Source organism: Rhea pennata, chromosome 1 (assembly GCF_028389875.1).
Source record: "Rhea pennata isolate bPtePen1 chromosome 1, bPtePen1.pri, whole genome shotgun sequence".
Taxonomy (NCBI): Eukaryota; Metazoa; Chordata; class Aves; order Rheiformes; family Rheidae; genus Rhea; species Rhea pennata.
Window position 1 is genome coordinate 128,647,680 of NC_084663.1, and position 1,153,433 is coordinate 129,801,112.

Genomic DNA, 1,153,433 nt, shown 5'->3' on the forward strand with positions numbered 1-1,153,433 from the left:
GGGTGGATATTTTGACCGTTCTTCTCCATTGGTGTTCATCTCATTTTTATGTTTACTTTAGTGCTGTGATTTTTTCCCTTCTTTGGATTTTAATTAAACTCTCCTTAGGCTTGCTATCTTGACTTTCTTTTCTTTTCTTTTCTTTTACTTTCTTTTCTTTTCATAAAGAATAAAGAAAGCCTGTTTACCAGGAAAGTTTTTCCCAAATCTTATTGCTCTATCTATAATTTAAATGTGTCATTAATGCACAATATTCAAGAAAAACTTTGTGAATTTTAATCAGATGGGTACAATAGGCTTTCCAATTACGTTGAAGCTAGCTTTGCTCATTATGTACATATCACAAGCTGTGTGGTAATAGAAAAATATAAATAAGGCTAACAGTATTTAGCTTGAAACCAGATCATATTGGAAGAAATGATACTGAAGCATTTGACATTGGCCACCAAGTGAGGTCTGAGTCCCTACAGCAGACATTTTTCAGTAGACGTTTTCCTACTTCTTTCATTGTGGTCAAGATTTCAGCCTGCCACAGGCTGCAGCTGTGAGTTCCTGTTCTCTTTGCTTCTCCCATTTTCTTCTCTTGCACAGATCAATCTTACACTTGTTCAGCTTTGTTAGATTTACTCTCAATTTATGCTGTTGCAACTGAGAACAGAATCAGACCCAGCAATGCAATCTGCCGTCAGACTAATTAGCTGCGTACTGTATGGTTTTCCATGTCCGTCCAGCTGTACGTGCTGGCTAGAGGACCTGTATACTGAATTTTATATCAAGGATTACCCTGAAAAGAGAGAGCTTTAGAAGTTAAAGCACCACGCTTGGATAACTCATGTGCATAGAATCCACATACAGACCCGAGTTATTGACCAGGCAGAGTAAGTTTTTCCAATCATTACACTGTACAGTCTTAAAAATAAAGTGCTACTGGCTTATGGCTAAACCTTACATGTGGCTATTGCATGCACACTTCAGGCTGCATTGTCAAACACTAAGACACCTTCGCCAGAAAAGGATGGAGCCTAAGCACTGGGGCAATGACAGTTTTTGTTTGTTTTTTTTTTTTTTTTCATTTTATTTTGCGTTCCAACAGAACTTTTGTCAAACATAGAGCACGTGAACACACAACAGTTTCCTTCACTGTTTCCCACACAGAGCTGTTCATAGAGGAGGAATACTAAGGAGGAATGTTTCTAAAGTCATAGACAGCTTCTCCATTTATTTCAGGTTTTGTTTTTTTTTTTTTGTGTGTGTGTGTGTTTTTTATGTTTTTCTTTTGTTTAATATTATGACAAAACATTATAAGAAAAGCTTTTTTTAAGTAATGTGAATATCAAATAGTACCCATCAATCCCTGAATCATGCTATTCAAAGTGCTTAAATCTACACTAAAAATAGAGCAACAGAAAAGTACTCCTCGTGTGGCTCAAGAACCACCTGCCGATGGTTTAAGTGTGACTGCGGTCAGATTGTTACAGTCTACATTTATTCCACATCCCAGTCTTTACCCTAGGGCATGTAAGGGGGAGGGAAAAGGGAAAGAACTGGGGTACTTGGGTATTTGGCATCCAGTTGAATGAAGGAAAATGCCATCAGTGCCTGACAGGTGTCTGTAATAACAAATAAATAATAGCTTTCTTACACTATGAAAATAACCAAATGTGCAAAGATGTTTTAAAATTTTATCTGGTCTGGCAGCTTCATTTCCATTTTGTGGACATTTGGCACATGTCCAGAGGGAGACACTGTAATAAAGAACAGATTGTGGAAAAGAACTCGAGCGAATTGTCAGAGAAATAAACATTTCTAAGCAAATAAAAATCAGTGCACATCCCAAAGCTCCATTAACTTGTTATGCAGATACTGAGATTTCTTGACTTTCACAACAGGATCATAGTCATTTCCTCCCACACTGTCAGTTCTGGATTACGCCCACAAACATCCCCCAAACTGCAGTTTGCCCACTCTCTACCCATCACTTCTCATTAACAAGACCAAAATGTTATAAGCTGTACCTTTGTTGTTGTTGACAATTAGGATGAACAAACCCGCCACATCCATTATATTGGCCAATACCAGTCAGCCACCATAAAAACACCTAAAGCCAATTAATCACTCAAATAAACTGCAAGATCTGCTTTTCCAGTATTCCCAGTCACATTTCCGCTGGATTTGACAGTGCGCTGCAACCAGGAACTGCCCCAGATCCCATAGACTAGCAGAGAATTTGGCCTGAATACAGTTTACGTTTATAAAATATGCAGTTACTTTTCCTTGCTCTTTCTAAAACCAGAAAGGATTTTTCCATTATTTAAAAGATAAGTGTGGGTAAGATTCCTATTTCATTTGTCTGAAATATATCCAACGGTAAATGCAGTGCTTTTTTTCCTTCCCTGGCAGCTGTGGTACACGCGTAATTTGCAACTCCTCAAAGATGGAATCATACATTAAAAATAAAACTAATTTATTTATTTATTAAAGTGAATAAACTGTTCTTAATACTTCCAGGTCTGATTTAAATATTAATTTTGTATAAATAATGTTTATTCTAAAAACAATGATATTTGTTGGTATTCATGTTGGTGTTTTTTTCTGCCTGAGTTCTTACTGAAATCATGTTGAAATTAATAAAGGTTTACTTATCATTACAAGCTAAAACCAAATGAAAGAGATTTCTTAATCCTGAATATATCATTTTAAAGCAAATACAGTTTGTGAAACATTAAAATACAGGGGGACTCTGTAATGCAACAGCAAAATAATGTTTTGCTCTTAGTTTTTTAGAAAATAACACTTTCTATAATACAAAGTGACAAGCCATCTCTGACAGCGTCCTTTCATTCCCCTTTGGTTTGGAAGTCATCACTGTAAATATCAGCAGGACTCACTGCACTTCAGTGCCTAATGCCTTATTTGCCTGACAATTGCAAATGGTCTTATTTGCGGGAATTTGGAGGGGGAAAGAGGAAACGTCAAAAGCCTCAGAATAAAATCCGCAACCACATTAACGCTTTTCGAAGGAAGTGTTAAAATTCAGGTTTGCTTTTATATTTATAAAAGGGATACAGGCGACTCACTCTTAAAAGAAAGCAACCTCCCTCCCCCCTTCCCCAGGAAAGGAAAAACCAAACCATCTCTAGTTTCTACACACTCTGTAGTGACTACTGTGAAGCAACTGATACAGACTGGGCATATTCTGGTGTTTGATGAGCATCTACCGAGTTAAATGTTAGACGATCAGACTGCAGTGCTACCCCGAAGGGGGCCGTTGCAAGGGCAAGGAAGGAGTGGAGCACGTGTGGGAGGAGAAATGAAACTGGAGCTCTCAGTGAGGGATGGGGTCCTTCTAAGAACAAATATTCTTCCAGACGGGTGAACTGCAGCAGGCATGGCCTTTGTGTGTCAGGCTAGGCAGGCCAACAAAATGGATGGTGCTTCTGGTATCAACATAGCTTTGTCCAAGCATTCCCAAGAGAGGTTAAAAACAAAACAAAACAAAAGTCTAAAACTATACTAACGAAGCAAAAAAGTTTCCTATCTATACAGCAGTCTCTTCATTTAAAAAAATGTAAATATACAAATTCCAATGACATATAAAACAAAGTTGAAAATGTGAATGGGAAGAGACATGGGTAAAACAGGAAGACTGATGCTACAAAGAAATTGCAAAAAACATATGTACAAGACCCTGTTTTTCCTCGTATGTTATCGATTGTAATGCATGTTTAACAGCAGCAGTCGAGGATGTAGTTCCAGGCACCGGACTGCAGACTCCGCTCCTACTCAAGGGGGTTGACGTCCCCTTGCATTTCTGTCACCAGATGACACTGGATATACTGGTCTCCCGCGGCAAGAGGGGCAGTATCGCACTGTTTGTGTGAGCCTCATCCGGGTTCTGCTCCCTGTTAGTTTTTGTCTGCGGCCGCTGCCCATTTATAAGTGTCATAGGGATGTTGCAGTAGGTATGCTGGTTACCTATTGAGGTAAGAGGCAGGGTGCCGGTAGGAGGTACATCATATTCATAGCTTCGATAATAGTGTTTCTGGCGCATCTGCGAATGATATGTGTTATGAAAGGTGGAGCGCAGATCTGGATGGGCAGTGGCAAGAGCGGTGGAGGTGGCAGCAGCCATGGAAATTGCGGAGACTGTCTGCAGTTCCCCAAAGGGCCCCTGCTCACTGACATCTAAAACCTGCTCGTGTGTGATGGGTTCTATCCTCTTAAAAGGCATTTCGTACTGTAAACGTTTCCAGAATTTGGAATTCAACTTGTTGCATTTTGGCCCATGCCATTTAATGACAGTGAGAAGCTTGATGGTGTGTTTCAGGGCCTCGACCTCCTGGTAGTTCATGATTCCCCGGAGTTCGCTGCATTCGATCAGTATCACTTTAATTTCGCCCGTGACTAACATGTTCCGAAGTCTCGTTTCCAGTTCAAAGATGCTCCAGCCTCTTCTTACCACGTAATTTGGAGTCATGACGATGATCAGTCGCTTGCTTTGGTCTACACATCTTGCCACGTCTTCAATATAGGCTACAAAATAAGACAACGGCTCAAAAATCAATCCAAGAAAATATCGCGCTCCCACAGGACGGGGAGAAACAAAAGAGGCAAATTCCCTGGTGCCAGAAGAGTTCAGTGCACACTGCAAAATCCTCAGTGGCAAATATTTATTCCAAAGCCTCTCAGATGTTACAGTTCATGAGTGTTTGTGCATGAGCTGTAGTTTGGTACCAATACCTGTATCTTCATTGGAACAAGTATGTCCATAAACTTTTTCCCTTTAAAAAGGCCAAGGCACCCAGCTAGATAACGGAGCAGCAACTACCCCTAACTCAAACACTACCCTGATGTGTGCTGTAGGGTTAGAGGCATCTTGGCGTTTTATCGCCCCTGCCACACACATTCACAAAAACAGGGTATGCCTTCTCCAAATGAATGTTTAGGCTGCTGTAGCTTTAAAAATATCCACACTAATATGTTTAGCGTTGTGCTTTGCCTAAACTAAACATCCTCTCTTATCTTTAGTAAAATATATAGAACTTAGGAGCTGGCTAAATGGTTACACTGAAGTTACAAAGACTACTATAACAATTTACAAAAAAATAACTAAAGGTATGTTGGACTACATGAAAGAAACATGGAAAAGAAGATACACTTTTACCAGCTGGAATCAATTCTCATTTCCAAGCTCTGCGAATGATCCAGTACCTCCACTGCACATTTATCTACTCTAGACACTAACAGAATTCACTGCTTTGCTCTGCTGCAGGTATTATTACTTAACTCTTGCTTTAGTCCAAACACAACTTCTTCCTTCCTGCCTGAATGTCTGGAAAAAAAAAATATATAGTAACAGTTTGCGTCTTTTTTTCAGACTTAGAATCACTGCTATGTCTCCAGGCACACACTCCGGAACAGAAAACAAGGACCTCTGTACTGATTGCTAGATGTGCAAGCTCTACAACCAGTGTGTGAAAAAATACTGATTTCATTCATTTCCTGTACTTACATAGGCCCTTTCTGCTCTGTCTCACCTTCAGTGAAAGTAATACGATGGTTAAAAACATAATTATCTCATCTGGGAAATACACCTTAAGTATGTTTAGTGGCTTGCCCTCACTCTTCCCTAAGACAATAGAGGAAACCCATGGATGACAGTCTGAAGGAGCAGGCATAGAAAGGACTCTCAATCCATATATGCAATCCACATATGCTTTTACCACTTAAGAAACACACAGGCATAAGGACGGGACTTACTTCCTGTGGGAATCAAATCTCTATCTGGTATGAACAACTTATATCCATAATGCTTTTCAAGCATATCCGGCAGGATCTCAAGAGCAAATCTTTCTTCTTCTCCAGTTTCTTGATTCCATTGGTCAGGATCCACTTTGGTATAGGATAGATATGCATCATAATCTTTGTTGTCTAAAGAAAGATAAGAAGAAAGTAAGGTAGACTATTCACCATTCTCGCACATTTCCTAAATAATTCCCAGGAATAGTAAATTGTTTAGATAAAACAGTGAGCTTTCACCCAATCACTAGATATGAATCCATATATTTTCACCTTTTCTGCTTTACTTCTTAGAGTTAATCCTTATTTACACAGATATGAGGGAGACGGGATGCATATCCTTAGACTGAAGTTTGTGCACAAATATTTGTGTAAGGCTCTATACCAAGGAAATCCACTCAGCTGTGTAGTGACAGCTTGTGAGCACTGAAGAAAAATGTCACTGAGAATTCAAATTGCTTTCTATCTTCGAAAAAGAAAAGAAAAGCATGGAAATAACTAAGTTAATGCACAATTGTCTTTGCTGCATGGTAAAGCATTTCATTCTTGCCAAATTTGTGCTACAAAGATAAATTTAGGGCCTAGGACTGAAATGTTTTAAGTGTAGGTGGAACTTTACTTATAAAACTCATTGGCTTTCTAAGTCTGGAATTGTCACCAAATTTAAAGCAGCATCAGCTCTTGACGATGCAGTTTAAATCTCTTGAATTCTGTGTGCTTAAATTTACAAATTCAATGTTGCATTAATGTACATTTTGGTATTTAATAATGTGTCATTTCATTTCAATCTGAGAAATAAATGTGCCTGTTTCTTCAATGTATTTGGTGTGCCTACTTGAGAGACTGAATCAAAGGAGCCATCATTAATTTTCATTAGGAGGTCAACAGTGGCAAGTACTCTGGAACTAACTCAGTGGAAGAGAGGTCACGTTTTGATTTTTGTTGTGAAGAAAGCAGAGAAAAATCAATGGCAAGAGTAATGAAATGTTAACATCCTTCTAACTCTCTTGACAACATTATGCACAGGCTATTGAGAATATCAATTGCTTGTAAAAGAGATCTGATTGAATACTCTACTGTGTGTCATAAGTAATGTTATATTTGTTCCATGCTGAATTCGGTTATTTACTGAGCCAGTCCTTTCCTCATTTACTCCTTTTTGTAGCCTGGCAGTATCTATTTGGAAAAGCCTGCCAAATGCAGAATGGATGCAAAGTGTATAAATGAAATCATTAAAAAGGTGCTAATCTTGAAAGATCCACTCTTCCTTCCTAGGAACCATGCCCTATTTTGCTCATTAAGATTTGCAAACGACAGAAGTGAAATGGTAAAATTTCAAAGTTTCAAATCCTGTGAAGTGATCATATCCTTCATTCTCTCCCACAAACACTTTTTATCTGCAATTACCTTTTGGACTGTTATATTCATGAAAAAAAAAAAAAAAGGAAAAAAAGAAAGAAAAGTAAAGAAAAAGAAGCACTGTCTTCTGTGGTCCACTCTTCCCAAGATTCCTTTCTGGAGTATTTGTGATATCACAATCCTTCACAACTAAAAAGCACCAAATGCCTCAGTCAATGGCTTGAAATAACACTGAATGGATCAAGTAAGAGGTACAGGGAGATTACAGGGAAGACTCTGATTCTACAGCAGGCCAGCATTCACCCGGCAGCAGCATTAACATGCAAAAAGGTCAAGAGATACACGGGAAAATTACCACAGCTGAGAAAATGTGGCAATGTCATTTTCTATTATCACCTTAGTAATGGTCATAATCATATTACATGCTTGAGAGCAGTGTTGAAAGTCTTTGATTAAAGATGAGAATGCATCATATTTCAAAGGGATAAATTATAAGAAATAATACAGTGTTCAAACTGTTTTAAAGGCTTCAAGATACTGTCTATTAAGATGGCTTGCACACTTCCAATTAGAAAGAAAATTATTCACACCATGCCACTATTTTCTTGCATATGTAAATATCACACTAATGCACCTATTTGAAGTACACCATTCCCATATACTTGGGGCAGGTGGGGTCCAATAATTCCACCAACTGCAACTGTATCATCTTGGGCTACAAGAAAGATTTCTTTCTACACTACTTGCCCGTACAATTTTTAATGGCCAGCATCTAGGGTGTGTCCACACAGATGGGTGCAGGCAGTCAGGAATTTATTCAAACTCCAATTCAGCTAGATATGTAATCTGTTTTGGAAAACTTTTAGATGCTTTAGCATAGTGGTTTCCCTGAGCTAATATACACCCAACTGTCAGATATTTTAACTTTATCAGCCAAAGGAAAAAAAAAAAAAAAAAAAAAAAGATCAATTTAAAACAGAATTACTTTATCTGGTAATTTTGGAAATTTTGTTTTCAGATTGGCCAACATATTGCAATGAGCAGAAAATTCTCAAAATGTGAAATGCATGGGGTACACAGGGAGTGATTAGAAACTCCATTTGGTTTGCTTTTAGGATGTCTACATATTAGCATGCTTTTAAAGAATTAAAATTATTTGGGTTTCATTGACAAATCCGCAAAACCTTTTAAAAAATACAGTGGGCAGATAGCTATACAATCACCAGAATCTTTTCTGTAATGTAGTCAAAGAGCAATGGTATTTATTATTTTCTGTAATTGGTCAAAAAACTTAGAATTTCGGTTGTGAAAATTGAGAGAACTTGTAAAACTACTGCAATGTGCATCTGCAGAGAAGTATTATACACATGGTAGATAACTTCTCTGTGTATGGTGGATAAATAGCTCCTCTGATTCCTGCTTGCAACCAGCTGAAGTGATCCCTGTATTCTAAAGGACCTAATCAATATTTTTAACATGCTTTCCCAATGGCCTGAAAGAGAGGTGCAAGTCTGCGAACATCTGGCTCTTGTAGCTGAGTTAGTGAGTTCGGGACCTGGGGCTCACGTCTTGCCAGCCTTTTGGCCACATCAGATGGTGGCAGGGAGCTCTGCAACCCCTTTGCTCTGAGGCTATTTCCCATGTAGAACATCTACTGAGCAACACATCCTGGAGTGCCAGGGCTTCCGACAGACACACAGGGAGTCCAGCATAGTTTTGTGTTTTCTTGGCCATTTACTGGAACAGATATTTTTTCCCATGAAGAAGTTTGGTCTCAACACACCTGCCTTTTCTAAGGAAAACCACTTCATTAGAAAATTCCTGCTCTGATCAAGTCATGAAAGACTTGATATTACTAATTATACTGTTAGGTAGTACAGTAATGACTAATTGTTCCTATACGTAGGTACAAAATCAATTTGGGTACTAGTCTGTTTAAATATTTAGTGTCAGAAAACAAAGCCAAATCCAAATGGAGAAGAAAGCAAGCTACTGGCAACTTGAACTTCTCTTTTATGTGAGAATGTCCTTGTTTCCTCCCATCAGCAAGCAGTTCAGTCTGCTATCCGTGCATCCTCAGAATGAAAATGTGATTGACTGCTACTTGCACTTTGGCTTAGGCAAACATTATGCCATTTCAAAGATTTGTTTTCATCAGATTCCTGTGCATTAGCAATAAACTAGAACATACTTACTCACTACCTGCTTCCACCCACATTTACAAAGAAAAACACCGGCTAATTACCAAAGACAAGGATGTTGATCATTTCATCTGAATCTTTTTTCTTTTTTTCCCACAGAGATTAAAAGCAAATAACTAAATATACTTTTGTACGTGAGAGCACTGCTCTTCCCTTAACCATTTCAGGATTCCTTTTTATAGAAACCAATCAGATAAAATTCACCTTGCATTGTCTGTAGGTAGTTTGCCAGCCTGTGTAATCTAATGAATGTCCCTTAAGGTAATGAACAGAGCTGAGTATGACATACAATATCATAGAAAAGCAACAGTTCGAAGCATTAGGTGCAGATGGGAGAGTACTAAAGTTTTTCCCTTCCAATTCCATGTGAATGGACAAGTAATCCCCTCCAGTTATGTGGTCTAGCTACAGACTGCTGGCTGTGGAGCAGGATACACTGAGCGTAGAGCTCTTTAACCCAGCAGCCTCCTTTGCTGTGAAATTTTGTTGCACCCATTATGGGAAAAGACTGAAACAAAATCTGAAGCAGAGCTCACCTGGCCAAATTCGGCCAGATTCAATGCAAAAAATTCTGTTGGTGTAGTACAACAAGCACACAGGGGCTTTGGATTAGTTTAGCGCAATGGGGTCAAGTACAACCTGTGCTCAAAGTATGATGTGTTCAGTCCACAAATGTTTCAGTTAGCCCAGACCCATTGCAGTTCAAGTCTCTGGTCAGGACAGACCATGAAGACACACTTTGGCATATTATTTTAACTGCTACATGGAGGCAAAAGTTGAAATAATGAGTAATAGTTATGGAGCTATTTGTACTCAGCCACATGTCTGAGAAAGTTGTTTGGATCAGTCTTAAGGACAGACATTTGGGTTGAAATCTCATCTCCATTAAGAAAGTATGGAAACATCATTTCCATGAGCAAATCCAGGATTTTTGGCAAAATGCCTGTTGCTATCCATTCCTTTTGGTAATCATCTAAATGTAAATACAATCTCGTTCCTTGTAGCTTTCTATAGTGTTAATCCAGTAAAAGTTGCATAAACTTTAAGGAGCTGAAGTTGCGAATGTTGCTTCTTTTTCCGAGGAGTAAAAATGTGCTCTGCAGCAGTCACTTAAAGGCTCAGTATCAGCATAAAATGAAAGCCAGACTCTATATGCATCTAATTTGTCACATGCAAATGGAATCTCTGGGTAAGTAAATTGCTATCAGACATCTAAGTACTCATCTGTATGCATGCTTTTTTAACAGTTTTACACGCAGAAATGCTAAGCCTGTGCCTACAAAAAGATAGATAAAACTTGGCCTTCTACAGGGACCAGCTATATTTTTCCTGACTTTCTATAATTAGAACTAAAATTTGTCGTTGATATATACACAAGATAGACTATTACTTAATTAATGAAACTGAATAATCTATTATTAATGGTAATTTTTCTGCTTATGCTTAGTCTAATTTTGTATTCCTGACTAAATTAAAAGTGCATCTACAATATCTCTCAGTCACTCTCATTAACATGGAAGTTTAAATTAAATACTACTACTGAAGACATTCTACTTTTAATATTAAAATTTGATGCAGCACTAATCTCTGAAGTTGGTCTTGATAGATATGAAAAGTCAGAAGTTCTTATAAGAGTTTTAGAATGTTAAAAATTAGGAAAATTAGAAGATGGTGGTAGAAGGTATTCTCCCAATATCTCTGAATTATTTGCAGGTCCAACACAAAACTGAGAAAAAAACATTACTAGTAGACATGGAAAGACTGAATGGTCACCACCTAGCAGGTAGTCATTTCAGAGCAAGTAGTTATCAGTGGAAGACTGGAAGAAAGTGGCTACTATTTAACAAAGAAGGAAGTAGAAAGAGGCAATAACAAAGGCTATCCCGTAAGCTCTGAAAATAAAGGAATCAGTCTTTTGACACCAGGCAAACTTCTTAAATTAACAAAGTGGCATGTAGTGACTGCTCTTATTATGGCCTTAATTGAGCTAAGAACCTAACTACCTAATTAAAATCCATGCTTAACTTCATGTATATGCCTAAGTTCTGCTGATCTCAGTAACAGCACTTATAATTAATGCCTAGGTTAATTATTTTGAAACTGGAGTAGACGCAGCTTTGATTTAGACAATATTAACAAAAAGTCTAGGAAATCATTGTAGATACAAATGAAACTGAGGAGAAAAATGGCTTGGAAATAAGCTTTCAACCTAAAATTCTTGCAGTCAGATGCCAATAGGGTGCATTCAGCTCACCTACCCTGGAAATCTTCAGTGCTGTTCTGCTTTTGATTTAAAAAAAAGAAAAAAAAAAAAAAACTTCAAAGTTTAGAATCACTTGACAGAGCTGCTGGATAAGGAACAGAAGATATATCAGTCTTCATGAGTAGCAGTATTTGTTTATGTATGATGGAATGTATTTTATTTCTTCTGTACTTCTGGACTTTCTAATCTATAGCAATCTTTGAATTTTAAAGCAGTTCTTGATAGTTTTCTTCATTTTCTATTTTTAATTATGTATATCCTTTAGATGCCATAAAGTGTGAATTAGGAGACAGAAAAAGAGTGGGATTTTTTCTTTGAATCAGTAACTTTTGAGGACAGTCTAGAAAAATCCATATTCAGTGATGGCATAGATTGAGATTTTATTGACTGAACACTTCAGATGTAAATAAATTGTATAAACAAAAAGTTAACAGTTAACAGAAGAAGGACTCCAACAATATAATTTTAATTAAATAAGAGGAAAATCCCTGTTTTGTAACTAGTAACACTGAGAAAGATAAAAGCTGCACTTTTCCAAAGATGATTTTAATAGAATCTGAAATTGATATTCATAGAGTAGCATTTCTTATTGTCACAGTTTGCCAATAGCCAATTAGCATGCTATTGCAAACTTACTCTATGGGTCCCAAGGGGAGAATCCGTAATTGCAAAGTCACTAACTTCAACAGCAATTTCAGTATAGCTGTACCTGCATAGCATAATCATTAACACAAGGACTTTGGCAGGTGCCTAAATCATCGGTGGAAGTTACAGTTGAAAGTTAGCAGCTATATCTCACAGTGAAACTCACAGTGTTGCCTCTCCTTGCTGGGTAAAAGATTACTGGACTGAAACCCTGGAAACTATTACGAAGTATATCTTGGTTTTGTGCTGTGTTCTTAATAAGTTTTTTTCTGGGGAATCCCATAGGTCTGTTTGTGAACCCTGCTAGCCTTCTGCAGCTAGATAATGGTAAGGAGGAAAATCACGATCACCTAAGGAGTCCCCGTTGCAACCAGAGTCTTCAAGGCACAAATTGTCTCATCAGTCTCTTAATCTGACCATTGAGTTGGTTCCTCTCTCACTAAGTGTTAGAAATGTGTCTCTTAAGGAAACAACTAGCAAAGTCCGAAGAAGATTTCCTGAATTCAGAGAGCACAGCACTAGCGCGTTTTGGGAGTACTTTGTCATATTCCAGCAATGTGCAAAAAAAGAAGCCAAGACCCTCTTCTCCCCTAACACGTAGGTTCCCTTTGTAAGGAAAACTGAGAATTAGACTCAGGATTGCAAGGGACACCAGCCTGTCCAGCGTTGGGGAAACAGCTGAGGGTCATTCTGAGGGTTATCTTATCTACTCCCAAGCAAAGCTGTCTCTCTGGAGTTATCAGCTGACTAAACATTTTTGTTGTTCTTAAGCCTAAAATTTACTTCCAGTCAACCTGGCTGGGAGAAGGGGCATTTATGTGTTTTACTAGAAAACTGTACTCACAGTATGTTTGTTCAGACTTCTGTAATTTCTTATTCTTTGTGTTCTTATTAATTTTAAGCCCCTTAGTGTAAACTTTCTCCTTTTTTATGGTAGTGTTCAGCCCTTGCATATTAATTCCTTTAGGCAAAGACACTGCTTGTGTCAATTTAAATGGTTACCAATGCACTCAAGGGATGGTGTCTGCAAGACTGATAGCTGTATCATACACTCTTATCTGTGAAACTGAAATCTGGAATATAAACACACATCTAAATTCATGATTTTTTTCAGTTTTTCTGGCTATTTGACCAAGTCCTGTAGCTTTCAGCCTGTGGTCTGTAGAATTCTGGATTTATCCTTAATCCTTAACCCACCTTAAATTCGGTTTACAGATATTTGCACATCCCCTAGAAGTGGTTGAATTTCTGTATGGTGGCAATATCTCTTTTGATACAAATAGCCTTTTAAGGTCAAAGAATGCAAGGTAGTGCATTCTTTGGAATGGAAGGAAGAAGTCGTGGCATGTGTTGATCCCAGGTACTTGCAAACGCTTTCTTGCATTTTTGTTCTTTTCTGTTAGTTAAAATATGTTATTTAGTTTGTTCATTAAACCATTTAAAAACAGGGGAAGGCAGCAGTGAAGATCCTTGGAAAATAAAAATACTAAAGTCCTTGCATAAGTAGTAACTGGTAAAACACTTCAGAGAGGATGAATGCAGTATAAAATCTCTCATGTTGGAGCTTAATTTACAGAACAGAAGAAATCATAGCTTCTAAAAGTGGCTTTCTCTAATAGTGTGTTAGTACTTAAAGTGTACTTTATGGACAAGGCTCTTCAAAAATGGCTTTTAAATTTAGAGCTGCAAACCTAAAAAAAGTACCCTGATATTTAACAATGATCAGCTCTCAGAAGTTCCTGGTGAAGCCTCTATTTCTGAAAAGTCTTCAAAACAGTGTTGGACATTATTTGCACACCGCTCCATGATATTACCTAGACCTTGCATGTGGACAGATCTTGATGTTCTCCACTTAGACAGATTTGGGAGTTTCTGACCACTTAGCTGGTGGGGGGTGAGTTATATCTCCGAGACACAAGGTCATGGCACACATCTGCAGGTGAGAAGGGGAAAGTGCCAGAGGACAGAGCATTTCACTTGCTTCTGTGCTCCAGCTCCCAGGGAGAAGTGTCAGATGTTCACTGTGCTAAACACTGGCATGTTGTGTTGTTCAATGCAAAAGAAGACCACAATGCCTGTCAAGCAATTTCCCAGATGTGGAGTCATTTCCTGAGCGGCTGGAAAGAACATATGAACTGAAAAAGGGGGGAAAAAAGTGGTAAAATGAGAGCTGGATTTGATGACATTCTAATTTTGGAGGAAAGGCATAGAATTAACCATGAAGAAAAAAAATGGGTTTCAATGCACATTCCCAGCAGACAATAAAAGCGTGACTGAGCAGAAGGGTTTGCTGGAGAGAAAAAAATCAGAAGGAGAAGTTAGTCTCTGGTTTGAGAAAGAAGATGGGAAATTTCAGGCTGCAAGGCAGGCAAATGAGGAAGCAGAAGCTCTGAACACTTGCTTATCTGCAGTACCCCCAACAAAAGTAATATATTAAGTTATACTAACTCTAAGGGTCAGATACTTTGTTTTTAAATATTTCTCACAATTTACCCATGCTGCCCACGGAAATGTGTATGTTAGTCTGAGAAAAACTAACGCTTCTAAGGCTTGGAAAGGAGAGTGGAGTTGGGATGAGATTTAACATCCTGAAGGGCTTATTCTCTGATCAGGAAAGAAATGAAGTATCGCATTTTAAAGGAGATTTTCAACTAAAAGGTTTAGCTGGACATCACTTTTAAAGTATTTGGAAGCCTCTCTGGGTACACTATAATAATATGTGGAAAAAAAAGCCTGTGAGTATTTTGATGTTTGCTTATCCACATGCTATTCTGAAGTATGACCAAACATGATGTAAATTATGAATAGCGTGTGGGTGCTCTGGTATTGCACTGCAGGAGGTTGGGTTAGAAGAAGAATGTAAAGTTCAGCATTTTGTGCCTGTCAGCTAAGTGAAAGGAAAGGACTTGAATCTATCTCTGCAATTTATTTCCACACAAATTGTGGCTTAGACTTCTGCGAGGCATTTGCTCTGTGTATCCTTGCTTTTGCAAGAATCTATGTGAAAGAGACACTCAGAAGAAAAAGTCTCAGAAAAAGTAAGCTCATTGGCAAAATAGATTTTATCTTTGTCGTTAGCATATTGAACACAATAGAAGCTACAGTATTCCATTAGCAATCTGCAAGTAGTATTCTTCTTGGTATGGTATGGAAAGTAAGCACACAAACAATGAATGTTTGCATTGATCATCTATGGAGAATCCATGCTTTACCATCTGCAATAATGCAATTTACCGAGAAGGATACACTGAATGGAAACAATTCTTCCTCCTTTTATATCTCAGCACAGCATACTTGCAGATTACTTTTCTCTTGTTCCTATTGTTTTCAAATGGGAGATTAAAGTATTTTTTTTCCCCAAGGTCACTGATGCTTGGGCTGGGAGGAGAGAGATGCAAGTATGTAACATTTGCTAGGGTAAGTCTGCAAATGAATTGGAATGATTTGATATAACAATAAATTACAGCCGTAAAAGCAAGAATTATTGAAATTCAGAGGAAAACATTAAATTGTATCTATTTAAAAATTATTAAATAAACCATCTATGTCTGCATATGAGTGTTACTAAATTCACACATGCAAGTATACAAGCCTATTTAGATTGAGGGCTGCTTAGTGGAGGAGAAAGGATTGCAGCTCCTGAAAAAAAAATGGCATCTGCCAAAATCCTTCCTGAGTCACAGTCCCTCTGGGCTTCGGTTTCCTCTTCTGTAAAATAAGTAGAATAACCTGATTTTTTACCTCGCTTAGGTGTTATACTAACATACAGCAATTTTGTAAGTCTAATAGAGGGATACAAAATGTTCCAGTGTTCTTGGGTTCGTTTTTGTCCTGAGCATTTTCTATTTTGAATCCTTGTGCATTTTTAGATTGCAGGCAGAAGTGGATCATTCCCTAGTGATTTTAGTATGGAAACCTTTCCCTTACATAAGGACGTCTAATTTTGCTGCCACTATTCTCTCTTATCAGAGATAGATTTGGTTGGCACTTGTTTATCAGTACATATTTATTATAATGTGTCACACAGTGGCTTCTGCCTATTACCTTGAACTGTAAAATAACTTTCAACAGTATTTCAGGAAAAAAGAAGATCCTGTCACAAAAGAAATAGTGATAACATGAAACATCAGGAGCTCTGACCCAAGAAGCCAAACCTAATTAATCAGAGCTCGCAACTCAACCAGTTTGCTGCTCAACGGCAGTTTTGATTACTAGGATTAGAGGCAGAGAAGACCTCTGTCTTCAATGTTTAAAAAGAGAAGGAAAAAGCTGGTATACATTTGACATGACCTCAGGCAAATGTCACATTGCTTTTGTTTCACCTGGGTGTCCTTCAATCTCACTACAACTTTAATGGCTGTTTGCCACTCTCTCAATCATTAAATAAATGAACTCAGGAAAAGAGAGTGCTGGGCACATTCCCTCTCGCTCAATCCAGTTTATTGAAACCGATCAGGTTAAACAAGCACTAAGTTGAGATTCACTCCAACCTCCACCTATTTGGAGAACACAATTGGAGAAGACATTCACTTGCTTATGAAGAAGTGAAGCTGGCTTTCAGCACCCACCAGAAGTGAACATCTTTAATGCATCAGTGTTGGTAATTTACAATCAGTGTTGGGAGTAAAAATCTAAGAGACATGCGTTTCTCCTGGAGATCAAGAGCAGCACGTACATCAGCCAGGCAAGCTCTGCTGCTAGCGTATTGCATGAGGAAAGTCTATTAAAGGCTGTGCCTAATGCAAGTGAGAAACAAAAATTGCCGTTGTTAACACGTCTTAAACTGGAATGAAATCTGGGCCTTGATAGAGAGAAATGAAAGACAGGCATACTTATAAAGTAGAAAACATACTGAGAAGCTGCCTTACCTCCGTCTAGTTCTTCAGCTCCAAAATGATTCCTGTAGAAGAGCATAATCTCTATCTTGTAACACTTGTAGATAGTCACTAAACAAACAAGCAGCAGCAGAATAGCACCAAGCCCACCAGCAAGCTCAACTGTATACATCAGCTCTGCAAAGAATTACAAAATGCGGTAACAACCACATTCAAACCAGAGAAAGATTAGCTGCAGACCTAGCACTTACATCAGACATTAGGATAAAATGCTTGATTCTGGGTTATTTATTTGTAGGACACTTGCAGAAATAGCTAATTAAGAGAAGTCTTTTTTTTTCTCTGTTACACTATCAGAATTGCTTTTTTTTAAAAAAAAACAACAATTGTTGAGTCTCTCTGTGTGTGTGTGTGCAGGTACGTGCATGATAATGTGCATATGTATGAGAGATATTTGATAGCTGTCTTCCTTCTCTCTCTTGGTAGATATATCACAGTTTGTTTTACATAGATAAATGTTGACATTCCACTTACAATGAAAGCAGAGATGAACGTTTCTCTTTTGCAAACTGTACGGCAGACACAGCCCCTCCCCTATTCCACACACAGATAAGAAACACCTCTGTTTTTTTGATGAGTTTCTGTCTACTATATAAGATTAGAATTTCCATTTTTCTTCTTTCAACATGAAAATAATAATAATAATAATAAAAAAACTTGAGGGACATGGAGATAAATTATCCCAGGAGCCCCAAAGCCTCACACCTCAGTTACATGTTAATATCTTTGACACAGTTTCCCACTGATCTGCAATTCATCTTTATTCTCCCCTCTTTCCCTAAGCAGGGTTGGCTTGTATTTATACACAGCAAATCATGCCAATTTGTCAGTTCTGACATTCATCTTCAGAGCATGGACTCCCTGCCTTTGAGCACTCTACCGCTGGAGATTCGTGTGATGGATGGAGGTCATTGTCCTGTAGCTCCGTTTCTGAGGACAGGGACACCAGTCAAATGTAACCACGTCTGTCTGACAACAATAACCTCCTCAGAGGGTTCACTTATCAGTTAATAAGTAATCATTGACTTTCATCCTTCCATTTCTAGCAGTTGCATGCTCAGGAAAACTCTCATAACTACGTGACATCTCATCCATGACACACTCAACTAAGAACTGGCAATGTTAAAAGAAAGGGTGGGGGGAGGAAGCAAGGTATAACTAACAATATTGTAGTATGAAATGAGCAGTAAATGCCACATCTTAAGACCACCCATACACTTCTAATATCCGTCAGTTTCCAAGAATACTAAGAAAGCAGATTTTGGAAATTCAAGACAGACATTCTGCTTCATAAAGTTCTGTGCTGGAGAGAGCTTGGTTCCACGCTATTTCCACAATGTCCTCCTCCAGTGGGCAGCTTCTGTTTCAGTGAAATGATGTAGCCCTGAAACACCCTTTTTTCTGTGCTTATGCAGATATGACACTCCAGCACAATACAATTCAATTAGAGAAATAAAAGGTTAGAGGAAAAAGTGACAATTCCATTTATTTTGACTATGTCCACTGAGAACCACACACTTTTTTATTATGAGGCAACTGTAAAAAGATTCATTGCTCTCTAGAAGACACTAAAAGCGTAATAAAAGAAAAGAAAAAAGGCATTTATATTCTGTGCCGTTCTTTCTGAAACTGTGCTGGAAACTCCTTTGTGTTAGACATTTTTAAGACCAGCAAGGTTACTTCAGCCTTTTTTGGTCCAGAGAGAAGAATGTTATTAAAAACACTCAATAAAAAATAGTTTGCTTAGATAAATAATACAGTATTTTTGAATATAAATGGAAATGGAAATTACTCTGCATTGGCTTACTATAGTCTGTTTATCATTTTTTTACTATAGGTGATGCAGCTCTTCAATGGTGACTAGAGAAAGGGATTTAATATGTTGGGCTGCTAGGCACAAAATACTCTATTTATGTGCCTGCTGTTATGATGCATTAAAGGCAAGGAAAAAAAAAACTTTACAACTGGAAAACAAAAGTTTCTTCCAAAGTTAATGATTATGAGATTAAATGGAAAAAAATAACTGCAGGTAGTCATCTGCTTTCTATCACTGCGCGTGAAATCAGACTATTGCACCTCATAAGCAGCAGCACTTTTGCTGGCAAAGAGTCTCATAGCTACCGTTTCCCCCATTAGAATAATTCAAGGCTATGTGAGTGTGTTTATTTTAACACAGTGCATCTGGAAATACATAGCACTGCCCTAAACCTATCAGACAAGCAAAGCAAACAACAAAATTCTCTAAGTTACCCTGAAAGGTACTAGAAATTGCCGTTTTATGTGCTCTTGCCAAGCCCATCATGATCACTTGGGGAGCTCAAGGATAAGATGGTTCTTTCTTAAACAGCTTTGCTTGCAAAAAAAGCTTCATGTGTGATCCATCTACTGCAGCAGGCTTGTGTTTTCCTCTGCACTGGACCCCATTTATCAGCATGTTCCCTCTGTCCCTGTCTTGGGTGCTATTTTGCATGATACAGAGACCGAGATATGCAGCACTGAGCTCCTCAGACAGAGCACCCTTACACCCACCCATGGAAATGCCTAATCCAGCCCCTGAAGAAGTGATACCGGTGCAGCCCCATCTGTGCCGTGCCGCGCCGCGAGAGGCAGGACAGATCACTCTGTGCCGGGCTAAACTGATTGCTGTCCGGCCTTGAGCTTGCATGTCTGCAGGATACTAAGCAGTGCCGGTGGGGGCACTGGCTCACCCTGGGCTGCCTCAGGAGTCCTTCAAGCAGCGTAGCACCATGCTCTGCGTGGGACCGAGAGAGGTCCGCACCGTGCTCCGCGAGAGGCCACAGAGGGGAGGCCGGTCCTGTCTCTCGCATCAGCCTGGCGGGTCCCCAAAGTCATTTCCTACTTCTGTGCCTCGGTTTCCCCACAGTGAACTTGGGAGCATGTTTCCGACTCCTCTGCAGGAAGAGCCTGGCCTCTGCTTTTCGATTACTTCTGAAAGGTGCTTTGTGAAAGCTGAGGGTGCTGGCGACATGTATAACAACGACAGCGTGACCCTCCAAACTAAGCTAAAGTGCAACAGCAAGGTTAGAGTGCGAGGCTATCTTTGCACTGGCAACTCTTTATTCTGCCTTTTGCATTGCAATTCGAGCACGCGTTACATTCTCTTTGAAGTGTGAGCTGTTTTTCCTGCAAAAACCCAAGCTTCCCGTAGCAGTAATGCACTAAAAAGATTCTGTTTCAGCACAATCCCACATCAGAAGAGAGACAAAAAGTGCCAGCCTTTTAAAAACGGCTCAGCCTCTGCGTTAGGTTGTGCAAATCCCAGACTTTGCCCTCTTTAAGGAGCTGCTGAGACTGAACACGGGAAACAGGGGTGGGAATTACTGGGCTAGCTCTTATGGGGAACAGGCATTCTGCTAAACCCAGCAAGTGAGCGAGTGCCAAAGAGCCACGTTCAGAAGCGCGGCGATCATTTAGTTACAGGCAATTAGCAATAGTCCCCTGGTAGCCTGGGAGCAGCTCTGCTCCAAGGGAAAACACATCGATTACTGCTGCAGGAGTAGATTGGTTTCCGAATAAATCGCTTCAATTTAAAACAAAGTTTGTTACAAACGTTTTGACCAATAGCTACATTTTTTTTTCCCTTATCAAGAGGCTTTGGCCAAGCAACACAATGAAAGAAATAGTTAATTAAAACAAAGTATGTGCCCCCTCTGAATATCCTGAATGATATGGCTAGGAATGAATGCACTCATTTTATATGGATTGTAACTTAATTATTAGGTGTATTTGTGGGCTACATCTTTGATCTTCACCTGGCTTTGATTTTTGATAAAATTCCTTTCCCTGTGTCACACAAGCAATTCAGTTATCTTAGCGGGAGCTGTAACAAGAAAGTAAATAAAAGGATGCCTTCAGCGATTCGTATCTTTTGATTTATATGACGTGCTTCAGAGACTTTACATTTGATGATCTGTGATGATTTAAAATTAATCTTATTCTATTCATTAGCCCATATACAGCTGAGCTGCTAAGAAAAATAATTATACTTCATTCTTTTTTGTGATTTATAGCTCTTGGTGGATGTGTGATTTATAACTGTGTATTCAATTTCTAAGCCTTTTTCAAAATCCAATTATAGTCTATCTAAGGTTTCAATTTTGCAATCACTTACGCAGATTGCTTAACTTCGCAGCCTATAAGTAATCTCTCTGAAGTCAACAGGACTATTCACAGAGCTTCCAGCTAGCACATATATAAATCTTTGCAACTTTGTTGCCTAAACTCATTTCCATTCTCTAGGTGTCTTGGACATTTGGGTCACAAAGCTACAAAGTTTGGTTATATACAGCTTTCACATTTTGTCCAGATATACATACACAGACTTCAATTACGAATTGAAGCATAAAGGTAGTGAATGTAATTTAGAAGGGGAGCAGTTAAAGACAAGGCTGACTAAAACTCCCAGCTATATTTTCTAGGATGATGTCTGAGAGAATGAGGGAAAAAAGCAGATACTGATAACCAATGCAAGAGTGATGTATCACAGCATGTAGTTTTGTTTATAAAGAAATGTGTTTCCTGAAAAGGGAGGAGGAGACTGGCTAACACAGCAATACTTAGCTTGTCTGAGTCCCATATCAGACATTACCAGTAAATGGTAGGCATGATTTAAAGGTTAGGAAGAAAAAAATCCACTCTGAGAATTTGAAAATGAAAACGGTAAAGTATGTTTCTGAGCTTTTTTTGTTTTTTTCTCAATATAGTATTCATTATCACATGGCTGTAAAAATCTATCTTTCCAAAGTATGGCATATGGAATCACAGCTTCACACAGCATATGCATATCTATATCTATAGATAGATGTGTATATGTGTGTGCATTCATGTGTGTCTGTCTATTATCTAGTTTTCGTGATTTCTTTCCCCCCATGGAGGGCACTATAGATACTGTTGTGAAAAATCACTGATGGATCTTGTAGGATAATAATGCTTCCGACGCTAGAGGTTGCAGATTTGGGGTGTTCATTAGCTTGCTTATGAAATCATCTCTTGGCACAAAGAATACACTTTCTCCCAGTGCAGGCCACACATGCCTGTAGGTGTCTGCAGATTTGACTTAAGGTGGCTAAATTTAGTTACAGTTTTTAATACTTTTTCCACTGCAGAAATTTCTTTTTATTTATTAGAACTATTCAGGGCCAGTTACCTCACTTTATTCATTAGATCTATACGCAATATATATTCTTTATTTACCTGTGAGAAAGAACTAATCAGATTCAGAAATATATATGTATAGTATGTATGTGTATATATGAGTGCAAATACAAGACAAAGATCTCGTTAACTTGTTCATCAGTTCAGAAGGCAGTGTGTTTGAGTCTCGGTTCTGTTGGATTTCTCAGCATTATTAGAAGACAGGCAGTAAATAATAATAATAAAATGTATATCCTTAGCAATGACATTTTTATTTCTTCTGAGAAGTATGGGATACCTGTTCCCAGCAGGAGAATAATTACACTGACTACCTCCAACAGTATGTTAGTTCAAGAGAGTACAAGATGGAAGAAAACGTAGATGCTGTAACACCACTGAAATTTACTACATTAAATACAGAACACTGCATCTTTAAGGCAGTTTACACTTCAAATTGAAGGGAAAAACGTCATCGTGATACAGAATTGCATTAATCTCTGTTTAGCTTCCCCTAATAAATTAATTTTATATGACTTACTCCTTACTGATTAGGAGAGCTTCTAGCTGCTCACTGCACTACAGAAATCAGCCCACACAATTACTTCTTTTAGATCCGCTGAAAGAAATGAATGTAAGAAGCACTGAGAGGTTCTAAAATGTGGGGGAAAAGTTGAATACTAATTTCCAAGGATGTAAGACCATAAAACACACTGTTTACTTTTTTTTTTTTCTCCTAAGGATGGCATTAAAGAATAACTTAGCTCTGCATAGGTTATAAGAACAATTTGTGACATCTTATTTTAAAATATTTTCTTCCTTGTCAATCAAGGTTAGAAGGAACTTACACAGACATCATGCAAAAAGAAGAACTATCATAAAAGTGGTACAAAAGCTGTTTTAAAAAGGAGTCTGTTAACCAATTTGTTTGGCACACCCTCAGAGGAAATCTAGATTTAGGCACATGCTAAGTAATCTGACAATTTTTTTCACTAGAGAAGTCTTACTCCAGTTTTCTGAGGATGAGAAAAGCCTTAGTGATGAAGAGAACAGCCTTATGAAGAGTTTCTGTCAGGCACTAGTCTCTATCAACCCACTAATTTGCTGACTTTAGATGAGATTGAGCGTAAAAAGGACAGTCATTTTTTATTAGGCTTGGGGTAAGAAGAGATTTTACGCTTTGGGCCCTATGTCATGAACTTCTTGTGTGGCTGACTTTATGAACTGTCCAGCATACTTAAGAACCTCTGGACTCCTTCGATGGCCATAGGGGGAAAGAAAAAAAAAAAAACAATTCTCATCGAACCAAATCACTTGCAATTCTGATTATAAAGCCTAGAGAGGAACTTGGAAAAGTTTTTTCTTGGGTTCAGCATGAATGATAAACAGGTAAGCTGGAAGATATACGAATGGAAGACATTCGTTTAATGTCTTAACGAACCGAGTGGGTCAGAATTTTGCAACAGTTCTGCTTCCATTGAGCCCTAGAGTTTTATTGAACTTTTCAAGTAATTAGGGACAGTTAACAGAATGTGTAGTATAAAAGTCATTGCTCTCTCAGCTTGCGTGGCGAGCTGCCATTCAGGAAATCCGGAAGCTTCGCGAAGCGTTATGGCAAAAGAACTGTGGCACCTTGCAGTTTCTCTGCAGAGCTTAGAAGAGAACTGCTGTTGCCTTTCTGCTTCAAGTCCCAGTTGTCACTCCTCACCACCACTGTGTGAAGTCACATTCCACTGACTGAAAATGCTCGTGAGATCAAAAACTTAGCTTATTCAAGTCTTTAAGTCATGAAACCAGTTTTTACTTATCATGCCAGATAAACTGTTATTTAAGGTTCTTGTCAACAATTCTGTTATCTTTAATAAACATATGAATTGAAGAAAATTCAGCATTTTTTGTTGTTCATAATTTTCTATTAAACTGTAAAAGAAATATTAATAAAATGTCTATGTATTCACTGATGGAGAGTTTAGAATATGCCTACCAGTTCATAGGTTTCCTCAAGATTTAAATTCTTTTCTTTTCAAACATTTTCACAGAATTAATTTTCACAGAAAATTAAACTAGAATAAGTCTCTTCTCCTAGACAGTTTATTTCAGTGAAATTTCTTTTTCCAGCAGAAAAAAAGCTTTTCAGCCAGTTCTCAGCTACATAGTTTGGATTCAACAAGCCAGATAGTCACTCATGGAGACTATGTGTGGCAGAGGAGAGCAAAACCAAGATATAAGAGAGGCACGGAAAGAAAATTAGACACCAGGAGAAAAATGGGAAGAAGAAGTGAGAGGTATTTTGAAAAAACTGCACAGAGAGTATTACTTAGTCTTAGCTCCGGTGGATGTCCCATGAAAAATATAGGTACACTAGTTAGCTTTTAAAATAATATAAATGAGACAAAAAACCCCTCATGACAGGATAAAATTAGAGATTATTTTTGCTTTAGAGTTTTAGCTGTTAAAACATACTGACAAGAATTTCCACAAAAATAACCATATAATTATACTGTAATCTGTAATTCCAACTTAATATATGATTAAATGAGACCACAAGGGATTTGATCTAGCGTGAAAGTCATACTTTTCAAGAGAGAACACTGTAGAGAAACGTTCTGCTTATACATTATCTTTTGGTTATGTATTATGTTGATAAACTATGGGCTTATATTTTTGAATTAAAAGCCTGTGGAAAAAAAATTGTAGTGTACAATCCACTCATATAATCTGCAATATGTTGTCTGCCATTAATAAATTTGTACGTAGCTATTGTCAGTACCACTCTCAAAATTAATTTCTGGATGGTTCTTCTATCTAATTGAAGCTTAACATGTAACTGCTGCAGATGATCTCTGTCTGGTAACAAATAGCTACCTAACTGCTGCAGATAGCTATCATCACTAACTAACAAAACCAGCTTCAGACTATAACAAGCAGTTTTTCCCCTCCCACAAAAGAGAAAGTAACATGATCATAGTAACCGTGAGAGAAAGAGATCTGCTGGTCAGCAGCCGGAAGAAGGGAAGGAAAGTTAAACCTCCTGGGTTCTGATCCCTCTCGTCCTGGGAGTATTTTGGGGCAAAATTTGTAAGAATGGAGCAGTCAAGAAACAGCATTGGCACTGTCATGCTTAAAATGCTCTACTGCCTTTAGTGCCTACACACAGTGCATGAGAGAAATTAGGTGTCTACAAATGGTTAACCTATCAGGCAGCACAAAAATGTGTATTATAAGTTTTTTTATGCACTGGCAATCAGAAAGTAAAAGAAGTCAAGGAGAAAAGAGAGGCTAAACTCCCAGTGATATAGACTGCTTGTATCTGGGCTAAAAGGAGCTGCCACAGACCTGGACCTTCTTCCCATGTCGGATGCTGAAACTAGGTCAGCTTTTGCTTGCTCTTGGAGTAAGAGGAAGTTGCACCCCACTGTTGCCCTGAACTTTCTCTTAGAAGGTGGGAGGCTCCAGGTTTCAAGTTGCGTGCCAAATCAGGGAAAAACAGAAGCTACTTCTGCCCGGCGCTTAGCACTGGTTTATGTAGGGGACCACAATCACGTATTGCTCATATTTTCTGTGAAGTAAATTTGTCCCTGCTGGATTGACGTGTCACGAAAAATAAGGGAGAGGCACATAGACCTTTGCTGGTGCTTTAGACTCTGAACATCTTGTCCTTATCAGAGTTGGTGTATCCAACAAGGTGATAGTGGGCATATCCAGTGAACACCTAAATTTACAGACAATATATTGACTGGGGCAAAGCAGCAATTACAAGGGTGTTTGAAGGGCTTACATTTTGTACGTGAACCCCCAACTGTAGCATTTAGCCCTAAATACTTTTGTTTTCCAGGGATACTCTTTGTTCAGTAATAGAGCTTTCTATTTTCTTGTCCTCTTTGATCATAACGGTAATGCACTACATGTAGAGTTTAAGAAGGATTATAAATTCATTTTTAGGTACTCAGTGAACATTCTAGATTCAGCATTTCTATTTGCTTATGCAGCTGGAAAAAAAGATCAGCAACTAGAAAACCAATCAAAACTAATATCTCTGCAGATGCCTCGATGTTCAGGAAGCAAACATACCTAATTGTTAGGTTTTGATTGTTCTAAGTGAGCAAATAATCAGAAATTAATAAACAACTAACTCATTTCTAGCCAAGACTAAATGTGGATCTAAACGAGGAAGCCTAAAATGAAATGTTGTCATGGTGATATACAGGAGACTAAGCAAGCAGTGCAAAGCTTTTTTTCCTAGGAGACCTGAGAGACTAGCTAGAATTTTTATCTGTCATGGTTAATTTATCATTTCACTGAAACAGTTGTCAACATGCAAAGTATGCAGAAGGCTTATAACAGGTACCTTTTGCTTTTTGAGGGCACAACAGATTTTGTTTCCAAATCACAATTTCAGATTCAGCCTTATTTAATGAGGAAAAAATGTATTTGGGGAACCGTTTGCTATTTTTTACTTTCAACTATTTATAATGACAATAAAATATTGAGACCACTTCCTCTTAAGCATGTCATCATGAGGCTACATTCTGTGGCCTATTTGACATACTGATTTTTCTGAGAACAGAAGCAAGGAAAGTAGATCCTTGCAAAATTTATGCATGCGCGTTGCTAGATTAAAAAGCTGATGGTCACAGAACAGAAGAGAGTTCTGTGCTGTGTCAGTCGCTGTGCTGTTGCTGGCATGGAAGGGAAAATAAGGACTCATCATCAGCATATGAATGAATCAAAGTGAATTAATTATTGGTTTTAAAGTAATTTAAGCCTTAACATTCTTTATCTTGAGTGCTCCATGTACTAATTTCATTATTAAAGACAACCTATTGGATATGAGTGTTGTATTAAATTCTTGCTCTGGGTTCAAATGTCTTTGAATTAGGGATAAATAGCTACCAGCTGCTAAATTGCTACAGTTCAATTACTTAATGAGTTAATTTCCTATCTCAGTACATTCAAGAATATATGGCAAAAGCTAGGCTAAGGAGAACATCTGGTTATTTATATCTGTATCCCTTAAGAAGAAAAATGATTAAGAAGCAATTCTATTCAATTAATTGGAGGTACATGAAAAACACATCTAAATGAGTAATACACACGAGCTTGATTTATGGCTCCCCTTTAAACTTAGGTTTTGCATACGACAAGGCTAAAACTAGAGAAGACATTGCTGCTCTGATATAAATTGGGATGCCACACGTAGTGCAAACCACAGCACGAGTCTGGTTTGCTCACCTTTACAAACGGTCTAAAAAGCCCCACAATAACAGCAGCAAAATATGCGCCCTGGTCCTGAATATTCATTGCTCCCTGAAGCCGGAGGGCTGCTACACGACTGTGGGGAGCACCAAGCTGGTAAATGTGGAACACCCTCCAGGAGGCAAAGCATCCGGACACCTCGCTTGGCGAGAGGCTCTCTGCCGCTCTGTATCTATCTCCGTGGGAGACTACTGTGGCCATTAGAGAGGCTAAAATCACAGGATGTGAGTGGAAACAGGAAGGTCCTTAAAAGTTTATGTCATGATACTTCACTTCAGAAACGCTGGCATTAAAGAAATATGTTAGAAAGAAAATCTTCACGGTGAGACTACGCAGGAATTCCCCCGACAGGAGGTTTTTATGTGGCGCTGCTGATAGAAGCGGAATACATTTGTGTTTGCTCTTCTAATAATTGATTTTTTTTCTTACAGAAAATGATTATGATCTTATTACCTGTAGCTTCCTACTCTTCTTCCTCTATTGAGCCTTTATTAGTTTTAGCACTCATGAATTATTAAATGCATCTTCTATATAAACATAATGAAAATGTGTTACTGTATTTTTCCTAGTGACAGTTATAGTTAACAACAACCTTTCTGTTTTGTTTTGAAATTTGTACAAATGCCTGGGGAAAAACAATCATTGCTTATTAATACCTCAGGAAGACAAAACGGAAAACTTTCATCAGAAGGAAACTGCAAACTGACCACCCCAATAACAGATCACGGCACGCTGAAAAGCTGCATATTTACCCCTTTTATGTAGAAGTATACTAGCGTGCCGGCGTCCATTCCCATTTTCAACATAGCACGAGTAATTCCCCAGATCTCCTTCTTCCACAGAGTCCAGAATTAATGAGATGGAAACCTCCTGTTCCCCGAGATGCTCCTTGAGAACCCTAAGGAGGAAAAAAAGGAGTGCGTAAGCTATTCTGCTTGTATCATGGCAGAGCATTAGCTAATCATGACATAATAACGCTACTTACAGTTCACAACTCTCAGGCTTCAAATGCAGCTATGCTTTGATGAAATCTTAATTAAATTATATCATGCCCTTTTCTTCCTCACTTTTAATGAGGAGGTTTGGTTTTGTAAATGTTAATGAGAGCTTCAGCTAATTGTCTTCTTTAAGCAGGATGATGCACACACTGATAATACATCGCACTCACTGACGGAGGCCGTGATCAGCGGTATGTGAAGTCTCAAAATGTTTAGAGCAGAGAAGAACATTAACAGCTATTTTTATATTTAGGGTGACATTACGAGTCTGGGCCAAAACCACTATTTGTCTGCTTTCTGGAACTGTTCAAGATATCGCTCAGAAAAAAATGTGTCAATGTCAGGGCCTGAAAAATTATTTCTTGAATGTATTATAATATTTCACTGTGAATTATAAATCAGTGGAAAGAACTGGGATGCCCAGCACGACTCCATGTTAAACCTCCATGTTTTAAAATATTTCGTTTGAGTTGTTTTTCCTGAGGTACTTATTTTTCTTTATTTCCTCTTAGTATCTTCTTAGTAACTGTTATTAGTGGTTATTATTATTGTTTGCTACAGTTTGAAAAAGTCACCACACAAATTTTGAGTGGTCATAGTATGGTGCTAATAGAGCAATTGTTCTGCTTCTACATTCTGTAATACCAGTCCTTGCTGATGCATACATTTTCCCATTCTCTACTGGTAGAGTTATAAAGGTAAAGAGTGGATTTGCAAAAAAAAAAAAAAAAAAAAAAAGAGCTATGATGCTCTTGAGCTTGTTTGTGATACAAGTACTATATTAACTATCAAAATTATCAAAAAAAGACACTGACTTAGAGAACAAAAAGCTTTTTTGTTTTTTTTACCTGATGTCGCTTTCCCAGACTCGACTATCATCCAAATCTTCAATAAACTTCTCTCCTTTCATCCAGTAAATCAAAGGACTGACATCTCCACTATATCCAAAGAAAGCTCGGCAGGTTAGATTAGCAGAACCGCCTGTTAGAAAGAATGTGAGAAATAAAATATGTTATTTCAAATTTGCAAAAAAAATCATTTTTGAATCAGCTGCTTTTCTTGATTTACAGAAGTGATGTCTGTAGAAACACTCAGTTTTGAGCTGTTGGAAGTGTCCAAAAATACCTGCTTGCCTTCTAGCCAGTGTTCAATGTATTTTCTGAAAATAAATACAATAGAAATAAAATGAAATGTTGCATAACAACAGGACTTAACGTTATATTCTTTCACCAAGATTTCTAAATATGTTAGGGAAGGAAAGGGCCGCAGTTTTTGAAAGAGAGCTAAATGACTTAACCAAGAACTTCTGTGTTTTCTCTGAAAATAGGTAAAGGTTAGGTAAAAGAGACGTCGTCACTTCCGTTTCAGGTCAGCTTTACAGTGGTTTCTGTAAAGAGACTGGTAGACTCCCGTAGAGTGCTTTCTACCATTTCCGAGGCAGCCACACAGCTGAAGATCTCCCACTCGCTGCTGTAAAGATCTTTGTCTTAATGGGCACCAACCCTTCCAAACTGCCAGGTGCATTTTCTATAGCGGGAAATTACATAGTAAATTAAGGAAGTGTGATTTAAGGAGTGGTTCTTTCCCCCCTGAGGACAGTGTTTTCATGGAGTTGATTTAACTGCTGAGACCAAATACATTTTTTTATTTACACCTTCCATTTTTGATCTTAGGATTTGAAAGCTGACTGACTACTGCTCCTATAAAGAAGGCAGGGACAGATTCTGCACAGAGATGTCACGGGAAGCCCTTCTGTGATCAATGAATTTCCTTGAAATATAGTGCTTTGGGTCAGGATCTGGTCCTTACTGATCAAAGCATTTTAATATTTGAACACCTTGAACACCTTTTTTCACTTTTTAGCATAGAAACAAATGCAGGGGTCTATACAATGGAAAGATGAGTTATTATTAAAAAATGAAAAATCTTATTCATCTGAAGTGATTTACTGTTTTCTCTAAAAAGCATCCGGCTTCTATATCTGGCTCAAACGCTCATATCTGGGCCCTAAAAGGTGTAAAACAGGTATGTCTGCGACCAGAACTTGCAACACCAAGGTAAGCACAAACCACCTTGCTTCTGACAGCTGTTTGGCAACTGAGTCGCTGTTAAGCATTTCGCAGAAGCTCCCCTTCGGTCAGTGACACATCATCGCTTGCCAGGAACACCTGCTAAGAAGACAGGAGCATCCCAGTGCTCCAAACCAGGAGCCAGAGGAAGGTCTCGTTCATCATCAAAAGGCACAAAATTGAATCTCTTGACTCATGAGACATTTGGATAGTCTTTCTGTCATTCAGAGCCATGTTACCAAATGTAAACTGAAGATCTCTAGTGGGACGGTAAAAGTTTGCTTTCTAATGCCAGCTCCTGTTTCAGACCCGCAGGGAGCAGCGGTCAGCAACCTCCCTCGTAAGCCGCCTCCTCACTCTCCATGCTGGGGGCTCAAGAAATGCCATTCTGAAGCACCAGGGAGGAAGATTTTGGCAATCTCAAAGTCATTTGCAGGGAATGAGATGGCCATTAGGAGACCACTTGATGTGGGTTAAATGCAAGAAAGTCGATAATGGTACGTGATAAACTTTCAAATTGTTTCCAGGACATTTTAACAGATGCAAATTCACTCTCATACAGCCATTACATAGCAGGATATACACAAACTTTTTTGTTTGTTTCTGCTTCATAATTATAATACGTGAACATGTGAAAATGAAAATATCAAACTTTAACAGAATGTATCACCTACAGTAATCTAATCCTGCACACGTTCAGGGCTATGAAATACCTAGTAATTGTGGATATTGGCTACTCTCAGAATGAGAGAAGGTACCTGCATAATTGAAGCAAAAGCAGGCTCCTTTGGTGAAAGAATAACCCCTATGGCATTACCTACTGGTCTGAGAGAGAAGAGAGCCACCGAATGCATCACTGCCACTTCTTGGGCTTTTTCTGGAGCTTTTCACCAAGTGAAGGCCCAGCTGAAACTTTTTAGATTTTAAGAGTTGGTAAGGTCGCAGCAGGAAGCTTTATGGCTTCTGGCCATGAATCACAGAGATTAGGCACCGCAGGCACTGAACCATCAAAGCTCTCTGAGCTCCTGCAGCTAACAGGCACCCACTGAGAGCTGATTTCTGTACAGTGCAGGCCTCCAAGTCTTTACCAGGTGGATATTAACATGCATAGGTTTGTTTTTTTTAAATAAACATATTTTGTTAAGGGGAAAAGTGCGCGAAGAAATAAATTGTAACACTAAGGCCTTTTCCTCATTAAATCTGTGAAGAACTTCCTCCCTCCCGCCCCCCATGAAATATTTAGGTATATTTTTAAACACAGAACTGAAAGTTTCCATTCTACATGAAATATTTACACCTGGGAAATAAATTAGGAAGGATGTATATAGTAATAGTGTGCCATTAGAGTTGCTGAGCAAAGGCTATTAGCATGTGAGGTGGTGAGCTATAAATTACCTATACTTTCTACCCTGACCACAATAAGTCAGTGGGAAGTTCATTAGCAGGTCATGAAGAAAGATTCAGTGACCAGCTAATGACCAACTGTGACCATTAAAGACCAGGTCTGGCACTTCTGCACTAAGCTGAGACCCTCTGCTCTTTCTGGACCAGAGATGCTCACAGCTGCAGACCCACCTAAGTAACAGGCAAAGACTGACTCAAGGGCAATATTATGAGTGGGCAGAATATTTGGGGAAACTCATCTTGACCTCTCTTCCAGGGCTACCCTTGTGTCCTCATGTGTGTGTTGTGCATTTGGCTTCATTTTTCTCTCTAAGTACAACTTTTTGAAGCGAGTGGTCAAAGAATGACTATTTTGGCACACAGGGCAGCTATAACAGCCTTGTGGCCTGCATACGCAATCTGTTTTTAAGAAATCTGCAAATTATTAGAAATTATGCAAAATTTAAGTAAATAATTACAAGAGTTACTTTGCTTTATATTTTAGCTGGCCAGCTAAAACAGCTGGCCGGCTGATAAATAGAAATCATTCACAGTTAACCTTAAACAACTACTTCCCTCAGTATGTTTTTCTATGCTAAGAAAAACTGTAGAAATGAACTGAAAACTGTCCATGTTTGATGAATTGATGTGTTATGCTTTCTAAGCCAACAACTTAAATTTTCCCGTAAATGCTGGATTATTATGGTTTTACAGTCTATTTTTGAAAGAATTTAAATACATATTTTAAATTAACTACTAGGGGGAATCCATGCTTCGCTCACTCTCTTTGTCTCTCCACTTTGCAGTAAGAAGCTATAAATTCTTGAGCATGTTCTCTCTCAATTTAGGTCCTTGGCAAGCTGTTTGTTTATGGACCCTAAATATGTCCAGAAGGATGAGATTATAACTGCTAAGGAAAAAAAAAGGGTACTAAAAAAAAATCCAAAACGTCAAGAAGAGATAAAGGTAAAAATGACAATTTTGAGCTTCTAATTCTAACTCTTTAGCTTGAAATAACACAATAAAGACATGTAGGAAACTATCTAAAAAAAGCAAACTTCAACAGCATGTGTCTCCTTCATCTTTGCTTATGAATATGAGTTTGCTTTATTGAGCTGATTTTTGAAAAAAAAACACAAAATCCACAATAAGCAACACTAAATGTTGCTACTGCTTCCTGTGATAAAGATGCACTGTCAACTCTAGCCAACTAGGTTCAAACTATATTAATCAAAACCTCCTTGACCTGGAAAAATTGGGAAAGAAATTTGTTTCCCAGTATGGTTTCTAGTAGCCTGGATTACAGAAGGACAGTAGAAAAAAAAATGTGCTTCCTTGAAACCAGCAAATCCCTTCAGTAACATATTGTTTTTGTGTCCAGTTTCTCCGCCTGGCAGTATTTGGGGCATTTTGCAAACTCTTGTTATGGGAGCCTCTGTCCAGGAGAGGGCACTGTCTGTCTTCTGAACTACATATCTCGCTATATGTTTTTTTAATCAAAAGAAACTCCTAGTGTATAAGCTATAATTAAAAACATCAGCATGCTAAGAACCTGCTAGTTGTAATTAGCAAATAGTGAATGTTTTGTAGTTAGTGAAATGACATCTTGTACGGGCAGTTTAAATTACACTTGCACCATTACTCATAGATGTTAGCATACACTGCGATGGCATCCGTTCTCCCCTTCGATTTGGTAGACTCCTCACTGAAGGACAACCATTTCTGTGGGAAGCACTGACAATTAGCAGGTATCTCCTACAACCTCTTTTAAAAGAATCCTCAAGGATGTATTACAGAAGTGAAGTGTTTGAGAGCCATGCCCAGCATCTGCTAACGCTGAGGGCCAAGAGAGTGGAAATGTTAAGTATATTGAAATACAAGTCTTCTTTTACTGTACAATGTACAGCTATAATACTTACGTAGAGACAATAGCTATATACTTACAAGCATGGCAGTATTTGTAACGTTAACACTTGAAAATGAAATTATAAAAGGTCAAGGCAGATAAAGTCAATCTCACACACATTAAATAACATTTTTTTTTCATTCATGATAAAGAAAGAATACCGACAAAAAATGATCAGTCTTCCAAGTGGAAAGATGTAAAAAAGATTACATTCTTAGGTGTGAAGGATAGGTGCCAATTCTTACCAAAATCAATGACACACCTAGGGCCCACTTGTTTTGCCAATATCTTCTAAAAGACCAAAAGGCAGGAAGAAACTACACATGTTCTCAGAGAAACTTTTTAATCATAACCAAGATAGCTTGAAAGCCATATTGCAAACATGATTAAAAAATTTTAAAAAGCTAACAAATATTTTCAACTGTGAGAAAATTCATCTGTATGACATCCCTCGGAGCAGGATGCTCTGCAGTGGTTCCTCGCGATGCTCTCCTTGCCTGCATAGAGCATCACCCACTGCTATGCTGCCACCAGCTCACACACATGTTTTCATACCTTGATACTTTGTATTCTGTTATCAATTCCTAACTGTTTCATAGAGCAGCTAAGGCCAAGCTAAATCAATGATTATAAGTTGGGAACTGCTGATTTCCAGCCTTGTCATTGAGTAACATGGTGTGGAATCTTTGGCAAATCGCCATGTCTGTATAGTTACAAAGATAAACTTCAAATTCCCTGTACTCAGAGATCTGTGGATGCACGTTTGGAAGGATTGAGTGTTGGTGGTACCATGAAAGCACGATACAAACTGGCTGAACATTGTTATGTAGCTATATCTCTTCGTTGATCAACCTGTCCACATTTGGGTGTGCTACTAAAAAGAAAAAAAGTGGAATGTTGATTGCAAAGGGCTCTGGATTCCATATTAAGTTCCTTCGGCCATAAATGTGCAAATTCAGAGTACGCAGAAGCATTCATCCACAGGAAACATTAGCTGAAGGTTTGCATAAAGTCCAGAGACATGCTGTGGCTTTTGAACTTTCCTTGAGTTTGTAGATATCTCTATTTACTGGGGATTTAGAAATTCCTTGAATTTCTGATTTGTTTTTTCTTATTAAAAAAGCCCTACTTTTTGTTCATTAGATGTTTTCTTTCAGTTAAAAAATAGCCCCCACCCAGCAAAGCAGTATAGTCATTTGCCCACACATAGGCACAGACTGCCCCGTGAAAAGCCCTTTATTACTGCATGAAGCTTCCAGCTGCTGAGTCAAACCGCAAAGTTCAGTTCAACAGTAAGACACTTAATGTAGGTACCTGTAACTAGCTGCTTACATGTTACTTGCCCTCAGCCCAGAGATAAAAGTTAGTTTCTCTTCATATTGCAAGATGTGATATGATTGACTACACCTACATGTTGGTTCCTATTTCCTCCTCTCCCCATAAAGTGTTGAAGGTTTTTCTGTGCATTCTGTTTTTTTTTCCCACTGCTTTTTTCCCCCTCCAGAAAAGCTTACAACAAAGAAATGCTATCTCCATGCAGATGGTGGAACAACTATAAAGACCTTTCTCTCACACAGTTGTGGATCTACTTTTGCCTCCTCTGTTCCCCTTGAGAAAGTTCTAAAGTGATTACTTTTCTTTCTGTGATAGGAAATTCCTAGAAGTGAATGAAAGTTTATCCTGGAGTTTTAGATATTTAAGAGTCAAGATGCAAGCTCTGGAAGATAAGGATTAATAGCTTGATCTTTATTTGCCTGTCTATTTACAGGTACAATCCACTTGGTGAACTTCAATCTCATTTTTTCCCCTTATTTCAACTTTTGAAACAATTGGTAAGTAATAAATACCTAGCTTTTAAAATATTGATATCTGTACTGTAAAATAAACAACTTATTGTGATTTTTCCGCCATATAGAAAATCTATTCACTACTCTGAACTCAAAAGCACTGAAGAACTCCAGATTTGTTGGAGAGTTTGGCCAGTTGTTTCATATTTGAAATATTTTTTCCTAATGTATAAAGATGCACATTTTACAACAAAGATAGTCACAGTACTATTGAGCTTTGGATATTCTATTTAGGTCAGGTAACTAAATATATTTAAATATATGATATATGTAAAATAGAGTAAAAATAGCTTACACAATTTTTTATTAAATGAGAGTAGAGAAAAAGGCCTGTATTAATTACAAAGGTGTGGTTAAAATTTACATTTATGTAATCTGATAGAATATAGACAATTTATAGAAACAGAGTGACTGTTTGTGGACTGAATTTCCACACACTGCTTGACAAGAGTAAAAATCAAGGGTATGTTCATTGATCATCTGATCTATCAATATGAGAAAAAAGTAAATTCTGTGGTTTTTACCACGGGGCCAAATCTCCAGAAATGCAGGGTTTCTAGTGCTAGAAATGCCTGATAGAGTTCCAGACTGGAAATACCACTAAATATCTCCTTATGGCAAATCATCTTCTGATAGTTTGTGGAAAAGGGGAAGAAATTCTTAGTATTGGTAGGGCTGACTGTATTCCCAAATGAGGAAGAGTGATCCTAGAACAAGAAAAGCTTGAAAGCGTCCTGGGAAAAAGGTCAGAATATGAACTCACTCCTGAAGATAGTACTAAGTGAGATTCCTAATATACAAAATATGACACAATCTTGGTTCATAAACCTTATTTATCTATTTCAAATCCATTGTAGATATAAAACGGGATGTAATCACAGGAGGTAGTACTGGTAAATATGCATGCTTAATCTGTTGGCATTTATTATGCTATACTGCATCATCTAATTATTCTTAATCTTTCTCCTTATTAGGCAACTCTCAAAAAATATTTTTTTGAAATCGGCAGCAAGTCAATTTATTCACAGCAGAACTCTATTACTCACCACACTCAGTGGATCTCATTAAAAAGACAGCATTTGCCACAGCATCTCACTGTGTGAGTGAGCCTGTATATGTTATATAGGAAAACTGTAGTTCATTAATGCTATTGTGAGCTACATGCTGATGAGTAATGACTTTTGGTTGTGCTTATGCTGCTTTGAGAGAGGTTAGTTTATGATAACAAATATCGATAGAGTGCATTTAGTAGTGTAATGAAACTTCTCATTAAACTGTTATAAAGGCCAATAGTACCCTGGGCTGTGACAGGAGGAATGTCGAGGGAGGGGGTCCTTCCCCTCTATGCGGTATTGGTGAAACACACCTAGACTGCTGGGTCCAGATCTGGGCTTCCCGCTTCCAGAGAGGCATGGACATACTGGGGCAAGCCTAGTGAAAGGCCGTAAAGATGATGGAGATACTGGAGCATCCCCCATATGAAGAAAGTTTGAGAGCTGGGACTGCTCCATCTGGTGAAGTGAAGGCTGAGGGAGCTGTTATAAATGTGTTTTATCAGAATATCTCATGGGGAGAGTAAAAAAAGATGGAGCCAGACTCTTCTCAGTGGTGCCCAGGGACAGGATGAAAGGCAACGGGCACAAACCGAAACATGGGAAAATCCTCCACTTAAACAAAAGAATGAAATTCTTTCTACTGTGAGGGTGCTCAAGCAGTGGAACAGGTGTCCAGAGAAGTGGTGGAGTTTTCATCCATAAAGATATTCAAGATCCAAATGGACACGCCCCTGAGCAACCTGCTCTAGGTGACCCTGCTTGACCTGAGGAGGGCTGGACCAGATATCTCCAGAGGTTCCTTCCTTTGATTTCGTACCTATCAGCTTGAGCTTCCTCTTTAACATGCATCCTCCTCTTCCACTGAGAAATAAACCATGGAACATATTTCACTAGGTCTATCATATTTCTAAAAATATTTATATAATTTTTCTAAATAATTTCTAAGCAGATTTAGATGATGGGGTTATTTCAGGAAAACTATGTCAAAGTTTTCTTAACTTGAATGTTGAATTTAAAAGATTTTATTCCATGGCCCTACAATTTAAAACACCGTGTTGCACAATGCTCTTTTTAGCGGATACTATATACATATTTCAATTTGTCCACTTTGTCCTTTGTGCTTAAGTGGTATTTACCAAATCAAATATAACTGACACATTACCTCCAAAAAAAGCTTGCTTTGCTCCTTGTTTTAAAACTGTCTTTTCAATGGAATGCATCCTAAAAGTAACTTGCTATAAGTAAATTATGCTGTGAAGAAAATCCTTTCCTCTTAATAAGGTGCCGTACTGAAATGTACATGGCAAGATCTTAGGTTATCTTAAGATTATTTCAATTTTCTAGTGGACTGCTTCATAGCTTATGAAGGAAAAGAAACCCAAATTCTCTCTGGCCTGAATAGCAGCGCCGTCAGAGAAAAAGTCAATGAAGATGGCAACAGCCACAGCAGACTGTAGAAAAAAGGTGATCTACAACATTTTTGGCTGCAAATGCCCTAAGCATCTCTTAGGCATGTATATTGTCCTACTAACCTTCATTTCACTAGAGGTAGCAAAAATCACGAACCAGTAATCTTGATTCTCCTAACTGCAGCTCTCTCATTTTCATAGATGGTAGTTAGTTTTTTTCAGCCAATACTTTTCATTTCTTCCTCCTCAGAAGTAAAGGCTGGAATGGGAGACAACTATAACAGGCATAAAGCAAAAGCTGCTAAAGGAAGGAAAAGTCACTACAGTTGTTTTACAAGCTTGAGTTAACTTTTACTCCAGAAGTTTGTATTTTCATGTTTTTTTGTAGACAAATGTGTCTCTCAAATACTTTTTCGTAATGTGCCTTCTCTGTCAGACCAAAAGATAATTTCTGTTTTTAAAAGGTTACCTGTTTTCAGTTGTAAGTCGTAAGGAAATATCCTAGGTAACCAAATATCTCCAGCGAAAAAATAGAGGTGGCTCTAAATGTCAGTCTTTGCATGGTTTTTAAGTCCATGCAGGCTTATGACTTGGGAGCTTTAAATCCATCTACACCATGCATAACATCATTTTTCTGCTTTTCTGCTTCTTGATTCTTTTTAGACCATACTTCCCTTGATCACATTTCTATGACTTTTCCATTTTAATGATGCTATATGTTTTAACTAAGTTTAACTTTGCATAAGGGAGTTCCATAAGCATCCCAGTGCAGTAGATGTATGCTGGCCTCTGTACCTCCAAAATGAGGTGGGTAGGTCATGCACCAAGCTACGAAATTGCACTTAGCAATCTCTGACATCCAGCGCACCCTCTTGGGGCTTTAGTTTTGAACAGTACTGCTCTGGGTCAATGTTTGGGAAAGTCCTGAAAAAGTGTGCAGGCGGACAATTCCCCTTTATCTTTGTACATTTTAGGGAGGTTCCGTTAGGAAAAAAAATAAGTATTTCACTGTGTGTCTTTCTGATAAAGTATGTTTATTGATAAAAAATACATTAAAAGCTGTAACTTCTTGGTGTCCTGTAGACGACTTGCAGCCCGAAGCAACTACAAAGCTGGTATGATTTTGCTACCAGTTAGGGAAGACAGTTTCAAGCCATTCCAGCTTTCACAGCATTTGCCTTATTCCCATGAAAAACCCAGAAGCAAAGCAGCAGACTGAAGGTGGGACTTGGATGGCTATTAAAGGCATTGCTAAATAAGTTGTGCTAAGGAGCTGCTTGAATGTAGTGGATAAACCTCAGTAAAAATGGCTTTTAACCTGAAGAGAATTGGTCCAACATATGAAAACATTCAAATCTCTTACCACAGAGGTTTTGTTATAAATCTTATTTTCTTTTTCTTGCTGAACTGAATGTAGTGGCCTTGCTTTGGTCTCTTGTGGGTACTAGTCCACATCAACAAATGCTGAACATAAATCCTGGCAACCAGCTGCAGTGCCAGTGTGTTCTCACAACCTCCTTTTCAGATGCACCTTGCAACCTTTTCGGATGCACCTTTCTGTACAAGGGTAAATGCAAACTCTGCCTTGGATTCTAGATAATAAATAACACCCTTTTTTCCCAAATGATCTTAATTCTGAGGAGCTGGCAAACAACTTACTGTGTCAGAAAACACTTGAAGAATATCAATATCTTAAGGAACAGATTTGACATACATGCTTACATACAAATGATCATATTTTCAATTTCTTGCAGTCATCTCAGCTCCTAGCTATTCAATCAGATGTTTTTTTCAGATGTAGCACTTAAAAACATTAGAAACTGTTTTTATGATACTGTCTCATAATGCCTGCACCTTACAGAAAGAGGGATCTGTAGTGTTTGTGTGAGTAAATATTGGTTGTATAGCAAATGATCAGCTTTTGAGTTATACAAAATACAGATTTTTTTTTTTTTTTATGTGGGGCTTTTGGAAACTTGTAGGCACAGTGTTACCTTCAACTGCTGCGGTGGTGTTGAAGGAAGTATCTAGCCTGTAAATAACAAATGACAGATAAATAACACTGTACTTCCTCTGGTGATCTGAACTCTTCAGCCCATACTGGAAACATTAGCAGTCATAAGATTTTCATGAACTAACTAGTTCTGTCAGATCAGACCATATGATGGAAAATGTCATTTGGCAAAGAACCAAGTAGTCTGGCAGGAATATAGAGGGGAAAACTACAATTCCCATGAAGAAATCTAGCACAACAGGCTAAACACAGCTGAAATAAAATATGTCTGTTCAGTGAGCCACAATATTTCAATTCAGTTCAGAATGATGTGAAACTACATTTTTGTTTAAATTTTCCCCCGGAAAGCCATTACGTGCCATACCATACACTGGAAATGTGAGCACTGATGAACTGAACCCATTGATAACTCACAAAGCAGATAAGTAAAATCAACACCAATTTTCCCTTTTACAGCAGCGATGCCTCTGAGGCTGTGAAAGTATTTCATGCTTATTCTTACTGGGTTTGCCTACTTAAGCAAAAAGATGAAAAGGATAGCAGAGATTTATGTACGATTTAGGCTAGCTTCTCCTTGAAATTGTGATGTCTGCACCTCACATCATTCAGATACTTGCTCTGTCTGTTGTACCACTAATTCTTAGTACATCTTCAGAAATAACTGATCCATCTAACTAAATAAAATGAGTGACAAATATTTGGGTTTTATAAAAAGAGAAATCATACAAATCTTTGCTAATATTTTTGTATGATTAAATACATTAAATACATCAAATAATTATACTGCAGAAAAATCTGAATGCATAATGCTTCAAAGAGCCCTGGGTTTTCTGTGTGTTTACCACAGTGATTATACTATTTTGTTTTCCTATTTCTCTTTCCCACATCAGTTAAAATGCTACTTGCTTTCCAAAGAAACCACTGAAATAAAGCCCTGTGAAAACAAAATGTCTCGTTCACAAAAATGCAAATGGAGAAACTTAATTTCATGTCCTCACCAAATGTACCTGTACTATATTCTTAACTGAGAGCAAGTCCAAACTGGAATCTCCTTCTAATGCTTTTATTTTCCAGGTGAAAGGCATACAGTCTTTTTCAGGATAAGCTGAACATCTATGTGTAATTGCATATTGCTAGACAACACTTGGTGCTTGGCAACTGCACAAATGCCACAAACAGAACGAGAAGAATCCAGCTAGCCTTCTATATGTATTATTTAACTTTAAGGGAAAAAGTAGAGAAATGGGGATAAGCTTGAATTCTTTTCACTATATTCTGCTTTCTGAGCTTTAGGTATACGAAGGGAGTAGAGAACCTGTGCTACAACCAGAAATCCTGCAGGAAAAAAAAAATGGAGTTGGCTGACGGCAGGATTTTGGCTTTGTGCTCCTAACTAAACACCCTTAGTTATTCCTAACTAAATAACACCTGCTCGAGGGCTGGCTCCAAGCTGGCTGTGACTTCTCAGCAGGAAAATGGCACGGCAGGGCTGGAGGTCCAGTAAGAAGAAGCTGAGTCTGACATGGTCCTCTGTGCTTGAGGTGGGTGCGCTACTGGACATCATAAAACACGGCTCTTCCAAAGCAATTTCCAAGAACAATAAATCACTAAATTATCATAGTTTCTGGCACATTTTTGTCAAGAAAACATACCCCTGAGTCCTGGAAAACCTGGAAAATGGCAAGGCTAAATGACATATGATTTATCTTCTTGCAGCAGCCATGTCAGCCTCATTTCTCTGTTCCACCTCGTCCTGCTTTACTTCATTTCCATAGCTGCAGCACCTATGGTCCTGCCAGCAAAACCCCTGAGGGGTTTAGGGCTACTATATTTAAGCCAAAAACCTGAGGTTAGGTAGCAGGATATCAGGTCTTGTTACTGGCATAACTCTGAATTTCCTGATCAGTTTAGATAGCTTTTCCTCCTCCCACTGCACTCCTATCAATACAGTGAATTTTTGTTTCAGTTTTCTTAGCACTGTGAGAGGCCTGGGCTTTGGGACATTCCTTTAAAACAGAAGACAGTAAAGGAAAATTCTGTCCTGCTCCGTGTAAGCCCCAGGAATGCAGAACATATTGTCTCGAATATCTGTTTTGCTTTTTGACTGTTTTTGTCCACCTCAAAGTGATGACTAAAACCAGAATGTGAGTGACACAGATGTGTAAAATACACCAGCTGCTGGTTACTGGGACAGAGACCGGTATTTACACAGATTGCACAGGGAGGGAGGGAGGAGGCTGCCGTCTCTGACCGTGAAACCAAGACCCAGCGCAAGCTCTCTGCAGAAATCCGGGCCGCCCCCGAAGCGGCAGCCCCGGCTCTCCTGCTCCTCAGCCTGCCGGTCTCGCCAAGATGCCTGGAGGCTTTACAATACAGACCCACGTGTTATAAGGCCCATGAGGGTCTAAGGTAGGACTGCCAAGCTCATCTTCCCTTGTGGCCTGGAGCTAGGGGTTTAATCCATGTCTACGGGGTAAGAAGGGACTGTGTTAACCCCTTCGCTGCTTAACTCATCATCAGATCTAAAGAATAACCTTGCAGCTATAGGCTTTGCCTTTTATGGATGCAATAATTTGTAAGCGCTGTTACAAACTGCTGGCTAATGGAGCAATGATGTAATTTTGGAAAGTGCTTAGTATGGTGTTTACTTTTCAGTCCTTTGGCATCTAAATGGCATCTCCTTAAAAACGTGCTATAATTACAGACATTTTAAAATGAATATTATTTATACACAGTCCGAAATGAATGACCTTAGGCACTAACTATTGCATAATTACATATTCAGACAGCTTCCTAAATGTATAATGTACACTCTCAATGGAGTTTTAAATCCATACTTTGTCTTTAATGAAGTCCTATGGAGTATCTGAAGTGTGATTAGTGGGAAAAAATCGCTTAAATACCCCTTATTCTTCCACAAACAAATAATTTTCAAATGTTAATTTGAGATCGTTAATCTTTGAGTACTAAAAGCAGGAAAGAGTAGAACAACCACCACTGAGTCAAAGCAAAGATCCATTTCTCCCTGTATCCCACATCCGACAGTGTTCAGTAGCAGAGATTTAGGGAAAGAATATAAGAAACTGGCCACATGTGAGGTGATCCTTTCTCCAGTAGAAGCTCTCTCTACACCTGTAGATAACGCATAGTCAAAAACTCAAAAGACATTCTACCATATCTCAGAAATTTCCTCGTACGCTTTTTTGAATCCCAGCTCTTCCTCACCAGTCCCTCTTACCTACGCTTTCCCTTTTCTTCCTTTTTTTTTTTTTTTTTTTTTTTTGAGTCAGTCCGTTGTGTACACTCACTTTCCCCAGGCAGGAGCACAGAGGAGATGCTGTGCAGAGGCTGTGGTCTAGGTGAGACAGTGAGCAGTAGCTCTACTGTGTTTGGAGGTTTACAGAGAGTATAACAGAGCTCCTGCGCAAATTTTTATGAATGTTTTCTCCAGCCAGCTGAGTGTACGTGATGAATTTCACTTAAACGCAAAAGGTTTGAGGTGTTATATTTTTCCAGATATCTTGGGTCAGAAAGAATTTAGGGTATGAACCTGGGTTTCAGTGTGGGCTCTGCATATACTTCCTTTTATAAAGTCTAAATGGCATCCAGATTTTGGTTGAACACTCACCATGATCTTGTCCTCAGGATAGAAAACCAAGAAAACTTGAATATTATTACAGGAAGGCATAGGGAAAAAAAAAAAAAGAAATGAAAGAAACACAAAGACTCCCTCCCCCCCCAAAAAAGTTGATTAAAATCTAAGAAGCCCACAAAACCAAGATGAAAATGTAATGTACTTAAAAACTTTCATTATTCCTGTAATTAAAAAATGTTTTTTGTGGATTTTTTTTTGTGAGGAAAATGCATTGTCTTTTGAGCTAGAATCAACCAACAGTCAACTTTTAGATGATAGTTGAGTAACAGTCACTGAAAACAGCACTTTTATCAAGAAAATACTTATAGACGCCACTTCAGCTATGCTAATAATAAAAAACAAGATTGCATATCTGTCCTAAGTAGCCAGTCGGTCTGCCTGTTCTGACAGATTGTACATATAAAATAGTGCCAATAATCAGCTTTGTTAGCACTAGAAAACAAGAAAAAAAGCCTTATAACAGAAGTCCAACGATGTGGTTTTTTAACAAAAGCAAGTGTGTTTAACTGAGAAATTAAACAATGAAAATTAATAGTTATGATAAAGAATAGCTAGGTAAGCTTATCCAATTGAACACCTTGCTCAGCTTGCTATCCTTTATTTTCTCCAGATTTCAGTATAATCAGAGACAGTTATGAATAATATTTGATAAGAGTTTTTTTTTAACTGCATTAGATTTTGCATAACAAGTATATTAGATTTTATTTTACATAAATTCATCTCCTAAAACACTTTGTAGTGTGAGATGATGAAGTTCAAGTGTTAAATAATGAGTGAAATTAAGAGGCAAGAAAAACAGGGGAAAGAATTAAAAGGTAGATGCAGAGTGGTAAAGTTGTTTTCTACTGTGGCTGTGACTTGAAGATGAAGTGAGGATTTTTTTCTGTGATAACTGGCAGTGTTTCCCAGGAGTCTGAGGCAAGCTATAGGAAGACATGGGATGACTAGTGTTGTAACTTTACAGTTTTTCTGTTTTCTCTGTGTCACTTTCTAAAACTAATACCTGTCCTAAGGAATGTGAGAGAACAGCTAAGTTAACAGGAACTGTAGCAATTTTTTAAAATGTTTTGCTTAATTGCAACCCCTACAACTACAATATCCTTTTTGATAAAGCTATTTCCATTCTTAATGCTTAGGTAACTATCATGTGGAGGGAACAGGTAGAAAGTGGAGGAGCAGTGTGGTTGGAATAGGGACGTCACTTTTTTATTAGTGTGTATATGGGAAGCTGGATTGTGGTAATGAGGATATAGCGTCCTCGAGACCTGTTGCTTGTCCTCCGTCCTCAGAACAAATGCGCACAGCAACCCCCATGTTGCCCCACATTCCCACAGTCATCCCCTCTCATCATATGCCTGAAAACTTCCCTCAATGCTTACATGCTGTCTGCCTGAGGAGGACTACCTCTAGCTAGGGACAGCCTGAGCTGTGCTAATGAAGAGATACTTCTTATATCTCTGTCTTCATAAAGTGAGGAAGACTGGAATCTGCCAGGTCCCTAACACAGATATCATCAGATTTATGAAATGACGAAATGACCTTGTCCAACAAGTGATCAGGAAAGAAGAAAAAAAAAAAAAAAAAAAAAAAAAAAAAAAAAAAAACAAGAAAACCCAAAACAAAAAACTGTAAAAGATATATGAAAACTGGCTGATGGCAGCTACTTTTCTTCATCCATGAGAAAGATTTTTATATTGTAGGTTTATCACTGGCATTATGAATAAGAACTAGCTAAGAGAAGCCATCCTGAATAAAATGGATCATTCCTAATATGATTAGCACATGTTACATATTAGAATAAAACTGAAATGTAAGTTTGAAAAGAGCATTTGTTTAAAAGGCAGAAGAAAAAGGTTGACATGACATTTTCCGCATAAATGAAGACTTTGAAGGCAAAAAAAATCTTTTTTATGTTCATTCTAGAGATATTTCTATTAAAAAGCTATTAGTTACTCAAATGTCACTTTATGAATAAAAACGTATCTTAGTGACATGGGAGATACTGCAGAGGAGCTGCTGTTTATGTAAAGAGCTGCAAACCTCCATATTTTCTCTGAGAAAGACAAAAAAATGCTGAGCTCCTAGCTTGCCTTTTGACTAGATGAGAACATGAAAAGCTCCAGCAGATCATTTAAAATCACCAAGGCAAATTGTTGCTTATTGGTTAGAGAGGAATAAAATCCTCTTTTTATGCACCTCCCATAGAATTTTTGCAGTTTTATTTATGAACTCACCATAAAGAAATGACTCATAGACTAGACATACTAAGCCCCATAGAGACAAGTTAAGTTTCTGTAGTTAAGATGTGGAACGGAAAAGCAGAGATGTCCAAGAGACAGAATTTCTGATAAAAAAGGAAAAAAGTCATTCTTTTTTTTTTTTTTTTTTTTTTTTTTTTTTGGCATTTTGTCCATTAGTTTCTTTGATTTGAATAGACTGGTACCATAGAGCTGTTAGTCCAGGACAGTTCCAATAGCAGAGCTGACCTATTAAGCCAAGATCCTGGGATCTCTGCCCAGACTTGAAGTCTCTGAATTCAAGTGCTGCAGGAGGAAATTCAAAAATCCTGAGGGACCTGAGTCAAACTGTCTTTCTCAGGGCTTTAAAACTCTCTTAAGGAGAGGAACTTGGTTGAAGCTGGGGATCTCAAGGCTTTACTGCTATTCAATTTCATATCCTTGATCTTGGAAACTCTTGCATGGCTGGCTGCCTAGGTACACGCACCTCGAAGCCCAACACAAGCTTCTCAATACTGGGGGCCTCCATCGTTGACTGCCAGTGATTGTTGACAAGACCAGGGATGCAGCAAGATCACTGGCATGCTGCTTGGGTAAAGCTGCCTTCGAGATGAGGACCATAGCCCATACAGGAAACGCAGACTTCCAGCTTTACTGCATCAAGTGTGAAAGTCCTCATTTGGCAGTCCATATCTGAGAGCAGGGAGTTGTACACCTAGAGGTCTCCACTGGCTTGCAATAAATCTAAGATTTCTCTTCGATCCCCAAATGCTGTGAAGTCCATTTCTTCTGAGAGAAACTATCTTTTACCAAAATCTTCTGACCTTGACATCTAAATACAGTTCCTGCTCTGTTATATATGCTCCATATGACTTTGGGAAAGATATTGACACTTTCCATTTTAATTTACCTGCCATCACAGCTCTCAGTAATTTTGTCCTCCCCTCGTTCATTTTGTTTAATTAGACTGCAAGAGCAGTAAATCAATGAGATTCCATATTAGAGACTCCCCAGCACCGGCTGAACGAATGAGTAGACTTGCGTACATTACACTGTGAAACAATATGCAGACATAATAACTCAAGTCCTGAAAGCAATATAGCTGTAAAAAATTTATGTTAGATTGGCTGTACTGCTTCAGTACCAGAGCTTACTCATTCTGAACCACATCAGTGATATAACTATATTGTTGCATATCGTTACTGTTTTCTTCAGTATAAACCAGATGAAGATTGCAATGGATCCTCCTTCTTGTGGAGGCCAGTAAATGCAGCTGTAATAATAAGTATTACTAATTACATTTGTGGTTGTTTATTTCTTCATTCACTATTTCTTCATCTGTTCCTGAAAAAGGTTACTCATTTTGGCAGGCTACATAAAGAACTGTGAGGAAAGGGGAAGATTTATTAATGCTTTTATATAAAAGATGTCAAGTGTAATCCAGTATAATCTGTAGAGCCATGTTGCATGCACCTTATTAGGAAAATAATAAATAAAGCTTGAATGGCTCAACACTGGAAAAGGTTCTAAACAAATTGCTAGTGAAATCTTAGCAGAAAGCATCCTTGCTTGCTACCACTCTGGTCTAGGGCTACACTTTTGCAATGATGAAAATACTTAACACTCTGTAAGCTATGGGATGACTCATACGCTTCAAATTAAGCATTTACATAACTGTTTATAGGCTGGAGGCGTTGGATCATAAGCTTCTTGGGGAAAGCGAGTAATTTCTCTCATGCACTTCACACACCTGAAAAATTCATTCCTGTTCCAGGAATCTTCATCCTTCTGGTAGGGATATCTTTGCAATGTCTATATAGTTATAATATTCCAAGTATCTTTTTACTTTCTTTCTTTTTACTGCTAACCTGTAAGCGTAGTGCTTTTGGTGGGATGAATTTGGAGCCTAACAATATAATCCTATGTGTTTTACTGGTAAGAGAAGACAATTGCTAGAAGATGGAGGTGTGAAGAAGTTGAAATATTCATCATAAAGTTAGAATAAACACTTGACTTCTAATTAAAATCTTTCTCATTTACATGCTGTATAATCAGTGTGTGTCCCATGTACTGATTCCCTTTTTTCCTATTTCTGTAATTTAGTGTGAAAAGTTGGGGCTCCAAGTCACATAAACTTCGTCCTATTTCCTTTCACAAAATGATCCACTTCACCTCTACTTTTATGGATAATATTTTGTATTTTTATGCTGCTTTCCTATTGAGCATCTTAGTTTATTCAACAGTGTAGTTAAATAGTACAACTTCTCTGATCCAAATGGTTGACTTTATTATTCCACCCAGTAAAACATGGCCAATACATTTTTGTGATTGCTAGCATGATAAGAAACCAATTGCTGAAGTGCAGGCCAGGTTGAAAGCAAAATTCCCAGCCTAGTCTGGGATTTCACCCACTGTCTTTACAATGCCGCAGCATTTTTCACAGTAATATGCCATCTGTTGATGACTGGCAAAATAACCCTCGTCATTACTGCTGCCCAGCTCAACAGCTGTAGCAGCGTAATGAAACATAAAACCATTTAAGGGTCCTACTGCTGTGAGATAAATGCATGAGGATAGTCTGTATTACCTTATCGTTCAAAGGTGTATCACCTTGCAGTCTTTTATTATGGGAGAATAGTAAGCAACTGGAATTTGGATGTTTATGTGGATTAATCAATCTTTCATCCTCAGGTCATGGAACAATTTTCCATGCTCACAATTATGGATGTGATTCTTGTGTTTCTGGCTCACATTATCAAGGGGATCCCCAGTGAATGCTGCCTATCTTCCACCCCCAAAAGTGTTTACAATGACCACACAAAAAAACGTGGTGAGCTAGAAGGAGAAATCTGAGAGTAGCTCCTTTGAGAGCCAAGATGAAAGGGTAAATCTTAGTCATGAAGATTTATGAGAGAAGCAAAACAAAATCAAACCATACCTTGCAAGAAAGGATTTCATGATGTCTGGATTTGGGGCACGAATACCAAATTCTTACTGTTAATATCAAAGGTAACCGTGGAAACACAGCAGCTGCAGCAGAGACCTTTCAGACCACTGAGTCCACTGAGTCCTTCTTAGTGCAGGATATAGTTGTCATGCTCCTAGCCTACTTTGTGTATATTAAACTGATGTTTTACTGGAGCTTAGCCAAAAGAGCAGGAAGAAAGTTGCATAATTATATGAGAGATCTGGACAGGAGCCAAGAAAAATGCTTTTGGATTAAATACGCTATAATTAGTTTTTATTCAGTATAGTGCTATAAACTACTCTGGTATGTATCCTCTTTATTGGTAGATTGAAATATATTCCCTTTGGGAGAACATTTGAGAGAATATTTGCCCTCCAGAGGTAAATACTCATTCCCGTTCTATTCACAGCTGTCTGACAAAACAGTTGTAACGGTTCCTTTGCCTGCTTTGCCAATAAGCTCCACAGTTTGCTTGGATTCGAGGCATATCTTCTTGGGGGATATTGGCATTAATTCAATTTAAATACTAATTCTTTCTTACTTCATTTCTGAATTCACTGAGAATATAAGGTTTCTATGAGTTAAAGATGCTGTAAGAAAAACTTTTTTTTTTTTTTTTTTTTTTTTTTTTTTTTTATGTATAAAAAGTAGGACTATCCAGAGACTATAACATCATGGGAAATGACTCATTTACTAATACTTTCTGAATAATTCTTATCCTCCTAAGAAAGGCATATGAAGTGAATAAAAAGCTTCATGTATACAGATTGCCTGAAACTGTTCAAGGATGATGAATTTTGTAATTCTGTTGATAGAGAGAGGAAATTCTTTGCAATTCTTTGGCTGTAGCTAGTAGAAGGAGGAAATACCTACTAGTCATGTAAGGTAACACTAGAGAGTCTTCTGCAAACAGAGACAGGCAAGGTCTATTCAGATGTTATGCAGAGTCTATTAGTTCTCATTCAGCATTGTGGCTGCACATCTATATCGCTCCCAGTTACTCTGGAAACTGGGGAGAGGAAAATTCCTTGTAAAAGAAAATATAGACCATGACTAGGCCTCCTTCTGACATAAAAGGTGCTTTTATATACTTATCTTTGCCTTCACCAGGGCAATGTTTTTCAGTGAATAAAAAATGTTGAAAAAAAAAGGCAGAAAAGGAGCAAGGTATTTGTGAATTCAGATGGGTTTTAATTGGCAGATTAGAGAAAGATAAAATATCGGTACAATTCTTTTGAAAGTTTCAAATAAACTTTTTCAGTGTTCACTATTCTTATTTATTTTAGTTTGAAAACTGACCTAGCCTGAAAAAGAAGTTTTTCAAAGAGTATTAATGAACCTGGAAAGAAAAAGGAACTTACTGCTTTGTGCTGAATGAAAAGATTTGGCTGCTCCAAAATGAAATACTGCATGGCTTGATTGTTGCATTAGATATTCCTAAAATGATTATTTAATTTCAATCCTTAACATTTTATCCTGATCTCTTAAGTTTACCAAATATTCACCTTTGGTAGACTCAAACCATGAGAACTGAGCTGTGCATGTTATTAATACGTGGAAAAGACTACCTTTAAGGTGTTAAGCGTTCATATCTAAATATAATTGTCTTTTCACTGTCTCCTCACCTTTCAGCTTCAGGAGATCTAGGAAGGCAAATGGCACGTGGAGAAAGAGGGAAGGGAGAGAAAATATGGGTTTTTTCCAGGGGTGAGTGATATATACTTGTAGTCTTACATAACTCTGTCTCCATACAAGACATACCTTAAAGGTCTATAGATACTTGCAGAAAATATGCAAAACTTCACTAAGAAAGTACATTTTTCTGACAGTCTTTGTATTTCCAGATCTCACAGAGCAGAAGTGATATATTACTTAATTCCCCTCAGAATACACTTAGTGGAAAGATACCAGTATGACAGCTGTTGAGAAATCTGTAGTGCAAGCCTTGTCTTGGTTTAACTATCCTCTATGAGTTCAAATTTTCCTTAAACCATGCCATGCTAATGACTCAGAACGCAGATTACAAGTTTGTGTGGTCACTGCCATCCTGCTAAGATGAAGAGCAGCATGTGGTTATCAAGTTACACCCACTCTAAGAAATTGGAAGTATGTTATTTAACTGCTCAGTAGTCCGAGCAGACTGAACCAAAGGACTTTGGGAAAACAATCTGGAAAGAGATTTCCAATAGCTCCTGATTTTGTCTGGGCAACGTGTCTCCAGAGCAGCAGAACTTTTTACAGTACTTTAGCCACGGGAAGTTTATCTGGGTCACAGGGAAGCTGGTTGTTATACAAAGATATTTAGGGGCTAACACTTCATGTAACACAAAAACAAGGAGAAAAGAGCTTTTTGGCAGTGTACCAAAACTGTGAAGGACTGTGAATCCTCAGGCCAGGAACAAAGCATACCCTCAGAGAACATTTTCTATACAGGCCACAGTGCTTTCAGCACCTCAGGTTGAGGCCAGTTTGACCTTCTTTTTAGCACTTCTATTCTAACATAAAAAGAGAAGAATGACTTGTAATTTTCCCAAGAATAGCCAATGGTGGTAACATTTCCCGAACCAGGGGGGCATCCTGTGTTTGGAGTTTGGCTTGCATTTCAAACACAGATTTTTCTCTGCTCTCTTTCTCAGACCTCCATCATTCAGGTTTAATCATTCCCAAACAGGACATTAAGCTGCATGAATGATGATGCTTGTCACCTGGATCATTCTCTCTCCTCTGCCCTACATAGCCACACTGTATACATTAGATTGAGCAGTTTGTTGTAATAAGGTTTTGCTTTGGGATTTTTTTTTTTTTTAATGTGCAGACTACTTTTGACTCATAGTAGGGGAGCTGGTTTGAAGAACTGCACCTTGCACTTAGAGAGGACTGCTAAGATTTCTGCCTGATGATTCATCAGAAAAGTCCCCAATGCAAAATAAGGTTACAAAGAATTTATCAGAGTAAGTGTAGCACTAACCAGAGGCATATTAAAGTTCTCACCCCATGATAAAAACAAACAAAGTAATAATTCAGAAAAACAAGCATGTACTTGAATTTTCCTAGTTCTGAGGTGCTATAAGGATAATGTAATGCTGAAATTGCTGCACAGCGTAATATTAATCATAGACGCAGGACGCAACCTTTCACATTGATCAAGCCCAAGGACTCTGGAGACAAACTCTTGTTTTTGATCTAATCAAAGTTCTGACTCAGCAGCATGTTAAGGAACATGCTTTACTTTAAACATCTTCCTCCCATCTCTGCTGCACTTACACAGATGAAATCAATTAGGCAAAATTCATAGTTTAAAGGTCAGTGCATAATTAAAGCTAAACTGAATTGGTATCAAACTATCTTTATCTAAGGAGAAAAAATAATCTCCATCCACATGTCTCAGTACTGGTGTAATAAAATTTGTAGCAACATCAGAGAATTATTAAAAATATATTTCACACTTCCATCCTTGCATGTAACAGTGCCGATTACAGCTCTTAACTTCTTTCACCCAAAGGTTAGAGCCAAATTATACAAATAGATTAAAAAGAAAATCTGCCCGCATTACACAGATGTCTGTGTTTGCTTAAATTTAAATACCTGGCTACCCTTAATGAATTATTCAGGTTCTTTAGGTTGAGCAAACATATGTTTTGTAGGGTAGTTATCTTACAGTATTATATTTGCCAAGTATAGAGTGTCCATAATTAAAACTATAACAGGCTTTCCAACCTCAGTTGCAGCTGCTCGTTACCTTTTATTCTTTTCTAAAACTTTACAAAAGTGGTTTTGTTCTTACACATGGACATGATAAAGACAAAAAAAAAAAAAAAAAGACTTTATCTAATTAAGAAAAAAGAATAAATGAACTTAATAGTTCATTTTCTTGAAAGACAAGAAAAGTTAGTTCAATAGAAAATTAGACTAGGCAAAAATAATTTTAGGCTATATCTAGCACTATGAGAAAAAAACTCAAAAACTATTTTTAAATCATACTGATAAGTTTTTATTCATGAATATGTCAATGTTTTTCTGTGAAGTTTGAATTCAGATAGAGAGACACGGAAAACAAACATTAAGCTTAATTTACTCTGTCATAAATATAATCTATTTATGAATATAGCAAATTAGCACTATCTTTCAAAAATGGTGTGGCAAAAGTTACTGTTTTAGTGACACTCAAATTAAAGGATTTTCAGATAATCAAAATATAAGAGATTAAATAAATAATCTAGGGTAGGTTCCACTGCTCTTTCATTAAGGATGCTTTAATAGTGTATGCCACGAAAATACAAAGAAATACAGAGATTAATGCTCTAACCATAGGATGATGTAATACAGATTTTTGTAATAACAGGAGCTGCCCTTACTAATCACAAAGTCCCTTTCAAATTTATATTCTAATGACATCCTTTTCTCTTGAGCAGAGAGTAATTATCAACAAAAGCATATATTATGTAACACAGTAAGACTGCAATTTTAAGGATGTGTAAGACAGGAACTTGAAAATATTGGATTTAGCTATCTCCACTTGCATTTCCTTATTTGAAAATGAAATTACAGAAGAAAATAGACAGACACAGACTGTTTATATGCAACTTATTCTGAAATTTTTAATTTTTGTATCTCTGGCTTTCAGTGAGTAAAGGCTAAATTTTCGAGGTATATGTCTGTATTTAATGTGTCCTTTATTAAAATGTGAGTCACTTCACATGACTGACACAAAACAGTACAGAAAACCATTTAAAATGCCTCTGTCTTTCTATAACATTCTGAAAAGTATGAGTTTATTCAAATGCTATTTACACATGCCACAGGTACTGACCGTAGACAGCATTAGACTTGAAGGCCACTGTCATTAATAAAATTCAGAAAGTGACATGTATCCTAGAAAAAAGAGTATTTCAGGTAAACAGATCTGGAATTTTGCCATTGCTCTGAAGTTATCATCTTTGCTGTTGAAAAAAGCCCTTGATTTTTGTCATGGCCACAGCTTGCGGATGACATTGGTCTTATGTCACTATTAAAACAGAAGGCAGCAGATCAACAAACCATGGCAGACTCCTGGGACTGTAGCTTGCATGGATGGTTCGGTTGCTACCAATCCCAGAATTTCATGGGCGCAGTGAAAGTAAGCACATGCTGATCTGTCTGTGCCATATAGGCACTGCACCTTTTGACTCCCGTCTGCTGTCTCCGTAAAACACTTTCTCAGGAAAGGAAGAAAGTAGGCAAGAGCCTAGAGAAACAGCCAAAAGAGATGTGACCACATGCCTTTCAGCACTCTGTAGTTTATGAAAAGGCAGTAGCTACTCTGGTCAGACACCTTATAGCCCATGAAAACAATTAAAAAAAGATGTTAGAATTCCCTGGAAAGGAATTTCGTTCAAGGTAAATTCTTCATGGTCAAGTTTTCAACAGTTTGCTGAGTTTCAAGGTTTCATTGAAAATCATGGTACTGTGGACCTAGAGCATAATAACCCTTTTCCATAGATGTCTATGCGGTCATGGTCAACTATGTAGACACTCAATAGTAATTTGAAATCAATTTAGATTACAAGTGCCATTGACATCATTGCATTTACTAAATGAGCAGATCTAATATTCTCTCTTAGCAGGTGTTCTGCTCCAGTTCTTGAACACAAACTGAAAATCCTTTGCCTGTCTGAGCCTTTCTTTGAGAGTGAATTAGGATGAACAGTGATCACCAGTTCCCTGGGATTGGATCTCTTTGAATTAAATGCTGTAAACACATGGCTCACAAAAATGAAAAAAGAAGACTCTGCTGATGGTGTAAGATGGAGAGAGTAAAAGTGGAAATTACATTAAAGAAATCAAATAGAAATAGCTAACACCTCCACAGATCCAGACCTTTAGACATTTCTACAATTGACAGGATGTCAAATGTAGAAGAACTGACTGAAAATACGGCTTGCTTTCTGTACCCACCCAGTGGAAAAGAAGGTATAACATGTCCTTTGACCATTTGAAGTCATACTTGCATACAATGGAAGTCAGACAATGGTGGACAGATCCAGCTCTAACTATTACTCTTTTGTATCCCATGAATGTAGACTGTGTCTAAATCTTGCTATTTTCTTCCATGACATTTGTGATATCTGCCCTTTCCCAACATCTCTAACCCCTAAAGGTCTACAATATCTGGTCTAATTTCTTCAATAGCTTTCTCTCTAGCAGTCCCATAAAATGTTCTCACCTGCTGCCATAAAAATCATAACTACTAAGGTCAGCTTTTCTCGAAGTAGCTTTGACTATCAAAATCCTTCATGTCGTCAGTTTTAATGAAAACACTTTCATTCTCTCCTTATGCAGTCATCTTAGTTTTCTATTATCTAGACAATTTACAGCACCTAAATTACTCTATGTAACCAAATCCCTCGTATCTTTTAATAAGGTAAACTTTTTGCAAGAAAAATAAATGGTTGTTCTGTTTTAAAATGAAAAGAAAACAAAATAAAGATAAAAGCTACCTTAAAAAGTTCTGGCAGCTCTGATTTATCTTTAGTTTTTAGCTCATAAAAGCTTTTGTGATTTTGAATTTTTATTCTAATTGCATAATTAAAAAAATTGCAGGACACAAAAACTGTTTTGTAGCCAGTTATGGCTCTTTGTATAGACAGACATTAAGGACTTGATTTTAAGTGGGTATGTACACTGCCAATAGGTAGAAAGTCTTTTTACAACCCTCTTTTCATCTTAATCCTTCTATTAACTGAGTTAGGAAGAGTTACACTGGCAGAAGAGAAATGATTGATGTATTACCATGGTTTCAGTAAGTATAGGATAGAAGCATAAATATCTGGCTTCTGGTTCAAATATCTGGTTCATAGTTTTAACTCTCTCCCTCCTGTCTTGCGTTGTTGATCTGAGGTTTGGTAGTATCAAGTAACTTGTATTTCTGGTTACACACTTTCTCAGAGAAAGTTTAGGTGTGCTAAATAAAATGAATTCTTTTACAAGTTTTCAGAAAGGGGAAGAATTCACCAGAGATTTTAACAAGAAACACCATTTCTTCACTGCCTACCACTGGGCTTTAACTTTAATTAAAAAATAGATTTAAAAAATTTGCATCTATTCATATCCTAAAATTCCTCTCTTGATCAGATATATTTTTATTACTTTCAGAATTCAGCATGTTTATAACAACTACTTTATAACTAAAAAAAAAAAAAAGAATACAAAAACCTGTAGGATGGCACAGTGAGTTGTCCAGTTGTGAGAACTGATACTGAGGAGACTTGGGAGCAGAGGGAATGGAGATATATTTTGCACAGCAGAGATGCATAAGAGGTAGAAATTTTAGGGCAGCTAACAGAAAGTTATCAGAAATTAATTGTTCAGTTCCAGCTCCATCAGTAACCCCTTGCTCAGCTGTTGATGCCACATGAGAAAGCAAGATACCCCATCTCTGCTACCTAGGAGTGAATTTGCAGCCATTAGTTCGTCAACTGATCTACCATCAGCACTATTTTCAGATGGTGATTCATGAATAACAAGACCATGCTGGAAGTAACCTATGTGAAAATAGCAAAACCTGACTAGCTGTGAAGACTAGAAATGTCATTTTTCTCAGACCATGATGTCATAAGTTTGCACGTTCATGGTCCTTCTAGTCTCCAGGTCACACAGGACAGCTTAAAAACAGAGAGAAGTTTCTTATCTAACTTCTCAGTTCCCTGGGACCCTTGGTAGATGCTCACTTTTCAAAGCGGACAATGCTTTAAAGGCTGCTCGATGAACTGAAAATTTGACATATGAGAAAAACTTCAGGATAAGCCCCCAGCTGGGTAGCGTTTCTCTCTTTCACACTACATTTGATTTCTAAGCATCCCTTTAGTCCACTCTCTTCCGCAAAATTATAAAACACCTCATATTTGAGCCACTTAAAGGTATTGGGCCTTGGGCAGTAAAGGATGACTTCTTCATTTTCTACTTCTATCTATTGACTTGCTACAAAAGAGTTTCTCATACAGGAGTTTATCATGTACAAGATAAAATCAGATTCATTTATACCTGTACTTTAAAAACCTTACTGTTTTAATTATCCTGAAACTAATTTTTCCTTCATAGCAATACTCATTTGAAATATATTAATATTCCCATTTTTAAAACAACTACTTGCAATTTGAATGAGATGCACATAGCTGCATTACGAGAAAAGAAGAAAACTAAGCTGCCTTTATATTTTACAGCACAAAGTTGAAATTAAACGTGCCATTTTTCACCAAAATATTGTTTCCCATTACTGAAGAGAAGTGATGGGCCTGAGGGCCTCATGCATTACAAATCTCATGTGCTTTAAATTGCTAGTAAATCACTTGCGTTGTTGCCTTTAGTAGTTTCTGCCGAGCTCAGCGTTTATTGCTTACAGCTGAACACAGCCACCTAAATCATCCATCACATTTTTATAACCTACTGTAGCTTTCCATTTCATACACTGAGGAACTGGCACATTTACAGAATGGGAATGTGTGAACACATTCTGAACACACTGAACAGTACTGTCTGTGCAGCTCGAGATTTTTTTTTTAATAGCATGAGGGGAAAACATCGTTACAGGGGTTTCGACGTCAGGAGCTGTGGGCATCTGAACTTACCCATCGTCACAGAGATGTGCGATGTCCAGCTTTTTAGCCCAGAGCCTTCTCCACTGCTTAATTTTCTGCCTGCGTCTTTAGTGCCTTCTGGCATCGTGTTGTTTACTTGTACATAAACATTACTTTCCCTTAGTGGTCTCACACAAGATACAAGATAAAACTTCACCTGATCATGACAGAGACTCCAACGACCATGAAACACTGAGCAAATGCATCTGTATCTACTGTGCTTTTTGGGCCATGATTTTGCCTCGTTTAATCTTTAGAGTCTCTTTCCAGTATTCAAGTACCACCCAAAGTCCTCTCACCAGTTGTAATGCTTCTTGTAGCTGGAGCTAGCAAAATATCTATAGTATCGTTTTAATCCATATGTAAATAATACTTATGATAGCAGTGGCAGCATATAGAGAGGACCTGTACCTTTTCACCCACCCATGAATGTTATCCAAATGTGGCCTAAATGGGAGTTGAGAGGTTTGAAGGCTCTGGCTGGCTGAAGCCTGATGGTGTGGTAAATGGTAAAAATTCAATACTTTCAGTGGAACCAGTATTTTACCAGGGCCAAATCTGATATCGCTTTGTAGTGCTAGTTGATCTAATCTAGCTTCATCAGTCGCTGTTGAAGGCTCTCTTGCCATCTATTTTCTTGGTATGCAGCCATATTAACTGCAAAACATCTAGATTAAAAGTTACTCCAAAATGATATGATATAAATTCCTAAATTTGTTTTTTTTTCCTATCCCCAAATTGCACATTATCCTTGCATAACAGCAGTTGAGATCCAAACTCTGAGGTTGTGCCTTATTGCCCAAGCTCTGAATTTTTAGATGAACAAATCTGTCTGCAATTTTTTTCAGAAAATTTTCCTACAAAATCCCTTTTAATGACTCATCTATCACACTCTTTATGACCTGTCTTTTCATACTGTGTTGAACTGCTTTTCCCCCCCCCTAAGATGTATAACTGTATGTATAACTTCACAGACCTTCCCAAACTTTCATGTTAAAGCAGTGTTTTAGGTTTTTTCAGGTACATTACTTTCTTGTATATACCACTTTCCTGAACAGCTCAATCATGTCCTGTTTGCTTAGAACTGTTAAAAGATTCCAACAAGAATTACAGAGGCTTTAGAACCAAATGCTTAGAGCATCATTTTTGATTATGGTGTGGAGAAATTCAGGTCAAGTCCTACTAATTCAATAATTGTAAGTCTCTAGTTTACTTTTAGTAGGATTACATGTGTTCAGGAGAGCAGAATTTGATTTCTCATTATTGTTAGAGTAGAATTTCAATCCTTGCAATCCAAAATCATATTTCTTCAAAATTTCTCTAATTCTATACCCTTTAGAAGCTTAGAAATATATATGGAAAAAAACTCAGCTGGGAGACCCTTAAGTCAGGTGTTCTAGTATGTGCAAGAACTTAATACAGTTCTCAGCCCATGACTTACACAGACTTTCATCACTCTGGGGCAGTATGTCTGGTGCATCGCAAACTCTTGTGTTACGTATCCAAGTAGACTACCCTCTCCAGGGAATGCTGTTTCCCTGTGCATGGCAGTAGATGGAAAAGTGTGAAAAATCCTATACCGTTCCTAACTCACTCAAAGCATTTGTCAAGAGAGAGTTGGAAATCTGATGCTCTGAGTGGTGAGTGGCACCTCTGTTGGTTTATACGGCTGTCCCTAAAACTATGCAAAAGTAGGACTTATAGCAGGAAGAAGGGACCATTTGACTTTAGTTTGCTAATAATGCATCTCTTTCAGCATACTCTTTGTGTTCCCTCAATGAGTTTCCCCCAAAACCCCAAATATCTAAATATCAGAGACATTCTAACGTAAGGAATTTGGACACTTTGCCTCATAGACCAAGACTATAGTCTTCGCCACTCAGTGCTAGCCAGCTTAGCATTTCTGTTACTTTGGATATCAACTTAGATCGCAGTGCAGCCAAACCATAGGCTCCATCATTAAACATAACATGTGTGAAGATAATTAGATGCAGACTGAAAGAGAGCCAGGTGCCTAACTCCCTGTAACGTAATTGATCTGTCCTTTGGATGCTACGGGGATAGACATCTAACAGAAATGGATAAATAGTTGTACTGGAGACACATAAGTGGAACTTATAATTATTACAATATGTATGGAAACTATGGAATAATAGACAACAGTCATTAGCTACTAATCATTATTAACTGATCTTTTTAACAATTAATCTTATTTAACTACACATTAATTAGTCATTAATTGATCATTATTAAGCAATTCTTTAAAATAAATAATTTTTAGTTACCTGGAAACATTGAACTCTTCCTTCACAAAGAGACATTTGTCAAATTATTCAAAATATTTTTCATATTTATTTTGCCATACTTTCAAGGGAGGAATCTCTGGTCTTGATAATATATCCTCTAACTTTCTGGTTGCATAGCCTGTGTTTAGGACAGTACAGGTCTGTCACAGAAAACTGGGCCTCCTTGATCCCTCCTGGTGATCCAACTCAGTCCAATAGAAATTGATGCATTGAAAAAAGGAAGATCTGTCACTAAGTCAGTACCTCACTGTTTGAATATAGCCTTTGACACACTTCAAATACTTGAGGGTCACTTCAGTAAGTTCCAAGATATCTTTAATCAAAGCCTTTCATTTTTTTCTTTTCTTTTCTTTTTTATTTTATTTTATTTTTTTTTTTTTAATCTTGCGGTATACAGTGTACACCTTTAGCCTTATCATTTCTACTATGAGAAAAATATCTACAGTAGTGATAATGGTGATCACTATTCTGCCCAGGATTTAGGAGCCCTTCTCCATGCTAAGTGTTAAGTGTTATCCAGATAGAGGCTCCAACGCTCAACACTCCTTTCAGATTATTCTGGCAGAGAAGTGAAAAGGGAGGCATCTGTTTCTTCATGATATATCTACAACTGTGTGTGTATGTCCCAGTGTGCAGATAATCTATCAGAAAATACCATCTAATTTGTTCTGGGCACAACAGAAATGTTTCAAATGTGTGGGAGTCATGTTGAGCATTCCAGCAATACAGTGTCTAAGAAAATCTAGGAATCCTCATCAAGAAGACTAAGTAAAAATAATACTGAGATTTTGTTACAAAAAAACCCATGCATTTTCATTATTTAGTTCAAGTTGCTTCTACTTGCTAAATTCGTGTAAGACAAGATACAATGAAAAATATCCAAACAAAAAGAAAATGAATTTAATAAAACGGGGAACTATCTAATTTCAGAAGCCAACATCTGTTATCCAGGATTAGGGTATGTACATAAATGTGTATGATTCATATTTTAACGTGATTAGTGAGATTTCTTCCTACTAAAAACCTTTAAGTTTCAGAAACAAACACAGAAATGCAGGCTGGAATATGATGATTCATTGATTTAGGAAAAAAAGATCTAAATTTGATCAAAAGAAATTCTCATTCCTAATTGTTCTGTAGTTAAAATAAAACTTTAAATGACAAGTATAACTGAATATAACTGTTTCTACAGTTGGAGATTATGACATGCGTTAGGAGAGATATCACTGAAGCTGCAGTTAACTTTCAATTGTAGTTTGGATATTATCCTTTTCTTCAAGTAATGGAAATGCTACAGCCATTCTGGATCTGCTTCACCCTATGCTTACTCACTTGCTCTTCAGATTATTGTAGCTTCTCTGGTTACACCTTCATTCAAATATTGGGGGGGGGAGGAAGGAGAACATATAAGTATTTCTGATCCACAGCTGCTATAAATCAGTGTAGCTCCTCTGTTGTCAATGGAATGACACCAATTTATAGCAGCTGAGGATCTGGCTCTTGAAGTCAAATTGTGAGCCAGAGGAGCACAACAGAATGCAAAAAGAAGACATTGTGTGGCTATAAAAATTATTCAAAGGCTCTTCAAATTTCAATGTCGATCTCTTTGTAGAATTCAATTAGCACTGCTGTTTCTACTCATAAAATACACGCTCTTTCCGAATCATCTTCTCTTATTCTTTTGCACTACCCAGAGGCCAAATCTTACAGCTGCTACTGAGGATAAATTCTATCGATTTCACAGGATGGCTTCAGTATGTAGGCTGGACTATCTAAATATCTATGCTGAACAATATGAACGTTGAGAGCAGTCTGAAAAGCTTCTTTGGAGTACAGACTCTAATGCTTGCCTCAGCCCCTCCCAAGTTAAATCCACAGGGCCACTTTATTGCCGTCTTTTCTTTCTGACTTTTTGTAACTTATCAATTAAATTTCATGTTGTGTTAGATTTTATGTGCTGTTTTCCTCTTGCCATATTGAAAAAAGTATATTTGTATGTGTGAAGAGTACAGCAAATCAATAAATACCTTCAGATCATCAGATATTTTAGTTTCTGTGTGCTAATATTGTCAAAAATGGAGAGGAAAATAACACGAATAGCTTGTTCTAGCCTTGTGTGTTGTATAGTAGGTGAAGATGTCATTTAAAACAATCAATTTTTGTTAGTATGCCATTTGTAAACACCACTGTTGTGAAAGGTTTATCTGAATTTTCAGTAGATATGATGTTCAAGACTAAGAAAATCAGAGATAAAAAAAATGACTATAAGTCATGACTGTTTTGATGCATTTTCCTGTATATTTAACCTTAATGGTTAGCTGGAGCCTTTTGACTAAATAAGCAGCCTAGGAGGAGCATTAATTGTGACTAAATTACCGTTCCTTCCCCATCCTTCTTGGGGCAGAACGTCATGGCAACTGCAAAGGCCAGTCTGTTTTCTTCCTACCATACTGCCATTAGCTGCATTATATAGATGCTAAAACAAGACTCCCATCCCTATCTACCACATAGTAGTATCTGCACCATAAAAGTGCTTGTCTTGCACTCGCCTTGTCTATTAATCATCCAGAAAATTTTGCAAAGCCATACCGTAGGAGGGAGAGAAAACCACTGATCCTTGTGCCGCCCAGATAATCCAATTAGGTTACATTATATCACTCCTAAGTTATTTTAATGTTGTTCCTTTCACACCTGGCCTTTTTCCAAGTACATCTTAGTTTTCTTCTCCTCACTTTGCCTGTCCAGCTTTCTATTTCAGGCCTTTTTGCACGCGGTTCCTAAAGCAACGTGTGCTCGGTTTCTCCCCTCTCCTTTCAGACTTCTTCTCAACAGCCAGTCAGAGATCATGCACAAATTCTTAGCCTGAAGTTTAATGTTGTTAGTAAGGAACTAAGATGAGTGATAAAAATGCTAGTTTAGCACAGTCCTCTGGATATGAGCCTTGCTAACAGTATTAGAAACATAGATTTATCAGCATTTTTATGCCTCACATGTACATTGTCTATCTACTTCATCTATAAATTCTTAGGGCAAGAGATATATATGCTTTCATGTTTTATAGAATGTGGAGCAGGTTGTGAGTACGCCTCAAAGAGAAGGATGATCATGATAAATGACAAACTGTGCTCAGACTTTTAATAAGTCCTCTGACTGGGAATACATAAAATACAAAAACATTCCAAAAGACTAAACTGAGAATAAATTAGAGGATATAACATTTAAAAAGAAGATATCATTTTAAAATCAAAAGTTACAGTATTTTGCAAAATATTTGCCCAACAGGCAAACCTTCAGAAAAAATAACTTTATAACATAAACTAAAATGGAAAAAATCATTATGCAAAAAATAAAAAAGCTTAAAACATGACAGTTACTGACCTTCTAAAAGTAAAAATTAATTGCAAATTTGATAGTACCATGATTCTTTATCAAGATCATGGTGAGTTTTAAGATGAAATCAACAAAATATTTTCTGTTCCATTTTATGTGAGCAACAAAAACTTCTTAGAAAGACTTTAACCAATGAATATAGACTTCCCCTTCGAACAGCCTCTTGACTTGAAGGAATAGCTTTTTTGTTCATTAATTTTTCATTATGTCCAGTTTAGATTTTTCATAACCAGTCTCAAACTTCTTCACACAGCAAAAACCTGCAAATTTTGAATATTAGTTCTTCTCTGTCAACAGCAGTTACATACATGAGCAAAGAGTTATTTTACCAAAATTGGTCATATATATATGGTCTTACTCTGGACTTAATTCTTCATTGTCTGTGGACGTTTAAGTCTGTACAAAACAGGCATTGCAAAACCATTTCATTTTGGCAGTATTTCATTCTCTCTATCCAAATATAGAATTCTTTACTTCAGATTTCTGTAGTTAAAGCTTTAATCTTGTGCCAGATTCTAACTGAATCTATTTTAATGGCACTGCCTACAAGCAGCGTATTTACTCTAAAAAGAAATCGCAGGAGGAGAACCTAAGAATTTTCTCTTCATTAAGGAAAAAAAAAGGAAAAAAAATTTCTTTCTCTCACTTCTCCACTCAGGCTCCCTTAACTGCACAACGTTTTTCAGAAAAATATCCTCCAGTCCCATTTTGCTTATTTAATCTAATATTACTAACTGTTAACTAAATTGACTAAATAGTTTGCTGACATTATTTTTCTGGAAAATAAATTATTCATCAAAATAATTATTCATCAAAATAATCATTCATCAAAAACATTCATACCTCAAAATCATGTGATAATTTGTCTTTTTATTTCACTATTCACGTTTGTAAATAACACACAGTTAAAAAAATAAATTAACCAGGAAAAATAATTGAGATTCACAAATAACGTGTCAAAATATAATCAACTTATCATCACAGTTTTCCAGGAGCCTAGATTTTGATCAGATGCCTATTTTAAATCACAGTAATTTCTCTGACTTTATAAAGTTATTTCCCATTTACAAAGCTATAAACAAAATGCAATCCAGATTCTGAGTGAAGTTGCTGCAAGTTTTGCCATGGACTTCATAAGCATTATACTTTATGTTTCTTTGCTGTTTCTCCCACTCCTGCATACTTAACGTTATTGAAGTTATAGTTTTATGCTATTCAGAAAAAGAAAGAAGTGCCCGTTATGGTGTACAAATCATTTATATCTTTGTTTAAGAGCAAGTATTGATACATTTTCTGACTGCCTTTCACTAGACTGATGAAGGCTATATCCTGGGGCCCCATAACTGACTATAAAAATTAAAATAAAGTGGTGAAGTTTGAAGGAATTGGTCACAGCTAAGTGGAAATAAAAGTCTTTTTATTCTTTTCTTAGAAAAGCCGTTAGACTCTCTTTTCTGATTAAATCAGATTATGAAGCCTTCCTCATCCCTTTTATAGCTTAAATATACATATATAACAAAAGTACTGAAAAAATCATAATCTATCATTGTTACACAAAATTTGTGGATTATGCCTTCTGTGACATATGAACAATAGATTAAGATTAAAAAAAAAAAAAAAAGCCAATCATGGACTACTATGCAATTATAACCATCTCCCATATATTAGAAATAAATAAACGAAAAGTAAAAGTTGAAAGCTTTTGAGAAACAGTTTCCATTTAATCATTTTTATCTGCCCATGATCGTCTCAGTATCTCAGCCTCTGACCTGAAAGCAATGCTTTACATCCGTTCTTCTGGTCTCCCCAAACAGTCAGCATTTGGAAACAAATATAGCTTCTGAAACCACTTTCTGAAGCTCACCCGAGTCCTCCAATTGCTCCACAGGACTCAAAACGGGAGAACTTCCCCCACGGGATGTTAGATGCCTCTCTGGGCATCTCTGGAGCTGGGGAATCAAGATGAACCTCCTGGACCCAAGAAAATCCCCCCCCTGAGAGGTCTGTGAAGAAGCAGCTCTCCCCTTCCCTGGCCCCAACAGCCAGATTTCAACTTCCGTATAAGTAGGAATGTCTTTAACACAACTGTGGTCAAGCAGCAAAACTGAGGTGATGGACACGAATAGCCCGTCTCTGACCTGGAAGCTGTTTAGACACATTAATCCAGGACTGGTAAATCCTGTCTTTTGTTTAGACCTATTAATTTAGTCAAATCCTGAGGCAATAGGACTTCAACACTAACAAATAGTGAGTTTATAGCTTCATAGCTGGGTACAGCTTTGGTCGTGTATGACATGCAGCTGCCTGAGAACCCACAGCATGTTCCCAGGGCCACTTGCTGTGTGTGCGTGAGAACCTGGCACACGTTAACTGAAGCAAAGTTCTCAAGCTGATTGGGAATATTTGCAATATCAGTTGATTAAACCAATGGAAATAGACAAAAGTGTAGGAAAGATCCTGAGAACAACTGAATTTGTCACCGAATAAGTTGTTTATCTCACGTAGACAGTGTGTACTTGACAGATCTGTGCATGCAAGTAGCTCTGCATTAGATCAGACAGTTTATGTGCTCAAAATTGCTTGTTTCCAAGTGGTTTTCCAGGACGACCTTAGTGTTATCAGTATTATTTTATTTTCTATTGATTTACTGATAATATTACAAAACATTTCAAAATAATTATTTGCCTAATACAAATAATTTCTTTACACCAAACTGTAAAGATTCTTTTTTCAACTGAAAGGCACTTGTTCCTGAGAGATAAATCATTTTTCATTGTGTGAAAGAGGAAAGGAGAATGCTGTAGGTAGGTAACATGTAAATGCTTCAATACATGCTATTAAAAACATATACTGAAGTGCTTTGCTGAATGATATCTGAAATTACTATGAACATAGTAACACAGTGTAAGCATACATAAAATAACTAAATACTGGCAGAAATACTTTGCTTTTAAACAATTTCTAATTTTTGAAAAGAAAGGAGTTAGGTGCTGAATTTGCACACTGACATTTGAGAACCTTACAACATTTTAAGAATGTAATAATAATTTAATTTAAATATAGATATTAATTAGAAAATACTTGATTAAACTAGAAATTCTATGAGTTTACTAGGTTAGTAATTGCTTTAGGGGATTTTTAGTTATGTTCTACTTTTTTAATTTTAAATTCCTTTTTTTTTTTTTTTTTTTTTGCCTTTTTTTATCAGTTCCACAAAGTTATGTCAGTACTGATGCCAGTGAAATCACCCACATACTTACAGTTAGGAAGATGTATATTTTAAAGCTTTGCTTCATCAAAAGATTTATATATGGTTACAGTCACAAATCCCTGTACCATATATGCTTCTTTTGTGCCTTTTTCTCTGTTTTTGCTTACAGATCTGTGAAGCATCCTGCAGTTACAGAGAGGCCAGCACAGTGCCTAAGTTGCCTCTATCTACTTGTCATTTTATAATGTAAGCTTTTCTGGGGAAGACTAATATTTCTGTAACATACTTGCATGTTGCATAGTGCAATTGCCTCAGGACATGAATGCAATACAAAAAGAAATACATAAATAAATAAACAACTAAGAAAATATTGTAAGCATTTCCTATTTACTTGATATGCTTTCTTTTTTTGAACTCTTGTAGATAATCGAGATTAATAATCTATTACTAGAGTTTTGCTTTAGGAACTCACAGAAATATTCTCATGTGTTGAATTATTCATCTATATAATTTGTTATTCTTTATTTTTGATTCGTTGCTTATGCCATCCTTTCTTTGTTGTTCAGACAGTTCACCAGGCTGAGAATACTACCTCTCAAGCTCAATATGTCACTCTGTGGCAGTCGCTGACTGCCACGTAAACTGTCTTTGGATTCACCAAATCTTAAGGACCCTTGTGCTCAAAATCTCTCTCAGAACAGCTGGTTTCCATACATAGGCCACAGATTTCAAACAGGTTTCAAATATACTCTGTTCTTTTTCATCTTTGTCATTCTATGACACTTATCTGCATGAAATGCTAAGGACTTTTCTTTGCTAGTTATTTCAGAACCGCCTTGCTTGCTTTGAGTATGAATAATGTCCTAGGACTTTTTTTTTTTTTACTATAAAAATGGCTTAATTTATAGATAGATGAAGCTTTTTTTTTTCTCTGATTGAAGTTTTTTGGAGTTTAAGGTAAAAGAGTATAGCTCAGATGCTTAGGAACTGCCTTGAAATCACTTTGGTTTCAGGTCTGTGAATGTCTGAAACCATGCTATTCTACATATGGGAGTGCTGGGTAAGCTAGTATCTGTAATAAGCAGAGATGTTTTTAAGAAGATATAGACAGGGGGTGCTATCCTACATAAGCTACATATCCTACATAAGGCTGTTGATAGATTCTCAACTGATGAAAATGGTCAGATCTTTGCAGAAGAGACCACAGGGTGAAGATATGACAAGATTTAGCAACTAGAGATTGGGCCTTCTGATATATTCTCAATTATTCTGTCTCTAATGGCAAGAGCCAAAAAATCTGAGGTTAAGAAGGTAGAAAATGCCAATGTTAAGTGAATAATTTCTGAGTGTCTACTTTCTATCGCTGTTTCTATGTCACATTAGTTCAGACATTACCTCTCACCCCCAATCCTGTTTAGCATTCATACATATTGTAGCACGTGGCCACATATGTGTGGCCCTGAAGGAATCTGCACACTAGGAATGCTTGATTTGTAAAATATCAGAATGCTCCCCTGGGGTTGAGTGGTGAGCTCATGAAGAAGGATACTGTTCTGCTTCTCTTTCCCAAGCAACAAACATCTGCCCAGATTTTTGTGGGCAGCTGGGGAGCAGTGGTACTCCACCTGCTCTAGGCAGGCAGAGCTGTCTTCTGCCATGATTGAGAAACATAGGCCCCAGAACAAATTCATTCAAATTATTATAGAGCTTTTTCCATGCTAAAAATTTATAATTCTCAGTGTAGCCCCTCCTACGGCTTGTCCTGGGACCAAGTATGGTGACATTCTCTTCCACATCAGCTATGAAATGCCTGTTGACTGCTTTTCAGCTGCCCCGTAACGAACAGCTTCACCCTGAGTTCGTCTTTTAAGGTTAGTATAATAATGAGTGAGTAACCTGAGAAGCATGTAATAGTCACTAAAGAAACAGCTATTATCTATTTGCCATAGGTGGGAGAAAAGAACAGCCAGGTGTTTTACTAAGACGATTTCAAAACTGCTAGTTCTCTTTTGGAAGATATCTTTATCTTGCTCCACAAAAAACCTATGTTTTTGGTAATAGAGATTTTAAATTCATCTCTGGCTGTGGATGATTGATAAGTAGAATGTGTTTACAGAAGAGAAGGATTATGGAGAAAAATACCAAAACATGTAAAAGGTCTGAAGGGATTGACGTATAAGAATAGATTAAAATTTTAATATGTGTAAAGTAGCTGAACAAAAACTAAGACGGAATTGATAGTCGTGCAGGGAGTAAACACAATAACTCAAGGCAATGGAAGGAAATTAATCACAAGAAAAAATTGGTCAGAAAAAAAATATGAAGGGTAGAATTGATTAATTTCCCAGAACAAAAGGGGAAATCCCAACACTTCCAAGTCTTAAATCCAGTACTGAAAAAAGCATAATAGGATGTTGTCTTAGGAGAATTCCTGCACTGCAAAGAGATGTTACTTTCTGACCTACCAGGCCTGTTTTAGCCCTCATTTGTCTGCATATGTAATTAACTTTTGGAAGAGTGCCAGGGAAAAATGCTGCAGCAAATCCTGTGGAATCCTGTCGCCTCATTTTAGTATGTGCGGAGGTGGTAGATACTGACTTTGATATGCTGTGAGAATCAAGCACTCATTCCATGATTTTTAAGAAGATGATAGTAGATGGTAGGCCAGGATGGAAACATCATCAATATTCAACCGATTTAACTTTTTTTCCTATCCCCCCTACATTGCCACCTGTACATTGTAATGTCTGTAATGTTCAAGAGGTTACCCAGAAACAAGCTTTGGGAATACATTGTCCCTGGAGAAATGTAATTAATTATCATTGTTTCCCCCAAAGGATTTCACTTTCAGACCATTTATTTTCTGGAGTCACTGATGAGCTGACTGGGAAAATGAAACACTTGAGTTTAATTACCAGTTAAAATTATAGCTTTCTAAGCAGGTACTTCATCTCATGCTCTCTTTATAATTGTCTCTTCGTATGATATAATATGTAGTTATATCTGCTGCCTTTCCCGATGTTAACAATGTCTTACTACCACTTTCACAGCAAAATGAATAAAGGATGATTGCAAGATGACTTAAGTGTGGCTTTACAGTGTACTAAGCGTAGCACAGCTTAATCTCTCACAGATGCTTTCACATTTTCCCAAGACTGCTGCAGAAATGAAGAAGAAAAATGAAAAAGTAGATTACTTGGAATTACGTACTAGCATTACAAACTTTAAAGGCCTTTTCAAATTTTGGTTTATAAAATCTAATGCAAATGAGACAATGGATATGAACAGTGCTACAAATTTTAGTGACATGTTTTAGTGACCATTGAATGCAGCACTTAGAAGCAGGTTCCCAGTGGAGAGATCCTACCTTAGGAACTGAGCTTTGTTCAGCATTATGCACATCTTCAAGGCGGGGATGTGTAAAACAAAACACACACCAAAACCATTTGCTCCAAAAAGACTACAAATGTCAAGAGACAATAATTTTATTCACCACTGATTTAATGAGATCTGATTTTGTTCCTAAAAAGAATAGCTTTTTTTCATTAGTAGCTTGCTCAGGTATTCACAGATGTGTTAGTCTGTACATTGCTTATGTTGGATGATTAAACAGAGTTACAGCTGATTAATTAGTGAAACTTTAATAGGTCTGCAGTTTTCTACCTTTATCTTCTTTTACCTGATATTCTATAGTATAGAGGAATTCAGTGCAGAGGAAACTTTGAAAATCAAACTTAGTAATGGACCCTATCAGAAACTCAGCTCAAAATGCAACATTTTCTCTACTCTAAGTGGGAAAATGTTTGCTTTTATGACCTAAACCACATGAACCATTGTTAATCTTAGTATGCGTCTAAATATATTTTAGGAACCTTAACCAGCAAGTTAATTTTATTTTAATTCTGTAGTTATGAATTAGAATTACTGGAGCTAAGCTAGCTGCTAATGGGAAGGTGTTATCATAAAACTAATGACTGCCTATCTTTAAAGAACATAAGCTTCTTCTTCAAGCAAGGATAAAATTTATTCCTATTAATTTCAGATATGATTTACTGAGACAAGTATTATGATTGGAAATCATGGCATGTTCTTGTTTGTGTTATTCTGCCTAGGGAGAGTTACTTCTAAGAGAAAGATATAAGACTATACAAGTATAAAAATAATTCTCAGAATGCTGACAAGCCATTTAATAACATGCAGTTTACTGAGCTTTAACACATGCACACAGAAATTAGGACTTAGATCCCCAATACTGTTATACCTATTAGGTAACACAGAAGTGATCTAACTGGCTTTGAATGACACTTATTTGCAATTACTGTAATCATTCCACAAGTAAGAAAAAATTATGACACTTGTTTGGTTGGTTATTTATCACTGAGTACGTATCACTTTTCTTTTGTTTCCACCAGTACTTTGCAGGAAAAAAAATGTTTTTATTCCTACAAAATTCTCTATCTCTTCCTCTCGGAACACAAAAGTCTATCCAATATAATACTGCTTTTAAATTGCAGCACATTTGCTATTATAATCTTTTGGTTGGTACATATAGTCATAGACCTGTCTCAGTAACTGCTTGAGTTTCATTTTTATTGTTTTGGGGCTAAAGTAGTGACCAAAAAAAAAAAGAAAAAATCTCTGGAATCGGCTGCAGAGGTGACATGGAGAAACACAGTAGGCTTCCCCACCCCTTCCAGGGAGGTTTACTCTTTGTATTTTGATGCCATGAAGTTTCAGGTACTTTTTGTCTCACACAAAATATATTTCTTCAAGTTTTTTTCATAGAAACTTTTGGCTTAATATAGTTATTGTATTTGCTAGATGTGAGACAGGTTGGAGGCATTTGCAATAAGCAAATATTCAGAAAAGAGAATTTCTGATGGTGATGAAAGCAAGTGTAACTCTGATGTTCTGGGTAGTTTTGATTGTCCTCTTTTTGCTTTTTATTATATTATGGTTTCAAATTTTGAAAGTTTGATTTCAAGGTCTGAAGTTTTTATATAACCTGATTGCTAATACTTTTGAAGGCAAAAGTAACTTTTTCATTAGTATCTGTATTGCTTTACTTTCAGAAGACAGGGTAGATGACATCTTAGCCATCAGACTGCAGAATAAAATGTTAAAAATGCAAGGATCCAAATGAAGATGACAAGAACAAGCACATTATACATGAAAGTATTCAATTAGACAAAATACTATGGAACATAAATTTGCAGTATATGATCTATCTTGCATAATTATTGTATATAAAGAATAAGTTACATGTCTATTACATAGGTTCTGTATAAAACCCTTTTTGCCTGCTAAATCAGGGAGGACTCAACTAGGAGCGTAAACGCCCGAAAGAAAATATATCTTAAGACTTCAAGCAGGAGTAATTTGTGAGCAAAAGAATGCAAGAAAGGCTTTAGGTTACCAAATTTGATTCTCTCATCTTACCGACAAGTAAAGTTATTAGCCATAATGCAACACTGCTTCCTTAGCACCTCCGACGGGATTCAAGAACTAAACCAGAGATGAGAGCAATCTGGCTGCTTTAGTGCGGCACTCCACAGTCCTACAGCCTCTACCTTGCAAATGCAGCCTGTTTCTCGGCAGGCCGCTTGGCTCTGAAGAATACAGTGCCAACGGGCTCGACTCACGCTGGTACCCAAGTTGGTCTGAGCAGACTGTGCTATGGCTGCATGGTCTAGATGGTACTGCACTGCCTTGTATGTATTTACTCTTATGCTTACCTGGTTGAGAGCAAACAGATGCATAGTTAATTTTGCCTGTGCTGACCCAGCACTGATTTGGACTTTGTGCAAACATGCTGCTGACCCTAACCTAATATTGCATCTGCTGTGCACCTGCACGCTTCCTCGACTCACGCCACCACTGTGCACCCACGGGCTGGCCTGAGCATGTAGACCTTGTGGCTTTGAAACTGTGAATCCAAGTCGGGTTTGTGATTTAAGAGATTAAGTCCTGTAAAAATGTGTGATTCTGAAAGGCAAATTAGATTGAAACACAAGCAATCAAGAACAACCATCACTCACTAACCTAATTTCTGCATTTTAAGCAGCTGAAAAACACTGTATTGGAGCCAACCAACAATAGCCTAATTCAGAACGTGCTATTGTCTTAATTAAATGTCTCATGATCAAGGTAACGGGACCCATGCCCTTCCATTTCTTAATGTACTAACCCTTCTTACTTACCCTCACTAACAGCTCCCGTGACCACCTTGATAATAACGCACTACTGTAACTAGCACCTTATTAGTTTAACACTTTCATTTTCCCCAACTTATGCTATTATTGATGATTACTGAAGATGAGATTGGTGTGAGGAAGGGGAAATTTGTGGACATTTCTTGACTTTGACAGTAGTTCCTGAGTTATACAATATATGAAAAAAGGAAGGTCAGCAGCTCTTCCCGAGAAAGTATGTGGTATTAAGAAAGACACTATGAATAATCACTGAGCTGTGTATTGCCTTGGAGTTAGTCTTTATTATATATTAAGTGCAACCAGAGGGAATGAACAGTGTATTAATAATCTCACATATAATATACTTTGGAGAGTATCAGCAGAAAGAAATAATGTCCCTTTAGGTTTAAATCAAAAGCTCCTCCAAACGACAGAGCCTCAAGAGTTCACAGTAACTTTTAACTAAGAGATAGAAATTCTTCTCCCCTTCTCCCACTTCTATTATACTTACAGTGCATTAGTATTAATCTTAAGAAGTTTATTTTTTTTATTTTTTTTAACTCTAGTCATTGCAGACACAGCAGATTGGGAAAACTGATCTTTCATTTTTATATAAAGATGCAACAATACCACCTGCTAATTAGAGCTGAAATTAGATTGTTCATGCTAACCAGATGAGGAACACCTCCTAACTGTGAAGGTTTTAGTCTATCTGAACCATTTTTCAGAGTTTTCTCAAAACTCTAAATCTGTTTGTTTCTTAGTCAGAAAATGTGCCAGACAGGAATCAAGCCATTTATATCAATAATGTTATGGTTTTTTTTTCTTCCATAATAAGGAAAAACAGAGTGACATCAATGATAACATTATTATTTTTGCTGTGATATCTATGCAGGATGACTGCCACTTTTCTGTTGGCAGTGCACAAACACAGAGAGAGACATATTCCCTACCCTACAATGCCTGCAGTCTAAATTCATAAGCCATTAAGCAGTAATCAAATCCAGCAGCTTCACCTATTCTTTGAAATCACGGGAACTCCAAATCTTAGGTAAGGGATTGGTTGGCAAAGCTTGGGCCTAACGAAGCTTTCTTTTGCCTCCTGTTTTCTGGAACACAAATTGTCACCAGCTGCAATGCTTCTGACCTAACTCGTTTCCTGCATGGATCACAGAAGGCTGTGTTTTCGTTATCCCAGCCTACCTCATTTGAATGTGCTCTTGGCATGATACTATGCCATCATCATTAATAATTAATTTAGGTGGAGTGAGTCAGTGTTTTTTCCTATTATTTTTTCAGCTCAGATCTTGCTCTGCAGAGGCAGCTAGTGAGCCATCAAAGGCAGGAAGATGTTATGAGAGGTGTAATGCCCCATAATTTTGATATGCAGCTCCCTCCACCACCTCACTCAGACGATAAATATTTTAGAAGGGAAGCAGGCAGATAAGTGAATAAGTGAATTACTTCACAGATCCTTATTTATGAAATGTTTGCTCCCAGATTCTGTTAAAAAAAAATGACTTATTAGAGAAATGGAAATTTGCTCTCCTGAAATTACCACCAGCCTCTCCCCAATGCAGAACTGTTGCTCTGAATGGTGCACAAGCGAGAGCGCAATCTCCTTTTAATGCTTGTCCTGCATCAGAGATTGATAGCTCTGATAAAATCGTTCCAGTCTCACTAGACTATTTGTGTGAGCAGATATGTCCATCATTTAAGAATAAAAAAAAAAAAAAAAAAATCTTTTAATTACAGCTCATTCTCCTTGGTCTTTAACTAATTTACAGAGGATCAGAAATACTGTTTATGCTTCAAAAAAAGCTGTTTTACCTCTTTGAGACAGTCAATCTTGTACAGCTGGTGCCCTGATAAACACATAGTTGTGCCCTCATATGAAATACTCCCTTTTTTCTTCTCTGTCTCTTAGTTTTCACTCACATGGAAGATAAACATTTTGCAGAAAAACTATTTATCACTTCATTGCCTTTTATGATCTGTCATGGAAGCTGAAAGTCTTTCTATTTCTTCAAATATTTTCCAGTGAGACCTAATAAAAGCTTCTCACTGGAAGCCACATTTAACATATTTGAGACTATTTAATTACATGAGCAGAGTAGGATAGACTGTCTGAGAGTGCATCATCTCCCAGCCCCCAAAACTGGTATGCCTGCACGTGCCAGTGTCCAGCTAGTGCCAAAGCAGAGGACTCAACCGTGTGACGTGGCAGTGTGGGGTGGTAGCTTTTGCCCAAGGTGCGCTGCAGGCACCCTAGCAGTTTGCATGTGAAGTCCCTCACCCTGAATGCCGTTTCTAGTGCTACTACCAGCTCCCTGTCAGGTTCAGCTGTGTTCATGCAGACGCTGCAACACGTGCTGCAGATTTGCTCGGAGAAATGCCTTTCTCTCCAGCCAAGGCTATTTGCCCAGGTAGTAGGAGACATATCTGAAACTTTTTGACTTTTTTTTTTAACATGCTCTTATGGCTTTGGATTTTTTTTTTTTTTAATTCCTTCTAACAGATATTTCCTGCTACTGCCTCCCATTTCCAAATCTATCATCTCACTGATTTAATTTTACTTGGGGCCCCGTAACATCTGTTACTTGCTGTCTCACGATCCCTCTATTCCACTAACATTTTCCCCCTCTTTCTGTTTGCTAATGAATTTACTACTTCCCCTGACTCACACCATCTTCCCACAATCTGCTGTAAATGGCCTGTGCACTAAGCAGTCCTGGGAGTAAGGGCTAAAGACCTGGATTTCCTTCTCTGAGGTCAGTTGCCTCCTTGCGGGCCAGAGAATGACGTTCCCTCTTGTTCACACTGTCTGGTCCAGTCAATACCGCGTTACATCTTGGAAGTGGCACGCGGCTCCCAGCAGCCTGCAGCTAACGTCCAGCAGTCTTTGGGAGGTCAGACGCAGCCCTGCGTCCTCTCAGCCTGCGGACGCCGAGATCAGCCTTACTCCTTGCCGTGCGCAAGGACAGAAGAAAGGGCAGAAACGGTAACACCCCCATGTTTCCAAAGGATGGACTGATCCTCCTCTCTGCTCTTTTAAGAGAACAACCTCAGTCTCAAACTCCGTGACAGAGTTTAGACCCATGAATCCCAATCTGACATAAATGCTTCTCTGCAGCCCTGAGTTAAGTACCAAAGCCCCTGAGAAGAGTGACATTTAAGTCAAATCCTGCTCTTCAGTATTCATATGAGGTACTTGAGCTGGCTCTCTGCTGCTCTGAAGCCTGTTCTAAGTGCCTTGCTTTCCTCAGATAGAGATTTACAGGAATACGTTTTCCACTCTGGGTACCAGTAACTGAAAAACAAGACTCAGTAATGTTTAGCTCTGCAGTGCCTGAGACACTTTGTGGGCTGTTTTTGAATGTTCTTTACGGACTTTAATCTTCATATATTAATATATTCATTATATATGAATAATATTTACATTAATATATTTCATATATTAATGTATTCACTGAGTGTTGTCACAGTGGACTGAAAATCTCTTCATTCAGTCACATTGTATCTCATTTTTAAGACAAAATGTATATTCCCATAATCAGACTGAAATAATTATCCAAATATATATTTATGGATCTAATTGATCTACTAATGAGGACTGTATATTTTAAAGAGAAGAATGAAAGATGGAGGGCAAAGAGGCAGACAGTAAACTTAGCTGAACTGCAGTTTATATGTCCTTTTTTTTTGTCTCAAAGCTGAAGATACCAGATAAAGTTTTCACTGACTTACTATGTTTTGTAGTCATTGTGCTGAAGTAGATACACAAGCATTAGTTCTTTGAGAAGAGCATAAAATCAAACAAGCATATAATTTAAAGTATGCATTGTTTTATTCATGATTGTGTGCACTTTACATGGCTGTGAATGACTATGGGATAGCTGGCCCCCAATTTACCGGATGTAGAATATTTCCCTATAAGCATTGTACTCTGATAAATCTTCTATCCCTATAATTCTGTCATATGTCTTTTGTAGCAAAGCTAAAAAATAGGGACAGTGGTGAACAAAAATCATGGAACTGAGAAAAGCCAACATCTCTGACAATCCGAATCTGAGTTTAGGCCTGCTCAAAGTATGATTCCCATTCTCCATGTGAATATTTCAATGTTTTTTTGCTTTTGGTGAAGGAAGAGCTAACCTTTGTTCTTTCTTTCAGTTCTTTCCTTTTTAGTACAACAGTAACACTGAGAAATGCTGGTTCATCATATTCCTCACCACTTGATGAGCCAACTACTGTTCATATTTCACACTACAACTTTTTCTTTAGAATCCCTCCAGTTTGCAGCATGTGCATCAACCACATATCTTTTTCTGTGAATTCTCCATTAGAGACCTTTTTTGCTTACTCATCCATATGTCCAGGAACTGCTAGAACAATAGAGTGAAAGTTTCTGATACTCCCTTCATCATGTTAGCATCTTTCTGTAACACCCCATGGGTTATTAACTGACATTACAATGTAAAAATAAAATAGTTGCTGAGATTAAAATCTGGAAGCAGAAAGAAGTAGACAGAATTGCATGTAAAGTTCAGATAGGGCATATTGTTTCATCAATACGAAAATACCTCAGTTGGACTGTTTTTTTTTTTTTTTTTTTTTTTTTTTCTATAGAGAATATACAAGAGAATTTTTAGCCAGCTAAGATTTTTTGATTTGAAAAGCAGGACGATGTACTCATATCTGCTCTTTCCTATGATGAAAAGACATTGATATCCACTTTTATTTTTAATTAAGTGCATGTCAGACAAATCAGAGGGATGTAACCTTGCACTGATCGCATCTAGGAAGAACTGGTGTCTGTTTTGCCATGTTGTAAGGGAGTTGAGCTATAGCCCATCTACCTCTCTTCTTCCTCCAGCTTTATAAATCTCTGCTTGAAACAGTAATGATATTATTACATATTTTGCATAAATTTTAAAGGAAAGGTTCTAGATTCCAAATGCTTAGTTACCCCCCAAAAAACCCCTGCAAGTCAGCTTAATTTTTAATGCAAAATCTCCATAAATCTACAATAAATCTTTAGAAAGAGCCCTGCTTCCTTTTTCCTTTAATACTACAAAACAAAATGAGCAAGGCACAGTACAATGCCAAAAAGGAAAATGTCACCTAAAAGCACAATGAATACATTGTTGTGAATTCATTGCGATATTTCATTTGAAGCAATCTCCCATTCTGAGTAGAGTGCTAGAAATGACCCAGTGTTGAAAAGCTTTTTGATTTGTGACAGTGGTGGTGTGAGAGTTCAATGCAAGAATCTGTAAACAGACTTCAAATCTATTTCAGTAATTGTCGAAACAGACATGAAAGACCATTTTATAAGGTTTAGTTTTTAATTTTTTTTTCTGTTTCTTAAATTCACATTTAATCAGGCCACAGAAATTCTTGCTTTTCATCCTCGTATGGAATGCCTCTCAAAGGACATCACTTTTCAGGAGAGCATTAAACTAGCAAGTTGCAACTAAAGCTCCCCCAAAGTAGACACATTGCAGTTTACTCAGAGATATAAGCCTGTCTCACCTTGTCAGCTTTCAGAGTGTTGAGCTGAGAAAAATAGGTGCAACTTTCTATTAAAGATCTCCTTTAAAGCCTGGTATTTAAGAACATAAAAATGGTACCTTAAATAAGGCTCCTAAATCCTAACTAGAAACTGCTTAGTGCATTTATTTTTCTAAAGTGCTGAGCACTCTGCAGTTCTCGTTAAAGTCAAAGGGGATTCATAGCTTGTTCAAGGCAAGATAAATGCCTAGTGATTTCTAGGTGTTCAGTTTTAGATGCCCAAATATATAGATGCTTTTGATATTTAGACATTTTGAATAGACCTTAATAAGGACTTTCATCCCTTCTTTTTATTAAGATTATTCTGCAGAGATCCATGGGGTTCAAATTGGCTCGCTCTGCTTTTCAAGGTGTCACCTAGTGAGCTCAGTTGAGAACCGCTGTTAACAGTTTTCTGACGTGAATGCAAGAAGTGTGATCAAGGTGAAAATATGAAACGGAAGCATAATAGAGAGTGACTATGATTTCTCTCCCTTGTTCAGCTGAAGAACTGTGAATCTCCTGATGCTCACAGAGGGCCTAGCTGTTTACACGTTCTTTCTCCAAGTAAGCCATAGTAGCTGTAAAGCGTGCTTGATGTTTACAGAACATTTTACAAATGTATTGCAATGTATTTTCTCAAAGAGCTTTCAGTGACAGTCAAAAAAACCTTAGGCAATACTGGATAGGAAGATGATCATTCATGCTAACAAGGAATGGCTGGCAGAAGGAAGCTTGGAAGAGGTCTCTGAATGCTAGGAAAGAACAGCTGGAACAAGAGGATGGACTCAACCAGGGGATGAGAGCAGGACAGAAAGCTAAGCCAAGACAAGAATAGAAAACTAAGGAGGGAGAAGGATTACAGAACATTTGATGGACTATGCAGAATTAAATAAACTAGAAATAGAAATATCAGGAAGATGAATGGTCTTGCCATCAGGAATGAATATCTTTACTATGATACAAAGGAGAAAAACAGTCAATAAAGAGCTTCAGAAAGGTGACTGACCTGATCAGAGCAAGAGCTAGGAAAGGAAGTTGGCTTTGGCAATGCATTTTGGCAATGCCACTGAAGACATTAAAATGGAGAAGACTGACAAGCAGTGAGGATGGGTAACTTCAGTGAATCAAAGCCAGCCATGCTTGGCTTATAACCATATACAGACTTCAACATGCAATATTGTATCCCTGAGACATTAGAGTGGAAGAAATCACATATTCTGAGTGTTGTTTATGGTTCATGTTTTAATAATACCTCAAAAACATACCACCAATGTGTCTGTACTTTACTGGGAGGTGCACTTGCATTACAGTATGAAATTTCTTCCAAGAACTCTGAACCAAAGACATACTGCAGTCTGTCATCTTGAACTCTAACCCTCTTTACCTTAATGGGTTTAAGTTAGACTCTTAATCACATCTAACACTGTCCATTGCTGTAAGGATTTTCCTCAGTCACAGAAAGAAGATGTCAAGCGCAGTCAGCCACAGCAGCTTGTTTCAGCTAACGCTGAGTTTCTTTGCAGTGGGGCCGGATGGGCTCAGCCCATGCCATCTCACCCACTCTACTCGCATGTCCTGCCATTCAGCAAAGAAGGTGATGAGGAAGCTGCATGCATTTTTTTTGGTCTGGTACGTCATTCCTCTCTTTGCTAAATCTTTAAGGCTGGATTAGGGAACGTGTGGGAGAGTGGTAGTACTTTTCTGTAGGAGTTAATGCTGCTGCTTACTGCTCCTCTTTGCCAAACGACTGAGTTTGAGATATCTGCCATGATTCTTAACACCCCAGATGCCTGAAGCCTTGCACTGCTTGTATGGAAGAACTTACCACAAAGGGAAAAGGTGTCAAGGAAATTAACTCAGTGGGGAAGATAAGATTATCACAAATCATAAATTCTGCCCCTGATATGGGGACAGGGACATGGTGAGGCAAGTTGCCATAATGAAACTCGATGTAATCAGTGAAGTAAGATGGATTTTGGTGCAGTGACAATATCGTGTGGGAAAATTAACCTACTTTCCTTGATAAATAATAATATATGATTTTAACTATCAAAAGTTTTAGTTCAATGTAAATCTTCAAAGATATAGCTAGGAAGAGACACCTTTCCCTTTTTATGAGTCTTTTAAAATCTTCTTTGTGCTCTGAAAAAAAGCCAAATAAAATAATGGATCACTCAACATCATCCCAAAATGAAATATTTTGTATTTAGCAAGAGAATCTGACTTTGCATTCCTAGAAGAAGTGATGTTGCTGTGGAGGAGGAATAATAAAGTTGAATGGTGATTCTCAGCCAAATGTATCGACTGTTTCTTGGGGAAAAAAAAAAAAAAAGAAAAAGAAACAAACCCCAAAGCTGACACTTTAGATTTACCAGTCGTAATGAATGTTGTGCCTGGTAATTGGCTCTAGTTTCACACACATCAGGTGGCGCCAGTTTATATCAGGGACAGTACCTCACGTGGTGCAATGGAAAGGGATGCACAGTCACACAAGAGGTGAATCAGGTCCCACATGCCAAATGAGGTTATTCTGTGCCAGTGCAGGTACCTCATATAAGGGAGGATGCTCCACCTGCAACTCACACCTTTCTTAACAGCAGATTGAGGACATGGTCTATAGGTGAAAGAAGATTGAAGTTCTTTCACACAGTCAGAGGCCACCTGGTAAAAAGCTTGGCTGTTATTATTGTATAGACATTTCTGTTGCACCCTCAATAGAGAGCAAAATAGGAGATGTAGATGGGTTATATTTCAGCCAATAATCTGTATTTGGAGAACCTTAGCTATGCATTATGGGCATACTGAAAGCCATTTTGCTCGGGTGAGCTGTCTCTTTGCTCACCTAAAGACCATAGGAGATGTATCTGTCAGCATAGTATGCTGCACTCTGTAACACTGCAATGTGGTTTAAATGCAGATCTTTTCCACTTCTCAAATATCTCAACAGTTAATGTTATTAATGACGATTCCAATATTCAGAAAAAGTCAGTAAATTATGTAACTATGCTATTATTTACTTCATTAAAACAGACTGTTTTTGCGAGAGAAATTATCAAAGCAAAACAGCAAGGTAATACAGGTACCAAATTCTATCCCCTTTCAAACTGAAACAAATAAGTTCCATTTTAGCAGAAGAGTAAATAAAATAAAAAGTATCTGAAACATCTGAGGTAACTGCCTGGAAGTCGGATCAGCTACAGCAGTGGCAAAAAAACCCCAAAATTCTGAGGAGAATCTGGCCTTTAGGGTATTGTCTCAGTTAATGCAAGAAATCACAGAAGTTACGTGAGAAAGCATTGGTATGAAATGACAGCTTCTGTTGTATCTGAAGCCTTGTCAGGTTTCAAGGTTAAAGCCATATTTGTGTTTTCAGAGTTCTTCATCATAATTGGTAAGGTTATATCTATGAATATTGTAACATCTAATCTGAAAATTTTCAAATAGGTTAAAAGGCAATCTATCATCATCTTTAAAATGTGATGTTAACAGCTTTATAGTTAAATTAGGCCATGAAAAATGGCTAAAGGTTGTCTATGAAAAAGGTCTTTTTTATGACAAAGATAATTGAACCCACAGAGAGGAAAGTATAAACTCAAAATCATTTAGAAAATTCATCATGCAAGTGTGTCATTATATTAATTTAGAGAGAAAATCACTTTTTTATTTACCCATCTCTTTCTCAGTCCAGACAGGCTACGAGAACATCAAAATGTTAATGATGAACATGTCAAAAGTTAGACTTTAACCTTGTCACATTCTGTGTAAGGCTCTGAGCAGTTAAAAACGGTGTTTCTGACGTGCTTGTAATGTAACATGAGCAGATTCTTTGTAAACCCCCCTCCCCCCCCCTTTTTTTTGAAGGATGAGAAAAAGATGTTTGGAAAAAGTTGAATTCAGTACATTTGTCAGCATTACTCTTTTCTTCTTTTCTTTTTCATATCAATGCATTATGCAATCAAGTGCAGTGCTCTAAGAGCACTGAAAATTTCACTTCAGCCTGCATGTGAAATGACTTAAATTGTTCTCCAAAAGTGGTTCCTTATCATGACAAGATGATGAAGGTGACAGAACAGAAATGCGAAGAAGGATATTTCTAGTCCTGTTACTGTTTTTTAGCTCTGAATACTAGTTACAGCACTTAAACTTTTTCTTTAAAAGTTCTTCTTTTTCTTAGTTTTTAAAGACAAAAAAGTCTCTCTGAGAGTCTCTACCTCTTACTAAGACTTCGTAGAATTCCATGAACTATCTTAAGAAACTTGCATTTGCTTTTCATGATGCATGACGGTTTTTAAACAATGAGTAGGAGCAGTATCTCATTGGTAAGAAATGAACAATATTCTAAAAAAGTTTATTGAAAGTACTGCTTGTTATAGTGGTCTCCAGGACTCAATGGATAAAAATGTTGCCATTATTTCTATTCTAGTCAAGTACTGATTCAGCCAGGAAAATAAAATGCTCCTCTTGAAAATGTACTTGAAGGATCTTTTCCTTGGACTGCTTTTGTAAATACAAGTAAAGGAAGAGATGCATACATCTGGGGATATAAAGTTGTATTTGTATATATCAAGAGCTCCATAAGCTTTGCAACATTTTAAGTCAAACTGTTGACACTTGAAAGCAGAAAACTGGGGCCATTCTGCCTTCATTTACACTGGCTTCTCATGAGTATAAGCTATTTACTTCTTTTAAATTCATTTTAATTTAAACTAGTATATGTGAATGTTAAAAGGGACCATTTGGATTATTTTTTCCCATTATGTGCACATTCCTATACATTTTGCTATGACCAAATCACACTGCAGCCACGGAAGAGCTGTTATAATGATCTTGGTCAAAGTTCAGGGCTGTTACCCCTCCGCCCCCTGCCTGGCCCAACCCCACATGTCAATTTGCTAAAAATAACAGACCAAAAAAATCAATCCAAAAAAGGACAGGAAAATAAAACATGCAGCTGTGCCTATGCTCCTGTGATTGTAGCTAAAGGCAGTGCACAGGAATTTCTGCAATGAAATCAATAGTCGTATCAAGCAAGCTATCAGGGTAGCAGAGAACAACTTCCCAGGATCTTGCCACTGGAAGACAAACTGGATGGCACACATGGCCCCATCTATGCACTGCTTCACTTTGAGGGTTCGTGAGGTTGTGTCTGAAGTGAAACAAAAACAAACGTATGTGTCTTCCATGCGCAGTAGATTTATATTGGATGTTTCTCTCATCCAAAAAGAATGTAGAACAGCATACAAAAATCTGTAGATGTCTGTTATATGAGAATAAAGGAAGTAAGCACTTGCTTACTTACAAAAAGAAATATTTCAATAAAAGATTTTAAATTATTATCATTATTCATAGAGAAAAAAACATATTACCATAAATGGAGAGCCAGATAAGCAAAAGATACTATCACAAGTATATTGTGGGAAAACCTTTATTTTATTTCCATAATAAAGAACCATTTGTATTAAAAGATATGTTGTTCATTGTACTTTTGGATGACAGTAGCTATGAAGGAGAGCTAGCTGCATATGCTGAATCAATATCCTGCTGCTTTAGGAAGCTAAATGGTAATTTAATGTGCACACTCCAATATATATTTCTCATATATGTATGTAGACACAAAAAGACACAGATTTCAGAATGAAAGCTTGCACATTCATCATTATCAGATAGAAAAAAAATCACAGCCACTGAAAACAAATTACGGTGACCGAAAAGGGGGCCTATCTGCCTAAATTTAAATCCACCAAGAATGATATAATCAAGAGAAATGGGAGTCTAGTGGTCTCCAGTTATTCTCTTGAATATTGAATATATTTTTCCTGAGATTCAAAATGTTAAATCCATTTTTAATTGTTTTTCTTTTTAATTAAGAAGTTAATAACCTTATTAAAAGAATGTTCCTCAACTGTTTGAACTAGTTTTCTCAAAGAAAAAACAATTACCAAAGGCTCTGCATGAGTTACAGACACTAGTCCACCAATCAAGAAAGAAAGGGAAGGTCAGCTTTTATGTTTCATATTTGGCATACTTTGTCAGTGCTGTTCAATTACTTTTCTGTGGATTAAATCCTTGTTAACTGGTTGATTTTTGCATTTCATTAACTTACATCATTATTAATGTCATGATAAGCACTAATGAAATACAGCTTCTTTCACTAATAGGCTGTCATAGTGATGCTCACATAGATCTTTTCCCTGGTAATCTTTCTTGGAAGTGAGCCTGAGATGAGGAATAGCCAGTTCATCAAGACATGATGAACATGCTAAAATAGCTGGACTACGTCCCTTATGTCTATGCTTTCTTTCTTAAAGACCAATACCTAGAAAAGCAAGAAAGTTATGACTTCATCTGTTCTTGAGAAAGAGAAGATAGAGCACATCCTCTCCTCACTGCTTTCAGTTTTGCTGCTAACAGGGAATGACATGATGCATTTACGTCTAAGTTTTCAAGTTTTTTTCCAAAGATGTCTTCTGGTAGATGAATTGGATATGCTGGAGTACAAAGAAACATTAGAGAGAGAGTGCTTATATACCTGAAATAGTCAGTACCATAAGCATTCATATGTATTTGGGGTATATGGGTCTCTCTGAAAGGCAACATTAATATATATATGTGCTTCTAATGAGTTCCAGTGCAGAATAAATATCCTCCATTGATGTATCTACCTTGCATAGTCAAAAGAACTAATGTAAAATTGTTTTTCCGAATAAGGAAAAAGCTAAATGATACAACTAATTACTATTAGTGTCTAATATCAGAATGAGGTGAATAACTCTATGGACTCCACTGCACTGTATTGACTAAAATAGGAAAGTGGGAGCCTGGCTCATATGCAGCTACCCACAGCCAGATGTCTTAATCTGTAAATTCACCTCATTCTTAGTAATAATAGAATTTAGTATCCAAAGAACTATTATGAGGGATTCTACAGTTTATGAGGGATGCTGAGCTATAATTATCAATTGGTTTAAGCGCTCAGAAAATGAGGTAGTAAGCATAGCATAAGAGCTTGAGTAGAACAAAACAGCACATTCATTTTTGAACCTATTATAGCTCAGATTTGTAGTGACAAAAAACAGGGAAACATAATACCGTTGCAGCCTACTGGTCTCCAGGCTTAAAAGAAATAAACTGAATATAGAATAAATCATTTACATTTCCCAGGAAGACACATAGAATTTGTGTTAAGGATAGTTGCAAGCAATTTGTAGACGAAATCATAGTTTGTAGCATTTCAAAACAACTTGTTTAGAAGCACTGTGTGTTTCTCACAACTTCATTAGTGACAGACGAAAGAATTAGCTAATTAATGCTCATGTTCCTAAGTGCACATATCCTATGCCTTTGTAAAACTAACCCCAAACCTGCTTTTAGAGGAAGTATTTGGACATTTTGCTTATGAAGGTACTTAGAAACACTAAGTTTCCTAAAACAGGTAAAGTTTCAGCATGTGTTTTTAAAAGCAAGGTTGCATTTATATTTTAACCACTGCTAAGTATGCTCAGTGTTTCTTTCTTGTCACTTCCTTTCTTTTCTTTTTCCAGTTCTTTCATTACATGGATAAAACCCAGGGAAGCCGAGTATTACGTTAACTGCAATTACCAAATCTTCTTAAAGTGCTTGTTATTTGAACTCTTTCACTGCCATCTGAAATTGCAGTAATCACAGTTCTCCTAACTGCCTTGCTTTTTCTCTTGATCTTACCCAGATCTAGTTGTGGCAGTCCACATAGATGAGGTATTTTGTAGCATTTATTCCAGCTTTTTCTTTTACTCTTATGTCCTACTTCTCCAAGAGTGGCTTTGCTACTGTTCCCCAGCAACATGAGTGAGACTGCTTCTTCTGGTTATATTTCAGTCATTCTGCTTGCTTCTGATCCCATTTCCCCAAACTTAGTAAGTCTTCAGATGATTCATTTTACTGTCTATATATCAGAGTGAAGACCCTTAGGTCACCTCTTGCTCCAATCAAAGACTAGTCACAAAGGTATTTATGCGAACACATTCTAGAATGCAAATCCTTTCTTTAATTGGGATAAATTAAGAGGAACTAGAGTGAAGTACTTCCGTGGATCCAGGCCAAAGGCAACAAAGGCTTTTGTTTCCCACTTGAGATTTTAAGAGCTCAACTCTCCACTTCTGTTCTGTATGGCTATGTCACCAAAGACCAAGATGAAGCAGCCCTTAGATAAAATCTGTTCTGCAGAGCAGGGAACTGGGCTCAAAATTTTCAGTAAGTCAGTATTTCCTACATTCTGCTCACAATCATGTGGACATTTGGGTAGTTTAACTCTTCCTGCAGATCACTCTATATTTAGCCATGCAAAACAGTAAAGGCACATTCTTGTCCTTCCTTCCTCTTTTATTTTCATATACTCATCCTCCAACTGTTTAAGCGGCACCATCCTTATGAAACTTATCTTACAAAAGAAGGCCTTTTTGACAAACCTGCATGCTCCGGTTAAACTTATTTAAATAGGGTATGCTTTACTGAATAGCGTTATGCTACCACAGAACAACCCTAGCCAAAAGATGATGTATTTAAATGAATACAAATATAGCTCACTTGACAAATATTTTTCACTTATTTGGAGCATTCAGATTACATTAGGTTTATATGCTAAATATTTAACATAAAAATATTGAGGCTAAAATACATCCTGACATAAGTGTTTACTGAGATAGTCTTTTTATAGTTATGTTCATATGGTTCACACTTAAAAAGCGTGAGAGCCCTAAGCATAACCATGTGCATACTGAAATGGAGTGATCCTTCTTGATTCACTAGCTAAATTGCTTTTGTAACTTAAGCGAAAATTCGCTATTTTTCACATCCTTGTTTCACTCATATATCTACTTCACAATCAGCACTTGACCATAGCACCTTTGCTGTCTGAGTGCATAGCAGTGTTAAATTGAATAGAGAAGGAGACAGGCATCACATTTTGCTGAAAAATAGCTGTGCGCAACAATTAGTACTTTTCTTCTCTCTGATCATTCTGTCATGGCAGGAGATAGTGACTATAGGCTCAGTTCAGATGTTAATGTATACGCATCCAGTGCCATCTGAGTTGAGCTTGTTGAAGACATTTTGTGCGACTGGTGGATATGACACAGGAGGTAGGGGAAACTCATGTTCTTGCAGTTGAAGGGCAGCTGGGATACTCTAGGCCATCTTAAATTACATAAAAACAACAGAATCCTCCTCCACCTTTCTTAAAGGTCCATTAGCCATGTACAATTTCTCCATAGTGAAGAGTTAGGATTTTAAGCTGATTTTTCTATTTATGCTACAATAATACCTTGCCATTTTTAAAAATAGCACTAGTGTTTAAATCTTATTATAGTGAAGACTTTAAAATTCACCGTGGCGTATTTCTTCAAGGCACAGGTCTGCACTATAAGCCAGAGTGTATTTTTATCCTTTTTTATTTTTTGAAATATATGAACTAAAATATACTAGAGAAGACATTAAGTCACTTCTGGAACTTTAGTCATAAAGTAAGCACTATGGAATCAACACCACCGTCTTCATTGTAAAGCTCTAAACAGCTAGTACAGAGTTCAGGATAGAAATTATATACAGCTCATAATCTGGAAATTCTGACACTTCTGATGAAGTTGCAGATTTACAAAATAGCAGGACTAGGCTTTCAGTGATAATTGGTACTTGATACATACAGTCATTTGTAAAAACGATGTAGAGGTTGCCAAAATTGAGTAGGGCTGAGAGTGCTCACACTAGCTCAGTGCAAGGCTCCCTCTAGCCCAGTGTCTGGTCTTCCTCGACTCTGCTATCTAAGTTTGTGAATGTCGCCTCTTCCCTTAGCATTTAAATATCAGAAATTTTTTTTTAGCTCTTCCCATTCTCTACTATTTTCTACAGAGTGGAATGGTACAAGGAGGACCATTTTAATAAACCACACAACTATGACTCATTAAAGAATTCTTCCTAAGGATTTAATCAAGCTGTTCAGAGTTATAGTGCAGTTCTGAAGGTAATCAAACCCATGCTCTCTCATTTTTAACATGCACTGATGAAGTTCTCAGGGGGGTCTTGGTGTGAACTAAATTCCTTTTGAAGAAAACTCCAGGTATGCATCAAATCTGCTCCTTTTGGACTGCTTTGAGCTGCAAAGGGAGGGATATGAAATTGCATGTACCAGAGTAAATCTATTCTGAAGTAAAACCTGAGAACTATAAACAGTGCAAAAGTTCAAGCCTTAACACAAACTGTCTCAATCTAACCAGCTGATGATATTGCACCAAATTATTTGATATGGAGACGTATCCACTGTCTCTAAACATTTGATTTCACTTTATAAGAAGTTCCAGTAGCAAAGTCAATTTTGTCAAGCCTCTCAAACCTCACTGAAGGGAAAACATTAGTATTGCATAAGTTATATCTATCTTTCAGCTGTCAGTATTATTAAAGCGTTCTGGGGCAATAATATAGCTTAATATTTGAAACAAACAAACAAAAAACACCCAAAGCAGAAAAATGGGACTTCCGACAGCAAGTCATATGCTAATAAGAAACCAAAAGATGATTTATGAGTTGAAGTCTTTCACAATGACCTTCCAGATTATTGAATTCACTCTCCATTTTTCAGCTTTGATCCAAGCACAAAACACCATTATAATTACATGGAGGCTAGCAAAGTTATACTGGAACAAAACATTAGCTATAGATATGATATCAGTAATGGAAAATGGATAATGGTAAAATTGATACATAAGAGACACAAGGGCACTGAAAAGAAGCAAGAAAGTCTACATGTTTAAAGGTCTACATGTAAATCAATCTATGAAGTTCTGGAAGAAAAAAGAAATCAGTAGCCTTTCTTCTAGAATATGGAGTATTTTTCTATGGGACAAGGATGGAAATGTAGTCATTTAAAATTATACCAGATGTCAGATCACTGGAAAGGATGATTTTCCTCTTTAGGGAAAGGGATTGGCAAGAATAGTGGATTACAGGATCTAACAATTCTTTTTTTATTATTATTCTCTAATTCCTATTATTCGATTATGACTAGGAAGTTTTACGGAAACGGCAGTTACAAGCTTGCTGAATGGCATGATACATTTCAGTAATAACTTTAGTGCACTTTCCTTCATAGAATTAAGTTTTCTTAAACCTAAAATAATTTATTTCAGGAAAAGGCATATGGTATCTGTGAAAGAAATCCACATAGATGTTGAAAGAACTGCAGTTGTGGACAATTATATGTAGTCTAAAATAGAATATCAATGTCCTGTGGATATTCTCTGGTATCCTAAGGAGTCTTGCATTCCCATCATTTTGGCTGGTGCCACTTCACAGGGCAATAGAGCAAGAGACATTGCAGGGGAATCACCATATGCTAGGAGGAAAAAAATCAATATAAAAGTGACAGAGCAAAAGGTCACCCAGTAGTGGCAGTCACACAATGGCTCTTGAATCTTAAATAGCAACTTTGAAGAAGGGAAAAACAGGCTGCTGTGGTCCTCTGTCTTAGAGTCCATCAGCAACCGAGAAACAGGGAAGGTAAGCAAAACTGAAAAATGAGCAGAGGTGTTCTTGGCACCACTCAGGTTGAGTTGAACTATGACATGTAAAGCTGCTTGCTTGTTTATTTTGTCTATACTTTGAAGAAAATATTCAAAAGCAAGTCATCCTCATGTTAAAAATCTGCAGCTTAAGATTCGCTGTGTAATGTGGCCAGTAATAATTTAGTTTAACTGTAACCTGAAGAAGTTTAAAGCATGGAAATATTTTTCAATTTTTTTTTCTTCTCAGAGAACTCTTTATTTCTCTGCCTTTCCTTTTAGGCTCTTTTTTAGACCAGCTCTATTTTCTGTATGTGGAGAAAAGAGACTTTATAAAATTCCTTACAGACAGAAGTTGGAGTCTGTTACTATAAATATGACCATCACTTCAGAGAGGCTGATCTGCAGTCACATCCAGTCCTAGTTAAGAGCCAGTAATGAATCACAGAATCACAGAATGGTTGATGTTGGAAGGGACCTCTGGAGATCATCTAGTCCAACCCCCGCCCCGGTCAAGCACGGTCACCTACAGCATGGTAGACAGGATCACACCCAGGTGGGTTTTGAATATCTCCAGAGAAGGAGACTCCACAACCTCTCTGGGCAACCTGCTCCAGTGCTCCGTCACTCTCACAGAGAAGAAATTCCCCCTCACGATCAGGTAGAACTTCCTGTGCTTCAGTTTCTGCCCATTGCCTCATGTCCTGTCACATGGGACAACTGAAAAGAGTTTGTCTCCTTCCCTTTGACACCCTCCCTTCTGGTACTTACAGACACTGATAAAATCTCCCCTCATTCTTCTCTTCCCCAGGCTGAAGAGGCCCAGCTCTCGCAGCCGTTCCTCATAGGGCAGGTGCTCCAGCCCTCGGATCATCTTTGTAGCCCTACGCTGGACTCTCCCCACCAGCTCCATGTCTCTCTTGTAGAGGGGATCCCAGAACTGGATGCAGTACTCGAGATGAGGCTTCCCCAGGGCTGAGTAGAGGGGCACGATCACCTCCCTCTACCTGCTGGCAACACTCTTCCTAATGCACCCCAGGAGACCGTTGGCCTTCTTGGCCACAAGGGCACATTGCTGGCTCATGGTTAACTTGTTGTCCGCCAGCACTCCCAGGTCCTTCTCTGCAGAGCTGCTCTCCACAAGGACCCCCAGCGTGTACTGGTACCTAGGGTCATTCCTTCCTAGGTGCAAGACTCTGCACTTGCCCTTGTTGAACCTCAGGAGGTTCCTCTCCACCTAACTCTCCAGCCTGTCCACATCTCTCTGAATGGCAGCACAGCCCTCTGGTGTGTCAGCCACTCCTCCCAGCTTGGTATCATCTGCAAACTTGCTGAGGAGGCACTCTGTCCCTTTGTCTAGGTCATTGATGAAGAAGTTGAACAGAACTGGCCCCAGTACTGAACTACTGAAATGAAGTATTCATTTCATTAACTGCCTTTATACGCATAAATGAAGTTTGTAAAAATCATGGTTGTTGATTTTTGTCTTTATATAAAATATAAAGTTCAACAAGTGGAAATCATTTCATATTGAAACATCTATACTGCTGTACTAGGTAAGCAAGACCATTGTACTCATCGATTAATTACTTGCCAATGGTTTAAGGAAGACAGAGAAGAGGTCTGCACCTATCCTGTCAAAAGGACATTAACAATTCAAGAGAAATAAGAGACGCTAGTACTCCCGGAAGGAAACTGCTTCCTGGTAAACTGACTGTAAATATTTTTAAGGGCAAGAAGCTGCTCTGAATTTAAATAAAAATACAAGCAATGGTACGGGCATGTAAGTTAGCATTCTCTTCTCTATCCAGAAGATCTTTCCAGTGGTTGTAATCAGGATGCACATGGGATGCAGGAGGAGCAGGTTCCTGACCCGGTGGGGTAAGCAGACGTCTACAATTTAATACTAGTCTTTAGGAGAACTGAATCTAGATGTGGAGAGACTTAATCCCAAAATAAATAAAATACTTTTTTTTTGGCACTTGTGTCTTTATAACCGTTTGTTCTTTTTTGATTTTGTAAATTAATTTATTTTCCCAGCGGCATGGTTTTCACTTAGAATGATTTCAAATTATATGAGTAACATTACCATGGGCTATTGTATACCTCCAGGATATTTTTCTAGTAACCATCTCACCTATCTTCTCCAGAGAATCCACAGCATACTCCTGCACAGCTGAGTCTGAGAGTCAGCAACACAAGTGGCCTAATGGACCAGATGTACAGCAGCAACTCAGCCAAGAAATGTCTTTGTTTTGAAGCAGGTTAGTGCAGAGCACACAATTCTTGATAGGCTTAATAGTGTTTATAACACAAGCATGCAAAATGAAAACTAAGATGAAGGACTCTCATAAAGATTAAATGCTTTAAAATATGTTGGATATTCTCCAGCTAAGTTAGAGGACAAAGAAGCAATTTCATACTTCTGAAATTATATTACATCTTTTATGTCTCCATTTACTGAGAGAGAGGAATGACCACTGGTTTGCAGCCACATAACCTACAGAATCTTCAATACTAGTACTAGTGTTTTCTTCTGCAAAGGTGTTACATTTTTTTTCTTTTGGACTTTAGTGTTGTTAAAGAAGACCGAGTATAACCTATGGTTCATCCTATAACAATATTTAGAGACAAATGTTTCATTTCTACCAAGATATGCCATGTGCATCCTGAATCCTGGATATATCAGAGAAATTAATAGCATAGAAAAAACTCTCTGAAATTTGGTCTTATATTTTAATAGAAACTAATAATTATAAACAATTTTTTGGAGGGAAGGTTTGTAGCTAATATATAATGTATCAATGTGAGTGCAGATAGATTAATTAATTTAATTCATTAAGAGTGCATTCTGATTTTACCTTTGCATTTTGTTCTTTGTAAAACTAAAAGGCAGAGAATCATGCGTAAATTTAACTTACTTTAATTTTTTATGGCTTATGGCTGTTGTTGCTGCTACTGTCGTTGCTGTTATTGTTATTATTATTATTCTATTTCTTGTCTCTAGGAAACAAAGCAATGGAATAGCCCAGGTATGCAAATGATATGTACATTAGGCTATAAAAACATACAGTAGGCATATTAGAGAAAGGGAAAAAAAGGTTGGTAATATTATTGTCTGTTCTGGACATAAAGTTAGAGAGAATGGTTTGGAGACACAGCTAAACTGTCTCCATAACCAGGCTGTCAATGTGGAGCCAGCTGGGCTGCCTCTGTGCACGCAGCACAGCTAATGCACAACACAAATCATGCTCCTGTGGGTGACTGAGAGTTAACTGCACTGTGCTGCCACTACAGTTATCTCGCTTTCTTTTATAATTAGTATGATCTAAATCTGGGCAAAGAACATTTTGGTGTTCAGAAGATTTAAATTAAGCTGTATTACTGATTTGTCTCTGACTGTCTAATGCATGGGATGAGAGTGGGTTTATAACAATGACTCGCAGAAGATGACTAAGGATTAAGTCACTTTCAGTCAGGAAATCCTGTGCATTGAAATATTTTTAGGCTTCTGCTGTGTGATATGACACCAAGTGCTGAATGTATATGGGATGATGCAGATCTATAATGATAAAAATAAATGTTTAAAAGCACTAGATAATTTTAATTTATTAATTATTTTATTATATTTTTATTTTATATTATTATTTATTATTAATTAATTTAATGCCTACATGTTTATCTAACTTGTTATTAGTTTTTTCTAAAGGATACCTTGTCAGGACATTCTGAAAAGCAACCCTACCTTTCCCTTAAGTTACCTTAAGAGGAGCACTTCAGTGCAAAAGAGCAGCACATAAGTAATTATTTTTGATCATGAAGGCCATTATCTATACAGACTCTGAAACATAAGGGTGAGTAGTAATGATGCTTCTATACTTATTAAATTAATCTTGTGAAACCAAATTTACTTGTCTTTCCTTTTATTTTTGCCATGAACTCCTAACCTCCTAAGAGGGGGAGATCATGGAAAAATAAAAGGTCATTTTTAACTCTAGGAAACAGGGAAGAAGAGAAAAAAAAACATATTCAAAGTTTCAGATTATAAAGGGAAAAAAGATATGATAGATATGATTTAATTAACAGTGATATCTTATTATTTCAGATTTTTCTGTCTCAGTAAAACTATCACTGGGAGGAGATAATGCGAAAGAAGAAAATACGAGAACAGAAAAAAGATTGGTGCAAGTCCCAGAGGAAAAAAAAAAAACACTTTATGTAAGAATCAACAGCTCAGACAACAGGAAATATTATTATTATTAGCAGTAGGTTTCCCAGCAACATCAGGCTCTAAAGCAGATGAATTTGGAAAAGTGACAGTAGTAAATGGCCTGCAAAAATGCTAGTGACAGGAGGTCTTCCAGGCTCATGTCCAAATGATGGATGATACCACATCAAAATAAACCTTATACCTCAAGAATTTTTATTCTAGAGGTCTCTAACTTTTAAATTCTAACATAAACCTCCTGTATATGCATGAATCTAACCCAATCTCATGCACCTGGAATGAGCTCACAATATCTTGAATCTCTACCTTTTCTTACCTTTATATAGCTGTGTAGAATAGTGATAGGGCCTGATCTCCACTTTACACCCCTATGGCTGAGTCCTGGGCCAAGTCCTGCTGTGGAATCCAGTCATCACCATTTGATTCAGTGACTCTGAGGCTCTTTAAAAAACTGTCTAAAAGTGTGATAACAAAATATGAGAACTACTGGACCGGATCAAATCCAATGCTGAGTAAGAATGAGTAATGTGCAGCATATCATCCCCTTACTATAATCCTTCAGTTTTTAGGTCCCAATAGTCTAGAAACTTCTTGAAGTAGATCTTGCATCTGGGTCATCATATTTAAGAGCTTCTCCATGAATTTGCTCCTCCTCTTTTGTAAGCAGTTGTACTTTGCTCTCAGTCACATCCCAACACCTTAATCTTGCTGCTCTTGAAAGCTAGTCAATAGGAAATACTGGGGACAGCAGTATATTGAACCACCAGGCAGCATTCAGACATTAGCTTTGTGCTGTAATTTGTTCCCTCATGGTACCCTAAAATCAGATAAGTTCCCTTTGTAAACAAACAAACAACAGGTTTATCTTGCCTTCCAAACAAAGACACTGTAAAATATTTAGAGGTGAAATGAGAACACGGCTTAGTCCACTCATTTCCAAACCACTTCTTCCATCTCTCTTATCTTCTTAATACATTCTTACTGGCTAGGTTGGCACACTGGTTTACTGCCTTGAAAAGAACTACAGGTGCTTTAAGTCAAAGAAAAGATACAGGAAAATATATGTTCCTCAGATGTTTGCTTGAAAGCTTGCATGTCAAGAAGAGAAAAGAGGGAGTTTTTAAATCAATCATGCGTAGGACTCCTTCCTGAAAAATACTCTCAGGAGTCAGGGAATGTGGATTTCAGTTCGTTTTGTAGCAAAAGAACAACTAAGATGGGGATCTTAATTTCAAACATTTGCAAAGTCCACATTTATCTACGCTGAAGCTTGTTCAATGGATTTGAATACGTACTTGTAAGATGTAATTCATATGACCTACCTCAGATACCACTTGTGTTAATAAAAAAGGATGTTTACATCAATAGGTAGGAAGTAACCATCTACATCATAGATTTTTACATTTACTCAGATGATGTTCACCCCTTCTCTTGAAGTTGAATAACTTAACCTCACTGTACAACAAGGGTAATTCTGGCATGCACGGAGACACAGATGTCACTGATGACCAAAACAATGACAGCTCCGTCCACAAAACTTGGGCATTCGTGGTTGAGATAGCCATGATTGGCATTCTGAAGAGTCCAACTTTCTGCACAGGAGGCCTGAAGATCTTCAGGTGCCTAAATTCCTGCATACGATTCTTTTTTGTAGGATGCAGAACTATATTTTAGGAAGCTTCTTTTGTTTGTTACAGCTTGTTTTCTTAGATGTAGAGAGTGGGAGAAAAGGGCATGAATGGAGAGAATCGCGTTTGGTAATGTGTCAATATGCCATAGTTGCCAATACTGAGAGGTTAATGATTTGACTCTTTTTTTCCATCAGGAATTATCTTGTGAGACTCTTTTGTAAGTATGTTGTTACTTCAGCTATTTCCGAAAACTATGTTACTCAGCTTTTAAAGCCAAGCTGAAGAAGAGATATAAAAATCTTTTAGCAACCTGTGTACTTCCTGGCATTGGGCAAAAAACATTTTTTTTATTATTTTAATTTTAATATATAATCAAGATTAGGAAATCATATTCCCACAGAGACACGTATAATCTAAAATTGGCACAGCTAGGGTTTGCTGTAGACTCTAAAGAAGACAGAGTTGCCTCATTTGCTTTTAAAATGGATACATTGAATATAGTACATGTAGGGAAGAATTAACTAACTGTGGCAAAATGTTTTTCTCAACCGCTTCTCTCTGCTGGAAATCCCACTATCATACTTAAAAAAAAGATAATGAGAAAGCCTGTAAGCTGAGAAAGTACTATCTCTAATCATTTCAATCCCAATTTAATATGCAATCTTAGAAAATAATAGAACAACATTCTTTAAGTTCAAATTTTAAGGTATTTTGTTGCAAATTCTTACAATGCACTGCTACCCACAATGGCATCTGAATTATAGCAAATATGTTATTGGAACACTTGAGAGTTAGAAGTAAATGCAAGTTTACAACAGCCCAATAGAAAAAAAAGTTGGTGGTGAGTGATGTGGATATATGGATATGTGGATATATAACAACAAGCAGTACAGATTGCCTTCAAGACATGGAATAGTAGTAACGGACAATGAAAAGATCTTATGGATACACATTAGCATGATGTAATATGAAATGTCTGTGACAAGTGAGACATACTCTAATAACAGTTCTGCCTAATTGAGAGCACCCATACTTGAGGAGAGCAGAGGTGGTGACCTTTCTCTTCCACTTTCTGCACCTTTGGATATTAGGGATAAAGAGCCTAGGGTGCCTCTGCTATCATAAGCAGTCATCTCTTATCTGCACCTTGAGGAAGAATCACTCTAGGTTAATATCTAAAATGGGATAATCCAGCAGTGGAGCATGCACCTGTCTTGCCCTTAAAAACATATAACATTTGAATTGATATTCAAATGCTTAACTTCTGGATAGTCAAAGCTAAGTATCTGAAATTTGTCTAATTTAGGGAGGGGGACCAAGGAAGAGGAAGAAAGAATGGAAAAGAGAAGGAAGTTTCTTGTCAGCTTTTATATTGTTTTTTCTCTAATTCCCAGTGCTCAACTAGTTAAGGTCAATATTCATCCTAACGGATGGCACATAAGGCACATGAAATAAATAGTATCTTATTTGAGGAAAAAATTCCAAACATTAATATTTCAAAGTGATGAAGAAATGATCAATTCCTGCATGCCCAAACCTGGCTTTCTGCCAGGTACAAGATTTTATCTTAACTGCTTTCAGAGTAGATAGAATAGGAACAGAAGAACAGACACATCTGTCTTTATTGAGAGGCTTGAAGGATATAGCTTTTATTGTCCGATAACATACACATTTCTTTTCTTTTTTCTTCTTTTCTTTTCTTTCTTTTTTCTTTTTCTTTTCTTTTCTTTCTTTTCTTTTCTTTTCTTTTCTTTTCTTTCTTTTCTTTTCTTTTCTTTTCTTTTGTTTTCTTTTCTGTCTAAAAGGGGCAGTATTTGTAAAATTTTGATTTGGCACTGTACTTGCAAAATGTACTTAATACTTATTTTTATCTTAATCATTGAAATGCTAGTCAAAATTGTGTTTCCTCATAGCCTATATGCTGTCTCATTATTACTTTTGCTGTTTTACATCCAAAGAGACTCTATTATAGAGTGTAATTTCTTTTGCAATTGTAGCCAAGCTTTTGATGGATATATTCTTTTAAAAAGTCACTTGATTTGGGGATACTTAAATATTAGTTCATCCGATTTTATAAAATTATGTAACAATATCTCAGTTGGGAGGCTATTATTGAACAGCATTGTTTGTAAAAGTAATGTTTAATAGGATCAGATCTTTTATCTAGTATTTGAACTTTTAAAGAATTTATCTCCTTCTCTGGAGATATTCAAGGCCCACCCCAATGCAACCCTGTCTAACAGGCTCTAGGTGACCCTGCTGAGCAGGGAGGTTGGACTAGATGATCTCCAGAGGTCCCTTCCAACCTTACTGATTCTATGATTCTATGAAAAAATATTTTGTCTGTACCTATGAATACATTGTATACATGCAATTTAGATATGTGCTGGTTTTAATATTACATGCTTTAGATTGTAATGCAAACATAAAATACACAGAGGCAAGTTAATAACCTTTGTGCAGTATATTCCTTTAGAAAAAAGTATATGAGCTATTTCAAAAGCACGTTGGCAGTTTGCTAGTTATTGCTTCTGGAAATAGTCCCATAAAATGAGTGCAAGCTGCCCTCTAAATTATAATGGAATTTTCTTATTTTAGTGGAAGGTAAGCATTTGGAACACTATCTTGTTTATCACAAATAGGGAGCACTGCTCTTGCTCAATGGAAAATATTAATTGATTAAGTGAAGTTTGTGGATACAATTTAACCTATGGTAGGAGTCTATTTTAAATATTATACAATCAAACATGTGAAACTTGATGAGCACAGTAAGATCACCTCTCCTGAACATGAGCATAGCTTCAAATCTCCCCAGATGTGTGAGACCTACAGAGCTCTCATTCACTTCATAGATGTTCTGCACATAAGAGCTGGGTCTGGTACCTATCAGCATATCAAGCTCACTATATATGCGCTGCACTACATATACATGCTCAAGGCAGAAATATGGCAATCCTATCAGGAGAAAGTGAATTACTATACTGGGCTGTCAAGTTTGGACCTAATATAAATGGATCACAAATGGTGCTCTACCTAGCTCTCATCGCAGTAAAATCCAGATCAAAGGAGAGGTTTGCCTTTAAAAGGGCTGTTTCATTGGCCTCGTTCCAATACTCAGGCTAAAAAAATCGTGAAGGGCTTTCTTCTTAGAGGGCAGTGGTGGAATATTCCCATGCACATGGGTGTGCCAGACTACTGGGCATGGGCAATTTATGAGCTAAGACTAAGAACAGTGCAGTAATTTCAATCATATTCATAACATATGTAAGAACTACTTGTGTTACAAATGAGTGTTATTTTTCTCAATAGTAAACAGAATGAAGTTTTAAAGCAGATTCCTGAGAGCCAGAATTTTTTACTCCTATTGGATGTGTAGTGCCACTGACTTCGGAGGAAACTGGTTACAAAGAAAGGTGATGTTGAAGATGAAGAAGGACAAAGAATACAGACTTCAGTTTCATAGGTTTTCTGGCTAGAGGGAACCATTATGATCATCTAAACTGACTTTCAGAAAAACAGCTCTGAAACCTTCAACTGTTAATTTTTTCTGTGAATGCCAAACTCTGGTGCAATTTGAGTGTATCTTTCAGAAAAACTGCTAATCTTAATTTAAAGGCTTCATGTGACGGAAAATCCAGCAAATTGTTATATAGTTTAATTATGTTTCACTGCTAAAGAAGTCTACCTTACTTTGAATTTATTGAGCTTCTAATTCCAGCCACTGAATCTCATGCTGCCTTTATCTGTAAGATCAAAGCACCCTCAACTACCAGAAAGGTTTCCTCACATGGGCAGTTGCAGATTACAAACAACCCACCCTTTAACCTCCTTTTTGTTTAGTTAAATAGATTAACTTTCTTTAGTCTTTTACAATTGATACAAGTTTTTCAACCTTACATTATTCTTTCAGCTCTCTTCTAAATCATTTCCAAACTGCTGACATCTCTTTTATACTCTGAAAATCAGAACCATGCAGAGAATATCAATAAATCCCTGTTAATGTTGTGGATGGCACCAACCACCTTACTCCTACTTGTTACTCTAATATTTATAAAATCAGAGACTGCATTTGGCTTCAGAGCTGCAAAGCCCTTTTATGACCTCAGGTTACGCTTGCAAAGCCCTGCCACCTCCAACTGCTCTATGGAATAAGTAAAGGTCTTTCTGAAATTCTTTCATTTTGGATCATGATCTTATTAAGTTATAATTTTAAATAGTTTTTAGATAGTATCATATTCAGATATGCTTAAAGATATATCAAGTTTTAACACATGGAGAAAGCCTTTTGCTCTGATGCGTGTATTATCCCAGGGATAAATCCATTCATTGGCTGAATAGGCAACAATCCCATGCTTGACAGAATTAATATTTTTAATAATTATCCAAATTTGCTTAATTAGAAAAATTATCAACTGCTGATAATTTATTACTTACTAGAAACAATATTTTCTTGAGTAATATAAAGGCTAAAATCAGGGGCTTCAGCTGAAGCCTTTAATCATTAAAGACACAAAGCTTACTACGCTTACTGAGCAAGGCACTGAATAGTTTTGATGGACAGAAGTTTTAAACAGCACAGAATCAGTCTATGGCTTTAACTGTCTTTTACATATCTAGAAATTTTCCATTTACACTCAAATTGAAAGGAAAGCATTACTCATCCTCAAAATAAGGAAAGGAAAGCAGATTTTCTCCTATAACATTTTTACTACCCATGCTCTGGTTCTCTAAGCAGTAGAGATTCTAGTTGCAGTGGTTACTCAGAGCAGGGTGATTACAAACCGAGTTTCTATCTTCACAGAATTTTGAAGATTTACACTGCAAGGCAACTTCTTAAATAAGATTTTGAATCACAGGCTGATTTTTATTTTTTGTTCCAAAGTTATACATAGAAAAAAAGCAAGCAATTGGGAGCATGATTTTACAGTTACTAGTTCCACGGATAATGAAACCTTGCTCTTGACTTCCATTGCAATTACTGTCCATTGCCCTAAGGGCTACATTGACCCTTTCCTCAGTGTCCTTTTGGGGTTCCCTTTTAGTGAATGCAAAACTACGGAACAAAATATCCCTGTGTGTTATACTTTTGCATAATTCTTTCTACTGCATGCGTGTTTTTGAGAGCTGGGAAAAGAGCAGTAGTTAGTTCCTGGTACTGATTTGTAGCCTATAAATTCTCCCCTGTGGGACCTTAACTGAGTTTGTCATGAATAGGGAAATGAAGCTGCCTCCATCATCTTTCTTCACATTTTTATATCCCTTCCCCTATTACGTAACCCACCAAGAATGACAACTATTACTTTCTATTCCTACTTTCTCTAGTAATGTTGAGGTAAAATGTTAATAGAGAAAGTAGGAATACGAAAGTAATAGAGAGCAACAGACAGAGTAACAGAGAAGGACCTGGGAGTGCTGGTGGACAACAAGTTGACCATGAGCCAGCAATGTGCCCTTGTGGCCAGGAAGGCCAATGGTCTCCTGGGGTGCATTAGGAAGACTGTTGCCAGCAGGTCGAGGGAGGTGATCCTGCCCCTCTACTCAGCCCTGGGAAGGCTTCATCTCGAGTACTGCATCCAGTTCTGGGCTCCCCTCTACAAGAGAGATGTGGAGCTACTGGAGAGAGTCCAACGTAGGGCTACAAAGATGATCAGAGGGCTGGAGCACCTGCCCCATGAGGAACGGCTGCAAGAGCTGGGCCTCTTCAGCCTGGGGAAGAGAAGACTGAGGGGGGATCTTATCAATGTGTACAAGTACCTGAAAGGAGGGTGTCAAAGGGGATGGGGACAAACTCTTTTCAGTTGTCCCGTGTGACAGGACAGGAGGCAATGGGCAGAAACTGAAGCACAGGAAGTTCCGCCTGACCGTGAGGGGGAATTTCTTCCCTGTGAGAGTGACAGAGCACTGGAACAGGTTGCCCAGAGAGGCTGTGAAGTCTCCTTCTCTGGAGATACTGAAGACCCACCTGGATGCAGCCCTGTCTACCATGCTGTAGGTGACCCTACTTGAGCAGGGAGGTTGGACTGGATGATCACCAGAGGTCCCTTCCAACCTTATTGATTCTATCGTTCTATAAGAAGGCCCCACAGGGTGAAGGACCCTACAGGATTGCTCCACCGTATCCTCGTCCAGTCTAGTCCTCAGAAAATTTTGTTCATTTGTTCAGCATCACATATTTTTTCAGTATGTTTGCTGACATTCTGTTTTTCTGAGACAGATTCTTGTTTTCTTACAGGTGGGAGAACCTACTTCTGATCCCCTACTCTAGGGATCAGTGATATTTGGTAGTTGAGCTGTGTTTTTATTCTGCTTCTAAAGAAATAAAATTGGGGACAATTTCCTTTCTTTTCATATTACTTTTGGCAAATATTTGTCAGTGTTATTAGATGCTCTCTCAACAGTTTGCAGAGCTGAGAGAAATGAAATTCTTCACTCATTGGAAATAGTACATGCAGTTTTTGTTTGTTTAATTTTTTTATGTTTGTATCTTTTGAGATTTTTCTGTGACAGATTGCAACAAATACTAAACATCATTAAACAGGACTGACAAATTCCAGTTGCTTTTTCACCAAAATTATGTAACATCATAAATTCCTCACAAACAGCATCTGAAGTGATAGTTCACAGGTTGTGCAGAGCAGAAACAAACCTGCAAGGAGCTCTTCAGTTCTAGGTAGTCCTGAGATGAAAGTTCTGCATAGTGCTAATAAGTTTCCCTTTTCATAGCTAAATATGAGACTTGCAACCCTGTAGAGTTTCAATGGTACTCCCTGTGGGATATCTTGCAAGTATTAATTGCAGTCAGTGAAGTAAATCATAATTATAAGCAATTCAGTAACTAAAAATCTTCCTTTATCTTCCTTCTGGTCTTATTTTTTAGTGATAAAAAACAAAGCATTTCTGCAAAGAAACATTCAGGACTACTCAATGAATTCCAAGTAAAAATAGTTATTGCTGTTTCTAAAGATTGCTTGTCAAAACATCACAGGATTCTCATCTCTCTTCTGGTCCCAGAGCAGTATCTCACGATACCAAAGGCCAGTGCTGCACTGCTCTGCACTGGGGGGAGGTAATGTCTGTCAGGGTCAGGATAAAGTTTTGTCAGCCCTCCATGCATCTGTGCTGCATGGTAGATTATCTCACTTGCTGATTATCTCATCATTAAGGCCTCTGGAATAAATTTTAAGAAGTTACCTGATTTTGCTTCACCTCTTTAAATCGTAATGGGTTTTTATTACTTTTTTGGAATTATATTTGTTTTCACATTTTTTCTCAAGTTGGTATTTTTAGACCAGATTTCTAATCGTCGTATAAATACTAAATCTCAATATAAATTTTATTGCTTCTTTGTAGTAATGCTACCACGGGTAATCATTCCCTCTCCAGCATTACATATCATCTGTAAATATCATTCATGTGAAAATCATTCCAAATTCCACATCAAAAAGAAGATATTAATTATGATGGATAATAAAATCTATTCCTGTGGAAAGCCACTAGACACCTCTTGTCAATAAACTGCTATTTATCCTAACGATTAGTTTAGCTGTCTTTTGAACAAAGTAAAAGAATTTGTTGCCATTTCCCACACAAAACAAAATCTCATCGTTTGTAAAACCACTAGCATCTGTTGGCAAGAATGAAAAAGGAAATAACACTTATGAGAGTAGCACAATTAGCTATTTATAGTTACTATGGAAACAAAGCAGAATCAAATAAGCATCGGAGCTTTGTGTGATTACACTTTTGTTCATTTGACACATAGGCCTGTTTTTAATAACATTTTCTTTCAAACAGTAATATAATTTATTGTGCTGAATTTCACATTCAGAAACACTTATTCAGTGATCAGAAGCTGAGAGATAGGGAGGCCTAAATTTTGCTGAACTATGAATACTAACAACATACTAAGTAGGGAATATCAAATGTCTTAAAGATCAGATAAAGTTGTGGCACAGAAACTTCTGACGCTCTTTGCCAGCTGATCTTTACAACAAAAGTCTTGCATTTTCAATTTGTGAAGATGTCACAAAAAAATGGTAAAATTGAAAAATATTTGTGTAGAGCTTATGGGCCTGCATGGATTAACTATGTCACAGGTAAGAAGTTGGAAGGTTGTAGTTATGCTGAGTCTGGAAGAGTATTTTTATGAATGGAAGAACTTAATCAAAATGTATTATCTTTTTTTAGCTTCTCTTTGCTAATAATATGAACATCATAAACTATGATTTATGGGGGAAGGATGCCAGATGATCCTTTTATTGCAGAATACATTTTTCCTTGGTAAAGAATACTAATCTGATTATCGTTAAGTCCTGTTATAGGTACTTATGAAATTAGATTCTTAACTCTGTAACAAGACGATCATACAAACCTACATCACCATTTTTAAAGGGAAAAAGGTAGTTTTCAGTTTTTCATAGAGTTTTTCAGAAAAAAAAACATACATAAAATATATACAGATAAAAAAAAATGCATAATAAAATAAAATTTGCATTCTTGAACAGTTTGCAAATGATATTTGCTCTCTGAGATTGTATTCTTCACTTATACCATATTTTTTATATTCTATTCTGTCAGATTTTACTCTTCACATAGCTAACCTGAGAGTTGTCTGTTAAAAAAGATCTAAAATGCAATAAAAATATGTGCAAGTTACATGCGTGCGCAGATAATACAAAACAAAGTTTATCCAACAGCTCCAACACTGTAGCTAATATCCCAGTCTAATCTCTCTTGTCTCTGTTGATTATTTGACAGGGTGAATTATTTAATGACATATTTTTGAAGAATAGTATGACTGAAACTATGAAGGGTATTTGGAGGTTTGTACACAAGAATCTTTACTGAAGACTTCTGAAATAGTAACCTAGCAAGGAAATTAAGAATTCAGGTTTTGTAATTAGTAAGTTTACTTTCAGAATTTTAGAACTATAATTGCGTATTTTACAAAATCTTTATTCATTAAGAAGTTATACTGGCTTATTCCAGGTTTCCTTCTTAAAAGATTTTGAGTTGTGGGTACTCACTTTTCTGCAGTGAGCCGACACCGCATGCATAAATCTGTGTGTTCAAATTAAATATTTTATGCTAAAAGGTCTTTAACAATTCCTTAGAAAGGAATTTTATCCTCTAATAACTTCACAAACAACAATTTTTTTAATATTCAGTTAACATTGGTGATCTTATTTTCATTTATGTAAAATGTAATCACGAATATGATAACAGCTAAGTATTTTATAACTTTTTTCCTCAACTGTCTCAACAATGTATAAATACACTATTAAATGTAACAAAAGATTGTGGGGTCATTTTCACAATAGTCAAAGGCTTGGGTTTTTTTATTCGAAATCCTTATATAGCTCTTTGAAAAGGTAACCTCATAAAGAGCTATGTGGCTTGGAACTTTTCCAAAAAAATTAACTTCAATCATAATGATGAAAGTATGATTTTACAAAGAGGATTGATGCATCCAGTTCTACCAAAACAACAAAGATGGGCTAAGTAGTGTATCACTGAAGGCAATAGGTACTTAGTGACATCTGTGAATTACAGCAGAAATGTTGAGAATACAGTTTAAATGTACAAAAGATATTGTGGTATTCTACATATTTCTTAGAAGCAACAAATTTTAAATGAATTAATGTTTTGAAAAGCATTTTCATTTAAAGGCATTTAAACATAGGAAGACATTAAAGATAACTTACTACCACTTTTGTGTCTGCAGCTCAGCACATAATCAGATTCATGTATTGCATGTATTTATTGTTCTCACTATTTTTGCAGGCATTGCCACTGCTGTAATCCCTGGGAATCCATGACATGAAGCAAGACTCTACATTTCACTGTCCAGCAAATATGCAATATATCAGCCTACTTTTCTGAGACTTTTTCCAGCACCTCAAGTAGCTTCTGATAGGGGTCTTTTAGTTTTACTTATTCTCTTGGAGGAGGATGGAGTTCCTCTCCACACCAAAAATATAGAAACACCACATTCTTAAGAAAAGACCAAGTTATGGATGAAAAACAAGGCCAACATACACAAAAGCCAGGAAGAAGCTGTTCTGCAGTAATAATGAGAGCTTTATAGCAAGAAGAAACAGAAGCTCTTGGTTGCTACAGTCCTACTTGTTTTCACATCAAGAAAGATTCTGACTATAACCTAATATATATGACTTACACAGTATATGACTTACACAGTATACAATTTATTGTGGTGTAGTATGGTATGGTATAAAGTTGTTTCTGGTATGACTTTGGAGTTCTTCGTGTCTTGTTTCCATTAAGGAAGGGCCTGTCATGGTGATAAAAGCCATCAGAGCTAAAATTTCTTTTTCTCACCAAAACTCCTGATTCTAACTCCTCAGCTAAGCTTCTGATAAGTATTGTTCTTAAATCAGTTTTTCCATTAAGATGGAAATTACTTTATGGATGGCATCCTGGTTCAATTTACATCAATAGCAATACTCCTCTCCCTTCATTGGAGCCAGAATTTCATAACATAAGCTCAAATTAATTTAAAAATGATTACTGTAAAAAATGCAGCTTCCAGAGGCAGATTTTTGTTGTTGTTTCCAAACGCTTTTGTTATAACAATGTTGCACAGTTTGTCACACTTTCATTTAATTACAATGAATCTTGGTCCAAAGAAAGAAAGGAGAATGAAATAGAAGAAAATCTCGATTTCCTATGGCGATAGTAAAAGGACAGGGAAAATAATAATGTAAAGAAGAAATTCAGTGTAATTGTGTGCCTTAAGCAGTATAATACGCTAACCAAGCTGATGCCATTATTGCATAACGCTATTTCAGGACAAGATTACAATTTTATGTATGATATGTTTCTGTATGTCCTGCTTTTCCATATTTTGATACATTAACTTCCTTTTCAGTATGATTTGAATGCCTGCATTTTCTTACTTTATAACAACTACAAAATGCTTGTGATATACTTAAATAAGCTGCCAATATGAATGAGAACATCTTAATTCTCATTTCAATGCTTTCTTTTTTTTTGTCTAGAAACAAAATTAATTGTGTCATTGTGCTACTACTAGTTGATGTCATTCAAGTCCCTGCTTAAACAGATTTTTGCTTTGGAAATGTTGGCAATACCCTAAATAAAACATTTAGTATCAGAATATTTTAGCTGTTTTTCAAATTGTAGCTGACATGCACACAAAGGTCTTTTGAAGGGCTGAAATTCAATAGAAAAAACCACATTTCTTAGCCTCTCAGTCATGTCTTTTTCACGTTTGGTTCTCCTTTTCTGCTGTCTTTTGCCTCTAATCTCTGACAACATCAAGCTTGATGAAATTAACTGCATGAATCAGTAAGAAAGAATGTATTACAGACTTCTGATCTGGCTGATCTATAATATTAGAACATCTTGACAATTATGCAAGGAAATGAAATGTGTTTGTTAGCTGGATACTTCATTTAGAGTGTTTCTGTTTTTGTTGATAAAAAATGATTATTTTCCAAAATACTGTATCACCAGGGAAAAGAAAGACAAACGTTCCTCATCTTATTACAATTATGAAAGGGAGAGTTTCTGCTGCCAGCAAAGTACGTGTGTTTCCTTCTAAAGGCATAATCCTTATGAAAGAATTATAATAAATACATTTTGGTTGGTTTAAACAGCAGATGGTTGCAATCTTTTACACTTTATTTTTCTAGTGATATTTTACCACTGTCTGAAAAGCTTGAATTGTAAAACTTGCTTTTTTTTCTTATTTTTTTATTTTGTGCTGGGAACTTTCTGAGAAGGAATAATGACTTGTCTATGAAGGCTGAATGTTTTGCAGCAGCTTTCTGCACATCAAGTCTGAGACAATGAAAAAGAATTATAATCTGAAGGATTTAGCTTTGATTATGGAACTCGGTGAAAGATCGGAGATAAGACGAACTACTTTGGCAAGAAATTTCTAGAAATGATAGTGTACCCCCTTCATCCTTATTGAAAATTTAAGAAAGTGTCATAAACATCCAGTTCTTATCGCTACATGAAGTCCCCTGACTTTGGAAACAATTGACATAGGAAAAGATCCTTCATTCCCCTGCAATTAAGAAAACAAGATGTGATGGAAAATGGAATAGCAATGGAAAAACTAAAAGGTGTACCGATGAAACAGAGATGTTTGATCTTAACTCAGAAACTTTTTAGGTCTGGATTCCCCAGTGACAGCATGTAGGACAGTCAAGATAATGATCTACGATGGTTCTTTCTATACAAATGTTAGTGTGAGGGAGAAAGACATGCTACACATGACTTGTCGCATACTTTGGGTCAAATTGTGTTCTTCCAAATGTAGTTCTTCCACAAGCAGAAGTCACATGTGTCCCCAGGAAGTACTGGCAAGTCAGGCTGCCTGCCCAGGTAGGAAAAGGCATGTCGCCAGCATCACGTCTTCCACCTTTTGCCATTGCCTTCCTTGCTGGCTATTAAATGGATTCTAGATTATACGGATAGGATGGATTCTATGCTTCTATAGAGCAAATAGCAGTCAAAAGTAGAGTAGGTGCCATTAACGTTGAATTAGTCAAACATTTTTGGCAAATGAAATTTCATCAAAATACTATTTTTCACAAAGCAGAAAAGCTGCCTGGAGATTTGTCAAATTGGAAAAAGCTGAACTTTTTTCTTTTTCTTTTTTTTTCTTTTTTTTTTTTTTTTTTACCAAGAAACGTGAAAAGAAACAGAGAGAAACAATTAAAAGCATACATGCACCCACACTCTCTTCTAAAATGCTCTGCCAGCATAATTCTTTTCCTTGAAAATATTTACAGGTTTTGTTTGTCTAAAAAAATGTTGAAAATGAAAAAAAAAACTTAAAAGTTGATATAAAATAGGATTTGAACAGTTCATCTTTTGGACAACTCTATCTGAAAGAAAGACGTCTAACAAAATAAGAAAGTTTTGTGGCAGCTCTCTAAAGATCCTCTAGTAGTTTACTTGCAGAAGTTCTAAAATTAAACTTTTGGGGTTTAACTATCATAGCCCTTAGAACTGCAATTTGAAAGAAGCTTAATTATGTTATTTTCTTACAATAAGCAATGCAGGCAAAAGCATCCAAGAACTACCTCCCTGTAACTAAAATTAGCTGAAGATTGTGCTAACCTGAAAAATCACGCAAAGGGATAGTATGAAATAATATTTCACTTGAACACAGTGACATGTATCTGCTTTCTTGTTCTTGTTTTCTTTCTTCCTAGAGCACTGTTCCTTATTAAAGCTGTATCATGTCATCTGAGCTGAAGAACAAGTTGTAAGAGCGCTACATATAAACTGTATTCTGTTTAAATCATCATCCTTGGGGAAAGGAAAACAAGAAGATCAAGGCATTGCAAAGTGCTTCAGTATCCAAAATATCCATGTTGAATCAATGTAAAGGTGTGCTAGGAAGTCTGGTAAGTTATCTAAATTTGCTACTCAGTCAGCAAAAGGGGAAACGTCTTGGTTCTGATCATTTCCACTGCTCATTTTTCCACTCCTCTGAGACAATATAGTGACATTTTATAATGAAAAATAGTTGGTATTAAGGGCAATGGATAAAGGAGTGCACACAGGAGAGGCAACATACCACGCTAATCGCCGAGATGTGCAACACTTCTCAGAAGTGAGAAAATAGAGGAACTCACAAAAGCACACGCAGAAAAAGTGTGAAAGCCTCTTCACTTTCTGTTCGGTTTGCAGGATTCCCATGTGGTCTAACCATCGCAATGGCTAGAAACTGGGAAGAAAGCAAGACAGAATTTCCTACTGTCAGCCACGGCCAGCAGCGTCAAGGAGAAGAAGGAACAGCGGTTTTATTCTCCTACCTGCTTCCTTCCCCCAGCTTTGGGGAAAAGCAACCAGATGGCAAAAGCAGCAGCATAGCTGGCAAAGAAAGGTACATCCCAATGGGATGAAAAGATAAAAATGTTTTACATAACTAACAGAGGACCAGTAATGCAGATGTACTATTTTTTTTTAACAGGAATTCAAAATAGCTCCTAATGTTTAGCTACAGCAGAGACAGAGATTAGGACTCTTAAGAATTCTTAAGAAGAGTTTCACAGGTGCCCAGTGGAGGGGAAGGATGATGTCCCTGGACCTGCTGGCTGCACCCCAATGCAGCCCAGGATGCCATGGCACTTGCTGTCCCTTCATCCCCCAGGTCCTTTCTGCAGAGCTGTTTCCAGCTCCCATGCTGTCACTCCACCCCAGGTGCATTCCCTGAGTTGAACTTCCTGAAGTTTTCACCTGCTTGTTTCTCCAGCCTGTCGAGAGCCCACCAAGAAGCAGCCCTGCTCCTGCCCGAGTTGAGTTCAATAGCCCTCCATGTGGCGCAGAGATATTTTCCCCGACCAAGGAGTTTGAAGGCTATGTGCTAACTAAGCACTGCATGCAAGAGCTGTCTCCTTATGAGCTGTCTGACTTTAAACTAAAATTGCCTCTCTAAAGCAAACCCCAAAAGGATTCGCCCTTTGCCCACACAGAGCATCTTTCAAGGTAATATCTTCAGCTTTCCCTTCTCACCTTGAGAAGAGTCTGTAGGTCATCTGAAAGGAGGACATGAGAAAAAGGAGGAGGTAGGGAGACAGCCCCATTCTGAAGAACGTATTTATTTAAAATTTTCTATGCCAGTAAGTCAAAGACATCAATATGTTCTGCATAGAGCCTCATTAATACGCAGAGCACCTAGCAGATTCTGCAAACGGTTAGCTAAAAGACCACTGCCAATACTTCTCTCTCAACACCTTTCCATATAGTTCTGGGGAAATGCATTGTGGCTTTCAGGATGTAGCCTTACAGGTGAGGAGGCACTGATGGGTACTTGCCTCCATAACCATGGGCCCAAATCTTTCCTTCCAGTGTTGGGAGCAGGAGGCATTGCTTTGAACTCATTATGCTGCTGCTTGTGCATGAACCTGTGCATATGCGAGAATGTGGCATATATAAAGTGTTTTAACTTCTTCACGTTTAAGCTCAGAACTGTCCCCTTTTTATGAATAGAAAAGACACTGGCCAGAAAGTCATTAATCAAATGATCTTCACAGCTGGAATAAGTAAGTCACAAAGAGATAACTGTTCTTGAGCCATTTTTTCATACTATAAAGTTAAGCTACCATTCTAATAAATGTTTACTTTATGCTATGGGAAGTAAGGGTGTTTTTTTTTTTTTTTATTATCATTATTACTAAATGGCAGGGATTATTCAACAAAATTATACAAATAAAAAAGAAAAGGAGGAACAATATGAAATCTGATGGATAGAATACAAAGAAATGTTTCAATTTAGGATCTTAAAAATGAGCTAAATTTAGAATACAGAAGTTATTAAAATGATTAATAATGACATGCAACTGATATCGTAATTGCCTTACTAATCATAGGGGCATTATGCAAAATTCTTTAAAATGAACAGCATCATTTGCATGTGTGCATTTGCTAATTAGTTTGATGCTTTGTGCTAGCAGAATGATCATACACCAGCGGCGTATATTTAGAGTACTTGTAACAAGAGATTTATTAAAAAGTCTGGTCTTCTAAGTTTGGTGATGATGGATGACTTGGTACCATCAATGAACCCTGAATGTTGTTGCTGCCCTTTCTGACTATGATAAAGGAGGGCAATGCATTTTCTATAGTGCCTAATGCAAAGTGGTGACAAGAGCCATTTATGTAGTTAGGAGAAAATAACCCAGAGTACTTTGTGAAAATGGCATTAAAACAAACAAATATTAGAAACAATGACAGCTACAGGCTGCTGGAATTCATATCAATAATGCCCTTCCTTTCCCCTAGCAACTAAGGGAAAAAGAGGAAACACAGTAAGTTGGATTACACAGAAAACCCTTTTACACCTCTGATTCTAGTAAAGAGCATCACCACCAGGAGGGTGAAGCCTTGTAGGTACTCAGAAGAAATTCCTCCAGATATAGGCTAAATCCAGAGAACCACTTAAAAACCTTAAGATGATGCATTAAATAGTTTTCAATCTACTTTCAGTTTGGCAGAAAGTAAATTAACATTAAATTAAATATGCAAGCTTATTATTACTTTGAATAAGGAATTTATTGTTCCTGCACTGAATATTTTAATAACTTTCATCCAGTAAATAGTGCAAAGAACATTATAGCAAGCTCATTCATTTTAATTAGTCATGCCATAAATTATGTGAGTGACACTGCCTCAGTTGCCTGGCAGTAAGTAAAATACCATTTCTGTATTCACATGTAAATAACTACGGGTGACAATTAAGAAAATGTTGATAAAGGAGCATATAATTACTGCTATTAACATTACACCTTAAAAACAGCTAAGGACTGAGTTATACCTGTTAAAATAGAAAGCTCTTTTGGAGACAAAGAACAAAAGCTTCTTTTCGCATGACTGTTTTACTCCAGCTGATTATTATACGTTTAATGAGTGCACGATACAAATCGGTACGGAAGACGAAGCAATAGGAAACAAAGAATATTTTCACTGTCCTGACAATTACATAGAATGAGGTCTAGGCTACTGTAATAAGGTTTTTAATTAGCCTGCATTTGATACAAGATGAGCATGACAGGGAACTGCCTTTTATTTAAGTCTTGCTTTTCTATTTACATTTTCAATTCAGTAATTGTAGAAGCTTGTGAGTAGATACAGGCAAAACTTCTATAACTAAAAACTATTTTGTTAATTCATTGTACACTGAAAAATTGCTCAGATGAAAAAAATGCATTTTATAAAGTCAAACCAAAATATTTAAAAATATGTTGAGATGCTTTAAGTCGTTTCATTTTTTTGTAGCTTTCTCAAATTTTATTTTAAGAAATATAAACAGTATTTATTAAAATGATTGAATTTCAATACAGTTAGCCTCTTTCATGTTACATTTGCTCCAAAGAATATGTAATTTTTAATTGCCAGTAACTAAAAGATTAGTAAACCTAATCATACATTAAAAATCCTAAGCCTTTATTAATGCTTAGGTAAAGACAAGGGTTTACCTGCATTATTGTTGCATCACTGAAATTCATTAAAAAGCATAATCACATGCGTTTATGTGAAATTGGAGAAATGTAATGAAATATTAAACAATTATTTTCCTTGCCCATTTCCTGGGAGAAATAGTGTCAAACACTTTGGTTCTTTTTGAATTCTAACATAAATTGTTTAATTTCCATTGATTATGTAATTCACACAGGAATTAATTCCAGGTCACTTAATGAATCAACTCCACGTGCTCAAAAGAGTCAAAAAGTTGGTAACTTGCCCCATCTGCACTAGTCCTTTGTAGCTCTTTCAGCTCTATGTCCCCATAAGAGGCATATGTGTTATTTAATAGTCCTCTCTGACTAGATCAAAATAGGACGAAGCCACAAGTCCAGAGTACTCTAAGTCACCTGCATCTGGGATGTGCTAATTGCATCTTCACCATGCCAGTGATGCCATCCTGATTAATTTGTTATTTACGCTCCAAACATTTAGCCCCTGGCCCCTCCCAAATTTTCTACATTCCCTCAAGTCAGAAAAAGACACTGAGGTATCTCTTGATGGCTAGCAAGATTTTATACAACTGTGGTGTATGTGGAGCACTGTGCACCACTATGCATTTCAGTCACCTTTTAGCATACACTATGCTGCATTAGTCTTGTTAGTATGGGTCCACTGCCCATTAGGTACCAAAGCTAGGCCCAGTCACTACCTTAAACCATCTCCATCTCCTCATCTCCAGCTATTCCTGTGATCTTAAAGTGTTCTTTCCGGAATATATTTTAGAAACAGAGAAATTCAGGCATTTTCAAGTTGCTCTACACCTATTTAATTGTCCATAAAATCTGACAACAAATTGCCGTTACTGATATAGAAGTGCAGAGGAAGAAAATCTGTGCCTAACAGCTCCAAAAGGAAACACTTCAAGTAGAAAGACATGAGAGCTGCTGGGAGCACTCGCAGTAGCGACTGATCTGGTTATAGATTGATTTCCTTTGTGCAAGCCAAGCCTGCTGTCAGCGATGGCTTGTCTCTCCTTTGGCTGATTTCAAAAGCATCACACAGAAAATTAGGTGTTGGGTGAATCGAAAGGTGAGGTTGCTCTTTTCTAAATCCCACACCATGCGTGATACAAAATGTCATGTCACCTGGCAAATGAATACAGGTCAGAATATAGCAATGAACTTATAGGTAGAATTAAGATGACACAGTGATTCTAGCTGGGGATGGCGGCAGCATTTAGAGTGTCTGTAGAGACAAACCATGACTGGCAACAGCACCTGAAAATAAGTGGAGGAATCGTTCAGAAAGAGCTACAGTAGTCCCTGCAGAAGTGAATGATGACGAACTGAAAAAGATACACAAGGACAGAGCAGTGAAGTCTGGTACAGAATGAAAGGAAATTTTCTTTACTATTACGTCATGTTCTGTCATTTGGTAAAATTTTGATAAAATTCGAAAGCTTTGGGCATGGATATGAATATCAAAGTAAATAAGTAATTTTGTTATTAATATTCATTGATGATTTCTCTAGTTGCTAACAAATGGAATAAACAGTGCCACCAGGATATATCTTGCAGCAACGTGCTATCAAACTTCATTGTGTTTTCAAATGAAATGGCAAAGAAACCGGAATAAATTCTACTAGTAAACTTTCTATAAAAAAAAATGAGATGCCATCCTAAAAAGTATTATTTTCATGTTCTTTCTCATACTACAGAGATGGAAAGGAATCATTAGGATTATAGATAATCCTGCAAGTAAGGGACTCCTAGACATCTCTGCAAATAGTGCATAATAAATCTGTGAGCAAAACCCATGAAGACTCCACAGCTCAAAATATCTTCAAAATCCCTATCCCTGCTACAACAGATGTATCTGAGTGGTCTAGCTTAAAAAAAAAATGCAGAAAAAAGAAAGAAAATAAGAAGAAAAAGGTTCCTCCTAGCAGCAGAATTCTCTCATTATTTCAGAACTCAGGTTTGAGGCTCAGAACAGCAGCAGTAGGGTTATTATCCTCTCTAAGACTCAGTCTCCTGTGACAATTTTTTGACAAACTCTAACAGGATAACAAGGTATGCAGGACTGACACAGGAGGGGGATAATGCACTCGAGACTGCCTTTTGAGTAATTACGTGATACCAATTAAATTATTCTAGTTTAGAATGTCTTAAAAGGCAGGTCAAAAATTGGCATTCATTGTCCATAAGCCCTGCTCAGTATACTGCATAATTACCATGAAAGTAATGATTAGCTCCTCATTGCCAACCTTCATTACTGAGCTTCCCTCACACCATTTACAGCTTGGGTTGCTCCCCAGTTTTTCTTGTAGTCAAATACATGAGATTCCAGGTAATAAATGTCATTTAGGATATATTTTAAGATATTATCAGCCCAGAGATAACTTCTGCCCTAATTAATCTTTTTCAGTATTTCTAGAAGAAGGTTTTATGCTTGTTCTTTTAATAACTAACTTATGAATCTGGACCCTATACAGTCAAATACACTTTCTGATCAAAATCAGAATATGGGTGCACTTTGGGAAAAGATAGCCTTTGGTTAAAAAGGAATTGCTTTGCCAATTTGTCTGAGAAGAGTTTTTGCACTAGTATTCTAAACGTAATCTTTCAAAGAAGCACATTTCATCATGCAGGCATTTTTGATTACTTTTCTGCACAAAGTACATAGATTATTTGTCCTAAAGGACTGCCACAGACAGTAAAGAGACTGTTTCATTTACTTTAAAGAGAAGGATTAGCATTCAAAGTATCATGGGATCTTGGATGAGTTCTCTTTTTAGTGAGACAGCAAATGACTTGCATTTGAATATATGCATAGCTGCTATGTAATTATTTTGATCAGTGAAAAATAAATAATTCAGATCTACAAGAAATGTAGGCCAGAAATGGTCAGTTAATTTGTTTCTGTAATTAACTTTACCTCCTATGGTTCTATCTTCTTGCTCCTATAGACTGAAAATAGCCTTTTATTTAGCAACAGTTATATATTTCATTGTTCAAGTAGAAGAAAAATGTCCTCCTAGCAGCAATGCATTTTCAGCTCAGACGTCAGAGACTGAGACGGCACCCAGCTATTCACTAGCAGCCTGCACTCAGCTCCCACCAGCTCCCACCAGCTATGCGGTGTCAGATTGGTCAAGGCTCACAGTTATTACTTCACTTAAACAATGTCTTGCTGTAATTTGAAATATAAATATCAAGAACTCCAACAGCCTGCCTGTGCACATGTAAATGAGCAGTGTTTATCTGTTAAAACAAAACTCAAACCACCCTCTATGTAGAGGGGAGAAATGTGAGAAGGTTACTATAAAACCCTGTAAGGTGCAAGTAAAAGATATTTATCCAAATCCTCATGAAATAACAACTTCATAAGCCTTGGTATCTATAGTTCCTCCAATAAAAAGCTTACATAAGTATCTGTGCTTTATACAAACCTACTGGGGAAAACACTTTCTTTCATGGCTGAGGTTGTTAATGTCTTCTGGAAGGAAGAGGTACGGAGCCATTGTGTGAATAAAATTATATGCATTAAACTGACTACTTAGAAATATCAGCTTTTCATGCAACAAACATCAGCAACTTCTTTTGCGTATGTATGTGTATATATAAGTTTATGAGGTACAAAACTAATTTGGCAATGCATTATTTAATAACTATCTACAAAGAGTCACTCTTCTTAAAAAGCTTGCATAATCCTAAATACTCCATTAGATACAATGAAAAAATAACTACAGTGTTCATTCAAAAGCTTCTCTGAATGTACATATCTGGCTGCATGACTGCAAGCTTATTTCAAACTCAGAGACAGTAAAGGGAAAGGGCTCGAAGGGCTCAGGGTATGGTTCACTACTTGAGAATTAATCGCCACTGTTAATTTTATAACTCACTTGTGAGTTGAAATCCAGAGGTGAAGCCAAGGGCATCTTCTGACTTCAAAGCTGCTAACAGTTGGAAAGGCAAGTTTGGTAAGCTATTGTTGCTTCCTGAAATAATTTTCACTTCTATCAAAAATTATAAATAAAATCCATCCTTTTAGGAGCACGTCCAGTCTGTGCAGCTGGAATTTTGTGATGGAAAGAGTACGGTGCAACATTTTAGTTGATACAAGATTGGCCTTTCCCCAAGAGAAAATTACAGATTTTTCTACCAATTGCAATGTAACACACAGTTTGCCAGGCTTCAAGTGCTTAGCAATATTCTTGGCAAAGGCTGATATATAATCATCTGTCAATTACACTACCACTGTGCGGGGGAAAAGGAATTTGACTACATTAAAATCTGAGCTACTTAATCCAGGCCTTGATATCTTTGTTCTAGAAGAATATTTTTTTCTCTGTAACATAAGATACAGACTTCAAACTATTCAAATAATTCCCACTGCACTTTACCTGGAGTAAAAAAAAAATAATAAAGGGAATACTTTGTCATTCAAGTTACAATAAAGTGAACTGTAAGGAACATGTTTTGTATTTCCTTTCAACAAAAGAATACATCAAATTCAAGGGTTTTTATCCTGGCCTGGTCTGGAAAAAGATCATCTAAAATCATCCAACATTTTAGGGAAAGAGAGGTTGATCTCAATATCACTTCAGAAGCAACAGAAAGTTGTCTACCACAACAATAAAGCATATTTGTGCATGAAACAGAGAATGAGTCCTCTTACAATTAAATAATATTTCCTTAATGTACATTATATCCCTTGATAGCTGTAGGAAGTCTTTTCTCTGATTCTGCATGTTTGAACATTCCTATATATAGGAATCTCTAATAACTTAAACTTCTTTCTATTTTTTGCTTGAGCTTCATACCATTGAAGAGCTTGCAATTCAGCTATGATGATGGCTTTCTAACCTTCTGATTCAACTTTTTGCATCGGAAAATATTAATATGTCCTTAATATAATGCCATTAAGGAGTTGCAAATTCTCCCGAGCAATCCTTTTCTTTTTTTTTAATTTATATTTCTCTCATGAGCTTACAAACTCATTCTTTGAGTTTTAAATAGGATTTCTTGAAGCTTGTTTTCTCCATTATGATGTCCTCTCTCTTTTTCTCCTTAAGAGCCATGAACTCTCATGAGTGCGTGGTCACAGTCAACTAATCTATTTTAGTTATTATAATCAAACCGGAAAGGGCTTCCTCCCTCCTTCTTCTCTCTTACTTCTGCATTGGAAAAGCAATAATTTCAAGCACTTGTCAGTCCCTAGGTTTTGCTACATTCTTTATCTTCTGGCTGTCGGAGTACATCAAGTCCCCTGTCACTACCAAATCATCATCACCTATAAGCCTCCTCCCTCTCTATGATTCCCCATCTTAAACACAAGCCCACATCTTTCTTCTGCTATACTACTGAAATGAGTTCTGTGTTACTTCTCACTTTTGGTACAAAAATCAAAAGGTAATTTGGATATAGGAATATTTTAAGTAAAATTAAAAGGAACGCCCAAATCTTTATCTAGAGATGGAAAGACAAAAGTATAAGTTGCAGAGAAAAATTCTTGCTCTCAAAATAATGAAAAAAATGTTTAATAGTCTATTTCATTTTAATCTTACAGTTTATAAATTGTGTTCTTAGAAATCCTACTTTTAATCCCAGAATTTTATTTGCTACTTGATTACTATTCCATACAATACTGGGTTCAACAAGTTAATTACACGTTGTATAAAGTAGATCTTCTCATTTTAAATACGTCATATTTTTATTCCAAGTAACCTCTTGTCCTTGTGTTACTGAAAAGTGTTAATAGGCTTTAATAGGCATCATTCATGACTTTACCTATGCAAACATGTAAAGTTTTGCTCTTCTTCCCACAATAAGTAAGATTAGTCTACATAATTGCTCATAAAATAAAAGTTTCTGCTTCCCTCAGACACATTTTTGCAGTACCTTCCTGAATTTTTCAATTCTGTTTGTTTGTCAGATAAACGAGAATGAAGCTTATTTTCCAAATGTTATTCTCTAGTTTAAGATTTGTTTTGTTCAAAAATTGTGTCACAATTTTACACTAGAATTTCACAACAAAAAGTCATTTTTGTGACATTCATCTTACTGACTTACATACCTGAATGCCATTGCAAATCACTGAAACTAGGTGTTAATGAAACTGCTGCCTCAGATATTCTTCTCCTTAGAAGCTGAATTTAATCTGGCATCTTTTATCATGAACTAGTGAACTTATTTTTACCACTGGCATGTTATTTTCATCTGCCTTATTACTATTAGTTCAACTTCTGTGATACAAGGGACAATTTAGGACTTCTAGAAGAACAGCATATTGGATATCGGACTTGAGATCAGGAGCTGAGACCAAAGATGTTACTTGAAACACGAAAATTTGGTTTAAACTTCATTTCTTATGGTGCCTTCTCTAAACCACTTTAAAAGGTCTCTGCTAGCCATTCACATCTGGTCTTTCCAAGATAGGGTATGCTTTGCCCCTCCATCAAGACCTTTTCCATAGGGTTTCTTCTCTGACCTTCTCATAAGAGCTGGTCCCTCTTGCCTGGCAGCTGCAGACATCTCACTGCACCGTGCTACGCCAGATTCCCTACCAGTAAAGCGCCGGAGGAGCTATAGCTGTGTCTGGCGGGTGCTGCAGTCCCACTGGCCAGGTGGTACTTCTGCACAAAGGGTGCACCAGTGAGGCTGGGGCTAACCCGCCTCACAGCTTGTTCTACACTAAGGAAGGGCAAACAAGCCCTTGGAGACCTTGTCTAACTCTAGAAAACTGTCTGATTCTGATTCTTCACAATGCTAATTGATATTAGTCAGGTGTAGCTGCACCAGCCTTTCCTCCGCTCCCTTCCCCGGCTTAAGCTCCAAAATGAAAACCATGAGCTACCAGTTCCTGAAGTTTAGGGGACTATACTGGGGAATTATTACCATATATTTGCGTCTGTCTTTCTTGTCCTCTTCCCAAGGTATTTGTTACAGTCTGCCTTTGGAAAGAGGATAGTGGGCTACGAACGTCTTTGGTTTGGTCTAGTCCACTGCTCTCATTCTTTTGTGTTTGTAGCTCAGTCTCTTCCTGAAATATTCATGTTAGCTAAATCCCCAAAGTTAACTACATAATAAAAGAGAACAAATAGGCTACATTGAAATACTAATAAAAGGAATACATATAATGTAGCAGGCAATCCCTCCCTTCACACACACAAACACAAACATGCACAACCCGCAGTTAAAATCTTGGCTTCTCCTACATGTAACACCCCCATCAACTCTCCAGTAGTTTCCTAGATACATATCTGTACATTTTCCTATGTGCATTTTGTTAGAGTATAATAAAGCAACCGTTTATTTGGATTTAAGTAGCTCACAAAAGCTGTTTATTGCTTATTATGCTGTTGCCACTCATTTTATCTTTTAATTACTTTTCTGACACGCAGATAGTTATATGAGAAAAAATATTTTTATGAAGTCATCTTTCTATAATTCATTTCATTTTCCTAGCTAAAGCAGACCATCTGCACGAACAGGCTGAGAAAATGAAAGGAAAACTTGCCACATTTAATTTTATAAATCAGAATTATTCATGTGATTTAGCTTTGCTGAGTTTAAATAACAAGCTGATTTGACATGCCCCTAATCAATTTGCGTAACTGTTGTCTCAGGAACATAGCTGAGATATAGGCTGCCCGGCTGTACGAGGAGTTACGGAGGTGAGGATCTGCAGGAGGGGTGGAGGGAGGGACGGAGGGAGGGAGAGGGTCCTCCACTTCCTTTCAGTAAAATCACAGGATTTTATTTTCCCAAGGTGGGCGGTTGCCAGGGAACAGCAACCACAGCAGAAGAAATGAGTCCATACGACTCCAGTCCCGTGAGCAGCGCCCAGGGAGCAAGAACGCCGTGCAGCCACTAAGCCAGAGATCAGCATGTAGAAATCCACGTTGGTTCGGGTGATTGCAGCACAAGCTACGCACAGGCATTCCTTCTCGCCTCCTGTCCTACCCTCCGCATCCTACCCCCTCTCCTGTCGGGCTCGTCGTCCCCCTGCCAACGCGCAAGAGAAGCGTCAACGCGGGCTTCGACGGCGGCACCAAGAAGCACCTGGGACGCTGCTGCCCGCCGGTGACCGCACCGGGGAGAGGAGGGGCTCGGTAGTGCCTGCGTCCCACGCTGCAGTAACTCTACAAGCTACTTGTTTGCCCTGCCTGTATTTTATCTAGCCTGGAAATCGCTGGATGCAAAGCCCATATCCTGCCTCATATTTGGGTTTCATCTGGTTCAGTCGGACTCTAGTTTTTGTTGTTTCCATGCATCTCCACTATAATAAACATAAATAATAACAGCATGTGTAAATTACCCATGATTAACTTTCTGGGGTTACATTATCAGCTCTTTGGGATACACACCTCCCATTAGAAGTCTGTAATCTTATAGAAACACAAAATCACTCAGAATTGTTAAAGCAAGAAGTCTTCAGCAAGGCAAGCTGATTCTGTTCTTGAAATCTGCAGCTATTCTGCCCTTCTTACGTAAATTAAAAAAATATTTCAACAGCTGCAGATTATTTAGTACGCTTAGTTAGTAAGTTTGGTCTAAGTAGGGATGATATACTTTATCCCCTCAAGACATACCTACAATTTATACAAGTATGAGGACAGCAGGATCTTGTGGACTGTGGGGTATTCAATCCCAGAAATATCAGGCCTAAGTGTTAACAGAAGAGAAGATTTTTCTCCAGCTAAAAAGAAAAGCTGTATCACTCCTGCTCCAAGAGAGCAATTTTTCCAGAGAAATTGGAAATTCAAAAGTGCAAATATATTTTTCTCTGTATAAACAACATCTGCATCAGTTTGAATATTAATGCATGCCCTCCTTTATTACACACTTTTTAAAGAGTTTAAGACTGGGAAAGCACGATCAAAGCATGAAGTCTAGCCAGTACATACACCACTCGGGCCCGGGAGGGAAGGGAAAAAAATGTCAAACTTTGCATAAAGTCTCAATAAGTACTGGCTGGAAGTCTTTGGCGGCTTATGGAGCTGAAAAAGACAGTGTCTCCTGGAAAAGTTACCTGTTCTGCTGCAAAGGCTGTTTTGTATTTGCAGCTTGTTAGAGGACTACAGAGGACTCTCAGCTCTGCTATGGATGTATGGACATCTGCCATGTACTTTACCCCTAAGTGACTTTCCACATGTCAAGCTGTCTATGTACAGGAACACAACAACGAGAAATCCAAATTTCCCAAATCAAAACCCCACATTCCTTCTCTCAAAACACATTGCCAGGATTAAATACAAAAACCTGTAAGTTTTTGCAATCTTTACAGTAAGCTTTGCCATAGGGAACTACCATGAGGGCAGGTCATACTTCAAACCTAACAACTTTGACAATATCCTTTCAATACGTTTCTTTTTTCAAAAGATCAGCGTGAGAGACTGACACTTCTCATCATGTAAGAACACTTGCTGATCTTACTACAACTTTCTTCTTGGTTGCATTATCTACCGAAAATGTGGTGACAGGTAGAACTGCCAGCAAACTGTGCTCTCCACAAGTAGCTGATTTTAGCAAAGTGCCGAAGTACTATATAGATACATGTATATACACATATGTATAGGTTTCTATGCATCCCAGTGGACAAAATTGTTCTTTATGCAACATAAAGAAACATGGAAAAAATTTAAAATAGCATAATGTATCCATAATTGCAGGATATAAATTATTACAGTGTTCTGATACATTATTATTATTTTGTCATTATTCATTTTAAGCATTTATTTGAATCAAATAAGATCATCCACTAAACTGCATCTTAAATGTAGGCACAGGCATGAACATACCCCTCTCCCTCAAACCGAGAGGGAGAACCTAAAACCATGAGAACCTAAAAATGCTTGCCCTGTTTTCTTACCTTCCGCACACGCCATCCTTTTGTGACTACCATCTATGTTTTGGTTAACTTTTAATCTATAGATGTCAGAGCACTTAAAAAAAAAAAAAAAAAAAAAGGAGGTCAGGGTTACTTTTGTCATTTTATTGATAGGAAAAATGAGGTAAAGGAAGAGACAGTGATCTATGCATGGTCACACAATCTCAAGCAATCTATCATCTCAGAATTTCACCTCTCTGACTACTACAGAGCAGAAGCTGTCTGCTCTCATCTCCAGCTCCATCCTCGAGGAGCTCTGCCTCCTTTCTGGACTGCCCAGCAGCGTCACCTCTTAAAAAAATTTAGGACAAAAAACTGGGAGGGAATCCTGGTCTAATCAAACTCCATGGGAGTTTTAGTGCTGACTCTACTGTCTTTTTTGTTTTGTTTTGTTTGGTTTTTTACCTGTTTGTACAACAGGTGCCTTCCAAAAAGAATATGCAATAACTGCCTAGAACAGGGAAGGTGCCTCCTTCCCGGGAAGGCAGTTCACCCAGGTTTCTATGTGACTCCTTGTTTAATCAGGAGGCCTTATTATATTAGGCCTTAAATTATATGAAGCCTTAAATAGGTAGAGATATTCTCAGTCCCTGCTTCCTGATGTTTCCCTTTTCCCAGCACGTGCCGCAAGAACAAGGCTGCGCGTTCTTTCACTCATTTTCCTGCCCCCGTGGTAAAGGAAACGCAGTGCCACAGCCGTACAGAGCAATTTCTTCAGCTTGCCTCTAGGGGAAAAGCCTGGATAGATTTGACTTTAATAACCTGGTGATGCAGCTATGCCGAAGTGAAGCAGACGTGGGACGAGAAAAGCACGTGGAGGGGAGTGAAGGGAGCGCAGCAGGGGGGATAGGGGCTCCCATTTGCGTCGGTACCTTCTCCCAGCTGCTAGTCCCGCGGTGACAGATGTCAAAAGCACTCCTAGTCTGTTCAAGATGGAAATCTATCACCTGCTCCCCTGCCAGATCCACTTAGATTCAGGGCAGTCTGTTCCTATAGTTATTCCCATTTGTAATTAAAGCCAGAGCTGTACCTAATGTGCTGTAGAATACTTGCTGGTGATGTTTCCATTTACCATTGGTAAAACCTAAGGCTTACTGTGTAAAATCAATTAAAAAATTGAATAGTAACTTTAGTATTCCCAGTTCTGTGTTATTCAAAGATACGCACTATTTCAAAATATACTTTCAGAAAAAAAGTAATTCTGCTTCAGAGGCAACCAAACAGAACCTCAATGTAGCTTAACAAAAGAATCCGATTTTTTTAACTCCCTGTTCCAAATTTCAGTATGTGTTATAGTTAGGAAAATGCATGTCAAATCCAGAGGGTCTCTAGGGCTGACAAGCCTGTTGCAGTTCAGCGTGCTTACTTAGCTAAAATAGAAAAGACAAAATATACTGGTAAAAGTAGCCTTGTGTCAGTACTGGTATTATGGCAGAGTAAGTACTACAAGTATGGCAGCAGAAATGTATTCTGCCAGTTTCAGTAACTTTGCCAGATGAATGATGAATACCAATCAAATAGTGACAGAGTGAATGCAACAGAGAATAAGGAAGATCAGTCTGTGTGTGCTTCATCTTCAAGCAAGCTTTTTAAGTAATTAAAATATGTCACTTTTCAGCATTCCCTTTGCTTCAGAGATTTTATAGAAAAGCTAGATAATCTCATCCTCTGCTGAAATTTAGCACAAAAATCAATGTTTCTGACAGCAGATGTACAATGTTGATTCTGCATGTGTTGCTTCGCTATTACTTTTTGTAATATAGTATATAATCATTGGGTGCAGAGTGATCCCTAAACAATTTAAACTATTGCCTGATTTCAAATAACTAGGAAAAAAATCTCTCAGTCAGTAAGATCAGCAAATCTCTCAATAATTTTTGTCTGAAACAATCAATTCTTATTTCAATTATAAGGAATGGAAACTTTAAGTAAGACAATTTATATATAATATTAATGGAAAAATTATAAAGAAAACTTTGCTTCCTTTACATGAACACTTGACACAAAATTACATAAGAAACAATAGGTCTCTGGACTAACTATAATTATCTAGATAAATACAAATATATTTATATATATTTTAACATACATGTAAAAAGAACAGGAAATGTGTAATCTTATCTTTCCTGAATTACGCTTACTTAAATTTCTAATCAGAACTTCAGGGAAACAAGAAACATAATCACCTCTTCTTTCTGCTTTTTAAATGATGAATATGATCTAAAAGACAATCATTTTCTCACTGTAACTATTGTCATCCATTATATACCATTATGTACATATCACTAGATCTATCATTAGATACCATTGTACAAAAGGTTACCACTATAAACACCATTATATATAAAGTCGGGACAGTATCAAGAAGTCAGGAAATTCCAAAATCATAGCAATATACATTCTGCATATAGCTTGCACATGAAGACATACATATTGGCATAAACAGAAATGCAGCTAGTAAGAAAAACAGGGTCCCTTTACTATTGGCCTTGTTGGTCTTAAAGTGCTTATCATGCTGCTGTGTAGTGTGCAATGAAAGCTGGGAAAACATACAACATCAGCACTAGAAAAAAAAATGTAAGTTTTCTTCTGAACTCTACTAAGAGTTGATTTTGGAAGGGAAATTGCAAGTTGCCCTTTGCAATGCCATGTACCATGCTACCAACCCGAAGCGATACAGGTCCAGTCCTTGGTCTTACTGGCATGAATGGTTTCATCTCAGCCATTGAAACTATGCTGTTGGAAAAAACTCAGAGAAAATTATGCTGATTAAAATCAAGGAAGTGATACTGGTACAGGTCTTGTCTACATCAGGTGAACTAAGGAACAGTAAAAATTATTTCTTTTTTGTATCAGTTGAGTTTACGCGATCAGCTTGCTAGAGATGATGCTTAAGCACCTCTATTGCAAAGTCAGCAAAAAGATTAGTAACTAGCAAAAGGGGGCTGTACGTATGTCTGTCTACACAGCCCTGGCTGTGAGCAAACTCTGCTGCCCTGCCTGACCTGCGGAGGTGGCTGTTCAGCCGAAGGGAGTGCTGAGCAATGTGGCAATTGCTTGGATGATTATAGCCTGAGTTGATCAGCTCTCACTCATACTCTGTTGAGTCAACATCTGACGTGGTAGAGAGGTTGGATTCTGGTCTTTCTTGAATTTGAGAGAGTTACGCCAATGCTTTTAAATGGGGATTGCAGTGCTAACGTCATCTGACTTTAAATGTCATCTTAAAGTTGTGCCTATTGAGGATCGCTCTGTCGTCACTGAGGGGCATAATGCATTTCCTGAGGGCAACTGATCCAACCACTTCACAGAGCCATCTCAGGACGGGATGAATCACTGACTTCAGGGACTTAACACTCTCCAGGTAGTGATATACTTGTGCAAGTGCCAAAATGCAGTATCAGAAAGAGAAACAGTGAGTATCCCTCACTGAAAAATTATCTTCAAGCAAGCGTACAGCCCCAGAAAATAGCATTTAGCAAATCTGCTGTGTAGTCACAGTTCGTAACTGATTTGGATTTATTTGCTGCTACTGACTCTCATGATTGTTCCCAAACAAACCAAAAAAAAGTACACATCACCAAAAATACATTAATGCAAAAACAGCAGGCAGGGGACTTTTCTAATTGTAAAATAATTTTTGGACACTATTTTTGTCCTCTGTAAGTGATATTACACCACCAGCAAAATACAGACCAGGACTTTTTATAACACATATTTACTTCAAAAAGATGAACTGAGGAATTGTATAAATTGTCATTTAAATTCAAGTGAAAATGGATTGTATTTCAGCTTATTACCTTTAACATAATATTTATAAATATTTTCTCTTGAAAAGTGGAAGAGTTAACTCATTTTGCTTAGGTTGTATAAAAAAACAAATGACAAAATTACTAGTTAGCATGATTCAATACTGCCAGAATAGTAACTGTAAAAAATACAAGAAAGTCTCCTAAGCAGAATCACTAGCTATGATAATCGCATATATTATAATCTTTAAAGGTAAGCTGTAAATGAAATTATGAGAATGCCATCCACTTAACTAATGCATGCTCACATGGGCCTGGTGAAGAGGGGCATTCATACACATAACTGAAAGACAGACAGATTTTTTCTTTCAGGCTTACAAGAATAAATCCTAGTCCTATTTGGTATTGCGTTGAAGATCACAGTAGCACCACATGGCTGCGTAAAGGATCCGTCTTGCTCTAAATGATCTGGGATATGCCTGGCCCATACTGGGAGCGAAGGAGGAGATGGAGAATAAGTACTGAAAATAGATGAATAGTACCTTGATGACACAGTGGCCAACTTTAATCTGCCTGCAGTCTCTTTTCCTTAATTTGGGATAGTATGGGAATGGTCATAGGATCGTGCACCGAGGGGGTTCCAGCCCCTGCACTGAAGCTGAACCCGAAAATAATGTATGTTTGTAGTCAGCCTTTATAACAGAGGAGACCATCACTCTGTAAACTGGAAGGCAGGGTCTTACAGACTTCCTTCCAGTTCTCCCACCACCTTTTTTTTTTTTTTTTTTTTTTTTTTTTTTTTCCCAAGTTTATCTTCTGCTAACCTGAATGGGCTTAGAGTGGCCAGGAGAAATGATAGATACAGGCGAGACTTCTTCCATCTGTTCTGTTTTTCATATCAACAGGATTAAAATCTATTTTGATAATTAGTCCAGGTATTTTTCTCGTAATTTCATGTTTCTGAAGAAAATGAATATTTCTCGTCCAGAATTTTAGCTAAAAAAAATATTGTAAAGAGAGGGGATATCAAATTTTTAGAAATGAGAGCTGAAAAATTTTCAGATGATAGTGCAAATGCAGAGATACTTTATTACTTGGCAATCTTACAAATAAATTGCAGTACACAATTAAGAGTATTTTTTTACTCTATCTTAATTGTAGCACTTCTCACATTAAAGTAAAATGCAATGTAGAACAGGTTGCTGGAAATTTTTTTAAAAAATAAATTATTCACAGAATGGTGTTTTCGATAACAACCTCATAAGTGGATTCTCCCCCCTCCCCACATGCACACCTTATTTTTGGAGCAAAAATATTCAGTAAAATGTGCAATGAAGAAGTGAGTAGGTTATGGCTTCATTAATATGTACTACTGTAAATATGTAAGTCTCAGGAAAAATAGTCCATTGTCAACAAAGTAAGCAAGAGTGACAAAATTAGACAAAATATAATCCATACCGTTTCTATAATATTTTCCACAGTTGTTCCAGAAGTGTTACATGGTCTGCAAGGACTTGCAAAAGTTGCAGACAAAGTGTAAATGGTCTAGTAAATCCCAAACCTTTCATTTCACAGACTATCAACTGTCAAATGTGTGGGCTGAAATATAAGCTTTACACGGCAATAATTCCATCGCAGAGTTGCTTTGGAAATGTGACATTATCACCTGTCTGTTTTTCCTTTGGGTAGCCTGTGTAAAATTTCAAAGCTTTTTCGATGATGCAGCCTTATGAAAACAATTTTCCATAAAGTGGTTAGCATTATATCTAAAATTAATGGTTCTCTTCTATGCAAATAGGCAAGTGATGTTTTCATAATGAGAGTAGAAGATAATAAAGCATTTAACAATGCTATGGCTGAGAATCTACACAAGGCTCATCATAACTCCCTGAAAAGCCATTCAGCAACCAGTAAAATGAAAATCGAGCCTCTCCGTCTTGAAATTTATGGCTCACTGCTTCTGCCGTCTTTGAAGATACCATCCTCAAGGGTCAACAGACTGCCACGCAGCGTCGGCGCTTGTCTGAGAACAGGCTATACTACAACTCATAAAACAGGTGTCCACCCTGCGTGAGAGGTAATCTTTCCGGTGTTCTTCATTTTTCACTACCCAGAAAACCTGATTAGAACTTAGGATTTTAATGGCTGTTTGATAATTATGATTAGAACTTAGGATTTTAGTGGCTGTTTGATAATTATGTATGACAAAATAGCTAACATTTGCCTATTAAATTCATTGCATTTTCAAAAGCAGACTTTTGAAAGATGTTATGGATGTTCTTCCTTTTCATCAAGTTTATAGATAAAAAAAAGCCTGTGGCTAAACTAGGATTCTCTTTAAACTGCTGGGCTTCCTCTTGATGAGATTTACAGACAAGATCAGATTTACAATCATAAAAAATAGCAATTAATATTTCAGTGATTTTGTTTTCTCTTTCAATGAACGATACAACTCAGCCATGGTCAGTTTAGACAAAACATCAAGTGAGTGGCAACTGAGCAAGCAAATTTATTCCTAGTCAGTGAGGATGAAATCAATTATATTATATGGGAATTTAACAAATCATTACCAGTTTACTCAGAAATGGTATCTTTTAAACAGAGCTTCTGAGCCATCCTATAGAATATATATATATATGTATATATATCTAGAAAAGGGATGAAATTTTTAATACAGACTCCCCCAGCAGGGATTGAGCTGGGAATCCTGCATCTGCAAAGCATTTGTGGCTTGGGGCCTGTCTAGACCTCTAGTTAAGCTGGGCAGCCCTGACACCTGGAGAGTAAAGGAAGGGCCTGGGGACCAGAGAAGTGACTCCATGAGAGAGAAATGTTTCCAAGTCAAGGGGATCCAGACAGTTACTAGACTTGACCCTCCAAAGCCTTCGCTGTTGTCCATACACAAATTCAGAACAAAACTTTGGCTCTAAGGAAAATAGAGAATTTTTGTTCAGGAAAGAAGCAAAAGCTAGAATTAATGTTATCTAACTAGCTTGTCACACAGCAAACATTAACGCCTGAGCTAATAACCTTATTCTCTCCCTATAGTACATAGACTGATAGCATTGAAAATACAATTCATCGACTTCAGAAAGTCATCTCTATCAGGATGAAACACACAGTTACCTCTGTTGACCAGAAAGGGTGCAGGAAAGTCAGAACTCTACATTGCACCTGGTCCATATTCAGGCACATGAAACATCTTCCTTAATTCTTATGTCACCTTCCATTCGGTGTTGTTACTTGCAGCAACTAGATAGAGGCAAAGCTCAGAGCTCTCCATAAGCAAAATGCTTTGCTTACAGAAGATGATCAAGGAGGAACATTTGTGGAGAGAGTCTGGCATGTCTCAATAAGAATGTAGGAAGGTAGGGAACACAGTAATTCTTTCATATTTCAATTTTCAACCAACATACTGAACATGTTAACATTCTTTTTCAGATTCAGACTATTAATTCACAAACTTTGTGATTCCTAGAATCAGTTTGTGAAGTTCAGATGTTGTCACTAATACTTATATACTTTTATGTATGTTTACTTTTTATATATACTTCCCTTTATAAATTTATCTGTATGTGCATTTATAAAAATAGGTCTTATCCTGTGATTTTCTGGCTTCACATATATCTTGTGGCTATTTCCTCCCTTTCAAATACACAGGTTGATATAAAATCTCATCTTTCACCAATAAGTAACAACATTCACTTAATTCATTGTTAAAGAATATTATACTTCTCAGAGACATGGAGTAAAAGTCATAGATTAGGATACAAGAATGTATTAAATAGATAACTCAGATAAATGAAGCCATGGAATATTTTAATTAGCCGAAGGACTTTTGTGAAAGGCCATTTCAACATTAAAAATCAGACTCGACTCCACTTTAAAACCTGCAATGATCAGTAAGATGTTAACTTCTCAGCCCTACAATTTACTTAACTGTGAAATATATGTACTAAAGGCTTCTACGAGCCTTCTCTCTTTAGAAAGCATTAGGATTCTTGGATGAACAGTGAGACAGCAGTGCAAAGCATTTTTCTTAAGCAGAATACTGTGACAAGCATGCTACTCCGGAGTATTTTAACAGTTTTGGTGAACTACAACAGGAGGTGAAGAGATACCCCACTGTCCAACCCATACATCTCAATGATACACATCAGTTAGATTTATTATGAGAGCTTGAACTGAGCCTCCAGCAAACGAACAGCAGTTTCTGATCGCCGGGGAGGGCTGGGCTAGGGTGACTAACAACTTCACCAAAGTCAATCACTCTTACACAAAGCATCTGTCAGGACTCTGTTCGGAGACATTTACAAATTGTGGATCATGACAAGCGCAGCATGTTCTATCCTTCTGTCTTTGCCTCAGTGAAGTTAGCAACAAGATGATTCGTATTCAGCACTCCTGTTTTTCATCATTTTAGGCCCTATTTTGCTTTGAGTACAGTTCAAAATTTCTCGCTGCTATAGCCAAATTTATTTTTGTCTTGCCTTGATTTTGCTTTACATGAAAGGTGCTATACAAGAGACCGGTGGAAATACCTACGTTGCATTTGTTTCAGAGTCAATGTGCAAAACATTTTTTTCTTGTCATCCTGCTTTGTAATCTTATTTAGGCCAATCTCCTGAAGCCAAACTCTGCCACAGAGTTGACTTTATCGGTCATGGTTGCAGAAGAAACATCCTCTATGGTACAAGCTACTTAGCTTCATGTCACAATCTTATCAGTATTTTCGCAGCCACATTTGCCAAATCCTATGTGCTCCTCCGTGCTTTTATCTAGTTTGCTTTTTCTTTTAGCATCTTCAGGATGTGATAAAACATAATTATGCATAATAAGATACAAAATATAGCACCATTATCTCATGATGGTTTTCAAAATTGCATTTAGAAAACTGTATAGGCTGCCTATATGATTGCACTTCTATTTCCGCCTTGTTGAAACTGGCACTAAATTTTGTTAGTGATGTTTTAATGGAAAATCATAAGATTAGATATCAGACTATAGGAAGTTGTATGACCTCCAAGTATTTTTTTAAATGAAAGATGGTGAGCAGGCCAGAGGTTTTTATGCCTAAAGTTAAGAAAACATGTCATAATTAATCCATTTAAACTGTGCTATACATACTGTAATTCACCCACAGGTTTTTATGTTAATTTGAATGAAGAACAGTCAGATGAGGATTGCTATGGCACATACATTATCATTGAAAATGTCATACACATTTTATAAAGAAATGAGTCACATATGTAGTATACTAAATGAGAGATATCTGCCTATAAAAATGCTATATGAAGCACGGTGTATGAAGAATGAAATACGCTGTTTATATTCTTCATCCTAAAAATGAGACTATTAAAAAATATTAAAACAACAAAAACAGATTCAATTTTGTAAAAGCATATATTTACCCCAGAATGATTACAAAAGGGATATTTAATTTCTAACATTCCTATACAACAAAAATATGGTACGTAAAGGATATACACTATCAACAGACTCCTAAATAGATGTAAAAATGTACTCAAATCTGAACCTCGCTGAATTACAGAATACAGACCACATCTCCTCCAGTGCAGATTGTAGCACCTTTACTCATTCGGACTCTTTAAAGCAAGGGAAAAGGCGACGAATTGTCGGTAGTTGCGCAACACTTTGATAAACATGAAATGTGCTCCCTGCCAGGAAGTGTCTTTTCAGTTTAACTTCAAAATGTCAAAATCTCTCTGTTTCCCAAGTTTCCTGATCACCCCTTTTCCCAGTGAAGCTTGTTCACAGTAGAAGAAAGGAAGGAAGAGGTTTAATCTGCAGCAGAATGTGTCTAAGAATAAATATTCTAACATTGATTTCAAAAGCTTAGTGCCCTTGCGCTGGTTTTCCAGTCCCATGTTACGTTCAGCAGTGACCTTTAGGCCATTAAGCTGAAGAACACAGAAACTTAAAAATACATAGTTGCCAAAAGGTAAGCTTAGGCAGGAAAACACAGGTTTTGCTCAAGAGCTGAATAGAGAAGAGCTGAAGGTTTTGGTGGGTTTTGTGCTCTACCTGGCAAAAGCGCAAAGCACATGCTTCAGTGTCAAGAACTGCATCCTGATGTCAACTTAGACATCACCGTAGTGGAAGCCAGTTACCTAATCTGCCTCTTTTTCCACCGTAGCCAACAAACGAAGTATTCATCCCAAAGTTAGACTCCGGGGAACGTGAAGCTGACAGTCACAACGCTGTTCAAGGCAGGGTTGTCTCTGTCCTCGGGAGCGAAACCAGTTCTCCTTCTGCTCACACAGGCTACACTGCAGCTGATCGTCTGCACTCGCAGACTGAAAGAGCAAAAACTCTGCGGGCGATGTTCTCCGGAGTGGCCCCCAAGGTCATTCTGCAGGCGATCTTACTCAGAAATGAATAGAAAAATGGAAATTTCAACTGCTGAATCAGGTTTTCTTAGCAATTTTACTTTACCTACATGTAACAAAGACACAGTACAGTATGCCTTAATGAAAAAGAAACATGTATAATTTACCTTTACTTTTCTCTCACATACAAATCTTAGAATGAACATATCAGAAAGAGAGGTAATTTTAGAAAGGAGGTTTGACTTTTTCAAATACAAGCCTAGATCCAGTAGAGACAGTAAAATCTAACTGGAAAATGTTTCATACAGATAATTGGTTTTGTATGATGGAGCCAAACATTTTTCCTCTACACTAGAAAATAGGCAGCAGCTGAAAAACACCAAAATCACTGCAGTTATACAGATTTATACTAGCTGAAAATGTCTGCCTGCTTTTATTAGATTGCCAGTATTAGAGCTTTCAGTGTGTCCCTTTCAGGCTTGAATATGGGCTTTCTTACAAAGAAACACCTTTCCTTAATCTCTTTCCAAATTGATTTTTTCTGATAGTATTTTTTTTTAAAGATTTTTAAATGGGGGAAATCTCATGTATGCCTTTCCTGATGGGATATTTATAGAATGCACTAGATGGTCTGACAGACCATCTATAGCATCATTATCCTTAATATATTATAGGTGATACTAATTGTACTACCAGCAATACGTATTTATAAATATGAATATTTATGTACACACACATGCACGTGCATATATATATATATGTGTGTGTGTGTATATATATATATATACATGCACACAAGTGTGTGATTGCTTTTATGCATGTGTGTGTATATATATATGTATGTATATACATAAATAAAAGCAATCACATACTTACATATAAACAGACAGAGCCCAAGAGAAGCATCAAAGACCTTAATCTGAGATGTAGAAAAGCAGACAAATGATTCCTGTGGTAGCCTAAATTACAATCACTATGCCTGATAAGAGAGTCAATATTATAAGCATCTGTAACATGACAGATCACAGCTTCCTGGGACTCCGGGAAAAACAAAAAACAAACAAACAAACAAAAAATCCTTTCTTATTTTGTGTTTTCACTATATTTTTGTGTAAGTTTATATGATTTCTCAAAAAAGTGCCACTATTTGAAATTAATAGAACCTGCCCTTTGAAGAAGAAAGTTATTTCTAAAAGTAAAATATTTCAAATATTAAATATAGATATAAAAATATATTTTATATATAAATATAAATATAAAAAGTAAAATATTTCATTTTCTTCCATTTTCATTTCTAAATGAAATATACCATAAAAGAGTAGTAATTTCCAGCATAATCATAATACTGACTTGCACTGTACAACTTGGTAGAAAAATAGGTATTATATATAAAATTCTCCATTCAAAAGACTTTAAATCTTACATGAATGAGTAATTTTACTTAACGTGATTTATAATCAAAAATTAATATATAACTGGAAATACATTAAAATTAAACACATCTCTCAGTAAATGTTCTGCCTCTGTAGTATATATATTTATGTGATTATCTGAGAATTTCAATTAAAAAATTACTTTCCTCACTCTTAATTAAAATGCTGTATTTAAGAACAAGAGAAAAAGCCATAAAATGAAAAAAGAAAAAAAAAGTCTTAATGAATAAAATGTCTGAAAGTACTATATCATTCTTTATTTAAATTGTTCCTTAAAGAATAAGTATATACTAGGTACATCATACTATTTCCTTTTAAGTTGGCTTCTAAGTCTGAAAAGATATGTACTGAAATGGAGGAGGAAAAAAGCGATATATCTACAAAAATCATTTCCTTAAATTTAATTCCAAAAGGCATCTCTTTTTCTACAACTTCATAAACTTGAGTAAGAACATATAACTGTCAGTTACCTCTGAGAGAGCATAACTTAGTTACTCTCATGACTTGTTCACACTGCATTAGGACTTCTGTGGCTCAAGCTAGACCATCAGTGGCTCTTTTTCCATAGATGACAATGAGTCTAGATCAAATCCTTAATATTTAAACTTTACAGGATAAGGATAACTCTGTAATCAGCAGGGGGTACAGAAGAAGCTGGTCTGCTTACTCCATACTTTTTTTTTTGTGAAGGATTCTTGCCTTTTCCTCAGAGATGTGAGGCAGACAGACCTCTGATTTGCTCCAGCCTGACAGTTCCCATGTTCCTCAAAGTGCAGCACACTTAAAGTCTCCCTGGCCGAGAAACTCTTTAAATTAAGCACATAGGAATACGAGTTTTGGCTAGAGCACCGCCCAAATGACAGCCTGAGAGACGGTCCTGTGATGCACCCTGGCTGAATGAGTAAGACTGCACTCGCATAAGTGAGCACAAATCTAATGTGTGACTTCATCCGTGGTTGTGCTTCACTAGGTACTTCCTCCAGCCCCTCATCCTATTACACGGGTTGCAAGACAGTGGCGTACGCACTGCTGCAAACAGTTTCAGTGGCAACAGGGGGAGTCGAGGAGCTCTGAGTGCCTCGTCGTTTCTCTTATTGCCTTTTTCTCCCTCAGCTGTTCACTCCTGGACCTCATGGATGCCAACTGCCATTTGCAGTTTTTCCTCACTACCCGTAGGCGTTCATGGGGCTTGAACACCCTGAGCCACCACACTACATGCAGTGAGTCCTAAAGCTCAGGGAGCTTGTGGTGTTGATTTACTCTGTCCGCAAGAAGTTTGACACATGGGCCTTGATCTGAACAGACCTTGCAACCGAGATTTATCTCCATGAGGCCATTCTCCAAAGTCCTTAAACTGCCTTTTACTCCAAGGAGGACTCTTCATTTTATTGGAACGTCCTCCTGGTTGTGTCTGCTATTAAAAGTAATGTTCCTCATGTTAAAAATAGCTCTCCCCCACCTGCTGAAGGGCTTCAACTTTCATCATCTAATGCAAGCAACATTTTCTGCTTTTCCTTTTTCTTTCCATCAGTAGTAGTTGTAGTAGTAGTAGGGAGTTCTTCTGAATGCTTAGCTGGATCTGAAGGACACATCCATATAGGTAAGTACCTTAGAAGTTAACATCACCTCAAGGCTATTAAGTACGCCTCAACGCTACAAGTAGTATCTCAGTCTGCTGGTACTGGCATATCTAAAGGCCTTAATAAATATATGCAAATCCAAAATATTCAATTCCTTTTAAGCTGAAGATACAAATACTATAATTAAAGATTACCCATCTAAACCACAGCACTTCTTCTGCCTCTGCCTGCAGGCTAGATTTGTTTCTCACCCTCAGTCAGAAATAGAGACTTAGAAGCAAGGGAAAGTGTCTACCCTGAGGCTGCATTAATTTTCCATTGGTTTCTCTTCCTCCTAACAAGTTGAAGGTCTTTCTTGGGCAATTGCTGCTAAAGGAGGTCCCTTTGCTGTCTTGAAAAACAGGAGACCTGAGTAAAGAGCTAATCCTGGCTTACCAGTCCATCTCAGGGATAGTCTGCAGCCAAGGATCAGTCCTCTCCGTACTGAGCAAGACGGTAAAGACAACAGAGCGCTGCATACTCTCGTGCTGAAAAGAGAGTCCTTGACCTCCCAAGCAAAGTACAATATTACACTGTCTAGAGCTACAATTTGTAATATCACATCCGGGATTGCAGCATCGGGGGAAATGGAAGGAGAATGCGTCACTGCAAAGAACGTCATGACAGAAGTGCTTTTGGCTCTGGCAAATCATTTGAATCACATTATTGATAGGTTATTTTCACTCCATTTTGACAAACCTTAAGTGATGGCCATTACATTTAAAGGAACAATTTTGTTCAATGCAGAAGCATGACGTTTGTAAACAGAGGGGGAAATATTGTAACAAGTGATTCTTTTGTTCGGAGTTGCTTATTTTCCTTTGACAATTCAGAGTAATGATCTGATATAAATAAATAAAATTCTTCTTCACATACAATAATATAGCAAATTCTGGAGAGATCAAGTAACTGAAGTTAAAACTGCATACAAATATTCCTCACTGTACTCCAGGAAGAATCTTAAATCCATATAATAGAGCTGAACATTTAGCCTGGGGAGGTTAAGGAGGAAAAGTCAGTGAAGGTTTTATAGGCTTCAGACTTAGCCTTCTTAAGGTTACGGCTTTGGCGTTGGGAAAAAGCATGAAGAGTAAAAAAAATACTCCCTTGAATGATGGGGAAGAGGGATGAAGAGTGCATAGTGGCTGAATTAGGACTCCTTGCATTATCTAGAATATCTCAGAGGATACTTCATGACAAAGGTGAAAAAAACCCTTTCTCATTCCTCTGGAAGGGAAGAAAGTGGGCAAATTAGAGGAATTTAAGACTCAAGGGAGCTTCAACTTCTTATCTTGCTAAATCTTAAGACTATGATCATTTTTCCTCAGCACAAGCTATAGTGCTAAAATCTACTCCTAGTATTTTTTCCTGATGAAACAGTAATGCTAGGATGTCTGTCATGTTAGATGATGGCTATAACAGGAATGCAAAATGGATACTATAGTTTATTAAGAGACTGACCATTGCAGAAAGAAAAAAAAAGGTTGGAGGAGTTTTGGTTTATTATAATCAGGAGATGGTAGTGAAATACTATAAATTAAACAGATTTTTACAAACATTTTAACATGGATTTTCACATCTTTACATAAATGTTTGGGTATTGATTCTGCAGTAATTATTTGAAAAAAAATAAAGTGCACAAAGATATGTTTGCAGATAACAAATAAGAAAAATATAAGCATAAAAAGGTTTTAACTGAACATGTGTATGTGCCTTTTTTAATATTTACTGAACTCTGCTGGCAAGCTTTAAAAACCCTGAGGAAACATAAACACAGACAAAATCAGTCCTTAAGAATGCAGTGGGGAGTGTAATTCCTGAGGAGTGTAATTTACTCCTCTCAAGATTTTATAAACATTGCTTAGATTTCTGTACAGTGTGTAGAAGCATGTTGCTGGAAGGTTTTCTGCAGTTCTTTTTAAACTGACAACCTTTCAAAACATGCTGAAAAATTTCCTGACCTCTGGGTTACAAAATATGTTGACTTTGGAGTACATTACATGTGCTAACATCTTATTTCTATACTTAGGAAAGCCATAACAAAATAATAAAGGAAACTAAATTTTGCAGATATTAAAATTATTTAATATTAAATATATGTACTTTAATAAGTTTGAATGCATATGACTTGGATGTTTCCCATCTAAGGCTCTTTAAAAGCTTTCCAAACATTAATGCATTCTCATCACATCACAGAGGACATAGTAAATTATCTTCCTCATTTATCACAGAGCAAATATATTACAAAAGCAAATACTTTTCCTCATATGGCAGAACTATTAGGTAAGTTTGTGATGAAAGATTTCTTCAGCTGAAAAAAAAAAACTTTTTATTCAAAGTGTTAATTTCCCCCTTTTTTATTTTTCTTTCCTTTTTTTGTCTCCTGGGAATTTTGCCCAAATAAAGACTCTACCTCAGGACACTGTATTTCTGCATGTAGAGGTATCACCGTGATATCACATTTGCCTTCATTTTGCTGCTTTATTCATTCTCCTTCTTTCTGTCTCTTTTAAAGATGTTTTACTATGTGAATAAAAATACCTTGGGTTTTATGCAGAAACTAGTATCTAGCCCCCATATCTCACACAAGTGTTTTTAAGAATGAAGTAACTGCACATTCTATGATTAGGAATGGCCTTTCCTCTTCCTTCTCTTCTCCGCAATGTTATAAACCACTTTCCCCAACTGATGAAATTTTAAAACATTTTATGAAATAGAATTCTTAATTTATGTTTTCCAGCTTATAGATATAAACGCAGGAAAAACGTCCTTGTCTCTAGGTTCTGACAAATGACGATAACTTACATTACCATAATGTCTAAGAATTCCAGCCATATAGAAGAGTATTATCATGAGACACTCTACAGCACTCATAGACAGGCTTAGGCTTGATGGTCTTAAATCTACATGTAAGAGGAGAGGCAACAGATTGCTATGGACAGATGGAAAAACGCAAGAAAAAATAAGATGATGGCATTAAACCCAGAAATTTTAGCAGTCTACTCAGCAGTCTAACTAGTCTATTTCCAAATTTATTTATAGCATCAGAGTAAAGAAGAGTTTTAAGAAAGCATTTGAATGAAAATTATAACACAGCTCTGTGCAGACTCTGTTAGTGTCATGGACAGGACGAGAGACCTGTAGAAGTAGAAGATACTTTCTTGACAATTTGCCCTGGTTAAGTGAGGGATTCAGGTGCAGGAACAGGAGAGACTGGAAGTCAGGGCAGATGTAGACTAGTCCACACATCTAGATGGGGATAGCTAGATGCAGATGAGGATGGAGAACAAGCTTAGCAAAATAAATCAAAAGGAAAGAAGAGATAAGGAAGAAACAAAGGGATGGGACAAAATGAATCAACTTGTGACTGAGTAGACAAAGAATCCTGTGCAGATCATATCCCACCTTATTCCAGAGTCTAAAGGTTATATCCTCATTCCCTTAGTCTCCACATTTCCAGCTTGTTATGGTGAGTAACACAAAAATATGTATTTCTTCTTCCTTTGCTCTGCCAGGCCATATGCAGGATAATAACTGTAACTGTCAGCCAAATGATACAAACTTCTGCAATGATCCTTACAGATCCCTTCTGAGCATGACTTGCTTTCTTATGTGAAGGAATATGCTCTCACTTTTTTGGAGGGGCAGTGTGAAAGTTGCAGTTTATTTACATGTGTGGGTATATGTACATAGAAAGAGATGTTCATGGATAAATGTCCTCAACCACTTTAGAAAACAAGACAGAAAATATACTTTAATAATATTATCATAGTGAAAAGTTAAGCACTTAAAATGATGAAATTCCATGCAAAATATAGCCTCTGTGACATCAGAGGAGTGGCCACATTAAGAAAAATTTAGTCACAATTACATAAATCTGTTGTGCAAACTTGTAGCTTTTCCTCGCGTGAGATTTACTATGCTTATTTGTACAGAGTATTTTTCATGCAGATGCAGATTTGCTGCGCCCATCCTCTTTACCAGCCAGATGAAAACCTCCTCCACATTGAAAGGCAAGATAAGTTAGCTTACTGACACTAACTGTGCTAAGTGGAGCTGCATTTCTAGCTAAGTTGAAATTCAAGTAGCTATTGTTGGTATCTGCTTGGAGGACGTAGGATGTTATGTTGCTTGTGAAAATATCATATAGATATACCATAGGAGTCCTGAATTTGCCTACAGTTTGCCTCAAAATAAAACAGTTGTGTCTCACACAAACAGAAGTATCATTTTTTCCCAGTGGCATGGACTAACGATGCGACTTTGAACATAAGCAGAAAGTTGAAGGGTTTGACTTGACCTAGAGAAGGATCACTGGCCTAGGGACGGGTCACTGCAGGTGAATCACCATCTTTGCTTCTCCTCAGTAGGTAGGAAGGTGCTGTCTTGGCTTTCTACAGACTTGACAGTTTGATCTGAATACAGGAGAGGAACAATCTCCTACCAGACAGCTTCTTTTCCACAGAAAATGCTGTATGTCCTATATGATATTAGGATAGACAGAATTATAAAGGAAACAATCACATTAACCTGTGAAGATAACCCCAAATAATTAGGCTGCTTAGAAGACTTAATCAGTTCTGTTCTTCTAAAAAAATACCTCTGTAGAGGGACACATCCTTGAGACTTAAACATATATGTGCACACAGAAATGCAGAACCGAAGACAACATATGAGGGTTCACAGTTCTCACAATATTTGTCTCTAGACAGTTTGATTTGTCAGTATTTGAGAGAAGAAAGATTCTGTGTCAGCAGCACAAAGTTTATGTATATATTTTTTTCAGGTACTGAGTGTGTAATTAATTGTTATTACACAGTAAGTATTTGGTAGAATAGTGAGAGAATTGATTTAAAGGGATGTATCATTTATCATTTTCATGACCACTGAGATACTACTTTACATTGCCACTTATATTTGTCATCTAGACTTAACTCGAAAAAAGGGCAAGAAAAAGATATAAATGATTAATACTCTGCATCCATGATACTGAGAATATTAAAAAAGGCCCCTACCCAAATGTTTGCCTAACTTCCAATTTTGCTTGTCTATCATGGAAACTGTACTAGATTTTAAAGAATAACATAAGCATGACCTGTTAACTCATAGTATGGTACTCTGACTAATTCAGAGAACTTAAAAAATGTCAGTGCTTTTTGCAGTTAGTTCCACTTGTGTATCTTAGACAGATGGATTTACTATACTTCAGTGGGTCCTGAATGTTTAGAAATGCTTTCTTGGTTTTTCTTGACTTTACTTACTGATTGGTAAAAAACTTTTGCAAAACTGAAGATTTAACTGTTTTAATTATGAAAAGTTAGGTTCTCAATGAACCACTCTTTAGGTACCATTTTTGTTTTTTTGAATCATGTTACAGTTCATCTTTAAGCTTCAGAGTACCTCGATGCTTTGTAGAGATGGAGTAAACCTGGCATCCCTAGCTTCTGTTTTATAATGGTAAATTTGACATGTTAGAGACCAAAGGAGGCTGTTATTGCCTTGCTGTGCGTGTTCAGTAAACATGAGCTAATATCGGGCACGTAGCAAGGGCAGCTTTTTCTTTCCTTTGGAGTTGTTAAGCAAATGTAAAGACATTATTTTGCATCAATGTTAACAAGAAAAATGTATAAAGCAAGAAATTGAAATTTGTGCGTAAAGCACAAGGATATTATATAAAAGTTCAAAGGTATGATTTATGTAAACAGCTTGTTCCTGATATTAAAGTTAAGACTTGTCATCCACTACCACAAGCTCCCACTAAGAAAGGTCACTGGCTTTAACCTTATCTGCTGTCTTCATTATTCTGTATTTCCTACACACTGGACTTCTTCCACCACCTTTCCTAGCATTTCAAAGCTAATATCAGCCTTTCTTGATAACAGCTGCATTCTTACATATGCCTCATTTTCCACTGCGTGGTCCTTATCTCCCTTTCACAGTACAGAGAGACTGGTGTGAGCTCTTCAAAACGAAGTGAATTTTGTCCTGAGCTAGTCCTTCCCAATATAAAGGGATATTAACCTTGCATTAAGGCTTACCTGTGGGCAGCTACTCCACTGTGAGAATCTGTGTTAACCTTTTTACACTGATTGCAATGCTGTTTTGTTCATACATCTGCTTTGAGACTGTGCCATGCAAGGCCAAATTTCAGTCCATGGTTTCCTAGCACAAGATTTACTTTCCTTTTGTCACCTTGCTTAGTTTCTACTTTACAGGGCCAGAGCTCATTTTGCTCATCTTTCTTCATGAGAGATCACTATGTAGTTTGTAAAGAGTGGATAGGTAACATGGGAAGGAGGAGGTCTTCAGATTACTTACATGAGATAGAAAGAGAGGTGTATAATTTCAGACCCCAGGTACCTACAGAGTTGGTGGAGAGAAAATTATTTCCGGAGAGTGATTTAGACTAAGAAGCTACTTGAAACACTCTGAGCTGCCTTTTGAAAGTGCTTGGCTCTCAAGGGAGACAAGGCACCTAAATAGCTGCACAGAGGGAAGAACAGAAGTCCAAAATCCCTCTGGGCTGTGAAGGAACAGCCTATAGCACATCCAAGCAGCATGGTCTTATATATAAAAAGGTCTTATACAATGTACTAGGCAAAAGAACTTTGGACGTCCATTATAATAACTCATTTCCTTATCAATTAAGAATAAACTGTACTCTGTTATCTTGTCTAAAGATCAGTTACTAATATGTGAAATAAACCTATACATTATAAAAAGGAGGTAGACATGCAATTAGAGCAGTTGAGTGGTATCCTCTTTGTGCAGTTCCTTTTTTTTTTTTTTTTTTTTTTTTTCTGGACTGTGAAAGAAGAGATAATCTCTCATGCAGTGTCAGCATGTCCCATAAAATTCATTGCAGAAAGCTTATGTTCTTGGACATTAAGCATGAGAAATCATTTAAATGCTGAACAACAACAGAGTTTGACCTCAAAGTTAAAAAAAAAAAAAAAAAAGAAATTTTAAAAGACAGCATTTACCAGATTTCAAAATACTGCATATTCTCAGTAGTGTTATTCTTTAACCAATGCAGGCTAAAAATATATATTTTAGTGATCACTGAAATTTTAAAAGTAAAATCCCATGAAAGGAAATTTCAGGCCCTAATTAAAACATAAATGAAATCTGAAACCTATCGTGGTTATGTTATCATGCTGGCAAGCAGGGTTTTTTCTTTTGACATTCTCCGTTATGATGCAGGGCAAGGCTTCATCTAGCCTAGAGCTGGGGAGAGGACAGCAACAAAGGGGGAAGCTGTGTTTTACTGTAAACTCTAGTTGTCTCTACGTCTCTGCTAATTCCACTGCTGGCTTCTAGCATACAAGGCCTTCTTATTCTTTCTTCCTGAGAGCTAACAATGCTGTTCATTGATAGTACATCAAATATTCTCCCCCCAAATCTATTTTAGTCTTGCTGGCCTTGTTGCCAAACTTGAAGGCTGCACGTTTGTCAACTCTTTCCAAACCCTCTGCAGGGGACAAATAAAGGGTGATTGAAACATTTCTACTGCCTTTTTTGTTCTGTCAAGGGAAAAAAAAATCTTTAGCATTCCCAATGTTAAGGTATCTATTCACTGATCTCGTGTTCTCTGAAATGCAGCAGCAGCAGCACAGTACAAAGATTCAAACAGACATTGATCTTATTTCACAGCTATTCAGCTCTGATAACTGTGGGTCAAAGTAAATTCCAGAGTGGTTTAAACATGCACTTTTGGTTTGCATCTTTCAATTCTGCACCATCTGTAATACCATATTCACAGAAGGCCAAAATGTGATCCATTGAAACCAACAGTATTATTTGAATTCGCCTGCTTTAAGTTTTGTTAAGCAGATCATCATCTGCTGAGTGACTCCTACATCCTGCAGTGATAATACTGAGGTGCACACACAAAGGCTTCTAGGGACATTTGTGGATAGGTGCATCCTAAAATCAAAGGCATGTTTTTGTTATTATAGTTGGATGTTTAAACTCTAATCCATAATGAGTATCACTACAATGTGACTACATATACAAAATATTTGTGATTCAAAGAATACTTTTCTATAAACATAATCTTACTGACTGCTCTGAATGACTGAAATGGTCACATAATTGGTTCAGATTTTTGCATTTCTGTTTACACTAGAATAACTCAGAGTCTATAAGATCTATATATAAATATATAGTCTTAATACTGAAATGATGGAATAACAGTTTTATTGTTTACAGAATTTTACTATGTCATTATAAGTCCATAAAAATAAATGAAATAAACAAATAAATAATGACTATATACAAGTAGCCCTTGCATGCAGGTGGAGACAACAGTATATGACAGTAAGATATGAGGTTCGTTTTTATCAAAAACATTGATATGAACCAGAAACCACAATAACAAGCTGTGACTATTTGAGATGCCTTGATTACTACTTTGCCTGGCCACATAATAATATCTGAGGTAGGCAATCAGGCACCAAAAGTTTAAGTACTGTTACACTGTGAGTCCTTTTCTGAATACATGCTGTGGAACAATTTTTAGGCAGTTTACCAAAACTGCTAGTGCTTAAGTTGATATTTTTGCACATCAACTCATATAAGCAAGAAAGCTCATGTTTCCACTGGCTTCAGCCCTCCTCTAAGTTAGCTGTTGCTTTTGTTTGCTGTTTAGATGTCTTAACCTGTTTGTTAAACTCCTCTGCAAGTATCAATGGGAAGCAACAGATTCTTATTGCAGTTTTCATCCCCTCCTGCCCCCAAAATGCCGTTTGCGTCACTAGACGAAATGAGCACCATGTACTCTCCCTCTAGCGTCGCAGTTTTCTCCCCTCTCCTCAGCGACGAGCCCCGCGACCCCTGAAGCTGTGCTGCCTTTCCCCAGCGCGGCACCCGAGCCCGCTGCTGAAGGCGCCTGGGGCAGCTCTTCCCGGCGCGCTGCTGCGGGGGACACAGAGAGCACCTTATCCTGCTGTCTTTGTGCAGCGCGGGAATACGCCTGGGCTTCGAAAATCCTGCTCGCGTTTGCCAGTGACTAGTAGGCTGATCTCAAAGACATGGCAAAACAGACTGTTTATGAAGGCAATTGGGCACAAAAAGGCGGCTGTTCTCTCAAGTCTTGAAAATTTTTCCATATTTTGCTTAGGTCTAAACCTAGGACATCTAAAACTTCCCCTTACCGTATTGATGATAATTAGGTAATGTAACTAAGCCTATCTTAAGATAGCATGTCTAGGTAAATAACAATAAATCAGAGAACTACAATCTCTCAAAGAATGCAAGGAAATCACTTTAAATTACTCTGCAAAGTGCATTAGATATTGGTGACTGAGCTTTCAAATCTACTGTTTCAAAGAGGGAAAGAATCATTAATATTGCATTCTAACCTCATAGATATTAATTTTTCATTTCTCTTCATACATTGAGTGCACGGGAAAAGCTTACAAAAAAGAAGATACCTCAAGAAAATAACTCTTACACACTTAAGAGAATGTATCTGAGAGCTATATTTAATTTTTTCAGTTCATGCTTGTGAAATGTGTTATTATAACTGCTAACACAGCAATTAAAATCTAATCAATATATCATTGCATTTATACAGCAGATTTAGAAAGTTTAACATATCTGAGCTAATGGTGGATTTCTCTCAAAAGGTCTTTAGGTGCGATTATGTTTTTAATGGATTTGCTCTTATTTATTTAACTTTTTTATTCTTCCCCCTGAAAAATTACTTCACCAAACTGGGGATAACTAATTCCCCCTTCCTTCTTTTTTTCCCTCTGACTCTGAGTTACATTGATATTGCTAGCAACTCTGTATCAACTGTATATGGGTAGGAATCTTCTCTGATCTTGTAAAAGACTTTTAGGCAGACAGAAAGTAAGAAAAAAATAATGCTATCCATAAGAATGTGCCTTTTCTGTTCTGAAGGAACTGTGACTGTTCTCCTAGGGACTGAAATGTCAAGCAAATGCAAGTGCACTTGCTAACAGGTTGCTTTTGTTTCTTTAATTATCCCAAATAGACAAAGCTCATTACAGCCATCTCAGGTGGGTATACGGAGATGTTCCACCTGTGCTCTTGGTGCTGGGTCTCAGCCAAAGTGGCCTTTTCATGGCATCACAGTGGTATAATTTGGTAATTTTTATTCTCTGCTTGCCCAATGATTGCACTGGCCAGCAATTGCAGTTTCTTTACGGCAAAGACATAGCCCTCAGAAGCACCTTTGTGTATCTTATGCTACAAGATAAGGCTGAGCGTTGCACTTCTCCATTGGATTCAGCTAAAACAAGCTGGGACTTGCTTTTGCCTCCTGTCTCTGAGAAATGCACAGCTTTTAGATGGGTTTCCCAAAAGGGACGCCTTAAAAGCAGCTTATCCTGAGCTGAAAATTATAAGTCTGCAATACCAATCAAAACCAATGTATGCACTAGAAATGTGGGATCTGCTTTCTGGGAGTTCATGAGTCAGCTGTGAATTACAAAGCTCCAGCTTTAAGCCTTGGAGCCAGAGTTGTACAGTGCCTTGTACAAGTGACTCCAAACACGTGCCTCTCAGTCTGCGAAGTACCAGCTGGAGCTTGGTGTGTGCAATGAGCACAAAAGCCCCAGCAGGCACCTGATGATTTTTAAGTCCTTTTCAGCTTATTTATTTACAGCTTGAGGGTACACACAGATACTCACTAGGATGTAAGTACATATCTGTTGTTTAGGTGTGCTCAGGGTAGTAACAGGATGTTACCGCTAAGGTGTTTTATGACTTTCATACCTTTCCAAACAACAACAACAACAAAATAGAATAGAATATTATTGAGATTATTTAATATTGAACTTCTTGCACAAGGGATTAATGTGGGTCAGGGAGGAAGGGTGCTGTGGCCAAGGACATATCTGTTGCCCCCCCCCCATCATTACTGGTCTAAGATGTCCCTGGGGTTTGTCCTGTAGCATAACGTGGCAATGGGGCTCCTTCCTTTCTTTCCTTCCCTGCCCTTTGAGCAGGTTATCTTGCTCCATCCAAACTGTTCTCAGACCCCAGAGTCTCGCCCTTGATGTAGCACCTCCACAGCAGCACCGCTGGTGACGAGAGGCAGGGGAAAGAGCCAAGTTAGCCTCTCCATGGCCTGCTCTTGGCGTGCGATGGGTGTGCAGGTGCTCTTGCCCCAGATCTAGCGGAGGAGGGAGTACACAGAGTGAGACTACCTGCAGTGGGGTGAAAGGCATGGTGCTGAGCAGGACACAGGACGAGCCTTAGCAGTGAGCAGGTCTGGTATCACTCAGGATAATGCAAATTTAAAACCACAGCACTACCACCTTGTTGAGAGACTGCTCATCTCTAGGTTATCATCTCTCTGAGACAAATCGTACAACAAAGAATGGCTTCAGCAGCAGCCGCTGAGCAAGGAGGGTAGCAGGACCAGAGGCAGGAGAAGAAAAGAAAGCACTTCAAAATGATGCAACACAACCAACATAGTGGAAGCATCGACCTGCTCACCGAGCGGCTTGTGTAAATAGCACGTGGCTACAGGGTAGTGTTCACGGAAGTCAGCACAGAGCAGGTGGACAGGACGGAGCAGATGGAAGCTATTTGCTAGTATAAGCAGAATCACTGATGGTGAGCTCAACGAGAGTAGCAGCAGCAATGTTTGTGTGTGTATAGCCGGAGTAGTTTAACACAACATCTCCTTTACTCCAACATGCACAAATTCATGCCACATGGTTCTGGTCTGTCTCAGCGTAAATCATCTGGTGGCTGAAATGACAGTGACTCTGCACTGGAGGGGATTTGCTGGGCTTATACAACTCGGTTAGCTGTGTGGATGGTAACTTCAGCTAAACAACAGTAACAATCAGACCACAGTAGAGCTACAAGGGAGTTAATTTCAACACCTTACAGGTAGTTTCTTTCATTCCTTGGTCTAGAATTTGGCATAGATTTCAAGAAAATATTCTCATTATTGCGTCTAAAAAAAACTATGAATTTTAAGAAAATCCATATGTACTGAACACACACAGCTGGTACTCCAAATCAGACTGCTTTATTTAGGTTCTATACAGCAACTTTAGCTTTTGGAAAATGAAAAAGTTATTTATATCTCCTTTAATTCATGACATGTGAATTAAAGAAACCCTAAACTTTTGTGCTATAGAGGAAGGAATTTTGTCACTGCATATGAGGAAGCATTGTTTTAAATGCCAAGAAGAGACGTGAATAGCCATTTATTTTTCCATAAGGATACAGAATTCTCCAGGCTTCTCTAAAGTCTTTCTATGCTGCATGCCCAATACAGCATTATGTCCCAAGTTTTCCCAGCACCAGTATGATGAGTAAGCTTTCTACCTCCTTTTAACTCAGATGCTCACTCTATAGAAAGAAGAATATAATATTTTTCATGTATCGCATTGTTTAGGTGTGAATTAATAGAAAGAATGCCACAGCTTTTCTTTTTTTTTCAGTTGGAGAGTTTTAAATATTCATCCCTCATCCTCTAAAAATTAGGAAAGATCATAGAAAACATAGAATATGGACAAATTACCTGATGGTAACTCTACCCATGCACATGCACACACATTAAAAAAAAAAAAAAAAAAAAAAAAAAAGCCACATTTTAAAAATGCAAAGATGTTATAAATATTTAATTAAACTTTATTTTCTAATTGCATTGTTAAAAGAACTTTTTTCTGTGTGAGGACTCCTACAATAAGTAGCTATACTGAAATAACTGAGGCTTCCATTGTGCTTCTGTATTGTACTTCTCTGATGTTAGTCATTTATCTCTATAAAGGAATTTTCCCGGTAATACAGAGATTAGTGGAAAAGAGGTGTATAGTTAAATATTTAGCTTTCATGTCTGACATTGTCCTGACAGAGGTCATAATAACCTCTGTGCTCCAAAACAAAAGGCATTCTAGCCTGCATGGATTTGATGTTTACTAGCAAACATAGAGGAAAATATGAGGAATGTAGATAATCCAATATAGACTATCACAGATTGATATAATGCCAAACACAATTTCATGTGCTCGCTGTAGTCCAGAGAGATACACAGTCAGTAGAAGGCAAGCAAACACTGGCTATAGGCAGTATAGAGTTCCCACAGACAGGGTCTATATCATCCTCCTTGGTTGATTTTAGTCATGAACAGTCATTCTTACAAATCCTACATGACAATAATAAGCTTAAAACTGAAAATGAACAGTTAAGATAAAGGGATATAGAAATGTCAAAGCTGCAAAGGTCAAATGAAGAGTGGCCTATCAATCATTCTCAAAAGTCAGAGCATTTGCTGACCATCTTTTCCAGCTTTTTCCCAGCCAGGAGTTAGGAGAGTTTTTCAGTGCACCATACTTACTTATCCTTACTGAAATCAGCTTTTATGGATAAGTATACCACACAACACACAACTGGATAATTAAAACCCAGCATGATCTAGTATAATTAGAAAATCGATATATTTCCTGCTATAGAAGTTGTTTACATTTATTTCAGCTTTCATTTAACAAACAGAAGGAACCCACTCGAAGGAACCTTGCGGACTAATATTAACATAATTAGAAGATTATTAAGGGTTCACTCACTTGTTTTCTATTGTAACTCTGGCAGTACCAACCAAGACAGATTCTTTCCACTACGCCCTCACACCCTTCCATCATGCCCTTACGACACTCAATCCTTCCCCTCCGCGTTCAGGCGCTCCTTGCGGCACGCTAGCTGTCCTCCCCCAGCTGTGGCTATGTAGACTGCCTTTTCCTCTGGGGGGTCCTAATGATATTCTCCGTAATGAGCCGTGGCTGTGTTGTACCCCACGATTCCCTCCTCCCACTCTGCTGTTTCCCAGTCTTTGCTCATTTTCTCCCCAACCCCTGCTAGGACATTTTCCTGTGCTGGCAGAAGCTTTGTGTGCTTCCTATGTACTCTCTGATGCATGAGCCTGTGGTTTTGAATATCCTTGATTTCTCATTCTGCTGGAGGCTCTCTGTTTATGTCCATTATACCTCCCAATACTCCCAATCTTCTTGTTTCTTACTCTAAGTACCATATACATCCTCTCTGCTTTTTCAGAGCCAGCTGTTCAGGTAGAGGTCTTTGAAGGATATCTCAAATATCTTTCAAGTTATCTCTAAAGTTTAAGCTGTTTATTGAAATTTTAACAGAACACTAGACACAACATATTGGAAGGTTTCAATTCTAAATATCATACTTGCTATTAAAATCAACATTTGATAACAGATCTAAGGAATACAAGAAGCACTCAGGGGAAAAATCTGCCATGAATAAGGAACGGAGCAAAAGATGCTGGGAGCATGCAAAAAGCTCTTTCCTGTTTCATTAAGCTTTTCTACACAATGGTTCTTTCCATAACTATGTAAACTGCTAATGAGTAAAGTAGTGCATGATGACCCATAAGCTCATGCATCCGTAGCTCATTAAGCCACAGAAACTATACTCTCAGTACAAAATGGTCTAAAAAAGGGAAAGCAGGTGCATTGAATTTGGAAACACACAGCTTAGCATTTCAAATCACTTTAGAACACTCTGTAAGTAAGGAAGTGATAGAGATGGGAAAATGTTCTCTGTATTGCTGAAAAATAAATAGACTTTTGCCTGCAAGCAATAACCATTTGGGATCAGTGAGACGACAGGTTCTAACAGACACCCCTTTGAGTCTTCTAATCACTACGCATACTTCTTACTGCATGCATGCATGTAGAAGATTTTCTTTACATTTTATTTCTCATTAAAAATGGCAGTGCAGATAGGTAGTGGATGTGTCCAAATATATAATCTGATTCCTTGCATTGCCGCTAAAATAGCAAATGTGCTAAGCAGGATATTCTTGGATCTTAGTGCAAGGAGTCCTTCTGAAATTACACCCTGACCTAACATAGTTTTCAGTAGCTAGAGGCACCAAATAAACACTGTAAAATCACTAATAGCTCCAATCTTTGCAGAGTCCTGTAGGGTGCCTGGAAGCTGCAAAATGTCTTCTAATGAGAAGTGTGCTATATAGACTGTACAGAATTTTTTATTTAGCTAGTAGATATTATTCAGAGATGTTTGTACTGTATGGAATACATTTTGCATTTTTTCTTCTTTACCTTTCTGTCTATTCTTGAGTGGGAAGATACTACTGAAGGAAGAAGATGGTGTCCTTAATAGGGTTCATTCCTTTAAAGGGCTCATGGATAGGTCAGTATAATGGAGAAGAAGGAACTGAGGAGTCATAACTGTAATCTGATTTTCCATCCAAGGAATGAGCCAAATTATTATTACTATTGCAGTAGCAGCCACTGTGACTAGGTATTGCTAGTCAGGCACTGCTTTAGACAGTCCATAAATATGATAGTTGAAGTCCTCCAAAGCTTGCAGTTTTTGCTTCTGACAAAGCAAACAGGTGGAAAACATGTGGAGAAAATAAAGTTTTAATAATTTCAGTCACAGTTCACTTTGGCCATCACTAGTAAATCTACTTCGGTAATAAATAGTCTGAAAGAGAATGATACCTGCCTTGAGTTTTTCTGCGGCATATACCTATAGATATTTGTGTGTGTGTTGGGGGAGCTCTGATGCTCCTCTGATGAGTCCAGGCAAAGATGTGGGAAAATGAGAGGGCTTCTGAGATAATGACTGCCTCTTTCTATGACTTTTTTGTCACTTTTGTAGAGGACTCTGCAGAACAAGAACATCTCTTCTACTCTTAATGTGGTTGTGCAGAAACATCAGCAGGAGAAAAGCCCTTTTCATTACAGGAACTGTCACCTGAGAAGGCTTTATTGTTCCAAAAGGCAATTCTTCAGGCTAATTTCTTTCGATATACTGCTACCCTGTTTCTGTTTCTGTCCCTTCTCTGTTAGCTGTATGCCCAAAGACTAATTGGAAAATGAACACTTGTCTTTTAAAAGTCTCTCACTTATACCAATAAATAACTGTCCACCATTAGCAGATATTCTAGCTCTGCCAACAGCAGTGTTTGAATCTCGGATAATTTTTTGCAGGCACAGTTACTGGGCAGTAGCAGATATAGCTACTAGGAAGTAAAAATAACAAGGAGAAGGAAGAGCCCAGATCAGAGACTTACCTTCATTATTCATTGTGAGAGAAAACTATTTATGATAAGGGGTGGTAGGCGCTGTCTAGATAGAAAAGCCAACTATTCTCAAAGGGAAATGCAAGAAGTGGAACTAGAACTGGGGGAAATCTTGGTGGATTTTGTCTTTTATGTGAAGGATGCACATGACAGCAGTATTGCTTGCTAAAGGATCTATCTCCAGCACACAGGGAAGATTACTAAAGAGGCAAGTGTACAACCATCGAGAGGATGAAGCCTGACAATGAAAGAATGGGAATTTTACATATAGATAGAATAAAAGATTTGGGGTGTTTTTTAAGGGATTTTTTTTTAAGAAAGAATGTTATTGTTCTTCCAAAACAGAATTGATTCAATTATCTTTAGGTCTCTGAACCATTTACTCCCCCAGAGAGAGCCATAGTCCTGAATCCCTATTTATCTTATGTAAGTGGAAAGGTTTTAAATTGCAAAGACATCTGAAGTTGATGTGCTAAAGAGAATCAAAGAAACTGATTTGGGACTGGAGACACTCTTAGAATTAATTTCAATGCAATATTTCTGAAATTATTTCTACTATTATTTACATATATAGATAAACTTTCACCACACTAGTTTATTTTTCTTGCTTACTACTCTAACTGGTATATTTTCAAAACTGAAGTTTTACAAAATGCATATATAATTAAAAACAAATACTATTTTTATCAATATTTTTTACAAAGATTCAGTCAGAGTCTCTTTCTCCTAGGATTATAGAGCAAATAGAACAAAGAAAATAACATTAATGCAACAACAATTCTTTCCTTTTTTTACATGTTAGAGATGCAACAAGACCCCTCAATCTTCCTGAAGCCAGTTACTCCTAGTTTAAGCCTGTTTTCATCTTATACTTTTAAAGAGAGATACAGACTTTTACAAGTCTTGACTTTTACTAATAGTGAAATGGTTCCTTTTCTTTTCATTGTTTTTTCCTTCTCCAATCTTTGTTTAGAATAAAAGGAATGTTCTTTGGAATAATGTTCTTAGTAGGCAGAAATCAGTAGTGTAGATGCATACAAAAGAATGAAACTTGTTATGAAAATTTCTATTGCTTTTACTGTCTTTCTTAATTTCAGTTCCCATCTGAAAATCTAAATTTAGCAAAAATCTATTCACTCATTTTTTCCTTATTTATTAGAAAACAATCAATAAATATAATCCAATTTCTCGTTGTCTCTCAAAATATTAGCTTTTCCCACTTTTCCCATTATTGTAAAGACAAGGATGTAGAACGCAATTTTTCATCTGTGTGAAAGATAACACTTTTGTGGATTTAGAGCAATGTGTTTTCCACACAGTTTGCCCAGAAGATCTAAAATTACTGCAGTTGTGCCTATAAGCTATAAATGCCAGAATACAATATTTTACCTTAAAAATCTACATTTAAAGCTAGACTGATGGCTTAAAAAATATAAATATCCTCTTAAAACTATTTTTTTTATCTATACATTTTTTTAGATAATAGACCTGATGATACTAAAATATTAAATTGATTTTTTGTTATTTAGGCTGTATAGTTTTTACATTTCCTTTAGCTTGATCTATAAAACTATAACAAAAAATTCTGTTTTATTTTTTTCAGATTTTGTTACTTTTTTCCTCTAACTTAGTTGAATTCAATGTTGTAAAATATTAGCTGCAAATAGTGCATTATTCATTTTTAGAAGGTTAAGCTTAATTGGCTGTTTTCTGATTACTTTGGAACCAAACTCAGAAGTTTAGTTCTATTACAGACTCATGTTATATCATAGCCAAAATGTTTTTATGTACACATATTTAGCTCTGTTTTATATATAATACATTTGGGGCTAGGTAAGTTATAATTGTTTCATACACAGGAGTAAATCCATAAAAATATGACATATATGTTATCATTCTGGATGCAAAGGACGGAAAATACTCACAAAAAAGCCTCCTTTATTGAAGGTGCTCATAAGACACAAGAGCTTAATAATATGTACCTGCTTTAAGAAAACCTAAGGAAAAATAGTAGGGCTTAGTTTAAATAGTAAGGGTAGTGATACGTTATGGCAGTACAAGGGATGTATGATAAGCTGCTGTACTGCCAGGATAGGCCCTGAGTATATATGCAAAAGATTTTTATGTTACACAGTGAAATAACTTTTGATGAACACAGACACGTACATGCCTAGTATAGTTACACATACTCATTCTGAAACTTTTACATTTCTGCTAACAAGTCTGCTTTAAAATTCAGTGCTTTCCAATAGAAGTGAAAAATGGTCCAGATAGTCATTTCTCCTAATTTGTCATTAAGATTTGTGAAGCTCCTAGCTCCTATTCAGAGCTGTATTACATTTCATTCTGAACAGACAAATAGAGATATTACAAATATGACTTAGTGAGGATTAAACATTGTTCTCTAACTCAAAAATAAATTATCATTGTTTAAGCAGTTGTGCAGCACCTGCCATGCCACAGTAACTGATTATGTGTACTGTAACTCTTTCAAAAGCAAAGACAATCATGCTATCTTACACTTTAGCAACAGTTTACCTTGCATTTACAATACACTAATTATATATAACAGTAATTGCTGCTGGGGATCATTTACTGAGGGTCAACCAATATACAATAACTCACTCTTTTGAGATCCCAATTAGGTGACTTCGAAATAGCCAACAATTCTACATACACCACAATTTCCATCTTCAGTCATTTTTAGCTTGTGAAGTCTTGCTTTTCATCTGTGAATTGCTTGTAAACTGCTACTGGCAGTCCAACACCTTTCTCCGTGTATGTGGGTTGAAGAGCTGTAGAAGTAACAATGTACCAGGCACTGGTACAGAAATGGAATCAGTTCCATTCCCAAATTTCTTGATTATTTCCTAAGTTTATCCAGGATCAAGATTATCAAAGAGTTTTATACTAGATAACCACCACTGGCAGAATTTTGGTAGCTGAAGCTTTTCCTGTTAGCTGTTAAATTGGTTTGTAGTATCAGCTTTGTCTCTTCTCTCTCTCTACATCTGCCTGCAACCTCTATTGTCCTGAGGATTTAGACAATCCCTTAAAAAGCTCAAACACCTTGAATCCAGAACTAGAAAGAGGCTATTTTAAATTCTCTTCTTTCCAGGAAAAGTTAGATCCATTTCAACCTTAAAGCATAGGCATCCATCTGGAGGGTAATCAAGCCCCGATGCTCGTGATACCATGGAGCCTCCTTCTCTATTTATGGCAGTTCAAAGCTACCTCCACACACAGCCTCAGCAGTGAAATATCACAAGAACTGCCCAGCTGGGTGAGTGCCAGATGCCCACATGGATCTTGTCATCCATTAAGATAATTCTGAAAGAAGCATAGTGAATATAGGACACAAAAACTCATGAATTATCCTCCCTCCCTTGGGATGTTCTGACAGCTCAGAGGAGTCAGTCCCCACCCACGCTTGTTAGCAGATTGCCACAAAGCAAAACAAGAGGTAGGAGCAGGGAGACTGCAGAGCAGTGGGTGATAGATCCATCAGTGACACCGTTCAGCAATAATAAGGATAAAATTCTAAATCATGAGCAAAGGAGAGGGCACATTCAGCTTCTGAGAGACACTGATTACCCAGTCTTCCTTTTCGATCTACTTCAAGCTCTGCTTCTAGTTATGTAACAAACTCAGGCAAAATGGAGTTGAGAAGAAGGACGTGTTTGCAGAATGTGGTGAGAATGGGGATTTGGTAGTTTGGCAGGTACAGATGGTGGACTGCAGCAATTCACAACACTAACAGAAAACACTGGTCTTTTCCAGTGTGAAGAAAAATAATGTTAAAATAAAACTGTTTTGCTTCTAAAATGATTAATTTAGATGATTTAGATAACAAGGAGTCAGACCACAGTGAAAACGAGATATTCCATAATTTTAAGATTAGACAGACGTGGTACCTTTTCAATGTATTGTCTACATAATACAGATCCAACAACCTTACTTGTCCAGATTGTATCATACTTTTTTTCTATAAAAAAGTCATATTTCAAAGGTAGGAACAGTCCTGAGATGGTTTTCCTCATGCCACTAAGAGGAGCAACTGAAAAAGAAATCTAAAAAATAAATCTTCTGACATTACAATATCAAAAGAATAACATTTACTGCTGGAAAGCTCAACTGCTAAAATTATAATTGTCTCTGAAGTTTGATGAGCACTATGACTAAAATCAACCCTTCAAAAATATTTATTATGTTGTTCTCAGTATCAGCAATTTTTCAGGTATACTTATGCTGAAAAACAAGAAACATTAACTGGTATGCTCTTTACTCACACAAATGCGTACAAAGAAGTTGAAGTAAGAGCAACTGATAAAAGAAAATTAGCTGAAAATATAATTGAAGAGTTGATATGACTAATTTACTTGTTTTCTTTTGTCATAGTAAAATATATTCTTTGCTCTTGAATTTCCAAAACTAGATACTAGATAGCCAAGTAATCAACAGCCTGATTCACGTACAATTTTAAATAACATAAAAACAATGATTAACTGATGGAATTATCTTTTGTATTTGGTCATGATAAATCATCAGCACATCTCAGGTTACAGAGTTACATTTTCATGAACTTAATCAAAAATACAAACATATTAAAAAATCTGAGATATAAAATTCTATGACATAAAATTCAGTGACATTTCCAATTAGAAAATTGCATGATGTAAAATATTTAGAAGTAAAATGCTTCTGAAAGCTCTATTTTAAATGTCTCTGACTCATCATTCATAGTGTGAATTTACTGCTCATTCACATACTGTGTATTGATAACAAAAAGGAAGATATTCACAAGCTCTAACCAGGCATGCCACCTAAATGAAGGGTTTAAGCTTCTATACAGTGAATGGTGTAAGTCTTCAGCATGCGAAAGTCAAGATGAAAGCCACCTTGATGGGGAGACACAAGTAATTTCCATAGAGCAGTTTTATCTGACATGAGATGGTTGATGCTGTAAAGGCATGAATCCCTATAGTGACTATATGGGGAACTGACTGTGATCAAATATTGGCTTACAATGATATTTCCTAATTGGTTTGAGCTGAAAAGCCTTTACGTTGCCTCCTCCTCACTTTTCTCTATGGCCAGCCACTCCTACCCTTTCTACCTACAGGTACTAGCGTTGATCCACCCTGGTGCCACCAGCACAGTGATCCAGTGAACCTGAACTGGTTTTCTTTCTTTTTGAATTAGCTTTCAGCTGTTTCATGAACCCGTCATCATGAACACTGATGCTCGTTGAAAGCAGAGGAGAAGGACATGGGGCCAGGTGACAGGGAAAAACAGATTTATATTGCATTAAAATAATCTTCAAATATCACAACATTAATGGCTAATCCAGCTACCAGATCAGATTAATTTGCTCTGTATGCCCTCTAGAGGCCCCAGTGACTACTTCATGAGCCTATTCAAGTTAGAGGTCTCAAGCTGGACAAAGTGAATGCTCTCTATAATATACTAATAGTAAGAACCTAAAGGTCTTGACATCACCAGAAGCTATTCATCTCGGTATCTTTGTGTGTCTGACTCTAAACAGCTTTTATATTTTGGGTAAGTCCCTCTTCAGTGTTAACTGTGTCAGAAGCATTTAAAACAGAAGATAAAAAACCAATCAAACAAAAAAGTTGGCATGTTCAGAAATTCCAGGAAACAGTTAATAGAAAAATTTGCTTCCTCTTAGGGCTCTTCCATGAAAGCAGAAGCTTGCAAAGTCTCTTCTCTATTAAACTGCCGGTGTGCTGGCAGCTCAGATAGCACTAGACACCAGACCCCATTTCCTACCTATCCTGTTCTCCTTTCCTGAAGGAGAGACTATAGCAACTGCCAAAATAAAACAGGAGTCTGAAAAAGAAGGCAGTTTTCATAAAACTCAAATGATAGTGCACTGTAGCAGGTAGCAATGCTCACAGAGAAATCTTTCAGGTATACGGAGTTATTCTTTGTATGTGTCTATCCACTAACTACTACAATAGCACCTTAATCCTCATTTTAATTTTTGATTTAAATTAGGTTGTAGTTACTGTTGATAATGCATGAGCATAAGTATCCACTAGAATTAGGTAAATTATTCCAACAACATCCTGGACAAACTATTCATAATAACTCCAAAGATCTTTCATTCCCCAAAGGTAATTCCAAACAATTTCAGTCCTGGACTCTGCCCTTGTAAATGTAAGCTTTGTTCTTTTTTTTTAACATAAGAATAATTTCATTAATGTAATGATTCATACGATTGGAGGTATCAATATAAATAAGCTTTTAAAATATGTGACCTTTCCAAAGCACTGAGAAACTAAAAACTGCATCTCAGATACTGAATCCATGATCAAAGATCTGTGTTTTGACATCTATTATTTATCACACACACAAAGATTGTACAATTTTGGCTACTCTATTTGTAAGTCATCTCTCTTTTTATTAGAATTGCAATCCATATTAAAAGAAAAAGACATCTTTCTTCAGGTAATAAATCCTCTAATTCTGCATTATGTAAATTGAACACATTGAGTAAAAAAAAATAGGAAAGGGAGAATAAGAAAACACACAACAAATACAAAATCTCTCTATTAATACAATTTGAATTACAACAGATTTGTAGGTACTTTTTGTATAAATCCTTAAAAGAATTATAAAAGCAATGATAAGAAAATAGTTCTCATATCACTTTTAATGAGCACAAAAGTACCATGCATGCCTTAGAAATTCCCCAAAAAATCAGACCCTGAGTGAATTATTCAAAAACACAACTGTTTATTACTCAAACAAATTTCTAGAATGAGTTGTAAAAGGAACAAACATATAACCCTACAGCCCCACATCTCAAATCTAACCATCGCATTAATGTAAGCTACCTAAATTTGTAATCCTTTCTGATTTTTTTTTCTAAATAACCATAATGAAGGTTAATTGAATTGTGTGCTTCATTAATTTCTCTAGTAAATGAATTTCTTATGTATTAAATAGTCACTTGATATATTCTATTTCTTGGTAAGTATGGCATTTTTCTAATATTTCCTTGCATACTAATATTTTCAGTTATCATTTTCAGTTATTGGAAGAAGTCTAACATATTGGAATGTAGCACTTTCCTATTTCAAAGATACTTTAAACAAGTAAAATGACTGATGCAAGAGAAGGTGACATTTACTGCAGGGTTCAAGGCAGATAACCTACACATCACATGAATACTTTAATCTAGAGAGGTACATTTAAATTCTTTTTTGCTAATCCAAATGCTCTCTCTCTCTCTTTGCTTTCTGTCTCCATGGTTCTCAAGGGCTGCTCTGAGTTCAGTGGAAACCCCAGTTTCTTTGTATATAGGCCTTTGTGTGTGTTCTTTCTGATGAGCATGAAAATTAAGCATTGAATAAATCTCATGTTTCAGATCATATTTTGTTTTCTTGCATGAGAACAAAAAAAGCCCTGATTAGTCTATTATCATTATTCCACCTTAAATAAAAGTATAAGAGATAAAAAAAGAAGACAGATTATGAGAAATACTTTTATGTTATCTTTTGCTTTTAGTTGGCTAGAGTATTCTGGGAGGAATATATGACAAAATTTTTGATTGGGATGTAAATTTTCAACACATCACTAGTAACTTACTCTCAAATTTATTCTTAAATATTTGGACTAAAAATCTATTTGTATCCTATTATTCACAAGCCTGACCCACAGCAGAGGGGTTCATCGACCTGTAGTTTTTAATCAGACCAACATCCATTTACCACTACTGAAGTGCTATACAAAGGTGTGCAGTACATGCTACAAATAAACAATTGTTAGAATTTTTCTTTGCATCAGTTATGTTATGTAAAGTCAAACTTAATTTCCATGAGCCCTTTCGATGTACTAGTTCATAAAATATTAAATATCATAAACAATTCTAAAATTAGATAACTCATGAATTGCACATTTATAATAAATATGTGATACATGTATCTAGGCATGTTGTGCTCTGTGTATTCATCACATGCCTTGTAAACAAACAGGAACATCTCCTAAAAAAAGCCCATTCCAAACTTTAAGTATTTCACAACCATTAACAAATATAAAAAACATAGTTCAACTAAGGTCATGTTAAAGTAGTCATACCACCATGATGTTCCAAACTGTAAGAGCTTATCACAAACATTTAAGAAAAATCTGCAGCTAGTCGCCCAGAAATATCTCAGTGTTCCTCAAAAAAAAAAAAAAAAAAAAAAACTTTCCATTTTAAACAAACTGTAAAATCTCCAATAATTACTGCTGCTAAGAATGTATGCAGACTTAGATGGATTTTTCAAAATGAAGGTTGTGTACAGTGCTGAGTCTCATGACAAAGAATCCAAGACAAAGCAAAGTTCAACACCGCATCTCGTAAAAGCACTCCTAATTTCAGCTGCATCAGCACATGCTGCCTTCACCAATAATGCTGGAAAGGGTATATCATAGATCCGGAGAGCAGCCTAATTCCTGGGAGAAAAACTGTGCTAGTGTTTGTAGTTCCACGGATAGCCCAAAGACATCTTTATTGAGATCAGCTTTACATGTGAAGATCATTGCTGCTCACAAGAGACCTGTATTTAGAGCAGAATTTTCTGGAGGAATTATTTAATTTAAAGCAGTTATCAATCATAAGTATGTAGGATGTAGTATTTAATTTTAATTTTGATATTTCTAATTAACATTTTTAGGCACAGTCTTGTAAAGTGATGTTGTATTTTTTTGTATGAGCGGAAATGCCTCTGTGTGTTTCAATATTAGATACAATAAAGTGCCAACACATAATTTAGAAAAATTCAATATAGTTTCAAGCCAGAAATACAGGGAAAATTATCATAGAACAATGTGACTCCTGATGTTTGAATTTTACATAATTAGTCTTTTTATAACTGTAATTTCAAAGGGTGCCAATCATGTACAGTATATGCTTATTTCCAAACTGTATTTCTTAGTATATAGTATTCTGTTTATTATGATTTTGCCTTTGATAATTTGTTATATTCTGCTGTCTCTCACAGAGTGTTATAAAAATTTTGCTGTATCTGATCATATTTTACTGGGCTAGTAAGAGCCATATGAATTTTGATGATTCAGGTAAGTTTTAGATAGGAAACAAAACTTTTGGAAGATTATCCAGCTGAAACTGAAAACATGTAGAGGTTCCACAGTTTTCTCCCATACTAAAAAGAAGTAAATTGGTTGTTTACTTTCTAATAGGAAGAATGAAAAAATTCCTACATCATTAAACTGTGCATAAAGAATGAAATGCAAATAACTGCAGAGAGATTGCACAGACCCCTTTTTATTGTATTAAATTCTACTTGAATGCTTAAAAGAAAGATTGATTCAGAGAAGTAGGGTATACAGGACCCTGTAGAGCAGACATTTTTCAGTGGATTATACCCTAACATGATAAAGAAGTTTGAGCATTCCCTCATTGCTTCTGATAAAGATTTCTCAGACAAAGCATTAATAAAGTGAGATAAAATTTGAATATATTGGCAAATTTTATGTATATATACATAGAGAGAGGAAGATTATATATGCATATATATATATTTACACACAGATACACACACATGGAGAAAGAGAGAAAACTAATTATCTAAAATACATAAGTAAGCTATTTCTAATTATCTTAATTATGACCTTTTAGGTTCTGATTAAATTAGGAAAAATAGCAGAAGAAGAATTAGCTGGCATGTTCTTACTCAGCTGCAATTGCAGACGTTTCTTTAGTACTGTTGAACGGTACTAACCTACATATTGCCTCTTAGTAAACTATATTTGACCACTTGTGGAGAACCTCAGCTACAGAACAACCAGATTATGCAGTCTAAAGGTTGAGGGTCTATAGTGAGGACTATAGGGTACCTAAAAACTTTGATAAAAAAAAAGAAACAGTTCTTAGTGACTGAAATCTCCTTTATTATGGTGTGATTACCTTCTTCACTGTTCCCCCCCCCCCCCCCCCCCAAGTCAAGCTCTTTGGAAGTCCTCAGTCCATTATTTACTTTGGGAACATACTTCTATATGGGAAGCTACTTCTGCAGCTTCTAGGCTACACTTCTGCATTTGGAAAATGGAAGCCTGAGCTGCAAATGCCATGAAAGAATTTGAAAAGTAGATTTTTCTTTTTGGTAGAATGTATTAGACAGAACATCAGTGCTTGTAGCTAAAGAATTTAAAAAACTGTGCAGATGGCAGATCAGGAATTCCAATATTCTGATTTTCCTCATAGTACAGCTTTAGAGAAAAAAGCTTTTTGTTCATCTTCCATTCTCATAGCTTCACACTCTGTCCACTGAATGATGTTCTTTGAGCACCCTCATAAGAAAAAGGATATTACAATTTACTAAATAAGTTAAAAAAACCCCACTGTTGTTATTGTTGCTCCTCCTGATACTTCATCTGCCCTCTAGTCTTCTGTGTGTCTCTCCCACAGTGATTCTCTCTGATTATACATTTGGACAGAGCCTAGAGCAACAGCACTTGAACCAGTTGAGATCTCTAGCTGTTATCATTGAAAAAATGACTGCAACATTAGTAGCACTTTTTCCTGTGTAGTTCAGATATAGGTAAACATTGTCCCGTACATGATTTTCTTAAACAAATGCTTTACATTTTGAAGTTTATCTCTGCAGGAAAAAATTATGAGAGACATTTGGGTTTTTTTGCCAGATACTGAAAACACACAGTTTCAATTCTTCATCCACTTATACCACATTTTAAGTGTTGAGTATTCTTGAATCAGTCTGCAGTTAAACCATTAACCGCACAAGTGAATCTTGTAGATTGAATGCACTACTGTTTGACAAGATGAGCTGAACTTTATCTCACAAAGTTGTGACATGGTATTAAAACATCTCAGAACAGTAAGACTAAAAATTATTCAATAAAAACTTTTATTTTAAAATATTAATTTGTTGAAAACTAACTTTTTGCAATAAGAAGAAAAGATGAAAATTTTTTGAAGTTGTTAAGAAAACCCTAGTGATGTTCTGAAAGAAAAAGAAAAAAACCCACAGTTCTTAGGTAAAAATTACATAGTATGTGTGAAGCAAATTTTGAATTTATAATTCTGAATATTCACGCCTGAATCTTTGTTGCCCATATTATATTATCAATCATTACCATATGGTTACCAATCATAGAATATATCAAAGAATCAAAGTGCCCAATTAATTCAGATGGTTGAAAACATTGGTTATTACTAGGGTCAGTGCTATTACACTCTAGCTATACACTACAAATTATCTATAGATATAATCTGGAAATATTTTCAGAAAGTATACGCAAAAAAGTACACTTTTTCAAAATTCAATTGGAACAGATAAAATTCTGTAAAGCAGCAAGTCAGTTCTCCCTTCTGTGCTTACCCGTCAGATCATCACTGACGACAAGAGAGAGTCTTTCAGTTCATTAGTTATAGGGAGTCTAGAGTTGTCCAACTGCTATGTGACTACAGCAGTTGAGATTTCTAGGATTTTTTCATGTTTCTCTTGAATAGTACTAAGCAACACAAATCTTGCCTATTTTCCAAGAGCAATCATATTCAGACTAGCACAGCCAACGCAATAGTAAAATATATTCTCTGTAACTTTTTATATACTATTTCAGTGCTAAAGTCTGCTTTAAATCTGTAGCTAATTGGTTAGGGAAGTCTTTCCTGTTCTGATTCAGGAAAAAACATCTGAAAACATACAATAGATTTTTTAAACCTATGCTGTTCTTGGAGTCCTAATTTTAGGGTTTAAGTAAAAGTAACCGTATGGAATTGGAGGAACAAGTATGACCTGTATGACCTGTCTTCACTTTTTCACTTCGTATGGACAATTGCTCCAATTACACAGGCATGTCTTTCTCACGGATGACAAGAAATTGAAAGAAAAAAAAATCCCTTGCTGTTTGGATCCAGCAGATTTCATTACAGAATAAAAGAATAATTCCTCTGTATTCCTATCTCAGTTATTCAGGATATATGTTTGTTCAGCATTTGCGATTGAGAACTTGGAGCAGAACAGGGGAAGGTGTCGTCTGAGAAAAGGCTCCTAAACCTGGGGATGACCTATCTTTCCCACCCTTTGACAGGGTCAGATTAACAGTGAAGGGGGCAGCTCTCCACCAAACGGTAGCGATATTTATCAGAAGTCTGACCTGCTGCCAATAAATTATCGCTAGACATTTCCTACCAACATTATCTAACAGAGCGGGTGGTGCAGCTAAACTCTGTTCCTAAGCTCTTACCATTCTGTATTTCGGCAGAGCTTGCACAGATACGCACTTTAAAGAGGAATCGGATGAAGGCGATGATAGCCAGGCGCTAGTGATGCCGTAAGGGTCCCCCAGCACCAGCCTGCTGAGACCAAGCTCTCAGCCCAAAGTCTGAATGTCTGGGCTGAGAAGAAAATCACACACCGGCTCCACGCTGTGAGTGGTACCAGTGGTTGGAGGCAGTGCCTCACCTTTGACTTTGCGCAGGCCAGTGCCTGTCCCAGGCCTTCATTTAACAGGTACCTCCTAGTTAGCAGCCTGTGTTGCCACATCGAAACAGTGTGGAAAGAGTTGGGGTTTTCTTCAGCAGAAAATATCATCTTAGTTTAAAGAACAATGATGTAATTTAAAAAGATAAGCTTAAAAATAGATATATGATTGTGAAAAAGATTCTGTTCCTGTTATGGAGTCAATACGGCATTCAGATCAATTGTACACAGCTAAGAAATAATTTTAGATGCTCTTTCAGTTTAATTTTCAGACAGAATAGAGACACAGATTGCTAGTTAATTCATATCACTTTAGCTAATTTATTTACACAGCTACAGATTAGGCTAGTCAAAGAGTGCTTTCATCATTAACAACGTCAATTTGTGCAGACGATTTTTATAAAAACATGGTGTTATAAATGGACTAGTAGTCTCCTCTCCCTGAAGACTTACCTCTGGGAATTCTTTCTATCTTTCCTTTAGAGATAATACATAAAAGGAATTTTATGACCTTTTTCATTGATACATGTGTGTGGAGAGGGAGAAATAAGAATCAAGACCCAATTCATCAGGTAGTGTTATTGAATATACTATTGTATCAGTATATTATTGAAAAAATGTCCTAAAGATAAATAAGAAAAAAATTACCCTGCATATTTGGTTCAAGAGTAATTTTAGTACTTTTAGTTTTGGATGAAACTCATGAGCTTCAGATGGCAGAAAAAATGTTTGGGTGCCTGTGCAAACTTCTTTCGTAGATCCACTCATACAGTGTTCAGATTCTTTTCTTCCTTTTTTCCCTTTCTCTGACATCAAGACTACCTAAAAATAATGCAGCAATTGCTTTGTTTTTTTTTAAGATAATTTTGGCATTTCAAATTACAGCCTTGTGCAGAATCAGGAAATGGAAAATATTGTATTGAAAAGTAGGGAGGACATAGGCTAACTAACTTGTGAGATGTTTAAAATCATTATTTAGTGATGTTTTATTCAAACTCCATTCTGTCTGGTGTAAAGCTGCCTCTGTCTTCTTTCGGAACATAAAGATAAACCGGCTGGATAATAAAACTAGATTTTCTAGAATCAGACTGAAAGTATGCTTTCTCTTTCCCTGAGAAAGTAAATATAATTTACAGTGCCAGTGGGAAATCTGTTGTTGCCTGATAGACAGGTGAAACTGATAAGACTTAACATTTGCCAATGTAAAACAGAATTTATACATATACGTATGTAACATCTACATGAGCCTAGAATTAAAAAGAAAAAGACCAGTTATCTGAAATTTAGAATTTTTCATATATAAAAAACAATGTCAGAGAATTCATTTCTGAATGATGCCTGAACTGAGTTTATTTATGAGGCCTGAACTCAAAGGTTCTTACTTTTATTATTTTTAGAAGGGAATTTTATCTCAGCAGAGATTCGTTGATTTGATTCTGGTAGTGTGCTGGGGGTAAGAGGAAGACTATCATGACAGGCAGTTCCGCATTTTTTATGTTGTTCTCCATTAGTTGTTCCTTCCCAGTCAATAGTAAACACCTAGTTATGGAGACTTTTCTCCCTGCCCTAATTTGTTGCTGCCAGCCCACAGCACGGCTCAGGGCCGAGTGGAATACATGCCTCATCCTCTGACAGTACCAAGCTTGGTGCCGGCTGCATACTCTTGAAGAGTATATTTGATGTATTTTATTTGGAGTTGTTGTTTTCAGAGAAGCACCTTATACTGAACTTGCCAGAGCTACTTAAGAACTCTTAGTAGAATAGCTTTTTTTTTTAAAAAAAAAAAAAAAAAAAAAAAAAAAAACAGGATTTTTACTCTTGCAACAGAATTAACAAAATTGGAAGTGAAGTTACAATTGAAAAAGATTAAATGCAGACCAGAATATGTTGGGCATCGAGCTTTACTTCTTCATGTAGGATTTCTCTGCCTCCTACTTTGGCTGTAGGAGCTCATGCCTAAGAGAATTCTTCCAGAAATGAATTCCTTCTTCAGTTTGTCTTCTGTGCTTCCACTTGGGAACTTTCTGGTTAATATTTAATGTGATAAAAAGAAATTTTCAATAAGGTCTCAAAAATTCCCATGATACTCTGAGGCTAACTGCACTTTAGCCATATTTAACACTCTCCCAAATATCAAGTGAAGAGTGGGACGACTCTCACCACAAAGATGCGTTAGCTTTAGCTTCACGGGAGTCTTTAGGTTCATAGGATGGAGGAGTGTGGATCTTCCAGCTCTGGTTTGTTTCCTTGTCTCTTACAAGGTCAAACCGCAGTTGTTAGCGCATAACATAACATTTCATTAGCTACCCACTAGAGAGACGCCTCCCCATACGTGCAGTCACTTCTTGGCCTGTTGGTGTTTTACTGGAGCCATGCAACAGAGTAATACAACAGAATTGTGGTTCCATGACATTAATTTTAAATGCTGCTGTACAGAAGAGAGCAAAATGTCTCAGCCACAAATGTCAGGTGTTTCAGTCTCTTTTTTTAATCACTGGCAGTCATCAGGCAGACCTGGAGTCATCCCACCTTGATTTAGACACTGTGGAGCTACTTTAGTTTAAGAACTGAACTCAAGAGTCTTCTTCAGCAGCAAATGCACTGGGATTACTGAGCTCTTTTTCTTAAGAGTGCCCACCACCGCTCTTAAACAGCCTGCCAGCTCAGGACCATTTTGGAGTAAACCACCCCTGTTAACGTTCCAGCACGCGCACTCCTGTACATTACGTACGTATACACCCTCCGTGCATGCCCAAACGTTCACACCCTGCTTTCGTGTGCAATTCAGGTGAAGGACTGCAGCCAGCTGAGAAGCACAGAAGAGTTGAGGACGTGATAACTCCCCAAGGACTGCTGAGCTGCTGAGTTAAAACCCAAGCTACCTCAAGCTCCTTGCTCTTCCTTTTGTGTGCCACTCACATCTCCAGCCTTATTTGTTTCTCAAATAAAAGACAAACACACCACTCCAAACACATTCTGGAGGACAAATACCCATTTTCCAGTAGTGTCTAGGCCAGTCTGGGACATCTGATCACTCCAAGCGTCAGGCGGGTAGGTGGCTGCTAGCTTATGTAATTGCCTAAGGTTTCGCTAAGTGAATCTGAACTTTATTCCAGTGCCAAAACATTTCATCTCTTTTTAGGATATGAAGTGGCCCTTTGAAGGCAATGATACCATTCCACAAAGAAAGCAAAATACACGCCTTTCAAACAGTGTCTAGCAAGATCAAAATATTAAATCTAAACAGAGAGGTCAAAAATAATTTTCATGTTAGGAACTTATGAATTTTTTACACTCGCTCTGGTTTCTCACAGGCTTTTTCACAGACTTTTAAGCAATAAATTAATATATTCTTGTAGCTTCCTGATAGAAAGTAAAGTATTATAGTTTCACATTCTTTTATGGTCAGTCCTTCCACTATACATCTGAAACTGGCATTTTCAAGTGAATACGTTCACATTCATTAGAAGCTATTTAGCCTTCTTGAAAAGTGTTTCTTCCATAACCATTCACTTCTCAAATCATTCATTCCATTTCTTAGAACTATATGAAGTCAAAGATATGATTAATCCTAAAAATCACACAAAAAAACCCTCTAGATGGTTGCTAAGAATTATGCTCTTTTTGAATTAGTCTCATCAATACAGTACATTTAGGCAAGACAATGGCCCCAAAAGGCTCTACATTTTTTTCCAAAAAATTATTTCGGTTAAGCAATATTAGTTAGGAAAAAAATGTGCAGAGTCATTTCTCTTTATGTTCCTTAGGTTTATATGTGGATGAAAAGTAAAATCATCTAGAAATGTCATATAGGAAAGTTTTTTGAGCTGCTGTATAGAAACAACACCTTCAAAACAAAAGAATCTAGTTCTGTAAGGAAATATATTTACATCTACTCTTTTTTATTTAACTTTCATAAAATATGTGTATCAACAGCTGAGAATATTATGTAAGTATCTACAATTATTTTTGTAATAAAACATAAGAAACAAAGACAAATTACTTGATGGTTATTATTCAATATAGGTTGGCAAGAACCATAAAATACTCTACCAGAGACCGTCATACCTCATTTGCAAGACTTTTGCTTTTGGTGTTGTGCAGCAGAATCTCCTCGGTTTTGCCCTCCCCCCCCCCCCTATATTGCAAAGGTTTGGTTGAGATTTAAACTGAACCATCAAATCCATTTGTTTCGGTGGCTAACGTGCTAGAAGATCTATCGATCAGTTACTGTATGAACACCAAAGCGTAATTCCAGTGTAATCTGCCCAGGACTGTTTCTTACAAGTTGTCCTCTGTGCCAAGCCACAAAGTAGATGGACTGTTACATCCTGCAAGCTGTAGTAACTCATTCACATAGCTCTGGAGCCTTAATTCCCTATACAGTAGTAGGAGACCATGGTGAGAAAACATACCTACCATCCACTAGGCTGAAAAATCTGAAAAGGTTTCCTCGTGACTGAATTTCTCTCCATTCATTGTCACAAAGACTACACCCCTGTACATTTATTATGTATCTTCTCATTGTCTCCCTATAGGTTTTAGAGTAGCACAGTTTTATAATTACAGAATATTTTTGCAATTCAATAGATATTCGCCAAAGCAAAGAAGTCTTGCAGGCAAAACTTAAACTGTAAAATCACACAAGTCTTAAATAAACAGAGAATTTTAAGTACAGATTTTTTTTTTAATTAAAAAAAACTCAGGTACACATATAACTATAAAACCAGGAAATCTGCATAACTATCAGTAATATTCAAAAGCTTTTAGTATTAGCATTTAGTATTTTTTACTACAAATTAATCATGAGCAACACTTCTAGATGACATGTTACATAGCTGCGTATGGAAACAAGGGGTGTTTTAATGTCTTTTCAATAAAAATATTAATATTGCCATATAATCATATTAGCATTACACATTAGCACACAAAATATCTTCATATAATTCTAGTAGAAATTATGTGTTTGCTACTTACCTAACTGGGTCTCCTGAACTGTTAGCTTACTCTCCAGAGGGTGTAAAAGCTTTGGTGGCTTATCTGTTAATGGTGCTAGAAAAGAAATTCAAACATATAGTTTTATGATTACTATTGTGTAGAATATTGCTTGATTTTACATATATTGTCTCACAAAGTCTTTGATTTTTCTTTTGTTTACATAATGTGCTTTCAGTAGCTGTGTAGTTTTTTAATTAGAGAGTAAATACAGCTTCAAAAATTAGAATATTTCATACACTGAGATACTGGTGCATTGTGTTGAAAGTAATTTCTTTAAACCCTCATAAAAAGCTTGTAATAATGTCTTATGGTTGTGTGTTTTCATAAACATTAGCCAGCATTGTAACACATGCTATAATATTAACTCAATAATTCAGCTTACCATTTTATGGGATACATTCATCAACAGAGAAATAATTTAAATAAACTAAGTTACTGAAAAATTATTCTGAACATTTGATGAATGCAGTGATCTTATTTAAAAGATCACTGAAGTCATCATCACTGAAAGTTTTGAAGCCAGGGTAACATAAGAAGGGCTAGTTTTCAAAATCCAAGGGATGGATGTAGTGAAACAGTGTCAAAACTCCCAATAAAATGATTTCATCTGTTCTTTTAATCCACCCTAAAAACAATTTTGATAGAATTATGTGATCTACAGAATAAGAATGGCACTTATAATGGTCCAAGAACTTTGTTGAGGTTCTCATAGGAAGCACACTCAAACCACACAGCTAAATAGCGTAGTCATTCTACTAAATTCATCAACTATGTATTTAATTCATAAAACTGACATTGATTATTACTACTTTTGTTGCTATTAGTAAGTCTACTCTTTACTGATCTCTGACAGATAAGTGCATGAGGCATGAAAAGAAGAACATTCACTTTTTTTCTTCAAAATGATTAGTAAGCGCTCATGGGAAAGAGCCAACTTTTGTAGTCATCTAGAACATTTGGATATTTTGCTTTTCAATATTAAATCATATTTAAGTCTTTCACATTGATTATGGGCTGTCAGAGGTTTAAAGTACATTTGACATTTTTATATAACTCTACAATATTTGCTCCATCCAACTTGTCAAAATCACTGTTCCCTTCCTTACTGACACACACACATCCACATGTGTATGGGATTTATCTACTAAAGGTACTCATTTATTGTCAGCTGAATTGCAGGAGAGATTTAGCTGCTTTCTCTTCAGTTTATTTTCTTCGCTCTTGGATTGAATTATCAATGCCCTTTGAAATCTACAGTATTAATTTAACTGCAGCAAGTACAGAAGGGATCCATTATTAACTCCCATGCTTCTGCTTTACAGAGGTTTTCATTTATCTGATGCAAGCATAAATCCACCCGAGTGGGGTCTGGGATATTGACCCATGAGTGCTAGGGCTGAATCAAAATATCTCTTCAGAGATGGCAAAGAACTGGAATTATTCCAGAGCTTCTCTTTCAGTTCACTTTCCAGCAACAGATTCCACCTTCCACAGAAAAGCATTCTGCACCATAGACTGCAGAGAGAGCCCACAGCTGTGAAAGACTTTTAGGCAACATCACTAGATTTTGTATTACTTTTCTTTACACTGATTTGAATACTTTTTAGCTCTCTGTTAATCGTGCTCTCTCTCCTTTTTTTTTTTTTTTTTTTTTTTTTTTTTTTAATTCTTGGAGGCTAAAGTGGGTGGGAGGAAAAAGCATTTAAATTGCTTGGATATGTTTTTTCTTAAACTGCAAAATTAGTCATTCCCGTTTCTTAACTTCTCTATAAAGGCTCATAATTTATCAGCACATTGCTATTTTTTAAAAATCATCCACTATGAATTTGAATTTAGTTTTGCAGTTCTGTCATTCTCAACTCAATTACCATTCATCAGATATTTTTTTCTGAGTCACTGTTGTTCTAAATCTGTTTTAAAACTCTTCAAAGCAAACAAAGTTCTTTCATTGTAAGTAAAGATGTAGTAACTAGTAGAGTTAATCTGAACACAATAAAAGAGCACATTAAAAAACAGTACATATTTTTTTCTTTATGCAAAGATCTACATTATTTTTGTGGTCCTATACCTCAGGTCCCTAAGAGGCTTCCTACTTTTAAATGACTAGGCAATAAGTTGTTAGTATTAATACCACAGAGGTAAATCATACATAAATAGCAATATGAAGTTAATATATAATTTTTGCTGAATATAATTTTCCTGTAACTTGTGAGGTTCAGCTCTTCAATAGATTATTCAACAGAGTAAGTGTGACTGAAAGTAATAAATTAGACCTGTAGCTGATATATTAGGATCACAGGATCAAGTAGGATGGAAGGCATCTCTGGAGGCCATTTGGTCCACACTCCTGCTCACACCAGGCCCGGTTAGAGCAGGTCGTCCACTCAAGTTTTTAATGCCTCCATAGATGGAGATTTCACAAGTTCTACAGGAAAACTCTTCCAGTGTTTGACCACCCTCATGGTGAAAGACCTTGTCCTAAAATCTAAACGAAATTTCCCATTTTTCAGCTTGTGTCTGCTGTCTTTCATCTTTTCACAGAGCATCTCTGAGAAGAGCCTGGATCCATCTTCTCTACAGACTTCCCATTAGGTAGTTGTAAACAGCAATAAAGTCTCCCTGAGCCTTCTCTTCCCCAGGTCTCTCAGCTTCTTCTCATACATCAAGTGCTCCAGCCCTCACCCACCTTGGTGGCCCTGCACTGGACTCAGTCTCGTTCACCAGAGAGCCCAAAATTGGACACAACACTTCAGATGCCAAATATCATTCTCACAAGTGCCAAAGAGAGGTGAAGGATTACCCTCCTGGACCTGCTGGCTATGTTCTCACTAAGATAGTCCAGTTGTGCAGTTGGCCCTTGCTGACTCATGCTCAACTTACTGTCCACCAGGCCCCTTTCTGCAGTTTTTTCCTACCCAATCAGCCCCAGCCTGTACTACTGCACACAGTTATTCCACCCCGGTGCAGGACTTAGCATTTGCCTTTGTTGGACCCCATGACCAGCAGTCCAATTCTCCAGCCTGTCAAGGTCCCACAGATAGCCACTCTGCCCTCCAGCATACCACACGTTCCCCTCATTTAGCTGAGTGTGAACTCCATCCCATGGTCTGGAGGACAGAGCATAAAAACACCTATAAACCACGCTAAAACAAATATACACCAGAGGTTAGGGTTAACAATATTTTACTCACTTTTGGGTGATAATTGCCAACGTTTGTGATACGGAAGAATTCCAATGAATTAATATTTTAAAGAGTAATCATAAGACAATGCAGCTCTAAGGTCTCTATGTTGGGGCAAATATCACCATTTCAGTATTGCATTCCTTATAGATGTCTACCAACCTAATACCACTGTAAGCATCTCTATACCACAGGCAATCATGTCACTTAGGTTCTGCATCATACTGCTGGAAAAATGAAAGTATCTCTAGGTATTCTCCATTGCAGAATTTTAGGCAGTAGGAAAATACTGTGATTGGGAGTACTTTAGGCAAGAAAAAAAAATCATTTTAACACTAATTAAAATATCTATCTGCATACCTCTAACAAACATTTAAAGATGAATTGCTCAATCAACAACACTTTAAGTACCTATTATTTTATTTACTAGCCTGCAAATGTATGTATGCTTTCCTGGCAGTTGATCTACATGGGCTGAGGCAGAGCTGAGAAGTTCTCTAGTTGCCTCTCTCCCTTTCAAATTTAACACTTTCTACAGACAATAACATTCATGGGCAGCAATCCTAATTTAGTTTGGAAGCCTTTGATACTTTTTGCAGCCCTAGTTTTCTTTAGAAGCTCTAAAGTAGACGTATGTGTCTCTTATAAGCTGTTTCTTATCCTTCAAATCATGGAATATAGACTCTTAACTTGGTCAAGCCACCATGCAGCAGGATAGTAAAAATTTTAACACAATTTGCAGGCAAATATACTGATATCTAGTAATTTGAACAGTAAAACTAGAATTCAATTATTTCTTCTCACCCTTTTACTAAATAGCAAGAACTTACTAAAAACTACAAAATTCAAAACTAGAGCTAGTCTCTTAACAGGTTAAATATTTTATATTGTTTCTTATGAAGAGATGTGAGAAGGTAATAATTTTAATGTCTTACAAAAACATCCATGATCCCAAAGCACTTCCTGTTCTGTAATGTATGGAAAGACTTAAAATTCTGTTGAAAGCTTTTAAAAAATAAAGAGAGGGTCCTCTGCCCACCAGGTAATTATTGACATGGTTGTCACGCAGGAGGAACAGATGGTGTTCAAATTCCTACTCTTAGCAATGGAGTTCTCAAGTTTCTTGGCAAGAAACTTAACTCCTGGATATTGTATACTGACAGATGGGTGTACATTATTTTTTCTTTTTCTCTTCCTTTGTATCTCTTGCTCTCTCTCTCTTTCTTTCTTTTTAAATTAAGACTTAAGAATCTTATTCTTGCAAAGTTAACCAGAACCGGCATGTTGCCCTCAAAAAATTGGGTTTTGGCAAGTCAGTTTCTTGTAAAGAAAAGCTGTGGAGTCTCCAGATCAAGTTTACTGGTTATCCTATGTTTGATTTCTGAATCATCTCTGCTGAGCTCTTCCTGGTATCTAATCAATGGCCTTACTCCTATGTCATAACAAAACAGAGTCCTGCCTACCAACTCTGCAAATAAATCTGTATCTTACTTGCTTTTCATTTTAAAAAATAACTAAATTAGTAAAAAAGACAAAAAATTATCATTGAAGTAAATGATTCTTAAACTGTTTTAAAATTAATATTTAACTTTAGAGGTATCCTCCAACGACACGCACTGAGATCCTGCCCACAAAGAAAGCGCCTAAATTCACTTTTCATGTCTGTCATATTGAATGCATTTTTAAACCATATTGAACAATTTGTCTTGCAGTGATAAAACTGAGAGACACCACAATCAGTCACCCAAGTGGAAACTAGCCAGAAGATAATATTTTTACATCAGCCACCTACTTCCATACTCCTCTTTCTAAGAGGAGGCAGCTTTAACTTCAGATGCTTAAGGTCACACGATACATACATTTGCTCTATGAGAGCTGCCTCTGTTCCAAAGAGGCTCAAAAAAGAAAAAGAATAAATGATGCTATTTGAAGAGACCAGCCACCTGTTAGAAATTAATATAGCTAATGAAGAAAATATTACATCAAACTGTGCATCAAAATACTGTGAATCTGGTCCTCAAAAAATAAAATAGCCTCAAAAAAAAGCTTTTTAATAGAAAAAAATAATGGTTCAAAAGATCTATATTTAATTCTGTTTTACAAAGTGATGAGTGTACTCAGGCTCTTTGCTTGAAATTGTAATGACTACATACAGACTTTTTAAAAGTCACTGAGGAAATCTTTATATAAAACATATGATCAAATGCTAAAGCTCTAAGCTGAGTACTAAACTTTGCAAAAGCTATGACAATTTAAGTTTTGTCTGCACCGAATGATAGCTGCCATTAGAAGCAGTAAAATAAAGCAAACCTCTGAGCTATACTTAGGATGTGTTTGCACAGCTCTCCTCTGCAGTGTTTGCAGTGATTCCTGCACAGCTACAAAACAAAAGTCAAAGAGAAGTTTATAACAGCTGCCTTTCCTAGTCATCTGGAGTTTTCTGCATTTTAAAAAATTTCTTGTTCTGCTTTTTTGTTGAAGTAAAAGTAAGTAATAAGTATTACTTATTAATTACTTATTTAAGTATTGAACTTATTTTTTGAGGATGAATTCTGCTTTTTTATTGAAATAAAACTTATTTTTTGAGGATGAAGATCCTTTCGATCTTTCCGAGGTGTGGGGTAAGACAACAAGATCAAACCTTCTCATGTTCATGAACTCAGTCTGTTTTTAGAAAAAAATACTGTCCTGTCCCTATAAGGTATTAGAACTGCAATACAGGGTTAAATATGAGACAATAATTCAGCACTATGCTGAGGTAAAACATTCCTACTCTTTGAAATCAAAGGATATCAGAAAGTCTTAGTTCTTTTCCACACTGTTTCTCTGAATTCACCTCTCTGTTTCAAAAGATCCCCATCTCTTTTCTTGCCTTTAGAAACAAAGAGAATTCCTCTTTGCTCTTTGCTTTCCTGCTGGTTTTCTGAGCCTCGGTTTCTTTCTGTCTTCTCTTCATCCTGTTATTGTTGGCATGGACAAGTGGCCTCAGGGACCAGGTACTGCCCGCCAAAAAAGGCAGTTTTTACACAGCTAAAACTTTGAACGCTCTTTGGCAAAGTGCCTGCAGCTGAGAGCACGCCTGCTCCTGCTGCCCAAAGGCACGGCCGGCGCGTGGCCACGAAGCGGGTTGAGGTAGGTCTGCCTTCCGACCACACTTGCGAACGCTCAGCCAAGCCTTGTCGAGCGTGAGAGCCTCACACCAAGAGCCCCGGAGAAGATTTCAAAGGAGATTAAAATAATGCATTTGGTTTTTAGACCACCACGTTAAAATGTCCACTTTGTGAAAGTGCTCTTAAGATGAAGCACTGTCAATGATACATCTGTTTCCCTCAATGAAAAGCCATCATTAATGAAAAGCTACCATAGATGGCAATATTTAGAAATTATAGATAATTATAGAATAGGAGGAAAAATTATAACATATCAGATGACAACTTCAGTACCTTGGAAAATACTGATTTATTTTTTGATTTTTATTTTTTGTTTTTTTCTCAAGAGTGATGTCTGTAAAAGAAAGAATATAGTAGCAGTAGTCTGTAGCAGGTTGCAGTAATACTAATTGCATACAGTCTAAGCCTGCACTCTTCAAATGTTAATATATAGGTGCTGTCCAGGTGAATGTTACTATTGAGATCTCTGAGACTTCTCAGAGTAAGTATGTGAAGGATAAATGTAAATGATGCAATATAAGGCTTATTTTTCCTGAGATATGGTAAGCCTATAGCCTTACCAGTTCAGATACATCACAAGAGAAATTATTGTCTTTTTTAAAAATACATATATGACGAAGTCTTTCATAAAAAGAAGTCTTTCTACCTGCTTGAGACTTCTCATAAGATTAAATTTTATTTCTCAATTACAATCAGGTTAGTTTTCATTCACAAGGCCATCATTCACAATCGTTACAGCATGAAAGGCACAGCAACCCTACAAAAGCGGTATGTCTCGAGCCTGCTTATATCTTGACTCAAGCAGTTCAAACTAAGGGCAGATAAATGTAAGGATACTAAAGATATGTGCATGAAGCCATAGACAGATGATCGTAAATGAGCTGCCTATCATGACTTAATTATCTCTGTGACTGACTGAAGATCAGTTTTTATCCCCAGAAATGTTCCCATAAATCTTGCATTCAAAGACAAAAATTCTGCTTCTAGTGTCAGTTTATGTCTTTCTTATTGTCTTCTCCTTACTATATATTAAGAAAAAAAATTATTGATATGGGCATACAGATGATAACACTCTTTATTTCTCTTAATCTCGTCTATCAATTTTTTTTCTGAAATTGAGGTTGCAATCCTCAACTTTTTTATATGAAAAAAGTTTTCCTAAAATAACTATTGTAATGCTGTAAATAGAATATTAGCACTTCCTGTGAGAAACAGCAGAAGCAGATAAAATATGAGCTAATAAAGATGTCATTATTATGCAAAAGTTTCAATGATGCATTCTGGGACAGGAAAAGACATTGCAGAAGCGAATCTTGGGAAAATACAGAAAGAATATTTCCAATAAGTTTTCGATAATGTTTTAAGCCTCAGCGTTTACCCATGGATTGAATACTGGAGAAAAGCAAATATGTGCCAGATGTTTCATTGTATCCTTATCTCTTCTAATAGAAACTGATGTGACATTTGTGCTTCTCCTATGACTTCAGAGAAGGTGTATATATTGCTTTTCTTTCTGGTTGTTTTCTTGAACACACAGGTCATTTCCCAGTGGTCTCCAAGAAAAAGATTCAAATAATCAAAATGTTTTCATCACAGATGCTAAAGTACTCTTGAAGTACAAAAGAGAATAAAAGTCTATGTAGTTTAAACAGTTGAGTGAAATATCAGCCTAACATCTCTTCTTGTTACAGATTTGGAATTTATATTTTTATCTTACAAAGGGAGAAGGCAAGAAGTCAGGAAGGGAAGGAAAAATAGACGGAAGGATGGAAGGAAGGCAGGAAGGCAGGAAGGCTTTTATCCTAAAATAGAGGAGGCATTCCCACCCTCCCCCCCCAAAAAAAAAAAAAAAAAAAAAAAAAAAAAAAAAAAAAAAAAGCTGATATATACTATAGCATGGTTTATCTACAACTCTAATCCCTAAAGCAAGACGATGGAGCTGAGATTTTTCAGGCAGGTCTATGAAAATGATCTCTTGTAAAAGCCTGGCCTCCCTCTACTTGGTCTGCTCAATTTGCTCTCTACCTCCACCTAAGTGAAACCAGATCTCGTGTAAAAACTGAGAAAAGGTTAAAATGATGGCTTCTGCTTTTCCATAACTAATTTGTGATATATACCTGTGTGTTTAATTAAAATAAGTGTTTTTCTGAGAAGGAGATGGGCCCACATTTCCACTAGCGTGCCCACCAGTAGATTCTCTGATATCTAAAAGCTGAAAGGTGAAGCTTACTACAATTTCTCCTAACAAGAATTTTGTCTGTTTTGTTCTGGCCTCTGAAGCCCAAACAGTCATGTCTCTTCCTGCTAGAGTGCCATAAACAGCTGCTTTTGGATAGTTATTTTTATCTATCTAAGGAGAACCCTCACACTGAGGTATAGCTGAAACATATTTCAGGGCATCCTTATAAACTATGTCAATGGGATCTCACTTTTTTTGTAGTTTCTGACTATTCCTCCTGGACTTTTAATGATGACATCAAGCAGCAATAAGCTGTGAACAAAGTAGATCCCTACAATTGGTATCTTCTGGCATTCAAATATCGTATTCTTGGTTTGCTTTCCAGTTTATTCTACAGCCTTAGCCATACAGTGTTTTCCATAAAACACCTTGTTTCTCTCTGGGGTATTGCCTAACTTCGTCGTCACCAGTTTGTGAGAACTACAGGATTAAATAAATCTTGTTCCCCTCAGTCTGATTGCACATGCTATTGTTTCTATTACTGTTTCTCTTCCAAGACAAATGAAAGGTTTGAGGGATATGTTTTCTAGCATAGAAACTTACTTTCTAGTAAGTCTGCCAGCCTATATTAATGATTTTTAGAGAGCTCTATATAGACTATGACACTTTAACAATTTCTGGGCCTATGTATTTGTCCAAACAAGTTAGAAACCATGAGGGTATATTTATGCATCTATATCTATGTGTTATGTCATGTCTCTATTGAGAAGAGTCTTCAGTGGTGTGTTATGTAAATCATGTATAAAGCTTGTGAAACAAATAGAAACATAGGCAGTATTCTTAAGAACTGTGGTACCTGAATAGATTATGTATTTATGAAGCAAAACAGAGATTTATATAAATCATGAGGTTTAGATAAACAAGTAAGAAAAAATAGATTTACATATCTCACAAGCAAGCATCCTTCAACACACACTATTGTAATTTCTCTGCACATAGTCACTGATCCTCTTCTCACACCATTTTCTTTAGTTTATTTTGTTTTGTCTGTATGTTAAAATATAGAAAAAAGTATCACAGAATTATGCTCTCTGTCTAGACCAAACAATTTTTTTATATCCTTAAAATTTACTCTACTATTCTTCCTGTATAACTCCAAAAAACCTCGGTCTAATGATCATTATATTGTCCAGTTAATCTGAGATGAATTTATTTTCTTATTCTGCCTCACATTTGCCCTTGCAAGTTCAATTTTAGCACCCATTATTACATCCTTTCTTCATTTTTTTCACAATAACTATCATTTTCCCTATAAATTTATCACTGGCTTCCACTTTTGGAATACCTTGTCTCAGATTTATATCATCTTGTATACCTTGTCTCAGATTTAAATTCCAAACCAAACTGACTAGATTGTACTTTCCCTCATTTAAATCCATTTATTGTGCGACATCAATTTTAGGAACCGAACAGTGATATAAGCGGGAATATCTACCTGCCTTCCTTCTATTACTCTCCTTTTTCTTCAAAGTTAGGGCAGATGGGTTTTGGAAATACTGTAGCTCATGACCTTTTCATGCAAATTCTAGATGCTCAGTTTTTCAAAATTAAATCCTTCTGCTGATAATGTTGACATTTCAGATTCAGCTTTCTGAGACTGTGAGCAGGCACTGTAAAGGGAATAGAGTCCTATGGACCCTGACCACTCCCACCCTTTCCTCTCGGAGCTCATTCAAAGGCTCTACAGTTAAAGTTTTTACATATTGCATAGAATTTCCTCCTTCAGGATTTGCAGTCAATCTTTTAATTATGTTGCTCTACTTTAATATTATCTCATTTAAAAATCAAACTATTTTCATTCTCTATGTTATGGATCTGCACATCTCTTTTCACTTGTTCTCTAAGTCAGTTGTAGTGATTTAGCTCTTCAAAATTTTCTTTGCTCTGCCAGAAATTTGGATGTAAGACCATTTCTCGAGGCATAAAAACTAAGCAAGAAAATCCTTGATTTCTACTTTTGTGAATTTGAGGGTCTTTTTTATACTTCTTATACTTTGCATGGAGTGCAGATCAACTTTTCTGTCCCCTCAGGCAGCTATTTTATATCTGCTCCAATCATATGAGTTCTTTGCCTTATTAGTTGGGAGAGTTTGGACTGGAAGAAAGTAAATGTTACCCCTATCTTCAAGAAGGAGGATCCAGGGAACTCCAAGCCAGTAAGCCTTACCTTAGTCCCTGGGAAGTGATGGAGCAAATAATTCTGGAAACCAACTTCACACACATGTAGGACAAGAAGGAGATTGGGAGTAGTCAGCATGAGTTCACAAAGGGGAAGTTGTGCTTAACCAACCTGACAGCCTTCTGCGATGAGATGAGTGGCTTGGTAGATGAGAGGAGAGCAATACGCGCTGTTTGCCTTGACTTCAGCAAGGCTTTTGACACTGTCTCCCACAGCATCCTCATAGACAAGCTGATGACATATGGGCTAGATAAGCGGTCGGGGGCGCAGTGTCGGGGGGAACCATGCCTTGCAAATTGCCCTGCACAACTCTACACTTAATCAAACAGATGTTCTGCCTGGTTCTATACTGTGCGTACAGATCCTTGCACTGCAACAGTAGACACAAAGTCAGAGGGGACTTTAGACTTGCACAATCTTTACACAAACCTTGTCTGAAGTCTAAGCCCTCAAGTATTAATTTCCACAGCTTTTCTGTTTTACAAGATGGTTGTAGGAAAGCAAGGTTACATTAAAAGAAAAAGAGTTACTACAGTCTCTGTAAGGGGGTGGAGGGAGGGGAGAGAAAAAAACTTGCCTAAGACCAGTAACACCGGTCATTTATAGCCCATTTGAAGTGTCAAGCCTTAAATAAAGCTTGCTATACAAATGCACTATGGCAAATATTATATCAGCCCATATCCTACTTGGCAACAAAGAGATTAAATATCATAAGCATTTGATCTGCAGAAATGTTACCAGAGCTATTGGTTACACAAACATAATTTAATGCTCTATACATAAAAAAGTACTTGTAATAAATATATAAACCATGCACATCTATATACTAAGTTCTCCGAAAAGCAAGCTCCAAAAACTGAAAGTGTTATTGGAAATAATTCTGATACATAAAATAATTCAAAAATAACCCAACCTGGCCTCTTTTAAATACAAACAAGTTGCTAAAAAGCAATCTTGCTGGCAAACAGGGAAGATTACACTAGATTGTTTCTTTTTTTCAGATTCTGTAACTAGGAAGCAATGCCACACTTCTATCTCTTTAGTTACCATTTTTTTTAAAGAAATCAGCTCTTAGTTTTCTTCAGAAACAGAAAACAGTGGTTGGACAAAGTTCATTCTATGAAATAAGGAAATCAATGCCTGTTAGATCATCTGTATATTAATTTATATCATGTTTTCTTTGGCAAGAAATCTATATCACCCTATTTCTTTGTAGAATCTACATCATGACACATTTACAAGTCTCTTGATTGCTGCTAGGCAACTTGCTGTGTAAGCAAATGGGAAATTTAGAAAGACTATCTCTTGGGCTAGAGGAAGTAGAAGTGGAACTGGAAGTCTTCTTTGCCTTAGTTTTATACAAACCCATTATTTCTTCAGAATATTAGCAGGAATTTCTCCTAGAATGTACAGATCAGTCACACAGAAAAGTAAGGGTTCATCAAGAATTTTCTGTTAATTAATATTTTCAGTGGGAAATAATATTTCAAAAAAACCCTGCCATTTCCACAAGAAATTTCTATTTTTTCTTGACAGAAATATCCTAGAAAAAAATATTACTTGGGGTTTATTCAGTTAAAATAGAAGTTTTCAACATGAATACAACATTTTGATGAAGGTCTCCTTGATATTGCTCCTTCTCTGCCTAGATTTCTACATCCTGGTTCTTGTGGTGCAAACACTTCTTGTCCTTCTACATGGACTGGGCTTTCTCACTAAACTTATCTCAAAACAGATGGAATTGCAGTTTCTTTTAATAATAATGATAACATATATGTTATTGGTCATATGGCATTGAAGAAACTGTCACCAGTGCCACCATTTCCATCTTTTGTATGCAAAATAAGGGGTTTGCCTGTCTATCTCTTTGACTGAATTAATATAGGAAATGAAATAGTGAGGCAGGGAGCTATAAGAACTCACCTCACACATGGGAAATATTAAAACAAATTAAACTAAAATATTTAGGTTTAGGTTATGTTTTTGAAATTGTTTTAGGAGAAGTTTGAGTCAGGGCCAAATTTATTTATATATTACAAAATCAGATTTCAATTTTCAACAAGAAATAAAGTGCCCTGGTACCTAGGTTAGAATTTTCTAATACCTCTCTGAGTTTGTCTAGAAGGCATTAGTCAGTGGCATGGAGAAGCACCTTGAGACAGCTCAATTAAAAAGACCATATTAGCAGACTATTGTATCTAGGCTGAAAGACTCTATTTGAAAAGCTCAATAATCCATGCTAATGAGCGTGGGAAGAGTGCCCTGCTAATAAAGCTGTGCCGCTTCTAGTGTATGAGCTAACTAAGTGCAACCGTACAATCCTACACCACGACATATCGTTAGTAATTTAGGAGCCTTAATCCTATTTTCAAAAGTGACATAGGAACGCAGGAGCCTAAGTGTCATGCCAATTCTCGAAAACCTTTGACTTGCTATGGATCTCGTTTGTTTAACCCTTATGCTTTTGTAAAAGCCACTAGTTGCCAGAATCCTTTTGCAAATCTAGGAGCAGGAATCTAAATCCTTGGAAAGAAAGAGACTTGCCTGAAAAGCTTTCTTTGGCAGAAAACCTAATTTTCCAACAAATTAGACTCTTTCCCTATGGATAAGAAACCAGTCATGTAGAGTCTGTGTAGAAAGTATCAGCATAACTCACTTTGCTTACAGATATTCTTTACTTCTGGTGTACACAGCTGACTTTCTCTGCATGTTCAAAGTACATAACTTACTGTACTGGAGAAATTAAAGAAAGAGTTGCCACTTCATCCAGGACATAATAAAACAAACCTATTTGGAATTTAAAATGCAGAGCTGTCGCAACCCGATAAAAATTGAAATAATTTTTTACTGGGGAAGAGAGAAGAAGAAGATTGAATCAGAAACATTGTAGCTTTTATAGATGCCAGATAAAATTACAGAGAGAATAGAAAAAGTCATGTTATCAAGAGAATCTCTTGTTCTTATACTGTTATGAAGATCGTTGCCTGGAAATGTTTTGACCTTGAAGCTTCTGTGTTCAGTTTTGATAGGAAAAGTAAATTTTCTGCCCACAAACAGCTGTAGGAAGCAGCTATTGCATTATGAAGCCCTTTTAGGCCGAGAAAGAATGTGAATAAAAGCTGTTAACCGGCAGTAGTAACCACCTCCCCTGGTGAGACCTCATCTCAAGTACTGTGTCCAGATCTGGGCTCCCCAGGACAAGAGAGACAGGGAGCTACTGCAGAGAGTGCAGCGTAGGGCTACAAAGATGATCAGAGGGCTGGAGCATCTGCCCTGTGAGGAATGGCTGTGAGAGCTGGGCCTCTTCAGCCTGGGGAAGAGAAGACTGAGGGGGGATCTTATCAATGTGTACAAGTACCTGAAGGGATGGTGTCAAGGGGACAGGGCCAAGCTCTTTTCAGTTGACCCGTGTGACAGGACAAGAGGCAATGGTCAGAAACTGAGGCACAGGAAGTTCTGCCTGACCGTGAGGGGGAATTTCTTCCCTGTGAGAGTGATGGAGCGCTGGCACAGGTTGCCCAGAGAGGTTGTGGAGTTTCCTTCTCTGGAGATCTTCAAGGCCCACCTGGATGCAACCCTGTCTAACATGCTCTAGGTGACCCTGCTGAGCGGGGAGGTTGGACTAGATGATCTCCAGAGGTGCCTTCCAACCTTACTGATTCTGTGATTCTGTGATCTTTGCTACATAGCACACCGGCTAGCAGCAGTCAGCCCCACTAGAGAGGCATCTCTGTGTGATAATCTTAAATACTCAGCAATGAAATGGCCCTCTCCATTACTATTAAGGTTTAGGCAGTAAAACAGAACTAGTTGCAGAACATGAACCCTCCTCAGGCAGGACAGCAAGCTGCTCCTGCACTAAGGTGCAGAGAAGACTTTCTGAGTCAAACAACTGCCTGTTCCTTCTTCTGTATTGCATTCCAGTGAAGGAATTGAAACCAGAATGAAACAACACAGCTAACTAAAACAAAAAGACAAGGCTCTCCACTTTTCCTTACAATACATTTTAAGTAAAAATAGTAAAAAGTAAAGTAAAAATCATGATTTTATGAACATTTTTTATCTGTTTTCATGGTAATTATATCAATAACTTTCATGGGTTTTGCCAAACAAGGCTAGGGGATGCTAGACGAATATTTTAAAAGTGTGTATTTGAACTATTAATATAGGCAGACAGACACCTAGATGAATTTTCAAAGTCTGAGTCTCACATTCCAACTGAAATCTACTGTAATTCTGAAAACTAGGAAAAACTGGAAAACTAGGCATTCTGCGGTATGTACAAAATGTCAGAATACTTGTCAGAGTAGAGTTAAACTTCATAGGTTTCATAGGCCCTTCCCGTAACTGATTCATAATACGTAACCAAGAGAAGATGGCTGAATGCGCCAGATCAGTGTCGAAAGTAAGTAACATCACTATTTTTCAAATCAAGCTTAAAAAGTAATTGTTATAACTTTTTAAAACTGCTTGAGAAACACTTTACACCCTTCCACTCCATTCAGCTTTTCTATTTGTCTAATACAAACACAGTCAAAGCGCTGTTGTAGCTGCCTGGAGCCGATCACTAGGGGATGTACAGTAATAAGCAGTGTAACGAAGAACTGGGCCTCCGCTAGACTGGGGACAAAGCCTAATCATGCGCTAACTTTAATTAATCACTGGATGCACGAGCCACAGATTGCAAATGTAGAGGCCACCACAGCGGAGACTCGAAAGTTAAAAAAGAGCACTCCACAAATATCAAACTTCTGTGTTAGGAATATATACCATTTTCAAACATACTGTGCAACAGAGAGGAAGAGTCAAAAGTGGGTCGCGCCCAAGCTCACCTTGCATAAGTAACGGGGGAAGAAAGTATGGCACCACCACACATTTCTGCTGAGATCAGCTGTGTCTCATGTATAAATGACAAGTTTCAAATCCTTGCAGCTCTTTTGAAGCTTTCTCCTTTATCATTCCTTTCATATTTATTTTCATAGAACAGAACTTATCAAATGCTTGTGGCAGCCAAAAGCAATTCCATGCGTACATTTTTATCCTTCGTGTGTATTTCAAAACTATTCATCAACATGCCACAATTTAAGCATTGTTCAACCTGACTCACCTGTGATGTATATGAAATTAATGTATTTAATTTATGAGACCAACAGAAAAAAGCAAAGAAACAGATAATAAGAATGGTAGGAAGCCAGCTATACTAGTCTATGTTGCAGTTTTGGAGTACAACAATACAAGGTGAATTCAAGCTATCAGAAATCAATAAGAAAGAAAATGGAAAAATTTGTGGTATGGAAGAACCCTGGAGCCATGCCATAGTCGTTTTCTTGGAGAATAGATCACTTTAGGAAGCAATATGGTAGGCAAAAGCAGTCACAGTGAAATGCGTGTCCCTTGATGTGTGTTGTCCTTTTCTGCCTCCCTCCCTTTTTTTTTCCTTTCTTTTTTTTTTTTTTTTTTTGTTTTTTTTTTTTTTGTTTTTTTAAGAGGAAGGTGAAAAGGGAGAAGAATTAGCTTAGCAGATGAATCCAAACCACACCAAACCACATGCATCAGAGAATAACAACGTAGTGCAAGGAGAAGTAAATAAATTTATGAATGTATGCTAGCTAGGTTTGCTAACTATGCCAGAAAGTTACCATGTAAGATGCTGGACAGATTTCAAAAACACATTTCACAAGCAAATATTGTAAAGATATAAAAAATGGGGTGCAATAAGTCTTTCGGAACAGAAAATACCACTGAAAGATTTGTAGTTCTGGCATGTATGTGATGCCTTTTTCATATATTAATCATTGCATCAGGAATGTATGGACATTTTTGAGAGGGTTTCTAAGAATGTATTCATTATGCTAAATATCAGAATCACAGAATCACAGATTAGTTGAGGTTGGAAGTGACTTCTTGAAGTCATCTGGTCCCAAATTCCTGCTCAAAGCAGGGTAAAATAACCAACTCATGTTCATGAGAGCTTAATGAAATTTTTCTAGTTGTACTTATAAAATGTTATCTTGCTAACAATCTTGCTGTATTCTCTTTAATAAAAACATTTTAGATGAAGAAGGCAGTTCATGTATTTCCCATCCACTTCTCCCTAGTCCATGCAAGAACTCTCTCATTTTGGCATTCTGACACAAGAAACCACACCAGAATAAGATTCTTTAAAATTTTTCTAGAATTGTCTTCTGACTGCTAAACTTTTTATAAATGGCCAATTTCTCCAACTAGTATTGCCATTTTTTTAAAAAAAACACTGACACACTCAAAGCCATTTCTAAGTGATAGCCAAATTAATAGCTGCTAAATGTTGGCAGTGTATTTAACATATCTAAAATATGTTTTTAGTTTCAAGAATGATTTTTTTACAATAGATCATCTTTGTTTTGTGAATTACCATGAGAAAAAGCTACTTTGAAGTGCAGAAGAATCAGATAGTCTACCATTTGCATGCATCTTAGCATTTTCGTTACTGCAAGTGCACCTTAAGCTGTATCATTACAAGGCATGTCCACTTTTGAACTGCTTTGTATAAGTTGTCTTCACTGGTCTGCTGATGTGTTTAGCTTCTCCCTCCCCCTTCCTCTGAATAAACTTAGGTATCTTTAATGTGAATTTTTCTGACATTTTTTTGTGGAGACACACAAATGGAAAAAGACAGGAGTTAAAACATACATATACATTGTACTAATAAACAGGTTGTACTAATTGGAAGACAAATAATAAACTGTTAAAATAAATAAAAGATCACAAATACAATGCTACATTTCTGTGATGCTGTTGGCTAAAAAGGTGGAAGAATGAGTAGGCATAACCTACTGACTGTTCAACCTGGTGTTCCTCTTAAATAAGCTACTTGTTTCACTAGGAGTGGAAGTCCAAGGTCCCCAAATAAAACAAAAAGAGAACTCAAATCTTAGGAGATAGAGGCATACTCAAAGCTTACTCTTCCAGTCTCACTGCAGGGGTGACAACTGGGGGGAGGCAAGAGGGAGGAGAAAAGTTTTAAAATCACATCAGTGGTTTCAGAGTGATTGTCTGAACTTAGCCTACTTTCCCCCCCCCCCCCCAATTAGGCATCACTGATTTACTCTTTTTGCAAACAAAATACAAATGAATATCCAAGCTTTTAAATTGAAATTTAGAATGGAGAAGAATTATCAAGAGATGAAAATTCCAAAAACTGAGAAAAGAATCTGGGTATAAAGCTTTGCCAAAGAGTCACCATACCATATAATTTTAGTTTAGATTTGCAGGGAGAATATGGGAAATACTTTAGGGCTCTTACTTATAAATTTCTGGATCTTTTTATTCAGACAATTAATGTGATTAAGTATATTTTTCCCATGTGATTTAATGAACTGTAATCTATTGTAAATTGGGCAACCAAGATGTATGACATGTCTTTCCAAATAGATGTACAATTATTGGGAAAATGAGCATAATGCTAGCATTCACTAGCCCAAGGCAATTGCAGTTATGAGAAGTGCTTGTTTAGTAAAAGGTCACAATTTGATGTCTTGCATTTGCCTGAAATAGTCCTGTCACTGCCAAGCTCTAGCAACATATTTTTAAACAATTATGATTTAGTAATATAACCTTAGAACTAATTCCATGTACTTCTGAATATTTTAACAGTAAGAATCTAGAATATATTATCTTGAAACAAATGACAGATTAAACATGTAAATTGGATTTTATTTTTATTTTGTACTCAAGCAGTTTACACCTTCTCCTATAGGCATATTTCTGAAAAAGTACGTCAATTCTATGAAATACTAATGATATGATAAAGAAGATTTCTTAATGCCATGTGAATTTTTTAAATCATCCATTCAAAATTACAGTAATATCCAAGTTTCTCTCTACTGTCTTCTGATTAATTCACTTGCATTTTGCTGGAGGCGACTCGCACGGAGCCTTTGCCTTCAGCCGGGAGGCTGAGGAAGCTGCCTTCAGTGCAGTTCACATCACATCGATCAAGTGCCCGTGCTCTGCCTCCACTCAGCCACCGCGTATTAGTGACCCGGTTCTTCAAGCCAGAATTCTTTGCCAGAAACCAGTTTTCTAGTCTGCACTGTAACACATTACAGCTGTAGAGGATGTAACCTAATTAGTCATTTTAACATTTGCTGCCAGCAAGTTGTCAAACAGCATTTGGGGAGAGAGGAAGGGGGATAGTAGAGAAATAGAGAGCAGGCTTAAAATAGATGATTACGAAGATCATTTTTTAGGCATCATGTGCTTCAAGAAGGAAATGGAATGAAAATGGAAACTAAGCTGGCTCCCCTTTGTGAAACATGTAGAAAGTGATGATGCATATTGTCTACGTTTCGCAAAATGAAATGACCACAATATACTGACCAAACCCCGCTTGATGTGAACAGTACATTTGTACAAAAGAATAAGATGAGCAATGATATTAAATTGCTGAAAAATCCCTACTAGAGTAAACAGTGGTTATTTCTAACAGGGTTTGCAAACTCTATAGGAAATAATATACTTGGAAGTTGGTTTTATTGCTTGGCTTTTCCCCCTTTTGATTTGTTAATAAAATGCCAGATAATACGCATAACTGAGGTTGTCATTACAAACTTCTAGTGGAAGTTCTGAAATATAGTTGTATACTGGAAAAACAGGTTTCTTTCACTGCACATGCAGTGAAAAATAATATAAAGTGCTGTGCTTATACACAACACAGTATACCAAAGCACGATATGGATCTTCAGAGTGACACTGCATCTTTATTGTGCAAATAAACAGAAGGGAAGGAAGAGAATACAGTTAGGGAATGTACAGAGGGAGAGAGAGAAAGAAAAAAGGGCAACTAAAATTACTGAATTATTTCAGAGTGCGTCAGCTGACTATCCTGTCACACGTGGTGACCTATGACATTGTTTCAAGGAGAATTGTTTCATCTGTTTCACCTCCTCCTTCATCTTTTTTTCCAGGTCAGAAACAAGTATATTGAGGATTATCTGCTCTCCTACGAAATCTTTTATCCTCTTAAACTTCTGTTTCAATGAAAACTCATATCTTTCATATTTCCTTTGGGAAAATAATTCATCACTACCTGAAACATCTCTTTGGTCTTAACTTCTAAACATATCAAACATTTAATATGTAAAATGTTTTACCTCATGCTCCAGAACAAACAGTAAAATATATTTTAAAACATTGTCCTAGCATTTGTCCACATATGGCTCTTTCAGTTTTTAAGAGGAATTTTCACAGAAAGGAAGAGGCTTTTCCTAGCAACCAGACTAATGTGGATTTTGTTTGGATCCATGTTTTCTGAAATAAAACCAAAATGCAGCTTATTTCCCATTAAACTAATGTAAGTATCTACCTAATTTTCTCAATGATGCAAATATTTTTTGATTCACAGACAGATACATTATAATGAATATTCTGCTTCCCTCTCAACTTAACAGTAAGTAAAAATAAAATGAGGAAAAGTAATCAAGCTTTTTATAGTAATAATTGATAATGGCATCCAAATGCTTTATTATCTCCAAAAAACAAATTATTTTTCCACAAGATCCTCTGCACAAGAATCTATGAACTCTGATTTGTATAAAAAATTGACTCAGTTCATGCATGACTTATCAAGCCGCTTTTGTATTCTGAGATTGTTTGTCTTGCTTAGGCACCCAGGACAAACAGCAATTATTGTCAATGCACTTCTTATTTATAAATATCTATGACAGGTATTATAGGACTACATAAATGCGAGGAAGTTTGTGAGCAATTTAGGAACATTAGAACAAATCTACATCAGCTAAGTTATTCAGTTCAACTTTTTTGTGTGATATCCATACAGCTAGGCTCAGATGGAATTACTGGAATTGGAAATTACAAAACATTATTCATTTGAATTAGGAAATAGCTGCAGTTTTTCACCCTTGCAACCTTTCCATAGTCGCATTTACTTTATTGAGTTCAATATTCACGATGTACCTTAATATTATGCGTCTGAATAGTCAGAGAGCAAATTTCAAACTTCATGATTAATTCATGTTAAGGTATAGCCAAAGTTGTGATTCTCTAATCTTCATCATGTGATTAATTTGAGGAAAAATTAATCATTTTCAAGCAAATTTTGAATAAAAAATATTATCAGATTAGCTTCTTTTTCTGGGTAGCCAAGTTGTTAAGATATTAAATGTGAGGTGCCTTTCTCCTATTGCTTGAAGAAAGACAGAGCTGCCACTCAAGAGTTTTTGTTTTCCTTCTAGGAAAAAAAAAAAAAGACTAAGTAGGCTGCTTCTGAAGCTGAAATGTCAAAGCTCATCATGTTGCTGCTTATCAGTATCAAAACTTTGAACTTACTTTAATAGGCATAACAGATAGATTTTTGTTACTTCACTTCTTTTACTGCCAGATGACCTAAAACCAGACAATATCTTACAACCAATTTTTGTTATTTACATATTGAGTGCTCTATTGCATAAACATATATCCTTTTTTTTCTTTAAAGATGCACAGATTTAGAAGAGAACATAATGAAGACTCTTTTTTTAAAAAAAGGAACATTTTTAGTATGAAGGCTAGGTGCACCCTTTCCCTGCAAGGATGGAGAAGCAAAGACAAGAAGTTCTGGCAAGGAACTATGTGGGCAGACATGAACAGCTCCAAAAGTGGACATTTTGAAGGAGAGATGCCACTATCATTCAGCCACAGATTTTGAAATATAATTACACAGAATCAGAATGATTGAGGTTGGAAGGGACCACTGGAGATCATCTAATCCAACCCCCTGCTCAAACAGATCATGTTAAAGCACATTGGACATGATTGAATGCAGGAGATCTCCAGAGAAGGAGACTCCACAACTTCTCTGGGCAACCTGGTCCAGTGCTCTGTCACTCTCACAGAAAAAGTTCTTCCTTGTGTTCAGATGGACCTTTCTGCGTTTCTGGTTGTGTCCATTGCCTCTTGTCCTGTCGCTGGCCACTGCTGTAAAGAGCCTAGCCCCTTCCTCTTGACACCCTCCCTTCAGGTACTTTTATACATTGATAAGATCCCCCATCAGGCTTCTCTTCCCCAGGCTGAAGAGGCCCAGATCTTGCAGCCGTTCCTCATAGGGCAGGTGCTCCAGCCCTCTGATCATCTTTGTAGCCCTACGCTGGACTCTTTCCACTAGCTCCATGTCTCTTGTCCTGGGGAGCCCAGAAGTGGATGCTGTACTCAAGATGAGGCCTCCCCAGGGCTGAGTAGAGGGGCAGGATCACCTCCCTCAACCTGCTGGCAACATTCTTCCCAATGCACCCCAGGAGACCATTGGCCTTCTTGGCCACAAGGGCACATTGCTGGCTTATGGTCAACTTGTCATCCACCAGCACTCCCAGGTCCTTCTCTGCAGAGCTGCTCTCCAGCAGGTCAGCCCCCAGCTTGTGCTGGTGCCTAAGGTTATTTTTTCCCTAGGCGCAGGTTCATGAGGTTCCTGTCTGCTCAACTCTCTAGCTTGTCCAGATCTCTTTAAATGGAAGCACAGCCTTCTGGGGTATCAGCCACTCCTCCCAGCTTGGTATCATCAGCAAACTAGCTGAGGAGGCACTCTGTCCCCTCATCTAGGTCATTGATGAAGAAGTTGAACAAGACTGGACCCAGTACTGACCCCTGGGGGACACTGCTAACTACAGGCCTCCAACTATATTCTTCCTATATTCTTCCTCTGAGCTCTGCCTTTCAGCAAGATCTCAATCCACTTCACCATCCATTCTACCCTCCACCTCACCATCTCACCCCCACTTCCTGGGCTTGCCTAGGAAGATGTTACAGGAGTCAGTGTCAAAAACCTTGCTGAAGTCAAGGGACACAACGTCCACTGCTCTGCCCTCATCTATCCAGCCAGTCCTTCCATCATAGAAGGCTATCAGATTGGTTAAGCAGGATTTCCCCTTGGTGAATCCATGCTGACTCCTCCTGATCACTTTCTTTTCTTCCACATGCTAAGAGATGTCATCCAGAATGAACTGTTCCATCACCTTTCCAGGGATGGAGCTGAGGCTGACCAGCCTACAGTGGCCTGGGTCCTCCTTCTTGCCCTTTTTGAGGACTGGAGTGACATTGGCTTTCTTCCAGTCCTCAGGCACCTCTCCAGTTCTCCAGGACCTTTCTAAGATGATGGAGAGCAGCCTAGCAGTAACGTCTGCCAGCTTCCTCAGTACCCGTGGGTGCATCCCTTCAGGGCCCATAGATCTGTGGGTATCAAGTTTGCTTAAATGATCTCTAACCTGATCCCCCTCAATGAAAGGAAAGTCTTCCTGTCTCCAGACTTTCTCTCTTGTCTCCAGGCTCTGGGATTCCTGGGGGCTGCCCTTAGCAGTGAAGACTGAAGCAAAGAAGGTGTTCAGTAACTTTGCCTTCTCTGTATGCTTTGTCACCAGGACCCCTTCCCCATTCAGCAGTGGGTCCACATTTTCCCTAGTCTTCCTTTTGCTACTGATGTATTTGAATAATCCCTTCTTGTCCTTGATATCCCTTCCCAGATTTAATTTCAAATGGGCCTTGGCCTTCCTTGATGCATCTCTGCATACTCTGACATCATTCTCATATTCCTCCCAAGTAGCCTGTCCCCTTTTCCACATTCTGCATACTTTCTTTTTCTGTTTGAGCTTTGCCAGGAGTTCCTTGCTCGTCCATGCAGGTCTCCTGCCCCCTTTGCTGGACTTCTTACTCATAGGGATGCAACGCTCTTGAACTTAAAGGAAGTGATGTTTGACTATAACCACTTTCTTGGACCCTGCCTTCCTTCCAGGGCCCTACCTAACCCATGCGATTTCTCCAAGTAGGTCTCTGAAGAGGCCAAAGTTTGCTGTCCTGAAGTCCAGGGTTGTGATCCTACTTATTGCCCTGCTCCCTCCACACTGGATCCTGAACTCCACCATCTCATGATCACTGTAGCCAAGGCTGCCCCTAACCTTCACATCTCCAACTAGTCCCTTTGTTTATTAGAACAAGATCCAGTAGGATACCTCTCCTCAATGGTTTCTCCACCAGCTGTGTCAAAGAGTTATCACTAATACACTGCAGGAGCCTCCTGGACTGTTTATGCCTAGCTGGGTTGTCTTTCCAGCAGATATCACAGTGGCTGAAGTCCTCCATAAGAACCACAAATATTAATAGGATCTTCTGTCATAGAAATCTATGAAGATTTTTTTTTCATTGTACAGCATACATAATCTTCAAAAACACATTTTCAAAACAAGTTGAAAAGCAAAATTGAAAAGCAAATCAGATACTTCATTTTATGAACAACTGAGGAGCAGAGAGACTGGAACTATATTCTGGATTAAGTGCAAAACAAGGGATACTCCAAATCTTGCCTTTGTGAAAGACAGATTTTTTTTATATATGTGACTCTTCTTTCAAAAGAAGAGTAAAGAATCAAAGTTGGGATACCTGTCAGGAGCCTCCTTCAATGTGCATTTCTTTACAAATTTTCCTTAATGTAGCACCATCCCTTGAAATCAACTGGTTCCTAAGATTTTATTTAGAAGAGAAGAGAAGAGAAAGAGCATTCTCTTGCTTGCAATTCTGAAATATCATATGAATCAGATGTAAACAGAGCAACAAAATCAGTCAAGCCTGTAGCAACCTGAAATCATAAATCCTAAAGGAGTTATGTGTTCTGATTCATCACAGTGAATTTCATAAGAAATCTAAAAAAGGTCATTTGAATATTAAACACACCATTATTTCACTGAAAATAGCTTCAACTAGAAGCACACTTCCAGTACTATAACTCTATTCTATAATCCTAAAATGGCTTCTCTGGTGCTCCCGATGTCCCCAGTTACAACTTAACTGATGCAGCCTAGTGTCTCTTTCTACTGCCTAAACTACAGCTAAATGTTACGAAACCATCAGTGCTTGATAAACTGACAGAAACAACTTATGCTTTTAAACCTAGGAATTATTTGTAACTGAGACCTGGCAAAGTCATATACTGAGGAGTTCCTTTCTCCTCAGGGCCACAAGGGTAAGTCTCCAGAACAGCCATCTCCAGAATTGTTAACTCTCCACAACTAGACCACAAGTCACTCTGTTAAGCATGAATTATATATACCCTGGGCTAAGGAAGTTTGTTGCACTTTTCCTAGGATTACAATATACAAAATAGCACATGCTACCTTAGCTGGAAGGTGACGGGAGCAGAGCCGGTGGCTTGCAGAGCAAGCACCACAGCCCCTTGGCCTTGGCAGTCGTAGACCCCCCTGTGAACATATGGGAGACCTTCTCACCTGGACCAGGTCTGTTGGGAGCTGCTCGGAGAACCACCTCATCTTCAGGCCCCAATGTGCCCTCTGGACCAGTTTATATTGTCAGCTCTTGCCTTAGACAGAAGACTGATTTCTAATCACAGTCACAGCATATTAAACTTTAAAAAGGTTAAGCAGATGAGCTTGAGTAGTTTTAACCAGAGGAGACATTCTGCAGATCATTATGTCCTCCTCAAAAAGCCAGGGAGCATTATACTGTCATTCATTCATCAACAGGTTGAGCTGGAGACAATAGCAAATGTCTTGAATACAATTTCCTTGATTGCTTTCAAATTTGCTGCTATATACTACACACAGATCACATTCATTTAATAGGATAATTAGGTGCCAGCAACCTTTGATCTTCGCTACAAATTATAAATTATTAACAGTATCTTTGCTAGTGAAATCTTTGTCTTTAATGCAGCTCTTTTCTGAATCAAGTGATTCAGAAAGCTAAAAGATGACCATGACGTTTTTATCAGGTTTACCACAGAGGCTGAATTGCTATAGCTGTAACACTACTGTGTCCTATATTAAAGCCCAACTGATAACCATTGCCATGGTAACAAAAAAGCTGAGAACTTCATATTAACAATTTTACACCTTTCTTATTTTGGAAGGTAAATTGGCTTTGAACAAACAGTAGTTTTCTGTATATATATATATATATATATATATATATATATATATATATATACTTATAAATATCTTTAGGTACTCAAGTATCTTGCAAAATTCATTAAGTAAATGTATTTATTGCTAAAGTAGATAGCTAGGTAAATTCTTATTTGCAATAAATCTAGATTCTGTAATAAAGGCAGGAAATTAATGCTCTCATTTAGTCCAGTAGGAAAGTACTTATAGCTAGTTTAAAGCTATCTTCTAGCATTCTTCATAGGCAGTTAATAATACATACATTATATAACGATGTTGACTTAAATGGTTGTATTGCTTGTCAGCAATTAAATCTGCAGCCTTTTTTTTTTTTTTTTTAGTTTATCATAAAATTACTTAGGCATGCAGTACCCAACTAAATAGGATGAAGATGTATGTCTTTACTGCAAACAATCTGATACCCATCACTTTGTTCGCTGCTTAATATGGTTCCAGTTGTGAAGAAGAAAACTTTAGTAAGTTAATGGAAAGGAGACAAGATGGCTAGCTTTATAAATCATAAAAATCATTATTTAACATTTCCTACTGGAGCAATTTCAGATTCACAGCTACTATAAATTCAGGCATAAGCAGGTTACAGTCTTAGTTTGACTTCAGAAAATGTGCAAGTCATAGGGATCTTTTCAAATATTCTTGCCTCCTCAATGAGCAGTCTAAACTTATTTTCTAAACTTTACAAAGTTAATCTAAGGAAAAACATCAGCCAAATAATTTATATATTATGTATAAAGTAGATCACTTTATCTAAAAACACCTTGCACTTGTTAGCTGTCATGTGTAATAGCACATCTCCTGTATAGCATGTGGAAACTAGTGTACACTTTGCATTTATACCCTATACAAATACTCTGTAAGCAGAATAATACATTCATAAATATATTCAGTTCCAGAATTTTAAACATTAAGTCATAGTAATTTTTAATACTCCTGAAATGAATAAAAATAAAAGTTTCAATGTCATATAGTGGTTATAGAATATAGTTATCTTATCAAATACTCTTAAAGTGTGTTGGTATTATACATAGATAAATGAACTAAATTAAATAAAATAAATTCCTCCTCAATGACCAACTAATGTACAAAATGCCAGAATACCTTTTAAAGAAAAGCATTTCTGTCTTACTTTCAGTTTTGCCTTGTTTCACATCCCCTTGCTCTAGTTTAATTGGAAGGAGGGAAAATGTGTTCTTCAAGGATTTTCAGGGCCATGATGGAAAAGGACTGGTTTAGAATAACATCCAATAAACATTCAATAGTTTAGATGTGTATCAAATCAGAAAGATATCTCTGTGAGAAGCACCCTGGTAATAATTTCTAGATATTCAATAACTTATACTAGTATATGTAAAAAATAAAGTTTACCTCCTTTTTTCCAAAGTCAGCCCTGGCAGGAAACTGCTACAAGATTTGACATAGGGAAAATCATTTAACTGTACTTGTACTTCAGATTTCTCAGACGAGTTAAAAATAAGAGCTATTCCAATAAGGTGGTTTGGATGACTAGATAAAAAATTGCATGCTCTAAGAGTATGTGGTAAAAAAACAGAATGGAAAGTTGAAGTATTAGATAATTAGGACTTGTTTAAAGAGTAATAAGCTGAAATCACATCTTTATGCACGGTAACCATATCTAGGCTTTTTCAGTATAATTTGCTTATGGAGAACTATCATTGTTTAACGTTAGGAATCTAATATAAATGGACTCCTTGGGTTAGCTATCACATATGCAAATGGAAATGAGAAGCATTTAGGAATGTGACTATCATTTCCCGTCAGAAACCCACAGAAGTTTCCCTACAAAATAAACAGGGAAGAATTAGCTGGTTCTTACCTCATGATCCCTTTCCTCTTACCCTGCAAAGCACAGATCTCCCAGCTGCACCATGGTGATCGTCCAAGAAACCTTGCTCCGTGGCCAAATACAATGTTCCACCAGACAAGACTTTCAGAGCAAGTTTTTCTAAACTTGCCCCTTCCACTCATCTTCACTGACTATGCAATAAGCCTCAGCTCTTAATACTCAGCTCAATCACTATGTGAGCATTTAGGGACTATTTTTAGGTGCAGGAACAGCTGAATTACCTGCTCAAGTCAGTTACAGTCTGATACAGCTGTCAGTATCAGTGTTCTGGGCAAAGTCCAGAATCAGTAAGGCACCTTCCTCTCAAATTCTCTGCTAAAAAGAAATGAAACGTAACCCTAAAGATTAGTTCTTTCTTTAAGGCAATCAAACAAAAGGTCTACAAGCCTTATACTTACGAACAGACTAACTCAACAAGGCAGACAATTGAAAGAGGAGAGAGAAGAAAAGGTACAGAGACCTTTTTCTTTTTTAAGTTACAGAGACACTATCAAACAAAAAAAAAGAGAAATTTTTAAATCATTTTTTAAAGAAATCACTGAATTCCAACAGAACATTAAAAGCCATACACAAAGACATACCAGGGTATATACTTTTACATAAATATATGTTTTTCTTGTGCTGAAAAGCAAAAATCACTGAATGGTTCAATGCACTTCCATTGTGTTTACATAGTGCCACTTTTTGTAAGTACTCTGCTAATTAGCTAGAGAGTGTGAAGTTTATTTAAGCACTCCAAAAAAGTCAGCCACCATAGTTACATTATTATTTTACGAATCACTTAAAATTTTACAAGTATACAGGTTTGTCTTTGTTTAAAATTATGCAGCGGTTTATTTTTAATGTCCTGATTTGCAACGCGGGAATGAGAGAAGGCTAAAGTGCCTCTAAAAACCAAAGAATACAGTTCTGCTCTTACAACAGATCTAATGATGCCTTACACTGTGTATATTTAACCAATCTATTGTAATAGATACATATTTGAGAGGGAATGATATCCTTATCTACTATGTCCTATACAAAGTTGAAATTGCTTCCCTCTGTTAAATTTTAAATGATAATAATAAAGCTCACGCTAAAAGCAAGGATACGTAGTGAGACCCATTTCAAAAGTAATATATTTAATAACTCATGCCATATCTAGCAAGGGATTATAGACAACAGTAAAATAGAGGGTATTCAGGTTCTAAATGATGTCCTTCTGGAAGCATATTTCCAATTTATACCTCCAACCACTATGAACACATGAATAATGAATAATTCTTCATAGCACCACTAAATAGTGGAATTCTCCCACATTCTTATTCTTAGCAAAATATCACTGCTGTTAAACTCCTGAAAGTTTAAAACCATCTTTGACTACATGATTTAGTGTATCTGAAATAAGTTAGTTACACATGTGCTTCAGCATCTTTGAAAAATTAGGTGCTTTACAATTACTGGGATGCTAGAGCTAGAATTGTCAGACCTAGACCAGGGTATGTGCATATCCACAGCAGCCAAAGAGATATCAGCAAACAGGCTGGTATTCAAGCCGAAGAAAACTGTCTTTTTTACGACTTCCATCACTCACAGCCAACATCTGTAGTTGGTAGAGCTCCTGCCACATTAAGACTAACTCTCTATCTACAAACAAGAATATATAAGATCCCAAATTTACCCTAAACATGTAAATTACACCAGAAGACATTGTCGTTGTGAAATCAGACAGTATACTACATTTTAAAATGTTTAGTATTTTATACAGTAGTCATATTTGTGACAATCTGTATTTTTTATTTTACAACTAATTACATAAGAAACTCTTCACAGAGTGACACAGTAACTGGTGATCACACGGCATTACTAGTGTGCCACGCACTTCGTTCTGGATACCCTGCAGTACACTTGCTTGCCTACCATCTGCTGAGGCGATCAAGCTGGGGTTTTTCCTTCTGTCTGCTGGCTTCTCGGGCAGACATATAAAACAAACTGACTTAAGCAGTAGAAAAGCATAGACTTTTCCTAGTGTTTGAGCCAGCCTGATTTTAATTCCTTAAACTCTTCATCAGATCTACAGAGAAAGACCTAAAAAGCCAGTTATTTCATGCTGGAAGATGACTGGTACATTAAAGAGCCCCTTGATTCTCAGAACGAGCATTTGCAGCAGCACTACTTCCGTCCCCTTCCTTGTCCTCTCTTAATTCCTGCTCCTCCGGGCCTGATGGCCAAGAAATGGCCATTTACTCTAAAAGAACCAGGAATGTATTCAGATCCAAACCATTATTGCTCAGCAATCCCCTCCGAGTTTGGAAAGCTGGACGTAAAAGCTTTCCTAAAGAAATTCACTCACAATATGAAGACTGTATTATTCTCCTTTCAGTGCAATGTAAAACTGTAAATAACAAGTCAACAGCATCTCAACATTTTTTACAGTTTGTAGGCACATTTAAGCCCCAGATATAAGCAAGAAATACAGTTATATAACACTGTGAGAGGAAACATTGGAAATGTTTTTCAAAATCTAAATGAAATGCTTATTACATTTTAATAAAGCTTTAATATAGGATCATATTTTTAGTAAATAAGGTCATTAACCTATAATACCTATTAGCCACGGGTATTATAGCTGAAGACGCTTTATGAAGGATTAAGTTTGTCATTTCCTGTTTCCTACTTAATTATTCCCACCAACTTTTGAATAAAGATCTTTTTTTAAACTTTAGAAGAATTGCTAAAATGATACTTTTTTCCATGCTTATCATTCCTTAACTAAATAAAAGTGATTGTTTTAAAGTATCATATGGGTTTACTGAAATAAACCAAATTCTCTATTTTTTTTTCTGAAGTATCCAGTGGCCAGTAAAAATTACATCATGCAATTAGAATCATTTTACAGCCATGGTTCACACTGAAGAAAAGTGCATTACAAATATGCTTCACTAAACATTTTTGCTTACTAAAATGATTTTATGTCATAGTAACTGAATGGCACGGGCTTGGCTGCTCAAAAACTAGATGGCAGTTGGTCTAGAAATCTTTGGAAATGATTTGGCACAACAAGATATGAGCTGCAACTAGCAATTTCATGGTCAAAGGTAAAGATTTTTATCCAGCAGCATGGCTGAATTTTCTTTGTGCAAGAACAACACTGAACTAGGATATATCTCCAGCCTCTCACAATATGTTTTGTTTATTACAGCTTACAGTGACAGGAGTTTGTGTCATTAACCACATATTTTATTTGCTGAAAGCCTATATAACCTGTCAATTAATGTCTCCTAGATGCAACTGTCTACCATGTCAAATACTCAGTAATTCACACACAAAGCATTTTCAGATTGCAGTTTTCATCCTCTGTAAGTTTTGTAGAAAATAAATAGTAATTTCTGAATTGCATTTCTAGCTTTTTGACACAAAGGAGCTCTAAGCAGGTTTTGTACAGCTTTTCCTATTAACTTGGATTGGAACTACTGATACCAACTGTGAATTAATAGAGCCAGGAGACACAAGATAGCTGCCTGCAAAGTTCATTGCTGATGCAGGTAGCTCAATTGTGCAGGCATCCTGTTGGCTCTTCATCAGCGGTGGCTATTCTTAAGTAAATGTAACGCTGCAAGACCAGTATGAAAGTGGCAGAAGAAATTCTGCACAGCATTTTTTTGATAAAAGAAATAATGTCTGCCTATGTGACATTTGTAATGGCAATATTACTTTTATCTACCGTTTATATCTGAATTCATGAATTTTTTATTCAAGAACTTGCTGAACAGTGCCTATTGTTTTGATTACATACCTTAAGCAAATTTACTGAATTCTAGCCTTCGAGTAATACAAGACAAATATAAAAATTTAACTTAACAATGGACAAATAATTTACGAACGAAGACCCTACTGAGAAACAGTGAAAAAGAAGGGAAACAATAAAGCAGAACTACATGAGACTGTCTCAAACAACACAAAGCCTAATACTGCATAAGCTGCACTATTTACCTACAATGAGTGGTAGAAAGATTAATGATGAACAACAAGCAAACACAGTGAGATGGTGGAAGAATGTGTGCAGCAGCTAATTGCTTAAAAAGGCTACCTGGAAGCCAAAGAACACAATCTGAGTGCTACCCGCAGTTTCCACCTGCTTTCCTGGGTGGGCTTCTAAAGGCCTCAAACTTTTCTTTCTGACTGATATGTTTCACAGGGTAGTATGTAGTATGAATAAACCAAGACTGAGAGCTGATTCTTTCATGGAAGAGTAATTAAAACATTATGGTGTTTTCAAGGAATGAACTATCATAATAAAATAAGTAACTGAAATTATAGACCTAGCATGTCTTTATGCTATTCTCAGCTCTCTTCAAGAAAGTTGATTTTCACGGGATAGTCAACACAGAGGTGACACACCTAAGCAGCTTTCTGAGAGCTAAATTGTACTTTTTTGCCTGCACAGTCATTTAAGTACATTTGCCAAGCATAAAAACCCAATTTGCAAATGCATTCTGTGAATCAGGACCTGAAAGTCTCAAGCAGTGTGCACAGTTTTTTGAAGGACCTGCAAACATAAACTGGTATGCTTGCTTGAGATCCTTCTTTAAAGAATATAGGTAGGACTTTTTTATTTTTTCAAAGGTCCCTTGCAACTGAATGTTCTCAGTCAGATTCATGAAAAGGCGGCTTATTCATGCCGTAATTGTAAAGATTCAAATACATCTCACAAATGTAGGCTGGGTTTTGGCATCCAATTTTAATTTATATGTGGTCCTATCATCCTCCAAATCTTTTGAGATCTTTAGCATATCTAGCATATAGGAGATGAATCAGGGTAGGTTCAGGTCCCAGTTTTTAATTAGTGACTCATATTTTTCAGAACTTTGTCCATTTTTCTCCACCAAGGAAAACGATCTGATAACATAAATAGAAGACTTTTCATAACCCTGTCATGCAGAATATACTTCCTGGAATAGTTACAGAGACCAAGATGCTTCAAACTGCATGAAAATTTTTATTCTTCTCCCTCAACAATATGCTCCACTCTCCTTTAAATATCCATAGAAGATGCCTTTCTGAATGATCTTAAATTCTCTTTACCAGTGAATCCCTTCTTTTTTAAGAGACCCTTGAGGTGATGTTAATTATTTTATTGCATGAGATTAGAATTGCTTGTTAAAGATTGCAGAACAGCAGTATTGTATTGAGAGAGATTCTTTATCGAGTGCAAGAGGTTCAAACTGGCCATCTTGCAATGTCAAAAAAAATATATTTCAAGTTGAAAATTAAGAAGTCTCATATAATATAGAAACAAATTATCTTTTCTCGAGAATTCTTTATATTTCCATGCTATCCACTGTCTATATGAAAGAGTTCTATACAGAAAATTTAATGGAAACATGATTTGAAAAAAAAGTAATAATCATTTTTCTTAACATTTTTATGTATAAAATGCTCTTCAAATTTCTATCCTTGCTATTTTTCTTTCTTACAGCTGGCCTGAGAAATGTAAAGGCTCTTCTGGAAGAATATAATGAAATTTCGCCATAATTTCAGAAGTATCAGAGTATCTTTTACTGGAAAATTCAACAGTTTGCAGTGTTACAATACTGTCTTATAATACTTATAAATATTTGTCTCCATTTTTGAAATTCCAGCTATTCCCTAGAGACTAAACTTCTCAAGTATTTATACTGTTTAATCTCTCAGACATGCTCATGTGCACTGTGACAGTACCATTCTGTACACCCAAAACCAGAAGTTGCCACCACCACATTCAAAGCACAAACATAAAAAACGCAAGTATGCACTTTCCAGATCTTTGAAGTACATAATACCTATGTGCATATGTAGCTTTAATCTTTTCCAGGTTGATTGTCCTTCATGACCACAGGGTCCTGGCCAGATGTCTGCCAGCACCATACTGCTCTAGAGTCTTGTTTGGGAAAGATTACATTTATAGGCAGCATTGCAACTATAGATTATCTTGCTTAAATTATCACTGGGAAATGGTTAAGGCCATGGAGAAACCTGTGGCTCAAGAAAACACATACTATTTTTCTTTTTCTTTTTTTTTTTCCTTTATGATGGTGTATCTTCTTCTGTAGAGGACAGAATGCTGTTTCCAAATTGCCAGTCAAAGTGCTCAGAAACAGAGTTTCTAATCTTGGTTTCGCAGCTGGCTATCCAAATGATACCTGGTCCTTTCAGATAGAGCTCTATGATGTTTTAGACCAAATTTAATTGTTACAGAGGTACTTCTACTTTAGAAAAATTCTTTACAATTCTTTACAGCTAGAGAGCTCTGGATTTTCAACAATTTTACAATGCTCTTGACTTGCATTGTCTTCATAAATTCTTCATCTTAAAGACTTAGACCCTATGATACCTGGATTTCTAGTACTGTGTTGTTAATGAGGTCTGTAGTGTTCAGTTAGACACCTGAATGATGTAGACAGCTATCAGCTATCACAGCTAGATAGCTGATTGAATGTTTCCTTGGTATAAAGTCTTAACAAATGATTCATTTAATCAGGAGCCACAGTTCTAACTACAAGTCATATCAAATACAACTAATACTTCACAGCATTAAAACAGAGTCAGAATGCATATGATTATCAGAACTACTTTTTTTGACTCAGTCCAAAAGTAGATGCAATAAACCAAACAAATCCCATTCTGCATAGACTTATCTAATCTCACAAATGAGTATAAAACTTGTATTTCGTAATCACTGCACACTGCATATAATAATGATTATTTTACCAAAATTATTTCATTACTTCTACAATGTGTTCCACTTTTGACAGCCTTAGGTTTTATGGAAATTCTCAGAACATAGCCTAAAAATTTCACAGTCTGTGCTAAAGACTCCTCCAGTATGTGACCAGTTTCCACAGGGGCAACAGAGGAGTTCATGGATAATAATTCCATATTTCATACTAGCAGTTCGCCAGGCATTTTACAGACAATCAATTGGTAAATCCCAGTAGCAGGACTGACAGAATCCAGCCTGTACACAGGAAATACTGCTGTAGCAGGAAAGGTATAAACTCTTATTAGAGTTAAAAACAAGAAAGCTTTCTGGAGGGAACACACCAGAAAAGTTTCCTTTGATGGATTTCCATTAAATAAAAAAGACATTTTAACTAGTGTTACTTTGCTCATTAAAAATATGCTTGCTGTTGCTTGCTTTTCCTTTCTTTTTCTTCCTGTCTTGGTTTAATTCTTTTCAGTCAGCTCTAGTCACAATTCACACTGACACCGAAGTTTGCTCTCACCAGCTAAAATTGAATGTCACATATCTAGTATATCTAGCTGCCATAGTTATTCTTACTGCTCTATAAAAAGTATCTATGTTACACTAATGTATTCTAAAAGCTAGGAAATAGCTGAGTTCTGGTTTACAGAAATAACTCTTCCAAAGCCAGTCTGTTGCAGCTGTCTAAAAAAAGTTGATAGCAACCCAACAGAGAATAGTACTGCGGGGAAAGACTGGTCTGGCATAATAAGAACAAAACAGGTTTCCAAAGACACTTTACCCCCATCAGTCATTTAGACAGTCTCTAAACAAGAAAGAGGTATGTCCATACAGAAGAAGAAATGCTATTTGCTTACTGTTGTGTTTTGTTTGGGAGCAGTGGAGATTTTTGGGGACAGGGAATAACAAGGAAAGGTCCCAGGTATGTCTTTTCTGGAGGTCTAGGCACAAGGTCTGGTGATTGGTTAGGTTATGGGTAACATCTAAAAAATCACAGAAAGTGACTTTCCAAAATTTTGTAAATCTAGTATATTTAGATAACTTAGATAAACTTGTCAAGTGCCTAAAGTTTCTGGAGCCCAAATCATTATTTTTAAAAGTCTCTAATGCTAGAATGGAGAATGTGTATTTACAGGCTATCTATTTATTTATCACTTAATTATGATTTCTAAAGAGGAGGCAAAGACAGTCAAATCTTTTTTTTTTTTACCAGTTTTAGCAAAGAAACAAAGTAGACACTTAAAAACAAGCTCTTTAAAATAATGATTTCTGAAGATGTGTTTATACGGTAAAAACAAAGGAAAAAAAATACAATTTGGAACAGATTTCAGAACTTATACCTTTAGTCAAATCTATAAAAGTGAAGAGACAAAACTAGTTGACCCTTTCCCTTTGTACAGTTTAAGGAATAAACAGAAATCTAGCCTTTTAAGGCATTTATAAAGCATATCTTTAATGGAAACAGTACATCTAGGTGACAAAAACACATAAGCTATATTCAGAAAATTTGTCTATGAAACTAGCTGGAAAGTTGTTTAAATCTAAATATAATTTGAATCTGTTTGGACTTTTTATTGTTTATTTTGTTTTTCTAATGGCAGGAAAAAGTAGGTCAGTACTTACATGGCAAAACATGGAGACAGCTAAGAGAAGCAGTAATCATCTTTTAAATAACTATTTATCTGTACCATGTAATTTTTAAGGAAATAAGACATCAGGAGAAAACAGTACTCAAGAAACATCAATGCTGTCTGAAAACATATCATGCTTTTAGACAAAATGGTGATTAACATAATTTTTAATTCCATTTTCAATCTGTCATTGACACAACTATAAAACATCATCTCTTTACAGTTAGAAATATCGTGTTGATCCTGTAGACTTTTGTACAGTTTTGCATTTTTTTCTCATCTCTATGCCAACCACAAAAGGAATGAGCCTGCCTATACATATTGTTGTAATAGCAGCAGAAAGATTCCACAAGTATCATAGTACTCTGGAATTCAGCAGCGAATAATCACTTTATGCATGTCTGTATATATTTATGCATACATTACTTTGCCCCGTGGACTAAAGATTTATTTTGCTTATGAAGACAAAACAAAATTCTACTTCCATTTTCATTTGTGAAAATCACTTTAGTACAACTCACTATTACAGAAACCATGTAATAGAATTTTATAAATACTACCTGTTCTCTCTAGACCTTTTTCCTTCATAGCTAGTTCCTATGAGCCTTGATAAATGACGTCCCACGAGGGAATTGTGAGGAACAGAGTGGCTAATTCCACAAATACAAGCGATAAATAAAGAACGTCACAATCATAGCTTTCCACTCCTGCTACAACTGAACAATAAAATTTTATGCCAGCAATTGATGATGCTAGTATGAAAAAAGTTACCCATTACCACATAATAAGCCGATTTTGATAGTAATTTTTTCTGATTGTAGTTTATCTAGATTAAATTATGCTTAAACTTCCCCAGCTCCTGCATCATAAAATAATGTTTAGCAAGTGTTGCTGCACAGAATATCTGAATAATCTTTTCTGAAGTACGTGTATAAAATATATCCTTTTCAAGCTGTATCATCATGTCACTAGTAATGCCCTGCAGCCATGTTGTACTGTAATCAACATTACTATAATGTGCTGCTTTAAATAAAGTTATTATGCCTGCTTTGTTTGCTCCATCCCTAGAGTCAATGACACCATCACAATACTTGCGGGAAGCTCACCCTTCATCACAGTTTTCCATTCAAATTAACATAGTGCAGGATTTGAATGTGATCAGAATGGAAATCTTTTGAAATTTTTCATTTTAATAGGGCTTCTCTGTTACAGTTAATGAAGTCAAGAAGTGTTGTATTACACACATAACCAGTTTGGGTTTTTTTTTTTTTTTTTTTTTTTTTTTTTTTTTTGATATTAATGTCTAGGATGTATCAACATCATTTTACTCAGAATTTTCAAGGCCTACTTCAATACAGAAAGGAGTAGGAGAGGAACTGTGCAGAGAGAAAATGGAAAGCTGAGAGGGCTCTTGCTGAGACTCTGGAAGCTGCTAAACCTTATTAAAGTACAGCTGGAGACCCAAAGGGAAATTTGTCAGCTCAGAAGAGATAGAGAAGCTGCCCAAAGTAGTAGAGAGAACCTACTTCATTTCTATTCAGTTTAATAGGTATTTAGACAGTATGAACTCTTCTAGAGGAAAAGTGCATAAGAAGTTGTGGGATTTTACGTAATGCAACATTTTTTTTTAACAAAATTATTGTACAAGGTAAAATCCACCTCATCCCGTGGATCTGCACCTGATCACAGTTTGTTAAACTTTGGAGAAAGGAGAAATAGGATCTAGGGGAAATATTGTGCAGCAACAGATGGGCTGAAATCATGAGAACTGACGTTCTCTATTTCCATGGGTGCTAGCAGTTGAAGAAAATCTCAATCTGTGCATTTCCAAAAGAGCAAACACTAAGCCAAGTACCCATAAAGCTACCTAACAGTACGTAGCCATAAGGTATGGGGTTGTCTGCAGGCACCAGCACCAGTTACATGGCTCTGCACCAGATATTATGTCTGAAAGGCAGATAAAATAAAAAAGCAATTTACCCCAAATTATGACATGATATCTATGACCAAAGTGGCACTCTGATTACATTCAGCACTGAAGTCTGAAAATAGAAAAATCGGCATGTGCTGGCCCAAACCGGCAGTCTGATGTGCCCTGTAATGGTGCTCTGTTAGGGTAGTGATGGAAAAGCAATGAGAAAGGGAACAGGCAACGTCTGTAGCAGAGTCAGAGACTGTTGACGTGGTATCTTATGTGCTATTCATTACTGCAGGAAGATGAGTCTGTAACAGCACTTTTTTTTTTTTTTGGTAACAGCAAAAAGCAATTAATTCAATTTCAGATCAAAAATAAATTGCAGTGGTACAAGGTACCTGAGCAAATCAAAATAATCATGCTTAACAGCAATATTTATACAATCTTCAGTGAAGTGAAAAAAGGACCAGATAAAACACTATGATATTTTTTCCTCACAGAGGAAGCAGAAAACACAGATTGTAGGTTTATATGATTCTTTTGTAAAAATATTTTTAAAAGAAATTGAGATGTCTGATGTTTAAAGCTCCTGAGAAAATAAACAAATTCGCACAAGTACGTTGTGATAATATAAGAATGTATGGGCAAAAGTAATGACTCTTTGTTTCCACTTACACAACAACTCACACACTATGTATATATGAAACGCTCTGGTGTTGTATATCAGCATGTAAGTCATACAAGTATACAGTATATCAGAAGATATATGAAATTGGCAGTTGCATTGCCTCCTCTTTCTAATGGTAATGTGAAATAAATATACAATTATGATTAGTAAACAGACAAACATCCCAGATTCATTGAATTGATTTTTAATGATCTGTTTGATTATTTTATTTTTCCCTCCTGATAGTATCACTAAAGGGAAGGGCTAAGTTTAAATACGTTTCCATTCCTTCATGTGCTTCAGATTTTTTTTCACTGAACCTAAGCTATGGATTTTCTCAATTTACAATTAGAGTTCTACTAATAGCTGCTTTCTGGGTTTTTATTTAATATGTGAGTGGTTCCACCCATAAAATGAAGGAAGTGGAGTTCTGCTGTACACCGCACAACCTAAATTTACAGTATTCAGAACAAATGTGGGAAGAAGAGGATTCCTAGCACCATGATGGAACAGCTGGCATGGGGTAAGGAATATCAGATTCCCAGACACCCTCACGATAGTAATAATTAGGACATTAATTTTAGCAGGGATTTTGCAACCAAGAGAAAGAGAAAGAGAGAGAGAGAGAGAGCGCACCCTAGTCAAGAATACCTTACAGTCCTGTGGCTAAGGAACCCTCTTGGATCATAAGAGACCATAAATTAAATCCAGATGTTAAACAAGAAAATAAGAGAGGAAGAAGATTTGACCCTGAGCCTTTCAGTCATCAAAAGAGTGAGACTAATTTCAAAGCAAATTAAAGTAGATTTTTCCCTCAGTGCTGTTGAATCTCTATTGTGTAATTGTATTAAGGTGTTTTGCAATCCTAAGCCAGTAATTAGAAAATTTTCCAACTTTGGGACTGCCTAAATAAAATTTAATATTTCTAGAAACAGGAGGGCTCTCAATGTTTTCTAGATTTGAATAATGTAAGTACATACTATTCAAGAGCCTGTACTTATACCTAAGTAATTATGCAAAGACACTGTTGGGTAATATTTTTGCAGATTTTTTTTTTTTGTTCACATATACATGATGCTTGCATTTGCTTGATTTAAGTAGAATTGAAACTTCTGATATATGTTTTCAAATCAAACTTTGTCTTAATGGCATTTTTCTTTTAAACATAATGCAAAACCATTGAATATATTTGTAAGCCATATAAAATGCAACCAAATGCAAATTCTTCCCTCAGAAGACATTACCGACTTAAGTCAATAAATATTTTTTATGAGCTGTTATGACATTAGTCAATTATTTTAAAATTACTTAAATATATGTTCAGAATTTCCTAATCACTTTATTTCAAAGATCTATTTCTAGCTGTCAGTACTGATTAATTTATATTTTCTGTCTAAATGTAGAATGTCATTTTATTACTTACTAATACAATGAATTTCCTTCTGAATGGGAAATAAAATGCCATGTGCAAGAATAATAGAGTACTGCCATACACAAGTGATGAGAGACGCCAGTTATTTTATTCTTCTTGCCATCAGCTTCAAGGCTTAAGATTTTCCATACTAGCACTTCACCATTCTCACTTGTTTTCTGTAATCAGTTGAAAATGATATCATTGAAACAGACACACCGGGAGATTCATCTCACAATGAACCAAAGTGTGAAAATTGAAATAAAGGCTTCACAATGGTATTTTAAAAAACATTAAATCCTTTAAGGAAATTGAATCTATATTAAGAATGATATGGCATTTATAATATAAAGACCTTGACTAAGGGTAATGAAGTGATGGCTAAAGCAGGATAAAAAGGAAATGTCTCCTGCAGTTGGAGCTGTGGATACAGAATACAGCCAGGTACAGCACATAAGAACATTGACTTACATTTCCTTGGGTGAACTAATGGGAATTCTGACCCAGGCACTGATATTGCTGCTTTCTATTTGATAAGACAACTTTACATATTTCCAGAATGCCCTGGAAAGGACACCTAAAAACGACTGCATGCTTAGAGCCAGGGATAAACAGTAAAATCTTCATAGCTATATAATTAAATGAGGAAGTTCCCTTTTGTCAGATATCGGCTGAGCCCCTCCACTGTTTGTCATCATCTTCCAGAGGCTGAGATTACTGTGCACTGGAGACTAGGTGTCCAGTTTTTACAATAAACTTATAAATGCCCTTGTTCCGAGAGAACTAATAGCAAGCCAATACCAACAGCAACTGGGAAGATCATATGCCTCTCAGTTTCTCTGTGACAGGGAAATAATTTTTCAAAGTCTTAAAGAAAAAAACAACAAACAAACAGTAGCATTTAAGGATGATCACAGCTAAAAGACCTAAGAAGAGATAATTCATACTTTGTTAGCTTAAAACATATTATAACATCAGCTTTATTTCACAAAACTACTGAACTCCGTTTAAATATCCAGACCAAACTTAGAAGAATTGAATGCAATGATTGGCAAGCTGATCTAGCCAGAAATCTGATGAATGAAGCTGGCACATTACATGTCTTCAGTTATTAGATTTTTTCAACTTTTTAATTTGTGTGTGAACAAATTTCTTGATGCAGATCAGAAGGAACTAAATTGGATGGAACAGGAATCATTTAATTTTTTACGAAAATTCTGTCCAAATTAATTAAACTGAATCAAGATTGTCTCCTTTAATTATGGAGTCCTTTATCTGGATCTGGTCAAAATAAAGATAATAGAACAGACAAAAGGAGAAAGCCACACAAAGTCAAGAGAAAAGAAGAAGCCAAATCAATATACAAGATAGTTGGTTTTTGCATTCAGTCAAACAAGACTTTAATCTTAATACAGTCTTTCCTGCCAAAAACTTATATTGCGTTACACATTCCTACTGCAATTGTTTATTTGTTTCATTACTACTCATGACAGTGTGCTTAGAAGCAATTGCACACAATTTTCTAAAAATGAAAAGCCACAGTCAGATAAGATAGCTTACACAGTACCCTTAGAAAAGATAATCCTATTTTGCACACACACGCACACACACATTTGTGCACGCACATACACACTCACTGCACCTATGACATTGTTGCAAGGCTGTCATACAGTGGGTAAAAGGATGCAGATCTGACCTGCATGCATGTATTTCAGTTTTTATCTGTACAATCAGATATTCTTCTGTTGTGTGGTCTTACACTACAACATACTAAAATAGTCTGAAAATAGCTGGCAACAAGAAAGTATCACCACTTGGATGTTTCCATTTTAAAGTATTCAGAGCTTTTCACTGAGTGTTTATCAGACTTGAATATTTACCAGACTATATTGTCCCTTCTCCTATCTCATATACAACACATGGATTTTTTTATGAGACAACTTCATTAACTGGAAAAACAGATCTTGCACAAAAAACGTTTATGCTGAAGTACAGGAGCTTGGTCTCAGCCTACATTCATTACTACCGGTACTCAGTATTACAAAGCACTCCCAGATCTTAACGGTACACTCTCTGCTTATAAGACGTCTAGTATGAAAAATCTCTACAGTAGAAGGTACATATATAGAGAAGGTATGTATTGTATTTACACACTGATACATTGACAGTCTACAAGAAAATGAAAAAGTGTGGCAATACACATTCCTGCACGAAGAAAAAAACAATAAGACAATCTAAAGAGGTAAAGAATCATTGAGAAACCCAATCACGGGGAACTAATAAGACTAAAACCCTGAAAGCAGCCTTTCTCTGTGTCTTTCAAGTTGAAGGATAATTACAAGAACACTAGCTAAGATGGAACAAAATGATTTTGTCTGGAGTTCAAACTATGCATTTTCTACAAAAATAACTGGAAGATCAAGAGCAAGAGCATTTCATTCACAATTAGAGACAGGTTGAAGGGGACAGTAATTTGATATCCTCAAATAACATTTATATACCATTTGGTAGCATTTTGGTAGCATTTGGTACCATTTGGTACCATTTGGTAGGGGATATATCATCATTTCTAAAAGACATAAGCAATATGAGAATTCCTCAAAATAAATAATTAGACTGTTACAAAAATAAAAAGAATAGATTTTTCACATCACCTTTGGGTGAAGTCTTTTTGTTTCATTTTCATAACAAAAATGGTAGACTAGGCTTACTGATGTTGAATTAATTTCTTACTAAAAAAGACCATGTAGCAATAAGGATAAGAATATAATGTATTTTTAAAAAGTATCTCCTTAAAAATGTTTTTTTTTGTATGCATGCATCTTGAGGCTTAAGATTAGAATGATAATGATACCATCAGATGCAACCAGTTATAAAATCTGTACATGATACCAGATCGTTCCATGGCACCCTCATGAATATAACTATGACAAACAAAAATCTCACATAAAAAAACAAAATCTAACACTGGACAATTGTTCTGAAATGCAAAGACAAAAGGAATATTAATTATGAGAGAGGAGGAAGGATTCTCAGGATGACACCTGGGAAAAGAGAGCTATGAAGACAAGGACCAGTGGAGGTTTCTCTAGGAAACGTTCATATTAACAGTGTGAAAGTAACAAAAAGGTGTGTGTGGGGGGGAGTAGGAATGAACCAAGGGCTATGAAGAAGATTCAACTCTACTCAACTTGACTGCTCAAAAAGCAGTAGGGTCAAAGGTGGTGATAGTTGTACCAGAACAAAATAAGAGGAATATTAAGAGCTAGATAAAAGATTCAAAGCCTAAACAGAAAGGAAAATTGGATAAATATAAGCATAAGAGAGAACAATGCAAGCAATAATACTTACATCTAGAACCACTAAGTATATTTTTCACTTCAAAATATTCCTGACTGGCTTTCAATAATACTCCCAAGCCAGCAGGTCACATATCAGGAATGAACCTGATAAACAGACTCTAATACCTATCTAAACCATAGGCTTTTTAACTGACCCCTGGGCTTTAACTCAGATTTGCTTGAGCTGTTCAGATTGCTTGAACAGTTGTGACTACCTGCCGAAGCCAAACCTGAGCAAGAAAGCTTCAAACCTCCCAGCCAAGGCAGCGGCCAGAGCATCGTCGGCAGCACCCCACGATTTCAAGCACCAGCCCCGAGCATAGGCATGTGCCCTCCAGAGTGCATGCCACCTCCGAGCGTGTCCCACGGGACACGATTTCCACCTTGGCAAGGCAGCGAGGTCACGATGTAGGACTGTAGGACTGAGCCGCTCCATCCCTCCTGCTAGTTCAGGTAGAAGAAGGAATGTTGCAGAGTGGTTTAAACCTTTATAATTATGCATTTGGGGAAGTTGTATTACAAAATAATCTGGCAACAAAATATTATTTAAAAATATAAATTGAAAACAAAGAACAAAAATGCAGTAAGAGTGGAATAATCACTCTCAGTCAAAATAACTTCCTTTTAAGGCAGGTTTTATTTGCTTGGGGTATTTTTTCTCCTTTTAGTTTGATAAATATCTGCAATTAAACAATCTCATACTTTACTTACATTTAGATTGAGTTTTCCAGTTCAGTATCTGGATTTTGGAGTCATCTCTTGGCATTAAATTTATATATCTATATAAATATATATGCACTTTCCCCCCACCAAATCTGTATCATTTTTGCAGCTGAAGTAATGCAGTTCAAATAAAACATGGCCTCGATGTAAGAATCCTCTTGAGGATTCTCTGGGTCTCGCTTCTCATGGATAGGAGTTTAAGTCACTAAATTTATGCATGCTTCAACAGTGTATATTTGTACCTTCTCTCAGGAGATACGTAAGACTGAAGTTGCACGAAAACAAGATTGCTTCTCAATAGCATGTGGAACATGTCTTTTTCTCTTCATGGGGACTGTGATCTCAGGACATGTGATTTAAATGTGCTAGCCTCTTAACTAGTCCAGACGTATTAAACAGAATATATTTGCCAATTACCTGCTTTAATCTTTGAAAATAAAACTGTGTGAACATAATACAAAAGTTGTGGAAAAAAGAAATGGAAATATTGTGTGTATCTATGTCAAAATTATAAAGGGAAGACAAAATGCAAGACATGATTTAAAACAAGAAAAACAGTAAGTAGTAACTTAGATTTCTTTGAATTTTATATCAATCAAACATCTGTTGTCCATAAATTTAAAAAGATTCTTTTTCAACACACTTAGAGGATGACTCTTTCTTAAAGAATCATTTGTCTAGAGACATACAAAAGCAAAGTAGGATTTAAGAAAAGTACATAAAATGTTCCAAACTAAGATATATTGATAATTAAAGAGAATAGAAATGTCAGTGAAGGATTTTTGCACTATGAATAAGTAGATTTTTTGCAAGACATAAATATCACGGGTTTTGACATGAACTGTAATTTTTCAAGTTCCAATCTAATTTGTCTTGCACTAATTATACATTTATGTGGTAAATAACAACCATTAAATTATTCTACAAGATAACAACTTTGCTGTTTCCTCAATGCAAACCCACAATGCCTTTAAACACTTCTTACTGAAAAGTTAGTTAAATACCCATATATAACCATGGTAACAATGAACAAGTTTATCAAGTTAACAGGTTCAAAATTAGAAAACTGTCTTTAGAAGACAAACTTTTACCCTCAACCCACTAGCTTGATGCTTTGTAGGAATAAGTTAATTAGGAAAATGTTAATATTCAAATTAGAACACTATTTGCATATGTGTTCCATAGATAAAAATATCAAAAAGCAATTGTATAAGCTGTTAAAAGATAATTGCAAACTATCTGCTTTTGCTCTTGTATAAAGTAGCAATAAAACACAAAACAGAAAAAAATGTGCAATGTTGTGTTTACAACTTGGAGCTTTCAGAAATTAACTTTAAAAGATTTTCAATGCTTCTCTCCCTCTGTCCCCAAGGTTCTTTATAGTCCCATCTATGAGTACAGCTCAGCTATCCTTCACATCTCTATTGCTCCATCAGTGTTAAACTTCAATGGTCCTGACCCAGTGGCAGTTAAAGACACTCTGAATTATTTAGCAGGACACAGTCAACATGTTCTGTAGTAGAAGGCTACTAACAGCCTTCTCACGCAGGTTTGCTCAAGTCATTTCACCACTACAGTATTTACAGTAAACCATAAAAATACTATACAAGACTTTCATAACTGCTACAGTAACTTGATTAATTTACCAAAAACTTTCCCAAGCCAGTTGTCTGTACAGTGTAATTTCAATATATCTTTTGTTTTGCTTTGATAAAAATTTACTCTTTTTTCAAAAAGCAAATCTCATATCATACAAGACTTTTGATATACATGTATAATTTTCACTATGTACAGTAACCATAGAGATTTCTAAGGTTAGACACACACTAATAATTTCAGCTATATAAATTTCACTGAAGTTCATTTAAAAACATAGGCATCCTAATTAAATCTATGTGTAAACAGCAAAGTACTTTATAGAGCAAATCACAGCTCTGATTTTAATGATTCTAACTGGAAAAATGAGAAGTAAATATTTGAAATTCAAAATCTCTTGTTTTCATAGGAAAACATATAATCCATTTGTGCCACAATAATTATCTTTTTATGGTCAAAATAACCAAAATTCAAGATAATTAAAAATAGTGCTATATTCAGATCTATAAATCTCTACAACCAAAAATACCACAGAGGTTACCCTTCTAAAATATATGAATGAACTAAGTTCATTCTAAAATGAATGAACTATAGTACTACTACCAAACTGGTCTCACTAGTCTATAATCCTCACAAAAGGAACAAAATGTTAGACATGCATAATGAGAAGAAGTAAAACTCATCTCCATATATTGTTATTCTCAGGGCACACAAAAAGGTCGATTTGGTTAAAGGGTTTCACTTCAGGCTTCCAGCGATCTGGATGGATGATGCACTCTTCCACTTCTTTCCCAAACTTGCATACCTTGCTTGCATTTGATTACTACTTTTCCAAGAGCAAAACTCCTTTTAGATCCTCCCCAAATTTGCTTTGATCAGCAATGCCCTTAGCATCCTACGATATGCATGAGATAAAGGCAAAGAAGGAAAGGATTATTACTTATTACACATTACCATTACATTATTACTCATCTTTGGGGATCTGAAATGCTAATCAGCTAGATTATTATGATTTCTCACTGCCACTGGCAAAAGAAATCACTAGGACATAATCTCAACCCTACAGATATTTGAAAGGAAATGGAAAAGGAATGAGAAAAAGACAGTAATTTCATGCAGATATGCTGCAGGCTGTTGAAAGGGAGCAGTGTAGAGACAAAGGTGCAGGGCGGTCTTATTGTCTCCTGTAATGATCTCCTCTCTCCTCCGTGATCCATTTAGAAAAGAAAAGAGGATATCAAAGTCTTCTTAAGGATACACAGCAGTCACTATTTGGACAAAAATGAAACACACCTCCAATGATACCTTTTTTCATGAAAATTACTCATCAGTCTTTCTTTCCTTAAAAATTAAATAAATAATCAGAAAAGGTTTTAGGCTCAAAGTTTAGTTTTTGTTGGCAATATTTCAGTTTTGAGCACATAGAAGTGAGGTGTGCATACAAAGCATAACTCCACCCAAGAGGCTACACAGCGTCCCATTCAGATTTTTTGTTCAAGTGACTAAAGACCAAAAAGAATAAATAAAAGCAAACAATCCAGAAGTATCCTATGGAGGGAAAGAACTACAGAGGGATCAGCGCTCTCCTAGATGCGGAATATCTTCAACACTTATTCAGTCAAAATTAAATCTCAAAATGATATGCACGTTTACACCGTAGATTGAAAGCATTTGACCACTCATCTGAAGTATAATGATGCTTTTGTTTGTTTGTTTAGCAGAGATTTATATATTTAATTTCAAATGCTCTTTCCTAGATAAGTAATAACATGATAATAACGGCAAGTTAATAGGGAGGAAAGGAAAATCCCCTGCCAGTCCCTAGTCATATAAAGTGTAAGAAGATCATTCATGGTGATGTTTCTGTGGGAGAGACTTTGCTGGTCCAAACTCCAAGCACAGATCATGGGGAATATTATTTTTGGTAATGTCCCCTGATATTAAAAAGGCTCAAGAGCAGAGGCAGACCTGCACAAGGCATCTGTGAAAGCATAAGGGGCTGGAGCGTGCTGGAGAGCTCAGCTGCCCCGAACAGGGATATCGTGAAAGCAGGTCCCCTTGGAGGGGATTGGGCAGCAAGGAGGTTGTAGTTGATGGGGGAGAAGGGACGATCAAAAGAGGTGGGTGTCTTTTAAAAATGACAGTTGTGGTACACGGACAACCTTCGTGCTGTTACCCAGCATGACACACTGGAGAGCATCAGTGCTCTTCTCCATACTGGATTTCAGTGCAGCTTTAGCACTGCAACGCTTTTAGCCCAGCAGAGTCATAAAAATAGTGATTAATCTATATTTAAAGCAGAATCAGGTACTAATATTTTCATAGGATCAGGGACCTTCATAGTGTAATGTGTTTATTCCCATATCTCACTTGTAAGCTATAAAATTCTCACTTTGTAGGTAGAAGACTAGGGCTTATAGATTTTAATTAATGTATTGAAGGTGCTACAAGAAGCTTTCACTAATGCTGGAAACCTAGATGTTCCACACTCCTAGGTTGATGTCCTATTAAGCAAGTATTTACTATAAAAAATATGCAAATTCATTTAAACCCTCAATAATCTGTGTTTTTATCCTCCATGCTGTGGGGTGTTATGGTCTACCCTCTTCATTTAGGCCATAATGTAAAATAAAGCATGAATCTTAAACAGAAATTTAGTAAGCACGTTATGAGGGAAGAATGGAAAAAAAAGAGAAAAATAAGCACGTGCTGTCATGCAACTGCTTGTACTTCAGCTGATCTTACTGGTCATACATCAGAAAAAAATTCTGACAATTTTCTGAGCATTTTAGAATGAAGCACTCAGTGGAAAACACTTCTTCTGTCAAATGCCTGGGAATGAGTTTCGAGCCAGAAAGACATACAAATCTGTCATTGAGCAAAGATACCAGAGATGTTGTTCGAATAAGAATGCAAAGAAATGGCTAGCGGACTCTACCAGAAAAGGAATATAAAATAACAAAATAATTGCAGAATTCACTGCTGACGGTCTCCGAAATTCATTCTGCTGTCATAGAAACAGGTAAAAAAGTCTGGTACCATAAAAGGCGATTTACCTTCCTTCAGCTACAGGGTCATATGGGTACAGTGCTAAATACCTATGCAGTTCCTGAAGCTGCTGCAAAGGGAAGGTGGACGAGGGATATAAAGTGACATCAGCAGACAGAATAAAATGACAGAAGGAAAAAGATCTTACTGTCACATTGAATCAGGATTAAAGTGTGGCATATGGTGACTGCATGTGAAATGTTATACTTTCTTGGCACAGACGTTGGATACAGAAGTGGAAAGGGAGAGCCTGTGCTTAGTTATTGGGCTAGGCTTTCTATCAAGAAAAGGGGACTGATTTGGAAAATAATATCTCCCAGAAATAGTAATGCAGTGTACTTTTAAAAACATTCATTTCTTAGAGAAAAGCTAAGGAATTGCCCAAATATCCTTTTCTGTATTTCTTTCTGGCTTCAACTCGAGAAGACTTTAACTATTGCATATTCCCAACCAAGCTAGAGAAGATGAATAAGTGAGATGAGATATTGACTTAGCCAAGGTTTTACAGGAAATCCTCATTTCTCCACCTGCTTTTTGGGTAGCTATAGCCATACTTTTATATTCACTTCATTATTTATGTATGTAAATACACATTCCTTTAAAAAGGAAAATGAAAGAAGCCAAATACAAATCCAAAGTCAGGCAAAAGTTTCTTCAAATGCTTTTGTAGTAGTTTCTGATAAGCTCATTTTACTCAAGTGGCTTATGCGTTAGCCTGTCTTGGCATAGTGTTAATGTAGAATACTCAAGATTTACACTAACAAAGTCATTTATCTGAAAAACTAAAAAATCATAAAACTGAAAAATGTGCAAAAACCCATGGATATGTACAATGTGTAAAGATAAAAGCAATAAAAATTTATGCAATGGTTATGTAATTAGTACTACACCTATGCAGTGAGATGTCTGTGTTTCATCACTATTATTCTTATAGATTTATCTGCTGAGGAATATGGAGGACAATGGGGTACTTTTTTCTCTAAATGCAGTCACAAGGTATGGAAATTAAAGAAATTACTACAAAGCCTGAAATCTGAAATTATAAATAACCATGAAAAACCAACGGGACCCTGGAATGACTAATAACACATCTCCTTCTTCCGAGAGGAAAAAAACAGTTCCCAGAAGTGCATTAAGTGTTTTGCTGCTGGTACATAACACACTCTCCAGCTCTCATTCTCACACTGAGTATAGAACAAGCCCAAGTAGGTTAATGCAGAAGGATTTGCGTTTTTACGTGGCAAAGCTATCTAGTTAGCATCTTCTGCCCCACCGTTTTTTTTCTGTAAGGATTTTGTTATTTGATGTAAGCCTTCCAGCTTTACAGGAAGACATGCTGAAGTACGTGGACCCCAAAGGCAGTACTGAACATACTGCAAACATGAGGAGAGGGTGGTATTGAACAATTTGTCCTTAACACTCTGCGGTGGGATAGCTGATTCACGAAACATTTCAAGACTGGGCTAAGAGCAGAGAAGAAGCATCTGAAGCTTAGTGGCAGGGAGAATGGAAAAGATTTAATATGACCTTTGTCTGGAGACCTTGAAAAGAACCATCTTTCTGACATACAATGTAATTTTTCTATTTCTTATCTAGGAATTCCAATGGATGGTCCAGAACTGTTATATACCAGTTGTTTTAAAGCAGCTTTTCACTCTTGAAGTGAATTATCGGCTATAAAAAAGTTTGCAATGACATTTTTTGGAAGCTGCTTTAAGAAAAAAGACAAGCGTTACTGTATTCATGCCATATAAAAGGTAATTTTCATTGGACTTCCAGAATAACTTTGTCTGTGTATTAATAATCTTTTTTTCTATGAACAACAGAAGAAATTCCACATCTTCTCAGAAAGATTCTTAAACAGCCCATTTTAAAAAAAATACTACTTTAGAAAATGGACTGTAGGTTAACAAGAGTGTAGTTTGAAAAAAAAAAGGAAAAAGCTTTAAAAGCATACTTAGCTGGAAAGAATAGCAAATTCCTCCTCTCAGAAAAATAAAAGATTTCTAAAGCAATCACATAAATACCTTTCCATTTCTATTTCTTTTCATTATCAAAAATATATAATCAAAAAGTTTTCTTTAATCAGCACTAAAATTGAAGGGTTTTGTTTCCCAGGTGTTTTCCTGGGAAAACCTCCGCTTGAAGGGTTTGAGAGGGTAGAAACAGTTACCTCAGTGAATGAGGCAACTTTTTTACTCTTTAACTTTCTAATGTCTAGGAAATGCTTATAGATTCAGATTATCATGCCTAGTCATCCAACAGTATTTCTTCCTACCCCCCCCTTTTTTTTTTTTTTTTTTTCAAATGTGGTCTCAATTTGACATATTTTTCACAAGTCCCAGGTCACTCTAACCAGATTAAGCCACGATCCGGAAAACCTATCAATAGTAATTGAAAATACAGTTTAAAAATTAAAATTAAATTAAAAAAATAATTCTCCAAGAGCATCTGAAAAATAAGCTGTTGTGCTCTGGAATGTTTATCTTTTCCTTTGAATTTAGATAGCAGCAGGGGGTGTTCCCACGTTATCCTCATGAGTCTTAGACTTTTTGTCGAAGGACCGATTGTAAATCTGGAAATGTAGCCCTCAGAAAAGACAATGACTGGAATAGTATACAACATGAACTAAAAATTATATCTGGGAGTAGCACCCAATACAGTTATTTTCCCACAGGGAACTCTATGGAAACTCTTCATCTCATTCTACGCAGAGCTAACAAATCCCTGCAAAAGTTTCTTGAACTAATTGGTATGTGAGCATTTTGACTGAGAATACTGTTATTATCAAACCTGTATTTTAAACCTGTAGATTTTAAAATAGGACACCTAATACAGCTTAAAAAAAAATCATATCAGCATTGAAGTGAGGCATAAAAAGCAGGTGAAATAATGAGATAATCCAGAAAATCCTTGCAAAAATTACAAGACAAATACAGGAAAACCTCTGAAATACCGCTAATGAATGACAATGTCTCTAAAGGAGAAGTTAAGAGCAATGTGGAATTTCAACTAAGAGTTGCAAAATAAAAAAAAAAGTGACAGAAAATATTTATATATTATTATTTTAAATCATGATACGTAACTATGGGCTCAATTCTGACATTCAGACTTAGTTTCAGCTCTATTTTTTCTGATTTTACTCTCACTTCGCATAAGTCATGTTATATGAGTGGAATCAGACATCTTAAGCATAGACTTCATGTTAAATTAATCAAGTAAATTCCTTTTTATGTGAACACTCCTTTAGTTCATATATGTATGTTTATGATTTTTCAAAAACTATGGAAATAATCTGGTTTGGGTTAAAAAAATAAAAAATGACAAAGAGTTGCTGTAACTAGACTTTTTTATGTGGAAACTTTACAAGCTATTGTTGAAATGGAACAGTCTTTATTATTTTTAAAAATTTGATATTTGATATTTATTGACATTATTGATATTTATTTTTTCTGCTACCTTCCGTACTCAGATTTTGGAGTGTTTGGACACTAATCACTTGTTTCAGAAATTTAGCCACCCAGGTAAAATTTAGGTTCCATCTGCTAACTCTTATTGAGTAAAGGAAAATTCTGGGTATTCTGAAAATAAGTATTTAATCTAAAAAGATTTTAATATGGCCATTGAAAATAGAGAAAGTGGGGGCTGATAAGCATTTTCAATAGTTGCCAGTGGTAGACAGATTTTACACTTAATTTCTGGTTTGGCAAGGAATGAAAAAAAAAAAGATGATGTTTTTGAATAAATTATAGATGACAAAAGATTAAAATACACTAAATAATTTGAGGTTTTATCTTTGTTTGGCATGCTATGCCTTTCCCTCCTCTACCTTCATATCATTATTTTGCAAATGAAATAATATCAAGTTCAGGAAGATTATTTTTGTTCAACAAGAATCTTAATCATGAAATTTCACTGAATTGGAACTACATTGGTTAGAAAGATATGTGGCATTGAGAAACAGAAGGAAGGCAGAATGAAAATCATTCTTTCCACTAGTGGCCATGTGCAACACTATAGCAAATAGAAAATATAATGTCTTGCTGCAATAACAATTGCTATTGCTGGCCTGATAAACCTTTAGAAAAGTCAGAATATTTTCACACACTGTCACAGTTATGCCCTATTGAAACAACAACTGAAAATATGATTTGGACATGTTGTTTTCTCGGGAGTTAACATTTACAAGCAACAACATTTAGAGCAAGGTATCTTGTCTGAGGCATCCCAAGACATGTTCACTGAACCTACTTTCAAAGTTGAGCAAAAAGGGGGCCAGAAAGTACACACAAAAGTGTGTATGTGAACAGTAGATATTTAATTATTTTTAAAGTTTGAGCATCAACAATAGAGACACAGTAGACGAACAAAGGCACCAAGTGGACTGAGTTAAAAGGAAAAACCTTATTATCCGGAGGAGCTATGTGTTCAGTATCGTACAGAGCAGTCCCACGACGTTACCCCGCAGAGCACAGCGCACTGAAAGCGGATTGATAAAGCCCCTAGCACAAGCTCTCCAGCAGTCTGAACCTAAGCTCCCAGACAAAGTCGGGAACACAGGCTGCCTGGGGCGCTCGTCTGCACAAAACGGACCGATCACAGCTGCAGAACAAATTACCGTCTGACTGACAGACTAGACATAAACGTGTTTTGTCAGGCCTACGTGGTTCTGCAACAGGCTCTCTGTTGCATGCCCTGGAACATGCAGCAGCGTTAACTTTTAAAAGAAGTTTTAAAATTATTTAAAATATCACCATGAATAATCTAATTCAGCTGTTAACCCTATGTGATCTATTCTTATCTTCCAGTTAGTTGATTTTGTCCTGCTTATGGTTTTGATTTTGTTTCATTTTTATTTTGTTGACAGATTTTAGCATCATCTGTGGGTCTTGCAACACTGCAGAAGGGACTGAAGTATGCAACACCAACTGCTGAATCGAGCTTAAAGCAGGTGGTTTGGGTACTAGAGCAGCCTAAAAATAGCTACGTGGAACTCACTATACGCAGCAAATTTGCCTTCTCAAGTTATTAGGGAGATTTAAGGAGGAGGTTTGACTGTGCCAGCAACAATTTGCCTTTGCCTGAGCCTCTGAAGGGAAATCCCTGTAGTTGTGTGGCTTCATCTTTAGATGCCTAAATTAGAAAATCAGTTATAGAAAACTACTCCAGAAAGCCTACGGCAGACCATGGAGTAGTTCCCAAACCCCAGATACAACTCAAGCCCCCAGTACAGACTGTAATTCCTACTGAAGTTATGGGCGTTGTACATTTTATCAAAACCATTACATCAGGTAAGATTTAATGATCTGGACATGTGTGTCTTCACAGATACGTAAATATACAGTTATGACCAGACATAGACTTTCATATCAGACTCTTGACTGACTACATGACTCAGTGCTAAAGATAATCACTTCCTGATGCTCTGCCACGGACAGACCAAACGTGACAGAGAGCAGCCATCACGATGTGTTAAACATGTCCTAAAGTTCCTACCAAAACGTATGATTCAGCTGCTTTGATATGCGCTTTTTGCTGAAACAGCACAATTAGCTATCTTCAGAAAGGCGTACAACTGAAAGAGCCAAGTCTGCTTTTGATCACCACTTTGAAAGCTTCATTAGCTCAATTTTATTCAGAGCTGCAGCTGCTTCTCTTTGGTGGTGGAAACTAATCAATCAAACTGCAAACTTATACTTCTGAAGGACTACAAAGCAGCATCCAAGTATCAGTATATTTTTGTTGTGGCTTTAAAGCATACTAATAAGGAGCAGAGTGTGTAATTCTCTTTAAACTAGATACACTGTTCACAGGAATGACAGTTAATTAGCAAGTAAAACAAAAAAGTAAATATTTGGCATGATTACAGCTTTTAAGAAAAAGAGCGTAAACGAACTACTAGGTCAAGTAACAGAAGTTTCTGTATTGTGCACCTGACAGGAGGGTTTTTTTTAAATGAGGTCAGTGACAAATTCTTTAAATTCAGGTTTTTGTTTTTATTTGGGTCAGAAATTATTACTAACTTGTCCCCTGTGATGATTGGAAGCATCTCTATAGTTGTTCATTTTTATTTCTTTACCACCTTAAGGTGTAAGTGTAATTAAGAATGCCAAAAAACAAATCGAGTCTAAAAGTAGAATTAACTGGAAGGAAGTCGTTAGGAAATTTGTCTGGTTTTCCATCAACCAGCGTGTATGTACAACAGTGTGACCAAGAAATTCCCTTGTGATCTTTCACTGGACAAAGCTGCCTTCCATTACATATAAGAAAGATCGTAACTTTTTTAAAGTTTGGTGATGGTTTAGGAATGTATAACAAGCAACAGCAATTTTGGAGACTCTCTTGCATGAAAATGTGAAATAACTTTAGTCAATTTAAAGGAACTACGCAGTACCAATTCTAACTATATATTGATTATTGACATAGGTATGCAACTAGTATATATATCTCAATATTGCCATACAATGTAGAGTGGAAACACACTTCTTGCTAGGTAGAGTAGAGCTGGAAGTAGAGAGACATTTTAGAAGACACAATATACTCAGAGAATGGAATTCTAAATATCCAAGAGGAAAATTATTCTAATTTTGAAAAAATATCAGAAGTAGAATGAACTCACTCAAGCAGGACTCACCTACTCCATGCTAGCATTTGATAAGGCTCTTTTACCAGTGGAAAGGCAAACACGGACATGAAGGTAATCTGGTAATTTGGTTCAGTACCAAACAAAACAAGTTTGGGTGGCCCTGCAAGGTATCCCACAGACCAGTGCACACAGTGAATCTGGGCCTGTGCAGACTGCCCTGCAGAGCCTGCAGTGAAGAAGGCCTGCAAGGTCCAAGCTGATTTCAGGAAGACTTGCTTGGGATGGCACTGCACTATGCATACCCATGTCAGATGGGTGTCTCACCCCAGTACTTTACATAGCTGAACTTGAAGCAGTGAGAAGCATCAATCAAAAGGAATCCAAACTTTTGTAATATTAAAAAAGTATTAAATGCGGTAGATAATTAGTAGAAAGCTACTATCACACAGGAATTTAAGATATTGTAGATGCCTACTTGTTTTTTAGCACATGCATTCAAATTAGGGTCAGTAAGACTTAAGACAGCAGCACCTGCACACATTTCATATTCCTTGTTCTAAAATGCCTTGAAAAATGCAAAAGGAGTAGTTATATTAATTAACTGTATCTAGGTTGGTGGCTGAAAAGTTGCAGTGATTTTAGCAAAATCTTAACTGCCTGTAGTCCTTGAGATACTTGATAATGTCAATACACTGTGAAATAGTGTAAAAGGATAAAAACTTTAGTATATTGGCAACTCAAAATTCTTTCTTAATCTTAACTCCTACTCTTAACCTCTACTCATTCAAATGTTTACCTAAGAGATCAGTTTTGTGACAGTCTGTTTTTGATGCCAAAACCATAAACTGGTAGTGATTTGTTCTATACTTCTCTTAATTCCTGCAAAGAAGCCTAAACTATTTTTGTATAAAGTTTAAAAAAATACATAAAAAATCACTAGAATATAAAAACTGTAGCCTGCAAATATTAGGAAGTTTTAAGCTGCTGAAACGAGCCTTTCAAAATGGAAATGGGCAACATGAAACAGAAAAATACTTTTTTGGAAGACATTACATAAGCAGATAATTCTGAAATGCAGTTCAGTTAGCCCCTGGAATAAGTTAGTATTATGTAAATGAAGAAAAATTCATAGCTTCTCAAATAGTGATTTTTATTAACAGATATATGAATAATGAGGTAGTCCATTCTATTTTTCTCTCCAAGTTTGTTTTCAAACAGTTATTTGGTTCTGTCATAAACAATCTGATAAAAGAAGATATATTTTTCTTCAGATATTATTAAAATAGTCTGCATAATTTTTAAAGGCAATTTGCAAATGACATTTTATTGTTCCAGAAGCCTCACAGATGCCAGAAACTATAAAATAACAGTCATGTTGCTCACAAACACAGGCTGAAGACAAAACATTTTCCCAGAAATCCTCATCTCATTCTGTCATTTGAAAAGAACTTTCACTTTTCTAACATGTAAAAATCTGCCCATTTTGCACAACATGTACACTCAGGATCAGCAGATGTGTTAATTTAAATGAACAGCAAGAGGTCCAATAGACTTTGACCCTTTTCACTGCTATTCCTTTGACAATAATATAAGTAATGAATGGGGGGCAATTTAATTAAAAAAAGAACTCTTCATTGTTATGCATGATTAAGTTCACAGACCAATAAAGATTAACATTTAACATTTGCTTGTTTTAACAATGCTCCCAGGGCTTGTAGAACTGCTTAAGGACAACCTTATTCTTGTAAGTAAGAGTTAACACTGTTACAATGGTGAATCTCCACAGACTCTGAAAATGATTAGTTTGCAGGGGTATTTTTAGGTAAAAGTATTATCAAGGGCCTTAAAACTCATTACAGGGCTTTGAAAATTTTCTTTTTAGATTTAAAATCAAAAAAAGACTTATCAGTCTGGCTTTTGATGTCCTACTTCCTATAATATGTCTCACCAACAAAGTTACAGTCTACGTAATTATGTCAACAGGGCAGTGGTTTTTTTAATCTTCTCTATTTATGTGCAATTTCTTACATATTCTAGCAAGTCTGCATTAACAAATTCCAGTTTTCTCATATATATACAGTGTACGCATAATCCATGCAAAGAAAAAATGAGATCGTTCACATTGCTGGAAATCAGGCTCACTGCTAATAGTTAATCCATGAGAAACATCAATAGAAATAAACAAAAACAGTTTTTTAAACATAAAACAGTTTTTAAAACATATCTAAGGCTAGATAATGGTTTACTCAATACATGGAAATGAGAAATAAGATTTAATTTCAAATGCAATTAAATACTGCTTTTAACTTCTGAAATGCTATGCTGATGAAGAATCCTAAAGCTGTGGCAAAAAGGCCGAAAGTTCAGGTAGCATTTGTGTCCTTTAGCATCAGAGGTATGAAAGATAAGCAATTAATATCATCTAATCAGCAGAGCTCCTCTGCAGATTCTAACATCCTAACATAGCTGTAACAGCCAGATGCGATGAAACACGGGGAAGATGCCTGTCTGCTTTTTGTGACTACTAAACGACTTAGCCAGCATTTTCTGTGCGCTCAACTCCTGCCACGCAAATATAGTCTCTAGGTCTCCTCAATCAGACTATTAGACTATACCAAACATTTTACTATGAATTATACTGTACTGTATAAGTATATATAGTTACAGATTCCAGAGAAAGCCTGTGTTATTATCCCCAGACTAAAGGTCAAGCAACTTTTCCTAACACAAAACCATAGCTCAAGAACTATTAAACCTCCTAAATCATAGTGTCAGTAAATAGTTTCAGAAAGTTTGTTACATCGTAAGGAAATCTGAAGAGATTAAGGAACTGAAAACTCAGCTGCTTCGAAAGGAAATTTCCAAAGGTTATGTACAGCAGTAATTATGAATACACTGCAATCTCTGACTATCTCTGAAAGATTTTAATGCCTCAGGTGACAGAGGAGTTCAGGGATAAAATTTTCATAAAATTTGTATAACTCCAGACCAGCTGTATCTTTCATAGTAAATAGGCTTTTTTGCGGGTAAGTGGATCCACTGGGTTCATCTTCAGAGCGTATTTTGCTTTGAGATGAACTGAAGATGGACCTACACATAGCCTGCAGGTAAATTAAAGGCTTAGTGAATTAAAGAATCACTTTCCATAACTGAACTTTTAAATCTTACCATCCACTTCAAAACCTTTAAATGAAGAACAAAATGTAAGCCCAGTACTAGGAGGAGATCAGTTGTAGATGGATTTTTGTCAGGATTACAAAGTTCCTTGTTGCTGTTGTGTTGCCACCCCTTACTGTGCTAAAGAGCTCTTCACATGCAGCATGAATGACAGAAATATTTGTGTAGGAAGGGGTTTCTCACTGAGAAGCTGCTTTCAGACTTTACTTCCAACATCTGCCACAGTGATAATTCTACCAGTGCAACCTCCCCTAGCAACATGATCTACCGAATAAGTGTTCTCAAAGTTAGGAAGTCATTCTTCATATTAAATCTAACACCTGAGCTGCAGCTCCACTCTAGTATTTCTTCAGTGCACTTAGTGGAAAATTAGAATGATTGATTCCCTCCTCCATCCATTAGTAATCTTTTTGGCATATCTTCTCTGAAGAGGGGTGATTCCTTTAAACATTACTAATGAGTGTTTATTTCTTTTAACATGTCTTTAAACGATGTTGCTGCTCAACTCCCATTTTTCTGCACACTTAAAATGTGGTAATCAGAACAGAATATAAATATATAATGATTTTTTGATATATAAAATAGATACGTATACAGTATATAAGGTTATTTAAATGTTGTTTTATAAGTAAGCCAGATTTATCAAGTATGTTGTTCCAGAGAAAGAATTAATTAATCTAAAAATTCAGTGTGATGGGCTGAAAAATCTATGTGAAAGTGATAATAAAATTAGATTAAAATTTACAATTTCTCAAATAATCTCATATAACTTGCTTTTTAACAAATGAAACAGGTCAATATGACAAAACATTTAATAAAGATTTAATTTAGCAACTTTTTCCTACCTCTTCCTTGCACTATGGCAATATAGCAGCTACTTCGTATTAACAGATCAAATCCTTTGCCCACATAACCTCAGTGGACTAATGCCAGGTTTACTGAGCTACACCAATTTACACATACTGAGTATCTTGCACCACGCATGCTGCCTTTCATATTGAGAATATCAGTTTCATCAGGCATGAATTTTAAACTATGAGGCATCTAATAAAAAAGAGCCTGTAACTACTTCTAGTCAACAATCACAGCATGCACGGAGCTGTCGTTAATGGTCTGCTTGCCCAGCTATCTGCGGAAATGAGGTGTGATCCTCAGTTACACATCAGAAATCCAGAACATCTCAGAGTCACTATGATCATTTTTGTAGTTCATTGTAGCTCTTAGACCAGGAAAGCAGTCAACCTCTTGCCTAACTGGATTATAGCCAGACACATTATTAATTGTTTGATGCTGAAAGCATTTGCAGTGGTAATTTTCACATCCCCATGTACTGGAAGAAGCAGTTCAAGCATGAACCATCCACGTGGTGCTGTCAGCATAGACAGTCCTCTATCTCCCTTCCTCACTGATGCTATATTAATTCAAAGTATATCTGGTTATGGTAGGAAAGAACGGAATCCCAGGGACAACAGGAAACAAGCTGATCCTCCCCTTTATTTCAGATTTGTTTCCTTTTAATATGCTGATCCGCTTTCAGATTGTGTTTTTGTTTCTCTCTGCCATCTAGAGCTTGTACCTCAGAAAATTTGCTTCAAGATAACATTGTTTGCAAAAAGCCAGCTGTGGTTAAAAACAAACAGACCAAAACAAGAATTGGAAATGTTAGCATGAAGAAAAAAAAATCAATTGCTCTTAAACTTTAACGTGCCATTTCAGAATTAATAAACAGTGTAGTTTTATAAGGCATCCAAGACTCACACTGTTGAGGAAGTGGAATTTATTAGCCATATAAATCTCAGTTTTGGAAGCCAGAATTTTATATCATATTATAACTACCCTACCTCATCCATCAGCCTTGTGCAAATTTATGAGTGATCCAGCCTTTTGATTTTATTTTTAAAATTCCACTAATTCTTTCCAATCTGTATATCATCTATTTTTACAAATACTAATAATTATTTTCTCATTGTCATTGTACTAAAAGCAGAAAATAAAAAAAATGCAGTTATCCATTTTCAAAACTTTCACTTTACAACTGGTTACTTAAGATTTTCAGTGGCAAAATGTTAGGTCCTCAGTCGGTTGTATTATGCTGGCATATAAATACTCTGAGAATGACCAAGAAAGCAAGACAGCAGCTTGTTGCCCCCCATAAACTTGTAAGACTGCCTGCTGGAGATGTAGCATGCTTTCTATGGGCTGCTAGTATCCAAGAACAGAATATATTTTTCAAATATATATTTATATGTATATATTTTATATATATGTGTGTGTGTATATGCGTGTATATATATATATACACACACACATATATATATAATAGTAATGAAAGAAATGGGTGCATTTAGTTTAAAAGTTCTCTACAGTAATGGTGTGATAAGGTTAAAAAAAAATCTCATAGTTTAATCCTTGGGGAGATGTTTCCTGGATCTTTGCAGGGAACGGGAGTTATGGGTTTGGCTTAGCACAGCACCATGCATGTCAACTGGTTACAAATTTTTCGGCTGGAACTAGACAATTGCCTGCCATGCTCCCAAGCTTAACACACAGAAAGTGTCATGGCTAAGATGCAGACTTTATGTGTTGAAAAATAAAAAGTAAGCTCAAAAATTGTGTGAGATGTCTGCAAGCAGATCAATTTTGCAACATGAGGTTGTCTGGGTTCCACACTAGTATAAAAACATATCAAGAATTTGAGAGGAGCTAGTAAATTTGATAAGCCAGCAAGTGCAATCAGAGTAAGGTTCCACAGGTCTGCAAATTACTACCGAAAATAAAAGCTGCAGCAACAAAGCACTAGTGGAAATCACAGAGGAAGGTAACTTGCTCCACTGTCAGTGACAACAGAACTGCAGAATGAAAACGGGCTCCCCATAACTCAGTACTCGAGTAACGCAAGCAAGAGCTCAAGCCTCACCTGCTGAACACTTGGTAACTGGTACAGCAGTTGAGTGCAGCCACTGGGAGAAGGGCATAAGTAGCCAGGCTAGAAAGGGTTTTCAGAGAGGGCAGGAAATCAAGTGCATCAACCTAGATGCTGATGAGCTAATGAAAGAAATTGAGTATTTTATGCAAGCTTAAGGAAGACTGGAATAAGTTAGATTAGTTTAAAGGAATCGTTAACAGGAATTAACACCTTAATTTTTACAGCTGCTGCTATTAAAGCTGCATATGCTGAAGCACCACATATGTATTAATTATGTATTTTATATGGATATATATCTATTTATATACACAGACATAGAGACAGATTGTTGCCTGCTGAAAATACACATATTCTCTTTCATGCACACACACATATGCATGCATGCATGGAGGAAGCAGGGCAAAAAAACGCCAGCTATATGAACTAAACTAAGTTTTGATCCAGGCGTTAGAGCTATATTTAAAGATTTTAGCAGACTGCCTATTTCTTCATGAGAAGTAACTCCATAGCAACAGCACCCTAAAGTTTTGCTGACTTGGCAGGAAATTCAGGAAAATATTTTTGTTGAAATACAGCTAATAATTGCAACAGGCAGGTTGACAAATCCAGTTATGCTAACAGCCTCCTCTTGTCTTGTGTGGTGAGAGAATACGGGAAGCTATTATGCCTTCCAAATAAACTGGTAAATATCAAAGTTACAACATCAAAACAATTTGGCCTCTCCAACTTAGACTTATTTATAAAGAGAAAGATACATAAATGGGTACAAAGCTGCTTATAAAGATTTAAATATGTACAAGAGCATTAAAATACAGTGATGAGGCTATCTTCTTTTAACTATTTTGATTTTACAGCTCCTTTGCCTCTGGTTCAGGATGTATAACAGCTGCTATAACTTCAATTTAGCCTCAATTTATCATTCATGATCTCAAAATGTGATTTGGAAACCCTTTTAATCTTTTTTGCTACAGTGCTTTTACAAATAAAGCTAAAACATTGTGGATTTAAAATGACCGAAGTAAAGAAGGTTAAATAATAGATACTAATCATTCATCATTACTGTTTGATTTTTTGGGGGATTATCTTTTGGGATCAGACTGTCACAAAAAACAGGTTGTTCTATGGAATATGTCAGAGTTCTGTTTTAGTCTAAATAAATTCTGAAAGCATAAAGTCTTCATTAAACATCTGAAATCAGGAGAAAAAAATCTCCATAAAATAACTAATGTATTTGAGAGATGCATGTCTCCAGAAGATGTCTTTTGGTGGATTATTGATCCACAAATAATTTTAGAACTATTCCTGTAATGAGGAAAGGTGTTCTGTTAATATACTTACAGAATTTACATACTTAACACAATAATTTTTGCTTCTGGCTTTCTCTGCTTCTAGGAATAGTGAAAAAAAATCCTATGGGGGAAAAAATTTTATTTTAGGAAAATGAAAGAAGCTTCATCGTGCAATATTTAACAACTGCAGAGGGCAGCACACTAAAATCTGCTACCCACAAACCTTCTTTACAGATAATTTTGATCTTGAATTCCTCTAAATAAGTCTCTACTGACCAAAAAAAAAGAATCAGCTAGCTCAAGCCAATATTGAGAAAGGTGGTTAGACAAATAAGCCAGCATTTTTGAGTATGCAGATCCCATATAGCTTTGTATCTGCTTTGTATTGTATTCAAAATACATATCTTCAACTTCGTCCTACGCTAGGAAATTAGCAACTAGAAGAACACTTGATAAAACTTAAGCAAGTTTTGGTTACAGTGATGCTTGTGAAAAGATTAGGAAATACCTTCTAAGACTGTATGTCCCTTATGACAACCCAGGTGAGATGCTTATGGCTACATCTGCCCTAAGATGCCTTCAGAGTAAGTTAAGCCTTTTGCTTGTTGATTCTGCACTACTATCATCACTACTCAGGTACCAATGAGATTAAAAAGCCAATTCAGTCCTGGCCAAAAGTTCACACTTTCTGATGTCAAAGTCCTGAGGGGACCACATACTTTGTACTGCTAGGCTTGATTATTGCAGCCCAGTCACCCAGGTATGAGAGCACCTATATAGAAGAAAAGCCATAATTAGCTCAAAATGCAAAAGGCCATCTGCTTAGCAACCGTGAGAACACATTATCCATCTTTCTGCATATTTTCTCCAGACAAATTCAGAGATCAGCTCAGTCGATCTGTTCTGATACCTAAAGCCATCTGTAGGAGTTGCCTTAATCCAGAGCAGCTATCATCTCTCCCTTTAGTAACCTTCTACCAACCCACAGGCCGTCCCAGGATCGCAAGAGGCAACCTGCGTATTTAAGATGGAGCAGGGTATGACGTTTCTATTGCTCAGCTGCAAGAATGACATCGAATATCACAACTTTCAGAACGAAATATGAAAAATTTCCAAAAGGTCGTTTTAAAATCTTTACGTGCAGTAAAATACAGCCTCATCCTCACAGACATAAAAAAAGTAACTAATGAATTAATAACGTTAATAAGCCTAGAGGTTTTTCTATTATAAATCTAGACAGAATGTTTTGGATAACACAACCTGACATCTTGCATAATACAGTCCATAAGACTTAACAGTATTTCTTTCCATTTGAAATAAAGTTTATTTTCTGCATATAAATAAAAAATACCCAAATACTTATTTAAATATAAAATAAATAAATACAAATTATTCTAATAGCTTTTTTTTTTTCCAGAGAAGAATTCATACGAATTGTAAGACTTGGATTCACTTTACTGTCCATGCCACTTCTCTCAGTTAAGATATTCTCTGCAAATTAAGAAAAATATTCAAAAATAGTTACTTGGGAAAAACCAATTTTGTGTATGCTAGATTTCTAATTTACTTCTGTAAATTTTTCTTTTAATAAAAACTGGAAGATTTAGCTTCTCAAATCAAAATGAAAAGTCATTTGGGAAGGTAGGACTGAAGTCACTCAAGGTCTTGTGCAACTCTCCTTGCCCAGTACTCTCGCAGATGGGTCCTCTCTAGAGGTTTGGCTTTCATCCTTCTATGCCTTATTGCATGGCAGAAAGCTCCTTATTTCTCCTGTCTTTGTCCTAGGAAATTCCTCCTGACACCTCGTAGGTGGATTTTCTGCCCCCAGCTCCCCTTGGCCATTTCTGCTGCTACCTGAGTTGCAAGTTTCCAGCTCTCTTCGCCCACCCATGCCCCACCATACTGTCCATCTCCTGCAAAGCCGTCGGCAGTTCCTAGGCTTTTTAGGAGGGATAGTAGGCAGTTGTGAACAGTAGGGTAAAACACACACCCACGCAATGTCATTCGCATGAGAAATAAAAAGTCTAGGCTCATATTGCATACTGATCTTTTAGCCTTTCTTTTACAAAGTACTAAGGAATCGAGAATTTAAGCCAAACTTTCACCTTCTCTGCAATTTTTTTGTGGAATATGTAAGTATGGTATAAGGTATAGCTCTCTCTAAGTATATTAGAATAAATACACAAACGGAGGGCAAATTAAACCTGTTTCTTGAATTTCACTTTGAGGATTAAAAATCTATGGAAAAATTTATTCAAGAAAAGATCACTTACAGCTTTAGTATCTTCATCTACACTGCTGCCATCTTCTAGTCCTACACACACACTAACCATAAACACAAATGGGCCATGTTAATAATGATTTACTGAAGTTGTTTTTTATTGTATTACCCAGGTTTTCATTTTCACGAGTTTCATGAGTCATTAAATCAGCCAACAGCATGCACACAACAGAATATCAAATAAGAACAAACTATTTAAAAGAGACATAGATTTGCTAATAACAGCAGCAACAACAGTAAAGTTACTATAAATGTTAACTTTTACTACTTGTTAAAAAATAGATCTTATTGTTATGCTGACAATTAAATCTTGCTCTGTGCACTGGATAATCTGTTCTCTGTGCCAAGATAAGTTGCTGTACCTTTGGTCGTTGGCTCATTTACAGTTCTCTCTGTACCAAATTGGATTCAAATTTTACCTAATGAAGAAACAACATTATTTCTGTGTTATCATTAACACAAATATAGAAATATCATGAGAAAAAAATCAGACTATTTTTAGTTAATTCTTTAGACAATCAGTTCTCACAATATGCTTCAGTCTAACTACCAGCAAATTGATGGAAAAAAGAATATAAATGTAAACTGCTTAGATTAATGTAAAGTCTGGATGTTGGCAGTGCAATTATATTTTGAAATCAACTTCTATTCTTGTTTTATCTGAGAGAAGCAATAAAACTGCTAGTAATTTCAACTTCCTTAAAGAAGTTTGGAAGAAGAAAGGGAAGAGCAGAGATATATAATAAAACACACAAATTTCTATAGCATTTATTGCAGTAATTTCTTCTTTTCCCACCAATTTTAGCAATTTTTACTTGAAAGTATTGAGACTACCATAGAAATATAAGAACCCAAAACTTTGTTTCCCTAATTGCATATAAATTTTAAATACAGAGGGGAAAAAAATTAGCTGGTAGGTATTGCTGTTACTCTAACACGTGTATTTCTCAATGTGCACATACATTTCTAAAACAGCGTTAGTGCAAAATATCTAACTCTCAAATGAATATTGCATATAACTATTTAAGAGCTATTTCAACTCTTCCTGAAGGAGACATGAAAAACTCAATGTGATTTTATAATTCATTCTTTTCTACAGAGACAAAAATTTGGCAAGAATATCATGATATAGAAATATAAGACAGATCAATACCAGTAGAATTTTATGCAGAGGGATAATACAGGATTAGGGAAAACTTAAAAGAGTAGCAGATCAGACCACAGAGACACTCAGTGAAGATTAAAAACACTGCTATATGTAAAGATGCATTTATTCTCATTAATGAAAGCTTGAAAATGTGGGCGTTAAATAGAAGCCCACTCTTACAAATTAGCTCAGGAAAAACATTCTATATGCAAGGGACGACACAAAAGAAAGTGTTTTGTATTACCAGCCTGATGCTGTGCCTGGAATCAGAAAGTGGGATAAATGATAATATGAGACATAATCTAAGTGCATTTTCAAGTGTTTCCAATGAAAACATCTCAATAAAAAGGATAAAATGAAGTGCTACATATAACTATTTTGTGCGGCAGATAATTGGTGTTACAGTGGATCAGTTTATTATAGATTATTTCTGTTTAAACAGTAAACTGAGGTGCTTGTGTAGGTCTCAGCCAATGTAAATCTGCTATCTTTTCTAATAGAAAAAAATAAAGCTGTAGGTGAATTCTTTATCAGCAGCTAAATGTCAGAGATAACAGTTAATATTTCATAACTACTTTCAGTATGAGATTTGGTCTAAATTTTAGAGGATTGATATCAATCAAAATCTTAGAAACTACAGATAGAACTTTCCTTATAATATGTTGAGTAAAAATGGTTGTGTAGTTTCTTTTGAACTAAACCAACAAAATGCCTGGTTACTTCTGTACTAGAGCAAGTAGGAGCAGAGAGGAGCAGAGCAGTCAAGTAAAACAACCGATGCTGAAGACCTGACATACACATAGACACATTTCAGGATGTTTGGATGTTTGAGGATGACAGCTTTTTTTATAAAACCAAAACCAAAAACCCCTTCAGATTAGTGCTACTCTAATCTGATAGACCAAATGATCATTTACAGCTGTACATTATTATGTGTAATGTATTCAGTGTGAGGAATTGCAAGTTTTATGTCTCTTGGTTGAATGACTTTACATAAACTCAGAGCTCCTCAGATATTTCTTTTAATTTGTGATCTTCCTCATCAATGTCACATTTAAGCTAACTAGATCACATCATAATTCTTTTCTAGCTCATTTGGACTAAGATGTTTCAGGCAGAAGCTGACATTTTTTGTTATATTTCTATATAATTCTCCAGACAGTAATGCAACAGTCCTTGATGAGTCACTGTTAACATCTGTAAAAAGTGGTAACAGCAATACCTTGTGAAAGGGGGCTGATCACAATGTCTCTACTTCTTTAGACTTGCACAGAGTGTAAAGAGTTATGAAAGCATTTATAGCATTGTAGTCTAAACTGTGGAAATCCATTAAGGCTTTTGCATTTACATGACACTTTTAGTTGAGTGCATACTCAGAGAATTATCAACGTGTGCATTTCTATTTCCTATTTAAAAAACAAGTAAACCACTTTACTATGATATAGTTTTGGCTAGCTTAGAAAATGGCTGTTAAACCAATGAAATACAGCAATGGTTTTAAAAGAAAGTGCCCTAGACGTTATACAGCTTAGTATCTAAAACACACGAGGATATAATAAGATACAGCTTTACATTTCACCAGAATCAAATAAATAATTCTGAGTTTACTGTATTAATTGTATAATAATATTACAGTGATATATGGTCTTGTTTTCAATTAAATTACCAAAAGTAAGAGGTAATCATAAAAATGTAGAGAATAATGTAAGCAAATTCATATAGAACAGTATAGAATAAGTAGAACAAGAACCAGTTGTTTGTAAATAACAGTTACAGAAACGTGAGCTGCAGACTGATGGTTAAAGGTGCTTAACAAATACAACTCAGTAGCATGTCAAACAAACCTGTAGAGAAAATTTCCCCATAAAAAACCTTTAACTGTAATATATATGAGCTACTGTGCATATTAATTAGCTTCAATAACTTATTTTAAAACTAACTTTTTAATATATAAAAACAAGTATACCTGTAAAAACACACTAGAAAGTGATTCTAAGTTAAAAGTTATATAAAACTGGTCACTAACGCTTTCTACGGCAAAACTTTACTGAAGCAGTAAGAAAAAACAGTAATAATGGTAATAATAAAAGGAATGCATTAAGAAAATAAACAGTGCAGTCTACATGATCAAACCTCTGTATTCAAATAGACTAGTGAATACTGATCTATAGAACTGACTTTATTTAACATTATTTTGAAAATTTTTCATTTTATTTGTATTGATTATAGCTTTTTTTCTGCATAACTTGAGACACACAGCAAAACAATAAGCAATACTCATCTAAAAGCCAGTACATATAATACTTTAAACCATTTTCCTCCCTTTTTTCCAAAGAGAATATTTTGATGTAGTGTCTACTTTTCCCTCCATCTCACTTAAATCCCTTAGGCTAATCCAGTGGACACAGTTATTTTGAGGTTGATAGCATATTCCACCCTGTGTTTACAGGCCTCTAATAGTCCATTTTGTTGAAAGGGAAGAAGAAGAGTGATTTATTAAATGTGATATTCTGAAATGGCACTGATTGCTTGCCCAGCAAGCTCTGCACTAAAGGCAAGAATGTTACAACTCATACATAACATCAGCTCCCTCAAACAAATATTTTTCTGAATAGATAAATAAAGCTATGGCCTGATGAAGACAAGTTTAAGGCAGATCATGTCTGCAGAAAAAGGCAATCAGCTCAAACTTAGGATAAAAAACTGCTGAAAGATCACAGCACCCAACACTACTTACTAATGGAATTTCTTCCCTTTCCCTCCCACCCACTGCCCCCAAAAGCACAGGTTTTCTTGGAAAACATGGAGAGTAGCTGCAACTCTGCCGAGTCACTGGGAAACCTCGAGAAGAAAAGACTGGACCGTCATTTTAGCATTTGACATTATTTTGCTCTAAATCCATTGCAATACTCGTGTTGAACTGTGAACGGATGGGGTCTGTACATTCTGGAATTTAATTCAAAATCCCCAAAGGAATAAACTCATTAAATGGAATAAACGTAGAGTATTTGAAAGCAGTATTTCAAAATGGTGAAACTGTACCAAAATCTAGTTAAATAAGGTATTTAAGACATAGTTTCCTCTAAAAATATTTTCGTAAACTTGAAGTTTTAAAAATAAGTGATTTGCATTGGCTCAATAGCTATCACTATTTTAGATAATTAAAATTAATTAAATCACATTATTGTGTTATTTTGGGAATAGTAAACATTGAGTTTTATTTTTTTAATTATGATTTCCCATAGTGAATAACTTATGCCAAAAGCGAATATATTTGAATATTTTTATCTCCTTGCAACTTGTATTGTTGCTGAAGTGACTGCTTATAACTTGCTCAGAGTTGGATCTATTCAGCAAGTGATCAGATGTGATAGCTCAAGGATCACAATATGCAAACAACATATTCCAAAACAACTCTTGCTACAATTTCCAGTAATTATTTCAGTCAGCTGTAACTTTTACTCTGAACTTTTTCACAAGTACTACACACCAATACTTAGGAAAATCACAGAAGCAATCATATCTGTATTTTGTGAAACAAATATCATTTGGAAATGATGAAATGTTTATATTTTGTGTTAAACTTCAACTATTTAACTATAAATGTGCTCCTCCTATCAGTTATGAAAAATTATATCCTTACACTTCTGCAAAAATGGAGTGAAAAGCCAGGTGTGCGTTTTAAGACTTCAAACTTTATGAACCTGAATGAAATTTGTACAATTTCCTTATCAGATTAAATGAACATTTGAGAACATATATGTAATACTGCAATGGTGGTGATGAGGGAAGTGAGCTGAGAAGTAACGTTACTTAGTATGTTTTCTTGTTTCCAAATTAAATAAATAAAGGCTTTCCTTGGCTGCAGCACTTGTGACTCTTTCAGAATTTCCAAGTTCAATTATTTGACAAGCGATTTAATAAATTATTCAGACAACAGGCTGTACAATGTAAAAAAAAAAAGAAAAAATAGTCTATAAGATATTCAAATATCTAAGTAAAACCATTATAGTTTCAATATGATGCCATGAAAGTGTAGTTTGTATGTTTACATTTAAGAAGCTGAATTTGGAGAAATATAATATTTGTCATTAAAAAAATCACAGTGGTTGCACACACATTGCAGACTTAATTCTTGAGGCAATAGTTCACTAAAGCACTGTATGGAAATTATTCTAGAAAAAAATACCAAAGACATTACCATCCTTGCCTTAAGCATGAACATTTGGAAATTTAACTTTAAAGGTAACAGTTTCTCTTCGTAGTGATAATACTTCATCCACCAGCAGGAATCTGTTGACAGGACGCTTTTGCGCCAAAGATTACTGCTAGAGAGAGTGTGAGAGCATCCAATGCCTTCAAAGACTGCAAGCCAAATACAATTTGTGTGGGTTCATGCTCTCTTTCAGAGATGTGTTTTACACCAAACTTTGAAACAACTGGGCAGCAAACACCCACTGTGGACCAGCACTGGAAGAATGAACTATTCAACAACATGATATTCCAGAATACTGCGAGTTACATAGCCCACACGCAGCTTGAGGTGTTGTGGCTTTCTCGTGCTGCCCTTTGCAGATGTGTGTGCGTAAGGCAAGCGGGGGATCCATCTGGAAACCCTGTGCAGTAACGTGCCAACTTTTATTGAGGTTTTTCAGGAAGGATCTTTTTTTTTTTCCTTTTTTTTTTCTTTTTCCAAGTTTCATGTTGCTTTTGAAAGCCAGAAAGAATTACTTATAATCCTGATTTTTTTTTCTTTTTCCACGAAAATACCCAGATAGGACAGGGAAGACTCGTCTTTAAATCACCCCTCTGCCTGGCACTTCACTCAGAACTGTTTGTATCAGAAAGTTCCCTGGGTAAGAAAAAGATAAAACCCGACATTTTGCTGGCTAAGATAGCTAGCTAAAGAAGATACAATTTTAAGTCGTTTATCTAATTTTTATTTATACTTTTTTTCCCATTTGAGAAGAATAAATGAGATACATCTAGCCCAGAAGAGGGAATATCTAGTGCTTATTGTAAGGAAATTAAATCCAAGTCCCTGATTTGAATTTCTAACACATATCTTTTAGTCAAATATTTTTTTCAGAAAATCTTGGCCTGTCCATACTAATCCTTCAGAGAGTCCTAAATAACAAATATTTTCAGCCTTCTCCAGGTTCGATTTTCTAATTCTTTCTTGATGTGTCTAGGTTTCTAACTTGTTCTGAAGGATAGATCCAGTCCCGAGACTTTGTCCATTCTTTTTTCCTCCCTGTCTAGTTTTAAAAGCAAGCAAAGGCAGCAGAAAGTAATACTTTCACTATCTGCCCATACTCTTGTGCTCACATGAAAGCTACGCTGGTTCCCATTAACCTTTCCTTTTCCAGTGTGGGAATTAAACACTCAATCCCTTTCACTGTAACATGTATTGCTTCTCCCGTGATAAAACAGAATGTTGTAATCTTATTTTTTTTAACACTTACTAACAGCAAAATCCATAAAGATATGACCAGGAAAGGGGTTCTAAAATAGCTGAGGTTTAACAAGTTTGTCTATACCATCTTTATCTTTTGGAGGTGTAAAGCCTACAATAAAATAGAGTGGCAAGGTTCATAAAATGTTGAGATTACAGAGTGATTATAATGATAACTTTTTATATGAAACACATTTTTGCCATCACTCCTGTAAACAGCTATCGATGCTGACTCATCAGTCTTTTCACCTAACTTTCAGGTCAGAAAAAGTGTTTCAGTTATTTATCATATATTTGTTCTTTGAAGAATAAATGCACTACATCAAAATAAGAACATGCTAGAAGATCACTGGACGTCTCTGATGAAACAGAAAATAGAAAAGTGCCTGGAAAATACCTTAAGAAAAGCACACACTTTAATCTCATCATATCAATAACATGAAGATATTTACACGTTTCACACACTTAGATGTACCTCCTACAAACTATTAAAAAAAATGTTCTTTCCAAATAAACTTTTCAAAAATACATCTATTTAAAAATTTAGTATTATAGACTAGATTGCACTGCCTACTGCCACATAAAGTGAACCAGAACTTCTGGGCCCATCAACTGTATCAGATTGTATCTCAGAAAGACAACATTCACAGGTAAATTACTATTGCTCATCCTCTTAATTTTGATTAAGCTTTAGATAAAGGTATTTCTTACAAAAATCATAACTAATTTTCTGTTTAAAATGAAGAAGGAAGGCATTTGAAAATAGCCAATAGCTTGGTGCTTACAATGGTCCTCATCATCGATCTACGAGACCAAGGAAGACCTGGTTCAAGGAGCAGCTAAACTGTTATAATGCAGCTGTGTGCACATGGCTATATACTGTATATATTTTTTACATCAGTTGTCACTGTAATTGCCAGTTATGACAATCAAAATCTCTCATTTTCTAACTACATTTCTACTACTTATCATCTATCAAACCCTTTTCTTCTTTTTTCCCTTTTTCTTACAACTTCTAATTTATATAGCTGCGTTTCTTTCTCCTCAAAACATGGTTCAGTTATTGTATCTGCCACAAGAATATTAATGAAGCTTGATCTTCCATCTTCATATACCTTCTAGGATCTCAGCTTCTATTATCTCTGTTTTGATAAGATCTTATTTACGGTCACAACCTTTCCTTGGCAAGAAAAAAAAGCCCAAGTCTCAGCTTTACCCCACCTTTCTCTGTTGCTGCTCTCCTACCATGAACATTCTCTTTAACTCCATTATTATTCTACCTGTTAGTGTAGAAAGTCTGGAGGAAAAGTGTGCAGTGGTATAACCAACACAGAAAAAAAAGTGTCTACATGAAGTATAAACATACTGAACTTTAACAGTTTATATAGATTGCAACATGCAAGTATGGCATGCTCAAGCACGGCAATAGCAAATATATCAGCTTTTTTCTTTAAATTTGGTAGTCAGTGACCACCAAACCATGACTCATTATGATAACTTGCAGTAGACAATTGTAATAAACCTTGCAGTATACAATTACAGTAAATATTAGCAGTACAGCATTATGGTTATGGCAAGTGCTCTTAGATCCCTTACAACTAGCCTTCCTAGAGCTCTCCCCCTACCTGTGACAGTCTTCAAGACCCCTCCGTCAGCCTTGTGAGTCCACGTTCAGGGCATGGGGCCTTCAGGGCATCCCGTCTGGTGTGCTGAGGTGACCAGGAGAAGGTGGTCACCTCCACAGGGGCTGATACTCAGATGCTGGAGTCTGCACCACTCCTCCTTCCCTGCTGCCCCCTCTCTCCCACAGCCTTGGAGTCATCTTTTTATCCCCCCGCCCCGTGCAGGGACCTACTTGTGCTTCCCCAGTTTCTCCAGACAGGCTGTTCCCTGCCTCTGTTGAGTCAGTCCTGAATCCGACTCAAAGGAAACTGCTCTCTCTCCCAGCACTGCAGCTCCAAGAGCGACCCAAAGATAACTGATTGCTTTGCCCTTGTTCTGCACCTATTTTTACATTATCCACCTTATGCTCCAGTAAATCACTAGGTATGTTCATGCTGAAATTCAGTTCAGCAATGGTTAGCCTCCAATCTGCCACAAACAATGCTAAGTATATTCATGCTGGATTGACAATTTGACTGCCAGCTATCCTCAGCTCAGTGTTTCACCTTTCCCATAACCATGGGTCAGAGGCCCTTTTTGCCATTATAACCAGATTTTAAGTTCCTATTACAGCTTCTCATGCCAAATCTCATTTGCTTTCTACATTCCTCCTTAAATTTTTGCTCTCAAGTCACACATTAACCTTGAGGAGTATAAGAAATGCACAACTGCTTCAGAACAATATTGCATTGAGCTTAGTATTCTGTTTCCAGTAGTGGCAATAGGAGATGTTATCGAGAGCCTGGCCATTTTTCTGAAAATCATTCTCCTTCAAAGTCTCTCCCCCTTTGACCCTTTTCCTATCACGATACAAAAATACTTAAGTCCATTCCATTTTCTAAAGAAAAAGGCATGCAATTTTCATACAATCATAGAATCAGTAAGGTTGGAAGGGACCTCTGGAGATCATCCAGTCCAACACCCCTGCTCCAGCTGGGTCACCTAGGGCACGTTAGACAGGACTGCATCCAGGTGGGCCTTGAAGATCTGCAGAGAAGGAGACTCCACAACCTCTCTGGGCAACCTGTGCCAGTGCTCCGTCACTCTCACAGTGAAGAAATTCCCCCTCACGGTCAGGTGGAACTTCCTGTGCTTCAATTTCTGCCCATTGCCTCTTGTCTTGTCACACGGGACAACTGAAAAGAGTTTGTCCCCGTCCCCTTGACACCCTCCCTTCAGGTACTTCTACACATTGATAAGATCCCCCCTCAGGTTTCTCTTCCCCAGGCTGAAGAGCCCCAGCTCTCACAGCCATTCCTCATAGGGCAGGTGCTCCAGCCCTCTGATCAACTTTGTAGCCCTACACTGGACTCTCTCCAGCAGCTCCATGTCTCTCTTGTACTGTGGAGCCCAGAAGTGGCTGCTGTACTCGAGACGAGGCCTCACCAGGGCTGAGCAGAGGGGCAGGATCACCTCCCTCGACCTGCTCGCAACAGTCTTCCTAATGCACCTCAGGAGACCATTGGCCTTCCTGGCCGCAAGGGCACATTGCTGGCTCATGGACAACTTGTCATCCACCAGCACTCCCAGGTCCTTCTCTGCAAAGCTGCTCTCCAGCAGATCATCCCCCTAGCTTGCACTGGTGCATGGGGTTATTTTTCCCTAGGTGCAGGACTCTGCACTTGCCCTTGTTGAACCTCAGGAGGTTCCTCTCCGTCCAGCTCTCCAGCCTGTCCAGCTCTCTGAATGACAGCACAGCCCTCTGGTATATCAGCCACTCCTCCCAGCTTGGTATCATCAGCAAACTTGCTGAGGAGGCACTCTGTCCCCTCATCCAGGTCACTGATGAACAGGATGGGACCCAGTATTGAGCCCTGGGGAACACCACTAGCCACAGGCCTCCAACTAGACTCCACGCCACTAATGACAACCCCCTGAGCTCTGCCCTTCAGCCAGATCTCAATCCACCTCACTGTCCACTCATCTAACCCACACTTCTTGAGCATATCTATGAGGATGTCATGGAAGACAGTGTCAAAAGCCTTGCTGAAGGTACACAATGTCCACTGCTCTGCCCTCATCTATCCAGCCAGTCATTCTATCAGAGAAGGCTATCAGATTGGTTAAGCAGGATTCCCCCTTGGTGAATCCATGCTGTCTACTCCTGATCACCTTCTTCTCCTCCATATGCTTGGAGGTGACATCCAGAATGAGCTGTTCCATCACCTTACCAGGGATGGAGCTGAGGCTGACTGGCCTGTAGATGCCTGGGTCCTCCTTCTTGCCCTTCTTGAAGACTGGAGTGACATTGGCTTTCTTCCAGGCCTCAGGTACCTCTCCAGTTCTCCATGACTTTTCAAAGATGATGGAGAGCAGCCTGGCAACAACATCCACCAGCTCCCTCAGTACCTGTGGGTGCATCCCATCTGGGCCCATGGATTTGTGGATGTCTAGCCTGCCCAGAAGGTCTCTAATCCTATCCTCTCCAGCAACCCTCTTTTCTCCGTTTGGTTCCATTTATAAGTGCACAAAACATCACAATGTCTAACCTGACAAGGCTTTCATATATTTTAGAGAAACTATTAAAATCAAGTCCCTAGTGGACCAGTAGTCTGCATTCTTTCTTTCATTTACTAGCTTCTTCAAGTCAGTTTCACTTTTCATGTCTTTACTTTTCTTCTGTTATTCCATTCATTTTTACTTTACTTTTACCTTACTTGAATCATTATGTCAGCCTATCTTAAATATGGTAAGTATGATATCAAATTCTGTGCCAATTTTCCCCAGGGTTTCCAGAGTCCTCTACTCTCGGTCATGAACATCTCATGTTCAAATTATTTCTATGAAGAAACCTCTCCATAGAAAACAATACCTATCGTAGTTGTACAGTGACATATTCCAGAACTGTATTTTTGGGCAAAATATACTGTACCGAATTTTAGATATCTTCAGCACTAGTAACTACATCTCTCATTAAAGTCATTGTAGAAAAATAAAATTTTTAGGCACTGATCTGTTTCAGATGACTTTTTTTCAGAATGAATAGTTTCCTAGGTGCATCTTATTTCTCTTAACTGATCATAAAAAAGTTTAGGGATTAGCTCAGACACTGATGTCAGCTAACCCCACTCAGTTTGTCTAAGCTAAAATATCTGTCTTTTTGAAACTTTTTATTATGGATGTCCAGCTGTCAGCTTAAGCTGAGATGGCTGAAACAATCCCGCAGTTCTTCCTTGCTATCCTATTTTCATCTCCAAAACTACCCATCCATTTGCTGAGATCTAGACTGTTAACTTGGATATCACCTTTAATTCGTATTTCTTACTTCACATCTAGCCCATGTCTGTATTTTGACAAGTATTTTTACATATAAAATAATTATTCTTAATTTTTTTCTTAGCATAAAAACCTTTTTTTCCTCTCTCAAGTGCACACATATTTAAGAAACTTGTGCCAAATTCATTAACTAATCTTATCACTTTGATGATATCAACTACCTCTTTTTACTCGTCTGCTGAATTCCCATTCTCTATCGTATAATAAATGAAAGTGAAGACAACAGGCTATGAACTTTTAGAAGGCTTCTGAAACTTATCTTCTTGCAGTTTATCAGAGTTAAATTCAACCAAAGTTAAAAAATAAGTGCAAAACAAGTGTACACTGTGAAGAAAGCCCCTAATGACAATAAAATTACCCAGGTAAATAGTTGCTACTTATCTAAAAAATATATATATATACATATAATTTCCAGGATTTTTCCTTATATTGTCCATCATTTTATTAACTTGCGGTCTATTTCAGATATAAGATTTTCTCCAGGCAGTTCATTTAAAACTGTTACAGTACATCACAGTTAAAAGAAAAAAGACAGTTTTTGTCACATTTCTTAAGAATTGCTTGAGCTTCTAATTCAACTACTTTCAAACACTTTTGCAGCAGTATTTGATCAAGTGCTCAAATATTACGTGCTAAAGGATTTGATGAGGAGCTGCAGTACTGTAATACTAATTCTTTTTCATTGTTAAAAATTTTCTAATATTCGACCATTGTTCATTACTGTACTGCGGTTTGATGTAATACACACAAAACGCAAACAGGCAAGATTTCTGCATACTCCAATGACTCACTGATTTCACCCCTATGAAAACTGCCAGTAAAGAGCTGTCATATGCAGCTCAAGTACTGAAGTCCTGAAAGGAAGGGTATTTCTGGTAGATAGCCTTAAATTCATGACTCAACTTAAGAGGCCCTTAGCACGGACGATGAGGAGACACATGCAAGTCTACCAGCCACCTCCTCAGCATCAGTTCTTCCCTTAGCATTCAGGGTCCTCCTTCCCTCGTGCTCTGATGGATTCTTGTAAGCAGTACTAGCCAAAAGGGCTGCATGCTCAGGATCAGTCCCATAGCCTAGGTTTTGTACTGCTGAAATAGAAGCAGCAAAAATCTTTTCCATAGCTGGCATCCAACAGAATATAATAATATAGTAATTTTCCGCCTTCCAATCTAAGGCTATTTTGATAGGATTTTATTCAGTATATTAGAAAGTTTAGAGGGGTCTTCTGCCTGTTCATCCCTAATGCCTCATCAGAGCTTTCAGGGTTTTTTCCACTGATGAAAGACTGTGGAGTCCTAGTTTTGTGAAAGCTCAGGGAATTATAAAATACGGTATCTATCCTTAGCACTGTGCAGTGTACCTATCTCTCAGGTGCCCATCCTGGAAGGCATCTCACTTCAGACATTAGGGTGAGAGGCATGTGTATCCAGCTTTACTGGGAATGAAGCAGCCTCAGCACCACAGAAACGCTGGCTGGAAGGGATCTCGGGATGTCACTTTGCCCAACCACCTACCTGAGCGAGACCGTCACCAATATAAGATCAGCTCAGCCATAGCTGTTGTCATTCAGTTGCAAGAACCAACAACATGCATGTGAGGCACAGACATGATTCATAGAGACGAGGCAGAAAAACAAATTTTCACTAAGGCTTCAGATACTGGTCTTGAAAAGCATCATTTCTGAATGCTGGGTTAAAAATTTATCTGGTAAGAGCTGAGGAAGAAGACAAATCTGATCAGTCTGTACATTTGCATTATGTAGGGAACATCAGTAATGAATCAATTGGTATTTTTCCTCCCACTGTTTCTTGTGTTTCTGATATAACTTATAAAAGCTGGCTCTGGGGACAGAAGATAGAGGCAGGAGGTATACTGGATTTAATGTACAAGACTGTTTTGAGAAAAAAATGAAAATAAAATCAATGGTTGATTGCAGATTGCAGATTTTTCTCATAACTTGCTGGTTGAGGCACCTTAGTAAAACTGCAAAGCTATTTCTTAATCCTTACAACTGTTTTAAACATAGGGTAATAGATGAAAAAATGATTACTTTCTTTAGAATGGTTTTCATTGTATATATATTTTTTTTATCCCTATTAGCATCTATCTTGACAGCTCATATTTTGACTTCTAGGTCCCAGTTTGGATCCTAAACAGAATATATACTTCAGGTTTTTACTAACAGTCAATTCTCTCTCTTAATCTCTATCACATTCCGGCTTTTGAAAACTAGATTTGGAAAGTATGTGAAAGAGTGTTTAAAATGCTCATTAAAAGCCCTCTAGGCAAATTATTCATTACTAGGAAACCAATAAGAAAAACCTAGACAGTAATACTTCATTACATGAGTTTGTGGATTCACACAAAAAAATAATTTTGCAGTCTTTGCTAATTCAGTTTTCAGAAACATTCATCAGCTGTAGTAGTATATACCTAAGACAATGTATAACTTAAAAAGTTTTCTTTGTAAGTACTGTATTTACATGAACAGCATCTTTCTCTGTCTCTAGACAGATTAATGTGGCTGGACTGGTAAGAGCTCATGAAATATTCTCAATAATACTTATAAGTGAATTTCATAAAACAAAAGCATGCATACAGTAGAGATTCACAGCTTTTATCCTAGAGCCCAACTGTTAAATTTTTATAAACAGTTAAACTTTAACACTACCCATTCTATAAAATCTGTTATGCTACTGCAAAGAAATTCACTTTCAAAGTTCATATTTCAAAATAAAAAATAAAATTAATTATAAAAATTCCTCCTAGTGGCCTTAAATACTCAACAAATTTTGTTTCTATTTATATTCAATATACCAATAAAAATACACAGAGAAGATATTACATTATTAACTTTCTGAATTACTATAATGACTTATATCTTTGATATGACACATGCCCTTCAGTGCTGCTGTTAGTTCTTTGATTCAATTTGTTAGTTCTATCAGTGATTACCAAACTAGAACAATAATACATATACATTATGTTACTGTACTCTATATGAAGTATAGTATACTATGTAACTTGTTAACTTCTTTCCGCTGATGAAGACAGTTCCACAAAAACTATTTTCCTTAGTTAATGACTTTTTTTCCTTTCAGCAGCTCAGAAAAAGATTCATTTTTTTTATAATGCAGTATTTCCTAATTTACCTTTGTTTAAAAATCAAACCAGGAACTGGAAGAACTGTCAGTTCTTTCAGATTCAAAATCTACTTCAAAAATGATACCATGTAGAGACAAAAATTATTTAGATGTTAAGCATATTCTTTTAAAGTTATTTTCCACTGCCATTTTTTTTTGATAGTACAGCTATCGAATAAGCATATGCCTACAGCAATTCTGCTCTGCTCTTCCAAAGGAAATACAGGTTCTGAAACTCATTAATCGTGAAGATACTGTGCTCTACATTGTGACATTGGACATGCTGGCCCTTAATCTGCTGAAAGCACTGCAGAGGCATTTAACTCAGTCTGAGGTCTAGAAAGGAAAATCATACATTATTCAGAGATGGCTGGAACTCAGGGGTCAAGAAGATAGATTGCATGAAGTAGTGCAAAATTAAAAGATTCTTAGGTTCTGACATGGATGCAATAACTTCAGAGAAGATGAAAAGTGTGGAATAACAGTAACGGAAACTGAAGACCTCCATTTATTGAACGAAAATACTGTAGCACTAGTTTCCTTGTACTACGTTATCAGTGAGCTATCAGATAATAATGATCTTCAGATACAACTGACCTGAGTCGATTTAAACTCGACCTGAAGTTGACAGACCATATATCCCACTATGAGGTCTTTAGGACAGCAATTTGGCCTTATGAATCACCTTTTCTAAATAGATAAAAGCATAATGATCTTCTTTGCACAACGCAACAGGGATCATACGACAAATGCCAGCAGCTTTGGAAAACAATGTTGTTTTTCAAGATCTATTTTTGATAACGAGAAAGGATTAACAAATTCACGAATGTCCATCATTTAATGGAATTATCAGATATTTATTAATTGTGGTGATGAGGAGAACACAGGTTGAGAGGCATTTACAAAGACCCCAGCTGGATTCCAACCGTTTCTGTTACGTGTTGTGTCAGGTAGGAACGAGAAATACTTAAAAATTCAAAGCAAAGATTTTTTTTTTTAAAAAAAAAAAAAAAAAGAAACCAACAATGCAAGCAATCCGAATTGGAAGCAATTTATTAACTACCATTTCAACTTGGCTATAATATACTCTTCTACAAACCCTAAGAAAGGACTCACTGAAGAGGGCTGGCTTCTTTTTTTCCTTCTTTTTACTTCCTCTTTTTATTGGCATTATCTACTGACTTTTCCTAGCTACAAGTCTGTACAGGCCCCTACCTCACTCAGATTACAGCTATACTGCTATAGTACACTCTACTTAAAATAACTGTACAGATTATAAGAAAGCAACCAAAATGGAATCTCTCTTCCAACTGAATTATAGGAGTGGCATTTGCAGTATCATAAAGTTAATTTATTGCACAAATAAAGAAGCTTCTCCCAAGTGTCTTTAACTTAATGATAGAAAAAATGACAAAAAACCTTTCCACATACTAAGCCACTCTTCCAAACTAGAAAAGGATAGAAATAGCAAATCAAAAATATTTCCGCATACCAAATATTTTTATCTACTGTTATATTTACTAGCAGATAATAATAATAAACTATGTGTTATGCATTTATTTTAATAAATATAAATAACTACATTAATAGAGTGATGGCAGAAGCAGCTCCAAACTTAAGGGCATCTTGAAGAGAAAACTTTTCTGGCTCTTTATTTCTTTAATATAAAAGCATTTCCAGCTCAAGTCCTTTTTAGACTTTAAAGAGGGATAACGAATGATCTTTTGCAGGTGGGCATCTATCTGGTTTCCAGAGGAATTTGTTGAATTTGTGGCTTAACTCTGTGCTTTAATGGGGCAGTAATGAGTGCTTTATTGGGAAAGCCATGACAGTCTCTTATGACAAGGTCTACAGACCTGGGTCCCCTCTCCATGAGGCATAGCAGTACCTTGACCAGTACTGCAGAAATCCACTGCCTACACGTAGTTATGAGCATGTTTTTTATGCAACTGACTGGTGCTCACTGCCCTCCACAGCATGAATGGGAGGTTCCACAAAAACAAGGCATCAGGTAGAGAGGTAGATGCTGTGCAAGGCATGTGGCTGGCTGCCAGCCAGGACCTGTCTCCAAGAAGCCCTGGGGACCTCAGCTGCTGGGTGGGTGCTCCTGGTCCCTGATGGACCTCATAGGGCAAGTGACTGCTATGGTGGTAAGAGGCGATACAGGTCATGCCAGTGTATTGCCCCACTTCAAATTCCAGGTTCTTTTAAAGTATAGCTCCACGATGGCATCAAATAACTTGGTTAACTTAAAAGCACAAACAAGGCTGATGCACTCCAAAATCATTTTGAGCCTTCCACAGTGTTATCAAGTACAGAAAAAGTCACCCATTTTATGTAATTTTGCCTAATGAAGAATATTCTACAGATGCGTGTTAAAAACCACTAATACATAATTGGTAAGCGTGTATATACGTTTGGGACACAAAAATTTAGGTCCTCGCTTGTTACTATCACTCTCCATTTTATTTACAGTTACTGTGCTCTTCATATGCCTACACCTCCAAAGCCTCACTAAGTTACACATCCACATATGCTGCACTGCAGTACTTTTACAGAAATAATGCTCTCTTCTACACTTCTAGACTCTTTTTTTGATTGTACAGCATATAAATTTCTACCAGTGATAACAATCGTGCTACAACCTCCTTTCCAAGATTAAAGATGGCCATTTTTTATCCTTGTGGAATCTTCTCTCTTTATCAAATTTCAGTGCTTGACTCTCATACTGTGGCTAACAAGCTTCTCAGAAATTTTTGGATGTTTTATTGAAGAGTTAGCTGAGCTGATCAGTACCTTGATCTGATTACATACAGGGTAAACAATCATCCTGCAATCTCAGTTATTATACTCACACATCCTATTTCTTTAATAGATACTTTTAACGAATTAACTGTCATGGAAAATGACCCTATCAGCTTCTGAAGAACATTCAGCACTCAAATAGCCAGGTTTGCTTTCTCACTGATGGTGCCAGCTGACCAGTGATTACTGGTCAGGTAGCACATATTTAAAAAAAGAATAAAAAAGAACACAACCAAATTCACTTCAAGAAGTTTTGTACATGGAGTAAGACAAATCTGAAGTGAAAATATATACACAAAGAAGGTACTATACACAGTAAACAAATAAGACATAACACAATGTAACAAAACATATCTATCAATCTGTCTTGAGATAAATTTTGTCAATTCCTTCAGATATACTGGAAAATCACTACTAGATTTCCCAGCTAATCTGCTCTTTCTTATTTATTATGTGTGCTATTACTATTCATTAGCAATTACACCCTTTCCTACATCCTTTTCTGACAAATTTCAGATTCAAAAGCAAAACATCAGAAGCATGCTTATTGAATGTTTTCTTCTACCCCTCCTATGTGCAAGTTGGCAAATTAAACATTCTTATTGGAAGCTTCAGCTGGAAAGGCCCAGAATATATTTTTTTTTCATTTAGTTTCATTTCTAAATGCTTTATTTCCTATTTCACAGGCAATGAATAACTTTGTTGCCTGTTAAAAACTCCAACCAAACCCTATTCAAGATGGTTGGACCCATCTCCTCCTGTGATGTAGACTTATGCATAACAAGACAAACCATGATGTCTTCTAGCGTTTTCTTATTCCACACCCTTTTCATTTTCTCTCACAAATGGTCTTGGTAATGTACTATCTTTTTTTCAACTTACAAAACAGTACAAGAGGAATTGTTTTCCTCTTGGTGACAACAGGGATAATCCCAACCTGAGATGATCCAAAAGTTTCATCGTAAAGGTTTGATAGAGCTTCAGTGAAAACCAGACAATTGTGTATGCCTTTGCTTTCAGCAAGTATTCCTTTTGAGAAATCAGTAAATTCTCTCCTACGAAATCATTGTTTCTTGTAAATGCTTAAATAAAAATCAGTGAGTTTTTCAGTCAGCTTTCGAAACACATTATCACACAATATATATTGTGGCTTCACTAAAACTCTGAAAGTCACTCAACATCCCTTTATGTGTCATCGGCTGTGCTTTATAAGCACCAAGCACTCCTTCAGTGCACAGCAAAAAAAAAAAAAAAAAAAAAAAATGTAATACATATATACACACACATATATATATATTAACTTTCCACATTGTTGAGAGTTCTTTTTTCTAGGTCTGCATTTCATCACTTGCCCCAGTTTTAGGAATGTTTTATGGAAGTTTAGCATTCTCTCAATTAAAACAGATCCACTAGAATAGCACAATAATTGCTTTCTAGAAGTCTTTGCAACTTTGAATTTGAATTTCTATTTGTCAAAGTTATTTACATCATCAGAATATATAAATGAAAACTTTGAGAAAATGTCTTTTTAAAATAAACAATCTTTAAATGATAAAGTGAAGATTATCAGAATTCATTCAAAGCTCAACAGATTGTTAAATAAAATGTGCTAAAAACAGTAGCTTCCTAACCCTGAAGCTGCAGAAGAGTTTTCATGAAGCAAAGTCTTATATACATATATATTGGAATATATCCCTGAATTCATTCCAAAGTTAACATTTTTTGAAACTACTTACACATTAGCAACGATTTACAAAAGACTTAGTGTCAACTGAATGTGTCTTACAAAGCACCAATAAAGAGGCCACAGTAGCATATAGAGAAGGAAAACATGTTCTTTTGGTTATTACTAACAGACAGTCAGATGAAATGTATATTGGATTTTATGTCTGTGTGGAACTAAAGAGTAAGGGATATGTTTCTCCACTTAGTATATTGAGTTTCCTGTAACACGTTTAAAAAGACGTATTCTTTCTTTGTTTAAAAAACAAGTGTTTCTTAAAAAAGGACATATGATAGTTTATGTTTTAAAGAGTTTTAGTTCAGAGAATATCAACGGTACTAAATTCATCAGTGCCTCCCTATCATCTTTAAGCAGAAGGATTACAGCAGAAGAAGTAATTTTTTTCTATGCCTTATCTGCAGGCTCACAGGGAGAGAACTATGGCAGACTTAATTATACTCACAATGAACTCAGAGAAAAGTGGTTCAGAGGTGAAATTTTCACTAAAACAATGTATCTTCATGTGCTAATTCATATACAGATGCTAAATGGCAGAATGGGGAGTTTCTAAAATATGTATCAACTGTATTTGAGTATTAATGAGTTATTCTGAATATTTGTCATGAGAAGTCATGTACTAGGAAATGTGATAAATCCCAGTGACAGTAGGAAGAGACACATACAGATAGTCAACCTCCAAACATTCAAACATTCAAAGGATGACATTTTCCTCCATGGTCTATCCAAATTTCCCATTAAGCAAGGTAAGTGGAAACAATCTGACACCAAATGCCATCAGCAACATACACAACAGTCATTAGTTTGTTAATACTTTACTCAGCACTTGTCAAGCATAGGATGATATTACTTATACTATGTGCCTCAGAGTTTTTTATTTGTATTAAATGTTATACAAAAACATAATTTGAGGAAACTTATAAAAGTAGAAAAAAGAAAGACAATAATTCTTTCTCATGTTGGCAAGTTAAAACTTAAGACAATTTTTGACATAAAAACCCTACAACTTGAAATTTAAAATGTATTAGCATTTTCTTCATGTTTGTCTTGAACAGTATTTAGTGGTATCTAATATTGCATGGTAGCATATGTATTTTTATCATATTCAAAGTTCAAGTATGATATTTATTTATCATTGGCATGACTAGGCCATTACAAACTTCAGCATCTCTTCTTCAGACCAAATAATCTCTTCAGCCTGGCTGATGCTGTAAAATCCAGGCATTTCCTTTTTTAAATCATAAATGAGAGGGTGTCCACTCTATCTCCATCTTTATGCCTTAAATGAACATGAAAAGAATTTTTAACTATCGTAAAATAAAGTGATGCCAAAAAACATGCATTCTAGATTTCTGTACAACTGTTAAAGATGTGCCCTTTAAATATCAGTTGCATCAGCTCCAACTTTAAAAGACTTTCAAGTGGCCAGGGAAATAAAGAAATGATATGGTACATTATTTGGATTTTTTCCCCAAAACACTGCTATAACTGTGACACAGCTAAGGTATACCTGTGAGATCAACGTGATTCAGTGTTCTCCATGTTCTCCATTGCTGAAGAGGGGAAACATTAACTATTCTACCTGCCACTCCCCAGTTCTCCATGAAATACTTGGGGTATCAACAAATATGAAAATGGTTAAACTACGTTTTATAAATAATTGATAAGCCATGCTGTACTTCTTATTTGGGAATGGCTGCTAATAAAAGTAGCCAGTTGCTTTAATAAGTACGCATGTGCGTACACTCAGAGAGGGAGGGAGGGAAGAATCATTTTCTTTTCTACTAAAATACTGCATTCTCTGGAATAAAATGAAGTAATTAGTAAAAGTTCACAACATTGCACAACAGTTTAAGACTGGAAGTGAATACCACAGCCAATTAAAAGTGCAGGGGGTAATTAAATTAGGCAGATTGTAATTACCCATACTGGCCTCTGTCCAGAATCCAGGGGGCAACACAAGGGCTCAGTCCGTCTGAAAGCTGACTTCAGAGAGTGAGTGCCCAGGCTGGGCACTCTGAATATGGGCTTTCATGTGAGCAGCTACGTACCCCTGAGGTCAGAGATGGTACCATAAAAGCCTTCCCACTGAAGTCTGTCACAAGAACTTCACAGCAAAAAGGGATCATCAGTTTGCACAAGGCAATGATAAAAACATGTCTCTCTTCCTTACTTTTTCAGGCATGTATTTCCTTCCTGTGTATTGACTGACTAAATGATAACTGTTGTAATTATAAAGTACTTCAGTTCATAAACATTCCAGCTGATTGATAATTTCAATCAAGTTACAAAAGGCTGTCACAGACATAATTTTCTCCTTTTGCCAGTGGTATCACCAAAATTCAGGAAGCCATTATGTTGACGCAAGTTTATTCTGATGTTCCTCAAATACAACCACCAAAGGCATTTATTTTTGTTAAGACATTTACATCTTATTCACCTTGTGCACAGCTAATGTCTGTCAAGAATTCACCAAGAAAAAAGGAAAATGGAAGTTCAGGCATAACCTGGATTCAGAACTCTCATGTTTCCTTACTTACATTGTTCTAAATCTCATTTCTTTGTGCAACCAATGAATAATCTAAGCTTTTAGATGCCATGGACATTTTACAGTAATGAACACTTTATTTTTGTTTGTTATACTGCAACAAGCAGGGAAACCTTCCTTTATAAAAACAAAAACATCTAATTGAGGGCATCCTCTTTTATGGATGGTCTTCATATCGTAAAATCCCTTCTACTTCCAGGGAAGGAGGTAATAGACAGTACAGCTTTATGCGCTGCTGTTCTGCAGCTTGCACAAGCAATATGACTTCCTTAGTAATGAAATCACTGGAAAAAAGTAGACAATGGAGATTCACATCTGTAAGTTAGTAAGGAGAGTTATATTCATCCTTAGAAAGTGTTCATTGTGTTACACTGGAACGAACAAGTCTTGAGCCAACACATACAAATTTTGATGCCCGCTACATGGCTCATTTTATTGTTGCCTCTTTTCATAAACTTTGTTGATAGCTGCATAAAGTCCTGCCTCAAGTAGATTCACTGTCACTCTTTCTAAACACCTGCCATGAGTGACCACCCTGTCTCCAGTTATGGAACTGTTCTGAATTTACTCTCTGCTCTCTAAAAACACGGCGTTTGCTTGCACCTGACGTCAGGCAGCCTCTCATGAAATGAAATTCTATGAAAAGGATGAGGCAAGTAGCATGACACATGCAATGCTCAGCGAAGGCAGTTCTCTTATTGCCCTCCATTCATTCATTTTGCCATTCCTATTACTACTTTTTCTCAGAATCAGAGGGCAGGGGAGACTAGCAAGAACCTCCAGAAATTGTCTAGTTCAAACTCCTTGCTGAAGCAGGCCAATGTCTGCTTGGGTCTTGAATATTTTCAGGGATGGACAACATCTCTGGCAGCCTGTTTGAGTGTCTGACCACCCTCATAGCAACAAAATTTGGGGTGCTTTTTAGGTTTAAATGGAACTGCCTGTATTTCAGTTTTTGCCATTGCCTCACATCCTGTCACTGGGCACCGAGAAGCATCTGGCCCCATCCTCTCGATATCCTCTGTCATGGACGTGATATATGAGGTATGCCTTAAATAAATTGTTTTTGCAAATCTGCAGAACTGGGAAGTGGTGAGAGATGGCAAGTCTTGCCTAGGCAGGGTAGTGCTGCCTCCTGCATTAACTCCCCCATTCTGACTAAAGATTAAGGGTGCGTGTGCACAGAAAGATCACTGTGGTCACGGCAACAGAGGGGACAAGCCAACCACCAGGACCCCCTACACCCCTCAGATCCATTTTGAGAACCTTCTGACAAAACGCCACCTGACAGGAGGCTCTCAGAAAATGAGAAACTATAAAAGGCACAAGATAAGGCAGGTAACTGCTGGCCCATCATCCAGAAACCCCGAGTCAGGGACAACGCAGGACAAGACATCGCCAGAACCTAGGGCGGTGATCTCTCTCTTTCCTATCATCTCTATTTCTCTGTTTTTCTCTTCTTTAACCTTCTCTAACGGATAACGTACAGTAGAGAAAGCTCCGTTTTGTCTATGTAGTATAACACATCGCATAAAATAGTTAGGATTGCACCTCTGACCGCTGAGTCATTCCTCTTGTGTAGTCATTAAGAAGGTTTAATTGAATTTATCAGTTGCTCGGTATTGATTTCACCTTTATTTGTCCCATTTGTATCACAAAACCTAGCGCAATCTGTTTTGAAACTCAGGGTCAGAGATTCGGATTGTCACACTCTCCCATCAACTATTTATACATTTAGATTAGATCCCCCCCCCCTTAGCCTTCTCTTCTCCAGGCTGAACAGTGAGTCTTTTCTTGCATGAGAGATGCTCCAGACTCTTAATCATCTTCGGGGCCTTCTGCTGGACTTGCTGCAGTATGTCCCCATCTCTCTTGTACTAGGGAGTCCAGAACTGGCTTTATTTTATAAGAATAGGAAATAAGCCTGCTCTGGTACAGCCTTCTGAGAATTAGCTATAGCTTGATGTCATTGTTCTGAAAAATAATTACAAGAAACACCTACAATCATGAAGCTGGAACTGTCTGTCAGTTCAAAACTACCACAGTATTTTATTAAGAAGTATTCTAAATAAATGTATAAACATATTTTTTTACATAATTAAGTACTTGTAGCTAGGTTTCGAGTATTGTAATTCATGATATTTCATTTTACTGTGAATCTATCTTAATTTTGTAATGTTCATTTTGTTTGCTCTTTAATAGAAAAAGTACTCTTCGTAGAATATTGCTAACTTTGTATATGCTATCATATATGTAATAAAGTTATATAAACGTATCCCTTCCATTTTTTCATGTAAAAAATGTCTGTAAAATAATGGGATTAAATGGTATTCCGAGCCAAGGAATATTAAACTCTGACAGTTTATGAATTTTTTTGTAGCATGCTGCTGAAGTAAAAAAAAAAAAAAAAAATCTAAAGAATAACTAATATTTTTTCATTGTAAAGTACATTGATTATATGATATCTTAGGGCTTATTAACATATTTAGAGCTTTCATTAACTAGTTAATATATAAAATCATAAAAGTATCTACATAATTTTCAAGTCTAAGTCCCAGTGTTTTAATCTCAAAAGTTTCAGTGTTGTCAGAAAAAGAAATGGATTTAAAAGGAATGAAGAGGGTTAAGGGGTGGACATGCTTGCTATAATGTAACAATATTGAAGTATTAAGAACAAAATAAATATAGTCTATTTGCATCAAATTTATTCAGAAAACATTGGGTAAATTAATGACCATATGAGTCAGTAATGCTTATATAATGAGTCAAAGTGTCTATAAGAAATTGGGTGGTTAATTAAATGAAATACATGAAGATTTTATTTCAATTTGCAGATGGATGGAGCACAGAGCAAAAACCAGCTGGTAGCAGATGCTGTCCTAGTAAACCGCTTTGACCTACATATGGGAGTATATATATCAGAAGATGCAGTGCTGCAGAACTGGAGCAAGAGTATATATTTCACGCCTTTCTCAATGCCATCAGGGGTATGACAAAGCATAAGGAAGGACAGGTCCACAGAAGGATTTCAGACACCAGCCTAAGGGAGAGATGCTGCACACTAGATGTCCTCAGTGTCAGAGAGTAAAGTGGGAATGATGAACTAAAAAACATGCAAGTGAAAAATAAATAAATAAAGACTTTGACAACTACTAGTATGACGTTTCCTGCAAAACGTATTACTAGTCGTTACCAAGTTATCCTACCTAGAGCCAGCACGCCCTCTGTAAGAATGGGAACATAGTTACAATGCTCTGCATAAACAAGAATACCTACTTTGCCAACAGTTCTAGAGAAGTGTCAAAGTAAGATCACAATATCCATACAAGAAAGCCACTGTAATTCACATTCTTCAGCATTTAATAAAATGGATGCATATAATTTGTTGTTACTGCATAAGCTACAAGCTCACTACTGTTTTCTCTGAAAATCACATACAGTTCCATTTGGCATTGCTAATTCGATCACATCTTTAATTACCTAGCATTCCACCTTCGCCATAAGGGTTAGCAAGCATGTAAACTGTAATCATACTGATAAATAAATTGTCCCTGAGGAAAAATTTTAAAAATATTTTTAATATAGCATTAGTATAATGAAAATGCTGTTTAACTCCTTGCACTTCTACTTAAAATAGCTCCAGAATTTCATCTGTGTAATTAATCAAAGTAGAGAAATTGCAGCATATGAGCTTAACGATATGAAATATATAGTACATTGAACAGAATAATATCCCTCAAATCCCTTTTTTTAACTGTCAAAGCCGAGAACACCTTTCAACTCCCAAACTCCTTCTACTGATGAGGACCATCTTGACAGTATTCAAATTTTTCATATTGAGACAACCCCAAATTTTTGTATATCACCAGTAATTATAAAAGAGAATAGATGGCAAATAATATTTGAATAAATGCTAGCATACAGTAGTAAACTCAGTATCTCTATCTAAACAACTGTAAGAATGACAAAGGTAAAAGACAGCGTTTGCAACAAATATACTCAGAAATCATAATATATACTTGTTTTCCTGCTTCTAACAAACCTTGAATCACATCTTCATGTACTCCTTTACAGATGAGAAATTCCACCCATTGCAACTAACCACAGCAAAGGAAAATGATGAGGAGAGAGAGGAACTTGAATATAGTTGTTAGTATTACCTTTTATTTTGAAAGCTACTGAGATATTATACTTTTGATGAGACTGCAAATTTAGTTTTACCCTTTCAATACAGATTACAACATTCTAGGTAGAAAACACTCAGAGATTTACTGTTACAGTCTGAAAGGACAAGCGGTCGGAGTTGATCTAGAAAATACTCATTCTCCCATATCAACTGCAATTTTTGTTCTTCATGACATATTAATAGCAAAATTAATATAAAAAAATTAGAAGTTTCAAAAATTAAAATATGAAACAGTTTTAATCCTTGATACACTTATTAGCATGCTTTTATTCAAATCAGATTTAAGGTTTTCATTACAGAAATTCCACAGTATTAGTTGTGCCAAGTAGCATCTGATGTAGGCATCAGTGTTTAATTCTCAGACATAAGCCTAAGCTCCATTTACTGAGTGTTTAATGAGTTTAAGATACAGGTTACTAGATGCAAATATTTCTTGTTAGCATTCTCCTCGTAATAACCGCATTTTAGAATATGAACACTGTAAATTGTTGAGTAGTTTCAATTCCCGGGATAATATATTCATTCTGCATAGTTATCTTCTATGACAAGATTTTGATAAATCTTTAACACCTACATCCCGTGTCACTACCACACAGGAAATGCATGGCCTATATCTCTACAGAATGCTACTATGATTATTTTACACTGCTATAGATATAAGAATGAAAGAGTAGAATAAAACAAGAGAAAACTGGTAACATGAAAAATCTAGTTTCAGTTTTAGCACATGCTGCCTCTCTTATCTTTGCTTAGTGAGAACTATACATTGGTCATTTTTGTTGAAAAAAAAATGTCATTTTCTTTCGCGAAATGCTGATTAGACTGAAATCCTTTTCTGAGAGCAGCACTGAAAACTTCATTGTTTTTGAGGATTTATACACTTTACAGTCTAGCAAAACCTTAGATGTTCAGATCTCTGAATAATCCATTGCAAGCAATTTCCTATTTAGCTTGCTATTCTGCCCACCTTTAGGTTGGGGGCAGGAACGAAAGAAGGAAGGAGTCAGGGTTAGATGAGCTACTGATGACTTCTGAGAAAGGCCATATTCCATTCACAGTATGTGAAAGGCAACACTGTCACTTAGTATTTATGTAGTATCTATGAACTGGCGAAAGAACCCTCTCTGAGTACCGACGAATGTAAACCGTAACATAAAAAATGTTCCAAACTTTCTGCTGTGCTTAAAATGGAAGCATTCTAAGGATTTTTTTGTATCACTGGCTATCTTTAAGTTACCTGACCAGTATCATATTTTGTGTATTGGGGTTTTCTTGAAAACTATCAGGTTTTCACTTCTGCAACCTTAAATGGACTTCCTTTCTTCTTCAAGTAGATTAACGTTTTATAACAAGGTTAAATGATGGCACTATGCAGCTATCTAAATGAGTGCTGTTCTTTGAAGGACAATTAACATTCTTTCTTCCACAACTGTGTTCTAAAAGCCCTTACACTTTCTCTGTGATCTCTACTTAACATTCTAGTACGTCTCAAGGTGTTACACAGCTTTCAGCTGAATTCAAGAACTAAAAACCAGTGACAAGTCAAAGTGATGCTATTTATTAGCAGGAAACATTGTGATAACAGGAACTTCTGCTTAACTGGGTCAGAGATATTTTTTTTTTTCCCAGAGAAGACCAAGCTATGGTAAATGTAGCCAATAAATGTAAACATTATCAGTCAACTCCTGTGTCAATTAACATATAAATATCTCCTATTAGTTAACTAATTAAACCTTTAAAGATTGACCTTTCCTCAGCACAAATATCATTGCTATCAAATGAAAGTATAACAGGATATGGAGTTTTTGATGGGTACAAATTTATCTTGAAATAAGCAAGTAATTGTAGTGCAGTCAACACTACAAATTGCATTTTCTGAGATTTTTTTTTCCTTTTTTATAACTTAAACCTTTCCTAAAATCCCAGTTAGCGCCCAGCTAGAGATCATATGCTTTGAATAATAATTCTGATGATCATATAAGGTAGCAATTTCAGCACTTACAGGGAGCCAGATACCAATTAGTAGTGACAGTGAGGTTCTTTTGTGTAAAAGCATAGGTCTACTATCTAAAATTGCTTTTTGATTTTATAAAATATGCTACTAATATACGATCATCTGAAATCTAGGATCTTTCAATTCATTTCAGAAAGGAAATGCACCACTGACTTCTATCTCTTACAATGACGAGAGAGCTATCACTTCTCAAATACTATCAAAGGAAATTGCTACTGAAGGGATCTTTCCTGCCTTGTTACTTTTTGTGTGTGCGCATTTTCTATGCTTCTTTGACAATACAGGTAAGATTATACACATAAGATCCCTTTTCCCCCCTTTATTAGCCACCATCAGTACTACTTCAACATCTATACTTCAAAGAAAGCAATCAGAAAACAGACTGCTTGAAAAATCTGCTACATAGAGTTCTGATTTTATACTTGTACAGTTATTCAGAATTTGTTTAAAGCTACAACTTACACTGGTCATACAGTAACTAACAGAAATATTGGTTTAAATGCATAATGACTTATAAAAAAAATTCCTGCCACTTTAGTGGTAACGATTATTTTTGAAAGAATAATTTCAGCAATAGTTTATTTCCTGTATTATCTGCAGCTCATCACATCAGAAAGTCTTTTCTCTGCCAATCTAAGACCTACTTTAAATATCAAATACTGAGAAAGTATACCTTCTACCTTGAATCAGTCTCTTCTGGTTCGTATTTCCACAGCTAAGCAGAATTTTTGTGTTAGGGACCAGAAAGGAAAATTTTCTGTCTTAAAAGAACAGAAAAATACTGTGACTAAAATATACTTAGCCTAACACTATACCCTTGTTTCCTCTTTTTTCCTGTTTTGGCAAGGAATTGGAGACTGTAACAGCTAGTAAAAGATGCACTGTGTTGAGAGAATATATTTGTCATTCTAAGGATAGTCTGTTACATAACCTCTTTCCAAATCAATTACTTTTTCTATTTTTTTATCATTTCCAGTTCTCTGTATTTACAAAGCTTATTTATTTATTTGTTGTAAAGCAAATTTATAAAGATGACTCCCTTTTTAATGCAATGGATAGTGTTATTCCACTTCTATTATGCTTTGCTGTCAGCCAGGTGAACACAATACTAAACCAACTGCTGTATGTATTAAAACTGATTTCAAAGTTAGATCACAAGAGAATAGTGTGATCCAAGTTGTTCCTAGTATGACTAGGAAAAACTGTTTGTTTAGAGATGATAAACTGAATAATCACTGTTTATAATCACTGACAATGAAAAATATTGCTAAATACTTAAAATATCATGGTTAGTACCACAGATGTGCAGGGAAGACTTAGTCTCTTTGCTTATAATTGGAGAAATTATTTTGAAATTATTTTGCAACATGAGACCTCATAGAGCTTGACAAAGAATACCAAATGAGCTCTAGGATCCTGATTACTGCAATGACGAGTCTCAAAAACAAGTAACAAAGACTGATCAGCCCTTCAGGTCAATGTCAAGTGTACAAATGAATGCGTATTGGCAGCTTCAGCGCTATGTAGCTGCAAACCACCACTGGGTGGAGGGAAATACCTTATAGCAACATAAGGGAATCTCGCAACTATTTTCTTCCTCTCTGTGAAAACAAGACTTTGAACCTACGCAGCATTTTAATAAACATCTTAATTTGACATTTAAAAGTTATTCTTTCTGTAACAGCCTCAGGAAAGCTAATGAAAAAAGTTTAGAAACAGGACACAGCCCATTTAATTTTAAATGATATCATTCATCTTAAGTTGTGAACAATCACTATCCTGTGAAGCAAAGCTCTGTATTTATCTACAAAATGGAGCAACAGAAAGAGCTTCTCCATCCCTACTTGGCTAATGTACTTTGGGGACTACTTCTGATAGTGAGACTCCCACCTCACCTTCGAAAACTCTTAAATGCTCATTTGCTCTGCTGAGCTTACCAGTGAGGGTGCCAATTACCTCTAACACTAATGGCATGTTTTTGTGATGTAGACATTTGTCAGATAGGAATTAAAATGAGACAAGTCAGACAATTTGTTAACCGAAATCGGTATCTTTTCATCACTGTCCTGAATCTGCTACAGACTCTACCGAGAGATGAAGGATACACTCCCCTGTTAATGGCAGGCTTCATCCTCTTTGTTGATTTTCAGTCCTTGAATTTATTGACAGTGACACTAAAGAAAAATTTGAAAAACCCCATACCTGAAACTATCTAGACGCAGGCTCAAAATTATCCCACCTACTACTGCAATTTCAATGCAATGTTACAACAGTTGTTTAGAACACGTCACAGAACATACTTGGGTATTTTTTAGTAACAGTGGGACAAAAATGTGCTTGCAAAGTATAATTGCCAAAGGTGAGTGACACCTCACTGACTCAAGCAGTGGCACAAGCAGCCCCCACACAGGCAAGTAAGTTTATTATGTCATTCAGAAAAAATACTTTGCTCAGTAGTATTAACTGACTGAACAGTGTGAATTTTCAGGTAGCACTCTAATGATTACTAAGATTTTTCTTTCCCCTTCTCCACTCCCCTCCTCCCCCCCTAAAAAAAAAAAAAAAAAAAAAAAAAAAAAAAAAAAAAGTCCTTGTCGTCGTTTAAATCACAGATTTTGGAGGAGGAAAAAGAGGAAACGTTTCCATTGGGGATTTTTTCTGTTGACTGGTAATCAGCAAGCTCCCTTCAGAGTGAGTGAAAGCAGGTATTTATGTTTAAATATAAACACTTAAATGTATTTAGGTGTTTAGTAGAATCTCAGAAAAAAAGCTTCACTAAAATACTGATTTAAAGATTTTATGATTAGGCGGCTATATACAAATTTGAATTAAAATACTCCTACAACAGGTCAAACAAACCCTATTCAGTCATGTACCCTCACTAAATAGCTTGCTTATTGTCATAAAACCTGACACATGACAAGGACTGACAAGTTGTCTGAACTGATACAGCATGTTTTATTCACTTTTTTCTCACCTGAATGCTATGCTTTTTATTAAGAGTATAACAGGCAAAATTAAAACAGTCATGTGACTATGTTTTTATACTTGAATAAGTAAAAGATAACCAAATGTCTTTTAGCTGTAGGTGAATGCATTTTCCAACCTCTTTCAGATCTTTTAACATCAGAGCCTTCCAGTAGAGCGCCCATCAGATTTATTTCAAAACATATACAAACTACAATAAAAGGGAAAACACAAACAGCTCTGATCCAAACTCACTTCATTATTTTGGTTCTGTGATAGACCTTTTCCAGCACTGGTCTAACTGCTGTTTAAACAGCTAAAACTGCAGAAAACTACTATGTTCTGTTCTTGCACGCCAATAATGTTGAAAGGTCTCTAACAGGGCAAGTTCCCTATTGCTACAGATGCTGGACAAACAACCCATACCCTGAAAATTCAACAGTCCTTCAGTTAATTTAATTAGATGTTATCAACTGTCATAACAAATATGAATTAAAAACTGCTCTGATTCAGCTATTAAGCCAGAATTGCCTTTCTCACTCTACTCATTCCAGTTTCTCATCTGTAATGTACGTGAGTAGGAACTGTAAGGACCTTCTACACATGTAGCTATACATATGGTAACAATTTACATATTAAAAAATCTCCTTTCTGCTCAGATAATCCTTTTAAAATTCCAAGACTTGATTCATCATTTTTGCATTGACTCTATAGCATGTTTAATCAAGTTAATGCAAGTTTTCTGTTCTTTGATACAATGAAGCACTCAGCTTAATAAGGGAACTAGGTCAGCTGACATGTTTTTGTTAGAAGAATTACTTAACGATATACTCAAAAGATGAAAGAAAATTTTCAAGTCATGAAAGTCTTTTAATTTGGCTTGTAAGGGCAAAAGGGGTAATTTATGGGGTTTTGCTTTGTTGTATCCTTGATCAACTAAGTAACAGTTTCCCCAATTCCATTTTTTTTAAAAAAAAGGTCAAAAGAAACCCAAGTAGTAAAACCAAACTGACACTTAAAATAAGTTACCATGTTTCTTATGAAATTGTTAAGTAATAACAGGAACCTGAGTTTGTATTTCAATATGAAATTTTCTTCCAATCTACATAAACTGTAGCATAAAGTAAGAAATTTTCAGTGGGTTTCTGTCCACCTCATAGTAGGCATACATATCTGTATAGTTTTCCCAGCAGACCTGATAAATCATCATTCCTTCAGCTCTATATGAATATCGACTGTACTATAACAGATCAGCAGGGTGCTCATGAACCACACAGACAAGAAGGCACCAAGAGCAGAACACTAGAGAATTTAGCTATTGAAAATATAAGCCATAATCTGTCAAATAGCATATATAATGTGTTATTGTATTACAGAGCACATGTATGAGTATTTTCAAATGTCCCTAACTTTTCAGGAGCCAGTGAAACTTTTCCAAATACTTTTCTCCTTCAGTCCTCTGATCTTGTCTTCATCAGAACAGTAGCTGTATGGGACTGATTCTTATTATAGTAAGTGTACAGCTATTTATTCGTGCAGAAGAGTAGGGGAGAAGGAAGAAAAAAACCCTAAACAAATAAAATTGCTTTCCTTGTTACTGTCACATGATTTCCAGTAAAACTGACATTATTGACATTTCTCAAGTGTTTTGTTAATCTCAGTTTCTGCCCTCATCTTAATCTCAAGAACCTGCCATTCTTTAAATGTGACCAAAAAAGCAAAAGCTAGATATTGTTAGACATACACGACAAAGCAGTTCACCTAGCTTTATTTCTCTTTTTTCCTGAAGGTGTCGGGGTAGTTCCTCAGAAAACTGAGTTTGCTCATAAAAATCTAGATTAAAAAAGAAAAAAATAGACAACCCACACAAAGGAATGAGCCTATTTCTATTTAAATTAGCTTATCACAATGCATTTTTTGCCCTTTGCCAAGTTATTCATGAGTGACTTTCTGAATTCTCAGTGCCAGCTCAAAAATTCTGAAAAACGAATGGAATTGTTTTGAAGGAACAAAAAGCACCTGAAAAATCAAACTCGTTTTTCTGAAATGTTGTGCTGTTAGGAGAGGTGTGACTGGGGTAGAGTGGAGGCAGTGGATGATCTGTGGGGAAGATCGGGGTGGTAGGGGCTCCTTTTGATCCTGCAGAAGCAGTGGTCTATGGTGGCCTCTATCTGGAGTGTGTTACTTCTGCACTGCATTCCCGCACAGGCGGTCTGGCCCTTGGCACTGAGCCTTGGCTCCTCTGCTGCTGACGTAGGAGTTCAGTGGAGACTAAGATGCAGATGGGACATTTGTACAAGGGAAGGAACAACTGCAGCACTGTCTGTCGAGGAGGCAGGGCAGCCATTTACAAGCTCCTGGCTTTAGCCCCCAACCAAACATGTCCTGGAAGCGATGCCAAGAGTTGAAGCGCGTTGCCAGGCTGTAATTTAAAAGGCAGACTTGGCAAAGGGAGAGTGGCCAGTTTGGGGGTATTTAAATGACTGATTGTCTGACAAAAAATTTTGTCTCTCTTTACATTTATTACCCACCTGGGCATTAATGCCAATTGATATCTACAGTAGAAATGCCCTGCCAGAAAATAAGGATAAGCAGTGAACAGAACTATTACTTTAAAATAAATTTACCATCTCTACACTGAGAAATTATAACCCACCTACTTAAATAGCCTATCTGTTCTCTTTACTATAACTCCTGTATCAATACCTTTGTTTACAGGAAGGACTCAGCTTTCTTGAGCTGTAACTTAAGTTGTATACAGAGTTATTAAATATAAAAAGAAAACTTTTTTCTTCTTACCAAAACCATCCCTTTCAAGTAAAGCACAAAATGCAGGAGGCTACACGTTACATATGTGTTACACATGAAGCAAAGATTATTCTAGCTGCCAAAATGAATCATAACAGTAATATTTTAATAAAAAACCTGTACTTGTTTTGCACAATGCAGCTAGCTTAAATAAATGCATGTTGTATACTTCCAGTGGAATTACTATTCCATCCTAGCAAGAACCTAAACACCATGAAAAACAATAATAGTAATGATGTTGTAGACATGACGATCTAGACAAACCAAGGTAGAAGCAATGCATTTTATTAGACCAGTTGATATATTAAGCACTGGATATCTGAAGCCAGGCTTGTGTACAGAAAAGCTTGCTTATTCTGTCAACTATGTATCTCAGTCTAAAACCAGGTATAACTTCTACTACAGAAGATTTGTTCTTGTCTGTTTCAAAAAGCTGTCATTAATTTTTGGACTTGTTTTATAGAAAGAAATATTTTTTTAGAGCTAGTTTATTATTTCCAAAGATCATGAACATAAAACTGTGAAACATTAGAGTATTATTCATCAGTTCATATGTCTATAATATGAATCTACATTTGAGTTTGTCACCTAAAGCTCCTTTGATAGTCAAAAGTTAGAAATAGGGATTTGTATAATGCAGTTCATCTAATCTATTTTATACATCAACTTTAGGATATGTCATGCTTTAGAAGTGCTATAAAGAGCAACTAGCTCGTATGTAGATGGTTGTAAATATTAAAGTTAGGTGAGATGAATCTTACCCCTAGAGAAAAATACACAACAGATCATACACTCAACCAAAAATAAACCTCCCAAAACTGGAATAAAATTATGCTGTGGGACTCTTGACTCTGTAAAGTGTACATTAAGGTCTGAAAGTGTTTCTTGTCATCTGCTGTGTCTGGAGATATATTCTTGTTTAACATGGGAAGGATGCATTAAGCAGAGACAGAATGCTTTAGACAGAGAAAATTCACAGGCATCCTTGTATTCTAACTCTCTCCTTTCCACATTGTATAAAGAATATGGAGGAAATCCACTGATTTCTATCACTCAGTCTTGTTTCTATAAAGTTATATCTCATATTTTTAAATTAATGCAGTTCTGAATGTGAATATAATACTCCAAAGTGAAAAGAAAAACTGTATTAAAGAGATGAAAAATGTCATTGCTGCTTCCAATTTCTTTCTCATATTCAAACAATTACCAAGTGTTATCAACTTCCCCACAGGAAAAAAAAAAAAGTTGGTAAAATTGTTTTCCTATATTAAGTTCTCACATTGATAAGTGAAACACCAGAAGTTAAATTATGATATAATTTTTGATTTATTCATTCCTATTCCTTTTCACATAGCTTTCATTTTTAAACTGTTCAGATAAAGTCCTCTGGAATAGCAAATTTATTCTCTTGACTCTTCTTTAAGTGTATTTTAGCCCTGCACTTTTATCAGTAAGCCAACAGTTTTATCCACACTGACTCCAGTAAGCATAGGATGAAACTGTTCACCAATTGAGTAAATCAGGAACAACTTTAGTTTTGGTCTGATCTGAAATTATAATCTGTCTTTTAGAGTCATGCAGAAATAGATAGGTATGTTTTCTCCATTTATTATGGTTAAAAAAAAGACCATCTGCTATCCATGCTGATGTGGATGATCATGACATAGCTATCTTTCCTGTTACTAATACATGACACAGATATTTTTAAATGTCTTTCTAAAAAGCGACTGATTAATTGAAATAAATTGCATGAGGGAATCCCCATAAAAGGCAAAGGTTACAATAAAATTTCTGTTCCTCACGGATTAGCAAGGTTTTTTGATTTGCATTTTTTTTAAAATATGATTTTACTCTTAAATGAACATGAGTTTTGATTTTTCATAACAAAAATGTCGGAAGATGAAATGTTGGCTCTGTCAAGTCAGTGGGCAAACCATTACTGATCTCAATGAAACCAAGATTTCAATAAAAGTGAAAAAGAATGCAAAGAAAATCTTGTTTATTAAATTTACTATGTGCCATTTTTCTATTGTTTATATACAATGATATTTTAGATGTTTAATTGATACTATGGAGCAGCAACATGAAAAGAAGCTTAATAACTTCTTTTCTTAGATGCAGGGGTTATAATCCTGAGGTTGTCTCAAAATACAAATATTTTATAAAATAAGTGTACTTTTGGTAGTACTGAATAATCCTCAAGAGAGTTTCTACAGAATTTTGGGGAGGGCTTTTCTCTTAAGACTGTACCCAACCAGGTAATGCTACAGTAAAAATGAGATGTCTTCTTCTTTCCTTAATCTTCTGCTGTAATACAAGCATTATAAGGAATTTCTTAGTGAACACGTACTATGAATATTGCTCACTTACTAGCTAAGAATTTGACTACAGCCTATAGAAAACAATGAAAAAAATGCTTAAAAGGTGCTTGTTTTTTTGAATTTCTTTTCATATAAAATACTCCTTCAGCAAAAAATCATCATCTGTTTATTCAGAGTAATATTTGGGAAATATACAAAGATCTTCGTTCTTTACTTATATTCCCATCTTTTTCTTTTGGACAGCATCTTTAAACCCATGCCTTAGAGCTTGAATATATGTTTTCTTCCCTTTGCTGAATATTTCATCATGCTTCCTGTAGGGATAGTTTCATTCCATCTTTTAGTTCCAGTCACTGGAACAAATATATGAGATGGAAAGATGATTCAAAATATCTTTTGTAATTGATCAAGAAATTTTAAACAAACATGTAAGTTCGATTCTAGTTTTGCTTAAGGGAAAAGGTTCTGATTTTACCCTCAATGATCTCAACCTCAATGTTGATAAGAGGAGTTTTTCAGGCAATGATATGACCTCAAAGGAGTGAACTTAGAGAAGAAGTTTTAAGTGACCAGAAATTTTAAATGTAAAAAACAAGGAATTTGTATGGTAAAATAAAAGATCTATTTTTTTTCACCATTAGCTTTTATAATTGGTCTTGGCACAATTTGTTGTATTATAACAGATGTATTAGAAAACAAAGTTGTTCTTATCCTGCAACAAAACATATTAAAGCTCTGATAACATTTAAAGAATAATAAAGCTGAACAAAATAATATATTTCACCAAAAGTGCTAATGAAGGCCTTATTTAGTCTATTTGTATTTTAGCATGCTATACGATAAAGTTTGCCCTTCATTTTAAAATGATATATTGATTTAGCATAATTGTATACAGAATGACTTTAAGGATGGAAGCAACGCTTGGTCCGTGTGCTATTGTACTTGGATATTTCATACTCTAGTTTATTAAAATATCATCCTAGAAAATCCACTCTATGCATAAATAAACTAAAACTTTCCCCCAAAAAAGCTTGGGAAGTTGTAAATGCTAGGTTAGGACAATATTGCTGGAATTCACATACTCAAGGGAAATATAGAAGTAAAATGAAATCTTCTGATTCCATAGTAATAATGTGAAACATTGACACTGAATATCATTTCACTACATTTAAAAGGTTGTTTAATAAGCATCCTGGGTGTCTTAAGAACAGATTTATTTAATTTATTTAATATCTTATTAAACTAAAGGTTTATAAGTCTTTTATATCTTTAATAGTCACCAATACTTACTGCTTTGTGAAAAACATTTTTGTCTGCAGTTTCTTTTTCATTATAGAATGAAGCTCATCTGAACAACTTCATCATGCTCAACTAAAACAACAGTAAGCAGCGCCATGGTAACAACATATACTTAGCATATTTATATTTTAATATTCTAATATGATTTATGAACAAAGGAAACTCACACAAACTTCTTCACACCCAGAAACAGCATTTCCCTACATTATTCTCAACTGATGTAAAAACGATTTTGGAGGCATATTTTTTATATTTTAAGTTCTTAATTTTACACACAGTGCCATAATTAAAATAAAATAAAAACCTTCAGCTAAGTAGTATCATACAAGTTTAAAAAATCATCAGCTTCCTAGCAACTATGGTATGGACATAAGCAAGCAAAAATGTCAAAATCTTCACAAGAGTACTTAGAGCCACACACTGCCCTTGCTATATAATAATTTCAAATAGAATTCTTCATTTTCATCAGGATGTAAGCTGAATGCTTCTACAGATATTTTATTTCTACACTGTAATCACATGCTACAAAATCCTTTCACTGCCACCATATTGTCAATGAGAGTGCAGGACATTATGCAAACAGAAGTCATGACTGCACCATCGCTTCATAATGTTTAACCAAGTAACTATTACAAATCTTACATATTTGTCTTATATGTTGTCTGAGGGCCATTCCTTAACATCGTATGAGATAAGCAGAGGTCTCAAAGGTCATGACACAATGAGAACAAGAATGATTTATATAAGCTTGTGAACACTAAAACTTACTTGAGTGTAATAAACATAAAGTTTTCTAATATATTTCAGGTTTTCATAGCTAATGTTCTATATTTATATTATCCATACAAATAGCCACAAGAGACTAATCATTCCTCCTCTTCAGAAAATACCCTATCGGATAGAGAGGAAAACCTGACCTATTGGAAGGGAAGCAGAAAATAAAGTGCATTTGTATAGGAAGCATTAGCATCATGAAAAGTCTGCAACAACAGCCATATGCTGGAGGAAGCATGATAAATAATGAAAAAATGGCAACTAAGAAAGAGAGCGTATTACAGAAGGTAGATTAGGCATGAATTAAGAATCTGTCTAAAATAACAAGTATATGAAAGTATTACCCAAAAGGAGCGGGCCATTCATCACATCTAACGTTACACAGAGGAAGCTCTGCACCTTCCACAGCCAGTGGAGAATGTCTTTAAAATTTGGGCCACCCAACTCTGCTACTTCTCTGAGTCACTGTCTAGCGGTGCTTCCCTCTCTCCAGTGGCCCCGAAAGGGAGACTAATCTCTGGTTATTTAAAGCTGGCCTTTGTGAACACCCCAATTAGGTGTATCACAAAGGTAGAAATGTCCAAAGGTCACAAGGAACAGGGTTTCAGAGAGAGCTGAGAATCTGTCTGCGTTTAAATTACACGTCTATTCTTTTGCTAACTTGTTGGTTTTCTAATTTGTAATTTCAACCTATAACACACAGTACACAATATAATTTGCACTTACTTTGAAATAAAATACATAAGCTTTGCTCATTGCTGCCGTCATATGTCTGGTTTTGAATAACTCACTGAATCCATTTAGAATGAATATGTTAAATGAACACTTACAGAGAATGTTTTAATCAAATCTCTACATAATATTCTGATTATTATTACTCAAATGCACACAGGAGATTAATTTAGATCCTTGTTTGCTGCTGCACAAAAATGATTGCACTATAAAAGAAGATCACTCTTTTCTAATTAAAAAACTACCCAGCCCACTATTCGGCCATGAATTTGCTAAACCTACAGGATTTTATGTATTTTAAAAATACTAGGTTCATATTTTGAATATGCTGTTTTCCTAATGAGTGTATTTTTTGGTTTATGCTTTATTAGTCTTTTCACAGAATAATAATGGTAAATATAATCTTTCTGTGTATATAATCAAGAGCTGAATTAAATTCGTGATGAACAAAAGTAATAAGTATCAACTCTGATAATTACAGGGATAAACTAAAATAAGGAAAAGGAGGTGCTGGGTGTATCCAAAATGGTTCATCCTTATCATTAGTTGCTGAGACTACACAGAGTCTGTTCTCAAGCTCTGAGTGCTTGGAAAACAGCTGCCCTTGTTCTTTAATACTTTTCTCATTTAACACTACCTACAAATAAAGAAGCACACTTAACTGCAGCATCTTTCTATGTTCTGAAGGAGACAAAACAGCAGAAGTGGAAAGAATCAGTCCCAACATTTTTGTGAAAAAAGAGGGCACATTTTGTCTTATACAGTTAAAATACAGATCACTTTAGGCAGGATAAAACTTTCCATGTCCCTTTCAACAAAAGAAATATCATAACTGGCTATGTATATATTCTATAGAGATATGTAAGAGCCCAATTAAGTGAGTTGTGATACTAGAAATAGAATTTCATTATAATTATTTTTTTTTCATTGTGTTTATTTACATGGTGGATTTTTCATCCCTAAAAATACATACTGACATATAGCTATTTAAGATTTTTTTACTGTGCTGATGAAGACTAAATCTTTCAGGAAGCAAAAGAAAAAAAGCTTGTTCAACAAACCCCAACTTTTTAGCAACACTAACAAAGTTAGCTCCAGTATAAGAGTGATGCATAAAAATGATAGTCTGGCAGTCTTTTTGCCTATAAACTAATGAGGAAGGAAGTCACAGACAGCAGAGAGAAAGAATATACTGTTATTTTCCACATTGTTACAGAAGTATCTTCAACCAAGCAGGCTAAATGCAAATAATGAAAAGACTCTTATCAATTTACATTACGTTTAATATTACTGTAGCTTGACAGTGAGCATGCAACACTAAATCTAAAATCATTCTCATTCCAGTAGGACTTGTTTTTAAGGGGACTTTAAGGGAACTAATCAATCCCTAAAGACAATGAAGTGTGTCTCTGAGAAAAAGAGTTCAGGAATAAGAACCTAATGATTAGCTCTGATTCCATCTGCAAGGTATGAGAACTTCTTTTGGAATGGAAAAAATATTTTAATATTTAAACCAAAAAGAAGTCATGGAAGAATTGAATAAGTAATGCTCCAGCTGCAAGGCTGACAGGATCTGTTTGCTTTATTATATGCATCAAGAACAAGTATTTGTTACTGTAGTGGGGTACATATACACTATCTCTTAGGCTCAAGCTGGACTTCCTTTGACCTGAAAGAGTTTGTACTTGCAAATACCTTAGTCATACTGGGAACAGAAAGAATAATAATCACCTTAACATTTAACTAAAATAAATTACTACTGGAAACCCTTTTTGACCCGTGTTATGCAGTCAGACTAAATTAATACTGTGCTATTAAAATATGAAGCTTTCCTCTATCTGAACATGTCCTTAATTAAGATTGTCACAGGGAGCTGATAAACTTTTTATTAAAATTCCACATATTAAAGAAAAAAAATGCTAATCTGAAGTGTAGTCTGCTACACTAGTCTGAAGGTGTAGATGTCTACAAATGTTTTAGTACATTGAAGCAGTTTTTTAATGCATAATTACATAACAACAAGCCAAGAACCACCAATTATGTTGTTTATGTGAACATTTTCATTAATGACAAGCTGTAAAAATCAGTGTGTGCAGTTTGTATGTTGCAAAGTAGATAATTTCCAAGTCAAATGCTAGTAGAAAATGGGAATTGATTCAGATCATTTAGATGATAATATATTTCCAATGTGAGATATAGATCTTCCAAGCAACATTAAAGTTAAAAAGAGGATATCCTAATAGGAAACTGCTAGATACATATCTATTCTAAGACAGAATCATATTCTGAAGTGGAAATAAAGTATATACTTATTCTTAGAAAGGAAAATATACCTAACATGACTGCCATTCACAAGATTTTTTTCATAAGACCAAAAATGTGACCATTAAAAGTGGTTGTTATTTTGTGATTGTTTCTTTAAAGGTGTACCTAAGATGGGATTCAGTGCTTATAATTTAAGCCACAAAGGGCAGTGTGTTTTCTCATTCTAGAACAGGTAGGAAAAAAATACTCTCTCCAGGGATTAGAGATTTCTAATAGCTGTAGTTAGATGAGATGGGTGCCACCTCTAAAGTTTGACCTTTTTCAAAAAATGTTCATGATTTTTCTTAACTTCTTAGCTTTCTAAGTCAGACTATTAGGCATACAGATATGTAACATGTGAAGCGCTGAAATTAATATAACAAGTATACAAAACACCAATATTCGAGGTCAAGCTCCTGTTTAATTATATGACTTCCCTAAAAGAACAGCGAGACGGTATGAAGACCTACAGTACTACCAAAGCAGTTTACTACTTTGGAGGTTGTGCTGACATCTGCCAGGGTTTCCAGACTTAGAAATTAAACATTTCCCTCCATAAGCATTCATTCATTTTTAGCATATCAAAATCAGACAAGTCTTTTCCTGTCTCTATCTAGTTAAACATTAAACACTGAACTCCTATCTATATCACAAGTGATTAATTAATTTTGTAAAATCATTACTACAAACAGTAAGATGCATCTGGTTATGATGCTTTTTTCTTTCTCCTGTCAGTCTGAGTCTCCTTTAAATAATGCTGTGCAGTGCAGCCCTATCCACAGTGACTGAAGGGATCACCTGAGGACTGATGGAATATATGCCATGTGAGTCCATACATCATATATTAAAAAAGGTTACTGACAACCCCCTTCTGGAATAAATCAAATTCTTGAGGACTCTATTTCTGCTTTTTTCATAGAAGAGTCAATCAAACAAAGTGTATGGATGTTTACTGTGAGGTTAATCACTAGACAGTAATTGCCTGTCTGTACTGACCAAATAAATCAATTCCGTATACAAGAAAATTATGAAGAGATCCTGGATATTGAGCTTAAATAAATATGATTGATTACCTGAATTCTCTCAAAACAACATAAACAATATGATTGCCAGACTAATCTACTAGAAGAAAATTACAAACCATAATTCACTATAATTTCTGCTAATGTAGAGGACAAATGGGATACCTCAGAATAGAAAGCAAACTTTTCACCATCACAGGAAACCTTACAACCTAATGCAAAACATAAATGCGGTCACTAATTCTCAGCATGCAATGTATTTCTATATTGGCTACGCAAGTGTAACAAGAAAAACGCACAGAACTCCCTCTACAAGATTGTTTTGCTTATTTGATACTTCAAAGGGTGCAGGAGCAAGCACCTTTGTGAAAGAATATGAATCTAGATAACCTTCAGTTTCCCCCCAAAATCCTGGTTTTGCCTTCTTTTAGGGAATATGATATGGAACTACACTGCATTATATAGATCATGACTACTGTCTTCCAGTGTCATCTTATAACTGCAGAGGTTAATTACACCTTAGGTGTAAATTCAGCTATAGTCTTTATGTTTTTATGAAACAGAAGTTAGACATGTGGTGAGGAATGGAGAAGTTAATAAATTTTTTTTCATAATATTCTGCAGATCAGGACATTCCTATTACAGTATATATTTTTGCTTTCAGCTATATTGGATTTTATATATTGATATGGTAGCTTTAAATGCAAGTTATATTAAATGCACCTTCTATTGCTGTTTGCAAGATTATACAGTTTATTTATGTTACATAATTACACTATGAAACTTGATGCTTCAAAATGTTGTTGAAGCCAAGGATAAATGGATTAAAAATATAATCAAACTAATGGAAAATAGGTTAATTGGTAACCATTATACATGATGACTTAGATCAGGAAGTTCTTCAAGTACTAGCTACAGAAAGCTGGGAGAGAATATCAGAGGAAGTATGATACCGTACTTCGTTCTCACATGGTCCAGATAATACTCCTTAAATGTCCATTACATTGTTACAGTGACCTTGTTGGACTAAAAAGATTTTAACTTGATCTAACCCAGCGCAAGTATTCTTATGTCCCAAGGCATTCAACCACAAGAAAAAGTATGATCGACTTCATGATCCTATTTTCCATTAGACGTAGTGTTGCGGAAGTTACCTGTTCCTTATCCTCATTTTCCAGTCGGAAATATGAACTCACCATGAACTTTTGCAACAGACTAAAACTCAAGACTTGTTCAAAATATTACACATATTAGTGTAAAGTCTTTGGGACAGCTTGATATATCAATTGTTCATGCTTTGGCATCCAGCAAAGTTTTATGCAAAAGAGGTTTAAGTAGATACAATGACTCAAATACATTCCCAGTCACAAACTTCAATGTTTTTCCTATATATAACAGATAACAAGAGCCCATAATTACCTGTAACTGTTAATTCCGTAGTTCTTCTGACAACAAAGATTCCATATTTTAACTCACAAGTATAATTTCCAATGTCATCCTCTCTAACTTCCCGAATGACAAGTGTGTCCTTTTTAAATACAATACTTGGTCTCCACGTCTTTGACTTGCATTCCTGTTTAAAGATAATATAACATTTCAGTGACTATGTTCTTATACTTAAACTGGACCACTACTGTCTATGTTGTTCAAAATCAAGAAGGCTAGAAATGAGCTCAACATATTCATGAATTTTACGTACACTAAAGATCTTAAATATTTCATTCCATTTAGTTTAGTATTAGTTAAAAAAAAAAAGACCAAATGACAGAGCATTTGCCCTTCTGACAACAAATAGAAGAGGATTTGATTCCTTTGGTTGTTTTCCTCTGACATTAGCTTTTTGAGGAGCTCCTATTTCATTTAGCTTTTACAGTTATGTTTGTGATCTGTATATTACCATTAGTTACAGTTTGCAGGGGAGAAAGTTTTGTTTGTGGGTTTGTTTTTTTAATAAAATGATAGTTAAAAATTGAAACAAAAAGATGAAAATGAAGAGAAACAAAGATGAGTTATATATCTCTTTCTGAAAACATCTTAGAATCAAAGTTCTTTGAATTCTTAACAATAGGTAAGTTCTGTATCAACAAAAAATAATGACTCTAAATTTTAATTTTTACTACCAAAACATTATATTTTGTGAAATAATAGAGAATATACATTCTGATTTGAATGTTTGTTGGCTGCCTAAATTGATTTCATTTAAATAACCTAGGTGCTTTTTTAAAAGTTTCTCAGAATGTTTTTATTCTAAGTTTTTTAAACATATTTGCATTGCTAACCAATATATTTATAAGGTATTAGGAATGAGGACTGATGTTTTTCATGAGACATAATGTCTTCTGACGGGCTGTCATAAAATACTTTACTTGATTAGCTTAGCATAATCATTGTTTATGCATTCAGGGCTTGTTTTTCAATGTTAAAGTATTAGAACTTGTTTGAGCATATTCACACAAGTGCTGTAAATGACGCCTAAAAAGACTTGCTTTTGAGCTATTGTTTGAGAAGCCAGTCATAGTTTAGTTTTAAATCTGATAAATCTTCAGTTATGTATTGTATTGCACATACAAAATCCAAGACAAATACAAGCAAACAATTTGTTACCTCTCAACTCAGCTCTAAATCAGCTAATACAATCAGAATCCTTCTAGTCTTTATTGCTATTAAATAACATAGTCTTGTGTTCCATACGAAGAAACATTTGTAATGTTATCAGACACGTTATCAGGCAATTTTTAAAATAATTAGAATGCATAGACCACATAGTTAAACTAGCATATTCCTCAATACACAGTCTAATTTCAGATTTTTGGAACTTTAGAGGCATTTTAAATTGTGTGTATTACAACACTGGCGTACTGAGTATTTCCTGCAAACAGCAGGAAACCCAGAACACAAGGTACCATTCATGAATGTTATTAGTGAGCTGCCCACAGGCAGTCCTGTTTTCTGGAACTTGGCCCTTAAGATCTAGAAATTAGTATACAATATCAAAATAAAGTTGTTAATGAGAACTATGGAATTATTGATAACTGCAAATAAAAGCTAATATGCCAATACCAACTTATAGGAAGTTATTCCTGAAATCTGTGTAGTAAAAATCAAGTAATTTGTTTGGGTAATAGCATGCACAGCTTTTCTACTTACAAACAGATTTTAAGTCTGAGGTTATACCCTTCAGGGTAAAACATATCCTCTAGGCTGGTATAGGACAAGCAGTTGCTGTACATACAGGTTTCATGACTATTTTAGCATATCAGACCAGCACAGACTGACAAAACTGGCTTTTTTAGTCCTCTCATTCAGCATAAAGCTGCCAATTATTTGTGACAACCATAAATGAATATTAACAAAACGCTAAATCTGAAGTTTACCAAAGAAAGAATTTGAATCTGTTTCTCGTGGTTCATTGTTCCGATCCTTTTGGTGTCTACTCTGGTGTCTATTTCTTAACAAAATTTAAAACCATCCAAGTTGCATATCATATTTAGATCACAAAAATCACCAGAACATAGCATAATATCTTGTTGAAGATAAAAATGTCTTGTATTCCTTACCTTATACCACAGAATTTCAGGCTCCCTAAATGGAAATAAAAAATCCTCTATTTCAGGGCATGAGATTTCCTTGCTTTTGCTAAGCTCAGCTTTTTCAAAATATTTCATCTTTGAATTGTAGCAGAGTCCAGTGTCATTTTCACCCACCGTCAGCGAAATGGACACTTTCATACAGTAAGTGGAGTTTCTGTAATGCAATAAAAATAGAAATAAAAGTCTAACATGAAAAAAATAAATGTCAGTGTACATGACATTGTTTTTAAGTCATTATTTTATTCCTAAGTAAGAGAGAGAAAATAAAACATTGTATTTTGTGTGTATTCTGTAGCTTTTCATGATAATTTTGCTGCTTTTTCAGCCACTATGTACAATATTTAGAGGCTGTTGGCCTTACTCTATGATTGAAGGCTTATTCCTTCCTTTCCTCGGGATCATTCTAACAGTACTGTCCTTATATTGTTTATTTGAGGACAGTTTTCTCCAAAGCAAATATGCAATAAAAGCTTCATGTTTTTACCAGTGAAACATGACAACCGTCTTGCTGACAAACACTATTACAACCATTCTCCGGGTGAAGAGATCATTTCGTATTACCACAGGCTAATGCCAAAGGCCGGCTTTGGCATCACACTGTGAACTGGGATATTAAGCTACCTGTTCATCAGATCTGAGCATGCTTTGAAGTGGGAGCAATAACCTTTATGCAGCCTTTGATTAAAATGAGTTTTGTGACCCTTCCAGTTATAGAAAAAAGGATGTTTTAAACTAAAGGACTGCTAAATTATTTACCATAGCCTCCAACCCCATACACCCACACCAACATGTTACTTCTGCATTAACTGCAATCTTTATTAGTTTGGGCTCTGTCCTGAAATTTAATACTTTTTTCGCTCCTGTTCGCTCCTGTATCAGACAGCCAGAGACTAGGGAACATTGTTTTGCTTCCCATATTTCACTATGCACTTTAATTAGTCTCAGAGATAAAATTACTTAAAAGGATTTTTTTTGTTCATTTTCATTTCCAGGTGGGCAGCAAGAGAGTGTCTAAAGCTGAGCACTCCCCAGGAACACACTGTGACAATGCAAGATTTCTCTCCCACTGATCTGTAAATGCATTTGACCTCTAATCTGCTGAAAGAGGATCCTGCAGAGAGCAGTAAGAAAACATTCCTTTACTTATTTTAATTCTCAGACTCTATGAGTGGATTGCTGATTTACAACAGACAAGTAGCCGACAGGGCAGGCTCTGAAAGATAGCTATATTTTCACATTCTCTTTAGACTTCTTAGAAAGCTTCCTTCTTTTGTTCAAGAAGAGGTGATAGAAATGCCTAAGAATGAAAAATACGAAAGAGAGACTTCAGTCAAAGCACTCAGCGGTCCCATTTCCTAAAGAAAATATAAACCTGAAAAGGAAGATATAAGTGACTAATTTATAAGATATTATTGTTAGAAATATAGATTCTGGAACTGAATGATCCTAAGATATCCAAATAATTTCAGAACGTGTAAGGGCAACAAACAAAATTGCATCCCTGTAAGTTAGGGCTAACTATTACTTATTACTCCATTCAGGAATCTGGCTGTATAAATAAAACAGAGTTGTCTAAACTTTACCCAAAGGATAGAAGTTATCTATTAAATATTGATCATTCTTTCAGCTTTTAGGCTGTTGAAGAGCCAGTTCTTGTATGTATATAAAATTCAGTATCATTCAGCATTTTAATGAACACATTTGCATTAGTGTACTTTACATTACACTATTGCTCCATTTAGATGCTATTTGAAATATTTATTTTTAGCTTGAAGACATGATAAAATGTCATCGAAGTCAATTTTTCAAAATAAGTAATAATCTGTTTCTGCATTCTTGAAAGACAACCCTGTTGCTTTGGAAACAGGGGGAAGGTCTCAGTAATCCACCATGCTCTCAGGGTTAAAAGCAAATACACAAACTAGATGACAAGGCTACTCTTTCGGATAACAGGGAAGATATGTAGGGAATAGGGAAGTATTGGATATTTAACTCATACGTTTAGATGTTCTCTTTTATTCTTTCCATGTGTTTGAGTCTTATGTTTGGTTCAATCATTGAATCTCATGATTTAAAAATTCCTAGAAGCCTGGAAAAAGGCACTTAACTGCAATCCCATTTCTCTGAAGATAACAGCTAAGGAAATTTTTTATTTTTGGTTTTAATATTCCTTCAATATTCAGAGAAAATTAGACAAACATTTAATTTATGTTTTTTTCTACTAAGGCTTCTTTTTTTGCAATAACAGCAATGCCAGTGGCTAGAGCTCGTCTGAGGCATGTTCACGTTTCCATTGCAGTAGGAGATCCTTTACTAGATGCAGCTTAGGCTTCCTACTATGTAGGAAGAGAAATATTTTTGAAATATCTCAGAGCTTTTAAACACATCGCTTGAAGAGGAGTTTAGTGTTGAGTGATTCAAAGATGTGAGTGTTTATGAACTTTTTGCAGGCAAAAGCACAAATTGACTGGGCTTTAAAATAATAATGTTCTAAGCTATTGGATACAAGGTACTGAAACCTTTTGGCTGGATCAATAAAATTTGGCTAGTCAACTAAGTTCCCTAACAGAATTTTCTCTCAAGGGCCTAAAGTATCATCACAGGAATCTACAACTCCAGGTACCTCCAGGTGACACAGACTTTCTTACTGAGACTCCACATACTAACTGCACTGTCAGTCCAGCCCCATCTGGTATTCTGCGTCAGAAGCCAAGTCTGCAACCGGGAAGACAGAAGACTGTTGGGAAGAAACCAAACTCAAAAGGACTAGTATAAAAGGCAGAGCACAATAAAACAATATGGTCAATGGAAACCAAGCTAGCGGGCTCCCAGAATCAGAAAAGCAGAATGAAAATTCAAACAGTCCCCTAGTGGGAGTGAGGAAGAAGAGGGAGGAGGAGAGCTGCTTGCTGTTTACAGCTGGAGCGTAATTGATTGAGTAGATGTGGAGCCCCTCAGCTAGCAAAACATGCAGCTGGCAGCAGAGCCCTGGAGCAAGCATGCATATGCCTCAGAGGATCAAAAATGTTTAGAGTGTTAGAGCTAAGGAAATTTTCCTTATGTATCTTACTGGAGGCACCAGACGAAAAGAAAGCAAAAATACCCTACACCACTGTATACTGTGTATTTATTTTATTTTATTCGCTGTTTGCTTTATAACCCAACGAAAACTTGCTACATTATTTATTAAGAGGTCTAAAACTTGTCATTTGTGGGACAGCTACTTAGAAACACTTTCAGGCAGTGTAAATCACACAGGTTACAAAAACATTTTAAAGAACTTACTAAAACTATATATACTTCCCTTTCTTTGCCCACAAGATCAACTTTCTTACTAGGAGTAGAAAAAAAATCCAGTTAGTTGTCATCTCTCATACAAAAAAAATTATTTCACGTGATATGACAGCAGCTATTCCTGTGTTTCACATGGTCTCAGAAGGCAGGCTTCACCCTAACTTGTGTTATTTGTATGTTTCTGGCCTATAAACAGTAAAGTAAACCAACAGCAATACTATCTGCTAAATATGTTGATTCCATTGTACATATTTTGTATGTCCATATGTTTTTAGGGACTAGTAGCAAAGGATATGTACCTGAAAGCCTGTGATAAAGATAAGACGAAAGAATGTAAAAGACTTAACTTCTCCATGTCTTCCTCTGTATCCCAGGAGTAGTTGTGCTAATGCTCTGAATCAATTCTTCACCATTTTTTAACAGATATTGTTTATTCTCTTGTTTGTACAGCAGCCATGTGAAAGCATACAGAGTACTGAATAACAAAGACCAGTCTAAACAAGAACAGAAGACTTCTGCATTTCACCCATCCCATCTCTCCACTTGAATTGATATCTGCTTCATCAGTGGATGCCTACCTGATTCTCCTTAAAATTAGTTGATCTGAAACTGTCATAGAAATACATTCATATTGGATATCTTATGTCACCTTGAAATTCAGATCCTGTGACACAAAGGAAGAGGACAGAGGGAAGAGTAGAAAAGCTCTATGTGGAGTACTAAAAGAATAAGGTTAAATTTGTAGAAGAGAAGAATGTGAAGTTTGGAATGACTATGTAAAGAAAAGAAGAGTTTAGCAAAGTTCTGGATGAAAAGAAGAAAAAGTAGAAAACAGATGCACTAAACAATTGCAAATTCAGCCATATTGCAAAGTTTCTTCCTTCTCCAGTGGCCTTGCACTCATACCAGCTCCCCAATGGCTCTGCTTAACTCTTGACACCACATTGTGTGTTCTAAAATAATATCGAGATATATAGCTCTGAAATTGTCAACTACTTTATCTTTCTTGAATTAAATGGAATTATGGCGGTTTGTAATAGATGAGTCTATGGCATACTTAACAACTGATTTCATTAGTCAGACTGCTTTCTGAAAAAACTTGAGATTGCAAGTAACTCTTTCTATAAAACAAATTTAACACTCAGAATAATTCTTAGCACCTGAAACTGTTTTATGACCATCATTCATTCATCAGCTCAAGGAGGTGCAGTATTTGTTGCTATTTAAAAACATCTTTCTTAATGTTATGCAATTAGATACAGAAGTGAGCCAGTGGAATAAAACCTGTCATTTACCTACATTATCCATGTTATAGAATCAGTGTGATTATCAACAATAATATTATTAATGCTTTTCTTCAACTGAATCAAAGAGAAATGTTTTGATTTGAGCCTGTCCTCTCTAGACTATATTCTACTCCTTTCATCTTTCCTATGAAAACTAAAAAACTTTGTATACAGAAAGATAACAAAGTCTAATAATACCTTAATGCATTTTATTAATTTTGAACCCTGAAACTAAAGCATTGTAGAGGTCTGGAGCATTTGTTAGCACCAGATGGGGAATGACTACAGTGTTTAACTAAAGACTTGCTGTTTAACATCTTGCCTGAACAGAGTATTTGATGATTAGACTTTTGAGCTGAACAAACCTTCTGACATTTTGAAGCAAAATATAATGATGGTGGTTTTTTTCAGATGTATGCTGGGAAATATTCATATGCATTTCATTAGTATTTCTTAATTGAAGAGAAGATGGTCAAGCTGCAATAAGCAAAGAGACATCTTGTATCTGAGGTATCTAGACTAGACACCTAAACCTCTGTATTCATAGGGATCTCTATGGTACCCCCATGGTAGAGGAATCAGAGGGCATAAAGAAAAGACTCTACAGAAAAGTCTGAGCTTGTCCTACCAAAGTACATGCCTGCATTGTTGTTCATATGTAGGAAAACAAAGACTCTTGTGAAGTTTATCATAAAAAAAAAAAAAAAGGAAAACCACAGTGCCCAAAGACCTACAGATTATTAGGCTAAGTTCTCTAAATATTCTCAAAGTATTTGATTTTGAATAAATGTTTGCAGTTGCGAGAAGCAAAGACATAAGTATTCCATATGCAGATATTTTTATTTGGACCAAGTATTGCGATTGTGAGAATATTTCAGAGGAATACACTTTTGATCACAACCAGTCAATCATGTAGTAAAGAGTAGAAACAGTGAACTGTTGGCAAGAATATTGCATGGTGAAAGGACTTGAAAATACAGAACTTCTACCAATTAATTTAAGGCTGAGATCTTGTCTATTCAAGTAGTTGTGAAGTAGTTGCTTATTGTGTACAAATAATGCAAGTGTACATCTGAAAATCTTGTTTCCAATTGATTTTTTTTCTTTTCTTTTTCCACAGAGAAAAGGCAGAAGTCAGCATGGGCTTCCAAAGTCTCTATGGATAAATATAAATCATCTTACCAAATTTCAACAAAAAGCTTTTGCAAATACCAACTTCACAGGTTTAAAAGAGGGAGAACTTTAGGAGAAGAAAGCTTGAGGATGAGCTTTTTTATTAAGATTAGTTACTCTTAGTTACTTAGTTATTTAGAATAGTTGGTTGTTATAATTTGGGATTTTCTGAAAGTTTTGAATTTACAAAGACAGGACACAAACATCCTTCAACTTCATAAAACCAGATTTTTAATCTTCTTTTTAATATTAAGCTACTAACGTATTGATCCAGTGTTAGACACTCAGATTGAAAACAATTTTAAGAATAAGTAAGATTAGGCATTTGAAAACTCTTCATAGCAGCATATGAAGAAGTTTCACATAGTTAAATTACAGTTATCTGTGGCAGAATATTAGGAATATAGATTAACCATCTTTCTCTAGAAATGTAGCAAAATTTTCTTCCTATTTACAGCATAAATGTATATCTCATTTCTCTTTTCAAAGAGGTTTCAAAGGTAAGTATACAAAATATAAAAAGCTTGTGTAGCCTAATTTATACATATCTGTTTTTTTTTTCTTTTTGTAGTTTTTGGGGAGTATGGTGTGAGCTTTTTCTGCATTTTTCATTCCATCTATATTTCACCTGTCAAACAGTAGCTGACTACATGGAAAATATCTCCTTCAAATTTGGTAGAATACCAAATAAAAGAGAAATAAAATGAGATGGAGTTATCACTTTGTGGAGAAAAAATGTATTTGGCTTTGTATTGCATTTCTGTGTTGCATATGGGCCTACTGAACAGATGTGATCATGGAACATCCTGTGTATCAGCTTTGTACTTTACCTGAAATTTTGTCAAAGTGCTGAACTTTTCATGCCACTGAACTTACAGAATCCCATGGGTGGGGGGATGCAAGTATGTAATTTTTGCCCTTTTAAGAAACCATGTGGGGGCAGCAACTTTAGCGTCATCACAAGAAAAATCATGGAATGAAATCATTCAGAGATTTCTAAATTCTACAATGTCATATAGCTCCACGACTAGATTGACCTTTATATAAGATAAATCTAATTATATTTATGTACACTTCCATATATTTAATTAAGATCTAAAATAACCCTTGAAAATAAACATTGGTCAGCACTGACTTTTGCAACAATGTCAAATCCATTTTGAAATTAATTCCTTCATAGGCCTGCAGCCCTGTAAAAGACTATTTCTGCTTTCTTACATTGTGATAAACTAAATATTTTTTAAAAATACACAGGCAGAGGTGAGAAAACCTTAGATAGTAGTGTCAAAAATTTTGGCTGCTTTGATAAAATATACTAATTCCCAGCCATCTTCTTTTTAACATTATTGTACGTAGTCCAATGTGATATCAGTTAATCCTGTACAGAAGTGTCATTACATCTGACAATATGAAAACACAGTGAATGATTCCTTCAGGAAAGAAAAAAAAAGATACATGTATTTTAATCCTTACTTCTATATTCAGTTTTGTGTAGCATTGTTATTACATGTGTCATTTAATAAATTAAAAGCCATGTATGCTTTTGATAAAAAAAACACTAAAAATAGGAGGCCACAAAAGTGCTGTAGGTCCCACAGTCGGTATAATTTTCAATGTTTTAGCACTGTTAATATACTAGAGACTCAACCAAGCTGTTAACTTCTGGTGTCTTGAAAAAAAGGGGAGAGCAATTAATCTGAATGAACCCTTTTTCGTTATTGATACAGATGGATAATGAAGACAATCATCACAAAATACCAGCAGTTGCTAATAATACATGACTAACAGACTTTGTTCCAACAATTCCCACTAACTAGGCTTAGCTGTATGATGTTATCAAATAAACTTATATTTAAAGCGCTAACAACTCTATTTCATTTAGAATCACTTAAGTTCAAGTACCACAATACTGATTAATTTCCATGCATACACCAGTGTATCTTAACTTCAATCCTGTTTGATTTGATACATCTGTGTAGAACCATTACATTTAAAGTGCAATACATTTAAAACATTAATACATACCAATACATTTAAAAAAGCAATACAACTCTGTCTTACTATAGCAGTCAAGAGCATGACTGATAGGGAGAATCAGAAAATAAGAATCTTCATATTAAAAAGAGCATTTTTTCAGCATGTCTAATCTCAAGTGTTTACTCGTTCTCAGTTTATCTACTGTGATGAGATAACTTGGGAAAAAAGGCATTGGGAAACTTGTAGCTGCTCAGCTCATTAAGTTTTAACTCACTGGTCACCTGATAGTTTCATTTTTGTTTTGTCTTTTTCTGAACAGGGTAAGTAGAAGAGCTAATAGACTGGTCACATGTTGCCACATATCAGTTTGTTCCTCATCCAATCACAGATATTCAGAAGTGTAAAATTTACCAGAATCTGTTCGTGCAACACAAGTGAAGCTTTTCATTTACCTGTTTTGTTAAATAGATTTTCAACTACTGAAAACTTCAGATCTAAAACATACAATAACAAGCAAGCAGCAGTTTTGGTATTTTTCTTTAAGACAACAAATCCATTTAAATCCAATTTATATGAAAACATATAAACTATCAAGTAACTTTTCAGACAGAATAGAACAGGAAGAAGAGAAGGCAGAATGGAAAAAACAGATTAAAGAATATACACACGAGCAAGTTTTCTCTAAACTTTAGCGCCTACAATATAGACATCTATATTAATTACCTAGAGAACTAGGTACTTGTAAGACAGTTTCTTCATAAAATAGACCTCTAAACAGCTCAGGTGAGTCGCAGTCGTGAAATTGGGGGCCATGGCAGAACCTGAGAGCAGCTCGATCACGTCCTTGTCCATCTGGTCCCTGTGTACCCTGTTAGGCAATGGTGTGACCAAGCAGGACAGTTTAGAGGAGTATTGCTTATACCGGGGATATACTACCCTTGAGATGGGAAGGCAGCACCCTTAGGGAAATCCTCCCTTCCCCTCATGGCCACACCGGAGAGAGAACTTTCACCAGCCCCTAGTTTTGTTTTCTTTGGAGTGCAGCCACATTTTTCTTTCTGGTCAAAGAAAAAGTTCATTTCATCCAAGGCACTTAGGATGAGACTATCCTCACCTAGTCTGCAAAGGCAGAGTTCATTAACAGGACAAGTAGACCCTTTCAGATACTGGCACTGATCATCAGGAAAGAAAATAAAATATCTTTCTGAACTTCCAAATGAAGTATCATGGAATCATAATGCAATAACAATAACCGCAGAGTGCAGCAACACCCAATATCAATGTTTTATTGTTTAAGACATCAATCTTAAACCTTTGTGTTCCTATGCACGCCCTTTATTTCTCTTTCATTTTCAAGAGGTGTAATTCTTGTAGTACACGGCCTGTTATGACACTAGATTTTTTTCAGGGCTTATTAAATACAGTGACTAATCAGGAAGTTAACTGGTAGCATACATGTTCTGTCAGTGTACACCATGACAGCAAATTCATTTTCTACCCTTTCAGTAACATTGCTGTTGAAAAAAATGCAAGTTTGAGATTAGTAGAGATCAGTTATTTTTACTGAGCTATGTTAGGATGCAATTTTACTAGGCTAAACAAACAAAACAAAGAAACAGAAAGCAAAAAAAATCTCTTTTTTACCCCCTCACCACACAAGCTGAGCTTATTTCCAAATCCTCCTAAACTTGGTGTTAAAAAAGAAAGTCTGTGAAATGTCTTTTCTTCATACTATTTTGAATCTTAATACCTAAACTTGGCCACTGTTGCCAATACCCACTTTCTATATCTTTTTCATGCCTTTTCGGGGAAAACTTTTCAAAGCATCATTAATTAGTTTTTACAAGTTTTCCTAGAAACAATTCAGTCCATTTTTAGTCCAAGTAACTTCTGCTAGAATTCTTCTGATGCCTGAAAGCTGGGGAGAAAAGTATTCCTTAAAGAGAAAAAAACATCGTTTTGATAAGCTAGTTCTTGTGCTCTTGGCCGGCAGCTCCAAAGGCTCTTTGTGAGCTTTGAAACTTTCCCACAAACAAGTTTTGAGCATTTAGCTGGAAGCGGGGGTTGTCTGAGGACGCGTCTGAGACACTGGGCAGCACAGCAAGGGAGCAGGGCCGGTGTGTGGTGCTGCAGCCAGCCGGGTCAGCCGTGGGGAGGTCCCTTGGACTGCGGGCTCTGATGCTCTCAGCCGAACGTACCTTCTGAACCGTTTGTTCAGGACAGCAGCTTCCGAACTTTCTACACGAGCGTCCCTCTGTTTTTTCTTTTCGGTCCCCAGCTCTGGGACTGCTGGTTCCCAGCCTTCCTGGCTCTGTTAGGGCGAATCACCCATTGCGTTTTTCGCAAAGCTCCCCAAATTGTGAGAGCTGGGGCAGCGCCGCAGGAGCAGAGAAAGAGAGATGAAGAGCGGAGAGCGGCGGCCTGACGTTGGGTGGAATTTTCCTCTGATTCATTACTTTGCCTTAGAAATCATCTCCTGCTCCCACACCCCTGGGGGCCAACCCAGTTTGAAAACTGCTTTTGACCTCAATTGAATTACATAAGCACTATTTTCTTCCCTCAAGGGTCATCTAATTATATGCATGATACTACAAAATAACCCACTGCACACGAGCCTCCAGGACTGTTTGAATAACAGTGCTCTGCAAGATACTTGTTTTAATATGTTCAAATTAGTCACACCAGGAAATATTGATGCATTCTAATGCTTGCTTCCCTCATCAGAAGCCGAAAATTTCACCTTTTATCCTCTTCTAATGCTCTTGGTACACACTGCGGTCCCAAGTTTCACCTTCTCCTCTCCAACCTTGTCAAAAAAAGAATGCCCAAGTATGAACTCTAACTGTGTTGAAAGTAAAAATGAAATACAAATTAACCTTAAGAAAAAGGAATTAAATTATCTTATCTTTATACCTTAAAGTTTCTTTTGTAAGGCAAGAAAAAAATGTGTGTGTGTGTGTGTGTGTGTGTGTGTGTAGGTATACACTCATGTTATTGACATTTCTTTCTCTTCTCTCTCTTAAATGTGAGTGAAACTATTCCTTTGAGAGAGCTGGAATCTATCTGACATTGATTTCCACATTTTAATAAAACTCAATTTCTTAATAAAATGCTTGAATAAAATTATAACAATAATCTGCATCAAGAACTTGTAGTGGCAAGTACATGGAAGCACAATTGCATAAAATTAACTAATTTCCCCATAAAACATTTTCTTTAAAGTTAAATCTTTCCTTCAGATACATTTAAAAGAAATTTCCCATACTCTTACACTATAGGAATACATATATATGTATATATAAAAATCATAAAATTACCTTAGGGATTCCACTAATTGTAAAACTAAATCAGAGAGAATATGAGACTTAAAAAGTTATCATTTTTATTTCTTAAGTATATTATTACAAAACCTATGTGTTATACATTGAGAAAGACAACCCTCTTTTTTTTAAAAAAAAAAAAACAAAAAAACAAAAAAAAAAAAACAAAACTTTCTCTTTGGAGTACCAAACTCTTTGGAGGAATTGTGCTTACTTAGATTGCATGCAAAAATCTTAAAGAGTTGCCTTTAAGGCCTATGGTCAATCAAAGAGCTGTTATCGCTACACATGGTGAGTCCAATATGGACTACCACTGGTCTGTATTTAATAGCATATTTAATATTTAGTGCTACTTACAAAGTTAGAGTTGTTATCTACTCATTTTTATAAGGATTCCAGGGATTATCACGGAAGACATTTTGGACCAGTGAATCATGCAAGGGCTAAAACGGAGAAATAGCAGAACTATACTAAATGTTTTCTTGGAGACAGAAGGATGAAGAGCTGTGTGAATATACCCTTATAGATGTAAATCCCTTTAGCTTTCTACCAGTTGCAGGAGGGAGATAATACTTTGCCGTGAAACCCCTAGAGGTGGGCTATCTCCTCGTAATTCAGGAGATGTCAGCATTTGCCTTTTGTTGGGAACCAGTGATCAGGAGGGAGAGTCAATCTAAAACCGTATTTGGCCCTGTATGATGGAATAGCAGCAACACAATGCTATGCTCCTTTGGAAAATGACAAAATCATAGATAGTTCTTATTCTTCCCGTTTATTCCTTTTATAGCTTGTTTTTCCATGAGGTAGCTGTCTGCTTTCCAGTCTTCCTACCAGCTGGGGTGAGTGTGTGTGTGTGGGGGGGGGATTGAGCAGGGGCTGTTAAATGAAAATACTTTTTTCCAAGAATTTATATAAAAGGGAAACAGTTAGTAAGAGAGTGAATGAGACAGAAAGAAATGCTTACTCACTGAAGCCAGGGGCCCTGAAAAGGATTTCTGCTTTTGGTGCAATGGTGCATACCAGAGCAGCTGTGCCTAGATGAGCTCCTGATGGCAGGAGCAGCACTGGCACTGGTGTCACCACAGCCTGGTGACTCAGAACGGCATCAGATATGGGAACATCAGTACCACCTAATCATTCCTTTTGCAAATTCAGTCCACCTTTATATATACATATATATATATCTATCTAAGACTGAAAGAGTTATTGGAAACAAAGAGGGTGCTGAACGGCTTCTCCTTCTGTTCTCTCATCACTTGATGACTTAGCGCAAGAGCAACCTGCAGTTCTCAGCTACAGCTAGAGGATGAGAGAGCCTACAGTTTGGTCTCGAATGCTAAGTTAGCTTCTTCTTTTCAGCTGTTAAGCAGCTGCATAAAGAATATCCCCCTGTTTCTGGATGATTATAGCTATTTATTTATATATATATATTTTTTTTTCCTATCTCTTGATAGTATATTCATTTCTAAATTGGGGATCTCTCATGTTCCGCTATCAGAGTTACTCATTAAAGATAAATATGGACAGAGTTATCTACCAATTATAGTATTTATGATGAATATTAGAGTAACGACATTTGCACACAATTAAGATTCCTTTGAAATCCTCTCCCTAACCCTTTTTGATACCTACCCAGTAAAAATGGGAATAAGTATGACATGCTTCAGAGCAGACATTAAACAAGAGGAAAAAAGTCACATTTATTATTAGGTGACTGCTTCAACACTAAATAATTCCTAACATAATGATGCCTTATTTCCCAACTCCTGGAAATTCTCAAATATAATTCATTTACAACTCTCAGTTTAAAAGGTAAATAATTCTGATACTTATGATTATCACACTGTTTGCCCTGCTTTTAGTTATGGTTGTTTTACATTTACTTTTCTATGACGAGATGGCATTTCAGAAACCAGGCTTTCGCCTCTACTAGAATCAGGATTAGAGAGAAGCAATGCTTTCAAATAGTGTGACATGCTACAGATGAAATTAAAAGCTCTGCTGTGTGCAGCTTTAACCAAAAATACAAATGGAAGTACCAGTGTTCTGCTAAAAAGCCAGTCTTTGACAATGCTTAACATGCTAGCAAATCAGGACTTTAGGAAGGAGGAAAAATTTAATGAAATGTCTCCAATCAAATATACTAGAGTAAATCCTATATTCCCAAATAAGAATTTTTCATGCAGAAAAGAGAACAGGATTTCAAGAATCAATCAAGATGAATAAAAAAAACTAGTAATATAATTTGGATGTGTGTGTCCTTCATCTGAGGACATTAAAATACACAGGCAATTTATCCATTAACTATTTTTGAATCTCTTCATATGAACAGCTTTACCACCAAATAAATTCCCCAAATTGCCTCAGTGTGACCTGTATTCACACCATAAACATTTTTAGTTCACTCCAGTTTTGAGCTCTAAGACTTGGTTCTGATCATTTTCAAGTCTATCACTCAAGATCAGAGTCCTGGATGTTCAGTAAAAAGAAATCAGAACCCAAACTGTAGTCATAATATATTCGTATCAAGAGCATCCCTAAAGCTAAATGTATGCAAGCAAGCAGCTCTATCAACTCCAGCCACATCATTCATCCAGTCTTGTGTCAGTTCTTAGCCGGGCTACCAGAGCTTCTTTCAGGTCTGTTTGTCGGCTCTTAAATGTACTGAAAACAATCTTTTTCTTCACATGTTCAAAACAAAACCTAGAAATGCTACCTTCACCCAGCATCAAAGCACTTCGCAATAGTCAAACCCATAACATTGCTAGCACAAAAGAGCCAATATGTCACTATTTTTCATGACACTGACAAGCACCTCCTCCGAAAGGAACTGCTACCCTCAGACTTTCTGGAGTGCTTCCTGAAAACGTGATGCACATTTCTGCATGCTGTCAGTGGTCTCCAGCGGTGTAAGAATAAAAATAATCAACTTCACAGAAAAGAAGAAGGAGCATGGGGAGGCATTTTAGGGAAATTTTATTCAATAGTTCCTCAGAACTAATTTTTGAAGTGCTTAGGACAGCCAAGGGAGCATATATTTTATTGCAAGACTCTCAAAGCACAACTGAGTTGAGACTCTGTGTAAAAGAATGAGTGAGTCTACTTTTCTGCAGCATCTCAAAATAAATTCACTCTTGTTTTCCTGGTCTTGACATAATGTAAAGAAAAACAACAGCTGTGCACCTTTAATGCTCTCAAAAGCCAGGTTTCTGTCTTCAGTGGCCGCCCCTAGACAATGTGTGACACATCTGAGCAGTCAGTATAGCCTTGAGGTTCAAATTTATGAAACTATATTATTCTTTGTCTCATACTATTATCAGCCACCATGGTAAATAAGTCTGAGGTGAAAAATAAAAAGACTGCAGAATCTTCTGCTACAACAATGGATGGTGTGGTGTGAGTATAAGGCATAGCCAAGTGCAAGACACCATAACTATTTTCACTCTGATTTGAGTTTTCAAACTTTTTGCTGGCTCTTATCCTCTAAGTATGAATCATCCAGAATATCCAGATATGAAAATTTAAAGCCATGCAGACAATGCACAAGGGCAATATGAATGTATGAATGCATTTCTACATAGACAAGTTTGAATAATTTTACCTGAATCAAGCTGTATGCAGCAGACCTGCATAAGTTATTTTAGTTGGAAAAAAGTGAGCTTTTTTTTGCACATTTTAATTCATATCCTAGATTTGAAAGTTCAGCTAACCAAGTCTAGCTAACTTTCAAATAATGGAAACTCATTGGCTCATCTTTTTAATTAGACCCAATTCCAACCTTTACTAAGTGTCAGTGTCTTTGCACAGTACTGTTCAGAACAAATCTCTCCAGACACATGAGGGATAACTACTGGTCTGGTCCCACATCTCATTTATTGGTTGTCTTGCATGAAAGTCAACTTCATTTGTGGGCAATGGAGAATCTCTAATTTGGCTTGTAGGGCTCCCTTCCTTCTATAGCAGGACACGATTAGGCTGATGCTGCCAGCTTAACCATGTGCTGAACCTTATAAACCAACTTCATGCCAAATTCCCTATTATGTAAATATAGGAATAGTTGTATGTCACGGTTTAGTTGCTTTATTAATTCACTATGGAACTGCCGTCAGTTTGTATAGCTGGTAAAAAATTGAATGGATATATAGACTCCCCCCTCAAAAAAAATTAAACTATCTTGTCATGTATGTGCAGTGTTTTCTGATTTATATTTCTGTTTCTGCTATCTACTTCAGTAAAAAAATGTTTTCTGCAATTCAGGGAAAAGCAAAGAGGACCTGTTAATTCCTGTATGATAAAATATTTTGTCACATAGTTCATAGATTAATTCATATTTATTCATAAGCATTTCAATATTCATTCAACAATTTGGGACAGATAGCTCTTCTGTTTGTTCAGAAATGACTTATTCTTGCACTCCTCATGGCTTTGCAGAGGTAGCTCAGTATGGTAGGCCACTAGATGAGAGGCTGCTGCCGATTTGTGCCCCGGGTACAGCCAGCAGCAAGGCTGAGCACGAATACCTGATAGGTGTTTACCTGCACACACACACACACACGTGGCTGGCAGCATGCAGAAAACAGTGCCTCTTCAGCACCTGCGTAGCCACACAGCACCCGCACAAACATGTACAGTATGGGCAACCCAATAGTGTTTGTCTTAGCCAGCTGATCAAGGCTGAAGTCTGCTGGTTCAGTATATACATATGTATACGTACAGCATGGATCCTTACAGGAGCTGGCCATAGACACCCAGTGTGCCCAGTGCCTGGCCCTGATGCCCTGCTCTCCTCAGCTGCTGGTGCTTGGATGAACAAGCCCCCAAGCTTCACAGCCCCTCTTCACATGCTGGCACTTGGACATTTTATCCTCCTCACCAGGTAGGGCAGTGCAAAGTGTACACACGTGCACCTACACCTACTCAGTGTGCAGAAGAGAAGATAGGTAGAAATAGGACTTAATGCAGGGCTCAGACAGGTGTACTGGGGGGTACTGTTTACACTGAACTGCCTTTTATCTCCTTTGCTCTCTCTCTCATTTCTCTTTAGGCTCTTTTTCCCATAGTTCTCCCCAATGCATCTTGATTCTTTCCCCACAAGGGAAAATTACCCCAAGTTTGGTTCTTCTCCTAAACACCCCAAAACAAGCCCCACACATTCCTGCAATCCCTTTGAAACACCCCTTAAAAGTAATTTTTGCACAATCCTAAATACTTTCTCCCCCCGTATCCCACAGTGAGTCCCATACCCCTTCAGCCTGCGAGGTCTTCCCCTACCGACTCCTCTCGGGGGTTTCCCACCAGAGTTGGTGGGCCGGCCGCTCTCCCGCGACAGCCCCGGGAACAGCCAGGTCGGGGTCCTCCCTTCACACAGAGACCCCTCCGCCTGTCACCGGTCCTCCAGCCCTCGTCAAAGGGAGGTTTTTTTTTTTCTTCTTCTTTTTTTTTTTTTTTTTTTTTTCCTATCAAGGGTTGGCTCTCTTTTCACTTTTCAGCCTGAAGATTTTCAAATCTAGTTTGAAATGTGAAAAATCCTGGGATCTCGTGGTAAAAGTAATCATAGTTTGTGAGTGCAATGATAAACACTTTTGAATGCATCACATACTGCTATCAAGTTTCTGAAATTTTCCAAAATTCAAAGCAAATGTAAAAAAAAATGCAAAATCATTTTTTTTGAATATTCCTAAACATCACAAAATACACTCTCTATTTTAGGGTATAAAACAATGTTCAATTTCATAGTTTTGAATTTTTATACCTAAACTTTTTATTTCTTCTCTCATCTATTGAAAAATATATTTGTTTACATTAGGGAGCTCATTATAAATACATATCATGCATCCATATAATTTCCTGATGTCCTAAAGAATATTCCAAACATTTATTTTTATAGTGGTCAGGAAAAGAGTAGAAATACTGCTCTTCTAAGCTAAGCAGTTTTGGAGCTACTACAAATAAAACAAATATAAAATATAGTGCAAATGACAGATAGCATTTCAGGATAGTATAATTTTAAAAGTTTTTATTTTTGGCAAACATGGCAGAAATTTTCTCTATGAGGAGAGAGAGAACACAATACAAAATTTAGAAAAATCTCTTTCATTTTGAGCAACTTAAGGGTTATTTGTTTTTTAACTGGGCTTGTTATGGGAAATCTTCTATTGTAATTATGGATCAGCAACTGCTACTTCATACTATTAGAACTTTCTGTATAATTTCTCTCTCTCCTTTTTCTGGAGAGAGCAAAATAATTCATAAATATTTCAACTTCCAATTACTGAAAGATAAAGGGCAAACTGAAATACTGAGAAAAAGACTACTAGCACAGCTTGTAGTACACTAAAGAAAATATGCAAGGAGAGGGTTTTGCTGAATTGCATAAACCGCTGGTGCAACACAAAGGTTTTTGGGGGCATAACTTTGAAGGTCTCATACTATATTCTGCTTGCTTCTTCTGCTGGTCAAAATTTATGAGAAAATCTTGCAGCTACTGAGATCAATAGCAGAAATCCTGCAGGCTTCAATCTACAGAGACAGATTTATCCATTATACAAATAGTCAGTGGTGTTAGTGGCAAGAGACTCAGGGTGTTACTGTAAGACACACTGGCAAAAGAATATTGTTTGGTCCTTAAGAAATCGTTTACTCCTTCTGTAAGGATTTACATAAAATTACAGACTTTTTCTGGTGATATTAAATTATTTTCACTGTAGCTAATTTTTGTATCTCAATTATGACAAATTATCAATGGAAACAGTACAGCTGTTACCCAAATAAATATAAGTATGTATATTGAAATGTAAATAGCCTCAAAAATGGAGAACATGATACCAGAAACAGAACACTATGTGCACCTTCTATACATTGCATATATATATGAGTCCAGAAATGAATAAATTTCTTCTCACAATGCAGTCAAAACCTCTGTAACCTGGCAACTTTAGGAATAAAGACCAAGACTCAAAAATAAGTTTATATATATTGTAATGTATAAAGGAAACATCAATTTTAACATGTGACAGCTTAGATAAGCAGCGGTATTACACCAAGAATGATTTAGCATGACAGCAAACTAGTCTATTATTACAAAAAAAAAAGTTTAAAAAAGTTTTTTCATTCATTAAAGTATGCTTATAGGAAAACAGACTATGAAAATCTCTGTCCTTTTAATCTGTTCTTTTAGTCTATCTCTATTTTGGAAAGAGTGTTAATGATACTACTCTTTCACAGTAAGTGGGCAACTGCAAAAACACGTAAACAAACAAAACTGAAATGCCCCTATCAGGGCAATTAGTATATGGATGTTATTCATTGCAGCAAGATGGAGGTTCAGTAGAAATAAAGTATTTAATACATCCTTATTCCTGCAGCTTCTCATTGCAAACTACCTAGCTAAGCTAAATTACTAGAGTAACTTATCTCCACAAGTTGTTGTTTATAGAAGGCTGTCCTGCAAAGCATCACCATACACTATTATTCAAACAAAACATACATTTGGAGTTAGGGCCATTTCCCAATGCCAAACTTCAATTTAAAAACAGTTGAGACTGTATCTCAGCTGTAGGTATTTATAACCTAGCCCCAGAAAGATGCTGAATTTCAGGGGATAGGCCCTCCTTTCTAAATTCACTGCAAGCTATCAATTCCAGAGAAGCACGACAGACTACAGAAAAGGAAGTCTTGTTCTGAGTACATTTTACTTATTTGAGCAGCTTTTCTCAATTTTGTAGCAAGCTAATACAACTTCATATCAGGAACCATGAATCTCCCTGTAGAGAACAGAATTGAAAAATTTTTGTAGGAAAAGCCATGTATCAGGGTTCTGTTTCCCATATCAGTTCACTGACAGCTCAAAATTACTTTGTGACCGAAGGCTGCATCGGACACCCAGAAGAACTGGGCTTATTATGTTAACACAGCAGCTACCACCACTGCGATCTGCAGCTGCAGAAGCTCACCAGGAAAGGGAGAAGCCGCCTTTATCAGCACACAGGTTCCTCTAAGATAGATTTCAGCTGTAGCTTCCCCTGTACAGCTAGTCTTGTGGCTTAAATAAAAATGATCACCTGTTTTGGCTTCAGAGTGCAAGATGACATGAGAAAGGAGTCACCACAGTAGCATGCTGCATACGTATATCCATTTATACAGCATTTCAATGTTTTAAAACTAGGAGAATTTTTTAGGAATTATTTTTAGAAGCAGTTAATTGGTTGTGATGTCACTCATGCAAAAATTTGGAAGGCACTGACTTAAATGATACTTATATTCCTTTAGCTCTACCACTTGTGCACATATAGCATGAAGCAGTTACTACCTACATATTGTACGTTACCTTCTGCTGTGAACCTAGCTCATTTACATGCACCACATGTTTCTGACTTTCACATGCTTAACATTTCAACCTATGTAACACTCCTTTTAAGACTTCCTTTAAGAGCTACTATATAATTCTCAATTAACAAACCTCACTGGATGTGTTGGAATTCAAAGATCTGTCTATAGGGCATCCCTCTGTGAGGCAGAGTAACCTCTCTGTGTTGCTACCTCAGGGCAAAGAAAAATCACATTCTTCTCCAAAAGGTCCACTGGGTTACTGAGGCCACCTGCCCCACAAGTTAAACACAGGCTTTGAAACCTTGTCTATCCAGTGTAGAATTGAAAGAAAAAAGTAGACTAGTTATATAAACCCTAGCTCCTCTCTCCTTCCCCCAGAAAAAGCAAGAATAAGATTGGTTTTATGGGGGGAGTGACAGATCTGTCTGCAGCACCACTAAAATATCATTCTTTTATCACTTGCCCTCATTCTAGTTTTAATAAGCTCTCTTGGCTCTCTTATCTTTTTATGTTCACTCCACAGCAATTAAACAGAAATGCAAATGTCATCCCCATTTTTATAATGGTGTCTCTTATAAAACTGCAATAAAGTCAGTAAATGAAATATCTGTTAAATGATCTATCGTCTTTTTGTCAATAAAATCTAGCCAATACCAGGATAATGTCTGTGTATGTACCATTTGTGTGTGTTTGCATGTTGTATAAACATGGGAAGATTATTAGTTACAGTTCCATCACAACTTCCACATTAGACTTTGAAAGCTCAAATCAGTTAAATAAGGCAGGAAGAGAGTTTATGAATATTCAGTCTGGATTTCAAAACAGCTGTTCTATTTGACCATTTAAAAAATTACCCCTTTTTTTATTCACTATATGCAAACATCCAGGAAAGTGAAATTGCATTCACACAAATATCTGATATCTGCTTTAATTCAGATGAATTTTCACATATTTATACAACCCTCCTTCTCCTTTAAAGGAAAGCCTCAAGATAGGGCAAATAAGAAAATTCAGATTCATTTTTCTCTATTTACTCTGAAACCATTTCAGGAAGCCAATCAAGAAACACAGAATAGAGCACACAAAATAATTGACTAATTGTCTATCTTGGATAATGAATGGCATACACTCAAAGTGAACAGCCCATCACTACGACCAGTAGAAAAGGCCTTACCCAAAGCATATGGTGTGCCCTTTGCTACTAGACATACCCTGGCACAAAATGCCATCCTGCTCCAGGCAGAAACTTGCCTGTGACCTCCTAAACCAAAAGCAGCCAAGTGCTTCTTGGTCTGTAATACACTTGCCTCCTCCTCCATGAGGTGTAGAAGTGTTATATTGTGGAGAAGGAACGGACGGGGAACGGCAACATCCCTGCTCCTTCCACATAATAATGTGACTAAATAGTGCTAAAATAATTTAAATTGAAGTCTGAACATTTGCTCTCTGTAATCAGCTCCATTTCTGAATTAGTAAATTACAGAATGAAGGAGGCGGAAAGAACATATGAAGGCAAAAACTATACTCCTATTTTATTTTTAGCTTATCAGTTCAATCAGTTCTTACGACTGTGCCATTTCTCCACATTTATTCATCCTTACAAAAGTTATTCATAGCAGTGTGGTGATAGAGGGGTGACAGAGGGGTGACAACATCAGGAAAATGGCAGGAGGTAACGAGGTAACCTAAAAAGCAGTGACTGAACTTGTGTTGAACAGCAACACATCAGGGTAGATTAAAAAAAAAAAAAAAACAGACAAAAAAAGGGCAAGTCATTAAGTCACTGCTGGCACTCAAAGTCAGTCTGAATATCAAAGGTATGGGAAAAAAAAGATATTTAATTCTTACTGCTGCTCATTCTCCAAGAGCATTTTATTAAACTTATTACCGTCCTCAGCAATATCCTCATACATTTAAAATGATTTTGTTTTGGATAGACTATTATATATTGTAATCTTCAGAAAGTACATTCATTAGACGTGTTGCATGATTTTCTGCAGAGTTAAAGAAGAGACAACCAACATGTAGGTAACACGGTAGACTACAGCACTGCTGTTTAAGCATCATTTCCAGGGCCTCGACAAGAACATCATTTGCATGTACTACATCAGGTATTGCACTATAATTTTGAATATTAAAGGACAGAAAAGACCATAAGGTATGGTAAGATCGGAAAGTTGGCTTTGAAAAAGAACAGCAAAATACTGCATTGAAAAAAACAGTTTGAATTAAGTGCGAGACCCACCATGCACTGAGAAAGTACTATAAAATACATCATTACCTACAGCTGGCCCAAGCTAGAATTTGTCTTTTTTAATGTTTCAAGTAATTTATTCTGTCTATTAATTTTTAAAGGTCTGCTTGCCACTTTCTCTTGATCTCACTATTCTCACTTCGTCTTCCTTAACAGCTACAGTCATCTCTACTTGGCTTAGCTTTTGCTCTCACTTTTTTCCTTTTCTTTTTCCTTTTCTTTTCCTTTTCTTTTTCTTTCTCTTTTTGTTCCTTTTTCTCTTTCTTTCTTCCTTTCTTCTTTCCTTCTCTTTTAAATCTACATTGAGTCAACAGCAAAAACACCTTCAATGTAATTCTAGTCCATAACATGCTGAACAGAAAAATAAAGGTAGAATGACAGAGGTTTCAAATGATACCTTTGATCTTCGTGGGATCCCAAACTGCTTTCCAAAGCACAAAACACTGTGGGTAGGGAAGTAGCAGTATAAAGCCACGTCTCTAGTAAGCAACAAACAACAGCTCTCACACAGCCTTAGATAAAGGATGGGATCTACCAATAGACAGAATATGAGGTGCTTCAAGTTCAACCTGGGCAATTAGTAAATATAATAAAAAAAATTAAAAGGCACAACAAAAATTCTAATCAACATCTTACCCAAAATAAATGACTTCCAACCGTGGAGCAATCCTCCTTAGGACTATAACTACACAATGCCACTATTTAAACATATTTTACCTATCTGTGAAGCATCTATTTCATTGCATCTTCTATTGTAAGTAATATGCAGGAGTAACTGAAGATGAGGAGAAGCAGTATCACTGTACAGTTGTACAGCAGAACTAGCACAGAATTGCGACTGCCAAGAGGTAGCTGTGTCACGCTGAATGCAAACAACCTGGCCTGCTCCCTAGAGAAGACTGAACAGAACATATCATTCAGGATAAAAAGAAATAGCAAGATTTCTAAAAGGTTTAGCTAAGGTTTTGGATGCGTTCAGTCTCTGGCCAGTAGAAGCCACTTGAATGAGCATGCTAGCCTTTACGATCTATTTAATAGGGGCACAGTAGGAGCGTATAAATGTTTAGAACTGAACATACAGTTTACAAATCTATCTTCACATCAATTTTAAACTGAAATCACATATGTTTTTCTTTATAGTTCAAATCTTAGAATCGCAACACCTTATTTGTATTCCAGTAGTGCCAAAATGCTTCAGGCAAAATGCATGCCTCCCTGCTTCAGATGTTGTGTGTAAACAAATAAGGGGAAAGCCCATGACTGAAAATCTTACATTAGAAAAAAATCATCCTTCCAAAAGGAGGGGCGAGAACATTTAAAATACAAAGCTGCCTGTTCTTCAGACTTGCTAATTTCACTTCCTTTTTCTAAAACTACAAAATAAGTAAAAATGAATGTGCTTTTATCACACGTGGGGAAAGGTGGATTGCAGAGAAAGAGCAAGAATTTTTAAAGTATTATTTTAAATTGTTTATATCCTGAGGAGCAGTAGAAGGTAGGCAGGCCGACAGGAAGGCAACGCTGGGGGAAGCTGGGCAGTGAGATGAGTCAACACCTGAGCGTCACAGGAAAGGATTAAGGTCACTTGACGTGAAGTTGGTTGCCCTGAACAAGAACTTTTCCACATAGTTCAGCAGACTTGGATAGGGGCTGGGTTTTCATAAGTTTCCTTCTTGTCTGAGGAGGAAGAAAAGGTGGACTAAATTTTTCCAAAGGTCAGTCAGCTCAGAAGACATATATATAACATGTGCCTTCAAAAGGGTTTAATACACCGCAAGCGCTCTCAGTTCAGCCTACAAGAGCTAACGTCAGAAATACGAGTATAAAGAAATGCAGTGCTTGGGCCCTGGAGTCACCCTGGTGCAAGGAAACATAGGATGTGACATAATGTAGCTGCGCTAATGCTGCTTGAAGACCAAATTCGCATCATCCCACGCTGCGCAGGCGAACAGGCGAGACTCTGCAATGTGCCAGCGTTGTGTCATATAAACATGCCTTAAGACTGCTGTTCAAAGCAATTTCTCAAATTGTTTCTCTAATGCTTTCAATATCCTGAAGTGAAATAAATCTTGTTACAACTGGCACAGTGGTAGGGAATCTAGTTCTTAAGAAAACTATTTCTCTAACTCAAATATTTATGAGAAGCCGATGTATAATATCCCCATTTCCAACAGCATTTTTGTCTGAAAAGCTGAAGACAGAAAAAAAGTGAAAACCCTTTAAATAATGTTAAGCTGGTTTGTAAAATACATCCATGAAAAGATGTCATAGAGAACATATTTTATGCAAGTAGGAACATAATTAACTGCAACATGTAGCAGACAATGTGTTCCAGAAATAATGAGGAAAATATATGTTTGCCTGGTTGGTTAAGTTATAATTAAGTTGGCATCTCATGAGACACAGGTTAAAAGAAAGATTTACTCTTTCAAATAGCATATTTATGAAATGGGACAGAAAATATGGGGAAGACATGGCAAAGACATCCTAAGATAGCCCACTTAGTTGAAATACATTTTTAAATACCTTTTAGAGTCACATTAGTAAAAACGCTGTGACTATTCAATTTCTTGTTTTCGGAGAAATGAAACAAAACAGCTTTGAAAGCACAGTGAAAAAACTCACTTTGAGAATTACTGCCTGTGTCAGCAGCTGTTACTCAAATTTCTTACATACGGTGCCAGGAAAAAAATATGCTGCTTCAGGCGTATTATAGTACATTGCGTCGTTATGTAATTTTGACAGTCTGAGAGATATTTATTTCTTCAATTCTGGTTAAAATTGGTGGTATACCAAAACTGAGGAGAAATTTAAAGTTATTTAAACTAGGCAAAGCTAACAGAGTAAAGACCCATATGTCCATATACAACTCCCTCAAAATAGTAGTTGTGTATATAGACACAAAATCATATAGGATAAAAACAAGCTTTGAGTGACTGCAAGTTGAAATTTACAAGGAAAATTGAGAAGTGAGTAAAAGGTGAGAACTCCTGAGGAAAAAAATAATAATCTGAGGAAAACTAAACAACATCTCCAATAGTAACAAAAGACCAAACTGCTTTGCCATTCATCAACTAATATATGTTTTACAGTCACCCATGTGAAGAACATTCCTACCATTCGCTGCGAAGCTACCCTGGATGGGGAAGGTGGATACTCTCCTTAACCTCCACTAGAGCACTGGTCACAACCAGCAGCTAGCTCAGCCACAAAACTACTCAGCAATGCAGGCCATGGAACAGAAATTCAGAGTGCAAACAGGTGGACAAGCCCTACTGGAAGCAGTATGGCTTAAGGCAATAGGGTAGTGGACTCATGAGAGCTATTCTATTTTCTTTCTTTTCCAGGGCTTCTGTTGGTCTGTCCCTTGGCAAATCACGTTTCACTTTTCCCATCGATAGAAAGGTAATATTAATACTTATGTATTTTAAGATAATAATAAGATCCAGACAATATTTGTCTGGCAATTACTTGATCATCCAGGAATACAATGAAAATAATAAAAAATAGCAAAACATTTTTCTGTAGTGGCAAGAATAAATTGTTTGCAAAACTGAATTAAATATTCCTATTTTGAAAATGAAATAGGCTTTGCTGATTCTTAAATACAGTAGTCAAGAATGGTAAATAACACAAAGGAAAATGATAGTAAATGTTAGTAAAAGTATATTTATATTTGACACAGTTAGATTGTTAAAAAAGTACACTAATATGAATGCAGTATTAATGTAGAAATGATTTTACCAGGATTCAAATATACATGTATACATACACATATATATGCACATATATGCATATATATATATATATGTATATGCATATATAAATATGTGCGTGTATATATATATATATAGTGAATCCCTGTGCCTAATGTTTCCTAAAGACAGCCAATAGGTGTCTTTCAAAGATACCAAATTATTGGAAATATGGCCTCACATACCTTTTTGAGAATTCTAGCATTTGAATATAGTTCTATAGTATCTTAGTCAGAAACATGAAAAATTGACTACCTGTGTTCAGTTCCAGTAGATGGAATTGACATACATGGTTGCAGTTTATTGCTAAATTTAATTAAATACTTTAAGTATCTTTTAAATTTTTCATGCTGGCAGACTTCATGATTTACTATTAGACTCTACTGATACAAAATAATAATTCTAAGAAACATTTTATTTGCCTTTGAAAAAAAATACCATGAAGGAAATGGTTTTTTTTTTATCTGCCATGTATGAAAGAGAATAATTAATATTGATGTGCCATTGCATCTTTTCTTTTCATAACCAGACTGCATAATCTCCAAAATTTTCCATGGAGCAGAAGCTTAGTCATCTTCAAACTACATTCTTACAAGTAGAAACAAGCTGGGGAAAGACAGCTGTAGCTCCTTTGCTAATATCCACATTTCCTCATTTTGTATCATTACATTTTCTCATTATCTCAATCACCCATCACTCTAGGGTGAGAAGATCTCAAATACAGTTACTGGCACTAATCTGAGGGTCCTAGGAGTCGTGTAAATGATAGATGTATCATTTACTAACAATCAACTTATTGCATTTTTTGCAGTTTACTAGAAGAGGAGACGTTTTAATGACAGCTTTCAGTGTAATCATTATATTGCTAGTGCTCAGAGTGACTAGAGCTCAAGCACACTAACTTTTTCAAGAAATATGCAACAGCATAGTGGAATAGCATCACGAGATATGTATAATATAGGACTAACATGATGTAATAAACTATAAAGGATGAGGAAATGCAACATACACTTTAAGAAGAAGTGTGAATATATAATTTGCATCATACATGGCATCATTATAGTTTATGGCATAAATAATAATTAATTGTGTTTATATGCCTTTCTACAAAAATGTAATAGGTGTTCTGAAATAGAACAAAAGCCTTTCTAAAGAAAAACCATGCACCTCAGAGTGGCCAGTCCTAGAATGAGCAGAAGGCCTCCATTTGTATAAACAACTACCTGAACAAGAAAGGAGATAAAGCCATCTAGTGATTAAATAATGCCCAAATGCATGGCTACACATAGCCCTGTAATTACTTTAAATTCCACCTAAGTGTAAGTTGCATAGGACATATGTATTAGCATATAAATATGCCCCCCTCCCCAAACTGAAGAAACAAATATATTTTCTAATGAGAATTTGAATCCTGAAGAACATTTCAGAAATAACAGTTGCAGCTGATAAATGAGTATTTCAGAGTATTTCAGTACTTAAGGATCATCATACCCTTTGGAAGGTAGCACCTGAAGATTATTTCACTTATCCTGAAATCATGTTCACTGCAGTAAGCCAGGTTAAGCTAAAAACAAATATTTCTTTATAAGAAATAAAATAGAAATATATTTACAAAAGATTATTAAGAGACAGGTATATGGGTCTGAAAAGATACATAGCTCTAATTTGTCCTTGTGTTCCAAAGAATCTTTTCACCTCGTACCTGCTCAGCTGACAACTGCGTACAGGCTTTGCAGTGCCTTGGCTGAGGATGCTGCTCTTCTGCAACCCACGGTCTTCATGTTACTCTCATTAATAATGTCTACCTTGTAGACAAAAACAGTTTTTCAAAGACTAGTTCCATCTTTGAGGACATTCAGATATAAGATCCTTACATGTCTAGACCAATGTCTTGCTCTTTAATTACTGCAGGATTGCTCAAAATTACTACCTAAAAATAGAATGTTATCTGCTCACTCCAGCGTTACAAGTGAGCATCCCTTTATATGACAAGTTGCAATTATTAACTGGTTAGTAAACAGTAAGGATCAATTCCACTGCTTAGGGAGTGTTAAAAAATATCATTAAAATGTCATAAGGTAAAACTCAAATTATCAGGGGAATATTGAAAACTCAGAGTGAAATCTTTATGAATTGAATTTGATTTTTTACATAAAGAAGGAAACTGACATTTTATAAGCATAAAAATGAAATAAATGTCTATAGCTAATCGTATTTTTTGTTAAATCAGTAAAATGATGATTGAGCATTTGAGATGACAGACGGGGGATGAGCAGACCCAAGTCAAGTCAATAATTTGACTTTTATGACCTTAGCGGAATATTTTTATATGTACATGTTTTTGAATGTTAAAGCTACGACTATTATCAGTGAAATACCCTATTGACACATGAACCCTTTATTCTCCTGTCCTAAAAAGAATCCAAAACAGAAAGAGTGATTATCAGGCAAAATATTCAGTCTTTTGAAGTCCATATTATGTAAATGTATTCCTTTTAGCAGTTCTCTGATTGTTATTACTGGAAGGATAATTTTCAGATGCAGCTTCTTATCTCAGACTTTTCTGTTTGGGTCCAAAAATGCATTTTCTGAAGAAATTTTTAAGAAGTATTACTCCATTTTCCTCTAGAAAAAAATGTTAGAATATTTGATAGTTTCTATGAAACAAATCCCAACTTCGCAATTCGTTAAGTACGCTGGCTTTGAGTGTTAGTATTGTTTAATTCAAATGACTGAGTTACAGCTATAAAATCTTATGGCCAAAGAGTTAAACCAAATCTAGCTGAACAAGGTAACAATTTTTCAGAAGGAGAGGTGTACTGGGAACCTTCAAGTCTAATTGAAACGTATGCTTTTCTGGGCTGTGAATATTCCTTATTGAATACCTTCCACAGAAAATTAACTATACTGTTACACAGTAGTTGACAAGCAGATACTAAATTTTATGTTTTCTTTATTTGGAGCTCCTTCTCATCCACAGCTGAGGATTCAACATATCTGATCCATAGCTAATTTGGGCAGCTTCGGGCTTTTGTCTTCGTTTTACTGAGAAGATTTTTTTAAGATATGAGAATGCATGGAAACTAAATTCATATAAGACTGAAAAAAATAAAAATGATGGATAAAGTGCAGCTGTTGAGAGGATAATAGTAGCTCAAAAATGGAAAAAAGAAATACACTACCATGAAAAAGTATAATAATACTCCAGGAAAAAAAAATAAAAAGCAGAGAATCTGGAAGGGAGCAGCTCAGGATGTGTGAAGATCAGCCCACCTCAAGGACAAACAGAGGCCGACTCTTCCCCGACTCACGGCTGCTTTGCCATCAGCATCTCACTCCTGTCCAGAGTCTTATCAGTGGTTATGTTGAAGGTATGCTGAAGCTTAGCCCAGTAGCATGTTACTCCCAGTTGTCTACTGCAAGCATTAATAATGGCTGTGTACTCACTTGTGCGTATACTGTTTGCAGAGTCTCTTCCCACAGTAGAAAATGTCTAAACAAAGATGACCCATTGACAGAAGGTTATTTTTTTACGCTTCTCTGAAAAACTGAGCAGTTTTTGCAAAACGTAATTGATCAGACTATTATATTTGTAAAGTCTTTTCAACATCTGGACATTAGTAGGAAAACTGGTATCTGCATATATTTTTATAACCTTGTTTTAAAAGTCAAGAAGCAGGAAAGTCACACAATTGATCAAACTGCTGGTGCTGGGACTCAGCAGAGGTGGTTTCAATTTTGTCTGCCACCACACATTCCCTGTACGATTCTGAATTAGTTCATCTAAATCTTCAGGCACTTAAGGTTCATACAAAGCAATGGATTCTAGACACTTAACTATCTAAAGGCACCTGCTTTCCCTCTGGTTCACATTCTCTTTTGCCCCCTCTGCTTTAGAGAGCTTTGCAAACACACGAAAAAACATAAAAGTGTTCAGATAATATACAATAACATCTAGTACATTGAAGGTACTTAAAATCAAGAGTCTTGCGTCAAGATCTATTTCAAATGGATTTTTAGAAGTTGAGACTTGAATTGTTTGTTCTTTAGAGAGTGTGCTTCCTCTCTTTAGAGAACATTAAGAGTTTATTTGAGCTCCTAAAAGGAATAGAATTGAAATTGTTATCGGTTATACATAAGATTTGAATGTAATTGACTTAATGATTTCATAGTACTTACATTTTTACAAGGTACAAACATTGCAATGACATTGGCTAATTGATTAATAAAGAGGATTGATCTGCAGGATTTAAACCTTTAAAGAAGATTAAGCTTTTATGCAGAAGGATTTTTTTTGTTCATTAAGCTTTAACATAAAAAACATAAATGGACTAAAAAGATAGGAGCTGGTTTATTTCCCATTGTAGGGCTGGAGAGTTCAGCAGGCTAAGCATCAGAATCAATGAACTTTCATAAAACTACACTAAATCATAAATGCAGAACTCAAGTGAGAGTACAGCAAATGATAGTATTATTTGTTTGCAGTTAAAGGGATGTGGGAATGTTGTCATGATCAGAGCAGAGAACGTGAACATTTGTAAAAGGAGATGCTTACATCCCACTGCTTTCTGTTTTGTTGAAAATTTTTACTCGAAATTTTCATCTTCTACAAACATAAATACATAATCTTCAATATTATTGGATTAATTCCAAAAGCAAATAGAATTCTAAAACCTCTATTTATAAAAATTATAAAGTTCATAGAAAAAATACTTCATGAAATAGGTTGTTTGGCTATTTTTTTAACTATTATCAAGAATGGGAAAAAGTTCAGTAGAAGATTATAATTGTTAACAAATTTCTGTTACTTCTCCAGCTCAAAGCAAGTCAGGAAACTTTGTGCATTGTACTTTGGTTTTTAAAAGCGGAGAGGTAGCATTTAATGACACTTATAAATAAAAGAAAAATTTGCTGTAGTATATTCAGAAGGCACTAGCAATTCAAGTGTTCAACACTTCAAGTGTTAAACACAAAAAATAGGCAGTGCTGAGCACTCTGGTCATGCTGATGTTTTGAACAAAAAGCCTTTAAAGATAGTTTAAATAGAGTGAAGATATTCCCTATTATTAGTCATTTCTGGAAATTAAAACTTTGGGAGTACATTATAACACACTGCCTAGAAAGCCAAGTACCAAAATCATTAGTATCTGAAGAGTTTTTTGTCCACTACATGCTTTTATCTGTTTTTTTTTTTTTTTTGTCTTAAGTAATAATAATAAAAAAAAATACCAACAACAAAACTTTGAGAGCTACATGCTAGCCATTTTCATTTAGACAGGGGAAGGCTACTGTCTGAAACAACTAAAATCCTAAAAGATATCCTGTAAAGCAGCAGAATGTCATCAAAACTAGGAAAAAAAAGCTTCACTTACTGGGCTACTGTCTACTTTTGCAGAAGCTTATGCTCACTGAATACATCAAACTGTACTCCATGAAAACAGCTTCTTCTGCTTTTACTGTTCCCTAAGCATACACTTGTGCCTGCAGCTCTTATTGATTTTCCCAGTTAGGAATGGGAATCCACAGGTACAGAGAAACACTAAATTACCCTCCCTCCCTCCTCAAATAGGGAAAGGGAATGTGGCTTGCAGAAACCAAATCACTTGGGGAGGTAAATATATGAAAAAAAAAGGAAGAAAAGCAAGGGTTAAAAATGTAAAAGCAGAGATGCCAAAAGATGGGACATGAGAAGGGAACAGAAATGGCCCTTGAGACTGTGGGCTGCTTGCCACCTGCCCTCTACCATCACTGTCTGCCCCGTGGGGCTATGGAAGGCAGCTTTCTAGGGCCAGGAGGAGATGGAAAAAATTTTAGGCTTTCAAAGGAGAAATAAATAAAAATGAGAGGAGAAAAATCAGAGCCAGAAACTCAATGAGAGGTTATAGAGAGTCAGAGATGTGCAGTGGGGTCTTGCTGCAGCAGGGACCCAAGCTGGGGGATCTCAGGAGCGAGGCCCCGACTTCATACCTACTGCTCCAAGAGCAGTCTCTGCTTTACACTCCTGAGTAAATTGGACCATTCCCAGAGCCACAGGATCAGCAAGCAGCAGAAGTTTGCCCATCAAACTGGTTGGCTGGGGGATCTTCTTTGGATGTAGATGAGTGAGGAAAGAGAGTCCAGGACCCAGTGGTGCATTGAGATGTTTCCAAAGGGCAAGTTGGAAGCAGCTGGCTTATGCAAGCTTGGGGCCTCAAGTTCACGGGTGGAATTGGTCTCCCTCAAGACACCCTGGGAGGACTCCGAATTCAAGTGGGCTCACCTCCCCGGGGCAAACAACAGAGAACGTGGCACAGGTTTCTGTTCCCACTGCCTCAGCCTGGGGTGAGAAGACCTGAAAAAAATTGCTCTGCGGCTTCTTCTGACCAGCTTTGCTTGCAAAAAGGGTGAGAGAAGTGCAGTGCCCAACTCATAAGGGAAATGACACAACATTTTGCACTTTTCTCCTCATTCGTGCTCAGTTGTCTGATTGCAATGGTTATGGATGGACAGGAAGAGAAAGGAAATGTCAAACATACATCACTACCTACTGAGGTTCCTTAAGACACTATTATCTTAACTGCAAATCACCAAGCCAATCCTGAAATTGTCAGGAAATGGACAGTTTCTTATTCCATCTTTGATATAACCATCAGCTAAACCATTCGTATTCATCCTCTCCCTTCTGCACGCTTCTCAGAGCAGGACAATTGGGTTCTGGGCCATTCTGTAGCTCCTTACAATAATTTCCATCATACAAGAAGAGAGAACAGTCAAAAGTGAAAGGTTACAAGAAGCATACAGAGCAAGGATTCAAAGCTGAACGGGTTTTCTGTATCATGTGTCCTCTTGGAAGTGTTCGATCTAGATGAGTGGCTTTATATAATACATAAATTCAGGCCAAATTAAGCCCCTTTTTGGATTCTCTTTGTAACCAAAGATTTCTTTTTCATCAGATTACCCAACACAATATATCTGTATCACCAGACACAGAACAGAATATTACTGAGCAGAGGCCATATTGCTCTTCTATCCTATTTACAATATGTAGTAACTGATTCTAAATTTAGCAGTCATTATGTTTTTTTACTTTACTAAAGAAAAGATATTTCTTAAGATCTTTGTACTGAAATTTTAGAAACTACCTTTTTATCTATTTATCCTTAATGCCCAGGATACTGATACTGATTTTTTTTTAAAGCACAGTAGGTTTTTTGCATCAGAAGAGGCCAAATGCCAAATATTTCACTTTCACTAGAGTTAACTTAAGAGTGCTTAGGAAGTCCTGTCAGGGATATGTTTTTATTTCTGTTACTATTATGCTGTTGCTACTCCCATAACAATCGGTAAATATAGCAGAATGGTTAGTAACAGAATAATTGCAGTTGCGTACAGCTAGGGGTAAGCTGGCCCCTTAATTTCCACAATTAGACATTCTGTTCAAGTCGCAGAACGTAAGAAGGTATCCGATCTCTCCACGGCTCTGTAGTTAGGCAGATCATTGGTAGCAAACAGCGATAAGATCGTCTTTCACGCACAGGCCCTTCCGCTCTGAAAAGCTGCTCCTGTGCTGAAACAAACATGACATTTCCCCCACGCAACTGCTTTTACAAAATGCACAGTAACTGAGTGACAACCTCAGAAGCCCTGGGCACAGTGGTGGAAAGACTAAAAGTACATTTTTGATGATGGGAAACAATATTCTCTGTAGTTGATCAAGTAACCGACAAAAGCGCCTTTCGCAAGGGGCCTGAACGTAATTCAAAGGCAAAATGGAGACTAGGAAATAGCCAGGGATAATATTAAAGCTATATTGCCTGAACTGAACACCTGCTGCCGCACTGATTGGCACTTGAGTGCCTGCATTGCGTATGAATAAAAATAATGAGTGCACTCGTTATAACAAGGGATTCACAACAAAAGATAATCAGGAGGTAAAAACCACAGTGCAATGCGTAAAGAACTGTATACACGTAACAAAAAATAAGATCCTTGGCTTGGACTCAATGTATTGGATATTTTGACTTCACTGTGTAATACTTACTTGGTCATGATATAATAGTATTAATATGTTTGTTATTAGCCATAGTTTCCCAATAAGCTATCCAGTATGACAAGTCCAATTTTAAACTTATATTTAAAGGTAACTGAATAAGCCAAGGCTCTTTTTTAGAGAGTGCAGAATGATATATCATTCTGGATCAGTATTAATAGGGATTATTTTCCAAATGGCTGATCCTGGAAGATTCCATAGTAATATAGGGATCCTTGGGTTTCTCAGGGAAGTAGCAGATCATATCCTAAATTACAGTCCTATAGGCGGTCTATATCTGCATCAGAAACATAAGCCTGCACATGTATTAACAAAAAGAAATAAATATTTCAGATTTAAAATTTTAATATTATGAAAAAATTTTCATGGAGATGTTAACTCAGGTCCTATCAAAACATTATCACTGTTTGCACCAGGAGGGGCAAGGCCCATGCCACCCATGAAAATTAAATATCATCATACTTGAGCTACTGCCACTTATTATAGGTCTGTTTGGCACAGCCAAGTGAGGAACATATCAAAAGTACTTTAAGGAACAGATATTGCAAGCTGAAAAAGAAAGGCATATTCAAATCAAGGGAAAAAGCAATGGCTGTCATGGAATACTTCCCAAGACCAAACCTTTCATTTTTAAAAACCCATAAAACTTCTTATCTTCATATTTTCCATGCTGCCCTCAAGATCAATCAAATTTTTAAAGTTATTTGATTAACTGAAGAGGGAATTGATGCTATCTGATAAAAAATAATAAAAACACATTGCCCTTGCAAGTCAATATATATCTAAATGATTTGTCAAAAATTTTAAAAAATGTAGGAAGAACTTATCATCGTCACTTCATAGATTTGTCCTAAATATCTCCACTAACTATACAGGCAGTGTCATTGCAAAACTATGAAGACATCGTTACTTGCTTGCTTTTTAGAGCTGTTTTCATGCAGCATTATGACGCAAAACAATTAAAATTCAGGACTTCAGAAACCCAGTGGCAATGCTGTCACAATGCAATTTAGGACAATTCAATTTAGATGCAGCAGCTGCTTTTCAATGAGATTTTGATGTTTACCCAATTTTGCTGCTGGATTAATTGAGTCATATTGAGGTCAAGTGGCTTGTCTGCAGTCACCCAGATGTAGGCTCAGCGAGAATTAGAACCCAGGACTATTACAGCCATAAGCCTTTGTTTCCTCCAATAGGGCAAAAATACAAACAGAAATAAAGTCATCACTGTAACACTGTCAATAAAAATCTCTGTCAGCTGCCACAGCAACAGATTACTTGGATTACTTGTATTAATAAAGAACAACCACTATGTAAAATGGAAGAAAATGCATTAACATGAAAATGAGGATAAAAAAGAGCTAAGTACTGTAGAATTTATCTCATCTTAACAAACTGACTTATTTGAAAAACATGCCAACAAGTTAAACTTGAGTAATAACTAACCAAAGCAGAGGAGCTTAAATAAAATCTCTTCATTTTGCCACAGGAAAAAACAATTTCTTACCCAAACCATTACACAAACTGACTGCCTGTCTGTCTAAAGGAGTATCCAGCATAGCAGACAATGTTAAACAACTCACATCCAGAAGAACAATTTGAGCTTCTTGAGCCCACTGCTGAATGCAGTTCAGCTGAAACTGTTCTGGGGAAGGTGCCACAGAAAAGGGCCCTATGTGTTGCTGCAGTTCCAGCTATAACAATAAATAATTAAAAATGCTAAGTTTAACAATGGTAGATATATATATAAAAAAATAAACTGTGAAAATGTATTTTTGTATCTTTTTTTGCCAATATCTAATAGCTAGGCTGATAAATCTGTCATTTGCTAGGAGTCTGTGCATATGCAGAATAGAAAGGTGACAGCAAAGATCCGTTAAATCTTCCCAATTATCTGAAGTGTTTACTGGGAAAGAAAACCGAGTCAAATGACAGAGGTAGCTTAGATGGTAAAACCTCCTTTGAAAAAAATTCAAAGATTCTAAAGAATCTAAAAGATTTCTGAAGAATTGAAAGACTTAAAAATATTCAAAACCAAATTTTTTGAAAATTCAGTTACAAAGTAAAGAAATAACAAGTTGATACTGCAGAAATGTGAAGGGCAGACATCCAAACCCACAGAAAGATGTGCTGCTGTGAAGATAGTTTTTCCTTTATGATCTTAATGAGAGGTTTAAGGATTCATTTACTGAGTAAGGATACATTTACTGAGAGGAAAGTTATGGAGTCACAAACTCAACTCAATACTGGTTGAGTATTGGTCAATACTTTGAGAGGAATTAGGGATATAATGGTGCCAACAAGTAAAGAACAGACCCTTCAAGGACTATCACATTTGGGAAATCAGAGAAAAGCAAGGTAAAATATTTTGCAGCTTGAGATGAACATCATCTTTTTTCTTTTTTTTAATAAAAATGGACACTTATTCACTCTCACTGTCAATGGAATCATAGAATCATAACTTAGTTCAGAAAGGACCTACAGAGGTCATCTAGCTCAAACTTCTCCTGCTCAAAGGGAAATTTAATAACCGACAACTTAGCAATGATATGATCATATCATCTATTTCTGAGTACTGTAAAAGCCTTCCTGGCTACGGTAGCCAACCCAACAATCTGATTTTTCCTGAGTAACAAGCAGTTTACATTACCTATATTATCAGTCTGTCATACACCTAAATCTATGTTCCTCAGCATGTCTTGTTTAATAATTGTAACCTTCTGAACTATTAAAACTCTAAGTTGCTTCTATCACAGAAACAGATACGGTAATGTTATCCAAATTAGGAAATATTACTTAGATTGATTGCATCATGACCGTACTGAGGAGAAAAGTTTTGAAAACTCTCTGCTCTCCACTTGCATCCTCTTTGAGTTGATTTTTTTTAGTCTGCTCAGCTATTGTCTAAACTAATCATGAAATTTCTTCTTTCTCTGAACAAAATATTTCTCTTCTTCAGGTTATCTACTTCTGGAACATCCTCCAAAAAGCTTCATTGTAAGGTAGAGACTGCTTATTGGGAAACACAGATCTGAGGCCGGAGAGGCAAGAAGATCAAAGATGTTGCAGGTTTGAGATCAGACAGTGATGATGCACAAGCAGAATTACTAGTGTTTGATTATTATTTGGCTAAAATTTTGTGATTGCAAAGCAAATGATCAAGCTTTTGGAAAGGCTATAGTCCTGTTTCGTTTTTTAAGATAGATCAGCTTTATTTCTTTAGTAGATTGTAGTTAGAGAAGAGACTGAAATTTTGTTGTTAAACAAAAGCAGGTGGGAACACATAAAACTACTTGCATGTGAAAGCCTAGATAGACATTGCTGACTGATGATGCTGCGTACTTCATTCTTTAACATGGAGATAGGCTTTCATGAGAGAGGAAAAGGAGAATAGAAAGAATGGGACATCTTTAACTACAGGTGAAGCAGACTCTTTGAAGAAAGCACTGGGATACTGCAGACTAAATTAACAGGCAGGTGTTAGGAAAAAGAGAGTGAGCTTTTAGCTATTCTGTTTAACAAATAGGCAATCTGCAGCAATAGCTTTATTCCATTAAAAAGTCTGATTGAAACAAAATAAAAGAAATTTTTACTGTAGACAAATGTGCTGCCCTAAGTGGAGATTCAACAAACTAACTTACACAATTACCTCTGAGCTTTGTGTGTAACGTTTCTATTACTTTTAAGGCAGGTATCCCACCCCTAGCTATGATGTTGCTCTGCAAAGTGACAGGAAAAATGACCACCTTTCTCTTTAAATCTATAGTTTCCATTTTAACTCTTAATATGATAGAAGAGGGAAAACCTCAGCATGATTTTATCTAGAAAATACTTACTCAAGCTAATTTCCAAGCAGTTTCTTTAGAAGAAGAAGAAGAAGAAAAAAAACATAATCAGCCCAGCATTATCTAATCTAATCAGATGCCTAATCAAATGTAGGGGAAAAAACACTGTAACATGAAAGCCTACACTGCCAGAATTGCCCTTAGAACTCTTCAAAACATTTGTTCTATGTTAATTGAACAAGAACTTCACTCTCTGTCTTCCTTTCTGGTGTGATTACAGCATCTCATATAGGAAATGATGGATGAGGGTTCAGGAAATGCAGGTTCTGTCAACTCTCACCCGCTCTGTGATCCTGTGAAAGTCAATTTGCGTTTGCTCTTGATGTTAACCTTTATGTGTTTCAGTTTTTAGGTCCTATGCTCTTGAGATCCAGGCTGTCATCATGAGCCAGAACTCCATCTGGTATAACAGAGGGTTTAGTTACAGTGAATTAGGATCTTCTGCTTGTACACAGCACTGTGTCAGCAGTAAATAACTATAACTTCAAGAGAAAAAATCTGGCATTAACTACTCCTTCTTAGCATATCACATATATTAATTTCCATGATATATGCTTTAGATTTGTTTGGAGAATTTTGGTTTGGTTGAAGAAGTCCAGTTAGTGTGGATGAGAGAGGATAAGCTGCTATTTATTTTTTTCCCTTCTAACTCATGTCACTGATGGCTAAAGACTTGGATGGGTGCCCCTTCTTTTGTCATCCAAATTAATTCATTAATTTCTGTCAAAAGAACTATTTTCAACCAGAAGCTGCAACTGAGCACAAATTTTAAAAATGTAAATGGAAATGAAATGGAAAGCTTATCATTCTGAACTTGCAAGTGAATCATGAAAATTATATTATTCAAAAGTAGCTGTAGGTCCAACATTACATAGCGCACACTGATATTTTTTTAGGTTGTATTATATTAAAAACACTGATATTTAACTTTCCACCAGCAAGATCAGAACTTTTCTAATGACAGATATGGTAAGAGTAGTAGAGAACTACTAATAATGAGAGTAGTTTTCTTTTTAAGGTACAATCCAATCTTGACTTTATGTCACAGATCTAAACCGCATGAATCAACTACAGCACTTGAGCTTTTTAGCTCGTTGAATCTAGAAACCTTGGCATTTGTTTTGTCTATACTAGTATGATTAAAGGATAATATTCATGTTGCTAGGGTATGCTAAGCAATAAATTGTTCTAGCAGTTGATTAAATATCTGACCAAAGCCAAGACACTTAATCAATGTATAAAGCCCTTTGCTGCCTGCACATTCCATTGCCATTAATGTTACTGCTACTCTAACAAAAATAAAATGCTTTTGGACAACACGATCTTATAAGCTCTCTCTTTTTTAAAAGCTTTAAGTGTGATGTGACAGTGTAATGATTTATAAACCGTAACATTCTCTAGGAGCATGTTTCAGAATATGAATTTACCTAAATATCTGTGATTTATTGATTTTACATTCTTTTTGTCTCCCACACACCATTTTTTGACTTGTCTTACTCTCACAGATAGACGAAAAAAAGAACATATATATTCAGATAAAATCACAATGAATCAACGTCATTCATTCTATACATATTACGCACTTCATTTCAGAAATCCAGAGGCCACCTTGGCAGCCTGTCATTAATTTCATTGAAACATCTTGTTAAAAAAACATCTAGGCGGTTTTGTCTTTCCACAGGTAATATGAATTATGTGCATGTCACAAATAAAGGACAACGTGAGACAAATGTATGTAAGTTCTGGATATGGCAAATATTTTCAGGGATCTGCATTTAAGTCTTATCATAGTTACATCATGTGATCCTTCACTACACTATAAAAAAAAAAAAAACAGACACACAATGAAGAATGAACACAAAAGAATGAATAATACTATTGTTCAAACATAAACATTAATTTTTCAAGAGAATACAGATGAAAACTGTTCCAGGGTATTAAGCTCTTCAGTTTCTACAGCATTGTCAAAGCATCTGTCCAGCTCCTCATTGAGTTTCCTGGAAATGATTATTTTAGGTTCCTTCTCATAGAAGGATCTGTCTTCTAGCAAGGCACGTTCTTGGGAATGAATGCCGTTGTTGCATTGTCCAAAGATATTATACTTTCAAATGTCAGAAGGGATCATATAGCTATCTGTGGAACCATGTAGGCTAATCTCCTGCATGTTATACACTATGAAACTTCACTTCATAACTTCAGTACTGCAGTATAATTCTGTCTGAGGTGTGGTATGTATTTCGTAAATATAATTTTACTTGATTTCAGTGTCCCAGCAAACAAACAGTCCACCAAATCCCTAGAAAAAATCCTCCAAAGTTAACTGTGAAAACTGAACATTTTGTGTATGAGCCTGAATGTGGATAGCTTCAGCTTCCTGCCACAGAACCCTGACATGGCCTTTGCTGAGCCACGCTGCTTGGTGCAGCCCACCACCACCATGTGTTAAGGGTAACAGCTACAGAAACAAAAAGGGAGCTCCTGATTCATCATTATCTACAACAACCCCATAGAACTTTTCAGTTACTGCAATCACAAAGTTCCTTATCTCGTATATTCGGACACAGTCTTTGCTCTAGAAGTTGTAACTGGCATTTGATGGCATCAAATACTCACATTATTCAATGAGATGCCTTGTTATAAGATGTCTACAATGATCTCCTTTATCATATGCCAAACATCCCACTTGTGTAAAGATAGCAGGAATAACTATGTTTTCTCTAGAAAATGGAAATTGGTAATGACCAGGGAATGGGTTGAAAGGTTTAAATGACCAGCTGCACATGCTTGGAGCTTAACAGAGTAGGGCTATCTTTGACAGCTGTCTATCTATGAAGATAATACACCTCTAGCACCATACTTTCTTGAGGCAATTTAGTTTATTAATTGCTTCTGTTGAAGATTACATAAATGGTACGCTTCAGTAGACACTGCTTTTAAATGAACTCTTAAATATTCTCCTCATTAAAATATAAATTACTTTTTATCATTATCAAGTAACTAGGTATGTATACTCTTGAGCATATACTTACATATTTTGCAAAACATGAGTTCAGTTAATTGCAAGATCTTTGACTGACAGTTTCTGAAGTTTCTAACTTACAGTAGAAGCTGTAGTGGGGTCTGCACCTGGAAAGAGGGCAGAAAACGGGCAGCAAACTGAGGTTTTGTAAAATGGTGGGTATCATATATTATCAGTTTGTATTGCACTACTCTGAACTAAATATATTGCTTTCTTGATTTCATTTTGACTCAGGATAGTGTATAAATGATCAAACTTTGTTTTCACTAACTTATTACTAGATATCTGTCCAGATATTTTTGTTTTGCTTTCTTTATTGAAAATAAAAAGATTCAGAATTATATTATGTTTTTGGTTACCATATAGCTAATTCAAAATCATTAAGGTTAAAATCTACGCAGAAGTAAAGCAATGATCAGTAAACTATTCAAATTACCCTATTACCTTTCTTCTACAAGAGTAATACATGCTAAAAGAGCTAACTGGCTACAAAGTAGATGAGAATACCTGCAATGGTTCCTATTTTAATGAGGATACAGAATTCCTTCTAGAATACAAATATTCTTAACATACATATCCTCCTCCCCCCTTTCCTTATACATATCCTTAGAACTGGAAAGATTTTATGTTACTATTTGCAGAGGTCACTCAATTCTCCACTTGAAACCATTTATTACTAGGAGGAACCTAACTTGTCAAATTTACAGAACAATCAGGCTTGTGTGTACTTTCTGTTCTCTGAGTCAAAACAGATTAAGTGGGGCAGGCATCATTTTTGTTGTCCCTGAGGACATGTTTACCTTCAAGGCTATAGAAAGCAAGCTTCCTCAGAATTACAGTGCTAAACACACACATTCTCGGTAAATACAGATAACATGTATTATGCTACCCTTACTTCTTGCGGTCTTTGGAATTTTGGCTCATTGCAAGCAATGCATGGATTATCTTTTCCATCATTTCTACTTCCATCTCTTTGCTAAGTGTATCATTTTGAGTGAAGTTCATGACCTAGCTATGTCATTTTATAAAGATCACATTTATGGTAAATATGGAAAGATCTTCTTGCTATGTTTTTAATGTCAAACCTCCCAAATTTCTCTTAACTGAAATGGCAATTTGCTAATAGAAATTACTGAAAAAGTAGAGTCTTTAAAAACTCAAATTGAGACTAGAAGAACAATTCTGCAATTTAGACAGAGTAGTGCAGGATGAGTAAATCATCTAAATTTAATTGTCATCACTAACTATATTGCAACATCAAAATAACACATCAAAATTACTGGTTTACAAATTTCCATCAACTGTTGCACATTAGTTATCTAGTAGAAGATGATGGCCCCTCAGGACTAAAAATACTACAAAATCAAAGTTCTTCTTCTATTCACAGTGATTGCTTATGGTTTTAAAAGGAATGGCACCCAAGATGCAGATCAGATTTACTCTAATACGAAGTGGTACACAAATTTCTGTATCACAGTTTACCAGACTGGACGTACATGCAGCACTATGGCCTCTTGCCTTGCCTGGCATGTCCCATCTAGCATAGCTAACTTACCCTGCTGAGCGGATGTTAGCTGAGCAGTTGCATCTGCTCTGCATTTGTGGGAGAGGGGAATAAGAGAGGTCTTAGGAAGTGGGGCTGCATAAACAAATTGTGACCTTAAAGCAAAGTAATGTATACGCATGGAATTCTGATTTAAAATGCTTGAAGTACACCCAAGAAAAATCAAGATCATAATATATTTTTCACATATTATTTTGTCTATACAATTGTATATGGAAGCTAACTGTTTGAACTGACAGAATGAAACTATAAAGCAATTTTGTAGGTCACATTTTCCAACTATATCAAATCCACAGAAATGGCATTTACTGATCATTATGGTTAGCCTTATTTTGAATATAAGCATGTTAGAAAAAAGGAGAAAAAAATAGATATTGAACTCTTCTGTTTAAGTTGATTTCATTTTATTTGGCCTCTTCTAATTTTTCTCATGCCTTAAACATCCACAAGATTTAAAGATATGTGGGAGGATTTTTCCAGTAAAGAGTAGGGAAACACAGCTTAAAAGTGCCGCTCTAAACAAATTGTATGTTATTATTACCTAGACTCTGTTTTTATTGATCCAATTAACAACCAGGTATTTTCTTTCTGGTGAACAATATGACAGGTTATCAGAGTCTCTGTTTTCACTCACACCCTGCTAAAGACTCCCTATGACCAAGCTGGGACCTCCATGGTCCTAAGCTGGTACCTCTATGGTTTTAGAATGATTGCCCAAGATTAAAGAGACTTTACCACCAAGATAAATAAACAGAAGAACTACTCTGCTAAGGAAATCTAATCCTAGTGGAAAAAGTGAACAGTTTTTCAAGAGCAAGGGGCAATGTCTCAGGCCAGACAACCGGTCGGATATAATGCCCCTTGAGCAGTGTGCTTGTAACAGACTTGGGCTTCCCAGGTGCTGAGCGGGCCCAGAAAGGCATCTATGCTGTATGTTGGCTTCAGCCCACAAGAGACAGACAGAAGAATAATCTTTAGCAATTTAAATGAGCATGAATGGAGTATTTACTGTCAGTATGTTGTAACTCTGCAGTAGATCTCACACTTATCTAGGGCAATTCTTTTCCTCATTTCGAGTGACAAATGAATCAATGCAGCATTACTGTCAGGCAGAAAAGGGATCATCTCTTCTCACACCTGAAAGCAATGCTCCTGTGAAGGAAATCCTTCAGCAGAGGGTCTTTCAGCATGCAGCAGCCTGTAGGGAGATCAAATGCATCCTCCCAAATCCCCGTTGGCCTTGACCAGACCTGCTGGAGGATGGTCGCTCCAGTGATTCCTATGCGATCTCTTAGGGGAGCGATCGAATGCAGAGAACTGGAAAGCTTCTTGCACAGCTGTTAAATCTCATCACCATCTTACAGAAGTTTTTTCAGAAAGACAGGGATTCAATATAATTTCATATAGCACTAAATCTGTACAATTTGTTAATACCTTCTCTACCTTATGTGTGTGCTATAGAGCCGGGAGTAAAATATAAAATTCATACGACAGAAGACAGTTGAAGATCACATACTAATTTTAACAAAGTCTACACGCCCCATTAAAACCATACAGTTCTACATTTACAGATTTAAAATACTTGAAAAAAGTATTAAATAAAGAACCAAGAGGTAAAGGAATACTATAATTAAAGTTTCATTAACTCTGCTGCATTGTGTGTTCGTATTACAATGTTATCTTTAAATAGCATGAGAACATTTTTTTTTTTTCTCCAGTGTTTCCTCTACTCAGCCACTTCCTCTTCTTATTTGGTATTTTGGATGAGAAACCCTCAGTAAATGTGCTGTGATCTCATCTAGCTTCCTATCTTTACCATTCAGTATGCGGGTCCAGAATTACTTGTGTGTCCTGAGCTGAATACAAAGGATTTCATTTTTTATAAGCTCTTATACAGTTTTATCACTGAACTATTCAAGTTTTTCATTAACCTTTCACCTTTCAAACTAAAATATTTGACCATGGTCTCTGAGGGAAACTATTTTTCCTTCTTCTGCCTCTCTCTTGCAAACTTCAGCCAAACAACTTATCAAGAGCTAATTGTTTTCACTGAAGAGTTAACTGGAATTGTCTACTCTCAGATTAACTCTTCCCAAATTAACTTTGACTGAGTAAAAATGGCCATTAAATGACACGTGCTTGGGATGATTGAATTAGCAGCTGAAAATCTTAGTCTATGTGTAACTTATATAACCTCAATTCTTGAATTCCAGCTACTGCAGTTCCCCTGCATTGAAGTTAAGACTTTGTATAGTTAACAAGGAAATTATCAGCAACACTTGAATTATACTTGAAATGAAAACATTAGTAGATAGGAGGAAAGAGCATGGTCATATTTTTGAACAGTCTGCACCTAATAATACTAGCTGAAGTGATCAATTGAATTGAGTTCCTGTTGAAGTTATCAGGCAATTTCCAGTGACTTAGAAGTCAGAATTTCAGCCCAAACTCAAATTTTGAAAGGGAATGGTTCTCTGTTAAGAAGTACTCTTGTATTTTCTGCCTGTTGGCAACAGCATAGTCTTTCGTTTATTAGGGAAAGAACTGTTCTTAAACTAAATAGGGTTCAGGTGCCTTGAAGTGTAAATGAAACAGAAAAGTAGCTAAAGTTAAGGCTTTTTTTTTTCTTCACTGCAATATTTGTTTAATATACTCAAGATACTCTAATCAAGTTCAGCTGAGAGTAGTAACACTGCAAAACTAGTGTCAAGCATGATTTGAGCAAAGGAGTGTGATTTAGAAACCTTGAACTTTGATTTTTACCCTTTAATATTAGTGTTATACAGCAAAGTATTGCAGGACACTGTCTCGCATGTTCCTTGTCTGCCTCCTAGTAGAAAACCCAGCGTTTGCTGGGAATGATAATCTGCTGTGCATGGGTGTTGAACACAGAGAAAACTGCTACAAAGCCAGGGGTATAGGCACCTTATTCTTTTCTTCTCCAGCACTGAACAAAAAGGGTACCTGCCAGTCCATTTCCATAATATGACAAGTGCTTTCATGTATAAAGATATATATGTGTATATTTATTTATTTATTTGCCTTTACTGTAAAAAATATGCTGAAATAAATCTATGGTTATAAGCACCTGTGTTTCGTCAAGGATCCATAAGGAGCAAAGCAATACAAGACAACTATAGCCAAAAGTAAGGATGTCATTAGCAAAGCTCCTTTTAAAAGCATGCAACACAAATAGTGAACTCCACTTTGAAGGCACTTGATTTAATCTAAGTTTGGCAGTAGAAAATCCTGTGAACAATCCTTACCCTTTAAATAATACTGAAGACATGATGAACCACCGCTATTTTAACAGCTCTAATGGCATACATAAAAAAAAATGCCCATGACTGTCATTAACTTACTGTTCCTGTATGTGTGACTAAGGATATATCTGACTACAACTCCTCCTTCAATTACATCTCACAGCTGGACGTTACTGACTGCAGCTCATAGCACAGAAAAGTAATGTTCACGTCATCTAGATGAGAGTAGCTGTGAACCTAGTCCTTTGAAGTCTTTGATCTTATCGTTATATGTATATATACATGCATGCAGATGTATATATCAATCCAGATAATATATTTACGTATGTAAATACATGCATACAGGAGAAGAGTTCTGGTTAGTTATTCAGGCAGCAAAAGATACAGAAGCACCTAGAAATTCTAGAAATCGTGGAAAAGAATCATAGTTCTGCTGGATCAAGAAAAGTAACAGTAACTGAAGCCCGTTTTCTGAATGCAGGGATAGAGGGCAGAAGGATAAACATGGAAAGTATTAATAGGTGCTGTAAGAACTGAAAAAGGGGTAAATGGTGACTCCTGTTCCCAGATGAATACCTGCAGTTTCTTTGCCCTTCAACATTTCTCCTAAACTGGCAATGAAATCTTCACACTTTATCCTCATCTTTCCAGCTTTACACTGCGATACCGACTGCACTATTTTAAAGAATTTCCCTCGCTAAATCATTCCTCTGTCTTCTCCCCAGAGTCCTGGCTGAGGTCCAACTGGAAAAAGCCTTTCCTAATATACCTTTTCTGATATTGTTTGACTGGTAATGACTCTCCTGAGGGTAAAAGCTTTACAAGCTTTCACCAAGAATCTGCCCATCAGCTGCCCAGGACACTTTTGGGGCACCGCAAAACAAGGCAAGACCAAGGGAATTGATCCTCTGCCCAGAAACACAGTGTCAGTGTCTTGTCCTGGTGTGACGGCCAGGGTTTTCTTTTTCTTTCTTTTTTCTTTTTTCTTTTTTTTTTTTTCTTTTATGGAGTTGTTATAATCCAGCTTATTTGGGCCTTGAATGTAAAATCCTGTATCCTATTGATATCATACCAAAAAACTGACCTTGGCCTGAGCCTAGCTGCCACACAATGGAAAGAAGAATTCCCTTCAGTTGCCATATAACTGCATAAAAACACAGGAAAGTTAAGTGAATATTGAGACAGAGCTATACCTGGACTCAAACACTGAACTGAACAGTTTACATTGAGTAGAGATAATTCTAATGTCTAGATAAGGCAGATGGACATTTCAAAAAAATCCACATCAGAAATGCCATAAAAATTTTGAAGAGACATTAGAACTTGTGCTGATTCAAGCAACGTCGCTGTCAATTTAACAGCCCATAGCTAAAGGTGATGAAATTTAATCTGTATTCTCTACCCTTAGAAGCTAGCCAGCTTGATCTTAAAAGCCCAACAACGTCACACAACTGAAGCTGTTTCTTTAGGTGATTCTAAACCCCTTCAGCTGACCTTGTGCTTGAGAGGAGAAAGTTGTTTAAAAAGAAAAAATTTATAACTATTATTTGTTCCTTCCACTGCATATAGGAAATATTTGAAAAGAGAGCATATGAAAGGCCTATTCTGTCAGTCAAGGCTATCATAAAGCGACTTAACTTATCAGGCAAAAAGAATGTGTTTTAAATTTTTTGACACTACTTTTTAACAAGCTTATTCATTTATTTTTACATACACCATGCTTTTAGAATTCCATTATATAAGTCCATTAAATAAATTCCTTTTGGATCTTTTTAATTCTCAGACAATAAATATATGTTTTAAATTTGACCTGGTTCAAACAACTTCATGAAAAAAGTTACCTTATTTTTCTTGCCACTTATTTTAAATTGTTTATGTCAAGATCAAGAATGCAGGGGTGAAAAAATAAATGCCAAAATCATGGAAACTTCTTATGATAAAGATTTCCTACTGATTGACAAATTTAATTTGCACACCCCCAAAAGAGTGAGGCCAGACTGATTCCATTGCCTTAGCTAGAATCACATAGGAGCTTATGACAGACAAAAATTAAGTCCAATTTTCAGGGCTGTATCTATCAGTAGTAATCATGAGACTATCCCTTCTTGCCTTCAATTCTCTTCCTCATTCACTGTGAGTGCATACACGTATGTACACATTGGTGTGTGTGTGAACAGTTAAATATGTGTGTGTCTGTGTGTATATTCATGCACATACATGCACACACTGACTCTTGCAACAAGTGAAGCAGGGAGCTTGAAAACTACTCAATATTAATTAATTTTCTAAGTGAAATCCAAGTTTAGCACTCAAAGGCTGCATCATAATGCTTACTGCATTAAAAGGCTGAATGGAGATCATACAAACAACTTTGACCTTAGATCATCATCTTCTCAGCCTCCGTAGTTAAGGATCTCAAGATTCATTGGGTCAGTCCCATCACCTTTGCAATTAGCAGTGCTAGGCTAGGCAAATTCACAGATGGCAGCATTAAGCAAGAACTGAATATGAAAATAGCATTAGTAATCCTCTACAGTGGGAATATTTACACAATATTATTCTCAGTGTCACAAATAATTTTATTTGCCAAGTCTGCTTTTAAGTTTTATGCCTGTATAAAAATCTGTAAATTCACAGATTTCAGACTACCATCGAGTCTGGACATATTTACTCTATACTTTAAAGTTAGTCATTCTAAAGACATCATTGGAAGTGATCAAAGAAATCATTGTGAAATATAGTAATTGCAAACATGGATAAATACTTATCTTACATTTATGTGTGAACTCTGACTTTATCATAGCAGAGTAAGAAAGAGAGATATTCTTTGAAACCACATGATTTATAAGTTGTTATAGAATACTCACTCTATTATTTCTAACACATCAAACAAAGTCACTGAGGTCTAGCATGACTCCTCCAAGTCCTTCTGCAAGTACTCTACCCTCTTCACACTACATTAGTGTTGATTCCTCTGCATCATAACTCGTACGAAGAACTTGCTACTTGACATTGCCAGACTTGAGAATTAACTTGCTTCTAGTCATGCTTCATGCTTCCAAGGCAATATTTCATTAACATATATGTTGTGTAAACAGGTATATGTTCTGTCCTCTCATTCTCTCCCTGGTCTCCAACTATCATCTATCTGATAAGATTATAAATTGTTGGGGTCATGCATCATATTCATATCTATTTTGAATATTTGAAAACAGATGTTACTAAGACAAATTATTATTGACCAAAGTGTTTTTTAAAAGTACTTCATTCAAATTCCACTCTTGATCAGTCACAGGAAATATGCACAGTCACATCCATTAATGTTTTTCAAGATATTTACTATCTTGAGGGTCCAGGTCATCATTTTTCTTCTTCAGCAATACAGTTAACAATTAACTCTACCATCTCAATGAGATAAGTAACGTCTAATTACATAATTATATAAATGTTAAAAATTGTTATTAATAGAATAGTGATTCATAGTCTTTCCAGTAGTAGTATTAGCAGATACCTGAGATGTGCCTTGGGAACTATTCTCATGTTTCTGTTTTTGTTAATCGAATTTCTGATTAGTGCATTTTGTTCAAAACATCTGTGACTACTGGGTGACACCTCTAAAAACATACTATGATAAAATAACACTTGCATCTTTATAACAGACAACACTCTTTAAGACATTCCCATGTTAGAAAACCTTGCCTGCATTGAAAATAAATAAAATTCACAGGCTTCATCAATATAATCCCCTCAAAAATTGTTTAGAGACATGATTAGAGAGAACCTGAGGGATTTCTTTATTACTTTATGGAAGATTTTGGAAAGTGAAAGAAGGAAAGAGAAACTGGAACAAATCAGAGCCAAGCTTTCCAGCAAAAGAATATCAATATTCTTTTTATCAATAAAAGTCAATCAAAATATCAATAATAAATGCAATAAATTGCATTTAACATTCTGCAGACTAATATATTTATTCTTCAATTTCGTTTTCACTTACTTTCCTCTACCCCTGACTTAGCCTCTGCTATCTTTTTGATGGGAAATACTTTTAATTTTTTTTTAAAAAAGGACAGGCACAAATTTGTTATGTTCAAAACCATTGATGTCAGCCTCAGAATAATCAAGACAGTCTTTTATCTTACAATTATTCTTTTTTTTCTTTTTTTGTATTTCTTTAGTCTTCTTACAATTAAAATTTTGCATTTTGGTCATAAGTATAGTTGAAATAACTCATTTTCATGTATGTATTGCTAATGAGAACAGGGTACTTATCCCTGACGGAAGTTCAGAAAAACCTTGAGCCAGGTGTATGTGCTAAGTGATGTCTTTTAAGCTTTCTTCAATTTCAATTTTTATGATTCACAGCTTTCTGGTTTTCCTCTGGAATAATGATACTACCATTAAAAGTTCTTTAAAAAACTGAAAGCCAAAAATCTCTTGTAGGACCTATTTACTAGGAGCTGGAACTTCAGAAAAAATATTTACCACACTACCAAAAAAGAATCTATTAGACATACTGGAAAATTTAAACAAAACAATATGCTTTTACTTGACTACATTTTACATATTTTTCATAGAAACTTTTGTCACTTTTTTTTTGATTTTTTATCACCATGCTCTCCACTTACATTTACTTAGTTTTCTCTTTCTTCACATCAACCTATCTTTAGGACTTGTAACACACACTACTTTATGACTTGGAGTTTACACCATCTCCTTGACATAATAAAACCCCAGCCTGAGGATTTGCCTGGAAGATTTCTTTCTGCTTACTCCCTACAGCAGATAAACAGGAAATCATAGGAAATCTGGAAGTTTTGCGATTTGATCAGGATAGAGAAGGCACTTGAAGGAGAGAATAAGAGAAAGAGGGATAGAGATTTTGTTTTGTCTCCAATTCTTTACAGATTGGGAAAAGTCTGGGTTCCACCTTTTCCATCCTGCTTGCTGGGGGCCACCCAACCTCTTATTCATTTTTGGTTGTATTGGATACCCTTCTCTGATTTATTGAAAGAGAGAGAAGACAAAAACAAGGATCAGAAGAAGTAACATGAATGTATCTCGAGATACTGGTGGAACTGATTTAAGGCCAACTTTGATTTAGGGGGAATAGTCTAATTAATTGCTGTGGGAAACAAGGGGTGGCTTGAACTGTTCCAGAAACATCCTGAAAACATACCACATTCTTCCCAACTTCTTCCTACCATTGTGGCACCAGAAAATAGTAGGTAAACAGGTTCCCTTCTGTCTCTTCTCTGTATTTGTGATCTTCCTGGGTTATAGCGCACATACCCTTTTCATATTTACCCTTTCTGAAAAAGTCTTGTATGACTTCACCACAAGTAATTTAATATTTGATGCATCCTAAGTCTGACTAAAGAATCTCAGCTGCTGCTTTTCTTCCCCTTTTCTAAAGAAGCATTTCTAACATTTATTTGTGTAGAAACCATGGAAATGTTAATCTAATTGTAAAAAAAAAATCTTGTTTGTTGAACTCATGGCTTTTAAGTCATCTTGATGAATTTTGGGAGCCTCAGTCACTACTTTAGATTTGCATTTCACAAGAATTTAGATCATAAATTAATTCAATCACTTTACATTTTTAAATGATAACCTCTTCAAATAAATTTAATATTTTAAAATATCAATCTTATGGCATAGCACAAAACATAGGGAACATTCCTTAACTTTCAGCTCAGCCAGTGCATTTTGGTGTATGTAATATGAGTACACAAATGAAGTTAATTTAGGTTATGATTTAGTTTAAGACAATTCAGTTCAATGATTCCCTGCAACTCACATATCTGTGCTCTATGTCTAAACTCCTACTGTAACTACCAATGTCATTGATGGAGCCCTAACAAATGATTCAGGGGAAAAACCACAAAAGACTCGATTCATTTATCTAAGCAGGGATGTGTAGTGGTATCTGGGATGCTAAAGGGTATCCTGTCCAGCCTCCTGCAGTTCCTGTGTCAGATATGGTAGATGCAAATGCTCTGGACATACTCCTCATGCATCAAAAACAGCATTAGATACCTATCTCTGTGTACCTCAATCAGGCCTTCGATATCTATTTTAAGTTGAGCTATATTGCTCTCTCATCTGCAAAGAATAATGGCAGTGAAAGAAGAAAGCAGTTCACATGTGGATATTTAAACTGAACTCCATATCTACTGGCTGTTTATATACATGGAAGCAAACAATTGCTTGACAGGATCAAAATACAGTTTGAAATAAGATGATAAGAGTGAACATAAATGGTTATGTAAAAAGTAGGAGGCCCATATTAGACAACTTGGTTGCTTGGCATTCTGTTAGAGGAAATAGGAAAAAGTTCTATAAACACTCTCTAAAGACAAAGAAAAAAACTGAAGGTATTGCTTTGAAAAAATTCAAAAAATGATTTTACTTCTTTGCTTTTGTCTTGCATTTTCTCTAGTGTCTAGAGGAAAATGATCTACTACTGACTTAAATACCAAATATCTGGAGTTAACTTTATCTGTATTTTCTCCTTCACCCCCATCTCTTAAAAGGGTAGTTGTTAGGCCACTTCTGTAATTTCATATATTTTTTGGTCCTTTTCTAAGATGGATGAATTTAGTTAGCAGGAGAGTCTAAAATTGGCAAGATATTGCCTTTGGTTTAATAAAAGAGAAGCTCTATTTCTTATTACAAGCAATGAATCATTAATGCAACCTCACTACAGGTTAGCGTTTTTTCCTCTGAAGTTCCAACTGCAAAAACAGATCTCACAGACAAATTTTATTATTATAGTGAAATGAGACTGAAATGTTGCCATTTTGGTCAGAAATGCTAACTTAGTTGTAACAAGAAGAAATATCATAATCAAAATAAAAGCAAGTGAAGTTGGTTTGCTAAAGGTACTCTTAGAAACTAATAGGCTAGTAAAATGGTGTAAATAATAAAATAAGTTGTTACATTAATATATTTCTGAAAATAGCAAGAGAAGAATTAACAGTAAAAAGAAATTGGTATCATATCAAAAGCTTTTCTTCAAACAATTCTCTCCTCAAACCCTCTCTATGGGGCATTAATAATAACTTCTGTCCACTCAAAGATACCAATTTTTTGTTTCCCAATATTAAAATCATTCCCTCATTCTGTACAAATATAGCCATTATCTATTTTCCTCCTCTATAAACTAATGCAGTCTTTAAGGAACTCTCTCCGAAAACTACTCTCTTCTTTGACTCTTAGTTCTCAGCCTTGCTTACATCTAGTCCAGCAAAACTATTCATTTTAATCAAAACTGTGTCTGCTCTATAGATCATATTGCTCCTTTATCTAATTGCTACTATGACTTTTTTTTTTTAATATAAGTTCTCACTGAGAGAAGCAAATAGCAGATGCACTTGATGGAGTTGAAGCAGCATGCATAATTTCTACAAATCTAACAATGAGAAGAGGTTCTCTGTGCTCCTCTGTTTCTCTCTTCCACCCCAGGTGTTTGTTTTGCCCTAATGGAGCCAAAAGGTATTTCCCATACACCACCATGCTGCTAATGGCAGATGCTGATCCCCTGCAGGGTCACAGGGTGTGAGGAAGGAAGAAAGAGGCATCTCTGATCCACCTTGCTTCCCAAAAGCATCAGCTTCACCAAGAAAATCCCAAATCTCTTTTATTTCTGGCAACTAGCAGCTACTTTTTCCACCTGTACAAGGCTTCAGGTAAGTTGCAGTAATCCATGCTACATAAGTTCCTAATGTCAACCCAAAAATTATATTCCTACTCACCAAATCATCTTCTGTAGAGTTGCAATGAAAAATTTTTAAAGCGCTGGATCTCTTGCTAATCTAGCCAAGCATACACTGGAAAAGGAGGTGAGTCAAACCTTAATCACCACAAGAGACCTTGCTGTGGTTAACATACATCTTCACAGAAGCAGAAGACCTTGGGAAAAGTTCAGATGAGCTCAAAAATTGACCAGAAGAAGAACAGGGTCAACTGCTTGGCCCAGTCCTGGGTAAGGCAAAGCAAGGGCACCTAAGAAGGCAACTTGTCCACCACCTGTCAGACTTGCTGACTTCTCTTCAAAGAGCTGCAATTGCAGTTCAAACACTGTGCAACCCAAATGGGGCAGCCATCACTCTTACTTCTTTCTCTTCTTCCTTTTCCATCCCCTCAGGTTTCTTCCCATATGGCGATGAATGTGTATTTGTTAAAGCTTTGAAAACTAAACTCTTTGTGTGGATCACTGCTCTAAAGGGCTTCACTCAAAACCAGAAACATCACAAAAAACTTAAATCATGCAAATTTGCATTCCAAATTACTTTGGAGTCATTTTTAATCTGTATCCAGTGCTCTTTTTTTCAGTTAATTACCGTTATAATGATATTTACTTAAAGGAATTAATAGAATAGCTCTTCCGAGAGTTATTTCTCTGTGCTGCTAACGTATTTGGTCTTCATTTAAGCAAGTTTAGTTCTCTCATCTATTGTCAGGTTTCTTTGTTACTGACACAACTGAATGTAACCAGCAACTCCACGCAGCATATTTGATTTGGGGAACACCATATTTTTGAATTTGTAAGATGAACTTTTGTGTTCAATTCCACTGATTTTTCTTTTTTTTGTTTTGGATTTTCATTCAGTTTTCATGTCTAGTGGTTATCTGAACACTTAAACCTTTTCTGAAACAAATCTATTATATATTTCATGACTTGCCTACCTTAACCTAGTCATTGGTAAAATTTTATAAAGAAATAAAAATATTTATAAGTATTTATGACCAGGGGAAAAGCCCTCTTACAATCAAACAGATTTTAGAAAAGGCTGGTATCATGAAATGGTAATTCCTATTTTTAAACAGCTTTTACATTATTCAGAATGATTTAGAAACAGCACTTGCACAAAGTTTATGAAAAATTTATCATATTTTTTCAGGCTCACCATATCCTTTACCAAAGCAAAGATTTCCTTCACATTCAGTATTCAATACTTCTGATAATGGATTGAACAATTGTGTAGATACATAATATGACTGTGTACAATGTCAGTAACCAATAGAATTGTATATGTAAATAGATACTTATTTTTAAATCTTCATGAAAGGAATAGAAAAAGACTTCATTGTATCTGAATGAATCCTAGTAACTGAACAAGTAACTCCAGGAGGGAAAGGATACACACCACTTAAATTTTTTTTCCTCCAAACAAAGAGGATTTTCTCTAGAAATATACTGCTTATACTTTTATTTTAAAATTCGTATTTATTATCTCCTGTTTATTTCACAAAATTACTAGGTGCTAATAATAATAATGCATCTCCATATAACTGTAATTATTTTAACTAGTCACCTATAACTAAACAGTTAATGGGTTACATTGGTTAATTGTCAGAATCTGTCAACACTAGGTCTGCTAAAATGCAGAAAACCTAGGTTTATCATCTTCAGATACAAAAATATTGGGACATATCCTACCTGACAGAACAACTTTAAGCTATGTAACATGGAAATGATTTTTTTTCCACGATGAAAAGACTATTTTTTTCATAAATTCATGTCAATCACAGTTTGTTTTTCAAATCATGCCACAGACTAGAACAGAAGAACATTGCAAATAAAGTCTTGTGTGATCGCTCAGCCTGTGATATTTTTTAACAATTTTTTACTAGCTTTAGTAGAAAATTATATTGAGAAAGTTACTATTTAAAATGCATCTAAAGGTGTTCTATTTCTGTCCCAAACAGAAATAATATATTAACTGAACTATACAGCAGGGAAGTTATGTAATTCTGCAACAGAATGTATGTGTTTGCAAACATATATGTATGTGTGAATATAAAAAATAAAAGATGCAACTGCTGTTAAGTTGAGCAGAGATATTTAAAAGTATAGCTTAACAGCAAAGATTAAAGCTTACCTTAAAAATAACTTAGAAGCAATGTTATGTTTGAGATCTCTATCTTGTACAAGGCCATAGCAAGGGTAATGAAGCTAAATACAGATCTGGCCAATGATCTGACTTTGTTTCAGCACTCCGGGGTTGTTTTCATTTTCCTCTTTCAGAACTAAAACCAGAAAACTCTATAGGCTTTTCTGAATAATTCAGTCTTTACCTTTTCCTCTAAAATGCTAGATTTGTGCATGACTAAGAAATAGTTAAAGATTGTCAAGCAGATGCTCGTTTGTGTTTCTGACTGCCATGGAAAATAGATATGAACCTTTTCCATCATAGTTGCTATTCCCAGCTTGAACCTGGCAGTCCAACCTGAATTTGATCTTCAAAGCTGAATATTACCAAATGAACAATAGGCAATATTTTTAAGCCTGATGAATGACTAATGAATTTATTTTAAATGTGTTAAAAGTTGGAAAAGGCATTTCATGAAAATTAACAGACATCTGTAATGTAATTTATAATGCATTATGTTAACCTCTGTGGTTACCTATTTCTTTCTGAATTGAATGCATGCTTTATAGCCACTCTGATGCATCTGAAAAAGACTAGTAATGCTTGTACACATTCTTCTCTATGAATTATCTCAGCTTACGAAAGCAATTAATGTTCATAAATAGCCAAACACACCAGTCTACAGAGAAGCAACTGAGGTGATAGAACCACCATTATTAAGAAAAAATGGAGGAAAATGGTTTAAGCTGGCACTGATTTCTACAAGGTAAAACACTTTAAATCCAGGTCTAAGCAGTGAGATTTTCCAGTACAGACATAAAAGCAACATTGCTTTAAAATATGAGTTTAAAAGCAATGGAATAATTAGACGGTAAGAGTATATTCAGATTCAAAAAGACATCTGAATTCCTAGATATGCTGTATGAGGTGATAAAGATGATTTCTAAACACCATTTAACTGACATAGCAATGTAAAACTTGGGATGAATGAATCATAAAAACCTATTTCATCCTTTGCAATATAACCCATCGTAGCACCTTAACATAAACAGCAATCTAGCTGTCTCTTCAGTGTCCACTGAGCGGATTGGACCACTATTAGAGATACTGTAATAAAAATTTCCAGGCAGGGAAGGAAAAGATGAAAACATGAAGGGATGTCAGTTTGACAAGAACAGCAGTATTTCAACTTTTTTGCAATATTAAAGGAGGCAAAGTCTGACCGAAACTGGGCTCTACCAACGTAATACAATTTCTGAGAGCTTTTGTTGAATATGTACATTAATTCTTTGTGTGGCCTATCTACCTATAGCTGCTGCCTATATTGGATAAATAAGAGATAATTTTGTGATGTCACATCCACTGAAAGGCTTAGTATTCTGCCACTTCTGCTTCCTTAAGTTTGCAATGAGCATACTAACACATTGTTGCACCTAAAATAAACTATTTTATTTCATTTTTTAAAAGCACTGTGTAAGCATTTGTTAGCTTCACAGACTTTTTATTGACCATAGTAAGCTGAAAAGCGACTTATAACTCTGTCCATATTCTCTCCCTTAGCTATGCGTGTGCAGCAGGTCCTTGATAATAAGGCTCAGTCTTAATGTTCTGCATTTTCTTATGGCAATCAGCTTCCCATAGGAAGAAAGGTGAGGATAAGAAATTAAAGATGACAGTATTGCAAGCAGTAGTGAATAAGGATGAAGGTTATTTCTTCATTTCTGAAGTAAAAAAGAGTCAGCCTTCACTATTATCCATAGACTAGTTCCACTAAAAATGTGCATTTTTCTATTCAATGAAAACTCAATGTTTCTACTGTACTGGGAATGCAGTTTGGTCCACAAACCTTTCCAAAACCTTTTAATATTCTTCATTTATTGCCATACCATCTGTTTGTTCCAGCATTTTTTTTTCTCCAGCAGTTACACTCCCTGTGTAATAGATATACTTTTTTTCCTTGTTGTTGGGAGAACTAGCAAAGATAGAGAATTGTGAAGAAGAAATGAATTTGTGAGCAAAGAAAATAAGTACTGGACTATTCCACCCCTTGCAGTAAGTCTGGAACATAAAAACTAGGCAGAACTATTTATTCAAAGCACATTCTGCCTTTTGCCCATTTGCACTGCCTGCCCTAACTGTCATTACATGCACCTCTCTTCACCCTACTCTCCTGTACAAGTTGTTGCAAGCACCACGTTGATCATTGGTTTCCGACTGGGTCATTTTCTGTCTCCTCACTGAGCTTCTTAGCCTTCAAAACTGAAATAGCCTCTATCACTATTCTGAAGGTATTTAAAACTCTCTTCATTAAAATAAAGGAAAACTTCAAATCTGCAAGAATTTTTTCCTAAATCCCATCCCTGCAATCACTATTTTGTTTCTTGCAAGAAATTATCATTCTTGTTCACTAACCCTCCTCTCAATTCTTTTTCGTACTCTACTAGGATTAATGTAAGATTTAGTGATAGCAGGGCTGAGTATTCTGATTTCAGAAGAGAGCTATCGGAAGTGAGAGCTTTTTCTAGCTCTGTTTACAGCAATAACTGCAAGTATAGATAGACTACATAATTTTGCCAGACTGCATCAATTCAACCTCTCATATTTTTCATCAGATGATCAGTTTCAAGTGTAAGAATCTAGAGGAACAACAGAAAAAAAAATGAACTACTATATTCCTGAGTAATTCACTTTATTTTTTCTGATTAAAAATATCAAATACATGTTTCACTCAGGAACTTAAAGTATTCTGTTTTAAACTTGATTCTACATGGACATTCAATGCTATTTGAAAGTATCCTTTAACAGTATAAAACATAGATAAAATAATGTGTTTCTCTGATTATGAAATGAAAATTGCCTCTCTTCTATCAATAATTGTCTTCATCATACAACTGAAAGTTTCTTTCAAAAGTGTCTAAAACTAAAATTTTGATGTAATACGCACAGACCTTATTGTACCAACTCTTTAACTGATACTTGCTTGCTCCAGTGGGTCTACTCAGATTGAAAGGTTTTGTAACTCTTTATAAGAGTATTCAGGATAATGGAGAAATTAGTGTTTTTTTTTTTTTTTAATCTATCTTCCAGCTCCATATACAATCATGGCAAGCTGGACAATCAAGCATGTGTTAAAAAAGCAGTATGCTGTCTAAAGCAAATTAGAACAAGCCCTTATCTACCTCCAGATTAAAAAGAAATCCATTTATAAAGGGAATAAATACAGATTGACATGATAAGCAAATTTCACAGAAAGGTTGATTACCTAAATGCAGCATTTATTCATAATTGCTGCAAAGTGTAATACGAGTTATTTAAGGTTTTCTATTTCTAAACAGGAGATTAATTACAATATTTCAAATAGCACTATTGAATAATTAAAGATAAATGTTGCCATTTTCATGGCTACTGCTGTATACTTATCTGAAAACATATTTCTCTAAACATAAATAAATATTCTCCTTAAGAGGCATAAATTGCTTGCCTTTTTTTAAGAAATCATCATCAGAAGAATCTTGCAGAAAATGCTGTTGAACAAATGACATGATTCAGAATGCCTTGTGGGTAAAGAGCTCAAAGAACAAAAAAATACGTGTAGTAAAAAAAATCCTATACCACACATGATACAGCATTCCTTCCACCCCCTACTCCCACCAAAGAAAAGTGTACTCTAAACATCACTAGACTCTCCAGGTGTTGTTTTTCTTTCTTTTCTTTTTCTTTTCTTTTTTTTTTTTTTTTTTTGTTTTGTTTTGTTTTGCAATGTCAGAATAGCTTCATCAAGATTTCCTAGTCTAGTCACTCAGCTGCTTAGCTTTTTTTTTTTTTTTTTTTTTTTTTTTTAACAGTTTCTATAGTTCTATAGTCTATGAGTAGAAAACTGTTTTTATAGATATGGAAACAGAGAGGTTTATAGATATGGAAACACTGCTTCATCTGTTCTCCTAAGTACAATAACTAATTGTTTCAACCCACTGAGTAATTAGTACCGAATCTTCCATGTATCTTTTATGCACAATTTGCATAGTTTCACATCTAGTACAAATATAACGTGAGACAATATGAAAGTGCCTGATGGTCTTTTTAATGGAAAAAAGTCAGAAACAATGTCTCAGTATAAATCACTTTAGAGATGTAAAAAGAAGCTTAGCATCTGTCTCACAAAGCAGGAATGAGAATCTATTCAAAGTTAAGGGCTTGATCCATCAGAAGGTTAAATAATTTTGGAAGATATCTGGCACCCAGCCCCCATTACTAGGTCAAATCAGCTATGATGGGGGAGGATATATGTCTGTAAAAATGTCTAAACTTTGTTATGATCATATAACATTTTCCTCAATGCAACCATTTTACATCAAGTAGTAGAAACTTGGCACAAAATAACTGGCACAAAATTTTATGTGAAAAGGTGAATTAAAAAGAGATTGAGGAAAACTCATGGAAAATTGAATTTGAATTTGCATAATGAACTTTTTGCACTAGAAGACGAATTGTAAGTGTTAAATCAAAGCAGAGGCAGGAACACATGAATTCCATGATGGGTGGGATTGGATGTATAAATTTTAAATTTTGTTATAAATAACCAAAATTTATACAACAAATTATTGAAAATGCTCAGCATATTCATTCAACAATAATTTCTACTCAAGCGTGAAAGGGGAAGGGACAGCAAGGGGAGAAGAAATAGGAACACACTCAGAAAACACTGTTCTTTGCCACAGAAGTCTCACTATCAGTATCCCCCCGTTTTGTATCTGTGTCGCTGAAATGTAGTATATTAAAATATAGTACCTTATAACGCATGCATAAAGCCCGCTGTCTTGTACCACTGTTGGCCGAAACCAAATGGAGTCTTCTTCTTTGCTCATTCTAGTTCCATCAAAAGCTATAGGTTCCTCGAAGTCTCCAGGTCCAGAGCTTTTGTACCACATCAAACTGAGTCCAGCACTTTGGGCTAGGGAGTAATTAGCTCTAATATATCCATAAAAGAGTGCACATTTTATACGAACAGGTTCTCCCACTAAAACTTGATATTTCTTGTAATCCACAGACCAGTCAGTACATCCATCAGCTGAAAGAGAAGAGGGAGGGGGAAAAAAAGAAAGGGATTACTATGGTTTCAGAGAGCACACATGAGCAATAGTTACACAGCAAGCTTTACTGCAGAATAGTCCGTCGAGTGACTAGTAGTCCTCTTTTGATCACTGGAAAATTAACTGCATTTCCACACTGTTAATATCATTTACTTTCCTATGCGGAACAGTTATTGAGAGAATTAGTGGTAAATCTTGATAATTTCTGAGATAAGTGAGCAATTACTCTTTTTCGTCTCTTGTGGAACTCCAGCATGAATTGTTATAAAATATTGGAATCAAATTAGTGCAGTACTGAGGCCATGCTGTACACAGGGCGTCATAATCAGTGAAACGCATTAATCAAAAACCTTCAGGGCAACAATATAAATGAAAGAAGGGAATTACTTAGTCTCAGAAGACATTAGGACAAGAAGCTGTGGCCTGAAGTTGAGAACGTAAAAGTTTGGGTTAGATCTAAAGGAGGAGAAGAAACTGTCTGAACAGTAAGAGCAGTTAAGGGCACATACACAAAAAGAGAGAGCCAGGAAAATGGCTGAAGATATGTTCAGTGGATTATTCACGAGCAAGTTAAGATCTCATTTAGAATTCCCGACTTTCCCAAAGTACATTACAAATTAATTAAAATGATTCATGTATTTATTCGTTCCTGGCCCAGCTAGCAATAATTCTAGAATAATTATCACATTCTTCACCTGTTTAATATAGAGCAGGTTGTCAGTCTGGATCAATCCAACGTCTAATAACTGCTCCTCAGGAGAGAATAATAGATTTTTTTCCCTTTCTTTTTAAAAAAAGATAACTATTTTTAATTATAAAAGCACACAAGGAAAACAGATGCTTTCTATAGTGTTTTCCTATCTAAAGCTTAAGTTTTGTTGCAAAGGAGTTTCATTCAGGAGGGGATTCATTAGCACTGGCTGCTGTTCAACTGAGTTAGTTATTCAGGCTCCTGCATATTGAAACCATATGTGGTTGAAAACAATCAGTACATCCAAAGGACAACATATTTCATGTTAAAATGGAAATCCATGATTGGAAAGAGTGTTTGGTCTTTGAAGTGGTCATTTCCCTTCACTGACTTTATAAGAGCCTAGCTAACTAGATATCAGATATCTAGATTCACACGACATGCTTTTCACCCTAGAGTTGGTTGAATATTGATTTTAATGGAGAGTTCAAGCTATTCTTCAAGATTAAATAGTATTATCACTTTAAAAATAGAAAATGTTTTCATCTCTTATTTGGGAGAAAAGCATGTTACTTTAAAGAAACTTTGGAGATTTTCCTGTGGATAGTACCACAACACTCATCATACACAGTAAAATATGAGATAGACACAAGCATGTTTACACTAGATACCATTGCATAACAAATAACCTAAGACAATACAACACTGAAAGACAGAGGGGGGAAAAAGGAAAACTTTAGAGTCATTTTTCATAGTGAATAGAATTCATATAGTGAAATATTTCATATATCCTTGGAGTGTTTCCTCCCATGTTTACTTTTAAGGTTGGAAAAGGGCAATTAATGTGGCCCTGTTACAATTTTCCTACCGCACAGTCCCTAAAATCAGTATTCTTTACCAGTCTCTAATAAGAAATAGATGTACTCTTGCAGAAATTAAAGTGAACAGAGACAAGGCTATACTGTTAGTTTCCCAATAGGACTTAAGAAATTTTCATTTTTTTCAGAATACACTTACATTTCATTTTTTACCTTTTTGAAGGAGCACTCTGTCTCTGATTGGGTTCTCTTTCACTCTATTTCTGAATACCCAAGGCCAAGAATGAATTAAAATGCACCTCTAAGCAGAGTTAATTCCATTATACAAGTTAGCAGGTAATAGCTTCATCATACTTTATTATCAAATTGTAATCTTGCCTTTCGCTATCTAAATCACTATAGTTCAGTTTATATTAGTTGCCTAGACATGTTCTCTCTCAGGATATTCAGTCCTAGTGGTCCAAGCTCCTTGAGCTTGTTGAATCCTTGAGAACATACTAGAAAATAATACCAACTGTATTTCACACCATTGTATCAAATAAAGGAGTAACTATGCAGAACATATATCCTTGACTTTATTTCAACAAGGTATTCCTCATGAAAAAGTAGCAAGAACCACCCATTTGGTATCACTGATTTGAACCACCCATTGATACCATCTCCAATGTAATTTAGTAAGCCTAGACAAACAAGCTAGCAAGCATTCTACTCTCAAATGCAAAAAAAAGAACACTTCCAAAATTTTGCAGAAATTAACTTTTTAAAAGTTTGAGACTTGAGTTTTAGAGAGAACGTTAACAATATATATATAGCCATTGTATTTACATTAATGCTCTAAAAAGTAGTGACTTCAAAAGCTAAGTTGGATGATATTTTTATGGAAAGAAAATACACGTAAAAAAACTCTTAAATGCCCAGAACTGCATTAAAATTTTGTATCACAAAGTATAAACAAAATTACACTTTAATGTAACTATTTTCTACTTGGTAGTTTGTTGGCACCAACCGCATCAGTATGTATTACCAGACGGCTTAAGAGAACAGCAGCTCAAGGAAATACGAACACTGGCATGCCTATAATGTCATGGGAATCTATTGTATGTTTTGTCTTAAATCCAAGCTTTAGAAACAGGTCCTCATTTACTTTCTGTGAAATTTAATTATCGATGACCTCTCTTTAAGATGCATAAAACCAGATAAGAACTAGGTAATGAGTCAAGTCATGATCTGTCAGCTAAAAAAGAGAATCTCATGCTTTAAAGCATTAGACAAATTTCTCAATATTTTAACTATCCATGCCCAATGAAACAATCCACATTCTTTTATAATTAATGACCTTGGCTTATTTTTGATATACTAGAATACATATTATGAAGTCACATTCAGTGATAATCTTAAGAAAACATTTGTCCTCTTCTCAGCATGGTCTTCCAGAGAAGTGAACATGACTGTTTCTCTTCTCACTTACAGAAACATTATACCAGTTTAACTCTGTCAACACTGATATTCAAGTCACATAGAACTGCATTAACCTTATCTCAGCTGGAAGCTTTAATACCTTAAATATCTTGCAGGGAATACCTCACACTACAGCTCAGCCAACATTTCTTCATCCATGAGAAGGTGATAATACAATTTTGACAGATGCAATAGAAATTCATCATTCCTGTCATAAGACACAGATGTCTTTCACATTCAGGATTTTTCTTTTTTTAGTGTTCGCAGTGATTTTTAGGAGATAATTGTCCATCTGTGCTTGAAATCCTCCTTTTCCATTGTAATAGGGGAGTATAAACAGAGACTAAAAGACATATAAAATGGGAAAACCAGACTTTCATGTCTTTAAAAATGAGATTACTGTGAATACTCAGAGGATAGCATGCCTGTACTGTAACTGACATATTCTACTTATACTCTGTATAAGGTGCATAAAGTACATGTTCATTTTTAGTCTAGAAAAACTTGGTTATATGGGAAACCTCATCCTGATTTCCAAACTTCCAAAGGTAAGGGTATATTTTCAGACACAAAGACTAACTATATTTATGATATATTTTACATTTAGGAAAATCTTTGGATTTTTCTGTTGACATTGATACCTTAAATAAACTTTATATTTTTTAGTTAGATCTTAAAAATATACTCTATTGCTTCATAAATAAGAATAGGCAAGAAAAAGTCTTAATAGTCTTAATGTTAATCCATCCGTGTTAATATCAAATTGACTGAGGGCTTTGTATACAAATTTGCAGTTTAACTGTGATCCATTTCAATCTTCATTACATTTTCTTACTTTTCTTTATCTCTAAGAAGGTTATTGCCTAAAGAAAAAAACTGTGTTTTCCGTCTTTGTAATATCTGCCGCCACCACACAATCAAAACATACATTTGTGCTGGCACAAAACAATGGTGGGAAAATTATGCTCAAGACTTATCAAAGTTAGGCTTTCCTGTCCTATTTCTATTGTCACATCATCAAACAGGCAATCACTTTATTATTATTATTATTACTATTATTTCATAAATTGGAAAATACTTAAATAATTCAACAGCTATGACATTCGAGAAATGCATGCAAATCCATGCTTGTAGTCCCTGACCTCTATTTTAACATGCTGCCATTTATTGTGACATCTAATAGCACAATATAGTGACCAGGATGAATATCATTCACTCAGTTATTTCCTTGAGTGATTTCCGGGTATGAAGTAAACCACAGCACATCACCATCCTAATAATGAGACCGTTCTGCCAGATAAACAAGCTCCCTGCAGGCTGCATCTGGTGATAGGACTCAAACAAAATATTTAACATTTCTGACAGGGTCTTCCCTTTCATTTTTCAAGATCATATACACCATTTTCGAGGGAAAAATCAGTGCTGAAAGGGAGAAAATTGAACTAGTGACTCCTGGGTCCACTGCTACAACCCAGCTTAGTTCATAAACTTCAATTCCATTTCTGGGTCTGAGAGTTAATGGAAGTCTCCAAGTTTCCAATGCATTTGTGGAAATCTGACTTCCTGATCTAGCTAAACAATTTAGGTCTGGTATTAGTTGAAAACAGTTCCCCTAAAATATCCAGAACAGTAATTCAGTAACAGGAAACCCTTCCAAATTTATTGTATTTATTTTCATATAAAACAAAAATTATTAGATTCATTTTTTCTCATTTATGAGTGCTTGCTGTTCCATTCAACCTAATTTCCTACAGAAAGGAGGTTTATGCAATATCACTGTATGCCTTCCATTTATTTGTCAGCCACTTTAGGATTTTTTGAACATATTAACCATTTGCAACCAAATTTAACAGGAAGATGAGATTTTTTTTTGGTTTATGTATCTTTTTAGTTTAAATTAAAAAAAAAGAACTTAACAGGCATGAAGAAGCAGCTTAAAATGCAACAAGCACTGTTAGCTGAGGAAAAAAATGTGATCAGCTCTATTTTTAGATCACTTAGATTCTGTACTTTCAAGAGAGTTCCAATATAAAATTAGAAACATAAAAAAATGGATTTATCATTAGTACTAATGTTTTCAAATGACCGCATCAAGTATATTTCATACATGATTAAATTTTCTTTGCATTAACCTTGCTATTACAGCTTTGCACATTAGTATGCTGAAGTTCGCTTTGAGACAGCACTTTTATCTTGAACTCCTATTTTTCATTCTCTTGAAAACTCTTGCGAAAATTACCTTGTAGGCTAAAAACTTGAATATTTTGATCTCTATCTAGAAGTGTGTGGTGGCTGGCATGACAGGAGGCTAGTAAGAGAAAATGAAGGTGCTGAAGGAGATGTGAGGCAGGCAGAAAAAATATTTTTAGAACCATCATCTATTTAAGACCTCAGCTCCTAATAATTACAATTTCCCCAGTCTCACTTGAGAAAAGCTTTAAAAGTGGCAGACTTGACAGTTGAGTGACCATGGCAAATGCACTAGCCTGCAGGAAGAGGAGTACTGGAGAAAGAAATCTATGGCTTGCAGTAAATTAATTTAAAATACTCTTTTTCTTAACTTCAGAAATTTTTTTTTCTTGACTTCAGAACACTGTGCTAAGGTGAAACAGAGGATACATGACTAGGTATTGGAGTACTTACATATTTTGTAAAGTCAGAGGGAGAGCAAAAATACTTTTGTGGCAGGATGTTTTTATGTAATTCTCTCTCTCATAAGCCCCATTAAATAGTATTTTCTGTCTGAATTAACATTTATCCTTGTAACTACCACCATTAACTTGCAGAAAAGTTTAAAACATGAAACACATTTTAGGAAAGAGGGGAAAAAATATCCTATGCAAGTTAGAACAAGTAAAGAAAGAACGAGTGCATGTTGAACTGCATGAGGTCTTACTCTGAAACAACCAAGAATTCTTTCCTGATGCCCGTTCGGTCCCATCTCTCCGCTAGCCCTCATCTGTGGTTCAACATGATGTGTAAAGTAAGTCTCAGTAATCACATATTTAAAGGCAGCCTGGCCTGTGCTTCTCCCTGGCCTCTCCAATTCCTGATTTTCTGTTTGCATGAGCTACCTTCTTTCTAGTACTCACCTTCATTGCAGAGGCCATCTGTGTATCTACAGGTGTTAGCATACAGCATAAAGGTGGCAACATACTGCAGTCAGCAGCCACAAATCACAGTTCTTCTTGCTTGCAAAGCCTGATATTAGTCTGCACTACTGATCTGTGCCTATGGAAATGAAATGCTTTTTGTTTATTGCACTTATTATGCTTCCTTATCTGAGGGCAATTCTGCAGCCTCTGTTTTTTTCAGCAGTGAAGTCAGAGGTTTTTCTGCATCCAAAGAACGCAAGTCTTTCCCTACCTGCTCCCCAAACTTACCACAATGTGTTTTGAAAGAGAACTTTCAGTCATGCGCTGTTCAGTGTGTATGAACATGCAATTTCAACCATTTGCTGTACTGTTCAGGAGCAGAATAGCTACATTATTAGGTGAGGAACTGAAGTTTAGGGCGCATTGGTCTTAGAGGTCCCTGCAGCATTTTAAATGGCTAAAATAAAATAGTCACCCAACCTCAAGAGAAACACCACGAGGAGTGGTTAAGCTGTTTTCTGAAAATTAAACAAAGAAAAGCGAAGATACTTTTTCAGAAGGAAGATTTCCAAGCAAGGAGAATCCCTGGAGCATACTGGTGTATCACGTTGTACAGCAGGTGGCAAATTATTTAATCTCTCCCACAATCTCTTCATATTATTGAAACCGCTTCTGAAAACTCATTCTGTTCTCCAGTAGCCTCATTTTGGAGATTATGACAGAGATTGAGGATTTCCTCGTACCTTATACCTTTACACATTTTCCTCCTACAAAGAGCCCAACTACGTAGGCAAGTTTCTGAATATCAGCTGAACCGTAGTAACTAAACATTTGAAGGATCTCCACTTGCAGTAAATATGAGGTAATTAAACAGATTAGCCCATAATATACAAGGATTAAAATTAATCAAATTATCACAAACACCGTGGTGCAAACACCTTGGTGCTGTGACTTAGCAGTAGAATGGCAGTCCCTAAAGCTGCAGCAACATAACTATGTGACTGGGACCATGTGGAAATGAAAAGGATAAGTAAATGTTTCAGAAGAGCTGAGACCCAAAGAAGTGCTGTTTATTTCAACCAGGTTTTGAATCAAAGGATATTTGACTTAAAAATGTTCAAAAATTAAAAGAATATAAATAAGAATACAATTAAGTGTCAGTAGCCATGAGGTTGTCTGCAATAACACATACTAAAAAAAAAAAAACATATTTCTGTTTATTAATCTGTATACTACTTCCACTGTTAAAATACTAGGATAGAATTAATATACTGAAACTGTGATCTTGGATTGATAGTATCAATATTTTTACTACCGTATGTTAACTGCATCAAACTCCTGCTGATTTTAGGGACTATTTAGAGCCTACAAATAGTCTTACTAGACTCAAATGGTAGACATTTATTTATTTAAAGCCCTGTATATGTCAGATAGGCATTTCTATCTACAATTAAATAGAAGCTAAAATACAGCATAACATAAGTCATACAAACCAATTCTAGGGAGGTTTCTTTTCTTTACTCAGTATGACAAAGTTGTTTGAATTCTCCCGAAGCTGACAAGAATTTTTAAATAATCTTCATTGTATGTGCATGTCGATGTTTCATTTGATTAACTGTGTGCGCATTCGCACACACAGTAACTCAGAAAGAAATTACAGTGTTCCTGGTTAGGAACGCAATGTCAGTATTTATATCAATATTTTCATCTGACATGTTCAACGTGCCTTCAGAAATCCCTTAAATAAGGCTTTGGTGATTAGTGTTTTTTAAAATGCTCTATGATCTTTTAAAAGACCTGAGGAAAGAATATCTCATTGTGTCTGCAGACACCGCAGAGCGAAGGTGCAGTCTAGGACCGAGCACAGGGCAGGCAAAACCACAGACAGATGTGCTGCTCACAGCTGCACTGGGATAGCACAGGTTTTCCCACACAGTAGGTCTGACCAGGATCCGCCTGGCACACAAATAATGATTTAAAATAATATTAATAATGATTTTTAAAAAATAAAATAAAACACCCCCAGTGTAGCTATATCTTCAACAAGAGGCAGATTTACTTTAAAACATAGCTGTCCTTCTCATAGAAAAAAAATTACATTGCATGATTATGTATCTTAACAAGCAGCAAAACATACCCACAAATACGAAGATTTAGCCTACTGAAATGGCTACATTTTGGGTTTAATACTTTCTGTATACACACACAAATGTCCAAGGCACAGAAAGGGACACATTTTCCTTTTCTTTAACCTTTCCTTTCAGTTCTGGGAGCCCTTTAAAAGTTTCCATGTGAAGCCATCAATAACAAAAGCAATTCTTGATATTACTTGGCAGCTTACTAGCAGCACACAGTGCAGCACTTGGGACTATAACAATTAGAAAACACATGCTAGCCAAAATAAGAAACATATTGATGTTGTCACTTGAAAATTTGTTAATTAAAGGAGGTCCCCTTTTATGTAAAAAGTACTATTATTTAAAGACTACCAAAAGTGGAATAGAAAAGATTTTGGTAAAAAAAAAAAAAAAAAAAAAAAGAAAAAAAGAAAAATCATGCAATGTTTTTCAAAATTACAGGAAAATCTTCCAGATACGTGAAACACAGGGGTAATTTGACATCAAACTGCTAAACAAAGAATACATTTGCTTATGAAATACAAATTCATTTTAATTGAGGAAGTTTTAAGGATATATGTTCTTTTCCTGCAGATACTATCAAGTACAAAACATGGTAGTTTAAAGCCAATAGGAACCTCAGAAAGACTTAGCAAGGAACAACAATATTAGTTGAACTTTAAAGAGAAAATATTAACTACAGTAAATCTACACTCTAGGGATTACAAAAAGTCATTATAAATCTGTTTGTACTTTCTGTTCATTTTAGAAGAACTTATATTATTATAGCATCTGGCATTTTCCTTCCTTTTTTTGTCCATATTAAGTCTGGAAGCTAAAGCCTGCAAAAGATATTAAATTTCGTAAATCTTTGCTCCCCAGTTTGACATTTCCTCTGTTCCCACATGCCACATATTTGCCACACTTGAGATAGCTTACCAAGGAGAAAGAGGCCACCAGAGTAATATAGTAGTTCAGCACTTTAATCTCAATAGGTAAAAGAAATGAAAATCATTACTATTTGAGTTTGAAAAGAAAATTTTGCTCCTTTCACCAAAGCTTACTTTAAAGATTATCATGAATGTTTTGGTTGAAGTGAATCTAAAGAAATCAGAATGGATTTAATTGAGTTAAGAAACAAAATCCTATGGGATTCAATGAAAAGCTTCCTCATGTACCTTTATGGATCAGGTGCCCATGCTGGTGTGCCTCACTGCATTAGATTTCTAAGGCACAAATCAAACATCAGCGCATTTCCCTTTCCCTCTTTATTCTATACCCTAGAGTATATCGCCCAAAATTAGTTGGTGTTAGATGAAGAGAGAGCATTTTTCCTGTAAATATATGAATCTTTATATATTTCACATCCTGATTCAGTGAATACAAGAGAAATGCTTTTGGAAAGAAATGCCAAGAACATTTTCAAACAGAAAAATTTGTCATCTTCAAATCAAAGAAAAATTTTTGATATTTGGAAAAAAAAAAATTCATTCTGGTTGAACAGACACAAGCATGAGACTGCTTTTCCCTAACGTGCCACTGGGCCTCAGCAACTGCTGGTCAGGTCAGATGGCTCAGATTTTCCATAAACATGATAATTCTTAGTGGTCATCTCACACAAAATCCTTGCAGCTGTAAAATGTTGGAAAACATTTTAAAAATAAATAAACATAGAGATCAGCATGGAAGTTGAATGAGAAAGGATCTGGGCTTTGGACATCCAAATCACAGTTTCCAAAGTAAAAAAAGGAAATGTAATTCTATGCTGATTTACTTCAAATATTGTTTTAACTGACTTTAAGATGAAATGCCACAAATTGGGTGAAACTTAATTCAAAAGTTATGTTTCTACTTCTCGTCTAAGTGTAGTAATGTCTAAGTACATTACATACTATTCTATGTAATGTAGCACTGAAAACTCAATTCTTGTGGGTAGCATAGACATCAAAAAATATATTCAATTTTGTTTCAAAAAGAGAGTGTACACTAGCTGTGTAGTTATAAATTTGCAAGTAAGAGAGGCCAAGTGCATACTGATCCTTATTGACACTTCCCAAGGCAGCAAGCAGAGAATTAAGCACAGCGGTGGGCTCCCGCCTCGTTCTTTTTCCTGTGTGTTCGGTCTGTATATTCTCCATTTGTACTGTGTTAACAGAGGACTCATTCCATTCCTGGCTTGGTTGCTAATCACCCAGAGGGAGGTTTCTTCTTCGCCGGTGTAATAATTTGGCTGGGAGATGGGAGATCATTTGCTAGGAAAGCACCGATAGCCTTAGACAAACAATGCTGGGTAATGGGTGCAGCTGTCTCTAAAGACAGAGAAATTCCCCTGTCAAAATTAGGATTAAATTTATAGCTAAAATTCGCATCCAGAAAGAATTTTCAGATTAAGGCTGAGTGGTCTTTTTGTTATCGCTGCCACCCTTCCTTATCCTTTGCTACGTACCACAGTTAATGTCATCAGCAGGCAACAACAACAACAGTCTCTGGGTTTGAATTGTTTTTATTTGTCCTAAATCTTTAATTTTCCAGCCAAATGTTTTCCAGAGAAAAAATTACAATTCCAATTTTCAAAATTCTACCTCTAGCCTCGAAGAACTGAGCAGCTTACTTTATTCTCTTCCACAGGCCAGATTCCTTAGCTAACCTAGTCTTAGCTTAATCTTCTAAGACACAGTACGGCCTTCTCTCGTATTTGTCATTAGAGTGATTCTTTACGGGATATATCATCTGCAGAAGCCTGGCACACATTTAAAAACCAAGGGACTAGGAATTATATTATCAAAAAGGATCACAATGATATCCTCTCCTTACCCCCATCCCAATTTTCTTGTCTGAATGTTTTTTCTTTAAAGGAAGAATTATTTTTCCTAGGAAATACAGAACACCCTAAAATAAACAAAACTAAATATGATAAACAGCTTTCCGTGAAGTCTGGTACTCGTGTGCCTGAAGATGAAATTGTTGCTCTGAACTAGGCACTAGGTATGATAGATAGCACTGGATAAATACTATAAGATATCTCTACTCTCTATGCTTTCATTGTATAGGATCATATTTCAGCTATGTGGAAAACAATTATTTTATAAGTAAGCAATTGCTTTGAATGTTTTGGAACATTCACTTATGCAAAAAATAGATGTGTCTTTGTTATTTACTATTTATTTATTATTTATTTATAACTAAAAAAACTAGCCTACAAACTCATACTAAGCCATTACAGTCACTGAAAGAATGAACATTTTTATAAAGGAATTCAATGAAATTAGAAATGGTTGTAAGAGCACCTTATAACCCAAATATTCCACCGAGAGCAACTTTTATTGAGTGATGCTTCACTCTGTTTGATCTCTGTGCAGCCTTTAAACTACCTCGAATGCACTAAGGTAAAGAAAACGCTAGTATATTTTTCAAGATAAGGTCACAGAGCTGAAATAGTTTTTGATCTGCGATTATTTAAAGTTTCTTCAGGGACTGTTCAATTTAGTAACTAATCCACATCCCATCCTTCCTCCCTCTCCTGCTCAACACATATATGCACACATAAATGCACACTTTAATTATTCATGATGAGTTTCGCTGCACTCAGTCAGGAATACTGATGAGACTGAAATTTCAGCACAACCTGGAGATGAGCAAGCCAAGGGTCGCCGGTGTCGTAGCCCGCTGCTAATAACGCGTGGGAAGCACAAACACAGACTCAGATTTATGCCAGAAGAAAGGAGAGATGACTAAAGTAGACAAAAAGGCATTGATCCCATCATCCACATAGCCAATAACTGAATTTGCAATTATACATCCTAAAGGAGAGGGGAAAAGACTAGGTATATTTCCTGTCAGAAAAGGGGAACCCTCTCTCTCTCTTCCCCCCCCCCTTTTTTTTTCACCCCAGACTAGAGGGCATACAACCAAGGATAATAAAGTGAAACATGTACTAGAAAAAAATGGTATATAAAGGCACTAGAGGGAAACAAGACTGGATAATTCTGAAAGATAGAGAAGGAAAAGATAATAAAACGAACACCATAGCTGGCAATAATCAAGCACATTTATTTCATCAGTGGCAGAGTTTATATTGTTCTCTATGTTTTTTATACTGTTCCTCTTTCTTACAGCATCCAAGTCTTTTTCATACAAAATCAATATCAATAAAAAAATGAAACTCCTAGAAGAGTTCATACCATCTCCCCCAAATTTTCCTTTTCTAAGGCACATGATACCTTTGAATTTAGAAATTTTTCAAGCATTAGGTTTATGCATTTGATTCATTTACTGATTGGTTTGTATAAGGTCTCTCTTTTTATTTTCTTCCTTGGGAGGACTGACATCTCTGGTAGAAAGATGTAGGAAGATACAGGAAATCCTACAATTGAAACATTCACTTCTGAATTTCTAACAGTTCAGGTACAGGAAAGAGATTTCACTTGAGGAGAAAGATTTCACTTGAGTTCTTTGTCATAATCAAGATACTAACTTTGTCTGGACTTCTTGCAGCTTCTATGAATTCTGATGAAAATAACTCAAACATCCTAGTTTTGTTAATATATGATTATATACATATATTTTCCCCCAAATCTATTCTGAGTGGAAAAAACACAGGTGTATATGCATTTATAAGGCAGGGTAAGGTGAACTCATTTTACCCTGACCTGTGCTGACTGGACATACATCAGCCCCATATTAGCCCAGTCCACAAGCTGTTAACTTTTATGCTTCAGGTTGGGGGTAACTCCTTGCTAGTGAGAGTATGCAGCTTCCAGGTTGGAGAGCTTCAAAGCTCACAACCATCAGTGTAGGCATCTCAGGGCAAAGTGTAATTTCTACTTGCCTTTTGAAAGGCAGGTAGGTCTCTGAAAGCACTCAAAGAACTTGCATCAACTCCTCCTTCATCTTTTCACACCATGCACCTCCCCTTGCCCCTGGGTTTTCTGCCGAGTGACATTTGTTGCTCCATTTTACAGTAATAAATTAGTGCTGCTCCAATAGCTCAGAATGGCTGTTCACATGGTATTTTTGCAGCACATTAGCCAAGCAGTAGGAGAAGTCATATGTGTCTCCCATTTGACACTTGAGCCTTGTTTTACACTTGGGTTTGTAAACAGAGTAAGAAATAATATTTATCAAGCTTCTCCTCAAGACACTCTTCTTAATATCGAGGGAAACTTGTTTTTGGTAATAAAATTGTCTCCAGCTGAGCAATGATTTCTACACTGCTGTGTTGCTGTCTGTAAGTAAACTTAGCTCTTATAAGGGTCTTCAACAGTTTAATTACCACCTTTCTCTAAGGGTTGATCTTTAGTGGCAGTAAGCATATCCGAAGAAAAAGTTTTATTATGGTTATTGCTTAACTATAGGAAATAAATTCTTCCATCACCATCGAAAGAGATTATAGGTCTATTGAAAAGATCCGTTTAATAAGAACGATCTTGAAGTGGGAGATTCCGCTAGAAATCCCTCTTCTTTCAGGTCCCCTTTGAATTTAAGGCCAAAAATTTTCCATAGGATTATTTTTGTTTACAAAAAGTCATAACATGATGCCCAGGCTACAAACAGCAAGCCAGAATAAGGAAAACGTAACATAAGGTACCTCCAGAAATAGTAACTGCTAACTAGTTCTTTAATGTTGCATTAACCAAAAACGGTAGCTAAGGAAATAAAACAAAACCAAAAAAAATGTGTGAAACTTTGATGGAATTATACCTCTCTATATAGCATATGGTATATTATTTCACACACACATTAGAGCAAATGAACTGGATGAGGCACGTAAGTAATAATCCCAAGATTCGCACAACACTCATCCTCAAGAGTCTTGTTTTCTGTTTCCTCAGAGTTGATTTTGTAAATGGTGGCAGAAAAAAGAAAGAAAGGCTATTTTTAATTGCAGGGAATGAATGCTGAAAACTAAAATGCAGGTCTTATAATTAATTTGGAACATTTTACATGATTATATATGTACTGCAGATGATATGGCTTTTTATTATTATAGAAACATTATTAGTAACTCTATAGTTAAGGCTGCATTGAGATTTGCACTTAAAGCAGGATTAAAATCCTTCTATTTCACACTTCATTGATTGAATCTATTTTCCAAGGTTAACACAACCCATCTTCAGAGCAGGTTTTTTTTTTTTTTTTTTTTTTTTTTCTGGAAAAAAATCATCTTTCACATAGAAAAAAAAAAAAAAAGCTGATCCCTTCTGAATTTCTCTTTCAACCTTCAAAATACCTGCTATTTTTCTTCTTAAAATTCACAGTAATCCCACAGTGCAAACTCACATTGTATACACAGGTATATAGTCACATTTTAGATAGGTGACGTTCCAAAGCACTTTATTCCATTAACTCATTGTAATTGCTATGTAAAAATGGAATTAGAGACCTGAGAACTTTCTTTTTCTACTGTTCAGCATCTCACCCTGTTTCTACGACTAACGTGTCTTCAGCTTTTTAAAGATAGAGTTGCAAAAGCTTTAGTAGTTATCTGCTCAAGTCATTGAAATTCACTGTTTGTGCAACTGGGCCAATCTTAATCAAAACTCGTTTTTTGAAAGAAAGTTAGAAAGGAAAACAAGTAACAGTATTAAACATGGAACTCTTAAAAATATTTGTATTTTTCCATTTAAATTATTTTATTCTGTATTCATATCACATGATAAAAGATAATTTAACGTAAACTATCAGTGTCAAAATGAAACATTTCCTTGACATGAATAATTTCTTTTTTTCTTTGTGACAAAATGGTCAAAAGTTTAAAGTGTACTCTTCTTCACAAAATTGTATTATTATGGACTTGCATTATCCAGTAAAAATTCCTACTTTCTTTGGAAAGCTTCTTCTCCATAAAGGCCTTCTTGGTCTTCCATGGCTTGACTTCTCACTCAGGAGTCTCAAGACTCATGAAGCTCTTTTTCCTTTCCTCCCAGCACACTGTTAAGTGCCTATAGCTGAACCTGTCTCGATAAGACTATTATTTTTATTAGCATATGGTTTCTAACTTGTAGGTAAGAGGACATTCAGATTGGCATCCAGTCTGTTGCAGAGATGCCAGGTACATGTCTCTGCACTTTGTCCTGGGATTGCTAGAGGGAGTCAGCATAACAGATGAGTTGCACTGGTGCATTAACAGATGCATTTGTCTAAAAAACAGAGAAGCTCACTGCAATGAAGTAAAGTAAAACTACCAGAAAAAGACAAATTAATGAGCATCAGACATGCCCCTGAGAGTCAGTGGTTTTCCCTTTGGCAAAGGGGTAATACAACATTTTTCTATTGTTCTTTGGTAGATAGTTTCTGGGTATATTTGAATTTTTCAATTTGACAAGGAAATCCCAGAATTAATCTATATATAAGGCTTAATCTTTGACTTAATCTTGACTTCTCCACTTTTTGTTTTAGGAGATTCTTAGTCTGTTGTTTTTCCCTCCAGATAGCCAATGTAACACTATAAAGTTATAAAATATTGTGTACAATTAAAAATTTTCATTAGTATATCAAATAATTCCTATTACCATGCAACTAAATATATTAATAATAAATTAGAAAGAAATTTTTAGAAAGAAGTAATGACGTTATACACCTTTTCGTTTGCCTGCAGCTTGAAATAACCCAAAGATCTATTGTGGAATGCATATTTACAGGACCTATTTGTATATTTGGACTCTCAACAAGACAAACCTTTAAAATTATTGATTCCTTTGTGAACTAAAGTCTGTTAAAGACATGACGATGTACATAGTGTAATATTAAAAAATTAGCCAGTGCAGATAAAAGATGTGAAATTAAATTCTAAAATTAAATTCTAAAATATAAGTTATGTAGCAAACATGGTAAGAACAGTTGTCAAGAAAAGTACATAAGAAGCTGAAGATTTCATAAATTAATATTTCTTATTTTTCTTGAGTTGTCAACAATTTATTAGTTTTTTTTATTTAATCTGCATATAAAACATTGTTCTGTTTTCTGGTAGATACTTCCTGATATCATATGATATATTTCTCTAAAATGAAGGAGGTTACGGAAACCAATTTTTCACATAAAAATATGCAATGTAACACTAAAATAAATGCAACATTAAAAGAAAATGAAATATGCAGAAATAATTGATTTCCACTCATTTATACCACACACTCATTTATTTCTAGATACTACGCAAAGGGTGTCTACTAAACATGGCCTTTAAAATCAGGTAAAAAAAATCCCCACTTTTTGACCTTCAAATGTGTTCCACCAAAATAATTCATTCTTCTTAATGGCAGGACTGGACTGGGGCTTCTAGGCTGCCAGTTTAGTCATCTATCACCTCAAGCGATGAAAGTAATATAGAGATTCTTAAATTAATACTTATCTCAAGGTCACTTAAATAGTTTGTTCTGAAATTCCTGCTCAACACTGTGCTTCAAAATCTCCTCCCTTTAATGTTTAAAAATTATCCTATAATTCATATTCCAAGTTGAATATATACCTTAAGTGTATCTGTGGTCAGTTTATATTTACACCTACTTCTGCATGCAAGTGTATCTCATTTATTTTCTCTTATCAACTAGCAAGAAGTTGGTCTTTGGAAGAGCTGTTACACTATCTCATACTCATCTCTTGTGTTTATCTGAAACGTAGGAGAGAAAAAACCCAACTTATCAAGATGCAGCTTGATCAATGCAATACAAGGAACATTCCCATATGAATAGGTGAGAAATTACTATCAGTACCAAGAAGCAGATTTGTAGCATAACAATATATTAACAATATGGTGTTTGGAATATACTCTAAGAATTTTAGAAAAAGGTGTATTTTAAGAAGAAATTAGAAAACAGCAGCACTGAAAATAATTGCTTCAAGTAATGATGATACAAGTAGATCTCTATCAGGTGAGTCTAGCATTGTCAAAAAAATTAAAGAGGATTTTACTAATTTTAATAAATCCTTAAAGAAATCTTTTTATTGTCCCTAAATATGGTCATATCAGATCATTCTTTTATTTCTTTGAAAGTTTTCTCTGGTTTCATTAAAACAACACTCTTGGGGTGTGCTGCATACCCACAGGTAATAACCACTATAATTTCTAAGGCATCAGCGTCTACTCTTGTAAATCAGAGCAGACACCTATGTTTTTCTTTTTCTTGATGGTAAAACCCATAGCTTTCATTTTCCCCTAGATGATAACTGGCTTTTCCATGGTGATTTTATTTAAACCTAAAAGCAGGAACATTTAAATGTACAAGTCAGGTATTTTGTAAATGTCATTTATATGCAAGATGTTGATAAATCCAGCTTGCTAAATGGAAGGAAAAGTACCCTGCATTTCAAGGTGTTTTTTTTTACAGGTATCTTGAGGGACAGTTCAAAAGCAAACTGACTTTTCCTTGTTGATAGAGTAACCAATTCACAATTTTCCAGGAAAAGAAAATCAGATGTCAGCTTTTGAGTAGTGTGGTCCATGTCTATCTGCTAACAACATAATTGTCTTCATCCCTTTCCCCACACCCTTGCCCAGAAGAGAGGTGAAGGGAGAGGACAATTGACAAGGCAGCACTGCTTCTCAGAACCATCGATCAAACATGTTTTTCCTTCTTTCACAGAAAGGAAAGGAAAGGAAAGGAAAGGAAAGGAAAGGAAAGGAAAGGAAAGGAAAGGAACAAATCCCCCTGTGACTACCAGTTTCCAAAAATCAGCTTTTGGCAGCTGTCCCACAAGAGTCAAGCTAGCCAGCCTGTGTGATTTGGAAAAAATCAGGCAACAAAGTCAACCTAGGGGCTTGAGTCCACCCTCAATGCTACATGGTTATTCTGCCTAAAAACATTTCAAAATCCGCAGACAAATATATTGTGGCAGATCTGTTTCACCCAGTGAGAAACAAATTAACATCTGTCTAGAAAATGATGCTGTGTTGTACACTTTGTCCTTCTCTTCAACCCCCAATCCAGTTTTCATTCAATTTTAATTCCTGCTCAATTCTGTTTTTCTGAAGAGTGAACAACTCAGGGATTGCAGCTCTGAACTGCATGTTTTCTAGCTCGTGAAAAATGCATGTGTTCTTGTTGGTGTTCTTGCCAAGACAAATACAATGTAAGAACACAGTGATTTTCATTATTAAGCCTGTTTTGTCAGATATGGGATTTTCAGAGTCCCTGAATTCAGTAATAACATTATCTGTTATAAGAGATTAGGCAAACAAGTGCTAATTAAACCCTGGACAACAGCCAAGCTATCACTGCTAAACAAGAGTAACCTGAACCTCAAACAAAGGCAAGAGGTGCTACTTTAAATACATGTCTGTTTTTTCACTCCACCAAACCTTTTGGAGAATTATATAGTCATGAAGCTTGCAACATAATGGATTTTATTTTTATTTTGGGGAACAGTTCGTGAAGGAGTTGAACTGAAAAATAAATAAAAACATCACAAGCCAACAAAAACTAATACTCTCAATAGCATAAAACACGCAGCACAAGGAATATATGCTTTCTAGAAGTTCTATAAATTTCTGTGGGACAAACCCAGTACATTGCCCCTTATAGCTGTAGGAAAAGTTTCTTTCACTGTCTGCAAATTAATGTAATGTAACAGTTAGCGACTTGAGTTGTTCCCTGCTAATTCTATCACCCATAAACTATAAATACTATCATAATATAATAAATTACAAACTGTACAAACTGTAGTTTCAGGACGGCAAAAAGCATACATTCATGGACATACAAGCTACCCAGTGTACCTCACTGACCATCTTACAATGCTTAGCAGCTCATGTAAATCCAGAATCCATAAAATTCTGTTTCTCTGGAGGTTACTCTGTATAATGTGTAAGTTAGATGAGCCTTTGACACAAAGATATCTATGAATAAACAGTATAGAAAGTTTCCTGTTTCCTCTTGTGAATATCCAAAATGGGATTTGAACACTGGGACAATTTTCGGTCCTTTCAATGTCTTAACAGTTTTGAACTGGATCTTCACTTGGAAAGCTAAATCAGTTCAGCACTGGTTACAACTTTATTGTAAATGTAATGCAGTCCCTGTATGGATGAAAAGGAGTATTTCCAAAAGAAAGTTGCTCTCTTCTTGAAGAAAAAGATGCTACATGCAATTTTTAAGATGGAGGCTTCATTTACCATTCCTTCAGTCTCCTCTATACGCAAAGTGTAACATAGAGTTTAATGAAAATAAATGAGAGATATTAATTAGCTGCCTTTATTCAACAGCTCCAGACATGTAAATCCAAACAAGTAAAACAAAATTGTAAAGCAAAAGTGCAAGTAAAAACAGTGCCAGAAGTTTTCTTCTATTTTTCTTCTGAACTGCACTGCCTGTTAGTTTCCTCAACTACTGGAATACAGCCCCTTGCACAAAATGAAAGGTCCAGACTGGACAGAGTGGAGGAAAAAACTATGACAGAGAAGACATTTTTCAGTGTCCTGAGTGGCAGCTCTCAATGCAAAAGCAGTATGGGGTTGGCAACAGCAGCAAAAAAATTCAAAATCTTTTATACTAACCAACTATACTTTAAAATGTTAAATGAGTGCTATATTGGCCATGCAAATTTTTATGCTTTTTTTTTTTTAAAAAATTTACAGTTTTTTTTTTAGCAGTTGGAAAGAAAGTCAAAAGATAATTAAAAAAATAAAGTGTGTTGTACCAGCTTCAGCTATTAGTAAAGTATTCCCTAAACCTCCACCTGTGATTTTTGACTTTCATCAGAATAATACAATAGCAGCAGAGTAAGAACTAATACATGGTTTTCTATACCTTGCTGTCTTAAAACATCTTTGCGACAACTTAAAGGTGCCAGGAAATTAGTGTTTTGATCATCATAATTCTCCCCCGAATCTAAATCTACTTCATGACACTCGTAACTATCAGGAATTCATGATATAACAAACCCTGTATAAGAGAATTTAGATGGAGAAACAGGATCACGCAGGGAGCCGGAGGCAGCGACCGACGAATGCAATCGTGTTCTTACACTGCTGGGCAGCAAGCGGGCTGCAGAGTAACATTTCTCGGGATCCCAGAAGAGAGAGTCTTGACTTTCCCGAGACACAAAAGCTTCACGAGGAAGCAGCTTCCCCCAACCCAAACCCTGCAAGGCAGGAGCGTAGCTGTGCCAGGCCTCAGGGTTTGCCAGCTTTCGGCTGGGCGTCTCTCGACCTGCCTGGAGCTTTCTTTGAGCTTGTTTCACCCAAGTAGCAGCTTTCCTAATGACAAGGTGGCTAGTGCCTGACACACTTTACTTTTGCTCAGTCCCTTCAGTTCCAATATCTTATTACTTAAAGATAAGTGACAATCTACAGTTTGGGCCATTTATATAGTTTTTAAACAACAAAAAAAATTAACAATGCATAGAATAAGCAAGCTTTTATCTGTATTCAGTTCCCCTTTCGCACAGGAATGATTAGCTCGATTTTCATAATTTCAGATGACAAGCTGTCAAAAACATGCTTTCCTCCTTCCTGATTTATCTTGAGAAAGCACTACCTCTTTCCTGTTAAATTATTCAGAATTACTAACCAGAATACCAGAATATTTAGCAAGTTTAAAAAAAATACAAACTAAATAAGGGGGGAGGGGGGGGGACAGTGCTGCATGCCAAAGATGTGTATAATATATATGAGTTTGCACAAAAGTGGCATTTTTCTTCTCACAGGCAGATATCTGATCAGATATCTGGTTTTATCCTGCATATTGTACATACACACATACACACACACACGTCAGAATCCTCAGAGCATGTTAAGAGACAATCAGATAACAGAATAAAGTAATTTTTGCAAACAATAAAGCCTTGATTTATAAATTCAGTAAAGCAAAGCAGTGAAACATCTACTTTTTAAAGAAATTTTGATCATCATCTCCATTCCCCTCACGCTATAAAAGCTCCATTTTGGGTATTAGAAGAGGCACTTGGCAGTGTCGATATTCATACAGGAGAAAAAGACAAATTCTACTTTAATTTCAGCTATATTATGATGGTAGTTGAAAAGCTCAAGAGGCAGACAAGAGGGACAGTTTTCATTTCCAGTTTCCTCTCCAAATTTCATTTAGTTGACAAAAAGGGTACTTCTCCCTATTGAGTTATGTTCTGAATTACATATGATTTTATTGACATGTATCTGGCTTTGCCACTTCTTTAGGGTGTTTTTTAGTCCTTTCCTAGGGAGATTGAACCCACCTAGGAAGAAAAGGAAGAGGAAGACAAGGAAGAGAAAGACACATAGCTGTCAGCCAGTGACCTGGTTGCTAACTGCTATAGTCTTGGCAATCCTCCTCTAGATACTAAACTTTGATCCTAAAATACTTACAGAAAAGCTTATATTAAAGAATTTGAATGGCTAAAGTTAATAAGATCTCTCACATGCTTAGAGTTATTCAGATGTCGAACACCTGCAAAAGTAAGACCTAATAACCTTTCTTCAACTTTTTTTTTCTTTTTCATTTTTTTTCATCCTCCTTTCTACCATTACAAGCAGGTGAGAAGCTGGTAATTGGATTTGAGGCCATAGACCATAGAAACATGGACAGCAGGTGTGTAAAAGGCATCTGCAATTAAAATTTGATAGCAGAAGATGGTCTTCCTCTGCAGTATCCCGTACTCGCTGAAATACTTACTGAAAATCAGTATGCCTTCCCTCAGCTTGGTGAAGAGACCCACTTGCTGCAGCTCTCACCAGAGTAGGCACGACTGAGCCAGCAATGCACAACATACAGGCACTTGGAAATCTTTCCACGCCTTAAACATCAGTAATTATTTAGTCAGGAAACACACACTGGAATTAATCAAATTTGCTCAGAATCAATTTGTTTTTGTGGCAGTAAAGCCTGCTAGATCAGCACAAGTTGTCCATACTTTCATAACAGTGCTCTTTTTCCCCCTCATATATACTTTTGTATAATTACATACTCAGAAAATGTCAATGCAGCAATTTACCTATCATATGTCTTATAGTTTCCAGTAAGAAGAAAAGGCAATGTGTGAGAGAAATAATTCATTTTATGATTTAAAATGCTTTAAATTTGCATGTGGATGTTATAATTATGTACTGATTTTTTCTGGTGCGTATATATATGTGTATATACATGCACACACACCTGTGTATGCATATATTTATATATCAGACATAGCTTAAAGAGTGTTAAGGATGCTTTTAGTCTGTTAACAACAAACACTAAAGCTAGCAAGGTATTTCCATTTTCTATTCTTTCTAATTTCACAGATGACCCCTTCTTCCCTTGCTCACCAAGGAACAAGGAAAACCCCCCCCCCCCAAAAAAAAGAAGCAGGTTTGAGATTCAGAAGATCAAAAAACAAGATCGTGAAATGGAAGATGTAAACTCTCACTGTAGTATCTACTCATATATAGACATTTGCCTTTTTGGGCTGTTTTTCAGACCTAGATTAGGTTTCTGATTATGATTAGGTAGGTTCCAGCATGGCACTTGGCTATGTCCCTGCATCCCTACATCTATTTTTTGCTCCTATTAAATTTAAACCATGTCTCATTTTCTACTATTAGTTTTAATTACAGTAATGAAAAAGCCACAGGATTCTCTAAATGTCTAAGCAAATAACATGGTCAAAAAAATAGCTTGTTGAAATTCTTATGCTTGATTTATCCAACTTTTCCAGCAGCTCTTGTCAGATATATTACAGAGGTATCAGTAGCAACACTATAGTCAAGACTGTATTGAGATTTGTACTTAAAGCAGGATTAAAATTCTTCCATTTCATCCTTCAGTAATTAAAATTAGTCTCCAAATGATGTAGCAACTCTTCAAAAGATAACTACATATTAAATAATTTACAGAGGAACATTTGAAAATAATTCCCTATTAAACATTTTTCCCAAGAGCCTTGATGTGCTTGGATCACCTTAATACCATAAATGTAATGCTTTTTCCATTAACATATTACATTCTTAGAACATCTCAAATCCAAGATGTTTTTTAAACAAGCGTTTAAACATTGCTATTGCCCTTCTTTCATTTTTCTCATAAAACTCAAAATAAGTCCCTGTGCTGAATCTTTCGGCTGTGTCTTGGCCACGTAAATACCTTCAGGCTTTATCTGCACTATGCCTTGTTGCTTCCACAGCCTTGACTACAAGTTTTACAGTTTTATATTAATTAAAAGAAGAAGAAACACATGTCAGCAATATACTGGAAAGTCCTCTATTTGCTTCTTGGATGTCACCAAACCTTTTCTATTGAGACCCAGAGAACTCATGCAATTCTTTAATCTGAGGAACAGAAAATAACAATAGAAAGTTTAATTAAAATTAATAATAGTCATATTTTTTATTTTACCTTCTTCAAATACCCCTTCCTCTCTCAAATCAAGACTGTTCTGAGGGAGCTACGTGTGCATCCAGAAGGGCTGCAATAGCACAGAGGGATCTGCAGGCAACTCTAACAAAAATCAGAACTATTACAGTCCAGCTCAACCCCTAGGTCGTACACTTCTCATGAACCACTTATCACAATGTCTTCAAAATCAGTTCTGACATTCTCAAAACAGACATATTGAATTATTCATAATAATATTCAAAAGTTTTTACATTGACTATATTTAAATGTATTAGACGATCTGAAAAGGGCACTGTAAATAACTTAAGTTTGCTGTGTTGATAAAATAAATTCAAATAGATCAAGGTGTTTGTAAGAAGTGTCTGCCAATGTGATTTAAAATGCATATGAAACTAATATCTTCCCACAAAATTGATGAGATCTTATCTAGTAGGCTTACTAGTGTCTTATTAATGAGAAATTCTGCATGGGTTTTTCATTTGCTTGGCTTCCTGTAACAACCCACTATGCCTGTATTACTTCTTCAGACTCAGAGTACCACTTCTCCGTGGACACTGTGCAGGAATACATAATGGAGTCTTTATAGTAGCACCTTAGTGTTCAACAGTTGGAATATTATCACAGAGTGCAATATATTTCTTCCAATTTGCACTTTGCATGCAAATGGTTAAACCAACAAAAACCCTGTGTTTCTATATTATTTTGTTGTAAAACAAACTTTATTCAGCTTAGGCGTTCTTACAATGTAAATGTCAGGATGAAAATTACCAATAGCATGCAAAACAGCCTACCCTAAATTTTTGTAAGACCCTATGGTATGCAACATTTGGAGGGAAAGATACTGGTCCCTACTCAATAGTTGGAAAGAGCAATTGCAGGTTCTGGATATATGTATTGTGTAAGAATGTTGGTTATTTAATGGTCGATATTTGATTTCTATATTTGCTGTTAGGCAAAACCATAAAAAAAACTTCAGAAGATAACTGGTAAGCACTTGAGTTTTGTCAAATATGGCTTTGAGTTTTATGTGCTAAGAGACACAAATAAAACTTTCAGTTTCTGTGCTTTTGTACTTGGCTTCCCCTAGACATATGGTTCATGTTCAATGACTTCTGAAGGAAAATTTAATAAACTGAAAAATATTTCTCTTTACTCTACTTGTTTTAATTTGTAATTTGCAAAGGCTTTTTGACTTGTAGAGGTGGTTGGGCCATCTCTTTCTCTGAAAGTTAGTTCCCTGAGTATAAGTGATTTGGAAATTCTACTGTGCCCATTCCTTTCTAAGGAGATTTTAGAGCTCACTCTCTGCTCTAGGTCTGTCCAAGCTTTGTGTTCTCCTAAGGAAACACAAAGCCTAGTTTTAAGCAGCCTGAGGTGAAAGACACAAGAGGACATATTTCACTCGACAGGTGCCCCCAGAATATCTTCTCACAGTTATTCCCCAACAGCGATACCACTCCGTGCTTTGAAAAGTGTCCCAGGAAACTTCCCAGAATCGCTGGCTGCCACCCAACCTGTTCCAGTGCCATCGATTTTGCAGGTGGTGGAAATATGAATTGTTCTTACACGAACACTACCATACTTAGTAATTACACAAACACAAAAAAAGTTTTTTGGGTTATTTTGCTGCACTTAGGCATTTATACTGCCAAAAACAAATGGCTCTGCTGGAAATTGTATTATGTTCCATAGAGATGTCATTTTTTCCCCCTATTTTATTTTATTTTAAGAGAAGTAATTGCAGATGCTGTTTTGCTCTCCAAAAATAGTTATCTGCAAAACAAATGATTTTTACATTTACATTTTGTAGCCTGTTCACTGAAATATTTTCCTTCAAAATATGTGAGTTCAAGAAAAGTAATATGCAATTAGTCACTTTTTTTAACACACCATACCTGCAGTGCATATTATCTAAAAATCTCTGCTTCATTTCATAGCATAAGTTTCTTCTTTTGAAATGTTTGACATTAAGTAAATGACAGAATTGTCATCTTATTTTGGAGTTTCTGATATAAACAAGGTCATGGTATAATTCAGAGCATAAAAACCTGTTTTCTGATGAGGAAAAAATTGAGTCTTAGTGCCACGGTATAAAGTTAATTGGACCACTGGGAAAAGATATTTCAGGTAAGTAGCTACAGTAGATATTTCTTTACTGCCACGTATGGATATCTTTCTCTGAATCCATCAGTTTGGTTATTTTTTCTTTAAGAGATTCATTTAAATTACACATAAAGCTTCTCTCTAACCTATTTTATACCAATCAATGCAATATGCAAATCTTCAGCAAGATGCTCTGGTGAGAAATGAGTATCTTGCGGAGCCGTAAAAGGCTAAGCTGACCAAGCGCTGCGAAGGTCTGCTTGTCCTCCGCTGGATTTGTTCTCCTCAGCCCTAATCAGCCCAGTCTCCGTTTGCTTTTAACGCGCCGGACAGGATAAGAGCTGCGGCAGGCTGACGCGAGGCGAATTGCTCTGATTCCAAAGAGAAACACACGGGCTACGACAGGCCAGTGGAGCCAGGGAAGTTTGCAGGCTCATGCCACTGCTTTTCACCCATGACTTCCAGTAACAAGATTTTTTCACTCGTAAGCCAAACTATTGATTATTGGTCACGTCTTTTGGTAAAGTTGGAAATAAAGAATTAGCTCAGATTAAGAAGTAAGATCATTGAACTCTTACCATTTATGGTTTATCCATGCATGACTGAGGGACAAGGATTAAAATTTACAATAATCTGACGAATAGCATTCTTAAATGATTCTTGCAATGCACACTTGAAAAGAGAAATGCCAGCTTAGTTTGGGGCATGCGAGGAAAGCTTTGTAGCTCCCTTAGTTCCCTTAGTTCCACCTGGCCTTAGCCTTCACTGACTTGCTTAAATTGTCTGCTCCTAGGCAAAAATAACTTCCTGAAGAATGAAGAAAAACACAAGCTTTATGTTTTCAACAGAAAGAAGAAGAAAATATAGAAAGTAGGAGAAGAAATCTTAGACATCCTTTAAGAGAATAAAAAGGACAGATTACTCAAAAGTAATTTTTCTTTTCACTGGCATAGCTCTTCGAAAGCTTTCAACAAAGTATTGCACTGAGTTTGGTCAAAAAACATTTACTATTGTTTGAAAAAGTATGCAACAGTCTGCACAAATACAAGTCCAAGTTCCACATCCAGCAATTCTGATGCTAATTTTTTCAACTATATTTTTCAATTATAAAATTTTTATAATATTATGAGGCACAATCTGGAAAAAGGGGAAAAGTAAATTGCAGTAAGAAGTACTTCCAGCTGGCAATGCTTTATCTTAAATGACTCTTTGAAAATGCTATGTAAATTAAAGGCCAGACTGTGTAACAGAATTTATTACTAGTTCATGGTTATTTACTTAAGCGAAATTTTCCTGACTATGAAAGCTCTTACGCAAACATTTATTTTTAGAAAATATAAACATGTATCTTCACAGCCATACAAATTAATGAAGAAAATAAAATATTATACTAATGGATAAAGCTTTAATTTGCACTCAGTTTAGTACACACATATGGAGAAGTCACAATCCATTTATTCAGGACAGTCCTTTTATGTGTGCATACATATAAGTAACAGTCTCTTATTGTATTTTTAGTTTTTTTTTCTTTTCACTCAGATGACACCTTTCAATGTTAAGACTGAACTATCAAGCAGCAAAGGCCTAGCTGTGTTGCTAGAATTGCCAAACATAAAACCCACAGATGGGCTGCATATGTCTGCTGGATAAATAATATTTACCATATACCTTTGAACTTCTCACTTGCATTCTAATCAGTAATCTATCACCCAAAGAAGTTATTTTAACAATAGCAACCTCTCTGCATCTGTTAAAAAGCAACCTATTACCAAAATATTTTGTTTTTTCCCTTGCAAATGTTGACTTTTTTTCCCTTCCAACTTCATTTTGAGACCCAGGACAGGCATTCCTCAGTCCCACACCTGAAACAAGTAGAGGATCTCTTCATCCAGCTGAGTCAGAAACAATTTCTTTATGTCATGGGAAGAGAGTGACTGACAGCTTTGTAACAGGGTTTGCTATAGGAGGTTAACACGCAGCACAGGCGTTGCTTCATGCTAGGTACACTAGTTTGCTGATTTTTATACTATAACATTACTTGCATATAAAGAAAGAAACTTTAAGGTGAAACAAGTCCTTTCAAGATTATCAGAGAAAACATTTATGCAATGAATTCTCTGATTACAGAAGCTACTTTCACCTAAGAAAAATTCACCATTAGTCCCTTGCTGTGGCACTGCATAAAATTTAATCACGAAGCACGAAGCACCTCAGGGGTTGGGGAATGGACAAAAATTTTCACGTTGTATACTTAATTGTAAATTAAATGAATATAAAAGGAATTTGTGATCCTATTACCTTGAGAAAGATGTCACTGATGGCCTTCAATCAAGTTCCTCTAATACCAGCTTACATTGCATCATCCTTTAGCTATCATTTCTTTGTATTGAAATCCCTTCTCTCATGGCTTTGTGGTTTTGGTTCAGGTTATGTGCGAGGTATTAAGGGCTAAGAGAGTGTCTTCATGGCCATTTGTACAGTGCTGACCACTGCCAGATACTGGGCTATACCAGACACTGCAGTAGTACTACGATTGTGACTTACTATGCGTCTTTCAGCTATGCACAGTGCTACAAAATGACTTAAAATTCTCGTTGCTTTTGATATCTTATTTTTTACTATGACAAAGAATACAGGACAATACCTGTAACTTGGAAACAGGCTTTTCAGATTAGGAAAAAAAAAAAAAAAAAAGAGAGAGAGAGAGAGAAAAGAAATACATAATAAAATGTTGTCTTACAGTAAGAACACAAGTAGAGAATTACAAGGAAAAAAAATGCTCTTTTTGTTCCCCTTCACCACTCTGTAGGGTTTTTTTTCTTCATTTTGTGGCAAGAAATAACAACTGTTATTCTAATAATGATGAAGTATCTATAAATTGGTCTTTCTGTGAAAAGAAAGCCAAGGTAAAAACAATGGTACTGAAAGAAAAGTTGTGTAACATGAATTCTTTTTTAGGTCAAAATTGATTTTATTGTCTCACTCCTTAATTTCCTGTAATATACAACTACAACAGTCATAGACTTCAGCAAACTCAGCAGGGTCAGTATATTTGACCTACAACTGATTTACAACTGCAAAATAATATTGAATAAAAGCCTTCTTATTACTATCATCTTCCCCACAGAGACAATCTGTTTCTGAAGGTCAAGCCTTACATAATTTGTGCTGTATCAGAAAACACACATTATTCACCCACCCATGTAAACAAACAAAAGTAGAAATAAGAAAAATAAGGCAAGACCCTTTAGTAACACTTCAGCTTCTCCTATTATCATTATTACTCAACTCATAGAAAGGGAAAAAACCTACATCTGCTCTTGGTTATTACTATGATTATTTAATGTAATGCAAATGCAAAAGAGAATGATTCAACAGACACAAGAATTGATATTTGCAGTAAGCTCAGTAGATGCAACTGCTTAAAAAATGTGTTTATTTTTAAAACTACCCTTCAGCCACTTTTGGGGAGAAAAACAGCCTACAGATGAACTGATCTCAACCTTCGTAATTTTGATCACAAAGGCCTCTCCTAAGAGGACTTATTTGGTTTTCTTAAATTAAAATAAAAATGGAGTACTCATTATAGAATCTCCATTTGCTAAGCTCCGTCTTATGTCCTGATCCTGCTCTGACTGTACTCATTACCGCTTTCTGCATTTTTGATACTTTAGTTCTGATAAAGCAGTTTTCTTTCCACTCGCCCCAGATGCTGACCGGCTTTGCTGTTCTGTGCTGTATTCCAGAGGTGAAGGAAGTGATCCATAGAGAGAGCTGACCTATAGCGGAGATTTTAACCACTGTTTTAACTAGTGTTTGCTGAACGCTCAGATGAAAGATATTGTGAACAAAAAAGTATTAGCATTGTATTACAGCATCGCCATGCAACATATGAATATTGCTCTAGACCATTTAAATTTTTGAGGTTCTCACAAGAAAGGAGACAGTAACGCAGGTTCACCTTACTTCACAAGAAGATTTTACTGTGATATATCAGTTAGTAAGAGCATCAGTGCTGAAAATAATTCTGCTTCTCGTAGTAGATATTTCTATAATCTCTGACCTCTTGAAACCCTGAGCCCTGAATAGTCCCATTTCCCCAGCAGCAATTTGTGCTTTCTTTCACCAGGCTCTGCGGTGATAGAGCTTCCTGTCAGCTTCTGGCAGGCTGCTCTGCTGCACTTTCCATTTGAACTGTAGATCTCTTTTTAAGAAAGTACAAATGCTGGGCAAGTACCTAACAAATATTTCATTTATTTTTTGTTTTCAAAAAGAGAAGGTTTGCAATAGATATTCTGGAATACGTAAAAACTCACCTTTTTTATTTAAGATCTGAAGCCTACAAATCTTCTTGACAATTATAAGACTATTATTGTGTCTTCGTTGTAATCGGTCAGGACAATCAAACTTGTCTAACTGCTTCTTGACTCTCCTCCTATATTTTTGTATCCATGCACTGCTCTCAGATATTAGATTTGTAGCCCAGTGGCCCCAACCATCTTTGTGTACGTGTTTATGCCACAGTTACTCAAAACTCTGGACTCAATGACTAAAGCAATATAAATATCAAAGAATAGTAGTAATATTTGAACACCCCTTGTTCCTTCCTTTCTTACTTCTGACCCTACTCTACAGTCAGTAATGCAGCTGGTTTATGAAGCTTTTAGATCATCATCTTTACCTGGTCAAATTCAGGTTTACTCCAAAAGCACTGATAAAATAATCATATTTTAGCAAAACCAACCTTCTAGGAAACTAATTTCATTTTTCTGAAAAAATTTACCCTCCTTCGCTCTGGTTGCATTTCTTCAAGAACCTCTGTCAGCTTCAAAGTAACATCAGAAAAGTCACTACATTTTACTTCTATACTTTGAAAGACATATTGACTTGAACTGAAATTTGATTGGTAAATTTTCAAGAAGATTTGAAGGTGCCTCATCACTGCATTCGTTACTGGGTTGCTGATGCAAATCTCAGTACTCAAATCTGATTTGAAAGTCAAAGTAGATTTCTGCCCAAAATTTATTTTATCAGCACAAATATTAATGCCAAAAGGAAGTTGCCTTCTCTCCATAAGTCTTAGACTGCAAAAATACCACAATGTTTACAGTGCAGGCTCCACTTCAGCTGCCTATAAAGCCTTCCATTATATATCTCGTATTTTTACCAGAATGCTAACCCTGCAAACCCTGAAGTCACACACCTCAGTAAATAGCTGTAATACAATACAATGATATACTGCAATTCCCCAGATTCCCAATTCTTCTTGTTACCCAAGGCTAAGAGGTAATGTTACAATAAATTTTGTATGTAACTTCTAAAGGGCCCACTGGGCTCAAAGATCATTTCTCTTTTTATATAAGAATAATATGTACTTGGAAAAAAATTGGCAGGTTTTATTTAGGATGTGACCTAGGTATAGCATGTTGCTTTCTTGAAAAGGATAGTTTCCAAATAAATAAGCTTGTTGGAATTTTTCAGTTCATTTACCTTGCTTTCTTTTCCTGATCATTTCTACTTTCTTAGGTAGTTTAGTTTATTTTTTATCTAGTACAGCTATTTTTACCTGTATACAACTCTTCCCCGTCCTAGACCGTCATGTAAAGGCATCAACATTTTTCTAATACTACGTACCACGCTACATCTTTACTCAGCATCCTGACTATGACTTCCAAAATTAACATCCAGAAGAAAATACAACTGGCAATTCAAAATATACAGTTGAATAATGTACCTACATAGTCTATTCTGCATCTGTCTATTGTTCCATTAAAATCTCATTAAAAATAAATAAAAAAATCATACAAACTAACCACCTCATCATACATGTAAATCATACAAACTGGCCACCCTCTTACATATATCTTCTTCCTCTGCTAGTCACTTTAAAGTTAGAAAATACAGCAAAAATAGGCTAAGTCTAAATCACCGAATTTTCTATACTCTATTCATAAACTAAGTACTTGATTTGTTTTTAAATGAACAGGGATAAATTAAACCTTTCATGAAAAGAACAGTCCTTTGTACTTTAAAGTATTGTGGATTCATATGATACATGCCTAGAAATTGTCCAGATTAACCTGTGCAAGGGACTACTTAACAGTAGTGGAAGTGTGTTATACAGAAGAAAAAAACGTCATATTCTTCAATAAACTTCTTCTAGGAAGACTTTCAAATAAAGTTCTTTACTCTCAAACTTAGACTGCAACAGAAAGGGCAAATGGTTATCTTAAAAACCAAATGATCTATATATATATCTATACAAAACAGCTGCCAAACAGTTGTTGAGGCATCATTTACAGCAGCCAAGAAACTTCTTCTCTGTAAATAACAGAAGATTGAATATTATGATATGGAAATAAAGACTAGGGCAGTGAAAAACCTTCACCACAGAACAGAGGAAATATCTACTGCACATATAGGGGGCTTAATCTTGCCACTTAATTTTTTTCCCTCTGGTGGGGGAAAAATAAAAGTCTAGAAAAAGACGTCTTATTCCGTGTGCACGGAGGTATCCAACGGGATGCTCATAAAGCAACTGTTGGAGAACAACTTGTCCTACAGAGTTAAATAAAAGAGCATAAATAGGCTCTCATGATGAATCACAGCCATCTGTGCAGACCAACATATGTAGAATTAACAGGTGGCTCTGGAACTATTATAATATCCTTCTTCATTCTATGGAAAAGGAAGTGACCTACTTCAGTCACTTCCAAGATGGATTAGATAGTCTTGTCCTTGAAACAGAGAAAAAGCACAAAGAAAGCTATTAAAAAACGTTCATTAGACAACTGTTATTCTGATTGTTAAGATCACAGGCAGAAGAGTATACCTGTCCCCCCAAAATACAGCCTGGTTACTTGTAAATTTGGCTGTTCTCTTTCATATGCAGGCAGAAAACCTTTCAATCTGCACTCAGCTTCGTATCCTTAACCCAGGAGTTTGGTCAGTGGAAAGCACCACGTCTTCAAATAATATAGGATTTCTTAATTAGGCATTCAAATTATATCTATACTAGGGTCTTCTTTTCTGGTTTTTTTGGTAGTTTTTTTTTTTATCTTGTTGTTTGTCTCTTTTTTCTTTCAAAAACATGTCAGGAAGGAAACATTTGGTTTCATCCATTATTTTTCTTCCAGCTCTGTTAGACAGACTTGCATTCTTTCCCATTTGATAAATAACCCTCAGACTTCCTTTCAAAAAGTAAAATTAAAACTTGATGGATACTGTGACTGCCATGAGCACCTATGTAAGGAAAACAAGCAGATCAGAAGTGTGAAACCGCAAACCTGAGTTACAATTTCTTAAAGCATCTGTTTCTAGCTCAAGCACTAGCTTTGGGGACAACTTCCCTTTTCTTCTTCTAATCAAGGAAAAAAAAAACTTCAATGCTCAAAAGTCTCCACATGATGGCACCATAAATATCTGAAACCCCTCTTTTCTTGACTCTGGAATAAGGCAAAAAGCCTTATATTTGCATTATTAAAAAGTGCACGGCAGTGCTGAGACCATTATCTTAGACTATACCTAGGTTCCACATCAGTATACCCAGCTCTGGGTTAGCCCTGACTATCCTTAAACAGTTCTGGGTTTTTCTCTCAAGTGAAGAAAAAGAGTAGTGCTTGTTCGTATGTTTTTGTTTTATGACCAAAATATTTTGAGAAAGAATTTTTTTTCCTCTTCAAAGACTAAAAATCTGAGTAGTTAATTTGCAGATTTTTTTCAATAACTGTTACTAACTTCAAGATGTATGATAAAGTGTACCAGGCAGAATAGTTTACAGCTAAATTTGTAATTTAAATTCCGCGAAGGGACCTGGCCATATATCCAGCAAAGCCTATCTACTTTTCTTGGAGCATCAGTTTTCCTAAAGTAAATGGGATTGTTTCATTGTTTTTTTTCTAACTTTTTTTCTTTCGAATCTTCCTCATTATTTATTCATATGCAGTTTTCAACAGAATAACAAATCTTTTGAACTGTAAAAGAATACTGAATTCTGATCTGAAGAAAAAGCTTCCATTTACAATTTTTGGAACATTAAACAAACTGTTGTTGAATTAGAAAAGCAATATAGAAAAAAAATGTATTCAATGGCTAAAAGAATATATAACATACTACTGTAACAATGACTGGCTATAACAGAAATATAAAGCTGGTAATTTATTTTAATGACATTATAGAGTGGTTTGACAAAACTCCAACAAGATGTTCCAACCCAATGACAGAGCACAGGGCCGTCTGAAGCCCTTCTCTCTTAAGATCCAGAACGAACATTTGCTCTACTATTGCTCTTCTGCCTCTTTTACGGTACCTTCCTTGGGTTGTATGAAATGTCCTGTCAGGAAGATTAGTTTTATTTAGCATCAATGGATGTTTCAAGAATGGAGTGAATTATCAAGAAGCTGATTAAATTGTTGATGTTAGAGTCCCTCAAGTTTACCTGCTGCAGTGTGATCTCCTAAAACCAAACTGCTTCCTCTGCTTCCTCCCACCTCAGTTCAGCATATAACTTCCCTACTGACCTTTAAATCTCAAATCCTTTTAGCTCTGTTTTTTTTATTATTTATGCACTGTAAAAGCAGCTAATATAAAGTACATTTTTATAATATTTGTCATTACTGAGGCCTATATCAGCAGGGGGAAAAAAAAAAGCAAAAAACCTTTTCTATATGTCTAGCTTGTTTCTAGAAACAAACCTGCAGTTTCTACCAGAGGACTTACACTGTTTGAGAATGCACCTCTGGTTAGATATAGCCCTTATTTTTCCTCTCATTTATGTCATAACTCAGGACCTTATCAGCATATCCTACCAACATGAGTCACTAGAATTTCCACTCCGAAAATATTTGTGCAGCTGTGCAATACCCAGACACAATTAAACTAAGATCTGACATTTACAGTTTCACATAACTGCAGTGGGCTCCCAGGTCCCCACTGCAATGAGCTCTAGCTCTGTCTCTTTGCTAACGAGCTGCACATCTTCTCCTACCAAGAGCCATGTGTGAAAGCAGAAAAGACTTTCACACTGTTCCAAGAAGTTATTCAGTTGCCTTTATCCCCTCTGGTGTGTGTCTGTAAGGTAGCAAGTAATATGCTTAAATGCCTACAGTGATCGGGAGTAGATGATGAAAAATCAAAATGGAAATAGAATATTCATTAACTTGTTGAATATATTTACAGTAACATCTACTTGAGGGCATTTAAAGTATAGTGCTCTAACACAGTGTATCAGAAACTATCATAATATATCAGTACAGAAAGCAGTGACAAAAAGTTAATGTCAGAAAAATCCAGTATAGCTTATTTTAAACTTACAGGCAATTTGGAATGAGTTTAAAATAGACTCTTTCAAATACAGTAGCTCTTGAGTGATTTATTTTATTTTTGCTAATGGAACAAGGTTAGAATGACATGATGATAAGAAGTCTCTACTTTTTAATTATATATCTCCTCTCATTTTAAGCCTCCCTTCTAACATCATTTCTCTCCACTGACATATATATACTCTCTGTTTAGAACGATGAAAGCAGACTCCATCTGCGGGTGTTCATCAGTTGTACATTTTGTATGCCCTGGCAGAGGGAGGTTAGTGGCACAGGCCGATGAGGCTTAGATTTGGAAACACAGCTGTGCTCTCATCCTCCCAGATGTTCTTGAGGAACAGTTCAACCACCTCATCATCATTACTAGACCCGCAACACGCAACTTTAGTGTACTCACTTAGGTAGAAACCTTGCTCAGTCTTCCTTGCTAGAAAAAATGCATGAGATCATTGGCCATTAAAAAATAAGAGAAGAGGTTAAAACAGTAGCGCTTTCATGTAAAACACAAGCACTTAGTCATTATAGAGCCAGGACAATCCTGTCTGATACTAAAGTAAACAAGTATATTTCTTAACTATTTTTATTAAAGAAATATTAAAAGATTGCTCCGAGTTATGCATAGGCTTCCTCATTTATTATCAGTTCATTCTGAAACGCATCTCTTTCCAAGTAATAAAAAGTATATTTAAGTTAAAGAAAAAAAAGCTTTTTAACAGACATTTTTATCCTTCCCTTCTTTCTCTCCTTCAACTTCTTGAGAACAAGGGTGTCTTTACAACCCACGTTTCCCCTCAGATCTGGGGTCGCTTGATCTCTCTGCAGTGACAAGATAGTTTCTTAGGTCATCCTTAGGGAAGCAGCTAAGTGTGGGAATGCAGATCCTAGTAGGAGGCAGTGGGAATCACGTGCTGTGTTTCGCAGAGGCTTGGGTTACCCAAGGGTAGCTAATTTTAACACAGACACTACATGAAGCAGAGCTCTGAACAGCCAAGTGAAGTCAATTTTACTCATACTAAATACAATGAGGATTACAACCATAAGGATTCTGGTCTAGAAAGGAAGGAGGGGAAAAGAGATGCAGCAAGGCTGAGTCACAAACAGCATATTGCAAGAGAAAGTCAGTCTAGCCCCAAAAGAGATGAAGTTAATTGGGCTAAAAGGAACTGTCAAAAGCAGGCAATAAGAATTATATTTGAGATAAGACTAAATATTCAATGCTTTCTATTTTAACTTCTTCATTCCATAGGTTACATATCTTTGGGTAACGGAAAAATGGAACAGACAACACTTTATCTTGGAAAATCTGGAATTTTCTTTTTTGGGGGGGGAAATTGTCTCATGACACATTTATTTTTTGAAGGTCAATGGGCCAAAGCTGATTTGGCCTGTTAGACTAATGGGTTTTAAAAATAGCTAGATTTCAGCCCAATGATGCATTTTAAAGTGGCTAGATGGCATGGCTTCTACTCAGAATAAGGAGAAGAAAACAAAATCTGTCATTAGAAAGGTGCACTCAGGAGCAATTAAAGCGAATTTGAAGCATAGCCCTCTCTGGTACTATAGCATCTGTTTTGTATTACCATGTATTCAGAGTAACATTTGGTCTTTGCTCTTTATGACACTCATAATAGAGTGAACTTTAAGAACTAATTCATAAACATCATTGGTTTATATTCCTAAGCAGGCACAAAAAGCCTTCTTGCATGCAGAAAAGATTACCATTTTCACATTGTATATATCTGTTTATGGAGAAAATGTAAATATGGAGGTTACAACCACTTTTTGCCAAGAAAGATTTAGAAAAAAAAAAAATCGTATATAATCTGTAATGTGTGATGTAGCTGCAATGTAAGGCAGTAGTGCTACCTATAACACTGTTGTGAGCACATGGAAAAAATCTTTTTCCGAAGACCCGAGTTTCAAAGCTGACATGATAGTTTGGTCTGTATCATAGCTACTAATGATGGCACAGGAGTTCTTAAGATGAAAACATTTTGATTACATTTTTTTTCTTTTTTGTCATCTGGGGGAAAAAAAAGAATACTATGCCTTGTTGCATCAGAATTAGCTTACCACAGATTTGGTGTTCAGCATAGTAAGAACAATGTTACTTAATACTCACACAGAGAAATCATGATTGATCAATCATTAGTATTACTGAAGTTGAAGAAAAAAGGCTTTGGGGAACATGACAACAATGAAAACAGATTAGTAGTGGTTTAAAAATGTCTTCTTTGAAACAAGAATCCTAGAATGCTGTTTTGACTTCTCAGTGCTTCAACTGTAGCTTTTTTAACATTCTCAGATTTTCAGCTTTCTGTTAGAGAAGTCATCTGGAGACTGAATTTGACATTTGAATACAAAAAATAAATTTCTCCACAGATTTTTAACCAAACGTGATTTGATCCTCAAAAAGGGGAGAATACTTATGTTGCAGGTTTTATAATTATCTTTATTTCCTTTAGAACATAGAACAAATTCCATATCACTCTAGATTTAATAGGAATTATGAAACATTATGTAAGGCAAAGTGACCAATGCTAAAGCCCTCTAATTAAATGAAAAAGAGTAAAATTGAAGTTGGCAATAAAGGCGTTGGGCTTTCACTGTTTTACTTATAGACATAGACAAATAAAATTTGTTACACTGCACATGTGGATGCGGATAACTTCTCAGATTGCTGAACATACAGGAGGTCCTATCACAATAATTTTGGAAAGGAAAGTGAGGGCAGTATTTTAATGATATCCAAGAGGACCTTATAGTACATGCCTAACTTGTATTTTAAGCTGTAGGATGCATTAGCAGCTCACGTAGCATTACAAAAATGATGACCAAAAGATATAAACTCTTGAATATGGTGGATGCATGTGTTCTAATGCACGAGGACGGTATTACTCTTTACAGTGAAAAACATCTGAATGTAGTACCGTGATGATAGCTACTATTTTGAGAAAATCACAAACACTGCTCTTCAAATGAAACTGCTCCTTATTTCTAAAGGTATGAAAACAGACTATCAACACTTTATAGACTAAAACCATTATGGATCAAAAAACCACCAGAGAAAGAATACCAATGTTTTGTATTTAAAAACTCTACAAGTTTTGTTCACAAGATCTTACAGAAAATTGCTATTAAAAGAAAAGCTGTGGCTAAATTTTAGTAAATGTGGATGTGTTTTTATTCTGCAAAATCAACAGCATCAGAGAGGAAAAGTTGAAGCTCCTTCTATGTTTTCTCCAGGATCATCACAGATACAGTGCACACTTAATCAAACTCTAAGAAACTAATAAAGATTTTTTCTTTTTTTTGTGGGGCAGGAAAATCCACGAACATATTTTCATCAGCTTTCTCCAGGTTTTACTGGAAAGATGTGGTAAAAAAGGGAGAAATTAACATTTATTTTTATTTTATTTTAATCTATTTTTCTGTGATAAGCAGGTTAAAACATTACTGGGCCTTCTGTTTCGGAAGCACATTAGAAAAGTGAGCAGCTCAAAAAATAGATCTGCTGCCTGTTCCTGAGCTAAGTAGCCTAGAGAACTAAGAGAGTTTGAAGGACATGCAAAATCATGGAGCCACCTTTGATGCCAGCCAGCGGATGACACAGCCAGCAGGGATCTGCTATCTGACACAGCAGGCTCCGGCATTGCTCTGAAACTTGGGAAAACTGCAGATGCACATGGCCGGGGACCCCAGGATACCCTCAGCCTTAGCATGCTGGAGCTGGAGCCTGCTTGCGTGCTGGGCAGGCTGCCACGTTTCTTGTGGAAATGAGCTGCTGGAGGCATTTAACTTGGGGGTGCCTTTCCCAGTCCAAGAGCGAGCAGGCCAGCGCCGTATCAGATTTCATGGTTCCTACTGAAATCAATGCTGTACAACAGGATTTTCCAAATATATTGGCTTTTTCCTGTGGTATCATCTTTCTCCTGGATATTCTGATAACTTCTTTGTAGAGTAAATCCAGATATCATATGTGATTAACCATTTGATTTCACCTCCAGGCCCTGACACTGATGCCACTAGCTCCGTGTTAACACTCTTAGATCTTCTCTATGTATGACCACATAGTCCTAATTAAGCAATGTCTGTGTATTTTCTGAAGTACTTGATAATATAGTCTCCCTCGCTCTTTCTACCTTCTCAGCTTGTATACAAAAGTAATTTATAGATGACTCTTTTCCCTGCCATTTTGAGTGAAAATGACAATTGCAAATCTTAGAAAGCCAATATGGAAAGTGGAATTTCACAAGACATGCTTAAAAAGATAGACAATTTATATAAATATAGGCACAGTAATTCTGATCACAGAGTCATAAGACTAAGCCCTGTAGCAAGAGCTCTATCATATATACACCTCCACTTATCAGATCAGAGAAGGTAACTTTTTCCAGACAGCTGAGAAAACCTTGCAATCTGAATGCCAGAGGGACACCTTGAACTAGATTCTTTGAGATAAGAAAATAGATAAAGAACAAAACCTTCAGACTATATGGTCTACTGGGCACACTGTTCTGAAAACTCAGCAGAAAAAGTTTTACTTTATTATTAAAGAACAAAAATTGCAATAAGTAAGACTAGAGCGCTGGATTATTTTACTGTATTTTTAATATGGATAAAGGAGCTCAATCTCTCTATCAGAAACAAATAGCAATAGCTAGAAATGGGAGAGGGAAAAAAGATACTTCCCCCACGCTTCTAAAAAAATGTCTCCTTTAACATACCTTTTTTTTTTAATAAAGCAGATGAAATTCATTCATTTCCTTTATAAATATACGTTGCTTTGTAATGACAAAAATTAAGCTTCACTTGGGTTCACTTCTGAATCCTGGAGCAGCAAGAAAAAATCAAAATACAAAATGAAAGAACACATTATATATCATCTCTAGCTGCTATTTCCAATATTTGAAAATACATGATGATATTTCTACAGCTAATTTTAAGGTAAAATCACATCTTGAATATACTCCCTGCTAGAAATGACAGAATTGTGCTTTAGAATATACTATAAGAAGACTGAGGTGGGATTTTATCAATGTGTATAAGTACCTGAAGGGAGGGTGTCAAGGGGATGGGGCCAAACTCTTTTCAGTTGTCCCGCGTGACAGGACAAGAGGCAATGGGCAGAAATTGAAGCACAGGAAGTTCTGCCTGACCATGAGGGGGAATTTCTTCCCTGTGAGAGTGACAGAGCACTGGAATGGGTTGCCCAGAGAGGTAGTGAAGTCTCCTTCTCTGGAGATCTTCAAGGCCCGCCTGGATGCAACCCTGTCTAAGATGCTCTAGGTGACCCTGCTGAGCGGGGAGGTTGGACTAGATGATCTCCAGAGGTCCCTTCCAACCTTACTGATTCTATGATTCTATAAAGAAATAAAAGTACCAAATTTGTTACTGTTAAATTAAGAAGAGAAATTTTATTCTTTTTTAAAAAAGTTATCATTGAAGTTAGGCTTAATAAGAAAGGGAATTCCTCTATCTCTTCTAATAAATAAGAGGCAGAGAGTAATGCAATTGTTTATTACTAATTAAACTTCCTAATTTCTGAGTCTACCTGTCAAATGTGCTAGTAGGTCTCAAATAAGCACCAAGAGCTATAACCACTGTAACATTTGCTTCCGTAACAAAGCTAGAGTTTTCCTTTAATAACCTAATCACACTACTTCCCAAATGGTATTACAGGCCAACAACATGAAAAAAAAAGGCTAGAAGCCAATTGTCCATTTCTAAACATGACCAGACGGTCTAAAAGCAAGCTGTTTGGTTAGCAGCAACTCATTAGCTGCTTTATGATTTTGGAAGGGCTCAGAGCATTTCTCCCCGGGATCCCAATCAAGCTCATGAGAAACATTATACACAAACCAACAAAATGGTTTGACATGACAGAAAAAGATCACTTGACAGAAAGACAGGAGATTCAAACAAGTTGTTCACCAGCAGTGTAACAAAAACATGAGACCTTCATTGTTTTTGAATTTTTGCCTATTATCCTCTAAATGGGTCAAACAGTTCACCAATAGAAAACAAACGTGTGGAGGAAAGCAAAGAAGATACTGGTGGACTTTATTGCCCCAAAGAAACTTGAAATCTGGAGAGGGCAACGTGACAGGCATAACTCCTGCCTGTGCCCATGCACAAAGGGAAGGAGTGGGAGGATGGGAAGTTCAAAAGCCAATTAGGCTGGCTTTCTCGGTACTTGAGATTCAAAGCCCCGGTTTATTACGATATCATTACTGTTTATTGAATTATATTCATCATATAGGTTAGCAAATATTTTTCTTTAAAAATTCTTTCAGAAATGTCAGTTTTCAAACAACATTTAACATGGGGATTCAGTCCAGAGTTTAGATATGTAAATACGAAGAGACAGCTATCTAAGAGTTAAGTGGTCCCAAAGCCAAGAACGAAAATGCAACCCAAAGTCTAACTTATTATGCTTAATAACAGAAACTTTATGGAAACATAATCTATAATAGAATCTAGCTATATCCCATGTCAGCAGATTAAAATATTTTAATATAAATTGAACTGACAATAAATCTGTCTGATAAAGAATTAAAATTAAAATCTCGGAAATAGTTGCATGTAATTTGCATATACATTATTCATTTCTCAAGCACATGTTCGATTAAGTGACTAATGGTAGATCTTATTCTAAATGTAAATACGTGTATGTGTGTGGTATGTGTGTGTATCTCTATGCATATGTAAGAAACTCAATGATCTTAACAAAAATATTTGTAAAAAGACTATATGAAAATTGGTAATCAAAATAACTTAGTATTACAAATATAATTACGCAATAAATCCATAAAAGTATCTTTACAAGTATGATTTGGAAGCTCTAACTCTAAAAGATAAAGGTTAGGTATATTTGTGAGGTTACAGATAAATATATTCTGGTAATATTGTATTATTCTCACAGGGAAGAAAAAAGTTATAAGTGTATTTTTTTTAGAACAAAAATGGAATGAAGTTATTAAATTGACTATGTTATATTCTTCTTTCTGCACCAGATCTTGCTTCTTGTAATATTCTAGCTAATGCTCCAAGACATAGACCTATATGCAATTATAAACAGTGTCAGCTGGCAGTTGTCAGCGAGAAGCAGATATTCCTAGCTCACTTCTACAACAGCCTAAAATCTATTTTATCTTTTTTCTTTTTTCAATCAGATGCTCTGTGTCATCTAAAGAAAACAATTTGATCACATAGGAATGAAAATCACTGTGCAACATAAGGCATAGCAAATGAAACAGACAACTTCCTCATTTATGAATATTTTAAAACAAGATGACTATCCAAGGAATGTCTTTCATAATTTCCACAACTTTTATTGCTTTCCACTTTTCTTTTCCTTCCTTTTCCTTCTCTTTTCCATCATGTCTTTATTACTTAAAAAAAAAATCAAAATATGACCAAACTGTATTTTCGAGTGGAGTTGCTGTTTAATGTCATCTCATATTCTTTTTAGTACACTAGGAGCTTGTTGGCAAGTTATTTTCATGAGGTAACATTTACATATGCCAAATACAGATAAGATAACTCCCACAGTTAATCATTCTGCGAAATACAGCCTAGTAAACCAATTCTCAATTATTTAGACATAGCCCAAAAGCAGACATTTTATGGGAGATAACCAAACCAACAGCTCACAGGAGGTCATCATACCAGTTGCTTTTGTCTTCTTAATATTAGCATATGCACTTTATAGAACAGGTTGAAGATGCCAAGAAGAGAAGTACATTCTATTTCTTCAATAAAGTTATTTTAGCACATTCCTTTTATTATTTGGCAACAAGTTTTCTCTGTTAGCATAAAAGACTTTTGAAGCCACTTTCTAGAAAATTGGAAGATATTTTATCAAATAAGTGATGCAATACTGCAAGTATATTGCAAATCACAACACAACGGCATGTATTGTTAGTCATGAAACAAAAAAAATTGCAGATATCTAGTCTAACACACTTAACTTTAAACTTTCTAGAGTTAACTTTGAGACATAGTATCTACATTTAGAAAAGCACCCAGTTTTGACTTCAATTTTCCCAATAATGAAGAACAACAGAAATGATTTAAATATTTGTTTGTTCCATATGTATATGTTACATTCCATTAGGAGCATTTGAATGTGCTTAAGGATCAATTACATCTTCAGGTGGCTACCTACCATAATACCCTTTTTATTTTTCATCCTTTCTTAGGATTATTTTTTTTACATATGGTACGTGAAGCTTAATTAAAAATGAAGTTTAATTCATCTAATTAATTCATCGTGTATATTCTAGCATTATTTATTTGATTTTATTAAATAATCTAAATTGTTCAGTATTAATAGCTTGTCCTGTTAGTATCTTACTCACTTATCAATGAAAAAAAAAATCCAATTATTGATAAAGAATGTTAAAGAAGGATGGCTTGTCAAATGCCACCAAGAGAAGAAATATAACCATATGATGACAACTACCCAGTTAGAATTTTCTTTTGACAAGTCAGATAGTGCATAATGACTTTATAAATACCTAAAGTTACCTCAAAATCAGATCAACTCCCCTGTTTTCTGAAAACAACTACAGTGTAGTTTTGATTCAATTATTATAAGTTTTAATAACCAGTGTGGCTTATAGCACATAATTAGCCGTGCTTTTCCTTTAGGTAAATTATGTTCCAAAAAAACAAGAAAAAACACAAGAACAATCACTATGTAATTATACTGAAAAATTGAAAAGCAGATGCTATTAAATTACATTAACCTTATATCAACTGATCTCTCAAGTGTATACCATACAGCTATATCAAGTAAGGAAGCAACCAGTAACAGCAACATGCAGTTCGCTATAATCTAATTTATCATATTTCTCAACGCGAATTTTTCAGATGAATGAAGAAGCCTGGTAAGTTGGTCTACACAGAACCCAGTGTCTTCATGGTAGTCCTTACTTTGATGTAAGTCAATACGTATGTGATGGGTCAGAGAATACATACGAAAAGTTTAGTGTCTATAGACAAATTTTAGAAACCAGAGAAATATTTTGTGCCATGGTGCCTTCAATATTAATAAAGCTGTGATTTAGTAAAATATATCTAGAATCTGGACATAACATATCAATTAGTTTTCTTAACCCTCTAGCAGACAGTTACAGTATTCTGCATCATGTAAGGCATGTGCTCATTTCTTTCAAGAAAGACTTAAGGAAGTCTACTGCCATCAAGCCCTTCACAACAGAGGATTCGGATTTTCCCCAGCCCTGCCCCAATCCTAAATAGCTACATTAGAGATCCATGCAGTCTAACATGGTAGTTCACTTGGATTAGTAAAAACACAGTTTTTTTACCTTGATTAAACCAAAACTGAACTCAAGAAAGCACTAGAGAAAGTGAGAAAAGAGAAAATTTACTTTCAGTGACATGTAGCAGATTAGAAATAAGCAATAAATAGCAGATTTTTTTTTAAAAAAACCTGTGTGTTCTCAGAAATGTCTATCACAATCTTTTGTAATTTAATTAAGCCATGAAATTAAACCCCAAAGTTACAGAAGTATTTCTGAACAACGATAAAGAATTTTATTGCCAGAGATCTAAACAGTTTTCAGAAGACTGTTTTAGAATTTATCTTAAATTTGATACAGCTGATAAAGGCTGAACTAGACAGCAAATATACTTCTGTATCAGTTCCATGGTCTGAGGCTTTCATATTGCTATGTTGTCTAGCCTATTTCAAATTACTTCTGAACATACTTCTAACGAAAGCACACCCTATGCGGGACGTCTGTGCCGAGGTGTCTCATTGAATCACAGAAAAGTTGGGGTTGGCAGGCACCTCTGTAGATCATCTGGTCTGACCCTCCCTGCTCAAGCAGGGTCACTTACAGCAGGTTACTCAGGGCTGTATACAGTTGAGTTCTGAATACCTTCAAGGACAGAGCCTCCACAACCTCTCTGGGTAACCAGGTCCAGTTCTCAGTCATCCTTGCAGTAAAAGTGCTTTCCTCTCCCTCTCCTCTCCCTCTCCTCTCCTGTTTAAGAAGAACTTCCCATGTTTTGGTTTGTACCCATTGCTTCTCATCCTGTCACTGTGCACCACTGAGAGGAATCTGGTCCCATCCTTTTTACACCATCAGGTATTTATACACATTGATAAGATCCCCTGGAGCCTTTCCTCCAAGGTGAGCAGTCCCAGCTCTCTCAGTCTCTCCTTATGAGATGGATGCTTCAGTCCCTTCACCATCTTCATGGCCCTTTGCTGGACTCACTCCAATATATTCAGGTCTCTCTCGTACTGAGGAGCCCAGGCCTGGACCCAGTAATTCAGATGTGGCCTCACCAGCACTGAATCACCTCCCTCAACCTACTGGCAACATATTTCTTAATGCAGCACAGGATACCATGGACCTTTCTTTACCACAAAGGCACATTACTGGCTTGTGTCCAATTTGGTGTCCCCAAGGACATTCCTACTCAGATGCAAGACTTTGCACTTCCTTTTGTAGAACTTCAGGAGCTCCTCTCTACCCATCTCTCCAGCCTGTTGAAGTCCCTCTGAATGGCAGCACAGCCCTCTGGTGTTTCAGCCACTCATCTCAGTTTTGTATCATCAGCAAATCTACTTAAGGTGCACTCTGTCCCTTCACCCAGGCCATTAGCGTTAAACAGGATTGGCCCCAGTATCAATACCTGGAGAACATTACCCTGACACCATAGTGACTAGTCTCCAGCTGGATTTCATGGTGTTGAACACAACTCTCTGAGCCTAGCAGTTCAGACAGTTTTCAGTCCCTCTCACCATCCACTTATCTAGCCCAGCCTTCACCCAGCCCAGTTTGTCTATGAGGATATTTATGGCAAACAGTGTCAAAAGCCTGACTGAAGCCACAGTAAACAACATGCACTGCCCTCCCCTCATCTACCAAGCCAGACATCTCCTTACAAAAGGAGGGTGATTAAGCACAATTTCCACTTCATAAATTCATGGTGACTACTCCCAATCACCTAGATGTCATGTATCTAGAAATGCTGTCCAAGCTTAATTGCTCAGCCATCTGCCCAAGGATTGAGATAAAGCTGACTGGCCCATAGTTCCTCGAATTCTCCTTCTTGAAGACAGCAGTGACATTTGCTTTCTTCCAGTCCTCAGGAACCTTCCCAGATCACCACAGCCTTTCAAAGATCATTAAGAGTGGTTTTCTATGACATTGGCCAGCTCCCTCAGCACATCATCATCTGAGGGGTGCATCCCACCAAGGCCCATGGACTTGTGTATATCTAGTTTAAGTGTTCCCTAATCTGGTCCTCCTACATCAAAGAAAACTCTTCCTTGCCCCAGACTTCCTTTCATGCCCCAGGGGCCTGGACTGCTGGAGGAAAGTTCTATCAGTAAACACTGAAGCAAAGAAGGCAATGAGTACCTCAGCCTTTTCTGTGTCTCTTGTCATGAGTGCCCATGCCCCATTCAGCAGCATGTCCACATTTTCGCCAACCTTCCTTTTGCTGCTGCTGTACCTGCAGAAGCCCTTCTTGTCCCTTGCCAAGTTAAACCTCAAGTGGGCTTTGGCTTTCCTAACCCCCATCCCTGCACACCCCTGTATTCCTCCTGAGTCACCTGCCCTTGCCTCCACCTCCTGCACACCTTTTTATGTTTGAGTTTTGCCACAAGCTTCTTGTTCATCCATGCAGGCCTCCTGCAACCTTTGCAGGATTTCTGGCTTGTTGGGATGGACCATTCTTGAGCTTGGAGGAGGTGATCTTTAAATAACAACCAGCTCTCACTTTTCTTCTCTCCAGGACCATCTAGCATGGGATTCTTCCTGGCAGATCCCTGAGCAGGCCAAACCCTGAAGTCCAGGGTTGGGATACTGCTTTTGGTCTTTCTTCCTCCTCTCACAAACCTGAACTCCACCATCTCATGGTCGCTGCAGCCAAGGCTACCCCCAACCTTCACAACTTCGACTAGTCCTTCCTTTCTTGCTTGCAGGCAGAAGGTCCAGAAGAGCACCTCTTCTTGTTGGCTTCTCAGTCATGTGAGTTAGGAAGCTGTCATCAGTGCACTTCAGAAACCTCCTGGCTTGCTAGTGTCCTGCTGTTGTGTCCCTCCAGCAGATATCAGGGAGGTACAAGTCCCCATGAAGATCATAGCCTGTGAACATGAGGCTTTTTTGTGGTGTCTGAGGAAGACCTTACCTACTTCTTCTACCTGACCAGGTGGTCTGCAGCAGACACTCACAAAGACATTGTCCATGTTGGCCTGCCCTCTAACCCTGACCCATAAGCTCTCAGCTGGCTCTTCACACACTCAGCAGAGCTCCATGCATTCCCACTGTGCTGTCACAGATAGGACATCTCCCCCTCCTCTCTTTCCTGGCCTGTCCTTCCTAAAGAGCCTGTACCCCTTCATTGCAGCACTCAGGGCATAGGTCAAATATGCTCCTCTCACTCCCCTGTTATTTCCTTTCCCAATCCTAACCATGGTCTACAATAACGCTTTGAGAGCCCAGCTTATGAAAGAGATTTCCAAGAAAAGAGGTGGGTTTTTTCCTGTTTTTTTTTTTTCTTCTTCTTCTTCTTTTTTTTTTTAATGGCTGCTTTTTCATAGGCATAACTGCCTTTGTAGGAGAGAGAGAATGCTACTTCTGTTATTTATTCTGATACAAGAAGAATAAAACAAACAGGTCTTGTGAAATCATAATCCTTTACTGAGTGAAGTAGAATCAGTATGACTCAGTTATATTTATATAATAGCTAACAACCTATAACTGTCCCACTGAACAAACAAAAAATGCCTCCATTACCTGTCAGTGAGAGGAATTTAACCAGCTTCTTTCAAAAAGTGCCAGTATTTGGTACAGAATTGTGGTAAACTTAATCAAAGCTATTAAAAAATAATGAGACATATTTGTAACAATGCAATGACTGAAAAAGATGAGATCTTATTGACAGGATTATTCCATGAAAAGATAATCTTGTCTAGTGCAGTTTGGTTTTGGAGTTATGAAATGCCAGACACTTCTCTTTCCTTTTGTAACTAGATATTTTAAAGAAGGTGATTTAAATGTTAAAGAAAAGAAAAAGGGGAGCATGAAAAAAAGGAAATGAAAAATGAAATGGGGCTAAAAACGAACTTGTCAAATTTATTTATATGGTCACAATAGCAAAAGGTATTAGAGACTGAATGAAAACATTCAAAATGTTACCAAATTGGTGAAAGAAATCAAGATTTGTTTAATTTTAAAGCCTAAACATATTTAAATTTTTATTTTGTGTTAAAAATTAATGTAATTTAGCTCTGTTTATCACATGAAATAAAATTATTGAGGGGTGTCTCAAGGCAAAAATTATTTTAAAAATTCATATATGCTCTATCTTTTACAGCTAGAAATAAACTTAAGTCTAACCTTGTCAAAACTTTATAGTCTTAGGAAACTTCCTCATTTCTGCTGTTATAAACACCTGTAAGTACAAAGCTGTAGTTGGCACTGATTTCCTAGGATGTCATAGATCTTATCACTTTTCCAGAGCACTAGACCTTCAAGCAACACAGCATCTAAATTTATAAAGAACCTAGAACAGAACACAAATTACATCTCAGTATCACCCAAAAGCCATTACTTAGAGAGATGTTCCTAAAGCCACCTCCTGAAAAAGAATGTACAGAAAGTGTCTCAAATCTGGATTTGTCATTCTCAATACAGTTTTCTTATAATGTTACATTCAAACACTCTTTGGACTCAAAATTTCTAGTCTTAAAACTCTCCTATCACAGATGCCATTAATCTAGTACACATACTTTTGTCAAGAATATAGATCATTCACCAAGTATTGGAACAAGATGCCCAAGAAATCTATATGAATCCATTCTAAACACTTAACATGTTACATCTTTAGGAATGTTTAAAACTGGGCCTAGTGACATACTGTCTCAAGATACAAGTTTAAATTTATGCCTTTGAAACAGTTGTGAAAACCACATTTTTCTGTCTTGTAAATAAGCTTCTAATGTAAATGAATGGTCAGACACTGTCATCATCCCCACAAGGGTACTCGTGTCAAAAAATATTACATTATTCTAAAAGTTTTTTCACAAACATATTTTACATGAGAATCTAGAACAGGTTAGCATGTGGCTAACAATTATAACTTAGCATACTTTTTTTGAAGGATTTCTGATTTTCTTGGGTCTTTTTTTTAATGCTTAAGGAAATATTTTGAAATAATACTAGTCATGACTTTGTGGATATGCATAACTACTTTGCCTTTTCTGTGTTAATAACTGTTTTAGAATCATACTTTAGGATTAAAAAAAAATCCCCCCAAAAAGTCATACAAAACCCCAAATACTTGGCTTATGTTAGAATATTAGGCATTGAAAATTAGTTTTATCTTACATGTTTACAGTTCTGCCTTTCACAGAATACAGATTGAACTATGGCCACCTGAGGTGTGTGATAAATATCTAATGAGAATAAATACACCAAACCATGCTGAGAGACCACCTCATTTATCTCTGGTTCTGTAATCCAAAGGTGGATGCAGTTCACATATTTTATGCCACAAAAACGCTATGAAAAATACAGTGACCAAAGTTCTTATTGTATAATTAACTGAAAAATATTTTGGCCGAGAAAAGTTAAGCAGTCTTCATATGCTGTTAGGGATCATTATGCATTTTGAATAATTTTTCAGATGTTTCTCAAAAGAACTACTTTTTACTTTTGAGGTAAAGCAGTAAACATCCTTTTGAGATGTTCTATGTGAAAAGAAAGTAAACTATTTGCTCTGTTTCAGGTGAGATGATTTGCCATCATCATTAGGTACTAACATATTGTATTTACCACCCAGATGTCATGGAAGTAAATTGAATGATTGGAAAGTTAACCTCCCCTGATCTTAACAGAAGGGATTTACTACTGCAATTTGAAACCTTATTTACTACTCTTGCTTAATTAGAGCTTTATGATGTAGAACACTTTTCCCCTGTAGAAAGAAAGCACTATTTCAGCTTAGCACCTCAGGGCAGCCCCCATAATTTAGCAGTGCTACACACTCAGACCTTTATTAACAAAACTAGACAAGCACAAAATGACCCACATAAATGAAGAGCTGAGATAATCTCTCGCTTTGGGCTTGGCTTCTGAGCAAGTGAGGGCAAACTGTGGCACCAACTCGATGAGCAGGTTGCTATGAAACTCCTCATGACCAGCAGTTGCACCTGGGTGCTTTCAAAACTTTAATCAATTCAGATATGAAAACAATCCAAAAATACTTTTCCACCCAAGTATCACCCAAACATCATGTACTTTAAAAATCTCCAAGATAAGAAATGCTTCTCTAATTTTATAGAGAGCATCAAAACATAAAATTCTGAACCCCCTACTGAGTGGAGTCAGGTCCTTCTTGACCAACGTGATTAGGAGTTGTCTAAATAATCCATAAAGTTACCACTATCCATTATTAGCCATAGCTTCCAAAGTACTGTAGCTCCTGCTGAACTCTTAAAAGATGTGAAAAATTCTCACTACAAACTCTTAGAAAGAAAGCAGTGCTATATCACATTAGCTGTCTAAAAAAAACCCTCTTAACTCTAGCCTGCACACAAACCCTGAGGACAACTCTTCTCTCATGGATTACTCAATTATATCCTCCAAAACACCGTAAAAACAAAAAATTGTCAAAACAGTCCCCTCCAGAAACAGCAAAAGAAATCATTAAAATACCCATTGAAATGAAAGAATTCCCTTTACATGGAGTAGAAAGCCTACAGGGAGAGATGAAGAGCAAGTGCAAAGGGGAGGTAAGCTGGACAAGAGCAGCAGGAGCCTGTGTATCTTCACATACATGTGATCACTGCACATGTAAATTTGGCATAAGATATTTCGTACTACAACTTTCAGGTCCAGCTGTTCAAGAACCCCAAAGATCCTCTTGACAGGCTCAGTTTTCACTGCTCAGGGTAAAAGCCATGCCACTATTTCTTGTTTATTCATTGATTTTATTATCTAAGCTAATTAGGTTAAACACAATAGGAGGTGTTCCTGTGCACTGACACCTCCAACCACACCAGATTTGGGGTTTGGATGATGAGGAAGAGTTAGGAAAAGGAAATGAGGAAGCCCATGGGAAATTTCTATAGATGCAAAGACTAGAGTCTAAGTGATAAAGGCGGTACCTTATTTTTGAAGTAGTGAACATAGTTATGTCTATTGATACAGATGAAAAATTGTGTACAAAATGATGCACAAAAATTTGTTATTGCCTATTCTTTTGTTGATCTCCTGCATTCTGACCAGTTGAGATTCATCCAATTAATTGGGACATCAGAGATGAGTATGACCTATCACATATTTCAGCTACACACAACAGTTAGATTGTGGAAAGTAGATATGAAAGTCATGTTACAGATATAAAGTAGAGAGGTATAAAAAGATGACTCTACAGATGGGACTGTCCATAAAAAGTTAATAAACAGAAATTGTTAAAGATCCAGTTCATATCCAAGTAAATTCTGTGGAAGTTTTCTTACCCATTTCAGTGTGGAGTAGGTTTAAAGATTGCTCGTGTTATGTGTCTCCAGTTCAGGGTATATGAACAGTAAAGGAATTATTCATTTTTTCCCTCAGTTTTGTAAGGGCTTCTATTGAAAACTGGCAGCTGCCAGCATTCCAGAAAATCAGATCATTCATTTATGTACCAAAATAGAAGCTTTTACTTGTTGAGGGATTTGATAAATCTATCTCTAAATGACTATTTGCTACATCAAGTACATATTTATAATTGCATAAGATTATATTTTTTTCTAGCATGAAACTAGGAATGCGAAGGATGTTTTTGCATAGAAACTAATTCACTGAATTTATTTCAATTCCTTCCTCACTGCTACACTGCTTCCCATCAAAATAGTTGGCTATTTTGGAGGATATATTTTATTATAGTAGGCCTAATATAGTGTTACTCAAAATATTCTTGGAGAGCTATTATTTAAAGAAGTAGTATTAACAGAGTTATTTCTATGTCCTTAATGATACCCAATATTAAGGATCAAGAATATGTCAAAAGACATGAAAATATATTCAGTATTAGTGACTATAAAATGTATCTGGAGGTTTCAAGGCTAAGATTTTATTAAAACAAATAAAGCACTTCACTTCCTTCAGAAATATAAACAGTGACAGAAGACATGTAGCACAGTGGATTAAGGTCCTTAAGCTTTAAACATTTTTTTCTTATTACCTCTTATAGTGATTAGTTGCTTCTGTATAAATTGGAAGTTAAAAGGATAAACACACAAAACCAAATTTAATTTCCAGCCAGCTAATAATTATGTAACCAATTACAGTGGTAATTGTAAATGTTAGAGTTCTAATGAAATTAGCAGTTAGCTTTTAAAAATTAAATATATTTCTGTTGTTGACCAATACTGCTCAAATATTTTCTATTTTACTGCTGCAGAAGAAATCATATTCTGCTGGATTTCTCTAGTGATATTTTTAAGCAACATCTGGTTTAAATACTAGTTTTTAAATGGAGCCTTAGGATGACTTTTCCAGTAAGTTGTACTTAAAGTTTTTGGCTATTCTGATAAGGAATGAGTTTCATTTGCAGTGAAGCTAGAACACTGTTTTCATTTTCTTACTTTTATGTTGCTGTCTGAAACACGAAAAAAGTGTGCTTATGATAACGCCAAAGTTGTTATGGAATTCTTTCAAAGAAGTCAGCAGTAATACCTTTACAGTCATTTTCCATGGAAGCAATTTAAATTAACACTTGTCACAAAAACCAACTACAGCAATAGCTTCCATTAGCATCTGCATCTGAAAATATGGAATGTATGTGTGCACTTGTGTAGTAGAATGGTTTTAATATAAATAAGGTAGTAAATTCAGCAGTGAAAAGAAAGGTAAATGTTCAGAACTCCAATTACTTGGCGAAGGTTAAAAATAAAGGGTCTCTGGTTATATCGTTCCTTACAAGAGTTATTCATCTATCCCAGAGCGGGAGGCAGGGGGGAAATCCTGCAAGCTGTTCCCTCTCTCTCTTTCCATATGAATCTCTCACTGGCCATGAGTGCAGCATTGTGTTCAGGATTGTAAGACCACAGCTCGTATTATACAGCGCAGAACCAGCAGTTCATAATTCCACTATCAAACATGCAACGCACACGCATGCACTCTATACAACTATATAGAGCGATATAGATGCACCTACACACAAGCAGAAGAAATTCACAGCTGAGAGAGACTGCAGAGAACTCCGTCTTGCGTGCGCACAAACATGTTTCGCCCTTCCATAGTCAAATTATGGAGCCTTTCTTCTGAAATGCGGATGAAATAAGCCAGCTTTATAGTAATGTGTTGAACACTTACGTTAAGACAAGATGTTACGAAAAATGTACAGACAACAATGAACTTCTCAGGTCGTTCCAGTATTTCAGTGAATTTGTGGGTATGGCATAGGGAAGAACAGTACAGCAAGTTTTATTTCCAGTTGGATTCTTAATTTTCAGCTCATTAAAATTTACTTGTATTATCAGAAGTCATACTGGGTATTTGGTTTTCAGGACACTAAATTCCTTGCAATGCCAAGAACTGGTAACAGCAACTGTCAAAGTGAGTGCATGGCACGAAGCAATTGTTTTCAGCTCTTTCAGGGACATAGCCTAAAAGCTTTTGCTATTTATGAGAAAATTTCAGAATGATTTTTAAAATGTTGAAATTTAAGGTCATTACAATGCTTCTCAGACAAACTTACCATATTCTTCTATAATGTTAAACAAGTTTCTGATTGATAAAGTCATCTTTATATGACTTACCCTTTTCTATGCAGCATTTTACAAATTCTTTGATGTATTGTTCATTGTTCTACATGTTCTACTTACAGACAGATTCCAGTCTTGTTTTTCCTTCTCCTTTTTCATTATCCTTACAAACTTCACAGGAATTTACATGTTCTGATTAGGCATTCTCAGCAGTGCCAAGCTTTTTGTTAAAGAAATTGTTATCTTTCTAGTCTCCACAACCACAGAAAGACACCAAAAGCTATCTTATCAATGGTCTTGATTGCATGATTGTCCAATTTTGACAATATAGTCCAGTCTCCTCAAAAGTCTTACCTAGCCAAGAGTTTCTATTCCTTATTCCCATTTGCCACATTTCCTACACTTCCCCTTGCCTTCCAAGGTCTTTTTAAACTGGCCTTTCATTCTGCCAAACTGATTCTTCAGAAGATACAATTTTCCATTTGACATCCAATGAAATTCGCTCAACTTTTTAATTTCTGGCTGAACTCCATAAACTTGCCAGCCCCCGAATGATTGTAGTGCAGCAGTTCTCTTAATTAAACTGACCTAATTATGACATAAATTAAAAAGAAAATAGTTCTTTTTCTGAAGTATCTTTGAGGTACTTTAGTACTCAGCTGGTATTAACTAAAGCATTACTGAGGAATTCAAATATTTAAGCCCATCCAAATAGTTCACGATGTCTTAGAAGCTTAACACCTAGGCACAAGCTAGTTAATTCTTATGGATTTAATCCTTTTATGAAAGCCCTTTAGCTAACATTGTTTCAATTTAAAGTTTTAAGGAGTTGTTTTGGTTTAAATTAAATGAAGTTTTGAGTATTTATCTGTTATTTTTCAGCTTCTAGGAATTCTAAATTTGAATCTCTTTTTTTATCAATCTTAAAGTCAAACAAAAAGAAAAGAAATACCTCTCTGACACCCCAATTCCAATTAAACCTGAAATACAGTTTGAGAATGCCAGTCAAACTGCATTTTGTTTCGTGCACTGCTGGCAATAAAATAAAAATCAAGCAAGCCAGATGGTATCTTCACCTACATATGCAAAACTTATTGACCTTAGATGATGTCCTCTGCACCTGTGCAACCACAGAAATACCTTCAACAGCACTGCACAGGGACAACCTGCAAATAGAGAACTTTGGTAACAATATATTTGATTATTCATAAGCTAAAATAAAACTCTTTGTACTATACCCAAACTGAGTTAGATCTACAGAGCTAAAAAAGTGGGAGCTAGCAGTAACATTTTATATTTTCTCAAAGAGAGGAGATGGGGTAGATAATAGACAATGAGCAGATCTGCCCTGATACTGCTTATGCAGGACTTTCTTAATGAGGCTCGGGACTGCATATCAACTTAATTTATCACTATACAACCCAATTAAGCTGTTTTAACTCAGTCAAGCCCTTGAACCAGTTTAAGTTCTCAAAATTTACTTTAAAAATATAATGGGTTGCAAGGGAGTGATTCAGCTCCTAAAAAGTGACTATTGACATTAGGTATTTTTCTTTTAAATAGGTCTTATAAATATAGAACCATCATTTATCTCCTCACTTAACTGACTAAGCTACTTCTACTTTTTTTCCCCTATTTATTTCTGATGGCCCTGAACAATGAATTAGCTGATGGGAAAGCCAGCTGGAACCTCTTATACTTTATGAATAAGTCAAAACTCTGACCTCAGTGCAGGATCACCAATATCAACCGAAAAAGTAGGAGCATAATTTGAAGACAAGAGCATTCAGCAGTTGAAACAGCATAGATAATTTGGCTTGGTTAGCTATTTCTGTCAAAGCATCTTGCATTCCATACAAGAGGAGCAATCCCATGATTTATTTTGAATTATGCCAAAGAGCAAGAAGAAAAGTGAAGTTCCTGTGGGAGAACATAAACTAGTGACAACATAAAATGTTTTTTTTTTTTTTTTTTTTTTTTTTGTATCTGTAGTTTGCCATCAAACATAGTACTGATAGTTTTAGGTTTGTACAATGAAATGCATGGCAAAAAAAAAGAGTCAGAGAATGCAGTAGGCTTTTTTTATTGGTAGATCTATACGGAAAATAGTTCAAAAACTTGATTTTTTGAAGTGAAAATTCAAAGAGCTTTGAACTGAAAGTCAATAACATGCAACCAATATGCATCCCGAAAATGCCATTTTAGGAAACACTTCTCAGACAAAGAGCCACTCATGAGAGGAAATGATGTCTTAATAACTAAGCAAAACAAAAAAAAAATACAAGAAATGCAGCACACATTCAAAAATCATTAACTTCTTCGGAGACCCTAGTAAAAGTTGGAACCACAGGACTGAAAGATACAATTTAAAACAACCATGCATGAAAATATTTCACTTTTCCACCCATTTCAAAACTCTGAAAGTAGATCTTGTGAAGCAGGATCATTTTTTTTCCCTGCTCTAAGTTTTTCTACTTATAAACCTTGTATTTTATATTTATTATATAAAATATAATTATATATTATATATTATATATTATTATAGTATCTTGTATTTTGCAGATATGTCATTGCCTGGAGAAGACTATTGAGCTGATACTTATTAAAGAATAATTTGTGCTGTCTTTTTCCCCTCTCTTCTCCCGCTCTCCCATTATTCAGATGGAAACTTTCCATGCACCCATGGAAAGACAAGACTGGGGAGCTGAAAGAGAAGATGCCCCCAATTCCTCCAGCCCTGTTCAGAAACTGCAATGAAAGCCACAGTTTGCATCAACTCCATCCAGAGATGGAAAACAGTACTAGTCAAGACAACTTTAACAGTACTATTTTCTTAAAATAGCAGCACTGAGAAGGACCAGTCACCTCTACAGTCTGCCAGATTTGTCAGTCTCATGAAGACAGCCATAAGACAAACACCAACTCAGCACGGCTTGCTGCAAAAGAGTCCAAAGGTTTCTTAGCCCTCCCCTGCTGTTGTATTTTAGGCCAGGGTTATGAGATTTGAATAATTTTCAGAGCTGAGGCTAAAGTAAATCAGAGATGTGCTGAGGGTTCCCAGTATGACCAAAAAAGATACCGTTACATTTTAGTACAGAATTAGAGTTGTGAGGATTTCATCAATTTTAAGTCACAGTCACAAGTTCTTTGAGATTTATGTTTTCACATGACTGAGTTAGAACAGATAAAAACTGAATGTAGTCAACATCTTAGAAAACTTTACTACCTAAAGTAGCTTGCAAGTTTTTAAAGTTTCCAATTGTGAACAAATTCTTACTGAATAAGGTATTATAGCTGAATACCACGTTCTCAGAAACAAGGTTTTCGTAATTTTAGAGAAGGACTGTTTGTCCACAGGCAGCAACAAAGAGAAAGAGTATAGGAGGTTGCCTTGGAAGAGGCCAAAAAATGAAAACTGGATTATTATTCTGATAATCCCTTTATTTTGTGGCATGATCATGAGAATTAAGAAATATCCTCAGGACTTTACTCATATCTACAGCACCTGTTCAATTTACCTTTGTAGTTACCAGCCCTGTTGATAAATCCCTATTATGTAGAAGAAAACGTCTCACTTTCCCAATAGGAACTTGGAGGTGTACTTTTATCACAGAAAAAATTGTGATACTTGAAAAATGTGAATCAGAAAAATTAAATTCCAGTATGATAAAGTCCACAAGAAACAGGCAGCACTTTTGGGAATTGCATTGACTTATCACCTTTATGCAGCATTTTAGCTACCTGCCTTGCATGATAAAAGATGTCAAACAGAAAGAGATCATTATTTAGATGCTCTACGCATTTAACAAACAAGAACTGCATTCACACTAAATGTTAGCTCTTCACTCTTTTACAGTGGTACACGAATCCTGCTTAGCGTTTTCTTTCTTTCTTTTTTAATAATGAAAAGAAATAATTCTCCAATAAAGGATCTCTACTTCAATTGTTAGCCCATATTCTGTGATGCTTAAAACATCTCCTGGGAGATTAAAGGCTTAGAAAGAGGTTTAAGAGCCATTTTTACAAAGGAGAACCTTTACACAACACAACCTTTATTTTAGTTGTTGTGAGAATAAACCGCTGGGAGTTTGAGGTACATGGATACTTCACCAACAGAAACCTTACAAACTCTTAGTCGAAATACTGATCTACTGTAGATATCATCCATTGGAAGAGAGAGAAGACTACGTCCTGTGATCATGCATTTCTCATGACAGTTTAAAGGGGGAAAAACAAGGAGGTTAAAGAAATTAACCTTTTTTTTTTTTTTTTTTTTGACAATCTCTTGTGTCCAGGCTCATGTGAAAAACTCCAAAAGCCTCTTGCTTGTTACCAGTTTCTACATGCAGTATCAATTCTGCTACTATCAATTCTTCTACTAAAATTCAGTTTCAAATTCTACTTTGTTTTCTTACAAAATCCATAAGGTCTATAATGTGGCTTAATAAAAATGCCTTTCATATCTTCTCTATTGCTTTTTGTTTCTTTTACAGACTATGTCCTAAATGCTTTCCAGTTATTGTGTTCCAGTAATAACTGTTACTGCTCTACCCATAACAAGTTTATTAGGGTGTAAAAGAAAACATATGAAGACAGAAAGTATGCTTTGCTTTTAGGTGGTGGTTGAAGCGCAGACAGTTAGAGATAAAAGTACCGTAGATGGTACTCCAAGTTTTTCTGTAAATTTGGAAGAACAGGAAGAGATTCAATGAGACAAAATATGACCTTGAAAGCTGCCAACTCAACCACAGCAAGCACATATTTACCACTGCTTTTCACCTACATGCCTTTTGCCACATGCATGCCTTCCCCTACCCCCCATCCATCTCTTCTCTTCTTTGTTCTATGAAATATTGCATTTATCTTCAATTTTCATTTAAACATAACTCAGGAACACCTTGACAGACATTTTTGGTCTGGCTTTCAGATTATATAAGCAGGAATAAGGAAAAAGCATCCTGGCATATTAGAAGGAATGCCAGATGCGTCCTGTAAATACAATCACAGTCTTAATTCGGAAACCTTTCTTTTCATGGAGATGTAGATTCCCTTTCCAGGCAATCACTCGTGCAGAGGAACGGTTTGAGGGAACAAAGCCTGAGGGAGCATGGATCAAAGCTTAATCCAGACTAAGAAAACACAGAGCAGAGAAACTAAGAAGAAATTAGGTGTATTCATTAGCAGTTAAGAATAATAAAATATTCATTTCCTAAAACTCAGGTCTTGCCTACCTATGATTATTCACCTCATTTGTGAATTCCCCACCTCCCCTCAGAAGTTTTCCCTGGAGTCATAAACTGTGCTTCTGCTGAGTTAAAATGTAGATGAGACAGAAGAGAAAGTACAAATGTTGGATTTGGGGCAGACTCTTTTTTTTTTTTTTTTTTTTTTTTTTTTGAGGTTTGTAAAACACTTGCCGCAATTAATTACTCTTAAAGGGGTTGACAGTTTGTTTTACAGATAAACCAGTGCTATACAAGGATAAGCTATAAGCTAGTGCAATACGAGGATTTACAACATTCCTTGAACAAATGGGTATAGACTACGGGGCTGGAAGGGGCTGGAGGGGACAAGGAGACCGCTGTACTGGGGGACCTCCGCCACGTGGTTTAGGAAGAGCGAACCACGGCCACCTCCTCCTGCTGCTCCAGCTGGCCACCTACCCCAGCAGGGAGGCAAAAGACTGCTTGTCCTGCCAGCCGCTTTGCCTGCTAATAACATCCCACCCTCCCACGCAGTCAGCCCAGAACCTCCTCCTCCTCTTCTTGCTCACGGTTCCCTTAGCCGAGCTTCTGCCGCAGCTCACCAGCACGTCACGCACTAATCTCATGGCTTTACTTGCTTTCTGGTTGGACAGGGCTGTGTTTTTGTGTTTCTTTCCCCCTTCCTCTGTTCGAAAATTGTTGTTATGGCCAACACACAGGATATTCTCATGGATTCTCTACCCTCGTCCTGAACTGCTTTTCCACTTTTCAAATACCAAAGGAAAAAAACTCAGCATTTTAAAATAAAAAGTAATCTTACTGTGAGTGATATCTAGTCTCATAAATTACTGGGGACTGTGGAAAGAGAATGGAGCTGAGCTGCAATCTTAAAATTACAAAAACCCTGCATTTTCCATTTTCCAGCATTTTCCATTTTTTCTTATTTATGTTACAGTAAGGCATACAAACTAAAATCTGGCAGGAGTGGACCAGTGCTGGCCTACTAAGGAAGAAAAAGTAAGTGTATTATCTAAAAGTCAGGTATAGATAAGCTTTAATAATATGGGATTATAACTAAATTGTAGAAAGGAGAATTACAAAAGGGCAACTATGCTTTATTCATTATTTCTATTTCTAGACAAAGCAGCTGCTAAACATATTTAGCTAGACTGCTTTCAAATATTTTTTACCTAGTTCAGGCCTGAGGATTTAAGCTATATTTACTCAGACCAAGTCCTAAAGCAAAATAGTCATCTTCTACATACAGGAGATGTGTCAGAGGAGAAAAAACAAAACAAAAAGCTAGTTAAGTATTACCTGATACCAGCAATGGTATTTTCTAGTTCTAGCTTAACAATGCCTTCAGAAAACTAGCTAATAATGAAACACACACTTTCCCCCCCTCGTCAGTCCATTAAATCATTTACTTATAGTTTTATGAGTGGTAAAGTTTTATTTTAGACACTTGTCAGGAAGATATTTATTTATACTATATCCCTTGAATAGTAAATTCTAAAATGATGGTACATACTGCCTATAATTTAGATGAGCCTGTTTATGCTCACTGCAGGGACAAAAGAGGGAAGCTTTCATTTTAAGCCAGGAAACCTATGCCCTTTATAAACCATGGTTCCAACACAGTTCCCAATTAATATCAAATTAAAAGTTCCCAATTTGAACGTTAAAGCATTTCCTACATTTTTGAGTATTACTTCCAGTCCTGCCTGTGCACTGTACAGTTTGGAAGGGAAAGAAGAAAGTTTGTTTTCCCTTCTGTCCCCATCAACACTATGAGGCACAAGGAAACAACGCCTTCACTTTTAAGGTCCTTTATTAGGGCACCACAATACATGTTTCTGAGAGTTTTGTATATACATTAAAAAAAAAAATTATCACTACTGCAGACAGGAAGACTAACCAGTTGACTGCATCAAACTCCTTTCAGTGCCACGTTCTTGATTTGCATGCTCCTCCAGAAAGCTTCAACCAGCTCACACTGTTCCAGTCCCACCTTAGTAACACCTCATGAACACAAGGAAAATTGAAACGCCTAAGGGAATTGCTTCTCTTTTTTTCTTTTCTTCTTTTTTCTCATTTTTGGCACAGGCAGTACATGCATTCAATTCAACAGTGGCAGTTTGCACTTGACATGTTTAAATAAAGAAAAGAAATCCAACTCCTGAGGAGATGAGAAGATTAAATCCCTTCTTTCGGTTATGTGATTAAAAAGCTTGTCTCCACACACACAAAGCAGCATAGAGAGATAACGCCAGGTGAGGAAACCCAAACAGTACTCTTGCCTAACCCCTGTCCCAGGAGGGTGATCAGTCCCTGGGCCAGGGGAGCATCCATCACATTGGGTCTCCAGAAGGGCTCTAGGAGCACCTTACAGAGCAAGAGGGCACCACCTACAGGGAGACGGGGCACATTAGGGGAGTACAGGGAGGAGCAATTTTACTAGACTTGCAATGGGATGCTTTGGGGGAGAAACCACAGGTGGGGAAGGGGAGGGATCAAGGTGGCTCAGGGAGGAAAAAGTATGGGGAAAACAGAAAGAAAAGGGGATAAAAGGAGCTAGTCACTCACAAACAGGGGCTGGTTAGTACATTGCTTGGCCAGTCCTGTCTTCTCATTAAACTCTATTTCTAACAATTTTCCTGGGTGAGGGACTCTCTGTTCTGTGTCTGTGTTGAGGTCCTAGTGCCGGCAGCTGGAGCAGGACCTCTGGGCATAAGGCCAGTGTGTCTGTGTTGCAACAGCTGGCCTAAGTGAGGGTCCCCATGCCCACGTGTGTTTGCTAATGAATAACTAGCTGGATCAGCAGGACGAAGATTTGGGAGAGCAAGTAGAGACCAGAGGGTCTGCAAGTGAGTTGGCTACTGGAGGGATCAGAGAGTCCACATCAGCTACAGGAGAGACCGCAGGGTCTGTGGTTGTCGAGAGGGGCCTCTGTATGAGGAGGTCTGCATCTGCAGCCAAAGTGGGGCGGCAGCCTCGGGGGCTCAACACTCAGCTGCCAGCAACTGGGGAGAAGGAAGGTCCAGAGCCAGCCACCGAATAACCAAACGTCTAAGCCCAGGTACCAGAAGGACCCACAGATTATATATACATATATATTTCACACTAGCAGACCTTCATCCTGATTCAACCAGAGAGGAGAAGAGGATGGGACTGTCAGTGCTCTGGCACTGTGCCTCTGTGAGTGCTGAGTGTTTTGGCTTGAGTTATACACACACAGCGTACTCATATGTATACCTGCACATACAGTACGCGCGCACATGTACTCTATACTTTCATTTGCTATCAGGAACACATGCCTACTGGTTGGAGCTGCAGCAAGCTGACCTCCATTGAGCTGCCAGGTCCAGCAGCCCCAACATCTTTGACTGCACAAGACCTAAGCACATTTTTGCATTTAACATGTTTGTTCTACTTGGCACAGAAATAATTGAAATCATTCATTAACCTCTTGACCTCAAGACCTCAATCAACACAAAATTATTCATACTTCCTCTCCAACATAGCCTTTTTAATCTTCAGACTTTTCACTAGATCACGTGCTCCAAAAGGGGACAAGGATGAATAAGCTCAGTAAGTCATGACACGAACATATCTCAAAGCAAAGGACAGAACACAGGACAGGCAATTTTCTCTCACAGTTTTATTTGTGAGAAAGCTCAAGGCTCATCAGGAAGTACAAAGGATTCCCTTTTCAAAGCATACAGGTACAATTAAAAAAATATTTTCCTTCAAAAAATCACACTTGCTCAGGAAAGAAGAAATGCTACAACACAACATACCTTAGAAGGCAAGTTTCTGTTACCATTGTTCCACTGCTTCTACAGCCAAACTTTCTTACCTATAGCACAGCCATCCAAAACAAACCTGCTAGCATCATCTATTGCTTTAAGAAGGAATCGCATAACAAAACTCTGGCTACTCTTTTGTAGCTCCTGAATTGTGCTTTACTTAACAAATGATGCAAAATGGAGGAGGGAAGTCATCCAAGGTCAGAGCCTTTTAGGAGAAAGGGCCATGCTAATTAACCACTGCTGGGCCCAGTGCACGCTGAAATGGTCCCAACTGCAAGCCTGCTGGAGCAGCTTTAAGAACACAAGGATCTGCAGACTGCTTCAAGTAGTTGTAGAAGAATAAGCATGGATAGACAAATTTTACTTATGCAAATATATATTTTATGCATATATGCATACATACATACATATACACAAAAAGTCAGGTTGCAGGTAATCTAAGGGGAAAATCGCTATTACATGAATTAAGGACTAAACATACATTTTGAGTTTTCTTAAACACTAATGTTTACATTCCAACCTCTGGTTTGTAAATGGGCAGCATATATTCTCTCTTAATAATTGTTCCTTTTTACATTTTTTTTTCCTGTTTGTTCACTTTAAGTTATTAGGTCCATCTAATGACAAGCCAACGCACTGTATCTCACATCACAGGCCAACATAAAAATTGTCCCAGCAGGAAGAAACATTTGAACTGTCCTATAGAAGAGTCACTCAGATGCATAGCATAGCCTAAAGATTTGTGTGCTACAGAGAGGGAGGACAACAATTTACAGACGGAGAGAACTTTGAAAAGATCTCAAAAGCAATTTCAATTAATAAGAAGCTAGTACTCCCATCAGCTCCCATCTCTCTATAGCTGGTAAATGGAAAGTGCAACCTGAAAGTGCAATAGGAGAATATTTCCAAATGTCTGAAGCTCTTACTAGACCAATTCAGATGGGAAAGGGGGTCTCTTTCCCCTCTGAACAGCTGTCTTGTTCATTATTAGTAACTGGACAGCCTTACTTGTCTCCTTATGCATCCCCTCTACGGACTTGCACAAGCTGGTCAGAGGTTTTCCAGTATTTATACTAAGAGACGAGCAGAACTTGGTTCTGACAAAACATGAGCACCTCCATATGCAGCAAGAAGATTTTAACAGTGAAGCTATTTTTATTGTGAGTTAATTCAAAAGGGCAATGCAGACAATAAAACCAGCTGAATATTGAGTACATGCCAGACATCTCCTATAAGCAAAACAATTACATATACTATGTAATATAAATGGCAGCATTCAAGTCACAAATTCTTTTTAAACAAAATTGTATACTACCACAGCAATTTAAAGCAGCCAGTTATTTTGCATATCTCTTGAGATATCTAATGTAATTGCATTCGTCTCCAGTAGATACTGTGCACTACCTGTTTTGAACTTTTTCTATGCTACAACAAGACTACTCTAGTAGTCTGGGTTTTTTTTTGTTGTTGTTTGATTGTTTGTTTTTTCCCCTCTAGGAATACGGCCTTCAGACCTTATGTAAGATTAATAAAAATTCACATCTTGATAAAAAAAATCTGAAAAATAATCTTATTTAAAAAGATGTGTGGAGCATCTTTGCAGAGCTTTCAATACATATAAGTTCTTAGTGCTTGCAATGGGATTATTAGTAACTACCAAGAAAGAGACTGTTTTAACTTGGCTTAATAAGGACTTGTTTAATGAAAGCCAATAAGAGATTCAGAACTGCTGTAGAGAAAAAAAATACAGAAAGGCACTGAAGAGAGAATGTGTGGGTCTTTCTTGTTTAAACACACCAGAGCCAAATCTCAGTGTGAAGCCTCCAATGGCAATGGTTGTTGAACAACTGCCTAGCTGTAGTGCTTCAGACAAAGTTAACTCTAGCAAAGCTGAAACAATTATCAGTCTGCCATGAGAGTTTCTGTAAGATTTCTTTTTTGGAGTCTGGAAAGAAAACACAGAACAAGTAGCAGTAAAAAAAATCAAAAAGATTTATAAATTCTGAGAGGCAGCACTTGCAGACAATGTTTCTCCCTTAAGTTTTTTAGAGATCCCCTTAAATGCTACTTATTTTCATTTCTACTATTCTTTTCTAACAATACTTATAAACATTCAGGTGTATGTGTATTTTCAGCCAGGGCACAACTCTCTACACAATCTATGCAATATAGACACATGATGTGTGTGTACACATATTTTATTGTATCCCCTTAACACGGTCTCACATGTGGACCACCACTACATATGGTGACACCTTCAAGACCTGCCATAGTTTGGAAGGGTCTACTAAAGCCTTTCTGACAGGAGACTGAGTACAGCTGTGCCAGAGAAGGACAGGAAATTCTCATATCCCTCAGGTGGCTCCTACCTCCCAAATGGATGAGTAGCAGAAAACATTTTCCTAAGAAGAGTAAGACTTTTGTTGCTATTCCTAACCTTCTTTATCATATCTAAATGCTACTCTGTGAGGGAACAGAATGAATCATCTTGCACTGGCCCCTTATCTGCAGAGATATTGTCCATGGACACAGTCTTTATGATCAAAAATCAGTGACAATACACTGCAAGAGTAAAAAGAAGTTGAATCAGTGCTAATGAACTGTAAGATTAGAAAGAAGATGAATTTGTAACTGGACAGGCACTGCAGATGATGTGTATGTGTGGTTTATAACAGAGATTGCTTTAAAAACTCAGTCTGCTTTAGAATACAGATGGGTTTTACTACCATTCCAGATGATCTGTTAGCATTTCCTATGTTCATTTTTTATATGCAAAAGGGAAAACCTTTTTATGATAAATTTTCAGAAGCAGCCTACAAATGAAGTCTTGTGGGCGCCAAATAATTTGCTCTCGCAAGTACGATGTTTATTTGCAGTTGATGCTTGTTAAAATCATATAAATATTTAGTGACTTCATTTGTATGCACCAATAGCCTTCCTGAGAGCACCTGATTACAAATCTGGAAGGCTGCTATGAAGTTGCTTTTACTGAATATAACTCCTTTTTTTTTTTCAATCTTCAAATTTTTCTTCTTGTTGACAGAAAAGAATGCATAAAATATACTGCTTTTATTCTCCACTAGTTCTATTAATCTATCTCTTTGCAAATCACTTTCTTTCAGACTTTGTATAAATATGGAAAATTTTGTTCTGTCCTCTCAGTTATCTACGTTCTTCCCTTTAGTGAAACTTTTAATTAAACAAACAAACAAACAAATCCCAGATGTATTCTGATCACTTAATTATCTTCGCATGCTTCTATTTCAGAGCTAATTAGAAGCATTTTCTTACTAATATAATATATAATAAATTAATATAGTATATAAAATCTGTATAGTCAGTCACTACATCTGCAACAGCAATTCGCTGATCATATCTCCATCTCTCTGTGTGCATTGAAAAGCAGAAATAATAATCCAAAAATTCCGGCAAATTAAAATGTGCAAATAGCATTGTAGGAGCAAAACTGCATATGACTCTAACATGTCAGCCTTCTTAGACATCCACACAGCCGCTGGAGTGTAAAAGGTGCCTGGTCACACTGTTGACAAATTACATCTGCCAGCAGCTACACAGAGAAGAAAACAGAGGGGATTTGACTGCACAAGAAGACAACACACTTTCTCCTCTGAACTGGATTTATGCAGAAACCTAATGTGTGATTTAAAACAAATACAGGTAAATACAGAAAGCAGTTCTCAGATGGAAACCTTTACTAATAAGAGCCTACCGAACGGATAGGTGAATCCGCTTGAGTACGCCAAGCCTACTATCACTTTCTTTTCCTCCTGATCCGGTGAAGCAGAATAATACCTAGCTGCTTGTACAGTCTTTCCACTCTCGCCTAGGAAAAACATACACTACCTGACAGAGCACCAGAATCCCTGGTGCCAACCTTCAACTTAATTATACGGACAGAAAGGATTCTGCAAGGACTGGCCTGTCAGGAGCTATCAAGATCATTAAACCCAATCCCCGCGACCAGAACGTTGAGTCATTTTCAGGAGGTTGAAATGCAATGGCTCTCGGCCTTCATCAAACTCATTTTGAATCAGTGCCCAGTCGAACTCTGCTCGTCAAGCACAGAAACTGCTCCCATAAAAATCAGAGCCGAGGGACAGTGCTTGGGCCCCTGGCGGAGACCAGGAGGTCGAGCCTCCCGACCTGCAGCCGGCCTCCTGCGTCCGTTTGCATCCCACGCTCAGAGCTCATTTGGAAGCAGAGCTCCCAGGTGTACACTGATTTCTGGACTCGGTGACTAACCCACATGAGCCTTCTGAAATAAATTACGAGCCTGATTCTCTTTCCCGACTTTCACATTTCCTAAAGTAATGTAAATTCATTGTCGATGAAATAAAGGACATTATGAAGTTTTACTCCTGACTGTAGTCGCACATTTATTATTACTCAGAACATGACCATTAACTCCACTGGAGCCACTCCTGATTCATACAGATAAATATAAGATTTCTGAAACTATTTTAAGAGCTGATGTAAATAGAAAGCCAGAGAAAACTATTTCCATGAATAAAATTTAATTGAAGGCATCCAAGAACCTATTGACACTTTGTCATTGATCCTATTATATGTGTCCACAAGTCTGAGAGTATACAGTCTTTTTTTATTTAAGTGAAAAACTGAGTACCTTAGAGTACCAGAGGAATCAGTAGACTATGTCTTTATTTCAAAGCTTTATAATATTTTTACTATATACAGCAATAGAGAAAGACTACATGGAAGAACACGTGCATATTTTCTGAAATACAAGAAGGAAGAGAAGGCAGGAATAATCAGTTAAATTCATGTTTTCTTACAGCTTTTCATACAGTTTTGTTGCAGTTTCCTTTCACAAGTTTTAAGGAGAATGACCCTGAATGTCTTTGAATGCATGGCTTCCTGTCACAGTTGTCCTAGCCAGGATCTCACAGTTCTCAGACTGAACTCTGCATACTTGAATGAAGTGTGTGCCTAACTTGAAATGAAAATCTTTCCAAAATGCCTACCAAAGAATCAAAGAGAAGAGCCAGTGAGAGAGCAATATATACACATTTTATCTGAGGCCACAAACAGTCTGTCTTATTCATATCTCTCCTATAACATGTGATGACAACAAAAAAAGGAAAGAATATTGTGAAATCCTGTCCTTTTCTTTGCAATATCACTCTCCAGTACACAATTTATGTGAACTAAAATGAAAACGAGCTAGTGTTCTTTCCTATTGGATCCTTATCCTTAGCATGGGCAACTGAGATCATTTTTCTAATAGAACAGGACAACTTTGTTAATATTAAACTATCCATAAAAATAATTAAAACTGACAATTACAAGGGAAACAAAAATTATTGAATGCTTCTGGCCTCCATTATTTTTCTAATATGTTTGTGTTCACAGCTCAATTTTTCTTTGCAGTTGACATATGAGATGATATTCCTCTTTTACGAAGATTACCAGGGGCATAGAGATGACGCCTGAGCTGCAGAATTTGGGAGAGTTTCCAGCTGCACTCTGGGTGCACACGAGAGTGAGCAGAAGCACCAGCTCCTCTACCTCTCAGCTGCACCATGCTTTCTATGGAAAGGAAATACAAGCCTGTGCCTCAGACAGCAGTCACTGAGGGCACTCATGGATGCAGCTAAGGAGGCTAAAAAACTTGCTTGCCTTAAGTCTTTGGAGAGCTGAAAAAGGAAGTTGATCATGTGTAACTCCAAGTTCTATCTATATATATTCTTTAGTATGAATAAAGAGTATCTCAAAGCAAGTATATGGAATTTCTCCAGAATTAAATATGTCTGAGAACACAACAAGACTTTGTTTGTTCTCTCTAGTGAGTTACCAAAATAAATACTGTAAATATAGCTTTCATTTTAAATGCAGCCAGTTGAGATTATGAAGTGTGCCAATCTTTTTGCCCATATGAAACAGCATCATACATTAATGTAAATTAGGACAAAAAAGGACTTTCAATAGCTAGTCAAATCTCTTGTTGAAATACGATGTCCTATAATATACAACGTATTTATCTTTTACATTTAATAACTTGTATGTATTATTTTTCTGGTAGTTAAATACTTTCAGTATTAAAAGTGCAGGCTTTATTTCATGTTCGAATTTGGTTGGTGCCATCTTCTAGGCACTGATTCCTTTTATACTGTTCTCCCTTACATTTTCTCTATACTTTATTTTCTATTTTATTTTCTCTCTGTGAAAGACTATTTATACAGTGAACTAAAGATACTACTTTATTCTTTTATTTGAAAAAAATAAAAAGCTGAACAGACAGTATTCTTATTCTAAGGCATTTTCACTCTTTTTTTTTTTTTTTTTTTTTTTTGTCCTTTTATGTGGGCTTGCTTATTCTCTCCTTGTTTTTCTACAACTTTCAAGCAACCCGACGGCCGTAAATGTGGAAACTTTGGCTGCAGCAGTGCTCTGCAGGGGGGCAGAACTGAGAACTGACTGAAAAGTTTTATATCTATTTTCAGGCTAAGGTTGAAAATTTTATGTTAAAACCTTGTTCAGTGAAGTATTTAGATATATTTTAGCGTTGTTTCTGTATTATTCTAGTTGTATGAATAATCATGTATAGTGCATGTATATCATGTCAGATTATGTCATATAACAAAATACAACAAAAGTTATATTGAGATCTAGCATCTGCCGGCCTGCCTTTCTTGGCAGATTTTCTCTGTTGACGGGCGCCATTCTGAAACCGAGATGTTTTGCTCCGGCCCTAACACCATGCTCAAGACAGCGGTCCAGAATCGAAGCCACCGCTCGTGTGCTGGGAGGCACGCGCGGGCGCCTGCCGGCTTCGGACTAGGCACCAGCCGAATGGCTAAGACCAACCAAAGTAAGACTCAAAGTAGGGGTTACATGTCTGACTACGCTGTAGAAGAAATGCTGATATAGGGATTGCTGCCCCTCGTCAAAAAGCTGACTGCCGAGCAATTTCAGTCACTCCTTTTTTCCGCCTATACTCTTTACATGACATCGCTGAGCACTTACGTGCAGTAAGCACAAAATGTGCTACGGGCGGCTGTGAAAGAGATCCATTAGAAGCAGACGGCTATATGAATCAGAAAATAAATCCTTATTCGTCAGGATTTTTGTCTTCTTTAATATTCTGTTATTAGTTTAGTTGATGATGCTGTTATGTTATAAAACCAAAACACAAGTAATAACTAAAAAGGGGGGGGGGGGGGAGGAATGGTGACTTTGTTGTTGCATGGATTTATTTCAGTATGCCTGGACTGATATAAAAGTAACAGGTAAATTATCTTCTGCTATATGGCCTCGAGTATTGGTTTCTCAAAGGGACCTACCTCACATCCAGCTTTTAAGACTTCATAACATGCCTAAATCTTCTTTAAAATTATCTTTTAAATGTCTATTTAGTGAACTTGTGTGTCATTAGATTGGAATTCAAGGATCAAAGTTTCAAAAAATTGTCTTGTCAAAAATCTCTGTTTGAGAATAATAAAACTGGGAAGTTTCTAAAATAAAACAGACAAAAATGAGGCAATCTCCATGGTTTTAGAGTTGGGGAATGATTCTATTATACAGAAATAGAGAATACAGCAATCTCTTGAAAAAGAAACAAAATGACAAGATTGGGAAGAAATGACAAATGGAAGAATTTGTGATATTAATTGTGTAATCTATGTATTAGTGATCCAATTTCCAAAAGAAAAATCTAACCGAACATAATGAAAAATACCAGTGTGGGCTAAGCAATCCTGATAATAAAGCAGATTCTCCACTTCATTTCTAGATATGCTCTCTTTTTCCACATTCACTTTGATGCACATTGCTTACAGACCTTTGAGCAGTCCTGGGTAACCTGATTATAATACTACAGCTGTGCTATACAGGATAAAATATGTAAGGGCGTTGTGGGGCTGACTTTCTCTTCTTATCCACTGAATCTTTCAGTTTAAGTATGGCTCTAGCTGAACTTCCACATACCTCTCTTTCGCAAACAGCAATAAGATAAAATTATGACTGTTCTTATGTCTTTTATGTTTGAGGGAAATGTATCTATTTCTTGCTTTATTTTTTTTTCTTGGGGGAAGAAGGCAACAGGCTGTAGAAATCTGTAATTTAACTCTCTGTTTCTTGTGATGGATTGGAGCAAGTAGCTGCAGGTAGCAGCAGCAGTATTTTATTTTGTTTCTCCCTGAGAATATATCTAATTTTCTGTTATCTGTGGCTACAATAAGGACCATTTTCATACTGAGCTGTTTCAGAAACATACTAAACAAAGCTGAAGGTATTTAAAAGCCGTATTGATATAATCTAATTTGCACTGATACCACACATAGATAAGTAAGTAGATAACAGAGCAAAAAAAGAAAAAAAAAATGGAAGACTATTACTGAGGCTGCATCACGTAACTGTGAAACCAGTGTATCCCTTGGCAATGACATCTTTGCTTTCCGTGTTGTTTTAGGACGTACTAACCTTTTCTTGTAAGCATTTCATGAGAGATACACAGCTGCTGCAGTAAACGTATTTTAACATCGCTCTTTGATGAACAGAACAGCACTTATTATGGGCTGTTCAAAAAAAGCAGGCGGTTATACAAATATGATTCCACTACAGTAGCACCATCTAAATGGGATATGTTAAAAAGATCCTGGAAGCATTTTCATTTTAAGATGTTTTGACTGTGTTGCACATCTCCAGCTGAAGTTCTCAAATGAACTACATTACAGATAAATGCAGTGAGGCAGGAAGTGTTCTATTTTTATATTTTCAAATAAATTAATTTCTTGCTCTATTTACTTTTACTCTTTTTTGTAAATGAAAACATATGTTTTCCTAGACTCATTTTAATCTTCTCTTGAAGCCTTTACTACACATAATATTAATACTCCTTACTGTTCAGGCACTTTCAGATGAAATTTAAAACAGGAGGACAAACAGATTTTTAAAGGAATAGTCATTTTCGTTCTGACTTCAGGAATGAAATAGTAAGGGTATGTGTAAAGCAAGAGCAACCAGTAGAGTCTGAAGGTTATATATATGCAGATTACATTATACATTCCTCTCCCCACTTCTCAAAAAGTAATATTTTAGTGAAGCAAGTTCTTTATAATTTTTAAGTTGTAAGTTATCCCTTCATTGTAGTATAATGAAAGGGATTCCAGAATCCTAGGGACTAATTTTATTTTATTTTATTTTATTTTATTTTTTCAGAAGATAACTTTATTGCAGTATATTGCTCCCAAAGCCAGAGATTTCAGATAATTTAGTCTCCTATCTGAGCTTCTCATGAGATCTGCTACATTTTACCCAGATGGCAAATTACTCTGTGGTTTTAGAGATTATGACAAATTCATACACCTAACAAAATTACAGTCTACCTATAAAACATCTGCTTACAACAGAAGAACTCCTTTGTATAACTTCAGTGAATGAGGAATGATCATTTTCTTCTACTCTGTGAAAGATATCATCTGTATTAACAAGAAGCTCCTTCATGACTTCATTTACTTTGACCATGAGAATAGGGTCAAGAAATTGAAGGGATGGGTCAGGAATTTCTCTGTGTTGTTACAGCACGCTGCATATCTCAAAACCACCCTCAGCTCTACTTCTTGTTGTTCTTAATCTTTCACCCACTTGTTTAATGAGCTTTGCCTAAGATACTTAGCTCAGTCAGCTCATGTCTCCAAGAGCTGGTAGTGGAATAAAAAAATACCATATATCTTTCTGAGAAATGGCTGGGTGTCATTTTTTGCTCACATTCTGTTTCCTTCTTGACAGCTCTTTTTCCATCAAAGCTTTTCTTTCTTTTTGTTTCCCTGTAAGGGACATTATTTTTTTTAACCATCTTCTCTTAGGAGTCCCTTATCAGACAGAAGGGGTCAAATTCCAACAACAAATGGATAAATAGTCAACTCTATTTTTGGAAACTGGAGTTATGTTCAGTGTCATTACTTTTTCTGATATAAATGCTTTGCTTTCCTTCTTTCATTCCTCTCTGCCTGCCCCTTAATGTCAAAAGGAGGATATTCTCTTATCTCTCTCATTAATCATCTCTGACATTCAGTTAGGAGCCTTATCCACAGCAATCTTTCTGCAGCATGCCCTAAGATGGTTTCACCTCACCACAGAGGAGGACGTGGAGCTTGTAACGCTGTGATGCATGGACATAGTATGGATGGACTCTTTTGCTCTTTCAGCCTTTTTTTTTATGCAAGGTCATCATCATACAATGCCTTGTCAACCTACGCTGCCCAAGCATGACGAGGTTAAACAGTCTCGTGGAGGTTCTGTACTAGAACCTTATGAAGAACCTTCAGCCTTTCGTATGATGGACAGGAGAAGCTTTCACACTGTTGCAGGATGACAATGCCTGATATACTGGCTATAATGAAAATTATCAAGCTTTCCTCAAAGTAATTTCAAAAAATTATCATTGCATCTTAAAGTGCCCTTGAATAAAACATTTTCTTTTTCCTGCAGACAGGTAAATAAGGGGTACTAGCTGAAATAAGAACACCAGTATATACCATGTGCACAGCTACTTCAGATGGCAATACAGAAGTCCTCAGCTGATATCGCATAATCAGCATCAGAAAATTGTATAAATTTATGCAGCTACTTTTATAAATTAATATTTTAGTATCAAATATATAACATATTTTTTATATATATATATAGTATATGCATATGTCTATGTATATGTCTCACCCACAAAGCTTCTAATATTGCAAACAGTTTCATATACTTAAAATGCTTTTTAATTGTACGTGGATGAAGTCTTACTTATTCTGCCCATGAAAGTGTTACAAGTAACATAAGTTTGTTATAAAATCTGGTCTGGAGTGTAAAAGGAACATAGACATTCCTAAGTCATACCAATAGAAAAAAAAAAAAGTGACTAAATTACGAAACTCAAGCTAACTTGTAGCAAAGGATAATATACATTGTCTTAATGCTGCTTATTGCATTAGAGATGTTGCAGGAGAATACTACTGAATTGGTTAGTTAGCCAGTATGCTTGCAACTGCAGAAGTATAATGTCTCTGAGTGACATAGAATATTCATTAGAAAGATTTGTGAAACGTTTATTATTTATCAATGTATTCACAGTTACTTTTTTATAGTTAAAAATGCATCATATCATCACAAGTGCTTAAAAGCACATCATACAATCTCTTATATCAAAATGGAATTCTGACGTTTGACTAATATCACAGTTCAACCACTAAATTAGTCTCAGTAAAAAATAAAAAATAAAAATAAAAATAAAAGGCATTAGTAAAAGAATACATTTTCAAACAATGTTGAAAAAGCAAAATTTTCAAAATAATGTGTACAGAAGGATGTACAAGGGGACTTAGTAATCAGTAATACTGAGAACTTCTCATGGTATGTTTCCATATATTTGAAAATACATTTCATATATTTTCTTAACATTCAATGTTAAGAAATGATAGTATGAAAACACTCTGAACTTGTGCATGTTCCTTTTATCAGGGCTGTTGCTCCATTGTATCTTTTATTCTTGCAAGAGCTGAGTCATAGCTCATATGTGACATTGCAAAACTTAAATCTTGTAAAACAAAATCTTCTGAGAAGCATCTGAGCTCTAGAGGGGAGTTTTGCTGTAAATCAGTGACATTTAAGATCTTGGTGAACAAATGTAATCTGCACCAAGCATGTAAAGACCCATGCTAGCTCAGTGTGAGCTAATCCCAAAAGCTGAAAATGAGATGGAGATCCTTTAAGCTAGCTCTCCTTGGACGGACTTGAATCTGGAAGCAGGGCAGGTGTGTCCATATAGCACTCAGCTAAAAACCCCCAAACTCTACTGCTTCCAGCAAGATCCTGCCACATCTACATGAAGCTATGCTGTGCTGTGTAGATTTGCCAGCTTGGATTGCTACTAGCTAAAGATCAGCAGCTATTTAAGCTAACCTGTCGTATATGCACTAAATGAATTATCAATGCTTACCCAGTTCATTAGTTATCGGTCAACTGTGGGACTGGGAACAAACTACAAAGAAACATAACTTTTATACACACAGCAACAGGCACTTCATGTTCAGCAGACAACTATGAATTTGTAGTTAGCCTCGACAGAGGAATTAGCATCACCTGATTTTGGCAATCTTGAATATATACATCTCCTGGACACCAAGACAACTCATATTTTTCACGTCTGCATGACAGATTTCTAATGGAAAAACATCCATTGCTGCATGAACCAATCTAATACTATATTCTGAAATATGAAACATGCTATATTTGTACTAACTGAAACCAAATGCAATGGCAAAGTATAGACAATATATCTAAAAGTAAAAAACTGCAATGTTTTGAGAATTTTTCATAAGTATAACTCTCACGAAATATCTTTAAATTAATTACTAACTGGTTTTTTATTGTTTCCCATGTTAATCTTTCAAGATATGCAAGGCAGGTGAAAACTAATATCTGTTGGCTATTAATGGTGACATTTACACTGACTGAAGGATGGAATATCTTTTTGGTGCCTTCATGTGAAGACATTTTTCTTTTATGTAGAAAAAGGTTCTTACACTACACCTTTTATGCCTATGTGCTCCCCACCCCCATAAAGGGTTCATGCAGGGTCCTGAAAAATACAGCTCCTCCCCCAAAAAAGGCAGAGGAGCACCATATATGAGTCATTTCATGACAATATAAGTCATAATCTTTCAGAAAGCACTAGTCCAAAACTGACTTAAAAATTGGTCACTCTCAGGCCCAGAAGTATCAAGCTAATATGACTAAGAGACCATTCCAAAAAAAAAAAAAAAAAAAAAAAGGAAACAAAAAGGAAATAAAAGAAAACAATAAAAAAAACCCACTTATGATACTGATATTCTGTATTGGAAATGGAAGGAAAGGGACTGTAACTCACACCAATAATATGACTGTTGATTTCTAAAATATATCACGTTAGATCAGCCAGAAGACTATATTTATCTCCTTGACGGAAAAACAAAGACATAGAGCATAATAAAATTCTGACTCATTATGGACCTATCAAAACGTCATTAACCACAGCAATGTAAATAAAAATATGGCCCGTAAGTGTTGCAGAAGAGCTCCTCATGGCACACATTTAGTGTGAAAATGTTGAACAGTGTTCAATTAAGAACAGTGAGTACTGAATTCAATACAGAACACTGAATTTGAAAATCCATCTTACAACCAAGGACACAACAAAATAAATATATACTAGCTAAACCCCATAACTCATGAGCTGGTCCATTTCTGAAGTCCTTCTGTTTTCCCAAATTGGCTGAAGCGCTGTCAGTTACTAAAATGTATTTCAGAAGTAGACATCATTCAGGAAATATGCAGTCATTTCAAAATGTAGTGACCTATGGCATATTGAATCATGAAAATGTTGACCTTTGATATATGAAATAATACATCTTTTGTGTAATGTTTTTGGACAGTGTCTGCAAAAACTAGGTATACAAGGGCAAAAGTTTAAGACTAAAAAACAGAACAGTTAAAAAGCAGGCTGTTGTTATGGGGTTTACTGAATAATTAAGATGAAGTCTACTGAAATATTAAGAAAAGGAAGGGGAAAATTTTCAAGTAACATGGAAAAAATCCTGAAGGTTTTATTGCCCATAATATAGCCATATTCTAATATATGATAACGTGTTTATCAAACCAAGGAGTATATAGATGAATATGACTTATCCCTTTCAAGAAAAATAAGTGACAAGCATACAGGGTTCAGCCTTCAGTTCTGAACTACTGCTGTATGTGCCTAAGCTTCAAAACCAGAGTCCAAGGGTCTTCAGTTTTAGTAGGTCAGACAAAACCTTTTGTCCATTTCATTTTTTTTGATAAAGCAGCTTTTCTCTGAATAAAGCTTTCTAAGAATAAAATCCCATATAATTCTAGCGGCATGTATTTAACAGGCTTAAATTAATTCAAACTTTACAGTCTTTCCCCAAAGTTACCCCTAACAGTCAGCTGACACAAATGGGTCTAGCAGGATCTGATAGCAAGCTCCAGCCACAAGGAAATGTCCTCAGAAATTTTTTTCCTCCATTGGTTTGTTTCAGCTATGAGTCTGGTATACGGTCCCTGCTACAAGGCCACTGCCAAATGCTGAAGTCTCTCAGAAAATGCTCTAGGAGTCTGAAAAAATCTGCAAATATTTAAGTCATCGGAACTAGAAGACTTGGCTTTTCACCAGAAACGTCGTTTCTATCAGACATGTGGCATGCACCGAGCCACGCTCCTCCTGGCTGCTGCTCCCGAAAATTCTCCTAAAAGGAGGTCTCGCACAGCTACACACAGTCAGACCCCAGGCTTTATCCATTTTAGGTTCCCTTCGTTTCTCATGTGAAGTGACTCTGTAGAAAAATCAGTATGAAGTCCCGAGTTGAGACACAGTGTGATCGAGGAGATTTTACTTGCTTTATTGGAATAACAGCATAAGCAATATTTTCTCCATATCCTTGTGCAAATGGAAGCAGAGTTTGGCCTAACACAGAGGAGTCTGGCCTAACAGAGTAAGATGTCAACGCAATCTTTTTTTTTTTTTTTTTTTTTTTTTCTTTTTTAACAAGAGACTTCCATTTCCCAGGAAACAGAGACAGGAGAAAAATTCAGTGAAGTTAGATGTAATACATGAGTCATCTAAGTAAATGCACTGTTTGTACTGTATATAAAACATTACTCCCTTAAAGCCATAAATATATAATTAAAAATATAACAAAAAGAGTCTACAAATAGAAATGCAAATACATACTTAAAGTTTTCTCAGACAGCTCCGACACCTTACGTTAAACATTTCAACAAGCCACTTCTGCTATGCTGCAGTCTGCTTTGCATGACTTATATAATTATCGTGTGGGAATCTATTCCGACCATTTCATTAGTTAACCATTAATGCAAGTCTATTCATTTGGGAGGAACCAAGCAAACCCTTGAAAACTCCCATATTTCACTATGAAAATGTAACTCTGTAAAAATAAAAGTGGGCTTGCGTCGTGTGGGGAAGCCAAGGAAAGGTGCCAGAACATTTCATGGCTTTGTCAAAACTGGACCGTCTGTGCAGTGACACAGGGATCAGGGGCTCCCTGCCACTCGTGAGCTTTTGAAATTAAAATCTTCTAGGAAAATATGGCATTATAGCACATTGTGGTTCTGTAGCCAAAAGGTATTAAACGCAGATTGCAAAAGGTAATGTGGGAGACGTCTCCATACCGCTCGTTCCCTGTTTCCAAGCACAGACCTGGGAGGGAGGAAAAGGAAAAGCCAGCAGCTGGCACGGGGCTCCCTTCTCGCTGCTGGCTGGCAGAGGGGCCCGGCACGGCGGCAGGGCCCGCTGCAGCCCGCGGGAAGGTGGGCGATGCTCCTGCGTACCCTGAGCGGCTCAGGCAGACGCTGTGCAGGGCGGGGACCCCTCGAGGTCCCACAAGGCAAGCGGTGACCTGCACCAGCCCAACTCAGTGCAGCCCCTAATAGGCCCAATCTGACTTGTAACGACCCAGGGACTTTCAGAATTTGACCTAAATACTTTATCTCACTAAAAGTAATAGGTTTATCTAATTCATAAAGAGAAAATGAGGTGAAAAATACACACAGGAGAATATTTCACTCCATAAGGCACTACCCTGTGCTGTCTGTAAACCAACTCACACCAGGGAAATGATGTTTGAGTTTTGTTAAAGCAACTTTATTTGAACAGTTTGATTGCTATTATGAACCTTGCACTGGGGTTTTAGCTTTCAGCATTATCACATATGTGAAAGTAAGCCTGGTGTGCTATTCTTTACGAATATAAATTTCTTTCCCCATGAACACATCAAACGTTACACAACCCATAGATATTGCTGGGAAGCCCAGCACCTTCTTTCACAGCTTAGAGCTTTTGAGTTATTCTCCTTGTTGGCTAAGTTTTAAAACAAAAAAAGCTATCAATACCTGCTATTTAAGTTAACATATGTATATAACATCACAAAAGACAAGAAAACATAAGGCAAAGCTCTATCCTATCTATTGTCAAGTAGAAGGGAAACAATTGATTAGGGGAATAAATATCCCAAACTGTAGGATATAACTTATTTACGTAGTCTCAATGTGTAAAAGCGTTTGTACAGAAAGACCTTTATGCTTGAGAAAGCATAAAAGAGATAGTACTGTATGCATGCACATTGCTCATGCTGCAACATAAATGCTTGAACAGAAAGTATTGTAGCGGATGGCAAAGCAAGTTGCACTTTCTATTTATCATACAGATTTGCTTCTTTGCTCTCAACTGCTGTTTTAAAAAGGTATATAGTTCTTCAAAATTATTAAGCAATGCAGAACACTACAGAGAACTCAAGAAAAATCAAAGAAACTGTTTTTAAGGACTTAATGGCTCTGCCAATCTATACATTTCAGAAGTATGAAAAGATTGCCGTAAATGTCAGAAGTTCCTGTTCCACATCACTAGGATGCCCTCTGACTAGGACAAGGAAAATGAGCTCCATTGGCACTCTGGTAATATAAAAAGATGGCTCATGATTCAAGGGCTTGAGGATGAGAAGGCACATTCATGGTTCTGCATAATTTTAAGAGAAGTTAGGTACATTAAGATTTTTGAATGGATTTTCAAATAGCCCACACCTATTCACATCTTTGGATGGCTAAATACATTGTGAAATCTGTTCCTCAGGGGGGAAGAAAAAGGCTTTTATATATTTCACTCCTACTCTAAAATTGCATCCCTACTCCAAAATTGCTCTACAGAGATGGAAGCCGTCATACTGCCAGACATGGATGGGCTTTCTGAGCTTTGTCAGCTGCCTACAAAGCCTTTTTCAAAAAGGCTGCTTAAAAAGGTTTTAAGAGACTCAAATAATCTGAAAACAAGATGCCTTTATTCTTTGAGTTGTCGGATCAAGGATTCACTATTACATATTGTATCTCCTGCACCATCTTTCTTTTCCTCATGATTTTTACTTAATACACATCCTTCACTTCCTTGTCTTCTGCCTTTCGCTTTTCATAGAATTAAAGTGCTGAAAGAGGCCTAAACAGGTCACCTAGTCCATCCCATCGGGTCAACATCAACTAGCTTGCCCCTGTTGGTCAGTCACTCAAAGACAAATGTGGCTTGCACCTTATTAAACTAATCAAAACAAAACCCCTCTGAAATTATTTATCAATATACCTAATGCATTGTGCACAAACTCTTCCTGGGAACAAAGAAATATTCATTAAAATGTGCATCTCCGTTTTCTAAGCAAATATCCTACAAGCAACACACACAAAAAAAAATAAAGATTTTGAATGTGCTAATACTGTGTTGCCCCAACATTCTGAAACAATAAAATATCCAACGATTTATGGGCTCAAAGAGTCTGAAGAACTTCTACAGAATACAGAAAAGAATAAACAATGGCAAAAAAGGGTGACTATGATGCATCAGTCAGGATATTTTTTTTTCTCAGTAGACAAGGTACAACCATTTTTCTTATAAATAGGAATTTCATCATATCTCTGGTCAGCCTGGTGATATCACCCTAGCCTTGATAAAAGGTCTATAAACATCCCTGAGGAATAACCATCAAACACTAAATCAAGGTCTCTTTGTGGGTGCATCATACACTGTAAGTCAATGAAATACCGAGAGAGCAGTATCTCCCAATTTATTTTTCTATTTCTAGTCATTTGAAACAAAATAATTTAGATTTGATTACAAACAAATTCTAACTTTATAATTCCAGCAAGTTTTCAACAACTAAAAACTAGACTAAAATAAAAATTTCTCTATCTTTAGTATGAGTTCCAGGGGAAAAATACAGGAAAATTCTAAAAAAAAACCTTTAAACTTTACTTAGACAATTTTCTGATACAAAAAGCACTGAAATGAATTCACTTTTGCAGGCTTAAAGGCTTGATGCAAGCGTAAGCATTATGATGGATTAAAGTTGTGATTAATTAATGCTGCAGGTTTAGATAATCATCTCCAAATTTCTTATACTTCAAAAATCCCTTGAACTTTAATAATAATATTGGAAAGAGAAGCTAAAGTGTCATACTTTTGTATATTTCCCAGTCAGCCAGAACCAAAACCTTCTTTCATCAGTGCTTTTCAGGCAGCAAAAACTGGTGAAACGAGGCAATTTTGGAAAAATACCACAAAAGCAAGACAGAGTCAGCTTTGGTTAGGGAAGTCCACAGAGGTGACGCTATAGATACAGAGAGGCAAATAAGCTGGGATGTCTCTGTCCTTTGAGGTTTTTATAGCAATGCTTTATTCTTCTGTATTGACTGATGTCCCCAAACTGTCAATCCAGTTTGGTGTGCCAAAAGTGGTCAGCCTTAGCCTAAATGTTCAGTTTGACATGGTGAATGTACCTTGGAACAGAAGAGAAAAATAATATCACTATAAATTATATCCAGTTGCTGCATACAATAATTCTAAAAGCAATGCAAAGTTTATGCATTTTTCACCCAGCATGCATATCTGTTTTATGCCAGGGTAGATAGAAAACTATGTATTAAAATGACAACCCACATTTTATAGATCAAACCTACATTTTACAGATATTGCAATTTTGGAAAATGATAAAATGAAGTTTCTTTTCAAAGATGGGCCAAATAACAAAGTTATTCAAATGCAATTTTGCATTACTTAAAAATGTATATATGATGAGAATGTATGTTTTGTGTGTACTGTATGCCATTTATACAGGAGAAATAATTAGATAAGCTCCCCATCTAACACGGAAAAATAAATGAGAGTAGATTCAGTGATAATCTACTATAATAATATTAGGATAACAAGCTAAAATAGAATATTTTTCAATCAAAAAGGTAGTTCCAAGTTTAAAGCAGTTTCACAGTAAAACAATTTAAACTTGACTTTTAGTTAGTTTTGATTAGCCCAGTGGCTCAAAACCAAAGCATTTTTTTTTCTGTTGTACAGAAAATAGCAACAGAGAATGCACTAGCACTAAAGGAAAAATGGCCCAGTCGATTTCTATTCAGTTCTTTATTTCCTGAGTCCAAATATGACTATAATTTAGATGTCAAGTAAAATTATGTTAGACAGATTTTCCTTGCCCTTGTTTGTTCACATCACAAAATTGGCATGTTTTTCCAGTTCAGCTGGAAAGCAACAAGAGACTTGAACTAAGGAACTCATATATGAAATGATGACAGTAAGCGGAGAGGTCTGCACAGTATTTTCCTGCACCATACTTAAGTCCAAGTACCTCACTAAAGTATCTATTTTCAGGACAAAGGGCTAGCTCAAAGTGGCTAATAGCTACATATGAATCTTTGCATAAGAGAAAGCAAGATCTAAATGAGATCTAAAACTTTAACCCTTTATGAGAAAAAGCCCTGCAAAGTCAGGATTTCATTTCATTTCATTTCATTGCCAGATCATAGCAGATCCATGCTGTGTTTGACAATGGTTCAGTGCAGCATATTGTTTCTCATTCTACCCGTAGCTTGGCAGAATCTGACACATTATTGTTTTGAGGTGTTTCTTACAGAAGAGTGAAACTTTAATAAAACTTAATCTAATGAGTAAGCAATCTTTTTCCATTTTCCTTTATTTTTTCTTCACCTAGCAAATTTGTATTTATTTGTGTCTTTAGAACAGCCAAAAAAGAGATCATCTGAGTTTCCAGGGCTTGTCACCTCTCAAAGTAGCCAAGTAGTAGCAATTTAACATCGTTCACCTGGCACATGTTTCAGACTACTTAGTTATCTGGATATAGCTAGAGATAAATCCAGGCAGGGTGGTAGAAAGGAAATGTAGGAGGACAAAATGACATGAATTCCTACTTCTCATCTTATTTCTCTCATCCGACCTTCCTGTCTCTTTTCTCTCTGCAAACACGTATGCAATGACACTGAGGTAACAGTTATCTTAGAAACAGACTTTCTATACATGTATATCTTTATAAGTACTAATATCTGATTGTTCTGCCCTCGGGAATAAACCTCTGACTAAAGCACACAAAACCAAACACCTGTACTCAGTATCTCCTTTCAAGCATAAGTGAATGAAAGGTTTCATTTTTTCCACTTCATTTCAGCTATATCTAATAGGACCAAAATATATTAAAACTATCCTGGTATTTTTTTATTTATTTGGCTTCTGAAGTTGAAAACATCTCAACACATTTTTTTTTTCCCCCCATAAGATCAGTCTCAACAGATGTAATATAAGAAATGGCTTTTTGCTTTCCCTTTGGGGTAGGACAAAGAACAAGGTGACCTACAAGATATACATATTCCAAAGCAGTTCAACTGCACGTGTAATCAATAGTTTAACCTATAACACTTGTTACCATAGAACATTTTGAAGTTATTGATGGTAAACCAGAATACTGATAATGAAATAATTATATGTAAACATATGTCTAAAAATAGAGTCAGGTTCCGCACAACTCAAGGGATATTTTGCTAGACTGTAGCACAAAACATGAAAATTAAGCCTGGATCTGAAAATGAAGTCTTCTACTGCACACAAAATAAATAAAAAGTACTTTAAAATCAATATGCCTCATAAAACTGATTTTGGTGTTGAATTTGAGAAATTTTAGTATCTATAAACACAGATACACATATACGCATATGTATTACTTACATATCAAGCACAACAATACACAAAGCCATCAAAGTATGCTTACATTTGCTCACATTTGTGAAGTATAAATAACAATGATAACAATAGGAATCCATATTTTCAGCTCTAAATGTCTTCAAAATTGAGCACTTATATCAAACATATATCAATGGGTAATCCTTTCATGTACTCAGCTATATGTTTAATTAGAAGTTTGTCTTCTGAATGTTTGCTGGATGTTTGGATAGCCAAGAGGGGATTTATTTCTCCATGTTCCTCCTCCCAAAGTTAAATTCTAGGCTTAGAGGAGCCCAGCTCTTGCTGTTGGCTATATTAGCTGTAGAGACACCCTAGTTAATTAGTTTAGATTAAGTATCTTGCTTCAAAAGGCTAAAGTGAAATATTTTTCTGAGATGAGTAGTTCTAAAAGGAGTTTAAAGGAATCAGTTCTTAAAGTCTTTTTTTTTATTTTTTTTCAGCCATTCGATTATGATGTTGAAAGGACATTAAAGTCTGCAGCATTTTTATAGCCTGCCATTTGCCAAAGTGCTCTTTGGCCAAGAGCTCTACTCCATATCTCTCCACATGCTTCCATGCAGTTGGAGAACATTAGAGAACAGCAGTTTCTCACCTATAGCTCTTCTACTGAAAAAGGAAAAAGTGATCCTACAGCATTGCCTGAGGTCACGCAGCAACACAACACTCACAGGATACTGATTTTTTAACCTTGACAATAATTGTTATATGACATTGCAAAAGTTATGTGAACACAATGAACAACAAAGATGCAAAGTCACAATACAAAAATGACAACATAATATGATTCTCCAATTATTTTACAATTTTCTGTAACTTCACTCACTAGTGACATGACTTTCCAGCCCTTAAAGACAGAATGCTATCGCATGTGTTTAAAGGATATAATTTTACCATCCTGAAGATCAAAACTCTTATCTGCTTCTGCCCAGAAATCAACACTGGATAAAAGTAAATCTATGCAAATCTTTTTTGATCTACAATACTCTACCTGACCTATGGAGGAGAAGGCTTATTAATTATAAATATGCTTTTTAACAAAGTAATTCCTTCATTTGGTCAATGAATTTTGTTATCATTGCTTAAGATGGACTCAGCTTCTCATCTACAATGTTATCTGTAAAGGATATTGAAGAACATTTCAGTAATGTGTACACTGCATTTATAGACAAAGTTAATTCACAATCACATTAAGTCAGTAAGTCACATAATAATATTTTCTTAATCTTACATCAGTGGGACGAGTGATTTTTTCAGTCTAATACTGAGCCTCATTAAATACTCTCACATACAACATGAGAGAGTATGTCTCCTTTATGAGTTTGAATTTCTTACATAGAAATGTCATTCCTTAATATTTTCAATAGAACAATCAAAGTAGATCAGGAACAACTGAATCAGGTCTCATCTCAGTAAATATCCCACCTCTGAAAGCAGCCAATGCCATTCATTTCAGAAAAAGGTTCTCTGTGTTAGGCAATCATAAATCAGCTCTGAAGAAACTTTCCTCCTAAATCTGCAAAACGAGAGAAAGTCTAGCTTATAGCTTATACAACATATAGCTTCAGTTTTACATGTTATTACATTAACAATATTATTTTTAAACACTAGATGATCTTGCATTTCCTAACAAAGATTAATTCCTTTTTAAATGCCTGTTAAAACACAGCAGCCATGAATTGCACATTTTGTGTAAAAACATACCTTTAAACAAATTCTGTTTCTTCTTTTCAATCATTGTCCTTTTCTGTTATTATTACAAGAAAAAATTTAAAGAATATCTCTTTTTACAGTTTTACTCTTGCTCTTTATAAGGTAAAATGATGTCACCTTCCCAGTCTTCATTTCGTGTCTTTCTTTCTAATCATTTCAGTCTCCTATCCCTATTTCCTCTATATCTTTTTAAAGTGTACGATCAAATAATTACACAATTCTCCACATGTAGACTATGGAGTCTACTGACTTTTTTCCTCACAGTGTCCTCTGCATCACTCATGTAATGTTTCCTGTGCATGACTGTAGTGTTAATTAAATCTCTTTCAGCATGATGAAGGTTCTTTTCCTAGCATCCAGCCAACACCTTCTAGATGATAGGGAAAGATTTTATTTGTTTGATTCACAGCTACTTCGTTTTCTGAAGTTACCATGTGAGCTGGAAGAGAAACTTTTGAAGTGGTTAGTTATAAAAAGCAAACTGAAATGATATTGCAGGAAGTAACAAACAGATTTGCACTGAAATGCAGTAACTGAAAGACGCCATGATGATTTGGGGTAAGACGGTGATGTCTATGATACTGAGATAAGCAGTGGAGATGAAAAGAAATGGTTTTGTTGAAATGTTTGATTGTTGTTGTTTTCTAAACATCAATCATCATCTTAAAATTCTAATATGAAAATTTATAAATACTACGTTCTGTTAGATTCACTAATTTAATTTATCAAGTCTGAAGTGTTTCAGTATCGCCAACGATTCCATGACTCAAAGTCCTTTTGACATGGATATCTGTACGATCTGGGTACCTTATGAATGACAGGGGTATGGTCTGAGGAGCAGGTAGGAAGGGACCTGTGCAGCTTCAGGAGCAGTTCTGAAGCTCCTGTCTCTCCTAGGGACATCTGCAGGTCACGACTTTTCCATTTTGTCTGACATTACACTGCAGTGTGCAAGCTCAGTCGCAGCTGCGCCAAGCAACTCTGAAAAGGGTTCTCCAGCTCTTTTCAGACATACGCTTTGCCTTCACCCCAGAAGTTTGCAAGGGCCCGTGCCTCAGACATATAGACCTAGTTACAATCTGTCTCTCTGAATGTATCAGAAAGTACTGAATGAAAGCAGAAGCCAAAATTTCTGTTCTAATTCTGGCCTCTTTCAACGGCTTACTACATGGGCTTTTGCACATATCTTAACTTTCTCTAATTTATTTTCCCCATCTGTGAAATAACGATAGCAACCTATGTATCACAGGCTGAATACAAATCAACTTCTTCTGAAGAACTTTGGGAGTCTGAGGGAGAAGGCATTTTGTAAGTGCTAAATATTGTTATAATTACAGCATAATTATATGTAGTAACATCACTTTTTGTCACTACGAAATTACCTTATTACAGAGGAATTTTCTTAATTGGCATACCCCCTGGTGGAATAAGGAATGTGCCATGTGAACAATTGTCCTAATTATTGGAGATCCTGAGAAATGTATCATGCTGGGAGATTTTTTTAATTGCTGTAGAAATGGGCTCAGGTGGTAGAACAAATACCCTTCTTCTCCATGTACCTGCTTGGTAACACCATAAAGAATGACACCAGAAAAATGAAGTCAGAAAAAGCAATGCACTTTAACAGGATCAAAGTATGTTTTATTCAATAATCTTCTTAACAGAGCAAGGAAAAGCTGAAGCAAAACAAAAGACTGACAAAGTCGGGTAGCTGTGACTGCATGTATGAAGTCATTCCTTTTAACTGCAGTGAACAGACCTTTGTACTAAACCAACCGTTCTTCCACTTAATCAGACCAACTGTCTCCTTTATCCGCTACTCTTAGATAATATACCTGTTGCAGAGTTACTTCATTTTCTCTCCTCACTTTCACCTCTTTCTTCTGTGTATTGTGCCAGGACTGAGAGCTTTCTGATTTAGGTGCCTTGCAGTAGCAAAACCCTGGTATATTATGGCATGCATAAGCAGTTGCAAAGCAAACAGAAGCAGTACTAGAGTATCTTCATCTTTTCAAAATAGTTCTTTTTATTAGGGTATTACATCAATACATCATTACATTATTTATTTTCTACCAAAGCACAGACATGTTAGACTAAATGGAAGTAATACTATTTTGTTTTATTACCATATTGCTTGTAATATACAAATAGCATTTATTTCCTCCCTCTTTCTTTCTTTCTCTCTCTCTCTTTCTCTCTCTTTTCTTCCCTTCCTTTCCTCATGGGTTTCTCAGGAATTATGAGACCACCTCAAGACAATAAATACCACAAGACAAATGAAGTCAAAGAATAGGTCAAAAATTCATTCTGATGCTGAGATTTTGAAATGGGAGCCTTGTACAGTAAGTCTAAAACCTCAGAGGCATAGTCCAATTATGAAGAATAAAATATAATTTGGTTTTCTACTGTGTCTTACAGACATAAAGCATCCCAAAGCACTCATCAAAGCAGGAAATTAGCTACTGAACTGCCTGTGATGGGTAAGCACATAGAGCAACAGTTTTCTTTCGCACACAGGCGGACTTCAGAATTGTTTTTAAGATTAATGTTAGATAAAATGCAGGGCTTTGCTTGACCCTTTAGTAACTAGTTGGATGAATGACACTCTGCTAGTTATGGACGGGGGGAAAAAGAGAAGTTAAGGCCTGGAAAATATTTTATACCAATAAATTAAGAAAAATAAATAATTTAAAATTAAATTTTACTAAGAATGAGTAAACAACTGTATTCATGGAAAAATGTTAAAACTCATTCAGTCCCACACAAGCTACAGACCTCTTTTCCCCTCCCCTCCCTTTCCCTTTCCATCCCCTTCTCCCTCTCCCCTCCCTCTTCCCTCTCCTCTTCCTCTCCCTCTTCCCTCTTTCCTCTCCTTTCCCTCTTCTTCCTTCCCTTCTATTTTTTGTAAATCTGAGTTTCAACCCTATTCCTCTCTGTTTGCCTGAAGCATATATTAAGGACTGAGTAGGCCCTCCAAAAAGTTACATAAAACAATTACTTTTGATTATGAAGTATCAAGCAAACTGCCTATATTTTTTCCATTCTAAACATTAGCTAAAATATGCAACTAGTTGGTTATTTCTAGTCTACTAGTTCATATAGTTAATGAATTATTCATAGGTTCATGCAGCTGTTGAAGTACTGCAAAAGTTTAAATTTAGCACTCAGATGGTACACTTGGCAACTTGGCAATTATATTATTTTTTGGAATATGGCTTTAATTTAAATTCATATGTGACTGATGTGATATGACATGCTGAGAGTACAACAGATAGTTTAATCAACAAATGGGCCTTATGAATAATGTTGATGCTAAAAGTTCTATTCAATTTCATGTCACTTTCCTCATCCTAAAAATGAATTTCAGTTCTTGTTCAGCTCTTGACGTTCAATACGTTGTTTACATTCATTACAAAACATCTTAAAACACCGAGGGAGGATGAACGGAAATGCAAATAGAGAATAGATAATGATAATATTTAGTGTTCTCTATGATTTCATTTTCATTTCTACTTATTTATGTCCACTGGCTTGGACTTGGTACAACATTTTCCATTGACTACAGTAAGGTTTCAGATTAAACCCTATGCACTCATCAGTATGCAGAAAGATATGGAAGAGAATTGCCTTAATTGGCACATATATTTTTCTATATCAGAAGAGGTTCCAGTAATTGTTAGTAAAGTTCCTTAATTCATGATGGTCTAAATACCATGAAGAGACAGGGCAGGATACTTATTTCCTTGGTACCAGAATAGGGTGTGCTCGCAAGATACTCTGGCAGCAAGAATCAATTTCTTCATAATCTAGGTAGATTGTATGGCTATGGGAAACATAGAAGAGGTAAATTTTCTTTCACAATAAATTGCATACATCCTTATTCTGTAAAAGCTTAACATTCAAGTATCTATTTTTTAGAAAAATAGGGCAGAAGATAAAGGTAGGGTCACGCTTCTTAGCTTATGATCCAGGAAAGGTAAAAAAGCGTGTATGATCTTAGTTGCTGGCTGGAAAAGGGAGCTGCAAAATATTGCCTTCAGTATAAATGCTTTTTTGTCAAATGTAACCAAATAAATAATGGGCAAACCCCCAAATATGGCTGTAAAAGTGAAGATGGCTGTGGACACCAGAAAAAAATCACATAAAGTGATTGGCATGCATCTTCACTATGCTTTTGCTTGCTATTACTGTGTAAATACACTGGGCAATAAACATAAGTCAGATTATTTGGTTCTTTGGATGCCCCCCATGCCTTTTCTGTCTGAAATCCCTTCCCCCGAGTGGCTCGTGCTTACATCCTCTTCCAGCCACTGCTGCAGGTAGGAGCTTGCAGCCATTCTTGTGGCAGTGGCTAGAGGCACTTCCAAGCATTTTTCTCCTGTTCATCCTTCTCTAAGAACAATAACAAGGATCCAAATATGTGTTCAGTTATGCTATTTTACATAACATGTAAGTGTTGTATTAAAAGTTACTATTTGATGTTTTGGGTATGACTGGTGAATAAAATGTCATCTTTCTGAGTTATGAGAGATATGATGATCTAATTGGATTTTAGGATGCATTTTAGTGACAAAAAAATATCATCGTGGAGGGTACATAAAGACTTATAGTCTTTTGGGAATTATTTCTCTTAGCAAAAGGCTAGGAAAGTTTCTAACTAGTCATATAATTGTTCTGTTCTATCTGTAAAATTTAACACTTGTGGAGAGATTACATTTAAATCAGGAAAATGAATCCTTTCCTATATTGACTGGGAAAAAAAAACAAAACAAAAAAAAAAAAAAACATGATCTTCTGAATACCTACATTTTAAGTAAATAATTATAATTTGATCTTTCATAAGACTATCTCATTTTCTTGTCATATGTGATTAAGGCATTTTCACAACTTATATTGAGTATTAAACAGCAAAGACTATGTTTAGTAATATCTAATCCTCCAAAACATAAAGAAAAATAGCGAATCAAATACAGCTAGGAGTCAGTTTCTTACGTTAATTTGACTTCCTTGTAAGTAACCAGACAAAGAAGCTAGTCTTATCAAGAAAGTATTTTTCTGCAGCTGTAGTGGTGCTGGAACTTTTTGGTTAGCCTAGAGAAGATAGGGAAAAGAAGGGTATTCTAAGAATAAAAAGTGGAGCTGAAGATCTGAATAAACCTTGGTCTGCTCAGAACAGTAGTCAGGGATAAGAAAGATTTTAAGATCATAGTAGCCACTATCTGGTATCATTATCTCATAGCAACACACACACACACACACACACATACACACACACACACACACACAAAAAAAAAAAAAAAGTAGAGAAAATCACTGAACTCTGTAGCTCTCTGACATTTACTCTTTGGAAACAGGCAGATGGAGCATGGATGTGCTCTTTGTTCCTTAGAAGAATGCACCTCCATGAGACTCTGAAAAAATGTAGTGCCATAATCTGCTGATTAAATTGACTTGTTAAGAATTCACACTTGAACAGGTTGAAGAATTGTTCTGCACAGGGAACCTCTCTGAGACACGGAGACTCCTCAGGCTCGTGAGCAGATGGCATGCATTCTTTACAGAAGTAACATGATATACTTTTTATGCTCAAAATCTTATCAGCCAAAGGAAACACACCTTTCCAGCAAAGTCAAGAATTTACTGGTAGTGTAATTGAAATGTTACAATCTATTCAGGTGATTATTACTAGTCTGGATATAATTATTACAGAAGAAAAGGAAAAAATATAAATATGATAGCAGAAAAGAAAATGCTACAGAAACTTCTTAGCATCTACCCCTTTTTATGGATTATTCACACCCTCCTGCTGTCTCTCTGGGTTCTTCAGTCCAGGGGTAGCTATAGTAGCATGTCATCAGCACCCCACGTGGTGGGATGCTCATGGGGAGGAGCACCATGATGACACTGGCAGTTTCTTGCTTTACACTCCAGGGTGTAATTGAGGCAAGTATTAGATTTTTCCAACATCGTTACAACTTGCAAGACTTTTTTGGTCTCCCAGTGCACACTGCGTGTGGATTTACTATATGTAGAACATCTTATGTATGTTGGATACTTACCTGTTTGTTCTTCTTGTTACTTTTAACTGTTTTTGCCCAGCTCTGAAGGCTCCATTTCTTTAATCGTCAGTAATTGACTACTGGTGAGTTGCTTATAGCCCAGGCATCTCCAGTATCATCTAGTGCCACCTTTACTATCATGCCTGTACTCTGTTATATTATGTGCCATTTCCCTGCTTTCAAGGCCTCTGCTTTACTCTCATGCTTTTATTCCACTACACTATGTCATTATGCTAGGGTCGTAAATAGTTCATTCTATACAGAATAATTACTTGCTGGTATTATCTATATAAAAATTATGGTTCTACTACACAATTATACAAAGCTAAGCAAAAGTAAAACAAATTAGGAAATAGCCATCTGGTCATTAGAATATTGCTGTTACAGCTAAATAAGCTGAAACAAAGCTCCGAGCAGGCCAAGAGAAGTCCTGACAAAGCCTGAAAAGTCCTGAGGCTTTGGAGTGTCAGTATGAAGCCTGCGGCTTGTTATTAGCAAGGCCAGTCCTGTATTTACTGGGCTACAGGGCTTCAGATTTGACAGTTGTATACATTCAGAATAACAAGACTTGCCTAGAACATATGACTGATTTTGTACACTAATATAAATACATATTAATTGACTTGGCAATGCAGTGGAATAATGCACAACAAATAATCAGTGGACATTTACAATTTGTGATGTGCTACTGAAGAAAGAAGGATAACTGAATGGCTAATCTACAGTATAAACTGAATAATCACAACTGGCAATTTTTGCACCAGAAAATCATTTTGATTAAAGGCCAAACTTTGCCCTTAGTTGCATATGCACAGCTGCTACTGATGTCAAATGTGGTTATGGGTGTGTGTATCCGAGAGAAGGATCTGTTTCTGAATAGTGATGAGAATTGTTGTATTATTTGCTTTCAAAAAATAATAGCATTTTGGAACCTTACATATTTCATATATAACATAGGAATTGCTTGGTAAAACTAAAAATCAATTGGACCAACTTCTATTACCTTTGTGGAGTAGTACCTATCTGGTGAATAGCCTTTCTGATTCAGCAGAATTATTTCCTATATAAGAAGTATTCAATGTGAATGACGGATTTTTTTTTTCATCTTAGTAACTAAACCTTTCCCAAAGTTTAATATATATTATTATACAAAAAGGCATATATTTTAAAAAGCTCCTTTCTTAAACTCTTTCTATAAATGATTTAAATGCAGATTCATTCATTTTAGATTCAGGTAAAATTTTCATGATTTTAAAGTATATCACACTTGAAACAAAGACATTTTGCCATTCACATTACATAAAATTACAAGTACAGACCACACTGGTGCTTAAAAAAATTAGGCAGTAGAAACTCAGACAATGATAAAGACAACAGCACAAATAACTCGAACTTTCACTTAAAAAACACATGATCATTTTCTTATTCGCATTTTCATTACAGAATTAGTGCATCGAAATTTTTGTTTTCTACAAACAGATCTTTTCCTTCAAACAGGAACAAGATCTTCACGCATCACCACCAAAATCAGTTGAACTCTATCATTTTGGAAAACAGAGGTGTTATTTTGCTGAATGTAATATCACCTTTATGCAGAACAGCCATTGATTTCAGCCACTGAGCAGTCCCCTGTCCACGGAGGAGCTTTGGAATCCCAAGTTTCTCAGTTATAGTCTGTACTTTTTCACCTTTCTAAAATATACCTTCCCTTCTTTAACACTTACTGTTGCAACAGAAGTGGGGGGCCCTGAAGGAACTGAAAGTTTTCCTACAGAGCTGAGAGGCTATATGTGGAGAGGTAGAAAATAAGGTCCAGCGATACTTCACCGGTTTGCATAGTTCCATATACTCTCCTTCTGCTTCTCCTATGTATACTGTAACAAATAAATATGTGTAGCAACTTGTTGCATTCGTAGTCAAAAAACAGACATATATTTTTAGTTTTTCTTTTTAGAGCAATCATGAGCATGAGGAAGATCTTTCAGTATTTTCAGGTGTTAAATACAATCCTAGCACTGTCACAGGAGAAGAGACGGCATCCTGCCTTCCCCCTCCAATTTCCCAGTGGTGAAAATGGAGCTAGAGTACAATACTTTCTTGGTTTTTGCTTGGCTCTTCATTGCAATCTCAAGTCATTTTTAACTCCTTCTCGTTGTCTTTATGCATGTAAATTTCTTTAATGATCGTGTCAGTCTGGTAGAAAGATAGCAGCACTTTCAGGAGGCTACTTGGGAAGCCAGAAGGAGGAATGAGACTTCACTTTTGGTGACAGCGAACCGTTATACCAGTTCAGTTGTTTGTGGAGCTATATGCCAGCAATATGTCAGCATATATGTCATATATGCATATGTCATATATGTCAATATGTCAGCAATATGCTATGGTTGACATGAATGTTGGTGGAAGAAACAAAGCCAAAGAGTACTTGTCGAGCTGTACTGACAAAGCCCATGCCCTGGCTAGCGTTCAGTGCCACGGCTTTTCTGCCCCATTGGGCCTCCAGTTTTTAAAGCACTGAAATTGTTAAGCATCATGGGAGCGCAGAGTCAATCATTTTAGCAACCACCTTTGTCTACATCTTAACTCTTGAATTAGTTAGCAATGGGGAAAAAATGTGACTTATATGCAGTGTCTGTTCTGTAGTTACACAGAAACACCATCCTTTGATGGCCAGTGTGTGCCAGGCATGGTGTGTCATCTAGCATTAGAAGTGCAGCTAGGGATCCAGCTTGACAATTACTTTAAAAAAAAAAAAAAAAAAAAGTGTCTGAAAGTATGTCACTGAGGAAGAGGAGGGTGAAGAAGCAAAAAAAGAACATGCAAAACAAATTTGCTATGTTATTATGGAAATGCCGTTTCTATGGTAATACGTTGCTGAATTGATCCACAGCACTAGCCTTCAGAAGCCTTGCACAGCCAAGAACAGGGCAATTCAATATATGCACAGGACTGGTTTGGTTTATCTGACCCCACTTGAGCAGTGGAGTTGGACTCGATGAACTCCAGAGGTGCTTTCCAACCTCAACCATTCTGTCACTCTGTGATGCTGTTTCCTCTGTGCTTTCAGACATTATTTCACACACACGGCCTAAATAGTTTTCAAATTGTCAATCCACAACCCAAAAGATAAAAACCCATATTTTATAGAGTCCCTCAACTAAAGTTTATATCATTCATGACTGGTAGAGTCAGGACATTGCATTCAGATAACAGGGAATTTGGTTGCTATATTTCTATTTCCTCTAGATGCATGCCACACTTATTTAAGTATTGTATATCTTATTTACAGAGGAATAAAAAAGGTGAATTTGTGAGCAGCTGTAGTCAGCTGCCCAGAGAGAAAGAGCAGACTTTGAGTGTGCACTAGGTTTCTAGCTTAGCTAGCTACCTGTGTCAATGTTTAGAGCATGTGAATGCCTATCTAAGCTCTGAACTTGAAAACCATCCAGTTATCAACTAGCATGTCACCCAGCAAACCATTTCCTGTGTGCTTCAGTATGCCACGCCAAAAGTGGGTATTACTCCTCCCTGGCCTACTTCATTGGCTGGGAATGCTTGCTGCTATACAACGGTGGAGAAAACTCATTATTTTAACCAAGCACTGAAAGAGGATTTCCAAAAATGCAAAGGAAAGTTTGCCACCAGAAAAAAGTCAGTGGACTTCTTTTGAAAATCTCTCTAATACTAACCTGTCCTGTTACTCAACTGTAGATTGAAGAATCAGGAAGAAACAAGAAAAACAAAGCTCTGTATTCTTTTTTGACCTCATTTTCTCCCCTCACCTTTTCAAGCAAATAATTTAAAAACCAGAAAATGTGGTCCTTTATCTTATTCTGGTACTTTGAAGCACTGACCCTAATAAGTTCATGATAGAATAAATACAGCTCTTATACAATAAACTATTATTGCTGTAAACCCAGAAAGGATTTTCATATGTTTCCCTAAGACAATCAATATAAAGCTTCCAAATTACTATATTAAATTCTCTTGTGTATAAAACCAGAGATATATAAGTTCAGTAAGTTATGGCAAAAGTTACTTCTATAATTGATGCTGGAAGGATGAGACTTTGCCCAAAGAAGGAAAAATATGTATCAAAAATATTCATAATCGCTAGTAAAAGTTTTTTTCTATACTACTTAGAGGTAAGGATGCAAACAGCAAGTCTTTTAGGAAAACTCATGCAGAGAGGAGAGCTGATGTCACTCCTAAACAATAGAGGAAAATCAGGCTAACATCCTACTTGGTAGTAAGTCACTTAGAGATGTCAGCAAACACATTTATCTTGTTAGGGAAATTGTCTTGAACAACTGCAATCTTGAGATATAGAGAACAATCTCTCTGGACAAAGCTGCTTTTAGAGATCTAACAGTCATCTACAGACAAGCACATTTAAGTGAATACTGAGTAAAGACATATTGGACAAGCGTTTTAAGCATTTTATAGTATCGCTTTAAAGGACAGATACTGAAGGATGAAGATAAACAACAGCTGCTGGTCTTGGAGACGGATGCTAAGATGCTCCAAGTAGAAGAAATAGAAATACATTGTACCACTCTATCTGTGCATTCAGGTTGGGACAAAGCACTGCAGATCTAGGGAAAGTTCCTGATTTTGGATAAGCATCATAAAGATACCCACATTTCAGCCCATGGGTCAATGGGGACAATTGACCCATTGAGTCAAATAGCTCAATGACTGCAACCATAAATACAATTGGTAAAGTATACTGAGAGTGTTTCCTAGGGGATTTTAATCTTAATTTAAACTTAATAAAATTAAGATAGTTTTTTAAATGGACACATTCCTGCAGTGAAAAATAAGGAAACTGCATCTGTTGGAAAACAATGATAAAATAAATGTGGTAAAAAATGACAGAGAAAGAGAGAGAGAAGAAGAGAGAGGGAAACAGAAGTGAGAAAGGATAAAAAATAGTGCTGTTCAGGTTTGCTTTGACAGAGCAGTAACAGCCTGAAGTTTATCTCCCTTCAACCAATGTGTTCAGTCCATATGTTTTTGCCACAGCCAGCTGATAAATTGCATTTTGTTTTGCTTTGCTCTGTTCCAGTAGTCTGGCCTATTTAGGCATCGCAGTAAGGAAACAAGAATCCTCCAGAGAATGACAGGAGCCATTCAAATGAATCTAAATAGTTATTTACGTTCTGTCTGCGAACTTGTAGAATGACCAAAAAAAAAAAAAAAGGAAAGAACCTTAAAAAAAAAAAAAAAAAGACTATCACCACCATCTTATGCAAGCTAGAATAATTCAGAATAAACTATTTCAGCTACTCCAGTGGAATATCTTTTCAGGTTGCATTATGTTAGGGATTGCATTTACAAGATTTGCAGGCTTTCTTGGACAATTAATGGAATAATTTTTTTTTTTTTTAATTCTGCATTTTTTATTTTATAAAATTATTTTATGATTATTTTAAAATATTCTGCAAATCAAATAAATGAATAACTCTGGAAATAACTATTCTGTTACAAGAGAAATCAGTTCTAAGTGCACTGCTTTATATTCTTGCTATAATTCAAGTTTCCAAGAGAAACTGAAAATCAGCAATTGCTATTGAAAGCGATCATTATCTCACTCCAAACTTGAACAAATAACTTAAAGAGTTTTACTATTTCTAAGTGCAAGAAACTTCAAAAATATTACTTCTATTATGTAAAAGTAATTCTCTTCTAGATAGTTAACACAAGTTCTTTACACTTTTACATCCTTTAGCTAGTTAACATGGAATAAAATTTCAAATAAGTCAAATCTATTTTTAAGATACAAAATACTGCCTATGCAGTGTTCAATGTTTATTATTGTTTTGTAATCTTAAGTCTCACCAAGCAAATCCCACACTTGCTTTCTGCACCTGGAAAATGGCTTATGTGTCTTTTTTTCTTGATGATTTGTATCAACAGTCAGATAGGCAGCTGCACAGCTGAAGGACCTTATTTTACATGTACTATTTCTGTTTATACAAAGGTTATATGGCTCAAACTCTATCAAAATTAAAGAATTCAAATAATGACACTGAAAAATTATGACTATGTTGAGTTGGGATTTTTTCTGTCCTTAAAAGTATCTTTTAGAAAGCAAAGAGATAAATTCCTTTACCCAAATGGCTATGCGTTGATTTTTGTTCCTTATTCCAAAAGTCAGAAAAGTAGACCTCTGTGGAAATATTTAGGCAAAAAAGCACAGATTTCCAGAGCTGATAAATAGAAACAGAGTCCAAAGAAAAATGAGAGATAAAGTTTCGTAACCAATGTATGCTATGAGAATACAAATAATTGGGCATAAAATGAAAAAGAAAGCTTTCTTTACAGAGGTTTGTGCATCAATAATGAGGAAAACACAGTTTTGCGAACTGTTATAAACATCCCATATTTTATGACTGATGAACTTACTTGGATATACCAAAGAGTGAGCATCAGAAAATTGTATTGAGTTGCTCAAAAGTTTTAAGACTCTAACCAGCTAAGCATTACAACAGTGCCAATATTAATACACAGTCAAGCTGACTTTCTCCTTTGGAAAGAATACACTGAGTACTAAGATGGATGTAAACCACCTCAACAATGCATAAAGCTAATCCAGGTCTTTACAGCATTTAGGCACAATGGTCTCGAAGGACTTGCAGCATGAAAAAAAAAAGCTTATCAATGTTTAACAGACCTCAGTACAATGTTGAATATAGGATTAGAGAAAAACAGAAACACATATCAGAAGATCCTAGGGGTTTTTGGCCACCAACAGCTAAATTTGTCTGTCACTGGTTATAAGGAACAAAATAGATACATAAAGCATATTTATTCTCTTCCTTTTTCTCTTATCTTTTCTTTAACCAAAAATAAAATTTTATCTATGAATTATTTTATTTTTTGTCTATTATTTTTCACTCATTTCAGCAATATGGTAGTCAGGCAAGGCTGGACAAAGGCAAAACAGTTGATCACTTCTTTGCTTAAGGAAAAAAATAGTATTAAGATTTGTCATTATTCAGGCTTCAATTCAAAGAAGCTTTAATAAAGATTCTTTTTAACCAAGGTATTTTCAATGTAGCTGGGTAGCACAATGCAAAAGATGAAGCCTTTGACAGCTAAGAATATATATGGAAAAAATATAGGACTTTATGGAAAATACTAATAAAGTTAAATGAAGATGCTTGCTTACAAACAAATAAAAAAGCTTGTGAAGTATTTTCATGTTTATTTTCAGCATTTTCTAAATGCAAGGCACTACGGTATCCTGTCCCTAATTTTGACAAAATTAGCTTTTATTTTCGCATTTGAAATTAAAAAGCAAAGTTATAAGTTTCTCTCATTAAATATACTTAGTCTATACAGATTCCTCTAAATGAAGATATGCATGTTTGGTATTTGAAAGCAGAAAGAGTTAAAGGAGTGGAAGGGTTCAATTATAACAAAACTATTTCAAATTCTGGAGGGAAATTTGATAAGAAATTTGTGAAGCCACAGGGGCAAGGACTAGAAGCTCCGGTAAATTTGCTTAATTCTCAATATCTTAATATTTTCTTTTCTCCTTAGGCTTTATATATTTTGGAGTTTTGTCAAGAGACAAAATTACTGTATAACTATGAAAGATATTTCTATACTGTTTCAAACTTGACCCTAAGTAGCAAACACTACAGATCACATGAATTAAACCTCCTAACTTTTCTAGGCCTATTTTGAAAACTTCTTACTTGGGAAGTTTGCCTATGATAAGTTGAGTATCCAAGCTTTGGATTAATAGCCATGCCTTTGAGGTTTGTTAAATAATTGTCTTAAAGTATAAAAACGCTAAAAAAAATAAAAAAAATAACCAAAGTAACATAAGCAAGTCACTGTATAGTAAGTCTTGTTATCTTGACAGCTTTGCATGAGCTATATTTTGGCTGAATTGTTCTAAAAGAGATCTCAGAAATGTGAGAATATTTTCCTTCCCACTACTTTTACGTGCTTCAGTAAGAGATGATACTTGTCATGATCTCTGCGTTAGCTTCCATTTCTGACTGCAAGATTTTCACATACATTGTTTTGCCTATTTTAAATATGGAACTTCTTTAGTAAAGGCAAAACTAAATGTTTACTAATTTAATTAAATATTTAATAGAAAAACATGATTTACAGTCTTCATCAGCAGCATTTATACTTTTATCTATGCAGAATTATGATGAAGGATTATAATTATCAAACTGAAAACCTAGTTAAAAAAAGATTTTGCAAAATGAGAATTCATGGTTTATTTAACATTTCCCCTTTTCAGTTGTTTTGTGCTTGATGCCTTTCTATTGGCTGCCTATTTAAAAATATGAACTGTTGAATATAATTTAATCTGAATTTGATAAAAGTCCTTCAAAAAGGGACGATATCTATTTTAGCTAAGATGAAGAAGATGAAGAATTTGGGGGGGGGGATTGTTTGTTTTTTGTTTTTTGGTTTTTTTTTATATAACTAAAGGAACAGACAAGAATGTTCACTGTTGATATCCACTTAGAATTTCCCTTGTTTTGTTTTCATGATATCCATTTGGAATTTCCCTTGCTGCAACTTGCACCCCTTGCTTGCCTTTTGACCTCTCATTGTGCATCTGGGAGAAGAGTCTGGCTCCTTCTTCTCTGCATCCTCCCACTATGCAGTTAAAGACAGCAATAAGATGTCCCCTGAGACTTCTTCTCCTGACTGTGTTTGCTCAGCCTCTCCTAGTATGTCATATGCTCCAGCCCCTTTGTCAGCCTGCTGGATTCACTCCAGATTTTCAATGTCTACCTTGAACCGGGAGCTCACAGCACTCCAGATGTGGTCTCACCAGTAGGGAGGGGGAGGATAGTTTTCCCTGACATGCTGGCTTTAACCCAGGATATTGTTAGTCGTCTTTGCCTCAGGGGCACACTGCTGGCTCATGTTCAATATATTCATCCCCAAACTCCATCAGGCCCTTCTCTGCAAAGTTGCTTCCAAGCTATCGGCCCCCTGGAATTCCTGAGAGCCCCTTTCTCCAACCTGCTGAGTTCTCCCAGAACTCAGGTACTTTTTGGCCTTCTTTGCCATGAGGGTGCCTTGTGTATCATTGGTATGCTACAGTTTTTATCTTAACTCTGTACAGAAGAAACTGAAAAACTGCAGAAATAACAGACGATGAAAGTCTAGACATAAGAAAATAAAGAAAACAGTAAATTTGATTAAACTTAGGCATTGCTGAAAGTTGTCATGTTGAGCTGAAGACCTGAAGAATTAACTGCTAAATGATTTAATTGAAATAAATACTGCTTTGTTATGGCTTAACATCATAGGTCATAAATCTCATAAAAGTAAAATGAGAGAAAAAGAAAAGATCTTAATGATCAAAAGTCCCAGATGCATAAAATCTAAGTTTTAACTTAAGAAAATTAAAAGTCTACCAGTATTTCTTTAAAAGCATGTAAAAAATTACAAGACTGAACCAAACCCTAATGAAAACACACATATGAGAATTTGCATCTTCTACAAAGATACTATCCTATTTCAGTTGTGTGTGACAAAATGCTAAACAGAAGATCCAAGCTATAAAGCCAGAGATCAACAAAAAGTTTCTGTTTCAGACAAAATAACAAAATAACTTTACAAAAATCATGGTAAAATGGAAAATTGAATGTAAGACTTGAAGATGCTTTCCCTCTCTTCCACTTGTGTTCCTCATGTCAACATTAAAAAATAAAATGAAAAATACTGCAGCAAAAGGGCTACACATTTTAGATTTTAATAGAGCAACATTTTACTTTAAATTGTGCATAAAAACCACAATTTTACAATTGTCAAGAGACATATAGATAAACCCAGAACCTCTGATTAAAAATGATCAGCTGTGATGCAAAAGCTTTAACTTTGAGAGGATTTCTATTTTCTAATGAAGAAAGTTTGATGACTTAATTTCGGCCCTCTCAAATTACAACAGTGTTGTCCCAGGATGATGTTGATGGGGTTGATAAGATTTCATCTTTATCCCTGAACTGTGCTACTGAAAACTAAACAAAGAATATCTTCCGATACATTTTGTTCCTGAACTTCATGAACATTATTGCATTTGTGCAAATTTACTCATGTAATGTATTAGGGATGTTTTTATACCTTTGTTGCATAAATAGAGAACCAGGATGAAGCATTTTGCCCAAAGGTGTCATCTTTTCCTCCATTTGAACAGGTTAGTACTTATGAGTCTCTCAACAAAAGAGTAGGAAGAAAACTTACAAACAAAGGAAGGGGAAGTGAATGTGTTGCTGTATTAAGGATGGACAACCAAAATTGTTCTCATATGCTATGCCTAGTGGACAAGGTGAATGAAAGTGCTTCTGTTTCGTCAGTGTTTTGAGCCTAGCCAATGATCACTAATATTTCAAACATTTCAAATTATGTAGTGTGTTCCTAGAACTGTGTTTAATAAAGTCTTCATCATATTCCTCAATCGCTGAAGTGTACTCCTGTCTTTCCATTCAGGAGTTACCTCATTGATACAATGGTATGAGCTTCACAGATGAAGGAAGCTCATACCTTCTGAAGAAAGCTCTCCTTCTGAAGCCCAGATTCAGGGGATCCTGTCTTAATCTAAACCATATGGAGGAATAAAGAAAACTTGCTCTATAAAATATTTAGGAAATATGGGAATCTAATTCCCTTGAGCAGAGAATATGTGCTCTGGCTTATCATTAACCATTTTCTTGCAAATTTACTGCATCTACATAAACAATTTCATATGTTCTTGTTAGTACTGATTGAGGCTTATACTACTTTTTTCAGGTAGAGAATGATCAAGTCAAAACTTCTATTTTCTAGAAAAAATTATTCTATGATGCCAATATAATGTTAATGGTAGGCGTATATGTGTATACTCTTAGGAGTATGGTTCAGATATGGTCAGAGAACATGGTTTTGTTTTTTTTTCTGAAATGGTTTATTGATGGCTTTGTTAAGAAAGACTGTTGTCCTCATGAGACATATTTAAAAAGACTTGGACAGTTTTATTTCACTTTTTATATCTATGTCACTTTTCATGGTATTATGTTGTAAAACTGTTTAATGCAAGACAAATATTGCCATGATGTAAAGTACTGTGTCGGGTAAAAAAAAAAAAAAAAAAAAAAAAAAAAAAAAAACAATAACTTTATTTCAAATGAATTTACTGTTCATGAAACATGTTAGTCTGACAGATTCTGAAAGTAAGTTTTAAGATTTATCCACAGAAGAAGTTTCATAATGGTAATAGATGTATAGTCTTATTTATTTACTCTATAAGCCATGTATTAGAGATTCAAATCTGGCTCCAAATACACTCATAGCTGATGGTTCATCTGAATGGCTTATGGTCCACTACACAGAAGAGTGATAAACAGAAACATCAGTATGGTATGGATCAGAAACAGACTGTATTTCAAATAATTATAGGTCCTCAGTCAAAATAATTATATGTCCCCAGTCAGATGGTAAGTACTATCAATTACTATCAATTTACACAAATCTGAATAAAATCTAAAATGTGAAGTGTCCTATCCTTTCTTAACTCTTTATTTCTTCATAGAATCATAGAATCATAGAATCAGTAAGTTTGGAAGGGACCTCTGGAGATCATCTAGTCCAACTGCCCTGCTCAGCAGGGTCACCTAGAGCATGTTAGACAGGGTTGCATCCAGGCGGGCCTTGAAGAGCTCCAGAGAAGGAGACTCCACAACCTCTCTGGGCAACCTGTGCCAGTGCTCTGTCACTCTCACGGTGAAGAAATTCCCCCTCACGGTCAGGCGGAACTTCCTGTGCTTCAATTTCTGCCCATTGCCTCTTCTCCTGTCACACGGGACAACTGAAAAGAGTTTGTCCTCGTCCCCCTGACACCCTCCCTTCAGGTACTTGTACACAGTGATAAGATCCCCCCTCAGTCTTCTCTTCCCCAGGCTGAAGAGCCCCAGCTCTCGCAGCCGTTCCTCATGGGGCAGGTGCTCCAGCCCTCTGATCATCTTTGTAGCCCTGCGCTGGACTCTCTCCAGTAGCTCCATGTCTCTCTTGTAGAGGGGAGCCCAGAACTGGACACAGTACTCGAGATGAGGCCTCCCCAGGGCTGAGTAGAGGAGCAGGATCACCTCCCTCGACCTGCTGGCAACACTCTTCCTAATGCACCCCAGGAGACCATTGGCCTTCCTGGCCACAAGGGCACCTTGCTGGCTCATGGTCAACCTGTCATCCACCAGCACTTCCAGGCCCTTCTCTGCAGAGCTGCTCTCCAGCAGGTCAGCCCCCAGCTTTTATTTATTTAATCCACTTTAGAGATTTACTTAAAAGAAATCCCTCAGTATAATTCTGCACATAACTGTCATCAACACTGTAATGTAGAGATGATGGATAAATATTAATACATAAAAAAAAAATCTTATATTGAAAATTAGAAGAAAATAACAATTATATGGGCTTTAACACTATGATTTTGCACAAATTTTCTTCATATAATTTTAATATTTAGAGTCAAATCATAAAAACTGTAGAGTAAAAAAAAAGTCAAGATGAATGATTTTTAATCATTTAGGTTAGAGGGTAAAGAGAAGAAGAAAGCTATAATGCTATTTAATGTTTTGTGGGCTTGATGGAGTCTCAAAAGTAGATACAGTTCTGACATTTTTCTTTCTCTCAAATTATGGTTCAAGTACAAAAATAACAATTTTGTTTTATTAAAATCAGAGAGAAGCACTTCAGATGGGCTCCTACCTTAAAGCCAGAAAAAAATAGCTTTGCAGATGAAATTTATCAATTATTTGTGACCTAAAAAAGAGGAGAGAGACAGGAAAAATCACTGGTCATAATGGATACCAATGTGCTTCCAACCTGGCCTACAATTATGCCATTTGGAAAAGCAGGATTCTACATTCATGTGTGATTCTAATTTTCAAAAAATAAATTAAAAAAAAAAGTAAAAACGGGAATCAGCATAGTGCTTGGAAAGGTATTCTCTCATATCTACTGCCATACAAGACAACCCATGCCTAGCCAAAAGAAATGAAAAACATCTAGTTTGATTTTCACCTTTTTCAAATTCTAGGAGTACCTTATTTAAACATGTAAGTATGTATATATATATACAGACACACACACACATATGCATGCACGTTTATTTACTATATCATGAAATAATGCCACAATTTTTCAGCTGCACTGAATATATTTTCAGTGTTTCTGTATTTTTTCATATATCTAGGCTTACTATCTTCATAAATGTGCATTGCAAAAACACTGTCATTTTGTTGCCTTCCTTCTGAAAGCTTATGGGCCATGAGAGGTCTAGAAATCACAACATTGCTTTACACAGCTTAATGCAAGCAGCTCAGATTCTTTTTCTCACATTAAGCCAGTACACTGTACTATTTATATACATACTTCATAATAGATCTTTCAGTTGTCATTGCTGAATGGTATTCCTGAGATTTAATCCAAAATGCAGTCTTACCAGGCTACTTGGAAGCATAATTATTATGCAAGCTGCATAGGCCTTTCTTGTTACACAGAACTGTGACAAAGACTAGACTTCCATTATAATTTGTAGAGGGAAGGAAAGGAAAGGAAGCTGAACTGGAGTTCAGATGCAAGGAGGGATAAAACTGGAATTTATAAGGAAACATTGGCTTGCATTTCCTGAGCTGAGTCTCTCTTCCTCTTCCCTCTTTTGGCTCAGTTGTTCCACTTCTTCTTGGATTGGCCCCACATTAACCAATAGGTCTTTTAAGGGGCTTGACATAAAAATTGGTATCAGCAATGATCCGATGGTGCCTGCACTTCTCATCTGTATATGTTACCCGTGTGCGTACACATTGCACACAGTACACTGGCACAGTACACAGTACAGAGGGGGGCTAGTCGAGTGATTAAAAAATGGACAAGCTTGCTAAATGAAAAAAGACCAGAAGGGTGTGACCAGCTTCAGCTCCCAACACCACGGGAAAGAAGGCTTTCAACTCCTCCATGCTAGAGAGGAGTGTGAGGGAGACAAGGTAAGGAAGGGAGGGCAAAGAACAGGGAGCAAAAACAGCTAAAGAACCACACTGGTACCAAAACAAACAAACAAGCAAAAAAGATGCAAATGGCCAGGAAGATGCGAGTGTGATCATAGTGCTGTCTTCTGATAAGGCAGGTAGACGACAAAACCACCTAGTTTTAAGGTGGAGCTTCACCAGGTTGTGAAAGGATGATATCCCAGAGAGAAACAGAATTAGACTTGCTCACCCCGAACACCCTCTTGTCCTGAAGAAGGAGGATTTTTGACCTATCTCTTCTTTAGGCTGCTGTCAGAAAGCCTGACTATTGATTGTCTAAATAGAGATTTAGGATGCCTGCAGATCTATAATTATCAAGTGTCTGTGAATTATTATAGTAGTAGTTTCCTAATAAGATTTGCTACCATAAGCAGTTGGATTCTCACTGGCCAAAGTGATAAATATAGGAAAGCAGCAATACATTCTGTACATGGATGTTACACGCAGCTGAAACAAAAATTTCTGCAGAGAGCTCAAGTGGACATCACAAGGTGCACTGCTTACTTGAAGCTCTGTGATAAAACTGTTTCTGATACAGCATTAAAAGTGCTTACAGATATACATAACACTTTTATTTCTGTCTTCCCTCTCCTCACTACCACCTTATCGCCTACCTCATTGTCCTCTTTCGCAGAGGGAGAGATCTCTGCTAATGTTTGGTCTGCAAGAGCTCTGCATAGTATGAACAAGACCAAGAAAAGCCATTTGACAAACTACCAGCAGAATTTTAGTCTAGTTCTAGCAGATAGCATACCAAAGTGTCACTTAAAACATGGCTGAACTTCTGCTTCTGGGTGTGTATATTTGCTTCCTGCATGACAGCATAGCTGATGATAAAATACAAAAGAGAAGAGTGAGAAAAAGTGTCTTAGTGCAAAGAAGCCTCACAAATATATAATCACACAGAACAGCAATACAGGAAAGACCAAACTGTCTCACCCTGCTTGGAAGGATACAGAAGAATAGTACTAATGCAGTTCTATAAATGGTGAAAAAAATCCATAATAGATAGCTGATCCAGTAAAGTGCTAAATGCTCCCTCCTCCTGGGTCCTTAGGGGACCCATCACTTCATGAGAATGCTTAGAGCACTTTGCAGAACCGAGCTCAAATGTAAAAGCCTTCTGAACTAAAAATAAGGTGATAACTGAGCTCTGAAGAGGCAAGCTAACATAAACTACAATAAACTACCTTTATCATTTGACAGTAGTGTCCCTTTTAGATGACCATCTAGTGAAAACTCATAGGCTTTTGAATGCTATTGATGTAAAGAGAATTAAAGTCAAATCTTTAAGGTCAAATCTTTAAGGAAGAAAGAAAGAAGAAACAAATTCCTAAAATCAATCAGTACAGTCCAGGACTGGAGGGGGGGAAGAAAAAGAAAAAAAAAAAAAAGAAAGAGAAAGAGAAAGAGAAAAAGAGAAAAAGAAAAAAGAAAAAGAAAAAGAAAAAGAAAAAGAAAAAGAAAAAGAAAAAGAAAAAGAAAAAGAAAAAGAAAAAAAAAGAAAAAGAAAAAGAAAAAGAAAAAGAAAAAGAAAAAAAAAAGAAAAAGAAAAAGAAAAAGAAAAAGAAAAAAAGAAAAAAAAGAAAAAGAAAAAGAAAAAGAAAAAGAAAAAGAAAAAGAAAAAGAAAAAGAAAAAGAAAAAGAAAAAGAAAAAGAAAAAGAAAAAGAAGAAGAAAAAAGAAAAAAAGAAAAAAAGAAAAAAAAAAGAAAAAGAATCCTACATATAACCATTGTGAACCAAATTAATTGTCTTTAGGTGTTTCATTTGATTCATGGCAATCATGCATATTCTATAGAACCTCATATTATTTGCCATTTTTCTAAAAAAAAACCAGAAGCTATGAGAATCTGAGATTTTAGTTTTAAAGCTAAATTTGCAATTTTTGCAGCTTCAGGTAGAAATCTGAAATACATGAAACATGAATTCTGGAAGGTCAAAACAACAAGATCAAATACAAAGTTCTCATAATTGCAGATATCATGACAATTGTTAAAAGTACTAGATTGTGATTTACTAATTCTCCAAGTTGCCATTAGGTTTTTCCCAGCCACAGGGAAGATGAACTTTCTCAAAAATGGCAGAAATGGATAAGAATATTCAAAAACTCAATGAAGTATTTAGACCTGATAAAGCAAGATGGTAGATAGACTTTCTGTAATAAAATGATCTGAAAATTCTTTTCATGAGCAATGACTGCATAGCTGTCAGTTTTACGACATCATACAAATCTTGTCTCAGGAAAATATACTGGGGTTAATACTGTTTAACACCATTAATGGCCTGGGTGATGGAGCAGAATGCACCCTCAGCAAATTTGCAGCTAACACAAAGCCAGTAGTGGCTGATACGTTATAGGGCTATGCTGCCATTTAGAGGGACCTTGACAGGCTGGAGAAATGGGCAGAGAGGAGCCTCATGAAGCTCAGCAAAGGGAAGAGCTAAGTCTTGCACCTGGGGGAAGTAATAACACCAGCTATCAGTACAGGCTGCGGGCTGGCTGGCTGTAGAACAGCTCTGCAGAAAAGGACCTCTGGGTCCTTGTGGACAACAAGCTGATCATGAACCAGCAATGTGCCCTCAAGACAAAGAAGATCAGTGGCATCCTGGGTTGCATTAGGCACAGCGATGCCAGCAGGCCAAGGGAAGTGATCCTTCCCCTCTACTCAGCACTGGTGAGGCTACATCTGGAGTGCTGGGCCAGGTCTGGGCTCCCCGGTATAAAAACACCTGGACATCCTGGAGAAAGTCCAGTGAAGGGTCATGGAAATAATGAAGGGACTGGAGCATCTTTTTGTATGAGGCAAGGCTGGGAAAGTTGAGACTGTTCAGCCTAGAAAAGAGAAGGCTCACGGGGAACCTGATTATTGTATATAAATATCTAATGAGAGGCAGTAAAGAAGACAGAGTCAGACTCTTCTCAATGGTGCCCAGTGACAGGAGGAGGCAATAGGCACAATCTGAAACACAGGAAATTCCAACAAAAAACACTTCTTCACCGTGAAGGTGACTAAGCACTGGACCAGGTTACCCAAAGAGGCTGTGGAAATATTCAAAACCTGACTAGACGTGGCCCTGAGCAACTTGCTCTAGGTGACCCTGCTTTGACCAGCGGAGCTGGACTGGACAATCTCCAGAGGTGCCTTCCTGCCTCAGCAGTTCTGCGATTCTGTAACTTCATGTTTTACTGAATGTGTTGTACAACTCTTATTTGTTTTCTGGAGGGCTAATTGTGTCTCTAGATTGCAGTCTTTTCTTCCATCCTTCCCTCTCATCTCCCTTTCCCAGTGCAGCTACAGCATTAAACCTGTCAGTATGACTGATGACTGTAGAGTGATAATAACAATTTTGTATCTAGCTAATGTACACACTACTACATAAGTCCAGATAACTGATACTGCTAAACAGAAATTCTCCACAGCATGTTCTTCCTGCTTTCCAGCAGAAAAATTAGTTCTGATTAACTTGTGGCACATGAAGTGAATCTTTTTACCCTGCTTATCCTTATTCCTTGTGTTTCATTATTTTGATACTATACCCTCAGTGGTCACTGGTGAAGTATATGCATGCTCCAGCAGGCACTAAGGGACATTTATATGGGCAGCATTATCCCTTAGTCTTCCTCAACAGATTGAGTTGCCAGTATAGTAAGAGTGGATGATGAGTTACTGTCCCTCTCATGGGTCATAAGATGAACAAAGGCTATGGTAGAAGACAGTCCTTATATTTTCAGAATTTTTTTGAACGCTTGAACAGTGGAAACTATTTTTCAGTGGATAAGACATATATGTATATAAATATATATGTGGAAAATACATCAGTTATGGAAAACTGAGGAGTGAAATTGGGAATTTGAGCACTGTAGAAAGTGAGAGGAAACGCTAAAGATTTGATGATTTATTTTTTCAAATAACATCACATTCTAGGGCTTTTTCATCTGAATATAGCATTATATTCATCTGAAAAATACAGGCAGCCAGGATTGTAGTCTTGAGAGCAGGGCTGTTATTCCCAGAAGATGGGAGTTAAAACTTCACCTGACTAGACACTCTGAGTTGGCTTTCTGGAGGACAAGAGCAAGTTAAGTTGTCTACATGGACATGATCAAAGTCTCAAATCAATGCAAATTATCTTGTGCATTTACCTGCTGCAATAAATTCAACTTGTCTAATGTCTGGAAGCAGCTGTGGCAAGTGAGCAAGTCAGATTTGGATGTCTTCTGCAACAGGCACTCAAAGCCAAGAAACGAGAATCTATCTATCCTGTATGAGGCAAACATATGGACAAGTTGTGAGAAACCCAGGTTAGTCAGGGCTTGATGATTCCAACTACTATGAAGCTGGTCGTAAGTTTGCCTGATTGAAGAACTGCTCACAGCTTGTCATAACTTCAGAGCTCTGGAGCAGAGGTGAAATTAATATGTAGCAGCTTTCCTTATACACGAGCAAAAACTAAATGACATCGCCACCCACTGAGAGAACATCAGCACAAACGTAACGAGCTTCAGTTTGCAGAAGACAAAAAATACTTTGTCACAGTGATGAACAGATACTACTACACATTCGACTTCTGAAAGTGTCATGAAGAGCTGGAGTCCTTGAAAAGATAACAGAAAGAAAATTGTGCTGCGTTTGGTAGTTTTATAGAGCTAGCCACTGCAGAAGCCAGGGACTATGTGCCTCTTCGTATGCCTAAAAATGCTTTTGTGCAAATACCATATTGCACAAATACCATATTGTGCAAATATCCATACATAAGCATACATATAAATATGTGTGTATACACGCATGTATTTGTATGTACACGCAAAAATTACATAGTCATAGTATATGTTCTTCTGAGAGGGCATACTGGAAAGCACAATGAATGGTCAAGAAGAATAATTTCAAGAATTTATAGTTCCTAGAAAATGCTTGAAAAAGATCTAAAATATATCCGAAACAGTAATACTTTTCAAAATAGATGAATCCAATTATGTGAAGCTCTGCACAGTCTCTAAGTGCATAAGAAGTTCCAGTAATAAACGTAAAAAGAGAAAAATAACACTGATGCTTGAGAAACTTCAGATGTACTCTGATAAAGGAAGGAAGAATCTGCAAGAAAATTATATTCTCTACAGTTCTTCAAAACTGCCAAGCAAATGCAAAACTAACAAACCCATACATCGTTCTGTTGAGAAAAATAACTCCAGAGTACAAAAGGTCTCTAAACTCTTAAAAAGTCAGTCATTCCCTCAACCACTGGCAATTAGAAGACAGAAAGAGTTTCAGTATGTGTCTACAGAAGGCTACTGGCTGAATTCTTTAGAACTATAGACAATATTGGTAAATAAATCTGTGTCACGAGTACCGCCTTTAAACCAAATGAGAATTTGACCCCCTAGTCCTGAAAATGTCTCACTAGAGATGAAATTGGAGAATTCCACTTCTTAAAATGTCAAAGATTTTTGAAAACAATAGATTATGGGTCTGTGTCCTTAATAGCATGTTGTCATATACAAAGCATCCCAGCAATTCTGATAGCAGAATATAATGCAAGAGCTGTTAAGAGTCAGCAGCATTCTTGTAAACTCTTCTAAAAAAGATTAGCACTGAAGCAGCGTGCCAAAAATTTATTTTAATAGTCACCACATGTACCAGTATTTTTCTTGCTTCATCTGACATGTGTTCTTTACTTGAGCTGTGCTGCTTAATCCGCTCAATGCACTAAGGCAGCATCACAGCAGAGACACCAGTTTTACATAAATTTCACACAGACATCCATATTCTGTCACTGCACACTAGTGAGTGAGAGCAGAATTTAGATGTATTTCTCCACAGAAAAGGGAATTTAAACCATTTTTGGTATTCTGTGCACAGCATATCAGTTAGTAAGAGTTTGAGTCAGTCTTTGAAAGTGAGGTTATCTTTTGGTGCAAAATGGTGAACATTTATTCAATTTCTCTCTGCAGTTTATATAGAAAACTTAGTCCAGTTATCAGCGTCTTTGGTGGAATCATAGGAAGGTTTGAAAACTAGAAAACATACACATAAGGCCAGTGAAAGTATGCCATATAAGCATGGCATTCCTAAAGTAAGTAATTAACACAGTGTGTAATCAAAAGTGAAGGCAGTCACCCTGAGCATAAGGTATCTAATGGAAAGCAGTGGCAGTTTAAAATTATCAGAGCACAGATGTTGTGACACTATACAGATGATCAAGGAAGACAAAAATTATTTATGGGAGTCTAGTATTGTCCTCCGTGAGGATACATCTATATGGCAAGGATACCTAGAGAGAACGTTTACACAAATGCCCTTATTACCCAATATTCCTTAAAAATATAACCCTAAGTTTCTCATAAAGTTTTGAATGTAGACCTGCTACCATTTAAGGCTGTTATTCCCTCCTATTCAGTGGCCAAACTGGAGTTTTGAAAGTAATGGTACATCCGCATCACCCCCTTTGCCTCCTCAGGATACCCAGTGTACCTATTTGAAGTGTTATGGCATCCTAGTACGAAGAACAGCACAGTTCAGTAACGCTGGTACAAATTCTGGTACTGTATTTGTGTATTTGCTTATATTGTGCATTTAAAAAACAAGCAAAGAAAAACTCCACTTGATCCCTGCCCGAAGTTCCATACCATGGAAAATGTTGTTTCCTGGTGGCTTAAATTCAAGACTAGAGTTTTTCTGGAAAATGTTTCTTAGCCAAACCACAAGTTATGCCATTGTCAGGCAAAATTTATAGGGTTTGCTGAATGAATAGCTCAATGGATGGTGTATAAGAAGTCAGACTAAACGATCTAATGGCCTCTTTTGGACTTAACTCTGTAAGGCTATGGATACAATAAAACAAAAAAGTCATTAGAGGAGTCAAGGTTGATTCAGATACCTTGAATCTGATCCATACAGCTTCAAAAACATACAAGCAATCAATATGTTTGACTTTTATGACTGGTCAATGCCTTTCTTATGCAGCAGCATAAATAAGAGACAACTAAGGATTTTCACTGAGAAAACCATGCTGGATTAAGACAATTGTTGTTCATGGGATCAGGGCACTCTGCCTCCTCAACACCATGCAGAACTCTTCCAAATAACGGAGTTAGTCTCAGTACTATAAAGCAATGGAATGGAGACGTAAGGAAAGCTGGAGAATTCACTCAGAAAGGAAACTGAGATATTAGACACATTTAATGTCACCAATAACCACAGCAGAAATATTACTTGCTGTGTATATAGATGATCTCAAATCTTTCATCAGATGATCCCAAATCACTTAATGGGTTTTACTGTATTTATCACACCATGTATGTGAGTCGGAAAAATACTACTATCCCCATTTTTCAGCTAACAAGTGGATGCTAAATGATTTACTGAACATAGAACAGTGATTTACTCAAGATGGAGCAGGAAATTGAACCATACCAATTTTACTGGTTTATAGAAAGTATTTTGTAGACAAAGAACAATTACTACTTTGTTTTAAGACTTTTTAAAATTTTTAAAATTAAAGAAAAGTGATAGCTAAATCACTACAAATATATAAGAAGAAGTTATGGTAGAGCAGACTACAGGTAATTTTCTTCCCAATTTCAGATACAGACAAGGAAAACTATTTATACTAATAATTTTAAAGCTTTTTCTCTTAACCAAATCATCCGTGAGAATAAGTGAAACTGAGAATCTGACTTTCAGGAAAAAAGTATTAACAAATACTTGCAAAGCTTTCATCAAGGGTATGAAATCCAATATTGTATAAGCATAGAAGATATAAAATTCAACCAACAAGCAGCAAGTGCAATCAACTGGCTTTAACACATATTTTCAGCTGGAATCAAGTTCTCATAGCCTACGGACTGGACATGTTGTACATATACTGGATTATCTGCACTCTTACATGAATTGTTATACTGGAGCAGACCTGTGATTAGTTCAGCACTCTGACACTGGCCAGGGCCAAATACTTCAGGGGGATATACAACACATCCCTAGTGGAAAATGATGGAGTAATCTGCCTTCTTAAAGCATATCTTTGTACTCTTGTCAGTTAAAGATTGCCTTGTGCCCTGAAGAGCGATGGTTATGACTTGAAGGATGAAAGATTGAAGCTTCTTGTTTCAAGCTGTAAAGCGTGACAAGTATAAAAAGAAATATGCTCTGGGTTGTTGCGAATATGCCCACCACACTATTCTCTGAAACATATTATCACTGACAGTATCAAAGAGAAAATACTAGACTAGATGGACTACTAGTCTGGTCTTCTCTGTTTTCTATTTCCTTTGAAATATGGAGAATTATGTACTATTCTTCAGTTACTATACTATACAATTTTATACTTGTACAAGGTAGCCAATTGTGGTGATGGTTCCTTTTTTGTAAACTCTCAGCTGCTAGGAGCTGGGGTAGGATATGCCACACCATTCTACTGACCATGTTCAGAATTTGCTGTTTGCTTCACTGGCAACAAAAACATCCACTCAACTGCCAACTCAGAATTAAAATATTGAAAGAAAACCCCTCATTTTACCTTTTTTTAATGAAATCCTTAAGCATATATTCAATTTTACTGATAAGTTACTGGTAGGTAATAGCTAATCTTGTTATTTAGCAAAAAGATCCTGCAATTACAATGAAAAATTATTTGAAAATATTAGCTAAAGAGTATAGCAAAGAGTAAAAAGAGTAAAAAAAAAATGTTTAAGAATGTTAAGGAAAGGAAAAGAGAAGGAAACTGTTTTGACCCTCCTATCTCAGAAAGAACAAGAAAACTAGAAAAGAAGCAAAAAAGGGTAAGGATTCTCAAAGACATAGAAACACTTCCACGTGAGGACTGACTTTTAAGCCTCGGGCATGTAACACAGGTCTGTAGCATCTCGAGTGCAACGAAGAAAGTGAATAAGGAATAAATATTTGTTGTTTGTCATAACATAAAAATTGAATTAAAGGACTCCTCAAATCACCACACAGGAAGTTCAGTACAGGAGGTGCACTATCACTGCTCATAGTTAAACTCTGTGCACACTAGTAAACAATTGTCTCAGTTTACATATCCTCAAAACATTTCTTATAATTCATGGCAGAAAAAAAACATTAAGAACAATTCAAAACAAAAACATACCAGCTAGCTAAGGAAGACCCTGCGACTATACCTGGAAAGCAGAGTTGTATGTTTGCCCCTGTTTTTGTCTCTCACAGAACACATTTATTCTCACAGACTGCTGTCAAAATACTGAGCTAGATGTATTTTTTCTCTGACCATGTATGGCCATTCTCATACAATATTACAGTAAGTTTAAACTATCTCAACATCTTTTCCTAATCTCTTTTTTCTGGGATTGCTGATCTCTATTAATGTATCATCAGTCTTGCTTTATTTCCTCTTCATTTTACTCAGCCTTTAAGGCTCTCTCATTTTCAAGCATACTACATACTTACTAATAACATATATTTTGTATACATATACTTAAATGTGTATATATAGAAACATATATGTATATCTCTATATAGAGCGAAATACAGCAAGAATACACTACATTGTGACACACTTTAGTATATATATACATATATTTATATCATTATTCTCAGCAATTTTATGTTTGGTTCAAGGAACATTTGCCTATCATTTTTGCAAGAAAGACTAGAGGAAATAGAGGTAAACGTGTAGAGAGGAAAAACTGAAAACAAAATACTACATTTAAACCAGGAGTTGGTTAATAACGGCTGTTATTCAGGACCTTATGTACAATGTTCTTTTCCTACTACTGAAAGACTGCCTACGATTATATTCCTGTGCATATGCCCTAGAGTATCCTAATAATTCAGCTGAACACGGTAGGGCAAATGACCATTGACTCAAGAACAAAACCCATCCTACATTTCTTTTAAAATATCCAGGAGTCTTGAAAGACAGCTGTATCAGCCAATCACTATGATCTCTTGGAATTGTTTTCAATCAATATTGTATCTATTTGTTCAATTCAGAAAAAAATGTGTAACAATAAAATTATCTTTATAAATTCAATAGTAGGGACGACTGCATTAAGTCAACAGCCACTGTACATATTTCACTTCTGCATTTGAACTTATTTCTTAATTGATGTTAGGCACTTTAATGATATAAAATAGTAAGGTTATAGAAAATAATTTAGAATGTAATGAGGATTTTGTATTCTTGTTACAGCAACTACTGAAATTCCAATTTTCAGAAAAATAAACTTTAAGGAAAACAAACTCTTCAATCACCATGATAGTTTTAGCATTCGATCGCAAAACTTGACACTGACTTGAAGCAAAATATTATTGCTTCTAAATAACACCCATGAATGTCAAGGAGATTCTTTCAGCTTGTTTTAAGTAGAATTGGTCTTAAATTCCCCAAAGACATATACCTGAGGTGGTTTATGACTTCCTTGTTTTATGCTATGGTCATGCCAGCTGTTGAAACTGTAGGTTAGTATTTCAAAAGGTACACATGCATTTTCTGGAATAAAAATCCTTTTTATAATCTGTAGGGAGAATGAAAGAAAAGGTACTTATTCCATTGACTCTAGACTTCAAAGCAGACAAAAAAGTTGCTTGTAAAATTTTCATTTTTCAGCTTGGAGTTACTGGCTCAGGCTATTGTTCTCTTGTGGAAAAAGCTCCTTTTTTAATTAGTAACAATGTACAGCTTTAATAATACAATACAAACATTCCATTTTCTGTGTTGTTTCTCTTTTTTATGTTTTAATATGAAGGTGATACTTATAAAAGTTGCTTGATTCATTGCTCTGGAGATTGTATGTGAACGGATGACTTAAATGTGTTCTTTATCACATTTGCCATAATCCAACTTCCTTACTGTGTTAACATTTTGAAGAAGCTAGCCTACACATTTATTTTAAATGCCACCCGTATAATCTTTTTACTGTAGGTAGTGAAACTGTGATCTCTAGAGAACCTTCTGTTTTCTGAAAGTCTTCCCTGTTCAGAGGTTTATTATACATATGTAGTATAATACCACTTGTTTCATTTATATAAACAGACAAATCTGTCTTAGTCACTGATAAAATGTAATGATACCTGACATTCTGAATTCACCTCAAGTTTTACAGAAACAAACCATTCGGTATTCTCAGGAAGATGTCACTGTAAAATACACAAAAGTGCGAGCTAGATTAGGCAGGCAAAACACATATACTGTCATAAGTGAGGAAGTTATATATAAAAGAGTATTTTCTGCTGAGACTTTATATATGACCCAACCTCAAATGTGGAAAACTGTGATGAACAAAAGAATAAAAGGAAAGAGTGCCTTACTTGAATTCTATTTTGTTCGTAGTGAAACTTAATGGAGGTAACTTGGGTAAGTTTTGCACAGTGTATACTAGAAATTTAACCTTAGAATTTCTGCTTGGACAGACTACATCTCAGAGTATGCTAATTAATCCCCATCAACACCTTTTTAGAAATTCCTAAATTTAATTTAGCAGTATAAAGCCAATGTTTTTTGCCCAGTTTGAAACTATTAAAAATGTAGTGGGATTCCTAATTTCCCTTCACCTCTTTTCCTCATGACTGCCCATTACTTTATTCTAAATAAATATTTTTAACAATTAGAGATCCCTGCACATTTAATGTAAGCATTTGTTATACTCATGCAGAGTTTTGACTAAGAATGCTCATTACTGGGTCATGCAAGAGAGTAGAGCTATACTTCCAGCACAACTGGCTGGGAATATAAAACGGTGATATAGCAGCTGGCTTCATACTCTTCTCCTTGTTGCCTTGTTGACCTCTCCCAAAAGCAGATGTTGGGTGCGGCTGTGCTTGGCCGCGCTCAGAGGGACTCCCGGAGAGGCGATAGATGGTGCTCTTGTACTGAGCAGCTGTGCTCAGGGCTACCGCCTGGAGCAGGGATGAACCTAAGGAGGTCTCCCTGCATCCTGATGTTGTCTGCAGGTTTATGTAGCTGGACATGCTTGAAAGAAGGTTTCCTGACAAAGTTTTCAGCATTTTTTCCCACAACTCACTCACTCGCTTTTGTCTTTAAAGGCAGATTGTGCACTGCTTCCTCGTAACTGCTTTACAATAGCATGGCATAAGTGCTTCCTCTCTCTCTCTCTCTCTCTTTTTTAATCTTAAGCAAATTTAAATCATAAAATTGGATGAGATTATAAAAAGTAACCTCCTCTGCTCTCATTAGGAATCTGCAAGAACATATGAGCAATCTAGAGCAAGAGTGTTTTCCCTGTAGATATATATATGAAGCAAAACCAAAAACAAACAACAAGCAAAAATATCAAACAGTAAAGAACAAAAAATACTCCGGAACCCTCCTAAAGAAGTTTGCTTTTAAGAATGTTTGTCTTTATCAAATGTCTTCTATACTGCTGTTTTGTGTTGTTCTTTTGTTTACTTTTAAGAATGAATGTCCTTCTAAAATACAGTTTTGTAATACTTGTCATCAGAGTTTATGATCATCTAGCTAGCTACCTGTACAGTCTCTCCCCAGGCCTGTTCCAGCTAAATATCACCTTTCAAGGAAATTCATATGTTTCATTTCATTCTCAATGAGGACTAACTTAAGACAGCATTTTTGTTCTTTCCTCAACCATGATATCCCAAGATGATATCCAAGTACCTGCTGCCACTACTGCTAATTTGCCAGGTGGCAGGCAGTAATGCTTATTGTCTTCCAAACCTTTTTACCACCTCCAATTTAGCACTGAGCTGTGCTCATGCTGCTCATCATAAATGGATCTGTAAAAACACCTTTCACTTCTCTCAAGCTCCTTTTCTTTAAGAAATGTCAGTCACAGACAGATTGGTGGATACAGACTCACAAAAGCCATCCTAAAGCAGCTCTTAGGGCCAGCTACATCAATTTTGGAGCTAGTTTGACTGGATGAAACTGTTTAAAGCAGCATAGCAGAGCAATGAGCCAGGGGCAATGCACTTTTTTCTCATTCTAACACTTTATTTTAAAACCGTTTGTTGTTTTGCCAATTCAGTGGGTTTACATTTCAGTGCAATATAAAACAAAGGTGAGCATGCCACTGGTGGTCCGTTTGATAATGCTAATACCCAACTTCTCTAATAGCATTTTGCAACTTCTTCTCCAGTTCAAAGCCTGAAAGCAAAACATTTAGATTTTAATGGAATTCATTTGATGCAGTTAATAAAGGCATTGTTTTATTTTGAAGAAACTTCTTATACTAGCAGGAGTGTTGCCAAAACCATAGTATTGCTATCTCACAAAAATAGCCCCCAAAACAACTGAAAATATACTAGCATAGTGAATAATTTTTTTTTTTAAGTTCAAAGTCATGGATAGAATTCCATTCTAATAGATTTACTGAAAGTAAAGGGAGAAGATAAAGGGTTAAGAGACTCTAGTCCCTTCCATGCAGAGTGTGGTATACATACTTCCATATTAGCTGTTAATTCTCCACCCTTCATGACTTACATTTTAATAAATGTTCTATTAAATGTCACTATTCACCAAATTTTATCTTTTATTGGGCTTTAATTAGCTGGATCTTTGGCTGGGCAGTTGAGGATGCCAACTTTCCCAAGCTTTCCTTCTAAAAGCCTTGGACAACACAAAATCAGCTTACGCTGCCTGTTGACTGCTGCTTGGTACACCAAATTCTTTGTGTGGATGGTTTGCATGGCATGGAAGCAGAGAGGCATAAGCTTTCATGATTGCAAGTCCTGTTTCTGGGACTTTCAGGGAAACCACGTACGCCTTTCATCATCACAAAGCTAATAGTGAGAAAAAGGACTTTTAAGCAGATACATGGATTGATGAAAAAAGAATTTGAAGCTCAGGTCTGAACTTTTTCAGTTCTGTCAGCACAGCAGTTTTGAGCACTGGTGCTTAATGCTTATGAGGTCTAGTAAATCTGCTGTTAGCTGTCCAATATATCTGATTTGATATATCATGAAGGAAAGGATTGCACACCATTTCTATGACTCCTCACTTACAACATCAACAATTAGATTACAATTTTCACTTCTAAAGTTCAAGCTATGGCTCAGAGTGAGAGTCATGGTAAATGTATTTGTATTTACTGCCTATTTGAAAGTAATTGCTAGCCTGCCATGTTGCAATGCAGCATTTCAAACCTCACTACATGCTAAACTATCCTTTTATTATTATTATTGTTATTATTATTATTATTATTGGTAGCTGAAGGAATATGTGCAGAGATGTAGGTAGCTTGGCAGTAATAAGGAAGAAACTGCAGGTGATGACACATTTTTGAAACAGCTGCGAAGCCTACTTATTCAAAAACTCAAAAACATAAGAAGTAAGTGATAATCACTTAACTATGCACTTTTGCTAAATGACTTCTGGGAAACGAGTATCACCAACTCACATCAAAGATTCATAATCCTTATTTTCACACTTCAATCTGCAGGTTTTTGCTGTTTGAAACAAATATACCCAAAGAGCAGGATGTGACTTCTGTGTTGGAAGATGGCCATCATTCCTTGCATTCTGCTCTTTCGGTTATCCTTTACTTTAAAACCCCGACATCGACTAACAGTGATACACACATGGAAAAACACAAACTCCTACAGCTATGCCTCCTCCACAAGAATAACGGGGATCTGGCAGCTGCGATTTGTCCTTCAGTTCATGTACCTCCGCCTTTGGGCACACGAGCTGGTGGGGAACCGGCCACGGAGCTGGCTCCGCTCCTCGTTGGCGCAGGGAAACCCCAGCAGCCGCAGGACGGATCACACAGATGACAGTAACAGCTGATAACAAGCTAAGAGTAATCGGACGGTAACTAACTAGAAAAGTGGATTACTTGACCTTCTGGAAGGAGCTACAGGATTTGAAATAATGTAATTAAAAGGGTCCTATGGAAGCAGAAGCAAGTTCTGGGCTGATAAACTGACAGACTTGTCAAAAAGAATGCATTATTTCTATACATTAAAAAATCATTAGAATTCTATGGAATAGCTTAAGTGGAAGATAACCAACTTTAAAATTGGCCATCACCAACTCACTGAAGCCTAAAATATCAGAAGTAATTTCAGCTAGGAATGAGATCACGTCTAGGGAAGTATGCTCATGTGCCCTAGAGCATGTACTCAATTGTTTTACACATTATAGCCACACTTGCCTACTCTTATGCGCAATAGATATCTTGCATATATCGAGAAAATATATTGTTTGGAAACTGGAATTAAGTGACAAGTTTAACTACTACAATATTCCATACTTTTTCACATATTATTTAAACAAAGACACCCGTGCCTTTCAGCATTTTGGTAAGTCTGATCCCAACACATATAAATATGACCTTAAGTCACTAACTCATGAGATTTAAAAAAAGCTATTCCTTACGACAAATGTGCAGATGCAGGCAAGGTGCTTTAAATGAAAGATATAAATCTGGTACTTTAGAAAATTATACCTAGGCTACTCTTTAGTAACATCAATATTTTTAGTTTTCACTTTGACAAGTGGAATCCTCAGAAAAAGATTATCCAATCTGAAAAGTTAAAAAAGTAATTTTTGAAAAAAAGGTAACATGCTAGAAATGTAGGTATTATAAAAGTCAAAAAAAAATGTGCTATATACATTGTAAATCCATTACAACATTTTAGAGACAAATTTTATGATGATACTTAGTTTTAAAACTAAGTATAATGATAAGTATCATTATACTTAGTTTTAAAAGGTTAATACAAACAGTTTTACAAATAATCAGGAAATTTTGTTATCTTATCCTAAAATAACGCATTATATCTGAAAATACCTTTCTTCCAAGTATGGCTTCATTTTAGCTGAGATAGAAAAGTATTGCCTTATCTACTTATGTTGATTAACTTAAAATATATTAAAGTGAACACAAGTAGTGCCACTTTTGAGAGGGAAAATATAAAAATAATTATTATGCTTCTTCTTGTGTTAATGCAGAAATATTCTTCTTCACTAACTCAGGAATATGGAAGCATGAAAAACTGTCACTCATGGAGATACCATTTTCTTTCAGCATCCAATATTTAAAGGACATATCACTAGACCCAAATATACTTCAGAGTTACTTATTTATTTAAAAAAAAAACCCTGCAATTCTTTCACAGTTTTAAAGATTGCTGTTTGGGGAATATTATTTCTGTTTCATTAACAAAAGCATCACTTAGCTTCAATGTCTTGTGATAGTCAAGCAATTATAGAAAATTTTGACATATTTTAGGCCATTAGATTTTGATGTAAAATGGCCAGACATTTTTTCCCAAATTTAGTATTGCAAAAGAAAGTTGAACAACTCTTTTTGTTAAGTTCTTCCTGTGTGCCATTTTTCACTAGTCCTGAAAGTTGAAACAGACTTTTTCACTTCATTAGCTTCTTATTTTTTATCACTCTAACAAATAGAGGAAATGAATTGATCTTAAATTATCCTAAAACTTCTTTCCACAGCTCTTGAAAAACTGAACATTGCTTTTTCACTTAATATATAATTCAGACATGCTCAGGACTTCTTTCTTCAGTGTACCAAATAAAAGCAACAAAGAAGCTATGTTTGGAAGAAAGTACTTCAATTTCTAATGCATTTTTTTCAGTCCATGCACAAATAGAAATTCTGCCTAATACCAAAATAAAGACAGATATCTCATTTGGAGAAAAAAGTACCACAATCAGAAACGCACAAAAGTTACTGCAGCCTGAGTAGTAAGTCTGCAATGGTGCTGGAGAGGCCAGTTGATTTCTTCATCAAACCGATACCAAATAAAGTAACCACCGCAAGTGCCAGCTACCAGATTGCCCATTTCGGACAAGAGCTTTCAGGGCTGTGGACAGCATCAGGAGTTTTTCTTTCCTCACTTCTCCCCCTTAGTGCCAATATGATCTGCAGAGGCAGAATTGACGCAGATCCCTGGGGGGCTTGAACCTACAGCTAGGACTGTAATCGAACACAGCAAGAAAGGAGAAATGTTCCCTCCCTACTTCCTTGTTTTTCAGTGTTCTGGACCAAGAATCAGGTCCTTCGTTGCCCAGTTCCCCTGGGGGGAGTCACGATTCCAGAGGCACTGCGTGTCTGCCCGATACTGTTCTGCAGAAGCCGAACACAAGAGTCGTATTGTGGCTATGACAGGCATGTTTGCTCTTCATAGTTCTGGCATCACGTCACATCACATACATCTAAAAACACGTTATGTTTTCTCTAAGAATCTCAGCTTCACCAATATCCCTGCAGAACTCACTGTCTTTCAGCCAGCAACGCTGCTGAGGAGTTACAAAAACATCATTTTTTGGAAGGGCTATAGCTATTTCATTTTTATTGATGTGAAAGCTCAGCAATTTGTAAGTCAGAGAAGGAAAAAAAGTAAACAGGAAACTAAAACAAAAAGTTGGTATTTCTTTCATCTGTCATCCTTGCTTGCTTTCAAAATTTATTCACAAACTCTTTCCCTCTGTCCTTGTATTCTCTATACTTTTTGCATTTTCCCTTTCTCGATTTGTTTTATTCCCACTTATTTTTTATTCCCTGTATTTGTCTCTCTCTCTTCTTTCTCTGTGTTTATTCTTCCTTGGCTTGCAGTTAATCTGTGAAGCCATCTTTAAGACCAGCTCCTTCCTGCTTGTCAGCCCCTCCTGTCAATGCAGAATTATCAGGCAACAGAGAGAGAAGGAGCAAAGACTGTCACCCCCAACTGTCCACAGTCTAGCGCTGGGGAAACAGGATGAGACATTTTGTTATCAAATGCACAAAACCAAGCAATTTCAAACAACTGAAGAGACACAGAGAAATGTTTTCCCTTCATTACCAAAAAAAAAAAAAAAAAAAAAAAAAAAGAGAGAAAAAGAGTACCAAAACAAGGTGTTGTAGGGTTTTTTTCACCCAGAAATATGATTTCCATGTGATGGTGCTCTTTTCAACTTAATGTCACCCCACCACATGCTCTGGGCACATTGGTTTATTTATGCTCAGTGTTTCCAAACCCGATTATTATTATTATCTAAAGGTTAAATTTACGTTCGTCGTTTATCTCCTTACTGTTCCAGCTGACTCAAAAATATTGCTCTATATTACATATGACTTCTTTCTTTTACGTCTACATTCAGAAAGAGCTAGTTTGTTCTAAATACATGGGTGCTGAAACCTTTGCCCTTGCTTTCTGACCCCAGATTACAAGCATCAGACAAAGAAGCTCCCCATGTGAGCTACTCACCTTTCCACTCCCTCAAGTGTTAACCTTGTTTTTACAACCTGGTCTATGCTAGCGCATGAAGATGGTTGACTGGTTGGGAAAATAATTTTATTGGTTTTTGAATCAAATTATACTGTCAGTGCAAGGCAATCAGGAGTTTCCGGACCCATTCCCTGTAAAACATTCTCTATTCTCTTTTTGCTCTAGTATGGTGACATAATTATTTAGGGTGTAACTTTTCAGTGTTAACCTTCTTAAACATATAAGTATATATATATATATCTATATTTATGTATATACACACATACCTCTGTTCTCACAAGAAGCTGGAAAAGCAGAGACTGTAATGAAATGTGTAGTCATGCCCCAATTTTACAGCTCCCATGCTGAAGTCAGCACATAATAGCTCATGCAGTGGAGAATGCTGAGATGCCACCTTGTCAAAGACTAAATCAGAGATTATCTCAGTGATGCTTCTACTTCTTTGAACAAGACAATCTTGGCGCTTTGCCAAGTAGTTGTTTGGTTACATATTTCCATGTCTATCTGTCGATCCCTGTTAGAACATAATGCGTTACTGGGTTTTGTGGGATTTTCAGGATTGTGATCCTTCTGTCTCCCTACATGTTAACTTTCATAATTATACCTTTACATGATGCATGCAGCCTATGCTCTTTCTTCTTATTTTTGTAGCTGTCATAAATATTACAGAGTAAAATGTGAACTCATTATTCCTTTCTACTTTGCACATCAGGAACTGTAATTTTGCAGTGCTTAACAACTCTGCTGCAGAGTTTCATCCACACTGCACTTGACATCAATAAATACTGTAAGGAGCAAATCTAATAATATAGGAGTAGAATCTCCTCGAGCATGTGAAGGAATAGGTCTGCATATGAAATGGCAGTATTCTCCATTCACTTTACAAACACAGTCTTACCAAGTTGTAGCATCATTTAGGCCCTACCTTCCTCTGATATCCCAAACTGTTCTGTTACATACAATTTCAAGACTAATTTCCATCTGCATAGTATGCTTGTTTTTGCAGAAGAAAGAAATTCATTTCTTTCATAGAAATACAATGACTTTCCTGAGTAAGTTAGGATCAGTGTTATTTTCTTTAGTTATGCACTATAGAGATTTTTCAAATACCTACAGATCCAGCTGACAGTCCTCTATCAAAACTGTAATTGTGTGTTACAGTATTCTTTGCCTGAGTTATAATGCCTTCGCCAGTAAGTCCTATGCTTTAGTAGACAAAATGTCATCTAAGTACATTGGAGAATAAATCATGCCAGCTTACCCTTCTGGACAGTAGATGGAAAGTCAGTGGATTTAACAATACATTGATTAAAATGTCTTTCTGATGGAAAAGGCCTAATATAATATACCACAAGAACATACCAATTTTTCACATACCCTGACATCTCAGGGAGAGCTCTGTTTCCGCCACAGTTTTGTTTGTTTTCTTTAGTGGGGGAGGGATGCTGGGAAGATCCAGTGCTATAAATGAACAATAGACTACATTCATTTCTGTTAACTCTCATTTTACTTTCATTCTAAGGTGGGAGAACATATTCATTGTATTTAAGGGATAATGTAGAGAGAGCGAAAAAAAAGGGGGGGGAATCTTGATTTTTCAAATATTATTTACATTTTAAAAACAGCCACGGAAATGAAGAAAAAATTTATTTATTTATTTATTTTGTGCTTAGGGGTCGTAAACTGAAATAGAGGAGGTTCCAACTAGATATATGGTAAAAATGGTCTTTGCAAGGATAATTAAGCACTGGGTCTAGTTGCCCTTACAGGCTGTAGAATACCCATCTTTTGAAGTATTACGTATTTACATATAACATTACATATTATATACAATGTATAATAAAAAATATTATATACAATTCCAAGACCTGATATGACAAAGCCCTGAGCAACCTGATCTGAATTCAATGTTGGCACTGCTTTGAACAGGAGGTTGGGCTAGAGACTTCCCCAGGTCTTTTCTATCCTGAGCAGTCCTATGATTTGTCAACGTAGCAAGGTGCTCGGATCATTATTCATATCATTATACAGCAGGCAGTCAGCAGTTCAGCATAGTATCAGAGACGAGGTACTGTAACTTAAAGATGGATTGCAAAGAAGAATGCTTTTATCAGTAACAGCATTTTTGCATTTCTTTCATTCTGCGTTTCTAAATTCTTGTTACATTTTGCTAGTGCTTTGATTACAGTTTTTCCTCCACCAGTAAATTCAGTATGACTTTTGGGACTTACACTCTCTGGACGAGATGATTATTTGTCTACATGCACATGACTTCTTAACTCACAGAATTTATACCTATGTTTTTAAAGCACTTTGAAAAAAAACTTCAAAATGAGAAGAAAGTAACAGAAATATATCAAGTACTTACCTATTATTATGATTTTTGTAATGATTTAAAATGAGTTGGGAAGATTCCTGAGATCTGAAGGTCATATTTTTGCAGAGATTTAGATGACTGACTGCAACACAGCCAGATACTGGGATGTTTTCCAAGTGCCTAATTATTAAGATTTACATTGGAATTATTTGCTCACTCTATTTCAGTTCTTTTGAAAAATACTACTATCTACTTATCTTCATTTTTATGAACCTACATACATTTGAAATTAGCCTGTAAGTAATTCGTGTTTGATTTAAGAGCTAGAATTTTTCATTACTTAGTCTAAAATTCTTTTTTAAAGGATCTAATTTTCAAAAATATACTGCTGGAAAATCATGCCATTTCTTCTGCCTTCCATCCACTATGGAAAATGGGAGTGAACAAAAACTATTATTTATTGTTGAGAAGAAGTTTGGCCTTACAATTCTAAGTCTCCCTGAAATGCAAGTGATTAAAGGCCATTATTTACCAAGGTTTTATTAAGTCTCACGCTGGACAACCAGTACATTTTTTCAAAGCACTTATGTGGGGTGCTGAAATCTCACTGTAAGAGTTAAACACTTCCAAAAATTAAATTCGCATTAGATTCACTTGACGTTAGTTACCCAAGTATCTTGTATATATTGTTATCTTATCACAAGGCCTGAGGATGACTCATAGCGGTGGGGTTCAGCTGCTTCAACACAGATAAGGCATCAGCCTGCAGCTATTTCTATTCCCAAGGGTAACTGGCACTAGCTTGCAGCTGGCAAATACAGCAGTCTCGTAGGGGAACGTCACCTTCTGGACAGGCAGCTGGAGACCAGAAATGGCACTTTAGAGTGTCTAAAACACTGCTAAATGCCTATGTCGAGACCAAAAAATTGCTGTCTAATAGCCCTTGCTCAAGAAAACTCCCTTCGAGTATACTGGAAAATTAGTATACTGGAATCTCAAAGGACAGACTTTGTCTGTGATCTCAAAAATATTTTACTTAAATTACAGAAAAAAGATCTGATCTCTGATACCATCTGTGTTCTGTATGAAACAAATGATATGATATTTTAATAAAATATTTCTCCCTGTTTTGTTATATCTTACGGAAAAATGAACGTATTAAACAGAAGATAACGTAGTTTTATAATGAAGTTCCATCAAAAATTAGATATTCCACTGGCTGGTCTCTCTTATAGGAGACCTTTTATAATTCAGGATGGTTTTACAAGTGATTTATTTGAGATGGTCCATTAAAAACTACATTTATTTCAAAATTCCTGTTAGTATGTGGCATTACATAACAGTCTACAATTGCTCCAAGGAGTTGTTATATTTAATTTTGTCAATTTTATCAGAGATTTCTATTTTTTTTTGTTGTTTTTTTAATAACACCTTACATAAACAAATTAATCAGTAAATTTAACCTGTGTGGGTACATCCAGTAGGTAGTGTATCAGGTTTCGCTGTTTCCCTGCTGAAAGATACAGCAGAGTGCCCTTTCATTAATAATTTCTTCCGTGCATCATGGGCTTGTAGCATATGAACAGCAATGGAGGATTTGTTCTGTAGTAGCATGTGGAGACAAATCCTACATTTTTTCAACTATCTGGCATTCCCATTACAAACTATCTACATCCCATATGTGTGTGGATCCACTACAGAGGACAAAATATCACATACAAAATCAAATGTAACATCCTACTCCCAAAGCACACAGAAGCATTGAGTGAGATTCCTCTCACCTAAAAATTAGCTATCCAGATTTGAACTTTCTTTCATAATTAGAGAAGAAAGTGGGAAAAACGAGTCAGCGAGTCTGTTGACCTCTTGTAGGTGTGTAGGTGTCTATTTCTGGGTGACAAGAACTGTCTTCTGGAGGTGTCTGCTTCTCTACCAACTAAATAGTGAATATCAGGTAACTACATCATACCTTTAGATAACTACATTTGGCCAAATGTATCCTCCTTATGCCCTCCATACCACAAAGCCAATATCATAAAAACGGCTACGGAGCAAACTCTATGCTCAGTCATATCAGTATCAAGCCATTGACTTTATTGCCTTGAATAATGATTAGATTCTTGAAAGCTTACATGCATGTCTTATGTTAAATATTATATTGAGGCAGAAATAAAATATCTAACACAGTAAAGCTGACTGCAAATAGAAGGAGGCTTGAATAAGAGATGTCTTTTTTGCTTCTGTTCTTGGCTCCACCAGAATATACTGCTGATGAATTTTTTTTTTTGTTGTTGTTCTTTAAACTAACCAGAAGCATCAATGGTGAGAAAAAACATAGAAGAAATTCCAAATAATCCCCACAGGGTGCACACTGTTCACACTCACTCACACTGGGATATGTGTGTGTACCTATGAGTTTCCCTGGCTCTCAGCTGTGGAAACTACAATGCCTTAATCATTTCAGAAAATGAAGTCAACGATGCCCAGCAAAATTATTATCAAAGTATCTTTCATCTAGAGAGTTATTTTCCCAGATCCATTAATTTGGAGGCTCTTGTTTCTAACAGATTTGTCATATCTTAATTTATTATTCCACGTGCTAATCTACAAAACCCACAAAAACATTCCATGACACTAATGCAAATTTCTAAAGTCTCTTTCGAGTTTATTGTTCCCTGAACCATCAACAAATAATAAGTAAAGTTGTCTCACAAAAAGTTGATTTCTTCTGCTGTCTGTAAGGATGATACAGTTGAATGAAATTAAACTGGTTTCATAAATAAAATTAGAACTAATGTCCTTCCAAATAGAACATAGATAACCCCTACAAAAAGACATTAAGATTGCTTAAGCATTTCTAGCCAGACTTAGAAATGTTTAAAATATTTCTTAAGGAAATATAATTTATTTTAATTACGTGGGCTACCTCTTTTTTTTTTTTTCTTTTCTACAAGAGTAATATGCCTCTTCTTCAAAATGATGTTTGTTACATTAAATATTGAAAATGGGATGAAAATTGTTTTTTCAGTGGTGCCCTTTTGTATCTTACTTTGATTTCACTCTGCTTTAAATAAACAAATAATATTCATTTTAAGTTCAATCTTTTGTACAAATCCATCTTACATCATTTATTTATATGTTAGAGGCTCTTTTTATATTAACATTGAGATCTCACCTTTAATTTTTTGTGCTGGAAAAGTTATATTTCTATGTTCTGAGAGGAAACTTGTCTCCGCAACAACAAATTGGCCTTCCTAAATATTAATATTCACTGCTCAGAGAAATTGAGCTTAAATTCTTTTGGCCACTAGCTTATCTGAAAAAAAAGTACTAATCATGACTTGCTTAAATGTCAGCTTGTGCCTTGGAATTCAAATATTTAAACTTTAAAGAAAATCTCAAATAAAACATGAGGAAAAATGTGTTAATAAACAGTCCTAGACAGAAAATAAAACATGAGGAAAAATGTGTTAATAAACAGTCCTAGCCAGAAAATAATTACATCAGTATAGGACATTATTTTCATGACTCTGTCTAACAGAGTAGATATGACATTGTTAATGGATAAGATAAATACTATACCTTTAAATACAAATGAAATCTATGTAGGTAAAAACCTATGGTTTTAGAAAGGAACTATAAATGAATCTATCGCTTGTTAAAAATAAATAATTCATAAATGGACAATTTTCCCTAATTTTCATAATTTAATTTTCATTTCTCTGCCTGCTCCTATAAGTTCCACAGACACCCTATATGCTCTACCACATTGTCCAGAAACACAAGGCACATGGGTCTGCAGAGATTCATTTTCTCATGGGGGACTTCAACCACCCTGACATCTGCTGGAGGGACTACACAGCAAGGCACAAACAGTCCAGGAGGCTCCTGCAGTGCACTGATGATACCTTCTTGTCACAATGGTGGAGGAGTCTACAAGGAAGGGTGTCCTGCTGGACCTTGTCCTTACCAACAGAGAGGGACTGGTTAGAGATGTGAAGGTTGGGGGCAGCTTTGGCTGCAGTGACCACGAGATGGATTGAGTTCAGGATCCTGCAGGAAAGAAGTAAGGCAACAAGGAGGATTGCAACCCTGGACTTCAGGATAGTGGACTTTGGCCTCTTCAGAGACCTAATTGGAAGAATCTCATGGGTTAAGGCCCTAGAAGGAAGGGGGGGGTCCAGGAGAGCTGGCTAGTATTCAAGCATCACTTCCTCCAAGCTCAAGAGAGGTGCATCCTTATGAGTAAGAAGTGCAGCAAAGGGGGCAGGAGACCTGCATGGGTGAACAAGGAGCTCTTGGCCAAACTCAGACAGAAGAAGAAAGTACACAGAATGTGGAAGAGGGGACAGGCTACTTGGGAGAATTACAGGAATGCAGCCAGAGTATGTGGAGATGCTGCGAGAAAGACTAAGGCCCAGTTGGAATTGAGTCTGTCAAGAGATGTCAAGGACAACAGGAAGGGCTTCTTCAAATACATCAGCAGCAAGAGGAGGACTCAGGAAAATGTGGGCCCGCTAATGAATGGGGCGGGGGCCCTGGTGACAAGGGCTACAGAGAAGGCAGAATTACTGAATGCCTTCTTTGCTTCAGTCTTCACTGCTAAGGGCAGCCCCCATGAATCCCAGAGCCTGGACACAAGAGAGAAAGTCTGGAGACAGGAAGACTTTCCTTTCGTTGAGGGGGAAAGGATGAGAGACCTTCAGGGCAGGCTAGACATTCACAAACCATAGGCCCAGATGAGAGGCACCCATGGGTACTGAGGGAGCTGGCAGACGTTGTTGCCAGGCTGCTCTCCAACACCTTTGAAAGATCCTGGAGAACTGGAGAGGGGCCTGAGGACTGGAAGAAAGGCAGTGTCAGTCCAGTCTTCAAGAAGGGCAAGAAGGAGGACCCAGGCAACTATAGGCCAGTCAGCCTCACCTCCATCCCTGAAAAGGTGATGGAACAGCTCATTCTGGATGTCATCTCCAGACATATGGAGGAAAAGAAGGTGATCAGGAGTAGCCAGCATGGGTTCACCAAGGGGAAATCCTGCTTAGCCAATCTGATAGCCTTCTGTGATGTAGTGACTGGCTGGGTAGACGAGGGCAAAGCAGTGGACGTTGTATACCTTGATTTCAGCAAGGCTTTTGACACTGTCTCCCATAATATCCTCCTAGGCATGCCTGGGAAGTGTGGGTTAGATGAGTGGAGAGCGAGATGGATTGAGAACTGGCTGAAAGGCAGAGCTCAGAGGGTTGTCATCATTGGCATGGAGTCCAGCTGGAGGCCTGTGGCTAGTGGCATCCCCCAGGGCTCAGTACTGGGTCCTATCTTGTTCAACTTTTTTCATCAATGACCTGGATGAGGGGACAGAGTGTCTCCTCAGCAAGTTTGCTGATGATACCAAGCTGGGAGGTGTGGCTGACGCACCTGAAGTCTGTGCTGTCATTCAGAGAGACCTGGACAGGTTGGAGAGTTGGGTGGAGAGGAACCTCATGAGGTTCAACAAGGGCAAATGTAAAATCCTGCACCTAGAGAAAAATAACCCTAGGCACCAGTACAAGCTGGGGGCTGACCTTCTAGAGAGCAGCTCTGCAGAGAAGGACCTGGGAGTGCTGGAGGACAACAAGTTGACCATGAGCCAGCAATGTGCCCTTATGGCCAGGAAGGCCAATGGTGTCCTGGGGTGCATTAGGAAGAGTGTTGTGAGCAGGTCTAGGGAGGTGATCCTGCCCCTCTACTCAGCCCTGGGGAGGTCTCATCTCGAGTCCTGTGTCCAGTTCTGGGCTCCCCAATATGAGAGAGACATGGAGGTACTGGAGAGAGTCCAGCGTAGGGCTACGATGATGATCAGAGGGCTGAAGCACCTGCCCTGTGAGGAACGGCTGTGAGAGCTGGGGCTCTTCAGCCTGGGGAAGAGAAGACTGAGGGGGGATGTTATCAATGTGTACAAGTACCTGAAGGGAGGACGAGGACAAACTGTTTCCAGTTGTCCCATGTGACAGGACAAGAGGCAAAGGGCAGAAGTCGAAGCACAGGAAGTTCTGCCTGAACATGAGGGGGAATTTCTTCCCTGTGAGAGTGACAGAGCACTGGACCAGGTTGCCCAGAGAGGTTGTGGAGTCTCCTTCTCTGGAGATCTTCAAGGCCCGCCTGGATGCAACCCTGTCTAACATGCTCTAGATGACCCAGCTGAGCAGGGCAGTTGGACTAGATGATCTCCGGAGGTCCCTTCCAACCTTACTGATTCTGTGATTCTGTGATTTTCCAGAGCATGCTGGGTGCATCATTAGCTGCATTAGCAAGCATTAGCTGTTCTAACAGTGACTAAATGCATTAGTGTGCAGACCTGAATAAACCCATCAAGCTCAAGTGCTGCGTCTGGTTGATACTGGAAGCACTTTACAGATATGATGATACAGGGATATCCTGCTACCGTAGAGTGAACAACAGCAAATCCTCTTTTCTACAGAAAAAAAAAATCAGAAAATATTTTTCTGTTGTTATTGACTTGATTGGTCAAATAGAGCTTAACAGAACTAACAAGAAAATGATTTTCCATATGAAGAGATATAACATTTGGAATTTGTATTTTCATACAAGAAGAAAGTAAGATTTTGGAATTCATCACAAAGTAAAATGAAGAAATATTTCAAGCATCTTCAACTATTTTGATAAATTCAGCCTTTTTTAAAAGGAATATTTATTTGGATTGACTTAACATTTCTTATGCCGCATATAAGGGTGACTGTAAATGTTTATGCTACATAGTTAGAGTCAATGGAGTATTCTAGATATATTTATATATCCCAATAACTGAAAAAACACAATTTCTTTTGAAAACTTATACTTTTGTATTGATTTGCTTGGTTGTAGGATGCAATAGGACTCAAAGCAGGGCTATAACCACACAATTTTACTGCTTATTGTTAATTTCTGCAAGTATCCAGCCCCTATTCCATCACTGAGTAAGGAGTAGTAAGAATGTTATTAAAAGATAAATTTTTATTTCTAGAATACTATCCACAAACCACTCATACACCAAAGAGTTTGCAAGGCAAATCAGTGGTAATAGCAAGTGCAAGAGCCCAGAGGAACCATTTTATGAGTAAAAACTGGCTACTGAAAATGTGTCAGTGGAGCCTGAGCTGTATTTTTGCACTTAAATTCAAAGGCTGCCCACTGCAGAAATATGAGCAGAACCTGTAAGTAGTAATGCAATCTATCTTAACTGTTTCTTCTGGAAAATGTGCCTTGCTAAAGCTAACTGAAAAGGAGTTCTAGGCCTTTCATATAAGATAACAAATTAGGCATGCTCTACACATATGATCACTCTGCATGTTGATACTTTTCCAGCTGGGTAGTTGTTACAGCAAAGTACCAATTAATCAATTAATTTTAATTAACTCAGAAAAAAAAAAAGGAAAGACAAAAGAATAATGATAGTTCCTGCAAAATTGAAGAGAATGTGCGACATCAGGCGTTAAAAGAAATTTTGGTTCTTTGTGAGTGCCTGTTTACAGTATGTAAGGGGTCTGGAGAGTGAGGAAGACTACGGGAATAAATTGGTAGATCACAGCTTACAGCACAGCAGCCTGGCATTAATAAGACTTCCTGAGATATATGCGAAATTTGGAATGGAGGAATTCCATACATATCATACATAATCAGTGGTGGAAAAGTCGGGAGACTAAATGAAGACAAATAAAGGGGAGGCAATTCAAGAGATGTAGGCCAGTGGGAGTAAGCTAGATATGGGTGGTGGTTGTTGGGAAGAAATCTTTATCAAAAGAGCACTTGGGAGCTCCTGTCACAGCTGCTCCTATTGCTTCTTGCTGTTCCACCACCTGGAATGGCCTGACCCTCTAGAAATTCAACTTTTTAATGGGCTAAGACATGCAAAAGACATGTCCTGCTCCTTTCTTTGTGTGGATATAAAAAACAATACAGAAATCACTGGGAACGAACCCTGTACACCTGTAGATGTTATAGCTCACTCATAGTTATTAAAAAAAAAAAAGTAAAGAAAAATTCAGAGGTGTTGGACATTTTCAATGAGTTACAGACAAGATGTCAAAACAATCACTTAAAAGGTAACAAAACAAGTAAATATAACCATGAAGAAAAAGTTAAATCATAGGAGGGAAAATAACCCCAATAACCACAGCAAAGAAAAGTAATGAGATCCTCTTAAGTTTTAGAAAACGAGGGAATGAATAAGTCTTCTGAAGTAAGAAGTTCACATCGTTGTTCATGTCCACAAGGCCCAGAGCTTACACATTAGCCAGCAACTCTTGGAAATGAAGTATGAATGGTCCTATGGAAGTTTACAATTCAATGCTAACACACATTAGATGATGCAAGATTTTATTAACCTTGTCAGTCTTCTGGCTGGGCTAACATTTTATAAAGGATGAAAAGATCTTGGTTAATTGTTGTGAAGATATGAAGTCAAATTTTCTCAGTTTTAACAACAACGGACAAGAGGAGTAGACATTTAACAGAATGAAATACAGCTCACTAGAGGTAAATCTCCCACTTTTAAACAGAAGCGAGGAAAGTTATTTCCATTGCTTGCATTAATAATAATACTATTAAATTAAAAATGTGTCCATGTCAGTACACATCTCCACTTTTACCTATGTCTCATTCTCTTCAGGTAGGATACTTAATATTATGCTATACCAGATTTGCTCTGAGGCAGTATCTTTCATTCTCTTAAGAACCTCCTGTGCTATAACAGAAAACTACTACGTAATGACCTTTTGCACATGGAGTTCAAAATCTCCATCTCCTCATCTGCTAAAGCTGTCAGAACTGTTTGCACCAGCTTTTCAGCCCAGGTGAAGGTACTAGCAGCAGGGAGCATAAAGGTGAGAGATTCTCATTAACTAAGGAGACTTGGAAGCAATCCAAACTGTTCCCAAACAAGAGAAATGATATCTATCAGAAGACAAAAACCATCAACTGCAGAAAGTTTTAAAGAGTCTTCTTAAATACATAAGTACATTGACAATAAAAGAAAGACCCTTCCTATTTCCTTCAAAACAGCTGGAATGATAGTGATGCAAGTTTCATTTGTCTAGACACTTCCACTCTTAGAAAAAAATTTCTTTTTTTAAGGAACTCCTTAGCTGACAACAGACTTTATCCTGCAAGATTTGGCTCTCACATCTAAGAAACATTATTCTTTGATTTCATGTAATAGACTTGATAAACCTATTATGTTACAGTATGTTTTATTTTCATGGATGGAAAAAGCACATGATCATGTAATTAAAGATAACCTTAAAATGCAGATATTAAAGAAATAAAGATTTTCAAGAAACGTTTTGTGTTTCTCTTTGCCACAAAATTCTTTTTCATTCTAAACCAACTCTCTATTCCTATACTAACTCTTCCTTCCTGTATCCACAGATCCTTTTCTGATATTGACAGTTGAAAATAGCCTGTCTCTCCTTAACTAGGATAAAAGACTGTTCTGTGGTACTACTCAGCAAAACAGAATAGGAAAGGGAAAGCCTGCAAATGTCTTACAGAAGAAAGTCAAAGTCTTATTAGCAAAGGAGCAAAGACTGTGACCTAAAAAGACAGAGGGTTGTTTGACAAACAGTTCACTAGGAAAAGAGAACACAATGCTGAGACCGTAAGTAGCAATCTAAATTCTCCTCTTTAGAAGCATGGCATCCACCTGATTTCCTTTCTTGCCTCCAGCTTTGCAGAGGAAGTTAAATAGTAGGCCTTGTAAAAGTGATTATTTCCAACTGGTAATTCCAGTTTGAAATCCCTGAGATATCAGATCCTCGGTCTCTTTTCCACTTAGCTCACTTATGCTTGTAGTATTGGTGGTATTTCCTGTATAAAATTATAGAGGTCTGTGTAGCAGCCGGGAAACCATCTTTTCAGATTTGCTAATAACAGTGTTGAAGAAGTGCCAGTTTGCCTGATTGTAGTCAGAAAGTTGAAGGAGAATTTTGCAAACTGTAGTTATAAAAATCAATGCCATTCAAAAAGACCTCACTCTAATCTGTCTGGTGGCATGCAGTCTACACCAAACTAATCTTTGTCCATTGCTCATAAGCAAGAAAAAGAGAGCCAGAAAGTCTAAAGAAATGTAACGAGGATCTGAAATATAAGTTTTCTGCTCTAAGTTGTTAAATAGACAGGAACTGAGGGAAGAGGGATTTGATAAATGGCATAAATTTTCTATCTCTAAACACTCTTAGATGAAAATGACTCCACAGCCTTGTTGCCTAAATTGGCAGATGAAGAACCAAGTTCTGTGGCAGCTCATGTATGCTAATGATAGTCAAACATAATTTAACTCTGGAGAAATGTCAGTGCCTATATTTGGCACATAGTCTAAAAAAACATGATGAGCAATTATTTTAACATTTAACATGAACTGGCAATGATCTGCTCCCTTCAAATATTTTAGTTTTCACACTGAATATGTTCCTAAACCATCAACACTGGATAAAGATTTTCAAAGAGTTAATATAAAAATAGTAGTGAATGATGCATATCAACAGTGGCCTAACGTAATTTTAGCTTCTTTTAAAATGCAGTGTATAGTGATATAATAATAACAGTATAATAATAACAGTAACATAACATTTTATTACAGTCAAACTCAATTGTGAAAAAACTATCATGCTGTGTAGTCTCTCTACTGATTCCTTATATACAACTTATTTCTGAAACGAAGAGTTATAGATAGTCAAACTGAAATTCCTTAAGTTAATTTACCTAAAATCTCTTCAGTAGCAATCTATGAAAAAGGCCTCAACATTCCTAAATCTGAAAACCAATCTAACATACACAGCACAGAAAACCCAGCACTGCACACATGAGCTTTTGAGGTCCTAATATTTTTAAAGTCGCAAAATTCATGCTTATTGACTGCATCTGGCCTACACATATTCTGCATAAAACACTCAAATGCTAACATTCTTTCACTACTTCCTGTGAGTTGTGTTTGTCTGTTTGTTTGTTTTGGGGGGATAATATTTTCTATTTACCTCCCAATAAATCCTGCATATTGCCAAACTTCGTGGTAAGATCCTTGTATTTATAGTAGCCAGTACTGAAATATGTCACGCTTACTTCCTTAATACATATTTCCACCAACTTCAGCAAAAGCTCTTTTATTCTGCCTCTCCTGAGTCCATCATTCAGCACAGTTTCACCTCAAAGTAACATATCTATAATGCATGTTACAATCAAATTGAAGAAGATTACATTTTTTTTTGTATTTCCTTGTATATTTTTTCCAATTGCTTCTTAAGTTTTTATAACTGGAAAGCATGACTAGCTCACGCTATCCCTTAGCAGAGGTTGTTGAATTATTTCTGCTCATATGTGTTACACTTAACACTTCCTTACAGAATTGAGGTGCAAAGAGAAGTTACTGAAGAAGTAAGCAGGGAGGTTGTATGGCCATGAAGGCCGTAATGTGTAAGAAAGAACACCAGCAACTGCACAATACTAAGAATGGGGAGAGATTGCAGTTTACATCTAGAGTCTGACAGAATAAATCTGTGCTTGCTTTAACATTTCCTTTTCTGGTTTTTAGATGTTTAAATTTAGTGATTTCTTGTCCTGCAAGGGTGCGAGGCATGATTGAGCACTTTTAACTCTGTCAACAGCATTTTAAAATAACGATCAAAATGACAGGCTTTTATTAGCATTTTAATCCACAATGTACTAGTCATCAATGCATTGCTATAGAGCGATTAAAAAGGAACACTATGAAGTTAGTATTGTACTTTCTTCAGATGGTGGGAGATACCTACTTTTAAAGGTTGCTGCAGAGCAATTACTTGATCAACATTAAATGGTGTTAATACTCTCCCATTTAACCAAGTAAACTATGAAACAAAGTCCCTATATGGATCTGAGAAAATTCTGCAACCATGATTAATGGAATGAGGATATTTATTGGTGGGAAAACAAATAGTAGCTCAAATACCCATCACTCAGGAAAAGGACAGACAAGGCTACTAGCATCCTTTTTCTCCCTGCGGTAAAGAGAGATCTTGTACATACACGTGGGGAAGGAAATGCTTCTAGACACTTGCAGAACTGGGAAAGCTGCGTAATGGACCAGTGTCCCTACAGAATAGTGGCTAAAATAGGAGCAGAGAAGGGAATTTTAATTTATCATGTATAAAAATTATGCACTTCCAGTTCTTGGAAGTTCTTGAACATTCTTTTTCTATTTTATTTTTCTATATAGTTTTGAACAGTTCTTCTCAAGCTTTCCTGAAAGTGTGACTCATTTTTATTTTACCATCTTTTTGTAACCTCCTAATGGCCCAAACTGACAAAGTGTCACCATCAAACATTTAAGAGAGAAAAAAGAAAGGCACGTTTTGAACTGGCTTACTTGAGACGTTTATGTATTATATACTATACTTCTTTAGTTATACATTCATCTTGCTTGGGAAAAAAAATTAAGTTTTTCCTAATCCCTGCAAATACTTCAGAAGCCTTTTAACACTTTGTCCAAGAGTCACCGAGGTGCAGTCATCTCTTGGGGACCACATCCTTGCATTCTAGCAGAAAGGTCAACAGTTATTTCAAACCGGGTAAGCAAAGCAAAGATAGAGCATGCCAGGCGCAAAGGTACAAGGTAGTGAATGTACTTTATGCAAAACTGAGCTGACTTTATGTGTCGTCTGTTTCTTTCCAGTGAAACTAAGGTGCACTGAAATGTATTCTGGCGGCTCAGTTTTCCTAGCTTTCAAGAATATATTGTTGTGAGAACTGAACAAGAAGGCAAAGGCTGGCTCATGAGGTAAAGCTATGCTTTTTTTTTTTTTTTTTTTTTTTTTTTTTGCCTCCCAGCGTACAAACCTCTCAGGAACAGCATTCTCAGAACACACAAACCCTAGTTTGACACGATTCATAGCGACAAACTTGTTTAAGCACAACATAATTTTTTCATACTAACATCAAATAAAATCTCAAGATGCAGAGATTAATCCAAACTTTTCTGACAAATGCAATTCTTTCAAATATTTGCTTGTAAATTCTCAGCAAGTTTCATAGACTTCTTACAACAAAAAACGATTAGCATCATCCAGTGATGATGCTATTTTCTAATGTTCTGACCACAGAAGTTTCTCATAGATTTGTTTTAATCTAAATCCAACCTATTGGCTACTCCTTTTTATTGTCTTAGGTTTTCTTCTATCCCTCAGACCTTTATAATACCTGCAATGAGAAGCTAGGAATGTTTCTTACCCTGCAAGAGCTTGAGATCTCTTATCCCAAACAGGGACATTCTACAAATAAAATTTATCTGGTAAATGATTTGTTCTGTTAACTTTGAAATGTTTTACTCTGATATTTTTCTTTTTATTTGCTTATTTAAGTGCATAGCGAGTAGAATACCAAATTAAACATTATCTAGAATAACATAAAGCTTTTCTTTTGAAGAAGAAAAGTTCTCCTTTTGATTACTTTAAGAATATAAATCTTGATTGGAGTTACAAGTTAAATAAAAAATGGCTTTTTAAAAGAATGGTATGTCTTTTCTGATGAAAAAATATACTTGAAAATTACCAATTGTCTCTTTCACCAAATTTTCTTTTCCATGGTTGATTAATTTGTAACAGTGTTTTCCTTCCTAGAATCAAATTCTATCATGTGGTAACCATTTCCAAACTAATGAGAAAAACAACTAGCAAGACAATACTCAGAATATTGAAAGAAGAATGGATGATTCCAAGAGTCACAACAGAAATATGCAACTTTCTATAGCTAATTCCTAGACCTGAATCTAGCTCTGGTATTATGAAACGATACTTCCAGATTCTATATCTACGTTCCACTAAAATATCAAATTTGAATTTCAAATGAATGGAAAGCAGAATATAAAGTATACAAGGACAGAAGCTGCTAATCTGAGCAGGAAGGAAACGAGAAAAGGGTCAATGGATGTGTACAAGAACAAACGTGTACAAGTGAGTAGTGGATTATGAAACTCACTGAGACTAACAACAGAGCATCTGTTGTTTATGGGAGTATAGCAAGTGCGGGGAAGAGTCTGTTGTCAGGAGGAGAAACCACTGCTCTGCAATGTTCGGTTAGCAGGCAGGTAGAGACAGCAAGCCTAGTGGTGAGATGATAGGAATGACACAACGTTGGCACCAGCATGTATCCCATAGAAAAAACAGAAATGTCTCGAATTACAGTGCTAACCATAAAGGAAAGGCCAATTTTTTAAAAAACAAGTAGCTATCATCAGTTTTTTAAAACTGCCCGCTGAAGACAAGAAGGAGAACTTCTCTAAAAGAGGTTATCTCCCGAGGGCTGAGGCCAAAGGTGAGAATGGGGAGACGTGATTCTTACTCGGATGAGGCTGAGAGCGGATGGCAAGGACACTGGGCTAGAAATGCCAGTAGTCAGTGGCAATGTCTTTATTTGTAGCTGCGGCTGAGGATAGAAAGAAGAAGAATTACTTTTAATTACGCCAAGAGAGAGCTCCCTTCAGGCCAAATGTGCAAAGTATCATCAGACAACTCCCTCTCCTTTACTGTCATGGATGTACCTGTTTTGCAAATAGGCAGGAGATACCAATCACCTAGACTGCCACCTGCTTGGAAAGTTCGCTAAGCATTATATTAATTTGCATCAAAACTTTTAAGAAGGGAAAAGAGTTTAGGAGAAAACAAAGGCTCACATCACTGGAGAATTTCTTTTTCTTTCTTTTTTTTTTCCTAATCTTCTTTACAGGTTTCTTTTACATACGACCTAAACAAGACCAGTCATGGTGAGAAGTATTTTTTGAAAGCTATTTTGAAAGTACTATAGGTCTTATGAAAGAAAAAGATATTTGTCACTGAAAATGTATGGGTTTTTTTATTTAAAAGGACCAAAATAAATTATCCACTTCACTGTTTATGAGAACTCTGCTCTAAACACAGGTCCTAGCTCCTAGCTTATTTTCAGCACATGAACTCCTACTAATGCAATAGAATTTTCATAGAGTTCAGACTGAAAACTTCAAATTTTCAGTGTTATTCTTCCAAAATCCCTATTGTGCAGCCGAGTAATTTTCTGAACTTCAGCTAAAGCCTTAGAAACACCTATCTTTTTTTTTTTTTTTTTTTTTTTTTTTCCTTCTTAGTACAGGTTTGCACTAGTTTTTTTTACTCTTAACTGTTCTTTAGGTAACCTTCTGTTAGACAAGGTTTTGGCATAAAATACAGCTCAGGAAAAAATACTGTACATTACAAATAACAAGGATTTTGCAGACATGAAAGGCGTCACTGGTATTTACTTTGAAAGTCTTCATTCCAAGCTGTAGATGCACGTACGAAATACAGAATAACAAAATCACAAACACAAACTTATCAACCATGTTTAATTGCACTTCCTTCCAAAAAGTGTCATATAAAGCTATTTCTTACAAAATGGTACTTCCAGATTCTGTATCTACGTTACCAGATTTTTCTTTTATATTTTCCTTAGTACCTCTTTCCAACCCACCACTGAAAAAATGAACAATGTTGTATTACTATCTTAAAGGCATCAGATCTGAGTTCTGTGACAGCAGAGCAGTGAATTTCTAAGTCTAGAGCGCCTGAAAGAAGAAAACAAGCCAGTCACTGAAAAGCAAATTAAGACCTTTACCTGTATTTTGAGGCTAATAATGACAAATTTATGCAATGACAAATACAGTTTGCATTTTAAAAAAATGCAGTGTGTGAGAATTTTAATTTTGTAATTTCTCTCCCATTCGACATTTTGTCTTCTTTCCCTGAGTTAAGTTTACCAGGATGATTTTTTTGCTATACTTTAACTTTTTCTTGGTGGGTTGGATGCATTATGGTTTCTGCTCTGGTGGACAACAGTTATTGGTTACATGAATATTAACTGTCATAAGAGATGTGGCATGGTTAAGATGCAAGTCCTAGAATTATGTGAAAGCCTGGACCTAATACTGAAGAAATATAGCAGTTAAACATTCCTTAATGAATGTTTCTCTTCTGAAATTTTCTCAAAACCAAAACAATTTGGGGGGAAAGACTGTTATTGACAGTTACTCTTTACAAAAGTAACTTGGAAAAAATCACTTAAAATCTCCTCAGACATTTTAAAGGGAGGGGGAAGGTCCTATTTTTTAGGTCAGAAGGAATATGAATTGCAAGCTAGTGAATTTAAAAACCCACAGTATAAGAAAAATCCTGGGCTAAAATTAATATCTAATCAAGATACAATGAAACATTTTGTCTTACCCAAAATGTATTTTAAATTTAGCACTTTACAAAGCATAAGGTTAAAAATTCCTGCTATTTCATAGCTCTGATATACTTAAGATACTAAATCAAACAGCCTGTGTTTTTATTGTGTTTTTCTACCGTAAAAACAGGTACAAGATTTTGGAAGGACATTTCTATTACGAAGGCTTGTGGTTCTGGAGGTCGTGGTAGAGTGAAGTAGTCCCAGCACTCTCTTTCTCTTTCTTTCCCAGTAGGAAAAAAAGAGATGGAAGTGCACAGCTGAACAGAACGGCTAAAGCAATCTCCCAGGTAGGCACGGCTGACAGCTGCCTCTGGAGCGAGGCACCGCAGAAAAGGCTCCGCTGACGTATCCGAACATAGCTTTGAGCAGTCAGTGTTCCCGGAAGGCAGTACGACGGCGTAAAACAGATTCTCTAAACTCAGATCTAGCCCTTTTTTCACTTTTCAATCACTTCGATTAAAATCAGCACTTGATCTTTCCTGGCCCGTGGCTATCGGAACGCGCATCGTACCACGGCGTGAACAGCACAACGCCACCGCTGCACTCCAACGCCACTGACAACATCAGAGCAACAACTCTGTCACCGGCGGGTATCTTTGACCACCTCTTGACTCTTCCTGAAGAGTGCTCTGCTCTCACTCAGAGCGCTGGTCCCCCCAGTGATTGAACGTTGCCATTCCATAACCAGGGATTGAATTATCCTGCTATCTACCCTAATTAGCAAAGACTGATCAGCGTTAAATGTGGAAGTTACATTATTATTAATATAAATCATTTGGTTCCTTAGAATTTGATCAAATTATACAGAGAACCAGATTCACCAGTAATTAAATTAAGCAAAAATCAAAATGTACTTCACACTTTATAATTAGCTTCTTTGCATTCAGGAGAAAAATAAGCTGTAATTGCACAGCTTCTTTGTTTTCATTAGTTCTTATTAGAATTAAAAGATTAGATTGTGATTAGATTTCAAAAAAGATAAAAAGATATCAGTGATGGTAAAATGTAAGTATATATATATGTGTGTGTACCTTGAAGAAAGCCCTTAAGCCTGAACTTAAATTTCTGCTTGTTTGGTGAAGTACTTAAAAGTGCATTTAACTGTTTAAGGAATACAGAAGAGCTATTTCCTTAGCTGCTGGCCCATCGGAGGTTACAGAAATAGCAATTAAATGGTTGCTCAGTCTCCCAGTTCCCACTCATTTACTACCAGCTAAAGTATGTCCAAGATGCATGAAATGAGAGTGATCAGCAAGGATTTTCATGGGAAGGGTGAGTGTGCCGGGAAGCTTTTAATTTGGCCTGAGTCTAGTCAATGTCGCACTTAACAAAATCACTAAAATCCCAGACAAAAAAACAAGGTGACACATCCTACTTGCATTTCCAGAGCTTCCTACATACTAAGTTCCCCACGATTCCTTGTTTGATTCTATCAGCCTCTGCCAGGTTACCTCTGCTATGGAGACAACAGCATTACCAAGTTTTAGCTCTGAAAAGAACTCACTGTTTCTAATTTGGACAATGCAGTTTACCCAGTTTTCGTTGCCTAGGACCTGGAGTGCCAAAGGTTTGTCGCTAGATTATTGTGTTTATGCCACTTTGCCCTATTTTAACCCAGTCACATAGCCATGCTGACATACAACTGCTGGCTGTGCATCCCATACTCCCTCTGAATACGTCTTAGCCTTTCATGCTCTGCAATTTTGCCCAGAAGCTTAGGAAATGTTGCATTTGACCTTTTCAAAAGGGCAAGGCTATAGCTTTGTTTATGCCACAGATATCGCAGAGAGGAGAAAGCATGTCCAACTCTGCTTTGACAGAGCTAGAAATAAAATAACTCGCAAACTTTATCAACAGTGATCTTGCAGCTAGCAATCAAACTCTTAAGGTGTAACAACTAAGTCAGATTTTTTTTTCTCCTCAGACAGAACTTGCTTTCATTTGCACAAAGGAGTGCTATAGTGAGGCCTCTTTCTTCCAGAACACAACAATCGAATCAACTTTGTTACTACACAGAAGCCCTTCCTTCCACTTCTGCCATTTTTCCCCCTATAAGAATTTGTATGCATTGTATTTGCATGAACTCCGTATTTTTGGTTTGTATTCACATGAGTTTTACAGCTTATGATTATATATCAAAATATGAATTTTAAAAACAGTAATACCTAGTACACCAGCTGGGCCCCTGCCTTCAATCTTCCTTCTACCCAAAATATTTACTAAATCCAAGAATTCTGTGTTAGGTGGGTTCCACTGTATTTTTTCTGTGCTTCATGTGATGAAGCACAATGCATGATTTGAAAGCTGTTCTCATTAAACTGAAGGTCAGTTGTATTTGTGTGTGTGTGTGTCTGGGTGAGTGTGTGTGCATGCACACCTGCACATGTATAGATACAAGTGTCAACAGAGAAAATAAAATCCTATGTTTATCTTCACAGAAGCTGCAGCTAATCAGATATTAACAAAGCTGGGGGAGGTATCAGATCAGAAACACATGACCTGTAGACTTAGGCCAAATATGTAATATTAAGATAGAATAAAAGTCCCATCTAATCTTGCTGATTAAAAATACAATGGGTGAAGATCATCTCTCTTTTTCACTTGTTCTCACACTAAACCTTGTCAAAAATGCAAAAAGTAACTCCCCCGCAAAAAGTCATTCCGGCTGATACTCAAGGAAATTAATTCTCACGCTTGGGCTTGGTTATCTAATGCATTATATATTTCTTGTTCACAGTATAAAATATGGTATGATACTTAGGGCAAAAAAAAACTCTTCAACAACTTTTACAAGATCTATTAAGTCTCTTCTGGAATGGTGAATGACACTAAAATGCACTAAACAGCCATATCAGATCTTTTACTGCAAATCTTACCTGACAGAAGGAAATGATTTTCAAATATCTAGTACTGAATGTGTCCGTACTTCCTTATGTACTAACAGTTTAGTTATATGTTAAACAATATCCACCCATGCAGAATATAGAAAAATAGATATCCTTATGAATAATACAAAGATAAATAAATAAAAGCCAGCTGCTAATGAACACACATTGTGATGGAATTACTCTGAAGTTCAACTCGGCAAATCAGGTTTCCTGGAAGTGATAGTCTTTCCATTTTAAAACTTATCAGATCACCTTTCAGTCAAACAGCACAGAACTTTGTAAGTCACACTGAGCACTTCCTATTAACTAAGGAAATGGGGCAATCAATATGGTTGATTTAGATTAAGTAAAAGACAACCAAAATAGAATTGAAAAGCAATGAATGAGGTTAATGTTGGCTGTGGGCTGCAAGATACGTCTGCAAGATACAGTTACAAGTGCTCAAGCTATTGAGCAGCTACTAATTGAAATGAGAAAATTCTAAAGAAAAAGGTTATTACCTCCTACAGTATCCCAAAATAGTAATTTTTAAACATTTAAGCATATAATGCTACTTTTATATTTAGACATAGCATAGCTTTCAGCAAAGTTTAGGAAATAATGATTTATAACACAAATTAACAAAAAAAAAAGCATTTCTGTGCTCATACACATTTGATACAATGCTATAATTTTTAATCAACAAGGAACTTTCTCATCTATCAAAAAATCTGACATCTGGGAAAAAAAAAGGTCAGCTGAGTTCGATATAGAATAAGATGTTCTATTTGTTAGAACAAGAAAAGGGTAACAAATGGGTTACAGTCCAATTATCATGCTGATCTAATTACCACAGCACAATCTCTGAGTACATCTGCAGACGTTTTGGTCAGGACTGAGAGTGAATATAGGGAGAAACTTCTGTATTGCTGAGATCCCTAGGGCTGCTGTAGACTAATTTGTCTTGTAAGACAGAGCAACCACAAAACCGCTTCAAATCATTTTGCCTAGTAATTGTCTCACAGACTCTGTTACATCCTTACCAAAACACAGAGAACATTTGCTGTAACGCCTCGTTCTAGCTTAGAACTCTATGACCTCTAAGGAATTCTTAACTTTCCTATTTGGGAAATGTTGGATAAGATCCATCTGCAATTTCAAGCGCAGAGATCGAAACTCAGTTCTAAAGTGATAGCATTAAAACTTGGCCTAGCGAGTTGCATGTTCCTTTGTACCTCTTCTCTGTGGCATACGAAATTTTGCATTCTTTGTCTAAAGAACTCACCCATTAGGAATGAATGAGCCCTCCCACCTCAGAGCAGAGAAGTGGAAGGTGTGAGCTTCAACGTATTGGACTGTGCAGGGCATAGTTCAGGCCCCTCGCACTCTGGTTTAACATAATGTACAAGGAAGCTGTCAGATGATAGCAGAGAGACGAAGGACTGAGGTAAAGCAACACTAAATCTTGAATTATTTCAATATGATTTTTCAGAATTTGAATCCAAACTATGAATCCCAGAAACATAGGGATATTTCTATAGTTGCAAATTCTACACCGAAGACACTCAAAAGAGCAAAAATAATTGGGCTATATCTCTGTATTTGGCATTTTTATTGACTACGCTGTCATTTAGCATACTAGGTTTTACGACTTCCTTTCTTAAATAACACTCTCCAGACCTCTTGCAAGAAGGAACCTAATTAGCCTAACTCGTTCATAGATGTGGTTGCCAGTCTCTGAGTGCTTTGGAAACGGCCAGGCTCAACACTCCCAGGAGTCATCTTCTGAAGCCCGGAAGAGTTTATTGAACCTGTACAGCAATGCAGGTGCGTTGTCCCACAAGTGTCAGCCCTCCCATGAGCCATGGACTGCTTCAGGCCCCAAAACCTCTGCTTCCTTCCCAAAGAAACCAGGACAAAGAGAAAAGGAAAAACTGCATGCAACTGAGTCTTTCCTGCTTAGGGACGTGATGTAACTGGCACTGTTTTAACACGCAGAAACTGGTAACTGTTCCGGAGTTGATAGTCCAGTGTTAAAACATAATCTTACAGAATCAGGTTAAAAAAATGACTACACAAATACGGGTTTATTAATAAGATGCTAAAATTTCTGCTACCGAGAATTACCAGGTAAAACTTCAGACTTTCAGTTTGGCTGAACATTTTTCTTACTTAGTTTACATAGTAAAATTTTAAATTAAATTTACTGCACAGTTTTAAAGCAAATTTACTGCACAAGTTAAAAGCCAGAAGTTGATTTGTATGCTATCTACTACTGTTAAAAAAAAGAATATGTTGATAAATTCCTCCTTTATAGCTTACTGACATTTTAGACCCAAACTGTGAGGTTACAGCTTTTATTTAAGAAATCCAAGGATGATCTGATGCACAAGAAGCAACTTAAAAAAAAATAATTGAGACCAGTCATACTATCAATATGAAAACAGACTTTAATAGTGCCATCTCTACAAATCCTTCTAGGCAATGACAAGCTCACTAATTAGAAATTTGACCTTTCTCTTTGTCCACACTAGTGAGTGTTAAACTTCCCACATATTACTCTTTTTTTTACTGATTAGGTCATCCAGTTGTAAAGCAAATTACCATTCTGTCCAGGAATGAAAATGTTATTCTCTCACCCACTCTTTTTTTTTGGTATTTTTTTGGCAGTTTTTTCAATTTGCATTTGAAAATGTTCCCTTTTAATGTTAATTTGCCTTATTTTTGGCACAAATATATAATTAATAAGAATTAATTTATTGTATTCATCATTTTATTCCTGTAGATTGTGACATTAGAGAAGAATAATGAATTTGAGATTAGTAGAAGCCATTACAAAAGAATAAATTTGTTTCATTTCCCTGTAAATTCTCCATGTTTTGATTAGTTTTGCTATGTAGCATATGAAATTTGCTTCCTCAAACAATTTATTATCAGCTGAAAAAGTGCTTTGTACAAATCAGTAACAATATTATTCAGAAAGTAGGAACTGCAATAGCAAATTTTGTACAAGTCACAAGTCACTACGTAAGGATGAAGGACTATTTATAGCTAGTAAATGCAAGTTTAGTACAGTTATTTCCAATTTGCTGAAAACATGACTTACAACCTGCACAATGAAAGAACTCTTCCAGCAGTAGAAGCTGGAAAGAGAATATACATTGCAAAAGGAATAGGAGTTTAAAAATAAATAGGAGGCTATATGCATCCTTGCAATCTGTTTTGTCCTTTTACCACCACCTTTTATCCCCTCTGACTTTCCCCAGCTCATTTTCTCCAACAGAAGACTTAGCTGCAGCACTGAAGACAGATTATCCTTTATTTAATAAACAGTATATATATGACATATTGTTCAAGTTTTATTTTATTTATGTATTTATTTTATTTATTGTGTACAGTGCTACCTTGTTTGAAGTTTTCTGCATCGGCCATTATTCATTTTGACTCTGTCGAATAATATGCCTATTAAAGAAAGCAGGAAGATTAATGAGATTGATCCACACACATAAGGGATCAATGTTTTCTGATACACAGTTTGACCTGAAAAGTTCTTTGTTCTTAAAGATCACAATATGTCTGGGAACTTGGAACTGTTTTATCATCTGGACCGTTTCTGTGATTTTTAACATTTAATTACTATATTCTGTGAAATTGAAAATGCTTATGAACAAAGTTCTATTTTAAAAAGTTTATTGCATTACTTTGAGATTCTGTGTGCACTCAGCCACACATACACCTTTGCATGTCTTGTTTTCATGGACATCCATCAAGATCAACCAAAATTAGCTTTTCAAATGGATTAATTAAACTATATTAAACTCCTGCCTGGACACTCTCATTCAGAATTAAAAAGGCTTTCATTTGGTTTGATTTAATTTATTCAGGATGTGAATCTGCTAATTTACTTTAATTATGGTGCTTTGAATTCACAACTTTTTAGTTAATTTGGGTTAACTTTCCTGATTGTCCTCATGTTCTAATGCAATTTCAAACCCAAAGCAGGATTACCTTGTAACCCATTTACATGTTCTCACTGTTACATCCAAAGTCAAGATAAATTTCATGAGTTCATTGATAGATTTCATGACTCTGTTTAGTTAGAAAGCCCAAGAGGCAATCTAAATTCAGAAGGCACATTCTTCCTCTTGAGTGCCCTCAGAACCAGTACAGATACATTATATTGAGGTAAATGCTTCTATCTGGAAGATAGGTGTGATGGACATTTAAACTATCTGGGTCACTAAGTGTTCCCATAAGTCTGTGCACGGGATTAAAAGTGTTATTCCCCAGATATCCTAAGTAATTACTTTCTGTTTTCCAATTTCCCCTTGCAATCTCAACTGGATGCAGTATTCTCTGCTCAGCAGTGTAAAAAAAAGAAATATTGCTATGTGCTCCTAAACAGCTGCCACTTTGCATTTCAGTGGCGGATTCCATGGTCTTTATGGCCAATCAAACAATATTAAGCATCCTAGGAATCCTTATGGATAAAAGATTAAATGAATATGAAAATATATAAATATTTAGAAACATTTTTATTGTGTATATTTCCTAAACTGAAGAGCATTCCATATTGATACTGCAGTAACTTAGGTAAATTCAACAGACATTCTGTAGTTTACAGTATATCACTTACTTAGACATGAAAAGAAGCTTAAGTAGACATTAAGGAAGTCAGCGCCACAATGAGATTAATTAATTCAAATTTTAATTAAAATGGTCATTATATAAGTACCAGTGCTTAAGTTTGTTAGAAGTGAACTTTAAGAATCTTAAAAAAATCTAGAAAAAAATTTAAAAATTCCTTCAGCCTGAAAAGAACTGATTCTTCTCTAACTACTGACAATAAACATTTTTTCTTTCATGTCTGTCATTGTAACACCAGATTTTGACATCTTCCTAGGCCAAAGCCATAGCTAAAACTATACCTATTGCATCTAAGAAGCAAGTGAACTGCTTGCAAAGTAAAAGATTTTTTTCTACACTGTTTATCTCTTTGGTAATAGCATTGGTAATAGCAATAGTTAACTGAATTAACAAAAATACTAAGAATTAACTATATTTGCAGGTAAAGTCCTATTTATTTTTATATTACTGATATAATAATAATTATTATTATAATTAATTATTGCAATTATTGTAACTGTTATATTGTTATAATTATTGTTTATGTCATGAGAGTGTAGGCATTTAAAATGATTAGTATGATAATTATAACACTAAATATAGGAAATCATCTCTTTCCCACTTATTAAAACAACAAAGTATCCTTTCGCAAATTGTAAATAGACACATCTCTCTGTTGGAAAATTTGATGTATAATTTTAGGAAAACTATCTTTATGCTTCCTTTCTCAAGAACGTAAATCAGTGTACTCATATCTGTGACATGTCAGTAAAAGTTCTTTAGCTTACATATGTTCTTTTCCAATTTGGCATTGTTTTGTAAAAAATTTCAAAACGCTAGACTCTATGCTTTATCCTCTTAAATAAAGTGCAACTGTTGCAGTAGACTGCAATACAGCATGGTGTATGCATGTAGTCTGCAAAGTCTATAACAATCTCCAAGCTAAATAGGTAGAAATGCTGTATCATGCCACAAAGTTCAGGTATAGTTCTCTGATTGTTTTAATCAAGAAGCAGTCAAAATGTCTTTTTTTAAAAGACTTAAGAAAGGAGTAATGGAGTTTATGCTTTCATAAACTCTTGCATGTTGCCTATAAAATTAGGTTACTGCTTTTTCACGTGGGAAGCAGCTAAAACTGACAAGGACACTGATGGCAAAGTCTTGGGAAAAAAAATCAGCTGCTGATGTTTTCTTTCTTCCTAAGTATTTAACTTGCTGCAACTAGAATAGCTTTTCCTATTCTCATCAAAGAAATAGTCAGATATTTTTTGAATTGCAGCTAACATTATCAACTTTGAATAGTACAGCATTTTTTTTAAGATCCAGTATCTGGCAATACAGACACCACAATATGCTAACATTTCAAAAATTGGTTAGGTAGTAGGCAAATGGAAATCCTGATCTCCTAAATGACCAATAATGGCACTACTTACCTTTGAAATTACTACCATGAATGTCTTTTCATTACATATGTAATGATGATGAATGTAATGTCCCTACTTGAATAGCACTTCTTAGTCTAGAGATCTGAATATACTATGCAACAGTAGATAAGTAATCTGTATTCTCATTTTAAATAGAATAAGTGATGCATACAGAGATTAAACATTTCATCCACAGCCACGCTAACTGGCTTATTCTCCACCACAGAATGGCTCAGTGGAGGTAGCAGAATACGACACACTATTTCTTACATTAAGAAAGTTCATTTTCTTACGTAAGTTGATCAGTTACCTTTCAAATTATGCTATTCCCATATTGATACTGCAGTAGCATAGGTAAATTTAAATTAGGTTTTCCCATGCCACTGGGAAAACAACTTGAGTTTTAGAAGTTTAGAATGCAAACAGCTTTGAGTTAAAGACTTGTCTGGCAGAAACAACTCAAAAGGCTACAAAAGCTCCGGAAGGTCATTAATGCTAGCACTTGAACAGCTCAGTTTTGAGCTGTTTTTGTTATAAACAGGTGCACTGAATCCAGTGCTTATGGGCTGAAAATAACAAGTAACTATATTCAGCATTTTGATCTAGGCATTATAAGTTTTTTTATAGGGTTTTTCTGTTGTTGGCATGGCTGAGATAAAGGCCCCTATGTCATCACTGAAGCAGCGCTAACCAAATTAACTTAGGATGCTCACCTACAATAACGCTGAAAGCAAAGATGGTAAGCACAACAGCTTTAAGAGACAAGGAGTATAATGGCATATGCATCAAATCGAAATATTGTGAAAAAGATTTCCTCATTCACAGTAGCTGCAGGCAAGACATTTACCTACATTTGTCTCACAGAATTTAATAAATAGTGAATGTAACGAAGTTATAGATAGCAGGGATGACTTTTCCAATCAGTGATTGTACAAATCTATGTTTGTTAAGGACTGGCTGCAAAACTTATGCAGTGGTAGGTACATAATGGTCTTTGTCAGGCAGTTTACTGCTCTATACAAGAAAATTCTTAAGATGGACACATCATTTTGCAAGTGCAAAATATTATTCTTTATTAAATTTTTAAATTTCAAAAAAAAAAAAACTTTTTGGTCAATTCTTTGCAAAATGGCTTTGCCTGGTCCACATCATTATTCAGTTATGCATTTGCCTATTTCCTGCTGTCATAGACAACTAAATATAATGCTGTTGCTTAAACTCACATAGGTTTTACAGCAAACTTCTAAATATTTAGCAGGTTGCTGAAGCTGGGTCTCAAGATATCAGACTCCACAGCTTTCCTGCTTAAATTCAGAGCTTACGTCCAGGTGTAATTTTGAGATTAATTCCACAAAGAAGTTCCAGGCACTCCCTCTTCACATGCCTCGTCATGCATGTTTTTTTTTTTTTCTTCCATAACCATGAGTAGCTCATGGTTAAACAGCTTAAAACAGCTGTTGTCGACTGTTTTTAAAAAGAAAGAAAAAAAAACCTACCATTGATCTAATGCCCTATGACACACTGATAAGCCTCAGAAAATTATTGGAGCCTGAACCAAGTATTCTTTTCCACCTTTCCAGTTTGTCCAAACAAATATAATGGTCAGCAGCCAGGTCTTTAAACAAAAGGGCTTCCAGTTGATACAGAAGACTGAGATTTAGAGAATGCTATAGCAGTACAGCAATTTCTCCTGTCATCTCCTATGAGTTTTATCTTTGCTTGAAAGCACTATATTTAAGTGAAGGCACTTAGCATCATATTTGGAAAGTGGTGGGTATAGTATGTGTGACATACATATAGAGTTCCCAGTATAAAATAGTATTTCAAAGTGGAATGTAGACTGATTTTTAAAATCATTATGCTAAATCAATATTATTCTTTATTATAGTAATGAATATATGCATACAGAACAACTTGTTATTTGAAAACAGTAATAAAAATATTAGTAAGTATTACTTGCCTGTTTCGCTTTTGCTCCTCAATGTACAGGTAGAATGTACTATATTTATTTCCCTAGAAATTTGCACCAATTTCTTCTGCACAGAATAACATAAATGAAGTTGAAGCCTATGAATGCCTTATTTACTACTTCTTTATTTTCAAATTAAATGGAAGAATGTAATTTTCAACCATCTCTGCACCTTTACCAGTTACGTTCCTCTTTTTGAGCTTCAGTGACCAGAAATATGCACAAGTCCATAAATTAGTCCTTATCAACAGCTAAAATCATGACAAACTTATCCAGAGAAGTATTATATTTGGAGTTTGGTCATTCAGAAGAGACCAGTTCAACCAGAACTGAACTTTCCTGCCTTCAATTTTTATTAGTTTTTCTTATTATTCCCTGTGCACTGCTCCGGTTCTCCTCAGTATTACCAAATATCCCTAATGGCACATTTCTAGTTCTTTCTGCAATTCATTAATCAACACGCAAATGAGGATGAATCTGAAAAATTTCATTAGCAATTCCTTTCTAGAGAATTGTGCTTTTAATACAACCCATGTATAGGCCCCGGCTTAGCCAGTTCTTTATCTGCTTTCCAGCTCTTCTCTTTATTGCCATCAATCACACTTTACGACATAAATACCTTGAGGGCACTTAAATAAATTATCTATCTAAATTTAGATAACTTTGAAACCCATTATGATATTTAAGAGGTTATTTATGTTATTAAACAAATAACTCATTGAACCAAATCAAAGATATATATTTGCAAATATTTTGTTTGCATTATTTTCCCATGTTGAACAATTTCTATTTACTGTTCCGTAACAAACTGACTGGCAGAAACTGGGAAACTATTTAATATATTTTTTGTTATCTTCACTTTTGTGATGTTCTATTATGTTTCTATACTGTTCTTTGCAAGTGTCTTCTAAACAGGAGTCATCAGTAGTTGTTAAAAATTTTTTTCCCATGACACTAATCCAAGATAAAGAAGCAGCAGAAAAGAATTAGTAGGTTTCTAATGATATTATTTGGAAATTTTTGGAAATATTTTAATAGTAATATTAGACATTGTGAAAAGAAAGAATAATATATCTAATTGAAATTATTTATTTAATTGCCATCTCCAGAAATGGACAGCTTTAAAAATAAATATTATTTGAAAGTAGGCTCGTTTCAATAAGATTCTTTGTGAGAAATGACCAATATGGAGTCTCCATCATATTTTATAAACTATGTAAAATTAGATTTGTAATGAAAATTTTGAAAGCATTTTCAATTTGAGGGGAGGGAGTACTAAACAGGCCCATTTGTAGTTTTTTAACCAGCTCAGAACACAACCAATTGCCCATCGAGATAGGTACAGAAATCCAACCAATATGACTAACTGAAATCAATTGAGATATGAATTGAAAACTAGTTCTCAATTCTTCATCTGTAATTATTGCAGCAGTAATATGTCATTTGCAAGTTATAGTCTTCAAAAGGTACAGAGGCTGAGCTGAAGGGTGTAGAGTGGCTTACAGGAGCAGCAAATTATTTTTTTATATATTGTTGCTTTTGTGTAAGACCCACTGATCAAAGTAAATTGAATGTTAAGTAATAAACCATAATTACATATCCAGAGAGCTAATAATAAAGAGTAAAGTAAAACAAACTGTAATCCAATCACAAAGGCAAAGCATGCAAATGAAACAATCTGGTTAAAGATGCTGAACTGGCAATGTTAATAAAGATTTATAGAGAAAGAGCCTCCGTTTAGCATAACAAGAAAAATCTATTTGCAAATATAATCTCCCTGATGTACTTCCTTTTTGGTACCTGTTAAGTCTTCTGTTAACAAACTTCCAATGATTTTTCACTGAATATTCAAAGGAAGTGAATCAATATTAGGGAATCATATTATTCCCTGCCAGATAGGAAATAATTCATTATAGCTATTAACAATTTATTTAATGTCTGAAATGAAAAGTTATCAAATTGTCACTGTAAACAAGTGATACAGAATCCAAATACTTGAAATCTACAGAGTTCTCATGGTAACACCTATTCCTGAGTTTAAACCTTATTCTACTTATGCTAGAAGCAGTCTGCTTTATTGGTTAATTTAGATTTCTGTTTGTGTCTTTCAAATATTATGCTACAGAGTACAGACAAGCTGTTAGTGCACAGTAAATTCAAGAAATTAACATGTTATAAATTAGATCCAAAGAAAGAACTGTCTTAGCTCCCCTTTGTGATTTGGGGGAATACCACATTCCACTTCTGTTCCGGAAAACATTACAGTCCCTGAGCTACTGGAAAACTACATCTCTCTCTCTTAAAATAAGTACAATTAAAGTATTTTGTTGGAAAAAAGTCAGAGAATCATGTCAAGGATTTCTTGATGGCATAGGTAAGATGAACTATTATATTTACTTTTGTATTTAAGCAATGAGAAATATATATCTGTAGACTATCCATTTTTAGGACATCCGGCAGAAAATGTTTTTTCTTTTCTACATAGCTGTATGACTAGATTTTGACTCACTGCAATTAAAACATACCTAAATAACAGCATCTAGGATAGAATACAGATTCTTAGATCTGTATGGCAAGAATGACCATACCCTATTTAGAGTCTACAGTGATGTCCAGATTTTATACACACTGCAGTACGTTTCTCACGGGTGATGATTTCTTGCCAAAATAAGCATTTATTGCATTCTAAAAATGGTTATTGTACAGCTACTGGGACACTTCACTGACAGGTCAGTAAACAGTGTCTACTGTTTCAAAAATCGTATTCAGTATGAGTTAGTTAAAGAGGCTACTCTACAAGGTGTTAGCATCTGAGGTCCAAACTGATACCAGGACTGGCTTATAAAATAGGATTTCCTAATATCATATAAGTCATAGTTCTGGAGGTAATATGATTTTAGCTACAATTCAAATGCTTGAATCTGGAAGGCAAACTGACTTACAGTTGGTACATTTCTCTAAGCATTTGATCTTCCTGAGGGACCAGAAATTATATTAGCTTTTCGCATTATGTTCAACACTGTAAGCCTGTAGACTCAGCACAGGACGGGAGCTGTTTGAAACCTGGGGGATCCACAGTGTCCCAGTGCTTCGCCACTGTTTCCATGGGGTTTCGCCCACTCCATGTTGAGTTCCCACACATTCGGTCCTGCCATGTGCTATTCTATAGCAAGGCAAATAGAGCACTTACTTCACCACATCATGATTTGGAAAGGGGCAGATGAGAAGGTGCTCACTGGAAAAACTGATAACTTTTATAGTTCTAATAAAACTGGATACATCCATCTACTAATGAAGTTATTCAAATACTTTCCCTCTGTAACCTTATTCAGAGAAGCACTTAAGCATTCAAGATGTCTCTCACAAATCTGTGGTGTTACAAGTTTTAAAGCTAAGTGCTTTCTTTGACAAGGGTTTTACTATATATAATAAATTTAGTTCTCTTATTCCTGCCCAGTAGCTCAGAAACTTTTCTTAAAGAATAGTGATTTTTGTTGAGAAAGTATTTTTACTACAACCACAAAAAATATTATTTTGACTTAGAGCATAGCTAGAAAATTTCTGCCCTGACTGAAAAGATTACGATTTTCATCAGAAAATTGAAAACTGAAACCTAAATGCAGTGGTCTTCAGCTTTGAGGTGCCTATTTTCCATAAAATAAAACAAAGAAAATGTGTTTTAAGATTTTTTTACATTCATATAAAATTTACATTTCATAGGAAAGGAGATAACACAACTACTTGGCAATAATCTAATTTAATCAATCAGAAATTGTGGATGGTGTTTTTTTTTACTTTGAGAAATAAAACTGTTCTAAAAGCTTTTTGCAGAATTTTTCATTGGGTTAGTTTTATTATATCAATAATTTTAGCTCTTGGAAGAGTCATTGTTACCATGGTGCATGTGTATGAGTATCTGCACGGGTTTTGTGTTTTCTTTTCTTTGTTGGTGGAAGAGATGATGTTTCTATGCAATGATAGCTAAATTATTTAAAGTCATCCTGAAATCATACACAGAAAAATAGTGTTCTTAGAAGTGTCAAGAACAGTTCGCTTCTCTTGGAACTGCTGAATTTCTAATATCAGTGTAGTGATGTGGAAACAAACAGGTACACGATCAGCAAACAATAAAATGGTCTGACATGGAAGTCATTTTTCCCACCCCTGCTACAGTGAATATATAACATTTATTCATATGTGGCAGACCTTATTTATCAAACTCTGTTTGTGGGCTCACAGAACTTTTAAAAATACTCATCAGTCAAACATGTAGCAAATTGCAGTTTTTACACGTTGAATTAAAAGCATATTTTAGAGATGCAAAATCTCTAAAAAGGGCAAAATGGGCCCTTGACCTTCAAAATGTAATGGTCTATTATATATTTATCTCAGTAGCCAACTGACCAAATATACAACAAATATACAAGAAATGATACAACAATGCCTGGCTAGTGGACAAACTCATGTATTTTTAGGACTAATAAAGTTCTCACATTATTGACTACTGTTAAATTTAGCCGATGATCAGAAATCAAAAAATTCAGTTCTCCTTACTGGTGTGGAGTTTCATTCACATGTATGCATATTTCAGTAATTTCAGCTCTCTGCATTTCTGAGATGTATGAATTTCTTTAACACAGCCATAATGAACTGATGATCTTTGAGGTGTCCTTCACAGAAATATTTAGCTTTTCTGAAAATAGAGCGGAATCTCCTAGAGGGTGTATTTTTGCACTGTGTTCAGTGTACTGTATAGCAGTTCTGCATCCTGCCTTACTGCAAAATAACAAAATATTAATCAACAAAATAGAAATATTTTCCCAAGACAGAAACCGTAAAATCATAAATAAAGCTGAGTATATTTCATGTTTGTAGCCATTAATAAATTAGCCTGCAACTGACATTAGGTCTTTCATCATTGGGTTCACGATTAAAATCTCCCTGGAGGAACCTTTTCAGTAGTAAAACTCCTTTTACCCGATATGCTAATGGCTCTATTGGAACAAATCTTAATGGTGTGCACTTTCCAGAGTCATAGTTATCCAAAGATAATGTAGATGCAATTTCATGTATGTTTTTGGAGGCAACTGTAGGTCATATTTCGAGTAACTTGATTTCAAGGCAAATCAAAGCAAAAAGGAATAATCTCTTGCCGTTTTGACAGAGGAACAAACTATGAACAGAGCACAGTCATATTCTGCCTAGAAAGTGTAACAGCTGCAGCAAACATATGGAGCTGCCACAGAAGAAAAGCTGTAGGGTTTGTGGAGTGAGACCCTAATCAAAGTGATTGATGCTGGATATGATGCAGAAATCCAGCAGATATCCCTTTTGAAGGAAGATGCTCTAGAGAGAAATACAAAATGCTCTGATAAATGGGATCGGCTAAAATACCTGTAATACCCCTAGGATAAATGTTAAACTCATTTAGAGTTAAATTAGCAGTTAATCATTTTCACTAACACAAAATATAAAATACATAATGTAAAAATGAATCACTTGTACTATATCAAGTATATACAGCTGTGAATTTGATATTAAAAGTCACATTCTGGTAAACTTGCTTGTGCTGAACAATACTACCAAAGCATAATTATACTGAAGCCGTTGGACTTTTGCCATTTATTTTGAAAGGAACCTTTTCTTTTTTAGTAGTTAGATCAGGAGTCTGAACAGAAAAGGCAAGTTCTCCTAATCAACCTACTGTACATGTGTACATACAGTAAGTGTACGCTTCTTCTTCCTTAAATAAACAGTAGGATGAGTGATACATTTGTAGTTTTGGGGGTTTACAAGAGACTAAGAGAAAAGCTGAGAAAGGTATTGGTAGCAGATTATTATCATGAAAAATCAGTAAACTCAGAGTCTCTGCCTTCCCCACACAGGTAAACTCAAAATATTATAGAAGAGGAATTATGCATGAGTAAATGGTACTTATTGTTCTTCTAAAAGACAGCATATGTATGTCTTCTAAAAGATTTCTGACTGTATTTCACAATATTCTTGCTTTTTTCTTACATATTTTTATCATTATCATCTATTAAAAAAAATTCTTAGAAGATTGTAATTCAAGTGGATAACATGCTATTAAAAAAAGAAAGAAAGAAAGAAAGACCTACTTCAGGTAGCACAATTCTTAGTTTCAGGTATTACACCAAATAGTTACAAACTGTTACCACTTAACTAGCTATAATCTAACTATATAGAAAATGGTACTGGTTTAAATAAATGATTAATTAGACCCTCAAGTGCACTAGAAATATGCTACTTTGCCTAAAACTCTGATAACATGGAAGCAAACAGCAGACCTGGCTCCAAGAAGATAGTGTTTTATGCATTGTCAGACCCTTGAAGAGTGCCAGCTTGCCTATATATTTCTTCTTCCTAATTATAGTATATAGATGAAGAAAAGATATTTATAAACTTCCATAAAACTGGCTTAGCATTGCAAAGAATGTGTCTATATGAATATGATGCCATAAAATCTGAAAATGAAAAGTATCATATCTAATTAAAGTGGAAAATATCTTTTACATTCCAGGCAGGAAAAAAATAGCATGACTACCAGTAAAAGTTAATCAAGCATTATTAGAATTTTATGACAAGCATCCTTATTAGGAAAGACCAAAAATGATGTGTTTCTCTGTTGCCTTTATATAACTTCCAATCTTTGTTTTGTTGTAATATACTATGTAAATAAGCCTCTCAAAAATTTAAAAAAGATCTCCCAAACTTTATTCATATGCATTAGATCATAAATATGCACTGAACTATAAAATAAAACAAGCATATAAATACAAATCCGTACTACTAATTGGGGAACTTTTAAAGAATGACTTCTTAATAAAAATGCACGCTATTAATGGATGTTTCAGAGTAAATAATTAAGCAACTGTAAGTCCCAATAGTAAGTACAATCTATAACAGATAAAAGCATATGTCCAGACTTCAGTAAATTTACCATAAATCTCCCAGCCAAATGAGTTTCACTTCTTTTCTTATCATTATGGCATTGTACTTCAAGTTTCAAATTAAATAGGGAATTATTTCAGCTACCACAGATAAGAACAGATTTACAGTAAGCACTAAAGCTTCCTTTAATGCTTCTAATTTGTTTCAGTTTGATAAATTTTCTTAAATTACATTTTCATTTGGATTATCAGTGAAGGAAAATATCCTTTTTAAAAATCTATCTGATTTTAGTTTGTATCACTGTGGTAGAAGCTAACCAAAAAACGAGTATGTGTAGGCTGCAAAGATATAGTTGCACTGATGCACTCAAAATTAATCACTTTTCAGGCTACTAAATTAGTTGAGTTAACTTTATGAATATTTAAGTAATTTATTATTTGTTAAAGGTCATTTGTTAACAGTCTAACCTGTTTGTCCAAGCATTCCAGCTGTTTAAAGAGGAGCAAAAGACAAGGCAGATAAAGAGCTGAAGTATCTAAATTAGTAAAATTAATTTATCTTTTGACAGTTCTAGTCTCTCTCATTGACAATAAAAGATTTCTATTCAAGTAGCTTAGCACAGACAAACTAACCTCTAACTCACCCCGTTTAGGTGAGGTATTTCCTAGTCATTATATCAAAGTTTTCAACAGTCTTTCAGCAGTTTCCCATATCAATGAACATCTTCCTTTTAAAATATTCCAGATGATAAAGTGATCAGTAATAAAGACTAGCACCTTCAAATACACTAGATCTCTTCTTCATATTTATGGTGCCTGGCAACTGTGCTGCTCTTAAAATCCTGAGTGCATTTACTTCCCACTGAAGCAACTGAAAGCTGACATTTCTCAGGATCAGTATAGTCAGCATCAGTTATCACAGGACTCTTTAAAATTATTTCAGTTGACTCCTTTCTTTTATAAGGAGGCTTTACCATATATGAAATAAATATTCTCTCATAAATACTTTAATCATATAGTAATCTTACCAATATCAAGACATCTTTGCACCCAAAAGCAGCAAAGGCTTTTTTTCAGGAGCAGCAAAGGCATTAATTTTTCCCTGCTACACTTTTACCGTATGCTTCAATAAACTATATACAATTCAGCACACATTACCTTCTGAAAAGAAAATCAATTGCTTGCCTATCTTCTGAACCTTTCTAATCTGATGAAAAATATCCATGACAGCGCCAATAATCTCGTATTTGGCCAAGCCTTTACTTAAGGCTACAAAAAGGTTTCTATTCACACAGATCATTTTCCTCCACCACATTCCTCTAACCGGAATGAATTATTTAGCTAAGGAGATGCAATCGTGAATGGTGCCCACACGGCACACCTGGGCTTCTCTGGGGCTCTAGCTGCTCCCCGCTGGGGCAGAGGAGGGAGAGGAAAGCTCCTTCTTCCCTTCACCCCCTAACAGAAACGTGAGCCCAAATTTGTAACTACTGTAACTGACTGATATCACCTTCATAATATTTTTTCACGAACAGAAAAGACTAGTAATAAACTGAATCTATTTTTCTGAAGTATTATCTCTGTTTAAAAAAAGTCCTGTGGTACTCAAGGGAGGCTCACCACAGATTTCTTCTCTCCAACATACAGCTTCTCATTTTTGAAAACTCTGCAGAGAGACTTACTGATGAATACTACGCTAAAAGTCTATATTCCATACAATTATTCTAGATACACACTATACTTTAGATATGCTCTTGGCTCTTGCAGTACTGGCTGCAAGATAGAACCATGCCATGGGAAGTGAGTTGCTTCTTGAATGAGTGGAAGCCAGTCATTTATTAATAAGAAGAAAACCCATCATTCATAAAACACTTTCTTTGAGTGAGTTTGAGAGAAAAAATAACTTGGTGTTTTTCAGCCGCAGAACCTTTGAGGACAAAGAACTCAGAAGAAATCAGAATAACCACAAGAACAAAGCATTGGATCCTAAAGAATATAATACCTCCTGGGAGCAATAAAAATGTAGCAAAATGTCCACTGCAGATTATTAGAATCTTTTATAAACACAGTTATGAAGACAACAGCTTTAGAATAGCATAAAAGACGCGACACAGGTCACAGCCTGGGAGGAATTAGAACATTTGGTTCCACTTCACTTGTCAGTGACCACTTCCTCCACCAAGGGCTGCTTCATAATTGCTTTCCGTAGTGTTTTACAAAGAAAGTGTTCTCCAAAACCTCTATCTCCATGCCCCAGTTCTGAACAAACCTAACATAAAAAAATGAAGGACAGGCAACCAGTGCTAATTAAGTAGAGCATAATCAGCCTGATCTATCTTGCTCATATCAAGAACACTAATTAACTTTGTACTAAAAACATAACCATACAGAGACATATCTTTTGTAACAAAACATGTACTTTCCAAAGACAAGTAAGTTGCAAGATAGTTCACTGTATACTGATGAAGATACTGATAGATATGAGTAGCAACATGTGAATTTATAAACTGATGAGTAAACAAGTGCTGGACATGACTTTGAAATGAAAGATTTATCCCTACTTGTCAAAGAGAGAGTGTTACTTAATGTTACTTTATGAAAAGCATCTTTTTATACAGTTCAGATTTCAAAGAGCACACATGCAAGAAATAAGTATTGATAGGAGTAATGGTATTAGCAGCAAGAACAGCAGATGACTTGTGTTCTTTCCACAAAAGGTAAGTATTGCTGCAACTTATAAGATAATGAAGTCTTGTTTACTTTTTCTTTCCAAAGACAGTTAGTTTCTAGCTTCTTTATACAGGTTACAGTTCTTACTCATCTCCATTCATCAGTGCTATCTTCTTTTCACTATCTGAATCTTAATATTTAACTCTATCGCCCACTCAGCATGCACCCATTGCTGTCTAGCAATGCAGAATATTTAACAGACAATGGTTTGCTTGGGATTTTTTTTTAGTGTTGGCTAATATATTTTGTTTCATTCCAGGAAATAAAAAAAAAAAATGCACTATTTCATATTTAATCAAAGGTGTGTATGAATCAGCCAAGCAAATTCCACAGCAAAAGGAAGGAAAGACAGCCTGCCTCACTCTCACATATCTAATTTCATATTAAAAAGTCTTTATTACTTTATTACTTTTTGAATAATAGATCTGTAATTAGTTGTCAGACATCAATGAGTTTTTAGGGAGCTGAACCTAATCCACTGAGTGATGGAGATCACATATATTTAAACCCTAGTCAGTTCCTCCTCTTCCTCTAATCTTCCAGCTTCCCATATGAACTCCTGGAGCTTGCATTAGATTGAGTTCCTCAAGGTTTCACAGACTTCCAATACAGCTTTTTTTCTCGACTTCCTGGAGGTTTGCTGTCTTGGTCTCTCCTCATTACTCTTTAAAATTTATTCGTGAACATCCTTAGCAAGGTTCCTATTTTTCATGAGACTTCTAGTTCCTTCAGACTTGTGTCTACTTCTGCTTCTCAGCTATTATTTACTCTCCTAAATCAACATGGTCAAAAAGTAAGATCTTTTCTTCCCTCCCAGGTCATCTCTTTCTCACTGCTTTTATTCTTTGTATCAATCTCCCCCAAAGGTTTATGAAGATTGAAGACAGAAAAACCTGGACTTACAGAAGTTAGAATGCTGCTTTCAACTAAAAAGTATTATTTTTAAAGTAATTTTACTGAAATATGATACACATAATTCTCAGATATGTGTTAATATCACAAAGCTCGAGAATATCTTGGTGCTAAAAGTCTCAGTGGATGTATTTAAAATTTGGTAGCATACTGATCATTTGAAGGGCAGTTGACAGTTGGCTGACATGCCTAAATCTTTGATCGTCCTATGTTGTTTGCCTATGAGAGATGTAAATTATCAAGAAACTCTAAACTTGGAATTAGAGTCTTCTTCTACTCTCTGTATCTTTATGTATTCTAGTTCAACAACTTTATATTCAATTTCTCCTAAATCTTTATATTTGTCTGTTTTGTCAAGTATTTTATTTGTGAATGGTTAAATGTCAGATATATGACTGCACCTTGGAGTTAACATATGGTTGCTCCCACGACTCACTCAGGCTCCAGAAAATTAAAAAGCTGATGATTTGCACAAAATACAGAACACCATGATTTTTGGCTATGGCAAAAATGTATTCTTACCGTACATAATTTTATGTATATGCTTTATGTATAGTTATTTTGTGCAAATGCTTACAAAGATCCTTGAGTTCACTGTTTAAGAAAACTATTGCAATTACATTTTGCCCATACTCCAGTAGAAAACAGAAGTTATTTTCAGTAGAGTAATCATTAACAGCAGAAAGGAATGTGAAATGCACACCTATCATATTAAATGAGGAAGTTGATATTAACTGTAGTAGGAGTAGAGTTGGATCTAAGTTTTATGAACTAGTAAATACCAGATATGACTGTAGAGAGGGTTCTCCAAGAACACTGAAGTTGAATGTCTCCCTTACATATGAAAATAGCCACACCAAGATTTGGAACTAGACTTCTGCATACAAAAGTGAGAGGATAAACACTTATTTGAAAATTACAGCTGTATTTATTTGTCCGTAAAGATTTTGTACAAATGAGACTTTACATTTATAACAGTTTTTGACAATGTGCTATCTGTACTGTAACACTACACAGATCATTAGTATTCATTTTTAGCCACAAATACAAGTCACACTGCTGAATATATCAAAACCTATAAAGCTTACTAATTAGTAACACTGGCACTTGTGTGATATCTTATTGTCATTCATCAAACAGCTTTATTTTGGTTTAAAAAGATGAAACTAAAGGGTTTTTTCCTCCGTCATTCTTCACTTACAACCTCGTACAGAGACAAACCCACACACACACAAACCCACATATAATATGGCCCTATTAACTGAACGTGACTGCATCTGAAACAATCAATCTCTGCTCATAAAATAATATTTTAGCAATTTCTTATAACACAATAGACAAATTGCTAATCCAGCATTGCAAGATGATGTACATCATAGAAACTAGTGACTTCAGTTGATGACATTGTAAATCCTACATTTCTTTTAAAGTAACATTTTCAGGAGTGCTCAATATCTGCACATAAACCTTGGTAATACATTCTGACAGAATGCTTACAGTAATAAAATCAGACATTTCTTTCTGTATACATTAGAAAAGTTTCCATCTGTTTTATTTACTTGATATCATGAGTAATTCATCACCTTACTTTTTGAAAGAGAAAATAAAATCAAAGTACAAAATCCTCTAAAGCCAGTCTAGTGACTCGGCAGTTGTACTATCAAATTAGGAAACCAAGATAGGTTGTAATTTCAGTACCCTCAGCTTTAGCATGAAGTCAGGGATATAAAACCATGTAATCATAGGGACATTATGTTTCCAGCATTTCCAGATGCTGGAAATGTCCTCATAAGAACTCATAACTCTTTCTCTAAAGCTACAAGTCCCTTTCACTTAAAGAGGAATAATATTCTTTAACCAGAATGTTAGTAGCTCTTGCTTCGGTCCAATACTTTATAGATATCCTTCTACTGCAGAACTGTCATATACTTTTACATAAATACTAGTAGATGCCAGTGTTAACCAGTGGATTAAGCATTGCTGTGGTAGTCAGGAAACTCTAAATAGTAATCTGATTATCCATTTTTGAGAGTGTGATTCAGCTGCTTAAGTATATGCCACAGGAGAAGTGTCCCTCCTTGACTTCAGCAGTTGCTCCAGAGAGGAATAAGTCTCCACTGGTTCTGTCACACTCACCTGCAGCATGAGGATATCTCAGGTACCCTGAGATACCTCAGATGGCAACAGATGCCTGCATGAGAAAACCACCCCTAGGCAATACAGGCAAAGAAACTTACACAGACATTCACTTAACTACCCAACAGGATCATTTCAGAAGGAGCTGCATTGCCCTCTAAGCTACACTGATTTTATTGACCAGATCTCAACTGACTACAATGAAATTTTAAATGTGTAGAACAGCTGCAGTTACATATATGTACACATCTGAAGTCAGGTATCTTTTTCTCAAATGGTACCCAGCTTCACACAGCTAAAGTCTCAGTCAATGAATGAATCTTAAATGCAGTAAAGATTAATAGTTAAATGTTTATAAAGAGGTTTGTAAAAGAAACTACATCAATCAGAGTGACTCTTGATATGAACATGAGAAAAAAAGCAAAGGAGCAGAAAACAAAATGATCCAAAATACTGAATTATTTTTAGTGCATGGAAGAAAAAAGCTTCTGAAAATTGCAACTATACTACTCTAACTGCAAAGGCGCTGGGAAAGGGTAATCTTTTCAGAGGTACAGAAAGAACTGCAGAAGTATTCTATTCCTCTCTTTAACTTTCAACACTCTTACAAAAATTAAGCATCGTTTAAGAGTTTGAAATGTCAAAAGCAGGTTTCCCAATATCTTTCTTCCTCATGAAGGAGATGATAGAGGTTGTATCTAGCATTTTAAGTCTAAATAACCTCTTAATTTTGAGATATCGGGATTTTTTAGAGAAACAAATTTCAGAAACATATGCTCGTGCCAATACATCTCTAAAATTCCTTGAAACAATTTTCTTCAAAATAAGGCAAAATTGTGTCTTCTAATGAGTAGAGGCACATAAACTATCTATCAAGTTTATAAAACACAAATTCAAATGTTGGATTATTAAACTTGTTGAGCTTTTTCACACATTAAACTTACAAATCTTTGGTGAGAAAGTATGAGCACCTAAAACAGACATGTCCATGTTCAGTCAGAACTTGTAAGAACTCCTCCTCTGTGGTGCTAAGAAAAAGGTCATGAAATGTTTCCTGCCAAAAATTAAAGATTTGAGCTTACCCAGTGGTTGAAATACTCCAGCATAAAGAATCTTCTATTGTTCAAAAAAACATCCTTTCCTACAGCAAAAAAAAATCTGCCCCAAGTTACTTGTCCACGATGATTTGTATAATAGGTCAGTAACTAACAGATTAATATCTGATGTTTTATCTCATGAAATCTCTGATTACTCTCAGGTGGCTATTCTATTTTATAGAATATAATAAATTAACTAATTAATGTCTCATAACCACAGTGTGCATAGTTGCTGATTTCCTTATAACCTTTAAAGTGTCTCTTGGAGCATAAAACCTGAAAATACACTCGTTACAACAAGTATTGCCTGCAGAATGTGGAGTATTTTCAGCGTAAGTTTTTTCAGTGTGCGTAATTTTTAATATTTGACTGGGAAGCATCATAGAGTAAGACTGAATGAGCAATCCTGCACGGTGACATTATACTGGCTTATATTCAAAGATGAATATCTTCAATTCTATTTAAAATGAGATGATGTTCTATGGCAATATATATCAGCTAGTCTACTGGACAGGTGGAGGAAAACAAAGGCATCCATCACAAAGAGATATGACTGCTTAAAGAGATAAAGGAAAAGCACTGATACATGGATTTATGTCCACTGGTGCAGAAGCAGCAGCTCTTTTGCCCAAGCCATAGACTTTGAATTTGACTTTTTCCCAAAATGAAATAATGGTTCTATTTAGGTGTCTAATCATGACCCACCTATCTGTAAACCTTAAGTATCTCACTGACACAAAATATCTGCTTTTTCACTAGAATTGTTCTAGCATATTTGTCTTTTTTTTATTTTTGACAGACAGCAGTGCAAGGCAGAGCAGAGCAGAAGAGACAAAATTTTATTATTACAAAAGTTAGCTTTTGTTCTTTCAATTTTAACCCATTTAAGCCTGTTGGAATTATAAAGAAGTAAAAAAGGGCAAACTGAATCTTCTGCTGCAACTCTACAAAGGAAACACCTATAGAAGAAGGGGCGCCGAGGCACTAAGATGATACACCATAACTTGAATTTAGGATTGATGTTCTTTGCTTGCTGGACAAGAGCAGTTTATACAAAGCTCAGTTCATGTCCCATAGCTACCTACAGGACTGGAAGAGGAAATGTTTACAGTTTCTTTCTTAAACCTTCTTGTAGTCGCTACTGCAGCCACTGCCAACTTGGCTTTGTTAGGATCCTATTGGACTTTGTGTGACATTTGTAAAACCCAACAAATTGACAAAAAAATGTCTAATGGCAAGTACAGGATTTGGTCTTAGGAGATAAGTATTATGAAAGGTATGTTGCTTAAACGGTTAAAACTCTCTAGCACTTAGATGTGCCCAAATAGCTACAGACTTACAGTGACTAGAATCTATAAATAAAATTTTCTCTTTGTGCTGGAAATTCAATTTTATATCTTTAAATATGTTGCATATGTAAATATGCAATGAAAATATAAATCTAGAAGATGCAGAGGTTTGCAGCAACTGCCAAACACTGAAGAAAAAAACAAGTACCATCTCAAGATGATAAAATATTTATTGCTTTAATTAAATTTAAAATTAATATCGTTACACAGTATATAGATGTTTAACTCTTCCTCTTTTCAGCAGTGCTAATTAAACAGGCTATTCCAATGTACACCATATACTCTAGATCATTTAGATGGTTCAAAAATGCACCTACAGTTGAAATACAATTTACAAATACTGCCACTGTGCTGCACACACTTTTGAGCCCAAGAAAGGATAAGTATTGTATATCTTGAAGTTCACGAAGAAGTAGAAACCGTAGAGAAATTACCGATATTTTTGCTGTAGAACTTTATGAGTCTTATTATAAATAATGTTGGTATTTCAGGATTCTCTGTAGTCTCACGAAAGATGCTGATAGTTGTCATATACTGTGCTTAGCATTTACATCTTCTGAGGTATACAAGAACACACAAATGATTGTGTTGAGTCAAATCCAAAGTCTGTCAAGCCTGTTTTCTTTCCCACAATAGTCAAGAGCAGATGTCTAAGTAAGAATAAAGGAACCATATCATGGCATGTGCTAGCACTTTTCCAGTCTCCAGCATGGCACTTCTGCAAAGATACCTTTGGTTCAGGTTACATGAGAAATGATCTCCAGTGTGAGTGTATGAACTTAACTAGTTGCAATTTGCAACAGTGCAATTTTTGGCTTCCCTTAACAAACATCAAGCTGGAATTAAATACCAACAGATGAAAAGAATAGTGCTATTTATTAAAAAGGGGAGGAAAAGAGGCAAGATGAAAGTTTAACTTTGTATGTTAGAGCAGTGTTATATCCGTAGGTTTTCCTTTATCTGTAAAAACTCAGGGGGAAGAGCCAGAAAATTAAAGGGAGAAGAATACTAGAGCTGGTAGAACTGGAACTGTGAAGATCTTGGTGGCTTTCTGGGCCACAATTCTGAATCTATGAGTATTAAGCACTCTTGCTAATAAGGGACTTAAATCAAATCACTGAAAACTGTAGCATATGGTTAGGCTGCTAATTACCTTGTGTTTCAGTGAGTACTAGGACACAAAATCCAAGCGTATGCTGTATTTTCAGCTACAAAACTATTAACTATTACCTTAAAGTAATCCTCGATTTGTCATTCAGACAGTAAAACCATTTTCTGGAACGCTCACCATCCACCCAAATGATTTCAGTTACACTGTATTCAAAGTTTTGTCAGATCATAAAATCCTGTGCTCTCCGTTCTCCTCATAGTTCTTCATTTTTCCTCATTTTTAGCAATGTTATGAAAAGGAGATAAAACCTTTAGGGACATTGGGACCTGTATTTTGCATAGATCAGCTGCTGCTTTTACATGTCCTTGTCACTTTATGTGTTCAGATGAAAACTGTTAATGGCAAGAATTTATCTTGATATGCACCTCTATTGAACCACACTCAGCAACATGGTTATATAAAAAATTTATACATTATACAGTGATAATCTGTGAACAGTAAGAATAAGTGAAATTCCTTGATAATGAAAATATTCCCTTCATACGCTCTCTTACCATTATTGGCTCTCTACAAATCTTCTGTAAGCTTGATACTCATCCTTCCAGGTGCTAGGTGCATGATTTACGCTTGCAGCATGTGGAGGGGAGGAAAAACATAGATGGGCTTATCATCATCCTAAACTGAGTATCATCCACTGTAAATGATTCTTTTTTTCCATTATCTGCAGAAAGACTGAGGGGACTTTATACTCACAACATAGTTATCAAATTGAGCACTGTGAATATAATACACCAAAACCTGTTTAAACAACCAGGATGATACTGAGCAGACCTTGTAAAGTTCCATGCATCTGAGATGCCATTCAGGTTTCTAGGCAGGTAATGATTCTGTTCAGTTCTTCATAACACATATTTATAGAAGATTATAGTCATAAAAATAGGAAGGACATCTTTAGCTTCTACAGTATTCTAAAATGGAAGGCATGACTCTATTTCTGTAGTGCAGCTGAACTATATTTTTATTTTATATGTAAGAGTCATATGTCTATATATGAAGAAGTGACTATAGAAGTATGAAAATTGATGTGATGTTAAAATTCAGGTATACTTGAAAAAAAAATCCAATAAAACAGCTACTTCAATGTTTCAGTCCAAGCTTTCATGTGAAATCCACTCTCCATAGACTTATATTATGGTATGTTTGTGCCATCATTTTGTCTAATAACTAAAGCTAATTTAAGCATTCATAAGTTCCTAAGACCTTGTAGACTGTCAATAATACATCAGGGATTTTCCTTAATAATGTCTACCTACTGCAGTAATTTCATTTACTCCTTTACTGTTTGTGTGAACAGGAACTGATTTATAGTAAAACCACAAATGAGACAGCTCTTAGCTAACTGCTAGTTTCATTCATTACAAAATTAAAAATTTAGACCAAACAACCTTTAAATCACACAATACTGGATTCTTAACGCTACAGCAAATACACAGTATTTAGTATATATCTACATGTGCAGCCAAAACTGATGCAGATATTAAAACAGTTGGCACTGAGCAATTGACATCTATACTACACGCTTTTTTTGTGGGTTTTACTTCAGACTGGTTGTATTCCGGTCCCACAGACTGAAAATATAAATATGAATAGAGAGTACTCAGTCAGATTTTGGGTTAGTTTCATCCAGCAGGAATCCAGACTGTTCACTCCAAGATAGCCCAAAGATGAGAACCAGTGCATAGAGAGTGGGGAAAATAAGGATGTTCACTTGAAATAGGGCCTTCCTCACTTGTACTGAAACATTAAGGTAGATGCAGCCTAATTAACGTAACTCCTATACTCAGTGCTGTTTCAGTACTACTGTAAAATGAAATGGCCTCAGTTAATTCATTTAATTTTGGTATGCATTTAACAAATGGGGAACTATTCTAACCAATTACAGTTTACAGCTTTTGCTTAAACAAGTGTTGGCTATTTATGCCTCTTTGAATTTGATACTTACATTAGCAGAGCAAAGGCTCAAAGCCACAATACCTGAGTAAACATCATCTACTTCGAGAATAAATAAGATCCATGCTGTATAGATCTGTCTAAAAGTCTGTAAACTTGGGCAAGGAAAATTGCAACTATTTTAAAAGCAAGAAAAAAATTAATTTTACTTACAATTCAGATTTCTGCCTGTAGGCATCAATCATCTAAACCCAAGAATAAATGAAGACAATGAATGAAAAGATTAATTTTTCATTCATAGTTTAAGACAAGGATTCTTTTACATTTTTTTAGAGAAATCTCTGGAAACAAACTAAGCAACTGATTACTTATTTTCAAAATTTTCAATAAAAAATCGAAATATTTATTTTCTCCTGACAACATCATCGAATTTTCTGTAACAGAGTCTGTTCTAGTCCAGCACATGGCCCAAGACCTGGAGCACATTCCAAGGTGCCACCACACCATCGATTAACTTGTCTGTGTGTCCAAAGGCAATCATGCGCTTGGAAAGAATAGTCTGACATTCTTGCTCTTATGCCACTTCCAACAAAACAAACTCATGCGCTTGCAACAGGCAAAAGACTTACTTGGGGTGAATAAAATCACCAAAAGATGTCCAGTTCAATAGGAAAGAAAAGAAAGGAAATTAATGTCCTAACATTCACAGTAGTGAGCCACCATTCTCTTTTCTGCAACCCAACTTGTATCAAAGACTAAAGAAAATGTTTAAGCCTCCATTTTTGGTCTGTTTTCAACAGACGTTAGGAAATGATTATTTAAGCCATCTTAGCACAACCTTATATAATCATCTGCATGAGTATGTTCGGGCAAACAGAAAATAATTTTTTTTTATATAACATCAACATTACAATGAGCAGAAAGTTAACGCTTTGCAGCACAGAGTGAGATGAGGCTTTCCACTGGTAGTGGTGTAAGCTCCACAGGGTTTCTGCTCCATGTCTGAGAAACTTTTAGTTGCATATAGTGAGATGATAGTTGAGATAAATGGAGACGTGAGATCAGTTATCTTTATTTGACTATGAAATATTTCAATTATTTACAAGATCGAATATAATTTGGCATAACTTTTGTAGAGAAAAACTATAATATTGGTAACAGTCATTTTTTCAATGACATGAAATTATGTAACTTAGAGGGATAGGAGACTTTCCAGTGACAATAAATCTCATTAAACCCAGAGCCTCTACTCAGGATTTTTAGGTTTCCTGAAATGGAGTCAGCTGCTCAGCCAAGCCTCTAGAAAGTTAATATTCCAAAATTTTATGTTAAATTCCAAATTTTACGTCAACATATCCCAAAGCACACCACATTTGACTCCCAAGCTTCATGTTATGATCTGGAAAGATATTTTTCCTTAGAGAGTCTAAGACACCACAGTTAAGATACTAAAAGCCTTGAGCATATTTCTGGCCTCTGCAGTTCTTGGGAAATCCTGCCATGCATTTTCTCTTGGCACTTCAGACTTACAGTACAGCTGAATCCTCTGCTCTATCCTTTTTCTCTTCCCTTCAGCTGGACAAAAAGATATAATCAACTATTTTCATAACCAATTTCCCCTTCCAACATAAGGCTACTTGTTTAGAATATTTAAGTGAAAGAAGAAAATGTAACATGAAACTAATTCTCAGCAATTAATTAAAGACTGTAGTTCTTCTTTCTTATGAAATAGTCTAGATTGCGTAAATCTTACTGTCCGCACTTCTGGAGTATAATGCGTTTAAGATCATTATATAACGCATCTCGTTTGTCCTTTTCTCTTTTCCTAGTGGAAATATTAAGAGTTTTATGCAACATAAATAAAGTGTAATAAATAAGCATCATAGTACGCAGGTAGTGCACGCACAGAAGAATATTCACAAGAAACTAGTAGCTACATTTTCATTGAAAGTTAGATATTCCAGTTTCTAATTATATGTATATATATGTCCACAACAATCATTTCTGCTAGAATATAAATATACCATTTACACACACACACATCTCTTTTAATAATAGTTTTTCATTTATTCAACCAATCTTGCTGGTAGGAGACTTATCATATGTAACCTATCTTTAATAGGCAAAAAAATAACAAATTTTACTCTATTTAATACTCATATTATAACTAGGGAAAAATTTTAGTGCAAATTAATGTTGCAATAAAATGTAACAAACTCTCAACTTGAAATTTCCTTTTTATACAGTACTGAATCACCATTTTTATGACCATTTATTATATTTTATGCAATAAGATATTCTACCAGTATATTAGACTATGATTTAAAGTGATAGAGATATATGAAATTTTACCAGGAGAAGTCATGCACAAATTTGAAAGATTTTATTAAGATAGCATTATGACAACTTTTTCTGATTTCCAGCTGCAAATTTCCATTTAAAAGTGAACATAATATTCAGAAAATTTCTGGGATATAAATAAAAAATATCTAGTTCCATCTCCAGTTTAGCTGCTCCAGTATTTAAATGCTATTACTGAAAAAAATAAATGCACTTTTACTTCTGCCTTGACGATGCCTTACTTCCACTTCTGTACTCCAGACAATTAGATATCCTTTGATTGTTTGGTAAAGTGTCATTACTCTCAGACATCTCTTATTCATGTGAGTGCTTATAAGCCCCCCTGTAAGGTATCTATTTTACTTAGGTATTGGATGCATTATATAGGCTCTTTATTCTTTTTCATTTTGGCTCAAACTCATTATGGATTAACAGGATATTTTTTGTGGAACAACCAGAGTGTGACTTTTACTACATTTTCTTTTACATGGAACTATATGATTACAAAGGGTTCTTTAAGTTTGTATGATCTGACTTGAAAGCTCAAATCCCATGGTTAATAATACTTTTTGACTACGAATGCAGAATTAAGTCTGCAATAAGTATTAACAGCCACACACTGCATTTTGTATTAACTTTACTAAATGTCCCCAAAAAACAACTTCAAAGCAAGAGTGTGTGGGAAGGAAGTTAGTTTTTTTATGAGATGGTCTTCAAAGCATCTGCCTATTTGGAATAGTCGTTTTGAAATAGGTAATTGCTATAAAGCCCATCCCTGCCTTTAAACTCAGTTACCCTATGCGCTGACAGCAATTGATATGAAATCTAGAGACCTTGTTCCATTCTAATCAGTAGAATTATTATTAGTGACTCTAATTGGAAGTGGATGAGTCCCACATAACATGCTGTAGAAATGGATTTTACATGCACTAATAAAACTTTTATAATGTTCTACCCCCACAGGGTCACTAATATAGAAACTTACAGAACATTACAATCCAGCCAGTTATGCTACTGTATTTTTTTAATGATACAGTTAAAAAAATAAACAGATAATTTTTATTGAAGGTGCATTATACAAAAATCTTGCATGATCTCCCCTCTCCTTGTAGAACGTACTCTGTTCTAGTACCTACTAACAAACTGGTTTAAAGATATTAAATGAAGACATTCAATACTTAAGTTTTTATTTGTGTAGAAAAAATTTAAGAGTTTGACGCTCTATTTCTTTCCATTTGCAAATGCATAAAGCAGTCACTTTAGAAAATGAACCCTGTTAAATTTATAGCTGGTAGGTTCTCATTTAGTCTAATCTCTGCTGGCTCAGCATATTACATGCTGCATTTATATAGAGTCTACTAGTGAATGCAGCCCAGCAAATCGTGTAATGACTAAGGAAGAAAAGGAAAATCCTCTATTTAAAATACAATTCCATTTTATACAAAGATGATGCTGTAATATTTGCATAATAAAAATACCATAAGAAATACAATAAATACAGTTATAAAGCTTCTTTTCAATTAGCAGTTGAGCACCTGGACACAGCGTTGTTTATTTCACAGAAGATTGATGACAATGTTTACCATTTTGTACTGACAAGAATGTAATGCATTTTGACAAAATCATTAAAGAGGCAGATAGTATATTGTCAATTATCTCTTGTTCTCATATAAAGTAAATGGAAAGCTTACATCAGCTGTAATCCTTAGAAACCCCTTTCATAGTTCTATATTACAACTCTGGGAAATTATCTTAGTGAATTGATTACACTAGCTATATGCTGGCTGCCATGGGTTACTCTGCAAAACAAAATTTTCCTTTCAGCCTCAGACTATGAAGAATGATTACAGTCTAAATGGTAATAATCAGTAGACATTGAACACCTCTGAAAAACTTCTGTATTTTAGGTAACTTTTGCATATTGCTATGCTCACCTTGCCAGAATGCCTATGCTAATAGACTCATCAGGCAGTAATGACATTTCAAAATAATGTCAGGGTTTGGATCAGAATCAGATGCTAATACAAACGTCGTTAGTTCCCTGTTGCACAGAGATAAAAAGCTCAGCAAATGTTAAGTATGGAATTGGCTTGAACTTCAAAGTATGCTGACTCCTCTCCTTGCGTTTCAGCCTGTGCAGCTAACAGTTCATATTCCTGCAAATCCCCCTTTCATATAATAAGTTGCCACGAGGGTCCTGGACAGTAGCCCTAGTTAAAATTACATATCCTTCTTTAAGCTCCAAGCACCCTAAGCAATGTTGGACATTTCCTCATTCATAAATTAAACCTCTAAGGTCTGACAGGGACAATACTACAGGTATAGATCTCTTATCACAACTAAAATGTAGAGCAGAGGAAAATATGGCGCTCAGCATGAGAGTAGTCTCTGTTTATTCATCTGAACATTAATAGTATGTTTACAGTTCTGATGATTCAGTTATATGAATAGAAAAAAACACTTTAAATTCTTCTTTTACTTTGTAATAGTATAGTCCAAAAATTATATTCCTATCCACACAAGTGGGATGAGGAGAAAATTAATCTATTTATCTGTATAAATCATAGCAATAAAAATGATCCCAAATGAAAAGAGAGAAAAAAGAAAAAACTACCAAACCTAGAGAACACTGAATCTTTCTTAGAGAATATGGAATCATAGAATATATCACACTCTTTTATTATAGATAGATACATAGATACATAGACCTATATATAATTTATATCATAGAATATATCAATCATATACATCATCCAATTGATCCTCATATTTGGTGTGATTGCTGGTCTCTGAAATGCGACCATGGAATTCTAGATATATGATAAGTTAAGCAAGTGCTCTTCCTCATCAAGAGATTCACCCCAGAGTACTTCTGTTTCACTCTGTTTAGAAAAAAAAGCTACAAGAGGAAAAAAGAAACAAACTCACCTTTATGCACTACAGAATTCCAACCTTAGAAAGCAGATATTGTCAAATACGCTTTCCCATCTCCTTCCATATTTTTGTACCTAAATTAGACCTACTAAAACATGATCAATTCTTGTAAGCCTATGGAAGGGGAATATTTTAATATCAGAATACGTTAATAGTAGAAATGTGGAAAAGCAGGAATCTTTCCATACTTGTGTTTCAAATTTGCTAATTAACTTGACAATGAGACAAACTAAAATAAGTACAACAAAGTTTTAAGATCAGACACTTCCTCAGTGACAGAAGTTGCTATTGAAGAGTCATGGACATAATTCCTAAGGATAAAGCTTTCGTTTTCTTTTATTTTCTTTTCTGATTTGTGTAGCATTTCATTGGCCTGAGCAAGTAAGAGGATAAAATCAACTCTGCACATTTATTTCAGGAAAAAAAAAAGCAAAAATCGCTCCCTCAAAATGCCTTCCAACAACAAAACTTTTATCTAGAGGCCCTTCCAATATCAGCTGTGAAAAAAAAGCCAAAAATAACTCAAAATTTTGAAATTCTAGATGTTTGCATCACTTTTCCACTCCTTTCAATAAACCTTGTTTCTTTAATAACTAAGTTATTAAACTAAGTCAGCTCAGTTAGCTGTAATATTAAAGTTATTCCCTTTAATTTCTGTGATTAACCAAAACCATCTCAGGATATTACCTTCAATCCATTTTTTGCTCTGTATAGCTCCATATTGTTAAAATCTGTATGCATCAGACAATGCTTGATTAAAAATACAGAATGTAATAGATGTATTATCACTAGATCTTTGCTCTTACATAATTACAATTATTTAAGCCTTGGCAAAATGCATGTTGGAAAAAGCTCTGGCAGAAAATAATCCAATATTTTCAATGGTGTTTGATAAATTTAGGGGGAAAAAAAATACAGCTGTAGCAAACTGAACATAATGACTGCTCTGTAAGGGGACATATATCAACCTCAGACTTTCTGTCCCCATATCCCTCTCCTTCACAGTTAGTCATTAAAACAAACAAAAAAAAAAAAAAAAAAAAAAATTTTTGTAATATCAGGAGACATATTAAGCATGTCATAAAATGCACAGCCTTAACATGTTATCAGTTCTGTAAGCAGGACCTAATTAAATTCTGCCTCACTTGATTTTTTATCATGTGTTGCTTTCTAGACTGTGCAACCGACAGAATTCAAGTGCAGGGAAAGAAGAGGCAGTAGCTTAAGTTTAACAGGAGAAAAGAGCAAGTCTCTTCACAAACACACACACACACCAGAAAAACCATGAAGGAGGATGTATGTTGTATCATGTGTGCTATTTCTTTCCTGAACTTGCTTGCCTGTTACTGGGAACCTGAAGGACACAAGCTTCCCTATGCCTCCAGTACACAAAACTGATGTGTCCGAATTCTGTTGCACTTTATTTAAACTTAAGGCTAAAGATTCAACTTTCGACAGTCTCCCAGCATTTTTGTTGTTGTTGTTGTTAACAAGAAACTATTTTGGAGTGTGTTGCTGGACTTTAGGGTGAAGTTAGTTTCTACTGCTGCTGAATAGATATGTTTTGAATATAAGTGATGTAGGGGGACCAGTTCACTGCACTTAGGAAGGATACATTTTTTACCCTAAAAATATATTCTATGTTACTTTTAGCAATGCTTTCAGATTATATAATGAGTAACTTCTAAAATGAAAACATCTCAAAGAACAAGTTCAGGAAATCCTTTTAACATGAGTAAATGATACTATGATGGGACAGTATGAGGACAGAATCAAATAATACTATAGATTACTTTTAGAATAGACAAAAAAGTCTTTGTACAATGCTGTTACATCACATCCTGACATCCAGACTTGAAAAATAAGATCAACTGAAACAATAACAAAGTACTATCTAATAATTTTAAAAGTATTATACAGAAGTATATAGTAATTTTAAAAGTATTGTATAATTTTAAAAGTATTGTATAATCCTATGTTGAATAAATTCTTATAATCTGCCAAAAATAGCGCAAAGTTTTGAAATGATAGATATAAGAAATTGTTTGAAAATATTTATCAGCTTCAGAGAATGTTTCTCTTCCATATATATGGTAGGATATCCTGCTACAGGTGTAGTTTCAACTTTTAAACTTAGAGCAAATATTTGAATGTATCTAAACTTCCTGATACACATTTTGTTAGCTTCTTCTTATCTTTCATTAGATGAAAAAAGGGAATAAGGAACGACAGAAAGAAGCAAAAAAGCAAGGCTTAAGAGAGAGAAAATATTCCTTATACCAATAATCTGTCTCCGAATACAATTTAACCTCTATTTGATGTTTCTGCTATGGTCTGCCTGCCTACATCAATACATTATGTTTTGCTTTTTCTCTTCTCCTGGATACTAATATAACCATTTTATGGCTTATTGGGGATTGTTTCCATTCTTTCTTTTCATATCAAATTATTTAAATCCAGAGTTAAAATACAAAATTATAAAAATGTTAGATTTATCTGTGATAGTAGACAAAGAATGAAAAACTATCGAGTTTTTCAGGAGAGTTGTTATTTTCACCTTATTTAGCCCTTTAAATCTGAGAAACTGGGTTGCAGAACTCAGTTTTCATACTGATTATAATCTCAGCTCAAGTAAGGAGACTGGCAACATTATAAATAAGGCTGTTTAATGGTAAAGAAAAGACAATCTTACTGTTTTTTAGTCAGTACAATTTGGAATGTAATAAATCCAGGAATATTTCTGCCAACATCAGCAGCTAACCCATCCTAATCTGGGATTCTGTCAGAAAAACAGTTCCCCTGTGAAATAAATTTCTTGATTCATAAATCTAACTAAAACAACTGCATTTTATTTTACAAAAAGATTGACCTTCTGCTCAGTTTATATTAAATCCATAGACAGTTTAGGGAGGAAGCTTTCTATTCCATAATCACTTGCTTTTCCAGCTATTTGGGTACAGCTGATGATGACCAACAATCTACAAACCACCAAATCATATTCATGGTAAATAGACAATAATCAAAACTTTCTGAAATATTGTTTTAGGACATGCATGATTCATATAATCTCCTAGTAGTTCAGTAATCACATAACAATTAACAAAATCATGTGTTTAAATTTAAATACATGGGTCAGCATATGCCACTTTGGGCCTTCATACTTTTGTGAAACACAGCAGAAGTTTTGGCCTACTATCTTGATATGTAAGTATCCGTGTCACGTTATTTGGACTGGTAAATATAAGTAGTGACTGAATAAGCCTTTAAACTTACATAAAAAATAACTCTGTAACTTTATAAACTAGTCTGCATTTATAAGTTATCAATGGTTATCAAACACAGTATGGTCCTATAGAAGCTAATTCTGGAAAAAAATTGTATGTTAATAAAATATTTGCTATTGTATTAGCAAGTTAATTAAAATTTTGCATATTTGAAAGATTTTTTTTTAAGCATAGTAATATGTTCACCAAAGACAGTGCGTAGCTCTTCAAAAATATTAATCAAAGCCTCTTGCCTTTGAAGGTACAAATAACATGTATAGCCTCATTTATGACCTTCTAAACTATTTTTCTTCCTTTGTTTTTCTGTTATATGATAAATCCTTGCACGATAAAAAGGTCTTGACCACAGACAGTTTAAGCAGTGACATAAGGATGCATCTTTTTAGTCTCCAGACTGAATACTGAAATCTGATGTTATAACTTAGGCTTTTCTGACTTTTTTTCTAGATACATCATCCATTTCATGTTGCCTTAAGTATTCTATCAGGACTATGAACGTTCAGTAGAAGAACTGTCACTAATTCATAGAAGCAAAATTTCTCTAATTAACTTGGAAATGCCTGGAATTATTAACTGCATTTGACTAGAACATATATATACATATAGATATATATATTACTATGGTTTAACAGTCAATCTCTTGATATGCTTTGTCACTGCTGTAAGAAACTAGACAGTTTCTAGTTCTCAGTTAGCTAAACTGCAGAATGACATTATTGCTAACCCAATTATAAAACAAATATACAATATGGCTGTTTTAATTACCAGCAGTGACCAGAAAATCAGGGTTATTTACTATAAGAAGGTTCTATTAAAGTTCCTTCTTGTAAGCTTTCTATATTTCAGAATTTTTTATGGAACAAGAAAGACAGGAATTCCTTTTTGTCTCTTTCTTTTCTTACTTATACATAATACACACACATCACATTGTAAATGTTGTACATTTAAAAGCAATTTAAACAGAAAAAAAATTAAAGAACCCAACCATATTTGGGTTAAAAAGCAGAAAATTTGAAAGCAAGTAATATATATTAAAAATTATCAATAAAAACAATTTTGATGAGCTCCATAATGAAAACTCATTTGGTCAAAAGCATTTCATCCAAATCAGCTGTTACAGTATGGAATGGGTCATTCTGGCAAGTCTTTTATTTATGCTAAATTATTCAAGGATAAGCAGAGATAGCGTGTCACTGGTGGTAGCAACATAGAAACTGAGTTGAAGCTAGATATTAATAATCAAGACTACTGGCTATTGTTGTTAGTTTTGACTTTCTGTACAGCCTTTGGCAAGTCACTTCACCTATCTGCATTATGTTTACAATATCTGAAACAATAAAAACCTGTCAGATTAAGAGCACATAGGATACTAAGAGTTGAATAGTTCAGGTTGCATTCCCAAACTATCAAATTCAGTTTCCTTAAATTCAGTGGGGATAGAAATCAACTGCATTCAGAACTCAGTTGTTAAAGTGTACTCTGAAAAAGACAAGCTGTTGCCTAACGTGAGATATCAATCTATGGGAATTCTATGGTGTTGATGGTTTCTGTGGCCAGGGACATCCCACTTCATGGGATTAGTTCTGCACAGGGTGATGTCTAGTACCATTTTCAGTGCCCTAGGACTTGCAAGACATCCGTACAGGGCTGGCAGATATGAAACCATGTGAGACCTGCACAGCTCTGGAAAGGATGCTGGAATCCACCTGGGATAACCTATGGCATCTAAAATGACTCCAGACACAGTCTGAGTGCAAGGGCTCACCATGCTTCTTTTATAGTACTTACTATATTACCATTGAAATTTTCATTTAACATAGCTCATACTCACTTGATTTGGCAAACATGCAGGATAATCTCTCCTAGAAAACTGTCATTTACTGCAAATTTTCCCTCTTCTTCTTTGACCATTTCCATGTCAATCAGTACCTATGGTGCAGGTTATGACAATGCACAATGTATACTTTAGAGTGTAAAATAGTAAGTAATTAACATCATGAATCAGAATTCATCTTCTCAAGCCCAACTGAGAAAAAATAAAAAGAGAGAGAGAGAGCTCATTAAAGTAGAAATCCCCTATTTGAGTGCTGCATATAGCTGTAATCAGTAATAACCACTGGTGTAGTCCACTTACAGCAGCAGCGAGGGTTAGTGGATACAACTTCTTTTGCAGGATGTGTGTTAGAGTCAGGCAGAAGCTTCACAGAAAGATTTTTAAAAAAATGAACATTACCTATGACTTTGATGTTAATACATTCATTATTTATTCCATGTTTATGGTGTGAATTTTTGCCACTGATATTATTGGACTGAAAGAGTTTTTCTGGAAGGTACAGAAGAATTCTAAATACAATGGCAGCTTAAAAAGTGTCTCGAGAAAAAAAAAGTTCAAAATATATATTTCTGTCTTCAAATGTAAATAGAGCCAAAGTCTGAGGTAAAGCTAGGAAACAACTTGAATGATGAGATGATTCTTTCAATCTGACTGCAAAACTTATTCTCAGGATTCAGACTATTGAGGACTGAGTTGTTCTGGGTTGCCCAAGTTGGTCTCATTATTAATATTTTCCTCCAGCTCTACCAGTTTATGATAGCATTAATTTGGAAGAAATTACTCAACATTCCAAAGCTAGCTGTACTGGCTAAATCTGTTGCTATTGTAATGTAAGTTTTCATTAATTAAAGTCTCTTCTTCGTGAATTTCTATTAGAAGTCACTCTTTAAACTGATACCTCTGAAAATACAAAACATATCATTGTGTTTAGAATTTTACTTCTGAAATATTATATAAAAATCAGGTCTTTTCATTATACCTGCAATACACATGTGTGTGTTTTTTCATTTTTTACAATATTCTTTCAATTGCAAGTTTGCACATAGACTTATGAAGTAGAGCAGTTACAGGGAACAGCGAGAATTGGGCTGAATCTAGGACATTTTCAGCTAAACCTTCTGTAGCGCTGCTCTGTGACAGCTTCCTTTTTGGGGGCTGGAGTAAAGAATGTTAGAAACAGAACTGGATGATTTATGAATGCAGGATGTTATGGCTATTAATGGCTATAACAGGAATTTTTGCAGCACTGGTATTGCTGCAGGGGTCACAAATGATTTACGTGTATCATCACTCATCTTGGAAGGACACGTTCTCAGTTTTGCTGCAGGAACTTGAGAAATGTATAGTTATTCGACTCCTTTGAATATGTTGGATGATCACAGTTTCCATGAATAAATGTTTGTAATGCTGTGCTTTTTGGGGATCCTGGCAACAGTTTAAGTTGTAAAGAAATTAGAGCTATCAAAATGAGAGAGAATCTCAACAAATAGAGAATGAATTTAGCATAAAAAAAGCAAATGAAGAAGTTAGTTTCTAGAAAATACTTTGTTCTCAAATCTTATGCAAGTATCATAGCAATATAATCCCTGAAAAATAAGAATATGTATGATAGGGAAAGAGGTACAAGGAGGGACATCTGTATCACCAGGAGGAACAAAGAGGGAAAAGGGAATTTTAAATACTTTGCTTACTTCTCAGCAGAAGATCAGGGCAGAGTTGCTTTCTGTAGCAACCACCCACCCCCCCCAAAAAAAAAAAAAAAGGTATGGACAGTAAAGCCCCCCACCCAAATGGACAATGGGATATAAACATAAAGTACAAGCAGCTGGAACTAGATGAAAGAAGAGACTATGTATGGAATCTGGTTAAGGCATTATAGATCTTAACATCCATCATCAATCTATAAATGAAGAGATCATGGTAACCTCCCTATTTGAATTTCCAGAAACATACATTTTTTTGAGAACTTTAAAAACTGAGTATGAATTGGTTGATAGGAACCTCGCTGATCTTCTTAAATATTTGTTAACAGCTGATTTCCATTTGATTGATAAAAGAAATCAAATAATATTGTTTTCTTATATCAAGAGGATAAAATCACATGAGTTCTGGAGTGGAAAAAGCTTTTTCGAAAGGATTTCACAAATACTTCATATGATACTAAAATCTCTGTTGGAAAGAAAAATTATAGTATCATAATTATTATTAGTTTTGATTAACATCATATTAATTGCATAGCACAAAGTTAGACCTTTTTTAAAAAACTCTAGTCTGCAAAGGTGAAGGTGAGACATGATGAGTGTAAGTGACTCCAAAAATTGCAGGGAAGATAGTAAAAGGACCTCAAGCTTGTACCTAGGGCCAACTGGCAGCAGCTTCCCGCAGTGACCTCTCATTTATGGATCTGTTTATATACAGTGCTAAAATAAGTAAAATGTGTGGCTACTTGACCAAAGAGACCCTGTATTATAAATATATGTATATTTTGAAAGCACTATTAGCTCTAGGAGCTCATTTTCAAAAAGTTGTTTAATGTAAAATGGCAGGTATTACAAGAACCAGCCCAAACATCTCCTTCTTAGGGCTGTATTAAGTCTGACAGAATACAGATGATTACAGATGGGACACTGAGAATGAGAACACTTCCTAATGGAGAAAAGGAAGTTCTTGCCTGAAAAGTTTGCAATATCTTTGAAAGATGGTATCAAACAAAGAATTACCTAAAACATAAAAAGGAGAAGGAAGCAGGCAATTAATGATACTTTTGCCAAGAACTGAGTAAGTTTCGTTATATTTCTGAGAAGAAAGTCACACCAGTTTTCATCATTTTGTGGAAAGATGATTTTAATGCATAGAAATATAATACAGTTCTCTATGACTGATTTAGTCCTAAACACAGAAAAACAGGGAATATATAGAACGTTTGCCAGAAAAAAATATGTATTTCCTCCCTGAAACAATAATCCATCACAAAAATACTCAGTTAAAGTACTTAGAAGCTACATATATTGTTTGTATTTTTAAAAGTACAACACGTAGAAGGAATGAATCTTGGTAACCTAAGTAAAATGGTCAGGATATTTCAAGCTTAAAATAAAGTAAAAAATCTTTCAGAAGGGAAAATGAATCATAGTAGGAGGATTTAATCAGGAAATGCCTAACTTTGTATCTAAGCACTTTTAGCATAAACTATAGATGGATAAATAAAATATTGTAGGATGACAAAATGACATGAATTTAGCATTTTTTCTCTAGGCTGTGAAACAGAAATTATATTGCAACACAATTTTAATGTACGAACTTTCATAAGTAGTAAGTTGCAATAGCAAGCTAATAGCATCATTCTTTTTACTACTTCCCAGGACAAACTTTTAAATTTTGAAACATTAAAGTCTATCAAATTATATACTGAGATATTATGATGATTCCAGTCCTCTCCTCTGCACATGATACTCAAAAATTGTATCACTAATGTTTCTGAAAATTAATGGACAGATTCTCCACTGTAGATAACGAAAGGAGGCCCATTTAAGGCAGCTAAAGATCTGGCACAAAGAAGATTGTGCTCTGTTAACCATATCATCAGAATAATCTAGCACGTGTTTTTTTTTTTGTTGTTGTTTGTTTTGTTTTGTTTTGTTTTTCCTTTTTTTTTTTTGCCATAGTCATAACACAACAGCAGCATCTATATTACACAAGTTTTCATCAGATATATTAAGAGAGAACAGTAGACCTTACCCTTTGAGAACCTTACAGGAAAAATCAGAAGAGCTCTTTAGATTAAAATGGTTCTGAGTCTCAGAAGAGCGGAATACCAAAGGAACACATTTTAAAATAAAAGGTATCATTCTGAAAACTTCTGCTCGTCCTTCTATCTAACTCAAAACTACTGTACTTAATTACTGGTATCATTACTATTATCTCAGAAGTTTCACGAGAGCTTCTCAGTTCTGATGCTCCTTCTAATTTTGAACATATCCAGAAATGCCTTGGTCCCAGACCAGGACTAAACTAGAATATGAGTTAGGAAAATAAAATGTTTCTCTATCTAAACTTTTAATCTAAAGTGGATGTGATACAGCTTTCTTCTAAAGTAAAACTATAAGAAATGTATGTAAGTACTATTTGGAATTGCCTTATGAAGGAAATCTTTACGGCTCCTCTGCCTGATGAAATGTACTTTCTGCTCAGCAGCCTGTTCAGACCACTTGGTCTGGAGTGGGTAGTCTTTATCCTCACTCTTCAAAGTGGGTCCCCATGTTGAAAGCAGAAGAAGTTTCAGGGCTACAAATAGTAGAGATGCAGAAATTCAGCTTTGTTGTCACAGGTAAATTATTTTTATTCTCTCAAATATTTCTCCTGGGTTCTGATTCCTAGCCTGTTGAAATAGTTTCAAATCAAATGACTGTAAATTTGAATAAATATATCTATATCCTTGGAAGTAAGAATTGATAATTCTCCTGATCATCTGAATGACCTAACCATTCTCCCAGAATGACTGTCTTTCATATCCTCTTCCTAACCTACTGAATTTTGTCTTTTTTTCCAACACAAGATCACAACACAGAGGAAGGGCAGAGTGCTCCTCTCCATGTAAGTGTGAGCTGAAATCCTCCACGGTGAGTCAGACACGTAATCTGAGCCTCCTGAGTGAGAGTCTCAGCTACATAGAGGATTGTCTAGATTCTGGGAAAAAAAAAAAAAGGGGGGGGGGGAGAGAGAATTACAGAACACCTGCTGATCCACTTATTTGGATCTTATTAGATAATTCTAATAAACATACTGATTCTGGGCAACTCTTGATCAGCCTTTTGGTGATTTATGATCCTACTCTAACATGCTTAACGTGATGTAAATGCTATCATGTAAATGCTAACATGCAAAATATGACATAGGTATCTAAATCAGAGCTATGAATTCTGTTTTGGTGATCAGACACTAAATGCATTATCACTAGCTTTCAGGAATGTAAAATCCTAAATCGATCTAACGCTAATTATTCCTGTACAGAACACTCTGTTCAACCAAAATTATGGTTGTCTTACAGTGCTCCAATTAACAGCCATTGGGATACATCAGCTTGGTGGGATAAGATGTCACCCATTCCATATCTTTGCTCAGGAGGACAGAAAGGATGTGAAATCCAACAGCCAAGTATCTTCTGCTTTGTCTGTCACTGCATTTATAGTGCCCTAAGCAGAGATCTGGCTCTTGTTGCTGAACGATCTGGACTTCCTAGTAGCATGCTAAAGATGATGATGACCCTTCAGATTATACAGGTTGATTCTCAAAAAAACCCCAAAACAATAAAACAAAAACAACACAAAATTGTTACATGACGGTGTTCCTCATTCCCAACACATTACAGAAGGAACTACAACAAATACTGCAAACATCCAGGTTACTTCAATTATTTACTTATCTAGGACAACCAGAAAACGCATAACGTCTTTCCATGCATATAAGGCTATAAGCATGTATTCTGGAGAAGACTGCAACTTTCAATTCCAATCCTGATGTTGTTTTAAAACATTTTGGTGTCTGAAGTTAATTCCCAAGTTTACAGTCTGCTGTTAAAGGAATGCTTGGAATAGCACACGCTTTTTCTTCTACACTGTAAATCTTAACAGTGCAGAACACTCCATGTTTCACACACAACGTAGAAGATACATCATAGTCATTAACCTTCCCCTCAGTTGCTGATAAAGTAAAATAGGCCCATTCTTTACATTAACAGTAATGTATCTGCTCAGATAAATATTCCTCTTGCTGCAATAAAGTGCAGTATTTTACAGCTGCATACCATCTTTGCAAACTATAAAGTGGCAATTAAAATTGAGTATGATTGGAATACTAAGTGAAGCTTTCAAGGCAAGTAGGATCAAAGAGCTTTTTCTAAAACTTTCCTCAGCAGAAACTGAAGTTCAACATATAAATCCACTGTGTTTGCTTATGTGATTTTTGAATCCAGGGCAAATATATAATATTAAATAAACCCCTGTTATTCACTTTCTGAAGGCTGTTAATCTGATGTGGTTAAATATCCTGTATTTATAGGTATATATTTTTATTGTGTGCAAGCCAGTTACATCAGGAAGCTATAGTTGAAGGTTTAGTGTAACTACAATTATAAGTAACTATTTTACAATTATAGTTACATGTTTATATGTAATGATATTATATATTATATATAATATAATTTTCAGTCTACAGCTCAAGCTGTACAATTGATTTGTAAATTGCTTGTAAGTACTGTTAGACTGATTCAGAGATGTGAATGCAGCATAGGCTTGGATCTATATGAAAATGAATGGAGAGGCATTTTGCTTTAGTTCAGGATTTTTTGCAATTATACAGAGTACTGTACATGCAGCAGAATTTTAGGACTCATTGTAGAGTTTAAGAAAGTCCATGAAAAGACTTTCAAGCACTGGTGTGGGCATTATTAAGCTGTGGGTCTTTCTTACTAACACTGCTTCTCATTACACAGCTCTCTGTTTCAGGTTTTACATTTGTAACAGAAATTGGTTTTGATCCAGCAACTTTCCTTTATCATGTGCAAATGCCCTGGGAGCAACTTAGTCACTTTTGTCCAGTTATAAGTCCTTCTCCTTCTTTTCTTTTCTTTTTTTTTCTTTTTTTTTTTTTTTTTTTTTTTGGGGGGGGGGGAGGGTCATTTCAAACAATAACAGAAAATATAGAATATTGCAGTTGTGAAACAACTAGGAATAACCTTCAGCCACCGTTCATCAGCTGTCTCCTTTTCTTTAAACCTAAAACTGCTATTAACTATTATTAAACTATTGCACTAATAGCTGTCGATTAATCGTCCCCCAGCAAGGTCATGGAGATTGGAACATGCAGCTATTGGCTTTCGCGAGGTTCCCTGGAAGTTCAAAGCGCCAAGAATTACTAGAACTGTCATTCAAAATCTCCTGTTTGGGCTATGTTATATAGGTGACTTATACTAATTCTGGCTGTGAGTGACATTTCACTTGTAGCCAGTTGACTGTGAGAACCCTTTTTATAAGCTGATCTGCACTTACACTGTTGACAGAAAGGTAAAACCTGACTTCTTCCCTTACGCCAGCAACAGCACTTGTGAACCTGAGTCAGATCAGAGACTTGACACGGCAGAAAACCAGCCAGCATGGCTTTAGACTGGCTACGCTGATCACTAAAACCATTCCCTAACCCTGACCTCAAAGTTGGTTAGTTACGTTCAAAATGTGAGCGTACCCCATCTCTTCAGAGGGCCAGCACTCGAGAAATAACTTATCTCTTGGTCTCCTGCAGTCGAGCAGATCTGAACCGCATCATGTGAACTGCCAACTCTTCATAACTTCAGCTTTAATACGTTTCAATGCAAGACAATTGTCTTCTCCTCAACTGTATTTCAAAATATTCACAAACTTCAACATTTTTGTGATGGTAGTTTCTGCATTTCTTCTTTAATTTCCCATTTCATTTATCTAATATGGTCTCTTTGGACAAATTAACATAAAATGATATTTAAGAATAAAACAAAACCCAGGCATAAGGCCTGTGTTGGTTTTCTCTCATGACTTGCAGAAAGTTATATGTGTTAGTCTAGGATACTGAGACAAAAATGTACCTGAAAGAGCTATAGAGTATCACTAATTATGATATTTTTCTAATGTTTTCATTAAAGCAGCAAAATAAAATATAGAAGCTTTTCAAACCAGTAAAATGCTTTTGCATGTTTTGTTTTCTGTAATTAATGTGGACGCTCTGGATATCTGATTAGTAAAAAGCAACTTTTTATAAAGATGACAGCTGCTACAATCAGAGAAGGAAAAAGAACAAACTAATAGTGAGCACTGAAACTGGAAACAAAAGAGTCAGTTTTGTGGTTAGCATAACATTTTTGAATAAATGCTACTAGCATAACAGAAACCTTTTTTTTTATTTTCTTTTTTGAAGAAAAGCAATTTACTTAAAGCTCAAGTTACAGAAAATGTGTGTATAATATAGCCATTTCATAGTTCTGCTGTTAATTGATTTTAATTCTTTTATTCTTCCACATGTGATATTGTAAGTAGGCCTAAATTACAACAGATTCTTCAGACTCTAATTACTAACCACTGATTCAGTACCTATTGCACTGTAGTTATTTGCAACACTAGTTTACAAAATATCAAGATAAAATGCCAATGAAAAAAGGAAGCAGCAGAACAATTCATGAGCAAGACCCTGCAGTATGCAGCTCCATATCAGCTACACTTAGTGGAAGCACAACAAAGTAAAGTGCAATTTCTGACATAAGATTTTGCTTCTTGCAACATTTTTCATTTGTGTCACTTCAGAAGTTCACTCTACCACTCCAACATGCCAGTTCTACAATTAGCTTTAAGTACTGTAGGTCCAAATATTCTTCCCTGTGTGAATCACAGTTATACTTGACTTTAGTATCTCAGAAGTATACACATCAGTCTATAGCAGTAGTATCAGTAGGATGGGATGGTGGAAACACAATAAAGACCACAATTCTTAAAAAAAAAAAAGCAAATTAATTTACATTTTGATAAACAGCAGCAAGAATCAAAAAAAAATCTTTTTCAGTAGAGATATGTAAAGAATGGAAAAGCAATAATGAAGGAAATGGTTTCTGGTTTTCTCTGGGATTTCCCGCAAGTCTCTCCCTCAAATACCAGCAGATGAGCAACTGATTAAGTTACAACAGCAGACATGTTTAGTCAGGTATGGCCAAGGTAATCTTTTGTCCTTTAAAATTCAGTACAAGGTAATCTTCTGTTCTTTAAAACTAAGTACCAATATACAAAAACTGCATTTAATTTAAAATCTACTGTAGCTCACCTAGAAGAGACAAGCTTGATATGGAAAGATCTTGGTGAATCTCAGTCAGTGGCACTGCTCTGTGTATGCTGGAATACTGTCATGGAAATCCGATGAAATGGAAACATCTCTCTTTTTAAATGTCATATATGCATACTTGAACGTTTTGTTTCATCTGTGGCAAAGGGAATGGGATCTAATCCCATTTCTCAGTTCCACTTACTTTTCACTGTTGGCTTGTAAAAGTAAGGGTCCTGATGCTGTAATTACTTAAGAAAAACCCTATTTCAATATAGTCTCAAGAATTTAATGCCTAGGAAGATACAGTCACTTGTATGAATGAGGAATTTTTAGTCCATAATTCCATATCCTTGAACTAAACTCCATACTCTTGAGATATGCTAAAGTCAGATCTCCACTAAATTATTTGAATTACCTTTATAACTTATCTGAATGGCATTATTTTAATATTTTACCTTTAATGTATTTAATGTAGATCTATACAAATGCATTTTTGCTATTGAACAAACTGGGACATTCAATCTATTATTATTTCAACGCTTAGGGAAGGAGGAAATTTTAGATTATTTTAGGCATATGTTAATTCCATAGTGAATTTTTTCGAAATAAGTAAGTGTGGTAAAAATAGTTTTAAGCAACTATAAAATATTTTAATTTACTGCAGCCAATTTTTCAAACATAATGTTATATCTTATTTCATGTTTTTCTCAAAGCATAAAGAAAACTGAGGTAAGCTAGCTAGGTGTTTAAAAATATAATTCTTCCTGAGTACTACAAATATGAAGAAAAGTTATGCAACAAAGAGATGTTCTCACTGATGGTGATTAATTCTACATGCTATCAAAGGGTTATTAGGAAAAATGGTTAGAAAGAACCATAGTTTATAAAGCTAAAAATTTACAGGTAGTCTAAAACTTTGAATCTTCAATCAAGTCTTATAGAAACATTAATGAACGATAAAGGATAGCCTTTAATCCATATCAAATACTTAGCCACAATTATTCAGTGAGTAATTTCAAAACATTTGTAGGCAGTACTCAGGCAATGTTTTAGCAGCTGGCATGCTCAGCCATTTCTCTTATCTAATGAGAGATCCTTTCCTACACTTCAAAAAACAAAGCAAAGCAAAACAAAGCCCTGTAATCCCCTTTTGTTCCTCTTACCAGGAGCTAGAAATCGCTAATTGTCCACTGCCAACTGTTTTCTGTGGCATTGGGAAAGGCTTGGTTGCTCCCAGTAGTAAGGCTGTACTGGGAGGGAGAAAATGGGCAGTGACTGATTATCGAACAGTTACCTGACGAACAATCTGCACCGAGAATCTGCTCAAGAAAGGCTGTAGTTTAGCAAAATCCATTATTTGATTTGCAGAGTACAGAAATGAAAATACTGTAGGTGGGTCATCTGTGGTAACGCAAGGCAGCTGCCTATAATGCTGTTCTACCCTGTCAAGACTTAGAAAGTTCAGGTAAAGAAGGATTCCACTCTATTCTCATTTAGGACCACTTTAAGTTATTTGACTGAACAATCTTTTCAATCTCATTCCGTCAAAGAATTTAAAGCTAGAGGAGAAATTTTAATCTTCTCATGAAACATTATCTTTATAATGCTCTTATTAGTAGGTGTGGTTTGTTATACATTATAGATTTCTGTGAATTTTAATTTATCTTGCAGAACATTCATAATTCTCACTGTACAAACCACTATAGAGATGATAAAGTTTAGCGAACATCAAACATCGAGGAGAACAGTACATCATAAGCTAGGAATATGCTTTTCCTAAATGTGATTTTGCAATTTCTCTGTATTTGTAAAAAACTATTTTTCCTTATAAATCATTCTGAGGTCTATTTCTGATGACAAAAATCTGATTCTAGAAATACTGATCAATAGCAACATCAATTAGCTTCATTTTTTGCTGTTTTCTCCTCTTTTATTTCTGCTGGTTGAAAAAATTGATTTGTTTGCCAAAGTCTGCTCTCTCAATGGGACTATAAAAATCTGTCGCTGTAGTTGTCAACTTATTTTGTTGCATAAGACAAGGGATGGCTTAACTGTTCCAAGAGTTCCCTTTTTGAAAGCAAAAAAATCTTTATCCCAGATTGACTGTCAGCGTAGAGTCTGCTAAGAAAGCAAACAAATTACCACAATACCAGTAGGACATACCACAACACAAAGCTAAAGAGACAAGGATAATGGGATATCATGAAGTATGAGGCATGGGAGTATACTGTAAATGGTTTCTGTTACAGAGCCCTGTACATTGAAAGTGACCGTAACAAATCATTCTTCAAAGAGAAATTCTAATTCTGAAGAAATAATAGAGTCTAAATAACACTTTTTTTTTTCTTTTTTTTTTTTTTGTGTGAAGGACGACAACTACAAATAAGCATTCCAAAGATATTTAGGATATGGAGAATAGTAAAGATTTTGTAAAAAAAACAAAATATAAAAACAAAAAAAGAAAAGAAAGAAAGAAAAGAAATCTTCCCAAAGACAGGCAATTCTAGTTTATAAATCAAAACTGAGGTACCTGCAGGGAAGGCTCCATTTCATGTTTAATGTTGGAGAACTACAATTTACATAGTGCTATGAGAAGCCTATAATTGGGGTCATACAATCAAGAACAGTAGACAAAGAGGATACCTTAAGGATCTCATGTTCCTAATTCAAAAGAGTAACTCGTCAAGCTGATGCATTTACCCATTAAGGGATAAAAATGGGATGAAAGTCACATTTTGCAATCTGTAGTCCACAAGTAAAATAAATTTGCTCAGTACTGGGAATAATGTACATATAGTATTGCTCTGAATTCTTAGAATGATTTAATTTCAATTTCATTAGAAGCATAACATGGTATGTTGATTAGAATAACACATGCAAAGATTGAAAATGAAAAGTTCAGAAATTTGAATTTTATCACCACAGAAAGCAGAAAATACTTCAAGGAACAACTTCCTACTTAATTTGTGAGTAATAGGAACATTTGCATTAAATTTATTGTTATTGTATGCCTTTATCCCTTTCATTGTTGTGCTGCAGTATAGCCCTTTGAAGGTCTGCCAAACCACTGCAGCTTGCTCAAATGCAGGGCTGAATTTTAATTAAGCTTAGCAAAATATTCATTGAATTTGCTGAGCTTGATTAGGCTAGTCATCCTGATACACGTAGAGAGGGCATCTTGCTTACTTGTTTTCATAGCTGACAGAGGCAATTAATAGACTTTTATAACACAGTTAAACATGAAAAATACAGGCTGTCATCACCTCTTTCCACCCAGAACCTTAGCTTTTTTGTATTTAACATGGCTACAAAAGGTTTATTTGGAAGACCATTACTAAGTACTCGAGCAATTTAGTATTCAGATTTGTGAACAGTGACTCTAAAGGATACGCATTGTGTTTCACAACAGTGTTACTCATCATAATGAAATCATAGTCCAGTGAAGTGGGGTTTGCATGGTCTCTGTAGAATAGCATTAAATATACATGCAAGTGAATAGTTTCTTCTTACTGGCTTCTTTTTACTTTTATCACAGAAGTGATACTTGGCCTCATTTTAGCCCTACACAGTTAGGGCATGCCCTATATATATAAATCCATACCTTCAGTCTCTCCTGCGAGGCATGATTACAAATTGCATCCTTGCGATGCCCTACTGTCTCTCTTCTCTGCGACAATGACAACCTCACCTCTTTGGAAGCTCCAGAGCCAGATGGGCTTTGACACAGTAGCAACAGTTAATCCTTAGGAATGTTGTTCTGTTGTTTTTCTCCCACTTACACTTAATAGTTAGTTAAAAGACATGTTAATGATGCATTGAAAACATAGGTATAGTACCTGTCCAGCCAACAAACCAGTTATCCCTAAAACAGTGTAGGAAAAGCACAATAATACATAATAATATGTATTATTATACATATTATACAAAAAAGGCAAAGAACACATAGAAGCGTAATATGTGACAGGACATGCAGCAAGATGCTCCGGGTCATAACTCAAGTGAATCGTTAGTAGATTACTAAGTACCCTATCTGCTTTTATGCCTTTTTTACCCTTTAACTTAAATATTCTTGTCACGAAAGGATAAGAAAAGTCCAGTAAAATTAATAGAAGCAACTTGCCTTAAGTTCAAGGAGTTTGGGATCAGCTGATAAATAAATAATATTTTGACTAGAAAACTAAACTTTCCTTATTCACTGATTGAACTTTAGTGACCAAGGGAAAAAAAAAAAAAAAAAAAAAAAAAGACCCCGACAAAGACTACAGCACTGACTTGCAGCAGAAACAACAGCAAGTAAATAAATTACCACAAAATACCTAGGAGATTTTTCCTAACTGAAAAGGCAAGAAATGAGGAAGATATACCTTGCGAAGATATTACAACCAGGATAGTAAATTATGCCATTAGTGTCCTTTGGTACCGCTAAAGAGGTGTCAATCATAAGTGGAACAGATGGTTTTAGTGAGTGATTTCAGTGGTTGGTAGCAATTTTGATAATTTTTGATGTGGTAAATTCTAGGCAGAGGGTACCAAAAATACAGAAGTACTTGGAAAAAAGACCTAAAATCCATTAAGGGTTTTCATCTGTTACTACAAAGAAAAGCTTGGAAAACAGAGAAACATGGTTTTAAAAATACTATTTTTCACATAGATTTCCTCAGACTCTTCTAATTCATTTTCTCTATTATTAACAGGTTAATAAGACACAAACACATGCTGTTAACCTTAGAGAAATCAATCACCAACGACTCCTTAGTATTATTTTACTAAGTAAAATATTTGCATCTCTAAGCAAAGGATTTGCTTTGAATAACCATTCCAGAATTGGCCAAAACAAATTAAAAAAAAAAAAAAAACTTTAATTATTTACTTAATCTACTGATAGAGAAAGATGATGTGACAAAGGCTTGTGTGAATTCTACAGAAAACTTCCACAATTAATAGCTGACGGAAAATTTTGCTCTGTGTAGAAGTATTTAAACTTATTTCCTGCAATTTCATTACCACATTAAAGTGGAAAAGAACACTTACCAGTACTGTCATTGTCATGCCCACTGCTGCTATCTTTAGCATCTTCGCTTTTTCACACTTACAAGGGTCAGCCATACCCCCAGGGTGCTGTTTTAATTGGGGTGAAGTGTTTATTGTTCAAAGGACTGATGAAGTGTAGAAAATAATTAGCATTTTCCAAACTCCAATTTTACTGTGCTGTTTACAGGAATTTCCCTTTGAGAGCTATATCAATGAAATGCAAATTCATTTCTGTCTCACTGCCTAGCTTCACTGATATCAATCCAGATTTATAAAGCAAAATCTATCACTATTGTTTTTTATCAAGATATATATGCTTCATTGAGCTTAATGCAGCTCATTACTTCAGTTTTTCATCTTATATCTCCTTGGCGCAGCAACATTTTGTAATTTTTATTTAAAAAATCTACATAGTTTACATAAATATTACATTATATTGTTCAATAGATAGATCAAGGTCATACAATGATCAAGGAAAGTAGAAATTACATTTACCTTTTAAAGGGGTTTCATATAGATAATAATTGTTTAAGCTAACAGTGTTTTCAGGAATGGTCTGAAAACTGCCAGCATTTTTGGTCTATGTTAAGAAGAGTGATGGAATTATCCAACACATTTAGGAATCATTTATGTAGAATTCATTTGATATAGATGCCTCCAACAGCAATGTTGTAGATAATGCTTTTGTTGTTCCACAAATAAATGTTTTTTTGAAGAGACATTGCCAAAAATATTAAATAAGATCTAATTTAACATCAAAACACTGAATTCTCTTTTTTTTTCCTAAAGCAGTACAGTCTATTACAAATTTTGTGAAATCAAAGTAGTTTTGTTACCCTGAGGAAAGACAGGTTTTACATCTGACTGACACCCTTTCGCATTTGTAATGCGAATTTCACATTTCACACCCTTTCACAATTGTCAGCATTGCTGGGCATACAAACAATTAAACTGTCTCTGCTAGGCAGCTCTGAGGCTACTGGTTTGCAATAGGTCCCTTCCCATCGTTTGCTATAATTTTAGGCAAGCTTCTAAGACAGATACCCTCTATCTGTTATTGCTTCAGAGAAACGGTACCTTGAGGCCCAACTGACCTAAGGCCTCTCAAACTCTCCAGCAATTTAATAAAAATTTCCCCCAGTCAGTTAATTGGACAAGAAATGTTTTATGCAAACAAATCAGTTTTGATACTGTATGGACCATCCATGCACAATTCCCCAAGCCTAGGTTTTTCAGTACTTCCCAGTCAAGCTAAGCACTTCCCTTGTGGCACCGGTACCAGAAAGCCTCAACACAAGAAGGTGCTCAAGTTTTCCCAGAACCCTAAAAAATTAATTCAAACGTTGGAAAGCCTGGGGCAGTCACGATCAGGGCTGTAGTCTGTGATGAGAGAAGCTGGAAGTACTGAGGACAGACTTGGCTAGAGTCTTAGGGCTTTGAGGATGCCTTATTTATAGCTAGAACACTGGAGATCACCTTTGCAAGAGATAGATGTTGCGATTTCTCAAGGCCACATATTCAATGGGACTACTTGAAAACCACAAATTTCGGTGAACTGACATAAACATTTTTGTTACCAGAAGCATGAATAATTCATGAGTGTGATGGGATTGTGTGCTTCCCAGCGTTTAGCTGAGCATCATCAAAATTCATTTTCCTTCAAAAACACAAATTGCAATGGACACATAACAGATTTAAGACAACACTGTAGAAAATAGGCTTCTATTGTCCCAATAAGATCAACATATATGGCTTCTGCATGCATGATAGACTTTCTTTGGTCATCATTTATTTTGCATTTATAAGAACCAGAGTATCTGTTGCTGAATGTGTATTGCCCAATTCTTCTCATTTTCAGAAGAATCATCATATCACAGGTTCAACTAAGAAAATCTAGAAGCTAATACTTTAACTTATGTTAAAATTATGATTTATTGGCAATACCTAACTGTTTGGATGTCTCAGCATAATTTATCAAAGACAGTGTCCTGAGTTGTCTGTTTACTTAATAAGCTTTAAAACTTCCAGCTACCCTGGATCAAAATACTAGGAAACGAAAGAAAACAGTAGGAAGGAAGGTTGGTTGTTTCATTCTTGCCATTTCTCTGCTCAGGTTTGGCAAACATATTAGGTAGGGAAGTGAGTATAAAAGGAAGGAAGGGGAAAGAAAACATGAAAAAGAGAAAATGAACAAAATGTTTTACCCTATCATTTGGAAAATATTCCCATCATTAGAGAAAAGTTCCAAAATTCAATGTGTATAGTTTAGCATATCTACTTTGGGTCCAAGAGTATCTCATGTAACCTAGTTCCAATTATATTAATGAGAAGCAGGCACTGATACCCTGATATAGCTCAACATAATCAGACTTCTTGGCAAGCTAACAAAGCATATTTGCATTTTTTCAGGGCAGCAAGAAACCTCAGAGAGAGACACATTCAGACACACACCCATACACACACAAATTATCTGTAATCAGAAGCCACATTAACAGAATCTTTGTTTTACAAGTATTTTAAAGTACAGCTTCCCACCTGGGTACACTCTATCGGCATTTATTCTGAAAGTAGAAGTCATTAAGCTATAAAACAAGCTTTTTGTTAAAGCCACTCTTTTTCTGCAACCATATCAAAAATTAAAATAATTCTAAGTTGAATTTCTCAGGAGAAGACTAACAGGACTTTTAGCAACTTCATGAGCACTTAACTCAAACTGACGAGACTGCCATAAACTCTTGGTTTCTCCCTATCTTGCTCAGACTTAGAAAATACATTATGTTTACACAATCACTATACAGCAGGCTGAAATTAATTTCAGTTAAACTGTTCCCTTCCCATAGCTATTTATTTCAAATCATTAAATAAAATACATGTGTCTGTGTGGGTGTATCTATGTGCCTGTGCTGATGCATGTATAAAGAGAAATATGCAGCAGCAGAAGCTTGTTCTGACAAGAGATGTGGTAAATCATCATTTAAATTGCAACAGCCAAGTAAGAACTACAACACAATCTACAAAAGATGTCCTCAAGTCTGCCACAAACAGAAAGCAGCGTCTACTTCTCTGAGAATGATTACTCTTTTTTGGAAACACTAAGGAAAAACATTCTTATTTTAAAAGTTAAAATGACAGAGCAATAAAAGCCATAGCTTTATTTTTAAATATATGAAGGAGTTTTATTCAAAAGAGTTTCCTTCTTGCAACTGATATCAAAGTCCTTTTAGTTCTGCTCTTATAGCCAAATGCCTTGTAGGTCTGTCAAACACAGCAGTACTATCAGGAAGCAGCTGAGGAAGGCAATTTTCAGATTTTAGAAAGCCAAGTACACTGAATTCTACTGTACATTCCTGAGATGAAATGCTGTCCTCACTGAAGATGACTGCAAAATGTTATATGACTACAACATGTACCCAGACTTCAGAACAGGACCCTCTTCCAAGAATGAACATAAGGAAGGTAACGCTCAAAGGAATAAGGCAACTATTTACAAAACATACATCCCTCCATTTGCTATGTAGAATAGTTATAGCATACCTTGCTTTCTCAGGGAAGTGCCATAAAGAAGACAAATTCATTGCCTGGAGAACTTAAATCAATTCAGAGGACAGAAAACATTTCTATACTGGATGACAGAAACCTATGTCAGTGTTTGGATAAGGCTGAATGAGACACAGCAAAGCGCATTTCATGTTATCTTCACAGAGCTAAACATACCTACAAAAGGGTATGCAGTAATTCTGTCATATTGGAAAGCCTGTAGTGAATACCCTGATACTTGTTATTAACTTGAAAAACAAACAAAAACTCTCCTCTGTATTATTAAAGTGCCAGTATAGAAACACTTTTTTTTTCCTCTGAGCTACCACAATTTCTGCCCATTTATATAGACAGTGACACAGCTATGTATGTGAGGCCTTTCAAAACGAGGGCTCTGTTATTTTTCCACCGCAATCAGAGGACTGTATTTCACCCGACAGCAATAAGAACAGCACCAGTTCCTAAGAGAAAAAGCATCTTGGGGCGCGATCAGGCAAGGAATATACACCCCAGGTTTTCACGGCCCTGATACTGAACCCTGGGCTCTGCAGGGCAGTCCTGCTTGCTGGCTGCGGCCCCCTTTCATTTTGCCTTGCCGACGGCTGCCCAGGGGAGGTGTATGGGGGGCACAATACCACCTCCCAGGCAATTCCTTGGGTGAATTCCATGCTGGAAGGGAGGATAGGAGACTCTGCACCTTAGAAAAACTTAGAGGCCTAGGAAAAAAAGTAGCACACAAGGAAATACGCCTGACACTTTTATAGGCAGGAACTCCTAAGGGCAAAATCAATGGGAAAGCAACTCCTGAATTGTGGGACCTGTATAAGCAGCTAAGAGGGAAAAACAAAATGTTGAAGGCAGTACAGATTGTGTGTATGTGTGTGTATGCATGTGCATGCAAGAGCTTCCATTCCAACTACGCCTCCAGAGTTGGACTCAAACAATTCAGCTCTCGAAAAATCAACTTACCTGACCTGACCTTACCTGACTGGAAAGAGCATCAGGCAGGACTAACTGGTGGGTCAATAAAGATACGAGCTGTATGGGACGGTTAGCTGGAGAGATGGCTTACCATATGTGCCTTAATAATTCATTGAGTGGGAAAAACAACAGTGAGCAAGACACTTTCATACTGGAGCAGATCCTCAGGACTCCACCTGATATCTCCAGATCAATACCATGAATACTAATACTTTTGAGGGGTCTGAAAAGTTGGCTTGTGAAGCTTGTCTAAATTTTTACAATTAGTATCCTATCCCCCATTCACTGCCAAGGTGTGAGTCACCAAAGTACCCAAATGTATTACAGGACATGATCTTTTAGTTGACAAAGCTTTTCATATACCTGCAGGAAATATTTCTTTGGTGTGTAAGCTACTGTAGTAGGGCAAGTAGTAGCTACTGTGGTAGAACTGAAACCCCCACCAAAGCCTATTTTATCCAGACAGTATTGGCTGCCAAGAAGACATGTTGAAATTACCCAAACTGTAAAGCAATTGCTTGTAACAGGGTAATATGGCATATCCATTCACTACTCAGTAATCCAATCCTGGCTGTAAAGAAAATAGATGGCTCCTGGCACGTGAGGGTGGATTACCAACTTCTGAATGAAGCTACCCCACCAATGGCCGCTGTGGTGCCAGGCACAGTCACCTTTACAGAGCAAATTGAGAATGAGGTTGGTGTCTGGCATGCCGTGGTGGACCTTGCTAATGTGTTTTTCAGCATAAGTATTGCCGAGAATTTGCACAAACACTTTGCATTCTCATGGGAAGGCCAGCAACATATCTTTACTGTCCCGCCTCAAGGGTATTTTTTAGAGCCCCACAGCTTGTCATGGACCCGTGGCTTAGCATTTAGAAAACTGTAACATCTCCTCACATTGTAAGTTGTTTCCCCATGTGGATGACATTACGATAACTGGTCCTACAGAACAAGGTGCTGAGTAATATCACCAAACCTATGTGAGATCATGGTTGTGAATAAATCGCAAGAAAATTCAAGGATCTGCCACAGAGGAGGAATCCAAGAGAATTCTTAGGAATTATATGGCATGGTCCCTGTTGTATGATGCAGAAGCTGCTAAACAGACCACTTTGCATATGTCTGAGCCTCAGACTAAAACTGAAGTACAGCTCTTTTTAGGACTGTTGGGATACTGGTGACAGTTCTTTCCACTCTTGGCTCAAATACTATGACCACTGTATAGTATCTCTAGAAAGAAAAAAAACAGTTGGAATGAGGGGAGGAGAACTGCCTTCAAACAAACAAAACAGACTGTCTCTCATGCTGTTGCCTTAGGACCCAAACAGTTACACAAGCCGTTTGAGCTAGAAGTACAAGTATCAGACAAAACAGTTGCTCACTGGAGTCTCTGGCAAAAGGCGAAGGCAGGGAAGATGGATTCTGCTCAGATTCTGGTCTTGCCGCCTCCTCCAGACAGCACAGAGTTACTCTCTTTTGGAAAAACATCCACTTTCTCTATACTGGGCTCTGGTTGAACCCAAACAGATTACACAGGGGGAGAAATTTACCCTCCCAGTGGGGCCACTCATCCTTCAATGGGTAATGTCCTATGAATGGCACCAATTACAACATCAGTAAGGCACAGCAATCCAACATTGTCAAACAGAAATGGCATATTTCCATACAAGCTCATTATTGGAAAAGATAGCACTGACTGGGTTAATAGATGCCATCATTCTGGAGCTAATCCTTCTACCTCCAGCTTGGGCACATGAGGTCCATCCTTCTGCAGACCTTATACGCAGAAACAGAATGAACGGTTTAGAGAGAAGGGTCTGCAAAATACTTGGAGCAATGCTGGACGGCTGCAGTCTTTAACCCTGCTAAACAAATATTTGTAGCTTGACAGGGAAAGCAGCCAATATGCTGAACTAATTGCTGTGGTGATGGTGATGGGAGAAGCTACTACTCTAACTAATTCTTGGGCAGCCTATAAAGAACTAACAGGGCAGGTTAGGTAGTGGTAGAGTGATGAATGGATGATACACTGAAAAACAGTGTGGGGTCAGGAATTGTGGAAAAATCTGACCAATAAGTAACACACAATAAAGATGTGGGTTCGATGGTGGATGCCTACATGCTACAGGGAACTGGAGAACAAAAACATAATGAGTAGTGGATCAATTAGTTCAGATACATACTATCACTCTATCTTCAGATAAAGAGGCCTAAGGTGGCCCACAAAAGATTTTGCCACTTAGGGGTGGAAGGGGCTCCTCAATGGGCATGGAGGTATGGATTCCCCATATTTGAGAGGCCATCCAGAGCATATTTCAAGAATGTGGTATTTGTAAAGCCTTGAAAGTGCAGAAATTACCACAGTAATTGTATGGACAAATTCAAAGGGACTCTATACCAGGACATACCTGGCAAATAGATTACACAGGACCTTTACCTAAAACACAAGGACTATAGTATATATCAGTGATGGTAGACACTTACACTAATTATATAGTTGTTGTTCCTACAGCCCATGCAGATGAGGAAGGAACATGGAAGGGTATCCAATTACCCAGCCAGCGGTTAGGCCCTCCGACATGTACACCATCAGTGGACTTAATTTTACCAGACATGTGATTTGGCAATGGGCTGCTGAAAATGATGTGCACTGGATATATTACATATCCTATACCCTCAAAGGGCTGGGTTAGTGGAGCAGACTAACGCCATCATAAAAGAACAAACACAAACTCTATTTCCTTCTCATGTTTTATGCAATTGGCTGATGGTGTTTTTACAAGCAGTAATGAATTTAAACAATAAAGTCTGTGTGCAAGGGTGTACTCCATGTCAACTCATGTTAGGATACCAGCATGCCAGCATATCATCCTCTATATTATAAGAACTAGATGTTGCTGAAGTGATAGAAGTATCGAAGAAATGTCTGTACAAGACTCCACAAGGAAAATTAGTACCTGCAGAGATAGTAGCCTGAGGACTGGGAGTTACATATGTCATTTTGGAAAATCAAGTAGAAATCTCATACTATGCTCCACAATATGTATCATATAGCTAAACAGAAATCTCATAATATGTTCTATAATATGTAGTGTACAGTTGAAATTGGTTATTACTCAGTTTTGTTTTTGTTTTGTTAGTCACAAAACTATATTCTTCTTGTCATCTTTTTAAGAGTATGACAGCTGTGATATTCCTTTGAAGCGCCTCACTGATATCAAAGAACTCCCTTGTCTGCAATACCAGCTGGACCTTGTGGTGCAGCCTACACAGTCAATGCCAAACTGGAATGCAGGGGTGTGTGCAGTAGCTTATAGGGGCACAAGAGAATAATAAGCATTGTGCTAGAGATGGAGCAAGCAGAAATCGAATTTCGTAAAGAGTACCTCATAGTAAGTATATCACTAATCTATGTGACCAATCAGGCCACCTCATGCTAAAGCAGTAGTGATCATCCTAAATTTAACTTGTGAGGGGGGCAGGAAGCTCCTACGTAACCAGTCAGGACAGCAATATCTGACAGACAATATTCAGTATAAGTATGTTTTCCTTGAACTCCATAAAGCTTGGATACAATTAGGGATGAAGTGGATTTCACATAGTCCCAGTATGATAGTATTAGTGTATCTTCTGTGATGTTTGATCACCACTCTGTTCACAAGAGGAAATCCCAAACAAGAACAGGAGTATCATATTTCATGGCACCGGGATACAAGTACCCATAATACCTCATTTATTCCATTTTTCAAGAATTACAATCAGCGATTTATCCTGAATAAAATAGCTGCCACCTTCAGTAAGATGTATCTGGAATGCTAGTATTAGGGAGAGCAGCTTTAAATACTGTGGACATCCAAACTCATAGGCTATCTCACAAATAGCAGCTCAAAAAACAGCATAACAGACCTGTGAATTAGCATCAGTTCCTGTTGAACTACAAAAAGCTACTACTTGCAGCAGAGTAGTCATTCACAAAACTTGGAATGCTGTGATAATGTGGGCACAAACTCTATCCTCAGGAATAAAGGACAGTATGTCATCCTCCACTTGTCCACATGCTGCAGGTAGGTCCCTGCTCTGCTAATAATACCTCCCCAGTGGATAGCCGAGGGTGTCAAAAATAGGCTTCCACCAAATGGGTAAGTACCAGTAAACTACCCTAAATGGAAGGCTCATATATATTAGGAACTGATGAGAGAGTATGAATCCTTATAGCCTTGTTAGATGAAGTAGTAGTAATTATGGACGGGAAAGAGTCATGAAGTGTTGTTTCTCTTAAACTCCCTATTGAATGGGAAAATGGACTCTGTAGTCTACCATTCATCAATGAATATCATAATGATGTTAATTTAGGGATAATAGGAAAATATACCTATTATACTCCGCAATCCAATTCAACCACTATAAAGATCGTATTTAAATCACTAACTTGGGCACTCCCTGGGTTTGGGACTCGGAATATTTTTGAACAATGTTTTTCAATCCACAACAGAGTTAGAATATCAAATAAAATCACTGATAAGTGCAAGTGTACCATGAGATAGGGCAGAACATATCAAAACCAGCAGATTATTCAAATTGCTAGAATAGTGTCTATTGAAGCAATGGCATGTTGGTGGGACATATTTGGAAGACTAAGCCCTGTGGCTATCATGATTATCATCTTATAACTCACCTGAGCATAATCGTATTACTGGCAATCTATTAGCAGTTGTAACTGTATGTTTGTATATAAAAAAGTATGTATTCTTAAAAGATTTGCAACAATGAACAGCAAATTAGTGTACCAATAGGTAAATATCTATGGATCAAAGGGTGGAGTAAAATACCCAGAAGGCCTGTTCACCAAGGAGGTAGTGATCCCTGTGGCAGCTGACTGCCATACATAACTGCTAAATCACTATTGATGATCAGCGATATTATTTGTGCTATGATACCACATAAAATCACCTAACGAGCCCTGGGCCTAGCAAACCTCACCACAGAAGGGATTGGCCCAGCATGCTATGCCTCGACCGAGAAATTCTTCCAACACTGTGCCAACTCTGGGTTCCCAAAACCAGAAGGGATGTAAGACTTAATTGCTAAACTTTCATTCCACTCCTATCTTTTAATAATCTGATGAAACATCATATTGTACTCAAGGTTTTGAGTGGTCATTCTTACTGAGATCTGGAAAGAATCAACACCTACACATTGATTGACACTAATTTTTGAAACAAGCTCAACAACATATCACTAAACTGAATTCTAACTGTATTTGTATTTCATTTGATCTTTCCTTTGTAATTACCACTTCTTAACTTCCTATAATCTCCAACAATCCCGTAGTTATCAGCTATGGTAGACCTTTTCTAATAATTTCAGTGCTACAATATCTGAAATATTGCTGCTATTTTTCATTCTACATATTGAGAAATACTGCATTATTGCAAGTACCATGCTGTGGTAATTGATAGCAAAGGTTGACATTTTAATAGCAGCTACCAAATCAGGTGAGATTAAGATCAGAATGGATGAGCTACTACCCCTGTGCCCTAGCTATAAATGAAATTCCTATGATATATGAGTATATTTAATGTCTTTCTTCTTTCCTGTCTTTTCAACAAATAAGGAGAAAAAACAGTGAAAATATAAAAAAAAAAAATCAAAATTCACTCAGCCCAATGCCTCCAAAAAGTCTAAAGCTAGAATATTCTTACATTCTTTTACAGAAGAATATAAAGTAAGATTAAACAAATTAATTTTTGTTCCAGTGTAAAATAATGACTGCCTGACAAGTTGTTCATGACATTTAAAGGGGGAAAATTTCCCTAATTTTCTTTCCTAGAAATAAGACTTAATTAATGTATACCATTAACTGTTCAATAGCTGGTCTGAAGTACTCCTGATTGTTCAGTTAAAACAAAGCAAATCAAGACATCCTTAAGATACCTCTTACAAATGAAGAAGTTATATCTAGTGTCAGACGAGCCTTTGATACAATGTACTGAGTTGCTGTTCCAGGGTTTGTATGAATGCACACCCAATGTATGGCTGTGAATGTACAGAGCAAGGATTGCTTTTTCCTTTTCCCTCCATTTTTTTTCCCTGCCTTGGGCAGTAATAAAAGTAATGATAGGATAGCTTATCCCCCTTTTCTACAAAACTGTACTTATATGGAACATCTATTTACTCAATGGCAAATAAAAACTAAATTCACTATCTTCTCCAGGTAGAGAACAATTTAGTGAAGAACTGACTGGTAATGATGTAACATGGGGTTTCCCACTACGATCATTTGGTCAGGTCTTCTGTGACTATTTCAAAATTTCTGACCATTTTTTCTAACCAATAATAAAATACAGTATAAGACACAAATAGTAATGAAGACTACAAGAAAAAATAGCAAACAAAAAGTTGACAGTTACCCACCTTATAGATATTTAGGATGGGAAAACTGTATGAAAAGGAAAGCAGTAGGAAGGAAAAGAGAAAGGAAAATTTTAAAAGGGAAAAGAATGCGCCTTAGTTCTGATCAATCTTTTACAGAGTTGTAATTTTAATCTTAAAAAATATAACCTTTATCAGAATTCCATTTATATAAACGGAAGGGTTTTATTGATTTCATTGGCATGTAGCTCAGTCCAGTGGTTTCTAGGTGAAAGGAAATTAATGGATCATATAAGGACAGGTGAAAAGACAGGAAAAAGGAAGAGAGTCAGTTCAATTAAATATTTCACAAATAAAATTTTATAATGTTTGACTATGACTAATACTTTGAATTCAAGGGGGAGAAGAGCATTTTTTTTTCCTTTTCTAAAAGGTCTTTGATAATTAACCAGTACACTGAAATCTTGAGTAATTATGTTTCCAAAAATCAGCACTGCTTTTGAGTTCCTTAACTCAACTTTGTTAAGAATAATTGAAGAAAAATGTCTGGCTGTGCATTAATATGTCATTAAAGCTCACATTTTTTCCATTCCATTCCATGTTTTCTCTGAATTCAATAAATTTAAGGCATTTCAGTCCACAAATTAGCATTATTTGCATTTTAAACAAAAGGTTAGTTAAAAGTTTTTGAAAAAGAGAGCCGTTCTAAGCTAAAGAAAAATATGTACGTTATATATTTCAAGAAATGTTTCTCAATCAGCTAATTTTAACTCGATAGACTCCGTAACTGCTGTTTTGCCAGGCATTATCAGCTCTCCAAAGGAAATAGCTGAATTTCCTGTAGCAACAAGTCAAACACTGTTTGACTACTCTGTATAATCAAACAGCCTGCACTGAAAGAGAGACCATGTCAGAGTGCAGTGAGAACTCTCTTGGACAGCAGAGAGCTAGATCCAGATTTAACAAAGTAACAAAGAATGCATCCAGTTACTTAAGTTCACAACTTCTCTGTGGAAGGAATTACAGTATGTGTTTAAGCACTTTGCTGAACAAGATTGCAACTTTTTTTTTTTTTTTTTTTTTTTTTTTTTTTTTTTTTTTTTTGTATGTGTGCTTGACTGGTTATTTTTAGTTCCTGCACTCTTATCAGTTACAAAATCAAAGCATCTGTAGTTCTGATCTGACACTATGATCACCATCATTATATCTGAATGCTAGCTACGTTGAAGCATGAACCCTTACAAACTCCTCTAGTTTTCATCTACTAAATAAAGATTAAAGTAAATGAACCAATCATTATGTTTTATTAAATACTAATCAACTTTTAAGCAGAAAAATTTAGATGGATTTCTCTTTCTTGGCTGTCTTAACAACTTTAAGATCTTCATATCACTTTGTGCTCAGGATCACAAGTCTTCCTACAACTGGAAGAAGTCTTTAACCTATGGGGACATGCTGGGGTTAGATTTCATTAGGTGTTGGATTCTCTTGGGAGAGGGAGTTTCACTGATTTGGATTTAGTAAAAATAAGACTCCAAATGTGAAAAACAGAGAATTATGTAAATGAATTGAGGAAGTTGCTGGAATATTTTACTCTGCAAAAAGAGGCAATGAGAATCTCATCAAAAGAAAAAATAGTGTCCTTTAAGGTAGGAAAACCATTTTTAATAGCAAAACCTGTAAGCTTTTATTCATTTACTGTCAATGTATTAGAAATACTAAAATACTAAATTTTAATTTGGCTTAGGAAGTTCAAACGTAACTTTATTGGGTGCTCCTTCCTCCTATTACTGTATATTATCCTATGGATTTTTTCTTTACTAGCTTTACAGTTGATATATATTTTAAATAATCTTAATACATATATTTAAAATATTAACTAAATCTTAGATAAAGCCCGTCTATGTTAAGAATATGGCAACACGCTGGAGGAGTGATTAGGCAATGGGAAAAACATAAAGAAAATAATTGTACAGAGGCCATGAAAGGATAAAATTAAGAAAAACAGCAAGGTTGACTGTGCTAAAGACACAAGAATAATAGGAATGAAGTTATGCTTCTCATGGTTTTCTGTCTAAGAAGAGGTGATTAAAGATGGGTGGGGGCAGTTTTAAAGGAGTGCAAGGAGCAGAGGATAGATATAAAAATACACACACAAGGTCTAATTGTTGAACATTCACTGAACATTCAGGTTTTAAATACATTGGTATACTTCCCCTCAGTGATTTTAACTTCCTGTATGTTTTACAATATTGGTTACCCAGGAATAAAAATAAATAAATAAATAAATAAAATAAAATAAATAAAAACTCTGCACATCAACAGTCTGAAAATATAGCGATATAGATAAAGACAGACATACTTTCCTGAATTAGAAATTATTAACCATAGAAATACTAACTCCATCAGAAAGATAGCGTTTTTATCTGAATAGCACGCTTGTTCACTTAAAATATAAATGTGTATAACTGTGTAATACCTGTCTCAGCGTTTTTACATTCTAAAAGCAGTAAGAAAAAAAAATCACGTGGAGAGAAATCCCAGTAATAATCAAGCAATAAAAGTTTTGTGCTGATGTCAGTGGGATCACAACTTATAAGTAAGGTATTAGTAGTTCCCTCTGTTATAAATGTATATGGACATGCTTTGTAAAAGAGAAATCCATTTTTCCTCTTCTGAACACAAACCAGGAATAAAATTATATTTATTAGATATAAAATAACTAATTTAAAAGAACTCGTAGCATGTTGCAAAGCTAACTCAGCCCAGAGTATTCAACCTCCTGTGCATACACGTTTTATCGACATGGTAGCATACTATTTTTCCATTGAACTCCTGTTGCATTCAGCCATATCATGGGTGGTGCTTGTTTAATGAGAAATTACTCAACATCCTCTTTCCGCTTCATTTTTAGACCCTTCAAACCATTTTCTGAACACAAATTATAGTGTTCAGGTTCTTTTACTCCTCATAGCTATCAATAAATTAATTTCCACACCACTACGAGGCAAAAGTGTATTATTATTCCATTTTACAGAAAAGGAATATAAGCACAGAAAAAAATCATAAGTATCCTCCAATTTCAAGTATTAAATTATGTACATATTTACATATGTACATTTACATGAAGCACTTGATATTTTCAGTGATGTGTTCCCACTAGTCGCCAATTAGACTTCAAGATTTCAAGTTCAAAACTTCCAAATAAGGAACCATTCATTACTACATAGCAAATAAGCTGTTCTAAGAGAGTATTCACATAGGTACTGTGTGGCAGAGATGGATAAAATCTAGAACTGTAGGGCAATGTTTGATTCCTTTAATCACTCTACTGTTTTTTCACTTGTACTACTTGTACTGCTTTTTGGGTAATAATCACCAGTACAAACCCATAGACCAGAAATTCTCTCTACATTTTTTTAGATTAAGGTGGACTCTTTATTTTAAGCACTGCTTACTGAAATGCTCCTACTTCAACAGGCATCAAAGTCGTACGCATACAAACTGCCTCCTCCATGTATCTTTCTTCTTGCTTCTGCATTCAGATTCAACCCAGGTTGGTCCATACAGCCCATACAATTCTGCACAGTCTTTGTGTTTTTAGGACTGATTCATAATGAACACAGGAAAGAGCAGAACGGAAGCTGTGAACTTCCTGTATTACTACAATAAAAATAATTTTAACAACTAGCTCTACTGTTTTACTACACAGTATGCATTTAATTTCTATGTTTTTAAAAACAAATTAGAAAAAACTCTCAAATTCATCATGATTAAAAATACAGATTATTCATGGATCTCTCAAGCAGAGTAACTGATAACAGGTGCAAGTTACTACTTGCAAGTAGGGGTAGTTATCATCTACAGACCAGAATAAGAAACAGTGGGATACTGCCCTTGAAAAAGAAATGTGTATTTGCTAACATCAGAGGAATGGTGAAATTTGAGGTCTGGAAGTAAGTGTTTGCAAATAAATATAGACTCTTCTACTCCATCTTCTCTGGCCATGTCTTTAAGCTACAACCATTTCACTCAAACCTGAGCTCCTTGCTCCCAGCTCAGGCATTTTCCCTTACATGCTTCATCTACCACCTCCCTATATCATACTCTCTAGGTTCCCTAGTTTCCCCTTCTCTTCTTACATAGTCATCCCCCTATTTCTGTCCAAAATTCCTTTATCCAATTTCACTTGCCCAGATGTCCCATTCCTTGGTCTGTTCTCTCAAAACTGGCTCCTGCTGTGGCACTCCTGATCACATCTCCCCTTCCAGGCACCACCTGTGCCCATCCACTAGCATCAATCTCATCTCTTCTGTCCCCACGGCCCCTTCCTTTTCCTTCTCTCTCCTCCCCTCCCCTCCCCTTCCCTTCACTCTCCTTCATTTCCTCCCCTCCTTTCTCCTCTCCTCCTCTTATTCAAGTTTCCTGCTTTATCTCCCAGAGTTCCTCCTCATCCCAGCAGATCTCCTGCTTGCTTCCTAAGCTCCTCTCCTAGTTTGTAAATCTGGCTGTCAAATGAGGTATCCTTCTCTCCTGCTAGTGTCTAGAGCCAGTGGGATTTGAAGGACTACTCTCTTCTCTCCCTGCTCCGCTTCTCCCCCTGCTAAGAGGGCTGAGACTGCTTCCTGAGGTTTTCAGTCCCTTTAAGAGATGCCGCTTTCCCCACACAGCTCGAGGGTGCCCCAACATGAGCTGTTCCCCTCAGCCTTTCCAATGGAATTCACAGACCCCCACTTCTGGCCACACTTCAGTGGGAAGGATCACTGGCAGAGGAAGGAGGGAACCTCTCACAGCCCTTCCCAGCTGTAGAAGAGAAGGTGTTCAGGTAGCTTCACAGTAATCCTAAGGAGATGGAGTGGGTAGATGCAGAAAACAGGGAGGCTTTACAACAAAAATAGGGAATTTGAAATCAGGACAAACCAGATAGAGAAAGAGGTGTGCAAGAATACAGTCAACGCTATTGCATTATTGCATTATTAATAGCGTCAATATCTTATACCTCAGACGTCATTAGCATTATGTATAGTGAGAAGGAGGACAGGAATCGATTATCTGTATAATGCTGCCCATTCCTCAGGGTAGAAAGCCCTTACTGTCACACAGGGGAGCCTGTCTCCTCTTTTCACTTGCTTTTGGCTCAGGTGCCTAAATCTAGACTCACCACGACCTATAGCAACCTGAGCCTGCAGTTTCAAGGAGCCTCATTTGGCCTCAGGCCGAGCCACGTTCAGGGCAGTCAGAGATCCCCACTGAGCCCAGGCAAACTACGACTTGTGCAAAGCTCAGTTTAGTCTGACTAGGTGTAAAGTCCTGTGAAAGGCCAAGAGTGTAATCCTTCTGCAAAATCCCTGGTAAAGTCTAAGCTTGTAATACACTCTAATAGAGTTCAAATTAATGGTTGCCAGAGCTTTTACTGTTAAATGGGTAAATCTGTGTATTTGTCCATGGTTTTAGTCTTCAGATATGCTCACCAGTTGGGACTGAAATCAGTCAAAAGTGCACTGAAGCAGATTAGCAGTTTGAGCACTAATTCTTTTGCCAGATATTTTGGAAATTGAGTGACAAGACAAGGAGAATTCTTCTTCTGTTTTACTGCAGAGCCAGTTTCACTTTCTTTGCCTATTTACTCTGCAGACAACACTTGCACACCTACATTAACTGTTTATTGGATTCAGTAATGGGTAACCTAAGAGTTTCAAGGGGTTTGATTCACATTTTTACATAAAGATACAATGTTAAGTTTTGCTTCATTGTTTTCACTTAGGTCCCCCAGTTCAAGGTTCAGATGATACATGCCTGAAATTAAGTTTTTTTATTCTTTATAGGGATGCTTGGATTATTCAATAGAAAAAGAGAAATGACATGGATTTTACTTTCTGTGCTGAAATTAAAAAAAAAAAAAAAAAAAAAGATATAAAAGCACCTTCTGCTCTAGTCTAGCAAATTTCTTTTGGCCTTCTTAGCTAGTGAGTTATGTAGGAATATGTGGGAGACAGCAACAACATTTTTAGTTCTCCCCATATTCATATTTTCACTGTCTTTCAGCTACTGAGTGCATGCTACTTACTGAACTGTATACTATTTTTCTATTAATTGAACTGATTTATCTAAAGAGTTTTGGTATATGTTCCTCAACCACAAGACCTCACCCCACCTCATATAATCACCCTGACACAGGTATTTTGTGTTGCCTAAATTCTCATGAAAAAAATAGAAATTAGGAATTTCCAGAGATTTCCACGACCCTCAGTAAATTATATATTGCCCTAGAAAAAGTACCAGCTTTCTCTCTATCCCCACTATTATCTTAAAATGAGTCAATATTTTTAATTCAGTATTTGCTAGTTGAATAATCTAAAGCAGATGTGTCCTATGACTCTCTAATTATTAACAAGTCAGAAAGCAGAAGTTAAAATTTTGTAAATTCCACCAAAAATTCCATTTATGTATCACTGTATTCTCATTTTCCTCAGATAATAATGTGGATGGGAAACCTGTAGTTTTGATTCTCACTTCATTTTGAGCTCAACAGGAATAAAAAAATAGCGAGTATATATTTATATGATTGGTATTCCCCCACATTTAACTGGAATGTAAATGATCAAAATTCTCATTTCAGACTTTCTAAAGCTCTACTCATCCTATCCATCATTAAGAATAACAAAGACACTTAAAGATCTCCAGGGAAGCTGGCATTAGATTTCAAGTCTTACTGGATTTATTAGTCTTACTAGTTCTCTGCTAATTGTAGATTCTATGTTTTGTTTTATTTCATATTTCCCAATTTGTGTCACTGTTGGATGCTCTATGTTTGTTTTCCGCTCAACAGGAACAAACCATAGAGCAGTCCTTATGCTTTGACATAAGGAAAGTATTTTGTAGAAATGCCTAACTGTTGATTATGTTAGGATATTAAGAATACTATTATCTGACTTTTTTTTTTAAGCTTAAACACAAACGTTATTTTAGGAACATTCATACAAAAGGACTTTTATGTGCATGACTATTTTAAGACTAACTCTGACTATACTGAAATACTTGTGCATGCACAAAAATGTCTTCCAGAATTTAGCTTTATTAAATTCAATAAATCTCCATTTACATTTTCAGTAGCATAAACACCACCACTTGTTAAAAGGGTCATGTTTTTATCTTAAATATTTGATATTAATTAGCTGGAATGAAGACTAAAGGAGAGGGAATGGTAAAAAAATCATATCTCAGAGTATCTGGTCAGTATGTAAAGCAATTAGCACTGTCACAAGACTGCAGATGAATACAAATAAAATGTAAAAATAACAGAAATGTACAGTTAAAAATTAAAAAAGCTTAAAGAAGCTTGGGAGCTTTATTGCTGTATTATTAAAAAGCTGAAATATTTTTGAATGAACATACTTTGCACATAACACATGCACCTTTCTATACATGGAACAGAACAAATCCATTTTACTGTCATTAAATATTGGTAAGATATCATTATAAGTAACCGATTATCTGTAGAAACAAATGGAAGCATGAAATACCTCTGTCATATTTGTCATTTGTCAAAATTTAACTTAGTTGGAGGACTGTATAACCATGCACAATATAGGTAGAACCATGAGGAATCTCTCTCATCAATCTAGTTTCTCATTTCATGAATCTTTAATATAATTTCTGCTATCAATTCTGATATGTATGATCTAATTTTGTGGAGACTGATGAAAAAGAAATGGATATATGAAACTTCAGGTGGAAGCTCAGAATTCAAACAATGCAAGCATATAATAAAATATTGATATTTTGACAACCAAAGAAGAGTTTAAAGAAAACATATTTCCAGTATGTGATGTCAGTGAATCAAATATCAAATTTACAGTATGAATCCACAAATCTTTTCTGAAAAAATGTCCTTATACATTACTAGTTACATTCCCATATAGACACAGAAAAAAACACAAAAAAATCCATTTTGTCTGGTTTTTTTAAGCTTTTTGGCTGAAGTTCTGCTGATTTTGTGAACTCATTCCTCTATACTATGCTGATTTTCTTACTCTGCTGTTTGCTTGGCTCAGGTATTTGTCATTTTGTTAAGCAAAATAAAGCACAAAAAGGTTCATTTCAGTATTTGTACTGGAAAATTGGTGTAATATAGAATCTGAGAAGATAAATGCAAAAATGCCAAATCTGAGAAGTGTTTCATATTAATTTATCAATTACATTCATGATCAAATTATTTACAATCAAAATGTGCCTTTTTTTTTTTTTTTTTTTTTTTTTTTTTTTTTACCTTTTCAGCTATAAATACTAGGAAAGAGAAGATAATAAGGAAGATATGGTAGAAGTTTATAAATTTTATAGAGTCAGATTTTAATTTACATCAGCACTAAGAATGATTCAGGGAGTGCAGTATAGTATTCCCAACTGACATCAGTCAGTGCTCTGCCTGTGAAAAATAACACTCTTGTAGCTTCTATTGTATCTAAAACAAACCTGGCATTAATTCCTAATTATTATGATGTTCTATAATCATTTTACTAATTACTACTAGGTCCACATACATTGTTTTTGGCAATACATTTTGGCAATACACAGTATTGCCAAAAGTTCATGAGGAACTCAAATGTTCTGTGTAATTTCTTAGTACTTTGTTCATATTCATTGACATATTGTGCTCGTTCTCAGTGTTTTCTCTGTTTTCATGAAGTTCTTTTATTCCCATTTAACCTTAAGACAGAACAAAAAGATAACTGAAAACAAAAGTATGCAGTCAACAAATCAACAAAGAGAATTTGCATTACCTGTAATTTGTCCTGAATATTCATTAACTGTTCCTAACCTCCTATTATAATAAACACCTGTCAGAAGTGATGACTTTTTATGTGCAGGCACGTGTTCTGAAATGCTGAGGAAATAAACAATCACCTTAGATGTATTCTATTTTTCATAAAAATGATTGCAAATTTTTCAAAAAATGGTGAAAGAAAATAAAATTATTTGACTGTATTAGGAAGATGACATCAAAATGGTACACTCTCTTGGTAGATTAACCCAGATGTTAAAAATAAGATCTGCTAAAATCATAATATATATAGTGAAAAAGAGTTGAGCTGTCATGTTTTAACTATGTAAGTGATCTTCACAGAAATGGAATTTTTGATATTTGAGGTGGATTATGGCATGATAGCAACAGTGTTTTCTATCTGCATTTCATAGCATTCTTCCACCACTAATTTAAATAACTGACTGCATTATTTTCCTATATGAGAATAAATAGCCAGATCTGAATAATCCCACTGAGCATCTGAACTGTATCATTATTTGGTTGTAAACAGACATAGTCTCATTGAAATACTAATCTAGATATATTGATATAAGGGAGATGTTTAGCTGATGTATATTTGCATACTTTGAAAATATTGCTGAATATTTTTTGCTTTTTTACTGGCACATGATTTAACATCTCTATACTCAAACTAGAAAAAATTCTAAAAAATTCCAAAGTGTTCCCCCTATCTTATCACAATAGTTTACATGCAGATCCAGTGGCGACGAGCATGACTCTTCCCCAGGAAGGTACCTGCCAGGTATCACCTAGTAGCGTAGACCTCTGTGTTTGCTCTTCTTGTAAAGGTTCTCATTAAAATGCTGCTGTCTCAGAGAAGCATAAGCACTTGAAAAAGCATTGCAGTTTGCTTCCAAAGTTTTGGGCTGCATTTTGATTAAGTTTACTTAAAAGCTAGAGGTTGAAAATGTCATGGTTATGCATCAATTTTTACTGATGACTGGTATTCCTAGTAATGTTGAGTCTCTGTAAGCTCCAGATGTAAAGGCCTGAGGTTTGGGGCTGCTTCTTCTGAATTTTCTGAAGTCTATGTCTTACTTTGTGATGCCTGGTTGCACATTTTTAAAAAGAATATAGAAGAGTTAGATAAAATCCAAAAAATAGCAACCTAAAAGGATAAAAAGGATGAAGAGGATAAAAAGTGTGAGGAAAAACTGAGAGTGATAAAAGACTAGAGCGTAATCTAGAAAAAGTAAAGACTCCAGGGGATGAATCATATCTTTAAGGTAAAAATATAAATGAAGGAAATAAATTATCCCATTTCTGAAACAGTGAAATAAAGACCAATGGCCTATAGAAGGAAAAATATGGATCCAGAAAAAGTAAAAAAATTAAAAAGAATCATAAATGAAAGTGGCTGAGAAGCACCACTCAAAAATATTTACACAGAGCACGGATGTAATCATTTAAATGAAAATGTTAGTTTTCTTCAAGTGGCCATGACCAAAGATGAGAGACCTTGTCCCATGTTCTAGAGTCAACAGACTCAATCCTACATGGATATGACGTACGACTTCAAACCACTACAGCTCTACCTAGGAACAATGGCATCTCTGGGGAATGATGCTCTACAGCTGAATCAGCAGTATTTGTTTCTTTCATTAATTAACTCAGAGGAAAGTAAACAAAAATCAAAACAAACAAAATACGCATTATCAAATTGTAATAATACTCTATGACCCTTTTCAGACTCATACTAAAGTATTTGGCTGTAATTAATTAAACTGTGGCATCTTTTGGAGACTAAAGCAAAATTGATATAACAACACAATAACAGTGTTATCTTCATTTCATACTCCAAAAGATTTTGGAAGAAAAATACATTTCCCCAAATCTCTTTAAATACTTAAATATATCCCTGAATCCATCTCTCCTCCTCTCATCATTGTATATTTCTAATACTTACATTTCAACAAAGCAGACACACAAAATATGCTGTTATGGACTGTATGCTCATATATCATGATGTCCATATTTATATATTGAAGCCTATATAGGAATGAAATGGAAAAAAAAAAATCCCATGCCTGTCTTCTGGGGAGCTAAACTTTCCTGAAATGATACCTCTAAAGGCAGGTCAGTCCTGAAAAAAATGACTCTATAAAACTCTTGACAGTGCAGATTTATCTTTTTATAGTTTCTCTTCAACTCCATACTGAATTTTCTTATTTGCCTATGGAAAACATACTGGGCTTTTCACACCTTTGAATAATACAGCTAACAGCAAGGAAGCGATGAGTACGTCTCTTTACAAGCAGTAAAGTTTTAACTTTACAAATCATACCCTTATGATACTTGTGCAATCCTACCATCGGAGCAATTCACTTGGATAATCTTTCTGAACATCCTAAAAAACAGACCAGCTTTTAAATCCCATGTTGCTAGTAGGACTGGAAACTAGGGAGCAAGACGTACACTAAAACAAGCAAAGTCTGGTTTTGGAGTCACTGAAAAAAAAAAAAACCCTAGATACTCTTAATTTCTTGTCTACAGGATCATTTGTTAAGTCACAGCTCATTTTGATTTAAAATATAATTCTGAAAAGTAGAGAAAGATCTGGAAAGCCTCGCTGACAAACTCTTTGATTCGATTTGATTAGAGTAATACTTCCCAGGGAAGTATTAAAGGAGATTCTGGTGAATATTCACAAATTGTCTTCAAGTCAGTTTACAGCTAATTGATAGTTATCTGTCAGGAAGTACTAAAAAAAAATACAGCCTCATTACAGTCTGCCTTACTAAATGGCAGCACGTAGTTAAAACTCTGCAGGCAGCATGTTAGAGAATGAACCGTGGAGGAGACGGAGAGCTCTGCCTTCCTGTGCATCCACATCAGCATCACTATCTCTGCTGATAAATATATTTATTATGCAAAGCCTAACCACCCAGCTGCTGTTCACTCTGTTGAATACCAAAGAACAGCCATCTAAAGTCACTTTAATTCTGAATGAGATAGTTCACATATGTTTAAATATGCTTAAATTTATGTACATTCACTTCACATTTTGAATGTTCAAGATCATTTTAATCAAGCACATTGACTTTACCTATGAAGACGATTCCTATTTCTCTGAATCTCAGTCAAGCAGGACCAAGTAGTAAGGTGTGTTTATATTTATGCTGTTCACAAGAGAAGAAGTGCTAATATGGGTAATCCCATAATTACCGTAATAGGTGATGAATAAGATCTAGCAGTCTTTGAAGGCTGGATCTTACGAACCATCATGACACAAAGTTTAAAACAGTATCAACAGAAATACATTTATGGAAAGAACAAAACACAATTTGAAAAACAATCAAACATGCATACACTTTATCTGCAGGGAAAATTTTATGCCTCAAAAATCTTGTTAATCGGGAAAGATATTTCCTTCCAAGTTTTTTGGAATAAATTATTTATTGTGCATTGTTCAAACAGCAGTTACTACGTGTGTCAGATACATTGAGGAAAGCAGAAAATCAATTGGCCTATTGATTAAGCTAACATCATTTTATATTATTTCGGTCATATATCATTCTGAAAATAACACTAATTAAGAATTACTCACTTTGCTGATTTTTTTTGATAAAATTTGATAGACTAGCAACAGAAGAAGTATCAGTTCTGCTTGGGCTCCAGAGTTCCTCTGACAGTATGAACAAAGTTCAGCCAGCTATTTCAGGAGATAAGAGTAAAGAGAATTCAGTGTAGGTGTTCTCAATGTACTTTCTTTTGAAAGTATGAGGATTATCCCTAAAGTCAGAAGCATCTTGAATAAAACTTAATTTTTTTATTTACCACAAATTAGTGAAAGGCTAGTAGAAAAAAATTAATGTCAGGGAGACTATGAGGTTTCCAAATATGTTGGCATTGCAACAACAGTAAGAAGAAAAGTAAGGACCAGTGATCCATCTCCTGTGTACCTCTTGCTATCCACTGCACTAAAGGATCACTGCACTCTGGGACTCTCAGTTTAGTTCCTATTCTATGTCATTCTTTACTATTAAAATACAAAATTCCATCTTGGACCTAAGAAATATTCCTAGCATCCAAACAAATGCATTTATATAAAATATTCTAAGTTTGACAAAATGGAAGTTTGGAGAATTCCTTGCTAAATTCCTTGCTTAATTCTTAACTTTGCAATTCTGTTTCCAACTCAAATAAACAGATCAGTGTTCCATTTACTAAGGTTTAAATAAAGACAAAACAAAAGATGGTTCCTCTCTCAAGCAGTTTACAGTCTAATGATTTATATAAACTGTAGAATTTGTGTGTGTTTTGTTTTCATAACAGCTAAGAGAGTTGCATGAGTGTCTGCCAACTCTACAGAAAGAACAGGATGCGAGAGCCAAATATTAAGAGTTGCTGAAAAAAAAAGGAAGAACTAGTCAGTGATTCTATCCTTTTGTTTCATTCAAGAAAATGCATGTGAATTTAAAGACCACTCTCAAGTAAGTATATAGATCGTCATAATTTTCATTACCAGTTCTTCAAAGTCTCTAAAGGATATATCTGAATGAAAGAAAGCAGAGAGGGTACTCGGTGGCTTGTTAATTGCACTGGTATTATGTATCATTCCTCTCTGAATTTTATTTTGAGGTAGGGATAATGAAGAACTTTAATGCTAGCTCCATTTTCAGTTGTTGGAATGTCTAAAATTTGAATATTGATCTCTGTGTGATCCACTGGAATAAGATTTTTTAAAAAGATTTGCAAGGAAGAGTCAACTCAGTGATAAGAACAACATTCTATATGGACAACATTTGTATGAAACAGTATGTTAGCAACAATTATGGCATAAAAAGTATGCCAATTGACCTTTTGTTCAATATCAGTATTAGCATAAAATATGTTATGCATATTATTTACTGACATTTTGGTAAGTTTATTAAATATCAATATCTTAAATTTTGAGGTTTTTAATATAAAGGGATGTAAATATTACATCAGGTATAGATATACTAATTCTGTAACATTTACATAAACTGCAGTTCATTTAGCTGTATAAATTATTTCATTTCATATACTACTTCTTTATAATCTGCAGAGTAGCTAGCCATCAGCACCAGGAAGAAAGAATCTCAATTCTGAGAGAACTGTGAATACCCATATATTCATATATCAGAATAATTCATTTCACAGTTACACATCAGGTAAAAAAAATCTTGCGAGAGATTTGCTCCCAGGTTTTGTATTCCTTGTAAATCTTGTTCTTGATCTTACTCTTAAGAGTAATTTCACAATTACAGGAATTAGTCTACTCCATGCACCAGTTTTTTTTTTTTTTTTTAATTTCAATTATTTGAGCTTTCTGAATTTAGTTCCTACAGTGGAACTGCTTTGTGTAGTTTCTTCTGAAATGCTTATCACTATAACATTTTAACACTAATTTAATTAAATTGATTCATTACGCAAAGTGATGAGTAACTAATAAAACAAGTTTTAAACAAGTACACATTCCATTGTAATCTGATTATAAAAACTCACCTTCTAAGGAGCAAGAGTACATGCTTTTCCATTTACATTTTTAAAATTGTGCTCTGACTTATTCTGGTTAGATTCTCAGGCATATGTTAAAAGTTCTTTGAAACTGTTTATTGCTGTCCACAGTTTAAAAAATGCATTACTCCATATCCTCAAGGAGCCAAAGTCTAAAAGAATGAGCATTTGGGGAACTCTTAATAGCTACTCTCAGTTGTTCCACTGATGTACTCTCTGGCCCTGGGCAAGTAAAACATGTATGCCTTGGAATTCCCAATACATAAACTGCATTACAAGCAATCATAGCAGTGTAGTTTTGATGTTCACAATTTTCTATGATTTTAATCATGAGAGGCTCACTTCTATATCTCATTCCTTTAGCGCTCTCTCTCTCTTTTTTTTTTTTTTTTTTTTTTTTTTTTCTTTTTGCAGTGCACATGCTGGACTAGCACATAAGCAGCTCTAATTAGAATTCTAGTCTCTAATTAGAAAGACATAGTGCTATGTCTTTCTAGATCTTTTAAAAATATTACAATTAATTGTTGCAACTTTTTTTAACTAAGCCAGAGATGCCATAAACTTAAACCCTATGGTATGCAACTTAAGCACTAAAAGGAGATTCACAACAAAGTTGTATTTACTAGTACTTTCATTTTCCAAGCCAGATCAATGCAGAAACAAATGTCACTCATAAGTACTGAAGAAACATGTCTTAGGTCCCTACAGAATAAAGCAGCTAGAGCCAGCAACACTGCAATCACCATCACAAAGTCAATAGTAAGCAACAACAGAAATAGGGCAGAATCAGTTCAAGTGGGCGATTCCATATCTAGCCTTTTGGAATTTGGCTTTTTTTCAAACTCTTATCAGTGGAAAAAGTCAGTTTGACCGTATGAAAAAAAACATTACCATGATTTTTAATGCATATTCACTTGTAAGTTATAGATTAAAATAGCTGCAATTACTGTATGATCTGCCTTTGGTTTTCACAGTAAGAGATTTTATTATATTTACATTTCTGACTATTACTTACTTATACCAACTAATAATAATTCTTAAATATATTTTCAAGATATAAATTAGATGACTACCCGCAAGCTATACAAATTCACTCATAAAATACTGTCCAGCAGTACATGAACAGTAGCTGCCATCACCAGGTCCTACCAGTGAACTTGACAGAGAGGTCCTAAATGTTGCTGTTGTTTTGTTTCAGCAGAGCGGGTGGGATCTATAAAAAGGTAGTTTATAAAGTATTGGTGACTCTCTAAAGGAAACAGGAATATGCATGCTTGACAGTTTCAAAGAAAATGGCTAACCTTATATAAGACATAGTCCAATCTGCATTTTGTTTTAAAATGTACTGTGATTCAAGCACTGGGGATGTAAACTGAATCACAAATTACATAGTAACTCAGGTATTATCAGTTTCTACCCTGATTCTTAGCTCAGTGTGTAAAATACTGCCAAAGTGATTTCTTTTTCTTTTTCTTTTTCTTTTTTTTCTTTTTCTTTTTCTTTTTCTTTTTCTTTTTCTTTTTCTTTTTCTTTTTCTTTTTCTTTTTCTTTTTCTTTTTCTTTTTCTTTTTTTTTTTTTTTTTTTCCTGTTTCTGCTCCTTATTTTCGTATTTAGGACATCTGGCTTTTTTCCATGAGGCATAGTCAGGCTTCCTCCTTAAAATGAAGGTACTTCTAGAAGTTCATACTTCATGACAAACATGATGGCATTGGAAAAAAAAAACCCATCTACCTAGATTAAACATCATTTGTTATTTAAACCCATTATGTACTGTCTAGAGGTAAGAAAACTGAGTGCATTTTAATGTCATTTTAACATTTACTGCATGTATAATGGACACAGAACATACTCATAAAGGAAGAGAAATAATGAAGTTTTCTTAAAGGCTTTGAAACTGCAACAAAAGCTTGAAGGGTACACTTGTTTGCTAAAAGCTTTTTCTTCACACTTCTTTCTACCTAGTGACAAGCAAACATACTAACAACTTACGAAAAGCACAAAAATATACTTTAATATGTTGTCCCCCTTGGTTTTATTTAATTTCAACCTTCATGGCTCAAGGTTGACTGTTTTTAATTATTTTTATTGCTATAAAATATATGGGAGTACCCACGCGTGCTCGTATTTGTTTCTGCAGGAAGGTTCCGAAGTGCCTCCAGGCTGTAAGCTTACTTTCAGTTTGACCTCATGCCTAACTTGTTAATTTGGTTTCCTTCAGGGGCTTTCATCTGCCTATACTTCTAGTCTATCCTAAAGTAACTGAAATGTAAATTACATCATGGATATGAAATCTGGAAAAAAATACCAGCTTAATAATACATTCATATGCAAAGGCCAATCCGAGCACAGCAAAAACTGTGGGAAAAGTATTTTTCCCAAGTGCCCAGTCTTGTAAAAAACTTCACTTGAAAGAGATATTAGAAAGACCAATCCAGAAAGGTCAGAAATATAAATACAAATTATATAAAATATAATTCTATCTACAACTAACTAACTGCAGAACACAGGATACTGAGATTATATTGCACAATTTAACAACTTCTGTACATAAAAACAATGCAGGAAATTCTGAAACACAGAATACTCAGAAAGCAGGAACACAATACCTTACAACAGACACAAGTTACAAGAAACAATATTCCATTTTAAATTCTGTTCTTGAAGAAGAGTCAGTGTGATAGATGAATTTAGAAAAAAAATATTTCAGAAACAATGGATGACCTGGAATAATCATGTATAGCTTTATATATGAACTTTTTCAAGCAAAATAACTTACAACTTCCAGAGCAAAGTTCATGTAGTGTGTCCTATGCTCTGATATTTTTATTGAATTATAGAACTCAAAGCTCAGCAATATGTGAGGCTTTTGGTTTGGTTTGGGAACAGCAGAGCAGAGCAGAGCAGAGCAGAGAAGAGAAGAGAAAAGGGGAAGGGAGGGGAGGGGAGGGGAGGAGAGAGGAGAAAGGAAAGGAAAGGAAAGGAAAGGAAAGGAAAGGAAAGGAAAGGAAAGGAAAGGAAAGGAAAGGAAAGGAAAGGAAAGGAAAGGAAAGGAAAGGAAAGGAAAGGAAAGGAAAGGAAAGGAAAGGAAAGGAAAGGAAAGGAAAGGAAAGGAAAGGAAAAAATGGGAAGGGAGTGGAGGGGAGCGGAGGGGAGAGGAGAGGAGAGGCGAAAAGAGAAAGCAGCTCATGGAGCTGCCTGTGATGTAGCAAGCAACTTAAATGCTCCATGCAAAGGCTACATGGGATTAAATTGCTTTGCAAGGGTTTGTGGGCTTCAGCAAATTCTGTGCAGCACTGGTAAAGAGGATGACAGCAGCATTTCCAGGTTAAAGACCTTTCCGCAGAAAGAATGGACAGTGCTTCAGCAAAGGCAAGGAGACTGTAAAGCTAAAGCAGTCCACCAGGGAATAGGTTATAGATGCAGTATAGTGCCAGTGATATTAGCACTGGAGAATAAAAAAGACAGAGTCAGGGAAATGTAACTGAATAAAGCATGTATAGAGGTTTCAATTAGGGCAAATAAATTGGGATATTGCAAATTGCAAGCATAACAAGAACACACACTTATTAGTGAGAGAAAATCATGTCTAGTCCTTTGTTTCACTAAAAAGGATGCTTTCTCTTAGGACTGTGTTTATAAAATGCATGAGATTTGAGGAGGAATTTAAGATATCAAATGGTAAGTCAGGAAACTTCAGCACAGTATTGTGCAGAATTGGAAAGGTCCACCTCTCCTAAAGTCAGAGACAGAAAGTTTGTTTTCAACCAAACAACATCAAAACTGTTTATTTCTCTTACATAATTGTTACGTTTAAGTGACTATGAACTACGAACTATGACTATAGCACTATTACCAGAAAAGGTGCCTAGCAAGCCTGCTTTAAGACCAGAGATAAGTCTTTATATACATACATACATACATATATATATATATATATATATAAATGCATAGTTTCAATCTACAGGTGAACTTTGGAGAGATATGGCAGGTATACACAATCTCACTGAACAGTGTTTGTCAAAAGTGCAGCAGCGCAAATTTCAGAGCTAGATTCTGGACGCTCCCAACACAAAGGGAAAAATAAAATCTCTTTGATTTCATTGTTATTGCCTGTAGTACCAGTCAGGATAAAATTCCAAAGAAAGTAATTAGAGATAGCAGTAAAGAACATCCAGGACATTGCCTTCTCAACACTTTCATTAATTTAATGCAGAGAGCAAAATATAAGATAGAATTTTCTTTAGAGGCACCATGTTATTGATTCTTAAAGTGCTACCAAAAAATATGTTCAAATTTTATGAAAGTCACTTGGAGTCTGAGAAATACAGGAGATAATGTTTCATATTGACCTTGGAAAGAATGTTGTTATTTAAGAAAGAAGCTGACGCTTGTTGTGTGGTGCCAGGATTCAGCCCAGGATTAAGCAAAGGAATCCATGCTACTGGCACACAGTAGCTGAGGCTGTAAAGCTCCCTAAATGACATAGGGAAAGTGCTGAAAATTAGTGTCTTTTCCTCTGGACATAATCTTTTATTAAAAGGCTGTCTCCCCATAAACAGACAACTTAGAGAATATACTGTACTATATGATTCTGAAGGATTAGCAGAGTTTTTAATTATATCAGTTTCCTATTTCTAAATTATTGTTAAATATGAGGTGAGACTTTAAAAAAGACAAACAGTAGTTACGCTGAAGGCTTCAGTGGCAGTCAGACATCTACGATTTATGATTCAGAAACATCCCCCAGATTCCATTTTGAATGGATCTGATTACTTAAAATGCATGCTATAGAAGTACTTGATTTCCCACATCAGAAACTGTTCCCATTAGAGCAGCTAGTATAAAAATGTTGCAGTGACAATCTGTATCCCACACAGCTTCTAATCTGTGAATGAACTCTGCAGGACTAAAAACTGGTAATTTACAATAAACAAATATAGTTACGGGCTGGAACAGAAAGCGAAGAAAGTAGAAGAGGTCTGAGATAACAAGTCGGAAATGTGTAATGATTTACTACCTGCACAGGAACATGCTGTGAAAAATAAATGGGTTACAGGACTTAATCAAATGGACAACAAAATGCCCAGTCCGAATAGTTCTTACCAAGAACAACGTAAGACCTTTTGATTAGGATGCCATGTAACCCTATGACTTATAGAGAGCTCTGATTAGCCCTAAACTTAACCACAACCATCCAGTGGAGACACCTGACTACACAGGAACTGGTGGGGCTGTGATGTTCAGATGCACTGTGAAGGAAATTCAAACAAGATTCACATATTTTGAATATTAAACAGTCCCCTCCTCCTTAGATGCACTGCCTCTTGGAAAGGCTATTTTGGCTAGACAATAAGATTATTTACTTATGATTATGCCTATCTACTTTTTATTCTTATGACTAATCTCTGTTGAAACTTCCAGAATCCTTATGAGTGAAAGGAACAGATATATTTTGTTTGGACAGTCTAGACTTAAGCAAAATTCAAGATTATTTTGTTGAAATGACGAAAAGAAAAAGAAAAGAAAAGAAAAGAAAAGAAAAGAAAGGAAAGGAAAGGAAAGGAAAGGAAAGGAAAGGAAAAGAAAAGAAAAGAAAAGAAAAGAAAAGAAAAGAAAAGAAAAGAAAAGAAAAGAAAAGAAAAGAAAAGAAAAGAAAAGAAAAGAAAAAAAGAAAAGAAAAGAAAAAAGAAAAGAAAAGAAAAGAAAAGAAAAGAAAAGAAAAGAAAAGAAAAGAAAAGAAAAGAAAGCAACTTTGCAATACCAACAAGGCATGGTCCCATGCACAGATTAGTGCAAAGCACACTTTTTTGGCCCTAGCAATGGGTAGCAGTGGCTCTCTTCCTTATACCTCTGGTCTTGCTCTCTGGTCACCACCAAATACATCCATCAAATTCATCCAAAGAAACAGCAAATCTCTAGCATAAATCTCCACAAGCTCCATTTTTTTTTGCTTGTTCTGGAGTAGCATGTGTGCAGATGGGATGTGGTTGGCAGTTTCTGAGGCAACAAAGCCCGGAGAGTCGCAGCACCTGAGAAGCTGGTGGCTGAGCGCCGCGCTCCCCTCTCCGCAGGGCAGACCACAAAACACAGGGCGCAGGCAGCAGCGCAGGCCCGCGCAGCAGCACGAGAACAGCCATATATCGGGATGCCCCCAGTTATCCCTCACCGTTAACAGGGCGGCCTTGCAGGTACTAATCCTCTTGCACCCAGACAACGTCCTGTGACCAAACGCGCCCCCGCGTAGCGGCGCGCTGCGTGAGCAGGGAGCCCCCCTTCCCTCTTTGCGCTCGCTACTGCTGCGCCCCGGGTGCTGCCTTGCAAGTGACAGGGAGCAATCGCTCTGTATTCAGCTTCACCACGGCATTCAAGGTTTTATATATCATATCTGCCTCACTTTTGGGGCAGTGGGGCCCAACTAATATTAGTATTAATATTAATAACTAGCATTAGAATTAATATTTAGTAGCCTAATTATTATTTTCTGCCTAAACATAACTTCTCACAGTACCAGTCAGTACTTAAAAGCAATCCTACATATTCTATAAATTAAAAACAAATCAGAATTATTTCAGACAAATATGCTAACAATTTTCAGCAGATATCTATATTAACAGCAAATCATGGGACTTCTTAAAGACTAACTTGATAATTTTGCTTACTAATATTTTCTAAACAAGTACTAGCAGGAGTGATGAGCTATAACAATACCCATTTTAACAACTGTCTACCATGTTTGGATCAATGAACAAATTTTACCTCTTTAAATCTTTATTAAGTATATAATGCCACATATAACTTTAAAAGATAGTAAAGTATGTGAAAGGAAAGATTCAATTTCAATTTCTGTTTCTACCGACAGATAAATCAATGTAGGTAAGACGGTAGAGGTAAGGTAAAAAATGAAATACCAGTGCAAAATCTGCTTTGAATTTCAATATGCTTACTGCATGATTCTTCTATACTTTGATGAAATTGCTTTGAAGACAGGTGCCTCTGATTAAAAGCAAACAAGAGCCTGTGTTTTAATCTGTTGCTCTGTAGCATCTCATCTGACGTAAAGGATGGACACACTGGTACAATGGTGTGAAATAATTCTGATAATGCAACACTGGCACTAATAGATATATTAATAATGAGTTTGTATCAGAGCATTATGCCTGTATGTTTCTTTGTGTCATCTAATGAATTATTGTTTTTGTACAGTGAATTATTAAGGACCCTGGAAAAAGATTGCTAGCAAATAGATTACGCTAACAAAACATTGTATTTTCAGTCCTAAAAAATATATGTCCTAAGGAAATCCCAGCCTCACAGCTGTTAAAGAAAAAACAGGTAATTGTAACAGGGACCCCAAAACTAGAGAACAGTATGCAAGCAGAGGCCTTGAACCTGCAAGCACAGGACAATACCGAGGTGCCATGGCTATAAACACAAATAAAAAATGGTCAATTCTTGGCCCGCAAAGGACCTTGGGAGTTGGGTAAAGTCAGTTTTAGCAGTAACTCTTGAAAAAAGACCAAGCAAGCCAACTACATTATCAAATATACATGACTCCAAGCAAAGCCTCCACAAGGAGGAAAGGGCACCTAGTACCCACTGCCACTGAAAGGCTAAGAAGCACAGACTGCTTGCTGAAACCCTGTTCTCCTTCAAGCCCCGCTTCCACCTGAACAAGGCTGCAGCCATCAAATTCAGGAGTCAAAGAAGCAGAAGAAGGGTAAGCATAACATCAGAGAAAGGGGAAGAGATGAAAAAGTTTGCATGTATCAGTTTTGGAACGAACAATAGTAGTCAGGTAATTTGAACTGTATTCCTTTCATTGCAACTTGTTGCTGTAGAAACAGTTTGACTTTTGCTTGGTCTTCTGCTAAGGCCTGTAGCCTGGATACATTTACATACAGCAGAATTGCACACAGCAAGGGTATTTCTCACATGCAACAATTCAAATGTGTTTTCCAGCTTGGTGTTACTCACTAGTAGAAGAACATGAGAAAACACAGTATGCATAGAGAAGCAATGGGAAGACAGTCATCACTTATGAATGAAGCAATTGAACAAATAAAGGAGAATAATCCACTTAGAGTCTGCATGGCAACGAAACCTTATCTATACAACAGCTCCCAGAGTGTCAGGATGTGTACTGAGACTCTGCTTGCTCACACAGCTCAGCAGGACCTACAGACTTTGGAGTGCAGGTGCAAAAATATCTGAGCATCAGAAAAATCACAAACTGTGGATGTTAACATCTCCTTTGTTCCTGAAGTGTATCCTCTTCCACTAAGAATCTGCTCCGCTCAAATTAGTCTTACTTGAAACAAATTGGACTAATAATAACTCTTTGACTAGAATAGCATTGAATTCTTGACTTTGCATCTTCTCCTCTGAGTTATTAATTCCACATAGCACATTATGACCTGGATGAAGGGACAGAGTGCCTCCTCAGCAAGTTTGCTGATGATACCAAGCTGGGAGGAGTGGCTGATACACCAGAGGGCTGTGCTGCCATTCAGAGAGACCTGGACAGGCTGGAGAGCTGGGCGGAGAGGAACCTCATGAGGTTCCACAAGGACAAATGTAAAATCCTGCATCTAGAGAAAAATAACCCTAGACACCAGTACAAGCTGAGGGCTGACCTTCTGGAGAGCAGCTCTGCAGAAAAGGACCTGGGAGTGCTGGTGGATGACAGGTTGACCATGAGCCACCAATGTGCCCTTGTGGCCAAGAAGGCCAATTGTCTCCTGGGCTGCATTGGGAAGAGTGTTGCCAGCAGGTCGAGGGAGGTGATCCTGCCCCTCTGCTCAGCCCTGGAGAGGCCTCATCTCAAGTACTGCGTCCAGTTCTGGGCTCCCCAGGACAAGAGAGACGTGGAGCTACTGGAGAGAGTCCAGTGTAGGGCTACAAAGATGATCAGAGGGCTGGAGCACCTGCTCTCTGAGGAACGGCTGCGAGAGCTGGGCCTCTTCAGCCTGGGGAAGAGAAGACTGAGGGGGGATCTTATCAATGTGTACAAGTACCTGAAGGGAGGGTGTCAAGGGGATTGGGACAAACTGTTTCCAGTTGTCCCATGTGACAGGACAAGAGGCAATGGGCAGAAATTGAAGCACAGGAAGTTTTGCCTGACCGTGAGGGGGAATTTCTTCCCTGTGAGAGTGACAGAGCACTGGCACAGGTTGCCCAGAGAGGTTGTGGAGTCTCCTTCTCTGGAGATCTTCAAGGCCTGCCTGGATGCAACCCTGTCTAACATGCTCTAGGTGACCCTGCCTGAGCAGGGAGGTTGGACTAGATGATTTCCGGAGGTCCCTTCCAACCTTACTGATTCTGTGATTCTGTGATTCATTATTTTAAAATATTAAGATGCAAGTTTACCACTACTTATCAACAAAGTGGCATAGTTGAAGAAGTGTGGTGGGTTGTTTCTTTGGTTTTGGTTTGGTTTGTTCACTTTTTTAACAACAGGAAAGACAGAGGCTAAGTATAACAGGACTCCAAATGACTTGCAGAGTAGTTTTAGTTCATACCTGACATCCATACTGAAACCTTAAAGTATCATTCTTGCAAAGCGAACAGATTATATAGAGCCTGCTTTTCTCTCTGGTTTTGACCAGAAATTCTACCTAGGAAATCTGAGAAGCTTGAAATTTTATCACAGAAATTTTTCATTATAATAAAACGAATTAACTGAGGAAAATTCTTAACATCACAGAACAAGAAAACTAAAACCAACATTTCCAGCAAATTCAACTCAATAGTTGCCTGCCAACAACAAAAATGACACAAATGGGAGGAGACTCAAACTTGTCCTTATATTTTAAGCCCAAACTATGACATGAAAGCATATGTAACTGTGGAGAGGACCTCGAACAGGCCATTTCAAAGGGCAAATTTGGTCTAATACATTTTAATTGACCAATAATTATTTTTGCTCACAGAGAATGAAATATGGTACATATTATATTTTAATTACTTCTCAGGCTTAGATTAGCTATCTTATTATGTGAAGTGTTATACAGTTAAGTTGTGTTTGATATACATTTATAGATCATTAGTTAATTATATCTAATGTAAAACATGGTAATTAAATTCTTATTAATGACAGTTAATTTGATGTTATTTTAAAAAGTGATAATTTTATTCCACTTAATTTTAATGCAGGGAAGAAGTGCACTATAGCTTAATTACGGCTATGTAAATAATTAAAATAAACTGAGAAGTTAGAAGAAGTGCTCTAATAATAGCATCATCTCTCCTTTTAAAGACACATTTATTCACTTCAGCTTTTCTTAGTCTGAAATTGAATTAACATGCATTGTAGTTACTTAATTAACAAATAAATCAAGAAATCACAAAGCAAAGAGCAGTGAAAACATTGGAGCTAAATTATATATTCCTATATACTAGGGGACACAGCTGCTCTCCTACTCTTCACCTAGTAGATGAACAAATAAATAATAAATGTGGTAAATGTAACACAGGATACTGAGCGCTTAAGACTTTCTGTGTCATCAACTGTGTCATCAATTGCAGCTATCTGCAGTTAATATATTTAATATATGAATAAACTTTCACCTATATGAAACAAGAGATTTGGACATATTATTTCCTCACACCTACTATATAATTGTGGGCTATTTCTAAGGCCATGGCATTACAGAACAGCAGAGACATCAGTACAAAATCTCATGGAATCAATGAGTCTGCCTGTGTAAAATCTGTTTTGCAAATATCACACCAGATAAGCAAAATAAGAAGAATGGTATCTCTACTTTTGATTATTATACCTATATGCACACATAACATTTATTGTTAAATCTAATTACTAGGAATGCATCCATGAGGAATCTATACAAAAAATTCTTACAAAAAATGACATTTCATATTTATATTCAGTGTGCACGGCTACTGAGATCTATCAAGGTGACCTTTGCAATACTAACAGTTGCATGATGAAAGAGGCACGTGAATAATGAAATCTGGCTATGTCTCATCAGTTAAGTAAAATATGCATGCTTAATAAAACTATGCATATAAACAAAAATAAGACATATGATTTGCATTCTAGAGTCATCTAATCTTGCTCTTGAAGTAGGACTCAACAGTGTTATTAACTATTGTTTAGTAATCATGGATGAATGTTCAATAATCGGATTAAAACAAACACTTTTTGCCATGATGCATAATCAAGCAGCCATGGATGACTTCTCATCTCTTTAAAATGCAACTCACTGATTTTTCTTCTTTATAACTTCAATTCACCTATCCAAAGAGTTTTACTGTTTTCAGAAACACTCTTGATCTACAACGATACAGTTGTGTGACTATGTTTTAGATGAAATTAGGAAAAAATAGAATTTAACAGATTTATGACAGACTGAAAACTGCACTAAAACAGAAGTGCTTCTTAAGAAGTGCACTTAAATTTTAATCCAAGACTTTGGTGAGGGACTTCAGTATTCCTAATGGAAATGGCTAACAAGAAAACAGCTTTTTTTTTTTTTTTTTTCCCTCAATTCAGATGGGCACAAAGGATCCCTGCAAGAAGGCAAATATAGGATTTAATTCAAATATTCTTATCTAAGTTTTCAACAATAAAGGAAAATACAAAATTGTATTTTTCTTCCTAGGAAAAAAAGAATTTAAGCATCAATGTCTAACAATGAATATTTTATAAAAATATTCTTGTACTTTTCTAAATGAGAGAAAGCATCTATCTTTACATATTACATATAACTAAGAATATAGTCTTTCCATTCTTAGAAAATATTTTTTTACAAGCAGTTTAACAATTACAAACATTTCAGTATTTAATATTAAATATTTGATTTTGTAACACTAATTTTTTCCTGTTTCTTAAGTTACTGTTGAACATTTTGAGATAATACAATTCAATAGAAAAGACTAAATAAGCATTCTGGAGTGCAGTTCTCATCTCAAACCAAAATGGTGATGTTGGCAGCTGAGAGTACTTTTCTCTCTGAATTTGTGAGAGAATTTCTTTTTATATTTTCATTGTTCAGGACCAAGGGGCTGCAGTTTTTCTTTTCTAATGTAACTGTAAAATTTAAGTATTTTCAGCTTGACAGCTGGAAGCCATGAAGTGTACTTAAGTCAGCTGAAGCATGGTGAACAGCAGTCCTGAAAACTTACAACAAATCCAGTGTGAAGAGGTCCTCTGGGTCATCATGACAACTGAAACTGCAGGCTAAACTTTATACTATTGCAGCTATATTATGTTGAAATATTTCATAAATCAGAACCAAATCCAGTATCTTGAAACTAAAAGGACAAAGCAGTTGTGCTTAGTTGATTTTGCAATGGTATTAACTGAAGGCTCCCATCTACTGTGACAGCAATCACATTTTCAAATACAAGACACTGGTCAAGCAGAAATGTGTATGTTGGCATACCTACGTAGCAGAAGCATGTAGCAGCTCCTAATGACCTCACAGCTTCAAGGTTTCTTTGGGATCGAGAAGGCTTTTGTTCAGAATATTGTTAGATCATTTGAGATTACAGCATGCAATACAAAATTAATCCTACAGTAACTAGTGAAGCAATACAGCAGTTATTATTTGTCTTTCAGTAAATCCATTTCACTAATCAGATTTATGGGCACTTTTCCAGCTAATTCTTAGCAATAATTCTTATTTCTTTTCCAATACACTGAATCAAAGATAACTTGGCCAGTTTCTCATGCCCTTCAAAAGAGCATAAAATCTATTGAATTCAACTGAGCTACGCTAAGGAAAGATCTTCCTTTCCTACTACAGTGAGAAGATACAAAAGGTACTTTGTCTTTCAAATTTTAATCCAGAAGATGGAGAGAAGTCACTGTGCAATAGTAGGAAGTTATGAACTGTAGCATTGCAAAGAAACAGTGGAAATGGCAGGGTTCGTAACACATAGGGCTTGACAGGGCTGAAGTCAGTCTCCTTGTATAAAAGGAGCTATAAGATCTGACTTCAAATATATATAAATAAATACTGCTGTGTTCTTATTCCTTTTTTCTATGCAAGAATGAAGAAGTCATTATGAATTTTTTGTGTAATCTTGAACACACAGTTTTGGACTATATGCTTAGAGCATGTCCAAGTCCAGAAATATAAGAATATAAAGTACACCACAGAAATGCCTTGACTATTTTTTAAAAATTTTACTTTTATAGATTGTCTCACTTTTGTGTCAAAATATTTTAAATATATAAATATAAATATGTAGTATAATTATTTATATATCTATATCTATCTATCTATCTATCTATCTATATAATTCATATGCATGATATAAATATTATAAATACATAAAATATTTTAAAACTAATTTTAAAATGTACTGGTTTTATTATGTTGTTGTAATTTTTTATCTAGTGCTCATATTGCAATGAGTTAAAAGAGAAACTCATTAAATTATCATAGTATGAACACTAGGTTTGTCACAGTTAGTTTAATACTCATGAAAGGTATGCTGAAAGACAAGCTCATGAGTGTTTAAGTGACTTCTGCATTTTCAGCTTACATGTTGTAACATTTTTGTCCTTAAACTGTCATTCTTCTAAAAGAATCATGTACCTCTGCAAAAAATGGTTGTGGATTTATTTTATCTCCGTATGTACTAACATATACTTTCTTCTTGAGTCATTTCACTGCAACTATTCCTTTCCTTGTTCCTACATCCTGGAGGCACAAGGGCAAGATTGTAAATGATATTTAGGCACTTAATGATGCAGTTCAGCACTTGCTAGGATTTTGAAAATATAAAAGTTAGATTCTTACATGTACACACCTGTAGAGAACTGTTCCTAACAGGCAATGGTATTTTACCATTTTTTTTTATGTTATTCTTTATGCATCTAAATACTCCTGAAAATCTATGATATATCAACTGATAGTAATGCAGAATTTTGATTTTGTTTTCCTAATTGTTTCTACAGCACACCAGTTAGCATCACTGTACCAGAAGAAATACATAGTGTTAAGTATGGACGCTTACATCCGGTGCTCATCTCTCTTCTCCCGTTTTCATTCAAAGTAAGGAGAAGTCTAATGTCTTGTAGTGGCAGCATAAAACTGAACCATAACAAAGTATTACTTGAGTATGAAGTTCTAAACCAAACATAAAACTTCTACAGGAAAGTTGAAATAGTCAAGGGAAGTTGCAGTAGTTGAAATAAATGAAAAGAAACAGTCCATAACTACTTGTAACTAGAAAACATAGCTCTGAGATATAAATGAATACTTTGCATTAAAATTAATCATCTTGACAATGGATTGTTGTAACTAGTAGAGCAAACGACATACCACGTTTGGTGAAAAACTTCTCAGGTAGCAAGATTTTGTGAATTTGTGCTGAATGCACTAGACTGTAATAGTACTCATGAACTCATAGAGTTTCACAAATGGCAATCTGGATTTTGTCAAATCAACACTTGCCATTACATATTTATTTTCTACTCTCTGTAGCCTTAAAACTAAGCATAAAGGTAATGTAATTTGCAAATCCTCAAGCAGTTGAGTTTTATACTGATGTTCTTTAAATGCTTTCTTAACCATAGATTCATAAGTAAAAATTCACTAATAATAATAAGCTTAAAAAGTGAGTGTAGGATGGAAATGGGGAAAAAAGAAAGAGAAGGAGATTGGTAAGAAATACATTCTGGTAAACATTAGCTTACTTATTTTTGTCTCTGCATGTGTACATATGATCAAGACACATTCTTAAACAAATCCAGGTACCTCTACTGAAGCCAGGTACACTTACAGAAATCACAAGGTAATCAAAATATACCCCACAAAACTCACGAACCCCATAGAAATTTCCTGTTGGCTCTTTTACAGGTAGAAATGGAGAGAAATAAAGATTGCTAATCTTTTCAACACCATTATCTATGAGGAGAGGCTATATGAACCAGTCAGTGTTTATTATACCAAATTGTCCTGCTGGAGATACGTGCCCCTATGAGCTGTGAAAACTCATATATAATGAAATATGTGAAACACAGCTTTTATCAAACTGACCACTAATTATAAATCAACTTGTTAACAGAGCTTTTAAGAGATCAGCACAAAGGCTTTTTAATCCTATCTAAACAGGCTTGATATAATAGAAAGAAATGCTAAAGGAAGGAGTTGAACATTTTTCAGCCAGAAATGCGTCTCAAAGAAGTTTTGCAGAAATTCTGCTCAATATGTTGTTTGCTGATTCAGAAGAAAATTATGGTACCATTGGGGAAAAAATGAAGAGAGAGCAAATAAAATGAAATAAAAGAGTAATTCTTAACGGTATGTTGCATGTAACACACACATTGGACATTACAATTAAATTAGTATGTTATTGATTTTCATATTAAAAATAACATGCACAATACAATTTACCTCAGGATGGCCAACAAACTTCATAACATTGTAAAATAGCTCCAAAATAAGAAGAAATTGGAAAATTGGACAGCTAGTGAGATTATGCTTTGGTTCACAAATTATTCTGAGTATATAGGGGGTGAACTATTGACCACTACTTTCAGTTTACTACAACTTATATAAAAGGCGTACTTTGTAACAGTCCTAATAACAGTGGTCAGCGGTGTGATTGGGGTCCTCTAATCACCTTTTACAGTTCTGGCCTGGCTTTCTGTTTCAATGTTCATTTTGTTTCTGAAGACATGGTCTGGATTACATATATGCAAGGAATATAAAATATATATTACATATATATGTATATGTATGTATATATGTGCATACATATGTATACAGTAAGAAAGAGATGGATAAATTTCTATACCTGTCTAGACTTCAAGCACTGGTCATGTTTGAAACACAGACTAATACATATATATGTATGTGTATGTATATATATTTATATATATATATATGTATATATATATGTATGTATGTATGTATAAAAAAGATACAAATGAAGACCAACAATGAAGTTAGAAGGACCATACTTATTTGGGGAATAGAATTATTTCAGGATTTCTTTTCCATGTTCTCTACAGTTTAATCTGCTTTTTTGTTTGTTATCATTAGAGAATGACATTTCAGAAAATACATGTAGTGCTTTCTATGCATGAATCATAGCAAATCCCATGATAATTAAAAAGCTCTACAAAACTTTAGCTATATTCAACAAATCTATTTTCTTTTCTTCTTCTTTTTATATTTTTTAAGTCTCATTACTACTTGTATTGGTAAAAGGCCTGTAGGGAAGGAATGAATACAAGAGAAAACATAGTCAATTTACCAAAGATTTTGCAGTCTAATGATGTTCTAAGTTCTAGCACTCGGTAGTCTAAAAAAGCATTACAGAAAAGAAAATTTATTTTCATGAAAATGTGTGCATTATGCATTTCATAGCTTCCTCAGCATTATCAATTCTGTATACACTGCAATGTGAACACCACTTTAATTGTAAAGAAAAAGGTTTTATTCTTCATTTATTTCTCTGTCTAAAATACATGAAGAGTATACAGTCAAGTAGGTACTGTTGCAGTTCGCACCACTCCATCTGATGGAAATTTATGGATTTATGGATTTATTGTCTGGGTAGCAATTATTACTGAGAGACAAAATGAATTGCATCATGTAGTGCTAGAACCTCTGAGATGATTCATGGGAGTTTTGGTGGTTATCATATTGCAAGATTATTCTTCTGTGCAAGGTGCCTCAGTCTCCCCTTAGGCCCTGGATTTTTTTCCTTAGGATTTATTGTGTCTTTTGGAAATTCTGAATAGGAAAATTAAGACTTTTTATGCTGAACATCTTCAAGCTGCCCATCGAACACAAATCGCTTCTCACTCACTGAGCAGAGATTCACATGTTTTCATTCCTGTGTCAATAATCTACACTCTATATATTTTCACCTACGTTATTTCATTCTGATCAGGTGAAATTTTGGCTATATGGACTGCATAATGTAGTCATGATCATCTGTCGGCTAACTTCTTTCTGACTGGTGCAGCTATCAGGAATAAATTACATTCTTCTTGAATTTGGTCATCTTTTGCAGGTGAGTGCTGGTCTGCATTAGAGATGGGACTTTGGCATCTCTCCAATATGCTCGCTGGAAATAGGAAGATGTTTTCAAGACCTTAAAAATGGAAAGAATATAGAGAAACTCCACAAAAGTTATTGTTCTTTGAGATACTAATAAATGACACATCAGCAAGGCTGCATCCACTGACAGTAGAACTTAATTAATCCATCTAATTTATTGATCAATTTAGATGTAAAAATCCCTCAAAGCTAAAATTAGCCTTTCAGTTATACTGAATTATGAAGTACAACTTATTACATAACTTCCATAAGAGGAAAATTAAAAAAGAAAAAAAAAATGTTAGTCTTCTGAAAGGTCCTACCTTGCTGGTATATTTGTTTCTAAAAGCTATACTGGACTCTTAAATTTACAGTAGTTTCTATTTTACATTGATTTTTAATGTATTAGTAAAAAATCTGCTAAATTAATTTACTTTCTATTTCTTCTAAATGGGTATGCATAATAGAGAGGTAACAGCAGCATTATCCATGTTTTCCAATTAGGAAGTTAAACAACAGCTCACAGATTACAAAAAAATCCACAAACTATCCAAAGTTTATTATTGAATGCGCACACACATGCACTTATATACTAGACTGACAGAAAGACAGACAGGTAGGTAGCTCATTTTTAATACATAAAATTTTCGGTGCTTTGATTTAATTTATAGAATTATTTCATCCCACACAAGTGTCTTAGTCCCCAGTCCTCCTCATATATTCACAGCAACATCTAAATCCAATGTCTCTGCAAGTCCATTAGATGAGATTCAAGTCTAAATTGCACTTTGCCTTAGGTTTTTAAGGCCTTTCTGTGTAGAAATAATTAAAGAGGAGTCACACCACTTACTTCTCTCCCAGGTATTCTCTAAAAGATACTTAAATAAGGATGAATTTATCCTTTGTAAGGACTTGAGTCAAGCACCTGTATTAACTCAAGCTTTTAAAATAACGTTTATACTTTTTCCATATGCAAAAAAGAACAGGATTTGAAGCACTGCGACATTTCTGTAAAGTTAGTCTTTTAAAAATGCAGGATTTTAGGTACACTGTTCTCTTTTTGATGCGAGACATCATTTAGATTTCTTTTATATCAGCAAACTATCCAATCTGAAGTGGCAGAACTATAATAAAGTAGAAAAAAAACAACCGTCTTTATATGTTTCTTTAATTACTTCGTTCTTCTGTTTAAAGATCTATAAACAAAAAAAGACAATGATATTTTCCATATTTGAAAGTTTGATGACAAATAATGTTGTCAATGCAAATTAAAGACTATCTGGTAGCATGGCACCTTGTAATGCTAAAGAACATCTAATTCAGCAAAATGTCTGAATAGGCAAGAAATAGAGGATGAAAGTATGAAAGTATACAAGTATAACTTTGCTTTCTGGAGCTTGAAAGAACCCATCAGAACTGCCTACAGCATTCAAGCTTTACAAGAAATGATGCAGAGTTGTGGTGGGATTAACTGAAATAACATACTAGAGAACTTTATTTGGACTTTTTTTACAATGGTTAAATTTAAAGCAGCCTAGTTAGATATTGCTCAGCACAATCCCACCTTACATCCCTATAAACCACTCAGATTGCAAAAACTGATAATCAAGAAAGGCTATCAATTATACCATCCACACATGAATAGGGTAATCTCTCTGATTTCAATCATTATCCTACAGCCTTTTTCTATTCCTTTGGATGCCATTTTTTGCTTCCTTAAAGAGACTGGAGAAAGCGAGGTGCTGTTCACTAGATGAAATAACAGTAATTGGAGACAATTTTGTATACAAACTAAGCTTGAGCTTGATTTATGTTTTATATACAACAGATTTACTTTATAGCCTTGATTAGATTGGACTGAATTCTGCCTTATTTGAAATGTTTTTGTTCCCTGAATTGTTCCCCTAGAAGCTAGGAAGAAGCTGCAATACATCTCCTTTTGACAGAGGTCCTACAAGAGAAGGAAGGCAATCATTCTAATAGAAAAGAAGGAAGGAGCTGTATCTTCTACAAACATCTACTCCGTGCACCCAGAGGAACACCTGCACAGCTCTGTGCAGCCAGGTATCAGCTTACTCCTGACATGCTCCAAGGTTGGCTGGATCCACAGTAGCCTCCAATCTAGCACTGGTAGACTGTTATTACCATAGCACTATGTTTTTCAGTGGTATAATCTGCTATCTACTGATAGCTTAAAACTCTTAGTCAGCAAAAACTATCGAGATTGTGGAGGAGAATGAAACCCAGTGCAGAAAGTCAGAAATGGGCTCTGTCTGTTTAAAGCATAGTAAACATAGATTTACATCTGAAACTTTGCCATCCCAGCTCAAGGCCCTAATTTCTTACCTTCTTAACTGTGTCTTTTTTTTTCCCTCCTTCATACTGTGCTTTTCCCTTTCTAACCTCTAGCCTCCAAATTTTGCCAAGTATTTGGTCAAAACATATGCATTTCTATATGAAATGTCAGGAAAAGCAGGACTTGTCCACAGAAGTGAGTCAATAAAAAGACGTTCTAGATCAGTTAAAGAAACTACTCAGCTATACTTGCATAACTCCGTTAAATATCATTTAGCTGTTCAAGTTGTTTTGAGCCCTTTTTTTATAATGGTAAGAGATTACCTTAGCCCTGTAAGAGTTGATTCTGGACTCCGCAGTAAAAGATGGGGAGGAGGAGGCACAATTCTCAATCTCATCATACTTTTTATATATAAGCACTGAATATTTTAAATGCCCCAAAGGCTAAATAAGATAAACTTTAGAATTAAAATACGTTGTCATAATAAATGTCCTAACAGTACATTTAGGAAGCTTTACAAAGTATGTAAACTTTTTAAGTAGAATATCTTATTCTTTGAGAACAACAGAATGCTATTTTGCAGGCAACTAAATGGCAGAGTAAAGTAAGTGCTCTTAGAATAAGGACTCTGGCTATGTGTTTTCCAGGATGCAATGATTCTGGTCTGCTACCATTTATGACCTTTCCCTTGGAATAACAATAATGGGAGGAGGAGGAGAAGAGGTAGAGGAGAGCGCAAAAGGTAGGGAGAAGGCAAGATTCCTATTTACTTTTTATTTGATGTGGAGATGGAAGTCTTTTAAGATCTAAAAGAAAAACTGATGGGAAAAAATGGAAACAAAAAAATCACTTACAGAATAAACTCAGGACCATTAAAACCATTTTTTTAAGTGAAGAATAGAAAAGAAAAGAAAAAAGAAAAGAGAAAAGAAAAGAGAAAAGAAAAGAAAAGAAAAGAAAAAAAGAAAAGAGAAGAGAAAAGAAGAGAAGAGAAGAGAAGAGAAGAGAAGAGAAGAGAAGAGAAGAGAAGAGAAGAGAAGAGAAGAGAAAAGAAGAGAAGAGAAAAGAAGAGAAGAGAAAAGAAGAGAAGAGAAAAGAAGAGAAGAGAAAAGAAGAGAAGAGAAAAGAAGAGAAGAGAAAAGAAAAGAGAAAAAGAAAAGAGAAAAAGAAAAGAAAAGAAAAGAAAAGAAAAAAGATTTTAAAATTCCATGTTATTCAACATGAAATATTGTCACTAGTTCATTAATATTTAGTAGACTGTAAAAAGATACTATTAGTGTTAACAATTGGATTCAAATTACCATTTAATCTGAAAACTTCTGTTCTATAGGAAAAACTCCAAAATACTTGTTTTTTTCGATCCAGCCTTCTTCCAGTGAATTCTGTTGTTGACACTCTCATTTTCGACAGTGAATTTATAAGCTAGTGGAATACTTATTCCTCATAGAACATCAAATTTTCAATTTATGAACAGTATATTTATTTAACTACTGCATTAGGTCTTGCTTAACAAATTCATTTCCTGTTTAATTTTGTGTTTGTGTTTCTGCGCCACAGAACGATGTAGAACGATTTCACGGATCTTCTCAGAATTCACTACCTCATGCTACCAGTTTTCAAATGGTGAGCTTTGGTGACACAGTCCTGGCTGGTAACAGTGTTCTGCACCTTTTGCTTGTGCCACTAAGTATCTCTTTATATAAACAGAATAATGCAAAATAATATTAACAGTTGCTGTAAATGGTACTAATAAAGACACTTTTGTGAATATAATGAGAGGAGAACAGGATAACCTAAGATGCTGTTCATAAGGAGTTCTAGAAAAGTTTTCCCAATTTTAAATGACTAAAAAAATGGGGAAAAAATCTAGAAGAAAGGCAATACAGCTTAATAGGTAATCCAGTACTTAACTTTATCACAATATCATTTTAATTCTGTCACAAATATCTAGACATAGGAAAAGATTAGCAAATAAAAAGAAGTTACAATATTGTATCTCTGTTTTGGAACAGTAGTTTTAAAGAGAATTCTTGTGGACTACTCTGGCAAGGGACTTCTGAAGATAAACAAATTAAAATACACAAGATTAAAACAGTTAATGACCTTGGAGCAGCTGAGCTGACAGTTATTAATAACCATGTAAAAAGTTGTAAGCCTTCTATGCATACACAAAAACCTAAGTGGAAAAAAGAATGATGCTGTGAAAAAAGCCTTTATTTTTTAGTTCTCCTTTCATGTGTTTCAATTACCATGATGGGATCCTCTTTCATAAGGGGATATTGTCACGTACATATAAAAAAATGCATGTATACATATATGCATATATGCATATGTGCATATATACATAGATAATACACATGTTATATCTGCATTTATGTGTCATGCATTATCCATATAATACACGCATACATACATATGTGTATATATATAGATATAGATATACACACACACACAGAGGTATGTGTTATATATATAGGACATACATATACAGTATTATTTTTATATATATATATTTATTTATTTATACACACACACACACACACACACACACACACACACACACACAATTTTTATCTGTACTGATTTACTTCCCTCATATTAGATTCTAAATTCTAAGGTCTCTTTATGATTAAGTGCAAGTTTTCATGATAGAAAAAATGAAAATGTGATACTGTTTTGAAGTAAGAAAATGAAAAGTTCATCACTAATCTGTGTACATTAAAGAAAAAAAATCAAGATAACATGTATAATTGCTTCTTACTTATATAAGACAAAATCATAATATTCACTTTGATGTTTTTGTGTTAAAAGAAAGAAATAAAACATGAAGAGTAAGAAAAAAAATTAATGGACACATAAAAAGCCTTTAAAAGCTCAAGACAATAACCATAAAAGAAGCAAGGCATCTCTACATAAAGTCATTCTTCAGAAAAATTATGTTTTCTTTTGTCTTGTGAAATGTGTTTCTGAAGAGAAAAGCTATGTTATTACTGTTAGACAAATGTTGCTTGAAAGATCTGGTCCCACCATTACAAACAGAAAGACTTTATTGAAATGTTTAGACTTGCAATAACCTCCATTTGCAATTTTCAGGCCTTAGTTCATACAGTCTTAACATAAAGCGTCAGTTTTCATGACCAGCAAGTGCCTTCTAATTATTAAAATATTTTATTTATCCATTTTAAATTTATTTTAAACTATTTCAAGTTTGGATAAATATGTACTAGAAGTAGATATTTCTTCAGTAATGCTTAACTGGGATTTGAACTATTTTCCATTAAAATTTATTTGGTGTGCATGTACATAAACGTGCATGCATACACACACACACACACATATATATACAAACACACACTAGATTGATATTGTAAAGGTTTTGTTACTGTGACACAAAATCCCCTTTTAGTAGGTAAAGCTACACATAAATTCTTTAAGTTAATCTAATTCTCTTGGGAACAAATACAAAAGCTCAGTAAGTAATTACTTGCATTGGATGCCGGAAATTTATTATATTCAAAACAAAGGATAATGAATAATCAGAATTTCTAAAGCAGGATGCACATAACAGAATTTTTTGAAGAAAGAGATTAAATGAATATATGGAATAACAGAAACAAAAAAATGTTGACAGTCTGGTTTTAACACATTAAGAAAGCATACGTGTCTGTGCTATAGGAGAATGAAATGGAAGAGGTAGGGACAAAAGTGTGAAGATGCATATTCACTTTTTTACAATGAAGTAAATCTTCCAAACTTCCAATAACTGATTTTGTTATTTTACCTTTGAAATATTAAGGAAAAGCATATTATAGCATGAATTTGACATACCAAAGCATATGAAGTGCTCAATCAACATATATAAAATTGTGGTGTTATCAAAGGTCTGAAAGTCAATCATAGCTCCAGAAACATTCAGGTGGGCATCTTTTATTGCCCTAAAGTATTTGGAAGAAAATGACATTCTAATCAAAAGGAACAAAGTTATTATGATGCACCTTCTGCATAGGTATCTCATCAAGCATGTTTCTAAAGCACTGCTGTCATTGCAAGAGTTTGCCATAGATCATCAGTGCTAACATTTCTGGAAAGGCTTCTGTGGATAATGAATAAAGCAAAATGAATACCAGAACTACAACTGCTAATGTAAGTTTACTCTCCACTGAAAAGAGATACATTCTGTTTGCATATTTTACCAGTTAGTAGCAAACACACCACTTAAAAGGAGAGAAAATGATACATAAATAATTTGAAGAAATACAGAAATTACTCTCAAGACAGTCTCAAGCTACTTATTTCTTCCTAATGTTATTAATCACTAAACAAACCAAGATGTCAAGCCTATCAGCTAACCTACTGTAAAACTGAGGTTATAATGAAACATATCACTATGAACTACTACACTGTAAGAAATAATTAGTGTTTGATAGGCATACTCCCTAGAGTGTAGCTTACATCAGATACACCTTTGACAGTGTATCTGAGCCCGTAACTGCCTGCATATAAATCAGTATCTCTAGGTGATAAATCAACAGCACTGATTGAACCCTAGAGTTCTGATTCTTATATCGAAAGTCAAATAATCACTTGTCCTTAGCTAACTTTATAGAAGTGAACACTACATTCAGGCACCATAGCGTATTCCCATTCTCTTAATAATCTATCCCTCTACATGTATTTTCTTCCCTGCAGATAACTTCCCTTTGCAGAGCTGCATCTACAAAGCAATAGGTAACATTTTTGCTCTTTAAATAATAGAGAGCCTAGCACAATGAAGTTGTTACATTTCAGCGCTATGAAAAGCAATAGGTAGTGTCTTTTCAAAAACTCGTAGATATGCCTCACCCTCTCAGCTGAATCTTCCTCACTGATGTCTTCAGCCAAATCATAAGTAGAAATCATAAGCAGAGTCAATTCATTTACAGGAAAAGGTTAGATATTTAAATATAGGAATTGAAAGCAACTGAAGAAAACTGAATCATAAAAATGGAACTGAAAGAATATTCAGGGCAAATCATCATAAAAAACACTGTCCTGCCACAGGGGAAATCCTATACTAACAATTATGACCTTCCTATTCATACTGGGATACTTTGTAAAACTGCAGAATACCGCTCTGTGCTACTCTCAGTCTGGAAGTTTCATCCCTTGCCTTCAAGATTGAGCCCAGGAAAGCCTCTCCTGGTGGAGATGCTTCAGGGCTGGAATTCTGCTTTCAATTAATTTGTCTACAGAGACCAACTCTGCCTTTCTTTTTTTCTCTCTCCCCCCTCTCCCCCTACAAAATGAATAGGAGTTTAATTTCAGGAAAGAATTCTAGGTATGACTTTCATTGGAGAAGAAATAAAACATTGGTCCATTGGTGAGGAAGACAGGAAAGGCAGAAGAAGACAAACAAAAGAGGATGTACCAGGCTGCTCCAGAAAACAAACATACAGAAGAGAGGCTTCTAAATTTTCACTTTTTGTATTACTGCAGTGACTACAGGCACTGGTTGAAATGGGGTACAAGAGGATAAAGGAAAGATATTCTCTACTCCAAAGTATTTACAGAATGTACAGCATTAAACATTTCAAGTAATAGAAAAGCCTAAACACTCATCAAATTTAGAGCTATTGAGAGAACTAACAATAGTTGTGCAAAAGGGCTTTCAAATACAAACAAAAAAGAGTTTGTATAAAACACAAAATGTCCTGACACTGAAAGAGTATGAGGAGGAACAGAGCTTTTTTGTTTGTTAGCTTGTTTTTTGTTTAGGACATCTGTGTCTAGTAAAATAAGCTGTATTGAAGGGTCTCTCCTTATTATAACAGAAATTTTATAGATATTAATGAAATCCCAGGCCTGTGTTTTATGTATATACTTGTACAAAGTACTAATCTCCTACCAGCCCACACACACACATCACACAGAAGCTTGTCACCGAGATGATGATTAAAAGAGAGCTCCTATTAGCATTGGACGGCTAACTTTATCTGACTCAAGTTGGCAGGTGTGCTTCCATCACTGGAGGCAACTGCGATAAAGACAGAGAGATCTAGAAGGAACCACTGAAACAGCTAGGTTTGGGAATGAAATCAGAGATTTGCAATCTGTTATTATCATTTCAGATGCAATGGAAAATAAATCCAAGGATGTGAGCTTGAACTTTTGCACCATTCATAGGTTTTATCTTAATCACAGTGCCACCTGCTCAGAGTTTAGTATTTAACATGTGTTTTCATACACAGGCATTGTGAAGTTTTGTTATTGCTTGTGATAGCGCACCGAATGTAGGACTCCATGTGGCTCTGCCCCAGAGGCAGCTCTCAAAATCCCCACTGCCTCAGCTCTGAGTCATTCGGACTGCCTCTGGCACTCAGAAAGGCTCGGCAGCGCTAGTGATGCCATGACTCTTTGCCACCCTGATGAGATCAATTGTTCAGACACATGCAAAAAGGAAAGAATAAAATCTGTTTTCTTTAGCATCCTCCTTATGTCTCACTTTACTCACTAAGCACCTAAGTAGTCATGGCCAGAAACAGTTCTGCATGAGTAAATGACAAAAAAGAAAAACAGAAAAAAGTAACTTTTAACATAAAGAATGAAATCATCATAAGCAACACATCATCTACTTACAAGCCACTACCTATAAGTCCTTCATACTATTTTACTCTTATGAACACCTAGAAAAGAGACTTCTGATGCACACCAAGAGACATTACCTGTTTGAACTTTTAAATGGTGAGTTCATATAGGGTGGCCCTAAATGGACACAGGAAGCCATACCTGGCTCAGAGAGACCAACCAAGTGAGCAACAGCTGGAACTTAGATGGGGTGCTAATCCTACAAACAGGAACAGATCCCATTTTGTTGGTTTTCCTGTGAGAGGCAACAGACTGTTGGCACAGCAGACAATGACGGTCACGCTTCTCTCACACGTTCAAGCTGTGCTTCACAAGCCATATTGCCATTTCCCAATGAAAAATAAACTGACATATAGACTGCTGTGCAACCAAAGACATTATTTATTGTTGCTCTTTAATGCTCTGAATTTTAAATTTTATACTGGAATACCCAATGATTCAAGCTCCTATTTGCTTACATATCTGGGGTAGTGCCATTGTAGCTTGAGAAATGTTAGCACTTTAAATGTACAAATCCAATTAGTAAATAAACTCCAAATGTCAGAGCACTAGAGGAGAACTGTGAAAACCTTGTATGTATAAACACTGAACAGTTTGAGTTCATACACACAAAAAAGATCAATCAAGTGCAGAAAGGTGACAGAGTTAAAAAGGCTCCCAATTAACATACATTACTGCTATACTATGACAGCCTCATAATAAAAGAACCTTTTTTACTGTTCAGAATGACTTCAGGATTTAACGTGCAAACTATGTTCAATAGCAGCTGTTTTTAAATCCCTCCAAAAATGCTGCAAGCAAGTCATATCACTATTTGAATTCCTCACTTCTATGAAGGATTTTTCAATAAAAAAATAGTTATTATTATTTAAAATGTCTATTAATTATAACCTTGGCAAAATGTTTAAATATTTTTTTAAATTGTTTTCTTTTTTGTCATATATAGAAAGGTGGCAGTGCAGACTTCTCCTTCTTTCTTTTTTGCCCTTGTCCAAAGACAAAGAAATAATCAGGAGCACTGGATGGATAGACTTCCATTTAAACCATCAAATAAAAACTTCTAACAGTTGCTTGCAGGCATGAAAGACCCCTTTGGGATTAGCACTTTGTAAAATTCCTTTGGCTTAACAGACAAATTGCTGTTTATATACAATATATATAAGTTCAATTTCCTCAGACATTTAAATCCTCTTACCCAGAGAAAAGGTACATGTTTTGTGATTACATCTCCATTGCCACATTTACAGCAAATAGCCACAAACATAAATAAGGTAGGCCTGATTTCAGGCCTGCAGATGCTCCCCAAATTTGGGGTTAGATTTCAACCTGTTACTCATATCTTTGACCTAGAATATCTATTTGTTTTAAACAAATTGATTGTATGCCCTATATCTGACACTGAAACTTCATTTCATTGTTCTTTGCCACTCTAAATAAGAAAGCAAAAAAGGAAAATAACACAAACTTTAATCATAAGAGTTATTATGTGCACACATTGGTAATAAAAAAAATTAGCTAGTGAATATTGAAAAAAATAGAATGCAGCAATTTGTCCAAAAATCTATTATATCAGGATTAATAGCCAGATTAAAAATGTCCAACTATTCTTCAATTTACAAGCACTAACATTCATTCTCAAAATTCCTCCAAACACAACATGTTCAATATTTTCCTCTACAGCTGTCTCATAAAACACAGAACTGACAATTTTTTAGAAGACATAATAATCGAAGCTACCGAACTGGTTACAGTGTTACCAATGAACCACAGGCCAAAAAGAGTACGCAACTTCGTGTTATGCCTAGAGGAACAGATAGCCAGTTCATTAAAAAATGGCCTGAAAAGGAAGGCTTGGGATTTTGGCTTCTTGCTTCAAAAATCATATATTGTTTAAGCACATAGCATAGTTCTTAGGACATGATTCATCTCCTGGTAAATACTAAAATATTGATACCAAGAAAACTCATAACAGCAACAACTATTAGAGGTCAGCTGAAAATTAACAGGAGTTTCATGTGAGCAATTTGGATCACAAATAGAAATGAAACAACTTATTCTGGACTTTTACGCTATTTGAGTTTAGACTATGTTGCAAAGAAAACAAAATTCAAGATACACAATAAATAAGAAAATTTAAGTGCGGTTAAACAATTTCTATATAGGACCTAAATCAGTAATAAGATGTCATGGCTGAACCTTTACTGCGGCTTCCACAGCATCAGTTTCTATTGATGGATTAACACTACTTGATTCACAGTTTGAGTTTTACAGTCAAACCAGAAGGCGAGACTCCTATCACATACTCACTTTTACTTGTGTAACTCAGTAAATTTTGAGTTCTGTAGCAGTGAAATGAGCTGAGTCTCAGACCTTGAGTTGCTAAAGTTAAATGGACAGAGAAAAAAAGAACAAAAAAAGACACAAGTCTAATTTGGTTGAGGTGGAGAGAGTGGAGGGGATTGTGGGGAGGAAGATGAGCCTCTACTCCAAGTCTAACTATGCCTTTAGTCACTTGCAATTGGAAATATAGGGTAATGTAGGAAAAAAGAAGGAAAAAAGAGAGTAAGAGAAAATGAAATTGGCCAACAATTCAATAGCAAAAATAAGCAGATTTATTTTAAGCTTGATATTTTTAACCAAAACTTTAACTTTCAGTGGTCCATAAAATAATCACAAAGCTTTACAAGAACACAGAAGGTCTGTCAATGTAATATTTATTAGGCATTTTAAGTATATGTACACTTTTCCAAAAGATTAACAGACTGAACCAGGAAGGAAAAATATTTATTTGACAGATAAAAACAGTTCCACTGAAAATACTAAAATACAAAAACTATTTCATCAGATCTATGGAAACTCTTTTATGCATGTTGGTTCAAGTAGACAACAGCAATGCTATAGTCATTCTTATTAACATATTAAAATTAAAAACATATTAAATTAACATATTAAAAAGAACGTGGATTAGGAATCAAATTATACTAGAAGAAATGTATATGCATGCTTCTGTATTACTACTGAGCACCACGTTCTTCTTTGTGAACACTGTAAAACTGTTCAAGTATGTTATCATGTTCAGCTTATTAACAATTCATAAAACCTGAAATAAGAAAGGACCATTAATATGGCAACATAGCCATAAGTGCAGCTACAGGACGTTTTTGAAATTATTCCATTTCAAAATGGTAAATATTTTTATAAGGAAAAAATCTCTACTCTGTTAAAAAAGATATTCCATCACAATCATTTTTCTAGTGGTTAAAATATTCATGCTATTAAAATGTCTGCCTCAGATATAATCTAGTTTCCTAGCTTCACCTTCAACAGCCATGTTGAAACGTTCAGTATTCATGATTTTTACAGCTACATCATGGGTATTTTTATTAATAAATGTCAGGGTATATTAGAAAGAATGATGGTTTTAAGCATTCATTTTCATAAATTCATTTAGTATTCACTGCAATAACAGTAGTCGGAAGACATTTATATTGTAGTAATGTAGATGTCATATCTATTTTCAAAAAAACTTTGTTCTAATCTGGCATTATTATACTATTAAAATTAGGTGCCACAGGACACTTCAATAAAGATTTATGATGTAGATGTTCAATGCAAGCAAATTATTGCCTGATTATTAGCTGAAAATGAAACCATAGAGGCTGGGTGGACCATCTCAAAAAGTTTACTTTCAGGAAGGTTTAACTGATTAAATTCTGGAAGAATTTCCAGTAAAAAATAAACATCAGAGACAATCTGCAATACTGAAAATGCCATTCTTGACTGTTTATCTTCTGCCCAACAGATCTGTGCACCCATGAAACACACATGTAGAATTACTAGACTGTCAGCTTGGAAATACTAAGAACGCAACAGAACATCTGCACTTTCTTCTGAGGCTACAATGAACTCCAAAGGTCCCTTCTCTCGATGACTGCATATGTGATGGCACATGGACCTCTTTTTTTTTAGCACACAAAAATGAGCAAATGAGCAAAAATGCAATCTATTTAAGACCAAAAGTTAATGAAAATGAAGGAATAAGGATCATTGTATCTCCTATTTTAAATACCCTAGACAAGTGATGACAGATCGTGAAATTTGTCCAAGTATTTCAATGGCTTTTTTTTTTTTTTTTGAATTCTATCACTTTTTTTCTCAAAAAAATTAAAAATGATAAAATGCTTGCAGAATAAAATTTTTGTTTGTGTTTTAATTGCCAGCACTTGAGAATGATTTAAATGTCAATGTCATGCTTGTTTTAGCTAAATCTTCCACCACCACTGTCAGTGAAGTAGAAATCAGGGTTGTAAAATAAATGAGGAAAAAACTGCCCTCCACCAGCTGTTTCAGTGATTCACTGATTAAAGGTTTCAAAAAAAAGAACAAACCAGCATTTCATGCCAGATTGCTCAGGTTAACTAGTTTCTCTCAAGAGTCACAGTGAAGCCTGAGTGAAGTTTATCTCTTTACCACAATGATCATTGGGCCACAAAAACATACAAACCTTGTGCATGATGAAGACTGGAAGGAAGAGGTAGTCTTACATGAAAAGATCAACTGAGTCTGCATGTCCCTGGAGCTAACACTACAACACAACAAATCATAATGTATTTAATAACTTGAAGGAGTAGATATACATCAGAGTAGATGTTTGGGAGGAAAGAAGGTATAGAACAACAACAAAACCTTTCTAATGTTCACAGTAGTATAACTTATTTTTCACACAGTGAGGTTATGTTTCAGGGGAGGTTTTCAAAGAGAATGACATCTCCATTGAGTAGGAAAGCTACTAAAATAGTCTGGAAACACAGTATTACCCAAGAGCCTCTAGGATCCCTTCTTTTACTATGTCCTGTTGAGGAAAGTTTTGGCTGACTAGACACCTACAGATAGGACTTTGGGAGAATATTTTGTTTTGTTGAATTGCATCTATTCACAAAATTAATTACAATTCTATTTGTATAATTACCTGCTTTAATGCTGTAGGCTGAATTTTCACTGGTGGAAATATTTAGGGTTAAAGGAAACTTCTAAAGAAGCAACTTGACAGTGTCTCAGGAGGAAGTATTTGGTTCTTCTAGTACTTAGGATCATCATGTGTAAGTAAATAATTTTTTATAAATTCATTTTGATTACATTTAATACATTTTGTGTTTTTAACAAGCAATGGACTTCATATATCTAAAATCTGAGTGACATACCTTTAGCATTAGATATTCACTATTTTAGTATCTTAGCTATTGTGCACATTAGATATTTTAATTCAGAAGAAGAAGACAAAGATTCTCAGCTGTTTCATGAATAGTCTCATTAGCTGATGAAAGGATCAAGTAGGATCTGAATAGTCAGACCACAAAATTTTGGATTGTCTTCGATTTAGGGTTTTTGTTGCTGGCAAAAACATGAGGCTTACCACATCTGGCATTCTATTGCCTGCCAAATGAATATCATGACATATGATAAATAAAATGTTTTGAATACTGTGTTCCAGATCATGTTAACATACTGTTGACCCAACAGGAATGTTTGTTTAAAGATTATTATATGCTTATTGCAAAAGCAATAAGGGGATTTTGAGTCACAGCTGACTGTCCTTCTTTAGAGGTGAATCAGAATAAAACCAGGGGCTCTGGGTTAGTTTTTTAGTTTGTTTTCTTCTTTTTTTTTTAATAAGGACATAGCAGTATATGCTACATGGATCTACATGGATCATGCTACATGGATCTAAAGTCAAGCTGCGAAAAGCTGGTAACATAAAGAATCTGGACAGGAGAGATCTCAAAGAAATTAAGAAAAAAAAACACTTGCCACTTGAGATCTTCTTCAGAAAGATGGTTAGTACACTAAAAAGTGGTGAAGTTTAACAAAAAATTTTTTTGGAAGAAATACCAACACAAGTGCAAATAAAAATCAAAACTTTTAAACTGAGGTTTTCATGCTTTTAATATAAAAAAATTAAATATTCAAATTTAAAATATTGTGGTTAAAATTGTTTTTTAACATTCCATCATTCGCTCTTAACTGTGTGTACAAGTATTGAAAACTCAATAATGTATATACACAGGCACTTATACATGGACAAATTCTATATAATGAAAAATATTAGCAATTACAATACTTCTGACTTAATTCAAAATATTGAGACCAGACCACTTCAAGCTTACTAATACGCAAGATATTAAACAAAGAAAACTTGTAATCAAATTGAGCGTACTCGTACGTTAGGTCTATCAGAACCCTGTATGTTGTTTGAAATGTGATAAAAACAGAACATAAATTATATTACATCTAATGCAGTGCTGTCTTGCTGCAATATATTTTTATGTGAAGGGGATCTATCTGATGTGTACACATATTTCAGATTTCCAGTGAATCTCTAAATAGCATATCTGTTGAATCTAGTCAATCATGACTGGCAAGGAACTAAGAAGCCAGAATATAAAATATCAGCTGCTCATTTGGATCATAGTCTCCTGTCATTTCTGCAAAGAATGATCCAACAAACCCCATATATAATTCTCTGCCAAACAAAATTAATTAACCCCCAAAACATAGTCACAATTCACTTTCTTCATTTGAAGTTAAATCTGATGTTCAAGTACTACAATAAAAAAGAGCTATCACAATAAAAATATGTTCACCTAACTCTCTTTAGAAAGACAGCTCTGTTTGAGGAAAGCGACAGACCTGAGAGAGCATGAGAAGGGAGACCTGACCACAGCTAGACTTATTTGACCACAAAAAATAATTATCTGAATTCAGGATCGTTAAGAAGAAATCTATACATACCTAATTTTTCCTTCTCCTTTTACTATGTTTCCCATCTGTTTAAAAATAATTTGCATGACACATTCCATTCATACTAGCTACAGGATCTTTCATGTATTTCATTACAGGTGACATAAACCTCACTTAAATTCACAACCACATTGTTGCAATCTGAAAGCCTTCTCTTTAAAAATCACTAATCAATACTGATGCTTTCCATTTATCTTAATGAGTGAAGACATTTCAGCAAAAGCAAACGAAACCTAACTAGATCATGTGTCAAGCCTTGTTGCATTTGTGAGAAAGACAGAACATCATTTGACTCAATAGTTCACAGGCTTTTTAATAATCTTTAGTAATCTTTAGGAAAAATGAGAGAAAGGATCAAAAATTGGATTTTGAGTACACGTATCCTCTGCATTCCTCTTAGCCTCCACAGAAAATTAATTGCTAAACAAGAACTTTCTCTTTCTAGAGAAATCATAAATCTCAGAACTGCTGTCTGAGTAGTTCTTGACTGAAGGAATTTTTTCCAAGGTGAGATCCGTGGAAAATATTTCTTCACTGCATTATTATTATTATTACTGTATTTTTAACACTACTACTCCATCTCTGATCAGGTTTTGTAAAATGTCTTTTCATCATCTCAGGGATAAAAAAAAAGAGGTGTTGGTGGGTGGGTGGTGAAGGGGGAGAGGAGGTGTTGTCCATATAGGATTTCCTCTTAAACTTTGGAGAAGAAATCCGGAAAAAGACAGAGGCATGACCTGAGGCAATGGGCTCATTGGCAGATGCAGAGAACCTGGGCAGCTGTGAGATTTTGATTCTTACATGCAGATGAACAAGGATAAACAAGAGAAATTTGGAGTATGGGAGTAGCTCCTAGGGGAGTGTGGAGGGCTTGCTATACTGAGGCAACCAAAGCAATTCTTGCTATTAACTGGTGGCAAAGGAGTCAGTGAATATACCCTGAGGAGATTTCAGTTCCCTCCTAACAAGGATTTAGAAGTCAATATTGTGTTCTCAAGCTGATAATTCTGGTCTAATAAAGACAGTTCTCTCTTCCTAGGCCCTTAGTCTTACAACGAGGAGAAGGGAGTGTGTGAATGAATATGTAGGCACTCATTCCCTTATATTTTCTTTTTAGGTTCAATTATTTTATCTATTATTTCTGAGAGCATCCAGATACCTGCTCTATCATATGAAATTGGAAAGTAAACACTGCATAGGTAGAAAAAAGTGATAATGTATCTCCTGGAGTACATGAATTATTCTCAAACAGTTCCCCAGTGACATAAATTGATAATGTTCTGTCCTAATTAAACTACTGTCTTTGCGTATTATCTTCCTGATTTTCTAGATCAAAAAACAATTCCTGTCCCAAAGAATTTACAGTTAATCAATGCTATAAAATCATTGATTTTATAGCATTGCTTTACATTTGACTCTAATGTCAATAGTTGTGAGCTGATAATATTCTGTTCAAAGTTCAAGGTTTCAGTAGGACTTATGCTTTCAGATATACAGCTACCTCTAGATTTGCCATCTTCATTGCAGCAATTCTATTTACGGGTAACACTATTAATATTCATAAGACAAACTCACTGACACAAACCCAGTACTTTAAACAGACACACATTATCTTGCAAAACATAATGAAATGCTTGGCAAGACAGTAGATGCTAGGAAAAAAAAGGCTAAAGATGCAGATTTCTATTTGACTGGAGTTCTACAAAAATTAGAACTAGGAAACAAGGGTTATTTCACTGTTTAGCAAAAGCAATTTTTTGGACCATTGGCTGCATATATATATATATTTTTAAAAGTTTACAACTAAAGAGCATAATTTTTTCCTCCTTCTCAGGCTGCCTTAATTTAAGGGGCTTTTTTTTAGGGCTTTCTTTTAGTTTTTATGTTTAAGTAATATGGTTTGGTAATTATTAGTAATGGAAGAATTAATCATATCTTCACAATTACTTCAGTGATCAAACTGTAATTGTTGAGCCTGCTATGACAACTCTTCGGACATTAAGTTTCTTAAGTATAAATTATACCATGTACTCTTAAACATAGGCTTGTAGTTCTTATTGAACAAGTGATGAGAAATTATGACTGGATTTATGGTCTATTTCCTGAAGAAAAGATCCTGTCCAGATCTAATACTAACATAAATTGTCAACATTCACTGCAGTCAATAAGATCAAGGATTTGTACCAACTAAAGATGCATTCTACCTTCCTGATACATAAAGGAATTAAGAAAATCTGATTGTATATTTTGTTTTAATGCTTTCAAAATATACAAGATTCCTCTGTGAGAAAAGACCAATGAAAATCAGTTTTAAAAACAAAACAGAAGTGGTGATGGATATTTACACAATTTTTCATCTGGATGATAATGTAACAAAAGATGGGTACTATTTTAGGAATTAAACTTTTCAGTAAAAAGTTTTCTTTCAAATACTCAGGTTCAAAAGAACATATTTTTCACTCATTTCTTTTGTTTCCTACATTCTCCTTACTTCAAAGAGACTTTCTAAATTAACTAGTAACTTAGGTGTGCTCTTTAAACCAATTCTTTTAACGTTCTTCAAAGTAAAGAAAAAGAATGAACTAGAATGTATTCTTCTCATAAAGACAACCTCTGTTACCACTAAGGAGAAATGATAACTTCTTTACTAGGTTTCTGTAAAGCATATGCTCTGATAAATCTCTTTGCAAAGGAGAAACTTTATAAACATGGATAGCATAAAACCTTTTTTTTTTTTTTTTTTTTTGCTGAATTTGAGGGAGAATTTTTCCCCCAATTTTGGATTTTTTTTTTTTTTGCTGTATTAAGAATGTAAAACTAGTCATTTCTACAATGAATTACCTATTCTGCTATTCCAATTTATGCTGAACTGTGCCTTGCTTAATAAATGTTATCACCAAGATGAATTCAAAAATATTTGCAAAAACTATTAGTAAGAAGGTAAATTTCCTTAGCAGAATTCATAATCGTATGTAAAAACTATTAGAAGAAGATAAAATTTCCTTAGCAGTAGAAAAGACTTGGCTCACACTCTTCTCTTTGTCCATAATCAAATGAAATGGAAAGTACTTGCTTTTTCTCCACATCTCTTTTTCTAATATTGTTGTTCTGTATTTTTTCTAGCTTAAATACAATTCTTTGGATTCCTTGTTGAAATTCTTTGTTGATTTGGTAGCTTTTCCAAAAAACAAAGAAAGGGAGTGTTTTCTGTGTTCTTTAGCCTGCAGGATGCACAATCATGGGACAGAGAAGAGCATGGATTACTTGAGTTGGTAGGCAAATTTGCTGGTTTTCTTTACTTGTCTTAAGTTTGTATTACTGAATATATAACAAAATTATCTTGATGTTTTCTAGAACTTTTTTCACTCTGTTCTTTACAACATTATATAAAAATATTGCCCTGGGAACTAAATATACATTTTAGAGGACAAATCAAGAAGAAACTGATATATTAAAAAAAAAAAAAAAAAAAAAAAAAAAAATCTGTGATGGTGATGGCCTTTTTTTTTACCCAAACATAACATATTTATAACTGACTATAATTCACTAGAGAGGCCTGTCATTCTTTTTTCCTTCTTACTGTTAATATTGAGAACAAAATTGAAGTCCTTAAAAAAAAAGAGAGAAAAAAAAAACAATTATAGGTATTACTGGTAGATTAAGAAAAAACATAAAATTCATATGAAAGTTGATAATTCCAAGCTCTGAATATGAAGTTATTCAAAAGCCAAAGGCCTCGTTTTGTCTGATTTGACTATGCAATATATCTGACAAGCCATTTCCACATACTGATTAGAGAGGAAAAGCATGACACTCAAGCAAAATGCTCCTTCTTTCTGAGAGAGTATTTAAACTGAAATAATAGGACTCACTTTTTATCTTCAGAACTGCCGTGACTGAGAAATCTTCACGGCATTTTTACATGCAACAGTGAGAATAAAAAATGTGCAAAGTCATCTTGCCTCTTTGATCATCAGGGGAGGAAAGGAATGACAAACATAGAAGCAACAATAAGATGTCATCAGTTGATCAAATTAAATAAAGTCAAATCAACTGCTAAGTTTGAGTTTATTATCTTTGAAAAAAGTCAACACTGTTACACAGATCAAACCCTAGAACACAAAATGCAAAAAAAACTTGCTCTTACAGATGAACTGCACACCCAATTAGTACTGATGAAACACTTGTGCAGAGGTTTATTTCACTAGTATCTCCCTGAGTTGAAACGTGTATCTGCTTTATCTCTTTATCCACAGTTTACTGTCTAAGTGCTGATTGTATTTTTCTTTTTTAAGGGTGAGGCTGGGTACCAGAAAGGGAACCTGCTTTATTCTGGCTGCTGCATTGTGGCTCGAGTGGGACATTTTTGAGGGAAAAGGTCAGGTTTTCACCTTGAGAGCAACCAAGTGTGCTCAGAGGAAGGAATTTCTGAGCACAGATGCACAGCAGAGAGTGAGAAAGACAGCAGATAAGGGATCAGTAGTACCACAGCAGATGCAAAGTATCCTGCGAGGAGCAGTGAAGGCCTGAAAGATTTCAAATGTACCTCTCAAAGGTAAGGAAGATTATATGATTTTCCTAGCGACCCAAAGGAAAGTTTGTGTAACCTAACAAGCACTTGGAAACTACCAGAATAAAAAGGACACATTCTGCAAGGGCACAGTGGGCTGGGGAGGTTATTTTCAAACTTCCTGTATTAAATCGCCTGATCTGAAGAGCTAAGATTTGTCTGTTAACATTATCCTTTTGTAGTTGCTTGCTTTTCTAATAAACATATACCTATGGTGATTAGTCTCTTTCATAGAGTTTTTGACCTGCATGTTTAAAAAGAAGGGTGGAGATCTTCACCTCAAAATTTTAGTGATTCATGATGTCATCATGCAACATATTAGTTGGAGAAAATCTTTCTTAACTGGCAGATTTGGTAACTGTTAGCAGGTGCCTGCTCTGGTATAGAAAGCCTTTCCAAAAAAGGGCTGCGAGAAAAGAAATTGAAGTTCTCCTGAAAACAAAGAAACAGAAACTCCCTATTCTCCCTTGTTTTGATTTTCTTCATGAACAACACCATCTTAATTTTTCCAAGAAAAAAAAAGGGTTTTTTTTTGTTTTTTTTTTTGTTTTTTTTTTTTTTTTTTTTTTTTTTTTGTTACTCCAACAACGGATCACTGCTTCATAATGAAGGAGTTGCAATGAGGCTTGCTGCCAAGCTCAAGATCAACATGGAAAAGATGACAAAATTAGAGGATGTTGAGTTAAAGGATAATCAACATGAAAGCTGAGAATTCACAGGAGGAAAGTAGAAAATGGGCTGAACAGAAAGACCGGAAAAGCAACTACTTCTGTGAATACTGTAGTTGGAAAAGAGTCTGCTTTACAGTCTGTTTCATTCTTAAATGACTTAATACTTACATCGCCTTTTATATTGAACATCACTGTATTTTTTTTTCTATCTCAGCATGGAACTAAACAACATGAAACTGCTGAATAAAAGACTTTCCTCATATATGTGTGGAATGTTAGATTCGCTTGCTAGAGAAATAGTAATAAAAACACTAGGAAAAACTTAAGAAATAATAGCAATTCATGATTAACATCTCAAAGCCAAAAGTAAATCTCCTACATTATCTAATATGTATGGGGAAGACCTTGGAGAGAAATCAAAATCAGGAGATAGAATATTTTTATTGTATCTGGATCCCCGTAATTGTATTCATTCATAAGGTGTTTGTTCATAGCCAGCATGACATTACCTGTCATCCAGCAATGAGTAATATCAAATCATTACGATCCTCTTTCTACTGGAAAATCTAGAGCATGGATGCTGTGTGCAAATATGGCAGCAGATTGAGCTGTAAAAAAGACTTCTTCAAATGAGTTTCAAATCTATCATAAATTATAATGCAGTTGCATAGATTTTTAGCACAGGTGATTTACATAATGAAAATTTCATGCCTGTCATGCAGCAATGTGCTGCATCAGAAACCAAGAATGGATAAACTCTTATCCCGAGCTTGCACAACTGTTACAAACCTAATGCCCTATTGGATATCTAGGTTTTAGTTGATACATAATGTAGTAGTAAAGACACTGGTCTGGACTGAAGTATCATCAGCGTTTTCCTTGAAAAGAAGTAGGAGCAGAAAAAGAGTTTGTAGGCACCATAATCACCACCAGTTTTCCCCCTCCAGCTGCCAACCAAGAAAAGAGTGATTACCCTCAGGAGGAACCTTCGCTGTCTGTTGTGTGGGCATACTAATATGTATGCAAGTCTGACAAGGAATGACCTCATACCGGGAAGTGTTAACAGGATCTCTCTATTTTTGCTAGCATTTCTTTTTATCCTAGCTAAGGCTGTCTTTTCTTTTCTACCTATTTGTCTGCATCAAATTTATTCTGCAGGCAGCATAACGTTGTAGCACCTGTGAAAAACAGAAACACTAGAGGTAGAGACACTTCACCCCAAGATAAGAAGGCAAATCTCCTCTCTCCAGAATTTAAACAGGAAGTTGGAATGACTTGCTTAAACCAAAATTAGTGGAATAAATACCACTGCTAAAAACCAGCTGCCTTTATGGGCTGATAGACCCAGTCCTGAGTCATCCTGTGTTTTAAGAATAGATTCAAATAAATGTACACAATTACAAATATACATTTACAGAGATGATTCTACTGTCATATTAATACATTGTTTAAACATTTTGGGTTTCATTTTCATCCTTTCCAGGATGTCTGCAAAACAACCCAATATGACCAAATTCTCAATTCACGAATTCTCTACAGAAAATGAAAACCAACCCTCCCCCGCCAAAAAACAAGCAAACAAACAAACAAACAAACAAACAAAAAAAAAAAAAAAAAAAAAAACTTGCTATTCTGCCTTGCTGAATTGCCTTAAGGTTCGTTCATAACAGCCATGTCTAGGAGAAGTGTGTGATTTAGTGCATGTGATACTGGATTTCTGGCTCCTTTTAGAAGCTGTTTTCTAGATGTCTGTTTTGCTGAGAACTGAGCTCCACTTATCTTATACAGTAAATAGGTGTCAGTTCTGAGGCAACACTGACCTAGGATATAGGTCAGGTTTAACTTTTCCCTGAAATATGTGATCTATGATTATGATATTTAAATTAATCAGTAAATACTTTTAAATACTATTTTTGGACATTATGAAAGGAAAAAAAATCTTTTGAGCATTATACTGTCCATTTCACTAATGCAGTGAAACTTATTAGGAAGTAAATATTCATGGCTAACTCCCACATTCTCTTTATGTCAAGAGAGTAAGAAAAAGTGTATGTACAATACTGCCACTTTTGAGCAGTGAGTCATGGATGAGTGAAGAAGAAAATTTAAGATACACAAAAACTGCTGCATGTAATGAAGGCTAAGATAAGACCGCAAGCACAGAATCACAGCACTATTATCCCATTATCTTTCCAACAGACATACCATGTGCTTGCATCTTTCCTAGTACAAAATGAGTACAAATTCCCTTAAAGTCTTAGGGTCACATACAGAAGTAACTTAAATAGTGGTGTGTGTTAATGAAAAACTGAATAGCTAACTGTATTTTCATTTTTATGTCATGTCCATTTTTAATCTTCTCAGCATATATGCATTCGTCCCAGGCCCAGCGTATGCAAAATCAGTACAACATATATACCATTTAAACCCGTCCTCTCAGCTATTCAGCTATTTAGCTGTGATAAACAAGAGCTCAAGGCACACTTAAAGCTGCTCTTGATACTAAATAAACAGTCAGAAATAAAATGCGACAAACTGCATATTAAGTTAGGGCAAGAGAGACTAATGCAATAAGATATTTATTCACTAATGTTGGCACGACAAGTCCTTTTAATAAAAGGGAGTATTGTTATCTTTCTCTCTCCTACTTCCTCACTTACCTCATTGCTCTTCTTTTGATCAATCTACCAGAGAAAGCAAAACAATGCAAAGCACAAGGTACGCTCCCTTTTAAATATCACTTTGGCACAAGCAAACATACTTGTCAAATTCAGCCTGCAAATTTAGCCTAAATTACATCTCAGTAAAGGGGTAGGAATATGTTGTATTTAGTCATCAGCACAACAAAATAAGGAGCTCAGCATACCAGGAATTTCTTTAAGTATGTAAAAGGGCTACCACCTGGTGGTGAAATTCCAGGCAATATCAGCTTCCTTTGTTGAATAACGTATTTTCATCAATGTTGGTAAAGACACTAGTAAACTTTTTGACAGTCATCTCTAAATAATCTCCTGGAAGTATTAGGAAATCTCTTAGGGTCTTTCAACACCAGAAATCTTCCAACAGGTCTATATTATCTTTAGATCCATGCTCCTAAAGGTTTTTTGGTGCAGTGACTCCCAACTGTCAATACCCAGCTGATGAAAGCAAAGAAAAAAAAAAGCCAGCTTAATTTAAATACTTGTTTTTTCAAGAAAAACAAAGCAAATCTGCAGGAGAATAAATCTCTTTTTTTAATGAATATATTCTGCAGGATTTCATTTAGCAGATATTTCTGAACCTTGAATTATCATTAAGTGGTCATGTTAAATATATTAATCTTGTACATTAGTCATGTACATTAATCTTGTCAACATTAGTGTGAATTCACTGTGTGTTATCATCACAGCAAGAAACAAAATATAAGTATAAAGGAAAAAAGGAGACACAAAGGGTACCTATCTATTTTAGCTACTGGCACACCTGTCAGTCCCTGTTATGTTTTCTCTTTTTCCATATTGATCTTTAATATCTCTTTCAAGCATGGGTCACATGGTGGTATTTTCAATGACTGAAATCAATAAAAAAAGGCTATTTCTTCCATGAATACCTATAAAGAAGAGAAAGGACAGAGAACAATTTATTTTATTTGATATGTTTTCATTGAGAAAATTGCTTCCTATATTTACCTTAAAACGCTACATTTGACTTTGAATGACCTGACCAAGTATCTGCTGAAGGGTACCAGACTGACTTGTGACAGACTTTAGCTTAGCCTCTAGAAAATTGTCATCTTTTACTCACAAAATGATACTGCACCTTTACCTTTCAACTAGAAAAAAAAATAAAATAAAACTGTCAAACTATTTCTTTCCTCACCATCTTTCCTTTCACAACTCAGAAGCTTTTCAACTCACACTATAATCATTCACTCTCTTCACATAAGTACATGCTCTGTATCAGAAAATATCACATTCAGAATAAATTTGGCAAACTGAATTGTGCATTCGGGGTTAGCAGAAATTTCCCTCAAAAACTTAAAAGCAATAAGCAACAAGATAAGACTTTTCAGGAACAGGTGAAGTATCCCAGTTTGTTTGCACCATATTTGGAGACAGAATTTCCAACATATTACTCTGTAGAAATAAATACTTAAAGACTGCTATAAATAATTAATTCAACAACAAAATGCAGATAAAAATGACAGCTATTACACTTCAGCAGCAACTTTCAAACAGCTGTGAATATCTAAAAAGCCAATTTACCTTCTTTTGTCTCAGAACAGAAAACTTAAGGTCTGGAGAATACTGTATTTCTCTTTTGAAAAGAAAGGCTCTGTGCTTCACAACTCCACATATATAGTAACTCTACTGTATTAATCAAATGGGATAAGCAGACAAATGCCCTGATGTCTTGTGCCACTGTTGAACAAGCAGCAGGTGTTAACTGCATAATCTTGTGGAATAGTATGCACTCTGTCAAGCAAATGATGTAGAAGAGAGGTGGCTTTCAGCTTAGGTCTTTTACTTAGGAGACAAACTATATGAACAGCACTTGTGTAAACAAAGTATTGGTTTATGGATATAAATGTAAAACTATGTAAAACTACTCTGTGTTATTTGCCTTTTTTTTCCCCCTCTTCTTTTCCTTCTCTAAGAAGTAAGCATCTGAAAGTTAGACATTAAACCCCTTTTTAGCAACCTTGGAAAATAATGTGATTTCCAGAAACGTGCAAGGAGCACTTCTAAGATGAAACAAACCTTAAAGTTGAACATTTATTTTAGTATTAAATTAAATTTAGTATTAAATCTACTAGCCTAACTTTGAACTCTTATAATTTAGAACTTTGACTACACTTTCCAAAATTAAGATTTTCATCATTACCACTTAAAAATTACAACCTGTATAGTGATCAGTCACATCTTAATTTTGTGAGAAAGAACACAACTGAATCAGAATGATTTCCTTGCATGGGACTAGTTGTCTAACAGTAATGGGGTAACTAGTACCCCATTACTAGCTTAATACAGAGAATATAAAAAGTGGACAAAAACTGAAATCATTAAAAAATTATTTGAAACAAAAATATAAAGAAACTGAAGCCAACAAATTCAGTCTCTAATATCACCATCACACTGGTGACAGCAGCAAAATAAAATATTATTTAAAGGCTCTTCAAACATTTTGAATTGACTCTATAAGCTACCCTAGATAAAAAAGTTTCATTTACAGTATTGGCATTAAAAGGTATAGTAGGTACCAGGGACTGTAAGATGATGAAACATCTGATATAAACTATACTGGACTAAACAGCTTTACATGGCTGTAAAGGATAAAGTATTTTCAAATAAAATGTAAAGGATAGTATTTTCAAAAAAAGGGGGGCACACAATCACATCCTTGTTTTTTACTTCAGTTTGGAGTTTCACTATGGCTAGGACTGATTCTTTCTTTGTTATTACCCTTAAAAATAATATTTGAGGCATTAAGCTTATATTTTTCACTATTTATCTGAGGGAAACTCTTTAATTATTCTTCCGTATACCTAAGCCACACATATTTCCATGAGATGGGCCAAGGAAAAGAACATGTTAACTACACTATTTGGAATACAGAGTAACAATGTTAAAATTTCAAGGACACAATATCTTAAGAGGAAAGAAAAACAGTGATGTGAGAGAAGCAGCAGTGGCAGCAAAGGACTGTGTTTCAAACGTTGTTGTGAAGGCGTATGTGAAAAGAAAGAGAAAAAAACCTGCTCAATTAAAGTAATGAGGTCACTCTCCTCAGTGCCTTCAGGCATGTTGTAAATCTCAATGATACTTGTTCTGTTACTGTTCCTTCTATTGCAGTATCCAATATTTTATTTTAGAGGCAAGAGTATTTTATGTTCTCACTATACATCCCTATGCAGTACATATAATTTTACTCAATAATTGCACAGTTGGCTTCCATTCTTTTTTTCATGTCATGTGGAAACATCCCTACTACTTCTGCCATTGCAACGATTCCAAAATCTGAACTGCAGACCCATAGATACAATCCCTAGGTTATATCGAACTTCCTGGTCCATTTGATATACAATCCTCCTACCTATTTAAGAATTTCAGGGTACCACTCTGACTTTACCTTGTTCATCTGCCATTCTCTGTGTAAGTTTCTAGTGAAAATCAAAAACTCTGCACAGTATGACACATTAGAAGGGGGATTGCTCTTTTTTTTTTTTTTTTTTTTTTTTTTTTTTTTTTTTTTCCTGAAACTTCTGCCCATAATGTCAAAGGCAAGACTATCCCTGTTATAGCTGGGGAAGGGGTGGGATATGTTTCCTCAGGAAAACTGAATGAATAAAGAAAGCTATATATACATGACAATATAGAAAGTGGAAAGACGTGTGATACTTTTATGGATTAGAATTTTACTAGGGAGTTTTAAAAGGAAATATGTTGTTTAGCCCCAAAACATGCAGATGATCTCTATCCATTTGTAAGCAGAGAAAAGCTTGTATCCCAGTAGTTAGCGCAAGAACTGATTCTAACTAAAAAATCTTCAGGCAGCTTCAAGCAAATTACCCAAGGACTAAGCAGGAATAGAAACTAAACAGTTCATCAATCATTCTAGAGCACTGTTCAAGCACTTTGATAGGTACATATGTTAGAGTCATATATTTGGGAAACAGACTGACTATAGGTTTTGCTTTTTTATTTTCTTATTTTTCAAAGAATATGCTTCATATCTTCTTTATTCTACTCTTGTGAAACTGTGGCATTATTTCTTCAAAACATAAATGAGATACTGTTAGGTTGGCTCTCACAAGTAACAGAAAAAAACACATGGCAAGCATTTGATACATGTTTTGCTTCAGGAATTAAAGTACATATAGGCATATTTTCTAAGGAGTAATACAACTGGAGAAGTATAATTATTAGGCTTGTACAGCAAAACTATAAAAATACTCTATTACAAAACATAACAAGGCTATTCATCTGATATTTAACAGTTTGTGATATGCACGTAATACGCTCTTAGATGTGAATGTTTTCCTATGCAGTGCTAATAATGATCACTGTATTGTGACTGACTCACAAAAACACTTGAAGACATAGTATGTAAGTCTCCTCATGGACAAGAAAAATCCAGTCTTACTAGTCTGATGTACTTTCTGTCATAGATCCTAAGTAGTAATAGTTCTTAAGTATAACTTACTCTTAAAAAAGTGCATTGCTTTAGTTGCTTCCAGTAAGTAGCATCCTAAAAAAAGTCAAGTATTCAGTCACTTGTAAGGACATAGCCACAGTAAAAAACACTACCAGAAATCAGGTATTTGTTTCAACAAGTAAGTCTTATCATACTTGTCTGTTTTGTTTGTTTGTTTGTTTGTTTGTTTTTCCTTTTTCATTTACACATACTGCTACTGTAAACTATAATAAGGTAAAGTATGAAATCCATCATAACGAAAATGTCAGCAGTCATCAAACGTTACCATGCAGGTGTGTCTACATTACTTCATTGACTTATTTCTTCATATTTAGACACAAAAATTCCATATCAAACTTGAAGTTTCTGAACTTCTGTGTATTATTTATGAGCTGATCACAGGGTTGGGTATTTTTATTCTCTTGTTCATAGAATAAAGAGAAGAGAACTAGAAAGGCAGTAGTGCATCAAATGTAATCCTTTCATTCAAGGTAGCAATGCTGTTCAACTTATTAGCTATATCAAAAGATAGAACATATAGGGAAATTTGATTGATCATTCTATAAAAATCAGATATTAAAAATATTCTAATCAATCCATTATGATCATTCCTAAATAAGGATAGAAAACACATGCACCTCAGAGATGAAAGCAAAACACCAAGAGAAACACTTCCACTAGCTGTGAGGAAAAGCCTTATACTGTAACAGGAATTAATTTAACACAGACAACTATTTACAGCTGTGAAAAATATTATTGCTCTGTTAAATATAATTCTCAGCTAACTAATATGGACCAACATGAAGGTTCCTAAAAGTCTACCGGTGCCAATTAAACAGGGATTACCAGATTACATGACTCACTCATCCACCCAAATATGTCACAATCTTAGAGATAATTTTCTTTAGCTTTAATAGAACCTTTATTGAAGTAATTTATCCTCAGTGCATGCAGTCTGAAAAGCTCAACCCTGCCTACAAAGAGATTGTCAAGAAAAACAGAATGCAACAGTCTATTGGCAGTGAATGATTTTGTAACTACTTTGATTGGGAGTTTAAGACTATGTTACTGTAGAGATTTCCCTTTTTCCCTCATTCCCACAGTTCTTCTTCGGTTACATGAACAAATCTGTCTGAGAAACAAATCTGTAATGGTTGAGTTACTGAGCATGCACTCTACATCTAACAATGTTAGTTAGTTACATTTAACAATTCTACATCTAACAATGATTTGTTTGAGGGAATATAACATTCATAGCAGAACTGTACCTTACTGCATGATCTTCAGCCACTTCTTGATGATGTGTGATGTTCATTTCATTAGTGGCAAGAATATAGAATAAAATTATAACATACGAGCTTTTTTATTGACTGCAGAAGTAATTACTCAAACTTGTCATTGCTCTTTCCATTAAGGATCACATTAGACCTTGTTCAATGAGGTTACACATAATATAGGTACCTGAAAATATTTGCTCAGATGAAGAATTGAAAACATTCAAAAGGCAAGCAGGCTGGCAGGCAGGTAGGCAGATAGAGAATATTTTCTAGTGCATCCAGTAATTTCAGTAATTTGAACACCATAATAGAGCATTTTACCATTATTGAAAGTCTTTTGTAGTTATTTATTTTAAGGAACAGTTCTGTGCACATGTGGTAGGTATTCTTTGGTATTTAAGAATTTGAATAAGCATGGATATATTAAAAGGGAGAAGTTTTGGAAGGAAAGAAAACATTCTTACTGAGGAACCTAACTAGGATGAAGGGAATACTCAAAAGAGAAATACTCCGAGAGATATTAGGAAGTGCTGGAGGAGGATCCAGAATACAGTGGGTTATTTCAATCAGTTCTCAAAGAACTCATAATGGTTAGAAGAAGAAGAAGAAGAAGAAAAGACAAAGAAGCATGTCCCTTTTTTGATTTGCTCAACATATTGCTTGAGCAATTTAAAATAAAAATCTGCTTTAAAAACATAGTCTTAAGATAACCTCTATTAAATCTATATTGTATTAAAACTGTTCTCAATATCTTGTCTCTCTGAAAGGATCAAATGTACATAGGACAGTTAGGCAAGTTAGAATGTTTCTGAGGCTATAACAAATGTTTTAAGTGAGGATTATGAAACTAAAATTGATTTGTATTCTCTGGCATTACATTTTTCGTAGTTCATGTCTGTTAGAAAGGATTGATCTGGTTCAATTTTAGTTTGAAACCAAACTGGGCATTTGAAGCGAATAGTCTAACTGTTTTCACCACATTTTGCTTCACATTATGGAACAGTCTCAGAGCTTGTGAACTGGATTTTCTTTAGCTGAAATTTATAAACTTGAAGATTGGCTCGAGTCTACTGAAGTGTCTGCTACAGTTTAGGACATTCAGTCCAAAGGACGTGACTGAAGTTAAGCCAAAACAAAAATAAAATGAAATTCATGCAGTGCACATGTGAAGTGCTCCCCACCAAGTGAGTAATTCTACAGATACTTTGTTATTATACTACATTCCTAGTTTGAGTAGTATGAAAATAGTATGAAAATACTCTGCCAGTATTTTCAGTGTTTTCTATGTAGACTTTCTGGTTGGGAACACATATTTAAATGTACACTACTATTTTCCTTAGAGGAGAATCTGAGTCCGTGAACAAAACATTCATTGCTCAAGTGACCACAGCTATCATCCTATAATAAAGACAGCTGCATTCAGACAAAAAAAAAAAAAAATTACTATAAAGCTATAGTGCACTCCTTTTTTCTTCTTCTCTCTCCTCCTCCTCCCAAAACATAATTTCCCCAAGTGCTCTACGTAGAAATACTTGTTTCATTAAGACTGTATACCTCAGAAACTGGCTGCAATACTTTGCCTGTTGCAAGATAGCATGATGTTGCTTAAAGCCCAACATAACAGTTAGCAATGACTTAGAAAAATAATAGGAGGGATGTATTGCTGTCTATACATACTGCAAAGGCTGCTCAGTGGCAGCCCAGTGACAGGACTGATGCAAAGTGGCTAACGGGGAAAGTACAGGCAGCTGAATCAGTGGTATGCAATGGCGCATGTGCAGTTTAATTTACGATTTCACTTTGAAGATTGCTGCACTGTCACGAACAGGATTTCCGAATGGGGGTCTCATCTAAAAGAGTACTTGCACAATGATGTGTTCTGATTAAAAAAGTGAACTATTCACGAAGAATCGATAGTATAGTGGTCAGCACATTGATCTGGTTTTTAAAACCACGTTCAGGTGACTTCTTTGCTTTCTCCAGAGAAGACTTCCAAGTTCCCCTCCATTTTCTTAGGTCAATGCTATTAATACAAGGTGAAAGAGACAGCGCACTTTTCAGCTTTGACTTTTCAGCTGTGTGCACAGTGTTGTGTGCACTGTGGCAAAGGATAAACAGTTCCAGTTCCCTTATAAAAAGGGAAAACTTGAAACTTGATATATATACATATGTAACTATCCAAATAGAAATTTCTCTATTCTAGATAGGTCTCTTCTGCCTGTTAAGAACAAAAAAACAAACAAAACCCTCAACATTTCTTAAATTTTCATTAATAGAAGAAAAAATGAACAATTACTAAACTCTGGAAACATTTTCTGTTTAAACAGAAATGGGAACTACACCTGCAACAGCAGTCAATAGACAACGAAGACTAACAGACCATCAAAGCTAACAGATTTCCAGAAGGACCTTTTCTGAAAAGAATTTAAATAAAACAACAGTATAGGTCAATGAAATGTGTTACAATCTGCATTTGAACATATTTTGTTACTTTCAGCTTATAGGTATAAGAAAGACTGAGGAATACGTGAAACATTTTTGCTTTACTGAATGCGCTGAACAGTATCATGCATAGCACGTTGCCTTAAACTTTATCTTGGTATTTGACTAGAGGTTACTGTTAAGATAGCTAGAGTTTTTGTTTTCTTAAATAGAATTAGCAGCTCAAACTGGAATTAACAAGTTTCCACACTGGTGGAATAGACTGCATAAATTTTCATACCTCCCTAAACATCAAAGTTGGCTAAACACCTCATCAAGTATACTGTTTGAACTCCCCAGTGACTTTGGCAGAAAACATTTGCTTTTGGAATAGTTTACCTCCAGCCTCAAACTGATTCTGATTTACTTTCTCTGTGAGTAATCAGTGATGTCAACCCCACCAGCTTTTTCAGTAGTGGGAGGATTAACTCTGACCTCCTGGCTCTACTCCAACTAATTATGCTATCATCTTCCTTATCTTTCTTCTTTTTCTGGAGAAGTTACTCCTTGTTACAAAGTCCTTCAGGGAAATTACCCCAAGCAATTACAGAATGCTATGTTGATTCTGTCATTAAAGTGAAAAGCATTCCACTGATAATTTATACAAAGCCCTGTTATCACTGCATTTTTTTAATATATATAAAAGTGCTCTTCATTGGAACTAAGGACTTTTTTTCTCAGTTAATGACATGAAAAATACTAAAATACTGTTTTGAATTGTTTAAATGTTAGCAAACCACCATTTCAATGTTTTTTAGGCAATGACTGGAGTTAAAATTCTTAATTTCTATCCTGAGAAGGATTCTACACCTGTATGCTTTTGGCACCTTTGGTGCTTCTTGTATTCCTATAGACCAACACAACTCACTAAATACAAATGACTAAATTCTCAAATACCTTGCTTTTCTTGACCAAAATTAGGAAACCCACAGAGCAGTAATCATATGAAAATGTCTGTACTTTGAAAATGGTTTTTATCAGTCCATGAAAGTGAATTTCCTTCAGAGAAATATTAAATATACTAGAATAGATGTTTTAATCTACCATTAGAATTAGAAATACACTTATTTCTAGATTTAGAAAATGCTGCTTAATCTTAATTTGCAGCCTAGATCCTCAAACACTTAAGAATTTTCATACATTTGGAGGGAAATAAAATTTAGAATGAGTTCAAACAGTTTATCCTTTTAGCTTACAACATCTGTTCTCATTTCCTCTTTATGACTCTGAACGAATCTTATCTGTCCTATTCTTGAAAAAAAAAAAAAAAAAGAAATGTACGAAAAATGTGAATCATTATTTGAATCTCATTAATTGCTTCAAAAGAAAACTTAATTTTAATGCTTCCTTTCACTCCTGCTTTCCCATAACTCCAAAGAACTGGTAATAGGAATAACAGAAACTGTTGGGGCTACAATCCTACAAATATATCACTTTTCATTCTACTTAGAAATACATGCAAATAAAAACAGTGTGGAACATGAGAATTTGCAGGATCAAAGTCCATAACAGCTGTTGGCCATTATCTATGTCAGTGTAAGTGACCACGATTAACGAAGAAAATTTGAAATGAAGGAAGTTTAAATATGTCCTTTCATCACTTCTTCAGAATTACAGTCTTTAAAATTAAGAATAGGCCTCCTGTCCCCCAAATTGTACACTCCAAATTAAGTCCAGTTAAATTACGAAAAGGAAAAAAAATAAAATGAGTATAATAATTACTAGAACTGTCAGGCCATTTTATTTATTAATACTTTTTCCAGGTTGTAAGTAAGTCCAGAAAGAATTAATGCTTTTGGGCAAGTTTGGGAGAGTTGTGAATCACTAAGGCAAAGCCATTCAAACTCTTCCTGACTCTAAGGAAGATTTTCAAGACCTCATAATTTTATTCCTTGCATTACTCATGCCAGTGTCCACTGGTATTGCAGCTTATCTATACATACAGCAATGATAATTTACCTAAACTTAGAATTTCAATCATTATAAATTATTGTAGTTGGTGAGTTTAAAAGAAAAGAATTCATATACTAAAATAATATTTAGTGAACAGTAAGGATGTCTGAGTAACAATAAATCACTACCCAAAATCGAGTCAGCAGTTCTGCTACCCTGAGGTAAACTGTAAGGAAACATTGTGTAATACAGCCATCAGTCATCTACGGGTCTGAAATGCCATTTCAAAGTACATAATATTTTTTTCTAATTTTAGTGTCTGCACAGTACCTCTTGGTGAAACCTCCAGGTTTTGACAGTAAAATTATTGATTGTAGATTGGTATTCTCTGGGCTGATTCATACTTGCATTACATTTTTCGTTCTTTCCTCAAGTTCCTTTTAACCATGCTGGTTATGGATAGATGGATAGACTATGGCTTTTTTAGATTGGATGTTTTTTTTTTTTTTTTTTTTTCTTAGAAAGTTAACTGGGTTTCACAGAGGTTTCTGATAACTGTGAAAAATACATATTTACCAAATACCTATACTTCTTTATAACTTCACTCGAAAGAACTTACATCAAAAAAAAAGTGTTTGTCAGTGAAAGAAATACAGGACAGATCCTCCTCCAGATGCCTGCACTGGGCGAAGTGAAGTATTATATACTATATCTAGGCAAGTTCACTCCCAGAAATGAGGTCAGTTCCTGACTTTAACTACACACATGCTTCAGAGTCAAACTGCGGATGTAGAGCTCACTCTAGCTGGCTCCTACGCTGGCCTCACTGCCATACTAACCACTCTACGGGAGAAAGCATTTGCTGCACACCACTTTATTCTCACTCATCCTCCTCTCAAACTCACAGTCCAGAGAGCGAAGATTTTGTAGTGTCTCCTTTCCAGCAGTCACCAGTGGTCTGTTCAGCTCAAATGAGGTAAATGAGGAAAGGAGAAGCAAACGTCAGAATTTGCAACTGCAAATTATCATACTCTTTCTAGTGAAGGAAGGACTGGGAGGACCCTTCCTCTCTACAGAGAGGAAGAAGGACTCTGAAGGATGAGGCTTCCACATCTGTCCTTATTGTAAGATTGTACAGTGATAGCCCTTTGATGTTGAGCATCCTCAAGGCATCCTCTCCCTGAGACTTTAACTGCCAGTTTTGAATAAGTAAAGATGCACGCACGCATGCACGCGCGCGTGCACACACACACCCATGCATATACACCACTGATCTTCCAGGATAAAGGAGTTTTGCTCTGAGGACACTCACTGGCTTTGTCTTTCCAGAAGAAAGGTGGATCCCCAAAGTTCAACAAGAAAAATGTTTTTGCAGGAAGAATGCTGAGTCCATGACAATATGCTAGCAAAATCAGAATTACAATCCAGATAGATTTAGATATCACCTTCCATCATCTATACTCACATATACTTTTTTCAGCACTGGTTCTTGTTATGCTGATGTTATCACCCAGTTATTAGTACTATACGAATACTCAGTCACAGAGGGAAGGCAATTAAGTACATACTATGCTTTTACCATGAAGTAACTATAATTTATGTCACAAAACGAGAGAGAAGTTGGATTTTATTAAAGTCGAGTCAACAGAACTCGGGTCTTTCCAAAACCTATACCTGATCAGCTTACACCTGATCTTTCTTTTCATCTTTAAGAAGAAACTAATCATAGGCTCATACAGATGAGACTGTAGGATGAGACAGTATACAGAAAACATCATAAAATCACCTCTAGAGCAGCCTTGTTTTAGTTCACATCACAGATATTTGTAATCATAAAGTGAGATCAAAATTATCAGTTGTGCCATTATAAACTGTTTTCCCCCAGTTTGGGGGTAAAAATTGTATCAGATCAGAAAACACTCAGATCACCACACTGACAAAGCAATCCTCACTATTTTAACAGTAGAATATAGACACAGCATTTTCATTGCATCAGGACTTGGAATGAGCATTTGCTCTCAAGGTAATATAGACTTAGTTTTTAAATCTTAAAATATAATAAAGTAGTTTTAAAGCCTTCGGTTTCCAACTTCATAAAATGCTCCAGGGTGAATACAATAACTGTAAATGTGTCTGCTCTTCAAACTAGTGGAATATTAACTATCCTAGTAGACTTCGACACAATAGATATTGAAAAAGACATTTTGAAAAAATAATGGTTCTTCTTCTTAGAAATCTGAACCATAAAAGACACTCAATAGCCACATTTTGACTAGAACTCCAAATACTCCTTCCCATCTTTTTGAAAAACTGTCCTTCGCCTATACATGTGAAATACAGCATATAGTATGATAAACATAATGGAAATAGAAAATAGTTTAACACAAGAATATGTCAACAAAATAACACACTGGAAAAACACAAGTCTGTATCACATAAATTTCATTAATAACATGTATAATCAAAAAAAGGGAAAGAATCACATCTGCATGTATGGGCATTCAGAATTTTATCTAACTTATCAACATTCCTTTTAATAATGGCAGTAGCTCTCCCAGATAAGTGATGGCTATGAATGCATCACTTATGAAAGGCTTCTCTGCTATAGTGAAATGCATTTCTTTTTCTTTTTCTTTTTTTTTTTTTTTTATTGGAAGAGTAGAATTGGAAGAATAACAAATACTACTTATGCTTTCTATTTAAATGCCTTTGTGTTCCTTTCCTACTACAGTGGATTTATTTCACAGTGAGAGTATAGGACTAGGATGCAGTTACTTTGGGCGCTGTGTGTCAGATTCAGAGTCCTCTGGCTATTTATTTGATCTACAGATGTCACAAATTCACTGAACAGGAATTTCAAAAGGGATGAGAATTGTGAATAAAGTTGGTTAATCCTCTCCCTTCTAATTTTATAATTATTTATTTTAATGACAAGTATCCTGTTTGTGCAAATAGGTCCAAGATTTTTGTCTATTACTTTTTCTTAGTATTTCCATTTTAACATGTTGCTATAGAGTCTCAGGGCAGCCACGTATTTACTGTTCCATGCTTCCACTCTCTTTGATATTTTAGGTTTCCGAGGTAATCTATATCATACTCTTCATGAATTCTGAAGATCTAAAGTTTTTCCTTTACAGGAAAGGTGATCCTTGTGTCCAGAGTAAACACAGATGCACAATGTACAGGATGAATATGGAAGTACAGACCTTATAAACTGCGAAACTTCCAAACGGATTTTTTTTAAGCTTTGACTAGCATATTCTAGTATATTCTAGCAGACAAATTTAAAGGCAGATAATTAGGCCTATACGTAGAACAGGCCAGAAAACAAATATTCTGCTACATGAGAAATCTCAACATTTTAGATTTTGATTTTATTATAAATTGTTAGAAAGGGAGGATGAGGTATTTATCCCTCTGTGAAAGGACTACTGTCCACTGGCTAGATCATTCACATAAAACATAGGAGAGTCAGATTCATGTACCTGTTCTAAATTAGACAATTAAAAATCTCTTGCATCTTAAGTGCCATAAGCAGTATTAAGGTATTGCATATTCTTTGCTCTGTTTCTTTCTGTTGAACTTATATTGTATTTTGGCTCTGAAAAACATTTCCAGTGAAAATGTGGTCAGAAAGGACAGGTTTCTTTAGAAATTCTTCATTTTTATGTATTAGCATTCTTACTGGAAAAAAAATCAAAACAGTACCCCCCAAAAATAAAGCATTCCTGTGTGCTGGAAAAACATTTTTTTTTCTTTTTCTTTCTTTTTTCTTTTCTTTTCTTTTCTTTTCTTTTCTTTTCTTTTCTTTTTTTATTCTATCCTTTGCATTTCAGGACCTTATTCTATAGGTCTCTACTGAAAAATCATAAGTTATATTAACATGCATTATATTTAGGATGTTGTAGGGTTTGTAGTATTTTAACACTTAAAATTTTCCTCTGTATATCTTTTTCCAACATAAAAGATGCCCAACTGGGATTACTGTTTTGTGTTGCAGCTAAACTGCAGGGCAGTTTCAGAAGGTTTTTTTTCCAAATATTTTTTCTGTCTCCTGAGAAAGATATTCATATTCATTCTCAAATACTTGTGTGACTGCATCTCATGGAGTCCAAAGATTTAGGTAATCATTTTATCTTAAATTAGTAATTCACAGATTTTTCCTTTTCACAATGGAATTTGCAAGATCAGAACCAGATTGTAGATGTTCATGTACCTAATTTTATTTCTCTTGTGCAGTTCCACTAAGTTAAATGGATCTGTTCTTGTGCATAAATATACTTACATACTTCTAATCCATTTATAAGGATCTAAGTTCAGGCATTAATAAACTGGAGGAAATGAAACTATAAGGAGAGGACAATGGATTATTCTCTATCACATCCTCCTACTCTCCTTCACAACAGTATGTTTATTTAGCACTTAATATTTTCAAAGACCTTTACATCTTTAATCCTTCCTACAACACTGCTTTCAAGAGTGTCTGGATTTTGTATATTTCTGTTTTAAAATCAAGGTGCTGAATTTGATCTTTAAATCCATGGAGAATAGTAATATGGAAATAATTTCCTCAGTGCTTTATATCACAGAGCATAGCTCTTAAGTGAAAAGACTGTCTTCCCTCTTGTGCTTTACAAATAACAGAAGTTAGTAAGGTAATCAAAGGTACCTCCCAAACTAGATAAGAATAATGTTACCTGGATATTCTCATGATAATAGGGTTGTATCTAAGCTTGGAAAGGCCAAACCTGAGTACTAGAGTGAATGGTAAGATAGTAGATTTTTACTACAAATTAAGTTAGAGAAGCACACTTAAATTACTACTTAATTAGTTGGCCAATCTATTCTGATTTCAGAGTAATGTACAACTCCAAAATGGTGCAGTCCTACACTTTCAGTTAAAGGTTGCTTAAATGAATGACATGAAATAAAGATGATATAAAGATGAAAAGGCATATATTCGTACTTTTTTATTACAGTTGCATCAAAATTTATTATTAATGAAAAATGTCAGAATTCTTATGCTTTCAAGTTTTAATCTTTCTGCTTTCAAATTATTAGGTGATCCTACTGGAAATATATTTTGAGTTCTAAATATTTCACTCACAAACAAATAGAAATCATTACAGCCAAGTATATATTCTCTATTCTGCTCTGTAGACCTACAGTTTTTGAGACATGTATAATAGTAGTCTTCTGTCTCCAGTCATGTATCTGAAGATGTTAGTACTCAGATAGTTAAAATGTATGAAATATCATGTAAGAATAACACCTATCTAATTTATGACAGATACTAAGAAAATACTTTTTTTGGTTCCACACATCTTGTAGTTTCAAAACTGGCTTGATGTACTCTACCTGTGAACTTCCTTCTCCTCATTTCCAGTCCCTTGCAATGTACTCCCATCCTCTCCCTCAAGTTATCCTTTGGGTTTTTCTCTCCTGTTACATTAGTCATCCTCTGCACGGACATGTAACTGTCAGTGCTGATACCAGAAATGTGGCAGATGAGGTAGCACCTCGTCTTCCAATAGCAGCCTAAGATGAACATGAAACAACAAAACTCAGCTGTAGCATCAGGGATGCAACACGTAGAAGAATCATTCGCATCTCTAGTGCATTTGTAGGGCCTGACCCATGGTGGTATGACCAATAGCCATTACAATATCTTGGCTATATAGTGAATTAATGAATTAATACACAAGATGTATTTTCTTTAGAAAACCCTGTCTAACATGCTCTAGGTGACTGTGCTTGAGCAGGGGGGTTGCACTAGACGATCTCCAGAGGTCCCTTCCAACCTCAACCTGTGATTCTGTGATCCTGTGTATATGTAAGCTGCTTATATAAAAACAGCAGTACTTTCCTTAAGAACTATATTTGCTCCTGGGAAACTAATTAAAACATCCTTACAGCAAGGTAATGTAATAAATGTCAGGCTTATCTATATTCATTTCCTCCCACTGATTTTTTTTTTTCCTCCATTTCGCCAAGTCAAATGGTCAGGCAGAAGTTGATACATTTAGAGTCACTTAAAATTTCCTTTTTCTCCCTGCATGGGGCTGGCAGATATGACACAAGAGCTAAGTATGGTTCTACCTGCCTTGATGGGTAGCTGGAGGCCAGGCAGGATTCCCCAGAGCATCTCCAACAGTGCTAGTTGCTCAGTTTTGGCAACTGAGTTGAGTCCAAAGGACAACTCCATCAGCAATATCTAGCCATAAAATGCCCTTAAATATATTTAAATGGAAAGCTCACAGAGAATTCTTGTTTGTTCACCAGTTGAAACACTGAGAGTTCATTTCCTTTATGGAATATCACCACCGCTAGCATCACCAACTCTATTAAGAAGCCAGACAGAACTATCACTGTATTCTTCTAAAAGGTGTTTTATCATTATTACCCCAAAAACTGGATTTAGGTGTCAAAGTAGCTTTAAAAAAAATGCCCTTACATTGCCAGATATGCCAAAATTCACACAGGCAGCCTGCAAAGAGGAGGCAATCAGATCTATGTCTCCTCATAATCCAAAACTGGTTCACAGTTACGGATCCCCTCATTCTACTCTGACATTCAGAGACAGTATCAATAAACTGGCACTCTTAACTAAACAGTGCTTTTTCTCATCACCTCTGCCCATGATTTAGCAGTAAGCAAAGGATGAAGCCAGAAATGTACAGAAATATAAACTTATCCCTAACATATCCTGATTTGATTTTTGGCTGCCAGTGAAATTATTTGTTTCATTTATAAGGATACTTTTCTGTGGAGAATATTCTTTTCACTTTTAAAATCTCAAGGTAAAAAATGTCTCGAAGCAGTGATCCTGTACTGTGGAAGCAGATCTGTTTATTCTTCTCCACACTTTGCTGCTTCTTTGGTTACACATGTAGCTTAAAAAGCTTGTCAGATACTTTCACCTGAATTGTAACTTTTAAATTATTCATTTTCCCTATTAATGAATGCAAATAGTCATGTTTATGTATATATACAATAGTAGTGCATTATTTAATCTATGTACGTAAATGTCCATCAATACTAATAATTACACGCATACTCATAGGAATATTGAATAAGAGAAAATACCAACAGGCAATATAGCATATCTACCAAAAGGAATAGTAACTGAGAAACTTTTATAACATTCAACTTTTTGGCACACTTCCTAGAAGTCTTTGTAATGCCTACACTTATTCTTACTTGCCTTCAACACACGTAAGACTTGCATTCAACTGAACTACTTCCTGGACTCTCTCTAAGCAATCTGAAAGCAGCTGCTTTTAGAACGCTACCAATTCATAGTTACAAGCTACATGCATAGCACAAAAGAAAGCCCTCTGAAACTCAAATATATCTAGGCACACTGTTGCTACCCTCATAGTAGCATTTCTAGAAGAATTCTACTTTTTTCAGGGTTTTCTAAGAAACTTATTGATCCTAAACCATTCTGCTTACAAAATTATCATGACAATTTTTATCTTGTTCTGCCATCATATCATATTCTCATTGAAGTTGTGAAAGGCCAAGAGAATGCCTAACATGTTACTGGAAAGTTAGTGAACAGGACAGCATGGAGCTCTTCTATCTTATCTAGAAGCTTTTCGTAGTCAGAGCACCACTGGTCTACTGAACTGGCTGATAGTACTTGGCTCCAAATCCCCAAAGATTATCTTAAGACACTAACGAGCTTAGCAGGTGTGGGATATTTAAGCATGAATGGGATATTTAAGAACAATACTGTAACAAGCAGAAAACATGTATGTTATGTAGAATCTACATAAACAAGGTTGTATCACAGTACAGCATTTGATAAAAGTGTTCACGGGAGAGAGATGAGAACAGTTTATATAGCATCTACTTCAGAAACCCGAGTGTTCTCTTGGTACAACTGCAGTGCAAACATTAAGTTATAAACACATTTTGAAGAAAACTGTGCTGAGTGAAGCTAATGTTTATGGTATAACAACTAAACACATTGCAGTTAATAATTTTGGAGGTTTTTCCCTTTTAATTCTAATTAGACATGGTTTCAGCATGGAGCATGTTCATGTTTTTCTTTTAAAGTGATGATTACTGTCGTAAAAGAAAGTGATGTTCCTTATGCTATTGAGAATAATCTCTAGATGTATATCCTGTCTACTATCAAAAAATTGAGCTTGAAATTCTTGCAAGAGATTTAATATGCATGACCGTTCTTTTTTATTTCTTCAGAATATTCAAAGGTATATTTTATTTATAGAATTTTAAATATGTCGACCTACAGTAATAAATGTTTCACCTGCATAAATCAAGATCAAACAGCTACATGTGAGGAAAAAAAAAGTCATATACAGAAAAGCAAATGGTACTATGTACAGGATTCCTGTTGCAAGTACAGGAATTGCTAGTACAAGTTGAGCTGCTTCAACCACCAATGTTTTTACACAATTATTTCCTTTAATTTTATTAGTCAGTGACTATCTCTGCTTTCTTTCATTTCAGAAGCTTTTTCTTTTACTCTCTCTGAGATGAGAAGGCTCTCTATTCTTCTGTTTAGCTCTCCAACTTCCTTCTCAACAAAACACCCTGCTGGCTCTCGCCTGGTGAACTCGATAGCTATCATCTCAGTGCCTCCTCCTACGCGGGCAGGGCAGCCTGATCTAAGACTGCCATTTAACAGTGTGAATTAGAGAGCAAAGATGATATCAGAAATCAGTCAGTATGGTCCTTTGGCAAAATTTTAATTCATCCCATCAGTTTAAGGAGCAAGAAAGAAAGAATAAAAAAATCTGTGTGCAGCTCTCCTATGGCTTTCTAAAATGTAGTATTGCTGTATTTTTGCTGACATAGTTGAACTTTCTAATGAGGATTAATTTTTATCAAATAGTGCTTTATACTAGCATAGGTATTTTCATATGGGAACATGAATTACGCTAGCACACTTCTACTGGTAGAAATTCTTCCATGTTACAGTTGTCCTAGATAGGAGGAAATTAAATCACACCACAGTTTAGCAGTAGTACTTCAAATACAGAGGCTATATTTAACACAAAAAAAAGGATAGGAGAGCAAGAAGAATCTGACCTGTGTACTAAATCTTGAGTTTACTAGATTACTTAGATAGAAAAGAGCAAGAACTTACAAGGAATTAGTAGGACCTACAAAAGAGCAAATAATTTTTTACTAGGTCATCTGATTACGTTAATTATATTGTCTTCATAAACATATTTTGTTAACTGAGATCCATCAAAAATAAAAATGCAGCAACAAATACTTGCTCTATGTCTGGAAGAAACCTGACAGCATATCCTTCGTTGGCTGAATATTTTAGAAAAAATCCTGGTATAACATGCAATAAATCTTGATCACCTTTCTTTGGCTCTGGAAAAGCTTTGGAAGCACAGATTATTTAAAACATCTTCAAATTCATTGTGAATCTGTCTACTTCCTGTAGTCTTTGAGTTGAGTTCACAGAAAACAATCTCTGGTTGCACTGGTCCACAAAATCTTCAAGGCAGGGAAAAAAAAAAAAGGAAAAGGTAAAACAAGTCTGGTTTAGTTTCAATGCATTTAAGAAAAAAAAAAAGGACTAATAACATGTCCTCAAAAAATTCATTAAGTTCTTAAGTTCATACATTCTTTCTTGAAGCAGTCAGATTTTATTCCTCTTCAGGACAATGACAACCCTCTATATAGAATTCATGCTAAATTAACTGCAGCAATCATGAGAACTGTGAAAACCAAAGGCTTAAAAAAAAAAAAAAAAAAAAACAGCTTTTAAACAAATTTTAAAGTAGAACTTCAGTGTAATGTGTTTAAGTCTGTTTCTCCCTTATAAGGAGTGGCAAGTTCATGTGGAGGTTTCAAATTTTCCATAAAATATGTTGCAAAACATTCACAAGAAACTGGAATTTTCTGAAGGATAAAAACCTAAGATGGTCCAGGTACTCCAGAAGCACCTTTGCAAGTATAACAAATGTAGCAATGAAATCTTTTAGGCACAGCATGTGTAACATGAATTGAAGCATCTTTAGTATGAATTCTTGGCATAAACACTTTTCAGTTTGTACAGCTTTCATGGCTGCTGAATATAAGATTTCTTATATTTTTCTTCTTTTATTTAAAATAAAGATTGTAACTGTTAAGGAGCAAATTTTAAACTTTCTGGCTTGAGTAAAATACTGTCTTGAGTATTTTTCTGGCTTGAGTAAAATACTGTCTTAACCCAAAATGTTTACAATAAGAAAATTTTAAGTTATTATCATAGCAATCACAGAAGGTAGAAAAATCATCAGTTCTTACTGAAAATAGCTATTTGCAGGAGTTATATCTAAACAAACATCAGACTGTATCTTCTACAAAACAACTGTATTTATTTAATAAGGCCTCTCATGGCCAAATCAAGAGAAATTCAAGAACATCTTACTTCAAGAAGCTATAATAATTCATTATAATCTTCCTGAGTGAAGTAATGCATGTTTCATTAAAAAAACAGCACATAAATTAAACAAATATTGCATTATCTAATTTAACCTGAATCAAAATATCACCATATGGCAGATCTAAGAAGTTTTGAGAGCTTCAGAAGTGGAGCGTGGAGGACATCCCACAACTCCTTAGCGTTGCCAAAAGTGTGATTGCACTGCAGAAAAGGACAAGTTAAAGGATAGTCAATCTATCCTCAGTTGTCCTCAGCAGTTCTCTCATTAAACATGAAACACACTAAAATAATGCTGTCTATTGATGTGACAGATAAAGAAATTAAGTGTTTAGTCTTGCTGAAGAGGATCAGAACTGATGTAAAGGTGACTCCAATAAAGTTCATCTCAATTTCAGTAGCCTATGAGAACCTTGTGAGTACCTTCTTTTCTGTAACTCATCTCATTTTACTTCAATGTGGATATGATTTTGCTCCAGAAGTCATACTCGGACACACAGACATATTCTGACTAAACATTCAAAACAGATATATTACAGTGCTTCTGGAACTGTTTCAAGTGATTAAAAAGAAAGTAAATGAAAGCCTTTTCCTTGTGACAGCCTTATTCATACAACGAGGTTTGTGAACTCCCAGTGAGTTTTCGGGATTGAAAAAAAATCATAAGGCTCAGCTCCTCAGTTAAGCTAAATCAGTTCAGCTCTACTGATTATAATATTATATGCTGTTCCTTAAAGCCACATTTACACCACATCCACGAGAGAGAGAGAGAGAAAAAAAAAAAAGAAAGGGACTATTTAGAGTGTTAGCTAAGTAAACCTATCACAAATAAAGCAGTGTCTTGGGCCTGTCTGCATGATTCTTTTAGTTCTTATAAATGGTAATAACTAGACTAAGCCACAAAACTACATGTAATTTAGCATATGTTTTGGTTCACTCATGACTGATTTCCTTGTTTTGAGTATCAACTGGTATGATTAAAGAATTTAGTTTTGAGAAGTTGACAAGTTAATCTGTAGTTTTACTTGATTTCACAATGAAAGAATTTGGACTGGAGATGGCAATGTGGTAGATTAAAGAGCATATTGGTTACAATATATTCTTGAAATAATTAGATCAACAAAATAGAGGATTTTTTAGAATGACACATGAATCCTCTATTACATTTATATGAAAACTTTTATGCCTCTTTTAAAGAAAAAAGAGAAAGACACAAGTGCCTAAGTAGACTCTCATCTCTAAAAAGAGACAAAATCTTGTTATCTTCTACAGATACAACTCTTATTCATACACCCTCCTGCAACAGTATGCTACCTGTTCTGCTTCTATCAAGTTTCTGGTCATCAGGGTAGTTTCTGTGGTTACTGGGGGGGGGGGGGGAAGGTATCTGTAATGCAGTGAAGATTTTAAAATAATGGAAACAGGTCCAGGGTCAATTAAGTATGTATTGAATGTATTAAGTATGTATTAAGCAAGTATTAAAAATAACAGAAAATACAACTGGAAGGTGCCTGAGGAGACAATCTAACTCATCTCTTCTATACAGCTCATGGTAAATTTTGGCAATAATAAACAACATATTTATAATAACAGATCTTTGCAAGCTCCATGGAAATATCTTTATTCATTAAATCGTTCTGTAGGTTCAAGGTACGCAAATACGTGTGTATCATTAAACAAATGATACCTGTGCATTCCTGGATGTTTAATTATGTTCTTGAGCCTATAAGATTTTCCATTTAGGATCTAAAGGATTCTCATAGACCTGCACGTAGTCAAAAGCATTTCATGAACATCTGTGAAGTCAGACATGAATCTTATTTCCTATCAGGTAAGGCAAAAAAGAAAAAAAAAAAAAAAAAAAACAACACAGTGCATACCTATCTGAGAGTTTTCTCACCTCCTGAAAAACAAAGCAAGCTATAATTATTATGGTAAGTTATTTAAGTCAGAAAGTAGCTTCATCACTTAAAAAAAAATATCTGTATGATAAACTCATGTCTGCAGATCATAATTACACAATTTGATGACATAATCGCAAAAGTGAGAGTTCTAGACTGTAAACAGATGCATTGAACTAGAGATGGAGTTGATCTTACTCCTTAAATAAGAGATTGCTTTTTTAATATATAACTGTACACATTATTTTATTGTAAAATATTTAGTGACAACAGGTACCTAATAATTGAACTGATGGTAATGTACATCCACAAGACAGACTGTCACAGAGTAGAATCTTCCTTAGGGAAGTTAAACATTTGGGAAACAAAATATAAGTGAAGAATTCAGTGCAAGCACAAGAAACAGTGTCAAAAACTTCCCAAATTGCCAAAGCCCATTAAAACCCCTGTGTCCAATATCACACTGTACACTGATCTACACTTAGAGGTATTCAAATTTAAAGTGCAATGTATTTTATTCAGTGTGAAAAAATAACTGCTTAATAGTTGAAAGGAGTACAGACTGCATAATAACATAAAAACTTTCTGTTATCCAGTTGTAAATCAGTTATCTTTGCATATTGGCACTTACTGTACACAGCACATCAAGTACAAATATCTACTGAAAGAGTACATCACAGAGCATATCTTGGAGGACTTCTTAAGTTACAGAGAATTAGGTGGGTGATAAACAGCTCCAGTTTTCTGCATTCCTAACACATACATTTTCTAGTGCTTTCTGTACTTTTACTCATCCAGGTAGATACCAGATTTGCCAGTAAATTGCAAACTTCTAGTACTACAGAACTGAAGATCTATCTGAAATTTAAAAGAAAGAATTCCATCCATAACACTTAGATGTTATAGATGTTAGCTGCAACATTCGCTTATAATGCAGATAATTGATAAATTGGAGTGCAGCTTACAGAGGCAGCCTACAGACAGAGCAGTCTGCACAGAAGAGTTACCAAAACTCTATATGTAACATGGGGCAACCATAGAGCATGGTCCCCAGGACTGACTGAAGCAACTATCCCAATAACATCAGAGACCTCAACTTGGAGCTGCCCAGGGAGGATGCAACTCTGCAGGTCTGGGACTATAAAGTGCCCCTGAGACTGGGACATCAGGAGATGTGTGCTCATGGAAGGTCGGCATTGCCAAGGAGCTGCAGGAGGAGGTCAGCAGGCTGCATAACATAAGAGATGATAAAAAGGAAAGTGACCAGATCCTCTCTGATACCCTACAGGTACAAAAGCCTGAACCCCCAACTGCACAGGAGGAGTAGGTCAGGTTTGTGCTGATTGGGTTAGGAAGTGGAGACCACTGGCAAAGGCCACTGGCAAAGGTTAGGAGCTGGTGACTTCTAGCACCAAGAGAAAGGCTCCTTTTCCAACTGCAGATCTCTAATTACGGAATAGGTTCAGTACCCCGGTATCAGAGCTTAATTTGGACTGGGACATGAAACACAACAGAAAGGTTTCTACAGATACAGTAGCAGCAAAAGGAAGGCTAGGGGAAATGTGGCCCTACTGCTGAATGGGGCAAGGGTTTTGGTGACAGAAGACATGGAAAAGGCTGAGGTACAGGATGTCTTCTTCACCTCAGTGAGGGCTTATTTCCCTTCAGCAATCTCAGAGCAAATATCTAGGGCAAATACAACTCACCTTTGGTGAAAGAGAATTAGCTTACGGAACATTTAATTGGACTTGAGAAGATGGATTCATGAGTGCTAGGGCAGCTGGCCTATCGCACTGTGAGACCAATTTTAATAATTTTTGAAAAGTCGTGGTGATCAGGATAAGTTCTGATGTACTGACGAAATACAGACTAGATAAATAGAGAGTGAGGTGGCCTGAAAACTCAATGAACTGCTGAACTCAGAGAGTTGTGATCAGCAATGTAAGATCCAGCCGGAGGCCAGTCACTACCGGTGTTCTGCAGGGGTTGATACTGAGTCCAATACTGTTTAACACCTTCATCAGTGACCTGTATGATGGGACTGAATGCACTCTCAGTAACTCTGCAGATGATAAAAACTGGGAGAGGCAGCTGACGCATCAGAGGGCTACTGCCATTCAGAAGTACCTTGAAGGCTAGGCCTTGAGAAGTGGTACAAGAGGAACCTTAGAAAATTCAACAAAAGGAAATGCCAAGTCCTGCACCAGGGAAGAATAACTCCAAGTATAGGTACAGGTTGATACCAATCAGCTGGGAAGCAGATGAGGGCATCCTACTGGGCAGAAAGTTGAACATGAGCTAGCAAAGTTCTCTTAAAACAAAGAAGGCCAACAGTATCCTGAGCTTCATTAGGAAGAGCTCTCATCAGCAGTTCGAAGGAGGTGATCCTACTAGCACTGATGAGAACATATCTGGAGAGAGAACCGGGACTGCTCAGCCTGTAGAAGAGAAGGTTCAAGGGATCTTATAAATATGTATAAACATCTGATGGGCCGCAAAGAAGATAGGCAGACTTCTCAGTGGTGCCCAGCAACAGAACAAGAGGCAATGGGCACAAACTGAAACACAGAAAATTCTACTTGAACACAAAAAAAAATACTTCACTGTGAGGGTGACTGACCACTGGAACAGGCTCCATCCTTGGATATACTCAAAATGTGACTGGACACAGCCCTGGGCAAACTGCTGTAGTTGGATTGGATTATATAGTCTCAAGAGGAGCATTCTAGCCTCAATTATTCTGTAAATAATCAATTAAGTTCCATTCCCAATAATACTTTAATAAAGTTGAAACCTAAATATATCACATATCATCAAAAATGAAAATCTTGTTCATGCAGAGTTAGATTTCAGCAAACCAACCTATGTAATTACAGTACATAGGCCTGCAAGAAGCTGTGTAAATAATTTGGCAATACATGAACACTCAACATGGTGCTGCTAAGCAGGGCCTTTTGTAGCATCCATGTGAATAGTATCCCAAGGAAAATATATATACATATTTTAATGAAGGAGAAAAAAAAACTAACCTTTGTGATTATGCAGAAAAGTTTAAAAATGGAAATCTGAAAATTCAGACCTTTTCCTCTTCAGAGGAAGACAAAACAATAGATATCATTTTAGAAAACATGTTTTTATTACACAAGATATGTAATTAAATGCAGAAATGACTACATGGAATTTTACATTTTGCATCATAAAAGACCAGATTAGGTAAGTTAATATTCCCCTTCAGGCTTTACTTTCACAGTTTTTATTAAAATAAGTCCTTTAGTCAAAAGATTTAATCTAGTCTCACAGTGGTCACAGGGATGTCACTGAATTATGCAGAGAAGATTATTTTTCTATTATTTCATTTGGAGTTTTTATTATTAAGAACAAAGAACTAGCTGAGTGCTCTGTTCCTTAAAAGAGAAAAACAAGTTTGTCTGAATTCATTTCCTGCACAATACTAGACATAAACAACAACAACAATCTATGTATTATGATAGAAACCATACGAAATGACAGTAGTCTAATTAGGAAGAACAGAATGGAAAAGACGACACCACAAAAGTTCTTTTCCATATGAGAAGGAAAAAAAAAAGAAACAGTCATTACTGGGTATATTACTACTTAATGAAATTTTAATTACTGAGGCTGACAAATATTGCTTAAGTGAGTTACTTTTAATTAACCTAGGGGGAAAAAAGAAGGAAGATAAGCAAAAATGTTAATGGTATTAAATATTTGTAGGAGGAAAGAAAAAAAGTCTGTATTGTAATTACTTACCTAACTTTATCCTAGCTGTACTTATCAATAAATAAGACCTTTTAACACTGCTGACATAAAGATTTAATTAAATGTATGAATGACTAGAGAATAATATAAATTGTTTTCAAGAACCCTGCCAGTAAATGTAAAGTTATGCTCCCTTCTCTCCCCCCTATTTCAGAGAAATTATGAAAAAAGATCAAGACATATCAGTATCCTTTGATTTTAACAAATAATTGAATAAGCTAATTAGGTCAAGCAAACTCTCTGCACAATATATTGCATCTTTTCCTATTACACATTAAATCCTCTAATAGAACATTTAAAATCTAAGTAATCAGCTTTTAGTTATTAATTACATGGGAAGTCAGTTTTTGTATTCTAATGTCAGTGTCTAAAGGAACAGGATAGACTAACATATGACTCCACTAGATCTCACACAAACTAAAAAGATGCTTAAAAAGACTGGTAAATTCTGAAAATTCAGTCTTATCAGGTCAACTCTATTATAATAATACTAATCTGTTTTGATTCATAGAACTTTTCTTGCTATCTTTCATGAAAGTTTCAAATATCATTTTCAATACTTTCATGCTGTAAAGATACTGGTTCTTGAATCTGTGCACAGAATCCAAAATGAGTATTAAAAATTGCATCATGTTAGGATGTATGTAAGATTCACTTTGTACTAGTATAAATTCCTAGGCAAAGCAACTGTGATTCAGACCTTAAGTATTTCTCAGTGAGCTTTATCTTCTGCAGTATTGGCTACCCTTTAGTTTCTTTATGAATTAGCTAAAGGTATCAGGCCTTATACAGGAGATTTCTCAGAACATGCACACATGTACTGGTAGAATTACAGGTACAACCTTAGACAGTGCTGGACATTTTAGGGCAAATCTTGCTGTGCTATCCATACTCCAACACCACTAAAGAGCTATCTGTTATCTGATGGAACAAATAGCTTTTCAAAGCAGTAAAGGTTTGTAGTGCGATACTCTTCAAATGTATTAAGCCTCAGGAGAGCTTGTGCAGATCATGTAGCCACGCAGAATTGACCACACCTCATCTTATATGCTGCTGAAGATGATCTGAATTTTAATTTTACCAAGAATGTCTTCTTTTTTTTTTTTTTTTTAATTTCTCCCTATCTTCAAGTTATTTCCATTTAATTACTCATATACTATTCTTTATATAATCATAAAAACACATTTTTCAAGAATGTGACCGAACATCAACTCCACTTTTTTCTTTCACTGAATAAAGCTAGAAATATCTGAAACATCTCCACTATCAGAAAAGTGTAGACCATCTAATTCAACACAGAAATACACAGAATAATATTCATACAATAAACACTAAATCAAATGAATCTGTTTCCTTAAGTCTTATCTAAAGAATATTACATTACCCACTATCAGAGTAAATTGTCCATATGATTTGGGAGCAGCACAGGATCTTCATGGCAAGAAACCCCTTACCCTTCCCCCTGCACTACAGAGAAAGCAGAATTGCCACAACAAGTTTATAGAATACTTTTTTTTCTCTCTCCCTAGGCTAACAGAAAGTGTTTTCTGAGTATCTTTTTTAAAAAATATATATTTATGAGTGGCTTAGGACTAGATTAACCACTACTTCCTTGAGATTTTTTTACCAAAGGTTTATTAGGGACCTATTCCTATTCTATTTCTTCTGTTCAATCTTCTCCATGCATAAAACATTAGTTTTCCAATTTCTTGGAAAACAAGCTGGTAGTATCTGTTTCTTATTTGATATTAGTGCTTAAGGTGACTATTACCTTGGCCGAAAGCAACCTGAGTACATCCCAGGATCCAAAAATATTCTTTGGTAGGAAGAGTTTCAACTATACCTTTTACAAACCTGAAAGTGAGTCCATGCTTCACTTTTTCCCCACAGAATGTTTTTCAGAGTACTAGTACTTAACATATTCTGGTAACCAACAAGCACTATAAACTGATATGCTTGAATAATTTGAAAATTTAGAATTACACTGTATCTCTAAGACTATACTATAAATATTTTTTGCAGCACTTCCAGCAGTTCCTGAGATGTTTTAGGATACTTTAGAATACTTATTTTGCCATAACTATGTTCTCTTTGTGCTTTACTGTAAACTGATGAAAATTCACCCAGCTCATTAAAAATACCCAAAGAAAAGGTTTTCCTCTGGATATTTTTCTGTAGTATTACCTTATCAGCTTCTTAGGAAAAATGGGTAAATGACTCTGACATTATAACCAAGAGACCTCTTTCTGTACCCATCCTGTGCCCTTGCTCAAAGCAAAAAAAAGAGGAAAGGGGTAATAATGTAAAGTATGAAGCATACATTGAAAAGTTTATAAGGAAAGCCACCACAAACCTTATAATCAAAGATTTGAAAAGGTTTTAATGACAACTGCTATGGATGGAATTTAGGAATTAGAGCAGCACAAATTCCAGTTTTTCCCTATGATATTTTATTTTAATCTCATACTTGAAAGCACCTACCAACACAACAAAAATGCATCAAATAAGGCACACAATTAATTCTCTATTCATGGACTCTCATTAATAATCTACTTTTATTTTATTGCAAAACAATTCTCATGTAAGCCCTCTCTGGAAAAGTAAAAGAAGAGCTTGTTCTCCATTACGATCCGCAGGAGAAAAAGAAATATGTCCTCGTGTATTGATTGTTTTATTACATCTTTGATACAAATCCAAGTCTAGTGGGATTATTTTTCTCCAATAGCCTTCATGTGTGTAAGGTCATACTCTTTTCCTTGTCTATAAATCTTTATCATAGCTGAATTTCTTCGGGTGCTAACATGCATAGAATTATCTTTTCCTAATCCTTGTAATTTTAAGCCAGCTGTAAATATCAGAATTTTATGCTACAGGGAAAAGGTGATGTAAATCTACTTTTGAAAAGTAAAAAGGAACATAAGTTATTTTAGGGTCTCATATTTGGCAAGGTAATATTGTAAGGCTTAGGAAGAGCTTTATCTTCCTTATTTTCTCCTTTTTGCTACTGAGCAGTAGTATGAGCAGGACCATAGCAAACTTGCTTTCATCTGCTTCAGTGGAATATTTAGGGTAGAGTTTTCCTTAGCTCTGAGCCTTTCTAGAGCAATTTCATCTAGCCTATTTTAAATTTTGGAAGCAAATATCTACATAAAAAAAAAAAAATGTTTTCTTCTGTGCTGATGCTTCAGTAAAAGTTCATGCCCTATTCCCAGAGCAATGCAGCCACATTACCAGTGTGCAAACAAGGAAAAAAGCAATTCTAAGTCATTGTTGATTTGCACTTCCTCAGAAACAAAAGGTTAAAAAAAAAAGAGGAAAAAAACCTCTTTACTGTATATGAAAGGACAATATTGGTAAGAAAAAGAAATATGTTTAGAAGTTTGCAGAAAGCTTCTATCGATAACAAAATACAAATGCAATTGAAAAAGAAAGTATTCTGCATGCCTTTCAAATTATGTCATAGGCTTTTCAATTCTCCTGAAGGTTTAAAGAAAACATTGTCAGTCTCTGTTGTTGAAAAGCTGCTTAGACTTTTAGAAAATAGAACTCACCGATGTTTTATAAAATAAAACAACAAAAAATAAAACAAACAAAAATTTTCAATAGTATATTTATATTTAAAATAAATAAAAAGGAAATTCCCCTGTGCTAACAAGAAGTTAAATTACCAACCAGTTCTCTAGCTAGTTGGGAGCTCAGTCAATGGGGTTACAGTTTTTACTTCATTGTATGCACTGATTTGCCAAAAAGTAAAGAAGACAGACTCAGAAAGGGAATTTTTTTAAAAACACACACACACACACACACACAAGTGCAGACCTACTATTTCCGTGTAGGACCTTGAGATCATGCAGTATTACACCTATATCTGGGGGGTGGTGTGGCAGAATTATCTTATATAAAGATATCAGTGTGGGAAAAGTGAGAGTGCCTAAAAAGAGGCCAGAGATTAATACATATGCAAAAATACATGCAGACAAGGGAAGAGTTCTTTAAATGCAAACATCTTGGAAAAAAAAAAGTACAAATTGATAAATATTATAAAACATTCTACTCTAAGGTTCTTTCTACAGTTGGGAAAGCTGTAAAAGAAACTGATAAAAACAGGTAATTCTTCGTATTAAATTTGTTGTATACTTTCAATCAGGTCGTTTGTTTTTATTTTTTTATTATTTTTTAAATGTTGCTCACTCAAGAAGACTCCAGTAATCGTCTTCTGAATAACGTATACTTAATGGTAGTTTTACCAGGATAATTTCATACACCTTGCAGTGACAAGGTGACAGAGATTTACTGAGCAGTATGAACATTCGTTTTATACAAGCTGTGAAGAGAAATGCATGTGTTCTCATTTGGAAAAAGAAAAAAGAAAAAAACAAAGAATTTTGTTCAGAAGTTACTTTCCAGATTGAATACATGGGAAGTTCTCAAATAAAATACATCATCTAAAAAAATATTTTTTTAAGTATATACTTTGTTCAATACAATCTATGAAAAAATATGAGTACACAAGTGCTATTACCTAAGGTTAAGAATTATGAAACCTTTTTATGCAATAGCAAAACCAGACTTGTGATTTATATTATTCCAGCAGACTGAGTGTAAAAGTTACAGTAAGTCTTTTTGGCTCAAAGAATTTGAAAAAAGAACAACTTCTTCCCCTCCCCAGCTTCATAGTATTTAGGATTAAGAGCTAAGATCAAAATGTCAAAAAAAAAAAAAAAAAAAAAAAAAAAAAAAAAAAAAAAGGCATCTTCTCCTGTTGTACTCAAGATGCACAGTGTAAGTGACAACCAGTATTTATTTTATGTGGAAACTATTTCTAACCTCAGTTAATGATTCATTTTTCTCTCCCAGTAACTTCAAAAAGAACTGTCTTCATATGTAAGATAGAAAATTGTCCTCAGTTTTTAAAGGAATACATGAAGAGCTGAAAACTAGTATTGTTTCTTATATTTATACATCAGGTTCTCATCAGTGTTAAAATACAATTTTGAACTTACTTGTTAGTACAGTACAACCACTGAAATAATATTTTTAATAAAAAAGAAAATAATAAGGAAATCTTTAATCAGATATTTATTAGTGTTGAGACTTTGTGAAATACATGCGACCTTCCACTTTTAGATACATAGAAGCATGCATGCTCAGCACATTATAAAGATGTTACCACCACTTGGGAACTTAGTTGTGAACACAACATGCATAGGAATCTCAGGGGAAAAGGCATCATGAGATAAAAGAAAATGAATCATAGCATGTCAGGAAGTATTAAAAGAAATGAAGGAAGGAATAATAATATTATTATTATTATTAAAGAGTAGAGTTTTCAATTTCATTTTGAATTTTAAATTTCTCTGAATTCATTCTTTAAAGTGATTTTGTTTAGTGAAACAGCATTAAAGTTGTATAAAAGAAACAGATTCCCCAAACTTTAAAAGATAGGTTTTTATGTTTTTTTTCCCCCATTTGCAATTGAACATGCTCACAGAAAAAGATTTATCATACAGGGTTGATACCAGGCCTGAATTCAAGTCCTACCTTACAGGAAGGGAAAGAAAAGCTAATCTCTTCTCATTCCTTCCACAGCAGAAGGAAGGGAAACTACAGCATAATTTTAAATAGAAAAGAAAAACAATTACGGCCAAAAGTGGTTTCATTTATAAATATTGCCTCTCATGCTTGAAAATCTGCAAGGATTATTATCATCTGTTTCCTTGTACAGGGTTTGGATTAGGCTAGTATCTATCATGTGTTGTGATAGTATTTGACAACAGCACTGGTATCCAGTTGGTCAGAATTATTTGAAACCTCAATTATTTGCTCCAATCTACTGTTATTTTAGTTGTCAGGAAACACTTTCTAATAATAATATTCTCTGATTTTTTTTTTATTTTTATTTCCTTAAAAGTGCTCATCTTTCATTAACTGTTAGAATTATTTTGTTTAACTAAAATACCATTTTTATATTTCATTTGGTTTGTAATTCCATTGGAGACAAAAAAAAAAAAAAAAAAAAAAAAAAAAAAGCCTAAATTGTAAAACTAAATTGCATTTTAATGGTTTCCTTAAAGAAGTTTCCAAAGCCTAAGTCTTCTTCTTACCTAAACATGTAGCCTGACTTTTTAAAAGTTGGTCAATGACTGATAGCTTTTTTTTTTTTTACTTTAAATTCAATAGTTCACCATGAACAAAATGCTGAAAATTAAGCCATTTACATTGCTACCTAAATTCAATCTTAGTCTGCCCTTAAGCACAAGTTTTGGGGAAAAAGTAGCCAAAATATTTTCTCCTCTTTTTCCATGCTGTTCTTCAATAACATCTCCAGTTTTAGAAACAAAGTATATTTACATGTTTTCAGAATCATCTCTATCAGTTTGTTAAATAATAAGGGATATAGAAAAACAACAGCAATCCTTTCAGGGTACTTAGGCACCTGGTTTCCTGAGTGTTACTCAATGATTCTGATCATTTAGGCTGGGTTCTTGTTTCTCAAGAAAAAAAGAATCTCTCCTTCAGATATTAAAGAGAGGATATTAGCAGACAGACAATTCAAAGTTGGGAGATTTCCACCACTTTTGCCACTCAATTTCCCCACTGTGCTACTGATAAAATTGAAAATACATTTTTCTTCTCTTTTTCTTTCTCTTGTATGGAGAATAATACCCAGTAACAAATTCATTAAGTGAAAAATCAAAACTCAAATCAAATTGAGAAAAATCTTCTAATTGGCCTAAAGGAGTCTGAAGAAAACTTTTAGTAACATTCAGTAAACAAACTGACGTGCTAGTAAACAGTAAAAATATTCCTTAAGTTATTTTACTCATGTCAATGTTTATGATCAATCAACAAAAAGCGATATAGTTCCACATTGCAAAACTAACAAAAAAAAAGGTAGATATTTTTATTGAGAAGAGATCTTTTTAACAGTAGATAAATGAGTCTCTTGGAAACAGAAGACATATCTCATTAAGAAAGATGAAGCTGAAGCTGCTAGTCCTACTTGTTTCGTTGTCAACAAATTGGACCTTCAGGTCAGTTATAAGTCTCACTCACATTTAAGTTAACATTTACTATAATTTTTAGTTTCCTTGTAGGCATCAAATGCCTTAGCTTTTCTGTTGAATTCTGTTTTGACACATGAAATGAATTATTGACATAAGCAAAGACCATGCTTGCATCAAGAATACTTTTTCAGCCAAGTTCTGAATTGTCCTATCACTATTATAAAGATTTATATTTGTAGGCAAGGAGAAAAGAAATTCTGTTTCTTGAAAAAGGACAGTTCATTCTATTATTATATTATATAAATTATTAATATACTTTTATCAAATCCAGCACAGTTTTATTTGTACCTAGGAATTAACTGTGAAAACAATTATCCTGAAGAAAACCAAGAACTGTTTTATTCTTCTTTTACCTTTCATCCTTTTTTTTATTTTAATTCTTGAGAAGGAAATAATGCTATGAAAGAAACTGTTATCAACTTTCATGATTTCTTTAAAAGCAAATAACAAACAAATACACAGAAAACACAGTCTGCATTTGTCCTCAGATTCTTTAAAATTACTCCATCATTTTTGCTTTACTCAGATGGAAGAGACTCCCATACTCCTCAACTAACGGGATCTCGAAGACTAATGCTGGGTGTAGAGCAACTTGGATTGCTTGCAATATTGTTTTTACCATTATCAAAATAGATTTTTACTGACTTCTACTGACAAAATTGATTGATTACTGAACTGATTACAGCAGAAAAAAATAATATCTGTCACATATGTTAGTGGATGGCTGGAATAGCACTGGTTGTATGACTTACCACATTTCTAAAAGAGAAACTTTGAAATAATATACATGGGTTCTACAGAAAATGCTTATCTGAGCTAACATGTATGCTTACACTGGGATATGGAAATATCCAAACTAATTACAATAAACAGAGCAGTCAGGAGGGGATTTAAATGCTTGCACAACATTGTCTGCATGACAGTGAAAACACATTTTTACAATAGGGTCACATTAACCATCTACTAACTGATGACAACAGACTGTAGCTGTTAGGCTTTCCAAACTAATAGACTTTTTGAAACTTGAAAAGCAATGATTTTGACTGAAAAGGATAGAAGATTCTAATCTACCAACCAAAATTTTCCCTTTTGTGTAAAATTTTTCTCTTTATTAACTGGAAATATTAACAACGTTGACAAAAAAGAAGTTTTTCTCCCCCTTTCACATCCATCTTATCCCTATTCAGTACAGACCCATAATTTGATTGGCCAAATAGATCTTCTTCCATGATCAGGCATCTTATTATTTTGGCACAGAAGAGAATGACAGAACTCCCAGAGTGCTGAGGGGACTGAACACCACACCACACTTCAGGTTTTTGGGCCCAGAAGTTTAGAAGTTGTGAAGAGAAAGAAAAATAAATATTATCACAAAGAATGTCTTGATCTCCAGCATATAAGAGAAAATTTGCTCAATATTGGCTTCTAAAATTACTCCTCATCTGCCTTATTTGGATGAGAAAAATACATGGATTTAGCACAGAAGCAATTTTAGGAGAATTCAAAAAGTACACAAAATAAAGTAAGTCTGTGGCAAGACCCTCTAATAATTCTAGCAATGAGTATAAGCATGAGTTGAGCTCTCTGGATTTCCTTGAAAGAAGAGTTTATAAATTGCCAGAACCTTAGGAAAAGATGAAATAAATGATGAGGTCCTCAGAGTAAAATATATGTGATATCTTCTTCCTGACCATTTTAATTAGTCTTTCATTTAAATGAATGACACATAAAAGTGCTGTGTTGTTCATAGCAGCATTTAGTTTTCAAGTTCTATTAGCTTTTAGGTTTGAAATAAAGCCATTCTTCAAAAAAAAAAGGTAGTGTTGCATATTTACTGTATCATCTTTCATCTCACTAAAACATGAACCGCAAAAGAGCAGAAAAGTCATTTTATTTCAAGAGCTGTACACTGAGTTTTCATTACCTTAATCTGTTGGAAACAAGAAATATATTATCAAAGGAGTCTTTACTTGTGTAGTAAGAAAATATTTATATTCAGGTATCCTCCACAGATTTTTTTTTCCCAACCAGTATGTTGCTTTTAGTATTAATTCCAAAAGATGATTTCTGTTTTGTTTTGTTTTGTATCTATCCTTGTTAAGATATGTTTTCTGGATGATTGCACATGTGGATGTTCTCACTTTGATTTAGAAAGTAACTACAGTTTCTGGAAACTCGAATGGACAGATGCATTAATGTCATGACTGTTTGAACAGAGGTGTCACTGAAATGCAGCTTCTGTAAATACTTTTGAACATGCAGTAGCTAAAGTAAAAAAAATTGAAGTTAAAAAGAAAAAAGTAGTTAGATGAATTTGGGGAAAAACGCAATACGTTTCTATTTATAGAACTACTACACAAAATCCATTAGTGTTGTTCAACATAGGAACTGCTGATATCATGTTTGCTAGCAAGAGTATACACGAGAATCAGAAGCTCTAGATAAACAAGGTAAAGAGCCACGTAGAGAGAGAATCAGCCAGGACTGAATCTTTATATCGTAGGTCAAAGTTGTTTGTGGGATCATACTGTAAACGATCATACTTAACTGATGATACAAAAATAGTAGTCACACTGAGTAGAGAGAGAAGGCAGTAAAACACAGAATGAATTACACAGCACAAGGAAGTAAATGGCTTATACAAATCACCATAAAGAAATAACTGAAGATAGAGGCAGGGGGGAGGTAGGGAAGGTGAATATATTATTCATGCTACAAACAGATATTGCAAGACATATGAAGAAAGAGATCGGGAATAGTAATAGAATTAGTGCTTTTTAGCATAGTGCACAGCAGCAGTAAATAAAATAATAAAAAGATTCTAGGACGTGTAAATAGTAATAGTCAACATAAATCCATACATGCTATTTTAGGGATTCAAGAAAGAGTAGCCAAGTAAAACAGTAAATACTATATTGCAGTTTTGGCATGTACACAAAAATACATATATAAGAAGCATAAACAGAGCAGAAGAAAAAAACCCACAAGGCTATTAGCTATTCTCAAGGCAAAGAAAAAACAAACAAACAGGAAACAGAATATTTTAAAGAGATTTTCCAGGTTTTCCAAGTCTTGAAAATTAGACATAATTATTAGAAGGTACTTGCAAGAAATCCCAGAGATTACCACTGTAGAACTGAAAAAAAGAGAGCACTAGAAGTGCATTATTGGCCTAGTAGTGTTATATAGATTAGAGCAAATATGCACCATTAGTGAGAGGTTTTTTTGTTAAAAAAAAAAAAAAAAAAAAAAAGAGAGAGAGAGAAATTGAAAAAGAAAAAAAAAGAAAGCAGGCAATAAAAATAGCACAACAATTCAAGATCTTGTTGCTGAAGCACAGGCTAGAACTATACATTGCAAAGTCTGAAAGCTACAGATAAATAAATTCTGTCCTATGCCATTCTGTAATTAAACCTCTATGCAGAGAGAAAGTTCCTACAGCTAGCCACAAGAGAGCTTTAATGGTTGTACAGTTATGAAAAAATACCTCCAGCTGGCAGGCTGATCCACTGCATGTGGGCCGCACTACAGTACACAAAGACAGGATGGGTATTCATGTAGCTTCAAAATCTTGATAGCATGTAGTTGAACTATACTTATTTGGTGTCTTCTGCTGTATTTTCTTGGGCCAAAGAATCAGTCCTCAAAATTAGGACAAATTTTTGGATATGGAGTAGTTAAATGCCTAGGATCAGCCATAGTATATCAAAGTATTAAATTATGTAATAGTTTTCCAAAGGATTTAGAGAAGCATCTAAAAGGCGGGGGCGGGGGGGGAAGGCTAAGTTAAATTACAAAATGGAAGACTTGAATAACCCTAGGCACCAGTACAAGCTGGGGGTGACTGCTGGAAAGCAGCTCGGCAGTGAAGGACCTGGGAGTGCTGGTGGATGACAGGTTGACCATGAGCCAGCAATGTGCCCTTGTGGCCAAGAAGGCCAATTGTCTCCTGGGATGCATTGGGAAGTGTTGCCAGCAGGTCGAGGGAGGTGATCCTGCCCCTCTGCTCAGCCCTGCGGAGGCCTCATCTCGAGTACTGTGTCCAGGTCTGGGCTCCCCAGGACAAGAGAGACATGGAGGTACTGGAGAGAGTCCAGCGGAGGGCTACGAAGATGATCCAAGGGCTGGAGCACTTGCCCTACGAGGAACGGCTGTGAGAGCTGGGCCTGTTCAGCCTTGGGAAGAGAAGACTGAGGGGGGATCTTATCAATGTGTACAAGTACCTGAAGGGAGGGTGTCAAGGGGACAGGGCCAAGCTCTTTTCAGTTGACCCGTGTGACAGGACAAGAGGCAATGGTCAGAAACTGAGGCACAGGAAGTTCTGCCTGACCGTGAGGGGGAATTTCTTCCCTGTGAGAGTGACAGAGCACTGGCACAGGTTGTCCCGAGAGGTTGTGGAGTCTCCTTCTCTGGAGATCTTCAAGGCCCGCCTAGACGATCTCCAGAAGTCTCTTCCGACTTCAACCATTCTGTTATTTTGTGAATAATCCTCATAATGTCCTACAGTTCTCTATTAAAATACACTCAAAAAGTAGCAACGATAAGTAAGAAATGTATGTTTATATTAAAAGAAATCTTAAAATAATGCTAACAGATTTAGGCACGAAGATTTAGGTATTTTCCCTGTTACTATTCTGTTTCTTGTACCGTTTGCCCTTCTGAACCTCAGACAAACTCTTTAGTTCAGTGCACTATGAAATTCGTAAATTTTATGTTCTTGGACATTATTCAATTGCAAGTCATTTCTTTAAAAGCCCTAAGGATTCAGATTAGACTTAAAAAAAAAAAAAAATCACCAGTGCAATGATTTCCATTGTCTTCTTTCTGGTACTTATCAAAATACACAACATAACAATATACTTTTTTATCAGTATTGTCTCATCAGTCCTTTGCAAGAGGGCTTGACTCACCAGTAATTATCAAATAACCTTATGAGAATCAGGAATGCCCTACTAAATCGGTGCAAATGAGGAGAGTCAGAGATGATACTGGATCGGCCTTTTAAAATTAGTCTTTCAGTCTCTGAAGTTTTAAGGAAAACAAATCAGAAGACAAAATCCAGTTTCCACTGTACCATTCTAAACATGAAATATCTCAATTTGCTGAAGGAAAAGAATATATAGGAAATCAGAATTTACCAGAAATAAAAGCAGAAATAGAATTCTATTACTTTCAGTTAAGCTATTATTGACTGACTAATCCCAGAATATATAATCAAATATAGCAGCATGTAGAATCAGCCATATCATAGTTTGAAGTAAAACACATATTTGTGAGACACACAGTGCATACATAATTGCCATAAAGTCAAGATAATCAAGGAAGAAAAGTGAAATCATAATGGAATCATAATTCTATACATTTTCTTACACTGGTTTAAACATCAGTGAGAGAACTGTGTACTAACTTCTGTGTGGCGAGTCCTCCTAGGATTTGGTTTACAGCACAATTTTTTTTTCCCAAAAGTACTGAGAGGATCTTACCCTAAATTTTGTGTTGTTTAAGAAATGAAGTAGAAAGAACAAGCTTAATTTATTGATTAACATTTGAATCAAGAAACTTCCTTCTATTAGCTATTAGCAAATTAATACCTAATTAGCTGTGAAAAATTATCCCCATAGGGATGACTCAGATGAACACTGTTCCTGTGATGAAGCTAAAATGAGTAAAGATAAATTTAAAGAATTTAATCAGATTCACAAGTCAGTGGAAATCAGAATGTGCGGTGTGCTCCACTCAGCGTTAGTAACCGAATGGGAAGTTTCAACAGAGAATATGACAGAGTATGTTGCAACTGAATCAATCACAGTTTGTTACTTATGACTAAAATACTCTGCCAGGTAGCTCTCCTGGCATCCATATGTAGCATCAAGTATTTATTGCTTATGCAGTAGAACCCAAACGCTGTCTTCTGCCTTTGATGCTCCTACCAAATTCTTTGGAATTTAATGAGAGTTCAATGGCACAAAGAGATGTCACTGAAGATTGTGTTGGGAAAATAATTCTTCATTTTCCTATTTATTTTTATTATTTATACACATTTATAATATATATAATATTCATATAGTTATAAAAATTTCATTACAAATAATAAAATAACTGCTTCCGTTTTTAACGGAAGTAGAAGGAATAAAGGAGGAAAGGGAGGCAAAGATGAGTGGGTTAGTAGAAATATTTTACTGTTCATTATTCTGTGTCACTACAGGACCGATTTGAAGGCATTTTATACCCTGTTGAAACAGTCAGAGAAGACTGGAGAGAGACTCGAGAATATGCCGATATCCATACGATTAGGCAACACTAACATGCACAAGTACCAAAAGAATTGGGATAGACTGTCAACCATATATACAGCAGCACCCTATAAACCTACTTACAGTGCTTAGAGGAGTAAGATAACTCTAAGGATCGATCTTGTCCAAAATACAGAAGGTATTTTACGGAGGTGAGTAGTTTTCTTTTCTCAGATGCAGAATTTAAAAAGCAGTGTTGATAGATGTTGCTTTTAAAGATAGAGTTTTTAGATATGCTTACTTCTTAGATGAATTAATAAATGAAAAATGAAAACATTGACTTCATTTCTCAACATTTTGAAGCAAATCTGGATTCTAAAGAGACAATTTCTGAGGGTTTGAAAAACTGATAGTTGAGATATTTTCAGTTATCTTTATCTCCTGTCTATGCATACCTCATTTAATCAAGTAGGAATAGATGTAGTTATTACATAATTACAATCCAAGAAACTATTTTAAAAGACCATCATATATTCATACAGCAAACCTGGAGGACAAGGCTGAGCAAAGCTAGACAAATGTATTTAATACTCTGTTCCTGACGAGAAAAGGAAGATGAAACAATGTGCAATGCAGGCAGAAGATCGGAGCAAGTGCTCTTTCTCAGAACATTGAGAGGAAATATTTCTTCATATTACACAGCATATTACTCACCTTCACTAAACCCCTCCAAGTTCTTACATACAATGACACAGCTGTTATATGCTTTAGGAAAGCATAAACATGGCTAACATTGCTTACGAAAGAAAAAAGTCTGAATGAAGAACATCGGTTGAACTAAATTCTTCTGTATGCATACATCATAGAAAAAAATGTGCTGTCTTTGCAGGTATCAAATGGCTACAAAGTTGGCTGCTGCAACAGTACCTGCTTATCTTTTTTTAAATTAGAATTGAGAAAAAGTATCTCTAGATACTTTTCCTAATTTTCCTAATCCTAATTTTAGTAGTAACATACAGTGAAGTAACAGAATTCTAAAATATGTTAGAAACTTCTGTAGAGATTAACAAGATTTTCTCTTAACCTTCATGCACTAACTCAGTCTATTAGTAATGCCTGCAGATTTTAAGCAGCCTTTTAAGATTTCAGCCTCATACCTGCTTTATGCGGACTGTGAAACTCTCACAGAAATTTTTATAAAATCAGACATTATATGTGCAGATCTTTATTCCAACTTTCGCTTCATTGCTCTACTAAATACAAAATCTAAATTGACGTCCACCTTAGTTTTTCAGAAGTTACTACAATTCAATTTCTTAGCTGATACTAATTGACAGAATCTCAACTGGATGAGTTCACACATCAGGGAAAAAAAGGGGGGGTTTAGAGCTACATTCAGTCAAGCCCATTTAATCCAAGCAGACCCTTATCCCCAAATGCCATGTAATGGTGTGGCTGCTGGAGTGAGATACTCAGTGCCAGTTATGCCTTGCTTTTTTGTAGACTAGAAATTTAGAAGTCACATATGTTATGCTGCAATGAACAACAGGCCAAAATCTAGACAAGACTAAGAATTTTATGAAAATATATTTAAAATCATCTGTGGAAAATAAAAGCGTTGAACATTAATACTCGTTTCAATTCCACCTTAAAAAAAAAGGCTTAACACATACATAAATAATAAATAAAAGTATTAAGTCAATGCTACTCAAATAGAAATCAGAAAATATGTAACATCTTGGTAAAACAGCTATATTAAAGTATTATTTTACTCAAGGCACTATCATTTACAGAAAAATTGCAATTAGCTCGACACTATGCTTGAAGTCAGCAATAAATACCGCATATTTTCATATTAAATTTTTGTCTTAAAGTATTTTGTAGAATCTGCCTTCAGCTGGAGGGAATTTGCTTAACTTCATATCTTACATCACATAGTCATGATTTGGAATTTTGGTAAACTTTTTAGGTCATCAGAGCCAAACATCAGAAAAGGAAAATCACCCCTCTCCGTCGTCATAATATAAATTTGAAAGTGGAGCCATATTTAATGAGATTTAAAATGATGTGGCTCTTGCTTTAAACACAGTGATTTCACAGAAATACTAAACACACCACACAGTCCGCCTGACTGTAGGCCTGCTAATCCTCTCCCCCAGCCATGAAACAGATTATCCCATTGCATTATTTTTAAATTACTACTATATTCAGACAAAAAGCATAGATACGTACCACAGTGAATAAAGTCAAAAGAAATAAATGTTATGACATAAAATTCTCATCTGCAATAATAAAGAAAATACAATGAAATATTTATTTCTTTAGAAAAAGTTTTCAGTAAACTAGGGATGTGCAGAGCAAAACAGTAAAATATATTAAAAAGTACATAACTATGTACACAGAGTGAGAAAATCCTTTTTAATTGTCAAGAGGAAAGTTTCAGAAGTCAAATGCTGATTTCAGGTATTTTATATTTAAAATCACATTTTGCTTTTAAAAATGAGTAGGACACACTCTGTATCTCCACTGACTTCTGTCTGTATGTGGTGTCTTTGTAATCACTGGAGGAAGCTGGTCCCTCCTAACAATTTAGTTATGAAAGATGCAGAAGTTGAACATTCATCGATAATCTAGTTGAAATACAAGCAAGACTAATTTTACTCTAACAGCACATTATTACTTGTCATCTCTTGAAGTGTTTTTGTATGTGTCTAAACACAATGCAACTCATTCCTGCTGGAAGGAGATGAAAATTGAACGCCTTGCTCGTACTTGAAGAAGTCACTTTCTCCAGACTAACCCAGTGCAACACCTTCTCTCATCTTTGTTCAGTCAAGTCCAAACCTTGGGTCTGGGAGCATTTCTTGACCAGAGAGTTGAGGCTACACAGGTAAGAAAAGATGGCAGAAAAAAAAAATGGCAAATTTTTGCTAGTAAAATTAGGCCAGCAGGAAATTACTACCCTCCTTGCCCAGAGCAAGAATGACATAGGAGAAACCATAACTCAAGTATGTGTCTGGATTTTGATCTAGCGCATCTCTTGCAATAGTGCTGTTCAAGTATCGCTCTTCTGTGCTGACAAAGGCAATGCAACACTAAACTAAATCACTGGGAGAAAGCATATAAAAGTCCAGCCTATTTTGAAATATATGGATCGTCACTAAGGGTCCGTAATTGAGGAATAATTTGCCATTTTTTTTCTTGTACTGCAGTAAAGGAACAGTGGCATAAAAAGCACTCATAATCTACTGAGTTTCTTGAAACTATATAGATTTTCATCAGCTGAGAATGTTCTAAATATTTCAGTGGGAATTTTATTGTCATGAGAATAGTGACCTTGAAAAGCAACTAGAGAAAGGACATCATATTTACAGAGAGTGTTAAGTTGAGAAACTCAGTAACACCTCAAAGGTGAAGAGGGAATCTGGCCAAGATAGTTGATGCTTCTGACAAAGAGTGAGGGAAATTTGTATTCAGTATTGGATAAAAGCAAGCGAATATTCAGAAAGGATCAAAAAGGATGAAAGAATACATTTTAAACAGTAAAGAAAATAATTAATTAAAATACAGGAACTAGATTCTCCAGTATCTTAATCATTCCATTAGCTCTTCTTTGCTATGATCATCTCTGGTTGTAAGACAATTTAGCATGTTTTCACTGCTTTTTTTTTTTTTTATTATTATTATTTTTAATGTATTCCTAGTGAGAGTACCTATTTTGGTAAGTTAACATTTTCTATATCAAATGGTTTGTATGGGAATCTTTTGCCTTTTTAAGCTGTACTGAAGTCAGTATGTGACTTACATGTTTTCCTAATTCCAGATGAACAATGTTTACTAGTTCTTCCAGCCCCTGAAATAAACTCTCATAGTAGCTGGCTTTAAATAAGGATGGATAGACTGTTATAAACATTTGTTTGGATGATTCCAAATTATTGTTTCTGAAGAATTGTTCGGAGTAATGCTGCACCTCCAGGCTTGAACAAATGGGTCTGAAGAGGGTCAGAAAGGAGATATACATATATACGTGTATGTGTGTGTGTGTGTATGTGTGTGTATATTTTTTTTAAACTGCTCTGTGGCCAATGAGATTTTCCTACAAATGTTTCACTGCTTACCAGGAACAAAAGAAATTATCATCTGATTTATTTGAAGAAAAAAAAAATAGAAAACATCCCTAACCATGCTGGAATTCCTTCCCCCTGTACCTCTCAAGTTTTAATCAGTCTGCATAATTTTTTTTTTTAAGTCATACATTGGAAGACTGGTGGCTAGGTATGAAGCAAATGTGATGAAATCATGGTGAAAAAGAATAATATGAATCAAGATATCTAGTCAAAAAATTATTAATAATTATTTAGGTTAGTTGTCCATTGAAGAGAATGTTTAACTAGGCTTATCATTTCCTTTTTTCAGAAAGTCGTATATGGTAGTTAATGAAAACCTAAGCTTGTTACTCAAAAATTAGTGTTATCCATTGCTTCAACAAGACATCCTAGCACAGTAGATATGTATCAATTTTAGAATGTTTTTTTAAGAGTAAATATATGTGGAAATTTTATTGACAGAGCTAGTTATACCTCATTTAGTTAAAATTTATTCTAGTGTTCAATAGAATTACAAAATTTAAAATGTTTTTTAATTCTATTTCTGTATTACTCTACTCAGTCACATGGTATGGTTTAAAGGTCTGATCCTAACCACCAAGACATTAATGCCTTTTGTTAATTCCATAGATATAATACTAACCCCTTAAGAGTAATCAGAACAATGATTTATTTTAAAAACCTACATTTCATATCATCATGAATTCTGAAGGCAATACAATGAAATTATGTATTTATATTTCAAAAAAAAAAGCAAAAATAGACTGGTCCATCATATTTTCCCTCACAACAGGAATTTGACCTCCACTAGGTCTTTACCAGAATCAATAAGCTGCCCTAAGGAGAAGGAGAGGAAAAGGGGGAAAAGGAGGGGGAGGGGAGAAGCCCAGCTAAAAGAAGACAAAAATGTATATAGAGGGAAAAATTATGTTAAAAGTTGGATTGATCTGGACTTGAACAGCCTCTGGAGCTGAGGCTGCTTTGGACTGGAGACTTTCAGAGGTCTCTTCTAGTATGAATTAAACTATGGAAGAAGCCTGAAAAATCAGACATTTTACTTGATTTGATGAGCTTCAGCTCATGACTAATTAACTGCATTTCCTTGCAGGCTTATCTTTTAACCGTGCTGCTTAACCATATTCTTATGATAAAAATATAAAGAAGATAGCTTATGCAGAACACTACTATGACAAACAACCTCTTCTATCACTATATAGTAAATTACTCTTTTAGTAATTCTAATTTTTCAAAATTTGATACATTCTACTTAAAATTAGCATATTACAGAATATTTCTGAACTGTTAGCCTTGTTACGAAGAAAAGATCTTGGTTTTGGAAATTTTCTCAAAGAGTAATCATGTAATGCACCAGGCAGCTTTTTTCATTAATACCATTGACTCATATTGAGAAGATATCCTAATTAAAACCCATGCTTGCATTTCACTGAAGTAGCAATGTATATATATATATAAAACACAATCTGTAACATATATAATGATATAACTCCTTTCAGTCTGAAATACCGTACAAAAGCTGTACAGTTTTCCAAGAATCTCAAAATACATTTATGTTCCATTTCTTTTCATCCAAAAGCAGCTCTAATCAGAGTTTGTCTTTCAAAATATTGAAAAATATTTCAAGGACTATTCAACTCCATTAGCTGAAAATTGGAATGCACTGAATAGGGAACAGAATGAGTCAGCTTAAAATTTCTTCAGGTTAAGTAACCAGTTATATTTTACTGAAGTTAAGTTATACTTAAAGAATTGTCTAATCTTAATAAAATTAACAGACTTTTTTGCTGAAAACACACCTAGCGCAAAAAGTTAATGATAATTATATGAGTTTGCATCTATTTAAAAGAAAAGCTTAATCAAAAATCAAAAATATGGTATAAAAATGACAGTAGATAACCTAGAGTTCTGTCTGAAAAAACATTAAAAGTTCAGCAATGGTAGAAAAAATATTTGTGTTTTTGAGAATACAGTTTCTCATAGTATTTGTTGCTTGCATAACCTATCTTTACAGCCTAAATCTTGTTACTGAATTTCTGCTACTGATGGCTTCAGGCTCAGGACTGAATACTACACAGTATGCATAACTTATCATTAGGTGTAATAAGAATGCTTGCCTATATATTGTAAAGGTTTCACACTAAAGAGAAAATTAACATCACAAGTACAAAGTGTACACAATAAAAATGAATCTTTAGACAAGGACCTGTCACACTATTATTTAAGTAAAGGTATGAAATTATAAACTTCAGATTTAACAGGACAAAAAATTAAATAATTAGTGGTAGATTTAATAATTGCAGTAACTGTGAAAGATGTGGTATTTCTTTCATTTAGTTTCTTCATCTAAATGGAAATTACCTTACCAATTTCATATTTGCTTATTTTTCAAATTCAAAGGCGAGATTAATCATTCATATTTAGATTCGGTGATGGTATGTTCCTCTAAGTCAAACAGACATTTGTTTATCACATATTACAATTCCTCAAATAAGTGAACAAAATATACATATAATATATACATAATATTCTGTTACCTACACCAAAACTACCTATATTAAAAAAACCCTCCAAAACCACAGAAAAAAATGCCCAGCTAGAAGGAAACTGGTGCTCAGAAAATATTTGAAATATAAAAAATATTAATTCGGTATTTCCATAATATTTTTTATGTTAGAATAAGAAAGTATATGACTTAAAAGGGGAGGAAAGCAAGATGTTCATCTTTATGTAAACTTAAATCAATGTAAACGGAAATCACTCCTACATGTGACTTATCATTGTTAATTCATCACAGTTGCAGGTAGAGTGCGAAAGTAAAGCATATTTAGCTTTTCCTTTAAAATTTACTATTAATATTTATTATTATAGATTATTATTAATTATTATTATTATTTCTAATTTTATTATTATTACTATTCAGCTTTCTTTTATTCTCTAGATGGTGCTGGAAGTTGACATCTGACCTTTCCGGTAAGAGGGACACAAGATTTACTAGCTTCCTACTAATTTTGGCCTGGAAATTAAGGTCAGGCTAATGGGAAAGAAAATAAAGGATAACTTTAAAATGAAATTATTAATAAAATCAATGTAAAAAAATTAATGGTTTTTAGTAACTGCAGGTAGAAAAATACAGAAATTTCAAAATTTTCAGAATGTAACAAAGCAGCTTTAATATGAGCTAACAATTACAGAAGTAGAGCTATTTAAAACTACGTGGTAGAATGTGTGCCAGAAATTCACTTCCAATAGTTCCTAATAGTAAATATTAGTAATACTTGCAATTGTCCATATCATAAAACTAGATTTCCATAACTTTCAGTTTAAATAAAACTAAAATTCTGCTTGATATGATTCAGAACTTGGACATAAAATCGCCAGTAGCACCTTTTTTTGAGGACAGTTGTTGTGCTGTCGACAGCTGTGTAGGAAATTGTGTGTAAGAGACAGAGGCCTCTCTCTATTGACTACAACTGCCAGTATCTTGAAGCTGATGAATTTATTGAGCCACAGAAAATCAGCTTTCAATTTCCCCCTCCAGTTTCTCAGAGTAGGAACGTGTAATGATCAGCTATTCAGTGATGGCCAATATGGTACCTTGTTACATCTTTCACCATGGGTTTCTAAATGGAAAAAAGGAAATAGGAAAAAGTCTTATGGCACCATGGAATGCGTGTTTCTTCTTCATCCTGCTTTCAGTGTAAGGTTGAATAAGTAGAGAAAGGCTAAAGACAAAACAAACAAAAAAGACCCCAAACCTTTTTTCTCCCCAAAGTTGGCAATTCTAGAGACTTAGCATAGGACTTTGGATCACACACCTAGACACTATCAGAAAAGAAGGCTTTAGATGTTTTGAACATACAAAACATTGACAGTGAGAAAGCAATTCTGCTGAACGATAACTGTTCAAGCACTGTTTGAAATGGAAGATTGATTCTCCTCACTGAAAAACAAAAGCTTTGTATATACAAGTTATCATGAATACTAAGTGCAACACCTACTCTAGATTTGGTATTAAGCCAGCAGTATCTTATCATAACTGTCCTCAATACCAAACACATACAAAATGTGCATATATTATACATTTATGAGAATAGTGTGACCTACTTTGAAATGCAAATTTGTTACACATGCATTACTTAGCAGTGACAAAGTGAAACAAAGTCATGAATGAATAAGTAGTCCACCTAGTTAAATATGAATAAAATTTCCATTTTTTTAAGTTTTTCTGTAATTGCAGATGACATGACACTAGTCAGACGATAGCATGGGCAGTTTCTTTTTATTTGAATCTTAGTGTGAAAGAAAGTTAATTGCTTCTCCAGGAACTGTAAAAACTTAATCACACTGGAATTCAATCACTGCACTATTGCCTGAAAATTATCCTGTGTTCTTTATAGCTGGCAGATGAAGTTTTTATTTTGTGGGGCCCTGACCTCTTGCATTTTGATGTACTGTTGTACTAAACTCTTACACTGCAAATTTTATATGTTGTTAAACGACTCCCTGTCAAAGCTAATTTAAGTTAAATCATTTTATCACATTCATGCCATTGCACAGAGCTCTGAATATTTAACTGGGAACTGTAAACATTTTTAAAAGTAATGGAAACAATTAGTAACTATTTAAAGATATGAATAAAATTTATTAATAAAATGAAAAGTTTGTTATAGATATGGTTTTCTATTTGAGAAACAGAAATAGGTGTTTTCTTTATCTCAGATCTTATACATGAATTGTTTTGATGTGTTTTGTGATATATATAACAATATATAGAGAAAAATTTTACAACTAAGAAATATGAACTGTCCTACTCTATCATTCCTAACAATAAAAAGCAATGTAACCTATTTTTGTTATAATTATATTTTTGAGCTCTAATGCTGAAATCCCTGTTTATATGAAGTTTTACACCTGTTTATATAAAGTTTGCATTTTAAGGCCTAATGTAATAATATACTAATAGACTATCAAGATGGCTGCTCTCCAAACTTCTATTTTGAACTTACCATATACTATTTCTTTTAAGTAACCTAACACACCTGCAAAAGTCTAAGTTAAATAATTCTAAGTAACATGTTCATTTAAGAGATAAGAATCCATCTATTAATTTAAGACTCACTGTAGTGCAGATTAATTATGTGTTTCCACATTAGTTCAGAGAGAAAAGAATTACTTGTTTTTCTCTCTTTGACAAGACAGCTACTTTTCCAAGTAAAATATATTTCCTGGTAAACATGATTCGTCATGATTTCTTCCCAGACTTTTAAACTTTCCTATTGCATCTTTTTAACAGTCTCATTTTACTAAAATGTCACAGAAAGTAATATACTAAAAAATAAACATATGTATCACATTTGTAAAATTGGTTTGTAACAATTATTTGGCATAATTTCAAAACATCTTTTCTTCCCAACTAAAATATTCCATTACTGACTGTTCTTCAACTTCCTAGAAAAATATAAGCCTTAAAATTATAGTATAATTTAAGAAACAAAATCAGAAGTATAGTGAAAATACTGCAAAGGGCAAAAATAAACCTACAATATGCAAAAGCAGTTTCATTGCAAAATGCATACGCTGGACTGATCCAGACTGCAGAATGACAGGAGGGTGGTCACTGGACTCCAGAAGGTCCCTTCTGCAATCACAAGATACACATTATCTGGTCCTAGCAAAAGCAGTTGGACTCCTTGCCATACTTGGCTCAACATTCTCCATTAGAAAAGGCTCAGACTTTGACTTTTCTCTCTCTCTCACTCTTCATGTTTTCCCTCCTTCTTCTCTGTGCTGCACACAGACACTCAGTTATGCAGTGATTTTTAATGGCATCTCTGTAGCGTCCATATTCCCTAGAAAGGAATTTAGCCTTCCCTCATAGCACAGCCATCTATATATGCATATAGAGAGATTTTGCCTTGTTTCTTGTCCATGTTTGCTGTACTTTAATGATTTATGCTGAGTTATACAGCCAAAGTTCAGCATTCAAGAGAAAATCTGGAGATTTAGACAAGCTGACCTTGTACCTGAAATAACAACAAGGATAAATGTTCTTGCAGGATGGATTTTTCTTATCTGGACAACTCATGTACATTGGTGGTTTTGCTTGAAAGTGACTAACATTATGGCTGCTATTTAATTTCTAATATCCCAGATTTCATTCTACCACAAACATATCACTGAAAAAGAGACTATAGTTAATTATTTAAAAGTACATGAAGATAGCATGCCTATTATTAGCTGATTACTTTTCCCATAAGAAATAAAAATGCCTCTTGTATTACCAAGGGTATTAATTATGGTTAAATGTGAGGTGACAAGAGAATGGCAGCATCTTTACAGGTATGAACACACATTTCCATGCAGCTTAACAGAGCCTCATTTATTGGCTTATGCTTCAACAGAGTTTTAATAAACCTGCAAGAGGTATCATCATCAGCATGCCCCAGTTTCCAGTGGATGGAAGATAAGGCAACACAACACAAGAGAGATGTTTAGGCCAGTCCTAAGCTGGAAAAAATGTGGACCAGGGACTACAGCACATATGCGCAGGCTCTAAAAGGTCTGCCTGACTTTGTAAAAGTATTTGTTTGAAGATCAGTCCTGAAGTTGATTTAAAAGAGAAGATCTCTTTGCCAGGATGAAAAAAGTTATTTTGGAAATGGGTTTCTCAGAAAGAATTTGCAGATTGCTTCAACACAATTGTCTGCTTTGCATCTGTACATTTGACAGTTTCCTGAACTGAGTTAAGCATTCAGAGCAAGGCAACAAAACTACAGAAGCAATCGCAGGAGCATTCATCTTTCAGATACATAACTATGTCATAATTTGCTATTATACCCATCTGATAATTGTCCTCATGATTGCAAAAAAACTGTTTTGAAAAACAGATAAATCTTTAAGTACTGACAGAAGCTCATTTTGCATAAAGACTATAAGAGCAAATATAACTCTGAGCAAGAGTGTCTTAAGATTTCAGTACTATAATCTAAAGGATGATCTTCTCTTTTCATTCTAGGTTGCTTTCCAAACAACTTTTGCATACACTGCACGGATGGCACCTTTTTCTTCTGTCTATCAGAGAGAACAAATCAGGAAGTATTTTAATTGAGGAGAGATTTCATCAATTTTAATTTGCTTTAAGTGTAGCAACAAAACACACTCTAATGGACAAATCTTATTATAACAACTCTTATTCCTATATTTTAATATTTCACAACTAAATACACTTAAATAAGAAAAAAAAAATCTATCAGATGCTCAGTACTTGTCCTTGAGGTTTTCTTGTCTCCTCACTCTCCATGTTCATTATTCTACACAAAAGTGATAGCACAGTATCCAAATAAATAAATCTTCTGCAACAGCTATTTCTCATCAAAGGTCACTTGTTTTTTTTACATCTTCTAGGCCATTTGCCAACAGATGCCAATCTGTGAAACTACCGCTAATCATTCCTTAGGGAAAAAGGTGACTGGAGGAGCACAGAGCCATTCTAAACAGCTACTAAAACTCAATGATCAAACTATGTAAGAATATCTATTACTGTCCTTTTGGCTTTAGATTTTGTTTTGTCTCCTTTACCATCATTAGTCATTTCTTAATATGTATTGCACACTATAAAACACTGACCCTTTGATACTGCACAGACAGTCTTTTCACATACGGAATTATTATTCACTATCTCTCAGGACTCATAAAAGTATCAGTATGGATCATAGCAACAATAAAAGGTCACATAACTATTTTTAAAATGCCAGCTATCCTGTTCACAAATGCTTACAGGACAAGTAACAGTTACTTCTTTCATAGCATCTCCAAAATAAGTAATGTATCACAAAGCATCTCTGCTTGTGATGAAATCATTTCTTATTCCTCAATTTCTGTTTTGGCAAAGGATGTGTTTGTTTATTTTTATTTATAAGCCATATAAGTTTACCTAATTAGTATATGAGTTTTCCCATTCAGTAAATAACCTGCATCACTGCTATTCGCACAACCTATTGAACAGCGTCCTTACCTTAAGAAAAACAGAATTGCATCCAAAGGCCATTATTTTAGAAACACTCCTGTGACAAACATCTGTTTTAGTTCACTAGCAACACTATTTTCAAAGGAAAACTATAAATTGAAAATTACTCTATACCAATGTAACACACACTACATTCTGTAGCTGAAGAATCATTCACAATTCTAAAGGATTTTTGCCCTCAAAGAAAAGATATATTTCCATGTAGACTTGCCATACACAGAAAAATTTTCAGAAGCATTTATTAGCTGAACTCTATGATTTTCTGAATATGTAAAACATCACATAGGTTAATAATTAACTCTTGATCTCTTCTAATATTCCTCAACTCACAAAGACAGGTATTTTCTCCCCAAAACAATCAGATATCTTTTTCTTAGTAAGTCAAGAAAGCAGGTGACAATTATATCAGAACTGGAGTAAATGGCTTTCCCAGATATAGTTGTGGGATGGTAGTATGCAATATTGTTGCTGTCTGACTAAGGAAGGTGCTATAGGCCCCTAATAGCTCTTTCAACATCCTGAGGCCATGTAGAAATAGAAAGAGATGAAATTTTTCTGCAGGCTGTATTAATTCCAGGAGGTCTCATGGCTCTGTTAAATGGAAAAACTTTAGCATAGAGTGTTAAAGCAGTGGAGGAGGTAGAATATTTACATAGTCTTCCCATGTCTAGATCTCCCTCCTACTATAAGCAATCATTCACCTCATTTGACCTTTTTAGTACATGTTCAGCCACAACATCCTTGAACATTCCCTATGTTAACAAAGAGGTGATTAAGAAGCAAAGTAGACAACATCTCCACAAGCACATGCACATGTGGTAAAATAATTAGGTAAAATTCAAGATAGGGTAATAAAAATACCCAATTAGTTAAATCTTCAACTATAAGGAGATTTCACTATCAAAGATAAAATGTACTGATTTCTATGACCAATAAAAATGGTCATTAATAAAATCAGTACGGAATAAATAAAATAGGAGAAATAAATCATCATCTGATAATGATGTCTATTTCCTTGTGCTTGGAACTGTAAAGGTTTCCCCTCCTTTCTCCTTCTAAAAAGAAAGAAGTTTTTCACAGAGTTTTGCCCATTCAGTGTCATAGCCAGAATTACAAACGATAAACAATTCCAAATGAATATTTTGAATCAATCCTCATATGAAATAAGGTTCACTATTTACTTAGGTTATGATGCTTTAAATGAGATTCTAAGGTTTACAATCTACTCATAACTCATTCCAATGTCACTTTGTAGTGAGCTTTTCAATCCAGAGTGACCTTACATAGTGTAACTGCTGACCAGATACTTCCAGGTTAACCCCACAAAAAAGATTTCTCTCCCCTCCCCACAGTCAATATAATCAAAAAGGTACAAAGTTCTTTGCTTAGGCCATGTCTATGTGGCAATATAAAATCTGCAATAGTTTTGTTTTTTATCATTAAACAGGAAAAGATTTTCATAGTGGTAACGGCAGTTTTAACTGCCACTATTCAAAAATCATTGCTCACACAAATTAATCTTATACACCAGATAGACGTTGACAGGCTCTAAATATTTCAGGTTCTGTGTAACCACTCAATAGGCCATAAGCCTCATCAATTAGTAATGTAAAACTAATGTTCTGTAATAGACTGAAAACAACACCTAGAGGCTATTAATATCAATTGAAGACTATCCTGTAATTGCTCTAAATGCTTTGCTCCAACCTCAGTGACCTCAGAATACCATATATTTGAAAGTGTTCTGTCTATAAATTGTATAGAAAAAGAGTATCTGGTATATGTCTATTCATTTATTTTTTGAACCATCTGATAGGATCAGGTTCAATATGACATTCATCAGCTAATTAACTTTGGATAAAAATCTGAAAGAAAATACTTTGACAATCAAAACACAGGTAGAATGGAAAAAATAAGAAGGGCCCTAAAAAACTAAAGACACCTTAAGAAGAACAGGATAACAGTTATATAATATTAGTGAAACCTACTGCTGAATGGCCACACAGGTAATCATGTTTGAGGGATAAAAGAAAGAAAAACTTCAAAATGAGAGTGTGGCAGTTCTGGAAAAGTGACATGTGATTGGGACACCAAGTCTCTCTCAGAATGATAACAAAGCGTAGAATAATAAATCCTGGTTATCAGATCCCTGCTCAGGTTCAGTCACAAACATGCACAAGCTCTCAAAGTATTTCTGCCATGCTACATGGCTTATACTTTTTTTATTGTTTTCTGTAAGACAGAGACAATTGAATTATGAGGTACAAATGAATCATCCAAATTCACTTCTTTCTGTCTGAAAAGAGTTCACAAAACTGACTTCTTGACTTCTGTAGATATATTCCTCATATATAGAACAGGTAAAAAATTTTCATTCTATGCCTTTTCTTTTTTTTAAAATAAACGGTTAACTAATCATTAGGACTTCCATCAGGAAGTGTAAAATCCTTCTTTGTCAAAAATAACACCTACATTACACGGATCACTTGTTCCTTTCCAATCTAAGGAAACTTTTTTGAAAAACAAAATAAACTGTCTTGTTTGTGCAGGTATATTTTGATATATGATATTTATTATATGAGGGTAAGTGTACTCTAGAGAACAGTAACTCACAAAATTCAAACAAAATCATAATTTTGAAAGAAGTCAGCTTATAGCTCTTACGGAATATGAAGTTAGTCAAATAGAATAACTATTTGAGATCTTTCTTTTACATAAATTTCCAAAATTTTTCTCAGTAACTGACCAGTTTCAGAACCAGAAAAAAAAACTTGCATTATTTTTACCCAGTTAAAATTAATTTTTTGTTCCAACAGAACAAAATAAAATTCAGAAAGGTCAATCAAAAGCCTACAAAGTCAAAGCTCTTTCCTTCCTTTTTTCATTTTATTCATTTCCCATAGTGGTACAACAACCAGAACCACCAATTGATTCACTCATAATAATTAATGCACAGAAGTGCCAGACACTAAAAACAGAAGTAGTTCTTTGCTACATGAGAAAATATATCTATAGACTTTAATCTCATAGCAGTGATGTGAAGGAACCAGTAAGCTTTCTGGTAGCCCAACATTAACGGCCATCTGGCCATTAATGTCCGTTCTGGTAGCCGATGTAGTAGCCTCCTAGTTAAATTATTTTTATCCTAGAATAAATTTCAACTGGAAAAGTTAATTTCCATTCACAACAACAAGGATGTTGTGAACACAGGATGCGGCCCCTTTAATTAACTCTGTGCACAGCATATTGTAGAAAAATAGAAGATCAATGAATATAGTAATAACCCTCACCATTACTGAATGTAAGACAACAAATATCAGATTAGTATTTGGCAGCATGCATGTCTAAAATGCCACTAACCTTGTGGTTTCTACCTATCCTGATTAAATCCTTTTTCCCCTCCATTTCCCCCCTTCTCACAGATTCTTTTTTTAAAACAAAAAAGATTTTTTCCTTTGTCTATTCAACATCCTTGGAAAAAAACCACCAGATGGCATTGCAGTGTTCATGTATTTTATTTAACACTCCTTATAAGGACAAAAAAAAAATGTATGCACCAGTATTAAACTCTCTTTCCTAACCTACTTCTTATTTGATGAATATTAAAAAAAATTATAAACAAAAACCTCCTATTCATCAAAAGTCAGTGTTTGAAAATATGTCAGCCTGAAGAAACAGAATTTTACGTTACCGAAGAAGTAAAACCATGTGGCTAGAAAGTCTATGGTTTAGTCCAAACCAAAGATACTTTGAGCAGAAAAAAAAAATGGAAGTAAAGCATTTAGAAATGCATTACCATAAATTCACTAAATACAATAAAGTTTGTAACTATCTGCTTAAAAAAAAATCCTGTTTGAGTAAGTACTTCTTACTTTCTTTGGGGAAGGAGGATTGCTTTGAACAACAGACACCTCACTGCACTTCCCCAAAAATAAATCCAAGTCCTTATGCACTTTTTAGCATATTGCAATTTTATACACAGTCCAGCTTCATTCTAAAAAAATAGGTAATATTTCCTACATTTTTAAAATTTAGGCCCATTCCAAGCACACTGTACAAACCAGTAAATAAATATTTAAATATTTATTCTTCCTTTGCATCAATCAGGATATACCAATCAAATAGAGGAATTGTTTCATGAAGCAACATCCTCTGAGACATTTAAGAAAGTCAAGAAGTAGTGTAAGAGTTAGCTTCCCATTTAGCATATTACATTTGATATCCAGGATATGTTAACTGAATGCTCGCCTTTGAAGTTACTGTTTCAGTCTCTGAAGCTTCTCCAATAGCTCATGGAGACTTCACTGTACACCTAAAATACTCAATTAACAAACATTATATCTACTCTGAACTTAGCATTTGGAATAACAAAGCTCAATGCATAGGCTCTTTTCATCCTCGCTTGAGAAGACACTAAAATTTGTAGGAGTTCTGCTTTAACTATAAGTGATAAGATTATTCTATATTTCAGTCTGAAGAAGCAAATTCACAGGTAAAAATAGAAGTCTAAGAAGCACTAATTCACTTTTTTTTTAATCTTTACTTATCATGATCATGAGACAAGGTATAATACTCAAATCATTTAGCCTGAAATTATAAAATTTTAGAATATTTTACTCAAATAAATTAGATTTCACATTATAACTAAAAAGATTATTTTTTTTTGTTTCGGTTAATATGGATAAAAAGCCAAAGGAAGGGTTAGGAACAAGTATGTATCTTTTAAATACACGGATTTAGTTATTTTGAAATATTTTACTATTGCCATAAAGGTATGGATCTAAGTTATTTTTCCAATTAAAAAATAACATTTACATCCTGCTTCAGTTTAGCTTTACTCTTAATGCATAACACTTTCAAGCTAGATTTGCATTAAACTTCAATACCAAAGGTATAGTTCTGCTTTCTTGCTGTCATTCAACAGGCTTCTTATGTTACAATTTTTTCAGAGGTCTTTTTCCTCTTTCCTTGAGTTTTTATGAAACAAACAAAGAAAATAAGTGTATCTGCATTCAACTTCGAAAATAAATTGAGCTATACTTTAGCTTTCTAGAACAAGAGATGCCCAGAGACACAATAAGGATTTTGAAGTATGCACCAGCACTTTCCACATGGAAAGTACCACTAGCTGAATTTCCACATCGTGTAACGGGACTCAAATACTTAAAATTAAAAAAGACCATGTCGTCTCCACCCTCTGCTTAGCATGTCTGCATAGAATTAAGGTTCCATTTTCCAAGTTGAATCTTTTCTTTGCCTCCATTTCCAACTGTAAGTTGTCTGTCTTTGAGAAACTTACTTTCGCAGTACAGATAAGTGAACCTTTTATGTAGTCAAAAGTTGCATTACAATAAAAGATTTTTTTTGAAAAACACTTCAGGATTTAAAAATAAGCCTTCTAAACACTCAGGAGAAACCTCAAACAAAGCAGCACTGCCTCTACAGTACAGTCTACCTATATTTGTGGAAGCTCCTCAAGTCCAAGGGCATCAAATAATATGTACAATGGCAGCGGGATCTGATATTTCAGTAAAACTCAATTTTTTCCCATGCGCTTACATTGTTACAAAATTGCATTGTAGAGGTGAATTTTTCCAGGCACATTATTGTAATGAAGTACTGTAAAAGTCTTTTTGGCAATTCAGGCAATTGAAACTATACACAGCATAAGCAGATCTCATGTAAGAACATAGAGAACTCCATCTTATAAGTCAGGTACAATTCAAAGATTTCTATTAGAGTTTTCCCTTTCTGTAATATCACCAGGATGTGAATATACGTAGTACATCTTACAAAGCATTCTGAGTATTCTTTTACTTGGATGGTCAGCAGTTATTATTCCTTTCCAAAATAGAAACTAAGATACATATTTACTATTTTTCTTTGCATTGATTCATCATGAAAAGAGGATACAGGCAAGAATGATGAAATAAAACACAAAGACAACCTGAGATCTTCTTATTATCATATTCAAGAGACAAATATCAGATGACTGGCTATTCCTGTGGTTCCTTAAAAATGGATGTAATTGTAAAAGTTACTTTTGTGATAAGCAATAACATTTATACTAAATTATTTATACTAAGTGAACTCAACCTAAAGTTCCTGGTAACAAAGTTGTACTCTAACAAAAATACCACATCTAGACACTTTAATATGATAATTATCACAATAAGCTTCTCAAAAAAATACAGAGGCATCATGACCATAGTACAAACACCTCAACCCATCATTAACTCCTTTGTTTTGCATATACTGAGTATATTTTAAGTTTATTGAGCTTAAATAACCCGGAAGGTATTCTGATCTCAAATCTTGGTTGAGGAATATTTTAACACTGTAGTTGTACTAATTTTCCCTTATTGTACATTTCCAATCACTTAAATATTGAAGACATAATCAGTTTGATAATATGTTACAAATATAAATTACTCAAAGTGCAGCATATTATTTAAGCCTTTGCCCAAAATAAAAAAAAGATCTCTGTCTTCATTATGCATCACTTTAGAACAACAACTAGCAACCAACTCCAGTCAGAAACAGATAAAAACACAAAAAGAATTCAAGACTAGACTTCTAGAAGACATTTTAACAAAAGCTACCTAAAACACTCCAATGCCAAAAGGAAAAGAACCAACAACAGCAAACTTAGTTGCTAAGTAGTAATCTGTCAACAAGGGATCAAGTCTTCCATTCAGGATTTAGTGTTCTTTAGTATCACGTGGTGAGACAGGAGTTTGCAGAAGTAGCATCCTATACATTTTTCATTATTCAATAAAATGTAAAAGAGGGGAAAATTAGAATTTCAGGATGCCAGACCAAAAGAGAGGTAAAAACACACAATTGTCTCATTATTAATGTTTCCTTCATTTGCATATGAAAATAACTCATCCATACAACTGCATGAAAGATATTTGGTAAACATTTCACCCTCTGCTAGGTTTCCAAAAAATTGTCCATGTTTTCTTTATTTATCCATGTATAAGGTCAACCTTTCAGAAAATATGTATTGCTGCTCACTTTTCATGGTTAATAAATTTAATGTGCTTGATTTATTCTTTGAATTATAAAAATCAGTAGCCTAAACAAAAATTGCCTGAACCGCATATGTGAGTCTTCACTGCAGATATATATTAAAACATAAATACAGTAGCTTACATTAACAATATTGACTGCATCAAAGTATTTTAAATAAATTAAAGTCTTGGGAATATCTTGGAATAAAATATGCTGTTTTTTAGCAGATGGGTTGTTATATTTATTTAACTTTACACATCTTATGTGTTTACCATTTTGTTTTTTTCCATCAAGTTCACACAACAAAATTCATTGTAAAAACACAGAAGTTACTAATTTTTGCTGTAAAATTTGAAACCCTCTTAACCACATTCAAAAACAGTATAACAACGTCTTAGTGTATATTTGCAAATTTTAAGAATTTTTTTTGAAAACCAAATCGTAATCACAGAGAAAGATCTGCTTACCTGATCCCCTTTTGGTCACAACCTTCAAGCTCTGAGTTAGAGTAGCATACAAGAGAATCAAGTGTGGAATAGGAGCTTTCATCTTCCAGCTCTCCAAGGCTGCTCCCTTGAGTATCAGCAATTGAAGAAGGAAAAAAAAAAAAGAAGAAAAGAAAAAAAGGTTGAGAACACTGGTTTTATATTAGTAAGGAAACACCTTTGCAGTAACTAATCATAATACTGACATTGTAGAAATGTTGAATATAGTGTTTTGAGCAATTTAACATATCAAAATGATATACTGCTCACAAAAAAATAAACTTAAATCATCATAATAAGATTAACACATGCACACACTACATTTAACCCTGAAGTTTCACTTCCAATTTTGCCTATGCATTAAAAGCACACTGGGTCTCTGTAAAAGCTTTATAACAAATCTCCTGAGTCAAACAATATGAATTTATTCTATGAAAAAGTATGACTCTATCACTGAACTTGCAAAATAATGTCTACTTCTTTTAGCATATCATCTATTTCCCCCACACACAAAGAAAAAGGAAAATAACGTCCTTCTGCACTAGCTTTGCTTCCATTAATTCATTCCACAAGTTGAGCACAGGGTGCATCATGCAACAAACAATTAAAACTGAACATTTCAGGAACAGTGAAAGGGAAATGACAAGGGCTCGCCAGAGGAACCAGCACAGCATCATGGAACTTGCTTCTACATGAGTTGAAAGCACACCAGCACTGCAAGATCAAACACGTTCACCATACTAAATCAGAAATTCGCATTAATAGGATGGAAAACAAGTAGATCGCTGGATGTGGCTCAAACTCTAACACATGAATTAAGGTTTTCTGTTATTCGTGTTCTCTGGGGAGGAAGTGGTATGAGCAGCAGGTGAAAGCAGGCACTAAACATTGTTAATTCCCTCTATAACTGGAAGGTATGATCTAGTCATAGCGATTATCAGCTTTGCTCTGGAAAGGCTGATAGGACTAACAGCCTACACTTCAACCTGTTAAAAGGGGGAAGGGAGACCAAATCTTCCCTTCTCTAGTCAAGTTAAATGGAAAATTCATGACAGTATTTTATGCAAAAACATGCTTGTCTAATGGAAAAAAAAAAGGCTATGAGTAATAGTTCTTTAATATTATAAACAAAGACCTAGATGAAACCAGAGTGGTTTTGATATTGACCCCTGTGGATCACAGCACTGTATAGCAATGAAAAAATTTTCTAAAGGAACCATAAAGTACAAGCTTTCATTTCAGAAGAGACAACAAATCTTTTGCACTTTCATTGATACTCAGGTTAGTGAGTACCCAAGACATTTTTGAAAGCAGTATCTTAAAATATCTTTGTCTTAAAAGAACAGGTTAGAAATAAGGAATGGTGTGGGTGTAAAAGAGCACAGTAGGGGAAGAATTACTTAAATAAAGATGATGATTCCACAAAGAACCCATCTTAGCTTTACATTTCAGGACTTTTGAGAACTAAGTACAAACCTACTGGGCTCACAATTATGACTTTAATAAAGATGAGAGAGTGAGAGAATACAGTTTGATGACAACAGTTTGGGATATCTAAATCTAACCTTTAATAACTTAATACTTATACACGATATTAATATAATCAGTAGTATTATTTCTATATTATCAAAAGTATTAATATATTAACTCATGCACTGGCTATGAACAAACTATAGTATTTTAGCATCACAAGTGAAGGACTATCTTTTACCATTCACCTACAACTTTAAAAAAGTTAGACAATAATCTGCTTACCTATATAGTAATTAAAGTATATGGGATTTCTATGAGTTAAACTTAGTGCAACACTACCATTTTTAGTTAAATTTAGAATTTAACTAAGTAATTCTATGATCATCAGCATTTATAAATATAGAGCCTTAAAATTTTAAGAAATTAGATATGAAGGTTAATTATCTAGAGGCACAATTAATAAATACCCATATAGTGTTCATGCCACATTTCATTGGAGACCCGAGTCAAGCATTTCTGAAATCAAAATCACATTCCCTGGTCATTGCACTAACCATGCTGCAGGAAATCCTGAAGCAGGTATCTTTAGCCTCCAGGACACTAGCGAGAGTCAGCTCCTTGCTCTGTGTGAGCCTAATAAATACTGCCTAAAGAACCACAGGATCTTACTATGCAATTACAAATTTACTAAACAGATTCTGACTGTGAAAGCAGATTCAAAAACATCTTTTATGACCACACAGCTAAAAATGATATTGTTGATTATGGTGAAAGAAATGTAAATATATAGAGGGAGATATTTGTAGGAGAACCATGTAGAAATTGTAAAGCTTTAAGTTATCAAAGAAAACTTTAATAAAAGAATACCAAAATGAAATTACTCAGTCAACTAAATCCTTCTTTTGGTCCATTTGTATTTCACTTATTTAAGTTTTCAAATCAATTAAAAAACAAAAAGTACATTCCCTACAATTGGTACCACAATGCGAGGACTGCACTCTAACCACACTGTGCCACTGCTGCAGCCATTCTCACGCATGTTTACTCTGAGGGAAGACATCAGCCAAATTGGCCATTGCCTATTCTGCCTGTGGTAAATCCCTAGAAAGTAAAGTTTGCTACTGTCTTTGGGATACAGGAAAAGTGTTCCTGCTGGTGGAAAGAAGGGCTCCGAAGCAGCGGTCATGTCTCCTTGCTGCAGCATGAGCAACAAGCAGGCCCATATCTAGGGGCTCTCGCCAGAGCTTTCCAATCTCTTTTTTTAACTCCCTTTGCTGTGACAGGGGAACTTCAGTTCAGATTTCTGGTCTTTTCGTCATTTTTAAAAGCAGAAACTCAAACAAATAAACGATAGAGAATGAGTCAAAGATCACTACAGTGCAGCTGGCACCGTATGGCTTTAGAGGTTGCTTGGGAGGCTGGAAAAGCCAGCTCACGTCACTCTCACGACTGATGCAAAGGAGATAAAATATCCCACATCTCCTGCTCCAGGTAAATGAATGCCTTAGCGTTGACTGTCCTAGAAAAGGTCACCCTATTGAAATTGGCTGTCAAACACAAAGTAAGAAGTGAGAAGTCAGAAGAAAATCAGAAAGGAATATCCCACAGGAGACAGCAAGTCCACAGAAAACTCCTTCATCCTTTAAGGAGAATGTCTGAGGCACAGATACTGTAACATATTAAGTTGAGGGATAAATTTAAAATCAAAATATTCTAGTAATTCTGAGAGGCCAAACACTAACTTAACACTAGCTGCAGTGTAACAACCCATGTATTGGAAACACCTTCCTTTCAGCAGTAACTCTTTTAAGGAAGAGACTGCTTTACTAATAACCAAGTGGTAATTATATATTTTTTAAATAAAAGTGAAAATTTCTAACAGGTTTGATCTTTCTTTCAATAACATGCAGATAAACACCTCACATATCCTCGTACCAGCCACCAGCGGCAGGTTTGGGCAGCGGGGCCACAGGGCGCCCCAGCGGGCGAAGGCCGCGAGCTGCCCCGTGCTGGTCGCAGCCGGTCGCAGCCGGTCGCGGCCAGTGGGAGGCTGCGGGGGGGGGAGGAGGGGCAGTGCAAGGGGTAGCAGCGGCGGAGGAGCCGGGGGCAGCACCAGGAAAGGGGCTTGGGGCGAGAGGAGGGGAGCGGGGACCGGACGGGAAGGGAAGGGAAGGAGAGGTGGCGGCTAGAGCTGGACCAGGGCAAGGGGGCGGTGCTGTGCCCCGAGGGTAGCTGCTTGTGGCCTCTTTTTTCCCCCCATACCCACATCAGCAATTAGAAGTTTGTGTTAATTGCCAAAAGTTAAGTGACATTCCCCAAGTCGAAGTTGTTTTGCCCATGACAACTTTTCTACAGAAATCTTTTTTTTCTATCTTTTTTTTTTCTTTTTCTGTTTTTCTGTTACCTCTAATAGGAAACTGAGACAGTGCAATGGTGGTCTAACAAGTTAATTGCCATTTCTGGAGTTCTATCAATGCAAGCATGTTTTACACACTCTTTGGCTATAAGATGGCTAGCTTCCTTCAGAAAATAGTAGACTAAAACTCTTTTAGAACCAGGCATTTTTGGTAGTGTTATGTTTATGTGGTAGCACAAATTGGAATATCTTCATCTTTGATCAGTATTCACAGCTTAAGATTTTCAGCAAGAGGTTGCTTGTTTGCATGAACCACAGTATTGGAAGTGTGTTAAATATTTCTGCATAAAAATAATTATACAAGTTTTAGGTAGACATAAAAAATTACTTTTTGTAGAAAGTGTCATTGCTTGCCAACCAAAAAAACAAAAAAAAAACCAAAAAACAAAAAACAAACAAAACAAACAAACAAACAAACCCTTCTAGCATCTGTATTGCTGAGTATCTCAGTTTCCAGTTGAGATAGAAACACAAATAGAACTATATCCCAACACTAAAGCTTAGGGAAGAAAATTCTCCTTTCTTAATTGTTTTACTTCACTTCGAGTCTTTCATAAAACTTAAATCATATTAGTAGGAAGTTTTCTATTGGCTCAGTCCCTTACAATAACTTAAAGAGGCTGACTCTCAGCTAGCCTATAAATGCTAGCTAGCTTCCATCACCTGTTTATCTGAAAATCATTTTCCTTCTTGCCTTTCTGACTTTGAAGGGCATTCTTTAGTACTCCTGTTCACAACTACTTTTTTTCTTTCTCAGTCGTCTTCCCTAAAAAAAAAAAAAAAATCTATCTTTCTTGTGATCCCTGCAAAAATGCTTAATGCCTGTTGGAATGTGGTAATGGAGACTTATGACAGGCTTATCGTGCTATTCACTTTGTTTGTTTCCTAGTGCTGAAACAATATATATGTCTTTTGTTGTTTGATAATAAGCGCAATGAAAAGGGAATTCGTGTTAACTTTTGTGTATTTACTGCGCCTTGAACAGTAAAGTTCAGGTATCATGAAAGTCATGTGTTACCTGGGAAGATCACTTCAAAAAAATCAAGAAACCAAAACTGACTATTTAAGTTTGCATTGTTATTTGGAAAAATAGCCTTTATACAATAGCAAAATTCTCAAAATTTTCAGCTTTCTTTCTTAAGGGAGAAGTTGGGGAAGTAGTGAATATTTCTTTCTTAATTTACCAGAACAGGTTTATGCACTATTTTGAAGGTGTAACAAAATTGCAAAGAAACACCTCAAGAAGGTACTTAGGAAGAAAAAACAATTTAAAAAATCAATAGCTGAGTAACGTCCCTTTTTTGTTGTTTTGTTTGACAATTCTTCACAAATACCTAAACAGAATGTAGTTGGATCTCACAAACTTTGTAAAGCACATGTACTTACAATGCATAAGTATAGTATTAGGAGTACTCATGGTAAGTCCAGAAGATAGCTCAAGCAGTTTGCAAATAATTGGTTTAGATGCTTAAACTGCAAGACCAAAATAGAATCACAATAATTTCGTAAACAGGTGTCAATTCATTGTCATTATCTAGTTTCCTGGAACTAAAGGAAAGTGCTAACAATATTTAAAATGTTAGAGGCAAATACTTCTGTTTTGGAGATAAAAACAGTCCTTTGCAGAGTCTTAGAAAACAAAAAGTGTTAGCAATCAGATTTTCAAGGAGTCATGAGAAACCAGTCATAAGCACCACAGGAGGCACTTAAGGTAGTTTTTTCTTTGTAAATTACTCCTGGTCTTCTGGCTAAGCAGCACGAAGTTAAAACAAGTTGTGACTGCTACAAAAAATAAAAGATCACTGAAAAAGCAGTAAGGGTTGAAGGAATTAATGATAGTGCTGTAGGTGGTGATAGCCAAAAGCCAGTATGCCACCCATTTGGCTGAGCAGGCTGCAAATACAAACTCTAGCAGAGTCTTTTGCAGAGAGATCCAGTCAATTGCATCATCACATTTGCCATTGGACTTGATGCTGATCACTGCTTTGTCTTTAAAATGCTTTTTATTGCAAAGATTTTTTTATCTTTAAGACTCCATCATGCAAGATACTGTTCACATGCCAATGTGACTGTAGGCTTTTAAAATAATTCCATGTATATTCTATACATGAAAAACAGCACATCTACCCTTCCCAAAAGTTCTAGATGGATCCTTTAAACATGGATTGCTTAAACATAAGGCAGAAAATAAAGGATTCTACAAGAGACCTACTGTCAGAACTACAAGAATCCTGATCTCTGGCTCAGCATTTATTTTCCCAGCCTTGTGTAAGGCAGTAATGTCAATATAGCATGTGCAGTAAAGATGATGGACTGTTCACATTTTGCTCACTGCTTACATTGCTTAATGTGTTCCTGTTTCCTTCTTTAAGTGACTCTTTTTGTGTGGTAGGTGGACAAGAGTTATGCATAGCACTTCTATTAGGAGAAAAATAAATTAGAGCAGATTGCAGATACCTGAAATGTAATGCATCATATGCTTGAGAACCTTGTATTCCAGAAACAGTTGAACATCTTGTCCCTCTGAACCACAGATTAAAACAGTTGCATAGCTGAAGTCTATCTGACACATACTTTGGGATACTGCTGTGGCAAGGAAAAGAACAGCTTCAGGAGAGACCTACAGAAAGGAGATGACAGTGGCTTTCCAGTAGCCTCACAGGTTCTTGTGGGATATAGGTGAGCAGAGCATCCCAGATAATTCATGGAGGTTAGCTCAATAACAGCCAGAATCATCTCTGCCAACTGTGCACCCTGTCACAGTCATGGCATTGCAACAGCACTTGTCCCACCTATGAGCTCCTCCTGCTTCAAAAGTTGGCTGCTGTGCTTTAAAGCAATATCTGCTTGCCCAATAATGACAAATATATTCTTTACTTTTACTTTGCTCAGTCCAGTTTATCAGTGAAAAAAGGGCAACACACCATCCTATGTGACAGCAAGATAGTGGCGACACATTAATTCCCACACAGTAGAGCATGAACAGATAGTGTGCCTAGTAGAACTGCATGAAGCTTCCTTGGACTATTACTCCTTTTACGTTTGAGTGAGTGAGCAGAGGCTGGTACTCTGCTTTGCCACGTAAGGAGTGCAAGAGGGGAAGCATAGGAAAGCCCTGGAAAATATGCCAGTGAGTTACTTACTCAACCCTGTCATACTTCAAGTTTTGAGAGTGGGCTTTATTTTACATTATACTTCATACTATATAAACACACACTGTACTTTCAGGGTTATGGAAAGGGAGAAATTGTGTTCGATTTATGCTTTCACAGGCTAACTGCCAAATCATTTACGCTGGTCCTAACCAAGCTTTGATAACCTCTTGACCAAGCCCCGAGACCAAACCAAACTTTTAATAGTCTTGCTCTCCCTGGCCACCACCACTCCCAGGGCCTCCTCCACTGTCCGGGGCTGTTGATTGACCGTGCCACCAGCCGCAGCTCTGCCTGTTGTGGCCAGACCCTTGTGACTTTGCCCAGTCACGGAGGGTGCTAGCGTCACCCTCGACTCTTGGCTCCCTGTCGCCTTGGAGAGCAGCCAGCCCACACTGCTCCCTGACACCTGCTTATTCAACAGGGCTGTGCTTCTGAAATTCCAGAATAATGGCTCAGCAATGTCTGCCTTGAACTTGTTTTGTTTCCAATAAGAGAACATTTCTTCCATTTTAATGCTACAGGTAACCTGGGAAGGCGACTACTTCCCACTGAAAATTATTAAGAGAACATATCTAGTGCTTTAGAAGTTCACATTTTTGCCAATTTCTTTACCTATGATAAAATTGCTTTAAGATGCTATCCCAATGTAAAAAAGAGAATCACATATAAAAAGCATTCAGGTAGCAGAAATTCCACATCCATATGCAGCTTCATAGGCGAACTATGGCCTGATTAAAACAAAGGATCCATGTGGTAAATTTACCATTGGTACACAAACAGTACAGCAAGGATCTGAAGAGAAATGTGTATTAAAAGGACAACTGAGCTTTACATTCAAATTCAGAGTCTCGTATAATAATGAGAAGCAGAACAATTTCTGCAAGGATTGTCATCATTTCATTAGCTTTTAAAGCATTCAAGCATCAATGATATACAATGTCTAAAATATATGTCTGCAGTTTAATAAACTTGGAGAAAACTACAGAACTGGATATGGTTAAGAATTGTTATGACAATTCATGACAATTCACTATGCCATGTAGGACTACCCACCATACTGCCCAGAAGATACTAAATATTTCAGAGGCAGGGAGCATCCTCAATTTTATCTTTTACTGCAACAATGGTGGGTACAGCCACCATCTGTAGCAGCTCTTTCTGCTCTGTTCTGGACATGTTTCACTGTGAAGCAGCTTGTGTACAATACTGACGCTCATACTGCAGTTTAGTAATTCATGATCTTGTATTATAGGCAGATTAGAAGGGTAAAGGGAAAAAAAGGATTGGAAATGACATTAAAGCTCCTCCCATTAAAACTGGAAGGTGTTCAGTTCAACTGAATTAGATATAATCTTGAAACTGCCTGTGATTTGGTTTAGAATGACATTCCTTTACTCCTGCTTCATTATTGCTTCACTGTTGCTGTTGTTCTGTTTGGCTAGTTTTTAAAAACTTGTACTGATGGCTTTAATTTCTCAGCAAAACTCTGCTCACTGCTTTGTTACTCTAAAACCAGCCAGCCACCTAATATTCGCAGAGTTTAAGAAAATTTCATTGCTCAGAAGAAAAGAAAGTAGCAAGTATATGAATCTGTTGCTTATTCTCAACTCTGATCTAAAACTGTACTGGAATCCAAAGTCAAAAAGGAAGTGTTGCTGGCCTAATCAACTACAACTTTTAAGTGCTGCCAAATAGTACTGCTTATTAATAGTTGCAATCTTTGATTTGACACTAAGAGGAAGAAATGAGTCTCAGAAGAGATAAAGCTTCCTGTTTACTAATGATGTGCTATCAATTTTAGCCATAAAATATGTGATATCAGACTGTAAAGCTGCAATAGCCTGATGTATGAGAGCGGTCACTCCAAAACCTTCTAAAATTAATTTCAGATGCCAACAATGGAAAATATAAATCAAGCAAAGCTTTACATATATCCAAGTCAAAGGCTAAGTACTATTCTGAAAATGCCATATATTCCCTATGTTTATGTCAGTTTTACTAGCTGAAGGCTACTCAAATGATACTCATAAAATACTGCTTTGAGAATAAAGAACAAAATAAAAAACTTTATCAAAAATAACTTTCCTTTGGAAATTAGGAGTATTGTCTTCTACCATTGTACATATTCCCCTGTCCCATCAAAGCTGGAATTTCAAATATTTATGGATCAGGAAGAGACTAGGAGAAACAGATTCAGGTCTCATCTACAGTGGACCAGACTTGGGATTCCAAGATCCTTATTCAAAGCCTTTTATTGCAATATGAATGGGCTGTGCGTAAAACAGAAATAACAAAGAAGAAGGGACTGGAATCCTGGAACTTCTCCTTTCCTAGAGAAGTATTAGAACTATTCTGCTGGAATTTGTCTCTGTTTGCTTGTTAGCCCAGGCCTTTGAATTTAGTATCCACAGATGCACATGTGTTAGTTTTCCCCAGAAATGATAGAGATTGCTGTTGTCAAAATAACTGGATGAGGAATTTGGGAAATGTGGGTTCAAATGCTTCAGATTCAAGAAGACTTAAAAAATAATGCTCCCATTTACTGGGCATGGGCTCTAATACCATATTTTTAAAATGAACACATATATAGATTGTGTGCTTTCAAAGGAGCAGTTTGCACTGAGTAAAATGTTATCATGTAAAATAACTGCAGCAAATGTTTATGGGTGGTTCATTCAAAATTCCTCAGTTAATTTCTACCCTGCTGTACGGAATGATTCCTGTCGTATTCAGTATAAATAAAAGCAGAGTAGTCCATAAAATTTTATCAGCTCCTATTGTGAAAACCCCCAGGAACTTTTTTAAATGCTCACTAGAAATGCATCTAGTTTCCACAGATCTCAAAATCAAGCATAGGATTACTTGTTTGTGAATCCATTCTGCTAACTGTCTACTAGTATGACCAATGAATAACATATACAAAATCTATATTCAGAATACCAGTGCTGAAGTTTTGGCATGAAAGATGGATGTCTAAAACATGTAAGATTTTAGATGCATTCTAAAAATAAATGCATCAACAGTTGGTGCTTATATTATTTCCACAGGATCTTGAATTCAAGCTCATATTCCCCCCTGCACACTGAAGAAGGAACATAATCTCGCTCGCAAAACAGCTGCTATCCCAATATCAAACAATGATCTGAAAGGCACTGTCGTTTGGGTAGCTGTAGGAGTAGCAGAAGACCCACAAGAAGAGAGAGTTGCCTGTCTGTTTTTGTGTCTTTATTGTTTGAGGCTGCTGTGCTCACATGTTAACTGTGGAAATAGAAGTGAATGCATATGCCAAGAGAATTTATTTCTTAAAAGTAGTGAATTTGATACAATGCAAATCTTACTGAACTTATGTTCATGAGTTATAACATCAAGATATTGATAAGACCTATGACAGGCATCATGCAAGTTAAAAATAGAGCAGTTACAAGGGTTCAAGTCCTTTCTAATTTTTTTCATTCCTTATTTATTTAAATGGGATGTTCTGAGCGGGGAGTTTGACACATGACTTCAGTGAGGTTATTCCATTGTTTCATGAGAATGACTAAAGGACAACAGTTAGCCAGATACCAGGTAGTAGACTTCCGTACAGTCTGTTATTAGCTCAGTATTGTTCATTAATCATTTGGATGATGAAAAGAATATTATGCTCATTACATTTCCAGATGATATATTCTAGGATGAATTGCAAAACTGTTTGAGGTCAGGGACAAAACTGAAAATGATTCTGACAGAGTGGAGAAATAATGCAAAAAATAGGTAAAACTCTAGAGAAACAACTAAATTATCAAATTAAGCAGGAGTAATCAACCAAATACAGAAAGGATGAGGAGCTGCTGGCTAGATATTGGTTCTGTAGAAAACTATCCATCAATTATTGTAGATCAAAACCTGAATATAATGCATAATACATTTCCTTAAAAAGTTAGTCATCATTCTGGGATGTGTATAAAGTCTTGAAGCAAGCCTTTCTTTCCATTCTTCATTGAAAAGATCCACATTGAATTACCTCGTCCAGTTCTGGGTCCTGTATTTTAGAGAAGGTATGCACTAACTAGAGTCCAAAGAAGATCAACAAGATGAACAGAAGTCTAGAAAAAAATATGTTTTTAACAGACGAAATGAACTGGATTTGCTTAGTGGAAAGAAAAGACCGAAGCCGTCACACATATAGCCTTCATCTAGATAAAAAAAAAAAAAAACTGCTGCAAGGAGTGAAATAATAAGATGTATTTTTTGCTGTCCTGTAGCTAGTAGAAAAAACGATGAGCCTAAATAGTAGTAACAGAAATTTAAACAAGAGAGAGGAAAAATAAGGAAACTTTTAAACTAAACGTATAAGTTAATATATTAACCAGCGAAACTGTAGAATCTTTAAAGGATTTTTTTTTAATAGGCTTAAATCTTATACAAATACTTGCTTATATTTAATCTTGTCATTGGGCAGTGGGATAGTTCTTTTCCGTGCTTTTGATTCTGTGAAACATTCCCTGAAAATAACAGTGGTATGTCTATGAAATGAACACATTCTGGAGCACATTTCTTTAAAACAAATGGGGAAAAAATAAAGCGTTAAGAGAGAAAGCAAGAATGCACAGCATAGATAACCTTCTTCAGTTCACCAGTATTGGCCATAGCCACTGCTTAGAATGTATTGTTCAGAAATGACACAATCCTGTAAAGGATCACACACACACACTCATTCAGCAGTTAGTGCAGTCAGCACAAGCTGACATACTGGTTTTGTCAGGTATTTTTGGTCAATATTCTTCCAACACAATAAGCATTTCCAGAATAGACAGGGATGAGCAAGTTGGTGCTTGCACTTAGTTTTGGGATGAGAAATTCTGGGATTCATCTAAAATCTACATGTGTGTCTCATTTATCATCATTGCTCATGACAGCGTCAAGATTCAAAGAAATAAATTAATCCTGGCAATTCTGCGTTTGGAAAACCAGCTGTGTTGAAATGACAGAATGGGGAAATAAATTCTCCAGTGCCTGGCCTATCTGTGAAAATAAGCCTGTGAAGTGTGTAGGTTAGCTAGTGTACCACAGCTTCCTCAGCAGTATCCACATAATTAGCTCACCTCACTTTTTGTGGCAGGAAGACAACCTTCACAGCGACTCTTCCCCACCCCACCTCCCCTCCCCCCCCCCCCAAAAAAAAAGAAAGAATGGCTTAGAGGAGATGGAAAGGCACACGGGGATGATCATTACATCAGTGCCATTGCTCTTCAGCAGTGCATGCCCAGCAATGTGTGATACAGTGAGTCTAGGCCTCATATGCCATAAGGTCTCCAACTGCTGGGTACAGAAATAGATGTTTGGTTCTGAGGTAGAAAGTAGCAACTAGAAAATGTGAGTTGGGAGCATGAACAAATCAAAAAATAATCTGCTAAAAACATCTTCCAAATTCCAGATAAAGGAAACTCGATTTTTTTTTCCCTCTGGATATCGTATCTAGAAAAGAACGCTTTTGAGGCCATCAGGCTTGAAATGCTCCTGTGATCACTTTTATTCTTAGCCATGCCGGAGAGAGTGCAAGAATTCAGGGCTAAGTGCCCTGCAGCTGTGCATTAGAACCACTTCAAACGAAAGCTGTAAGTAGAGCACCCTTGCTCCTGGTTAAATTGTATTTTGTAGCTTGATACTTACATCTGGCCTTTGGCTGTTGTTCTTGGCCCCGTATGTCCTGCTCACAGTTTCACTCCCTTTACTGTGTAGCAGCTAATAGTTGCAATCATTACATACAATGGGACCAAATTAAAGGGCAGGCTTTACTGACTTCTGTGCATTTAGGACAGAAATCGGTTTTTATGTTTAATGTGGATGTATTGTCAGCAATTACGTGCAAATAAAGGGTAAGTTAAGATATAAGTATAATAGGAGTATAAAAGAGAATAACCTGAAGTAAGCAGACCTTTTAGCAAGTGCAGAATACTAATACAGCTCTAATGGACCAAATAATATATACTCACCAAGAAGCTCTTAGCTCTGTTATACATAAGCTATTAGAGACTGTTGAAGTTTTGACTATCATCTTGTATCGATCAACTGAACTTCAATTTTTAAAACAAATATTTAATAAAAAATGTTTTGCTCCCATGTGAATCAATTCATCTCCTGCTCTCAGAGTAGGGGAAATGATAAAGGTTTAGGATTCTCTAGTGTACTCTATTTTCTGTATCTGCTGTCAGATAGTCAGTGAAACTTTATATTTTATGTGGAATCTTCTCAGCACATACAGTATTCCAAAATACTTCATAAACTATGTGATATTTTAAACACAATCTGCCATGAGAATAATTTTATCTTTGAGGTATATTTGGACAGGCAAGATGATTCTCTTAGTTTTATACTGTGCACAAGTTTAAGGCTTTTCTGCATATTTCTTCAATGAATAGCACGTCAAAAAATCTTCCACTTTGTTGAAACACATGTAAGCACGGCAGAGGAAAATTCCCAGATAAGTGGAGAAGCCGTCTGTACTGATAACATAAGTGAATTTGGACTTCCTATTTAAGATTATTTTAAGCAAATATTAGTTCTAAGTATGTTCAGTATTACCTACCCAGAAAACAACCCTTTCAATGTTATTAATTTTATGGCTTATTAATACTAATTAATTTGTCATGAAAGTGCAGTACTGGATGAGGAAACTATGCCTCCTGCTTACTGGCAGAGCTGATGGCTTACGCTGAAAACTACTACTTACTGATCTGGATGCCCTTACAGCTGCATAACAATAATTTAATCAGTTACAATTTTTCAATGTTTTAGATCAAGGGTTCTCAGATGTTTACATATTATGGGTCATGCAACTAATGAAAAGGCTATCTCACACAAAAAACTGTTTTGCTGTTTTGCAGAAAGGACTATTTTTGATATCCTTTTTCAAGAGAACGGATAGCTAATATATGACAAAGCTATGGTTTCAGTGATGAAGCAAGAATGCTAGTTTTCATTAAAACAGAAATCTCATTTTCTCCTCAGCTTTATGATGTGGTTAAAGAGATGTTTTGACATGAAGGCTAGAGTAATATATACTCCAGCAAAGGGGTAAGGAACATCAAAGGAATCTTTAAATAGTTTACCAAACTCATTTTTTTAAATCTTTTAAAAACTATAGCAAGATACGCAGACAGTGTTTTAGTGTTTTGATTAAACAGACTTGCTATATGTCTGGACATGTTGAGACCAGGAGCTCCCAAGTCCGTGCCAAGGATCAGGGCTGTAACTCAGCCCTTGCTCAGCCCTCATGCACTGCTCTTTAGCTGGCCCCAAGCCTAGCAGCCAAACCTCCTGGTGCAGCGATGTTCTCAGGGCCCTTAAACTGCACTTCCAGGTGTATAGAAACGAGAGTCCAAGTGCACTATCAGATTTCTAAATAAACCTTGTCAAACATGACTATCTAAACCTGCTCATAGACTAGATTTGCTTGAGTCAAGCCTTTTGCTTATGGCTTTTTAGAAAAATACCAAAATGTTATGAACTTTACATATAATACTGTGTAAGAGTTTATGTTTTTAAACCCCACAAAAAACATAAGTTTATGTATATTTCCAGAAAAACATCCACTATACACTGTAGATCAGTGTTCCCTTTCAGGAAAATCTATTTTCAAAGTTTAGTTTGATTTAATGAATTGATACGGTCCTCATTTCTAAGACTGGTTTTACTGTGTCCTCCTTCATGCCCTGTGGGATGAGACAGAGATTGTACCCACAACCCTATCAATGACTAGCCTGGCAGCAGTAGAACCCTTAAACCGAAGAGTGTAAGTGCTACTCAGGAGCTGAAAGGATAAAAGAAGTAACCGCATTATATAGAAAACATATTTTCTCCAGCCTGTGTCTGTAAGTGTGCTCCAAAGGAAAACATTCCCCCAAAGCGGAATTAAAAACTTCATTTTAAGAAAAAGACATTCCCACCTCTTAAAATATTATTGAACTTATAAAGGTTCAAGGAAATGACTCTTAACAAAAATAAAATGTGGACAGGATACATGTAGGGATGAATACAACAGAATCCGCAGAGATGCAGAAGACATGATGATTCTCCATCGGATGCAACGAGGAGAAATGCAGTGGTGTGGTAAGTAAGAAAGCAGCACTGTGGAGAAGTCTAAAGTAGGGTGGAAAACAGGAAAGTCAGTCTGCAAGATCACTTCAAAGAGTGGCTAACAGCATTATGCCTGACTGCAAGCGTGACAGAAGGCCTCACAAGACACACAGCTCAGACACACCCTTGGAAAGGGCGAGATCAAGTTGGAGGGAAAAAAGAGGGCAGAAGTAGGTAGCTTAGCTACAGCAGTCAGCACGTAGGTCAGCTTAGACTGGCACTGAATCCCTAGCTTAATTCCCCTACAAAGTTTATAATGCCATTCTTGTACATTGTTGACTAATGATATCTATTGCAATGTTTGAGTCAGTGAAATAAATAAATAGCTAGTGTGCAATGCATTTATTAATTCTGGAAGACCATGAATCATAGAATCAGTAAGGTTGGAAGGGACCTCTGGAGATCATCTAGTCCAACCTCCCCACTCAGTAGGGTCACCTAGAGCATCTTAGACAGGGTTGCATCCAGGCGGGCCTTGAAGATCTCCAGAGAAGGAGACTCCACAACCTCTCTGGGCAACCTGTGCCAGTTCTCCGTCACTCTCACAGGGAAGAAATCCCCCATGTTCCTGCGGTATCAGATAGCAATATCCTGTTTACATAGTTCACAAACATAAAGTTATTAGCTCCAGAAAAAAACAGTTTCTCTAGAACACAATTACATTTTCAGACTGATGAGAGGCCAGACCACCTACACAAATAAAGAGCTCTTTCTGAAATTCCAGTAAGTGTCTGTGAAATAAAACAGTTGTGAAATAAGCAGTTTCTCAAATGAAAGGACTGCATTTTGTCCTGACTGAGCAAAGCACTTTAGCAAAGGACATAAGGGCATGCTTAATTATAGCATTATTAAGCAATCTAAATAATCTTATTTTGACTAGTCTTCACTTTTCCCACTTTATAAGGAGATGAGAGTAAGTATTTTTTAGGTAAGGCTTAAAGAAATTTTGCACTAGTGTAAATGAGAATCAAAATGCTTCTCAAAGTCAGATTTCTTTACTGCAGTTTTGCATTTCAATAAGATATTTGATTAGAATAGTTTCAGTAAGACACTGATGTTAACAATTAATTGTCTACTTATCGTTATAAAAACGTATTGAGGCTGAAAAAATTATTTTTGTAACAGGTGTACCTGAATCTGTTACAATTATAAGAAGCCTGATAAAGAACTTTCTTACAATTCCATAAACTACAACAACTTTACTGACGGTGAAATAATTACTACTGAAGTGTCAAGACTGGAATGTTAATTAGATGTACTAGAACTCAAATGGCCAGGCTTTTCGTTGTACTAGGTTTGTCTTAGCTGTGATGTTTCTTCTAACTCCCTATGTGAAGTGGAAACTTTGCATAATGTTAAGTATATTGAGCATACGCAACTTGTATCCTAAGGACATCCAGTTAAATATGCCAGTTAAATATTAGCTAAGATTTCATTTGAACAGTCCACTGTAGGAATTTTCTGCCACTGTAAGTCCATTATCAATAAAGGTTAGTTCTGATTTTTGCCAACAGGAGTAAAAAGCCAGGTCCATTGATATATCTCCTCTCGTTTATCATATGCACCAATTTACTAATAATTATTTTCTTCTCCCTGTGAAAATACCAATATTACAGCCAAGCAAGCCCTTCCTCTGACTGCCACTAATTTAAAATGATGTATTGTACAGTGCCCTCAACAAGGCTAATTACCCTTTCTTTGTGAATATATCTTATTGACAATGAGAGTTTCATAGGTAAAAGGGAGGACTTGTCCTCAGACTGTAGTCTCTGTTCATCACAGCTACTTGCAAGTTTGGTCTGGAAAACAGCTCTCCTTTAAATTCATTAATACTGTTATGAAATCATTTAGTTGTTTTATGTATTACAGCAGCTGCTAGTGTAGCTTAAAATAAAATGGGAAGGGACCATTCTGCTTTCAGTAGAACAGTCTTTACAGGCTTGAATTTGGTAAAGACATCATGCTATCTTTTTATGACTGTTCCCTGGATGACTATCTCCCTAACAACAGATGATGCTTATGTAATATTGTCTGAAACAAAAGGGCTTCAGTTTGCAATCCTTCTCTCAGCACAATTTGATTACAGAAACAGGCAAGACAAGGACTTTGATTACTTAAAAGTATCAACCTCTTGGCCCCTGAAAGAATCTGAGGTTCTTACTCAGAAGATTGTATCTCTGTTTAACCATGTCAGCAATTAGAATATAAGAGACCAGCCTAAAGATTAACAGATTTTGCTTCTTCATTGCCCTCACCTTTTTCTAAAGGCAAATTGCTTTCAAGAAGATGAGAACTCCTGTTTTATTTCTATTATCTTCATGCTCAGTAAAGTCTCTGGAGACAATCATCTGTATGACGATCTTCACACTTCTTGAGTGCAGGCGTAGAAATACAATCTTAAGGATCTTTCCATAGCTGAGCCTCTTGGCATGATCACCTTTTGGGATGAGTATTTTCTTGAATGTATCTGTTCTCCATTTAAAGAAGAGAATTTTCTCCTCATTTAAATCAGGACTCTGATAATGGAAAAATATTCTTAAACATCACCTGTACACATTACTGGTTTTCCGAAGATCTACATATTTCCTTCATTCATTATGATTCATATCTATCCTGAGGTGTACCTTCAAGCCACTAGCTCATAGCTTTGTTGATGAATAATGTCCCAGACTATATCCATAATCTTTAATATTTAATCTTAAAACATTCAACTTTTCATTTCTATAAGGGTTGTGCATCCTTTTGATTCTTACAAATAGTAGTCTCTATCCACAATGCAAAGGGCAGACATGAGAATAGTATAGGACTCTCTGATACTTAAATAAAAATGGGAAAAGGAGAGGAGAAGGAGAGGAGAGGAGAAGGAGAGGAGAGGAGGAGGAGAGGAGAGGAGGAGGAGAGGAGAGGAGGAGGAGAGGAGAGGAGGAGGAGAGGAGGAGGAGGAGGGAGGAAAAGGGGGGAAAAGGGGGGAAAAGGGAAAAAGGGGGAAAAAAGGAAAAAGGGGAAAAGGGGAAAGGGGGGGAAAGGAGAAAAAAGGGGAAAAAGGGGAAAGGGGGGAAGGGGGGGAAAGCGGGGGGAAAGCAGGGGGAAAGCGGGGGAAGGGGGAAAGGGGGGAAAGGGGGGAAAGGGGGGAAAGAGGGGGAAGGGAAGGGGGGAAGGGAAGGGAGGGGAAGGGGAAGGGGAAGGGGAAGGGGAAACCCTTATGCTTATTCTAAGGTTGAAAAATACAGGCAAAGTTTGTTTATATATGTATTTTGAATGACAGCCCTTCTGAGGGACTGAAAGGAGTTCATGAGATTTAATAATTAACCTTCAAAAATATATGAACTATTCCAGAAAATTTTTACTTTTCTCAAGCTCTGTCTTGTGGCTTTAGGTTTCAAAAACTTGAGGCCAAAAGTCAATGGGGTTCAGACTTCTCTGAGAACTCAATCAGAGACCCCTTCTTCATAGAAAAATACATTTGCCGAATAGCAATACTTAAACAAAAAATAGTGAGTCACTTGGGAGTCTAAATTAGAAAAAAACATAATAATAAAATCTCTACAAGCAGTCATGTGGTTCAGTGTTGGGGCATATGACTTCTGTGCGTGTAAACCGGGACAATCTTTTAACAATTCTGCTATAATGCCGCTTGCAACAATTCCTAACCTTTTAATCAAATCAATTATTTATGAAAGAGTAAAAGAACCTAGCTGATTCATTTACAATTGCATTTATATTTTAGGAAGTGCTGGAGTAAACATGAGTTTGATGTTTAATACTAGTCTGAGAAACTCAGAATGCTACAGCAGAAGGGACACAAGAGGCCATAAATTTTCCAAAGTTTTAATTAAATGTTAATGTGTTTTACACATTATAGATTATAAAGATTATAAAACTATAAAAGTGTTTTCATAAAGTAACGATTACAAAACAAAGGATTCAATTTTCCATTCTTGCTTAGATTTTAGAAACACGTAAGTCTGTGTGGAAGAAGAAGAAATTTTTTAACAAAAGGATGTCATTGTCAGATCTGCTTAGGGACCTTTGGGGAGGGATCTGCCGAGTCTTGCAGGGAATCTCCACTATACTGCATCCTTCACTGCAGGTTGTGCTTGTGCTAAGAATCTGCACTCTGCACTTTCCGTTTTTACCTAGCGTAGTTTTGAGTACAAATCTGCTGTGCATTGGTGCAAGGCACTGAGGCTACTGCTCTTTATGATCCTTGTAAGAAAGATACTCAGTTTCTGTACAGTATTGCTTGAAATACCATTTACTGGAGCTAATTCAAGAAGCAAAAAGAGGATAGATAATCTTAAGTCTCTTCAAAGGCTGAGAATGCCAAGTTTTGTCTGCTGTATCGTACAGGCTACTAGTCAGGGAATGGCATGGCATGGCATGGCACACAGTGCAGATCTTACCTATGGAGAGCTTTGCTGGCATTTTGGTTTTCAGCTCTTGCAGACTGAATGAAAAAATGGTGAGCTCAGTTTTATATTTAGGATCACAGAAGGATTTAGTTTTAATTTCTGATTTAATTGTACATATAAACTCATGAAATTTCTATGCATGAAATTTCTATTTCCTTAATGTTTCTGTATGTCCTTAAAGCATTTTCTTATGCTCTAAGATTTAGTGAAAGTCTCTCCAAATATGGAATCAATATTTTTCCCCATTTTAAGATAGAAAATATTTATTATATAAGTGTAAAAAAGAAAGTACATGAAAAGCTAGTCTCTAATTAACTGATATTTGGTCATAAAAGACATGGTTCAGTAAAAGAAACTAGAGTGAGCAGAAAAGCATCAGGATTGGCTTGATGCAGCAGAGAAGCAATGTTCATTTAATTAAGTTCCTCAACCACTACAAAGGGCAAGAGCGGTAGGCAATCTGGCAAAGTGTGCAAGATTTGTCAATTCATGGCAGCTGGCCTTGTGGGAATTAAAGAATGACCTCCATAACTTGCCTTCTTTGTAGATAGCCCCTGTTAAATTAAAATATGTTTATATGTTATTTTGACAGCCTAACTTGTATTTCTTCTTGTATACAGGGATAAAAAAAACTCAAAAAATTACCAGGTTAAGCCTTGAGAAGATCACCAGTGACTCACTTTATGAAAAAATACTTCCACTTTGTCTTGAAATGATTGCTAGGTTTAGAAGTTTGAATAACTGGAGTGAATTTTGTAAGGAAGTGTTAGTTTAAATTGCTGAGCCCTCTGAGTAGCCAGCAATCATTAAAAGGTTTTCCAGTCTAATGGCATTATTTATCTTCATGCTGTGAACTGTACTTGGCAGCGCACGCAACTTCATACACAACTTCTTGTGTTCATACACAACTTCTGATAAAAAAGGAGAGAATAATCTTCTAAAATAGGAATTGTCTAACTTATTTATACTGGCAGATGTATAATTTTTCAAAGTCTGTAGCAGAAAGATGTGACTGGAGAAATCTAATTTAATAGCAGGAACAATGGAGATCAGACAGAATAGTGATATTCCATAGACTTTTTGACAATACTTTTTTCCACAGAATTATATATAAAATATATAGCTATCCATTTCAAACAATAAACAATTTCTAGACCAATCTCCAGCAGTATAATAATAATAATAGTAATAATTATAATAAACTTTACTTGTACAGGATCAGGTAAGAAGAAGCAGAGTCAGAGAACCATGCAGTCGAACAGTTGGGACATGCTATCAACGACAATTCTTAGGTGACTGACCTCTGGATAGTATCTTCTCCCATAACAGGGATCAGTCTCAGTTTATTCCTCTACAGAAAGCAGTGGTGAAAATTTCTTAAGTGTATTCCCTTTTATTTCCTTACACAAGAATTTGACCAGAGAGGCTTCTTCCTCTCTCTGTATGTGTATTATCCCAAGGAGACAAGAATAGTACTGGCAGGAGTGGTTCATACACCAGATGGTTGCGCTACCATTTGATGGACCTCAACAGGCTAAAGAAATGGAACAAGAGGAACTTCAAGAAATTCAAAAAAGGGAAATTCCAGGTCCATCCTCAGATCTCTTAATACTTTTCTGTTCTTTCTTAGCACCACATTTTAGACTAGGAAACCACCCTGATCACACTGTAGAGAAGCACAAGTAATTTTTACTACTTTAATTTCTAAACTATGCATTCAGAAAGAAGTGATTCCAATCTGAATTATTTCAAGTGTCAAAAGAGATCAATCCACTCTACATCTCCTGTTTTTTGGATAGTCTCAGCTTTTCCAGTGCATTTCATACAGCCATTACAACCATATCAATTTATCTACTACCTACCCCTTGAAAGAGCATTTTCACACCTGAGACAAGCCCTTGTCTATTGTTGCTATATGAAGAGCCACCAACTTTCATGTCTGGTAAGTGTAAGTGAGTTGATTTGGCTAAGAAACAGCTCACAGATTTGGGGTACCACTAAAAAAAAAGTTGATGACTTTTACGTACTTTGTTTCCTGACTTTTTGCATTGAAAGAAAGGATAATGAGCTTCAGAAAACTTATTTAGGTCACTTGTTCAAATAAAACTTCTCTGCAAATTTAGATTAAAAATATTCTTTGGTGTCTGAAAAAAAATAATCCTTTGTTCCACTAAGTTAAGCATTCTTAAAAAGTTTATTGTCTTGCACTTCAAAGATTATAGGGATCCACTCACAAATGCTCAGATTTGAAACAATGACCATGCTCTTACCCACTCTTATCCATCTTCTTCACTCATATGCAGTTTAATGTTCCCATGTAATATCCACATCTCTATTTTCTTTAAAAAGGGGAAATAAAGAAGAATGAGGTAGGGGGAAGTAATCTCTCTCAAATGACTCTTACAGCCCTGCAATATTTACTAAAGTTTTACAAGCCAATACAGCTCACTATCACATCCATTGAAATGGTAAGAGTGTTATTTAGGTGAGCTAGGTGTTTTGCATTCATTAAAAAAAAGTATGCTAAGACTGCTTAAGTAATACTGCTGGTCACAGAGCTCTGCAGATCAGATTTTACAAGCTGTGCAGATGAGCCAGAAAATGCTGTATTACATAATTTCAATACACATGAAGAATTTGTATTGAACAAAAAATAAGTGAATCCAAATAAATGTGACCTGACGTATATAGACAATGTAATGCAAGTACCATCATAGAGTCCTTCTTTCCTATGTTATAGTCAATTTTCTGACTATTGCAACAAATTCTTCAAATAAACTGCTAAAGCTTTTCACTTACATGTCAAATACAAAAAGTATGTTTAAACACTAAAACTCCCATTTCTGAATTACAAGGCACAGTACATTACAACTTAATTCATATAGCCTTTTATCATACTAAGAAATCTCTAAGTTAGCTTTGTGGAGGAGAGAACAGGAAAGGAGAGAAAGAGAAATGAAATATGTGGGACAACGAGTGGGAGGGCGCAATTCTTCCCCAAAGCCCTTCTTTGTAAAATGGCAATTCTGTGTTGGAAAGGTTATTTTTGATATGCATCAGCATGAGATAAGGATCAAACAAAGCTTTGGAGTTTAGCACTTACATGTACACACAAGAGAAGGTGTCTTACTGGTAATTAAACAGAATTCAATAGTATAGCAGCCACACTTAAAACAGACTAGCAAGAATAGCTTGTGGTAAGTGAAAAATAAAGTAATACTTTGTAAAAAGGTTTTGTGCTTGTCCAAATAACACAAATCAAGGATCATAATGATCTCTGCTAAGAAAACTTCATTTTTTTGGCTGATAGAGAGTATCAGAATGAGATATTATCACCTCAGGATAGCCATGACACATAGAGTAGTTATATAGCCTGCTAAATAGAAACAAGGGCTAAATGCAGAAAACATGCTGCAGCTGGCTGATACTCAAAATCCGTAGTAGAAAGTGTGTGTCTAATGAGGCGACATGTAGTAGCTTAACAAATATTTGGGTTGTAGTGATACTGATACAACTGTTTTGGTGAACTTGTATAGAGCTGCAGAAATATCTATGAATTTGAGTGTGACCTGAACTACACCATCATTTTAGAATGAAGTAGTACAGTTTTGATTGAGATAGCCAAGCACAGACAACAGGCATTCTTTAAGCTGACTTAAGAGAAAATAAATAGACAGCAAATCACTTAATTAATTCCATCTCAATATAATTTTGTCTGATATACTTCTATATAATTCTATTGGATAATGCAAAGTTTTTCATCTACTGGAACAAATAGTTCAGAGTTGACCAAACCTAGAATGTTGTTCAGGTATGTCAAGATAATCCCCATGCATCTTAAGATATTCTTGCAAAGTAAGGGCAAACACTTTCCTCCATTAGCAGTATGTCTCTGTCTGATACCATGTTCCCATATGCTCCTTGCTAGCTCCTGCCAAAAATCCCACTGTTGCTGTGGAGAGATAGTCTGAATGGAGAACTGAAGTTCCTGAAAGATAATGCTTATAAAAAAGAAATCCCTCTTAGCTCTAGGGATGTAAAGAGTTGGATATTTGCAGGAAAATCAGTGACTAATTTGGTTTGCTCATACAACAAGGAAGGAAGGCATTCCCAGCCCCAAGCTTACACACACGCTCTTTCTCTCTCCCTCCCTCTCTCTCTCTCTCTCTTTCTCACACACACACACTCACAAGCATAACTGTGTTCCAGATTTCCTGACTTAGTAATTTTCTAAGAATCATTTAATTTCATTCAGTAAAGGATATGAGTATGTACAATTAGCTAATTGAAAGGGGAAAAAAAAAGTTGTTTCTTCTTCATTTAGCTGCTTTGTCTTAAGTAAAGCTGCGTGTGAAACACATCAAAGGAGTTAGATTATGTAATTTGCTAATAGCCACTATTGACATTTCAAATCAATTTATGACACTTATGCTAGTAGAGCCAAGCCAATTTAATGCAGTAGATTACACACCATCCACTTTTAAAATTTAATCATTTTTAGCATCTTTAAAAAGCTTCACTATGCATACGGTGTATATCCAGTATACACATAGATCAGAGGACACCCCGGAGTTGTGACATAATATAACCCAAAGCACAACGCAACCAGCCTACTTACTATCTTGGAGAAACTGAAAAAAAATGGCTTTGGCATTGGTGTTTTACAAATAGCTTTCAACAGTTTGGAGAGCAGAACCCTTTGGTAAAGTCTGCTCTGGGACAGAGTGGTGTTGCAGTTTTGGGTCAAGTGCCAAATATGACATCAATTCGGTCCCCAACAATGAAAGTCAGTGTTAAGACTAGTGTTAACAATGTCCACATTTTCTTTCTTATTTCTTCTACAAGTAGCAAGGAATCTGATAATAAGCCAGGTCTTCATAAGAATGAAAACTGCAAACTGAAGTAAAAGGTGAAGTTCTGAAATATTGAAAAGACAGTCATACTATTAAAAGCAAGCTAAATTTGCTTTTTCGTAAAAATCGTTTGCCAATTTATAAATGGCTCTCTGCTTCTTAAGCCATATACTTGTCAGCTTTCAAAATACATGTTCACAGCAGGGAAGCATTCAGCCGGAAGGTTTTATCAGATGAAACTCAAGCAGGCTTTAGCTGGGGGGCAGAATACAACTGTCAAGATCCATGCAACCTTAAAGCTTGTGAATAATTGCATTGTATCTGGGAGTTTTAACTTCAATAGGGCTCCTTGTGCAAGTAAAGATTACACAAGTGAATAAGCATTGGTAAGCCAGCCTCAGTATGTGTATTTTTTGAAGTGTACATGTTTCTAGAATAGAACTGGGAGTATGTCTCTGGCATGCAGAAGTTTACTGTAGGCTTTTATTTTGTGCCACTGAAGATATGCTAAAATTGAAATATTTTACATGAAATGAGCAGGCTATCAGAGACTGTATTGCAGAGCTAATTCTTAAATCATATTAAAATTACTCTCTATCACTTTGCTGTTATAAATAGAAAAAGTCATTGAGACAAATTCAGTACTGACATATGACCTGTAGAATTACAGTTATTTCAGTGGGCTAGCAGAGGATATAAGGCAGCACAAAGTGTGTTCTTTTTGCATACAGTAGGCACAAAATGATGATATCTAGAGGAGAGGAATAAAGTTTTCAAAAGCCATTAGAAGAAAATACATATATATCTGCTTTGCATATTACAGTTTTCTAATGAAACCATTAAGTGATTAGGTAAGTCAGGAAAAGACTAAATGGACCATGCTGTAGAACCCTTATAGCCAGCATTTAGTTTCTTGAAGATGTAATAGTGCCATACAGTGATAGCAGCATTCCTGTGAGTTTTCTACTTTAATAAAGGTTCACAGTCTAGACCCATATCTATTACTGCAAAATGAGTCTTTATGAGGCTGACAAAATTGAATGAACACTCAGTAAATCATTTAATTTTCTGTATACATTGATTTTACTCAGCTTTCAGATTAGTGTTGATAACAAAGCAGAAGATTTCAATGAAAAATAAACTAAACATAAGATCTCCCTCTAGCATGGAATAGCAGAAATTAATACATTTACTGGGACAAGCTATATAACAGTCAACAGAAAATTAATTCCTTGAGTTGAAATAGCAATACAAGAAGAATAAGAAGAAAGCTGAAAATGAAGAACTGATGCAGTCAGACAGTACAATTAGAGCTAACATTTGATGAACAACGAGTATACATCGCGATGGGACTCTTATCGTCTACAGTGTTTTCCACAAACCTGTAATTTTCCCTTCTCTGTTGAAAAATAGTTTGTTTGCCTACTTTTTTTTAAGACTTATTTTACTACAGTTTTCGTTTTTTTCTCAGATGTTAAATATATTTTTTTAAGCATTTATACAAAGGCAAGTGAAGTAAGTATTTGTCTGTCAACGATAGCTGTTCTTTCTGTGCCCAGGAACTCCTCAAAGGATGAAAGTATTTACTCCTTGAAATGAACAAAAGACAAATAGAAAAATATGTCCTAGGTGAACTCTTAAAGTTCTTGAGAAATTCTACCTTTAAACAACTACAAAAATCGTGAATTTCTCTTCCTCCTATTCCAGTTGAGTAACAGAAAGGCCCACAGTGTCTTGGTATCTCCCTTATCTTGTAGTTGAGCCAGGGAATCTGCTTCGAACTCTGGCTCTATGACTATCTGAGAAATTCAGTAGAGCCTACTTATGCCTTTTTGCATCCTAAAGTATCCCTTTTTGCCTACCCTAAAGTATATCAGGGCATTCACAGATGGCTTTATAAACCTGTTTTAAAGATGAATGTTACTATACTTTTATCAATACAAGGGCTGAAACACAACAAAAGTACAAGACAGGAAAAAAATAACTAGAGCGTACTTACTTTTAATCTTACCTTGCTGCGTCACCCTCACAGCTTGCGTGGCTACCTAGCATCCCTGCCGGACCCCTCAAGCTCCCTTCCTAGCTCCTCTCCAAGTGCTCCCTTCAGAGTTCTCAACCAGGAAGGCCTGGAAAAAATACTGCTTTACGACGGGCTAGCTCCTGGTGGTTGAGAGATTGGAGGCACGCAATATATGTGCAAACTGCATCCTTCTTAACTGGGCAGTTAGGCTTTCCAAGATCCTGTAGAAGGGCTTGTAAAACAAACCCTCGATCTTATCCAAAAATTATTCAGAAACATACGAGGGAAATTTGTTTCATAGTGGATGCTGATGCTAGATACAAGTGAAGATTGCCCAAGCAGCCCAAGCGGAATTGTGTAAGATTTTAGTTATTCATGCTAAAAAGAAATCTTAATGTTCTTTAAAAAGACTTTGGGGACTTAACCTTTTTATTCTTCCTTCCCTATCTCAGGCAAAATGAAACAATTACTTTGTTATACAGAAACATCCTAACATTCTACAGTAATCATGTCAATGGAGTTGATATCAACGGCATAACAAAAAAGGCAGTAAATTGTAGCAGTAAAAAGCTGTTAACTTCTTTCACAGGTACCTTCTACTGAAGCAGCAACACAAGTTTTGCTAGTCCATATCACAACTATTACTGGATCTATTTACAGTGCTAAGTTTCCAGCACTTGCAAGTATGGGTGCTTTTCTTTATTATTTATAGAATGCTCTTTTTCAATTTCCTTCTCCTGCAACCTTTTCTGACATCCATGGCTCCTGTTTAGTCTAGGTCATCTTCTAGCTTCTGTACTTCTGTCCATATTGCCACAGAAACTTACTGTTCATCTCATCCCTGTCTCAATCAACCAGTGTTCATATTTGCTCCCTTCCCTCTACAACTACACAAATTTTTTTCTGCATGACCACCAATACCCTTCCCTAGATCTTCAAGCAGTGCAGGACCTCCTGGGGGAATCAATTGCAGAGAAAAGCTGTTCAGCTCCTGCAGCCATAAACCATGTGAGGTCATTATAAAAATGCTCCATGAGCATCCGTAGATTTTTCAGAGACTTTACATAATGTATAAGTCCATGTAGTTTATATAAGCTATGTAGCTTATTATATATAATCTATGTAGCTTTGTCGCATAAGCAGGCTGATTAAAAATATGTGCAGTTTCACAGAGTGCATACCATATATGAGGAAACCACTCTTGCCAAATTTAGATTCCTATTCCAAAGTATGGAGGTACTAGAACATTTTAAAACAGATCCAGTTTTTAACTTCTTTTTAATTTCAGAGTGCTGTGCAGCCTTACTAAAGGTGATTTGCATTATCAAGATAGTTTAAATGTAAGTAATTTTATAATTACTTGTATCCAGGCAGTCAGATATGACTCCATAGAATAAAATCAAGATAAAAGTCACAATAACAAAGCAGCCATATTCAGAAGTAGCATGCAAGCAATATCAATAATTCATCAGTGTTTTCCATTGTCTCCTATTTTTAAACTTAGTCTTTCAATTTACAATGATACTGTACAGAATTTCCTCTCCTTTAATATCCGAATAAGCAGCAAGAGAGAGAACAAAGCAATATCAAGTATTAAGATTTCACTCAGTTCCTAGGATGAAAACAAATTTTTATATGCTACCTGTAGGGGGATGTGTGATCTAAGCACTTTCTTTAGCATATATCATGTTGTAGCTCAAAATGCAATAAAAAACCAGCAGTGGATTATGGAAACAGATATTTCTCAAAAAACATAATTAGATGAAATCACATATAGACAGAATATTTTTCGTATATATGAAAAATCTGTTTTCTCTACGAGAAGTCATCCATACGTAGATAGTTCTTACTCTAATAAGGTTATTGAAAAACTAATGCATTAGTGCAATTCTTTTACTTTCCTTCTACTTTAAGAGCTATTATCAGATTTTCATAAACTAGGCCTCCATTTAGGCTTTTTAAATCTTGTCCTTTTGAGGACAGTGTCTTAAAACACAGAGCCCTGTACAGTATGTTTTTTTCTCCATTACGTTCTCTCTCTTCTTTCAGAGCCTCATAGCATTTCAAGCATCAAAGGTGTAACTGAAGCTAATGCAGCCAGCTATGAAATCACCTTTTTTATATCATCTTTCCCTTTTCCTTTATTCCTCGTTTTGGGGGTGGGAGGCAGGGGGACGGGGACGGGGGGAAGGATGAAGGTAGAGGACCACATTGTGTTATTGAAACTAATGTCTTTTTTCCAGGTCAGTCACCATACAGGGTCTCTCTCAGTCATCTGCTCATGATTCACTGATGACTTTCTAGCCAGCTTTTTTCCCTGAAGGGAAGCACATTGTCTCCTTATTGTCAGCTTTACTTCCATGGTTTTCTCTACACTAACTATCCTTTTACTTCCAGCTAAGCCTGAAGGTTATAACAATCTGTCATGACCCTCACTGACAACAAAAGGGGCTAACAACGGCCATAAGGTTTCCAATAATGCTTCTAGCACCCTTCAATAACTTGCATACGTGTTTGCACAGCCGTGGATGGATGGTCAAGCTTAATTCCTAAGGATAAAACTTATTTAAACCCATTTCTTGTTTTGCATTTCCCTGCTGTGTTATATATATCACTCTTTATCATTGCAATGATTTAGAATAATATAGCTTTATCTTAAATCACAGCAGTTCAGCAGACGATGCAAAATGAATTCTAGCAAGGATTAGTGTCAGACAGTAGATAGTAGAGCAGTGCAGCCCTCAGTCATTACTAAAGCTATTCTTCTGATTCAAGACAAAATGGTTAAGAGAGGCGGAGTTCACACACATGCCAGAGAATGAGCACATAACACCAGCAACAGCGCTAAAGGCAAGGGAGGAGAGGCCTTGTTGCTATCTGACAGAATTTTTACCCAACAAACACTCACAAAGATAAGGGTCTGCATTAGATTCTTCCTTCCTTTACCTCTGAATGGCCTGAGTCATTGCATTTTCTAAACCTTCAGCTTCTCTGCTGCTAGTGATTTGCACCTGCCTAATAAAGACTGCCTTTGTTTTTGAAGGAAAGAAGAGCAAGAACTCAGTAAGGCTTTAAATGTAGTCTTTAACGTAGTACATAGAGAACACATCACACAAATGCATTCCCAAGCCCCCTCGAAAGAATACTTTTAGAAGGATTCTCTCAGTTCAGCTTCCCCTCCCTCTATGCCTACCCCCAAGTAGAAAGCTATTTCCCAAGTAGGAAACAGCTCCACAAGTTCTCTGAACTGTTCATCAGGGAAATGGGGTGGGCTCACAGGGCAGCCTGGTGAATAGGCAGCGCTGTGTGACTCCAGGCCTCCTCACTCTTAGAAAGGCATAACCACAGCTGCATAGAGTTACAAGCAGTTTAAGTGACAGGTCTCACAGGATGTCAGTGCGGCGGTTTAGTTCAGATATGTCAGCACTGTGAGCAGCGGTCCACAGTGGATTGAGCTGAGCATGTAATCTAGATCAGATGACAGGACAATTATTATGACGAGCTGCCTGCTTACAGCTTATTGTATCCTCCTGAGTGTATTTTTCAATTGAAGAAGATGTGAATGGCTGCACAGCTGAAGGTTGGCTGCTGGTTTGCTCCTGGTTACTGTGCTCTAGAGCTGAAGAGGAGTGGGTGCCTTGCTGAGAGCAACTTCACATGTCCATGCATCCCTACTTGGAAGAAGCTTAGCTAGGAGGGGCAACAGGCAGACAACAGACAGCTTGCTGTGTAAGTGTGGACTACAAAATCACTACAATACTGCAGGAGCTTCAGCAAATCCACTGCTCTCTTCCTACTCATCCTGCTAACTTGAGGGAGACTTTAGAGGGAAGCAGAGATATTGTTTACAACAGGGAGCAGATGCGCAGCAAATTCTCGGAGGTGACAGAAAGAAGAGATGCTTCTTAAGAGACTTAGAGGTACATCATAGCATTTGCTGAAACTAGAAAGTCATTGAGTATTTTTGGGCTGAGAGAAAGACTGAAGGAAGTGACTTACCTGGCCAAGACAGAGTGGACATGGGATAGGCTGGTCTTCAAACTTTTTATTATGCACAACAAAAGTAAATGCTCTTCAGACCAAAAGGAGAGAGCAACTCTTCAATCGTTTGTCCATCTCAACCAGAATTTTATAGCTAAAGGAAGTGGGCTGTAAGCACTGCTGTCATAATACCCATCTCACTGCTGTTTACATAGTAGCAGTACCAGAAGAAAACATTATAGTCTCATTCACTGTCAAGTTGAGATCTTGTGAGGAATTAAGAAGAAAAAGTAAAATTATCTTTTTCTCCCTAGAAGAACAGTTTAATTATGGAAGTGTCATAATCATTTATAGTGACCAAAAAGTCACCATTATTTTTTATTAATAATAGAAAAATGTTGCTCACTGAAGTCCTGATTATAACCAGATAAGATATGCTAAAATATTCCTTTCTCCTAATTAAATTACAATGATTTCAGCTTATATTTTTGAAGAAAGAATAATCAGAGGTCTTCTGAGCTCCTTTATATCATTCCAGATCACAGCTCTGCAACAGCACATCTACTATTTAAGTTAATTTAGGAAAGGCAAAGATAGACAAATTATTTCAGTATTAATTCACAATGATCAGGCAGTTAATACACCATAAAATGTTTCCCAGGAAAGCATGACATCCATGGAACATGGGGTAAAAACAGTGTGGTGCTTTCACACTATGTTATACATTAGTACTTTGTAATGTTACGTGAATTAATTCACAGGCTCATTAATCATTTTTGCAGCTCAAGTGTTAAGCTAATACTATGCTGAAAGTGAAAATGAAGTAATTAAAGACTAATACTTACAGTCCTTTTATGAAGAAAACAAGTTATTAAAGGTGCCATCCATATATTCAGCAAATTGAGCGTTTGGTTAATTGGTGGACGTTGTCCACCTGCAATAGCCATGTTTAGCACTTATACCCAATGTGAGACAGGTGATGCTATCATACCTTTCAGACACTGTTGATGATTTGCTTTCTCTCTCTTTTTTTTTTTTTTTTTCTCTTCTTCCCCCCCCCCCCCCCCCCCCCCCCCCGAGTCTGAGCAGTTTAAGGAGCCTAAGTAACCTATTTGCAGCAGGGCTGTGGAAGAAAATGAGGATTTATGACTCAATGTTCCAGGGTCAAACTCATTAGATTATGTTGTTCTAGACAGACTTCACAGGCCTATTCTATTCAAGGCTATTTTCAAGTGTAATTTAACAGATCTCAGCTTAGGTATACAAGGGAGCTAGGAGAGCTGCTGAGAAAGAACAATGGTGTTTGTTATTTTTCCATGTAAAACTATTTGAAATTAGAAGGCTGAGGAAAAAATTCACTCTATATTATGGTGGTTTAAATACTACTACTTTACACATCTCCATTAAAAAAATTATGAAGTCGTAAAAAGTGTAGCCAAATATGTAGTTATCCAGGGTAAGAAGTAAACATTAGAAGAGGTTTTGTTTTTCTGTATTTCATTAACTTCAGTGAAATTTCCAGTATATATGTTATATAATAATGTATAAATTATTTACTTTTTGAATAGGTTTAAAATTCTTCATTTACCAGAAGAAGTTTTCATTGTAAGCTTTTCCTACTGTATGTATTTGAAGTGAAATACAAATTTACAGCCTACCTAGTAGAAAGACATTTGTCATTAATTGAAGCTTTCTCTGATTATTTGAAACCACGGTTTAGATATTGTTGATATAATAACTCATTAGCTGTTAATTAGGATGTGGGGAGGGGGGAATTATCTATTTCCATAGATTAATCTGACAAATGCAGAACATTTTCAAGGAAAGACAGGAAGGCCATAATTATGATGGCCAAGAAAGACATGTCCAAAGCAAAAACAGCCCTGCCTCATAGAAAAATATATTTGAATACTTTCTTCTATATGATAAATCTGGGTCCACTATTACTCTTTTTTAATCTCAGCCAAAAATATATATAACTAATCAGCACTTTTGTAAATTCAGAAGCATTCAGCTTACAAAATTAATAGGCTGAATCGATCTACACTCAATGTTCACTACACTTGAATAGATACACATCGCAAGATAAAAATTCAACATAATAAAGTTTATTAAGCAATAATGCTATTCAGAGAGGGGTGTGGAAGGTCTTTTTTTTTTTTTTTTTTTTTTTTTTTTTTTAATCTTGATCTTGAAACCCCTTTACTTCTCCTCCCCCAGTTTTCTTTCTGGGTAACCATCTTGCTAACTTTTCTATATACAAGGCACTGCACCTTATTAAAAGCCATTCTGTATTTGAAAACAAGCAATAGGTCAGAGATAATATGATAATGACTCAAGTGATGTTGTCAGTATGTGATACCTGTAGAGAAAGTCTTCACAAAGACAGGACAGATTAAGTCATATTTCTTGGAGGCACTTTCAGAAGTGCTATAGTGCTATTCCCTATCTCTGTAGGGAAAAAAAAAAAAAAAAAAAAAGAGGCACAGAAAAAAGAAATTGAGACTCATCTCTTGTCCATACTGAACTAAAAGGCATACTAGCCCAAATCTCGATAGACAGTGAGCGCCTTCATCTCTGGACTGCAGTTACAGTTAGCACTGAATGCTCAGAAATTCTCAAGATTTGGCTTTATATCACTATGTGCTTCTAAAGCACTGAGCATCACAGGAACTAATGAAAGATTCAAAAGATTTGGGAAAGTTTTGGTTGAAAAGTGAGGTATTCTCCAAGCAGCATATTGCAAATCCAGCCACATTATCCAAATTCTGTATTAAATAGTACATTCATACATGATGTTTTGTGATTGCCTATGAATGTTAAAATCTTTTAATAAGAATACTGTATCTTTCTTCATAAATACAAAATCACCAGCGTGCTGAATGCCATGATCTGAAGTCAAAATATAACAGAATTAATTGCAGGAAGTCAGTTGTAGCAGCAGGCGTAGTCTGGCTTTGTCATCTTCTTGTAGCAGCTTTTGAGATGTTTATGCCTACTAATAGTTTTTTTTTCCATTCCTATCTCTCAATTTCTCATCTAAATTTTCCAACAACAAAAGATTTTTGTGCTTTACATTTTTTTTATTTCTACAGCTATATCCTCTTATAAATCTTTCCTGATTAAATTTATTTAAAGTTTTCAGTTAAATAAAGTATTACTTTCATTTGAAATGAACTCCTGTTCTTTGAAACGCTATAATCCGTTTCCCTTTAGAATTGTGTTGATTAGTTTTCTTTTATTTTCCTTTTTTTCTCCATGCAGATAGATTTATTATATTAATTATTCCTCAATATTTAAACTTCTGATATCTCCATTATCACTTAGGTGCCCAGTAGCTTGAATTTAACCAAATCTAATCTGTTTCAGTTGCCAACCATGCTTGTCTAGTTCTGAACTACAAAGTTTTCTTTTGCTGAATGATGCATCTTTTCTTGTCTTTTTTTTCCGTTAGGTAAATGATGATCATATTATTCATTCTTCCAGAATTGTTTAGATATGAGTCCCTTCATTTTAGTACCTGCTCCCCTTAAATACAACTTTTTTTTTTTTTTTTTTTTTTTTTAAGGAAAAAAAAAAAAAACATTTTGGCCCCTGAATAGCTCTTTATTGTGTTGCCTTGTGCTGCAGGTAAGTTGTGCATGCCTGTTGCCCCCTCATACTGTCTCTTCCCAGTGAAATTTTATGTATATTGGTAACTCTTGAAGTCTGCTGCAAGTTTCTTAGAATTCTGAAGAAGTCCCATGTGTCTCTGTCAGTCATCAGACATTTACTTGATCACCTTTTTTTCTTCCATGAACCTGATTACAGTAATTATTTCCTCATACTTTTCTTGAGTCAGGTATTACCTCTTTTAGCATATGTCACTCATCACCAAATTTTCCAAATACCATGGCAAATAACTTGCTATTTTTATTCCAATAAGATGTTACGTTTACATGAGAAGAATCCCAAAGCACCTAATCTTTAAAACAAACCACAAGTCTGTAAATAAGCAAAAATTCATTTACCAAGGGACAGAACATCCAGAGCAAATTACTTGCCTGCTGCCTATTTTCCTTTTCCTCAAAGACTTAAGTTTTACTGCAAAATGAAATTACTTTAATATTAGTTCACTGTATCAGTCATAACCTTTCCTCTATGACATGATTCCTACAAGGTAATAATCTTACTATTATCTACCTAAAACACTTGCTTTGCCTCCTCTTCTTCTTTCTGCCTTGCATCCAGAACTATTATACTATTATCATAAGCTTAATTTTAAGCCCCTTGTTGAATCAAGATCTGCAGGAGTGACACTTAATTCACAGGTATAACTGAAGTCCATCTCAGTGTTCTCAATTTTTAGAGCAAATTGGAAAACTGGAAATCAGAATTCACATTTTGTAAGTGGCTTCTCGATCATAAGCTGCCTAGAATTTTGCAGGTCACTAATTCCTGGCTCAGTTCTTGTGATCTGATGGATTTTTAACTGAATTGATGGTAGTAATTTAATGTGTGTTTTAAGGAACATAGCAAAGACATTAACTTTGTCAAGCTGGAAAGGGACAAAGGCACTAAACCATTGAAACTAGGTGACAATTTGGCAAGGCTGAATGTAATTAACAGTGTGAATAGGACCTTCTTTGAAAATGGCCATGAGATCGCCAGTAATTTGGATCAAGCAGTCTTTTCCTCATTATTAGGATATTATTAACCCTGAATATATTTCTGTCAGCTATCCCAGCAACTTATCATGGTAATAAGTATAAGTAATAGAACTGAGATGCTTCTAAATTATTATAACTGAACATCTTATTTTTCTTAACGTGTTTATTTAACATATATTTTAAACACCTACTTCTTTAAACTGTGGTTTCAAATCGTATTTGCCCTTCTGTCTCCTGTAGGGGAGTCATGGGAATTCAAATAATGGTCTGCCTGGTTTGGCTTTGAAAAAATGTCAGTTTAAATACTTTGCGGTATGGTATTTTTTACTTGACTGTGGCCAATCATGAAAGGTGAATTACTTTAAATCTCTAGCCAAAGAAGGAAGAGACCCACCTTCCTACATTCACCTACTTGCTGTGAAGTTACTCTTCTCTGGTTGAACAGCTATAAACATCTTGGCCTTACAGTTGTTATAGCCTACAGAAAACTATAGCTTTCAAGGGGAAGGAGCATATATTACACTGCTACTCAGTCAGTCATGAACTCACCAGAACTCACTGGTTTTTGCATTATCTGTTTACTGCTACCCTAAATTGTCATCTATTCCTCTATATGAAAATCTTTATATGAAAGTGTGTTTTATTCATATTTTCAGGAACTCAGTAAGTTTTGACCTGAGAGGATGGGATATTTCTGCAAATAATGGCATAATATTCTGTCCTTGATTATCTTTTATAATCTGGTAAATGAAATTCTCTTTTTTCAGTGACAAGGACAGGAGTCATTTTCTTGTTTTTGGTCTTGTTACCAAGTAAAATAAAATTGCTTTTTGTTATCCTGTAAATACTTCTGTCAGTTTTCCATTTATCCTGCCCTAAAAGGAGGCTGCATCAGAGATGAAAATCTTCCCTGAACCATCATCTCTCTAGCCCTCATGCAGAGATTAAAATAATTCATTTTTTCTGTACAGTCCTACTCAGGAAAAAATGCTCAGCATCAGGGCATTTCAACTGAAAGGTAGAATTCTAAGATTTTTTTTTTTTTTTTTTTTTTTGTTAAATTTGATCTTTTGGTCTAGCACATAAAGGTTAGATGATTTGTACATGAAATTTGATAGCAGTTCAAAGTCAAGCAATGCAAAGTTGCATATATAAACAAACAAACAACAAATAAACATCCAGTGCTAAATAAATAACTTAATCCACTATTCCAAGGAAATGATGTTCAGAAAGTATAGTTCATCCTTGATGAATGCAGCAGAAATCTTTGTATGACTTCTAGCAAGTTGGATCCAATTGTCATAACTTTTTCCTCTACTTATAAAAAAAAAAAAAAAAAAAAGTCTTCCCATCTGATACACTCCATCCTGTATGCTGTAGCTAGGTGCTCTTGCTGTGCACTGATTATCATTTAGTTACTTCATCTGCTAACCTTTACTTCTCTGAAATACTCTACCGAGACAGGTTTGCTTTGAAATACTTCTATTCATGCATGAGCTGAACAACACATAAAGGAGGATATACTCAATTGTTTATCAATTGTTTATCTAATCATTTCAAAATGACTTTATTCCAACTGGTCCTTGGTTCTTTGTTGAACACGAACTAGTGAATCACTGAAACTGTTCTTTGGTTTATCAGTACCTAAAATGGGCAGGTTGACATGCTGATCGCCATTCAAAAGTTATTAGCGCCAAAATTTATTAAAGATGGGCAAAGATGACTTTTGGGAAAAAAATACTGACTTTACATATGTGGTACTTATGAAGCTCTCTATTCACAGTGAATTGTCATAGATTATTTTCTCTTACGGGAATGGGTGTCTAATTCAAAAAACAATCCAGTACGAATGAGTTAAGTTTTTCACCAGAAGACATTTTGCTTTCTTTTCTCATTTCTTGTTATCCTTCTCAGCCTTCAATTTTACAAGTAGAAAAACTAGGACATGATACATAAAGTTACAAATGTTACAAATGGTATTCATCTAATATATATTTAGATAGCTTCATGCTTTGCAATTTGAAATGCAATAACATAAAATGTTTAGATATGAATTTTAAATGCACTAAAAATCTGATTGTGCTTACCTAGGCCCATAATTTTTTAATGTTACAAAAGCATTTCTCAGTTCAAGTACAGATATTCATAAATGTGACTCGACCGAGATCAGACATCATGAAGATTGTTTATGTTTGCCCCTAAAGGACATTTCAGCACATTGTCTTCAAGAGCTCATCCTTTGAGTATGTGAAGAGGAATGATTATTTTTTTTTTATTTAATCCCTCGCTTTGTCACAAACTTGTCTTAATTTTTCTGCATGTCTTTCACAAGTCTGAAAACTGCGAAAAACTTCTAATTCCAAGGGAGTGAAGTAGGGTGAAGCCTTTCACACTTCTTAAATCTTTAAGTAGTCACTGCACAATAATACAGAGGAATCCATTATAGTTGCTCTGTATATACGCTCTGCATTCATTTTACACCTCATATTTCATAATCAACCTATATAGCTCCATACAGCACAGGGGTTAAATAGTTAAATAATAGCTGAATTTGATAGAAGCTTACCATTAACTTCTGGTGTTATTCCAGAAGCTCAGTGTGAGAGTCTAGTTGAACTTGTTTGATCTGAACAGGTATGCAAGGGTGCACATATTTGAACTTTAGGAAAATAGGGAAATGATTATGCAATTAAGAGGTGTGTGTCAAACCTCTGACATGTCATGTTACTAGCTGGAAAAAAATTCTTGGTCTGTCTGTAAGGTGTATCAGTTCATGTCAGTCAAACAGATGCCAACAAAAAGAATTGTTTCATTTTCCATGGACTAAGTTCCGTAGCATCACTAAAACATCACTAAAATTTGCAGGCTCACTGAGGAGCTGCACAGAAGTATACTGAAGTTAATAAGAAGCCCCGTCAGTCAGCTGGCACCAGATCAGGGAGGCAGACATTTTTATTTTATTTATTTATTTATTTATTTATTGGGGGGTGAACTAAAGAAAAAAGGCCAAAATTTACTGTTGCCTTCAAGGCAGAGTTTCCCTTTAGCAAAAGCAATTTGCTAAGGAAGTAGGAAAAGTAAGGATGAATAATAACAATAGCAACACTGACATAACACTGATGATATTACAGAATATATTACCACTGAATCCAGATTACTGCTAACACTAGGTTATCCAGATTCTTGCTAATATTTCAAGTCATCCAGAGAGAGCAATCTACCTGAGAATTAGCTAAGATTACCCTTCCTGCAGCTGCTTATTCCAGGAACTAGATATTATTCACAGGATAAGAACCTCAGCTACTTTAAATTTGTCATTTTGAACATCATTACACGAAATCCTGACACTGGCTTTTATGAATTGAGATATTGTGCAAAAAGTGCCAAACTATTCCAGATGTGGTATCTGATAGGAAAGAGTGCTTAATATTCTTTTAATTAATCCTTGTAATCTCTAAGTATCCTTAGTTGATTGGAAGTTAAATGCAGAAATTAGTGCACAGTGGTTTCACTTCAGAAAACACAAATTCAGCTCTTAATTTAGGTCACTTTATCTCTGCTTCTTTCCCATGTACTCACTTTTAGAAGACTAGAACATAATGTGACTCAGCTTGACTCTTTTGGCAGTATCTCCTCAACAGAGGTTCAGTGTTGAGACATTTGCAGGTCACGGCTGATGTATACTGGTGGAGCACTGCAAGCATTAGTGTGCCTATCTGCTTTCAGTCTGTGCTATTAGTGCTTTGCTTTTTATTAGTAAAAAGTTCATTCCTTTCCCTATACATATATATATTGCCCCAATAATTAATTTCATAGTGACATTTCTATTTGCTTGATGGCCCTTTTTTGACCTGATTCCAAATATTTCTGCAATCATTAACACTTTGCCTCTGTTCCACAGTCTCATGTAGAAGACTTTTACTGCAGCTTACTGTGTTAACTCTTTCCGAGCCAAATGCATTATTTCTGCTGTTAACATGCTTTGTAGCCTAGAAGTATGTCAACTAAATCTACCAACCAAACTTGGTATTATGCAAACACACACATACAAATGCAGGTGCAAATATAGTCATTGTATCTCTGTTTTATTTGTGTTCAAAGGTGGTTTCGAACAGTTAAATGTGACTTAGGGTCACTTTGAGAACATGCTCTTCTATAGCAGAGGTATAAACAAATATCCAGCATGTCACATTTCACTGGTTTCTTTTTTTCACTCTTTCTGACACATGCCTAACCGAGTGATCATGATACAAGTGTCTCTTTGAGGAGAAAAGTAGTAAAATGACATAAGTGAGAAGAGAGAAAAGAGACATCAGATTCAAGAAACTGAAAAGTCACACAGACTCAAGCAGCACGAAGTAGCATCAGTACATGGACGCCCTACACTGAAATAACGCAAGCTTCAATTGAATAGTGACAGCATGAAGTAACAAAACAGAGTTTGCACAGTAATGATTTCATGATTGCCTTTCAACTTCACTCAGGGACAGGATAAGAGTGGCTCTCTAGCTTTTCAAAACTAAGCACTCTACATCATCAATAACTTCACATTTTTTCTAACAAATTCATTCAATTTCTCATTCTGAAAGATACTCTCAGCAAAGATTTGTATTTTTTGATTTTTTTTTATTCTCTTCATATCATTTTTTTTTCATTTGAGCATAAGGTTACATCAACCTGTGAAGTCCTCCAATTATGTATTATGTGACTTATCTGTATGTTATTTTATAGTGAAGCAGCAAGGCCACAATGTAAAGAATAATATAGAGCCTCAAAACACCCATCTGTCATGGCTGAAACAATCAATCTAATATCTGGACAGTACCTCAGGACGTCTTACTCTTGGGAATCAGTGTAGTGAAACCTCATACACACTGAAAGTTGTTGCACTGGGCTTTTGTAACATTGCTTCTTTTCACTGATAATTTGCTTTTCTAGATTATCACTATTACTCACTGTTCTCACTAGAATCTCACTATTACTGTTCAAGAAATCCCTTTGGCATTTCTAAAGCAATTCTACACAGCTTCTTTCTGATTTGCGCCTATGAATGGTATAGAATCAATATGTTAGTGTTTGTAGTATGCTTATACAAAACATTCTGATAGAAACATGGGTTTTGAAACCAAAGTATGTTTGAGTTGTCTCAGAATACATTTATGATGGTGTGCTAATTATGGGCAAGAGTTGTGTTGGACACTGAAACACAATACCCTGAGATCAGAACAAGTATCTTACCAAAGGCCCCCTATGTGGTAATTTCAGTTTATTTGCTACAGGCAATTAAACTGAAGGTGTACTTTTACAAAAAAAAAACCCTGCCAGTTGTGTATACTTCTGTATAGTCTGTGCTGCTAAAGAACAGTTCAGTAATTGCAATATAAAACCACCACCACCACACAGAGCAGTTAGTCTCAATGAAAATAAAATGTTAGTGAAATTCTAAAATATATACTCAGATCCTAAAAAAAATCTTTGGAAAACAGAAAAATAATAGCATGGCCTGTTATTAAGAAGTTGCATACTGTTAAGGTACTTGTCCTTTGAAATACTAGTCCAGAAGAATTGACATCTCTTCTGCTCATCGGGCAAGTGTAGACCTACTTCATCTATTTAAGGAGGTTTATTGGGTACCTTCTTCTTTGCTCAATCAATTTTCTTCCAGCATATAGACCAAGAGGTGAAAAAAGCATGGAGATTTACTTCATAGTAAATGAAGTACTTTACTTCATAGATAATCACTGTGATTGCAACAGCAGCCTAAACCAGGCTATCATTCAAGTAATTGTGAAAAAAATATGATAAACCAAGTTCCTGAGCTATGAACACAAATTAAAGAGCAAGAGAGGAAAAAAAAAATATATATAACCTTTCTTTCTTTTTATATTCAAGAGATCCCCTTTAGAAATAGGCCCGAAAAGACTATGTTTGCAATAACATTTACCATAGATTTTAAGAATTCTATGCCTTGTCGAATAGGTAAAATAAAGGTCATTTCCTTTGAGTTCAAAGTCCTGCTTGCAGAGATCTTTGTCAAGAGTTAGAGCCTTAATTTGTACATGAAGAGTTTGCAGTTGGTAGTTTTCTGACAGACATAATTTGGAGAAGGTACTTCCCTGTCACTTTCTATTTGCATGTGCTTAAGCTGTGTTGGTTTCGGGATGTTTAAAATGCTGGTGAAGTTTGCAGAGGCTGGAATAATTTTAAGTGTCTCATTGAAACTCATTCCACATCTCTTAATTGCCTGAAGAATGTTCAAGTTCAAATTTGTTATACTTTACTGTTAAAATAGTTCCTACTCCGAGTATACTTTTCTCCCAAAATGACTTAAAAGATAATTAGCATATGAAGTTGTTATAGACAGTATGGTAAGATTTTTTTTCCTATTAAGAACACATGTTTACTAATAATTGTGCTGAACATGTTTGGTATACCTTATTTTTGGTATATGCAGTGGTATATGTTTTTCAGTGTTACGGCAGACCTAGTGTTAACTATTTTTAAAAAAGTAAAGACAGGCTGGTTGCTTCAGCATTCTGTGTGAGGTTTTCTGGTAGGCATGGATATCTTAATACAGTCTTAGTACATTATACACAGTTCACTGTAAATTAAATAAAGATTTTTTGGGGGGTTTCTGTTAATATGTGCAATAAAGCAGAACAGTTTTACAATATTTGTTTTTATCCAGTTTGGCCAGACTGAAATGACAAGTGAATAAAAATCTCATTGGACAATTCATCAAGGAAAATCCATATCTCCTTATGATTAGATTTAGGCCTATACAGACATTGGCACAGACACTCAAATAGTGAATGACAGATAATAATGTGGGAATACACTGCAGGCTGACACTTTATGGTTATATATGTGGGGCCAAGCAGTAACTGTGCCTTATGGAATGAGTGTAGATGATGAACATAGTTGAAAATCTGGTCTGTATGTCTCCTGATTTTTTCTTCCTCTCTCCTCCTTTGAATCTGCTACTGAATCTCTTCCTTCTTATGGCTGGTCCTCTGCCATCCAGCTGAAATGCATTGTGTCCTGCATAGAAAGTCCTCCTTATACATATTATATCTGGGCAACCTTTTTTTCCCCCTCATATAATTAGTAAGTTCAATTGGTCATTATATAATCTGAAGAGATCTTTTTTTCTTAATTTTCGGTTAATAGGTGAGCTCCACCGTTACTACATGTATCCAACCAACACAGTGGCTTTCCTCGTACCTTTTACCTCCACAATTTTTGTACTCTTAGTCATGTTTGCAATCAAATGCTTGAGTTTTTTTCCCCTCTGAACATGTCATCCAGCACAGCACTTACATACCTCTCTCAATAATATCGTTGACTAGAACGATATTTCAAAAGTTGTTTTAAAAACAACTTTTTAAAGTTGTTTCTGATCTCACTGAAAATCTGTGACAGTTATAGGACATGTTTTTGTTCATTTTTTTTAATCCAGCTCCTCCTACCAAAGTATCCCTGCTATCAAATGGAGAAAAACATCTGCAGATTATAATCCTTGCAAGTCCCTTGCTTAATGATGGCCCTTTATGAGCCTTTTAAAGCTTCCCCTCTAAAATATAGTCTAGCATGACCTGAAATTCCATGTCCCAACTGAAATCTGACCATTACATATATTATATAAAATAATAAGTTTTTATATAATAATGATAAAATAAATACTGGTTCAGGAGGTCCTTGTCATCTTTCATACCTCTGGTCACACTAGGATAGTGATGTATCCCAGTTCATAAATTGAAAACAGTAATCTGGCACAGGCTGCTTTGGTGAGGTGACATTACAAGGCAAATGTCCCAATAGTATTGTGGCTAGGAGTTTCCTAACTACTTTGAAAATTAGTTATCTGATTTGCGTCATGGGGGGGGGGCGTGAGGTTATCCAGGGTTCAGTTCACCCCTGTTCTTCTATATTGGGTTCTGCAGTGACTCAAGTTATTTATTTATTTATTTATTTCTTCTATACCTTTCTCCCTCCATCTCCTAAAATGCTCTGACTGTACTGAGTCCAGCCAAGAACCCACACTCTCCCCAGTCCTCATTTTATTTAGAAAAAGGGAGCAATCAAAAAAAAAATCTTTATGTGGCATAGCTTTTTCCTAATCCCTATCTCATTCCACCAATTTGCTAAACTACTCAAATACTGTTCCAATAGAGGACACGGGCTTCCCCCAAACCACTGATTGTATGACTGAAATCCTAACAGAATAAAAGCCAGACTGTACAAGACCAGACTTACGGGAAACGGAGCACAGAGTTAAGGCTGCACTTCACCAAGCATATCCAGGACCGTGACTCCTAAGTGTAACTGCAGCCAAATCAATGAATGATGAGTAATACACTTGAAACAGCTGTGAATCAATGCTATCATTTACTGAGGCTCTGTAGAGGTAAGGAATGGGGGTGGGTTCTCCTGGCCGTGACATTCTTGAAATCACAGTCTAGTAATTCCTTGAATGATTTCCCTCCGCATAGATACCTCTTCCCATATTCTTTCAGTGTCTTGTTGTTTCTAGCCCTTTCACCGATTGCAAATCTCTAGCTATAATGTGTTGTCTAACCTCTTCAGACTGTACTATATAAAACTGTCTTAATGCCTGCCAATGGAGAGATTTGTTTATCTGTTTTTAAAGGCAATTCTTTAAGATACTTTTGTCATCATTCCTTCCTCAACTTCCAGCATATTGCAGATTTTACCTTGTATTCTCTTGGCTATCATCCTTCTAGGATCTAGGCAACTGCCGTTCTCCCAGACTCTCCCACATGTTCACAGTTTTTCTTCCTACTGCTTGTCATCTCCCAGGCTCCAGGGAGAGCACTGAAACTAAGCCCTCTGTGCATTTGTCCCAAACTTATTCTCCACCTTGTGCTCTGCCTTCCTATCTTATTGTCAAGTCTGCTTGGGACAAAAAAAAGACTATCTTCTCATCCCAAGGAGAAATAGCTTGACTCCTTGGTGAAAGCCAAGTAGAAGAGGCACACTCAGTAAAACCCCACATGATTCTACAGTGCTATATTCTACAGTTTTGCTATTATTTATGGAAATTGCAACAATCACATCTGAAATGCCATGGGGAAAATATCCTTCTAATATTCCTATCAACTAAATCTCAATTTCTGTGCTGACCAAGGCAGAAAGATTTGTGAGTCTTGCTCCCAAGGTCTTACAGTGTCAATAGAGACTGGTAATACTGATGTTCTTGATCTCCATATTCCTCATGGCACCTTGTGTCAGTTACTTTGACAAGGGTGACCTGGCATTAACCCCAGTGAAATACTGCCCCATACTACCAGTTTGCTTATCCTCATAGAAGTATCACTGCAGAGGGTTATGTCTGTAGACTCTGCTGAAAAAATGAGTAGCATTAGCAGTCATGCAGTAAACATATGGCACCTCAGAGCAGCTGGGAAATCACTGTGCTCCAGCTTTCTTGTTGGAAAGCACTTTTCCTCTGCCAACTGCATTTTGTAAAACAGTTCAAAGCCTTTTACCAGCTTTCAGGGAGCTCCTTGCCACAGGGGAATGCTTGTGAAAGGTGTAGGCAGGCCAGCACCCAAACAGCAGAAGCCACAGGATATCTAGCTACATTTCTGCACCTTCCAACTTCTTAAGAGTGCTGGGAGTAGTTGTTGAGAGTGAAAATTAGTAAAAGTTTTTGGATACAAGTAAGCCTTCAACAACCACAGGATGGCCAATTCACACCATCACCTGAACTGAGCGTTAGCCTTACAGTGTAGTGTTCTCTGAGACTGATGTTTTCTAAGTCACCTTCTTCTAGCCATCCACTTCTCCTTTGTGCCCCTTTGTGTCCTGCTGCTTCTTGGAACACCTTTCTTCTATGTGGGCAAGTCCCTCGAATCATTATCTTTCTCCTATTTACTATAATCTTTACTGACACTGTCAACTTCAGGTCCAAAGGTCAAGCAAATTAAACCCCATGGTAAGTCCAGCAAGTCAATCAATTAACATCTAAGGGCCCCTTTTTACCCCAACCACACTACTTTCATTACTCTACTAGGTCCAAGTCCTGCAGGTGAACTTCAGGTAATGGTACTGGCTGTCCAAATTGTCACTCTGGTTATTATAGTTCTCCTTCAAGCTTAAAGAAATGAAGAATGTTATGAATATCGAGTCTTTCAGCAGCAGCTATCAAGCAGAAGACAGGGGAAATCTGAATAGCAGTTGATATATTTTCTTAGGTCCACTCAGTACGAAAATAATTCTCCTGGGATAGCCACATACCATTTTCACTTTCTCAGCTCAGAGCATCAACATCATGTGGCAGCTACTCCCTCAAAGGCTAGAATAACAGGAAGAAATATAGAATCATCTAAAGGAGTCACATATTTTTGTATATGTTGTTTATATGTATCTTTAGTTATTATTTTTTTCCAGTCAACAAAGGAAACAATGCTAAAAGAAACATATTATGTATTCCAAATCCTTGCTGAACATAAAGGAAAGCTGTACACCCCAGTTTTATTCAAAATAAAGGAATATATCCCATGAAAATAAAGTATCACTCTACCACATTACAATGAGACCACTATCTCTACCAAATAATGTATTACAAGTCCTCTTTTTCTTCCCTCTCTCAAAATACTAAAGGAAGGCAGAAAAACACATTCAGGCTTGAAGACATTCAGGGAGCAAGTTCCCTCAAAAACACCTTTCCTCCTCAAAATAATAAAAAAGGTAACTTGTCACTAACTTCTCCTTTCTTGGAGACCTAATTTCTCTGGGACCTAATTTCAGCTGTGACAGCACTGCACAAGTAGTCCTCAAATCAGGACCTAAATTATACAGGGCTCCATAGGTCAAGACCAGCATCTTAACCTCTATCTGAAATCTAATCAGTAGGCAGAGAAAGCTGCACAGCATTATATGCAGTAGAGCTTAGCAACTGGCCTTTTGTATTGTCCACCAGTTCTGCTTCCCAGGCAGTGCCAAGATGTTATCTAACCACTTTGTAAAAAGAGGAGAGAAAGGCCCTACAAGTATATTAAGCTGAATTCTTATAGTGTGAAAGCAGGTATTTTCCCTCCAATATCTCACAGGTCATATAGTGTATATTAGTATGTTTCTTTTAAAATAGTCTGGTTATTACATTTCAAAATTGCAGTTAGAAGATCAAGCAATCCTTTCATGCTTAAGCAACAATTATCAGGAGTAAAAACAGTGTAAACCAGCTTCAATCTTTATTTACCTTAATATTAATCCTTCTCTTCTCCTAAATGTTGATAGGAAGGGGAAAACGTAGATCCTAATACTAAAACCTAGGTAATATATCATTAATTGTATAGGAGAAGGAATAGGCTCTCATTTCTAGCCATGGCACTGGTAAATTAGCAAGAACAAAAATGCATTTTGTCCTTGAATTAAGCACAAAGGAAAGAAAAACACATTTAGTAGCAGGGAGCCATCTTTACAACATGAATTTTAGAGAAAAAAATGTGCTTCAATAGAAAATTTTTTTTCAGTACCTACAGGAGTAAAAGAGAAGTGAGTACATGCTCCTTATTGCGTTAATAGGACTGATAGTCATAATTTAAGTAAGCTATAAAGTCAACAGCATAAGGGAATATCATGGGAAAATCTATAAAGACTTTTGTCTTGGATCAGGATACTAGATGGGTGTTTGAGTGCTGCCAGCTACTAGGAGAGCTAGACTGAGAACTACACATGAGCCACACTGGCAACTTCATTATGCTGTGTGCTAACATTTCACCTATAGAATCACAGAATCAGTAAGGTTGGAAGGGACCTCTGGAGATCATCTAGTCCAACCCCCCTGCTCAGCAGGGTCACCTAGAGCATGTCAGACAGGGTTGCATCCAGACGGGCTTTGAGTATCTCCAGAGCAGGAGACTCCACAACCTCTCTGGGCAACCTGGTCCAGTGCTCCGTCACTCTCACAGGGAAGAAATTCCCCCTCACGGTCAGGCAGAACTTCCTGTGCTTCAATTTCTGCCCATTGCATCTTGTCCTCTCACATGGGACAACTGAAAAGAGTTTGTCTCCGTCCCCTCTTTTGATCTGTTTCTCCACTCCTTCCTATAGCAATCCTTTGGGTCAACATTTATCCCAGTGCACAGCTTTGCAGGAAATCTGTATATTTGTTTATTTATTTGTTTTTTTTTTTCTTATTTCCCTTTCTTTCTTTCACCACTGATAAAAATACAAATCATGAAGGTTAATACAGCATACAAAAACCATTGCTACCTGGAGAGACTTAGTCATGACTCAAAATCACTAACATTAACCACAAAAGATGCCATTGTATCTTTCTGTCTAGCAATCAGAAGCATCAGGCATTTCAAAAAAAATCTTGAGAAGATTGAAAAAAAAAAAAACAAATGCAGAGAGAGAAAGCAAAAGAACATTACAGTCCTTTGAAGTTACATCTACTAAGATACTTCTTGATAAAAAAGGATTTTGGATAAAAATGAGAAAGGTAAAGTTACTTGCTAGATCACACAAAATGACTAATACATCATTTTCAAGTCTGCTTCTATAATTTCCTCAGTTTGTTCATTAGCTCCAGTTTTTCTTCTTAACTTCTGTATCAAAAAATAAGCTCTACAAATTCTTTATTCTCCAATTGAAATATAATGGAATAAAAATATTTTATAAGTATTTCTTCATTTGTTTAGTGTGAGAGGAAAAGGGAGAATAGAAACCAAGGTATATTAAAATGCAATACAGATTGCCCAATCAAATAATTGTATGAAGCGAAGATTTTTAAGAATGACTACAGATATGAGTACCTATATTCTTGAGTATTGAACATAGAGATAAGAGTATGTAACTCACCATATAGGAGATGAACAGACAAAAGATAATGGACCTTAATGGATGATATTCAAAAGCTGCATGTACACTCACTTCTAAAAACCCATTATCTGCACTGAAGATTTGCATGCCTGATTTGGCAAGTCCGAAATATCCTGTCTTTATACTGATACTGTCTTTATCATAACCCATAGATCTACATCTTGCTTTGTTAAATAAGAATATAAATTATCTAGAAAGTGTGTGGGTCTCTGAAATAGGCCTGAATTTCCCTTAGTTATTAGGCGAAATATTTATTATCTCTTAAAATGTTGGATCATTACTCCGAGGAATATAGTCTTTTTTTTTTTTTTTTTTTTTTGGCTAAGTAAATGTGAAACATGGTTACACAACTCTTACCATACTGCATCTTTGTAAACTATTCGCTGCTTTGTGAATCTAAGAAGAGCCATCAAATAGTTTCATAACTAGAGTGTTGCAAGATAACAGACTTGCATTAGATGCTTAAATTCACTGTCATAACTGTACTGGGGGATAACACCGCTGTTTCATAGAGCACGAAAACTCTGCAGATATTGGGAAAGAAATGACACACAATTGACATTGTTGAGAAAATGAAAACCAAGAGAATAAAATTTTCTGACACGAAAGTTGGCTAGAGCAAGCACCATTTTTCTAAAGTATTCCATACTATTTATAATAACCACTTGAGGGCGTCTCTTTATTTTAAGGACCTTTTACAGATAACAGCGTTCAGAAGCACCTTAACAAGAGATGTTGGTACCAAAAATATTCAAAGGAAAGACTGCCACCTACTGACTGTTTCTGTCCCTCTTTCTCTAAGGCCTGGAAAGGTTTCCCATTCTTTGTCCTTGAAATTCCAACCATTTCTTTGCTAAATTTGTTAATCTGATAGTACAATAACATAAATAAATAAATAAATTTATATCTAATGTTTATATCCTACTGAAACTTATATAGAAAGTGCAAAAATAAGTACTGGACAAATGACATTAATTTTCAATCAAAATTATTTTTTCACAATTAAAAAATAACATTGGGATGTAGATTAATTATGCGCAAAATTCATGTACTCTAGTTATATGAAGCAAAAAAAAAAAACCTTTTGAAACCATGAGAAGGCAACTCCAAAGAATACCTTAAAAATAATGCATTTAGCATTTGTGTTTGTTTTTCTTAAATTAGTTTTCAAAATTAGTCCAAGACCATTTTTCAAATAGTGACCTGGTAGATTTTTGACTTTAAATTCTTAAAAAAGAAAGATTATGACAGAAATTTTTACAACATGGTTCCTTAGACAATATACAATAGCAACATTATCAGAAAAAAAAAAATCCCACTAGATTGGCTTTCACCATCATATAGATAAGTTTATCAAAGGAAATTGAAACAGAAAGTACAAACTACATGATACGTTCAGAGGAATTAGATAATAGGCCCTACTCCCAATCTAGAAATTACTGCTTATTTCTCAGTATTATAAATTCAATTAAAGATAGTATCCAGAGCTACTGCTGAGTTGAATGAATATACCATGACCTATCAAATAGTGGGAGCTTGTTCTTTCAGTCCATTAGCCCTGAGGTGCCTACGCTAAAATATTCACATCTCCGTGAATTGCAATTATTTATTCATTATCTAACATATAACCCAAAAGCTATAAAAATTGCTTAAGACAGTTTCACATTAAATTCTATAAAAACATTTTCAGGGAGAGACTGGATTTTTCCCAACAAATTTGCAATGTTCGCTCTTTGTTTCTACTCCTATATTATCTCTGATATATCTATATTTAGACAAGGAAGTAGAATATTTCTCTTACTGTCTAATCTGAACTGAAGCATTATGAAACTTTTCTTAGCATCTTTTATTTGTTTCCACCAGTGCCTAGACAACTTAGAGCAAATTAAATAATTTAAAGCACTATCTTCAGTCAAAACACATTAAATAGCTCTTTTGTTCCTCCCTCTTTCTCTAGTTTGTGCTGTAGACTTTAATGAGAAGACCACAGAGTAGGTTTCAAATCTGATGAAAAACTGACATTGTTTATAATATACTTCCTCCACCTTACATTCATGCTGGTCATCAATGCATAGCTCCTTTACTGAAATCCAGGTTACAAGAAACAATATTTATACAGAATAAAACCTACCACCTTTTTTCTGTGGAGACTGCATCTCATGAATAGGTCTCACAAAACAATATTCACATTTGTGATTATGGCATTTTTCTCTCCAAATTATTAAATGGTAGCAAGGAAAGGGGATACATTATGCCCGTAGACAGTTGTGAACATGAAAGAGACGGGAAGACAGGAAAGGGCAACCCTCCCCTGAATGTCTGGAGTCAGTGATGATCTGGGAGCATTTCTACTGTCTTCTACACTTACTGGAGAAGAGCTTCAAATCACAATTACTGTTTCAGTAGCTACTGCAGAGAAGCTAGTCGAAGTCCATGCAACAATAAATGTATTGCTTGAGAGATGTGAACTTATACCTGCAATAGTTAGGGACTGGTTCTGATAATTCACAAAGTCCCTCCAAGTCATTTATTCCTAGAAGCTTTGCCTTCAAACTCAGTGAAAGCTAGAGTTTTCTATGAGGAAGTCAAATCAGAGTGTAGATACCTTGATGTATTCCTTTCTTGTGCTTTCACAGAGCCCACTGGGAACAAGAATTTAAGATTTAGTAGTTCTGAAATGAATCCCATGTAAAGGGATGATGTACATGGAAGAAAGAAGAAATCCATCTGCAGCAAAATAGTGATTTATGACTCTAATAGGTTTTCACAGATATTGTTTTGCCTGGTGGACAAATATATGCTAAATATATCCTATTATGAATCATTTATTTAGGGGCTAAGATAGCTTTTCCTTAATCTTAGACTCTTCTCCTTAAGAAAATCTCAGTCTACTAGTGTTTCAAGGACACTGGAGAAGATGAATTTGTGAACTTTCTGATAGAAATAAGCTGTCAAGTTTTGCAGTTTAAGTTATTTTTCTACATAAGAAGATATCCTTTGAGTTGCTACATTAGCACAGGCCCTATTAATAAGGTCCATCCTCTCCAGGATCCTAACCAGGTACATATTAAGTTGTAGAGAATCATTTTGTGATTCCTACTTCTTATTTTCTGCTTAGCAAGATTTCTCTTCTCATCAAGCCCCTTTTTTCCATCACTCCTTTAAAGGACAATCCTGAACTTCAGATCAGCTCCTGCTTGCACTGAAGTAGACACTTGAGCACCAGCTTGCTCTCTAGTTGGTGTGGGCTGTACTGACCATACTGAAGTGTAGACTCTCAACTTTTCTAAATCTGGAGTTGAATCTCACATCTACTGTATTTTCTTTGTTTGGTTTGTAACAATTTACACTGCAGGGAAAGGGAAAGGGAAAAAGGGAAGGGAAAGGGAAAAAGGGAAGGAAGAAGGGGGAAAGGGAAAGGGGGAAGGGGAAGGGCCTGACTGGCAAGTTCTTACCTACCATGAAAATCACTAGACTTCATTAAACATCTTCAAAAAGCTATCATATTGGTAATGTTCCCTGTCATAACAATATAGGTTGCTTAATCTGAAAAGCCTAAAACAAACAGAGCATCATAAATATCAGGTGTCCCAAAAATGTGGCACTGAAATACTAAATGACTTGCAAATAGAAGAAAGGGGCTTCATTAAATAATAGATAGATCCTATATATATGTGGTATGAAACATATGCATAATGAACTCTATACACATACATAAGATCAACTGGAGCAATATTCATGAGCAGACTCATGACAGTGGTTTACATCTAAAGGGGACGAAGCAAGGCACACACTATATTACACCTAGAAAATGCTTTGTTCATGAAGTCAGAGCTGGTGTCTGGAGACTGCCTTGCAAGAGCTGGAAAGTGTTAAGAGCTGAAAAATGTTTTAGCACTGTATACTCAGAGAGAAGAAGGTAACCATCTTTAGACAGTGATACATCAAAAGGCAGAACCAAGTCAGACAGAAAGCTCAGTCAACAAAGATCACTGCACACAGTGACAAAAATCATGGCAAACCAAGTTTTACCCACCCATTTGGTGGTTCGCAGTCTAGCAGAAATCGCCTGCCAGCCTTAGAGGAACAAATTCCCCATGCACTATAAGGAGAGACTATCTGAAATATGAGCCTTGCATGAAGAAAATGGCAAGAGAAAGGTAGTATACATAGTCTGCTGCTGGATTTGGGGGCCACAACCAAGGCAAGATTTTAAAGATAAAACATGGAAGCTGTATAGTTAAAAACTGGGGAGAACCAGGTTCAAATTCCATCTCTGCTTAAACTGGAATACAAATGTTGAGCTTACAACATTCTTCTACCAGATTAGTGGGTTAGCTCCTGAGATGTTAGTGTATCCAGTCTGCTTTCCCCTGAAATACTTTCATATTGTTTGAGTATTAAATGTTTGACCCACTGGGCTTCACAGATAGTGAGAGTAACTATTTGTTAGTCAAGAGGCGTACCTGGAAGCCCTGAATTCCAGTCTTTCCTACAAGCAATACTTAGTTGTTTTATCCAAGGAGGGTTAATTCTAATGGGTAACACTAAGGAATATGACTCAGAACATCATACTGTGTAGGTACCCATTCAGGATATCAGTGACCAAATTCAGCCACTTGCTCCACAGCACTTGCTCCTCTACCTGTAGAAGAGAAGGGATTTGAAATGTTCCTCCCATGTGAGTGTCTGAAGCACAGTGTGAAGGGAATTCCTCATCTCCTGAATGCCTGTGCCTGGGTGAGTCATGCTGTTATTACTACAGAACTTGCTTTCTCTACAATTTACATGGAGTGTCTAGTTTTAAGAATTTTGACACTGAATTTCAATGGCAGGAACATAAAACTCAAGATCTTTTGTTACTTCCAAACTATTGTGGTGCCTAGATTAATGTTTTGAAAATCTGAGAAATCTATAATGTTGTATTAAGAGGTTTAATGTGACTGTTATCTACAGTGTTTGCAATGGATTTATCTCAGAATGAATGATAAAGAAATCAGAAATGTTATTACCTTAAACTTCAGCCCACATAGTCGAAGTATGTATAAGGAAATATGAAAGGGCTGGAGGGGAGATGGGAAAAATGGAAAGTTTAGCTTCAAGAATACCTTCTGAGATGTAACACAAAGCACAGTGAAAATTAAAAATATCGCATTGTTCAGAGTAACAATGCTCCCATTATATTTCTCTACGTTCTCGCCTGATCTGCTCAGTCCAGAAGATGTGTTGTGCTTGATGACAGCAGGCAGTGCTAGTACTGCCACAGTATTCAGTCATCCCTCTATTAGAAAATACCTTAGAGTGACAGTAGGATTTAAAGGGAATTTTCAAGCTGAACCATTGCAAGGAAAGGGACACTGGTGCTTTAGCCATTCCCTAGGCAATGTCTCTCCCTTTTAGGGCAGTAATGTGTTGCAGTAGGTCACAACTCTTCCTCCAGCTAGCTTTCCACTGCTCCGAAATCCTATCCCTTTCTTACAGGTTTACTGGCAGAAGCTGGAGTTACCAAGGACTGAATCCAACCTACCTTTTTCATTGTGAGTTGTTAGTTTTCTGCCCCTTATGCATTACAAGATCTTCAGAACACACAAATTATGTTTCAAGCTTGAGGATACATGACATCTTGATATTAGTGCAGGGAAGTGACAAAGTAATCACTGTGTAATGTTCTACTGACTCTTCGAAGCTTCTTCCTTCTTTTCTTTTTTTCCCTTTATTTTTTTTCTGTCCTTCTGTACAGCTTAATTACTTAAAGGAGATGCAAAATCACTGCAGCTAACGCTAAATGATACATGAGAAAGAAATGGGAATATATTTGCCCTCTGTGTGGTGCTATGCAATCACTGCTCTGCTGTTAGGCACTACTTCGTACATATATCTGCCATACTAAGCTTAGACACAAGCAGGAAAAAGCCATAATCCTCAAACCTTATGTATATATATATCTGTAAAAAAATTGTAACTATTTTCTCATCTCACAGGCAGTCAGTCAAAGCTTACTCTGAGGTCTTCCAGACAAAACATATTACAGGACAAAAATGCCCTTCTTCCATGTGGGAAGGGGGTGGGTACCCAAATCCAGTAGATCCTTTTCTACAGATAGAGAAATTAGATCTACTTCCTACTCCCTGATTAAATAAAGAGCATTTTTCATGCTTGCAGTTTGAATTTGTTTCCATTTCTAGCAAATACTAGAAACATTGCACACACTGCTTTACAAGCTAAACAGTGACACAGACAAATTGCTTGGCTGGTCTATAAAAAGGGAGCTGTTAGACGTTCTTCAGCTCTTAGGCCTATCCATGGCTGACCTGTTTGAAGAGCATCAACTAAAAACAGAATAAGATGTATTTTTCAGAAATTCTATTAGTGAACCAACATTTACTAGTCTTAATTCTAACTGCACTCAGTGTATAATTATACATTATTACAGCTCTAATGACTTCTATAAATTCTGTAACAGATATGGAAATCTAGCTTTCTCTCTGTCTTCTTTAGTTTAATGTGATGACACATCTGATACTTGTACTAAGATAATTGAATTTAATCCAGGAGACTAAGAATTTTAATTTTTAAGGTTTATGTGTGACAGAGTTAAAAAATGTCCTACTGAATGGAAAAGTGGAATAGGCACTTATGAAAATTAATCTCTGGACGATGCTTTTTCAGTAGGAAAATTTTTGTTTGCTTTATAGCATTCAACTAGACACAATCCATTTCTAAAAACATGTTGACTCTGTGTTTCTTACTTTAACTAGAACAAGAAGTAAAAAATAACAGAGGTATATATTTCTCATTTGTTAAATAGACCAGCAGGAGCAGAACGCATTAGTAAACTGGTGATATTCCCATGCCAATTGGCCGATCTGAAAGGCTTTTGATAAACTTTGGCAATGGGCTTCCCAAAGATGTGAATGAATAATGAATAAACACAACCATCTATGTAGCATGCATTACATGTGCTTGATAAAGTAGCAATCGATTTGTAATAAATACTTAGTGAGACAGAATAATATACGTGGGAGGAAAAAAAAACACAGCAGAAAAAAATAGAAGAAATGCCCTTTGTTACGGTAAAAGGTAGTGGAAGCACAGGAAGAACCTCTCTGGAATGGTATTCAGATAGTGTCCATAGAGTGAGATATGAGAAAGAGAAGAACATTTTTATCATCTCTTTCAGGAAGAAAAAACAACAATAATTAAGTAATGTATTTTTTGTCATGAGCGAATAATTTTTTTTTACCCCAAGAATTACCACTTAAAATAAATGCTAAAAGTTCAGTGCATTCATAAAGAATGTCTCTAAGGATTATAGCTTATATTTCTTCAGCTCTTGTCAGGAACTTCTTCAAACGTGCAACAAAGCATCCCTTCTTGGAATTACAAGTACACTGGAAAATCCTTCTGGGAAAAAAAGAAAACAATAGTCCATAAAGCTCCTATTGCTATGTGAAAATAAAAGCATCTGTTAGGATAATGAGTGTCTTGTTGACTCAGTGCAGTTGATCATCTCTGTTTTCACAAGCACATGCACTCCAATCAATGGAAATTACTGCAGGAAGTATCTGGAGATGCAAAGATAATTTGTTCACTCAAAAATGTGAATTTTATTCACTGAAAGGTAAATATTAAAAGAAAATATTAGAGCCCTTGTCAACAAGTGTGTACATCTTACTTTCATTAAACCTGAAGAAATTAATGTTTAAAATAACTTTAAAGGAGGGGGAGGGAACCGGTATCTTCACAACTATTTCCCTTGACAGAAAATTGACAAACAGAGTTATAAATGTTTTAAAAATAAGCAAATAAATGAATGAAGGACATCAATCTCATGAGTCAGCATTACTCCAAGTCTTTGAAATCTGTGCAGAAAGTAATAGCTATGGAATTAGATAAGCACTCTTATCAGCTTAGATGTAGTTTACCTTTTTCCTCTTCTAACTTAATATAATCAGATAATGGTTGCTTGTATTTGCTATAGAAATACAGCTCTATTCTGAAAAGTGATTAAAATGGTGTAATAGAATTCTAATTTTGTTAACGAGTCATTTCCAGACCAAAAACTCTTTGATTTAAAGTAAACACACATTTCTTTTCAAATTGTTAGCCCTGCATAGACATTCCTGAATCTGAGAGTCAAGCAGTTCCTGTCCTCCACATCCTCCTAACCTATTTCTTTTCTTTTCCTACTTATCATCTTCTGCAGATTCTGTAATAGTATCCTATCTAGAAGTTAATTTCAGTGGCCTAGAATAGAAACTAGCTGTTTTGCCTGAACTATATTGAATCCAAAGTGCCAGCAGAAGTAAAAAGTAGTCAAAACTTATCTCAGTAAAGTCAGCAGAGGTGACATACATAAACACAAAGGATAGGCCTGTTGTATAAGAAGATTCACTTTTTATATAGCATCTTTCTAAGGAAGATTAAAATACTTCCCTAGAAAAATGTCTTCCTGCTCAAAGAGCAGGAAAACGTAACTGTTCATCCATCCTCAGAAAAAAAGGAGAGCTTATTAAAAAAAGTTACTATTGCTGCAGTCTTCATCCAAGTCAACATGACATTTGTAGTACTAGATGACTGACAGGTTTAGGATGGAATTTCATATAGACACAGCATCTTAAGCTTGCACAAGAAACACAGTTTGATCCAGCATCTAAGCATAAGACCAAACTGATTTGGCTTAAAGAGTTCTGGAAAAGCTACATGTTATTGGAATTCCTCTACTGTCTAAGCAGTCTGTCCTTAGAACAGGAGATCCCAGGCAGAACAGTTAATAACCAGCTAGGATCAGTTTGATTCATTCCTGAGCATGCTTCCTAACTAGCTTCCTAAGAAAAGAAAAATCTTCAATTATTTTCTGATCCTCCAGCTCGTCTGGGCAAGGACAGAAAAGGCTGCTACGTGGAACAAAAACTGCAAAATAGGGTTTATGAAGATCTTACCTTTTACCCAAATATTACCACAGTTTTTTCTTTCTGCAAACAGTATGTGTCTACATTGATTTTATGTACTTTTAGTTTTGCCATCTATTTATATTCATATATTCCTTTATGTATACATGCTGACATTAATTCAGAATGTAGAGGAAGTTAAGCATACACCATGCTGGATCCTTGCCTTAGTCTCTTATGTGACTATGTGAAAATAAACTATTCTGCTAGAGAAACTGTTTGGTCAGTATAGGACAGGAATGTTATCCCTGCTAGCTCTCCAAATAGAATTTTTACCTACAGACATAAAAAAATAATCTTTCAGGTTTAGAGGACAGCCTGATGGCCATCAAGATGACAGCTGTGATAGGAGAATGGGATCCTCTCAGATGTCCACTGAGCTAAGGGGACCTTGTCCTGGGAGAACTGCCTTTCTGTACAGGGGCACCCAGTCAGCTGGCTGCTCTGCACACACACACAGCCTTATTCCTTAATGCAAGCTGTAGAAACTGCACTGAAGGCCGGATGTGTTCCCCCATTAGAAAGTGTATTTGCTCAGGATTAAATAGAGCATTTTAATAAATTGAAACCAAAATTAGCGATAGGATGTCAGACAGGAAAATGCCAACAAATGCTGAAACAAAGGCTTTATGAGGTGGAGGACAGTCCAGTATTTTCAACAGATGTGTCTGTTGTGTCAAAAGATACATATTTTTCAAAAGGTAAATAATTAGAAAACTTCAAAATAGCGAAGCAAAATAGCAGGCTGATTAAACAAGTGGCAAGAGAGGGAAACAGAGAGTGAAAGCACTTGCACCAGCAAGCTAATCAAATAAATAAATAAAGATTGCACTCACTAGTGGACTATCTTGTTCAAAATAGCTGAATGTAGTAAAATTTTGGCAAGTTAACCACTATGATCATTAAGTATTTCATCATTACTTCCTACAAAGATATATATCTGGAAAACATGTACTGGAAAAAAAAACTCACACTTTTGATTTCTCACCTGCCATCAGTATAACACTCCAAATTATTTTTGTCCATAAAAAATAGCACTAATAAATGTCAGGGGTAAGTCTATTTATCTCGCTACCTAGCTATACAAACGATCTCTTCAATTATAGACTTTTTAAAGTTCGTAATACATTCAATTTTTCCTCTTCCAGTCAAGGTATTGATACCAGGAAACAGTTACAAACTTACCTCAGAGTTGGTTCTCCTAACTTATTGCTTAAGTAGGTAAGAGAACTGTACTATAATTCTTTATAGAAAAAATTAATCCAATACTGTCACTGCAGAAGTAATTGAAAATTATTTGAAAAAATAATGAAATTACTGTTGGAATTTCTAAAACATTTTCTTCCTTTTATGTTTTTAGTAATTCTGAATTTGATATTCTGAATTTTCTATAAGGCTTTTTATAAACAAAATTGGAAAATTGGAAATTCAGAGCATTTAAAATATTAAACATTTAAATAATAGGAAAACTGCCAACTAACATGATCACCTGAAAGTTAAAGTTGTAAAACAAAAGCTAATCATAAAAGCTATAATCATGTTGTCTTATTTCACATACTTTATCATTTTTAAGAGCTATATCTTTCTATTCCACAAGGGAATTGTCTGAAAATAATGATTTTTTAAAATATTTTTATACATTTGCACAAAATCTTTTATCAGTCCTTCAAAAACTTTTAGCTAGCTCTATATGTGAGCTCTCCAAGTTGCAGACTTTATATTCTGTGAATGTAAAGTGCCTAGCACGCCATTAGGCAACATCGCCAAAAAAGTCACCAAAAATAAACATCCATTAAAGGCAAAAAGCCCACCCAATCAACCAGTACATGTACAGTATCAAATACTAAAGCTTGAATTATTTTTCTAAATAAAAATTTCATAAAAGTATTTTTAATATCAGCACTTAAACTTATTGCATGTCACCAGTCTATGTGAATTTTGTCACAGACTTCAAGGGATGAGAACTGTTCTGTTTTCTCTTGAAGTAAAAAACAATGAATAAAAAGATAAAAAAAAAAAAAAAAAAAAAAAAAAAAACAGACAGGCAAGCAGACAGACCTGCCAATGTCTTCAAAGACTTTCCCATTCAATTCTTGCCTTTATAGGCAGTTTTATTGATGGAATGACAACAAGAGAGGAATCAAGGAATCTGACTACAGAATCTGGAGAAATATGTTTTTCAGATCCAAATGCTCTCCCAGATGTTGTTATTAAATGTGATGTCAGAAGCGCTTCACTTTTTAAGAATTTTGGGAGAAGCAGAAATTGCATGAGTTAACCTGAGGAAATCCTACTAAACACATTTTCTTTCCCCTAACTGGGGGCAAGATGCCAGCAGCATCTTCAGATGATGGTTATTTTTAATGGTCATGTTTTCAGTATCCATAGAACGGCTTTCTGAAAAGCTGAGTCACTCCTTGGAAAACAAACGTAGAGGTTAGACCTTGTGTTTTAAAGTACTTGTTGTGTATATGGGTATATCTGGAAAATCAGTCTATAAATGTCCCAAGGAGATGTAATTCTGGGCTTATTCAGGCACCTTTTGAAAATCAGGCTGTAACTTGTTGATAAACATCAGAAAAGGACCTAGACGTTTTAGGTTTTATTTTTGATCTGTTATATGCAACTCAGAACAGCTTGAAGAATCCATTTTCTTTTCTAAAATTTCTGAATACTAGCAAAAAGCATTCTCTAACTAGTTTGGGGAAAAAGCCCCAGCTATTATTGGCATTATTTCTACGAAATCTGTACCTAGAAATACCTAGGAGCGCCAGTCACATTCAATTGGCATTTTCTGGGAAGATGTGAGAGCCTCTTTGCCTGGGAGACTTATTGCACATGTACTTGGTGCTTAAAGAATGGGAGAAGATTTTAGAAATACTGATGAATGATATTTTCCAGTTACAGTATTTCTCTAGAGCAAGGCTGTCAATAAAAGCTTCCCTTTCTCCAGATCTTTGCACCTTCAAGTTCATGATATATTTGCTTGGCATGTATATTCTTTTTGCTCTATATGCTTAGAGCAGAACCTATGTAATATTTCACATTTGATACTCTGAAAATATTAGCACAACTGCTCAAGAATAGGAATTATAGGGAGATTTCATTTAAAATCAATAAATATTTAGGAAAAGATTTGAGATAGCCTTTCTAAATACTACTTGTAAATCATGGAATGCGTCCACTGCTAAAAAACACACCATGTTGTCTATGAAACACTGTAAATGTTTTAAATCAGCTGGTAAATATTAATCATATTTTATATTAATTTTTATTTAATATAGGGTAAATATGCATATTTCTGGACACAAAACACTGCTAAGCATTAGTATAATAAAGCTGGAACCAGTGAAGCATACTGATTCATTATTATTTTAATTTATGTTACTATAATTTCTCTCCTATAACACAGATCTCTTGATCTTTTCTGATTTTTTTTCTATAATTTTTCACTGAGAGCTCAGCTGAAAACATATGCTGTGGGACAAAAATACTATGCAAAACATTGTCCAAATCTCTTCCATCTTCCTTGTCTGAAATTTTAAATTAACATATTTGAATGTTTGAGCATCTTCACTAAAGACAATTTTAAAAGTGCTTAATTTTTTAAGTGTTAACTTTTTCTGCTTTAAACAAATACAGATAAAATAAGTGATAGCATAAAACCATACAGAAAATACTACTTTTTCTCAAATATTATCATCTGCATTGTTAGTGCATACAGTTCTTCTCCACCATGACAGGCTCTGTACAAAGAGATTGTCCTCATCCTGAAATATCTTTCCCTCTCGGTATTAGCTCGTGTAACAAGCTGAAGTCTAAATGAAAAGAACCAAACTTACAGTCAATTTCAGTTAGGCTGTTTTGGAAACCCAGCCTACAATAAAAAAATATATATATAACTATAGAGCACGCTGCCATACAGTTGCACTAATGTTTGCACCCCAAGACCAGTTAAAACAAATTACTGGGAGGAAGGAACAGCTCTCTTTTTTATATTTTTATGCAAGCTAGACAGAAACTCACTAAATACAGAACCTGAATAGTGTACTCTTGCTCATTCGTATTGCATGAAAAACTCATCAGTCATCAAATACTGAAATATTTATCAGACTCTTCAGCTAAAGTTCATAGGTAACTGTTTAAACACTTAAATTGGAGATACTGTTAGTCATGTCATTAAATTTCTTTAGAAAAGCCTTAGGTATTTCTAAAATACTAGGCCTTGGCCCTGTAGCCACTTTTCCACATGAATAACCTTAGCTACATGAAGAAAGCTGATGAACTTGGCATCTTCATTAACATCATAAAACTGGCCCTGAGCCAATGCATGAAAATTAAGCTGATATTCATATGTTAATAATAACAATCTTTGATTTTTCCTTTCCTTTGTTCAAGGAAATAGAGGAACATATTTACCTAAACTCTAACTAGATGACATGTAACTGATAGGGTGTTTTGTTTCAATTAGAGTATCTCGTATCTTATTTTTTTCCAGAATCATCTGCATTATTAACAAAGAGCTCCAAGGAGTTGCTGGAGACACTGCTGCCATCCACCAGGTAGCAGGCGCCTGGTATTCTTCCAGCTCCGGCAACTGAATTGCTTGTGATTAGCCTTTCCTACCACACAGTCTTGACGCGACTGTCAAGAGGAGTGAAGGACGCACACACAGGACGCTCCGCGGACTTCTCTCGTTTTGCCTTCCTGTATTTTATTCCACTGCCTCACTATCGCTCTGGAAAAGGGTAACTATATGGAAAATACAACAGCAAATACAGATTTATCTCTAAGGCATTATCTGTATGGCTAACTGTGTTGCACTGTAGAGATGCTAAAACATGCATGAAGAACTAGTCGTAAGTGGAGTTAAATATTTTAACATTGATCATATAAAAAGGTATGTAAGTGAAAAGAAACTTCCCACTGGGGTAAGAAAACAAAAAGAGAAGTTTGGCGGTATTTAAATTAAGGTGTCCTGCTTATATCTTAAAGGACACAGTAGATCAAAGCAGACTTTCTGAGGTGGCCCATCAGAGGCAGAATAAAGTCGTTTGCCCTGTCTGTAAATGTGGGTTATAGGCAATAGTGAACATTTCAAATAAAATCACACAAACTGGTTAGTAGTCACTACTGTGCACAAGAGTGTGATACACTCAGAGGCGGTAGATGAGAGTAAGAAGCAAACCCAGGCCCCCTTTCTCATCTAAAACACTTCAGAGGTTAAATTAGTTGTGCAGATTGAGAGAAGGGAGACTGTACCATAAAGGTATAATTTCATACTATCATTTTATGTAGAATTGACTAGCTGCAGCCCTACAAATTACTCTCTAATACTAGATATTCTGTGTCTTTGCCACTGGAACCATCTCAATATCCAGTGAAGTTAAAACGAGGTAGGAAAATCATCCTTAAAAATGATCATAAATGAATAAAAATTGAAAAAGATTGAGACATACAAATAATTTTTCACCTGTGAGCACATCAGCCTCATAAACATTCATTTACCCCTTTTTCAAATAGTAGCTCTTGAAAGCCCATGTTCTTCCCATTGCAAAGAGGCATCTTTAGTCATTTATTTTTTGCTCTACTATTCAAAACTTAATTTCTATCTTAGCTCATTTTAAATTCTAAAACTGAATTGTATTCTCTTTCTTGGTAATGTTACTTTACAGTAGATGTTTTACAAAGGCTGAAAAAAGTGTAGTAGATTAGAACAGTAACACTATCTCCTTTTGATGTCTGGAAACAAAATGTAAAACAAACTGTCTTTCTGTTGAACATAAGCTACCACTAATTTTCATCTATTTTATGGGGTGATGTATTTTCATTATCCATTATCTATACAAAGAAAAAATGAATCTTGTAGACTAATACAAATTAAAACATTTTCAGCAGGAGACTAGCCTTTTATGATAGTCCAGACAGACAGCTAACAGACGGACCCATGTGTCTTCAACATAAAATGCATCTTCAACATTAAATGCAAGAATTTATTGAAAAAAAGTCTTCTTTTACCAAGTGAGTATACACAGCAAACAAAATGTTCTCCAAAATCAGATATTGCAAGTCACTTGCTCTGTTTTGCAGGAGTGATAGGGAACCATCAAGAATATTCCCTCACTTGACTAATTAAAGTCAAAAAAACTAAAGTTACTCTGTCAAATGGTTCATCCTGAGGCAATAAAGTAAATAAAACAAGCTTATTCCAGTATATTAACTAGAGAAAAAAGTATATTATGATTTGCTTTAGAGAACTTTATTCATATTTCTGCCCAGCAATTTTTTTTTTTCTTCTGCTTTAACCACACTTCTAACTTTAACCACAAAGACTGCCTGAAGGCTTAAGGGGAACCATTTAATGACCTAAGCTTGTGCCCAAGTGCTTTGCTGCATGAAAGCTAGAGTACTTGGCAACGTGGCAACAATCTCTCTTTCACATTTAAGAACAACAACAATAAAATACCCAGCTCTACTCAATAGTTACGATCAACTTCTGTTGCAATTAATAATCAGAAGTGGTTAACTAAGAATTACTCACTAAGACGTGATGACTAACTTCAGACTACTAATGTGCTGTCTTTTGTTTCAAGATTGCAACCCCTTCGTCAATTCTCTCCAGTATAACAAATACTCAGCACCCATCATCAAGAATATTGATCAAGTACTGAACTAATATGTAATTAAATTAAATATGTAAGCATAGGTTGTATATTTTTCATTTGTAAAGCAGACCAAACAGAAGATTATTTATGAGAACTGTTTTGAATATTTCATGTGGTACTCTAATGTGCTTTCACTTTTATACTACATAGATTTCACAAAATTCTTCTTTACGTTTTTCTAAAATACTCTTCAAAAAATCATTTGGTTTATTAACGTGTATTAGGATTCAGTAACTTTTAAAAATGGTGGTAGTGCTAAAGTTTCCCAGTTGGAGACATGCCATACGGGGAGACCCAAGACCCTGCGAGTGTTAAACGCTAGATCAACACAGTACAAAAAGGCCGAAGATCTCATGAACCAGGTAAAGTTACTTCTTTGGGGCCATCGTAAAGGTAGCTGAGCTAAAGCAAAATCTTCTCTAAGAAACGAACACACACAGGAAGGAATACAGAGAGAATCGTCCTGGCGGATTTTTTAGCTAGTGGAAGTTATCCCACGCGAGCGTAAACCTGATTTCGAGCAAGAGACACCAGGGTCAGCGGTGCTAAATGGGGGCGGCTCGGACACGCTGCTGCCTGCTTCCCGCGACGTGCGGCGCGCGCTCCCACCAGTGAAGGCTGCCCAGCGTCCAGCAGGATCGGGCCCCGCAGTCTGGCTTTTGGGGGGGGGGGGGGGCAGGCGGGAGAAAGAGTTTTACAGTAGTTGCTTAGGAATTTGCTTGGTGAGGCTACTGCGCGGTTGGAAAGGAACGAAAAATGGGCTGGAGAAATCAAGTGTAACTAAACAGACCACTTAACGGGAGAATCGGATGTTCCATGCGCGCAGCGTCCGAGGTGCCAAGAAACTGCGATGTACTCAGGCTCAATAGCTTTTATTAAGGCAATAATAAAGTAAGCCTTGTTTGTCTCTGCAGCTGGCGGAGTCTCCTCAAGTCGCCGTCTTCCAGTTTCTACTTGAACGTCTCTTCCCCCAGCTTCCCCTTCGCAAAGGAATGACCGGCAACTAACCTTATTAAGACAAATGGCATTTTACAGTCAGGAGCAAACAGTTTGTCTCAGTAAATCCTTATGCATAAAATACCATTAGCCTGACATAACTGCATCTGGACTTTCCTTATGACACTCAGTAAATGCAATCATTGCAATTTGAATAACAATGGTAATTGCCATTTGAAAAAGATATATACCTAATATGGCTCTACTGGAGAAAAGTTAAAATTTAGTACATGATTTTTATTTGTAAAAGAGCAGTCAGTATGCTCTACTATTTCCTAAATTCGTGTGGACCTAATCCACAGCTAAACCAATTTAGGACTCCAAGTTTAAATTTGGATAAGAAGTGTATAAATGCAAAGAAATGCAAACTTATTACATAACTGCATACGCATCTCCAAAATTTCTTAAGTCTTTGCAGATTTTAGTAAGTAGAGATACTCAAAAGCAAATAAGAAATGAAAACAAGCAGATGTAATTTTGCAAGTAACATATTAATTGCAAATATCATAGTTCAGCTGTACACAGTTTAAGCTGCCAAAATCTGTAGTCTTTGTAGTGCTGCTATTCTAATGTTGCAGGTCAAAACCAGCAAACAGCTGTTCAATATCTGAGGATTTTACTAAATAATGCAAGACTACACAAACCATGGGATATGTACTGAAAAAGCCTCAGAGGAAAGCACAAAATGGGAAAATAATTATTGTTAATCCTGCAATGGATTAAAGGGCCATATTAAATAATGATTTTTTAAGAAATCTAACAAAATAGTGCTATAAAATGTGTTAATCTCCTGTTCCAGTTTTTCTTTAATTTGTTTTTCCTCTTTTCTTCTTGTGTCAAAAGTATAATTTTAGCTTTCTTAAAAGTATTCACAAAACTGGGTCAAATTAAATGGCCTGTTTCTGCTTAAAAAAATTTGGATATCAGCTGAAGACATGGAAACTCTTGCCTAAGAGTGTAGGAGAGGGAGGCTAGGACACGCATGCACAGAGCTTTTATTAGGAGCAAGGGGGAGCTCCAGAAACAAACTTTTGCTTCAAGCTAAACACTAGCACTTTGAAAAAATTAGCCTGCATGGCAAAACTTTGTTGAATTTTTTACTTAATTTGTTGACAGATGGTTTTACAGGATTATGCGAATAGTAATAGCACTTATTAACTATTACTCATTTTTAAGATGAAACTCATTTCTTTCATAAAGGTGGTTCTTCACTTGACTCACTTTGCTTTATATTGCCATCCCACATAAGATACCTTTCATGCATTTACTATGATCTCTGTAATTTGTCCTTTCACTTGTTCCAGTTTCATGTCAGCGGATATTTTACCCCTTACACAGGAAATCTAACGTTACTTCTATATTATCAGCTAATTCATTGCTGTAAGAGTAAAATAATAAACAGATCAAAGCATGGGTCATGAAAACTCCAATTCCTATGAACTCTGTAGTAGGCTGTATTTCAGGTTAGATTTAATGTGGACATTGAAACCAGTCTGAAGCTGTTCAAAGGTTCATTCATTGGTTTTGATCCTTATGTGCCCATATAGGGGAATTCACTTGGTGCAGAGGTGGTGGTGGGGACTTCTAGTGTAATTCCCTGCAAAAGGAAACTAGTTTACATGCACCAAAAACTGCTTTGGAAAGTGAACCAATGTATGGGAAGTAGGGACAGCTGAAGGATTTGCTTCAAAACTATGCTACTACTTCAAACTAAAACACCAATGTAGATAGAGCCCAATGCAACCAATGTAACTGAGAACTCTTTGCATCATTCAGCTTAAATACTCTCGGCCCATAGCTACATTTATTCTGACCTACCACATGCACAGGTAGGGGTTTTTTTCTTAGTTGTTCTTATGGAGCACTCCATTCTTTGTATTTATGAATTTTGAAGAAATGATTTCTGAATGAGAAGTATATTAGTTCTCTGGAGAAACTCACATACAGAAAGCATGATCTACGATATTCTTCAGCTGCGATATTACACTTCACATTTTCTGTGTGTAAGAGCAGTTTAAACTCCACTTCACTGAGCAATATAAAACCTCTCTCATCTTTACAAACTGGAAAAGAAATATTGTAAAATTACTACTTGGGGAAACATACTCATCCTGCATTCTTCATGTAGTCTGTTTTCTCTAGTGATATGGAAATGTAGGTGTTGTTTACCCTGAAAATATTCAAAATGATATGTAAATGCCATGATTAGGATAACCACATTTATTAGCTTGCCTGCCTAAATGAGCAACATTAATTTTTTTGAGTGGAAAGTAAAATCAAATGAAAATAAAATTGAACAAATATTGCTGTATCTTTCTCCTGTCATTTTTCTTCGGATCATGTCTGAGAAGATTCATTTGGGATGGCTGGGTTACTTACAAGTGACAAGATATTCTCACCTAAGGAGAGAAGAGAAGATATAAGCCTGAAAAATTACTGGCCTTCCATTTCTGCAAACACTATTTTACCTCTGGGTAGTTTCTTCCTATCTCTGCAATAGCAGCCTTAAAGCAAGCCCTCTTCCCTCCTACTTCCTCAGGGAATTATTACTCCTTGTGCCAGAGTGAATACACCTCAGGCTGGTTGATAAAATATCCTTGAGATTAGTAAGAAAAGCAATTTTTTGTATGCAGCCAGTATTGGGGCAGAAGGGTCTCTGAAGGTGCTTCCAGTCTAGATGTGTCTCATCTGGTTCCCCTCTGTCTATTCTAGGCAGGAAGGTATCATTTCTGGACTGCTTTTTCCTATCTGCCCTTTCCCACCCTACAAATTAATGGAGAAAAGTGATACTATTTTAATGCAACATGGGACTTGTTCCTATATTATACCTTCTTCTTTAGAACTTTCTAATTTACTTTAATAAAGCATGTTGCATTGATATTCTCACTGCCGCACCATATATATATACTAGGACATCCCTGGTGCCCTTGATTTCTCCTGCTCCCTTTCTGTGGCACATTGTAATTTCTGGGGCTTGTTTTACTCAAATTAATTATAGGAAGATGGGAACTAATAGTTATGAGCTTGTGACATAGAGGTGATATGAAGTGAGGGCTCTGCAGTGCTTTTTTATCCAACTGTATATTATATTTTTGCATTCAGACACAGTCAGCTAGACTCACTGGCTCCCCCCTTATGGCTAAATAAAATTAAGCCAAGAAGAAAGCTCAAGTGCTGGATCTGCAGCCGTTCATACATCCTACCTGTGAGCACACTTCCTAGGGTGGCTTTGGTTTGTGTGAACTAAGGCTCCCTATAACACTGTCCAGGCATGGTGCAGGGGGTAGTACACGGCACTGGCAGGATCTGAGTGTACTCAGTCTGACTCCTGTCCTACACAGTCCCCCACCAACATACCGGAACACTTTGCACACAAACATCCCTACATATCATCTTGTTATACAACAAAAATCTCTAATTTATGCTCTGAAAACATCAGTTTGGCAAGCTGCAACAATGCCTTCACATGTCCAACATTTTGAACTGGGGAAAACAAAACAGTTAATTGCATTGTAAGGCAAAGAGGTTTTTTCTACAAGAATTTGGTACATGATGAGGCCATGATGGTGAGGAACTGCTGATGAAATGTTTAGGTTACCAATCACAGTGTTCACCACAAATATTCTATGAAAGATAATTTACATTACACTTATCTATAATTAGCCAAAATCTGCTTTTAAAATTAAAATCATAGTAATAATAACCTCTAACATTTTGTGACTTTTCTAGGCTCTTTTCTTCAGAAGCTAGTACTCTTCTAATGCCAATAGTATTATTCTTCCACTTTTTGACTTTTTTAATGATGAGGCATCTGAATATTGCCTGTCCTAAGCATGTGATATATAAAAAATCTGTTAGTCTGAGGAAAAAAAAATTCTTTATAAATGCAGCTTGATAAAGCTGCATTTGTGACTTGCTTTGGAATGCCAGATTTGCTGGCAGGGTTTTGTAGCTGAGAGGAGGGGATTTTTGAATGGTATGTGATAATTACAGGAGCCAATGAGAAATACACTGTGCTGTCATGGATCTACGATTTACCATGTGGTTCTGCCTCTTGCATACCATTATTTCTAGTGATATGGCGAATGTGCTCATAGTCATTCAGTAAAACTGACCTGTTCATTTTTACCTACCTATATATCAGTAGCTACAGTGATATTCCATATGTTACAGTTAGAAAACAGCAATGAAATCCTCACTCCTTCTGGTACCAGGATGAATTCTTAAGCATACTTATCTGAACAATTAAGATCATTTTCCACATTGCCAAAAGATCGACCACTGTTAAGAACACTTATATGAGTAGAGAGAGTAATACTTCTGGCTCTTGTTCAGATTCAAGGCAGATTCTTAGCATTAAATGCGTACTTAAGTTAAAGTAATAAAGCATTATGGATTGCCTGGGACAGCTATAGATTCCCATTAAGGTAGAACTGCTGTTTTACTCTGGATGTTAGAAAAAGTATATATGCAAAATCTATTAAACAACAAATCCATCAAATCAGGATGTTACATCAGTAGGTGGCTGCTAACTGAGCTGCTGTATTCGAAGATAGGTATGTGGGAGAGCTACTGCATAAGGCACTAATAAGACCTAGCCTGACCTAACGCTTGGGGTTCTCTGGCCAGCAGCATTCTCAGAGAGAAGTCAGATCACAAGGGCAAAGAAAATTGCTAAGGTTTTCAAGGGAGTAGGAAGTCTAAATAGGTTCAAAATTTTTGGCTTGTTTACTGTGATAGAACAAGAAAATATCAAACAGATTACGACTGCTTTCTTTATACCATCAGGGAATAAACATGAGGTAAGGAGAAAAGCCATTTCATTTAAAGGGCACTAAATCTGAGCTGTCCAGAAATTATTTTGGCCTTGAAAGTAGAAACCAGATTAGAAGGACAAACTCAAAATAGAACTATTTTAAGAGGGAGGAGGGCCTAGATTCCATAACAATAAGTTCTTGTCCTTTATTCCTAAGGATTGGCATATACATCCAGACCAGGAACATAACCTGAGTAGCAAATTATAGCATTTATAGAACAAGAATTCATAATTAAGTTTTTAAATCATTGTAAAATAAATCTTAAAGGAATACAAAGATAATCAGTTCCAGGAGTCACTCATCTTCTGAACAACTTTGTTGTATATTGGGTAAAAATTAATGTGGTACCAGGAATAGGTATATACAAACTCATTTGATGGTCAGGACATGCTCTATCTGTGTTCTGCTTTATATGGAAATAACTAGATAGAAAATGAAGTTAAATATATCTCTTAGGCGAATTATGCTAATTCATACTAGAAATAGAAAACTGTACAATCTTTTTTTATGATTGTTCAAAGTAAGAGACTTTGAACAGCCTTTTTTTTACTTAGCTTTACTGTGCAAACACCCATCATTCCGAAGACATCTTTCTACCAATTTCCTTTAGTAACTCCTGTCTAGTCTGGAGATGGCTATTGGAGGACAATTTATAGGTCAATGCATTTTTCAGAAGCAGACATGATGATCTATGAGCAATAATCATGATCCAATCAATTCTTTCTGGCTGATAAAAGTAATAACGATGATGTATTCAATTTAGATTGTCAGAAGGTGTTTCACTTGCTATCATGCAACCTTCTGATTATTAAGTAAAATGACACAAAATTTTCATTAAAAATTAAGTGTCCTTCAAATTCAAATAGATTAAAACTTGTTTATTAATAAGAGGTCAGGAGTCTACATTCAAACTATGAGCCAAAATAATTTACTTAATTGATTTAAATACTATATATATTGTAGAAATAAGAAATTCTGCCTTTCAATGATATTTTAGTTTTCTGATTTCCAAAGTTAAAATGCCGGAATTTCATTGACAGAGTAAGAAATTTGTTCCACAGAGCTCTGATAGGCTCACAGGAATTCGTGTAGGCGTTTATTCTCCCATAGGTAATATCACCCTACAGAATTTACACAATCGCGAGCAAATCAATTCTTTTGATATTTCAGTGAAAACAGGGCTGTTGATTTCTTCTTCTTAGGTGAAATGCAGGTGGTCTGGCATTGCAGAAGCTTTGTGCTCTTCCTACGGAGATACCCTGTCAGTGAGAATTGGCTGCTATAAGATTAAGCCCAAGGTGGCTTTTTGTAGCCTTCCCCAATCATTCAAGCAGACTAAAAAGGTAGTGAACTCCAACCTCTGTTCCTTCAAATCCCTCCTCTACTGCGATACCTACAAAAAATTGAGAAGGAAGTGGTAGCTGACAGCTACTGTTGATAGTGCTGCCAATAGGGTTTTATTATTACTTTTGCTCCCCAGCTGTCTCTGTCCACCTTTCATCTCTTGCAGGCTCTATGGAGCAGGTTCTGACTGTGCACGGCATGTAGGGAAATGGTATTTGGATGATTATAGGCAATCCTGTAATACAAAAAATAATAGTTCCTAAACAAACATTAAAAATCCGATCTCATCCAAATCCTAACACAGTGCCCGCCTCCTCCCTCAGCAGACATTGTTGCTAATTGAAACAAGACAAGCCAGAAGATTTTTTCAGAACCCCATCCCAATAACTTTTTAAGTGTAAAGGTAGATGTACTGCATAAACTTATTGTGTGGAGTTAAGTATGGAGAGGAAAGAAATAAATCTATTGTGGAAGAAGTCCAGCTTAGCCTTTAAAAAAGCAGTAACACCCTTAATTGAAATCTGCTGCACATACATTATCTGCTGGAGTGCTAAGTGCATTTCAGTTTTCCTATAAATGAGAAATACAACTGTGGCAAGGAAACACAGCTGTGGCAAATTTGGTTTTTCAAAAGAGTTGTTTCACCAAAAGCTTTTTTGGCTGGACAGTTCGTGGAGAAGAGTGTAAAGACCAAGAAGGTCTGTAGCTTACTGCTGAAGTTCAGAGAGCAGCTATGTTTCAGAGCAATACCCAGAATGGGATCTGTACTTGAGACTGATTTGCCTTCCCAGTCCTGATTTTGACAGGGGCGGTAGTACGCCTCTTGGTCATGATGGGGGTGAAATAGGCAGGGGGAAAGGTGAAGCCTGCACAGATCGGCATTAACCTGTCTCGACAGCTTGGCAGTGATGTTACTGCTGATAGGAGTTGGAGTTCTCAGGCTTTTCAAAGGACAATAAATAAAGAAGCACTAGCATCTTATAAACACAGATACAGCCAGATGGAGGTCCAAAATGTAAGGGTAAGAGTGAGCTGATTTATTTGGGGAGAGGGGTATGCTTTTCACTTACATTAGCCCCTCTTCATTTCATTCTTCCCCTTCACGTGTGCACCAGTTTTACAGTGTAATAATTAGAAAATGCCATCTGCATAACCAAATCCCCAGAAACAACTGCAGAAGTTGTGATTATTAGCTCACATTTCAAAAGAGGAATACAGCATCTAATGAAAAATAATAATACTCTGCTAAAGGAAGCTCATCCATCTTCTCAGAAAGGAGCCTGTCTTTTGTGCTCTTCTCACACCATAAAACACCGTATCTTACTATATCTTAACATCTCACAGCCTTTAATGTATTTATTCCCACAGCAAGCCTGTGAGGTGAGAAGCGCAATCACCCCATTCTGCTCATGGGAATTAAAGTCAGGGAAAACATCTGCACTGCCAAATAATGCAGTTCTTGATTAAACTCCCACATATGCTTCCCAGATCATCTGCATTGCATAAATGTTTCTGTTTCGGGGTTAACAGACTAGGGAAGATAATTCACTCTAAGGACCGCTGTTAATACCAGAGTGACAGGTCCTACGTTGACTCGTCCTCTCAAATCATCCCAGCAAGCTACTTATTCCCAAGCATATTTCTGGATATAGTTTAGAGTCTAGGATACTCAACACATGCTATCAGTTTTGTGCATGAAAAAATACCAGCCTGGTGGCTTGCGGCATAGCCCTCACTTCAGACAATCTGAACTAAACAAACCTCTAAATCCTACAGAAAATAGTAACAGCTACATCTTGGGACCACCATAGGTGGCTGAAGAAAGACCTATGGTCAAACACTCTGGCCACGTCTGTGGTCACGGCCATCCTGCTGTAAGGGGACCAGGTCTGGGTGCTGGGGGTATGAGCTGCCCAAGAGACTGGGCTCAAAGTCTTGCCAGAAGCCCCTGACTGACAGGCACGATTTCTCAGTTCCTTAATTTTTAATAACCTTTTCAATGGCCATTCCCCTGCTGGGACCCTCTCAGCCAGTCCACCTTTAGGAAAAGGCTGGACTTTGCCAAAGCCAACTAGGGGCTCAAACTGCCGAGCTCCTGCTGAAATTTCAACTGGCTACAGCTAATACATGCAGCCAGTTCCTGATGGGCTTATTAAATCTCAGGAACAACGTACTATAAACACTGTATTATTGTATACCATAAGTAATGTGTGCAAAAGGGGGTCACTCTCACTGTCAGCGACTGGATCAGAGCGTCTCAGCTGACAGAGTTAAATAAACGTCACACCACTGAGCATAATTAATATATTTGTGTAACGCACAGTAAGCATATAAAACAGGGATCATTTAAGGATATTTAGTCCGCTATGGCTTTATGTTTTCAAATAAATAATCGGTGTTCATTAAAAGACATATGTGGACAGCCACAGAATATGAAGTCCCTGCTTGTTCATGGAGCTGATAAAATAGTTCTTATTTCATCCAGTTGTTATGGGCGCTGGCGACCTTGAAAGCTGTGCACTACACCTGACAAGCAATGGCAAAAGTGGGCAAGATTTCCAGCCACCGACAAAACATAACCTTCTGTTGAAACTGGTGATTCCATATGTTATACCCCAACAACTCCATGTGTTACAGAACTTTTACTTGAGTTTAGTGAGCTAAATTTTATGGAATCCCACAGCCTTATACACTCCTTTGGAACGAAAATCAGTAACAGTGCCTCCTTCTGTATTTTAACCGCTTCTGGGTATGTAAAGGGAAGTGAGTGTTGCTGGATAACACAGGTTGTTTAATTTTCTTTTCTGATAAGGCCTGGGCAGAGGTTGGGTCCCTTCAATAGTAAAGCTCTTTTAAAAATAAGCTTAAGCTGAATATTAAAAAAGGCAGAAAAATCATGTGTGTTTTAAATCTAGCCACAGACTTAACGAAATGTGTATCTAAATTTAATGTCCAATCTTACAAACATTTCTCTTGTTTTAGATGTGTCCCTTTCACCTGTCTTCATTTCCTTTCTTTTTTAAGTCTTAATAGATAATCCGTAAAACAAAAGAACATAAAAACTCTAGGGGCCCGGAAACCAATATTATTTGAACATAGGCTTTCTTCTCTATTTTTCTTCTATTCTGCAATGATCTGCAGATTATAAATCTTCATTTCAGTAAAAGGAAAGGAGAACAAAATTCTTCCTTTTCAAGCTAAGAATACGTTGTCAATTTGATAGAAAAACTACAAGATAATGCTATAGAAAACTATCTCAGTTTGAAAATTCAATCATCCTCATTCATCACAATAAAGCATAAAGTTAAAAGCTTGTTTGAGAGCACTCTACAGGGTTAAAATCACAGTCAAAAAATAATTTTTAAAAATTATTGTAAAATTTATTAAAAACAAGGATTGCAGAACTGCAATTCCTGCCATACAAGCAGTAAACTTCATTTTTGTGTTTCAGGTTGTATGTGCCACCTGATACATTTTGTACTACCAAATTTTGTACTGTATTTACATTTAAGTTTTTGCATTAAGACTTTGTTACCAGATAAACTGCAGTCTGACTATACCTATATCTCTTTTAAGCAATTTTTTTTATAGACTGTCAGTGTGGGATTAAGCATACCAAAACCTTGACTCCAACTATAATTTAAACCCATCTACACAGCAAGCAATTCCTGCCAATCTGTGAGATGTAGTGCCTGCAGCTTCCTCTATTTTGTGAAACACAGACTCCCTCTGAGAGATGAATTCAGTAAAAGGCAGAGCCTATAGCCTATCTTGCACATGTCAAGATAGTGTCATTCAGCTGACTGGTGGCATCTTGACACCTGGAATCTTAGAAACTTTGAACCAGCTCATATGGTAACGCATGAAGGACCTCAGACAGAAAAACGTATGTAGGGCTAAACTAGACATGCAGGTGAGACTTTGTGCAGTAGGTCCTGGTCAACTATGGTACTGCAACGTCCATTTCAATGCTTTTGAATTCCATGAGTACAAGCTGAAGGAGTTTTTCTCATCCAGCAGTGGAACAGGCAGAAAAGCACAAGAAAAGTGAAACTCTTGTGGTTTAATGTCCCTTGACTTGTGTAAATGCAAAGATAAAAATAAGTGGTAAGTGACACACAAAAATTGACATCATACTTGCATTTTGCAATATTAACATCTATGATTTTATAATACAAGACATACATATGTACATTATAAAAATATCTGTATATATATATACATGTACATATATACACATCATTATTTGAAAGACATTAAAAGAAACACAGATTAAAGCTAAAGGGTTCATTTTGAAATGGGACAACTGAGATGGCTGGCAGGCCTTATTTACATATGTTTCCTGTGTTCTTATATGTTTAATGAGACACCACAAGTTTTTAACAAGAAAATTATATTCTTACAGCCATAAAGTATGCTCTTTTTGATTGCATTACAGAGGCTGTACAATATAACTACTTTGCTCGCTGACAATGGGTTTTGCTATGTTAATTTAATAAGTAATGTGTCTGTGATCTTTATTCATTAAAATTAATGCAATAATAGCTACGATGAAGATTCATATTGGACTCAGTCTGGCAAGTTGAATGAAACAGCACCACTAGCGTTTCTCTAAGCTGCTTCTTGATATAACACAGACCTCTTTCAGGAGTTTCTGCGTGAAATCAGTTTACCCTTGCTTCACTTACTATTATTCCCCATCAGTGAACGCTAGCATCTTCGGAGCAGGCAAAAATGTCCTGTATTGGACAGTGCTACAGGGAGCGATCCAGCAGCAGCCTCAAGCGCCAGGGCAGTAGGTTGCAGCAGCAGGCCCAGGCGTCCCAGACCCTCGGGCTGAAGCCATCAGCTGGAATTAACCCAAAGGGTGGCACCGAGCATGGCGCAGCTACTGGGCTTGTACTGTCCAGTAATAAGGCTTAAAACGCTCGCCAGAGGTTTCACACGTGAAACCTGAGATCTCCTGGCCTCTGGGGTCATCTCCCAAAGAAATGGGAGCTGCCTGGCTTCCATTTTCACTTCTGAGAAGCTGCTCGTCCCCAAAGCAGTACCAGCGAGCATGTAGCAGGTGATCAGCCTGTGCTGATAGACAAAAGCACTGCATGAAATAAAAGAAATTCTCTGCTGATATTTTATGAATCCAGAATCTAACTCACTGTACGCTGACCCCAATAGCAGCCTTTCCAGCAACTCCCTGGGCACTGGATTGGAGCTTCATGAAGAGCAGCAAGCACAGGGACATAACTGAGCATGAAAAACAGAAAGACCTATAACTATGATTTTTTTTTTTTTTTTTTTTTTTTTTGTTCTGTTAATTAGAATGGGATACAACCGAATCCTGGGAAAAAGGACAAATGCCAGCTGACTTTAATTTATACCTATCCCTATTTCATATACAATTTGTTCAGGCAGCGTGGAAGGAGGAGAAGATGAATACTGAGGTAATGTTAAATTAAAAAGACCAATTGGTATTTAGGAAACAATCAGCCACCCCCAGTTGTATGACTCACAGTACTATTTTCATATTTGTATTATTTAGGATCTAAAGACCTTAGATGAGAGTCCTGTTCTGCTAACAACGTACATTCAGTACTCAGAAATTATCTTGTCTTCACTGATTACATTTTCTACAGAAAAAGAAAATGTTTTCATCAAAATTCTAAGTGTAATATTTCATCTTTTGATTTAATATATCACCCCCACCACCAAGTTTAAAAGTGCTAAATACAAAAATTATGAAAAAGAAAACCTCCCTCCAAAATGGAAATCACTTTTTTTTCTGCAGGAAAGCAAATGCTTTCCATGATTTTCAAGGACCTATAGAAGACTGCACTTTCACTGGGGTGGGGAGAACAAATTGACAAACAAATTAACTTTTCCTCTAGCCTTGCTGCATATATATAAAAAAGAGAAACCTTAAATAGTTTATAATATAAAGAGATGAAACAGTAAAAAGCACAAGAGGGCAAGAAGTGTTTTTATCTTCCAGAGTTTAGAGATCAGAATTGGAGGCATGGCTAAATTAAATAAGTTATTACAAAAAAAAGAAATCTTTGGAGTGACAGGGACTAATTTCAGGTCTTTGAGGTCCAATACCTTTGAATGAATTTTATTAAATATCAATGGTCTTGGGAAACTGGTGTGATAAAGCAGTACCTGGAATTAAATGTCATTTATAATTTTATTTTTACCTGTCTTATTTTGAAGTATTTAAAGTTCATTGCTAAGAATTTTTTCCATTGTTATTATCAGGAGTATTCAGAAAGGGCAAAACATTTATAGTCACACAAAAGATCCTAAAATTTTCTTCTCGAAAAGCATGTCTCCTCCTAGTAACTATAGAGGAAACTTCAGGTTTTGAAAACCTTTGTGAGAGCCCATCTTATTTTGCTACTTAACCTTATTATTTCTACTATATTTGTTCCAAACCTGCAAAATTAATTTTAGGATGCCCCCCAAAATAATTAAAAAAATATATTACATATTAATTAGTAAGAAAGTTTTAATCATTAGTATCATTGAAAACAAACACAATCCAAAGAAAACACTAATTAGGAAAGTTCCTTTGTAAGTTAACAGCTAGAAGAAGATGTACAGTGTCTGTCCACTGCGTCACATGACTGTCCTTTAATAGAATATACATTATAAAGCACTAAAGAGTCAAAAGGAAGGATATGTTAATCTAACTAAAGATAAAAACATATTTATAATTTTATTAACCTGCTGAATTTTTAGAATGAACTAACTCAGCCTATACATTAATAGTGCATATATTTTTAATTATTACTTTTAAAGAGTTTTATGATAGGCCCATCACAGTATTTGAAAGAAATGGTCTAACATCCCTTCAAGAATTCAGACATTCCTTTTTACAGAGAAGCAAAAAATATGAGGGATGTACATCTTTTAATGTTAGGAAGTGATGGGATTCCCTAAGTATCAATAACGTAGTAAAAGTTTATTGATTTCTATTATGGTTTACAAGATTTCCTTTTTTAATCAATGTTAATCAATTAAAGATAAGAAGTAGCATTAGGTTTTTCACAGAAACTAGCAAAAATGGGGAAATTAGGTGATAAAGCTGTGCGCAAAGCTCCTGGAGATTGATCCAAAACAACTGAATGCAGTGGGCATCTTTCCATGTCCTTCAGTGGGTTTTGGATCAGGGCTTTAGCACTGAGGACTTCTACAGCCAAATGAGGTTGCCCAGTCAGCACCAATAAAGCCCTTATTAAGCAGCACTTCAATTGCCAGACTTATAACCTGAATAGGCAGTGAAGAGCTATGGTCACAGGACCGCACTTATGGTCCCTCTAGTTATTTAGCAGACATCCAGTAAAACCAGTAGCAGATCCTTTGGAAGAAGCATCCTTTAACACTTTAGAAATAACAGAAGCACACATCCACTGATTGCACTACAACTGGAAGTTAGCAGGTAGGCCTTGGGGTACACAGACTTTAAAGTCTTCTTATCTGACACTGACTTCAGCTATGGGAGCCCACAAAGAAATGAATAGTAAAAAGCTGACTATCAGGCTTGTTGTGTTTTTCAGGAGGAGACGCTGGATAAAATAAATTCTATCTGTAATGACTATGCAGATATTACTGATAGATAGATCAGTACATAAATATACACACATATCCACCCTCTACCATACAGACAGCTTGCAGAAAGGAAATGCTATACGAGCAGTTATGTTAGTCCGGAGCGGGGTGGGGGGGAGAAAAAGAGAAGAAAAAAGAAAAAGTAGAGGTAACATTTCCTGCAAGAAATTTAAATTTGGAAGGAGACAGCCAAAAAAGCCTTCCAGCAGAGAAGTTGAGAATAGGGGAATGCCAAGGTGCTATATGGTAACATCTGTGTTCTGCTCCCATCCTGAAAATCTGTGCACCGAACAGCAACATGACAGGCACGGTGGGGGCTAATGTTGCTGCCAGGGATCAGTGCCACACAGAAGCATCCAGGCTAAACACATTCCTCTTCAGACATAGTGGCCCTATCCCAAGGTTTCTGTCATACCAAGAAATCTTCTTAGTGTAGAAAATATCCTTGAGCCATTTGATCCCGACTTCAGAGTCAAATCTAGTAAAGGAGCATTGCCAAATGAACGCAGGCATGGACAAACGCACATGAAGGCCTCTCACACCATTCCAGCATAGCAATTCAGTCTGAGGCAACTGGTCTGTGAATCTAGACAGATCAGTACCATTTCAACTCATTTCTAACTTCACCAGTATAAGCCTTTGCGTGTGCATTATAATGATGTACATTACTATGTCTTCATTTTCTTTGAAACAGGCTAAACTTTTGTCTGGGATTGAATTTACTGAAATTTGAGCAATGGGAATTAGGAACTATAATAGCTTTGAGCATCTGGGTCCTACTAATAAAGAATAGACAAAAAAATATAGAAATATACCCTATCTCCTAAAAGACAGGAGCACTCTTGCTACTTCAGCCTCTGTATTCTCATTCATTTTCCTGACTCCTTTTTAACCCATTCTGCCAGTCTGCATCTTCTTCCTCTTTGATACTGCACTATTTGTCAAGGACAGCTGTGAAAGACAAGAGACCAGGAAAGCTTCCTGAGACTACTAGCTATCCAATCACCCCTCCTCTGCCAGCTGATTGTATAGATTGGTATAGATTGTATAGGTCTTCTTGACGCATGAACTCTCTCTCCTATTTCAAGAGCTACAGTGAACATTTCCTAAATAATGTCCAAAAGCTAATTATCTATCCCATTGATAGAAATCTAAATGTTTTCATTTTCTCCTTCTCACCCCCTTTCTCCTCTCACATCCCTAACCAAAAATATATACGGGGAATTGGTGCAGTTGACAGTATGACCACTGAAAGACTGTTGTATGTGTGCTGTTCTTATAAACATGGCTTTTCCAAGTACATAAAAACAGTAAGACTTACGTTCTTGGTTCATTTGTTCAGACCTACTTATTGAGGCATAAATAGTGTGCTATATAACATCATGAAATGATCTAGGAGTACCTATAACACACAGGTACAGTGAGACCTAGAAACACAGAGTACCCAATATTAAAACAGAGGGCCAGCATTAACTTTTGATTTCCTTGCTCAGGTTTTACAAAGCTGTGGCAAAAAACAAGTTTTTCCCTTTCACAATAGATTGGAGTTACATATGTGACTGCAGTAGAGGAATATCTGAAGTTTGAATCTTTTCATAAGAAAATCTCAATTTTTCATTTTTCCCCTTTTCCCTCTTCAAAATAAGCCTTCCTCCAAATGTGAATTAATTTTAAGCTATCACAATTAAAAACATTGTTGCCTTTGAGCTGTTTTGTTTTGAGAAAAGTACATGAAAAGTGACAGAGTAAATACTCCTTCCTGAGTCACTGTGGTCCACCACCTCATATGTAATTACATTTTAAAATAAAACAAATACACACTTGAACTTGATGGAGCATAATGGTTGCCTTGGTGCTGCTGTAGATGTGCATGTAAGGACTTAAAGAAACACATGGATTACTGACCCGACAGGCCACAACAGTAATCCAAAATCACCGTTATGGTCTCTGCTATAAATCCACCTTATTTCATGGACCGTTGACACGATGGATGGCAAGAAGATAGAGGTTTATAATAGAAATGCTGACACAACCTTATCTGTAGCTGTGCAAATGGTGCCGCTCTAATTAAACTTTATAACTTGAGCACCAATAGATAAGTTTCTAGTTTTTAATCATATTAATCAGTGCCTGGATGTTTCAATTGCCATATATTATCAAATATCACGCACTATAAAAATATAAAGATTCCCAGCCACTAAAGATCGTTATCTATTGTGAAACACAAAAGTATATCCAAACACTTCCTTGTAAGCGCAAAAAATACAGAAAGAAAACCTTTATCAGTTACCCATTTTTTGCTTTGTTTTAACATATGAGGTTAATATAATAGCCCCAGAAAGTATTCTGAATACAAGAATACCACTGAACAGTAAAAAGGTTTCATTACAATCTGCCCTGTATGCTTCAAATTTTCCTATCAGCAATAAAACAAGTCTACTGTATTCAGTGATAACAGAAGCCTGCTCTTTCAGAGGGAGGCACTGAGATTATTCTTCATGCACTGCTGTTGTCTTTAAAAGCTGACTTCCCAGTGCTGCTGTGGAGGGGGGGGGGGTGAAATTCTCACTGCTCTCAGTGGGCTGAGGTTTGGAGCCTGGGAACATTTTATGTAAACATTTTCTCTTCACATTTTCTCTTCATTTGTCCAAGTGATTTCCAATTTAACTTAAGCAAGGAAAGTTTCCTCTTGAAGAAGCTGTATTAGGTGAAAATTGAAGAGATATTGCATTGGAGCTGAAACCCTCTATTTTTATCAAGTGGGTGTTGCTAATTCCAACAATGCAATGAAGCTATAAATAAAACTTGATGGCTTACTGCTCTCCATTACCCCAAATTTGCAAATCCTTCCATACTGCATGCCAGTTTACATTTATCATATAATATATTCCCACACTGTTAACGCCTACTCTTTTAAAAAAAACCAGCTTTATAGACCACTTCCTTTAGACAACTGTGCTTTCTCAAGATGGATAGTATAGGTACATAGTGTGTGTGTGTGTGTCACCGGAAGTCCTCTAAGTAATTAAAAGGAAAGAGTGTGCCTGCAATTGATGGAAAAAAGTATGCCATGGACATGTCTGAAAATTGTAAGAGCTGTAGCAATGCATAGGAGTTGCCATAGTGTTATTCTGACCCCTGAAGGATGGAAACAGAGTTAACTTCATATCCATTTTTCCCAATTTACTCAGTATACTCTGTGAATGTCAAACTCTAAACTATATTAGCAGGATTTGTTAATGCTCGTCTAGACTTATTTTCAAGAAATATGAAAATATTCTTGAACTAATGGTAAACTACCTTTAAAATACTGATGTTTTCAGGGATACAGAAAAGAAGAATTTTTCAGGCTAGTGCTATGGTAAAGTTATTGTGAGTTTACTAATGCATTAAGTCTGATAAAGAGTAGGGTATGGGGAGATCATGTCTATCAAGAGATGCAAACCCCACTTCGCCCTCACATCCTCTGAACTGAGAAGCTGGTTAGTGAGCTCTTGCTAGAACAAATCCAGAGTTAAGAGGGGAAGGACACAGGCCAGTGATAATAATAAGATCACTCAAATCAGCTGTGTTAAGATTTCACCAAGCTTACATTTTTTTCAGAAAATGCATCCATTAGAAGTATGGGGCTTCAGCAGTGCTTTTGCAAGCTCGTCTGTCTTCAAGGAGTACTTCCCTCATCCAGAATAGATACGAATAGTGATTTATGATTCTAAAATTGGTATTAAAATAAAATCTACCCTGATATTACTATTTCTGTAGACAATTCAATATAAAAGGATTCTCCTAAGTCCTTCTGAGATAAACTGCTGAGTCTCTTATGGCACCTTTGCTCCTCACCTAGTTATTTTTGAGAGGCATTTGATAATGTGTTAATGTGCTACCATTTCATGAGGTTTAACAGTGCACTGAGGACCTGGGTTTTGGGTTCTTCTGTGAATGTAACAGATAGATTAGGCTGTTTCATCTGAAAATACTTTTTTCTGAAGTCTGTCATGCTGTACTCTAAAAAATCAGAAGAATCATACTGCTAAAGCTGTAGCACATTCATTTCATGCACTAAGACAGCAGTATCTCTGTTAAGAGCTGCACATACTCGGGAAGCAGCGTCAGTTCTACCTTGCAAACTGAAAGAGGGGGTCAACAGAACTGCGCGCTTGGAGGGAGGCAGTGGCGAGGGGGAAGGGAGGAGGATCAATTTTGATTTCGGTGTTGTTCCTCCTCCACTCAGCTGTTGCCATGCTCTGCCTCGCAGGTTCCCGTGTGACCTTGCTGAGGAGCGCGCCGGCGGCCGCTCAATGGGCCCATTGTGTGCTCCTCCGGGGGAGCTTTCGGGAGCCTCCTCCACCCGTGCCGCTGAACTAGCAGCGAGGTGGTCTGGTGCCTGCGTGAGCTCCCCGTCCCGGGGAAACTCCACCATGAGCAAGCTGGTGCCGAAGGCAGCCCGCAAAAGGAGAGCCCGCACCAGGAGCGGAGCAAGAATCTCTCCTCCTCTGCCCATGTCGCCATTGCCAGCTGCCAGGAGGAGCACTGCAAAGTTAACACAAGTGATCGATACGCTATATGAGTATATTATTATACTATCGGCGACTGATGCCACTGATGTAATCAAGTTACATAATCATCGTCTTTGCACAAATACATCCATCTTCCTACAGATAGATCTGCATATCTGCTTCCATCCATTATGCATGAACCCACCAGCAGTACATAAGGGTATATATTTTTGCATACACTATATAACTTTAGCATTGCAGTGCATTGCACTGTACAACGTCATCACTATTGATTCCCTCAGCCTTCCCCCATTCTATCAAAATTGATTTTACAGAGAAAGACTAAGAATGAGCATTGCTTGGATCCCTTTAAGTCTTTAAAGGCTAAAGTGCTTCCTTGCTTGCCTGTGTTCGTAAAATGATGATCTCCTGATTTCTCTCCTTTTCTCTCCCTTTTGCTTCACACCACAACTAACGGAGGAATTAATTCACAGGCAGTCCCCCAGCCAGATGCATAAATGTATGAAATACTGAAGATAGGATCTCTGTTTGCAAATCTTCAACTCTCATGCACGTGGTCTGAGGTTTCAGTAGGTAAGTTATTGGGTGAAAAAAATATTTTATATGAGCAGGTGAATGAGAGATTTTCAGGCTAGTTACATTTGTGATATTTTTCTACAATTAAGATTAGATTTTTTCCGTACCATCTCTCGGTTTATAATTTCCTCACAGGATTTGCAGGAATAGTTGTAATCCCAAATCACCAGTGGCATTTAACCCCCTCAGAACCAGAGCACTGTACCATGATTAATAAGGATTGCCACCTTGAAGTTTAACAACTTGAAAAATGGGATTTCTCTACCTCCATTGCAGCTATGAAATGCAGCAGAATGCTGCACAGAGTTGAAAACATTTGTTTTCACAAATGGATGGGATCTGATTTGATAATAAATAGATTCCATCACTAAGAGCTTCTTTACTATCATATATCCTTTTCAGTCAAACACATTATACACAGAAAAAATAAAAGGAAGACAAATGAAAGACTCCTTGCACAGTATGCTTTTACGGTACTCTCCCAAACCGAGAGGGTGCGAAATAGAGGGGGAGGAGGAGATTTTTTGATTTATCACAGAACGCACTCACCAAAATACCTACTGCAGTTATTTCACTCAACTGCCAGTAATGGCTAGATCCCTTCACATCAGTGTAATGCAGCAATCATGAAAGTACCCATTTCAACCGCAAGCCACCAAGTTTAGCAATGCCGGGGGTTCTGCCTATATAAAATGACCTTACCCACAAGAGTCTTCCCAAATATTCCGCTCGTGAGATCAGTCAGCAGGGTAATTGCCGGTCATCACAACGCGTATTCGGAGAATCCACGCTTTTTACTCCTCCGGCGGGGCTAGCGGCGAGCGCGGCGGACGCGATGCCCATCCATGCACCGGTGCCAAGTTCACCGCGGGCGCAGGTAATTCCATACAGACTTCGGCGCCCTCCCCCCCCCCGGCCCCCCCGGAGTCGCCCCTTCCTGGCTAGTTCAGAAAGTGCCCGCGCCGCCAGCGGGAGGTACCATCCAGGTGTGGCGGGGGGGCGGCGGGCGGTGGTGGGGGCCGGCCGGCCTGGGGGCCCCTGCCGCCGCCCGCGGGGAGCGCCGGGTCCAGCGCGCCGCCGCCGCGGGCCGGATCCTGGTTGCTTCGCACAAGTATCCGGCAGCCGCCGGTCCGGCGGGGTTTTCCTGGTACTGTGCGGCTGTGGGGAAAGCGTTGCTGGGGGAGGTGGGGGGGGGGGGATGCCTCCCGGGTCCTAGCACCCTTACCGCCGCGCCAAAAGCAAAAATGCGGGGCGGGGGAGAGGGGTGGGGGGGACTGGGGAAAAAAAATAATAATAAAAAAATCTCCAAAGGGAAAAGAAGGAAGGAAAAAAAAATCTGTTGTCCGCTCGCCCCGAATGGTCCTAATCCCCAGTGCAAATGACAAGTGATCAGCAAAGAACAGGAGGTCTTGACTGATAACCACAATCCACCCAAAATATCCTAAGGAGCAGAGAAAGAGAGGGAGAGAGCGCGAGAGAGAAACTGCAATGCATAAATGATTCCAGTGTTTCTACAAGATCGGCTCATTTGATTGAATGCATTCCCCGGTTTGCTGCAAGTCATAAAGAAGATACTGTTACTGCCACCCAATGGATACTTCAGCACTAGCCAACCACACAAGCACCACCGGCTTTGCAAGCATTAGTTTTGGAGGCTGATTTTTTTTGCGGGGAGCAGAGGGAGGGCCCTTCGGGAGGGATCCTGGAGAAACTCCTAAACAGCAGCGCTCTCTCCTCCCAGGCACCCGCAGCGCTTCCAGGTTAGCGCACTCACACAGCGATGGCACCCCGTTTTGACGTGCTTTCCGAGGGACAGGGGTAAAACAGAGGCTGCCTGAAGGCTGCTGCCTGCTTCGCGTACAAGTTGCACGGGGATCAGTGTATTTCCCCCCTCTGGTTTCCGAAGCGGAATGTTGTTTTAAAAGAGATGATACATTATCTATTCTTGGATTTTTATAAGGCAAACTGTGGGCCTCGCTGTTGCCATGGGATCTTCTTTGTGCGAACTCTCTGAACTGTGTGGGAACAGTTTTATTTCCTTCCCTTCAGATTTTTTTTCTCCTCTAGTTCCTCTGAAGATATGTATCAAAATGTAACTGCATTATTGCCAATTAAGATTAACAGCAGCTGCAAGGTGCATCTAATTAGGAATGTTAATCACTTCATGAAACAGTCATTTGCAGATGTTTATAATATTAAACAAATGTTCTATAAAGAGTAACTGTGAAATTTTGATGCCCCCCACCCCCCCAAATTTGCTTACGTTCATGCACAGGCATGCAGGATTGCACACACACACCCTCTTCCATCACACTAGCCCAGCAAATGCATGCTCACAGAAAGAGATGCCTAGAGCTGCTTTTATGTTGACAGCTGGGTCAGGGGCTTTTCATACAGCGGCAAATCAGTGTGTGGGGTGGGAGAATGGAGGAGAGGGAAATACCTGAGCAATGTGAGCTGAGCACACACACGTATATTCATGCCTGTGTAAATGATACCCTCTAAAACAGGGTCAAAGAAGCTGGGGTAATATTCAGTTATCACTAAAACTAAGCCAGCCTTCTTTGTAATGAAGTGGCCTGTAGAGACGAATCCAAAACACTAAATTTTTTAGCCCTCTGAAATTTTATAAGAGAAGAAAGAAAGAGAGAAAGAAAAGAAAAGAAAAGAGAAGAAAAGCAGCATGTGGGAAAGTGTGAATTTATTATGTATCATGATAAAAGACTATCGATAGGCAGATAATGTGCTGTGTAGAGCCAGTGGGCTGTACAGAGCCAGTGGGTGTTGCTGTAGAATTAACGGAGCTCACTAACACCTCCACCCCACCTCTCCTCATTATAACAGAATGGTATTCTTTCTGGTGGATAAAAAATAGAAAAACTGGAAATGAATGTATCAACCAGTAGTCAAAATTCAATTTTAAAACTTAGAAATTAATATGACTGGTTAAACCAGGCATTTAGGTACTACTGTGATGAGTGATCCATATGCGTGGGTAGGTAAAAGAGACATGAAAAACTTTATGGGATTCTCTTTGTGGAGCAGTATAGGGCATTTTAAGTTAGCTAAATGACTCATGCTATCTACTTTAGAGAGCTAGTTTAGGTGCTTGATTTAGAAGACCAGGCTTCCTAGCTGGCTGCGAGAGAGAGAGAGAGAGGGAGAGAGAGCGGGGCTCCCAACTTCGATTTTCTAAATGACTTTCTGGCAGAGCTTCTTTTTCACCGTCAAGGAGGGAACCCAGACTCCCAGCTCAGTTAAATGATGTCGAGACTCTTGTTAGCGCCTGGACAGAACAGTGAGTGCTCTAGGCTGTCTGGTAGCGGGCAGAGAGCAGGAAGGAGAGACCTAGGGTTAAAATTTCGTCACTCAGAACATTTGGGTTCCGCTCCTGATTTTGTTACCAATTTCTTGTCCACTGATGGGCAAGTCATTTCATCTCCCTGTGCTTTTGTTTCTTTTCTGTATAATTTGAGTTAATACTGTTCTAATTCACGAGGGCGCAGTGAAGATAAAAAGGCATTAATGTTTGTGAGGTGTTCATATACTGTGGTCATGGGAGCTATGTAAGTTCCTGGAGAGGCTGATTAAAGGACTGTCAGGAAAAAAGGAAAATGAAAAAAAGTGGAAACCAAAGAGAAGATGTGAACAAAGTCACAGAATCCAATGTAATGGCTAAAATGGCTGAAATCAAACTAGTAACACAAAAGAGCTGGAGACTTTTCACATGGGCAGAGTACATACTGATTACATTCTTGAGTTCATCCCTGATCTAAAGAAACTAGGTTCAACCCACTTCTCAATCACTGAATACCTATTTTAGATTTTTTTTTCTCAGACACATAGTGAATCTTTATCTGGCTTTGTCCTCCCATTAATAAGTATGGCATGTGCAATACTGCAGGGAATCTCCTTCACTCTCATCACAACTTGAGTGCTTTCAAAGAATTACTTCTAAAAGTTATGCAAAATCTTTTTTTTCCGAACATTGTTTTAATTCTGTAGCATCCAATGAATACGGAATGAGTTAATAATGTAGACTGCCTCGTACCTGAAGTGTGTGCATGTTTCCAAGGCATCATGTCCCTTGAAGTAAGCAAGTGGAACAAACTGCCTCCTCATCTAGCTTTTAGTAAATAATTTTAAAAGGTTTATCCCATTTAATGTGTGCTATGGAAAGGGAAACAATGCTGTCAAAGTAAACTTCTTTTTCTAAAAATCATACATATTTAAAATGAAAAAAAATGACAGAGCAAGTTGCTCTGAAGACTGTTAACACCATGCAGAACGTTTCAGGCTAGTAAGCTAAATATGCTCAAATGGGTAGTACCCACAAGTTGGTATCATCTGTTAGCATCTTGTTGTTCTTCAAAACTTTCAGGCCTCACACTCACCCCACTGGCAAGTCTTTCCAGAGATTCCAAAGACTGGATGGGCTTGATTTCCCCCTACCTATGTGTGGACTTCAGATATTCAATAATGGTTCCATCTTCTCAATTATTTCCCACTTTTTTTTTTAACAAATGCAATGGGAGAAACAAGTTAAGTGCCACAATATACTAATACTTTCACATTTTCTTGTATAATGTGTATAAAAATAATGATATGACATAAATCTAACAGTATGGAAAACAAGCATAGAGTTTTCTAAATGAAAAAAGAGAACATAATGAAATCAAAATTTCTGAAATACAACTTCACCTTCCACTAAGGACACCAAATAGCAGCCCTGGTCATGTAAAAGTCTACATTAGAACCTTGTGATCATCATCTCAATCTAATTCTTAAACAGTTTCAGTAATTTCAAAAGGCCCTGCATCTTATCTTTTTGACTTCCTTTTTCAAAGCACAGCTTCACTGATCACATTACATAACGGCTTCCCTTTGGGGAATTCCATTTTTGGAATTTTGGAATTCCATTTTGGGAATGATTAAATGTCTTGAGTGCTATAGAGAGTACAAGATAAACCTTGACTACTATAACCTAATTAAATTCTCTGATTTGTTTTTTTATATTATTAACTTACATTTTTTACATTAATTTATAATATTACATGTTATATATGTTGTATGCTTTACATATTGTATATCTGTGTATTTTTGAATACATCTAGGCAAAACTGTTCAATGGAACAGATATTTTAAAATAAATACACCAGGATGTTGCACGAAAATTACAAAAGCACTTTGTGGAGGAACTTGATCCAAAATATTACATATCTACTTGAGGAACAATAATAATCTTATTATGAGGGCATCTTATCAGAAAAACTCTAGTTTACATTCCTACCTGCAAATTAGATATTTATCTAGGTATAAGCAAGCTGTACTCACTGCTGAACTGCGTGATCCCAGGTACTCCAGTTTTACCATGCTTTTCTTGTTGGTACCACTTTTGTATGACTAATCCCACACCTTTGTCGAGAGCATGTCAGACAGCTCAGACTATCTGATATACAGCTCTGCCAAGCCTTGCTGTCTATATATGCAGCTGAGACAAGCGATCAGTGTAACTGTTAGGCATCAGTTGTAGGTGGCCTGAACAAAGCACTACGACACCTATAGATGAAAAGTGACATTACGTAAAAGCTAAATAGCTCATTACTACTCAAGTGGGAAGATACTTTCATTCAGAAACACATTCCTTCAAATCAGGCAAAACACTGATTCTCAATGTCTAAAGAAGATAGAATTACATAAAAAAATGGCTTGATGGCCTGCAACTTCCTGCTTTAGCTTAATTTAGCAAAGGGTAGTGTCAAGATAATTAAACGTTCATCTCTAAATTTTGTTAAAATAAATGCCAATTTTCTGATCCTTAGTTCCCTCAATAGAATATCTAAAATGAAGATAATATCCACCCACGCACTGCTTAGAATATATAAAATGCTTCATTCATTTAATAAATAATGCTCTAAGATGAGAAAAATAAATAAAAAATATGGAGCGTATTCCTTTACCAAAACAAGTTCTGCACATTTTATTTCAGGATTGCTTTTCTGTTTTTTCTTTTCAAACACTTAATAGAATGCAGTAAAGAAGGTTTTTTTTCCCCCTCTTTAAAAACCTGATTACTTTTACAATATTCTGCAATATAAGTCTCATCCAGTTCCTATTAAGTCAACAGAAAGGTTCCTATTACTTCACTGGGAGTTATGACAGGTCTAACATTACTGTTATCCACTCACTGATCATAAAATAGAGATTTTAAATATATTTATTGTTTAGAAAAAAGTTACCTAAGAACAACTGAGCTCAGTTAGAACAATAATCCATCCAGGCTGGTAACGTATATCCAACAGTGGCCAGAACTGAACAAAACAGTAAGAAAAGAAGGGGAAATGAAAAGCAGAAGGTGATGCTTTCTTGCTATACCTCTCAGTTTGTGACAAGCAACAAATCAGGGATTTTATTTTTCATTAGAAAAGGCCAGTTCATGGAAATGGAAAGTAAGAGATAGAAACAAATTGAACTTCTTACTATATTAAAAAATATAACTATATTTAAAAAAAAAAAAGGAAGAAATGAAGTTGAGGTATCTGGCAGGTTTGTGACTAGCCTATCACATTGTTTTTCATTCTAAAAACTGCCAGAAGGTGGGAAAACATCCCATGAAAGCACTTGCTGTGGGTTTTAATTTCTTTCCTCTGGTGATGGGAGTGGATAAACTATTGTAGCGTGTGTGTCACCGGCTTCGTGCTGCTCACCCAGCGAGGCTGCAGAAATCCTCCTTGCTGATGGGACGGCATTACCAAATCCACCTGTGGCTATTCTGGGATTCACTAAGTTACCGAAGGCCAAAGATTTCCTCGGGAGGGCAGAGATCTGTTTTCTTTCATGGGCTTCTCCAACAGCCAGGGATTGGGGTGTGTCACGGACAAGCAGCCTTACCTTCAAGCCTCGGGCCGGCCGCCATTTTAGGAAGGGTGCCATTTTAGGAATGGAGGCTGTGGAAGGAGGCTCCTCTCTCCTGCACAGGTCTGGCTGGAGGCCAGGCCATGCACGAGCAGCTCCCAGGCATCGTGGCTGCCCTGCTGGTGCCCAAGGCCAGGGGCGGAGCAGGGGAGTGGGGCTGCCGGGGCAGCACCTGACCTCCCTGGGCCCCAGCGCCCAGAGGTGGTGAGTGGAGCTGGGCCAAGGGTGGCAACTGAGGTCTGCCAAGAAGGGCTGGCCAGAGGCAGGGTAAGAAGGCAGATCCGAGGTGAAACCCAGAGACCAGAGAACAGGGAGGCCGTTCGAGCACAGCCCCAGGCCCCTTGTTCTCAGGACACAGCAGCAGCAACCATCCCTGGGGCAGCAGAGCCAGGAGGGGCTCTCAGTGCCTCCAGGCCTGGGCAGCAAAGATCCTGGGTTTATATAATAGATGTTAACCCTGGTTTAACAAACATTCACTAGGCAGGGCTGGACATCTGAAAAACGTCCTTTATCATGCTTGGATGCAATATCCCTATTATTTGCATGAATGCAAGCCATAGGTGCTCATAATGTAGGCAATGGGGCATAAAGTAAAATATTTGTTCTCTGGCTACCGGGATGCAGTGGTCTAGCGCTAAACTGAGTTTTACGACTCTAGACAATCAAAATGTGAAGTAGTGTAGGTTGGTTTAGCAGCAGGACTGCCAGAAGCAGAGTAGTAAGGGATTCCCTTAGATAAAGCTTCAAAAGAACAAATTCACAATGAAGTATAATTACTTCTATTCTGAAGTATGTTCATTACTAAAGTTTACTGTATCAAGAGATTGTGATTGATAAAAATAAAACCAAACCCAGAAATGGCTGTAGATGTAAGCCACTTTGATAGGAACTGACTAAAATTTAACTGATTTAAAGCTCCTGAGTAGAAAATACTCTAGAAATAGAATTCTGAAGTAGAATAAGAGATCAGTAAAGGACTAACTATTATGTCAAATCAAAGCTGTGTTCATAGAGCTCATGAATCATGAGCTCATGAAAGCTATATATGTCAAAATTAATTAACCTAAAAAATGTTTGTTATTCAGTATTACTTATTTCCTGTCTCCCTCCCATGCACAAACTCATGCATACACACACAGACACAGAGATGCTTGAGTTGTGCTTACTAATGCCCCTTGTTTAGCAAATGCAAAGGTTTATCCTGGTTATTAATGCAAATAATTAGAGTTTATCTGCAGTTATTCTGCTTTGTAGTTTCATTTTGCCATTTGGGTGCCATGGGAATATCTAGATTTCTACTTTCAGGTATGATGTCGGCATGGCGGAATAACTTACTGGAAGGCAAAACAGCAACAATGCATGCAGTGGAAAAAAGTGAGGGGAAAATCAAACTCTTCGTTAGATGCAAACTCAGATCTTGATTGAAACATCTAAACAGGAAGAATACATTAGTACAGCTATATTATAGATCACCTAACTAAGATGATGACAACAGCTGTAAGGGAGATTGGAAAGATTATGCAAATAAAAAAATCACAGTGATGCAAAAACTCAGTTACTGTATGTGGACCAGGTAAGTGTTATGGTGGAAGATGAAGTGGGGGTAAAGTGGTTAAAGTTTAGGACAATAAGTAGTTGCTCTTTGAAAAAACTAAAAAAAATGCAAGAAAAGCAGCTCTTGAGATTTCAGTGGTGCAGAGGACCCAGTTCAAGAGCCAGTTCCTGAAGTGTCACTGCACAACAGTCACTGTGAGGTATTCAAATTCAAGGAGCACATCTCTCTAGCTTAACTTCAAATGTCCCTTCAGAACAACCCCCCTCTGCTACTGAAATATTGCTTAACTTTAAAGAGGGGCAATGCCTAAAAGCGTGAGCAGGTTAGTTAAAATGCAGTTAAAAGGAACAGCCAAAAGGGTAAATATGTTAATATATTTCGTGTAATGGAGAATGTTCAAGAGAATCTTGTCACGTGCTCAACATTCTCAGAGTGAATGAATCTGTCAGACCCTAATAAATAAATAAATAAATAAATAAAGGGCTAACTTGATTCAACAAAAAAATAAAAGTCTTTTCAGAAGCGAAAAACAATTCTTCAAAATATGAAAATTGTGGCCAAATGACAAAAAAAAGAGAAAAACTGTAGGTAGTAAATTAAATGTTAAGCCATAGCAACTCAGCCCAGAGAAAATTGTTGGGAATCAACTCATTACAGGCATACCTGTATATGAAAAAGGATTCTCAGAGTCATTAGAAGATGAAGCTTGTCATCATTGCTAACAGCAGTTGATCCACTATATTGAGAATTAATACAAGAAATTTTAGAAGAAACAAGTAAATGAAGTAGGAACAAGTTGCCTAATATGAAAATGCTAAATAATATTTTTATTAACTGTATTATTTATGAGAGAAACCACCCCTAACTGTATTAAAACAATGATTGCTACCACAGGTTATTGTATTTCTGACTTCACAGAAATCTATTAGTATCTACAAAAGAAATCTTAATGTCACACTGATGTGTCTTGAAAAATGTCAGCTTAATGTTTAACTGTCATCTAAACCCATATAGAGTGTACAAAATGATTGGGATAGGAATTGAAAACAAAACTAAAGAACAACATTATGCCACTGCATAAATCCATAGTGAGCTTTAATCTTGAATATAACATGCAATTAGGTCATTCTTTCTCTCTCAAAAAAAAAAAAAAGACATAATTAGCAATTAGTATTTAGTGAAGCAGTTAGCAAAGGAATAGAGAAAGACAAGTTTACTTGAAGAGATGGAGGGACATTGAACAGAGTAGGTCTCTTTGGTTTGGAAAAGGCGCTACCAAGGGAAATACATCTGAGAACTTTAAAAATTACAAATAGTATAAGGAGCAACATTTTCATTATACAAGAATGAGGAGGCAGACACTGAAATTGTGATGTAGCATGTTCAAAACTGATGCATAACAAGTAAATTGTGCAACTCATTGCCTCAGGATGTTTTAAAGGAAGTATAAATCAGCTCTGCAAGATTAAATAAATTCATGCTGGAGATGTTCCTCTGTATTAAACACAATAGCCTGACTACAACATTCTAGTCAGAAAATGCCTAAACGACATGTGGCAAGGTGAAAGTACATACAAGAGGAAGATCACACTCTTCCTGACTTGTTAGCCTTTGCCTGGACATTAGTCATTATTAGAGACAAGATAGTGGGCTAACTGGATTTTTGTGCTGACTCTCCATGGCCATTTTTCTGCTTTTATGGTAAAGCTTATGTGGACTGGGAGGATTCTGTGCTATTGAAAGGGTTAATGCAAGTTATGCAGGGTTAATACAACTCAAAAGCTGGAAACACATGACAAAGAATATAGCTTGCCTTGATTTACTATTCAGGAATTTCATTTGCCATGGACATTTACTTCTAGCTAAAATAGGAGCAAAAAAATGCTACCAGGTAGGGTACACAATGATTTAATGCCCATTTTACAGGTGTAGTAATTACACTTTATGAAGGCAATAGGACATAAGGCCACAAGATTATGAAAAAAACAGTAAATGGTTAATAAAGCTATTGAGTTGTACAATGTTATACACACAGTCAGTTTGAAAGAGTATAAGTTACACTTTTACTTTTTTTTTTTATCAGTTTACTCCTGCCCTATAACCCATAACCTTATTAGCAGGGCTGCCAGTGTTTCAGGAAGGTCAAAAATACTGTTCTGCTGACACAATTCTTCCTAATATTCTCGTTCAGAGCAAATAAAAAATATGTTTGTGGGTGATGGCAGCATGGCAGGGGCTGTGTGGTATCAGCAACCAAGGGGTTAAAGAAAGCTGTTTTTAACATGGCTGTGGGGGTTCTCTGTTGCTGTCTGAATCTTTCTTCAAGTCTATACAGAAACATGAGAGCCTTGGTGGGAGAGCATTGTACGCTACTGAAATGCTATGTGGCTACAGGACAACTTTACAGCATAAACAAATTTGAGGCTTCACACAGCTTAATAAGGATGCCAGCTTTTCCTGACATGAATCCATAAACAATTTTATCAAACTTTGGTTAGCCATATTCTGAAATTCAAATTTTCTCAGATTCAACATTCTTCCATCTTTATTTCATATGTTAACTATTCTCTTGAAATAAGAAGCACCATAAGGAAATGCTACAATTTCAGCATAAATGTTACAGAAGATCTGTGACAGCACAGAGATCGAGCTTCAGAAATGAAGAAAGAAGATCAGCTATTACTAAGATTTACAAAAACGCTCCTGTATAACTTCGGCCTGCGAACCTGGAAGAAATGTAACATCTATCTGAATGTGTAGTTTTGCCTTGCTTTATCTTTAAAATTCCAGTTTGTTTCAAATGCTAGAATTCTCTTTTTCTTAGAGGGAGCAACAAGCTGTTTCTTACAAGAGCAACAGTGATGCTGTAGCATTTTCTGAAAGAAGAGTTTGGCAATGCAAAGGAGAAAGTTTTGTTTTCAGCAGTGGAGATAGAGGAATCAAAACAAGGGAAGGAAAGAAAAGAAGAATAAAGGCAGAGGAGAATGGTGGGTCTGAAATGAAGGCAATGTGACCAGAATTTTGATGAAGAGGCACTGACGAGATGAAAGATCTCTCTCTGTCTTACTCTCGCCCTCTCACTTCCAGTGTGTAAAATCTGTCCTGTTGACACACACTTGCTGGAACAGAAAGGATTCACAATTGGTGGTGGTGGCACAGTCCCCATGGCAGATACTTGCCCAGGAGAAAGCCTTGGCAGCTGCCTCAGGGCTCCCTCACTTTTTGAGACCCTATGGCCCATGGAACAAGACTTTTTCAGGATTTTAGAATTCTTTTCTTTGTATAAAAAAGTGTTGTCTGTAAGTCTGTATACAAATAGTTCACATCCATTCTCGAATGAAACGTCGTATAGTTAAAACATATTTGTTCTTTTCCTTATGACATATGTAACTTGAGTTTATTCATAATTTAATACAGGTCTCCATTAGATGCCAGTAAGCAAGGGATATGGGTTTTTGAGGAAAAAAAGTAGAGGCAGACATGTGGAATCTGAAAATAAAAGGTTGTCAAATTAAAAAAAAAAAAAAAAAAAAAAAAAGAAAAAGAAAAGAAAAAAAAGAATGGAGTAACTTTGTGCTAGCTACACCAAGAACTGCTGTAGTTCTCACTTCAGCACAAACTGCTACATCAGGGGAAATGTCACCTTCCAGCCATTGACTTTGATAGCAGTTCTTTTCAAAGAATCAGTGTCTTCCAGATGAGCAGGATTGCTGCTCAGAGCAGTGTATCTTCTCCCAATATATATTTTTTTCACAGTGTAGGTAGAGATGTAGTGACATATCTTAGTATGAGAAAGATATGGGCCTAAATGAATACATTTGTCATATTGATAAGTACACAATATCCAGACCACAGAGTTGTACAGCAGGAGAAATAAATAATTTTATAAAGCTTCCATTCTCTCTCTGGTAGTACATTCTTAATTGTTCTACTGTATGATGGCTTTTTGCCATTTGTAGTACAGGTACAGGGAAATGTTGATTTCACTGGAATCAATCACAAAAATCCCACTGATTTAATGAAACCTCAGTGCTATTTGAAATCTTGCACCTTTCTAAAAGGCTTGTTCACTTTAATGGCTAATTTTCTTGAGTAAGAGGTAAAGAGTAAAGCTTCAGTTATATGTTTATCTATCTGATATATAGGAGTCATGAGGTTTAGGTTGTTAATATTTGTGTAGTATTTCATGAGGGTAAAGTACATTTGATAATTGTTGCATATTTAATAGGTGTAGGCAGAGCAGCTTAGAATTTTTAAAAGGGGCTCAAGTCTCACTGAAATTCAGTAGGTCTTGGATGCAATAAAGTCTGATTTACTCAGATACTTGCATCAAAGCAATTAAATTGGTTTTAATTAGCAGATTTGTTACTTTGATTCATATCTATGTGTAAACTTATTTCAGCATTAAAAAAGCTTGTTTTAAATTTGCCTAAGTGCAGTTTCAAAATAAGTAAATAAACAAATAAAGTAACTGCAGTGGATGCAAAAGTGCTAGGATATCCCAGACTAAATTGTTAGCTGGTAGGCAGTTGCCTAGAGCCATCAGATTTTCTGTACCATAAAATGGCCATATCCCTGCTTCCTGCTTTGCCTTGCCAGATCCTTGGAAAGCCTGAATTGCTGTTGATACTGACAGTGAGGTAAATGTGGACATGCAGAAGTGCTCTGCATGGGGCCCTTGTCCTTTGGTGAATAAAATTCAATATTACATATTCCACTGAGAAGGAACACACTGAGAGAAACCTCACCTCCATCCCTTTTCACACATATGATCAATGTGATAAAGTAGCATGTGTGCAGCCCTCTTATTCAAGTCACACATGCATTGATCAAAAGGTGTGAATTACAAAGCTATTATCTTCAATGTGATCTTAGGATAATTTGAAAATTCTAATCTTTGCTGTTAACTGTATTTCAAAGATGGGAAAAAAACAGCAAAAGACCCAGCTTCTTTGGATTAATACCTATTCAGGGTTGCAACTGTGAACTAAATATCAGGAGGAAAGACTAATTCAGCTATAAGCATTAAAAGGCAGAATTTCATCAAATTGACTACTATTGTGTCTTCCACATCTAGGTATGATGAAGATATTTAAAATTTCTACTGGTCTGAGAACATTTAATAACAATATCTCATTTATAAAAAAGAAAAAAAATCATAAATCATATTTTTTTTTTTAACTGCATCTAGTATTAGGATTTAGCACAGAAAGCAGCTTACTGTCAATGTGTTTTTTGAGCACAGGGAAGTTTGGAATTCAGATGGCAATGAACACTCTATAAGTTTGCAATAATTTTATTATCCGTTGTCAGTACATTCACACTACATCATGTGGATATTTTCCCGGTATATAGTATGCATCTTGCTGATGCGAAGAGATGCAGTAGAGAGGGACATACAGTGCTAAGGTTTATAAATTGAACGTTTTTTCAGGCCATTTCTTTCCTCTCTTCACTTCCTCACAGTCCTTCCCCACAATGCCTTTTCTCTCACATATTTATTTTGTGGTTTGACATAACGTTAAAAACAAAACCACAGAAATAAATAGCAAAAATATTACTGTGGAGCTGTGCTGAATCTCCAGCTAAGTCTGACCTCATCTTTATGAATTTTTAAAATAGAAAAGCCTGTATTAAAAACTAACCAAACAAAAAACGCAAACAAAACAGAAAAAAACAATTCTTCCGCAAATCAAAATCTGTTTCAGCTCTAGATCAGCAATGATGGAGACAGTTCCAGGTCTCATGCTGTAACCCAAAACATGAATATAAAAAAGAAACTATAAGACAGTTTCTTAAAAGAAACTTTTGTTTTCTTAAAAGAAAAAATGAAAAATTTTAAAAACAATCTTCACAGTGTTAATAGATGCATGAGAAGCATTAATATCAGGAAGAATATTACTTTGTTTTCCAGAAGCCCACAGATCGAACAGTTATTTGAAATGGGTTTAAAAGAAAAGATTTGACAAGATGCATACCAGGAAGTGGTTGCAATATATTGTAACAAATTAAAATAAATTCTCTGCCACTGCACTTTGCAGTGCTAGCTCCAGCAATTAGAGTGGAACTAATCTCATACAACTTTAGGCCTTTAGACTGTGGTCATCTGTACCTAAGCTCATCATCCAGATTCCCTTTGTAGGTACTAGGATGAAATAGGAGGTATTTCAAAATGATTCAGCTCATCCTGATGTAGACCTCTTAGGTGAATCCCATCTTTAAAGGACCCATTTCACTCCCTTGACTAGAGGGGAATCTGGAAAGAAAGCACAGGAATGCCTAAAGTTGTATGAGTTTATTCCTGCAGTTAATATGCACAAAGAAAGAAAAACAGGAAGTTCAAGAAAACTTGAAAATCTAGGAAATAAGAAAAAAAAGTTGGAAAAGTGATTTTCTAACAAATCTTGGTACCTTATAATGTTTTCAGGACATTAGTGTAGAAAAAAAGTCACTTTCTGAGTCAGAAAGTGGAGCCACTATATCCCTGTACCACTGCTTCCATGCAATCTTATCAAAAAGGAACTTTGCTTTATATAGCTGATTGCCATCCATGCAATCAGCTATATAAAGCAAAGCTGGACCTTTGTTAGGGGAATGTTCCTAAATTTTCTTTGATGTGAATATGTTCAGTCAATGACCACTGCCTCCACTAATTTTTCTCTTTTATCTCATCTCAAATGCAGTGAGTTTGAAATACCTCAGAGATAAAAACAAAGTAGTAGCAAGAAATACTAGTAAAATTTGTGGAGAATAATTAAAAAAAAAAAAAAAAGATTTTTTTCTATGTTGTTCCAAATTTATGGCCATATTCTTACATGCAATACATTGTTGTATTGGATTCCAAAGGACTGCTAAAAAACCTACTCACCTGCAGAAATATCTGTGAACATAAGAGAAGTTAAACATCATTTTTTGCTGTTATTTGTATGATGTTTTATAATAGCATCCTTATACACACATTCAACAACTTTTGAAAAATAACAACCCATACTAATGGTGTCCTAAAATCTCTAAACCCCTGAAGAGCAAATGAGGAATTGGCCGTCAGATCCAACAATAAACCTAAAAGCACATTTTTTAAAAATTCATAAATGGATCTTTTTATATCTTCAGATTACATGTCACAATGCCCACAACATTAAGACAAACATACTTACTTCTTAAAAAATGTGAAGATAATGAAGATCATAGCTTCTTTCTAAGGAGTTGTGTTCCAACATCTGCTATGCTCAGTGGGAGTCAATGAAACTCAGGGTAGCATTTTGAATTATTTTAGTGCGTATTGCATCTCCAAATAGGAAAAATTGAAGTCACTCTCTTTTCAGGCACAAGCTGATTATGCACTTTCCCTAATTTTTGTTTTAATTATGGCCAAGGAATGCTATTAATTCCTCATCTAGCTTTGATACCGAGATTCCCTTTGGGGGAACTCCTTTAACATCTTGTTTATACAGATCATGCAAGAAAGTTAAGAGAAGTAGCTTAACATATGTATTATATTAATGTTAAAGCACAATGAATGGATGATTTCCATCAGAAAGTATAGTAAATATGACATACTTCTGGTTATATACAGGATTATTCCTCAGGGATTTTAACTCTTGCCCTTCATATTCACGTATTTACTTAACTTGTTTTAGCTTTCCGCAGTTCTAAACACTTATCTGAACAATGCCAGAGATAACATAGATCCAGAAGTGGAGGAAGACCCATGCATGCATCTCTTATCTATTCCTACATTTCAGGATATAGTCAAATAATAAATAGTCTGTTATTTGTCAGCAAGGTTATGCCATTTTGGCTGATCTATTTTAATGACCATTTTTTCTCTTTTAAGGCAGGTTCGGCGCTCTTCATTGAGACAAGACATTGAAATTGGAAGCTTTCAATGACCAAGAATATTTATCAAGAGTCACTCTTTGTTTTCCTTCTTTTCCAGACTGAACTTCTGTTTTCCCTTGGAACACATACCTACTTCTTATGACTGCTTGAGGGCTAACATGCAATATTAAGGGTGTGAAGGGTTGATAGGAATCTGCACGTAGGAACAAGGTGTGATACTGGAAGCCACACCTTTGTATGACAAAAATCAATATTTCCTGGCATCTATGGCTATTATGATTCACAGAATCACAGGAAAGCTGGAAGACACTTCTGGAAATTGTCTAGTTGAACTCCCTTGCTTAAAGCAGGGTCACCTAGAGCAGGTTACCTAGGACATTGTCCAGTTTGGTTTTTAATAACTCCAAGTTTCCAGACTCCACAACCTCTCTGGGCAACCTGTTAGATCTGGGAAAAAGTGAACTATCTTTAATGCTATTTTATTGTTTGAGATTATTAATTTTGACACTTGTCACTCTTGTTTTCCTTGCAGCCTTATATGCAGATGTTCTCAAAGGTAATTATGGCAGAAAGGGATCTCAGTCTTTAGAGGGGAGGTCACCTTTGTCTGTAACAGCCAGTAAAAATAAAATAAAATAAAATAAAAATGTTTCCCAAAGTTTCCCTTCTCAACACAAGGCTGTAGCATGAATGAATCCTTAGCAGCAGTTTGTCAATAAACTTCCAGTTTCATGAATACTGAAGAATAAAGACATCAAAGTTAAGATGGTAACTTATTTGTTTGGTCAAGAAGGTGTTAAAAGAGCTTAAAGTATCTTTAAATTTTAATCAATCACCATTTTCCTCACAACTGAGCTTTTTTTTCTTGTGCTTTTAACTATTTGGACACTAATTGATTTTTTAAAGCTTGGTTAATTATAATTTGCAAAGGAAAGAAATAAGTTGAAACTGAGGTGAAGCTTGAAACTGAAGTTGAAGGTGAAGTTGAAGGTGAAGTTGAAACTGAGGTGAACTGAGCTCTTCTATTGAACATAAGAAGGTGGAGGAAAAAATGTGTTGAAAATGAGTATGCTTATCATCAAGACCAGAGATCAGGAAAGAGGGAAAGAAATAAAGGAAATTCTCAGTTCACATCTGAAATTATAATAAATCAAGCCTTTCTGCTCACTGATTTTGAACTCTGAATGAACACACACACACACTTTACACATGCTTTATATTAAACTAATTTTAAATTAGGGAGGTGATGTGGTGGAAAGGGCATTCTTCCACATTTCTTTGTAGGAGAAGCTGGTAGAAAGTAACAGGTGAAACATGCCAAGAGAAAGAGATATCTCTCTTTGTGAGGGTATAGGTCCTCTGCTGTAATGTTTGTCAAATTATTTGAGTGTGATTGCATTCGGCCACATAGAATCGAAGGCTAAAGTGCTGAAGCATGGAGAATAAAGTAAGTATATGGCTTTTTTTTAAGGTTTAAAAGGTCTTGTTCCAAGTTATGCTAGGTGGAAAAGACATGATAACCAAGTCAAAGAGACAATAACTTTGCCATTTGATCTCCCCTGCTCCCCTGTATACAGAGCAGACGTGTGTGTGTCCATTCCCATCAGAAGGTTCAGAAACCTGAGAAATCTCTAAGTTTCCCACACACTGTGAGAGACCTGAGAGTGCTGCCATTTTTGATACATATCCATGAGGACAAATAGTATAGTTCACATGTACTATGTCCCAATTCTTTTTTTTGTAATCATGGTGTTCTGTTCAAAAGCTCTAGACTAAGGCAAATTGTGCAGCTTTATCTGACACCACCACAGTGAGTCTATCTGCTTCTGACAGTACTGAATTTATTACAAGGCACAGAACAATTTTTCTGTCTCTTCTTCATATAGAAGGAGAATTTAGGATCTCAGTTTTGGAAATAGCCTCATGAGAGTTCACTAACTATCCAGCTGTGGACTAAGTGATCTCTGGGGAAATGGAAAGCCAATCTTACTCCAATGCAAGGAGAAAAAGTGTAATGATGCTTAAACCTGCAGCATGAGACATTTCAGAAGCTGCATCGTTGCCCAGCACAAGGATTACAGGCTCTGCCTAGCCAAGCCCATAGGAATCTTTGGAGCCTCTTACTCCTGTCTGCCCTTTTGCCGTTTCCCAAATGGCAGCCTGTCACAGAAAGCATCCTGTAACAGCACTGATAGACAAAATCCCCTGTACAGGGGAATATATGGGCCTGGGAATGGTCTTAAAGCAGAGTACAATGTAATCTCTAGATGGGCTTCTCGTGGAGCCACAAAGGCTTGTGTGGTATGTGTTGCACCAAGGGAAGCTGTGTCTGTGATACTTGGAGATACTTTTGGAGATGCTCCATGAACATACAGTACTGATGCAAGTATATAGGTCCAGACTGGGACAACTATTACTGTCTTTGAAAGTGTCTTTGTTCTCATGCTCAGTGCTCTATTCCTAAGTGGAAACTGAGATTTGTGCCACTACACTTACAACTCCTTTGAGAGCTTCTGAACGGACATCAGTATCCCTGTTTGAACTCCAAAGAAGGTGAAAAAACTTGATGGCAGCAGTGTAGAGCCAAGCGTTTCCCTTATCTGCTAAACCTTGAGTAGGCAATCTGGGTTCATAATAAAAGAATACAGCCAAATCATTGTCACACTGTAGCAAGCACAACAGAACTCAAGATATTCTTGGTCTGGTTAATAAGCAGTGCCTGCACTATATCAATAGGAATGCTAAAGATAGAATGGGTCTTCACATTTTTAAAATGCTTTAGAATAAGCCACATTTTGAAAAGAGGGCTTGCAATGTTTGCTAAAAGGCTGCATTTGAACTGCTGAGAAGAGAAAGCTGTTTAGCCTTTTAATCCTTTTCCTTGTCATCTCTCTCTTCTTGGAATTGTTAGCTGGGAACACACAAAAAAGAGGAGTTTTAAAACATCCTTCAATTTTCTGTGTAGCAGTGGGATTGCCAAAAATTCATACTCAATCCATTTCCAAATAATCCTCAGGTATTATCACCCCTCCTTGAAGACAAGGTAACTGAGAATAAGGTAGCTGCATAGTAGCTCTTCCTCCCTCAAGGTGTCTTTAGAAATTTCTTGCTTAGGAGAAGTAGGCCTGTGTGACCAAGGAATCAAGACAAAATGCACGGCTTCATTTAGCTCCATGCTATGGATCTTCCTAGCCCCAGGATTTGTTCCACAGCCATTTAAATTAACATAGCATTAAAATATGACAGGATTATGTTCTACAGACTCATTAACACATTCCTGTGGTGCAATGGGAGACAAGGAATGCTTGAAGATTCAACCACCGGAGGCATGTATTAATGTGACTGACACCCCCTGCAATGTCTCAATACATTAAAATACAACTCCTATTGAATACAACTTTGCAATTTACATGCAAGTTTTTAAATGTACTATGAAAGTATTTATCTTTTCATTCCACCAAGCAATTCTCAGTGTCATGGTGAGGTAAGAAGCACATTTCTCTGTCAAGCTACTCTTAAAATGTACTATTTTCCCTGTGCATGCACCCCACCCTTCTATCATAGTTTTCTTGCCTAACTCCCATGAATTTAGCAAAGCAAACTATGATACTTCAGAATTTCCTTTTTTTTTCCCTTGATGCCTTTGCCTGGCTGCTACACTCCAAAGCCTTCAAAGGTAGCCTGAGATTCTCTCAAGCTTGTTTGCAGTTAAAAAGCTAAATGGAAAGCTGATCAATGTTCTCCATTCTGCTTTTAAATACAAACAACTCCATATTTGTGTTTGTAAATACAAACAACTGTGAAATCAACCAGCCACTGCTGAATCTCTGGGAAGCCTACCAGCAGTGGAGGATGCAAAAACTTGTGGGAAACAAAAGGTATTAACTGCAGCCTATGTTTACCTACAGATCATTAGGTGGCACTCTTCCCTCTGAATTAGCACTGGATTCAGAAGACTAGAAAATGTAGCCTGCTGCTGGAGCAGCCATTGTTTTAAAAAAGGTAAGATGTAAAATTAAGATTATTAGAACCTGTAGCCATAAAAGATGTCCAAGCACTTTTGAAAAGAATAAGGTTGTTGAGCACATTCTCTTGGCTACATTCCGTTAGGAAGTTCCTCTCTGCCAGGCACTGGTTTGGCCTCAGTGCTCATGAGATGCTGTCATAGGTGATCACGTAACGATGAAGTGGATGCATAAAATATGAAACATGAAAATACATGGCTATCACTTACACCGCTTCATATTCATATTCAATTTATATACAACAAGGAACAAAAACAAACCAAAAAGACCAAAATGGCATTCTCTCTAAAAACCCAGACAAGCTTTGCTTAGTCCTTATGACAAAATATGTGTTATCCTCATTTAATACAACAAAAGCAGGGAAAGTTTAAGCATCTTGCCAGTAGTCAATCAGACAGTGTAGCATGGCCAGGAGTTAAAGCAGAACCAACTGTTTGTGAGACTCCTTATCTCTTATTCCTTATGATAAAAATGCATGCAGTGCCTCCTGTAAGATGTCATCCAAGTAGAACTTGATACTGTTAGGACTTTATGTCTGAGGCCTTAGTTATCTGTTGAACCGTTTTGCCCAAGAAGATTTGGAAGGAGATTTCCCTTACTATCTTGGTGTCACTTACAACTGTAGCTGGAGCCTAGAATTTATATGTGGAAACTGGGAAGCTATTCTATTGGACTGAATCTTTTCTTGCATCATTACTTGTAACTGCAAGACACATGACTTCTTGAGCTTTCTGGTATCTTCTAGTCCCATGTTTCCATGAAAGCAAGTTTTTTGGCAGATTTGTCTTCCATAATCACTTTTTATCCTGCTCTGCAACAGAGTCGCTTGCATCTAGAACAGTACGCAGCAGATAGTACCATACTTTGGTCTTCCCCTGAGTTCACTTTGACTTTTTTCACCCTTAGGGCCATAAGTTACACTGGAGACTCCATAGGTTGAGAACTATTGCCTGACAGAAACAGGCTCCCTGATGAAAGCTATCAATAACTTTAATATTAGAGAGGGAAATTGCATAGTATACGTAACTATGGATGAATAATTAATTGGGACCCTCAGTATGAATAAAGGACATCCCGAGTTGGTGATATTTTTGCACCTAGCCTCCATACTCCTACTTTATCACTTCTAATACAGATGCATAAAGAAACTGTCTGTGATAAAAATCAATATTTCAGTAAATTTTGAAATTTTCAATTCTACCATGAGGTTATTTTATTTTAAACTCCTACCCATTGACTTTATTCAGTTCATAAAGTCAAAAATCTGTGGGAGTGCTTGCAAGTTTGAACCTTATATAGAGCCTAAAGAGATTCAATTTTTGTTATACTCTGAGAATTTTTAGTCTTTTCTTTCTATACTCTATTCACGTTCTCTATTTAAAAATAACAAAGGTAAAAACCTACCCTTTTGCCATCAACAGATGCTTAATTTGCAAACAGCTGCTCCAGTTAAAGTTTTTAACATCATCCAGAAGTCTATTATCTACAGCTGTGATGGTAGAAGAATCATGTGAGCAGTCTGTATCCTAGTTTGCCTAAAATCAACCAGTAAGTTTATATAGTTAGTAATTAGTTTAAATTACTTTACCTGGCTATGTTTGAAGAAGTAATCACAAAAGATTTTATGCTAGCAGTGATGTAGAAATAAACATTCTATAGTGAATGGTCAAAACAAGTAAAGGTAGTGTCTTTTTCCTATTTTACTATATCTTTATAAAGGTATTTGTCTACAGAATTATTTATCCTCTATTACCTTTAACTGACAGTAAATTGTGAAAGTAAAAGCTTATCTTAATTAAAAATTAAAACTTGTATTTCCAGGATGAGGTACCAAGTAAATGTTAAGAAATGTGAGCGTGTTATCTTATTCATTATGACGCTCTAAAAGAATTTTGCTTGGATTTTATTTATTACTCTATATAACATTTAAAGCTTTTATTTTCTTTCTAATACAAAATTCTATCAATTTTAGATCAAAATTAATGTTACCAAATCTTTGTGTAATAGCAAAATTTTAGCAAGCTGAATTACATACACATTATTTCAATGGATTGTCTTTGATCAAAACCCCTGAAGGCTTATAAAATTATGCATAGTAAAACAATGTTTTCAAATCAAAGTCATTTAAGCTTAGTTGTTCTTTATTCTTTGAATCTTTTCTAACTTATATATATTTTTTTTCCTTTGATAGTATTGTTGCAGCTATCCTCTAAAAAATCCTGACTGTAGTCCCAAGGAGCATCTAGGATATAGGAAGTAATTTAATGGTTGTTCCTAAGACAATCGATATAGTTAATTTCTAATTGTTGCAATTTATATTGGTGTATTTTTGAGAGTTTTTTTCAGAATGGAAAATTTATAGTAGTAGCTTAATCCTTAAATAATATTGGCTGCAATGTATCAAGGTACTACCTTTCAGCTTAGCATGTAGATTTGACATACAGGCGCATCAAATACCAGTTCATTGTACTTGGAACAGACCCAGTATGGAAGGGCAAAAAAGGTCCGCTGATTCTAATGCTTCTTGAAATGAAATGACTTAGATGTACTTATGCTAAAAGGCCCAGAAAAGGTCTGAAAAGACTAAGTGAAGAAAAAGTATGCACACTGTGAAATACTGGATGCCTTTTCTTTTTATTTTGTCTGCTTTTAGGCCTTAAGCCACTTTAAAAACAAAAAATTGAAATTAGGTGAAGTCATCTATACTGCCTGTTGGCAATTTAAAACAGTAAGCAGGACAATTATTTTTCACTATTTAAATTAAAAAGAATTAACCTGATTAAAATTAGCTTGATAAAATTAAAAACTACTTGGCATTGCCAATACAAACAGGGCTTGTACAGTACAGTTTTGGAAGCCAATGAATGAGTGAAAGATAAATCATCATGGCTCTAGTCCTGGATTCAATGCCATAAGACCCTCATTACTTACTGCATACCAACAGTTTTAGTGGAAGTGTCTTCACAAGAAAAGCAGATGGAATATAGGAATAATATATAGAACATATAATAGTCTATATAGAATATATATATAGAGAAAGAGAGAAAGTATAGAAAGGGTGAATAGTATTGGAGGGGGAAAAATGGCTAGTGTTGAGTGCTGCAAATCAAATACACTGTTACAGCTTATATACAAATAAAAAGTTCTCTAATTCTTCCCTCCCTCTAACCCTGCCCCAATGAAAGTAATTTCGTCAAAGATGTTAACTGTTCCATCTTCATCGGAAATAACTGTTTCAACAGCTTTTTCATTTAAGCCTTAGTGTGCAATGTAGAAAAAATGAACTTTTACTAAGGAACGAATTGAGTGGTATGAGATAAAGTCAGAATATTGGCAGGCTGTTTGTCTTACATTTTTGGATGATGTACATTCAGCCTTTCATACAAACTGTCATAGGTGACCGAGATGTCTTTCTGAACCAGACATATAATACCGTTTACAAGTTTTTTGAGGAAGAGGAAAGGATGATCAGACATAAAGTTTTAGTTGGGACTTATAGTAAATATTTCACATCGTATTCATTTTAAAAATGAGAGCAAAATGTATTTATGAACTGTCTTTACATAAAGAAACTTGAAGTTATATTCTGAATAAAGTTAGGCTGCAGGGTTTATGGAATATTTTTTGCAGTCTCATTGGAGATACTGCTTCTATGATGTTTGATGCATGGATGCTTTTGTCCATTCCTGTTAGACAGAAAATCAAACAATATATGAAAGCTTTTCAATCATGATGAGAAGCCCTCCACTAAAAATTTTGTTGTCTAAGTTATAAAGGTGATGGTTATGTATATGCCTTTTATCTGTGTATTTGCATAAGCTTTTTCTCCTCTTTTGTAAGGAATGAAGGCAAAAAGAAAAAAAAAGAAAAAATAATGCCTACTTGTCATATGTTCTTTTAATCCATCCAGCGTAGAGTGATCTTCTCTGTGTTCATCATAACATTATTTCTGAGTATGATAAGAAACATCCTAAAGCTTGCTGTGAGCACAAAGCTGGTTATTATTTCATGAATACAAGAGAAATAGTCTATAGCAAAAAGGTAATTAAACCTTGCCCTGACTAACCTGGCTTTTTAATTAGTACATTTAATTATTTTTAGTAAAGTATTGTAGCACAACGTATCCTAACAGTGTATCATTCAGACATCTCAGGGCTTTTATTGACTTTAAAACAATATTAGTTTAAATCTGAAAGAAGTTTATCACTGATTCTTTATTCATTAGATTGTTTCTGCAAGATTGTTTTTGATTGCCCCCCAGCCCCAGTTTTCATTAATTGTTTATCTCTAACATTCAGAAGTGTTCTTTCAAATCTTCATGCTAGGAGGCAGTCACAAAACGTGAGACTTTGCAACCTTCAGATGGCTGGGTGGTGCCTTATGTTAAAAGCATTCATGTAAATTTGATGACATTATACATTGAATAACATTATTTTGGGGAAGAAGAGATTGTAGAAACTCAAACTGTAAAAGAGGCATTTGCAACTTTAGATATAAAATATCATGATGTTCACAAGTGACATTTTTAAATCATTTTTATTGGCCCTGATAAAATAGAAAATATAAAGTATTGTTATATAAAGAAAATGTTTATCATTTAATTATACATTTAAATTTGAAAAATTCCAAGACTATTATGGTATATTTTCATTTACTAGAAATGTAATATTTTTTTCCACCTGACTCTCCAAACCCTGCCTCTATATTTAACAAAAAAAAGAGTAAGAAGACTTCCAGCTCAGAGTTAATTGTATTTCTGTGCATTTTGTATGTGTCCAAGCATGAGAGAAGGAACAGGAATATAATTCTTTATATATCATTTAATAGAGGCATCTGATCATTCTGTTCTTCTGATGATTCCAAGAAAATTTTCAGATCTGTTACTGCATACTGCTTGCCATTAATTATGGGCAGGCAGCAAACCGTAATATCCTCAATACTTGCTACTCCTTCCATGTTTGAAGAGTAAACTACCAGAATGCCTTATGCCACAGCATCATTTCTTAATATAATCATGGTAAATTATGGACCTCCTCAATCTTCCACCATGGAAAGAAAAAAGTCAGAAAGGAAAGATTACAGTTCTTGCCAGGGACCTGACTACGTCTCCAGCTGTTAGGGCAGATGGAAAATTTTGTACGTCTTTGCCTGATAGCCCTAAGAAACGTGGATTTATAGTCAACCTTTCATATTTCATTATTCAATCATTCTTGACTGAAAAGAAGAGTAAGAGGAATAGGGGAAAAAAGAAGTGTGTGTCATCATTCCATGCCATTGTGGTAGGTGAAGAAGCAAACGAAGACAAACTACTGATAAATCCTTTACATTAAACCAGTTTTCAAACATCAGAGTTTGAACATGTAAATATTGAAAAATCTTTTAGACTATCCAGAGTAACCTGAGTGCGTATAATCTGTGAGTAACCTTATTCAATTTTATAAAACCAGTAATAAGTCACTCAAGACAGTCCTATAAGTCACTCAAGACAGTCTTGAGAAGATAGAAAGGAAGAAAAAAAGAAATATTTTCAAATTAAAATCTCACTACTTCTTTCTTTTCATCCACATTTACTTCATATACCTACTCTAGGTGTACAACTTTTAAATCTTGTGAAATATTAGTAAGTTCTCTATTACATTACAGTAACATTTCAGCAGTTAGTTTGTTAGTTTTAGCAAGAAAAATAAAATCTGATACTGTGGAAATACCCTGCAAGCTCATCTCAAGCAGCAGCCCAGAAGCCTCAGCAATGCTCTGAATCAGAGACTTGCTTCTCCTTGATGTTCCAATGTCCCTTTTTATTCTCTCTTCTTTTAGCTTCCTTAGTGTTGCTTGCTCACCAGTGAGTATGGTGAGATTTGATAAGTGTTGAGAGTGTAAGGTAGACTTAGAGGGGAGACTTGCCAAATTCAGACTTTTCCTAGCCTCTTCTCAACCTGTTTCTTCTGCATATGGGAAAGAAAAGTACATTTGTGTCATACTTGGCTGGCCTCAGAATTAGCTTTTTTTCACTCTCATTAGCTCAGCTTGTTCTTAGGTGTTAAAATTTTGCCATAGCACGCATACTTTCAGGGAAATGTGTAACTGTAGTCAAAGGATGTGGGGGAAAAGAAAGGAAAAAAAAGTTATTCTCTGCTCTTAATAAGCTCCTTGGCACATACATGAATATATAGTTTATTTAATGATGCTATAGCTTATTTTTAATTGGCATTGTTTTTGCAGAAAATTTTCAGAGTATTCTTAAAAATGAAAGGAATGAAAGAAAATAAACTCTTTCTTAGCCATTTCTTACTCTCTAGACTTCAATAGGAACTGAAAATCTATTTGCAGCAAGTCTAAACAATCTTACTTTTTTAAGTAAGAATTCATTCGATTTAATCTTGCCTGAGTATATTTAAAAATTGTGATAGTGACAGGGTGGATAGTGAAATAATATTAAAAAAAAAAAAGAAAAAGAAAAAGAGAAAAAAAAGAAAAACACTAGAAACATGAATGAAGAACAACAAAAGAAATTTCTCTTGTTAGTTCCCAGTATGCCAAATTCAATCTGAAATACCTACTTTAGTAGGAGAGGCAAATAAGACTGGAGACAGAGTTGTAGATGATAACAGACTTGCTACAGACTTGTACTGTATACAGAATAAGACAACCTACTGAAAGAAGAGAATTGACCAAATGCCAAGTAATTCTAGTGTTGAAAACACTTGCAAACATATTCATCAGATCTGAAAAAAGGTCTTTCTTCCCAAGAGCTTATTAATTTTTTCTTCCAATTATCTTAGCTAAATTTATAAAAGATATTAAGATATAAAAGATATTAAGAGAGACATGGAGCTACTGGGGAGAGTCCAGCGGAGGGCTACAAAGATGATCAGAGGGCTGGAGTATCTGCCTCCTAGGAACGGCTGTGAGAGCTGGGCCTCTTCAGCCTGGGGAAGAGAAGACCGAGGGGGGATCTTATCAGTGTCAAGACAATACTTGTCTTATCAAGTACCTGAAGGGAGGGTGTCAAGGGGATGGGGCTGAACTCTTTTCAGCAGTGCTTTGAGACAGGACTAGAGGCAATGGGCAGAAACTGAACCACAGAAAGCTCCGCCTGACCGTGAGGAGGAATTTCTTCACTGTGAGAGCGACAGAGCACTGGCACAGGTTGCCCAGAGAGGTTGTGGAGTCTCCTTCTCTGGAGATCTTCAAGGCCCGCCTGGATGCAACCCTGTCTAACATACTCTAGGTGACCCTGCTTGAGTGAGGAGGTTGGACTAGATGATCTCCAGAGGTCCCTTCAAACCTTACTGATTCTGTGATTCTATGACTACTTCTTTACTAACCTTTCAGTGTTTAGCTGAAAGTGTTTCCATGCACTGGATACAGTTATTCAAAGTAAGAAGATACCTAAATATTAGTTAGATTATGACCTAATATGATATGAACAAGTAAGGGGGCAGCATAAAAAAAATCAAATTCACTTCAAAGAGCCATTTCAAATTCTCTGAAGGAGATCTGCTGAGAGTAAGGTGATGAAATAAGCCATTATAATTCAAAATGCAAATTATTGCATTATTTAAAGAAAATTCCTCCTTTCCCCTAGTTCTGAGATTATTATAATCCCTAGAAAATTTCTTTCTATTTAAGAGGAGTTCAGATTTGGGCAGTATTTCTCCACTACTTGGGGAGATCTTTGTCATACCAATATGTAACTCTGCTGTGGATAAAGAGTGGGAGACTGCACTGGGGAAAGCAATTCTGCTTTAGCAAAGAAATGGTTCTCTGTTGGTTTATTCTGCATCCCTAGTTCCTAACGGTATACAATAATGCAGACTGTTATTTGATTTAAGAAAAAAAATCGCTTGAAATGAATCAGCAACTGATGTGAAACTAAGGAGAAGTGATCTCTATAAAAGGAAATATTCAAACCTGAGGCTATAAAGGTAGACTGCCTCAACAATTTAAATAATAAATAGGAAAAAATCCTTTCAAAACTGTCATATGCTTGTAATTTAACCCAGATTAGTGAATTGTTATCCTGTATAGGAAAGACAATAAATGTCTCTTTAATCCATGCCATGCTGGGTATAACAGGATGCTACTACTAATATCAATAAATGTTGATATAATTATGTTGAACTAATATCAATGCTATAAAAGCCATGTACCAAAACTGATAATAGTTTGACTGATACAAAATGTCTTAAGTATAAAATATTGATCCCAGAAACCATTATGTTAATACAAATAATTTTCTCAGAACAGTTTGGCAAAATGGTCTGTCTCATTTTAAGACAAATATTGTATCAATTTTATATACAACAAATTCAAGCATATGAAGGCCTGTTTTTAGAGAAATTTCTAATAAATAATTCAGACCGTTAATTCTAATTTATATATTATATCTTCTCAAATTATATGAAGATATGTTTCGTCAACATAGAGACCGCTGTGTCTCCCCTGAGCTGTATGCATAGACTTAACAATGAGAACTAAATACGTGACATACTTATTAGAAGCAGAGAGAGATATGTGAACATTTACTGTTGCCATTGACTAACTTCCAGGTTAAAACCATCTGAGAAATACATTTGTTCTATTGGCATTGTAAGTTCTTTAGAGCTTAAATTCCTGTATAATAAGGACAATCTCCAAATTCAGTTTCTTTTCTCCTCTCATAGGGAGGTTTCACTTTATTTCACAGCTTTCCTTGTCTATCTTTGTGTGACTTAATCAGCAAAGGATGCTTGTGGAAAGATGTAGATATCCAAAGTGAATAACCTGAGACAAGGGACCTGAATTATAATAATTCTAAGCATTAACTGTCTTACTGATGTTGAATCTTCAGACTTCTAATGAAGCCCAAATTGTCTTCTAGAAACAAATAAAACAAACAAAACCACAGAGATTTCTTCCTCTAGGAAAAATAAGGTTTAATTTTGTTTAATGTTCTGTAGGGCCAAAATCTTGGGTATACAAATTTTAATATAACTTATATGCAAATAAGCAAGCCATCTGTGCCTTGATTTCCTAAACTAAGAAACAATTGTAGCTACACTCATTCTAAATGTCATTAACCTAGACACATTTGCAATATTAAAATATAATTTTGAAGTTTAGTTTCTACCTCCATAGTAAAAGCAGCAGAGGAAGAACAGTTTTGCCACAGACCAGCAGTACCCTTATCTTCAGATCAGTAATCCTTTTCCAAAACATTCACTCTGTTCCACAAAAAAAATGTATTTCTTGTACTTGAATTTTGTCTCTTTTTTTTGTATAGCAGTTGTTTTTAATAAGCTTGTATTTATTAGGGACAGGAGATACAGTTTTGGATTGCAGCCTTCACTTTTATGAGCTCCATTTTACCCATCATGGTCTCTTTACCTTGGAAATGGTTTGGATCTTAGGACTCGCGCTTTCTCAGATGCATCTCCTACATCTCTCAGTTACTCATTTATACTCATAGGTTCTCTCTGCTCCCCCCTATTGTCAGCTTTGCCGTAACAGATCTTTGACTAGTAGCTCTTTTTGTGAACATTGATCAGAAACGCATGTCCTTTTTATCACTGCTGTGTCATGATATCCAGACATTTTCAAAGAAAATGAGTAATCCTTTTCAGGTTGTATTTTTCCTATAGCACATGAGCTGCATCATTCTGTACCAACTGTATAATGTTCCCTGGTTATTTTATTATAGTGTTTGTGTTTATAGCTCTAGACTACAAATTAAGGATCAATAGCCACCTCCTGCATTTCAGGAGGTTTTGCTCCAGTTTCGGAACTTGATAATTGCATTTGAATCGACCTGGAATGCAGGGATCAACCTGACCACATCAAAGTATTCAGTGACAAATGAGAGATGCTACAATATGGTATTCAGGGCTTGGGCTAGTTTGAATCACTGAAATGTTTGGAAGCATATCTAGACTTTAGTTGAATAAGTCAGTGAAACTGACCCAATTTTATTTTAAGAACACCCCTTCTTGACTCCATCCCCCTAAAAATATTATGATCTCTAGTTCTTTTTAGGAAGCAGATGTTTTCACTTTGAGATTTGCATTTTGCTATTAATTGTTCTGAAATGATCTTTTGGGAACTTTTTTCCCTTCCTAAGATTTTAAATTGGATAAAGCTTTCATTGTGATATTAAAAATAATTGTCATATTTATAATAACTAATTTTTATTTACTAGATCAGAAAGTAAAACTTTGAAGCTCTGTTTTCAAACAAGTAGCTTCTGAAAAGAATTGCTCCTGTTCTCTGAAACACTGAATTCAAAAACCATGAACCCATTAGTTGGACTGCCAATTAAGAAAGAACCCTTTTCCATTTTTGCAGTTAATTCTTGAACATCAGCTCAACAAGAATAAAATAGTCTAGTAGTATGGCTAATATAGGCAGTGTTAAACCATCTTTCCTTAACACTGTTAAGATTTGAGCTGCTGATTTGGCCAAGCCTACTTAAACAAATAGCATCTACTTTTGTAGGTAAAACTAGAACTTAATTCCCCATGGGCAATGAACTCTTTTACTGAACATGGATAATATAAATAAATATTAAAGTAGAAATATTTTACTAGTCCTTGAAGCGCAACACTGAACCCAAGATTTACTATACATTTCCTCTCCAGTGTTCATTCAGATAGCTTTTAAGCAGCTATTTTTCTGAGTAAAACGCTAATTAGTGTAAACAAGGGTGGTAAAATTCGGGTCTTCATACAATACCTCTCCTTCCAAATATTAATAACCTGTGCAACATTTTAGCAAGAATCGGAGCTTGTTCCATCTTTAAAGCATTAATACTACTCTGGTTTTGTAACCGAATAGCAAGATCCAAAATAAATAAAACTATTGGATACACTCTTTCTTTTGGTTTCATGCTAAAAAATGAAAGTTGACTTGTAAAGCCATAATCATCCCTTCAAATCCCTATCTTCCCCACTATTTTATCTCAAAAACACACTGTTTATGCTTCTATTTATGAGGTGCTATTGTTTAGATGCTTATTGTGGACCCTTTCTGTTTGTGAAATAAATTTCTCTAATAACTGATGGAAATAAATCCATAGAAATCTCAGTGAAAATTTATATCTGAATTGGTATAAGCTTTAATTTATTTCTGGGACCCATGAATGAGGATGGATAGGCCAGGGTAGATAATTGTTTCTTGTGTTAGCTTTTGAAGTCATATCTCATATAAATGAAAAGCATAGGTGTGAAGTAGATTTGTACCAAAAGTGTTGATATATACACGCTATATACTGAACATATAGAGTGTACTGGCTCTCACAGATAAATATCAGGCCAAATCTAACTCTCATTAACGTAAACCTCATTTCAGGAGGAGATGAATCAGGCCCATACTGCGAATTTCATTTTAGCCTGAAAGATAGCCTAGGGCACTGCAGAGCTCCACAGAGTAGTTGCTGGAGCTGAGACTTTGATACATGCATTCTTATGCATTTTGACACTGATAAATTTACGATTAGTCTCATAGAGAAAATAGCTTATCTGTAGCCCTTAGTGACCTGAACTCTTGAGAAATATTTTTTACCATTCAGGGTTATATCCCTTGGCAGGAGAATTTACTTCCCTTGTCTTTAGCGTTTGTCACCTCTTGGTCACAGGTTTACCGCAATTTTTATCTCTGATTTAGCAGTTTTTATCTCCTCTTCATCTATTCTTCTGACTTTGTCTCTGTCTGTATGTCATTTTTGGTGATTAGGTAATGAAAGTTCAGCTGCCAGCTTCTACGACAAGAACAGTGCTCTCTCATATGTATTCTAGTATCCTGCATCAAAGCAGACTTTCATTTCAGCACCACAGTAGGATGCATTTATCTTATTGTTCTCCATCATAAGTCAAAGAAGTTTTCCACACACAAGTCTGATGAAAAACCTATTAGACAGAGCCAAATATACACTGCTGTAAGCAATGCTTGCTGCTTTCAGAAACTTTAAGCTAGTACTCAGTGAGGGTAAATAACAAAGTCTTTGTTATTGAGCAGGTATTAATGGAATAGAAGTCCAAAGGAAGAAGAAAAAATCCTAAAATTACTTATGAATTTAAAAGCTTAATGTGAAAACAATAGGAAAAAATCTAAAGAAACCTAAAAAGGGAAAATAAGAGAGAGGAACCTGTCTCTTCCGCCCCTCCCCCAAAGGACACATCAAAGGAAATACTTCTTAAAATGTATGTGATTAGGTCTTCTTTTACAGTATTCTCCATTCTTGTCAGTCGCTATATATGAATTTTTATCACTTGGTTTAACTTGTTGTGAACCAGATTAAAATCAGGTCCATCTGTCAACATAAAAGTTGATTCTGGTTGAAGATTTAAATTTTTATTCAAATCTGAAAAAAATACATATAGAAAATTATAGAAAAATGTTTCCGTTCTCCCTTCCTCTCTCACATCACCAGCAATTCTGCCATTAATATAAAAATTAAAGCATTGCCTGTCTCTAATAGATATGGAAAAACACAGCACTCACCAAGTCTAAGTAACTCATTATCGATTAGGTACTTATATCACAACAGCTGGAAGAGGAATCATCACTACTTTTTCTTCAGCACCTATCCTGGATCATTTTCTTCTTTCAAAATGCAGGCAAATCATGTTGCTTACCTATAAAATAATGCTCAAAGGAAGTGACCAAGTGAAGCTAACCTGCTAGGTAAAATGGCACACTTCAGCTTTTTTGGTGTTGTAAGAAGTTGAAGAATCCTCCTGAACTGAGCTCTTGAGGGGCTGTGGAGGGAAGATTAATTTAGCAAATCCAGAATGAATTGAGAATGAACTAGACTGGAATATGCCAATATCTGTGAAGATTGAATCATGTTTCTGGGCATATGCAGAAGCAGAAATTTTAAATATCTGGGAACTCTGGTAGAAAGTTTTAATGCATCAGGATGGCTATGAAGTTACTGCTTCCCTTATGCCAGAGAGTGCCACATGTCAGGCAGAGGCCCATGGGCTCTATGTCACCAATGGTATGTTCCTGTTCTCCAGATACCAAGTAATTGTAAACTCAATTGAGCTGAATGGTGTATATTGTTGTGATGGCTTCTACATAACAAGGGCAGCGAATTGCTGCTGACACAGTCTAGCAAATTTGGTTCTTTTACAAGCAAAAAGAACTGTGTTGGGTAATATCTTTCACCTTCTGGATGATTTATTTGTTAATTTGAGTTGTTTGGCCTGTTTCAGTGGAGCTTGGATTAACCATTTAAACAGAGGAAGATTCTTTGTCCCATGCACTCAGCAGAAACTCTGTCCGACTTGTACTGGGGAGATGTTATCCTCTGTATCTTCCACACTCTAGTTTTGATGCTAAGTACCTATGCTTAAAAAAAAGTAATGGAGTTCGCATTTCCATTTCCGCATTTGATGAATGGCTTCCTCATTTTTCCAAAATACACTGAGACCTGCTGAAGAAAAAACAGTCTAAATAAGACAGTGAATAAGTACAGTTACCTGAGTTAGAGATGAAGTTGGCCTCTTTGTCAAAGTTAGAACAGAAAATGTTATTTAGGTTAATAATAGCAAGTACTTAGATTTCTAAAATATCCTTTGCAGTAGGCAGCAGTTACCTCATGCCAACATTACAAGCATCTAGGATACAAGAAACCTAGATTCTATTTTTATTTTTGCTTAATTATTCACGTGTATTTTCCTATTGAGCATGAATAACTACAAACCACTGTGAAAAGATTATAGTAGAGCTCTCCATTGCTATTCTGTTTTGTGAAGATTAAAAGTGTTTATTGAAGAACCGCATTTTCTATTTTCAGCAAGCAAAGCATAATTGAAGTGGGAATTCAGTTGGAAGGGAACAGCTCATGTCTCACAGTTTCAAAAATCTAATTCCAATATATTTTTTTTCAGCAGAGTCTTCTTGGCCCATTGAAGCCAACCTTACTAATAGATTTCAGGAAAACACAAATTATAATTCCTTTTTAATATCAGAAGTCTGTAAATGGGCTAGTTGACATATGTATAGATAAATATACATATAAATATATGTACACATACATGATACATTAATGATTCAAGTCAATGTGATGTTGAGCACATCTTCAATTGCATAAAGATTGCATAAAAAAGATCATAGTGGAGCTATGTGAAAGGATTTTTGGTATTTTATTCATAATTCTGCATGCGCTTTGCAAAACTAAACATGGCTAACCTGTAGTCTAGTCCTTATCCAGAGCCAGATACCCTATAAATCTCCACAGCCTCTTCAAAGAGCCATGCCCAGTTCACACTGACTTAAACTCTGTCCCTCTATTGGTCCTATGCACTTTGCTAATGGGAAACAAGGACTTTTGTTCGTGCAGGTGACAATGAGGAATTGATCCCTAGGAGTAAGAAATTCCACACTCATGTAAAATGGCTGACGTTTTGTTTTTCCTCATTTTATTTCTCTGTTTATGCTATTGACCATTTATCACAGTGCTTAATGTTATATTTACTAGTAGTGGCAGAGCAGCAATTCCACGGCAGGCTCTGTGTAAGAGTGCTGTTCATGTCAACTATTATTCTTTTTGCTTTTATCAGCTTAGAGGTGATAAAGGCTTGAAAACCCTCCTACTATGGGCAATTGCTTGAAAGGACACCCATCGTACACTGTAACTATTTTTGACTTTTGACTAGAATTCTAGGAATTCTTCTTTTGCCTTTCAAGTGTGTTGGGCAACATGTGCTGACTCTGACTGAACAAGTCTTTTGTGATTTCTGTTGGTTCACTTAAGATTCTCAAAAGAATGCAATAACAGAGAGAAAAGGTTCCTTTTAGCAGCTCCTATTTTAGAGATTCATAGCCTCATAAGCGTGAACTTGGCAGCTGCGTGTAATGTAAAATTATTAAATTTAACTATTACACAGACAGTAACTGATGTCTTTGAAGTTTTCTACTTCACACTGAATCAGGGATGATTCCAACTGTGAAAAAGTGAGCTGTCGAGATCCTGCACTTCTTGTTAGAACAAACATCTAAACTCTGACTCTTGTTGAATAATAAAGTATGGAAGTGGGGACTTAAGAGGTAGGGCAAAACCACTCACTTTTCTGAAGTTCATATTTCAAAAGCTGAATGCTCTAGTGAAAAAAAATATTATTTACTTTTAGCAGTAAATACAATTTTTACAACCTATGCAACATAACTATGCAAAACTAGAGAAAATACTTGTTTTAGAATAGAAGAAAATGTCTATGTCGGAACGGTCTGTTAAATTAATAATCAAAACAAACCCAGGGTAGGCTGAACTTGTGTGCATGTGCACATACATACAGAGACATACACATTAATTGAAAAAGGGGATTAATTATGAGTAAATGTTCAAGATATTTTTTGCTAACATATCTGGACAAAGAAGAATTTACTGTGAGGATAGGTTGTCACAACTTAAATTAGGTCTCAGTTAGTGCAAGTCAATTGCTTCCATTGCGTGGATGGACACTTTCGGTACGGCAATGCTAGTGGCTTCAAAGGAGCATTACGTGATAGAAAAGTTATCACATGGCTTGACACTGCTTTCTTTTACATTCACAACTGTTTTTCATCTCAGGCATTTAATGGTGCTATTGCTGATGTGCTTTCTGGTGGCTCTTAGCTACTTCCTATATTACAAAAGCTAACAAGGACACTATTGCCTTAATTTGTCAAATGACTTCCTGTTACATTAGCAAGGTTCATGTATAGAATAAAATAGCACTCAAGAAGACCTACCAAAGCAACAACGAATACTATAGTCTGTGACTTTCAGACTGAGTTTAGAATGTTCTTAAAAGCCACAGTATCCTTCTGTGAATGTGCTGTCTTCTACACTCTGCCAGCTCCCGGTTTCTAAGGCCATTGATAAGGTTCAGCCATGATTATGGGGGAAGAAAGGGGGAAACACATACCAAGTTCTTTTTCAGTGTATGTCTATACAGCACATTCCTCTTTGCTTTAAGAAAAAATCAAAGCTAGAAAAATCTCTTTTAATTCTCTATAGAAATAAAAATGGAAATTTAAAAAAAGGCACATAACTTGTTTTATCTTATCTGATGGGTAAGTCCTTTCCTATTCTATCACGCAACACAGACATTGTCAGTTAATACCCTGACAAGCTGTTATAGAGTGTTCTTTTATTCTTAGTGATGTGAAACTGTTACTATCTCAAAAATAAAAATAAAAATGTATTTTCTCTCCTCTACTGAGGAATATCAAACACATACAAAAGATATGTATTGCTAACGCATATCTAGTTTGTTCCAATAGTTCTGTCGTGATTAGCAATCCTTTCCAAATACACTAATATCCATGTTCTAATTTTTGGTGAGAATCAGCTGGCTTTGCTTTGTTCCCGCTTCAGCTAGTAAGGTGTGGTTGACAAAAGGTGCTGTTTTATTGTATGCTTTTTCCTTAGAGCAATTTTTATTCATTTTCCTTGGCTTCCTTGGCTTATCAACAGGCAATACCACAAACATTACTCAGAAAAGGCATTCACAATGTCTGTGTCCAGACTGGGAACATTCAGATGTTGTAACTAATGTCAGACAGGAGACAGAATACCTTGCTGTATGAAAAACCAGCAACTGTTTACCAGAATGCTGTTAGTGTATAGCTATGAACTAAATACTCTCTTTCTCATATTCTGATATCTTTTATTAAAAAAAATCCTACTCTAGTAGCTTGCCAGTGCAGAATGGGAGTGGGTATATGTGCACAGGTATCTGTGTTGCTGGACATAGGTTCCTAAGACAGCTTGTGTATTCAATAGAAAAAGTGTATGTCTACCTACAGAAAGCCACAGCATGAAGATTACAGAAGTGAAGCAGCATCTTCACATTTAAGTAGCACAGAGGCGTCTTCTGAACATACCTACTTCCTTATATTGACTCCAAAGGAAAGCTAAGAAATTAGAGTGGAGTTAGTGTGAAGTTAGGAAATGCATATAAACTCTTGTTTGTCTGTGCTACTAGAGTACTTCCACTGTTAACCTCAAAGGTGAAGGCAAGATAAAGGAAACTCTGAAGACAAAAAGCATAACTTAGGTTATTTGAGTAAAGGCTATGCAGAGCAAGCATAGAAACCCTGCAAGGACCAGAACAGTGGTAGGTGGAAGAACCCTGTTAACCTAATCGGTGAAAATATAATTAGTGAAAATAATGAGAGAATATGATATTGGCTATGTCTAAGATGATCAAAGGAGAACAATTAGATCACTTACCCTGGCATGAAACCCACAACTCTGAGTCAGTGAAAGAAACTCTGTCTGTGATACAATGCAAACTAAAAGGTGTTACTACCTAAAGGATTATAGGATTTGTGGGATGCATGGGAGAACAGCATTTTAGGTCTGTGTAAAATTTATTATGGGGTGTTCTAAAGGGGCTCATGGAAATGTGCAAAACATTATGGGATGCTTAGGGAAAGGATCAAAGAGAAGAACAAGCATGGGAAAATGGAATGAAAAAGGGATTAAAAGGGGTCATTCAAATGTAAACACATTAATTGGTCAATAGGTATGTCTGACTGAGCCATGCACTTCTCCACAGTCTCTCCTATCTTCTGACTAAATTTTATTTCTAGCTATGTTTGCTGTATGTGAACACTAGCAAACACTAAGCTGGACTAGCTGAGTAGCCGGAGGGGAGGTTTGAGCACCAGCCCCAGGAGCAGGAGGGCACAGTCCCAGGGGTCTGGAAGACTCTGTCCCGGCAGCTAGGGAGACCAAGTGCCCAAGACCAGAGAGTCCCATACTGCGTCTGCATGTGTGTGCACACGTGTGTGTGAGAAATACATGGTCAGGCTCGCTGCTGGCTGGACCCAGGCACAGCAACCTCAGCATCTGTGGAAAGGGGGCAAAGAAATCCCCCAGGTCCCAAAGTGCCCTGGGTTTGGATGCCTCTAACAGAAACAAGACTGTGAAGTTACTTCAGAGGTAGCACTGAGGAAAACTGAACCAACTTCTTTGTATTCCTGTTTCTTGAAAAGTCAGAATTCAGATTTCAGAATCTTGAAAGACTAGCTAAGCCCAAAGGTCTAGTGTGCAGACCTTTAAAAAGGATAGAAATGGATTAAAATACCTAGCATGAGTGACCAAGAAAGCCTAAATAATTAGTTTTATTTTATTTACTTAAATATATTACTTAACTTTCTTTTTTATCCTTGCCTTCAGGCTTCTAGCTAGGGTAGCTCAAATGCCATCAATGTAATTATTCTGACTGTGGCCCTGATTCAGCAATGTACTTAAATATACTGCAAGAATTGGGCAAGGGTCAAATTGTGATGTGTATTGGGCAAGAACTCTTGCAAGAACTCTGACCTTGGGAATCACAAACAAAATATTCTTCTCACAATAGCTTATATTTATATTTGTACTTTGGTTACATACTAAGCTTTCCTCCAGCAAGTGGGGTAGCTCTCACTTATGATGTTAAATTTGAGATGTTGTCACAGAGCAGTGATCTCTGTCCATTATAGTGGAAATGGTGAGTTGCATCTGGATAATTCGTAGCCATTGTAGTAAAAACATCTGAGAGTTCTCAGCTGCCAGCTCAACCGTCCAGTCTCTCTGCACATTTACATCTTGTTGACATTTTGTATTATCCATCTTGCGTTGATATTTTTAAGGTTTTCTTCATAATACTTAAAACCAAATGTTATTAAAATGAAAAGTAAGATTTGGGAGAGCATACAGGACTTTCAAATATGAACCCATTAAGAATATTTATATACTTATTTATATACATTTTGAGGTCTTGAATTTATACGTGTAGGTCAGAGATTCCAATGAAGTCAGTGAGATTAAAGTCTGTGTGCTTAAAGATAAAAATGTATATACTTCCCTAAGTAAAAGATAATTAAGTAAATACTTCTCCAAGACAAGGACCTTACAGTAAGAAGAGTCTTGATTCTACCATATGATATATTAATATATAAAGATTTAAAATTTGACACTGATGAGGTTGTTATCCAATCTGAAGAACATCTGATTGCAATTTAGAAATAACAACGAAGAGCATCTGAAATTAGAATTAAGACCTGTCTCATTTTTCAAGGACTAGATCTAAAGTATATGAAGTACCCCTCTTCAAAACATAAAATTCTCAGGCAAATATTATAATGTTGTGTTGGATCCTTTGTGAACCATAAACATTAACGGCAGTGTTCTCTCTCTTCCTCTCTGCCTACACACACACACATATACACACACACACGCTCACACATGCACACACACATACATATATTTATATGCACACATATATCCACAAAGCGAGGTTTGTTTTTAAATCAGGCTATTATTAAATGCAGCAAAATAATATATCTGCATATATTTCTGCAGTATACTTATATTTCCATGCACTAAGCTAGTCCACCTTTTAACAGGATGCTCTATAAATTTACAAAGAATTAACTAATAGATAAAACTCTAACTACATATCAATATAAAGAAAGTGTTATATACTGATTACTAGAAAGATAAAATATCATCATAAAGAGGTGGGAGACATGCACAGGAGTTGATTGATTAAAACCAAAAGAAAAAACAGTTCTAAGACATAATTGCTTTCAATTAATTTCCCAATGTGAGCAGAAGTCAGAGGTGGCCATCTAATGGAAACAATTCAGTACCCTAGAGATTAGCCTTAATTAAATGTTTTTTATTCAATATTTTTTTCCTAAGGGGCAGAAGGAAAAAGATATTGCTTCTTATTCAGCTTTTTACACATTTAATCACATTTAATCTGTATTAACAGAATTTTTCAATTTGTCATTATGATATGGTCTTAGCCTTTTGAAATTATCTTGATTTTTCAGACAATATGAATGCAGCTCACATTAGTACAGTGTTTCAGAAAAGGAAAACAAACCCAGAAAAATCAAACTTGCTTGTGTATTTAGTAGCATAACCTCTTGATTAAGTAATACAACCCACTCTCAGCCATTTGGTCGGATTGCAGGCAGTTTCCTAGTGCTGTGCCTGTGATGAGACTGAGGACACTTACCCAAGACAGTCCTTAGCTGACGGATTGTCGCAATGCTATCACCTTGACAAAGACATTCATAGCAGAATCAATCTATTACAAGGCAGCCCCTGTGAGAGTTACTGTAATAGTTTATGTTGTCACCTTCTACTCTAACTTTTAAAGCTACTCAGGGCAGAGTGGAAACACCCAGATTCCTCTTACTCCAAAGCAGTGTGATTTCAAGGGTATCTCAAAGTTAGACTATTCATCCTCTCGTATTTTCTCATTTACTGCAGTGGAATTGTCTACATAGAAGAGGCAGAATGCTGTCATATAAATGTCTGAAAAAAAAAAAAAAAAAAAAGAGAGAGAGAGAAAAAATGAGATGATAAGTTTACCTTTTTCTCTGAAACTGTAGTGGCATATGCATAATTCAATAACAATTTCCAAAGTGAAAACATTGACACAGTAGGGCTAGCTGCTGAACAGACGTGAAGTAGGCACTGTCAGAGTGCTACTCTGTTTCCACTTGACTATTAAAACAGAAATAAGTAGCTCAAATTTTGTCTTCTTTCATCTTCTTCATAGAAAAAAAGGTGACAAGGAGTTTGCTCTCTGTAAACACACATTGTGCAGCTCTCATGCTATCAGAGTGTGAAGAAACAGGCTTTGTTACTTACTGACCTGCATTCCTGTGACGCCTTTTGCCCCTTCCTTACAATTGTGAAATTCCATTTACTTTTTTCTCTAGTAATATTTGGCATTTAAAAAAGATTGTTATCTGTTGAATTTCATTTCTTCATTTCTTATGTACCGTAGGCTCTGATGACTAACCTTAGCTTGTTCTTGAATTTGTATATTAAGGCTGATCCCATGCTCTGACTTTTACCATCATGTTGATGACTTTCAGATTTCCTGTATGCCAAAATATTTCTGAGACCATCAGTATTAAATGAATTCTAAAAATGCCTGAAGTCTCTATAAACAACCTTTCTGTTACTCAGGCCTGTAATCTTAATTTTACTTTTACTTGAATTTTGCCTTTAACATGTATTTAAGGAGTCTCTAAGCATTTCTGATCCGTTTAACATAAAACTTCCAAGATATGGACTTTCTTCTTTATGCAAATATCTTGTTGCTCTGAGTAGTACAACACTTTTTTAATAAGTCTTTCTGCTATACACACTTTCTTATCCTTACTTGTCTTTGCTTGTGAAGTCCTTCTGTAAGACACTTCTTACAGAAGCCACTTCTCTGCATTAGGCACCTGTTCATTATTCCTTTTTCTCCTCTCTCAGCACACATTGCTTCCAAATCTACAGATCCCAAGATACCTTTAAGGAGATGTTTAAGCTCTACTTTGTGTTCAGATGAGATTGAGTTGTTCCTGAGTTACAGGCAATCAGGAACATCTAGTGTATTCTTTGTTGTACACTGTGTACCCATAACACCTCTAATAGCACCACAAAGCTCTAATATTTTTCAGTATTGATGTGTGCCACATCAATCTTTGCTAAATGCAAGGTATGTCTATCACTAACCCCACCTTACTAGAATCCTGATGCTAAAGGTTTGCACCTAAAGATGGCAGAAAATATATGTGGTTTTGTTTTTTCCATTAATGACTGCAAAGACCCATGAGCCTAAAGGAAGGACAAGAGTTATAACTTTGTTTTTACTTTTTCCTATTCAGTTGAGTCCTTTAGTTCTATGTCTCTCCTTTTAGATAAACCTAGGGATAATAATAAAACCCTGTAGAATCATTCTTATACGTAAGATTAGTGCTATGAAAGTCTCTAAAGGTGTGAGGGGGAAGATCCTCATGTATTCAGAGACTGTTTTTATGATTGCATGACTGTCCTGGTAACACTGTTTTGTTATTTTTAGAAAATCCTCTTCACGAGTTCCTGTTTCTCTGAGTTGACTGCAAAAGAAGTCTCAAAGACTAGCTCAGCAGCATACATCTGTGTATATCCACACCTGAGGTCAGGCAGGATGAACCTGATTGCACTCACCCTTCAGCGGAGGAAAAATGTCCTGCTGAACTCCCCCACTGGCAGCAGCAGCTTATAGGCCTGATACAGGAATATTTGATTTAGCATACCAAAATTCTCCTCTTGGCTTGTTAGAGATTGGGTCACAAAAACATGATGACTTAAGGAGAAAAGTTGAAGATTGATGTCATATTGCAAAACCTGACTGTACATTCTCTTTCTCTGCAAGATGCAATCTTTATTGTGTCTGACTAGATATGGGAATAATTTGTATCTTCAAAACTTCAGTATGTTTAAGACCTTTTAACTATGAAAGGTTCAGACATATCTCGGACCCCAGAAATGTTCTTATAGTAGAATGGAGTTGAAGACAATCTCCGTCCCATAATTCAAAATGTACTTTGAGTATTCTCTTCTTCTGTCCCTCAGGCATTTTTGCACATGTGAATGTTAAAGGTCATGGCTGGTTTTAAAACTTAATAAACATCAGGTGCTTTCTGATGCTTACTTTGTGAAATACAGAACTCCTAAATTATACATTACTTTATTTCATAGCTATTTACATAGTAATTGGCATTGTATAATGCAAGAAAACTCAGTTCACTGAGCTGAAATATAGTTTCAATATGGCCTGACATATATTTTATTATTAAAGTGATTTTAAAATGCTCTTTGTGTATTTATACAACAGTTATTTTCACAGCAGTAATCTGAGCTGCAGCATTGCAATGGCAGCTAAGACTTTGTTGTATCCTGATGATTTTTTTCCCCTTGACCTCATCTTTCCTCATGGTGGCACTTAATCCAGCACAACAAAGGAGACAAAGACCAAAATTTAGAACTGCATAACACAGATTGTTGCTGTCCCCATAGGCCTTTCCCTTCCACCTCAAAACTGAATATAAAAGAGCCATATAGTGCCTTGATTTTGAGAAGAATCTCGCAGCTTCTGAACAGTGAGCACAGCGTACGGACAATTGATTTTTTTATTGGGATTCAAAAAGTGAAGTATATTGGCATTGGCATTAAAAATGTCAAGCCTCTGCTTTTTATATTTTAAAATTGTTCAAACTGCTTTGAATCTAGTAAGCGCTCAGTATATTTAGTATCTTTATTTTTCTGCAGTTAAAAAGTACATCTTGCCAAGTGAGATAACCTGTTAACTTCAAGCTGTAGGGATGATTAGCACTCCAGCTTGCACCTGTTTTACTTCCTGGGCTAAATGCAGCCGCTGAGTGTGTCTCTGTGCTACAGCAGCTCCTTTGATTGCAGCTGGTCTCACAGCCCTCTGCTGAGGTGTTCTGGGATCCTGGGCTTCCCACCGCCCTGCGGCTAGCATGTTATAGCTCCTGCATGCCCAAAGGATGGGGGGATGAGTGTAAAGCTATATTCACTCCCTGCCGCAGAAGTAAACACAGCCAGGGCATGTCCCGACCCACAACTCAGCACCACTTGCAGGCCCAGTAATGTAGACGCTGTTGCAGTTCATCACCATGAACGTGCGTAGCCCTCTCTCTTACCCAAAGCCATCTGCCTTGCTCTGCCAGTCCCTTGGATTTACATGTCCTATCTCGCACATCTGTTTTCTTGCTCTGCTTTTGTGCATTTTCTTCTGCTTGGTGTCCCCTCTCTGGAAGAGAAAGCAGGGGAGCAGCGTCTCCTAGATCAAGCTGACTCATTACTCCAAGGTGTTTCCACCCAACAGTGCTGCACTGTTCTTTGTCTGACAGGTAAGTGACATGCCCGTGACACACAGAAGGCTGACAGCCCTCTGAGATCTTCCACGGTGCAGCTCTATTTATAACATCAGCAAGCGTCTGGAAGCTGCACATGCGTGGGGTTATGCAAAGCGCTCGGGTTCCACAAATCATTCAGGTTATTTCCCCACGTGTTGTGTTGGGTGTTCAGGATAAATATGAGTGTCACTAGATGCTACAAAAGCATTGACAGGCTGGCTCACTTTTCTTTACTCTGAAAAACTATAAAGTTAAAATATTGCAACTATCCACTTTTAAATCCATCCCTGTGCCTGTATTTCAATTTCTTTCACATTTTGATCAAACCATTTTTTTTTTCTGTTTATGAAGAAAAGCAATGTGAGCACAGTTCAGTGTCCCTCTCCCTCTCTGATTTGCCAGCTTATACACCACCAGCACGGGACATCTCTCAGAGACGAAGGGGATACCTTTTTGCGGAAGACTGATTCTTGGTACCGTATCACTCATCTTCATGAATTATCATGACTGCTTAAATGCGAGTAGATACTTGTTTGAGAAGAAACCTCTCAGCAGGGCTCATTTACTAAATTGTTCAGCATTTCGAACCTATACATTTCTCTCTTGTTTCATTCTACCAAAGTCAGTTTAAACATAATTTCTGATTGTACAACTGCTGAACAGAAAATTACATTTGAACAAAATTACATCTTTTCTCATCACAAGTTTTGCTATTGTTGTACTTTTTCCCCCTCTCTAGACTCAGATTTGTCCTTCACCAGTGCTTGGGGAATATTTTCGCGTGAAGAATATTTTTGGATTGACTGAGCACATTTTTTGCTTCCCAGCTCCCAGGATGGCTGTCGTTCCACGCTAACATAAGCCTCTGATGCATCTTTTTAAAGATAAAAATTATATTTACACAATATGAGAAGATCAAAAGAAATAAGAAGGTCCCTATGATGTTTATTGATGACTAAAAATGCACAAAAAATATTTTCTAGGGTGTTCTTTCTTTTTCAAATAAAGAAAAAATGTCCCCAGAGATAATTATCCATGAAGCGTTCTTTTCCCTGCTGTTAAAATAAAAGCAGTAACAACAGCAGCAGCATAAATCCTTCAAAGTAGTTGGTGCTAGGATATTCCACAAACGCTGCTCTTGGTCGTAGACTCCTTTTTCTTGATATCTCTGTGGAAGGAGGAGGCTGAAGAGAGCCCAGTGGAGAGCCACCAACATGGCTGGAGATATCCGTAAATTAGGACTATTCAGCCTAGGCTCAGGAGGATCTAATCAGATTTTAACCTTCTAAAAAACATCTAAAACCTATCACAGCTATCTAAAAAGTTGCTCTAGAGAAGTTGAAAGTAGTTTCCTCACAAATATACACAGGGCAGGCAAGCTGCTTCAGGGGAAATTCTGTCTAGATATATGCAAAAAATTTTTTTCATTATGAGAACAGTTTAACTTTGAACAGAGAAGTGGTGGAATCTCTCTCACTGAAAATACTGGAGTCTCGGTTTGACCAAATCACGGATAGTCTAATCCAAGGTCTGGCTTTCAGCAGGTGACTGGACCAGGTTCTCTCTGCAGGTCCCCACTGCCCTGGGCATTTCTCTGCCTCTGGGGCTCAAAGTACAGCTCTGACACAGAGGAGGGGTATTGATGAATCCTCCTGAGCCTTGAATCTATCAGAGAGGTTAGCGGATAATCAGGAATAATGAATTTTTAAAATGTTTAGAAACTTTTCCAGTTTGAAACACAGAGGCCTTGCCTAAGGCACCAGTCCTGGAAAAATTATGCTATGCTTATTGGCAGCACAGTTTAAATGCAATTTTCTCTTGTCACATTGACATAAAATAATTACTTGCACATTCCCTCGTTACAAAAGGTTCAGTCACATTCTTGCCTGGCTCATTTATTTGATTCTGTGCTAATACTTTGGCAATGACAACAAGACCATATCCCCAGTTTGTACAGTATGTAAAACATTTTTCCTTCTGATAGAAAGTACATCAAGACTGTTAGGCTATAATTTTCTGTCTTTATCATAACCATTGATCCAGAGAAATTGCATGAGAGTTTGAGGCCCCTGTTCTGGATGTCATTGGTTCTCTGCTCAATTTAATTGGCTCTATGTTAATAATCTAGTGAATAGTTGGAGAAGATTTTCTTTTTTCTGTGTTAAGCAATGTCCCTTTGCATACATGGCATGAAAACACGGCACTCCAGATAAATACAGGTAAAAAATACCAGGGAAATAAATTATCCTGTGCTTTCTGGTTCTTTTTATGTTTGGATTTCTATACATTTGAAAATATACCTACAATTACAGCAATCATGAGAAAAGGCAGGAAAATCATTAGGAATAGCTGTACTGGTGATACTTAATGTTTCTTAGTAATGCTTATGCCAGTGTTCATTTGGTTTTGATTTTTGTAAATTTATCATACAGTTGGTAAAAAATACAATACAAACTGCAATATTAAAAATAAAACAAAGTCATTTAAATCTGGTGTTTTCAAATGGACAGTACATCTTATTTGGGGAGAAGTAATAAAAAACATTCAAACAGTCAATTTGATTTGAAAAAAAATCAAAATCTGCTTCATTTTGAAATGTCTTTTTCCTATTCATTTGTATTTTGAAAAGCAAACAGTCTGAAAATGAACCTTGGTTTTCCATGTCATGATTTTATTTTTTTTTCCTTTATCATCCATTCTGCTTCTCACTTTTTATTGAAAGTAAAAAAAGAAAGAAAAAAAACCCATAACCTCCAAAACCCCAAAACATTGAAAGTGTGGAAATGCTTCTTTTTTATTACTTTAATATCCAAGGAAAAAGAAATTTGTCAATGATTGGGATGATGGCATAAAGTACATGCTTATCATATATGCAGATGACACCAAGCTAAGAGGACAGTCAATATGTTTGAAGGCAAGACTGCCATTCAGAGAGAACTCAGCAAGTTGGAGGAATGGGTCAGCAAAATCCATATGAAATTCAAAAACGACAAACAGAAAGTTGTGCATCTGAGCAGGAAGACCCCCTTGCCGTTCTGCAGGCTGCGTATTGGTGCTTCCACAGCTGGGAAGCAGCTCTGCAGAGAAGGACTGGGGGCTCCTGGTGGGCTCTGAGCAGGACGTGAGGTAGTAGTGTGCCTTGGCAGCAAAGGCGGCCACCACATTCTGGGCAGAGTAAGCTCCTGGTAGTACAGCCAGCAGATCCAGGGAAGTGATTGTCCATAAGGCTTTTAACGCAGTCTCCTAAAATATCCTCACAGGCAAGCTGATGAGGTACAGGCTAAATGAGCAGACAGTGAGGTGGACTGGAAACTGGCTTCATGGCACATAGTTGGAGGACTGTAGCTAGTGGTGTCTCCCAAGGGTCAGTATTGGTTCCAGTCTTGTTCAACATCAGTGACCTGGACGAAGGGACAGAATGCACCATCAGCAAGTTGGCTGGTGATACCAAGCTGGGAGGAGTGACTGATACAGCTGAGGGCTGTGTTGCCATTCAGAGAGACCTGGACAGGCTGGAGAGTTGGGCGGAGAGGAACCTCCTGAGGTTCAACAAAGGCAAGTGCAGAGTCCTGCATCTAGAGAGAAATAACCCCATGCACCAGTACAAGCTGGGGGCTGACCTACAAAGAGGAATCTCACGAAGTTCAACAAAGGTAAGTGCAGAGTCCTGCACCTGGGGAGGGATAACTCCATGCACCAGCACAGACTGGAAGGTGACCTACTGGAAAGCAGCTCTGCAGGGAAGATCTGGATGGAGGTCCTGGTGAACAAGTTGACCATGAACCAGCAATATGTATGGATTTACTGCAGCAAGTCCAGCAAAAGGCTACTAAAATGATTAAGAGATTGAAGCATTTCTCATATGAGGAAAGGCTAAGGGAGCTGAGTCTGTTCAGCCTGGAAAAGAAAAGATTGAGAGCGGAACTTATCAATCTGTATAAATATCTGAAGGGAACATGTGAAGAAAACAGTCAAACTCTTCTTAGTGGTGCCCACTGGCAGGATAAGAGGCAGCTGGTAAAAACTGAAGCACAGGAAGGTCCATCTGAACATAAGAAAAAAGCTTCTTTTCTCTGAGGGTGATTGAACACTGGAGTTGTCTGCCCAGGGAGGCTGTGGAGTCTCCATCCTTGGAGATGCTCGGAATTCAACTGGGCAGGGTTCTGGGTAGCCTGTTCTAGGTGAATCCTGTTTGAGAAGACAGGTTGGACTAGATGATCTCCCCAGTGTCTTCCAATCTCAGCCATTCTGTGATTCTGTAATTATCCTCCTTTAGACCATCAGCCGGAGTGCTGGGTCCAGTTTTGGGGTCTCAGGGCAAGAAAGACACAGGCAAAATAGGTTGAGTTCAAGGGAAACCCTTAGATGGCAGGGATGAAGCAGCAGACCTATAAGGAGAAGCTGGAGGCATGGGACCCAGTCAGCCCAGGGATGATGGCCACAGGGTAATTGCAGCTGGGAGGGTACCAAAATGAGGGACTGGCCTTGCACAGGGCTGCCTGGTAGGACGGAGGGGAAGATGAGTGAAAATTGGAACAACGGAGGTGCAGGGTAGTCACCATGAGGGTAGTCAAGCAGTGAATCAGGTTGTCCAGAGAGATTGTGCAGTGTCTATCCTTGGAAATTTTCAGGATTAAGCCTTAAGCAACTGGATCTGCAATCTAACATCTAACCATGCTTTAAGCAGAAGACTGGACTGCAGACCTCTTGAGGTCTCTTCCAGTCAGAGTTATTCTGTAACTTTATGATCTGCAGTAAAAAGGGACCACATTAAGGTGGTTTTGCTCAGTTCTGATTTCTGATGTGAATATTTACTAAAAGGCCTATTGGACTCTGGTCTTGTGATCAGACTAATCATAGGCAATGAGCATGAATAATCTGGAGCAGGATCAGACCCTTACAATTTGTTGTCTATGCATGTTCTGCCTGTGGACTGGATTGTCCTTTTCCTAAAACTCTAGTCTCTTCTTTGAGCTTTTATACTGCACCATATACATTTACACCAGCAAAAATTGGTGCCTTTGAATCATTTGTAAGTAGTTATATTTGTAAATTCCACTGAGTTAAATATTCTTAGTGAAGTGGAATAAACCCCAGCTTTCCAAAATAAACATATTGCATCATTGAATAAAGAACAACAGGTGGGTTTCCTTTTTTATTTATTTTTTTTTTTTGTATGAATGATAACATTGCACAGTGGAACTGATAACTTGTAAGAAGATTTCATAGCCAGCTGGAATACACTAAAAAAAAAGCCCAAAAGATAAAGAAAATGGTCCAAATTTTGAGTGATAAGCTCTTCACTAGAGCTTGTTCCACTGTAGAGTGCATCAGGCATTGGAAAGTTAGACAGATGGCATTGAAATGATATCCTGATCATTATTTCTCACAACTTTTTTTAGATATTTCAAGATTTTTTTTTAACAGAGTATGATTTTTATGGAAACCTCCCTTACTGAGTCATCTGCAAGCAAATTATTTCATTCTTACAAGAAAAGTATGGTCCTCCTAAGACAATTACCTGAATATGTAATATTGCTTTCAGTTTATGTAAGGATTTCATGCAGAATTCTATAGACATACAAGCTCCCTTTTCTCTTCTTTCATATATCTTTCAAGCATACATCCTATTTTATGTCATTTGCAAACAAAACTGTACTGAAATCATCAAAAACAGTCAAAAGCTGGAGAAAATGGAAAAATGAATTTCCCAGTGGAATTCCTTAGATGAATGATTTCATATTGTTTCAATTTGTCATACAAAGTCTTAGTATAGAATGTTATAGTAAGATGTGTAATAACACTGTATCTCATTTAACATAGGCCATTTTGTAGAAGAAAGGTGCCCTGAGACTTCCTGTAAACTAATGTATCCTCTTATAGGCTGTACGATTAACACTTTGCAGAAATCTATAATAGAAAGATTGACGGAAGATATCCACTCTTTTGTGACTATAGAAATTCAGCCCATCTTCCATTTTTGTAATTTGAGTCAAGGAGGAACTTTAGCTGAATGCATAAAATTGCATATTGGTATCTTTTAACACTATGTGCTGTGTCTGTGGGTAAACATAAGTCTTTGCCAGAATCCATTGGACTGTTATCTTTAACACTCACAAGTCAAAATCTCAATGAAAATGTTCAAAAATCACAGAATCACAGAATCACAGAATTGGTAAGGTTGGAAGGGACCTCTGGTTCAATCATCTAGTCCAACCTCCCTGCTCAAGCAGGGTCACCCGGAGCACATTAAACAGGGTTGCATCCAGGTGGGTCTTGAATATTTCCAGAGAAGGAGACTCCACAACCTCTCTGGGCAACCTGTGCCAGTGCTCCATCACTCTCACAGTGAAGAAGTCGCCCCTCACATTCAGGCAGAACTTCCTGTGCTTCAGTTTTTGCCTATTGCCTCTTGTCCTGTTGCTGGCCACTGCTGTAAAGTCTGGCCCCATCCTCTTGACATTCTCCCTTCAGATATTTATAAACATTGATATGATTCCCCCTCAGTCTTCTCTTCCCCAGGCTGAAGAGGCCCAGCTCTCACAGCCATTCCTCATACGGCAGGTGCTCCAGTCCTCTGATCATCTTTGTAGCCCTCCGCTGGACTCTCTCCAGTAGCTCCATGTCTCTCTTGTACTGGGGAGCCCAGAACTGGATGCAGTACTCGAGATGAGGCCTCACCAGGGCTGAGTAGAGGGGCAGGATCACCTCCCTCGACCTGCTGGCAACACTCTTCCTAATGCAGCCCAGGAGACCATTGGCCTTCTTGGCCACAAGGGCACATTGGTGGCTTATGGTCATCTTGTCATCCACCAGCACTCCCAGGTCCTCCTCTGCAGAGCTGCTCTCCAGAAGGTCAGCCCCTGGCCTGTACTGGTGCCTAGGGTTATTCCTCCCTAGGTGCAGGACCCTGCACTTGCCCTTGTTGAATCTCATGAGGTTCCTCTCCACCCAGCTCTCCAACCTGTCCAGGTCTCTCTGAATGGCAGCACAGCCCTCTGGTGTATCAGCCACTCCTCCCAGCTTGGTATCATCAGCAAACTTGCTGAGGAGGCACTCTGTCCCCTCATCCAGGTAGTTGATGAAGAAGTTGAGCAGGATGGGACCCAGTACTGAGCCCTGGGGGACTCCACTAGCCACAGGCCTCCAGCTGGACTCCACGCCACTGATGACGACCCTCTGAGCTCTGTTTTTCAGCCAGTTCTCAATCCACCTCACTGTCCACAAATCTAACCCACACTTCCTGAGCTTATCTAGGAGGCTGTTATGGGAGACAGTGTCAAAAGCTTGTTGAAGTCAAGGTAGACAGCATCCACTGCTCTTCCCTTTTATCTTTGGTCAACTAACCTTTAATTTGTGGTTAAATCTGTGAACTGGTCACAATAGTTCATTTGAAAGTAGAATTTTCATCATTTTTTCCCAAGAGAAAAATAATCCTTAATTTTTACCTCCAACTACATTTTTTTTCTTTTTCTTTTTTTTCTTTTTCTTTTTCTTTTTCTTTTTCTTTTTCTTTTTCTTTTTTTTTTTTTTTTTTTCATCAAGGTCACTCAGAATTTCATCAAGAGAGCCAGGAAAATATTTCTTTTCTTCCTTTACCTCCTTTTTTTTTCCCTTACTTTCAAAAAAAATGGGGAAAAGTATTTTATTATAACTCTATAATCAGTTTTGTGCTTTAATTGGATTAGTGCTTGCAGCCATCATCAGCAATAGCTTGTTGTAATCTTGCCACCGCAGTTCCAGGAGGATTTTCCAGGAGGAAATTGAGGCTGTCTGGACTTCTAAAAGAGCTGTAGATATCTATATGTGACTCTGGATGCCTCATCTGTGACTGAAACTTATGCCAGTTAGGTTGCACAGCTACCAGTTCCTGAGCCAGATGAATTACAGAATCACAGAATCAGTAAGGTCAGAAGGGAGCTCTGGGGATTATCTCCAACCTCCCTGCTCAAGCAGGATCACCTAGAGCATGTTAGACAGGGTTGCATCCAGGGGGGTTTTGAATATCTCCAGAGAAGGAGACTCCACAACCTCTCTGGGCAACCTGTTCCAACATTCCAATAATACATAATTCCTTGGAATTACATAGAACATGGAAATCCAAGGAATTTTGTATTATTTAAATAAACAAAGTAAGTAATTGAAGTTATATACCTGATTTCAGACATGCACATGTGGTCTGCTGGCCACTTATTTCCTGTCTTCAAGATAGACATATTCAGGGCAATTTTACTGCAGAAGGGAACCAAATGAAGCTGCAGGACACACTAATTTTTAATGATCAGTGGACCCTTTGGGTTGCTGGTAGGATAAGCACATGACCGTATTCATCTACCTATGTCTTTTTGTTTCTGATCCTGGTGGTAACTTTTGTATCACATAAAAATCACTTCCGAAGATCTCTGTGGTTGTATCCATATCAAGAACTGAACAGTCAAGCTGATACCACACTTTATTGAAAGACATAGATTTTAAAAAAAAAGTCTGGATTGAAAATCTGAAGATTTTCAAAGTATGGTATAATGACTCACCAGTTTCCTTCTAACATACATCAAACACCATTTAAAACTCATTTCCATGCACATTGCTAAAGTGAGAGACTTTCCATCACTTTCCCAAGAGAAACTCCACTGTCTTAAAGGTCTCATTGTTCAGGAGGTTATTTTCTTTATGGTTAGCTTAAATTTCCCACCAAATAACTCTTAGCTATATGTTCTCTACCATCTAATTTATTCCTCATACTGTTGTATTTTTCCCTCTTCTAGTTGTCAGTAATGCAAGAGATAAAGCTTGAGAATCAACACATTCCCCTGTAAAAAATTCTAATTTAACTAGAATCAGGCCTACATGTGAATCAACGCTTAACTTATCCTGGTTTAGGAAGTATCTCAGTGTGTTGTATTAGATATGGTTGGGAGGCCATTTTGCTTGAGGACTTCTGTGGTTCACCCTAGAAACACCCCTGTTAACACCAATGCATAAGTCTCCATCTCTGAAGTGACAGCTACACCTACTCAGATGGGCAGGTGACAGTTTTTCACCTATTCTGCCACTCTTTCCTTTCACTTCCCATATTCTTCTGGGTAGAAGAGTGTTTGCTTAAGATAGAGAAAGGAGGTTGCTTGAGTCTTGAGTCTCTGTTAATTGCCGCGGCTATTCAGGTGTGGGGCCTGAGATTAAGATGGGGAGTATATTGCAGAAATGCCGGCTGTAAACAGAGGAAAGCCTGACAGAGGTTGATTATACATCCAGTCCTACGTTTTCATTTATGGAGGCCAAAAACAGTAGGAATGACTTCATTAGACAATATGTGCAGATTAAAGTGAAAGATATACGACTACTTACTGTGTTGTCCTGAAGTAAATAACCATTCTCTAGAACTACAGTTTTCATTCATTTTCGTAAGTGTAGCCAGATTCCCCCCAAAATTTCATTTCCTGAGGTCTAAACTTGGTAATGTTTTGATGTTATAAATGTATTGCTAAAAGCTGGCTAAGTGTCAGAGCCTCTGAGCTCCTCAAGAGTAAAGGAGAAATGATTTCACAATATAAACATCACAACAAGAATAGCAAACTTACTACCCGAAAGAGCAAAACAGTAACACACAAATAGAAGTTGTGCAGATGCTGCTGCCAAATCCGAATCTACAGGGGACTTGTTGAAATATCAACTGATGTTCACTGCACCTGCTAATTGCCACATATACTGTTGAATTCTTGTGGTACTTCATTTTGTCTGAAAGCTCTGTAGTAGCTGGCTTTACCCTTAGGGGAATCAGGATGCTTCTATGTTTTCCTCAAACATGGCTGGATCCCACAACAGACTATGCTCCTCTTTTGTTTTATTCATTAAATTTCCATTCATTACAATAGTTCCACAATTTCCTTCACCAAACATGCAAGCTGCTCTGGACACATTGTTTAATCTCTTCACTGGAGAGGACGGATGCAGGAAACAGGATCAGAGAGATGGTAGATGAAGAAGCCCGAGGGCTAGAGTAGGAGAGCTGGATCACAGCATCCTTGCGGAGTGTCACAGAGCTGCTGTGGACACTTAGTCTGTGTCCAGAAAGGCCAGTGGCATCGTGGGCTGTGCCGGGCACAGCATCAGCTGCAGATTGAGGAAGGTGACTCTTCTCTCTGCTCAGAATTGATGAGGTCACATTTGGAGTGCTTTGCCCAGGTCTGGGCTTCCCAGTGCAAGAGAGACATGCACATACTGAGTAAGTCCAGCAAAGGGCTATGAAGATGATGAAGGCACTGCATCATCTCTCATATGAGGAGAGGCTGTGAGAGATGGAACTGTTCAGCCTTGAGAAGAGAAGGCTCAGGTGGACCTGATCAAGTATCTGAAGGGAGAGTTTAAAGAGAACAGAGCCAGATTCTTCTCAGTGGTGCACAGTGCACAGGACAGAAGCAATGGGCACAAACTGAAACACTGCAAATTTCATTTAAACCGAAAAGGAAAGCTTCTTTAATGTGAGGTTGGTTGAACACCGGACCAGGTTGCCCAGAGAGGTGATAGAGTCTCCATTCTTGGAGATATTCCCTGTCTGGACAGGGACCTGGGCAACCTGATCTAATTGACCCTGCTTGAACAGAGCAGCTGAGCTGGACAATTTCCAGAAATGTCTTCCACCTCTGTAGAGAATTGGCTGGATGAGCATGGATATCAGGCCGTGCAAATGAGCAACCCTGACTTGCTGATATGGAGTAACCTTGGAGACACCTTGAAGGACAAGTAATGAGGGAGTAAGAATGAATGCTGTGTAAAAACAGGATGAAGGGGTTGGCGAGACGGGACAGTGAATGTGTGGATAGCCAATAGCACAGAGCTTTGCAGCGTGAACTATAGTAGTAAGCCAATTAGATATAGCCAGCTGGATGCTTGAGCGTGTGAACAGCATACGATGGTATATAAGCAGGTTAAGTTGCTGAAATAAACGGATCATATTGCTAGCTCATATTGGGTCGTCTTATGATTCCGCAAGCCCGCCTCCGACACACCTCAACCGTGTTGTGAAAACATTTCTTTAAAATATGGACAAGAGCCTTAGCAAAAATAAAGAATACCATTCTGTTGAAGTGAACGGCATTGTGGCATTTTGTATACAAGTGATGTACTGGTAGAAAAACATCTGATAAAAACTTATCCAGTCATGATTTTGAAATAGAAAATGTATCTTTTTTTCTGCGGAAACATACAGACTTTCTCACTCCTTAGTATTTCTTCTACTTCCCAGTTAAATAGACACATCAGAAACATATAATACTGCTTTTTCTTGAACAAAAATAATGGTCAAATTTAAAACACAACGTTAAAGCTTCAGTAAAGATTTGATTGCTAACTGTGTTTCTTCAAGAAAAGAAGCAGAATTGCTGTGAGGTTACCTAATTTTGAAGAAAAAAAGCTGATCATATCTACAAAATACTTCACTTGTCTACAATCATAGATAGGTTTTGACACTTAATGCCACCCACATGCATGAAATCTGATACATCTTGTGGTTACTACATTTTTTTAAAGGTATTTCATCATCTCTTTGCATTTTTGTATGTTCTTTTTGCTTTTTGGCACAAGTAATATCCGTATATATATGCATTTACTAATATGCATTAAAAATAAATTGATTAAAGAGTGCTATTTTCCCATATGAAATAAAGTATAGCAGTATCAGTCCTGTTCCATTTAAATTATGCAGAAAAACAAACTTTCACCAGCATAGCCAGATTACAGCTCTGAACTGGTGGACTATAGCCCCACCATTAAAACCCTAGCTGTCTATGTGTGGTAAAGTGATAATGTGTTGCACGTGCTGATGTTTCATTGCTCTTCTCCTATGGGTATTAATTTAAGCAAAATGTAAGAACTATATTCTTGGCCAAAGAAAGCAAATAAACTAAAGAATGTTACAGTACAAATAATTGAATGGTAATAAGGGTTAAACTACCTGGCTTTGTCTCACCTTTAAAATGAATGTAGAAAATAGAAATTTCAATTTATCTATTTCTTGAGAAGATAAAGAAAATAGCTGACATGACACTTAATATGTACTAAATAGTTGCAATTTCACCAATAGTCAAACAAAAAATAACTCAAGAGTTAACAATCTGTAGGGCCCTTGGACAGATTTCTGGCTGTACAGTAGCTCTCTCTTACATTCTTCTCTACCTTGTATATCTCTTCCATTGCAAGATTATAACTTGCACTGTGGTTACTTTGCTTAAAGGGAATTTTTGTTGATCTGTTCTTATGAGAAGAACTTGCTAGAAATTAAGTTTATTTACCCTAGATGTGGTTTAATTTTAGTGATAGACACCTTCAACTTAAATGAGGACTTTTTTTTTTCCCTGAATGGGCTTGCAGAGATGGTTTTCTAGATGTTCTCCAGCTTTCCAGTTACTGTAGAGGGCTGAATATGGAAGATGAATATATGTGCACATGTGGATTCCCAAGAACTTGCGTGGAAGTCATATGTTGTTTGGTAATGAAGACTTGGAAAGACAGCACTAGAATATAGCACAAAAGAAAGCCACAGTAAAATCTAAAGGCACATCTTGTGCCAAGTGACTAAGGCTTAGACAGAAAAAGCAGCCAATCAGTGGTGGGAAATTAGTGGATTCAGACATACAGATATATTGAACATTAATGAAGATGGATTTAATTTTTTCATTCTTTCCTTTATGAGTGCCCGCTGCTTTCTCCCTTAGTAGCAGAGAAATATTTTCTCTGCCATAGGGAAGCTCTCAAGGTGTCCTAGTATATGTCCTGGTCTGACAGCATCTCGTATGATCCCCATGGTGAAATAATGGCTTCTGTCTCTCTCTTTCTCTTTCTCTGTTTCCTTTGTGCTTACTCTCAAAAGGAATTGTATTACTGTACTGAATATGAAAGAACAGTTTAAAGAGAATGATTCTCCATATGTAAGATGAAGGACTAGATGACCTAGCAAGTACTTTCTATTTCTCTTCCAGGAGGCAAAAAAAAGAGAAATCTTCCAATATCCAGCTAAAAAAATCCTCAAAACTCCATGACTTTCAATGTTAAATATATTTATATCTATTCAGTGTGTTTTACTATTTTCTTCAAATTTTGTATATGTGTGAATATACACATATACACTACTTGTACATCTCTAGTCACAAACATAGCCAGAGAAGTCTTCCTTTTTTTGAATTCAACCTATGTTTACTCATTTTCTCTTGCTATTTCCCAATTTTATTTTAACCAGTGGACAGGCAGAAAAATAAAAGAACTGATAAACAAGAGTCACATAATGCTACACTTCATTTCCCCCCCCTCCCTTTCACAACTCATTTCTATCTTGAACATTTGGGAAAGATGATAAAAGTCTCTAGCGTAAGCTATTCATATTCACTGTGCTCTGTGAATGCACCTCTGGTGCTGCAAGCTACAGTGTTATACACAGAAGGATTCTGCTTCCTGCAGCCAATATTGAGCTCATCATATCTTTTTAAATGAGTCTGGAAAAATTCCCCAGTTATACATATGCCTGCTTCTCTAACCCATACACAGAAGGGTTAGGATGGCTTCATATATTCCTTGAGAATTGACTTCTCTCAGTCTCTCTCTTCCTCTTTTCCTCTCAGACATCTGTGGGTGATTTCTATTTGCTAGTTGGCAAAAGGAAGCTGAAATACCCCTGTGACACTTATGCACAGATGCACAGTTTGTACGATCTGCAAAAAGTACTATGTATCATCTACAGACCAAGGGCCTAGATTTGTAAAAGTATAGAGATGCCTACCTCTCACTGTAATCAATCATACCTGGGGTTACAAATAACTGCCCCAAATCTCTTCAGTTCATTCTTAATCACTATTTAAGTTTCCACTGAAAATGCTGGATAAGTATGGTAGGATTTGAATTCTTTGAGAAATGTGTGAATAAAAAAAAAAAAAGATAGAAGGGAGGAGAAAGATAGCAGAGTTATATAATTTAAGAGTTTTTTAAGAGTAATTTAAGACTGAATCGAAAGGTGAAATTGAGAAAGAATTGAAGTATGCAGGTATGAAGGTCAGAGTAAAGAAGTCAGAACAATTCATGGAAGGGAAATATCCTTGAAGTGGATGATGATAAAACAGCTTACTTCAGTGACAAGGCTGCATAGCTGATCGCTTCTGGGTTCTGTTCTACTTGATAGAATCATATAAATTCAAAATAAATGTAATAATATATTGTCCTAAAGGATATTATATAAATATCCTGAATATCCTCTGAAATAAATATTAATCTGTCTTCTAACTTAGGTGCAGATCATTATTCCACCCAAAAAAGATTGCACTGAAGTCAATTCTTAGTGGATAAGGAAATGGTCATAATTCTACTCCTTGACTAATGCTATGGGCAGAAGTTTCTGTGGAGTCACACAAGTAATGATAGTACTAAGCTCAATACTGAACACTAGCCAATGCATTTTGTGACTGGATAGTGCTAAGCCTTTAAAAATACATTCCTAAAAGGAAACAATAGAAAAAAGTGACTTGTGTAGAGTTTAAACCTTATTAGTCTGGACTAGGTACTTGGTCTTCAATTATTGTGCATCCTTGATTTTAGGTGAGGTGAAATTGAAGGAGCTCCAAACTTTTGAGCCATAGCTTTTACTTTCTAAGACTTTACTACATAGCATTTATTTTAATTTTGTATCTCTTAGTTTCTTTGATTGAAAGAATCAAAAAATACCTACAGTAGGTATTTTTGTGTCAAATGTATAAAAGAGAAAGTACTCTTTAAAGAAAACTTCTCAAAAATTATTATCTGCTGTGCAATAAAAACAAGAATTGTCACATTAAAAAGCACTTCTAGGGATAATCAATTTTCCATGACTCATTAATATAAACTGCCAGAATTCTGATTTGTTCACATTAACTTTCAAAATCAGGTATATTGCTCTGATTTATGTATGCTGCATATAAAATTTCTTTAAAAATCTTCAACTTTAAAGTACTGATTTAGTATGTTAGTACATAAATCTTCAGGTTAAACTTTCAGTTTAGTTTCCTGATTTATATACACCAGATTTTGTACTATTTATGGATCGTAATGTTAAAATTCTAATTTAATAGTGCAGTTACTGTAAGAAGCATTAGAACAATAAAATATGCAATAACTAAGAGGCTGAGGTGAAAGTAATCAATGATTTCTGCAGACTGAACCTTTGGCCCATCTTTAGCTGGCGTAAATCAAAATAACATCTTCACTCCAGGAAGTTTCTCTGTATCACATCATTTATGAATCTTGCTCTTTACTCATAATGAGGAAATATCATTAAAAGCACTGCATTTGGAATGGTTTAATGACAGAAATACTCCCTCTCTTTGATCTCAACTTTTTATGAGCTTCATTTGGTAGTCATCAGGGAAAATACACCTAGCAGAGACTTACTGTCACATATGCACTCATGAATGTGTTGATAAATTAGCATATGCTTCATTTCAGGTAAATTAGAAGTTTGAATATTCATCAACTTTTTAAAAAATTAATGATACTATTCTACATTTTAATTCATTGTTATGGTCAGTTTTACTGGAGTTTGACTATTGCATTGCTAATTTTCCCCACACAATATAACATAATAAATTATCTCCTTTTGTTTTAAACAGACAATATGAGTTAGCCGAATCAAAAACATGAAATCATCCTTCTGTGCAAGAAGAGATATTAAAAGTGTACAGGCTGAAGAACTGTTAGCAAATTTCCTCCTTTTACAAATCTTTTACATGGCATGAAAGACTGAATAGCTGAGTATATGATGGGTGGCTATGAGTCTGACTGGGACAGAAGGAAAATAATTACAAGGTGCTCAGAGAATATTGTAGAGGAAAAAGTATCTCCTACTCCCAAAAGGCTTTTCCCTGAAGGGAATTAAGCTATATTCCATATGATGCTTGTGTTGATTGTTCATAAAGAGTCATATAATTTCATCTTACTCCTCTCTTTTTGTGTGTGAGACATTTGGAACACCTTTTGGCTCTAAACATCAATTTTACATAAATTAATGTTCATGGTCATATAGTAATTTCTTTATAACTGAAAATATCTGCCTGTATTCAAAATAGAGAGGTGACTACACTGAATAGAAACAGAAGAAAATAATGTTCCTCTGATACCACTGAATCAGAGAATAATGAGAAAAATATGTTTCAGTGGAGTAACATTTCAGAGACAAGCAAAGCTGAAACAGTAAGTTACCCTTACTAAGCTAATTTCCATAGTCTAATTGAAAGAAAAGTGTAACAAAGTATTAACTCTTTTATTTCCTAGTTATATTCCATTTTGTCCTTATGATCTTACTCCTGATCATATATACCCTTCCTAAACAGTAATAGATTTCTATATTAGCGCTAGTCAACTGAATCACTCTGTCTGTTTCTATCCCTTTGGACAGATCATCTAGCAGAGGCATCCCTAATTCCTGCATTACTAACTGGATAGATAGATGCCTCTGCTGTAGGTTTTCAAGGCTTCCTACAATGACCAAACACAACAGGGATATTCCTCTCCTTCTTCATGAGTAGAAGTCACAGTGACAGAAAATCTTTAATAAACCGTCACTAGTGTGGCTGCAGATGTACTGTAAACTCTTCTGAGAAGAGACATCATGAAGTCTGGTCTGGTAGATTAAACTTGAGGTCCTGGCAAAAGTATTTTTGAAGCCAAAGAGAAAGAAGTCCCCAAAGCATGTATGCTTATCTCTTGGAGTTTTAATCACTGAAGATAACTAAAACAGACTAAAATCATGTCATTATTTATTGTTAAGTGCGTGCTATGCAATAGCCATTGGAGATCTGGAAGACAGTCATTGCTAAGAGTGCCCATGTGAGCAAAAACATAATAGGGTGAGGGATGTGATATGCTGAGCCAGCTTCTTTGCATTTTTCCTCCAAGAAATCTCTAAATCCTCTTCTGCTTTATAGACTTGAATGCTTCTGTGTCAAATTCAGAACTTCATGCAAGTTCAGAAGCATTAAACTGGTAGCCATGAATTGCATAATAATGGTGCTTTACTTGAAGGCTTGGTTAACAGCACCTCCAAACTGGCATGCCATGCAGTCTTTCTAGCCATTCTCACAGGTGATTTCAGGACCAATAATTCTATCATCATCAAAAGCCTAAATGAAACAAAGAACCCCAGGATGACTCTAAGTACATAAACTGTTCCTTTGTAAGCATGAGCTGATAGTATCAATAGTGACTTGAGCAGTAAACACGATTTTTGGTAGCTTTATGTCCATAATATAGAAGTAGAATATCCTAGTAGATGGTGTAATAATCCTGTTTTATCAGTTTTGGAGATTAAGCCCCCTCACACTGTTTGAGACCTAAAAGCAGATTCCAGAAATTCCTAAGAGGGTTGGTTTTAAAAGGCAGCGCTGTCCTTTGCGTTAGCTCTCATATTTAGCAGAAGCTTTTCCTGACTCAGAATTGTAGACTTCAGGAAAACCAAGAGTCAAAAATCCAGCAAGCTAGTCATGCACGTCTATGGTTGTCTGGATCGTTTAATATCCAGAGGTGTCTGAGCCAGGAAGCGTCCTTACTGCTGCCTGTCGGTCGTTCAGAGGCTGTGGGAATGCTCGATTGCAGGCAGCAGTCTTGTCGGATCAGCATCAGCAGCGAGACTCTGGGAGAAAAGTGCTGACAGACTAAATAAGGTCAAGAGAGTGAAGGATCTGGAAGGAGGAGAGTCACTAAATTTCACCATAGAAGAATAAAAAGTAGGAAAGCTTCCAGAAAAGGATAAACTGAAGGATAAAGGCTGAGACAGAATATGAATGAATACTAATGGAGAAAAAGAAGAAAAAATATTTTTGCAAATTTGAAAAATATCACAGTAACTTAGTGGAATGTATGGCCACTTTTAGCACTGCGCAAAACTGAGGATTTAACTTTTAAATATTTTTAAGTAAACATATATTTGCCACTGGTACTTGTCGTATTATAGATTGTCAACATGAAGAAACTCAATAAAAACACATGTTGAATTTCAGTTCACTTGCATGTCTGTCATGTTGAGTAATAAAAATTTAGAATTTCAGCATTATTATCAGGTTTTGAAAATATTTTATTATTAATCATGTTTAGACATAGGATTGGACTGTATTCTATAATTCTTGCACTAGAATTTGAGGAAAATAATATATTCACTGAGTTTGGAAAACTTTAAATTAAATTTTCAGTTAATTCTGAAGAATTCCTTTAATAAACTGCTGTTCAAAAACCAATCAGATATTCTTACTTAGTTTCAAATGTCAGTAATAGCTCTTTGTGTGTGTGTGTGTGTGTTGTGCATATATACAGTTGAAAACAGTAAAAAGGAAGGCAGTAATTGCAACATTTGTTTCTGTTTTTACCTACAACTTCTCTGTACAGGGTGGTTCAAGATGCTTGATTCAAATTAGTATACTGCATAAATATCAAATGGTTTAGTTAAACTGCACAAAATCCCTGTGCAAAAACTATAATGAAAATTAAAAGGGGTTTAATTCAATGGCTTTAAATCACTTCCAAAGTAAATTAAGCCAAATCAAATTAAAGTCATTATAGTTTTCTATGAGACTGTCCAATCAGAGGTTCAATGTAGATTCACTAAGTCAGTTTAATACCTAATTCAGAACGATCTCTCTGAGCGTCCCTGTGTACACAGGCTTCGGGAGTTGGTTAGCAATGTCTAGCTTTGTAGGCTTCCTCGGTTGGAAATATGCGTTCGTTGGCAGAATTCCCTTGTGTGTGTTCAGTAACAACCACAGAGAGGGACTCCGCAGAAGGCAAGGCTGTTCCAGCAGCATAATAAGCTTCACTTAGGATGCTGACAGATTATTTATAAAAGTACTGGCATCCCAGACTCACCTAGAGTTCCCTTTTAAGACCTGGAGATTGCCTGTATAAAGGCTTAAAAAATAAGCTTAAAAGAAGAAAATATATTTAGAAGACCAAAATTCTTTGAAATCTCACCAGTGACATCGGGAGACTTCTGACTGTAAATGAAAGGAAGAACTGAGGAGCCCTTTCCTTGCCCTTTGGGGATATTTATTTATTTATTTATTTTTTATTTGAATGCTATTTTATATCTGCTTAAACAATATTAAAAAGCAGGGAACTGGCTCCTGTGGAGAAACTATCTACATTTTCTCTTATCCTCTTTATTTTTCTTCCTCATTAGAGACAGTAGTAATACGACCATTAATGCAAGTGCCCCCTTAAATCTCGTGATAAATCTATATCTGCTTTCTTGTCAGACTAGGAAATTCAAGGGCAGCTGGATGCAAAGCAGGCTAAATTGTTCTCTTGCGTGTTGTTGAGTACAGGCATTGCATGTGTCACCTTTGCAGGTCTATTGAGTCACATAGATTGGATTAGGCAGGTGTGTGTGTGTGTGTGCTGGGTTCCCATGCATACATATACATGTATGAAAAGCATGAAAAATTAAGGTCTTGATGCTGCAGACTGTTCTTTAAGAGTAGAATTATATTCACTGTGACAGCTCACTGAGTTTTGCAAGGATTTTATTATTATTATTACTATTGTTCAACCCATTACTCAGGATTGAAAATAATGGGCATAATAATCATAATAGATATATAATATTATCTGATATATAAACAACAAGTAAAAAGGTAAATTAATGAAAATACTATGAATGAAAGCTGAAAAAACTAATCTTTTCATTATTTCATACTTCAGTTTAGTTTTTTTTTAAAAAAAATTGGTTATATTTTTTTCTTTAAGTGGTTCGCAGCTGTAATTTCTCCTAAGCAATATTTTTTTTTCTATCAAAACGTACATTTCTTGCTGAATTCTAGAGAGTGCGCTACTGGTATCTTCTTCATTATGTCTATTAGTGGGGTTGCATGAATTACGTTACTTTCCATAGGTTGATGAAATCCTTCTGTTATCATCCTTGTGAGACAGAGTAAGCTATGTAATACCTTCTCAGCCCCTCAAAGGTGGAATGAAAGCAAAACTGCAATGAAAGCAGAACAATTGAAGCTCAAGCAAATAGAAAGGAGATTAGGATCAGCTCAAGGCAGTAACCGTAATATATAGGAGCTGAGTTCTCACCATGTTATCGTGTGAACCCTCAAATAAAGCATCCTGTGGCTCTGCTCTGGCAGCATTCATTGCTCATTAGTCCACTATCCCCTTTAGCATTTTCAGAGTTCAATCCATTTGGTAGTTACGGGCCAGCTGGTCTATTGTGACTGTTTTTTATTTATTTTTGTTCTTCTGTGACAAAAAACTCTTCTGTAGAATTACCTTCACGGTTGCTTGCATTTAGTTCAGTTCTGCAGGTCTCCATTATTCATCTTTCATATCAGCATACTTTTACTGGACAGAGATGATAGTGGCTACACTTCTTTTCCAAAGGAATTTTCCATTGAAAGTGAATATAGAAGCTACAAACAGACACAGTCATATTAGTAATACTCATAATATAAGTAGGCAAGGAGAGAACTTTAGTGATGTGCAGAAAATCTAGATGTTTCTAGTCACATAATGAAATGTAATGAGATATGTACTTACCTGTATACATACAATGACTTCTTAGAAGAATTTGTCTTCTTTCGGGTACATATTTAAAGTACATATAAAGTAGCTAAACATTATGATACTACATTAATATATATGACTGAGGAAACCTAACAATCCTCCTGACATAAAATAACTAAAAAGACTTAAAATTAGTGTTTAATATCTGGTAAAGAATTTATGCTACTTTTCTGTATAGTATGTATTTAATTAGTTACATGATCTATTTAAAATAGTATATTTACTTGTATGTATGGTTGTACATTTTGTACATTCTTTGGAAATTTATTGTACATCTAACATGCAAGAACATAGGAAAGCAAAAACATTCCACTGAAATGCCATTTGTTGTAAAATAGAATAAAATTGACCAGAAAATAAATAAAAGCTAGCTTGCTGTCAAATAAAGGAAAATTTGCTTGGAATGAAATAAATTCACACAAAACTTATGACGGGTACTAAGTACTGGATACAGTGCAAGTCTGAAGTGCCAAAGAAAATCTCAAGCAAAATTTTCAAAATCGCAGGAACTCCCAGTTAAGGATTAGGAGAACTCCAGAGTTATGCAATAGGTGAGTGGAGACTTACACATCAGAATTCTGCCTTCGCTTCACTTTAATGCCAGTGCCTTTCTGTTACAGCTAGTCCTAAACCCTTAGTCTGCCATAATTTCCCTTCTTGGAGAACAGAATGAACTGGAGAGCGACCCAGACTTACATTTGAACTTTTGAGATTTGGAGCAAAACTCACAAAGCTATAAAAATACTGTGCTTAATTTCTGATAAAATTTATAAATACTTCACATAAGGAGAAGGTATTTCGTACTAGAACAACTGTTTGAGAAGAGAATGCTACTAATGGAGCTTTGCAATGGGAATGTGCCTGTGTAGCTATTCTTTGACTTGTTCTTGTTTTAACCCATTTCATGAGGCTATCCAGTGCATGTGCTGTCCCAAGGTCATTATAGCTGGAGGTCATTGACTTTGGTGGGCTTGGGATTATGGCGTATCTGTATCTTTCTACAGGGCCTTGGCACAAGACTGTATTGCATGAGAAAGTGTTATGTGATCTGCATCCTGTGTATTTATAATGTCATTTCTAACCAATTTACGTACCGCATACCTCTCCTTGCCAGCCTTTCTCATTGTGTCCCTATATGCAGCCACTGGCTCAGATTAGCTATGAGATTTCACTGTAAAATGTTACCTGACATGTCAATGGACTCGGGCCCTGTGGATGTGGACATGCTTAAAGGCAAGTGGGGCAACTTTCACCTCCATCAAGCTCCAGAGGGCAATCTGAGCAAGATTCAAGGTAATCTGAGCAAGATGAATTTACAGTGAGTTTATGCTCAAGTCTAACATACGTCTGTCTTGAACATATATTATAGATGAATCCTTAGAGAGTTACACTTATGCTATTACAGTTTCAATTAGACATCAGTTTCAGAAGAAAACTATATTTAATTCCTATCTCTAGTCTAAAATTAAACATTATTATACATGATTTTTAATGAAACAGTCCTTGCTAAGTGTTCGTTTTTCTTTTTATTGTTCTTATGTGGAATACAAATGTAAGTTCACTTCTGTACAATTTTATAATAGTTGTACATGAAGAAATTGTTATTTTATAAAGTAAGCTGTTTTTTCATTGCAGAAACCATGCTGTTTCCCGAGCTATGGAAGCTGCAGTTAATATTTTTGAAGTCAAACAATTCAACATCTAAACATAAACACTACTGGCTTAAGCAGCAGACAATTTAATGATAACATGAATTATTCACATATTGATTGAAGTACAGTTATGGGTGACAAAAGCAAGTGTACATATTGGGGGAAAAAAAAGAGCATCCATACATTTTTTATCAAGAAAACTGACATTATTTAATATACTTGTGAAAAGAAAGGTTCTTTTCTTTCTTTTCCATCCAAAAATCACACATTTGTTGAAGCATTGTACAACCTGGAGACACATTCCAGACAACATATTTTTAACCTTGAGGATTTACTGGTGTGATTTTAATCCATTTGATCAATTTACTTTTGTAGGGGGAAAAAGGCCAGTTCCAACAATCTCTTTTTAATTTGAACAAAATCTCATTGAAGCTTAACAAAGACTGCTTCTAATACTCAACAAGAGCTCAGTTTACTCACATTCTTTACTAGTCATAGAAATCATGTACTATTTTATTTCAGAAAACAATTATGTATAAAGCCTAAATAAACTGAGCAAAACCACCAAAATGAATCATAACAGAAATTCAATAAAGAATAAAATATGTCAGTTTGTTCCTTTTGTGACAATCCATCATTTCTGCATTTGCCAGAATTGATCACAGGTAATAATCACCAAAGTCATAGATAGTGAGAGACTGCTTATGTAGTATAGATAGAGAGCTATAAAAAAACAGCTTCCTTTTGTCATACAGCTTTCTTTCTAGATCTTTAATCACTGTAATTCTCTCCAATTACATGTTTTTCAAGTTTTCTTAGGTAAGACCTAACTAGAGATGACTGCAGGAGAAGGATAAAGTCCAGGATTTTCCATGCATGACTCTTATTCATACAATCAGTTCAACATTTTTACTTTCTTTTACAGGAATGTGATATTTTTCACTCAAACTGAATTTTGCATGCATTTATAATCCATTATTATCCCACCTCTTCTTTCAGACCAACTTCCTATCAGTTATTCCACATTTCATACTTGATTGTATTTGGCAGAAGAGTTATTTTTGCCTCAGTAGAAGACATTATATTCATCTTTACTGAGTTCCATCCATTTTTCTCAATTTACTGCTTTGAATTGTCAGGATCATTTTGGATGATCCTCTTTTATTCCAAACTATAATGACGTAATGTTGAATTGTATTGACCCATAATGATCTGTGACACACTCTATGTACCCTTTTCATCTCAGTGAAATATTGATAATGACTCTCTGAGTAAAGTAAGCAGTTAGTTCATGTAAATCATATTCCCATATTTGCTTCTGAAACTGTAAAGAGCCACACTGACATTTGCTTCCCACATATATATTTTCCCCAAACATTCCTAGGATATGATTTACAGCTGAGGTAAATTTGCATGTTCTTGGCAGTGCAGCGATTTATTTGAAAGAAATTTTGAAAAATATATTATTTCCTTTGTTTAAAGATGAAGAAAAATCATTCACTAGGATGGAACCCATTCATGGTAGACTGTTTAGGTCTACCCACTCATGGTAGACATCACAAGCTCCACAGTTGTAACTCTTTTCAGAGAATTAGGTGATGTTTCCCAGGCATACTCCTTCCTAGAGAGTCCTTCCTTACTCCATTTACTTCTCTTTTGATTAAAAATTATGATAGAAATCATTTTAATAATATTTTTTCCTATACATGTCTTAAAAGCAATTATTCTTAAAAGCTTTTTTTTTCAAATATCACACTTTCCCATAGAATGCAATAACATTTGAATAACATTTCTCTGCAGAGCATATAGACCACATAGAATGATTAGCAGTTTCTCAGTTTTGCAGCTCCCTAAATATCAAACCAAATTTTAGCTTAGTTTAATTGCCTTTAGAAAAGCACACAATAATCATTTGCATAAACATTCATACAAGGGAGTAAATAATAAATTTTTAGTTTACATGATCCTCATCCAGCAGGTTGATTAAAGACTCATGCTGAAAGGCAGAGTCATATTTGAATACAGGTGTATGCACTTGAATTAGAATTCACTCTGTGTTTTGTAGGATCTTAGACTTTTGTTTGCTTGCTTGGGTACTCTACAACACTACTGTTTGGATTTTACTGTTAATCCTTACCTTAGACTTGGTAATAATATTTTCATTGTAATGAATTCTAAGGTGCCATATGATAACAACTTGGCACATTCTCTCCGTGGACCACCAAACAGGGGAAAAACTAATAAACATGTTCAATAACATTTAATATTAAATTAAAACTCATGTATTTTTTTTAGTATTTCATAGAAAGTATGGAAAAGTATGAGAGCTAATACACTCCACATTTGAAAGAGGTCTTTGTCATTCATTAAAGACAGACAGATCAGAAACTAAGAACTCAGTAACTGATTTGCAAAACAGCTAGTGCAGTTCTTGAGTTTTGATTGTGAGCTTTCCTTAGCAATTGTAAGTCACAAAATTACACCAAAGGCAAACAGACCTCTATGACCATATAAGAGCCACATTTCTAAAAGTATTCTGAAATGTTTTCCAATATTTCAAAGTTTCATTTGGAAACAAGCAAAAAAATGGAGATTAATATCTAGTTTCCATATTTTAACATAAATCAGTTGTATATTAAGTGATGATATTGATTTGGAGAATAATGTTTTAGACATGTTTTGGTAGGTATGCACTTATATATCTGTAAACGATATTCTTCAGTAATGTGCTTCCTATTTTTGATAAAAAATATTTCCAAAATGGCTTATAGAAATATGGGTAGAAATATATCTCGCTTTGCCTCTCAATAAAGTCAGAAGATGTGAGATAAGTAAAGTTTATTTTAGAATCTAATCTTCAGGGTATGCTGTAAATGCAGCTGAAACACAAATAAAATTTGTTGACTATCCGAAATGTGTTTTCATTTTTTTTGTTATATAAGCTAACAGTACTGACTATATGTTATCAATCTATACTTCTGTTACTTGTTGGCGGGCAGAGAATATATGCACAATTTTGCTATACAAAATCCTATGACAGGATCTGCTTTGGATACAGCTCTTCAGCCTAGAAAATCAAGTCAAGTTTTAGCTGAAAACTGATCTTTATATAAAAGTGTATATATAAATATGTATATAAAAGTATGTATATGTATACATACACACATATACAGTACTGAGCAACAGTGCTTATATTATCAAAAGAAGAGAACTTCCAAAATCTATTCCCAAGGCATTTTGAGCAAATTCTATTTCAGTAAATAGAAATTGCATGTATCCATTCAAAGGCCATCCTTTTGGTAAATATTTTTAAAATATTGGCTAGATTTACTGATTACCTTTTTTCCTCTCTCTCTTAAATAAGTTTTCAGTTAGAGGCCATATGATGGCCATATTCAATGATCTCTGAGCTCTTTTTTCTTCAGATTCCCTCCTTGTAGCTGATCTCCCTCATTCCTTTTCTCTGTTCCTTTTTGATGTACATATCTTCCAAGAGACCTTCATCAAGTGTAATATTACAATTAAAAATGCAACAATTAAACTGTAATGAATCTGTGACTAATACAAAGCACTTCCCCAAAGCACTCCAACCCAAGTCCCTAATTTTGCAATTAGGTATTCAAAAGTTTCATGAAATAGAAACAAGAAGAAAACAAGTCTGAAATGGATGGTTTTTTTCCTTCTCTTTTGGCTCTGCTTTGGCCAAGTGAAAATCTAATTTAGAAAGCTATAAATTTTGTTGTTGGATTAATTTACTACTATGTGGTTTAGCAGCTTCCTTTATTTTTTTTTTCAGGTTGGACAGAAATGACTTTAGTGGTATTCGGTTCCAGTTTTTGTTGTGACCACAATATAATAACAGTAATAGTAATAATAGTCACTACTACATTTTGATAGTGGAGATTCACAGATTAATAATTTGCTTAAGAAGAGGCAACACAAAGTGTTCACTAAGATTTCTGATATATTCAGTCAATTGCATTATTTATGTTACAATTATTATATATATTACTATATATATATTATTATATCCAATATTATTTCCCCTAAAAGTTCTTCAAAAGTTCTTCAATAATAGCTGACAACATGGCTTCCTGATGATAGTTAATCATTATGTTATTCTTTCCACAAAAAGAAATGAATAGATTAATGAAAATAAGTAAGTATAAAATTCATGAGATAAGTTCAATATTCACTAAACTTTGCTTTTAGTTAACATTTCGTCTTTTGAATATCTAGTACCTGGAATTGCAGAGTTTTTGAATGACACTCTCAAAAGCACTTCATGATGGTCACAGAAATCAAAGGTACCTTTACAGAGAAGACAGTAGGAAAATCTTCCATAAACCTTTTGGGGCAACGATTTAGATCTCATATGTCCTTGCTAAAGCATCAGGTACATTATTGGTTTTGTATATACGTAAACAATAACATATAAGTAAACAATAACAAAATAAAATATTCCTTGTCCCACTAGGCTGATTAAAGTAAAAATATTGTCTTCAAAGTATTATCTTAAAAGTTTTAACAGGGTCAACATATATAGTTATCTCATTTGATTTCTTATTTTGATCTGAAAGTACAGATCAAAACAACTGGCAACTGAAAGTACTGAGGAACTTCAGAAGACGTTATCATTTACTGCACACTTTCAGGCAGATGGGTCATTTGTCTTTTATAAATCTTTAAACAGAAGAAGAACTGAAATTGAGAGGTCTGCTACTTTTACACAGTATTTTATAACTCAGAGCTCTTGTTTACTCTATGGATTTTTTTTACAAAAATGACGATTTTAGGTTGGTGAAAGATAGAAAATCTGTGGCTTAGAAATTTACAAACAGTGTTATGAATATCAGCAACCTAGGTTTGAATTCACAACAGTTTTTATTTTATTTTTAATGATGAAGTATATTCATTAAGCTCATATTTGTTTCTAAAGGGCATATATAGGGGCATATATCTAAAGGGCATATATCAGGCTAACACTTGGTAGTTAGTGATATGCCAGATCAATCTGAAAATGTGCTTTTTTTGAATGCTTAAAAAATCAAATAACTTTTAATACTTTTTTATGGATGATGAAATAGAGATAATAAAAATCAGAAACACTGAAAACAGTCAAACTAACAGGGAGGGATGGAAAGGGGAGAAATTCTTAGTAAATTGATACCAGTTTTAGAAAGATCTCTTTGTACCTAAGTATATAGAGAAATGTCTAGTAGTATTTACAAAAATAAGCTCTCATTAAAAATAAATGGAGAGTCCAGTATGAAGTATTAGGCCCTGAGCTGGGAAACCTGTTTCCCTTGCTTTGTCAACAGCTTCTTGGTTATGCCGGGCAAGTCCTTCAAGATCAAAAGAGTAGCTAGGCTATCCTAGAGGATCATTAATTTAAGCTGTTTTAGCAGGGAATTAATCATCCTTTGGGGGTGACACCTTCTCTCTGCTGACTCTAACGTGATTCAAAAGAGCTAACTTCGGACCTTCGTAACCTTTAGAAAGCTGAGTTAGATAAGACCCGCTACAGGATTAGTCAAGAGCTGTGCTGCAGAGTCAATGTTTGCAATTTATAAACCTAATCCGAAAATTAAAGGGTTCTGAAGTGTCTTAACATTATAGACAAAGACACCTTGTTTGATATCAGATAAATGGGTGCCACTTTAGATGTATCTATGGGTGCTTATATAGCTTTTTTCTTGTAAAACCTATAAATAGTTTATATACCTTTAATTAAAAAATGACTGACATCTTCCCCTATTTTTTTAAGCCCAAATTATGATTTTTCTCCTTTCAGTCTAACTTCTACATCTCACTTGTTCAATTAAGTTTCTCCCTAAGCAAATTCATAATCTAGCCTCGGAAATTAATATCAGTGACTAATATATTTGTAGCCAGCTGTTCAGTGCAAGTTGCTTCGTTGTTTTTCACCACGTAGTAAGGTTTTGATTTTTGTCATTTTGGTGAAGATCAGTAGCAGACATGTCCAACCAATTTCTAATATTTTGGAAGTAATGGAAAATTATACAACACTTATTGTCATCTGTACATTCTCCTTTCATATAATGAATTTTCATTTGCACTGCATTCAACTACATGCTTTTAAAGAAGAAAAATATTTTGCAGTGATTATATATCAAACATAAGTAGGCAGAGTGACTTGTTGATTTAAAGTGAAATAACAAACCTCACAGTACATCTATTAGTTGTTTTATTCCTGAGACCCTGAAAAGTAAGATTTACTTATATGTATATAGTTATATTTATATAAAAGCTTATAAATCCTTGAAATTCTCTCTGTGTTTAAATGAACTCTGAAACTCCGCTTGACTTTCATTAAACAGGATTTCCACTCTCAAGACAGGACAAATCCTGGAGCAAAGAGGCCCCTGCCCATATGTTTCTAAGCAGAATGGAATTATGATTTCTGACTGATATTTTGAGGCCCACAGCAATGCAAAGGTCTATTTCTAAAACCAGATTTTACATGACAAAAACTGAGAGAAAAATTCTCACTATATAGAGTCACCTTAACAGTAGCACAGGATTTCTTTTTTTTTTTTTTTTTCCTCCAAAAATGGTGGCTGTAGATTGTTTCACATTTCCATAATACAAGAAGAAAAGACAGATTAACAGTTTTTCCTCTTTATTTTAATACTGAGTAGCAATGCCTTGCCTTCTGCTATTTGGTCATACTCCACTCTCTGGGTATGTCATGATGAAGCCACATTCTAATACAGTTATGCTCTGTCATGTAAGAATAAAAAGCTAAAAATGGTATATGTAAGAGACTGCACACTCACAGAACACTAGTGAATCAGTCAGAATATATTTGATCTGACGTTAAAAAAGATCTCCCAAATATGACTATATTAAATATTTTATCTACCTTAATAAGATGTTCTGCGGGGGGCTATTTACCTACAGCTTCAAGCTTCGAAATTGTTATTTAGATCAAATGTTTTTATAAAAATAAAACTACCAGTAGAATAATTTTCAGAACATCAACTCAATAGATATATCAAGAGTTCTCATAGTAAAAAATTTCACAAATTGAAATGAAGATGTGTCAGAAAAAATTGTATTTCTTAAAGCTGCAGCAAAACAGTTGGTAGAATTTTATGCCTGCTAATGTAATCTCTACAGGATTAGAAACTGTAGCCATTTTTATTCCTTTAGAATCTGGCCACAAGAGTAAGTTATATGATGTTTAGAGATCTTTAGAAGGAGAAATCATATCAAAAGACCATTTCAGAGTACTGAGAACATGGTTCACATTTTATTCCGTGTATCTCAAAAACACAGACATTGTAAACAAATTTTGTTTCAAATTGTAATTAATCTCTTGGTATTGATAGAAGAATTGGCATAGTAAACTACACGTGGGAATGTGTACAGCACTATGTACCTCACTCTACCTCACAGTTTGCAGAACCAGTCCAGAACCAGTACTTTGCCTCTTACATTGATCTGTGGCAAAGGTGTGAAAGGAATACACAAAAATAAACTCTACAGTGGCCAGTAATGGAATAATCTGCCAAAAGGCAAATGTTCTTCCCCCCTAACTGCTACCAGGTAATAGAATTTACAAGTTTAAATCCCTTCCAGAAAAAGAAAATTATTCTATGTGAAATAACTGTGAGTGTCCTTAATTATCCACACATGTGTCTAATCCTTCACTGAATCTTGCTAAGCTCTTAGCCTCAATTATATCTTGTGGCAATAAGTTTTCAATGTATTACCTTCCATTTTCATTTAATTTCTCTTTGTTATTATATAATAACACGACAGGTTAAAAGAACTAGATTAAGATTTACCTACCATTTCTGAATCTCTATAGCTTTATAGATCTCTCTACATTAACAATTTGAACTGAGGCACTAGTATGATTTTGAAGAGAATCCCTCAATTATCTCAATTTTCTGCATATTAATTTGCAGAACATGTTTGCAGAGCAGTTTTACTCTGCCGCGCATGTTCCCTTGTGAAGAAGCTACACCAGAATCTCTCCCAAAAGCAATCCAAATGTTCCCCAGTGGTCTCTGAGCACATCAGGTTGTGAACTGGGGCGTAGGACACACCATCACTGAATCGTCTGGCATAGATCTTGTGTATGTGCCAGCCCAAGGCTCTGAAGCTTCTGGGACAACCAGAAGCGGTTCTTGTGTTTTATAAACAGGACTAGCACTCTGCTCACCTTCTGATTTACTGATATCTCTCTGCTCTTCACTCATTTCTGAGACTGAACTGCACTTCCATCCACTCTGCCATCTCAGAGACCTCAATCACCACTTTGATTATAACAAAGTTGCCCACCTCAAGCTCCTGTGCCACTGGTGGTAGGATCCACGTATTGCCAAATTGCCCAGAACAGCAGCGACCCTCTTGAACATAAATGTGGGTGTCAAAAATTTGTCACAAGAATGACAAAAGCCAGCTTGTGTCAGGGGGCATTGACTCTCCTCTCTGCCAGATGGCTCTTCACTCATTACCAGTCATTCCATAGATAGTGTCATCTCATCAGCTGAAGCTGATCCACTGGGCCACTACCTCCACTCATTGACTGCAAGAGCAGCTCTAGCAGTTACTTGTCTTACTTCTCAAAGAAAAGGAATATAGGTTAGCCGGCATCAAATGCAGTGTCCTGCATTAGCTGCTGGTATGAAGGCTCCACTATGACTTTATATACTGACAAAACTAGAAGAAGACAGTTGGGTTGGACAGCAGACATCATGATCCCATGGGGAAATATCACTTAGCATCAGCATGACTATGAATAGAAATGAGTTTTCAGTCCTAAAGGGAATACAGATATGCACTGATGTGTTAGCCATCTGTGTGAAACATGAAAAGACAGTATATTTCCTTAGCAGTTGTGAGGAGGTGCCTATAGTCAAGGAAACAAAGGTTTGCAGGATGGATTTCCATCAGTGAGCTTCCAACCATATGTGGAAAGATACATGTAGCCTGAATATCCAGTTTTATCTAATCTGATGTGAACTATGAACCACATAAAACAGAAACATGAGGAACCACAGAATTAACTGCTTTGATCTGCTCCTGTTGGATCAGCACTGATTGCAATGACCTCCTAATGCAAACATAGTCTGCATGAGCATATCTCTTTCTTTCTGCCTCTGTAATAAACACCTCAAGCTTCTTAGTTTCTGGAAAAACTCTGGGTCTTCTTTTGCCTTGTAACTTGACCCTAAAATATTTTAATTTGAACTATCCCATTTCTTTAAATAGAACAATTAGAACCAAGGCATCGATTTCAGAGGCAGAAGTATCATAATGGACAAGCTTGTAGCACTGTGATATAATTTTAATTATTTTCTACTCTATTCTACCTCTTGCTAGTCTGTCATAATTTTTGCTGCATATAGAGAAGAATTTTCAATTAACTTTCTAGAGAGATGCTCAGCTCTCTTGTATTTCTCCAGTTTCTGTTAATTTCCAGCTTACAATAGTACTTTTCCCAATATGAATTATCTTGCAGGTATAAGCTCACATTTTTGCATTCCATGATAGTACCCATTCATTTCACTTTGAAGGCTCTGTTAGAATCCAGTTCAGTTTCTCTATATTTCTTTTGTTTCGTTGACTGTGTCACTGGTCAGCTCCTTTTCCAGACCACTGACAAATGACAGAAGCAATATGCATGAACAATACACTTTACTACCATGGATCTGAAAGACATGGTTCATCTTTCAGAGCTGGAATGATTCTTTTTCTTTGTTTGCTTTCTGTTTGCTACAGTTTCATCTAGTGCTTCATTACTTTTTAGTTTCCTTAAAACACTCTTTTGCTCTTCTTCAAGGTCTAAAAAAAATCCATCAATAGATTGTCATCTTTTCTGAGCACACTCAAGTGATTTATCAAATAATACTGCATCAGACGCTTGATTTTCTTCAATAAAAGACCTACTTTTTGCCTTACAGCAATTCCCCCCCTCCCTTTTTTTTTTCTCTCTCTCTCTCTCTCTCTCTCTCTGGATGGCTCCAGTTAAAATCCTCTTTTTAAAGAAACTGGATCGATTGGACCTCTTAAAATCTCTGTCAATGTTTTTTTGTAGCCATTATCAGAAGTGACATCAACTGTCTTGTAGTGTAACTAATACACTTTCTACTAGCACAGCAGTACAAATTTGGATCAGTGCTTTTTCATATTCACTCTAAATGTCAAATTACTGCAAAGTTTAAAGCGTATATAATAGTGTAATTAAGAATGTATCTGAGTATTTATTACATGTAGTTAATACTTATGTAATTATTTAAAGTGTTATGTCTAACTACAACAATATTGTGCTGGCAAGGAGGTACTCACTTATGACATAAAATATAAATTATAAATGCCTTCCCATAGCATGTATCACCACTCAATACTACATGCTAGCAATGCTAGCAAAATTTGAAACAGGTTGTCAAGAAGCAAATATAATGATCATTGAGAAAGAAAATCAAACAAATTCATCTTAGCATGGTACCTCTAAAAATGGCCTATCTCCAGCAATGGCAGATTATCTTTTGGGGTCTTCTCAGTCATATAAAGTGACTTTTTCAAAAAGAAATTGAATATTTACTAATTGATGTAATAGTTAATAAATTATTTACTGTATAGATCAATTATTAACCAGTGGAAATTTGAATCAGAAAACAGGCCAGAAGAAAAGGAATGTCTAATAGGAATTATTTTTCCTCAAACCCTTCAAATGTTTCTGAAGAATAATTGTAGAAACATCTCTTTCAATGAAAAAAAGTAGAAATAGAACCTTCCCCCACAAACATGGCCTCATTCTCTTCTCCAACCAAATTCAAACCCTGTTTTTGATTAAAACGTCCAAATTTTTGGAAACCAGGAGAGTAACAGAAGGGAGAAGTAAAATTTACTCTTTGCTAAGACAAAGGCAAGAATGGTTTTGGAGACTCAAACTACTGTGAGTGAAAATTTGAAATTACCATTGAGATATGGTTAAACTTTAAATAAAAAGAGATGTATGCAGATTATTTTGTTCTTTTGATATCTTTTTGTCTAAAACTTTGTTTCTGTCTTTAGAATGCACATTTTCATCAAAATTATCTGCTTAATGGCCATCTTTCTATTCCCAAAAAATAAGGAGGAATCTTTTCTTGAATCAATCAAGACCTGAAATTTAAGACAGATAGCCACACACACACACAAGAAAAAACAGGTCAAAGAAAACGGAAAGGAAAGGCAAAGACAAGACAAAGAGAAGGAAAAGGAAAAGGGAGAAGGAAAAGCAAAAAGCAAAAGGCAAAAGGAAGAAAAAAAAAGAGGAGAAGAAAAATGAAAAAAAGAAAGAAAGAAGAAAAGGAAAAGGAAAATGAAAAAGGAAAATGAAAAGGATCTAGAAACAGAAAAGGCAAATGAAAATGAAAAAGAAAAAGGAGAAATAAGAGGAAAATAAGAAATAGGAACAGGAAGGAAGCAAGAGAGAAAAAAAGTAATAGAAATGTAAGCAGAAACAGGCACAGGAAAGAGAGGAAAAGGCAAAGGTAAAGATTTTGATCTGGTCACCTTATGACAAGGTTTGGTTGATTTAAATAGTGTCTGGCCAAGTATAGTGATTTTACATCATTTTATCTCACTTTTCTATATAGTTGTCAGGTTATTATTGTACACTTCATAAAAACTTGACAAAATGCAAGAATAAGGGTAGGTATTATACTTTTCATACCTATTCCTTGAAAAACATTTTTGAGGCTTGACATTTTCCATGGTCTTAAGTAGTTAAATCCAGGCTGAGTAAATATGTTTATTCAATTAATAAATGCTATTGACTAAAAAAAAAATAGTAACAATACACAGAGTACAGACAGCTCTTTTAAATAATTTACTTATATATGTGTAAACCTTGCTGACTAATACTGCTTGTCTCCCTTTAAAAAAATAAAATAAAATAAAATCACGCCGCTTTTCCAGTGGTAGGTGCTTAATGAAGCATGTAAAAATATTCATTTTCTCCCTGGAATGCTAGCTAACATACTGTGTGCCTACTTTGTGGCTATATTATAATAAAATCAATCTCTTTTTTCAAACATGATATGTAAAGTTTTGACTTCTTTTTTAAATTTGAGAACATTATCAGTGATTTTTTACATTAATAGCTATTAGGAACATGAAACCCTTTACAACATGGGCCTACACTTAAAAAAAATATATTCAGACCAATAATATTTGGAAGCCCTGGTTACTAAAAAAAGATTAAACAAAAATGATGAAGAAAATTTCAAAGAAAAGAAAGCAAAGGCAGCATGGAACACTATATCTGCAGTTTGTCTCAGTTGCACTGATGTCATTTCTTAACTCCTAGCCAGTTTTATGCAATGAGAAAGATTATATGTTTTGCTTCTTCTATAATCATCATAATAATAAAAACAGAAATAAAAAATATTAGGTGTCCTATTCATGAAGGATATGGTGAACCCCTGTGAGTGAAAGATGTAAGACTGGCATGCGTAATTTTAGTGCTGTCTCTGTGGTAACAGCTCTTACTTTGTATGGCACTAGTGGAAGCTGCAGGACAACTCAGCTAACCAGCATCAATCCCCTCCTTGCCTGTTATGCAAAATCTATCCAATGTTGTGATGCTGAAAGGTCTCCAAGCAGCAACCTAAGATAGCACTTACAAAACAAACAAAACATCAATACCATTCAATGCAAAATTAAAAAAAAAAAAAAAAAAAAAAAAAGCCAAGAATGTCTGGTCAAAGAAGAGCCCTTCAAATCAAGTCATTCAAAGTGTCATTTCCACCTGAATCTTTTCAGTGACATTTTATTCTTATGTCTGGGGTTTCTTCTGCATTGTAGATTTTTTTCCAAGTCTTCCTAGTCTTAGTACTGATCAGTTTTTAATAAAATATGGCATGATTCAAACTTCTTGGACCCATCAACTTCATAAAACTTTAGATCTAGATTAAGCATTTTGGTGTATTGCTTCATTTATTTGCACTGAAAGAATGGCTTATGTTCAAATACATCATAAGACATCAGTGCATGGTGTTTTCTTGGCCTATTTCTTCTGAACAGTCTGAACACTCTTTGTGCAGCTAGTCTTAGTTAACTATCAATTTTCTGGAGCATGGGCAACAGTGCAGACAAAAGGCTTTACCTTACCTTTTATAGAATTCAACACAATACAGGTCTGTCCTTGAAAGAATGTTGAGCATTTCGGGGTTGAAGATTTTTCAGCTGCATATAACACTCCTATAGTATTTCATTTCATTCCTAAAATAAACTTATGGTCATCTTCGCTGATCTCCAGCTGATAAATATGATCATATCTTGCTCATCTGAAGGAGGATGCTGCATATTCAGAGACTACTTATAAGTGAACTGATTGCTAATACTATCATGAAGGAATGCATCTAAAACTATTGCATTTGCATTTGACCACTTCACTTTTGTTCTTTTAAACAGAGAAAAAGATAATATTTGCTAATTTGTTAATACAAACATTTGTTACTACAATGAGGTTACAACATGCAAGCATGTGGGCTCCAGATGCCTCTTCCAAATCAACGCATAACAACTTTGGAAAATAGTGTTTTTATGTGGAATTAAGGAAATTTGAGCATCTCATCACATAGCTGTGACCTCCTCTGGTGCTGTTTGATTGTTATGATAAAAGAACACTCGGTGAGGTCAGTAGTGATTCATCTCACTTTTCCACATAGGTTATTGGACAATTTCTGTTCTTTAAGGAACATGACTGTGGGGGATAGGATAAGATTGTCTTCAGGACTGTGAAACAAAAGTGACTGTTGGAAGCAGACCTGATAACAGAGCTATTAAAAGGAAGCTGCAAAGTTCAGGTGTTGTGAATGTTTCTTTTATGAAGTAGGGGTTACAGTGTTCAGCACCCAGATAAAATTGATTTGTTTGATAACTAATCACCTATAATTGAAAGACTGGAGCAGTAGCTATTGGAACAACCCATGAGAAAAATGCTTGCCAAAAGTGCAGGAATTTTACAAAAATGATCTATTTACACAGGGACTGGCTACCACAGAGGTTTTAGACCTTTTAAAATAGAGTAAAAAGAAGGAAAGCTACTTCTGAGCACATAGTGGAATTTAATAAATTGACAAAGCGCTGCCAGTTTGAGACATTCATACAACTCACTACGGAATCTGTTTCTGGAGAGCAGGTAGAATGGAGCAACCCAAAATCAGCTACTCAGTGAATCTGATATGACCCTAAAATCTCAAATTGATCTTTCACTTACTAAAGCACTTTAGCACTGATGTTTCAGGGTAGGTTAGTCTGAACATGCCACGGAGTTGCCAAGTACTTTGTTAAAGATGAATTCAGGGGCTGAAGCAGAAATTACACCAAGAGAAAAATGAATTACTATTAGATTCCATTTTAATGAAAGGCAATATTAAAAATCATTGTTAGTTCAAGGACAAATCCTTTAGAAACTGCAAAAAAAATGGAGAACCGTCTTTGCTCAATTTGTTGAGTCAAAGCACAGCTCATTGCAAGAGCACGACAACTTGCAGAGAGTAACATCTGAGACCTTTGAATCTATCTTCTTAGAATAATGACAAAAAAAGCCTGACTTTGTGCTTGGTAATCATTAACCTGAATGAGAGTCAAGAGTAATCAGCTCTTCCCAGGAGTCAGTAATTTCAGGGATCATTTCCCTTTTTTATTGGCTCTGACTTTGCATTTCATTTTGTGTAAATATGGCTACTGGTCAAAGTGCTCTTTTCAGCTATCTGGTCATGTATCAAAATATTTAAATCATTGAAGTAATTCTCTGTTTAATTCCTACTCAAAAGGTAAGTCCATGTAATCAACAGCTCATTGTCTTAGAATCACAGATAACTTTTAAACAGCTGTAGATCATCTCCAAAAACTTACCAGATGTTTTTGGAAGCTATACTTCAGTCAGTAAAAACGTTTGGTGCTCTGAAATCTTATCTATCCACAAATCAGAAATTGTCCAAACTGATTTTCTGATAACAGTTAGGACAAGGCAAATGCTATTTAAAAAGGAAAAGTAAAACCAGCAATAAAATCTTATTGACACAGACGGAATTTAGGCAATTATGGTTAGCACTGCAATTGTGAAGAACATTATTCAGGTATTACCTATTACTAGTTGATTAGATTTACCCTACTTGTGGTTAAATCTATGGCATGTAAGTTATAACTGTAACGTAAGGATAAAATTCAGGTTTGTCTTATAGTTACAGTTGTGAGGTAGCTAGATACCATATAATGTGCTGTTCAACTCCCTGCCCCCCTCCCCCCCATCCCCCCTCAACCGCTGGAGCATTTCCTTGTATAAACTAGCCCAATAAGTTATTATTAGTGGAAAAAAAAAAAAGCTTTGACTGTGAGAGTGCATGAAAACAACCCCTAAATCCCCAGAAGCTGCAGCTCATGTCTCCCTCTCTCTCCCTCCTTGTAAAAGTCCTAATTCTGCACACGTCCTCAGAAGCATCTCTCCTTTGGTGACTTATATCTATGCTTGATCAGATTTAAAAACATGATATATATCCGCCTAGACTGTCTGAATTTTTAAAGTGTATTTAGGAACATCATCATAAATGGGCTTGCCACAAAGTGGCAAAGCAGCAGGACACTGTGATGCAGGCCTGATGTGAAATTGTGGTGGCATCTCCTACACAACTTAGTCCAGTGGCTAAGACTTGACTCCCTCCCTTTCCCTCTAAGACTATTTCAGAGAATTTGGACAACAGAGGTCAAACAGGCATCTCTGGAAGGTTTTTCATCTTACCTTGTGACAGATATCTAAACCAGTGGAGCAAATTATCTTATGAAGATACCAGATTCTGCAGGTACTACATAACCCTAGTCTGAGACATCTAATGTCCCCTGATTTTTAGGTAAGTCTAAAATTAGTATGTTAGGGCTGCTACATGTCAGGCCTAGCTTTATTTTTATGGTGTAAAGTATGAGTCAGAAGAAATACAAATAAAAAATTAGTAATTTCAATTTAAAAAGACATTTCTTCAAAGCTTGTCAAAACAAGTCACACTTTACAAAGTTTAAAAATGATTTTAAATACATATGTCAATTAAAAAGAATGTATTTTTAAAATATATTTTAAACTTTATTTTAACACAGAAAATCAATGGACCTGAATATTTCAAATAGGAATTCAATTGAGACTGATGAGATGAAACACAATTATGGACATGTTCATTCAGCTAAAGCTTCTGAAGCATGGGATCATTTTATTCAAAGGTAGGATCCAGCACATTAGGGAACAAAAGTCTCATTTAAATGGTGCCACCTAAGGAAACATCATTTATGCTTTGAGATTTGGCTGTCATTGTAAATTAAAATTTGGTGTCAGTGCTATTTTCTGCAGTATAAATAACTACATTTATCAACAACAACGAAAAAAGGTAAGATGTGCTGGAACAAGCAGAAACGTCTTTTTTTCTGCATTTTCAGCATTGTCTATCCAAAGATAGAATATGCTAATCTTATTGATAAATGTGAGGTAAAATAAACTAGAGAATAACATCAGAAGCGAGTGCTCCAAATGCTTTTCATTAATGTCATATTCACAAAGCTAACACACACGTAAATTAATCAACCGTTTTCTCTCTATATATGGAGAAAAGATGTTTTCCTCCTTTACATAAGATTGAAACAAAATAGGTAATCTATAGTTGAAGACGTAGGCCAAATGGTTAAGTGTTATATAAAGATATCACTTGATTGGTTTTGCAACCTTCTTTTCTCTTTTTATTGCTGCAAGTACACCACAGGAAATCAAGACTAAACGCTAATCCCAGCATCACTGGAGTTAAAGGAAGTCTTTACAGTCTACTGATAGCCAGTAGCTATCTCTAGCTCTTTCATGTAAAGAATAACAAGGTCAAACATTTTACATACAACTGTTGATTCTGATTTCCTCATACCACATAGAATAATATAACTCTTCCCCAAAAGATGTGAGTTAGTGTTTTCTTGAATAATGTTAAAATATATTTCATCATGTCACTGTCTTTTTGAGGAACAAGAAGAGCCCTTATGCAGAGCCTGTAAAGTTCTTGAGAATGCTTCTTACACAGGATAATTTCTAAGTCTAAAGCTACATATGTAAATCATGTTTTCTGTTATACACTCTTGAAAAAAGTAATGAAAAATGAAAATGGAAAATTAACTAAACAGTCCCAATGGAAAAATTAGAAAACAGAAATAAGTGTTTAAAAATTGTGTTAGTAGTTCTGAGTCACCATGCATTTTGGTGTCCTCTACTTTTGTCCTTATGCCTTTAAGCTGCAGGTTTATAATACATTATTATAATTTTCTTTTCATTTTTTCCATAGGAAAGTGTTTGACATGAACTAAGCAATCTTCTCCATCCCATCCCCCTGAAAAGAAACAGTTAATTTGTTAGTTCCTGTTTCTGAGACACATACGGTACGTGCAGTTGCTAAGACTGGGATGATCTTCAGCTTGCTGCTTTCTCGTCACTTATCAACGTCTTAAGGCCCTAATCTGATTAGAAATCTTCAGCACCGGCTCATTCATTCACTCTTCCCCTGCATCCCAATCCCTACAAGAAAGGTTTCCCCAGACTCTGACCAACAACTCAGGCTGCTAAGTGAAGCTGGAGACATGCAGTCAATAACAGGTACTGCTTGAAGAAGAAAAACATATACTCGCTGTCAAATACTGCAAGTCACGGGGACTAAGCTAAAGGAGAGTGTAGGAGCACTCTAGGTCAACTGGATGAAACCTCGGTGATTTAGACTCTGTTTGTCATTAGCAATGAGTAGAGAGAGAGAGAGGAAAAAAAAGAAAGTTATTCAGTGAAACAGGACCTTGTGGAGAGTTTAGGCAAAGAAAGCACCAAGTGAGAAAGAAGCTGAACTTTCCTGATAAAGGCGATACTATCAAGAAAAGGAGATACTCAGAATATCATCAAAGCCAAAGCAATGCCAAAAATCATTGAACAGCATTTAACAAAATATCACCAGCAGTAAAATGCAAATATTCAAGCAGAACCGCTCTCCCCATGCTGCTGTGGTATCAAACAGGGCAGGAGGACAACAAAGGAAAGACATCAATAGTATGGAGCACTTACTAGATCAGATGCCAAACCTGCCCACTGGAAGGTTAGCACAGCATGAAAGGAAGTGCCAGCTAAAAAGCGGGTATATTAGCTATGCTACTTACAGAACTATGTTGTAAACTTTGCGTAAGATTAAAAACATCAAAAATGGAATGAACTAGACATTGAACAAAAAAGGAGGGAGGGAAGGAAGGAAGAACGAAATGAAAGATGGGAAAGAGAGAGAAGAAAGGAAGGCAGGTGGGCAGGCAGGAGGGCAGACTGGAAAGGAAAACAAAGGAAGGAAGGAAAGAAAAGAAGGGGAGAAAGAGAGAGACAGACAAATGGACAGAGAGAAAGAAAGAAAAGAAGGAAGGGAGGAAGAAAAAGAGAGAGAAAAGAAAAGGAAGAACATTTTTTGCATGTGAAAATTCATGACAGGAAGTATTATTTGGTAATATAAGAATTATTTCACATGGGGACTGAATGAACATTTCAAATAATGAAGGTATTTACCCCAGGAACCAGCAAAATCCTTTACAAACATGATAGGGCTTTTCTTTTAAATATCTGATTCATTTCTTTTCCTTTCTTTTTCCAGAGCAGCTTTTCCAGCTGTCTCAGGAAAAAAAAAAAAAAAAAAAAAAAAAAGACATAGATGGATGTTGATAGAAAGATGAGAGATTCTGATCAGCAGGATGTGAACAGGGGCATCCCCTCACAGTCTGATACTGGGGTTGTGATGAAAGGCAATAAAGACAGGTGACCTTGTGCTGAAGGAACATGACAGTAGCATTATTCACAAATGTACCTATGTGCATGCATGCATTAAGTTAAAACCCACTTAAATTTGCATAATAGAAAAAAATCCACCAAAAAGTCATAACAGTGAAGTATTCCCTTATGCTAGCCTCAGCTAGATAAACAAGAAAGAAATAAAACCTTAAATTACAAACTTTGCAAAGGGGCAAAATCAGCTACGAGTTTCTTTATTGTCTACTAGACCAAAATTTCTATTTGTCAAAAGTTAGTCACACATTTAAACATTTTTCTGGTAATAAAATCTTAAATAAATAAAGTCCGCAAGTATAATATATCATATGTATTGGCAAAATACTAAGTTGTCCATCTTTTTGATTGTATTTGATCAAACATGGGAGAAAGCATAGTGCATAATGGTTTTAATTTCTGTGACTATAAATAGCCATCAAACACTTAAGGTAGCTGTACAGAAACAAAAATGTGAACATTATGTATATGACCATTCAGCACCTGCTTTTCTACTTCTCCTACTTTAAGTGAGATATTTTTAAAGATTTGATTTTTCTCATTATTTTTGTTGAAGTATTTTTGACAAAATTTAATCACAGAATCGGTAAGCTTGGAAGGGACCTCTGGAGATCATCTATCCAACCCCCCTGCTCAAGCAGGGTCACCTACAGCATGTTAGACAACTCTGCATCCAGGTGAGCCTTGAATATCTCCAGAGAAGGAGACTCCACTACCTCTCTACGCAACCTGGTCCAGCGCTCTGTCACTCTCACAGGGAAGAAATTCCCCTTCATGTTCAGGCGGAACTTCCTGTCCTTCCCTGTTAGACAGGGAACGGTCCCTGTCTAACATGCTCTAGGTGACCCTGCTGAGTGGGGAGGTTGGACTAGATGATCTCCAGAGGTCCCTTCCAACCTTACCAGTTCTATGATTCTATGATTCCTCTGGTTCAGTTTCTGCCTGTTGCCTCTTGTCCTGTCACTTAGCACCAGTGCAGAGTCTGGCCCTGTCCCTTTGACACCCTCCCTTCAGGTACTTACACACATTGATAAAATCCCCCCACAGTCTTCTCTTCCCCCTGCTGAAGAGGCCCAGCTCTCGCAGCCATTCCTCATAGGGCAGGTGCACCAGCCCTCTGATCATCTTTGTAGCCCTACACTGGACTCTCTCCAGTAGCTCCATGTCTCTCTTGGACTGGGGAGCCCAGAACTGGACACAGTACTCAAGAGGAGGCCTCACCAGGGCTGAGTAGGGGGACAGGATCACCTCCCTTGACCTGCTGGCAACACTTTTCCTAATGCACCTCAGGATACCGTTGACCTTCTTGGCCATAAGGGCACATTGCTGGCTCATGGTCAACTTGTTGTCCACCAGCACTCCCAGGTCCTTCTCTGCAGAGCTGATTTCTAGAAGGTCAGCCCCTAGCTTGTACTGGTGCCTAGGGTTATTTTTTCTCTAGATGCAGGATTTTACATTTGTCCTTGTGGAACCTCATGAGGTTCCTCTCTGCCCAGCTCTCCAGCCTGTCCAGGTCTCTCTGAATGGCAGCACAGCCCTCTGGTGTGTCAGCCACTCCTCCCAGCTTGGTATCATCAGCAAACTTGCTGAGGAGGCACTCTGTCCCCTCATCCAGGTCATCATTGATGAAGAAGTTGAGCAGGATGGGACCCAGTACTGAGCCCTGGGGGACTCCACTAGCCACAGGCCTCCAACTGGACTCCACACCAATGGCGACAACCCTCTGAGCTCTGCCTTTCAGCCAATTCTCAATCCACCTCACTGTCCACTCATCTAACTCATACTTCCTGATCTTACCTAGTGGGATGTTATGGGAGACAGTATCGAATTATTCTGAAGTGACAATGTGGGTTGGAATCTTAGAGAAAGTGTGACACTGATATAGTAAATAAGTTTATGATTATAATATATATATTTCTTGAAAAATTTTCTCTCTTCTTTCTCTCTGGTTTTAGTGTTATATTAGCAATTTCCCAATGCATCTCTGAGTGATATTTTTGCTTGGGTTTCTCATCAGATCTTTGGATTTTTCTTTTAATTCTTTTGGTTGTCATGTGTAAAACAGATGAACACCTTGAAATTTAAAACTAGGGTATTTGCACAATGCTTATCTGAAAGCACTGTCTCTATTTTATCCTCTGTTCTCCCCACTTCTCTTCTCCAAGCTAAGCAATGTATAAATACATTCCATGTTCCAAATATTAAAGTATATGGCAAAGCCCTTGAAAATGTTCCCTTCGGGGAAAAAAAAAAAAAAAAAGTATTTCACCAGCTTTTATAATTTTCCCCCTCAAGAACAGTAATGTCTCTCTCACACCTCTTCAAGTTATGCTCTGAATTCATATGTAGTAGTTGGATTTTGTTTTGAATTCAGTAGCAAATTTGAATCTTGCCATCCTTCTCAAACAACCAAATTGCGAAAGATAGTCTATTTCCTTCTCTGCTGATACAAGATTTTTGTTTTTATTGAGTAATTAAATGCATCATGACATATATCTCTTCCATAAGAGATACTCAAAAGAATATTAATTCCAGCCTACTGGATCAAATTCTGGCATCTATGGAGGCATGTTTGTGTCCAGAGGTTTTACAATCAAAAAGAATAAAACAGGTGAACAGCATCCTGCAGATGATTCATAAGTTCAATGCTTTTATCAAGTGAGTTATAGTTGCTGTCTTTATTTTTGTTTTTGTTTTAACATCCTCAGTAACTCTTTCCAGGCCTTTCCCTTTGATCCAGTTGTCAGTCATCTTCATAAGAGTTATATAAATTCATGACTTTGGGTAAAGACATACAGGTATTTTGAGAGGGTTCATTTTTTTCCAACAATGAAAAAAATGTTTTCGAATTAACTCTTTCTAGACCAACAGTTATATGCTAAATGATTAAAGAGACAAGCTGCTCTTTCTAAGGCATAAGGCAGAATACCTGTGGAATATACCTGGAGTTTTATGTACATTATCAGAAAGCAGAATATAGTCAGAAATCTATTTAATAAGAAAATTAAGGATCTAGGGACAGCCGGTATGAATTATAGCCAAAAAGTTTAGAATATAGCATGAATATGATTTGGAAATTAACATTGATAGCAGAAAGTATTCTGCATCAGTTGAGTTGGGCATGAGTACTGGACATCAATCGTTCTGCTACGACTGGAAGCAGAGTAAAATACTCTTTGTGACAATTTATGTGAGTGAGCAGAGAAACTGTGGGCATATGTTAGGAAGCAGACTGCACTGATCAGTGTTATTTACCAAATTACTTTTGAAAGAATTTCTTGCTTTACCTGAACTAGGTCTTCTCGTGATGTAATGTATGTCCTAAAAATGCAAACAAAACCAGATCCCAGTTAAGCTTCATTAATAATAAGCCTTGTGGTTGCTTTGAAATTACCTAATGCCTAATGGCTTAATCTGATCTAGAATTTCCTTCTGTATATTCCTCCCAATGAGAAAAATAATATTTTAATTTTAATATTTAATATCTCTGCACTTCTTTCCTCCTGCATTTCTTTCTTTGCCTTCCTACTACCCATCCCCCAAAATGCAATTAGATCGTTTTGGTTCAAAAATAAAACATATTTATAATAGTCTGAAATTTTTCTTTCAAATCATCATAAAAGCTATGATCAAAGATATATTGGGCTACACAACAATTTTTCGAAGCTGAGTTGATTATTAGTAACAGCTCTCAGGGCAGTGCTAGCAGCTGGGAATGATGGATCATTACTACTGGATGGATCATTATTATAAAATGAAAATACACATGTATAAAACCTGTTACTTCTTCTCTTTTAGTCTTTGCATATTATTTGTTTTTTTCAGTATCATCCACAGAAATATTTTCTCACAAGCTTAACTTCTAAGCACGGGACTGATTCTATTGACTTCAAAGTTAGGCAAGTGCCCAAGTGTTATGCATGATGCAAAAACTTCAGTTCCTCTAAAAGCAGGAAATAACTTTCATTATGTCTCTACTCAATGTATGATTCTTTGCCCTTTTTCCATACACATTCTAATCCTTAGCTGGATGTCATTGAAATTTGAAAGTTTAATAAAAAGCAGTCAGTCCATTACCAAAATTAAATCAATTCATAATAAAATACAGCAACACCACATTTACTGTCTAGCTGAACTAAAAGCTGGAACAAACAAATTGCCTTGGCATTTGACTATTTTCTGTCGATCAGTTTTGTCCTCAGATCACCACAGTTCATTTAGAGCTCAGATTAATTCTTAAACTATTGGAGCCTCCCCACCTTTTGGGGGAGATATTCTTTCATGACCAGGAGCAAGATCTCTGCTCAGTTCTTATACACCGTATAGTAGCTGTTATATGCTGCTGACTTCAGGCTCTAGCAATATGGATTGGACTGGAAAGCCAGAGATGAAAGGAATTGTGTTTTATTGATGGTCCCTTAAGTCATCAAAATGTCTCAGAACACCACTTTTATAAGCTAATAAATCCACTGGAGAATTATCTAAAAATATATGATTTTTATTATAATTTTTTATTCATTTTCTGTCTGTAGCATTGATGCTAAAACACATTAAATATTAAATAAAATTTTCAAAGCACCCTTTGGGACAAAGTATTTAACATAATATCTGAAGATTATAATATCAGCTGTCAAGTTTGATATCAATAAATAATATCCAAGTTCAATTTTTGAGTGCAGGATTTTCAAAGCATGGAGCAGCACATACAGATTTCTAACATGGAATACCAGAAGTGAGACACTTCCAGCTGCAAGTAATGTCAAACTTAAATAGCTCACATGTCAAACCTCTGGTTATGGCTAAATATCAAAGGAGATATTATGTCCTATAGACTCATGTTTGTGGTATAGGGTATGTAGAATTCCTATTGAAGACATTGGGACTCCTATTAATGAGTACATACAAAATTAGTCTACAATGCCATTTCAACAGTACTCTGAAAGACTTGGGAAATGTAGAACCAAACTTATTTGAATAATCTTGGGAAGGCCTACCTTCCTATGCTTCTGATTGCATATTAGACAACTGCAATTAAAATTTCATTTTAATTTTCATCCATGTAACTCTAAAATGCCATTTCTTTTAATCGAAGATGTTTGCTGGCAACTGAGTTCTAATTGCTTAAAAACAGGTTCCAGTGCAATTATTAAAGAAATCTTTGATTGCCTGAGGTATTTCTATCTATTAGATAGACTGCACAAATTAGTTATCATTGATCTGCTTGACATTCCATGCATATATATTTAAAAATAAATACATATCTATATATATATAAAAATTTATATATATATATATAACTTTAAATCTTGTTTAATAGCTGAGGGTTGTTAGAATAAATTTCTGATCATGATGATTCATGAAACACATTGATGGGTTTTCTCACTAGAAACTGACATCAATTAGTAGGTAGGCTAAGAACTTGCTATTATAAATGTGTACATACAAACAAGGCAGTCCTTTCCTGAGGTGATATAAAATTTTAGAATTCAAGCATCTGAAACAAAAGCAAATTAGATGATTGAGCCTTGCTTCTTGCTTCTCTAGTGTATTTCTTTGGAAATGTCTTTAACTTTTGATGTTATTTATGATTATATGTTGGCATAAAGTCCTCTAATACCAGAACATTCTTCTGTGCTACATCTGATTTTTCTTATATTTGCCTTCAGAGACAGTTTTAAGTATGTGTATCTCATTCATTTTCTAGGCAAATCAACTTACCATCATTTAAGATAACGGCCCATACTGAATTCTTTTGCTTATATACTGAATGGGTAACAAAAGTAAAATGTTGTTACACTTCATGTACATAAATTTAATCTGAAAAAAAATTCTTTAATTAAGCCTATCTTTCTACTGTATTTCCTCATAGGCTCTGAACCCCTCTGAATCTCCTGTGTTTTGGTTTGTGTTGCCACTCCTATTTTACAAGTTGGAATTCAAACACAGAGACTTAGATATCTCTCCAAAACATGATACCTTACTCTATACACCTGTGGTCTGTAACTTTAGACACTCCCTCTCTCTTTTTAGGAGGATTCAAACTCATATGTTCAGATTTTCAGGCACTCTCTGGAATAAGGGTTTCCATTTCTTGCCTGGTGAGTCCTTGATGATGCTATGTAATAGAAATATAATGAAATGAAAACAATCCACTTCTGAATAGCTTGGTCTGGTAGAAAGAACACTCTGAGAAATGTGAAATGCACCTCGGAGGTTCTGTAGAAGTCAAATGGTAGATGATTTTTGTTCCCTTTAAGCTGTTAAATTAAAGGGCTGCTTCCTTTGTTTTGGAGGGAAAGAGGTACTGCAAATATCATCCATACAAAAAGATTTTGGTAACTTTGAAGTGAGATTTTACAATGGATTGAGCTATAAGTGGTTTTTTTTTTTTTTTTTTTTTTTTTTTTTTTTTTTTTTTTTTTGATTTGATGAAGAAAGTGCTTAAAATAAGTTGAATGATCTCCAGACTGAAACACTTCTGGGCATGACCAAAGGTGAAAAGGAAAAATCTTGAAGTTTCAAGTTTAGGTGTTTTATCAGTGTTAAATTCCTCTGCCTTTAGACATCAAATAAGCAGAGGGCTTGAGAATTTAAACTTTGGATGTTTAAATTCCACCTACTTCATTTTGGGTCTGAATGAATTTCATAATGTCACAGAAGGAAATCAAACAGATTAGCAATTCTTACCCCTGTCAGACTAATATCCTAACCACAAAAGGACTCTGCTTCTCCTTAGCTCAGTCTAACAAGTTGGTTTTACAAATACTATTCTGTGTTTGCCAGCTAGGGCTATTTGCAATGATGAATTTTATCATGATGAACTTATCCCTTAGTCACTGCGACAAAACAATTTTCTGTATAAACCTTAAAAATCATCAAATCACAAGAACTTTTGGGTGCTCTCAGCCTATTGTGAACTATAGATGCAGTTATTGTTCTCCTCACACTCCAGAAACAGTTTCCGTTTCTTTGAGAAAATAGTATTTCAGCACTATAGTTATATTCAATGGACACATGGATCTCTGTAGAAGCTTTTCATATGAGATTTTGTCTAATGCTTTGAGATTGCTGTCATTTGCAAGGTCTCTAATTTATTTCATTCTTTATAACATTTGGTAATGATCTGAAAAAGTCATCTGAAGAATTTCTGATGCAGCCTGAATCACACACAGACCTCAGTCATCTTATAAGGACCGACTTTTTAAACTCTGTTTACTCAGAGACAGTTTAGAATATAACCAAATATACTGCAATGCTTCATTGTTGAATTTTCTAGTTCATTTATTGTTGTGTCTGTTAAAACATTTGAAAATTTTTCAGAGTTAAAGCTCCTGTATTGACCATTGCTTTTTAAGCTTCACTTTGTGCAAACTATTTGCCCTCTACATCCAGATTATCTTGTGTATTTTCTTTATTTTGCATCCCTTAGCGAGCCATATACCATAATAAAACTTCCATCTAACCATACCCTGATCTTTTTTTTTTCTATTTTATCAGTATTATTATTCTATTTATCTGTGCCGATTTTATTTGTTGATGTTGTGGTGGCTTCCTTTCTGCTTCTAGCAGTCCATACCTTTTCTAGGCTTTGACATTTAGAATTTTGGATAAAAGGTCAGGATTTACCAACTTTTCTGATGGCATTAAAGTCTCTCCTGTCTACTCTAGTGACTCATCTCAGGCTTCTTGCTAGGTTTTTTAAATAAATTATTTATTTATTTTTCAGTGAGAAACAGTGTAGTAAAGAAGCCTGTAAAGCTGAGCTGGAAATATTGTTTATGTAGATTCTCTAGCTGCTAATGTAACCACTGACAAATCATTTGCTTTGTACTCTCATTTACAGATTTGGCCTCATATTTACTCCAGGTTCAGGCCCAAACCTCTTCTCTTCTTTTGTGAGAACACAACGAACTAAACCTCTATTTGACAAATTCCTAACTGAGATAATATTCCCTTGTACCCAACCTACATGAATGTAAATGCACTGTTTGCAGTAATCCAAAGTGTGGCCCCAATTTGTTTAGAAAAGAAAATGCAAGATTTTGTTAAGAAGCTCATTGAATAAAGAAATAACACTGTAACTATATATTTGTTTCTATTAAGCTGTCAGTCATAAAGATAGTGGTAACTGGTACCTAATATTTTCATCAACATAAATTCTATTATATGATTTTCTCTTTGTTATTTATTTCTTTTTTTTTTTTTTTCTGTTCTTATTCCCCTCTCATTTTCTACTGGCATGTTACTCAGTAGTAAGTGAAGCATGAACACTCATTTTCACTTGCAAAACAGACCGCTTACCTAATTGGAATATAGAGAGATTTAGTCAATTTACCACAGTTTTTTCTGTAACATAAAATACAATGTGATCAAAGAGAAAAGATGTGAACTGCCCATTTAATTCTGTCTTAAATATTTTTATAGAAAAAGACATATATTAGAAAAAGAAATAGTGCAACGAATATCAGAATATGAGCCTATTCTGTCTGCTTCTCATGACTATAGTGGTGCAAGATAGCCATAAATTTGTTGTACCTAACCCTGTGAAAATGTTTCTGAGTGATGAAATTTCTGATGACAGATAATCACTGTATCAGTTCCTAGCTTTGAATCATTGCTGAGAGAAAAGTGGCATGATAAGGATGCTATTTTTGCTTTGCATACACAAAAATATTCTTCCTTAGATAGTGTTTGGAATAGCTGTGGACAGGATGTTCCTGTATGCTTAGCGATTTTGAAAATATTTATTTTTATCACTGCAAATATTCTTATGTGCATTTTCTATTTGTTTTCCACACTGCAGCAGTGCAGTACTCAAAACATAAACATAAGTTTCTGAAGGTCAGCTCCAGTAAAGGACCTAATGGTAAGGCCAAGTCCAATAAAGGAGCCATGATTGCCCCAACAGGCTCACACTTCCCAGCCCTTGCTATGTGGCCTCACCTGCCACTTTCTATAAAGCACTTGAAAAGTAAAAACAACAACAAAAAAATCTTGACTTTAGTTTGGCCTTCAACACAACCTCCAATAGTATTCAGATATCCACCTCAGTAAAATATGGATTGATAACTGGATAGAAACCTACCAGTCTTAAAGATTATTGTGATCAGGATACAATGTCCAACTGGTTGTCAGATCAGGCACCTGTACTGGGGCCACTACTGCTTATTAACAACTTGGATGATGGGATGGGATGTGCACCCTGAGCCAGCTCACCAAACAGAGGAGAGTGGCTTATATGCTGTTCCTATTTAGAGTGACTTCAACAGAATGGAAGAAAATGAGTGGACTAAATCCTCAGGAAGTTTAACACAGGCAAATGCAAAGTCCTGCACCTGGGGCAAAATAATCTCATTCAGCAGTACTGGCTTAGACAGATTGGCTGGAAAACAGCCTTGCCAAAAAGACTTTTGGGAACAGGTAGACAATAATTCAATAAAATATGATTGGATGAACTCCTGCGCAACCTGCTGGTCTTAATTTACCAGCTCCAAGCAAAAAGTTGGATCAGATGACGTCTGGAGGTCCCCTCCAGCTTACATGAACCTGCAATTCTATCATATAGTTCTTTTCACTATAAAAATGTTTAAAATGTCTTGTCCTGGTGTGGAATCCAGAGACATGAAGTGTTTAGGCTTCCATAAGCATCTCTGAAAATTGTGTGGCCTGAGACTTTTAGTCCTAAATCACAGAGATCAGACATTCAAATCAACTAGAAAGTATACCTCTGGCCATGCAGTAGCTAGTGGTAGAGGCTTTCCCTGATGCAACGTGTCTAAAACATGTTTCAGGAAAAAATCCCTAAGTAGAGCTTACTCATATCTAGTCATTCTTCTGACAGTGTTTAGAACAGCTGCTCGGGAAACAGAAGACTGGTTCTAGGTCCTCTCTAGCCCTACAGTGTTTAAAACCATATTTCTGACCTTCAGGTGAATGCTTTCACTACCAGGTTCAAATGAAGGTTGGATGTAACATCTTAAATATTGGAGCTGAACCACTGTGACTGGAGAAAGACAAGAAGTCGGATTTTCAGTATGTCATAGAAAAGGAAACAGCAAAACTAATGGTTGAGATACCTGGATGCCTTGACAGAAAAGGCATGAAATATTTTTAGTGTAAATAGATTAAATTATCCTAGATTTGCAGATTCTTGAAGATTTACTAAATTCTTTTTTCCAAAAAATATATTCTGTTTTAAAAGTTTTCAAAGTAGATCCATAAACAGAATATAATTTGCTCCTTATAAGAAAATATCTTGTGTCAGTCCCTGAACACTGGCATTGAATGTTCCTTGATATCTTAGCTAACTTCCTGTATACCTAGATTTCACTTCACAATAATTCAAAGAGAGAAAATTATGTGAGCCATATCTAACAAACTTTAGATATGTCTCCTTGTTCCCAGAAAGAAAAGGACAACTGTGCCCTAGAAGTTTTAACCATTTGGGCAAGAGTAAAGGCAATTTATCAAAAAACATTGGGAGACATTCTGCTTAAAACATTGATAGCATTGCTATTTTATTTATTTATTTTTAACTCACATATCCTAATATATGAAGTGTATTATCCACAATAACACAGAAGGTTCCTAAGAAAGCCTTCATAGTGCTGAATCCTTTCCTTGGAGAGACACTTAGGAAAACCCCATTCCAGGCATGAATACCACTTAAAGTTACAGATCTATTTCTATAAAATTGAAAACATTATCATCAGCAAATGTACACTTGCATGCACATATCAAGTTAAAGAATAAGACTGAAAAAAATTAAAAATTGTCCATGAAATAAAAATTCTAAGAAAATTCATACTTCTAGTTTCAAGAAAAATAGTGAAAAACTTACAGTGATCATCCCAATGAAGAATATATTACTGTGAAAAAAGATGGTATACTTGTCTCTTGCCTTTTGGGGGGTTCCTAAAGCAGAGTAAAATATCTAAATTACCTGAACAAAATAGTAGTTCTATTATTCATTTTTCACTATTCAGAATGGTCTTTCCAACTTTCTGAAACTCAGTAATCTTTCAAAGACAGCTAGGAAAAGTCAAGAAATGGTAATGAATTTAAGAAAGGACTTTTGTTAGGCCAAGTTTATAATTCTCTTAGGGGGAAAAAAAAAGGAGCTGAATAATTTGGCCAAGAAAAGACCTAAAAAAACCCCAATCTTCTCCTCTTCTATATAAAGATCTTGCTATGATCTTATTCAAAAGAAAAGAAAAACTCTACAATTCTAGTGCTATTTTTGATAGCATGCCTTCTTCAAAGACATTCCTGACATGAAATATAGGAGATTGATTTTCTTCATATAAACTGTCATTGTCATCAATCAACTGATAAACTGAAGATGAGAGATGGTTTAAGTTGCTAGCTATTCAGAGCATTGTTATATCTGGTATAACTGTTGTCTCAGAACTGACTTTATTTTAACTCTATGTTTAACTTGTGGATTTGTCCAGGACAATAGAGGTGGTGGGAATTTGACTTATATTAGCAAGCTGGATAGAATTTCATCCCGATATCTTTAATGTCCTAACGGTGAAGATTAGAGTTAACAAAAGCAGTTTTATTTACTGATAAAATCATCTTCAGCGCATCTCAAGAGCTGTACTACCCATTTAGTATAAGCAACTTACTTACTATTTTAGGACAAAAAAGTCCTCTCAACATCGGATAAGCTTGCCTTTTCCTTTCATCTTTCACTCTTATGAGCAAGCATATTTGTTGAAAGTAAACTTTTAAATGTAAACTTTCCTTTTACAATATATGTCGCTAGATAGTGATGGAGTAAAGGTTTGGATTTAGCACTTCTATCATATTCTGAATCATTCCCATCTGCAGTGCAATGACTGTACTGTCACCATCTGTACCAATCCATGACAACTTATACAGGAAATACAAGTACTTTGCACCTATTTCTTTTGAGGGCATTCTTTTAAAATTCGGGCTATTTCTTGGATGGGCACTACTTCAGAAAAACAATAAATCCACATCTAACAATCAATAATTATTTACAAAACTGAAGAACTGATGAGGAGTTCTCTCAATTTATTTTGGGGAAGGTTCTTCTTTAGGAATTAGTCTAGCTAAGTTCCAGCAGATTGTGATTTTAAAGAGTACTTCTGTGAGATAAAGTTTCTTTTATCTAGAGTCATTCTTCTTCTGACTGGGACAATAAAACAAGCTCACTGTCCAGGTGTTAAAGCAATATTGTATGTATTAGGACTGAATGCAGAAAGCAAGATTTTCATCTGAGAACCACTGAAAAGTGCATCTACTGAAATTTCAGCATTAGAAACAATGCTAGTACTTCTTTCTCTTTGTACCCTGGGATTAAGGAAACATCAGCTTCAAAAATAACGCTAGATACTCAGTGGCTGTAGGTGTTACTCACAGGCCAGCAAAATAAGCCATGTATCCCTAAAGGCAGCTTTATAAAATGCAAAACTGGATAAACATTTTCAGACAGTGAATATATCCTTTCTTTATTCTGCACAGCAAGAGGAGTGAAATGTTCTACATATCAACACAAAATAAAAAGAGATAAAAATAAAACAGGGAAAGTGAACTTGTATAGTCAAAATTTCCTACATTTTCTGGTCTTGTTGAAGGTGTAATACTAGACATGGAGATCTTTTCCCGATGTTTTATTTACAATTTAAAGACTACATCTAAAGATTATTCTCATCTCGTTATTGTCCTGAAACTAAAATCTTGAACCAACAGGACCTGGAACGTATTATCACATCACTGACAGAAATCCAGTCACACAATTTACTTTGTTTCAAATATCTGGGTCCCAACCTTAAGCCTAAAATATGTAGCTTCCATTTGCATTTGGCCTTGGGTACAATATACGTGTGCCCTAGGACCGCCTCACAGACTTCTAGGCTTAGTCCTCTTAAAACTGTGGACAGATAAAGAGATACTAAGTAATTAATCAAGTTTGTAGGGAAAAAAAAGGACCAATGAGCATGACAGTGAGCATGACTCAGCAGAGTGAAGGAGGATATTAACTTATCCTTGTTACCTTTATACTTGTTAGGGGTTCCTGAATCTGCTAGTCCTGCTGCAGCTCCAGGCCCCCAGGTCCTGCCAGCGGTGAGGACAGGCATGGATCCTGATTGACACGTACACAAATACATGTATACGTACATACAGCTGCCTGGCCATGCAAACAACACAGACAGAAACACACAGCGCTGACACAGAAAGAGACAGCACCAAAAGTCTCATCCTGTTCTCCTCTCTGGGTGATTAGGATTAAGGCCCATTAGTGGGAAATATATACATATATACAATGTAGGTCCCTCTAGTAGCTGGCCTTAGGCACCCAGTCCATCCCTGGGACCATCACTCTCTCCAGATGCTGCTTGCTGTGTGAGCCCCCACGGCCCTCAGCCCTGCTCCAGCTGCCAGTACAGGCCACCTTGCACACGCTGTCTCACACAAACTGACACACATGTGCACAAACATAGGCAATCCCCAGACCCTGTGGTCTCTCTGGCAGTTGGTGTGCACTATCTGGCCTCTCTGGTAGCCAGCTCCTATGTGAAGCAGTTGCCTCACACACGTATTTACCTGGCTCCCATCCCCGTAGACCAACGTGCCAGCTAGTTCAGGTAAATATTTGCCAGCTGTTGCACACTGGCATGTGCACCCTCGCTCGCTCCAGCTGCTGCATCATGCACACAAGGGGTTCTGCAACTCAAGGGCCCACTTCAGCTGCTGGTACCTGCACACACAAACAGAGATCCCCTCACCACAAGAAAATAGTTGGAAATGGAGTTTAATGAGAGGACAGACCTGACTACGATAACAGGAGGAGGGCATGGACAGACAAGCGTACGGACCAGCCTCTCTACACACAGCTGACCCCCTTTCTTTCTATTTTTTCCCATTACCTTTCCCCCCAAAACTCCTTTATCCCTCCATTCCCCCACCTGTGGTTTCTCCCCTACACAACCCTTAGTAAGTCTTGTGCTGTCCCTCCTCATATCCCCTAACACTCCCCAGCTTCTGTAGGCAGTACTCTGTGCGGTGCTCCAGGAGCCTTTCCAGGGACTCGTGGTGACAGATATCTCCCAGCCCAGGGGCTGGTCACCCTTCTGGGACAACCTGGGTGGGAGTCCCCCTACCTGCCCATGTGCTCTTTCTTTCTTGGTGCTCTTTCCCCCTCTGTGCTCCTTTGTATGTCCTGAGATGAACTTCTTATAACTTCACCTCCTAGCACTATCCACACTAACTGACAGAAAACCAAAGCATTTCACTCCTGAGGAGGAAAAAAAAAAATGCCATGGTCCAGAGTACAGAAAAGACTGAAGTGTCACAAGCTCAAATGCTACCTGAGAGCACAAGGAAGCCAAGAGATGAGATGTGCACAGATTATTCCTCTTGGTGACCTGCTTCTTGTCTGTGCTGCTCCTAAAGACAAAACCTCTGTAGTTCCACCTTCCAATGAGGCCTAAAATACAACTGTTCTCTTCTTCAAATTCAACCATCAGTTTTACTCTCACCTTCAAAAATCAAGCAAGATGTCAAAGGGGTAAGAAGGAAGATACGTGGTTCTACCCTGGAACATTATTTCTTCATGTGTGCTAGCCAGCATATGGCTTCTCAAAAGTAAGTAAAATGTATAAAATATGAAAAAAAAAAAAAAAAAAAGAAAAAAAGAAATTGGATAGATAGGCTAAAATCAAACATATCATTAACGTGAACTGAGGACAAATGCAGATAGAATAAAACAGAATGCCTGAAACCTGAAGCTTGTTTTTAGGTTTTAATAACTTAATTGTATTGTAAATTTTACCTGCTTGTGAATGATTTCTTGTTCATGGCATTGAATAGTTATGTTAGAAGACTGACAGACTCCAACGTCAGAAAGTACTATCAAGATCATCTACCTACACTATTAGACAGGTTTCATAATATCCAACTGCTGGCCTGCAGCATATATATGTTTATGTTGGAAAGATATAGAAAAAAAAATCTCAAAGGCTTAAGTTGTAATAATTCTAACAGATACTCAAATAAATAATTCTAGTAAACAATATTACTCTCACCGAGAAGATATTACTTCTTCTTTCAAGACGGATTCATCCAGTTTCAGCATCCAGACAATTTTTAGGCATTTTTCAGCAGGATTGAAAATTCTTTCTCACTACTTGGCATCATTTTTACAGTGATCAAGTCACCTACATTTTTTTGGAGTGGTCTGAATAACTTAAGTTTCTTAAATCTTACATTCTAAAATTCATTTTCCTAGCCTTTCAGTCATATTTTTTGAATATTTGCTGAATGCTTTACAGATTTTCCATATTCTTTAACAGTGAAAGATATACAATTGTCCAGATCTTCAACAAGAACAAAAAAATATTGGTGGATAAATAACCAAACTGTGTTGCTCCTCTCTAATAGTAGCATTATCATCATTGTGTTAGCTACATTTCTGACTTACTGGCAGTTTTGAGATGTCAGTACCCATATCTATAACTGAAACTTGTGTGCTTGATGTCTGGATGGTGCAAGTTTTAAGAGAACTTTGAGATACCCGATCATAGTACATCAATGGTCTTCTAAAAAGAAGTTACAAAAATCCCCAAACTTTTGAATCAGGTTTATTTAAAAATACTGATCTTCAATGATTTCAGACTTTTTAATGACCATAGTTTTATTATTTGACTCAAAAATTAAATACTTTATTGTTTTACCTTCATTTAAAATTGCACTAATTTTTATTCTCTTAAATACTGTAACTACTGGGCAATATTTGGGTTTTAATTTTCCTATATTTGTTTGTAAAAAAAGAATTGTAGTTATATGTAGCAATGTATGTAGCAATTAGAACAGACCAAATGTGTTAATTTGAACAGAGAATGGATGGTTGAAACTTTCTTAAGCAAAATTTCTACTTCCTTCATATGTTTTCTGAGCTTCCTATTTCATTTGTAATGTCATCCACAGCAGTTATAGACTCATGTTTTCTTTCAAGTACAAAACAGAACTCTAGTGATATATTTTTGCTTTACGTCTTACAATTTTACAAACTACAGTTTTCTGGTTTCTACATCTATTTTTTGATTCTATCTAAAAATGCTTTCTTACCTTCTTTAACTCTATCGATCATTGGTTTTCTTTTCATTATTTTCTTATCTCTCACATATTTTTAACTTATATTTACTGATTTTTGTGTGCCTTCTGCTCATTCATTGCATTTAGGCTTTTAAAAATAATTATTCAAAATTTTCATATTTTAATCCATATAGCTTGTTTCCTGCTTTTGTTTAAAAAAAGATTCAAATGCATTTGTTGAATGCTTTTGGGGTATCTATTAAACAATTCTTAATTACTTGCAGATTTTATTTCTGTCTTTAATTTTTGTGTCCTCCATTAGCCAATTGCTTTAAACTTTATAAAATTGACTCTTTAAAGTTCTGGAGGCTGTTATGAGCTACCAGTGCAAAGTCAATATGACTATATCATGGCCAGTATCACCCTTTGCTTCTGTGGCATGTCCCATCTTTTCTTTTTATCTTGCCTTCCCCAATACAGAGTTTCTAATTTCTTTTATCAGCTTTAGATCATCCCTATCTCTTGTCTGAGATCCATCACATTTGAAATGAGGAGTTTAAGAAGTTTTTTTCTCCACTATCCTTAGCTTTCATTTGTTTCTTTGTTTGTTTTTCCTTCAATACCAGAATTATCACTTTTTCCCCTTTATTCGGGCAGCCTGGGGAAAGTGTTACTGCAATAACATTGACCAAACAACAGATAGGAAATTACAGCTTACAAGGAGCTAAGTTTGCACAGTTTAGATGCCACTAGTAAGAATATATACCTTGATATGTTACATTACATATTGCTAATTGGTCATTGACAACACTGGTCCACTGGAAACACAGAAAATTTTAACATATATATACTTTAAACTCACAGAAAATCAGCATCCTCCTCATGTAGCCTTTGCTATGTTTGGCTACTAGGGGCTTGCAAGTAAACCTTTAAATGTAGATGCTGTACGTGGCTACGTAAAAGCTAGTTTCACCTGGACTACAAAGATCATATCTATACTGTAGACTATCGACATTATTAGCAGTAGTGAGCTGTGCTCAGAGAGTTAAAAGTAGAGTAAAGAGCTTCTCTAAGAACTTTTTATTTGCTTTGCTTATAGTCAGACAGGTTGGAGACTTGCACTTCTGCCCACTCAGTTAGGTAATTTTTTTTTCTGATTTCTTAGGCAATAAACTTCTACCTACCTGTGTTTTCTTATCTTCCTTTGTCACTGGATTGTGTGTCTAACCCTTGTTATCTGCTGTGGTGTGAAAAGTTCTGGGAACCCAAGAAATCTGCACAGTTCTAATGCTTTGTAAAGTGAATCTTGACATTCCTGTCTGGCATAGATAAGATCTTAAACTACATGCTTAAAAAACTAGTTGCTTTTTCAGGTAGAACTTGATACATTTATTTTGGGTCCAATACCTATTCATTTTTTTCCACTTCCACTGCTCCAATAAACTACCAATTTATACAAAGTCCTATGACAACTACCCTTTGGCACCTTTGGGTATATTGCCACTGGCAATATTAGATAATAACTACTGACATGGATGACATGTTAAGATAATGTCAATCAATACTTGTTCTGTAGCTTACTGTTTTTCCTAAGTTGTTGTATTTCTGCCTGAATCTTCTTAGTAGGAATATACAAAGTGTTGTCATTTCTCAGCTCAAGATGCAGTAAATGTTTGTTCATAAATCACACTGACTTTTAAAATACTCTTTAAATGCTTTAAAATAGTGATAGATCTGTTTATCATGGTTTGAGGGTACTGGTTGAATAAATACTAAATGTCTGATTTATTTTCAACACGGTTTGGATTCTCTTGAGTCTGCTCAGTTATTTGAAAAAGATGGTGCCAACCCCTGCAGTGCAGCTTCAAGAATTCATGTAGAAACTGCCAAGATGTTCATTAAATGAATGAATACATACCAAAGATTCTTTTTTTTTTTTTTTAATGAAGAGTTGATTTTATTCCCTTTGTTTTTCAAGAGCCATTTGTTCATCCAGAATTTAAAGTGCTCAGCTCCTTCTGTATTTCCAGTTTCATCAGGGCTAACTTAGCTGTAAGACTGTAAAAGTGGAATTAAAAACAGAAAAGGATATTTCACAAAGATATATGAAATATAAGCAAGTTCATCTGAATAGTCAGATATATCTGACTTTTTTAACCAGATATCAACTTCTCTTTAGCTGTCTTATATACAGTGCATTGGTTTCCTTTTTACAAGAAACACTTTGTGAAGAAGTATTTGATCATTAATCTGTGCACACCCAGAAAAAAAGGAAGGCTCATTCCTGCATTAATAACCTAATTTCCAAAGAGGATTACTCTCATATGCAAAGATCAATGAAAGTATTATTAAATCTCCCAGCCCTTTTGCTTTCCTCTGCAAAGCTGATATTGCCAATTATTTTAAAGATGTCTAACTCTAATTTTAGTGGAATATTTTTGGCATGAAGCGGAGGGATGTTGAATATTTTATATCATGCTGTTCTCAGAAGGAGTTCTAAACTATTTAATACCTTATAAGATGTCATTGGGCTAAAAGGAATCACTTTAATAACAATCCATCTCACTATCAATTTTATCAACTATATAGACATTTTAATTTTTTTCCTTACAAATGCTTTCTTCTCTTTTCCTCTGATAAAACAATGGATGAGTTGACCCTGGGTTACTAATATTTCCACGCTTATTCTAATTCTAGTGTATCTGAATATGCTAATTTATCTCTTACCTCGAAAAATGTCTTATACTCTTTTCCTCTCCTGTGTAAAAAGTATTCGCATCTAATATCCTTAAGTAAATATATACAAATACAAAGAGTCGTTGGATTACATTGTACTGCAGACCAGTGGCCATATTAACCTGTTTGTTCCTTCATTTGCTCAGAATTTGCAGAATAATTTTCATATAACTGATGTTATCATCCAGTTTATCTTTTTTTTTATTAGTAATGAAAAACATACAAAAAGAGACAACTAAATATCAACTTCAATAGATCGTATAACAAATATGGGTCATTTATACTTTCAAAAAACTAATTATTCCACCTGGAATGCAAACAGCTGATGGCTAGGATCTACTCAAGAATTGTCAAGTCTCAAGAAATGAGTTCTGCCATGAACAAAGGTAACTCATCCCAGGCTAAGCAGGCACAGAGAGGGCATATAACTTGGCAAAAGATAGGGAGGATGGTATTCATCTATCTAGATTTAGATATCTATATCAAAGCTATGAATTCAACTAATTTTACTTGGCATGGGGACTTCTCGGGGCTGATTCATCTACCTTTTTTAATTGGTCATCTTATGCACTGTTTCGTAGACAGATTAATTCCTCTTTCATTGAGTGTAAAGGAAGTCAAGGCAATGATCTCACATTAAATGGAGTAAAATAGATTTTACATTATTATTCCTAAATTTTCACTTCTGCATAACTTATAGTGATATCTCAATTATCCTCCTTTTTTTCTCTGTATAGTGGATAAGTAAGGAGGAGATTTTACCTTTAAAATACACCTTCCTTCTAACTCTTTCTCCTTTTACTTTCTTCTTTTTAGTATATGCTTCTACACATTTCCAGTGAAGTCTGCACATTTCCAAATCATGGTCACTGAGTAGGCCAAAGCAAACATTTAAATGATTGGTAAGTGGCATTTTCTATACGAAGATGAAATCAATTTTATAGATATCAATGCAATATAATACAATATAGCATGTGAATAAAAGAAATTGTGAGGAGCAGCTTTAATCAAAAGCATACAAAATATCCAGTAGTCCATAAAAGCACAGTTTTTAGATTATACTTTGCAGATACCTGCATCTTCAGCATCACAGCAGTTGGAGAAACAAGCAAGTAAGCAAATTGCATTCAACTATCTTGGTCGTATGAAAGAAACTCCCAAAAGACTAAACAAGGATGTTGGTGATTACAATATACTTGCACCACATTTTTCTGATTTTATGCTATCATCTTCTTTTTCCATTTATTTACTCTGGCATGTCCTCCCTAGCAAAATAGATTTCAGTGTCTGTAAAACTGGTAATCCTTTCCCCCCAGGACAGGTGGCATTTTCAGCATTGCAGGACTGCATTTTGCATGAACATTTCCCCAGGGCTCCATGTATTGAGATGACAGTTCAGATGCAAAACTGCACACAATATCTGCTAAATGCAGCTTGTGTTGATGGCTCCTCAATCAAGTTTTAGAATAGTTCCGGTCCATTTAGAGGAAATCAGAGACCAACTGGCCAATTAAAAATACATGCAGGGGTGCTGTAGTGACACCCTTATGGACTTAAAGCACAAACACATCCTACAGAAGGAGTTTCAGTGGTGTGGCATCCACTGTGCTCACCTTTTGTTAGCTGAAAGTCTGTTAGGAGAATCTCTGCAGGAGGAGAAATAACAAATTTATGGATTGTTTTATCATCGCAAAAGAAAGAGAACCAAAAAAAGATTGTATTCTGCAGTTTTAGTCTTAAGCTAAATATATACATTTATAATTCAACTTTATTCATAATATTTGAGCATTTTTGGTTAAAATTTTTCATTATTATTTGCAACAACTAATACTTTAACTAAAGAAGAAAATAATATTAAAAGAAAAATCAGTTCATGCTTACGGATATTTATTTATTTATTTCTCTTTTAAGGCATACTATCCTCCCCAACCATGAATTAGTTTAATTCATAAGTTAATTCAGTTTTTCAGGAAAGAACATTTTAATTTCACTGCTTTTCTTATAGCTATAAAATGTTACAATAAAGAGCAGAAGACTAAAACAAAATAACTCATGCTAGCTAAGCCTTCAGTAAACCCTTTAAAATGAGTTGTTCAAGAGATAAAATCTGATCTAGTTACAAAATAAATTATAGTGATAAGGAGGTCTAGAATTTTAAAAATATTTTGGGCATGATCGTCACTGAAATCATTTAAATCCTTCCTTGACAAAATTTTATTTTTTGTCCTTCAACTGTAATACCATGTAATTTCACAGATTATGTGGTCAGTCCACCTGAACCTGAAGATGGTCCATAGTGCATGAAGACACTTACCTTTTGAATTTGCCACCTGCCCTACAATTTTCTGCTTTCTAGCATCTCAGCAGGACTTAAAAGCCAGACCCAGACTTTTTAAATTACATTTTGATTTGAAGAGAGATTCATGGTCCTCTGTACATTATCCCTTGACTTACTGACAGATCTTCATTAACTAAAACTGGTGGGCAGTACTATTTTCAGCAATTACTTTAAAAATCGTATGCTTCTTGTATCATCCCTATGATCAGTAGGAACAATTAATTTCATCTCACTTCATTTAAGTATCCATTCTAAAGCAGTCAGGTTCCCTCTACAATCTTTGGTGAGGGATAGGCAGCAAGACATATCGCTTCTGTATTTGCCCCTCTCTCTAGTTTTCAATAGGATATTGTGGGAGATCTAGGTGATTAGTTAACTGTATAACTGAACTACAGACCTTCCTGAAGTGAGGTGCATCCAATCTCTAATGAGAAAAAAGGAGGAGTCAATACTGTATGACAACAGAAAGGGATCTACATACTCATTACATAAGGCTTTGTAGTATTTCTTTACATTGTTGAATGTCAACCATATGGATATGTTTCCTATTTTCTTTCCAAATGTGTAGTGATATTACCAAAAATTGTGGAAGAGGTGTAAAAATGCCATACTTTTGTTCATTGGGCTTATGAGAAAGCTTTTTATATATTTAGATTGGTTTACATATTTGGAATTTACTAATGAGTTCTAAACATGAATTTAAAATCATTTTCTTGAAGAAACAAAAATTAATTGGAATAATTAGATGTCACAGAACAGAATCACAGAATGGTTGAGGTTAGAAGGCACCTCTGGAGATCATCTGCTCAAAGCAGAGCCACCTAGAGCAGGTTGCCCAGGAGCATATCCAGCTGGATTTTGAATATCTCTGACGATGGAGACTCCACAACTCTATAGGCAACCTGTTCCAGTGCTCGGTCACCCTTGTAGCAAAAAAAATTCTAATGTTTAAACGGAATCTCCTATACTTCAGTTTGTGTTCACTGCTTCTTTTCCTGTCATAAAGCACAACTGAGAAGAGTCTAGCTCCTCTTCTCTATTCCCTCCCCACTCTACCACTCCACCCCAGGTGTTTATATACTTTGATAAGATTCTGCTCAAGCCTTCTCTTCTCAAAGCTGAACAGTCCCAGCTCTCAGTCTGTCCTCATGTAACAGATGCTCCAAGCCCTTAATCATTTTCATGGCATTTTGCTGGATTCACTCCAGGATGCCCATGTCTCTCTTGTATTGGGGAATCCAGACCTGGACCCAGCACTCCAAATATGTCTCACTGCACCAGCACTGGTAGAGGGGAAGAATCACCTCCCTTGACCTGCTGGCAATGCTCTGTCTAATGTAGCCCAGGATTCTGTTGGCTGCCTGTGCCACAAGGGCATATTGCAGGCTTATGGTAACCTTGGTGTTCACCAGGACCCCGATGGTCCTTCTATGCAAAGTTGCTTTCCAACTGTTTAGCCTCCAGCTTGTACTGCTGCCTGGGGTTATTCCTCCCCAGGTGTGGGGACTTGGCATTTCACTTTGTTGCAATCCAGGTTTGTTAAGCACAATTTCTTCTTCATAAACCTATGCTGAATACTCCCAATCCTTTTCTTATCCTTCACGTGTCTGGAAGTGGTTTCCAGGAACAGTTGCTCCATTATGTTTCTCAGGGATTAAGAAGAGGCTGGCCCTCTTTCTTGCCCTTTATGAAGATAGGAGTGACATTTGCTTTCTTCCTGTCCTCAGGAACCTCCCTCAATCGCTTTGATCTTTCAAAGATAGTCAAGAGTGGCCTTGCAATGACATTGGCCAGCTCCCTCAGCACTCATGGGTGTATACCATCAGGTTCCATGTTTCTTTTTCATGTATTCCCTAACCTGATCCTCCTCAATCAATGGTAAGACCTTTTTGATCTGGATTTTTCCATTGGTCTTAGAGGCCTGAGGTCCCTGAAGACCTTACTAATCTTACCAGTAAAGACTGAAGTGAAGAAAGCATTGAGTACCTCAACTTTTACCAAGTCTCCTATAAAGTGTCATTATTTTTATTTTTTTTTTAATAAATCAGCAAGTTTGGGAAATTTGGTGATCACAGGTTGGAAATTTGCAAGGCTAAAATTGAAACTGCAGTTATTTCGCTATAAAATTTATGTACAAATCTTTCTATTCTGTAAAACACCTTTGAGAAATGCCAACATTCTAAGTTACTCTCAGGATTTATAATACCCATATTATAAATGGGTATTACAAAAAGAGTTTAATTATCTGTGTGTCAGCTCCTGAGTTACACAGAGAATTTAATCAAAAGAAACAGACATTTTATGCCTTCTCACACTTTTTAACAGTTATGTTCCACCTTGCAATTGTAAGTAAAGAATTGTTGTTGATATTGAGCTAAAATCTAAAGAAAATGTCAGAAGTAATGTTTATGGAATTCTTAGGAGTATTTATTTAACTGGAGAACCTTTGATGAAAGAGGGGGTTTGTCTTACCAGGAAACAGCCTTTTTAAACAGAAGTCCACTATTGCTGCTAGGTAAACAACACAATATCTATCGGGAAATTGGAACACTTTTTAAAGCTAATCATATGTGTCAAGTCTTAAAGGAGATGGGAGCTTAGAAAGAAGGAGTTTTCTTATTTTCTTCTTTGCAGGGAGAAGAGATCAGTTGCTTGAGGCTGGAGATGAAAAAAACATATTCAAGACAGGTCATGTAGATCCTTGGCTGAAATGAACATTCACACGTTCTTTTGAGTAATATGGAGAAAAAGGCAATAAAATGTTCAGAGAAAGGATTTCTTCTGGAGCTGTGTATTTGTGTGACACATAATTTCAAGAGTCATTGGGTTGGAACACCTTACCAATTATAATTTGTTTTCTTTAGCATGTGTTCTTAAGGAGAAGTGTAGAAAATATTAATTAATATAAGAGTCCTAAAATACTTGGATACCTACTCATGTCAGAAACTAGAATCCAGCTTTGTTTTATTTTATGACCTTAGACTTAGGAAGGATAAAGCGCAGAGGAACAATATCTTCTGCACATTTCTTAGAGATGCTACCTAGACTCTACTCATTCTCTGAGTACAAAACCAGAATGTCTGCAGCACCAAAATGTCTAGGGAGTATCTTGCAAGAGGACTTTATCTAAATGGTATTAAATATGAGAAATGGAAAGCTGCTGAAGCTGTTTCAGCTTTGTAGGATTACTTTAAACATAACTGATGATCATGGCTCATCTCTAGTAAAAGTGCGTACACAGTATAAGATGTATTCTAGATATAAGAGCATTATAGATATAATGTGTTCTAGATATATTAGTGATCTTGATCAGTGAATAAATGATTAGTGATCTGCATAGTAAAAAATTATTTTCCTAGGATAGCCTGTATTACAGTGTAGTTTAAAAATTGAAAGCTTCTAACCTCCTGATTGTAAACTCTAATGATTCAATTCACTCAAACTCATATGCATGACATTTTGAAAATGTTTCAGTGTTTAAGTCTATCATAAATCTGTAAACTCAATTGCAATTGTGGCCATTAGAAGTTACTACATCAGCAAAATTATTGGCAAACCTTTGCTGCACAATAACATCTGGCTTTCTGTTATTTCTTCCCTGAGGACAATGTAAATGGAAATTTTGATAGTGATGGTCAGCAAAAGAAGTTTAGTAGCATATGTTGCTCAGAGGATCAATTTATGCTTTTCAAAAACATCTTGTTTATACTTACCATAATCATCTACATTAACAATGCATACATGGTATTTACATTTCAGTGAAAATAGTATGGCTAAAAAATAATATTTTTGGCTGCACAGTTTTTTTCTTGCTTTGACTATACCATTCAAAATTAATTCTGAAATCTAAGCAGTCTGTTCCTTGTTTAATATTTGGAGTCTATCTAAAAACACAAAGTACTATAAACACAAGCTAAAAAACAATGAAAAGATAAAACAAAACAAAATAGAATAAACAAAACTAACAAATCAAAAGGCTTATTTTATCAATGACAATGGAGTCAAAAAGACTGATGGTGAAAAAGGATGAGGGAGAGTATTTTCTCTCATCAAGGGGAAAACAAACTTTTTAGGCAGGGACTTGGCAACATTGTACTACATTTTGGGCTGTTTCATGGCTCCTGGGCAGATCTCTTCAAATCTTGGTTCTTCAGTTCCTGCCAAGTACATATCTTAGCAATACTCCCTTCTCCCTACCATTGTAGCTGTAGCTAGCTTCTTTAGACTGTGAAATCTCTAGGATAGGAAGACTGGTATTATATTAAATATATATGTTTATATATATATATACACACACACATACACATACATATACACGTATACACACACATATACATATATATATGTGTGTGTGTCTGTTCTTTGGAGAGCTCTTTAAATTCTTTATAGACTTCCTGAAGTGTCTACATATTTCTCTTACACATGCACACCACAGCCTGTTTAGCAACCCATGTTCTGCGTGTCCTGTCCCCACAACTCCTAGAGGAACGTTGGCAGAATAAATCAGAAACACTCTAGAACTCTCACTGGTGCAGAGCCACTTTTTCTGCATATTGTGCAGGACGTGTCCAAATATCTGCAATGCAGCTTCATGGGTTTGGATAAGCCAAAATTATTTTTTCTTCTAGCTAGAGAGCTGAAACCAAGTCAATATTTTTTTTGTTGGATTTGTGTTTATTTGTTTCACTCTTAAAGGGGAATAGTTAAAGGGAAAAATATTTTTCAAAAGCAGTGAATGCTCTCTGTCATTTAATGCTAAGTATGAAACTCTTCTGTTAAGCAACTGTCATAGAGCCAAGACTTCAATTTCACTTAATCCTACAAAACTGGGACTAGTCACAGAATACATCCTGGATTGTCCATTCCCCTCACAGACTCCCCCTCAAAACATTCCTCATCTGCTTCCTCCAGAAAATGGCCACACAGAGGCCTTCATAACATATTTTAAAAAACAGACCTTTTATATTATTATTTAAATAAAATATATAAAATATAAAAATAGTATTTTTTCTCTTGTATGTTCCTTTATGCTTTGCTTATTTGAGGCTGTACCTCAAATGTACCTACGCTTCTTATCCATCCTAGTTACTAATTTATATTAGTTAATAAATTGATTGTGGCTATAAATTAATGGGAGTGGAATGTTTCCGGTTTCAAAAGAAGCCTAGATAGGTCCATAAGATTGCCTAGGTTTCTATCTCCAGAGTCCAGGTTGTGCATAATAGGTGATCTGCTGTCAGTTGCAATAATGCTGATTGATAGAGACTGCATCAGTCAGTACAGAACAGAGAGAAATCTACATCTGGGGAAAGAAGAAGTAGATCTATTTTGTTTAGAAAATAGAATAAACACATAAGTATGGATGTGCAGGGTATTCTGTCAGAATCCTGTAGTATGCTATAAGAGTTCTTGAAGGGTGTTTACACACTTTATTTATTTATTTATTCTGAATATTTAAGAAAGCAATTTTTTTCTGCAGTTTTTCCAGGTGTCTCCTGAGACCAAAAAGTATCTGTCTACAGGAAATGCTGATATAATCACTCTAGATTCCATTTTTAATGGATTTTGGAAAAACAGACCTTGATGGCAGGAAGAAAGAGAATATAATGAATAAGTAAGCAATCAATTTTTTTATATATAAGGTGAAGGAACTTTTCCAACAAGCTATTTCTTCCAAAACTGTTCCACCATGTTATTGAAAAGGGGAACCATCACACTATGCCTCAGCAATACGGAAGGGCAATCAGCACATAAATGTGCACGAGCATATGGTATAGACATGTAGGGTGGGATTCAGATTCCAAAATGTAGACATCCACGCCTAAAACTTCCAAGGCATTTGCACAGAACTAGCAGAGAAACTAGATGACTAATAGGCACTTCATATTTTTCTGGAAGTGTCAACTGGAAACAAGCCGGGAGAATCTACGTTATCCAAAGTCATACTAAGAGCCAATGGTTAGCTTTAGGAGAGATACAGAGTACAGGTTAAGATACTTATAGTTATGTGTTTCCATGCAGGGATGAGATTCAGGCATCTAGTGCCTTTTTAGATGTCTTAGAGTATCTTTCCTAGCTTCAGCTACAACCACAGAAGGACATGGGTCTCCTGTAGGTTCTTGAATCATGTCAAGGGCTTAGATTCCCTAGGGTATTTCAGTAAGCATTAAATGGCTATGTTTAGGTACCTAAACTGCAGTCTGAGTGTCTTGCAGGTGACCTAGGTCCTGTTATGTTCAATGGAGATGTAGCTGATACAGTAAATACATTCTTTTACTGTATTTAGCTGGCCAGATCTAGCTGCTTGCTTTAGGGTAAGCTGAACAACTCTTCAGACTCTAGTAATTCAGTTGAGTAGCTCTTCATCAGCTCTAATGAGAACTCAGACATATGGAGACACCTCTCCAGTCTGTAGCTGAATCCCATACCCACTATGGTCTAATATTTTTTACCAAGTTTGTATGCATTCATAAAATGGCTGCATGGTTAATAATTACAAAGAAACTAGGATAATCATAATGTCACCAAGTTATGACCTGGGCAGCATCAGCTACAAAGAATGAGGAAAATCTTGCTGTTGCAGCAGCAGCATTTGATTAGCATTTGCTTTAAATCGGGAGCATTGCTGATCGGTTGTAAGCTTTCCTCCAGCTCTGAGATATTTCTGCTGAACTCTTAATACTGGATTGGAACCATAAACAGCAAGAGTAGGGAGTTGAGAAGAGGCAACAAAATGCAGAAATGGAGACCTAACATATGAAGCAATTGAATTATTTAAATCTGCAAATGATGGGTGACATGTCCCATAGGAGTGGGAGACAACTGGGAAGACAGGCTTGGTTCTGATGTGTTTTTCTGAATTCTAGATGAATACTTGAGATGTTCAGCGTGAATAAATATCTACCACTACCATTCTCAGTACTGTCTGCTACTCCCATATGCTGCTTCTCTATGAAGTTTTCTTGCTCCCTGTTAGAAAATATCATATGTCAAAATAATCTTTTAAAGATTATCTTAAATTCTGTTTGCTGCACATTAACTCTGCCCATTAGATCACAGGCTTTCCTAAGCACTCAGTCAATATCTGTGTATCTGTCTTAGCACAATTATCTGATTAAAAGATATTTTGTATATTTAAAATGAAATATTATTCATTTTTCTCAGAAACAGAAGAAGACATCCCCAAAATCTTCCCAAAGCCCAAAACATTTGGAGATCAGGTGCCCAAACTTAAAGATAATGACAGTGCTAAAAATAAGAAAAAAGACTTTTTCCCAGAAAATAATATAGAAAATTTTGGAATAAAATAACCATAAAATCTCTTATATTGTTACTATTATTTTCTAAATTTCACATCACTAGTCTACCATAGAATAAAAGAGAATTCAAGGGAATTATCTTCTTTTGTCTATTCTGAATCCTATCAAAGTGCTGGAGCTCATATTTTTGGTAATGGAACACCAGCTTTAAAATTATTTTGTAATGGCCTATGTGTAGTACAAACTAAATTTCTGTTCAAAAGCACATACTACTTCCCCAACCCCAACTCCTCCAAATTCATAAAAAAGAAGATCGAGATTCTGCATAGTGGCATCTCATTTTTAGAAGAGCACATCAATAATGTGTGTCTGTTTATGTTCTTCAGATTAACCATATGGTACAAATTTTTTTCAGCGACCAATGAAAATATAATTTGAAAAGTTTACCCATTTCTCTACAAACAAATGCTACTTCAAAAAAGCAGAACCACACCAAGTAATTTTTTTTTCAAGAAATATTTCAGTACTAATAACTTTTTTTTCCCCAACAAAATTCTTAAGCAGATGGAGGTACTGTTATGAGTTTTTTTTTTTTTTTTTGGTTTTTTTTGTCATCTGCCTTACCTACCTATATCTGACTAAAATGTTTTGCTGGCACAAGATCAGCAATGTTGGAGCTCTGTAGGAACTTCTTCCTAAACAGTCCTAATGAGGACTACAACATATATTAAAAAACAGATCCAATGATGAACACTGCTTATGAATAATGGATCTGGCTCTAGCATCAGTTAAACGGATGCAAGCAGTATTGGCTTAAAATATGACATCTGTTTTTAGTATCTCAGTAGCCTAGATGGAATTTATTATCTATCTATATTATTGACATGGGACTGGATGTGATGACTACATTTTAGTATGTATTTTCACAAAAGACTAAGCTGTTTGTCTGAGGTCTCAAAGTATTCAGTCCAATAGACCTTGTGGAGTGTCAAAACTATAACTAACTTCTAAGAGCTATACTTTAAATATGCCTGAATATTTCCAGGCAAATATAACATTCTCCTCTCTTTGTAGCATGTGACACTTACTGCAATAATTTTTGGATAAAGACTCTAACCAAAGCAGGATGCATTTCAGATAAGCAACTTCACAAGAGAATTCTACATCATACTCATCAACTAATCTTAGGTTCTTAGGTAGGAGATAACATTGTGCTCAAACATCATAGACCAAACAAATAGAAAGCAATAAAAATTGCACAACCTACTTGGACTGTTAGGAAAATTATGAGGTTGGTTTTGTATTTAGACAAATTGAGTTGAAGTGGAATAGATTGTAAAATATAATTCTCAATATATTAAATAGATATTCAGTATAAAGATACAGAAAATTTCAGATTGGATTTTACTGTCGTGGAAGTACTATTGTGACATCTCTATGGTTACAGTCAAGATTACACTTCAGAAGAATAATCAAATTATTTGGTAATTATGTAAATCTGTTTTTCAAAAATAGAAAATAATTTTCATGAGATGATGTAAAAAAAATTGCTTTCATGTCTTCTAACCATTTTCTGAAGTCTTTACAGCTTGCACATTTCAGCTTTAGACTACCTATAAATTCTGTGTACAATTTGTCATTACCTGGTCTGAGCTCTGTCTTTGAATTCATTGCAGGTTATATCAGATGAACTGCTTGAATTTACATTGGGCATAATGGTACCTACTGAGGAAAACTATTTTCAGTTAGGCAATGAGCTGTTAACAATAATGTTTGGAATAAATACATTTTATCAGCGTTTATACAGGCACCCTACTAGGTAGCAAACAGAAGAATACATTTTATTGTGCAATCTAATTTCCTTGTCCCCAAAATAGCTTTTCTTTCTCCTCAAATTCAGGATTAAAAAAAAATGCTAGAGATAATGCTGCATTTATTTTGTCTCTAAGTAGAGGTATAAAACTTTAAAGGGAGATTCTTTTTCAAATAAAATGGATCCACCTATGTTACAGAAATAAGTGTACAAAACAGACATGATCTGTTCACTTCTGAAAAGTATATTTGGAAATATTTATTTAGGGAAATATGGATTTTGGACGTATTTGGAAATATTACTTTATATATTTGTGTCTATGCACATATATGTGTTTGTTAATATATAAACAGAGACAGTAGGTACTGTAAGGTACTATAAACTCTATGGACATTTATTTATGAATAATCTCAGAAAGCACTGGAACTCTGTAACATCGGAGAAGACAGTCTGCTTGTCTGTAAGGTGACACAAAGGTTGATACGGATGCACTCTTGGAAATATTAGTAAAAAAACAAACTCAGAACATTGTAAACTTAAGAAGTTCATATACTGTATTGTAGCATTTAAATGTGATATTTTAAAATATCGTGACACAGATAAGTAGCAGTAAAAGCTGACTGAGGGTTACAAAGTCTGAGGAGACATAGAGAGGCCAATATCAGCTGCTAGATGAAATTTTTGTTTCTTGGAGATTGTCAATTTTATTTGCCAACAAATCAAATTCTTTTGTATGCAAGTATGTGATACTATAAAGTTTTACATTTTTTCCTATATCCTAAACACCAGGACAAATCACGTAAATCAAATAAATAAAAACTTTGAAACAAAACAAATGTGATAAAGGTTAAAGGAATACGGAAATTAAGAATTTTTTATTTCAACTTAATTCTTTTTATAGTACTTGATAGTTTAGTCTCATAATATGGGTGAAAATGTTTAAAAAGCAAAGATATCAATATAGAGCCAGCATAGGTGTTATATTAACAGAGATTGGTAACACATTAAATATTTTATGTAGAAATGATGTATTATATAAATAGACCCTACAATTTAAAGCATTTTCACTAAGGTGGAAATCTAACATTGAAATTTCAACCTTAATTCAGCCATTCTTCACATCTGAGTATGTTATGCTTAATCTATTGACTGTAACATTTTTATTTTATTTTGTTGGAATAAAGTTACTAGTTAATATTGTCTCCAAATTTTGTGTATATAATATCTATTAGTGAATGTGATCTACTCATAGAATATGGCAACTAAATTCATATAGACTCTAAAAAAACCCGATACTTGTTTTTAATCTACTTTTGTTAGAATCTTGATTGACTGTTGGTTATTATTTCTGGTCTATGTTTCAATAGCTGCACTAGGTTTCTTGCATTACTAGTAAGACTAGTATGAATGATTCATTACCATGCAAAATGGACAGCTCATACTTTGTAAAGAACATAATTAACATGTAAATAAAGCTATTGCAATGACAGTATATAAATGAGTATCAGCAAGCCCATGTAATGGAGTTATAAGGATCAGGGCAGACATACAATAGTAGTAGGTATAAATAAGATATTTAAATGATTAGTAGTTGAAAAAAGTGATATACATACCATACACTTGAAGTATTGTTGTTTTGAGTCCTTATTTAAAAGTGGCTCAAGTATTTTAATCAAAAAAGAATAAAACTCCTACCTACAATCCTCTACCAAATCTTCAAATTTTCTGGAGTGCTTGTCATGCCTTTAATTATTTAAACGTTAATATGCATAATTCATTCATTTGGTCCTAAATTACTATTCCTAGAAACTGAATGGTAAGGTTGTGTGAAAGAAAACTGAGAAATACAGAAAATACATATAATATTTAACATATAGGCAGCTTATTTAACAGTAACCTTCTCTGAGGTTGATGTCAAATGACCATTGTGTTTGATGATGTTTTTGGAAGTTCTTTTGAATGAATGAATGGAAGTACCCCCTAAAAAAAAAAGACATAGAAAATATCAAGTCATGACTTCACTTTTGTTCCTGTATAAAAGTAAATAATCTCTTGGTGTGGTGAGTAAAAAAGCTGTTGCATTTAGCCCAATAGTTAAAGATCTAGCAGGTTTATTGCAGGTCCCGGTTGCTAATGTCTACTTTTAGGAGAAAAATCTACTATAGTCTGGAGTGAATTTATAGGTTGAAGTGAACATGGAATTAACATTTACTGTACGAAATAGTAATAAGAGAGACATGGAGCTACCGGAGAGACTCCAGCGTAGGGCTATGAAGATGATCAGAGGGCTGGAGCATCTGCCCTATGAGATGAGAGGCTGTGAGAGCTGGGCCTGTTAAGCCTGGAGAAGAGAAGACTGAGAGGGGATCTTATCAGTGTCTACAAATATCTTAAGGGAGAGTGTCAAGAGGATGGGGCCAGACTCTTTGCAGTGGTGGCCGGTGACAGGACAAGAGGCAATGGCACAAACTGAAACACAGGAACTTCCACCTGAATATAAGGAAGTTCCAAGGCTCTGTCACCCTCACTTCTTTATTGTGAGGGTGACAGAGCTCTGGAACAGGTTGCCCAGAGAGGTTGTGGAGTCTCCTTCTCTGGACATACTCAAAACTCACCTGGATGCATTCCTATATAACATGCTCTAGGTGACCCTGCTTGAGCAGGGGGGTTGGGCTAGATGAGGTCCAGAAGTCTCTTCAAACCTCAACCATTCCGTGGTTCTGTGATTCTGTGATAATCTCAGGGTTAGGATGTCAGATTTTGGAACTACCCTACATTAGACATCTTTCTGGAGGGCAGCTCAGATGGAGGAGAGTCTACCGGGCATTACACTTAAAAGACAGTTGTTTCCCACAGATAATGGCCATGGGCTCTTTGTGTTGTGGAAATTCCTTTAAGGGGTTCTTGATAATAAGAAAATAAGATCTGTCATTCTGAAGGATTTAGTTACTAGATATATATGTGTGTCAATATGGTGACTTTTGCCAAGTGAATAGGTAGCAGATCTTCCAGGGCATTTAAATAGTTACTTTGGAAATTCTGTTCATAATATTTATGGACATTAGTACCTATGAAGGAGAAGAAAATAAGTCCTAGAGAATACATCTGAGTTACTGGCTGGGAAGCATTTCTCTGAAATATTTGTAGTCATATGTAACAGTAGCATGTACATAAACTGAGACATAAAATCTAAATATGGATAAGAATTAGGAGCAGTGAATATGGGGATAATTTTGGAATAAATAGAGCCTATTTCAGAAACATGCACTTTATCTACATCAAAATGAAACTATGCTGCTGATAACTAACTCCCCCCATCCTGTTACCATAGACTTAAACTATAGAGAACAGAAAATGTTACAAGTGTGAAAGAATGCGAAGATTAAATAATATGTTCTCTACAAGTGAAGTCCTCAAATTCTGTCTCAAAGAAAATGATTTAGAGGAGAATAAAACTCTGGGAGTGAATAGCAAAAGCAGTATCAGTGAATACAGCTCCACACATGCATGACACACAAAAGTAACCAGACCAAGACCAAATACATACATGCATTTAAACAAATGCCATAGAAAAATGTGGTGAATAAAAATGAAGATTAGTCCCATTTTCAAACACAGTTGAGCGAGGGCCTACAGCGGACAAGTGGTGGTGCTGAAGAGGCACGGCATCCCTAAGGGATTGGTGGCACAGTGAGGGAGCAGTTCCTCTCTCTCTGTTATTCCTTTGTTTCCGTTCTTGCAGGTTTGATTGTTTTTGCTGCCCTCTTGTTACCTGCTCTGTTTTCACTATGTATGAGTTTTCTTACTGAAGCTGGATACATGTTCTTCTCTTCAATATGCCTTGAAACAAGCCCATCCTGATTCTCAGGGCTGGATTCCTTTACTGAACTGTTATTGATCATTTGCAATTCATGAATTTAGCCTTGAGACTTCTTGTGTCATCTTGTCAATATTTTCTAGGCCTCTACTATCGTCCTGCGTTTATACTCTTGGAGGGTCCCTGCTGCATATTCAGCAGATAGAAATGATGAAGGAGGTCTTACTGATGGAATATGGTATAGTATGTGAAAATTCAGTCTCAGGCAAGTAAATTCAGTGTGTTTACTAGTGTATTAGCTCTGTGGCTGAAAAAAAGCAGTATGAATATTAGAGCAGTACTAGTGAATAGCTAGAGAGACTAGTGACCCAGCCTGTAACATATTAAGAGAAATCAGAAGGACTCTAAGGACAGAAAATGCTATCTTAAATGTCAGTATGCTCATGTAGACGCATGTCAGAATGGACATTATGCACCAACAATATTTCTTCTTAAATGATCTCACTTTAAAACAAATAACTGGAAAATGCGAATATTTGAGGTAGTCTCAATCAATGTAAAAGACCTGCTTCAAGAAATAATAAAAAGATAACCTTAATCTTAATAAAAAGATAACCTTAAAAACTGCTATCATTCACTCAGTGTACTTGTAAGGGTGAAAAAAATGTAGAAAAAAATAAAATTCAATATGTTAACACAAAGAAAATTTGTCAAAAATGTCAAAAAGAAAATTTGAGTAAAGACAAAGACAGATGTTGAATAGCCAAAAAGATTAAGTGGCTGCTTGTCTTGAGACTGTAACAACTATCTTTATAAAAAATTTAGGCTAAACCTATACTCCTTATTAAAAAAAAAAAAAAAAAAAAAAAAAAAAAGCCTTTTGTAAGTGATCCAAAAAATCTGGCACGGTTAAATATGAAATGTGAGACAGCATTAGAAATTAGAAAAGTCCTATTTAAGAAAGAAAAATCATATAAAAATAATGAAATGCTATTAATTTAAACGTAAATTGAGTTGTAGTACCACAGCTGAAACAAGACTTTGAGAAACTGCTTGTTCTAGCAAAATATTTAAACCTCACTAATAATATATTGAAACATATTAAAACCAAAAAGCTTTCCAAATGGTCTCTATAGCCAAAGATTAGAATGTTGTATTTCCGTAAAATGAGGCCATAGGACAAAAACAAAATGAATGAAGTGAATCACTGTGCAAGGGCTTAGGAAGGTCACATATGAAAGCTTTTTTAACCAGAAGCCAAGGCTCAGGAACTGTCTCAGATAAAGTGTTAATAAAAAGACATTTTAAACAAATTGATAAAATGAATAGCAGCAAACTTGCAGAAACAGATTATGCTCACATAGAGTTCTAGGAAAAATGAAAATGAAAGTGCTGAACTGTTAACTATAGTATGTAATTTATCACTTAAAATGGCTTTTGTATCAGAGAAATTGAAAATAGCAGAAGTGATACAAATATTTAAAAGGGCTTTGGAGCACTACAAGATAAAAAGTCTAACTCTTCATGTGGCAAAATGTTGAACCTATGATTAAGAATAAATAGTTAAACATGATGTAGAAGGAAGTCAACACAGGCTCTCTAGTGGTGTCTCACAAATGTAGCAGAACTCTTGAAAAAGAGGTAATGAAGTAGACAAAGATGATCATTGATAAAACTACTCGGTTTTCCAAAATACTTCTGAGAAAGCCCCTCTGTAAGATGCCATGGGACAAGAGAGGAAACCTTCCTGTAGCCATTAATAAACGGTAAAAGGAGAAAAAAGAAGCAGCTGGAGAAAGTAGTCATTTACCATTAGGAAGAGATCCATGGGGACTTATGCTACTGAACGTATTCACAAGTGATTTGCAAAAGACGATGAAGGTTACCAAGTTTACTGACACAACATTATCTAAGGTCATAAAAAGTATAATTCATTATAAAGAGTTACAGAAGGATAGTGCAATAGTGCTTGAGGGAGAGATGAAATATCTAAAGAAATATGAAATTGTAGGATCTACATTGGCTACTGCCATTCAGGAAAGGTTTGAACAATTGTGCTTAGTTTTACAAAAAATCAGATGTTCAATAATTAATGGGAAAGGAATAGAGAAAAAAACAGAAAACATCATGGTATGTGTCACTATATAAATCCATATTGTTCATTGAGGCTATGTTTTTCTCCAGAAAATTCTCCTTCTTCCATATCAGAAAGGATACAGTAGAGCTGGAAACTATACAAAAGGAAAACAAAAATGAAATGACCTTTGCATGAGATGAGACAATAAAGACAGGAGCTGACTAGTTTAGTAATGAAATGACTAAAAGGAGATAAAGATGCAAGTAAGTAAAATCATGAATGACGTAGGAAAAGTCATTAGTAAGTGAAATTCATTAGCACACAAGAAATACAGTGAAATTTATATCTTCTTTTCCTAAACGTCTACTTTTGACCATTATCAGTTTAAATGAACTTTCAGTCTCATTCATTATGGCAGTTCTTACATTAAGCTGTGCTAGAATGATTTGGTAAGATGAAGGTACTTTTGATTTCAGACTGCTTCATAGTGTTTCTGTAAGACTTCCTGATGTTTTTCGGTATCTTTTTAAGCTTCTCCAGTTTAGTATGTCTCACCTTAAGAACCATCTTTTTCAGGACAATGATCTGACTGTACTGTAGGCACATAAATCCAATCTTCCCTTAAGGCAATTAATATACTATCCTCAATACAATGAAGCTTTTGGTTTTGTTGGAAACATGCCACTAAATCCAAAGAAGTCCTTTTTGGAATTCGAGAATTATCAAGCAACCTGAAAGAGAAAAAAAATGACACAATTGTAAATGGAAACTCCATGTGAATTTTCTATCTAGACCTATTCATTAATAGGTTGAATTATTAACCAAAACTGATGTTAGATAACAGGAATTAGCTTCTTGGCTTAGCTGCTACATGTTCAGGTTAAGAAGACATGTACCTATTAAAGAAGATCCCCCAACACATTTTTTCCAGTTTAGTAAAAAATATTTTTGCCTTAGCTTATGTTGCCTGGTCTTTCATATGCCAATATGGTCCTTCAGGTTTTTAGGTGGATATATTTGTGTGAAACAGAAATATATTTTTTTCTGTGAGATTTTAATTAAAAATGAACTGGCTGATGTAAATCTTTTTAATTGATTTTATTTCATGATATAAACAGTATAAATACTTCTAAAAGGCGTGTGTATTGAATTATGATTACAGTTTCTCTTTCCCTCCACTCCTTATTTCCCTTTTAAGAAATGCCTTAGTTTTTAATTCTGTCTCATGTCTAGAGGTCTGAATACAAGAGTGGAAGCAAAACTATCCAAGCTCTAAATCTAAATAAATTTTATAAAGTTGGGTAAGGACAGATTTTCATACACCTCATTTCTCTAGTTTCCCTAGAGAAGTTGAGAACATTTTGGTAAAGTTGTTATTAGTCAGGTAATCACATACCTGGTTAATAATTAGACAATTTATAATTTCACTGGAATGTTGTGTCTGTAATTGTAGGCATTATTATATGCTGTAGCTGCATTAGGGAGCACAGATAAATACTGAACTTAAAATGAAAACAAAGGCAAGGCATAACACACATCTTTGTATGTCATTATCTTTAAATATGGATTATTGTGTCAAACTATTGTTTAGTGCAAAGTTTGCTGAAAAATAAGTAGCTTCAATATGGATATTTGACGTGGTGAGTAGCAAGTAACATTTCACATTTTTCATGTTTGAATGATTTGTTTCTTAAAAATAAGATTCTTCTGCAGGAATTCTGAAGGCATCACTTCGAAGGCATTTAGAATAACTGAAGAATATTAGAACAAGATTTGAGGTTTAGCCTGAACTGACTCATCAGAGGAAGTCAAGAGCGCTAGATGACATTTATACGGTATTTAGCAAAAAAATCCCAGAATTTTACCATACTAAGATGAAATATCAGCCACAATTCAGAAATTACCACTTACGTACATGTCTTGCAACATTAGCTCTCTTATGTGCATAGTTGAGCTATGTAGGAGTAAAGCAAGAGAAGACATTCCCTAAATACTTTATGTTACCATTTTTTTAAACAGAAGTACATTCATAATTCTGACTTTGTTCAAGAAAATCAATCTATGTATATACCAGACACACAGCATACATATAACAGTTCCCCAGAACTCTTCCTGAGCACTGCCAAAACACCAGTTAGTCTTTGCTTGTAACTATATCAGAATGCTAGGGTCACATTCAGCTTACACTGAAATCAATGATACTTTCTCTTAAGTTAATGAACATTGTGAAATATTGTATGTTATTTTTGGTTTTCTAAATATGCATGATTGAGTAACACAATTGATGAATTATACATAATCATTAAAATACATTTAATATAGTGTATATGTTGAATTTTTATTCATTTTATACAAGCTAATTCTGCTTGAACTTACAATGAATAATTATTCGGAATAATGTAAAATGTATGTATTATTGTAATGTATTGCTTAAATTATAGCATAGCCCAAGGACCCAATCAGAAGTTTTAGCCTTTGTTAGACTGAAAGTTATTATGTTAATATAAATTCATATGAGTCTGAATTATCTCGTATAGCATTTGAATCAGTAGCATAATTGGAATAAGTACCACGCTCTTCTGTTTCCTAACTTTTGCTGTCTACAAGTTTTGCTTCTAGACCAAGTTAGTTATCTGCAATTCTTTCATCTGAGACATCTATTTAAAGGCAGGAGAAATTATCCGGCAGAAAAGAAATAATGTAGTGTTCACTATACATATATTCTGTATGCAATGCTATGTTTGCAAGTATAAATCGTGCATAAACATAAACATGTTTATGAGATATACAGAAAAAAAGAACAGATATAGTCAGATAACTGATTCTTATTTTATTAAAAAAGGTTTATGTATGAAGATTGCATTTTGAAATAATACCTTTGCTTTATTTTTCTTCATGAATGAATGAAGATTCATTTACATATTGGGGCAGCTTCTTTAAATTATTAGGGTAGTAAGTGCTTGAGTTATGACCCAAACCTCACAGAAACTCCCCACCTCTCTTCCTCTGAGTGTCTGATATTCTTACAACTTTCATGTTACGTATTGGAAAACATCCCCAATGTATTTTCTTGGTTACATTAATCACATTTTCACAGTAATAGCCCTTTATTATTATATTTTAAAAGAGTCAAATTATATCAAATATTAAAATAATGAAGGCTCTTAAGATTATGTTATCTCTGTTGGTGTGTGCATGTATGTATATATATATGTATGGATGTATTTATAGCATTTTTGAACTCCTATATCAATAGCACAGAATACTAGTAAGGAGTGCAATGTATGCTTAATCAATGCAATATTAGACAACATACATCATTCACAGTCTTTATTTTGCTTTTGATAGCAAGAACACGTGATCTTAAATTTGTATGGCTTTTAATTACATGCTGCTAAGAATGTGCCCAAATCCTATGTAATGATTGTAACAGTTTCTACATTAAAGGATCACCATTGGTCACCATTATGGGATTGTCCTGGTCAGGGTAAAGCATTACAGCATAAAAGAGCCCAAAGCTTTAGCTTCCCTAAAGCTCCTAAAGACAGTAGTTCTCTCTTGGGAAGTACTTCCATCCTCATATTTTTTCGTGTCCCTTTAGAGTACCAAGGTGCTGCTAAATGGTTTCTTACTCTCTTATCTCCAAGCAGAGCACACAGGTACCTTCAGGGACTTTAGGGTGAAAAAAAGATACACAGCAAGTAGCACCTTTATCAGAAATCTTCCTAAAGTATATCTCAGAGATATTAAAGAAACTTGTACGCCATGTTTTGGATTCAGCTCTGGACAATCCTTTCCCAGTACCTCCATGGCTAGATCCTGGCATACCAAAAATAGACCACAATTGACTTAATTAGTCTTGAGTCTCCAAAAAACACTTTTGGAATAATCCTACAGCTGAGCAATATGACTGGAAACCAAAGTTCAGATAGTCTGCTATTTTCCTCTGAAAAGTGGATTTACAGAAGAAATGCCAATAGAACCTTGACTATACCTGTCAAACTATTTAGCTTTGCTAGACAGTGAGCAAAAGGGCACTTAGAAGAGACTAAGGTCATTCCTATTAAAAATGTGATATATGTGATCCAAAGCTTCTTCCTAACAACAATAGAAAAAAAGGCTTTTGAAATTTTAGGCATGTTAGGCATTTTAGGCATGTTAGGAAATCAGACTGTTCAGCTGACTGATGCCCCTAGACATTGCTGATGGAGAACACAAGGAAAAAGGATGGAGGAAATGCTGATTTTGCTAGAGGATGGATTTTTTTCTGATATCCTTCATTCAGTGGCCTTATTTTAAGCCTGAAAAAAAGGTATAATAACTCTTTCATTAGAAGAAAATGGTTAATATAAGAAGAAAAATTACTGATTCATTATCTTCTACAACTGAATGTAACACTTTTTACCTACTGAAATACATCTAATTGCTAAAGATTTCCTGGGTGAGTATTAGCAGATTGGCACTCTGTCATTACCAGGAAATAATAAATTCTTTTCCTGCGTATCTCAGCATATGAACCACTTTGCAGTACCATTTAAATTAAATAGAAAGCTTTTATACAATAGCTACTAACATTAACTTTCTATGTTTTAGACACTCTGTGAACTTTCGCATTCACAAACATATCATTAATTTTCATAGAATAGCTTTTGCTGATAAACATGTAGTAATAAGGAGAAATGAGGGGAGAGGATACCATCAAAATAAAGTGTTGTGGCTATTTATACTACTTGTCTCATAATACACTTTTAATGTAAACATAAGTAATAGTAAGAATAGTGAAAGCATGCTCTATTTATTACTGAAATCAGCACTTAAAACAAAAAGATCCAATAATGTGGAATACAAAACTCTTTCTAACAACCTATAATATAATAAAAAACTAAAAAGCACAAATGATGAAGTGAAAAAAACTCAAAAATCTCCAGTGTCCTGCATCTTATCAGTTAATTAAAACTCCCAGACAACCTAGGAAGAGAGTTATCCTTTGCTATCCTTTATTCTCTAAAGAGGGGAAAAGCCCTCATCCTTTCCTGCAACAAGACAAGGGAGAAAATTCCACTTTGACTCTACAAATCTGGTATGAGTTTCAGCTTAAATTTGTGAGCTGGGTGTGAGAGGCCTAATGAGACTTTAATCCCTTTAGAACCACCTGTTCACAATCACCTATACTGACCACCTATAGTTGTGATCAATAGCTAGTACCTGAGAAGAGATGGAAAAAAGAAATCTCAGAAACCAAACTGTAAGTCCAGGAAAGAAGAGGTTCTTTCTCTAGAAAGCAAGAAGACCTTTTCTATTCCTTAATGCATTGAATGATTAAAAACCTTTTTATCTCATGCTGAAATTTCTTCTTCTTTTTTTTTTTTATCTCCTCGATATATGGCTTTGGCATATATATTTCCAAAGAGCATCATATCCCTTATATACTTGTTTGGTTAGCAGACAGGACAAGTGACTTCAGTGCCCTAATTATCTTAGCCTACAGTTTCGTTTGTTCCTATTTCAGTTATCTTGCCTGTTAACGACTAGAATGTATATGTTATTCTAAATGAGGCATTACCAGTGCAGTGGTGCCAGTGTAAGAAATGTTCTTAAATTTTTCAGTCTTTCTTGAAAACACAGGTGTCTTGGTGAATACTGGAAGTGTAGCAAGGCAATTGATATGAATAACCAATGTTGAAAAATGCATTAAAAGATAGAATCATAGTAGTGATATGACCTATGTGAATGTGAATATTATGAAACTGTTATGCATAAGACATACTCTTCTCAGGCAAGAAAGAACATTTATATGTTAAGTATTGCAAAAGATAGACAGTATTTGTACCAGTGAGACAAAACTGCTGTATTTTCACATCAGTCATTAAGGGAAGGGTCTGTTGGGTTCTCAGTGAAAGAGGAGTTATGGAGAAAAAAGTAGTTACTATCCAAACTAACTTCAAAAAAAAATTCTAAAGCTTGGGGGAAACAAGTTGTCCTATCAATCTGCCTTTAACTCATATTCCGTCTGGTGCATGCTAGTGTATTTTTTCCCTGTTTGATTGTTTAATATCAGTTGAGATTACTCCTGAATATTGTACTTGGGCAGTTAACCATCAATAATTCCAGATTGTGGAATAAACAGATCTCATGCCTAGTTCTACACAGAAGGGCTAAATCTAAAATGACTAAGGCCAAAGAAAATAGTATACATAATCACTCAGGCATCTTTGGGAGATTAGGGACTTGGTCTTACCCTCATAATATCTGTATACTAGCAGACACCAGTCACAGTACCCTTGACTTACATAAGGAAGAAGGAAACCAGACCTTTGATCTTGTCAGAATTTGTAGTGTTCTCTTCAGAAAATGAATTAATTTGAAACCAAGCTTTAAATTTGCGTTTCACAATAAATTCAGGGGACAATTAATTTTGGAGGCCAGTTAAAGTTTTGATCCTTATTTCAGGAGAGGGATAAATCTATGATGAAAGTGAAAATGATAAGTGAGATTGAAAAGTACAAAGTGTTTTTATTTTTTTAATTTCTTAACAAAATTTGTTCAATTGTTTCCGTTTACCATTTCAGTGACATGTTTTCTCCCTCATTTTCTGTCAAAGGCTTTTTTTGAATTACAGATTGCATCTGCTCAGTAAATGATAGCAGAAAGAAAAACAAAAGCACATTTAAAAATATTTATATAAAATATATACATAAGATATATACTTTGTATTTTTATATAACAAACTGAACATATTTATAAAGTTCACCTTGCAAAATCTGTCCTTGATGTTGGCAGTTGGACATATCATTGGGAATTAACTAACTATGAATTTGGGAGACAGTTTTCAATTTAACAAATTTGTATTTTAATATACCATAGGGATAATAGTAGATATTGTGTCTATCACCTACAATGCCCTAAATACTTTTTATGATCTTGGGTCTTAGAAGGAGAACTTTTATATAGATTTTAATTTTAAAAAATTTCCAAATCTTCTATCTTGCCTTTCTAAATGACAAAGCAGACAATATTATCAATAAAGGGGATAACTTACAGATTTCAAGCATTGCTTTACTTTTAAAAACATACATTAAATTAATGATAAAAAATATATAAGATTTACAGCAGCAAGTACTGGTCTAGAAGATGCACTGCAATTTTCCACTACTTTTCCAGGGTAATTCTCTAACTTGTCTTTTATGAGTTGGAGAAAAATGAATGGAGACACTTGCTGGAATACGTAAACATTATTCCAGAGAAAGACCAAGGAGTTATCCGTGCTCAGATTTTAACACCTACTATAATTATTTCTATACATATCTATTGGCACAAACCACTCAAAACACCCACACAGACTATGATTTGCAACCCTGATATTTTCAAGAGTCTGTTCACAGTATGTCCAAATGGAAGGGTTTACACAAGCACTACTTTGACTGGTGATCATCATCTCAGGCAGGTCACAGTTGTTCAGACAAAAAAAAAAAAAAACATATTACGGTAGCAATATCAGTATACTAAGTTCACATCTAGTTCTGAATGTCGAATAAAGTGAACAAGCGGCATAAAACTCTATGAAGTACGGTAAAGAAATAAATTTCTTAGGAAAAGAAGATACAGTTTATCTGGAAGCCAAGTCCTGAAAGAATCTAAGTTTCTTTATCCCAAAATGTAATCCACACTAAACCAGTACACACCACAATTTTTATTATCAACAGACCCAATCTCTTCAAGTAACTGACTGCAAAAATATATAAAAGTTCTTTAGTCTCTCTGCTTCTGTTAGAACTGTGGAAAGAAAATCCCTCTCTCAGCATAATCAAGTCTCTGCATGACTCATTTCTCAGCAGCAGAATTATTAAACCGTGCAAACCCTCAGTTTGCTTGCTTGCACTGAAGTGAACTGCAGAGTCTGGAGAGGTTACACAGTGTTATAGGGTAGTGTAATTATTAAAATCGTCTTTCCTATTGTATTGAATAAACTAGAAGGATTTAATGACACTTTCATTTTCAATTTCATTTGAATTTCAAATGGGAATATTTAGGAAAAAATCTCTAACTTCTAAAACACAGAAAAATGAAGGCCACAGAATCATAGCTATCCTTATGCAAAACTATGTGTATTTTACTGAGACATTGGATTACTTGACATTTATTCTAAATATCTGTCCCTCTTCTTTAGCTTCTTAGGATGTAAAATTGGGTGTGGTAAAAACTCATTTTTAATGATTGAACTAAATGTTTTTTTACTCTGATGATGCTACTTATTTTACCCTAGCTGACTATCCAATAACAATTGAAATATTTTATGTCATCATCTTATTTGAAGATTTTTTTCATTAAGCAAATTCTCTGTTGAGCTCAATAAACAAAATCAGATCTTCCATAAAATGTATTTCATGAATGCTATTTCATTCATTGTACTCTATCCCAACTTTTTTGGATTGATTAAATCTATTTTACCATATGTGTACTAACCGAATGATAATGACATAACTTTTCTTAAAAGTAAGTGTTAAATTAAAAATACTTCAGCAAAAACCTTTCCCAAAGAATGAAGAGAAATTTTTATCCTGGAAAAAAATCCTGAAATTAAATATTCTTTATTAGTAGCTCTTGATTTTTATGTATTTATTTATTTTAGCACATCTGCAGTCTTGGGATTCTGACAAGTACATCTTCATTACCATTTACAGTATTTTTGCACATAGTACAATTGTATTCCAACATTCTAAACATAAAATTAAGGAATGCTATGGACTCTGGTGAAATTATTCAAAGTAAAATTATTACGACTGCTACATAAACCGCATAAAGTATCCATACATTTTCTCAGACTTCATCTGAAGCATTAAAAAAAAAAAAAAAAGAAAAGAAAGATTAGGGACACATCATTAGTGAAATTTTTACTCCTTACTTTGTACAAACTGCAGCTAGCTTCCATAAACAGTGATAAAGTACAATGTTTTAAAACAGACTTTCTAAACCTTTAAACTTATATCTAAACTTTTAAATTTATATCATCTATAAGTTGCTGTATTAGAACTCCTTTTCATTTCACTGAGGAACAGAAAATAACTGTTATAACTAATCCAAAGGAATATAAAATACAAAAAAAAAAAAAAAAAAAAAAAAAAGTAAATAAATTCAAAATTTTTTGAAAAAGAGATGACTCTAATCCAAAACCAAATAAATTTCTGATGCTTATGGCAAGTATTTCTGAGCCAATTATCACACGTCATTTTTCTGGGCTCATTTCCTACTATTTATTACCTGCAACAATGAAAAGCAGTGAAAGTTTTGGCAGAAATGGTATGATATTAACAGGAAAGGATATAGAGGTAGTGAAACAGGATAAGAAAGCATCTGATGAACCTTATACACTTTTTGCTTGTCTACAAGGGTCAGTGAACACTGGCAGAGTGACTAATGGCTGAGGCTGGGAGAGATAAAATGCTTCAAGACTCAGACACAATAACAAATGGGTATCTTGTAGCTGATCCTTTTCAGAGGTGTCACTAAATTCTTTTGTCCAAGGCCTCACTGTGAGTTCATAAAGTCTCATTTGCCTATTGGGAAAATGGGAGAAGACCACTACGTACCTCCAGTTTGGTCTGAGCTATGTTTCAGAGGTCATGTTCTAGTTTTCCCAGAAGTCCCGACAGAGAGATATACAATAGTTTTACTAACAGCAGTCTTAGTTTGCTCTGTTATTCTGAGTTGAGAGAACATCATCTGTGTCACACAGTTACCTGATGTAAATTACGTCTTCTGCCAGAATGTCATGGCATTTACGGGATATATACATTGTTTTTGCTTGGTTTTTCCTTTTTTTTTTTTTTTTTTTTCCATCTTGTCAGTAAGTGGATTGTATCCTTTACTATCTAGGATGCAGCTGGCAAGTGAAGGAAAAAGTTGATGTTTACTATCCTTTACCTCTCTAAATAGTGCCATTTAGGGGACTAAAATGTCACTTTCAAATTGAGAATATCAATCTGATGTTACTGTGCATTTGTATAGTGTTTAGTCCCATTGAGACAGGATCTCAATAGACTCTCTAAACTGCATTTTATAATGAAAAAGAAGTCAAGATGCTAATTGTCGAGGGATTCTGATCCATTAGAAAATCATGTTCGCACATATTGAGGATTTTTTATCTGCTGTCAGCTGTCTTCATTTCCCGTTTCTGAAAAGCGTTTTTTGTTACATTTTACTTGAGTTTTTTTTTTTTCTCTCAAAACTAAATACTAAAATATAAATCAAATCATCAGGAAATTATCACAGTCACATCCTTTCAAGTTGGATACTATTGGAAAATCAGAGAAGACAAACACATTATTCCCAGTTGTCTGGGTCAAGTTCAGTCATATTCCATTTCCTCTCCCACCCTGCAGAAGACCTTTAATTTCAGAGTGAAAGAAGGATAAAATGGAGAAAAGTCATGTTTTAAAACTTCAGGAGTTTTTGTAAAATAGCAAGGTTGTCACTCTCTGGTCACCCTATATAACAACATAGTTATTGAACAATCAGAGATAGAGCATGCAGTTTTTCCATTACTGATAATAAGAATATTGTTTATGTATTAATTTATAAGATATTAATCATGCCTACGAAGGAAGAATGACTATCCTGCATTCAAGCAGGTTTACAAAAATAAAGGAATGTATTAATAAGTTAATGCTTGAAATTCTTTGCTTTTTCTTTTAAAATCTGAATACACATTTTTAAAACTTATTTGTTTGAGTTGCATAATATAGGTTTACAAAAATAAAGTGAACAACAAGAAAAATTTAAATTTTGGCAATAATTAGAGTAAGGATATCACTGCATTTTGAAGAATTTCAATACATAGAGTGTGAAAGTAGAGTGTTTTTAGTTCTGTCTCATCATAAAAAAATGTCCAGTCTTTTGGACGCTAGAAGGACAGAATGGTAGACAACATAAGGGAGATTACAGAAAAAAAAAAAAATGAGTCTACTATTTTTATCTTTCATGTTCTGGCCAGACTATCAGTATGCATGTAGGACTGAACCAGTAACATGTGAAAGCCAAAATGCTAGATATGGTACAAAACAGGAAGATGAAGATGTTAGTGACATGAAAAATCTATGAGCATTGCCTTGTTGGAAAAGGGGAGAAGTTAAGGGTATGGGAGCATAATTGAGGAAATGCGGGAATCCTTTGGAAATCATTTGGGAATGTGAGAAAACTGAAATATAGGATGATAGAGAGAACATACGGAACGAAGTCTCAGAAGAACAGTTCTATCACCAAAACAAAGCATTTAATTAAATTCTAATTATTTGGATTCCAGCTGCACAATCACTAAGATTGTATCAAGTATCATTAACAGTTAATTCATACAGGTTTAAGGTTTCCTTTAGCAACTTTTTTTTTCGTTGGACTTATTTAACTGATAGATTTTTTTTTCTTCATATTTACTTTTCTTATTTTTCCTACTCAATATTTTAATTGCTGTGGAATAATGAAAAAAATCAAAATATTGTTCCTATTTTATAGTCAGGTTTGACTACATTTTAACTTGTCTCTGTACATCCTCTATACAAAATTCTTATGAACAAGTTATAAACTTGCTAGCTAAGCTTTGCTCTTTCCTGTCCACCTGCTTGACTTTCCTCTTAAAATCTTGCTAATTCCAGGTTTCAGCCTGAAAGAAGCACAGCTGACTGGTCTTCTGCAAATATAACTCATGTCAGTAAAACCAAATGCAAAAGATAACATTTACTGTTGGTTGGATCAAGTGAAAATTATCTTCTACTCTTCAGGTTACTTGAAAAACATATAGGAAACTTTCAGACACATTTTATTATGTAATTAATTATAAAAATATAAGTACTTTAAATTGCTAGTGGGTGAGACAAGTGGGTGAAACTTAAAAAGTATATAAAAATAGATAGAATAATTCTCTTATGAAAGATCTTGGTCATAATGCCAACCAGTCCTTACGTGGTAACAGAGATTTGACTGAGTCAAGTCTATGAAAAAAGATGGACCTGAAATATGCAGTGAATCATTCAGACGGATGTTGTAACACTGAGTGCTATATTATGTTGTGCCACTTAGTAATGCATGCCTCAGGAGAGCTTCCCCACTCTGTTGGTGTTTCTGGCAGTTCAGGTAAAAGACAATTGGCCAAAGGTCTGAATTTTTGGAGTTTGAGGTTAAGGACAGCATGTTTCCTAAAGAAAAGTTTTGTAACAGAAATATCAATGTAAATGAAAAGCACATTTTTTTCATGAGAAAATGTTAATTGCATTAAACCAAAAGACCTTCTCAAAGGAAGCAGTAAGACATGGGTTTCAGCTCACAGTATGGGCACGAACATGTTTGGTTTGAATAAATTTGGACTCAACCTTTCAACCAAAAAACAGATGCAGACAAACTAAACTGAAGACTAACCTTCAGACTAAACTAAAATGCATATAATTACATGTGCGTGACTGTGTGGTTGGATCATTTCTTTTAATTCCAAAAGCTCCTTTTTGTTGTTGTTGTTGTTGTTGGACATTCTACAGTGTATACAGCCACAGTTGCCATCAAAAGCAAATACACCGAATAGTGCAGATCACTCCAGGCCGACTTTCTCATCCTCATTATTTAAAATATGTGAATAAGCATTTGATTCTTTAGCATTGAAAAAAGATGGCTGGATACAAGAACAAGAAGAATGAAGGAGGTAAGGAGAAGGAAGATTTGAAGGAAATGGAGTCAATTCTCCCCGTCACCTAAGCTTGGAGAAGGAAAGCCAAAAGCTAAGCAAAATACATGTGTGTGTATGCATGTGCTTGCCTATGTACAAATATGTGTGTGTGCATAGGAAAATATATGTGCATATTCAAACATATATATTTATATACATAAAAACAGTAAACAAAAATAAAACAGTGAATGACAGAGAAGGAATTCAAGCTTTATTGGGGAGAAAAAATCAAAAATTGTCCTAACTGACACTGAGCAAGCAATTTTGGTGCTTGACCAGAACCACTGAAAATCAGAACATTAGAATGTTCTGAATCTATCACACAAGCCAAACATGAAGACAGTTTAGTGCTGAAGTTATTTATCTGTGTTGTCCAGGTCTCCAGTCTTATCCTCAGGTGACTGCACCAGGCAGGATGTGTTTACGTTAAATATAGATACATTTTCTGTTTTGTAGCCACCACTGAAATTACAGAGATTACAAAACTGACAGGTATTGTCTTTTAAGGAATTTCCAGTTACTAGAAGGTCCAAGAATTGCATAATTAATGGGGATGGGAAAAAAAGGAAGAGTAAATTATTTGAGTCTTAGAATAAATCATTAATTTTAAGCTATTTTTTCTATTTTGATGTGTAAAAAATAAAAAATGACATCAAAATGTAAAATAAAACACAAAAAGATTTTCTAAAATTTAAAATGATACTCTGTAGATAGGAAGATGACAAGCTGTGCAGTAAAATACTATTCTAACAAAATATCAGACCGATTAAAAATACCAGAGGAACAGAACATTGTTTCATAAGGCCCTCTTTTCCATGTGGATTGTTAGTGTGGGAGAAAATCCTTGTAATTCTTTGCACTGCTCCCACACATACACCTACACATATCATCACTTGACTTTCAAACTAACAATAGATGTGTTAGTAGAGCTATCACCATCTGCAGAATGAACTGTGCATTTTTTAAGGCTGAAACAGTCTCAGACATTAGCAGCAATAGTCATAATGTATAAAGTAGTACCTTCTTTCCACAGAAGGAATCATATAGGTGTCAGTTAGTAAATATGTTTCCCCTTTAAATCACAAATGTATGTTCCTCCATATCCTCTATATCTCCATATCTAAGACTTAATAAATTTGAGCTCCCATACTGGTGGGGCCAATGAGATACACCACTGCAGAGCTCATTATACTTACAAAGGTAAATTGTTCTGCTCAGTGTTTTAATGACCTTTGCAAAAAACACTGCAATGATCATCTTATTGTGCTTATTGCAAATAAAGCTGTTTGGGGGCTGGAAAGTTCAGTTCTGCAAAGGATTCCTGCAGTTAAGATCTGTTTTATTTCTGATTAGGAATTCTGACTGATCTACTGACTGCTGCCCAAATAAGTGAAGTCTGTGGTTTTCATTCTTTTCCCTAGGGGTTTTCTCTTGTTCTTATTTTCAAGACAAGCTTAGGGCTTCACTTGTTTGAAGTTATGTACTCTAGCTGTATGTAAAATTTTTGTTGTGGATGGACAAGAGTTCTATGGTGCAGACTGCAAGATTACTGGTACGATAACATAGTCTTTTTTTCCCTTAATGTATTGAAACCATCAAGAAATCCTCAGAGGAAATAAATATTGTCAAAATATTGGAGTCATGCAGGAAAGGAATACTAAAAAAAATTTGTAAAGATGATTACGCAGGAAAGAAATTTAAAAATAGAGCAACAAAGATAAAAAAAAAACACACTGCAGAATAACAAAACTGGAATATAAATTCAGTTCTAGAATTCTAAAGGTATCCACATATGAGAACTGTGACCAGCTGTAGAAAGGAAAGATAAAGTTGCATCTAGATGCAACTGTGCTTCCAGCTTCTTTCTCAGGCAAATACTTCTTTGTGACTCAAAAGATATCATTTAGCGATGGACTTGAGAAATAGCTATACATTTTCTTGCTAGTGACCTGAGCAGAACTTTCAGTCAATTAAAAATATTTCTAGAAGAAAAAGACTGGCACAGTCTTTTATTACAGTGAAATGGCTAAAACATTTGCACAACTTACTGAATATGGACCAAACATAAATTTGGTGGAATTTTGAGGGACTTCAGATTAACATCTACCATGTCCAAGATTAATTTCTGGGGAAGCCACTGATTACAACAAAGAGCTTTGTCTCTTTGTAATAAAGAATTTAAGGTTCTCTGACACAGAGAATATGCCCTACGAGGAACATTTATAAAGCATTATCCTAGGCATTTCCATATGGTGGTGGTGAAAAGATTGGAGCTTGCTCAAGGATGTCTGGATATAAGCTGGATCTGATTTGGGCATTCTGTTGTGGAAAACAACAGATCTTAATAGTCTGGGCATGGCACATACTAACACAGTTAGATGGCCACTGGCCTAGGAAAGAGTATACTTCACTAAAACTGGAACTGTAGAACAGAGGGTTTCCATTAACATTATTTGTAGCCCAGGAGTGTAGGATACTCTTGCAGGATGATGAATGTGCCTGCCAAGACCACTTGAACTTATTTGAGTGAATGAACATGTTGAAATCATCCAATTTCTGATAATACTCTCTAACACATTTTTGAGAATACATATGTTAGTGTGTAAGAACTTTAGGTTTGATAAACTGTAACTAACTGAGAAGCAAAACTTGTTGGTATTTGGAGAATATTAAGGTGAAAACTCTGGAGTTCAGAACCTCCTGTGTTGAAAGGTGGCCGAGAAGGCATCTTCAAGACATTCAGTCTGGATTCTGTGCCTGGATTCTGCAACAACACGCTGCTTTAAGAGCTTTGTTAGGTTTTTTTTTTATCATCATCATCATTATTTTTTTTATTTCTTCCTTCAAGTTTTCTCTGTCATTGTATCATCTGTAATCTAGGAACGAAAACACTTCACTAAAGCATCTTTATCGAAAACAAAAATTCTCCAATATATATGAAAAGCTTAGAGGCTACAGTGTTTTGAGATGTGTATATAGGAACTTACACTGCCTTGAAAGGTCTTCCTTACAGCTGGCATTGCTTTGAAAAACTGTGTTTCATTTGGCTGCTACAATGTGGTGTACTTGATAAAGTAGGCATACAAGTGATATCAAGGTTATCTTGAGTTCAGCAGTCTGCCATTCCTCTTTCTGTTGACCTCCTTCTTCACTGCAACACAATCTTTCCTCAAGACCTATTTTTTGTGTAGGTTTCCAAAAGAAGTCAGCCAGTTAACAATGGGTAGGGTGAGCAGTGTGACAATGTAATGTATGTATACATGGAATATGTTTTGTGAAAGTCAAAAGTGAAATCTTTCAGAATCTTCAAGTTAAATAGCTGTAACGGACACACACACACACACACACACACACACATGCACACATGAACGCACACACTCATTGCTCTTCACCTTCTTTTCCAATCACTCTCTCTTTCCATTAGCTTTTGTTATAAATACTACTATGCAAATTCTTTTCAATGAATAATTTCCTTCATTTTCAGTTATGGGACAGGCATTAATCACCCAATAGAGGCATTGTGAAAGAAACACACTTACTTACTTTTTGGTGGAGTTTGGTGAACTCAGAAAAAGATTTTTTTAAAAAAGGAAATTTAAAATATCTCATGTTACCATGTCTCCCATGAAAAATTAACATTTTTAATAAAAAATGAGAATTTATGCTTTCAAAATTGCAAACAGTAACAGAAAGTATACAAGTGCAGAAATTATAAAAAGAATGGAGGGTTTACTGATGAAATAAAAGTACTGTTGTGAATTTTTCAATTTATCCCAAATTATTATTTTTTTTTATTTTATTGGCTTGCTTCAAAAATGCAATACCTTCCTATCTTTGAGTTGACCTGAACTGAATAATTTTTCAGATCATTCAGTTTTCCAATTTTGGTTCAATTCAATGAACCAAAAAGACAATTATGCACACTATCGTTCTTTTTGTATCTCTTACTAGTAGAGCAAGAGAAGAAGATCACTTTTGATTTGAAATGTTTTCCCTATTTTGTAAAAATGGGTAGATGGTCATTTTTTCCTTATAATTTGGAGGAACTGGAATATTGATTAATGGGAGACTAGGATTTCTATGTCCCGGAACATAATTAGTTACCAAAAGAAAGGCAATGCAATAACCTATGCAAGTATTGGCATGTGTATATTACTGAAAGTTAGGAAGAAGAATCCTTATGTTGAACAAGTCTTATGGGAAATCTGCATGTCATGAGGAGTGATATGGAAACTGGAGACACTGACATACAAGGTCTTGGGAGATTCAAATTAAAAGGGATTGTGACTATGTACCACATCCTATCTTATTCCTTCATACCTCTAACAGTGATTGCCGCAATACTGTTTTTACTTCCAGGTCTGGCTAACTTTCCAGTGAGGGACTGGCTCCCCAACTATGCCAACATAGCTCACCGCTGTCCTTGCAAAGACAACCACTCTGGTTGCCAGTCTTCTCTAAGGTACCAGAAGTAAATTAATTTCTGAGATCCCTCATAACTATTATCATACTCATAAGAGAGATGTCTAGCTGTTATTACTGTTGCTATTGGCTTTTTTTTTTTTACAATGAGATGATCGATTTTTGTCAGCTGAATACTTTTGATAGGCCACTACTTTCTGCTCCCTGCATAAGCTAGTAGGTTCAAAAGGAAGTTGGAGCTAAGTAGATGTAGCCACTCTTACAGATAGGAAGACAGAGTTGCCATTAAGCTTTGATTAAGACTTAGATTAAAGACCCAAATTATCTGCAAATTTCTAACTCAGAGTTAGAAGAGGTCTACTTCAATTATACAGACTTATTCTCAGAAGAAGGTTCTGGGGGAGGAAAGGAGCCAGGGAGCACCGGATGATAGGAAATTGCTCAGATGCATGTGTTTCTCACCTGTGTAGGATAGGTAGGACTGAGACAAAGAAACACAAAAGTTCCTGGATGTGGATAGACGCATTCTTTTACAAGAATGTCTGCTCCATTATTTGTTGCATTCTTTACATATGAATAAATTTGGGGGTGAAGGAGGGTTCTATAAAAATATTTACATTTTTATATATCATATATATATTTATTTAAGATTTTAAATTATAGGTTATATTTGCACATGTTATTTTTATATATATATATGTATAGGCATGCATAAATTTAATCCAATAACTTATTGTTGAACTTTGTTATGGAGCCACAACATTTCACAATGAGTGAAACAAATCAATTATTTATTTAAATTATTTTGTGTTGATGCTACAAAAATACTATATGTGGTTTACCCATGACAACCCAGGAGCAAATACTTAAATTAATCTTTTCAGGCATATTTTCGCATGTGGAAAAAATAAGAAAAAAAAAGATTCACTGTTCATCTTTTGTTTTAATAGATTAAATTTCACATGAATTACTATTCAAGATATTATACCATAACTGAGCACATAATTCTCAGATGGCCTGAGCTTTCATAATTTCATTAATCTGTTGAATGTGCCTAGAGCCCAGAAACCATACATCTGGGTTTTTGTTTTGTTTTTCTTTCATGTCTGTGATCTACACAACACAACACAACACAACACAACACAACACAACAAAAGGCAATAAAAATATTTTCCAAGTGCTTGTTAGTTTCTTCAACAGTTTACAGAAACAGAGGGAAAGATGCCATTTAATCATAAAATATAGACAGTATTAAAGATTAAAAATAGTTCCAGTATACCCACATTTTTAGCATTTAGGATTAATATGATAAGAAATTATTCAGACAGGGTCATAGACACCATTATCTACAGCAGATATATAAGAGGTTAAAATAAGTTTACAGAGAAGTTTTATGTTAATAATCTTTTGATTAGAAAGATAAAACATGATCTAGGAACTGGACTGTGACACAGAGAACTTTACATTGCAAATTTAATATTGCTATTTAGAAGCTTACACTCTTCTTTGCACAGGAGGATGAGAGAAAAATGGATTCACTCAGGCAAGCATAATCAATGCAGTCTATACTACCTCAGAATCTCCTCCATTTTTTTAACAAATGCTTCAAAGAAAGGGTGATAACTTCAGTTAAGCATCAAAAATAATCCTTCAGACTGAAAGAATTACACTAAGATCCCTGACATCATGAGACTCTTTGCAAAGCAATGTATCACATTCTCCTATATTTGAAGCTGTTAATGTGTAAGTCCATAATACACACATTTCTAATGCACATGTGGCTTACACAGATGCTTGCACTAGTCAGTAGGAGAAAAAGGCATGCATTCTGTTTATTAAAGACAGACCAATGTTAAAAAATATATTTTCTATTATTCTATGAATTAGAGCAGAATTGCTTGTAGTCAGGTTCTTACTGAAAAGATAACTGAAGGTGAATGTCTCTTAATTTTAAATAATAACCAGAGGCCCTTTCTATCATTTACTAGTCTGACCATTCATTGAAAGAAACAACACATTCAGTCTGTTGACAGTATCAGCTTTATTTAATTTTAATCAGAATACTTCACATAAATCTTACACTATTCCCTAATAATTGCAATGCTGGATTAGAACAGGATTAGGTAGTTTGTAGCTTCTATGAATCTAGATAGAATATTAGGTTGGAAGGGACCTCTGGGGATCATCTAGTCCAACCTCCCTGCTCAGGCAGGGTCACCTAGAGCATGGTAGACAGTGCTGCATCCAGGCAGGCCTTGAATATCTCCAGAGAAGGAGACTCCACAACCTCTCTGGGCAACCTGTGCCAGTGCTCTGTCACTCTCACAGTGAAGAAATTCCCCCTCACGTTCAGGCAGAACTTCCTGTGCTTCAGTTTCTGCCCATTGCTTCTTGTCCTGTCACACGAGAGAACTGAAAAGAGTTTGTCCCCATCCCCTTGACACCCTCCCTTCAGGTACTTGTACGCATTGATAAGATCCCCTCTCAGTCTTCTCTTCCCCAGGCTGAAGAGCCCCAGCTCTCGCAGCCGTTCCTCATAGGGCAGATGCTCCAGCCCTCTCATCATCTTTGTAGCCCTACGCTGGACTCTCTCCAGGAGCTCCATGTCTCTCTTGTCCTGAGGAGCCCAGAACTGGACACAGTACTCGAGATGAGGCCTCACCAGGGCTGAGTAGGGGGACAGGATCACCTCCCTTGACCTGCTGGCAATACTTCCTAATGTACCCCAGGATACCATTGACCTTCTTGGCCACAAGGGCACATTGCTGGCTCATGGTCATCTTGTCATCCACCAGCACTTCCAGGTCCTTCTCTGCAGAGCTGCTCTCCACAAGGTCAGCCCCTAGCTTGTAGTGGTGCATGGGGTTATTTCTCCCTAGGTGCAGGACTCTGTACTTGCCCTTGTTGAACCTCAGGAGGTTCCTCTCTGCCCAACTCTCTAACCTGTCCAGGTCTCTCTGAATGGCAGCACAGCCCTCAGGTGTGTCAGCCACTCCTCCCAGCTTGGTATCATCAGCAAACTTGCTGAGGAGGCACTTTGTCCCTTCATCCAGGTCATCACTGATGAAAAAGTTGAGCAGGATGGGGCCCAGTACTGAGCCCTGGGGAACGCCACTAGCCACAGGCCTCCAACTGGACTCCACGCCACTGATGACAACCCTCTGAGCTCTGTTTTTCAGCCAGTTCTCAATCCACCTCACTGTCCACTCACCTAACCCACACTTCCTGAGCTTCTCTAGGAGGATGTTATGGGAGAGAGCGTCAAAAGCCCTGCTGAAGTCAAGGTACACAATGTCCACTGCTCTCCCCTCATCTACCCAACCAGTCATTCCATCATAGAAGGTTGTCAGATTGGTTAAGCAGGATTTCCCCTTGGTGAATCCATGCTGGCTACTCCTGATCACCTTCTTTTCCTCCATATGCCTGGAGATGACATCCAGGATGAGCTGTTCCATCACCTTTCCAGGGATGGAGGTGAGGCTGACTGGCCTATAATTTCCTGGGTCTTCCTTCTTGCCCTTTTTGAAGACTGGAGTGACATTGGCTTTCTTCCAGTCCTCAGGCACCTCTCCAATTCTCCAGGACTTTTCAAAGATGATGGAGAGTGGCCTGGCAACAACATCCGCCAGCTCCCTCAGTATCCGTGGGTGCATCCCATCTGGGCCCATGGATTTGTGGATGTCTAGCCTGCCCAGAAGGTCTCTAATCCTATCCTCCTCAACCAAAGGAAACTCTTCCCTTCTCCGGACTTTCTCCATTACATCCAGGCTATGGGATTCATGAGGGCTGCCCTTGGCAGTGAATCAAAGAAGGCATTCTGTAAATCTGCCTTCTCTGTATCCCTGGTCACCAGGGCCAGCACCCCATTCAGTAGCAGGCCCACATTTTCCCTAGTCTTTTCCCCTGCCTTAAGCAAAAGTTAGAAAAAAGAATGTTAAGGTAGGTTAATGACTTTTATAAAGGGAAGGCAAATGAAGAAATGAAGCAAAACAAAATTAAAACATCTTTACATAAACAATGGACTTTCTCAATGCATGAAAAAAAAAGCAAAAGCAAAAGCAAATTGAAAATAGAAACAACAACCATATTTTCAAAATTGTGTGTTGAAGGAAGGAGAAAAAAAGGCAGTATTTTCAGAAGATGATTAAAGAGTAATACTTTCAGTGTTTGCTTGACTGACTAAAACTAACTATCTACATTTAATTAAAGCCATTTTTGGTTAACTTATTCCGAGATAGAAGTATATTACTATTAAAGATTTAATTCATATGTTTAATACATAAGGTCACAAAGCAACATTTTCCCCAAACTAGGCATACTCCAACATTGCAATCCTCCATCACATTGTATCATGCATTTGATTTGATATAAACCTACAGAAATTAACATCAATAACAATTCTAGTGATAGAAAAGTAGTTAGGTTTTTTGAGGATTACAGAGCTCTGAATTATCCTACATGAAATTCAAATGCATTTGATTTCTGAAGAAGTTTGCTTATGTAATTCTTAAAAATAAAACCAGACAGGTATTTGAGACTAACTTTAAAAAAATAGTGAAAAATATTTTAAGCAGACCTGCGGTTATTGATATAACCTCTAAATAACCTTTAGAAATAATTGTTTCCTTCACTCGTATTCACTTCTGAACATCAAATGCACAGACCAATTTGCGAAAATTAATAACTTGCCTGATCTTTTCTACAATTCCAGGACTATATACACAGAAGTACAAAATCTCCATGAACACAATTACAATTTTCTAGACAGAAGGTGTCAAGCTTTAAAATAGCTCCTGAGGACATACTATGACAGCCTGGTTTTCATTCCACATTGAAGGTTTTGTTTAGCGAGAGTAAAATAAAGATTGACCTATTCCATGTCAGTATCAAAAAAATCCATAACAATTTCCTAACTACAGCCTTTTCTATATGGATTTTGTTCCTCATTAAGAATAATAAAAATACGTCGGGTGAAGTTGTGCCCATTTCCATTTCCCTTACACCTGCTCTTACAAATAATTAACATTACTGTATCTTTATGTGTGGGTGTCTAGTTTGGGGAGAAAACTGAAAATATCAACGTAAGAACAGGACTGCATGACAGAGACAATCATTTGCTATGAAAGACCAACGAAAATGCTGTAGGAAAGTACTAAATAAGTTCTCCAGTGCTGAAGTAAGCAGCTGGTGGTGGGGGGGAAGGAAGAAAATTAATCTAGTTTAACCAGTAAACATATAAACCCTCATATTTTAGCCCTAAACTACTTGATTAATATATTGGCCCCCGACTCTTTGTGAGATGGTTATCACCTGTCCAGTCGGTTCTTAGGTTGCTTAAACGTAGACTGGATGTTCCCTGCTGCTAAAATAAAGAATTTTTCTAAGGGTAAATCAATGATATGAATTCATTTGAATCACACATACCCATGGAAACAAATTACTTAGACTGTAAAGTTAAATAATATCAAGTATTAAAATATAGAAGGAAATTCGTATTACTTACAGGAAATAAAAGATCATTGGCTTTGTCAGAAGTGAAATATTGAGCATTTCAACAGTGTATACACGCTTGGATACTTTTAGACTGCTTAAAAGTGAATGACATGCTGAGAATTATTTTAAATAAATTACTTTTTATTATATGTAATGAATTAGTGCATAATGATGTGCTTTGGATCTGTGCAATTAATGAAATTTTGTTTTAAAATGCTTCTATATGGTTTGATGATATAAATGCCACTAAAAATTGAAGTATGGTCTTTGTCAGCCCCGTCACGGAATATAGTTGAATGGAAATTTTGCAGCTTTCAATCCGAAGAGGAATAGTTTGTCTGGACACACTCTGCTGCGTGGGTTTTTACTGGCCCAAAGCAGCAGTTTGGCCCTCAGGGCGTCACTGTGGGCGGAGGCCGCGAGCTGCCCAGCGCCGGTCACAGCCGGTCGCAGCCGGTGGGAGGCCGTTGGGGCCGCGTTGGAGAGAGGGCGGCAGCCGCGCAGCGCAGCGTGGGGAGGCGGCGGTGGTGGCTGGAGGAGACGGTAGCAGCATGGGGGAAGGGGCACGGGGCCCTGGAGGGGAGCAAGGGGGCAGCGCTGTGCCCCAAGGGTTTCTGTAGCTGCCTGTGGCCTCTTTTTTTCTCCAATATGTGAATCAACAGTTAAAATTTTATGCTAAGTGCCAAATTAAGTGAAATTCTTTGAGTTGAGACTGTTTTTCTGCACCAGTCTTTGGTCTCCAGATTAGAAAAGCTAAATTTAGGTGTCATCATTGCAGGTGTCAACATGCGAGTACGGTCTTTATGCCTCTCTTATTATTAGTGAAGCCAAGCTCAATCCACCTGAGAGGGGTTTGGCTGAGCAGGTGGTCGTAGACCTGCACCTGTAGACAGCTGAGTGAGTCTCTCTGTCATCAGAGGCTCTGATGACAAGTGATGAGAGACTAGATACCTAAGGTCATGCATTGACACTTCCATGCAAAAATCTAAATTCAAGGTGCAGAATCTCACCTTTCAGTGCCACTCACAGAGTAGTGGCTTAAGTTACTCCCCCATTTCAGTCTCCAGCTCCAGACCTCCAACTCAGTGGAACTGGCCAGAAATTCAGAAACTAGAATAAAACTCTTACATTTTGCTCAACTGCAACTATGAAACATTCATCAAAAAAAACACAACAACAAATATGCAGTGATTATGTATGTTTATAAAACAGAACTAGTTCAAATATCAGGGTAATTAAACAGGACATAAGTCTTCTGTTGTCTTCCACTATTTTGTGCAGAAGTGCAGTCTAAGTCACAGTCTCGTCCTGAGTTTGTTGGTTTCTCATCTTCAAAGACATTATATATGGAAAAGGGACAGCTTTAAATAACAGCTATATCATCACCTAGACTAGCATGCTGAAAAAACAGCTAACCAACATTATAGTCAGATGGCCATATCTCAGTTTGAAAAAAAGTTGGGAACGGCAACATCACATTCCTAGAAAACAGTTTTCGTAATGGGAATTATATTAAAGGTGAAGAACCATAGTATCTATAAGAATTTTGAGATAAAAATCACTATTGAAGTAACACAGTATCACTGAGGTAATACAGAATGTCTGTCATTACTAGCTAGAAGGAATTAAAAGTCTGATGCTTTATTTGTAGAAATGTCAATTAATGAATAAATCCTTATCTGGAAAGAGTGGTGGTTTCATTAATTAAATGACATTTTGTTTCAGTGATTGCAAAATAGCTCTGATATAAAATAGATATACCTTCTGTGGAATTGAAGGAACAGAGGTCTGTTGTTTACACAGGATTTTCATAAAAATGTTCCCGTGGACTTTTTATTTTTTGTACTGTAAAGTTCATTTATGTCAGTCTATTTACAGTTCTGCATACTGAGCTATGGGAGGAATTGCTTTAGCAGCACTTGCTTTTAGAGCTGCATATTTAAACAGTAGTTCCTCAGTCCTTGCCCAAGTGCAAAGGAATTTCCATTTCTTAGTGCGGGTTGTGTGTTTATTACAAGACAACTAACAATATATGTATCCTAAATCTCAATTTTCAAATGCAATGAAGTCTTGACAGTGAACATACATTAAAATAAGTAAGAACAATAAGCCAGAGCTAACTAAAGACATACAGTTTAAGAATCAATTATTTGGTTCATACTTGAGCTACCTAAGAATTTATGAAGAGAATTTGATATTTGCTGACTTTATGTTAAGCAAACTTGGCTCACATCTTTGTAGTTTTGTCACTTACACTTGCTAACAGTAGCAATTCACATCTAATTTGCACAAGTATTGATTGCACGTAATCCTGGACAGGAAAAGGTTAAGCTCATTATGTCTACCAGGTAATCAGAGTTCTAGAAATCATTATTATCTCCCATAAAATAATAAATCCAATGAGGTACAGTAGTGGAAGTTCTCACAGCATCTGGAGAAGCCTCTGTTGTCTTGTGAAACCCTGAAGCCTGTAATCTGCATGCTTTTGTTTGCTACCCATAATCCTTTTCCACAGAGGACAAAATGTGGCAGCTGCAGCTGCAGCAGTAATTTGGAAGGTATTTGGAAGGTATTTGGAAGGATTCATCAGCTTGACAAATAATTTTGGTTTTCTAAGTTTGAATTACTGGAGACCGCTTGTGAAAGTTGCTCAAATTTTCAAACCAGGTTTACGTAGATAGTATTTATGATCTATGCTTGCTTTCACAAAAAAAAAGATGAAAAAACATGTAAAAGCATTTTAGGAATTTAAACATGCATATTTATATTACAAACTTAATTGTTATAAGGAGCCAAACATTCTAAGTTTTTAATTCCTGTGAAGCAGTACTAGTCATATGTCAACAGCCTAATACTGATTTATTTTGGTCTTAATACCAGTACAACCAGGGTTATTTCTGCCATGCAGTTTGGGAATTAACAGATCTATATCAGGCCCCAAAATATATTTGAAGATTTTTTTCTAACTGATAAATAAGAAAATTTTCTCGATTTGTGTACTGTGTGAAAAGTGACTTTTCAAGTAATTTTACTTTGGAGTATTTGTTGATATAAATGATAAAACAGAGGAAGAGACAGGGAAATTTTACTGTTCTGCATATCTCAGGTCTTTGAAGCTTCTTTTGAAACAAGTTGTAGAATTTTGTTTTTCCAAAATATCCTTTGAAAATTGAGGTACTCAGACACTTCAGCTGTTACTGAAAGTTCTATTGAGATTTCCCCTCCATTCCTTCAGCCACAAAGACATATCTAATTTCTCAAGATCTTCCTAGAATTGCATTTAGAAAATAACATGTATGTATGCAGTGTTGCAGACAGTATAGTCTGAATATGTGTGGGGGGTTTGCGAGATGTAGGTCTGGTAACTGCAGTAGCATAATGAAATAAATTATCCTACTATACACCTGCCCTTGAATAATGCTTCTTCCACTTCACCTTTTGATGCTGACAGAAATAATTTTAGCTGCTCTCCAGACTTAGTACCCAAGTAGTAAAATGTTCCCTTTCTTACATTCCTTAATATTCCTTAATATTAATTAAGGAATATAGCATCTTTTACTTAGGACTGAAAACATAGGAATGACCTTTAAGACAATGTTCAAATGACTATATTTCTCTTAATGTAATTTTTTTTTGATAGGGTTACCTGGACAGAGACCTCATAAGCCTTCTGGGATATGCAGTTCCCATGCTTCTTGATTTAATGACTAAAAATGCCATAATTGAATTAAGGCTTTTTGTTTTCTCCTCTGCCAAGGGGACTTCTAATATATTGGCTACCTCCTACAAGACCTGCTGTAATGCTGAGATGTGGAAATGTGTATTAGAGCTGCAAACATTAAGTCATCTTCAAATAGCACATCAAAGGTACTGTACAAGGTCTCTGAGTCACTGTCCTATTTAAAGATGAAGTTAAATATTTAAGCAACATACAGATACCCACACTTAAGTAATCAATGGACATCATAATTACTGCAACTGTGTTATGTGGTTTCTCCGAAATTCGTTTGAAGTTCTGTAATAGAACACATTTTGGAACAGCAATAAATTGCAATATATTCCTTATTCAGGCTTCAATTCAGATAACAGAGGCAATAATCTTCAGGTAGGTTAGAGCTGTTTTATGTGTACCTACTTTCTCTGAATAGCTAAGGCACCTAGTCAGTTCTACACAGTGCTGATTATGTATTTTTGAGCAAGAAGCACTGTGAGCAAGGAAAAGAAGTTTATGTTTAAAATAAGTGTTTCCTATACACGCCATGTCAGAATAATATGCAAAGTAATGAAAAAGATAACACAATACAGCTTTAAACATGAGTAATTGGTACCGATATGGTCTCTCCTGGGATTTTTTAGGTGTGTTCTGACTGATGCTAATCTATGTAAGATTTGCTGATGGTACAAAAAGTTTTATTAGAAAGAAACATGGAATATACATGGAATAAAGCTTTCTCTCTTCATTGCTTGGTGCAGGTAGGCTGAAAGGAAAGATTCAAACTGAGATTCCTATTGGCCAATTTTCAGAAAGGAAAAATCCCACATAATATTCCATTTCTCTCCTCAGTTTCTCTTCTGTCACTAGTCCTTCTTTGACATCTGCAGATGAAGTTTCTATCTTACCAGTGCACATCCTGAAACCGACTTACAAATTTGCGATTATAAAGTAAGCAATTCATGTTTAATTCAATTCAACTTAACTGAATTCAGTTTAAATGAGGCAGCAGACATGCAGGGCACGTGCAAAACAGATTTAGTGCACACTCATGCCTATTCGTAAGACAGCCAGAAGATACTGGGGCAATGGGCACTGCAGCATGCTGGCACAGAGTAATTCACTATATCTCAATTTGTGGTCACATATCTGTGAAATCTTGGTCTGGGAATGTTTTATGTCTTCTGGTGGCCGTGTCCCATTTCTATCATATCACTTTTACTTCTGTAGCTTATATATTCTTTATACTAGATATAATTTATCCTTTTTTTAATAGCATAGCTCAAGGCATCTTAGAGATAAATTTTAAATCTGAAATTGATGAGACAATATGTTCTTATGGGAAAGTATTATAATGTCAGCTGACACAGGTACCAGAAATCTTCTTTGAATTATCCACTTTTGTTTGTTTTCAGCCAAGGTTTAGGATATTGGATGGTATACCGGGACTGGTAAAAAATGTAGAATTAAAATGGATAGTGCAAGGAACAAATATTTTACCACAAAATTCTGTGTATTTTAGAGAAGTTTCATCCTAGAAAAGTGTTGGAAAGCAGTTCAATTATTCATCCTTACTTTCAAAAATTATATTTGGTTGATCTGCTGATTGTAATTTTGAGAAGACCCCGTTTACATCTCTACTACTTCTCATTCCTGCCATCACAGAGGACATGTTCACCCTTGAAATTTTCCTTGAATATTTGAATCAATAGTCAATGTAACTGCCGGCTTACTGAGGAAGTGTAATTCTCTGCCTCAAGGAGGCAGAAAGGGGGAACAAACTGTTTTTTTTCAGACTAGTTACCCATCGTGGCTGGAAGGCAAAATTTGCAAGCTTAGTTTGCAGCCTTTCCTAGTTACTCCTGTCCATCCTCCTACTGCCAGGTGTTAAGAAAACGTCAAATATGTCTTTTACTTACATTTGTTTTCCTAATTCTTTGTGAAGAACATGTTATACTTGGCACTTTTCCACCTATTTATCTCAAGCCACTTTTATCTCAAACCTCAAATAGTGCATTTGACTTAATATACCCGTGTAAAGAACATAGAACTCATAAAGTGAATTTAGTCCTTTCTTAAAAAAAAAAAAAAAAAAAAAAGTAGAATGAAAATCTGTATGGAAGAATATTTGAAATAATTCTCAAAAGTAAAGCAGAGCAGCTTCACTAGGAGGTACCCAAAATGTCTCAAAAATGGTGAAATAATGGGAAGTTTCTTGAACCTGATTAGAAATTGCTGCATATGGGTAGGCAGATCTAACTGTTTTTCATCATATATAACACAGAAACTGATGTTTGAGAAAGGTACACTGGTAATAAAACTAAAAATCAAAGAAAGAAACAACATTGGAATGCAGAGTTTTGTTTCAGATACAGTGAACTTACAGAAAGGCATTGACTTTCTCTTCGGTTCTTTGCATTCTGCTTTTCTCCCAAAAAAAGAATTTGCAGCTCTTAAGGAGAAGGTATCATTTAGAGAAAGAGACAGAAAAAAAATGCTGATTTTTGTTAGAATTGGATTGGGCAATAACAAAAAGTATGAGAAAAGGAAATTTCTCTTTTTAGAAAATATAATTTTCAGTAAAGCCTGATTTTTTAGCTGGAAAATCTTCTTCTTCAGTCCTGTAATTCTGATGTCCATGATCCAAGGCTTAGTTTGGTGGAGCATAACTGTGTGACTTAGGCTCGTTCAGTGTGAAAAAAAGTGCAAGCTGAAGCAATGCATGAAAGGAAAAATTAAAACATAAATAAGTGTAATTGTTGAGAGAGTAGTTAGGAGCTCAAGGATTCAAGAAGAAAAAAAGTACAGATATGAAAAATACTAAGAAAAAAAGCATAGAATTTTGAGTTGGCAGTTCAGCAACACCAAAGCTCAGCTCATTGCAAGGGGCAATGGAAACAGTTTCCCAGCGGACTAGAGACTTCCTGGTCAGCGTAAGACTCTCTGGATACCTCACTGGGACTAGTGAGCGTATTGATACTTATTTTACCACTTCATTAGCCCTATGCATTTTTGGGTACTCTTAAGTTAAATATATCTTGCTTGCACAGTTTCTCTTCCCGAACAAAATTGACCCAGTGAGTGAGTGTTAGAATGCATCTTTAACTTTATTGCTGCTCTCGCCTTTTGAACGTTTTGTAAGGCCCAGAATATTTATCTAACAATAAATGGCACCTTTCATCAAGCATCTTTTGACCTGTACAGTTACATCAGGGATTTTTATGCCTAGTAACAGAGGAAAGTATCAATTACATTTATTTAGTGAACTTAGTTTTGAACTAAGTTATCCAGATGTAAAACTAATTGTACCATTCTTTTTTTGTTATACCTGGGTCATGTCAGCAGTTATCATATGAAATATAAGAGCAATTGGAGCACCTTTACACCTCTAAATTCAAATGCACCCATCCTAACTTTTATATTTACTTTTTGAAAAAATCTTTAAAAGAAATTGAAAAATATTTATGGAAACATTAGAGAGGCATACAATCTATATGCCTGCACACATACATAGACACCCTCACACAAACTAGCTTTTACCTCTGATCTCACAAAAAAGAAGTTATATTGTTCAAATCAGAATTCGTTTCTATCTTACTACTGCCATATGGAATATTACAATTTTCATAAATAAAAGGAAATCCTCAAGAATAAATTTGTATGTCTCATTTCCATATCTGATGCAAGCCCTCTCCTCTACCTTTCTACTGCCGAATATTGTAAGAATGCTGATATTCCTGTTACCATTTTTGCAGCATTGTTTCTACAGCAACTCAAAACTCTCCTGTCTTACATCCTCCTCCTCTATCTAATCCAGTATCCCCCCAAACTTTTTTTAAACTTACTCCTGGAGGCATCTTCAGCAAGTTAAACCTAACATTGTCAAAAAAGGAACCACTGATGATCTCTTTCAAACAATTACTCTATTTACTTTTTTTTTTTTTTTTTTTTTTTTTTTTTTTTTTTTTTGTCATTAATGACTACACTGTTTTTCCTGATCATCCAGCTCTTTGGCTCCTACTCTGTTGCTTCACACACACAGATCCAGCAGTCCTGGATACTTTTAGGATAACAGTTCTGCATACTCTGATGAAATAGAGTAAGGATGAATACCCTTCTCAATCCAAAGGGAATTTTGTATGAATCCTTCTATAAACCGCTGTTACTGATGTAGTGATGTTACTCATTTCTTCTGATGAGTCAATTCATATTTGACACACATAAAAGATGCCTGCTTGTAGTTTCCAGCTAGAAAGACAGGAGAATATATACATGTGTATATAAATATGCATAAATATACATATGTGTGTGCATTTTTATATCTCTATATATGTTATATCTATAAATATATGTATGCATATGTATAACTACTGATTTTCTAATCATGGGGACTATCAAGGAATATGTTTACCTAACCAACAGAAATACACATGATTATATAGCCAATACAGTTGCTTGTTTATAGCTTTTATTCCCTTTCCTTCTGCTCTTCCAATTTGGTGCATTATGTCCTTTCAGGCAGCAGCCACATTTTCTTGTGCATTGCTACATACAGTAATCCAGCAAAATCTCCACTTTTATGTCACTCTCTGAATGCTGTAGAAATACTAATAAGTGAATAGAGATGCCATTTCAGGGGCAGGGGAGCTCTACAATTACTTCTGTTAATTTAGGAAAGTGAAAGACTTAATATGAGTATTTCAATCAATTTGCAAGAAAGAAAGGATTGAAACAGCTGGTGTGGAAATAGCTACCATCACTTCCACTAAAAAATGTATATCTGCTTTATAATGCATGTGTTGTGTTTTGCAGGTGAAGAAAAAGTCATTTATTCCAGTGAACTGCATTTTATGCAGTTCTCTATTGCTGCATCTCTGCAAATATAATAATTGTTTAATTTAATTTATTTTGACCATTTCCACTGTAGGCATTTTTTCTGCATATGTATTGGCAAAAAAAATTATATTTTTCCTGTTAAAAAGAAGTAACAAACATTTAAATTTTAGAGTTAAATCTTCTAAGTTGTTGCTCTAGTGTCAACATTGAAGGTCTACTACACAGATGGGATAATCACAGTGAAATTTGATCCTGTGCCTGTTTAATTCTGGAGGTCTGAAAAAGGAAGGGTATTTCACCATCCCTTGTGTTTTGAGTCTCAGCTGAGTTTGGCTGTACTTGTTACTTTGGATAGTTGTAGGCTGTGTTTTTCTCCTACACTATTTTCCATGTGAAGGCTGACCCACTTTAGACAGTAGAATGAAAAGTTACATCAATGCAAAGTGACCTAATGATATAATTCTTATATAGAAATGTCATCTGCAGATCAAAAAGCATTATAAAGGTAAGTAAATATTAGACCTGGCCAGAGACCACCAGCTGTGTTTCCTTTCAGTGTTTAAGAAAGTGTTTGTTATTTTCTTTGAACAAAAAAGAAAACCTTTAAAAGTCTTCACAAAACAGAAGAGGTTTGAAATGTACATCTCTGGCTGAAAGAGGTCAGGATTCCACTCAGGTCTCTCTGGAGAAATGACCCTGAGACTTAACTTTGGACTTCAGACATTTCCCGCTGGCAACCTTGTTGAGTATCCTAAACCTTGGTTCAACAACTCAGTCTCAGCATATTTTGATGAAAAGTCATTTGATCAAAATCCTCTCACCTGTGCTGGTAATTTGTCATTGATTCTCTTTTACAGAGAAGAGAATCACATTCTCTGAGAGATGAGGCAACCACAGAAAGATTTCTCTCTGTTTCTCTCTTCAGTCACTGAGACAAACATAAAAATGACAGTATCTGGATGAAATACAACTGGACAAATATCCAGATTACTGTACGACATCAACTGGGCCAAACTACTGTTATGATCATCTTTCTATCAAATTAAAATATATGAATTCTGTATGAATAGTGTTAGATTACTAAGATACAGACCACTATTCCTTGTCTAGAAATAAAGAAATGAATATTTTGGAAAAGTTAGTTTTCTTAAGGATAAAGAATTGCTGCAGATATCTTTCCAAAGGAAAAAAAAAAAAAAAAAAAAAAAAAAAAAAAAAAAAAAGACATTATTTTTACAATTTAAGAAGGTGGCTAGATTCAGTAATAGAAGATGTATTAATGAGGATTGGCCAGGCCTTGTTGGAAAAGGTGTGAATAATGCAAGGTTTACATGAAAGGAAGGAGTGCTTTGTGCTCAGCATTAAAATAGACTTAGCTGTATTATTTTTACAGAAAAAAAATGGCTATTTCTGGCGCTCCCCAGTGACTATAGGTAAGTTTCAATAAAAACAGGAAGAAAAAGAGTATTTATGAAACTGTCAGAATATTATTGGGGAAAATGAAAAAAACAAACAAAAGCCGCTATATACAATCAGCTTTGAAAGTTTCAGGAATTTTGCCAGTATACATACATATTTGAATGATGAATAGAAAAGAGAGAATAATTTCTTCTAACAAGAATAACAACACTGTCCGCCTTTGTTTTATTTTTTGGGTGACAGTGTTGCTTTAATGTATGAAAAGCAGTCAGAGAATTAGAGTGAGCCTAGGGAGTGATTTCAAAGTTGTTCTGATTGTTCAAAGAGATACAAATTTCTGATAAAGAGAACGAAAAGACCTGATTAGCATTATGCCAGTTTTATTGGAAGACAGCCACAACTAAAACTTGCAAATTTATGTGTAACTTCATATCTTCATACAAAAAGGTACGATTTTTATTCACTTAGAATTAGGCTTGTCCGTTAAGAACTTTCTTGCTTGTTTTATCTCTGACTTAACAGTTGGGCAAATTAGTGCCAACCAATAAGACTGTAACTGTAAAACAAAAACTGGTTATTGCTGAGGACTTGACATCCATCTTATTAGAATTCAAAGAGTTTGTATTTCTTGCTATCTTTAGTCTGGTCTTAACAGATCTGAGGAGTTGAATTGTGCTAGGTATGCTCTTAGAGTCTTTTGGTTGCACCCAGAAGAAATTCAGTTAACGCACTATGAGATTACTCTGTGATGTGAACTAAAATCTGATGAATGAGAAAACCAAGAGATCTGCTTCAAGAGTACATTTAATACTAGATGGAACACTAGTGTAGGCACACCCATATCAACAAATTCAGCGTTTTCAAGTCCCATTTAAAACATCTCATCCATTCTTAGGATCTAGGACTCAGATTCAGAAATATTACCTATTTTGTGAGAAATAAGTTTTAAAAACATCATCCATAAAGTAAATCAATTTGATTGCCGTATGGGTGAGGCAACAAATATGCCACTGCCACTCTCCTTTCAGGATAAAATCAGCCTTTAAGGATATAAATTTGTAATTATCCTTACCTAGAAATATCACATAATTAGACATACCATACTCCCTCTAGATATCTCTAGACATTATGGAATTCACATTTAATTAAACAAATATCAACTACATAAACCAAATCCCTTAGTTTTGCTTGGTCCTTACTCAGGCAAATTTCAAATGCTGATGGATCAGAGGAAATAATCTGACACTCACCTGCACAATAATTTCACTACTCACTTTTGCTTTAGCTTTTTTTTTTTTTTTTTTTTTTTGGGGGGGGCAGAGGGGAGTGTCTCATTTCAAATGTAGTAATTCTGTTTTTCTTTATTTCTTTATGCAGATTTATGAGATATATTTTACCATAAGATAATTTCTGTGTGAGATTTTTGTGCTGTAAGAAAGACTGATAAAAATTGAGCTATGACCTTATGTTTTAGTTCAAAGTGGCCAGAAATCAAAGTAAGCACAATTGTTCTCCATTGATGTGCTAGCTGAAGAGACTCTCACTGTAAGTTCCAGAGGTGAAAACGTCAGAAAATAAAAAGGACTATGAAAAGAAAGAAAAAAAAATGTTTAGCTCAGACCACCAGTGTGTAACGTGAAAAGGTTAATTCTGGAGGGACCACTTTCTTTCGGTGTATCTTACTATATCTAGCTGGATCAACAGCTACTTTAAAGTCGCTAAGAGGCTTCATTCCAATTAAAATGTGCTGATTTACCTCAGATAAGGTTCCTTTTCTAGTGTATAAGATTGAAACTTCTGCTTTGACTCTGGGAAAGTGAAGGCTCAAATTCCATGCAGCACACATTATTAGTTTCTTGTGTAAGTGCACAGTGTAAACAAGCTTGTCCAAAGAGGACAGGCAGTATAACAGACTTCCTCTTCATCCCTAGAATACGATAATAGAAGTAGACTCAGCAGGGAATAGTTTAGTTAGTGATCTTAAGCCTTTGAATGAAAGGTCTAGTATTCTTACAGATTTATGTCAAATTCTAGCAGGATCATCTCAGTTCCAAGACTCTTTGTGTTCAACAGAAGCATTAATGAGAACATGACTTTTTTTCACTGGTGTAGTGGTTTGACATGATAGCATTGACCCCCAAATTATCCTCTTGGTTCTTACGATGCTGTGTCACATGGGCTGTTACTGGCCATCCTCAGACTTATTTCTATGGGGTAATAAAAGCTAAGCATGATTATAGGAATTAAATAATTGGATAACATTTTAAAAGAAATCCACATTAAAGTACTCCACAAGACAAGAAACGTACTTCATACATAAATAATATAATACCATTTATAGACAGTATTATGGATGCAATATAATTACCAGATAGATTTTTGGGGAAAATAGAGCTTTCTGGGAAAACATTACTTTATATAACTAAGAGGGGAAAGCAAAACCCCAGCACCCTATCCTTGTAATCATATATAACAACTCTTGGTTGAGGCAAAGGGCATAAAGCTGATCAGATATTTTAAAACAAAAATGTCCCTTAAATGTACTGGTTTGTCAAAACAGAAGCTTCTCAGGAAAACAAGTTTAAATGACATGGCATGTGGGCTTTGTGGTGATTGGAATAGGATGTCAAATCCATAGAGAATGAACAGGAATCCAAGACGATAATGTAGAAAGTTAGGAGTGCTTAGTCTTTGTGATTTACAAGATATATTTTTCATAACTGTGTTACCTTTATACTTTCCTTGTTTGCATTTGTATTGCCTCAGCCTCATGGCCTTTTGAGGTGAATCAGTTACTGGTATATCAGCAGAAGCATATTACATGCTATTCCAACTATTCTGGTATCTTGCATGCCTTAGTAATTCAAAATCTTTTAGCATGAACACTTCCTTGGGCCACGCTTCTGTCATTGCTCATGACCAAATCAGTGCAAGCAATCGAGTAGTTCAGAGACATGCTACCACCTACTAGCATTGACCATCTTGGCAAGTCTCAGCTGTGCAGGGTAACCTCAGGTCCTTACACAGGAGGGTATCATATGATAGGTGTCATATGATAGAAGGTGTAGACCTTGAAACATAATGGTTTTCCTTCACCCTAAACCCAGTGCTGTTCCAGACGGCTATCTTTTTCCTTCTTTCCCAAACACACATACTTTTCAAGCTGTGGCTACAGCTAAGTCCTAGCTTAGTCTTCCTCTCATCAAATTTTGGATAGGAGAGTAGCACTTTGTGTTGAGACTTATCATACCATCTCTTACCATGAGAGCATGTGTGAGAGAGGACAACAGAAAAGGACTGATGGGATGTCACCAAAGTTTGAAGTCATAAGCTACCATCATGTAATATAGTAGGATATAGATGGCAATCATATTTATCATTCAAGTATTCTGATGGACCTTTTTACTGACATTCCATACAAGATATTTTACGTGTGTTACACTGCATACTTTGTACACTGCTCAATTGTGTTTACCCATAATTATGTTGCAGGGAATGGGGAGAAGGTGTATAGAAAAAGAAGAGTAGAAGTTAATATAGCAACAAACAGGACAAGTTTTAAATGCAGAACAGTAGAAGATCCACTAAACAAGCAATTAATATCTCACATGCTAGATGCTAGGAAGGGATATGTTGAATGAATCACACAGTAATATTTTACACAATGAGATATTTCAATCTGTTAGTACATAATTTGGAATGCTTTATTTTAAAGATTAGATTTCTGGAGGAAGATGGGGAATCAGTAAATTCTAGTGGTTTACAAACCAGCATTGGTTCTGTATTTTAAAGTCACATACTTAGCACTACACTCGCTCTTAAATACTTGTCTGAAAAGTGGCTCTAATGAGGTCTAGGAAGTGTTGGGATAAAAATGATGATGCTATATGATGAAAGATGCATTGCTTAGGGATTGTCTGAGCAGCTGTTTTCTGGTATAGGTTCCAGGGTGAATTATGAATGGATGGCCAAGAAACTTTCATAGTGAAGACTACACTAACCTTTTTTTTTTTTTTTTTTTTTTACTACATGCCAAAAGATCCTATCTAGGATTCATGAAAAGAGCTGAAGTGTAAACCTCTAAATAGCAGAAATGCTGCCAGGTATCCAATATATTGTTGAGAATTAGTCTTTATTTTCCTAGAAAAAAAATCATAAATTCTGTCTTTTCTCCACAGGGCATGACATATTATATATGTGTAGATATATATGTATGTTGATTTATTATTTTCCTTTATCAATCTTATAAGAAGTGGACTGCTAAGAGATTAAAAGCTATGAAGCCAGACATGCTGAGGTTTTATTGCAAGCCTATAACTTGGGCAAAGTCAAGCAAAAAGGAGGAAGTCCTTGAACTGCTGTGCAAAACTGCTGCATAAAGAAATTTTAGGAGAAAGAAGATGAGTTGCGAGTGGGCCATAGAAATATTTATAATACAATTTAGTTTAATCTGTTTTGCAAGAAACAAAAAAGAAAAACTTTTTTCAATACATAGAAGGTTTTAAATTTTTGTAACAAACAATCTCAAAGTACAACTGAGGGGACATTCACTTGCATGGAACCAAGGTAGAAAAAAGAATTCCTATTATTTTCTACAAACTCAAGCTGCCAGTTTCTATAGTTAAGAGGAATATGTACAGACAGTATTACTTGGTAGGGGGATTATCATGAAGATTGACAGCTGACTTATCACCCTTTGGAGTCACTGGTATGTTTCTGATTTGACTATGTGACAACATTGGCTCAAACACAACCACTTTAAATGAAACTTCCTATCCTGAAGAAGATAATTGCATCCTAATCAATTTCTACATTCAATTGTTACAGTCTAAAATTTGTAGAGATTGCACAGTAGTAATATAAATTTATCTCTATGGTTTTAGCTTCACAGACAAACTTTATGAGGAACAATGGAATATTGGAATATAAGGAATATCTGACTATATTGAATCTTAAGATTTGAGTTATGCATTTCATCTTTCTTCCCTAACATTCCCTTTTCCTTCTTAGTAGAGGAATAAATATTTCTCCTACTTTTTATGGCTTGTCTTTCCCTGATAATATATGTCAAGACCAAATACAACATAAACTGTCAAAGATGAAGATGTTCAAATGCCTTTTAAAAGTAAACAAACAAACAAGTCTTTCACAAAAATCTTCCATATGTCATTGGATGGGCATGTAGCGCTTCACTTCTTTAAAGTGAATAATAAAAATAATATTTCTATTTTTGCTGATCTCAGCATTTACAATTAAAAATAAGATTTCCTGGCATGATTTTCAGCTAACTCCATACCTTTGTGTAACGGGGAAAGGAGTAATAGCCTGAAGGTAATTCTTCTTAGACCTGATTGAAAAAAGATTTTTTTTCTATCATTAATTTTAATCCCTTATCATTGGAATTTTTTTAGGATGAAAGAACTAGAAGGCCAAAAATATTGTCTTCCACATTTGTTTTCTCACAAAAAAGATGAAGTTACCAATAATTTTTACTTATATATATGTATATATATAGATACATAAAGATAGCATATTCAAAATCATTTCTGTGACCATATCACAAGTAGAAATGGATGGAGGAATGTTTTCTTCATTATTTTATAATACCATAACAATAATACTAATAATGTTTCCATATATACATGGAAAGTATGGTCTTATTATTTTGTGGGGAACAATTACCTCCATGAGGAGGACAATTTTAATGTAGAATGAAGACACAGACATTTTCAAAGACTGGATGTGCCTTTCCAGATTCCCTTTTTCCATCTCTAATAAGCAGAATTACTTTTTTTTTAACAATATAAGGCACTCTAATCTGTTTGTTTATTTGTCTGATATATAACTGTGTTCTGTTTTTCAGTGAATGTATAGCTATTTTTCTCTTCTCTTCTCTTCTCTTCTCTTCTCTTCTCTTCTCTTCTCTTCTCTTCTCTTCTCTTCTCTTCTCTTCTCTTCTTTTACCATGTAAGAGCATGCTCTCTTTTTATAGACAGAGCCATTGGGTTTTGCTATGATTTAGCAAAGATTTACTGTACTTCAGGGGTAGTGAAAGAGAGGTTGGGAAATCATTTCCATAATCTCTTGTGCATGGTGCTTCATTGCAGCGGAAGCCTCAGTCATGTAAGAGCCTTCAGGAAGAGACTTTTTGGCTCATGACTATACATGGCTACATCTTCCAGTTCCTGGAGGCATGCACAAACTGTGCTCCAAAGCTCATCACAACAGCAAGTACTGGCACACATTGCAGTTCTGTTGCGATCTGAAGGAGGAATGATATTGGAACAGCCAGAAAAACAGGTTGTCTTTATCCAAGCTCTGAAGCCATAGGGATATATTCCTACAAAAGTATGGTACAGGGGAACAATTTCCAAGTATTTCTAGGGAGGAAATCAACAATAGCAGCTAATTGTTTAACATAAGCAGTATAGAAATAAAATGACCTGCTGTGCTCTCTTCTGTTTTATCTCTTCAATTAGAAGACCACAGAAGGTAATTATTCTAAAATAATGTGTTTGTTGAACACTACTAGCTCTACTCATATTTGTAACTATCCAAGCTTACGTAAAATTCAAAACTAAATCAATGCATATTTTTGTCCTTATGACCAGCAATATCAAAAGCTAATATTATTATGTCAATGACATGTCTGGCTGATAAGGAAGTAAATGAATGCTGTATAGATAGTATAATTTTCAAGTTGGCAGATGTAGCTGAACTGTATCAGAGGTCATTTCACTCAGCTCTACAGAAAGACCACTTATACCTATATATTCAACCTCTCTTATTTTCCTTAAAGCTATTGATTTACTAATTATCTCAGATTCAGTAAAAATACTCTTTGGCCCATTCTTTTTTTTTTTTTTCGTAGAATTTGTCATTCATAGTGAATTCTGATTAGTTTATCCATTTGCAGAGATTTCCTCTTCTGTCTGTTGATGAAGACACTATTTTTGTCAGCCCCTTTTATTAAAACAGTTCTTCTTTGACATCACTATTTCTCCTCATTATTTCAAGTGGATGGGGCTTTTTTCTCATACACTGGAACTTTTATTTAGCTTCTCATCTGGTTTTGGTGCTGTTTACAGTAGAACTTTTTTCAGATTGCCTCTTGCTCATCTCACGTGAGGATATCAGACCCAGCTTGCACCTTACCTTGTCCCCACAGTTTTTAATATGACAAAAAGTGACACAAAAGATTAGTGTGAATATGCAAATAGATGCTCCTCAGACTATACTGAACTCTAATTCCACTGTCCGGTAAGCACCAGTGGACACTGCATCATATGCTATATCTCCTAAAAATTTTCAGTGGAGAAGAACTTCATCTTTTTCAAAGACTTCTTGAATATGTAAAAACAGCATAAGTGAAATTACAATTACAACAATTATTTAAATGCAGATTTGCAAATTTATTTACTTTATTTGAAGATAATAAATTCCATTTCCATCACAGAAGAAGTCATAGTGCCTTTTTCTCCACAAAATCATCTCTCTAAGCTTTCATCTAAGAGATGAGTTTAGCCAAAATATGGCTTTTTCCTTGGAAAATGTAATGCTACCAGTGCGATGGAAGGAATTGATCAAATAAAATTGTTTTCTGCTATAAGAGACAATCTTTTTAATTTTGAAATGCAGCAAAACTTTGGAACAAGAGCTTTACATTGTTAACAGTGTATTTCTGAATTAGAGCAAAAGGGAGCAGTTAAGCTAGAACAATGAATATTAAAGCAAAAATAAATGAATCGGTTTCTGGGACTGAGGACTGAGACGTGTGGGATATAAGTCACCTCAGGGATGGTGTTAAGCCCTACCTGAGTATGCACAATGGTGAAGGACAAGAAGATAAAAACATAGGATGAAATGGCTATATGAGTCACTGTAGGAAGTTTATGCCAGTGCCATGATTCCCTGTTTGCTGGTAGATCAACAGATGCTTAGTCTAAGAGTCATAAAACATGCATAATGTATCTTCCCATATCCACAAAACACCTCTATTCCTCTGATTCAATACAAAACAAAATTAAGGCCTTTAATATTAAATACTCAAAAAAAAAAAAAAAAAAAAAAAGAAAAGAAAAGAAAGAGAGAGAGAAAGAATAAAGCCAGACACTAAAGATGTTTCTCGTAATGATCACTACCATTATTTAAAATGTTTTTCTCATCAGTACCAACTCAGTCCTTTCCATATGCAATTTCTAGCTTATATCTAACTCTTTGGAGGTAGAAAACCCACCTCCTTTTTTCACTGTTCCTCTCTCTCCTTAAAAATAATAATTCCTGCAGGGGCTTTTGTAACTTACACTTGCCCATAGATAGTTTCCTTTCATATAATTTCTCTCTTTAAGAAAAAGTTTTGACACAGTATCAGAGAACCAATATTAAAGGACATTATCATGGTCTGAGAGCACTGATCTCCAAATCCAAATGAATGTTCCATCTCTTTGCGAAAAACAAAACAAAACAAAACAAAACAAAACAAACCCTGCTTATGGACCTATGGGGGAAGGATTTCAAGTGAATTTCACAACTTGGACTGGGAGTTTAAGAATAAGACTCAAAGATGGAGATCTTACCTGGGGTTTATCACATGTAGCTGTTTTCCAAGGAGATGTAAATCAAGTGCTTTAAGAATAAATTGAATTAAATTGAGAACTTCTGCTAAGCCTATGCTTCCTCCTTTTCTCTTACATTATTCTAAAGCAATAAGTTCCTAAGTCAGAGACATCCACAATCAAGAAAGAACTTTGAAGGAAGTTTGGAAATGTTAGAGGACCTTGGGGAACCTTAGATACAAGTTTCAAGGTCTAGAATGACTATATTAAGTTACCATACAGAGAAAGCTTTCAGAAGAGCTGTAGTTTGGGTATGAAATCCCAGAGCTTGAAACATTGAATGAGATTGAGGAATGAATTCTATTAATTTTGGAAACAATGGAATGCAGAAATTACTTCCACTACTGAGCTACATGTGGAATTTTGGAGTGTTTTTCTAACTGGAAGGAAAAAAGGAAGTGAGAGCTAACCAGTTGCAAGGGCTAAAAACATTTCAATTCAAATGTATCTGTTTGGGTGCTGGGCACTTATTAGACTGATAGCCTAATATGTATCATATATACCCTCTTACAGATCTGAAATTGTCCGTTTTACCTAGCTTACTTTGTATCCTTACTTCCTTTGAAGCGGTAAGAATGAAGAATATCTATCACCCTTTCACAGAAACAGACAGCGAGGAAAAGAATCTTCTCACATCAAGTAGTAGCAGTTAGTTCAGGGACGAAGGGAGGTTGCAGTGACATTTTTAGTTAGTATTTCTAATTTACTGCTTGGATAATATTGCCATGTTAAAAATACAGATAGCTTTCATTTTATGGATATTGTAAAAAATAAGTAAAGGTCTTTAACTGAGTCAAATTAAATTACTATCTTAAACTATTTTTAAAAAGTTTGTTCTGAGGCCCTAATTAGGAATAAATCAAAATATTTTATGAATCCTATAATTTTAACTAGTTATATAGTAAGATCTTATATAACTACATCAGAAAGAGGGAAAAATGCCTCTTTTCTCCCTACGTATCAAACCATTAACTACAAAATTAGAAGTATATTGATATTTTAGCATTTAAAAAGCTTCCTCATTAAGTTCAAATTGATGACACTGTTTAACATAAATACTTTAGGAAATTTACATAAAAATGGCTATATTAATTTGACTGTTAGAAAGATTCTTGCAAAGACTGGTATTTCTAGGCATATACTTGTCCGTATGCCTTCTGTTGAGTAAACTTAGTACTAATAGCATAGTTATAAAATGGCAATGGACATTGTTAGCCTAAATGAACTTTCTCCCAAGAACTGAATATTAATTTAAGAAATTACCAGTGGACATACATGACATTAATGCGGCATAGGGAATAGATAAAACAGTTTATAGAAAAGTAAAGATGAAGGCCACCTTTCCAGTAGGAGAAAAAAAAAGTATAAGACTTGGGCTTTCCAAGTTCAATTACTTAAAGTTTCATTTGAGATTTTTTGACAATCAAACCATTTCCAGTAGAAGGATAGCAGGAGTTCTAGTTGTGTTGTATATTCACTGGGAAATAAAAAGGAAAAGCTGCAGGAAGGCTAAACTATGCTACCTACAACAAATCTATGAAAATTCCATTGAATCACTGTAAGTGAAATGGAGGGAAATGTACATGCTTCCTTCAAAGAATAAAATTGGATAATTTTATAATAGAAACAAATCTGAGAAACTGAGTCAAAAAGAAGGTATTAAAAATACAGTATCTATTAAGCCATGGGATCCTCCATTTTATAGGATTTAATTAAAAATTGGCAAATAGTTCTATTTTTTCAATATATTTAAATTATCTGACAATCTTATTATTTAAGAATATTATCTTTTCATTGAACCCCTTTTAGTTCTACTGACACATATATTGTCTGTTACAGCTATTGCACAAGAAAATATATTAAAAACCTCATGTTAATTATGTAGTTATGGAAATAAAAGTATTACAATCTAACTCAATGAAGAAGGAACAATTTTCCAGACTTTATCACACTTTAAAATAAATCAGTAAAAAATACATAGAAAAGTATACAAATACCTAAAAGCAAGTTATAAATAAATGATGAAAATGGTATTGCAATTAATGCTGCCAGAAGATGGGAAACACCTCTATAAAAAGAATGTATTTTTTACAAAAATAATATATGTATGGCATCTGGTAGTACAAAGGACTGAAGAAATATATAGAACAGACTGTTCAGATATTGTGGCAGTGTGGGCAAGTGGGATTTCTTATTCATAGCTTGCAAAACTGCCAACTTTTAGCAAACTTTACTGCAGTGTATCACACACCGTGACCTCAAGAAATCTCATGACCTTGTCCATATGCTCCCCAAAATTGCTTCCATGTGCTAGAGCACCCAATCATGTCTACATTGTAAGAGGCTTTCCCACTGCCCTAGTTAAAACAAACATAGATGTGTGGTAAATGTGGCAATGCTGAGCTCAGTGCTTATTTTACACAACCTTGTGGCAGTGCTAAGAAGTCTGTCTTGCACCTCCCCTCTGCCACAACTTCTTACTCATTTGTACCATTTATCCCTGTGACTCTGACATACAGCATTTCAAAAAGGACCCCATACAATGTTGTCCTTACGCAATCCTACAAACCTGAGAAAGGGTAAACAAGGGAAAAGGGAGCTCTGGAGAAGAAAGTAAACCTGAAAGATACCATCTTCTCACTCTTTTCTGCCCTGCTTATCATCACTTTCTTTCACTGGCTGTGGTCATTAATGCCATCAGACAAAGCAATATTTTGCTGGTCTTCAACTTTTCAGTAGCTTGGCCAAGTTGCTGGATTCTGCTGTCACTCAGCTTAGTCCTAACATGTCTTTACAATTCTAGTCATGTATCAAAGCATCTACTTACTTTTGACCAAGATGAGATGAGCAACAGCACACAACTGATTTCAGGTTGGGTGTTAGAGTTGGAACTGCCTCAGGAACAGTAGCATACTTGTTTCTGGGACCTCATTGCAACCTCACAAAGTGTAATCTTCTGAAATTCAGACTCATCAGACATTCATAGGTTTGTGAAACAATGGTTTAGCATCAGTAAACCCACTGTAAATGCATTCGTTTCATTGTATAAAGGAACAAGCTTGCCATTATTTTTATTTTAGGTGGTTTTAAGAATTGGAATCCACTGAATTCCAACATTTATTCACTGACAAGTGGTCATTTATGCTTGCCAGTGCTGTCTAATATCTTTGAGCTTGACAGTTGTTTCAGAAGTACAATGTTTATGCTTAAGAATAGTGTTCTACACAACAATACCAAAATCTGGGATCAGAAAGTGCCTGATTATTTGCATCAATAGTGATAATACTTTGTTCTATTGCCATGCTATACTTAGCCTTATTATGCCCACAAGAAGTTTTTATGTATTCTCAGTTGCTGCAACTGAATTAATATTTCATCATATAAAGGTCTGCTGCAGATGCCTAGTGGTAGCCTGATAGAGATGGGTCTGCCATATATCCACACCATCCAGCCAGTAGCAAGCCTGAGCATGTATTTCTGACACACACACACACACACACACACACACACACAAACACATGTATACAACGCATACATACATACATATACACCAGGCCATCCTCAAAGATCAACACAGAAATGCTCATAGAACCAAAAACAGCAAGAACAGCCTCATGCTTTTCCCGTCTCTTACAGGTTAAGATGAAGGTCTGTTATAATGTGTATATGTGTATATAATATGGATCCCTCCAGTAGCTGGGCATAGACACACAGTCTACCTAGCAGATGGCCCTTGGATCCTCTCCAGTTGCCTCCCACAGAGACACACATTCATGAACAGGTCTCTCAGGTGACCCTGTGATCTCTCCAGTAGCTGGTTTGGATCTCCAGTAGCCAACTTCCCCAGTAGCCAACTTGCAGATACCGGTCTCTCCAGCATCTGACCCATATCATTCCCATAGTACTTATCTGACTTCCTAGCTAGTCTGGCTTGATGTTCACTAGCAGTCACACACTGACATATGCACTCTCACTTGTTCCAGTTGTTGACACAAGATGCACTGGCCCCTGTGGCTCATGGTCTGATTCCAGTTGCTGGCACTTAGATCTCACCAGACACCTACAGACAAAACGGAGTCCCTCACCCAGGAAAACCCAAAGAGTTTAAAGAGAAGACAAGACAGACTACAACAATAGGGGCAGGACATGGCCAGTAAAGTGCACTGAGCAGCCCCTGTTTACACTCAGCTGGCCCCTTTTGTCTCCTTATGCCTCTGTTTTCCCACACTTATTCCTCCTCAACCACTTTGGTCTCTCCCTTTTTCCGACTTGAAGTTTGTCCCCTAAATGCAGACTCATAGAATCAGTAAGGTTGGAAGGGACCTCTGGAGATCATCTAGTCCAACCTCCCTGCTCAAGCAGGGTCACCTACAGCATGTTACACAGGGCTGCATCCAGGCAGGCCTTGAAGATCTCCAGAGGAGACTCCACCACCTCTCTGGGCAAGCTATTCCAGTGCTCCGTCACTCTCACAGTGAAGAAATTCCCCCTCACGTTCAGATGGAACTTCCTGTGGTTTGTCTTGTACAGTCCCAAATTGTTCCTTCCTTTACCGCCTAACGTGCCCCATCAGCCCATAGGAGGTGCCCCCTCACTCTGTGTGGTGCTCCAGGAGCCTTTCTGGGCACCAATGGGTGCCCAGAATGGGTGTCCTCCCAGCCCAGGGGCTAGTCACCCTCCTGGGACAACCTAGGCAGGCTCCGGAGTAGGAACCAGATCTGACTGGGTGATCAGGGTCCCCCCTCCTGCCCATGTGCCTTGGTGCTCCTTCGTTTGCCCAAATACAAGCCTTGTATCACATAACCTGGCATCTAGAAGATTGTTTTGTTATGTCAGCATAAATATAGATTATCAGCTTAGATGTTGGCAGGATCATCATAGAAAGCTGTGCCATTCACCAGTAGTGCAATAATAGTGGGAAGGACCCCTAAGCAGCCCCAAAATAAACTTGCTTACAGTGTTACTATGACTCCTATGAAAGGACAGCTCTATCTGTCATCATTCACATACACACTGTGAAGTACATACCACTGAGCATCGTACTTTTCATCCATTTCATTCCATGGCTCTCTATAAACCTCCAAAATCCACTTTCTCCTTCAAAATATGTTTCTTCATGTCTCTCTTCTTTACTGCAGATAAAGGGCCTTCTCTCATTCCATCATATTGATAAAAACCTCCTTTCCGTCACAGCATCTGGGTCACTCAGTTCACAAAATATTTTGTGTGTGACTTGGGTAAAGCTTCCTTAGAGAGTAGTCCACCAGAAGAGGTGCACACGACTTTGCAAGTTCCCCCAGCCATTCTCACACTCAGCTAATATGTTCAGCCTTCTTTCATTATGCTATAATTTCAGGTTTTGGCCTAAGTGAGAAATGTGAGAATTGTGCCACTGTCTTGTATTTAAATGAAGATATATATTTTCCATATACTTTCCAAGTCCATTTTCCCTTAGCACTTCCAACTTCCATTATTTGCCTGATTTTTGACAAAAGTCTCACAGGCTGGTCTTGTCCAGTATCTCAAGAATGTGATTTCAGGATATTGTTTTCCATGAAAGAGAGTGGCAAAGAAGGCATAAGATAATGGTGTTTTACATTCTGCAGAGGGATGACAAAAAACAGCTATTGCCCTCAGCTATCCTATGAGGCTCTAGGCCAAATTCAAACCCAGCAAGTTCTCTTCTCTCTGGTCTACAAGTATAGGGTCGATTGTTCTTCTCAGTTTGCTCCCATCAATGTTTATGGGTTTGCTAGGTGACCTTGTTCAGTTAGAATCTCAAATATCTTCCAAACCACCACTAAAACAGTCTATGAGATTATCTTCTGTAAGCTTATATGATATGCAGGTGCTTCAGCAGCCAGGGCCATAAAATCAAGCAAGAAAAACCTAGGCGCCTTCTTCTAAAATTAGTGGTCAGTTATTCCTAGTCTTTGTCTTGACTTTCTTATGCTGCAGAAAGAGGCCATCAAGGACCATCAGCTTTTGTTCCCAGAAGTCCACTGTTCCTTGGCACACTGTGAAAGGGCCCCAACAGCCCTCACTGTTCTGGAGGGGCGGTGGAAGATGAAGAGGTCTTCATTTCCTATCAGATGTTTTGGTTGTATTGAGGAAACATGAGAAGCAAGCAGAGCATGTTATTCAGCTCATTGAGGATAACAAGTTTTCTTCACTGAGCTGAATAACATGCTCTGCTTGCTTTCTGTAATAAAATACATGCAGTTGCTATATGTATGTCTAATCATTGTACCTAGGTGTAAAATTATGTCACACAAGAATGTTTTGCTCCTAACTTGATGTCTGCCAGATAGCCAGAGTTAGTGTAAATATTCCAGGATTATACACCATATCTGCCTCCTTTTGCGTATTAGGCACTTGCCTGATAGGCTTCTTGTAGTTAAGTCGTTGTTCTATATTATAAATGAGAGGGCTGCACACTCTATACATGTGCAGTATAATGCAGAGAGGTTTTTGTTGTTTTAGGGATTATTTTGCATATGATGTCTTAGAACACAGCAGAATATGTGCTGATGGACATAGTCATTTCAGATAATATGCTAGAACACACCCTGTTGAGCTGGTGTGCAGGACCGTTCCTGGGTTTTCCCTGCTGGTGATCCTGGTGGGGGTACTCTCAATCAAGCCAGTATTAAGTCCATTCCTGAGAGTGGCAAGAGGCACACTGTGACATGTAGACAAACAATTCATTTTCTGATAAGAGCAGTTCTTGCTACAGTTAAGACACAGATGCCCACATTTGAAAGATTAAAACAGCTTGTCTTATTTAGGAAAATATTACTGTAAGTTTTTTTGGCAGAGGAGTTCTCATCTAAGCTAGTTCTTGATTAACATGAACTTATTTAATGTGGACAAATATTAACCTTTATGGTCTTTAAACCTAAATATAATTGCAGCATCTCTACTGGACACATAGAATATGGGAATCAGTTTTTTTTTCATCTAGGTAACAGGACAGCTCTAACGTTTGGTTGACACAAAGCAAGAGGACTGTGGAGGGGAGCTGCTGGGATGCCTTAGGTACAAATCTCCTGATGTTTGGAGAAAGATGAAAATCCCCAAATTTCTTAGACCTTGAAATAAGCTCTTCAAGTGAAAATCCAGCTGATAAGGGCCATACTTTGCTCTATAGAGAAGACTCCTTTCTGTTTAATTTGATTAAAACATATGTTGATCAATGTTTCAGACTGACAAGTGTCTGTGATTCACAGTTAGTGAGAACTCTTTAGCCATGAAACAAAGTGACAACTGATAGGTACGAGATCAGTTCATTTTTAGTGCCTTGTCAGTCTTCAACCTTTCATTTGGCAGCAGCAGTTTGCAGATTTTGTAGTCTGCAGTTGTCTGGATTAGCCGTGGCACATACTGATTTTTGCTGAGTGTCATGAATAAGGAAGAAAAGGGAGCAGGCAGAGAGGCAAAGGACACAAATCTGTAGAAAACTGAATTTCATTAGTCTACTGAATATCAAACAATTTGTTTCAAATGACAAATAACATACAAATTTAAGTGTGACATGGTAATTTTGAACAAATTCTCTAGAATATTTGAAAAATATACAGTAGAGAAATCTTTATCATTATGTATGTCAACATGATTTTCAAGAAAAGCTTGTCCTGCTTCAGATAAGCATTGAGAGTGCCAGATGGGTAGTTGAGAGAACATCTCTATCTTCAAAACCAACTCAAATGAGGTTTTATTGGAGAGGAAGACCAAAGTAAATATATAATGGCAGTCACATGAAGATCACTAACTATAAAAAAATTAGGTGAATGGTAGAAATGTTTTAAACAGTACTGATATGATTTGAGGATTTACCGTGCTTCTCATCTATAGAGACCAAGATAGCAAATTTCACTTTCTCAAGCAGAATAGTATAGTTTTGTTTTCATTAGCTGCAGGGGATATATGTTAAATATGAAGCTTAACTGGAGAAGAAAATTACGATAAAATTTCTTTGAAAAAAGAGTATTACTGAATCACAGAATCACACAGAATCACAGAATGGTTAAGGTCGGAAGAGGACTTCTGGAGATCATCTAGTCCAACCTGCCTGCTCAAGCAGGGTCACCTAGAGTACATTAGACAGGATCACATCCAGATGGGTTTTGAATATCTCCAGAGAAGGAGACTCCACCACCTCTCTGGGCAACCTGGTCCAGTGCTCCGTCACTCGCACAGGGAAGGAATTCCCCCTCACGTTCAGGTGGAACTTCCTGTGTGTCAGTTTGTGCCCATTGCCTCTTGTCCTCTCACTGGCCACCATTGAGAAAGTCCAGCCCCATTATCTTGACATTCTTCCTTCAGATATTTATAAACATTGATAAGATCCTCTCTCAGTCTTCTCTTCCCCAGGCTGAACAGGCCCAGCTCTCGCAGCCATTCCTCATAGGGCAGGTGCTCCAGCCCTCTCATCATCTTTGTAGCCCTACACTGGACTCTCATCAGTAGCTCCATGTCTCTCTTGTCCTGGGGAGCCCAGAACTGGACACAGAAGTCAAGATGAGGCATCTGCAGGGCTGAGTAGAGGGGCAGGATCACCTCCCTTGACCTGCTGGCAACACTGTTCCTAATGTACCCCAGGATACCATTGACCTTCTTGGCCACAAGGGCACATTGCTGGCTCATGGTCATCTTGTCATCCACCAGCACTTCCAGGTCCTTCTCTGCAGAGCTGCTCTCCACAAGGTCAGACCCCAGCTTGTACTGGTGCATGGGGTTATTTTTCCCTAGGTGTAGGACCCCGCACTTGCCCTTGTTGAATCTCATGAGGTTCCTCTCCACCCAGCTCTCCAACCTGTCCAGGTCTCTCTGAATGGCAGCACAGCCCTCAGGTGTGTCAGCCACTCCTCCCAGCTTGGTATCATCAGCAAACTTGCTGAGGATGCACTCTGCCCCCTCCTCCAGGTCATTGATGAAGAAGTTGAACAGGATGGGACCCAGTACTGAGCCCTGGGGGCCACTACCCACAGGCCTCCAACTGGACTCCACGCCACTGATGACAACCCTCTGAGCTCTGTTTTTCAGCCAGTTCTCAATCCACCTCACTGTCCACTCACCTAACCCACACTTCCTGAGCTTCTCTAGGAGGATGTTATGGGAGAGAGCGTCAAAAGCCCTGCTGAAGTCAAGGTACACAACGTCCACTGCTCTCCCCTCATCTACCCAACCAGTCATTCCATCATAGAAGGTTGTCAGATTGGTTAAGCAGGATTTCCCCTTGGTGAATCCATGCTGGCTACTCCTGATCACCTTCTTTTCCTCCACAGGCTTAGAGATGACATCCAGGATGAGCTGTTCCATTACCTTTTTGAGAGATGGAGGTGAAACTGACTGGCCTATAATTTCCTGGGTCTTCCTTTTTGCCCTTTTTGAAGACTGGAGTGACATTGGCGTTCTTCCAGTCCTCAGGTGCCTCTTCTGTTCTCTGTGACCTTTGATGGAGAGTGGCCTACCAATAACATCTGCCAGCTCCCACAGCACTTGTGGGTGCATCCCATCAGAGCCCATGGATTTATGGATTTCACATTTGCTGAAATGATCTCTAATCCTATCTTCCTCAACCAAAGGAAAGTCTTCCTTTCTCTAGACTTCCTCTCTCGTCTCCAGGCTACGGGATTCCTGAGGGCTGCCCTTAGCAGTAAAGTATGAAGCAAAGATGGCATCCAGTAACTCTGCCTTCTCTGTATCCATTCAGTAGTGGGCCCACATTTTCCCTGGTCTTCCTCGTGCTACCAATGTATTTGAAGAAACCTTTCTTGTTTTCCTTGACATCTCTTGCCAGATTTAATTCCAAATGGGCGTTGGCCTTCCTCATCACATCCCTGCATACTCTGACATTCTCATATTCCTTCCAAGTGGCCTGCCCCCTCTTTCACATTCCGTGCATTTTCTTCTTTTGCTTGAGTTTTGCAAGGAGCTCCTTGCTCATCTATGCTGGTCTCCTGCTCCCTTTGCTGGACTTCTTACTTGTAGGGGTGCATCACTCTTGAGTATGGATGAAGTGATGCTTGAATACTAGCCAGCTCACTGGGACTCCCCTTCCTTCTAGGGCCCTAACCCATGGGATTCCTCCAAGCAGGTAACTGAAAGAGGCCAAAGTCTGCTCTCCGGAAGTCCAGGGTAGTGATCCTACTTATTGGTCTGCTTCTTCCACACAGGATCCTGAACTCCACCATCTCATGGTCATTGCAAGCCAGGCTGCCCCCAACCTTCACATTCCCAATTAGTCTTTCTTTGTGTGCTAGTAACAAGGTCCAGCAGCAACACCTCTCCTCGTTGGCTCCTCCACCACCTGTGCCAAAAATGTTATCATCAATGCTCTGTAGGAGCCTCCTGGACTGTTTGTGCCTAGCTGTGTTGTCCTTCCAGCAGATATCAGGATGGTTGAAGTCCCCCATGAGAACCAGGGCCTGTGGTCATGAGGCTACTTCCAGCTGTCTGTAGAAGGCCCTTTTCCTGATCAGATGGCCTGTAGTAAACATCCATGTTAGCCTACCCTTTAATCCTTACTCAAATCCTCAATCTTTACTCCATCCTTACTCAAAAGTTCCCTTTTGAAAACTAGAAATTTGCAGAAGGTTGCATACAGAGGCAGTGGCAACATCTCACTGAATAAGATTTGTCTGTGGGTCTCTACTGAGTCTTGGAAAAACCACCACATCTTCCCACAGTTCTCCGTGAGGTAACCATCTGAGCTGTTCAGGGTAGTTGGATGTTACGACCTGTCCTCAAAAATCATAGAGCAAAGCCTGTATAATCGCAACAATGCTATAGCCATTGGTAGGTAGGCATGCATCACAAGGAAGGATCTGAGTAAGGACTCTGCAAGTAAATTTAGCAATCAGGTATTACATATACAACTGTTGTGTTAAGGGTACAGTCTACAATGAAAAATATAATAAATTAGAAGATACAGGGACAGAGTCCAAAGAGCCACAGATCCTTTACCTAGGTCAAAGAAAGAGAGATGCAGGAATCTCCCCCCTCTGTGTACTATCTTCATGTGCATTTATTACTGGCAGGTAGAAGGTAGAAGAGGGTCCTGCAACAAATACATTCAAAATCAGTGAAGGACTTTCTCATTTAGATTTGGGTTATCTGGAACAAGAAAACTTGGTGCTGACAGGGCAAACGTAGAACAAAGTGGTATATATAGATTTCTTGAAGTTCTGTGAGTGATTTATCAAACCTATAGCCTTGTTGCTCAGATGCTGCACAATGATAATATTTTGAATTACATTCAGTCCCAACTCTATTGTGACTCTTATATTGTGTTTGAGAGAATCTGGTGTATAACATTTAGAAATAAATACATATATCAGGTGTAATATCTAAGACATACTAGATATTGGCTTTCTAATGTAGTGTTTCAAATGTGACAGGCAAGAGATTTACAAGGAGATCTGACCTCAGTGACATTCAAGAATAAAAATGCGTTTATTGGCTGATCATTAAAAGCACTATATTGATTTACAAAAAAAAGCCACTTTATTTTGGATGAATTTATGCCTTTTTAATATAAAACAACAACTTACATAATTTGCCGCGCTCTGTTCACATGTTGTGCTTCTTATATTTTATTTTCATATGTTGCAGAGAGATAATTTAAGTATTATCACCTGGGATCTCTAGGATAAAGACATGGATATCACATGTCTAAAAAGATGTGCTTCAAAGAAAATTAGAAAGTATCATTTCTATTTCTTGTTTTATTCGTGTTCAAGTTTTCAGAAAGAACTATGAAAAAATGTTAAAACCAAATATAACTAAGATGAAGGGAACAGAATTGTCTGAGAAATTTTCACAGTTGTTGTTCACTCTTTATGGAATAATGTTTTCAATATGACAAGTGAAAAATAGGAGAATTTATATTAAAATCACTGCTAAAATAAAAAATGTTGAAAAAGGTGGATTAGTATTTATGCATCTGAGTCAAGTAGTGTAGTTTTGCATCAACGGCACTGTGCAAAGAAGGAACAACTTATTTTGTATTCCTATATTAGATCTGGATATAGAATGGAACATAGCTTAATACAGTTAGAATACCATTTTTCTCATGACAAGTAAAACTACTTTAAACATCATCTGAGGAAAACCTTGTGAAAAGAGGTGATATGAAAGATTTCCATTATTAGAAGGAAAGTGTTAGATGAATGACTTTTTTACAGAGTTCTTATCTTCAGTACTTTTACATTGAATGATATATTCAATCATTCTTACACAGAAAACTCCCAGCTGTAAGCCAGATTTACTCTATTTTCTTCTAGTTCCCTTTCAATAACAAATAGTAAGTGACTTTAAAAAAAGATACTCAAATTCCAAACTTTCCTAATATTTTTAATTTTTCTAAATTTGCAGCTTTTGAAAGATTCATTGAAAAGCTTATTCTTGCCAAAAAAGTCTTTATCCCTTTTATGATATAAATCCCAAAGAGAAGGATTTAGACCAAACTCCTATTTCTGAAAGGCCATTTTTAGTGTTATTTCTTTGATGTATTCCAATTTCTAATTTTCTGCCTAAAGTCAACTTTAATGGTGTGGAAACACTGTTTAACATGTCTCAGAGGCCTGCCTCTAAGAGGTCATTTTCTCCAGAACTTCATGTAGCAATGCCAGCTAGCAGTTAATAAAGTTAGGTAAGTCTGGACAATGTTCCAAAAGGAACTATTTTGCTTTATGGTGAGGCAATCCCCACTCAACTTGCATCTAAAATAGTACCAATTCTTGTCTGGATGGCATAATTATGACTCCCAGATGCTCATTTATTTTTGCAATTTCCACCAATATTTACAAAAAATTACAACCTATTTATTTCAGTCTACAGCATGAAGGCATACGTAAGACTTTCTGTGCTCTCAAGCTCTGCCAAATGATTCATTACAAGGAAAGCAACTGTTTTAATTCAGAGCATACTTTGACACTAGATTCCATCAGAAGTCCTTTCCAAATCAAATAAGCCTTTACCTAAGGAAACTGTATTTTGGTTTTGTATACTTTTGAAATTTTGACCTTCACAGATTTTATTAAAGAATTGTACAAGCTCTTTTCCTTTGGCCATTATCACATGTAACACCTATAAGCCACTAAAGAATAGTAAACTGTTTTGAGACATACAGTTTCTCATGGCTGAGGAAGACCAGTTTTGTAGAACTTGCTCCAGACTGCAGTAAAAGTAAAATGCAAAATCTCTATAGTGGTAGTATCATTCAGAAATATTACAGCTGTCTCTTAATCCAGGGAGATGTTTGTATATAGAAAAGTGTATGTCAATCAGAAGACAGAAAAACTATACTTTCAGTTACAGTCAGGTAAAAAAAAGATAAAAAGAAGAAAACAGGAAAGAACAGATATATTATTGAAGGATGAACAAATCCCAGCCAATAACCTTATTTGTAATCTAATCAGCTTCAATCAGAGTCATCCTTGTCAAGTCATTGAATTTAATAATCAAAATTACTCTAGGTGTAAAAGGCAGCATTCATGCTTAACTACTCATATCATAAGATTCATGAAGATTCACCAGTTCATACTTGTAGCATTTGAAGATACAAGTTTTAAATGAATGCTTTCTTATTAAATACTGGCAGACTAATTGTAATTCTGATAATCTAGCTGCCAGAAACATCTGTGTATTTAGTTCTCCGTGAAAGTGTGCCTTTCAAACTGATAAATATTCTTTGTAATTCTACATGGGAATATGTTGACAGTTTACTCTGTATTCCAAGAATTATCTGGATAAAACTTCTCCTGAAGTATGTGGAGACTAAACCACTCTTCAACTTCTGAAAGTAAACCTTTGCTGTCTAATTAGTCAGTGTAGTAGCTCAGGAGGTTTACTGCCACATTTTTGATGCTTCTCTCCAACTTTCACATGCTACCCTTATATGACATTTTTAAAAAACCTCAAATTGTCAGGTATTTAAAAATAAGATGTATGTTTTTATTTTCAGTGGAACTAAATTTTATTTGGTGTATTTTAAAGCTATGAAATAGCAAATCAACATTTAAGTGAGCATTTTTAGTAGTTCTGTACATATTAATTAGCCTTCATTGATATTGAAATAGTAAACAGGTGCTCATTAATTTTCAAATTGTTTACAGTAAAGGTTTACATATTGGAGAAAAATATTTGTATATGATAGTCGCAACAATAAATTTTAAGGATTAGCCAAAGTGGTTGTTAATTATATCTTTTAGCAGTCATTATGTAAGTATAGTTAAAACAACCATTATATATTCAGTACACTCATGTGGAGAAAATCGTTGACTGAATGTACACAACAAAAAACATTAGAATTTTATTCCCTAAAATTTAGGTATGCAATGCATAATGTGCCCATTGCAAGAACCCACTACTGCTTAGTAGGTGTTAACATAAGTCATACTGAGATTCAAGTGGATCTATCATAGTCTAGATGAGAATACATGATAGGTAGGTAGCTACAGGCATCTTATATAACCTGTTATAGTATCTTATCATGAATATCATAACTGATTTAACACTTTGAGTTGTCAGCACAAGCACTTGATTCCATAGTACATATTTTAAAACAACGCAGACAAGTAAGAATCACACTTGTGTAGATGCTTTGAAAATCCTTGTCTAGGAAGACTCAGTCATTGGACAGTGGATATAACTTTTTAAAAAATGAATAAGTCTGAATACAAATTGAATTGATTGAATACAATCCTGATACAAAAATATTATGTTGGTTCAGACATAGTGTAGATAGATGTTTTACTGGTCTTACAGTTGTGAAACTAGCAATTTTCAGGTCTGAGTGAACTGATAAATATAATCCTAACCATCATCCATATACAAATCAGAATCAAAAAGCATGCAAATATTGTTTGTTGTTCTGGTTAACATTGAGACCTAACATATAACCATACAGACAGAGAATTTCTCTGCAGCAGTACCAAAATAAATAAATAAAATTTCAAGCATTCATAATATTTTCTAAAATATTGTGAATAAACTCATAAATTATTTTACATCAGTATATTTTTTTAAATGATAGTGAAAGCGTATATAAGTGGGATTTGAAAATTTTAGACTGCTGCTTGGACCAATAATGTCCTCCATAAACATTATTTAATACAGGCAATATGAAGACGACCTTAGTCTATTGATATCCAAGATGTAAATAAAAATCTTTCTTAAAGGCGTTATTTTTTCTGTTATTTCCTGCTGGGATTTAGGATGCAGTTCCTCTGGGGTTAGCCTAATATCAATTTTTAACCACTCTAATTGCCTAATTAGCTTCTCCCCTGCAAAGACAAAGCATTTCTCAATAGTCACTATTAATTTTCTTAACTACTAGTATAAAATATCGTAATTTGGGAATTCTTCTTACACTGCATTTCCAGAACCATCACAAAAATGCATCTATGCCTGATCTTTTTCTGTATGAAAGGACCAAAAATTCGTTCAGGTCTTTAGTGACGTTGAGCTCAACTGCCATTAATACTGATTATGTATCAGTACAACCCTTACTGATTGTGTATCAGTACATTTAGTTGTTAGCTTAACACTTTCACATTTAGAAAATACACAGCCATTCGAACATCCACTTTGTTATTTTATATATCCATGCGTGATAATGGAGATGCAGCACCCATTTTTCCATTGAGCTCTTGCTTCTCAGTTTTACAGCCGTTCTGAGGAAACTATGAAGAAGTAAAGCAACTTGCCTGAAGTCACGTAATGAATTAGCCCACTGAATGTTAGAATGAAGGGCTGGCAACACAGAAGCAAACTATCAGACCAAACTCCTTCCTATTGTCTTATTTCAATAGCTAGTATCATTCATTTTTATATATCCTATACAAAGTAATTGAGGTATGACTTGTAACAGTTCAACAGCTTTTTTTTATTATTTTATTGTGACTTGATATTATTCCTGAATGTGAAAAAAATAGTCCAGTGAGTAACACATTACAATAAGCTCCTAAAATCAGAGTTTAATTCAAAAGCTCTTTCTATGTGTTCTTATTAAGTTTTATGAGCCTCTATGCCCTGATCTGTAAAATTGACCACTTAGCCTTTGTATCTCTTGGGTACAGGCTTAAAACAGCTTTGAACAGTTTTTATAGAAGAATAAATATGTTGCTGAATATTAAAAACTGCACTTAATAAACTCTGTCTTTTCTTCATCCCCCTCTAATGTATTATATTATATGCTGAAAAATTCAGAAACACCTGGAAAGAAAAGCACCTCTGGAAAGCAGAAATACACAATGCTTACTTGTAAGTGAACAGAGGCATTGTTCACTGAAAATATCCTCGTACAACCTCTTAGTCACACTTTATGATTTAAGAAGCAATACAAATCCACAAAGAAACTGAAATCTGTGTCCAGTTTCTTTACATTCAGTTCCCCTGCATATCAGAAAAATGAGTCATGTAATTTCAAATTTTGTCTCATTTCAAATTAAAATACAAGCACTTCTGTATTTAGAATTCTGTATTAGCTTGAAGTTAAAAAATGTTTATTAGATATTTTGTCATGTTGACTTATCACAGAAATTAATATGTGTTGTAGTGATATATATGTGCATACATGTATGCATACTTGGTTATCATAAAGTAACTAATTTTCTTCCAGTTCATAGCAGATATTATAAAAACCTCAGAGGGCATTATGAACATTGTCAAAGAATGGTGTCCATATGAGTGTCCATAGAGCTTGGTTCATACTCAGTATGTTTTGTTAATCTGTAGCTGTAAATCAACATAAAGATGTAGGCTGCCTTCAATAAAGTTGGAGCTTGGTGGGGAGAATGCTAACAGAATGGAGAAAGGGGAGTAAAGAAGGTATTCAAGACAAAGTACAGTAACATTAACAATAGAGCGAGAGGGACTGAACTTAGGAGACATTCCTCGCTGAAAATCCTACTTTCCAAAGGAAAGGTCAGGCTGATCAGCTCCTCACAAGAATTTTCTTGATTTAAAATATATTTTGTATTTATTGAATGAGTAAAAGTTCTAGGTAGGTTTCTCTCTCCGTCTTCTGTCACTGGTTCATGTATATAACATATCAGCAGTTCACTTAGACACTTCACCACTATTAGCTATGTCATTATTGACATAATAGTAGTATTAATCAACCACTACGTTTATCAATTTCTTTTCATAAAAATAGAAGAAGGAACTTCCTAATCCTCTTTGCCCCCCAAAGAAAACAAAGAAAAAGATAGATTCTTTCAATGGTGTCCTTACTAGTATATATATATTTTATTATTTAATGAAGGCATTATTCATATTGGAAGCATATTTTTTAGTAAAAGAGTATTAACATCCCTTTTACTATTCTTTATGGTTGCTTACCAACAGTAACTGTGGTGGGCACCATAACTGCAGAAAACCAACAGTTTCAACTAGAACTAAAAGCAATCCTTAGAGCAAAGAACATATGAGAAAGACATTGCAGTCTGTGTGTCCAGGGACTGCAGAACACAGTTACTTTAAATCAAGCTTAATCAAGTGCTTGATTAGCCACATTGCTCCAGGGCCATTCACTGAGTAAACAACAGCAATTTTTGAAGGTATATAGTTTAATTTGTGATCTACTTCAGGTCTTGAACCAAAGCAGCTGGGAACAGTGCAGACAAAGTGAAATATGGAAGCTGAGTAGAAATATGAAAGGGTGAAAGTCAGTTTATTGCTCTTAGTAGATAATGGATGGAAAATGTTAACATAACAGGAGTGACAGCTACTATTGTAAAAGCAGCCTAAGAATATAATAGACAAACTTTTGGGATTGTCAACCTGAAGGTCAATATCTTGATGAGAGGTAAGCTTGAGATCTGGTTCATTTTTAACCAACCGTATTAAAGAGATATAACAGAGATAAATAACTGCTATATATAAAAAAAGTGTTTCTTCTCTTTAAAATATTGCCAGTATTTAAAAATTACTGCAAAATATTGCAGTAATTGCACTTAGAACTGCTATATTCAATCTCAGCTTGTAAAATGACTGTATAAAACAAGAGACAGGACTAGAGTGAGATATTCTGTACAATTAATGAAAATGAGATAATTCTTTTCCTCTGGCTTAATTCATTCATGAATGTTTACTAAATGCTGATTAAACTATATGTCCAGGTATTAAAAAAAATATTTTAAACTAATCCATCAAAAGGAAACAAAATGCCATGTTTGAAGTTCAAAAAATCAAACTGAAAAGGAGACAAACTTCTATTATGAATCATAAAAGCTGCTGGAAACTTCACCATCCCTCTAAAACATTTTACGCATCTAAGCATTCCATAAAACGTTTAATTCTTGAATGAGTTTCCAGCTTCTGCCAAGGGTGGCACCAGATTTCTGTACTTCTAGTTGATGTTGTCAATGATAACATTACAGTAATACTTGCATACAAAAAGACATACTAATTGTGTAAAGTTACAAACATTTCCAAGATATCTCTTTGCATATCTTTCCATGAAGAAGTTAAATAACAATCATGAAATTTAACTTCAACTAATACGGTATAAGACCATTCACATGCAAATGACTATATGAAACAAAGAAACAAACTGAAATAAGAGCTGCTTTGTTCTGTAACAGAAGCAGAAATGAAATACAGACCAAAGTTGGAATAGGAAAAGAGAAACATAAATATATCTTTGCTTACCTTAGTGTACAATGCAATGGTCTTTCAGATGGAAAGATCAATTTAAGAGACAATTAGTATTGAAGGAGGGAGCCATGTATTTGCCATCTTTCGAAATTTTCATAACAGAAGCAAAATTGGCCAGCGCCTGTTCAGATTTGACATTCATCACAGCATCATTAAGTGGGATAGTGAGCCTGAAGGAAAACTTGAAATATAAGTTTACTGGAATTTAAGGGCCTTGGTCAGTCCCAAAAGATTCAGCTTGATAAAGGCCAGCTTGCAACAGGAAAGATATGAAAGAGATTTGAGAAAAAGGAGAAGGCTGAATTTGGGGATCAAGAAATGCGAAACCTTGCAGTCAATGGACTAGACCATCTGCTAGGGGAAGTCTTTAAATGATAGAACAAGTCTGACTCTGCAGATAAGCAGGTTGACATTTTAGAGTACAGGAGAGTTAAATTAACATGATCTATATTAGACATCTAGTAGAAGCTCAAGTAAATCTAGAGGGGAAAGAGAACTTTTAGATAAGATCTTAAAATAAAAGATTAAATGTTTTTCTTCATTTGTGTTGCCTGTAGCTCTGCAAAATTTTATGAGTGTGCTTTGAATTGGATTTAATAAATAAGCCCCCTTCTCTCTCCCCCTCCCCTTTCTTTCTTTTTTTTTTTTTTTTTTCTCCTCCTTTTCTTTTATCTGGTCTAAATTGAGTGTGATTGAAAGGTACTTGGCCAATATTAGGCAATCTCTAAGCAGAACAACGGATATTTACTCTGTGCTCAGATTTTCAAGAATTTCTCAAGCATATCTAAATGATATGACAGGGATTTCTGTGGAAGAAGAGGGGTTCTCCAAGAATCAGTGCAAGCCAAAAAATTATGCTTGGTAGTAGGGAGAGAATATGTGCACCGGAGTGTCCTTTGAAAGCTTATGCCAGTAAGCACATATTCTGATAACTCTAGTTTAGTTACTCTTAATAAAAAATCTAATTTTCATTTTTCAGTCTCATCTAAGGAGAGAGATTTGCATCTAACATGACAAAGGCTAGGCTGTAAACTAGAGTTATTGCTATCGAAAGGTACAGAAGGTAGCTCAAGTGTTACAAGGGTAATTTTTGCAAACTGATGCACACCTCTGCAGGGATGAGCAGAACAGGCAAAGCTTGCCAGAAGCGCGCTTTGGCTTGTATTGGGCAGCTTACCCTAGGAAAAAGAAGACTTTAATACACTTTTTTTTTCAGTAATAAGAAAAACATGTTAGTATCATCTTCAGATGCTATCGTAATATGGCTCCCACAAAACAAAAGGTGTATTAGGTCTGCAGTTTGTCTGCCAAATTTCAGTGCAAGCAATTACGTTCAGTCTACCTCCAATTCCAGCTGACAGTAACACTGCAGAGCACTGTTGAACAACCTCTCCTTTCTGACGGTGGCTGCATTTCAGCAATGAATGAAGAAATCTTACTATTATGCTTTACTCAGTTCAAAGGTGGGGGGCGGGGCAAAAAAAAGCCCTCTCCCCCCAAAAAAAGAGGGGAAAAAAAAAGAAATAAAAGGTCTCTTAAAATATAAGGCGTACTATTTATGGGTGCTGCATAACTGTAAAGAAGAACTACACAAGCATATGTTTACTAGAAAGCTTGAAGTGTGTTTTTGAAAGGATGCAACAGTTTAGATGACAGCTCAGGCCCAAATGTATATTTTGGAACATGAGAGAAAAAGACTGCAACTTTCTCTTCTCAAAATATCAGATAATAAAACTAATACACTTTTCACTGGAAAATCTTTTTTTAAGAGAAGGGTTCATGTTCTAATAGTGAAGACATGATAAAGGTCTACGTAATCGTTGCACCACTTGCTGAGAGGAATCTGCAGGGCCTTCTCATATTGATAGAGGTAAAACAAAGCAGCAGCAAAAAACAAAAACAAAACAAACAAACAAAAAAACTGTCTCAAACATATCGTAGCTTTATCTTCCAAAACTGGACTTGAGGTCAGAAAATCAAATAAACCCAAAACAGACCTATTGTGCACAGCTGCCTTGTACAACTTCAGTATGTTCTCAAGCTAAACATTTCTATCTCCCCTCCAGCACCCTCCTTTCCCTTAAAAGCAGTGCAAACCTCCCTTTTTCAGGAGCCTCCTTAATTGGCTCATTAAGGTTACAGAACACATCTGCCCACACTAAGTGAATCACAAAGCAGCTTTAGTTGCCTTTTCTCACACCTCGATCCTCTAGGCAGAAGGGAACTTGCAATTACCCACTCCTTAGGAATTCAGCTCTGCAGGATACCCAGACCCAAGAGGGAACCCTATTGATCACCTCGTTTATGCTAGGCCACATAAAGTGTTTTTAACAGTCTGCTTTGGATGTAACTGATAAACTAAAGAAGACTTGCCTGAATGGCAGGATAAACTAGTAGAGGAGTTAGTGTAGGGCTGAAGGCCATGAAAACTGAAAGCTCATTTTTTCACTGTGAGATACAAATAACACTTTTTAATCTCTGTGCATTGTGTAGCTTTTGATTGCTGTGTGTCTCAGACTGCCATCTGTAAAGTGGGGATAATAAAGCCTAATTACATTCCACCTACAGCTGTTGAGGTTGTCACCTTTCATAATGTATGTCACAGAAGTGCTGAACATAACGTTTTTTTCAAGTTTTCCCAGCTTCTAAATAAAAAATGATATTTCTGTCATCAGCTTTATTTTCACCTTAAAATTTAAGAAAGATTCGCTTTTTCAGGTTGCAAACTCCGTTATCATTAATTCTTATTCAGTAGCTGATCTTGCCCAGGCTGTCTGTTTGATATTATGTCAGACTGAAGTGTAAGAAGATTCATATATTCATAGATTACTAACTATGATGACTGACATTGCTAGTGAACAATTCCAAATAAACACTTACGATTTTTTTTTCTTTTTAGTGCAGTGGACCACAAAATCTCCTTGGTAGAGGAGATAAGGAATTTTTTCACACACTATGCTACTGTAATAACACCTCTATTCTTTTAATGTCACTGCTACCCACAAGCATCAGTCTGATTCACTAATAATCATCGTGAACTTTTCAAAGTGAAATAATGTCTTCATTTCTTGAACTGTATTTACATTTTATTACTTTATTTTTAATTATAATGACAAAATACATTCTCATTACAAATGACTTGCTATTGATTAGCTTAAAACTAAGTTGGAATGACACAATCACTTAAACAGAATGCATTAATTTTAAAGGTTTGTTTCTTCATGTTAAAAATGGCCAGCATGTCAGAGAGCAAATTCAGAGAACAAGAATGAAATTTCAAAAACACAACAAAAGACAGAAAAAAGTCATAATTTAAGCTTCTATCTTAAGTTCATTTTAATTGCTGAATTTAGACCCTGTTAAAAGTGAGGGAAGGGATATATATGTGTATATATGTATAATATGGAAAAATCTATGGATCTTAGTCATGCTTTTGAAACCTACCCTTAATTATGATTCCACCAGACTGATTACAGTAGCAGAAGAAAACCTGATTTCAACCACAAAAATTATTAAGTCCCTGCTAATTATTGATGAAGTTTACTGGAGCTATTCAGTAGATAACTACATTTTATTTTTTTCATTCATAGAATATATTCTAAGTGCTACACGAGGAGAACAAAACAAAAACAATAACAAACTTTTGACTTTTTTTACTGGCTGAGGACATTGCTTCAATCAAGTTGCCAGGACCCAAGTGCTTTCATTTGATCTATCTTTCTGTGAAGAAGAAGAAAACATTCATTAGGAGGCACAAATTGCAGGTATACTGCCATGTCTATATCGTTCTGCAGGCACCTTTGAAGCCAAATCTCATGAGGGTCCATGTTGTCTTCATCTTTGCATATGTCTGGGGTTTTCATGAGTACAGCTTGGGGACAGCGGGGGTGGGAGGCTGGTTACATCTAAACACAAACCAGCAGGCCTTTTAAGTCCTATTATGTACCCCTCTCTCCTCACTCAAAACTTGACAAGTCCTGGAATAATCATATCTGGACTTTTACATATTTAGGAATACATGTCCCATAAGGTAATAGCATCTCATTTCCCCCCCCCCCAACAGTAACATATTCCCTTTAGGAATTCCCTCTCTAGAAAGGCATCCCATATTGGCCAGGATGCCCATTTTTCCTGTTCACCAAGCTTGCCAGAGGCAAGCCACCCTGCTTGCCGGGAGGTTTGTTCTGGGTGAAACTTTCCTATGGAAGGACTCTGCAGACAGCTTGGATCAGAGTGACCTCTTATCTTGCCCCACAGCTGTCCCTCACAGGGGAGCTCCAGGTCCCTCACTCCTACCTCTTCTGCTTTCAGAGATAAAATCCATCTTTTCTCTTTCTTTTTCTCCCCAATCCTCCTCCCCCTGGTTCCTTCTTCTGACAGTACATCTGATTTAGTAATTGCTGGGTAATTGCCAGCATCATTTGGTACTTCAGCTCATATGCCTTCTCCTCTGGATGCTATCCCTTATGACACACCTATATTCAGGAATTCTTTCTCCTTCACCTATGAAGTCAGAAATTATTTCTCCTGTGCTCTCTCAGAAATCTTCATGCTTGGCTTGGGAATGGTGAGCTCTGGTGACTTTGGACATGCCTTTGGGCTACCTGCAGGCTGTGGGGAAGATGAAGGGTGTGCACAAACTGGGTCTGGGCAGATACTTACCTGTATTATAGTGTTATTGGTCATAGGAGTTACTGGAAGGGTAGAGGTGCTTTCTCAAAGACAATAGCTGTCTTATTTTCAAAGATGATTAGTGTTGGGTTCCTTGTAATTAAAAACCCATGGTATAAAGGCAAGAGGGACATCTGAGTCACTGTGTTCCTGGAGAATGATCCAACAGAACATGGATATTCCCAGGAAGCCATGACATTATTTTAATATTGGTCAGGGACAAGAGGCAGATTTAGCTGATACTTTATTTAGTTATACTACTGTTTATTCAGTTGTACTTACATGCTAATATAATAAAATAAAATTCTTCACAGAGGCATATATGCTTTTGATTCTTCTTTTCCACAGCATATAGAAGTAAGTCACTTTCTGAAGTGACCAAAGATAGTGCACCTTCTGCCTAAAAGCTGAAGATATGTGGCCCACAGCATTTCCGTATCTTAGAAACCTCCAGTGCGTAAAACTGATTAGATTAAAACATGTTCTGAAGTTGCTCCAACCATCAGTTCTGTAGCTCGATCTTCAGTGGTGTGAGGATTACATTGGCACACAGTGCGTCGCAGAGTTGTGCCACATCTCTCTGTGCTGCTCCCGCACACAGTCGGCTGCATCTCTCAGCATCCAAGGAGAGTCTTGCACACTTCATTCCCATATTGCCTGAGCAGATGGCAGAACTTTATAGTGAACAGCAGGACTCAAGCCTGAAGTTCTCTGATGTTATCCATCTACACATTTATAGTCAGACTGGCACTCAGATGCAATGTGGGTTTTCAAGGTGTCTGTAATTTTACACATTTTTTGACCTAGATTAACTTCTTTTGATCTGGATGTTACATTCTTAGAGAGCTGTGTTATTCACCGTTGTGACACAATTACAATGCATTTCAGTAAATTCACGTTTCATAAGCAGTTAAATTCATATTTGACTCTGAATTTCATTTCTATTATTTACATTCAACTGAGAATATGGCAGGGGTAAGTTTCAGAGTGGAAAAGTGAAGAAAACAGAACATAAAATAATTACATATTCATTAATATGAACATTGCTAATTAAGAGCTTGAAATCAACATAATATATAGGAAGACAGACAAAAAGCTTTTAAGTATATTTTAAATTCAATTAAACATTTTCTTAAAAAGAACTCTTCAAAAATAAAAATAAAATATGACAAACTGTATTTTGGCATAGGATTATTCTGTAGTCCTTAATACACTCTTAAATTTAACAAAACTAACATTCAAGAAATGCATGTAAACCACCACAGCCTGAAAGAAATAAACCTAGTAAACTAAAGATATCATTGATCATACAACTCAAAAGTTTTGAAAGGTGTATCCTCTTCTTCAGATAAAGAAATGATCTTTGCTTCTTTTTAGCTTTAAAGCTTCTTGTAAACACACAGAAAATGAAAGCTTGCTTTCCTTTCTTGATCCATGAATAAAAAGTAGGCATGAAATGCTGAGGCCTCAGATTTGTGGAACTGTTTGGTGATGAAAATTAAAATAACCCAACTCCCTCAAAACACAGTTGAATTCATTAATGTTTTCTTTTAAGTATTTCAGCTCTTTTTAAGGCAAAATGTATTTTGTATTTGTTTTGTATCCAGCATTTAACTGTCTTATTGAAATAACAGCAACCAAATCTTAGCTTATTTTTACTCCAATTTTAATTAAAATCTAATTTCATTTCAGAAATGTTTTGATTAAAATCATTAGTTAAAAAGAAATCTATAAATATTTTTAATTCACAATTTCTCAACATTAGAAATAGATAAATTGGAACAGCTGGATAAATATAATTCAACCTGTATAATTGCTTCCGTATGTAAATAATTTATCATTTTATCAGCAAACTGATTATTGATTTTTAGGAAGACTCATCTTAACAAACAGAAAAAAAATAAGACTCAAAGCACATATTAACTGGCTTTCATCCTGCTTACATGATGCTTTCATGTAAGCTGGGAAACTAGATCCATAAAATCCATTCAGTCCTAAGAAATATATCTCCCCACTTTTCAAAACCACCTAATTATGTATATATTTAAATTCAAACCTCTCATTGGACATTTTTTCTTTGATTTAAGAAAAAAAATATGTAAAGTGCATGTTACTGTGGCTCTGTTAGCATAGATGCAGAACACAGCAGATAATTATGGTAGCAGCTGGGTTAGACTTTTCTGTTTGTTCTACTTGAAATTTCTCACTATTTGTAGAGTTTGCTTAGGAGAGGAGGATCGCTACCTGAGAAAAAAGGAAGAAGCTGGCTTGACCAGCTTTTTTGGATAAAGAAGATAGATAGAGGTTAATTGCTGCAAGAAGAATAAAGTCTAAAACCTAATAGTCATTGAGCTACTTTGTCAAATACAGACACCAAAATTTCTGTTGGGTAGGCTATGTCAGAAGACCGAAAACAAAACTGAAATCAATAATCTTTTTATACCTACTATTTCTTTTTATATATTCTGAATAGAAGAAAAGTAGACACTTTTGCTTCAGATTGATGAGGTGGTCCATTGCAATCTTCATGCAGTTGCCTATATACGTAGCAGAGTGGAAAATCCTTAATGCTACAAGACAGCAAAGACATGCATCTCTGCCACGATCTGAAACTTCAGAGATGCAGTGTTGAAGTTTGGCACTAAAATTATGTGGAAATGTTTCTAGTAGAGACTGATAATTTTTATGATTTTTCCTAAAATTAATTGACTTTGCCTCGTTAAAAGGATGTCAATGTAGATGTCAGAGAGTTAAGGTTAGATTTTTTTACATGGAGAAAGCAACAAGGGAAAACAGATATACACCCTCACCCTCACTGTTACCATCAAAAGAGCATTCTTTGATGCCTAGCAGTGCTGCAGAGCGTATTGGTTCATCTGAACTGATTACTTTTCCCATATGAATTTGATTCTTTAACGCAGCTGCAGGAACTCATTATTACTGGATACTTCTAAATATCATTAAAGAAGCAAAGTTGCAGTTTCTATTTTTAGGTTACGTGAGTAGGTTCTCGAGCACATGTATTGACTTCTGCTACTAATTACTAGCTCAGTTTAGGATATAACAGGACGAGAAACACAAATAAAATTTAGATATAAAATAAGACATAAATTTACCCCACCTTCTTTATACTCTAAATAATTAGCAAACATACTTTGATTTTGTGCTAATGTAGGACGTTCTCATGAATACTCTTTTATGTTTAATTGCATGGGTTGAATTTTCTTTCTGTATTCAAATTCTTTTCCTTAATTGCCACTGTCTTACCTTACAAAAATAGCACTATACTGATTTCCATATGACTGTACAAAAAATTTAAACAATTTGTTGATTTTCTATGTCCTGTAGTTTCTTAAGTCCCAGCTGTAGATGCTGCAACATTTTGTCAGAATTCTGAAAAATTCCTAAATTTTGAAAGTAACTCAATAACCTTAACTTGTTCTGAGTTTTTATAATCTATTGCTTTATTAAATGCTAATGCAAAGTAACATCGACCTCTTTTACTTTAATTCTTTCTTATAAAATTATAATATCGCTTTAGATATGTTTAATATTTCTTCTTCATCAAGCAAGGGAGTCATTAGGATAAAAACTGCATATGCAGCATTTAAAAGCACACTTACATTATATTACAATAGGATCTAGAGGTTCAAACAATGTAGGGCTTTACTGTATGTCTTGTAATAGGGTATGACCCTACTCAGAGTCCATTGAAATAGGTAGAAATTTTTTCCTTTTATTACTGTAGAGCTTCAATAAGAGGTAATTTCAGAAGAAAAGTACAACAATAAGCACTAGTGAGATGCAAGATGGGGTTAGTAAAGTATGAATATATTTTGCTGTGCATAGAATTTGTAGATAAAGACCTTTTTAGACATGATACACTTCTGGTATGAGATTACTACTTTTCAAGGCATTCACATCAGAGATTTTCAAGAAAAAATTCGAAAGAAGTGACTCTCAAAAGTCTTTTAAGCTTAACTTCACCTCTTTAAACTCTTTTCTTCTCTGTAGTATTTGACAGCTCCCATGCAGGGTGGCTGATGGCCTGACAATAACAGTAGTAGAAAGATAATGGGAATCTGCATGTCCATTACAGGAAGAGATGTGAAGAAAAACTTGAATTTGATCCTGAATTTGCTAATCTGATATTTGTCTTCTGGCTAATTGAATGGATCCTTGCTATCGAAAGTGCTTAAATCAGAAAGGGAATGTCTTTCTAGGAGATAACTCTACCTCTGTCACAAGATCTGGAGGATTAATTGCAGAATTCTTGGGCCCACATTACATAGGAAGTTTCCAGCATTAACCTTTCAGGCCATGAAGTCCTCTGTTTGTATTAAATAGTTTCTCCTCATGTTTTTGGTTTAGATATAAAGAAAGAAGCATTCTGAAATCTTAGGTATAGGTAGCAGCTGATTAAGTTGTATCTCTGAGGTTTCATGGAGGGATACTAAGCAGGACAAACAGGGACCTTGAACAGGGCCTACACACTTACAGTGAAGCACAAGAATATTAAAATAGTAGAACAGGATATAACACTTAAAATCCTGTCTCTGCACAAATCTTGCAATGGATAAAAAAGATCATGTAACTTTACCTAAACAGGGCCAAAGGGAAAGGTGAAGAACCAAAGTTCAGGATAAAATCTAAAAAAACTCCCTTATTTCAAGTATTTTTGTTTTAGCCTAAACACCTGAATTCTAGCCTTACTTAAAATGTTTTGTGTTTATAGCATGGAGAATGACACACTTTGCAAAATTTTAGCTGTTTGCACTGTTTTAACTAATTTATATTTTAAATATGAGATTAAGGAAGTCTGATTCTGAAGTAAGACAGCATGGACAGCAGAAGGTTTATTTCTGTGCTTCATTTTGTGCCATGTTTTTATGATATTATGTAGCTGGCCAAAAATGTAACACCTTCCAACTTCTTTATAATTTTTAAAATGTTCCCTGTTACCAAATGATTATTGTTTTCCAGAAGGCAATTCTTTTTTCCTTGGAATGTTTCAGTTTTGCTGACAGGGCATTTTTCACTGCAGTGTCATCAGATATACAATTTCTATTGATTGCTACTATTACATTTTTAAAAGCCATTCATACTTATGAACATAAAGAACTGTTTTGTAAGCTAAAAACAAAGAAGAACCTTAAAAGTTGTGTTCTCATGAGTATATATCATACTTAGAAATTAAAGTGATTCATCTAGAATATGCTAAATCTTTTCACATATATGCATAGTGTATTTTACTTACCTACATACACTGTGAAAATCTGCATGAGATGTTGATCATAATAACTTTCTCTTGACTCCTAAAATGCAATATGGAACATTTAAACTAGAAATCAGGTAGTGAATGCTGAAAATATACTGAAATTCCTGTATTTTGTGTTGAATTCTTTACTTTTCTTTATGCCTCTACAAATAGATGCTTTAGGGGATAAATTCCTATTCTGTCCATAATGAAAAATAGCCTTTTTCTTTTGCTCAAAGAAAGTGCTTTTCTAAAAAAAAAAAAATAAAATAAAATAATAAAAAAAAAAATCTGAGAGACATTAATTTTCTAGAAGAATACTTCTAAGTAGCAAATTTGGTGTAAAATCCACTTCAGGAGAGCTTTTCTTTTTTAAAGTCAGCATTGTACAGAGACATTAGCAGATGCTGAATGGGAGTCAATTTATCATAACAGTAATTGCTATTTATTTTTTGAAATTGAAATCAAATACTAGCCAAACAATGTTTTGTAGTGAGATTTTTTTAAACATACTTTCTTTGCTAAATAGGGCGTGCAGTTCACTGGACAGTGTATAAAGCACAGCTATCTCTGCTGGTGCTAGGCTGGAAGCAATTTGTTTTTATTTCTCTCAAAAGATATCTTGTGCATTCCTGAATATTTCACTTTGATCCACTAATTCTCACCTGTTATACTGTGATTACATGGATGAATTGCAAAGAGGCCATATCAGCTAAATTGCCAAGTTAAGGGCACAGTGCCTTTTCCCAAGAACAAATACTTCAATTTAAAATTCATCAGGAGCTGACTGTGTGCACAAATATATCTCACAGTTTTAAAAGGCTACAGATGGGCCCTTTGAAAGATATCTAATTATGCAAAGTGCTGACCATCCCCTATTTTCCCTGAGCTATAGGAACTAATCACAGGTGTCTGCTTTAAGTGCTGGCCCAGCCCTTTCTCCTGGCTCATTACCAAATTTCTTTGTGGTACCTAACACTCCAGCTCTGTCTGTATGGTTTCCTGAGTTTAAGCTGATCTCCTTTTGTAGGTTCCCTGGCATGGTTTATAGGCATTGATTTGTCTCTTAATTCCCCCTAATGGCAGAAGGATGTTGTGAGCCAACTGCACTAGACCTGCAAAGATCACCGTTGACATCTCTGCAGTCTTTTCAGCCAAATCCTGGAGTTTCAAACGTGGCTAGTAGTGTGTTTCCACACACCCCCATTTCACAAATGAAGCAAAGAGGCAAAGAAGTTTTTTGTTTTGGTTTGTTTTTTTTTTTTGAGGATGTTGGAAAGCCATAACAGCAAAAATCACTCTGTATTTTAGTCAGTAAAAAGAATATACTGGTTTTGGCAAGGTAAGAAGCATCTACATACAAATCTCTGGCTCAACTTTCTTTTACCCTGGAGCAGTTTTGCCTTCTTGAAGTGCCAGAGCCATTCTTTGGGACTCCCTTCTCCAAGCCAAGTTTTTCTTAAACCTTACGAAGTCTCTCTCTGAGCTCTCATCAGAATCTTATCACTCCCAGGTGTCTCTCTTCCCTGCCAGTGTCCATCTCTTCTAGTCCCGAGAAGAAAACAATTCATATGGTTTTTAATTATAACACTGATGCTTGCTTTCTGTTGTTTCCTTTGTGGTTAAATTCTGTTCATTCAGTTTCCCTTCCTGCTAGCCAAGGCAAACTTGGCTAAAAGCTGCCTTCCCTACCTCTTAATCATCTCATTATCATAAAGTGTTCTTGTTTGATGAGAAGCTGTGAATGACTCTCCATTGTTGATTATACACTCACACCTCCGTGATTCACAGCAAAGTGTTCATCCTCTCTAAATCACATCTAACTTCTGCAAAGGCACTGATGCCACCCTGAGTGGGAGATGCATGGAAACCTGTGAAGCTTTCCTACTCATTTATGCATCTCTAGTCAATTAACTCATTCTCCATACAATCACCAATCACTGGATTCTTTTGATCTTGGAAGGTCTTAACCTTCAACACACAAAGCATTTTAGAATTCTGCCAAAGAAATAAATGTTACAGGAGAAAAAAAAACAGTCTGAGAAAGAGGAGGAAGGCCTGCTGGCTTTTGCAAGTAGTGAAGATTACAGGATGATGAAAGTGGATAGTAAAAGAGGCAAGAAAAGGTCTCTTGAGTATATACATTTAAGTATAACAATTGCTTTTTCTAACATTTGTAGTAAGTAAAAGAAACAAAAAAATATATAAAAGTTTACAGGAGGACCAAGTGATTGAATAAAAGCTGTGATTATAAAGAAGTGTGAGACATACAAAGGAAACAATTTTTTCTACTTGCTTTGCATTCTTAAAAAATCTGGGCATATTATTTTCTGAATTTTCTCATTTTGTCACTTAAGAACAAGACACGTAACTGTGCAAATAGGTTAGATATATGTTCTGTTTCCATATGATTGGATTTTGTGTGCGCATGCACATACACACAGTTGTGTGTCTGCTCTGGGCAAATAGATTCCCTTTATCTCACCTACTTTTCTCACATTATTGCTTTCATGCTGTTTTACATTCTTTTTATCTGCAGTTCTATTTATGGTTTTACTTATCTCTGAAGATGAGATGACAGAATGCAGACTTCTACTGATAGTAAATGAACTTTGAGAGGGCTTATTCTGAAGCCTGAAGACATGAATAGGAAGCCTGTAACTTTAAACTTTCTTAGGGAAATCAGAAAACTCAACCTGCACCAGATTTTGAATAAAAGCAGATCTTTCTGTGTGTGCATATGTGCTTATTTTTCAGATATATACAATTTATCATGCAAAAAAGTGCTCAGATTTTTCAATATAAAGCAAGAACAATTTGAATCTTAAGCAGAACACAAGCACACATGCACACACACACATACATATGTAGATATAAATGTTGTATACCTATGAATAGGTTACCTATATATAGGTAGGCTTGCCCAGATACATGCATACAAAATAACATTTTCGTCATTGATGCCTGGGGCAGCATCTGTAATCTAAATGCATGCAGTACAGAACAGCAACAGAAAGCAGCGCAGATGATGCTGTAGTTTTTAGGGACTAGAAAAGAATATGCGTATCTATTGTGTAGGCTGTTGCTGCAGTTAAAACATTATTCTCTGTCCCTGGTGCAGCTGGTAGATTGTTTTTGCCCCTGCTCCTATAGCTACTGTAAAAATGGAAGTATTGGCCTGCTGGCATTGTCCTTGTCAAAATTTTCACTTGTCCCCCAAATTCCTATTTCTTATACCACATTTTCAGTAGTCACCTTTGTCTCATCACTATAATTTCCTTATGTTTATTTACAATGTCCACCAGCAGGTTTGTAGTCTCTTCTCCTTTTAACCTAGACCTAAACTTATATAAATGCAAAAAAGGAAAAAAGGATAGGGAAAAAAGGAAGGAATATAAGGCACTGCATTACAAGAGAAACATGAAGTGTGTGGCCAGGGTCTTTCCTGGCTCCTGTTGTGACAGTCATGCACACATCCTTTCGCCTGTGATTAAAGGTCATTTTCTCTTCCTGCTGTCCAGAGAGGCAGTGGTGCCTTGACTGTTCCCAGATGGGTTCTGCTTGCATGTGATCAGCTGATTTCCATTTAGCTGATGCTTCAGTAAGTGACAATAAAATCAAATCTGTTCTGTTTGCTTCCTCCTTGCATAAGCATAACGCTAGTTGTGGCTCTCATTTGTGCAGTTCTTCATATTGACATGTGTGCTTCTAATACAATTCTGTTCTTATCTCCTCTCATATTTTTGTATCAGAAGAACAATCACTACTAACATCGGTGACACATTTATTATTTATTTTATGTCTTTCAATCTACTCCTCCATTTCACAACCTCTTTAGATCCCCTTCTTTCAGCAGCTAAAAAAATGGGATATTTTGTCAGTAAGTTTTTTGATAAATATTGCTTTCTCTCCTTTAGCTTCCTTCCCTTAGCGGTAGGTGCAGATTTATTTATTTATTTATTTACTCAAATATTGTTCATTCTCTCCATTATAAATTCTTCTGTTTGTGAGAATGAGTGCTACTAGTCCTCATCAGAACTTAAATAAATTCACAGTTCAAACACAACATTCAGAACATAAAAATGTTTCAGAAAAGCTTTTTTTCGTCTTCCCTTTGACCTTCCAGAACATTGATCTGTATTAATACGTGGAGACAGTTCATGTTAATAAAATCTGTTGCTCAACGTCAAAACTAACACAGCTGAGGAGTTTGAATCTTTTCAAGGAAAATAAAAACTTGTTTTCCTTTTACCTGTAAAGTTTCTTTATAAAGATGTAAGTGCATACTCACATACTTAGCATGTAATTCATTTAATCTCATTTGAACAAATGTGGCTAACACCTACAAGAAAATCCTTAGGCTCCCTTCACAAGCAGTGGAGAGACATTGGGCATGATTATTTTAATCTAAAATAGATGTTTAAAATAGTCCAGATGATCTGTTCTATAAAAGTACTTGTGCTTCTCTATTGATTAGGGCTAAGGTGGCTGGTTCAAAACTGAGCATCTCATTGTAGACATCCACAATTAGATGAATTACTTTTCAGCTGTCATATTTCTGAAAAGAAAGAAAAGAAAGAGAAGATGAAACTTCCCATCCAACCCCAGTAAAAACTTTACCTGTCTTTAAGCACTCAATTCACTGTCCTTGAGAAAGTTTCCATAGATACATGATCAAAACTGTGCTTGTATACGTCTGGTGCTATAAGACAGCATTTACTTTGATGTTTTAGTGCAGATCAGGAATAAGCTTTTGAAGCAAGTCTTCAGATCTTCCCCACGTGCTGTGCACTTGTTCACACTGAGGAACAGCAATGGAACATGTGAACTGGATTCCTTTCAGGTGAAATGAGACTAGAAAAGATGCTCCAAGAGCAGACCCAACTCCAGCCACAAATGGGTATTTAGTTCATGGGAGGAGAGCTGAGCTAGTCCAAAATAGCTGCGCAAGAAGGGCTGCTCTTGATGTGGGTTTAGGCAGAGGAAAAGCAATAGATCACATTTCAGATTATTTCAAGAACACGAGATCAATTGAGTTGATCAATTAATGTATATTGACTTTGTCATATTATGTTTATGAAGGATTCCTTTAAAAATGCATCACTATTTAATGTCATTCTTTATTATAGCCTCCTTTTTTTTGCTGCTTAATTTTTGCTAGTTTTTCTTAATTGCCTAGGGATGATCTCTGAGCTCACACTTTTTTCTCGTTCAGTCTCTTTGTAAACTTTGAAAGACTAATCTACAACACCATTACACGAATCAGTAAGAGAAAATCTCTCAAGTCAATGGATCCTAGGAGAATTATACTACAGCCAAGGAAAAATTGATCACTACTGCATGGTCTTTTTTGTTTTGTTTAATATCAAATTTTCAAGAACTGTGTAGTCTACTTCCAATGACAGTGACTGAAAATGCTTACACCCAACATCCTCCCCTTTTTTGCCTGTTTTCAAGTCTTGCAGAGTTCCTTATTCAAGAATCTTCTTTTATGCAGCGTGTACAATCTGGAACAATTTTTCTTTATCCATTTTCTTTCTTGCCTCTCTCTCTTTTGAAAATATCGTTTTTTAAAAGATTATCTCTTCTTCCTTGTAATTTCTTTCCTTTGATTTATTTTATTTAGCTCAACAATTGCATGAATATATTGTGAAACTTATCTTGAAGCATTTTTAGTTTAAATGAAAGAGGTTGTACAAAACAAAACACTTTCTTAAACTCTGACCAGCTACAGCTTCAGTTCTCTCTTTTCCTGTATGCCTTAACAAAAGTTTCTATTTACACAGTTAATCTTTTTAGCAGCAAAAAATGGTTTGGAGACAGAAATAAACAGTTTCAATACGCATAAAGCATAAACCAATCTTAACATTAAAAAAGTATTCTCATTTAATTTGCAAACTCTATTTCTCCTTCCAGGAAAGCTAAATCCTTCCCTTCATTGGCTGGTACAAAAACAAAAATATACAGGCAATGGAAGAATAAACAGGATCTCTAGAATGTGGCTCATGCAAAAATAAGGAAGAGAGAAAAAGCAAGGCTTGATGATTTAACATCAAACAAACAAACAAAAAAAACCCCTCACAGCTACAGTGGCCTACAAGCACTTCCTTATTTAGCTCAGACCAAGCAAAAGCTTCTCTTTGAGAGAGAGTAAAGCTGAAGTCAAAAATGCCTTCAATTTCTATTCTCTCATATATTTTATACTGTCCTGTATATTTAGTCACTTGGTTCATGGTGATTTTTTGTTTTGATAGGCTGATTCTGTGCTGAATGATTTTATTAAAAAGCACCTTAATCTCATATAAACCCACAGTGTTATATCAGATTCTCAAACAAATTTAAATCAGCTGAAAACCATATGCTGCTCTAGATTTAAAACTGTATAATTGAAATCAAATTTGATTTGATGTTGCTTTTTTTATCACAAGCCCTACAGATTTGTCCCCAAATCACTGTCTGGAGGTATTACGGGCCAGTGGGAGGGGAATAACTTCCACCCAGAATAGCATGGACTGGATGATGTACTGAGCACTAATATAGTTCTTGTTATTTTCTGCTGCAGCTGTTTCCAGCTTCTCTGACTGTTTGATTCAATTGAATCAATACTCATAAAGAAAAGCTTATCCAACCACTTTGACTCTTGAATACAGTGATCAGCTGGCCTTGCAAACATGAATATCGCTACGTTCAGAGACTGTTTGTTTCCCTCTCTTGTTGTTTTATATACCTGTACCAGCAATCAGGTATTTAAAAGTAACACTTTTCATAAATCCTAGCAATTTTTCTTTTGAATGAGCAGCAAATTATATCTGTGAAAGTCATAGTAGGTGGGCAGGATCACAACTGCTTCAGATTATCATGTAGTATTACCCTAAGCTGATCCATCAAGGCTTCACCTTCACATATCATGTTCACAAGGATGAGTGAGAGGAACACTACTTGCAAAGAAGAAGAAAGCTGCTGCTCTTCTTTTTCTTCACAACTCTCTCCTAGGTTACTTGCCCATTTCATATATACACTATTTAGCAACCTAGGTAGCTATGCAGCATACTACAGCAAGTGGTACAGATTTTCACCTTGAAAATTTAAGCAGTTTGTGATCATAAGCCCTCTTTCAAGAGTAGCTACCAAATTTTGGTGGAAAGGATGAATTAAGTAGTAATGAGTTTTATTTTTTGCCCTTTGATACTCAAATTCAGGTGGGAACACTGTGCAGTAAATTACTATTTATCTGCCAGTCCTTGATTTCCTACAGGAATCTAGCTGAAACAATATGTAGTGAAAAGCAATTGAAACAGATAATTGTGGGTCCATCCTGCCGCACCCAGAGGCAGCAAGCAGAGCCAAGTCAGGGAGGGTGACTGGGGCTGCCACAGGGCTGGGGCAGAGCTGGCGTCATGTTGGGCAAGGGGGCGATTGGATTGATGCCAGCATGGGCATCTTGCTGGTACGGCCGAGGCTGGATCCAAGGCAGTAGCCTCTAATGAAGCTCCCATGGCTCCTGAGCCCCAGGGCTAGACCCTGCCATCTCAGAGCCGGTGTGGAGGCAGCTGGAAGTAGGGGGCAGGTTGCAGAGCTGGTTGGTGTTCACTGAGCTGTGCTGCTGTTGGAGATGGGTCTCCAAAATGCAAGAGTGGTTGGCAAGACCCTGATATCCACACCAGAACCATTGCAGTAGCTTTTTACTTTACACAAACTCTAATCTGGGGCTATCCCCTTAGTGGCTACAGCATCCTAGGCATCCTCTTGGAGAGGTTTCCCACCTTGTTTTCTCTGAAAGGAAACCAGCTCACATGCTGAGACAGCTGCTTAATGAGAACTGCATGGCAGCTGAGGGTAACAAGATTTGCTTCACACACTTATTTCTGATACACTTTGCAGTGCTAATGTAGATGTCTTCAAAGCTACTACCTCCAGCTCTGGAAGAAGCCAAGATGAAGACTGCTGGAAGCTGAGAGGGATACACCAGGGCTAACTTAGCCTGGCCTTGCATGCTCTCCTGGGAATGGGAAACTAGATCCTTTTAGGAGAGGATACCCTATACAGCCATTTTATGTTAATTCTTTTGGAGAAAACAGAAGACAAAAACACGTGGGTCAAGTAATCAAGGAAACTGCAGTTCACTGGAATTCCAGGTTAATTGAGGGTTTACTATTATCCCAACAGTTGTCCATCTACCCCAAGACCTTGTAGTGGAGCATATCACACAGAATCACATAGTAGCTGAAACTGGAAGGCACCTCTGGAGATCACTTGGTCCAACTCTCAACCCTTCTGCTCTAGCAGGGTCAGCCAGAGCAGTTTGCACAGGTCCATATCCACTCAGGTTTTGAATAGCTCCAAGGATGGAGACTCCACAACCTCTCTGGGCAGCCTGTTTCAGGGTTTAACCACTCTCACAGTAAAAAAGTGATTTCTTGTGTTTAGGTGGAATTTCCTCTGTTTCAGTTTGTGCTCCATTTGTCCATGACAGTATAACAGGCCAAATGACACCTTGTTGTAGTATATTAGAAAACAAGGGTTAAAAACATTCAGGTTGGCAGATATCCATACTATGGTGAGAAGCTGGGCATAGCTGATTTGAGAGCCTTCCTGCACTGTTACTTCAAGTACCTGTCATATCTCCATTGCTACAAAGCTCAGAATATCCAATGACTTTCATTGTATCATTCACATGGATTTGTATTTAATGTACCAAAAATAGTGTGATATGACCTTGTTAATGTGAACCAATTTAAAATTTAGCTTTGATTAGATTTTAGAAACCCCGGCTTCCCACTGCTTAATAAGCTGATAGAACTTCATTTTCTATTATAACATTGATTAAATCTTGAGTATGTGTCAACCACCAAAACATATGGTGCAAGTAAAACAAGCACAGATTGATTCATTTCTGAGGCAAAAATGGTTAAATCTGTAATTTTTTAAACATCAGAAAGAATTAAATTTGAATTAAAATGATTGTTTGATATTCTTTTTCACAATATAGCTCCTTTTTAGTAAGATCATGAAATATTTCTTCAACCTCAATTTGAAGTGCATATCTTCTTCTTTTATTTATTTACTTTTAAAATTGTAGGACAGAGGACTAGTTATAATCAGGTCTAAAAATCCATCGTTCCCATTAGTTTAGCTTCTTAGTTGCCTCAGGGACGTGATTCTTGAGTCAGGCTTTCAGATAGTTTCTTATAAATATATTCTGACCTCTGACCAAGAGCAAACACCCATGAAAGCTATCTGTTCCATGAATATGTGAGTTATCACGAAAAGTAGTTACAGATAAAACAGTGAGGTCTCTTTAATTTTACTAAGAGTAGTTGCACCCAAATATCCTCACATACAGAAATTTTGGTGTTTTTTCAGAGTTACCAAAGATGTAAGTAGAATGTTATCTTTCATCCATGACAGGCATTTTAAAATTAGATTAATATCTATCAGATAAAGCAAGAGGAGCTTATATATCTGCATTTTTGTATACACCTCTATTTCTCCTTCTAATATTCACACATGAAAAAATTGCAAATAAATGTCTCAAAAATTTAAAAGTATTTTTTCCTACTGTTCACAAATATGTATTGTTCCTAATCAAAATCATAACTCTTTTCCTATAGTGTTGGAATTCCAGTACTTACTAGTGCAAGATGAGTGAGTTTGAACTCAATGATCAGAGCTTTAATCTTTACTCTGACTTTGGATTTTGCAGCTCAATAATAGATTTTTTTCCCCCTTTGGTACTGGAATTAAATGAGAAGTTGCTATGTGGTAGTTACAATCCTTTTGCCTTCTTTTCAGCAGAGTATTTAGATGATGATTTAGAAAAAAAAAGTTTAACTGATGTCTGACTAAAGTGTCAAAATATTTATTTAAGGAATGCATCTTGTTTAAAAAGTTGCATGTTTATATACTTATAAGAGTAGACACATTTAAAGGATCATCTTAAATGCATACATACATAAATACACAAAACCATATTCCTGCTGGTTGAAGCTAAGGCTAAAGAATTTCTCAAGTGAACACTTTTTTTTTTTTTTTTTTTTTTTTTTGCTTTACTTCCCACCTACAATTTGTAGAATAACAATTCAGCAACCCCTAAAAGGCTCAAGAAAACAAAATATCTCTTAGCAGTTAAATATACAACACCTTGTTATATTTTTGCCCATATTTTGTATATGATACAGCAGCTCTTCAAAGATTACATATTTATCACTTTCCAATTTAATTTGCTGTATCAAGATGCAAATCTGGTCTGGCCTACAGTATTTAGAAATCACTTCAGCTTGCCTGTATCCACCAGCAACAAGCATTTATAGCCATTATTTTCCATTCCTCAAGAAAGAATTAAATTATTTTTCTTCTATTATTATTATTATTATTATTGCTGTAATGAACCATTTGCCAGAATTTTGATCTCTTGGGCACTAAGTCTTTCCTAGCTAGCGTTGTGTAACAGAAAAAGTAATACCTATATTGTACAAACACAAGTTAAATTACAGAATATGAGTGTCAGGCTGAAACAGTTACAGAGTCGTAAAAAGGCAGTTTTAACAATGAAAAGTAGTCTTTTGCATAATCATTATTACAACTTTAGGGCAATGTTACTGCACAATTTCAATAAGAAAATATAGCAAATATGTAATAACTTATCTGGAAAGAAAAGAACAAACTAGACCAAGAGATAACCAAATAAATTCAGTTTTATGGAGCAAAATAATTACACTGAGCGGTTATGACAATGTACTGCAACACTAGAGAAAATTGGGACATAATGTGTGTTGAGTAGGCAGTTGGCATCCTCATCCCCCTTATGCTCTTCACTTGCAAGCACTTACCCATTGAGCAGAAGGTCCATTTGGGTCTGCTTCACGTCCCGCTAGGAAGACTCCTTGTCATTCTCAGAGCTCACTCCTCCCTTTGGTGGCTGGATCAGGAATCTCATGTAGCTGACAGGGATTTATTTGGTAGAGCTTTTAGAAAAGACAGAGATCCAGGAGATGAGGTTCTTTTAATGTTCAAGCCAGCTGCCTGGTTGCTGGTAGCACAGATGCTTTAGATACTGCAATGCAATCACATTTTAATGAACCAGAGCCCTACTCCCCTGCTCATTTATAACAGATATTAGTCTGCTTTAGGCTCTCATCTGGAGAGAATCGGGTAGTTTCTTCCACAAGGAAAAAACATGGTATGGATCTGTGTGCAGCAAGGTGCACCAGGGTGCTAGCAGTCTGGAGGAAGGTCAATAACAAAAACAGAGTGGACATTTACTTTCCATCCCTGGAAACCCAATTTGTCATTTTTTGCTTTTCACTCTCTCTCTCTCTCTCTCTCTCTTTTTTTTTTTTTTTTTTTTTAACTAGCTGTTGAATAACTTCTGCCTATGCCAGCCAAAACAGGTTTCAAAATGTATGACTTAGCCACTGATGGTGTACCAAAAGTGATTAGGTTCAGGTAGAATTAGCAATTAATTCTTAAAATCTGTTTATATTAAACCGTTCCTTCAAGCAGTAGCAGTAGCCAATCCCTAGACCAAACAATGCCAAGACATGCCTATCAGGCAGTTATAAGTGTATCACAGAAAGTTCGTGAGAAAGTTACCCAACCTGCTTAAATGGTTTTGAAAATTCTCTTTAGTGTATATTGGTTCTCTGAGTCTGGAGTGGGAATAAAGGGGATGTCAAGATCTTTAATTTCTTTTTAGGAGCTTTTTCTATTCTAGGTAGGTAGAATCACAGTGCATGTAAATTTACCCATCATATTACTGCTTTAATATGTTGATAATACTCTACAAACAGACAAGAAAAACTCCGTGGACAATAAAAATCAAGTATCAAATCCTCAGGCTGAAAAGAGTTTGTTATGTGTTCTTGCTGACAAGAACTAATTTGATATGCTGCAATCCAATGTCTATGTGACTGTTTTCCTACACCTTTATTCCACAAGTAGTCCATCCCACTCTGGCGTCATGGGAATCACTGTGAGGATCTGACATAAGGGAGGAAAACTCGCCCTACTTTTCATTTGAAGGTTTACATCACCAGTCCAGAATCCCACACACATCTCTAGAAGGTGTTTTCAACAGCTGTCGTCTACTAAGTGGTGTATGTTTCCTTGACAAATACTTGCTCTGACCATTAAAAAAATATGTAAAACATATCACTGCTCATATTTCTGGAAATTACGTAAAATTTTAATTTAAGAGGAAATCTGTAAAGTTCTTTCTTGTTGTTTAGCTCTCTTTCTTGAAGTTGTGGGTTTTCTTTTGTTTTTATAAACAATTGCAATATACCTTGTCTGTAGTTACAAGCAAGAGACAAGAGTGCTGCAAAACTTTTCAGGTAAATCCCTTGGGAAACTTACTTTTTATGTAAAACCTGCTTCAGACTACATTAATATCACTAGAAACTGGTGAATGACTGAAACTGACTTTGGAGCATGGCCTTAAAAGACATCTTTGATATTTAAGGTAAAGATGTTATTTTGAATTCAGCTTCAACTCAGCTTTTGTTACTATTTGCACCGCATTGTTCCCTGAAAATCACATGAGATGAAACAGTAGATGAAATAAACTGGCTACTATGAAAGCAATAAATGCTCTTGATGTCAATCAACTCACACATACTTTTGTGTAAGAAGGTGACGGAGGCCAAATTTTAGCCTAGCTGAACTCTAAGTTTTATTCAAATGAATATCAAGGAACTTCCATAAGCCTTTCTAATTTGACCGTTTTGTGTGGCTAAGCATTCATCAGCATCGGCTCTTATTTCAGAGATTATATCTATAAAAGAGGGAAAATGTATCTTTTTTTTCAGTAGTCTATTAAGAAAAAAAAGAAAGTCTTTCAGCCCGAAACAATACCCCCAACCCAAACACAGAATGAGCTTAGAGTTTTTGAATAATACATATGAGTTTCCTTGCAACCTAATATGAAAATCATGGTAGATACTAGTGTTACATCAATCCTTCCTAACTGTCTTGGAAAATATGTGCCATGTTACAATGAAAACAGCTCACCAGCTGTTTATGTAAAAATTATTTGAAGAAAAACAAGCACGGCCATATGGCGCTCTAGCAATATAGTGAGAGCATGAAGAATAAATTTTGTAGACTGTAGTAGATAATGGTCATGCTAAGTAGGGTGTCGAATGTTGCCGACAAATTGCATTAATAGTTAATCTCTCCTTTTATCCTCTAAATGCTTACATTTCTTTGTAGCTTGTAGGTTGGAAACAAATTAATAGCTCATCTTGATGAAGAATTCATTCTTTGTGAAGTGACAAAATATTTAATGTACTTCAAAAGTCCCAAACATTCCCTAACTAAAGGATATGTAAAAAATATTTTGCATTCATTTGAGTAATGTTATGAAATTTCAGAGTAGGAAAATGCTACCCTTACAGGCACCAAATTGTTAATAATTAGCAGAAATTTTCTCAGAAAAAAAAAGGAGAACACAAAATTACTCACCGAAAATGGAGGAAGTAGTCTGGGAATTCAATCAAAATCTAACCTATGTCTCCTCTGCTTTGGGGATGAAGAGCCCTTCTCCATCTCTTCTTCTGTAGTAGCATATTTCAACACATATTTTGCATTAGGAGTAGACCCCAAATTACCTTGCCTGACTTTTCATCTCATGCGGAGGAGTTGTAGCACTAGACAGGCCTGTACTGATTACTCTCCCTAACACACACAGGCACTCATGGCCTATGGGTAGGCAGCAGAGAAGAGTGAATCAAGTGACTCTTTTCATATATGTACAGCTCTGCCTGCATAGGTGGAGGTTGAATGTTTATTTCCAGGAGCAAATCTTACATTTAGTCCTTTAAAAAGAGAGTCCCTTTAAAAAGAGAGTGAAAACCATATTTGTCAAAATGAACCTTCTGCAAAGGTTTGTCATATCTAAATGCTTATGTCAAACTTGCAAGGTTAAATGGTAGGCAAGGCCATAGCTATGAGATAAAGGATTAAAATGGAGAAGAAAAAGAGAAGCTTGGCGGCAGCCCGTGTTAAGTTGCCAAGTTGGAGAGTGAAACACAACAGGGGGATCAAGACAAGCAAATTAATGAGAAACACTTTTTAACAGCTTGTGTGTGTGCATGCGTATTTTTAAGTGCGTATGAGCACTTGCCTTGCTTCAGTTCTGCAATATGTACTTCTCAACACTGATTCAGACTGAATTCTCTCTTCCACACTCCCTCCGGGAAGAGACACTGACTCAGATTCACCTGACACAGATCTATAGATGTTGGTGTGAATTTACCCTAGAACCACGGAGTGAGAGTTTTTCTGTGATGCCTTTATTCTACCACGATGAATTACCTCATGTTCGCACCCTGGTTCTTGAGCTGTTTCCTCCGTTTCCTCAGAATCAAAAGGGTGGCAATGTTTTTCCTTTCACATGGTCAGAGAACCACAATATTTACTTTCTGTGCATTCCAGAGTGTGTTCTTTTGCTGCCATGAAGCATATTTAGAACTGGGATAAAACAGTTGTGCACAGATAGAAATAATAAATCTCCTACAACAATACATAATCCTATAATATCAATTAATCTTGAAGGAATTTGATGAAATGGACAAACCTTAGAAAAAGGCCTGAAGATTAATAATCTCAAGTGGGAACTGAATTCCTGAATCAACAGTCTTCCTTAGGGACATAGAATAATTGGAAATAGAATAATTGGCTCACAGACCAGGACAGTCTGCTTTCTCCATAGAGTAAATCCTATTATGGTTACTATATCCATCTGCTAAATGGTTGTATTTTTGCCTGCTGAATAAAAGACTGTTTTGAATTGTGCTCAGAGAATAGATTCTATTTTTCTTCTGTAAGTGAATCCAGAGGCAAAGGTCCTTTACTGAGAATGTCAAAAACTTTACTTGTCACTACATCAAACCAAGTATTAATTGTTCCAGTTTGTAAGGAGTACAGATGACTAAGAGACTTATTTGAAGAAAAAAAAAAACATTAAAAACTTTGTTGGAAAAGTGTCACCTCTTTATTAAAAGATGATTATATTGATGACATTTTGAGTAGAAGTACTATGGACTTGATGTATACTTTATGGCTCCTTGCCATTACAGAGAATTGTCCTTAATACTCAGGAGGTTCCCCTGACCTGTGTTCCCTGTCCTAATCCTATACTAAACTAGATGTGAGGTGTGATACGAACCATGTGCCTTACATTTGACATTTCATCATGACACATATATGAATGCAAGCCACTCAGCTTAATGATGTCTCATTACATTTACTTTTTATCTAGCATTACTTTTCTAGAGCAAAACAAATTAATTTGGTAAGTCATTTTCCAAAAAGAATATCCCCCAGCAGCTAGCACTGATCAAAAATATTTCTCTCCAGCTTCTATCTGTGCATTTAGAAGCAGAGTTGAGTTCAGTTACCTGAAACATCAAACAGCCATCAAGGTTTAAGTTCCTGTGAGGTCACTAGCTTGACAATCTCCTCAAGCTATTTCTTCCATACTATACCATCTTAATCTTACTGGTAATAAATTTAACTCAGATGTTTTTCAGCTAACTGCTTGTATCTTGAAAGCATTTGACATTTGTACTGAAACATAGTGCTAAAAACAGATCTGTGCATTTGGATACTGGCAGCACTGAGTCCATGGCATCTCATGATCTCTCCTTGAGCTTTCATATCTTTGCACACAGAGCTCTCCCAAAGAGCTTGGACAGTTGACAACAGCTTCTGCTCTTCTTCTTTCATATAAGGTAGAATAGTGAATGTTCATCATGTACCCAACAGAGTTACTGCTTTTTACTGTGCAGATGACTGTATATGTAACCTGTAAGTATCAAACTGATCTTATTTTTAGATTAAATATAGAGATGCTTAAAGATTAGTACATTAACTGTCTGATCCACATTTACTATTTTCATTTATTTATTTGTATCTAGCATTTAAGTCATGGCATTGTAGTTACCATTAAACAACTATAGAAGGGTAAGTCATTGCACCTTACATATACAGTTAAAATCTGAAGTCTTGGTGCAAAAGGTGACTGGCAATTTACATCTGCTGTAAATAAAGGGCTGTCTGAGACATTTTTGTTATATATTTTAAATCTAATGTTTCTAGAGAAACAATACAGCTACTTCATCCTAACCATAGACAATATATGGATTTATTTTTGTTATTTTTCTAAAATATTTAGCAAATGAACCTTATTTAGATGAAATGTTGCATTTGCATAATTTTTTCTAGTATCACCTCAGTTATATGACAGTATGCTCATTTTTAATATTACTGTACCAGCTCCCGAAATATACTTTTGTTAAAACCTAGTTCTTGCCACAGATAAAGGCTGTGGAGAATTCTCTCTTTTTGATCATATTATCCTTCCCTCACATTCTATTGTTATCCTCAGGGCTCTTAATGATGTTAAAAGGAAAGAACTGAAAGCTCTGTTATACTCAAGAAACTATATTTCAGTTCCCAGTGCTGCTGATTATGTCAAGCTTTTGTCAGCTCTAATTAGAAGTGAACTCCTAGATATCAGTAAACCAGGTAAAGGTGTCACCCTTTGCAGAGGTTGCCCATTTGGGAGGAAGATGTTGCATGGCTGAGTTGACAGATGGTGGTGAGTCATTACATGGTATTAACAAGAATCTTCTGGTCTGCAGCATGACTACAGTCTCCTGAGGTCACTATTAATATGACTGGGATTCAAACAGAGGGCAAGAAGTAAAGCAAATGTAAAGGTTTTAGCTTGGAAATATAAGTTTCTGGGAATGCTGAAGACCCAAAATGCGTTTATGCCTCACTCACCTGCCAATTTATGACATGATTCTTTGATTAGTTAAAAAATAAATTCCAAGCAAACAGATACTTCTGTATTCCAGTATCATCTCTTCAGTCCTTTCCCTCCAAAAAATTTACATAAAAAATAATCATGGCATTTGTTCTATAAGCCTATTATGAATCATTTGGCAGAAAATAACCATTTAAAAAGGCATAATAAATATAGGGAAAATGCAAAAGCTAAAAGGTGACAGATTAACTAATTAAATTAGCTGAAAAGTGTCTGATTTATTCTTTTTTTTTTTTTTTAACAAGTTGCTTAACTAGTTTTTCAGTTCCTGTACTCTGCTGCATCTCAGATTTCAAATTGTAGGATAATTTGTGTACAGTAAAGCTTTTGACCAAAGGGCAAGCCATTTTGAGGTTGAAATGAAAAATAGTGCTTCTGATAAATGGTTTCTCCACAAGATCTCATTTATCCTTGCAACTATTTACAATGCACAATCATTATCCAGTCTAGTTTCATCTGCCTTTATTAGCATAAGAGATGAAACAGACTGGAGGAAAAAGGATGTTAGAGTCAAAATGAAGGCTGTCTATGTGTCTGTTGCAGTGATTTACTTCAGGGAGCATCAGGGGAACAAATATTCCACGCTTTAAAAAGTAGACTGCCACATTGTGAGCTTTGTGAAATTGTAATAATCCAGACAAAGGAAGCAAACCTCTGGCGTGCCTGAGCCAGAGTTCATTTTTCTGTAAATGTAATATGCTGCATTGCTTTTGACAGAAAAAAATCTGAAAAACATGCCTATTACTAAATACAGTAAGCTACTATAGAATAACAACTCCATCAGTGCATCAAAATATTTATATAGTTAAATTTACTGCCCACTAACTACTTAAATGCAGGAAAATTCACCTGCCTATCCCAAGCTATTCTTCCCAAACAGGTCAGGAACAAATGTCAGCAAAAGGATGAAAGCAAATTTCAGAGTCTGCCATCCTCCTGGAAAGCTACTGACTGCTAAAAAAACTTAAACTACTTCCCACCCTCCTCCTCCCCTTCCCTCTCCCCCAGCTGCATCTATGGCAATATTAGACTTGGAAAGATAAAATCTGTTGAGAGGTGAGATTTCTGTGACTGGCATCCATATGGAAACCATCAAAGAGTAAATGCGGTTCATAGCATCCTGGTGTTCGTGTAATCACCATGTCATGTATTATGATAAACCCTATCTCAATAAATGCACTGTTATGTCCATCCTACCTTTATTTCAGTCAAAAGACATCTTGCATTTAATTAAAGGGAAATAAGTTGCCCTCAATCTCCTTGTTCAAGTCATAAGAAACTGACGCATAAAACAGCAGCAGTGTAGAATAAGCCTGTGTTTAACCCTGATCCTGCTAGCTATCCGCTGAAAACATTGAGTAGAAAGGGCGGTAAGCATCTTTGAAATGCCTCTTCTGTCTATGAAAGAGAATCTACTCGAATTTTCCAGCCTCTTCAAGAGAACAAGAAGAGAATACATCTTAATAAAGCAACTAATACTGCTGCTAGAGCTCTCAGAGTATTAACAGTGCCTGAGAGCCATTGACTTCAAAATTATTTGATAGATCAAATCACATCCTGTCTTGTATTTGGTGTTTATTTTGAGGAAAATCATAACCAGCGAAGATTTTCTGTGTCCACATAGACAGACAAAAGTCAGCGAGATCTATTGTAATGATTCCAATAGAAATCTTGTCTTGCTGTGTTGTTTTGTTAGCAATCTAACTCAGAAATAGAAACCTTTCCTGGATGTCAGGCATGTCAGGCTCTAAATTGATCAGCATATGAAGGTCAAGTTATTTGTTTCCTTTCTGAAGACTGCACTAGCACGTCTCTCAAACTGGCGGACTCCCTCAGCATTTCAGGGCAGCACCTCTTTCTAAAGGGGCCCTTACAGCACCATCAATTCACCTGTTACTTTTTCAGTCCCCTTTTCCAACAAGATGGGACTAGGGCCCAGAGAGCAGAGCCTTTCTCAGTAACGTTGGCCAATAAAGCTTTTCCTTTTAAAACAGTGCTAAAAAAGTTCTAAATACCTGTAACAGGTAGACATAATTCATTATTTAGAAATAGACTGACTAACAATCCGATTAGAAACTGGTAATCCAGTCATCCAGTGCTGAGGTTAGGGAATGAAAATTCAACTGTGATAGTAGAAGAACAGTAGCTAAATGTTTAAAGAAAAACGCAATTAGACATAGAAAAGCAGTAGAAGAAATTTAGGCTTCTCTTAAGGATCTAAATTCTTAGAAGGAGTTAGATTCATAGGCCCATCTCTAAGAAATTAATAGTTTTACTATTATCTGATAACTTTATTAATGTATATTCTGTTAAAGCTTGAAGTTCAAGTTGCCTAGGTAATACACAAAAAAAATGCAACATATACTTTAAAAGCAGCATGTTGTATGACAGATGTTTCTTTTTCATTGTATAAGATGAAAATTACACGATACTTTGAAGAAAAAATTCAAGCACAGTGTCCTGAGCGGAACATCTGTGTTGGTTTGGCACGTTGCTATATGAAATGAAAAATAACTTCACACTCCTAGTACAAGCAAGTTTCACCAATATACAAAGCATGATGAAGTTGTCAGCAGCAACTTTGGCTTTCTTAAAAATATGCATATTTAAAAATCCCAGCTCAGAGTACATTTATCTTGTTGTAGCGCCCTATTTTAAAGAAAATGTTCTGTAATGAAGGATTAGAATGTGGGCTCTGGCAGAGGAAAACATGACTGGATACACTAGAAGTTATTTCTTTCCGCTCTCTTCTGAGGTTGGATGAGATACATCCTGTTAATTCCAGCCTACAAACTGGAAATATATGGAATATGAAAATGTTCCAGCAACTCCCAAGCAAAAGGTAAATGCACACTAAATAAAATCATGTGTTAAATACTGTTTTTATTTACCTTAACCACTATATATTATATTAATAGAAAAAGGATACATTTGGATCTTAACTAGTTTTATTCTGGAGATGGTGGAAAGGGAAGTAGCAGACTATCTAGCAACCTTGACTCCAGGCTAGAAATTTTCTGACTATATGGCACAGTCAATTGTTGCTCTTACTATAATGCAGCAAATTCCTGATACAATTTTGCGGCTATTCACCACACATGCTCACTGACCAGAGATATTCCTCCCAGTCTTATGGTCTACTGAGACCATAACAATTCAGTGATAGTGGTATCTACAGGAAATGAGAAACTCCTTGATACTGGCAGAGGAATGTTTGAAATAATGCCAGCAAACTGCAGAACTGTAAAGTCAACCCATTAAAAGTGGGAGACGGGAATCACACCCCCTCCAGAAATTAACAGGAGAGTAGAGGTCTCAAGTGGCTGCTAACTAACAAGAGAAGCAAAAATATCCATGACTACTATTTGAAACATACAGCGTGCAAAGCACTGTGATGATAATGGCAATGACTGGTTCTTTTCAGATTCACCATTTCTAAATCGGAGTAGTTGTAAATGGGAAAATGCTGCAAGTTAGCAGAGCTCTAATGTTCCATTTAGTTGAACATTAGTGCCTTTTGCTTCCGTTCAGTTAGAAAGGGAGACCAGGGAGTAAGGTGTACAATAGAAACTAGAGACAGTGTAGAAGGACGGGGAAGGGAAAAGGAAGCCTAAGAAGAAATGTAAAGCTATATTTAATATGGTAGTTATTTAAGCTGAAAGCAAACATTAAGAGGTGATAACATTTCCACTCTTCTCCACTGAGAGTATGCCAGCTTCCTGTTCTCTGCCTCATATACGTCAGCGGAAATTCATCTACTGAGCATTGTGACAAATCTAAATTTCAAAGCAAGATGTGATGTGACCCTCCTCACAAAATTAATCAGACTAGTAAACTGGTAAGCAAATACATATACTGGACATTGCACAACAGTGTGGATTTTTGCTTTATAGCTAAATAGAAGGAAATTACATTATGCTGCTCAACATAGTGCTGAAAATTGCAGAGTGAAAAGCACACAACAGTATGACAATTTCTATAGGGAAATAAACTCATTTCAGTGAGAAACAAATTAAAATCAGTTATTTGGAGATTTCTTAATGGATACCAAATTGATAAAAAATTTATGTGTAGTTGCTGCTATTGGTAATGGGGGAATTAAATAAACTATTGCAAGACTGTAAACTTAAAATTGTCCGGTTTTAATATTAGTTTAACAATGCGAGGAACTACTTTAATATTTAAGATTTGCCATTAAATTTACATACTATAGAATTTCAAGGTTTTTTTTCACATTTTCAGTTGTTCCAATGTGACATTTTATCATTATGTTAATGGAAAAGAGATACTTCAAAATACAAATTTTCACTGAAAAAATAATTCCATCAGTAGATTTTTTTGTTTCCTATTAATTTAATTTAAAGAGGAGCAAGTCTTAGTGCTTATAGTACTGTTGCTATAGAACAAAATATGTATGCTGTGCTCCAGGGAGCATACGTGTTTCAAAGCAAAAGATCTGCAGGAAGTTAGCAATGGAAGCAATTTCCTTAAGGAATTTTTGTCCTTAGGCAGCATTCTTTTTGTCACATGACAAACCACATATATTTTTATTCCAAATAGAAAGATAAAAGGTTAACAAAAGAGATTCATCATTATTTTTCAAAATGAGATGGAAATTAAGTGAAGAATAGAATCAGTAAACTACTAATAAAATCTATTGGCAAACAAAATAAAGCACAGATGTTGGGGGGTTTGTTTGGTATGCTGTCTTTTAATACTCTTTAGATTTTGGAGTTATTTACAAATATTTTGACTATGATAAACACAGAACTAAGACTTTCAAAAATGCCCTTTTCAGTACAGCATAAATAGAATTTTTGCAATTTTAGTTACTAGGTTTATATATATGAAAATCTGAAGTTTGTCAAATATTTCATTGAAAAGTCAAAGTCAGGAAAATTAAAATGCTTTTTATCTTGTGCTATCTAGATCATCGCGCTTCCAAATTACTGCTGTTCTTTGATATTTTATTTTTACAGCCACATAAGAAAACTATGTTCTCAGTGAACAAGCAACAACAGTACATGAAGAATCTGTACTTGGTAGTCAAGGTAAATGATATAACCAGAACTAATAATAAATATTAATGTTCCTTGTAATGCTAGTATCCTATTACATTTATGTCTAGTCCAACAAATAAATGGATGCTAAATATTCTTCTAGCATTGTATCCATTTTTCTTTGAAATGTTTAGAATAGTAGTAGTTGTGTTTTTTTCTCTGAGACAGCTTTCTGAATCTTGAACTGACAGAACTTTTTCTGATGTTTCTCTCTAAGTCTTAATTTCTTTATTTCATGTCGTTATTCCCCCTAATGCTTCCCTGCAGAAGTTATGCTTCAGAGCACCACATGAAGAATAATAAATTCAAACAAAGCTTGATAATTGAGATAATGATTATATCAAGTTGGGATTTTATCTCTCAAAAAACTCAACATCCCATTGTTTATCAACTTCATTTGGGCCCAAATAACAAATATCAAGTTTCTTCAAAGGTTAGAAGACATTTATTTTGAAGCTGGCTAGTGATCTTCAAACTTGTCAGTGGATCACCACTGAATAAAACAATTTCATTTTCCTTGGTCTATCCTCTCCTAGAACTCTCCAGGTTCTTAACTGACATTTTTATTTAGTTCCTTCTTATTTATTCAGGTTGGGTTGATCTGGGTATTCAAACATAAACTCATTCTTGTTTGTCCAAACTAGTTTGTGAGTTACCATTCAGATTCATAATGATACCTTTTAACTTCCAAGCTAGACTGTAAAGCAGAACTGGGCATCATTTCTGAAAAGTATATGGTGAATTTTAACATATCATTCCTTTTTACTAAAAATACGGTATTACTAATACAACTAATAGAAGATCTGCAACAATTAGTAAGAGAAAACTCTTGAAGCCATTATAACTGTATTTTATGAGAGGATTTTTTTCTTTTGTGGGACTGACCCTACATTATTCAAATTAAAGGAATTTTTGCAATGATATTACAGAAGCAGAGCATGCTTTTCTATGGATTTCACACGAAACTGACAGAAAAATATGGGTAAATGCAAATGCCTTGCTGATTTCTCCGCATTTGTGTTTTTTGTTTAGTTTCAATGAAATTGAAGATTTTTCAGAGAAAATTATGTTGTCAAGCCACTGTACAAGAGGGCAAATAAAACTGATAAAGGAAGGCATATGTATTGCAAAGAGTTTGTGGCAATTTTCAGTAGCACTCTGGGCAATTAAACACCCACCTTGGATTAAAAGTCAGTGAGCTTGAGTGACCAGGCACCACTCACGAGTTTGAAAGTATCATGGAATTGATGGAAAAAGAGGATTAAACATAGCTAGAGCAGAGACTATGTTTCAGTCAAAAGAAATGGATTTCTGAGATGCTGACATGTTTGGACTGTAAAAGTATCGTTAAAATATTTCTGTATCGTTATTAAAATACTTCTGGTGTTATCATTAAAATGCTTCTGTGATACTTCTCCCCTTCTTCCTGCTGCATAAAAAAGGCTGATAAAATAGCGGCTGGGGTGCTGAGAGGAGCAGACTGCAGCCTGTGGGGGATGCTCGGAGCTCCTGGCGACGGGAGGCCACACATGACGGACGGGGCCGTGGGGAGCGCTGCTGGCTCGCGGGAGCTGTGAGGTGCACCCATGAAGGAGGGCAGCAGTCGGCTCGCTGCAGCGCGTGCCTCCACCCTTTGCTACCTCTCACGCCTTCTCGCCACACCTTGTCTTCAGCAAAAGTCTGAGCATAGCTAATACTGCAGAATAGAAAAGATATATCAGAATAAACTTGGTTTCTTCTGTAGTGGGTGCTCCTCTTGCTTGGGATATAAAGGGAAGATTAAATATGTACAGAACAACTTATTCAATGCCAGCAGTTACTGGAAAGTATGTATGCATAAATAAACAACCTATTCTTTGAATTTGTTTGCTGAGGGTTCCAAGGAAAAAATAATAGTTAATAAAGATTTTGGAAAGGATCTTTGCAATGTTTGTTATAGGTCACCTCACTTTCTTGAACATACCTTGTTGTTATAAGGAGTGTTGCTGAAAGTGCTAGGATTCACAGAAAACAGGGCTGTGAGGAACCTCAGGGGATCATCTCATCCTTTCTTCTGCCCTAAGGCAAAATAAATTCTGCCTAAACCATTCCTGACAGGTTTGTCTAACCTATTCTTGAAAACCTCCAGTGATGGAGACTCCACACCTGTCCTCGGCAACCTACTGATTTAAACGGTGCTTAACACTCTTTATTTTTAGATGTATTTTGTCAATGAGATATTGCCTGCACAATATTCTCCTGTCTACAAGGAGAATATTATGATATGCAAAATATGGATAAGTTTATTAATAAATAGCTTCTTGATACATAATCTCAATATTGACTTTTCCCCAATATTTTCATAATAAATAAAATGCCTAGGGTCCAAAAGAGATATGATAATAATTTAATTACTTCTTGAAATAAAATAATTTTTTTGTCAGATATAGTAGTTTAGTAGAAGTCCATTCATTAACTTCTATTTGGATTCTAGAATATCAATAAAATACATCTAAAGGTATACTGCAGTCGTTGATTCAGTTCTGATGGCTAATCAAGTTGATCTGAAGAAGAAAAAAATGGCCAATTTTCCTTTTTAATAGCAGATCTTTGTTTTTTGAGATAATCTGCCATGTTTCTTATAAAATATTGAATCTTTTTCTCTTTTAAGCACTTTTTTTTCCAGTCTTACACACCTTTAGAGGGGCACGTATAACTCCCAAGTATTCATATAGACAGTCACTGAATTTTCTAAGGCCGTATAAGAAGACAACATTACACAAATGTAAAAGATGCTCACGACAGTGGAGAAAGAATTTAAATGACAAATAACTGTCTGGAAACACTCAACTAATAAGAAATTAGTGAATTATGTCAGAAGTAAGGAACCTGCAAAGAAATAGAAGGCTTATTTGGATTTGCAAAAGCGTAAAATAGGCAATGGATTTCATGGGTATCTACATAGTTTTCCTCGACTGATGTTTGCACTGACAAGGATATTGAGTAGGCATAGACCAGCACATTTATGGTTTGTTTTGGGTCACAGTGAAATTTAATAGAAGGATATTATTAAAAGACAATATATGGAGTCAAATATATTCATTTTCTCTTAGTGACTGGGGGTCTTAAAGTTGTTCTTCAAATATTACATGTTAAAAGCAAGAACCATACCTAGACTTCAGGAACCCTTTGCTTCTCTCACACTTCATTTCAGCTCGAACTTTGGATTATAATTATGATCACTGTCAAGTATTATTGATGGATAACATAATTTTAAGTACCTGAAGGGAGGGTGTCAAGGGGATGGGGACAAACTCTTTTCAGTTGCCCCGTGTGACAGGACAAGAGGCAATGGCCAGAAATTGAAGCACAGGAAGTTCCGCCTGAACGTGAGGGGGAATTTCTTCACTGTGAGAGTGACGGAGCACTGGCACAGGTTGCCCTTCTCCTTCTTCTCCCTCTTGGGAGATCTTCAAGGCCCACCTGGCTGTAACCCTGTCTAACATGCTCTAGGTGACCCTGCTGAGCAGGGGGGTTGGACTAGATGATCTCCAGAGGTCCCTTCCAACCTTACTGATTCTATGATTCTTCCAACAAAAAGTGAAAAAAATATTTTTTGGTGCTCTTTTGGCTACGGTAGCATTGCAAGTCTCATCGCTTATGTGCCATATGCACTATGTATGTTTATAATAAGGCGTGTAAGATACCTAGATGACCAGATGAGTGAAGAAGTGAAGAAAGATTAATTGCCATTGTACTACTGTCAAGGAACATTCTTCATGTTTTACACAGAATATATAATGTTTCATATAGTCCTGTGGACTTGTGGAATATATAATGTTTCATAAAGATCTGTGGACCAGTGACAAACCAGTTACTAGTTTGTGAAGGACCTCCAGAGGTTTGAAGGCAGAACCTCAGAGGTTTTACCTGGGAACCTGGAATTAGCAGCACTGAGAACAATTCTTCTTTCATTATTAAGCTGAACACTTCAGACTGTAAGTCTTACATCAGGAGAGGACTTACATAGGTTTCTCTAGAAACACTTTGCTAGAATTGGTTTTGTCAAAGATGCATTTAATGACCTAGAAAAAAAAATGTGAGCAGCTATATGACAAAACTGCACATCACAAAATTGTATGTTAGCGATAGAAGGCTATAAAAACTTGTGGAGGATTTAATGGTAAGCAAACATGAAATGAGATAACAGTCAAAATTCACTAGTGGCAAAAACACAGGAGCATACTTCAGGAGACAGGAATTCAAACAATTATACACATTGATCAAGGTAAATTAGCTGAATCAACTTGGGAAAAATATCAAGTCCATGCTGTCATCAGTGTAAACTTCTGCTCAGTGAGCAGCAGTAATTAAAAATAAATCTGTGTTAAACTGTATAAGAAAAAAATCAAGATAACATCCAGAGTATTTAATGATGATTATAAGAATCCATTTATATTGCAGCTGTCATTGGGGCTGAGATCAAAAGTCTGCAGATATATGTTAGAGGTATGGGAAGTATTAGAGAAGCCTAAAACCGATTTACACAATTCAAAATACAAGTATGTAAATTATTGAAATGGATTATAAAAGATGTCTTTCTACATGCTATAGTACTAAAATAAACAAGTATCCAAGGAAACAGAAAAAAGAAGAAATTTAAAAGTTATGAAAAGAAATGCAGCTAAGATTTTTAAACAGCCTACATAACTCAATAGTATTGAAGGCAGCAGCTTAAAATGATCTCAGATAAGTTTGGACATGAAGATGGATGATTAAAACATAACATTTTAAAAGGAGAAAATATCTAAGAGTCATTAAATCTTATGATCAGGAGAAGAAATCAATAATTTTCTCAAGATAAGCAGAAGCTTGACACAAATAAGTTTGCCAATGTGTGCCTCCTCTTTTTGAAGTATCTTATACTGATGACTTTTAAGAATAGGCAATGAGAAAGTTTGTATAGCTGTATCTGATTTGGAAAGATAATCACAATAGGAAATGAAGAGGAAGTATGACATTGCTTCTTTAGATAACATCCTGAAATGTCATCTACTTTTAGTATTTCCTTCTAATTTCAAAAGAAAGATTCAACCTCCTCTAACTTTTACTTATATAAATCAGTTGTCAACCCTGAATTGCCTAATCATCTTTGCCTGTCTACTTTTAGGCACCATTTGCTAATAGTGTACTCTCTGCTGTATCCTGCTGGTTTCCAAATTTAGAAAGCCAAGAATACTACTAAAATAGCTCTACAGAGCACTACTGTCTCTTCGTCCTTCTGCATTGAATTACAGAGATTTGCTTTATAAATTACAGAAAACACCCTCTGCAGGTGTTTTTGGAGGATCTAAAGAGCGGATGTTAATCCTTCCAGAGAAAATTTGAACAATGTGTATGTGACAACAGCTTGTTACGAGATTCTGGAACATACATTTTCCTTTTAATGCTCTATATCAGAAGAGATTAAAAATGTGTTTTTTTTTTTTTTAAATTTGGAGCAAGGTGAGAATGTATTTTGCTTGTGACCTAGCCAATAAACCACTTGTGGCTAGAAACAAAGGTCTCAGTGTACGTCACCAGTGATGGTGACAATTTAACTCATCAGGTCTTTGATGAGAAGATATGCTAGTACCACAGTAAGGTAGTAGAATATGGCAAGCTTCTAGTCTGCCTTGACATATTTGGAGGTAGTTGCAATCCACACTGCTACAGATAGCTAGCTGAAGAAGCACAGAATTGTGTTCCTCTTCCCTCACTCAAAATGAATGATTTTTGAGTTGTATGGTACCCCTCACTGGCAGATTTAAGTGATTACTGTTATTATATAATGCCTACTTATTCTATTTTCTTCTTCCTTTTCTCCCTTTTCTTTTTTTTCCAAATACAATTTGTTTTAAAGTTGGGTATTTCCTTATAACAACATCCACTGTAGATGTATACAATGCATCTGCAATGCTTCCCAAAAAATTATTTACAAATTTCTTATGCACACTGAATAAGACAATATGAAATTTCCTGTAATGAGAATTACTTATCAAGATAGACACTATTCTGACATGCACTATAAAATGGGTATATTCTAATAATTAGTCATGTTTCTGTGGTATTTGCAGTTCATATGATCCATCAAAGAGAACCACACATGGAATCTCACATATTATATTTGGTTATAGAAAAGATATTTTTAAAAAAGATTCTTAGAGAACATATTGTGTCAACTTTAGGATTAAGTAATTACTGTTCAGCCTAGAATGAAGCTAAAGAATCTGATAGTGATTTACATATCAAGGTGTCTGATACAATGGAAAATTATTAATGATAATAACCTGCTTTCTGAGAGAAAAATGTAGGAATTATCCTGACAGTACTTCTGGCTAGCAAACACAACCTTATGTTGATTACCATGATTACTCTATGTATATTAATCTATGAAATATAATTAGTCATTTGTCTTATGCTGGTTGAGGAGGGTGGTTTGGAAATATGCTCACACAACTAAGAAGCTAAAAATGCTTTAAAATTATTTCTATACTCTTTTAATTACTCTTCTTTTTCTTATTACAGCAGGATGTATGGTGGGAATAGCATACTATTTCCTTTTTATTCTTTTCAGCATTGTTGCTGATACAACATTTTGTCTAAACCCATGCAGCTATATTTATGTAATAACTTGGCATCATGGTAGATATTAAATCTTTGCTCATACAACCAGTAGATGATTAAAAAATAAACTTTGTATTAATGTATTGTCCTCAGTAAAACAATAGTAACTTAAGATCTTAACCATGGTACTCCATGTAAAAGAAGAATAAAAAGCAAAATAGGCAACTTGAGATCAGGGTGTACCAACAGAAGTATTTACAGTATTGGTGGGCAGGAAGAAAAAGAAAGAATGGGACCAGCTGTTTTCTGTATTGGTATCAATGAATAGCAGAGGAAAGTTATATGACATGGTCATGCTAAAACACAGTAAGACCTCTTGCATATTCCTTGACATAAATACTGATCTATTTAAGAATAAATCAGCATTTTACAGCCCTTAATCTTATTCTTTGGTTCTCTTCTGCATAAGACCTGCTTGTTTTCTTGATCGTTTTTATTTGGGTTTTACTGAAGTTTCACAGCAGTGGTAATTCTGAAGCTTTCCCAAGTACAAACCTCATAGAAACAGTTTCAGTGGCCAATATGGAGATCTTTCTCAAGCAGAGTGTCTCAGTAGATGTAGAAAGATTTTAGAAACAGACTGCTGGAAATCACAGAACCACAGAAGATTTTAAGAACATACCTTTCAGGAAAAGGAGGTTGTTCCCTGCAGTTCCCGGGATTTTCTATTACCTAAAGTAGGATTATACAACAGAGGAGACCAGCCTCTTCTCAGAAGCACAGAGTAGTTGCACTAGAGGAAAAAAACTCCAATTAGAGATAATGAAGAAAAAGTCATAGTGATTAAGTACTGGTAATGGTTATTCACAGACATTTTGAAATATTCATCCCTAGAGTTTTTTAAAAATCTAGCTGAACAAGGCCTTGAGCAACAAACTCAGAAGTTAGTACTACTGGACTATATGATCTTCAGAGGTATCTTTCAACCTTAATTTTAATATGATTTTATGATTATAGTTTGATTTCAGAAAAAGAAACAAAGTATTTGCAAACAGGGACATTAAGGGACAATAAGCTCTATTCCAAAACACGTTAGCTGTATTTTTGAACATCTAGCATGAGATTTAACTAACTTAACAGAAGTGGATATCAACATCTGAGCTAGACATGCTGTACAAAGAGAGAAAAAAATAAGTTTTATAATGCCATTTATTTATTTCATTATCTATTTCAAATATTTACTTTAGGATGAATTTAATAAAGCCCTCTAAATTCAGTATGAAGGATGGTTAACAAGAGTATCTCAGGGGTAGATGTCTGTGTTTTAGGTATCTATACTTGGACTACACTTAGTGAAAACATTTAATGAGACTTAATAGGATACATTCATAATTGTAGGGCGAGCTGGCCCGTGTCATTGCAAAGCCACTCTTGGTTACCTTTGAAAGGTCATGATGATAAGGAAAGGTTCCTGAGGCCTAGAAATTAAATGTCACTCCTGCGCTCAAAAGGTCCAAGGAGGATCTGGGGAACAATAGGCCCATCAGTCTTACCTCAGTCCCTGGGAAGGTGGTGGAGCAAATACTCCATGGATGAAGGGAGATATGTTGTTTACCTTGACTTCAATACGATGTTTGACATTGTCTCCCATAACATCCTCATAGACAAACTGATGAAGTGTACTGGATAAATGGAGAGTGAGGTGGACTGAAAATTGGCTGAACTGCAGGGCTTAGAGGGTTGTGATCAGCAGCACAAAGTCCAGCTGAAGGCCAGTCACTACTGGTGTCCTCTTGGGGGGTCAATGCTAGGGCAAATCCTGTTTAACAGCTTCATTAATGACTTGGATGATGGGACTAAATGCTCTCTCAGGAAGTTTGCAGATGACACAAATTGGGAAGAATGGCTGATACACTAGATGGTTGTGCTGCCATTTAAAGGGACCCTGACAGGCTAGAGAAATGTTTAGAGTGGACCCTCACAAAATTCAGCAAAGGGAAGTGTAAAGTCCTGCCCCTTGAGCGGAACATCCCAGGCACCATTACAGGTTGGGGGTCAACTATCTAGAAAACAGCCTTGTAGAGTAGGTCCTGGTGGACATCAGGTTGAACATGAGCCAGCAGTGTGATTTTGTCATAAAGAAAACCAAGAGTATCTTGGGATGCATCAGCCAAAGCATTACCAACAGGTTAAGGGGGGTGATCCTACTGCAGTAGTGATGCTCAGCACTGGAGAGGCTACACCTGCAGAGCTGGTACAAGAAAGGCATGGACTTATTGGAGTAAGTGTCACAAAGGGCCACAGAGATGACTAATGACTTGAGGCATCTGCAGTATAGAGGGAGACTGAGAGAGCTAGGACTTTTCAGTCTGGACAAGGGAGGGCTAAGGGGGATCTTATCAACGTCCATAAATATCTGACGGGAGGGTGAAAAGGGGATTGAGCCAACGATACCTAGTGCCAGGATGAGAGGCAATGGGCACAAACTGAAATACAGTAAATTCCAGCTGAACACAGGAAAAAAAATTTCACTGTTAGAGTGGTCAAATACAAGACCAGGTTGCCCAGAGAGGCTGGGAATTTCCAACCCTGGAGATATTCAAAACTAACTGGACATGGCACTGGGCAGCCCGCTCCAAGTGACTTTGCTTTGCGCAAGGGAGTTCAACTGGATGGTCTCCAGAAGTGCACTCCCACCTCAATGGATCTGTGAAAACAGTCAACACAAACGAAGTTCCGCTATGGTACACAGATAATTCTATCATCTGTGACATAATTTTAAAAGATTCTCTTGAAGAAATCAATCAACAAAACAAAGAAAAATGAGAACAAAACCAACCAATTCAAATGTCAGAAGGTCTAGAAAAAACTGTTGATCTCTATAGGAGTCTGATCTTTGCTGGTTTCTTCAAGTGGCTGGTGATAAAAGTAAAATATTGCATAAAAACTTTTAAATCTTGAGACTACTTTTATTTGAAAGCAGTCTTCAGAGCATAGGTTTCAATGATTTTGCATAGGCCTTATTTGGAATGAGACTAGATATCCATAAAAAGATGAGAGTCAACATACATAACCCAAAGCCAAATGAACCTAAAGCCAAATAAACTCATGGAGAAGATTCTTGAATTTGAATTAAATCTGTTGGATTAAAAATACCTTTGAATCATACCCATCTGTTATCTATATTATAACATGACCATGCTGAGTAAATAATTTCTTTCTGAATGTATCTGGTTAGATCCTAGCCTACCACAACTGTATGGCCAGACAAATTCAAGATAACTAGTTAATGTAAATAAATATGATGGAACAGAGTTTAACCTCTACGTGAGGTGAACATATAAAGCCCCAGGTAAAAAGTAAAATAATACGTGACTAAATTAAAAGAAATGATCAACACGCAATGATGAACATGCCAGATCTAAAGGATAATAATAAAGTCAGAAACAAAATTTATATTAAAAAACTTTGTATTTTGGGAAAGCAATGGAAGTCTCACTGTTATGTCTGAAAGCAGAATTTACTATCTTGAAATAAGTAGCATATCTGAACAAGAAAATATTATCATATGATTGGGGTTCTTGTGTGTTGCTATTCTGGCAATAGTCTATTCTAGGCTATATTTTCCAGGTAATTAAACTACGCAAATGTATTTAATTTTACTTAGACTTTTCCCTCTTGCATCTTAAAAAAGAAATATTATAAACTTGAATTATTACAGATTAATTATTACAGATTAAATGAAAATAGTTTATCACTACCTTGCAAGAAAATCTTTGTTATCTTCTTATATTCATTTATCAATATTACCTTGCTATGTCTTCTTTTTCTTTAAACAAATTATCATTTTTGGTATAAGAATCATAATTAAATTTGCAATGTGAAGATTCAAATGTTTTGATAAATCTTTCATTTAATTTTGTCTGAATTACCATTAGCTCTTTTTTTCTCTATATACCTCTAAATGTTATAATTTGCCTGACATTTAGTCTGAAGATTTGCTAAGTGAAGTCAAAATCAGGTAGATCTGGCTAGAAACAGTTTGAACGTTTTGGTCCATGATGAAGGGACCAGTGATAAATTTTAACATAGGCTTGTACATAATCACAATATATTTTCCCATCATGTTCAAAGTAGAATAGGAATGTTCCCCCAAGCTTCTGAATGTGGTTGTCCTCCACACTGGATTTTTTGCCACTGACATTCTGAGAAGTTGTGAGTTTTCCACTGTTGAACTTAGGCTCTATAACTGAAAAGTACTAATAGTATTATGTGACTTAGCTGGTAAACTGCATGGGAATAATAATAATAATAATAAATATCACACATAGCTGACCAGCTGAACATACTGGAAAATGCAGAGTGGTCTGAACTGGTGCTTATACGAACTAATGAAATAACAGTAAAAAGTCATGGTCATAGCGAATAGTCATGTTCGCGATCACTATATCTCCCTTTGTATCTTGTGTGCAGTAGATCACACACAATCCAACTAGCATCTTCAGTGAGTCTGTATAGAAAAGAAAGTTGTGCCTCTATCAGGTAAAGTTCCTTTGTGAGTTACAGTGTGAAGAGGGTAAAAATTCTGATTTTCTGCATAAGAGTAACACTCTTGAACCTCTGTTCTTCTCATCTACCCTCAACAACAAAAATATAGCAACGTCAAATGCCAGCTGTTCCTACAGACCCCGGTCATTTAATGAAATGAGAGACGTCTTCCCCCAGCACTTCTCTGCCTTCTTTACCTTGAAGTTCTCTGACTCTTCTAAATGTCTTCCTTCCTGTCATATCAAAAGAGGAACAAACTTGAAGAGCAAGACCTGCAGCAAACAACAGCAGTTATTGCTTTCGTCATGACTTGTTCTGTTTTCTTGAATTAACCCACCTATCTGTTCTCGTCTCTTTCCTTCTGCCTCATTGAGCTGCATTTGGTGAACGTACAAATTTGATAGTGTGATATCCAGACAAGCTATGGCTTATATGATCATAGGGGCTTACAATGAGTGGTATATCTTAGAGCTCCTGGCTTAGCCATGCTCTGATACAGCCAGTATATCCATACAAACGAGACTAGCTCAAACATTCGAAGTGCCGTGTAGATGGATAGGCACATATTATTTCCATCTCCTAGATGTAGTTTGTAGATGTGCTTGTGTGACTGAACATCAGTTTTAAAAATCAGTGTCATGTTTGACACTTCCTAAATGAAGTTTGAGTCATAAAAGGCCACTTGCACCTTAGCAACTTCTGAATATTTGATAAAAATGCCTCTTCAGAGTGTCTTACCAGCAAAGGAATCCTCCGAATAAACAGGCAAAGCTCCAAGTGGTAACAATGCTAAGAAAAATAGTAATGATGAATGCAACAAGGAATATCTTAAAATTTTAACCAGAAGCGCAGAGGTTACCTGGAAGCAGTCAGAAGAGATCAGACATAAAAGAATAACTTTATAGAAGTATCCTTTAGGATAAAGAATAGTGGAATAAAAAACAAATGAAACTACAACTTTTTTATGAAGCCTGCACCTTCTTGTCAGAACTAAGCATTTAGATATCAAACATTAGCTTTCAATTATTGCTTAAAAGTGAACAAAGCTTCTCACCTACTCTCCAGTTTCCACGGAATAGCTATTTTCAACTGTCACATGTAATATAACTTCTCCTATTCTCATTATGATTTTTCGACAAAAAACCATATTTCCACATATTACCTACAAGTTCCATATCCCATGGAATGCCTTAAAATCTCAAGGACAGCAATAAAGAGGCAATGATAAAAGGATCTGTGGAATTAATATTTAAATTTTTCCATATTTGAAGACCATTCAACATACATTACAGAAAGACTACATGTAAGTATGTTTGCATTAGATACTCTGAGTAACCAGAATATATATTTGTAAATATAGAAATCCTACATTATACATATGCACATGCAGTTGCGTACACAAGTTAAAAATTTAGTTTGCTTGGTAGTCCCAACAACAAATATCAGTCTATCTATAAAATGGAAATAAATAGGGGCTGTAACATATCAAAGCTGAATTGTTCTAATAGAATAAATGGGCCAGAAAGCAAGAATGATTCAAGTTCTCCTTTGGATCAAATAGCCATTCATTCTGCTCCCATAGAATCTGAATTAATATTTACATTTTGGAAAATAAATCACAACTTTATTGGATTCTTTTCTCTGCTATGATCAACATCCTAACTTCTAAATACATAATGAAACTCATTTTGATTATAGCTTTACAATCAATAGTGAATCAGTGAAATATCTGTTGTCATCATTATTTTCATTCTCTGGAGTTCCATTATCGTTTCTATCACAGATGAAAAGTGCTCTTGATAAAAAGATAAATAGTCATACTTGCTCAGTCTCTTATCTATACAGTTTAAATGAAATTAATTTTGTGGCACTTTCATCTGCTTAGTCTTGCTTATCTCAGTAGAATAAAGTAAAATACTAGGAAAGAAAACAAGCATAAATATTTCTTTCAAAATTAAACATATTCACTTTATACCTGATCCTTCAAATTTCGCATATCCTTCACATCCACCCTGACTTCAACAGCAGCTGAGTAAGCAGAGTTCCTGTAAGAGTAAGTCCATTTTCTGTATGTCTCTTTTTGTGCTCATCTCCTTCATTTCTTTTGTAGAAAATATTCAATGTTTCTTAAGATAAGTGCAAAATTTTCTGCAGATATGAAATTATAATTTGAATATTTTCATTTAAAATAGAGTGATACAGTTACAGTCTTGAAACGGTTTATTTTGTATCTAAGCCTGCTGTCAGTATAGGGTTTTAAGTATTTGTGCATCTTTGTAAATCTTTGCCTATCATTTGTTATTATCCACTCATAGAACAGACATTTCCACATTAGTAGAAAGAGGAAAGGAAAACAATTCAAATGATAAATTCTTATCAAGAATCAGAAATTATTTCCAGAATTATTTTTCAGAATGAAGGTGAGTAATAATGAAAAAAAAGGAAAGATAATAAAGAAAAAACTTAAGAAACTGTAATCTATGAATCATTTGTGAGCAGTAAAGGGATTCTCACTTATATAATATATTCTGCATAGTAGTTTTTTCTGCAAAGATAAAATAAAATTTTTGAAATTCCTTTAACCTTCACTGACTGAAGCTTTATCAGGTTCTTTTATTACTTTTTCAACATGAAGGCAAAGCACATTCTGACCTCCAACTGGAAAATAAGATAGTGGTGGGAAAAGGCACTTGATTTGGGAAATTACTGAATCACAATTAGATCAGAAAATAAGAAAATTGTCTGTCTTTCTTGTTTCACATATACAGCATCTACAGAAAGTGGAAATGAGCAGTTCCTTTCATTAGTTTGGGCTTACTTGGCCATTTTAGCTTTTCAATTGTTATTCATTGTACTATTCAATTTTTAAATTTAATTTCCAATCTCTTATAGGAATATCAATTCCTTTGGAGTCCTCTCCTGAGGTCTGAATAACTTTGACTTCATAGATAGAAGCATCTGCAGGGTGAGTAAACAACTGTTAATTGCAATCATTATCATATTTAGATTTCATTTATTTTTTTTATTTGTTTGTATCCTGTCTTCATACTGTAAAGAGGGAAATGAAAGAGGTTTAGAAAGAAGCATTCAGAGATGATTTATCTCAACAACTACTTCTCTAAAAATTCTCCACTTCTGAAAGCCATGTGATGTTATTAAGGATGTTTCAGGTCTGTAACCTGTGAGGAGAGCACACCTCAACATTTTACTCTGTCTCTTTTAGTTTTCAGTCTCTCTAGGTAAAATATCTTTGCTAGTTGTATACATATAATCACTAAAATTAAGATAAGGCTTATTCTCTAGTTACTCATTTTCTATCTCCCTTGCTTATAAGATACAACTTTTAATTCTAAAAGATGCCTATTCTCCCAGGAGGAGTTCAATTTTATTAAGATAAATTGCGAATTTGACACTGTATAATCATGTTTCCGCTCTAGATAACCTCCCTATCAATGCTGCAATGCAACTGTGTCTATTTTATTCCCTATTTGGGGTACTTTATATTGAAATATGTCCTAAGTTTGAGCATTTGTATAGCTAATTTATTTATGTAACCTATCCAAGTCCAAACATTCATATTTCATGTTTGATGTTAAGAACTGATTCTTCTGTTTTTATATTAGCTGATATTTTTTGGTTAACTTATTGACTGTTTTCTATACATTTACAAAAAAAGTTAGAGCAACGAAAAAGTATCCAAGTCCAGCATTAGCATGCACACCTATTCCCAGCTGGCTCTTAATCACATTTCAAAAGTTGTTTAAGATGCTAGACAGACCTCACATCATTGACTAAGGATGAAAAAATTTCAAGCTTCAGCAAGTCAACAGGGAACTCAAATCTAGAAATGATAATACCATCTGAGAATGTCCTTTTCCTAAAGCTGAAATCTGTGGTTTCTCAGAATTAAAGCAGTTAGCTTCAGTTTATAGTTATAAAAGCACACTATTTTTTTTTTTTTTTTTTGATAAATGACTTAAAATAACCTTGGTATAAATTAGAAAACTTACACACAATATATAAATTAAAAAAAGAAAAGATTGCACAAAGCTTTGCTGGAGTATTTATATTCAGAACATATACAAAACTTTGAGATTTTTTTTGCCAAATAAATAATTAGTTATCACAGAGATGAACCATAAATTAACCACAAGTTTAAAAAGCCCCTTTATCTGTGTTTTTTGTCCACCACAAAATAAATGACATATTCTGCAGTTTTTGCAATGGTTCAGACACATCTCTACATTATAGATCTCATGTTACTCCTGTGCAGACTATTCCGCAGAAGTACATGGTCCTTATGAGACTGGACAGATAAGTCCCTCTAATATTGACTCTCTTTGATGTAAGTCAAAAATGTTGATGATTTATCAAAGATCCTCACATGGTTCCAGTAATTTTGTGACAAAAAGGTCTAAAAGTAAATTGGGAAGAGTGTGTTCCCTACAACGGTTATAGCTCCACTAACACAGAGGCCAGCATTCAATTTATTAGCAGCTTTACTTGTGAAATATCTAGCAGATGCCTTGCAATGAGGAGCCAACTAACTGTATGTGGAGGCTACAAGAGAGTCTGCAAAGTAGTTCAGCTTAAAGTTAATTGGACCACTAGGATTATTAAAACTTTTTTTCAGAAAGCATCATAGTATTTATTCTTAGAAAAGGAAAGCACCATCAGAGGGTAACTCAACAGTGAACCGAGAAGTAATTTTAAAAGGATCATAATTATAACTAGATTTTTTTTCTCTGTAAAAGATCAGACATTAAAAAGCAAAAGTACATCATGTCCTTTTCTAAAAGATTTCATGACTATCAGACTTCCTTTTAGAAATGATCAGCTTCTAACAAATTTCAGAATCATACTATTATTCCTATTTAGAAGTAAGTTTAAGAGTTACTATTGCATGCTATATTCCTTTAAGCTCTCTGTTCATCACGTTCTGCTTCTGTCTATGTATGGAAGTATCTGAGTATATAGTAATTCTATTGATAAAGTTAATAGTTAGTGGATTTAACATTAAAATTGGGGAGAGTATGTTAAAGAATCAGGATAAGATCCTCATGGGTTTTTCTATTTCCACTCTGACCCTTGTAGAATTAGAACAGCTTATTTTCTTTTGGTTGTGAAGGATAGAAACTCATGTATAGAAGAAAAAGACATCTGCATAGTATATAGTTGTCTTCTTCATGGGATTGCCTGTTTCGGAGGTTTCTAAATAAAACTGCATTTTTCTTGGACTGGATCTTCATCCAATATGTGATAACTACAAACATAATACTGCAGTTCTTATTCCTAATTAATATTTTCTACTTGACTTTGACAGAAACAAAATGTAGTCCTTTGTTAAATACTAACCTCCACTGATTGTATTACTCACAAATAAGTATAGTAAGTGGTTTTGCTAGGTCATCATTCCAGTGGCTTTTCTAGAGCAATACTTTACAGTGGGAAGTGCTTTCTATTCTTTGTTTAGTAAAGAAGAGAGTTGATTTTTCAGGTCACTATTGCAAACTGGTAATGCTTTTACAGTTATAAAGAAGAAAGAATGTGTAGCAGCTCAGTATTGGAAGTTCACGGAAAGCAAAAGCTCTTCCTGTAAGTGTAATGTAGCTATTAAAGCACTAGTAGTCTACGACTTCTGATTCTTCCCCCAAAGTCTGTTTCCAATATTAGCTAAACAACACACCTCATCATACAGTAATGACTACATTTAAAAAATACAAATTACAACATTATGGAAAGCTCACAAAGGCATAATTTCTCCCTCCTCCTCCACCTAACAAAAACCTAAAGAAAGCATCTATTATGTAGCAGTACTTCTATAGCACGATCTGGCACGTTCAAGATCAGTACACACAATATTCAGGTTTTGTTTAGATGCCTAGACATATGTTTTTACAAAGTTTTTCTCAAGATACTAAGCACTTCCCTTAAATATTACGTTAAGTAATGTGTTAAGTAATTGCTGCATATTTCAAAACAATTTTTGTCACACAAGGAACACAAGGAAATTAATACAGAGTCCTTAAGTCTCACAGTCCCTCACTGGTTACTCTTACACATAAATAACTGACCAGATGGTAAGTACTCATAAGCTTTGGGGAAAAATATTGATTCTTCTCATACAGATGTAAATCTAGAATGCCTACAGTTGCACAGTAACAGCAATTCAATTGTACGCAGGGTATGTCCCAAACTCTGTTAAAAAGAAAGGCTACAAACCGACAGAAATGATTTACCAGAATCTGCAAATTCAGTTATTTCAGTGAGTCTCTCAAATGGCAGTTTCACATTAGTTACGTTTCCTAGGATCCAACAGTCCTGCAGGTATTCTAATAGTTGTTGATTCCAGATTTCTTCCATAAACCCACATCCCTCTCCCTGTTCCCACTTTCTTTTCTTCTCTTTACTCTCAAACTGCAAAGGATTCATTCAACTCAAGGGGAAGTTCAGAATAGCCTCAAGGCCCTTCGAACTGGGCTTAGCTGGTTATAAGGCTCACAGGGCAAATATTCCAAGTATCAACAGTGCTTCAACCACACTTAACCCTTTCGGCAAATGTAAATTGAAAGGAATAACAGAACCGCAGCTCTGTCTGGAAGTACTTGAACTGAAGCGATCATCAAGTGACTGATTACACTGAAAGTGCAATGGCTTAAACCTTGTGGGAGAATGGTCTGTTTGTATGATTTCTAAATAAGCTACTGCTCTAATATTAGAGGATTGTATGAACTAATACCATTTGCTCACACTTAATAGTGAAAATTCAGCATTCAAATGGAAACGTTATCTAATAAAATGTATTTAAATTGTCCTTTAAAATCTATTTTCTACAGCTTTGATTTAACAACTAATCATTAGTTTATGTCTCTGTTAGCACTTTGCCAGAATTAGAGGCGACAGAAATAAAATAAAAGTAAAAAGTAAATATAAAAGATGCAGTAGTATTTTCCTGCCAACTTCCATACTAAGAAGGCCAATTTACTATCTGTATCCTTGCCAAATAATTATTTGCACGTAGCCAAAATACATCTCACACCGATGCAGTGGATAACGAATATTCTCAAGTAGTTTCCTGAGCATTTCCTTTCAACATCTGAAAAACATATTAGGTAATTTCAAGCGTATCTTGCAAAATGGGAAAATAAAGAGCCTGGTAGGAGGTTTTCATATCTCAGTAGAGTCTTTAAGGAGATGATCTCAGAATCTACAGCAAAGCACTAAGCACATCTACTGTCCTTTTATCTTTAAGATGTACCATAAATGACTGCCATATAAAGGTTACTGTATTTCAATGACTGCTTCAGATGGTAGTCTACAGCAATAACTCCCCATGGTATTAATCATAGAAAAGCAGCATTAGTGAACAGTCAGTAAAATTTGACTGAGAACTGCATTGCCAAGTTTTGAGGAAATAGACACTATTTGGAAATATTAAAACAAATGCAGAGAGAAATAACAAAAATTAAATGCGCATGCAGATTTCCAGCACAAACTTTTAGGTATCTGCATAGCATAATGTCATCAAAGGGAAATATAAAACGTGAATTAATTTTAACTTTATCATTTTCCATTATTCTTTCAAAATATGCTCATATATCTCTTGCAGCATTTCTACTAAAAATGTTAATGGGGAGGCATAGACGCTGGAATGCTAACAGTAACACATGTCAGATTTGTTCCATTTGCATCATTATTTCACATGCTTTGGTTGTTTGAAATGTCTGAGCTCATATTCAGAGAGCAGGGAGGAAATAAGAAAGCAATATTTTTGGTTTATACGGGGCTAACAACATGCTGCCAAATGTTTAACAATTTTAAGGATTCAAAGGTGTCACATGCCAGGGTTTTAAAGATCCATTAGAAACTGTTTTCTGATAGACACAAGCTGAACGTGTTTACCTGTTCTGTGCTAAAGGTTTTGACCTAGTGAAATACATTTTTATTACCTGTGGGATGACGAGTCTATAGCATGCTTGCAGCATCGGTAGGCAAGGTCCCCATTGAATTCATTCTGTGATTACTAGTGGAACAAACAGAAGTCTCTTTTTTCTGTTCTCCCTAGCAGAAAATTAAACAATGTCACAATTTGGATTGGGTATGAACTGACATTTTCCCAGTGGCTTTTAGCAGAATGTAATAATTTAGGCAATAAAAATTGCTACTGTTTTTCATAAATTTGCTAAAGTACAGATACATTGAATGCTTGTAACTGGGCTCCGTGTAACCATAAACCCACATCTAGTGAGGCATCTATTAAGGCAAAAAGAGGGGTTTCTTTTCCCCTATGTCCCATTTACAATACTAATGAAAGAAAGTTTGATTATATTTAACTTACATGTAATGGTGAAATATTTCTTTAAAAGAGCAGAACAATTTTTTTTATGACCAACAGATATTTCAGACGAGGACAAGAGAGATAGGACTTATGCAAATATCCATTTGATCTTGTAGCACGTATCTTGTTGCTCAAAGGGCCGAATAGTCAAGAAATACTTTTGCTCTAAGCTTTTTATTATTTTTTTTTTAGATTGCTGCTACTTTGCTATCTAGCAGTACACTCTTTCCCAACTGTTTCTTTACCAAGGAAAAAAAGAATTATTGGGAAGAGATTTCTACGAGGTTTACAAATCTCCTCCAAAAGTTTCAGAGAATACTGTTCTGAAGGAAGAATGTGAAGCATTCTAAAGCTGCATTTAGTATATTGACAATGATTCAGCAAAGTCTGCCTGAAATTAAGGTAGGTAGCCTCATGGTGGCAAATGAAGATAATGGAAAGGTTTAGAAAATAAGTGTCAAGAAGTCTTAATGCTATTTAGAAGAAACATGGTAGTTGTAAGAGAGAAAAACAACAGTGTTTACGCAGGAATAGGCAAGCCACATTCCTGGCATAGCTATAATGGGTCTGTAGGTACGAAAGAGCTACTAATAGCTCAGATACTAATTAAAACCTGTGTTCCTTAAGAAACGTCATCTTTTTTTGTCTTTTATCAATAGCAAGCTGCAACAGACACATGCACGGAAAAAACATAAGAAAACTTTCTTGGATTTTTTTTTCCTGTATTTTGTTATTCTATTCTTCTCTCAAAACTTCTTATAGTGTTGTGTAATGAGATAGAAAATAAAAAATATTAGGATGGCAAAACCCATCACTTTGACTGTATTAACTTGGTATGTTGTACTACCTGGTGTATAGAGACAAATTCTAATTGATAGTAAACAAAGTGACATTCAGGTAGACCTTCAGGTAACAGTGGAAGATTAGAGTAAAATTTATTTCCTTCCATTCCCCTGTATCTTTTGACACCTCATATGCAAGTTTCCTCATTTAAAGAAATTCCAGAAGGTTATAACAACCTCAGAAGAAATTCCAGAAGATTATAACAAGATGTACGCCCTCATCAAAGCATGGACTGACTCTCCTTGGCCCACACAAACTGTGAAGAAAGGCTTCCTCTCCATTTACTCATGCAAAAGACTGTTGCTGACAGTAAGCACATGATGAGGTATTTTCTGTGGTAAAATTATCACAGTTATGTGGTAAGCACCACTGAACTCTGGTGATGGAGAGGTTCAGCAGAAAAGTTGTTATGATAGATTCTCACCTGAGAAAAGTCTGGCTAGAGACCAGACAGACCAAAGTTGACTGGAGGCCTCTTATAGTTCCTCCGATGAACAGGTGAAAATGCAGAAACACTGGCATCACAGTGATCATCACAGTTTTCCTTTCACCACTTTCTGCAGTTTTCTCTAGCTCAAATATTCCACTGTTCTCTAACACTTGTATTCTTGTCATGTTCGCTAGGTATTGAGATATATGCAGACACATGAGAAAATGCAGTTCCTGACCCTGTTTTCACAGTGTCCCAAGAAAGGAACATGAACTCACGCTACTATTTATATTCTTCTTATAGTTCTTTTTAATATGTGTTTCTACTGGACATTTTTCTACAGTTTCTGCACTAAGCCATTGTTATTTAGTTAATTTCTTGCACGTGTCATGGAAATATTGATCTCTTGGCAAAAGAACTACTATTCCCATTTCGAAGCTGAGCTTCCCTTTGCCAAGGGACAATGAAGGGTTTTCTTAGATAAAATGGAGTATAAATGATATTTCAATACAAACAATATTTCAATCCTGTTTTCTGTTTATTTTTCTGAACTGACTCTAAAATCGATATATTCTCTCCAGATGCTCCTATCTTTCTTTCTCTCTCCCCTTAATTATTAACTGTTGAGGTTTTATTATTAGTTCTTAATGAACTTGTAGCTGCTAGCATTAAAGCACCAGTACATCTTTCCACCCACCAGTTTATGGTTCTGACCTACAGTGACCGACTAGAATCACCTCAAGGATAACACTTTAATCACAGTTGAATATGGCAGAAAAAGCATCAGAAAGAATAAAAGAAAGACACAAGAGAAAGCTGGTGACCATTCAGACAGAGAGGACTGGGCAGAGGAAGACTGGGCAAGAGGACTGGTAGGTATTGAAAGCAAAACAGACTGGAAGCAACAGTCTGAAACCCTGTTGTGGAGAGAAGAAAGTCAAGGAGAGACTACAAGAGAGAACAAGCAATCTTGTAGCACAGGACAAAGACACGTTTCTGCTGCTCGTCTCTTATTTTTGGAATGCCCAATGGGTCCTCAATGATTCAAAATTCCTGGGCAGACCTAATGTGAACAGTGACTCCTTATGCAACCAGTTCCTTTTAGTTCCTCGGCCACTAATTTGCTTCCTATACTTCCCAAATTCTGTTTCACCATTAATTCTAAGTAATTTCTCTTTTTTCCCCCCTCTCTCCCAAGTAGAAGAGGTTTAAAGAGAAAGATCTGTCAGAATCTTCTCTAATGTCCGTCTGGCCTCTAGACTTTTCTACTTGGTACAGAGACTTGCTCAGATTTATGTGTTTATATTTGTTAAGCTGAAGTATGGGGAAAGTAATATACATGTAGTAATACACATCTAGGACTAGAAGTATAATTATACAGAAATTGCTGACATTTTCTATTTCTCTCTTTCTGGAAAAAAAGTCTCAGTTAACAGGATATTTATCTTTTAATAGGGTTCTTAACTGATATGTAGAAGAAAGGAAAATCTATTTTACATTTGATATACAAACTGGGACAGCACAATGGTAAAAATATTTGTAAAAATACTTTCACTATTTTTTTGTCTATAAAAACAATTTGGAGTGCAGGAAATCCCCAGAGAAGAAAACAAAGCAGTTTAATATTAACAAAACTTAGAGAAGCATTAGAGGGACTCATTCAGCATAAGTTTGGTCAGATAAGAAAGAGAGAAACGCAGGGAGGGAGAGAGAGAGAAGTGATCACTGCTGAAAACTTCAGTTTATTTAATTCAATAAAGGAAAAGAGCACCTGGGTCACTGTGTAATGTCCGAAGAAGCCACGTGTTGAGTGTCCAGCAGAGGGAGATTGACCACAGCTGTGTGACATCTTCCTGTGAAATTAAACCTACATAATCAGATATTGTATGTCTTTTTATCAAAAAAGTGATGTATTTGTGTATGTGCATATGTTAAGGTGTCCTTAAATTCAGTCAGCTGTGCAAAGATTTTCAAGATCCAGCCAGCTGTGAATGCCAAAATGGCAAATTTTGATACCTGATTATAATGTAGACTCTGTTTTGGAGCTATACCCATCCTCAATTTAGAATACCGCAACATGCTTAGTATAACATGACATTTTTCACTGCAGTCTATGTCAAATCATATTACAGAAAGAGGAAAAATAAACTGTGTGAAGAATATAAATAAATTATTAGTAATGCATAGTAGGAGATATGCACCTTATTATGATGTTTAGAAAGTGTTAAGTATTTTTTATTTTGAAAGAAAACTTTATGTTTTCTGAGAACAAGATTTTTAAACTCTGTTTGAAATAATGAAATATTTTGCCGTATGCACAGCAAAATGTGGAAATTAGTGGTGCTCTGCAGAAACTGAGGATGCTTGCCAAACACCTGTTCCCTGGGCAGGTGATAAATTGATCTAAAAAAAAAAAAAAAAGAAAAACACTCAACATTCTTTCTTTCCTATCATTTCCTTGTTACACTGTTATTACATCAGGACCTCAATAGTAATGGAGGAGGGTAAAAAAAGAGTTCATATGCAGAGAAATATATTTTAATAAATATATTTAATAATTAATAGCTTTAAAAAAGCTCTTTAATGTTCCAGTTAAATTGATTTTTTTTTACAAGAAATATGTAAATGAAAAAATATCGTTCCTTAGGATGGATGTGTCGAGCCTTGAAGAACAACTCATTACTTAAAGGCAAATAAATGTATCTTTTATCATGTAACTCAACTTTGAATGATAATTTGGAGTTAGTTGTTCTGAAGTAAAATTTCTGTATATTTAAGCCTTAATAAGCTGGAAAGATGTGGTTTCATGCAAGTGACTCACAAGGCTTCATTTGAAATAGAGAAAAAAAAATCCTTGAGGTGCCTAATAGCATCAAGGACACCTCCCTTTGCTGCAGAGAATAAATTATTCAAGATGAATAGCAGCAACTTAGTAGAATGGAAACAAGCTGGTGTCTCATAGGACTGTCTCAAGGTCCCTTTTTCTTAGGACAAGAGCATGGTCTCTTCTTCACTTGGGAAAGAATCCAGGAGTGAGCCCCTTGTGTTGTCTTCAGTAGATGCACCCTTCTGCGACAACCCAAGTATTTTTACATCTGTGCTTTCTCCTCAGCTGCTTACTTCACCCCCACTCTCTAGCTCAATATTTCAACAACTAAATCTTAGAGAATAAGTTTATTTTAAAGATCTTTTTTTTTCTACTTTAGTCTTTCCACATGGCAAATTTGAAAACACCACAACCCATTAAAAATCACATTTAAACAGCTTAGGGCAGCGTTTCAGCTTAAAGCTTTTTTTATGACTTACTGCTCAAAAAATTGATGAGTAAGCATGAAAAGAGGCTGAAGGCTAAAGAACAAGAGCATTTAGCTGTATGCCATAAAGAATGCTTTAATCCTTGAGCCAGAAATCACCTGGGGTGCAGAGGTTGGTGCAAGGGCCTTCATACCTGTTGAGCTCTGCAGAAAATTATGCAGAGGCATCATCTAGAAAAAGCTGGTGGCAGGGCAGAGAAAGGACCAGGGGATCTGGGACTGTGCCAAGCCCAAGGGTGCACCACTGCTGCTGATTAAACCAGTAAACAACGAGCTCATGAAGTCTGAGCAGCTGCTGGTGTCGGGGTCAGCTTGGTCTTTGGTAGCAAGCAGCAAGGGGGAAGGGAGTTCATGCTGCTCTGGAGCAGGCCAGGGCCCCAAAGGATGAAACCCCAAATATTCCCAAAGTGCAATCTGTTTTGCTCTGTTTTGTTTTGTTTCTAGTTACCAGGCTGCCTGTAAATTAGACTTGATTTCAACAACATGTTAATTATTCATAGATACTTGCCCAATATTTGGGATAAATACTTTTCAGATGATGTGGCTGTTCATAAACTTCTTGCTTCAGTTTCATGTCTGCTGCTTGTGCTATGTGTTTGGCCACATAAATAATAATTAAATACAAGTTCAGCAGCCCATTTGCAGGATGTGAAAACAAACTTCTGACCTCAGGTTCCTTACTGCTAAACACAGCCAAGGCATATGCCTAAGTGTCATCCAAGTAAATAGCATAATATTCTACTGCGTGATGATGTAAGGAAGGGTCCTAAAGAGAAAATACTATTCTAAGTGATGTCTGTGCTTTTCTTTAATCACTAGCTAATGAGTCTGTCATTTGTATATTTGTATGCAGATCATTTTTACAAAAAACATCCTTTAGGGGCTTCGTGTGGCCAATCAGCACCTTTCCAGTTTATCAGTCCTGTGTTAAAATCTCTGCTCCAGAGTCACTACTGAAAGTATTGTGGAAGGACAAATTGTCACCAGGTGTGAATATTTGTTCTAAGAAAACTCTCACAGCTTTCTCACGTGCTGTTGAAATCATAGTGATCCCTTGCTAAACAGGATTTCTCTGTGGGGCAACAGGAGGGAGGCAGTGGGGATAACCTGATGTGGAACTCATGATACTAATTCTAGCCAGCTTAGCATGGATTTGAAAAAAGATATGTGAAAGAAAATGCAGGCACCAAAACTTAACTGTTATTTAGGCTTTTACTTTTAATAGCAGTTCTTCTAAAAGATATCATTCCATTAAAAATTGCTGGCATATTTTTAAAGGCCTAAAACTCTTATTCTGTGTCCTACAATTTTAAATAGACCTCCAGTCATTTATTGATTAGAGTAAAAACAAAACATTTGTTGGTGTCTACTAGATGTAGTTTGCATGAATATAAACAGGCTGTTGCCACTATTTTTTTTTCCAAGAATCCAATTGCATGTATTTGCATTTGACTGGCTTCTGGTACATCCCAAATCATATATTCTTTTATTCTTAGATGTAAAAATATCAGGTAAAAATAAGCATAATAGGAGAAATTATAGAAATGAGAAAATAATCTTTATCTAATAATTCCTGTAATAATACTTAATAATTTATCTAGTAAATGTATGAATTTCTTTCTAATTCTAATCTTATAATATGCAGTCCTTTCTTGTGATCTGCAATCTTTTTCACTAAATTGATGAATGTTGAATTAATATATAAAAATGCTTGGCATTGTTTTTGCTCTGTTTTTACAATCATTTTGAAAATCATTTTTCCAGTAGAAATATATTTGTGAATTCAGTTTATTTCCATGAGAATTATTTTGGCTTTGAAAATCACATTTTTCCCAAACATTTCTGGCATAGAAGTGAATTCTAGATTATTCTTGGAGAAAGCTTCTTCGCCAATATATATTAGCATGAAGAATTTTTTTCTCTTTTTTCGAGTCATTGTACAGCTAGATTGAAAACTCATCAATGAGGTTACCACTGACAAATAAGCAACCATAGCAGGAAAAAAACCCAAAAAAACTATTGATCTAGGTCAGAACTGACCAGTAATGAGTAGAGAACCATTGCAATTACCAGTTACAGCCCTCACTCCAAAACATAGTACTTTCAGCACTTTCAGTCTTTTAAATATATATAGATATATTTGATGAATTTTTAAAAGATGAATCCAAAGTAAATTACTGAGATTTCTATGATAATTACTGAGTGATGGCTTGCACTATTCTCAAGATTTTTTTTTAATGCACGGTCTTTTCTGGTCTCAGAAAGTATGGATTTTCAGCAGCTGTAAATCTTTATGTATCCATTGCCCTCAGTAGACCTACCTTGATTTATACTGGAGGAAGATCCAAAGAAACTAGAAGGCCTCAAGGCCGTTAAAAAGCTCTTAACCCGTTCACTGGTTTTTGGTTGCACCTGTTTCTACCTTGCATAGATTCCAGAAGTGCCCACACTGAACAGTTACTTTCAATGCCATGTCATCATAAGAATCATTCTAAAATGAATGAATGCAGTTTAAAGTTCTATTCATTCAATGTCAATGGAGTAGAGTGTTTTCTTTTCCTCAAACTGTACTATACATGCAAGAACAAAAACACCCCAGTGAAAAATGTAAAATTCTTCAGACCAGTGATTAGACAAATTCTGTCAATCTCCATGGCAAGAATTGATTGAGCTCAGTTCTAGATATGTTTTCTGCTGAAGGATTAGTCCTCTGAAGGTCTAGAAAGTTTTTTTTTTTCTTTTTTTAATGCAATATTGCTCAGCTGAAGTTTGAACAGATCTAACTTTTAACTGATTTTATAAATCAGTTTTATAGGTAATGACACAAGTATTCCTTACAACATTGCTGAGCTTACAAAATAAAATGGCTTGAGAACTCTTTATATATTAGAAATATATACATCTGTGAAGATGGTGTAAAACTAAGTTAGGTGGAAAACACTGAGAAAAATACGAATACATGGAAATGTTTTGTATTTTATTTTTATTTTTATTTTGCATTTTATTTTTATTTTTATTTTTATTTTGTATTTTTTACTAGTTCCTAACAGCTCCATATCTGATCATACTGAAAAAAGGAGAAAAGCCTTAAAACCAAAATTCCACTTGAATTTTTCTCATATTTTTTCCAATCATCACTATTATTCCTTATCCCCATTAGAGTGTTTTCAACAATTTTATTTTAAGGGATGTTAGTACTGGTTACATTTCTAGGATATTAGTGTCTTGAATTGTGAATAAAGGATTTTGACTTAAATGAAATGAAAGAGTGGGCAGAGGTATTTTCTGACCCATCAGAAAGTGAAAGGCTTCTCACAATATATTTTTTTCAGCTTATATGGGCCTTTTAAGGTATGATATGTCAAATTAAAAAAAATCTAACAATCTGCTTCTCACTTTGTTGAGAGTCACACCAATCTTCACAAAATGTTGATATTTACTAATGTGGTAATACTATATATACTGTATCTAAACTATAGTTACTCAGATTTTTATCTGTCAGAAATCACATGTAAGCAATGTAAATGATTCTGATATTTTGTTCTTCTACCATATATATGTATGTTTGGAAAACAAATAGGCAAGTACAATTATAGGCATCATTTCTTGTCAGTAACTATGAAACGGCATGTTCCAAATTTAAATGACAAGTGTGCCAAAATGAAACATATGGTAGACAGAAATTATATAAGTAAACCCCATATTTATACATAGATGCAGGTTAAAAGTGGTTCATGGCAAACTAGATATAGATCTGTATTCCTGGTCAGACTGCATATATTGATTCACCAGAAGTACAAAACTATGTGGTGAATAAGGGGCTGCGAACTGATCTTGTAGCGAAGATCAGAACTGAGCCAACGGTTTGTAATTTATTTTTTATGAAGTCTCTAGTGTGAAAAATTGCAAAGCAGAAATTTCTAGTCTCCCTTCTCATTTTCCTCAAAATTTCTTCCAAGGGGGAAAAAAAAAAAAAGAACTAATCCCAGCAAGCTGTTCATCACACTTTCAAACTCTAGTGTAAAAGATCTCATGTAAATCCATAGTTTTAGGCGCCAGCCTCACTCATCCTTCCTGGCCTGGCGTTTGGTAGTGAGGCAGTGTCTGGTGCTGCTGCTGTAGCTGGCGCATCTCCACCTGGTTTGCTGGAGCTCACCCTGGAGGACACGTTGGGGTGGGTGGAATCCTTCAGGATATGCAGCCATCTCAGATGTGGGAACATCACACTCATTTATTATTTAGATCACTAGGAAACTCATATGAGAAAAGCTTCTTTGAATTCCTAAACACTTATGAAAAACACTACCTTTATTACACTCATCCTAAGGGAGGATGGATCTGATGTGGTGGAATATGTGCATGCCTAGAAATGCAGGTGATAATAGATTTAGGCACTGATAGCGGGAGGGATGCAGCTTTTAAAAATATATTTCTGACTCTACTGGCCATGGACGAATGTCTGAAAAATTAGTCTGTGGTATTACAAGAATATATCGTTAAAGTATAAGAATAGGAATTATTATTTCCTGGGGGGAGAGGTAGTAAGTCTATAGAAAGATCATTAAAAATGCTGATGCTTTAATAAAGAAAAGGAACCAGAGACAAGGAAAGAAAAATAGTTGTTCTCAAGACTAGAAATATCAAAACGGATTTTGTAAAAAAATTGTAAGTCTTAGACAAACTGCTACTGTCCATTGCATTGGTGTAAATAAGGAATCATTGCAATATGATTTATGTGTATCATACCCAAGAGACTAAAGGCACAACTTATTTTTATCAGTTATTCATCCCATAGCTCAAAAAACAAAGCTCATGAAGGAAAGTCCTGAAAGTGCAATGACTGGATCAAATATTTTTAACTGGGATACATATATCTGAGAGAAGAATGGGAAGGTGAAAGAGCAAAAGTGGGACAGAAGCTATCAGGATGTTCATACGGATTGACTTAAATTAGTTCTGAAACAGTCAAAATCTCTGCTCTGCTATTAAGCAGCTTCCCAAGGTGCAGCTGTTGTTCTCAGGTACCACAGCATTTCTGAAATAATTCAGATGATCTTCTGGACAGTGAAGTTTAGATGTCAGGATGCTGAAAATCCATTTTTATGGAAGCAGTTCAACAGTGTCAGTGCACAGGAGCAATAATTTATTGTAAATCGCAAAATGCTAGATCTCCTAACCTTATCATAATGATTTGCTGTGACAGCCCTCCACAGAGTTATATGTGGACTGAGTCTGAACTACCCAAAGGCATTTTATATTCTTGATACTTTGAAGTTATTGCTTGAGGTAAATAAATCTTGTGTGATATGGTCCAACCTTCCATATGGACTGCAATAAAATCACAGTACATCACCAGTGTCCTTTCCTTTTGCAAATATTAAAGAGCTAATTTGCAGTGTGAATTTGCATCACTCAGATCGAAACCTACCAGGGTTATTCGATGAAGCAGTTTGCACTGGGAGATACCTGTGAGTGGGAGCTTTCCAATTAAAAGTTAGCTGGCTAGATCAGACAGATGAACCACAGTAAAATCTCATTGGAGCTGCTGCAGTGTTTGCAAATTGATTTCTAGACAGATAAATGCCTTAACACACCAAGGGAAAAATCTGTATAACAGTTAAAAAAAAGAATGTGTTAATTTTTTTGTTTATTTACACTATCAATAATGGCCTTACTTAACTAAAAGAAGTTTCATAAAGCTTTGTAGCCCCTGGGGCACTAAATCTAGGAAAGGTTTTGGAAAAAACTCCACAGATAATACTCTTAACTACTTTTTAGCTCAAATCCTGATTCCTACTTTCTAATGCTTGTTGTTCTCTGCAGATGTTTTTTATCCTGAGGAAACGTTATTTCCAAACTTGAAGATAACAGAACATGATGTCTTGAATATGTGAGAGATTTTTGCTTTGGGGAATATATTCAATACTTTTTTGAAATGATTGTTTTAGAAATGCATCTTAGCCTATAAACATTTTTTAAATTTATTTTGTGATACCTAATATAAATCACTAATCAACACGATTCTCCTTTTATGATTAGTATTTGGGAGGGTAACTTAGATGGTGATTGAGGATTATTGGCAGAGGGTTTAAGAACCATTAAAACCATGTCAGATTCCAAATATATCTAAAGGATTTTTTTCTTGTTAACAGTTCCTTGATGGTACTACCACACTGACTATTATATGTATAAATGGGGTGATCATGTTGACATAAATGCTAGATAATTGTTATTGTTTCCTCTTTAGCGCTCATTTCCCACTGATTACTTCTCTGTTGAGAGAGCAAATGAATCTTGCAGAAATTCTAGGAGGAAGATGGATTTTGAAACTTGAGAAACCCACTGCTTTATGCCAGGAGTAGTCAAAAAACGACATGTCTTCCAACACTAACCTTACAGGGTTTCTTAAAATTTCAGTATAAAGAAAAAGTTTAAGATTTTTTTTTATTTCCTTAACTTCTCCTGTACCTTTCTAAAACTTAGTTTCTTGTGATTAGGATCATTCATCTTGCTTCCTCAGCTTATATTTCTTAGTTTCAACAATTTGCATTTTGGGCTCTGTTTATCTGAGCCCTTAATTCCTGCCAAAAATGTCAAACTATTTTTTTTTTTTTTTGGATAAAGCCTGCATATTAATAATTTGTATTTGTTTTGGTAAGAATAATGTTGTTTTGTGATAATTTCATTTAAAATAAATACCATTCTGTTTTGTATAGTGCTTTCAGATTTTCCTGTCTGTATAGAATTTGTTGCTCAAGTCTTCATCACTCAACTTGTCAACTATCTTAGTTAATCATCGCCACAAATTCTAATGAGAACTCATTTTCCTAGAGAGGTCGTGCATTAGCCAGCACATATGTATAGATGTATGTCAATGTAGCTGAGATGTCTAATTAATTAATTTATGTATTCATTTAACCAGTCTTTCCAGAAAATTTTAATTTCACAATTTGTAAAGTAATTCTATCATAAAAAGCAAGCAGCAGTCCTTTTTGTTTTTTCTTTCAGGTTTGCAAAAGGCTTTAAAACTTTCTTTTCTAGCAAGGTTAGTCAATTCTTTGTTTCTTACATTCTCTCAGTGCAGTACAGATCCCTGTACAAAACAGGAAAAATTCTTCTTTATAGGTACTGTTGATGGATTTGGGTTGATTTTTCTGTTCATGTGTTGAGTAAAATAGAATATCGCTTGCTTAAATAAACTTTTAAGTCAGATTTTCAATAAGCGCTATTTGCACGCATGCAAATTAACCAAGAACATTGAAATTAAAAAGTAGGGAAACAGAAACATGAGTATAGCTCACACATCCTGGGATTACAGACCTCTTGCTTAGACATCACAGCTACATTGACTTACATCTACACATATGTGCTGGCTAATGCATGATCTCTCCAGGAAAATGAGTCATCATTAGAATTTGTGGCAAGTGTTCATCTTGAACTGTGTGAGTGCAACATCTGAATGACTGTACTGCAACTTCTACTTTTGGATTATCTAGTCAAGTCTAGTTCAAGTCACTAATGATCAAAACTTGCCATGTTCAAATGCTTGGGATCTCAAAGCTGAGCTGCTACTAGTAAATTAGAATAGACAGTTTTCATGAAATCAAAACTAATCTTTGAATGAGGAAGGTCTGAAAAAAATGGTGAAGTTTGGTTATATTAGGGAAACTTATTGAAATATACTGTTCCGCTAATTTCCTCCTTTTTTTTTTTTTTATGTTACTACTTTAAGTAACATAAAAGATAAATTGGTCTTTCTAACATTCAGACTATTCCAGTGTTCCAGTTCTCATCTCCTAGTGATGATCAGGGTTGGGAGGACAGTGTATGGACATCTCTATTTCTGCAGTCTGTGTTGTGCTTTTTCCCATAAAAACAGAATATTTATTTCCTATCAGAACCTTTCCTGTATCAATGCTTAGTATTAAATTCACCAGTGAAAATGCAAGTTTATCATATTAGACCTGGAGAGGGCTGTATTCTCTTTTTTATGCATTAGCATCCAAGTAATTATGAGAATTATGCACAAGTGAGATAAAAAGAATACAGGCCAGAAGGCATTTTTTCCTTATTCACAGAGGTATCCATAAAAACAACAGACAGGACAACAAGCAGTTTGCAGATTCTCTTAACTCCTTCAAAATCAATTTTCTCCAGAGCATTCAAAGGTACTTCTCACTGATGGCAAAACTTCAATTTTCTGTTTATAATTGTCTTGTCATTAGGACTATTTAAAAGCTTAAACAAATGAAAACAAAACTCAACAACATATAATTGCAAGGGCTATGTATATATACATACATTTATATATAATTTCTATTTATATATTTTTATTTATATAATTTTTATTTATATTTTATTTATATAATAACATTATATAGGTATATGCATATTTTATAGAAAAAAAATGAAAAAGAAATTTAGGTAAGAAATTGAAGAGCTGAGTGCATTGTTAGTAAATGCTAACTCGAGAAAAAAGTTGGAGAATTCCTAGCCTGTCAGTTATGGTCTGTGGATGGGACTTGAAAAATACAAAAAATATTATATTTAAATGACGTGGCAGTACTCAATATATTTTAATTATCTTCTTGGAATGTGGTAGTTAATTTTTCCAGGTCCCCCAAAAGATGGCCTTTAAAAAGACTACTGGTGTAAGTAATATGACTGAATCTCTACTTACAAATGACTTAACCTTGTTTAATCCTGCATGTGAAATATCTTTGTTGTAAAACTAAGCACAATTTTCCTCTTGCCAGCATCGATGGAATTTAGTATGGTCATGTTAGAGATGCACTAAACTAGAAAGAAGTTTCTAATGAAAGAAGTTTCTGATGTATATAGAACCACAGTATCATATCATGTTTTCCAAGACTTTTTTCAAACTTTTCAAATTCAAATTTTCTATCTAGATTTATGTCTGCTTATTTTGGACAAGGTGTGATGGGACTCAAATGTTTACCTGCAGCAACAGCTGCTCAGTATGCTCTTACAAGTATGTTTTCAAATTTTGTCATCCTACGTTCCTTTAAACTTGAATACTGTGACCAACATTTCTTATTACTTGGATTCTTGAGTAAGAAAGATATCTCTGATAATTATATATCTATTAGTCAATTTACTTACCCCAAATGAATCATTTAGCCGATGTATAAACAACTCCTGAACTCCTAAACTGATTTTACTGTTATTTAAAAGCATCGTGTCTATGCAGATTGACTTACACCAGTAGATCTCACTTTGGCACAGCATTTCTGAATTCAGCCAGGATACTGTTAAAACATGGTAGAGCTCCTCACTAAAATGTTTTATGATAAATCTGTGGGGCCATTGGAACTACTGTAGTTACCTAAGTCTTTGGAACTGTAAACATTATTGGAAGCTTCAACTCAATAAAAGTGAACATTTGCTCAAATTGAATACAATATTAAATTAAAATGCAAATAATATAGAGCTTGCAAATATTATGATATAGCTTGTTTAGGCATCAGGGGAGCAAAGAGTAGTCTAAATAGGTTTGACAGTACATATGTTATCAAAGCGGAATGAGCAGAAAATCATACACAGTGACACAGCAGATGAATTGCAACTATAACATGTTTCTCAAACTTAAGGAGACATTTCAGAAATATATATAATCTACAACACATACACACAAAACTTACTGTTAGAAAAATAGCATATCAAAATTGTTATATTCCTTTCCTTACAATATAGCTAATATCTCTGTTTCTTAAATAGTTGGAGTAAAATACATAATGAAAGTAACCAAATTCTTTATAATCGTATTATTCTTTGGATAGCCTCCACAGAAATGTGATGGGAAAAAATCCACATCTCCGAGCGTAACTGAAGTATTCTTGCTGACTCAGTCAGAGGTTTTAGAGCAGCTATCTATCAGTCATTCTGTCTTGAGCTTTTCTGCTGTCACATACAACTAATATATATGAAATCTTTCATCATAAAATATATGGCAACAACAAATTTTCCTTGAAGACTTTATGAAGTCTCTGACTCTAGTTCTTTTTATGCCACTTCCTAAGAAAGTGGGAGAAAAAATGAGGATGCAATTTCTTCTTTCTAAAACTCCATTGACTGCTGCTTCAGTTCCACAGGTCAGCACAGGAAGGGAATATGCTCGTGACCCCATCTCATTATTTTATCTGAAACACTTAGTGGAAACAATCATTTTGAACCCAGGGGTTTCACTTCAGCAGGGGTCTGATTGCCCAAACTGCTCTTCAGACAGGCATGAGGGCACTGATCTCTTCACAGGATGTGCTCAGTGTAACCATCTGTTCTGGGGTTGGGGATCTTCCACTTCAGGAGCGGAATATAAATAAGGTTCACATATCCTTGGTCCGTCCATGCCCACGTATGGGGTTTCCCTGGGTTCAAATGAAATTTAATCTTTGTATTTAATTCTGTGGAAGTCCAGAGTTTGAAGTGTAGCTCAGTCTCACTTCTATAACTGAAGCTGTCTACCACATTATTTTTCAGCATCTGCTGGAATGTTTGCCTGTGAGTGTACAGAAATATATGACATATTTTCATAGTACGTATGCACATGGTGTCCATAGCATAACACTGTTCAAAAGCATTGTGTGTCTGGGATAGAAGCTTGCTATAAAGGCTAGTGTGCTAAAAATCCTCTATAAAGATATCTGATATTCTAAAGTAGATTTAAAATAAATAACTTTATTTTTTTAAATGAGTTTATAATAAACTCATTTAAATGAGTTTATAAAAATAACTTTATTTTTTAATGATATTTTAAAATGAGTAATTTGGTGGGACATGAAATTGCAGATTTCTCAGAGTGGGAGACAATTTTAGAGTTTCATCTTCTTTTCTTCTTCTTCCCCCCCCCCTTTTTTTTTTTTTTTTAATATCTATCATCCTGTGACCCTACTTCATCTCATATCTATACAGAATTTTGACCAGAGGGGAAATACTGTCATTCCCTTTATCTATCTTGCCACACTTAAGGTGGTGATTTTCTGGATGTTTGAGGTGAGTAAAAACCATTTCAAAAGTGCTAATTAAATACTTTCAATTATGGTTGAAGATTAGAGTTCAATGTGAATCCCAGGAAAATATCATCTCCTTCTTGTTCTCTGGCAGTACAACACAAGAGCTGAGTAGGATCTGCTATAGTGTAATGTAACTAAATCTATACAGATTTAAATTGGGGTATTACCTTACCTTACTTTATGTTTTGGATTAGCTTGCTTCACCCTTGAAAGTCATATATGGAAAGCAACAAAATGGCAATAGAGCAGTTTCTCTAGCCTTTCATTTTCCCCTTCTTTCCTTTTCTTTCTTTCATTCCTCCTCTTTCCTTCTCTGTCTTCCTCCAAGGCAGTTAAAACACAATAAGGAAAAAGCTAGACTGATTAAAACCACAAACAGCAAACATGTATCTGATTTCCATGATGAGACAATAGAAATTTGGAACTTCCTACATGTGAATTTTAAAATGTTTCATCCTTGCCCTGTAGATTTAACTTTTCAGCCATTCATTATAAAAGATCAGAGATATTAGATATTAGAGATGTTGAGATACAAACAAGAAGTAAATCTTAGGAAACATGGTCAGGTAGCATATTACCTCTTCAGCAGGTGATCCTCATCATGTTGACTTCTTTTAGTTAGAGGCACAGGAGCTGATCTACAGTTTTCTCCTGAAGAAGAGTATCTGAGAACAATTTGTAAACTGATTCTTCTCTTTCACACTGGAAATGAAAGAAAAAGAATATACATGGGGTTTTTTTGAAAACGCAATGCAGGAGAGAAGTGGTGTTTGTGAGCTCTCTTTCTCCTTGTGCACTGTCATATGTGATGATAGCCTTGCAAAATGTCCAAAGCTGGGAAGTAGATTCTATCTTTTTATTTGATCCTTTCTTCAAACTTCAAAATAACTCTCTCTTTTTTTTCTTTTGTTCTTATTCAGACTTTGACAATCATTCTCTTCCCTAGTCAGAGTTCATATCTGAATTCCTCCTAAAATTGGTTATGTTGCCTCCAAAAAAGTAGATTTTAAATATTGATTTTCTGGTGATGTGAAACCTGTGAAGGAAGATCTGCCTATTTTCTTATAGATAATTTGTTTTACTTATGCCAGAGATAGCAGTCCTTGACCTAGGTCAGCAAATAATTATCATAAAGGCAATCCTCCCAAATTCCTTACATAGTGCCTTGTTGAAAGCAAGAAATCCTTCTCTAAATACTGGCTCCTACTACAGTGATATATGGCATAGGTTTTCTTGCTGATGTCAACACCTTTGCTTTAAAAACATCTGTATGTCAGAATACATAGCAATAGAAAACATTTTTGGAAGCTATACACTCTTCAAACATGAAGAGGATCAATTATGAGTGTTAATTGCTCTGTTTAGGGAATTTTAGCTTAAAAATGGATTAGATCATTGCTATTTTTATTTTTGTATTTATTTAGCGAAGAGTGTATTATCTGACATCAAATTCATGCAATTTAATATAAAACAGCACATGCTAATAACAGAAAATGCCGATTCAAATAAAAACTTGGCAAGACCCTTATATCCAATCTATTTGATTTTTCTCAGGATAGTCTGAGCAAAAATTAGGGCATACTTTAGACAAATAAGTAATAAAGCCCATATAATGACTTTCTAATTGTTTGGAAATATAACTTTCTTGATTTAAATAAAAGAATACATAAAAACATAGTACCTATAAGTGCTATTTGTGAAAGACTGGAGCCTTCACTGGATGCCAAGCTCTTTTATAGGCAGGAGAAAAATTCTGCCAAAGATCAGACAACTATCTCACTCATGACCAAATATTTAACAGATAAGATGAATAATTCCTGGTCTGAACAATGAATATAAACAAACAGCCATGACCAAAGGTCACTGGAAGGGAAAACAAATTCAAGAAAATACAGTAAAGAACATTTCCCTCAGAAAAGATTATAACTTAAATAATATTTGGGCTAATTTTTGCTTTTTCTGGATATTTTTTCTCCTTCCCCCTCCTCTCTACCCTCCCATACTTTGAGAAAGTGATGAGAAAGAAGTGAAAAAGGTTTTGTTATTATCATAATGAAAAAAAGAGCTATGGTTATTTTGCTATTTTCTAGTTTGTTTTAAAACAAAAAATTAATATTTGAAAAAATATTTATTTTCTGTGACAACATTCATTTTATCATCATAAATTTAACTCATTTATTTTCTTGAAAAATATTTTTGATGAGTTCAGCTAAAAAAAAGTCAAAATCTCCAGATTTGAAGAAAACATGGACTACTTTCAGAATGCATGTAAAGTTCTCATAGCACAAGTAATGCAAGTCACATTGATTGAACACAATTTATGGGAGTGCTTCAGTTTATAAATGCTAATTTTAGAGATAAGACTTGTTCCTATTCGAGCTATTAGGACCTGCTCTGCTTAGAACTTGTAGTTCCAGTTCGATGTGAACAACTGGAATAATTTCCTGAGGAGCTGTCCTATCTAAAACTTGGAGGCATTCATTTTATGTGTAATTGTCAAACTACAAACATCAGGAAGGCACAGTTCCCCATAAGATGTATATTCCACAAGAATTACATGGAAATGAAGACTTCAGCCCACAATGAGCAAGTTCAGACAGTTCTAAGACTACTTCTGTCTCCAGTTCAAGTAAGAAATAGTACCTAACATAGCATATTATTTATTTCCAGATTTTATTTATTATTTATTGATATAAAAGAAACAGACTACTTTATCTTGAAAATAACACTACAAAATTATGTTGCCAAACTGTTATATTAAAATAGATATTTATGTCAAGCTTATACTAAATTACATCCACAATTCTGTATCATGTGAACATTAAGTTTAAAAATTCTCTTACCAAATTTAAGAAAGGTCAACTTTGTGGTTGCTTCTGGAGCTTTAATACATCTCTTTTTGCATACCTCATGATATTTCCTACATTTTCCAAGGAACTATGTCTCATTTGGCAAATGAGTAGTTATTATTTATTTGCTTCTGTCAGTATATTAGCCTCAGACCTTATTTACGACCATTTACCATTTACCATTTAAAATATACACTGAGTTAAAAAAATATATATTAATTTCCTCGTTCACCTCCTTATAGTATTCTCAAAATAGGATTTCAGGGTTTCACAAACACTAATAAATCTATCATCACAGAAGTCTTCTGATGATATGATAGTATTATTATCTCCATCATACTTTCTGAAGAATTGGGCCTTGCAGGAAAAAAAAAAAAAAAAAAAAAAAAAAAGTTCAACAAAATGCTAAAACAGAATTCCTAACTTTCCTAAACAACAATAAACAGTACAAATTTCATCCAGCATAAATGTCTTATGCTGAGTGCTCAGAAAATTTTGAATGTATGACTTCATTGGGAAAAGAAATACTAATGTATTTCTAATCATGTGCTATCTACAGAAGTCATTAATAAAGTTCAGATGGGTAGGTCTGCCACATGGCAGTCTCTTTTACTTCTATTAAAAGACTGACTAGCAGCTGTAAATGTGGATGATGCTCATGAACCTTTACAGAGAAATGTATTTATTTTGCTACTCAGCCCAATTTATTTGCTGAGAGCAGAGAAATATAGATCATAAGGACTTCAGGGTATGTATGAGAGTTATAAAGAATTTTGCTATAATGGTTCAGGTTACCCTGTCTCTCTTCCAATTTTTAAGATTCTGTTACCTTTTCCACTACTTTGTCACTCAAAATGTGTCAGTGGATCACGTGACAAGCCAGTGCATGTCCATGTATGCCCGGATCGAATACCACACACAAGCTTTTTCTCTGCATACTATTTTATATTGTTTCCATTGAGGTTTTCTGTTTGTTGTTTTTTAACCTCTATTTTGGACTGAGATCCCAAGGGATGGGAGCAGATGGCTAACAATGCAGAGCAATCAAAATTTATTAACCTGGAGGATGTTTAATTCAAACAGAAGTATCCTGTCATAATGAGCGAAGAGCTAAAAATCCCAGCAATCCATTCTCCCAAATGATCTTTTACCCAAGCAGTGGGACTTGAAATCAGTACAGAAATTCATTTGAAAGTGCATTAGTAGAGGGAACTTTCAGAACAAGAACTTTTAAAATAAGCCCTCTCTTATACAGAGTTAGCATATGGAAGAGTACACTGCGCTTACCGGTGCCTATGGCTGCAGGAGAAGCAGAAGAGCTCTGAAAGGACTGATAAAATCCTGAGAGTTTTTTGTCCTCGGGGACATACTTAGACTTTGTTTTCTGCCTGTTAGTAGAAAGTGACGATCTTAAAAGCCACCAGTGAAATCTGTGAATCTTTTAGCTCCATTGTCATGGGAAAACATGAAAAGAAAGAGGAATGAAGAGGAAAGGCCAGCATTTTGAGTAAAACTATGAGAGCATGAAAAAAAAATCAGAAAAGGCTTGGAAGAACAGACACTCATTTCAGGGCAAAGAGTTGGAACATGGGGGTCCTATCTAAGGCTTTTAGTGTCAAGCTCTGCTCCTTCCCTATTTTCCCAGAAGTCCCAAATCAGAGAAAGTGCTCACATCTGGCAACTGTGCTAGGTGGCAAGCTCATGCAGGTTAGCAGCACATCTTCTTAGTGGTGGGGTATACTTACTGCAGCTGTTGTTCTTGTCCTGCATCCCAGGCTTCCTACTCCTAGGATTAAGTGTTATGCAGTTGCAATAGAGGAAAGAAAAAAAAAGTTTTGAAGATAAAGCCCCTGAACATCAGCTAATTTATAAGCAAAACATAGTAATTTCACACCAATGATGGTGGGAACCCGAAAAGAGTTCTTTTCAGTTAGACATTCCACTGAACCTGAAAAACTCAACAGAAACATTGGAAAGTGCCATCAGCATACAAGAATGGCACACAGCATTAACCAGATACTGTCATTGCGTTGCATTTCTTTGTAATACTGTCCTGAACGCATCTGCAATTGGTAGGATGATGAGAAATCAAAGTAACCCATCAAAATTCCACAGATCTCGCTGGCAGGTGGGGAAGATCTCACAGGGTATTGCATGGCTCCTTTGAGAGCAGAACCCAGCCATCCTAATGAAGGAACAAGTTAATTTTCACTTAAAAAGGACAGTGCCATTTGATTAATGAAGTTACAGAGTGTAATGCTAATTACTGGGATCAAAGCAAAGAAGATCTGTCCCTGGGATTCCTTTCTGAATGGATGAAGAAACACAGACATGATTGTCCATAGGGGAGCATCCTTGAAACAGAAGACTAAGATATCCCAAAATCTACTTATAATGCTTATTTTTAAATATTTGGACTGCACACATGGACAGGTAATATCTTTGTGACTGTTAAACAAAGGTTATTAAAATAGTCTACCTTTTCTTGCACTAACATTAAAGTGTTTTTTTACCCAAGTAGAAGACTATCCTGTGCTATTTTTTCAGATAAATTCATCTTCATTGTAAACCTAATTATGAAAAAAGTTATATTCAAAAGCATACAGAAGAAGGGACATTTGTCAAAGCAAGGAGCCTGCACAGGTAACCAACTAGCCAAATTTGTATCATTTTATAATGTCATTTGTGACCGCAAGATGGGCAAGAGAGGGTTGAATACCGGCAGAGAGATACTCAAAGTTCATAAGGGGTTAAACAGCGTAGGTTTAATAAAAGGCTTACATTACAAACAGCATGGGAAGCTCCAGGAAGCATGAGAAGAGGTCACCAATGGGAGGCTGCTGGAGGCACAGGTTGGAGGCATGGGTTGGATGCATGGGCAGGACTCGACTCACTGTTCATAAGGGCCCCTAAAAAGATTTCATTATCTCAGCTGTGCTAACCTGGAGCAGCTACTGCCTGGGAAGCAGGTAGATATTGTTCATAAAAAAGGAATATGCAGGCCTGGCCCTGGTGGGAATTTGGTCAGTGTGTAATTTCACATGATTGGCCTGCTACCACATACTCTGCCAGTGACTGACTCCTCGCCAGGTCTTCCACAGTTGTTCTCACTACATCATCATTTTGTGCGAGGTTACTAAAATGTGGTTTTTCTACAAACTAAAACAATTTGACAAAATTTGGTCCTAATAAGGCAAGCTTCCAGTAAGATTACGACAAGAAAACAGCAGAGATAGCACTTCTGTTGGTAGAGATCTTGTCTTTGCTGAGATTCCCTTGACTGCTAACAGATTTCAAACACTGAAAACTGCTGAAGTGCTAGACAACCTGGTGAAGTGAACACAGTTGCTATTCAGCTTTCACTTTCCTGATATCTTCCAGTCACTGGTGACAGGTGATCCCCAGCAGAAATCTTTCTATTTTTTATATATATAAGTTCCCTGGATGATTGGCAAAGATGGAGAGGCTGAGTAAAACAGTGTTCAGTCCTCAATGAGATCTTGAGTTCTGCAGCCTCGTAACAGAATTGAAGGAGGCCACTTTTGTCACTAAAAGATGACAATTCAGACTAATCCAAGTTCTTAATCCGGATCTTATTATGCATTAAGAAATACTTAATTGAAACTGTAATTTCTGCCTGACCTCATTACCTTAAACTCATCTATGCTAGAATTGTAAAGTCTAAATATAGCATAACAGTAAACCTGCAAAAATTGCTGAAGGAGGCACAGAGATGAGTGCCATATTTCATTAAAAATGATAGAAAATGAAGAAGAAATGTTAGTAATGACTTGAATATGCCTGATAATAACAATTCAGCCAAAGACAGTATCATTTATTGCAAAACAATATTTTGCAATTTTGAACTCTCATATTCTTATATATGAACAGTGCTAGCACCTTAGATATATCAAATATCTATTTGGAGGAAGGAAAATCCAGTTTATATCTCTTTTTACACTTCATTTGTACAGTGATTCCATAGGAAATCTGAAACAATTAGTATTCACTAATTCTACCTTCACACAGAATCACAGAATATTTGGGGTTGGAAGGAACCTCTGGGGATTGCCTAGTCCAAACACTCATGTTTAGTCCCATCATCCAAGTCATTAATGAAGCTGTTAAACAGGATTTGCCCTAGCATTGACCCCCCAAGAGGACACCAGTAGTGACTGGCCTTCAGCTGGACTTTGTGCTGCTGATCACAACCCTCTAAGCCCGGCAGTTCAGCCAATTTTCAGTCTATCTCACTCTCCATTATCTAGCCTGTCTATGAGAATGTTATGGGAGACAGTGTCAAAAGTCTTATAGCAATCAAGACAGAGTCACTGCCCTCCCCTCATCCATCAACCTAGGGTCTAGCTCCCATGAAGAGATTGTTTGTTAGTGTGATAAGAAATGGATCTTTCTGTACGTTAGTAGCTAGTCTTTCTCATGAATTTCCAAGCTGATCAGTAACATCTATTTTATATTTTTATAAATATGTCTATATGGATATTTCTTTTGCATTTAAGAAATTTCAGCATGAAGCAGGAACTTATTTTGCTACATGCTGTACAAATAAATTTAAAATATTTTTCTGGAAAATCTGTCAGAATAGTGGAATGTCTCTCTATTCATTATTAAATAAGAAGAAATTAAGTCTTAAAGTAAAACCTAGTATTAAATAAATAGAAGGGGAGGAAAGGAGAAATACTGAAGCAAGAGAGAATAAAGGAAAAAGTGTATTTTGAGACTATTAAGTAAAAAGAGACTTGTTTAAGATTACTAACTTAAATTAAAAAGAAAGGGAGAGGAATCCTCAGTAAAGATTTAGGGCTAGATTCTGCAGCCTTTGTTCCTCAAAAATTAAGAGAAAAATGGAAAAATCATGAGCTAGCAGAGAAAGCAGAGAAAATATAGCAGATTTTTAAAGATAACAGAAAGATGAAGGGGCAATAGGCCTGCAGGGAGCCAGTGGGTGAAAATGCAGAACCAGAGATTATCCTACGAGTGGGAGTTTTAGGGCAGAAAATATGGGAATGGCAATTATAACTAGAGCTGAATTTCTTAGCGATAATAACAAGGAATAAAACAAACTGCTAAAATACTCTGAAAACAGGAATGGAAGACTTGCCAGCTCTATAATTCTGGAAATATGAAGACAAGTACAGAAGATTTAAACAGTTCTTCATCCTGTAACTGCAAGCAAAGTATGAAAGTAAAAGTGAAGATTTAAACAGTTCTTCATCCTGTAACTGCAAGCAATATATGAAAGTAAAAGTGAAGGTAATCAGAAGGTTGCTTTATTCCTGACAATAGCTGGCTCTGAAGCCCTTGATGTTTTTTAAGAGTTTTCAGTTAACTCAAGCAGCGGAAGCTAACCATGAAACTAACTGCTTTTATAGAAATGAGAAATGCTGCACCCAGTGCGAAATTATGAAAGACATTTTTTAAAAAAGTTATTATAAAAGATGAACCTACCAGAAAAGTTTAAGGTTGTTCTAGGGTCTTCCAGTTTTGGAGATAAGACATCTATTGAGACTGAGATAAAGACCAAAATAAATCTCATAAATTATCAGGAGATCTAGAATTAATATTTAACAAACAACTGCATTTGAATAGCAAATGAACAACATGCTTGAATGTGCTCAAGATGGACAGCACTCTGATATCTTGAATGGAAAAGTGTATGAAGGCCCATCCTGGAGTACAGAAGGAACAGCATAATGTACCTGTGCATTAATGACAAACAACAAGAGTCAAGAGAAAGTGTGTCTGGAAAAAGGCACGAGAATTAATTACATTGGGTTGTTTTACTTTGTAGGCACCCGTAGCAAAGGATTGCAATACTGCCACTAGCTCGGAAGATTCTTCCTAAAACACATTGAAAATACCACAGTTGGAAATTAATGGATTCTCAGTCTGAAGGAAGACAAAATTTTTATTTTTATTTATACTTAATTTATATTTATATTTACATTATTATATATAATTATAATAATAAAATTTGTATTTAATAATTATAGTTATTAAAATTATATTTATATTATTATAATTTTATATATTTATATTTATACTTTTAAGTTGGACATAGCTATGCAGACCAGTGTGATGCTAGAAATAGAGATATTAGCACTGGAAGGAGAGCCAGGAAACAGTATATATGTAAGCTTAATTTAAGTAGTTAATTTAGGTAATGAGTTCACATTCCCTAAGCATGTATGTGAACTAAATAGATGAATGAGTAAAGGACAAACTGGAGAAAAAGACAGGGCTTGTGGTAGTATCGGGGGTGCACATTTTAGGATGCTGCTGAAAATATGTTTTAAAAGATCACATACGGAGTGAAAATTCTCAGGCAAGGACAGTGAATATCTCATATGCCTCTAAAGACAAGCTTCATAGTCAAAGCTGCTAAGACTTGTGGCTTCTTGTGGCCAGAAGTAGAGAGCAAGTTGAGTGAGAGAACTCTGTTGACAGCAAGAGAAATTGAGGTTCTTCTGAAGCAAAAAGATAGTGTTATTAATACTAGCTGGAAAAATACATTCTGTTTGAATTTTAACTACCAACAGCTACACAGTTAATGGTGGCTATCAGGTCTATTTTCACTAGACAAAGTACACTTGCCACAGTAATGTTTAACTGTGGCTTGCAGTTTAATCAGAATTAATTTTAAAAGTTTACTGTGCAAACTGAGTCATCCCATGTTATCCAGTCTAACTTTTTGGTTAGACTGGATGGTGTCAAAATGGTGTCAAAATAACAGGGAGTAGAATCTGTGCAATGAAATGTAGATATCTACTTGCAGAAATCAACATCTGAGTTCCTTTGGTAGTCAAGGAGAGAGAAAAAAAAAACATAGGATATGATTCATCTTATTCTCAAGTAGATATCTAAATAGGTCAGATGAATCATGCTCTAAAAGGGCCTTTTTCTCTCTGGTGACTATAAAGGAAATCTGAGGTGACTAATTCAGATCTAGACGACTAAACTATAGATGTCTAAAGTTAGCCAAAATGAATCCCACACTGTATGGATTATACCTTCCCAGCATCCAGAAAAGGCTGGGGAGTAAGTTTTCTTCATAGTTAGCATAGTTAATACTATAGTGTCAGAGATGAAGCTTGAGCTGTCCCAAGCTGACATTTTGTCTGACAGGAAACTGAAGTAGGGATTCTTTGAGTGGTAGAAACTGTAAACCTACCTGGGAATTCGCAAATACATGAGGCTAAACAAAACTCACAGTACAGCTGGAGGTTCCCATGAATTGTCTTAGCTTCCTAGAAGAAATAATGAGCGAGCTTGCACTGAAGTAGCAACTAAATCTAAACTAAACATAATAGGTACAGAAAATGGAAACTAAAATGCCACATGGATGGAGCAGTTGCCTTAAAAATGAGTGAATAAGGGTTGGGAATCTCCTCCCTGCAGAGGAGAGCTGAGGTTGAATGTGATGGAGGTTTACAGACTTATATTGGACTATCATTCACCAAATCCCACATTACATGAACTAGGGGCGCACACTGAAACTAGTAAAAGTTCAGGTTAGGACAGGTAAAAGGAAGCATTCATTTAGACAGTACAAATTGAACCTCTGCAGTTTGTTGCTGCAGTGGCCACGAAGTCAGAAAGTATCACCAGCTGAAGAAAGGTTTAGAAAAATTCATGGAAAACACGGGCATAGACCCTACGGCCTTCCCCTAAAGGGAATAGGCAGAGACCTACTGTCTAACAGCCCTAAAACTTCTCTAGATGCTTGGCAATGCAATGAGAAATGGCCTGCAGACACAACCAGGCTCATGTGCTACTCTTTGCCTGATGTGCTCCTGCCCATCTTCTCCCTCTGCCTTCATCACAGTCACAATCAGGGCAAGATCACCCACCGGTCAGACCCAGTAGGGCACTTCTTATGTTCTTACAGACATAAAATCTTTTCATATAAAATCCTCTGATTATTTCACACCTGGTGGGCAGGCACTCAGAAGGAAGGCATAAAAATTCCTCTAAATCCTAGAAAGAAGAGTAATTCAAGGTACCGATAAGTCCATTTCTGAGTAGCTTTAAGATAGGCAAAAGGAGCAGCTTGCGATGACTGAGCCTCAGGACACAATACACCAGAACAAATTAATTTAGTTCCGCCTGACGACAGTGCTGATGAAATTCCCAGGGACACTCTCAGCACCTCAGAGACTGGCTGAATCATGTTAATCACCTTAGTAACTAGCCTGGGTAAAGCATTCCACAATTCTGTGCAATGCAAGTGCTGGTTATTAATTTTTATAATGTCGCCAGGTAAAGGAAGATATAAGGATATGGACTCGCAAGGGCTTTGCCACGAGCCCATAGAATTTTTTGTTGTGTTTTGAAGAGGTTTATGTTTCACGGGCAGTGAAGAGGACTTTACACCTGCACTGAAGCTCTTCTCCATCAATCTACTTGGCTCTGAGTGACTGCTCATGAGCACAACTGTTTTCAGTTAACAGCTTTCTAAAATACCTAACTTTTATCCTAAGTGCATTTTGCGTTTAAGACAGATGCTGCCTGGAGTCCTCATGTTTACGAAAGGGTTGAGGCAGCTACTTTTTGCGTTGTTATGAAACAATTAGTGCCCAACATAGCATTCGCATCATTCAGCACATATGCTCTTCTGAGATACTGAGTAGCTTGCTAGAGAAATCTTCCAAAGATGCTTTACTAATTTGCAAAGTCACCTCACAAGCAATTTGACTCTCAGTTCACATGTGCCTCTCTCACTGACATCACTGAAATTGCAGCTGCAAAGAGACTTACAGGGAAATGGGTATCAGACTTTTTAGAGAGGGGTTTCTTTTACATCTATGTGTAAAAATATTGATCTATAACAACTCTAACAACATTTTCTATCTTAATCATATTAAATGATAAGATAGCATAAGCAAAACAGAAAGGCCTATTAATTTTATGGGAAGAGTAGCAATTGATTCTGAGATGTGTTTTAGGTATATGTTCTTCAAAGGTACCATTTTTGAAAAAGAGACATATTCTTGCTACACTGAGAAGTGACAATTAAGATTTCCTGTTGTAAATGTGTTCTTTGCTACACTGAGTAAAACAGAATGTTCCATTATATTATTCCACATACCTACTAGCCCTCAAGACACAAGTGTCAGCCTATACTTATAAAATCTCTCTGGTTTTCTCTCAAAATTCATGTCTATCACACCAAACGTCACTGATATAAAACCCTTACAAAAATTATATATATATTATTATATATGTCTGGTGTAAATTAAGATACTAGAAAATCAGTTTTAAAATGAAAGGGTGTAAAGAGGAAGTGGTAACAGTGGAAAAGGAAAAATATAGAAAATGTTCACAATTAAGTTAAGTGGTGGATTCTTGTGGGAATATCTGACTTATTTTTATGTTGCTTTGCCCTTCAATTTGGCTGTTGGCTCTACATTAGCATTCAGATAGCACTACTGCCATTCCTGATGATTCACTGAGGTATTATGAATATGCAAAATATCAGGAGCTTTTATGTCTACGGTTTGTCTTTCTTATATGTTTGAAAGAATAATTGAAGCCAATCAGCTCCTGATAACATGCACATAGATGAATTCCATCATGGAAGATAAAAAGAGTTTAATATTTTTTCTCACAACACACCAAAAGGTTGATTTCAATCAGATTTCTGAAAACAAAACTCCTTGAACATTTTTGTCCCAATAACACTAATTGATTTACAAGTTAGTATATCATATTAATTTTGTTTCTCAGCTTATTAGCCCACATATTTAAGAACCATCTATTCAGTGAAGTATTTGGCATGTTATTATTCTCTCACTCTTCTTTTTAATATTTTATTCCCTTCTGGTTAAAATAGAAAAGTGTTCTTATAAACAATCCTTAAAATTCACAGTGAAACCATTTTCTTTCATGAATTCAAGTAAACCCACCAAAATCAAGTAAAAGTTGCAGCATCCAACTCAGGATAAATCTTTTCCTTTTTTTTCCCTTTAATTACAGTAATAATATTGTCCTTTAACGTTTATCAAAGAGGAATTCTGTGGCTTAGAAAATCAGAGTTTTTCAGGGTCTTTTCTAGGTTCTATTGTTGATTCAGAAAGAATATTAGTCAAAAAAGGAGAAACTGATGATTAACTACTCATTGTCAAGAAGGTTCTAGGCTGTTCGAAATGTCAATATCAGGGTCAGGCAATTGTAACTAACGACATAGTTATTATAATTAATGGTCTAATTTATAATATGGTTAAATCTGTTTAAAGCGGCTGCCTAGAAACTCTGCTACATTATATCCTGCTTTGGGATTTATTGATTTAATTTAACTATTTTAATTTACTTCTCAAACTATGCATCAAAAGCAATGATAGCTGCAAGCAAGTAGGATATGGAGTATATCAGCTTTTGTGTCAAAAGTCTGCAGCACCAATATCACCAATAATAATGGCCTAATGTTACTCTATTTGCAAAAGAAAAGGAAAATTTGTACAAAAACTCTGCAAAATTCCAGAATGGGTTTAAAGAGTGAAAACAATTCGAACTTACTTGGCCACTTGCTCTAGACCTAGCGAAAAAGACTATGATGCAAAGTTTTCTTGAAAAAATAAGAGTAAATAATCTTGCTTTCCTTCTCAATGAGTTATCAGTGTTTGAAGGAGATACTTTTGTTTTGTGAGAGGTTATGTTTTTTACAGACGTTAGGTTTGATTTTTAGAAGAACAATTTCGCACTTTGGCTGTTTGGCATAAGGGTTACACAAAACAGCCACCTTCTGTAGTATCACAGGAAAACAAATGTCAATTCAGAGGTAAGGTGTGCAAGCGAGGGATAAGGAGTCATTCATTCAATAAGGCAAAAGTAATTCAAAATGGAATGGTGGTGAGTGCTGCTGCAAGCACAAAAGGATGCATTTTTCTTCTTTCTGCACCTCTCTCTCTCCATCATGTTTTTGAGAATCTTGCTTGCAGCTTCATTTTTCAGATATTTGAAACAGCTTCATGACCGTACTTGTCTCTCTCAATTTTCTGGTGAATTTTTGTTATGCTAAGGGCAGCATAAGTATCATAGTCACCCTGGTTATTGCCCTCATCTGGCAAGGACTTCTGACTGCTCATGAAGAATCAGTCATAAGAGTCTTTCTGGCTACAGCCGGGGTGTTCCTGGACCCTAGGAGATCTTTTATCAGAGGTAGGATGAGACCCAGAAATGGGTGACATGCCAGTCTGATTTATGTGACTTTAACAAATCTTGAAGAGTAAAACATCCTGGGAGAAGATGCAGCTTATCTGTTCGCTATGGGTGCCTAGCACAGAAGTTGTATTGATTCTCTTCATTGGGTTGGAGATGAACCACCCGCACAGCAGTCTGATCAGTATGCTTCATGCCGAGCTTCTCGCTAGAACTTGGATATGATGACCGTGCCTGAAGGTAGGCTCACATTCTGCAGTAGCTAGCACCTAGGATTTAAAACCTAAATGACTTTCTTTTAAGCTGTTTGAGTACTGGACATGAGACTTGGCCCTGTGTTTTAAAACCAGCTAAGATGTGTGTCATCACGTTGAGACAAGCTTGTATTTTACATGAGAGATCTACCTGACTAGCAGAACCTCCAAGAAGACTAGTTTGCTGACAGACAGCTATTTCTTTTTTCTTTCTTTTTTTTCCGTTTTTTTTTTTAATAAAAAACCTCTTATAACCTTTTTCTTTTGTAACTTTGGGGAAAGGGAAAGAAGTGGAGGAGTTGATAATAGCAGTTATAAATGGAAGACAGACAGAGGAGAATATTGCATCCCTGTTAATACGGATGAATCAGACAATGTCTTGATATCCATTAGTTTACATGCATTAGAAATAATGTCATTTCAGGTTCTCTAGAGTACTTATCCTGGAGGAAATCAGAATTTCTGTGTACTTGAAGGATTCTTAATTAGTTTTAAAGACAGCAGTTCATTTGAAACAAAGCAAACCACACACACTCAGATTCAGTCATCAAATGTTCAGATAACTCTACGTTTGCCTTCACATTGTGACCAGACCCTCAGAAGTGAACTTTTTAACTGGCAAATTTTAACTTTTTGTGACAGGAAATTCTATCTAACACTCAAAGTACTTTAAAATGTCAGAGTTGACTAAATAAGGGTTGATACTTAACTCCTAGTGGTGGGACTGTAGTACTTAGAAACAAATGCTGTGATATTACGTTTTAAAGAAGCTCCATTTCTACAGGGCTTGCTCTACATATACAAGGTTATATGCCAGATCATAAGGGGGAGTCAGATTGCTCCAAAAATACTTGACTTAGCCCTCAAGTCTAAATTTCACTGAAATAGAGGGCACTTACTTTGATTTATCTGTCACTCCCTCTCCCCAGAAAAACAGTACGTGCCTAGTGAGACTGTGTTGTTATCACTGGTGAAAAGTCTGATTATGTAAAATTTTAGAAAGCATTTTTTAAAGATTATATTTTGAAAAAAAAAAACAACAACAAAAAAAACCAAACTATCAGAATCTTTCTTTCCAGCAAAAGAATAAAGACTGCCTGCCTGGTATGCTACATACCGAACACAAAATTGTTCCGTTAAATAATCATACTTGTTTTATATTCCCTCTCTAGAGGGTATTCATCTCATCAGAGATAATAAAAATCATTGTTTTACTGTGGTGCTTAGATTTTTCCTTATCATGTGCCCTGACATATAAGCCCGGTGGCTGATTATAAAGGACATCAACATATGAGACGCAGAAGTATCTCACTTTCAGGGGCCAGGGCTCCAGGAGATATTCAAAGATCAGCACATAAGCTCAACAGGATATGGGAAGTGTTGGGTGCCTCAGAAAGGTGAAAGGAAAAAAAATCCACTGAAGCTAGCCAGTGGGAAGCACTTAGCATAGGAATATTTATGCAAGATCCTACCTCCTTTGTAGGGCAGACTCTCAAAACAGCTTTGTTAAGCAATTGTGTTGGAGACCATAATGAAATGTAGCAAATGGCGGTGGCACCCATATCCCCTGCCTGGGAAGACCTAACAGGTGAAATTAAAGCTCCTCTCTGGAATAGGCTAAAGCTTGCATTTATCTCTGTTTAACTTTTAGCACTTGTCTAGATGGCTCTGACTGGACCATAAGACCCTAATCCAGGCAGTATAAATCAGAAATATGCAGCCTCCCTCCGATCTGAATTGTTTCAGAAAAGTCTCTCTCCACTGTGATAGAGCCTAGTGCTACTAACCTGCTATTTTATATATCTCGATTAGGGACTAGTTAGGTGTGCAGAACATAGTCTGTGGTCCCATATTTTTCAGACTGTGCTGGATAAATTTAGATGTCATTTTTATTTAGGATTGTTTTTTGGATAACAATGTCAGATTTAGACATATGAAATCTACTTAAATCTTGTTTAAGGCATGCTGCAAGCCTGTAGCATTACTAGGGGAAATGGACATGTTTCTAGTTTATTTTTTTTATGTGCTCATATGTCTCTCTGGGATGGAACATTTGCAGCAGTTTTACGTATGGTTAATGTAAAGACCAGATTTTTGCTTCCTTTTGCTGTTGCTTTTGGCTTTTCTAAATTTGTCTCATGCACAAAGTATTTTAATAGTCTTTTTAACATAAGGGAAAATGTGTATATAATTACTTTTACTTAAGTTAATTAACATTATAATCGGATTTCTTTTAACTGAAAGAAATTCTCTCGGTCTGTCAAATTACCCCTACAGTAATAGAAGAAAATCTGAAAACAGTAAAAGCAAGTAGCTGACTGCCAACAGCACTGTATTCTGCTGACCTTTCTCAAATAGAAAAAGTGAAATTCTTATTCCAGGAAATTGTCTATGTCAGTTAGTAGTGATTTTTGTCCAGGATAAACCTCCTGTTTAAAAAATATATTTATATACACACACATATATATATATGTATATGTTTGTGTGTGTTTGTGCACACATATAGAAGACATAAGACAATGAATTTTAAAGGAACAGTGAAAAATTATAGGATCGATGCAAGAACTACTATCTTTCACTGATACAGAAATTATATCTTTAGATTATATTTGCCAGTATTAAATGTGATTGCCCAAAGCCATGCTGGGCTGCATGCACTAGCTCTCATATACTTTGGAATTCAAGCACCCACAGTCCTGTGGAAGTACTGGACTAGGAAAGTGGCTGGTATCCTGGGTGTGAGAAACTCAAGCTAAAGGGTCCTGGTTGGATACTTTGTGAATAAAAATCTCTAAAAGCCTAATGAATAGCAAGACTCCTTTAGTTGTCATTTTCTTAACAGAATAGATATTTCTGATGATCTGTGTTCCCAGTAATATTACTATCTCTGTCTCCCTCCACATCAATCTATTTCCTCATTTAGTATTTATATGTGTACTTTCCTCGTATGTATAAAATACAACCCAAAAACAAGAATGTAAGTTATCTCCAAATATTTTAAGGAAAATAAAAAGCTTAAATATGTTGGTCAAATGCAGCCCTCATGGAAGACTAGAAGGAACAGCTATGCAACTAGTATTACAGACATGAGTCCAAAAGATTGGTATTAGTCACTATTATTAATCTGTTGTTTTGTATGATTTTTTTCTCCCCTAAATTCATAAAATTTAGGCTATAGTCCCCAACATCTGTTTTAAAGGTAAATATGATGGGAAGGTACACATAGCTATTAGTTTGTCAGAAGCCTGGAAGCAACTATGGTTATCTCAACATAGAGTTGTCTGAGGAGTGAGTAGGTTAGGCTAGTTTGATTTTATATTTATACTTGTTTGTATTACAATGACATCTAACTCACCTAATAAAGGTCACATTTCTATGGGTAGAAACATACAGTAGAAATGCATAGCCCTTATCCTAAAGATGTTATAGTCTAAATTAATAAGATATAAGAATGGTAGGAAGCAAGTTATTGCAAATTATGGTGAAGTAACTAAGGGTAATACACAACTGGAGCTTGAATTAAAACTAGAAAGAAGAGTAAGGTCTCCTGTGTGTATTATATACCCTAACTTAGGTAGGGATGGTTATGGGGTTCTCTGATACAGAAGGACTGAGGCAGGCAAATTGAGCCAACTCGTTGAGCTGTCAATTTGAGACCATACCTCCTCCACGCCAGCTGCCTCTGGAAGTGCAAGTCCATTGCCTTGGTATCCAAATATGTAAGCTTTGGTATCTTTAAACCGAATTCAGATAGACTGCTGTGCACACCTCCTGTGTGATACTGAGCTGACCACAGGTCTGAGGAGACCTGCCTAGATCCATCAGTCTAAAAAGGCAAAAAGTTCTTTTATTAAAGCAATTAACTTTTGAAGGTCAAGTTTTTAAAAATTTCATTAAGGAGAAGAAAAGGAAGCTGTGCCATTCCTCCAGGAGCTAAAAGTGGAGAGTATAGCATGTCACACTTTCTCATGGGAAAAGGCAATGTTATATACTTAATGGTAATTTCATGGGCAGACCTCTTCTTCCTGATTGTGGAGATACAGGTGATATTATTCCAATCCTTTTGCACAGTGTATGAGAGAAAATAAAATGGCTTCATATGCTCCTGAGAAGTAGAGATCAATTTCATTCTGACTAAGGATATAAAGATAATGTTCTCATCTCTTCATATTTTACTTGTAAAAATATCTTTTCATTCCCTGACAGGTGGGAAAATAGTTAAGCAGAAAACTGCTCTGTATTTTTTTTTTGTGTGTGTGTGTGTGTGATTTCTTTCTTCCTTGAAGTGTTTTTAATGTGCCTCATAACATCTGCTGTTAGTGCTAACGCAACACATTTCAGTTCTTTTTCTCATTTGGACAGATTTAAAACAAATAATACTGATTGATGTTTCTCATGTTGCTTAAATCTATATAGTACTCACAGTGATGCTCAGTTCTTTGAGTAATGTACACAGCTTCTTGCATTACATATGTCGATGAAATTGATCTAACCCTGTAGAAATATTGTGTGTATATATATATATATATATATATATATATTTGACTGTAAATGCATTAGGAATTTCATATATACAAGCATGTGATGCATAAATCCTACTATTCCATAAATACTTAGATCTCAAATGGACAAAAAATGCAATATGAAAACACTCTTCATACAAGAATAAGTATATTCCTGAAATATTGAAACTTCAAAGATGACACTTTCAAATGAAAGTTTTTTTTTTTAATTGCAGAATGAATTTGTTCAGCATTTATAGAGAAGTATTGGAGGAGATGATCCTTGCTGACATCATTCTGCTGCTAAATTTCCTTATCTAGATGATAAAGATGGTGTAGACATGTAAATATATATGAGGTGGTGAAACAATGTCTCGAAGGCAAGTCCAGAGTCACTGATAAATGCTCTCCATGAGTTCGATCTGTGGAGTTTGTTCCTAAAAGCATGCTCATAAGAGCATCTGTCCTGCACGTTTGACGGTCAGGATGCCTTGCACTGCTCACCGTATTTCATGTCTCCCGAGCTCTGCCGCTGTCAGGGAACACTCTACTCCCAGAAAAGCAGAGGAGATCCGGCCTTCAGTCCTGCAAAATCCTTTTTGAAGTCAGGATCGGTGACTTATTTGGGAGCTCAGATTTAATACAGACTGCAGAAATATTACGGGGTTTGACCAGGGAAGAATAAAGCCACTAATGCTCCCCGTGGTACTAACTGCTGGGCATCGCCGCAGTACGGAGTCGTTCACATTTACCCCTGCAAGCCCTGTGCGGAGGAGCTCAGCTTTGCAGCAGGTACAAAGTCGCTGCCTGCATGTCTGAAGGCAGACCTGGGTACCAACTGTGCTAGAGAATTGTCTGAAAAGTTATTTTACAAGAGACAGTGTAATTATTAAAACACAGACAGATCGTGCTTTGATATACTAAACAAGCTGTCTGCACTTTCTGTGAGACAGCAGACAACTAAATGAGAAATAAAAATAGATGCCTTGAAGGGGATGGGGGGGTGGGGGGGAAGGCTCAAATTCTGCAGCCTTCATTCGCAGCCAGGTTGTTCCCCACAGACCTCCCTACCCCATTTGGACTCTCAGATTCCACAGAAAATCAACTCCAGAGTCAATAGAGAAGAGATACTTATTACAGCAGCACCACCAGCCCCAAACCTTTCTATTTTAAGGAAATAAGGCTGTGGTTTTCTATTATATACCTGATGTTCTAGCATGCACTTTATTTAGCCTGCACATATGAATTCTTTTAGTAGACTTAAGCTATTTTAGGACTCTAATTTATTCTAAGGTTCCTGCCATGCCTGGATTTTTGAGTCTTTTTATTCTTCATGCTGTGACTTAACTCTTGTGCTCTGTCAGGACAGAAACAAACAACTGTATTTCCCTTCAAATTGCAGTTTCTTCTCAACACACTACTAATATGTCTGGAAATTGTGGAGAGTAACCAATACTGTTGAATATCATTTTACATTTTGTTAATAAAGGCCGTGATCAACTCTTGTCCTTTGCATTTTCTTCTGTTTAGATCTTTTGTCTTGATACCTTTTGTTTTTGTTATTCTTTAATTCATAGACTTTCCTTCAATTTTCTGTCCATGCAAGACTGCTTGTATGTATGCAAATCCCAATTCATTTTAAATCCAAGCTCAAAGAAATATTGTATGGAATTTTTTTTGAAGTAGAGATATGTTACCTCAGCTGGACTTGCTGCCTCCTCAGCACACAGCTAATTTATCAGGTGATTTTCTTTTAGCTTTACTCAAGGGCACAAATTGTGCCTGTATAGGACTACTCCTATGTTTCAGAGAGAATAATTATATAAAGCTGTTTATTATAGGATAAAGAATCATTTTACTGCCCTTTAATCATTTCCATACAGATTTGTTTTTATATTTATTCAAAATTTCAGGAAGTATTTCACCAGTGCTATTCCTGCAATAAACAATTTTTTTGTTGGATAAAATAAAATTATGACAAAATAGAAATGTGAAGTACCTGCTTTAGTAGGACTCTTCAAAAAGTAAAATATGGTTCACTGTAATTAAGGGAGTCAGAACCGGTCTCATAGTAATTACTAAGAAATCCTAAACCAGATCATCAACTTCCAAGATGTATGAACAAAGTAAACTAACCTTTTGATGATATTTGCATATAGCTGTTGCATGTCCTAATATTTTCAGCAATTCAAACTATTTTCAGTCATTTTTCTACTCTCTGTTCCTTGTTGCTGTTTTTTTTCAAATACTTGGAATACAAAATCAAGTATTTTGTTTCTCGAGCTATACTGCCTTCTCCTAATAAAAGCAGTTGTTTTTCTAGTTAACAAAGGGATTAATTTCTGAAAGCACTATTCAGATGTTAGCAAAGCTGGAAACTATGCTTGTTATTCAAATCAATGTCTCTTGTGCAAAAATTAATGTGCTCACAGACTTTTATCCTTCATATGTGCTTCTCTTCTCATGTTTCACCTCTCCACGCTTTTTTTCTCGAAGACAGTCGTGCTACTGCTGGGACCACCTCCCGGTTGCTGTCTCAGCATGTGTGTTGTGCCCAAACCTATGAACTCTGTTGCTTGCCCCGAAAGTACCTCTGCTCCTCCTAGCCTCCTAGTTTCCCTGAAAGACAGTGTGTGTAGCCCAGGCTAAGATCTGATAAGATCCTGTGGGTTTGTCTACCTTTCATTCGTTCCTTACTTCTTGTAGAGAAGCTGCCCATTTTGTTGCAGCCTTTGAAAGATCTGTCTCTTATTTCTCTTTTTGCCCTTTGGTGTGACCTGGAGGAAACTTGCAGTACTTTCTCCACTATTTTCAGAATTATTCCTTTAAAAATTACTGTTGTCAGTTTATATTTAAGTCTTCTCTGGGAGAAATTCAACAGCTTTCCTGTCAGAGAGGAAATTAATCCATAATCTTTACTCTGACTGCAGCAGTCCCTACTTTGAAATCCTAAACTTTCTCCACCGTGTCGCTTGGGCAGAAGGGAAGCTTGCACAGGATCAGTCCAGAAATAATAATGGCAGCACCAGGCTCTCTGATGAAGTCTTTTAAGTGGTGTTCCTTAGATTTTCTTCAAATGGTGATACATAGGTAATTAGACATTTTTTATAACAAATGCAGGAATAACTGTTCTCTGCAGTTGAATTCAGTAGACAGAGCTGCACAAATTCTCTGCAGTTTTGCAGAAGACGCGAAGTTTGAAGGATGAGTGAAAGCAAAAGCTATTTTTTATTTCACAGGAATTAATATTCCTGTAGCTTACTATAGTGAAGATCAGACAAAAAGAATGAACAAATCATAGTGCAGTCAGACTACTGGTTATCATGCTAATTCAAACTAGCTGAAAGCAGGAATAGTGTGCAGGTTAGATTGATGCTTTTGTTAGATAATGGCGTAAGGACAAGTCTTTCTGCTTCTGGGAATCTTTTTAGTGAGTCTCAGTTCATGACCCAAGTTCAAAAGAACAGAGCAAGAAAACAACACAATCATCCCCATGCATCTGGACAGACACTGTCAGATTGAGTAACAACATCGCCATGATTTCTGTGTACTTTTAAGTTCCTTTGTGTCTGTTAGGAAAGATAACACCTGAATAATTAAATGGTCTGCCTGATGCAGAGGGAGTGGACTGCACTTAAAATGTAACTGGTCGCAGAAATTGTTGCAACACATATGCAACTGCCGGTTGGGGATGTACTTTGATTTCCATCTATAGCAGATGATAGCTAACTAGACAGCCATGGTGGGGTCTGGTCTGGTTACTTTGTTTGCCCTGTGCATTGAATCCTTCATAGAACACATCATAAGCCTCATTAGTGCTTTCTTCACAGAATAGGGTCTTCTGTTCTCTCTGCATATGAGCACCCAACGGTAACAAATGGCTCAGTGTTTTCATCGTGGGTACTGTGACAAGCTTCTTTTCCAAATGTTGAAAGACAGGATACTTCTGCCTTGCACAGACGTTACCAATCTGTACCATACTGATACAATGGACTTTATAAACTGAGCCTTTCACATCACTTTTTTTGGACCCATGGGATGCAACAGACAAAAGGATAAAATATTGGTTCCCTTATTTCCCAGTAAAACAACCTTTCATGCTTCATTTTATTTTTCCCCCACAGTTTTATATTGTAGTGATAACTTATAGCGATTTTCTTTTATATATATATATACATATATATATATATATATATATATATATATACTTCCTCTAAGACTCCTGGCTGATAACTGAAAGTGTGAATAATCTGAGAGCAATAAGTATTCTTCAATTTGGAAGCAACTGAGAGGAACTTTTTTAGTAAAGGAAAGAGGAACGAAAGAAACTAAAAGTTGAAACACAGCATACCTTAAGATTAGAATATTAATTGCATAAGAATTAAAATTTTAATATTAGTTCTAAAATGAGCAGAAGTTAGAGAAGCACAGAGCTTGAGTAAAATGTTTGTATAAATGCTTTCAAAGTTCTACCATAATTGGTAGTCCTGATAAGAAATGACTAGGCTAGCGAACAGTTTAACAGTTTGCATGGTTGGCCAAATGAGATATGATTTTAATGTAATTCAATGTGTTATATGTCCTAAAATCCAATCTACTTTTTAAAAAAGTGAATTTTTACCTTAATTGTGTATGTACTAAAAACAAAACATACCCCCAAATTCTTTCTTATTGAAAGCAATTTGAGGATTTCTTCAAAAATAGAAGTGCTATCTAATTTGTCTTGAAGATAATTTTTCTTAATAGTGAAAAAGTCAGAGAAGGAAGGACTGGAGGAAAGGAAACAAACTACTATTTCACTGTAGAGTTTGTAAGGCTGGTAGCTGGGAAAAAATATGTAAACAAATGAAAAAAGAAAGTCTGCATTTTTATACTCATAAATTAAGTTTATTTATAATGATAAACCTTGGATGGTAACGACATTGCTATTTTTATACTGCCTTCTATGAGAGTGTGGTGCTGATTCAAGAGGGAAGAGAAAGGAGAAAAATCGCTCGCTGGAAATTATTGAAACAGTCTCAAAATAGAGTGACAAAAGTCTTGCAGCAGTAATAAGAAAAGGCACTAAGATAAAGAGTATCTACATTATGAGTGAAGTAGAGAAATATTTAATTCCTGCTTTGCAGTAAAGAAGTATTTCTTATTGAATTGCCATCTGTTTTTATTTCACCAGTCCAATTTAATGAACACTACAGTAAACTTGATAACAGATAAGAAGAGAACAACGACAGTATTTCTAGAAATATTGAATAGTTAAATAGACTGTTGACATTTATCATAGAAAGTGAAAATGAATTTTCCCAGCCTTGTTGAGATAGAATTGGAGAGTCTACAGGTCAGTCTAGATTTGGCCAGCAAAGCCATTGAGAATGGACTGCCCTTGCCAAATATGGCCTCTTTCTTGCACAAGACCATGGGAAGAATCTAAGCTTGATTTTATGAAGAAGCAATTGGCAAAGGCAGGGAAGTTCAAAACGTTTGAGCAGTATCTATGTACATCCCTCCATACTTTTAAAGGCTGCCTTGAAAGGGCATCATCCTGCCTATATCCAAAGCATATAAATGTCAACAAATACGTGGAAGGTGTTTTTAAAAATGACACTTTGTTTTTCCAAAGTTGGAAATTCATATGTTTTACCCCCTGCTCAGTCTGTGCAAGGTGATTTTGATAGCTCTGAATTGGTTGAAATGGTGTGCATGTTCCATAAAACATTACAGACTTAGGAGAGTTGCTTACTTTATAATTTAGTATTCTCTTCTGAACTCTGTGTCACTTGATCTGTTCAAAGTTAATTAGTAAAAGCATGGAATTGGGTAAAGCATGAAAGTTTTTATTAGAACTATACTAGAGGGTTAGCAAATACAGCAGAGACCTCTTAAATTGCACAGTCTTAGGGTACAGTAAATCTATCTCTTTGTCAGGTTTTCAAATTAAAGGGTTTCATTAAGTAAAGCATTGATTAACTGTATGTTTAACTGGTCCAGAGTAGATTTGTTTAAGTGTATTACTTAAAAGTAATCTGAAGTGGTTTTGTATTAACTTTTTAAGGTTCTTAATCCTTAATATATTGCATATTAAATTTACAAAATTCAAATGAGAGTCTTTCTTTCACACTTTAAATTTCAGAATCCTTTCCTTTTTCCTTTTTCTCTTCTCCTCCTCCTTTCTCCTTCTCCCTTCTCCTTTCCTTCCTATCAGGGGAGTTAACATTTCTACCTCAGAGAAGTATACTCCACAAAGACTTGTTAAAAGAGCTTGTTAAAAGAACAGCTTCTTATTCTCTACCATTTTCTGAAGTTTTTACTGTCGTCTACCTCTTTAGATGCAAGTCTTAACAAACCATAGAATCATAGTGTCAGTAAGGTTGGAAGGGACCTCTGGGGATCATCTAGTCCAACTTCCCTGCTCAGCAGGGTCACCTAGAGCATGTTAGACAGGGTTGTATCCAGGTGGGCCTTGAATATCTCCAAACAGTAGAGAGTATCTGATAATTTAAAATATGCGCATTCAGTACTGGTTTATAGATCTTCACCATTTGGGGCCAAATTCTCTATTCAAACCTGTTGACTTAATGGACATTTTAATTATCCTAAAGGGATGGCAAACATAATAGACATCTCTTAAATTGAACATCCCATGTGTATCATGGATCTAACTCTCTATCAGGCTTTCAAATCAAAGACTTCATTAAGTAGAGCATTGATTATATATTCAACTGAAAGAGAGCAGATATGTTTAATTGTATTATTTAAAGTTGTTCTTACCAATTCAAAGCCCAGTTTTCTTTCTACTTTCTGTTGACTTAAGAGGACTTTAAGGAATGCCAATGACAAAATATGTGATTTTGTGGCTGCTGATGTAGTAAAATCAGAAAAGTGGAAGTTATGGGAATGGAGAAATGGGAAAATGCTAGCTCTACGCTAGGAAGCTTGCCATTCACAGGGAGCTGGCTGTATACCTTAAACTTGAGTGCCACAACTTCATCATCTCCTAGATCTTCGTCAGTTAATATCCAGAATGAACCACATCATTAAAAAGGCTGTAATAGTGCCTTTTTTGAGTTATCAAGCAGCAATTTGGTTCTGTATAATCAATTTTAGCTAGGAAATCCTTTACAATTATTGAAAATATCCATCTCACTATGTTTAAGACTAGAAAGAGCTGAGGAGAAGGATTCTTTCTCAAGAGAATTGTCCTGTTTGTATAGGACTTCCAGGCAACTGGCCTGTAAAATACACTATTACCAAGAGTAGAGAAAAAGATGTAATACTTGTGCTTAAAAAAAAAAAAAAAAAAAAAAAAAAAAAAAAAAAAAAAAGAACAAATCTTTAAAAGTCAAATTCCAGAATTTTGTTATTCCAAAGAAGAGAACAAAAGTCTTAAGGAAAAAGGAATCTGAATCCTGTGACTGGGTGATGTTTTCTTGTGTGTATGTCAAGAATTAATCTGTCTGCTTCTGACAAGCACTAAAAGATTACACAAACAGTTCTAAAATTATGATTAATCAAAATAGAAACTTTGTTTAGATTATAACTGTTCTGGGAATGTTTCTTGTGCCCACACTGACCAAAACACAAAATAAAAGAAGTCTTTCCTGTCCCAGAAGAATGTCCTAAGTAGAGGATTACTAGTCCAAGTGAGACAAAGTTTCTGAGTAAGCACTTTCAGCTACTGTTCTGCCCCATTAGGTTAGTGAAGCTAAATAGCCATTTATACTTGTTGCATTTGTTTCTTTTATTAGCTGATAAAACACTTCTAAAGGTTTCATTGTGTTTAGTTAGAGTATATTTCTTACTAGTCTTTTACTGCTTCAGTATTCATAAATTATCTAAAACAGATTGAAAACTATAGACGCTCCTCATATATTCTCCAGGAATTGCAAAGAATGAAACTTCCAAGGTGACTAGGTTTTTGGGTTGATTATTGTCACTAATAATGCTTCTGCTTCCCTTTTTCTCTTCTTGTGTTCCTGTTCTCTGATCATTTTTCTATTACAGCAAGGTTGTGTTATACATTCCTATAATTATACAGCCCATAATTTTGTTTTAAGTATTCCTAGGTCACATAGTGTAAATTATTGTCAACATGAGAAATGAATTTTGAAATCACAGGGATAAGAATAGAAAGGTGGGGGGAAGAAAGAAAGCATAAGCCTAAAGACAAAGGAGATTGAAAAGAGGCTATATTGTCTACAGTTCACTGTATTTCTAAACACCATAAAATAATCCATCAACCAGTAATGAGCACTTGCTCTTTTTCCTGGCTTTGTGTAAGACAGAAGATCTTAAATCTTATTAATTACAGCTGGGAGAAGACTACACTGCTGGAAGCAGTATATATTCTTGCTAGGTTTTTCTGACGTTCCCTAAGCAACTACTTTTGGCCAGTCAGGGGCAAGGTAAAGATCAAGATCAATCTTGAGTTTGACCCAATGAGTTGCAGGTCTTTTGTTATTCAGAATGAGGAACAGCATATCATTACTCAGATTCACCAATGACTTTTCTTTTGAATCAAAGTCTGGAGTCAAAGTTAAGTCTTACAAAGAGCTCAGAATGAATGAAATAACTTTTGGACTTCAGCACCAAATATCAAAAATCTAATAGTTTTGCAAAGTACATATGGCTTCAAAAACTGCAGACTAAAAAGTACCTAACACACATAGACAGGCATAGGAAAGTCTATTCTTTAAATTACACTTTCTTCAGAAGCAGATTTTCTGTGATGTTCTAAGAAACCACTATATTACATTTGTATTTCTAAATATTTTTTTTATCTTCTCTTTTCCTCCCATTTTCTTTTCTTTTCTTCCCCTCCCCACCCCCCGTCCATCATTCTCTCTAATCATGGGCTCTCAATTATACTTAGCTTCTGTTACAGTTCTTATTATAGAAAATCATTTCATAAAATGTTTAGAATTCGTGGTTGAGAGGAATTTATTATCCAGGTTTTATATAGCTATAATATAATTCTATACATGAAATTATGTTTTACCTTGCAGAGGTAAAGCAGAATTGGAAATAACATCTATGTTTAAGGTTTTGTAAAACTTTCAATAGTAAGTACTTTTTTATGTTCGTCATAAATTTACCAAAATTTAACCACATTGACTGGAATTTTCTATATTGAGCAGTAATCTGTCAAAAAATATTTGATCTTTACTCATCAAAATTGTGTATTCTTTCTAAGAAAGAGACTGAAGGACTGATACGCTGTTTACAAAGTTGTGCTGCTCAGCTGACAAATTCTGGTTTTCGTGCATTGTGGTAATGGCTTTAAATGTGGCAGAAATCAGAGATGTGTCTGGAGAGAGTCTTAGACTGAAAGGAGTAGAGCTGTGTGAGGCACCTATACTACAACTTCATCTTGTGCTGCAGCCCCTCCAGTTTTGGGCTTCTCAATACAGCAAAGGCATGGATGTACTGGAGCAAGTCTGAAGGGACAGGAAGATGATTAAGGGATTGGAGCATCTCCCATATGGAGTGAGAGCTGAAACTATTCAGTCTGGAGAAGAGCTCAGGAGGGTGTTGTCAATGTTTATGAATGTTTGACGGGAGAGTGGAGGGAAATGGAGCCAGACTCTTCTCTGTAGTGCCCAGCAGCAACACAAGAAGTAATAAGCAGGAACTAACACACAATTTTACTGAATGTAAAAAAAAAAAAAAAAAAAAAAAAAGAAAAATTGAAAACACTTCATGGTGAGGGTGGCTGACCACTGGATCAGATTGCCAAAAAAGAGGTTGTGGGGTTCCATCCTTGGAGTCATTTAAAGCCCAACTAGATAGGGTCCAGGTCTCGGTGACCCTGCTTGAGCAGGGGGATTGGACAGGTGATCTCCAGAGGTGCCCTCCAAACACAAATATTCTGTCATTCCTGTGATATGATATTCTGGTAATGAAACCTACAGGAAATCCAAAAAGATATTAATAATTTTGTTTTCAGTGCAGCATTCAGATGGTATGTGCTAAATAAATTCTAGGGCCAAATACAAATAACTGTGTAAGGTGTCAAGGAGTAATGAGGCTCCCCGTAGCAGGGGCCAGTATCAGGGGGGCTCCTGGCAGCCAGGACCCATCACTCCACCCTGAGGGAGCAGGGCCATGGGGATAGCGATGGGTGTCAGAGCTGCCAGGGCTGAACACAAGGTAGAAACATTCACTTAATGTGTGTGGAGGGAGGAAGGTGTTCTGTGGAAAACCTGCTATGCCATCATGTAACTAAAGACTATATTAGAGTGTGTGCTTAACAGCAGGTCACAAATAAAGCTTGCATGGGCAACCTTAGTTCAGGCATTTCCTAAGTGTGAGTGTTTGATTTGCAGTCTTAGTGTTCATCCTGGCCGTAAAATTAGAAAATTATTAGGCTGGATTAATCATGGAATCGATGAAAGCTCAGCTCCAGATGCTTCTGCCTCCCATAAAGTGTAAAGCTACTAGTCTACCTGGCTGGAAAAAAAAAAAAAAAAAAAAAGAGAGAGAGAGAGAGATTGCTTCCCTAGATGTAAAATACCAATGCTGTAAAAATAAACACAACATCAAATATTCTACTGAAGTTCTAATTGGCCTCTGAAGTTTTAAATCTGTCTTGCAGTGTCTCACATTTTTGTGTAGTAACTCAAGAAATAATAGAGTTGCATTCAGTTCATTTCATTCTATTGACAGAAATCTGTATTTCATCCTGCAGAGTTAAACTCGCTGTTAATTTGTTTCACATCATGTAACTGTACTCCAAAAAGAATAATACAAAGTTGATCTGATGTTCTTTTTCTGCCTTCTGGTATTTCTCCTATTTTGAGTTTTAATATTTCTCCAGGCTCCTGTTCTATGGGATACTTCTGCTTATATGAATCCTCTGTCTGTTACAACTTTCAACCAGGTTTTCTTAAGTCATTTAAATAATAGATTTAAAGAGGAACTTACCTAAGTTTCCGTCTTCATTCCCATGTTGTATTTTTCCACTTTGTTCTCTTTTTTTTTCTTGAAGAAAATACATCCCTTCTTAAGAAGAACAATAAAAAATGGAGTTTCAAAGACAACAGTATACATGAGATGTTATACAAGTTTATGTTGTAACTAAATAGAGAACTCGGGTTTTTTTACTACTACAGTAGGATAGTACAGAAGACAAAAAAGGCTCTTTGAATATTGTGATTTTGAAATTTTATAACCTTGAACTAAAGGAAGCAACAAGATAGATTTATAAAGGAAAAACTTTTCCTTTAATTTTTAAAATCTCAGATAAGTTACTCCCTAAACAAGATGATAAAACAACTTGTAAACAACATGTTCATGAAACATATTTTCCTGTCTATCTCTTACAGCAGCAAATTTTCCACTATGCATTATTTAATGTAAATGTGAATATTTCACCGTATTTTCAAACACATCACTAAAAATTGACTGCTATCTCTCAGCAAGTAACAGAACTCCTTGCAATTTCGATTCTTAAATGCCAAAATGCCCTTTCATCTTTGTTAAGTGAATTACATATTTGAAAATGTAACTGCAGTCTAAATGCTCATTCGTATCGCCTCCAAGAAATCTGGTTCTTTGACTCCACCAGTCTACAGGGCTTGTAATTTTCAGTCTGCAAAAGGAGACATGATTCAGAGAGATAGGATATGGATATATCTTTTTCATAATGAAGGAGTTATTAAATTTCTATTGAAATGTTTTGGTGCAAATGTTTAAAAGTTAATCCCTTAGACTTTGGAAAGAAAAAAAGCTATTGAGTGAGTTGCAAGTGAGAATATCTTTAACGATAAACTGTTATATATTATTTAACTAAACCAATGAATGAAATGAATGAATTAAAAAATGTTTCATATAGGAAAATGTGCAATAAGCATAGGAAAATAATATTCTGAAACAATCACTAATGTAAACAATAAGAATACATTCAGAATACTAACTGAGGTAGTAAAATGTTTCTTGATGTTTGATATGAGAAACAGCTTTGTAACTGCAATAAATAATATTTTGCACACTTTTGTGGTATATATTAGTTAATGTCTTATCAGAAGTATTCACTCTGTTAATATGGACTAACAGAATGAAATTTAGATGATGAGGAAGAGAAAAACATGAGGAGTTAAAGGTAGTATTGATATAGTGAAATAGTCAACAACAGTAAGTGGAGGTAAAATACACATGAAATTAGCAGTGGGCAAAAAAACAGCAGATATGACATCTTGTAGAAATGAATATTTCACTGGAGATGTCAATTAAACAGGCAAACGATAGTCACTGAAAAGTGAAAACATACTAGAGAGCGGGAAGGGTTGTAGCCAAGAAATGTATCTTAAGGCTTTGGGACCTTGTGCTGCTTTAGGAAACTTGATAAAAATAAAGAATAGGTTCAAACGATCTCTGGGTCATTTCATGTCTTCTCCTAACAGGCGATAGTGTAGAGACAGCCAATAAGGCTGAATATCAAAAAATTGAAAACAGCTATATGAGAAAAAGAGAACATAAGCTTATGGCAAAGACTTCATGATATGGCTTTCTGGTTGTCTGTGCTAAGAGGCTTTGCATTTTAAGAGGTCTCTTTCAGTCAAGTTTTCTTACACTTTTATAATTACATACTTATCCGGGCGTTAATAAAGTTAATAAAGTCATCACAGCAAATACATTAGAAAAGGGTTAATGACACAGGAAGTATAGCTTCAATATGCTGAACTGTCCAAAAATTTTTAAATAGCTTCCATCATATCTCTAAGGATAGACCAGGCTCCTATGTTCAAATACTACAAAAATAGCTGTGGTAGTAAAAAAGGAAGCAACTAAAGATATGAGAAGTAAAAAAGGTAGGCATGAAAAATGGAGCGGGACATACTATAATGGTCAAAATGGTACTAAATGGGAGAAAGAAATGGAAGGAAGAGCAGAATAAATAATAACCAAAGAAGAAGTCAGAGACTAGAACGATGAAAAAAGAAAAGAAAGATCAAAGAGCTGAGAGGAGTAAGTTTTTTGTCTATTACCTAAAGGGCAGTTAGCAAAGCTAACAAACAATTAGAGCTCATTTTTTTTAATGCTACATTGTCATATGTAAGATGAGGAAAGTACAGGTTTCATTCATTTAGTGTCAATTCAGAATTCAGAAGCAATGTTCAGATCACATTACAAAGGTAGTCAGCTATATGAACTATTAATGTATATTTGTAATGGAGAAGATTAAGAATTTTAAATATTATCTACTGAATTCTTTAGATACAACATGTAACTCTTTTTTAGCAGCATTCTTAATTGAATTTTGATGTTGTACTGATTTTACTCTGTTGTTTGAATACTGTGTATTGTGTCATTCCTTTAGGGCACTCACAGAGATATTTGTTCGTGTCACCGAATAAGAACAAAACAGGAACGAGAAAGATGGAGACAGGCATCCTTTCTGAGGTCCTGTCATCTCCAGTTGTGCAAAGAACTGTGAAAGGAAATCTCCAAAGATGCGCACATTATTGAGAAAAAGGTGCACATGATTATTCCATTTAGAAGTGTCTAAGAAGACAGGTGCAGAACTATCAGTGAGCAACATTAAAAAGAATATGTCATGGTGATAAAAAGGTAGTTGATTTGTTGACAGATCTGCCATAAAAAGAATGTCATTCAGTCCTGCCAACGATGTAAGAAAACCTCAATGACATTTTCAGTAACCAGTTTCAAAGGTAACTAAAATCACAGCTAGTGCTGATTATATTTATAAGCAATACCCAGTTGAATACCTTCGAGAGACATTTTGAAGGACAAGTAGAAGAAACTGGCTGCCTTTCTGCCTTAAATCTGCTCCCTGACAGAGGGTTATTGCTTCATGTCCAAAGCCACCAAGTCTAGTGTGGCAGGAGCTATGGGACTTCACTTGTAAGGGAGATATAAGTACAAAAAAAATGTTCTATGGTTTTAATTGTCATATAGCTAGGTATCCACACCTACTACATCAAATCTTTAATTCCCTGGGTAGTCCAGGAATGCTCCAGTTAGTCTCTGCATAGATATGACACTGGACTGTCTTGAAACACTAGACAGACTTGAAACTAGGTGTTTGATGGCACTCCAGACTTTACATACACCAGGAAGTCATAGATTGATTGTTAAAAGAAGCCCTTTAAGTGGGAATTTTGGACAGTCCTAGGGAATTTTTCAGGAAAGCTTCCTGCTGTGCATGGTCCAGTCTGTATGCATAACTGTGTTGATTAACATCTGGGTGTAGAATCTATCCCTTCCTTGCAGCTACTGCCCTAGGCATTCCTCCCTGCAAAACTGATACAACCACACATAAATAAGGCCATTATAATTAGTCAATAGAAATTGTTCCTGAAGATACATAAATGTTGTCATAGGACAGTCTTTTGCACACAGTTAAGATATTTAAGATATGCTTTGTATGTAGTTAAGATAATCGATAACAATGCATGTACTAGGGTGATCATGTAGGACCACAAGTCTGCTGGATTATGAGAACTGAGCAGAACAGCAGTTCTGCTGAAGATGCCACTGGAAGGACTCTTGCCTTAGAGACTCCCATCATGATCTGGACAGCAACCAACTGTCCTATCCTGTTCAAGAAATTTGATTCTCTTTACAGAGGGTATTATTAGCCCTATCCCCAAATCCCAATAAATTAGTTTTTCTTCTTAACAAACACTGTTTGTGAGTGTCTATGCAACATCAGTATGAAACATGTAGAATTGCCTGGAGTGTAATTCTATCACAGCTTAGTGTATTCATTCATTTGTGCAAGTTCGTGAACAATCTTCCTCTCCACTGTCATATTGAGTGTCTTCCAGTAGTCACTGGAAATAGACATCTCTCTGGAACTTGTTGTTTTAGGGTTTTACTATCTTAACCGCTCTGTTTTATCACTACTGGACAAAAAAGATCTGAGTAACATACTGTGGTTTTCAGACATGCCTACTCAGATGATGAAGCTCTGCAGCAGTTTTGGGCAGATTTCATCAGCATATGAGAAGAATATATTTTATCTTAACAAACTCTTTGCACTAAACTCAGACCCTGGACCTGGATTTAAACATTAGGCATTGAACATACCTAATGATCAGGCCCAGCTATCTTTTCTACTGCTTCAAAGTTAGCTTCAATATTTTTGCTGGTTTCTCTTATTATAGTTAGGAGATGAGAAAATCTGCGCATGCCTTCCCTCTTCACCTTATTTAGTCAACTCAGGTAAACAAGAAAATTTGATTTTCTTGTAGCATCTTACTCTTTGCTGGAGAACATATTTTCTCTGCATTCCTTGTGAAATAGTTTTAATGGCAAGAATAAAAAGAATATAGCTTGGCTGGGAGATAAATAAAGCAGGTTACTGTACATGGAATTATTTATAAATATCTATCATCTATTGTCTTTGTTTTCTGTAAGCCTAATGTACACTGAGTGGTTACTGTTTTTTCTGAATGGTTTGAACCATCTGAACTTTTAAATTTCTTTGAAATTACATTTTCTTTGAAATATTATTTTAGCTTTTCATTCTTCTGATGTAGTCAGAACCAGTAGTTCTATGGACTTCACTAGAAAGGATATATTTCATACAGAACTTTAACCCCTCCGCTACCCCCAATTTATTTCCTAGTATTGACATCAAAGATTCCCTGCACTGTCTATTTGAGATTTCCCCCCCCCATCCCGTGCCATCCTAGAGAAAATTGCCTTTTTTTCTCTACTGAACAGCAAGCTCTACACTGACCATCTATCAAATGCTACTATCCACCTCAGCATTCACTGCTTTTCATAGAGTCATAGAAAAATAGAACTGAAAAGATCTTCAAGAGGTCATTTAGTCTATTTTCCTTTCGCCAGGCAGGATCTACTCCACTGAAAGCAGTCCTGACAAATGTCTGTCAAACTTAAAGATCTTCTGGGATGAAGATGCCACAACCTCCCCAGTAATCTGTTCTAGCACATAACTTCTTCTCAGCTCTAATGTTTTTTTCTCTAATGCTGAGCCTACATTTCCCTTGTTACTGTTTAAGCTCATTATTTTGTGTCCTACCTGCAATAGAAGTGGAGAACAGTTTATTCCCTTCAGTGGTTGTTTCGTATGCAGTTAGTGAAGTATTTAGAATGAAATGTGGCATATCATAATAACATCTCACCTTTATAAATATTTCCTTGTAGTACAGAAATACTTGACATTGTGTTCAGTGATTTTCGCTCATCTAATTTAAATGCTACATAGTTGCCTTCCATGAAGGCGTGTAGCTAAGAAAAAAGGACAACCAAACTTACATATCCTTAGCATTCAGTCCTTTAGCAGCTGTCTCATAATTATTCTCAAGCAGACTTGTAAATTAGATGTTTTCCTGCATAGTTCAATAGACAAGCTCAGGGCACATATGATCAGGACAAAAAACAAAACAAAAAAAAAACAACAAAAAAACAGAATTAGAAGAGGAATGTCAGAGAACATCCTTTAGTTCTTTCAGAGCAAGGTTTAATTCTAGGTCACCTAAAGAATAATTTAACTGCTAAATTATTGCTCTTCTGACAAGCAGATCCCTTTCACTCTGCAGTTCCTTAATAGAGTTAGTCCTGAAATTGTATCCTCCATCTTTCCTGTTCGAGCAATTTTTATTTTGCACAGAGGAAATCATATAGCTTCACAGAAAACACTGGAAACTCTCTCTACTCTGTTGAAAATAAATGCTTTAAACATTAAACGGTAGACTTGCCCCTTCCTCCCCTCCCCCAAACACACACCTTTTTCTTCTTCCTCTGTCATACTGGATGTTAGATTTACCTATGTAAATTAAACAGCTCTCACAGGAGGGTCTGAGGAAAACCCTCACCAGACTTTACTTTCTACAGGGGCAGGCCATAAAGGTGGAAAGCTGAGCTCAAATCCAGTCTATAAATCTGATCCATGAACATAGTTCTTTCCCTCAAAAACTAGCGCTATAGTTATAAAGCAAAGTGAAAGGCACAGCCATCCCATTTTTCTGTAGAAAGAAGCACACTCAGCTGTTGTGTTCAGCTCTGGAAAAGCTTTGCAAAGATTTTCAAATAAACAAAGTCTTTCCTCATCTTCTGCATAAAAATTACTTGCAAAAACTCAGCAAAATTCACAACAGACAAGTTAACCACTTCTTCAGTATTATCAAAGAGCTATCTTAAAAACAGTGAGATGTAAACACAACATGAAGAAAAAACAACGTTCTTTGATTTGGGTGTAATTGCCGAGCAGACCAAGGATAGACTGAATGTCATCCTACCTGTCTGAATTCCTTGTCCTGTGCTAGTGCCAGGTGACTGGATATCCTGAAAGACTGAAGTTATGTCCCTTCTTTTCTGTTCAAAGAACTGCCTTGCCCTAGGACTCCAGGTTCAACTGTGTCACCACTGTAGCCTCCACTCCTCTGAGGAAAACTCATATCAGGGCCTTGCTTGAAGCCAAGTCATTAGACAGATCTCCTCTCCCCAGCCCTGGTCAGGGGTTTAGGAGATGTTAACTAGGTTAGCTAGGTGGCCTCTTATGCAACAGTTTTATGTACTCAGAAGCACTGAGTGTAGCAATTCATGTAATTTTTCACAGGAATTAAGACTTAGGGACTTAAAATAGCCAGGGCAGAACACTAACAGATACTGATCCTTAAAATGGAATCTTTAACTTCCAAGTAAAGAACTCATATAGTGGAAGCAGAGCGTGAATGTCAGTTCTTCAGGGAGAGCTGGGTAAATTCAGGCAGTATGACAATTAGGTATATTTAATATAGGATGAATCAACACAAGGAACAGAGAATGTGAAGAATAGAAAGACAAAAAATGAAGGAAGCATCAAGAACCTTGGGATTTTATTTTATTTTATGTTATTTTAATTTAATTTAATTTAATTTCTTGCAAGGCCTAATGTGAGTTCAGATGTCCTCTTAGAAAAGCACTAGAGTAACAGTAGGCCAGATGGTTACATTTGTGAGGAAGTAGAAGGCTGTGTTTTTTGATTAAATTACAAATTTCCCAGGCCTCTAAGATGAATGATGGAGGCTCACACTTCTTTTGAAATTATTGATTTCAGTCTAATCTAACCATATTCAACCAACAGCAATTTCCATTGTCAAAGTGACATTTTCATATGGAAAAGATGGAAAGGAAAAGGAGTCTTTTCTTATCAAAACACAAATACAGGCATTGTTCTTAAAAAGGATAAGTGACTCTGGTTGTAAGATGCCTGATGTTCAATACTGCATGTACATTTATTCTCACTGTTACTTGTTTTTCCAGACAGCTCTATATTTACTTTGTAGTTAGAATTTATAAGGACACTTATTAACGTGGTCTCTGAGAAGAAATGATTTGAATGCTTACCCATTTTCTGGAAATTTAAAAACGAGTGGCTTTCCTGACATGGTTATATTGCTTCTGATTACAGACTAGCCATGAGAAAGCAGCATTGCAAGGTCCTCCCCTATGGTTTGGAGTGCGCATACCAAATGGAAGCACCTCGCTCCAAAAATGTTCTTCTGCTATAGCACCGGCTCTTGTGCAACTCCTTCAGGGCAAAAAGACACAACAAACCTTGTATCTAACATCCAGAACAAGGCTACTTACACTGAGAAGGCCACAAATAAAATGCCACAGGTCTTTATACACCAGTATTCCAAATGCACAAATATTTAGTGATGAGCCTACCTTTGTTTTTAAAGAATATTGTATTCACTGGGAAAAAAAAATCACTCAGGTCAGCTTTCCTTGCAAAAATGTTTTGCCATAATAACTGAAAACCTATGAACAGTGAAAAAGAAGTTGAACTTAATAATTACATAATAAATAATACATGAACTGTTGCACTATCTGCATTACTGATTTTCTACAGAAGTTATTTAAAAGACATCATTTAAAAATAAATAATTTCATAACACCATGACAAAGGTTTGGGCGCTGAACTTTGTATTCTAGAATCCAAGAACAAAAGGAAAAATTATATCCAAATTAGACTGAGGAAAGTAGTAGTACATTTCATATACGCTCTTGATTTGCTTTTTTTCCAAAAGGTGTATGCAATGTGTCCATTATACAACCTGAGATCCCCTCGAGACCTTAAAGAGTACTGCCAAGCGCTCCTCTGCGGTCCAGTGACAAATGGACCGCTGGAAGAAGGAAGAGCTACTGAAGCGTGAAGTGTGTGAAGTGTGAACTGCTCTGATATACAGCAAGAAAATGGGTCTATTTTTCATCTTCCGTGAGTGCTGCTTCATTTTGCAGGAATAAGCAAGCTGACCTGTCACTACTGTTGCAGTTAAAAATAAAATGATTATTAGAAGGAGAATATATACATTTTCTGCCACTCCCAGGAGGTCCCCGAGCGCATTGTCTCTGCATACTATTTGTTTATGCACATACTAGGTAAAGAGCAAAAACAACATTTCTGTCATCATGTCAGGCATAGCATCTCTCTAAGGCCCTGGACAAGTTATGTAAGTACTTTGACTCTATTTTCATAATGATAAATATATTCCATATAGAGGGATATATGTCAACATAAATTAAACATGTATAAAATATTAAAATGTTTAGAAGAAAATTGTATTTAAAAAAATGCACAGGCATACAGCTAAGAGGTTTAGGAAATGGCCATTATAAAGATGTACTTCAAGCGAACACTCAAGTCATTTTTAAAGAACCTCAATCTCCCTTTTAAATAGAGCTAATGTAATCAAATGGTGCTTGCAGAATGCTTTGTACACGATGACCTTCATTATCAGTAATATATTTCTTGGACTTTTGGTTCCACGCATAAGAAAATCTTCTTCATATTACACTTCTTGATAGGTACAGTGACCAAAATATACAAAATTGCTCTGGAAGAAGCCAAGAGAGGTAGTTGCTTTTATTCTTGTTATTTGTAACAGGAGCACTTAACTGGCCATGGGTCTCAAAATGATGTGAAAATTGGTGTCTGGTGCTAGCAACAAGTGGAAGAGTGTCTGCCCGAGTGCCAGGCATACAGGGTCCCCTGTGCTTTGGTAGATGCATTCATCAGCTGGGATGGTACCTCCACCGCAGAACAAGTGAGGCTGGTCCTCAGGGCAGCCTTGGGGCCACCTTTGCTTCTTCAGCAAGTGTTTTTAGATGACTTTTTGGGTTAGAAAAATGCATTCCAGTTTCTTGATCTGCTCAGTCAGCTGTTGCTGACTTTAATGCAGCTGAAATTTCTCAACACACGTTCCTATATGAACGAGGCAGCTTCCACATCATCTATGAATAAAAATGGTGATTAAAGAACAAGGATGTCCATAACTGGCATTTATCTTCTTAAGGGCTCTTTTGAATATTGTCTGCTTTCTCATGCTTGCTGAGCTGCAGCGACTAATATCACCCTCAAATGAATGTCTTTCTAATAAAAGTAATACCATACTTAAATGAGGGCTCTAAATCTCTTTGGAAGTTTGGGGGACTTTGAAAGCCTAGAAAGCTTTAAAAAACTGTTCTGATTATAGTTGACTATTCAGAATACATAAAATATCAATGTTAAAGTAGTATTACAAGAAATGTTGGCACAAAAATTAAATTATATGCTGGAATAATGCTCTTTGATAATCTTAGGTTCACATATAATCCTTCAGATAATTACAACGTACTGCTTTTTGGGGGGGCTGTTTTTGTTTTGAGGGAGGTTTCTTTGCCTTAACAACTATTTCCATCTGCCTCAGCCTGGATCCTTTAGTGGCTGTGGGTATCTCTGGTGTTAGAGAAGTCAATACTATTTATGTCTTCCTAGCTGCAGAATTCCTTATAGGGATGACAACTTTGGTGCAATGTAAATAAATTGCAACATACATTCAGACCTTGACTAATTTACTGAAAACTGAAAAGTTCACAGGTTTAAAAATAAGATTTTTACCCTCATCTATTTGTATTTTCAGTTTTTTTCCACCATGTAGCCAAGATGGACACAATGGAAGAACTCATGAGTTTTTCATGAGTGAATTTAAATTCACTGTTCATTAATTAAATGCTATTTTCATAGTCTCTTATATCAGTCAACATACATTCATTTTTCACTAAGCTGATCAATATCAAGCAACCTTATGAAGGTGTATTATTAAAAGTAATTTTTTTTTTCAAATCTTAAATATCTGCTGCAGAATTTTAAAGAGATTTTCTTTTAATGTGTGATAAAAAGATTCCTCATTCTCAGAAATGGCTGAAATATTTCTTCTCAAATTTTCATGAGATAATTTATTTTCAAACAGATATTAAGTTTGGCATATTTTAATAGAAAAGATAAATGTTACATAAAATTATAAGCCTCTGAAAATAGATTACTGGAATGAGAACAGCCTTAACTCCAGCCTTAACTGTAGAAGTTGCTAATGATCCCTTAGTAAACCATACAGAACAATTCAGAGAAAAAATTAATATGCTCCTTATCCATGAAAACAACTTGCATAATAAGAATTTTGCATTTCTCTTTAGTTTTATTCCAGTTTCACAGTAGAAAAGTTCTTAGAGCAGAGAATGTAAAATCTTCTTCAGTAAGAATGATCCTATGTAAGAGGTAACATTTTAAATCTATATCTAAATCCTACCTGGCATGCACATATATCAGTAAATGAAAAGGAAAGTTTTTTTTTTTTTTTTAATACATTGTCCCTTTTCAAAATATGAACAGGATATTGAATGCTTGGACTCTCTTTTTATATAGCTATCTATAAGGATGAATATTGTAAGGCTCACTAATCTCTATAGTCCTCTTTCTGTTCCAAAAATGAGCTGGTCACCATTAAAGTGTTGAGTTTGGCAGACACAAGACACAGATGACATGTTTTTTTTAATTCTTTTCTAGCAGTGGCATCTGGGTCTTGTGTTGTCTTTCTGGCTGTTTCTGCTTTCATCTGTTATGACAGATACAAACAGTTATGCCTTGCTGAGAGTTTATATCATTTGCAGAACACATTTTCACATTTCTCTATATATATTTTGCTATCACATATTCAAATACAGGGCTTTCTGCAGCTATCCTAGAATACCAGCATCAGGCAGCTGGTTTCCATCCCCTCCCTCACCTATGATTATCTTACCATTTTCTGTGTGAGAATTCATGCTGGCTATGACCAATTGTTTTTCTAGTAGTATTTTCCATTTGCTTTCAATTTTTTCTAGAATTGACAAAGTTTGGTCACTAGTTTGGTCACATCATTTGGCTTGTATGTAGATTTTTTTTATCTGTGTCTGTATAATCTTAATTTAGAAAGCTAGTTGAAAGTAAATGTAGATGAAAATCACTCCTAGTTTAAAATTTCCTTTCTGAAATGAATACATCTCTCTTCTACCGTCTCAAAATAATTTTAATAAGCAACTGTACATGAAATCCACTAATGCATAAAAGGTATAACTTTCTCCTATGTAAGTGACAGGTGTTAGTCAGATCCTAGTACTAGTAATATATGTCCACAGAGCATCAGAGCTCTCTGATGAAAAAAATGACAATTGGCAAGGCTTCTTTATGCATTTTATACATTTTCATAGCTATTGCTGCAAAAATATGTGATTCGAAGTGTGGTTTTGATATGCCTCTGTCTCAGTGCTGAAAAGCACAATATGAGAGCTCAAAGTATACTAAAAAGGAAATTGTCAGCTGGAACCAAAGTTATCTAACCCTAAGTGTGCTGATAGGTCACTGAAGGCTACTTAAGTGCCAAGGGCTGTACCATCTCCTAACTATATAAGGAAAGAAACATATCTGGAATGAAAATTTGCCACCACCTACATTGTGCAGAGTGCCAAGAATTATCCGACAGCTAAGAAATCCCTTATCAAGAACTGCAGGAAGCTGACATTTTCCTGTGCATTTGCATTTGTGGATGACACTGGGGTTCCCACCTTTCACAGGCTCTGCACCAGCATGTCTTCCTCTCCAAATCCCTTTTTGTTTCCTGCATCCCTAGCGTGAAGAAGAGGATTGGCACAGTGATCATGCTGTCGTTGACTTTTATCTGCATATCTGCATCATGATTATAATCATTCTGCTTATTCTTTCATTGAAATTACTGAGTGTCTCTTCTCTCTGAATCGAGAATCCAACTGTTTGACTCAAGCGCTCACACAAAAAGTGGCATGGTTGGTGATATGAAGGTTCAATGCCAGCTGAAGTTTTGGAATACATATACAGCTTTGGAAAACACGCCCCTTATTGAGGTGTTTAGATCAAGTATTCAGAATCTAACTTTTTATACCTATTTTTGAAAATCCTGGGAGTCTAGCAGAACCAGCAGCAAGAACTGAACAACATGCATGTCACAAATGTAACTGTATGCCTATGGAAGTATTTGTGAACATCCTCTCAGATAAATACCTCACCAATATAAGTTCTTATACTTAATATTAGTTAGGATGAATTAGATCTATTTGTAGTAATATATATATTCATAAACATTATTATATTATGTATTAATTTAGTATATAATATAAATAGAAATAGATTGTTGCATGTCTCATTATATATATGACATAAAGATATACACATATATAAATATAAATTACTCCTTTCATGAAATTTACTAAATTGCTGCTTCTTTCATTGAATCTAATTTTCACATGTAATTATGTAGAAATTGATCATACACAATGAGAGAATGATCATGCCATAATATGCTGCCTCTACTGCTCTTATTAGGAACAAAAAAAGTTCTCTGCTAGCTGTGCCAGCGCTTATGGGAAGTAACTCAGGAAACCTGTTTCTCTTGCATTTTTTGTGTGTTCACCCATTCTCTTTAAACAGAAGACAATGCATCTTAAAGCCTGTAACACGAGGTAATTCAGTGAATTATACTGCTATGCCACCTACAGCCCCATATATGTATTTCTGATAAAAAAGCTGTTTCCCTAACTAAAATAACTACCAAAAAAAACCCAAGCTAATGCACGATCTTCTCATATGTGTGCTCTATGTTTTCCGTTCAAACACAGGGCTGTCCAAACTGTATTGAGCTCTCAATGGCTTACAAAGGAAAATGCATTGACTGGTTGGTTACCTTTTCAAACATAAAGATCTAAAAGAATAAGAGATGAATATACTACTAGCTGGCTGTACATTGCTACTATGCAGTTAGTAATGTTTTAAGACTTTTATGTTGCTGTTTTAAAATTAGTTAGTTTCTCAATCTCCACTTACACTGTATATAAGGTTGATAGAAATAATATTTTTTAAATCTACAAATATGTACATGTTATGTGCGCTATACACTTTAAATGAACCTATATTGTCTAACTAAATATTTGGAGTAGATGAAGTATCAGTAGTTTTTAATTTACTGTCCTTTTCCTGTTGGATATAACACTGAATTTTATGTAAATAACTTTACTATATCACTTCTGTGGTTGACCACAATTTAGACATTTTCTCCTTTCAAAATATAACTATCTGAAGGAAAATGCAATCTAGAATAATACAAACTAAAGGCAGTGTCCTTTAAAATTTTAGAGATGGTCGTCTTTACCTAGCAACAAGACAGAGCTCTAATCAGCCTAGCACTACTGCCTGTTGTGATTCTCGTGAGCTGTTGCTAGTACTGCAATTTCTCTTCTTCAAATACTCTGAAAAACACTCTTAGGCTTCAAAGTACATTTCCTCAAAAATACATCGGTTTCCCGTTACAGAAAATGTGACTCAGAATGTGAAATGTTTAAAATTTGCAAAAAGTAGGATTTTCAAAAGACAATTTTTTTATCTGGAATAGACTTAATTTACAGTACCGTCAAGATGTAGCTCTCAGAGAAAGTGGGCCTGGTGTTTCAAATTTTCATTTTGTTAAAAATATTTGCTTTTTCATAGCAAAAGCATTTTAGAAGTATCACATTGTAAAAGAATCAAGATATTCCTCCCCTTTTTGTTACTTTTATGATATTTAAGAGTATAAGGAAGTAGATACTGATCAAGTCAAGAGAAACATCACTATATCTGTGATGTATTGAAAAGAAGACAGGATGATAGACCCATGAGTAAGATCTGATTTGGAATTTTGTTTGGACCTGTCCCAGTAAAATGGTGGAAGGTCAGTCTAACTCTGAGCTGCAGCCAGACAAGAGTCAAATGTCAGAGCTGTTAGGGCTGTACTGAAGCAAACAGGGAAGCATTCCCTGAGCATTGCTTAGGACCATTTTCTACTATATGTGGAACCACGTGGAAAGTTACTTTTACGTTACAGTGAATTTTTCCTGATGAATAAACATTTTCTGGGAACTTCTTGAAGCTTAAAGACACTTATATAGTTAATTGCAGCTGAAACAGAAAAGACTTTGCATAAGATTTGGTTCAAGAACAGCCAAAGAGCAAGGTAGCTGTGCTCTTTAATACCCATTTATTTTTTCATCCCCAGATACTTGAAAGATTGTTGCTGACACTGGATACTTGAGAAGTCATTCAAGGGATGGAGAAATGTGCTGTCTTTCAAGAGTGAAAGAAAATAGTGAGAAAAAAAATAATAGAAGAAAAGCAGTGAGGGAAAAAAAAAAAAAAAAAAGTGCCAGCAAGTGGAATCCAGAGATCACAGATGCTCTTTAACCATTTGATTTACATCAGATAAAAAGAGATAAATAGTTTTCGATGGAATAAATTATCAATTAAGGAAAATAAATCAAACCAACTAGTTGGGTAAAAACATGACTGAATGTTCAGGTTCGGATGGTAGTGGTTAGTGGGTCATACTCTACTTGGAGGGCAAGTACAATACCACAGTGGTCCATCCTGGGACCTGTCATGTTTAACTTTATCATGATGTGGAGGCAATGAGTTCTTGTTCACCAAGTTTACAGATGACACCAAATGACAGGGCTACCATTCAGAGACACCTAGGCAAGCTGAAGGAATGGTCAAGAGGAACTTCATGCAACTCAACGAGAACAAATGCTATGTCCTGCACACAGGAAGGAAGAATCTCTTGCAATGATACAGGCTGCAGACTGACTTTCTGGGAAGCAGCTTGGTAGAAAATGGCCTGGGGTCCTGTGGGAAGCAAGCTGGATGTGAGCTAGCACACTGCTAGCACTGAGCTAGCAGCCTGCCCAGGCAGCAAAGACAGTCACCAGCATCCTTGGCTGAGTTAAGAGCAACATAGCCAGCAGATCAAAGGAAGTGATAATCCCAGTCTACAAGCATTTTTTTAGACCACATCTAGATTCTGCATCCAGTTTTTGGCCCCTTATATGAGAAAGACATTGACAAATTGAAGTGAATTCAGCTAAGGCCACCAGGATGGTCAGGTGGCTGTGAGGAGAGGTTGAGAGACCTGGGCTTCTTTAAGCTGGACCTGACAGCAGCTTTCCGGGATTTATGAGGAGGTTACTGAGAAGAAAGAGCCAGGCTTTTGACAGGAGTGTATGGCAGTTGGATGAGAGACATCAAGCATAACTTGAAACATGAGAGATTTTTCCTGGATGTAAGGCAACACATTTTTGCTGTAGAGACAATCTGGAACTGGAAAAGGCTGCTTGGAAAGACATCTCCCTCCTTGGATATTTTACTGGGTAAAGTCAGTAAATGAGCACCCAGGTCTGATCCAGAACATACCTTGCTTTGAGCAGGCTCCTGAGGTCCCTTCCAAGTCTATGATCCTGTTAAAACAAAAAAACTATGCGAGGATGGCTTCAGATCAAGACTGGATGCTGGATTGAATCAAATTGGGCTAAGTAGAAGTGGTGTGATATTTAAGATTTTATATTGGAGAAAAAAAATCTATCCATATGCTCTCTGTTGGCCATAAACTTTAGGAATTCACCATTGAAGATGCAGGATGACTGGATTCTATCTATCCTGCTACAGGTGCCAAGGCTCTGGAGCCTTAACGAAGGAGTTTTGGCAATTCAGAAACACCAATACAGTTTCTACCTGCCATTCAGGTTTTGAAATAGTGGCAAGCCTGGAAGATAGAGCCATCTAGACATGCCATCCTGTTTTGCAAGTAAATGCTCATAACTTTCCTCTTTAGAGGTGAAGAAAAACAGGTCAGTTTTCAAGAGCATTTTTAATACACAAAACCTTAGAGTTAAACTTCAGGTTGATTGAAATAAAATGTATTTTCCTCCAAACTATACAATTTTTGAAACTGAGTATTGATAAATTTGTCTAGCTGCTTTATAAAAGATCCTTCTGCAGGAGACAGTAAAGTCTTTGGAGAACAGTAGAGTATACAGAAAGTCTGAGGAATAGCATTTATAGCAAGATAAGGTTAGGAACAGAGGGACAATGGGTAGAAACAATTTTACTCCAATGGAATTAAATTATATGTAATACCATTATTTTTCCCTTATCATGTTTCCTTCTTTCCTTCACTTTCTTGTTGCCTCCTGGTAAATTTGAAACTTCTCTTAAGCTCTGACTTTTCTTTCTCATATCAGGAGAAAAATCACATACACTAAAATGTCCTGTGACCAGAAGGTTACCACTTAGACATTACATATGGTTTTTGAAATCTTTAGAGACTTATTTTTCTGCATATCTTTAATAAGATGTGTCTTTTCATTGCTGTCTCTCTTGCCCTTTAAGGCCTTTATTATCTCACATTTCAATTACTACTCTCTCTGTTGTGGCATGAGAAAATTTAATTGCATCTAAAACAGTTACCAGTTAGTCAGTTGGTGTCCAGCCTTTGTTTCCTGCCTTCAGATGTTCAAATAAGTATATCAGTGTGTCTCCCTACCAATGAGATTTTCCTTTTAAATACTCAGAGATCCACTTCTCTGATTTGTTTTATATTCCCAAGGCTCTCTCTTGCTGTGATGTCTATAGAGACTATGCAGTATTTACAGTCATGCACAGAAGGCATGATAAGATCCAAATCTGACCAGTTTTGTTATATTTTTGCCATTTTTAAAATATACTTACTGTAGTCAATAGTTGCCTCTTGCTTCCTACTGGAATTGTAAATCTTCCACTCCAGTCCTGACTGCAGTTTTGATAAATATCTGCACACTGCTTAGCTGAGTTTCTTTGACATTTTTGTAATAAATATTAGTACTATTGCTATTACTATTAATGAGACTGTTAGGATCTATGGTAAAGCGTTACAGACCTGAAAACAAATCATTTTCAAAGTAGATTTTTGTATTGTGGCTTTGTCTTAGAAGAGATTAGAGCACACAATTTTTTATCATGTCAGAGAACAGAAAAAGAAATAGGTGAACTTTACATAAGCTTGAACTTTACATAAGCTCCTATCTGCAAAAAACAAAGATGAATAAAAATAAAATGAAGAAGTAGGTAGGGAAAAAGAAAAGGAGGAGTGAGGAGAGAAGGAAAGAGAGAGAGAGGGAGGATCAGAAATAATCTATTTTGGTGAGTTTCTCTGAAGTGTTCCAGTCATTGGCAGACTTCAGATTGTATTTGATGCCTTACCTTTGATTACATTATTAATTCTGAGAGAGAATGTTTGAACTCAAAAGCAGAAGAAAATCAGAACTTCCATCCTGAGCATCTTTTCCCTGAACTTCAATTTGATTCTATCAAACCCCCATTTTTTAGCTTGTTTGTCTTCCTCAGCTCTTAAAAAAATAACATAATCTTCCTTTAGGATGAGTAGCTTATTACCTGGAATTAAAAAGACAAGATTCTACTTTCTAACAAATTACCACAGTTTTTCTGGATCGGGCAGAATATGAATTCATAGATCATAAATAGTGGACTTTCCATCAATATTTACTTTAAAAGCGTTATTTATTTCTTAAATTTGGGTATGATCCTCAATTTCTTATCCTTCTTACATCATTTCAGAAGGATTGTTGTATATTTGAATGGCGATTCTGAAAACATTTGCTGATTGACTTAGCCCAAAGTGCCTTTTTGTAAAGGTGCACTGTAACAGCTTTCATTGTATTCACCATAATTTAATGTGCGGGTCCCCTGATGTTCGTGCTTTCATCCTTTGATAAAGTACTTTTATAAAGATTAAAGGGTATTTATTTTACTGTAGTGCAGAAGCAAGGGAATGCAACTGAAAGAGAACTATTCAGTAACAAAGACAGATCTGACACGGAATTGCCCTTTTGTCTAGGGAGATATAAGTAAATGAGGGTATCTACTACATGTGTATCTGAATATTTACTAGATGTTCTGCCCCCTTCAGAGACAGAACAGGACATTCATGTTCTCCTAGGGATTATGTGATTTCACTGAATGGTCTGTTGCTATGTATTTAAAGTATGGCTAAAAAGAGGGGGCAAAGAGAAAACTTTAAACACACACAGTAACCACAGCAGCGTTATGGATTTGTCTTAACTGATCATATTACAAATACATAGCAAGGAAAAATCTGCTGTTAATGCAGAAAACGTGTATTTGAAGAGTGAAATTAAAGTGAAAGAGATATATAAGATCATGCTTTCCATCTGTTCTCCTTAAGACACTGGTCTGATCTTTTTGATCCATGAACTGGTCAAAGTTTCACTGTTTATTGAAACACGAAGCTAAACGCTAGTGAGCAAGTTAGTGCCTCTTGTTCCCCTCAGCATGCCACTAACCGTTACAGAGTGATAATATCATGCTGGAAAGAAAATCTACCTTCACCGTATTTCCAAAGAAAGCACGACAGCTGCACTGAGAGAGCCTCAGGTGTGCACGTCTGAAGTGGGTAAAATAAGGACATGGCCAGCATTACATAAAAAGCCTCAGAGGGATAATGTTATTTCTAGTGAGGCAGAAGAGTATGAGATTCTCATGCGAAGTTCTGAAATATTATAGAGCCCTTTGTGTGGGGTTCTCCAAGTGACCAGTGTGAATATGCATTGTTTTCAAGACAGTACAGCAAGAAAATGGAGAAAAATAGGACTTTATCCCTGATGACACGCTTTTGGTTAGGTGGAAGAAGGTTTGAATTTCACTAAAGTAAGGTGTGGATCAGGGCTGCTGACTTTTACAGCCCATCTACAGCATGTTAAAGTTTTTGTGAAGGTATAGGGTCATGTAGTTGTTAGGAAGAAGACTGACCAACTACTCTGGTATCAGTCCGTTATGAATTCAGAGGTTATATATACTAAGTCAGGATATATATATGTAATTATTCCATATTTCCAGGAGCAGTTACTTGTCTGTGTTTTGGGAGGAAATTCAGTTAAAAAAAAAAAAAAAGTAACAGAGGCATCAAGATGTCAACGTGCCTTGCTGTGTCACAAGGGTAGTTTAGGCTATTGTGAAAATGGGGAAATTAAATCCACTTACCTTTTGCAAAGGGAAGCTACTATGGGAGATATTTAAGGTAGCTTAAATCATCTGGCTTTTTCAGTGGCTGTCAACAACAAAGGCATTAAGACTTCATTTGCAAGCCTTATCTTTAATGCAAAATGGCAGCAATTGACATTTAAAACTGTCTGGTACAATACCCTGTGTGATACAGGCAGAAGCCACAAGAATCTTATGTTGAATGAAAGCTTACTTCTTTCTTTCATCTGTCCATAACTAAAACAAGGCCTGGCTTAAGAAGTGACTGCATTCTCTTCTCGTGAACTTCAAGAGAGGAATTGCTCAGAGGTTAGGTATTTTATACTATTTGTTTTTGGGGGGGAGATAAAAGGGAATTGATTAATTCTCTCTCCCTAGATGAATATTTCTGGGTGCTGGCTGTCCCAGTTTATAATTCAATACAGGATTTTGTTTACAGTCTAGAGAGCTTGTAGCAAATGTTTCTAAAGTGTTCACAGATTAATAATTTGCTTTTCTTTTAAATCCTCAAATTTGAATCTAAACAGTTTCCTGTGTGAGCTGTCAAATGAGGCAGTGAAAATCTAGGCAGATGAGATTTTTTTCATGTATAATTAAGCTTAAGCTGTTAATAATTACGTTTTTGGTTCGTACTTAACAAGTATAGGTAAGAAAATATTCATTAGCAATTAGACTTCTCTTTGAATAAACTACAGATAATAAAACTGTCTTAGTGTGATTATTTTTTGCTCATAACAAAGACAGAAACGCAGCTTAAAATATCATTGGCCTTTGCAAACTCATTTTTCCTTTCCTATTTGACTCATGAATTCACCTGCTCAACTCCCTGCTTCATCGTAATGTTTTATGAATGTGTGCGTGTGTGTGTATCTGTGTAAACCACATTTATTTACTTATTTGGAACATACAAATGATAATAGCAGCTGCCCAAAGACATCAGTCCACCGCATCAATTAATGTTCCATGCTAAAGAAGAAATTTACCTCCTCCACACCAGTCTTGTTGCAAAATAATTAATTTGATTCAGCTATTACATTAAGTATGGCAAGCAGGTTTTGGATTAAAGTTAAGGAGGAAATAGACTGAAGCCTTGGAAAGCCTAGAGCATATTTTGCACTGCACCTTGAAACAAACAGCTTTGACTAAAGAGTGAGTTAGTCTCTCTCTTTGATGGCTGCATTACCAAGTCAAAGTCTTCAGGGCCTCAAGAGGGTTCAATGACAGAGAATATTGTAGTAGCTAGCTGTAGGACACACAGAATTTAGACTTTTTGATCAAGTTGTAATAAACAGCTTTAATTAACTGGGCTTCCCAGAGGAGATTAAAGAGAGGAGAAGAACTCCTGTTTTATTATTTAGAATTCAAACTATTGCCTCCATTAAGTATATTCAAAGTTTATACTGAGGATCCTTTACAGATCCATTTCAATGGAGATTTCACATGCAGTATACCTAAAATATTTTCTTTTTTTGTCTTAGTAAAAAAACTTTCAGGTCTCATCTGCATTTCGAAACAGTTATTAAGTAGTCATGTTCTTATTTCCCTTCAGATATACCTCTGTTGACCCACAAATAAAGAGAAGAGAAAAAGGAAAATAAAGAGGAAAGTAAGAAATTTATACTGATGACATATCATATTCCTATTTTAATATCTCTTTTAATTTGAATCTTTATTCTATCCAGCAACTATAAATGTTTGGGGGATTTTTGTGTGTAAGGTAACTACTGAAGAAGCTCTGATATTTTTTCAAATCTTATAGCTGTGGTATTCTTCCTTATAACTCTATATCAGGAATGATTTGTATCATACATTCAAGTTCAACATCCTGTGTTACTAGGTTACCTCACACTGGATAAAGACACCACAGGAGTCTGATTAGAAATCGCCCCATGAGTTATTAAAGCAAACAAAATCCATCACTCTCCCAATGAACCTGTAAAAAGAAATGGAGTTGCTGTCTCTTTAGTTAATCAGGATTTCAAAACAGTGTTACTTAGATCATTCCTAGGAGTTCAGCTCCTTGACTTATAACCACATTTTACGAACACATAAATACTTAATTTTACATACATAATGAAAATGAAATAACTTGAACTGTGTTCCTGATAACTGCAAAAGCTTTTAAGGTCTAACAACTGACCTGTGTACTGTAAAGCAAAAAACTCCTTTGACTTCTTTTTATAAAGAAATAATTGACAGTGGAGCTGTTCAAAAAGTATTTTTTCTCATTACATGTTGCAATTTGAAATCTATCAATAAGAGCAGACCAATGCCGGCGGACACAGAGGAATCCAAGGTAGTCTGTCAGCTGTCAGTTGGCCAGAGTTCCTAGGCGCCCTTAAAACCTCCTTCATATTATTTTCAATTATATGAAATATGTTGCAGTGACTGCTGGGTGCCTTTTTAAAGAGAAGTTTCTGAAGCTCTAGCAAAGGATTAAGGTCTTCAGAGGTAAAATAAATAAATAAAACAAAAGGAGCTGACTTACAAATGGATATGAAGTTGCCCTTCTTTAAAGATGCAAATTCAGTGTGAAACATCAAAATAATGAAGCTCTATTAATCCTACAGGAAAGTTTCAAAATGCTAATGAGGACTACTGTCCCAGCAGTTTTAAATCCTTTAAACATAACAATCAAAAAGACAAGTTGGGAGAGTGAGGGAGAGGAAAATTTTAAAGCAAAGGAGAAAAAATAGGAATTGTTTTTACAGTGAATAAGATACTTTGTCAAAAAAGATTTGATTCATATCTTTAAATATCATAGCAAAGTCTGCATTATGAGCACATTTCTTAGAGGAAAAGATCTGATTTTCTTGCTTGTACAGATTTGTTTCCTTTTTAATTACGAAACTTAATAAACTGCATGGGACTAAATCTAGTTACCATATAAATGAGAAAACCAGGCCACAGGAACATTATGCTTATAAAAAATGCACAGTTAAGGCAAGTCTTCCCTTCTTAATATGACACTGTTTTCTTTTGAACTGTGATTATGATGGATTGATACTCTTAAATCTTGGTCCTACTCTCACTGAAGTCAATGGCAAATTTTCTCTTGGCTTCAGGAGTACAGAATAAGATGATTACAGTCCAGTACATCTCTCATTAAATGAACTGGGCACTTCGGCATATCATTTTGAATGATGTTATTCATTTGCTATTGGGACTACAGCAACATCAGACAACTCATATGAGATTATTATCCCTACATCAGGACGCATTACAGACTATAAGAGACAAATACCTTTCCCAAAACACGTACAGTTGAGAAAACAGGAAAAAGTGGGACTGGAAAACAAAGATGAAGTGACCTACTTGCAGTTTTGGAGCACAGTAGCAGAAGAGAAAGATCCTCCACTAAGGACACCTACTGGACAGCACCGCCTCCTCATAGCAGCAGCCATAAACAGAATACACTACACATAGCCATTTGCTAGAAAATGAGGTTAACAGAAAAAATAAAGCAAGATTAATGGTGATCCTGAAAGTGGAAGCTGGCATGATGAAATATCACTGATCAAAGAAATTATCCCCTGAGTAAGCGGATAAAAAATGACAAAGCAATGACATTAGCCAAACTTACAAAAGGGAACCACTGGCAAGTGCATAGTACCTGAAGTACTTAATATTAAATAGAGTAGAAGTCTTTCTGTGGAATGTTCCTGTGTTTACTGGGTATGAAAGAGACCACTGGGTATGAAAGAGACCACTTCATAGAATTTTTCTCTATTTTTTATTATTAAAGTTACAAAAAATGTATATTCTTTAATAGAGTTCTAGAAAACCATGAATGTAGCAAGAAAGTAGTATATTAAGAACTAAAATATTTGTTACTAAAGTGTTTGTATTAGCTGACTAATGCTTCAAACTAAATAGAAAAATTAGTAATAAACATGTCAATAATAATAAATATATTAAGGAATTAATGCTAAACAAAAAAGAGTGGGTATATTAATCAAGAGGGAGGAAGAATACATTATATGATCAGTAGACAAGGAGGAAGGCATCTAATTGTTCTACAGGTGCAATGAAGATGGAAAACCCCAAAATAAGAAGGCAATAAGAAGGAACTACTTGTTCAGTAGTGAACAAAAAACCTTTCACCAAAACTCCACTCCACTCCACTCCACTCCACTCCACTTCATTTCACTTCTCTTTGTCACAGATCTTCTTTGTGATCTTGGGAAAATTATTTTGCTTCTCTTTGTTTTAACTGCCTGGGCTATTATATAATGGTGTTATATTTTCCTATCACACACTTGTGGGATGTAATGTAATATAAAGTGGTGGAAGATAATCTTAGATGAAAAAGAAAGAAAAGTTCTTTCTATACAAATGATTTAAGGATCCAACTTTCTTATAATGTGTTGTTTCTATCTCTTCATAGTGTTTCTATCCACTCTTATCTTAGAAGTACATGTTTTCTTAGGAACATTCTTTTTGCTTTTGTAAGAGGTTAATATGAGGACAAAGCTAGGAGCCTTTCTGAATATGAAGAAATAATTCCACACTATGGGAAAAAATACTGTTTCATTGATGTTGTTCTTCCCAAGAGAATTTGGAAAGTATAGTGTTTGTATTTATCATTGATATCATCTACTAGATCTTCTCCAAAGAAATCATATGCTCTTTGCTCATACACTAGATATTCTTTCAGAGATGCAGTCAGCTAGAATAAGATGGAACTAAAGATCACAAACTATTTTTACACTCTGTTTAGCAGGAGTAGCTGTGTTGCAGAAATGATAGTAAAAGGCTACAAACAAAACAAGGTTTGTAGTTGAAGGTAATATGTTTTCTATGAGGGACTAATCTTTCTGGTGGGAGAAACAAGCAATTTTTTTGACCTAGAAAAGGACTTGAGTGACCTTTCTTTCTCCAATTACATCAGCATGTATCATAAAAGCTATTATTTCTGCTTACAAATCTTTTCTTACTTATAAAATGTGCTTAAACATAAATCCTTAAATTTGGTCTCAGGAATAATTTGACTGAGTAACGTAGAAGCTCATAAACTGCAGTTAAGCTTGCAGATCAACCTATTCAGGAAGAAACAGAAAATAGCAATAAACTCACGGGATTATTATTCAGGAACTTGCATTACTGAGGGCTGAAATAAATCAGTCATCATAACACAACACCAAAAACTTCAGTTCTCTATTTATCTGCTGTTTTGATTTCACTGAATATACTCTAAGCCTTCTGAGCATTTGATAAGTAACAGTCTCTCCTCATTCGTGTAACATCTGATGAAGAAGCTAATTTTTTCCTAGCTGCAAATCTGCTTAGCACAATGTCTATCTTTTAAATTGGTTTGCTTGATTTTTCTAATAGAAACACAAAATGTTGCTTTACTGCCTGCAGATTTTAGAGAAAACTCTGGTAAAAGGCTACAGGACAAAATTACTAGGGCCTGGTAGAACATATAGAGGAAGAGAAAAATCTTCATTCAGAGTGGTAGAATAAGAGTGTCCTTGTTTCTAGTGCTGGGAATAGCTTTAATGCTCCTTCTTAGTCCACTCCATGTGTAGAGAATACCGCTTAAGAAAAAAAGTGAGAAAAAAATGTAACTTGTTGCTCTTGCACATTTTATGAAGTTCCTTACCAAAAAAAAAAAAAAAAAAAAAAAAAAGAGAGAGAGAGAGAGAGTTTCTGCTTTCATTTCAAGAAAAATGTCCAAGGTTTGCCTGACCCTGCTGTCCCATAAAGCTGCTATGATTAACTCCTGTCACTTTTTTGTCCATGACAACCTTCTGTCATCTCCTTTCTTTTCTCCAATCCAGTGGACAAAGCCCCAGTTTACAATGCTGCTGACTGAGAGTAGCCTTGGTGGGAGAAGAGGAGCAGAGGAAGGGCTCCCTCAGCCTGCAAGCCACATGAAAGGAGATGACGTATCCCCGAGACCCAGCACTATGCACGAGTCCCAACCATGGTGATGCTGGCCACCTACAAGGTAACACATCTTTTTCCCTATTTCTTTTATCTATAGTAGAAGTTCTGCACTCTGTGGCCCACAGCTTGGTTTCGGCACAGTACAGCTGGGCAACTGGGGCTTAAACTTCTGAGAAAACTCCTAAGTTTTGAAAAGAAAGCAGTGAGAAAGTCTGTAGAGTAAAACCAGGCAAGATAAGAAAGGTAGAGTGGCAAACAGATGTCAGACTGTTGGAAAAGGGACAGCTATCAGGCTAATGACCCAAAGGGAAAAATGCTAACATAAAAATGCATGACACTAAGGGAATAAAATAGGGATCTGGAAGACTGCAACTGAGCAACATTAAGGATCAGCCTATTCCCTGTAGATGCTGACCCTTCCCTTGCTGAGAGATGACTGCCTGGAGAGCAAACGCTCTTTGGGTGCTTTAATGGGAGTAGTGAGCCATGTCAATGTCAGATGAGCAGCTCATTAGTCCTCCATGTCTGTAGTGTACACTAACCAATAAATAATTACTTTATACTCTGAAGTAGAGTGTCTCCTGTTTGCAGAATGTCTTTGCACACAGTAAAAGTTGCCTGAATGAAGTGCCCCTGACAGGAAGGGAATAATTCCTACTACAGACCTGGGAGAAGACTTTATTATTATCATTTGGGTCTTATCCTCTACTGCTGCTTTGATAACAGATTATTCCTAATGCAGAGAAGCTGCAGTGCTGCTCTGGAAGGGGAAATGCTATCCGTACCAGAGCCAGAGCCAATAAGTGGTGATAGTTAAACTTCCCTTTCTTTTTCTCCCTGCAGATCCATGCCTAGGGTTGCTCTCAGCACAAAACCAGAGTGAGACCTGCCTTCATACTGTGGGTTGCGCAGCACCGTGCCCTACCTGCTCTGCCTCCAGGACCCTTGGTTCTCACATACCCTGATGTAAATCCAGTAGAACACCACTAGTTCCTGTGAAGCAGTTACGCCAACATAAATGTGGCAGAGACAAGTTCAGCTCATCTTACTAAACTGTAGGAGTAACCAGTTTCTACTCCTTTCTATCCCGGCGTGCAACACCTATGGAGCCCTACTGAGGGTTAGAAAATGAAGCACCACTGAGGGTTAGTGAAACATCTGCCCATTAGTTAGAAAAACATCAGGAAATTACTTATCCCCAGTATGTTGTGCAGGAGTGATGTTTGCTATTCCCTTGGATAAGGATTGGCATTTGTTGTAGGTTTAGTCAGTAAGCATGCAGATTTAGTCAGTAAGCATAAACTGGACAGCTATTGTTTGCGGCTGAGGTTTTTAGATCCTACTGCTCTACAAATAGTAAACATAAGGTTTGATGTTTGTTTCTACTTTGCAAGATTTTTGGGGACATAGTGGAAACGATGTTGGATACAGACTTTGTTCTCATTAAATTATTGTTTGAAACTAAAGTTCCAGTAACACAAATGAACATTGCAAAAATGTTTAAATGGCTGAGGATATATTACCTTATACATTTAAAATAACAGAAGTTATTTCTGCTTCAGAGAGAAAGTTGCTGAAGTATACTGCATCTCAAAAATAAATATACACCCCTGAATATGGTTTAAGAATTATAAATTTTAAAAATATAAATACATGATTAGAATTGTATCATTTGACTGTTTTTTGTAAATGTTTTAGGTTCACATTTTCAAGCTTTTGCTACAGCTTGATAGCTAGAAATATTTTTTTTCATTGAAGAATGACATTCTTACGAGTAAGATGACTTGAAGACATAGGGGTTTAACAGAAAGGACTAAATACAATAAGATCTGTGTTTAAATCACAGTACAGTAATTGCTATTTCTTCGTTAAGCAAATTGTGATTTCAGAATGTTGGACAAATGTCTGTGGAATTATTTCCATGGTACTCAGCCTAATAATGTGGACCTACACATAAAGTTAAGACTTTTGGGGGCATTCCTGATTCATCTTAGCTACTAGAATGTGAAACAGTTGTATTTACTTACTGTATTTAAGGGTCTCATGTAGAGAACAAGCTTCTATGTTTTTGTCTCTATTATCATCTAAATCCTACTGGCAAAAATTGGCTATTTATTATTATGATCTTTTACTATTATTTAAATTTTGTTAGAGGAAAAGAAGGAACTCTTTATGCTGTTATATAATGGCAGAGTCAATGCCAGGGTTAAGCAAATATAGTAATAGCAGTAATATATAAGCATACCACTATGTGAAATAAAATATAAAATGACTCTGTGTATAACTTTCTATTTATTTACTTTTCCTTTGGAATATAAACATGCTATTTCTGTAGTACATTATACTGAATTTGCATAGCAGGAGATCAGAATAAATATCTATCAATCCTAGGAAAATGAAAAGTGGTTTGAAAATAATATGAAAAGCTCTTTAAAGTATTTGCACTTCACCAGCGCACTCTATATGTGACTGAGATGCCAGGATACCTCAGCATATACTAAGCAATAACTTTAGGCAAAATAATATCTAGCATTTAAGCAGTTCCTTTAAAAGTCTTTTCAGAATGACAATTTTCCAAATGCATTAAGGGCTATTTCAAAAAACATTTGGTGAATACACACATATATAAAAAGTTTTAAACATTTTGAGGTGAATACTATATTGGTACCTCTAGAAGAATTAGCTTACTTGAATTTTGTAATTAACTTATGTTCAAATCAGTGAATTCACTAATTGCTTCAAGTATGTTCAGTACATTTCTCTTATTAATTATCAAATATGATTGATAAATTGACAGAGAAGTTTAGTAAACTCTAATTTCTAGCCAAATATCCAGAGTAACCCCAAAGAAAAAAAACAAAAGCAAAAAGCAATTTTTAAATTTGGAAAAACATTACTGCTTTTAACATTGTAAAACAATATCCAGTCACAATAGCCAACACATATTCAACTTTTAGAGGAGGTGGAAGGATTGATCAGAGAAGACTGGGCTTTACTGATATTCTTAAGGTGATTTTTTTTAAATGTATTGTTTGCTCACAGCTCAGCATCTCTGAACTTTTTTTCCCCCTCCCCTTTATGGCTATAATTTCATAGTCAAAAAATTTTATGAAACATTTTTGCTGTTTCCCTAACAGTCTTTATGTATTACTGTTATGCTAGTGCTAGAGCTTCTTACCTGGGTGGAAACACAAGTTAAATTACTCATATGTACCCATTGTGATGCACATCTACAAAAAGACTAATATCAGCATTAATAAAGTAGCTGTACATTCGTTGTGCACAGAAATTAAAGAAAAAAAATGTTTTGTTAAGATTATGGCTTCATAAAGCAGTCCAAGAGTTCTAAAGCTGCCTGTATCTGTCTTGCCCTGCCATAAAAATACAATTCAAGCCTCTGTGAACCTAAAATATTATGCAATTTTATATAATTGAGGAAAAAATAATAATAGTTTATGGAGAATAGCCATATTCATTTAATTAATCCAACCTATTAAAGTCAGAAGCTGATCAACCTATATTTGCCAATTGGTTACATCTGACAATAATATCTAATAAGAGACCTTAATTTAAACTGTGTGATATTTGAAATTTATGTGCTCTTCTAAGTTTGCTAATGAAATGAAGGCTGAACTAAAGACTCATTGCCAATAGGGATTTGTACGTGTCCATGAAGAAGATAATAAAAGTCATATTTATTCTAGTTAATCTTCTGCCTGGAAAAAGAACTACAGTGCCAAATTAACCTTAACATTGCCAGCTGTGTTCTTTTCATTTCTCTTCGTATTTTCAGAGGTTCAAATTTTCATTTTTTAACCTACAAGGAGCACTGGCCACCATAGAGCAAATTCGTTCTTAAAATTCATTGTCCTCATGCATTTTCTTTTGTTTTTAGAGCCAGTTATGGCAGGGTTAACATTGCCCTGTGACGGGAGGTGGTAGGGGCAGGACAAGTGAGGAGATGGCTAGAGGAGACGGCTGGAAATGGTGAAGCTGGCAACTTTGTGAATGGGCAAGTGAGAAAAGGGAGCAAGTTCTTGTGAAACAGGAGACGTTAACATGAGTGCCTGCATTTGGGGTAGGACAAGTGACCTGGCAAAGATGGATGAGTAATGGAGCTACCTGAGCCATCTCTCGGGACTCTTTTCTCTTTAATATCTACCTCCCCCTCCCCAATTGCTTTCCCCATTAACCCCTCACCCAATACTATTCTTCTAGTTTCTTTGCCAGTTTTGGCACTGTTAATTAAATGGACCAGATCTAATAAAGCTCTTAGGCGCCCATAAATGTGTTTGACATGTCCATAGAAACCCCCAGAAGCAGCTGTCCCATCTGCACCACAAATAGAGAGGACTCCAGAGGATAATTCTCCAAATGGGCATGCCGAGTAAATGTTACTTCCATCTACTTTAAAAGAAACTTGGGTGTATCTGAGTGTCTCTCTGTCCAGATGGGAAGAGCCTGGGTGAAGTTGTCCCTTTCCATCCTTTGCTCCAAATCCAGAGTTCAACATTCATCGTGAGGAGATGCTCAACAAGAGCAAGGAGATTCACTGTCCCATACTGGAGAATTTCTCTGCCAGAAAGAGGATGGTTGGGGACATTCTTCTTTGCAACCTGCCAGAGCAGTTGGACACCCACCTACTGGATCCCCATGTGGTTTAGGCTCAGGTGATTATAGGCAGGGCAAGAGACAATTAGGAAACTTTAGGTTACAAAAGATGACACCATGTTTTATTGTTTCCAAACACAGGGAACTTACTAAGTATGTGACTTTGAAATGCAGTTTTAGACTTTGTTGCTGAAGCCCAGGGAAATTCTACTTTGAGAGGATTTTTCTTTATCTACTTGAGAATATTTTGCACCTTTCATGAAGCTATATCTGTTTAAAATAATTTAAAATGATTGTGTTTCAAGAGTTGACTTTCTCACATACACATTTGTTAAATTTAATCTAGGCTAATAAAAAGAAATGGAAATGACAGTCACAAAATTCGTCTACCATAATAGTTGCAATGTTATAGAAAACTGAAGGCCAAGGAAGTACATTTCAGATGGATGGCAGTGACCCGTGACAGTGAACACTTGCTTATGGCATGCACAAAATAATTCTCCCTGTAGGAAACACAGATACTCGTCTATCGCAAGCTAGGTTTTAATGTATTTTCATTCTGTAACTCTGAGCTGAATAATCTTAATCTACCAAATTACCTCCAAATAAAGTTTATAGTCTAGCAAATGGACTCAAGGGACTGATATCCCTTAATTATATTATAACCCTAACAATATCTGCCTCCTTCATACTTTGATGACTCCTTGACAAGCTCATCAAACCATTGTTTAAAGAAATTGAATTTGAAAAAATATTTCCAGAAGATTCAATAAAATCTTAATTTTTTGTAATTATTTTATAACGAAGGCAAATATTACACAGCTGTGCTCTCTTTCAGATTACACTTTTGCTTATATTAGAATCTGCATTTGTTTGAATAATCTTTAACTATGCAGTTTTATCTGTTACCTGAAAATTAATATCGAATTTATCTATTTTTTTTAATCTATGTCCTGTGGAGAACAGATGTAGATTTTTTCATCTACATTGTTCTGAAATTTTAAATACTTTATTTTGTGTCTAGTGAAAAAGGCACTGCAGTGAAAAAGCAAATTATTCTGATCATTTAAGTCCAATATTCATTTATACTTTATTATATAATCTACTTCTTTCAATCAGCTTGCTTATTTAATCCATCTGTTCTCTTTCTGAAGTACGATGTTACTTGAATAATTGTATAGAAAGGCAGCTCAAAAAAAGAATCCTGGCCAAAATTTTACATTTGCAAATAATGATCACTATGCTCTGTCACCACAATATTGGGTATATTGGGTTTGTAAAAAGGAATGACAATACTCCTGTTAAAAAAAAAAAAAAAAAAAGTTTTAACTTTCGGTCTCCATTCTTACCATTTTTTGTGCTTTTAGTTTGGGAAGAGAAAGACTATCTCTTCACAAGTGTCTTACGCTGTTTTTAAGATCTGTAAATTTATAATTTTGTATTTTGCCTGAATTTTGAAACCACAGGAAGCCCTATGCTCTGGGAATACTAAGCCTTCACCCACATGCAATATCTGAAAATGCACAAGGAGAGGAAGTCCATATTTCTCAAAAAAAGAGACATTGAGAGTTAGAGGTGAAAAAGGAGAGTTGAGGAGTGCTTGGTAGGACAAAAAAAATAGTGATTCATGCTCTTGTTGTTATATTAGCAGCATGATGATCCGCAGAGAAGTCAAAACTAATTACAAAAAGGAAGAGTCCTTGTGATGGGATAAGAGTATCTTGGTTTTAACGCCATTCAAATGAGGAAAGTAAACTGGGACAGGGAAACAAATGAAAACATTTATTTTATTCTGCTCTATTTCTTAAACCACCTTCAGAGACACTCACTTTGGCACCCTTATGAAGTACATATATCCATTTGTTTTGACTGCCATACAGCCTGAAAAGATTAACTATAAATTCAGATTTGCTGCCAGAAAGGTACTAGAAAAAGTTGCACTGTATTTGTGCATCTATGTACGTACATGATCTGTGCTAGTCAGGAAGTTTTAAAGCCTATTTCCATGATGAGATCACATATAGTGAGAATACATCCATGAAAAATGGCAGACCAAAAATGGGAAAATGTTGAAGCTTTATTCAGTCCTAGAAAACCTTCCAGAGACATGGTTATGGAGAAGCCTATGTATAGCGAGTCCTGTCAAGAAGCTTTATCAGAATTATGATATAGGGCTCTCCTACTATGTCTATGCATAATACTTAGCAAATACTTGCAACTATGTTATGTTTTCTAGGCACTAACATGAGTACAAGTATTGTTTCAAATACTGAATAACGGAGCTGTTTCCAATGACAGATAATTAAATAAGTGAAATTTTCGACAGCAAAAAATGGAGAGTTTTCTAATACAGAAAACCAGAATTGGAATAGAATTAAGTTGCAAGCAACTGTCTCTAAGAAAATAAGTCTATCCTAATATATATATATATATATATGTATAAAATCTTAAGCATAATTTCACAGAACATGCTAGAGAAGTAAAAATATAACTATTATTACATAAACTGTAAAAATAGTTCTTCCCTCTCCTCACTGCTGCATCCAGAGTTTCATTCCTTTCTCTCATTTTCTTTAAGACAAATAATGGTTTAGGAAAACAGGCATAAACTAGTTTGGACCTGTGGCACATAGCAAACCTTGTACATTCTAGGAACACATATACAAATTGTATAACTTGATGCTGTGTGCAGCCAACAATCAGTAGTTCAAAACTGAGACTTGAAGAAAATTACAGTCACAGGCGAAGTAGTTAGCAGAATGGTAGTGAATTGCAATCTCTTTCTAATGAAGATATCTTTGCATGGTAAATATCCAGATATCACTGACTCAAGCATGAATTGAGGAAATCAGAGCAATCAGGATCAAGCTTTGGCTCTAAACTACCTCCTATAACAAATGTCAATTCTAATAGTCATCTGATGTTTGCTTTCTTCTACAACTACTTGACATTTTTTCTGCTTTGTTCTTCTTGGTTTAAAATAGTGCTGTAGCATAGCAGGCATGCATGAGGATAGACTTAAAGAAACGGGAAAGCCTATTTAGTTATTTCCAACCTTTTCTGATTTTCCAAAGGCATTAATATTATGGGCCCACAGGTTCTTGACCTATTTCACATCCAGTATCCATGACATTGCCTATCTGCATTCACAGCAGAGGCATGGTTGAGTGCTTTAAGATGGGTTGCATTTGCCAACACCAACCATAACTATTTATTTTCCAGGAATGATTCTCAAGTCAGGTTGTTTTGTCAGTTGATACCCACAATATCCCCAGTGCACAGTGCATTCTCCTTCTGCTGCCATGTTTCTATATATACTATTGGAGAACAGAATTATGCTTAATGAATATGGTAACAGCGTGTTACCCTCACATTTGTGGTTTGTAAGGCTTTTTTATTTATTTTATTTATTTTTTTTGGGGGGGTACAGCTGCTCTTAATGTATCTTATGAGCCTGGTGGGAAGCAATATAAGAATAACTGCTGTTATTGTCATTATGATTATTAACAACTTAATTTTCAGTTACTTTTTTTTAAGCTTGTAGTGGAAAATAAAACTGCATGTACAAAACAAATCTTGAAATAATTAAGTTTAACAATATTCCTGACTGTTTCATAAGCTGAAGTAAGTTGTCTATCTGCAGAAAAAGATGGTAAAAATACATATGCAGCCTAATTGCTGTATAAAGCATCACAACTACTTCTGCTAGAATTCATACTAAGAGAATCACAGCAATTGTTTACTGTAGTTATCATATGTGTTCCATTCTGCAGACCTGTTCCAGAAACATAACCAAGATGAAATGAAGGAAGAGGAGAAGACAAAGATGGTTTTATGCAAGCCCTGCACATCCAGGACTGGACCGAGTGAGATTTTGCTTCTACTGATGGTCAGGATATTCCCTGTGGTTTTGTTGTCCCATTCCTGTCCTACAATAATTTCCAAAGAGCAGACTCTTCCTCCTTCTTCATTTTACTTTTCCCTTTCCTCTCCCTTGCTTCCATAATAAACTGTAAACTGCTTTTATGCTCTTGGAAGATCCACGTAGGTAGGGTAGTATAATATTTTTACATCGTAATAATGGCCAGAAATTCCCTGGTGTGAGATGAATCCCTTAGTAGATAATCCAATTAATTCACAGGAGATCTGACACACCTACCATCAGCAATGCTTTTGATTTGGGAGCAGATTGAATGACAAAAATACACTTAGAAACATTTCTCCCCTCACCTTTAGAACCATTTTCTGAGTATTTTTATATCAATAGGAGAAAAAATAATCCTTGTTCAAACTTTATTTAAAATATCTATTATTGCTATTATTCTAGAATAACTTTTTCAGCACATAATGAATAATATTTCATGATTAAAAGGAATAATGAGCAATCACAATGAACTGGAAATCATATCTTTACTTGAAAAGCTTCCTTAATGAAATAATTTTTTGAAATTAAAAATTATTGGGTTTTTAAAAGATAAGTTGATTTTGAAAATGCTAGGGGAAGAGGTTATTGATACAGTGTGCATTATATTTTCAGTTCTGTCAAGATGAAGGAAAAGCTTACGATTAGGCTGGGCTTAGATCATGCATATTTTTGAGACAGACTCTTATTCTTCATTGCTGTCTGTCTGTAAAAGTGGGATTAATCCCACTTTAATCATCCACCAGCACACCCAGGTCTTTCTCTGCAGAGCTGCTCTCCACAAGGTCAGACCGCAGCTTGTACTGGTGCCTCGGGTCATTTTTCCCTAGGTGCAGGACTCTGCACTTGCCCTTGTTGAACCTCAGGAGGTTCCTCTCTGCCCAACTCTCCAGCCTGTCCAGGTCTCTCTGAATGGCAGCACAGCCCTCAGCTGCGTCAGCCACTCCTCCCAGCTTGGTAGCATCAGCAAACTTGCTGAGGAGGCACTCTGTCCCCTCATCCAGGTCATTGATGAAGAAGCTGAACAGGATGGGACCCAGTACTGAGCCCTAGGGAACTCCACTACCCACAGGCCTCCAACTAGACTCCACACCACTGATGATGACCCTCTGAGCTCTGCCTTTCAGCCAGTTCTCAATATACCTCACTGTCCACTTGTCTAACTCACACTTCCTGAGCTTGCCTAGGAGGCTGTTATGGGAGACAGTGTCAAAAGCCTTGCTGAAGTCAAGGTTCACAACATCCACTGTTCTCCCCTCATCTACCCAGTCAGTCATGCCACCAGAGAAGGCTATCAGATTGGTTAAGTAGATTGGTTAAGTTCAGAAAAGAAAGTTGAGAAAATATGGGAGGAATTTATTTGACATTATAAGGACAGTCAGGTAACAGTGAACTTGGTCTGAGTATAGTACGTGTACTACTCAGTGCTCACAGACCAGTGCGCTAACCTGTGTAGATGTGTGATAATGGCTTCACTTTTAAATGCCAAGTCAGAGTCTGAGAAAGGAGATCTATTCCACAAAAATCATCTCTATATGGGCCCATGCAAAACCATCAGATGTAAATGGCAAATTTTTAGTAGGAATTTCAATTTACCCAGGGTTTGAATAAAGGGGCAGGAGAAGTTATGAAAAGTCGTGTTGGCATCTATTATTAATTCAAAAGCAATACATACTAATAAAATGTTTCCCCCTTTGAAAATACCTCTAGTAAGAGTGATTCTGTGAATAGCATAAGAATGTGAAGTCTTATTGAAAAACATAATTTCCCGAGGCTGCAGCATCCTGAGAAATTTATCTGACATATTTAAAAGCATTACTAACTCCAAAATCCTTTGCTAGGAAAGCCAGCCTCTGAAGAATATTTTGTGGCAGGGAAAGAATGGCCTCAACCCATATATGTCCAAACTTGCTTATTTAAAAGTTGGACAGCTGTGCTGTTCCTAAGGAAATGGATTTCATCTGATGCTTTTGGAGGCAGCAGCGTGATGGTGCTCAACCACGTGAGATCAGTGTCCCTGCCACGGGGGCCTGTTGCTGCACAGTTCAGGTGAAAAATGATGCCGCACCTGAAGAAAGTCATAGGGTTGTGCGATATACATCTGCACCCAGAGCTATGACTTTTGTTCTCAAAAGTTAACATATGATATGTTTTCTTCTTCTTAAAGGATTTTTTTCTTCTTCTTTTCCATGTTTACCTTGTCAGCCTCATCTGAATTTGCATTTATATCTCATAATACAAAATTATATCAAAATATCTTGCTGTTTAACTGTTTTAATGTTGTTTCTGGATGTGTCTCCAGCATTTAATCACATGAACCATCAGAATTGGGAAAAGATCAGGAAAAGATTTCTTCCCTCCTACCCCTACCCCAATTTTCTGCCTGTGTGCTGTTTACTCTGTAAGAGATTGTGTGCTATTTACTCTGTAAGAGATTATTCTTTACTCTTTGACACCGTTCCTCTTTTGGTAATTCTTTCCACATAAACATTTACTTCTGTTATGACAATTACAGAGGGCAATATATCTAGTTTCTCCTTTCTTTTCTTCTATTTCCTAAATCTATGATTAATGTTAGTGAAAAAAGTGATAATTAGGGAAGAAATGGAAAAAAAAAAAAAAAAAAAAAAAAGGGAGGAGGACTGAAAAAGAGTTAAGGTTTTTTTATTATTTTATCTTTGTGTAGTATATCAGGTTTTTCTGAAAGCCTGATAGTGATTTATGACTAATATATATAAGGCAAGATAAATTACTTGTAATTTGAGTCCTTTGTGCTATCACAATATGAAATATACTATCATAGATTGGTTCTCTTTGCTTTCTTTCTGTTCTTTTCTTCCTGCTAGAGGATGTTGGATGTGGATTTATCTTGTGAAAGAAAAAGAACAACCAATATCTGAGTAAAATTCAGCACCAAACACACCATGCCATTACTAAGCCCTTCAAAAAATATTTCAAAATATTTGTGATCAATATGAAAGAGGAGAGGCATGATTCCCACTCCCTCCCCTAGATAATTAGACTTTTGCCTAAGGCTGTGCCAAACAGATTATACCCACTCTTGTCTGATGGTGAAAGCTGACATTTTGTAAACACTGAGATAGCAGACCAGCTGAGAATACTAAATACCACAGATACCAAAGGCACATTTATGTTGTCTATACCTGATCTGGATTAAGTGCTGCTCCTTCCACACTTGGGCCTGCCTTATGCCAGCATGCTGAAGATCAGCAGTAAGCATTTAATAATGACAGCAAAAGGAATGAGTAGGAAGAAAAGGGAAAGTAAATCATATTTTGCTAAAGGTTAATGGAGTAAAGTATAATATTGAAGCATTTATTTAAAACTGCATACCGTGTTACAAAAATCACTAAAAATGTTTTTGTGGCATTATTTGGAATCATACTTATAATTGTTCTCTTTAACTTAATGCTAGATAGAATACGAAAGTATTCCATTTTAAATTAGTTTAATTGACTTAAAGCTAAAGTAGAGTTGATTTTATTCTCCCTGTACTGAACAAAAAATATTAGCGACATAGAGAATGTCTGAATTATAATCAAGTGGTCTTTTATACGTGTTTCCTCCACCCTTTAATCTTAAATCATTTCTACAATAATAGAGGTTCTCTGAAAAGAAGAAAGAGAGCATATTGTACAATATTTTATTTCTTATCAGAAATTATACTTGAATTTTGGCACTGCAGAAGTCCACACAAAGAAATGGATTTGTTTTCTCTCAGCTGAGGTATCCAGCAAGCAAAATATCCGAAATGTGAAAGCTTTTTAACCAAGGCTCCTGAACTTGCCTCTCCCATACAATTTCCATGGAGTAAGTGCCAATAGCAGCATTTCTGACCTCTTTCACAGGATATGACTCATGCTTCATCAACCCCAAATTCTTCCTGTGAAACTACTGAAGCTGCTTATTAGATTTGAAATTAGTCTACCTCTGATTTGAAGTACAATGGGTGGAAAAAGCCATCCTCTTCTGGCTGCAGCTGTGTTGACTGAAAAGGAATGATGCCACCTCACTCCCAGCTGATCTTTCCCACCTCCCAGTGGAAGTAACCACCCCTTTCAGTTTGCCAGATGAGCAGTTCCCGTGAACAGCCCCTTCTCCATTTCCACCCAAAATTAATTATCTTGGCTAAACACCTTCATGAGGGCTAAGACAGGTTAAATGAGCACCAAAAGAGCACTGACCCCAGAGGAGGGCAGCTATAAGCATCTGAGGATGCCAGCTAGCAGCCCTTCAGCAACCAGTGCTGTAGATGGAGAGGAGCATCTTTCTACCACAGGACAGTGATGGCAGAAAGACATCTTCACAATGTATATTGGAAGTGGCAGAAATGAGAGGCTTAAGAAGACTTCCATCTCCCATGTAGACTTCTCACCCCACAGGGCAGCCCATCATCCCCTTCTTGTGCAGATACAATGGTTTCTGGGCTGAGCTGTGAATTGACTTTTTTCAAATGATGTGAGTGTGGTGTCTTCTGACCGGTTTACTTCAATCATGAATTTGCCGCAAGCTCCTGCCAAAGGCAGTGGTCCTGCTCCCGTTAGCTGCTGACTCTGTAGCACCAGTATGAGTACCCAGGCAGTTGATGAGCTGTTTAATTTGATTAACTGTAAATTTGAAAACGAAACTGATTTTTTAAAGTTATTTCATGGAGCTGATCCTACATGTTGAATGCTGATTTAGGGAATATTCAGAGATGAAAGGATGGAAGTCCCCTTTTTAATCCCAGGCTGGTCTTAGATCTGCTTGTACTGTGTTACTACATTCCATCTTAGTATTTAAAGGAGTATGGTTAGCCCAGATCATTTAATGTGGAACTAAGTGCTTAAGAGATCTGCTCTCAACAGAGACCTACTCTGTGAATGAATTAGAACTGTGAATTGCAACATCCTCGGCCTTTTAACAAATATGTGATATATCAAGGCAGGGAACTCTAATATGAAAGGTAGAGCAAGTTTCCATGACAAAGGACAAGCTATAAACAGTGAGCAACAGTACCAGTTTTTGGCAGTGATCATCATTGTTCCAAGTGTCTGACTAAATGTAAAATGCATGACATTACAAATAATTCTCATTTGTATCAAAATCAATGGCAATTCTTGTTCAGAAGCAGCTTACTCAACTGACTGCAATAAAGTGAATTGTCATAGCACACTGATCGGTGGTACTGATTGCCAATACCACTCAGCCAGCAGAGCTTAACATCAATCAAGTCTTGATCACTCAGTTCCCAGTTTCATGAAATTATGCTGGTAAGGTTTTGGAGCAAAATATACATTTCGCTTATTGGTTAGGTGATGAATTTCTAGAAGACCTTTTTATATACTGCAGTAGTTCGTAGGTATCAGGGAAGACTGAAAGCTTGAGAGCAGAAAGAAAGATGTTGCTTTCAGGGATTTTTGTGTCCTGAGCCTGGATCAGGATTTATTCATCTATCAAATGAAAAGTTTGCAGAACATCCATGATCAAAAACAGAATGGTAAACTTCCAGATGAATAGGACTTAAGTTTCCAATATTTTCCCTTAGTGTCTCCAATAACTATGCAAGTCTGACATTAATCATGCTGTATCACTGAGGGGTGACTGCGGTTTAAAACCATTTGGATCATAGGAACATCCTGCCTTAAAGGCAATTTATGACCTATCCTGTACCAGTTGTTTTTGTAAACCTTGTAAAAAGATAGGCAATAATTTCATACACTTAAATGACACATAATCTGTACAAAATTGCTTTATACATGTTAATTAATACTACTTAGTTTTGTATATATTTGTACAATAGCTTATTACTAACAAAAGTCATAATCTAATGCAACATTTTATTTTACAAGGAAAAGAGATAGAGGATGTGGCTTTCTCATGTATCACTGGTGGTTGTGTTGTACAAAGCAATTATAATGGACTTCTATCTACTGTATGTCTTGCTGTCTCTTTTTTCTTTCCTCTACTTACTGCCTGAATCAAACAGAAAGATGTAGTGTTATTAATCCAAACCTGACCTACAAATCAAGTCACGTGGGATACAGAGTAAACTAAGAGTGAGCACTTCACATTGGCTACAATGGGATCTTTTATTTAATTTGCCGTAGTCTGCTTGTCTAGATTATCATCCTTCCCCTTGTTCCTGCATCACTCAGCCCTGTTTACATGTTAACTAGTAAAGACCCTAGATGTCAAACTTAAGTGCTGCTGGAGCTGCTGCACAGCTCTGCACAAGTCACTGCATGAGCAAGACTTACTTGCTCAGAGTAATTCAACATCTTACTTTTTGTGGAAACTTGAAGTGAATAATAAGGCACGCTGCTTCTTGAAAGAGATGAAGTACACCAAAGCTTGACTGAATAATAAATACTGGCCATGATGGTCAAGGTACTGAGTGAGCTTCTGGATTAGACTAGTTCACTATTAAATGCAGTTACATAGGTCTACTATCAATCTAGTCATATTTCAGCCTTGCTTTCCTTCATTTTGCTTTCAGCAAAATGAAAAAATACATTAGAGGTTGGGGACCTCACTCCAGGGCACATCAGTAGGTCTAGTTCTCTGACATTCTGCAGGACTAAAGTGAGGAAAGAGGCTCTGAAACACAGAAATCACCTTTTAAAGGTGAAGGACACCTTATAGGCCACATAGGTGAAGACTTTATAGGACAAATGTCAAATTTCTAAACTAGCATAGTCTTTCACTTAGTTACAGAGATCAGTGCAGCATGAAGTCTTATAAAACTAAAGCAACTAGAAACAATCTGCATACATTCTGCCTTGATCAGCAATAAATGTTAAAGAACTTTTAAAATTCGTATGTTACATGAAGTTGAGAAACAAACAATCTTTAAAACAACCCTACATTTGTGGTGCCTCTGAGTTCAAGACAAGGAAGGTAATTCAAGCCTATGCAGTGTAAGATGAAATTTCTGACTGAAATGCCCTCATCTAAAGAATGGAAGAGAGGATAAACACCTAAAGCATTAATATCTCCTTTCTGCATTTCTCTTTCTCTCTCTTACAGGGGACATATAGGGGGAGTACTGTCCCTTATGGTACATAATCTGTCTATTTAATTACAAATGTGTGTATTTACTTGGTTTTCTGAGCTTCTTAATTTTTGTCTGTAAGCTGCAAAAAGCAAAAAGAGAGGAAGAGAAGATAAGAAAAATGACAAATAGAAGCACTTTGCAAATGGAACAAAATGCAACAGAAGGAATAGAAAAAAAAGCAGGACAGTGGATAGAAGAATGACAATTTAAAAATTATAAAGATAGATAAATTAGAAGGGGAATGGAACCAGGGTTTTAAAAAGCACTACTTTTATAACAGTTAGTAGGGAGAATTTGAGGGAACTGAAACTTTTTCATTTCCTTGTAGAGTAATTAAAACTATTGATGTTATACTGTACTGTAATCATATAAAATTCTGAATGAACTGATGCCACTAACAGAAGCTATGCGTCATGTTGCTTATTTTGCCTTTAGTAGGAAGAATAACAATTTTCATTCTCCTTCAAAACTGTGGATCTCAAACTCAGTGACAGCAATAACAGGAGCCTTGATTTTACATTGAACTATAAGCTTGAGCTGGAAGAAGTGGTGGGCATGCGAACATCATTTGTCATCTTTCCCATCCCACAGTTTTGTAGTTGGAACATTTGCATAGGATTAAGGAGACTGGATTCAGATCCCTCTCTGACTTCCTAATGTTTTGAATAACAACACTGAAAGAAGGTAGGGCTTAAAACTGTAGCCATAAATATCTACGTCTTAGTATAAAAGCAAGACTTAATTTTTTGGAAGAATTCATATCTTTTATTGGACGAACTGACACAGCGCAAAAAAACAAATACATTTTATGGAACAAAAACAGCTATACCTATCTGTATATACTATTGATCTCAAAAAAATCTCATCTTTTTATTTAAAAAGTGTGAAAGTATAGTTTCACGTGAATCAATGAATGTTTTGCTACTTATTTGAGTGGGTCATAATTTCACCAATAATAACATACATTAAAATATATTAAAATATTGTATCAAGGTTAAATCTTGCATTCAAAGGTAGGAAAAATTAAAGAATTGAGGTTCCTTGTGCAAATCTATGCCATTAGTTATAAAGACATGTATAACAATGACATATGGCTTATAGCTGCATTGTTAGGCAACTTTGCTAGTGGTGAACTCTGCTTATTATAATGATTTATGGAGAAATAAATCAGTCTTTCTTTGCACCAAGTCATTTAATCTAAATGTGCATGGGAAAGCTTTGACTTTCTATTGTTGATTACACTAGGGAAATTAGGTAAACTGAATGATAATAATGATTAATCTACTGATGAAGTAATATTCAGTGAATTATCTTAATCAATAGGCATTTGGAATACTGTGAACACAGTGTACCACATATCGTATTTCTAAAAAAAAATTATATCAATAAAGTGTCCTCGTTCACTTAAGAATGTCTCTAAAACACTAAACAAGGAATTTTAAAACAAAATAATTTTGGTTCTTGGTTTGTAAGGAAGGTAACAGCATGAGATCAATGACAAATGGCATTCAAATTCCTTCTTTACAATAAGATAGTAATTACATTTATACTAAATATATATTATAGGCTAAATTTTTTACTAGCATAAATGGGAAACTTCATTGCTTTGAGACAGAAATCTTACATTGCATCTAGATTTTTTTGTGTTACTCTTGTATTTCTAAAATTACTTTGAAACTCATTGCAAATGACATTTTCTATGTATGCACATTTCCAAACATTTATATGATATTGTTGCTTTCATACTACCATATTATATTTTAATGGAAGTTTACTTTCAAGTTATTTCATAACCTGTGTTGCAAAGCCTATGGTGAAACAGTGAAAGATGCTATGTCAGCTTGTTTATGCTTGATACACCTCTTTGTAAATGCAACTGTCAGCTTTCAGGTGATAGCATCTTGAAGTTTACTGTCAGTATTGAATTAAAAAAAAACATTCAGATTAACCTAAACAATTTAGAATTATAATGAGCTCAGCAAGTTTGCATCAAATATGGAGCAAAAGCTACCATAAAACTAAAGTGGTTATTTCCTGGTAATGAGACCTTGCATTTAACTTCTACCTGTTGTAAAAGGATGTGCACAGAATGTTAATACGGAATTATTCAAGTCATTTTTGCACTAAGTTAAAGCCTGAACAGAGTGATTTTTTGTGTAGTTTTATTGCAAATATTTGATCTGTATTTACAAGTGATAAGCTTTCTGTCAATTAAGCAAACAAACAAAACAGTGTCACTTCATGTCACTCTTATTTTCATACCACTGTTACTACCATTAATACACAGGTATTTGAGCAAGTGAACCCACTCAAAGCAAAGTGAATGCTTGCAGAATTATTCATTCCTCTGGTTTTTATCAAACCTCATAATATTTCTTATTTTATTAAAGCCTCAGCTACTAGTATTGTAATTAACTCTTTCTCTCTGTTTTCGTTTAAACAAACAAATATTAAAGTCTCTCAGGTTCTGGCTTTTATATTTAGAGTAGACTTTAAAGTAAAAAAAAAGGGGGTAAAGGCTGGAAAACAAGGAAGTAAATAAAAAGAAAATATTTCTTTTCTTTTTAAAGACTCCCAGCATTAAAGAGAGAATACTGTACCCAAGAATTGAGAAAGGAAGTGGGGAATGCACATACTTTCATACATTTGAATTTGATAATTCTCAAAGACTAACTATATGTCATTGGGAATATATACTCCTTGTATAGAATATATAGGTTTTCTATGTAAAGAAACAAATGCCAGATCATTTGTGAATTCTGCCATGCTAAAATTTTATCCTATGCCATAGAGTGAAGTTTGATGTTTAAAACACTTATTTTAGTCACATGAAGAAAACCTTCTCCCTGGGAATACCTCCAGTCTGTATGTGGGTTTTTTTTTTTCCCTTCTCTGATGTAAAACTGCTCTTTTCCTTCTGTCCTCCTTAGATTCAATTTGAAGAACTGGTATTTAACGAAGCTCTTGCTTAGTGTGCTGGAAGACACTTCACCACCACGAAGTACATTTTTGCTGGCTGATCAGCAGGCCAGCAGGATGATGGATGTGGGTGTGTTTTGGGTCCTGACCACCTGCTGACGGGAAAACAGCAGCAACTGCAAACCAGCTGCATCCAGCAGACCCCACTCTGTGAGAAGGATCTAGCCATGAAGGGATCAGTCCCTGTATCTCTGGAGTGGATATAATTCAGTATGTCCCAACAGAGAACACGCACTCCTATCTGTTGGGTTTTTTGCTTGCACCATAAGCAGAAGAGTTGAGCCCCTGTTGCTACAAATGCATTCATGAGCTCTGCCTGCCAACCTAACTCTCAAAGAAATAGAAGCAGTTTTCTGCTTTCAACTATTTCTCCTGTATAATAGCTAAGCATTTGTAAGGTTATTTCTCTACATTTGTCTTTCAGAATTTAAATTAGCATATTTAATAAAAGTATTAGCTGGAACAGCTTAACTCAGTGGACGCTCATTTTGTGAGTCCCAAGATTTTCAGAAGATATTTCAATCCATAAATTTATCCAAATCCAAAATTATTTCTTTATGAATAGTATTATTCTTGTTTATTAGAATATCACTTAAAAGCTGCTTGTATTCTTTTATTCCTTCTTTCTTCTGTCTTTCCAGAAACCAGTGCTATACAGAACAGGAGAAGTACCATGAAAGATGATTTTGTATTCTTTTGTTCTTGATTCAGGAACATAAATACAACCAGACTACTGACCAGTTGCCTTGGAGATTGTATTTGGATTACAGTCAAAATGTGCCACATGTAAAATGTGCTGAAAGTATACTAAATAAATATGCAGGACTGGAATGAAAGTGACCCTCCCACTGTCTTCAGAGGATTCAAAATATAGGGGGTGGAGGCCAGGAAAAAAGGATAGTAAAAGAAAGGTTGTTATGGTATTAGGAACAGACAAGCCTCTTGCTTAGATTTATTCCATTTTTCTTAGAAAACTGAAACTCTGGGGATGGGTGTCTATATTGTAGTTAGCAGCGGCTGGCATAAATAATTAGTCTGTGTGTTTAAAATCAAAATGCAAGAAAGGTTATCCATCTTGTAGAAAATAATGATAAACCAGCCACCACTCAGGAATATTGTTGGTTTGGTCTATACATAATTCTATAGATTTCCCCGGAGAATCTAATCAAAGAAAATGTTAAGAAAGATTTTAAAAAGAAGAAAACTTGTTACTTCAATCTATGTAATTTAAACTAGAAGAAACAAACTCAAGCGTGAAATCTTACATTCACTTTAGCCAGCTTACTCACTTTATGGAAAGATATCATTTTAAGTTTCTTTACTGTCACTCCATGACCAGATAAAAGGTCACTTATCTTTTATTGGGAACTATAGGTAACAAAACAGTAGCAATTTATTTTCATTGTGGTTTTCCATTTATTGGCAATTTTGGCTATTTTTCTCACTATGTACTTTTAGTTATAAGCATCTCTTTTATTTCTGTAAAAAACAAATATAATGTGACCAGCTCTGGTATTTTTACTTCGATGTTTGGGATAAAGAGAGGGCAAAGTAAATAAATTATGGACACAGGAATGTCCTTTTTATGCCACTTCTGGTGAGAAGTTGTGATATTTCTGTTTGAATCTTTGCCAGCACTAAATAATAAATCAATAAATAAAGACCTTAAAGAAATAAGAGGTAGAGTTTTTTAATGGGAGCCTAGAGTAAAATTAAAACTTTATGGTTATGCGTATCTTAGCAAATGTCTTTCTTTGGTGATAAGGAAATGGAAGCTCATATTAATGGAATAACAATCTGGTGCTGAATCCTCCTGTAGCCATTTTCACCTCCTACCTTCTGTCATCCTCCTTCAATGGTACATTCAAGGAAAGGATTATATAAAAAAAGTTTATTACAAAATAAGCTACAATGAGTCACCAAAGGAAACTTGAAATCACTCTGTCCAAGAGGGTGGCAATGCTTTCCTACTTAATTGGCTTGCTTATGAATTGCACATCTACAACACTAAAAGGAGAAGTATAATACAGTTCCAGCTTTATATTAGTGGGAAAAGCTATATTTTCTCCACAACCAAATGTGCAGGTAACATCAGATGCTCTTTGTGTCTTAAATGATTATGATCTTAAAAATAATTGTTCTGAATTGACACTGCACTTTAGTAAATCTGAAATTTGCAAGTGGATATGACTCACATGCTTCAAAATAAGAACATACCAAGTGTTACCATTAGATCGAGGTGTCTATCAGGGAATAGCTTTCTGCTTCACAAAATTAAAAATAAAATTAAAATAAATTAATCTTCTTCCAGACTTCTTGTATATGGATTGTGTTCTCTTTTATATGTGAAAAATGTGTGCAATAAAAATGAAATATAATACTTATTTCATTCATAGTGTGCAAAATTAACTTCATACAAGTGAGACATGAGAAAGGAATGTCAGCTCAGAATCAAAATGATGACATTGTTTAAGACCTCAGGTTTTCTGGAATAAAAGATGTATTGTGCCTGCCTACAGTCAAGACAAATATTATTCATTGGAAAGGAGAACTCAAACATAGTTGAAATGCCATTAAAATTTTATAAGCACTTGAGTATACTTACAGTAAGTCAGAAGGACAGCAGATTTGACTTTTAGATACTTTGCTAGTTCCCTAAGCTGTGACAGTTCATTATTGCTAAATATGGTTTTGGTAGATAAAATTTACCTTGACTATATGACTGTCTAGATGCCAGTTTTAGAAAGGTTAAATTCTTATTCTGTTTGATTGCCAATGACATTATAAATATACTAAAGTTAGTTAAAAAACAATATAAAAGGTATACTTATTTATTCTTAGTTGGCCTGAATACCTAAATACCTAGCTTTTTATGTCTACTCTTGTGTCTGGTCAAGTGAGAGAACATTGTAAAGCAAGGTAAATACACCATTTTCTTGTAACACGTGCCTTTGCTGCAATGAATAGCTTATACAGGTATTTAGAGTTGATGGAAAAACTTAATTATAGGTGTGCATATGAGAAGAAACTGTGTCATGCTACCACCTCAGTTTAGCTCCTCACAAAATAAAGTCTGAAAGACTTTGTAAACCACTGTCCAAAGATTTTTAATACAAATAAGCAAAGTAAGCAATAATTATTGTGGTGGCTTCCATACTTCTAGTATCTAATGTCCATTTTAAATTAAGGCATTTCTGGAAATATTTCTTGAGACTCTTAATCTAGAGCATAGAAAACCGTTGTTACCCAAAAGAATTCTGATACTTTAGAAACATCCAGTTCTCAAATATGGCAGTTACTAGAACTTGTACAAAAAGTATGCAGTAATAGAAAGTTGATATAAAGCAATACTGGCTGGCATTTGTGAAAAGGAATATGCATCTGCATGAATAGTATTCATCCATATTTCAAACTGTATTTGAATGAATATTTCAATGTCTAAACATTATTCTAAGTGATTTCCTTTCTTTACAGTATTGCTTAAAAATATCTTGTATGTTCTCAGATCCCATGAAAGAAAACAGGCTCCAAGATATCAAAGGCCAGCTCTGAATAGGTTTGGAGAACTGTTTATTTCTTTGGATATCTTTCAGATTCAAGAATAAAGCTACTCCAAGCTAGCATTCTTTGATCTGAATTTCAGGCTGAAAATCTAACAAGAACAGATACACTTCTAAGTTTTCTTTTCCTCTTTGTTTTATTTTGGTCAAGTACAATATGAGAATCCAAATATGTACATTCTATGAAAGAAAACAGAGCTAAATCTATACGAGGACGTGAGTTCCCTTATTTTATTTAGCTTCTCCAAAACTTAAATGATCAAAAACCATGCTCCATTGCCATATGCTGTTTGAGGAAGCTACTGTCTGTAGGCACTTGACTTTTCACTCAAAGTTGTTTCCTGGGTACCTGAAGATTTGTATTTTGGCAAGATCATAGCTGCCTGTGGGTTGAACATTCAACACATGAACCCTTTAAGATCCACATACTAGGTGTCTGCCTCAGATCCCAGCCTGTTGGGCACTTTAACGATAAAGAATCATAAAATTATAGTCTGAGAAAAAAATCACTGTTGGAGAAAGTCATATTTATTCTTCTCATTATCTAGTTTATTAACTTAACTGGGATGTGGGAGTTACAGGTTAAATTCTCTTCCGTGTTGGAGGGAATTTGAATTCTTATTTTTACCTACCAGGCAAATGCTCTGTGTTATTTTTTGAGGCTTTTCTGTGATGGACCTTTCAGATTTTCCCATTGTAGTGGTCCCCTTTTACATAAAAAAGAACATTCTTTAGGAGATACAGAAGAAGAGAAGAAGAAATAACTTATAAGAATGATTAGGTTTCCTCCATCTCTTCTTTGATTGATGAAAAAATGCTGATGGAGGACCTTTCTATAGGAGAAGACATAATACGAGAAATTTTAATAATAAGTCTTAATAGCACTTCTAAATAGACCAGAATAGGACTATTTAACTCTCAGAAAAGAAGGACTTTATCGACTGGAACAAATCAAAAAGAATTTGCATAATATTGTCCAAATATGGTTTCAAGGGAAGAACCATAAAGATGGTGAACAATAGTCTTTTTGGATAATTCAGTATTTCAATAATCAACCATCTCATCACAGTAAATGAAGGCATTTTAGTAAGTTTTCTTTTTAGGGCTGATATGTAAACGGCACAAAATCCTCATTGCCCAGAATAAAAGTCCTAAATCTTACAGAAAAAAAAAGCAGCTTTCTATTGGTCTCTTCATGTCTTCTAGAGGAGAACAGCTATGTCTTTGGGATAATCCAAGTCACAGCTTCCAATCATTCCATATCGTACAGCTTGCTTTGATGACTAAAATTGGGATTTGGGAATTTACTAGATAGAAAAATATCTACAAGTCCATATTCACTCAAATGCTTATATCAGCCTACTGTTTACACACAAAGACCCTAGATAAAAAATGATAACCTGTATTTTACTTATGCTGAACTTATAAAGAAAGGCATATGAGGTATTATATATTAAAGAAAAATGACAGAATTATTACATACCCTTACAGAGGGCAAATTTTCAGATTTTAGATGATTGTTTGCTTGTTCACTAAGGAAATTCTTCTGGTAATTCATAAGGATGGTTACAGAATCGGTAAGGTTGGAAGGGACCTCTGGAGATCATCTAGTCCAACCCCCCTGCTCAGCAGGGTCACCTACAGCGTGGTAGACAGGGTTGCACCCAGGCGGGCCTTGAAGATCTCCAGAGAAGGAGACTCCACAACCTCTCTGGGCAGCCTGGTCCAGTGCTCTGTCACTCTCACAGGGAAGAAATTCCCCCTCACGGTCAGGCAGAACTTCCTGTGCTTCAATTTCTGCCCACTTCCTCTTGTCCTGTCACACGGGACAACTGAAAAGAGTTTGTCCCCATCCCCTTGACACCCTCCCTTCAGGTACTTGTACGCATTGATAAGATCCCCCCTCAGTCTTGTCTTCCCCAGGCTGAAGAGGCCCAGCTCTCACAGCCGTTCCTCATAGGGCAGATGCTTCAGCCCTCTCATCATCTTTGTAGCCCTACACTGGACTCTCTCCAGTAGCTCCATGTCTCTCTCGTATTGGGGAGCCCAGAACTGGACATAGTACTGGAGATGAGCCCTCCCCAGGGCTGAGTAGAGGGGCAGGATCACCTCCCTCGAGGTGGCAACACTCTTCCTAATGCAAAAGGAATTACTACTCTTCATTCTTCTTCATTACTATTTTCTCACTAACAACGTAGTTGGGGTGAGATCAGTTGATGTATCTGGCCAATCAGATACTGCAAGCAGTAGGCTATACCAAATATGCAGTCAAGAAGAATTAATAAAAAACAACCCATACATTAACATTTGATTACATTAAGAAAAAACAACTTCTGTAATTTACATTACAGAAAGTAATAAACACTTTCACTGAACTCGAACAATTAATTGGGCAGGGAGGAGTAGACGATATTAATATTGGGACAATTTAGTTATAATGAACAATTTGGACATCTGACTGTTAAAACATAAAAATTGAATGAGTATAAATGGCAAAGTTCAGGAATTTTGGTTTTGTTCAAAGTCAGTAAAAAAACATGCTGCATCTTAAATCTGCCAGTCAATATTTTGCAGTTCTACTTGCTGCTTTCCAAGTAATCTTCCACTAGTTCATTTCTTTCTACATTTTTGCTTACTTAATTCTGCAGGTCAGATGGGTTTGATTGATAGACTTGGTGCTTCAAAGTTGCTACTAAGACAAAGAAAATAGAGCTGCTTGGTGCTGAACAGGCTCATTCCATTTTTGTGACATTTTAGTGAAAATCTAAACTGCTGAAACATTAAACAGAACTATCCATAAACAACAACTGTATTGCTGTAAGCTATAACTTTCTAAAGTTTCTAATTGTCAAGATGCTGCCTAGTACAGCTTTATTAACAATTTATGCCATTATGTCAAATTAATGCCATTAAAATATGTACTTCTTACTGGAATAAGGAATTCCATCCTTTCCTACTATAAGTAGGGGGTTATTTGTAATTATGTATGCTGAATGCTCACATCACAGTCTAGTAGGAAACTTTGCAACTGAGTTGGACAGAAGACTGCCCAAATGAAAAGTATTCAGATCAGTACTGAGACCTGTTTGCTACTATAGTGTTAGTCATCTGCTAAACATGGCTTATTCATTGTAAACAACAGGATAATGTAGCCTACCTAAAATGAGATACAATCTTACTGGAAAACTAAATATAGAACAGAGTAAAACATGAAAAGTGTATATAAAATGAGCTTTCTTTTACAAACCCAAGTTTGAATCATTTCTGCTAAAATACTGAATTTAGCAAAATGTGGCATAAGGAATATTTAAACACAAAATAATTGAAAAGGTTCTGGAAATGTGTGTTACTTTAGGGTAATTCTAGAAACTTTGTGAGGACCCTAAGACCATCATTAAAGATAGGTGTCTGTTTACTATAAAGTAAAAATATAGTTAAATACTCAGAGAATAAAACAATGGGAAAAAAGTGAATAGAGGTTGCCTGTAGATTCCTTTCCGCCTGACATATCTATGAGATCAATGTGTGCAATGGAAAAGTGAATTTGAAGAAGGAATTAGAATATCAGGCTGAGAACTCATCTCAGTCATGAAATTCAAGAGGAAAAGAACTCAGAAATATAGCAAAGGTAATTTCGATAAAGGAGTCCATTGTTATGAATAATCTGAAATGACAAATATATGTAAGGATCAGAAATAAAAAGGCAAAAATAAGAAGTGTAATCATCTACATTGATAGACAATTTACTGAAGTCATATTTGCAAATATTGGTTTGATTAGGGTACTTTTATAATTTAGTACAAAGCAAAATGTATATGCAAATTGCCCATACTTCTAAAAGAATCCCAGGAATCTTTGTTAGCCTTTATCATAAGAGTTTCACTTCAGAACAACTTAAAAGATTTTGTCCAGAGGATCTCTCTTAGACACAAACAAACAAAAATCCCTCCACACTAAAAATAAACACAAATTGCCAAGATGCATTTTATGATCATAGTTACAAAAAAAAATATCAAACAAATCCGCACTGTTTCCATAGCTTATCTCAGCAAATGTATCGCATAGATGCAAAAACATTTCTATAAGAAAGCCTTTGAAGTTTATGTTTTCATTATCTCACTTCTGGAGAATTATAGATGTGTCATCAGGGTAGCAGGTGCTTTCAGAATGATAATGTGGATACGACAGGCTGAATTGCTCTTCTGTTCTTCTGCGTCAGCTTCTCTAAAAGAAATGCTACTACCATTTTGATAGTCTTGAAGGCTCATAATAAACAATCCTATAACATAATCCTATGAACTATTTTTAACAGTAACAATAGGATTATATTATGCATGATCTCAGTATCCCAGTAAGGAACAACATCCTAGGCATCAGAGAGAAAGAAATGTCCTGTTCCAAGGACCTTGTAACAGAGGAACAAGTAAGACTCACAGACTGAAGTAGTGATGAAATTACTACACTTTGCTTTGTTGTCATAAGAAAAATAAGATACTGAAGGAATGCAATAGTTGGAAGGTATGGATTATTAGAAAGTTGAAGATAATATGGAAGAAATTTGTTTTAGACAAATCAGATTACTTAATTCATTACTAATAGAAAAAAAGGGAGAAAAGAAATTGCAGTATCAGACTAAGAAAATCGTGCAAGCAGAGAAGTAGGTATTTCCCTACATGATCAGCTTCATTTTCATTCAGATCAGTACTTTTGCACTAAGTAATATCCAAAATATTATTACTCGCTATTTTCAAGCGACGTAATATAAGTTAGAACAAATATTTGTAAGCTACCAGTAACACAGTAATTTTGTAGTGAAACTGAATTCTTCCCACTTCCACTGTACCTGGAAAAGAATTTAAGATATTTATAGTTTCGCTGGTGGAAGTTCCAAAGAACTCGTAATCTTACTCCTTTTGTGAATAGAGAGATAGACACCACATGAAATGGAAGAAACACTTTTTTTAAAATGACATGGCAACAAAAAAACATTGTTTCTGGCACCATCACTATTATCTTTTGTGAGCAATATATAATTCTCTGCTAGAAAAAAAAGGTTTTTTTCTTATAAAATAATTTACCTTTTCGTCCCATTGCAAGATTAATATAATTCTAAAAATAATTTTATGGATTTAGTTTAGACACAGATATGGCGATACAGATATTCAAGATTTCCAGAATTATCAGTAAGTTCTATTAAAAATTTAAGAAATCTCATAAATATTTTACTTGAAAGTATCCTTCTGTGGATTCCTTTTAACTGGCTTTCCAGAATGAAGCTGTGATTGGTACATTGACTTGAAAAGTTTGAATTCATCTGGTATAAACAGTATTCTTTCAGAAATTCCTGTCTACACCTGCCATGATGATCAGTGAGGCAATAACATTTGGCAGCCGCAGTTATGTCTTCACTGAGGTCATAAACACACAAAAATTCTTGCATTTTGTTGAGATCATTATTTAAATTCTTTTGTATTATCTCAAAACTTGGGGGTGCCATAGAGTACTACAGTGAGTAGTACTATACACTACTATAAGCTGTGCCAAAATCCTTGGAAAGGAGGAAATCATTGAGGTAATCTCTTTTTCTATTAGCTGAAAAGTCATTATTTTATTTGTTGTTATGAGATCCAAAGCTCTTCTAAGTATGCTTAACATAACAGAAAAAAGCAAAAACAAAAACAAGGCAAAACACAAAGAAGTTGGTGTGTAGAAGAGGAAATCAGGTTGCTTTTTTTTTTTTTTTTTTTTTTTGCTTATCCTTATACAAATGAAGCTTCATAAGAGAATCTGACTGAGTGTAGCATACGAAAGAAGGACCTGCTCTGGATTCTACTGCTCTTACTTGCTCATAATAGAAAAAAAAAAAATATGTCCCTGGTGACAAGGGATACATATGGGTATTCTTCTATGCTGTGGAATTCAATCATATTCAAGAAAGGAATTAAGCAAGAGTGGTGATACAGGTAACACTCAAAAATCTGGCTCTCAGGCTTTGAAGAGAAAAAGGGAGTAACTCTAAGCCTGAGTCAATGTTAGGAAGAATAGAGGCTGAAGAACGTTGTTTACTCAGTATGAATTTGGGGAGATTTGAGAATTAAATGATTCAAGTATTATCACAGGAAGAAAAGCCAGTTTCCACAAAGAAAGAGTGTGAAGACAAGCTCGGGATCATCTCCTGACCTTCACACATTTGGAGCTTTTAAGTCTTGTCTCCAAAGCTTGTGTGTAGGGCAGTGACTAGATGGATGTGAACAGTCCTGTATTTGGATAGAAACTACGCTATACAGTTAGAAAGAACAGCATGTGTCTTTAGGCACATGCATAAGGCACATGATCTCAGAGTCTCTAATAGACAAATCCTTATGTGGAGGACATTCATTATAACCTGTTCTCTCTTGACTTGATTTATTCAGCCTCCTTTAATAATACTTCTTCTTGCAGGTTTCCCCTGTTTTGGTAATTTGCATTGAAACCATGAGATGGTGGAGTTCAGGATCCTGCAGGAAAGAAGTAAGGCAACAAACAGGATTATAACTCTGGACTTCAGGAGAGCAGATTTTGGCCTCTTCAGAGACCTACTTGGAGGAATCTCATGGGTTAAGGCCCTAGAAGGAAGGGGGGTCCACAAGAGCTGACTAATATTCAAGCATCACTTCCTCCAAGCTCAAGAGTGGTGCATCCCTATGAGTAAGAAGTGCAGCAAAGGGGGCAGGAGACCTTCATGGGTGAGCAAGGAGCTCTTGGCCAAATTCAGACAGAAGAAGAAAGTACACAGAATGTGGAAGAGGGGACAGGCTACTTGGGAGAATTATAGGAATGCAGTCGGAGTATGTAGAGATGCTGCGAGGAAGGCTAAGGCCCAGTTGGAATTGAGTCTGGCAAGGGATGTCAAGGACAGCAGGAAGGACTTCTTCAAATACATCAGCAGCAAGAGGAGGAAGAGGGAAAATGTGGGCCTGCTACTGAATGGGGTGGGGGCCCTGGTGACAAGGGATACAGAGAAGGCAGAATTACTGGATGCCTTCTTTGCTTCAGTCTTCACTGCTAAGGGCAGCCCTCACGAATCCCACAGCCTGGAGAAAGTCTGGAGAAGGGAAATCCCCTTTCTTTGAGTGGAGAGGATTAGAGACCTTCTGGGCAGGCTTAAAATCCACAAATCCATGGGCCCAGATGGGATGCACCCACGGGTACTGAGGGAGCTGGCGGATGTTGTTGCCAAGCCGCTCTCCATCATCTTTGAAAGGTCCTGGAGAACTGGAGAGGGGCCTGAGGACCGGAAGAAAGCCAATGTCACTCCAGTCTTCAAAACGGGCAAGAAGGAGGACCCAGGCAACTATAGGCCCGTCAACCTCACCTCGATCCCTCGAAAGGTGATGGAGCAGCTCATTCTGGATGTCATCTGCAGGCATATGGAGGAGAAGAAGGTGATCAGGAGTAGCCTGCATGGATTCACCATTCCTGCTTAACCAATCTGATAGCCTTCTGTGATGGCATGACTGGCTGGGTAGATGAGAGCAGTGGACGTTGTGTACCTTGACTTCAGCAAGGCTTTTGACACTGTCTCCCGTAACATCCTCCTAGGCAAGCTCAGGAAGTGTGAGTTAGACAAGTGGACAGTGAGGTATATTGAGAACTGGCTGAAAGGCAGAGTTCAGGGGGTTGTCATCAGTGGTGTGGAGTCTAGTTGGAGGCCTGTGGCTAGTGGCATCACCCAGGGCTCAGTACTGGCTCCCATCCTGTTCAACTTTTTCATCAGTGATGACCTGGATGAGGGGACAGAGTGCCTCCTCAGCAAGTTTGCTGATGCTACCAAGCTGGGAGGAGTGGCTGACGCAGCTGAGGGCTGTGCTGCCATTCAGAGAGACCTGGACAGGCTGGAGAGCTGGGCAGAGAGGAACCTCCTGAGGTTCAACAAGGGCAAGTGCAGAGTCCTGCACCTAGGGAAAAATGACCCTAGGCACCAGTACAAGCTGCGGGCTGACCTTGTGGAGAGCAGCTCTGCAGAGAAAGACCTGGGAGTGCTGGTGGATTACAAGTTGACCATGAGCCACCAATGTGCCCTTGTGGCCAAGAAGGCCAACAGTCTGCTGGGCTGCGTTAGGCCGAGTATTGCCAGCAGGTTGAGGTAGGTGATCCTGCCCCTCTGCTCAGCCCTGGTGAGGCCACATCTCGAGTCCTGTGTCCAGTTCTGGGCTCCCCAATACGAGAGAGACATGGAGCTACTGGAGAGAGTCCAGTGTAGGGCTACAAAGATGACGAGAGGGCTGGGGCATCTGCCCTATGAGGAAAGGCTGTGAGAGCTGGGCCTCTTCAGCCTGGGGAAGACAAGACTGAGGGGGGATCTTATCAATGCGTACAAGTACCTGAAGGGAGGGTGTCAAGGGGATGGGGACAAACTCTTTTCAGTTGTCCCGTGTGACAGGACAAGAGGAAGTGGGCAGAAATTGAAGCACAGGAAGTTCTGCCTGACCGTGAGGGGGAATTTCTTCCCTGTGAGAGTGACAGAGCACTGGACCAGGCTGCCCAGAGAGGTTGTGGAGTCTCCTTCTCTGGAGATCTTCAAGGCCCGCCTGGGTGCAACCCTGTCTACCATGCTGTAGGTGACCCTGCTGAGCAGGGGGGTTGGACTAGATGATCCCCAGAGGTGCTTTATAACCTTAGTGATTCTATGATTCTATGAAAACTGTAGAGATGAACAGCCAATGTAAAGCTTATTTTACTATGAACTTCCGTAGCTGGAAGGCCAACAAATCAAGGATTCCTCTTATTAGATATGTCAAGTTTAATAAAGTTCAGTTGTTTGCCTAGGCCCTGAAGATACTATCTGTATTCAATTGCTGCCATAGACTTTTGTCACTACCGGCTGAATGTCCGTGACCAGACCTGTTCAATACACCCTTCACCTAGAGATCTGAGGAAATCAGATAATACATCACCAGCAGAATTGGACGTATGTTTTTAAGAAATCATCTACACTGATCAATGAAGTGATTGTTTTGCTTGCTGTGTTCAGGACTGTATTATATTGTACTGTCCTCCTTGATAATGGATTTTCTCTCCACTCTCATGTAAGTGGAAGGAAGGATAATTCACCTCTGATTCTCTTATTATTAGGTTTATAGTGGAATCGTGTAAGGAGCTTTAGTAGTTATGGATGGGTTGTGAAATTTGTAAGTGCAGCTACTTAATAGATGAACTCAAGCATGATAAGTTTACTATCAACTCCTATTTTTCCTGCTGGAAAAATGTGATTATGAAATTTCTTTGAAGAGATGAATTGAAGAAACTTGTAGTAGGACTTCAGTAAAATGAACTGGATGCTTTTATTGCCCAGGTGTACCTTGCAGGAAATGAAGACAGTTTCATGTGGTTTTAGAAGTCTCTTAACATTCAAACAGAGCTGGATATGTAGCAGCTACTTGCATTTTTAAGAATTTCCTGAGACTTGTCTGTTAGTTTAGAGTGATCGGAAGGAAATCTGTATATACTGTTCTTACAAGAATTGTTAATTTTACTTTTTAAATATTTCTTGGGTGCATCACAGTAAGGAGACAATGTGAATGACAAGTATTGAATCAAAGGGAAGGGACTGTTTAGAGTTTTCTATGTGACTACAAGTGTGTTGCTATAAAATTAGCTGCTTACTTGTGTACAAATTCTTTAGGCTACTTACATTCCTTCTATCCTCAGCAAGGGTCTAAAGGTACAAAATAATCTGTATTTTTATCTTAACTCTTAACTTCAAAGAATGCAGGTGATCCCTAGATGTAACATGAGCTGTATAACCGAACTCTGTTTTCACATACATCACCTCCAAACAGGATCTATGACTCTCTTGCTTATTAGTGGAATACATACACCTTATTGTTTAACAATATCAGCTCTAGAAGTGAACTGTTCCCGAGCATATATGAGGAGACATGTGGTAATGCTTATATTTAGTAATAATATTGTTTAATAATATTTAAACGCCCTTTCAGTGACTATGATCCTTCACAATTACCTTAATGACAATTATCATACTAAAAGAGATACTTTATGAAAAAGCATTACGATGAACGTATTTCGTGCATTCCATAATGTGAATTCAAATATATATATATACACACACATATATATGTACATACACATATATACAGATATATCTGTATATATGCATACATTGTTTATAATGATTTATGTTACTCTGAAAAATAAAAAAAATGTATGTTTGGAATCACTATATGTCAATACAAGTCCACTTCTAACAAGGAGCAAATGATATCTTTATCTAAATGAGGGAAAGTTTAACCAGGAAGGTAGTAGATATCTTCTTACAGCCTTAGTGAAACAACATGTGGTTGTGCATTCCCACTTCAAAAGACAAAAAATCTCAAGTGATTGCTAGTATATTATACAGTAAATGTGATGAGACACCAATCTAAATCTGTCTAATTAGAAAACTGGAAAATGGTGTCAATAACCTTCTGATAAGACAATCTTCTGGCAGATTTAAGCTCTAAAACAGATACAGCATCACAGAAAAATTGAGGCAGGAAGATACCTCTGCAGATCATCTGGTCCAACCCCCGTGCTCAGCAGGGTCATCTAAAGCTCAGGGTTGTGTCCTGTCAGGTTTTAAATATCTCCTAGGACAGAGATTCAAAAACCTCTCTGGGCAACCTGTTCCAGTGCTTGACCACCCTCATATCAAAAACATTTTTTATTATGTTTAAATGAGATTTCCTGTACTTGTTTGTGCCCTTTGCCTCTCATTCTGTTACTGGGAACCACTGGGAAGTCTGGCTCCATTATTTTCACTCTCAAGATCAGATATTTATCTATATTGATCAGATTCCCCCCCAACCTTCTATTCTCCAAGTTGAAGAGTTCCAGCTCTCTTATGATAGCTACTCCAGTCCTTTAATCATCTCCATGGCCCTTTGCTGGACTCACTGTAGTAATCCATGCCTTTCCTGTACTGGAGAGCCCAGATCTGGACCCAGCACTCCTGGTGTGGCCTCAACTGCACGGAGTAGAGGGAAGGATCACCTTCCTCAACCTGCTGGTAGCGCTCTGCCTACTGCAGCCTGGAATACTATTGGACTTCTTACCACCAGGGTGTCTTGCTGGCTCATGGTCAACTTTGTGTCTACCAGGAACCCCCAGGTCCTTCTCTGAAAAGCTGCTGTAGAACTGGCTGGCTCCAGACTGTACTGAAGCATGGGGTTGTTCCTCCCCAGGTGTAGGACTTGGCATATTCCTTTGGTGAACTAGTTCCTCGCTGCCCATTTCTCCAGTTTGTCCAGGTCCTTCTGTATGACAGCAAAATTATCTGTGTCAACTACTACTTCCAATCTTGTACCATCTCCTAATGGTGCACTCTGTCCTATATATTCATAAATAAGAGTTTTGTCAAAAATTTGTCAAAGTCATTGCAAAGTCATACATGCTTTCAGTGCCTATGAGGCTTTATTTTTCTCCAAATACATCATCTGCCCAAATTCTATGTATCAATTTTGATGGCAGAAGCTGCTAAAACTGATGACTTTTATTATTTATCAGATAAATTTTATCCTGCATTCACTTTGAGTAGTATCATGTATTAAAATAGCTCCATTAATTCAGCTACGTTACTTGCTGAGTAAAGGAATTAGGTTTTATTCAGTGTGAGCAAAGATGTCAGAATCTGGCTGTATGTTATTTAATCTCAGAATATTTTCTTTCATACACTGAATGTAGAATTTACATATTTTTCCCTTTTCTATATGGTCTATTAGTTGACAAATAATAATGTGCTTTATCATAAACTGAAACTGATATTACATGTTATAAGAAGTGAAACATTATGTGAAGTTTCCATTAAAAAGAAGCTAAAACACCCTCCACAGAGAAACAATAGTTTCTGTGAACAGATAACACACAGCCATCCTCTATCAAAGTATCACAGATACCTCTATACTAGTAAATTAAAGAGTGCCAGGGAATGTTTCCAGGAACTAGAACTTAAAAGGCTATTACTGCTGAGAATTGCAAGAATGGTCCCCGAAATAGTTGAATCCTGTGACAACTAACAGTCCTCCAGACAATTCTAGGGCATGTTGTTTGCACTAGTACTGCCCTGAACCGAATCCCAGTGGGCAGTTTGGATTTGGACCCCCTTATTTGAGAAGAGGGAACTGAATAACATGAACATGGGACATTCCTTCACACTTGACCACAGTGCCGGGGAACAGTCCTTCCCGGGCACATTTAATTTTCTTGCATACACAAAACTGTGCAACGGACCTTGGATCTCATTATTGTGAACTCCAAAGTCAGCAGAAGTTCTAGTGCCCTCATTCTGCAAGTTATAGTAGCTCTTTTTAAGACTGTGGATAATTCTGCTGTGTTTGATTGGACAACTCAAGGTTAAACATCTCAGTATACCTAATGCCTAGAGTTGCATGTCCAAAGGGGCTCTATGCCTGAAGAGATATGAGAACTAGGCATTGCATTAAGCAGCAATTCTGTAGTGATTAATATGCAATGATTAATGCAGTCAGACAAATGTATGTATGTATTTCTGATGCAGTTGCTGTCTGAACTACTTTTTTGCCTTTGTTGAGTACAGGAATAATTTGCTTTTTAGGACCTTTCTCTCCCTTGCACATCCCCTGTTGTTCATTCTTGTATGAGAAGTCATGCCTCTTTTCTCCTTCAAAATGTCTTTACACTTTTAAAAAGTCCAATACTTGTAATAGAAATTATCTGATAGTAATTCAAATCCCAGTTTAAGGAATTTCTGTTCTAGTACTGTACTGCAACAGAGTTAAAGATTCTTCCCCCATTTTCGCTTTTTTTTTTCACCCCCTTTTTTTCCCTTACTGTGGGACCAGTGGATTTATTCCAAATTACACAAATGAGAAGTCTTTTTCACACACATATATTTATGCATAAACTTTCCTTCATGCATACATATGCACATAACCTGCACACAATACTGTGGAGAGAAATTAGAAATATAGGAGTTCTCTTTCCATTAGAAAGCATTTTAGTTTTTATCCAATAATATATAAGAAGAGTTTGTTTCATAAGATCCCTAAAAGGCCATGTTTGTGATTACTGAAGAAAAACATGTGCTTAATTTTCAACAGACAGTTTAAGAGAAATGTAGCAATATGAATATGAGAAAAGCATTAAGTGATGCATGCATTTCACCTTTTACTATGCAAACAGTTCTTAGACAAATATTAGAATTATTCATCCTAAATATATTGACTCAGTATAATTCTCTTCCTGAGCTCTGACTCACCTAAAGTTGTGAATTAAAATGTGATGGCTCAAGTTGTTTTTGCCTTTTCCCGTGCACACTGCTCCACTGATGGTGGTTGCTTTTTTTCATGGTGACATCTTGAAAGAGTTCATGCAAAAAATCCTAACCACTGCAGCTTTCAGCTGCTGTATTAAATGGAACTGAAAATCAGGCTTATTTTGCCTTCATACGCTGTACTGAAAATTACAGTAATTCAAGATCTACTTCATGGCTGTTCAATCCTCTCAGAGTCAAAGGGCACCAACTTCCTTTAGAGGAGCATGATGTATGGCTTAAGGCAGAAACTTGCTTCAGCTATCTGATTTTAATCTCTCGTCACATAGGAGACAGAATGCATGTGGGTATTTATTTTGCTTACGTGTGCCGCATATTATATAGCAGTCCAAAATCCTTTATTGCACTTGGCAGTGGTGCTTAAAATTACCTTTATCCCCTTTTATAAATTTCATATATAGGCCAATAGATAAAAATATCTTTTAAACTAAGTGTTGTTACAGCAAATGCAGCCTGTTTGAAATCTTTGATTAAATACACTTTATGAATTGTTTGGAAATATGTCTTCACTAGTTTTTTTTTTTTTTTTTTTTTTGGGGGGGGGAGGGAGAAGGAAGGGAAGAATGAGTTTTTCAATACTACAAAAGTAGTGAGAAAGAAGCTAGGAAATTTATATTAAATAGGAAAAAAGATAAAAGGGCAGAAGAAAAAGTTTGGGGGAATCTGATTAAAACTACAGCATCTAAAAAAGCAGCACCAACACTCTATAGCTACAAGTAGAATGTTAAATTGTCTAAAAATGCTGGAGTGTGTTGCAATTAGAATTTATCAGAGAACACTTGATATATACTTTGAACATATTTACTTTGAAAAAAATCTCCTTTCTCAAATCTGAGCTTTCCTTTTGAATGTTTTGATTCAACTACACTGATCCTGTATTTCAACATTTTGACTTTTAGCTGGAACAAAAATATATTTTGAAATGAACAGATATACTGTAGGAAAAAAAATCCTCCAAAATACTACATTTTCCTATGTCTGATTCAGAAAAAAAGATTTTTAAAGAACTTCAGGGCAAATGTGTATGGCTGTTAAAAATAATGCATGTTAGACTAGCAAGGTGCCAGATACAAAATGGGAACAGTCTTTCCTGCTTTAGACATTAAACTGAACTCAAACATTTTTCAGATTTGACTGCATATAAACATTCAACCAAGAAGTTTTCATAATGAAGGTAAACAATTACATAAAATGTAAGTCAATCATCATAGCTGAGTATAAGCATGAATTTTGCATTTAAAACCTAAAAAAAAATCTTCTGAAAAATTATGTGGAATGAAGTATCAGTGCTATACTGGGAAAGGCAAAGAAATTCAAGAACATGTAAGTTAAACTTCTCTGTACATAGAAATTGAAAGCTAGAGAGTTAACATTTTTTTCTATCAATAAGGACATTTAGTGAGACTATTTAGATTTAATGATTCATAAATTCTTTAACTTTGTTTCTGTCACTGCTTTAAGTTTGAAGTAGAATAAACAATCTGTTGGAAAAGTTTTAAATTTTATTTGATATTATGTTTAAATATACATTTTTAATGTTTTGAGTGGGTTCTGTAGAAGCTAATACAGGAAATATATATGCAATAATATATTGCAGCAAAAGTATGCAGTGAACACTGTTGATCATATTACGCTATATATAATTAGATACATGCGATATGGCTTTTTCACACGGCACTATGCCATATCTATTAGATGCCTAAGGTATATTATATTATGCTAATGATTTTTACTGTATCACAGAATCACAGAACGGGGAAAGTTGGAAGGGACCTCTGGAGATCATCTCGTCCAACCCCTGCTCAAGCAGGGTTATCTAGAGCATGTTAGACAGGGCTGCATCCAGGTGAGCTTTGAATATCTCGTAGCCCTACGTTGGACTCTCTCCAGTGCCTCCATGTCTCTCTTGGTCTGAGGAACCCAGAACTGGACGCACATCTCAAGATGAGGCCTCACCAGGGCTGAGTAGAGGGGCAGGATCACCTACCTCAACCTGCTGGCAATACTCGGCCTAACGCAGCCCAGCAGACTGTTGGCCTTCTTGGCCACAAGGGCACATTGCTGGCTTATGGTCAACTTGTCATCCACCAGCACTCCCAGGTCTTTCTCTGCAGAGCTGCTCTCCACAAGGTCAGACCGCAGCTTGTACTGGTGCCTAGGGTCATTTTTCCCTAGGTGCAAGATTCTGCACTTGCCCTAGCTGAATTCATGAGGTTCCTCTCTGCCCAGCTCTCCAGCCTGTCCAGGTCTCTCTGAATGGCAGCACAGCCCTCAGCTGTGTCAGCCACTCCTCCCAGCTTGGTATCATCAGCAAACTTGCTGAGGAGGCACTCTGTCCCCTCATCCAGGTCATTGATGAAGAAGCTGAACAGGATGGGAGCCAGTACTGAGCCCTGGGTGATGCCTGCGCAGCCCACAGGCCTCCAACTAGACTCCACACCACTGATGACAACCCCCTGAACTCTGCCTTTCAGCCAGTTCTCAATATACCTCACTGTCCACTTGTCTAACTCACACTTCCTGAGCTTGCCTAGGAGGATGTTACGGGAGACAGTGTCAAAAGCCTTGCTGAAGTCAAGGTACACAACGTCCACTGCTCTCGTCTACCCAGCCAGTCATGCCATCACAGAAGGCTATCAGATTGGTTAAGCAGGAATGGTGAATCCATGCTGGCTACTCCTGATCACCTTCTTCTCCTCCATATGCCTGCAGATGACATCCAGAATGAGCTGCTCCATCACCTTTCGAGGGATCGAGGTGAGGTTGACGGGCCTATAGTTGCCTGGGTCCTCCTTCTTGCCCGTTTTGAAGACTGGAGTGACATTGGCTTTCTTCCGGTCCTCAGGCACCTCTCCAGTTCTCCAGGACCTTTCAAAGATGATGGAGAGCGACTTGGCAACAACATCCGCCAGCTCCCTCAGTACCCGTGGGTGCATCCCATCTGGGCCCATGGATTTGTGGATTTTAAGCCTGCCCAGAAGGTCTCTAATCCTCTCCACTCAAAGAAAGGGGATTTCCCTTCTCCAGACTTTCTCCAGGCTGTGGGATTCGTGAGGGCTGCCTTTAGCAGTGAAGACTGAAGCATAGAAGGCATTCAGTAATTCTGCCTTCTCTGTATCCCTTGTCACCAGGGCTCCCGCCCCATTCAGTAGCAGGCCCACATTTTCCCTCTTCTTCTTTTTGCTACTGATGTATTTGAAGAATCCCTTTCTGTTGTCCTTGACATCTCTTGCTAGATTTACTTCCAAAGTAGCCTTCCTTATCGCATCTCTGCATACTCTGACCACATTCTCATATTCCTCCCAAGTGGCCTGCCCCTCCTTCACATTCTGTGTACTCTTCTGTCTGAATTTTGTCAGGAGCACCTTGCTCACCCATGCAGGTCTCCTGCCCCCTTTGCTGCACTTCTTTCTCCTTGGGATACATCTCTCTTGAACTTGGAGGAAGTTATGCTTGAATTCTGGTCTTATTGTATTCTGGTCTTATTTGATTTGAGTTTCTACATACCTTATCTGCAGTAAATAAACAGCTCAGATAAAAAACACTTTCAAAAGACAGAAAGAGTCAGTATCCTTAGTTTCAGAAGGTTTAACTTAAGTAACCTGCCCAAAATACCTTTAGATTCATTGTCAGAAATGAGGTTAGACATTTAGGAATTCATGGTTTTCAGTACACAAAGTGGAGCTTGTTATTTCCTTTTTTAAAGTTTTCACTCAGCTTCTTACATTTTCTGCCTGCTGAAGAATGCTAACTTTGACTATTGAGTGTAAAATCTTTTGTCTGATAGCTTGAGGTTTAGCCTTGTAGTCCTTCCTTCCTTGCTGAGGGCAAGTTCACCTACTTAGATGAAAGAGCACTGCCGAGAATAATTGCGTAAGGTGAGATAATACAGTGCCCAATGTATGTAATAAGCCAATTCTGGCTCTGTAGCTCCTCTCTGAGCTCCAGTTTGGTTATTAACATCAAGCAAACGTTAGTGAAAGCTCTGAAAGTTCTAACTTTGTAATAGAATCTTTTGAGAGGAAATGTTTTCACTATTTTCACTTCTTGTGCTTTCAGCAATTGATAAGTGCAAGTGTATGATGCTGTTTGCTCAACATTTTTACTGTAGTTGCACTATCCTTATATAATTAGTATTCCTTTGGGCTGCGCTCTGCAATTCATCAAAAGGTATTTATTTATTGAATAGCCATTAGACTGACTGATACATAAATTTCTTTAATTAACTCATCTACGTATCTCTGAGGAGCTGTTTCTTTTCTGTGATAGATTAATCACCATAGTGACAATATTGCCAATACATTTTCTGTCAGAAATGATATTTTTTCTTTACATTTGTAGTACATATTTCAGGCTCCAATCACACAAATGATGACCTAGTTAATAAAGAGATTATGAATTAGGAAAAGTGAATAATTTTGAGTATGTGATAAGGTTAAATCCTTGGATTTAGAAGATTCATTAAGGCTGAAATTAATTGCTAACAATGGGTTTGTTTTATTTCTTATACAGTGAATGACTATGTAAAAGTAACCATGACTAGATTCATGTAAAGTAGATGACTAGGTCTTTCGGCATGATTAGCTTATTATATTATTTCCATGTTATTAGCAATTTATGCAAGGACACAGTTCAGAATAAGTCTATGGAAAGAAAAATGACACAGCACTACAGTTGAGCAAGTGTTGCCTGTATCAACGCCTTTGGCAAGATAAATTGAAGGCAGTAAGTGACACAGACCAGTCACCTCCTAGTTACCTTCTAGCAAAATTTGGCACAAGTATATTCCACTTTCCACCGATGGAAGGTCAGGATAGTTTGCTTTCTGTCCACTGCTACAGATCAAACCCAGTGTGGGCTTTCAACAGCTGTCAAGATTCAAACAATAATAAAAAATAATAATCTGCAAAATAATCTGCAAGTCTAAGAATCCTTTTAGAAGTGCTAATATGGTATTTAGGGGTATCAGGGTTTCTTATACTGGCAAATATGAATTTTGCTGCTGTAAAATGCACAGTAAAGACTTATTCTGAGGACAAGGAAATCTATATTATTTGTAACTCCTTTATTTGCTTTATTGTCTTCAGCCGAGAGCTGACATCTTTAAATCATTCACTTGAATATTCAGTCACTTCGGACAGACTAAAAATCTAAACAAGCACAGATGAATTCTATTATAGGTATAATTCACAGATATGCAATATATATATTATAATACCCCTATATTATTATAAAATATTTTTATATGTTATAGTCTATAGTTTATATTTCAGATATACACATTATAAATGTGTGTGTGTGTGTGTGTGTGTGTGTACAATGAACTACGAGAAGCCTTCATTGAGAAATCATTTGAGGATATTCATTCCTTTAAGGGAATGAATTTTGTTCCAAAGCAGAATATCACATAGTGAATCATCTGCTCTATTACTCATGGAAGTATTATACTTTTCGTATTTCTCCTGGTATGAGGTATAATCTTACCCTGCAAAGGAAATGCACATTTTACCTTCGTGCTTAAGAAAATAACCTGCTGATTTCTACCAATTCATTTTGTCTAAAAAAACACAAGCGAAAAGCACATTAACATCTTTGCTTCTGCTACCTCTTAGAAGAGACTCATTCATTACTATGCAGATGGGAACCCTCTCCAGTGAAGATTGTTATCTCTCCGACAGATCCATGCAATAAGTTACTGAAGAAGCAATATTATAGCTGTTCATATCATACTAAACTTATCATTAGTCATAGTTCTGGATATGCAAGGAAACCCTGTAGCAGAACCATGTGTAATCATCCTCCCCTACATGCAGACCTATAACTGCAATAGTCCTTTTAGAGTTCACAACTAGTTTAAGGCTGGCAAATTGAATGACTCTCAAAAAGAGAGTAACAAAGAGGGCCATCAGAAGGACGCATTTTTAATAATGGAATAATAATAATGACATTATAAATATAGCTTAATTTAGTGAAGATTTTACAGAGTGAAATTGTGATAGAAATCATACTGAAAGATGTAACCCTAGAAAGAGAGTAGAAGGAGTCAATTTGAAAGACTATTTTAAATAGAATTTCCACTGCATGAATAACTTTGAACATCTGCTCGGCCTCCCTAAACCAGTTGAACCTAAGCATGAATTTAATTTTAAGTGTGTGTTTAAGTGCTATACTGAATAAGTAGATATGCACGATTAAGTATTTGCTGTAATTAGGACTGTGATATGGTGATTTTAGTCAGACTTTGATTTATAGAAATTCTGGGAAGAGACTGGTCATTTGTTTTTTAATACCTTGCTCACTAACATAAAACAATGACCATATCCTCCAGAAAATATTACTCTTGCACGAGCAGGTGATTAAATGTTTAGCACTCTAATCACTCCTCTTAAAGTCACATTGCTAGAAAAAAAAGAATGAAATCAAGAAAACAGATATTCTGGATGAATTCCAAAGTGAAACCTTTCAAATTAAATAATCATAACTGCTGCATAATAGTGAAAAATGTGGTAGAACCTCAACCACCTTTTAGCTTTAAAATGATCTGGATAGACAGTGTCTAAAAATATCATGTATTTTTGTTACTTGAATAGCGAATGGATCTTTTGACTGTACATTTATGGTTCTGTCATTTAAAAGAGTTATTGGTGAACAATTTCTAAGTCCTGAGAGAATCATTACTTTTCAAATAGCACAAATATTGAGGTTTATATAATCTTTGGATAGAGAATATGATAATATTTGGTAATTGTAACTTAATTACTTTCTGAATGATTTGTAATAATAGAGAAAATTCTTTTCATTTATAAAATATTACACAATAAAGAGGAATGCTCCTTTGGGGAACTTTTGCACTTAATTCTTAGATGTTACTTCTACGTAAATAGGAAAAAAGTGCAGCTACTTGGAAAAAACGTTTAGACAAATAATTCATATTGTAAATACATACAAGATGTTTATTTATGTGTATGTTTGATGTTTGGACATGCTGTAAATTGCTTATTTTATTTAGTTTCATATGGATTACAAATACCATTCAGATTCACTGGGTGTAGCAAGATTAGACAAATAGTGCAGAGGAAAAGATGACAGGATTTAGACTTGATTCTCTCCTTCAGAATGACATTATGAACTTTTGAGGTTAACCTCAGGTGAAGCAAAAGACATCAGGATTTGCTTTTTGTTTTTTTCACTAAAGAATAAAAGTCCAATAGATAATGCCATTCTTTTTTGAGGTTTTAATAGCGTTTCCAAAAATATCACACATCGTGAATGTGCTATTATGCAGCTACTACACAAAATTCTCTAATTTCAATTTTCCCTAAGCTACTGGTTTCCAAAAATAGTAGAAATAAATACTTTTTAGCATACAATATTTGCATCAGCAAAGGAAAAATTTCCTTATGTACACAACACAGCTGTGTTTTGTCCATTATTTTGTCACATATCTTTCACTACACATTTGCAAAGTGTTTCACCCTCAAACTTCCGTTCTTTAGCTTCTTGGTTTAAATTTACACATTTTATTTGAGACACTACAAAGCCTTCTTGGTTCCAAATAATAAGGATATCAATTTTCTTATAATTCACCATTACTTCAGTTTGAAAAGAATATTATGTCTTTAAAAATATCCTCATCTGCAGAAATATGAAAAAATGTTTTCTCATTAAATAGATGGGAATGTAAATAAATTACTCTATAAATTTGTCACAAGCTAGTGTATTAAAATATTTAATTAAAACATACTATAAGGGTGCTCTCAGATTTACTCACCTTGAGGTAGCACAAAGATGTCAGATATTTATATTAACAAACCTTCCATGAACATTAAACTAACTGTCTGAAAATATACCGTATAATTACTAAAAGATTGTGTCCTATTATAGATTTATAAATAATTTGTTATTGAAAAAAGGCTAACTCATTGCTGGAAATTTACATTTTTAAATTCTCATAAAAGAATAGATTTTTCTTTCCTTTTAAATTTGCTAAGACTCTTTCAGAATGGCAAAACTACTAATTAAGAGACTATATCTATTATATCATGATATCTGACTAAACCATTAAACATTTTTGTCCTTGCTTCCTGTTATTTACACAATAAAATTTTTTCACTAACATTGTTTTAGACATATGATTAGTACGTCTCTGCAAAAGTCATATTTGATTCTTTTTTACTTGGTAGTACACATACTTCTTTTAGAAAATAAATAAAACAAGTTTTATAAAGGATAAAAAAAGAATGACCTTAAATTGATAATTATTTAATCAAACAAACAAACAAAAACATTACTAGATTAATCTCCTAATGGTTAATACTGCTTTTTGAATCCTTTCATCATTTCTGGGTTGTTCAAAACTTCTTACTCTCTGTTACACTCTGAATAGTTTTTTTGATATTCTGGATTTCATAAAGACAATAGCACTGCAGGATGGATGAGACCAGACTTACTCTAATGACAAAGGGAAGTCTTTTATAATATTGCAATATTTTGGACAACTTGCTTCATTTCAGGAGTTTTCAAAGAATATGTTTGCAGTTAGGCTTGTTCCACGGCACACACACACACATGCACTGTTTTCTGATAGTTTACTATTTCTTCTCTGTGTATTCTTTCATTTATTTTTGTCTTACAAGGAAAATGAGGTTATTTACTCTTTTTTGTTCAGCCACCCTCAAATACTCTGGCTATTTTCTTAGTGGACTTTAATTAGCAAAATGGAGTTTTCTCAAATATTGTGTGGTGAACTGAATTTAAATCCCAGGATACCCTTTACTCTTAACACGTCCTCCAGAAAAATTTAAACCAACTGTGTTGTCATTGAATTAAAACGAAGAGGTAAATGCCACAGACTTTAATTGTCTTTGCCTCAGAAAAATGGAAGAGTTCTTTCTGCTGTGAATATTAATTGTTCCACTGTTAAAATTAATTCATTTGAACTCCTCATTACCTACCTACATATTCTGTCACAGCACTAAAAGCTCTGTGACTTTACTTGATATCTTTTGTGATTACAAAATTCTGTTTGAATGAGGTTCAAAGGGAAGTTTGGAGTCAAATTAGCATTATAAGTTCAGAAACCACAAAATACTATTGTTTTTGCAAAGGGTGGTGTTTGGCAAAAGAACCCTCGCCCTTGATTGTTTCTTTTATGTATTCTAAAAAATGTATGCAGGAGGCTGGGATCTCTCAAGCATGTTTACTTTCTGTTTTTTCCCCATGCAGAAAAAATGAGAAGGAAATGAAGCAGAAAGAAAACCTTGAGGTCTTTCACTTCTTCAATTAAATGTGATGCAAGGAGGCCTCATTTAGTTAAATCAAGAGATTTTAAAATTACCTGTTATTTTTCTTCATTCTGTAGTCCAGATAAGCAGATAAAAAAAGTTTGTACTTTTTGTGATTGCATTACAAGCAATACTTCTTAAAAATTAATCCTTCAGGAGGCCAGTGTGTCAGAAGAGTGGTATCATATACATTCATCTGACAGGAGTATCACCACCACCTGACATGTTACTTGAGACCCAAAGCTGTTTAGCAGGGCATATGTATATAAGAACAGAGGTGCATAAGTCATATTTGAAAGTCTTTTCCATTAGTTATTTGTTTTCTGTAAATACCAAATACCAGTGGATCTGATTCTCTGAGGCGGACTTGAATTTTATTAGAAGTGGGATCAAGCAACTGCAGACTAACTGGGGTGGCCCTGGTGGAGTTATTTAAGTAAGCAAAAGTAATGAAGATAGTGGGACCAGGTGTGTGATTAAATGTGTCAGATTTAAGAAAATTGCATGTTTTATATAATAAGGAAAAAGCACTGGTGAAGAACATTTAACTTCTAAAATGGAAAATAGTGCCTTACATTTACTCCTCATGAGGTACTGAATGATTGCCAGGCTAACCTTTTATGTTAAAAACATACCCAATATATCCAGAATCTTCTAACAGACCTAGACTACTATGCCCAAGCCCTCAGGATAGTAAAGACTCAGTCTCCTTTGGACAGCTCTTTATAGCAGAACTGGGACACCCATAGGAAGAACTTAGCCAGACTCCAAGATAGAATAGTACAGACTCTAATGAGAACTTTAAAGATCCACCTATTAAATCAGCACATGCTCTCACAAGCAGTACTCAGTAATTTTCTCCGTTAATGTATCCAGATCTTATTTCAGGATAGTTAGCTCTTTTCCTCGAGTCTATGATTGATTCTTCAACTTTCTGTTCGTAAAAAATTAGATGTGTCTTCTAATTCCAAGTAAATTTATCTATGGTCAGCTTATATCCTTTGGTTTTTGGTTCAACTTTTCTTTTTTTTTTTTTATTTTAAATATTTCTCCCTCCCTGGTGTTTATGTCTCATACACCTCAGAAGTGTCACTTCTCAGAGGGCAGCACATCTGAGCTTTCACTTTGTTAGATTCCAAGAGCAAAGTTCATCTACTCCCTTCTTTCTCCTCATTTCTCCAACGGCCCTTTGCCGAGTGCATTTCAGATTTGATGAATCCTGACTACAAGCACATAGTTAAAGTTTCTGTCCTAAGCTGCCAGAAGTACAACTGCTGTGCTGATCGTACTTTGTATCATTTCTATTGCTTCATCTCAGGTCTGTCTGGCATTTTCTGGATGATATTCTAGTCCCTTTCGAGATTAGCTCCCAAACCTCAAGCTTTTTTCATTTTAGAACACTCCTATTTATTTTTTCCAAAATAAGAGCATTTGAAAAAAATTACCTCTGAAATGGATCTTTGAGGAATTTTACTGGTAACTTCTCTTAAACTTAGTGCTCTCCTTTACTAAGCTATAAGCTTTTTTACCCAGTTACTTACAACTTTCTAGTAATTCTTTAAACAGCATACTGAAAGGTAAATAGCAAAAATGCAATCGTTCTTCACTATATGAAGAATAAGCTGTTTCAGGACTGCATAACTTTGTGAACACCTGCTGTTCAGTGGTTTGCCTGGAAGTGCTTTGTGCATTTAGTTTGGTCTTTCTCATGTGCTTGGGGAGTTTATTCTTGATGGATGACTACATATGAGCTGAATGTGTTCTGCAATCCAGGTTTAACCAGTCTGGTATTAGACTTCTGTCAATCATCCCTGAAATATTAATACTGGTCAGTATTACTATTAACTCAATATCAGATAACAGTGTAGTCTCACTTTGCATGTGGGTATGGGTAGGACATTGTGCCAACATAGTACACCACTGGGCTCTCCTCAGTCAAACTTCTATCTCCAGAGACTCCTGTCAATATCATCTATTTATTGATCTATTATTCATCTATTTATAAATATGCTGATTAGACAAGATGGGCATCCAATATAAGCTGAATAAGGCCCCTAAAATTCCTTGTTTCCAGAATGCCCTAAAGTGCAGAAATACCTGAATAAGATGAGCTTAATTTTTCCTTTTGGTCTTTATACCTTGTGTCTACTTTACATAACAATTACCCCTCTCTACTGAAGGACAGGGAATTCATGAGGGATAGAGGCTTTTCTACACTATCCTTGCCCCCAAACCCTCAAAGCCAGGCTGCTACCAATTTGATACTTCATTTAGCAATTAAAATTAGCCAGATTTAAATTCATTCTGTTCTTTTCATGAGTACTGTCCCCATCTCGACTCCTGTTATCATCAGTCTTAATACTTTCTTTTCATCTTCTGTTCATTCGTTTATTTGCTGATACTCATTTTAGCATTGATGTATCTTAATGTACTCCTTAATGGGTTTGAGATCGATATTGGTTTTCCAAGAGCTTATAAAAATTAATAGAGAATTATATCCTTTCTACAAATACTTTTAAACTGACTTAAATAATTATAAAAGAGCAGCCACAGTATAACTCTCAATTATATGGGAAGGTTACAAATACTTAACAAATCAATATTTTTAGGACAATAGGATGGGAATCAGTTCCTATTTGGTATGACAGAAACAGGTAAGGATACAGCAGAGCTGTAATACTCATTGAGGAGGATTCTTATATCATTAGGTATGAAAGTCTTATTCCTTGAAAGCTATTTAACTAGATGGGCACAAAATGCTTCTCTTAGTGAAAGGAAAATTTCCACAGGAGCAGTGGAAAACAAATAGCATTCACAAAGGCTGACTTCAGCCTATACCAGTTTTCTTTTTCATCAGTGGAGGGAAAGAGGCTCCACTAGACAGTGATTTGGACCAAGAGTTAGACTCAGGTGCTGTGAATTGTTTCTTAGAGGACACAATTTCCCCATCTTAATGGAGGAGATTAGCCTCTTTACGTCTTTTTAGAAACTTCTCTTCATTGCCTTCTCTGCATTCATATAGGAGAAGGCTGATAGAACCAACAGATTCAAGTAAGCGTTATTAAAGATCTGCTTTCTACTTACACATAATAATAATCAAGGCAGCCTTTAGTTAGTGCCTGATATTTTTCATTTTTCTTTCAAATGCTAAGAATGGTATTTAAATAAAGATTGTAATTGGGACATGAGAGAAAAATAGTCTTACTATTTCAAAGTATTTCAAGGCTAGAGGCTCTGAAATGTATGTAATATAAACAAAAAATTACTTCCATAGTTTCCCAAATGTACCTGAGACAGCTTTTGAAATTAATGTTGGTGACTTCAAAGGTAGCTGACATTGACTATGCCTAGAAACACGACACATTAATATTTCTAGTACTGGTTGATTATTCAAAACTGTACAGACATTTTTGCAGTTTCAGAATGTTAATAGAATATATACAGAAGTTTAAAGTTATCAAGAAATAATCAGTCTGATTTCATAGGTGTGATATTGATGTCAAATGCAAATATAGATTTTGCTCTATTCTGAAATAAGAAACACCAAAATGTTTTCCCATGCTATGCTGAGATGACAAAAAATCAGATTATTATTTCTACATTTCAAGTAGAAGTCATAAGTAAAATTGAACTTAGCTGGGGTCTTGGTTTTTTCCTATAAAAATATTAACTTGCTTTACTTGAAATGTGTTATTTTCATCCAGTATCTTCAGCACATGAAAGCAACAGTGATGATGAATACACCAGAGATATAGCTCTGTCTTGATTTGTTAATATTTGAATAACTGCGGGCTAAACTTTAAATTAGCCAGATGCAATGCCGTTCATATTTGGACAGGAAATAGGAAATTTTTTTTGTTGTTCTTCTGGCTTTTTTAAAAATAATGATACTGAAAGAGGGTTATAGACTTCTGTATGGAGACTAAGACTGGCTCCCACCATTTCTGCACTTTACAGATGACACTAATGAATATGAAAATAGAGGCAATTTCAGTGACATGCCTTCTGAAATATCATTTCAGTTATGCCCTTCAAAAGGATGCTGAAATGCAGTGGAGGGCTCAGAGAAGAGCTACAATAATGATTTAAGATCTGAAAGATATGCTTTGCTATGAAAAATGAATGACTTTAGAAAATGAACTCCACTTAGCTTAATAGAAGGCTAAAAGGGGATTTGATTATAATTTTAGGCATCTACAGTGGGACAGGACATCTATCAATTGCAAGATTTAATCTAGCAAAGGAATACAACTTTTAATCAATGGAATTTCAACTAATAAGAAAATAAGTTTGAAGGCAGCTGTAACATTTTAAGAATGGTGTTTGTTAACTGCTAGAATAATAAGTCAGGTGATGTTGCAGTTTGTCATTTGTCAAGTACTGAAATCATCAATGAATATTTTTCTTAAGAACAGCATATTCTTGTTCCAGAACAAGTTATTTGGTTTTCTTTTTTTCTTTTCTTCTTTTCCTTTCTTTGTTTCTCCCCCCCCCCCCTTTTTTTTAATGGAAGAACATTTTCTTCCATCACAAGGAGCTACTAGCTGAAACTCTAAGATTATGCAAAAAGATTGGTTAAATAATAGAGGTCTTTCAAGGCTTTAATATTTACGAACCTTCAAAGTGCTAAAATATTGAATAATATTTGTGTGTGTGTTATTCTATATGTACTATTAGCTTAATTAGAAAATAGAAACAATGATAAGAAAGGGAATAAACCTAAAGAACACTACTGAAGGATGGTTTTCTGCCACTGAAGTTTTTCCGTTTCCGTCCAGTGCTGATGTATCTTAAGAATTCAAATGTGCTTGTCAGCTATAAATACTAAATAAAGGGAAAAAATCCAAATATTTTATTCTCATAATTCTATTTCTTGAAGAAGTTGTGCTAACTGGATTACTTACACCTGCCATACAACTTGGGACTGTTTTTTTTTTTTTTTTTTTTTTTTCCTCTGTGTTTAAATAAACTATTTTAAATTATTTTTTGACTCCATTCATTTCTTATAACTGTCCTTCCAGTTTTGCTTGGTGTCCTCCTGCTTGAAAAATGGCTCTGAATGGTTTGTATTAGATTTCAGAAGAGATTTTGTCTAATTTGTCTCAATAGGTTCAGATATTTCTCCTCCTGCAAACTAAGCTAAATATCTTTGCCTGGTTAGAATGATTAAATTTCTCCCTCTGTAGCTCATAACTCAGTATGAGAATTCATCTTTTACATAAAAGCTATAAACAGGCATCTTTGTTGACTGAGGATGTTGTTTATCTGTTACAGAAGAAGAATGTGATGAAAATATCCAAGATAGTGAACATTCAGTTTTGTTCTAGATGAAATATTATTATGCATTGACACTTCCTACTTTATCAGCGAAGTTTCAAAAATCTGAAATAAGTATCTGTCTTCTGAACATTTATTTTAGTAACAGTGAATATTAGTTATTGTAGCTCATATTATGACTGCACCTTTCTTGATAGGTGTAGGTGTTGTGTTATCTTTGAGGTATAAAAGGTAATTTTAATGCTTTTTGTCTGACTCCATGGTAAAACATGACAGTGGGCTGTGCAGGGTGCATCCCAAGACATCATCAAGACATACGTACTCTCAGAGACAGCTATCAGCTCTACTTTCAAGTAGGATACAGCTGTTTCCAGACTTCTGTTAGATTTTTTAGAGAGAAAAGGCCAAGCTGTTCCCTAAAGTACTGGGCTCTGTCCTGCATGGGGCAGGGCACCCCTTCCAGACGGCATCGGTACGACACCAGCTGCAGCAACGGTTGAGACCAGATGACAGATCAGAAGTATTTCGGAGGTCCTGGATGCAGGGGAGCCCCCAGCACCATTTAAATTCACTATGAGTGTGGCATACAAATGCAAAATACAGGAAAAGGAAAGATTTTATGTCTGAGAGCAAAAGAAGCCTTTGGCAGAAGATCTACTTTATTTAAATCTCTTCAGGGCATTTCAAGCGTGGGTGACCTTTCTCGTGTAGCAGTATAAATCAAATAAACAAACAGGCATAAGGTAGCCAGTATATTAGCTCAGCTATAATGCATATTAGATAAGAGGTGAGTTCTTAGTATTTATGTGAGGCAGAAGGAGGGTAGTAGGTTGTCCAGGGCAAGACACGCATTTTACGTACAAGGTAAAGATGCAGAGACGCCCATGGGAGAAGCTGGCAAACAGCATCTTCACTAACACGAGAGAGTAGTGAACAAGTCAAAAGTTACAATCTTTCCTAACAGACAGGGTAAAAGCTCTGTGCTCACCCTCTGCCATGGGCAGTCTCTTTCACCTCTTTAGTAAGTGTTGAAAACATTCATACTGCCGCTGTTTTGTGCGTTGGGGTATTTTCAGCACGCTGTTTAGGTACGAACAAGAAACAAAAAGAGGACGGCTGCAGTACAGCAAATGCGTGTATGTAATGGCACGCCGCCACGGGCTGGCTGTGTTAGAAGACCCAGAGTCATGCTCCAAAGATCAAAAGCTGGCCAGCTGGAGAAGGGCTAGGATTCAACATGCAGCGCCAGCTATTCTCGAGACATCTGTTGTTAGCTTAAGCTCATTTAATGTGAGTTTTCCTAATTGTTTGGTAATGCTCTAGTTTTCTCATTATTGTCTTCCTTAGATTTAAGTCACTGCACCTGGTTGAAAAGAGGTGAGATAGACTCATAGTTCTTGCTCTGGGAGTATTTAAGCCACTTTCTATATTACCATTACTCTAGAAGAAATATAGCTGCAGATATAGATAGTTCTCTTACTGAAAAAAAAAATGAAACACATCACGGTGCCTACAATGTTACCTTTTGAGTAAACTCCTAATTTCCGCATCAAACTGAGCAATCTCTAATTTAGCTCTACAGCAGCGCAGCCACTTTTCCCCACGGAGCAGAGCCTGGCCTCTTTTGAAAGCTGAGCCTGTCAGTGCTGCTAGACCTGCTTTTGTCCCAGGTAGGATGTAATACCTCAAAAACACCGAACGGGGATTTAAGTTAAATACCACAGATAATGCCATGTTTTGTGGAACTTATTTCCAGAGCAATTACAGGGGGTGTTAAATAATCCTAGGGAGCAGCAGAAGATCAATTCACTCTGTTATAGCTGAAAACAAGTAATATAGTAAAAATAAGCTGTACTTACTTTTCTGTGAATATTTTACACAGTAATTCAAAAACACTCTTATTAATATATTTTTGGAACAATAAATCTTATAGTAGTCTAATAACACCTGTGATTATTCCTAATATTCAGATACAAGAGACAGATATAAAGCTCCAGCTATTTGATTCCCATTAGGTGAATATATGCCAACCAAATCATGACAAACTATAACCTCAGCACTGCCCTATATGTAGATGCTACACAAAAGTATGGAAGTGATGTAATGGCTTTCTAATGGCATGAAATCCTTTCAATTGCTATAGTAATGTAAATGTATGTACTGTCAAAAAATGGTCATATATATAATTTGAAGGAGCTCCTGTGGATACTATCAGATCAATAAATTTATTTATTTTTGACCAATAATAATTAGGACAGGTTACCTACAAAGTGCTTGTGATTTTGCAGGTCATCTTGAACAACACATTGTTCAAATTAAATAAATAGTGAAGATTTATGACTCATTTTTTCTAATGATCAAAACATTTTATTTATAATTACACCATCATGTGCTTTCATATACAGGGAGAGCTTCTTTTATACAAAATTGACATAGCATGTTCATTTGTTATGTAAATATAGCCTATAACTCCATTGTCCTCATTCCTTCCTTGATAATTTGAATAAGGAATTCAAACAACCCCCTGAATTTATAAAATGTAAAATTAAGTTTTATATTTTATTTTGTGTGCAGGTGTGTGTGGGGAGGTTATTTTCACAGAAAGTAGCCTGAACTTCTGCTTTAATAACTTTATTCAGAGAAATCGTTGTATTGTTAAAATTAATGGAACTTCATATTTATTTTGGAGATATTAAATCAGCCTTGTAGAACCGGATTCAGTGGTCCAAGTAAGTAGAGGATTTCAAATCTATACTCCTACAATCTCTGTTTAAGTGATGACCATTGTAATCAATTCAAATGCATGGTTGTTTTATAAGCAGTATCTTAGCATTTCTTGCCAAGCGAAAAACCTGCAATGTCCATACTTTTTCTTTAATGCTCTGAGCTGCCAATATCTCCTGATTTGATGGTGGTGTCTGTGTAAGCTGTGTAGTCTGAATCAACATTGACTTGCAGTCATATTCGACCTTGTTGTCCTTTATTTCCCTAGAAGTTTCAAAAAACAAAGGGAACTCTGCTTAACTCAAATTGGTCTTGAATGAAGGCAATGTGAAACCATGTCTTTCGGAAAACAAATGGTTATTAAGATCTCTTTGATAAATATAATGGTATGAGAACCTCAAACTCCTTTACTAGGTAGACTGAAGACAATTTAAATCAGAGTAATAGGGGCTCAAAGAACAGAATATCATTGCTTGCCACAGGTAAATTTATTTTGGTAAGCCTTTGAGACTTTAGCCTGTAGGCCTATTGCCTTTTGTTATACCTCATCTAATATTGCAGCGGAATTCTTCCAGATAAACAAAGCACAGTATCGTACGGTGGGAATTAATGTGTAATTTTTGCTTTACTTTCCTCTCTCCCTATATGCTTTTTTTCAATACTTTTCAATTAAAAAAGCATGTGATTTGGAAGCTTAAGAGGTAATGGAAGTACGTGGTTCTTAAACTGTGGAGGTGTTGGATACAGAAGGACTTTGAAAGCAGGAGATATACTTCCAAGTCAAAGGAAAGATGAGAGAATGCTAGGGCTTTTGCAGAAATTAAGTCTTGCAGCAGGGAACTGAGCCAGTATCTGAACCTAGGCCATGGCTGGAATATATATCCAAACTCTGACAATCTGAAAGAGCAATTTAGAGTCTGCCACTATTTCTTAAGTTTTACCAGATATGCAGAAGTAGGGGAATTTTTAATCTCCTCATATCTCTATAAGAAGAGAACCAACTTTTTCATTCCAATCTATGAATTCAGTCTCATCAGCAACAAAAAGCATGAAATACATCTATTCTTCCTATTTTGATGGTGTGATGATCACCATTTGTTTAGTTGTGACTTCTTGGCCTGAACATACAGTACACAAAAATTCCTTTACGGTCTCTCATTATATACTAGTCAGGCCTACAGCTATCTAACTCTACATAATCAACTGGATATGATCTAGTTTGGTAGTATATGAATCAGGTCTACCCTTTTATTATGGCCATTGGGAACAAGGATTATAGCTTTGGTGAGGAAATGGAACAGTGCCTGGAGCAGTTAGCTTTGCAATGAGAGCAGTGAACTTAAGAATGAAGAGAGATGTCTTTCTATCTTCCTGACACAGGATATGGGCTACTGAGTCATCAAGCTCTTTTTCATTTATCTCGTTAGATTCTCTTGCTTTGATTTTTATGCTCTCCTGCAATTATCACTATCTTCTGAGCAGATTAGAAAGATGCTTTTGAAGGAAAAAAAAAGCATATGTTGCTCAGAGGAATGAAAGCACATTTATTCAAAGCCATAGCTCAGCATTTTGATGCATCTTTCAAATTGTAAGACATTGTTTTCTTCCAGTCTTCCATTTATATGTATATAGTTTGTTGTAAAACAGAAGCATTTTCACTATGTTGCTGAGGAGAGAGGGTGATTACTGAGGCTTTTTTATAATTGTTCTTTGTTTTGTTTGAAAGCAAGATTTGCCTATTTATAAAATATAAGCCATGGAGCTTGAAAATGCCTCACAGAAAATCATCACCTTGAGGAAAGTAAACTGTCCAACTACTACTTTGGCAAAATTAAATGCTGTGACTAATGCCAGCAATTATCCTCCTTTATTAATAGCTATAAAGCGCCTATTTGTTTCCATGTTGGTGCTTACCAAATTGATCTCTGTTACAGTGAGTGCTGAAGTGGAGATTTATTACTGTCTCTCTCAGTATTGAAGCAGGAGAGAGCAGCAGAGCCAGATCTGCCCAGATAAAAGTTAAATAGAGTTTTTTTGTAACTGCAAATTTATGACACAGAACTGACATCCAGGAGGAGCTGCAACGAGGGCTGCTGAGAGCATGGTCACTGCAATAGCACGATCAGAGCACATCATCAGTACAACACCATCTCCTTAATGCCTGATTCAGCTGAAACTACTTGAAGATTAAACTGAAGGACACCTCACATGAAGCATCACGATGTAGCTGTTTAATGTTTTATGGACTGAGAGTTGCATAAATTGAATAAGAGCCGTAAGAGGGCCAATAAGAGGGAGACTGACACTGATAGTGCAGGTACAAACACATCCCTCATTTAGCTCTAGCATTACACACCACCAAGCAAATTCTGCCTTTCACTTAAAATGCACATTTCAGCAGAAGGCATTAGAAAGGCATTGTGTTAATACCAAACTAATGAAGAAGACATTACTAAGTTTCCTTTTTTATTTTTTAGCTCATGCTAGAGCTAAGTGACTACAGTCACCTTTTCCTTTGAGAAGATTTAATTACCATAATTATCTTTAATTTAGTATTGATTAACGTGTCTCCAAGGAATATTTTTAAGGTGGAATGCTTAAGGTCCAGACTCAATATGCAAATAAAACAGATACAATCAACTGTTTTGTGAGATCTGCTTCTTATCTTATGATAATAGTTAGGTTGAAATCTTGACAGAGAAACTACACAGCCACAGATTTCAATCTAACCTGAGAGAATACTTAGAAATCTTCCCTGGGTATTTTTTCCTTTTAAAAGAAAGTAGTACTATTAGGTCAATGTGAAAATATGAGCTGCAGCAAAAAGATTTTTTATACTTCAGATGTCTAAGCATATTTTCAACATGAGTGTGTTACATTTTATGAATATTCACCATACTTCATATTAGAGCACTGCTTGAAGACATAACTGTTCAGAATTCAGTGTCATTGCATAAAAGACCGCCCTGGCCATGGAGAAAGCACATGAAAAATATGACAGAAGCTTTATTATACTTAGCACAGAAAGATCTAGAGATTTCTCCAAAGTCTCATGGGAAACTCAAAGTATTCTAGTCTACTCCCACAACCTCAGGATCATGTAAGGATCCTTCAATTCAAATTCTTGATTAAGAGAGAGATGCCATTCAAAATATCCATGCTGTACAAAAAAGATAGATATATTTCCATAATGACAATCTTGTGTATGATACACAGGATTTGATTACTTTCTCCCATAAGTTTATATATTCTTTTGGGAAATAGAACTAGGGACAACTCATAAAAACTGAGTAAGTTGTTGCCACCAGTATATGAGAAAAAGCTAAATAATCATTTCAAGCTTTAAAATACCTGCTGTCACTGGTGTTTTAGATTTGCAATTAAAAAGATTTTTCACAAAATTTAGGGTATCAGTATCTTTAAAACATATCTTTTTAGGGACTACTCTTAAAAGTTGAGCCAATGATCTTGATTCTGCTCACTCTCAGATCATTAATAAAAGTCTCATTGGTTGCACTAGTGGACATTGAAGACCCAGCTGTATCTGTATCCTGAAGTACTGTAATTGATATTTCAGATCAGTGGAGCAGCAACTTTGATTTGAAGTAAAAGTGATCTGCAAGGGATGCAGCCCCTCCAAAAAGCACATCCTAATCTTATTCTGCATTCTGTTTTTCAGAACTGTACGAAGAAGATGGATGGGCTCAGTAAGAAATACCGGAGTCTTTGCATGAATTTTAAATGGATGCATGTACCTCATCGTTGTTCAGCTTAAAAAAAATATTTCAAGTTTATAGTAGAAAGGTTTTCTCACTGACTTCACTGTGGTACAGACACATTTTTAAAACATTGAAGGTTAGGTTCCACTTCTGTTATTGCTGTTTTTTAAAGTGTGGTAACGCAGAAATATGCTACTTCATTTAAATTTTACTGTAATTTGATTTCTTTCTATCTGCTTTTCTCAAAAGTCAAAATAAGAAAGGCAAGGTAAATTTTTGATAAGAAAATTAAAATAGAGTTAATGTTTTGCCAATACACATCAATCCTGACATATTTCAAAAGCATTCTAAAAATATTTATAAAACTCCACATAAAAGGTTATTTTCAACTCCTGCAAAACACCTCGATCTGTTCAGTCATATATGGAAAGAGTTGCTGGATAGAAGTTTGCACAAACACCTTAGAGGCTAGCTAGAACTTGAAAAGAAAAACAGAAGTTGCCTCTACAAATGCTGATAAAAATAGTGAGTACTTGAAATACCTGTTATTATTAATCCCTCAGGTTTCAGCTATGGAGTCATTATCATGATGAACAGACACTGTTAATAAAATTGAAACTTACAGTACCATCATCTAGGGAACCATTCATATAACAGAAAGATTGACTTTAATCTAATCAGTGAACACACGGAAAAAATACAAACTGTTTCATAACACTGAGTTATTTGAGCACTTTACTCCCAGATGGTATTCATACTTCCAAGTTCTACATCCCTTTCAAGGTGAAAAACAAAAGTAAACATAGAAAAAATCAGTTGTTTGCTCTTACAGAGAACACGTGGAATACTTTAAAAATAATCTCTTATTCAACCCATTAAGCCTTCCTCTTAACTGGTATTCATTCTGTAATCAAAAGAATCTGAATATTTTTTTCAGCAAACAGTAAGCTGTTTTCCCCAGTTTCTCCAACAGAGCAAATGAAGTCTGTGATGCTGCAGCTTCAACACTGATTATTTAAAGTAAACAGGAAAATATTTCATAAGAATTATTCATTAGCTTATACATGAGGAAACTGGGAACTGAATGGCTCTGGTGACTCAAAAGCATTTTATTGCTAGTTCAGATGTTTGAATTTGCCCCAAACAAGAAATGTTTTTGCTGAATGTGCATGCTGAACAACTAAAATAAAATGAAATCTGTGTTGAGTCCACATCTATTTCCTGTTGGAATAATATGGTCAAAAAGAAAAGAAAAGATTAAAAAGGAAAAAGAAAAAAAAAAAAAAACAAGAAAAAAAGAAAAAAAAGGTAAAAGGAAATAGAAATTGAGACAGGAAGGAAGGGAGTAGAATATTGATTATGACAACTGACCTGGTGAACTACCAGAAATTTGGTCCATTAGTAGTATGGCTGAACGTTTTATAGTCAGATTAGAGAAACTGCCATAACTTTCTTAAATTTGCACTATCAGTGTCTTCCTTCTGTGTACACACTCTCATGTTTATTTTGGGAGCAGAAAGATTTCAGTTTTCTCTGCAGTAATACAATACCGTTCAAGAATATTCAGTACATGTCTGACCCCTGGGAAAAGTCCAGAAATGGTGAACTTGTGTAGTCCTGGGGAGAGACAGTTTCTTGGTGATACTGCAATGACCTGGCTAACAGGCAGGCACTAGTGTTATAAGATCCATAGTAGTGAGGCTGATGTGCTCTTAACTCCTACTTTTAGAGATGACCATGTCATATTTCAGCCTCTCACCATCTTCTGACGTTATTACAGCTCCCACCTAAAAGCCTCACATGCTCCACTCTCTCATGCTACATCCTAAAAATAAGACCTCTCGTCCTTAGCATCTCCTTGCAAAAAGCCCCAACAGGCAGTCTGCCTCACTGCTCTACAAACATGTTGACTATCCATATCCAGAGCAGACTGATGAAGAAATCCATCTGTTAGGATGTATACGTGTATGAACTTTTACAGTGCTCAGGAAAGGCAAAATTTTCCAGCAGTGATATATGGTGTAGTTGTGGTGGTGGTCTGTGTGAGATTTTGTGACACCAGGAAACAGGACCTCATCTAATTCAGGAGCCTCAAGCTCACAAATGTATTCAAGTCAGCCTTGGAGGATAGCCTGGGCTGCTGCTTGCCACACAACCTGTGTGGTCACAGCTTTGGGCAGTGCTTGCTACCACCTCTCTGCCAAGGCACACCAGCAATTTCAGGATGTTGCCATGTCCATGCTCTCAGCTGCATTAGGCAAAGGGATCTTTTAAACAATAATTCTGGGAGAAATCCTACAGCTTCACTGCACTGCTTGGTGTGAGCATGGTATGGTACAAGTTGCATCCCTCTTTCTCTCACATGTGGATTTCCTTTACCTGTCTTACCTTCTTCTCATCTTCAACACAGTATGAAACCTTCACACTTAGGTAAGAACAATTTATATTTGTTCATCTGTAACATATGAATTGATTTAATGGGGGAGGAAATAGTGGAGGGAAAGAAGAATTATAGGGCATTTGATTAAGCTCTGAAGTTGTCTCCATTTTGAGTTTGCTAGATGGCCATGTTGTCAGCTTCTACTGTTGCCACTGGGTCAGAGAAGGCTCATGATCTAAAGACTCAACTTAGAGACTCTATTGACACACCTACAGGAGGTGTGCAAGAATCAAAAGGGCGATTCCCTAGAACATCATCTTGGTCATCAGTGGTCATAGACCACATGTCTGTCCCTCTGTCCAGAAGCTGTTCTGCGGAATAAGGCAACGTAAACCTCTCATCACTCTGCTCGCATCACAGCTATTCAGAGACCCTCCCAGACTGTAAATGACCCTGTTTTGGGAAGGTATTGTCCATATATTGGATAGATTGTGGTAGTAATAAGCAATGAACTGAGAGATGCATTGCTATATTTTCATTTTTTCTTTGAACTTCTGATTGGTCAAGTCTGTCAAATGCCTAGATGACTATATGTCCCTTACCCATCTTACTTAATAAATCATCAGTACTAGACTGATAATTAGGGCATTCACTAACCAATTACAGAGCAAGAAGAGAAATTTGGAATTAAAATGTAAGGCTATATTTAATAAGGGACAAGAGATAAGGAATTCTTTTGTATACAACAGAAATAGCATACTGCTTTTTGAGTTCACACTAGAAAGGAAGTAGTCAGAATTTGAAGGCTACTATTCTATTGAATCAGTCTACACGGTCCACAAGGATTTGATATTCCGGAAAGAGGAAAGGAATGACATTATAAAAATGTTAAGTAAAATATAATTATTTTATATATTTTCAATAGAATAAGGTATTTTAGTGGAATCCACAATAGGTATAAAAAGACCTTTTCCAATATAGGAAGGTGTCATAATACCTCTTGACTTAAAAGCTGTGACAATTTCTCACATTTCACCTAACATATATCTTTTTCTTTTGTAGAAAATTAGAACATCTCTAATATTTATCTCACCATAACTTGAGGATTTAAAAGAAAGGGAGCTTTTTTTATATCCAATTATTACATTCCTATTGGACACCATCACAGCATATTCACTGAGCTACACAGACTATTGCTTTTTTTCCTAGTGTTTGGATCACAAAGTATTTTCAGAATGCTTGTAGGGAGGAGGATGGATTGAAATTTGATTATTTGTCTGCTGGAAGCACTGATTGCTCTTTTTATTTTCTAATGATTTAATATGAATAAAATGTTTGGAATTCACCTTCCAACTTTCCTTATATCTCCACTGGGAAAAACTTACAGAGTCATCCAAAAGTGGTGTATATGGACATATTATATGTATTTACATAATATTTAAATATTAGATAACAAAAATATATGAATAATATACCGAAGATTATATAGCACAAAATAGATTCTGATATAGTTTTTCATGCCTACAGTTTCTAAGTGCATCTTGTGCTTTAAATATGGCATGGGTCTAGATTTTTATTCAATATTTTATCTCTGCAAAGCTTCAAGAGTGCTTTAAAACATACATTTTGAATATCCCACTGAGATAATGAGATTAATCATAGTGGTAAACAGATATTTCTATTTCTTAGCCAAGCCTTGAATATTAACTATTACAAATATATATTATGTTGTCTTGCACACTACATTGCTTTCATAAGTGAAGATAATAGTATGATTTTATCAAGAAAAATTGCATATGTAGATAAGGACTCTTCAACCAACCTGCACTATGCTTCATCACGGAGACAACCTTGCTGTCCAATGTACATTTTTTTGTTTTCATACTAAGGATAGTAGTACAGATTTTGTGCATATTTAGTAGGTCGTTTGGAAAGACCTACTACTGATTGAAACCATGCAAACAAAACCAATGCTTAAATTAGGCAAGGACGTGGGAAGTCAGGAACCAAGAACAGTGAGTTATGTTTTTTCTTGACTAGTTATGCCCAGTATAGCTGCATACAAGTATTCCTGAGCTCAGATCTTACTGACTATCTCAGAAAATCTGGCAGGTGTTGTGAATAGATTTGCAATTTTGGCCAAAAATTTCTCTAGCAGAACAATTTTCTTCTGATTCACAGGATCAAGATTTCAAATGTTTTCAAATGAAAGTCTCAAAACATTAAATTCCAACAAATGTCAAAATGTTTTAGTTCAACATAACATTTTTACTCTCAAAATTGAAATATTGAAGTAGGATTTAGAAACTTTTTTTCTTTTTTGGGGGGGGGAATATCATGAAAGTTTCAGAGCTTTTGACTCTTCATCTAGCATCTAGAAAAAAATGAAATCTTAGCTAGAATTCCTAAATTTCAACAAGCTCTAGCTAAAAATAATCAGACTTTGGACATTTTTTTTACATTGATTGAGTCAAACAATGGATAGTGAAAGAGAGAGGTAATTAAAGAGGTATTTGTCTGCATGTTTGAATATACCTTTCCATTTTTAAGGAGAGAGTAAACTCTGTATTCTGCAAAGGAGACTGGAACTGTTGCATTTCAGCAGTTAGGAAATGTTATTAGAATTCATTAATTAACTAAGAATCTAAGTTTTGTCCTCAGAATATATTTTTGTAGCTCATCTAACTACAACAAGTCCTCAGACTGATAACATATTTCCACATTACACAGCAAATAAAAATTTTTTTTTTAGTCTTGAAATTTAAAAAAAATAGACTGATGACTTCAGGGGGATGACTCGTAATTTCTGAATGCTTCAAGTCAGATATTGCCAGAACCTCAAGACAGATAGTTAGCTCAGTAAAAGTTTCTGGATAAAAGGTTAAGTGAAACTCTCTTGTTTTCTTTTTCTCGTTTTGCTGTAGTATGCCTGGATAAAGAAAGGTCAGTTTACTATCTTATTTCATTGATATATACAAACTATAAAGAAGTGGACTGAGAAACCGGGACAGCAGCAATTTATGCACTGATAATCTATGCATGGTTTTGGTTTACATAATTCTTTATTCAATAGAAAATGCATAGTTGCTATGGAAACTGCTACAACATGGGATTTGGATTACTGTGAAGAGGCAGGACATTTTTATAAACAAATAAAAACAGAAGACACATAAATCAAATGCTAATCAACATCATGCATGCTCTTAAGACAGCAGAGGTTCAACCTCCCGCTCCTGTAGAAGGTGCAGAGGATACAGACCAGAGCGAGCTCCATCTTTGCCCTGGCATCCTCACACACAATGCACCAAGATATGTCACAGTTATGTTATTTCCCAGTCCCATTTGCTGCACTTCTGAAGAACCGTGTTCAGCAGTTCACTTTTAGATGCAGAGGGATTCCAGATAAAGTCTTTACATTTTCTAGAAACTTGCTAGCCCTTCATGATCCCACAATGTGAAAAGTATCACTACCTAAGGGGAAGTTACTGAAACCATCAGTACTTCAGCAGATCTGCAGGAGGGAGGAAAGCTGCATTAAAACTGAATGCATAGAACAGAAGGGACAAATGAGTTTCATTTCACCTACTATTCTTTCATTTGAGGTTCCTTTTATAACCTCCTTGTCTATTTTTTCCTTTTTTGAAAATTCTTGGCTTTTGTTCCTTCTCACTTCAGATTTAAAATAATTGTAATTCTCCCCCAGCGCACACACACACACACCTATCTACTTCATAATCATATCTATTAAAATCCATCTCTGTTGCTATGTGAATTCCGTACACTTCATTTTCTCTGCTTCTTTCTCTGCTTTGTGCTGATTAGCTTGCACATCACAAAATGAGTACCTTGAACAAAAGAAGTTTTGGAAAATTTCTGGTCTTTAATAAGAATGCTGAGATGAGTTTTAAACTAATCAGTTCAAACTTTATCTTCCTGAACAATGTTGTAAGAGAGGTTCTCCTTTTGATGCTTTATACAGTACCAGTCAAAAGGAAGCACATATCAGGGAGATTCTCAGTCACAACTACTGTAAATTTGGGTACTTAATTTGATTTTTGCACAAAAAGAGCAACAAATTTAGCAGATGTCAGGAAAGATTATTTTATGAGGAAAAATGTGAAAAGGAGAAATATTTATACAATCTGTCTACAGGACCACAAATCAAAAATGGTATGTAGGCCGAGAGAGGCACACAAATTCACATTTCAAAATTCTCCTTACCTCCTCCCAAAATAAAATATTTAATTCTGAAAGATTCTTCTTATTTTCTATGTATTTTGCTATGATAATTTCATTTTGGAATGAAAAATCATTTCAAATTTCCATAATTAAATATTTATTTTGTAAAGATAGAAACAATTTATTCTCCAAAAAAATAAAGACTCTCAAATTCAAAAAGCTGTTTGTTTTCTGAGAAATGTTTCAGCAGCAGTAATTTTCATTTTGCAACAAAAACAGTATTTGGTGGAAAATTTCCACTTAGCTTCATAAATCAGCACATCTTTGGCAACATAACTCAGAGAAAAGACTTGCAAGTTCTCAGGAACGTCCTATTTACATTTTTCCTATTATCCATCGAACTGATTCAGTGTTACCAGGGGACAGCAGAAATAGTACTGCTGCATTAAAAGGAAGCTGATATATTCGATACCGTGAAATTCCTTGTTCTTTTTAAAACATAGTACATAGAGCTCCTTGGATCGGGGTTAGCCAGGATGCTAGTTCAGATGCTGGTGGCATTCTGCACTTGTCCCTGGTGCTGCCGATCTGCACAGGAGTCTTTGGCTCTGTGCAGCCACACCGCTTGCCACCTTCGCTCCTGCTGCCTGGGGCCACTACAGCTCTCCCCAAGTTCTTCCCGAAATGGTAGCTTCAAAGCCTCCTTGCCTGCATCATTTTGACTGAATAGGTGTGGGGCAGGCACACGTGCTGTCCTGCTGATGGACCGGAGGATGCATGCAGCAGCCTCTGGTAGAAGCGGAGAGGGGCTGGTGGCCAGAGGCAACAGCAGCAACTCTGCAGCCTTCAGCTGGGAAAGTATGTCCTACTGCCATCTCCATTTAACTGTAGCCAAATAGCACTTTACATATTATCTTCATGGCATGAGTGAGACCACTTGCTTTTATCTTCAGAAGGTCACTGCATTCAGATGGCTTGACAAAAGCTCTGCTTTCCCTTTCCTGAAAAAACTTTACTCATATGCACTGCATAACAAAATAAATACCATGCATTTCCTCATCACTTACATTTTTTAGGCATCTAAACACAGATAAATGAAACACCAACTATATGTAAATTATAGTGTTTTATAGCATTTATATCCCCAAATACGGTTGTCCGCTAACCTCATTGCAGTTATATTTCCAGATTCAATAAATTACATCATGTCCTGTAAAGCTACCATCTAATTAGTGTCAAATGGTTACTATAATTAAAATCTATATGTCAAAGGGAAAAAAACAAGAAGTAAATCGGGTTTGCCATTAAATTAAATCGCATAAAAAAAACACTGAAGGCCTACTGCAGCTAGAAACTTAACGTAGCTCTTTCAATGGATGGACAATCCTCAGTAAACTTCATAGCTGCTAAATTTACATGAGGTATCACTTCAGAAGGGTCAGGCTATGGAATAGAAACCCTTTTATTATGATTTAACTTCTCAGCTGTTATAAAGTGATGAAGCTCTATTGATGATGGGAAATTTATCTGCAAGCTGAAAGTTTGTAACAGCAATTATTTGCTTTAACTATGTAGGCTGAATAATATATCTAATTTTTGCTAAACAGGTGAATAAGAGGGTTGGAATAGACTTGCTGTAGGATTTTTTCTCTAAAATATGCTTTGCATCAGAAAACTGCAACTTGTCAAAGCTTGTATGTCTGTGCTTCAGGTATTTTAGTAACTGCAGGGTACCGTACAGCTACCATTAAGAAAGCTAGTTCTGCTGCTAACTTCAGCCTCATCACAGCAACTTAAAACTCAGTATGATCTTCTGTGGCTGCAATTTAGAGGTACCCGAACAGCCCAGCACTCCAATGAGACATGGGGTGTCTCGGGCAGAAAACTGGCATGTGAATCAGATCTCTGAAAGCATATGTGGTTATCACTTTCTGTAAAAGGCTTTATTTTAGAGTTTATCCTAATTCCTTTCTACATTTTTAGTTAGATAGTATAATATGCATGACAAAAAACTATTTTTGTTTTCAAATGAAACTCTTGTTCTTCAAGGATGCCCTAAGCAGCCTTACCCTATACTTCTCCTACAGATTTGTGCTCTTGAAAATGGATTTATAGTTAAAAGACAAAAGATACAGGCCTTTAGCTAAATTTTATATACATTTTTTATAACAGCCACAAAGAAGTAAATTGTAGCTTTACTGTCTAAAATCAGAAACAACTCAAGGCTATGAACAGCCCAGAGATCAAATTGTGCCATATTTCTATGGCACAACAGATTTTCATCACATCTCTATTTACCAAGAAGAGTAGTTCTTTTTCCTATGTCCCTAACTAATTGTAAAAGCAAACTGATCAAATTTGCAAATCAAGCAAATTAAATATTTTTGGAAAACAGGAATCCCTCCAGTTCTGTGAGATCACTGAGGAGAGAAAGGTCCCATTCTTCCCAGGCCTTCCACATGATCCAAGGCAATCTTATCCTTGATTACTTTCCTAGGTAGCTAAGTTATGGCAATATGTTAGAGCATGTCCAGAACACAGTTTATGATATAGATTAAATAGATATTATGCAAACGTCTGGATAATGGCTTTTATGCTTACAAGAATCAAAATTTACCTGTCATTTTGCTTTATTCATACTCACAAATATATTGGTTTTCTTATACTTGAATGCTTGGATGTGGTGAGAAGGCAAATTAGGATGAGAGAAAAAATATAATAAACACTTTGCGTAGTTCAGTTAGTACCATGATGTCAATGTATAAAGCTGTAATGCAATCTTATCATAAGCTTGTCATTTGCAATGTCAAAGATACTGAATTCCTTTCCTGAAAAATGTTACTAGTTTTCACCTTTCTAGCAGCAGTCATTGCACAAGGGCAGAAGGCTAGTGCAAACACATCAAAAATTATGATATGTTTATAGACATATAAATTCTCATAAGTCAATTCACGTTAAATGAGAACGTTTTTCCAGAATGATTTGAATATGAAAGGAAGGCTAGGAGTTTTATGTAAGTGCAAAGTACGGTATTAAAAAAAAGGGGGGGAAAAAAGAAAAAAAAACTGCTTTGGGATCACTATCACAGTTGTTCCTATGGTAACTAGTTATTTGTGCTGCATGCATCATCATATATATTTCAGGAACTGGAGTGCTGCAAAAAAAGGTGTGGGGGGGAAGGACACGTGTTATACTAAATTAATTCTGAAGATAAGCCTGTATTAAAATACTTGACCCTTTAAGTAAAATGCAAAACACCTTTATATGATTTCACCCACTTGACACTTGAAAGTGTGGTTCTCAGAAAAGGGGCTACAAAAAATTGGCGTGCATTTACTCATCTGCTTCCTGTTGTGTTCTGAATCATCCCTCTAATTCATTGCCAAACAGCACTTTCACTTCTGCCTGAGCTGCACAACTGAAACAGTGAGGGGAGAAGGTGTTTGGTTACTTTCTGGTTCACACATCAGGACTGCAGACAGTGGCAAAATGCTGAGAGCTGACAGAAGTCACTGGTTATTACAAAAAAACAGGGGGCATGCGCCGGGGGAGAGTGAGGTACCTGACTGAAAGTCATCTGGGAGACAAGACCCACCAGCTTCCACAGCATTCAGTCTTTCGGACTAGGTGGTATAGCTGGGCAGAGAGGAACCTCAAGAGGTGCAGAGTCCTGCACCTAGGGAAAAATAACCCTAGGCACCAGCACAAGCTGGGGGCTGACCTTATGGAGAGCAGCTCTGCAGAGAAGGACCTGGGAGTGCTGGTGGATGACAAGTTGACCATGAGCCACCAATGTGCCCTTGTGGCCAAGAAGGCCAATGGTGCTGGGGTTGCATTAGGCCGAGTGTTGCCAGCAGGTCAGGGGAGGTGATCCTGCCCTTCTACTCAGCCCAGGGGAGGCCTCATCTCGAGTACTGTGTCCAGTTCTGGGCTCCCCTCTGCAAGAGAGACATGGAGCTGCTGGAGAGAGTCTAGCGTAGGGCTACAAATATGATCAGAGGGCTGGAGCACCTGCCCTATGAGGAACGGCTGTGAGAGCTGGGCCTCTTCAGCCTGGGGAAAGAAGACTGATGGGGGATCTTATCAATGTGTATAAGTACCTTTGTGGGAGGGTGTCAAGGGGATGGGGACAAACTCTTTTCAGTTGTGCCGTGTGACAGGACAACAGGCAATGGTCAGAAACTGAAGCACAGGAAGTTCTGCCTGACCGTGAGGGGGAATTTCTTCCCTGTGAGAGTGACAGAGCACTGGACCAGGTTGCCCAGAGAGGCTGTGGAGTCTCCTTCTCCGCATATCTTCAAGGCCCGCCTGGATGCAACCGTGTCTAACATGCTGTAGGTGACCCTGCTTGAGCAGGGGGGCTGGACTAGATGATCTCCAGAGGTCCCATCCAACCTTACTGATTCTGTGATTCTATATTTTTGTCTCTAAACTCTCTTTGGTTAATGCACCATCAGGCTTTAGTGTGACGTCCCCAAAATGCAGAACTGCCTCATAACCTGGAGAAAGATTGAACCGCCTTGCAGAGCCAGGACTGAATAAGCAAAGTTGGCAGTTACTAAAACTTTCTTTCTACCATAATCTTAAAACATCTGATCCTGTGTCAGTCAGGGAAATTAAACTGAAACTTTTCGAAGTTCAGTAGTTTATTGGTAAGAAATAAAAAACTTTAAAAATTATGATCAAGTATTAGATACCCTTGAGTGAGATGATATAAAGGACAAGAGGACCAAATCCACAGAGACGTTTAAGTGCTACTCCTATGTATACAACAATTCCAATTGAAATCAAAGGGGAGTCAGGATCCCAAAGACAATTAGACGCCTAAATACAGTTGCAGATTTGGCTTGCACTCATATAAAACAGGAATTAAGTGGAATTTAGTAGTCCCAGTTCAAAAGCATGTAAGATAAAACTTTAAAGTTCCCTCAGTGTCTGGGGTTCTGCCTCTGTGCCTGTGCATAAATACCGAAAAAATCAACTCCTGTTTCCTATATAAGCCTGATGTGAGTTTAAAAACTCAGCATTCCTCTGCTGAAGTGCCCTAAGAAACCTAGTCTGGTGAGCTGTGAGACTGTCTAACACATTCAGACCTCCTATAAAATGCAGCTGTGGTTGCAATTTTTTTTTAAAAGGATGTCATGATACCACTGTCTATCTTTTATATAATACCTCAGAGAATTTGTCTAGGAGTAGGAGTTTGGTTCAATCAAAAACCTAACACGGATTCAGCCCACATATCTCTCAAAAGCACCCTATCATCAGTATATAGACTGTACCGAAGTTCTCCAAGCTGTGCCACTGAGCAAGAAAGACTCTGATGTTACAGAGTATAAGGAGACAGAAATCAAATATGACTTTTTCACTGCCTTCTTTGTGAGCAGGAAGTTCTGGTCCTTGTTTCTAAAGTTCTTTCTATACTTAAATTGTTCAGTCTCAGAGTAAAATACAACTTTGTAAGCAGAAACCCCAATCACAACTGTGTTGTCTTTCTCAATAAACCCTGAATGATTTTTGGCACGCTGTTATAGGATCAGATTGGCAGCAGAGCATGCCTCTCTGCATTCCACCAGGTTAGCATACAGCCTGAGCTTTCTGGCAAAACATGGGTTTGAACCAGGAAAGAAACGTAGTCTCCCATTTCTTGAAGAAGGTCTCTAGAGGTCAGAGGGTGCAAGCATTAGTCGCACCATATGCACTTCAAGGAGATGCAAAGGTCTGGAGCTGATTCTCTGCTCTCTTAAGTGCGGGCAATCAAATACTGTATCTAAGTATCTAAAGCCCCAGATGTCCATGCACAGCTGCTCCACTGAAGCCAGTACGGGACCTGAGAAAGGACTAGAGATGTGAAATGCAAAGCTGAGAACCTGGGAGAGGCCTTGCAGTTAGAGGCTGAGGCCCTGGTGGTGCTGTAGTAGAAAGGCGAGGACAAGGAAAAAGGCAAGTTTGGGATCCTAGTTTGGAGGACCCAGATGTGTAATCTGAGTGAGCAGGTTCAAAGATGAGCCTCTCTTGTGCCTGCCTGTGGCTTGGCCTGGAGTTAGACCTGCTGCTACTGCATCAGTTGTCTCATTAATTGCCACTGTCATTGGAGGTACTTATAGCTACTACCACATTGCAACGCTGGCCAGTGGTTACAGCTGACTATTCTGAATCTGAAAATCCTGTTTAAGAGATGGGTAGGAACACCACCACTGCTGCTCCTCTTGATGTAGTTTAAAAGAAAAGAGCTATTGAAGACCCTCTACATCATGATCTTTCAGCGCTTCCCTTCTTGCCCTTCTGGAAAAACTGTGGTATTTTCACTGGGCTTGAGTTACATGAATTATCACCAGACTGACTTCAGTCTTATCCAGATCCTTACACTCAGGGAAAAAAAAAACATAAGCAAAATATTCTTCTTAATTCAACTGTTAATTTGCCAAGTAATTTGAACTGTTCTGTAAACTCATAACATCTCTCATTTCCTTAGGTATAAAATCGGTATAATAAATACTATCAAATTGCTTTTATGGCCTGGTATACCTCACCCCACATGTTCTATGCAGAGATTTATAAAGAAGTGTATCTTATTCTCAAAGCAATCTTAAAATTTCATCCATTCTATCTATATACAACAGAGAAAGAAAAAATGACAATAGCTGAGAAATATTTAATACATTTATTTTGTAAACACAACATACTCAGGGAAAGTACATGTGTTATTATTATTTTTTAATTAAAGTTTAGAAGATCTGTGAAGTCCTACTTCTAGCTTTCAATATTCCAAATATAGTTTCCTATATTTCCAAACTCTTTCCTAAAATCCAGAATATTAAAAATCAGCCATGGAAATTAATGGAGTTGCTTATACACTACTTTAAATCTCACATGTAGGACTTTTGATTTTTCTTGTTGACTTTATGCTTTATTTTTTTTAGATTTTGATGTTTAGTTGCCTGAATACAGTCTAAAACCAGGATGTTTCTGTTATTCCCATTTTGAACATTTGTTATGTCATTTCTGAAGCAAGCTGACTCTGTGAGTTTTGGAATAGTATTTGGAAGATGTGACACCATGAGGGGAAAAAAAAAAAAGAAAAAAAAGTAGTGGCTTAAAGCTAATGAACAGGGGAAATAGAGAAATGCCAAAGAGGAATTTGAATATTTTCATTAAATTACTTTACATTTCTGGATCTAGGATACATTAGCAAAATTACAGCCAACTTTACACACGCATGTGCTTAGGATTTATTGGAAAAAAGAGGCATAATGTGATTCTCAAACAGGTAGCTCTCCATTTGAACAAAAATCGCCCATTTTTCATTTCTAAATGAGACTGTCCATTCAACTGCCTTGCATCCACAGTGCCTTTTCAAATACTATAATGCTGAATCCTTTGAAAGTCAATGTGTCAAACTACCACTTCACAAAGGGCACTGTTCCATAATTTCTTTTGTTCAAAGAAATGATGGATATTTCCTTTCAAAAAGGGTTCTTTTTCACTGGCACACGTGCATATTATTTTCAGATTTTTAATTTAAACAAACAAACCAACCAACCAACAAAAATACCCAAATCAACCACACTTAAAAGACATGCTTGCTCCTACCCAGTTACTTCTCTCTCTATTGGGACAAAAGCTACCATCCTAACCTTGGTGCAGGCTTAATCCATAGCTTATTTCAAATCAACGGGCTTTGGGCCAGGAATATGACTATTGCCCACTTTCTCCAGCCACACAGAGAATACATAAACAAACATATAGGTATAAGCATGTTTGTGTAAGTATGCCATATATTTTTTTAATGAATTTGAAGATAACTTGTATAAGGGAGTCTAATGAAGTCAGCCATTTTGTAGTGAAGAGAAAAGAGAATAAGTTACAGGACTGTGTGCTTTTCTAGGCTTATTAGATTTACTTTGAAATCAAATTGTTTGGTACAAAAGTAGACAATACTTCTTGCGTTTTAAAGTACTTACACTTTTCCGTATCAGTCTAGCCAAACTCCAGTTTTGTTTTACTTTGGCAGTTCTAATGAATAGCACACCTACATATACCAAGGGAAATCATCTACTTAAGCTATTACAATTCACGTTCTATCAAAAAAAAAAAAAAAATCAAAATTTACAACATACTAAAAGCACATCAAGCAATTTGTTTTCAATCATGTTTCAATAATGCAAAATCTAGATGAAGCCATTTAAAATATGCAAGCTCCATTTTTACAGCTTTATAAAAATATGAGTAATGAAGAATCTCTGGCACAATACTTTAGTTTATATCTAGAGTTAACCCTGAAGCAGTGTGAGGGCAATGTGAGGAAGCAACTGTACTGTGCTTTAAGGTTGAATCATTTTTGTTTGTTGCCTTCACTTAAATACCATTTTAGCATATTGCTTAAATAAGCTTTAAAATGTACTGTTATTTGTTTTGATACTTAACAGTTTTTAAGCTATTTTTGCAAATTGTTCTTTTTCTCACTATCATGTTGCAACTTACAGTTCACCCTCCAGCTCAAGCTGCTGCTTTGTTTACAACTCATTGAATTTTATTTAATTCCTTTCATCTCCCTACTCTGCTGATAAAGTCATCTGTCTTTTTCCCCTCTGACTAAGAAACAACTCAATGGAAAGCAGTATATCTCCTCCAAAAGTTAATAATGAGAACAAAATGATTTTGTAGTTTGATGTTCAGCATCATGACAAATAAAAGGACTTCCAGCAGAGCTCCATCTAACCTTGTTTCCACTTAAGAAAGGGATTCTTTTCATTGATGTTGTTAAAATTCTTGTAATTACTGGTCTTCTAATAGTGATATGGCAAAGCTGGATTCTGATTACAGCCATTATGTGAGAAGAAAATTTTAATTTATTTCACAGAGAAAAACCTTAATCACTCAGTAGAATTTGTTAGGCAAAGGTATTATAAAAATATCTTTCTAGATAAACTGGCTTGCAAAAGAGTAAACAACAGTTCTGTCAACTGGAAGGCTGACCTAACTCTGTTGTAGATAATGGAAACAATCCAGATGAGATCAGAAAGGAGTGAATAAGTCTGTGAACATTATCTTTAAAGCCTGATACAGCGAGTGTTTTGCAGCACTCAGAGGATTCAACTGTGGTTTGGAGAGATTTCTTCTAGTTATACAGGGAAGTCCTGTTCATACTACCTGGCCCCTTTTAGTTGGAAAAGCATTACTGTTCGGAAGGATAGCAATGCAAACTGTGAGGTAGGACTTTTGTTCTCAGGATTTTATGTCATGCCCTTTGACAGGCTGTAGATGGCTGCTGGCTGCAGTGTCCGGACTGCTGCTCTCTGGAGGAGGTGGCACCTTCTGGCAGCGTGAGCCTTCCTCAGGGGAAGCAGAGCATGTGCTGGCCCTGAAAGCTTTGGGAGGACAGAGGTGGAGCAGGCAGAGAGGAACAGGCTGTCTGAGCATGCAAGAAGCAGCTAGCAGTGAGGTGAAAGAGGGTGGAAAACTTCTGAGAACAGGGAGATCTTCTACCCTAAGAGAAATAACATCTATTATTATTATCTATTGTATCTATTGAAATAGCAGTTTCGACCTTAATGCTTTTATGGTATTTTTGCTGTGTACAATTTAAGAAATCTCAGACACTGGCCTCAAAGCATGCAGCAGCTCAGGGTGCCATCACACAATGAATGAAATTAATATAATTGCAACTAGAATGAAAAGATGTTTTACCAGTGTTGAGATAATTCTTTGATTACTATTGAGCTTTAATTCATCTGTATCAGTCACACAGAAAAGATTTACTATATATTTGTTCTCTCAGATCATAAAAAGAATGATTGGTTCAGTCATTTGAGCCATCAACAAAATATCAAGAAATTCTGAGTAGCGTTTGGCTAGCTTTAAGATTCTGTATCATTATTGTGTTTCTCTAATTCTAGGAAATGTATAGGAAAAACTACCTACACAAACAAATAAGTAACAGTGAGCCGTGAGCACTAATTTTGTTTTCTGAAAAGTAACCGAACAAGGTTTATAATAGGGTTTTTCCTATCAATCTGCAATTGAAATATGTTGTGAAATTCTAAGCATGTACAATGCAGTTAAATCCTAATATCAGATGCATAACAGGTCACTGCAGGCTCAAACACACTGTTATAACAGTTCATATTTGGATCCATGCTTCAGACCAGAGATAAAAATAACTAGAGATATAGAATAAACAAAAAGATCTAGCAAGGTTCAGAGCAAGATTAGACACTTACATGAATAGAAAGTGTATCTACATTTACATTAGGTAGAATTTAATACTTATAAGGTAGTTAAAATCTCATTCTCTGGGACATAAACCAGCTGTTAACTTCCAAGGCTTGGAGAAGGCATTTTGCCTTGTGTCTTATTCTTCTGTGACTGAGTATTATGGCTAAATGTAAGCTAAAAGATTATTTTGGGGTAGATTTCTGTGTTTTTTGGTTCTCTTCTGCATCCTTTGTCCTGGCTGACTGGAGTCCGGGTGTGATAGACATAGACATTCTTAAGTCTTTGTATTTACACTTTTGTCCTTTTCACACTTTAGTGTTTCTCAATGATATTTCACTTCCTTTGATTGTTTCTTGGACAATGAATCATATATGAATTATATAAAGAGCATATATTAGAGAAGCTACTTGTTTCACTCTTTGAAAAATATAATCTCTCCTGATCCTTGTCTAATCTGCTTCACTTTTAAATGCCCATTACTAAACTGCTTTCCCTCTATTGAGCTTATGGGGGAAAAAAACAGGAAAAAAAGCTTTATCCACCTTTAAAGCCGGTTCATATGCCAAATTTTTGTGATTTGCCAGTGAGCAATATTTTCCCTCGTACTAATATATATAAAAATGCATACTCACACAGCCTTAGAGGACATTTATAAACTCTATCTGGGAATGAACACTGAATTTGTCTTATTTATGATTACAGAACTTATTGCTAGTTCCTCTTTCTGTTTCTTGCTAGTTTTAAGTTGTTTTGGTCCCTACTCTTTCTAATTTTGTCTCTTTAGCTTTGTTCTTTTACAGAATTATGCTTAGATAAATGCCAGTTTCCTGTAGTCCTGCAATTCTTTTTTCTGATGTAAGACTCTTTTTTACAGTTGCTGCCTTTCTCCAACATCAAAATAGTTTACTGTTGTGTACTGAACGGTCTTGTTTCAATAGATACTAGTTATGCTGCACTATGTTCCCTAGATTATGTTCCATAGCTGAGTTTGCTGAAGCCTGTTTCGGGAGAGCCTAGTTCCTTTACAACGCTGTTCTCACACTTCTCTTTTGTTAAAATTGTGGTCTCTGTTGTCTTCTGATTGCTTGCACTTAAACTGCCTTCCACACTCACGTCCCAGCCACCTCTTTCCTATTAGCTGGATTCACATCTCAAAACAACTACTTTCCTATTTTTCCTCCTCTGAAACAGAAAATTGTCCGCACTTTAATTCTAGCAACAATTTCCTCTTCAAGAGGGAGTACATTCTCATTTTTTAAAGTATTTGCTATGATAAAGCAGTCAAAATCATGAAAACAGCATCAATCGGTCTGAATTCTAAAGACGTTTTTCTGTAAAGTAGATGAAGAAACTGTAGCTTCTATACTTCTCAAATGTGAAAGCTTTACTTAACCAAAAATGTTATCTAACTAACTTCAGTCTAAAAAAAACTTCTGTATGTTATCAAAAGTTTATTACAACTAGCATTCAGAGATTTTTCTTAAGGGATATGCATACATTTTGCACTCCATATTATTTTATTAGTTTGTTGGGTTTACATGAACATTTTTAATGTTACAGTATAAATAATCTACACCATATTGGTGTATATCAAAGATGTAATTTGGTTCTATTTATCACTTAATCTTATATCTCAGTGATACATTAACAATATACGGAAAAACCATGTAATGTTTTCATATTTCCAAAAAAAAAGAGCAATGTCTTGTTTTTAGGATATATATTCTCAGTCTCCCAACAGAACCACAATATGGTCAAATACATCAGTAAAACTCAGCAATATTCATGAGACTAGTGGAGTTGTATTGCACATTCCCAGAGCAATGCACTGGAAATAACCAGCATGGGAACAGATACGTACCTGACGTATTATACCTTCAACTAAAAATATTCTTGCTTCTCTGAGAAGTATAACACTTCCTTTATTATTACTGTATTACACAGCCTTCCTTTTTTTCTTAGGAGTAAAATATTATCTCTTTTCTTTTATTCCCAAATCTGCTACAGTTCTTGCCCAAACAGCTCATCAAAGTAACGCTGATATTCCTCAAGGACTGCAAATGATGAGAGGATCTGCCCCTTTCTCTGAAGTTATCCCTTCAGTTATTTTCACACTCATCCTAACTTCTGTAAGAAACAGTTCTATTTTGTTTAATCTCAAGCCTCCATTTCTGTTATTCCGCAAACTGACTTGCCTCAAGACATACTGGAAAAAAAATCTAGTTCTCCTACAGTAGTGTCACTTAGCTCAGAAAGAAACAAAAATGTAAAACAAACTCTAAGTGAACTGTTTCCAGACCTGAGAGATTAAATTTTGCTGTGACTACATATGAAGTCATCAGGGCAAGTTGAAGAAAAAAAGCAGAAATTAAGAGAATAAGGTACTAAAGACATGTTTGAAGAGTACTATCAACATGTTGACAAAAATTACAGAGTTTTCTAAGTAGAAAGTGAAAAAGGTCACCACAGTCTTTGGAAGGCAGTCGTATGATTTTGCTTTCTACAAATTACATACTACAGTAACAATCCCAAACTAAGGCCAGCATTCAACCATACTGGATTTATTTATTCTTGTGTTTGAGAGGAAGGATACTCTAGAAAAATACATTTCAGAACTGAAATTTTTCAGCTTTCTGGATGATGAGTTTCTCTCAGATTATCTGATAGAAGAATTGTGTCATTTAAATTTCCCTCGAAGAAAAATTAAAATGTTTGGAAATTTTTTCACTAGCTTGTTTGTTTTGTTTTGTTTTGTTTTGTATCTTCTGCTGACAGACCAGTGCAAAATAAAATTCCTGGATTTCTCTTCATATGGTCAATTATATATCAGCCTTTCAATTAGTGCTTGCCTTATTTTCATGACCATGAGTGTCATTGCTTGTTTTGAACATCTTAAATTATCTGTGAGACTAAATTTGTAATGATCATTCAGAATTTATTGCAGGCATTTAGACTGTGAGCAAGGTCATTTCCTCTTTTGTACAGATAGCTCCTTAGAATGAAATATTGCACATGGAATAGTTTATTTTCTATTTCCATTTATAGATTTTAAGAGAAAATAGAAAATAGAATAGAAAAAGAGTTAGATTCTCCATTTCTCTTTACAACATGTGAAAGCACTACTTTCTACTTCTAGCACATCATTATAACTAACTTTCTATTCAGTGCCTCTGTTTATTAAGATAGCCAGAACCCAGATCTTCCTTCTCAAACTTGGGCCTTTGCAGAAAATTGTAAGTGTCCAGGTAAGTAGCACCATTGGTAGCTCTACTCATCAAGCTCATAGAACTTTTTTGGAAGACAAAGGAGAAAATGGAACTGGGAAACTGGTCAAAAATCACAAAAGAATCTATTTTATTACTAAAGAGAAGAGGAGAGGAAGAATGAAGAACCTACAACAATAGTACGCATGTAGCTTAATTTGTTACTGTTAGGTGCATAGGAAGTTTAAGAGCTAAAAGAAAACAAGTTGGCAGTATCCTCACATAAGATTTATTCCTAGCAACGTAGTTTGAGGTAATGCTATATGGGAGCTACCCTAGGCATAAATAGAAGTTACCAAGGCTTCAGTACGAATGAAAGATACATTATCAAACTACAAACTCCTGTTTCTATCACATGTTGAACATATCTCTCTCTCTTTTTTTTTTTTTTTTTTTTTCTGTTGGCAGCCTATTCTAATGCATTCAGGACATCTCCTTTGCCCAGAAAATCTGTTCACAGCCTCACTAAAGTATTATGATCATGAAAGCATCAAAATGCAGTCTAGAGCTGTTGGCTTTGTCCCTCAGTCACCTGTTAGAACAGTAGTTGAGAAAAAAACTGAGACTTTGCAGGTGATACAGGTATATGATGGAGCGCCAAGAAAAGGGGGGAAAGGAAAAGAGAGAGCACCAAAAGAGGCCCTATTAAAGAATAGGGGTCTGCTTTGTCCAGTCTACCCTGCATGGGCACTGAACACTGTGATGAATTTATTGATAGACTCATGAGCTGAGATAGGCACAGAGAGTATTCAGTTCAGGACTTTGGCATTTTAAAAAAAGAATTATACATACATACATACACACACATATATATATGCATATGCACACTATATAAACACATACGTGTGATATAAATGTTACAAGGACAGACTGAGAGACCTGGGTTTTTTTCAGCCTTAAGAAGAGGCTATCAGGAAATCTTATTTCTGTCTACAACTATCCAAAAGGAAGATGTCGAGAACGTAAGAGTCAAACTCTGTTCGGAGATGCAGAGTGAAAGGACAAGAGGCAATAGATACAAGTTGAAAAATGGGAAATCCTGACTTAATATGATGAAAAGTATTTTTCATCCTGCAGGTTGTTAAACACTGGAGAAGGTTCCCAGGTGCCCATAGAGGCTCTGGAAATTCCACTCCTGGAGATATTGAAGACTCGATGGGACATCACCCTGGGTAACCCACTGTAGCTGGACCTGCTTTGAACAAGAGTTTGGATGTGATGGCCCTTGGACATGCCTTCCAACCTGCATTATCCTGTGACTCTATACATATTTTGAGTGATCTGAGAGAAAAGTTTCTGGGTTTAAGAATTCATTTTCTAAATCTTGTGTCTATAATTTGCTTCTCCATTGTCCAGAAAAGGATTAAGTACAATCTTCTCCAAGTTAAACTTTGGTAATTTCTGGAGAGTTGATGTACTTTCAAAAACTGAGTCTGAAATCAAAAATGGCTTGGCACAAATGCCTCACATCCCACTTTAATACTAAATGTCTTAACATTTTGACGTTAATATAGTTTCGATACTATATTATTTTGAAAGTGAAATGACTGGTCATTTTTCTTCCTTTCTACGCATTAAGTAGAGAAGATGTGTTTTCCCTTTAACTTTTCTTCCAATATCAATTTCTAGAGGTTTTACTTCATTTCAAATAAGCAAGCTTGATTACTTAGGCTTTCCTCTACTGTAAAATTCAAAGCAGTCATGGATGCAATGGACACAAGAATGCAGCATTCAAATCAATATGATTTTGCTGCTTCTTCTCATAATTAAGAATAAAAATGACTGTATTAATACATTTTCTTACTAATACATGAACAAATGCCCCATCAGATCTTTGATTTTGGATAAGGCAGAAAACAAGCCAAAGTTAAGTTATTTTTTTTTTCAAATGTTTGCAATTTTTGGTAAAACAAATCTCGCTTTTTTTTATTACTTTAAATAATAAGGCATATGTGACCTAGAAGAGAGAGAAAATTGACTGCTAATTCAGCTGAGAGTGTACATTTTGTCTGGTCTGCAGAACTGTGACATAATACATATTGGAAAGTGGATTTAGACCCATAAAACCTTTTCTCAGGCCTTTAAAGCTGTGCTTCTGTGCTCAAAAGCAGGTCAAAAGGTTTGACTTATGAGAGACTGAGTGCACCTTCGGAGCAGGCTGATATAAGTGCTGCTGACTCGTCCTGGAATCCCCTATGGCACATGCAAGCTGTCACCCGCTGGCTCCAAAATGCTCCGAGCAGTGCGCGTTGAACAGAGCAGTTTTCCTGCCTTTCAGCCTTTCAGCCTATGTGGTAAGCAGGAAATGCTCTCCTTCCCGTTTACCAGCCACATTACTGTCAGTTAGCCATGTGCGTTATCTTTGAATGTGTAACACTGCATTAACACCAACAGATGGTTTTCAGTGCTGATTTTGGGGCTGGGTGTTTTTAGCATCAATTTGTACTTTGTATGAATTACGACTACAGGAAGATTGGTTGTGCTAAAAATTCTCTTTCCTGTTCCAAAGCAATGTGTGGGTAAAAGCACCCATTGTGTATCTGATATGTTTTATCTTGAAGTATCTATTAAATACACTTGAAGTGTCCAATGCCCAGTTCCCCAGGGGAAGTCTGGGATCCTGAGGTTATTAACAAAGTCAGTGAGGAAAAGCTAGGAAATATTTTTTGAGAGTACATACATTGAGAGGGATTTTTTTCTCCTCTATAGTTTTCTTGAATTAAAACTTACTATTTTCACTGTTTAGTAATAGTAGTATTTTTTACAAGAATAACATCTCCTGAACTCTATTTTATTTAAAAAAGGAAAAAAGAGGAAAAGTAATGCAGGTAGTTGGTGGCATAATAGAATTTATATTCTCTCTCATTGTACTCAGAAAGTAAGACCTCAAGCAATTTACCATTTATAAAAACATGATAGGAAGAACTATGTTATCTTTTGGGTAGATCGTTAATGACAACAACCACTGGGGAAAAGAAATGCAGCTTCATTACATTCTCTCAAATAATAATAAGGCATAGTTTAACTAAAAGAGTTCCCTTGTTCCCTACACCTTTTACAAAGCAGAATATGTGAAGTTCCTGCTTTCAATTTACAGTATTTCACACTTGCTTACTACTAAGATTGTACATATGTAGTTTGCATCATTTTTCCAAAACTTACTAAGACTGCTCTGCTTTCTGCAGTTCCCAGCAGTCCAAACAGTTCAGTCCTGTGTGTTCTCAGCAGGTAGGGCAGCAGGACAACTCGGGGTCAACCCACAAGTGAGAACTAATAATTTACATAAGATTGGCCTGCTGACGTTGTTGTTTCTTAGATACTTCCGTGCCGTAGTGACACAGAGCTAATTTTTGATGTATATGTTTGGGTCTCCCTGAAATAACTAACTGGAATCAACTGGATCCAATTTTATTATCATTCTGTGGCCATGAACATTAACAATCCATTAGAGTTAGGTAGTCCACAGTAAGAAATTCTTGCTTTTGGGAAACAATAAAAGAAAATGAGATATTGACTACTACTTATTTAAGAGAACTGTCTCACTGGACTCTAAGAATGGCCATATTTATTATAAATCTACTCCTTTGAGCAGATAAGCAAGTTTCCCAAGTGTTAGCTCAGACCTAGGAATAAAATTTTGTCCTCAGGAAAGGACCAAAGTAAATCTAAAGTACAACTAAATTTAACCCCCTTTGATTCCAATGGGCTAGAATTTCTTTCTCACATGATTCGTTCCGATAGTTTCTTTTGCTCTATGAAATAGAGTTTGATATTTTATCATGGTTTCAGTCAATCAAAATGAAACGAAAAGTAAGATAAGAATTTAGCAGTAAGGATCTATTCCCAGACCTTTGGGCCTTTTATAAGAAATGCTGTGAAGTTATTGGTATAATATTACTAAACATAATATAACAAAAATTGTATAAAGAGATCTTTTAATATTTCATTTTATTTCATGTTTATATAGATAAGCATACAATATCAATATTTTTCCTTAAGTGAGTTCAGTCTCTGAATATTCAGCATCATTTGGCCCTTGTGCATTGTGCTTTGAACTTCTAGGGCAGTTCCTTTCTTTATATCTTTTAGTATAAGGTAAATTTGATTTTCCTTCTCACGAGAAAGTGAACTTTTCAACTCAGCGTTTTATCAGAGAAGGAAAAAAACACTGAATTTTCTGAATCAATTAACTGAGTTCAGCTAAAGTCAAAAATGTCCAGTTTGAAGAAAGGCGCAATATTGACAAGTCATATCTTATGTGTCTCCCCTCCCCAAAATAACCCCATAATTCCCCCCCCAAACAGATGATAAATTGGAGATATTTTTATCATATGTTTCTGTGGTGTTCTTATTTTTTTAAATCGTAGGGTAAAAAATGGTGTTTCTGTGTAAGCCTACACAGTGGGCCACATTCTGCTCTCTTTACTTCAGTTTGAGTCTGTTAATCTTACTGAATTTACCACATCTTACTGATTTTAAGGAAAGAAAATACAGAAGTCTAGAATTTGTTCTGGTACCTTTCAAGAGTAACACAATTTCCTGAAATTTATATTAAGTGTCTGAGAACTGATTGTCAAACAGGCTTTTTAATCTTGTTAAGAGTTACTTGATCAGCAATGTTTCAGTCAACCATCCACATCAGCTCAGCCACTTTATTGATCAAGACAGTAATCAGCCTATAGATAAATGTCTTGTTTGAACCCTGTGCTCTCAAGTCCCCCATGACAGTAAAAATAAAGCAAATCCATAATGCAAAATTAGCTATTCAAGTTTATACCCCTCTCTGAAGCCTGGTTAACTAATTTCCATAGAATTACATAATTCCCATCTGGTTATCTTTGAAAACAGAAGCACTAGCAACTCAAAATATCAGTCACATGGGTCTTTGCTGATAACGGTTCTGCCAGTAACTTCTAGTACTTTAAAAGAGAATTATGGAAAACTACAGGATGTATGTATCAGTCACATTTGCTATAAAAGGCATTTCTAGATACAGCAGCTAATGAGTTCCCAAAAGGATCAGCTAGGCTAGAGGTCATAAGTTTATCCAGACCTAAGCCTGAATAGCAAAGTATTAGAGGATTTGGCTCATTGATTAGCATAACCATATAAACTCTTACTGTAAAGGGTATACAAGCTAAAATCAATATCTAAATAAAAGTATAAGACTTCCATTCACAGATCCTGCTGAGAATCAGTGAGCTACTACACACTGGTCCAATATCTTAACTTCTAAAACTTTTAAAACAGTAACTAGTCCAACTGAAACCAAGTTAACTAGGTGGAAAAAACCTAGAACATCCATTTGATGGCTTCATAATTTAGAAGTCATCTCTGATTATGTTTCCTTCATTGAAAGTATATTTAGGTGAATACTCACAAATGAACGTGAGTTCACAAATTCAAAAGATTGTGTGTTTAACAAAGAAAAGTTAGTCTTTAAAGGACTTTTTACTGGCATGGATAAGGAAATACCAGTAGAACAACCAAGTAAAGTAAAAGCCTAACAAACATCTTAACTGCAACTAAAAAATCAATGACTGTCTTTTTTTTTTCTGCCTACAGTATGTTCCTCCTTATTACCTTCTCTCCTATCTTTTCTCATCTGAACTATATTAAATAGAACTCTTTTTTATCAGTTTATATTTTTGAAGTAGTATGCCTTAACACGGTTAACTTGAAATGCTGATCGCATGGTTGATTATTTTTCGACAATTCAGTTGCATCGTCTTTCATTTTCTCTTTAGAAATGGCATGTGTTTTTTAAACTGTTTTTTCCCCTCTTCCTTTCCTTTCCTTTCCTTTCCTTTCCTTTCCTTTCCTTTCCTTTCCTTTCCTTTCCTTTCCTTTCCTTTCCTTTCCTTTCCTTTCCTTTCCTTTCCTTTCCTTTCCTTTCCTTTCCTTTCCTTTCCTTTCCTTTCCTTTCCTTTCCTTTCCTTTCCTTTCCTTTCCTTTTTTTTCTTTTTTCTTTTTTCTTTTTTCTTTTTTCTTTTTTCTTTTTTCTTTTTTCTTTTTTCTTTTTTCTTTCTTTTTTGCAGAGACTCAAGTAATTTCAGCATGTTCTGAGTCTAAAATATCAGTAACCATCTTCTACTTCCATCCTTCAATATAGAAGTTGAGTCAGCAAAGGCAAGGGGTAGCCTCTGCACTGCAATTGGTGATTGAATGCCTAATATACTGTTTCGTTATTCTGATGAGGTGATGAAGTATAAAGCTTGAACAGTGTAATTTCCCTATGTGCTATTTCAGGGATTCTGAAAGAGAATCAACAGCTTAAAATAACCAACCCAAAAGTTCTACTTTTTGTGGGGTAACACATGGAAGGTCATGCATTCTTTTTTTCTAAAATAAAGTTTTAAAAAATGGCAAACTTGTATTAAAAATTAGCAGAACTACCACATAAGACATGCACTGAATTAAAACAAAAGAATAACATTAAAAAAACTGTTTTTTATTCTGGAGGACTTTTTAGGAGCATAAAGAGTTGCATATGTCAGCAAAACCAATCTCAGAGTAGATTACAATTTTTGGTTTTAATAATATGTCTGTGTGGAATTACAGTTGAAAATACTGAGACTATCACTAGTACAGTGATGGCACCAAAGGTTTAATTTTTAAATAGCTGTTCCTATTAAATAAGCCAGTTCTCTCACTATGTATTGCAGTAATTCCAAAATCTGGCTCAAATGGCTTTTAAATAAATTCATCCCTTCCTTGCTCAAAATTGGCCTTAAAAACACTCCTGTTTCAGACAGTTATAGAACTGAAATAGGCTACTCATTCATATGTTTTGATGGACTGAAACATTTCCAGGTCCACCAAAAAAAAATAAAAGTAATAGATTAATTTAAATATTACCTTGCGATGTTTGAGAAAGATAGCTGCGTGAGGATCTTTACACAAGACCCTGCTGCCTGACATGTTATCTATAAAATGGTGATACTGTTTTTTCCAAGTTCAAAGTATTTAAAATAGGATAAAAGAATTGAGTTTTGAAGGAACTGAACAAAAGTTTCTAAAAGTCAGTTCATGATCAGAATAAAAATAACTAAGAAAAAAAAGCTTGGAAGCTAACAAAGAATTTAGATGGAAATTGGATATCCCTCTGGACAGTGATGTTACTGGAAATCTAATGTTCATATATTTCAGACTAGATTTAATTTTCCATTCAATGAATGTCTAAAGAAAACGAAAAAACACTTCCAGAAACATAGGATAAAACTTCTTCAGCTTCTGAACAACTGTTTAATACACTATCAAACAGTTAGCGGTGTACATTAATTACTGTGAATCATTGGAAAGTAGCTTAGCTTAGTGATCAGAACACCAGAAAATTATTTGAAGAATACTGTAACAGTTTTTAGACAAAACCCAAGCTTTGTTTTTCCAGGCAGTATTTTTTTTCAGCCTTTCTCCTGACATCAAACAACTTTTTTTTTCTGTTTCTACTGAGCAAATTCAGTTTACTTTTGTTGTGTTTGCACTGAAAATAAAAATCTCCTGTTATCTGATAAAATCCTGGAAAGTACGTAGTTCAAACATATGAAATATCATGCTTGTTCTGTGGAACTTTCCATTATCATTTTTCCCTTGAAAGTGATGCAGTTTGCACTAGATATATATGCTAAAGAAATCATGTTTGTCTAGCCTGAATCTCTGTCTAGCCTAATATCCTGTCTCTGTCAATGGCTCTTAACAGATCATTCAAGAGGGATCCTTATGCTATTATGTCTTCCCAACTTCTGTCAAGTAACAGATTAGGAACATTCTTTTTTTATAAATTGTTGCTAGGTCGTCAGCTCAGTGTCTTGCAAGTGAGGGTGTGTTTGTATTTTGACTTTAGAGCCTCCTTTATCAATGAGTTCCAAGATACCGTTCGCATAGTGCGAGAAAAAGCACCTTTTTCTTCTAGATCTGCTGCTTCAGCATTTCTTTACATGCTAACTAATGTTAGGTTCTAATAGTGAGAAGTTTCCTTTACTTGCCTGTTTTTTAAAATTTGAAATTGACTTTTTTTCACATTATAAATCAATTACATCTCTTCCAGGCTGAAGAATTCTTCTCATGCAAAGAAGTTGTTCCACGTTTCTGATCACCTCACTTCCAGAATCTGATCTCAAAATGTGGTCTTCCAATGCTATAGTGGTATACATATTCAAAATATGTATAACTCCTGTTAAACCTCCCATTCTATCTGAATATTTAAGGTTTTTTTAACCTAGCAGTCAAAAGGAAAATAAAATGTATTATACCTGCATGAATTCTACCTGCCATTTTATCTCCCAGGTATGCTGTATTGTCAAATGTTCAAAGATATCTTTTCTAGAATAACTTCCTGTCATTAACAAAAATTTTATCTCAGTTTCCAAACTTCTAGAAATTAATCTGTTAAAAAGCACAGCTCACATCATAGATCTCTGTGAAACCCTGTCTTGGTGCAAGCTAATTATTGATTCTTACTTGCTCCCCTTACCTTCTGACAGATTATTAATCTGCAAATGAATCTAAGGAATATAAGAAAATTCTTCCAAAAACTCTAAACAATTGTGAAGAAAGATTTTTGCTTTGCAAAAGTGGTGTTGGTTCTTCCCCAATACATGAGATTTCTATTCTATGCTATTTAGAAAGATTCTTCTAGTTTTTCCAGCACAGATATCTGACTTATTGCCTTGTAGTTCCTTGCACTTTTCCTGGACTCTTTTGAGAAAAAACACGCAGACACCAGCCATCTTCTATCAAGTGGGAGATATTAAGAGGAAGGTTACTTACCATAACTAATAGTTCATCCTATTGCACACTAAATGTAATTTCTGCCATTACCAGTAAGAGGCCACAGGCTTTATATTGAGAAGACAGCACAGGATTTGAAGCAAGCATTTAAAAATAAGCACAGAAGGACCCCAGGCCGCAGGTCGGGAGGAAGAATCCTCACTATACACATCATGCACCTCTGGGCAGAGACCTCAGTACGGATGCTGGTGACTTCTCATGAATGTCCACATCTCCATCTCTTTGTGTGAGAGTCGTGGTCCACCTCCAAAACTCCTGGAGGGTGAATATTGCACTGGAATGAAGGAGTAGATAGGTTTTTTTTCTTGTATAACAGTTTTAACTGTATTGAGATTTTTTAGATATCATTTGGACTATCAGACTGCTAAAACTTTAATTGGTCCAACAATAAATTCATTGCTTTGTATGTTTATGGTGTGTTCCTTTTTGCCCTTATCAATATCTGGAGTATACTGACCTTCATCCTTGAATGTTTTAGCACTTTTTGATGTCCAGTTTGCCCATTTGCTTCCTATTTCAATGACACTTCATTCTTAGACTACACTGATTAGTCTGCCACCAAAAAGTCTCCAACTTGAGACCATGTCCCTTTGTTTTTCTACAATATATCTTTGCAAGGCCTTCGTCATTATCACCTCTTTGCCCTACAGACTTTTTCGCAGATGTTCTGTTCCTAAGGTGTTTAAAGAAGACTTTCTAAAAGTTTGTTATTACATTTGAAAGATGATCCTTAACCTTTTTTTTGTCAGTTGATTTTTTTAACTAAAGTTTATGATATTTACAATTTGCTCTCATTTCAATAGAAATTATTTTTTTGAAAGAAGATTTCCTGATTGTCATGACCTCCCTTACCCTTGTCAGGTACCCTTCTGGACTTTCTCAAATCTTTTTTTGATAGGTGGTATACATTCATTTATTCTCCCATGACCACTTAATTGCTTTAAGAGCTTTTGGAAAATGACCTCAGTGAAAACGCTTTGGAAAAGAATTTGGAATCAGCTGAATCCATGATATATCATATTTGTCCATATATTTATTAGTTACAATCTTTATTCTTGCTCCTGTCCATTTGTCTAATATAAATGTCAAATTTACTTGACTTAAATTCTTAATATCGTATTATAAACCTGATAAAGAGCAATACTGCCATGTCCACAACTAAATTTTTATGGATGATTTCTGTTTGGGCTAGCATTCAATCTAGCCTTTAAAATGCAGTGAACCCATCTTATCTACTCCTATTGGCCCAGACTCTAAACTAAACTTTAAATCCATATTTATCTCAATTGCAGAGCTTTTCATTAACTTTATCTAAACCATAAATACACTCTTAAAATACTCTTGTGGTCCTTACTTGCCTCAGTCAAGCTAGACTGACTGACCCAAAACAGGCACACAATAAGAGCAGTTCTCATGACCCTCTGTCTCAAACATAGATTAAAACAGGTAGCTCATAACTCCTTATTTCCCTGATGATCTCTACTGAATCAAAAAAATAAACAACCCTTAGTCTCTACTTGTCTGAACTCAAACCCAGTCAAAGCTGTCAGCTGCAGAATTAACTCCAGCTAATGGCCTCTATGCATGGCTCAGTCCACACACTTACTTCATCACCTGTGTAATAAAAATTAGTCACTTAAACCTGATTAACCTCTCTTACAATGAAGAGAATATAAAAGATACCATATTCACATTCCTTTAGTTTGGAAAAAAAAAGAGCACACAGTTGTTACTGCTTGGCTTGGAACATCAAACTGGTGTATTTACCTAATGTTATTATAAATACTGTTATTCCTAAGTCTAATATTGTTTCAGCCCACTTACTCCAGATATCTTGAGACCTAAAGCAGTGTTAGTCACTAAAGAAAGAGAGGGCAGCCTGGTATCTAACTATCGACCTAGTAACTATTCTGGAATAGCACTTCAATTTTCACCCTACTGCAAAACCAAAACACGTACTGAATACTGAAATGTCACAACAGAAAAAAAAAATAAAAAGAAAAAGAAAAAAGAAAGAAAGAAAAAGAAATCATAGCTCATCAAAACACTGATGTTTTAAGGGACCTTGGCAGATCTATAGTCCTACCTCACGCTCAGAGTAGGCTCACCATTAAATTCATACCGAGTTGCTCAGGTCTTTGCCTATTTTGGTCTTGAAAACCTCCTGGAAGGAAGACTCCACGACTTATCTGGAAAACCTGTAAAAAGGCTTAGTTTTTACTCATAGTGATTTCCCCCCTCCCCCCTTAAATCTAGTCAGAACTTCCTCTGTTTTGATTTATGACCAGTGTCTCTCATTCTTCTACTGCGCACTCCGGTACAGAGCCTGGCTATCTATTCTCAATAATCCCCTTGTAATCACCATTATGTGGCTGTTAGCCACCACCACCACCCATTCTCCCCTAAAAAAAAGTATTCCCCTCTCCAGGCTGAGCAAACTCATCTCCCTCAGCCTCAGGAGAACTGTTCCAACACCTGATCATCTTGGTGGTCCTCCACAGAACTCATTCATCAGCATCACTCTTGGAGGGCCCAAAACAGGACGCAATATTCCAGATGTGGTCTAAGAAGCACCAAGGAAAGGGAAATATTCACTTCCCTCAATCTGCTGGCTACAATCCTGTTGATACTGCTCAATATGCTCTTAACTTTCATCACTATGAAGGTGACCGATGACTTATTTGTAGTCAACTGTACACCAGAACCTCAAGATCATTTCTGTCAGAGCTGCTACCTAGCTAGTCAATTCACAGTCTCAGGGGGTTAATGCCCATCCAAGTGAAGGACTTTGCAATTTTCCTTGCTAAATTTCATGAGGTTCCTGTTGGTCATTCCTTCAACCTATCTAGATTTCTCTGGATGGCAGCCCTGCCCTTGAACATAGCACATTTCACCCTGTTCTAGTTGCCAGAGGCATATTCTTCATTTAGCAAAGTAGGGTGGATCTAGACATCCCCATTATCAAATTAACTTCTTCTCACAGTCACTAGAATTACTTTTATAGATGAGAGTTTTTCACAGTTTCCTCAGTCTAGGCTGGGGCAGGCATTAATATTCTCGTAGCATAAAATGTGTTTGTGCCCTTTAAAAAAAATAAGAGCTGCTCTTAAGAACAGATATAATTACATCTCAGATTTTCTTAGCAGTTGACTGACCTGTACACTAAATCACATAAGTTTATAAATCATGTATCTCCAAAAGTCATTTTACTGATTCATAAGTAAAATCATACATTGTTTGATGGTTTTCATAAATCATGTAACCCATTTGTTAAAAGTATTGGGCATGATTAGCGTAATGGTACATTTTCTTTAAAAATGATGCAACTGTCTTTTGGTATATGTAATAGATATTGTATGATGGCAAGTTTTATTATTACTTAATATGATTACTTTAAGTTATTGGACAATTGGGTTTTAGCAAAGTTTGTAGCTACAAAGTTTTATGCTGCAAAGTCTGATTTGTTGTTCCATTTGCTAAACTAGCTATTCTCAAGTCTCTAATCTGATTTGTAATGCATGTATTTTGCTTACTCCAAGCCCTAGTAATACGCTGAGAAAAAGAAACATAAAAAGAGCATAAACAAATATTAACCAAGATGAATTAAGGAGTCTTAATGTTTTATTTAACTGCTTTTGCCTAAGATTAATGTCAAGTTGTATCAGATCATGCCATATCAACCGCTTTCTGTATGTGTCAGCCTTACATAGCATGTTTTATTTTTCATTCTTTTTATAGCTTGCTTGCCTCCTTCCTTCCTTCCTTCCTTTCTCTCTCTCTCTCTCTCTCTTCTGACCCTTTTACTTGCCTAGATATCGGATAACTACTGGCCAGTCAGCTGAAGTTGCTCTAAATTCCTTCCTCTGTTAAGTAATTTATTAACAGTAGGTCACTGTTTTGGTGATCTGATTTGGTATTCTGTTACTTCAGCATCACATTTTAACTGTTGTAACATTAAGATAAATGCTTCAAGCAAAGCATTTCAGTTCCTTACCAATCTTTCAGTTTAATTTATCCATAAAGTTTTGTTCATGTTAGAAAAGGTTGCTTGTTTGCTTTTAAAAGGAAATAGAAAAGCACTTGAAACCATAATATAGTAGTTTTTGACAAAATCTACAATATTTAAACTCTTTATATGCTAAGAACTTTGTGGAATTTATTAATGGATTATTTCAGTGAGCAAATATATCTCCAAATACTTATGTATTTTAGAATTCAGTGAAAAGTTTTAATTTGTTGAAAATGAAATATAATTTTGGCCTTTTTAAAATACTACTTTAGTTGTGAGTATCAGGAATTAGATATCAGAAACTATCTTTTAATGATACTGTACATTTTTATTTAATATTCCTAATGTAATGAAGAGATGGTAATGTCTTCTCTGCCAGCCCTTGGGTTTGCTTGAATTCAATGCCAATGAGTATGGCACTGAGGCAAACATTTAAAAAGCAAACATATTTTTAAAGGAAATTAAGCTGCTTCCATAGAACTGTAGTAAACTTGCAATTTGCAAGTAAAACTTGTAGGTTTTGTATTTTTTCCAAATACAAAAATAATGAAACATAGTGTAGTTTAATCCTTAATCTGACTGTATTTAGACAAAATCTAAGAGTGTTTAAGAAGCACAAAATAATCTTATTCATAAAAACCCTAAAACATTAAAATATAAATGTAGTCTGTTAAACTTTCCATCAAAATCTTCCATCCAAATTAAGTTCTATATCAACTACACTGTGCACACCTTTGAAATGTTTACTACTTTCTGCATTTACAGAAATACTAACACATTGCATCTGGGTAGTGATTTTCCATGGCTGAAGTCTCCAACAGAAATATAAATAAATAATATTATGGTTATTTTTAAAAGCAGATAAATATAAAAAATCTCAGATTTTCCACACTCAGATTCTGGCATAAACACTAAAATAGTGCTTTAGATTAAACAAATACTATATTTAGTGCGTATTTTACAGCTAATTTAAACATCTACCCACAACATAGTGTTTTATAACTGAAAATGCACAATCACAGAAACTTTTGCTGCAGTAAATAATAATATATACAGAGCAGTAAGTGAAATTTCTGCCATTACTAGTAAGAGGCCGCTAGTAAGAGGCCACAGGCTTTGTATTGATCAGACAGCACAGGGTCTCAGGACTTGTCTGAGCTTGCTCACATCCAAGGTGGTTTTAACTTGTTTTAGCAATTTTCTCATGTCCAAGCCTGCGTTAGCGTAAGCTCTCTGACTACAGCCTGTGGCAGAAATCTGACACTCCCTGGTGGTCGTTGTGCAGCAAACTCTCCTGCAACTTTCAAACTCTCCTGAGGAACCAGCAAGAAGGAGGCAGACGGAGAGAAGAAAGCATTTAAAAATAAGCACAAGAGGACCTCAGGCCGCAGACCAGGAGGAAGAACCCCCACTACACACATCACACACCTCTGGGCAGAGACCTCACTGCGGATGCTGGGGACTTCTCATGAATGCCCACATCTCCATCTCTTTGAGGAATGAAGGTCAGGGTCCACCTCCGGAGCCCAAGGAGCCTATGGAGGGTAAGAATTGCACTGGGGCGAAGAGGTAGATCCTAGGAAAGTTTTTTTTTTTTTTTTTTTTTTTTTTTTTTTCCCTGTATAACAATTTTAACTGTTTTTTTTTTTTTTTTGGTTTTGTTTTTTTGATGTCATTTGGACTATCAGACTGCTAAAACTTTAATTGGTCCAACAATAAATTCTTTGCTATGTGTGTTTATGATGTGTTCCCTTTTACCTTTTTCAAGATCTGGAGAGCAAAATATGCTGTCATTCTGAGGTCATTCACAAACTTCCAACAGAACAGGCATGCATCTCTTTCACTGTAAGGGAGACATTGAGTTCTCACAAGTAGGTCCTTATTGAAGTTGTTCTCTTTTTTTATGAAGCCTTTTTGTTTACTGTAGTTCGTCTTGTCTGTTTTGCAACAAGGGATTTAACCCTCAGCATCATGATGATCTTTCTTCAGATTTTTAATTCCAGAAGCCAACTGCTCGCTTCAGCTGGTGAGGAAGCCTGAAGTTGAGGCTCTGGCACCCGGAGCAATGCTGGGACTAGGCCGCCCCTCTTCTGCATGTGCACAGGGATACTGGTATTTCCACACCAGCAAAGGCACCAGCAGCTCTCTGTACATATACGTCTAATAGCAGAGGACTTTATATATCACGTAGGTAGTGATTTAAAAGAGTTAACCCAATAATGCGATCTTACCACCCAAAGTAAGTAAGTGTACAGAAAATTGTCTTCATCCGGAAAGTTAAAAAAAAAAAAAGGAAGGGGGCAGGAGGTTACAAATGTATGTTTACATATATAATTGATTCAAATAAAATTATTTATATTCTCTCTACAACTATTGCACATTTATCCATCACCACTAAATGTGAAACTCCGCTATTCGTAACTGAAATACCAACTTTTTTCCGCCTGTGAGATATTTGAGAAATTTCAGAGATTTCTCCACTTTGGGTAACTGTTGGATAACTGCTCTTATTGTAACTGTTCTTTTTTTTTTTGTAGCAATTTAACATCAATCCAAATGGACTTAGGAGTTGTAATAGTGAATTTTTTGAGGTGGAGGAAAATCCCCATCTTGGAAGGCAGAACTTCAGAGTTAACTATCTGGAGTGGTTACAGAGTAGGAAAATGTTTGCAAAAACTTCCCCAACATGTTAAATTATCTAAAATCATGTAGAGTAAGGAACGCACAGTGTTAGGTAGCAGGGAATTGTTGAGGTGGGTTAAATCTTAACTATCATTCATTTCCAGGATCAAGTGCCTTGTTCATTAAGTGACTTCCCTGCCCCGAGTTTCAAAGCCCGTAGTCTCCTCTGGAAGGCTGGTGCCTCACGGCTCAGTGTTTTTAAGCACTGATACAAGATTTCAGGGGCCTCAGTCACTGGCCTTTGATGGCAACCTCCTCTCTTTCCTACAGGCATGTCAGTGTCAGATTATTCCCAAGAAAATCAGAAGAAGCAAGTTCGCTTCCTGTGCTTCTGGCCTTGCAGAGCCACTTTTTTTACTGTCACAAATCAAGGCTAAGTTCCCTGTGTAGCACTGCTTTTTTCAAGCAGCTCATCAAAGCTGAAAGTTAGTAATTTGTGGGGCTAAAAAGAAGACACAAAAAAACGGCATGTTCCCCTTGTCTAGAGTTCATGAGTGCTATTCAGTGTGAAAGAGGGAATCTTAGCTTTCTAGATGTTGTCCAATTACTGTTTTATTTAAAACCTATAAATAGCCCTGATATTAGGATATATATAATGCAATGTTATCTTTTCTTAGCAGTGCATGTCAGCATTTTGAAGTTATATTTAGTCTCAGACCAAGTCTACAAAATTCTAGGTATGACTGGTTAAACCAAATCAAACATTTTTTGATTTTTCCAGGAAACACGGATTGCAGGAGATTCCTCGAGATCCTTGTTGAGATGATTTGATTCCATCAATGAATAGTATTCTGCCTAGCGAGTTTTAGCAAAAATTGGATGAACAAGTAAGGCTTAAGTAAAGATCTTGAAAGCCACATTTAGTATAGTATCAGGTATGAAAGTCTTCAATGCTTAAGCATTTTCCTGATTCTGTTCTGAAAATCTGGCACTGACATTGTTCACAGTAGCCCAGTCTGATAAGCGATGGGGCATCCTGAGCTTGCCTGAAATGTATGGCCATTAAGAAAACATAATTCAGGAAGGTCAATCATATCTTACAGCATGTTTGTTAAATATTTCTAAGAAAAAAACCCTTACCTTTATAAGGTGCAATACACCTTATACATACTTTACATCACCAAACTGAAAGATTCTCCCCAAAACAGTAGAGGTCAAACAGAATTGTTACTTATATATATGTTACATATCTGATAGATATAGCGATTTGTAAAAGCCTCGATTCCAAACAAAATGATTATTTCTCTGGTTATGGGCCTGACTTTGCAGTCATAATACCGAGAAGGTTTATTGATTAAATGAACTGCTATTTTCTTTGTGTACGTACCCTGAGATAACACACCAATGTGTGTTTCTTCTTTCAATGGAGAAGAAAATTATGGTTGTATTAATAACTATCTGTTATCTCAAATGTTTCTTCTTCATTCTCAGTAATTCTTGTTGAAATAATATGCTAGTTTGCTTGCCATTAGTTGAGCTGCCCCTACATACACATTTGTATCAGAATCTTAAATAAAATAATTATGACACCTAGCTTTCATGTTGCTCTTTTCTTTCTCAAAACTCTACAACTACTTTTAAAATTCTCCAAAATGGAGAATGTTTGAGTTTGCCCTTTCAGAATTTTTAGACTATAGCCTAAAGGCTTATCTATACCACAGTAGGGAATAAGGCCCAGCTGTCCAAACTGGCATCATCTTGGTCTTATCGGTGCTCAAGCAGAAAGCAGAAATGCCTTGTCCACAAGCAGTAAAGCTGCACCAGTACAGTGGGGCAACCAAGGTGACACACATTACTTTTGCTCCCAGCACTACTTTAAGCCAACACAACTTTTTTTCTGCATCTAGCTCAGCAGATCTGTGACCTGAAATGTCAGTGCTGAAGGTATCGAGGTACAATTTAGGTATTTTTCTTTTTTCCTGTGAGGGTAAGGTCCATGCAATATGTATTCAGTAGTTTCCTTAGAGTTTTAGAATTGCTAGAATTAAGCCTTTATAACAATCATGACCATATTTTGCTATGTTCATCTCTCTGTCCACTACACTATGTCTAGAACGATGATTATGTCTCTATCCAAACTAGGGGATGCTGGAGCCTCTCCCGGGTCTCATATGGGAGCCTTTTTGGTGACTCTCAGGTTATGACTTCAATGATCAGCATCTCTCCCTGGCCGCCAATGTCCAGATTTCCACAGCAAGGTGCTGGCACACCAGTATAGGTTCCCAGTCTGAAAATTTGCTTTCCCTAGATCTTCTCAACAGAAAGAGGAAGAGGAGAAAAACAAAAGAAAAAGAAAAAAACAGAACAAAAACTAGTATTATAAGCATGGATTGCAACTGTCCCATAGCTTAGAGCCAGATTTATGCTAACTGAATTAATATCCTTTGAAAATAAATGCAGTTTCACACTTTTCTAAACCCTCAGTGTTTTAAAATTCTTTGGGTGTTTTTCATACTGTTACCTGTTAAAAGACTATCAGGAGATCTTGTAACAGCACACAGGCAGAAAAATATATAGGTTCTCCATACAAGAATATCACCTCTTTGTACTTCTTAGCTTCAGATATCAGTATATGTAAGATCTGATGAAATTTGGCATGGCTGATTGTACAGTTAGAAACTGCATGAAGACGAATCTTTGTAGATATAGCAAATATTTCACTGAGTCAGAAGACCAATGCACCATTGTGCTTCTGTGTCTGACGGAAAGTGAAGATAGGGCCAAAGGCCATATAATAAAATTTTACTTTATTTTCTTAATAACTTAAAAAATAGTTTCTAAAAACATAAAAAAGGAATGGAGATGAGATATGGATTAAACAGTGAAATGCTCAAAGAAAAGAGCTGTAGCTCTCTAGGGATATTGATTATTTCATTTTTTATTTAGTCTATCAAAACAATTTTAATGAGAGTTTAAACTTTAAACGGTTTGAAATTAGTATTATTTCACAGACATTATGTTGGCATGCCTGTATGGCTTAACAGATGGTATCGATACGTTTTTTAACTTCCAAAGCCTTCCATGTACTCTAGAATTATTATTAGTTAAAAAACATGTATTATTTCTGTGGCATCAAAGGGCTTCAATACTGATTAGCACACCCTTAGAGTGCCATGAAGAGACAGAAAAAAATATATCATCATTGAAACAATTTCTGAACAAAAATGTAAATAGGTAAAGATTAGCATGAGGAGCAAACTGAGAGCAAACTGACCTCAGATATTATGTAACTTCTTGTCTTCTTGCATTTTTATATATATTACATATATATAATAAAGATAGTCATAGCAAGTGGAAAAGAGAACCACTATTTTCTGTTATATTCCATATGACAACCAGAAAAACAAAGAAAAACTAAAGTTTTTTTTTCAAGCCTCTGTTTTTGAGGCTCTGTTTGTACATTTTGAAGGAAGGGCTGGTATATTCAGTAAAAATAAAACAGCAATAAAAAAATGGCTCTACCTGAAACAGTTCTGTCACGTTATAAATCATAAAATTTACAAACAATAGTTCTTAACTGTAAAAATATTGTTGCTCTCAGTTCGCACATGTGCAAAATAGACTCAAACCACCCTTTCTACCAGAGTGGAGTCAAAATTCACAGCCTGAGTTTCTTCACAGTGAATGCAAGCTAGACAACTTTGGGATTCTGGAATATTGGAGGTTTGGAATTTTTTTCAGAGTGATACTTCGGCACCTTTTACAGCTTATTATATATTTCTGCACTGATATAACAATCTTAATATTGTTTTTCTTTTCTCTCATAATATATCCTCTTCATCTTATATAGTAACGACAAGTGGAGAAGAACCTTCAATAAGAAAAAAATGGGGCTCCGGAATTCCTGAGAACCAATGATGTGAAAGGCAAGGTGGGTCCGTTATATCTAGGCCATAGCTGCTTATGACTAAGCACAGTTATAATGCAATTGCTGTTGAAGCCTCAAGGTGAAGTCAATACTTTGAACTCCTAACCTGATTTGCAGCATAATGAATTTCATCAGTCTTTAAGGCTGAGAGGAAGTTACGAGGACATTGATATGTATTCATTTAAGTTCTTCATTACATTAGAATTTCAGATCAGAGAAAAATCATTCTTAAAGGGCAAATATGTATGTGTGTATTACATATGTAGAAATATGTTTTAATCTCTTTTCATTGAAGTGGATGGCAACACTTCTGTTAACCCTAGTCACAGAAGCATTCACCTTGCTAAGTTTGTTTATTAGGAGAAGAATATATCTCAGAACAAGATCTCCTTCAGGTTTCTCATCTAACAAAAGTAACAAAACATAATAAAAAAATAAGCTACATTTTCAGGACTCATTGCTGATGTTTAGTGCCTACATACATCAATTTTTAACATAACTTATTTTCAAAAATTCCTTCTTTCATTTTTCAAAACTATGAGTCTTTGAGATATCTTCAACTGGGCCCCCCAAATTTGCATTAACTAAAGCCAGTGGGCCCATCCGATAAGTTGTCGATGTAACCACAACACATATTTATGAAATGACCATTGTCACCTCATGAATCATACAAAGTTATCTGGAGTAGAACCATATCTGCTTTGATAGGTATGAGTATGATTGACTTTGAAGACAATGTCCAACAGACATCGGACATGATACTGAAAGCATTTATGCACACATTTAACTTTGAGCTTGCAAGGTACACCAGAGACACCTACAGTGCAACTCATGTACAGAAAGCTGCATACATAATAAGCTTAAGCTTATTATGGGGAAATATATCATCAGGAGCTTCTTTAAAAGATAAGTTAAAATCAAGTCAGAAACCTTTGAAATGAAGCACACGAGCTAGAAACTGAGAGATGCAGTTGGCGTTATATTGTTTTGCCCAGGCAGAATGCAAATGAAGACAAAAGGAACCAAGATAATATAATAACCCACAGAAAATAATCAAGATAGAGGAGTATTTAATGAGAACCCAGACTTTTTAGTCAAGCTAGGATATATATGTGTGTTCACACTAATGAAAAAGGAGTTATGAAATTGTCTGTGGCATTAGATATAATACAGGAAATCTGAGAAAGCTGAACAGGCTAAATCCCATCACGATTCTCCCAGGCAAACACTGCCATTAGGATCACTGGTTGTGAACTACATAAAACTCTAAAAGCTGGGTGGAAGTCAGGGAGGAGGAAAGAAATCGATCTAAGTATTGTTTCTGTTCAATGAGTCTTTAAATATTGGATTATATTTAATAGCATAGAATTTTGAAGATTGAAGTTTCACTTAGTTGGTAGTTCCAAAAATTGCAAATACATACATAATGATAATATGACATAAATTCAAAACATTTTGCTTTAATTGTTACCTCTCAGAGAATAATATATCACAAAGATGAAGGAAAAAATAATAAATTTAGTTTAATGACATTTTCGCCATACTTACTAAAACTGTTTTTTGGTGTCCAAGAGCCATGAGCCCTTTAGGTAATTGATTTGAAAAGAGTAGAATAAGTATTCGAGATCAGTGCTGTTTTGATATGCAGATCTTAAAGATATTTTCATGGATTTATATTGTGACAATAATGGTTGTTCTGGAAATCACTTTTATACTTAGAGATGTAAACAAAACTCTTCACATTCTTACCCATGTTGTATCTCATGTATAAAATACATTTAATCAGAAAAAAATAATTAATGTGAAATAAAATAAGAAATGAACCTGGTTCTAAGATGAGAAGCTCATTCAAACCGTTTGACTTTGAGTAATAAGAATTATAATTATGTGAAAGAAATATCACTCTAGAGTAACTCTGCATTTCACTGCTGCAAAGGTGGGACCAGCCTGGACTCAGGTCAATGTTAGGTTTAACTATGCAAGGCTGAGGACTTTCAATATCAGTCACTTCCTCACACTGCTGATACTCTTCCACTTTCATCACATCATACCTTACTGATGTAAGTGGGTTTCTTAAAATAAGCCAGTTTATGTATGTCATTGTGCAGGGGATAAGATGCTTAAGACAGTTCCTCCTTCCTTAAGTGTCCTATACATCCTGTGTATTACAAGTAGAGACGGATGATATCTGTTGATGGAAAATGTTGATGCAGAGGCAGACAAAGTTTTCATGAATTCACTGACAAATATTTTATGTTAAAAAAAAAAGAGCAAAAGCAAGCTTAAGCAGTTAGCATATTGTTCTGATCAGATGTATTCATTTTTAATAATTTATCAGCTCTCAGGCAGATAAGAAGTTAGTTCTTCAATCACAGGACTGGGAGAGGAGAAGTCTTCCTTGCTTCACCAGTGACTGCAGTAGACAGATTTAGGTTCAATCCTTCGTAATTATTTGACTGCTGAGCTATTGTGAAGGTGAAAACAAGCTTCTGGCTGTGACAGATGAGCACTGTCAAATCTCATTGCAGCAATTTAAGATGTTATGAACCCGGCATTTCTGTCTCACCTTTCTGACAGAAGTCATTGCCCTTGCAGAGCACTCAGCCGAAAGGAACAAGTGGCATCTGGCCCAGGTGTCCCGCTTCTTCGGTGACATGCACCCTCCATCAGCAGCTGAAACTAAGCACCTGGGCTCTGCACTGCTGCAGCAGAGGCGTGGGCCCATGTTCATAGTTGCTGAAGCTACAAGGAGAGTGTAATAAAGTAGCATCTTAAATGTTTGCAACAGGAATTGTAGGGGCTTGTCTGTGAAAATCTTTGCTTTCATCGTTTCTGAGAAAACTAAGAAATAGAAGGCCTTTGTTTGTTAATTGCGCTGAATTTGAATGTCGGAGAGGTACAACTTGCTTTTTGTTTGGGGAAGTATGGTGAGTTCACTTGTACTATGGAGCTGTTTCTGAGATTTCTCACAATATTAAAGGTTTGTCTCTTCCAGATATGACTGTTTTACTCCACGTATCAGTATTCTGTTCCGGTTAAAATACACTACCTTATTAATATACTATTAAGAGTTTCAAAATCTTCCCATATATTTTCTTGCAATGTACTATAAACAGAAGGGCTTCCTTTTCTTTAATTGTCAAATATATTGGAAGAAACTTCCAAGAATGTGTAGTTTCTTTTGTGACAGTATAATTATTTCTATTTTGAAGGGTAGAAAGACATAAACCAAATTTCTAATAACAAAGTATGCTTTTAGAGGGATGGATTTCAGGGAGTTTTCATTACTCTCCTATTATTAAGTGAAAGTATTTTTTAGTGTGTGTAAATTTAGGTAATTAGCAATGAAAGTGATAAGTGTGGAAAAAGGTGCAGACTCAAATAAGCTGCAACATCAAATCACACTGCATTAAATTAACACTGCACAACATTCTCAGTCGGAAAGAGTACTGAAAAACAACCTTATAACTGCAGCCAATGAAAAAAAGTTTCATTGCAAAATCCAAAATTCGAGAGCTTTAAATATTTTTAAAATAATAATAATAATAAATAATAAAATATCTCAGATGCATCAACTTTCACTGAACAGCAGGCAGCAGATAAAGCCCTGGTGTCCTGGTGGGCTGTCACCTGCCACTCTGACAAGGCTGTTCCTGGAGGGCCCTGGAGGCACAGGCTGATCGGTCAGGAACCCTTACCAGTGCTCTTGTGCTCTTCCCCCCACTTGGCCCCTTCGTTTGCAGCTACTCACAGATTAGGGCTATCTCTTATTCATTGTTTTCTAGCTTCACTTTTATTCTTCCATCAGAGTCATATTAAGTTGATATCTGTTACGTACATATCAGATTTGGGGATATTAAAATTCTTCACATCAGATTTGAGGATTTTAAAATTCTTCCAGTGATTAGTTGGGTTTTTGTTTTTGTTTTTGTTTTTTTTTTTTTTTTTCCCCTGGCTGGGACAGCTCCTGTGCAGGGCATATCCGGTTAGCCACAGTGACGAGGAAGAATTCAGAGGATGGTGTGTTTGGCTAAAAACAGTGGCAGAGTGATATAAGTAGAAATGAAAAACTGGATGAAAGTCTCTGGGCTGGGCAGTTTGTGCCTGGAGATACAGAGGGCTCTGAAGGGGACAGGCTGAGGGCTTACGTAGATCGTTTGAATAATGAAGGATTTGGGGGACAGAAGAGGAAAGAAAGTGGGGTCAGTAGGAAGGCTTTTAACTGAGGGAGAAACATTTCTGAGTGCAGTGCTGATGGAGGAGGGACAGAGCTGTAAAACTGTAAGTTGCCTGAGCTGGGAGAAACTGAAAGAAGAGGGGCTGTGGAAGGAGCCCTCTGAACCGAGGTTCATTATGCAACTCGGGAGCAGAAATGACTGGGGATGCTGAGTGGCTCAAAACTTGAGAAACAAGGGCTCTGGGGCAGGAGGAATCATGAACCGAAACAGATCTCTGTAAAAAGGAGTGCTAAGTCGGGAGGAAGAGTGTTTGTCTGAGGGCATCTCCCTCTTCAGACGCCTAATCAGGGTTGAGCCTGGTTGAGTGATACAGAGATACATAAGCAGAAATTTACATTCTTTCCTCATCTTCTGGCCCAGAACTTGTTCTTGCCAGCTTCCCTCCCTGGCACCCATGCATGCGTGCGCAAACACACACACTCATATCCCAACATCATATCTTACAGGAACGTTTTTTATTCCTTTCAAAAATATGCTATTCCTACCCTTAGACACCTGATACAGAAGGCTAGAAAGTGCTCTTGCTGATATATGTAGCAAGACACGGTTTTCAAAATTTTGTGTCTAGGTCTATGTAGAAAAAGTAAACTTGTAAACAGGTAATACTATGCCAGAATTCTGATGGAAGACAGAAAGCCTCTCTTCTTCCACTTCCCCCCTTCCCCTTCCTTCTTTTTGTTTTTCCCTTTCCATTTTCTTTTCCTCCCTCTTTCTTCTGCTTTCTCCTTCTTTTCTTTTTTTTCTTTCTTTTTCTCTCTCCATTTCTTTCTCCTTCTTTCCCCTTTTCCTTATTTCTTTCTCGTAAAAGCTAAATTTATACAGCTATGATGTATAATAAAATATTTACTTTCAATCACTGGGGAGAGAAAACACCTTATTGTTTCTCAGAGTAAACATATTTTGTTTAGAATTTCAAACTGCTGTCTTGTGATATCCAGATACCATGTTGCATCTTTAGGGCAGATATTTTGGTGCAAACTTTTTATTTACCTCTTTCCAAAGAATTCATAAGCCTACTTTCTGTCTGCTTGCTTTCATTAAATTACCTTATGTGAAAACAGCAGCACCAACAAAACACCTAAACATCCTGTCTCTTCTTAGAGGATTAGCATTTTTCCTTTGATGTGGCTCAAAGTGAAAAAACATTTTAATGTGGGATTCAGCCAATTTCTGCTATTGCATTGACATCAGCTGCACAACTCTGCTTTGTACTGGCCTATCCAGCCAAATGTTTGCTTGGCATGTTTCACCGAAGAGGAGGTGGTGCAGGTACAGCTTAGCAAGAGTCTGTCCTGAGGTCTGATACTCTAAAACAATTTTTCAGGTCATAACTAATTGAGTTTCATCTGAGGTGATCAAAAACCTTGACCTATATCTTTGATATTTATTATCAGAAGAATGATTAAACACAGGGACAGAATCCTAAGGGCTCAACAGACCCATTGCTCCTGCCAAAGGGTCTTTACACCACCTGGCCTATCCTGTGGACAGCCAGGATAATATGGCAAGGAATAAAGCTAGACTTCAGAAGGAGAGCGCTTTCCCTTTGGATTCAACAAGCCTTTCTCAAATGGAGGCCAAGATGTGATGCAAACACTGAGGGTTTTATCAAATAGTATTTAAGAAAATAGTATTTAAGAAAATATGCCTAATGCTCTAGAACATAGTGACTTACAAGTGCTTTAGCCTTCTAAAGCCTTCTAAATTGCAAGAGCAAGCTTAGATGTAAAAAATCTGGGATGTATCTATACTACTCAGAGCATTTTCTATTGCAATCATTCTCCTGTCAAAGTTAGTGAAACTCAAACGCATGTTGTCTGCATAAGCCAATTAGGAAAGAACAATTGGTGAGTTGCATCATTCATGAAAGCACAAAAAGAAACAAAAGGTTGGCCTTGGGTAGAATCGCTCTCCTCTCCTTTTCCATTTTGTGGTATACAGAGAGCAAAAATTGGCCTCTGTGTAAGTCAGTTTTGAGGGAGTGTGTAGTATTCACCCAATGGCCAGGGAGGGCAGCAGTAAGGTTCGTGGACCTCTCATATGTTCTTTCCCCAAAGCATGCCAGGGACACAGAGCCTGCTGTCCCAGTCTCTGGTCAGGGAACGTGTAAGTCTGAGCAAGCACTATGGCAAGGAAAGTCCCGTCCTCACGCCAGGCATGGCCTTGCAACACAGGGACATTATCTACCAGTTTACACCAAAATCCCTCTCTGATTAGGCAGCTCAGATTATATTTGCTGATATTTCCATTTGGCTGTTGCTATTTCAAAGAGAAAAGAAAAAAAAAAAAAAAAAAAAAAGAAACAACACTCTTACCTCTAGGGTGCTTGTTGCTTTAAAATAAATAACCTTTCTTCAAAGTCTGTAACATTTCCCACAATAAACAGCAACTAAATATTTCACTGTCCTTGAAGTTCTGCTGTTCCAGTTATAAGAAGCCTTGGGTGTTATATCTCTTAAGAAAGTTACAAACATGAAACTCCTAGCAATCAAACAGACCAGTGTAAGAAAGAAAAAACGTTGTTCACCAAGCCATCTCTAACATACAACCACCATAAGCAGGGTAAATTTAACTTGGTATTTTATCCCTGATATACAAGTCAAAGATTCAGATTTTATACTAACTCATAATATAATTAGGAGAATAGTATTCCACAAACAAATTGTCATGACAAAAATTAAAATAACTCTATTTTAACCAGAAAGTAGATGTGCATTTGAATATCTTTTCAAATACATAAATCAATATTTACAATCAAGTACAAGACTGTTCTCTGCAATGCTTAGTTAAAAATTCTTGAAAGTGAACAAGGATTTCCACATATGTTTGCATTTTTTATCATAAACACACATGCACAAAATCTTACTTTTATCTAACTTAAAATCAGGCCTCAAAGGTATGGATTACTTGGTGCTAAGGATTAATTATTCATTCTTGTATTCTGCTTAAGCCATGTACCTGATTTAAACACCTACGTGGTCTAAACCAAACGAAACAAACTATGCAGACAAAAATCTCGCCGAACCGTAGAACAGCGTAAGAGTAAATGTCACAGGACTACTGATGGGAGAATTGAAAGCCATCTCTGGACTTTTTTCCCCTCCCAATTAAAAGGTTTTACTGTTGTTTGCTTTCCCCAAATTCTCATATTCTTATTGATCACCAGGCTCAAGTTTGTTGTGAAAGCAACTGAAAAGACCTCTTCTTGTTTCAGTAACTAATTATGCTGTGAATAATTCCCATGGGGAAGTCTACGGACCAATAACAGGAGCAGCTTCTATGAAAACATGCCCAGTGACTTCCCCTGCCGTGAGCTACATTGAAAGGCCTTGCCAAGTCAGGAGACAGATTGGATTCCCAGTGCTGTTGCAAAAACAATCAGTTTCTAGGCTTCAATGTACCAGAATAGCTGAAATACTAAATAGGCATGTGCAAATCCTAATAAATTAAATCTAATTCTTCCATTAAATGATGGGATTCTCTAAAACATTATTATTGCTGAACAAACATGAAAATTTGTTCTGAAAGAGAAGGCATAACTATAGCATCTCCTGACATTTTCTCTACATTTTGTTTACTGGAGAGTAATTACAATCCATTTGAGAGCATATCTAACAAACAGCATTTACTTCCCAGAAATATGAGAATTATAAAATGAATTATCAGTGTTTTGCTGGCAGAAACTCAGTGGATCACTTTCATCTTTATTTTCAGTGTCATTTCCTATTAATCCACTTTTGCTATGTGTTATTTTCATTACGATAACATTCCTACTTTTTAAGTATGCATGCAAATCCTTTTGTAAAGGATACCTGCCTCAAAGCAATTTCATACATCTCCTCTTCAAATTAAACCGTTCTGGACTTCACAACTTCTCTTTTCATAAGTGAATTCTGTGTATCACAAACTATACTGCCTCTTTTCTTTTCCTTTTTTTTAAAAAAACATGGTGTGTTTTTCAGGCTCTGCAATATCTTTCTTGGAGCAACCAGACTTTGAAGCAGATCTGCTCATTGTAAATGGCTAAAAACAAGGACAAGCCATTACTGGGGCAGCCTGGGCTCCCAGCTGGTATGAACTGGTGTAGTTCCATTCGACTGAAAGGATGCAGATTAGCCCAGCTTCATTGATTTTGCTGAAATTATGCCATCTAACATCAGCTGAGACATCAAGCTAAATGAGAATATAATATTACTTACAATCTTTCTGGTTCTTTCTCATTGAAGCTACTATTTTTTGCTATTTGGTATGAAAACATGTTATTCTTTCAACCTCTCCTATGCCTACAAGATTTATTTTATACATTTATATATTTTCTTCACATTTATGGCTATTGTCACTTCTAAGTGGCTTGTTTTCATCATCATATGTTCAAATACGCTAGCTATAACACTGATAGGATGCCTTTACTGAAAACTTTTAAAAATATTAAATGAAAACTCATTCTGTTTTTAAGGGCAGTGTAAAACACCAAACCAAACCAAACACCAAACCCCACAAACAAACTAAGGCTGCCCACAGGCTCCTTACGAGGACAATACGGATGTGCAGACTCAGATTGTTGCACTCAGCTTCAACCCACTTCTGACGTTAATCAGGTCCGACTTCATATAGACACATTCTAGGCACCTTTCTAGCTCCGGCCTAGCTCTAAGACGGGTGAGAGAGTAAAAGCACATCAGCTAGACACAGATGAGCCATGGAGACATCACTAGAAGAGGAAAAGAGTTCCCAGGAGTAAGGAATGTGGAATTTATCCAAGCCCGCTGATTTCCAAACTGCAGCCGTGCTCTTCTTTGTGTTAGAGAGCAAAAATATACACAGGATGGGTAGAAGACATTATGATAAATTAGGAAATGCCTTTCTAGTCTCTTCTCTGCTTTTGACTATTTTTGTGATGCAAAAGATATATAAATATCTTTTATCTATATAAATATGTAGATATATATAAATCTACTGGCTCATCTAGTCTGTATCCAGATAACATACTTCCTGTTAAATAAGTTGGGATGTTACGGAAGGATACCCAATTTTGTATCTTTCCAGCAAATACTTGGAGGCTCTATTCAATCGATGTTTTACTAAAACTAAAAGTAATTCATAAGGACTGAGATGGGTAAAAAGGATCATAAGCAGTTACACCTGGCAATATGCATCCAAATAAGATCATGCACCTTGGCTGTGTTATGGTTTCAGACTTTTTAAAGTTTTATTCAATATAAAACAGCATGAACATACAAAGTAGGAAGAAAAAAAGGTTTCCTAATCAGTATATTTCAGCTCTTAAAGAGAAGACAGCGTATATCATGCTTTCGTAAACTGCTTGAGTGACACTGTTAAGTGAAAGATTTCTCTTGCCCGAGATATGACAAAGAGGTAAACTTTATGAGACCAATCTCAGAATATTTAGAGGTTAAAAGTCTGTTACTTGAGTATATACCCAAAAGATCAGTAATAGTAATGAGATCCATAGGTGAACCTGGATGAAATCCAGAGTTCCTAGGACTGGATGTGTAGCCTTGCCGCATGCTGAACCCCATATCTACACAAGACCTTGTCACACGCTAGCTACCAGAGGACAGCTGGTAGCTGTCCCCTCGTTTCCTGGATTGCATGAAAGGAAACACAGGCTTGTGGACTGTTACGAGCTGAATTAAATGTAGGTGCAGCCAAGAGACTTAAAGGTAAAGCGAACCTGAACCATAAGAGTCACAACTAAGGAAAAGATGAAAGACTCCTATAAAGCGTATAGCATGTTTACAGTTTACCCACAGAGCAGCTACCCTTTGGTAGCATTATCTACCATATATAACTCAACAGGAAGAAATATTTACAACTGATACCCTGAATTCAGAGATATAGTGAACTGAACCAAGGACTGGAATCAAGAGAACTTGTCTTCTGTTCTTCGTTCAGTGTTTTGTTTGTGACATTTAAGTAAATTGGTTAACTCCTTCTGTCTTTGCCTTACCTTCTTTACATGGAAAGTAGAAATAATATTTCATCCTTAGCTATGAGAAGCATGTTTAGCTGCATGATGAGAGTGCTGAACATCAACACTGTGATTTAAACCAAACAGATGTGCAAAGTTTGCTGCTTGAAAGGTATAAATTAAAAACAAATCGACTTCAGCATATTGCTCCCTGACATAAATGAAGGAAAAAAAAAAAAAAAAAAACTTAGAAGACAGAAAAAGGGATTAAAATCTACATGATGGATAAAATAATCCCTCCACCTTTCTGTAGGTAACTTGAGGGTGAAAGGTAAAAATTTTTCCCCCTTTTAGCCAAATATGACACATGACATCTATGACTGTTGCTTCATAATTTTTGAAAGAGGTTGTGCTACTATCAAAATTGGCTAGATACTATGCTGTAAATCTGACACAGCCACAAACTGAACTGGTAACAATATTAAATCCAAGGTAACATATTGCTCACTTTCCATAATATCCAATGCTAATTTCTTCTTAAGCATTTCTTTAATAATATAAAAATCATAATATATAATCATAATAATATATCATAATAATATAAAAATCTTTAATAATAAAAAATCATGTAAATTTCAGCTGCCACATTCTGCTCTTGTCAGGAATGTGTATGAATAAAACTGCATGATACAGAAGATTAAACAAGGCTGTATTGTCTGTTAATATAATTATGTATTCATCAATTTTATTTAAGTCATTGCTGACTTTCTAGTCAGATTTTTTAAATAAGAAACTATCCAAAGTGTAATTTGTATATGAACAAATAGCTGGTATTTTCATGACATTTTTCCAAAGGAACATATAGTTCTATCTTTCAGTAGATCAAGATTTGCAGCT

The 1,153,433-nt window shown here is 36.0% G+C and overlaps 1 protein-coding gene across 1 annotated transcript; it reads right to left on the minus strand.

Moving 5' to 3' along the window:
* Window positions 1–3,814: 3,814 nt before the first annotated feature.
* Window positions 3,815–660,367, minus strand: IL1RAPL1 (interleukin 1 receptor accessory protein like 1). Its single transcript, XM_062574156.1, has 10 exons — window positions 660,286–660,367; window positions 339,766–340,045; window positions 279,963–280,149; window positions 277,825–277,978; window positions 169,293–169,367; window positions 29,416–29,548; window positions 28,322–28,467; window positions 17,136–17,279; window positions 5,761–5,931; window positions 3,815–4,533 (listed from the first exon to the last, which is right to left on the minus strand). The coding sequence occupies exons 1-10, from the start codon at window positions 660,365–660,367 to the stop codon at window positions 3,815–3,817; spliced, it is 2,091 nt and encodes a 696-aa protein (XP_062430140.1).
* Between the last annotated feature and the right edge of the window lie 493,066 nt (window positions 660,368–1,153,433).

Coding starts and splice junctions, on each gene's coding strand:
- IL1RAPL1 (XM_062574156.1), bottom strand. CDS start 660,367: ATGAAAGCTCCTATTCCACACTTGATTCTCTTGTATGCTACTCTAACT. Junction 280,150..339,765: donor CTTTATGCATGCGTTATAAG/GTACTATATTTT, acceptor ATTGCATTACAG/AAACTCCACTTACTGTATGA. Junction 4,534..5,760: donor AGATTTGATTCCCACAGGAA/GTAAGTCCCGTC, acceptor CTTATTTTGTAG/CCTATATTGAAGACGTGGCA.